Genomic DNA, 1,083,195 nt, shown 5'->3' on the forward strand with positions numbered 1-1,083,195 from the left:
AAAGAGCTCTTTTGCCCTGTGAGAATGACTTAATATGAATAAAATAGATTCCTCTGGGTGGATTGAAAATAGGTACATCTCTACTATGGAATTCTAATAATCTTTTTATTCACTTAAAAATTTACATACAATAAAATTATCAGTATTCTTTTGAACTTGCTACTTTCTCAAAATTCAGTTATCCCAATAACTTTCAAAGTCTTAAGTTTAATGAATTTACAAAGCCTCTTCTTTCAATACATTTCCTAACACTTTCTTTTTATATGTCTTATTTTGAAATAATAGTCTGTGGACTACTATATAAAACAGAGTTTTATTTCTATTGGTTGTCTCAAGTCACTTTGCATAATGGCGGTTGTATAATGAATGGGGGCAAGAGTGATAGGCAGTGGTATCATAAATCACTAGCTTGTTGAAGCTCAGGTCCTTTAAAGCATGCAAGAGAGAACCACCAATTATCCATCTCTCAAGCTGGATAAAAGCTACACAAACACACTGGATGGAAACAGACAACAACCAAATCAGTATGGCTTTGTTAACTGCTCTGGTGTTAAATTAGCTCTCTCTCTCTCTTTTTAAAGATTTTACTATACTTAGCCCTCTCTCCCTACTCAAGATAAGGTGAAGCACGTCCTTGTTAATAGTGCATGTGTGGATCTTAACTTGACTGTGTCTATATTACAGTCAGTGGCTCAAATCATCAAGCCCACTGCCAGCACACTGGCATGGTCTAGCTCTCTATCCTCTTCTTGCCCTGTTAACAGCTGAAGAACTCAGACTATCCACGACAACAGTATCCAAATTCATGAGTTATTATCCTCATATGTTACTTCTGAAGTCTTCTCTAAAGCCTAATGTTTTTCTGTCTGAAACCCAGAAGACATTGATTTAATAAAACATTAGCTGATAATTTCCAACAGTTATTTCAATAGATTTAAACCTCCTCCCAGCCCCACATAGTTAAATCAAAGTCGCTAACACTACACACAAGTTAAATATCTCTATCACCACTTGATCTGAGGATAGTAAGCCATTTCCACGGCTGGAGCAACCACCAACCCAAAGTCCTAGCACACGTAGAAGGGAAAATATCTGCTGTGGAGTTCTCTGAAGTCAGTATTCATCATGGAATGGGTATTCGGGATGGTCACACCACCTGCCAAAACAATTCCCCCAAAGGGAAAAAGTTCACTTCTAAAGTTGCACGTCTGTGTGTATTACTAGCATCTTTTGATAATTTTGCCAACCACTCCCTCTTTTCTCTTACTCATTACATTTATATTTTGTGCCCAGCTTCTGCCCATGGTTCCTCTCAAGCCAGTGCCTTTTACTGAAGCCCCAGATAGCACTCTGGTGTAGGTGTGTGTGTGGAGTAGGGGGTGGGTAGAGGAAGGCTGTGTGTGCATGTGTGCTCAGTCATGTCCAAATCGTTGCATCTCTTTGGACTGTAGCCCACCAGGCTCCTCTGTCCATGAGATTCTTCAGGCAAGAATAATGGTGAAACAGTCTATAAAAGGACTGCAGTGTGTGCGCCTGTCCTGAAACACCTAAGATTTAGTTCTCTGTAAGTATTATGTGCTTTAAATTGTCAATAAAATATTAAACAAAACCAAAAAGGCTCTCAAAGCTCACCCAGATGAAAAATAGAACAGTGGCCCAGCATTTCTAAATGATATATTTTTAAAATCAATCTTTGTTTCTCCTTGCTGATTTTTCTAGTTATTTCCTGGTGCAATGAGTTATTTTCGCAGTGTTGTTAGAACTAGGTATTAAAAATGTCAAATGTCAAACCAATTAATGTCACCAACCAACTGTAAAAATAGCAGCACATTGGTGGATTTGCTTCTCTTACTATCTCTTTTTAATTTAGATATTTATTACATAGAAATAGTTTATCTTTGAGATCTGTTAGTTAACCTATAAATGTTTGTTAGTTACATGTTTGTGTTTACTTTTTTGTTCTTGAGGCTAGGAGGTGCTTTTTGATGTCAATTAATTTCTTCCCCTGGAAAAGTCACATTAGAAAGCTGTTTTATTAATTCAGAAATTGATTTAGAAATTCAGTATCAGCATAGTCAGCAGTTTCTGACTTATGAAAAATAGTGAGACCAATAAGTAAGTGCCCAAACTATATGAACCATCTTAATTAGCATTTTAAAAATACTCACTTGAAGAGAAGATTGTAAAAAGATTAGTATCCATATGATTTTAAGAACTGGAAATACTAATGAATAATGATTAAGCAAAAAAGGTATGTGTGTATACAAATATATACATGTATATATGCATGAACTATATTCATTTTTAATTTTTAAGGCTCTGTAATATTCAGAGATTAAAGGGTTATTTCTGTTGATAGGTGAACTTGGCTACACTTTGAAGGAATTTTTCTGTTGGAAGTCAGGCAATTTCCCTGGTGGCTCAGACGGTAAAGCGTCTGCCCACAATGCAGGAGATCTGGGTTCCATCCCTGGGTTGGGAAGATCCCCTGGAGAAGGAAATGGCAACCCACTCCAGCACTCTTACCTGGAAAATTCCATAGATGGAGGAGCCTGGTGGGCTACAGTCCATGGGGTCGCAAAGTGTTGGGCATGACCGAGCAACTTCACTTTCACTTTCTTTAAAGTCAGGCAATAGGTAAACCAAATACTCCAACTCTTATAGGCAAACATTTGTCTAAAACTCAAGTTTCTTGTTTCCCAACTTGGTGCTGTTTCTCCTACACTCTCATGCCTCTTTCCCAAGAATTGTTCTTGCTGACAGCTTTGCTCTAATTTGTGCCCACTTTGATTTTTAAGGAAGAAATAAATATGTTGTTTGAATATGCCACCATTGTATTAACATATGAACACAGTGACTTATTTCTCCTCACTGTCTTTAGCCTGTTATGCCTTAACGTAACCAATGGAAATGTCCTAAATGCCAGAAGTCTTCTTTTAAATAAAAATGCAGGTTTGTACGAAGTTCCTAATCCAATACATGCTGCCCACCGACCTTTACCCTTGTTCCTTCTATGGACATGGGCCTGATTTCTAAGAGCCTGTTGGTTGACTCTTGACAACCCAGCACCACTGGGCAGAAACTGATTCATGATCCCCCAGAACTCACATGAGCATTTCCACAAAGCGGATGTTTTTATTTAAGGCTTCAATGTCCTTCATTTCTTCTTCAGTGAAAGAAAAGTCAAAGATCTGAAATAACAGAAACAAAAAAACAGACATTTGGAATAGTAGAAGATGAGTCAAGCTTGGGATCAGGGAGAGGGGCCAGCAGTGAGAGCCCTTCAAAGATTATGGACATCTCTGCAAATGTCCTAAAGGAACTAGGCAGATGCTGGGAGGCCATCCCACCTATGGGGAGCTGGAATTCTTCTTGCCCTTGGTCTTTAAGACAATCCTGCTGGGGACATCTTGCAATAAATTTCAGGTGTTCTGAAACAATATGCATTCAGAACATTTCCTGAAATTCTAGAAGTAAGGAATTCTTACTACTTTGGTATAAGATGCTGAGCTTTTGATTCTGGACAGTGATCTTCATACACTTTTTTTTACAAAAATATTCCCTGGTCTCTAAATTTGCTTATGTATTTTTTTTAACTTTTAATTTGCTTTATTTCATCCTGTTAATCCTTTCATCACTTTTAATGTCTCTTCATCTACCTTTTAATTCTAATTACATTTTCATTGTTTTATTTTCTTTTTAGCTTATAGACTTTATACCTTGGTTTTATGATGGTCCATTATGAACATTTTAATAGTTTGTTTTAGCTTATTTTTATTTTTAATGCTTGGTTTATCTGTTTACAATCTATCTTCTATTACTTTTGTATCTTTCTAAAAAGCTTTTATTTTAGTAATTTACATTAATAAATTTTAATTATGTAATACATAAATATATGTAAAGAAATGAAAGACTTCTTTGTAAATGAAAGACTATAGAAGTACATTGACATTTATGGAGTAAAAAAACCAAAAGTGCCTTGATATCCACCACATCAGTCCTAGTCTCCTTCCTACAGATTCCTTCCAAACATTGAGCACACCAAGAGCAAAATGCAATAATTGTATCATATTTTTATCATTCTGCAGCTTTATCTCATTCGCATAATATGTCTTGGTGATTTCTTCTGCCAAAATATACAGACTGACTATCTAGCCACTGCATCCATCATATAGATGTGTATGATTTACTTCGTCACTTCCCCAAGGATCATTTCCAAGTGGTCTTTTCAGAGCATTCTTTCCTTTGATTATTTATTATCCAAGTATTAGAGTTTATGATATTGTATAAGGAATTTTATTATAACATAAAACAGTCATGAAGAAATCACTTAAAAAATAAATCCTTACAAGCTTCCTTTCTTCTTAACACCTTCCCCCACTGAGAGTGGCTATCTGTCACATGACATCACCTCCTTTAGCACAGGAAAAGGGATGGCGCTCAGGGGACCAATCAAGGTATCTTGTTCATTGGACACTGATTATTATGAGGGTAGCAATGACCCATAAAGGGACAAGCAGGGATTGATAGAGATAGAAGCCTTTCTCTGTGATTGTCCTTACTAAACATGAGTAATAGATTAACCTGGACTGTGTGTGCTACCATATGGAGAAAGGGGGTGGGGAGAACTCAGTCCCTTTATAAATCATTTGAATAGATGTGTCCAGTCATGTCTGATCTATCCATGAATTTTCCAGTTATGAGAATCAGTAAATTGTATCTTTTTTTTCTTTGGTAAGTTTGAATTGCATTCCTTCATGTGGTAGCAAAAAAGCCCGGAAGATAATTATCTGATATGGATGTCTTCCCACATCGGTATTTATATTTTCACTTCAGTATTTAAAAATGGCTATAAAGACACACATACTATGTAAATTCATTTATATGACATTCTAAGAAATGCAAACTAGTCTTTAGGGATAGAAAGCAAATCAGTACTTGGCTTGGGCTTGGGGACCAGGAGGGATAGATTCTAAAGGGGCCTAAAGAGACTGTTGGAGATACTAGAGATCTTTATTCCGCTGATTGTGGTGGTTTCATGGTGTGTACATATGTCAAAACTTTTCCAATGTTACGCTTTATGTTCAGCTCATTGCATTTCAATTTAACCTCAATAGAGTTCTTTAAAAAAGAAAAGTACATAAAAATGGCTATATAATCTTTCATTGTACAAATAAATAATAATTTGTTTTTTAAGATCCTACTGAAAATTGTTTCCAGTCTTTTTTTTTTAGCTGATAAAATATGCTGTAATAAACATCTGTATACATGCACATAAACATGCAAATGCATCTATAGGAAAAGATTGTCAGGTCAGTGGAGATATAGATATATATATATAGATATATATATTTGAAATTTGATGGAGCTGGAAAAAGATCTTTCTCCAAATCTTACATCAATTAGTATTTCTGACAGCATTATATGAAACTGCCTGTTTTCCCACATATTTTCAGCATTCTGATTATTTCCCTATCTGAGGGGGTAAATACTGTCCCATTTTTATCTTTATGAGTAAGACAAAAAACAACTTACTTTTGAGATTTTAATTATCAACTGATGGGTAATGATTAACTTTACATGGTACTTTCCTATAGCTGCATTTATTAATACCTAGCAGTTATTCTTTGGAAGAAGCATGATAAACTAATTACTCCATTCTCTAGTGACATGTTTTCTAATCTATAATTTATAATGCTGGTTACAGATTACTTATAGAGGAAATAAAGGAGGTTGGCATTCATGGCAAGAGTGAACATCAACATTCTAGGAATCAGCGAACTAAGATGTACTGGAATGGGTGAATTTAACTTGGATGACCATTATATCAACTACTCTGGTCAGGAATCTCTTAGAAGAAATGGAATAGCCATCATAGTCAACAAAAGAGTCCAAAATGCAGTACTTGGATGCAGTCTCAAAAACGACAGAATGATCTCTGTTCATTTCCAAGGCAAACTATTCAATATCACGATAACCCAAATCTATGTCCCGACCAGTAACACTGAAGAAGCTGAAGGTGAACGGTTCTATGAAGACCTACAGACCTTCTAGAAAGTGAAAGTGAAAATGAAGTCGCTCAGTCCTGTCCAACTCTTTGCGACCCCTCGGACTGTAGCCTACCAGGCTCCTCTCTCTATGGGATTCTCCAGGCAAGAATACTGGACTGGGTTGCCATTTCCTTCTCCAGGGGAACTTCCCAACTCAGGGAATGAACCCAAGTCTCCTGCGTTGCAGGCAGACGCTTTAACCTCTGAGCCACCAGGGAAGCAAGATCTTCTAGAACTAACACCCAAAAAAGATGTCCTTTTCATTATAGGAGACTGGACCGCAAAAGTAGGAAATCAAGAAACACCTGGAGTAACAGGTAAATTTGTCCTTGGAGTACAGAATGAAGCAGGGCAAAGGCTAATAGAGTTCTGCCAAGAGAACGCACTGGTCATAGCAAACACCCTCTTCCAGCAACACAAGAGAAGAATCTACATGTGGACATTACCATATGGTCAACACCAAAATCAGATTGATTATATTCTTTGCAGCCAAGGATGAAGAAGCTCTATACAGTCAGCAAAAACAAGACTGGGAGCTGACTGTGGCTCAGATCATGAACTCCTTCTTGCCAAATTCAGACTTATATTGAAGAAAGTGCAGAAAACCACTAGATCATTCAGGTATGACCTAAATCAAATCCCTTATAACTATACAGTGGAAGTGAGAAATAGATTTAAGGGACTAGATCTGATAGAGTGCCTGGTGAACTATGGACAGAGGTTCGTGACATTGTACAGGAGACAGGGATCAAGACCATCCCCAAGAAAAAGAAATGCAAAAAAGCAAAATGGCTGTCTGAGGAGGCCTTACAAATAGCTGTGAAAAGAAGAGAAGTGAAAAGCAAAGGAGAAGAGGAAAGATATAAGCATCTGAATGCAGAGTTCCAAAGAATAGTAAGGAGAGATAAGAAAGCCTTCCTCAGCGATCAGTGCAAAGAAATAGAGGAAAACAATAGAATGGGAAAGACTAGAGATCTCTTCAAGAAAATAAGAAATATCAAGGGAACATTTCATGCAAAGATGGGCTCAATAAAGGAAAGAAATGGTATGGACCTAACAGAAGCAGAAGATATTAAGAAGAGGTGGCAAGAATACCCAGAAGAACTGTACAAAAAAGATCTTCATGACCCAGATAATCACGATGGTGTGATCACTCACCTAGAGCCAGACATCCTGGAATGTGAAGTCAAGTGGGCCTCGGGAAACATCACCATGAACAAAGCTAGTGGAGGTGATGGAATTCCAGTTGAGCTATTTCAAATCCTGAAAGATGATGCTGTGAAAGTGCTGAACTCAATATGCCAGCAAATTTGGAAAACTCAGCAGTGGCTACAGGACTGGAAAAGGTCAGTGTTCATTCCAATCCCAAAGAAAGGCAATGCCAAAGAATGCTCAAACTACCGCACAATTGCACTCATCACACATGCTAGTAAAGTAATGCTCAAAATTCTCCAAGCCAGGCTTCAGCAATATGTGAACCGTGAACTTCCAGATGTTCAAGCTGGTTTTAGAAAAGGCAGAGGTGAAGTAAGCCAGAAAGAAAAACACCAATACAGTATACTAACGCATGCATATGGAATTTAGAAAGATGGTAACAATAACCCTGTGTACGAGACTGCAAAAGAGACACCAATGTATAGATCAGTCTTATGGACTCTGTGGGAGAGGGAGAGGGTGGGGAGATTTGGGAGAATAGCATTGAAACATGTATAATATCATGTATGAAACGAGTTGCCAGTCCAGGTTTGATGCACGGTACTGGATGCTTGGGGCTGGTGCACTGGGACGACCCAGAGGGAGGGGAGGGGAGGGAGGAGGGTTCAGGATGGGGAACACGGGTATACCTGTGGCAGATTCATTTCGATATTTGGCAAAACTAATACAATATTATAAAGTTTAAAAATAAAATAAAATTTAAAAAATAATAATAAAAAATAAAATAGAGTGTATATATAACTGAATCACTTTCCTGTATAGCAGTAACTAACACGACACTGTAAATCAATTATACTTCAATAAAAAAATAACTATGACAAATATTTTAAAAAAAAAAAAGAAAAGGCAGAGGAACCAGAGATCAAATTGCCAACATCTGCTGGATCATCGAAAAAGCAAGAGAGTTCCAGAAAAACATCTATTTCTGCTTTATTGACTATGCCAAAGCCTCCGACTGTGTGGATCACAATAAACTGTGGAAAATTCTGAAAGAGATGGGAATGCCAGACTATCCTACCTGCCTCCTGAGATATCTGTACGCAGGTTAAGAAGCAACAGTTAGAACTGGACATGGAACAACAGACTGGTTCCAAATCGGAAAAGGAGTATGTCAAGGCTGTATATTGTCACCCTGCTTATTTAACTTATATGCAGAGTACATCATGAGAAATGCTGGGCTGGAGGAAGCACAAGCTGGAATCAAAATTGTTGGGACAGATATCAATAACCTCAGATATGCAGATGACACCACCCTTAAGATAGAAAGTGAAGACGAACTAAAAGCCCTCTTGATGAAAGTGAAAGAGGAGAGTGAAAAAGTTGGCTTAAAGCTCAACATTCAGAAAACTAAGATCATGGCATTGGTCCCATCACGTCATGGCAAATATATGGGGAAACAGTGGCTGACTTTATTTATCTGGGCTCCAGAATCACTGCAGATGGTGATTTCAGCCTTGAAATTAAAAGACACTTACTCCTTGGAAGGAAAGTTATGACCAACCTAGACAGCATATTAAAAAGCAGAGACATCACTTTGTCAACAAAGGTCTGTCTAGTCAATGCTATGGTTTTTCCAGTGGTCATGTATGGATGTGAGAGTTGGACTATAAAGAAAGCTGAGTGCTAAAGAATGAATGCTTTTGAACTGTGGTGTTGGAGAAGACTCTTGAGAGTCCCTTGGACTGCAAGGAGATCCAACCAGTCCATGTTAAAGGAGATCAGTCCTGGGTGTTCATTGGAAGGACTGATGTTGAAGCTAAAACTCCAATACTTTGGCCACCTTATGGGAAGAGCTGACTCCTTTGAAAAGACCCTGATGCTGGGAAAGATTGAGGACATGAGGAGAAGGGGACAACAGAGGATGAGATGGTTGGATGGCAACACCGACTCAATGGACATGGGTTTGGGTGGACTCCATGAGTTGGTGATGGACAGGGAGGCCTGGCGTGCTGTGGTTCATGGGGTTGCAAAGAGTCAGACACAACAGAGTCTGAACTGAACTGAACTGGCATTCATAATGTCTAAATGATCATCTTCAATAATTTTCAAATTTGTCCCCAATTTTTTCTAGAGCTATTAAGAAGGTGGAAAGTTGACTACTATGAATTTCAAATTTTATACCTTCTATTCCTGCTGTGCTGGCAGAGAAGGGAGAAGGTTGTGTCCAGAGTCAATAGGTAAGGAAACAAGAAATAAAGGAGCTAGACTGCATAGAAGCAGCAAAGCAATCCCTGAGTTACTAGGAACTATTACAATTTCAGCTAAAATTAAATCCAGACATGGGTGGAATGGGTTGAGGAGTTAGTATAAAATAACATATGAAGTCATTGCAGCTTTCTTATTGATCTGAACAGAAAATTCTCTTAAAAAAAAAAAAACAATACAAAACACTGGTTTTTACACTTCCAGAAGCAATTCTCTTACTTGAAAGTTTTCTTTGATCCTTTCAGGGTTAAAGCTTTTAGGAATGACAACCACTCCTCGCTGGATGTTGAAACGCAGAACAACTTGAGCTGCTGTTTTATTGTACTTTTTCCCCAGTGCATTTAGAAATGGATCCTTTAGCAAAGGTGGGGAAGAGACATTCACCCTTAAAAAAAAAAAAAAGAATTCAAGACATGTATCATATTTAGGCTGAGTAATGAAATTAAAAGATGCTTACTCCTTGGAAGGAAAGTTATGACCAACCTAGACAGCATATTAAAAAGCAGAGACATCACTTTGTCAACAAAGATCCATCTAGTTAAGACTATGGTTTTTCTAGTAGTCATGTATGGATGTGAGAGTTGGACTATAAAGAAAGCTGAGTGCAGAAGAATTGATGCTTTCAAAATGGGGTGTTGGAGAAGACTCTTGAGAGTCCCTTGGACTGCAAGGAGATCCAACCAGTCCATGCTAAAGGAGATCAGTCGTGGGTGTTCACTGGAAGGACTGATGTTGAAGCTGAAACTCCAATACTTTGGCCACCTGATGCGAAGAGTTGACTCATTTTAAAAGACCCTGATGTTGGGAATGACTGAAGGCAGGAGGAGAAGGAGACAACAGAGGATGAGATGGCATCACTGACTCAATGGACATGAGTTTGGGTGGACTCCGGGAGTTGGTGATGGACAGGGAGGCCTGGCATGCTGTGGTTCATGGGGTCGCAAAGAGTCAGACACAACTGAATGACTGAATTGAACTGAACTGAATGAGAACCCATGGTTAACCAATCACCCTCCTCCTCTGACAATCCCCCCACCTTCACCTGGTAACCTATCCAAAACACTCAGGTCATCTGTAACCAAGTTCTCTGAATGCAGAGTATTCAGAAGACTAGTGGTTAGTATGGGAAGATCAAGACAGGCAGATTCATAGACCTGCCTCTTCCAGAGTGCTCAGTCATGTTCAACTTTTTGAGGCCCCTTAGACTGTAGCCTACCAGGCTCCTCTGTCCATGGAATTTCCCAGGCAGGAATACTGGAGTAGGTTGCCATTTCCTCCTCTAGGGGATCTTCCTGACCCAAGGACTGAATCCACATCTCATGCATCTTCTGCATTGGCAGGCAGTTCTTTATTACTAGCACCACCTGGGTATCCCACTCTTCCAGAGGGTAACTAATACTAATATTTCTTTGGCGGATCTTATAGAGAGAATGGAGTTGGAAGTAGGCACACAGGGAAAGGCAAGAAAACTGAAGGAGAAGCAGAGGCACAACTCTTAAAATCAGAGTGGAAATTTTCCTACTTAAGTCTGTGGAAGAGATCACAGTAGAAGTATTGCCACTGAATACAGAGATTCAAAAAATTCAAAAATTTGAGAATATGGCTGAATATTACTCTGGCAGGTAATAATCAAGGTACTGGTAGGCAATTTCATAGGTAGAGTCTAAGTGATTATTACACTTCAATGAGGAAGGTTTTGTTAGCTGTAATTTGTATATGTGAAGAATGACTTGAAGAGATTGTTACTTCCTTAAGATCACACAGATGAATAGTCATTTCAGTCAAGCAATTTACATTAGCCTAATACTCCAAAGGAAATATACTTACTGAGGAGACAGACTGCATTACTTACTGTCAGGAAGCATTTAACAGGAGGCTTCCTGTGTACTGTTTTGGATCTGTCAGGAATCCTCTGTTCCTTATTAATTAAGAGGAGAGGCAAGCCTCTCCTGGGGCTGAGGAATCCAGGCATTTCCTTTGTTAGTTTTTCAATACGGTGATAAGTACCCTCTTCCTTCTTATGAACCATACAGTGAAAGTGATTGTTTACAACTCTCTCTCTCTTTAATGTGGATTGCCTATGTTTTGTAAGTCTGGAATTTTAATCTTTATCTTTGTTGAGAATAATTACCTTGTAAGACAGTGTATATGCCCACACCATGTTGATTAAAACACCTTTGTTCCATCAGAGCTTTGGTCCCCATGTCTTGCTTTCTCTCTCTGTCTCTCTCAGGCTAATCCTTTGGAGTCCAGAGATGCATCATGCTCATTCTCCTGCCCAGGCTTCTAAGACCCTCTTGAGAAGGCGCACTGTGCCTTCACCCTGCTCGAGAGGGTGTCAGGTGCCTTCGTGAGTGACGCAAGCCCTGTGTCAAAGGGCTGTATTGGTTTTCTGCATAAACCAAGGAATATCAGCCTCTTTCTCTCTCTCTTTTCCTTTCTTATCATCGACTCCGGACCATCAGGTTCCGGTCCATTAAAGGACCACAACAACTTACCAGGATGGATTTCTACAGGTTCCCAAAGGGCTGTATGCAACAATGACAATGTCATGTTGTTGGCAAAATTTCAAGAGTTTTGGCTGGGTGAAATATGGATGGCACTCAACCTATGTGGTTGGAGAGCAGAGCACAAAATTAAGGACTTGTGGATGAATGCAATTTTATATAGATTTTAATAATTCAACAAAATCGGTTGCAAAGTAGTATGGATAGTGAGGCAAATCTTAAATATTTTTCCCAAAAAAGAAGTTTACATTGTTTATATATGAGTGAGGTGAAGGAAGACAAGATTAGTGAGGTCACTATCTATGGGTTAATCCTAAAATAACTGGGAAACAAATTCAATTTTTACAGCTATCATTCTTTAAAGCTATAAGTGAATGGACTTGGTTCCTTATAGTAAATATTCTAGCAAATACAATTTTCCATAACAGACACATAGTCTCAAGTTCACATTACAGTCTTGGTAAATAGAAGTGACATGTTGCAAAAGCCCTCTATCCCTCACTATCATTTAAGAACATTTTCACAAGAGTAGAGTGTGTATAAAATAAATTTAGAGATGCATTTTGTCTTCTTGGTGGAGAGTTCTTTACAGCACTAAATGTAGACCTACTTTCATTTCCTGTATCTTATTGACAACATTCCTGCACTAAAAACACTTGTGTCAACAAAAGTTCTTCTCTAAGCTTCTTCTTAAACACTATGGTAGCTTTTGACCTATTAATTTCTTTTCTTTTTAATTAAAATCAACCAAGGCTTAATTAAAAATTTTAAGTATATAATTATGATTTTCACTACCTGGAATATTAAATACTTGACAAGTTACATTTCTAGAAGGCACAAGAAAATGCTATTGATAAAGTAGAAAGGTAAACCAGAGGTCTTAGAGGTGAGTCTTTTTTCCTTTATCTAATTTGACAACCTTTTTTTTAACTCCCTATCAGTTTCTCCTATTTCTTCTCTTTCCCCTTTGTTGTTGTTCAGTCACTAAGTTGTGTCCAACTCTTTGTGCAGACCCCATAGACTGCAGCATGCCAAGCTTCCCTGTCCTTCACTATCTCCCAGAGTTTGCTCAAATTCATGTCCATTGAATCGGTGATGCTGTCTAACCATCTCATCCTCTGTTGCACTCTTCTCCTCCTGCTCTTAATCTTTCCCAGAATCAGGGTCTTTTCCAATGAGTCGGCTCTTCCCATTGGGTAGCCAAAGTATTGGACTTTCATCTTCAGCATCAGTCCTTCCAATGACTATTCAGGGTTGATTTCCTCTAGGATTGGCTGGTTTGATCTCTTTGCTGTTGTCAGGACTCTCAAGAATCTTCTCCAGCACCACAATTCAAAATAATCAATTCTTTGGCACTTGCCATCTTTATGGTCCAACTCTCACATCCATACACAACTACTGGAAAAACCATAGCTTTGACTATACAGATCTTTATCAGTAGAGATGTCTCTGCTTTTAAATATGCTAAGTTTATCATAACTTTCTCTTCAAGAAGGAAGCTTCTTTTAATTTCATGGCTGTAGTCACTGTCCACAGTGACTTTGGAGCCCAAGAAAACTGCTTCAAATTTTTACCCTTCTATTTGTCAGGAAGTGATGGGATTGGATTGCATGACCTTGGTTTTTACTAATGTTGAGTTTGCCCCCTCATTATCTTGACCTCTCCTTTTCCCTAAGACACTCTTTGGGAACATTTTTTCATTCTAAAAAGTGACACATAGTGTCCATAGTACAGTAGACCCTAGGTATCTATGTAGGATTGGTTCCAGAACACCCCTCAGCAAACACCAAAATCCTCAGATGCTCAAGTCCATTCTGTGAAATGGTGTACTACAGTGGGTCCTCCATATTTGCACCCAGGGATATGAAGGGTGGTCTGTTTCCTTCCCTTATCCTCTTCCACTCCTAGCATCACTCTCCCCCTTTAATATCTTTCCCATTTTTCATCTTATTGTCACACTAATGTTTCCAAACACATTTTAAATCATGTCACTCCATTGCTCAAAGACTAAGTATGAATTCCTTAATTTCATCCCTGCCTGATTGTTCCAAACACATTTAGTTTTCCCCATAGAGACTCCTTTCTAATCAGGTTGGAGTCCTGTTACCTGTCTTTGGCCTAAATAAGTATATTCACATGTGTATATAGCATATGTATTTACAACAGTCTTTGGAAATTCTGTAGTTTTAGATAGATATCAGAATCTTGCAAGGTAAAGATAAGAAGCTGGACAGAATCCATGAAGGAAAATAGCAAAAGTCCTTTCATTAATTAACCCCAACCTCTTCTGTCTTTCCATGAAAAACTGCACTGAATTTTCTCTTCATTGTGGAAGACACTCAACAAATATTTATTAATTTCTGTGTCAGGACATTTGTGACTTAGGCACAGTGAATAAGATCAGGAAAAATGGAAGAATTTGGAAATTTTCCTTACTACTTCCTTTCTCCCTTCCTTCCCTCCATCCTTCCTTACCTCCCTTCTTTCCTTTGTTCCTAGAGTTATGTGTTGGAACTGTGTATGAAATGAAACCGCTTGAGAGAGATCCACAGTTCCCTTTGAATTGGACTGGGAGAGCACTGCTTGACCCTAGGAAGACTTTCAGACTGTCTAAGCCAGGGGCAGAGCCCAGAGGGATGTTACTCCAGATGAATGCCACAGTGAGTACTAAGGAAACTTGGATTGCTCAGGCTCTGAGAATGAGTACTGAGTGAGCTTATATTTTGTGTCAGTTTGTTCATGAAATCAATGAAAAGTACAAATATTTGCAAACTTTATGTTAGATTTGGACTGGTGGGAAAATTCTCTGGAGCAGGAAATAGCAACAGATTCCAGTATTCTTGCTGGGATAATCCCATGGATAGAGGAGCCTGGCAGGCTACAGTCCTTGGGATCTCAAAAGAGTTGGAGGCAACTCAGCCACTCAACAATAACAGTATCGGGAAAGTTAGTTATGAAATACGTTAATTTTGAATTATGCAAGACCTTCGGATATGTATCCCTTGTATATGAAATGTGTCCACTCTGTCCCCATGGACTATAGCCCGTCAGGCTCCTCTGTCTATGGAATTTTCCAGGCAAGAATACTGGAGTGCATTGCCATTTCTCTTAATCTTCTTAGAGAAGATTCCTTCTCCAAGGGGTCTTCCCAACCCAGGGATCAAACTCGTGTCTCCTATAGCTCTGCATTGATAGGAAGATTCTTTACCACTGAGCCATCTGGGAAGCCCAAGGCCTGCATTATGCACATTGTATTCCTGGGTTGAAAGCTGCTCATTTTGTATCTCTGGAGAAGAGACAGTTCTACCAGGGCACAGGTTGATGCTGGGGGCCAGGGGACCTGCATTCTGATTTGTGCCAGCTCTATTCATATGTTCTGTGCTAATATTTGACATATTCAAACAGCACAGAACACATGAATAGGTTCAGGCTATGATCTTCCTAACCCACTCCGGTGTTCTTGCCAGGAGAATCCCAGGGATGGGGGAGCCTGGTGGGCTGCCGTCTATGGGGTCGCACAGAGTCGGACACGACTGAAGCGACTTAGCAGCAGTAGCAGCAGCAGCATGATCTTCCTACACACCTTGCTTCTCTTTCAGGAAACATTTGTGAAGTTAATCAACAGTCTCATGCTGACAGATCAATGTATTTCCTGCTTGGCATGAGGAAACACACTGTCAAATTTTCATTCTTTTCCATTCTCAGGTCAAAAGTCACCACCTGTCTCTGTGCATTTATAAGAAGAAAGCTGCTTGTCATTTCAACATTTTTATAACAAAATATTGTTCTTAGGGATGCAGGAAGTATATGCTGCAGAGGGGATTGGTTAGAAATAAAGGATTGGATTGAGATCAGTGAGGGAGACAAAGTTTGTTGCTCTCTGTTCCTGACAGCTTCAGGTACAGCACTAGCTGAAGTGTCAGTTTGACAGTGCTACTTCTAAATATGGCAAGACTTCTATTTAGCTGTGGGTTACTGTCATGATGTAGGTGATAATTCATTTTTCTGTTATGAACTATTCTGAGTTTCTAAAAACAATGAATTCAACCAACAAGTCCACCATCATCCCAACATGTGAATATTTACCATATTCAAGAACATTTTTCAGTGCAGCTTCTCAAGGTTTTATGAAGTAGAGGGAAGAGGATATCATTTCCCCATTTAATAAAGTAGATTATAGTATTTTGTTGTGATTATAAGAGTAATATACACTCACTGCAGAAGACTTGAAAATACAGAAAAGTATAAAGAGGAGAACAGAATTTACTTGTAAAATTCACAGCCAGAGATAGCCACAGTTAGCATTTGAATATATTTCTTTCCAATATTTGTACTTTTTAAATAATATAATCACCTTCATACTGTGATACATTTTGCATCCTGGTCTTTCCACTTAGTATCATGGCCATGTCTCTTTTCCTCAAAAGTGATTCAACAACATCTTTTGTTGAGAGCTTACGTATTACGAATGTTCTAAAATTTATTTAAACATTCCCTGAATTTTTCATATTTATGTTGTTTCCTTTTTTTTTTTTTTGCCATGATAAACAGTGCTGTGATAAACAGACACATGGGTGTTCTGATTCCCCACCCCACCCCCACACACACACAGGGATAGATTCCTAGAACTTGAAAACTGAACATTTTTTAAGGCTCCTGCTACTTCTTGCAAAATTTCTTTTCAGTAAAGTTGAATCAGTTTACCAGTATTCCATCACTTGCTTACATGGAACATAATACTAAAAAATAAAACAAAAACTTTGTGAATTTGATACATAATACAAAATTTCACTTAAATTTAAATTTCTGTAATTACTAGTGCAGCTAAACATTTTTCATATGTTTACCAGTCTTGCAAATTGTCACCTGTGAATTTCTGTTCATTTCTTTTGAGCCATAGTATTTTTTCTCATTGATTTTTTTCATTGATATTTTTTAGGTTTTTAACTCATGGATATGACCTCCTCTTACTATTATATATATTTTCAGTTCTCAAGCAATTAATTTTCAGCAAGAATACTTAAAAAAATAATTTTTTAATTGAAGGACAATTGCTTTATAGAATTTTGTTGTTTTCTGTCAAACCTTAACATGAATCAGGCATAGGTATACATATATCCCCTCCCTGTTGAAACTCTCTCCCATCTTCTTCCCCATCCCACACCTCCAGATTGATACAGAGCCCCTGTTTGAGTTTCCTGAATGATACAGCAAATTCTCATTGGCTATCTATTTTACATATGGTAATGTAAGTTTCCATGTTACTCTCTCCATACATCTCACCCTCTCCTTCCCTCTTCCTGTGTCTGTAAGTCTGTTCTCTATGTCTGTTTCTCTATTGCTGCCCTGCAAATAAATTCTTTGGTACCATCTTTCTAGTTTCTGTATATATGCATTAGTATATGATATTTATCTTTCTCTTTTTTGACTCACTTCACTCTGTATAATAGGCTCTAGGTTCATCCACCTCTTTAGAACTGACTCAAATGCATTCTTTTTTATGGCTAATATTCCATTGTGTATATGTACCACAACTTCCTTATCCATTCATCTGTCGATGGACATCTAGGTTGCTTCCATGTTCTAGCTATTGTAAACAGTGCTGCAATGAACACTGGGGTACATGTATCTTTTTCAATTTTGGTTTCCTCAGGATATATGCCTTGGAGTGAGATTGTTGGGTCATATGGTGGTTTTATTCCTAATTTTTTAAGGATTCTCCATACCATCTTCCATAGTGGCTATATCAATTTACATTCCCACCAATAGTGTAAGAGCATTCCCTTTTCTCCACACCCTCTCCAGCATTTATTGTTTGTAGACTTCTTGATGATGGCCATTCTGACTGGTGGCAGTTGATAGCTCTTGTAGTTTTGATTTGCATTTCTCTAATAATGATCGATGTTGAGCATCTTTTCATGGGTTTGTTAGCCATCTGTATGTCTTCTTTGGAGAAATGTATGTTTAGGTCTTTCCCCCACTTTTTGATTAGGTTATTTGTTTTTCTAGTATTGAGTTGTGTATGAACTGCTTGTATATTTTGAAAATTCATCCTTTGTCAGTTGTTTCATTTGCTATTATTTTCTTCTATTCTGTGCATTGTCTTTTCACCTTGCTTATAGTTTCCTTTGCTGTGCAAAAGCTTTTAAGTTTAATCAGATTCCACTTGTTTACTTTTGTTTTTATTTCCATTACTCTAGGATATGGGTCATAGAGGATCTTGCTTTGATTTATGTCCTCCAATGTTCTACCTATGTTTTCCTCTAAGAGCTTTAGAGTTTCTGGTCTTATATTTAGGTCTTCAGTCCATGTTGAGTTTATCTTTGTGTATGGTGTTGAGAAGTGTTCCTAATTTCATTCTTTTACATGTAGCTGTCCAGTTTTCCTAGCACCACTTATTGAAGAGGCTGTTTTTGTACATTGTTTCCCCATTGTATATTTTTGCCTCCTTTGTAAAAAAATAAGGTACCCATAGGTGTGTTGGCTTATTTCTGGACTTTCTATCTTGTTCCATTGGTCTATATTTCTGTTTTTGTGTCTGTACCATACTGTCTTGATGACTGTAGCTTTGTAGTATAATCTGAAATCAGGAAGGTTGATTCCTCCAGCTCCATTATTCTTTCTCAAGACTACTTTGGCTATTCGGGGTCTTTTGTGTTTCCATATGAATTGTGAATTTTTTTATTCTAGTTCTCTGAAAAATGCTATTGGCAATTTGATAGGGATAGCATTGAATCTGTAGATTGCACTTGATAGTATACTCATTTTCACAATATTGATTCTTCCTACCCAAGAACATGGACTATATCTCCACCCGTTTATGTCATCTTTGATTTCTTTCATCAGTGTCTTATAGTTTTCTGTATACAGTTCTTTTGTCTCCTTAGGTTTATTCCTAGATTTTGTTCTTTTTGTTGCAATGGTGAATGGGATTGTTTACTCAATTTTTCTTTCTGGTTTTTCATTGTTAGTATATGGGAATGCAAGTGATTTCAGTGTATTGATTTTGTATCCTGCGAGTTTGCTAAATTCATTGATTAGCTTTAGTAATTTTCTGATAGTATCTTTAGGGTTTTCTATGTATAGTATCATGTCATCTGCAAACAGTGAAAGCTTTACTTCTTTTTTGATCTGTATTCCTTTTATTTCTTTTTCTTCTCTGATTGCTATAACTAGGACTTCCAAAACTATGTTGAATAATAGTGGTGAGAGTGGACACCTTTGCCTTGTTCCTAATCTTAATTTTTCACCATTGAGAATAATGTTTGCTGTGGGCTTATCATATATGGCCTTTACTATGTTGAAGTAGGTTCCTCTGTGCCCATTTTTTTGAAGAGTTTTAATCATAAATGGGTACTGAATTTTGTCAAAGGCTTTTTCTGCATCTATTGAGATTACCATATGGTTTTTATCTTTTTAGTTTGTTAATATAGTGTATCACATTGATTTACATATATTGAAGAATCCTTATTATATTTTTTTTTAAAATATAATCATCTAATTTTCTTTGCTCTTTGCTTTTAATATTTTTAGGATTTAACACTTTTATACTATTACATGTATTAGTATTCTTTATAATTTCCCCATGACTTCCCTTTCTATCCATAGCTCCAGATAACTAAAATTCTTTTGTAGTATTCACAAATAATTTCTTACTTTGTCTCTAGCTCCTGCTCAAAGAGACACTTTGAAGTATAACATGAAGCAAAGATCTATATTTGTTATTGTACAACTATCAATTTTCCCCACACTATTTACTGAAAAATAAATTCCTTTTCATTAGTTTACATTAGGCTTTTATTTTATTTGAGATTGTATCTAAGATATTTCTTATTTATTTTATTTTTGACTGTTCTAGGTCTCCATTGCTGCACAGACTTTCCCTATTTGGGGTGAATGGGAGCTACTCTTTGTTGCGATGCACAGGCTTCTCATTGCAGTGGCTTCTCTTGTTGCAGAGCAGGGGCCCTAGGTGCGAGGGATTCAGTAGTTGGGGGGCATAGGCTTAGTTGTTCCAAGGCATGTGGAATCTTCCCAGACCAGGGATTAAACCCATGAATTCTGCATTGGCAGGTGGATTGTTAACCACTGAACAACCAGGGAAGCCCAATATCTCTTATTTTCTATTTATTTGTAGGTTTTCCTTGGGTTAATCTTGCATGTGTGCATACTCAGTTGCTCAGTCATGTCCAACTCTTTGCAACTCAATGGACCATAGTCCACCAGGCTCCTTTGTCCATGAAAACTTTCCAGGTAAGAACAGTGGAGTGGGTTGCCAATCACTTCTCCCAGGGATCTTCCTCACCCAGGGATCAAACCCAAATCTCTTGCATTGGCAGTGGATTCTTTACCACTGTGCCATTTGCACTAATCTTACATTATTTTAAATACTGTGGATGTCAATATCTGGTAGGTTTTTTTCCCACTCAATAGTTTTCTTCAGAAAATTTTGGGTTACTTTTCCCTGGACTTGAAGTTTCTAATCTTGCTTATTAAGAGACATAAACTGACTTGCCCAGGACGTAATGATGAGATATGTATGTAAAGTGACCTCAAGGCTTTCTGACTCCTAATCCAGGATTCCTCTGTTAAGTAATGGATTCTTTCACATTCCCAACCCCTACACCCCCCTCACCTCCCTTCCCTTGTCAGTGCCATACCTGGTTGCTGACTGGCTTATACTTAAGCCCTGGTTTGTTCAGAATGAGTTCCAGCTGCCTACGGTTAAAATTGGATACTCCAAGGGACTTCACCAAGCCAGCATCTTTGCAGGCTTCCAAAGCCTGTAGGATAAAAGCCAGTGGGTCAAGAAAAAAAGCCTCAACACAAGCAAGAATAAACATTTATAAGGGTGACTGTGAATTCTTTAAAAAGGAAAGTCCCTGGGTATGTTAATAAGCATTATGTGAACTAAAGAAAAGTGGAGGAAATAGGAATTCTGTAAATGAATGATTTGAGGGAATTGTTTATCATACTCTCCCCTTGTATTTTCATAATGTATAAATGTGAAAGTGATAGTTTCTCAGTATCTGACTCTTTGTGACCCCATGGACTGTAGCTCACCAGGCTCCATTGTTCCTGGAATTCTCTAGGCAAGAATGCTGGAGTGGGTTGCCATTCCTTCTCCAGGGGATCTTCCCAACCCAGGGATCAAACCCAGGTCTCCTGCACTGCAGGCAGATTCTTTACCATCTGAGCCACCAGGGAAGCCCTTCATAACATATACCAGCACAATAATAATGATCTTATTTCTTAAAATCTGTTGAGGTTTTCTTTTTGGTATAGTACCTGAAAATTTTATGTATCTGGTATGTGTGGAAGATGTATTTTCTCCTATTTTTGGATACAGGTCTTGCTTGTCTCTTTCACATACATACATTATTTAGAAGATTAAAAGTCAAGCTTTTCCTGTCTTTTCAATAATTTAAAGGAATATATCAGAAATCTCCCATTGTAACAGTGCATTTACCAATGTCTTTCTGTATTCTATCAGTTTTTGCTGTTTATATTTTGAATATATTTTATTTGATATGTATGTGTTTAAAATTATATATCTTCTTAGAAAATTAAATCTTTATCATTATGGTTTTTGCACTTCCCTATACATTTTTTTTTTTTTTTTTTTTGGCTACACCAGGTCTTAATTGTGGCACATAGCCTCTTTGGTCTTCCCTGAAGCATGTGGGATTTTTTTCAGCTGGAGGCATGTTACCTCTTCAGTTGCTGCATGCTGGATTTGATAACAATCAAATCCAGGGGGTGCTGGGTCTTAGTCAGTGGACCACCAGGGAAGTACCTCCCTATATATTTTAGAGTCAGCTTTTCAATTTCTTTTGGGATTTTTATTGGGATTGCATTGAATCTATCCATGAATTTGGAGAGAATTAACAACTTATCTGTATTCAGTCTTTCTGTCAAAGAACATGATATAGCTCTCCTTTTATTTAGATTTTAAAAATCTTCTCAGTAAAATACTGTAATTTTAACTGTTTAAGTCTTGCATAGATTGTGTTAAATTTATCTCTAAATATTTAATATTGTTTTTTTACAAATTCCACTTTCCTGTGGTACATATATACAATGGAATATTACTCAGCCACAAAAAAGGAACACATTTGAGTCAGTGCTGATGAGATGGATGAACCTAGAGCCTATTATACAAAGTGAAATAAGTCAGAAAGAGAAAATAATCATCATATACTAACACATTTATGGAATCTAGAAAGATGATACTGATGAACCTATTTGGAGAGCAGCAATGGAGACACAGACATTGAGAACAGACTTATGGACATTGCTTGGGTGGAAGGAAGAAGGAGACGGTAGGAGGTATGGAGAGAGTAACATGGAAGATATATTACCATATGTAAAATAAACAGCCAATGGGAATTTGCTGTATGACTCAGGGAACTCAAACCAGGACTTGGTAACAACCTAGAGGGGTGGGATGGGGAGGGAGGTGGGAGACATGTTCAAGTGGGAAGGGACATGGGTAAACCTATGGCTGATTCATGTTGATGTTTGGTAGAAAACAATGTAATACTGTAAAGCAATTATCCTTCAATTAAAAATTAATAAAAAAAATTTAAAGGAGTAAATCTGCTTTCAATTGTGCATTGGTAGCATATGGATTGAGTAAATGGTTTTTCAGGTGGAGAGGCCCAGACAGCAGAAAACATAGTCAGTGCCTCCTCAACCCTAAAAACAATCCACAGTTCAGAGCTTTAAGCTGTTACCGACATGTGGGGAAGTCTAGTAGAAAGAGATAATCATTCGATTATAATTTCCAGCCTTTGGAGGAAATTATACATGAGGGGGAAGTCTATTGCATGCATGCTCAGCTGTGTTCAACTCTTTGAATGAGATAATTGTTAGATTATAATTTCCAGCCTTTGGAGTTTGAATTGGAAGAGGCAAGAAAACATCTGCCAGAGGTCAGGCAGAGACTTAGGTTTTCCCTAGCTTCCCACAAGTGCAAGATTTCAGTTCTGCTCTGGCTTGATTCCTGAAGATGTCTGAACATGAGTCCTAAGTGTCTATGTGTGTGGAGTGAACAAGGCTATGTTGTTTTACAGTTGCTAAGTCATGTCTGACTCTTTGGCGACCCATGGACTAGAGACCTTCAGGCTTCTCTGTCCGTGGGATTTTCCAGGCAAGAACACTGGAGTGGGTTGCCATTCCCTTCTCCAGGGGATCTTCCTGACCCAGGGATCAAACTTGGGTCTCCTGCATTGCAGGTGGATTCTTTACTGATGAGCCACCAGGGAAGCCCCTCCTGAGGCTAACATGGCCCCTTTTACCCAGAGTAAAACGCAGCCCAGCATCCAGTAAGAGAATATAAGAGAGGAACTATTGGCATTATTTTTGCTTTTATTTATCCCAAGGCTATAGCAAGAGAGACATAAGAGTAAAAATAACCCCAGTAGCTCCTCTCCTAAATTATCTTACTGGTTGCTGCACTGCCTCTTACTCTGGGTAGAAGCTGCCATGTTACCACATAACCAACCAGTTCATAATATCTGTACCTGCCTCCCCCCAACACATAAATCCATAAAGGTTTTCTCATTATTTCCCCCTACTTTTTTACTCTTATAATCTTAGGGAAGGAACCAGCAGATTGCTCAGAAATGCAACCAGAATTATTTTTCAGTTTTTCATTTATTATTTTACATTTGTTTCTTTTAAATATCATATTACTGATTTTTAAAAATTCAGTTTGATAAGCAAAAGAATTATGAGTTTATCTCATTTATATATTTTTATTTACTGTTATAGTAAAGCTTATTTCCTTTACTTTCTTTTGCTCCCACTTGTCTCTCCTCCTTATCTTTGGCATTCTTCTCTTTGATCAAAGCAAAACCAAACACTTTTCAGTGCCCAGAAATGGAGATTTTATGCATCTTTGCTCATGGTTAGAAATACCTGACTATTACTCTTCATTGGGAGTAAAGTTTGCAACTCTCCATAAAGCTAACAGGAATAACCAGATCACAATTTAAAAATGTAATCTTTTAAGGTTAAGAAGCTCATTTTAACTTACCTCCCAAGTGGCACATAGGTTTGACTTGTGATATAACCATTTGCCATTTTCATCCCTAGGATAAAAATCATCTCCAGGCTGTTAAAAAAAAAAAAAAAGGCAAGTATATCTGAGGATTAAAATGATGGAATTTGAGTTGTCTATATTTCAATATACCCTGACCCTGGGAAACCAATTTAAGATATACATATAAATTTGTCTTCTCCCCTTTGTGGAGCTATCCAGAAATTCACTTGTCCAATATATATAACACGTTCGTCTTATTCTCTCACCCTGGCATTTATTTTTCCTTTATTTATTGACAGATTATTGTTGTTAAGTCATGAAGTTCTCTCTTAATGATAACATTTTTCATTAGAAAAACGTAAAAGTTGAGAATTAGGACGTTTAGACTCAGTGTTTGGATAGTATATCCTTGCCAAAGTTGAGGGCAGCAAATTTCTTATTCTTATGAGAAACCAAATGTCATCACTAAGGCTGAGAAGGAATTCTTCAGCTAAGAAAAACATAGTTCATGAATGGAATGCTCCTTAAGTATAAAGGAAATGGACAGCTCATTAATTCTCAGGTCTGGCTAATCGTCTTGTGGTTCCTTTCTTTCCCTGTTTAGCTGCCTCTAGGAGTTCAGCATCATTTTTTCTACCTCACACACTAACTGTTGAACCTCCTTTTCTAGCTTTTTGGTGACACTTTTTCAATGAAGATTGACTGTTGTTGTTCAGTCGCTAAGTAGTGTCCAACTCTCTGCAACCCCATACTGCAGCATGCCGAGCTTCCCTGTCCATCACCATCTCCCAGAGTGTGATCAAACTCATGTCCATTGAGTCGGTGATGCCATCCAACCATCTCATCCTCTGTCGTCCCCTTCTCCTCCTGCCCTCAATCCTTCCCAGCATCAGGGTCTTCTCCAATGAGTCAGTTCTTCGCATCAGTTGGCCAAAGTATGGGAGCTTCAGCATCAGTCCTTCTAATGAATATTCAGGGTTGATTTTCTTTAGGATTGACTGGTTTTGTCTCTTTGCTGTCCAAGGGACCCTCAAGAGTGTTCTCTAACACCACAGTTCAAAAGCATCAACTGTTTAGCTCTCAGCCTTCTTCATGGTCCAACTCCCGCATCCATATATGACTACAGGAAAAACCATAGCTTTTACTCTATGGACCTGTGTTGGCAAAGTGATGTCTCTGCTTTTTAATACACTGTGTAGGTTTATCTATTGACTATGGTGTGGAAATTGTCTTTCATATTTCTCCCTTTTTTCCTATATGTAAACATGGGACCCATCTCATATGGGTTTGGAAATGGGATAGAGAGAAATAAAAGATGATTTATGGATTCCTTGAGTGGATGATGGTAACCATTTCCTGAGGCTGGACAATGAATTGAGAGTTTTGTTTTGGATATTTTGAGTTTGAAATGACTGTTAGACATTCAAGTGGATATTTGAAGAGAACAGAGAGGTCTCAGATGGTGGCTCAGACTGTGGGCACAGGTAAAATGTGGGAGTTCCTCAGCATATTAAATGATATTCAATCCTTGCAATTGGGTGAAATCACCTACAGAAAGAGTGTGGCTCAGTCAGGCAAAAATATTGAAGAAAGAGCACTGGGCAAAGCATTTGGAGTTTAGTGGGAAAGGAGCAGCCAAAGAATCATCAGAGGATGACATCATCAAAGCCACAAGGTGAAAATGTACAAAGAGGCAGTGATCAATTGCATTGAAAGAGGTTAAATAAAATATGAGGACAAACTGTCTATTGGATTTGGTTGGTGGCATAGAAGTCTTTGTAGATCTTGATAATAGGAATTTTTTTTGCTATTAAAAAGGAGCAAGGAATTGGATAAAATCCATTATATTAAAAAAAATTTCCTGAATTTTTCCCTCTGCCATCTTACCTGAATGAAACTTTTACCTGGCGATCACATTTTCTCCATGCCCTCTTTAACAAAAGGGGCATCTAAATTTCATCTAAAACCTTCATCTAAATTTTCTTCTGTTACACTGAAAGTGGGAAAAGGACTCCTTTCTCATCAAAGCCATGTAATTATTCATATTAACTACCCTGTATATCTCTGATTTCTAAGCCCTTTGACCTCCTTAACACTTATGATGCTTCAGTTCAGTTCAGTTCAGTTGCTCAGTCGTGTCTGAATCTTTGCAACCCCATGAATCACAGCACACCAGGCCTCCCTGTCCATCACCAACTCCTGGAGTTTACTCAAACTCATGTCCATCGAGTCAGTGATGCCATCCAGCCATCTCATCCTCTGTCATCCCCTTCTCCTCCTGCCTCCAATCCCTCCCAGTATCAGGGTCTTTTCCAACGAGTCAACTCTTCGCATGAGGTGGCCAAAGTCTTGGAGTTTCAGCTTCAGCATCAGTCCTTCCAATGAACACCCAGGACTGATCTCCTTTAGGATGGACTGGTTGGATCTCCTTGCAGTCCAAGGGACTCTCAAGAGTCTTCTCCAATACCACAGTTCAGAAGCATCAATTCTTCAGCGCTCAGCTTTCTTCACAGTCCAACTCTCCATCCATACATGACCACTGGAAAAACCATAGCCTTGACTAGACGGACCTTATGATGCTTATTTCCACTCTATTCTCCCTCCATGTTTCTTATCTTTAGCATTTCCTAATTTTACTTATGATCTGAAATGGCTTTATGCCTCCATCATGAACTCTGTTAATAGTTTTTACTCTCCCAAAATTTAATTCTTTATCGTGTCTGAACCCATCTTAGATATTTCTATGATGTCTCCTTAAGCTTCCACTGTGCTAACTTTACTAATCCCTTCATCTGGACAAGCCCATTGTCTTTTTCCTCCTTTCCTGCTCCTGACTATAAAGCATTATTAGAAGAATAATTCAACCTTCTAAAAATTCACCCTGTTCATTCTCATTCCTGCTTAGCAATAACTTTGTCCTTTTAAAATGTCTTATGCTTTTTTGTACTTTGTATTTTGTTCTGAAATTGTGTCTGCTTGTTAACTTGACATTAAAAAATAACAAAGTGCTAAAACATTTTAGCAAGAAAGGTATTTGTTTTTTAAAAATCATGAGATTCAAAAAGCATGTGATATTTTGACTTCAAAGATTGATTTCTCAATTACAAGAAGTACAGGTTCAGTTGGGAGGTAATGTCACTGTATTGTGAAATTTGTCACTGTTAAAAGTTTTACCTTCTCTGTGTCCTTGAGCTCTGATCCTATTTAAAAATAGAAATAGAATTTCTCTATTTACCTTCTCCAAAAGATTTTACAAGTCATTAGTCAGCTACAGAGAAGTAAATTTCATTTTCTCACTTTTAAATGTAGCTTCTTTCCAAATCTGTAAGAACTCTGCCATTCGAAAAAGAATCAAAGTTAGCTGAGTGAAGAGAAGGGTTGAGGTCAAAATCCAAAGAGCCTGAATTCAAAACATCACTGTAGTCCACAGGACATTGGGATGATTAAGCTCATGAGGATAAGAGATAGGGTAATATAAGGGAACAAGATTGGGATTGGCATTAAGGGACCAGGATCTGGTCCCAGTTCTGATGGACTTTAAGCCTGACCAAGTAGTTCATTACTTGTTGTCTAAGTTTTCTCTGGTGAAATGAGGTTATTGTGATATATAATTGCTGAGGTGGCTCAGTCACTAAAGAATCCACCTGCAATGCAGGAGACCCAGGTTCGATCCCTGGGTTAGGAAGATCCTCTGGAGAAGGAAATGGCAACCCACTCCAGTATTTTTGCCTGGAGAATCCCATAGACAGAGGAGCCTGGCGGACTATAGTCCATGGAGTCACAAGAGCTGAACACAACTTAGCAACTAAACCACCACCACTAGGTCACATCTTGGATGTGACCACAGAGGAAAGTCAATAAGGAAGGTGCTTCTAGAGAACAGAGCAGGGGCAGCCAGGTTGGCTGTGTAAAGAAATTCTGGTCACTGCAGTGGCAGAGAGCTCTTGTTTTTCCTGTCCAGCAGGACCTCACATACCTCATGGATAAGTGGTCAACTTTGTTTTTCAGTCTTTCCTTCCATCAGTGAAATTTTAAAGCTGTTGCTGATCTTCAGAAGTGTATAGTGGGTGTTTTGGTGATGGTTAAATTAACAGTGAGCCCATAGATTGAGAAAGTTCAAGGAAGGAGTGATTTGAACTAAAGGAATATATATCACACAAAAGTCCTGATATTGGAGCTGGCTTCAAAAACCTGACTTTTCTCTCCAAAGGAAGAAAGCCTGAAGGGTGGAGTGTAAGTTTTCAGTTGTACCTATTACTTTACATTATGTTGTGCAGAGATGTTTTTGTGACTGTGTGAATGGGAAGAAGGGTGTGCTGGATGCTGGGCAACTACAGTATGGACTACAGTTAGTAGATTACATGTTGGTTTAACAAAGAAAGTTCAAAGTATTACTGTAAAGACATGATAGAACATGCATTGGATTATTGATCAAGAAACCTGGGATCCAGGCCTGAGATGGATACACAGGATTGTTCTTGGCATTTGTTGGGCCTGGTCAGTACTATCTCATTTATGGTAACAAAACATCATTTTATTTTATGGTTCTAAGTAATGAATGAGCTTCCTGCACACAGTTTTTTGCTCATGGTTGCCAAAGAGTGAAGCATAACCTTTAGGTATCTGAACCTACCTTAAAAGCCATGGGTATTTCAATGATGTAAAGATCCACATAATCTAGCTGGAGGTCCTTGAGTGTCCTCTCCAGAGTTGGGCGGACCAACTCTGGGTCAAGATTTGTAGCCCACAGCTGAAAGAAAAAAAGGGGATAGTTAATATCCATGGTATTTTTAAAAATAATAATGCACCCTTTTAAAATATTTTTAACTTTTTTTTTTTTTTAACTGTATTGCACAGCACATAGGATCTCAATTCCCTGACCAGGAATGGAATCCATGCTCCCTGCAGTTGAAGCATGGAGTTCTAACTATAGGACAGCCAGGGAATTCTCCACCCCAGTTGCCTTTACACTCATATACATTGTATTCACTCATTTAATTTCACAGAGATATGTTTAAACTGCAGTGTCATCTGAGTATAGGTTGAACTGATATAAGTCTTGATGCCCAGAGTATAATGTGATCCAAATATAGTACCAGAGATTTAAAGATCCACCTGAACCACAGAGAACCTAATCAGCAATAAAGTCTTCCTCTGCCCGGTGCTAATTGCTGAATCCACCCTTAGCACTTTCATTTTTCCTCATTGTGTAATTAGGGAACACGTATCCAACTAGTGGTGCTGCCCTGGCCTGGTGCTTTATTTTTATTTCACTGATAGAAGGTGTGACTCATCTGAGTATGAAACATGGTTGTGTACGTGACTTCACCAATGTTTCACATTGTGATGGGTGGTGTAGATGCTGGTGAAATTTTAAATTATTGTAAAGGTTTAGATCCCTTTTGATAGCTCCTTTGTTCCCATTTGGTCCACTTCCTCATTTCCCCAGGAAAATTCTGCCAATCCCTAACAAGAAAGTACTCAATCTGAACTGGTGATGTCACCAAAATGATGGCATGGGAGACTCCTTTGTTGGAGATCTTTGTCCTCCAAAATGATCATCAGTTAAACAGCTATTCATGAATTAAAAACCAATAAAAATGTTGGTCAAAGGATGCCAACTCCGTTATGAGTGAGTTCTGGGGATCTAATGAATTGCATGGTGATTGTAGTTAGTAATACTGTTGCTAAGAGAATAAATCTTCAATGTTTTCATTACAAAAAATAATGGTAATTATGTAATGTGATGGAGGTGTTAGCTAATTTACAATGGTGGTAACCATTTTGCAGTATATAATTGTATCAAATCAATGTGTTATACACTTACACTTATATAGTGTCATACATCAGTTATATTTCAATAAAGCCAAAAAGGTAAATAAAAGGCAAGTAGACAGTTTAACATATATAAGAAAAAAGAAAAAGAAATTACTCAGTCACTAAAGTGCTAAGTAATGAAAAATTCGGCCTTGGGTTCTCAGAATGGAGCATGTGTACCCTTGAGGTCTGTGAAACTTAGGGTACTGAGGGGTAGTCAGAGCCTCAGGATAAATGAGGATATTTTCTTGGAGCATCAAATTTGCTCACATATTTTTTTGGATAAAAAAAAACCTTTGAATTTCCATACACATTTTGCCACAAGTAAGGGCAAGCAAAACTGGTAAATTTTTTTTCCTATGTTGAACAATAATTTTTTTCTTGCCTTCAAAGCACAGAAAAGAGAAAACAATGCAAGAGTAGTGAAAAATGTGTTTTTGCTTTTAATGTGGGTCTTTTTTGTATATTATTGACATCCCATCTAATTGAAAATTCTGTTTTATATATTTTAATCTATCTTTATTCAACAGTTTTAGGTTCTCTTTAAGTGCTTTTAAATGTTAACTTGGCAACCTTATGAAATGGGCAATTCAGTTCTTTTTCAGTGTGATAGGTATTGCAACAACTTTAACTGTTTACCAGGGAGATAAAAAGGAAAGTTTTTTTTGTTTTTCATTTGTAACTTCAAAAATATTTCCATCTTTGGCTCACGGCCTCAGGATATGAGTTCAAGTTTATTCTTCCCCAGAAACTCTTGGTGAGTTCTCCTGAAAGACTCTGTAAAAACAAAATCTTTAGGAATCAGACTGCAAAGCTGTAATGAAGTGACAAGCTTCAGGCTGGTGTTTTGGGACAGTGGTTCTACATGGCCCCTTGAAATCATAGCCCATAAGTGGCTGGTGACTTGGGGAACTGCAGGCCCCCAGAGAGCTTGGAAAGGAGTTGGGAGAAGGGGCAGTGAGTGAAGTCTGAAGCACCATTCTGTTCTCTTTAGAAAACTTAGGAGAATTGGATTACAAGTTCTCTAAAGTTATTAAGTTTCATTCCTTCAAGGCTGCCTGTAAATATGTATTCCATATTTCCACTGGCTCTCATCTTATCATAATACTTTATATTTCTGATTACTTTTCAATGGATAGTGATTTCTAACTGTCATCAGTTGGAGATTTCAATTTCTCAAAAGATGTAAACAAAATGTGGTATATCCGTTCAATGGAATATTATTTGGCTATAAAAAGAAATGAAATTCTGATAAGTGTTACAACATAAATGAAAGTAGAAAACATAATAAGAGAAAGAAGCTACACAGAAAAGAATACATATTGCATGAATCCTTTTGTAAGAAATGTCCAGAATAGGAGAACTAGAGAGAAATAAATTAGATCAGTGTTTATCAGTGGCTAGCGGAGAGGGATAAATGGGAAGTGATTACTAGTAGGTGAGGGGTTTCTTTTTGGAGTGATAAAAATATTCTGGAAAAGGTATTGGTCATGGTTGTACGACTCTGTGAATATACTAAAAAGCACTGATTTTACACGGTGAGCTTTAGGGTACATGAATTATATCTCAAAAAATTAGTGATCTATGGACAAACCGGCATATACAGAAGAAAAAAGACTACCTATTCTAAAGAAAAAAGTTGTGACAAATGCTTATTGTAATATGAACCACTTCCTCATGTCCCTTTACTCCTCAAATCTACTTTCGTTGTAGGTGTGGCTCTTCCATATTGTCTTAAATCAATGCCCAAGTGTGAAGAAAAAACTTTGCCCTAACTTCAAGGGGCTATTTAGTCCCTAAATTCTTGGCAAGATTGAGGAATTTGCCAGTTCAGAACTCACTCTTTGGGACACCCCTGATGGTCCAGTGGTTAGGACTCTGTACTTCCATTGCAGGGGGTGTGGGAAACCTAGATCCCACAAGCTGGTGGCTTGGTGAGTTTCTTCAGCAGGAAAAGTGACATCAGGCCCACCGTGTAGGTGAAGGGAAGACTCACCTTTCCACAGTAGAAGATATCCTCCCTCCGCACCTTTCCTTCTGCTATCTTCTCTCTGATGGCCTCCCCCACTTCATGCTCGTTCTGGTAGAGGTAGGCCCCATCAATGTGCCGGTACCCCGTGTCGATGGCAATCTTCACTGATGTTGCACAGGTCCCTTTAGGAGTCTAAAATGATAGGGGATTGGGAGGCGGAGAAGAGAAATACGTCTTTCGTTTAGTTTAATCGTTCTTAATCTTGCTCCTTGGAAGAAAGTTATGACCAACCTAGACAGCATATTAAAAAGCAGAAACATTACTTTGCCAACAAAGGTCTGTCTAGTCAAAGCTATGGTTATTCCAGTAGTCATGGATGGATGTGAGAGTTGGACTATAAAGAAAGCTGAGCGCCGAAGAATTGATGTTTTTGAACTGTGGTGTTGGAGAAAACTCTTTGAGAGTCGCTTGGACTGCAAGGAGATCCAACCAGTCAATCCTAAAGGAAATCAGTCCTGAATATTCACTGGAAGGACTGATGCTGAAGCTGAAACTCCAAAACTTTGGCCACCTGATGAGAAGAGCTGACTGATTGGAAAAGACCCTGATGCTGGGAAAGATTGAAGGCAGGAGAAGGGGACGACAGAGGATGAGATGGTTGGATGGCATCACCAACTCAGTGGACATGAATTTGAGTAAACTCTGGGAGTTGGTGATGGACAGGGAGGCCTGGCGTGCTGCAGTTCATGGAGTCACAGAGTCGGACATGACTGAGCTACTGAACTGAACTTAACTGAATCAGGACACTTGGCACATACATTGTTTTATAGCAAACATGACAAATTGCTAATTCTATGCTGTTGTGACTGGAAGATGGAGTCTGAAAACTGGAGAAATTGACCGATCAGATTGCTTCTAACCCTTAATGGAAGATTCATTCATCTCAGGGCTGTCCTTAGCTTTGCAGCTTCAGAAATGTAATTTGACCAATTGTTCCCAAAGACAAGAGATTTCACGATAGCCCTGTTGTGAGTGTGTATTAGTTGCTAAGTTGTGTCTGACTCTTTGAAACCCATGGACTGTAGCCCACCAGGCTCCTCTTGTCCATGGGATTCTCCAGGCAAGAATACTGGAGTAGTTTGCCATTTCCTTCTCCAAGAAATCTTCCTAACCCAGGGATCAAACCTGGGTCACCTGCATTAACCATTCGAGCCACCAGGGAAGCCCAGTCCTGTTATAGGAGGGCACAAGTTCATTGAAGAAGGCTCAATTATAAGGTAAAGTCATGGGTTAAAAAAAAAACTGAGATACATCCACAGACTGGAATACCACTCAGTAATAAGAAGGAATGAACTATTGTTACACACAACAACATGGATGAATATCAAAATAATTATACCAGAAGTCAGATAAAAAAAGAATAAATACTTTCTGATTCTATTTATTAAAATACTAGAAAATGAAAACTAACCTATAGTTACAGTCACAGATCAGCAATCGCCTGTGGTAGTAGGTAGGGTCTGTGGGCATGAATCATAGGGAGGGAAAACAAGGGAGTTCAAACAAGCTTGCAGTGATGATACGTTTACTGTCTTAATTATGATGATGGCTTCACAAATATATACATGTGTCAAACTCATCAAACTGTACACTTTAAATACATGTGGTTTATTTTATGTCAATTATACCTCAGTAGAGCTGGGATAAAAAGATTGTCAGGGGTGTGTTACATTTTTCAAGATGCATTTTTATCAAATTTGGCAGCCAGAGCTTTGTTCGTTTCATAAAACCGCATGAAGCATAAGACGGAGGGTATTCAGGACCCCCAAACCTGACAAATTCTTAGCACTTGAGGTGTAAGTTATTCATTTTTCAAATCACATATAAATTACTGATCTTTAGTTATGAAGACATTTAAATATGCAAAAGTGTGCTTCATTTACATTTTTTCTTAATGAGAAGTGAAGGACTTGATGGAGACTTTCCTTAAGACAAACAACTAATCTCATCAAATTAAAATTCCAAGTCCTATTTTAGGTTTTGTATAGGGGAGAGGCTTAATGCTATTTGTAGATTTGTAGACCTTATATTCAGATGATGATCATTCCCATCTCATTCACAAATGTTGAAAACTACTTGCGCTTGTGTCTGTATTTTCAGTATTCTAATCAAATGCTTGATAATGTCATATCAGACAAGTGGTGATTTGTTGCGGAATGAATGAGACCAGGAATCTCTTGTATATCTAGTGACTTTATAGTTCTGGGCTGGAAACAGAAAGTGTTGGGAGCATAAACTCTTTTCTTCCCCTATTTCAGTTAAAAGTCATTACTACTAATGTTAAGAGGATAGGAAAAATGAACCAGTTGGCTACACAGATGGTATTAGAAAAAAAGAATTCATAGTCACAAATGTAAAATAGTTGGGAAAGGGAGACACACTTTTCAGGAATGTTAGAAACACATCTTGGGTGACTTAACAACATGATCAATAAAGCTCGAACAGAAATTAAGCCCAAACCCCCCAAGCTGTAAAACGAGGTGTTATGGATGACAACTGTGACAATAAAAGCACAGTGGGAAGAGGAGGGTTCGGGTAGAATCAGAAATTTACTGGGGAAAAGGTGAAAATACTGCTTTCTTTCTTGGGTGTATACGTAGTACTAACAAAAAGCAATAAAGTTCAATATGAGATAGTAAATATATCTCAGACATATCACTGAGATTCTGTGGGTTGGAGCTGATAGTTTAAGTATGAAAAGGGAAAGTGAAAAGTGTTAGTCGCTCAGTTATGGCTGACCCTATGTGACCCCATGGACTGTAGCCCTCCAGGCTCCTCTGTCAATGGAATTCTCCAGGCAAGAATACTGGAGTAGGTTTCCATTCCCTTCTCCAGGGCATCTTCCCAGCCCAGGGATTGAACCCGAGTTTCCTGGATTGGCAGGCAGATTCTTTACCACTGAGCCACCAAGTATACAGCTAAAGTAAATTTAATACAAGGGGAAAAGCCCAAAACAATGCATATTGAAATATATGATTGTATTTTCTTAAAAATTTTTTTAAATTTATTTGGCTGTGCTAGGCCTTAGTCACAACATGTGTGGTCTTAGATCTTCATTGTGGCATGCGGGATGCTCAGTTGCGGGATGCTCGGTTGCGGGATGCTCAGTTGCAGCATGCAGACCCTTAGTTGCAGCATAGGGGACCTAGTTCCCTGACCAGGTACTGAACCCAGGCCCCCTGCATTGGGAGCACAGAATCTTAGCCACTGAACCACCAGGGAAGTCACTATATAATTGTATTTTCAAAGGTTAACCCAAGAAAAGAAACATTTAGTACAAAGAAAGGGTAAACAACAAGGACTAAGGTAGGAGTGTGGTACTGATTCAGCCTGAGTAATATATGGCTGGTGCTTTTTTAAGTAAAGATTATGGCACAGCAGCAGGTTATAGTAGTGAAAAGTTTGATTTCAGGTATCATTAAAGAGCCTTTTCTAAACAATCTTTACTTGCTAAAAGTATTTTGTTAGATGGCAGAAGCAGCAGTGAGGTGAATTACTATTTGGGACTTAATTCTAATCAACATGGAGGAACTATTTGGAAATGTGGATGTGAGAAAAGTATTAATACTTCTCTGTAGGTCTTAAATGTAGCATAAGAGAATTCTATGTAAATTAAGACAGATTCTCTGGGGGAAATTAATTTTAGGGAAAAATAAGAAAGCTCAAATAGAATACCATGTTTGTAGACTCAAATAAGTGATAAGATCAGAGAATCTAAAATACAAAAAAACTGACTCCATACATAAGAACACTTTTAGTAAAATAAGAAGTCTGTTTTCTGAAATGGACAGCAGCACCTTTTATCGACTTAAGAAAGTGGGGAATCCAGTAAGGATGAGGTGTGACATATCCTAGGTTAACTTCCACCATCCAGTGTTGTGTGACCCACAAGTAGAATACAGGAGTCTGAAAACCCAACAGACTTAGCATCACTCCCTTTGACGCCATTTAGAAAATGTGTGATTCCCATCCCTGAGTTTTGGGCTCCATGGATCCTAGTTTCCAGGGGCAAACCAGGCTCCTTATTTCTAGAGTTTAGCATTCAAGGTGAAAAGCTGCCATTCTGGCAGGGATGAGTGAGTTTTAAAATCGAAGGCAGTAGAGCTCCTCCATATTTACCCAGTGGGACAGGGAAGAAAGTGTTTAGCACCCAGGTCAATGATATACCCTTTCCCAATTTCGATAGTTAATGGACAATGACCTGAGTAAATGATCTGAGAAGGATAAGTTGGCAAGAGACTCACACAGTTCAGAGATGAGAATCTGGGTCATAATACCACATAAGCCACCCAGACCAGCAGAGGTGTAGGCTAAGGGTGCAGAAATCTAGAATTGGGAGTCTCAGAGGGAGACAATAAGTATCAATTGCAGCTTGAAGACAGCTTTAATATTTATTTATTTTTTAGCTGCGCTGGGTCTTTTGTGGTGTGCGGGCTTAGTTGCCCCATGGCACGTGGGATCTTCCTGACCCACGGATTGAACCCGTGTCCCTGCATTGGCAGGTGGATTCTTAACCACTGGGCCACCAGGGAAGTTCTTAAGACAGCCTTAGTGGCAGGAGTCGTATTCAACTGACAACCTACCTCTTTAAAACTTTTTCTAGGAAAGAAACCAAATAATTATTGAAGGGTTTTTCCCAGGGAAGAACTTAGCACACAAAGCCAGTAGGTCTAGTTGGCACCAGGGGTAGACTAGTAGTTGGCATGGGGTAGCCCCCAAAACAGAGGCACTCATTTCCTCAGCTGTCAGTAGTGCTGGCTGCTAATTATACATACTGATTCCCTCTATGGACGGTGCAAGTGTGTAAAAGCCTTGTCCCCTTGACTTAGTACAACAAGCTCTCTGTGGGGTTGATGAGCTGCTGTATCACAGTTCAACCCTCCCTTCTTCACAGACCTGCTTTTCTCACCCCCTTGCAGGTCTGGTTCCTGAGACTACGCCCCAGTAAGCCTCCTGCATGCAAATTTCCTTCTCCCAGAGGCTGTTTCCCAGAGTACCCAAACTAAGACACTTGGGTAAAGGAGGATTTCTTAAACAAGCTAAAGAAAGTGCTAATTATAAATTAGAAGAGTGGTAAATGTGACAGTATTAAAATTGAGAAACCCTGATCATCAAAGTCAGAAGTGAAGTTGCTCAGTCCTGTGCAACTCTTTGCAATCCCATGGATCATCTGTCCATGGAATTTTCCAGGCAAGAGTACTGGAGTGGGTTGTCATTTCCTTCTCCAGGGTATCTTCCTGACCCAGGGATCAAACCCAGGTGTCCCGCATTGCATCGACGTCTGATCATCAAAAGACACTATTGGAAAAGGCAATTCAAAAGAGGTAGTTTTACATGACATAATTGATAAAGAACTCATATCCAGATATTTTTAAAATTCACCATATAAATAAAAAGAGAAAAATCCAATAAAGAATAATGCATAGAAGGCAAAGCCATTTTGCAAAAAACATACAACTGGCTAATAAAATATGAAAAAATATGAAAATTGACCATTTTTATGTAGGGTAAAGAAGATGCAAGTTAAAACCACAATGAAAGATGATTTTACTCTTACTAAAGTTGCATAAATTAAAAAGACACCAAGTATTGGTGATAGTGTGGAGCAAGAAGTTCACCCATGAATTCTTAGAGGGAATGTAAACTACATAACTACTTTGGAAATTGTCTATATGGATATCATCTACTAAAACTGAAGATACTGATACTCATACAGTGCATGTCTTAGAGAAACTCATGTGCTTGTGCAACAAGATGTGTGTAAGACTCTTTGTAGCAATACTGTCTGTGAAAGCCCAAACTGGGAGCGATACAAATGCCCACCAATAGAATGCAGATACTGATATATTCTTTGAATTCAATGTTATACAGCAATAAAAGTGGCTGATCAGCAATAACACGGTGACTCTTACAGCATAATATTAGGAAACAGAGGCAAATCAAAAAATAGTGCATTCAGTATGTTTCCATTTATAAGACATCCAACAACTGTCAAAATTTGAAAAGATATATGCACCCCTATGTTCATCACAGCATTTGTTACAATAGCCAAGATATGGAAACAACTTAAGTGCCCATCAACAGAGGAATGGATAAAGATGTGGAAATATATATGTACAATGGACTATTACTCAGTCATAAACAAGGAATGAAATAATGCCATTTGCAGCAACATGGGTGGATCCAGAGATTACATACTAAGTGAAGTAAGTCAGACAGAGACAAATATTGAATAATATCATGTAGATGTAGAATCTAAAAAAAAATGAACTTATTTACAAAACAAAAATAGACTCACATACATAGAAAACAAAATTATGGTTACCAAAGGGGAAAGGGGAGGTGGGATAAACTAGGAGTTTGAGATTAACGTACAGTAGTAGCTGTATAAAACAGATAACCAAAAAGGACCTGGTGTATAGCACAGGAAGCCATACTCAATATCTTATATATAAGCTATATGAGAAAAGAATGGGAAAAAGAATGTATCTGTACATAAACTTTACACTTGAAACTAATGCAACATTCCAAATCAACTGTATTTCAATTAAAAAAAATTTTTTTTTCTCTTGTATGACCTTTAGAGAGAGTCAAGATGGCAGAGGAGTAGGAGGACGTAGAGTTCATCTCTCCCTACAAGTGCATCAAGAATACATCTACAAATTGAACAGTCCTCACAGAGCACCTGCTGAACACTAGCAGAGGACCTCAGACATCTAAAGTGACAAGAAAGATCCCTGCATAACCAGGTAGGATGAAAGAAAGAAGGGAAAAGGAAAAGGAGAGGAGATGGGATGGGAAGCTGCACCCCTGGAGGGAGCTGAAGGAGAGGAGAAGTTCCCACATCTAAAGAAGCCCCCTCACTGGTGGGGAGATCAGTTGGGATGGAAGGGGAGCTTTGGGGGCTATCAGAGGACAGCACAAATGATCTGTGGCAGACATTACTTTACCAACAAAGGTCTGTCTGGTCAAGGCTATGGTTTTTCCAGTGGTCATGTATGGATGTGAGAGTTGGACTGTGAAGAAGTCTGAGCACTGAAGAATTGATGCTTTTGAACTGTGGTGTTGAAGAAGACTCTTGAGAGTCCCTTGGACTGCAAGGAGATCCAACCAGTCCATCCCAAAGGAAACTAATCCTAAATATTCATTGGAAAGTCTGATGCTGAAGCTGAAACTCCAATACTTTGGCCACCTGATGCAAAGAACTGACTCATTTGAAAAGACCCTGATGCTGGGAAAGATTGAAGGCGGGAAGAGAAGGGGCCAACAGAGGATGATATGGTTGATGGCATCACCAACACGATGGACATGAGTTTGAGTAAACTCCAGGAGTTAGTGATGGACAGAGAAGCCTGGCATGCTGCTGTCCATGGGGTTGCAAAGAGTCGGACACGACTGAGCGACTGAACTGACTGAGGCAGGACAGACTGAGACCTGCAGATGGTCTGTGCCACAACCCTGCGTGCCCCAGCCTGAGAGGTGTGTTGCCAGTGCACATGAGGGCTGGGTGCTAAACAAGGGGTTTGGTGAGCAGACCTGGGGAGAGCACTGCTCTTGGCTATGAGGAGACAGCCTAAGGGAATGGGAGTGGGGAAAAATGCAGCTGAGAATGCTTGTGGAGGAAATGTAGACCACTATAGAAGTGAAGCACCATTGTTAAGTGACACACAAGAGGTGGGACCACCACTGAAGCCTCTCTCCCCACACGTGGCCCTTGCCTCCCTGGGCACTAGGAAAGGCTTCCTTCTTGTGACCCTGGCCACTACTGCATCCGCACTCCCCTCCTCACTAAGGCTGACTTATGTGCACCAGGACAGCCTTGGGAGCAGACCCTTTGGGTGGTCCACATGTGGGGATGGTGCTCAAACTATAGCTGAGCCCCAAGGGCCATGAAACTAAGGAAGAAAAGCTGAAATCTCTTCTCACAACTGCAAAAACTGCAAATTGACACCCCTGAGACCAGCTTTGGACATTCAGTGTCTGCAGAACTTCTAAACAGACAACGAGGGCTCCTATGTCCAAGAAGGGCCTAGCTTTAGCAGCTGTAGACTTTGTGGGCACTTAAACAGGGGGGTTGGGCCAGGCCAGAGTCTGAGCTGCCTCCATAGTGCCCACAGAGGGCCAAATCCATGATTACTGCAACCTGGGCACTGACTTCAGCGGATCTGTGCTGGTGGCCTGGTGAAATCAACATCTGAGAGACACAAGGCCAACTGCTGGCATGCCCATGGTTAAGGTGGGGCTGAAAGCAGTGCGAAGTGTGTAATCTGAGAGCTTGCACAACAGTTGAAAGGTGACACAACAGAGGACACCCATAGGTGACCAGCTCCAGAGGAGGAATACTCAGTGGCTTCCCTCCCAGTGGGAGTGCTCCACTTCTGCCTCCCTCACACCGCAGATCAGAAATACAACCAAGAAACAGATTTGGGGGGGGTGCGGCCTCGACTACAACAACTAGGGAGCAGACCCCACCTTGACAGAGCAGGGACAACCACAGAGCTAAGGGGAGGCCCTGATCAATATCCAGTATAGCTCTGGTCACCACCGCATCAGCCACACACAGATATCTATACTAAAAACAACCCTCGCACCAAAAAATATTAAACCCAGGCAGGCTGCACAGGGATGCTGCTGCATAAAAATGGCCCTCCGTGATAGTCAGACAGTTTAGTATTAGGAGGAAGAACCCCAAGAGCGTTTAGCTGTGAAGGCCAGTGATACTTGAATGCAAGAGCTCCACAGGGCTAGGGAAACAGAAACTCCACTCTTGGAGGGCAAGAAACAGTGACAGACTTTATTTTCTTGGGCTCCAAAATCACTGCAGATGGTGACTGCAGCCATGAAATTAAAAGACGCTTGCTCCTTGGAAGGAAAGTTATGACCAACCTAGACAGTATATCAAAAATCGGAGACATTACTTTATTGACTTAAGTCCAAATAGTAAAAGCTATAATTTTTCCAATAGTCATGTCTGGATGTGAAAGTTGGCCCATAAGGAAGGCTGAGAGCCAAAGAATTGATGCTTTTGAGCTGTGGTGTTGGAAAAGACTCTTGAGAGTCCCTTGGACAGCAAGGAGATCAAACCAATCAATCCTAAAGGAAATCAATCCTGAATATTCAATTGGAAGGTCCGGTGCTGAGGCTGAAACTCCAATACTTTGGCCACCTGATGCGAAGATTCAACTCATTTGAAAAGACCCTGATGCTGGGAAAGATTGAAGGCAGGAGGAAAAGGGGACGACAGAGGATGAGATGGTTGGACAGCATCACCGACTGGATGGACATGAGTTTGAGCAAGCTCTGGGGTGTGGTGAAGGACATGGAAGCCTGGCATGCTGCAGTCCATGGGGTCGCAAACAGTCAGTAACTGAACAATAGCAACTCTTGGAGGGTACACACAAGGTCTCATGTGCACTGGGACCCAGTACAAAGGAGCACCCCCATGAGAACCTGGGCTAGACATACACAGCGGTCTTGGAGGGTCTTTTGGGGAGATAAATGTAGACTATAACTCACTGTTGGGGCAAGGACACTGGTAACAGAAGCCTCAGGGAATACTGATTGGAGTGAGCTCTCCTGAAATGTCTACATTTCAGCACCAAGACAGCCCCGTCCATCAACCTGCATGCTCCAGGGCTGGAAAGCCTCAAGCCAAACAACCAACAAGGTAGAAACACAGCTCCACCCATTAGAAGACAGGCTGTTCTGTCTTTTGAGTACTGAGCTCAGAGCCACCTCAAAACACACCCATTGACATGGCTCTGCCCATCAGAAGGACAAGACCCAGCTCCACCACTAGAGGGCAGGCACCTGGCCCTTCTACCAGGAAGCCTGCACAAGCCCCTATACCAACCTGCTGTACCAGTGGGCAGTGGGACAGAAACAAGAGGAACTAAGATCCTGCAGCCTATGGAAAGGAGACCAGAAACACAGGATGTTAGACAAAACAAGATGACAAATAAATATGTTGCAAGTGAAGGAACAAGATGACAACCCACAAGAACAACTAAATGAAGAGGAACCAGGCAATCTACCTGAAAAAAGTTGAATGACCTTTAGAAAAAAGCAAAAAAATAGTTGCCATTAGAGTTATAAGACCAATTACCTCTTGAGGAAAGGAGGGCTCTGGACTGGAAAGGGCACACAGAGGGTTTCTGTGGGTGGGTATATCTAATTTTGGATCTGTGTGGTGGTTACTCAGATGTTGGCTTTAAAAGTATTCCCCTATTTTAAAAATACCCTATGATAAACCATAATGGAAAAAAAATATTTAAAAGAATGTATATACATGTATAACCAAATCACTTTGCTTACAACAGAAATTGACAACATTGTAAAACAACTATACTTCAATAAAAATAAATAAGAATGAAGATATACTCACCCCTCTGCATATTTCAGGTTTTTAAATGTTAAAAAAAATGAGGAAGTAGGTCAAAAATAAAAGGTAAGTCTCAGATAAACTCAAAACCTTAGATCCAAAGAATGTAGTAACCTGGGCATGGAACATCCATTTTTGTCCTTGGAGCTACTATCCATTCTCCTTTGTTTGGACCCAGTTGGTAGCTGGAGCTTTGTAGAATCTACTCCATGATTTGTATCCTTCAGCCAGGTTATTTCTTTTCTAGGCTCCAGCCAAATTATATTCCTCACAGCCACCAACCAAGTTCAAGTTCTTATTACTTTTTGCCTGATTTATTATGGAAGCCATCTCACTTCATCTCTGTATATTTCATCTCTGCTCATTTTAATCCATTTTAACGTTGGCAGGTTAATGGCTTTGAAATATGAATCTACGTTTTTCTCCCTGGTATTTTTTTTTATTACCATCTACCTCAACTATCAAGCTTTTTTTTTTTTTTTTGCAGTTTGATGCACAGTATTCATTGCCTCTGGAGAGGAATGACATAAAATGCACAAGTCAGTTCTTGGTATTTGATTTCTAAGAGCCAGGGTTTCTGTAACGGGAGTGAGTGTGAAGGTGTCACAAGTGCTGAATGGAACTCAGGATATTCACTCTACTAAAAGTAAAAACAAACCCCAGCTGAATTACTTTCTTTGACCCTTAAAATACTAGCCCACACAGTGTTTTACAGTAATATAAACGAGTTGCCATTACTTAAAAAATGTTAATTACTTTACAAAATTCTCTGAAAAATGTGAGAAGATCAGGCCACACTGAACTTTTGTTTATGAATGACAACTGGCTGTAGTGGAGAAATTGCCATGTTCGTTTAGAACAGTGCATGAAATCCCTGGGACTTTACTGTGTCTGTACCAGCAGTGGTCTCCTGAGTGTTACATGCATGTGTTTTTGTTAGTTTTTTGTGTGTTTTGGTTTTGTATTGTAGTGAAGAAGAAAGCATTTCTTGCACTCACACATATACGTGTGCATGCGCAATCGTGTCCGAATCTTTGCAACACCCTGGACTGTAGCCCACCAGGCTCCTTTGTCTATGGGATTCTCCAGGCAAGAATACGGAAGTGGGTTGCCATGCCCTTCTCCAGGGGAGCTTCCTAACTCCTGCATCTCCTGCGTTGGCAAACAGATTCTTTACCACTGTGAAGGCGATGGCACCCGACTCCAGTACTCTTGCCTGGAAAATCCCATGGACGGAGGAGCCTGGTAGGCTGCAGTCTATGGGGTCATGAAGAGTCGGACACGACTGAGTGACTTCACTTTCACTTTTCACTTTCAGGCATTGGAGAAGGAAATGGCAACCCACTCCAGTACTCTTGCCTGGAGAATCCCAGGGACGGAGGAGCCTGGTGGGCTGAGTCTATGGGGTCGCACAGAGTCGGACACGACTGAAGCGACTTAGCAGCAGCAGCAGCAGTGCTCATATCTATTATCAAAATGGGCAAGCACAACAAGGTTGAGAAGCAGACTTGGCTCTCCAGGACCATTGACTTATGGTTCCTGCCTTGTCCCTGGTCCCTTTAGGCAGAGATTGTGAAAACAGCCTTAACCCTGCAAAGGATTCTTTCATGGACCAACCTCTAATCAGGCTCCTTTGAACTCTTTTCCAACATGGACTTTCATACTTATTTCTGCTCTGTCCAAGTATAGCAAGAATTCTGCTACATCAGTTTAAGCACACCCTCTCACCCTCCATATCTGTTCACTTTTGATATGAAATCATGCTTCTCATACTCCACTGTGCCCCAAGAAACACCTGGAGTAACAGGCAAATTTGGCCTTGGAATACAGAATGAAGCAGGGCAAAGGCTAATAGAGTTTTGCCAAGAGAACACACTGGTCATAGCAAACACCCTCTTCCAACAACACATGGACATCACAAGATGGTCAACATAAAAATCAGATTGATTATATTCTTTGCAGCCAATGTAGAAGAAGCTCTATACAGTCTGCAAAAACAAGACCAGGAGCTGACTGTGGCTCAGATCATGAACTCCTTATTGCCAAATTCAGGCTTAAATTGAAGAAAGTGGAGAAAACCATTAGACCATTCAGGTATGACCTAAATCAAATCCCTTATGACTATACAGTGGAAGTGAGAAATAGATTTAAGGGACCAGATCTGATAGACAGAGTGCCGGATAAACTATGGACGGAGGTTCATGACATTGTACAGGAGACAGGAATCAACATCCCCAAGGAAAAGATGCAAAAAAGCAAAAAGGCTGTCTGAGGAGGCCTTACAAAAAACTGTGAAAAGAAGAGAAGCAAAAAGCAAGGAGAAAAGGAAAGATATACCCATTTGAATGCAGAGTTCCAAAGAATAGCAAGGAGAGATAAGAAAGCCTTCCTCGGCAATCAATGCAAAGAGATAGAGAAAAACAATAGAATGGGAAAGACTAGAGATCTCTTCAAGAAAATTAGAGATACCAAGGGAACATTTCATGCAAAGATGGGCTCAATAAAGGACAGAAATGATAGGGACCTAACAGAAGCAAGAATATGTTAAGAAGAGTTGGCAAGAATACGCAGAAGAACTGTACAAAAAAGATCTTCACAACCCAGATAATCACGATGGTGTGATCACTCACCTAGAGCCAGACATCCTGGAATGTGAAGTCAAGTGGGCCTTAGGAAGCATCACTACGAACAAAGCTAGTGGAGGTGATGGAATTCCAATTGAGCTATTTCAAATCCTGAAAGATGATGCTGTGAAAGTGCTGAACTCAATATGCCAGCAAATTTGGAACACTCAGCCATGGCCACAGGACTGGAAAAGGTCAGTTTTCATTCCAATCCCAAAGAAAGGTAATGCCAAAGAATGCTCAAACTACCACACAATTGCACTCATCTCACACGCTAGTAAAGTAATGCTTAAAATTCTCCAAGCCAGGCTTCAGCAATACGCGAACCATGAACTTCCAGATGTTCAAGCTGGTTTTAGAAAAGGCAGAGGAACCAGAGATCAAATTGCCAACATCTGCTGGATCATAGAAAAGCAAGAGTTCCAGAAAAACATCTATTTCTGCTTTATTGACTATGCCAAAGCCTTTGACTGTATGGATCACAATAAACTGTGGAAAATTCTGAAAGAGATGGGAATACCAGACCACCTGACCTGCCTCTTGAGAAACCTGTATGCAGGTCAGGAAGCAACAGTTAGAGCTGGACATGGAACAACAGACTGGTTCCAAATAGGAAAAGGAGTACGTCAAGGCTGTATATTGTCACCCTGCTTATTTAACTTATATGCAGAGTACATCATCAGAAACACTGGGCTGGAGGAAGCACAAGCTGGAATCAAGATTGCTGGGAGAAATATCAATAACCTCAGATATTCAGATAACACCACCCTTATGGCAGAAAGTGAAGAAAAACTAAAGAACCTCTTGATGAAAGTGAAAGAGGAGAGTGAAAAAGTTGACTTAAAGCTCAACATTCAGAAAACTAAGATCATGGCATCCGGTCCCATCACTTCATAGCAAATAGATGGGGAAACAGTGTCAGACTTTATTTTTCTGGGCTCCAAAATCACTGCAGATGGTGACTGCAGCCATGAAATTAAAAGATGCTTACTCCTTGGAAGGAAAGTTATGACCAATCCAGACAGCATGTTAAAAAGCAGAGACATTACTTTGCCAACAAAGGTCCATCTAGTCAAGGTTATGGTTTTTCCAGTGGTCATGTATGGATGTGAGAGTTGGACTATAAAGAAAGCTGAGTGCTAAAGAATGAATGCTTTTGAGCTGTGGTGTTAGAGAAGACTCTTGAGAGTCCCTTGGACAGCAAAGAGATTCAACCAGTCCATCCTAAAAGAAATCAGTCCTGGGGGTTCATTTACGGTAGGACTGATGTTGAAGCTGAAGCTCCAATACTTTGGCCACCTGATGCAAAGAGCTGACTCATTTGAAAAGACCCTGATGCTGGGAAAGATTGAGGGCAGGAGGAGAAGGGGATGACAGAGGATGAGATGGTTGGATGGCATCACCAATTCAATGGACATGGGTTTTGGTGGACTCTGGGAGTTGATGGACAGGGAGGCCTGACGTGCTGCAGTTCACGGGGTTCCAAAGAGTCGGACACAACTGAGTGACTGAACTGAACTCAACTGAACTGTGTCCCAGGAGATGTCTAGTCACTCCCTCTTTTCAGCAAGAATCCTGTTAAGTTGCTTTAGCAAGAATTGTTCCTTATCTCCTGGAGAAGGCAATGGCAACCCACTCCAGTACTCTTACCTGGAAAATCCCATGGACGGAGGAGCCTGGTAGGCTGCAGTCCAGGGAGTCTCGAAGAGTCAGACACGACTGAGAGACTTCACTTTCACTTTTTACTTTCATGCATTGGAGAAGGAAATGGCAACCCACTCCAGTGTTTTTGCCTGGAGAATCCCAGGGATGGGGGAGCCTGGTGGGCTGCCGTCTATGGAGTCGCACAGAGTCGGATACAACTGAAGCGACTTAGCAGCAGCAGCAGCAGCAGCAGTCCCTTATTCCCAAAGTTTCCTTTTAGTAATTTTGTACTCATAGACCCAGACCCTACTCCTTGGTTATAAATTCTCACTTGCCCATGTATTCAGCGTTGACACCAATCTCTCTTCCTCACTGCAGAATTCCATCACAGCGTCCCCTTGATGTTTTAGGCTCCTCCTTGGTTGGTACTTAAGGACTTGGACTTCCCGGTCTCTGCCCCATGTACAAAGCCTTTGACTCACTCTTCAGAGTGTGAAAATTATGGATAGCGACAGAAATCTTAACCAGGGCCACCCAGGAAGGGGTACTGCCTCAGTTATAACCCTGTAACTGTTGTTACTTTCATCTTCAAACAAGTGCTGTCTCTCTTAAAGCACTTCAGCTTTTCCTTATGTTTTATTTTTATGTGTATTTACTTTTTCTGCCTTAAATCACCCACAGATTTTAAATCCCTGTTTCTAACCCATAGTTTTCATCCCTGTGTTACTTAGAAAAATGCCTCGTACATTTGTTGCTTAGTCACTAAGTCAGTTCATAAAGAATCCACCTGCAATGCAGGAGACCCCAGTTCGATTCCTGGGTTGGGAAGATCCACTGAAGAAGGGGTAGGCTACCCACTCCAGTATTCTTGGGCTTCCCTTGTGGCTCAGCTGATAAAGACTCTCCCTTTAATGTGGGAGACCTGAGTTTGACCTCTGGGTTGGGAAGATCCCATGGAGAAGGGAAAGGCTACCCACTCCACTATTCTGGCCTGGAGAATTCAATGGGCTGTATAGTCCATGGGGTCACAAAGAGTCAGACACGACTGAGGGACTTTCACTAAGTTGTGTCCAACTGTTTGTGATCCTATGGACTGTAGCCCACTAGGCTCCTCTGTCCATGGGATTCCCCAGGCAAGAATACTGGAGTGGGTTGCCATTTCATTCTCCATGGGATCTTCCCAACCCAGGGATCAAACCTGTGTCTCCTGTTTGGCAGGAGGATTCTTCACCACTAAGCCACCTGGGGACCCACTCGTACATGGTTAGGCACACAAAAATATTTACTGAATTGCCCATTTTCCAAAATACTTGCAGTTGGTCCTAGATTTGTGTCATTTACACACTTGGTAACATTCTTGAGTTTTATTTGAAGTTTTGAAAAATATTGGTTATTAACTCATGGGCTGATATGCATCAGGAAATCAAATTAATTTCTATCAAAGCAGGAAAAAGAACAGGATTCAAAACTCTTGCCTATCAGACTTTCTCCAATGGAGATATAGAGAGAGAGAGAGAAAAAAGAGTGATCTTTTGGGAGGCTATTATGGTTGATCTCATCCCTGTGTGAAACCATTCTGGGGGGCTGTCTTAGGGAAACGGTACAGAGATGATATGTACATCCCAGTTTTCATTAGTGATCATCCACCGAGGACATGCACAGAGAGCTTGGTGCCACTAAATGTTCGTTCTGTCTCAAATTCCCTGACTCTACAGGTATGAACAATCTTTATAAGAAAGTTGGGCATAGTAAGAGAGAGAGAAAAAAAGTCTTTGTAAATCAGAAGGCTGGTTGGCCTCACACAGCTGCGTGGTAACGTTCCTCTGGACTGCCGCGCTACAGTTCCTGCTGCCTGTGCAACAGTGGAGTCCCAGCTGGGCGGATGCTGGAGAAGAGCTTGCTGTTAAATCTTCTTTATCTCTGCCTTTCACCTCTGTGCCCACCCAGCCTTCCCTCAAGATAAGCCTAGACCTTTCCCTGGCGCCTGCTGCTCTCTAACTTCTGTATCAAAATGGAACAGGATCCCAGGACAAATATTGACTGACTTGATTATATACACACAAACTGTAAAGGATTTCAGTTACTTCAGCCTGTCATTCTCCTTCCATCTCTTGAGAGATGAAAGGTTGTGTAAAGAACCTCAGGCCCACTGAGGGGAGAAGACTGAATCTGGGCCTCAGATTGCAGCCCTCAGACAAAGAGTCTGACATTAAATCTAATACGACACTTTGATTTCCCAGCGACTGACTTGGGCACAGGTACCCCTAGTGTCTGCCTCATCCGTCCTGGGTCAGTGGTGAGGGAATTGTCAGTTGTGTGGCTTTGAACAGAATGTAAGGAGTGCTCTGGCTAAGAGATACCCTGCTCCCTGTCTCCTCCTCCCCCAAATCTTCCGTGGTGGGTTGTGTTCTTCACCTATGAATTTTGTGAGGCATTGGATTAGCTCTGTATTTCTGATCACAAATGTGGCTGGCGCATCCACAGTGCAGGATGCCACTAATGCCATATTCTCTAACTGCACTATGTCTTATCTTCTGAAATGAATTACAACCTTTTTTGGGATGACACACAACTACTTTCAAATGTCTCTAACATTCATAACATACAGGTTAGAATGTCTCTAACCTGTAGCATTACTAGACACATAGTAGGCACTTAATAATTTTTATTGGTAAATGCAACACTTGGAGCCCTACTGAGTTTCAGGAGATAGGTAGAAAGATAGAATGATAGATGCACAAGTAAGAAGTCATATAATTGGTAGGGGGTCATTGAAATAATTAAACAGAGGAGTGAAATAATCAGATTCATATCCTAGATCTATCATTCTACCCAGCTACCTAACTATCTATCTATCCATGTATTCATCCTAAGTACTTTCTGGATATATAGACCTATATACTTTCATATATAGAAATACACATAGAAAGTCATAAAAATATGCAGCCTTATTGACATAACAGATAGTTATAACAGGCAATATAGTATAGAGATCCAGAAGGTACAATCTGGGACCAAACTACATAGGCTCACATTCCAGTTCTCTTCTTTAGGTTTGGGGGATTTTATTTTATATCTCAATGCCTCTGTTTTCTCACCTGTAAAACAGGATAAAATAGTATTTCATAATGTTGTGAGGATTAAGTCAGAAAATGCATGTACTATAAAGTACTAGTTCCTGGCACATGGTTAGGTATTAAGGAAATTTAAGCTATTATTATTGTAAGCCTTTACATCTCCATGGCCTCCGATGCACACACACACACAGAGGTGTGCATGCGTACTCAGCTGTGTCCAACTCTGTGTCCAACTCTGTAACCTCTTGGACTTGTAGCCTGCCAGGCTCCTCTGTCCATGGAATTTTCCAGGCAAGGATACTGGAGCGGGTTGCCATTTCCTTCTCCAAGGGATCTTCCTGACTCAGAGATCAAACTCGAGTCTCCTACATTGTAGGCGGATTCTTCACCACTGTGCCACCTGGGAAGCTATATATATGTATTATGCATCTCCTTTCACAAATTCATTCACTTAACAAGCATTAGCTGAACACCCAGCACATGCCAAACACTATACTGGGAGTATAGAGCTGAACAAGAAATGGTCTCTTTCCTGATGGATTTTACATCTTGTGGGGAAGATTGCAGAGAAACAATGGTTACAATGTCGTGTGATAACTGCTTCAGTAGAGTTGCGCACAAAGAGGTTCCTGAACACACAGGAGGGGCAAGCTGTGGTGGCTAGGAGGTGGGTTTCTAAGGAGAGGAATCCTTCAGCTGAGTCTTGCAGGTTTAGTAAAAATTGACCAGCTCAGGAGAAAGGATGTTCCAGGTGGAAAGCAGCACGTTCACGGTCATGGAGTTCGGTGCGTTATTCGAGGAGCTGTGTTTCACACGTGGAGAGAGGTGGAAGAGTGGTGGGAGGTGCTGCTGAACTGACAGGTCTTGACTGAACCATAAAGTCCAAGGTGTGAATAAGGAGTGTGTCCTCCACCCTATAATCGATAGGGAGCCATACTGAGTGACTGAGCATGCACGCACACACGCACGCACATTGAGAAATTAAGCAGAGGCATGACATAATTAGATGGTTAACTTTGTGCTTCTATGCTTCCCTCTCTGTCTACAATGTCCTGCCTCAACTCTGCTTAACTTAGCTTAACAGAGTTCATTCACTCAGGATCACTCAAATTTCAGTAGCATTCCCAGACATACTGCTCTTTATTCTGGTTCAGTTCCGTTCAGTTGCTCATCCTGTCCAACTCTTTGTGATCCCATGGGTTGTAGCCTGCCAGGCTCCTCTGTCCATGGGATTTTCCAGGCAAGAATACTGAAATAGGTAGTTATTTCCTTCTCCACGGGACCTTCCCAATCCAGGGATCAAACCTGCTTCTCTTATGTCTCCTGTATTGGCAGGTGGGTTCTTTACCACTGTGCCACCTGAGAAGCCCCTAGTGCTTCATATATGGTAGGTTTTCACTAAAAGTTTTGTCAGACAGAACTTAAAATTCTCAAATACGAACTTAAAGAAAATCATAAACCAGAAACTCAGAAATTTTATGTGCTTCAGTTCAATCTAATAATCAGTATTCAGGCTGAATTTTAGTAAAAGAAGCAGAAAGGTCCCATTCGTTAAGTCAAGATACTTTTAAATTGTAAACCGATTCAACCTTTGGCTCAGTACTCATTCAGCCAAATAGCTGTCCTTCAAGGTTCCATTCATTACTACAAAAATTAAATCAGTGAAGTCCATTCAAAATGAATGACAGATTATCCTTTAGGAAAGCATTCATTTAAAAAAAAAAAAAAAGAGGGAGAGACAAGCTTACCGATTTAGGTTCCGAGTAGGTACCAAGTCCGATGATAGGAATGCTGTTCCCATCGCTTAGAGGTATGCGGTGATACACAGCGCTGAGGTGCATCTGGGAGAGTCTGAGGTTTCAAATGTGCAGAGATGATAGTGAACACCACAGAGCAGTCTTCTTGAGAAGGTGTGCTAATGCCTATTTAATCAAAGAAAGGAGAGCCGGAGGGAGGAGCAGTGGGAGGGAAGAGATTTCTCAACTTGTTTAGTTTTTTTTTTTTTCAGGTTGTTCTGGAAATCCTAACTGAGGTTGTCCTTTGAACTTATGCAAGGCATGTAGATAATAACCCATTGAGATCTTATGCTTACGTCTCTACAAATAATTGATTTTAAAGATGAAAGGAAGCAATCTGACGTCTGACAGGATGCTTTTGTCGGCAATTAACAGATCTATCGCAAATTCTTTTTAAAAAATTTATGAGCCTTAAGGCTAGCTTCAGGTGAGACTGCTGCTGGTGCTAAGTTGCTTCAGTTGTGTCCAACTCTGTGCAACCCCATAGACGGCAGCTCACCGGGCTCCCCTGTCCCTGGGATTCTCCAGGCAAGAACACTGGAGTGGGTTGCCATTTCCTTCTCCAATGCAGGAAAGTGAAAAGTGAAAGTGAAGTCTCTCAGTCATGTCCGACTCTGTGTGACCCCATGGACTGCAACCTACCAGGCTCCTCCGTCCATGGGATTTTCCAGGCAAGAGTACTGGAGTGGGTTGCCATTGCCTTCTCCACCAGGTGAGACTAGAGTAAGTTTTCTAGGACTTCCCTAGAGATTCAAGCTGGCAGGACTGGGAAAGGGTTTGGAAACTTTATTACCTAGTTGAGGAGGGCTTCCCAGGTGACTCAGTGGTAAGGAAGACCCAAGAGATATGAGTTTTGTCCCTGGGTAGGGAAGATCCCCTGGAGCTCGAAGTGGCAACCCACTCCAGTACTCTTGCCTGGGAAATTCCATGGACAGAGGAGCCAGCCTGGAAGGCTACAGTCCATGGGGTCGCAGAGTCGGCCATGACTGAGCACATATACAAGGAAGGAAGTTAAGTGGGAAACTGGACTGGAGGAGAAAATGATTTGACCAGGAACCAAATTCTCATTCTCCAATTCATATCTCTGTCTCCTTATTCTCTCAGCAGACTTTTCCCTCATCACTGAAAGATGGTAGCCAGTCCTTAGAGTGATGTGATTCCAAGTTCAAACCTAACGAAAAAAAGGACTTTACATCATAGCTCATGTGGTAATCCAGAAATAGGGTCCAGTTGGCCTCAGTTGACTCTTAGTTCATGGAACCAACCACTAAGTCAATCATAGGGGTCAGAGAAAATAAAAGACTGATTGCTTTAAATAAATAGAAGTCATTTCTAAATTTGGAGTTGGGCTTAATCCCACTTGGGGAGATTCTGAAGACTGTTAAAAATGGAAAGAAGTAGCAGTTAGCAAAACAATTAACACAAGTTTATTACAGTCTTCCTCCAAAGGATTGTGCTGTGTGTGAGTCTGGACCTGGTGATCTTAAAGATAACTGTGTCCATATTAGTTAAGTAGCTTGAAGTTTGTCTCTAACTATCTTCTCTCTCTCTCTCTGCTGCTACTGCTGCTGCTGTTAAGTCGCTTCAGTCATGTCCGTCTGTGCGACCCCATAGATGGCAGCCCACCAGGCTCCCCCGTCCCTGGGATTCTCCAGGCAAGAACACGGGAGTGGGTTGCCATTTCCTTCTCCAATGCATGAAAGTGAAAGTGAAGTCGGCCAGTCGTGTCTGACTCTAGCGACTCCATGGACTGCAGCCCACCAGGCTCCTCCATCCATGGGATTCATGATCAGCCAGCAGACAGTAATTTCAACTAGGTTGGGGCAGGGTGGAATATGGGGAGTAGTGGTCTTCAATAATTGTTTGTAATTAAATCCAACAAACATTTATGGTGCACCTTTGTGTGCTGAGATGTTGACTATATATATGTTTCTTTTGTGAAAATAGTTTATTTTATTTTTGGTTGTGCTGGGTCTTCGTTGCTGCATGCAGGGTTTCTCTACTTGCAGTGAATGGGGGCTACTCTTTGTTGCAGAGCAAGATCTTCTCATTGTGGTGGCTTCTCTTGTTGCGGAGCACAGGCTCTAGGTACCAGGGCTCAGTAGTGGTGGCGTATGGGCTTAATTGCTTCGAAGCATGTGGAGTCTTCCTGGACCAGGGATCGAACTCGTGTCCCCTGCGTTGGCAGGCGATTCTTATCCACTGTACCACCCCTATGACTGACTTAGTGGTACAGACTTTTGTATGAACACTAGTTTTCATTTCTCTTGGCTAAATACTCAGGAGTGGAATTGCTGGGTCATGTGGTATGTTTAATTATGTAGGAAGCTGCCAAACTGATTTTCAGAACAACTATATCATCTTGCATCCCCATTAGCAATGCATAAGAATTGCTATTTTTCCATATCTTTAATAGCATTTAAGATTGTCAGTGTTTTAAAACTTTAACCATTCTGATAGCTTTGTCATGGTATCTCATTGTTAATGATGTTGAACACTTTTTTTGTATACTTATTTGCCATCTACATATCCTCGTAGTGAAGTGCCTGTTCAAACGCGGGTTCAGTGCCCATTTTTTAAATGAAGTTGTTTGTCCTTATAGTCTTGAGTTTTAAGATTTCTTGGTAAAGTCTTGAAACATGTTCTTTACTGAATACATGGCTTACAAATATATTTTTTCTCAGTATGTAGCTTGTCTTCATTCTCTTGACTGTGCCTTTCATGTAGCAAAAGATTTTAATTTGATAACGTTCAGTATTTTTACAGTGTATTTTGAATTTCATATAAAAGAACTCTTTGAATTCTAGATCACAAAAGTTTTATTCTATTTTATCCCTAAAAGTTTTAGTTTCATCTTCCCCATTTAGACCAATAATCCATTTTGAGTAAATTGTTGTATAATTCAGCATATTTAAGTGGAAGTATTTTGTTTTATATAAGGGAATCCTATTGCTCCAATCCCATTAGTTGAAAATATTATGCTCTCTCCACTGAATTTCTTTTGCACTACTGTTAAAAATCAAGGGTCATATTTGGGTAAATCTACTTTGGACTTTCTACTTTGTTTCATTGATTTATGTATCTTTTCCTTCACTGACACTACATTGTCTAGATACTTTTAACTTTATAAAAGGCCTTAAAATCATATGGCGTAATTTCTCCAACCTTATTCTTTTCCAAAAGTGCCTTAGCTATTCTTATTTATTTAATTCCTACCATAAATGTTAGAATAAATGTTACCATAAATGTTAGAATCAGCTTTTCTTTGTCTTTAAATGTCCTGCTAAAGTTTTTTTTTTTAATTGAGTTAAATCTGTAGATCAATTTCTTATTCTTTACTACACTGAGTCTTTGAATCCGTGAAGACAGTATTTCTTTCTATTTATTTCGGTCATCACCATTTTGAACACACATCCTATATTTGTTTGTTAGATTTATATCTAACTACAGGTATAAATACTTATTTTTTAGAGCTATTGTACATGGAATTTTAAAATCCTGTTTCCAACTGTACATTGGTAATACATAGAAATAGGATTAATTTTTATGAGTTCAATCATTTTGAGTTTATTGAGACTTGAATTTGTTTTTGTTGCCTGACATACTATCATGAAGAATATTCCATATGCACTTGAGAAAAATATGTAATCTGCTGTTTTGGTCTTCTGTAGCATTGGAGAAGGAATTGGCAACCCACTCCAGTGTTCTTGCCTGGAGAATCCCAGGGATGGGGGAGCCTGGTGGGCTGCTGTCTATGGGGTCACACAGAGTCCAACACGACTGAAGCGACTTAGCAGCAGCAGCAGCAGCAGCAGATGTCTTTTAGACATAGTTGGTTCACAGCATCATTTAAATCTTCTGTTTTTAAACTGATCTTCTGTCTAGTTGTTTTATCTCTTCTTTGGAATGGGGTATTGAAGTTTCCAACTGTTACTGTAAAACCATTTCTTCTTTCAATTACATCAGTTTTTGCTTCATATATTTTGTGGTTCTTTTGTTAGAGGCATATGTTTATAATTAGTATATCTTGACATGTTGATCTTTTTGTCAACATGTATTGATAATGCCTTTCTTTGTCCTGTAACAATTATTGTCTTCAAGTCTATGTTGCCTGATATTAGTATAGCCACCCCAGTTTTCTTTTGGCATTTTTTGCATTGCATAGAATTTACTTCTATTTTCAGTCTACTTGTGTCCTTGGATTTAAAGTGAGCTTCTTTTTAGCAACATATATTTAGATCATTTTAAAATATCTATTCTCGGGGCATTCAGGCCAGATCCTTACTCTAAGCGATGCAGCCCGCGCCGCGCCTCTCTGCCCAGCCCCCGCTTGCTAGTGGCGGGTGCAGGCATCTGCGCTGCTTCTCCGCTGGGGGAGTTACCGCTGGGCTCGTAATCTGTGGGGTTTAATTGTTTATTTATTTTTCCTCCCTGTTATGTTGCCCTCTGTGCTTCTAAGGCTCAGCACAGACTCGGCAGTGAGAGTGTTTCCTGGTGTTTGGAAACTTCTCTCTTTTTAAGACTCCCTTCCCGGGACGGAGCTCCGTGTCCCTCCCTCTTTTGTCTCTTTTTTTGTCTTTTGTATTTTTTCCTACCTCCTTTCGAAGACAATGGGCTGCTTTTCTGGGTGCCTGATGTCCTCTGCCGGCTTTCAGAAGTTGTTTTGTGGAATTTACTTGGCGTTTAAATGTTCTTTTGATGAATTTGTGGGGGAGAAAGTGGTCTCCCTGTCCTATTCCTCTGCCATCTTAGCTCCTCCCTATTCTTCCAATCTCTCTCTTTTTTTAAATGTATTGATTTATTTATCTTTATTTTTGGCTGTGCTATGTCTTTGCTGCTGTACTGGGGCTTTCTCCAGTGGTTGCAAGCTGAAGCTACTCCAACTACTCCAGCTGCTTAGTTGCAACACAGCAGTTTCTCTTGTTGAGCACAGGCCTGGATGCAGGCCCTTCAGTAGTTGGGGTTCTCAGGCTCAGTTGCCTGGAGGCACGTGGAATCTTCATGGATCAGGGATAGAACCCATATCCCCTGCATTGGCAGATGGATTCGTAACTACTGGACCATGAGGGAAGTCCACTAATCTCTTCTCTTTCCCTGGAAGGTTCAATCCATTTACAGTTCATGTAATTATTGATAAGAAAATATTTATTTCTGCAATTTTGCTGCTTGTTTTCTGTCTTATTGTCTTTTTATTCCTCAGTTACTCCACTACTGCCTTGCTCTGTGGGTGATTTTTTTCCTAGTTTACTGTTCTGATTCCCATCTTGTTTCTTTTTCTGTATACTTTAAAAGGTGTTTGTTTTTATTTATTTATTTTTGATACCTTTTAGTCTGATTGAGGTGCTGTAACAAAATCTCATAGACTATGTGGCTTAAACAACAGCCATTTATTTTTCACAGTTACAGAGACTGAAAAGCACAATGTCAAGGTGAAGATACTGGCAATGAGTTCCTGATGAGAGTTCTCTTCCTGGCTTGCAGATGGCCGGCTTCTAGTTCTTTCTTCACATGGTGGGAAAAAGAGAGAGACAGAGAGAGAGGAGGGGAGAAGGAGCACACTCTGGTCTCTTCTTATAAGGATATAAACCTCATCAAGAAGACCTCAGCCCCATGACCTAATCTAATTACCTTCCAAAGATCCCATCTCCAAATGCCAATCACATTGGGAGTTAAGGCTTCAACATATGAATTTTGGGGACACACAATTCAGTCCATAATAATAGTTATCCTGGGGTTACAGTTAGTATCTTAAATTGTAAGAATTAAGTTAAAAAAAAAAAAAACTTGTAAGAATCAAGTTTGAATTAGTACCAAGCTACTCTCAATAGTATATAAAAACTCCAATCCTTTACAACTCCATCTCCTCCCTTTATGATGTTATTTTTACATCTTTATACACCAGGGATCAATTAACATGGCATATATAATTATGTTTTAATTATCTTACAGTCAGGCAGAAAAAAAGAGAAGTTATAAACAAAACATGCAATTCTACTGGTTTTTATATTTATCTGTTTAATATGTAGATACATTTACTGTTGTGTTGTTTATTTCTTCATATGGTTTCAAGTATCCCTTTATCTTGTAGCCTGGAGGACTCCCTTCAGCATGACTTATAGTGCAGGTCTACTAGTAATAAGCTCCCTCTGTCTTTATCTGGCAATGTGCTAATTTCTTTTTTTAAAGGATGGTTTTGCTAGACATTGAATTATTGGTGAAATTCTTTTCTTTCAGCCCATTAAATATTTCACCCTGGCACTGCAGGCTACAGGTTCAATTCCTGGCCTGGGAATTCAGATCCCACATGCCACCTGGTATGGCAAAAAAAAAAAAAAAAGGTAAATATGTCATCCAACTGCCTTCTGGCTTCCAGTTTCCACAGAAAAATGGGCTATGAATTGCACACAATGTTTCCTGTATGTGATGAGTCACTTTATCTTGCTGCTTTCTAGATTCTCTCTTTGTCTTGGGGATTTGACAATTTGACTCTCCCTGGTGGCTCCGATGGTAAAGAATCTGCCTGCAGTGCAGGAGACCTGGGTTTGATCCCTCAGTTGGGAAGATCCACTAGAGAACAGAATGGCAACCCACTCCAGTATTATTGCCTGGAGAATCCCATGGACAGAGGAGCCTGGTGGGCTACAGTCCATGGGGATCACAAAGAATTGAACACGACTCGGTGACTAACACTTTGACTTCTTAAACTGGATGTCAATTGATCTACCTGTACTTTTAATCTTTAAAATTTCTATTTTTTTCATTTCTATAATTTCTACTAATATTCTGTATTTGGTGAGACACATTCTCCTGGTTCCTATAGTTCTTTCTCCATGATTTCCTTTGGTTTGAGCAGATTTAAGAGAGTTGATTTAATGTCTATGTCTAGTGAATCTAAATGCCTATGTGTCCTCATGGACAGTCTATTAATTTCTTTTTTCTCCCCTGTAGATGAGCCATGCTTCCATGTTTAGTCACATGTTTTGAATTCTTTTGGTTCGTTTAGATCTGGAGATTTTTAATATTAACATGTGGCAACTCTGGAAATGAGATTTTCCTCCTCCCAAGGGTTTGTTTTTGCTGCTACTTGTTGGCTGTTGCTGTTTGCTTGTTTTGTGACTTCCCAGACAATTTTGGTGAAGTTTGTATTATTTGTTATGTGAAGAAATCTGTGTTCCATTAACTTTGGGGTCACCTGTTGTTTTAACAGTGTTTCTTTCAATGTTTGGAAGAAAAAGAAAAGATAAAAAAATACTCTCTTAGTCTTTGCAGATTAGTTCTGTGTTGCAGCACTCCTTCAGTTCTTAGCCAGGTTGCTTACAATTTTGCCTCAACCTTCACTCAAAGCTTGCTCAGAGCCTGAAGGCCAATCAGAGATGAAAGCCTGGAGTCTTTTCAGGCCTTTTTTATCTTTAGCACATACGCAGTATTGACACTATGTATATCTGATTCCGTGGTATGCACAGGAGCCTTTAAAAATTCCCTTACCCCTAAATATCGTTTTTCCCAATCTGTTGTTTCCTTGGCTTCTTGGTTTGTTTGTTGCTTGTCCCTTTAGCTCTTTGAGCCTATTGAAGGGAGTTGGTTTAATGTCTATACCTCCTGCTGCTGCTGCTGCTGCTGCTAAGTCGCTTCAGTCGTGTCCGACTCTGCAACCCCGTTGACAGCAGCCCACCAGGCTCCCCTGTCCCTGGGATTCTCCAGGTAAGAATACTGGAGTGGGTTGCCATTTCCTTCTCCAAAGCATGAAAGTGAAAAGTGAAAGTGAAGTGGCCCAGTCGTGTCCGACTCTTCTCGACCCCATGGACTTCAGCCTACCAGGCTCCTCTGTCCATGGGATTTTCCAGGCAAGAGTACTGGAGTGGGTTGCCATTGCCTTCTCCATGTCTGTACCTAGTAAGTCTAAATGCCTAGGTGTCCTCATGGACAGGGTCTATTAATTTCTTTATTTTCCCCTGTGGATGAGACATTAATTGTTAATTGTTTGTTACTATTATCCCTAGCCCATGGCTGCTACAGCCAATATTTCTGCCTTGAAATGCACATAGCAAAAGCCTCCTGATTAGCCACCTTATCACTAGAAATGCTTTGAATCCAGCAAAATAAAGACAAGCCCTTCAGGGAGCCACTAGACAGGCTGAAACTCAACAGCCAAAATTCCTAGAAAATTCTTTGAGAAATTCTGCATTGCTCCCTCTGGCCACTAGCATCCTGTACTAGGAATGTGGGTACAATCCTCACAACTGGCACCACACATGGGGTACAGGGCATGGTAGGTAGCAATTTGACTCACCATAGCTGTATCTTACTGCAAAGCAACAGCTTCTTTCCTTATCAAGCTTTCCCCTGGTTGTAAATTTTTACTAGACAGCAGAGTTTTGCAAAAAAAAAAAAAAAAAGATCCTGACAGCTTTTACCAGCTCGTCAGCTTTTTTTTTTTTTTTTTTGTAAAGGGACAGCATTACTGTGGTATTTTTGTCTATTCATTTTTTAAAAATCTTTTTATTTATCTGTTTGAGATTGGATTACTTCTGTTTTTCAAGTTCACTTTATCTTTCCTCTGTCATCTACTCCATTCTGCCACTGAACTCATCCACTGAGTTCTTTTTTTCTTAAGTAGACTTTCTTTTTTAGAGAAGTCGTAGGTTCACAGCAGAATTGAGCAGAAAGTACAAGAGTTTTATGCTTCTCCTTCTATCAACACCCTTCCCCCACGCCAGAGTGGTGCATTTGTTACAATCAGTGAATCTGTTTTGACACATCATTATCCACTGAAGTCCATGGTTTACATCACGGTTGACTCTTGGTGTTGTACATTCTATGGGTTTTGAAAAATATATAATATTATGTGCTCATCATTACAATATCATACAGAATTGTTTCATTGCCCTAGGAATCCCCTGTGGTTTGCTTACTCACCCCGACCTCCTTCCTAGTCCCTGGCCACCACTGATCTTTTTACTGTTTCTAAAGTTTTTGCTTTTCCAAAATGTCTTATAGTTGGAATCATACAGATTTTCAGATTTGGCTTCTTTTATTTAGTAATGGCTTAAAGCTCAACATTTAGAAAACTAAGATCGTGGCATCTGGTCCCATCACTTCATGGCAAATAGATGGAAAACAGTGTCAGACTTTACTTTTGGGGGCTCCAAAATAAAATCACTGCAGATGGCGATTGCAGCCATGAAATTAAAAGATGCTTACTCCTTGGAAGGAAAGTTATGACCAACCTAGATAGCATATTAAAAAGCAGAGACATTACTTTGCCAACAAAGGTCTGTCTAGTCAAGGCTATGGTTTTTCCAGTGGTCCTGTATGGATGTGACAGTTGGACTGTGAAGAAAGCTGAGCACCGAAGAATTGATGCTTTTGAACTGTGGTGTTGGAGAAGACTCTTGAGAGTCCCTTGGACTGCAAGGAGATCCAACCAGTCCATTCTAAAGGAGATCAGTCCTAGGTGTTCATTGTAAGAACTGATGCTAAAGCTGAAACTCCAATACTTTGGCCACCTCATGCGAAGAGTTGACTCATTGGAAAAGACTCTGATGCTGGGAGGGATTGGGGGCAGGAAGAGAAGGGAACGACAGAGGATGAGATGGCTGGATGGCATCACCGACTTGATGGACGTGAGTCTGAGTGAACTCCAGGACTTGGTGATGGACAGGGAGGCCTGGTGTGCTGCGATTCATGGGGTCACAAAGAGTCAGACACAACTGAGCGACTGAACTGAACTGAACACATATAAGAGTGTTCTACATCTCCCCCACACCCCCGCCCCATGTCTTTTCATAGCTTGATAACTCATTTCTTCAGTTCAGTCGCTCAGTCGTGCCTTATACCTGCTACTATTTACTCTTCAGAGACCTGAAATAACTTCCTCACATTACTATTTCATGTTTGAAAGCTGTATTCAGTGGGAGAGTCAGATAGAATATGCTTACTTCATTTTACCTAGAGCGAGAACCCTCACCTATTCCTAAAATTAATTTTTAATTTATTGCACGTGTTGACTAAATTGATGTGATTTACATATTGGATTGCTTTTCTTGTGAGAAATGGCTGAAGTTACTCTTTATATATCAACACTTTCAAAATAAACTGACCTAATTTAAAATAACTCATTTTCATTCAGTAAAAGAACTATTTGTGAATTATTACTTTGCTGATATAAATTCACGAATAATTTTATTGATTACAATAATGGATTATTTTTGAGTATTTACTATGCCCTTTACATGGGTTTTCTCATTATTTAATTTTCACAGTTTTATGTGATGTATGTCCTGAGTTGTACAGAATCCCCCAAAAGCTCATGCTCACCCAAGCCCTCAGTGTGTGATCTTATTTGGAAATAGAACTTTTGCAGATATAATTAGTTTAGTCATAATTATATAAAATAACTAATTTACAAAACAGAATATAGAAATAGATTTTATTTACAATACAGAGTATAGACTTACAGATATACAAAACAAACTTCTGGTTACCAGAGGGGATAGTGGGATGGGAGGAGACAAATTAGGAGTTGAGGATTAATGTACACAACACTACTCTGTGTAAAAATAGATAAAAAACAAGTACTTGCTGTATAGCACAGTATAGCACAGAGGACTATATTCAATGTCTTATAATATTCTATGATCGAATATATATGTCCATATACATATATGAAACTGAATCACTTTGCTGTATACCTGAAGCTAACACAACATTGTAAGTTAACTATAATTTTTTAAAAAGTAAAACAAAAAAAAGAGAGCGAGATAAAGGCATAATGGATTAGACTGAACTATAATCCAATGACTGAAGTTATAAGAAAACAGATGCAGACACTTGAGGAAGAATGTCGCGTATTGATGGGGCAGGGATTGGAGTGTGTATCTACAAGTCAAAGATCACCACAGATTGTTGGCAAGCCTCCCTCATAGCTCAGTCAGTTAAGAATCTGCCTGCAATGCAGGAGACTCGGATTTGATTCTTGGGTAGATAAGATCCCCTGGAGAAGGAAATGGCAACTGACTCTAGTATTCTTGCCTGGAGAATCCCATGGACAGAGGAGCGTGGTGGGCTGCAGTCCATGGGGTCGCAAGACTTGGACACAACTAAGTGACTTTCATTAAGAAGAAAAGGGTTTCTATCTAGAGCCTGCCTTCAGAGGGAGTACAGGCCCGTGGAAATCTTAGTTTTGGACTTTCAGACTCCAGAATTGTCAACAAATAAATTTATTTTGTTTTAAGCTACTCAGTTTGTGGTAATCTATAATGGCCACCTACAGAAACCAATGCAGTTGGTGATATTTGTATAGGAAGGGTCTTGAGATCAACATGATTTACTTGTCAAAAACTACTGAATAACAGGAAGAATTGTCAGTCTGACTCCAGAGCTCACGCTTTTATCTAATGCCCTCCAGTAACCCTAATGGAACTGTACTGTTGACAGAATCAATCAGCCTCAGAAGATCTTTTAAAGACCGTGTGCTAATGACTAACTTACCTGACAGAAAGAGTGCCTGAAGAACTATGGACAAAGGTCTGTCACATTGTAGAGGAGGGAGTAATCAAGACCATCCCCAAGAAAAACAAATGCAAAAAGGCAAAATGATTGTCTGAGGAGGCCTTACAAAGAGCTGAGAAAAGAAGAGAAGTGAAAGGCGAAGGAGAAAAAGAAAGATATACTCTCCTACATGCAGAGTTCCAAAGAATAGCAAGGAGAGAGAAGAAAGCCTTCAGAACTGATCAATGCAAAGAAATAAAAGAAAACAATAGAATGAGAAAGACTAGAGATCTCTTCAAGAAAATTAGAGATACCAAAGGAATATTTCATGCAAAGATGGGCTCAATAAAGGACAGAAATGGCATGGACCTAACAGAAACAGAAGATGTTAAGAAGAGGTGGCAAGAATACACAGAAGAACTATACCAAAAAGTTCTTAATGACCCAGGTAACCACAATGGTGTAATCATTCACCTGAAGCCAGGAGTCCTGGAGTGTGAGGTTAGGTGTGCTTTGGGAAACATCACTATGAATAAAGCTAGTGGAGGTGATGGAATTTCAGTTGAGCTATTTCATCCTGAAAGATGATGTTGTGAAAGTGCTATGTTCATGTATGCCAGCTAATTTGGAAAACTCAGCAGTGGCCACAGGACTGGAAAACGTCAGTTTTCATCCCAATCCCAAAGAAAGGCAATACCACAGAATGTTTAAACTGCAACACAATTGCACTCATCTCACACACGCTAGCAAAGTAATGCTCAAAATTCTCTAAGCCAGGCTTCAACAGTACGTGAACTGAGAACTTCCAGATGTTGAAGCTGGATTTAGAAAAGACAGAGGAACCAGAGATCAAAACTGCCAACATCCATAGGATCATAGATAAAGCAAGAGAATTCCAAAAAAAAAAAAAAATCCACTTCTGCTTCATGAGCTATGCTAAAGCTTTTGACTATGTGGATCACAACAAACTGAGGAAAATTCCTCAAGAGATTGGGATACCAGAGGCACCTTAACTGCCTCCTGAGAAATCTGTATGTGGGTCAAGAAGCAACAGTTAGAACCAGACATGGAACAACAGACTGGTTCCAAATTGGGAAAGGAGTATGTCAAGGCTGTATATTGTCACCCTGCTTATCTAACTTATATGTAGAGTACATCATGTGAAATGCTGGGCTGGATGAAGCACAAGCTGGAATCAGGAGAAATATCAATAACCTCAGATATGCAGATGACACCACCCATATGGCAGAAAGTGAAGAGGAACTAAAGAGCCTCTTGATGAAAGACAAAGAGGAGAGTGAAAAAGTTGACCTAAAACTCAACATTCAAAAAAACTAAGATCATGGCATCTGGTCCCATCACTTCATGGCAAATAGATGGGGAAAGAATGGAAACAGTGACAGACTTCATTTTCTTGGACCCCAAAATCAATGCATGTGGTGACTGCAGCCATGAAATTAAAAGATTCTTGCTCCTCAGAAGAAAATCTATGACAAATTTAGACAGCATATTAAAAAGCAGAGACATTACTTTGCTGACAAAGGTCCATCTAGTCAAAGCTTTGGTTTTTTCCAGTAGTCGTGTATGGATGTGAGAGTTGGACTATAAAGAAAGCTGAATGCTGAAGAATTGATGCTTTTGAACTGTGGTGTTGGAGAAGACTCTTGAGTCCCTTGGACTGCAAGGAGATTAAACCAGTCAAAGAGCTGAGAAAAGAAGAGAAGTGAAAGGCAAAGGAGAAAAGGAAAGATATACCCTCCTACATGCAGAGTTCCAAAGAATAGCAAGGAGAGAGAAGAAAGCCTTCAGAACTGATCAATGCAAAGAAATAGAAGAAAACAATAGAATGAGAAAGACTAGAGATCTCTTCCAGAAAATTAGAGATACCAAGGGAACATTTCATGTAAAGACAGGCTCAATAAAGGACAGAAATGGCAAGGACCTAACAGAAGCAGAAGATGTTAAGAAGAGGTGGCAAGAATACACAGAAGAACTAACTACACCAAAAAGGTCTCAATGACCCAGGTAGCCACAATGGTGTGATCATTCACCTGAAGCCAGGAATTCTGGAATGTGAGGTCAGGTGAGCCTTGGGAAACATCACTATGAATAAAGCTAGTGGAGGTGATGGAATTTCAGTTGAGCTATTTCATCCTGAAAGATGATGTTGTGAAAGTGCTATGTTCATGTATGCCAGCTAATTTGGAAAACTCAGCAGTGGCCACAGGACTGGAAAACGTCAGTTTTCATCCCAATCCCAAAGAAAGGCAAAACCACAGAATGTTTAAACTGCCACACAATTGCACTCATCACACATGCTAACAAAGTAATGCTCAAAATTCTGTAAGTCAGGCTTCAAGAGTACATGAACTGAGAACTTCCAGATGTTGAAGCTGGATTTAGAAAAGGCAGAGGAACCAGAGATCAAACTGCCAACATCCATAGGATCATAGATAAAGTGAGAGAATTCCCCCAAAAAATCAACTTCTGCTTCATGAACTATGCTAAAGCTTTTGACTATGTGGATCACAACAAACTGTGGAAAATTCTTCAAGAGATGGGAATACCAGAGGCACCTTAACTGCCTCCTGAGAAATCTGTATGCGAGTCAAGAAGCAACAGTTAGAACCAGACATGGAACAACAGACTGGTTCCAAATTGGGAAAGGAGTATGTCAAGGCTGTATATTGTCACCCTGCTTATTTAACTTGTATATCGAGTACATCATGTGAAATGCTGGGCTGGATGAAGCACAAGCTGGAATCAAGATTGCCAGGAGAAATATCAATAACCTCAGATATGCAGATAACACCACCCTTATGGCAGAAAGTGAAGAGGAACTAAAGAGCCTCTTGATGAAAGGGAAAGAGGAGAGTGAAAAAGTTGGCTTAAAACTCAACATTCAAACACTCAAACATGGTATCTTGTCCCATCACTTCATGGCAAATATATGGGGAAACAATGGAAACAGTGACAGACTTTATTTTCTTGGGCTCCAAAATCAATGCATATGGTGACTACAGCCATGAAATTAAATGATGCTTGCTCCTTGGAAAAAAAGTTATGACCAATCTAGACAGCATATTAAAAAGCAGAGACATTACTTTGCCAACAAAGGTCCATCTAGTCAAAGCTATGGTTTTTCCAGTAGTCATATATGGATGTGAGAGTTGGACTATAAAGAAAGCCGAGTGCCGAAGAAGTGAGGCTTTTGAACTGTGGTGTTGGAAAGGATTCTTGAGAGTCCCTTGGACAGCAAGGATATCCAACCAGCCCATCCTAAATGAAATCAGTCATGAGTATTAATTGGAAGAACCAATGCTGAAGCTGAAACTCCAATCCTTTGGCCACCTGATGCAAAGAACTGACTCATTGGAAAAGACCCTGATGCTAGGAAATATTGAAGGCAGGAGGATAAGGGTATGAGAGGATTATATGTTTGGATGGCATCACCAACTTAATGGATATGAATTTGAACAAGCTCTGGGGGTTGGTGATGAACAGTGAAGCCTAGTGTGCTGCAGTCCATTGGGTCGCAGAGAGTCAGACAGGACAGAGGGACTAAACTGAACTGAATGACTAATTCAATCAAATTCATCAGTTAAAATCAATCAGCCACAAAGAAGTATTTTAAATATACCTGGGAAATGACTATCTCAAACAAGTCTTAATTAAATGAAAATAAATTCAGACCTTCATATATATATATATATATGATGCTTATAATGTGAACTAGAAACTATTATTATCATTGTAGTCTGTTATAGAAAAATCCTTGCATTTGATCAGATCAAAGATAAAAGTTTATCTGTTTCCTGGATAGCTAATATCAATAATCATTTTTACAACAAAAACGGTAATAAAAATATCTTGTGTATATGATATGTCAGGTGCTTTGAAAGTAGCTCAGTTGGGTCTGACTCTTTGCGACCCTGTGGACTATACCATCCATGGAATTCTCCAGGCCAGAATTCTGAAGTGGCTAGCCGTTCCCTTCTCTGAGGGATCTTCCCAACCCAGGGACTGAACCCAGGTCTCCTGCATTGCAGGCGGATTCTTTACCAGCTGAGCCACCAGGGAAGCCCAGCGAAAGTCAGTCAGTGCTTTACATGGTCCCATGTACTAATTATTTAGTGGTGCTATTGGTCAAGGGCCACTAGGAAAATATCTGTAGACAAATGAAGTCAGCATCATAAGCTTCCTGTGGCAAGACTTGCAATCTGCGGCGAAGCACAGGATATATTAGAAAGGGCTCATTGTAGGAACTGGGCATCTGCTAGGTAATTTGGGGGGGCAGGCTTGAGGATGCAGGTGTGTATGTGCATGCGAGCGTGCGTGCACCTTCATAAAGGCAGTATAGTGATTGGGTACTTTAACAATTTTTATCTAGGAAGCAGAAGGAACAGAATGTGGCTAAAGCTGCCACTGGGAAAAAAGTAGCAGTTGCTCACTAGCTGAAGGTGGGATATTTGGTAAATTTTGTGATTGCCTAATGACTCTTGTTATTGTTTGGTTGCTAAGTCATGTCCAACTTCGTGACCCCATGGACTACAGCATGACAGGCTTCCCTTCCTTCATTATCTCTAGGAGTTTGCTCAAACTCATGACCATTGAGTTGCTGATGCCATCCAACCATCTCATCCTCTTTTGCCCCCTTCCCTCAATCTTCCCCAGCCTCAGGTTCTTTTCCAATGAGTCAGTTCTTTGCATCAGGTGGCCAAAGGATTGGAACTTCAGCTTCAGTATCAGTTCTTCCAATGAATATTCAGGGTTGATTCCCTTGAGGATTGACTGGTTTGATGTCCTTGCAGTACAAAGGACTCAAGAGTCTTCTCTAACACCACAGTGGGAAAGAATCAATTCTTCAGCACTCAGCTCTAGCGTCTCTTCTCAGGTACAATCATGTGATGAACTTAGTTTCTTCTTATTTCTTGAAGAGTCCTTATTTGATTTTGATAATCTGAAATCATTTGGACTTAGTAGGAGAGCAGTATTGCCTAGCAGTAGAAATAAGGCCAGCTCGCAACTGATAGGTAGAGGGCTGGTTTTTGTTTTTTTCTTTTTTCATTCCCTACTTTTGGACAAAGACCAACAAAGTCAGGCTGCTGCTGCTGTTGTTCAGTTGCTCAGTCGTGTCTGAGTCTTTGTGACCCCATGAATGGCAGCACGCCAGGCTTTCATGGAATGTTAATCTTTGACATTCAGAACTTTCCACACTGTCAGAATTCTTCTGGTTAGATTGTTTGGGGAATGTTACCTTTAAGTTGGACAAGGGTTGGTCCCTCCTGATCTTCTGTTGTAGAATGAATTTTTGAATCGTCTGATATTAAAGTGCTATATAGTTTCATTTAAGACTAGACAGGATACACTGATCAACTGCAATTCAGGCAACTATCAGAAATTTTTTAAATCAGTTTGTTATAGACTATTCATCAAAGGGTCTATATGACTAAACCCAAGTCTCAAAAATGTGCTTAAAAATCTCGTTGGGTCTATTGTAGCATTTATGTATGTGCATCATGGTATATTTGTTCTGGCATAAACCTTCTCTTGGTTAGTCAAGAAGAAATCAAGGGATATGTGACTGTCTCTGAATTTAAACCATTTAAATTAAGGGACATGAATTTGAGCAAGTTCCAGGAGATAGTGGAGGACAGAGGAGTGAGGCACGCTACAATCTGCGGGGTCACAAAGAGTCAGACAAGACTTAGGGATTGAACGACAACAATGGGCCTCTAGTAGTACTAGTAACTTTGGGGGGAAGGAGGGCACAGATTCTATGGACAGTAAAATTTTGTTCATCTCAACAGGAGTGCTTATCTTAACTGGGCCTTAAGGGTAGACATATTTTGAGTGAAGTTAACCAGTTCCTACCAAGCAGGATACCGTGACTCTGAGGAGAGCACACTGACCATTGCAGTGAGGGTGGTTCCTGTTTCTCAGTAAACTAGGTTTGGTGGGCAGGGTTTAATGATCTCACAAGAAGCATTGGTTTATGTAGATGTGAAGTCCAGTTTTTACAAGGTTGATGGTTGGATTCATAGTATGAGATTCATATTATGAACATGGATTTATTATATGAGATTCATGTTATGAACATGGATTCTCATAATTTCTCTAGTATGAGAGAAATTTTAGATGAAGTCTGCATAAGGAAGTCTATCCTGATTAATTTTTTTTTCAAATGGCTATTGATCTACCAATTAGATTTACAGCAGTGGCTATGGTCTGAGAAAAATGCATGAGAATGTTTTGTCTCTCCTTAAATGGCACCAGAAGATCACAGGGGTTTAGAAGAAATAAAATGAAGTTGTAGGATGCTTTTGTCATTTTCCAGGGAACTACAATGTATGCTATGAGGCAAGATTAGTAAAAAAAAAAAATCAGACTCAAAGAAAAAAGGCATGAGTTCCCTGAAATTGAATCTTGTTTCAAAGATTTGAGCAGAAACTGTCTACTGTGTGTAACCATTAGTTTCAGCTGAGGGTTTTGAGTCAACTGTTATTTGGGGGGATTGTCTACTTCTGGGATTGGAATTGGAAAGAAAGGCAATGCCAAAGAATGCTCAAACTACTGCACAATTGCACTCATCTCACATGCTAGTAAAGTAATGCTCAAAATTCTCCAAGCCAGGCTTCAGCAATATGTGAACCGTGAACTTCCTGATGTTCAAGCTGCTTTTAGAAAAGGCAGAGGAACCAGAGATCAAATTGCCAACATCTGCTGGATCATGGAAAAAGCAAGAAAGTTCCAGAAAAACATCTATTTCTGCTTTATTGACTATGCCAAAGCCTTTGACTGTGTGGATCACAGTAAACTGGAAAATTCTGAAAGAGATGGGAATACCAGACCACCTGATCTGCCTCTTGAGAAATTTGTATGCAGGTCAGGAAGCAACAGTTAGAACTGGACATGGAACAACAGACTGGTTCCAAATAGGAAAAGGAGTTCGTCAAGGCTGTATATTGTCACCCTGTTTATTTAACTTATATGCAGAGTACATCATGAGAAACGCTGGGCTGGAAGAAACACAAGCTGGAATCAAGATTGCCGGGAGAAATATCAATCACCTCAGATATGCAGATGACACCACCGTTATGGCAGAAAGTGAAGACGAACTAAAAAGCCTCTTGATGCAAGTGAAAGTGGAGAGTGAAAAAGTTGGCTTAAAGCTCAACATGCAGAAAACGAAGATCATGGCATCCAGTCCCATCACTTCATGGGAAATAGATGGGGAAATAGTGGAAACAGTGTCAGACTTTATTTTTCTGGGCTCCAAAATCACTGCAGATGGTGACTGCAGCCATGAAATTAAAAGACGCTTGCTTACTCCTTGGAAGGAAAGTTATGACTAACCTAGATAGCATATTCAAAAGCAGAGACATTACTTTGCCAACAAAGGTTCGTCTAGTCAAGGCTGTGGTTTTTCCTGTGGTCATGTATGGATGTGAGAGTTGGACTGTGAAGAAGGCTGAGCGCTGAAGAATTGATGCTTTTGAACTGTGGTGTTGGAGAAGACTCTTGAGAGTCCCTTGGACTGCAAGGAGATCCAACCAGTCCATTCTGAAGGAGATCAGCCCTGGGATTTCTTTGGAAGGAATGATGCTAAAGCTGAAACTCCAGTACTTTGGCCACCTCATGCAAAGAGTTGACTCATTGGAAAAGACTCTGATGCTGGGAGGGATTGGGGGAAAGAGGAGAAGGGGATGACAGAGGATAAGATGGCTGGATGACATCACTGACTCGATGGATGTGAGTCTCAGTGAACTCCGGGAGTTAGTGATGGACAGGGAGGCCTAGCGTGCTGCGATTCACGGGGTCGCTAAGAGTCAGACACGACTGAGCGACTGATCTGATCTGATCTACTTCTGGGAGATTTCAAAGAACTCTCAGCTTGAGGTCTACCAATGAAATGGAAGTCTGATGATTTAGAGAAACTGGGGTAAGTTTTTTAAATGAAAAATATTAATCCAAGGATCACTTCCTTAGAGTTTTACTACCGTGTTAATTATTAACAGTACCTGATAAGGACCTATCTGTTGGAGCCAAGGCAAGTCTCCCTTTGTCATCTTTTCCAGAAGACTCAATCTTCACATTTCACGTCATTCAGAGATTCCTTCTGTGGTTAATTTGGGAAGGCCACTCGTTTCTGTTTAATGATAAGATTAGTAATATCAGCTTGCTGTAAGGCAAAGACAAGGATTAGAGTGAAATTCCAGTCTCTGAGAGTTCTGACAATTTTCAGTTTTAGAATTCCTTGGCTTTCTCCACATTTTTGTAAAGATAAAGGATAAAGATAATGAGTAAAAAGCAAAATTCTTCAAAGTTCTTTAATCATCTGAGAAGAAAAGTTTAGTCTATCTTAAAAATAAGCAAATAATGATTAAAGCATAGTGAGCAGATCAATATTTGCTCTTTTATTTCATGCTAACTGGCAGGATGGCCCAGGTAACTGTTATTTGAGGTGAATTTTCTTATTGAATCTGGGTGCATAAATTGCTTGACAACTGCTACTTTTTGTGTTTAAGTATGAGCTAGTAATAGAGAAAAATTAAATTAGGGTTACCAAAAGGTTCATTATTCTGTTTCTTTGATTACTGAAAGGATTCACAGGGCTCAATTTATACTCACAGGCAACAAATATAACAAAATAAGAGCTATATGTATTATATATTATAGCGACAACCACAGGAGAAGTATATGCACTGGGGGTTGAGTAGGCTGGGGATGTTGGTTTCAGGCTTCCTTACCTCTTCCACCACTGAGTTGCCCAGGATATACTTTGTCTTTAGGTTTTGAACTTTCACTGCCATGTGTGTGAAGCACCTTGGTGCCACCTCGGTGCCAAAGCCTGTTCCAGCTAAGCTGGTTGGTGGCCCAGGCATATTCAAGTGGCATGATCACTCTGAATGGGCAACTCCCAAATCAGGTGCAAGTTATAAATCCAATTATTATTGCTGAACCCTGATGATAGGCTGGTATCTCTGTCTCCAGATTACTCAAATCCATGGTTACAGAAACTTTACTGCTGCTCCTGCTGCTGCTGCTAAGTCACTTCAGTCGTGTCCGACTCTGTGCGACCCCATAGATGGAAGCCCACCAGGCTCCCCCGTCCCTGGGATTCTCCAGGCAAGAACACTGGAGTGGGTCGCCATTTCCTTCTCCAGTGCATGAAAGTGAAGTTGCTCAGTCGTATCTGACTCAGTGACCCCATGGACTGCAGCCTACCAGGCTTCTCCATCCATGGGATTTTCCAGGCAAGAGTACTGGAGTGGGGTGCCATTGCCTTCTCTGGAAACTTTACTAGGTTGGTGCAAAGGTAATTGTGGTTTGGGGCCGTGAATTTTAAATCATTATAACTAGGCTCAAACACATCTTTATTAATCAAAATGGGAACCATTACAATCAACACATTTTTGCCAATGAGAAATATCTTGTTTATTCCTGTAGCATAAAAAAATCTATGTTTGGGGATTTGATGAACTCTTGGAAAACGTTTTTTGCCTCCTGTTGGTTGTGGAAGTATTTTCGCTTCAAAAAATTGTTGAGATGCTTGAAGAAGTGGTAGTCAGTTGGTGAGAAGTCAGGTGAATATGGTGAATGAGGCAAAACTTTGTAGCCCAATTTATTCAACCTTTGACGCATTGGTTGTGCAGCATGCAGCCATCAGGCTTTGTGAAGAAACAGGCCCTTTTCTGTTGACCAGTGCTGGCTGCAGGTGTTGTAATTTTCGGTGCAGCTCATCAACTTGCTTAGCATACTTCTCAGACATAATGGTTTATCCAGGATTCAGAAAGCTGTAGTGGATCACACACGCAGCAGACCACCAAACAGTGACCATGACCTTTTTTGGGTGCACGTTTGGTTTTGGGAAATGGTTTGGAGCTTCTTCTCAGCCCAACCACTGCACTGGTCATTGCTGATTGTTGTATAAATTCACTTTTCATCACACATCACAATCTGATCAAGAAATGGTTCACTGTTGTTGCATAGAATAAGAGAAGATAACACTTCAAAATGATGATTTTTTTGATTTTCGGTCAGATCATGAGGCAGCCACTTATCGAGCTCTCTCACCTTTCCAGTTTGCTTCAAATGCTGAATGATCATAGAATGGTCAATGATGAGTTCTTTGGCAACCTCTTGTGTGGTTCTAAGAGGATAAGCTTCAGTAATTGCTCTCAGCTGGTCCTTGTGAACTTCTGATGGCCCATCCCTGCACTTCTCATCTTTAAGGCTCTCATCTCTTTTGCAAACTTTCTTGCAACAACACTGCACTGTACACTCATTATCAGTTCCTGGGCCAAATGCATTGTTGATGTTGCCAGTTGACTCTTTGCTGCTGCTTTATGACCTGTTTTGAACTCAAATAAGAAAATCACTTGAATCTGCTTTTTGTCTAACATCATTTCCCTAGTCTAAAATAAATATAAAATAAATAGCAAGTAATAAGTAATTTAAAAAAAAAGTGAGAGACCCACATTAAAATGATGTATAAAACAGCCATATTTATTTAAGAATGTATTCCAGTACCAAATGGCAAAGTTGAACACTGCAAAACCACAATTACTTTTGCACCAATCTAATACATCATACATCTCTTAGTGTTGCCAAGAGTTACTATCATGCTCCAAGCAGTTCTGGAAATAAGTATTTGGCTAATTCAGATCAGCTGGATTAGTCCAAAGGGACTATTCAAAGGTCCAGATGAGGTTCAGGTAATTTCCTTACACAGGTTAAACAATCAAGGGATTTTTCTTGGGAATTCCCTGGTGATCCAGAGTAGGACTCTGCCATTTTACTGCTGAGAGGCCAGGTTCAATCCTTGGTCTGGGAATTAAGATCCAACAAGCTGTGGTGCATGGCCAAAAACCAAACCAAAACAAAACATAACAATCAAGGGATTTTTCTTGCTCAAGTGTGGAAGGGGATTGTTGGGTTCCAGATGCTACAGCTATGGATAGTTTGATATGTGAAGAAGAATCAATGATGACAATAACTTGTCTCTGGGCCTTTAATTTAATCCCATAAATATATTATAATTATTTCCAACTGACAAGCCATTTAAGTCTAAAATCCAGGAAACCAATCTTTTAATACAGATTTACTAAAAAGCAAAGATATCACTTTGGCAACAAAGCTCCATATGGTGAAAGCTATGGTTTTTCCAGTAGTCATATATGGATGTGAGAGTTGGACCATAAAGGAGGCTGAGAGCTGAAGAATTGATGCTTTTGAACTGTTTTGAACTGTGCTGGAGAAGACTCTTGGGAGTTCCTTGGACAGCAAGGAAATCAAACCAGTCAATCCTGAAGGAAATCTATCCTGAATATTTATTGGAAGGACTGATACTGAAGTTGAAGCTCCAATGCTTTGGCCACCTGATGTGAAGATCTGACTCACTGGAAAAGACCCTGATGCTGGGAAAGACTGAAGACAAAAGGAGAAGGGGGCAGCAGAGGAGATAGCATTAGATACCATTACCAACTCAATGGACATGAATCTGAGCAAACTCCAAGAGACAGTGAAGGACAAGGAAGCCTGACGTGTTGTAGTTCATGGGGTCTCAAGGAGTTGGACATGACTTAGAGACTGAACAACAACTTTACCAGCCCTCTATTTAATAATATGTATGTTTCTTTTAACCTGAAAAGTATACAATTATTGATATGTACTTATATTAATACATTTTATTTATACATAATTAACCTGGGAATGCAAATTTTCATTTTGATTTATTAGGTTCCCTCCCACCCTCCACTTTTTATTTTTAGTTTTGTAAACAAAAGAGTTTGTATAGCTGTTGTAACTTAATGAAAATTTGGAGAATACCCCAGCAAACCTTATTATTTTTACCTATTTTTTAAATTAAATTTTGTGGTACTCAGTGGTCTTTTCAGGAAACTCAATGACAGGTTGGTCATCAAAAGACATTTTCATTGAAAAAACTGTCCCAGCTTGGTACATCTGAAAGGACTCATGAGACCCCACAGAGTCAAGTTAGGTAATGCTTTGATTTAGAGGTGAAGGACAGAGCACAACAAGCAGTGCAGGCAAGCAAGAATGACAAGTTGGAGAAGTGGCCTCCCAGACTCAAACTCCCCAGGGTACATGTTCACACACACAGCATGCCTGGTGTCCTGGCAGAACCACCAGCATCTGAGGGGTATCTTAGCCTTGGCTGGAGCTCAAGACCAAAGCTCCAGAATGGATGTTTATGACTCTGGCCAGCTAACTTAGCTGATTGGGCTAGTTGCACATCATCAGTAAAGAGACTGATCTTGGGGATAGAGCTGATTTCTAAGGGAGTTTCTTTCTTTAACTCACAGACCATAAAATTGACCCCCTTTTTGGCCAAGAGTCAAAAATGTCATCCAGGACTTCCCTGGGCGGTCCAGTGGTAGAGAATCCTCCTTGCAATGCAGGGGACATGGGTTGCATCCCTGGGTCGGGCGGGGCAACTAAGTCTGCCACAGCTACTGAAGCCTGTGGCCCTAGAGCTTCTGCTCTGAAACGAGAGAATTCAAGGCAAGGAGAAGCCTGTGCACTGCAACTAGAGAGCAGCCCCTGCTCTCTGCAACACAGAGAAGTCCTGCACGCAGCCAGGAAGACCCAGCATTGCCCAAAAAACAAAAAATGTCATCTAGGAGATTGAGATAAAAATAGTTTTTTCATTCCACCTGTAAATCGATTGTATTGTCCATATAGTTTTATTTTTCTGAATTTGGGACCCACATTGGAGAAAGGCAAATCAAGAATGTCTAGAGGATAAACGTTCTAACCATAAGACCTAAGTTTCTAGAAGCAAGCACAAGTTATAGGGAATGTTTTATATTGTCCAGGCATTATTTTTAAAGCAAATCACAACCAGAAGCAACCATTTTTAGAAACTGTAACCTGTTTTAAGCAATAAGAAATGTTTTAAAACAATGGTTTCAGGGTTTCCCTGGTAGCTCAGTGGTAAAGAATCCGCTTGCCAAAGCAGAAGACACGGGTTCATTCTCTGGTCCCGGAAGATCCCACACACCGGTGAGCAACTAAGCCCAAACACCAAAGCTATTGAGCTTGTGCTCTGCAACAAGAGTTGGCACTGCAATGAGAAGACCCTGCTCGCCGCAACTGGAAAAAAAGCCCACACAGGAACGAAGACCCAACACAGCCAAAAATAAGTACGTAAATAACATTTTAAAAGATGGTTTAAGAACATGCCAGAATTAATGAGGTCTAACAGAATACTGTGACAATAAAAAGACATTTTAATAGGAAAAAAAAAGTTCCTTTTTACTATGGCACAAAATAACTTGAGTCATTTTACAGAAAGACAACCCACATTGTAATTTTCTTCTTTGGATCAATAGTCATATAATAATTTGTAATAAAATAACAGATTTATTAACATGTAAGTATTTATATGTAAGTATTAAGACACATAAAGATATATAACTATTCCAATAGATGATAAATATAAAGGCTTTAATTTTAGTCTTAATATATAATTAATTTATAAGCATATTAAATGAAATTATGTTTATTATATTGGGTTTATAACCTTAATCTTGTGCAACAATTTCATTGATGAATAGACAAATTATATTTATTATCCTGTCTTACTATTTGTGCTTTTCTATATTTACTGCTAAGCCTGTAAAGATTACCTCTACATAAAAGGCTGTGCATGTGTGCATGCTCAGTCGTGTCTGTCTCTTTGCGACCCCAGGGACTGTAGCCTACCAGGCTCCTCTGTCCATGAGATAATCCAGGCAAGAATACTGAAGTGGCTTGCCATTTCCTACTCTAGGGGATCTTCCTGACCCAGGGATCAAACCCACATCTCCTGCATCGCCTGCATTGGCAGGCAGATTCTTTACCACTGAGCCCCATGGGAAGCCATAGCACACATCAAAGCCTAGGAAACCAGAATAAAAACTTGTCAATACTATGTGACTGATAAGTTTTGGTGAGCATCTATTATTTGCCTAGGGCACTTACCATCTTTGGGAGGCAATCTTCCCTCCATCTTTTTGAAGTTTGTTGCTTTGATTAGTCTAGTCATGTGGTTATGATAGAGGCTGCTAATCACAGTATTTTTCCCACTTGCCTGGCCAGTGCCAACTGGTCCAGAGTGTAGGCACATGAAAGTAGCTGCCATCAGGATCACTGCCACAAAGAGGAAGATGATCTGAGAGAATGCAACTGACAAGCAGAGAAAAGCAGTGACAAGTAATGGAGAATGTCCCGCTGGTGTTTGTACTCCCTGATTCAGGCACTCCCAAGGTCCACCCAGCCCTTCTTGCTGCCACATGAACTAGAAGAAAGTACATAAGAGGACTTACAAGGAGAGAGCTGTTAAATATAGGAAATGTACTTGGCAAAAAAATATATCAGGGTGGTTTTTTTTTAGTAGACAATATGAACATAAACAAGGTTTGAGAGGTTCAGAAAATATTTTTGCATTATATAGGATTTAACCCATTACATATGATGCTTGTTGTTGTTGATTAGTTGTTCATTCGTGTCCGACTCTTTGCAACCCCATAGAGTACAGCCCTCCAGGCTCTGCTGTCCATGGATTTCCCAGGAAAGAATACTGGAGTGGGTTGCCATTTCCTTCTCCAGGGGATCTTCACAACCCAGGGATCCAACTAGCATCTCCTGCATTGGCAGGGGGATTCTCTACTACTGAGTCACCAGGGAGGTCTATGTATAATGCTACCCCTATGCAAAATTCTCTTTCTGGTTTATTCCCAGGTATTTACAGCAAGGGCAGAAAGTAATTCTACATGATTATAGCAGTAATGTTTATGCGTCTGCATTCTGATAATGCAGTGTGACAATTTCCCTGGGCATTGTTAAGAAAACTTACATAAAACTTGGAAATCATATGGGAGTATTGTTTAAAAGGGGCTTCCTAGGTGGTGCTAGTGGCAAAGAACCCACCTGCCAATGCAGGAGATGCAGGAGACATGGGTTCATTCCGTGAGTCAGGAAGATCCCCTGGAGGACGGCATGGAAACCCACTCCAGTATTCTTGCCTGGAGGACAGAGGAGCCTGGTGGGCTACAGTCCATAGGGTTGCGCAGTCAGGCACGACTGAAGCAACTTAGCATGCGTGCATTGTTTAAAAATTTCCTCCAAGGGTTATTTAATTCTCTAGGACTCTTTACTACTTGATAACAAAGTCTAAGGATTGAATTTATATGTTAACTTGTAGATTTCTGTTAGAAAAAATAACTCCCCAAATTATAGTTGTATTGCTCTGTGGGACATTAACCAGTTTTGTGTCTAAACCTGCAATTTTTTCCTTAATTTTTTAAAATGTCTCTCCTGGTGGATTACTTAAGCCTTTGTTTTTAAAATCTTTGTGGAACCAACTGTACCATTTTATTTGTTCCCTTCTTAATAGGTGAAAGAAATCTTTGATATTATACTTCATATTATACTTACATATTATATATATTATACAATATATATTATTATAGTTCATATTATACTTGTATGAGTCGTATTTTCAACATTTTGAAAATTAGTTTGACAGGATATTTGTGGAGAATAGTCCTGTACTTAAATTTGGTGCCCAAATTTAGGAGTAAAGGTAAATTTGTTTTAAGTGATACACTCAAAAAGTGGTCACTCATTATGTAACACAGGGCTCTGAAAATTAGAAGGGCTTTTTTAGCCACTTTACTCAAGACTTTATGGGAGACTTCTAGAAAGAGCAAGACTATGATGGTAATGTAGCATTTGAGTCTCTCCAAATATAGAAGAAAAATTCCCCATGTTCAAAATCTAGAGACAATAATAATAAAACTCTGTGTGTGTGTCATCTATTTAGGACTTTAATTAGGACTGATATTCCTAACTAAGGAACAGTTTCTCAAAAAAAAAAAAAAAAGAACATAATAAACAACTTGAAACAATGAATATTCTTTTTTAGAAAATGATACAAATGAACTTATTTACAAAACAGAAACAGCCTCACAGACTTAGAGAATGAACTTATGCTTACAGGGTTGGCAGGGAGGTGGGGAAGAGGGATAGTTAGGGAGTTTGGGATGGACACGTATACACTGTGATATTTAAAACAGATAACCGACAAGGACCTACTGTATAGCACAGGGAACTCTGCTCAATATTGTGTAACAAGCTAAGCTGGAAAAGAATTTGAAAAAGAACAGATAACATATGTGTATAGCTGAATCACTTTGCTCTACATCTGAAACTAGCACAGCGTTGTTAATCAACTCTCTTCCAATATATTATAAAATAAAGTTTTAAAACTATTGAAAATTCAGATGAAAAGAAATTAAAATGGCCCTTAAACATGTTAAAAGTAGTTCAACTTCTCTCACAGTAATAGAAATGCAAATTAAAACTATATAGATATTATTGTTCACATGTCAGACTGGAAAATATCTGCCCCATTGAGAGGCTGATATTTCAGAGGAGAAGCAGGCACTGGCACACTTGGGTATACAAGAAGGGTATATGAGAGGTACACCCCTATGTACCTCTAGGGAGGGAAATTTGGCAATGTCCAGAAAAATCACATACACATGTCCTCATCAATCTAGCAACTACTGTCCTGGGAATATAGCCACAGATACAATGGCAAAGACATAAAATTATGTGTGTGCATAAATTATTCATATTCGCAAAACACTAGGAAAAAAATCAAAAGACCTATGTGACAAGGACTATTTTGCTGGCTCCATGGCTGAGTCTTCAGTTGTCTGTTCCAACTTTATTTAACTAGATGCTTCTGGTTGATGATTAGACATCAACCAGAAGACCATGACTTGTATGAACATAAATCTATTGACATACTTTCTTTCCAAATAAATATGATCTTTGGTCAGAGGCACTGCTGTTTGGTAAATAATTACAATATATGAAGATTCTGTAAATATTTCTATTCTGGAAGAAGTGCTGTGAGCAAGGAATGCATGTCTCAGCCAAAGTGTCAAATTTCAATGAGGACACTGTCCCCTCTTTGGTAGAAGGGGTCTGGTGTAGTCAATCCATTACCAATAAAAACAACACAGTCCTCTGGAGAAGAGAGCAATTTCTGCCTTTGTCCTGTTGGGTACTAAGAAATAACAGCTCATTCTCTAGGCATCTATACAACTAGCTGGACATCCCTCCTGAGACTATTCCTCCTTTCACACAAAGTGGGCAACTAGACACATTTGCAACACTCCACCCACTGGGAGGATTTTCTTTCACCTGTATCTTCAGGGCTGCTCTGGAGTAAGACCACTGTATAGCTGTCATCCTGTAAGCAGGCATCTTAACAAGGGTGCATTTTACTGTATTTAAATTATGCTTCAATAAAATTGATTAAAATATATCAGTTGTAACCTCTTCTAAGAGGTTTAATTTTAACTCCATTTACCACTCTCGTGATTTTTATATCATTGTTATCATGTATTTAGAAGACTCTTGAGAGGCCCTTGAACTGCAAGGAGATCAAACCAGTCAATCCTAGAGGAAATCAACCCTAAATATTCATTGGAAGTACCATTGCTGAAGCTCCAATACATTAGCCACCTGATGTGAAGAACCTGCCTCTTGAAAAGGGCATTTACCTTTGCTTTGGCTTTATATGGGGCTTCCCTTGTGGCTCAGCTGGTAAATAATTTGCCTGCAATGAGGGAGACCTGAGTTTGATCCCTTGGTTGGGAAGATCCACTGGAGAAGGGAAAGGCTACCCACTCCAGTATTCTGGCCTGGAGAATTCCATGGACTGTAGAGTCCATGGGGTCACAAAGAGTCGGACACTACTGAGTGACTTTCACTTGGTTTTATATGATGTTTATTAAGTAAATGTGACATTGATCTGGAGTAAATGTGAACCTATTCCAGGATTTTGGGGCCAAAGGTCAGGTAGCTGAATAAATATAATTGTGAACATTTTTTTTTATAAACTCTGCTGAATAATGTAATGTTGTAGAAGAAGGAAATGTATTGTGGAACATGACCTGCAATAATTCACTTATGTCTATGTCTTTCATAGAAATGAACTCGTAGGGGTGAGTTACATGGTCTGTAAAATTTTGTATTCTCATTGAGTGGCATAGTTTCTACCATATAAAAGAGGCTGAAAAAAAGATTTATTTGAATTCAGTTTACACAGATGGTCTAGCCTTTGAATAATGAAGCCTAGAACTTCAGAGTTGGAATAAACTTTGAAAATATGCTGCAATATTAACAGAATAACACAGAATTAATGTCCTAATTGTTATTCCTAAAATTTTTGGCCTCCTTAATGGTTACAATTGGTTGCCTATATGCAGTCAGTGCCTTTTGATTTTGAAAGAATTGTTGTTCAGTCACATCCAAATCTTTGCAACACCATACACTGCAGCACACCAGGCTCCCCTGTCCTTAACTATCTCCAGGAGTTTGCTCAAATTCATGTCCATTGAGTCTGGGATGCCATCCAAACATCTCATCCTCTGTCGTCCCCTTCTCCTCCCACCTTCAATCTTTCCCAGCATCAGGGTTTTTCCAAATGAGTCAGTTCTTCACATCAGGTGGCCAAAGTATTGGAGTTTCAGCTTCAGCATCAGTTCTTCCAATGAATACTCACAACTGATTTCCTTTAGGATGGACTGGTTTGATCTCCTTGCAGTCCAAGGGACTCAGGAGTCTTCTCCAACACCACAGTTCAAAAGCATCAATTCTTCAGCATTCAGCTTTCTTTATAGTCCAACTCTCACATCCATACATGACTACCAGAAAAAAACCAAAGCTTTGACTAGATGGACCTTTGTCAGCAAAGTAATGTCTCTGCTTTTTAATATGCTGTCTAAATTTGTCATAGATTTTCTTCTGAGGAGCAAGAATCTTTTAATTTCATGGCTGCAGTCACCACATGCATTGATTTTGGAGTCCAAGAAAATGAAGTCTGTCACTGTTTCCATTCTTTCCCATCTATTTGCCATGAAGTGATGGGACCGGATGCCATGATCTTAGTTTTTTTGAATGTTGAGTTTTAGGTCAACTTTTTCACTCTCCTCTTTCCCTTTCATCAAGAGGCTCTTTAGTTCCTCTTCACCTTCTGCCATAAGGGTGGTGTCATCTGCATATCTGAGGTGATTGATATTTCTCCTGGCAATCTTGATTCCAGCTTGTGCTTCATCCAGCCCAGCATTTCGCATGATGTACTCTACATATAAGTTAGATAAGTAGGGTGACAATATACAGCCTTGACATACTCCTTTCCCAATTTGGAACCAGTCTGTTGTTCCATGTCTGGTTCTAACTGTTGCTTCTTGACTCACATACAGATTTCTCAGGAGGCAGTTAAAGTGCCTCTGGTATCCCCATCTCTTGAGGAATTTTCCTCAGTTTGTTGTGATCCACATAGTCAAAAGCTTTAGCATAGCTCATGAAGCAGAAGTGGATTTTTTTTTTTTTTTTTGGAATTCTCTTGCTTTATCTATGATCCTATGGATGTTGGCAGTTTGATCTCTGGTTCCTCTGCCTTTTCTAAATCCAGCTTCAACATCTGGAAGTTCTCAGTTCACGTACTGTTGAAGCCTGGCTTAGAGAATTTTGAGCATTACTTTGCTAGCATGTGTGAGATGAGTGCAATCGTGAGGTAGTTTGAGAATTCTTTGACATTGCCTTTCTTTGGGATTGGAATGAAAACTGACATTTTCCAGTCCTGTGGCCACTGCTGAGTTTTCCAAATTAGCTGGCATACTGAACATAGCACTTTCACAACATCATCTTTTAGGATGAAATAGCTCAACTGAAATTCCATCACCTGCAGTAGCTTTATTCATAGTGATGTTTCCCAAGGCTTACCTGACCTCGCACTCCAGGACTCCTGGCTTCAGGTGAATGATCACACCATTGTGGTTACCTGGGTCATTAAAACCTCTTTGATATAGTTCTTCTGTGTATTCTTGCCACCTCTTCTTAACATCTTCTGCTTCTGTTAGGTCCATGCCATTTCTGTCCTTTATTGAGCCCATCTTTGCATGAAATATTCCCTTGGTATCTCTAATTTTCTTGAAGAGATCTCTAGTCTTTCCCATTCTATTGTTTTCCTCTATTTCTTTGCATTGATTGCTGAGGAAGACTTTCTTATGGCTCCTTGCTATTCTTTGGAACTCTGCATTCAGATTGATATATCTTTCCTGTTCTCCTGTGCCATTCACTCTCTTTTCTCAGCTATTTGTAAGGCCTCCTCAGACAACCATTTTGCCTTTTTGCATTTCTTTTTCTTGGGGATGGTTTTGATCAGCACCTCTTGTACAATGTTACGAACCTTTGTCCACAGTTCTTCGGATACTCTATCAGATCTAACCCCTTGCATCTATTTGTCACTTCCACTGTATAATTGTAAGGGATTTGATTTAGGTCACACCTGAATGGTCTTGTGGTTTTCCATACTTTCTTCAATTTAGGTCTAAAGTTGGCAATAAGGAGTTCATGATCTGGGCCACAGTCAGCTACTGGTCTTGTTTTTGCTGACTGTATAAATAATTTTTTTTTTTAAAGGACACACCTCGAAGGGCTCCACGGGGAGGTCAAGGCAGGATGCAGGCCAAGAGGGCAGGGCAGGACCTGGGGCACACGTTCTTATTAGGGTCTATGGGTAGAAAGCTTTGGGGTTCCCAGGCTGAGGCCAGATTGGTCAATTCAAACACAGATGAACAAGGTTTTGGTAAGCTTCACAACGATCTTATGTACCCAATGGGAAGATGCTGGGAGACAAGGAAAAGTGCTTAGCACGGGGTAGTTGGGGAAGTCATATCAAGAATTTAATCTGCTTGTGATTCTGCAGGCTGTTATCTAAGGAATGCACTCACAGGAAGGGCTGTTGCCAGTTCACAACCTGTGCAGCAGCTCAGCCGCACATAATGGATGCATCAACATCACGGACTCCGTTAGACTCACACCATCTCTCTGCTTTCATTACCCATCTGTTTTCCATCCTTCCCACTTTTCCCTTTACAGCATGTTAATATAGGTGTTTTAAGCTCCTGGTTTGATCATTACAACATCTCTGCCAAGTCGGAGCCTGGTTCTAATGCTTGCTCTGCCTCTTCGAAATGCGTTGTTTTGTCTTTAGCATGCTTTGGAATGGTCTGTTGAAAACTAGACACAGCATGCTGGGCTAAAGGTGTGGGAGTACACAGGCCTTTAATGTGAGGTTTTAGGTTTACCTGGCTGGGGGTTAGGATGTATGTGCTATTCATTGTCCCTGTAGTTGCCAGATGCTAAAATTTCCTCAGTGTCCTTGTTTTTGCTTAACCTGCTGTCTTTTGGGTTTCTAGATACGTCTTCTTAAATAAGGCCTGAGGCTTGAAGCTGTAATTTGTTATTACACAAGAGCCTTGCTGATGTGGAGGTAAGGTACTGGGAGAGAAAAGTTTCCTTTTTTTCCCCAAAGATTTATTTATTAACTTCTTTATTTTTGGTTGTGCTGGGTCTTCACTGCTGCGTGCAGGCTTTTGTAGTTGCAGTGAGCTCTGGCCACTCTCCTGTTGCGGAGCACAGGCTCTAGGAGCATGGGATTCAGTGGTTGCGCTGTGTGGGCTCAGTAATTGCTGCTCACCGGGTCTAGAGTGCTGGCTCAGAAGCTGCGATGCGCGAGCTTAGTTGTCCCATAGCAGGTGGGATCTTCCCAGACCAGGGATCGAACTCGTGTCCCCTACACTGGCAGGTGTTTTTTTTGTTTTGTTTTGTTTTTGACCACTGAGCCACCAGGGAAGCCCAAGAGAAGCTTTCTGTAGTGCTGTGACTAGGTCTCCATGTTTTAGAGAGCCTGTGCCCTTGGGATGTGACCTTCACAAGTACATCTCAGTCTCCCTTCCTCCTTGGGTAAGACAAGAAAGCTAGAGGGGGCTGGAGTCCCTTTCCCCAGGTCAGTTAGGCTCTGATAAAACAGTATTTTTTTTGAGGTCAGGGCTTGTTAAGAAAAACAGACTGCTTTCTCCCTCACCTTGCCAGAGGATGAGAGAATTTTTCTCTTATCTTCACTGTAAGAATTTGGTTGCGCCTCTGGCCGTAAAACTCATAAAAATGTGGGGATTCACCAAAGATTCCTCTCCTGCTCTGAGTTTTTAATTCTTAAACTTGTCCACATTGAGCCTCCAGAAATTCACAGTTACAGGGTTTCCTACTCCAGGACAGTTTCTTGTAAAATATTTTTACTTTAATAATTTGTGGTCGTTTGTATTTGCCTCTCTTTCCAATTTGAAGGACAGCAGTTTGCCCTGCTACCTCAGTTCTTTGCTAGCTCTAAGAAGCACTGTTGAATTTCAGTTTGTTAAACTTTTCTTTTTTTAAAATCCTTTTAAAAAAGGTTGTGCTTTTTTTTTAAATTTTATTTTATTTTTAAACTTTACATAATTATATTAGTTTTGCCAAATATCAAAATGAATCCATCACAGGTATACATGTGCTCCCCATCCTGAACCCTCCTCCCTCCTCCCTCCCCATACCATCCCTCTGGGTCGTCCCAGTGCACTAGCCCCAAGCATCCAGTATCGTGCATTGAACCTGGACTGGCATCTCGTTTCATACATGATATTTTACATGTTTCAATGCCATTCTCCCAAATCTTCCCACCCTCTCCCTCTCCCACAGAGTCCATAAGACTGTTCCAAGCTCAATGTTGTGTTAGCATCAGGTGAACAGCAAAGTAATTCAGACATGTACGAATATATATATATATATATATATATATATATATATATTTTTTCAGATTCTTTTCCATTATAGGTTATTACAAGACACTGAATATGTTCAATAGAGTTCCCTGTGCCATGGGTTAAGCTTCTTCTCGTGTGGCTAGGAATGATGACTTGTAAGCTCCTTACATGCTGGACTGGAAACCAGAAGTCTCTACAATTTTTACTACAGTGGGACATTGCATACTGTTCTCCTTAGCAATTCCATGTTGCTTAGATAGGTGGCAGTCTCACACATGTACTAAGCTAAGCTAAGCTAAGTCACTTCAGTCGTGTCCTACTCTGTGCGACCCCATAGAGGGCAGCCCACCAGGCTCCTCCGTCTCTGGGATTCTCCAGGCAAGAACACTGGAGTGGGTTGCCATTTCCTTCTCCAGTGCATGAAAGTGAAAAGTGAAAGTGAAATTGCTCAGTCGTGTCCGACTCAGCGACCCCATGGACTGCAGCCTTCCAGGCTCCTCCATCCATGGGATTTTCCAAGCAAGAGTACTGGAGTGGGGTGACACATGTACTAGGGAACATGAATAAGAATATTCACAAGAGTATACAAAATAGGAGACTTCCTTTGTGGTCCAATGGCTCAGATTCCACACTCCCAGTGCTGGGGGCTCGGGTTCAATCCTTGATCAAGGGACTACATCTCACATGTCTCACCTAGAGATCTCGCATGCCTCAACAAAGATTGAAGATCCCAAGTGCGGCAATTAAGACCCAGCGCAGCTAAATACAAAAATAAGTCTTTTTTTTCCTTAAAAGAGAGTATACATAATAGGAGAAACAGTGGAAGCAATCAAATGCTAGTGACAGAAGGATCAACGTCTTGCAGTATATCCACACTATGGAATAGAACACCTCAGTGAAACTGAGTGGACAGCAGCTACACAGAGCTGCATGCACGAGTCTCAGTAATATAACAGAGTAGGGGGAAAGAGCCTCAGAAAAGAACAAATAGTCATGATGTCCTTTTTCTGAAGTTGAAAAGCCAGCAGTACTAAAATGTATGTTACTTGGGGCAGATTACCTGTATTTCATTGATTGTAACATGCAAATGGAGGGAAATTTTTTGAAAGAGAAGCACTGGAACAACAAACTAGAAACGAACAAACAAAAAATGGTTCCCTCTAGTGGAGACAGGGATAGTTTGGTGTCATGGTGAAAGGCTTTGGAATAAAAGCAAATCTCCTGTGAGTACATATGTATTTTTTTCCACAATACTGCTACTGCTGCTAAGTCGCTTCAGTCATGTCTGACTCTGTGCGACCCCATAGACGGCAGCCCACCAGGCTCCCCCGTTCCTGGGATTCTCCAGGCAAGAACACTGGAGTGGGTTGCCATTTCCTTCTCCAACGCATGAAAGTGAAAAGTGAAAGTGAAGTTGCTCAGTCCTGTCCGACTCTTAGTGACCCCATGGACTGCAGCCCACCAGGCTCCTCCGTCCATGGGATTTTCCAGGCAAGAGTTTCCACAATACAAGCTTCTGCATAAGAAAGAGGCTCTCGTGGTACTAGGGCAATTGGATAACTATATTAAAAAATTAATCTTAAAAAAAATATTTTGCTTATTTATTTGTTTGTTTTTCCCCAAACTTTAAACTTTTTACTTTGTATTGATGCCAGTTAACAATGTTGTGGTAGTTTCAGGTGAACAGCTAAGGGACTCAGCCACACATACACATGTATCCATTCTCCCCCAACCCCTCCTCCCATGCAGGCTGGTGCATAATATCGAGAAGAGATCCATGTGCTATACAGGAGGTCTTTGTTGGTTATCCATTTTAATAGAGCAGTATGTACATGACCTTCCCAAAGTCTTCCCCCTGGCAACCATAAGTCATTTTCTAAGTCTGTGAGTCTCTGTTTTATATGTAAAGTTCATTTGTATCATTTCTTTTTAGATTCATATGAAGACCCTGATGCTGGGAAAGATTGAAGGCAGGAGGAGAAGGGGACAACAGAGGATGAGATGGTTGGATGACATCACCGACTCAATGGACATGAGTTTGAGTAAACTCCAGGAGTTGGTGATGGACAGGGAGGCCTGGCGTGCTGTGGTTCATGGGGTTGCAAAGAGTCGGACATGACTGAGCAACTGAACTAAACTGAACTGAACTGATGGAGAAGACTCTTGAGAGTCCCTTGAACTTCAAAGAGATCAAACCAGTCAATCCAAAAGGAAATTAACCCTGAATATTCATTGGAAGGACTGATGCTAAAGCTGAAGCAATACTTTGGCTGCCTAATGCAAAGAGCCGACTCCCTGGAAAAGACCCTAATGCTGAGAAAGATTGAGGGCAGGAGGGGAAAGAGACGACAGAGAATTAGATGGTGGGATGGCTCAATGGACATGAGTTTGAGCAAACTTCAGGAGGCAGTGAAGGACAGGGAAGCCTGGCATGCTGCAGTCAATGGGATCTCAAGTCAGACCAGACTTAGCAACTAAACAACTCTCCCAACCCATCAGTGTTTGCTAGCTGCAATGTTCTTCTATAACCACATGGTGGCAGTGTTGTAGAAGTGAACAAAATTCTGACTGAAACTTCAATTCTTGTCCTTTGGAAAGATTGAAGGCAGGAGAAGAAGGAGACAACAGAGTATGAGATGCTTGGATGGCATCACCAACTTGATGGACATGAGTTTGAGCAAGCTCCGGAAGTTGGTGACGGACAGGGAAGCCTGGTGTGCCGCAGTCAGTGGGGTCGCAAAGAGTCAGACACAATTAAACTGAGTTGAACTGCAGTTCAGATGTTTAGTTTCAGGTTGATTGTGTCTTCCATCCTCCTTCTGTCAATCTCTGGCCTCCACCACCTTCTCTTGTGACATATCAGAAAGAAAATCCCAAGGTAAAAGCCCCTACACTGGTTTGAGGCAATAATCAGTTCAGTTCAGTCGCTGAGTCGTGTCCGACTCTTTGCCACCCCATGGACTGCAGCACTCCAGGCTTCCCTGTCCATCACCAACTCCCAGAGCTTGCTCAACTCATGAGGCAATAATATAGCATAGCAAAGTCATCTTTTAGGCCTCTGTCTCTTCCCCACCCCTTCAAGCCCTTTTATTTCCCTGCTCTTTTCTGTCCTCCACACCTGGCACCCCATTCCCTTTCTCTGGGAACTGGGTGTTCTGTTGTCTGTTAAATGCAATAATCAGAGCCTAATTTTCCATTACTAGGAGAAGGTCACTTATCAGGAAATTCAAAAGAGAAAGGCGCGTTAACCCATTTAATATCTAGAAATGGAATAAATGCTCATCATTTGGGGAATAAAATGTGCTTTATCCTGTAAAATAAGACAACAGGCCCCAAATGAAGTCACTCATGCTAAGCTTCACCAAAGTGAGACAACACAGAGTTTCTGCTCACCCAGAAATGGAATCTCCTGATTAGCATTCATTAGGTAAACTGCCTTATAGATGATTCCTGCCATCCCTAAAGGAAAGTAACCTCATCATAACCAACCTGTTTTTTGGCCAAGTGTAACTTCCTTGTTCCTGCTCCCTTTTGTCTATAAGTCTTTTGTTCTGTACAGCTCCCCGGAACTCCTTCTTATCTGCCAGCTTCACTAATGCCAGGTTCAAATCGCTTTTTGCTCCAGCAAACTCTTAAAAATTTTAAATATATTTCAGTTATCTTTTAACAGTCCTGTTTTTGTCAGTCATTAACAAAAATACATTAGATCTGTATTGGAAGAGTAGGAGGATTTTCAAGATCTCTTGTTAAGTAAGAAAAGCAAAATGCAGGGAAGTGTGCATAATGCAGCAATGACCAAGTTCCTCCATAGGCGTGTGTATTTGTACAGAACTATATGAGCACAATGTAAGGAGGGGAAAGATACATACAGGACTGTTAACACTGTTTACATGTGATGGGATGGGAGCACAGGGAGACGCAATTTTAAAAGATCCTCACTAGATACGATTCAGGTTAACAACAGCATGTATAACATCTTAATGACATTTATTTAAGTTACATATTCTCTGTGTATATATATATGTGTATGTGTGTGTATGTATATATTAACTATATATATATGTGTATATATATATATATATACACACATATACATATTTTTGAGCTTCCCTGGTGGCTCAGATGGTAAAGAGTCTGCTTGCAATGCAGGAGACCCTGGTTCAATTCCTAGGTCAGGAAGAGGCCCTGGAGAAGGGAATAGCTGGAGGGCTACAGTCAATGGAGTCAGACACGATTTAGTGACCAACACTTTCACTTTTCATACATATATTCATGAGTGCTTGTGTGTGTGGCTCAGTCAGTCGTGTCCAACTCTGCAAACCCATGGACTGTAGCCTACCAGGCTCCTCTGTCCATGGGATTATCCTTGAAAGAATACTGGAGTGGGTTGCCATTTCCTTCCCCAGGGGATCTTCCCAACAAGGGATGGAACCCATGTCTCCTGTATTGGCAGATGGATTTTTTACCACTGAGCCAGCCACCTGGGAAGCACACATATATTCCAACATACACACATCTAGCTTTTCCTATATGTTTTCTACCTTTTATATTGTGTCTAGCTCTCACACTGAAATTATAAAAGTATTTTATCTCGGAACAGCTCTGTTTTCTTTTACACTCATGTCCTCAGTCCATCTGAAGTTTATTTCCACATAAGTTGTAAGGCAGGGCTTATAAAATTTTATTTTCACACAGTTATCCAGTTGGCTGAGAAAACGTTCTCTCACGTTTTAAAAGAAGCTGTAGTTTATTAGCCAGCTCAGTCTCGGTGGCAAATTGCCATGAGCAGGGATTCAGACAGTGACTGAGAGGGAGGGCGTAGCTCAGACCTGAGGGGAGCAAAGGTGTAGCAGGGCCGGTGACACGTGGCCGCAGCTGCCCGCATCTCTAGCAAGTCCTCCTCTTCACAGTGGCTCTGCCATCGCTGATCTTTCCAGGATGGGAAGAGGTTTACACGTTTATTAGATTTTCCAAGGGTAGCCTGCTCTCTAGGCTTTCCTGGCCCCCTCTCTCAGAGTTGAGAGAGACAGAGGAAGAGAGGAAGGTGGGGAGAGAAAGGGTGGGACTGGGGAGGGGAAGGAAAGAGACACTGTTTCCTGGCTTCAGGCAGAATGGCAGCACCAGGACCCTTCTCAGGGACTATTCTCTGTCAACAAGCAATTGTTACTAATGCCAAGGGTCTTGTACCCTCCAGCCCTTTCCAGCTCACTGTCTCCTCAGGGCTGACTCCTGTGAGGTTTACAGCCTCTCCCTTCATCTCCTCCTCCTGTGGGATTCTTTATCTCAGTGCTCAGGGTTCTCATACCATTATTTTTTTTCAGGATCCCTCGGGGCTAAAGGACTCCATAGCCAATCTTGTAATCCCTGGTTTTCTATGGAGAGATTCTCCCAGACAACATCTCTGTTCTGGGTGCTATGTGCAGGAAATAATAATGACTGTCAAATGGAAAGACACCATTTCTAGTTAAGTAATGATAACTGAAAGAAATCCTCAAAGCTGGACACTGTCTTTGTTAAACTGAATATGATTAGAATAGGGAGAAGTAAAAGAAGGGACATCAAGCAGCAGTAGAAGTTTGCTCCCATTCCAAACCAGAGTTAAGGGATAGAACAAATTAAAATAGGATGAAAACTCTTAAAGGATGGTAGAAAGTCAAGAGCGTTAGAGAGCAAAATAGATACTTGCTTCTTCAGAAACTTTAAAATCACTAAAATGGCCTATTCAGAGACCATTTATCTGTCAAGAATAGATGGGGACAAGATAATATGGGCTAAGAATGCATGCATGCTAAGTTGCCTCAGTTGTGTCCTACTCTTTGTAACTCTAGGGACTCTAGGCCCCCCTGTCCATGGGTTCTCCAGGCAAGAATACTGGAGTGGGTTGCCATGCCCTCCTCCAAGGGATCTTCCCCACCCAGGGATTGAACCCGTGTCTCTTACGTCTCCTGCATTGGCAGGTGGGTTCTTTACCACTAGCGCCACCTGGAAAGCTCCATGGACTAAGAATGCCCCTGCCTTTAAGAGCAAACAGAGGATATTGTGGCCATCAAGCCATCAGCCAGTACAGCCCTTTATGGTGAACACTGAGGGAACTCAGGATGGGAAAAAAACAAGTTACTGGCGTTAGATAAGGTGCATACCAAAGGAAGGATTTCAATAAGCGCAGACCCTGGCATCTTCCCTTACATAGAAACGTGCTAAAGTCATTAATTTGAGATATCTGGTTTTCTTTAATAGTAATTTTTTGATGTTCTGACAACCTGGTTTTTGTTGTAAAATGCTTGTGTATTTTGGCTCCTCCCTTGCCTATTCAGAGCAGTCCCACAGAGCTATTTGAGAGGTCGCCTCTCAGGTGTGAGTCCTCAGAAAGTTTGCCAGATAAAACAGGATTCTCAGCTTTTAGGTTGTTCATTTTTGTTGTTGTTGTTCAGTCACTACCATGTCCAACTCTTTGGGACCCTAGGGACTGCAGCACGTGAGGCTTCCCTGTCCTTCACAATCTTCTGGAATTTGCTCAAATTCATGTCCATTGAGTCGGTGATATTATCTAACCATCTCATTCTCTGTCGCCCCCTTCTCCTTTTGCCTTCAATCGTTCCCAGCATCAGGGTCTTTTCCAGTGAGATGGCTCTTCACGTCAGGTGGTCAAAGTATTGGAGCTTCAGCTTCAGCATGAGTCCTTCCAATGTATACTCAGGACTGATTTCCTTTAGGATTGATGGTTTGATCTCCTTGCTGTACAAAGGATTCTCAAGAGTCTTCTCCAACACCACAGTTCAAAAGCATCAATTCTTTGGTGCTCAGTTTTCTTTATGGTCCAACTCTCACATCCATACGTGACTACTGGAAAAACCTAGCTTTGACTACATGGACCTTTGTTAGCAAAATGATGCCTCTGTTTTTTAACATGCTGCCTAGGTTTGTCATAGCTTTCCCTCCAAGGAGCAAGTGTCTTTTAACTTCATGACTGCAGTCACTATCCATAGTGATTTTGGAGCCCAAGAAAATAAAATCTGTCATTGCTTCCACTTTTTATCTTTCTATTTGCAGTGAAGTGATGGGACTAGATGCCATGATCTTTGTTTTTTGAATGTTGAGTTTTAAGGCAATTTGTTCAGTCTTCTCTTTCACCCTCATCAAGAAGCTCTTTAGTTCCTCCTTACTTTCTGCCATGAGAGTGGTATCATCTGCATATTGGAGGTTGTTGATGTCTCTCCTGGCAGTCTTGATTCTAGCTTGTGCTTCACCCAGCCTGGCATTTTGCATGATGTATTCTGCATAGAAGTTAAATAAGCAGGGTGACAAGCATTTTTTTTTTCAGTCAACAGTAACAACATAGGAGGATCCTAAACTCACCTCCTCTTATATATGCACAAAATCTACAGCTACACATGGAACAATTTCTTTCTGAAAGAAACCCCCAAAGGAGCTGAGTGACTCCTGCATGTTGAGCAAACAAGAAAAAACCCACATCAAAATGGGCAGGAGAGGCTGAGACACAATCTTGTCATAAACTCACACCCAATGCAGTGACCCACAAGCAAAGCGGGTAGGGGTCTCACAACCTGAGCTTCCCCTTGAGGAGTGAAGGGGTTGAACCCCACATTTGGCACCCCAGCTTTTAAGACCAGCATCTGAGAGATGAGCCCTCAAAACATCTTGGCTTTGAAAGCCAGTGGGGTTTGTAGCCACAAGCCCCACAAAATTATAGTGAACTGAGAAGCAGTCATTAAAGGGCTCACATGAACTCCCCTGGCTCCCCTCCAGGACCTAACACTAAAGCAGCTCCTGAAAACAATCAAGCAGCTCATGAAGCAGTCCTATTTGCTTATCTTTGGAGTGAGGGGCAGGCATCTAATCTAACACTCATCTAGGGGGCTATGAAATACTTTCCAAGGACACTGGTCAGCAGGCACCATATTTGAGTTTTTCCTCTGCCTCACTCCAGTTGCCAGTATCTCCTGGAAAGGAGTTTGTGAACCTGTCTGATGGGTGCCCCAAATTTTGTGGTTGCACTGAGGAAATCCCTTCCCTTTGGGATATTGACAGGGCTTGGCACAGCTTCAACCACTGTGAACTACTAAGAATAAAGTATGCTGCTTAGACAATCCCAATGGTTTGAGAGACATCCAAGAGTTAAGGCAGAGTTGGACAATAACCTTCCTACAGGAGGCCACTCCTGATCACCAGGGTTTGGTTGTTAGTGAGTCTTCCACTCTTGGGTCCCACAGAACTGTGTCAAATAGAGAGCAAGTTCATAATCAGTTATAGCCCTCCCCCACTAGGGCACAGTCAGGAGACAGCAGACTGGAATGCATCTCCAGTCTTTCTAGGAGTTTACCTATTAGTTTGCCTTGATAGCTATGGCCTGAGGAGTAGGTTTCTAATTAAACACGTCTAGGGACTGATGACAGAGACCAGGGAGGCCACAAGTGCCACCTTCACACTCATCCTCTGCTCCACCCCAAGCTGTTGAGTCTCTAAGCAAAGAGCTGTGTACATGTCTGTCTCACTGACCTTCTGTGGTTGTTACCCAGAAAACATCCCTTGATAGCCAGCCCTAGCAGAAAGTGGGGCTTATGTTCTTGCATTCAATGAAATGGTACCAAACAAAGAAACAGTTCTTAAATGGCTATTCCCCAAGGATCAGTGTACAGTGAGCAGACAGAAATGCCCATCTCCCATCTTTCTGTGAAATTTGCATACTTTACAAGTGCTGCCTGAGAGTCTGACTTCCAATCAGCCTGAATCTTGGTGCAGACTGAGATCCTTCTCTTTGGGATATTGACAGGGCTTGGCACAGCTTCAACCAATGTAAATTACTAAGAATAAAGTATGCTGCTTAGACAATCCCAATGGTTTGAAAGACATCCAAGAGTTAAGGCAGAGTTGGACAATAACCTTCCTACACGAGGCCACTCCTTCAAGACAGAGAGATGGCTGCTCTAGCAAATGTATAGAAACTAGTACAGACTCAAAGAAAGAAAGAAGAGTATGTTCCAAACACAAGGATAAGATAAGACCTTAATGAAACAAAGATAAGTGACTTATCTGATAGAGTTCAAAATAATGGTCATTAAGTGTCTCACTGAGCTTAAGAGAAGAATGGGTAAACTAAAGTAAGAATTTCAACAAAAATAAAATATAAGAAAGCACAATATTGAAATCACAGAACTAAGAATACCTGAACTGAAAAAATACAATAAAGGGCTTCAACAGCAGACTAGATGAAGTGGAAGAAAGGATCACCGAACTCAAGACAGGTCAATGGAACTCATCCAATTAGAGCAGCAAAAAGAAAAGAAAAAAAAAAAAAAAGTGAAGATAGTCTAAGGAACTTATGGAACAACAGCAAATGGACCAATATTTGCATTATGGGGACCCAGAAGGAAAAGAGAGAGAGAGAAAGGGGCAGAAGAACATGTGAAGAAATAATTGCTGGAAAATTCCCTAACCTGGAAAAGTAACAGACATCCAGATCCAGAAGCCCAGAAAGTTCCAAATAATATGAATGCCAAGAGACCCACATGAAGAAACATTAAAATCAAAGTGTCAAAATTTAAAGACAAGGAAAGAATCTTAAAAGTAGCAAGAGAAAGTCAATTTGTTATGTACAAGGTAACCCCCATAAAAGTATTAGTACATTTTTCAACAGAAACTTTGCAGGCCAGAAGGAAGTGGCACAATATTCAAAATGTTGAAAGAAAAAACTTCCAATCAAGAATACTCTTCTTGGCAAAACTGTCCTTCAGAACTGAAGGAGAGATAAAGAGATTTCTAAAGAAGCAAAAGCAAAAGGGGTTCACCGACATTAGACTGGCCTTACAAGAATTGTGAAAGAAACTTCTCTAAGCTAAAATAAAAGGGTACTAACAGGAAAACAGGACAGTAAAAGCACACTGGTTAATCACCTACGAAGCTAGTATAAAGGTTAAAGAACAAAAATAGTAAATAACTGTAACTGTAATAATTTTTAATGGACACATAAGATGAAAAGATGTAAAATGTGACCAAAAACGAAATGTGGGCTGGGGGGGGAGTGGGGAGGAATATAGAGATTAAGAAAGAATTCAAACTTATATTGTTACCTACTTAGAGTTGTTTGCTGTAAGCCTGATGGCAATCACACAGCAAAATCACAAAAGATAAAGGAATCTAAGCATTGCTTTTGTTTAGTCACTAAGTCATGTCCAAATCTTTTGTGATCCCATGGACTGCAGCCTGCCAGGCTCCTCTGTCTATGGGATTCTCAGGCAAGAATACCGGCATGGGTTGCCATTTCCTTCTCTAGGGAATCTTTCCAAACCAGCGTTTGAACCTCTTTCTCTTAGATTGCAGGTGGATTCTTTACCACTGAGCCACCAGGGAAGCCTCATCTAAGCATGCCATTATAGAAAACCAAATAAAGACAGACAAATACTGTATGACCTCACTTATGTAGAATCTAAAGAAACAAGCAAATTCATGGAGACAGAGAATAGACTGGCAATTGCCAGAGGCAGGGCTTTCAAGTGGGGGTGGGTAGTGAAATGGGTGAAAGGGGCAAAAGGCAAACTTCAAGTTATAAAATAAGTAAGTCCTGCTGCTAAGTCACTTCAGTCATATCCGACTTTGTGTGACTCCATAGACGGCAGCCCACCAGGCTCCCCCATCCCTGGGATTCTCCAGGCAAGAACACTGGAGTGGGTTGCCATTTCCTTCTCCAATGTATGAAAGTGAAAAGTGAAAGTGAAGTTGCTCAGTCGTGTCCGACTCAGCGACCCCATGGACTGCAGCCTTCCAGGCTCCTCCGTCCATGGGATTTTCCAGGCAAGAGTACTGGAGTGGCGTGCCATTGCCTTCTCCGGTTGGTACAGCATGGTGACTGTAATTAAACATTGCGGTGATCCTTTCACAATAGATACAAATATTGAATCATTATGTTGTGCTCCTGAATTTGATATCATGTGACATGTCAATATTAACTCAAAAAAAATAACAAAACCCAACAACGACAACAGACAGGGGAGCAAGGGCTGCTATTTTCTAAGGGATGCCAGAGAAGCTGAAAAAGAGTCAACTAAATTTTTTAAGTCCTAAGAATGAGAGGGAAAGGGACAAACTCTAGACTCAAGATGTAGTAGAAAAAATGTGCCGATAAGAAGTCTTCTATACAGTGAACAGAAGAGTACATGAAATAAAGGAGGCTGAAAAAACTCATCACTGGGGGACTGTGATACTACTATGGCAATAGAGATAAATTTAATCAAGCATTTCAGTTCAGTTCAGTTCAGTCACTCAGTCGTATCTGACTCTTTGCAACCCCATGAATTGCAGCACGCCAGGTCTCCCTGTCCATCACCAACTCCCAGAGTTCACTCAAACTCATGTCCATCGAGTCGGTGATGCCATCCAGCCATCTCATCCTCTGTCGTCCCCTTATCCTCCTGCCCCGAATCCCTCCCAGCATCAGAGTCTTTTCCAATGAATCAACTCTTCGCATGAGGTGGCCAAAGTACTGGAGTTTCAGCTTTAGCATCATTCCTTCCAAAGAACACCCAGGACTGATCTCCTTTAGAATGGACTGGTTGGATCTCCTTGCAGTCCAAGGGACTCTCAAGAGTCTTCTCCAACACCACGGTTCAAAAGCATTTTAGGACACCAGCTATTATATTACTGATTTTATGAAGGAAAAACTCAGCGGCTTAAAACAATATAAACTTATTGCCTTTAGTTTGTGTGGGTCAAAAATCTGGGCATGGCATAGCTGAGTCCTCTAGATCTGGGTCTCTCAACAAGGCTGTAGTCATCTGATGGCTCAACTTGGGGAGAATTTGCTTCCATATTCACTCCAGTGGTTATATTAGCAGGATCCAGTTACTTGTGGTTATTGGATTGAGGGACTCAGTTCCTTGCTGACTATTAGATGGACATCTTCCTTAATTCCTTGCTCTGTAGGCTTCTCCATAGGGCAGCTCAGAGCAAGCAAACAAAAGAGGAAGAGAGAATGAGGAAGCCAGGAGCCAGAATGTTTTTTGACGTCTCATCACTTTTGCCATATTCTCTTTGTTGGAAGGAAGTTCCCAGGTCCGACCCATACTCAAGGGGAGGCAGTTATAAGCAGGTGTGAACACAGACAGGCTGGATCATTGGAGCCATCTTAGATGCTGCCAACCACATGGGCAAAACCAGGGACTGACTCTGCCTAAAACAGAAGTGTTTGACAGATGAATGTTTGTATTCCAGCATTAAGGAAGTTGTACTTGTTTCTTACCTTGCTTGCTCATGTTGAGTGTTGTGCTAAGAAAATTTGAAAAAGTCCTTAGAGGAACCAGAGATCAAATTGCCAACATCCACTGGATCATCGAAAAAGCAAGAGAGTTCCAGAAAAACATCTATTTCTGCTTTATCGACTATGCCAAAGCCTTTGACTGTGTGGATCACAATAAACTGTGGAAAATTCTGAAAGAGATGGGAATACCAGACCACCTGACCTGCCTCTTGAGAAATTTGTATGCAGGTCAGGAAGCAACAGTTAGAACTGGACATGGAACAACAGACTGGTTCCAAACAGGAAAAGGAGTACATCAAAGCTGTATATTGTCGCCCTGTTTATTTACCTTATATGCAGAGTACACCATGAGAAACGCTGGACTGGAAGAAACACAAGCTGGAATCAAGACTGCCGGGAGAAATATCAATAACCTCAGATATGCAGATGACACCACCCTTATGGCAGAAAGTGAAGACGAACTAAAAAGCCTCTTGATGAAAGTGAAAGTAGAGAGTGAAAAAGTTGGCTAAAAGCTCAACATTCAGAAAACGAAGATCATGGCATCCAGTCCCATCACTTCATGGGAAATAGATGGGGAAACAGTGGAAACAGTGTCAGACTTTATTTTTCTGGGCTCCAAAATCACTGCAGATGGTGACTGCAGCCATGAAATTAACAGACACTTACTCCTTGGAAGGAAAGTTATGACTAACCTAGATAGCATATTGAAAAGCAGAGACATTACTTTGCCAACAAAGGTTCGTCTAGTCAAGGCTATGGTTTTTCCTGTGGTCATGTATGGATGTGAGAGTTGGACTGTGAAGAAGGCTGAGCGCTGAAGAATTGATGCTTTTGAACTGTGGTATTGGAGAAGACTCTTGAGAGTCCCTTGGACTGCAAGGAGATCCAACCAGTCCATTCTGAAGGAGATCAGCCCTGGGATTTCTTTGGAAGGAATGATGCTAAAGCTGAAGCTCCAGTACTTTGGCCACTTCATGCGAAGAGTTGACTCATTGGAAAAGACTCTGATGCTGGGAGGGATTGGGGGCAAGAGGATAAGGGGACGACAGAGGATGAGATGGCTGGATGGCATCACTGACTTGATGGACGTGAGTTTGAGTGAACTCTGGGAGTTGGTGATAGACAGGGAGGCCTGGCGTGCTGGGATTCATGGGGTCGCAAAGAGTTGGACACGACTGAGCGACTGAACTGAACTGATCTATCAAAAAATACTTATGAAGGTGACAAACGTCCACACTGGAATGTGTCAGTGTAAGGAACTTTTAGGGACAATTTGCAAAGACTCCCTTATATTTAAAATGAGCAAACTATATATGCAAGCACTTTGTTTCTTTAAAAGGAGGAGTCTGAAAGGAGGAAGAAAAATCACAATGTTGGGGGAAAATATTTTAGAAGAGGATTTTTCTTTCCTAAACTAGGCCTGTTGGTCTGGGCCCCGCCCATCTCTGAGGCCCCCTCTCCCCTCACTCAGTGCTTGGCACCTCAAACTGCAACCACATGTGTTTCCTTGCCTGTCAGTAACAGCAGCTTCTCCCCTAACTTCACTTCATTCAGGTCTGTTCTCAAACCTCACCTACATAGAAAGAACTTTCCTGACTACTATCTAAAATATCATTCGCTTACTTTGGTTTTGTTTTTCTTTATAGCAGTTACCACTTTCTGACATGTGTTTGTTTGTTTGTTTACTGCCTGTCACTTCCATTAAGACTTCTATCTCCTGGAAAAGAAAGCCGTTGGCTCTCCTCAATAATGTATGTTGGGTAAATAAAAGAAAAAATAAAATAAAGGCCCATAAAAAACACGACAGAAGAGCCTAACATAAAGTGGGAGAAAAAAGTGGGAGAAGCATGAGCAATTACAATTTGCCAGATATATGCTAACATAAATTCATGCACTAGAGAATATTTATATTTGTGTGCAACGTGTGACTTATTTTTAAAATGTTCTGAAAGAGTTAAATAAGCTAATCTACTTGAAAATACTTAAGACAGAATTTAAATCCGCGCTCACAGCACAGCTACCTTCCAGACGCGTGCCCTAATTTCTCTGACTTTCTCAGGAGACTGAGCGCACCCTCCCTCTTATAAAATGTATTCTTGTCGCTATCTGATTGGCTGTTCCTCCCAGGCTCTCCTTTCTCATTGGTTGTTCCCCCAGTCCTTCACTCCTGGATCCAAGCTCTCCATTTGTCTGCTGCAGCAGACCGTGGCTGCAAGCGGCACTTCAGCCAGAGTAGTTCCCCGGTGACGTCAAAGGCGCTGCCTGCCCACATTCCAAGGCATGGGCGGGGACTTCCCGCAGTCCCCGCCTTTGGGCGGAGAGCAAGACTTTTGATTGGATAGGGCGGCGAGGTGAGCATCCGATTGGTCCCCGCCCTGGACGGAGGCGGAATCTTAGCTGCGTCCTGGAGCAGAGCTGAGGAGGCCTGGGGAGTCTCAAAAGTTTTGAGTCTGGAGCAGTAGCGGAGAGTGGGCTTATTGAGAGGGGCTTTTCTTGGGATGAGGATTGATCTCCTGCCTTTATTTTGGAGGCACACTCTGGTTTATTCTCCTCAGCCTACGATCTGATCTCTGGACAGTCTGTTTCCTTAGGAGATTCTCAGGTCTCCGAGGACACTGGACCCTTGGCAGTTCTCTCTGAGGCAGAGGAGCGAACGGTTTGCTTCCTAAGTGCATAAGCTACACGCATACGCACGCACACACGGGCACACACACAGGCACATACCCTCACGCGGAGGCGGATCTCGCCCACCGAGGCCGCCCAGTCCGCTGCCCTCCTGCGCTCAGCATCCTCGGCCCAGCGCGCCTCGGACCACCATGGAGGTGCTGGAGAGCGGGGAGCAGAGCGTCCTGCAGTGGGACCGCAAGCTGAGCGAGCTGTCAGAGCCCGGGGAGACCGAGGCTCTCATGTACCACACGGTGAGGACTCGGTGGGCAGGGGAAGGGGCGGCTGGAGAAGGGTAATTGTCATCAAAGGAACAGCTCGGGACCGGGAACTGGGAAGGGAGTATTTGGGGAAGAGCCTGCCCAGAATGGAGCAATCTGGGGAGAGGTGTGGTTTTTCTAGCTGAAAGCCTCTGGCCCTTTTAAATTTTTGATAACAGTAACGACCCTTTGTATTCCTTTAGCAACTTATACTCTTCTCCGAGGGCTTTTTACATCTGCTATTTCATTTCCTATTGCTCCATAAAGCTGGAGAGGAGGTAGATGGTTTGATAATCTGTTTCGTTTGCTACTGATTTTTGTGGGATGCTTTTAAAAAACTGGACAAAACAAAGTAGCAGTTTCTTTCCTTCGCCGTCATATTCTCTCCCTCTCTTCTTTACTTTTTAATTTCTATTTTAAGAAATATACCTCTGTGTATGTGTGTGTGTTTTGAAAAAAGGCCTTCCTTTTAGGAGAAAGACTACTTTATTTGACTCTTCTAACCATGCAGCCAAGAAGTCTGCTTCCTCCTTCTTCAGAGGAAAGATCAGCAAAGGGGTATGGAAAATCTGAGTGCACATTTCGGAAAGGGTTGGGGAAGGTGGGACAGCTCACCAGTTTCTTGCTCAGCCTTATGCCCCAGCGACCCTTTTGGGCATTAAACTCTCATAGAGCACACACATTTCTCTAAAAGTTTTCAATTTCAACTAAGTGTTTAGTATTAAATTTGCAACATGAAATTTTGTTTACAACAGCCAGCACTGAGACTGTGACTTTATTGTGAGATCTCTTTGTTTCTTTTTTCTTTTTACAAATGCAGAGTTTATGTTGAGAGAGAGAGAGGGAGAAACACTAATAAAATGAGAAGCTTGGCTGTTTTCCCTTTATGATTCTTTTAGTGGGGTCAGTGCCAGGATATTTGAAACTTGCAAAATGGCCTGCAGGCTCCACCTCTCTGGCCTTGGCCTCTGGCTGACGTTATTTTGGGAAAAGGGAGGAGGGCCTCCCTGTGATTCCCACCAAAGCGTTTGTGGTGGCTGAGAATGGCTTGTTGAAAACAGGCGGAGGGCGGAATGAGAGGGAGTGGAAGCCCATGCTGGGTCAAAAGCCAGATGTGTGGTATGATCTTTTGGGCTGTGCTCGACCAGCCTGTCCTGAGGAGACCATGTAGGCTGCGTTTGGACTGGGGGCCCAGATGTGCTTCCTGTTGCCAGGACAGAACTGAGAGCACATTGGCTCTCAAATATCTTCTGATAATATCTCCAGATGTTTCTCCTGACATGGGCCACACTTTAACCATGTGCGAGGGGCGGCTTTTTTCTTTTGTCCTGGTGAATATTGTGAAAATGTCTCATCCAGCAGCTGTAATGCTTTGGTTTGTCTTTTAGCTGGTGGGATAATTTATGCACAGGGTCCACATTCCCTTCTTAGGGCCTCAGGACTTGCATTTGTGAGATCTCAGGGTTTGAGATGCTACCTGTGACTGTGGCTTAACTCCAGGTAGACTGCTCAGGCTGGCTCTCACATCTTTATGAACAGTTTAAGGAGTAAAGACCTTACCTTTCTCTTGGTAGTAAGGGCTTAGTTTTTCTCATTGTGATGAAGCAGTGACGGGTGATTATTTTTCTTCTAATTTGATTTTTTTTTCCAATTATTTTTTATGTCTGCCACTTAGGGACTTGTCTCTCTTCTGGGCAGCTCTCATAAAATACCACTTGTCATTGTTGCAAGTCATGACCCAGAAACTGAGTATATGAATTAGTGTTGAAAGATGAGGTTTAGTAGCACAGACGACTGGATTATATTCCTTCTAAACTAAGGGGAGTTTGGCAGAGATTTGAAAATAGATAACTTTCCCATCTGTCTCTTGAACTCTGTTGAGTGTCCAGTTGCAGAGCTGGTTATTATTGCCATTTGTCCATAATGTGAAATGGCCTGACCTCCAAGTGGAAAAAGGGTGGCCTGATTATGCATCCACTCAAAGATTTATTTGTTCTTGCAGTGAATGGCTGTTGAGTAGCTTCTGTGTGCAAAACACTGCTCTAAGCAGTTGTTGCTGTTCACTTGATAGTCATCTTGGAGTCTTTGCGACCCCATGGACTGTGGCACACCTGGCTTCCCTGTCCTTCACTATCTCCAGAGTTTGCTCAAACTCGAGTCCATTGAATCGGTGATGCCATCCTACCATCTCATCCTCTGTCACCCCCTTCTCCTCTTGCCCTCAAGCAGCTGGGGTATATCAGTGAACAAAAAAACCTCAAAATGCTTGACCTAGAGAAACTTACACTCTGTGTGTGTGTTCAAGGAAAGATAAACAATGAAACAATAAGCATAAGAAGTAAGAGATATGGTATGCCGGACAATAAAGTACTATGGTAAAAGTAAAATGAGAGTGAGGTAAGGGGGATAGAGTGTAAGGGGAATAGAGAGTAAGGTAAGGGGGATAGAGTGAATTGAGTGATCAGAATAAGCCTCCCATACAAAGTGGATCTGAACAGAGGCTTGAAGGAGGAGAGAAGGATCTCAGCAGGTTGAAAAACCAGAGCAAAGGCGCTCAGGTGGGAGTGCATCTGGCATGAGCTTATGGTAACATCACTTTCTGTTTTAGATCCCCCCATTTGGGTCAGTTTTTTCCTTGTAAATGCAGGTTACTCCAGGCAAAGTGCCTGTTTTTGGAAAGGCCCACTGAAACTTTCCAAGTTGAGTAAATTAGGCATCACATAGGGAGTGGAGAGCCTGCAGGGAGGAAAATCGGTAAGGTAATGTAGTTACCATCTATTGAATATTTATCATCTGAAAGGGAGGGCTAGCTTCATAGGCCTGCCACCTGTGCAGTCCCACAGGGCCCCGCAATCTGATGCTATGCTGTTACCATCTTGAAATCCTTAATCATCTTTGAACAAGGGGCTCCACATTTGGATTTTGTATCAGGTCCCATAGATTGTGTAGCTAGTTCTGATGAAAGGCATTGTACTTAGTGCTTTACAAAAATGATATCTCAATGGAACTTCCCTGTCAGTCCAGTCGTTAAGAATTCCTGCTTCCACTGCAGGGGCATGGGTTTGATCCCTGGACTGGGAACTCAGATCCTGCACGCCCTGCGTTGTGGCAAAAAAAAAAAAAAAAAAAACTTTCAATGTTCTAATGAAGGAGTTGTTTTACGGATTAAAAAACTGTGGCTTAATGAGTTTAAGCAAATTGGTAAAGGTCATTTAAACTCAAGTCTGCCTGCCTCTAGTGCCCAAAGTCTTGCCCACTGTGTTATATGAATGAAGGATCTAGACTTAAAAGGAACTGAGTCAGGGAATGGGAAAGGATATTTGGGGAGTCAGAAATTGCTGAGTCTGAAAGCAGCTAATATTTAACCAAGGTGGCAGTGCAGCCACCAGCCCTTCTTAGCGTGATTACTCTTTTGCTCTAAATAGGGATTTATCTACTACATGCATGATTGCTGCTGTCTGTTTGGCAAAACTGTCACCTACCTGATTTTCAAAACATAGAAGTTGCCGGAGGCTGGGATTGTCACATCTCCCAGGCACCTTCTCTGACCCATCAGGCGCAATGAAAGGAGTGCATAGAAAGACTGAATTTGGAATTGCTCATTAGATCCTGAATTATTAGGGCCTTGCAGTTCCTCTTGAAGCTTACAGATTAGTTCCCGTACAGATGATGAGATATAATTTTAAATCAGTGAGTACTTTTTTGGATACAGGCTAAAAGTGATTTCATAAAAGATGGCAGCTATGAAAATGAGGAGTGTGTATTTTCAAATCATTGTAAGACACCCTGTCAAATTCCCCTCAGCCTGCCGGAGTATTGGACATTTCTAATGTTGATGTTGTGTTTCCTCTAAGATTCTGTGCAGATTACACTTCTGGGAATTTACTGTGGGATTTTGCAATTTAAAGAGCAAAACAGTCTATAAATCTTATCTGTGTATATTATTATATGCACCGACTAAATCTGGGATATAGTCCCTTGGACAGCACGGAGATCAAACCAGTCAATCCTAAAGGAGATCAGCCCTGACTATTCATTGGAAGGACTGATGCTGAAGCTTCAATATTTTGACCACCTGATGCAGAGCTGACTCATTGGAAAAGATGCTGATGTTGGGAAAGATTGAGGGCAGAAGGAGAAGTGGGTGACAGAGGATGAGATGATTGGATGGCATCACCGACTCAATGGACATGAGCTGGAGCAAACTCTGGGAGATAGTGAAGGACAGGAAAGCCTGGCATGCTGCAGTTCATGGGGTCGAAAAGAGTTGGACATGACTTAGCAACTGAATAGCAACAACAATATCTGGGAGGATGCTTAAGAAACATAATTAATGATTTTCTAGTAAGGTGACTTGAGAGACTAGAGGTCAAGAGAGGGAGGGAGAGAGAGGGAGTTGTTTTCACACCGTTCTTTTCGTACTGTTCAAGTTTTTACCTCCTGAACGTATTTAGGGATTGAATAATGACAACATAAAGGCACCACAGAAAACTGGACTAGAGGTGATTTTAGCCTCCATTTCCTTGTAGGGCTGGGGATCTGATGCTCGATTAACACCAGCAGAGTCGGGGGAGGCCTTGGGTACTGAATAGAGGAAGCAGGAGTGCTTGGGGGAAGAAGGGCTTTGAGGCTGGAAGATTAGCAGTGGATTTGTGAATGATACTTCATGCTCCTGGTATCTTCTTATGGCTCAGTTTAGCGATCTGAAAAACAGGGATTTTATCAATGTTTACAATGATTTTTTTTTTAAAGGTATACAGTTGGAACTACCAAGTGTTTGCAAAGATAATAACAGAGGTTCTGCTTGGTATTTTATTTTATCTTACTAAGATATTTCTGAGCTTCCCTGGTGGCTCAGTGGTAAAGAATCTGCTTGCCAATGCAAGACTCGCGAGATCAATCAGTGGATTGGGATGATCCCCCGGAGAAGGGCATGGCAACCCACTCCAGTATTCTTGCCTGGAGAATTCCATGGACAGAGCAGCCTGGAAGGCTCGGATCCATTGGGTCACAGAGTCAGATGCAGCTTACTGCCTAAACAACTACAACAAAATAGTCGATTTACAATGTTGTGTTAGTTTCAGGTATACAGCACAGAGATTTATTTATATACATATATAATTTTTTTCTTTTTTCAGATTCTTTTTTCTTATAGGTTATTACAAAATACTGAGTATAGTTTCCCATGCTATAAGTAGATACACACTACTGATTTATTTATAGTAGTGTGTATCTGTTAATTCCAACCTCCTACTTTAGTTCTGCTCATTTTAAATGCTAAATTTGTGTAAATCCAGTCCTTTGTAGAATTATTTAGTGGTTATACTGCTTAAATTTTATATCCAGTTGGTTCTTAAAGTTAAATGACTGAGCCCATCAGATATGTGTACCACATCTTCTTTATTCATTCATCTGTCGATGGCCATCTACCTTGCTTCTATGACCTGGCTATTGTGATACAGCTAATTCACTTTGTTGTACAACAGAAACTAATTCAACGTTGTAAACAATTATAATCCAATAAAAGAAAGACTGAGCCCAGAGGGTGGTAGGTGGGGAGTGAGTTAAGAGGAGGGTCCTTCTGCCTGGGGTGAGAATGTGAGGCCATCGGGCTTCCACAGCCACAGTGACTGCTGGAAGGCAGATGCTGATCTGAGAGGCTGGTGCTTTCCCCTTCCTTTTGGTGGCCCAGAGACTTGATAGGGCTCCAGTGGGATACGGGAGCTTTTGCTGTGATGTTCATCTCCAGCTGTTGGTCCCTGGCCAGATTCTGTGTGAGACTCTGGGTCCTCATGAGTGAGAAGTCATTACTTCTGGTTACATGACCTCCACCAGCTGAATAAAGGTAATGAATTCCAGTAGGAGACAGAATTGTGAAGTCAGTAGATTATGTCTTGGAGGCCCTAAGTCACCTTTCTTCACCTTCACTCCTTTTGTGTTTCCCTCACTTCTTGGACCCCAAGTGCTTGCTGTAATGGTGTTCCCTTTTCAGCCCCTTCTCTTTAATTTTGCTCTCAGGAAAGATTTGATAAGCTTAACACTAAAAATATTAATATTTATAATACTTAACACATGACCCTCTAAGTGGGCATTTATATTTAACAATAATTATTTCAGATTAAAAGGGTGAATCTCTAAATACAGAACCCAAGGCAATAACCAGGTAGTGGTGGTGGGGAGAAGTATTTGGGGAATTCCCTCCCAAGGCAGCCTTGCATTGTATTACTGATTTAGTGATGATTTAAAGAATTTTCATTGACATGGTGAAAAGTCTTTGACTCAATTATATTATTTCCTACAAAGTTGTTCTCATGGGGTTGACATGGGTTGGGGGAAGGTGGGTTTGGACACGGTTCTGGAAGATGAGAGGGCAATGATGAGTTTTGTACTTGTCTGTCTTGAGAGATCCCTGAGTGATAATCTTCTCTTGAACTCTGATGTGAAGTTGCTCTGGCAGGAGAAATTAGGCCTTGCATCTAGATTAATAATCAAATTAAAGGACAATGCTTGCAGCTGTGAGCAACTGAAAATTGATTCAGATTGCTTACATAATGAAAGTGAAAGTGAAAGTTGCTCGGTTGAATCTGACTCCATGGGCTATACAGTTCATGGAATTCTCCAGGCCAGAATACTGGAGTGGGTAGGCTTTCCCTTCTCCAGGGGATCTTCTCAACCCAGGGATCGAACCCAGGTCTCCTATATTGCAGGAGGATACTTTACCAGCTGAGCTGCCACCATTTCCTACATAATAAGTGAATTATTATGTTCTGTTACAAGACGCCTAAAACTATAGCTACATGTTTGGCTGATTCATGAGCTCCTCAGTGTCACTGTGAACCTAGATTCCATCTCCAGGTTCCAGCTTCAAGTTGTTGGGGACCAGAAAGCAACTCATACCCATATGGGTCTCAAGTATTCAAGATGACAATATCCAGAGGAAGAAGAGAGGTAGTGCCTTGCCTGTGTCCGTTTTTAGGATGGAAGAAACTTTTCAGAAGCCCACCAGCTGATTTCTCTTTAAGCTTTATTATCAAGGATTGGGTGACATCATCATTTCTAAATCCCAATGGCTAGAAAGGGATTTACCTGATTGGTTTAGACTCAACCAGCGTGACCATGTGTAACAATCATTGCTAAAATAGTCTGAGTTGCTAGACCTTTCCTTCATGAAAAGGTGTGTTCCTTTAGCCAATGGTTGTTTTTCTCATAAAGATGGGCTAGCAAATGTAAGAAGTTTTGAGACATTTAAAAATGAAATTGCTCTGCATGCATGGGTTTTCCAGGTGGCTCAGTGGTAAAGAATGTGCCTGCCAATGCAGGAGACTCACGTTTGATCCCTGGGTCAGAAAGATCCCTTGGAGAAGGAAATGACAACCCATTCTTGTATGCTTGCCTGGGAAATCTCATGGACAGAGGAACCTGGTAGGCTATAGTCCATTGAGTTGTGAAAGAGTCGGATACAACTTAGCAACTAAACTGCAATGCATGCAAAGGCTGTCATGGAGAGGGTATTGCTGTGTTCCAACTCACAAATGAAGACATGTAGAATTACCTATATTATCTGAACTCGTTGTATCATGGTTAAATATCAGGGCTGGAAGTAACTAGCTGAGCCTTGATCACGATCACCATGCAGGACAAGAATGACTTATTCTGTTTTAGGTCCACGTAACCTCATCTCTGCAGGCAGAAAGCTGGATGTGTTTTTCTAAAGAAGTTGTTTTTCCACTTGCATATGGCTGTTCAAACAGGGATAAGGTCAGAGTGTGCTTGTTTGCAGCTTAAACTGCCTGCCTCAGCCTGGCATAGCTCTGAGCTCTCTGTGGACTGTCTTGGGGCAAATGGCCTAAGGCCTTGGATGGGCATTTGATAGGATTGAGGGCCTATGGCTGCACTGTGTCCGAATTGCCCAAGTGAGTGAGTTTATGAATGAAGGAGCAGTGTTTACATTCCCTACCTCAGCAGAGGCAAGACTGAAAGGAAATGGTGAAATCCATTATTGGTGTCAGCCTTGAGTATATCCCCCCATGTGGCTCACCACGTGCCCTTCACGGCTCTTCCAAGTGAAGTACCACGTGACCTCATTTTTTCCCTGAATGGAAGTGTCTGGGTTACTCATAAAGCACTTAGGAGGTGATGGCCCATTTATCTGGGAAGAATCTGAGGCCTTGAACCAAAATGAGAGATGCTTAGCTGTAACACAAGTTCCTTGAAGGCAGGGGACATGACTGTTTTTTCTCTGCTCCCGAACTGATGCTGAAATTGACGCTCTAGTACTTTGGCCACCTAATGTGAAGAGCCGGCCCATTGGAAAAGGCCCTGATGTTGGGAAAGATTGAGGGCAAGAAGAGAAGGAGGCGGCAGAGGATGAGATGGTTGGATGGCATCACTGACACGAGGGACATGAGTTTGAGCAAACGCCTCAGTAGTGAGGAGTGAAGGACAGGGAAACCTGGCGTGCTGCAGTCCACAGGGTCACATCACAAAGATTGGGACATGACTTAGTGACTGAACAACCACCACCACCAAGTTCACGATGCTCAGAGATGTGTAATACTTGTTTAACACACTGTTTCATAGAGGGAGGCAGTCTTGGAGAAGCTCGGTGGCCTTGGTCTCTTCTGTTAATGTATTTTTTTAAAACTCTGGATGCTTGTTAAAGCCTCTGCAAGTCTGAAAACTTAATATGAAAGTGAGTTGGGTAGTTTGATGTCAATAACTTTTCTTGTTTAGTTTTGAGAACAAGATGGGAGGGGGCGTGATTGTGTAACAGCCCCAGTTTCCACTAGAGTTGAAGGCAGCATTGTGGAAAAGATAGGCCTTTGAGCCAGGCAGATTTGGAATCCAGGGCCACTGTGTCTGGTGACCATGGGCAAGTTCCCTCTCCTCTTTGGGGCTCAGGTTCTTCCCATGTATCTGCCAGGCCCATAGTGGGCACACTTTTTCACCCTCTCCCCAAAGTCAAATGTCTTTTTTTCTGGGGAGGAGGTGTTCCCATCTCAGGAGTCTGACATCATTCAGGATGCTCAGGGACCTGTAATTATTCCCTCTCACGCATTTTCATTTCCTCTCCTCCTCAGTTTCTGCCTTCTGCTGTAAACACAGGCCTCTGCCTTGAACACATGTTTGCCAGATGCTACTGCCCCTCCTTCCTCTGCTCAGTTTTTCTCTCTTGTTACTGCCAGGTTTTCTCAGACAATAGCTGCAGCCTCCACTTCCTCACTTTTTACTTCGGCCTCCTGTAGGTTCTGGTTCCGACTGCTGCCTCAGGGGTCTCCAACTTCTCTTTGCTCGATCCACTAATCTTTGCTCCATCCCTACCTGCAAGGCTTCATGGAGATGTTTGGCAGTATTGGCTGACCGCATGGTCATCTTGTAACTCATTTTTGCTTTGGCTTTGGTGACACCTGGAATGCTTCATGTTTCCTCCTTTGCCGGCTGCCTAACCATCTATTAAATGAGAGTGTTTGGTACTTGATCTTTTGTGCTCTCTTGGGCTCCTCTATCAGCTTCAGTACAGCTGGTCTCAGATCTTTACATCTGTTAGTTGTCAGTGGATGGAACCTGGGAGATCTTTGGAATATGACCCAAGATTCTTCTGGGCCATCATGAGCTGTTGAGTAGCTCTGGCTGGATGACTTTTGAATCTTCCTGATGTGGTACTTTGAGAAGAGCTGGGAACACTTTGATCCCCCTGATCACTGCACCCCTGTGATCTTAGGGGATGTTTACTGACCCAACTCTACTGCAGGGTAAACCCATGAGAGGCTCACAAGTCACTGCTGGGACCCAGCTGTTTCTCAAGTCAGTGTCACCCATTAGATGCAGGTTGGGGTGGGCTTGTGCTTATTCTTCAGCTTGGGAAGCCCTTTGTGGTGTTCCACAGTGGTATGTCTAATTTTTTTCCGGGACTAAGTGGAAGGTCCATGTGAAAGTCAGACATCACCTCTTGGACCATGTGCCATTGATCCCTTGGGTGTGTGTAGCTGCTGTCGAGCCCAGTTACAGTTGCCCTGTGTTGAATTGCCTGCCTTTGAGTTGCTCTGTTCTTGTGTCATTTATTTATCTAAATTTTATTGACATTATTGAAGAGCTTTTAGAGAGTTGAGATGGGTTACTCTGAGCTACTCAAACGTCTATGCCTGCTTCTTCTTAGAAGTATCTTGGAAGAGAGTTTTTCTTTGGTAAAACTCACTATAGTACAAGTTACTTCACATCCTCCTCCTTGGTTTATGCTGCTCTAAAATGCAGCGTTTGTATTATGGTCCCAGAGGTTCCTTTTAACTCCACCACTGTTCTGTACTGAGTATCATACTCCCACTCTTGATCTTTAAAAAAAATGGGTGATTTAAAACACCAACAACAAAGTTCAGTTGATTGCTTCTTTCATTTGGGTAACTCGGTGGATATAGTTTTGCATTTCATAGCTTATGTCTTCTGACCTAAAAACCTTGCCTCAGTAAAATTCAGACAAAATAAAGAATGGAAAAACAGAGAGGCACAGAGGTAGGAACATTTTTTTTTTAACATCAGAAACACACACACACACACAAAACCCTCTTCAGACTTCTTGGCAAGTAAGAGGAGTCTGGGGAAAAAAAGCCCTACAAACAGTTTTCTAGTCGTCTGAGTGGAAAATCTTGTTTTTTTTTTTTAAATAACATTTCATAGCTTGGAAATGTTTGAATAGTTTTTGTTTAAAGGGAAATTCCTTTTGGCTGAGAAAGAGCCTGCAGGATTCAAACTGATAGGGCTATGTTTTTAGAAAACTTGGAGGAAACAAGGATTCGTGATGAAAATGCTTTTTCACCGGCCAATTGTGATAAACAGAAATTTAAATCCAAGGTTACCAGTCATAGCATTTGAAAGGTTCAGCCATTAACTCCTTCCTTCCCTTTGCTTCCTGTCTGTACATCCTGGGGAAACATCTCTCATTGCTGGTCCTTCCTAAAGGAACTTAGTGAACTGCTTTTCTAAACCTGTGTGTTCTAGGCAAGGAGGGTATGCATTCTTGGCCTCATGGTTCTCCCAGCCAGTGAAAAGGAAGATATGTAAATAAGTTATTAAATCGTAAGTCATTGAATATCTGGTGTATGCTTTAAAGCTGTATTCAAAGTCTTTCTGGAGCACACAGGGTACAGTAACAGATCTGAAGGAGATGAAGAGTTGGAGAGCCTCTCATGAAAAAGATGATATTTGCATTGGGTCCTGAAGTATAAATAGGACTTCTCTGGGCCATAGGAATAGTAGGTACAGAGTAGGACTGTATAAAATGTCATAGCTGATTCTGTGAATTCCAAGTAGTTTTTTTGTCATTTCAGGTAGGGTGTTCTGTGGGGAGTGTTGGGAGATAAGGATAAGATCATACAAAGTTGGCCTGCTTTGTTAACCCATTTGGATATTCTTTTGTGGGCTGCAGGGTAGGAAGCTCTTAAGACTTTTAACAAAAAGAAGAGGGGAAGAAATGTGTCTTCGGAAGGAAACCCTAGTGGTTATAAAGGATGGATTGGAGGGGAGAATTGGTGGCAGCAAGATGATCTGCTGGCTGGTTATGTCATCCTTGAAAGTAGGACAGGGCACAGGGGGGCCTTGCGCCATAGGGAGCAGCAAACGGATGCAAGAGAAGGTCAGGAGCTGGATGTAGGGACCTGGTGGCAGTGGGGCATGACGGGATATGGGAGGCATCCTGTTAGCTTTTTGTTTGTTGTGCTGCACAGCGTTCTGGAGCTTAGTTCCCCTACCAGGGATTGAACTCATGTCCCCAGCAGTGGAAGCTCAGAGTCTCAACCACTGAACTGCCAGGGAAGTCCCAACGTCCTGTTTTCTGATGTAGCAGACAGAGTTGATGGTGCTGCTCTTGGTGGAGGAAGGACAAGTTTGGTGGGGAAGATGATGAGTTGAGTTTTAGACATGGCGATCCAATGTGTTGGAACATTCAGGAGAGATACCTAAACGGCGTTTGGAAACATGGGTCTGGAGTTCTAGAGAAAGGTCTGGTGATACACATTTGGGTGTTATGAGTCTCATGGGGGAGAAGTGAAGCCAGTAGTCCAGGGAGATCAGGGAGAGAGTGAAGAGTAGGAAAGCCGGGCTGAGAACGCAGCCCTGGGGACCTGGGGAGGGTTAGCAGAAGAAGAAGAGAAATCTGCAGATGGAACACAGAAGGAATCAGCAGAAAAAGTGGAGAAAATCCAGGAAAATCTCATCGCAGGATCCAAAAGAGGGGAGGGTGGCTACAGAGTGGTCAAGATAAAGAAGGACTGTGTGCTCTTCAGCTGCCTGCCAAGCCCTGGACCACTGTGTGGTGTCAGCTCAGGGTGGGACTGTGTCTGGAGTCGCTGAGGCCCCGGGGGTCTATACCTGTGGGCGGCTCCGTGGCTTTGTGCCGATGGAGTGGAGGCCGTGCTGCCAGCCAAGAGCAGACACTGCTGAAGGGCGGGCGCTGGGAGTAAATATATGTGGTGGATAATCTATACAACAGTGCCTCTTTCTTTCCCTTTGTTTTTGTAAATTTCATCCTCAAAATTAGCCTTGGAGACTGTCCTGGTGCCTGTGCAGTATTGTGAACGTCCTCTCTTCATTCTTCTCTTCTGACTGAATCCCTGTATTCCTGACATCTTTCTCTTGCTGGGGTCCCTTTGTGCATCTGTCATCTACGGATCTCAGGCTTTGGGGTGTGTAGAAGGAGGGTTTTCTGGACTTGTGATATCTGTGTAAGAGGGTTAACAACTGCAACATTAGTTGCTCAGTCATGTCCAACTCTTGGGCTTCCCTGGTGGTTCAGCTGGTAAAGAATCCATATGCATTGCAGGAGACCTGGGTTTGATTCCCGGGTTTGGAACATCCCCGGGATAATGGAAAGGCTACCCACTCCAGTATTCTGGCCTAGAGAACAACAGTCCATTGGATCACAAAGAGTTGGACACGACTGAGCAACTTTCATTTCACTTCATCCAACTCTTGGTAATCCCATGGACCGTAGCCCTAGTCTCCCCAGTCCATGGAATTTCTCAGGCAAGAGTGCTAGAGTGTGTTGCCATTCCCTTCTCCAGGGGATCCTCCCCACCCAGGGATCGAACCCAGGCCTCCTGCATTGCAGCCACGAGGGACTCAGAGAGTTGAAATTTATCAACTGCCTGTGAAGTTTGAGCATTTTCCTTTCTATATATCTGCTGATTCTTCCAAATGACGAAGTATCACATGGACCCAGTAGTTGCCAAAGACGAGTTTGATCACAGAGACATCAACATTATTCACATGGTAGAAAAATACAAAAAAACCAAATTGGCCCCACTTTTAATGACATAGTAACAGGGGGAAGGTGAGGACAAGTGGTTTTTGTAATAAATGTATGAACCCAAGGGCTTTCCAGTGAAAGGGACATTAAAATAAATGATGCTGCTTCAAAGAAAACATGCAGCTCCAAGCAGTGCCTGTTGGTTCAGGACCTACAAGGAGGACTCTGGGTGGGGGACATCCTTCAGTCCTCCCCATGCCCCCTGCGTGCTGTGGCTCAATGCTGCCTTTACTCTCTGCTGCCCTGTGTCCAGGATGTCATTTTCAAGGCCCTCAAACCTCCCCAGGAGGTGTAGAACAGGAAAGAGAGGAGGACTCTGTCTCCAGGACTGAAGTTGGCCCAAGAAAGAAGAGGGTAGAGAAAAAAAGAGAAGAATTCTGTATCCTGACTGCACAGGGAGGAAGCAGCGGGGTCAAAGTTAAAAAAAATAGACAACTTTTTTAGAACAGCTTTAGGTTCACAGACTTCCCTGCTGGTCCAGTGGTTGAGAATCGCCTTGCAGGGGACACAGGTTCGGTCCCTGGTTGAGGAACTAAGATCCCACATGCTATGGGGCCACTAAGCCCATGTACCTCAGTTAGAGAGTCTGGGTACTGCACCTGAGATCCCCTGCAGCCAGATAAATAGATAAGTAAATCATAAAAATAAAAAGTTTCATGGGTTTCCCCAGTGGCTCAGATGGTAAAGAGTCTGCCTGCAGTGCGGGAGCCCAGGTTCAATCCCTGGGCTGGGAAGATCCCCTGGAGGAGGGCATGGCAACCCACTCCAGTATTCTTCCCTGGAGAATCCCATGGACAGAGGAGCCTGGTGGGCTACAGTCCATGGGGTCGCAAAGAGTTGGACATGACTGAATGAGTAACACACTTTAGGTTCACAGCAAAATTCAGCAGAAAGTACTGTTTCCATATATTCCCTGACACCAAGCACAACCTACCCCAGCATCAACATCCCGCCATTACACACTTTTGGAATGTGGATTCCCATAAGCCAGGGTTACCTGTGACAGCTTTTGATTTTAACTTTGTTTTTTAAAATTAGTCACAGACAAGCTTCCTTTTGTAATCCAACAAGAAGCCAGGTTGGTCCAAAGAGCCTCAAACCTATATTTTTGAGAGTGTGTGTAGGCTGTTTTTTGTTTCTTTTGAATAAAATTTTATTTTAGACAATTTAGGAGCAGACATATAGATTTCAGTTGTTGTTGTTCAGTCACTCAGTCATGTCTTACTGTTTGTGACCCCATGAACTGCAGCACGCCAGGCTTCCCTGTCCTTCACTATCTCCCGGAGTTTCCTCAAACTCATCTCCATTGAGTCAGTGAGACTACAATTAAACTCTTAAAATATGGTGTGTCTCCCTCCCCAACCTCTGCCCCCTTCCATTTACAGGTGGCTTAGGAGCTGGACATTGGAAAGGAGGGTGGGATTGAGTGGGGGAAATACTATATTTTTTTGTAACCATAGAACCTGAAGGCAATCTTTGTAGCTAGGACTTTTAACTTCATACCACCATGAGGTGGTATTCATTTCTCAGGCAGTACCAGGAGTTGTTTTTCTGGTTCTGCTCTGGGTTTTTGAGTTTTCTTCCAGGGTTCCCCTGCAGCCCATGACCTACATTTGGGAGCAGCTGTTAGGCCTAAGACTGTGGGCTGAGGAGGCCGAGGAGGTCAAGCCCAAACCCAGATGGAGACCAGCTTGACCCCCTGGGGTTCCAGGGCATCATGTTCTAACTGAAGGAGCCAGTGATCCTGGTGGTCTTAATGTACACATGCATTTTGTCACATTTTCATGTTTGTTGAGAAAGAAAGGCAGAGAAGGAGAAGTAAAAAAAAAAAACTATTTGGTGTTTCAGCTGTGTTTACACCTTAGGAACATGAGGTGGGTTTTAAATAAAAAGGAACCCAGTGTTTCCTTTCGACTTATAGGAGGAAACTGAAATTAAGCTTGGCCCAGCTGAGAGGTGGATGGTTGAGCAGATTGAATATGATGAATTTTCAGCTTTCTTATTCCTGCTCTTCCTGTTTCTGTTGTGGATTCTGAATGTCCTGTTGTCTGCTGATTGCTCAACCACTGGGGCAGAGGGTTGGTAGGAAAAAACAAGGATTTTGTAGTCAGCACTGACTTCACAGTCCTCATCACCACCGACCAAATTGTTTATTCAGTGCTTCCTAGTGGTGTCAACTTGGCACCAAAAGAGAATGATGTTATGCACCCGGGTCCCTGAAGTAATGGATGAGGCCGATCACCTCAGGCCACCAGGGGCTCTGTGGGCTCCAGCCCCTACTCAGGGCATTCCATAGATGCACTCTTGAGAAGCTACCAGAACATTGGCAAACATATCATAGGGATCCAGTGAATTATTTGCTGAGTGGATGGATGAATGATTCTGGGCTTACGATCTGGCACTGCCTACCCCGGGTATCTTTCTGAGGCTGTTTCACAAGGCCATGACAGAGGATGAGTGATATGACGTAAACAAAGTGTCTGTCTCCAAGCCTGGTACATGGCCTCTGCTTAGGAGGTAATAGGTTCCTGTCCTCCGTTTTTCTTTGTTAAATTAAAAAAAATTATTAAAAAATTTTCTTTGGCTTCACCATGCAGCATGTGGGATCTTAGTTCCCTGATCAGGGTTTGAACCTATGCCCTATGAACTGGAAGCATGGAGTCTTCACTGCTGGGCCACCAGGGAAATCCCATTTTTCTCTTCTGGTAATTTCAGGGAGGCATAGGAAGGAAACACTTGCTAAATTCTAATCAAAAGGGAACAAAATTAGTAAACAGAATAAAGCCTCTCTAATGTGACCTAGTTATTTTGTTTATTTTCTCTAGTTTTATTGGGATATAATTGACATATAATTTAGGAATTTCAGATATACAACATTATATATATATATATATATATTGCAAAATGATTACCAAAATAAAGTTGGTTAAATCATCTCACAAAGTTACAATTTTTTTTTTCCTGGTGATGAGAACTTGTATGATCTACCCTCTTGGAAACTTTCAAATACCCAAGACAGTATTGTTAAATAGAGTCACCATGCTGTAAATTATATCCCCAGGACTTATTTACCTTTTAACTAGAAGTTGGTACCTTTTGACCATCTTCACCATAATGTGGCCTAATTGTGATGACTTTTAGGTGTGGGGGACCGGGGAGAACCCTAAAAGTTTAAAACCTTAAAAAATCCTAAAAGTTTTTTCAGTTCCTATGTGAATCTTTTTAGGCTCAAGGCCTGGTTTTGATTTGCATGACTGGGTTCACAGTTTGATTTTTCAGGCACCTGCTTCTGCAGAACTGAAATTCTGTGTAGGTTTTGAGGAGGTGGGTTGGTAGCAGGTGTTAACATTCTTCAAGTCACCAGAGGGAGGGCATGCAGGGGCTGGTCCATTCGCTATTCCTGCCTTCGCCTGAAACAGCCATCTGTGACTGAAATTACTTACACTGCTTTTTTAAAAAAATATAAAGAGCATTTCTGGGGCTGATTGTGATAAAGTTGGGAAGTCATTTAATAGGAAGAGAGAGGGAAAGAACGGTAAGTATGGTGTGGGATAGCGGTAAGGCTGTCCGCTGCAGCACTGCCTGGCCTCTGGGCCTCCCAGCAGAGCCACTGCGAGTTCTGTTGGTAAGCTGCAGCAAAAGGTGTTTAAGCCACGGGCTCTCCTTCTGACCCACGACCTGAACTGACCTTCCAGAGGAGTTAGTGTAAGTAGTTTAGCGAAGGAACTTCCTCTGACTCTGCTTTTTTGGGAAGCAGAATTCAAAGTTGGTTTTCTCTGACTGCCTCTTTTTAAAAAGTTTTTATTGGAGTATAGTTGATTTACAATGTTGTGCTAGTTTCAGGCATGCAGTAAAGTGAATCAGTTATACATATGAATGAAATCATTCCTTTTTAGATTCTTCTCCCATAGAAGTCATTACAGGGTATTGTAAAGAGTTCCCTAGGCTACACAGGTCCTTATTAGTTGTCTGACTGCCTTTTATGTGGGCCAACTAGCATTCTGTCTATCAGAAGGTCCATAGAGATTCTGGCATGTGAGCGGACTCACATCCATAATGCCTTGTTATTTTGGAGTGGGGCAGTTTCAGCAAAACTTTGAGAGGGAGCTGTTAGAAAACCTGTGTCCAAATCTTCATCCCCTCTGGAAGGTATAATTTTTATTTAACAAACACACACAAAACCCATGGCTGGTAATGGAGTGAACGCTGCAGAGAGAAAAACCCTTAGCTGTAGAGGCTAACAAGTGTGAATAAGTTACCTGATGGTTTTTCTCTATAAAGCTGCTTTATTGCAAAACAGCTGGCAGTTTGGGAGACTGGTTAGTCCTTCACTGGTTTTTCATGAAATGTAGATGATTCTCATGGAGAAGTTTGTTCTTTGGTATTTGCCAACCAAAAGAAAAATATCCTGGTAGGTAGATTTTTTTTCCTGTTGCCCTTTTGAGAAACTATTGCCTAAGCCAAATTTAGAAAAAATAAAACCAGGAACAAAGGTTTCAAGATTGCAAGTATATATGTCACTTGGCTTCAAAATATAGTCATTGAAATGTGTCAGGGGGACCTACTTATGAACCAAGAAGTCTTTTATTATTTGTTTGTTTATGGCTGTACTGGGTGTTTGGTGCTGCATGTGGGCTTTCTCTAGTTGTGATGTGCAGGCTTCTCACTGCGATGACTTCTCTTGTTGCAAAGTGTGGGCTCTAGAGCTTTCAGGCTTCAGTAATTGTGGTGCACGGGCTTAGTTGCTCTGAGGCCTGTGGAATCTTCCTGGACCAGGGATGAAATCCATGTCCCCTGCACTGGGGATTCTTATGCACGGGACCAGCAGGAAGTCCCCAAGAAGTCTTGATCGAGGCCTTTTAGGATTGGTGTAGTGGTTGAACAGTATCAGTGGGGCCTAGGATTGTCCCGTCTTTTCATTATACATTGCCTCATGACTGCAAAATGATTACTTTATCTCTGGCATAATATCAGCCTCCCTGGCAGGGAGAAAGTGAGAGGGCAAAGTAGAAGAGGGTAATACTTGTATTAGAAAAGCCAAGGATGGCTGGACTTCCCTGGTGGTCTAGTGGTTAAGGCTTTGAGCTGCCAGTGCAGTGGGTGAGGGTTCGATCCCTGGTCAGGGAACTACGACCACACATGCCAAGTGGCTCCACTGAAGGATAAAAATAAGAAAAGCCAAGGCTTGCTCTGAGGTCCCTAGCAGAATTCCTGTTAGGTTTCACCGGCCACTTCTCATTGAAGACAAGCCAGGAAGGTGTGTTAGCTGGACACCTTGTTACCCTGAACAAGAGTAGCATCTGACTGTGAGGAAGGAGGGCAGGATGGATACTGAGTGGTTAAGCAGTAGTGTCTGCTGTACCACAAAAGAACATTTTCCCAGACTTATAGGATCCTAGGTCTGGTGGCGCCTTTGAGATGGCCGAGGACAACCCTTCTTGCCAAGATAAGGGAGCTGCTTCATTTTCTTCTGTAATACTTTGGCTCCATGTGTGCCAGCCCCTCAGTTGGATTTTGGGCATCCCTGGGCTGAGCTTCTCATCCCCAGATGTGTAAACTGTGCCCAGAATGTGAGTGTCTGCGAAGTCCCTTTCATGGGAGAGGAGAGGGGCAGGGGCAGGGTAGTGTGTGCATGGGAATCCAAAATTCTGATTATACCTTCTCAGGAAAAGCAGCCAGCCAACAATAATTACTGGGCCGCCTCTGAGCACGGAACCTGAGATCCGGCCTCCTGGAACGCTCGCTAAAGCCATGGAAGACTCAGCTCTGCCCTAGGGGAGCAAAGCCTAAACAGGGCTCCCAGTTCAACGGCACATGTGTGATGAGTGCTGATGGTGGGCGACGGCCTCGGCAGACCAAGGAGCCGGGCCAGGAAGACAGCCTGGAGGAGCTGGCTTTGAGCAGGGCTTTGTAAAGGTCTGTTATTTGGTGGAGAGCAATGGTGTGTAAAAACACTGATTTGAGGGTAAACAGCTTTGCCAGGTTGGAGCCATTTAATAACACTGGCCTGTGTAGCCTGGTGTGTTTCCTTTAGAAGAGCAGCCTTGAGTCAACAGAGTTTATGGTGTGTGCAGAGGGGGTGTTGTGTTAGGCAGATTTACTAGAACATGTCAGAAAGACCACTAGCTCCATACTAACTTTCCCTGTGAATTTTCAATTTCAGTCCTCCCATTTCCCAAGGACTGCCTGGCAGCCCTGACATTTCACTTCTGTCCTTGCTTCTCACTGTTTGATTATTCCTCCTTTCAGGGGTGCAGCCAGTCTCCATGGTGCTGTATCTGTGGGCCCAGTAGTGCTCTGGAGAGCATCCCGATTGGAGTCTCATCACCTCATCTCACCCTAATTACCTCTCAAAGGCCCTGTTTCCAAAAACCATCACACTGGGGTTTGGGGCATCACCGTATGAGTTTTGGGATGGCACAGTTCAGTCCACAGCACTGGGGGTCCACTGGAGTTTCACGAGGCTCCTGACTGACAAGTAGGGGGGACCAGGGCAGTGTGTTTCCTGCTGGAAGAAACCTGTAAGAGTTGAAAACCTGTAGAGTGGCAATTCTTTACAGCTGAGATCATGGACTCAAGTGGGTCTGAGAACCTCCTGGAATGCTCTCCAGGGTATTGTAGGTATAGTACATGATGTACATTTTTCCTCACATTTTCAAAAGAAATTCATGACCCCGAAATATTAAGACCTACCGTCCTAGAGATTGTATTTCTAAAGTGAAGGCTGAGAGGAATCAGGTCTGTGCACAGCCCGTGTCCACGGTCAGCATCCCGCGTGCACGGGAGAGGACCGCCGCCCCACCACACCCCTGCCCCATGCTGCCCGCTCCTCCCCCAGCATTCCGGAGAAGCCCTGCCTGCTCCTGCTGCTGTGCGCCAGTTAGATGCTGACTGCTGACAGGGGAGCTCTTCTCCCAGAAGCTGCATTGTTTGTACCCTAAACCCTTTGTCTGTTTTTTTTGTAGCATGCGTAAAAAACGAGTGGCTTGCATCATAAGCCAAAAAAAAAAAAAATCTTGCTTATTATAAAGATATTTCATAGTATTCTCAAGATTCTGACTCAAAGTAGTCAAAAGTTGAAGCAGTCTTTTCTGATTATAAGTGAAAGCCCATGCATTCATTCATTGTAGCCAGTGCTAAACCTAATTGCTCTTAATTTTTTTTTTTTTCTTCTCTTCTTCCTGATCCTCCCAGGAAGGATTTCTTCTCTACATGTAGGAATTCTCCTGTACATCCATTTTGAGTTTTATTTGACTTCGTATGATATATTTCTTTCAAGCCATTTGAATCATTTTGGAAACATGGTAAATATAAATACATTTTAAAAGCACAGACCTGCCTAGAATCTGACTGGCTCACTCCTGACCTGGGCACAGTCCCTGAAGGATGCTGGTGGCATTGGCCTGGGTCCTGTTCCCTATCCCAGCTTCCTTCTCATCTCCTTCTTGTCCTTCTTTTTCTCCTTCTGTGTCCTTTGCTCTCCTGGGTCTTTCCTTTCTTCTCTGATTGTGCCCTAACTCTGCCACTGTTTCCAGAGTTTTGTTTAGCCCTGATGGTATGAGGACCCCCAACTCAGGGTTTGGAATCTGTTATTTGATTCTCCTGCTTCAATGCCAGAACCTGTGGTCCCAGCTGATGGTGGCATTCAGGAGGTTGTCACATTAATGGTGTGCATTGTTAAAGGCAGACTGGAAATTGCAGTATTGACTGTCCAAAATATTCAGGAGCTGAAGACCCAGAAGGAGCATTGTGGAGTAACTGGACCAACATACAAATAAAGAGCAGAAGTAGCCAAGAGGGGAGCTAGTTGCTCTTAGAGATCACTGAGGAGTTTTACTGGTTGACAGTGGAAAACTTCTTGCCTATTTTGCCTTTCTTGTTATTTTTCCCCTTTCAGTTGGGACACTGGGGATCTCTAGGTCTAACAGTTCTGTCACCTACATTGAGCAAGCCTGGTCCCCTGGTTTTGGAAATCTGGATCTAGGTTTGCTAGTTACTGGTGTCCATAATGCTTGGCCCTGGGCATCAGCAGCCCTTCCCTTTCCTTTCTCCAGTTGTGTTCCTCCAGACCTAGAGGGGTGGCTCACCAGTCTACGTTCTTCTTATAGGCCCTCTGGCCACCTCCTTGGTTGGCCTCACTCCCCAAGGTGTTTTAGACCTGATGAACCTCTTGGAATCATGAGGTTCCTGCTGTGATCACCTCTGTTGCCTCTAGCAATGGTTCTTGGTCTTTGCTACACATCATGATTACCTGGGAGCTTAGAAAATATCAACCCCTGGGTCCCAGCCTATGTGATTCTCATCTCCTTGGTTTGGGGATGAGGCCTGGGCAGCAAGATTTTTTTTAACAGCTTCCCTGTTGATTCCAAAATGAAACCAAGGTTGGGAACTGTTGGCTGGGGGCCTTGCTACTTGAAACTTGGTCCATGGACTGGCAGTATCAGCATCTCCTGGGAGGTTATCCCTGATACAGAATCTACTCCAGACTTTCCAAGTGATAATCTGAAGATCCACAGCTCCCGGCTGATTCCTGTGCACGTTTGAGTCTAAGAACTACGGGCTAGAACGTCCTCCTGCCCTACCTTGGAGGGGTAAGCTCCCCAGCCAGAGCACCACAGCAAGTACTGATGCCAGGTCTGGTTAGAAGGACCCCAAGACACTGGCTTTCCCTCCATGAACCTTTCTTGGAGGTTGGTTCTATATCTGGGTTAGATTCCCTCCCACTCCTGACCAATCGCTTTTCTACCTGTCCCCTTGAAAGTCCCAGCATATTTCAACAACAGGGATGCAAGGGTCTGGTCTGAAGTTGGAGGCCAGTGGAATTGGTTGCAGTCTGTGCTTTGGGAAGCCTTGGACTGATGGCCTGACCTTGTGGTGCTTTGCTTGGTCAGCCCAGCAGCTTGCCCTGTCCTTACCCTGGGGGATGGAAGTAGGGAAATCAGACTAAAAACAGAAGGCTCATGAAAGACAATGAAAAAAAAAAAAAAACCATGCTAGAGCTGGGATGGTTAGAACAGAAATGACAGGTGCACAGTGGAGATGTGACTCCCCGCCTCCACCCCCCTTGCCTGCATTAGACGGCGCCAGCTCCTTTACCTTCTGAGCTCACATGGGACTGACCCTAATTTCCCTGCCTAAAGGCACTCCAGGTAGGCAGTGCCAATTCCTTAGGTTTTGCACGTAAGATACAACTACTGTGAATTTTCTTTTTCCCGGAGCAGCAGCATTTACTACTCCGAAGGTGATTCTTGGGTTTCTGAGCACAATTTTCGAGTTCTCACATATCATCCGAGATGCTGTCAGCATCTTTTGCTTCAATTTGCGGCTCTTGTTATCTCTCAGCCCTCGCAGGCAATTGGTAGAATGAATGTCCGAATCTCTGAGATTGTTGTTCTTGTCTCTATCCCACAGATCTTTCTGGGGCAGCCCTTGGCGCAGGGCTGCAAGGGGCTGGGACTTAAGGAGGGACACACACTTAATGGGGACCCAGCCTCCTGCCTCATTGCCTCACCCCTGCCCGGTTCCTTTCTTTCCTCATCACTCCGTGGGACTAGCAGTGGGTTGGGTCATTCTGCTTCCTGACCCCCAGGATCACTGCCTGACCAGGGTCCTCATTATTTGTGTTTTTTTTTAATACTTATTTTTTATTTGACTGTGCCAGGTCTTAGTTGTGGCACTCAGGCTCTTTGGTCTTTGTTGCTGCATGTGAACTCTTAGTTGAAGCCTGAGGGATCTAGTTCTCTGGCCAGGCATTGAACCTGACCTCCCCTGCATTGGGAGGTAAAGACTCTTAGGCATTAGACCACCAGGGTCTTCATTGTTTAAACACAGTGTGATTTGACTTACTAACCTTCATGTAGCATCAGAGCTGTCTATTACCACCTTTCTGGACCACCTGCTTTTATGTTGACTCGAGCTTAGGAATCTGGCAAATAAAAGACTGAAGCTGATCAGGGAGATTGTAGGGGCTAGCTGGGACTGGAGAGACTGGGGGGCAGGGGGGCAGGTGGGTTCGGGACCTGTTCAGTGGAATTGGCAGCCCCTCAGCTCTGACAGAAGGTACCAGACGGGAATGTGAACCCAGTATTAACAGATGATCTGGTTTTTAAAGAAGCCAGAAATACAGATTTTTCTGTAAATCTCTTGCTTTTTAAAAGTTGCCCTGCTACACTCCACCACCAAATTAAACCAAGCAACAAACAAAAACACAAAGTAGAGGTGGCCCATCCTTATGGGCCATTCAGAGAGAAATCTTAGACTCTCCTCAGATGCACAGAAATTGAGCAAAGGCTTTTAACCTGTGTACACTGAGCTGCCTTGGTCGAGACTGACTGAGACATGACTGTCCAGGTTGTGGTTTATCTGTGTTGCGTTTAATAAGTACTGTTTCTGCACCCATGGGAGATGCTTCTGAAATCAGAACCAGAAATGACATCAGGACATTTTATTTACTTTCTCCTGCCGGCCTTTCAAGCTCATCTTTTCCATTATTAAAAGTCTGTTTTAAGAGAGATTATTTATCTGACCTTGCTTTTGATTTTTCTGTAAAGTGCTTTCAGATTACAAAATGTGGCCAGAAACCAGGTCATTTATATTTTGGATTCATTAAGCTCAATAGTCTCTAATTTATCTTGGCCTCATTTGCTCCATTTATAAAGTGGAATGATAATACCCACTGATTTCACAGAGTTGGCTTGAGGATTAAATGAGATTTTTAGGTGGGGTCATTTGAAAAAAGGTTGAGTCCTCTCTAATTGTAAAGTACTAAATTCTAATTAAAAGGCACTGCTGAACACGGCTTTTGCATTTCTTAAACAAAACAAAGTTTGTCGGTGTTGTTATTAATACGTATAATCAACGTATCTATCTATCCATCCATCTATCTATTGTCTGTTCTATATCATGAAAGTAATATCCAGGCTTTTCTGATAACTGCTACTGATTATATGACTAGATGTCCAGTGGGTTATACCAAGATTCTTGCCATAGTCACCGTCTGCCATTCCTTTTCCTGAATTCCTATAGGCGTGATCTGCGCCCACTGTTTTACTTGGAGACAGTCATGTTGCAAAACCATTTCCTGTGTATGCTCTGGGTCTCTGTGAGAACAAAACTGGAGATGCTGCTGCTTCAAGGACTGCTGCCACTGGAGCCTTCTGCTCCTGGATCATCCAGACCAAAAAACCTAGGCAGGGTGTTTTGCTAATCCTCCATTCTCCCCTGTTGCTAGATTTTGAGAATACCTACAACCCCATCTCCATGCAGACTTCCAGTGAACACTGGAGGCAGAGTGAGGGGGAGAAGGACGCTATCAAGGATGAAGGGAGGCAGGGGCCACGGACCAGTGTGTCGGCTCAGGTCTTTAGACCTGAATTTCCCCTACTGCAGCCTCAGTTCTAAAGAAGTTACAGCAAGTCATTCCAGCCCACCCCCGTGTCCTCTGCCCTGTGTGTTTGTCTGTGGTTGGTTGTGTGTGTAGTGTGCATCCTCCTGTAGGCAGTGCAGAGGGTAGCAAAGCTCGTTGCATTCTTCCGCCCCTGCCCGCTGGCCTCTGCCACCCCCACCTGTCAGGGCTCATGGGAAGCAGATATATGCTCTCAGCAATCCTTTTCCTACATGTTTGAATTACCTGGGGAGACTGGAGAAAAGAATCCTGGTATCTGATCCCCATCCAAGATTAACTAAATCAAAATTTCTTGACATGGGGCATATGAATTTTTTTTGAAAGCAGAAACTTTTCATTGTTTTTAAAAAATGAATTTCAACTTGTAGAGAAGTAGAAAAAATAGTGCAGAAGTGAATGTCAGCTCATATGGCCATAGTATACTTATGGGAACTAGGAAATCCTGGACTGCAAGGAGATCCAACCAGTCCATTCTGAAGGAGATCAGCCCTGGGATTTCTTTGGAAGGAATGATGCTAAAGCTGAAACTCCAGTACTTTGGCCACCTCATGCGAAGAGTTGACTCATTGGAAAAGACTCTGATGCTGGGAGGGATTGAGGGCAGGAGGAGAAGGGGACGCCAGAGGATGAGATGGCTGGATGGCATCACTGACTCGATGGACGTGAATCTGAGTGAACTCCGGGAGTTGGTGATAGACAGGGAGGCCTGGCATGCTGTGATTCATGGGGTCCCAAAGAGTCGGACACGACTGAGCAACTGATCTGATCTGATTGTTGACTCATGTGCAGATATTTATTCAGATTTCACCAGTGTTTCTACTGATGTATTTTTTTCTGGTCTAGGATCTGATTTAAACTTCCACATTGCATTTAGTAGTGATGTCTCTTTAGTTTCCTCTGATATGTGACCGTGTTACATTCTTTCATTTTACATTTCCTGACACTTTTGTAGATAACTGATAATTATTTTGTAGCACATTCTTCAATTTGGGCTTGATATTTTTTAGGACTAGTTTGAGGTTAGGGGCATAAGGATTTTTTTAAAATAGTTGCCAGATCAGGTCTGTATTTATCCTAGAGGTCTGTAATTTACTATATAACACATTAAAAAAAAATAGAGTGATCGATGAATAGATTGGTGGGTAGGATTGTGGTCAAGCAGGAACGATGAAATGTTAATGATAGCATCAAAGTGGTAAGCATACAGTATTCATTATAGAATTCTTTCAACTTAGCTCAGATTTACATTTTTCAAATTAGAATATTGGGGGGAAAGTTCCCTGCTTCTCCAGATGATGAATTTGGGGCTGATGCCCCCTAAGACTTGACAGTGAAGATGAGTAGAAAGAAACTGTGTCTGTCTGGTGGGAAAAGAATGTAGGGTCAGTAGGTCTTAGCCCATGCCTGGTGGCTGGGTGGCCACTGTATATTTAGATAAGTGACCCCAGCAAGGCTCCAGAGAGACAGTAAGTGAGAGCAGACTCCTGTCTGAAAAAATACCCATCTGAACCCCAAACTTGGTTAATTGGAATTCTGAATGGCATTGATTCACATATGAGCACAGAGAAAATAGATGTTTTTGAAAGATGCTGACTCTTTATAAGAACATCTGGTTCTTAGGCTCAGGAGCAGAGTCTTGGAGCTGGAGAAACCATTGAGGGTCATCTGGTCAGCCTCCCACTCAATGTCTTTCCCAGCGGCCCTGCGCTGAATTGCATTTGATTTATGCAGCTGGATAGAATGAGTCTAAGGTCACTGTTTTGAGGATGAAATCACTTTTAATTCCAGCAAATGAATATAGTTTAAAACAGCTTTCCTAGGAGAAAAATAAAAGCTGTCTTGTGCAAAGCTTGCTCGCCTCTCTCTCTCCTGCTATTTTAAAATTGGGCGTCAAGGCAACAAGAAATGAAGAGTGCCTTCAGGAAAAGCGTGTTGTGTGATGTTTGTGTTTTACTTCTCACTGAGTCATGGGTCCCGGTCCTCCCTGAAATGGGCAGAATTAAGTCTCTCTCTAACTTCCCTGCTCCCCAAACTTCATTCCGCTTCTAAGGGCTACAGAAGCAAAGGTCCTTCTGTTCTGCCTGTGGGGCTGAGGAATAAGCGACAAAGGCCCTTTAAGAGAGAGAGAGAGGGAGAGCCCTGCAGATGTGAGGCTACAGTGTGTCAGCCAGGCCCCTGGGAGCCTCAGCCAGCTTAGTGCAGAGGCCTGAGTACGGGGCTCATTTGTGGGTTCTGGAAAAGAAATACCCTGCTGATTATGGGTAGGGCTGAGCCGCCTTCCCCAGCCTCTTGGGCTCACAGAGAACTCAGACAGGCTGTTCTCCTGGACTTTTTGAAGCTTTGTTATGGATTTTACTCCAGTCTGGTGCTGTCTGTACAACTCCTGGCCTCACTGAGCTTGATCTGTAACCTTTCTTTCAGTTTCTACACCTATAAAATGCAGAGAAATTTAGTTGGAGAAATGTTAGCCTTGAAGAGTCTCCAGCCTCCTCCAGAATTTTGTTATTGTTGTTCAGTCGACAAGTCATGTCTGACTCTTTGAGACCCCATGGACTGCAGCACACCAGGCTTCCCTGTCCTTCACTATCTCCCAGTACTCAAACTCATCGATGATCTCACTCAACCATCTCATCTCATTCATCTCATCCTCTGTCACTCTCTTCTCCTCCTGTCCTCAGTCTTTGCCAGCATCAGGGGTTTTTCCAATGAGTTGGCTCTTCGCATCAGGTGGCCAAAGTATTGGAACTTCAGCTTCAGCGTCAGTCCTTCCAATGAGTATTCAGATTTCCTTTAAGATTAACTGGTTTGATCTCCTTGCTGTCCAGGGGACTCTCAAGAGTCTTCTCCAGCACCACGGTTCAAAAGCATCAATTCTTCAGTTCTCTGCCTTCTTTATGGTCCAGCTCTCATATCCATACGTGACTACTGGAAACTTACAGAGTTTACAGTAACTAATTTTTACAGTGTTTTAAGTTTTAAAATCCATTCATAGATGTTCTCGCCTTTTAGTCACCCAACCTTCTCAAAGGGTTTGAGGGACTTCCCTGCTAGTCCAGTAGCAAAGACTGCACGCTCCCAGCACCGGGGGCCTGGGTTCCATCTCTGGTCAGGGAACTAGATCCCACAGGCTGCAACTAAGAGTTCAAATTACACAACTCAAGAGCCCTCAACTAAAAATCCCACTTGCTGCAACAAAGATCAAAGATCCTTCATCCTGCAACTAAGACCCGGTGCAGCCAAATAAATAAATAAATATAAGAGTTTGAGTACCTCATGGCTCAATGCTGAAACATCATCTCTTCTCACTCTGTAACCGTTCCTTGGGCAGCTTCTGTCTTGTCAGTTACCATCTATATTATGATAGGTCTATCATTTATATCTTTAGCCTGGATCTCTCTCTGAGACCTGATTATCCAGCTGCCAGCTTGTCTCTCCACCGAGCTATCTGAGTTTCCTCCATGAAATGCATCAAAGACTGAACTGATACTTCTGTCTCCCAAGCTCCACCCCAAACCTGTTCCCTGTCACAGCATGTGGTACAGCCATCCATCCACTGGGACAGGCCAGGAACCCAGGAGTCATCCTTGATGTCATCCTCCCCCTAAACCCTCAGATCCAATCTGTCACTCAGTCCTATGCACCTTCCTCCTAAACGTTTCGATTCCATCCACTTCTTTCCATCTCCTCAGCTGCCTTTTAAGACAATGCAGCCCCCATCTTTTACCAGGACTACTGCAGCAACCTATTTACAACTCTCCTAACATTTTTTTTGCTCTCTTGCCTTCTCATCATCCCTGAATTTGGAAGAAATCTTTACAAATTGCAAATCCAAATAGGTCACTGTCACTCCTTAAAACCCTCAATGGCTTTATATTGCTGTTGTGAAATAAACACAATCTCTAACAAGGCCTACAACTCCTTCTGTGGTTTGACTCCTGAAGAGCCCTGCCCTGGCAATTTGCGCTCCCCTTTTTAAGTTCTTTAAATATGTTCCTTCCTGCCACAGGGGCTTTGCGCTTGCTATTTCCTGTTTGAAACACTCTTCCTCCCCTCCCGCCTCTGTCCAATTAATTGCTGCTTAACCTTTGTCATTGTTTAGTCACTAAGTCATATCTGACTCTTTCGGTTGACCTCAAGCCTGAAACAAACTCTCCTTGCAATTAGAGATCTGGTTCCTTTCTTTCAGAGAAGTTATAACCCTCTATGTTTCATATCCATTATTTTGATGGATTGACATCTGGTCTCTGAGTAGTGTAAGTTCCAGGTGAGTATGAGTCTGTTTGCTTTTCACCACCATTCTACCCCAGTCTCTGTCAAACAGAAATATTTGTTCAGTGAATGATCCCAATAGGGTAGGTAGGACAAGCCTATTTATTCATATGTTTTTAACACAAGGAGATTTTTTTTTTAAGGCAGACGCTTGGCTTTATTTCTTTTCTAATTAGTTCCTTCTACCATCATTTCTTTTTCCCAGCTGATACCAGCTTCATCCCAGTCATCAGTGATGAGCAATCATTGGTTTGAAAATGCTCCCCAGAACATCAATGCCAACTCATAACATGTTTTTAGATTGCTGGAAATCTTGTGAAAACTTGTTTCATTCACTATTGGAGAATTTATCTGTGAATATGGATGGGAGAGTCATTAATTAGAAGCTCAGTATGGATAATTGTTTAAGTTATGAACAGTGGGTTTTTAAGAGAAGGGCTTTTTTTTAAATTCATACATTTCTTTCATTTCTTTCCTTCCTTCCTCCATCCATCTCTTTCTTTCTTTTCAAATATTTGTTTATTTGGCTGTGCCAGGTCTTAGTTGCACCATGTGGGGTCTAGTTCCTGACCAGGGATGGACTCTGGATCCCTTGCACTGGGAACATGAAGTCTTAGCTGCTGGACCACTAGAGATGTCCCTTAAAAGGAGAGTTTTGAAACTGAATTGTGAAGCTCTGGCTGACTGAGACCTGTCTTGCCATTCTCACATTTTGCCTGCATCCAGGGTCTCAAATCCTTCCTATTAGCTCTCTGAGCACAGCAAGGCATCTGGTGCCAGTTGGGCCCTCAGTTGCTGCTTTCCTGACTGTGGAACGTCTCCCATATCTTTTGCTGCTGGGTGCCTCTATAGGCCATGGAGAATAATTTACTCCGGCTATGCTTTCTTCTAACTCTCAAGGGCCACGCGAATCTCCATTGTGTTCAAAGAGAAGAGGGACCTGTGGACCACTGTCTAAGAAACTCTGTGTTTCTTGCTGTTGTACTACACTGACTTAGTAAAAGCTCATCAACTTTTAGCACATGCCCACTGTGAGCTTATAGATTCAGAGAACAGCTGGGACCTCTACCCCTTAGGACCCAGGTCTTCTACCTAAGAAGAACATATAGGGGTAGGGCTCTTTATGACTGAGTTTGTCATTAGTTGAGGGATTTCAAACCATTTCAGTCCTCCATACTAGCCTATTTCTTCCCATTTTTAGTGTGTGTGTTCTCATGTATAAATATTTTTGCCCCTTGCATTGCAGTGTTTTAGGGAACATTCCCCAAATCAAACAGATGGACTCTGTTGCCAGAGTGTCCATATGGGAACTGGCTGGTGTGAAAATTCTCGCTGTGTTGATTGATCCACAATGTATTTATTAATGACTCTTATGGGTACCTGGTGTTTAGTTCCCTTAGGTGATTGCGGAATTCAAAATAAGAAATCTGCCCTTATTCTAGATTCACTGTTTTGTTTTTTCTTTTCAAGAAAAACTGTTCCTGTTGTTCATTACAGAAAGAATATTACCCCATTATAGAAACTGAAAAATAAAAATGACATCTCTTAAAAACTCACTCTCCCCCAACTACTATTAACTTCTGTTGCATTAGCATTCAGAGATATTTTTCTATGAATATTTCTTTTATATACTACAAGTTTTTCATAAAACTTTTGTATCATATTCTTTTATATTCAATGATAGATATTTAAAAATTTTAATACTTCTTATCTATTACTTTTTAATGCCTGTTTTTTTCATTGTATTTGTATTTTATAGTTTCTTAACAAATATCCAAGTGTTGGAATTTTTTTCCCTTTAAAAGACATTGGGGGACTTCCCTGGTGATCCAGTGGGTAAGACTCCATGCTTTCACTGTGGGAACATGGGTTTGATCCCTGTTCAGGAAACTATTAATAGAATCCCTGCATACCATATGATGTGGCCATATATATATATATATATATGAGTGAAGTCGCTCAGTCGTGTCCGAGTCTTTTTATGACCCTGTGGACGGTAGCCCACCAGGCTCCTCCATCCATGGGATTCTCCAGGCAAGAGTACTGGAGTGGGTTGCCATTCCTTTCTCCAGGGGATCTTCCCAACCCAGGGATCGAACCCAGGTCTCCTGCATTGCAGGCAGATACTTTAACCTCTGAGCCACTAGGGAAGCCCATATATAAATATAGGATTAATATTTTAAATAATTTTAGAAAGGTTAAAAGAAACAGAATATGCATTATAAACATCCTATGGCTTTTTGTGACTCTCCAGAGAAATGCATGATTAGGCTCAGAAGGGAGTATGGTAAGGTGGGTTTGCAGCCGGAAAGGAGACCCAGGGTGAACGTTCTGGCTATAGGAAGTAAGGGCTGGAGTCCTGCACATACCCAGACCTTAGAGCCTTGCCTCGGAGAGAGTGAATTCTGCCATGACTGCCACTTTGCTTCATGTCCTGTATGATAACCTGTGTGTCATCCAAAACTTTAAAAATATATATATATATTACTCAAATTCTAGGAATAAGTGGTCACCTTTAGGCTCTGTGTAGACTTGATTGTTTTGTTTTAAATTTGCGTGTCTTAGTATTTCTGCCAACTGAATTCAGGGACTCGGTTGGTTCTGATGTTGCAAACATTCCACTCCGGAGGCTTTTAAAAAGATACGGATATTCAGAAGAGTCTCACACTGCAGCCCTCAGTGTTCAGGTTAAGTGCAGTATAGGTGGATGTGCGCTGCCTAACAGCTCCTCTGTCTGCTGGAGAGATGGCTGGAGGAGAAGTCTGTTCTGAGAACAAGGCATGGGCTGTTGCTTCCAGACATTCTTTCTTCCTGGAGGACACAAACGTGGTGTTTAACGGCCACTGGCCACACGCCCACACTCCAGCCCGAAGGAATGTGCTCTGTCTGGGCCGCACTCCAGTCATCAAGGCAGTTGCTGTAGGGAGGGAGAAGCCAGCCCTCCAGGTCCTCGGCTTGAGCGTCTCCTGCGAAAGAAGGAATGTGTTTTGACTTCAGACTTCCCACCCCGCCCTTTCTCTGGTTCCATGAACTGTCCTGCTTGCACAGGAAGCTTCAGTTTTCTTTCTTACAGCTGCTCTTTCTTCACTGCAAGGGCTTCACCTGAATATAATATTAAAATACAGAATTCAGAAGAAACGCAGTTTGGTAGAGAGGCATCACCCTACCCAACTGTTAAGAGCTGTGATAAGTAGATCAATTCCAGTATCTGGCACATGCTATCTTTCTGGGCTTGCTTTCTCTGTTTTACTTAAGAGGAAGAGAGAGAAAGAAAATTTTAAAACAAAATAGTTTATCCATTTGGATTCTATTTGGGCAATTTGAGTAAGGATAGTAAGAGTAATAATGGTCTGGGATTCCCAGGTAGCCAGTGGTAAAGAACCCACCTGCCAATGCAGGAGACATAAGAGACATGGGTTTGATCCCTGGGTGAGGAAGATCCCCTGGAGGAGGCCATGGCAACCCACTCCAGTATTCTTGCCTGGAGAATGTCAGGGATAGAGGAGCCTGGCGGGCTACAGTCCATGGAGTTACAGAGTCAGACACAACTGAAGTGACTTAGCACACAGCAACATGCAGTAATAATAAAATTAATAGTAGTGGTAGTGTTAGTTGCTCAGTCGCGTCCTACTCTTTGTGACCCCATGGATCATGTAGCCCACCAGGCTCCTCTCAGGCAAGAATACTGGAGTGGCTTGCCATTCCTTTCTCCAAATAATAGTAATAGTTTTGTGAACAGCCAAATTTCACTTAGCTCTCACAATCAACCCCTGGGGTTAGGTCCTAATTTTGGCCCCATTTTACAGGTGAGGAAACTGAGGCTTGTGGGGGTTAGGTAACTTGTTCTGCTCATTAGTGATAGATGGTGTCCTGGCCCAGGCAGCATGAATCCAGGGTTGGATGAGCCTTTAATCCCCACAAAATAGTGCCTTCAAGGCCAGTAGGTTCGGCTTATGGAAGTTTTGCCCCTTCAGTCAGTTCAGTTCAGTCGCTCAGTCATGTCCGACTCTTTGCAACCCCATGAATTGCAGCACGCCTTAGGGGCTAATTCATAATTTTTCCCCTACACTTTCTGTTTTGAAAAATTTCAGCCCTGAGAAAAGTTGTAAAAGTAGTATGATGAAGTTACCAAGCATGAATATTTTACCCTTTTAGCTTATTTGTCTTTCTGCATGTGTGTGTGTGTGTTTTGTTTATGCTGACCTTTAAAAAGTTAACCGAGACATTGACATTGTCGCTCTAAATGCATTAGTAGGTATCTTTGAAGAACAAAGACATGCTTCTAAACAACCTCAATGAAAATCCTATCACTCCAAAACATTTAGCGTTGATTCACTGCTGTTTTCTAATGTGTCCATGTTTAAATTGCCCCAGTTGTCCCCCAAATGACCTTTATAGCTGGGTTTTTTTGTTTTTTTAATCCAATATCCAGTGAAAAATCAGACTTTGCTTTTATGGTTTGTAATCTTGATATCAGGCACATTCTCTTCTCAGACTAAGAACAGTTTACTTTGGCTTAACTAAAAGACCAGGGACTCTGCAGCACTTCCAGATTTTCCTGCCTGTCCTGACTAAGCAGTCTCACAAATGACCTTATTTGACACATGTTGTTTTACTGGGTACCCTGTCTCCTTCTTCCTTCTGTCTCCTCAGCTCTGCTTTTGTCTTATTTCTTCTCCTTCTCTTTTTCCCTTCCCCATTTTCTTTTCTCCCTTCTTCTCCTCTTCCCTGACGCTTCCCCCACCATAATGTACACAAGACGTGGTGTTATGCACTATAATTACTTCGTGCCTCAGTCTAGAAGCTGATCGTGTGGCAGGTGGGAGCTGCCAGATTGGATCTTATATAGGGGTTGGGATAGAGACCAGATCATGGGTCGAGGAGGGTGTGCTGGGGGACTGAGCTTGGGTAGACCCTGTTGCAGAGGCTCAGACAGCCTCTTGGCACCACATGAGGCTAAGAGGAGGTGAGAAGCGTCAACTCCGGTCCAGGGAAGTGTCAGCAGTGGGAGATAGGAAGAAGATGGGGTGTGCCAAAATGGGAAGAAATAGCATAGTGGTGTATTGGGAGGACTGTAGACTTTAAAGTCAGACAGAGAGCTTAAAATAGCAAGACTTTACCAATGAGCTATGTGATCATAGGAACATTATTTAACTTTCTAAGTCTCATGTTCTTTCTACAAATGGGAAGAGTAATATCTATCTTACAGCTCCATGTTGAAGGTTAGAGATAATGCATGTGAAAGCCAAGATCTAGCATAGAGTTGTTACTCAATAAACTGCATTTTAAAAACCCACCTGGCAGTGCAGGAGATGTAAGAGATGTGGGTGTGATCCCGGGTTGGTAAGGTCCCCTAGAAGAGGAAATGGCAACCTAGTCCAGTATTTTTGCTTGGAGAATCCCATGGATAGAGAAGCCTGGTGGGCTACAGTCCTTAGGATCATGAAGAGCTGGACATGACTGAAGCAGCTCAGCACACAGCACAGGTATTTACAAGGTGTTCCTATAAATGGAGTGCTACAGTGACATGCGGATGTTGTTAAGTTCATGCAGATGACCAATTTGAGGCTGATCTGTCAGTGGGTAGAAGAAGGTCCTTTGAAATGGAGTTCATGGCAGGCTGCCTGTGATATAAGGCAGGTTCCAGTGATGAGAAGCACGATTCTATGGGGCCTGGGATCCAGAAGAGAATCCAGTTGCCAGAGCCAAACTGTCCCATTAGGTTCAAATGAAGGGCGAGGGTGATTTGTTGTTGATCCATCTGGAGCATCCTTTTTTGGGGTTAGCATTAGGGAGGAACTGGGGGTTTGGGTGGAGCCACTGTGAAGGGGCTGGGACTCACACTAAGCCTGGGATGTATTCTCTTTTAGAACTGCTGTTGATGGGATGCTACTATTACATTAAAGAGGCTCTTCTTCCTGGGTACTTGGCCCAAATTGTCACTAGGTTGATGATGATACCTTGATAATGAGTCCAGAGACCAAATTGTTGGGTTGATCTAGGTTTATTCCCCTTCCGTCTTAGTGAGAGTTGCCATAACAAAATACCATAGTCTGGGTTGGTTAAACAACAGACATAATTTTTCCTGGTTAAGAGAGAGAGACAGGGAGGAGGAGAAAGAGAACAAGCAAGCAGACTGGTCTCTTCTTATAAGGGCACTAATCCCATCATTAGAACCCCACCCTCATGACCTCACCTTAACCTAATTGCCTCCCAGAGGCCCCATGTCCAAAAAACATCACGTTGAGTGTTAGGGCTTCAACATATGAATTTTAGGGGGATGCAGATATTCAGACTATATGCCCTGTCTTCCACTCTCCCTTTCCCAGACACTTGAGAGTCTATATAATGAGAGATGTTACCTTGTGAAGAGTGCTACTCATAGTGTTACACGGAAGCAGAAAAAATTTTCAGAACCACAGTTCTTGCAGCTTGTCAGTAAAAAGCCTTTAGAAGGAAGCTCCAGTTAACTCTGGTATAGGTTCTTTCCTCAGATCTTTCTTCTTATACTTTCCTTATTTTTATTAGTATTCATTCCAGAGTCATGAAATTGTGGCAAAACGTGTTATTGCTTGTTCTTTGTAAAATCTCCAGATTAAACTTTCTATGGCCCAAAGTGAGGCATTGTGCCACTTCTCTCCAAAAGATTAGCTTATTCCAAGCTTTCCCTCTTCTATTTGAGGCTGGCAAGAATCAACAAGAACTTATGTTTTTAATTTAAATGCATTTATTTTTAATTGGAGGATAATTGAATTGCTTTACAAAATTTTGTTGGTTCCTGCCATGTATCAACAAGAATGAGTCATGGTTCATACATATGTCCCCTCTCTCTTGAATCTCCCTCCCACATCCTACCCCTCAAGGTTGTCACAGAGCACCTGATTTGAGCACCCTGCATTATACAGCAAGTTTGCTCTGGCTAATTTTGCATGTGGTAATGTATATGTTTCAATGCTACTCTCAATTCCTCCCATCCTTTCCTTCCCCTCCTGGGTCCACAAGTCTGTTCTCAATGTCCGTGTCTCCATTGCTCCATTGGCAAGTGTTTTGGGAGCCAGGATATATATACTTGCTGGTCCATTAAGTACAAGTTTGTTTAACGGTAATTTAAAAGAAGATAAGGGGACTATTTACACTTTATAGGATCTGTTTCTGCTGGAAGTTGTGATACATTTTTATTTTGATATTGTCATCGTTTGCTCACTTTTATTTTTTCTTTCTTTCTTCAACAAATATGCCAAACACTGAGCAAATAGTCTAAAACAAACACCCCACCAAAAATAAGAGGGGAATGATCATTTCTATTTTAAGACTATAAAAACACATCAAGTAATACTTGAACATAATTTTGCCCGTATCAGAAATTGCATAGCATTTCTAATGATCCAGGGGAAGAAATTAGGTAAGCTCCATGGCCAAAGACTAATATAAATAAAATTTGTGAATAATGGGATTAGAAAACAATTTAAATTTAATCTGTAAAAAACATGAACAGTAAAACACAGATAGGGAGTCATGTGACTCCAGAGAGTATTTAGAGAATTTCAAATAATGTATCCAAAAGACAGAAGGATTGCCATTTATCTTAGGACAAATATAGGGAGGACTGTTAAATTGTAATGAGGAATACCAAAGTGAAGTATGAGTTTCGAGGTAAGTCCAGTACAGATGTTTGAAAAGTGAAAAGCTTAACATTCATCACTGGGAAACATCTAGAGCTTATGATTAAGCAGGTTGTTAAGGAATGAAAGAAAGCAGTGCTGGCTGAGTAGTTGTGTGGATTTGCTAAGAGATAGTCAAGAGAATGTGTATGTGCCACATCTCCTTTACCTTTTCCTCTGTTGATGGACATTCGGTTGCTTCCATGTCCTGGCTATTGTAAACAGTGCTGCTATGAACACTGGGGTACATGTTTCTTTTGGGATTATGAGTATATGCCCAGGAGTGGGATTGCTGGGTCATACAGAAGCTCTGCTTTTAATTTTTTAAGGAACCTTCACACTGTTCTCCGTAGTGGCTGCACCAATCCACATTGCCACCAACAGTGTAAAAGGGTGGAATCTAGAAAAATGGTACAAGTGAACCTATTTGCAAAGCAGAAATAGAGACATAGATATAGAGAACAAATGTATAGGTAAGGAGAGGGGCGAGGGGGGATGGGATGAATGGGGAGATTGAGATGATGTATATACATTATTGATACTATGCATAAAACATAACTAAGGAGAACTTATGATGTAGCACTGGAAACTCCACTCAATGCTTTGTGGTGACCTAAATGGGAGGGAAATCCAAAAAAGAGGGGATACATGTATAACATATGGCTGATTCACTTTGCAATATATCAGAAAGTAGCATATTATAATGTAACTATACTCCAATAAAAAATAAAATAAAAATTTACATCTAATAACAATTTTTTTTTTTTAAGTAGAAGAAAAAGAGAATGTGGATTCTGGCTTAAAACTAAAGACGAGGAGGTTCTTTAGGAGGGCTAAATCTATGCATCTTTTGTATCAGTAAATTAGAAAATAACATAGACCATATGCTTTTTATGACTTTCTCTGGGGTAGAAGGTTCTGGATCAGGAAGAGGCATAAAGGAGGGGGCCGACGTGAGGGAGGAAAAAAGGAAGGAGAATAGAGGACAGAAGACCCCAGGGACTCACAGCTGGAAGGGACTGCTCACGTGCCAGAATCAATGTTCACAGTCCCCGGCTGGCTTGGCAGGTGGGATACACAGGCCCGTAGGAGAGAAAGCAGATGTGTGTGTGAGGGACGGGGCATGGTGAGCAGGGGAGGGGTGGGAATTCACCTATTGAATAAATATTTATGGAGTACTCACTTTGTGCCCTGCGCTGCATTCTGGATGCTGGAGGTGCAGCAGACGGAGGTCCAGCCCTCCTGGAGCTGACACGCCACTGAGGAAGAGAGAAAAGAGAATTAGATAAGTACTTAATTTCTTGGGCTTTCCAAGTGGCTCAATGGGTAAAGAATCTGCCTGCAATGCAGGAGACTCAGGCAGACATGACGAGTTCAGTTCCCGGGTAGGGAAGATCCCCTGGAGGAGGGCATGGCAGCTCACTCCAGTATTCTTGCCTGGAGAATCCCATGGACGTGAAGCAACTTAGCATGCACGCATGCACCTAATTTCTCAGGAGGTGCTAGTGTTATGGAGAACTCCATAACAGCAAGGTGGGGGGTGGCTCATTGCCCAGGGTGGTCTGGGAAGGCCTCTCTGATAATGTGGCCCCTGAGTTGGAAGCTGTGAGGATGAAGGAACACTCCGCGTGATGTCTGTTTCCCCAGAGGAGCCACAAGATCAGAGAATAAATACTGAATCCTTCTGTAGGGCAGTCTTCAAAGACGTTCTCAAGTCAGAACCACAACCAGAGTTAGAGGGAGATGGCTTTCAGTTTATCATGTGACAGTGAAATGATTCATGCTGCTCTGCTCAGCCATGGTCCACTTCAGCTCCGTGAGGGCTTCGTCTTCAGGCTCGGCATTGAGCCTGGGTTTACATTGGAAAACTGCAAGATGCCCTTTGACCTGAGCACTCTCTGGTTCTTTCCCACTTGAAGGACAAGAGTTCCTGGACTTTGGGATTGACTTTTGATGTGGTGGCACATGGGAAAGTGGAGTGGGGCCTGGAAGTGAGTGGGGGTGATGGGAAGGAGAAATGAAGATCTGGAGACAGGTTTGTGGAGCAGATTGAGTTTCTGAGAAAGGGGCTCTGTGGGTCAGATAAATTAGAGCTTCAGGCATAGAGGGGCAGAGCGAGCTGGGCAATCTGGGCATGAGGAGGGCGTCACTGTCATCATAAGATCAGATGAGAGAGGCCTGGAGAGTGTGCTGCGTGGGAGGGGAATAGGGGAGGGGGTCTTTCAGCAAAGGATGAGGCTCCCCGAGGTTTTGGGCCCTTGATGTGGGCAGAAACTGTTGACTCAACCAGAGAGGCTCAGACTCATCTTTACTTTGTCCATAGAGGGGGACATCCCCTGCCCTCCTCACTCTGCCGGGGTGGTGTTCTCTCCCTGGTTTTAATTCAGAGGATTTGTACACTTTCCCCCACATATGTTGGCCTGATCCCCAGAAGACTGGGCTAATCAGTTACAATTGGGAAAATTGGGGACAGTCAAACATTTAAAACGTTTACATATTTCCCCTCCGGTTTATAAATAATTTGGAAGAAGGAAATGAATTTAATACAGAACATAAGATTCAATTATGTTATTGTTTAGTGGTAGATTTACTTTTTTAAAGCTGCCCTTCTTTTGGAGTAAAAGAGATAATTTACTTTTAAGTTTAAAATAGTTGATAGAGAAGATTATTTGTTAATTTAAATAAAATGTATGCTTGAGTTTAGTAGTGGTTGTATTATGCAAAACCTTTCATAAATATGCATAGTCAGCAGGCTGCATTTTTGTGAATCTTAGATGATTCCCCTTCTGATGTCTTCACACAAGTATACTTCACGTTCAGAGATGATTGGGCCAATGATGTCTTTTACTGATGGTTTGGGACAAACACACCATAAATCCTAACCATCGCATATTCCTGCTTCTTTCTTTCTAAGTGATAAAAAGGTTTTGGCCAAAATCAGTACAATCTCAGTTCTTTTGGTAGATGCAGTTTGCACAGCCACTTCTTTCTCTTTTATTCTTTTTCACACACTCTCTCCCTGTACGTATATGCATACATCTAAATACTTATTTTGAATTGATTTATTGTCACTGAATTTTATTTATTTATTTACTTTTGGCCACACCACAGGGCATGTGGGGCTTAGTTCCCCAACCAAGGATCGAACTCACGTTCCCTGTATTCAAAGTGTGGAGTCTTAATCACTGGACCACCACTATAGTCCCTGGATTCAAGCTTCCTTGCTCATGAGAGGCCTGTAGCAGGTTTTATTGTCCCATGGAGGCAGTGTTACATAATGGAAAATTTATGAGCTGTGTAATCACACAGTTAGTGGTTTAAATTCTGGCTCCAGCACCTTCAAACCAAATGACCTTAGCAAGGTAATTAACTTCTTTGAGCCTTGGTTTACAGCTCTATAAAATGGGTCTAATTATACTCACCAAAAGGAGTGGTTGTGTGAATGCACAATATCATGTTTTTAAAGCATCTATTGAGGTGCCTCCATAAGTGGAAGTTACTGCTATTCCTTTTGTTCTCGTTAGAAAACTACAATGGGGAATTCCAAGTAATGGGAATTAGAAAAACTAGGGAAAGGGAACACAGAAGAGCACACTTTTGAGAAATAAAGGGAATGGAGTGAAAGCAAAACGTTATTGAGATAAGTAGTTTACTATTTGATTTTCTGCTGCACTGGTAAATTAGTAGTAAAATTACTTAAAATTTTAAAATATTGTAGCTTCTTCCCTCACTGCATAGTGAAGGAAGCACTTTCCCTAGGATAAGTTAATTTGGTCTTTATGACTTTGATTTTCATCATGATTTCATTCACCCAAGTTTGTAGACTGTCTGAGAAGTCACTGGTCTGGTTCCCTGTTTTCAAAGAGTTGAATGCCATTCAGACATACGTTCATCTCTCCTAAAAAGTTTTTGAGACTGATGTATGAGTTTTTGCTGCTAATAACTGATCAATAAATTAAATGATTTAATAACATACAGCCATTTTATTTAGTCCAAAGTTCTGTGGACCAGCTCAGATGGATAGTTCTGCTGATCTCAGTGGGGCTCGCAAGTGAGTGCATGGCCAGTTTTTGGTCAGCTGGGAAGCTCTCCTTCTGGATGACGAGCTGGAGGAGAGAGGAAAGGAGTGGTGGGGACCATGAGTCTCCCATCATCCGAAAGACTGGCCCTGGCTTGTTCATACAGTACATCGAGTTTCCAAGAAGGAGAATGGTGGTATCAGAGATTCTTGAGTCCAGTTCTGCCCCCAGTTTCAGAAGTTGGACAGTATCACTTCTTTTTTTTTTAAATTTTATTTTATTTTTAAACTTTACAATACTGTATTAGTTTTGCCAAATATCAAAATGAATCCACCACAGGTATACATGTGTTCCCCATCCTGAACCCTCCTCCCTCCTCCCTCCCCATACCATCCCTCTGGGTCGTCCCAGTGCACCAGCCCCAAGCATCCAGTATCGTGCATCGGACCTGGACTGGCAACTCGTTTCATACATGGTATTATACATGTTTCAATGCCATTCTCCCAAATCTCCCCACCCTCTCCCTCTCCAACAGAGTCCATAAGACTGTTCTATACATCAATGTCTCTTTTGCTGTCTCGTACACAGGGTTATTGTTACCATCTTTCTAAATTCCATATATATGCATTAGTATACTGTATTGGTGTTTTTCTTTCTGGCTTACTTCACTCTCTATAATAGGCTCCAGTTTCATCCACCTCATTAGAACTGATTCAAATGTATTCTTTTTAATGGCTGAGTAATACTCCATTGTGTATATGTACCATAGCTTTCTTATCCATTCATCTGCTGCTGGACATCTAGGTTGCTTCCATGTCCTGGCTATTATAAACAGTACTGCGATGAACACTGGGGTACACGTGTCTCTTTCCCTTCTGGTTTCCTCAGTGTGTATGCCCAGCAGTGGGATTGCTGGATCATAAGGCAGTTCTATTTCCAGTTTTTTAAGGAATCTCCACACTGTTCTCCATAGTGGCTGTACTAGTTTGCATTCCCACCAACAGTGTAAGAGGGTTCCCTTTTCTCCACACCCTCTCCAGCATTTATTGCTTGTAGGACAGTATCACTTGTATCACATGCTCTTGGCTAGAACAACCTAAGAGGCCATTCCAGAATCAATGAACAGAGAGTGCTTGCTTAATCACTTCAGTTGTGTCCGACTCCACGACCACATGGACTGTAGCCTGCCGGGCTGCTCTGTCCATGGAATTTCCCAGGCAAGAATACTGGAGTGGGTTGCCATTTCCTTCTCCAACGAATGGAGAAACAGAGGCCATTTCTTCATGGGAGGATTTGCCCAGTATCAACATTTTTGCACCCCTCTCCAGATGAGGATGCTGCAGTCCTCATTGCTGCTAAGTCATTTCAGTCGTGTCTGACTCTGTGCGACCCCACAGACGGCAGCCCACCAGCCTCCCCGTCCCTGGGATTCTCCAGGCAAGAACACTGGAGTGGGTTGCATTAATAGCTCAATTACAGTTCCTTGGAGTCAGTAGGTTTTCTCAAGTCTACCGCAGTATCTTCTGCTTTGCTTTTTGTCCTTTCTTTTTTCTTTTTAACTATTTATTTCTTTATTTTTGGCTGTGCTGGATCTTCGTTGCTCGAGCTTTTCTCTGGTTTCGGAGAGCGGGGGCTTCTTTCTAGTTGTGTTGCAAGTGCTGCTCATTGCAGTCGTTTGTTGTTTCTCGTCGCAGAGCACACGCTCTAGGACACGTGGGCTGAGTAGTTGCAGTTTCTGGGCTCTAGAGCACAGGCTCAATACTTGTGGTGCATTGGCTTAGTTGCTCCGCAGCCTGTGGGATCTTCCCGGATCAGGGATCAAATCCTGGTCAATATCTCCTGCACGGGCAGGCAGATTCTTTACCACTGAGATACCAGGGATGCCCACTTTTTGTTCATTTTGTTTTTTGCATGAGTTGGTAATCTGAAGACTGAAAAAAGATGCTGAAGTGATTACTTCCTCTGATTGTGGCCAGAGCTCAAGTTTGTAAAATTCTGGCACCGGGAGATTTTGACCCTGACCCTGCTTGGATTTCATCCCTGAGCAGATCCACTCACCCATATCTAAGCGGAGGCGGGGCAGAGGCGGGCAGGGTCAGCTGGACGGCCTCGCTGGAGGCCGCTCAGGTGGCTCAGGTTCAAGAGCAGCTGTTTCATTGTCCTCTGATGCAGGAGGTGTGTGGGCAAAAGAGCCTCCCTGCATATTTTACTGGCTTTCTTGGAACATCTAGACATTGCTTTGCAGCAAATGCTAAGCAGATAAGTTAGTTCCTTAGATAAAGTTATTTTGAGTTCTTTTAAATCCATCAGATGATCTCAAGCTGCTGCGTGTGTTTTGAGCAGCTAAAGAGTAACTTTCTGATCATTTTGAGGGAGTAGAAACTCCATTCATTTTCCCCAAATACTACACTTGAGCCTAGAGCCAAGCAAGAGCCAACCTGATGTGAAGAGCCGACTTCACATCGGAAAAGACCCTGAGGCTGGGAAAGATTAAAGCAAAAGGAGAAGAGGACGGCAGAGGATGAGATGGTTGGGTGGCGTCACTGATTCAATGGAGTTTGAGCAAACTCCAAGAGATGTGGAAGGACAGTGAAGCCTGGCGTGCTGCAGTCTATGGGGTCGCAAAGAGTTGAACATGACTTAATGACTAAACATCTCAGTAGTTTGTCTCTAAGTCCCAAACTTAATGGAGTTCTCTTTTTTTTTGAAGCAGGAATACACTTTTCTACTTTGTGTTAGACCATCAAGTATGTTAGCTGTGGCCTTGGCCTTGTATGCCTTGGGTAACTCAAACTCCCTGATTGTCTACTCGCCTATAAACTCTAAACTCCACAGTATTTCTGCCAACCCCAGGGAAATTCATGAGCGAGGAAGGAAGAGGAAGGATCAAAGAGTTGCTTGATTCTCTCAGTGACCATGTGGGTCAGGTACAGTGATGACCTGGATTTGGAGAAAACCAGGAAGTGACTGATTCAGTTTAACAGCTCGTCAAGAGGGTCAGGCCAAATAAAAACATGCCAAACTGTGCTTTGAACATTGGGAGGAGATGCTATATTGTGATCTTTATTCCTCCTCATATGACAGCAAAAGTTAGTAAGCACTCGTCGGAGGTGTTTTTGCTTAATGATCATTAATTCCTTTGCAGAAAAAGGAGATACAGGTCATTGCATTTACCACTTTCCCTTTACACGTAATTGTCCTTTTACAGGTGTGTTCTTTGAAGAAAACTTATGAGGGAGGTAAATTGAATGGATTAAGAATTATTTGAATTAGCAAAGTATTCTTCACTTTCCCAAAATGAAGAAAAACTATCTGTCACCACTTGAATTTAAGGACTAATTCTTCATTAGTTGAAGGAATGGCCTGGTTGTTTAGGTTGCAGTTGCTGTACTTTTTTCTGGTGGGAGGTCGTCAGGGCTAAGTCGAGATTTTCATGGTGAAGGTAACACCCACTTGTGGAGCCAGGCAGTTCCATGAATGGTGAGGAGGCAGTACAGAAGGGTAGGGAAGACAACAGGGCACGACTTTTATCGGCTTTATCAAGCATTGATTCTGCCCATGTCTAGGCAGTGTGTTAGGTCCTGTGGTCACATCCTTGAGGTGGGGCGGGGCGGGGGGATAGTAAAAATGCACAAATGATAAAGGTAGTTAGAGAAGTATATGAGGGGCTCTGTGTGCACTTTGAGTGTGGATGGTGACGGGGTGAGTAGGAAAAGACTGGGTTATGAAGTCAGAGTTTCCCAGGAGAAGAGGGAGTTCTGGGCTACAGAAATCTTATGTCTAAAGTCAGACAGATGGGGGACTTCCCTGTCTTAGTCCAGTGGCTGCCTCCAATGCAGAGGGCCCAGGTTCAATCCCTGGTCAGGGAACTAGATCTCACGTGCTGCAATGAAGATCAAAGATCCTAAGTGCCATAGGTAAGACCCAGTGCAGCTGAACAAATACATTTAAAACATAATAATGAAGTCAGACAGATTTGATGAGCACTGTGCTTGGGAAAATCCACATCACTCTGGCCAGCTAGACCAGAGCAGGGCCTATGCCAGTGAAGGGGCAGGAAGAAAGAAAGACAAAACATTCTGAGAATTTTATGCGTATAGGGGTGGGGGAGGCAGGGGGAATTGGATTAAATTCACATACACAGTTTATAGAAAGGTCTCTATTTTACAAATTGAAATGCTGCTCATATTTAAAAGCAGCTCTTCAACAACTAGGCTAATTGAATTTGACTGCTTCCCTGTAAGCAGAGAATTCCTTTTCCTAGAAAAAGGGGAACAGATTATTCTAGCCCTGGGGAATGTTATTTCACCCATTAGATGGCCTGACTTTTCAGGTGAAGCATTGTACTCTATGTACGGATTGTAACATTCACAACCTGGATATTGTGAAATGTGAATTAAAATGGAATACCTGCCATTGTTAGTTTTTGCTGTTTTGATGTGGCATTTCTGGGTTTGGGGCTTCTCAGAAAATATTTAACGACACTCCATTTGATAGCTTGTCAGGGCCCCCAAATGAAAAATGTAGAGTGACATGGCAGCATGCAATGGACCTGGTGGGCCTGAGACCTTTGGTGAATAAGAGAATGCTCAGTTTTATAGAGAGGAAATTTGAAAAATAGTTTTATAGTTAAACCATTTGAAAAGTGATATATAATTGAACCAAAACGTTTAATTATATTGAAATTGTACACACCTAGCGATATCTTACTCTCTTTACACAATGACTGCTTTTTCATTTTCCGCTTATAAGCAGGAAACAACTGTGTGTAAGGAATCATAAGGCCTTCTGGGGCTTTTCTGACTCAAAATTTTACATTCCTGAGGTGAATTGACTGTTCCGTCTCGCCACCAAATACCTGGCATCTTTTGGTATTTCGTGGCAGCAGAGTCTGAGTCCTGGAATCACATGCTTTGGTTTGTGTTGGAAGCGTCCAATTAGGAATGCTTTCAGGTAAGGAATCCGCCTGCCAATGCAGGAGACCCGGGTTCAATCCCTGGGTCAGTAAGATCCCCTGGAGAAGGAAATGGCAACCCACTCCAGTATTCTTGCCTGGAGAATCCTTTGGACAGAGAAGCCTGGTGGGCTATAGTCTGGATTGCAAAGAGTGGGACATGACTGAGCACGCACATTCCAAGTGCAATGCAAGGTACACTGAGAGATGAGAAATCGTACTTGCAGCTGGGATGCGAGTGTTCCCAGAGACCCTTCCTCTAGCTTTGGGGAGTTGCTTAACCTTTCTGAGCTCCTGTTTCCACTTCCTATGGCCTCTGCCTCTTTGAGTGGGGATCTGGTGTTACCTGCCACATTTCTGTGCTTTTTAGAAAATCTGAAGCCAACACAGCAGATTGGAAATTCTGGTGGTACAACATTGTTCATTAACTATACCCCAGTAACAAAGTGTTTTGGTGTTACGAAAAGAAAAGAAAAGAAAAATCTGGTGGTGGGTTTCAGGGGTGTCCGTGACATTATTTTCTGAATTACTCTTTTTCAAATTATTTCCTAATTAAAATAAACTTTCATCAGAAATTATAAGTGAAAGTGCCAGATGCCTTCATTTATGTTTCTAGACTCAGTAAGGATTTTTGGATCCAATGTTTATGTTGAGCTTGTGGACCTTTAGGAGATGAGAGAGGTGGCAATGCTGAAGAATGAAGTCTGTAATTGTCATTGTCACACTTTTCCTGTGGCTCCTAAGAAACTACTGTGAAGCTTTGCTTCTATCCATCAGGCCTTTGCTGCTTGCTTCTTAAAAGAAATGTCTGTGAACGTGTGCTTTCTCTGTGCCTGTTTGATGGCTTCTTACTCTACAAAGATGGAAAATGGGCAAAGATTTCTAAGAGAATTTCTAGTGATGGCTCGGTAGTGTATATGCTTAACCATTTACAAGAGACTTGCCGAGTGAAAATTAGGGGTCAGGTAGGTAATTGGTTTCTCTTGGCCGTTGATTTTTTACCCCCAAGTATAGAGAAGGAAATGGCAACCCACTCCAGTATTCTTGCCTGGAGAATCCCATGGACGGAGGAGCCTGGGGGGCTACAGTCCACGGGGTCGCAAAGAGTCAGACACGACTGAGCAACTTCACTCACTCACTCATCGAGTAAAATGGGCTTCCCTGGTGGCTCTGTAGTAAAGAATCTGCCTGCCATTGCAGGAAACGCAGGTTCCATCCCTGAGTTGAGAAGATCCTCTGGAGAAGGAATGGCAACCCACTCCAGTATTCTTGCCTGGGAAACCCCATGGACAGAAAAGCCTGGTGGGCCATAGTCTATGGTGGGCTATAGTCTGACAGGGTCTGACACGACTTAGCGACTGAAAAATGATAGGGTAAAATGGTGAAAGAATGATGTCTTTACCAGTGGCTCAGTCAGAGAAATGCTCTGCTTTATTTGATATCCAGAAAGAACCCAGATGCCAAGTGGGGGGAGCAGGGTGGGGCGGCTACATCGTTGCAGATGCCAGCTCCCTGTAGTATTAGAGCAGGGACACCGAGGAGCAGGCTTCCTGAGTCTGGATTCTCTGTGACTAAGAGTGTGGAATGACTAAGTACGTCCGCACTTAGGCAATGTCTGCAGTGTTCTTTCTGCTTGTTTGTAGGCTGAGCCATTGTCCCAGTCTGCCTAGGATTGAGGAATCTTCTAAGAGGCAGGATTTTTAGCACTAAAACCAGGAAAGCCCTGGGCAAGTTTGGGCAGTTGGTTCCCCTTCCTTCCGGCCCCACTGCCAGCCCCATTTCTCTGGCCTCCTGTCACTGCCACACCATGCAATGAGCCTCCCAACAACTCTGTTCACTGTTCCCAGGGGCTTTGCACATGGGGGCCTGGTGGTTGTTGATCAGTCACTCAGCTGTATCCGACTCTCTGTGACCCCATGGACTGCAGCACGCCAGGCTTCCCTGTCCTTCACCATCTCTCAGAGTTTGTCCAAACTCATGTCTATTGAGTCGGTGACGCCATCCAAACATTTCATACCCTTTTCCTCCTGCCTTCAATCTTTCCCAGGCCTGGGGAGCTTGATGAAACAACCAGTTTTTAAAGATGGGGTGCTCCTTAATAGTTCAGGCTGAAGTCTGTCTGTCTTCATAGGGGGTGGCACCACACTGTGGTGCTCCGGTTATTTCTTTGCAGTGCTTTTCCTACTGCTGGACATTTGCGACAATAGAAAACTACAGTTAGAGCAAGGAGCAAACAGGCCCCTGTTCCCCTCCTTTTTCTCCCACCTGCAGATGCAGGTAGAGTTGTAAACTGTGAATTCTGTCCCTGGCATTGATGACTAGTCTTTTCCTCTCAGGAAAAGTAATACGGGGTTGTAAATCTGAAAGTCCTATACTGCTGTCCCCGGTGAATGTTAAATGCTACCAGTCATTTCACAATTTTAGTTGCCATTTTCGTTATCCCTCAAGCTTAAGTAGAACAAATACAACATGCATCTTGAGATCAAAGGGCAGAATCTAGTTATGCTTGTGGAACTTTAAAATCCCAGTCCACAAGGGGCCTCTCAAGGGTTTGATCTTCTCTCTTTTGAGAGGGACTAGATTTTTTCTTTTTCCCTGGATGATTCATCAAGAAAGTTCTGTTTGTTCTTCCATGTTTGCTACTCACAAACCCCTGCTTCTTTTTTCCTCCTGGCAAAGTGACATGGCTGTGTGATCTTATTGGGCCCTCTGAAAACCCATGATCTTATCCAAGCATTAAGCAGTTGCCTAGAAACCATCATGCAAACAGGATTAAATGAAGCATTTTTTCTATATTACAGCTGCTTTCTGATTAAGACATGATGTCAGAAATAGCTCAGTGTACACCTCTTCATGGTCTTAAAACACAGATAAGTGAAAAAAAATTTTCAACAGAGGTAAAATGATTGCTTCATACTCACATCTCGAGATGGTCACCACCAACCCATATCTGCCCTGCTCCACCTCCCTCTCCCCCCACAGACCTCCCTTTCTGGAGGGTCATGTATTGGAGATTGTGGGCCATTTTTAAAGAACATGAGTGTAAACCTACACAAAGCTCAGACTCTTACTGGCCTATCGGTCCCTTGGACCTCAGCCAGACTGGAGTGTGTGTAGAAGAGTTTTCAAAAGCCTGTTGCAGGAATTTGGTCATGAGGAAGGAATGTGTTCTGTGAAGCAACTCAGTGATAAGCAGGTTTTCAGCAAAACATCACCATCAGCTAATCCTACTTTAAATCAACTGCAGTGAATTAGAGAGAACTAAATCTCTAACTCTGGACCCTGTTGTCTCCCAGGAAACAAACTGGGATGGAATCAAGCAACATGGAGAAATATGAATTGAAAGGACTTGTTACAGGATTGGGGTATTCCTAAACTCCCTTTGGATTGAGATAGACAAGCAAATGATGACGGCTGGCTTGGGGTTAAAGGAGAAAAAGGAATCAGGAAAGCCTGAGTCAGTAAGTCAGCAAATATTTATTGAGCTCCTCCTATCTACCCCTAGTCCCTTCTAGGTGTGGTGGGGGGTGGGGTGGGTAATGTGACTGTCAACAATGAGTAAGATGGACAGTCCTGTATGTTCCACTAAGGGGGCAGGGGTCAGGCAATTAAAGCTGCAACAGATAAATAAGTTCAATGATTTCAGATAATGGTAAATGCTATGAAGAAGATAAAACAAGGTCTGTGACTACAATTGGAGGTTATGAGCCCTGCTTTTCCAGGGTGATATTTGAGTTGAGGGGCTGAGAATATGAAGGTCTAGGAGCGATGCCATATTGGCAGTGGAGAAGCAGAGAAGGACGTTGAGTATATAGTAGTGAATGGTTTGTAGAAATCAAAACACCAGAAGAACCTTCAGCGTTGTTGGATGATAAATCAGGTCCATACTAGGAATATCTTTTTCCAGCTTCTCAGAAAAGTGAATCAAACCTCACCAGCCCTCTAGATGGTTTTAATTACCTCTGGGGGCTTGCCCAACATAGATTAGTTTTAGAATTGACAATGTGGACTTTTGTGTTTTTCTCATAGATATTAATGGTGGGAGCTTTTTTTATTTAAAATTTTATTGTTAAACCATGAAAATAATATATTACCAAAGTTGGAGAAATGAGAAAGCTCTTTTATAATTATGCAAACCCAGAAATACTTCTATGTTTATATATACCCTCCCAGTCTTTTTTCATGTATCTGGTTTTAGATAGTTAACAGGTAGCTGTTTACTTGTAATGTATGACATGGTAAATATAAGTAACAATGAGATATGTTATATATGAAACATGTTAAGAGAGTAAATCCTGAGTTCTCATCACAAGAAAAAAAATTTCTTCTGTTCCTTTAATTTTGTTTCTGTGTGAGATGATGGATGGTCACTAAACTTACTGTGATAATCCCTTCACGATGTATGTAAATCGAATCATTATGCTGTATATCTTATGCCTGTGTCAATTATACCTCAATGAAACTGGAATAAAAAATACATAGTCCTGAAATACACAGCAGACATTTTACCATGCTTCCTCAAATTTATGTTAATATTCTGTATTTACATATTTTAATAACTAAATATAATCCATTCTCAATGGACATGGGTTTGGGTGGACACCGGGAGTTGGTGATGGACAGGGAGGCCTGGCATGCTGCGGTTCATGAGGTCGCAAAGAGTCGGACACGACTGAGCAACTGAACTGACTGATAATCCATTCTTGTGTGGGAGGTAGTTGTGTTCTATAAAGTACCTGTGAATAGTGAATTAGTGAATACTGAATCGCTGCTCCTAGGGGAAATACTAGGTTAGATTCCTGTGAGCCTCTGGTCTCACATTTTCATGAACTGATCAATACATTGCCTTGTTTCCTGTGTATGTTTAAAAAAAACCACCTTACTCAAAATACATACATATATAGTTTTAAACTTTTTTTTTCATATCATTTATTTGGCTGTGCTGGGTTTTAGTTGTGGCATGTGGGATCTAGTTCTGACCAGGAATCAAACCCATGCCCTCTGCATTGGGAGTGCAGAGCCTTAGCCACTGGACCACGAGGGAAGCCCCCAAATACATATATTTTCAATTCATTAACACTGAAGTCATGCCAAGAGAACAATAACTCATACCTGAACGAAGCATATCTAACACAGGCAGTTTTTCCACAGGGAACATCACAGCTTTCTTCAGTTTAGAAACCCTAGCCAGCACTTCTGCACTCTACATGGGGGCCGTTTTAAACAGTGACATCACCCACAAAAAGAACAAAAGTGTGAAAATGTGGCACTGGATAGACCATACTTGTTTATAGTGTGAGCTGAAAGAAGGCAGAGTGTGGCCTTGTTCAGCCTCAGCTGAAAATGTGCAGTTCAAAAACTCAGATTTCTGTTTCTCTGTGCATATTAGTGAATGACCATGAAAGCACCCCAAGTATTGATCAGGGGTTACAAATAAATGTTAGCAGGTAGGCAAATTTGCAAACATGGAGTTTGTGAGTAGTGAGGGTCAGCTGTACGCTGTTCTGTTGACTGACCGTGCCATGATTAACTGGAGCATAAATGACTCACCGTGGACGTATATACAGACGTGCTTCTGCTCTGGCATTTATGGAGCCTCCCTAATTTCTCCTTACTCTCCACCCCCAAAGAAGCCAAATCCTGGAAAAGTCCTGCTAAAGAATAGCTCAGAAGCCCAGGATAGGTGAGAAACAGTCCCCTGTCTGAGAGGGGATAATGGTAATCATATCACCTTTCAGTTACAAGGGCTTTACAGTTTGTGAAGTTCTTTGATGTGATCTGTGTAATTGGATCTTTACAAGGACCCAGTAAGGGAAATGGAACTGTTATCTACATTTTCCCAGAAAAAGACACAAATGTGAATTGATGGTACACATACTTGGCCTTACTTGGCTTTCTGAAATGACTCAGGCATTTTGCCCTCAGCAGATGCCCAGAGAATAGATATCGCATTGGAAAACAGTCTCTCTCCTATATCCTACAAGTGCTTGACAACATCCACCTACATGTCCACCATGGAGGGTTGAGAGGTGGATAGTGTAGTGGAAAGAGTGTAGCTTTCACAGTCAGAGAAGTGGTTTGATTCCCTGATTCTGCTCCTTCTTTACCTGTGCAACATCAGCTAAGTTGTCAAACCTCTTTGAGCTTACATTTTTGCCTTGGTAAAATGGAGGTAATAACATTACTATTACCTAATTCACACGTTTGTTGTGACGAAATTTAATGAAATAATATATTTAGCCACTTTCCTCATTATACTTCTGATGGTAAGAACTGTTGACAAGACATTTATTGATAGATCCTTAGATAAAATCAATAAGTATCTTGACAGTAACCTCTGTTTCCTAACAATTCTGCCTGGAGATTACCCAACCACTAACAGACCCATTAGCAAATAAACAGTCTGCATTGATTTCTGCATCAGTGAATGTCTAAACTAATGTCATTTCCATAACACAGCATTTTCCCCTTGTGGAAGAAATATAAATGTTTCAAAATAAACATTAATGAAGTCTCCCTTGATTTTTTTCTAATCTTGATTGGAATGTTGATAAGATTTTTGTACATGTTGAACAAAGAGATGGGAGAAGCTTGCTGCTTATAGCATAAAGCAGACTAAGGTCAAATACATGACATGGGAAGAGGTTTATGCAACAGTGGTAGCTGTTTTATTGATGGGAAAGTGACATATAGGGAAGTGACTTGTGCAGCAAGACCCGCAAAGTAGATTAAGCTTTCCCAAGCAGCCAGTCTTTGGAGTATTAGAGTTGGGGGGAAGGGGAGTAGGAAAAGATTCTTTTCCTGATAGCTTTGCAATGAAGTGAATATGTGGGTCCTTTGTAAAACGTTTTGAGATCCATTTTACACTTGCAGCACAGTTTCCGGCACATTCTTTTTTAAACATCTGTGCGGCATCAATAGAAAATGAAACCATCTGTTAGAGTGCTCTTCTAAGGTCCCTGTTGACCCCACCATGGCAGGGGTGATGGGGTCAGCAGTCTGAATGCTAAACTCCACATCCAGGTGGCTGTTTCTTTCTGAACTTTGATAGCTGGCATCTGCCTGAGAGAAAATGACGTCTGCTTTTGCTAGTTTGGCCTTTGAGATTCCTCTGGGACCAGTGATCTCTGGACCCTGATGTGAGCTCTTGATTAGATAGAGGAATGCCTTCACATATAACTTGTTTGAGACTTTCCCCATTTTGCATGGCATATGCTATCTTCCTGGACTGGGGATCAAACTGCATTGTCCACTGCATTGGCAGGTAAGGTGGATTCTTAACCACTGGACCACCAGCTAAGTTCCTAGGGAATTCTCGTATTGAGGTTAGCACACATTTGAATAACCGAGAAGACCCTCTTAGAGGTTAATGTTTACAAAACTCTACGGATTGACGTTGGCCAAAGCAAGTCAGTATCCTGTTTTCTCCTGTTACATGTAACATGCATGTAACATTGCATGTAACATGCAATGGGATTCTGCAAATAAACAGTAATAGTGAGAAGTCTAGTAGGAGATGGAACTTAGACACTGAAGTTCTATTACATTTATTTTCTTACAACTTTATAGGGTATAATTATATAGGAGACAAAGGGGCTGCAGGTAAGTTTTGGTCCCTACCATGGTGCTCCTTTGGCTACTAGCTAGATGCCACTTAGGCAGTAGCCAAGAAAAATAGGCTGGGCGTGAATCTATTAGTACCAGCTATGGAAATCATATAGAACCTTAATGGACTAGTGAACGTGTTTTAGGCAGTTTTCATAGGCTCTGGGCTGCGTGATAGCATCTCTGTTATGCAGAGCTCTGGAATTCAGCACAGCTGCTTGACACACAGTGAAATCTTAACCTATCTTAGGTGAATTGAAGTCAGGGGACAGAAAGTAAGAGTAAGACACAGGAGCACAGAGGTCTGGAAGACGGTGAGCGAAGCACAAATGTCTTACAAGGTCCCCAGCATGAGGCCTCAGGGAGGAATCATTGAGGTCAGATGGGGAAGTTCCTTGTTCATCCCTGGAGCCAGAAACCAGAGAGGGAGGACCTGGGAGGGAGGCTCCAGGGCTAGTAAGGTGCCAACTCAAATGCAGTTCAGGCCAGAGGGAACCTGGCACAATTGCAAACCTCCTGCAAAGACCAGACTGGGGAGGGAAGCGGATGTGGACGTGAACGTTCCAGGAGTGACACCAGCCAAGCCAGGCTGTGCCCAGCCGTTAGTTAAGTTAGAGCAAGAAATGTGTCCTATATGTGTCTACTTTCATTGCAAAAATTCCTTCTTCTTCCTTCCCTTTGTTTTCTTCTAAAAGTTTCTTAAAAAAAAAAAAAAAACCTTCTAAAAAAAATAAAATCGATTTGACCTTGGCCCATCTGTCAGGAAAAAGAGATTTATCCAGACCTAGATCCATGATTTGGGAGGTCAGGTATGAATTCACAGCCACTGAAATCTAAGCCTGACTTCCCAAAAGGAGTGAACAGAGGGCGGGGAAGCAGAGCATTGGGTTCAAGAAACAAGGGTGGAGTGCCTCCGAAAAGTCATCACCGGGTGGGCCTCACTCCCTGGTTTGAGGCTGCCTCCAAGGATCACAGAGGATTCTTTTTTCCTCCACATAAATAGCCTCACAGCGGGTGGACAGGAAGAAGAGAGAGCATGGGTGAAAACGTGGACAGCCACGTGCGCATGGCCAATCGGCAGGGGTATTCATTTTCTATTGCCATGTAACAAATTATTACAAATTTAGTGGGTTAAAACAGCAACATGTATTATCTCACACTTTCCTTGGGTCAGGAATCTGGGCACCACTTAGCTGGTTCCTATCTCTGAGACTCACTCACCACACTGCAGTCAGGTGTCAGCTGGGAGCTGGGCTACAGTCCCTCTGAGTTTGTGGTTGTTGGTAGAATTCAGTTTCTTGTTCTGTAGACCTCTCGGTGGCCAGTTTCTTCCAGGCCTGCTGGAGAATCTCTGATTTCTAGACCTTCTTTGAAAAGGCTTGCCTGATTAGGGCAGACCCACCCCAAATAATCTCCCTTTTGAATAACTTAGAGTCAACTGATTTGGGACCTTAATTACATCCGCAAAATTGCCTTCCCCACAGTGTAACCTGGCACTCACAGGAGCCTATCCATTGTATCCCTGGGCCACATCAAGAGGACCTTATGAGGTGTGTCCAGCAGGGAGCAGGAATCTTGGAGTCATCTTAGAATTCAGCCTCCTACAGAGGGCAAGAGAGAAAGTGACCAGTGCTTGTCTGTTCTCTCCATTTAGTGACTGTAATTTGGGAAGGGGTTGGAGAGCAGGATCAAAGATACTATTTTAGGTGTTTGTGGCCCCAAGTCATGAGAGAACAGAAACTACAGCTAAGTACAATCTAAGGCTAAAAACTTAATTGTGGTAGCTCACAGTGGAAATTTTTTGATTTATGAAAGAAAGTGTTATTGATTGGGCAGATTGTTAGGAGCTGTTTCAGGGCCCAGCCTAATGATGAGAGGAGCTCTCTGCAAGTGTGAGGAGGTTTTATTGCATACAGAGTTCCTGATGAGAGCTGTTTTTAAAGACAAACCCTGCACATGACTTGTGGGTAACCATGCTCGTTGGACAAAGGCCCAGCTGTTGTGGGTCCTAGTTATTCTCAACAAGGAGGATAAAATTAGAGAGGTGGTTTCTGTCCATTTAACATGTAAAGTGTCAAGAAAAATGGGGTATGACTGTCCTGGATATGGGTTTGTCTTTTAAGCCTGTGCCTGCCAGTGGGTTATTTTTTTTTTTAATCAGGAATGAAGTATAGACTATCTATCTTCTGTGTAGAAAATGTTGTCTCTAGTCAGCTGTCCTTACTATTCTTAGTTCCCTGAGAACTATTTAAACCAGTTCTCACTTAATTTGATTAAATAGAGTCTGTTTTTTTTTTTAAACAAAAAAACAAATGCTTTGCCCCTCATTAGAAACTCATAGGTTTTTATTATGCAAAATATATCTAAGAACAAAAAACCACGTTACACTCTGCAGAAGTACTGTCAACATTTTGCAGATATCCATCCATACATATCTGCATTCTAGCATTTACAGACAATTCTACTATATAATAAGGAATTTTTTGTAATATATTTTCACTTTGATATATATTATGAACACTTATTAATAGCCTTCCACAGTAATGTTTTTAACTACTACTTTAACAACTGCAACTAACTAGAAATACTGTAATTTGTTGAAACAATCTTACATGGGGCTATTTAAAGCTTTAGGTAGATAGATGAGAGCTCTTAAGTGAGGGTTATTCACCTTTGATCAGTAGGTGTTTCTTAGAGGTTGTAATGCTGTTGTCTTCATCCAGCGCTAACTTCATTTACCTTCATTCGTTCGGTGCTCTAATGTCATTGATGCTGCGCTTGCCGCTTGTAAAGGCAAAACTTGAGCTTTATGTTTACTTTTCCCCGGGTCTGTTCCCAAGGCTACGTGCAGAGTTTTTAAATACCTCTTTTGTGAGCTAGAAGTCCTAATAAACAAACCGCTTTGTTGAGACTGGAGCATTAGCGCTGGCACAGTTTATTAATTTCACTGCACGTTACAGACATCACGAGTCGGCGAGGTGGTCCACCTGCACCTTCATCCTCCGCACAGGCTGTGCGCAGCTCTGTGACTTGCTGTTTTTCTTTCCCCTTCCCTTCCAAATGGGCTGCTCGTGGCAAAAATCTGTTTAAACAAAGGTGAGGAAAGGATCGGTTTATTACAAACCCAGACTTTAAAAGTTAGTTACAGGTTTAACCTATTAGAAACCTGAGTTTTGCAAATGTTAAGAGTATTAGGAAGAATAGGGAAAGGGGCACTCAGGTCTTGGTGGGGCCTTAGGCAGGGGAGGGAAGACAATTCAATGACCCAGATGGTTATCAAGAGAATTTTTTATAGTAATGTAAACAGAGCCATGGAAAGCTCTTGAATCAACATAGAGATTCCTTATAATCCAGCTGTTATCTATTGAAAGTCAGCTTGTTTTGCTTTTAGAAACACATGGTAGCCTTTTTGGTTGGCATCATGATGGGGAGAGGAACCCATCTAGCACTTAGTGCCCAGGGGACCTGTGATGTTCAGGACAAGGCCAAGCAGGGAAGAATCTTTATACCTAAAATCCCAGCATGGTCTGGTTGAGAGCCTCAAGCCCTTTGGAACTTTGAGTTCTTGAAAGGAATGGAAAAGAAAACAAGAATTTATGGCCATACATTTTTTTTTTTTTTTCTGGAGCTTTCTAGAAATTGTCTGGTCCTCTCTCTCTGTCCCCTATTTCTCATAGAGAGCCTGCAGAGCTAACGTTAGAAGGATATTGGTCCATGTAAGGAGATGTGGGTCAGGAGAAAGCTGCACAGAGCTTTTTAAGTCTATTTTTCTCCATCTATACTTGGCCTGTAGAAGTTGAGTCACACTTTCTGACAAAAGTCTGTCTGGTTGTTTGTCTCATAGACCAGCTGTTCAAAGGCAGAAATCAGCCAATACTGCCCAGCTGTTAACTCAGCCATCCTCAGGGGAACTCATTCTTTGCCAAATGAGTCTTGGAAAAGGCCAGAGAGCGGGGAGTTGCAGGGAACACTGACTCAGGCTCAAAATTTGTTTTCAGCCTATTTTATTCCCTTCGGTATATGAAAGCAGAGGCCACCTACATCATAACAGAATTTCTGTCAGAGCTATGGGGGCTTGGGATACTAGCTGGTCCTCCTCTTTTATTTTATATTTTAAGAGACCCAGAGAGGTTAAATGACTTGCCTGAGGTCACAGAGCCATTTAATGTTACAGAGCTGGATCTAAACCCCGGCTTTTTGATTCCAGAGTGTTCTTTCTACTACACCAGCAGCTACCCTTTTGACTTCTTATATTGTTTATTCATGAAGTTTTGCTGACTTCCTTTCTAAAATATTCCTCCACCCCCACCAAGGCATTGCATCATTGTTTCATTCAAATCTTATGTCATTTCTGAGAACATTGGATTCATGGGCAATAGAAAAGAATCTTTTAAGAGCAAAAGGCAAAGGCTCCCTGTTGACGATGCAGTAAGCAGTTATCCACCACTGTCCAATCATGAAAAAAAAAAATGTAGAAGCATTGTTCTGTATTCTCTGTGGGAGAAAAGGATTCAGTTAAGCTATTTGTTTTAATATGTGGTGTTTGCACAGTTTCCCAAAGGGACTGCAGAAAATCTTCACTTTGCTTATTCTCATAACAACTGTTGACTGGGAAAAAAAGCACAACCTAAAAGTTGAGGGTTATGTTTTATTCGGTGGACAAAAGTGAGGACTTAAGCCCAGGACACAGCAAGAAGAGGCAAGAAGGGGCGTCAGGGTATTCAGGAGTTTTTTTGCAGCAAAAGACCAGGTAGTCGAACATCGAAAGATTACTGTTAATTAAAGAAAACCAGAAATCTCAAGTTAAGGAATTCAGCACTTTTCTTTGTGTGGGAAGATGGAAGAGGCTGGGCCCAGTGAAATGACTCCTTTGATACACACCTCAACTAGCTGGGGCCAGCATCCTGCGTTTTCTCCTCCGGGGTTTCCTCCGGTGTTCTGTTGGGGATGGCTGCAGCAGCTGGCTGTGGCTTGGCCGTGAGCAGCCCATCTGTTTCCATCCAGGTTTGATCCCTGGGTTGGGAAGATCCCCCGGAGAAGGGAATGGCTACCCTCTCCATGGAGAATCCCATGGACAGACAAGCCTGGAGGGCCACAGTTCGTAGGGTTGCAAAGAATCGGGCAAAACTGAGCGACTAACCCTGTCACTTTCACTTTTTTTTTAGTTCCCTCCAGGCTCAGTGTCGGGGCAGCTGTAACAGGCTGTCTTGATGGCTGCAGCATCCTTACTTTACTGATAGGGCAGGTGATGTTCTGGTTCACACAACTCTGAGATCACCTGATTCCATTTATGGTCTTTCTTAGAAAGAGAATATAATGGCCTCTTTTTTTTCACCGTCTGTAGATGATCTTCAACTCTTACAAGGTCAGTTGAAGAAGAGGGGTAGGGCTCTAGCTGGGTGACAGGGTCTATCTTGGTGGCAAAGGTACTTAGAGGGATTCCTTTTGGAGCACCTGGACTCCAATTCCAGAGCAAGATGAGAACCTGAACCTAGGAATCTGTTGAAAAGGATTTGGCCGGCTGCTGCTTAGACCAGGGTCAGGAGTCTTTGAGCATGTCCAGGATGTTTTCTCACCACCTAGATGCTCTATTTTTCTCCCTCTCTGTTGATGCTTCAAAATCATGGACTCTGAGCTGCCCACTGGGTGATGATCTCATTCTTCTTACTGGCCTACTTGGGACTTTCTGGGCCTTTTATTTTTTCTTTGTCAATAGTACAACCAAAGGGGGAACTTGATAATTCATTTTGACTGTGACCAGTTTTCTTATAAACATTTCAGAGAAGGTTTAAAAAAAAAAGAAATTGGAATTGCTGGTTAAAAATGAAGAAACGGCACTGAAGAAATATATAAATGTGATCAAAATGTTGATGATGGTCTACGGTGGACTCACAAGGAATGTGAGAGGTGTTTGAGACTGGAGATATGGGCCTGGTCTTCAAAAAGGGGAAAAGGAAGAAATATCAATTATGATGATGGGGACCTTCCGGTGGTCCAGCGACTCAGACTCTGCACTCCCAGTGGAGGGGGCCCAGGTTTGATCCCTGGTCAGGGAACCAGATCCCATGTACCCCAACTAAAATAATCCGTATGCCACAACTAAGACCTGGTGCAGCCAAAGAAATAAATTTTTTAAAAGTAAATATTAAAAACAAACCATCAGAATTGTGAATGATGAACTGAACTTTAAACCTCTTGGTAAGCAAATGGGAAAATTAGAATCTAGGATGAGATCACTAAGAATAAATGATATTTAATGATCCTCATACTCTTTTATAGTGTTAATAGGCTGATCAGAGACGTGCTTAATAATTTGTCCCAGTTTTAGCAGGGCATGTACTAACAACCATAATAAAACAGCTATCATTTACTGAACTCTTATTAGTGAAGGCAACTTTTCTAAGTGAGTAATGTTAAATTTCACTTCTTTTTTGGAAGAGGAATGGGTGATTTAGAACCTCTTAACTATATCTTCTTTTTAAAAAATAATGGAGCTTGCCTTTCTGAATGCTCTGGTTTCTAGTGATGGGACTGGAGTTAATGGCCCAGCTTGAAGCAAACGGTGTGGGTAACAGAGAGCTATCCGGTGATTTTTCATTCCTTACTTTCCCTAGATGTCCTGTCCTGACCAGGCTGTTGAGTTCCTGTATTCTAGCAGCATTTGAAGAGGAAAAAAAAAGACTTGATTACCTAGTTGGTTGAGTTTTATAAGAGGAAGGAACATGCAGGAGCAGACGGCCAATGGGTACCATGCTTCACTAGTGGCCATTGCTAACTACTAGTCAAGATGGACGTGACTCTGGATGACCGTGAAGTAACTTTGATGTTCACAGCCCACTAATGGTTCTCTGCCAGTTTTCACTTACTATGGTACCATGTTGTGTCTGAATCAGACTATATCTCCATTTTATCTTCACAACAATTTTGGAAGGCAGAATGTATTCTCCCTAATATTGGGTGGAACAGGAAGCATGGGTGATGTGTCCAAAGTTATTGCTGATAACTGTAGAGCCAGTCCAGCATATGTGTCTTCTGACTCATGACTTCACTGCATAAAATACTCCTTCAGATGGTTAAGATTCTCTGGTGTGTTTCAGCAGGCCAGCGGGAGCATGAGTGTGAGATCTGACAGAGCGAGAATCTAAGTGGCTTTAAGCCAGAACCTACCAGGGTCTCCCAGTTTGGATTTTTTCCTTGCTCTTATCTCAGGGGGAAGGAGTACTTTCTGGCAGTGAATCATCCCTGTGCATTTATGAAACAAGGCAGACAATTCCTCCTACGTCTGAAGTGCTTTCTCTTTTCTCCTTCATGCATTCTAAGGATGAAATTACCTCAGTATTTCTTACGACATATCTGGCTCACAAATAAACAATAGCTTTCGAGGGAGTATGCCATTTCTTTTCATAAAAACTTTATGGGCTCTTCTAATTTTTCGTTTCTGATATCTTTGGCATTGGATCTTGATTTGGAGACAGAATTCTCTAATTGCAAAACATATGTCCTATTCAGAGAATTCTATGGAAGACATTTATGGGACCCTCTTCAGTTATCTATTTGGTAATTCTTAATGATTAGGCACCATCTTTCTTATTACGTTATAGGGAGCCCCTTATAGTATCAAGGGGCTTCCCAGATGGCACAGTGGTAAAGAATCTACCTGCCAATCCTTGGGTCAGGAAGATCTCCTGGAGCAGGAAATGGCAACCCACTTCAGTACTCATGCCTGGAAAATTCCATGGACAGAGGAGCCTGGTGGGCTACAGTCCATGGCGTTGCAGAGTCGTACATGACTGAGCGACTGAGTGCATGTCACACACACACACACACACACACACACACACACACACACAGTGTTAAGAGTTCAACCTTCCACTCTTTGATTTCATGTACCATCCTGCACCTCAAGGTCATTTCTCAAATTAGAATGACCAAGAAGCCTCAGATGACTTCGCGTTTCTTCCCGCTTCATCAGTCCATGATTTAGAGTTTGTTATAATAATAGGAATTGTTTGTGGAATAGAAAAATGCCAAGTTTTAGTTATTTTAGGGTAGGACCTCAGTTCAGTTCAGTTGCTCAGTCAAGTCCGACTCTTTGCAACCCCATGGACTGCAGCACGCCAGGCCTCCCTGTCCATCACCAACTCCCGGGGCTTACTCAAACTCATGTCCATTGAATCGGTGATGCCATCCAACCGTCTCATCCTCTGTCGTCCCCTTCTCCTCCTCCTGCCTTCAGTCTTTCCCAGCATCAGGGTCTTTTCCAATGAGTTAGTTCTTCACATCAGGTGGCCAAAGGATTGGAGTTTCAGCTTCAGCATCAGTCCTTCCAGTGAATATTCAGGACTGATTTCCTTTAGGATGGACAGGTTGGGTCTCCTTGCTGTCCAAGGGACTCTCAAGAGTCTTCTCCAACACCACAGTTTGAAAGCATCAGTTCTTTGAGGCTCAGCTTTCTTTATAGTCCAACTCTCACATCCATGTATGACTACTGGAAAAACCATAGCTTTGACTAGATGGACCTTTGTTGGCAAAGTAATGTTTCTGCTTTTTAATATGCTATCTAGGTTGCTCATAACTTTTCTTCCAAAGAGCAAGTGTCTTTTAATTTCATGCCTGCAGTCACCATCTGCAGTGATTTTGGAGCCCCCAAAAATAAAGTCTGTCACTGTTTCCCCATCTGTTTACCATGAAGTGATGGGACCAGATGCCATGATCTTCGTTTTCTGAATGTTGAGCTTTAAGCCAACTTTTTCATTCTCCTCTTTTACTTTCATCAAGAGGCTCTTTAGTTCTTCTTCACTTTCTGCCATAAGGGTGGTGTCATCTGCATATCTGAGGTCATTGATATTTCTCCCAGCAATCTTGATTCCAGCTTGTGCTTCATCCAGCCCAGCATTTCTCATGATATACTCTGCATATAAGTTAAATAAGCAGGGTGACAATATATAGAGGTGATGTATTCTTTTCCTGATTTGGAAACAGTCTGTTGTTCCATGTCCAGTTCCAACTGTTGCTTCTTGACCTGCATATAGATTTCTCAGGAGGCAGGTCAGGTGGTCTGGTATTCCCATCTCTAGGGTAGGGCCTAAGAGGGTACAAACAATGAATATCTTAGCCTCCACTGAGGACTATGAGGGAGTTCCCTGGGTGTTTCCTGGTGGAGTAAGTGAAGTGTTGATTATGGAAGGTGTGTGATGAAGGAGGCAAAATGGAGTTGTTTTCTGCTAGGAGAGTGGAGGGAGCCTGGGAGGAGAAGGTTATGTTTGTAGTGGGGGCAGGAGACCCAATTAGAAGAGCCTGACTAAAAGCAGCCTCTGAATTTGCTCATATAATGAGAACATAAAAGGGTTGAAATCTGCACATTGAAGGTACAGGACAGGAGGAGTATCAAAGAAAGGGTAAGACGTCAATTAGGAAGAAATTCTTCAGGGACTTTGGGAGAGAGTGAGTAAGAAATTAAAAAAATTTTTTCAATCTATTTTAACTGTGGAGAGTTTGGACTTTTGAGTTATGTTGGAGAGTTTTAAGTGTGGGAAGTTTAAATCAAACATTTTGCTGGCTTTGGCATGTAGGATAGACCAGGCAGAAAGCCTTGCTGGGTCACCAGCACTCTCATGGAGAGTGTGCAGGTGGACTCTGGATTAGAGGTCAAAGTGGAGAAGGCAGAAGGGAAGACTCATTCGTCAAGATGGCCGCCTCTCAACATCCCAGGCCTCTGTGCCCTCCCACTGTAGCTGGCAAGAACAGAAGGGCAGACTCCGTACTACCTCAGCCTTGAATGGTTCTCCTGATCATGGTTTTGAAGGGCTTGTGTTTGTCAGGGGAATTCAGCTGTTTAGCATAAGGAAGAGGCAATGGAAGGACTCTGGAGGACAGTTTGAGTTTCTGAAAACAAATCCAAGATGACTACTCCATCTGATATGAAGCATTATTTATTTCTGTAATGGTTCTGTCTGCTCTGAAAGGACCCTAAGGATTTCCTCCCTTAATATGAGGGGATTGTGTTGATCTCAGCCCTACATTGCCATTCAAGAAGCATTTGACCATCAGGAATCTAGTCCCTGAGTTCTCTGTGTTAGTGATGGGGGAGTCAGCAGCCTATGCTGAAAGTATATGGGCATCGGAGCCAGAAAGCAGGAATCTTGCCCTATCGCACTCTGCTCCACAATCTCCAGCTGTCCACTCTGGATAATCCTTGATCTTGCCAAGATCAGATGCAACAATGATGTGGAAGTGTTTTGTCATATGTAAACCATTATGTGTTGAATGTGGGAGATGATATTATTATTATATTTTCTTGTTGTTTTTGTTCCTATGAGGGCTGGTTAGACTGTTAAGCCACAGAAGGGGAAATCTTTACCAAGCTAAGTCTAGTTTGGGTTCAGAAAGAGCAAAGAATTCATTTGGGGGCATTTGCAGCATTATATATAAGTAAGCCAGGAAATAGGTAGATTGAGTTTCTTTGTGCCAGCTAACTCTGAATCTCCTAGTTTTCCTTTGCCAGCAGGACCCACCCATGGGTGTTTTTCTCTTAATCTCATTAACTGATTTGTTTGTATAAAGTGAGATGATGAATTTTTTTCACGTTAAATGTTAAGCTGAGAGCTGCTGTAGACCATTCAGGATTGACTGCATTTGGAGAAAGGGCATCATTACCTTTGCAATGATGAAGAATGATGTAATTCAAGAGGAATTATTTAGTAGTATTGGTGCATCTCCCTTGACACACATGGTGTATGTAAAACTTCATACTTCCATAATTATTAAATTAGGGGTAACTCTTTTTGCAAAAAAAAAAAAAAATAGAATATATTCTACCAATGGATTTATAGCAGGTTTTCTTTTAGTAAGCCTCCCCAGTGCCTTTATAATTTGATTGACCTTTTCCACATATTTCTTTTACAAAGAAAGCCACATCTGGATATGACAAACCAAAATAAGCATGTAATGGATTTGGGCTCTTTAAAAATCAGTTTTTCTACTGCTTGTAATATTTCAGTAAAGTCAACATCACTTCATCAAAGAAACAAAAACCTCCCAAACTCCCAAACCTCTAGTGTAATAGAGTTCCAAGGCTCAGCTCCCCTCCACCCCCACCTCTTTTTTTAACATTTAGAGAAATATGTAATGTACTTAAATTTTGGTATCAGAAAAAAATTGAGTCCCCTTGAAATTTTACTGTAATAAGGTTTGACTTGTGAGCCTTTTTAATTTTTTTCCTTGTGACTTTGACCAAATGGCCTTTTCTTTTTCAGATGATCATCTGGCCCTTTCCTATGTATGTGTGCAGGGCAGGAATCCCCTCATGTCTAAGGTGGCTTTCCTTGAAGGTGGACCCCTGGGAGAGGAGTAGACTTTGGACTCCTTTCTCCTCCCGGCTTCTTCCTCCTCGGCCCTTCCACTCCCTCCTTCTCCCTTCCCTTTTCCCTCCTCCACAATACAGGCGAACAGTGTTCTGCTGGAGAGAAACCTTCCTTTCTAAAGTGAATTTGAGGTGTGCTGTCAAAACTACTTCCCTGCATTTCTTTGAGGCTTTGAGGGTTGTCAGCTTGCCCCCACTGTGCTCACTATATCCGTGACTGATGTTTTTGTAGCTTGCTGTGCTCTGGGCAAGGCTTCTGGCAACGATTTTTCAGTAAAAACTCTCTTCCCCTGCCTGAGATGGAGCTTGCAGCCAGAGGCCGGCAGCGGAGGCAGCCGGTTTCCAGGCAGGCCTGGAGAATGGCATCTTTGTGGGGCGCGGGCGGTGAAGCCCGAGCCTTGGACCAGGGCCCCTCGCAAGGAGCGGTCAACTTCTGCTTGCGGAACCTGCGCCCCGCCCAATTCACTGCCCACGGGCAGGGGAATGGGGCAAAGATGAACAAATGCAGGGAGCAGCAACAGGGGCGTTTCCCCTTGTCTGTCCTTTTCCTAAGTTGCAGAGCTTTTCCATTTTAAAATCGCCTGCCACATTTTAGAAAATTAGTGTAGCAGAGCCGAATAGATTGTGAGCAACAACCGATAAGGCTCCTTGTGTTATTACACTCCCTCTGCTGGGAGTGTCTGCCAGGAATTCATGGAACCCTCCTCTCCATGGACAGGCTCAGGGGCTGAGTGAGTCCCCCCGCCCCCCTCAATCCTGCACTTGGCATGTAGCGCCCGTGGACATTTTTCCACCAGGAAACTTTCATTAGATTCTCAAAAGGGTCCACACATCAAAAAAGGTGAGAAACTACTGACCAAGTCCAAAGCCTACTCCATCACTTCCCCTCACTTTCCAGCACACACAACGCACAGACACACACACACACACAGACACACACACTGGCACATACACACACACACACACACAGTTTTACAGACAAGGAAACAGAATCCAGAAGAGATGGGGGTGGTAACCAGTCAGGTGTGGCTGGGACCAGATCTCCTGTCCCTGCTCTGATCTGGCACAAAAAAATGACTTTGGACCCACCTCAGGGGAACAAAATTGCTTTAGAACCTGTTCTATGAGCACAGCAGTCACAGGATAAAGCTAGATAACTCATGTCACACCTCAGAGCAGTCCTCTCTTTATAAATGCCCTTTAAGCATCTTCTGTTCATCCCTTGCCCAGCCTGGGTCTCATTCACAGTAGCTGCTCGTTCTGTTGACGGAGTGAACCTCCGTGGTGAGCAGCATAAGGAAGATAGATTCTTAGTTTTATACAGCAAATTCTTTGAGCTCAAGAATTTTGAATCCTTCATATTCCTCCTACTCTACTTTCCTTCCTCACCCCATGATCCTGGTTCCTGGGGCAGTTGCCAGCAGGAGACAGCCCACACTTAAAACCACTCACTCTTACCTTGTAAGCTCCTTCTGACAACTGCTGCTGCTGCTGCTGCTGCTGCTGCTGCTGCTGCTAAGTTGCTTCAGTTGTGTCCGACTCTGTGCGACCCCATAGACGGCAGCCCACTAGGCTTCCCGTCCCTGGGGTTCTCCAGGCAAGAACACTGGAGTGGGTTGCCATTTCCTTCTCCAATTCATGAAAGTGAAAAGGAAAGTAAAGTCGCCAGTCAAGAACCGATTCTAGGACCCCATGGACTGCAGCCCACCGGGCTCCTCTGTCCATGGGATTTTCCAGGCAAGAGTACTGGAGTGGGGTGCCATTGCCTTCTCCACCTTCTGACAACTACTGACCTGCAAACACAAGGTGATCAAAACCATCCCCAAGAAAAATAAATGCAAAAAGGGAAAATGGTTGTCTGAGGAGGCCTTACAAAGAGCTGAGAAAAGAAGAGAAGCTAAAGGCAAAGGAGAAAAGTAAAGCTATACCCATCTGAATGCAGAGTTTCAAAGAATAGCAAGGAGTGATAAGAAAGCCTTCATAACTGATCAATGCAAAGAAATAGAGGAAAACAAGAGAATGGGAAAGCCTAGAGATCTCTTCAAGAAAATTAGAGATACCAAGGGAATATTTCATGCAGAGATGGGCTCAATAAAGGACAGAAATGGTAGGGACCTAACAGAAGCAGAAGATATTAAGAAGAAGTGGCAAGAATACACAGAAGAACTGTACAAAAAAGATCTTTACGACCCAGATAATGACAATGGTGTGATCACTGACCTAGAGCCAGACATCCTGGAATGTGAAGTCAAGTGGGCCTTAGGAAGCATCACTATGAACAAAGCTAGTGGAGGTGATGTAACTCCAGTTGAGCTATTTCAAATCCTGAAAGGTGATGCTGTGAAAGTGCTGCACTCAATATGCCAGCAAATATGGAAAACTCAGCAGTGGCCACAACAGGAAAATGTCAGTTTTCATTCCAATCCCAAAGAAAGGCAATGCCAAAGAATGCTCTGCTGCTGCTAAGTCACTTCAGTTGTGTCCGACTCTGTGTGACCCCATAGACAGCAGCCCACCAGGCTCCCCCATCCCTGGGATTCTCCAGGCAAGAACACTAACTACTGCAAAATTGCACTCATCTCTTTCACTTGCATGCATTGGAGAAGGAAATGGCAACCCACTCCCGTGTTCTTGCCTGGAGAGTCCCAGGAGGGTGGAGCCTGGTGTGCTGCCGTCTATGGGGTCCAACAGAGTCGGACACGACTGAATCGACTTGGCAGCAGCACTTGCTAGTAAAGTAATGCTCAAAATTCTCCAAACCAGGCTTCAGCAATACGTGAACCATGAACTTCCAGATGTTCAAGTTGGTTTTAGAAAAGGCAGAGGAACCAGAGATCAAATTACCAACATCCGCTGGATCATCGAAAAAGCAAAAGAGTTCCAGAAAAACATCTATTTCTGCTTTATTGACTACGACAAAGCCTTTGACTGTATGGATCACAATAAACTGTGGAAAATTCTGAAAGAAATGGGAATACCAGACCACCTGACCTGCCTCTTGAGAAACCTGTATGCAGGTCAGGAAGCAACAGTTAGAACTCGACATGGAACAACAGACTGGTTCCAAATAGAAAAAAGAGTCCATCAAGGCTGTATATTGTCACCCTGCGTATTTAACTTATATGCAGAGTACATCATGAGAAATACTGGGCTGGAGGAAGCACAAACTGGAATCAAGATTGCTGGGAGAAATATCAATGACCTCAGATATGCAGATGACACCACCCTTATGGCAGAAAGTGAAGAACTAAAGAGCCTCTTGATGAAAGTGAAAGAGTAGAGTGAAAAAGTTGGCTTAAAGCTCAACATTCAGAAAACGAAGATCATGGCATCTGGTCCCATCACTTCTTGGCAGATAGATGGGGAAACAGTGGAAACAGTGGCTGACTTTATTTTTCTGGGCTCCAAAATCACTGCAGATGGCAATTGCAACAATGAAATTAAAAGATGCTTACTCCTTGCAAGGAAAGTTATGACCAACCTAGACAGCATATTAAAAAGCAGAGACATTACTTTGCCAACAAAGGTTCGTCTAGTCCAGGCTATGGTTTTTCCAGTGGTCATGTATGGATGTGAGAATTGGACTATAAAGAAAGCTGAGCACTGAAGAATTGATGCTTTTGAACTGTGGTGTTGGAGAAGACTCTTGAGTCCTTTGGACTGCAAGGAAATCCAACCAGTCCATCCTAAAGGAGATCAGTCCTGGGTGTTCATTTCAAGGACTGATGTTGAGGCTGAAACTGCAATACTTTGGCCACCTGATGTAAAGCGCTGACTCATTGGAAAAGACCTTGATGCTGGAAAAGATTGAGGGCAGGAGGAGAAGGGGACAACAGAAGATGAAATGGTTGGATGGCATCATCGACTCGATGGACATGAGTTTGGGTGGACTCCGGGAGTTGGTGATGGACAGGGAGGCCTGGCGTGCTGCGGTTCATGGGGTCGCAAAGAGTTGGACATGACTGAACGACTGAACTGATAGAGCTTATCCATCTTTGGCTGCAAAGAATATAATCAATCTGATTTCAGTATTGACCATCTGGTGATGGCCATGTGTAGACATTAAACCCTATTTAATTTTGATGGTTTTTGTAAAAAAAAAAAAGCTTTTCAAAATATTGATTGCTATGCCAGTGAAGCATTAGGTGCTTTACAAGCATTATTTAATTAAATCATCATAACAGGAAGCTGGTACTATTGTTATCCTTACTAAGGAGCAAACTGAAGTTTAGAGAACTGAAGGATCTCCATCAGGTTTGCACTACTAGGAGCCAGGATTCAAATCCAGTTGTCTGGCTTCAAAGCTGTGTTGATCCAGTGTCATATGGACACTGTTAGGGCTGGAATGAAGGTCTCAGGTATTAGAATAAAGGGAAATGAGACTTCACAGGATGATTGGGGCCAGGCTGGAGCATTAAATGTCAGGTCTTCAGTAATGGGGAGACAGACTTTGAAATGAATTCATGAAAGACCTTGCATGCATCTTCACTGAGAAGAGGAGGAACACTCCTGTCATGAGACAGAGGTTTGACCCAAGCAGGAAGTATCTTCCAACTTGGAGAGTCTGTGACTTTGAACCCTTTGGCAGAACCATGCTCTGAAGCAAGTAAATACGTCCATCTTTATTGCTGACACCCCATGGAAGTGATACCAGGAGACTCTCAATTTAACAATCCCCTGACACAGTTCTAGACTTTGAATGTTGAAGACTGTGTGTTCATAATGGGTGAAGGAATGGGCTATCAGTGAGTCTGTTTTTCTTTTTTTAAACTTCGGTCTCTGCTATGTGTCACCTTTAGAAGCTGACCTAAATGGTGGGGCATTTAGAAAGGGCATAGAAAGGGGGTAGACTTTGGGACTGGCTCGACTAGGGATGGAATAGTAATTCAGCAATGCAGCGCTAACCTTGGCAATGTACCTAACCACACTGAGCCCTAGTTTTCTCATCTATAAATGGGGACATGCCTATCTTATCAGAAAGCACCTACCTTATGTTCCAAAAGTCAAGAACTTAGTCTGTCGGATGAGCCTACCACCTGATCCTGTCAGCATCTTCATTAATGATCAGCATCAGCATCATGTTTTCACCCTGGTTAGAACTTCTCCATGGGGTTATATTGTGAAGCTTAGATAACTCTTTCCTAGGAGAAGCAATGTGGGGAAAGTTTGTTCAGTTTGCAGTAAGAAGATCTATGTCAAGTCCAAGCTCAAATAGTACACAACTCTGACCCTGGACAATAGGTTTAAAACCAGCTTCCCAGGATTGTTGTAAATGTTGGTTGAGGGAAAAGCTATGAAAATATTATAAACCCATAACCTCTTAGACAGAATGGTAAAACTCCATTATGCCATAGCTTTGAAAGAATTCAACTGACATTTCATAATCCTTGATCTACTACATGAGTAGTCCTTTGCTCGAGTGTTTCTCAGCAGAAAGCCTCCATCTTTGAGGCTCACTTTGCTCCTTTCTCTAGTGTTTGGCTTCCAGGACTGTATGCCCTTCTCTCATTGGCATTAAAGGTGGTATGATTCTGGCCTGATCCCTGCGTGGACTATGGTGTCTTGACCTATCTACTGAGTCCTAGGGCCCACTGCTGCCAGGGAGACCCAGCTGGAGCTAATTTGCTGAGTTGAGTCACTGTGTCTGGCTGAGACAAGTTGGGCGTATTTTTCAATCTCAAGTGTCTCTCTGGGACCTTCTCCTGCTTACCACTTTGCTGAGTGCCTCAGCGTAGGTGGTGGATAAGCACAGTTGCTCCCTTCTTTTGAGGAGCTTCGATTTCCAGAGTGGAGGTTGTCATAATGTGCTTGGTAACAGCCATGAGTTCTTCAGGACTCCCTATGATTTAGGGCTAAATTGTTTGGTGACATGATAATGCAGAATCCAATGTGAAGGGAGGTCAGGGATGGTTAGCCGAGTGAAAGAAGGTTTATTACTGCTTATCCAGGGGATGTTCATGAAAACATTCATTAGTGCTGCTCAGGAGAAAGAAAATAGTGTCAGCAGAGTAGACCAACCTGGCAACTTCCATGGGAAAGCACGGACAACCAAAGAGAGCCTTGCCTCAGGATAAAGTGGGATTCCAGAGGCTTAGTGGGGCTCGCACAGCCGGCCAGGGCTGACACTGCAGCACAAGGATGGAATTGTGGCTTTAGAATGCAGGGGTTGTGAGTTCAGGGCTTGCTTTTGCATTCTACATTGTGCCATTTATTTCTCTTCTAGTTTCCTTAATTTCCATCTTGAATTCTGTCAGATGCTTGCAGAGTAATTGCCATCAGGCAGCAAGTAAATGTGACTTTGGGGAGCTGCTTCGGGAATCAGACTCTGGCTTCTGGTCATCAGTGAATCTGAGTTCTAGTCTTTTTCTCTTCCTTTTTAATGGCTGTGTGGTGACTTCTCTTGCTGCAGGACATGGGCTCTAGAGTAGGAGGGCTTCAGTAGTTGGGGTGTGCAAACCCATTTCCCCTGCATTAGCAGCAGATTCATAACCACTGGGCCACCAGGGACGTCTCTGGGTTCTAGTTTTAATCTTAAAGCTGTTCTACTCCTTTCCATGCAAGGTCTGGTCCATGGGTGAGCCACATTACTTGGGAGCTGATTAGTAATGCAGAATCTTGGGCCCACCTGCATTTGTGAATCATCTTCTATGTCTTAACATCCCCAGCTGACTCATCTGCACATAAAAGTTTGGTTGACGTGATATGGCTAGAGAAGGCAGGGCTCTTTTTTTATCTTCTTCTTTTTTAAATATTTAGCCTCAGGTCTTAGTTACGGCCCTTGGGATATTGCATTGTGGTGCGTGGGTTCTCTAGTTGTAGTGCGCAGGTGTGTATGGGTGGCTTAGTAGTCCCGAGGATTGTGGGTTAATAGTTCCCTGACCAGGGAACCAAGAACTTCCAGATGTTCAAGGTGGATTTAGAAAAGGCAGAGGAACCACAGATCAAATTGCCAGTATCCACTGGATTGTAGAAAAAGCAAGAGAGTTCCAGAAAAACATCTACTTCTGCTTCATCGACTACACCAAAGCCTTTGACTGTGTGGATCACAACAAACTGGAAAATTCTTAAAAGAGATGGGAATACCAGACCACCTGACCTGCCTCCTGAGAAATACGTGTACAGGTCAAGAAGCAATGGTTAGAGCCAGATATGGAACAATGGACTGGTTCCAAGTAGGGAATGAAGTACACCAAGGCTGTGTATTGTCATCCTGCTTATTTAGCTTATATGCAGAGTGCATCATGAGAAATCCTGGGCTGGATGAAGCACAAACTGGAATCAAGGTTGCTGGGAGAAATATCAATAACCTCGGATATGCAGATGACACCACCCTTAGGGCAGAAAGCGAAGAGGAACCGAAGAGCCTCTTGATGAAAGTGAAAGAGGAGAGTGAAAATGCTGGCTTAAAACTCAACATTCAGAAAATTAAGATTATGACATCTGGTCCCATCACTTCATGGCAAATAGATGGGGAAACAATGACAGACTTTATTTTCTTGGGCTCCAAAATCACTGCAGATGGTGACTGCAGACATGAAATTAAAAGACGCTTGCTGCTTGGAAGAAAAGCTATGACCAACCTAGACAGCATATTAAAAAGGCAAACACATTACTTTGCCAACAAAGGTCCTTCTAGTCAAAGCTATGGTTTTTCCAGTAGTCATGTATGGATGGGAGAGTTGGACTATAAAGAAAACTGAGTGCTGAAGAATTGATGCTTTTGAACTGTGGTGTTGGAGAAGACTCTTGAGAGTCCCTTGGACAGCAAAGAGATCCAACCAGTCCATCCTAAAGAAAATCAGTCCTGAATATTCGCTGAAAGGACTGATGTTGAAGCTGAAACTCCAATACTTTGGCCACCTGATGCGAAGAACTGACTCATTGGAAGACCCTGATACTGGGAAAGATTGAAGGTAGGAGAAGAAGGGGATGACAGAGGATGAGATGGTTGGATGGCATCACTGACTCAATAGACATGAGTTTGAGCAAGCTCCGGGAGTTGGTGATAGACAGGGAAGCCTGGCATGCTGCAGCCCATGGGGTTGCAAAGAGCCGGACACAACTGAGCGACAGAACTGAACTGACCTGGGATTGAACCCTCATTCCCTGCACTGGAAGGAAGATTCTTAACCACTGGGCTACCAGGGAAGTTCCTCTATCTTCTTGTTTATTTTTTTGTATCCACAGGACCTATCTAAAGTTTAGCACACAGTGGCTGCAAAATCCATGAATCTTTCTCTGACTTTGAGCATGTCCAAACTGCTAGGGACTTTGTAAACTTCCAGGGACTTAATTGTAAAGTGGTGTAAAGAGAAGGGTGGTGAATGGAGCTAGTGTCAACCTTCAGTGTTTGAAAAACAGACATGAACATTTGAATGACTGATAATGGCAGTGGTGGTTTTATTTTTTTTTTTAATTTTAATTTATAATTACAGAATAATTACTTTACAATATTTTGATGGTTTCTGCTATACATCAACATGAATTGGTTTTAATATGGCTATCTTTGACCTAATAAGTCAAAAGCTCTGAAGATGGGTCATAGGATTTCTATGTTTTAAAATTTCCTGTTATGTTCAGTAATGTTTATTACAGTATCGTACATTAAATCAATCTTTAAATGTCCCTTAAGAGGAAGTGAATAAATATAATTAATACAATTCAAAAATCTAAATGAATGAATAGAGCTACACATGTAAACATTAATAAGTCTAAAGAATTTTTTTGAGAGAAGAAAGTTGCAGAGGAGGTGTAAAGTATGGTACTATTTAAAGTTTAAAAAAACCCGTGTGTATGTAATGGAAACATACTTATGTAGTAGAAGTGTCAAGTTCTAGATGGGAAAAATAAACGCCAAGTTCAGGGCATTAGTTAACTTTGAGAGGGAAGAAGGGGATTAAATGGGAGCTTCATGTTTTATTTTTTTAAATAAAGAAAGAGTAAAGAAAAAAAAAGTTGCAGTAGCAAACATGGAAAAAAAGATTTTTTTGAAAAGGTATTATCATCATTATTACTCATTATCATCATTATTCATGTTACTATTCTCTATAATTTTTCTGAATGCTTAAAATATTTCATTATAAAACAACTAAAAATCCTCCTGATAATTGTGATGCAGACAGTTGGCATTCTTTCTAAGGGGATTTTAAATATATATATTTTTTTCACTTGGCTGCATCAGGTCTTGGTTGTCGCACACAGGATCTTCGCTGCTGAGTGTGGGATCTTTGTTTCCGCATCAGAATCTTTTTAGTTGCAGCCTGTGAACTATTAGTTGCTGTACTGGTGGTGGTGTTTAGTCGCTAAGCCATGTCTGCCTCTTTTGCGACCTCATGAACTGTAACCCACCAGGCTCCTCTGTCCGTGGGATTTCCCAGGCAGGAATACTGGAGTGGGTTGCCATTTCCTTCTCCAGGGGATCTTCCCGACCCAGGGATCAAAACTGCATCTCCTGCGTTGGCAGACGGATTCTTCACCACTGAGCCACCTCCTCTGCAACTTTGCTGTTGTTCGGTCGCTCAGCCGTGTCTTGGACTGCAGCACGGCAGGGAAGCCCTCATGCTTACTCTCGTTGTAGCGCATGGGGTCTAGTTCCCTAATCAGGGAATGAACCGGGCCTTCTGCTTTGGGAGCGTGGAGTCTTATCCACTGGACCACCAGGGAAGCCCCTCTCAGGGAATTCTTGCCTTAGATATGTCTAAGGACCTTTCAGTTTTAAATATGTTTGTGCACAGAGAACTCTTACCCAACCACCCTCTCTTGCTCTCTTACATGACATGTGCCTATCAGGATGTACCCGATGCTTCTGTGCATTCTGTCCTGATGAGATGCAGCTTTTCTCATGTTTGTGCTGTTGGTGAAACCCACCCATCTAACGCTGCTTTAAGGACCTAGCCTACAAGGCCTCTTCTCTGTTGTCTCCTTCTGTTCTTTCTGGAAGGGGGCGGTTCTGACCCACAACTATCCTCATCTTAGAGCTCTAACCTTAGGGTCACCTCCTGCTCCTGCCTTCCCTAAGCTGCATTCATTTTCATAACACCCTCACTGACCCTTCAGTTCCATGGTAGGACTTAGTTGCCCTGTGAATCTTAGAAATTTTCATCGCCTCCCCCCAGGTATCACCATTTGCAACCAGCTCTCTTATTACTGTGCCTGCTTTCCGAACTTCCTTAAGTGTCCCTGAAGTTTAATCAGTAACGATGACACTTGTTGGTCTGTGACTCAGGGAACGTTAAGGTAGAAGTGGCTCTAACAGCTGGTGTCAACCAAACTTTTAAATTAAATTATTTTAGAATTATTTTTAATATACTCTACAGCATGAGTTCTAAACCAAGGGTAGGGACTTCCCTGGTGATCCAGTGGTTAAGCCTGTGCGCTTCCACGAGGGGCTCGGTTTCAGTTCCAGGTGTGGAGCTAACATCCCACATAATCTGTGGCCAAAATATTTTTTTAAAAATTATAATAAACCAAGGGTGAGGAACTTCCCTGGTGGTCCAGTGGTTGAGACTTTGCCTTCCAATGCAGGGGGTGAGGGTTCAGTGCCTGGTTGGGGAGCTAGGATCCCACATGTCTCGTGGTCAAGAAACCAAAATATAGGACAGAGACAATATTGTACATTTGGTAAAGACTAAAAAAATGGTCCACATTAAAAAAATAATCTAAAAAAATAAAAATAAGCCAAAGGTGATCTTCCCCTTACTCCCCCCCGGGGCCATTTGACAGTGTCTAGAGACATGTTTGGTTTTCGCAACTAGGGGAGTGCTACTGGCCTCGTGAGGTTAGAGGCCAGGGATGCTGCTAAACACCCCAATGCACAGAACAACTCCACCCCCTATAACAAGGAATTTGCCATCTAAAATGGCAGTAGTGCTGAGGTTGAGAAACTTGGCTCTATAGACCCTCATATCATGAATATCCCTCTATCAATGAGGCTGGGGCTACAGTCCTTTGGTGTGGGGCTGTGGAACAGGGAGTGCAGGACTCCCTGTGGGGCTATGCATAGACCATTCCTGTATCATCATCCTGGCAGGGTGGGGGCTAGGGAGGTGATGCTGTTGGAGATGGAAGATGGGAAGAGATAAAGTAGATTAAGGAAAAACTAGAGAGGAACAAAGTCCAGGTACTTGGGAGAATAGAGGAAAGCTTATTCGGGTGCCTTTGAACTTGGCACTTGGCTATGAATTACATTTTCATGCTACAGAAATGCAGGATAGCTTGCTTATTTTCAGATATTCCCAACGTAAAAGGTGGTAGATAGTTGCAATCATGGCCCTGAGTGAGTCATGCCATCCTGTTTACATCTGCCTGCAGTGTGATTTTTGCCATCCCTCTGTTCAAGAGGTGGTGTCTCTTCACCCCATGAATCTGGGCTGGCCTTGTCACTTGCCTTGACCTGAAGAATTTGGAGGGAATGATGTGTGACATCTGGGGCCACTCAGCTTTGCCTTTCTCCCTCCAGGAACATTTCTGCTGTGATGCGAGAACTCCCCTCCTGATAAAGCCTCTTTGAGGAAAAGGCCTAGACACCCAGTGTCGCAGCCCAGCCTAGCCCCTGCCAAAATTCCAGCTCATTCCGTCTCTGTTAGTGAACGCAGATGAATCAGTGTATTCACCCAGCCAACCCAAAGCATAGTGAGAAACAGTAAATCATGGCTATTTTAAGCCACTTCTCTTTGGGATGGCTTGCTACATAGCAATAGATAATTCGACATTGTGTATGAGTGACTTTGTTTAGATGTTGTTAGAAGTTGTGGCTAATGTTTTGGTGTTAGAACCCGTGCGAATGTGCTAAGTCGCTTCAGTTGTGTCCAATTCTGTGCGACCCTATGGACTGTGGCCTGCTAGGCTCCTCTGTCCATGGGATTCTCCCAGCAAGAATACTAGACTGGGTTGCATTGCCCTCCTCCAAGGGATCTTCCTGACCCAGGGATTGAACTGCGTCTCTCATGTCTTCTACATTGGCAGGCAGACTCTTTACCACTGGCACCGCCCGGGAAGCCCTTGTGTTAGACTTTGTGTGTAAATATCAGATCATGGTTAAAAGAGTTCTTCCTCCTTTGCACTTACAGCACTTCTCGGAGCTTCTGGATGAGTTTTCCCAGAATGTCTTGGGCCAGCTCCTCAACGACCCTTTCCTCTCAGAGAAGAGCGTGTCGATGGAGGTGGAGCCATCCCCGACGTCCCCGGCACCCCTCATCCAGGCCGAGCACAGCTACTCCCTATGTGAGGAGCCTCGGGCCCAGTCGCCATTCACCCACATCACGGCCAGCGACAGCTTCAATGACGGTAAACCCAGAGTGGGGGAAGCAGCTGGGACCTTGGCACCTTTGACCCTGACCTCCTTGAGGGTGCGGAGCGTGCGTTACAGTATCATCAGCACCCCATTCAGCCACATACCTGCTGTGTGTGGCCTGTGCTTGGGCCCTGGGGAAATGCAAAGAGGCACAGAATGTAGCTCTACCTGTGACTGTGTGCTCTGGAAATTTGCTAGAACTGAATGGTACTAATTGCTCTCTTTGACCCTGTGAACTGGGTGCAAAGCTTCCTTTTGCACATCAGCCTGGCCTCTCTGGTTGCTAATTCCAGTACATCCACCATTTTAAGAGGTCATGCCATTTTTTTTTTTTTTTCCTGAGAAAGAATTTTTGTGACCACTCTTCTCCATAAACACTTCTTGAGTATCTTCTTGACCCATTTCCCACATGTTTCCTTAACCCCGTGTATAGGAGATCTTGGCGAGCATTCCTAGACTTTCTCCTTGGTTACCCTTTCATGCCCATTATCAAAGGCATTCGCTTGGTATGTGTTGAGAGTTTAGTGTTCCTGGTCTTAGAGATGTTCACATGTTTTGACCATTACTGCATAGGCCTTTAATTAGTATAGGCTCTATGAAACTTTTAAGATTGAATTTTCTACATTTGTTTTCCTAGAAGTACAACCACCTGTTTTAGTACCTTGAGTAAGTTTTGAAAACTGTATCCCCTAATGCTAGTTTGGCATATGCTCTCTTCTCCCAAGAGGATGGTCCCATCTTGATGTCCTCTGGCTTGACCTCGATGCCCCTCTCCTCCCATACGACTGTACACATTGGCAGCATCTTGTGAAGTGACTACCTACAGGACAGGATGCCTCCTGCTTCCTTGGGTTAAAGGCACATGGCACAGATAGGCCATTAGCTTTGTGGGGGAATCCCTTCTCCAGTTGGGGTTCTTAGATCTATCACATGCATGCATGTGCATGCTCAGTTGTGTCTGACTCTTTGACCCCCAGGCTGTAGCCTGCCAGCCTCCTCTGTCCATGAATTTCTCCCAGCGAGACTGCTGGACTAGGTCACCATTTCCTCCTCCAGGGGATCTTCCCGAGCCAGGAACTGAACCCATGACTACTGTGTCTACTGCATTAACAGGTGGATTCTTTATCATTGATCCCCCTGGGAATCCCTCTTAGATCTACTGTGCTGTGTGTGGGAAACCCAGGTTTCCCATATTGCAGATGGATTCTTTTACCGACTGAGCCACCAGGGAAGCCCAAGAATACTGGAGTGGGTAGCTTATCCCTTCTCCAGAGGATCTTCCCAACCCAGGAATCAAACCAGGGTCTCCTGAATTGCAGGCAAATTCTTTACCAGTTGAGCTGCCAGGGGAGCTCCTTAGATCTACTACTGACCTCTAAAAGAACCAACTCTGGGATCAGTAAAACATCATATCTTGGGACAGAGAATGCTGCAGGTTTTTTCTTTCTCAGGCTCATTCTTCTTTTGATTAGAGGTCTACCCACAAACAGCCCAGGAACTTTGGCCTTCTGTCCTCAATGAAGGGAGGGTCCCAAATCTGTGGGTGAGTTCTTTCCTGACTGGACCCTTTGGAGCCCTAACTGTATTCTCAGATTTCTCCTGACAAGAGGTTAGATGCATGATGATCTAATCCTTCTTCTCTGTGGTTTGTCTACTTTCCCTGCCTCGACAAGGGAACAGGGTGAGGGGAAGTCCCCTGGGAGGGAAGGGAGGAAATACAGCTGAAATAATTCGAGGATGTGGAGTTGTTCTGAGGGTAACAGGAGATGGTGAGTTTAAAGAACCTGGGACAGTGCCCACCACATAGCATTTCAGTGACTCAGTGTTTCTTCCTTCTCTCCTCACCTCCTCTTTCTTCCTCTGTTGTTGCAGAGTTGTTATTGTTCATTTTCTGATCCCCTTCTTTTCCTCCTGCTTCTCCTCCTTTCAGTCTTTCTTCTCCCCTCCTCTGCTCTCCGTCTTTTTTCCCCTTTCAGTTTCTTCTTAAATCATTTCCAGGAATGACCTCTGTTCAAATTCAGGGATATGGTCTCTGTTATGACTGTATACCCTTCATTTTATTATAACGTGGAGGACAACTATAGGGAGTCAGCCCTTTTCTGCGTTTTAGCTTAGATAAACTCATGCAGTCCCTGCCTTAGTTGCTTTTTTTTTTTTTTTTTAAGTGGACTCTAGCACTAGATGGCAGCCCATTCCAGTGTTCTTGCCTGGAGAATCCCAGGGACAGGGGAGCCTCGTGGGCTGCAGTTTATGGGGTGACACAGAGTCGGACATGACTGAAGTGACTTAGCAGCAGCAGCACTAAATGGGAGATTGACTAAATGACCTTTAAGTTTTCTCCCAGTGCTGAGGTTCTGCGTGGGTGTGGTTTCTGTTTAACATTTGTAACTGCCTTTGCATATGGTTTTCCCATACTCTCTCTCTCTTTTTAATATTCTTTTTGATATGGACTATTTTAAAAGTCTTCATTGAAATTGTTACAATAACGTTTCTGTTTTATGCTTTGGTGTTTTTGGCTGTGAGGCATGTGGGATCCTAGTTCCTCAATCAGGGATCGAACCCGAATTCCCTACATTGGAAGGTGAAATCTTAAACAGTGGACTACCAGGGGAGACACCACCCATATTCTCTTCACTGGTTTGCCTGTTATCCCTAGAGTTCCTTTGATGGCTCTGTTTCAAGTCCGACTTCCCTTTGTGGCAGTCGTTTCTAATACCTCTTGTAGTTATCTACTGCTGTGTAACAGCTCTCCCTAGATTTGTGGCTTAAACTAGTAATAATCATTTATTACCTCTCATGATTTCCGTGGATCAAGAATTCAGGACTTGCTCACATGGTGAGCAAGGTGGTACTAGCTGTTGACTGAAAAAAATGCACAACTTAAAAGTTGAGAATTATGTTTTATTTGGTGGACTTTCTGAAGACTGAAGCCTGGGATGCCGCTTCTCAGATAGCTCTGAGGTTCTGTTCCAAAGCGGTAAGGGAGAAGCCAGGTTATATAGGAGTTTTTGCAATGAAAACCAGGGAGTCAGAACATCCAAAGATTACTGTTAATTAACTTGAGACATCTCAAGTTAGTGAATTTAGCATTTTTCTCTGTTTCGGGACGATGTAAGAGACTGGGATCATTGAAATCATTCCTCTGATGTGCACCTTAATTATCTAGGGCCAGTAACTTGTTCTTTGCCATCCTGAGTTCCTTCATGGCCCACTGTGTCCTCAGATGGTAGAAAGGACTGGAGCCCAGTGGGGACTCTTTTACAATGGCATTCATTTCATTACAGAGGGCTTCACCCTCATGACCTAATTATCTCCCCCAGGCCCCACCCCCTATGACCATTACTTTTGGCATTAAAATTTCAGCATGTGAATTCTGGGAGGACACAAACATTCAAACCGTAGCAGAAGGCGAGTTGACATTTTAACTAGGATAGACAGGGAAGGCCTTTCTCTGAAGGTAGCGTTTGAGCAAAGATCAGCAGATGAGGAAAAGAACTAGGTGTATGTGTAAGAGGCTTCTAGGCAGAGGAGTGGCTCTGTGTCAGGGGTACGATAACAACAGAGCAATACCTCTTTGTATTCAGTTATCATCTGTGGAGCTAGTCATCCATGCAGCAGCCTTGGTTCTAGAATATACAGACTAGAGCTGGCCTGAACAATCTGGGCAACTTTCCCCTTCCAATCCATGTTTGCTGAGCACTTACCATGTGTTCTAGATACTTGTGAGACAATGATAGTAAAATGGTGTGTACTGAGTCACTTCAGTCATGTCCGTCTCTTTGCAACCCTATGGAGCCCACCAGGCTCCTCTGTCCATGGGATTCTGCAGGCAAGAATTCTGGAGTGGGCTGCTATTTCCTACTCCAGGGGATCTTCCCAACCCATGGATCGAACTCACGTCTCTTTGTTTCTCCTGCATTGGCAGGTGAATTCTTTACCACTAGCACCAACTGGGAAGCCCAGTAAAACTTAGATTCTTACCTCAAAGTAGCTCATAGGGAAGATACCATGTACCCCAATACTTGATCAGACTGAATGTGAGCAGTGTAGTAGCTCAGAGGAGAAAGAGCATGTCCAGTGATGATCACAGGAAGAGTTGCAGGAACGAGGCCGAATTTCATGTGAGCCCTTAAGTGTTGAGTAGAATTGAAACGGTGGTGATGGTTGGAGGGGAGCAGATAGTGGACACAGGGCTGGGATACTGATTCTTCTAAAACAAGACCCTGAGGGAAATGATTGCAAATAAAGCAGGTTTCCAAAAGTTCAGGATCCCTTCCTCTTCCTGATAACTTTTTTTTTTTTTTTTTTTTAATGCTAATCGGTATACATGTAGCATAAAGAAGCCACCTATACTTATAGCTTAGTGTGGAGAGAAATGATCAATCTTTTTCTGGAAGCTTTCTTATTAGACCAAAGTGCACAACATTCAGCTTCCCCATCTGGCCCCTGCTATTTAGAGGTGTTATACTGCCATACACAAGGAATGTTCCCTGCCATATCAGTCAACAAAAGGTGTTGTGGTCGTCAGCTAGACTATGCCCCCTAAGGAGGTTCAGGATGGAAAAAAGCAGGATGTTGGCCCTAAATAGTTAAGGCGCATATAAGAGGAATGATTTCAATGAGCCCAAACTCTTGCATCTTCCCATATAAAGAAAAGTGCTGAATTCATTTACTTCAGGTGTCTGGGTTTCTTTAATTCACAGTAATCTTTTGATGTTCTGACTACCTGGTTTTTGTTGCAAAAAATTCCTGTACATCCTGACTTATCCCTCACCTCTTTGGAGCAGTCCCGCAGAGCTGTCTGAGAGGCTGTCTCCTGGACCTACGTCCTCAGAAATCTGCCGAATAAAACAAATTTCTCAACTTTTAGGCTGTGCTTTTTTTTTGGACCACACTGCAATAGACTGAGCTGGTAATTTGCTGAGAGTAGGTACAGTGGGTCAGATATATTTTGCAAAGAGTTTCTGATCCACAGTTCATCTTAAGTATCAGTTTTTCTCTGAGTAAAGGCTTCCTATGCTAGCAAAAACCCTTTTGTATGCAGGGAATAATGAGCGTGAATAGTAACCATTTGGAGTCTGTGAAATCGGAGGTAGGCAGTGTGCACGAAGGAGCTGGGGAACTTGCTGAGGAAAGCATTGTGCAAGTCTTGGCTTCAATTGTTTTTCTGAGTTTTGTGTGGATAGGCAAATGTTTGGGAACAGAACAATTTGATTCATTTGAATCCCAGTTGGCATCTGCCTTAGGGAGGATTAATTCACAAAGATCCCTCTGGAGTCTGTGTTCTGTTAAGCAGATTGCTTTCCTGATCCAGGAGGATGATATTTCTTTAGGAGATGCATAAATAGGCAGCAATTTAAACATTACTGTTTGCATTAAATTTAATATTCTTCATCATTTGCACTGTCTAAACAGCCTAAAGCCCAGAACTAGGAATCCTTGTTTCTAGTGATGGTTAGTATTTCACTGTACCTCGCAATGTCTACAATTCCAATCTTCTTGTCCAGTTTTAAAGATTAAAGGGAATTCTTCTGTAATTGCTTCTGAGCCTGAAACAAAGTGATAAGCTAAACAATTCAAATGAGACTCTCAGTTTATTAGGATTTTTCTTTCTTCCTCGCTTTTCCCTTCTCTCTCTCTCCTGCCATCATCCTTCTTTCTTTCTCCCTTCTTTGTGTTCTCCCTACTAACTCTTTCTGTTCCCTCTTCCTCCCTCCTTGAACCCTGAGCAACTACTGGGCAAATGTAGGTGCTCTTATCCTACATTTTGGTGTTTGTCTATCATGTTCTTCAGATGGACAGTGGACCCACCCCTAAAATTGTATGCAGAATTTGGGGCTGACAATATTTGTCAGATTTTCTGCTGGGGACATTTATAACTTTTTTTTTTAGATCCTCAACAGAGCCTGTGACCAAAAAAAGATTGAGAAACACTAGTCTAAGATTACATAGGAGTCTTCCGTCTTCGGGGCTGAATTTTACTCTAGACTTCTCTGAAACACTTGAACTAAAGAACTTCACATGGTTTGGCAACCACAGGAGCCAGTCCTAGGAATGTGGGCTCCGCCTTTGAAACCGCCGGAGAGACATCCTGCTTTCAGCTTGTTCATTTCTGCCCATGATTAAGGCTGGTAAGCAGGGTTTTCGGTTCTTTTTTTTTTAAAGTGAAGATTTTATAAAGAGATAAGCAGAAGTGCCCAAGTAGATTGAGGAATGAAAAACTTATATTTAAATGACCAAGTCTTGCTCCTTACCAGCTGGAGGGTATCTTCATGAGCTACTCTATTTTTGTTCATGTTCCTTTGTAATTGGGGTGCTACCTATTGATTTACTTTTGTTCGTTAATTTCAGTCTTCTTCCTAAAGAGGAAACCTAGTGCTGGATGAAGGCTGTTCAGAGAGAACTAGACATGGCCCCTGTCCTCCAAGATGGTATAAGAAACAAGTTAGAAAATATACAAATGTAAACAGACTCAGAGTAGAATATACTAATCCAGAAGTGATCTATTGGCACCATGCACAAGTCAAGGTAACTTTATTTTGGGTGGAATCAAGAACTGTAACTGTGAATCTCCCAGTTCTACAGACAGTGGGACCGGAACATGAAAAATAATCATCTTCCTTCTGGCTGGTCTGGTTAGACTTCTAAAGTCAGCAGAGCAAGGAGTGACCAGGTGCACTGGCTTAGAATGGATATCCTAAATTTATGGTGTTGTTTCACAGGTGTCTGTGAAAACAATAGTCTGTGAGCTAAAGATGAACAGATGCCTGATGGAAGGCGGAGACTCAGCAGTTGATGAGAAACAGGGCCTTAGTAAAGTGGAGTGGTGTTTTTTCAGAGACTTGAAGAAGAAAAATGATGGCTGATGATGCCAGAGCAGGGAAGGTATGCTTGATATAGCAGTCCAGGGAGAAATGGAAAGGTGTGTGCCATGTAGGACAAAGAAAAAATGGATTTTGAAAGGATTCGATGAAACCCAGAGCAGGACTAGCACAACATCGGGTATGCTGAGTAAAGGGTACAGATGAGTCATGGGTGACTTAGGTTTTCTGTTTGCAGTGGTGAAGACATCTTGATATTTAAATGTTCCAAGGCCTTGGGACCTGGGAAAAAAAGTCCCAGAGAGATGACAAAGAGCTTTGTTTTCGTCACATTTGATTAGAGCTGCTGACAAGAGCATGGGTCTAAGCCATCTTAGAGGGCATAGATTCTAGGGTTAAAAAATGCAGACATATCTGTCATTTACCTATGGGAAGTAGCTGGGTCCCCTGGCAAGGATGACCTACAGAAAGAACCTGATGCTTTTGGGGTGGACAAGTAGAGGAACAGTCTTCTTTTCAGAATCTGAAACCTGGACTAGTGGTGTACGTTCTTTTGCTCTTTATCATCCGTTTGAGATTACCTTCTATTTTCTTTTTCTAACTAGTATGGAAAATACCTCCTCAACTTTTTAAAGGAGAAATAATGACTTCTTTGTTTGCTTGGTCATTGAAATGTTAGAATAGTATAAGAAAGTAATATTTATAGCTCAGTTCAATCACTCAGTGGTGTCTGACTCTTTGCAACCTCATGGATGGCAGCATGCCAGGCTTCCCTGTCCATCACCAACTCCTGGAGCTTGCTTAGACTCACATCCATTGAGTTGGTGATGCCATCCAACCATCTCATCCTCTGTCATCCCCTTCTGCTCCTGCCCTCAGTTTTTACCAGCATCAGGGTCTTTTCCAATGAGTCAGTTCTTCCTATCAGGTGGCCAAAGTATTGGAGCTTCAGCTTCAGCATCAGTCCTTGCAATGAATATTTAGGACTAATTGCCTTTAGGGTTGACTGGTTTGTTCTCCTTGCTGTCCAAGGGGCTCTCAAGAGTCTTCTCCAACACCACAGTTCCAAAGTATCAGTTCTTCAGCACTCAGTTTTCTTTATAGTCCAACTCTCACATCCATACATGACCACTGGAAAAATCATAGCCTTGACTAGATGGACCTTTGTCAGCAAAGTAATGTTTCTGCTTTTTAATATGCTGTCTAAGTTGGTCATAGCTTTTTTTCCAAGCAGCAAGTGTCTTAATTTCACGGCTGGAGTCACTATCTGCAGTGATTTTGGAGCCCAAGAAATAAAATCTGTCACTGTTTCCACTGTTGTCCCATCTATTTGCCATGAAGTGATGGGACCAGATACCATCATCTTAGTTTTCTGAATGTTGAGTTTTAAGCCAGCGTTTTCACTCTCCTCTTTCACTTTTATCAAGAGGCTCTTTAGTTCCTCTTTGCTTTCTGCCATTAGGGTAGTATCATCTGCATATCTGAAGTTATTGATATTTTTCCTGGCAAGCTTGATTACAGCTTGTGCTTCATCTGGCCTGGCATTTCACATGATGTACTCTGCACATAAGTTAAATAAGCAGGGTGACAATATATAGCCTGGATGTACTCCTTTCCCAATTTGGAACCAGTCTGTTGTTCCATGTCTAGTTCTAACTGTTGCTTCTTGACCTGCATACAGATTTCTCAGGAGACAGGTAATGTGGTCTCCTGAGAAATGTGAGAGTTGGTCTGGTATTTCTATCTCTTTAAGAATTTTCCACAGTTTGTTGTGATCCACAGAGTCAAAGGCTTTGGTGTAGTCAATAAAGCAGAAATAGATGTTTTTCTGGAACTCTCTTGCTTTTTCTATGGTCCAGCGGATGTTGGCAATTTGATCTCCGGTTCCTCTGCCTTTTCTAAATCCAGCTTGAACATCTACAAGATCTCGGTTCACATACTGTTGAAGCCTCGCTTGGAGAATTTTGAGCATTACTTTGCTAGCGTTGTGAAATGAGTGCAATTGTGTGGTAGTTTGAACATTCTTTGGCATTGCCTTGCTATCTAGCATTAAACCTGGGAAAGACTCTGATGCTGGGAAAGATTGAGGGCAAGAGGAAAATGGGTAGACAGAAGATGAGATGGTTGGATGGCATCACTGACTCAATGGACATGAGTTTGAGCAAAATCCAGGAGATGATAAAGGACAGGAAAGCCTGGCATGCTGTAGTCCATGGGATCGCAAAGAGTCAGACATGACTGAGCGACTGAAGAACAACAACAAAGCATTAAACTTACTCTGTTCACAAGTAAGAGTCATAATTTTGGTGAAGAAAAGTATACACAAGAGGGGTTTTTTTTGCATGTGTACACTAAGTAAATCTTTTGAAATCAGTCATTTGCTCCACAGATATTTGTTTAATGCATACTCTAAACACAGTTTCCTATGGGAGGACCTGAGATACCAAATGCAGACCACAGATAGAACTTAGCAGTTCATCTCTGGGATCAATTTGCTTGAATTGGAATCTGGGTTCTGCCACTTACTAATGGTGTGATTTTGAGCAAGTGGCTCAACTCTTGTGTTTCTTTCCTGATTTTTAAAATGGAAATAATATTCATAATACTCAACCTTGTACTATTGTTGTAGGGATTAAGTTAATACATATTATACATTTATAACAATGCCTGGCAATTAGTAAGGACTAAATAAATATTAGCTCTTGTCATTATTGCTTTGCTCTTGTTATTATTGCTTTATGCCGATTACCACATAATTCAGTACATAATTTACCAACTGACCACCATATTAACAACCAGAGTAAGTGAAAGAGGTTGTAAACACAGGCACAGAAAGAACAGGAAATCAGGAAGGTAAACATGAAGAGCGGGGCCTGGCGCACAGGCCCCGTCTCAAAACATTTGAGCTATTACTGGCTGGTCTTAAACTGGCATACTTCACCTTAGCAACAGTGGATTAGGAGTCCATATAAATGAAGGTGAGAAGTATAGGAAGAAGCGATATTGCACTTTTTTTAGTGGCTAATTATGGGCTCAAAATAACATTAATTGAAGAATACTCACTTTTGGCAGAGATGTTTCATCATTGATCTCTTGCAAAGCAATATCCCACGGGCTGTGGGACTGGTTGGCCTGGGTGTGCGACCTTGCTTGGCTGTATACCAGCTAGGGGCCGTATACCAGCTGGAGGCTGTGTATCAGCTGGGTAACGTAGGTTGAGGGGTTTAATCTCTTAGTGTCCTTGTCTATAAAATGAGGACGCTCATAGTGCTTGCCTTCCAGGGTCACTCTCAGGGTTAAATTAGTTGTTATATATCTAAAGCACTTAGAACAATGTTTAGTACGTAGTAAACACTCATAATTAAGTGTTCGCTGTTTCCACTGTTTTCAACACCTCCCCATACAACTCACAGTAGAGGTGATTTCATTGTCCAGACACTCAGGGAGGGACCCTGGGCAGGCAGGCATCTACCTTCTGTCTGAACAGTGGGCTGCAGCTTAGCATGACTCTTTGATACATTCACCTACTTTCCTCCCCTCTCCTGGCCTCCAGAACCCAGCCTTGGCATTTTCCTTTAAGAGATGTTTATGCCAAAAATCAGTCAAGATTTGCCAATTCCGTTGAAGAAATTCGCAGGGCAAATGGTGAAGTATGAAATACTGAAGGATTTAGATGAGGCATACTTATTTAATTCACAAAAATTTCCTTTTTACTTTAGACATATAAATAGCTAATGGGTGCATATGTATGTATATCATATAAGTGGTATTGCCCTATGTAATTTCTCTTTTTAAGAGTACAGACATATGTTATAGATATATGTATATCTGTGTATGTGTATATATAGGTACAAATGTATTATTTATACATATATATATAACTCATATATATCACATAAAGATACTTTCTACTCCCAATTTAGAGTTTAATCTTTTCTTTCCCCCTCCCAGGAGTCAGTTTCTAGTCAGTGCAATTATTTATGGAAGTGATTGAGGAGCTGCATTTTGGTGTTGCCTCTATGTTGGCTTTAGTTTGTGGGCTTTTTAGCTGCTGTCTTGGTAATCTCAGCATCTAGCCCCAGTGCTCACAGCTGCTCCATTTCGTCCTTGGATGTGAAGGACTGGTCATCATGAGACAGCGGCTTGTTTTTGTTTTCTTGCTGACAGCTAAGTGGTGATGCCCAGGAAATCTGCCAGTCGAGTTTGACCTTTGATAGCAAGCTGTTTAAATAAAATCAGAAGATATGTCGGTTGTGCTTCTTACTCTCCACAGTGCACTACTGGCCTTATTGGGTCATGTTTTCCTTATTTTTTCTTTTTTTTCTGGCTGTGCTGCATGGCATGTGGGATCTTAGTTCCCTAACCAGGGATCGAACCAGTGCCCCCTGCATGGAAGCTGAGGGTCTTAGCCATCGGATGGCCAGGAAAGACCCAGGTGATGTTTTCCTCCTGAAAGGAAACTTAAAAGGCATATAGATATAGTTTAGGGGGAAAATTTTTTTTAATCAAGATCTGAGCTTCAGAAGTTTTACAGATTGGAGCATGTATAGAGTGCGTACTGACTCTTATTTTTGTAGTTTTATCAATAACTCAGCCATCTAAGTTCTAAGCTATGGTGCTCTGCTGATGTTTTGCCAGTGAAAAAAGACTGTGAAAGTAAGGTCATATGGAAAAAGTGTAATACATATTCTACTGATTCCCTTTCACTTTATCTTCTGTCATACCTCAGAGGTTATATTTGTCATTTTGTTTCCTCAGATTTATTTCCATTGGCAGACAGAGCACAAGCTAACACCTCGTAGTTCAGAATGAAAGCTCCTTTTTTGTAATTTCAAAACTGCTGCTGGATTGTTGTTCTCAGCAAACTTCTTACTGGCTGACCTTCTTCAGCTGAAGTCATTTATTTTATGATTTAACTGGTAGATCGAATCAAGCTACAAATATTTATTGATATGGTTTACAGTTGGTGGTTTAGAGGAATTATTATGGGAATGTGGTTCAGCTATTGTGTTGCCTAGGTTCTGATGTGATGGATTTAATTTCTTTTATATATTGATACTTTCAGCTGTGTTATATCAGCCAGCTATATTCCTGAAAAACCACTCCTAAACTCATTAGCTTTTTAAAAAAAATTTTTTTTATTGGAGTATGGTTGTTTTACAACGTTATGCTAGTTTCTACTGTACAACAATTGAATCAGCTATAGGTATACATATATCTCCGCTTTTTGGATTTCCTTCCCATTTAGGTCACCACAGAACACTGTATACAATCCCCTGTGCTACACAGTTGGTTCTCATTAGTGATTTATTTTATATATTGGTGACTCAGATGGTAAAGAATCCACCTGCAAAGCAGGAGACCTGGGTTCGATCTCTGGGTCAGGAAGATTCCCTGAAGGGCATGACAAGCCACTCCAGTATTCTTGCCTGGAGAATCCCCATGGACAGGAGCCTGGCGGGCTGCAAGTCCATGGGGTCACAAAGAGCTGGACAGGACTGAGTGACTAAATACACAGCACACACATCAATAGTGTATATATGTCAATCTCCCAATTCATGGCCCTCCTCTTTCTCTTTGGTATCCATACATTTGTTCTCTCCATCTATATCTCTATCTGAACTCACTAGCTTTGACAACAATCATTTATTATAGTTCACACATTTGTCCCTTGACTGGAGGTTGGCTCATTTCGGTGGGGTTAGGGGCAGTGACTTGTTTTACTGGTTTCAGCTAGATTCACTCACATGTCTAAGGCTGAGAGTTGGCTGATCTTGGCCAAACTTATCTGGGGACAATTCTGTTTTATGTGTCTGTCCTCCTGGGATCAGTAGATTGTCCTAGTACATCCTTCTCACTGTGATGGCAAAGGCGCAAATGTGTGAGTTCAGCTGTGCATTTCAAGACTGTACTTGCATTAGGAAGCGCATATCCTTTTAGCCAGAGCAAGTCAGGTGGTCAGTCCCAGGATGGAAATTAGTCCCCAGTGGGAGGGCACTGCCAGATTACATGGCAGAGGACGTGGATAAAGGGACAAATGAAGAACTGTGGAGCCAATTACGTGATTTATAACATATGTTAAGGTGCTCATTGACTCTTTGTCGAGGGACTCTGAATGGGCCCCTTGACCCACTAAGCCTTCTAGTAATTACTGTTTTGGGGTATAAAGTAGAGCAGGCAAAAGCAGGCCATTTCCATGTGCGGTCATCCAGAGATGATAATATTCCCTGTATAGGAAATTTAGAAATAGTATGAAATTGGGGGAAAAAATTACTCATGTTCTGAGTTATTCTCCAGAGATCATTCTGTCACTTTCCTTATTAATAGTGCACACATTTATATCTTTTTTTCTTAATACTCTATCATAAATCTTTGCCTTGTTATTAAAAAGGCTTTAGCATGTAACATTACTGGCTGCATAATATTTCCATTGTATGAGTACACCCTAATTCATTAACCTTGCCCTTCCTTTTACTGTTTTGGTTACTTTCAGTGTCTTGTGATTATAAATAATGCTGAATGAGCATATCTGTGCAAAAATGTTTGTCTATGTTTACTTGTTTCTTTCATGGATCCAGAAACCTGAGTTTTGCCACTCATTTGCTGTGTGGTCTAGACCTGCCTGTTAGTTTCCTCATCGTAAGATCACATATAGAGCTTGATGGCCTTAAACTTCTTTCTAATTCAGAAAATATCCTTCAAGGGAGAGTAATAAATTGCTGGTTTGAACTGGAAGCAGGCAGGCAACTCCAGTTGTGTGTCACCAAAAAGCTCAGGAGAGGAGTGGAAGCTTCTTTGGGCTTCTGTCTTGGAAGAGTTCAGGGGAAGTTTTGTTTCATAGTTCACATGTCGTTTGTCCTCCAGGCTCCATCTCTGACATAACAGAGATTATATTTACATAAATCTTTTTAAAAACAAGAGTGTAGGGCATTGAGCATTGAGATTATAAACTCTTGACCTACTTAATAGATGTGTGCTTTGAGAATGGCTTAGCTTATTGGAAGAACTATTGCCTGTCTTCATTTTGCTTGTAATTTTGTTTATTTTTAAATAATTGTATTTATTTACTCATAGTTGGCTGTAGTGGGTCTTCCTTTCTGCACGAGCTTTTCTCTAGTTCTGGGTGACTAGCTGGGGTAACTCTCTAGTTGAGGTGTGGAGGCTTCTCTTATTGGGAGCATGAGGCTTAGTAGCAGTGGCTCCCGGCTCTAGAGCACAGGCTCGATAGTTGGGGCACACGGGCTTAGTTGCTCTGCAGCGTGTGCGATCTTCCCCAATCAGGGATCGAACCCATGTTTCCTGCCCTGGCAGGTGGATTATTTACCACTGAGCCGCCAGGGAAGGTGCGCTTGTAATTTCGTATTTGCTTTTTGTATTTATGTTTGCCTTTTCTTCTGTGCCTTGTGATTTACCTGTTATCACAGTGATCATAACGGCACAACCATGGGGTCTGGCCTTATCTCACCATTTCCTGATAATTGCATGTGCTCTTTTTCTCAGTGATGCCTCCTTACTGTTCGTTTTCATATGTACTGAGGCTGGATTTCATCTTGCTGTCTCTCTTCCAGCCTCTGCTGGGGATAAATATTCTCACTGTGCACAGGCTGTAAGTGCTGACAGGTGGAGGTATGAACACATCACTCCTGAGTGGAGAAAAGTGTGATCTATGCTCTGTCTGTCTCTCTAGCCACTCCCCACATAGGTCCTGAGCGTGTCCTCCTTGCAGCTGACAGAGACTTCTCATTCCTAACTCCTCCTGGGAGTGGTGTGAGAAACTTTATTTGGGACTTCCTTGGTGGTACAGTGGATAGGAATCTGCCTGCCAGTGCAGGGGACACAGGTTCAATCCCTGGTCTGGGAAGATGCTATACGCTGTGGAGCACCTAAGTCCATGCACTGCAGCTACTGAGCTTGCGGGCCTGTGCTCCTCAGCAAGAGAAGCCACCGCAATGAGAAGCCTCTGCACCACGACTGGAGCATAGCTCCTGCACACTGCAACTTGAGAAAGCCCACACGCAGCAATGAAGACCCAGTGCAGCCAAAAGTAAAAAAAAAAAAACTTGGTTTGGCTCCTCATCCAGTTGCCCCCGCTGCCCCCAAGCTGAGCTGGGGCGCCCATCTGGCCAGCAGGACTCTGCATCCAGTACAGTGCGGTCTCCATCCTCTGACCGCCTTCAAGAGGCCTTTTGTTTCCTGCCCCTCCCGCTCGGCCAGGATGTGGTCCCCAATCCCCTGGGAATGATGGGACTCCTCCACCACTCCAGAGCGTTCAGCAGCTCCAGAGAACCAGCTCTAAAAGTGAAACATCTTCAACCGACTGAAAACGTGCCTGTCTTTATTTTACGCCAGGAAATATTAATACATTGAGGCTGGAATATTTAATCGAGTCAGTTATAAATTGGATTTGGGGGAAAATCATTTTCCTCAATGCAGGTGAATCTAACCTTCCCCTGAAGGAAGTTGCTTATGAAATACAACCTTTATCACTGCAAGCTGTAGTTTTTGGCTTCCGTGCCCACTCTTCCACTGCCCCTTGATGGTTGAGTGATGTGATGTTCATGTACCTTTTCATAAGAAAACTTGAACCCGATTCTAGAGTGTGAAATAATTCATAATGTGAATGACTTTGCTGCTCTCTACAATAACAGTTCACTAAGGTGTGAATGTCTATGTACATTTTAATAAAGCAAGGGAGCATATCTTGGCTTTATTTCAGTCTCGTTTTAGTAAACTGGCATCGGGTGAGGAATGCTGACTCTGGGAGCCTGACTTGTTTTCTCTTGTTCCGCACCTGCCTGCAGCCTCCTTGCTATCCTCTGCCCTGCCCTTCCACCTTCTTTTCCAGGGCTGCGCCGAGGTACCTGCTCTCAAGTAACTTTGTGAGAAGTGCAGGGTACTGTGCGGGCTCCTGGGAGAATGCTGCTGAGCGATGGAGGTGCTTCTGTCCAATCAGTGCTGTTCCTTTGTTGCGATCCCCAGGCCTGTGACCATCACGAAAGCCAGAGGCCAAGACCAGACTCGGCAAGAAGCTGCCCTTCCCTCTGGATTTCATGCATTTCAGCAACATGTTTTACAAACTCTGAAGTTTCTGAGAGGGCTAAGTAAAGTTCTGGAAGTCTAGGTCAAGTGTAAGACTTAAGTGCAGTTGTAGGGAAGCAGACTGGGACCAGCATGGGGCGTGAGAAGAAAAAAAGAAACAGATAAGCATCCACTGGGGAGAAGGGCAGAGACCTTCTAACCATTGTCTCTGGTCCTGTCTCCTGAGACCCTGGTTGCCGTCATTCACTCTTTCCTTCTTGTTTTTATTTTTTAATTGTAGAATTGGCCAAAAAGTTTGTTGGGGTTTTTCTGCAAGATGTTATGGAAAAACCCAAACAAACATTATGGCCAACCTAATATATATATATATATATATTATATATATATATATATTTTATTGGAATATAGTTGCTTTACAGTGTTGTGTTAGTTTCTGCTGTGCAGCAAAGTGAATCAGTCTCACGTGTACATGTACCTCCTCTTCCTTGGATTTCCTTTCTATTTAGGTCAGCAGAGAGCACTGACTGGAGTTCCCTGTGCTATACAGTAGATTCTCATTAGTTATCTGTTTTATACATAGTAGTGTATATGTGCCAATCCCAATCTCCCGATCCATCCTCCCTCTTCCTTCATATTTTTAGATGTACTTATTCATTTATGAATAGATAGTAGATTCATTTGGTTTGAAAACCAAAAAGTATAAAACACTGCACACCGAAATTGTCCATCCTACCCTATTCGCCATCCACCCAGTCTCCTCCCACTGTGGCCAGGGAGCTGGGTTTCTTTCTTTCATATGCATGCTTCCAGAGCGGCCTTAGGCATCCTTACACTCAAGTGAATGAAAGCACAGATTCTTGTTCTGCATTCGTTTGTTCATCCATTGATCTCCTCTCTCATGTTCTCATTTCATTTCTTTTAATTCTACTCTCAATAAGTATTTTTTATTAGTTATTAATTGATCATAGTTTTGGTTGTGCTGGGTCTTTGCTGCCGTGGGTGGGCTTTCTCGAGTCGGGGAGCACAGAGGCGACTCTCTAGTTGCAGTGTGAGGGCTTCTCATTGTGGTGTCTTCTCTTGTGGAGCACAGGCTCTGGGCACACGGGCTTCAGCGATTGCAGCACATGGGCTCAGCACTACAGGTTCTTGGGCTCTAGAGCACAGGCTCAGTAGTTGTGGCTCAGGGGCCTAGTTGCCCCGAGACGCGTGGGATCTTCCCAGACCAGGGATCAAACCCGTGTCCCCTGCATCGGCAGGTGGATTCTTATCCCCTGTAGCACCAGAGACTCCCTCAATAATTCTTTGCTGGAGGTCTTTTTGAGGAGAAAGGTCAGTGGTCACTTGTTTTACTTATACCTGATGCCCTGAGCAGACTTCACACAGTGTGCTTTTTTTTTTCCATAGATGAAGTGGAGAGTGAGAAATGGTACCTGTCTCCAGACTTTCCACCAACAACCATCAAGACAGAGCCCATCACGGACGAGCCACCCTCAGGACTCGTCCCCTCTGTCACGCTGACCATCACTGCAATCTCCACCCCGTTTGAAAAGGAGGAAACCCCTCTGGAAATGAACGCTGGGGTAAAGTCACTTTTCTTCCATAAAAACAGATTGGATCCAGAGATAACACATCCTCATTCTCCAAAAAGGCATTTAATCTTTTTGGAGCCAGTGGTTGTATATGTTTAAGGATATGTAACTGTATGTAAAAGTGTATTTATGTCTATCCAGAGCATGTTGACTTGGTGTCAACACTGGTTATATCACTTCCTTTAAAGGCATTGTCCAGAAAAACTGGAAGTCTCATTTCGGTTTTTCTGTGAATGCTATTACAAAATTGAAAAAGTTCAGGGATATCCATGTTGGAAAAAAATTCTCCTTGGAATTGATTTTTAAGCCAGTTGAAAGGGAGTGGTTACAGCAATGGTGCTATTCATAGCTTCTGGGCTGTGGCAACAAGGAATGCTTGTTCCTGTGTCATGCTTTATTTTCCTAGTGCTGTGCGAGTTGCCCTGACTTAATTCAGGGATTTCCCAGCTACCACTTCTTATTGTATTACCCATGGAAAACATAAGAAATTGGGAGTTGCTCAGTTCCATGCCTATAGCAAGTAGGATTTAGTTTTGCTCCACCTTCTCTTGAGGTATTTCGATGTCTGGTGGTGGACCAGGGTGATACTTGTACATCTTCTTCTGGATATTTGGAATCCAGTCCTAACTTTCCATATGCTCAAAGCCACAGGTTATGTTACAATGACTCCACTGACCTTCTCTAAGTCATTTCTCCTCTGAGCAAGGTAGAGGAATCAGGACAAGGTAACACAGCGTGGTGGCACCACCAAGGCTTGGCTGCATCCTCACTCCTTGTGCTGTTTACCTTCCATCCATCGGGAAGATGAGGGCCAACGAAGATGAGCTGAACAGAGCACCTGTATGCTGCCCTCTAGAATTCCTTTCTCAATAGCTACCTGAGTCTGTTTATAGGCTGCGGCTTCTGGAGTCTGTATTAGTCTCCTTGCTCTGTGATGCTTTAGTTTGAATTTTAAGCAAGTCACTAAGAAAGATCAGAGTCGTGGCCTTTCCCCCATGCCTGGGCCAGATACCTGTCCTCCTTTCCCTACCCAGTGTTTCGTGATTATGTGTTGTCAGTTGTCAGGAAACTGGAGAGAATGCATGCAGTTGGGTTCACACAGTTCCTCCTGCCGGAGGCCCGTGACCCTTTAGGAATGTGCCAGACTAGTTTTGTGGTAAAATGCCTGTCAGTCAGTTCAGTTCAGTCGCTCAGTCGTGTCCGACTCTTTGCGACCCCATGAATCGCAGCATGCCAGGCCTCCCTGTCCATCACCAACTCCCAGAGTTCACTCAGACTCACGTCCATCGAGTCAGTGATGCCATCCAGCCATCTCATCCTCTGTCGTCCCCTTCTCCTCCTGCCCCCAGTCCCTCCCAGCATCAGAGTCTTTTCCAATGAGTCAACTCTTCGCATGAGGTGGCCAAAGTACTGGAGTTTCAGCTTTAGCATCATTCCTTCCAAAGAAATCCCAGGGCTGATCTGCTTCAGAATGGACTGGTTGGATTTCCTTACAGTAAAATGCCTGTACAGTACCATAAACACAATAGAATGAAGCACTGACAAGTGAGCCCTGGCTGCTTCATCTAGATGAGAATTCTGAGGGCTCCCTCACTTGTACTGCCAGATTTGGCAATGGGGGAGGGTTAAGGACTAAAATACCTCCCAGTCCAAGAAGCAGCCTGCGCTCAGCCGGGCCTCACCAGCCCTAGCACAGCCCTGGGAGGAAGACAGGATGACAAATAGCTCCCTGGGGTGTTGCTTCAGGTTTGTTATTGGCTTTTAAAAACTGTGTTTGAATTTCTTTCTTTAGGTTGATTCCTCATGCCAGACCATTATTCCTAAGATTAAGCTGGAGCCTCATGAAGTGGATCAGTTCCTAAACTTCTCTCCCAAGGAAGGTCTGTCTCCTCTCCCCTTTGGGCTAACAGGTGTGGGTGCACCACCCCAGGGAAAGTGGGGACTGTTGATTGTACTGGAGGCAGAGCTCGTTTTATGAAATAGCTGTTCTTGACTCAAAATACAAACTTTAAAGCTAAATTTTATTTTCCCATATATGTGTATGCTTAATTTTCAAGTAAATCTTCAACTTTTACTCCAAGCCAGGGTGACCTTTCAACATGTTCATAGACTCTCGTGACTTGGGTGCTGACAAGGGAACACGGGAACCCCTGCCCTCAAGCCATCCTATGAGTGAAAGCCAGCTCCCTGCCCTGGCGTGATGATCAGTACAGACCTAATGGGCATTTACAAAGCCAACTTGCTGGCTTAAAACAAACTCTAGTTTTAAATCCTTTGTGAAGTGGATTCACAGTTTATCTGTCTGGCAATTCAGTATTTTTAAATGTTGATTTTCGGGTGGCTCAGCTGGTAGAGAATCTGCCTGCAATATAGGAAATGAAGGTTCAATCTCTGAGTCAGGAAGATCCTCTGGAAAAGGGAATGACAACCCACTCCAGTATTCTTGCCTGGGAAATCCCATGAACAGAGGAACCTGGTGGGCTACAGTCCATGGAGTCGCGAGAGTTGGACACGACTTAGTGACTAAATCCCCACCAACCACTACCACTCCTCTATTCCTGCGTCTATTTAGAAATAAGTGGTGTCAGTACTTGAAATGGTTACACTCTCACTTTCTTCTTTCCCTGTGTCAGTCTTTTTCTTGTCTCCTGTGAAGCCCATGGGTAGGAATTCTGAATGCAGACCCCTAAGTCTCATACAGTCTAGGAAGCTCTCTCTGCCTTTTTAATTGATATACTTTGCCGAGCTCCTTAATTCAGTGCCTTAAGACATGCCATTCCCTCCCTTTTTATTTATACTTTCAGCACATGGTTAGAAGGACAGCTCATCAATGTGATCAACAAATAAGAAACTAGTATACGGGCTTGTCATGGGAAAGGTATCTGTGCTATGATGTGGACATAAGGTGCAGATGTTACAATATATAGGAGTAATGCTCACGGAAACAAAGTCTACTTCATCCCACCAGAAACATACTCAAGATTTATCCATGATACTTTAATCAAGGTTGGCATTTACCTTTGTCATCAGTAAAGAAAGGATTCAATTATTTTTTTATACTTTTTTGGCCACACAGCACAGCATATGGGATCTTAGTTCTCTTTGAATCCACGCCCCTTTGGAAGTGTGGAGTCTTAACCACTGGACTGCCAGGGAAGTCCCAGGATTTAGTTTTTATAATGAGTGATACTAACTAAAATCCATATTGAGACAATATTTATTTTAACTGAGTGATACACATTTTAGTGCCTTTCAGCTTTAAAGAAAGTAATTCCTTTCATGTTTGTGATACTGGTAACAACTATCAAATACATTTTGCTCTTTCCATCTGTGTTGCCATATGCTTCTGAAAATGTCATCACAGTACCAGTAAACCCCGTAGTGGCTTCAGAATCTCGGCTCTGTAGAGGAGAAGAGTTTCAGGGTCCTTCCTTGAAGTGGCCATCTTTCCTCATTATCCTAGATAAACAGGGAGGAGAAAATTCAACATCCTTGAATGTAGCGGGGCTTCTAGGCAAAGTGGCTTGTTGTCCCCAGCCCTGTCAGGAAGTAACCCATGAGCCATATTTCAAGTGAATTTAGAAATCTGATACTGAGGCACTTGTGACCAGGGCAGTAGCTCTTAATAAGTGGGTAAGAGGAGATTCGAGTTTGCTTCACTTTTCCTGCCATGCCATTTCCATTTTGTTGTGTGTGTGGAGCACCTTCTTCTTGGGAAGGAGAAAAGTACTAGAATAATTTGGACTGTGCCCAGCCAAAGGGAAAAGTAAGCTCTAGTACTCTTGACTAATTCTCCAGACTAATAGCTCTGCATGGCAGACACCAGGAGCCCCTGTGAGGTTTGTCTACTCCCGGGTTTTGTTTTACTTTTGTTTTTATTTGCTTGTTTGTTTACCATGGCTAAAAGATAAACATTGTTAAAATTCAGTTCAGTAGCTCAGTCATGTCTGACTGTCTGTGACCCCATGGCCTGCAGCACTCCAGGCCTCCCTGTCCATCACCAGCTCCCGGAGCTTGTTCAAACTCATGTCCATCGAGTCTGATGCCATCCAACCATCTCATCCTCTGTTGTCCCCTTCTCCTCGTGCCTTCAATCTTTCCCAGCATTAGGGTCTTTCCAGTGAGTCAGTTCTTCCCATCAGGTGGCCAAAGTATTGGAGCTTCAGCTTCACCATCAGTCCTTACAATGAATATTCAGGACTGATTTCCATTAGGATTGACTGGTTTGATCTCCTTGAAGTCCAAAGGAAACATTGTTAAGAGATAAGCTCTAAAAACTTAAAAATTTCAATTGCTTATTTGAGCAAAAATTAATTAGACTTTGCAGCGCCAAACTGGTTAGAAGTTTCCTCTGACAAGAGCTGGGGGGAGACTTTTATAAAGAGAAGGTGGAAGCAAAGTAAGGAGATTATTGATGGGCTATAACTTAAAACTTAGTTGGCTGTTTGTGACCAGTTGTCCTTAGATTCCAGCCTGATAACCTTGAAGCATTTACAGGATTGGATTTTGGTTTGCCTGTGTAAGTGGCCAGAGCACTGGAGACACCCCAGGGTAACAGCTTCCACGCTTATTAATTGACCTGACACTAGAGTCCCGTAGGTCATCATGGGGTTGGGAAAACCTTACTTAACACTCTTAGAACTCCTTTCTAGGTGAACACGTATTTAAGACGCCTACCTACCCTCCTTAGCTTCCTGGAAGCAGTGGCCAAAGAGTTGACAATAGAGATGTATGGGATTGTTTTAGAATATTCTTTAGCTTTAGGAGTGCCCGTGGACTCTAAAAAACCAGGGAGCTCTACGGCAGGGTAGGTTAGAAAGAGAAAAGAGAGGGGTTAGCGTAAGAAAGAAAGAGGAAAAAGTATGTGCTGTTAGTGGGGGTGGGGCAAGGTGGGGAGGTGACTGAGAGAGATGGATCACCTGTGGTTCCCTGGGACAGTCAGTGTTTCAGTAAGCAGAAGAGCCCCATGCTTCCAGCTTCTCACCTCCAAAGGCAGCTCTGAGGGCCCTTTTTCTGAGGTGAGTAGCTGTGTCTCAGAAAGGCTCCTTCCATCTTCAGTATCTCAGGCAGGAGGCCTTCCCATGCCCCGGGCTCTTCTCTGGTTGACCAAGTCCAGGCGTGTATGCGGCCCCCGGGCTCCTCGCCCAGTTCAGAGCCGCTGCACTCGGGGCTCTGTTGTCCTGGGGGTCCCAGGAGGCGTGCGGAGTGCAAGGCTTACCCAAGGTCACGTCCCTTGGCTCAGTAATGGTGACTGGCCATCAAGGTATTCCAGCACGATGTGAAGATTCACAGTCAGAAAAAGAGTGAGACCCCCAAAGCTCATGTGTCAGGTTGAACTCAGAGACAGCACTTCCTTTGGAACCTGTCTCCGCTGCCCTGGAGGTGCTTGAGCGGCACTGACCAAGGCCCCAAGGCCTGGCAGAGTATGGGTGTCTCCCTGGGGAGAGGTGAGGGATGCTTGATGCTGGGGGACATTGCGGGGGACACCCTGCTCCCCCTCATTTATCTCCCAGTGCCTGCTTTTCTATCCACAGATGGATTGGGTGTTATCTGAATCAAGAATGCCTGGCATCTGGCCTGTGGGCCCTGCCATGCACATTCCTGCAGAAACAAATGAGCTTTTCTCAAACCCTCATGGGCTCCTGCTTCTGCTATTTTTTTTTTTTTTTTAAAGATCTTGATACGTTAACATGGTGGTTTACAATCAAACTGTGGAAACTATATGAAATGAAGAGAGGGAACGTTATGCCAGCACCATCCCTACCTGCTGTAATTTCCCATGTCCCCATTTTGTCATAATTTTATTACTTTCTTACATATTTTCCCGAGTTTCTTTATGTAGTTAGAAGCAAATAGGGTCTGTATTCTCTTTCTCTCCTTTTTCATACAAAAGGAAGTCTACTTTATACACTGTCTTGCACCTTGATTTATTTCTCTCATCTGTAGGTTGAGACCAGCACACAGTTATGTCACATCTACTGAAACTCCTGTTGACCAAAGTAAAACTCAAAAATCCAGTCCAAAAATGTATCCACAATGTGCTGTGCTAAGTTGCTCAGTCGTGTCCGACTCTTTGTGACCCCATGGACTGCAGCCTGCCAGGCTCCTCTGTCCATGGGATTCTCCAGGCAAGAATACTGGAGTGGGTTGCCATGCCCTCCTCCAGGGGATCTTCCCAACCCAGGGATCGAACCCAGGTCTCCTGCATTGCAGGTGGATTCTTTACCAACTGAGCTACCAGGGAAGCCCATTATCCACAATAAAGCCAGAAAATCAAGCCAAGAAAGCACCTGCTTGAGGCTGTATCAAGTTGGAACCCAATAATTCAGTCTACTGTTTTTCGAAAGAAACACTTAAATTTTGCCTTCACAGTACATCTTGGAGGCTGTTCCATGTCCACTCGGAGAGATTCCTCATCCATTTGTTCGACTGTCCTAGGTTGGATGTTGGATGTTTAAGTGCCCCCACGTCCTGCTTTGTTGCTCCCTGATGGATGCAATCCGTTCTTTTCCCCTCAGCCTCCGTGGACCACCTGCACTTACCGCCCACTCCTCCCAGCAGCAACAGCAGCGACTCCGAGGGCAGCCTGAGCCCCAGCCCGCGCCTGCACCCCTTTGGCCTTCCGCAGACCCACAGCCCCGCCAGGGCCCCAGCGCGGGCCCCCTCGGCGCTGGCCAGCTCCCCGCTCCTCACTGCTCCTCATGTGAGTGTCCCTGCATCCCTGCAACCCGATCCTCCCATCCTGTCGTTTGGAGCTTCACCCAGCGTGGCTGCCATTCCGAGCCACTTGGCTTTTCTTCCTTTGGGAAGTTTTCAGTCTGATTGCTAAAGCTGGGGGATGACAGACTTAGAGAACATTTTCTAAAAACTGCCTGTGATCTCATCGTGCTAACACGTTCTTTTCCTTTTCTGTGCATGCTTCCGGTTTTTATTCATGTGCGTATTTTTTATAGCTACAACCATGAGGAATAAAAATGTTGTCATTCTTCTCAAAATTATATCACAAATATTTATCATCAACTTAGGCAGTCTTTGTGACCTAGGATAGGAAATAGCTTATTATTTAAATAAACAATCTTCAGTGAACTGAAAAATTGCTCTGAGATGAAACGCTTTGATGTCTAAAGCACACGCATATAATTTAACCCTTTTTATCTGTGGTTCAGCTCTTAACCCAGTGACTCAGGATGGAACTCATGAGTCATTATTCATTCCTCACATATATAATTTCTCCAAATAAAAAATAGGCATATATAATTAATTTTGCATTGTTTTGAATAGTCAGTTGATTTCTCTGAGGATTTAAAAATCATAGTCAACCTTACTGAATTTATAATATCACATAGAGCAAATTGGAATGCAGTTCAGTTCAGTCGCTCAGTCGTGTCTGACTCTTTGCGACCCCATGAACCACAGCATGCCAGGCCTCCCTGTCCATCACCAGCTTCCAGAATCCACCCAAACCCATGTCCATCAAGTCGGTGATGCCATCCAACCATCTCATCCTCTGTTGTCCCCTTCTCCTCCTGCCCTCAATCTTTCCCAGCATCAGGGTCTTTTCAAATGAGTCAGCTCTTCGCATCAGGTGGCCAAAGTATTTAATGAAGTGAGATATGTAAAAATTCTAGAAAAGCCATCTATCAATTAGTATAACTTTGAAAAGTTGAATGCAGTCTGTCTCAGAAACTCAGCAAGTTCTTAGATCTGTGGCTATGATCTTATTTATCACTATTACTGAGGGCCAGTGGGTTACCTCTTTCCACTCCATCATTATCCTCTCACCATTAACCCTTCACTCTTTTGATTACTGCAATGGTGTTCATTCTATGGGTCTGTGGGTCCTGCCACAATCAGTTCATTCTCCATGGTCATGGATTAAATCCTCCCCACGTCAGACTTTGGTTCAGCATCCGTGCTGTGTTTCCCTACTATCTGTTGGCATCAAGCCCTCATACCTCTGCTGGGTACTAACACCCTCTGTATGTGCCCAACCTGCAGCAGCTTCAAGAGCTCACCCCGTCCAGGCAGAGCGGCTTCTTCTGTTACTCTTTACAAGGCTGCCTTTTGTTGGAAAGTCCTTCTCTGTGTAAATCACCCCCTTTCTTTCAGGAGGCCCAGTTCAAGTCTTATCTGCTACCCTAAGCCTTCCCTTATCGCAGAGACTCACACAAGTGTTCTCTTTCTTCATGTTATTAATGCACCTGGAGTGAATATCACCGTCTAGCATTTAATTGCTCTCGTTCTTTCCTGTGTGTCAATTCAGCCTTGGTCTCGATCATTAGCTACTTAAGAGACAGAGCTCGTTTTGATTCCTCCATGCATTTAACACAGAGCTAATATGCAATAGGTCCTCCATTTATTGCCTAATTATAAACACATTGTCCTAGTATGGATGACATGGGATGAGCTACAGTTGTCGTCTCCACTGACGATGGATAGTCTAGGACAGTGCTGACCAGAGACTCGTGGAGCAAGCCTGCCGGTGCGTCCCTGGGAGTTCTAACCCTTTAGCTGGAAGTGGAGGTTGAGAAGCGGCTCCTAGTGTATAGAGAGCATCTTGTAAAATGGCCTTTTCAGGAGAACAACAAAACTTTCCACAGAACTCCAAGTGAATTCCTTATCACTCTGAAGACAGGAAACCTCCAGGGATGTAGGAAATGAGTTCTGTCTTTTAATTTGCATGTTTTAGCCAGTGGGGTACTTTGTGGGAAATAACGGGTGGAGGTTTCTTTACCTGTTCCCTTAAATTATAATCCTTGGGTTGTAACACTCACACGGGTATCTTCTCCATTTTTTTGCTTCCACTTCAGAGTGCCCATTTCTTACCCGAACAGATGGGCGTCCTTTTTCCTTAGTTGTTTGCAAGACATCATATCAGACCCTCCTCGCCCCTCAGGAGGCGCCCCTCAGGAGCTCCCGGCTGCTCCTCTCTGACCCTTTTCTGCTCCTTGGTCTACACAGAAGCTGCAGGGATCAGGCCCCCTGGTCCTGACGGAGGAGGAGAAGAGGACCCTGATCGCTGAGGGCTATCCCATCCCCACCAAGTTGCCCCTGACGAAATCAGAGGAGAAGGCCCTAAAGAAAATCCGGAGGAAAATCAAGAATAAGGTGGGTCCATCAGATGCAGGCACTTCAGTGAGCAGAACCGAGCCATGTGCCTGTCCCACCTTCCCGGTGGCCAACACTGGCCTGGCCCTTGGTTCGGGACCAAGGCTTGGCCCTGTCATCCTCCAGCCCTGCCATCCATCTTCTGGTCAGTGGGTCCCCAAATTGGGTGTGCATACTCCATGATGCTCAAGATAACCTATTCAAGCATGGGAGGAAAATATTAGAACTCCCATTTACATTTAAAAACATCTCAGACTTTAAAATTTCTATTTCATGATATATACAATATTTCCCCTAGTAGGCATTTATGCAATTTATAAATATTTATAAATTATAATATTATAAATACATAAATATCAATATATTATGGGTGCTTCTTAATTTTTTTTCTCGATAGGGGTTTTTGTTAAAAAATTCTGCTGGCTCTTCTATACCTGGGTCTAGCAGTTTCGAAGTCCTGGGCCCCTATAGTACCTGGGTTCGATCCCTTGGTCAGGAAGATCTCCTGGAGAAGGCAGTGGCTACCCACTCCAGTATACTTGCCTGGAGAATCTCATGGACAGAGAAGCCTGATGGGCTATAGTCCATGGAGTCGCAAAGAGCTGGACTTGACTGAGTGACTAACACATTTCCACTTTTGATCTTAGTAGGCATTTGTACAGAACTGTTTTCAACCAAGGGTCCATAAGTTCTTGAAGGGTTACTTTCAAATAAGCACAAATACAAAAAAAAGTTGGCATGGCTAGGGTGTGCATAGAGCAGGAGGGAGGAGACTAAGGGAGGAAGGAGGAGAGAGATTAGAGTCATAATTCTTCACCCACATGCAGAACCACCAGGGAATTTCTGTGTAACTAACCCCAACTGGCTTATATTATGTATTACAGTGACCCAACTAGGTCCACAGAATTGAAGTCATTTTTCTGAGACCATAGAGATGGTTCATGATGTACATGTTCTGGTCTGACTCCTGGACCACCATCCTTCTCACTTGTGGCCTAATTTGTTAAAGTAGATGAGAGCATAGACTGATTGAAACCACGGGGAACAGGAGAGGCGATTAGTAGATGAGCCAGCAGGTTAAAGAAATGGGAAGTGGCCGCAGAAGTGAGCAGGGCTTCTGTGATTTCTGTGCTCACGGCCTCCAGTCATCTGGGTTTACTGCTCTGTTGTCGTTCAGTTACTGAGTCGTGTCCAGCTCTTTGCAACCCCACGGACTGCAGCACGCCAGGCCTCCCTGTCTGTCACTGTCTCTGGAGTTTGCTCAAACTCGTGTCTATTGAGTCAATGACGCCATCCCACCATCTCATCCTCTGTTGTCCCTTACTGGTAACAGCTGGAGTGTAATCCTCTTGTCTCCCCTTCCATTGCAGATTTCAGCCCAGGAAAGTAGGAGGAAGAAGAAAGAATACATGGACAGCTTGGAGAAAAAGTAAGCCTCCTGCCAAACTGGTTGTGTGTATTGAGCAATTCACGTAGAGAAATGTGAGTGCCAGGGGGCCCCTGATTTCCATGACAAGGGGGTTCAGTTTCTCACCTGGCTCCCAGCAAAGGCTGTTGGTTTATCAGCCTGTGTTTTGCCTGCCACCTAGTGGTTTTTAGAGGAGAACCTTATAAATCTAGCAAGAAATTAAAGAAGTACAACTTTCTTGGTGGCTCAGATGGTAAAGAATCCACCTGCAATGCAGGAGACCTGGGTTCGATCCCTTGGTCAGGAAGGTCTCCTGGAGAAGGCAGTGGCTACCCACTCCAGTATACTTGCCTGGAGAATCTCATGGACAGAGAAGCCTGATGGGCTATAATCCATGGAGTCGCAAAGAGCTGGACTTGCGAGTGACTAACACATTTCCACTTTTGATCTTAGTAGGCATTTGTACAGAACTGTTTTCAACCAAGGGTCCATAAATCCTTGAAGGCTTACTTTCAAATAAGCACAAATACAAACCTTCATGCACATTCCTGGACTTCTCAGAGGAGAGGTGCTATTTTGGCAGAAAAGAGCGGGGCTAATTAATCAATTACCCTTGGCCACACTGCCTTGCACCCTTGAGAAAGCAGCAGGGGATATAAGACAAGTTGGCATTCTTTATTTTCTGTCTGCTATGATTCATGTTATAGGTGAGTGACTTTGCACAAAAACACTTGAAGATACCTTGTGTTATTCTGAATAGCCTGGAATATCAGGAGGGCTCTTAGAAAAACATAAATTAAAACACAATTTTGTATTACCCTAGAAAATAGTTCCCATCTGACAAACTAATATCATTTTAAAATGGGAGTGAGTCCCTAGATCTAGAAATGAATCTTTATGTATATGTGGTGAGAGGAGCAGTTGGTGGATCCTGGCTGGTTTTTGAAGTTCCTACTGAAAGTCAGTGTTTCTTCCTCCTGATTTAGGTTTTGGTAATAAGAATTATTACCAATCATTGTTGAGGTATCTGGGGTCAAGATGTTTCGATGAAAATCTCTTTATGGCCCCTTGGGGCATGCCTCCTCCAGCACCTTGGTTCCTTGTCCTGAGGTCCTAGGGTCTTGTCCTTTCCTCTCCCCCTGCCTCAAGCCCTGTCAGTCTTCCTGGCCAAGAGCACAGCTAGCAGCATTCAGACCCTGTAATATGGAGGGAGAAGTGTGATGAGCATTGAGAGCCATAGGGAAAAGTCAAGAGAAATCAAGTTGGAAAAACCCTTTAAGAAGTTTGGGCTTCCCTGGTGGCTCAGATGGTAAAGAATCCACCTGCAGTGCAAGAGACCTGGGTTTGATCCCTGGGTTGGGAAGATCCGCTGGAGGAGGGCATGGCAATCCACTCCAGTGTTCTTGCCTGGAGAATCCCGTGGACAGAGGAGCCTGGCGGGCTACAGTCCATCAGGTCGCAAAGAGTCAGACACGACTGAGTGACTGTCCTCAGCACATAAGAAGTTTACATTGTGTACCGTTCCAATTCATTTCCCATTATTGAGCCATTTGTTACTAATCTCTTTTTTTTTTTTTTTTGTGTCACCCTTTGCCCCAACTCAGGTTGGCCTAGCTCTCTTCCTAATCTCCCCAGAGTAGCTGCTTCTCTGTTTATTTTTTCTCTGAACCCCACCTGCCTTCATCCTGGCTTAGTGCTTGCTCCCCTGATAAAACTTGGGTTTTTCTTTTTCTCTCTCTTCTGTAGGGTAGAGTCTTGTTCAACGGAGAACTTGGAGCTTCGGAAGAAGGTGGAGGTTCTGGAGAACACCAACAGGTGAGGGTCCCTGGAGTGAGGATGCCTGATGGAAGGTGGGGAGAGAGGGGCAGATCAGAAAGGGAGCTGGGAAGAAAGGGGAAGAGATGCCATTGAAAGAGTAGTTGTGCCAGGATGCTCAGGGCGGCCATGCTCCATGCACCTGTTCCTGCCGCCGGTGTGCATGTGCGCACACACACACACACACACACGCCTGTGCGCATACATACACAGACACATGCCTGTGCACACACATACACACGCCTGTGCATGTCCTTTACTTTCCCTAAAATATGTGAGATTGATGAAGAGGCTGACGCTGACAAGGGCTTTCATGAAGAGGGAGTTAAGGAAGAGGCTTGGGAGAGAATATGGTCAATGAGTCTGATTCTCCTGAAAATGACATCAGACTTTATAGAGGTGGCTAAGGAGGGAGTCGCCACTTTTTTGTCACCCAATTTGAGTAAAATAAATTAGTGCTTATTAGTGAAAAAAAAGAGAAAACCAAGTTTGTTTTTTAAAAAGTTTTTAATTACTGTGTTTAAAAGTTAATTAATTGATTACATTTTAAATCCATTTTGAAAAATAATTGTAAGACAGATGGATTAATGAGTTCATCTAGCATCTCCTGTGTCAGGTACTGTTTTCAGGACTTTATAGATAATAACTCATTTAACCTTCTGATGACCCTATGACCTAGTCCTATTACTATCCCTATTATATAGAGGAGGTAATGGAGACTCAACAGGGAGGCCTGGTGTGCTGCAGTCCATGGGGTCACAAAGAGTCGGACACAACTGAGCAACTGAACTGAACTCAATGGAGACTCAGAAAAGTTAGGTGACTTGTCCAAGGTCACACAGTAAATGCCAGAGCTGCATCTGAAGACAGGCAGTCTGGCCCTAGAGCCTTGATGAGCTTTATCCTGGGTCATGTTAAGGTATAGGGCTGAGAAACGGTGGTTGAGGAGTTTCATCGTGTGTGTGTGTGTGTGTTCAGAGTCTGCTCATGCTTTGAAAATTAAAGTATTCATTAGTCAAGGGATCAAGTTGCCCTTAGCTGTTATAGATCCAACAATCCAAGCAGAGAAAAATTGACTTTTAGGTAAGCAAAATATTAATTCATCATTTTAAGGCTTAGCATTAATGCCTAATAACAATTTTGCAAATGTTAAGGGATCAGGGTAAATCTATTTACATGTCATCTGATAATAGTGTAAAATTTGGCTCCCGTTTCCTAAATCTTCATGGTCTGTTGCTCAAACAGCAGGCTAATTGAGTCATCAGTTAAAAATACCATCAGTAGGAAAAGTGGACATTGTGACCCCACTGGGTTTCTCTCTGCATTTCTGGGAACGTGTGCTCATATGGCAGGTCAAGGACAGTCACCTCCAGCACTCTGTAGACAAACAACGGAAGTAAGAAAATGTCACCAGCTCCATGTGATATCACCTTGATCCCCATGCAGAGGAACTGGTTTCCAGTGGCACTTCAGGGTTCCGGTTTTGCTGTTGTCTTTGGTGATTAGTCTCCTGAGGCTTCATCCCTTCTTATCTCCACTTTTGTTCTTGCCAGAGTGGTTCTCTGGGTCCTAAACCCCCACCAGAGTCTGTATCCATTTTGTAAGCATCTTGAGCAGATTCTAGTCCATCCCACCTCCTATCTTAGCCATCGCTATTGCAAAACCCCCATGTTCATGAGTGGGACAAATCCAGGCCATGAAATGGTGAAAAGGGAAAGAGGAATCCGTCCAACATAATGGAGTTTGGTCCAGGTTGGGTCTTGTCTAGGGGTTCCAGATGTCAGGTCTTCCTGCAGCCACACGGGGGCAGCAGAGGCGCAAAGAGCATTGGGTGTTTGTGATGAGAAGGGCTCGCTGCCTGCCCCCTTTACTGGAAAAGGGTGTCTCCTCCCCTCTCCAGACTGACCCTGCTGTATCATATATTTTAAACCTAAAAAATAAAACCCACACACATGTAATATATGCCCATTGTAAAAAAAATTTTAGAAAATACAGTTAAAAAAGAAAAGAAACCCCCCCAAATCTTTTCACCCAAAGAAATGTTTACATTTTGAACTGGAATATTTTATATGTATGTGCTTATGTTGTACATCCTCTTCTGTTAAGAACCTTCCCCATTTAACAGAAATCACTGGCCATACTGGCCATATATTTTCGTATCAGTAAATGTATTTCTACATAATTTTATTTCTGTCAGATTTTGATGAAGAGCTGTTATCTGCATAACATGGACATAAAGCACATCTGATTATGTGTGTGTCAGGAACAATCTGTGCTTTGCCAATTGTTTGTGTCTTTTAAAATAATGAGTGTTAATTGCTTGGTCGTGCACAGCTCTTTGTGACCTCCTGGACTGTAACCCGCTAGGCTCCTCTGTCCATAGGATTCTCCAAGCAAGAATACTGGAATGGGCTGCCATTTCCTTCTCCAGGGGATCTACTCGACCCAGGGATTGAAACCAGGTCTACAGCATTGCAGGTGGATTCTTTACTGTCTGAGCCAACAGGGAAGCCCTTTAAAATAATGGCCACGACTATATTAATATGATGTCGATTATTATACAATATGAGTTAGAGAGCCCCTGTGTATTTGAGCTGGGGTCAGCATATCTTGAGTTCTTCCCTGAGAGCCAATGGTAGTTTTCCTTCTATCTTCTTCACTGTGGGAGCTTTTGCCAGCAATTCAGCCAGCAGGAGATTCCACTGAAAACACAATCTACCTCGTGCTTATGGTGCTCTGCTTGCCCCTTGACTGGCAGGCGCTTCCACTGTGGTTCCCCAACAGGCTCTGTGTTCAGTCTCCTCCCTTTTCCAAACTCCTGGTAGACAACCAACCCTTTATGGTGAAAATGGTTAATACTTGATTAACCTGCCATCCTCTCACAAGCAATCCGATGAGGGGCCTCCTAGATCATAATCTGTCAGTCCAGTAGCTTTTCGTGTGTTTTGGCTTGAGAAGCCAGGGAATAAAGCAAAGCTGCTCTTGTGCAAACAGGGAAGGGCCCGCCTTCCCCCCGACTTCCTCCCCCTTCTCCTTCTGTTCCTGCCAAGGGCCTCTCCTTGCCCAGAGGACACTGTGACCGGAGTGACCAATTTGAACCTTGGCAGTCTCTGCCCTAATCTGGTCAGGAGGAGATGATGGTGTGGGCCTGTGGGAGGGGGAGACGTTCGGGCCCTTTATTCATGGCACCGAGTGACTGGCCCAGTGTTTGAACTAAGTACAGAGCAGGGCCCAGTGGACACACACCCGTGTTTGTGTCCTGTTCGCGCTTCTTACATTACCATCCTTCAGAGGTAGGCGGGCGGAGGCAGAAATGCTTACCAGACGTGGACAGGATCCTGGCTACCCAGAAGTGGGTGGGATACCTGGGGTGCCACTGTTCCATTTGGCATGACCTGGCAGGAGAGGCAAGTGGGTGCTTCACTGTTGGCCAAACTAAAGAAAAACTGCCCCTCTTTACATTTTACCGCTTCTGAAGCCTACAAGGACTTTCATCTATCCAGATGAGAACGAGGACTCAAAGCTGGAGTCAGTCCTGAATCTTAGGGTAGTACTGGTCCCAGCAGCAGTCAGGTAGCATGTTACTGGCTTCGAGGTGAAAAGGCCCTTTTGCCTGAGCTCAGCAAGCTGGAAGGGGGTGGGGACAGAAGAGGAGACTTCTGCAGCCTTTACCACTGGAACCTTGGGCAGCTGGAGCAGTGGGAAGTCACCTTCACACTTGTCTGTAAGGCGATCTGCTAATCGCCTACCACCAGGAAATGTGTGAGCCAGAGAGAGATGGTTTCCCAGGGGGCCCTCCTTCCTGTGCTCAGTCGGGAAATACTTTTGCTTTTACAAAGACCAGGCGAGACTGCGTGTGATGTCTCCTGGCCTTCCTTGCTTCTCATTCATCTCCAAGCTGCATGACTCATTCTTGAGAGACCCTGTCTTTCCCCCACTTTATAGCCTTTTCTTCTACACAAGTGATTCGACTAGCCCATTCCTTATAGGCGTCTGTGGCTCAGTTTGCTCCTTTCTTGTCTAATTTTGCCCTTGAGCGTCTACAGGGCTGATTTGTAGACTCATAGGAGCTTAGACGTGAGAGCTTGTTTGGAGGTTCTAGCAGGGGAGTGCAGCCACTCATATATTCTTGATCGAAGACTGGTCCTCCTCCATCAGAGATGGTTGTCCTCTTCGACTGATCTCGCATCTTTGAGAGGGTCACATGTGGAGCGATGAGAGAGGATGGGGACACCTGCCTAGCCAGCCAGATCGGCCGAATCAACCCTGGCAATCAATGGAGAGACCAGAGTGGCAACCAGCTCCGGATATGGGAGCCCTCATATCTGGAGCTCAGACTTGAAAAATACTTTAGAGATCATCTCATTTAATTGCTAATCACTTCATTTCACAGAGCGGGCAACTGAGGGCTGGTGAGGTTAAGGTCATCCAGACATTTAGAGTTAAGACGGGAACTGGGACTCAAGCAGCTCATTTTTCCAATGGTCCCTTCCTCAGTCACTCCTACCCCTGTTGTGCGCTCTCTCCAAGGACCAATGCCTTCCTCATCACAGGGCCGACCTTGGATCCGAATGAGAGGGCCCTGCTCGGGACCCACATTTTAGGGGGCCTGCTCTGGTTTCCCCTAGCCGGCCCCTCCCAGTACGATGAGGAGTCAGCAGGACCAAGGCGATATGTCTGTCTGGAGCTCTTAACCTGGCCCGGAGGGAGCTCGAGGGAGCAGGCCTTAGGGGTACCTGTAGGCAGTGTTTGCAGGCCAGGGCTAGGATATACGACATGGGATGTGGGCCTCACTGGTTCCCTTTCCCTGGCCCTCACAGAAGTGAAGGATGTGCTTGTCCTGACCTGTATTTGTGTTCTTATCAGAAACAAGGATTCCTTAGTTTTCCTCCTTGACCTTCCTCATAACTCCAGTCCTCCTCTCTGTCTCTGCTCTTCTTGTTCTTTACAATCTGCATGCGATTTCTGAGAGAGGTCTTTCCAGCCAAGCCCACTGGGCTTTGGTCATGTTCTGCCTCTCCTGATTTGTTTGTTTAGCCACACAGTCATGTCCCTTTGCACCAGTTTTGTCTGCTGGCTCCCTCCGAGCTATTATGGTTTTCCCTGTGTGATGTCTTCTCTTCTCTTCCACTGTCCGTAACCAGCTGGTCCCCCTCTCCTGCTGTGCATAGAGAGGCTGTTAGAGTGCTGACGAATGACCCGAGTCCAGGAATGACCCTCTGTAGACCTATATCTTGGTTTAAATCACTTTTCATTTCTCCGTTATCTCTAACTTCTGGCTGTGTGAAGAGTATAAACTTTTTTTTTTCAGGTGAAAACATTACAAACTTCAAAGGATTGTTGATACAAGGCTGAGTTTCCCAGAGAGTTTAGAAAGGCATTTTAGTATGATTTCATGGTGAAGTTACACATCCCTCAGCCCCAGAAAATGTTCTAGAACTCTCTTTTTTGTGATCTTGGGCAAGTAGGTGGTAGAATATTTCAAAAGTGCCTCCTGGTCCCTGAAAAATAAAGCTCCTTGGAATGTGGCAATTGCACAGTGAGAAAAGGGAGACCATTTGTATTTTTAAAATTTTAGACCAGAACCCCATAAACAGCCTTCAAAACTTAAGTAAAAGGTCATAAATAAATGAATATTTATTCAAAGTTCAGGATTTTAGCAGAATGTGATTATCTTTTGTGTAAGAGTTTGCACCTTAGTATTTAAAAGTCTTTGTGGTAGTTCACGAGCCTCCTTGGAGGAGGAAATAACAACCCACTCCAGTATTCTTGCCTGGAGAATCCCATGGACAGAGGAGCCTGGCGGGCTACAGTCTGTGGGGTAGCAAAGAGTTGGACACGACTGAACAGCTAGCACACACACGAGTCTCCTTAAATATTGTTATGCAGTATTTGGCATTGTTATTAACAATATATCCTACCAGCTCGTCTCTCTCCACCTAAGGACTTTGAGGTACACGTTTCAGGTTTGTAACACCTCCCTCCTATCCCTCAGGTCTTTGACACTAATTCTGGAAGACTGGGGTGGATGTGGAGGGCTTTAGGTGGGATTTTGCTTCAGAAGAACATGGATGCCTACCTCTTCCATCATGAAGCCATATAATAGTCACTCATAATAATTTTTTTTTTTTGCATAAGCACTGTAGTTAAATAACACTTAGACTTTTTGATCATATCATTTTACATGTTGTGTAACGACCCAGATACACCACACATACATCACATACATAACTAATACGAATGTTTCACAGATAATTACTTATTTACTATGTGTGATGCCCTCAGATAGTGTGTGTTTTATTTGATTCTGTTTCATGGAGAAGGCAATGGCACCCCACTCCAGTACTCTTGCCTGGAAAATCCCAGGGATGGAGGAGCCTGGTAGGCTGCAGTCCATGGGGTTGCTAAGAGTCGGACACGACTGAGCGACTTCCCTTTCACTTTTCACTTTCATGTATTGGAGAAGGAAATGGCAACCCACTCCAGTGTTCTTGCCTGGAGAATCCCAGGGACGGGGGAGCCTGGTGGGCTGCCATTTCTGAGGTCGCACAGAGTCGGACACGACTGAAGCGACTTAGCAGAAGCAGCAGCAGCCTTAGAAAATACATCAGTCACACCCCAGTTGTTTCCACGGCCCACGAATGGTTCATGATTTGGAATTTAGAACTTACTGCTCTAAGTCATTCCATAAGGGTGTTAAAAAAGTTTCTTCATCCCCGTGGGAGGCTGATGCACCCGGAGTGGTTCATTCACACACACAAATGTGCACACACACATCGTAGCACAGCTGGTTTCACTTCTGAGAAAGGCGTGTCACAGGATTTGATGGAAAGTGTGTTTATAGAGAGGACCTGCTTGGCAGCTCCTAGCACAGCAAGTAATTGGGAACCACCAGTTTATCCTTTTCCCTGGGTCCCAGTTTCTGACTCCAGTGGGAAATTAGACACTAGAATGTTCAAAGCACAGGATGCAGCCGCTGCATCCCTCTTGTTCTCTCTTGCTCCCTCCTCTCCTCACCCCCACTGTTTCTCTTAAATAACAGAAACAGAAGAAAACAAAATGAAACCAACTACAAGAAAACACACGAGGCTGTTGATGCATTTCCCAGTTTTTATGAGACTGTGTCTCACACTGTCGGCTACTTTCGAATGTTTTGCCCAATTTCCTTTGATCCATCTCCCAAGATACAGGGTGATGCTTTATTTTGGGCGAGGCTGGCAGCTGCCTTCAACTGCTCTTTTCCTTGGAGCTATGCGAGCACAGCCGTAAAGTTTATTTTTACATCTCACCACAGGACAAAAATCCACATTCTCAATCGAGCTCTGGACACTCCGATTTAACAACTTGTGAAAAATTTCTTGGCCCAGATAAACGTCTCTCTAAATTAAGACCTTGCTCCCGGAAGCCCAAGAATTCATTAAGCCATAATTAGCCATGATCACTGATGATTTAAAGTGCAGTAATAAAGGAGAAGTTTTTACCGAGTTCTGAATGCACGGTTGGAGAGTGTGTCCTATGATTGACTTTATATAGCTTTAGTTTTAAAATAATTCTTCCATTTCATCTGGTGCCTGCCTTTTCTCCAGCCAGCCCTTTATGCAAGCAGAATAACAGCTGTCATCAGAGCTCCCAGGGCTGCAGGGCATGGCATCTGTCCCAGTGCCACCAGGGAAAGTACCACGTCATCTCAGACCAGCGTATCAGCCCTGAGGTCCCAGGCTTTCCCATACAGAGTCATCAGTGGAAAGAAACAGCAAGCACTCTGCAAAGGTGTATTTGTTCCAGCAAAGCCAGAGTACCCCAGACAGGGATTCTCTCGTTATTCTGTTAGCTGGTCAAAGGAATTAACTTTGACCATATTATTCAAGTCCCGAGTTTGGGCAGCAGCTCAGAGGACATTGCTGAACATTGAACTGCTGCCTAAACTCAGGGCTTAAGTAATATGATTAAAAGCACACAGCTGTGGTACTGAGATCTAAATTCAGATTTCTTATCCTGCGAGTTCATCGCCCTATTCTGATGAATATTACTGACTTAGTAATTTGGAAGCCATCTCATCAGCTCTCTTGGTATCCAGTGGAGGGACAGGGCTTATAATTTCCATTTTCCTAAACAAAGCTCAGCTTTGACTTCCTGACGCTTGACTTAGGCTAAGGAACACCCATTATTCTTTTATCCATCTCTTACATTTTATCTTGTCATTTCCAGAGATCTGCCAAGAAATGTATATTTTACCTTATTGCTTTTATTTGTATCAATATCACGGAAACTTCGTTAGTACATATTGCATTGCCATCGGAGTCATTGTGGCCTTTCTGTCTGTAGTTTCAGATCAGATCAGTCGCTCAGTCGTGTCCGGCTCTGCGACCCCATGAATCGCAGCACGCCAGGCCTCCCTGTCCATCACCAACTCCCAGAGTTTACTGAGACTCACGTCCATCAAGTCAGTGATGCCATCCAGCCATCTCATCCTCTGTCGTCCCCTTCTCCTCTTGCCCCCAATCCCTCCCTTAGTCACTGAAAGTAATCCTTTCTTGTTTAACAGTGGACATATCTCTTGACTGTGCTGTTGTCAATATAATATTTTTTCAGGGGCCGTGCCATACAGCTTGCAGGATCTTAGTTCTTTGACCAGGGATCCAACTCAGGCCTCAACAGTGAAAGCAATGGGTCCTAACCATGCGACCACCAGAGAATTTCCTCAATATGATATTAATGTCACTGGATTTAAGAAAAATCTACTTAACTGAGAAGTCTTTTGATCATTAATTTTATTAGGTTATAGGTTGGGGTACCATGCTGTACTAAATTGGAAAGTATGTGAGCTATGGAGTCAGATAGATATGGGTTTACATCTTTGGTCTTCTAGTTACCAGTTACATGTCTTTGAGACATTTATGTAGTATCTCGTATGAAGTTCTAGAACTCAGTCGGTGGACACTCAATCACTGATAATTTTCTTTGGTTATGACAAAAAATGAGTGTTTCTATTGTGTGAATGTCCATGAATTTCCCAAACTTTATTGCATCATGGAAATCTGTTTGATTTTGGGGATGGATGAGCTAACCTGCTTTCCTTGGGTAGAATCCCTCTGTTGCTGATGGATGGGGCCTTCAGAGCGTCAGCCTTCCCACCAGCTTACCTTCACTAATCTGAGCAGGAGAAGCAGCAGCAAACAGCACATTGTAAATTACTGTTGCTTTCCACAGAAATTTCAAACTGAAAAATCTATTTTAAACTACATGTTTGCTTATCTTAAAGAGTTGCATTATAAACTGTTAGAAATCAGGGGCCATTAAACAACGATTTTCATTTACGGTGGATTCAGCACATAATTATCTTTGAGTTTGGAAAGGATGTGCTGATGAATGCCAAGTAAAGCATCGTACACCTCTAAAGATACAGGCCTCCCTGCTCACCCAGTCAGACCTAGATGGTCCTTCTTCCAAACTGGCAGCATTTACACCTGTGGCTGGGGGCCCAATTTGAGCTTCAGGTACTATACCATCAGGGCTTAGGTGTGTTGGCCTGTTAGAGGTCTGCCTTCAGGATGAACTCTTGAGCCTCCTGGGAGACTCTTCTTCCTAGGGATAGGGTCCCAGACCTTGTGATCCCAATCAGAAATTGGAAGGGAGGAGTGATTCCAAGTATTGCATGGAACTGGTTTCCTCAGTAATTCATGCTCTCAAGACTGGACAAGAGGCAGGGAACGGGTGGGAAGGTTGTAGGGACTGTTGGTAAAAATGGAAATGGTGGTTTCACTTTTAAAAACACCTTAAGAGGGACTTTCCTGGCTGTCCAGTAGTTAAAACTCCATGCTTCTAACACAGGGGGCACAGAATTGATCCCTGGTGGGTGAATTAAGATCCCCCATGTCCGCCTCCTGGTGCAGCCACCCGCTAAATAAAATAGAATACCAGGACATTACATTTTTTAAAAATTCACACCTGAAACTTCAGAGCAAAAGTGAATGGCTTTGGTAACATCTGTAAATCTGCTGTCTAATGGAAGTCTGGATGAAGGGATGACCCCCCACCCCACCCTAAACACAGCACAGCTGAGCTTCAGCACCTTGGTGCTGCAGTGCAGGCAGCAGGGTGCCCCGTGGAAGCTGGGGGTGCCCATCAAGAGTGGCAGCTGGCGGTACAGACATGGCCTTCAGCAGGCCACCAAGGAAACAGCGAGGCCCCTTTCTGTAGTGTAGCTGCTGACAAAGAGCCTGTTAACTGGTACATGAGAGGAGGCCAGAATACGGGAGAAAAGGTTTGTGCCGTGCAGTCAAACGTGGCTCTTATCTGTGGGCTCGCCTTTGCATCTGCCCCCAGGATTTCCAGAAATATAGCAGGGAGACCCCAGAGAGGCCTTTGGGGCTGGCACGACAGACAGTCGTCAATAAAATGCATGCCACTGCCTGCCAGATGTCAGCTCTGCCGGAAGAAACGTTCATCCAGGAGGAGCATGTGTCAGAGGTCACTCAGCTCTCAGCTTTGAAATGGCAGCCGTGCAAGAAGGCGGTGCTCTTGGGAGTTCTTGGGAGAAGAGAGAAAGCGTGAGGAAAGGAACTTGCTGCATCATAAGATCCTTTAGCTGCAAACTTCTGATTTTTCTTCTATCTTACTGACGTATAATTGACAAGTAAATTTGTGAGATATTTAAAGTGTACAGCATAATGATATGCATATACATTGTGAAAGGATTCCTCACGTTGAGTTAATGACCACGTCTATCACCTCACCTACTTACCTTGTTTTATTTTTATTTTTTGGTGAGCACATTTAAGTTCTACTCTCAGCAATTTTCAATTATATGATACAGTGTTATCCTGTGTGTGTGTATGTGTGTGTGTGTGCACACGCACGCGTGCACACCCCGTCATGTCTGTCTTTGCAACCCCATAGATGGTAGCCTGCCAGGCTTCTCTGTCCATGGCATTATCTTGGCAAGAATACTGACGTGTGTTGCTATGTACTCCTCCAGGGCTTATCACCCGTAGTCACCATATTTTGCACTAGATCCTCAGACCTTATTTATTTTAGAGCTGAAAATTTGTACCCTTTTACCAAACTTCCTGTCTCCCATTCCCCCAGCTCCTGGCAACCACTTTCTACTATGAGTTCAACTCTTTTTTTTTTTTTAAAGATTCCACGTGTAAGTGATTCCATATGGTGTTTATCTTTCTTTATCCGGCTTATTTCACTTAGCATAGTGACCTCCAGGTTCACCCATGTTGTCACAAATGACACAATTCCCTAAAGGAGAATTTAAAGTCATCACACCATTAGTATTACTCAGCCTTGAGTAACACACAGAATTCTTCTAAAGAACATATTGCTTGAGTATATATAAATGTAAACCAGTCTATACTACTTTTGGTTATGCTTCTAGATTACTATAAAGCAAGAAAACTTACGACTAAAAAGACCTCCATATTAATAGAATTTAATGATGTTAAATAATGGGATGAATTTTGTTCTGCTTACATTAAGACAACTGTTGGGGCTTCCCTGGTGGCTCACACAGTAAAAAATCTGCCTGCAATGTAGGAGAGCTGGGTTCGATCCCTGAGTGGGGAAGATCCCCTAGAGAAGGGAGTGGCAGCCCACTCCAGTATTCTTGACTGGAGAATCCCATGGACAGAGGAGCCTGGTGACCTACAGTCCATGAGGTCGCAAAGAGTTGGACACTACTGAGCAACTAAACACACAAACACACACAAGACCACTGTACAAGGTAAAAATGTAGATGGAACCCCACAGGGGTTGTTCAGTTCAGAAGGCCTGTGCTGCCTGTGCTGTGGGCTCCAGTTCTGGCCCTGCTCTTATCCATTTAAGCTAGAGCAATATCATTCTTACAGCCAACCTGTCCCTACCTGGCTTAAACCTGGGAGAACTCATTTCATTGGTACTGGTCATGGGTGGGGAGGTTGAGGGAAGCTGCAGACTTGGGAATATTTTGCTTGTCTGCAAAATGGGCTGCAGTATCTGCAAACACCCGGAATTCTTCTGCCAATGAGTGATTTGCTGATGTTTTCCAGTGAATTTGTCTGGCTTTCTCGTGTCACCCTCACAGCATGAATTTTCTGAAACTCTTTGAGACTCAACAAATCATCTGCTTGAAAAATCTCTCCACTTTGCCAAGGGCCCTGGGCTTGGAGAAGAGGGATGGGGGCAGGGAGCAGCCTCAGCTCTTTACGCTGCTCACACAGAATCCATCCCCAAGGCTGTAATTTGGGAGCCCGGGCTGGGAGATCCTTTTCTGTGGCTGCACTGTTCAGAATTTGCAAGGAATGTCACTGTCTGCTCCTTTTGTGACCTGATGTCACCCAGAACAGAACATACTATTCTTATCCCCAACCCTTCCCCTTTTAAGGCTCTGTGCAGTTGTCCCATTTGGGGCAGAACTCTTTTTTTTTTAACTCCTCCTCTCTGTGTTTCCCTGGAGAAACATCAGAGCATGGCTTCTGGGGTCCTGGCTCTGAACCTGTGTCCAGCTGAGCCGGCTTCTTTGCTCCTTCGTATTTGGGCTTCATTTCTGCCTGTCGAGGTGCTGTGAGCCTTCAAGGACCACAGTCTTGAGGGGCCTGTGGCTGTTGGCCTCCCTGCCCTTCCTGTTTTCCTCTCTGTCTCTCGCCTTCTCTTTAGATCTGCTCTCTGAGCACTTGCTGCTCAGTGATGCCGCTGGCCACCCCTTCACTTGTTCTCCGCTGGGCATCTCCTTCTCCACGCTTTTCTCCTTTCTTGCATCTTCTTCGGTATTTCTCTTCTCTCGGGGAAACGAGTTCTTCTGTGTCACCATCCCCAAGCAATTCTTGCTTCTTTTTTTTCTCAGTGGCTGACAAACAGATCTCAGGATGATCAGGGGTGATTTGGGAGCATCGAGGTGACTCTTAGAACAGCATAGAATGGACAAGCTTCTCATGGGGGCAGATTCTGAGCCCCATAAGCTCTGCAAGTCCGGTGCTGGAAGACAGTGGTGTCTGTGTCTTCATCAGAGGAACCTTTTTCTTGGTACTGTGTTCTGATTCAGACACAAAGCCACAGGAGCCTCCCTGGAGCCTGGGGAGAAGATCACTGACAAGCGTTCTCTCTCTGAGATGCCCTTCATGGTTTTCATTTGTTGTGTTTGCAGAACTCTCCTGCAGCAGCTGCAGAAGCTTCAGACTTTGGTGATGGGCAAGGTTTCTCGCACCTGCAAGCTGGCCGGCACGCAGACTGGCACATGCCTTATGGTGAGTTTCCCAAATGAAGAGCACCGTCACCAACCCGGCCTACTCGCCAGGCTCCAGCCTCTCCCCAGCTTGCCATGTCCAAGTGCTGGGGGTTGGAGGAACCACAGCTCGCTCCGAGGCTGTTTCTCTCCTATGATGTGACAGCGAATGACCTGGGTGCGGTCTGCTGGCCTGACAGAGGAGAGTCGTCTTTCCAGACCTCCCAGGAGCTGCAGGTCTGCAGGTTTGCTCTGTGCATCTTGGAATTGACAGCTCCCACGTTCTCTCCTCACCCTGCAGGTCGTGGTGCTGTGCTTTGCCGTAGCATTTGGCAGCTTCTTTCAGGGCTATGGGCCCTATCCTTCTGCCACCAAGATGGCCCTGCCCAGCCAGCATTCCCTGCAGGAACCCTACACATCCTCCGTGGGTAAGACAGCGCTTAGCAGCTGGGGAGGTGTCTTGTTTCTTTTCTCTTTCATTTCTCAAAGCTTAACTTTCTGAAAGAAGTCTTATGTGAAAGTCTAATTTTTTTTTTTTTTCTGATGGGAGAACTATATTAAATCATTTGGTTTGAAATAGCTCTACGTAAGCCTCCTTGGGTACAGAGCAGTGGTCTCAAAATCATTTCTCTATAAAAACGCATATATATATATATATATATATATATATCCATATATATATCCATTCCTTGGGAGGAGACAATTCAAAGTCACTGTTCCCTCTCTCCCATAAAAAACATTGATTGAATAGCATCAACACAAGCATCTGCCCCCAAATTACTGAGTGTGTAGTAGCTGTTATCACTCTGACCTCCAGGATTTTGCAGGAAGTGTCCTCAGCTTCTGCTTACATGTGAAAGCCTAATGTTTAAAAGGTGGTAAAAGTGTAACTTCCCCACTGAAGGGAGGAAGAGGGCCATGGGAAGTCTGGTGCCCAGGCCACTTGTTGGGTCTCCCCTTCTGCCCCTCACACACTGGGCTGAGACACCACTGGGAATTCTCTAGAGCTCCACAGTGCATGGCTTTCAGACTTCTGCTCTAGACTGTGTTCCTGGCAGATTCTGACACCTTCTTTTTGAGTTCTGATGTGGGGAGGGATGTGCATTTGCAGGGAAGGGGTGGGGGAGCCGTAAATTTTCCATCACAGTTTAAAGGAATTCCACTCAGTGGAAATGATGTTACCACAGTAAGCATCTGTAAAGTGACATGAGACAATCAGCCCGTGTTACAAAATATAATGCCCAAGATTTAGAGAATTTGGAGACACGGGTGTTAGATGTGATAGTCTCATCTATAGATCAATGATCTCTTTTAAGTATGTGGTAAATAAAGGGATGGTATGTAGGGATCATGAAATAGATACATACACTAGTAAGAACAAGTGTGGAATTAGGGGTACTGGATTTTGAGGGTAGGCATAATTTTGTGGTTCTGAAACATCTGAGGTACGTGTGTCTCTGCCAGGTATATGACAGAAGGTCCAGCATTTCAACAAATAATTTCAGTGGTCTCCTGGGGAATTCTTTTTTTTTTTTTTCCTCCAAGGGAATATATCTCTAAATTTAAATGAAAGTTGATGAGAGCAAAGTTTCTATGTTGTAGAAAATTGCTCCCAAGCCATCTAGCTATGCAACTATTCTATAAAACAAGAGTGTGTCTCCATTGTTTGATTTATGGCTTTGGCCTTGTGTCTCCTCTCTAGTTTCTAAATGAAAACACAGTTTTCTGCCCTTGTACCTTCTCCTTGTGCAAGACGTACTCATTGAGGATGCTTACTTTAGCTGAGTCTGGACACCTCCAAATATTTGACTCCTCCAGATGGTTGTGAGGGGGTGGTGGTGGTGGCCTGGAGGGGAGTTTTATTTTCAAAGCAGTGGGGGTGGCAGTTTGCTTCCTGTGTATTTGTTCTTCTATTGTTCTTCCAGCACTTTATAATTGGTATCATTTTTCAACACACCAAACTCTGAAATCCTGAAGCCTTTATAGAAAGCCAACTCCAGTTGGCACCCTAAGTCCTGGGCAACAAGAACCCGTGAATTATCATCTTCTCCCCGCCCTGAGCATCTAGGGGGAGGTGTGATGTAACACCTGTTACTTTACTTTGTTCTCAGTGAGATCCAGGAACCTGCTGATCTATGAGGAACATTCTCCCCTGGAGGAGCCACCCAGTTCCGCCTCAGCTGGGGAGCTGGGACGCTGGGACCGAGGCTCTGCTCTGCTCAGGGCAAAAGGGCTGGAGTCCAGGCCGGACGTGGATCTTCCCCATTTCATTATCTCAAATGAGACCAGCCTGGAGAAATCAGTGCTGTTGGAGCTGCAGCAGCACATGTAAGTCAAACAGACACGGGTTTGCCTCCTCTTAAGGCCCCAATGGTGGGTTATGAATCAGCAAACTGCCACGTGCAGAGTAGACTTTCCCACTGGCCTGGTCCAACCCTTGGCTTTTTCAGGACCTATTTCCAGCACCTGGGCTCTGGAGAGTCCATTGTCTGTCAACAGCTGGCCCTCGCAGAGACTGGGGAAGAGACATGGTGAGAGCTGGCCCCGTATCTGCTATGCCACTGGGGAGCTGGCAGTGGAGACCCCAATAATTGGGGAAAGGGCTTGACTCCCTTCCTCCCTGTCTTCTTCCTCTCCTCAGAGTCTCACAAGTAAACACACAGTCCAGTAACAGCAGTGTACTTGCTATATAAATGCTGCCTCAAGGCACATTTCCAAGCTTCCTTTCAACTAGAGATACATATATGTCACGTTAAATGTCAATAAGTAGTTTTATGATTTACATGTAAATAAACATGCATTAGGGCTTCCCAGGTGGCGCTAGTGGTAAAGAACTTGCCTGACAGGGCAGGAGACATAAGAGACCCAGGTTCGATCCCTAGGTCAGGAAGGTCCCCTGGAGGAGGGCATGGCAACCCATGCCAGTATTCTTGCCTGGAGAATCCCATGGATAGAGGAGCCTGGCGGGCTACAGTCCGTGGGGTCGCAAAGAGTTGGACACGACTGAAGTGTCTTAGCACACATGCAAACATGCGTTAATTATACTTAGATTGTTATATATTAATACTGCAGGACACTTTGAGAGGCACTGTTCTTGTGTTTCTATTATTGAAAATAACATATATTTGTCTCCAATTCTCCATGAGTTGTTTCCTTTAGATAGTTATGAGGAAGAGTCCTTGTATAAACATAAAGACTTGTATACTGCTGGGGATTGTTATCCTGCAGGGGAGGTACCTGAGCACACTATATGACATGGGAAGGAGTGTCTGCATACAATCCTGGTTGTACGTGGTGTGGTTGGTGGTCTAGCAGAACTCGTGCCTCCTAGAGATAATGCTATTCCAATACAAGTAGGAAAGTTTTTGTTTCAAATTTTTTTAGCTTTCCTCCCCTAATGCTGCATTGGAAAGTTTGTAATTATATATACTTTTATATATTTATATTCTACATGCATATTTAACATTTATAGCACTTATTATTTTAAGAACTAGGTAAGTGTAACATACAAATCCTTTGAAATACTTTACAAGGTTAGATATTACTATTATTTCCTAGAGAGAATTGTAGAAGCCAGAGAAGACTACTCTTGGGAGCCAGAAAAGACTTAACCTTTCAGTAACTTGGCTCATGACAAAAGTCTTCTCTCCGCTATTCAAGGCCCCATTGAAATCCCTCTTGTTCTGGGATGTCTCCCTGATACCAGAGTCCTCATCACCTTCCTCTGACGGCCTACAAGGTGTTCTAGGCTGTTACACAATGTAATAATGTATTTATTTTCTGTGTTATATTTATTGTTATTTCATGATAGTTTGGGGTTTGTTTTTTTAACCTTCATCTAGAATCTTTTAATCTGTATAAAGGTTTCATCTTTATCTAAATTTTTTTTTAAAAAAATGTTTATTCTAGACTAAGGATCAGCCTTTATCCTTTTATTTTCTCCTTCCCAGGGTTTAGCATGGGTATTTATCCTCAATAAATACAGTAATTTTAAGCAAAATACAAGGAATCAGTATCAAACCACCAGGTTTATCCTTTGGGTTGGGATGTCTCCTTTGGCATGAGGATAAAGGAGGAATGTGGACGGTGGACAGGCAGGTAGCAGGAGACCTTGGAACGGAGAAGTGCTGCTGGGAGGGAAGAAGACAAGAGGCGTGCGTGGGCCAGCCCACTGAGTCCAGTCATGGGATGATTGTGCCACCCTGCCAAGCATGATGGTGAGACTTCTTTCTCCTTCTGATGCTTTCGCAGGGTCAGCACCAACCTGGAGGGGAATGAGACACTAAAAGTCGTAGAACTCGACAGAAGAGTGAACGCCACCTTTTAAAGAGGCTATCACCACCTCCCTCTGTCTCTTCACTTAGCCTTTACCTCTCCAAACCACCTTTTGTCATAAGCTTTTCCTTTTTGCCCACCCAATCTGGACGAAAACCTGGACCGGCGGTCCTGGCTCTGGATGGGAGGACGGACGGCCTGGAATTTCCGCCTGCGGTGAGAGAGCACCTCCCCCGGTCCCATGTCCCTCCCCGCAGAGGAGCCCGCCCCGTCCCTCGCTTACTGCCATAGGCAATTATCTTCGGTCGGGGTGGGACAAGCAGGCTTGTTTCTACCGACAGTGCCAAAAAGATACGGCCCGATTCTCACCGGGGTGGGTGTGACCGCCTCCTTGAAGAAGAGCTGACTGTTGTTCACTCGAGACCCCACAAAAATACCAGGATGCTCTGGCGAAGCACTGACTGACGTCCTGCCTTCCTCAGCCTGGCTCTGCGGTGCCCCGCGGGCGCCCCCTGCCGCTCTGCCCGGGGCCCCGGCCCAGGGCCCCTTCCGCTGGAGCAAGGCGCCCCTTTCGTACTCTCAGGCCGCAAGTGCAATGCCTGAAGGAATCAGGCTTCTCTACTCCAGGCAAACCTGCCCCACCATGTTGCTTGTAGGATTTCACAGTCTGTGTCCCCACACGCCCCTAGTTCTGCCTCCCTGGCTTCTCCTCCCCATTTGTAAATAGTATTTATTAGCTTGCAGAGGCTTCCCTGGGCGACCACTGAAGACATCCGGACGCCTCCCCTCCAGGCTCACAAGGTCCTCTGTTGGCCTGTGGAGCGAAGAGGGCGGCCTGGACTCTGGGATTCCCCATTCTTCCAGGCCATGTTTTGTTTTGTGTTTTCTTCTTTTTTTTTTTTTTTTTGCTGGAGGCTTCTAATTATAGTTGGGGAACCTCCCTAAGCATGTGTCCTCCTGCAGCATGGACTCAGAGGAGAAGGAGGAGCAGGGCTCAGGTCTGAGGCTCTGTGGACAGGTGCTTTTTCTGCCCTGGGCCCATGCCAGGGAAGCCCTGACCCCAGGCGTTTCAGACAGCCCTGCTACCCCAGTTTTCCCCACCTCCCCTGACACGTCTGCTTTCCCTTCCTCTTCTGCCTCCATACAGAGGGCTGGGCCTGAGGCCTGCTCCTGGGGTCAGAGCAGGTGACATTTGTGTATCTGTCTTACCTTTTCTAGTCAGGTTTGGCCACTTTGCAGCTCACCCAAAGAGACACGACCTAATCCCCCAACCTACTTCTTTTTTTTAATGATTAAGAGTAACTTTTGTAGTTTAAAAAAAAACCAAAACTTTCCTCTTTCATACAAATAAGAAATAGAAATAGACGTTTTATTGTATAATGTAGAAGGCTCCCCTTAAATGTTTTTCCCTAGCTTGTAAAAGATTTTGTGTAAGAAATTTGCTCACATTTTGTTTTTTATTTTTAGAAGTAGCTGAAGCACATTTAGTTTGAACTCTGTTGTCTCTGATTTTCTCATCTCTTTTGTCATTGGAACCTGTACGTAGGAGAAATTAAGCCACTCCTGGGCCCTCTGTTCCATACCAGCCACAGAATTTGGCGTCATTAACATTTGCCATGAGACCTCATAAGCAGTGGACTCATTGGACATGAGTCTGAGCAAACTCCGGGAGATACTGAAGGACAGGGAAGCTTGGTGTGCTGCAGTCCCATGGAGTTGCAAAGCATCAGATACGACTTAGAGACTGAACAACAATGAACTCATAAGCAGATCTGGTACCTTCAGGGCTCACCGTCAGTGATTTCCTTTCTCTCCCTACTGTGATGGAGAAAGTTCCGACAGGGAGATGGCCAAGTTCCTCTTCTTGGCGCTGTGTAAATCTGGATCAGGATCACAGTGGTCGCCTCTCGCTGTCCCATCCGTTGGCCAGCAAAGGGTGAGACCAGACAGGCTGCGCCGTGTGGAAGGAGGGTTGCTAGTACATGCCCTGTTCCCTTCTGTTTCTGTCTGCTTTACTCTCTCCTTCTCTTCTGCTCTAGACCTTCCTGGGTCCGGCTGGTGTCTGCCAACCAAGGGCCAGTACTGACCCACCCCTCTCTTTAATGTGTCATGTAATTATCAGGCATAGGCAGCCCATGGGGTGGGGTCAAGGGTGGCTAAGAAGGTGAGAAGGTACTATTAACTCTAGTATTTGGATGATTAGAAAGTGATGCTTTTCCTGTGTCGGTGAGAATGGGTCAGCTTACCCACTGACACACTGGAAGCAGATCGGGTTTTTAAGGCTCCTGGATCAGCCCGAGTGGAAAACCTCTTCTTCTGAGTAAAGAGGAAGAAGGCAAAGGACAACCAACTCCTAGGGCCCATCCTTAGTGCCTTGAGGATTTTATTTCCTCACTTGACCTCACTCTCTCCAGCCCTCCAAACAGCAGGGCTTGATCTCTGGGCAGCCATTCTTCCAGAACTGAATCTATGTCTAGAGACTGAGGACATCAGCCTGAGGGCTCAAATGGCCATTGTAAGGGGACCCAAGGACCAGTTGCTGCTATTTTGAGAAAGACCTCCACTCCCCACTCCTTGCTCAGGCGAAGAAGAGGAGCTAAACAGTTACCCCTTAAGGAGAATGTAATGGAGTCCAGAGGATGCAGAAGAGTTGGATAACACCAGATTGGTTCTAAATAGTTAATGTGCACATTTTCTCTTCCAGGGTTAAGCTCACAACGTCAGTGGATTTGTTTTCCCCCCAGAACCATCCCATAGCATAGATGAGTCAGCAATACCTGGTTAGCCCTGAAGATGTTAAATAGTGGCAGGCTTTCGGCTTTGGAACCTCAGGTTTGGAAAATTTGAGACTGTTAGCACAACCATCAATCATAAAGAATCAATGTTCATGATAAATATACTAATATATTTTCCATCATGTCAGCAGGTTTTCCTCTTCCCTTTCTTTGATTAGCCTAGTGGAGGAGATGTCTTGTAAAAAGTTCAGAGAACACATACTTTTTTCACTGGGTGAGACCTGAGTAACCCAGACTCCCCAGCGTGGTTCTATTCACAGCTCTGGACTTTGCACTTAGAAATGGCTACTGTAAATGAAAGGCCTCAGTTCCAAGTTTAAGAAAGGATTTCTGTGAAGTGTTAGGACTCTGGAGCCTAGCTCACATAAAGAGAGTGTTATATAAAAACCTGACAGCTGAACTAGGTTGGTCCTTTTGGGCAGGAGGTGGGGATGAGTTTTGACACCAGTATAGGCAAAATTAGATAACCTTTTTATTAGTATAAATGATTTTGATCTAGAGACCTCATTTGCAGATTGTGAAAGCAACTTTTAGTGCAACTTATTTACAAACCAACCATAAATACCGTGGGGTTTTTTCCTTCCTCATGCCTGAATGCCAAGAGAGGGCTGTGATTCTCATGTGTCCTTGGAGCAAGAGTGTTGAACTGGTTCACCTTTGTTCTGGCAGTGAGTCAGTGTCCAGAATTTTTGACACAAGTGTTTTATTAAAAATTTGTGTTTTTTTTGCACTTTGTGTCTCCTTCCTCTGTGTTCTCACACTGAGCAAAAGACAAGGATCAGAGGCCCCTCAGGGCCAGCTCCTCTGAACACACATGTCGTCTGTGCACAGGGTGCACGCTCAGAGACCTCCCGCTTCCCATCGGGGAGATGGAGCATCTGTGCGGCCTTGCTAACGTGGGGAAATGGGAGATGGAGGAGAAGGCTGTAGCCTCCCCCTTCTCTGCCAAGTGCTCTTGTCAGTAATTCAGTTCTGTGGAGTCCAGTCTTTATTCCAGACACTAGCTCTCCTGCTTGCAGTGCAGACAAACCATTAGCAGGTAGTGCTCTGGTCAAGGTCGTTTTCTTTGAATGCTTTTTAGCTGAGACAGTTAGGAGACATGTGATCGGATAAGACCCTCTGGGAGGACAGCTCTGGGAAAGAGTAGAGGCCTGTGAAGCAGCCAGAGACAGAATTCAGATTCTTCTTTTATTCACTCACCCATTCATTCATTGAGTTGTCATTCATTCCCAAGAAAGAGTGTTGCAAGAGGCCCTAGTGGATATTGGGGAGTAAGGGGCCTGAGGAAGCTTCATTAATCAGTAACTATTCAAAAGGCCCCAGTGCCAGCTCTCTCTTTCCCTCCCTTCCCCCACCCCTTGTGTGGGCACACACATAGATGCACATAGACACACACAAGAATACATTCCTCCCTTGTCTTGGATACTCATTTGTGTGTTACATGTGCCTTATATTTGATCCAGGATGACTGAGGGCCACCTTGTCATTGGGAGTTTTTGTATACACCCTGGTAGTACTAAATTGAAGTGGGTTTGGATGACGAAACTTCCAAAGGCTCAAAAACTGGTTTCCTAAAAGTGAGCCTTGATCACATCTATACATCAGGAGAAAAGAAACAGAGTAACGTCCATTAGGAAATCCCATTTTTCCAAGGTGCAGTTACATCAGAAAATGGCCAGCCAGGATTCAAGGTATTATAAATCCTCAGAGCAGAACATTTTCTTGGCACAGAAGAATCCAGTACCTTTGAGGATTCAGGCTCCATGTCTCCATGGCCAAAGGGTCAGTACCACCTACCACAGGACATATTTCATGTTGTCATTTTGGGTAACAGAAAATTCAGGAATGCTATGTCTGAGTTTCTGGAAGGAAGGAAAATGATAATTCTTGAACACTTACTAAATGCTGGGTGCTCAGTAAGGGATTCCTTGGTGACTCAGCAGTAAAAAAATCCACCAACAATGCAGGAGCTGCCAGAGACATAGGTTCATTTCCTGGGTCAGGAAGATCCCCTGGAGGGTTGGCTGGGGGGATGGCAATCCACTCTAGTATTTTTGCCTGGAGAATCTGTTGGGTAGAAGAGCCTGGTGGGCTACAGTCCATAGGATCACAGAGTCGGACATGACTGTAGTGACTTAGCATGCACACATATACTAAATAAGTCTTTTAATGTTATAGAAAGAGAAAACAAGGGCAACTAATTATTATGAGATGATAAACAGCTAAGTGATATGGGAGGTGCAGCAATTTGTGGATTAGGTTGAACAGATCTCTTTCTGTGTGAGCACACTGTAAGCTTTGAAGTTCCTCTGGGCGGAGAATGCAATGCCTCCTACTCCCTGGGCTGGCCCCGCTGTGCAAAGTTGAGGGGTTTTTGCCTCATAGTGCAGATGTTCATCTGTTCAGTTCATCCCATCCTCTATAGTTACAGCTAGCAGCCTCTGCATCCTGGGAAAGCAACACCAGCAATTTTAGCTGTTTCTCTGTTCCTCTCGCTTGCTCACCAGCTGACTGAGAACATGAACTTTTTGCACCATGGACCCATGGCCTACACTGTTCAGCAAATCTCCCTTTCAGGCGGAATATTTTCTGAGTCTACGAAAAATACCAGCACTCTTTGACAAAATTGTGGGTGACCGTTTTTAAACAATACTGAACAGATTCTGGACTATAATCAACCATGAGCTTTAATGTTTGTGCTGACAGGCTGAGCTTTCTCTCTTTGGTAACAGGTTATATAGACCAGTAATGTTTAAGTCTAAATATATTGTGAGTCTATTATCTGTCATTATCACGCTGTTTTTTTTTTAATGGCTTTTTATTCTTTATCATAGTTAAGTAAATACAAAAAAAAAAAAGCAAATGCTTTGTAGGATACTTGTATTTAGTTCGGAAAAAAATGAATTTAAATTGTTATGCTTTTGTATTTCCATTTCTTGCAAATAAAAATATTTTTTCTTAAATAGTAAAAAGTTGTCCAGTCTTGAAAATCCTTGATATTCTGCTTTTAAAAGTTTTTTTGTATAAGCTTGGATCTGCCTATGTGTGCCTAGCCATTCTTTCCTAACTATCTAGTGCAATTGAAAAAAAGAGCCTCAAACCAGCAATTTGTATGTTATCAAGTGCTGAATCCAAGTCTCAGTTGGAGGAATATTGAGAAATATAATTGTTTTTTCAGCCAGTCACAGGAAGAAAACTCGTATTCTCTGGAGATTTATGCTGCCTGACTGCTATTTTCGTTGTCTCCTACAACTATTCTTTAACTAGATTTCAGAACTCCGTGAATTTTATTTTTCTTTCCCTGTCTCGGGATGCTTGAGAATGATGGCCTGGTCCTGAGCCAGAAGAGAAGGATCCTTCTTTATAGGAACAGTCGCAGAGTATGCCTAACATTGGATTCATGCTCCAGAAATTATGGTTAAATGGTTGATAAAGGTTAATGCACTCAAGCAGAATTCTCTGTATTCAAATTTAATTTTCTCCACTCAGAGAAAGCGGGGCTTCATTTAACCTTAGAAAAAGTAGCCAAGATGTTAAGAGACTAAGGCCATGGACCACGCTTACCTGGAGCTCCACCCACCCTCAAGACTTTCTTTTTCTTAGCAGCGTGTGGAAACTTTCTTTGAGCTCCTGGGTGCGTGTCTTGCTGCCTTTCTTCTCTGGGTGCCTTGACCGTCTCTTCTTCTATTCCTACACAAGGGTCCTTTCCCAGTGGAGGATTTTAGTCACCCTCCCTCTTTCTTATTCTGCGAGCCTGTTATGGAAACTTCCTCTTTGACATTCTGATATCTTTCCAGGGATGTGTGGAGGGGGCAGTACTTACTAGTTTGAAGATACTCTGTATTAATCATGCCTTTGTATTTTCTGTATTCCTAATACTTTGATATCTGGGACCTTGGTGACCCAGAAAGGGACTGCTCCTCACAGGGGTAGCCAAGACATAGTAAAGGACTTGCCTGTAAGCACAACTTTCATATGCCAACCAGAGCCAGTTCCTCAAACACCTCCTTTATGAGCTCTCAGGACCTCACTGTCCCCCTGCCCTAGTCACCATGACCAGGTACCAGACCACTAGAAACAACCTCTACACCTCAGAGCCCACTGAAATTCTTTAAACTAGCCACCCCTAAAGCTACTTTCCTTGCCTTGCCTGTTCCTTTCTGCAGAAACTACAGTAAAGCTTCTGGCCTAATTTTCCTCCTCTGCTTCTCAACCAACCTTGGTGCTTGGGAACTGAAACTTACAAACTACCTTTTCTTTTCTAAAAATTTTCAACAGCTTTAATTAATATTAATAATCATTATTGCATATTTATTAAGTACTCATTGTCTATTGAAACCTGTTAAATGTTATAGAAAAATTATAATAATAACATAGAACAAACTATAACAATAGTATAAAACTTGGAGAAGCTAGGAAACTATAAGACATAGAAACATTAGAAAATACTCACTATTTATTAGTGAATATGTTGATAATGTTCCATATTCTTTCAACTTGATTCACCTCCCTGCTAATTAATATGTAATCTGAATCTTCTTGTAGATTATTTTCTGGATAAAGATGAACATTTTTTAAGCTTCTATTTTTTAAAATTTCTTTACAAACTACCTTTTCAATAGCAATCATCTCTTTATCTGTTGGCCTCACTGTATTTGAATAATAATAAAATCTATATTTTAAAACATATTCCTTAGGCATCAGGCTGTCAAATCAGAGGCTGATCTCGGGCTCACAGGCCTTTTCATGGACAGGTTTCACGGAGGGGCCTACTATGATTTAGAGCAATGTTAACACAGATTTATTGTCTCATTTTACATTGGTTGTCACTTTTGTTCCAGAAAAAATAAATGAGACCTACACAGGTTGGTGGGGCTTGTGCTTAAGAAAAGAAAGAATCAGAAAGCAGATGTCTATAAAGTGCTGCTGCTGTGCTCAGTTCCTAGGCAAATCGTGCCTCACATCTCTGAAAACGAGAGCTGTCCAGGTAAAGGAATGCTGGGATACAGTGGGGAAAAGAGCCAGTGGATTCAGGAGATAAAAGTTACAGGCTCTTGCTTCATAATCGTTAACTTATTGGCCTTGGAAAAGGAGACACAGTGCCTGGGCTTCCCTGGTGGCTCCGTGGCTAAAGAATCTGCTTGCAATGCAGGAAACACGGGTTCCATCCCTGGGTTGGGAAGATCCCCTGGAGGAGGGCATGGCAACCAACTCCAGTATTCTTGCCTGGAGAATCCCTGCAGACAGAAGAGCCTGGTGGGCGACAGTCCATAAGTTCGCAAAGAGTTAGACACACGAGCATACACAGACGGAGTGCCTATTATCTACCAGGTGATTTTCATGCATTATCTGTGATCTTGTTCATTTTCTCTAGAACGTTTATGGAGGATGCATAATTACCCCCTCTCACAGTTGAGGAAACTGGGGTTCCAAAATTAAGACCCCTACCCAAATGATCATGTGGTAACTTAACTGCTAATGAGAGATTTGATCCCTGGTCTTCACTGGTTCCAAGTACATAGTCTGTGAGCTATACTATGCTGTTCTCTAGGACTTGAGGATTTATACTTGTAAAAATACAGGAGTTAGCCTAGATCAAAGGCTGCAAACCTTCAGCTCATGCACAAATGCTTCTGATTTGGCCCTAGGATGATTCAAACATTTAAAAATTGTTGGTTAACCTTTCAACATTCAAAGATTTCTCATACAACTCCAGGTCTGTATTTTCTTGAAAGACTTGAAGACCAGGCAATTTTAGGAGCTGCATAATGGTGGCTCCTTAGGTGGTGTAGGCCATCTCTGTGTGGCCACATTTCCCACACCCAGGCTAGTTCATGCATTTATATCACTTACCTGGTCCTTCTGTCATCTGAATTGACAGCCTCTGGACTAGATGGTGGCTGACTTTCTGGGAGTCATGAGAGAGGGCATAAAGGAAAAAATACTGTGTTGGTGGGAGTGGGGAGTGTGGTTAGTTTCACCCTGAGGGACAGGGAGAGGGCTGAATAGGGAGGCACCTGGACTATATGCAGAGGAGGCATATATACAGCAATTGCCTTTATTTGCACACTATATGAAAAAAATGCAATCTGGGCTCTGTTCTTAATCCTAGAGAAAAATCTTCATTATCTCAAAATTTGTATGAAAAATCTTTTAAATGATCCCTCTTGTATAGGACCCTGTGCTTTCCATGAAGCGCTTCCATATGCCATCTAATGTGACTTGCTGATTATCCATGGGGAAGGTGGAGCAATTGTTATTGTTCCTGTCGCTCAGCTGAGGAGGTGGGGCTGTAGAGACGCGGATGGCTCCACATTAGGTTACACAGTGAGTGTGTGCACAGCAGAAGCACAAACCAGCTGTCCTAATTTCCAGCCTAGTCCTAGTTCCATGAGCTGTCCCTGATCTGGGGCAGGTGACAATAGCTGTCATCCATGACCCCTCTAATGGAACTTTACAAGATGGCACTGCCATACTCTTTCGCCTAGAATTCTCAGCACTGAGTTTGAATCCAGGATTTGGGACACTCCCAAAGGCTCCTGTCTCTACAGGGAACGGAAAGGAAAGAAGATGACTCATCTTAGTCCTTTCCTGCAAAATAATCCAAGCCACCGTTTGCAAGGAGGCTGGTTACAACTTGATCCCTCATATTCTGATAAGTCTGGGCAGGTCACACAAGTTAATGTTGTCTTCCAGTGGGCACAGCTGTTGCTAGATTTTTTTTTTTTTGTGGCAATTTTAAAGAAGAGTTCTGGCCCCAGGAGGAGCCCATGTGTTCTCCTCCTCCTTCTATGCTGTTGTTTTTAGATGGAGGAACAAAAATAACCACTGAGGATACCATGAAAGCTGCCGGAGAGGCTGTTGTGCTGTTTTCCAAGAAATCTGTTTCAAAATGTTTAATGTCTCTTAAGAGAAAAGTATTCGGGAATCGGGGCTGCCAGCGTGTTCATAACTAATGTCCTCCCCAATATTTCTGGAAAAAAAAACAGATGGCACTTTGATGAGTATATGAGAGATGCCATGTGCTGAGGCTGGTTCAAAGAAAAAATCTCCCACCCCAAGAAGAAATGTAAATATACAACCACCTGCATGTTTAGAGACCACCAGGACAGAAAAGGTGCCTCTGATTCCCCTAATATTTCCTTTGTTGTCTTAACCATCATTTAAATGCTTTCAGTGGTTAATACAGCTTTTGAAATCCTGGTTTGAGATTGTTTAAGTTGTAAATGAATGCAGAAAATAGTTGAAATAGTATGTGCAGTATCACATACATAATTCCATGCAGTCCTACCTCAGGGGCACTATTTGACAGAGGATATAGGTTGAACCAGGAAAGATGCTTTGGAAAAAGCCAGTTAGAGTAAGAGTCTGCATGTGTGACATAACAGGGAAAAGAGTGGGGGAAAGAGTGCTGTTGAAGCCCATGACAAAATTTTCCTGCAATATAATTAAATTTTGAAATACTGTTGCAGTGATATTGTCCACAGCTAAAAAAATTAGGGTACTAAAAAGCTTTTATTGAAAAATGGCAGTTCATTTTTTCTGTATCTTTTCCATCCACCAGTCCTACTTCTTGGAAGTAACCAAATTAAATTTCTTTTTGCATCTATTTCTCTATATATAATGCATTTATGCTTTCAGTTCAGTTCAGTCGCTCAGTCATGTCTGATTCTTTGCGACCCCATGAACCGCAGCACACCAGGCCTCCCTGTCCATCACCAACTCCTGGAGTTCACCCAAACCCATGTCCATTGATTTATGCTTTAATACTTTACATATCAATTTTTGACTCTTAACGTTCTTTCATGTATATAAGTTTTCCACCACCACCACTGTCACACACACACACACACACACACACACACACACACACACACACTTCTTTCCCTATTTGATCTCCCTTTCGTATTACCAACCTTTCTCAAAGACCTGAATGGCTTTTGTTTTCCATTCCCATACATAAAAGAACACTGATGATCTACAGTGATTAGTTGTAAATTTGAAAGTTAGGGCAAGCAAATGTTTCTTTTCTTTTAGCCTAGTGTTCTTTGAACTGGGGGCCACGGGGCTGAAAAATCAATTTTGTGTATTTTTAATCACCAACTTACAAAAGAGAAACAATGGAGTGGAGTAGCATGGGGTTGGGATGGAATGCAATTTCATCGAATAAAATAGAAAATAGCAGACTGCATTTAATAGAATTTAATGCTGTTTAACACTGTTTAACCAGAGAAGGCAATGGCACCTCACTCCAGTACTCTTGCCTGGAAAATCCTGTGGGCAGAGGAGCCTGGTAGGCTGCAGTCCATGGGGTCTCAAAGAGTCGGACACGACTGAGTGACTTCACTTTCACTTTTCACTTTCATGCATTGGAGAAGGAAATGGCAACCCACTCAGTGTTCTTGCCTGGAGAATCCCAGGGACAGGGGAGCCTGGTGGGCTGCCATCTCTGGGGTCGCACAGAGTCGGACACGACTGAAGTGACTTAGCAGCAGCAGCAGCAGCAGCAGCAGCAACACTGTTTAACAGCATTTGACACATATGACTTTAATTTCAGCTCTATTTGTGTGTATAAAAGTGCTGTTCTGGGTCACAATTTAAAAGGTATGTCTTTCTGAGGGTCACCATAAAAATGTTTTAAATTCTCAAAAAAGAGCATTTATGTATAGCAATGGAGTATAACAAATATATTTAACTTTATATGGAGTATAAGCTATAAAAATACTGAATCACTATGTTTTAAACCTGAAACATAATATTGTAAGTCAGGGACTTCCCTGGTGGTCCAGTCGTTAAGAATCTGCCTTCCAATGCAGGGGATATCAATTTGATCCCTGGTCAGGGAATTAAGATCCCACCTGCTGTGTGGCACCTAGGCCTGCACACATCAACTAGCCAAACAAATAAATATTTAAATATATATATATAGTAAGACAACTATGCTTCAGTTTAAAAAACTGACTGAATTCTCTCTATATAATGAGATAGGATGATAAGTTAGTGTTTCTTGTTAGGATTCTCAAAGGGTAGTATATGGATATCTGGGACCATTCAGGCTTCTTAAGAGGAGAGTGTTTCTGTGTCCTGACTGTGCAGGTATTCTGGGATCATGGCGGGAAATGGGACCTAGAGATCTGATCATTCGGTACGTGGTTTACTTCATCGTGTTTTCACCCCACGCCTCCCCTCTGCTTTCCTCTGTCTCTGGTGGCTTAACCAATGTTCTATTTGGATTATCTCCATTAAAGAAGCTCCAAGAACCTTCTCGATGACCCAGCAGTTGCTCTCACCCACCATTGCCTGACTGATGTATGAAAGGCTGGCACCAAGGACTGGCCGGGAGTGAGTCTTTTTCTGCTCAAATTCCACCTCCCTCTGACATCGCCAAGCCTGCAGTGGTCTCTGATGCTGTTTTCATTGCTCTAGACGTTCCTGAGTTTTTGCACAAACCAAGGTCAAGTAGCACTGCATGTCTGAAAGGGTAGATGTTGTCAACAAGAGCCAGAACTTGGAACCCAATTTTTCAAACAGTTTCCAAGCTGGGATTAAACATATATTTAGAAGCTGAACATGTCCTGGGTGAAAAGTGGGAGAGGATGCTGTGGCAGAGAGGAGCCCTTCCATCAGGACTGCATGGCATCTCGCATATGTAAGGTTTGCTCCCTGTGCCTTTCCTGGGTACCTGATCGCAGCACGGTGGAGGCAGAATTTAGAGGGAGGCTCGAGAGGGAGGGAATATATGTATATATAATTATGACTGATTCACGTTGTTGTACGGCAGAAACCAACACAACATTGTAAAGCAATTATCTTCCAATTAAAAAAGAAAAAAGGATAAAGTAGGTGGTAGCAGATAGAGGCAGAACACTTGGTATAATGGAATGTCTATTTTTAGGTCTAAAACCTTGCCTTTCCAATAATAGACTGAGGAAGCTCTGGCTTAGCCTTGTTTCTTAGAGTTTCTGTTGATGCTTTAGAATGTGGCTGTTGTGAAGTGAGTGCAAAGTCAGAATCTGCCTCAAGCCATAGGAAGCAAGAGTCCACTCTGCCCTGACATAATGGATTCCTGTGTGGAATAGTCCATCCTGGGGTACCATTCTGTTCTGGGCACCACACTTTAAAATATATATCATAAGCCTTCTTAGGTTATAGACAAGCTTTGTCAAAATGGTTCCATCAATTTACACTTTCACTTGCAATATATGTATTTCTGTTTGTGAATACTCTCACCAAATGCTTAATGTGAACTGATGTTAATTTTTACTACTATGATGGGTATAAAATGACATCTTGTGGTTGTGACTGTTGGAAGTAAAACACACTTTTTATTCTTCACATACTGCTTTTATTCTTTTTCATGAACATTTAACTTAAACATTTAAAATTTATCAGTATGGTTACTCTCCTGAGCAATCTAAGAACCTCAGCATGCCTTAATTCTGAGCAGCTCTCCAATTCTCATGAAATTTCTGTGCAATAATTCAGTTGTACAGTTGATCCTTCTGTTTTACAGAGTTTATTTATGAATTTGTCTACTCATTAAAATTTACTTGTATCCCTGAAATCAATCCTCACAGCACTTTGATGATAATTCATGAACTTGTGCAGGACTCTAAAAATGGGAGTTGCCTGATGCATTGAACAAGGTGACACTCTGCCTTCTTACCTCAGCTCTCATATTCTAAACTTGTCCTTTTTGCGATCTATTTAGTGTCATACTTTCCCCATTTTTGTTCTTTTTGGGGGTGATTTTGCTGTTTAAAATGGCCCCCGGGGCATAGGGCTGAAGTTCTGTGTTCCTAAGTGCAAAAAAAAAAAAAAAAAAATAAAGTTGTGATGTGTCTTATGGAGAAAGTGTGTGTTAGAGAAGCTTCATTCAGGCATGAGTTATGGTGCTGTTGGTTGTGAAGTCAGTGCTAATAAATCAACAACACAGTACATTCAGAAAAAGGAAGAGCAAATCCTGATCTGGACATGAATCTACTCTGAAAAGCGCTAAAGTAACACCTATAATGAGTGATGAAGCTATGGAGTAGGTGGAAGAGCAGCTAAGTTTCTGGATTCATGAGATGAGGATTGAATAATAATAATAAAAAAGTGGACATTGTTGTTATGAAGCTGGAAGCCAAAGAAATTTATGGTCTCATTATCCAGGGTTATCCTCTCAGCTGATCCAGTCTGGCTCACACATTTCAAAAAGCTATAAGGTGTAGAAAAATGTTTAAGTTGCAGGAGAAGCAGATACTGGAGATGAGGCAGCTATGAAAGAATTTTAAAATACCTGCTCAGGGTTATCCACCCTGAATATTCATCGGAAGTACTGATGCTGAAGCTCCAATACTTTGGCCACCTGATGCAGAGTCCACTCTTTGGAAAAGACCTTGATGTTGGGAAAGACTGAGGGCAGGAAAAGAAGGGGACGACAGAGGATGAAATGGCTGGATGGCATCACCGACTCAATGGGCGTGAGTTTGAGCAAACTCCGGGAGACAGTGAAGGACAGGGAAGCCTGGCGTGCTGCAGTTCATGGGGTCACAAAGAGTCAATCATGACCAAATGACTCAGCAAAACAAAACAATCCATCAGGGAGTGAATATTTCCCACCAGAGCTGTCTTGCATTGGGGTGGAACCATCAGGGTTTTTGTATCCTTCATCGGTTGCTGGATACAGGCTGCTCCAATGACATTGGCAAAGGCAGCTTTTGGCACCTGAGGCAAAGGAGATGACAGCTGGAGGCTGTCTGATGACCACACCCCTTGCAGCTGAGTTAAGTCCTTCCTTAAAGAGGAATCTTGATGGCTCATCTTTGAATCTACCACATGTTGCTTAATCTGTTTATGACATTTCTAATTTCAATTATTATTTTTTCCTGAAGTGCTTACTTAGTTTTTTGAAAATGTCTGTTTTGTCATTTGTTTTTACGTCACAGTTTCAGTATCTTCTTTTATTTTTAAACATATTAAGCATAATTATTTTATATTCTGCATTAAAGTTTCCAGATCTGAATTTTTGGCAGTATGATTCTGCAGTTTGCTCTTCTGTGGACTCTGGCTTATGGTGCCTTTCCTCTTGATGGGTTTTGTGATATTTGATTGTAAACTCATCTTTTTTTGAAATTATCTGTGGAAATTCAGTGAGATCTAGATTTGAACTCTGTTCCTCCAAAGAAAATCTGCTTTTATTTCACCAGGTACCAAGACGCTGCTGCTGCTAACTCACTTCAGTCGTGTCCAACTCTGTGTGACCCCCTAGACGGCAGCCACCAGGCTCCCCCATCCCTGGGATTCTCCAGGCAAGAACACTGGAGTGGGTTGCCATATCCTTCTCCAATGCATGAAAGTGAAAAGTGAAAGTGAAGTCGCTCGGTCGTGTCCGACTCTTCGAGACCCCGTGGACTGCAGCCTACCAGGCTCCTCCATCCATGGAATTTTCCAGGCAAGAGTACTGGAGTGGGGTGCCATTGCCTTCTCTGACCAAGACGCTACCTACCTCCAACTACTTGAAACGAAATCTCCAGTTTGTGTTCAGATAATTATTAATAGCTGTGCTCATTTAATTAGTATTAATTCTGACCCCCAGTCTTCATCAATGTGATGAGACATTTCCTGAGGAGACTTTCTTCTTCTTCCTCCTCTGCCACATTTCTCTTCCTTTTTCTATTTCTCCTCCTCCTTCTTTATTGCATTTAGCTCCTCACCAAGCATCTTTACAGTGCAGTCAACCCTACCAACTTCCTCTGTGGTGTGGATTTTTTCTGTCTCTCTCACTGTAGATGCAATGTTTCAGGGATTTTGGCTGTGTGTGAGTCTTTAATCCAATTTATCAACCTGTTAGGGCTTAATTTTCTGTTCCCCAACTACACAGACCATTAAACATCCATTCTATTTAACAGGGATCAGTTTAATGAAGGATTTTAATGAATAAATCAGACATTCATTAAAAAATGTTATCTGTATTTTATCCAGAAATTTAGGCTATCTGTACCAAGGGAATGTCTTTGGAGAGTTAGTCCACCATATTGCCAGGAGTCAAGTTGATTAGCTGTGTAGTCTTGAATATATCTCAAACGTTCTAGCCCTCAGCTTTGACATCTATAAAATGCAGAGGCAACACTGATTGTGTTGATTTATGAGGCCTTTCCAGCCCTAATCCTAGATTATATGTAATCCTATAATCCTAGATATATAAATCCTTTATTACAGGCATACCTCAGAGATATTGCAGCTTCAGTTCCAGACCACAGCAATAAAGCAAGTTACACAAATTTTTTGGTGTGACCAGTAGATATAAAAGTTGTGTTTACACTGCTCTATAGTCTATTAAGAGTACAATAACATTACATCTTTAAGAAAGTCCTTACCTTAATTAAAAAAAGACTTTATTGCTAGAAATTGCTAACCATCATCTGAGCCTTTGGTGAGTCATAGTAGTAATATAACATCAAAGATCGTCGATGACGGATCACCATAACAAATATAATAATACTGAAAAAGTTTGAAATACCATGAAAATTTCCAAAATGTGACACAGAGATGCTAAGTGAGCAAATGCTGTGGGAAGAATAGCACTGAGAAAGTTGCTCCACACACAGGGTGGCCACGAGCCTTCCATTTGTGAAAAATGCACCTGTGACGCACAATGAAATGGAGTATGTCCGTATGTGAAGCAGATTGGTCTTCAAACGGCAATATTAGAACCCATTAATAGAGTTGGAAAACAGAAAATGTTTAGCTCAGCCTAAAGAATGACAGATAATCAAGTGGTTCTATAATGGAATTTGGCCCCAGATCTGGTCTCCTGTCTTAGAGTTATTTAGGGCAGAGATCCTGGAGACAGACAATTAGGGTTCAAAATCCTGACTCTGCAGTGCACGACCTTTATTGTCCCAGGCAAGTCTCTTAGTCTCTCTGCTTCAATTCCTTCATGTGAAAAATGGGGATAAAAATACTACCCACCTTACAGGTTATTATGAGTATAGAGTGAGTTAACAGAATATGTTAATAATTGTTACATAGTATTCCATGTTACTTGTAATTATTGTTATTGTGTATGCAAGGTTTCTAGATAGAAATTCCTCATAGAATAGAAGTAGAACTATAATTTTAAGCTTTCTATGAGAGCCACTGCTGCAACAAAACTTTCCTTAATGACCCTACGCACCACACAGCAGGGGCTGCCTCCCCCTCCCCCGGAAATGACTACAACACCCTTTGTTTATGCTGCAAGAGCCTGGGAGGATGATGTTACTTTATCAGTTACCAACAATCACTTCATGGCAACTGCCAAGATGGTTGTGCCCAGGAGAAACCAACAATCTTCCAGATCAGTGTTTCTCATACCGGACTATATGTTAGAACTGCCAAGGAAGTTTATCTCAAAATATTGATACCTGGACTTCATTTCAAGAGAGTCTGAGTAATTTGGTCTGGGGTGAAGTTCAACCATCAGTATTTTTTACATGCTCCACTGAGATATTCACATTTTGAAAATTATCAACATTCCTATCCAGCATAATGGTGATCTATGTGCAAAAACAGAAGCAGGTAGGAAGAAGGAAAGAATTTGTGGGACTTTCTTTCTCTCTCTCTCTTTTTTTTTTTTTTTTTTTTGGAAAAATGATTAGTTGAATGGATAGGTAGGTGGCACAAGACAAGCATGAGAAAATGAAAATAGGTACGTGAAACTGTAGGTGGAACAGAAAATGAAAAAACCAGTAAATTACTTAGGGTTGCAAAAAATTCCTCAAAACCCATGTAAAATTTCCATATCATTTTCTCAAGCTCTGGGTTAGGTGAATGTGCTGAGGGGTTTAGGGATATGATGACTTGACTGCAGAGTTCAGACTGCCTAATCTTTCTGATTTTTGCATGGGCAACTTAGTAGCTAAAGTAATTGTGGCCAAACATTGGAAGTTGGTGGACAGACCTGTTAGAACCATCCCCTAAGTTAGGAGCTGGTAGACAGCTCAAATAGCTATACCAGAGAGGATGGCCCCTAAAGCAGGAAGTTGCAGGGCAGGCCTGCCATCTGCTTAGCTGCCTTGGGCAACCAACTGGCTGAGCCAATGGACCTTTTTGGAGCAGAAGTTTGCTGGCTGGAAGAGAGGCTGTCTGTTCTTGTTTACTCTGGCAGGATCTCTCAGCACTACTCCGTTCTTGACCAGCCTTTTTGCTGCAGGCCTCCTGGAGGAAGAATTGATACATTCCTTACCTTTCACTTCTTGACTGCTTATACCTAAGAGGCCTGACAGCCTGACCACACTGGTGTTAAGGACACCACAGACTGGCTGGCACAAGTAGGTGAAGAAGAAACACCATCAGATGTTTATCACTAGCCATTGAAGGAGACAGAAATGTTTGAAAAAGGGACTTCAGGCTGAATAATCAGATTAGGTTCTCTCTGTGGAAGAACTGAAGACAATGTTAATGAAAATATAATGAGAGCTATTAAGGTTGTTTGAGTAAGGAACAAATTAGAGTTTGTGGAATCAAAGGAAATTCTGAATTTAATAATTTATTAGAGGAATACAGAAAGTTTGCTTTCTCTTGCTCTGTCCCCTGATAACTCTACAGACATTCCCACAAGACAGTAATTGAGGTAGCCATTAGCTTTACCCTTTTCAAATTCACAAAACATGTTCAATTCATTTCATTTTCTCCACTTTTTAAGTAGTTGTTGTTACATGCCTCTGAACTCTCTTAAACCTCTCCATATCTTCTCTCAAAGGTTACACACAGTGGAACTAGTATGTTCAATGTTATTACATATCCCTGTAGAAGGGCAGAAGTTTCTATCTCATCACCTGCCAGAGTAACACTCAAAGCAAATCACCAAGTCCCTTTTGGGCTATGGGGAACAAACGCATCTCCTTTTGTATGAGTTACAGCTTTCTGTATGATATGTTCTCTTCTCTCCCTTCCTCCTTCCTCCCATCTCAAAGAATTCTTCCAGAGTGGCCTTAATAGTACCATTTCTGTTATTGTTATTTAATGCTTATTGAGTAATGGAGCAGGAAACACATCCGTGGACTCTTGACTACCAGACACAGTTACCCATTAGCTTTGATGAAGTGATCTTTTGGAAATCGTTCAACATTCAGATTGGCAAACATACTCATAAAATTACTTTCAGAGACAGAAAAACATCAAAAGAATCCATATCTATTTCTGAGAGAAGGGAACACATGCGTATGTTTAAGAAGGTCTGTGGTTATACCCTTTGACTGCATTCTTGATGCCATTCCTCATTCTTTCCTGAGGTTGATCACCATCTGGAGGGGGGAAGCGAGGAAGAGGAGAGGGAAGCGAGGAAGAGGAGAAGGAAGCGGGAGAGAAAGAGAAAGAGAGACTGGAGAGAAAAGTGAAACAAATGAGCAGTACAAGTGTCATTCAGGTTGCTCTAGACAGCAAAATGGGCTTCCCAGGTGGCTCAGTGGGAAAGAATCAGCCTGCCAATACAGGAGACACAGAGACCTGCATTTGACGCGTGGGTTGGGAAGATCCCCTGGTGTCGGAAATAGCAACTCACTCCAGTATTCTTGTCTGGAGAATTCCATGGATAGAGGAGCCTGGCGGGCTACAGTCCATGGGGTCGAAAAGAGTCAGACACAACTGAGCACACACACAGACAGCAAAACATGTGATGAGACGGCAGCCTACCTCAACTCTTACATTTCCACCTCACACTTACTAGATTCTTGGAATGAGAAAGAACCTTATGGAATTTCTATTTCAACTCTTTCACTTTGTAAATAAGATAACCAAATATTAGAGGAGTTAGGTGACTTGCCTAAGGTCACATAACTTCTTGAGATAAATACAGGGCAAGAAGGGCTCTGGCTTTCTCACCCAGCATCCTGATTTTTACTACAAGGGCCTTCTGCAAAGGGCTTTGACAATGGAAGATTTGGTATAGGTTTCCCCATACTTGTCATTCTTGTCCAGCTCCCATTTTCTATGTGAAAGAAGTCCAGAAGTTTGAGTGATCAGGTGGTATGGTCTGGATGCGGGTGGCCAATGGACACTATTTTTGGTGAGCCAAAAGAACTTCTTTTCATGTCTCAAAATGGCCCACACATGGACTGAATGTATTTCCTGGTCCCAATAATAGTATATCCTTTAATTCAGTAAATTGGTACCTATTTTAAACCTTAAACATTGACAGTGTTATATGTCACTTGTATCTCAATAAGCTGGAAAAAAAATAAATTGGGCGGTATAGGCTCCAAAGGAGTAAACACTCAGGAAACCTTAATCAGTTCAGCAACCTCTGAAACTGGGCGGTGGTAATTTGTAGCAACGGGCACAGCTTTATTGGCTTCAGCCACAGAACCATGGGACTTACTGCCTTCAAGTTGCTGTCACTTTAACTTGGTAGTGATACATAGGAAACAACGAAACACTTTATTTACTAATTAAGTAGATGCTAAGGGAAGTGTGGGAGAAGGCAATGGCACCCCACTCCGGTACTGTTGCCTGGAAAATCCCATGGAAGGAGGAGCCTGGTAGGCTGCAGTCCATGGGGTCACTAAGAGTTAGACACGATTGAGTGACTTCACTTTCACTTTTCACTTTCATGCATTGGAGAAGGAAATGGCAACCCACTCCAGTGTTCTTGCCTGGAGAATCCCAGGGACGGGGGAGCCTGGTGGGCTGCAGTCCATGGGGTCACTAGGAGTCGGACACGACTGAAGCGACTTGGCAGCAGCAAGGGAAGTGCGCTGTAATGTTCCTCAACAGATTCTAAGAATCTAAATCGTCTGTCATTTATCTCCAAAGTTAATTTTTTCATCTTTATTTAGAGGGTTGTCTAAAAATCAGTGTATATCAATTCTGCATGACCTGGATTACCTCTTATTACTAAATGACCTAATTTCAGGAGCCCCATTCACGATGATCACCAAGTAGCACTGTTTTGTAACTATGGGCAATTGAATAAAGGATGGAATTATCACACATATGAAATGGCAACAGAACAGGCTGTACAAAGGCTTCATCAGTGTTCTTGCCTGAGAATCACCCATCTCAAGAGCCTGGGGAACAAGACCATAATCCTGTTGAAGGTGGTGACTCATCTTGAGGACAACATGTCCATCATACAAATAAAGATTGTGATTTTGAATATTTGGATTGTGTCCCTTGAATTGTATTTCAAAATTATTTGGGGTATTTTGGGTCTTTATAACCCACTCCAGTACTCTTGCTTGGAAAAATCCTATGGATGGAGGGGCCTGGTGGGCTGCAGTCCATGGGGTCACTAGGAGTCGGACACGACTGAGCGACTTCACTATATTTTTTCACTTTCATGCATTGAAGAGGGAAATGGCAACCCACTCCAGTGTTCTTGCCTGGAGAATCCCAGGGACGGGGGAGGCTGGTGGGCTGCCGTCTATAGGGTCGCACAGAGTCGGATACAACTGAAGCGACTTAGCAGCAGCAACCAATATGAGGACTGACTTTTGGCTTATTTTGCAAAAACATAATTAAAATGATAATCGAAAGAATCTAAATGAATCTGTGAGACTCTATAAGAATCTCTTTTTTTTTCTTTAAGATAGTTCAGTATATGAGTGAAGATTGAGAAACAGTAGTGTAAACTATGAGTCAAATAAGAGCTCAGAGAAATGTAACAGGAGCTGCTTTCTCACTGCTTGGATAGCAATGTTGGACAAGGAAGGTTACATTGAGTGTGTGTGTGTGTGTGTGTGTGTGTGTGTGTTGCCTGCTCAGTTGTGTCTGATTCTTTGAGACCACATGGATGTAGCCCGCCAGGCTCCTCTGTCCGTTGAATTTCCCAGGAAAGAATACTGGAGTGCGTTGCCATGTCCTACTCCAGGGGCTCTTCCTGACCCAGGGATCAAACCTGCATCTTTGGCATCCCCTGCATTGGCAAGCAGATTCTTGACCTCTAGCACCACCTGACTGGCTAGAAACCAAAGGGGAAATGCCCATGTGCAGTTCCATAATGGTGGATGGGCCTGGGGGAGTATTGCTGACTGTATTCAGTTCAACAGAGGTACTCTGAGTAATAAAAAAGCAGACCTCTGAGCACTCTGTTTTCGCTGCAAGCAAATTCTGGTCCTAAGAACAGAAACATTTGTCCTTAGGGAACTTTTCTCATTCCAATCACCATCATCTGAGAGAGGCAGAAAATGGAAAACTCTTTGGCAAGTAATTCCATCCTGTAATTCTGCATTACCTTTGATTAATGAAGAGGAAAGGGCAAACTCTAACATCCCGAAATCTGGTACAGGGATTGGCATCTTAGCACAGATGCTCCATCAAGAAATTATTTCTTCCCTTGCCTCACAATTGCCCCTACCTGCATTTAGACTGATCTTCACAGCAGAATTTAATTTTCCTTGCTCATGGTCTGAGGCATAAAGTCAAAGACAAATTTAATAATTTGTGATCTCAGCATAAATTTATTTAAAAATTCAACCCCAACACAGTTTTTTAAACCCCTTGCTTCAGAGAATATCTACAAGTAGTTTTTTTTTAATTTATTATGGTAAAAAATGGTAACATAAAATGTACCACCTTAATCATTTATAAATACATGGTTCAGTTTGTCAGTCGTGTTCGACTCTTTGCAACCCCATGAATTGCAGCATGCCAGGCCTCCCTGTCCATCACCAACTCTCGGAGTTTACTCAAACTCACGTCCATCGAGTCAGTGATGCCATCCAGCCATCTCATCCTCTGTCGTCCCCTTTTCCTCCTGCCTCCAATCCCTCCCAGCATCAGAGTCTTTTCCAAAGAGTCAACTCTTCGCATGAGGTGGCCAAAGTACTGGAGTTTCAGCTTCAGCATCATTCCTTCCAAAGAATACCCAGGACTGATCTCCTTTAGAATGGACTGATTGGATCTCCTTGCAGTCCAAGGGACTCTCAAGAGTCTTCTCCAACACCACAGTTCAAAAGCATCAATTCTTCAGTGCTCAGCTTTCTTCACAGTCCAACTCTCACATCCATACATGACCACTGGAAAAACCATAGCCTTGACTAGATGGACCTTTGTTGACAAAGTAATGTCTCTGCTTTTGAATATGCTATCTAGGTTAGTCATAACTTTCCTTCCAAGGAGTAAGCATCTTTTAATTTCATGGCTGCAATCACCATCTGCAGTGATTTTGGAGCCCCCCAAAATAAAGTCTGACACTGTTTCCACTGTTTCCCCATCTATTCCCCATGAAGTGATGGGACCAGATGCCATGATCTTAGTTTTCTGAATGTTGAGCTTTAAATCAACTTTTTCACTCTCCTCTTTCACTTTCATCAAGAGGCTTTTTAGTTCCTCTTCACTTTCTGCCATAAGGATGGTGTCATCTGCATATCTGAGGTTATTGATATTTCTCCTGGCAATCTTGATTCCAGCTTGTGCTTCTTCCAGCCCAGTGTTTCTCATGATGTATTCTGCATATAAGTTAAATAAGCAGGGTGACAATATACAGCCTTGACGTACTCCTTTTCCTATTTGGAACCAGTCTGTTGTTCCATGTCCAGTTCTAACTGTTGCTTCCTGACCTGCGTACAGATTTCTCAACAGGCAGGTCAGGTGGTTTGGTATTCCCATCTCTTTCAGAATTTTCCACAGTTTACTGTGATCCACATAGTCAAAGGCTTTGGCATAGTCAATAAAGCAAAAATAGATGTTTTTCTGGAACTCTCTTGCTTTTTTGATGATCCAGCAGATGTTGGCAATTTGATCTCTGGTTCCTCTGCCTTTTCTAAAACCAGCTTGAACATCTGGAAGTTCACGGTTCACATATTGCTGAAGCCTGGCTTGGAGAATTCTGAGCATTACTTTACTAGCGTGTGAGATGAGTGCAATCGTGAGGTAGTTTGAGCATTCTTTGGCATTGCCTTTCTTTGGGATTGGAATGAAAACTGACCTTTTCCAGTCCTGTGGCCACCGCTGAATTTTCCAAATTTGCTGGCATATTGAGTGCAGCACTTTCACAGCATCATCTTTCAGTATTTGAAATAGCTCAACTGGAATTCCATCACCTGCACTAGCTTTGTTTGTAGTGATGCTTCGTAAGGCCCAGTTGACTTCACATTCCAGGATGTCTGGCTCTAGGTGAGTGATCACACCATCGTGATTATCTGGGTCATGAAGCTCTCTTTTGTATAGTTCTTCTGTGTATTCTTGATACCTCTTCTTAATATTTTCTGCTTCTGTTAGGTCTCTACCATTTCTGTCTTTTATCGAGCCCATCTTTGCATGAAATGTTCCCTTGGTATCTCTAATTTTCTTGAAGAGATTTCTAGTCTTTCCCATTCTGTTGTTTTCCTCTATTTCTTTGCATTGATCACTGAGGAAGGCTTTCTTATCTAGTATATTCACATGTTGGGCAATCATTCTCCAGAACTTTCTCATCGTGCAAAACTAAGACTCTGCATTTATTAGGCAATAACTCCTCATTCCCTCATCCTACTAGACCCTGGCAACCATGATTCTACTTTCTGTTTCTCTGAATTTGACCATTCCAGGTACCTTGTATAAGTGCAATCATACAGAATTTGTTTTTTTGTGACTGGCATATTTATTTAGCATAATGGCGTTAAGGGTCACCCATGTTGTAGCATGTGCCAGAGTTTCCTTCCTTTTTAAGACTGAATACTATTCCATTGTGTGTGTAGATCATATTTTGTTTTTCCATTTATCCGCTGATAGATATTTGGGTTGCTTCCACCATTTGTCTGTTGTGAATAGTTCTGTTATGAACATATATGTGTAAATATCCCTTTGAAATTCTACTTTCAATTCTTTTGGATATATACTAAACTCAGAGTTCCAAAAAGTAGCTAGAAGAGACAAGAAGGCCTTCTTCAATGAAAAATGCTTAATAATAGAAGAAAACAACAAAAGGGGAGAGACCAGAGATCTCTTCAGAAAAATTGGAAACATCAAGGGAGGATTCCACCCAAAGAGGGACACAACAAGGATAAAAATGGTGGAGACCTAGTAGACACTGAAGAGATCAAGAAGAGATGGAAAGAATCCATGGGAGAACTGTATAAAAAATATCTTAATGAACTGGATTACTATGGTGGTGTGGTTAGGCACCCATAGCCAGACATTCTGGAGTGCAAAGTCAAGTGGGCCTTAAGAAGCACTGCTCTTAGTAATGTTAGTAGATGCAATGAAATTCCAGAAGAATTATTCCAATCCTAAAGGAGGATGCCATCAAGGTGTTGCATTCATTATGCCAGCAAGTCTGGAAGACCCAGCAGTGGCCACAGGACTGGAAAAGGTCAATCCTCATCCTAATCCCCAAGAAGAGTAATACCAAAGAATGTGCTAACCACCAGATAATTGCACTCATCTCCCATGCTAGTAAGGTCATGCTTAAAATCTTCCATGCTAGGCTTCAGCAGTATGTGAACCAGGAACTTTCAGATGTCCAAGCTGGGTTTAGAAAAGGAAGAGGAACTAGAGATCAAATTGCCAACATTCGCTGGATTACAGAGAAAGCAAGGGAATTTCAGAAAAACGTCTATCTCTGTTTCATTGACTACACTAATGCCTTTGACTGTGTGGATCATGGCAAACTGTGGAAAGCTCTTAGATGGGAATACCAGGCCATCTTACCTGTCTCCTAAGAAACCTGTATGTGGGTCAAGAAGCCAGAGTTAGAACCCAATATGGAAAACTGATTGGTTTAAGATGAAGAAAGGAGTACGACAGGGCTGTCTGCTATTACCCTGTTTGTTTAACCTGTTTGATATGCTGAGCACATCATGAGAAATGCCGGGCTGGATGAGTTACAAGCTGGAACCAAGACAGGCGGGAAAAACATCAATAACCTCAGATATGTGGATGATGCCACTCTAATGGCAGAAAGAAAAGAGGAACTAAAGAAACTCTTGATGAGAGTGAAGGAGGAGAGGAAAAGAGCCAGCTTAAGACTAAAATTAAAAAAAAAAAAACTTCAAGATTATGGTATCTGGCCCCATTACTGCATGGCAAAAAGAAGGGGAAGAGGTGGAAGTAGTGACAGATTTCCTCTCCTTGGGCTCCAAAATCACTGCAGACAGTGACTGCGGCCATGAAGTCAGAAGACGATTGCTTCTTGGCAGGAAAGCAAAAACAAACCTAGGCAGTGTTTGTTTTTAAAGCAGAGACGTTATTCTGCTGACAAAGGTCCATATGGTCAAGGCTATGGTCTTCCCAGTGGTCACATGTGGTTGTGAGAGCTGGACCATAAAGAAGGCAGAACACCAAAGAATTGATACCTTTGAACTGTGGTGCTGGAGAAGACTCCTGAAAGTCCCTTGGACAGCAAGGAAATCAAACCAGTCAAGCTTAAGGGAGATCAACCATGAATATTCACTGGAAGGACTGATGCTGAAGTTGAAGCTCCAGTATTTTGGTCATCTGATGTGAACAGACAACTCATAGGAAAAGTCCCTGATGCTGGGAAAGATTGAGGACAGAAGGAGAAGAGGGTGTCAGAGGATGAGATGGCTGGACGGCAACCCTGATCCTATGAGCATGAACTTGGGCAAACTCCAGGAGATAGTGAAGGATAGGGAGGCCTGACGTGCTGCAGTTCATGGGGCTGCAAAGAGTCTGGATGACTGAACAGCAACATGATAATTTTATTTTTAATTTTTTGAGGAACTGCCACAGTGTTTCCCATAGTGCTTATACCGTTTTACTTTCCTACCAACAGTGGACAGGGGTTCCAGTTTTTCATATTCTCACCAACAACTTGTTATTTTCTGGGCATAAAATTTTTTTTATAGTAGCCATTCTAATGAGTATGAGACAATATCTCATTATGGTTTGAAGCATTCTGTAGGTTGCATTTTCACTTTGCTGATTATGTCCTTTGATATACAGAAGTTTTAAATTTTGACATAGTCCAATTTATCTATTTTTACTTTGTTGCTTCAACTTTTGGCATTATATCTAGGGAATATTTGCCAAACCCGATGGTGTAAAGCTTTTCTCCTGTGTTTTCACAGCATCAGGGTCTTCCCCAATGAGTCGGCTCTTGGCATCAGGTGGCCAAAGTATTGGCGCTTCAGCTTCAGTATCAATCCTTCCAATGAATATTCAGCGTTGATTTCATTTAGGATTGACTGGTTTGATCTCCCTGCAGTCCAAGGGACTCTCAAGAGTCTTCTCTAGCACTGCAATTCAAAAGTATCAATTCTTTGGCACTCAGCCTTCTTTATGGTCCAACTCTCATATCTGTACACAGCTCCTGGAAAAACCATAGCTTTGATTATATGGACCTTTGTCAGCAAAGTTTGGAATGTAGTAGAACATAAAGCACTTATGTCAATATAGCTTATAATTATTATCCTGTTGTTCACCCCACAGGACTCTGATCCTTGCAGAGTAGTGTATCATCCTCAGCTTATCTTTGAATACAGTGCCTAGCGCAGTGTGCAGTATAGCAATACAGAGTAACTACTTAATAAATTCTTATTTAATGAATAAGTGTTTATTCTTGGGAATGAGTAACGTCAAAGAAGACCTGAACACCATTCTTGCTCTCGACTGACTACCTATGTGAACTTTGGTGAGTCACTTAATTTTTCTAGGCCTCAGTTTCTTCATTTGTGAAATAAAAGGTTGGGGCAGATAATCTCCTAAATTCCTCCCAACTCTGACGTTATTTTGCTGCCATTTTTATTTGTGCAAAATACAATTTTAATCATTAAAATAATTTTGTTCTCCATGACTTGCAAGGTAAATGAAAACAAAACCGAATTTCTTTAAATCATTTGACTCCTTGTTTATTCTTGAGAGCAACCATTCTAATCTTAATGAAATTTCCCAATATTATAAAACTTCACTTTCTTTCTGAGCTAAAATGTTTTATGCCATTTATTTAAGTTAAATATCTGTTTATATTTCCAGTGAGTCTAAGCCAAAAGTTTATGATACCTCTGTCCCTGGTAGGAGTACAAAAAGATATTTTTGAAAGAATATGGTATTTAATAAAATAATATTTGTAATCTAAAATGTCTTACAATTATAAGTATAAAATCATGAGTATAAATAATTTTGAAAAAATTGAGTCATCTCAAAACCAGTTATTTTTTAATTTGTGGCATTCCTTTTCTGTCTTATAGATCCACATTTTATGTAGTTTCAATAATGGTGTTATCCAACTTTATATCTCAGTGTTTTTCATTTAGCCCATCATCAGCAATTTGTATAACAAATTTGCATGGATCCCTAAATATTGTTTTGGTGGTCTGCATAAACATTCCTTCAATGGACATTGGAAATTTTACTTACTTATTTTCTTATTGTTTATTTGTTAGGTCACTTCCTCGTCATTATAAATCACTCTACAACAAATATTTTCCTTTCTTTACTTCTTCTTACTTGGGATTTTTAATTAAGATGCATTTTAGATGTGGAATGATTTGATTAAAGAGTAATATTGTTAATTTTATAGTTAACTTCAGAGATTATTCACAAAATACAACTGGGGGGAGTCTCTAACCAAAACTACGCCATTTGATTTAGGTTATGAATATTTCAACCAGTGTATTTTTTTTTTTTCTGAATTCATTTGTTCCCGTTAAAAGTTAGGGATGCATTTAGCCGCAAGCAAAAAACAAAAAACCAAAACCAATCAACAGTGGCTTAAACAGACTGGAGTTTAATTTTCTCTTGTAATAAAAAGTCTAGTGGTAGATGAGCTGTCCTGAGCTAGCAACTATTCGAGGAAGTCATCACAGACCAAGGTCATTACAGCTGACTTTTTCATTCTTAGTAAATGATTTTTGTCTTCATGGTTGCAAAATGGCTATTACATGTCTAGGCACTGAATTGAAAAAGAAAGGTGGGCAAAGACTGAAGAGGCATATAATTTTCCTACAGTTAATAAGACACTCTCCCAGTAGTCTCATCTGGTTATTTTGGCTTCAATCTCATTGTTTAGAACCAGGTCACATAGTCACACTTCACTGCAGGGCAGTTTGGGAAAGAGTATTTTATCTTTTATATCTTTGTAGTCTAGGAAGAAGAGGGAGAAAGGGGACATGAATGACTTTTGAGTAAAAAGACTTTGGAGTTGCCACGTGACTTTCATCACTGTCAGTAAAAATGAAAGGAAATAGTTTGTATTTATTACAATTAAATACCAACCTCTTTCAGGGAATTTACTGAATTATATCCATCTTCACCATTAGCTTACTGTTTAGCTAATAGGAAAGGGTCAAGAAATGTTGGTAACATGTTGAAAAAGCAAAGATACGATCTCTGAAAATTAGGATGGGTTAATTAAAAAGTCACATGAAACTACCCTCATTTTCTTGGATAGATTTTCTTATCTGATACTTTGGGGGAATGTGATAGAGTATTGGACATAGTCCTGCAACTGAAATTTGTCCACAAATAGAGAAATGTAGATTCAGTAAAAGTTCAGTTCAGTGTTTTAATTTGGATTTTAATAACTATTCAAAAAAGTTGTTGATGAATAGACCACTAGAATGTTTAGCACCAAGACAGCAGAGAGAGAGAAAAGTCTTTAGTTTTTCCCTGATGTATCGCTAGTGCCTAGAACAGAGAATATCACATGTAGATATTTAGTAGCTGCCTGTAAAACACTGTCAGCCTGAATTGAAGTTTCTAGACGTACACCATGCATTCTGACCATATCCTTTTTAGGAAGTTTGTTGGCAACTTCACAGCATTTTGCAGATTGGATCTGCTCTTGATAATCAAGACAGATTGTGAATACAATGAATGATATCCTTCAGATCCCCAAGATTCCTGGATGGATGAATGATTGTCAGAGCACAGTAAGGGAAAATTGAATGAAAATAAATATGAATTTCTTCCATTTGGCCCCAAACCAGCTGCTCAAGTACAGAAATATTGTAAATTATATTATTTCTTTGAGGTGCAGCAACCACTGGCAAACTTTGAGCAAACTCCAGGAGATAGTGAAGGACAGGAAAGCCTGGTGTGCTGCAGTGCATGGGGTGGCAAAGAGTTGGACATGATTTGTGGGCTGAACAACAATGAACAACAACAACAATTTGAGTAAGGAATTACAGTGAAAAATGAGAAGAAATTTAATGAAATAGCCTGTTGAAAATGATTGAGTTGTATTAAGAAGTAATGACTTCTTATAACTTCAGTTGTTCAAGTCTGAAAAGGGTCATGTCAAGGGATGCTATGGGAGTACCACTCATGGATGGAAGCTGAAGTGGATAGAAGGCTGGATAGATGATTTTAAGATCCCTTTCATCCTGGATAAAGAATAGCTCAATTTTAATTTAAATCTAGTTCGAGACTGCCTGAGCTAATAAATTCCTCTAATTCCTATCAGTAGAACGTAAAATATTGTTCTCCATTCTCCACTTGATCTCAGCCAAAAGGCCAAGAAGAGATTGTTCTCCATTCTGATTCAACAGGCTCCCACTTCAGCCTCATAGTTTGTATGACAACAGTGTAAGCGTGAGAAGCTTGGGCTTAACACACGGTCCTCATACAGATCTCTCTTTTCCTTATTAGCTAGTAAATTTACAATCCTAGCACCCTCCTGACTGGCCCTCTGATTTTCTTTCTAGGCAAATGAACGTTATGTAACATGTATTCATCCATCCAACGAGCATAACGTGTCTACTGTGTGCTTAGTATAGTTTCGTTGAAGACATTAGCTAAGAGAATGCTCAGATTCTAATAAGAGGAGAAAGACAAAGAAGTAAATAGACAATACAGTTTAGACAGTGGCAAGTTCTATGGAAACACACACACACACACACACATACACACACACACAGTTTTATGTCAGCTTTGTCTGAGAAGGACATTTTAGGAAATCTCAGAAAGGCTTCTGTGAAATGGTAACATGAGAAGTAAGGCCTGAATGATGAGAAGCAGCAGAGCGTATAGGACCCAGAATGGCTTGGCCCCTGCTGTTCCCTCACCCCTTGTTTATTTATTGCTTAATGGTTGACATTGACGATGCCTCATATCCTACCTCTGCCATCTCTCTCTACCTCCCCAAGGAGGCCTGGACTCTGGGATTGGCAGGAAGCTCAACAGCTTGATGCTCAGCCCTCCCATTGCTTCGAGAAAGGGCTGAGGAGTCGGGCTGTGCGGTAGGAGGCTGGGTTCCCCAGTGATTTAACCTGGAAGTGAGGGTGAGTCAATTCCCTAAGGGACAGACTTGAACCAGTGACAGACAGAAGTCAGGAGACAGGAAGAAACCAGCAGAGAAATTCCCCTTCTTTCTGCAGACAGTATGTTCCCAAATCCAGTGATGATGTAAGTTCTGTCTGGATGAAGTTCTGGTGACCAAGCAACCAGGTATGTTTATTTGTGAGGATGTAGCCACCTCATACTCACCACCTTGAATTTATTTTCCCTTTTTTTTCTGCCTTACTTCTCTTTTCCCTTCCTAAACTCCTGGAACTACAATTCTCCATCAAACCTTGGTTTGTAAGGTTTGCCTAAGAATCTGTTTTCTAGGGAATCCGTGCAAAAACAAACATCATGTAAAAATATTAAGGTGGAGACATGGTTTCTCAACTCCCTGGAGGTGCTCAGGTCTCTGCCATGAATTCATAGGGACACTGCAGGATATTTGAAAATTTCAGGGCAAACAGTGATCAACCTCTGTTAGATACCATGCAAACTACCAGTTCCAGTAGTTGACGGTTTCAACAGTATATCATGCTACATTTTTTCAATGACGTTATTGTGGCAGAGCTGGTTTTTCAGTGGTTGGTCTGATATGAAGCTAAGTAGGCCACCCACTCCAGTATCCTTGCCTGGAAAATCCCATGGGTGGAGGAGCCTGGTAGGCCGCAGTCCATGGAGTCGCAAAGAGTCAGACACGACTGAGTGACTTCACTTTTACTTTTCACTTTCATGCCTTGGAGAAGGAAATGGCAACCCACTCCAGTGTTCTTGCCTGGAGAATCCCAGGGACGGGGGACCCTGGTGGGCTGCGGTCTATGGGGTCGCACAGAGTCAGACACAATTGAAGTGACTTAGCAGCAGCAGCAGTGTCTAACATGATTCCAAGGTTTGCAAAGTTGTGCTGTGCCCATTACTATCTCATTAGTAAGTCATTGGGGCTACTTGAGAATGAAATACAACCCTTTTTTTTTTCAATTTTTATGTATCACTTTTTAAAAACAGCAACTGGAGTTGTTAAGACATAAATACTTATTAAATTGTTAGCACTTAACTACCTAATAAACCTTAATGTTAGGTTCTTCTTCTGGTCTAGAGGTACCAGGAAACATAATTTCTGAGATGCTACAGGGTTCTGTGAACTGAGTAAGTTTGGGAATCTCTGGTGCATTCCAGGCAGCAAAAGTAGCAGGTGAGAAGGTGGGAGGCGGGAATAGGCTTACGCATATCAGCTCGACCCTGTCAACTTCCATTTCTTTTTCCCTTTAGTGACAGTATTTTCCAATTAGATTGGTGTTTAAATAACCTAGACCCTAAATGGTGTGTGTATCGTTTACTTGTGTATGTGTATGGTTTATGAGTGTTACTTGCTGTCTAAAAGACAAAAAAACGATTCTGTGTTATTTCCTGAAAATTTTTAATCACTACATACATTAAAATTTTTTTAGACATAATGTTCTCTTTATTACTGGCCTTGCAGTCTAAACTCTAAAATTTTTTTTCTTTCTTTAAAATTTCATGCTTGAGGATTTTTTGGTCAGACCTAGTATTGGGAAGACTTAAGTTTGGTATCTGAGACTGTGATGATCCCTATTTTAGAATGAACTGAATTAATAACAGAAAGATGAGGTAAAGAGTCCACCTAGAAGGGGCATGGCTCTCGGTCCGGTGATGGAAAAATTTTCTAGGGGAGGTCTGAGATGAGAAGCAGCATATTTCAATATATCCAGAGAAGCTCATTTTCTTGTTTATGTACTCAGCCTTGGTCAAAATCATACACTTTTTTTTTTTTTTTTTTGATACTTTTTGGAACGCCAACCTCAATTTCCTTTCTTGTGATTGGAGGCTTTTGACCTATGCCCATAGATTCCACTTTTTAGAGTCGAGGTAACTGAGAAGTTGAATGAATAATTACAAAGTTGCTTAGTGACCACTGGAAAACAAAAAGGAAAATAAATTGTTTAAAAAGACAACTGCTATTTTAAGTAATTTCTCAGAAGGCCACCCCACAACAAGATTTCATTTGCCTTATGCTGGAATGATTCCTTATTTGGAATTATGCTCCTAGGTGTAGGTTTCTCTCTCTCAGTCTTAAATTCAAGTGAATGTTCAATGATCTTTTTTATTTACCCTATTTTCCTTTATATAGTAGCCCATCTTTGTTGATAGACTCTTTAAACATGCAAATACACACCTGATTGGTACAGATGGCTTTCCTGTTAGCCTGGGAGACAGGCTGCCTCCTGTTGGAATGTATTTATTTAATCAGGCAAAACTCATAATTCTAGCTAAGGTCATTCAACTCTGAGAGATTATTACTGTTTTTTTAAAAAATTTATCTTCCCTTAAATCTTATATCTGTAGCTATTTTCTCTTTTTCTGTAAATGGTAGCATGCTAAGTACTCTGAACCCTGGTTATTCTTTTTAGTTATACTTTTGAGATTGTTTTATATCAATACCTCATCAGTTTGCCTTATTCCTCTTAATGGCCGCAGAGAATGCCATTATTTGGATGGATGATAATTTAGGTGATTAGTCCTATACTAGCAAACATTTCAGTTATTTTTAGTCTTAAATTTTTAGTATATACTTTCAAGGATATCAGAGAGCAAATTCCTAGAAGCATAATTGCTAGGTTAATTAGGCTGGTGTTTCAAATATTGATGGGTATTTCTAAGTCCCCTCAGAAAGATTATACCAACACTTCGAGAAAATGTTGGCTTTCCTACCCCCTCAACCAATATATCATCTCTTTTCAAATTGTTTATTCTAAAAATGGCATCTTATAGTTTAAAATTGAGTTATTTTTACTTTTAATTTAAAAGTTTTAAAATTAAAGCATAGCTGATTTACAATGTTGCACCAGTCTCTTTGCCATGAAGAAAAGTTATTCAGCTATACACATATAGACAGTCTTTTTTTCTTTCCATTATGGTTTATCACTGGATATTGAATATAGTTCCCTGGGCTATACAGTAGTAACTTGTGTTTATCCATCTTATATATAACAGTTTACATCTGCTAATCCCACACTCCCAGTCCTTCCCTTCATCACCTCCTTCCCTTTGGCAACCACAAGTCTCTTCGCTCTGTCTGTGAATTTGTTTTCGTTTTGTAGATATGTTCATTTGTGCCCTATTTTAGATTCTGCATGTAAGTGATATCATAGTATTTATCTTCTCTTTCTGACTTACTTCACTTAGCATGATGATCACCAGTTGCATCCATGTTGCTGTAAATGGCATTATTTTGTTCTTTTTTATTGTGTGTATGTACCATATCTTCTTGAACCATTCATCTGTCAATGGACACGGGTTATTTACATGTAGTTAGCTAGGCTAATATTGGGGATGGGAGGAGTTTGGAAAAGGAGGCAGTGGACCCATGCATGCAAAGATGGGAGCAGAAGGAGCATCAGGGCTGGCTACGTAGTGGAGTTCAGATTGGCATTATCAGGACACAGTGGATGGGAAGTGGGCAGGGCTGGCACGCCACCCACTGATGTGGCCTTGAAAATCAGTGAAGGGGTTGTTTAAATTTGGTCCTAATGACAATATGATGTAATCGGAAGACTTTTAGGTAGAGGATAACATATCAAAAGTATCTGGGGGGTTGAGCTAGAGAATTGTTTGGAGGAGGTATGGAGAGCAGTTAGGAAGCTGTCTAGTAATTCAGATAAGATGATGTTTTCTCAGTGTTAGCCATACACTAGATAGTCACGGATCTTATTTAACATGTCTGTTGAAGCACCTACTATGACTCAGTCTCCTCTGAAGATGGGGCATGCTGCACAGGGTGAGGCGGGCGGGGGGCGGGGGGGCGAAGACCTACAAACAGGCAGCCTGGTTGTAATAACTCCTGGTTCTGCCAATGTCTAGTTGAATAAGCCTGAGCAATGGGGTAGGTACTCACATTCGAGGGTTACTGTGAAAAGTACAGAGATAGGCAAGTGAAGTGCTTAGCACAATATTTGTCATGAAAATGAGAGCTTAATAACCACTAGCTGTTTTTTAAATTATTTTTATTATTATTACCTTTCCTTATACCACTATGGAAAAGCCCTGACCTTTTTATTATAATGTACATATGAAGAGATACAGAATGTGGCACTTGAGAGAGATTTGAGATATCTTATTCGACCTCCTAATTCTAGTCATGAGAAATAAAGGAAAAAAAGAATCAAGCAACTTGCTTGGGGTCGTGCAATATTGACCTGAAATTCTTCGTTGGTCTGGTTCTCTCATTGCCCGTCTGTATTTTGGTTACTCCACTTAGCCTTAGGTATACATCTTCCCCGTGTTTGTTGACAGCGGTGATTCTTGTGTGTAAATCCCTAATTTGGAAAACTGTCTCACACACTTCGTAGCACATCATTCAAACCTCATAGAGTTTCTGAGAATTTTTAAAAACAAAAACAAGAGACCGCTGGGCAGTTAAATCTGCAGAGCCTGCAAGCTTGGCTTTGTTCGGCAGTGGGGTCCGGAGAGGTTGGAAGCCCCGTTTCGAGCTGCCCATCCTCTCTTCCCGGCTCTGCCGCCCGCAGCAGCAACCAGCGCTCGGTCCTCATTCTGTCTCCTGGTTCTCTCGGTGTTTCTACTTCGCTGAGTGCCCTGTGATGTGATTCAGTCTATGAACAGCTCTTTAGGAAGATCTTTCTATGTGTAAGGAAGGCTCTAGGCTGGGGGGTTTAGGGATGAGGGGATGAGGGGATCCCAGCCCTTGTCCTGCGAGAGGAGGCAGATTTTCGCCTGCATGTTAAACTTAACTCCTCCTCATCCCTCATTTACCCTGCGCACGAATTCTCTCTCAGGTTCGCACAGACCACGCGCGCGTTGCATTGCCCACGTTTCCCGCGTAGGACGGCTTCTGCCGGGCTCCGCCGTGCAGGGTCGGGCAGCGGCGGTGGGGAGAATGCCGTCCCGGACATCGGACGTCAGGCATGGGGACGGGGACCAAGGTGGGCGCTAGCGCTCCCGGGCCGGCAGCCCAGGCAGGGCACCTCTCCCTTCCTGGTCTCCGTTTCCTCGTGTAATAACCAGGGCGCGGCACGCCGTCCTCCGAGTTTCCCTTTGGAGCTCTCCTCTCCTGCTGGCCCTGTCTGCGCGCCCAGCCGGGCAACTCCTCACCCTCCTCCCCTCACCGCTCCCCCCTCTGTCCACCTCTCCGGCCACCCGACGCCTCAGGGCGGAGTTCAGGTGCGGCGGTGGCAGGTGCTCCGGATTTCGGAAAAGGCCAGAGGGGCGGGAGGGCGCGGGTGTGAGCGGGGAGGGTGAGGGGAGGTGGAGGGAGGTGGCCTCTGATTGGTCGGGGAGGGGGAGTGGAGGCACGGAGTTTCCCACAATGCCCCGGTGCGGGGCCGCCGCGGATGGATGCTGCGGGAAGGGGCTGCCATTTGCCGCCCCTGTCAGCGGCGCGCGGACCTGCTCGCTCTCCTGCAGTGGCAGCAGCCGTCAGCGCCGTCCGCCAGCCCGGCCTCTGCAGCGGCGGCGCCTAGGCTCCCTCCGCGGCTGCCGGAGCGGTCGCCATGAACCCCAGCTCCTCGGCGGGAGAGGAGAAGGGGGCGACGGGCGGCAGCAGCAGCAGCGGAAGCGGCGCCGGGAGCTGCTGCCTGGGCGCCGAGGGCGGCGCGGACCCGAGGGGCGCGGGGGCAGCGGCGGCCGCTGCCCTGGAAGAGCCCGGGGCCGCCGGCCCGAAAGAGAAGGACGAGGCACTGGAGGAAAAGCTGCGGAACTTAACTTTCCGGAAGCAGGTCTCTTACAGGTAGGCGCGCGAGCCTGGGCAACCGGGAGGCAGGTGCCGCTGCGGGGCGCGAGACCGGTTCTACGCCCTCGGAGAGGCGCTTCTTCGGACTGGGGGCATCTCTCTCTCGCTCGCTCTTTCTGTCTGTCTCTCTGCTTCTTCCTCCCCCTTCTGGGCTGTGTGTTCACTTCCCATCCGATCTTTCTGGGCTGGAGGGAAGCTACGTCTGCCAGGTTTCCCTCCGGAACTGGAGAGAAGACTGGTTCCCTGAGGTCAGAACAATAAAAATGCGCGTGTATGTCTTTGTGTGTGTGTGTGTGTGTGTGTGTGTAGGGGGTGCACACACAGGTGCCGGCTTTCTTGAGAGAAGTCCTCGAAGTTGTCCCTAAGCCTGGGTCATCTTCACCCACTCCCCCTCCGTTCCTTATTTCACTGAGTGAACCTCTGGCACTAAGTTGATACTTGAGATCACAGACGGGCAGAAAAGAACAGCGCTCTACACTGTAGAGAAATCCTTACGGAAGTTGGTCCTGCTGCGTTGTGAATCTCTGTTTGTACGTACGCAACTAGTTCCCGGGGTACCTGTACATGTGACACCCCCCCCCCCGCCCTGGGAACTAGTCATTGGCACATATGTATCTGTTGCAGCACCATAATTTGCAAAGAAAAAGGAAGTAGTAATTTTAACAGAATAGTACCAGTTCTCTTGGGTGTGCCCAGAAGGACGACCTGGGGAGCCTGTTGGCACAGAAGGTGTGAGGGCAAGAATGGGGCCATGCTTGTGCCCAGCATGGGTGTATTTGCAAGACTAGGACAGTGTGGGATAAATGCCCCCCAAATGATGCTTTAAAAGACTACCCCACATTGTGTCAGGAGTCACAAATAAGAAAGGAGGATTTGCTAAGTTTTCTCCTCTGCGCTGCCCAGTCTCCCACCCCAGGCAAGAATAAAGATATTGATAGGTTTGGAGAGTTTGGGAGACTACCCTTCCTGCTTGTTAATCTTAAAAGTTGAGGTGATAAACAAGCATAGAATTGCAAAGATGTTCACTTGCTCAGGCTCGGAGTATTCCTTGAAAAGAAAGCAAGGGACCCTCCTCATTTTGAGTTAGCAGTCCTCTCCAGAAACCCATATAAAGTACTAAGGCTCTTACAGCATGTGCTGTTATGTAAGCAAAAGCAGATGACAGAGGTGTGTGGGTTTGTGAGGATGTGTGTTGTATTTCTGGGGGCATGTGTGTGAATCATCGGGATCCCTACGGACATCACCTGGACTGGAGGACCCGGTCACTAGGGCATGTACTCTGTGTCTAAGTATTTAGTCCTTGCAACTCCAAGACCATCTTCCTGGGGAAAGTGTTGCTCCCTTGTCCCTCAAGGGCATTTTGTTCTTTGTGCATTGAAGGAGTTTCCCACCTGACTTGCTCTTTTAGTTACTCACTTAGATCAGGATAAAATGGATCTTTCTCTTGATATTTTTGGTTTCTAAAAATAGACAAGTGGTGAAAAGTGAGGCAGCTCTGAGGAGGTAGGCTAGGACACAGGCAGTTCTACTTCCTAGCTAGGATGGCTTGTCTGGCCCTGAGGGGACCAGGGACTACATTCAGCCTAATTTAGGAATTGTGAGTTGGAGGCTGTGGGGCGGTTGATTACATGAAACATATTGTGTGTCTGGGCTCCTGGGCCCAGAATCGTTCCTGTGTCATTGGTATTCATCATCAGGCTCCTCCTGGGTTGCAAAGCCAGAGTTTGCAAGGGAAATCATTTCAGCTCGCCTCTTGGCAGGAGTCATTCCCTGAGCTTCTCTCTCTTGGAAAAGAGTACTGTGTGGGACTGTGGCTTTCTGGGTTGCATGCTCACACATACATGTGTATGGGTGTTCACAGGCAAACACAGACGTAGGCCCAGACAGTGTGTTTTTTTTTTTTTTTTTTTTTCTGTAGAGAAAGAATAAGACTGCATCTGCCTTACAGTCTACAGAAGTGGCTTCTGCCTTGTGAACATCATTTCCTTTTAAATAAAGCTTTACAGTCTCCAATTCAGGAAGCCTCCTGTATCAGCATCGCCTCAGGAGGCTGGCTAAAGATGCCCACCACCCCACACTTTCAAAATCAAACTCTCCGTGTGTGGGCATTTTTTAACAGGCTCCTCAGGTGATGCGTAAGCACACTAATATCTGAGGTCTGCTGGTCTGTGTTCCCCCCCAAACCCCCAGAGGTAAGCAGTTGATCTTTAAACTCATAATCCATGCTCAGCCAAACATGGCTAGCAGTCCCAAAGTCAGAGGAAAGACAGAAAAATAGGTATTTCATCAGCATGTGTTTGTGCTGGTAGCCTGGAGAGTGCCTCTATTTTGATGAGGAGGAGGATTATTTTTTTAGAGACCTGGTGAATGGGTGGTGAATGGCATACCTATTCATCATGGAAGCCGTTTATGCTGGACTCAGATGTAGCTAGGCCTGGCCATTTCACTGGTGGGTTGATGAATGGTCTGTAAGAAAAGAGACTTTGACTGAAGTTGAGCATTGGCTCCTCAGTGAGGACCAACCACATCACCTCACTTCTGAGGGGGAGGTGCACCTCACTGCACCCAAGGACAGTGACTGGAGAAAGATAATGGATGGGGGTCAAGAACACCTCACAGAATGGAATCTAAGTGAAAGGGTTGAGTTAGGGTGTGGAATATGGCCACGATGTCAGGGGGATCAGTTGAAGTGGGGAGGAAGAGATTTGCAGGTGGTCAAAAATAAATATCTTTTGAAGAACATGGGTGTTTACAGAATGACATGACAGGAGAGAAGAAGGGGGCTAGGGGAGAGGGTGTGTGTGTGTGCCTGTGTGTAGGGGGTCTCATCTGCTCCTTCTGTTGCTAAGGAACATATAAGCTAGGGTTTAAAAATAAATGAGGAGTGGGTGGGCATATGCAATGACTTCTGTCTTTTTAGGAACCAGAGCCCTTTGCAAAAAACCTTTAAATAACCATTTCTGGAGGCAGATTATTCATTTTGCTTGACTTTTACTTTGTTAAGTAAAATAAATTCCTTTCTATACCCCTCGATTTCCCCTCATTATCTTCTCTTTCTTTTTTTGGGAACCTTTTTTCCCACGAGAATTTTTCCTTTATTTCACATTCTGCTCCCCTAGAGCAAATAATCTCTGTAGACCATAAAGCTGAAGGGTTTAGAAAGCAGTGCAAGTGAGCTAGTACTTTTCTGTTAAAATTACTACTTCCTTTTTCTTTGCAAATTATGGTGCTGCAACAGATACATATGTGCCAATGACTATATAATGTGTAGGAACTGTTTTTTTAACCACTGTAAGAGTTCCCATTTAAGTCAGTATAACAACAAAAAAAATCTTTTAGAAACACACAGGGGAAGGGAAGGAGAAGGTAGCTGATGTTCATTGTCTCCTGTGTACCAGGAATGGCACTAAATTTGTCCTGTTGTTCAGTTGCTCAGTTGTGTCCGACTCTTTTTGACCCCATGGACTGCAGCATGCCAGTCTTCCCTGTCTTTCACTGTCTGCTGGAGTTCGCTCAGACTCTTGTCCATTGAGTCAATGATGCCATCCAACCATCTCATGTTCTGTCTTATTTACTCTTCATGACGGTCATGATGTGATTCTTCAGCTCAGTTCAGTTGCTCAGTCATGTCCGACTCTTTGCAACCTCAGAGACTGCAGCACACCAGGCTTCTCTGTCCATCACCAACTTCCGGATCCTGCTCAAATTCATGTCCATTGAGTCGGTGATGCCAGCCAACCATCTCGTCCTCTGTCATCCCCTTCTCCTGCCTTCAATCTTTCCCAGCATCAGGGCCTTTTCAAATGAGTCAGCTCTTTGCATCAGGTGGCCAAAGGATTGGAGTTTCAGCTTCAGCATCAGTCCTTCCAATGACTATTCAGGACTAATGTCCTTTAGGATGGACTGGTTGGATCTCCTTGCAGTCCAAGGGACTCTCAAGAGTCTTCTCCAGCACCACAGTTCAAAAGCGTCAATTCTTTGGTATTCAGCTTTCTTTATAGTCCAACTCTCACATCCATACATGACTACTAGAAAAACCATAGGTTTGACTAGATGGACCTTTTTGGGAAAGTAATGTTTCTGCTTTTTAATAAGCTGTCTAGGTTGATCATAGCTTTTCTTCCAAGGAGCAAGTGTCTTTTAATTTCATGGCTGCAGTCACCATCTGTGGTGATTTTGGAGCCCCCCAAAATAAAGTCTCTCACTATTTCCATTGTTTCCCCATCTATTTGCCATGAAGTGATGGGACAGGATGCCATGATCTTAGTTTTCTGAATGTTGAGCTTTAAGCCAACTTTTTCACTTTCCTCGTTTGCTTTCATCAAGAGACTCTTTAGTTCCTCTTTGCTTTCTGCCATAAGGGTGGTGTCATCTGTGTATTTGGCGTTATTGATATTTCTTCTGACAGTGTTGATTCCAGCTTGTGCTTCATCCAGCCCAGCATTTCGCATGATGTACTCTGCATATAAGTTAAATAATCAGGGTGACAATATACAGCCTTGATGTTCTCATTTTCCTGTTTGGAGCCCTTCTGTTGTTGATATGATTGTGGTTATTTCTATTTTATAAACAAACCTAAGGATTAGAACTTGGGTAGGAGACAGAATTTAAACCCAGATCTGACTCTAAATGACATTCTTTTTAGACCCCATCCTTCTCCCCTAAACATTCACTTCTGTTTTGAATGTGTCCCTTGGATGTCTGTGTTCACATGAATGTAAGCTGTTCTTTTACCTCTTCCATAGTATGCCACAGGTCATTATTTATTATCTCTTGTATAATTTATTCTTTGGACTGTGTCCCTTTGGATGTATAATTTTAAGGAACTCCTCTACTCTTTCAGAAATAGAAATGAATCTAAATTCACGATCACCAGAAAATACATTGGTTTTGCTTCTGAGAACAAAACCACCTACATGACACCTGCTATCTCTGAAGATCTCCATGTTTAGAGTTTTATATGACTTTTAATAAAAACTACACAGGTGTTGTGTAGGTGAACCTTGATCCAGGGAGGAGGTGGCCTGTCTGTACCTCTTTGAGCAGCACAGAATAAATGATCAAGTGTGATTTTGTTTGTAAGGAGGACTGGGCAGTTACTGTTACTTATGAGATATTAATGCCTGTGCTTCAGTTTCTCTATTTATAAACCTGGATGGTAATATCAGACCCTCCTGAAAGGGAATTTGGGATATGAGATAAAAGTCACAAGGAGCATTTAGCTTCTTACATTATGCTGCATGGTAAAAATGGTTCTGTTATTCTTTACACATTGATAAGAAGACAGTATTTCCATTTTGAGTATTTCCCTGCAACACAGCATTGTGACATTAGGAAAGACTGTTGTCATGTTGAAAGCTGAGTAGGAGAACATGGAACTTGTTTTTCCTTGCATGGGAATGTATAGTGTATGGGGGAAAGTTTTCTTTTCCTGAATATCAGTACACAGCATCCTCCTTTGTAAACCACTTTTATTTATATTATTTATTTTCATCTGTGCTTCACATACTTGTTTGATATTTAGAGGCTTCTAGATTAGGTAGAACCTTGGTTCCAAGTTACTGTTTCCCTCCTCAATAATGACTTAGGACTTGGCTAAGTGTAGACTTTCTCCATCAGCATATACACTAGGCAAGCTTGCACTTGAACCACCGTCCAGAGTACTTAATCTGCTCTAGCTGATCTTTTCAAGGCTTGGTTTTCACATGGCAGAGTGACAACACTGGGTCCTGTGGCATCAGGGGATGAAGAAGTGGATGGGAGCCTTGCTGGTGTTTACTTCTGCTCTGGCAACAGCAGTGTTGCCTCGTAGGGTCATATTTAGTAGGACTAGAGCTAATTCTTTGGAACTTGTTACTTTTTTAAAAAACTTTTCATTTTATATTGGAATATAGCGAAGAATTGATGCTTTTGAACTGTGGTACTGGAGAAGACTCTTGTGAGTCCCTTGGACTTCAAGGAGATCCAACCAGTCCATCCTAAAGGAGATCAGTCCTGGGTGTTCATTGGAAGGACTGATGCTGAAGCTGAAACTCCAATACTTTGGCCACTTCATGCAAAGAGTTGACTCATTGGAAAATACCCTGATGCTGGGAGGGATTGGGAACAGGAGGAGAAGGGGACGACAGAGGATAAGATGGCTGGATGGCATCACCAACTCGATGCACATGAATTTGAGTGAACTCCAGGAGGTGGTGATGGACAGGGAGGCCAGGCATGCTGCGATTCATGGGGTCACAAAGAGTCGGACACGACTGAGTGACTGAACTAACTAACTAACTATAGCCAATTAACAACGTTGTGATAATTTCAGGTGGACAAAAAAGGAGTCAGCCTTACATATGCATATATCCATTCTTCCCCAACTCCCCTGCTATCCAGGCTGCCACATAACATTGAACAGGGAACACTTTACTTTCTAATCTGAAACAATAAGGACTCCTTGTGAGGGTCCAGGCTAGCTGCATCTTCCAGACTCTTCTGGGCTAGAATACACATTCCTTATGCAACCTTGAGGTGTCCTTGAAGTGGGTTCAGAAGCACTCACCCTTAGACAAGAAGTATCCCAACAGTTTCCTACATGTTGGGCTATGTGACATTTGCTTTCTTACAAGGGTTTGCACTGGATAACATGGATCCTAATTATTTTTTTCTGAGACCCTATAATGGTAGTTTTAGCATAGTATTTACTGCATTAATGTGGAATGTGAATGGGTAGCTCAGGGAAGAAGGTAAAGAGCAGAGTAAAAATCTATGCTGTTAGGCTTTTTATGTTTCTTTGAAGTTGAATTTGGTCAAAATCACTATAAAAATGGACTAATTTCAAAGTGTTTTAACTGGTTGTAACTGTTTGAACTTTTGGAATTGTTTGAACTGGTTGGAATGTTATGCCTATTGCAAGGCATAACAGACCAGCATATTATACAAGGAGATTAACAGAAGAAAAACTCCTAAGTTAGTTCTGTTTGCACATAACGCTCCCCAGACTCATCTCTGGCTTGTTCCCCAGACACACCCCTTGTTAGGCTTGAGCTCAAGAAGGTCCACTTTCTGTGGTTCTCTCCTGTCCTCACATGATGCTTTCAAACATCTGTGTTAGGGCTGAGTTGTCGTTTTCTGTCCTGGGAATTAGACTAGGATTTGAACCTGGCACGTTCTAGCTGAGCTTGGGAATGTTATGTCACCTCTCTGAGGCTCATGTGGTAATAATAATACTTCTCTTAGAAGTTTGTTAGGAGAATTAAATGAGTTATTTTATGGTGAGAACTCAGCACAGTGCCTTGAGCAGAGTTAACTTTAAATGTCTATTTAGGCCCTCATTTCGGTTTATAATGTGTTTATTTATGTATAGAAAATATCCTGGAAACATGTACATCAAACCATCATCACCAGTTACTTTTGGAGAGTAGGATCTTGGTTGGAGAGCCAAGGGGATAATACACTTCTGTGTCATTAGAATTTTTTATATATTTCTTTTGTAATTAAAAATGAAAGAACTATTGAAAAAAAAAAGAGTCTTACTCTTCCCTGCTAGGTCGTGAGTTCCTTTGAGGACAGAAATTGCACCTTATCATTGGAATCTCTGAATCCTGTTCTTATTGCTCAGTAGGTGTTGGATAAATATTTATCGAATGAATGAATTTAATTGCCTTCTTTAAATAAGCTACTATGTTATGTGCTCCCTGTCCATCTCAGCTGTGGGTTTTTTCCTTTCTACTCAGAGAAGCGTCTGCCTTTTTCTCATTTACACTTTGTCCAGCTTCCCAGGACTGTTTCTGTTTACAGCTTCCTGTGCGAGTACCTGTGCCAGCCATTTAGCCAGCTGTTGGAGGCTGGAGAGGGTGGCCGAATATCTTGCTTAACCAGCTATTTGCAGCTTGTCACAGAAAAGGCCTTAATTTGCCTTCTGAGTAGCACTAATTAGCTCTCCGGCTCTCTGTCTGTCTCATCCTTTTCCAAGGGGCATCATTGATTTTCTCCTTAGGGAGTTTTCTGTTGGCTTTTCCTTCTCTGAGTAGAACTTAGAAAGATGGTTGCCCCACGTTTTTGGCATCTGCACCAACCGTGGTCCAGCCAGCCCGAAGTTACCCCCATGGCCTCTCTTCTGTATTACCTTACTCACTCTCTCCTCCCAGCTCCCTTGACTGACTTCGGATGGAAAAGTTATTTTAGGAAGAATTCCTCAATCAACTTTGTGACTAACTAAACCTCTGTTTTGTTTTTAACGCATTTAATCCCAAAGTCTTTGAGAAAGTACCAGCTACTTTTTATTTGCATAACATATAAAGCACCTGAAGAATGGCTGGTGAGTTTTCTGACACCAGTAGTGTTCAGAGAGGTGGAATGAGCACTGTTTGGCTAATTTTAGAAAAAAAAAAAAAAATTAACCCATGAGAGGTGTGTGTATTGGCCGGGGCAGGGGGCTATAGTTGGGTAGAGGTGGGAAGAAGGATCTTTGCAGATTAATTTTAGTTCTTTCCTTCCAGCACTTTGTGAGTTGTTGAAGTGGAGTGAATACTGTTTGTTTGTTTTTTAAGGCAACAGCTCTTAGATGGGGACTTCTGGAGTTCTTGTGCCTAACTTCCATGAAGTTAGCAAACTTCATTTGCTCCAGTGGAGAATGGTCTTTTAGGTTTTTCAGACTCATAAATAATGCTCTGATATGGAACAAATTCTGAGTTAAGCTATAATATTAATGGTCTGGCTTTTGTTAGATGGAGGGGGAGACATTCAAAGCTTAAAAACAGTGATAATGAAACTGCAGTCAGCTCTCATTATTCTTATTCTTCAGTTCCTTGAGTGTCAGAGTGAAGTAGTGGCTGAGAGCCCTGGCTCTGGAGCCCTACCTCTTTGGGTCATATCTCTGCCTCTGCCTGCTGTCGGGCCATGGCCAAGTTACTTAACCTCTCTGTGCCTTAGTTTCCCTGTCTAATGGTAATGATAATAGTCCCTACCCTGTGTGATTATTTGAAAGCTAACTGATAACGGTCTCTGTAACAATGGAAGCAGCATGAGTATGTTTATTATATGTTATTATTATAAGTGGCATCAGCCATACTTATGTCCAACCAAGGACCAGATTTTGTTTTTTAGTCTTCAAAATATTGAACATTAATCGAATGTTGATAGCAAGTGATAAGATTATTCAGATAATATGAAAATGAGATCGATTATACACTTTAATTTACAGGTTTTGACATTCAGTGGGGGTAGAGAATATGTCCTTTTCCCTTCACAACTTATTAAAAACTAGTTCACCCTTCCTAGAGGATCTGAAGGCTGCTTCTGAGTGCTCTGGAAATCGGATCAGGCAGAAGGCCAAGGTCGGAGAAGACAGGCGCAGTGAGCAGAGTGATCAGGGGGCAGTAGCCCACAGCCCAGCTGCCATCTGGGAGCAGGAAGCCAGTCGTGGAGGGAATGGGGGTCTCAGAGCTTTGTAGTGCCAGGAATAGATATGCAGATAAAGGCAAATAAAGGCTAGAAACAGAGCTGTCGCCAGGGCCCCCAGGACAGAGGTCATCCCTCTCCTGGCCTGACTAGATGCTGTCTTCTCTGCACGTGCAGACCGTAGCTGGCTGCCGTGTCCTGGCAGTGAGAGAAAAAAGCTTCCTAGGGGCGACCTGTCCCGGATTATTTCAGAAATGGAAGGCTCGGCCTTCTGGGACATGCTGTCAGTTATCTCAGCCAGACCAAAGCAGATTTTATTTTATTTTTTTAATTTTAGAAGATTATTAAATATTTGTTGAGCAAATAAAACTGGCTCAGGATGTTGAGGTATTGAGGAAGTAAATCCACTTTTTTTTTCTTTGAAAGGCAGTTTAATTGCTTTTGCATATCTTGAAGATCTTCAGGAAATAGCCAGAAGATAGACATCTTGCATGGTCCAAAGAACATTTTAAAATGTGTCCTTCTTTTGTATATAAGATGTCAAAATTCTGTGGAAAAATTAATTTTTGTTTCAAAAACACTTGAAAGCAATTTGTTTAAAGATTTTTTTTTAATTATTTATTTTTAACACCAAAAATATTTCATATTGGGGTATAGCTGGTTAACAATGTTGTGATTGTTTCAGGTGAGCAGTGAAGGGACATGTATATGATCCACTAAATACATACATGATCCACTCTAAACATATACATGATCCACTCTTTCCCCAAACTCCTCTCCATCCTGGCTGGCACATAACCTTGAGCAGAGTTCCGTATGCTTTATAATAGGTCCTTGTTGATTATCCATTTTAAATATAGCAGTGTGTACATGACCTTCCCAGAGTCCTTAACTGTCCCTTCCCCCCAGCAACGTTAAGTTCGTTTTCTAAGTCTGTGAGTCTCTTTCTATTTTGTAAGCTCATTTATATCATTTCTTTTTAGATTCCATATATGAGGGATGTCATATGATATTTCTCCTTCTGTATCTGACTCACTTCACTCAGTATGACACTCTCTAGCTCCATCCATGTTGCTGCAAATGACATTATTTCATTCTTTTTTAATGGCTGAGTAGTATTCCATTGTATACATGTACCACATCTTCTTTAAAGAGCTTCATGTAAACTTAACTGGAACCTTTTGGAAAGGGTTCCATGTATCACTTTGAGATAAACTTCTGAAACAGTCTGCAAACTGAAAGGACTGTGTTCTCATCATTGTCCTGTACATGACACGGTTTCAGGCTGTCTCTCTCAGAGCACTTCCTGTAGAGGTTTTTGAGAAGAGAGCCTACTTTAACACAGTTTCTTCCTTTTAAATTGGCCCCCTCTCAGTCAATAAGCTGTAGTGTATTTTTGTTTTTCTCCAGTGGGGGAACACTGTCCTCAGCTTCTGAAGTTAGAAAGAAAGCAGAGGAACCTTGAACCCCAGAAGCTGGAGAGAGTAGTCTTCCCTGGCAGAATGAACACCCAGAGAGCCACCTGCTTTCCCAATGCACCCTCCCTTTCCTCCCAATGACCAAAAAGCAACACGTCACTGTTCTTCTCCTTCCCAACAACCTCTGATAGTCTGCAGAGGCAGCCTATATACTTCCAAAGATCTGGTGACATGCAGCTAAGAGAAGGAAAAAACTTTTCTTCATTCGGATTTGGACATGTGTACATGCTCAGTCGTTCAGTCATGTCCAACTCTTTGTGACCCCAACCCTCCAGGCTTCTCTGTCCATGGTATTCTCTAGGCAAGAATCCTGGAGTGAGTTGCCATTTCCTCCTCCAGGAGATTTTCTCTACCCAGGGATCGAACCTGTGTCTCCTGCATTGGCAGGTTTTACCACTGAGCCCTTTGAGAAGCCCTCAAATTTGGACTGCAAGTATTAGTTTATTCACATACCTACTTGTGAGACTATTAATCAGTCCAGGTTACTGATTTTATGAAATGCTTAATCTGTGCCGAGAGCTGCTAAACATTTTATAATAGTATTTCATTTAACCTTCAGTTAAGTAACCCTGGAGAAGGGAATGGCAATTCACTCCAGTATTCTTGCCTGGGGAATTCCATGGACAGAGGACCCTGGTGGGCTACAGTCCATGGGGTTGCAAAGAGTCGGATACGACTGAGTGAGTAACACTAACACACTTAAGTAGGGCCTATTATTTTTTCCATTTTACAAATGAAGACATGGGGACTTAGATTGTAAGCTACTTGCCTGAGGTCACAAAGCCACTTAAATGGCAGAGTTTAGATCTATGCCTGTATTTGCTTATTGCTTCTCTAATACAATTTTTCAGCCTGGTTCTTTTTCACCTGTTTCCATTTCCTGTGTACAAATAGCCATATTTCCACCCTCTCGTAGCTTATTAGACCAAAATCCCCTGAGAGGAGAGAGCTGTGCACTTCATCTTAGTGTGCACACACAGTCTTGACATAGAAGAAGGTCTTAACAAAGGTGATGGGCTAAGAAAACAAGAATTCCTTTCCTGTTCAAGCATGGACTTGGCTCTGTGAATAGCTCTGTGCTACTGGCAATTTTAAGAAGACCAAGGTTGAGCTTTCCTTGGTGATTCTTTTTCAAACTATATGAATTTTCCATTGCATGAATTGAGGAACAAATCCAGTTTCCTGAGGCCAGTAAATGATTTGTAAGGGTTATAGCCTGGAACTCCCTGATTCCAATTGCACCTCCAGTATAAAATCTTATGAGTTGTAATCAGAGTAGAACTTGAAGGGAGTTGGGTAATATAATATTTGAGGTGAAGAAATTAGGAACAATTCATGTGTACTTTGTGTGGACAAAATGGCATACTAGGTACCATTTGATTTAAAAAAAAAAAATATCCTAAGAAGAGTCTTTTGCCTTTAACTAAAGGGCCTATTCAGGCTTCGAGTTCTTGTAACGCAGGTTTTTCCATAGCAGCATATTTTAGAATTCATATCTGTGTGCATAGTTACAGACCCCTAGAAAGTTCCAAAGGATCAGTTAAAAAACCAGAGTCATTCTTTCACATTTGAAGAAAACCTTCAGAATTTCTTAGCAAAATAAATCTCAAGTTCAAAAATAAACGTCCAAGCTATTTAAAGATTAAAACAGAAGCTTTCTATGAGCCGGTACAGAATTATAACAAGATCTAAGGGATTTTTTTTTTTTCTACAAAAGACAAATTTCTGGAGATTTCTTAAATTGTTAATACTGACTAAATTTAGATACATATAATAAAGATGTGTGTGATGCTTTTTTAGAGCTTTACCATTTAAAAAATGCTTTCACATAATTGATCTAATTTAATCTTCCAAACAGGTAGAGCAGGTATTGTCTTCAGAACCCTTGTGCTGTTCAGAAAGCAGGCATGGCTGCTAAGTACCTGCCCTAAAGCCACATGCCAGCAACAGGCACTGCCAGGCTCAGTCTAGTTTTTGGATCTGAAGCCCCATGTTCCCTTCCCTTCAGCACCCTGACTCCTCCCACTGCTCTTTGGAAAGATGGTTCTCAATATTTTCTCCTCATTAATTTTACTGACTTGATCTCAGTTGTTCATTGTGATGAACAGAGTTGGGCTCCACCACTGGCTAGGGTCCCAAATCCGTGTCTCACTGACGAGGACAATGACCTCGTCGTCATTGTCCTGACTCCCCCTGTTTTAAGTGCAAACCATACAGTGACACCACCAGGGTGATGGTAGGTGTTTCATATTCTTCCTATTGGGGCAGGGGTGGGCTGAGGGGAAGATAGAGAACTCTGCAGGCTCTTCCCTTGCATTAGTTGCTAAGCAGCAGCCATTTCATTGTAAAGGAGATTCGGCTCAAGTAATGACATAGGTATTCCCAGAATAGCATTTCATTTTTACAGCAACTGCATTTCACGTCTCCATATAGCATATGCTCAGTGATTTTCGGAGGAGAAATAGGCGCCTCAACACATTTGTTGAATATATGGAGGAAATTCAGTAGAGCTGATCACCTAATAGCCACACTCCTACATCCTGTGATTAAGAGTGAGCAGCGATTTTAAGGATGGGGAAGCTCGACCACCAAATAGGTATGTTTTGTGAGGCCATATCTGACGTGAACCGATAACATCTTGATGGAACACTCTGGACAGTTGGCAGTTCTGTTACTTGAAGTAATATGGCAGAGAGCAAAATGTGATTGCAGCCAAGGGGTTGGATCTAGGCCAAGATTTCATTGTATTGAGATTTTTGTTGGCAACCCAAGGCCCTTAAAATGAAGACAAAAGACAAGTGATGGATGGGTTTTCATTGCTTTAAACTTTGTGTAGTATTTTCTAAATTTTCCGCAACTGTCACGTATTCTATTTGAAATCAGCATAAATGTCTTTAACTGAAAACATAAAAATAAAATGAAGGCAAAAGAAAGTATTGTACAAAACTTGTGCATGTTGTGGAGAGTACCAGGAAGAAGAGTGGGGAGTAGAGGAAGATATTGAATGGCCTGATAAATGTGTGTGTGAAAGGGGAGATTTTGAGTACAAAGTTGGCAGGTGGTCTGTTGGTGGGAGATCATGGTCCTGCCTTTTCAGGCACTTCCGCCATCTCTGTTGCAGCTCAGATGGTGGAGAAACTTGTATGTCTCTAGATAAGGATTTTGTTTCCCAAGCACTGCTGCCAAGGAATTATTAAGGCAGCGAAGTTTTCTGTTTTCTAAGAGTGCGTTACACACCACCACCCCTTAGTCCCTCTCCCCAGGCCATTTGGGAGAAAGTCCCTTTTTCCAGGAGGAGATGGAATGCCTGAAGGCCAACCTTTAACTTCCAGTAAATTGTCCTCCCATTTATGGCAAAGTACCTCTTCCAGGAATTGAAAGTCATGTTCGGAAGAAATAACACATGGGTGAATCCACAAATGGTGAGCAGTTATTCCCACTGAGGTGCTGGATTCCATAGCGTGGGTGTTTTCAGCATTCTCTCCGACAATTAGTGCTTCTCATATATTTCATTGTGGGCTTCTGATGATTACTCGAAATGGCTTTGGTGAAGCAGCTGTGGTGTTATAGAAACTCCTTATTCACTTGGGAGAATCAAGTCAAGGAGGACTGGGGAGGAGAGGACTAAAATCTTTGACTTCCTGGCCTGGAACCTTAGAGAAGCTAGATGCTAAGTGTCTCTCAGATAAAGCATATCTGGAAGGTGCTCAGTGATGTGCTCTCAGCATTGTTAATAGTGTATTAATAATAATAATAACAGCATTTACTGAGGTTTTACTGTGTGTGCCAGGAACTGTGCTGAGTGCTTTACCTGTTTATTTCAGGTAATTCAGTCTTATGAGGTAGGTGTGATTACTGTTTAGTTTTACAGAAGCAGAAACTCAGGCACAGAGGAACAGCTCAGGGCCTCACAGCTGATGGACTCTGGAGCCAGAATGTAAATGCCAAAAGAACTCCCTGGCAAGTGCACTTAAGAACTACTCTGGGCCAGGGACTTCCCTGGTGGCCCAGTGGTTGAGAATCCACCTTTCAGTACAGGCGACATGCGTTTGATCCCTGGTTGGGGGCGGGGGGTGGGGGGTGGCTAAGATCCACATGCCTCAGGTCAACTAAGCCTGTGCTCCACAGCTAGAGAAACCCCTCTGCAGCAAATAGAGGAACCCTTGAGATGCAGTGAAGACCCAGTGCAGCCAGAAAAAGGAAAGATTACTCTGGGCTATAGCCCAGTGTAAGTGTGTGACTGCACCTGTTTGCCTTGGGAGTTCTCTCTGCCTTGTTGTGGGCAGGGGTGTGGGATTGTACACTGCAATGCCTGGCTCTGTGCCATGGAAACCAGGGAGGTCTTTGGGAGCTGTTGTAGCAGATTCCCCTCACCATCCTGATTCCTCCTTGGGACTCGGGGCATGAGCTTGGACACAGACTCTTCCACCTCACCTCTTAAAGGGCTGTCAAAGGAAGTGCCAGTTTGCTCATTTCCATCAGTGGCCCCGTAGGGCGGTTCCTCCTGCCCTGGTTCCTGTCCTTTTCAAGCAGGAATCACCAGCCCTTCTACTGAACTGTGATCTATTCAACATCTTCCCAATGAGGTTCCTTTTTGTTTCCATTAACCAGGGTTGGTTTCTATTGTTTGCAGCTAAAAAACAAACAAACAAACAAACAAACAAAAAAACAAAACCCAAAAAACCTAACTGACAAAATATCTTTGCAAATGGTCTGCCAGCCTCTATTGGCGAGTGTCTTCCATGTCAGAAGTTCTTGGCTACATTAGGGCTATCCCACTGGTCAGATTAATGGGTTTCCCTGGTGGCTCAGTGGTAAAGAATCTGCAGCCAATGCAGGAGACATGGATTTGATCCCTGGATTGGGAAGATCTCCACTCCAGTATTCTTGCCTGGGAACTCCCATGGACAGAGGAGCCTGGTGGGCTACAGTCCAGGGGGATCACAAAAGAGTTGGATACAACTTAGCAATTAAACAACAACAATTGGTTATATATAATTGTTAAAAGTTTTTTAATAGAAAAAACTAAAGTATTATCATTTCATGTATCTTTAGCATGAATTAGATACTTTGTACCTCTCTTTTAATTGTTCTCTTAAATATCCAAACTCTCTGAGTTAGTTATTTCTATTATACCGACGAGGACACTGGATCTTACAGAGAAGAACCAATTTGCTTCAAGTCAGAGAGGTGTTAACTGATGGAATCAGGATTTAGACTAAGTTTGAGGTCACCCAAAGCTCGCATTTTTTCCTATTATACCATGCTGCTCTCGTATTAAGCCCAAAACGGACTGCTTTATTTCTTACTTACTGGTATGACAGTTTCACTTCTGGGGAATAGTCAGGATAATTCTCCCTCTTTTTCTGTATGATAGGTCTTCAAATATTTGAAGTCGGGTATTACATTTTTCTTTAACCTTCTTTCCTTCAGACTAAACCATCTCCACTTTTATTGTTCCCTTATCTCATACCAAAGGTGATTTTCAGTCACCTTCATGTTTCTGGATATTCCTAATTTGATAGCATACTGGTTTATCCATGGCCTTCTTCATAAGAGTTGAGCAGTTGGGACTTCCCTGGCAGTCCAGTGGTTAAGACTGTGTGCTCCCAATGCAAGAGAACTAAGATCCTGCCTGCCACCTGGTGTGGCCAAAAAACAGAAAATAATTGAGCAGTAAACTGAAATTGTGGTCTAACCAGGGCCACCACTAGTGAAAAGGATGTCTCTGTTAGAATTAGAAACAGGTCCAAGTCTGAGTGAACAAGTGAGCAAGTGAACCTCTTTTACCCCTGAGCTCTATCAGCCCATGAACTAGGATTTAGCATGTGGTGGGTGGTACTTGGGCTGGATTTTAGTCTCTGCGTGGCCCTTCGTGCAGTACACTATCTGCACAAGTGTAGGTATGGCTTTGGGGGACTTAGTTCTCTTGTTGTGGCCATTGTTTGCCACGAGTATATGGATTAGCCTGGGTGCAGGCCAGTTGCTGTAAAACTCATTTCAAAAGCCAAATTTCCAGACTGCCAATTCAACAAATTACTGATGACATTTCCATAGTTTAGCTTAGGTTGCAGACATTTCACTTAAGATTCGTCATTTCAGTTTGGCTAAATGTTTGTTTGGCATGTTTTATATTTACTTCAGACACCAGACACTTCTAGAACATTCCCGATTCCTCCTCTTGCCCTCCCTTTATTTCTCTCTTTTTTCCTAAATAAGAAAGGGGAAGCTCTCTCTTAACTACTATTTACTGTTATCTCCATTTTTCAGACTTAGTGCCTGTACTGCTCTTCTCTGGGCCCTACTGCTGATGGACAAATGTCTGTGTCCAACTCTTCTAAAACTGGCTTAAGCTATTTGTCTGAGAGGTTTGGGTGAGCTTTGTTTTAGTGAGTTGACACAGAGCTGATAAAGAAATCCATCTGTATTTTGGCTAAACCTATATTTGGTGGTCAAGGAGGTTGCTTATTTTATCCAGAAGAAAACCTTTTGCTGTTTTAGATAGGGTTGTTCAATATGGTGGACATGAGCCACGTGTGTCTATCAAGAGAAAATAAATTAAGTTTGAAATCCAGTTCCTCGGTCACACTCCCTGCACATTAAGTACTTGATTGCCATAGGTTCTAGGACCCACCCTATTGGCAGTACAGATGCAGACCATTTTTATCACTGCAGAAGATTTTATTGAATGGCACTGCTTTGAGGGATTAGTGTCAAGGCACTAATTTATCAAGACTACAGAAAAACCTCTAGCTAATCATCCTTAAACAACAACCTTGAATGGCACAGTTCTTGAATTAAGTTGTCTAATTCTGTAATTAAGAAGTTACATCTTAGGGGTTTTCCTGGTGGCTTGGTGATGAAGAATCTGCCTGCCAATGCAGGAGACTCTGGTTCTATCTCTGATCTGGGAGGATCCCACATGCCTCGGAGCAACTAAGCCCGTGCACCTCAGCTACTGTGCCTGTGCTCTTGAGCCCGGGAGCTGCAACCACTGAGCCCATGTGCCATAACTACTCAAGTCTGTGCACCCTGAGCCCCTGCCCTGTGACAAGAGAAGCCACTACAATGAGAAGCACATGCACTGCTAGAGAGTAGCCTCTGCTTGCTGCAACTAGAGAAGAGCCCACACAGCCACGAACCCAACACAGCCAAAAGTAAATAAATGGAAGTGTGTGTGTGTGTGTGTGTGTGTGTGTGTGTGTGTGTTAGTGCTTCCCTGGTGTCTCAGATGGTAAGGAATCTGTGTGCAGTGCAGGAGACCCAGGTTCAGTCTCTGAGTTGGGAAGATCCCCTGGAGAAGGGAATGGCACCTCACTCCAGTATTCTTGCCTGGAGAATCCCATGGACAGAGAGGAGCCTGGAGGGTTACAATCTATGGGGTCACAAAGACTCACTCATGGCAGAATGACTAACACTTCCACTTCAGAAAAAAAAAAAATTACACTTAGAGGTATAGCTAAGTAGGAGAGAGAACTGTAGACAGGGGAAAAGAGAAAGGCGTTCTGGGTGTTCCCCATTGGCCAGCTTGTCCCCCATCAGCCTGCTTGTCCTGTGTTCCTCCCCTCCTCACTACAGTGGTGGCTGATTTCCATAACAGTAGAGATGGGAAGTGTGTCTTCTCTTTCCTTTGCAAACTGCATCTTCCTCTGCCTTGCCAGACATACATGGCTCTGTGCGGGAGTGAACATGTTCTGTGACTTGAGGGTGCATTGGCTTTTCGGTCATTGAAAGTATCAGTATTTAGGTCAGTACTAGTTGCATCTGGGGGTAGAGTGAAGGGTGTGGAGAGAGCAGTACTGTTTCTCTACAAATAGATTCCTGAAATTCGGGCAAGGGCATGGCCCGAGATACAGGTGTAAACCTGGAGTATGGACATGTAGCTTCAGGTTCTGTCTATGTCACGGAAAGCGCTCAGTATGCCCTGTTTTAGTCATTTTTTTTCCCCCCTGTTTTAGTCTTAACGTTAAGTTCCCATTATGTTCAATAAATATTTATTGTACATTCAGCAGGGAGACATGGAAGTAAAAGCCTGGATTTAAACCTTTAATGTGGCTCACCTGGTTCCTACAGGAAAGACCTTAGAAAGCTATGCAAAGAGCTTCAAGGACAAAGCAAAAGCCCCAGGAGAATCCTTATGTGTTTGTGTGGATTCTCTCTGGTGTTTTGAACTGCCAATACTGCACACAAGGGTGTTCTAAAAATAACCTGGGTAATGTGCATCTTCTGCCGAAGGGAGTGAGATAATTTGTGAGGATGATGAGAAATGGAAAAGGAGAGAAGCTTTAGAAGATGAGCAATGAAATACTCGAATCTCAATGGCCTCTGAGGCTCTCCCATGCACTGAGCGCTTTCTTTGAAGTCTTGATATTGAAAATCAAGAAAAAGTACAAAAAGAAAAAAGTGTCAGTAGGAGAAACATTGGGTTTTTCTTACCTATGTTGTATAATCCAAGCAGTTCCCTGGATAAAAAATGTACCTGTTTGATAAGAATAGTTATGGGATGCTCATACTGTTTATGGCAAACAGATGGGGGAAAAGTGGAAACAGTGACAGACTTTATTTTCTTGGGCTCCAAAATCACTGTGGACGGTGACTACAGCCACAAAATTAAAAGACACTTGCTCTTTGGAAGAAAAGCTGTGACAAACCTAGACAGCAAATTAAAAAAGCAGAGCCATCACTTTGCCAACAAAAGTCCATATAGTCAAAGCTATCGTTTTTCCAGTAGTCATGTACAGATATGAGAGTTGGACTATAAAGAAGACTGAGCGCTGAAGAGTTGATGCTTTTGAATTGTAGTGCTGGGGAAGACTCTTGACAGTCCCATGGACAGCAAGGAGATCAAACCAGTCAATCCTAAAGGAAATCAACCCTGAATTCTCAATTGGAAGGACTGATGCTGAAGCTCCAATACTTTGGACACCTGATGCGAGGAGCCGACTCACTGGAAAAGATGCTGATGCTGGGAAAGATGGAGGGCCTGAGGAGGAGGAGGGTGACAGAGGATGAGATGGTTGGATGGCATCACCAACTCAGTGAACATGAATTTAAGCAAGCTCCCTGAGATAGTGAAGGACAGGGAAGCCTGGTGGGCTGCAGACCATGGGGTCACAAAGAGTCGGACGTGTTTAACAACTGAACAACAGTAGGGTACTCACTTGTTACAAGTGTGAAGCACAGTTTCAAGCCCTCCGCCAGGAATCCAAAGTTAAACAATATATCATTTCTCCCTTAAAATTGGTTCAAGTTGCTTATAAGTTATTGGGGAAACAAAAACTGCTTTGAGTGCCTACTGTATGCTAAATACTATGCTAAATGCTAGAAATAAAAGAGAAATAAGAACCATTGTTATCAAGAATTTGTGGTCTAGGGAGAGAGAAAAAACAATTTGATCTGAAACAGTACAGATCGATAAACACAGAGTTAGAAGGATGTTTGGGGCAAGGTGAGAGAGGCCAGAGGAAGGGTTTGACAGAGATCTTTTAGAGCAGCTGATGGTTAAATGTGCCCTGAAGAAGGAAGAGGAGATAGCTGGATAGAGATAGCTAAGTAGCTTTGTTTACCAATTCAATGCAGAAAATATACCTTAAGTTCTTTTTTTAAAAATTAAGTTTTTTGAAGTATAGTTGGTAAGGAATCTGTTTGCAATGCTGGAGACCCAGGTTTGATCCCTGGGTCAGGAAGATCCCCCGGAGGAGGAAATGGCAACCTGCTCCAGTATTTTTGCTTGGAGAATCCCATGGGCAGAGGAGCCTGGCAGGCTGCAGCCCACGGGATCGCAAGAGTCCAACATGACTTACTTAGCAACTAAGCCACCACATAGTTGATTTACAGTGTCGTGTCAATTTCTGTTGTACTGCAAAGTGATTCAAATATATACATATACGTATATACACTTTCATTTTCATATTCTTTTCCATTATGGTTTATCACAGGATATTGAATAGAGTTACCTGTGCCATGCAGTTGGACTTGTTTAGCCATTGTGTATATAATAGTTTGCATCTGCTAATCCCAAGCTCCCAATCTGTCCCTCGCCCATGGCAACCACAAGTCTGTTTTCTCATTCTGTGAGTCTTTCTTTTTGTAGATAGGTTCATTTGTGTCATATGTTAGATTCCACATGTAAGTGGTATCATATGGTGCTTGTCTTTATCTTTCTGCTGCTGCTGCTAAGTCGCTTCAGTCGTGTCCGACTCTGTGCGACCCCATAGACAGCAGCCCACCAGGCTCCCTAATCCCTGGGGTTCTCCAGGCAAGAACACTGGAGTGGGTTGCCATTTCCTTCTCGAATGCATGAAAGTGGAAAGCGAAAGTGAAGTCGCTCAGTCGTGTCCTACCCCTGGCGACCCCATGGACTGCAGGCTCCTCCGTCCATGGGATTTTCCAGGCAAGAGTACTGGAGTGGGGTGCCATCGCCTTCTCCCCTTTATCTTTCTACTTACTTCATTTAGTAGGATTATCTCTAGGTCCATCCCTGTCGTTGCAAATGATACTATTACATTTTTTATGGCTGGGTAGTATTCCGTTACATAAATATACCACATCTGTAGTCATTCATCTGTCGATTGACATGTTGTTTGCACGGCTTGGCTGTTGTGAATAGTGCTGCTATGAACATAGGGGTTCATGCACACATCCCACGTTCTAAATGGCAAACTAGAAACAGTCTCAAAACAATCCATGTACTTTTAATCTCTTATGAACAGCACCCCCACATTGATCATTTGAATTTTTTGAATGAGGGAAGCTTTAAACAGGTTCTGCTACCTGTTTTAAATCCACACATAAAGGACCTTTAGTAAGAGTTCTGTCTACTCCATCCTTGTTAGACATCAGCTTCTTGGGCAAAGGTAAACAGCAGGCATGCAGTGATGGACATGATCATGTCTGGGTGGTAGGAACACAAAAGAGGGGAGAGTGGTTAGTCGCAAGTGGAAGATGTTTTCTTGGAGTTTGAAGGAAGAGATGGGACATAGGAGGGCAGGTCTGGAAGACAATCAGGCCACAGGAATTGAATGAGAAAGGACTCAGTGGGTAGAAATGCATGAGTATTTGGGAAGCAGTGTTGCTTTATGCGTGGAGCTATGTAGTAGAAGTTTAGACCAAGAAGATAAATTACATGCTCATTACAGAAGACCTGGAAGGCCATGAGAAGAATTCAGATTTTGTAGTTATTAAATAATGGAAACCCATTGGAAGTTTGGGGGCAGAGAGTTGACTCCGTACCCAAAGGTGAGGAAGTCCTCCCTGGATTCATTGCCAGGGACCTTTGTGGAACCACTCTCTATGCTGCCCTGCCTCTCAGCATCCAGACTGGGCGAGAGCTTCCCGCCCTCCCCCAGGACATGAAGAGTGAAGGGAGACCCAGTGCCCATGGTGTCTCAGAAGCCTCTGGGACAATTGGAAGCAGGAAGTAGAGTGACTCTAAAATTCATGAGAGTTTGAGAAAGGAGAAAGAAAAAAGGAGAATGTGGGATGTCCTCAGAGTCTGAACACAAACTCATTTTTACATAAAGTAGTGTAATACATGGTTAGATTTGATGTCATTCATTAATACTTTAGCTAAATAATCTTGTGTTAAGTTCAAAGCACTGACCACACAGAAGAACTGGGCTTGCTTCTAAGCTGGGGACTTCCTCTCTAATCTGTTTGGAATAACTCCCCATATTCACATCATCGATTTTTTTTTTTTTAATGAAGTGGAATGTTTTATCCCCCAGATTCCAAGACCTGGAAATCACTGAACAAATTAATGGATAAATATGTGTTCCGAATGTATTAGAAAATAGTTGTCAAGCAGCTTAAATGTTGTTCCCTGTCAGAGGGCTGTGTTCCTGCCTAATACTATTACGTGAACAGCGATTGGTTGGACCAGTTAATAGAAACACAGATAATTTTGCAGCTAGGAAAGATTGGTTTTCTCTGCAGACTGCACACTCCTTTCAGACCTAATCTTCAGTAAATAGAGTACAGCATTGTGGTTGAAAGTCAGTGTGACCAATTCAGTCCCCTGGCTCTCACACCTTTTCCTGGAGAATTAGGATGATGTCCAGCTTACACTCTGCATTATGTACATTGCATTGCAACGCCCGAGAGCTAGCTTGTGCCCTGCATTTTGGAAAATCATCATTTTTTCTCATATAAATTGAAAATAGAGGAAATAGAGTAGAAGAGGGAGCCACTTGGAGATCAAAGTAATATTAACATGCAAGGAAAGAATAGGATCTTGGCTCCAGGCCACCCAGAGTGATGAACACTCTTGGGCTCACAGACCCATGTGAGCTGTCTGATGGGGAGAATGCAGCCTGCAGACTAATTTCAGGATTAAGACTAGGACCCTCTCTTTACTTTCCAACCAAATCAAGTTATTCTTAATATAGCGACTACCACGCAGTGTCATCATTCTGTTCGATTTACTAAACTCTAAAATGCAGAACTTCCTACTCTGTTCTGTGTTACTCAGTGAAGCCAATTTTTTAGTACACAAATGTTCATCACAGCTTTATTTGTAACCACTGTAAGCTGGAAGCAACCCAATGTCCATCAACATGAGGACAGAAATAAATCCCAAAGTCAATTTTGTTTGACATGAAATATACTACTCGCAGTTCCCCCCCTCCCCCGATAGCTTTCATTCAAAAATATTTACCATCATGCCCTAGATTAAATAAGGCATAAACAAAATTAAAAACCAAATAGGTTAATGTGTCCCTGTCCATTCATGTTAGAAAATAGACCTACCTGCTTCAGAATGTGTGTGTGTGTGTGTGTGTGTGTGTGTGTGTGTGTGTATGAGTGTAGATGGGTTTTGCTTGTTTACTTGTCACTTACTAACCCTCATATAGGCCTCATTCTCTGCAGTCTCCAGTGTTGTCATCTGAACAGTGAGGCTGGTGATGCCTCGTACACAGCATAATTGTTGAATATATTCATTCCATTCCTGAATGGAATGATGAATGTACTCTGTACACTGAAAGTGAGGTGAAGTGAAAGTTGCTCAGTTGTGTCTGACTCTTTGCGACCCCATAGACTACAGAGTCCATGGAATTCTCTAGGCCAGAATACTGGAGTGGGTAGCCTTTCCCTTCTCCAGGGGATCTTCTCAACCCAGGGATTGAACCCAGGTCTCTCACATTGCAGGCAGATTCTTTCCCAGCTGAGCCACAAGAGAAGCTCAAGAACACTGGAGTAGGTAGCCTATCCCTTCTCCAGGGGATCTTCCCGACCCAGGAATCGAACCAGGGTCTCCTGCATTGCAGGTGGATTCTTTACCAACTGAGCTGTGAGGGAGGCCCTCTAAAGTCTTATATAAATGCCGGAGATGGCTACGCTGCCACGGTGCTGAATTGTGCATGTGCAGTCTGCCATGGGGTGATGTGAAGACCTTGTGAATGTCTCAGGGCAATTCGGTTTCTTCATGATGGCCCTGGAGCTTTTGTCTGCTAAGGGTGCATGTCATTGTGGAGATGTGCAGATGTGGGTTTGGGAGGGTCAGCCGGCTTTTTGTTTAGTTTTAAAATATAGCACAGGGCTTCCCTGGTGACTCAGTCTGTAAAGAATCCACCTTCAATGAAGGAGACACGGGTTTGATCCCTGGGTGGGAAAGATCCCCTTGGGAAGGAAATGGCAACCCAGTCTGATATTCTTGCCTGGGAAATCCCATGGACAGAGGAGCCTGGTGGGCTATAGTCCATGGGGTTGCAAAGAGTCAGATATAATTTAGCAACTAAACCACCACCAAATATAAGACATATTTAATCAAAGTAATCCCGCAGCCATGAAATTAAAAGACACTTGCTCCTTGGAAGAAAAGTTATGACCAACCTAGACAGCTTATTAAAAAGCAGAGACATTACTTTGCCAACAAAGTTCTGTCTAGTCAAAGCCTTGTTTTTTCCAGTAGTCATGTATGGATGTGAGAGTTGGACTGTGAAGAAAGCCGAGCACTGAAGAATTGATGCTTTTGAACTGTGGTGTTGGAGAAGACTCTTGAGAGTCCTTTGGACTGCAAGGAGATCCAACCAGTCCATCCTAAAGGAGATCAGTCCTGAATAGTCATTGGAAGGACTGATGCTGAAGCTGAAACTCCAGTCCTTTGGCCACCTGATGCAAAGAACTGACTCATTGGAAAAGGCCCTGATGTTGGGAAAGATTGAAGGCAGGAGAAGGGGATGACAGAGGATGAGATGGTTGGATGGCATCACTGACTCAATGGACATGAGTTTGAGTAAACTCTGGGAGTTGGTGATGGACAGGAAGGCCTGGCGTGCTGTGGCCCATGGGGTTGCAAAGAGTTGGACACGACTGAGTGACTGAACTGAACTGAACTGAATCCATAGCATGGATTAATACGTGGCTCATAGTTAACTAGAACTGCAGGCTATAACCCAGCCCAGCAGGTCCCTTCTCCCTCTCTCTCCTGTACTCTCATTTCCCCAAAGCTGCTATGATACGTTAGCTGTTTCCTCTGTAGTCTACATTTATGTTTTTAATAATATGCCACTGAGTGCTGTTTTATAATTTTTCTCAACTGTTTTCCCACGAGAAGGTGGGGATTTAGTTCTCTTTTATCCTGTCTGCACATACACGTTCTATAATCCTTCTGCTATCTTCCTATCACAGTCTTATTTAAAGCATTCATAAATGCTTGTATTATTGGCATTGTAAATCTCATGCACAGCTGAGCGACCCAGTGTGATAGTGAAGCATTTTCTTTCTTATGTTATTGGTGTCATTTAAAAAATTATTTTCACATGGGCTTATTTCTCAATCTTCCACACACTTCTTAACAGAACCATAAATTCTCTATTACATTTAAATGTGTAAAGTAATATATCTGTTTCATTATTTTTCCTTGTCAGCAGTCCTCCTGGACTGTTTGAGAGTGTAGTCCCCCTCTCTCTCTGTCTTTTTAAAATAATTTTCTTGATTTCTCATTGCTGTTTCTCATAGTTGCATCCTCTATTGTCTAGATTTCCTGGATTTCACATCTTTTTTTCTACCTTGTTTGGTGGAACACACAGCAATTTCAAGAACAATAACACCACATTCCTGGATAGGTTTTTTTCCAGGAACTTTCCTCATATTTTTAGATGACTAAGTTAAAAAGTTTCCCAGGAAGTGGGATACATCCTGGGAAAGGGTACATAGGAGGGAGGTATTTTGAGTCCCTTCATGTCTGGGAATATCTTTTTTCTACCTTCACACATGATTGAGCGTTTTTCGTGGTATGGAGTTCTGGACTGGAAAGAATATTATCCCAGAATGGTATAGACATTTCCTTTCTACTGCTCTGCTTCCAAAATTGCAGTGGAGAAGGCCAGTTCCATTCTGATTCTCAACAGCTTTGTGTTTTTATTTCTCCCTGGGTTAACACTTTTTTTTCCCTCTGCGGGATCCTGATGGGCAACAGTCTGTGGGGTCACAAGAGTCAGACATGACTTACTGACTAAACCACCACCACCATCTACTGTTTAGAAATATCAGAACTGTAGTGGTTTAGCATGGCACGTTTATTTATGGTACTGGGGACTTTTTAGATCTCTTCAGTCTGAAAATTTTGAGTTCTAAGAAATTTCCTGGTATTAGTTTCGAGAGTGGAAGAGAGTATCTTCTTCCCCTCCATTTCACTGATTGCTTTTTTCTGGAATTGGTATCATAAAACTATTGTATCTACTGAACTATTCCTGTTGTTTTCTTTTCTATTGAAGTTGTTTCTTTTTATCCCTTGCTGGGGGTTTTCCTCATTTATTTTCCATTTTTAAATTGGATTTTCACTGTTTGCAATCGCATTTTGATTTCTAAAAGCTCTTGGGTTCTAGCGCTTGTTTTTCTGGCATTCCATTCTTGTTTTGTGGCTTTAATGTGTTCTTATATCTCTGATGACAGGGGCTCTTCCTTACCCAGGTAATAAACCCTTTATCTTCTGCATTTCAGAAGGTTTCTTACATCGCGGGTGGGTTCTTTACCAGACTGAGCCACCAGGGAATCCCTTAATGACATTTGTGGATGTTTTATTAACCCTAAAACAATTCTGTGTTCTTCGGACTTTTTTTTTCTATGTAGTATCTTCTCTTGTTGTTGGAGACTCTGTTCGAATGTCTGATTATCCAGTCATATTGAAAAGAGCAAGCCCAAAGGCTGGAAGGAAGCACCATGTGGTTATGTATGTAACTCATTAGCTCATTCAACTCCACTGTGGAGTGACTGGTTGGGGATCCGGTTTGTTTTGCTGGGGAAACACTAAACATTCATATTTTCTGGTCAGTTTCCTCAGAGGAGAATGGTCCCCTTTACACTTCAGAGGTTGATGTCTAACTGTTATTTCTCTGGGGCTGGAATTTTTCTTACTCAAGGTAGAGGTTTTCAGTTGATCTCTTTGCTGGCAGTGGAGGGTCTCCCCCTCAAAACCAGCTGTGGTCAGTGTTTCTAGCTCACCTCTGGCTTAGCTTCTTTAGAAACTACATCTCCAGACTCTGGGCTGTGTGTGGCAAGAGGAGCCCCCAGGCTGCTTGAGATGGTACTCTCGTCTCTGGAAAGACATTTATCCTCTTCTCGCACCCTCTCTTCGGTGGTACTTGGTGCCTCCAATCCCTGCCCTTTTCTGGCTCTGCAGGGTGAATCCACCTCTTGATTGCTCCTCCGTCCTTCCTGCACTTATTTCCCAGCCTTCTCTGCCCTGCCTACTCAGGCTTACCTTTACCCAGTTCACTCCCCAGCCCCCCAAATCTTGTTGTCACCCCTTTTGCTATCATCGCGCCTTTTTCTTTTTTCTTGTTGACATTGTCTCTTTTATTTCTTTTACTTTCATTTCAGTGGGAAGTTTTAGACAGAGTTGGGATAAAGGTGTGTGTTCATCTTATCATGGAGACCTGAAAATTCTCACTGTTTTTCTTCAGTAAGAACAACATAAAATTGTTCTTACTGAAGAAATCAGTGTATTCCTTTAGAATTTTTGAACAGACCGTAATGTCCTTAGTGCCTCTTGCTTCTAAAAGACTTTTAGGAATTTCACAGGTGTTTCATCTCTCTTAACTTTCTCTGTGCTAGAGGAGGAAAGGGTAATTTTACATAATTTTTCAAGCCTCCAAGAGGAAGAGGTACTCTTGTGATCTCTGTCTGGCATTTTGCACAATACTGTTGCATTTATCAGCTCGCCATTTGCCTTGCAGCCGTCAACTAAAGTTTCAGTCTAGCTCTTTGATTGCTGGCCCGTCCCAACCTTGAAGGGAAGTCAGGAGACTCCATTTTGATCCCTGGGTTGGGAAGATCCCCTGGAGAAGGAAATGGCAACCCACTCCAGTATTCTTGACTGGTAAATCCCATGGACAGAGGAGCCTGGAGGGCTACAGTCCATGGGGTTTTAAAGAGTTGGACACGACTGAGTGACTAAACAACAACCCAACCTTGAAAAGCTGGTTTCCGCCAGACATGAGGTTCCTGGCTTTCTTCCTTCTGTAGCCTGTGCTCCACTGGCTTTCTGGGAAGCTCTCAGACTTGTCATTCTCCTAGCAGCTCAGATGCCATTCTCCTCAAACACCCAGAGTCCATTTAGCACCAATGAGGTGCTCAGTCTGGGATTTCTGAAGACCCATCACTGGGGAGAGACTGTTGCTAATGAGGTGCAAATTGGCAGTGACTGGGGAGGGGCTGCTCTCTCTGGGCCAGGCCCCAGGGGAGGGTGGATGTCTCTGACACTTGCCCGGGGAGGCTGGCTGTGGGCTGTGAAGCCTGATTCCGGGCCAGGGAGGCCCTTGCACAGTGCCTGGAGGCTGCTCTGAGCTCACACAGGCCCAGCCCCGTAGCTCCTGCCAGCTGGCTAATCTCTTGGCTGGGTTTCCTGGCTGGCTTTCCTTGCAAGTAGGAGAGGCCGTGCTCATTCTTGGGGCTTTCCCAGACATTGGAGAGGGAGCCAAGAAGACCTGTGGTCCGCAGAGGTGCTGTCCTTGGGGTTGGTATGCTGGTAGGTTAAGGGGTTGGGGGTTTGGTGGTGGAGCCCTTGTTCTGGTAGCAACTGCTGGAAGGAGGTGAGTGTCTGTTCCTCCCGAGTATCTCCCCGGCAGCCTTGCTTGAAGACTCCTGTTCACCAGAGAGCCCTCGTCAGCAGCTCTTCTTCTCTGCTTCCAGAAGGTTCAGGCTTCTCTTTGCTGTTGTCATTTGCAAGTGTCCCCACCTGAGTGTGACACAACAGTGGGTGGGAAACTGCTCAGAACCAGAAACTGTGTCCTGGTGGAGAGGACACGGGGAAGGTGGTGGATGTGGGCTGTTTTACATGGGTGCAGACTGACCTTGCGTCCCCTGGTCTGTGTGACCACGTGTCGCAGGGCCCCTGATGTGGAATCCAAGTGTCCATTTGGGTGATCTTGGGCAAATTTCTTAAATTCTCCAACTTTCCATCCCCTGCCTTTCTTTTTTCCCCTATTCCTCTTTATCTCATTTGTCTTATTTTTTAAAGAGGTCCCTGAGTGCCAGCCTAGACACAGAGATGACAAAAATGAATGAAATAGAGTTGCTGTCTTCAAGGAATTCATCCCCCGGTGAAAGAAGACAGACTGCAAACAGCATAGTTGGACCATAAAGAAAGCTGAGCGCTGAAGAATGAATGGCTTTGAACTGTGGTGTTGGAGAAGACTCTTCAGAGTACCTTGGACTGCAAGGAGATCAAAGCAGTCCATCCTAAAGGAAATCAGTCCTGAATATTCATTGGAAGGACTGATGCTGAAGCTGAAACTCCAGTCCTTTGGCCACCTGATGCAAAGAACTGACTCATTGGAAAAGACCTTGATGCTGGGAAAGATTGAAGGCAGGAGGAGAAGGGGATGACTTAGGATGAGATGGTTGGATGACATCACTGACTCAATGGACATGAGTTTGAGTAAACTCTGGGAGTTGGTGATGGACAGGGAGGCCTGGTGTGCTGCAGTCGATGGGGTCACAAAGAGTCAGACACGACTGAGCAATTGAACTGAACTGAAACAGCATAGAGTTCCATGATGAAAAATAAACTAGGTCAGAGGCATGTAAAAAGTATCATGGGTGGATGGAAGAAGGGCTTCTGAAATGGTCAGAGAATGCTTTATAGTGATGATGACATTCGAGCCAGTTGCCAAATCTTGATTATGGAGGTTTGAAAAAGTATGGTATGTTCTAGAAAAGGTTGGTTGTTTGTTGGTCCTCAGGTACAGGTGCAAAGCAGGCTGGCAAACTGGGCATCTGGAAATAAATGGGGCCAGAGGGTGGAGGGTGCTGTCCCCCTTAAGGTGAGCTTGGACTTCTCCTTAGTGGTGGTGGTGGTAGAGGTGGGCTGGAGAACTGTACTGATTCTCTGCTAGATGAGGAGGCTGGCCTAGATGGTTTTAGGATCCCTTGTCGTCTGAAATTCTCAGATTCTCTGTGTGGGCATGAAGATGTGGGTCTGGGAACACAGCTCTGTTGAGGAGTGTTATCTGGTGTAGCGTCTGTGAGTAGGTGTTTAAATGTGGGCTGGACTCAGTAGCTATATTAAGAGGTAATGTCAGGCGGGGCTTGGAGCACCAGGTCCTGAGTGAAGCTGGAGTTGAAATTTCCAAATCTTATTTCAGCTTTTGATTAGGATTTTTGAACCCAGCTCAAGCACTTGACCTGTCTATGTCTCAGAATTGGCACATGTAAAAGGGACATTTTCACTTCCGTGCAGCTGGGAGGGTTTTGTTTTTTGAAGTAGTTTTATATGATAATGACTTGGCTGTGGGTTAGGACATTGGAGGGGAAAATTTTTATTTTAAAGCTTAGCATTTTTTCTAATTGAGTTATTAGCCGTCAACAAGTATAGATACAAGTAACCTGTACATGAATTTTGTGTGATGCACTTGTGTTGAGTTTTTCCTGAGTTTTGGAGGAGGAATCGGATGAGAGTTGGGGATGACTTGAAAATGTACGCAAACAACAACATTGCAAGATCTATCTTAGGGATGCACTTGGACCGCAAAGCCTCAGCCAAATGTTCCAGCCGGGCCATCTTAGGACGGCACTTGTGTTGATGACAGACACATCCCCAGACTCCCAAGTGTTAGCTTATGCTTGCTGAACTTTGAAACCCCAGGGGATTCTTGTTTTCTGGAACCACATGGCACTTTGACCAGACTCTACAGCAGTTTCCAATCTCTGAGTTGCCTGTTTTGCGTTCGAGATAGATTTTTTTTTTTAATTTTTGTGTTGAGTTTTTAGCTCACTAGCCAAGCGATCCTCTCAAAATACTTTCCAGTTAGCTCATCTTTGTAATGGAAGGGGTAAAAGATTCCTAGGTGGTTCAGTTCATGGTTCAGTTTCTGATTCAGTTCTCATGCCTTGAGACAATGTCACTGATCATCTGATTGCTTAAGACAGGTGAAGCCAAGAAGGGTATTGGAATATAGAATGGCTGGTAAAGTGTGGATGTGGGCACTCATCGTCACTACTCTTGCTTTCATACATGTGCACGTGCCTGATGTTAGGGAGGCTTGGACATGCACACATACAGGGAAGAAACTTGGTAGACTTGACATCTTAAAGGGACTGGGCAAGAAAGAGATCAAAAGGTGCCTTCGAGTACTGGCCTCACTCAGACATGGAACTCAGATGCCTACATGCTTCACCCTCTTAGCATTGAAACAATCGGCTGGTACCTGCAGGTGTACTTTCCAGTAGGAGTGAGGGTCAGTATGAACCACAGACATCCTCACGCCTGGTCTGTGAGGCCTTTATTGGTCACTCATAAAATTACGATCATAGTCTGGGACTATGTTGAGGACCGTGTTGAGGACGAGGGTGGGGGGGAGTCACAATTTAACAACATATAGTATTTATTTTGTTCTATGCAAATGAATACACTACCTAGTGGAAAGTCAGTTTTCTTGACTGTGAACTCTAACAACAGTTATTTCTCTTTATGTCACATATCATTTTTGGTATTCCTGGAGAGTTTTGTCTGTGAGTATCTTGTTGGCTTCAAAATGATGGTAATATTCTTGAGGGCACAGCAATGAATTCATTCAACAGATGTTTCTTAAGCACCTGGGGTGTGTCAAGCAACTAGTGTGTGTTTTAGGCACCAAACACAGATGAATAAGGTCCGTACCCTTACTTCACAAAGAACCTCACAAAGAGACTGATAAGCAGACAGACAATTACAGTATATGTGTTGGTTATGAAAAGGTGAGGAGGAAATGATTCAATTATAGAGGGGTGGGAAGGGTCTTCCACAAAGGTAAAGAAGTCAATACAAGCAAAGATGGAGCTGTGGGAAATGATTGTATAGAAAACTAAAAGTAAATTGAGAATCCTGGACTATCAAACAATAGATTGGGTCAAGAAATGAGACCAGGATGGTAACCATGTTGTCATTGTATTTCAGTGTTTTTCAGTGAAGGCGGTCATGTCTTGACTTTGGAGATGCTGCTGGCATCAAATGGTTTGAGGTCAGGGATGCTGAGAAATGTCCCATGGTGCACAGGACAGCCCCTCACAGCAAATAATTCCCTGGCCTAGAATGTCAGGGGTGTCACGGTTGAGAAACCCTGCTCCTGATCTTTCCACCATGTCTGGGTTGAATCGTTCAAGTCTTAGCTCAAAAGGTCCTTCTGCAGTGGCTGTGCTGCCCACCCCAGCTGCCACAGAAACGTTTGCCTCTTCTTCTGTCACTCCATGTTGCAAAGCCCTATTTTTATTCCTTCATGCCCTTTGATGCCATCTGATATCACATTCTGTATTTTTTTCACTATCTGTCTCTCCTCCCTAAAAAAATGAATGCCATGAGGTCTTTGATTTGTTGGTTGTTATTTCTCTAAAGCCTAGCATAGTGCAGGGCACATAGGCAAATGCTTGGAAAAATTTGATATCTGAAAGTTCTGGGTGGAGGAGTGCCGTGTGTTGGATACACATTCTGTGGCGCTGGAATAATAAGACTAGGGAACATTTATTTTTACTGTACCTACCAGGCACTGTTCTAAGTATTTTACACACATCAGCTCATTTATCCCCTAACAACCTCAGGAGGTAGGCATCATGATTATTTTCATTCTACACATGAGGAAACTGAGAGAGCTTAACTGCTTTCCTGAGATTATGCATCTAGCAAGTGGCAATACTAAGGCGGTATAATACCTGTTGTTTGTTTGCACAGGTATGTGCATTATGGCTATTAGTCTGAGTTTTTGCTCTTGAGGGTAGATAGAGGACTTGTGATTGGATTTAAGAGGTTTCGAACAATGTGCCCCAAATCAGAGATGCCAGGTTAGATAGAAATCAGGGAGTGGGGTTGTTGGTGGACATAAAAGATTTAATAGTGAAAAAATTGGAGTCTTACCAGGGATGGAGTGTGCTGTCCTCATGAGGGTGTCTAGTGACCCAGAGAGGTCAAAGCTGAGGACCAGGATGCTCTGCCTTAAGGAAGCACTTAGGTTTGGAGGGGACACAAGCAGCCCTGGCCTCCAAGGCGTCCTTTGGGTGGTGTCCCCTGTGGCTGGGGGTGGAGGCACTTCTTCATTCTTATAAGACTGCTCACCCTCACACCTCCTGTCCTGGTGGCTCTGACACTCTCAACTCTTGTCTCACTTGACTTTCCACACACTGGAAGACCACAGTGCAGGGTCTTTTTCCAGTTCCTGTCAAAATAATCCAACCTATGCTTTGTGGGAGCCCTGACCTGCCCCCCTCATACCATGGCTGGCCTCGTGTAGCCAGGCTGGGGTACCAGGTGCTTCCCACTGTCAACCTGGATACAAGGGAGGGAGATGACTACCTACCTGTTTCATTCTCTCTCTTCTTTCTTTCCCGATGGTGGAACTCTACATTGGAGCTCAAGGAGTCTTGATGTACACACACCTTATGGACAAAATGGGGGAGGATCTCTAGGTTTTGAATACATCTCACCACTTGTGGGAAGGGCCATTGGCATTAATGGGGGCAGGGCATGTTGGGTTCTGAGCTTATGGCTTCTTCACATGCAGTTGGATTTCCTGACACTGGAGAGCACTATTTGGTTATGAGGTGGAGGGGGAGGGCTGGGGTTGCTTTACTTGTGTCAGTGGAGGCTGGTGGGATTGGACTTCCCTGGTGGCTCAGATGGTAAAAGCATCTGCCTACAATGCGGGAGACCCAGGTTCGATCCCTGGGTTAGGAAGATCCCCTGGAGAAGGAAATGGCAACCCACTCCAGTATTCTAGCCTGGAAAATCCCATGGATGGAGAAGCCTGGTAGGCTACAGTCTGTGGGTCACAAAGAGTCGGACAAGACTGAGTGACTTCACTTTCAGTTCAGTTGCTCAGTTGTGTCCGACTCTTTGTGACCCCATGGACTGCACCACACCAGGGTTCCCTGTCCACCACCAACTCCCAGAGCCTGCTCAAACTTAACGTCTATTGAGTCAATGATGCCATCCAACCATGTCATCCTCTGTCATCCCCTTCTCCTCCTACCTTCAATCTTTCCCAGCATCAGGGTCTTTTTCAATGAATCAGTTCTTCACATCAGGTGGCCAAAGTATTGGAGCTTCAGCTTCAGTATCAATCCTTCCAATGAATATTCAGGACTGATTTCCTTTAGGATGGACTGCTTTGATCTCCTTGCAGTCCAAGGGGCTCTCAAGAGTCTTCTCCAAAACCACAGTTCAGAAAGAGCTTCGGGACCTGTTGTTGAAGGCTTTGGTTTCCTCTACATCCAGCACAGGATGGTTCCAGCTGGATGCAGGTAATAGCAGAGTGCTAGGGCTACCATATTAGGCTGGAACCCAGAAAGAAATGATCTTGGGTTTTTTCCTTCCATAGTAGGGACTTGGCATGTTGAGTTTCCAGAAGCTGGAGCTGGCACGGGGTTGGCTGGAACTGATGTCTAGCAGAAGAAGATGCTAATGCAGGAGAGGCTTCTAGTTTGAATTGCAGGTGAAGCTGTGCCTGGACGTATTGGCTTGAGTCCAGCTGAGTTTGTGAAACAGAGGTTGGAAGAGTAGAACTGGGAAGGAAAGACTGGATAGGTCTCATGAGAAAATTATGCTGAGAGAGAGGACCTTCCTGGGGAAGCCACGGGTCCTGGAGGCTGATTCCTAGAGCAAGAGCCAGTACTCGAAGTGGAGGACTTGTTGCCATTTTATGATGAAGAACAGTGAAGCCTGGCGTTCTGCAGTCCATGGGGTTGCAAAGAGTCAGACATGACTGAGGGACTAAACAACATATGGATTGATACTGACAGGTTTTAGATAAGGGAGTGAATTTTTCAGGCTTGTCTTTTAATTAGACTATTCAAATGACTGCACAGAGATGGGTCAATAGAGACTGTTATGCTAGTCTAGGTGCAAGAAAATGGGCAAGGCAGAGCTAGGAGGTGGAACTCTTTAGGATTTAAAATTAAGAGGACTGAATGATTGAGTGTGACTTTTTGGGAATGAATAAAAAATCAAGGATGACTTCTGTGTTTCACATTCAGTTGGTTTGTGGAACTAGCGTGTCAGATAAAGAATAGAAGATGATGAGCTACACGGGATGGGGAAATGATGGCTTTTCAGTCTTATTGCATACGAGATAATGTGTTGCCATCAGGACACCAAAAGCCAATGTGAAAGGGACTCTGGTATTCAAGGCTGGATGTGTAGATTGTACAATGGGAACAGAAATCATGAGGGCGAACATGATAATCGACAGATAATCTGTAGGATAAGAAAAAAAGAGGACGCAAGGGACACTGAAGTCAGGCCCATAAGAAGGAGTAGAGTTATCTTTCCAGGTCTGTGTTCGGTGCGTGCTTCTGTCTGAAGTTGTTCTGCTGTAGAATTACTTCTTTCTCACTGGTCCTCTAGTTGTTGCTTTGTTTAGTTGCTAAGTCGTGTCTGACTCTGCGACCCCGTGGACTATAGCCCACCAGGCTCCTCTGTCCATGGGATTTACCAGGCAAGAATACTGGAGTGGGTTGCCATTGCCTTCTGGTCCTCTAGTATTTTTAATTTTCGATGTAGTAAGTGATGTTACAGAGGCAATAGTTGATAGCTAGTGCTATGACTGCCAGGTAAACTATAAACTTCTTTGGCCTAGATCCTCACTTTTTTTCACATCCGTGTCCTTAGTATGAACTTCAGTGGCTGATGTGTTGTAGGATTTCAATAAACAGGTGGTATTGAATACATGAATTAGAAAATGTTTATTGAAAGAAATAATGTACCATTTTGTTAGAGAATTTGTTTTTAACCCACGTCAGAGGATGAGGACATTTGTAGACCATTGGGTTTTTTCCTCTATTTCACAATAGACTGGAACCCCTCCCCCCAACTTCTTAAGCAAACAAGGTCACTTATTTCTGAAAAGTGAGCCCTTAACATTGGTGCCATAACCACCTGCAGAAGCTGGATCTGTAACTTGAGAAAATATTTGCAAATAATGCAGCTGACAAGGGATTAATCTCTAAAATATACAGACAACTCATGAACTTCAATATAAAAACAGAACAACCCAATTAAAAAGTGGGCAGAAGACCTAAGCAGATATTTCTCCTAAGAAGACATACAGATGGCCAACAAGCACATGAAAAGCTGCTCAACATCACTCATAATTAGAGAAATGCAAGTCAGAACTACAGTGAGGTATCAACTCACACCCGTCAGAATGGCCATAACAAAAAGTCTGTAAACAATAAATACTGGAGAGGCTCTGAAGGAAAGGGAACCCTCCTACACTGTTGATGGGAATGTAAATTGGTACGGCTGCTATGGAGACCAGTATGGAGGTTCATTAAAAACTAGACATGGAACTACCATGGGGTCCAGCAATCCCGCTCCTGGGCATGTACTCAGAGAAAAAACATAATCTGAAAAGGTACATATACTCCTATGTTCGTAGCAGCACTGTTCACAACAGCCAAGACATGGAAGCAACCTGAAGGCCCACTGACAGAGAATGATAAAGGAGATGCGATCCGTATATACAGTGGAAAGTGACTCAGCCATGAAAAGAATGAAGTAATGCCATTTGCAGCAACATGGATGGATCTAGAGACTACCATACGAAGTCAGACAGAGATATCGTATGATATCACTTATATGTATACTCGAAAAAAAAGAAAAAGATACAAATGGACTTATTAAAAGTAGACCCGCAGACCTAGAAAACAAACGTACAGTTTCCAAGGGGGCAGTTGGAGGGAGGCATACATTAGGAGGTTGATGGGAGTGGGGAAAGCTGGACCAGTAACTCAAATGGTATGATTTCCTAAGAGGGTTAGCTGTGTGGGCTTCACCTGGGTGTCTGTGGAGGGGATGGTTCTCGTGTTCTCCTTGCTCTCAAGTGCACACACACAGATCCTCTTGTCTGTGCTTCCAGGGAGAAAAAGGAGGATGACTCTTTGAAAGACTAAGGAAAAGAAATGCAGGTTCTATAGATAGACAACAAAAGTAATAAAACAATTCTACTTTTATGAATGGAAAGCCAGTGTTATTTACTACTGTTTTTTTCAGTGGGAGGCAAAAAGAGAGCAAATCTTTTGGATAATTATTGATATTTCCGTGTTTGCAGTGGAGTTCAAGATAGCAAAGGAGAAGCTCCATTGTCCGAACTCGGAGACATCTTGAATAACCCAGAGACAGGAAACTGCTGCCCAAGGATTTTCAGTTTATAGACCTGTTTGACCTAAAACCAGTGTGCCATTTGTTTTTAAGTGTAAGTGACATATCCACATAGTTCATCCTACCTCTGGACTATTTGTAGGCTCAGAATTTTCTCTATACTTGTTCTGTAGGGAGTTTTACACTATTTAATAATGCTTAGGCCAGGGCATTTCTTCTCTAATTCCAGGCTTTGGTTATGGGTCAGGTTGCTTGGAGCAGCTCAGATCCACGTAGCCAGAGAAGCTGAAAGCTGTCCAGTGTTCAAGAGTGTGAGAGACTCACCCCTTCTAAGAGGGATGAAGTTGGTGATGGAATTTGAATGCTCCTTCGTAATTTCCCTGCTTTGTAAGAACACTTGAAGGTGTTCCATTCCAGTGAGGAGAGTTTTTCTTAACCCTTGAACGGAGAGTCTGATTAGAAAAGGCCCCGTAATGGCTTTTGTGAGTGAGGTCATTGTGCTCCGCTGGTGGCTCCTTGGCCTCCTTTGTCTTCATCCCGTGCGGAGAGCTTTAAAAGAGGAGGATTGAAAGGACGAACCATTGATCAACCCAGGTAGCCAGAGCTGTCCTTTGGGGTTTAATAGTGTGTCTTGCACTGTTTTTGTGTTTAGCAGAAATCCATTTCTGCCTCATTATGAACGTATTTTTCCCTTGGGCTTTCACTTCAGAGATTATTTCAAGAAAAATTATATCCAGGTATTAGCCTCATTTGCCCGTATTGCACTCAATAACGATTAGAGTTATTAACTATCTTGAACCAAGAAGTTGCATTTTGCCAGCATTAAATGCACAGCTTGAAATGCCAAGATTCAGTTTGGAGAAAAATGACTACATTCGAGTGGGTTAGAATCTTGCCAAAAATGCATTTTTTCCGTCTGTCTCATGGTAAGAGCTATTGTACCAGTTGAAATTTATAGCTAAGGACTTTCCACCATCTTTGCACAGTGGTCTGGAACTGGGGAGTGCAATAAACAGGGTGAGTCCTTGGGAGCAGGCCTTCAGGTGGAAGGTGAAGCTGAGTGGAGGTTCATTTCTTTCTGCTTCAGTTCCTTGAATGGTAGATAAAGTCAGCACCAGCGCACTCAACACCGGAGGCTGTGGTTCCCACAGTGTTGACATTCACAGCCCTGCAAGCCCCGATCTGACATGACGAAACTGATGATCATGGTCCCTTTTTGTCCCTCCCCTGACCTGAATCTGTCCTGGGAATATGAGTGTGGGATTCATCCTTACTCACTCACTCTGATACATACAAAGAAGACTTTAAGTTTGCCAAAGCCAAATAAGAAATCAAAGACCAAGCTAGGAATTGGTTTTCAGTTTTTTCTCTCTGATTTGGGCCCCTAAGCAGCTGCTCTGTATTGTCTGGGTGCCCCCGAGAGAACTCTCTTCTGTCTGTCTTGGCTCTGATGATGAGATCTGTGAACTACCATAGTCACTCATTAGCTCTGTAGATGGTCTGCCCAAGTCTCTGTTCTTATGTGGATGGTGCCTATCAGCACCATCCTCGGCCTATTTAGTTTGCTTAAAAAGAGGGGCTCCCTTCCTTCTGATTGCTTGTTGAGTTGTGTCCCTTGCATAACTCCCCAGTCATTGTTTGAGGCCTTGCTATCTTAAATTCTTTACATTTCTCACAACTCACATTGTTGACTGATCTCACAATTGTGCTTGCCTGCTTCAATTCATCATGTCAGTGACTTGGGAGGCTGCAGCCTTTCTTGTTATACACATAATACATCCTGTATTATTAATGCCTCAAATATGACTGTGCACTTAATTAATATTACACAGGGGCAGTGTGACTTAGTGGGTGGCACACAGGCTTTAAGATGAGGCTTCTTGGGTTTAAGTCTTGACTCTGTCCCTTCCTAGGTCTATGGAGTTAGGCCAGTTATTTAAGCTCTCTTGACCTCAGTCTCCTTATCTGTAAAATGGGTATGTTAGTACAGTCTGCCACATAGGGTTATTATGAGTGAGGATTAAATGAATTAATAAACACAAAGGGCTTGGAATGGTGTCTTTCGTTATTTATTTGTTTTAATTTTAATTTTTAGTTGGAGGATAGTTGCCTTACAATGTTGTGTTGATTTTGAAATGGTGTCTTTTATACATTACGATTTCAAATTTTAGTTATGATGATCCTGCTAGGGGCTCAGTATCATGACCTTGAAATTGAAAGAGCAGGGTTTCTTCAGTAGTCGTTTTCCTTTGGCACTTTACTGTCTTTAAGACTCCAGGGAAATATATGTGAAATTGCTTGAGAGGTTGGGAATAACCTTTGCTACAGTTAAATGCCTCTTGGCTTTATAGGATATAGAACCTAGGTGATGATGACGATAGCCAGCATTTATTGAGTGCCTATGAGGTGCCAGACCTAATTTTACTTATTCTTCATAAAAACTAGATGATGGCAGGCTTATCTCCATTTTACAGTTAGGCTGAAATTGTGACATAAATGGCAACTCAAAGACTTGGAGCTGGATTGGTTTCCAGACCTATCTGCCCAGAGCCTGGACTATTTATCATTATTATAAGCTGTCTCTTTTACAACAACTGACTGATTCTCTTGCCAAAGAGAAGCCTTGGGGAATGGGAGGTAAAGAGGATTTTCCTGGGATCTACCACTTATGAGATATTGGACCTTGAACAGGCCACTCAGCTTGCTTGAAGTTTGGAGTTCTTATCTGTAAACTAAACCATGATAGCTACTGCACAGGATGTTGGGAGAGATTCAGAATGAAGTAAAATCTGTAACAAAGCAAGCTCAGAGAGATACTTTGAGAGTTGCTCCTTACCTGGCTTGGCCAGAGCAATCAGAAATGATGTAGATTCTGTTTTTTAAATATGTGTTTAACATGTAATGAAGGAGGGACCATTCATTCTGAGGTTAGGCTGCTTTTCTCTTCACGATGCAACCAGAGCTTAATCACTTTTAACCAGTGTGACTTGATCCAAACCAGTGTATGTGTCATTCTTGTCCTGCACAGTCTGATTGATCTGAAAGACTGCATCACAGTCTTTTTACTGAGTCTCAGTTTATCCCAATGTCAAAGGGATTTACATGGCAGATTTCAGTTCTTCCCAATAAGCTTTGCAAAATACTTGCACTTTGTGGTCTTTCTGACACAGTATTGTGTGCTTATTTTCTTCTGAGTTTGGTCAAGAGATTATTTTGGGGAGAAGTTGGCTTCTGCAGGCTATGATTATGGGTGGGAATGATGGGAAGAGGTATATAAAATCCTTTAAGTCAGTTCTTGGTCAGAATGGTGCTTAGAATGGATCTCATCATTTGAGAAACCCCATAACTCTTCCAGTGTAATGCCGTTAAGGAGCCTCCTGACAGCAGTAGGTAAGGAGTAGCTCAGGGGTGTTACTGTTTAATCACTTTAAGCTCAATTGCATGTGTTACTAGATCCCCCTTCTTTATCACTTCATCTTTGGGTAGCACACCATTGCTTCAGGAGCAGAATTCAGGAACAATTTTAGTTTATCTACTGAAAATAATCATGTTAGACTGCCTGATCAAGGCTGATGCATGAGCTCAATCTCTGGGCTCATGGTGAGTTAAAACAGGGCCCACTCTGCCATGTGTCTGTGGTGGTCACTGGTGCTATTCACCAAATATTCTGCTCTTCCCACTCAGGGAGTATGGTTGGTTGTAATTCCTGGATCCCTTATATTTGGGTGACTAGTTCTGGACATATGTTGCTATTCAAAGTGACGCATGCCACTTTCTGGCTGGAATGTTTGTCGTCTTTCAGAGATGTCTTTTTATTCTGCCACAGTTACTGGCAACATTCCCTATCATCAGCTTGGGTCCCAGAGACTCCTGGCTAACCCTGTATAGACAGACAGTGTGGGCTAGAGATAAATTGTTGTTATTTTAACAAATGAGACACTGCTTATGTATCTGCGGTATATCCTCCTCCCTCCCAGCTAATGCAATGATCCAGGTCCGGGACTTGCACTTTGGGTGACCAGTCAAGATGTAACCTTGAGGGCACTTGTTTTCTCTGTTTTAACTTTATTATAAAGTCTGTCTAACCATCTGAGAAAATGTAAGGCTTTAATAATAAATGTTTTAGAGGGGGCAATAAAACTTGTTTAGTAGCTTCAAAGTCTAGTTTATTTTTTTCCTTAAAATTTTTTCCCCTTCTATTTTCTTCTTGCTGAAGCCCTTAATGTTTTGCTTGGTGGATTGCGTCCACATAAAAAATGACTAATGAGTGAATTTTATATAAATCCAGTAATTTGAAGGGAACTTGCCATTAGCTTTATCGAAATATTTTGACTTTCTCTGAACTCACTGTTGCCAATTATTCTTTTATTTCAACTCTAAGTCCTACTGTTTTGCATCATCATCAGGGCTCCCCGATGAGAGAGAGTCCCTGCCCCCTTATCAGTGGCTGCAGTGTGGTCAGTGGGAGAGCACTAGAGGGCCCCCAGCAAACCTAGGAAATGCCTGGGACTCTTGCTGGTGAAAGCAGGAGATCTTCTTATCCTGAATCATTTTTGGCCAGGGCCATAGCATCTGAACTGCTGCTGGCTCTGAAAAATTTTTTCACTTTCTTTTTTTTTTTCAAACTTAGGTGGTTTCAAATAAATTATAATTTTTCTGACCCTGGAGACTCTCCCCAGTTCTAAACTTCAACCCTTCAGGACATGCCTAAGATATCTCTCATCATTATTAAGTGCTGAAAGGGCAAGGGGCAGGGCTAAGGACAGCCTGAAACTTCAATTTGATACCTGGTGAAAAAATAGCCATCTTTGTAACTCTAAGCCCATATCCTACCCAATTAGACATCTCTTTTGAAACAATTTCTTCTCTTCATTCCTCCAGACATTGCTTCCGATCAGGCTCTTAAATCTGTGATTACACCATTAAATTGGAACAGTGCCTGGGACATCGATAAGAATCTGCTATTATTATCTTTATTATTGCTATTTTGGCAGCTTCATGTTCTCCCTGCCTCTACATTTTCTCTGCTCCAATCCATACTCTGCATCTTTTAAAAAGAGATTCAATCCTGTCATTTCCCCATTTCCAAAGCCTTCTTCCTCCATAGCCCAGGGGATAAAGCCCTCCATCCTGAGCCCGTAGCCCCTCCTCTGCCATGATTTCTCCTCACGTTAGCAGTATCTGAACCACTCATGGCACTTACCAAACTCCCATTCCCAAACTCGCTTCCCCAGAAAATTCTGATAAGCTGATGAATGATGGGGAAGGGAGACAACACGCTCCTGGGCTGGGGATGTGCAGTTTTAAGAAAGGTCCCCCAGCGATTGAGAGACTACTTCTTCTCCACCTAGTCATCCCCTTCTCCCCAGAGAGATTCAGCACGGTCAGTTGCTCTCTCCCGCCATGCCACCATGTGCAGTGTGGGTTCCAGACACCCCAAACTTCCCAGGCGTCCTCAACCCTTCCTCACGCTCTGTTATATCCCCTTGCTTTTTGTACATGCATTCTCATCCTTTTTCCACCCTTCTTTCTTCCTCTGCTTGAGTCTGTGTTTTTTAAGACTTAGTTTAAAAGTCAGTTCTTAGGCCTTTTCCAACATCTCTCTCTTCCTGTGACACTTTGCATTGATCTGTATTATTACTGTTGTTATTATTTATTGAAGTATAGTTGATTTACAATGTTGTATTAGTTTCTAGTGTACAGCAAAGTGATTCAGTTGTATATATTCTTTTCCATTACAGGTTATCACAAGATATTGAATATAGTTCCCTGTGCTATACAAAGGACCTTGTTGTTTATCTGTTTTATATATAGTAGCGGAGAAGGCGATGGCACCCTACTCCAGTACTCTTGCCTGGAAAATCCCATGGACGGAGGAGCCTGGTAGGCTGCAGTCCATGGGGTCGCTGGGAGTCAGACACAACTGAGCGACTTCACTTTCACTTTTCACTTTCATGCATTGGAGAAGGAAATGGCAACCCACTTTAGTGTTCTTGCCTGGAGGATCCCAGGGACGGGGGAGCCTGGTGGGCTGCCATCTATGGGGTCGCACAGAGTCGGACACGACTGAAGCGACTTAGCAGCAGCAGCAGCAGCAGTATGACTCAATGAACATAAGTTTGAGTAAACTCCGGGAGTTGGTGATGGACAGGGAGGCTTGGCATGCTGCAGTCCGTGGGGTCACAAAGAGTCAGACACGACTGAGAGACTGAACTGAACTGAACTGAGTGTGTATCTACTAATCGCAAGCCCCTAATGTATCCCTACTCGCCCCTCACCCCTGCCACCTTTCCCACTTGGTAACCATAGGTTTGTTTTCTATGTCTGTGAGTCTGTTTCGCAACAATATTCATTTGTATCATTTTTTAAATTTCACCTGTAAGTGTTATCATATGATATTTGTCTTTCTCTGTCTGACTTCACTTAGTTTGATAATCTCTAGGTTCATCTCCGTTACTGCAAATGGGGCTATTCCATTCTTTTTTATGGCCCAGTAGTATCCCATTGTATATCTTTACTATGTCTGCTTGAAGCATTCATCTGTCCGTGGACATTTAGGTTGCTTCTGTGTCTTGGCTATTGTGAACAGTGCTGCTATGAACTTAGGGGTACATGTATCTTTTTGAATTAAAGTTTTCTCCAGATATATGCCCAGGAATGGGATTATTGGGTCATATGGTAACTCTGTTAGTTTTTAAAGGAACTTTCAGACTGTTTTCTCTAGTGGCTGCACCAATTTACATTCCCTTCAACAGTGTGGGAGAATTCCCTGTTCTCCACACCCTCTCCAGCATTTATTGTGTGTAGACTTTTTGATTTTGGTCATTCTGACCAACATCAGTCAGAGGGGTGAGGTGATACCTCGTTGTAGTTTTGATTTGCGTTTCTCTAATAATTAGCAATGTTGAACATCTTTTTGTGTGCCTTCTGGTCAACTGCATGTCTTCTCTGGAGAAATGTCTGTTAGGTTTTCTGCCCACTTTTTGATTGGGTTGTTTGGGGTTTTGTTGTTGTTGTTGTTATTGAGCTGTATGAGCTATTTTATATTTTGGAAATTAAGCCCTTGTCAGTCTTACCATTTGTGAATATTTTCTTTTAGTCTGTAGGTTGTCTTCAGTTTGCTTATGGTTTCCTTTGCCATACAAAAGCTTCGAAGTTTGATTAGGTCGCATTTATTTATTTTTGCTCTTATTTCTATGCCTTTTGACCCGTATTATTGTACTTGCCATACTGCAGCCTCATTACTTGTGGCTGCAACTGCCTGGAGAACAGGAGAGTGTTTTGTTCTCTGATCTTATACCAGGTTTTAACTGTGTTTTGGTACCTAGGAGACACTTAATGAGAGGCAGCACTCTGTTGACCTATGGGCTTTGGAGTGTTCCTCTTAGGGTCCTTGTGACATTAAATGAGATCACGTAAAGGGCACTTTGCTCAGTGGCCTGACTCTTAAGTGCTCAATAAATGGCACCTATTATTTTTTGAAATAAATATTCGTGATTAATTTGGGGATATGTTTCTTTCACCCACGTGCTGGATTGTTTCATATCCATGTCCATACCAGTATGCATTGATTTCTCACCCAGAGACTTTATGAACCAGCCAGCATTTATTGAGCAAATGTTAGTGACTGTGGACATATTTACTACTGTGTCATCCTTGCTCTCAAGGAGATTGCAGCTGAATACCACCAACATCCACGCACATGCATGTAAAACAGCAGTGAGACAGTCCTAGGCAGAAAGCTTAATTGGCTGTGTAATAGCAGTCTGGTCTGCAAGCAAAATGGGAGTGAATGGGATTTAGCAAGGCCTAGGAGATGAGATTCACTTTCTGGGGAGCCGCGTTCACATACACACACTCATAGTTACCATTTAGGAAAAATGGTGGCAAGAGGGTGTATGACTTGATGAGTAGAGGAAACGCAGTTGAGTGGGCAGGTAGGTAGGTGAGAGTCGGGGTCAGTGTGAGTGGCAGGGTTGTTCTACTCAAAGTGTGTCCACACGCAGCAGCAACAGCATCATCTGCTAGAAGTGCAGAGTCTCAGGCCAGGTCCCTGGCCTGTTGAATTAGAATCTGTGCCTTAAAAGGGTCTTCAGAGTCACGAGTGGGGGAAGGTTTGAGGGGCACTGGCCTAGAGGATGCTGGGGGATTTCACTTCACGATGACTCACTTAGGCCTCTCCTGTGATCATTCCAGGGGGCCCATCAATCCATCTGCACTTCCAATAGAGTCTGAAAACTGCATAAACAGTGTAGCTCATGCATAAATGTAGTATTTCTTTGTTCCAAATGTACCTAGATGCTATTATGACAAAATACAGCATTCATTTGGAAGGGTTACTGATTCCTAGTAGCTTTTTTCATCATTATGTATTTCTTCAGGCATCTAAACCTGAAAGCAAAGAGCTCTTCGGCGAAGGTTTGGAACATTTTATATTAAAAAGAAGTCCTAGTATTTGCAAACCAGCATTTGGCAATAATATACTTTAGTATTGCATGATGCACAATATTTTGGGTCTTCACAGATAGAATTGAAAAGTGAAATGCCCCTCTTTTAAACTGAACAAATCACCTGGCACAGAACAGGCTATTCCAGGGACCCGGGGTTTAGAGGTTTGGTGTAGTTCTTACATTGTGCCTTGTACTGTATGAGCATCGTCTTCCCTAGGACTTGTAGGTTAGGGGAAGCGAGTGCCTGTAGTCCTATTCATTCCCTTTTCCCACACCCCTCTGGCAAAAAGGCTGCTGGTGATGATTGATGTGTGGGGTGGAAATTGAGCCCTGTAGCGATTTTATACAGTTTTTATTCCAATGCTTGGCCTCTGCTGGGTTCCTGACTTGGATGAAGTCGTGCCTGGTGGGGAGGAAGGCAGACGAGAAGCCTGGCTGTTACTCATCCCAGTCTTGTGCACAGAAGCAAAGGCCCGGTGCCTGGTTCTCCCTGGTCTAGTGTAGCGTTGACTTGGGAAGCGGCTAGGTCTGGATTCCAGTTCTGTCTCTATCAGTTTGGGCTGGTTACCTAACCTCTCTAGGGCTTGGTTTCTTCATTTGCAAGTGGGGGGACAATAACCCCTGACTATTGCAATGCGGAGAATAAAATGCAAGTTGCAAGTCACTGGGCATACACTCCCCATCAGTGACAGCCCCCTTGGCTGCTGTCCCCAGTGTCTTGATTGTCCATCCCCTGTCTTTCAGGTGAGGAGCTTCATCTGGTAAATCAGAATGCTGAAGAAGGGGTGTTCAAGGCGGGTGGTAAAGGGAGGCAGCACCATTGTTCTTGCTCACATGTGGTGCATCATAGATGAGGTCAAGAAGAGGAAGCAAAATCCCCTGTCTTCTTGCTCTCACTCAGGTGCTGCCTGTGTTATCACTTAGCTTCACAGAAATTAGCTTATGCTTTGTTTAGCTCCCTCTAACTCAGGCCACAGTTCTGATGTTGACCCAACCTTGGCTGACCTGTGGGAACTCCAGTGAGTCCCTCCAACCTTTCTTAGCCTAAGTTTTCTTATCTTTAAAATGAGAGCATCAACCTTTGTGATCTGGAAGGTATTTCCAATTATAAAATTCCAAGAGATTTGGCCCATCTGAGAGCAAGTGGAATGCATTATGAAGGGCGGAGAGGGGGAGGGCTCAGAGGAGAAAGACTGAAGACAGGAGGAAGAATGGATGTAAATCATTTCCGTTTCTGAGCTCAGAAGAGCTTCTAGCAGGTGTTTCCATCTGTCTGCCTGGTTGCCTGCTTATGCATTCCCCTTGTTTAACCTTGAAGAACGTGGTTTTTTCCATTGTTTCTAGTAGGGACAATATTGTATGGCCACAAATCATTGTCTCACGTCTGCTGAGGAACCAACCACAGCTGCTTTTCTTTGGCACCTTAGCCAGGAAGCTCTCAAGGCGGTAGGTTGTCTCAACAAAAATTCATGATGACTCTGGGTGGCTGCCTTTTGGCCAGGGACCTGTTTTGTCCACCCTTCTGGACACCCCAGGGTTGATAGACACTTTCTCTCCATTCAGACCCTCGCCAGGAGTGGCACTGGAGATTGTCAGCCAGGTAAGGGAGAATGCTGTCACACTCAGTAGGAATGTCAGAATCTGACGCGAGTCAGCATTCGCTTCCCCCAAGCACAGCTGAAAGACAAAGAAGCAGATTTCCTAGAGATGTACACAAGCCAGCACCTATTATGTTAAAAAACATAAATGAAACAAGAGAGAAGGCATACAGAGTGAAATTATCTTTGTAAAGCATCTTGGCAAAATAGCACTCGACACACATTAGTGCAATAGTGGAGTCACCCATGTGTGTCAGCCTGTAGTTTTTAATGACAGGGATGTGTAAACAAGTAGGTAATACACAGCCCAGGTGCTTCTGGGGTTTTTCTTAACCTACTCTCTTTGAGAACGAGTTGGTGGAAACACAGCTGAAGATTTAGAGAACAAGTTATGTAAGTTGAACACAGAAAAGGAGACATGGATGAGGGTTTGAATAGTCATTCAATTCCACAAGCCTACAAAGTAAGATTAGACTAAACAGACAGGCATTTTGCTCTGCCCTCAAGGGATAAACATCATTTTCCATTTCTTTTGGTGGATAGGCAAAGCCTTGCTGTGAATAATTTTTTAATGCATGATTCTTTACTAAAAAATACACCTCATTTCCTCTCCCTCCTTACATCCACCCAAGCCCTTAATCCAGGAGATTTTGTTGTTATTGTTGCTTGGTTGCTAAGTTGTGCCCGACACTCTGCAGCCCCCATGGATTGCAGCACGCCAGGTTTCCCTGTCCTTCAGTATCTCCCAGAGTTTGCACAAACTCATGTCCATTGAGTCAGTGATGCCATCCAATCATCTTGTCCTCTATTGCCCCCTTCTCCTCCCAGTCTCAGTTTTTCCCAGCATCAGGTTCTTTTCCAATGAGTCAGCTCTTCATATCAGGTGACCAAAGTATTGGAGCATACCAAAGTATGCTTCAGCTTCAGCATCAGTCCTTCCAATGAATATTCAGGATATAACTTCCTTTAGGATTGACTGATTTGGTGTCCTTGCACTTTCAAATCCTAAAAGATGATGCTGTGAAAGTGCTGCACTCAATATGCCAGCAAATTTGGAAAACTCAGCAGTGGCCACAGGACTGGAAAAGGTCAGTTTTCATTCCAATCTCAAAGAAAGGCAATATCAAAGAATGCTCAAACTACCACACAATTGTACTCATCTCACACGCTAGTAAGTAATGCTCACAATTCTCCAAGCCAGGCTTCAGCAGTACGTGAACCATGAACCATGAACTTCCAGGTGTTCTAGATAGATTTAGAAAAGCCAGAGGAACCAGAGATCAAATTGCCAACATCCACTGGATCATTGAAAAAGCAAGAGAGTTGGAAAAACATCTACTTATGCTTTATTGACTATGCCAAAGCCTTTCACTGTGTGGATCACAACAAACTGTGGAAAATTCTGAAAGAGATGGGAATACCAGACCTGCCTCCTGAGAAATCTGTATGCAGGTCAGGAAGCAACAGTTAGAACTGGACAGGGAACAACAGACTGGTTCCAAATTAGGAAAGGAGTATGTCAGGGCTGTATATTGTCACCCTGCTTATTTAACTTATGTTTAGAGTACCTCATGAGAAATGCTGGGCTGGATAAAGCACAATAGGAATCAAGATTGCTGGGAGAAATATCAATAACCTCAGATACGCAGATGACACCACCCTTAGGACAGAAAGTGAAGAACTAAAGAGCCTCTTGATGAAAGAGGAGAATGAAGAAGTTGGCTTAAAACTTAACATTCAGAGAACTAAGGTCATGGCATCTGGTCCCATCACTTCATGGCAAATAGATGGGGAAGCAATGGAAACAGTGAGAGACTGTATTTTTTTGGGCTCCAAAATCACTGCAGATGGTGATTGCAGCCATGAAATTAAAAGATGCTTACTCCTTGGAAGAAAAGCTATGACCAACCTAGACAGCATATTAAAAAGTAGAGACATTACTTTGCCAACAAAGTTTCGTCTAGTCAAGGCTATGGTTTTTCCAGTAGCCATGTATGAAGGTGAGAGTTGGACCATAAAGAAAGCTGAGCACCAAAAAATTGATGCTTTTGAACTGTGGTGTTGGAGAAGGCTCTTGAAAGTCCCTTGGACTACAAGGAGATCCAATCAGTCCATCCTAAAAGAAATCAGTCCTGAATGTTCTTTGGAAGGACTGATGTAGAAGCTGAAACTCCAATACTTTGGCCACCTGATGCGAAGAACTGACTCATTTGAAAAGACCCTGCTGCTGGGAGAGATTGAAGGCGGGAGGAGAAGGGGAGGACAGAAGATGAGATGGTTGGATGGCATCACCGACTCAATGGATGTGAGTTTGAGTAAACTCCGGGAGTTGGTGATGGACAGAGAGGCCTGGCGTGCTGTGGTCCATGGGGTTGCAAAGAGTCGGACATGACTGAGGAACTGTACTTAACTGAACTGATTTCCTTGCAGTCCAAGGGACTCTTAAGAATCTTCTCCAGCACCACAATTTGAAAGCATCAATTCTTCAGCCCTCAACCTTCTTTGTGGTCGAATTTTCGCATCTGTACATGACTATTGGAAAAAGCATACCTTTGACTGTATGGATCTTTGTCGGCAAAGTGATGTCTCTGCTTTTATTTCATATCCTCTCCCAGCCAGTACTGATGTTAAACATGCAGCATACAAACACCAAAAAGCTAAAATTTTTAGTTTTTTCTTGAAGAATCCAAAATTTCCCTGCCTCTGTTCATATTTCTTTTTAAATTTTTATGGGAGTATATTTGCTTTACAATGTATTTCTATTGTACAGCAAAGTGAATCAGCTATACGTATACATCTCTCCCCTGGTTTCTGGATTTATTTTCCATTCAGGTCACCATTGAGTAAAGCTTCCTGTGCTGTACAGTAGATTCTCATTAGTTATCTGTTTTATTCATAGTAGTATATATATCTCAATTTGAATCTCCCAATACCCTGCCTTCGTTCTTATAGATAATTTATAATAGCAGATATAGTTTTATTGATGTTCAATGAATGAGCAGGGGGCCTATGAGATTTCTTAAAAGGAGAGAATGAGCATTTTCAGAAAGGAAACAGGGAAGAGAGCCGATAATTAAATCCTATTAAAGCACAAAAAATTTGCCTTTATGTATATGCCTAGAACATTCTAGATCCTTTAAAAAATAGAATCTCTTTACAATAACTGTAAAATGGTGGTTTTTGTCTTTTTTGAAAAAGGAGATTGATGCTCAGAGAGACAAATTGCTCAAGCTGACACATCCAGGGGGAGAGAGAAGTCCAAAGTCTGTGCTCCGTTGCTTCCTTCTTGTCCAACAATATCAAAATCAGACATTAAGTGCCCAGTGTGTGCCAGGCATTTTTGCTAGGCACTGCGGATGTGGGAGAACGTGAACCAAGTACTTCTTGCTGAGCGCTTCACAGAGCATTTGCCGAGTGTTCACTGTCAGGTATTGTATGAAGGAGGTATGGCAGTCAGGTCTCAGAGTAGACAATACTGCAAAGTGGACTTGCTCTTCAGCTTAGTTTTCAGATAATGAAAAGCACAGACTGTGCTTTTCTGTTTCCCTTATTCAGCTAACCTCAGTCAGTGATTGTTCAAACTGGAGTCTGGACCCAGGTATGTCTAGCTCTTAAGCCATTGCGTTTTTCTTCCAGGGTACATTTAATGCTTACTGAGTTCTCCAAAGTATTTGATGTGGACTTAGCATGTTACATCTGCAGAAGTGTTTGTATTTTAATAGGAGATCCTGCAGGTAAAATGGCATTTGTGGAAGAAATTCATTGGTAAACGGGGGAAATACTTTTGCTCAGGGAAAAATTTCCAGAGCCTTCAATATGTCATTCTATGTTAAGTCTCTGTCTACAAATGGGAGAGGTGAATTTCTTTAGTAGGTAGACAATAGAGAGAAAAATAACGTCAATAAAAAATGAAATATTGGTACTTCCCTGGTGGATCCAGTGGTTAAGATTTCGCCTTCCAATGTAGGGGATATGGATTCCATTCCTGGTTGGGCAGCTAATATCCCATATACCTCATAGTCAGAAGATGAAAACATTAAAAAAAAAAAAAAAAAACAGAAGCTGTTTTATAACAGATTCAATAAAGACTTTAAATATGGTCTGCCTTAAAAAAATCTTAAAAAAGTAAAATATTATACAAATAAACTTTTGGTTATATAAAGAGTATATTTAACTCTTGAAAAAAATGTGAAATCAGTGCTGAGGATTCCTCTGAGGATTGCTTTAGTACACTTATTGATATCAGAATCACAAAACAGAGCCCCAGTTTTTGTTATTTCCTCGTATGAAAACTTGATCTAACTCTGTTACAAAACTCTGTCTCATCACTGTGACCTGAATTTCATTTTGTCTCACTGGCATTCTCTGCTAGAATCCCTCCATCCCGTCTCTTCAAATGAGGCAGGATTTTAAATGCCCGCTATGTCTCCAGAATGTCTTGGCTGAAATTTCCGTAATGCAAGTGGCCTGACCCACATTTGGACTCTCTTGTGTGTTGTTGTTGTTGTTGTTTAGTCGCTAAGTCGTGACTTTTTACCACCCCGTGGACTAGAGCACGCCAGGCTCCTGTGTCTTCCACTCTCGTGTGTGTAGTGTTGCTCTTTGTCTTGTGATCCTTATTTTTCTTTGCCTTCCTTTCCCCTTTTTTTTTTCATTTATTTTTGTCTTCTCTCTTATATGTTCAAAACAACATCAAGAATGTCTTTGAAGGTTAAGAGAATTATAAAAGACATTCCATGTGAGTAGTAGAGTATGAATGCTGTTCAGTTGCCAAGTTGTGTCTGACTCTGCGATCCCATGGACTACTGCTTACCAGCCTTCCCTGTCCCTCACTATCTCCTGGAGTTTACTCACATTCATGTCCATTGAGTTAGTGATGCTATCTAACCATCTCATCCTCTGCCACCCCTTCTCCTTTTGTAGGAGAGTATGAATGTACAAATAGATAAAGAAGTCAAAATTTGACTCTAAAGTTGGGGAGCGTTGGACCTTCTAGCTTTTTAACCACCATCTGATACTTCTTTCTCTTCTCTTTCTGACCCATGAATCATGTCCTTTCAAAAGTTTCTCAGGATAAGATGGATAAGAGTGATGGAATAAGAAATACAAGGTTTCATTAGACCGAGTAGAGGGCTTCCCTGGTGGCTTAGCGGTGAAGAATCTGCTTGCAATGCAGGAGACCCAAGTTTGATCCCTGGATCTGGAAGATCCCTTGGTAAAGGAAATGGCAATCCACTCCAGTATTCTTGCCTGAAGAATCCCAAGAACAGAGGAGCCTGGCAGGCTACAGTCCACAGGGACTGCAAAGATTCGGATACGACTGAGTGACTATCACACGCATGATACACAGACAGAGTAGAATGAAACACTTTGCAAAATGAAAAATTGCAAAGAGTACCGACACATGTACTACAGAAAGGGCATTAACTAGATTGGGCATCATGGGCCCTGGGTGGGGGCAGAAACATTAAAGTAAGATGAGTACACAGTTCAGAAATAAGACTTGAATACCAGTAAGCATGAGCTGAATCTCTGCTCTGCCGGTCTTGTCTGCGTCTAGTTTTTTTACCTATTAAAAGTGGACACCAGTCTGTTTCACTCCTTTCATGAAACTGATGGGAAGTCACCTGGGTAGTGTATCATTCCAGCCTGTCTTAAGGATGAAGTAGCTGTCTTCGAATTCTCTTGAGCAATAAGCTCACTTCCAAGCCTGCCGCCTTCTCCAGTGGGGAAACCTTGGGGTACCTGAGAGTTCTCACTACCCTTATGAAGGCTCTGGGACAATTTGACTAAGACAACCATGCCCTTCACTCCTGCTGCCTTTGGTATTTTCTTCCTGCTCTATTCCCAACAGTCATCTGACGATAAACGCGCTGAAGAATAGAACCAGGTGTTTTCTGATGTCATTGAACACTTGCAACTAATCAGTACAGAGGGAAATATTTTTTAAAATCCTTTTTTAAAAAATAATCATAGTGAGTTTGAAAGCCAGTTAGAGATTCAAAATGGATGTATCTGATGCAGCAGTAGACAATATCAGTGTTATATGGGAGGTATTATAACTCATCTCTCATTTGGTTGTTCTTTAATTCAGGTGTTCCTTTGAGATGGATGAAGCTGATTGCCTCACTATTTTAGATTGGGTTCCTGAATGTTCTGGCTTTAATTCTTGGAGGTTAAGAAATTATTTTTTTTATCATTTTTCCTTAGGAAAGTAGGTGATTGATTTCTTAACGGTATAGCCAAAAGCTGATGAACCGTAATGTCAAAGTGATTACTTTTAAAGGAATACATTCTAGGCAGGATAGCTGAATTCAGTATGTTTTTAAGAGGAGTTGGACTGCTTTTGATTATATAACAGCTTTATTGAAATATAATTTACATACCAGAAAATTCACCTTTTTAAAGTGTACATTTTAGTAGATTTTATACTACTGACAGGGTCGAGCGATCATCCACACTGTGGAACATTTTAACCATCTCCCAAAGAAATCCTGTACCCGTTAGCAGTCACTCTCCATTTCCCTGTTCTGCGCAGCCCTTGGCAATCACTTCTCTACTTTCTTTCCATGTATTTGCCTGTTCTGGTCATTTTGAATAAATGGAATCACACAATATGTGATCTTTTCTGACTTGCTTTCTTTCTTCCATTTTCTCTTGCACCTAGCGAAATGATTCCAGGGTTCATCCATGGGGTAGCATGTATCAGGCCTGCCTTCCTTTGTCAGATAATAGTCCATTGAATGGATATTCTACATTTTGTTTGGCTATAAAGAATAATGCTGCTGCAAACATCTGTGTAAAAGTTTTTGTCTGAACTTATCTTTTCATTTCTCTTGGGTTTAAACCTAAGGGCAAAATTGCTGGATGTCTATGTTTAACAGTTTGGAGAACTAACAAGCCATTTTCTAGTGTTGCACCATTTTATAATCCCACTAACAATGAATGAGGGTTCAATTTCTTCCACATCCTTGGCAACTTGTTATCTAATTATCTGTTTGTCTGTCTACCTATCTATCTCCTATTGTTTCAATTTCTCTGGAGAACTCTAATATACAGGGTAATACTAGACATAAAGAGTATGTTGGAGAGTGTTCCTTACTCTTATAGTTTTTTAGAAAAGTTTCTGCAAGATTGGTATTAATTCTTCCTTTAAATGTCTGGTAGATTTCATCAGCAAAGTCATTTGGGTCTGAGGGTTTCCTATATGAGAAGTTTTTAACTTATTAATTCTGTCTCTTTACTTGTTATAAGTCTATGTAGGTTTTTTTACTTTTTCTTGAGATAGTTTCATTAGTTTGTTTCTAGGAATTTTCCTATTTCATCTAGGTTATCTATTCATTGGCATAGAGTTGTTTATAGTATTCTTTATATTTCTGTAAGATTAGTAGTGATATCCTTCTTTTATCCTTTTTTTTTCTTGGTCAGCCTAGTGGAGGGATGTTCAATTGTATTAGTCTTTACAAATAAGCCAACTTTTGATTTTGCAAGTTTCCTCTATTAAATATAGTTGACTATTCCCTATTTCATTTATTTCAGCTCTATACTTTATTATCTCCTTCCTTCCTTCTGCTCACTTTGGGTTTATTTATTTATTTTTTCTTTCCCTTTTTTTAGTGAAAATGGGAGGATAGGTTATTGACTTGAAATTTGTCTTTGTGGGTTTTTTTTTTTTTTTTGTTGTTGTTGTTGTTCTTATGTTTCTTCATTACTGCCTTCTTTTTTGTTAAATATACATATCTTTGCATGCCATTCTAATTACTAGCCCTTTTAATTATACATTTTTGGGTTATTTTCTAAATGGTTGCCCTGGGGGTTGCCTTTGACATATTTTCTTTTAAAGAATCTAGTTCTGATTCTTTAAAATTTTCGATTCTAACTAAATTTCAGTAGTATGAACAAACTTTGCTCACATGTAACTCTGTTTCCTCCATCTTCCTTTGTGCTATTATCATCATAAAAATCACAAAAATTATATCTACACCAGGACCATTTTATCATTACTAACTGATGCAGTTGTCATTTAAATCTGATAGGAAAAAAGAGTAAATAAAAAACATTAATATTGCCTTTTGTATTTGCCTATGTGGTAACCTTCAGCACTGGTCTTTAATTCTTCATGGGTATTCAAGTTACTGTATAACATGCTTTCATTTCAGCAGGGAGGACTCCCTGTGGTATTTCTTGTAGGGCACGTCTGCTTGTAAAGGGTTCTTTCAAAATTTGGTTATCTGGGAATGTCTTAATTTGTCCTTCAATTTGAAGGATAGTTTTTCTAGATTTTATATTGTTGACATTTTTTTTTTTCTTTCAGTTCTTTTAATAATTTGTCATCTATTGGCTTATGGATGCCATATTTTCTGATGAGGAGTCAGCTGTTAATGTTACTAAAGCTTGCTTGCATTTGATGAGTCATTTTTCTTTTGCTGCTCTTGAAATTCTGTGTTTTGCTTTGTCTCATTTTGTTTTCTTTGCTTTTGACAGTTTATTATCTATGTGGCTCTCTGAGTTTATCCTTCTTGGAGTTCATTGACTTTCCTGAATGCGTCATTAATATTTTCCATCATTTGAAAACCTTTCATCCATTACTGTTTTTTCCAGCTATCCTTTCACACTCTACTCCTCTTCTGAAACTCCCTTTTTGTATGTTTGAGATGCTGTCATGTCCCATGGGTTTCTGAGGCTTTATTTTTCTTCATTTTCCCCCATCTTCTGTTCCTCAAATTGAATAATTTCACTTGACTTATTTTCTGTCTGTTTAGTTGTGCTGTTGATCTCTTCCAGTGAATTTTTCATTCATATTATTGTATTTTTGAACTGTAGAGTTTCTATTTTACTATTTTTCATAACTCTGTGTCTTTGTTTATACTGCCTATTTGGTGAGTCATCAATAGTTGTGTTTTCCCTTGATTCTTTAGGCAAAGTTTCTTTTAGTTCTTCAAATATACTTATAACAGCTCACTTATAACTTTGTGTAGTAGGTTCAACATCTGGGCTTTTTCAGGGAGAGTTTCTACTGATTCATTGATTTCTCTTCCCTGTTTCATTATGTATCTCCTGTTCTGTCTGTTTTGATTGCTGAAAACTAGACTTTTAACATAGCATAATGAGGCATCTCTGGAAATCCGATTTGCTGCCCTTCTCCTTAGTTTGTTTTGTTCCTGCTTGTAGTGGTTAGTTATCAATGTTTAGTGACTTCATTAACTTTTTAAGGTCTATATTCTTTATGTATGCAGATTCTGAAGTCTCTGCTTGATTAGTTTAGTGGTCAGCTATGATCGGACAGTTATTTCCTTAAATTCCTTCAACTAATGGATCTTCCACCCTTTTGTATGTATGTCTGGGAGTTAGGGTGTGCCTTCAGGGCTCTGGCACTTTACAGGTCTGCCTGCCTTCACCACCATAGATGAGAGATTAGGGGGACTTCTCAGACCTTTCCTGTGAGCATATACAGTCTAGCACATGCGCATGGCTTTTTTGAGTCCCAGGAATGTGGAATGTGTCAGAGCTTTCCAAAGCCCTCGATGGATAACTCATTCCACAGAATTTTAGGTTTTTGGTCAGCTTTCTATTTTCCCCAACTGGTATCACCACTTCAGTTAGTTGTGATGTTAAACAGTTCCTGATTCCTTTGGGAAAACACCCCAGAGATAGGGATTTCCTCACTTAATGATATCTGCATTAAGTCAGATAAAGATATTAGTAAGTTCTGTGAATGGGCTTTTCCCAGGGAGCTGCCAGACAGTAGTGGTTTTTCTCTGAAAATGTGGCATTTTGGGCACCTCCAGACCCATTCTGCTGTCTCCAAGAGCTGGTAGTTTTCACAGCTACCCTGTCTCTAAAGCTGGTTGTTTTCAGAGATACTGCAGAGATGAGAAGAGGGAGAAGGGCACAGGGAAAGTTTAAATGCCACAGAGCTTAGTTCTAGAGAATCAACCATTTTCTTGCAACACTTTGGTTAATTTCTGTGTTTTGAAAAAGTTAATTTTGACCATGTTTGCCACTGTGCTTATTGCTTTCAGGGAGCACCATTCTAGAAGTGCTTTTTCTTTCTAGGTGGCTTTAATGTCAGAACTATTTTTGAGACACAAATTTCAGACCAGAAAGTTGTTCAGTGAGTACAGTATCAGAAAAATGGAAATGGATGTGCTCCAAGGCTACACGGTGATTAAGTCTGGTGCTTGTTTCCACTTTGGAGAGATGGATATTTATGTCTCCAGGGGAATGTTGTACCTCATCTTTCTGTGTACAAGATCCAACATGATGAGGCCTTTCCCTTAAGCCTTGAGCTCATGAAAGAAGGGAGGGCTGTTTGCTGTTGATAATAAAGTTAGAGTGCATGTCTCAGCCTAGAACCCTAATAAAGCCAGAAGAACCTAGTTGTGGCAGTCGGGTTTGGGGATTGACTGGTTGATAGTGAGCTGTTGGCTGGGGACCCTTAAGATGCGCTTGCTGTTGACTTGCTACTTGAAGTGCGTCTCAGGAACCATAGCATCAGCACTGCTTCAGAGAGAGCTTGTTAGAAATGTAGAACCTCAGATTGCTCTCCACCCTTACTGAATCGAAATCTGCATTTTAACAAGGTGATTTATGTTCACATTAAAGTCTGAGAAGTACATGCCTATAGAATTTTTACATCTTTATGTGGTTGTCCTGGGAAGATCCCTGCAATTGACTAGCCTCATCTAATTCATGTTGGTATTTCTCAACCCAAATCTCAGAAGTATATTATCAGCTTCCCTAACAGTTTGGAGGATTCTAGTCTTTGTACTATCTCGTCCTTCCTGTAGTTCTTTATAGTGGAGATAAAGAGTTGAATTTGAAGAATATCAGAGAAAGAGATAGTTCATCTGAGCTGGAGTAGTCCAAAAAGGCATCATTTGAGTTAGGCTTTGAGGAAATAACAGGAGGAGGTGCGTACATATCAAGTGGATGAAAGAATATGGGCCAACCTACAGAGGTGGGAGTTATTTATTATATGCAGATCTCCAAACTGTAAAATTTTGAAGGCCTAAATTATGTCTCGCTCTAGATCCTCAGTGACTGGCACAGAGTAGGCGCACTGTAAACTCTCTGTGAACTGAACAGTGGGAGGATTAGCTTGACTGGAGGTGAGGGATTATATAAAAATTATGGGAATTGATACACATTTGGGGGGATGACTAGATTATGGGGACCTTGAAAGCTTGGTAAGGGTTTGTATTTAAATTTGGTGAGTAATTTTCAATAAGGCATGAGTGGGTAGGAGGATGCTTATTTGGGGTTGTTTTTAGGAAAATGGTTAACAGGTTAAAAAGACACTTTCAAACTCCAGAATATAAAGCCCTTCAATATATTCTTGACTATTCCAGATATGCAGATATTTGAGATATACTGTAGAGATCGCACTTGAAGAGGAGAGGAAGCTGGAGAGATATCATAGACATTGGTAGCACCTATTAATTTTTTATAAGTTACAAGTTCCTAAGCAGGAGAACCATGTGAAAAAATGGTGTTTGAAAGTTATTTAAGCACAGTGAAGTGCTAGGTGAACTGGAAGAGGAAGAGACGGGAGTCAGGTAGACCAGGTAGGGGTCTGTTTTCATAATCTAGGAGATGCAGGCAGTAGATGTAGACCAAGGTAACAGCGGGACAGACGTTGTTTGCTACTGAAGTTTCTGTTATTATAAAGGAGAGAAATCTCATCAAGCAGTTGAGGCCTTATATTGAAGAGAAAGAAGAAAGGATAAAAGAGATAAACCACCTGAGGCAATAGGAGTAATACCAACTCTCATAATCTTCATGGTGAGGATTAAATGAGCTAATTCTTACAAGTTGCCTGGGAAAATGCCTGGCACACGGTAAGCACTCAATACATGTTAGCTATTAGCTGTTATTTCCTGGAAGAAAGGACCTCCTGGTGCTGTCAAGTGGCACTTCTGTTCCTCAAAATCAGCACCCAACTCAGTGCTTATTTGTAACAGATGCTTAATAAATGTTTGATGAATGGATGAATGAGAAATAAAATCTCTCTCAATGTAGGAATGAAATATATTGATTCTAAATAAAATCACATTTGACTGTTGATTTCCATTCTAAATATAATCCCCATGGAGAATTGGGGGAAAGTGGTTATTGATCTCTAGTCTTTTACTCTCCCAATTAGCTTTATCTCTCATTCTCTTTATTTTTTCCTTTGCCCACTGCCACCCTAATGGATACCTATCTGTAGATTCATGATTCTTGGAGACCAGCACTCCTTGTCTGTGTTTTATAGCAGATGCTCAGTAAATATTTGTGTTAATTGATAAACCAATGTGTTCTAGGCCTATGGCTCATACTTCAGAGCAATGCTGTTAGTGAGAAAGATACTCTCTTTTCTGCGCCATATTTAAATTAGCTTTTAAAAATAATTTGTCCTCTCTGAGTGATCACTAAGATATTTGGTGGTGGTTGCTCAGTTGCTAAGTCATATCTGACTCTTTGTGACCCCATGGACTGCAGCATGCCAGGCCTCCCTTTCCCTTACTACCTTCCAGAGTTTGCCCAAGATCATGTCCATTGAGTCAGTGAGGCTATCTGACCATCTCATCCTCTGCTGCCCTTTTCTCCTTTTGTCTTCAATTTTCTCAGCATCAGGGTATTTTCCAGTGAGTTGGCTGTTCACATCAGGTAGCCCAAGTATTGGAGCTTCAACTTCAGCATCAGTCCTTCCAATGAGTTTTCAGGGTTGGATTCCTTTAGAATTGACTAGTTTGATATCCTTGCCGTCCAAAGGACTCTCGGGAGTCTTCTGTACCAGTGTGTGCTCAATCGCTGCAGTCACGTCTGACTCTTTGCAACTCTATGGACTCTAGCCCACCAGGTTCCTCAGACCATGGGATTCTCCAGGCAAGAATACTGGAGTGGGTTGCCATGCCCTCCTCAAGGGCATCTTCCCTACCCAGGGTTCAAACCTGCATCTCCTGTGTCATCCTGCATTGCGGGCAGGTTCTTTACCACTGAGCCATTGGAGAAACTCCCAAGTATCTTCTCCAGCACCACAATTTGAAAGCATCAGTTCTTCAGTGTTTGATACAATCTATTTAATTGTGGCTAAACTACTTTATTTTATGCTGAAATACATTGAACATTTATGCATGAGCCAATATCCCTAGAAATCTCATCATTATTTAACAGAATAATTGAAGTGAGAGGAAAAGGATTGAGTGGTTCATATTTCACTTATATTTCTTCACCCACCACTAAATAAAATATTCCGGAGAACATTTTGCTCCAGAGAGCAAAAGTCGGGAACTTTATCCACCCCATCACCATGTGACAGCAAACCAGAGTGGAATTAAAACAGAAGCAAGTTGGAGAGTGGAATTTAAATATCTAGCAGCTCTTTTCAAGAATCCAAAAGTTCTTTTCAATTATCACTAGGGCTATGTGATAGAAAAGAGAAGTGTCCGTAAATCAGCTCAGTCACTCAGTTGTGCCCAGCTTTTTGCCATGCTATGGACTGCAGCATGCCAATATTCCCTGTCCATCACCAACACCTGGAGCTTGCTCAGACTCATGTCCATCAAGTCGGTGATGCCATCCAACTTGTCTCCTTCTCCTCCTGCCTTCAGTCTTTCCCAGCAGCAGGGTCTTTTCTAAGGAGTCAGTTCTTTGTGTTAGGTGGCCAAAGTATTGGAGCTTCAGTTTCAGCATCAGTCTTTCCTATGAATATTTAGGACTAATTTCCTTTAGGATTGACTGGTTTAATGTCTTTGCAGTCCAAGGGACTCTCAAGAATGTTCTCCAACACTGCAGTTCAAAAGCATCAATTCTTCGGCGCTCAGCTTTCTTTATAGTCCAACTCTCACATTCATCATACATGACTACTGGAAAAGCCATAGCTTTGACTATATGGACATTTGTCAGCAAAGTAATGTCTCTGCTTTTTAATATGCTGTCTAGGTTGGTCATAGCTTTTTTTCAAAGGAGCAAGCGTCTTTTAATTTCATGGCTGCAGTCACCATCTGCAGTGGTTTTGAAGACCAAGAAAAGAAAGTCTGTCACTGTTTCCATTGTTCCCCATCTATTTTCCATGAAGTGATGGGACCGGATGCCATGGTCTTCGTTTTTTGAATGTTGAGTTTTAAGCCAACTTTTTCAGTTTCCATGTATGGTGGTGACATTTTCAGCTTTAAAGAATCCTGTTTTTTTTTTTTTTTTTTTGTCTCTTTTTTTTTTTTGCCACACACCACATGGCATGCAGAACTTCTTTGATCAGGGATTGAACCCAGTTCTCCTCCAGTGGAAGCACAGTCTTAACCACTGAACCACAGGGCAGGTTTATGCTTAAGGGATCTTATTGTTGTTTAGTCACTAAGCCTGTCTGACTCTTTGCACCCCATGGACTGTAGCCCGCCAGACTCTTCTGTCCATGGAATTCTCTAGGCAAGAATACTGGAGTGGGTTGCTGTTTCCTCCTCCAGGGAATATTCCCCACCCAGGGATCGAACCTATGTCTCTTGCATTGACAGGCTGGTTCTTTACCACTAAGCCACCAGGGAAGCCCAAGGGATTTTACAGGGGCTTACAACTGGTAAAGGTCTTAGTTTAATTGGAAAAATCTGTAGAAATGCAAATACCAGTTCTTTTGACATCTTTGGGTCCTTCTGAGTTGGCTTGCATTTTGACATTAAACAAGCCTTTTCTTTGAAAGTGAAAGTCGCTCCGGTCTGTGCATTGCAGGTGGATCCTTTACCAGCTGAGCCACCAGAGAAGCCCAAGAATACTGGAGTGGGTAGCCTATCCCTTCTCCAAGGGATCTTCCCGACTCAGGAATTGAATCAGGATCCCCTGCATTACAGGTGGATTCTTTACCAACTGAGCTATTAAGGAAGCCCCTTAAGAAAGAGCACTTAAGAAAGAGCAATCTAATTTAGGTGATTTGAGAGGGAATGTGCAACCATTAAATAAATGTACTTCTAGCTCACATCATGGCCGATTGGTGAAGATGAGGGAGGGGACATAGGGGAAGAAATAGGATGGATTAGAAGAAGGAAAGGGGAGAAAAATATGCACACAGAGGTAGACAGATGCCCATGGAAATAGAGAAGGGTAAGAACCTCTTGGGCTTCCCTGGTAGCTCAGCTGGTAAAGAATCCGCCTGCAATGCAAGAGACACCAGTTCGATTCTTGGGCTGTAAAGATCTGCTAGAGAAAGGATAGGCTACCCACCCCAGTATTCTTGGGCTCCTCTGGTGCTCAGACCGTAAGGAATCCTCCTGCAAGGTGGGAGACCTGGGTTAGATTCCTAGGTTGGGAAGATCCCCTGGAGAAGGGAAAGGCTGCCCACTCCAGTATTCTGGCCTGAAGAATTCCATGGACAGAGGAGCCTGGTAGGTTACAGTCCATGGGGTCACAAAGAGTCGGACATGACTGAGCGACTTTCACACTTCACTCACAAGAACCTCTTGCAATTCTGTATTGATTAAACACTTGTGAGCTGTTCTTGTTAATGGCTAAAATAATTGTTTAATCTATCTGAAAACCTTTTATATGTCTTGTATGTGTCTTGTCTTGTCAAATGTGAAATAATGTAATGTGTCTTTAAAATTTTTACCAGGTCAAAAAAGAAATAGAAGGATAGAGAAGGGGGAGGTTTGTGAGTTTTGGGGTGCTTGTCATACGCTGTTGCTCACTTGCACTGGTTTCTGTACAAATGAGTTGTTTAAGCATTTGCCAGAAGAAAACTCCTCCTATAGCAGTTTGCCAGAAGAAAAACAAATTCTTCTTTGGACTATAGCAACATTAACTCAAGTGATGTCTTTCTGAGAGAACAGATACAATTAAGCCAAAGGCTGGAGGTTTGCCTGCTCCCTTGAAGAGAATGCAACTAACATTAACTGAATCCTTACACTGAAGCACATGTTCTTTATAGATTATCTAATTTAATCCTTCACAAATCCAGCCACAGGTCCTGTTATACCTATTCTACGGATCATGATATAGTCATTCAGGGGTTTGCTGGGTAACATAACCAGGTAGTGGAGAAGCGTGCACCATCCATCTCCTGAATCCTGCTCTTTCTGTTTCACCAGCTGCATCCACGTCTCTTTCCAGAACTTAAAGGAACTTCGGAAAATCATCCAAGGTTCCAAATTGGTTGAAATTGCTCCAGGCTTCAGACTGATAATAATTTGCTTTATTGAATAGCAGTGCGTCACTGGGCCCCATGCCAGTCAGCCAAGCTTCTTATCCATTTAAAGTAGAACAGCATCCAGTTGGTTGCAGGGAGCATTGTATGTACCCTCCCTTGACAGATGGTTTTCTCTTTGGCTTTTGAAATTCCTACAGGAAGGAAGTTCACAGTTTCTCCTGAGAACTTATTATGGTTATTGCCAGAGTCAGTCATAGGATCATCAATACCATGGACCCTTTCCCCTCCTTTTAAGTGTAGGGTATTCTCTAGGGCCTAGCTTCCCTGCTGGCCAGAGATGGTGCTACAGCTTTTCCTGTAATACATAGAAATTACATTTACAAGGAATACTATGAGTAAGGAGTCGGCAAGCTTCTTCCCCGGGGCCAGATTTGTGTGGCTGTTCTTAAAGTTTCACTGAAACACAGCCATGCTTATTTGTGTATGTATTGTCACAGGCAGACCAGTCAGTCCTAGAGGAAATCAACTCTAAATATTCATTAGAAGGACCGATACTGAAGCTGAAGCTCCAATATTTTGGCCACCTGATGTGAAGAACTGACTCCTTAGAAAAGACTCTGATGCTGGGGAAGATTGAAGGCAGGAGGAGAAGGGGTCAGCAGAGGATGAGATGGTTGGATGGCATCACCGACTCAATGGTCATGAATTTGAGCCAGCTCCAGGAGATAGTGGAGGCCAGAGAAGCCTGGTGTGCTGCAGTCCATGGGGTTGCAAAGAGTCGGACACAACTTATTGACTGAACAACACAACAGTTGTCATTGGCTGCTTTTGTGCTTTGATGGTAGAGTTTAGAAGTTGCAACAGAAACCGTATGACCTGCAAAGCCTAAAATATTCATTACTGGCCTTTTACAGGACAAATTTGTGACCTCTGTTATAGATAAGTCACCAAGAGAATTCTTGCAGTGATAAGGAAGCTGTAGCAAAGCTAGGATGTTCTCTAGGCAGTTATACTATGAGGGTCAGCTGCAGATGTTTTCCATGTGCCCCTCATTGTGTTTGGGGGGAATCTGAAAGGGACAGGGCTCTTAGTTATATGATGAAAAGACTCCTCAGAGTAGGAGTTGGGAGTCCCTGATAGGAAGATTGCTTGTGCATCAAAATACAGACCCATGTGTCTCTGTTCTGACTGTGTCCAGGCGAGTCTGGAAATTGTGACTCCTTGAAACCATTCAGCCAAGTATTCCAGCTGATGTTTTGTGATTTTTTTTTTGTTTTAAAATAAACTTTGTAGAATCTTTTTTTTTCCCCACAGCTCTCTAAATATTCTGTTTTGAAACATTTAATTACTCAGGTTATTTATATGGAAAGGTCTGATAATGTTTCTATGGGAGTCTGTTATTTATTCCTTTTGCTAAATTTTATCTTATATTAGGGGAAGGGCTGAGGTTGGTTACTATGGTAACATTCTCAAAACTGCAACAATCCTATTAGGGATGCAGAAACTATAGTCATTCTGGTGGGAAGGGAGCATGGGTAGTGGGTGGTAGTCTTTTTATTTTTATTTTATTTTTTTAAAAGAAAACCGCTCCCACTTCCATCCCTTTTGCATTCATTTATTTTAAGCTTTGCAGTGTAAAATACCAGAGTAAGAAACGAAAGGAGAAAGGGCTCTTGTCTCTCTTCATTAAATTTCTGTCATCTTTATCTGCTCCATTTTAGGTATACCCTACTTTCTATATGATCTTTTATTCATTTTTGTGTTCATTTATTCACCAAACTTACAAAGAGGCCTACTCTGTGTTAGAGATGAATTAGAGAATCCCTGTTCTCATTTTTCTTTCAAATTACAAATTCCTTGAAGTCACTAAGGACTTTAATTCAGTTAAACAAATATTTGTGAGCACTTGCTCTGTACCAGGCATTATGCTGGCAAACAAAACGGAGGCTTTTGTCAAAGAACATTGTTTTGCTTGGTTGAATAGCACAGGGAAGGGCAAATGATTAAGCACTGAGCTGTTTAAAATAAAATTTGATGAATGCTATTGCAGAGGTGTGTAATCCACTTAACTCTCCAGCCTGGAGAGCATAGGAAAGTTTTTTTCAAGGGAGGTGACATCTGGGCGGCTTTGAAGACAAAGAGTCATTTTCCAGGTAAAATGCTGGGGTTGATAAGGCATTCCAAGCAACTCTGGACCAGCAAGAATAGAGGTGTGGTGGTGAGGGAGCCCTTGGCTTTGTGCATGAGATCTCTAAGAACGTGCAGATGAGTGGTGGTTGAACACGTAGGCAGGATCCACCGAGAGAAGTTATGTCTGGTAGCCACTGAAAAATGCAGGCAGCGGAGCGACGTTGAGTGTTCTGTTTAAGATCTTTCTGTTGGCGGTGTGTGGGATGGGCAGATAATGAAGGGGAAGGAGCAGATTGGGTTGAGAAGGATATGGAGATCTGTAAAAAATGACAAGGTTCATCTTGGGACACAATGAGTTGAGGATGAGCCCCACCATATTGGACTGTCTAGTAGGCAGCTGGAAATATGGGCCCAGGAGTGAAGGAGATGTGGATGGGAGCCAGAAATCTGGGTACCATCTGAGAAGGCTTGTGGGGAGGCACAGCGGCCTCCTGGGAGATAATCATGAAACAGCCGTTCATTCTTTAAATCTGCGTGGTGGGGCGTGTCCTTTCCATGCTACTGCTGCTCACTCTTACGTAATTAAAATAAAAAGCCCAAAAAACAGCTTTCAGTTGTAAAACACCACACTAACTCTGTCACTAAGACTTCCAGAGATTGGGAAGAGTAAAAACTCTAGACTTGAATCAGAATGGAGGCTTCCTCCCTCCCCAGCTCTGGCCTGCCACGGGCCTCCTGCAGTCAGGGAGAAGACGAGTGGTCAGGCCCCTGTTAACTCCACACTGCTCTAACACCATCTCTTCCTATTTGCTGGCCTCAGTTGCAGACCTCTCTCTCCGTCTGTCTTTTTTTCTTTTTCTTGAAGTGTAGTTGCTTTACACTGTTATGTTAGTTTTTGGTGTACAGAAAAGTGATTCACATACACACACATACATACAAACATGTATGTAACTCTTTGTCATATTATTTTCCATTATGGTTTATTACAGCATGTTGAATTACTTCCCTGTGCATATAGTAGGAGCTTGTTGTTTATTTTGTGTATAGTGGTTTGTGTCTGCTAATCCCAAGCTCCTAACTTATCCCTTCCTGACCCCCTTTCCCCTTTGGTAAGTTTGTTTTCTATGTCTGTGAGTCTGTTTCATAAATAAGTTCATTTATATCATATTTTAGATTCCATATATAAGTGGTATCATAGGGCTTCCCTGGTGGCTCAGAAGGTAAATAATCCACCTGCAATGCAGGAGGCCCAAGTTCCATCCCTGAGTTGGAAAGATCCCCTGGAGAAAGGAATGGCTACCCACTCCAGTATTCTTGCCTGGAGAATTCCATGGACAGAGGAGCCTGGTGGGCTGCCTTCTGTGGGATCACAAAGAATTGGACACAGTATGTACCACGTTTCTTTATCCATTCCTCTGTCGATGGGCACATGAGTTGCCTTCACGTCTTAGCAATTGTAAACAGTGCTGCAGTGAGCATTGTCGTTGTGTAGTCACTCAGTTGTGTCCAACTCTTTGCCACCCCATGGACTGCAGCCTGCCAGGCTCCCTTGTCCATGGGATTTCCCAGGCAAGAATATTGGAGTGGTTTGCCATTTCCTTCTCCAAGGGATCTTCCTGACCTAGGGATTGAACCCATGTCTCCTACATTGGCAGGTGAATTCTTTAGCATAGAGCCACCAGGGAAGCCCAGTGAACACTGGGGTGCATGTATCTTTTCCAACTAGAGTTTTGTCTGGATATATGCCCAGGAGTAGGATTGCTGGATCATATGAAAGTACAAGTGTTTGTTGCTCAGTCATATCTGACTCTTTGTGACCCCATGGACTGTGGCTCGCCAGGCTGGATCATATGGCAACTCTATTTTAGGTTTTTAAGGAACCTCCATGCTGTTTTCCATAGTGGGCTCCATTGCAGACCTCTCTAAAGTTGAAATTGGGTTGGGAGAGAGGAGGAGGGAGGAAGCAGTTAAGTACCTATGTGACTCATGGTTGTGTTTCTCGTGTCAGTGCTCTCTGAATCTAGCAGGTATTTAAGGTGACTTCTTCTCTTTGAATATCTGCTATGGCATCTTTGCAGCCTCCACTCCCTCATTGCTAAGGATCCCTATTTGCAGTTCCTGGAGACAGGGCAATGCATTGCTCTCCTGGCTGCAGTTTTCTCAGCCCCTAGGCTCCTGGTAACGCATCCACGTAATCTCAGCCAAGGGCCGTGGCGGAGTGTGTAAGCCAGCCCGGACGTGGCTGTCCCTAGCACACAGTCCACACTGTGTTCCGTGGGGGACCCTCAAGCGTCCTTTGTTTCTGCAGACTCTGGGAGTGCAGCCGCCTCTCCTGAATTCACCATCAACGCAGCCAGCAAGCCCATCTCTATTTCTAGGTTTCAGCTGTGAATCAGACGCAAGTTTGTGTGTCTCCCAAATTGCTTGAACTGCTGAGGACAGATGTGTGTCTGCCTGTTCTGGCTCCTCTGTTTTGATATGAGATGGAGAGGCAAGCAAGCCTAATCAACACCCTCCTTGTTTGGAGGGATGTATACTCTCCACTCATCAGCAACTGCCTTGGAAAGTCCCCCCCACCCAAGATGTCCAAATCTTGATCCTTTGTACCCTTACTGGGGTAAAGGAATTATGAATTTCACAAATAATTTATAGCCACTTTCTTTGGTAAATTTTGCAAATGGTCTAGCTCCCCTTTTGAAATTTACTGTTGGTTGTTCCTTAAGACTTCAGAAAGAATATTCATTGGAACATCTTGTTACATAGGTAAAATTTTTTCCCCCTCCTTTCTGTCAAACTTTCCTATGCTGTTGCAGAGAGAATTCTGCTACACAGAGGCAGGATTTATGGCCTCTGGGATGTGTTTAGTGGATAACAAGGGTGGAACCAGGCCGTGTTGTGGTAGACAAGAAAGTGAAAGTCGCTCAGACCTGTCTGAGACCCCTTGGACTATACAGTCCCTGGAATTCTCCAGGCCAGAATACTGGAGTGGGCAGCCTTTTTCTTCTCCAGCGGATCTTCCCAACCCAGGAATCGAACTGGGGTCTCCTTCATTGCAGGTGGATTCTTTACCAACTGAGCTATCAGGGAAGCCTGGGTCTCTCTTGATGAGAAGTTGGGCATCAACAGGACCCCAGTTTACAGTCATTGATCTCCCCCATGCTGATGACTCCCCAGTGTCTCTGTAGCCCAGACCTCTTCCTGAAATGCTGGCTCTTAGATCCGGCAGCTTACTGGGCTTCCCTGATCAAAATATTACAAACTTACCTCACATCATTATCTGAACCCCACCCTCCACCCCAAATACCCAGCCATCTTCATGTCATTTCTCTTCAGTCTTAATAAATGGCACCTAGAAAATCTACCTAATTGCTCAAGTCAGAAACCTGGGAGTTTGAGCATCTCTAGGTTCTTAAGCTTGTATGTGCTGCCGGCATCCCTTCTGCAGTCTAGTGATGTCTAGTGACACCTTTCAAAATCATGTTTTTACCTCCAGGGGGCCATTATGGAAACCAATGATATGGAAATACAGTTCTATGTGGATCATTTGGAATCTGTGAATTTTCTCTCTCTCTCTTACATCTCACAGTGGTTCAGTATCAGTCATCAGTCACCTTCTGGATAGTCTACATGAATGCTAAGTCACATCCGACACCATGAACTATAGCCTGCCAGGTTCCTCTGCCGATGGGATTTCCCAGGCAAGAATACTAGAGTAGGTGGCCATTTCTTCTTCCAGGGGATGTTCTCCAGCCAGGGATCAAATGTGCCTCTCCAGCATTGGCAGGAGGATTTTTTTTACCACTGAGCCACCTGGGAAGCCCTTTGGATAGCATTCAGTTTCATCTTATCTAACTTAACTGCTACTTCTTTAATCCAGGCCTTCGTCATCTCTCACTTGAATTACTGCAAAAACTCAGGTAAATAAACTGGTACCCCCACCTATTCAGAACCTAGTTTTTGAAAGTTGTCAACAGCTCAACTAACTTTCCAGTCAGGCTTGCTAATGATGAGGATCAGGTTAGAGGTTTTTTTTTTAGAGTAAAATATATATTCATTGAAATGCATAAATCTTAGATATGCAGTATGGATACATGAATCCTCAACCCATCCTTCCTTGTGTCAGACTCACATGTTTTGAAGTTAAAGAGCTTTTTCATTTCCCCAGGAGTTCCCTCTTCCTTTCTTCCTCTCTTCTCTGTTAAGGCAAGCAGTGTTCTGTTTTTTTTTAACTCTTAGTTCAGTTTTACCTGTTCTAGAATTTCATAGAAATGGGATCATACAGCATATATTCTTTTTGTGCCTTTTACTCAGTGTAGTGTGCATGAGATTCATCTATAGAGTTGCCTGTATTATTAATGGCTTGTTCATTATTATTGCTGAATGTCAGTCCATGGTATAAATAAACCACAGTTTGCTTGTGAATCTCCTGTTGATGGACATTTTGGTTGTTTAGATCTCTGACGATTGTGAGTAAAGCTGCTTTGAACATTCTTGAAGTCTCTTTGTGGGCATATGCTGTCGTTTCTCTTGGGTAAACACCTGGCAATGGGGTTGACAGTGGGTTATGTTGACTTTTATAAGAAAACAAAACAAAAAACTGATAGATCTTTTCCAGAAGTCCCATTTTATTTCCCACTAGCAAAGTGTGAGCATTCTAGTTGGGCTGCATCCTCACTAACATTTGTATCCTCAGTGTTTAAAACCTACTGTTTTAGTGGGTTCATGATTATATCAGTATGGTTTTATTTTGCATTTCCCTGGCAACTGATGCTATAAAGCATTATTTCTCATTCGACATTCACATGTTTTCTTTGGTGAAGTGTATGTCTGGGCTCTTTTTTTTTTTTTGCTTATTTTGTTAAAAAAATTTTTTTAATCTCACACCCTAGTAAAGTAATGCTCAAAATTCTCCAAGCCAGGCTTCAACAATTCATGAACCGTGAACTTCCAGATGTTCAAGCTGGTTTTAGAAGAGGCAGAGGAACCAGAGATCAAATTGCCAACATCTGCTGGATCATTGAAAAAGCAAGAGTGTTCCAGAAACGCATCTATTTCTGCTTTATTGACTATGCCAAAGCCTTTGACTGTGTAGATCACAATAAACTGTGGAAAATTCTTCAAGAGATGGGAATACCAGACCACCTGACCTGCCTCTTGAGAAACCTGTATGCAGGTCAGGAAGCAATAGTTAGAAGTGGACATGGAACAACAGACTGGTTCCAAATGGGAAAAGGAGTATGTCAAGGCTGTATATTGTCACCCTGCTTATTTAACTTATATGCAGAGTACGTCATGAGAAACACTGGGCTGGAAGAAACACAAGCTGGAATCAAGATTGCTGGGAGAAATATCAATAACCTCAGATATGCAGATGACACCCCCCTTATGGCAGAAAGTAAAGAAGAACTAAAGAACCTCTTGATGAAAGTGAAAGTGGAGAGTGAAAAAGTTGGCTTAAAGCTCAACATTCAGAAAGCGAAGATCATGGCATCTAGTCCCATCACTTCATGGCAAATATATGGGGAAACAGTGGAAACAGTGTCAGACTTTTTTTTTTTTGGACTCCAAAATCACTACAGATGGATACTGAAGCCAAGAAATTAAAAGACGCTGACTCCTTGCAAGGAAAGTTATGACCAACCTAGATAGCATATTACAAAGCAGAGACATTACTTTGTCAACAAAGGTCCATCTAGTCAAGGCTATGGTTTTTCCAGTAGTCATGATTGGATGTGAGAGTTGGACTATAAAGAAAGCTGAGTGCAGAAGAATTGATGCCTTTGAATTGTGGTGTTGGAGAAGACTTTTGAAAGTCCCTTGGACTGCAAGGAGATGCAACAAATCCATCCTAAAGGAGATCAGTCCAGAATGTTCATTGGAAGGACTGATGCTGAAGCTGAAATTCCAGTACTTTGGCCACCTCATGCGAAGAGCTGACTCATTTGAAAAGACCCTGATGCTGGGAAAGATTGAAGGCAGGAGGAGAAGGGGATGACAGAGGATGAGATCATTGGCTGGCATCACCGACTCAAAGGACATGAGTTTGGGTAAACTCTGGGAGTTGGTGATGGACAGGGAGGCCTGGTGTGCTGCGGTTCATTGGGTCTCAAAGAGTCGGACACAATTTAGCAACTGAACTGAACTGTATAGGATTTAAAATACCTAGATGTAAGTCTCTTATCAGATATATGTTTGGTGACTATTTTCTCCCAATGTGATACATGCTCATTAATTTTCCTAGTGTTATTTTTCTTAAGCATAAAAATTTTCATTTTTATTTTATGGTATTGCTTTCTGATTCCCATCAGAGAAATCTTTACCCTGTCCTCTATGAAGATATTCTCCTATGTTTTCTTCTAAATGTTTTATATCTTAACTTTCATATTTATATGTAGGAGCAATTTTGAATTGATTTTTGTGCATAGTATAAGATGAAGATATCTTTTTCCATATGGGTATCTAGCTGTTTCAGCATAATTTGTTGAAAAGCCTCTTCTTACTTTAAAGAATTGTGTTGGTTACTTTGTCAAAAGCCAATTGCCTATATAATTGTGTATTCATTTCTGGACTCTGTTCTGTCTTCTTCATCTGTCTGTCTTTATGTCAGTTTCACCCTCTAGATTAAAGGTATCTTGAAGTCCTATAGTATAACTTTCCAATCTTTGTTCTTTTCTAGTAATGGCACCCCACTCCAGTACTCTCGCCTGGAAAATCCCATGGATGGAGAAGCCTGGTAGGCTGCAGTCCATGGGGTCGCTAAGAGTCGGACACAACTGAGCGACTTCACTTTCACTTTTCACTTTCATGCATTGGAGAAGGAAATGGCAACCCACTCCAGTGTTCTTGCCTGGAGAATACCAGGGACGGGGGAGCCTGGTGGGCTGCCGTCTATGGGGGTTGCACGGAGTCAGACACGATTGGAGCGACTTGGCAGCAGCAGCAGTGATTATTTTACTGGTCTAGATCCTTTACATTTTCAATTAGATTTTAGAATTATGTCAGTTTTTATTTATAAAGCCCTGCTGGGATTATGACTTGGTTGCATTGATTCATCTGGTTAATTTGCATGCATAGTTTCTTGATTAGCTAGGGACTGAGAGTTGGACTGTGAAGAAGGCTGAGTGCTGAAGAATTGATGCTTTTGAACTGTGGTATTGGAGAAGACTCTTGAGAGTCCCTTGGACTGCAAGGAGATCCAACCAGTCCATTCTGAAGGAGATCAGCCCTGGGATTTCTTTGGAAGGAATGATGCTAAAGCTGAAATTCCAGTACTTTGGCCACCTCATGGGAAAAGTTGACTCATTGGAAAAGACTCTGATGCTGGGAGGGATTGGGGGCAGGAGGAGAAGGGGATGACAGAGGATGAGATGGCTGGATGGCATCACTGACTCGATGGACGTGAGTCTGAGTGAACTCCGGGAGTTGGTGATGGACAGGGAGGCCTGGCGTGCTGCGATTCATGAGGTCGCAAAGAGTCGGACACGACTGAGCGACTGATCTGATCTGAGGGGGTTATTTGCAGATTTCAGTATTCACTCCCTTTGTGATTTCCTTACTTCCAACATACCCTGTAACTTTCTGAAAGTTCTGCCTTCCCTGAAATTATCTGACATCTTAGCCCAGTACGAAGCTTAGGCTTTCTGCAGGCCCAGCTATCTGTGGAGTGAGAGTGCTCTCAGGTAAAAATTTGCAAACTTGCAAACTTCATCCGTTACAGTTTGCCTTTTAATGGCAGTCTTCTCCAGTTTTTGCCATACCTTGATTACTTTTCAGTATTTTTTAGTAGCTAAAAAAAAAAAAAAATTGCACGGATTTTATCATTGTTATTTGTGGAACAGTTGTTTTGAGCTATTAGGAAAAGACTGAACATCTCCTTCAACTGCCATGCTGTGGTTTCCTTGCCTCTTACTTCAGCTTCATAATCCATCTGCCCATGGTCCCCAGAGCTATCTTACAAAAATGCAAACATGAGCAAACCATTCCTTAATCAGTGGCTCTTCATTGCTTTCATTGTTTCTCATTATTTTCTTTTCCTAGATTTTCCATTTTTATTTCATGTGCTCTTTGATTTTACTGACCATTTGGCGTTTCCCTAGACAGACCCTTCCCTGGAACAATCTCCCGTTCTTTGCATATGTAATGGTTCCTTTCTGAAATGCCTCTCCCTTCTTTATAGCCTGGCTAACTCTTACGGTTCTTTCAAAGTCAGCTGAAAGCATTAACGCTCATGGGAAACTACCTCAAATTGTGTTTCTCATGCCTTCTTATTTTCCCATTGTTCTTGCTGTATCTTAGTATCATAGGACTTCCCTGGTGGCTCAGACGGTAAAGCGTCTTGTCTACAATGCGGGAGACCTGGGTTCAATCCCTGGGTTGGGAAGATCCGCCGGAGAACGAAATGGTTAGTATCATAGAGCTTATCAACTTGCATTTACTTATTTAGTCACTTATTTGTTACCTCAAGTATGAGGCTTTGAGTATGAGGCTTCCTTTAGAGAAGGGTCAATGTCTTAGTCATTTTTGATTGTCCATCGCCTAGTATTCTTGTCAAAGGAAATAAAGGAAGATGGATGGGCATTATAGTCAAATTATGGTTGCTTTGTAAATGCAGACTGTAAATTGTAGGTGCCTGACCGGGCTTCCCAGGCGGCACTAGTGGTGAAGAAGCCGCCTGCCAATGCAGGATACGTGAGAGATGTGGGTTTGATCCCAGGGTCAGGAGGATCCCCTGGAGGAGGAAATGGCAACTCATTCCAATATTCTTACCTGGGAAATCCCATTGACAGAGGAGCCTACCAGGCATGAAGAGTAGGATATTACTGAAGCAACTTAGCACGCATCTGACCATCCTAAATTATTTTCCCTTGGTCCTTTGGTTCATGGCCCTGGATATTTTTATTTTTGCATGCATGCTCAGTTGTGTCCAACTCTTTGCAGTCCTACGGACTGTAGCCTGCCAGGCTCCTCTGTCCATGGGATCTCCCAGGCAAGAATACGGGAGTGGGTTGCCATTTCCTTCTCTAGGGGATCTTCCCCACCCAGGGATTGAACTTGTGTCTCCTGCATTTGGCAGGCAAATTCTTTATCATATTTTATTGCCAGTGTGAAATTAAGGTAGAGCCTCTAAATCAAAGTAGAGCCATAGAAATGCCCCATTCATCCTGAGCAAAGCCTTTCAGGAGCCTTAGAACATGTGTATTCCTTAGATACGTGTATATAATCCTTTAAAGAGACTAAAGGTCAGTTATGAGTAGAAAGCAGTGACAAAATAATGAGCCAATGATGCAACAGTTTCACTTATTGAGAAGTGATTTAAAGTTTTGTGAACACAAGGGAAAGGGCTGATTATGATTTCAAAACTCAAGCGTCTCTTGAAGCTACACGGTCAGCAGTGTGGCACAGGGGATGCTGACAGAAGCGTGACCATACTGCTCTGGCTGTTGCTTTGTTGGGAGCCAAATCCATGGTATTTATTTGGACATGTCAGCCAACTTCTCTCTCTGCCTTTCTCTCTTTCCCCTTTCTTCTCTCCCTCCTCGCTTCTTCCCTTCCCTGTTTCTCCTCTGTTTCCTCCTTCCTTTCTCTCTTCCCTCCTCCTTCCGTCTTTTCTCTCTGTTTCTTCCTTTCTTTCTCCCCACCCCCTCACATTTTCAAAGATTTTTTCCCTCCAATTAATGATTATTTCATTATACCCCCTTTCTTTTTCTGGTTTTTCCTCTCCCCTTGGATTAATCTGCAAAACATTGCCTTCCTGTATTCACTGCGCTTTTGCTCCAAGCCTCCCAGCAGTAAACCTGACCCCTCAGATACCTCTCCTTTCTCACAAGGCCATCTCCTTTTATCGTTCCTTAAGACACCGATAATCCACTTTTTCTGTTCAATTCCCTCAGACTCGTTATTTGCATGTTTACAAGTGTTTATATACATGTATACTCTTTTTTTAAACTTTTAATTACAAAAATAATAAATGTATTATTCACACTGGGTTTCCCAGGTGCCACAATAGTAAAGAATCCGCCTGCCAGTGCGGGAGATGCAAGCAATACAGGTTCTATCCTTGGGTCAGGAGGACCCCCTGGAGGAGGAAATGGCAACCTACTCCAGTGTTCTTGCCTGGAAAATTACATGGACAGAGGAGCCTGGTAGGCTACAGTCCATGTGGTCATTGCAAAGGGTCAGACATGACTGAGCAACTGAGCACACACACATTATTCCTATAGAATATAGTATAAAAATGGAAAATTTCTCCTTTAAATGCACCTGCTCCCAAAACACCTCTTTCCTCCAACCCAGAGGTAACTGCACTTAACCATTTGCTGTGTTGTGTGGCTTCCAAAGTTTTTCTAAGCATCTGTGAATGCACACACATGCTTACATATAGCAAGATGATGAAAATATTTGCCCACTAGTATGGTGATGATGAAAATATTTGCCCACTAGTATGGTAATGTAAATAAATTCAGAATTCATCACTTAAAAATAGGTTCTATTCTTTAAGTGAACTACACTATATTTAAATGATATCAAGTGATATGTTAGTGGGCATATCACTATATCACTGTCTACCAAGTGATATGTTAGAGGGAAAATCATTCATCATATCATTCTGATAATATTCAAAGCATTTGTGGATTCCTCGTTGGTATAATGCAGCTGTCTCTAGCTAAGTGATAGCCCTGTGTGATCCGTGGGTTGAAATAGGAAACGCATCAGTCTATTCCACAATTCGCTTGTGGCCTTGATAAGTATCAGGCTGTTGAGCCCAGGGTTTTGTTTCCAGCAGAAGGTACCTGGACACACACCTGAATGTGTGGACGTGGAGAGCTGGTGCTTTGGCTCCCAGGTGAGGCCCCCGGAAGCCACCAGCTGCACCTGCTGTCCATGTTGGGCTCCAGGTGCATCTGCACGAGCTCTGTTTCCTGGTCCAGTCACCCACCTCTGTGACCACCACTGGACAGTGTTGTTGAGTTATCTGTGGGCTTATTAAGTGCAGGATTTCTCTTTCCCCATCACTATGGAAGTCTTTAAATAGTTTAACAAAGGATGTGGCTGTGGAGCTTCAGTGACTCAGCAGTGAAGAATCTCCCTGCTGTGTAGGAGACATGGGTTCGATTCCTGGGTCAGGAAGATCCCCTGGAGGAGGAAATGGCAACCTACTTCAGTATTCTTGCCTGGAGAACCCCATGGACAGAGGACCCTGGTGGGCTACAGGCCATAGGGTCGCAGAAAATCAGACATGACTGACGTGACTGAAGACACACACAGCTGTGCCAGTGAATAAAATATGTGTATCAATCCTGTATATACCTCACACATATTAAATTCATTATATGTGCGTATGTGTATACACAAGTATTTATGTATCCATAGACCTCAAAGAGCAGGCACAGTTGCTGCTGCTGCTGCTAAGTCACTTCAGTCGTGTCCGACTCTGTGCGACCCCATAGATGGAAACCCTCCAGGCTCCCCTGTCCCTGGGATTCTCCAGGCAAGAACACTGGAGTAGGCTGCCATTTCCTTCTCTAGTGCATGAAAGTGAAAAGTGAAAGTGAAGTCGCTCAGTCGTGTTCAACTCTTCGTGACCCCATGGACTGCAGCCTACTAGGCTCCTCCACCCATGGGATTTTCCAGGCAAGAGTACTGGAGTGGGGTTCCATTGCCCTCTCCGCAGGCACAATTAAGTAGGCAAGAAATAAGAATGGCAGAGGTACCTGGGTAGAAAGTGAGGGAGAAGAGGAAAGACCGCAGGTCCAGAGAAGTGTCCACATTTACCCTCCTGGAATGAGTTATCTTTCTGCCAGACTTGAAGAAAATCCCTTGAGTTTTATTTCCTCATCAGTCTTTCCAAGGATATTTAGCATTTGCACTTTTCTGAGCACTGAAGCACAGTCCGCATGCAGGCCTCTATCAAATGCTTTGCCTACTTTAATATTTTGTTTTCATAAAAAGTGGAATTTGTCTTTTGAAGACCACAAACTGCCCTGCTGGATCTTGCACTTGGCTCCCCAGCTTAGATGAGAAGAACTAATCCCCATTTCCAAGAGCCAAGGAGTTAAAAAAAGGAAAGAAAGAAAAGCAGAGAAAGAAAGAAGGAAGAGAGAAGTGAGTCAGAGGACTTGTGCCTGTGCGTCTGAGTCAGCTTAGTGTGTTAAGAAAAAAAAAAGAAGCTATGTGTGGAGACCTGCCTGGAAAAACTGCTGAATGGAAAGCTTGAGGATGGCTGATAGACTTTGACAGCAGACTAAGAATTTTCGTGCCTCTTTGGAAATGGTGAGCAGCCACTAATAATGCTCCCGTGACATCACAGAAATCTTGACTCGTGCTCGTCTTGCTCATTCTCTCATGAAGCCCATCCCAGCTCCTTTTCATACAGGACCTTCGCTTAAGGGGGTTGAGGGAGAAGAGGAGACAGGAAGACAGGTGGAGGTGCTAGTCTGCCCGACAACCATTTACCCCAGCGGTCTTTTTGGAGACTCCAATGGCCTTTTTGGAGAAGAGGCTGTTTGATAAAGGTGACCTGTGAACAGTCAGCTACTATTGGCAACTCAGACAATGTGGGACCGCTGGAAAGCAAAACACCCCTGGATGGGGGGAAGGTTGAGTTCAATTTTATTTTTTATTGTGTGTGTGTTGGGGGAAGTAATGATAAATGTGTGTGTTGTGGGCACAGATGCAGTTTTATGATATTCATGCATATGAGGGTGAACGTTTTAGTTTTGTTTACAGTAGGGGGAAAAATACCCTCCACAGTTATAGATCTGATGTGGTAGAAGTTGCATCGCAGCTTCTAGTTTTACTCGGTTTTCACAAACTTGTGACTTTCTGAGGAAAATCTCTGTCTGACTGACCCATTTCAAAAGCAGTTTGGAAAATGGGAGGTTTTTTTAAACTGTTTGTAATGTGCTTTTCATGTTGCTCAAACTATGACTGTGAATTCTGTTTGATTCACTGTTGAATCTGTTGGGGAGTTTAAATACAGTCCACATGCAGGCCTCTATCAAATGCTCTGTGTACTTTAATATTTTGTTTTCATAAAAAGTGGAATTTGTCTTTTTTTGTTGTTTAAATAGTAGCTTCTTTCCCCTCTGGTGTTAGTAAACACATCTCTAAGGCATAGGTGAGCACAGTTACAATCACCCTGTCAGTGGCAGCTGGAGATACCAGTCTGGGGCACAGACCCACCGGGCAACATACTCACAGATGTGTTCTTATTACTGTATCGCTCTGTAAAGCAAAGTTCATTTTCTAGAACTAAAATTCCAGTTGAATGTCAAGGATCTTCTTGCCAGACCCTAGTAGTATTTTAAAACAGGGACCTAAATTAGTCGCCCAAGAGGTATTTTAAGGTACTCAGTTAAGAAAATGAGTTTAGTGCTTCCCTGGTGGTCCAGTGGTTAAGACTCTGAGCTTCCAATGCAGGGGGTGCGGGTCTGATCCCTGGTTGGGCAAGTTCTGCAAGCCGTGTGGCTCGGCCAGAAAAAAAAAGAAAGTCTAAGTGACTGAAAAAAGTTTGGTAATGTTTGCATCCCCAGACTTGCTTACTCATTTGTAAACCTAGAGGTCTCACCATGTATAATGTCTGTGCATTAAGATATAGGATTTTTCTCACCTTCTGGACACTCTCCCTGTCATGATAGAAAGAACATGGATTTAGAGTCAGTCTTGAATTTGAATCCCCTTTATGACTCCTGTGGCCTTCCGCAGGTTACAGAGGCTCTGAAGATAATGGCTACAGGTTAGTACTGGAGTGAGGATTAATGCAGATTAATTTCATAAAACATCAATCTCATTTAAGATTGACAGCTATGGTATTTTTTTAATGATAATACTTTTCTGTTTCTTTACTGTAAAATTAAGTTAAAAATAAAAGGTTAATGAGAAAAAAAAAAAAACCATCAATCCACATTAAGGATGTGGAAAACATCAGTTTCTCCATTTTTCTTGTTTCCTGATTGTCATTATGTATGTGTGTGTGTGTTTTCTTTCTGAGCCTTGGGTTTCTCCTCAGTTTAGATAGAAGGTGATCTTGAAGTATCTGAATCCGGATTCTGTCAACAGGGTTTTTTCTGAATTGGTCTCTTGTCTTGATAAACAGCCACCCATTCAGTCGAGCTTCTTGATCAGCATCTCATTTCTCAGTTCCTCTGTGCTCCCCTGGGTGCACAGAGGCCCTGTCACATAGGTGACCCGTCACTTGGGGACCCTTCAGGGTCACTATTTCAGGGCTCCAGCATCTCCTGGGGGTCAGGTCACCTTTGCAGGCAGACTCTTTAAAGCAGTAATCTGTTTTTTTGGCAAAGAGCCTAATAGCATCTTCTCTGCAAGTTAATCATGTTTATTCACTCTGATCAGAGTGGGGATTTTCCCGAATTGTCATGTCTTTGCAGAGTGTTTCCAACCATTATGTGCTATAAATGTAGCATCATTTTATGCTTCTACTTGTTTTTGCTAATATAAGAGAAATCCCGTTATAAATAATTCCAAGGGATTTTGCAGATTATTTCACTGGTTCAAAATAAGAGGATGGTTCCCTAGATCGTGGAGCTGCTGTCATAGATGGAGTCTATTGATGTAAAATGGGGCATAATGTGATTGCCCTGTGGGCGCCATCCTTGTACAGAATGAGGTCTGCTCAGAGAAAGCTAAAGCTACCAGAGGAGCAGGTCTCTGCATCTGGCAGTTCCTCCATCCTGCGACATTAACTCAGAGCATTTCACCCCACTGTGACACTGACTCACCCACCCCCTCTCCACCCCTATTGTCTAGTTCTGATGTGCTCTGGCCCCACTAATTCTAGGGCTATACTGGCTTATGCCTCTTTCATTCTAGGAGGAAAGAAAGCTGGTCTTTACTAATAAAAGTGTGAAAACTGAAATGTCACCACTTTCAACACAAACAATATATATTTGTTGAATGTATGACTACAACAACTTGGAATAACTGCCAGCCGTGTTTCCAAATATTTGAGGCCTATTTAAGTAAAGAGGCATGAATAATTTTAAACTGGATTTTTTTTTTTTTTTTTGCATTAGCAACAAATGTGATGAAACCTTAAAAACAAATTCTCATCCTTAGGAGTGGTTGCCTCTGGGGAGTAGTATCAGAAGCTGGTCTGGGGACTTAGGCTGTTCATTATAAACCATTCTGCATGCTTTCTTTTTTAAAATCAGATGTATGTATTACTTTGACTTTTTAAAAAATCCCTCCCTTAAGTAGGCTTAGTTCAATTTAAATAAAATTTGCTGAATGCCTTGTGCCAGACATTGTGCTGGTCATCTCAGCTCAGCAGCAAATAAGGACCAGCTCTTGCCTGGGAGTTCATAGTCTAGTTGGAGAGACAGAACAGACCATAGGCATATTAAAATAATATGATGCCAACTTAGAGGGAGGTAGCCATGGAGTTAAGTGTCTCCCTCCCCAGATATTCTATTCATACATTTATTTTTAATTTCTGTCTTTATGATGAGTGTATCTGAACAGCATTCTAATGATCACAGTTTTGGTTTTAGTGGAAAAAGAATAGACGAGACTTGATCTAATCTTACTCGACATGGAAGCCTCCAAAATGAGTCAGAGAGAGAGGCATAAAATCAGTCATGAGTTTTATTTTGCTCCTTTCTCTCTGGACATGAGCGCAAACAGTGTACACTGGGTCAAAATCATAAAGAGGAATAGGCTGTGCGTGTCTCAGGACATTTTTCATTCCCTTAAGCCCACAGCTGCCAATTTCCGTGTCCACATGCAGAGGATTTTTAGTGACTTCCAATGATTCTAGTGCACCCAAGAGCAATGCCATCTTATTATTAGAAGGTGTTTCCCAGCTTGAGTTGGAGGCAAGCTGAGCATCTGTCTCAAGCCCTAAGTCCTCCTGGTTTTACTGACAAAGCTTCCAGATTCATCTGGGGTCTGGTAGACAGATTTGAGTAAATCTCTCAGCTTGTTCAGTAGCTCATGAGGTTCCACTGTCCTCAAAGAGCAAAGCAGCATTACTTTGTATATCACCAGAGTGTACCGAGTCATTTTGATTTTTAAAATATTGTTGAACTATAGCACTAAAATAGCATTGAAATAAAGGTTCACGTTTTGTAATATCTAGCTATTCCTCTGTCTTGTTCAAGAGAAAATTTGCTTCAGTTCAGTTCAGTTGCTCAGTCATGTCCAACTCTTTGTGACCCCATGGACTATAGTACACCAGGCTTTCTGTCCATCACCAACTCCTGGAGCTTGCTTAAACTCATGTCCATGGAATTGTTGATGCCATCCAACCATCTCATCCTTTGTTGTCCCCTTCTCCTCCTGCCTTCAATCTTTCCCAGCATCAGGGTCTTTTCCATTGAGTCAGTTCTTTGCATCAGGTGGCCAGTGTATTGGAGTTTCAGCTTCAGCATCAGTCCTTCCAATGAATATTCAGGACTGATTTACTTTAGGATGGACTGGTTTGATCTCCTTGTAGTCCAAGGGACTCTTAAGAGTCTTCTCCAACACCACAGTTCAAAAGCATCAATTCTTTGGTGTTCAGCTTTCTTTATAGTCCAATTCATACATCCATACATGACTAGTGGAAAAACAATAGCTTTGTTAGACTAAAATTTGCTTAATTTTGTACAAAAAGTCTTTTTGGCTTAATTTTATGGGTTTGTGATGGCCAGCACCAAAAATATCTGCAACAGATATGATACATATCATACAATATGAATTGTTTTCCCCACAAACTAGCAGGGTAAATACTTTATTAGGGATTTAAGAAAATGATTTGTATAAAAATGAATGAACATGATTTCAAAGATAAAATATAAACTCAGATAAGGAATAAAAAGCAGAATTATTCAGGACTTCCCTGGCGGTCCAGTGGTTAAGATTCTGTGCTTCCACTGCAAAGGGCACAGGTTTGATCTCTCGTCAGGAAACTAACATCCCACATGCCATGTGATGCAGAAAAAATAGATCAGAATTATACCAAAATGGAAATTGATGATCATATAGATTCAACTTCTATGTATTTCATTCAACAGTTGCCTTAAATAAATGGAGTACGTAACTGTCTATGTTTTATTAATTCACTCCAAGACTATAAGATGATATTAAATTCTAAATACATAAACAAACCTTAAATACTCCTAAAATATGTTGTTAAAATCCACCTGGGTATAACTAATTACTTTTTAAAGTGACTGTTTAGTTTTTATTAACCAGTGAATGGTACTGCATTCATCTTCACTGATTAGAACTAATTCTTTAAATTTTTTTTCATTGAAATACAGTTGATTTACAATATTGTGCATGTAATTTCTACTGTATAGCAAAATGATTCAGTTATTATATACAAAACCAGAAGGGAAAGAGACATGTGTACCCCAATGTTCATCGCAGCACTGTTTATAATAGCCAAGACATGGAAGCAACCTAGATGTCCATCAGCAGATGAATGGATAAGAAAGCTGTGGTACATATACACAATAGAGTATTACTCAGCCATTAAAAAGAATACATTTGAATCAGTTCTAATGAGGTGGATGAAACTGGAGCCTATTATACAGAGTGAAGTAAGCCAGAAGGAAAAACATAAATACAGTATACTAACGCATATATATGGAATTTAGAAAAATGGTAACAATAACCCGGTGTACGAGACAGCAAAAGAGACACTGATGTATAGAACAGTCTTATGGACTTTGTGGGAGAGGGAGAGGGTGGGAAGATTTGGGAGAATGGCAATGAAACATGTAAAATATCATGTAGGAAACGAGTTGCCAGTCCAGGTTCGATGCGATGCTGGATGCTTGGGGCTGGTGCACTGGGATGGCCCAGAGGGATGGTATGGGGAGGGAGGAGGGAGGAGGGTTCGGGATGGGGAACACATGTATACCTGTGGCGGATTCATTTTGATATTTGGCAAAACTAATACAAGTATGTAAAGTTTAAAAATAAAATTAGAAAAAAAAATATATATATATGTGTGTGTGTGTGTGTGTATGGGCTTCCTAGGTGGCTCAGTGGGTAAAGAATCTGCTTGCAATGCAGGAGACAAAGGAGATGTGAGTTTGATCCCCAGGTGGGGAAGATCCCCTGGAGGAGGGCATGGCAGCCCACTCTAGTATTCTTACCTGGAGAATCCCATGGACAGAGGAGCCTGATTGGCTACAGTCCATGGGGTTGCAGAGAGGTGGACGCGACTGAAGTGACTGAGCACGTGCACACATGTGCATGTCACATATATAACACATTCTTTTTCATATTGTTTTCCATTATGGTTTATTGTAGGATATTGAATAAGGTTCCCTGTGCTATACAGTAGGACCTTGTTGTTTATCCATTCTAGGTATAATAGTTTGCATCTGCTAATCCAGAACTCCCAGTCCATCTCGCCCCCATGTCCCCTCCACCCTGGCAACCATAAGTCTGTAGGGTAATTCTTCATAGCTTGCTTCGGTTAAGATAGCTTTTACTTTAGCTTCAAATTTTCAGGAACATTTGGGGTCTATATCTTTTTACAGCACTTCATCCTCAACTGCCATAGTTGGATTCTACCTGAAGTGGAGTTGGTCTGCTGTATTTATCGTAACATGCTCTGGCTTCTCCTGCATCTGCTCTTATTTCTCCCTTGAAAGTGGCAGAGGCAGAAAGCGTGACTATTATCATGTAGTATGGCTCCATAATCAGCGTGATGAATCCCTATGTATAAATGCTTTCTTTTCTCAGCTTCTCCTGACCCACTTTCCATTTTTTTAAGAAGACAAAATTGTCTTTCTGTTCCTCCTGACTTCTTCAGAAATCTCTTACAGTAACTGGTATTTTCATCTTCTGGCACCTCTAACGATTACAGCGTGCCTCTCGGGTAGAATACAGAGTGCCCACGTGTCATCTTATAAAACAAGTACTTTTCTGCAAGAGTTAGTTTCTCTGATGAAACCACCATATAGATCATTTAATAGAAAACTCAGAAGATTTGAGAGCACAATTTAACAATTCAATCAAGCCACAGCAATTTCTTTTGTCCCTTCGTGTAAAGGAGGGCTGGAGGAAGGTTTGGCTTGGCAGTTGCCTGGGTCTTAGGAGGGAGGGGAGAAGACTCAAGGTACCTGGGTGCATCGGAGTGCAGCAGGATTTTACCTGGATAAGTATATAGGGGAGGTGGGCTGTGCACCAAGTCTGGTTGCCTCCCTTTCTCCTAGAACATGGCCTTTGCTTACTTTTTGTTTGAAGCAGCCAGAAGGATATTTTTTGTTGTTCTGAGTCAGTGCTTAGCTTTTGAAGAAGCAGCTTGGGGAGAGTCATCTATTGTCATCCATTCTGGGTTTCAGCTCAGTGTGATAAGGTTACTTAAACATGTGTGTGTTTTAAATGGCTATGAAAATAAACTACTCATGTTCATGTGTCTGGCCTCCTCCCCACTGTGGAGCCCTGTGAAGGGATGCAGGGAACAGCAACTTTCAGTTCTTCTAGCTGTTCCTTCTGGTGTTTTTGTCTTCCTCTTCATTTTTAAACACCTTGTTTGTGCTACTATTACTTGATTTGCCCTTTGAAGATGTTATTAGACATTATAGTACTGGCTTCTTTCTATGAATGATAAGGTTTGAGACTAACATCCCTGAGTCCCATCTGTCATGCTTTCTCTTCCTTTTTCTCTTCCTCTTATATTTACATCAAAGTTTTGGGTTAAATTTAATGATTATACTATTTGTTGTTTAGTCGCTAAATCGTGTCTTACTCTTTTGTGACCCCATGGATTGCAGCCTGCCAGACTCCTCTGTCCATAGGATTTCCCAGGCAAGAATACTGGAGTGGGTTGCCATTTCCTCCTTCAGGGGATCTTCCTAATCTTCCAGGGATCAAACCTACGTCTCCTGCATTAGCAGATAGATTCTTTACCAATAAGCCAGGAGGGAAGCCCATATTATTTATACTGTAGTGTTATGTAACACTGTAAATAATAGCTGACATTTGGGCACTTTCTAAATGCAAGACACCTTTTAAGAGCTTTAAACACATAATAACTTAATCTTTATAGCAACAGTATCAAGTAGGTACTGTTATTTTTTTTTCTATTATGCAGATGTGGACATTGAGAAAGAGATTAAGTAACTTTTTCAAAGTCATAAAGGTTGTAGTTGGTAGAGTTCAGATTAAAGGAAATCTGGCTCTAGAATCTGCTTTAAAAATCCTATTTTATTGGAGTACAGTTGGTTAATAATGTGTTTCAGATGCAGTGAAGTGATTCAGTGATACATATACATATATCTACTCTTGTTTTTCTTTTTTAGATTCTTTTCCTTTATAGGTCATTACAGAGTATTGAGTAGAGTTCCCTGTGCTATACAGTAGGTTCTTTTTAGTTTTCTATTTTACATAAAGTAGAACATAGATGGGGACTTCTCTGGTGACTCAGTGGTAAAGAATCTGCCTGCCAATACAGGAGACTTAGTTTCCATCCCTGTGTCGGAAAGATCCCCTGGAAAAGGAAATAGCAACCCACTCCAGTATTCTTGCCTGGAAAATCCAGGGACAGAGGAGACTGGTGGGCTACAGTTCACTGGGTTGTGAAGGAGTTGGACATAACTTAGCAACTAAACCGCAAGAAGTGTGTATATGTCAGTCCCAATCTCCCAATTTATCACTGCTCCCTTATCCCCTGGTAACCATAAGTTTATTTTCTGCATCTGTGATGGAGTCTGCTTTTAATTACGTACTCTTTAAGTCACTGTGATTTTGTACATACTGTTCATAAAGGAGTCGTATGTGCCTATCGCTCTTTTTCTTGCATTTTAATTGCTGTCATTTCCTTCTTTTCACTGTCACTTTTTTGTTTTTCTTTTTGGAGCCCTGGATACCTGGAAGTTAGGTGTCTTGAATTGATCTTCTTTTTTACGTTTATCTTCATTTTCTTTTGGCCTGAATTTTGCCTGAATTTTATCTTTTAACTGTTCTGTTGACTTTTTCTTCTGTGATGTTTTTAAATCCCAAGAACTATTTATTTGGGACACATCCCTTTGTTCAGCTCCTTCTTCCTGACTGTCTCCTGTGGTCCCGTCTTGTGTATTAGTGATCTCCTTTGTCAGGAGATCTGTGGCACGTCACAGCTCACACAGATGAGGGGCTCTGAGGAGCTGCTGAGGGGGGCACAGGCTCTTCAGTTAGCAGGTCTCACGGTCACATGGTCTGGGATCTGCTGATCTGTCCAGTTGAAGGATCCCCAGTTAGCATCACCTGGAAGCTTTTCCCATGTGCTGGTCAGATTATCCAGCATAGAATCTTCCAGACTTGTTCCTGGGGACATGTGCCTGCTGCAGGTGTTGTGGGAGCCCAGCTTGGGGCCACAGACAGAGAGATCTCCTGATGGGTGTTGACTTTCAATTCTCCCTTTTCAGACTCACGTTTACCACTGCACCATCCTCACATTCACACCAGCCCTCCCCACTTGTTCCCCTTGTTCCTGAAGACCCTCTTTTAATTTCTCTAGAAAGAGAATCTCACATCCCCTGCACTGTGGGTGAAGGCATGTTCTTATGTTGAGTGCAGGTCAGGCGGGCTGTCTGCACCCTGCAGGACTTCCGTGGTACCACTTCTCATCGCTGAGCCTTGCTGAGGGCTCCAGTACAGACTGTCGTCTTTCCTTGGCTTTGCCCTTTGAGAGTTTTTGCTTTGTTCTCACAGGTTGGTAATGACCTGCTTGTGCAATGTCAGTTTTCTGGAAGACTGGTGACATTTCCATCTTTCTGTTATCACTTCTCCCTTTCTCTTTGTCCTTGTGGAACTTCACTTTTTAAATTTAATTACTCTCCTTATGGTGCATTTTGGGATGGGAGCAGAGATAAACACCACATTAATATGGCATGCTTAATGGAAGCCTGATTATATCACTGTTGAAAACATTTATTTTCTGGAGTTTGCTTCATTTTCCTATTAGGCTAGAAAATCCTGCAGAGCAACAGAGTGGGTCCCTGTTCTTCCTGCTGGAGCCTCCCTGAGGTAGCCCTTTTTTCTTTTCTCTCAACCTTCTGTACTCCTGTCTTTATCTGTAAATGAAAAGGACTGACTGTCAGGACTGAGGAACTAGATCTGACATTCAGGGAAACCTGTTCAGCCAGGCTTCTTTTGGCCTTTTGCTTTCAGGCATCGTCTCTGAAAACCTTTCTGTAGCACAGTGAAATACAAATGCCTGATATCGGCTTAAGGTCTAAGTGTAGCTTCTCTTAGGAACAAGGATAAGACTTTGGGAATGAAACTCTAATAAAGACTTTTTTTTTCTTCTTAGCCAGTTGGAAGGCTGAACTGCTTTGGGGCTTAAAGGCCTTTCTGGTGGTGGTGGTTTAGTCACTAAGTCATGTCTGACTCTTGGGACCCCATGGACTGTAGCCCACCAGGCTCCTCTGTCCACGGGATTCTCCAGGCAAGAATACTGGAGTGGGTTGCCATTTCCTTCTCCATAAGGGCCTTTCTGGAAACCTCCATATCACATTCTGCCTGTCATTAGAGTTGGCCCAGGCCTGAGGACTACTTGGCTGAATCACTTAGTCATGGTGTGATTTAGGGCCTGATTTCCAGGAAGATTCTTGTGTTCACATCTCACTGCAGAGGGCTGGGGTGGGATGGTTGTAAACTCTGGCAAAGGGCATGCTTTCGGCAGGAATGCCCAGTTGAGGACTGTGATCACACAGACAAGACAAGGAGTGTCACTGGTAAAATCATTTTTAGATTCCCAGTTCCTGGACTTGCCCTGGGCAGTCACCTTGCCAGCAGGTTGGAAGAAGACACGGGAGGCATGTGAATATCAAACTTTAAACAGATGCAAAGCTGGAAAGAATGGTCAATGTAATCATTGACAAAAACCTGTCTCAAAATGATCTAAATACACTGGAATGTTGGGTTAAAAATAAGCAGATGACGTTACAAAGAGATAAATGTAAAATGTTATTTGGGAGTTTAAAAAAAATCAATGGTGATAATGGGAGGAAAAAAAAATTTACTGGCAGTAGTTCTGGTAGAGAAAAGACATTTAGGTTTTATTTGACTAAAAGTTCAATATAAGCTGCTAAATCTGGGGAGGCAACTAAAAAGCGGCATTAATGGAACCACAATGTATTGATCCTGGGAGGTAACACCCTATTCGATGGTTAGACTCACCTGAAGGCTCGTGTTTGTGTATCTTTTATTAGATGGAGCAAAATGAGAGTTTGCCAGAGAAGGGCAATCAGCAAAGGGCCTGAGGGTCTGGAAGCAGCATCTCGGGAGAAACCAATGATGGAACTGGTATTTAGATGGGAAACTGTCTTCTACTTGTTAGCTGGAAAACATTAGGCGAGTCACTACCTGTTCCTCAGTGGCAGCGTGTGTGCAGTGAAGAGAGGAGAGCATTTCTGGGTGAGGCGAGGAGGGGAGCATGGCAGGAAGTGTTGGATGATGAGATGGGAGAGAAAGGACGTGGGGTGGGGGGAGATTGGGACTGTCTCAGGGTGAGGAATCTTAAGTTTATCCTGTGCTGTAGGTAGGTTGTGTGGTCACTCTTACTATCTTCCAAACCGGGATATTGATAGCAAAAGGGGGTGCTTGTTAAATACACCAGGATGATGGATGTAAAATGGAACTGTGGCTGGTACCCCAGGCCAACCTGGAGGAGAGATCGTCCTTGTCATGGGTGCTATTGGAGAGGAAAATGGCCTTTTGGGTGGTAAATGACCTGCCCTTGGAGGCGCTTTGAACTTGGATGTACTTCTGTTTTGCACCAGCATGTCTGCCATGGGTGAAAGTGGACTAAATGCACTTTTAAGAATTTGTTAACCACTGCTGCAAGTGATGCTCTGTTGGGGGTATCTGAAACAAGTTAAACAGAAACCATCCTGGCTTTCCCCAAATTCTTTTAGATGTACATATTTGGCAAAAAGAGGGGGGGAAGTTCCTTCTGAATTATGAAACTAAAGTGTGAAAGTATGTTCACTGGGAACAATAATTCTAGTGTCCTTTAGGGAGCACCTTAAAAATACTGAATCCCGGGGTGCCACCCTGAACTTGTGTAGTCAGAACAGGGGTGGGGCATCTTAAGAAACGTGAGCTCTGCTAGGGTGACACCATCCACATCGGGGCTGAGCAGCAAAACACATTTATTAAATACTTGCTGGATCTGTGCTAGGACCCCATCAGAGTCAACCCAGAAGCCCTCACTTGGCACCTTTAGAGGCTTGAATTCAACGTTTTGATGATAATACAAACGCGGAGCAAATGCCAAACTGGGTAGATATCCGGTCACTTATTTAGAGCTCTGGTCCTCAGAGCTCTAGGACTTCTCTGTCCTTCTGGTCAGACATATTACAGCACACTTCTATCATTGTTACACGAGACTGACGATTGCTTCGTGGTGGGTGGGGGCCTTACTGGGGACCAGGGGCAGATGGCTTGGCGTGTTGTGCCTATGGTTCCCATGGAGAAGAGTAGCTCCTCTCGGATAGGCAGGTACCTCTGTTCTTGCCTGGAGGGGAAAGTAAACACCCCCGCAGATCAGGGAGGAACCCTTCTCTCCCCTCTGACTTCCCTCCCACTGACCGCTGAGTCACTGCTGTACTCAGGAAACGGTCAGTGGACCTCAAGACACATAAGGGTCCCCTAGTCCAGGGGCTCCCAAAAGGGAGATGCTAAGTGATCCTCTGTTGTATGACAGTGACTCTTCTTAGGAAGGAAGAAGTCTGCCCTGTGAGAATGGATGACCCCAGACCTAAGAATTCTGTGCTTTCTAATTGTCCAAATGGAAGGATTTTATCTTGGAGGCAAGAGAGAAGTGTGAGAGGGGATTAGAGAAAAAGGTTAAATTTACTGAAGAAAATACAATTCTCATGAAAGGCAGATCAAAATTCTTGGGCTAATTAGAATATAGTTTCTATTTCAGAGGACTGAAAAATAAGTGCTATTTTTTTCTTGAAACTTGAATCCACCTCAGCAACCATAGTAATGTAGAAAGGTTTAAGAACCAAGAGTGCCTACCCGGTGATGGCTGAGCAGCTGACTCCTGTGAGGACTTGTGTTCTTCCTCTCTTCCACTATTTAACCCACCCAAGTCCGATTTGAGCCCAGTAAGAAGGGAGGTCGTTGAAGGCCTGCACACCTTGAGTAAGAGTTAATATACGTTTCAGCTGTTCCCGTGTCTAAAACCAGAAACAGGAAGCAAAAAAATCATAACAGGAATCGAAAGCCAAGAAAGCTTTGAGTGTTTCCGTCACAGTTGTTCCTCAGAATGCCTCCAGATATGGGGGGACCAGTATATGGGGGCATGCACGTGGAAACCCAGTTGACAGTAGACCAATTGATAGAGGCCATCAATGGCAGGGAAGGGAGAGATGGGTTATGTATTTTCCGGTTGAAATAAGGATTAAGTGCAGCAGGATTTGCCTGCTACCTAGACACTATACCCAGTTCACCTGCTCTTTAAATTCTTGGCCTCTAGGCCGTATCTGAGAGCTCTTGGCAAGGTCTGACCCTAACTGGTCTGCTTCTGCCAATTCCTCACTCTGTTCTAGGTTGTCTCTCTTTTCCTACAGAGCATCTTTGCTTTCCCATGATTCAAGAGGGCGTCCTTTACTCTTTCAGCCACACAGTGTGGAACTCACATCAAATGTATAAGGAGGGTAAGATTTATAAGCAGTCTTCAACAGCTCTTATAGGGGAATCCTGCATCGCTGTGCTTGGTTGATTTAATTCATCCTACCACTGGATTCCTGGCATCATTCTGGACTCTCGCATCTGGGATCCCATGCTAAAAATTACTCATAATAGGTTGAAAAAAAAAGAGCCTAATGATAGTTTCAGTAACAGGTACTATTTACAGTTGCCTTTGTATTAACACATTGATATCCTTTTGGGGGTGCTGCATGGGGTCTTTGTTGAGGTACTGGGCCTCTCTCAAGTTGCAATGCAAGGGGCTCCTGAGTGCTTGGGCTCAGTCGATGCTGGGTGCAGGCTTAATTGCCCCGTAGCATGTGGGATCTTAGCTCCTTGACCAGGGATCGAACCCGCGTCCCCTGCATTGGAAGGCAGATCCTAACTATTGGATCCACCAGGGAAGTCCCCAATCCATTGGTATCTTTAAGCTCTTCTGAAAATGGCATTATTGTTCTTCTTGTTTTGAATTGAGGCTCATAGAGGGTAATAGTGTTGCCCAGGGGTGCAAAGCTACTAGATAATAAAGCTTGAATTCTTACTTTTGGTCTTTCTGACTCCAGAACCTACCTGTGTGTGTGTGTGTGTGTACCTCTCTGTTTGAAAAAAATCAATAAATGATTTATTTGTCCAAGTCTTTAAAGGACATGGCAAGATACACCCCCAGTAACCATAGGAAAAAGCTAGTCCTAGTTCTCTTTTTTCAAATTCTCTCCAGATGAGGAAGTCGTAGGCAGACACCGGCCTGAGCTACATGATTCAAGCTCTGTGGCCTGGATGAATTACATTCTAGGTTACAGAGAGAAGCTATTGAATTACAATGTAGAATCTTCAGAGAATCATGGATAACAAATGGGACAGGAGCTGGAAAGCTGAGATAGGCAAACATTTTCTAGGTTTTGAAAAATGGGAGGATGATAGATGAGAGAGCCTGAGATCATTTCCATAAAGCATTCTTGAACAGGTTATGAAACAGACAATTTGTGAGTCCTTGGATAGGAAAACTGAGTGGTCCCTAAGTGCAAATATTGGCTCACTGAGACTATCTTGCCTGAGTAGCATAATTTCTTTTGAAGAAAGTTTAAAGTTGTGAAGCCTTAAGAAAGTAAATATAGCGGATATGCTATATCTGCACTTCAGCAAGATGTTTGATAGTGTCTGTGTCAGTTCTCTTTCCACCCAGAGCTTCCTGGACAATATCAATAAATGCGAGCTGTATAAAAGGACCATCAGATAGCATCACCCCTGTTTGAATGACTTCTCCAGGGTCCTTACAGCCAACACCTGACCTGCAGGCAGATAGATTTCTCCCGTGGGCTCTGCATTGAAACTTTTGATCATAACTTAGATGAGGATAAAAAGAACATGAGAGCAAAATTTTAAGTGATCTGAAGTTAGGAGGGATAATGAGGACTTTGGTTGAAATGATAAGGTTTCAGAGAGATCTGAATGGTTGAGAGAATGGAGCTAAGTCCTACTGAGATCATTCTTTGCCACTCCCTTGACAATATAAAGTTCCCTGGTTGCCAGGAGTTGGACTGGTTGCTGGGTTTCAGAATCACAGCCTGTAGAAGGAGAAGAAGAAGCAGACAGTGTCTTTAGTGGAGGGTTGATGAGGGTAAGCCAGGATTCTGGAGGGGCCCAGAGGAGATGAACTTCATGAAGGCTTGGGATGGGTGAGGGCGGGGAGAACTATTGAACCAAGCACAGCCTCCTGGAGAAGGCACTCTTTGAACAGTTTTGAAGAATGAGAAGGAGTTGGCTGTGTGATCAATGCTGGGCTAAGGGGTTTCACATTTAGGGAGCAGCATTTAAAATGGTGCAATGACCAGGAGCAGTGGGACTGGTGTGAGGCAACATGGAAAACTAGTTGATAGTGGCCATCAGTGGCGGGAAACTGGGACAGAGAGGTGTGTTATGTACTTGCCTCACTCTTTTGTTCCCTGTTGCTGGATTATAGAATATGAGAGACCTTAGGAATTCTCTAAAGAGGAACAGCTATAACACAAAGGGCACACTCTGTGATCTTAGAGGCCAGCCTTTTCCTAACTTACTGATCATGACAGTCACTGGACACTTGTTAAAAATGCTATCTCTCTTGAAGAACCTGGTTTCTGTTAGAGTGGGACACATGTATTTTTTTTTTTTTTAAAAACAGTTAAGTTTGGGAAATACTGTTATAGGTCGTGATGAGCTATTTAAGATTTAATGCAAGGAAGAAATGCTGTTCTATTGGCATTAAAATGGGTTGTTCTGGCAACAGTGAAAGAAATGATTTGAGAGGGGCTGTTGTTGTTCAGTCACTAAGTTGTGTCCCGCTCTTTGTGACACCATGGACTGCAGCATACCAGGCTTCCCTGTCCTTCACTATCTCCCAGAGTTTGCTCAAACTCATGTCCATTGAGTCGGTGATGCCATCCAACCATCTCATCCTCTGTTGTCCCCTTCTCCTTCTGCCTTCAATGTTTCCCGGCATCAGTGTCTTTTCCAATGAGTCAGTTCTTCCCATCAGGTGGCCAAAGTAGTGGAGCTTCAGCTTCAGCATCAGTCCTTCCAATGTATATTCAGGGTTGATTTCCTTTGGGATTGACTTGTTTGATCTCCTTGCAGTCCAGGCAATTCTCAAGAGTCTTCACCAGCACCGTAATTCTAAAACATTACACTTGAGAGGGGTAAATACTTTTGATAATCTAAGCCTGAAATAATGAGTCCCTAGAAAAGGTCATTAAATGTAGACAGTTTAGATGGGCTTGAGAGAGACTGAAGTAAAGGTAATTGGATTTCTTCTTACCTGGATGGAGGGGATAAGGGAAACCACTTTTCTGGCTTGGGCTACTGCGTGGTATCATTCATTCAGCTAGAATACAGTAGACAGATGGAGAGTTCTACTTTGATTAAACTGATTTCAAGTTGCCTATGAAATACCCAGGTGGAGATATCCAGCACTTAGATATACAGGTCTGGCATCTAGCAGAGAAGTTTGGCTGAACACAGAGATTTGATGCTTGATTATGCACCATGGTGGTTAACACCTTGGATATAACTGCGTTTGCATAGGGATCATGTCTAAAGTCAGAAGAGCAGAGGTCCAGAGCAGAACTCTGTGAGTCATTCAGAAAGCTGTGAGATGTTCACAGAGGAATAGGGAGGGGAAGGAGGGGAAGAAGGAAAATGTGGGAGTGGGCTTCAAGAAGAGGATGAGCAGCAACTCTGAATGCTGCGAGGGCTTCAGGTAATAGGAATAGTCAACAGTCATTATTCAGGTGCGTTCTATGAGTGGATACTACCTGGTTGTTTTACATGTACTGCCTCGTTTAATCGTCATCATAACTCAGTGAGGTGGGTATTGTTTCTGTGTTGTTTGGTCACTAAGTCGGGTCCAGCTCTTTGCGACCCCATGAACTATATCCAGCTAGCTTTCTCTGTCTGTGAGATTCTCCAGGCAAGAGTAGTGGAGTGAGTTGCCATGCCCTTCTCCAGGGGATCTTCCTAACCCAGGGACTGAATCCACGTTTCCTGCATCTCCTGCACTGCAGGTGGATTCTTTACCCACTGAGCCACCTGGGAAATCCACTAACATAAGAAACTTATACAAAAGACTCTCTCACATACCACAGGATTCAGGATACATAATATTAACCTTGTGCAGTCAAGGCGATAGAGCAAGGCTTACCCACAACTAATTATTTTTATGAAATCCAATAAGGATTTCTGAATCCAGCGTCAGAAAATGGAAGAAAAATATAGGTGGAGTTGGGAGTTGCTTTGGTGCTTCTCCTGAAGATAACTGTCATATATTCCAGAAGTTTCCCTATCAATATCTCCTCCCACCTCACTTATGTCTCCTGCATTGCAGGCAGATTTTCTTTACCACTGAGCCATCAGGGAAGCCCCAGGGAATGGTTAATACCTCAGTGAAATCAGAAGAAACTGAGGCAACAGAGCTAAATAACTTGGTTAAAGCCACACAGCTGATAAATGCTAGAGCCAAAGCTGAAAATAAGTAAAAGGGCTCTGGAGTCCTGGGTATTAACTATCACAATGTTAGCCATCACTTCCTTGTTAGGAAGTGCAAAGGCTGAAAGACTAGAGTCTCCACTGAATTTGGCAGCAGAAAAGTCCTTCATAACCTGGGCTCTGCCTTGGTCCTGGAGGAAACACTTGTTTGTGGGTTGAATGCAAAGCAAGGAAATAGAGACAGGAAGGGGAGATGGCTTTCTAAAAGGAGAACGAGTGGGCAGGAATTAGAGGGTAATATGAGGTCAAAGTGAATTTTTTAAGATGAGAAATTGTGTTTACATGCTGAGGGGAAAGAGTAAGTACAAAGAAATTGGTTTAAGATTAAGGAGACTGAGGAAATGTTGGTTGAATTAAGAGTTCTCATCACAAAAATAGAATAGAAGAAAGAAAAATGCAACTATGTGAGCTGATGGCTGTGTTGATTAGCTTGATAGAGGTGATTATTTCAGAGTGTATATACCTATCAGAACATCAAGTTGTACACTTGAAATATATATAATTTTTGTTTGTTGGTTACAACTCCATGAAGTTGAAAAGAGAGACCCCTAAGGTGGCAGGAGGTTGCAGAATCCAGAGCAGCCTGAACAGCACTGGCCTGGACCAGAGGAGGAGTGTCATCCTTCTAACCTGGAGAGATGAGGGATGTGATGTGAGGATGAGGAAGGGAAGTGAGGGACAGTCTGTTTAAAGTAGGGCACAAGGTCTTTCTGGGCATTGCCTGCTGGGTGCACTGGCATCAGCCAATCTCAACCAGCTTTTCTAGACACCAGCCTCTTTTTGTCCCCCCACTGAACTCATCCCTCCTGGCTCTTTTCCTCCTTTCTTCCTCTACTTCTACAATTTGTGTAGAACTTTCATTTTCAGTCACTGGTTATTTCTGTCATGAGTGGTACTTTTCCGTTCAGGAGCATGAAAGAAAACCCTCCTGGTAAGATCTGGTGGGCTGGAGGGGTGGGAAGGGAGCAACTGGTCACTGCCCATTCCTTTCATCTATGAGGAGAAGGAGGACTGGAGGATGGTGAGGGAGGGAGGCAGGGAAGCCCTGAAGGACGTGGAGCTGGGGCCACCAGGAGACAGGCTGGAGGGAAGAAGTCAGCCTGTTTAACAAGCAAAGCAGACAAAGATTAGAGTAACCATGACGACAGGCTCCCGGCTGAGGCACTCAGGATTTGGGGAGGAGGCAGGGAGGTGGAAGGAGTTGGCTGGGTATGAGCCCAGAGTTTTAGAAAATGCCATGCCTCCCTTCAGGGCTTCTTGCTTGTTACAGAAATCACCATAGTCACCAACAGAACCTGGAAGGGAAAAGAGGTGGGGTGGGGCCAGCTGATTCAGGAAAGGGAGTCACCCCTGAGGGCAAGCAAGGATCTGGCTGGGGGTACAGAAGAGGACTGGGCGTGGTCAGCTGAGAGTGTGCGTGTGTGTGTGTGTGTGTGTGTGTGTGTGTTGGTGAGTTCACATTAATGCAGCCTTTTTGCCAGCCCAGGCCTGTAATTACCTAAAGATTCCTTGAAAGTCTTTTGCCCTTCTTTGTCCAGCCACTTTCTAGCTGCTTGAGATTCTCTGTCAAGTCGAATGCAGATTTTTTTTTCACTGTTCACAATTTCTTTTATTGGAGGATAATTGCTTTACATGCTGTGTTAACACATGCTGTGTTAGTTTCTGCAGTACTGTGAAGTGAATCAGTTATATGTATACTTATATCCCGTCCACCTAGAACCTCCATCCCACCTGCTCCCCACCCCAGCCCTCTAGATCATCACAGAGCACCGAGCTGAGCTCCTTGTCCTCCTGGCTTCCCTCTTAGCTACCTGTTTTACACGTGGTAGTGTATATGGGCTTTCCAGGTGGCTCAGATGGTAAAGAATCTGGCTGCATCGCAGGAGACCCAGGTTCAATCCTTCGGTTGGGAAGATCTGCTGGAGAAGGGAACGGCTACCCACTCCAGTATTCTTGCCTCGAGAATTCCATGGACAGAGGAGCCTGGTGGGCTACAATCCATAGGGTCACAAAGAGGCAGACATGACTGAGCGACTGACACGGTGTGTACTTGGCAATCCTAATCTCCCAGTTCATCCCACACTCTCCTTCCCCCTGTATCTGCATGTCCCTTGTCCACGTCTGCATCTCTATTTCTGCCCTGAAAATTGGTTCATCTGTACCATTTTTCTGGATTCCATGCATGTATTTTTTTTTTTAATATGTGAATGCAGCTGTCCCTTTCTGAATAAGATCAGAACACCTAAATAGGAAAGGTAAGAAATTGTCACGATTACAACTGAGGCCTATAGCTTAACTGTCTCCTCATCACACCCCGTGTGGTCTCAGAAAACATGGTTCCAGCACCTCTGCTGGGAAAGGGACCTCTCAGACCTCCTCTCCATCTAGCAAAGCACATTGCACATAGGGCTTTGAGAGTCCACTCCCGTCCTCCCTTTCTAACAGATTTTCCTTTCAAGCTCTCCGTATGGAAACGCATGCTGGACTCATCCCTGGGATGGGTGGTGGCCCCAAGTAAATAGTGAACCTCAGGGAGATCTGAGAGCCCCAAGCCTCACTCAGGGGCTCTTAGAGTCATGTTGATGCCACAGACTTGACTTTCACAGACTTAGTGTCACTAGCAAGATTTTGCAGTTTTTATTGGGTAGGTGGTGGTAAAGTGGGTTTGTATCTATTTCCAAATCTCTTTACGTCCAAACAACCAGCGTTCTAGCTATTGGGAAAAAAAGGTTCTTTTGCACAAAGGATAGTTGAAACAAGAGGTATGGGACTTGAACTCATTGTTCCAAGCTGTAATAAATAGCTGTGAAAAGAAAAAAGGTAATGAGGCCTGACGTCCCCAGGAGGCAAGGAGATCTATCTCCAGGCTGGAGAGAGGATGTGCACAATTCTCCAGTTTTGCAATAAACCTAAAACTCTTTATTTTTTTCTTTTAACTGACTTCTGCCAGATGAGAATATCTTGTTCTCAGCTGCGTTATCACTTGTAAACATGTAGCTCTGTCCAGCAGTGATGCAGAGTTCCCAGAGCCCTGGGGAAACAGGCTCTATGTTGAGATCTTGTTGGTTTAGAGAGATTTTCTGAACCAGTGACTTCATTCTGGCTTCATGTCGTCAGTACCAGCCAAAGGGGATAAAACCATGTGCAGCTGCACCCCAAATTTGTGGGAAAACAAGGAAGACCCAGATATAAAAATGAGGTCAGGCGATTTCTTTTAAGTGGAAACTGCATTAGGAACATTCAAGAGGATTTGGGGAGGAATTCCCAAATGGAGAAACGGAGATATGGTTCTACAGTTGAGTATGAAACAGCTGGATTTACTCACATGGTCACCTCTTGCAAGTAAGCCATCTCATCGCATAGGTGCCCTACACAGCATCCACACGTGTAAATGCCCGTCAACCCAGCTGCAAACAGGAAATTCAGCTTTATGCATGTCATGTACTAGTTCATTAATTCATCTCACAGGCATGTACTGAACATTTACTGTGTTCAGTAATTTACTGTGGCTGGATCCTGTTCTACACCAAGAGAAGGAACGCAGAAGTGGGTAAGACATTGTTTCTGCCCTCTGAGAGTTTATAGTTAGCTGGCAAGAAGGCTGTGTGAACATACATTGGGTTACTGGATGGCGGATGCTGTCGTAGATGGATAGTTGTGTGAGTGGTAGGAAGGATGACCAGCTCTCTCCAGAGTGAGAGGACAGGGGATTGAGGAAGATGGATTAGACTGCTTGGGCTGCCATCACAGAACACCACAGACTCAGTGGCTTCAGCAACAGAAATTTATTTTGTCCCAGTTCTGGAGGTTGGAAAACTCAAGATGACGGTTCCAGTAGGATCAAGAGCTCTCCTCCTGACTTGTAGACTGCTGCCTTCTTGCAGTGGTCTTCTCTCAGTGTGCACACGATGGGAGGGAGGGAGGAGGAGAGAGAAAGTTCCCTTGTACCTCTTTCTTCTAGTTTTATGGGACCATGGGCACCACTTTTACTATCTCCTGCATGCATGCTAAGTCACTTCAGTCGTGTCTGACTCTTTGAGACCCTATGGACTGGAGCCTGCCCAGCTCCTTTGTCCATGGGATTCTCCAGGCAAGAATACTGGAGCGGGTTGCAGTGCCCTCTTCCAGGGGATCTTCCTGACCTAGAATCGAGTCCGTGTCTCTTGCATCTGCTGCACTGGCAGGTGGGTTCTTTACCACTAGCACCACCTAGGAGGCCCTTTATGACCTCACCTAACCTTAATTCCCTGCCTTCCCTGGTGGCTCAGGCTGTAAAAAGCATCTGCCTACAATGCAGGAGACCCAGGTTAGATCCCTGGGTCAAGAAGATCCCCTGGAGAAGGAGATGGCAACCCACTGCAGTACTCTTACCTGGAGAATCCCATGGGTGGAAGAGCCTGGTAGGCTACAATCCATGGGGTCGCAAAGAGTCGGATACCACTGAGCGACTTCACTTTCACTTTCTTTCAACCTTAATTAGAGCTTCCCTGGTGGCTCAGAGGGTAAAGCATCTGCCTGCAAGGCGGGAGACCTGGGTTCGATCCCTGGGTGGGGAAGATCCCCTGGAGAAGGAAATGGCAACCCACTCCAGTATTCTTGCCTGGAAAACCCCATGGACAGAGAAGCCTGGTAGGCTACAGTCCATGGAGTTGCAAAGAGTCGGATATGACTGAGTGACTTCACTTTCTTTCACTTCAACCTTAATTACTTTCTTAAAGGCCCCATTTCCACATGTATGCACGCTGAGAGTCAGGCCTTCTGCATATGAATTTGGTCCATAACGGATGGCTTCATGGAGAAGATGACAATTGAAATATATCATAAACAGTTAGTCAAAGGAGAGGTGGATGCATTCCTTCCCCTCAAAAAGAATAGACAGGAAGGGATGGAGGAGCTTTCTGCCTGAAACTGAACTGTGCAGTTCAGTTCAGTCGCTCAGTCATGTCTAACTCTTTGTGACCCCATGGACTGCAGCATGCCAGGCCTCCCTATCCATCACCAACTCCCAGAGCTTACTCAAACTCATGTCCATCGAGCCGGTGATGCCATCCAACCATCTCATCCTCTGTCTTCCCCTTCTACTCCTGTCTTCAATCTTTCCTAGCATCAGGGTCTTTTCCAATGTCAGTTCGTCGCATCAGGTGGCCAAAGTACTGGAGTTTCTGCCTTTGGGAGACCACAGATAACTTAGGAAAGCTAGCAGGTGGGAGAGAAATGTGAGAAGGAACATATCCGAGGGCTTTGGTTTACTTTGTAGTTTGGTATGGAGCCATTGGTTAATCTTACAGCAGGAGTGGTGTGTTCAGCAGGAAGAGCCGGGTTGTCTGGCCATGTCCTAAACCAGCCTGGCAGCTGCAGAAGGGGAGAGGGAGTTGGCTGGATTTAGTGACTGGATGTAAGCAATAAAGAAGAGGGAAGTATCGGCCTGTTTTCCAGTTCTTGGATTGAATGATTTGTTCTCCTAGGAAGCCCAGGCTGGGGGACTGATAGTGGTAGTTTTAGACATGTTGAACTCAAGTTGTTCCCTTCTAGCTGTCTGGAGAGAGGTCTCAGACAGAAATGGAAAGTTAGGTCTCCTCATTGCAGGCGAGTTGCCCCAGCATGCAGTGGGTGACTTCTAGGGAAATTATGGAAGGAAGAGAGGAGGGCTGAGCACACATTCCCAAGAGTTCCATCTAGTCAGTTCAGTTCAGTTCAGTTTCAGTCGCTCAGTCGTGTCCGACTCTTTGCGACCCCATGAATCGCAGCACGCCAGGCCTCCCTGTCCATCACCAACTCCCGGAGTTCACCCAGACTCACGTCCATCGAGTCAGTGATGCCATCCAGCCATCTCATCCTCTGTCATCCCCTTTTCCTCCTGCCCCCAATCCCTCCCAACATCAGAGTCTTTTCCCAATGAGTCAGCTCTTCGCATGAAGTGGCCAAAGTACTGGAGTTTCAGTTTTAGCATCATTCCTTCCAAAGAAATCCCAGTTCTGATCTCCTTCAGAATGGACTGGTTGGATCTCCTTGCAGTCCAAGGGACTCTCAAGAGTCTTCTCCAACACCACAGTTCAAAAGCATCAATTCTTCAGCGTTCAGCCTTCTTCACAGTCCAACTCTCACATCCATACATGACCACAGGAAAAACCATAGCCTTGACTAGACGAACCTTTGTTGGCAAAGTAATGTCTTTGTTTTTAAATATGCTGTCTAGGTTGGTCATAACTTTCCTTCCAGGGAGTAAGCGTCTTTTAATTTCATGGCTGCAGTCACCATCTGCAGTGATTTTGGAGCCCACAAAAATAAAGTCTGACACTGTTTCCACTGTTTCCCCATCTATTTCCCATGAAGTGGTGGGACCGGATGCCATGATCTTTGTTTTCTGAATGTTGAGCTTTAAGCCAACTTTTTCACTCTCCTCTTTCACTTTCATCAAGAGGCTTTTGAGTTCCTCTTCACTTTCTGCCATAAGGGTGGTGTCATCTGCATATCTGAGGTTATTGATATTTCTCCTGGCAATCTTGATTCCAGCTTGTGCTTTTTCCAGTCCAGTGTTTCTCATGATGTACTCTGCATAGAAGTTAAATAAGCAGGGTGACAATATACAGCCTTGATGTCCTCCTTTTCCTATTTGGAACCAGTCTGTTGTTCCATGTCCAGTTCTAACTGTTGCTTCCTGACCTGCATACAAATTTCTCAAGAGGCAGGTCAAGTGGTCTGGTATTCCCATCTCTTTCAGAATTTTCCACAGTTTGTTGTGATCCACACAGTCAAAGGCTTTGGCATAGTCAATAAAGCAGAAATAGATGTTTTTCTGGAACTCTCTTGCTTTTTCCATGATCCAGCGGATGTTGGCAATTTGATCTCTGGTTCCTCTGCCTTTTCTAAAACCAGCTTGAACATCAGGAAGTTCACGGTTCACATATTGCTGAAGCCTGGCTTGGAGAATTTTGAGCATTACTTAACTAGCGTGTGAGATGAGTGCAATTGTGTGGTAGTTTGAGCATCCTTTGGCATTGCCTTTCTTTGGGATTGGAATGAAAACTGACCTTTTCCAGTCCTGTGGCCACTGCTGAGTTTTCCAAATTTGCTGGCATATTGAGTGCAGCACTTTCACAGCATCATCTTTCAGGATTTGAAATAGCTCAGCTGGAATTCCATCACCTCCACTAGCTTTGTTCATAGTGATGCTTTCTAAGGCCCACTTGACTTCACATTCCAGGATGTCTGGCTCTAGGTCAGTGATCACACCATTGTGATTATCTGGGTCGTGAAGATCTTTTTTGTACAGTTCTTCTGTGTATTCTTGCCATCTCTTCTTAATATCTTCTGCTTCTGTTAGGTCCATACCATTTCTGTCCTTTATCAAGCCCATCTTTGCATGAAATGTTCCCTTGGTATCTCTAATTTTCTTGAAGAGATCTCTAGTCTTTCCCATTCTGTTGTTTTCCTCTATTTCTTTGCATTGATCGCTGAAGAAGGCTTTCTTATCTCTTCTTGCTATTCTTTGGCACTCTGTATTCAGATGCTTATATCTTTCCTTTTCTCCTTTCTTTTCACTTCTCTTCTTTTCACAGCTATTTGTAAGGCCTCCCCAAACAGCCATTTTGCTTTTTTGCATTTCTTTTCCATAGGGATGGTCTTGATCCCTGTCTCCTGTACAATGTCATGAACCTCATTCCATAGTTCATCAGGCACTCTATCTATCAGATCTAGGCCCTTAAATCTATTTCTCACTTCCACTGTATAATCATAAGGGATTTGATTTAGGTCATACCTGAATGGTCTAGTGGTTTTCCCTACTTTCTTCAATTTAAGTCTGAATTTGGCAATACGGAGTTCATGGTCTGAGCCACAGTCAGCTCCTGGTCTTGTTTTTGCTGACTGTATAGAGCTTCTCCATCTTTGGCTGCAAAGAATATAATCAGTCTGATTTCGGTGTTGACCATCTGGTGATGTCCATGTATAGAGTCTTCTCTTGTGTTGTTGGAAGAGGGTGTTTGTTATGACCAGTGCATTTTCTTGGCAAAACTCTATTAGTCTTTGCCCTGCTTCATTCTGTATTCCAAGGCCAAATTTGCCTGTTACTCCAGGTGTTTCTTGACTTCCTACTTTTGCATTGCAGTCCCCTATAATGAAAAGGACATCTTTTTTTCCAGTGGTCATGTATGTATGTGAGAGTTGGACTGTGAAGAAAGCTGAGCACCGAAGAATTGATTCTTTTGAACTGTGGTGTTGGAGAAGACTCTTGAGAGTCCCTTGGACTGCAAGGAGATCCAACCAGTCCATTCTAAAGGAGATCAGTCCTGGGTGTTCATTGGAAGGACTAATGTTGAAGCTGAAACTCCAATACTTTGACCACCTGATGTGAAGAGCTGACTCATTGGAAAAGACCCTGATGCTGGGAAAGATTGAGGGCAGGAGGAGAAGGGGACGACAGAGAATGAGATGGTTGGATGGCATCACGGACTCAATGGATGTGGGTTTGGGTGAACTCCAGGAGTTGGTGATGGACAGGAGGCCTGGTATGCTGAGGTTCATGGGGTCGGAAAGAGTCGGACACTACTAGCGACTGAAATGAACTGAACTGAAAGGAATAAACAAGCAGGTTATATATATAGAAACACGTCTAAAATATAGGGAGCCCACATGGTTGAGAGAAAAAGAAGCTAGGTAGATGGATTTGACCGAGAGGAGGGGAAAACTGAAGGAGGGTAGGTTGTGAGAAGGGGAAGAGAGAGGGGAGGGGAGGAGAGAGATGTTGAGCAGATAGTCTTATGAACACTATCAATCAGCTCAAATCTACTCAATGTAGTTTCTGAGGGAAGTTCATTTTAGAATTGAAATTTAAATAATAATAATGAAAAAAAACCTCTGCAAGTCTGAATACCTAGTCTTTCAGATCGTAGAGATGGATGAAGTTAAATAGCTCTTTTAAGAGCAGCACTGCATGGAAAATAAGTAGGTTTACCCAGCTAAGTTTAGCATATAAAGCCCTCGACTGAATGGCTTCTTTGTCAACCTCAGGCTGGAGGAGTTCAATTCCTTTTTATTTGGTGAATTCCTTAATTGGATTTTGTTTGCCGATCTTACTTTCCCACATTGTAAGGTTTTAATAAATCATTATAATCATTCCCTTATGTCTTGCAAAAATAACCTTTCTGATGGCTCCCGAATGATTTTTTTCTTCCCCCCTGTGTTTGCATCATGGGATTATTAGTGTAGCTTTCAGATGAATCAGAAAAGGGCTGTGCAGCCAAGGGTGAATTTCCATTGTCTCCTAGGTGTGAACTCAGGGCACGTTAACCGGGGGCCCTGAGGTCGTGCTTGACGGGGAGGGCACAGCCTGTCTTGGCGTGTTGTCTCCTGTCTGGGTTACTGATGAGATGCTCTGCTTGGAAAAAGGCGAGAGATCTCCTATCTGTTTAGCTATTAAGGACTCTGCAGGAAACAGGTTTATTAGTGATGTATGTACGCTGGTGACTCTTTTGCTTCCTTGGCTCTGATGCTGTTTTGCCACTTACTGTTGGTAACTGACTGGATTGAGGAAGAACTGATTTTGTTTGACTGCAGTGCTTGGTGAATGTCTGGCTCAAAATATACCTCTCCTACGAACCTTCCCCGATGGACCTCCCTTCATAAGGTTGAGGGGCTCTCTCGGTCATGCGTTTAGGAACTGGACCAAGGACCCAAGCCTTTTCCTTCACATGTCCAGTGTTTTCCAGCTTGCTGCTCTGCTTGGAGTTTATACGGTTCGCTTCTGCGAGCCTGAAATATAGTGATTTCTTACAGTGATTGCAGTTGGTTGTGTCTCTTTCTAGTTTCTGTCTACTTTCTTTTTCACCTGCTGTTTTCCAGGACACTTCTGTGAAGCAGGCCAGGAGAAGGGTGACTTTCCCCAGGGCCTGACAGCTTTCACAGCCTGAGCTCTGGGGGAGCTGGGGTTCCTGTGGAGAATGGGCAGTTATCGAATTTTTCAGACTGGACTTGTTTGTTTGGCAGTTCAATGCCCTCAGAGAATTAAGAGCATTCAGGCTGATTTGTTTCCAGTTTGTGCCATGAGTGAGTAACCAAGACAAAGACCTCAATCTACACACAGAAGTAATACTAAAGCCTGGAAAGCTTCGTACTCTTGCTTTTGTCCTCTGTCCCTCCCTCTCCCCTTCTCTACACACAGAAGTAATACTAAAGCCTGGAAAGCTTTGTACTCTTGCTTTTGTCCTCTGTCCCTCCCTCTCCCCTTCTCTGTCAATGGCATCATGACATGCCACCATGAAGCCAAATGAAGAAACATAGGCTTGGATAGGAAGGCAACCCCCTTCATCAGATCCCTGCCACGGACTGGCTCCCTCATTTGGTGGTGAATCCTTAGGAGGAAGTGTTGTGAAAGGCCTTGCATCCTTACCATTTTCCCATTTATATTTCTACTTTGAATAGGTTTTTGCTGCTTGAGACAAAAGGATTCTTTTTTAAAAAACTTTTAGAATGTTTAATTGGAGGATCATTGCTTTACAGTGTTGTATTGGTTTCTGCCATACATCAGTTGAATCAGCCATAAGTGTACACATGTCCCCTCCTTTCTGAACGTCCCTCCCACCTCCCACCCCATCCCACCCCTCCCCACCCCTTTATGTTTTCACAGAGCACTGGGTGGAGCTCCCCACATCATGTAGCTAATTCCCACTGGCTACCTATTTTACATAAGGTAACGCGTGTATTTCCATGCCACTCTCTCAGTTCATCCCACACTCTCCTTCCACGCCTGGGTCCACAAGTCTCTTCCCTATGGCTGTGTCTCTACTGCTGCTCTACAAATAGGTTAATCAGTCCCGTTTTTCTAGATTCCATGTATATGCATTAATGTATGATATTTGTTCTTCTCCTTCTGACTTACTTCACTCAGTATAACAGGCTCTAGGTTCAGCTGCCTCACTAGAATTGACCCAAATTTGTTCCTTTTTTATGGTTGAGAAATATTCCATTGTATATATGTACCATAACTTCTTTATCCATTCATCTGTTGGTGGGCATCTAGGTTACTTCCATGCCCTGCTTATTATAAATAGTGCTGCAGTGAACACTGGGGTACATGTGTCTGAGACAAAAGGATTCTTGCTTAATGTCTCACGAGCCTGGAGACCTTAGTTTATTCCCCCTCTTTGTATCTGCAGTGTCTGACCTGCCCCTTACTTATATCTACCTAGGTGCCAATTGGGCTTCCCTGGTGGCTCAGTCAGTAAAGAATCTGCCTGCAAGGCAGGAGACCCGGGTTTGATCTCTGGGTTAAGCAGACCCCATGGAGAAGGAAATGGCAACTCACTCCAGTATTCTGGCCTGGAAAAGCCCATGGGCAGAGAAACCTGGTGGGCTACAGCCCATGGGGTCACAGAGTCAGACACGACTCAGCCACTAACACAGGCTAGGTGCCAATTACTCATCGGTTTACTCATGTGAGTGGGTGTATATAAAAACCTGGAACAAGAAATGCCCTCAAGAGCAAAATACAGAAATGAAGTGCCTAAAACATGAAGAGAAAAGGGATAATATGAGAGGAGAAGGCAAGTGTTTTAAAGAATGTGTCATTTGAGCATTCCTGCTGCCTCTGTCAAACAAGCCTCAAACTGCCGGCACGTGTGATATTTTTACTTTTGCTCCCAATGGGAGCGGCGTCATCGGCCCGCCCTCCGCTGTCAGTGGAAGCTATCGGCGTGAACGAAGCCAGCTCTCCCGGGGACCCGGGGGAAGCTGCCGCCTCCTGCTTCTGCTTCTTCTGCCTCCTTTGCTCAAAAGTTGGCAAATGCTGGTCATGTCGTGGGTCTATTTATAGTAGGCACACGTCTAACCACCTTGTTCTTTTCTTAGCATCCGCTTGACACGCTATCAATTATCCATGAGGTGAATGGCAACACTGGGGAAGTTATTTGAGGCAGGTGCCCTGAGGTGAGAGAGAGGGGGCGGAGGTCACCCGGGGACAGCTCCAGATGAAAAGGGTGAAATAGACATTTCTTGCTGCACAGAGGCCAGAGAAGGATTCCAGATGGCTGGAGGGGCGGATCCGGAGCTGGTTGGCAGGCAGACTCCTGGCCTTTTTATTTACCTGTGCCGGCTTACGTAGGAGAAGCCCTTTTGGAAAAATGCAAGTTGCAGCGTGTGAAGACGATGATCTCTGGGCCAAAGAGGTCATTTTTGTTATCCTCTCAAAGCCACAGGATGTGTGCAGATGAGGCCCAGTTGGGGAGCTCCTGGGAGAAGGAATGGAGGAGGTGGGAGGGGGATGGGGGGGTGGGGTGGACCCCCTCCCTCCACTGGGAGCATCTCTGGTGGATGTGAGGCAGAAACAGGGGTGTGCCAGGGTTGGGGGGGCAGGTATTCCCTCTGGACCTGCAAGGATGCTGGCCCTTTCTTCCCCCTTCTCTTCCTCCTTCTTCCCCCCATCCTCTCCTCCTCTTGCTCCCTCGTCTCCTCCCCTCCCCCTCCCCCTTCTCTCCCTCCTCTTTCTCCTTTAAAAAAAAATTACTGTAACAAAAACATCCATTATCCCATTTCAGGGTGACCAGCTGCCCTGGTGTCATTTTCTCCTTTATCTGCCACCCACTTGGCTGATGGAATCTGCTACCAGAGCTGCTGTATCATAACGATACCAATGTCTCTATTGTCTTAGCTGCAGAAATGGAATTGCTGGTGGCAGGACAGGGACTCCTACCTGTTCTGTAGCCTCCTGGGAACACCTTCCAGGCCCCACATCGTCTGTACACCTCAGACTGTGAAGTGAGGGAGAGGAAGACAGAGCTTGACTCAAAGAGAACCGAAAGCGCACACACTCAACATTCTCCCGGCTTTGCCTTTGGGGTGAACTGGCTCAGACCTCACACCCAGTCCTGTCTGAAGTTTTCTTCACTCAGTCTCTTCCCCCTGCTTCTCCTGCATTCCTTTCAGCAACGAGGAACTACACTGCCCCTGGATGTGTGTTTGTGTGTGTGTGTGCAGACGGCTGGGTCCTGGGAAGCCTTGGAATTCTTCCTGAGTGTGTGTGGTGGGTGCCCCAGCAGTCGCTGGCAGGATGTCCCAGGGATCCAGGCTCCGAGGCTTTTACCATGTGCCCAGCTAATCCACTTTCTGGGCCAGTGTCTAGCGCCTGAGAACGTCCGGGTCTGTGAGTGTCCTGGTGCCGTTTAAACCAGCTCCAGGCTCCTGGGGATCAGTTTGCAGCCTCTGTTATCTTTTGGCGCAGCCAGCCTGTCTTTTCCTTTCTCCTCTTCTCGCTCTTCAGACCACTCAAGTTTAACTTGGTTTATTATTTAGGGACTCACGGGGGAGGGGGAAATGATTACTCTGAAGTAGAGCACCAAGCTTCCAGGCCAGTGATGCGTGTGTGTGTGTCTGTGTGTGTGTATGTATGTGTGTGCCCGAGCACCTGAGAACACACGTATGAGTCCAGGAGTGCTCTGGCTTGTCTTGGAATGATGAATCCCACATGGATGGGTCTCTTTCATCGAAACTGCAGGAACCAAAACAAGTGTCCAGGGCGAGGGTCAGAGCCCTCAGGTGGCTGGTGAGTAAAGAGGAACTTCCCACCTTCTGTAGTAGAAAAATATAGTCGATAAATATTAGACCCTCCTGTTCCTTCTTCACGGAATGAAGTTCATGAATGAGGCCACCCCTATTTACACCTTTGTGGGGATCATGAGATCTGGTTTTTCTTTTCTCTTTGTGTGGATTATTATTGAGTGATGGGAGTTTGCCACCCACCATTTTTATAATTTGGCCACATCTTCCTCTTTGTTTTCCCCCAGCTTCTATTATTAAGGGAGAAATCTCTTTGGAACAGGTTAGGGGAAGTTTCTTATGGGGATACGTTTTGGAAGTAGCCGGGTTTTTAGTCCAAGTTATTGTGGCAGGACTTACAATTTTGAAACACAGGGATAGATTGTATGTGGTTATATATTTAAAGGCATATGTCATATGTACATAGTATTAAATACAGTTAAATGATTGACTAGTGCCCAGAGATGGTCAATAAGCTGAAAGATGTTGCTTTAGTTTATCTCTTCATTATCATCATGTTATTATTGTTCATTTTCTTAACTTGCTCCTTCAGGGTCCATATAGGATCAAATGTTTCTCAGTAAGACTGGCAAGATGACAATAAATTGTTCTTATGTTTATTTATTTATTTTTTTTGTTCCAAAATTTAATTCAGAGGTTGCAAAGCTACAGCCCACAGGTCATTCTGGCCTGGTTTGTAAATAAAGTTTTATTGAAACACGGACATGCTCATGTATACAAAAATGAATTGTCTGTGGTTGTTTTTGTAGAACAACTGCAGAGTTAAGTAATTGTGACAGAGACGCCATGGCCCACAAAGCCTAAAATGTTTAGTATTTGATCGTCAACATACATAGGTTGTCATGGTCTGGCTAATTTCCTCATTTCCTTTGTTGTTGTTTCCTTTATCTACTTTCAAAAGGTCTGCAGTGATACTAAATATTTAGGGGATCTTTAATGAAAGTATGAGCATTACCAGGGCTCAGGGAGATTCTAAAGCAATCAGACAAGGAAGAGAGAGACACCTAAAACAAGTATGGAACGCATATGGTAAAAATGTGGCAAAAATGTATAAAAGATGCCCAGCAGATACTTACAGTGCCATCCCCCTACGTGCAAATGCAGCCTGTCCGGTGCAGTGGGAGACCTTCAGTAGGTGGGAATATGGCCCTATTCTCAGAGAGTTAACTGTCAGTGGGAGAAATCTGATAAAATAACTGGGTCTGACAGGTTCTCATAAGGGGCTGTAGAAAAATACATCCTGTTTTGGTGTTCAGAGGAGACAAAACGACTTTTCTAGAGCAGTCTAGGAGGTAGGAACTTTGGGATGGAAATTAAGAAATGATTGTGAGGCCTGCTCCCTGTAATAGTGAAGGAGACCTTTATCTGCAGCCTCCAATTCTTCACCAAAGTAGACCTTTGCATCTGTTGTTGAGGGAGGCTTGTCTTCTCCAGAGGAAGCATAGGAAGAACCTTAACCACTTAATTGGTGTGAGATTCACAGTTCTAATAGATTCAGAGATGTCCCGTTTCGGACCTTAGATAGGAACAAAATTGTAAATTAAAATCCAAATGAGTCTGGAACTAGGAGTGGCCTTTAGAGATCACCTACTGATGTCCCACTCATTTTACAGCTGAAGAAGTTGGGGCCCAGACATCTAGTTAGTTGTATAAAATTATCTCTGGAAACTAGGACTTCTGACCACCTGGTCTTTATTAAATTTTATTAGCTTATCTTTTTTTTTTTTTTTCAAATTTTAAGCCAGATTCTCTGTGGATGTGGAGAACATCTCAGAAATATCAGCATAAAGTCTTTCATTGTCTTAAAGGCCTTCATTAACATGTCCGTCCTTTCCTTGATCCTCCAGAATCCCCAAGGGTCACAGATGATAGAGTGAAATATTGACAAGCTCCCGAGGACTGACCTTCTCTTGGCTGCCTGGTGTGATTGCCTGTGGCGGCAGACCTTCCAGGGCTGGGCTGGGCAGGGTGCTCCGCTCTTTTTGGAGTGCCCTCTGTATTTCTACAGTTGCTGAGTGGAGCCTGGAACACCAGTGTTAGGGGGTTTGTGGGAGCGGGGGAGGGATCGGATAGATGAGAAAATGACACACAGGTAACAGGATGGGGGATCTGAACTTCCCTTTAACTGCCAATGAGTAGTCATTTGTTCATTCATTCTACGTTTATTAAGTACCTGCAATGTTCCAGACTTTGTCCCTTGCACATAGGATGCAAGAGATTTAAAACAGACAAGGGGCCACCCCTTGGGGGTCTCACATCTCAGGTGTGTGTACTTCACCAGGGGAGAGGATGTTTTCTGAGGGAGCAACTTGGGGCCTGGACCTGGAGCAGGGAGGCCCGGGTCCGAGCTCCCATATCACCTGCCACTCCTTTTCTTGTAGCCAAAACCCTGACTGTAATACCTTCCCCTGAGTTCTTTTAGGGCTAGGGTCCCTTCCTTAGCCTCACCGAGGCTTGCCTTCTCTGCTGCCTCTTCTGATTCTGCTGACCTCAGGTTCTGCCGTCACGATCTCCTGTCCTGTTGCTTCTTGCTAGGACTCCTCTTTGCTAGTGCTGTGTCCTGGTGCTGGCCTCTGCTGTCCCACGACACTGTGCTCTCCTCCATGGCTTTCCGCCTCCTACCTGGCCCCACTGATCCAGATTCAGCTCCGCATCATGAGTTCCACCTGAAGACCCATTCACTGCTGTGAACAGCCCCACCCCGGCTCTGTCTGGATCAGGAACTTTTCACTTCTTTGATGATTTAACAGGGTTTCACAGGCACTGTTCTAGGCAGAGACAAAATGATAAAGACCATGTCCCTCTTCTCATAGCTCTTAGATTTGCAGGTATGGAATCAGATGGGATTTTGGCCAACCTCACAGACCCTGATTCTTCATATGCAGAATGATGAGTTGGGAGTTGATGAACTTTAACATCTCTTTTAGCTCAAACGTCCATTCTATAAAATTTCTCCTTTTCAGTCTCTTTTCCCCCTCCCTCTCACAGCTTTTGCCTGTCGCTGAATGATTATTATTATTTAGCTGAAGTTATAAAAACAACCAGGATTTTTTTAAGCAATCAAAAAGGAGTTGAGAGAGAAGGAGGGAGAAAATAAGAATTCTTTAGACTCTGGGTAAGAAGGGCCAAGTGAGTCCTTTGAAGTCTTTGCTGCCTGTGAGCTTGAAGTTCGGCAGTGGTTTGACAGGAGACCTTGCTTGGGGAAAGTTAACAGTGTCCACAGAAATGATAGCAGATGTAAGAGCTGAGGAAAGAGGAGAGGAAGGGCAGAGAGTGGTAGGGCCTGCCCCTTATTTTAGTGTTCTCTTGTGTGCTTTTCAAATTGAGGAACAAAGAATAGGTATTTTATGATCTCAACATGGAAGGACAGAAGACAAAGGAGCTGTTTTCATGTATCTTACATGAAGTTGGGAATCTTGTTTTACAAGTTTGTTGACAATAGAGTGCTAGAGTTGGAAAAGGTGATTCCATTCATAAATATTTGATGATCACATTGTGGATATGGCAACCATACATCCCTGTTGCAAATAGTGTATTCTCTTGACTCCATAAATAATTCTGTAGTCATAACCTGCATGTCAGTGTAATTATGGGTTGCTGTTATTGTCTACAAGGCATGACACTAAATTATCTTGTCATCCAACTCAGCTTTTATTGTTAGCTCTTTGCTAGTTTTATTGGAAGAAACCAGTAACTTGTAAATCATAAAAGGTTAATAATTCCAGTCATAATTTCCTTTTATTATCAGGTATCTTTAAGATACTCTCTCTTAATTTTGACAGATTTTTCTAAAGGTTTTTAAAAAAGTGGATCATGCTTTGTATGGTGGGTTTAGACTAGGAATGGTGGGTTTAAAATGAATTTCTAATAGTATATAAAGAGTATACATAGTATCAGACTTTGTGGAAAGAAAGCAGTCCAAAATCATTCCATATATTATGCTGTTTTTATTGTATTTTCTTCTGATCCCTCTAAAAACTTTTGAATATAAATGCATCTAATGGCTGGAATGAACAAAAGGAGTTACAAAACTGAAATATAGATATGATTTAAAGATGTAAATATAATCATTATTATAAACTCTTCATACATATGTGTATAGGAAAAAAGACTTAAAGGAAATACACAAAATTGTCATTTATTCTTTCCGCAAAGGAAGCACTATTCACTGTCTTGTTCAATCGCTGAGTCATGTCTGCCGCTGCTGCTAAGTCACTTCAGTCGTGTCTGACTCTGTGCGACCCCATAGACGGCAGCCCACCAGGCTCCCCCGTCCCTGGGATTCTCCAGGCAAGAACACTGGAGTGGGTTGCCATTTCCTTCTCCAATGCATGAAAGTGAAAAGTGAAAGGGAAGTCGCTCAGTCGTGTCCGACTCTTTGCCACCCCATGGACTGCAGCCTACCAGGCTCCTCTGTCCATGGGATTTTCCAGGCAAGAGTACTGAAGTGGGGTGCCATTGCCTTCTCTGAAGTCATGTCTAATCCTTTGCAATCCCATGAACTGCAGCATGCCAAGCTTCCCTGACCTTCACCATCTCCCGGAGTTTGCTCAAACTCACACTTATCGAGTCAGTGATGTCATCCAACCATCTCATCCTCTGTCGTTTATGCCAAATATTTTTGGGGACTGAAACAGAGCATGAAAATGACCTCTTACATTCTAGTATGATTTCTTGGGAGAAGAAACCATGAGGAATTTTTACTTTCTTTTGTGTATTTTGTCTGTGTTCCCAGTGTTTTTAAAGACCTTATCTCCCTGTCTGTCAAATGTGATGGCATTTGTTAGTAAAGATGCCTTAGAGTATGTTGCGGAACAGATAAACCCTGGAATCTAATTGGTTTAGCACAACAAAAGAGTTTTCTTTCCTCACACAAACTCTGAGTCAGGTCTGGACCAGCTCTTGGGGGAGGGAGGCAGGGGTGGTGAGAGCCCTGTTCTCTCTGAGGACGCAGGATCCAGCTTACCTTCTTCTAGTGATGCTGTGTTCCATCTCAGCATGCATGCATGCCCAGTCACGTCCTTCTCTCTGCAACCCCGTGAACTGTAGCCCACCAGGCTCCTCTGTCCATGGGATTCTCCAGGCAAGAACACTGGAGTGGGTTGCCATTTCCTCCTCCAGGGGATCTTCCTGACCGAGGAATTGAACCCTGGTCTTCTGTGGCTTCCGCATTGACAGGCAGATTCTTTACCACCGAGTCTCCATCTCAGCATGTGATCTTTAATGTCTGTGCAGCAAGGGAGAAGAAAGATGGGTGTTGGCATCCAGTTCTTAACTGCCTTGACATCCAAGTTACACATTAGATGTCACTTCTGCTCATGTGCCGTTGTGCAGATCTAGGCATATAGCTGCGCTCAAGTGCAGGGACTGGAAGTAAAGGTTTTAAATACCGAGGAAGAAAAGGAGACCCGGGAATGGGTGAGCACTCGTAGTTTTTATACCAGAGGCTAATAATAGTAACTCCAACAAATGTTGGGAGAATCCACACTCACCAGCCTGTGATGAAAAAAAAAAAAAAAAGCAGATTATGTTTAGTTTTTAATCTTAAATTATTATGACAAGGAACCTGACTAGCCAAATTACTAGAAATAAATTCCTCATCAAAATATCTCTCAGTGATTTTGAGGAATTTGCTGAGTCCTGGCTTCTGGGGATTCTTTAAGACAGGGTCCCCGGTCTTCGGGATCTAATGCCTGATGATGTGAGGTGGAGCTGATGTAATAATAATGATAGAAAGAAAGTACACAGTAAATGTGATGCACTTGAATCATCCCAAAACCACCACCTGCCCCCGACCCTGGTCTGTGGAAAAACTGTCTTTGGCAGAACCAGTCCCTAATGCCAGGAAGGTTGGAGATTGCTGCTCTAACAGATCTTTTATATTTCTGACCCCCACATCTTGCCCGTTGGCTGATGCTGGTGCTGTTGAGAGGAGCTGCTATGTCTGCCTGTCCTCTGCCGGTAACCACCACTGCATCCCTTTCTCATACACTCCCTAGTTCCCATTAGGACAGCCGTGAGGCTCAGTTCATAAGAACATTTTGAAAACTTGACTATAGCACGAGGAAGACCCAGAGAACAGCTCACAGCTGGTACCAGATGTGTTTGGACTCATAGAGCCTCAGACCTAGACTTCTCTTTAGGGTCTCTCACTCTGTTGGGTCTGGGCTCACTTCCATCTCCATCTCACCCCTTGTTCAAGCTCCTATGCACTTAAGAGTCTCTGGACTCGAGCAGGTTGCTCAGACAGCAAGGATGACTTCCTTGACCTATTTCAAGGCATTTATTTTTATGAACTCTGGAGTATTTCTCCCCAGGATGACTGCCAAGGAGAAACTCATTTTTTTTTTTTCCAGGGGAGATTCACGGTGTGGCTTGGCCCTGTGTCCCTGAAAATATAATTTGTTGTTCAGTCATTAAGTTGTGTCTGACTCTTTGCAGCCCCATGGGCTGCAGCACGCCAGGCTTCCCTGTCTTTCACTATCTCCCGGAGTTTGCTCAAACTCATGTCCATTGAGTCAGTGATGCCATCCAACTGTCTCATCTTCTGTCACCCCCTTCTTCTCCTGCCCTCAATCTTTCCCAGCATCAGGGTCTTTTCCAGTGAGTCAGATCTTTGCATCAGGTGGCCAAAGTATTGGAGCTTCAGTTTCAGCATCAGTCCTTCTAATGAATATTCAGGGTTGATTTCCTTTAGGATTGACTGGTTTGATCTCCTTGCCATCCAAGGGACTTACAAGAGTGTTCTCCAGCACCACAGTTCGAAAGCATCAGTTCTTTAGCACTCAGCCTTCTTTATGGTCTAGCTCTTAAACATCCATACATGACTACTGGAAAAACCATAGCTTTAATGACAGACATTTGTCAGCAAAGTCGTGCCTCTGCTTTTTAATATGCTGTGTAGGTTTGTCATAGCTTTTCTTCCAAGGAGCAAGCATCTTTTAATTTTATGGCTGCAGTCACCGTCTGGAGCCCAGGAAAATAAAATCTGTCACTGTTTCCATTTTTTTTCCCTTTCTACATGCCACGAAGTGATGGGATGGGATGCCATCCATGACTTAATTTTTGAATGTTGCGTTTTTAGCTAGCTTTTTCACTCTCCTCTTTTACCCTCATTAAGAGGCTTTTTAGTTCCTCTTCGATTTCTGCCATTAGAGTGTTATCATCTGCATATCTGAGGTTGTTGATATTTCTCCCAGCAATCTTGATTCTAGCTTGTGATTCATCCAGCCTGGCATTTCACATGATATGCTCTGCTTATAAGTTAAATAAGCAGGGTGACAGTATATAGGCTTGACATATAATTGACAGTGCTTTAATCCAAGTCTGGATTATTTGGGCTCAGATCATGCCCTGTGGGGACCAGCAGCCTATCCAGACTATGGTTTGCCAAGTCCATACTGCCTTCCTGTGGCCTGTCCCCCAAGGGCAGGGGAAGGAAAGTGAAGCCTTACCTCAGTTCTAACAGTCTAACTCCAGCTCCATTTTCTGGGAGCAGAAGCCTAGATGATACAACACAGTATCTCAAGAATAAACCAGAATTTCAAGGATTGATCAATTCTCAATCAAACTTTGGGAAAAAAACCAAAAATATGATTCTGCCTCTGCAGACATAGTTCTGTTGCTGCTACTAAGTCACTTCAGTCGTGTCCGACTCTGTGCGACCCCATAGTCGGCAGCCCACCAGGCCCCACCGTCCCTGGGATTCTCCAGGCAAGAACACTGGAGTGGGTTGCCATTTCCTCCTCCAATGCATGAAAGTGAAAAGTGAAAGTGAAGTCGCTCAGTCGTGTCCGACTCTTAGCGACCCCATGGACTTCAGCCCACCAGGCTCCTCCATCCATGGGATTTTCCAGGCAAGAGTGCTGGAGTGGGGTGCCATTGCCATAGTTCTGTTAGAGTAGCCAATTTTCATTATTAAATAGATACTTAGTATGTTGTGGTCATTCATGGCTCATATGGTAAGGAATCTGCCTGCAGTGCGGGAGACCTGAATTCGATCCCTGGGTTGGGAAGATTCCCTGGAGAAGGGAATGGCAATCCACTCGTTTTCTTGCCTGGAGAATTCCTTGGACAGAGGAGCCTGGCAGGCTATAGAGTCCATGGGGTTGCAAAGAGTTGGACGTGACTGAGCAACTAACACTTAATTTGTTAGTTTAGAACTTTTACAGTGGGTTTCTTTGAATTCGGTCTTTCCAAAGATGAGTGGGAAGGTGCTTGTTGCCTTCCATCAACCTGAATAAAAGACCTGCTAGCAATCCTTTCCATAACAAAGGCTAATTTTGCTGGTACTCTGCCCCGCGCCCCCCGCCCCCACCATGCCTTCATCACTTTTTAAAGCAGAGATTCACACAAGTGGATGTTTTTCAACAATTTTAAAGTCTGTTCCCACCAGAAGTCCCTTATATTAGGTATTGTGATTATAAGGAAACAGTCTTCCATTTCCTACTCTGTATCTTTCCGTGTATTATTTTATTTAGTAAGTGCCTTTATGTATTGCATTTTAGTCCTGTTCGTGGTTACTTCTGGAATCAAGCCCTTTTTACTCACTCACACACTTAATTCTTTCTTCCCAACTTCAAGGATTTTTTTTCTCAGTAACTTATTTTGTTTCTTGCGGTTCTATTTATCCAGTGAAATATAGGCTTACTGTATACCTGGGCTTTCATTCCATGAGCACGTGTTCGTGGTTTGCATATTAATCTCCTCATGCCCAGTCTGAGCCAGTCTCTGCCTCAGAAATGGTTCTTGCATGCTCAGAGCCCTGGTTAAGGTTTCACCTGTCTGTGGGGCTGAGTGGAGGTGTGCAGAGCATCCTTGGCTTTCCTTATGCACACCTGGCCATGCCAGTGAGTTCTAGGCTCACTTGCTGGCACTTTTTTTCCCCCAGTTTTTAAATTTCTGATTTTTTGCTGGCACCTTTAAAAATTGAAGCTGTATTTTCTACCCAGAGCAACGCTGAGATTCTCTGTCGCTGTTCTGCCTGCCAGGGGACCCTACCTAGGAAGGATTTTAAAGTCCTGTTTCTTGCTTTCTTCTTTTTCCTTGTGGAGACTATAGCTGACAGAATTGAAGAGGCAGTAGGTGGGTGAGGGGGTGGGGTGGCGGGTGGAATGGCAGTCGTCAGTTGGGAACAGTCTGTGAGCCAAAGACCCGCCTTTGGCATATGAGAGCGTGTGAGAGAGTTTGTCTCTTTGCCTCCTTGAAAGGAGGTGTGCTGTAAATCTGACTCAAGCAGGAACTATTTATGGGAGCTCATTATTATAAAGAACAGATATTTGATTTTCCAATTAGCACAGCCTTGGTGAGATTTGTGAGTTGGGCCACTAAAATCTTGTTGTACACAAATAACTTTTCTCCAGTTATCCATAAAGTGAAAGTGGCTCAGTCATGTCTGACTCTTTGCAACCCCATGGACTATACAGTCCATGAAATTCTCTAGGCCAGAATACTGGAGTGGGTATTCCAGAATGCTGGAAATATTGGAAAGTGTAGCCTTTCCTTTCTCCAGGAGATCTTCTCAACCCAGGGATTGAACCCAGGCCTCCCACATTGCAGGTGGATTCTTTACCAGCTGAGCCACAAGGGAAGCCCAAGAATACTGGAGTGGGTAGCCTATCCCTTCTCCAGGGGATCTTCTTGATCCAGGAATCAAATCAGAGTCTCCTGCATTGCAGGCAGATTCTTTACCTACAAAACTATGAGAGAAGCTATCCATAAGGCAAATAGGAATTCTCAACAGGAATCTTTTTAAGAGGATAAAGATGATGCTTGAATATTGTGTTTGTAAATGTAAAAACACTAGCAAAACATAGAACCTCGCTATTAGATCATGACTCCTGTGGTTTTCAGCATTGCTACCATCGAGAGTTTTTATCTGTGTTATCTATTGGCTGTGTTTTCCATATCTTCCAATGCTGCAAATTCACGACGTTGGAGAGAGCGTCCAGATTTGTCGAGATAGTTAACACAACTGGGTTCCACCCGGAGCCCAAGAGGGACTGTGCTTAGTGATTCAGATAATTCTTCGGGCACAGGTGGTCATGTTTGGCTCTCAGGCTCCATGCACATTCAGCATCTGTGGTTTGTTTGGTTTTACCATCCAAATACAGGTGCTTCTTGGAGCCCCGAGTAGTGCTTTCCAACAAAATCTTTCGGTGTAAACGATGACCTCTCCGTGATCTCTGCAGGAAGGAATCAAAGTCCAGAGGGACATGACATATGAAGAATCAGAAGCTGGGATAGGCCAGAAGGAACCTCATGGTATTAACTTTCTTCTTTAAGTTGGCTAAGTTTTTTTTTTTTTTTTTTTTACATGCCCTCTTTTCAAACCTCCATGTTTCACTTGTCCATCTGCATTTTCTCTGAGCATTCCAGATACCCGATGGGTGTGAAGAGTCATCTGTAAAACTGAGCTGGAATGAGTACTACCTCTGATATTTATGTACAGAATAGTGTGCCTGTGGCAGGCTGACTTTCAAATATGTGCTGTCTTTCACTAATTAAAATAAAGAAGGAACTTCCCTGGTGGTCCAGTGGGTAAGACTCCATGCTCCCAATGCAGGGCTCTGGGTTTGATCACTGGTCAGGGAACTAGATCCCACATACCACAACTTAAGATCTGGTGCAGTCAAATAAATTAATTAATTAATTTTAAAAATTGAAATAAAATCAAGAAGTATGACCTTCCATGTACACCGCTCCTACTGGATGGGTTGTCTCCTTTTTGGGATTTTTGATCTGATGGGAGGCGAGAAAGAAGAGCTGAAGACTTTCAGCAAGAGATGATGGTGATGTCTTACCACTCTGGGACAGACTCTTCACTGACTGTTTAAATGTATTTTTTAAATTCTCAAAATAACCCTTCCAGCAGAGATTTATTGGCCCTTTTTATAGATGAGAAAACAGGCTCAGAGAGGCTAACTCATCTGTCCAGTTACTCAGAGGATGACAGACTAGGATTGGGACCCAGAGCTACTTCTCAAGCCCACTCTCCTTCCAGTATCCTGGCTGCCTTAGAAGCAGGGCATGGCTGGAGAGTCCAGTCTTTCTTGCTTTTGCATGACAGCATCCTCATCCTGTGTGGATTTAGTATGAGCTCCATGTGCTCAGCTGCTCAGTCCTGTTCAGCTGTCTGAGGCCCCATGGATGATAACCTGTGGGCTCCTCTGCCCATGGAATTTTCCAGGCAAGAATACTGGAGTGAGTTGCCATTTCCTTCTCCAGGGAATCTTCCCAACCCAGGGATCTTCCTGCATCTCTTGCATCAGCAGGCAGATTCTTTACCCCGAGTGCCACCTGTTTATTTAAAACTAGAGTCACAGGTCGAGCATTACAACACCAGCAAGTCACAGAAACTTTCCAGAGATGTTTCTGTGATTCAATATTTGCACCACTTTTGAACACACTGAGCCGCCAAGGTTGGGGCTGATTGTTGTGGAGGGAGAGAGAGGGTTGGGCTGGTCTAGGTAAATTTCCCTGTTACTTACAGCGAGACAGTCTCTTGAGTCTCCAGTTGTGAGGGAGGTCGGAGCAACTGTGGGGAATCCCTGGAGAGAGCTTGATGGATGTTCCTCGTGTGCCGGCCGCTGCTGAGATGCTTTGGCGGAGGCTGAGGTGGAGACACAGGGCAGTACGGCTGGTGTCCTGGGGGAATTTCTTCTGCAGCCTGACCTCAGGCACCCTCCCTGTGGAGGTTCCTCATGTCACACACCTTGCGCTCGTGCCAAACAGTACTGATCCGGGCTCACTTTTCCCCAAGAAGATGGGAACAAAATCAGGATAGAGGAAGGGAGAGAGAAGCAGCTGGTCTTTCATCCAGGATTAATAAATTGAGGTATTTTACGTTTATTTCCCAAGAACATGAGTTTCTGCAGTTTGTCTCTCAGACTGCATGAATAGAATTTGTGCTTAAATTTGCTAGAGTCTGTGATTTCCAAATCCTGTTGTAGGGCTTTAAGTTGAGAAGATGTGGTGAAATATGGTAGTGGGCTTACTCTTTAACGTTATTCCAAGGCAGCTGATTGGCTGATGTTCTCTGTTGCAACAAGGAGCTTCTGCCTTCCTGCTCTAACCTTGATAGTCGCGGTGGACCAGCATCACTGGACAACACCAGGAGGAGTAATGAAGACTCCAGTGTCAACTTCGTCTGGCTGGCCAACTCAATCCTGGGAATGGCAAAAACAGACTGGAAAGCAGATGTTCACTCTCATGGGATCTATTGACAAATAGGAAAAATAGGAGAGAAGGGCGCTGGGAGGCATATAACCAAAAAGAACTTCCCCCAGACAATCTGGAGGATAAACACCTCTGGGAGGACCCAGCAGATACGTCTATGGAACACATTTTACATTTGCCAACTGCTTTCACAGCTACCCTTTCATTGGCCATTACTGTACACTGGGGGCTGGGCAAATGGTTAAAGAGACAGATGAGGTATCTAAGGCAGCCCTTAGGAAATTAGCAGGAGAGCCAGAGCTGGAGTCTACAGAGAAGTCCTGCCTGAGGTTCCATAGGAAGCCTCTAGGATCGCTTGCTCCTGCTTTTTTTCCCTCTTAGGCAGATCACACTGCATCTCTGAATAATCCAGGGAAGCCTAAACCTTTGTATTTAGAGTTTTAAACATGAGAGGAGCCTTGGAATTTATTTTGTCCATCTTTTTATTTTAGAGATGAAGGCAATGAGACCCAGTGAGATGCAACTTTCACAGGGTTGAGTAATTCTATAGCTCCAGCTAGACTATAGGATACTGAGTGTGGATTTATTAAGATGTGCAACAGGAGAACACAGCCCTCAGGCACCTGGCTGGGCGACCTGAGGTCTGAGGTGGACACACAGTCAGGTCAGTGTGTGGCTCAGAGGGTGGAGTCCAGGCTTGAGGTCAGCTTCCAACCCCCTGTTTGTGATGTACTAATTGTGCACTTTGTGAAATGGCTCTGCATGGTTTTCCCGATTCATTTAAAACAGATTTGGATGGAAAACGTGACTGCGTCAGGGAATAAACTTTCCATTAGGTAGATGAGGTTGTCCATATGTCTACTAATTGCCCTCATTTGGCAGAAATCAGGCAGACCTGGGGATGAGAGGTGAATCTTTCTTTTTTCTTGCAGTTATGGGCGTGGATAACTAGGATGAAACCAGACCTGCGTGGGCTGGCTTGATGAATGATGGGCATTGTCAGAGTTGTAGGAAAGGAAAAAGACTTAATGAAAGTCTGGCAAACTTCACCTTGAGTAGCTAGTGAATTGGATGTGAAAAGAAAAGAGAAAACCCCACCTTCTCTGTGATTTAAAAAAAAATATGTATTCAAACATGACAGGGCTGGGTGGCTTCAAGAACCATTTTCAAGCTTAAAAGAAGACATTTCCTCTGGCAGCCAGAATTTGAGTGAACGAAATCAGATTTGTTTCAGTGGTTAATGCTTAAAGCTTATAAACATAACTTCCCTCTCCCATTACTATAAATGTACTTTACTAATATGGCATTTTGTATTGGAAGGTAAATGTCACTGTAACATTGACAAGTAATGAAAAAGTCTGGCAGTGAACATAGGCCTATGACAATGACTAGATCCTTCTTGTAAAGAATCTAGTAACTTCAAGTTCCCCTTTGTGTAACTAACTACAATTGTAACATAAGTGATGATTTGCAGATATGTGTTTAATGTGCATCTCCTCCACTCTGTTGGAGTCAGTCCAGCATACTGGCTAAGGGTGGAAGCCTGGAAGCCTGGTTTCTAATTCCACTTTGTCACTTAGCAGCTGTGTGACATTGGTGAAGTTACTCAGTCTCTCTGTGCTCCCTTCTGGAGCTGTAAAACGCTAACCACCATAGGACATATTTCACCAGACTTATATTGGGTGTGTTAGATGAGGAAATCCACGTGATTGGTTAGCATGGAAGCCCTCGATAAGTATTTCCTGCCACTGCTGATGGATGGTAAAAGACTGCTTCTGACTTATTCTCTGTGTTACTCTCAGAGCTTGGAGCGCATAGTCAAACAACAGATATTGGGTGAATAAATTAATCATCCCATTTCTTCATGGCTCCCGTGCAGTGAAGCCTCAGATGGCCAAGGATGTTGTGTGTGAAATGAGCTCCCATGTGGCTGGGCCTTTTCAGTTTGGCGTATCTCTTCTGCCACACTTCATTTACCTCCAGATTGATCTGCCCTTTCCTAAAGACGGTAGAGACTTGAACTTTGGTTCTTAGCTTATTAAAAATTGACAGTTGATATTTAGAAGCATTTCAAAATACAGTGTCCAAATAATGTGTAAGGAAAAAGGCATGCAGTTTGGGGTGATGAGAGGTACCTATAGGATGAAGTCATGGCTTCTGTGTCCAGTCCCCAGATGATCGGTGATAGGCTATCAGTCCACCTGCTGATGTGGCTCAATTTTATAAAATGAGAGGATTAGCCTTTGTGATTTTCAAGATATTTTCCTGCTTTTCCATTTTATGATAGTAAGATTTTGGTTATTTTTGCTAATTCCTTAAATGCATTGATACAGATACAATTTTATAGAGTACAAGCAGATTCAGTTTCTGGACTTAGTGTTGCTATAGTCTAAGGAATTTTTCCAAGAATATTTCTAATGCAAATCATTATCTTCTGATGTCTCTGCTTTGAAAATTTGCATTTTTGCTGTTGTTCAGTTGCTAAGTTGTGTCCAACTCTTTGCAACCCATGGAATGCAGTCTTCCAGGCCTCCCTGTCCTTCATCTCCTGGAGTTTGCTCAAATTCATGTCCATTGAGTCAGTGATTCTATCTAACCATCTCATCCTCTGTCACCCTCTTCTTCTTTTACCTTCATTCTTTCCCAGCTTCAGGGAAAATAATTTGCATGTTTTTTGTTTTTTCTTAAAATAAGGCACATTGAAATATTTTCCAGTTAAAGCTAGTATGTTTAGGTGAGTGTCCGCAGGCCCAGTGTAGGAAACTAAATATTTTGGGGTCTATATTTTAAAAATACTGTCTTATTACCTGTCACCCAATCGTGTTCTGCTTAGTGGTGTTCAGTCCAGTTTAAACTAATTAGCCTTAATTTTTAGGGGTTAGTCCACAGATTGTTCACTTATGGTTCATCCTGACTTATAAGAGATAACAAACAAAGATCATTATTTAAAGCCCCTATTATTAATGATCTGAAGGCAGATACTAGGAAAAAAAAAAAAAACTGAATACAATGTTTGCCTTGTCCTGTGGTCCATATGACCTCTGATTAAGTTAGCCACAATTCTGTATTGAATGTGGAGACTGACACAAGGGCTTGATTGACAAAATCTATTTCCTTCTCATATGTATGCAGACCTTTTGGAAGCTGAGGGTTTCTGATTAAATTAAGCTATTTTTACAACCTGGAGAAGATCCCATATGGTCAGTCTCAAGTTCCCATCGCATCCAGTGTTTTCCCTAGATGTTTATTTTGCTGAGGACAAACAGGACGCTATTTGTGGGTTTGTCGTCTGACCTTCCGTTACCATTTGCCTGAGATGCTATAGAAAGGCTTTAAGTGTTTTCCCTTTCAGCTGACCACTTTAGAAGTTAAATTTATCGATTGCTAAGCCCTTCAATAAATTCTCTCATTTATCCTTCACAGCAACCTGACAAGGTAAGAACTACTATTCATCCATTTTGCCTTTTCAGATAAAAGCCACAGAGGAACTAAATGACTTTCTCACTGTCACACAGTTAGTAAGAGGTTGAGCACATCTGCAATTCAGCTTCATTTGTCTCCAAAACCCTTGCCTAACCCTCACTTAGGCTGCCCTTTGTCAACACGTGGCATGACAGAGATTGTCTGCTGCATATATTCTATTTTAATATTGGAAGTGGTTTATCGATGTTCCCACTCTCCACATTGCTCAGGCTGCAAAATCTATTTGGACATTTATTAAGAGAGTGAGGCCACGTTAATGATGTCTCCTCCAACTTTTCCTTCTGCTTAACTTTGCAGAAGTTGGGATAAGCTGAGATGCGAATGGAGAGAGCCGTGTGGAAAATTAAACAGATGCTGGGTTCCCTGGTCTCAGTCTCTGTGGGGTCCCTGGGTCTTGGTGCGCACAAGGTTTGTTTGAGCCCTCTGAGCGTCTCTGGTGGGAATGAGGTTTGATTCTAAACACGAATTTGCCCCTCCTACCATCTTGCTGGGGCTTCTCCTTTGCCCTTGGATGTGGGGTATCTCACAGCCGCTCCAGGGCCTGCCGTCTTACTGGGATTTCTCTGACCTTGGATGTTGGGTATCTCCTCATGGCTGCTGCTCCTGACCTTGGACGTGGGGTATCTCCTCACAGCTGCTGCTCCTGACCTTGGATGTGGCCAGGACAACCTGACCTGCCTCTTGAGAAATCTGTATGCAGATCAGGAAGCAACAATTAGAATTGGACATGGAACAACAGACTGGTTCCAAATAGGAAAAGGAGTACATCAAGGCTATATATTGTCACCATGCTTATTTAACTTATATGCAGAGTACATTGTGAGAAATGGTGGGCTGGATGAACCACAAGCTGGACTCAAGATTGCCGGGAGAAATATCAATAACCTCAGATATGCAGATGACACCACCCTTATGGCAGAAAGCGAAGAGGAACTAAAGAACCTCTTGATGAAGGTGAAAGAGGAGAGTGAAAAAGTTGGCTTAAAGCTCAACATTCAGAAAACGAAGATCATGGCATCTGGTCCCATCACTTCATGGGAAATAGATGGAGAAACAGTGGAAACAGTGTCAGACTTTATTTTCTTGGGCTCCAAAGTCACTGCAGATGGTGACTGCAGCCATAAAATAAAAAGACGCTTCCTCCTTGGAAGAAAAGTTATGACCAACCTAGATAGCATATTAAAAAGCAGAGACATTACTTTGCCAATAAAGGTCCATTTAGTCAAGGCTACGGTTTTTCCCGTAGTCATGTATGGATGTGAGAGTTGGACTATAAAGAAAGTTGAGCACCAAAGAATTGATGCTTTTGAACTGTGGTGTTGGAGAAGACTCTTGAGAGTCCCTTGGACTGCAAGGAGATCCAACCAGTTCATCCTAAAGGAAATCAGTCCTGAATGTTCATTGGAAGGACTGATGTTGAAGCTGAAACTCCAGTACTTTGGCCACCTGATGCGAAGAGCTGACTCATTTGAAAAGACCCTGATGCTGGAAAAGATTGAAGGCAGGAGGAGAAGGCGATGAGAGAGGATGAGATGGTTGGATGGCATCACTGACTCAATGGACATGAGTTCAAGTAAACTCTGGGAGTTGGTGACGGACAGGGAAGCCTGGTGTGCTGCAGTCCATGGGATTGCAAAGAGTTGGACATGACTGAGCAACTGAACTGAACTGAACTGGGTTCCCTGGTGTTGAGCTGCTCCATGTACAACATGTGTGATGTGTGGGTGGAGCCCCCCCGCAGAGGGCTCAGCCCTCAGCCATCTGCTCATTTCCAGCCATGGTTCCCGATGAGGAATTGCCATGCTAGGGCATAGGGTCCAAGAACATCCTGCCTCACTGACATGTGTACTGCAGCCATAACAGGGGCTCAGCGCCCACCCTTGAAGCCTTGGCTTCTGCTCCTAATCACTGCCTTCTTCAGGAATTGTTCCCTGCCCTGTGGCAGGGCCTTGAAAGGGCTCACTTGGTCTGTCCCAGCCAGTGTCCTTCACTTTAAATTTGGACGGTGGAGAGTTGGAGTTTTACTTCCTTCCTTCCTCAAATTCCCTTGGGCTCATTTTCTTCATAGCGACTAATTTTATGTTCTGGCACTTCTTAATCTTAAGAAAATGACTTGCCACTCAGTAGACATTTAAATCCCTAAGAGATACCTTTACGTCATCAAGGAAAATTAATTTATTTTAGGTAAAAAATTGAAGGGAAAATCTTTCTCCCTTACCATTTGCCTCAGAGATGCTGTAACAATACAGCTTCTGCTGCTAAGTTGCTTCAGTCGTGTCCGACTCTGTGCGACCCCATAGACGGCAGCCCAGCAGGCTCCCCCGTCCCTGGGATTCTCTAGGAAAGAACACTGGAGTGGGTAACACTACAGCAGTAAAACTAAAACACAGGTATATCACGAGGACCCCAGGAAGCACAGGAAAGAGCTAGTTGGCCCGATGTGGAGCATTCAGAGAACGTTTTCTGGAAGGATGATTCCTGATGTGACGTCTTAAAGAATGGGTAAAATCTATCCAGATAGAGAGAGGTGGAAAGGGTTTTTAGGTAAAATCACAATATGAACCAAGGAAAGGAGAAAAAAACTGATGGTTTGTAAAGAAAAATCAAAATAGATAAATATCCTAAAGCATGATATATAAGGTAGTGAATGGCAGAAGGTAGGTTTGAACACATAGTCTGAAGCCTTGATATGGAGCCCTAAAATGCAGTGCCAATGAGATTGAATTTTATTTTAGGCAACAGGGCACCTTGAAATATTGTAAATAGGACAGATGTTTTTCACACAGACAACTCTAATTGCAGCATAAAAGATCAATTTTAGGGGCAGTAGCTAGAGTGAGGGCTTTAGCTCAGTGGATAAAGAATCAGCCTGCAATGCAGGAGATGCAGGAGATGTGTGAGTTCAATACCTGGATCAGGAAGATCCCCTGGAATGGGGAATGGCAACCCACTCCAGTATTCTTGCCTGGGAAATCCCATGGACAGAGGAGCCTGGTGGGGTATAGTCCTAGGGGTCGCAAAGAGTTGGACAGACACCACTGAAGAGAATGTGCACAGATGCAGCCCGAGTGAAGGCAGGGAGACTTAGTTAAGAGATACTGACATGGTTTAAGTGTGAGATGAGAAGGGATCCACCTAAGATAATGGTAATAGGGGTACAGACAATTTCTCAACTTTTGTAGAAGGGCAAATTGACAGGCCTTGATGATTGATAGTGATGTGTAAAGGAGAGAGTAATTAACTGATGTTTATTGATCACCTGCTTTGTGCCAAGCACTTTCAAGATCTTGGGATGTAGAAGTCTGGAATTAAAAAAAAAAAATCTAGAGAATGGTTGCAAGATCTCTTCTTACAAATTAGTTATCTTCTGCTGCTTAAGAGGTTATACTAAAACAGGGAGCAGCATTTATTATCTCACACGTTAGTGGGTCAGGAAGCTCGGAGTGGCTTAGCTGGAGGTCTTTGTTTCAAGGTCCCTCGTGAGGTTGTAGTCATTCTGTTGGCTGAGGCTACAGTCATCTCAGAACTTGGCCCTACCTGGGGAATCTGATTCTAAGAGTGCTTACATGCCTGATGACTGGTCATGGTCCCTTGTCACAGGGGCCATTCCATAGGGCTTCTTCATAACATGTCAACTGGTTTCCCACATTGAAAACAATCTAAGAGATGTGAGAAAGACTGCCCAGGTCAGAAACTACAGTCTTTAAAAAACTCAGCCTTGGAAATGACCTTACATCACTTCTGCTATATTCTGCTTGTTAGAAGGAGGTCCCTGAGTCCAGCTTACACTTAGGGGAAGGCTATTATACAAAGGCAAGGATTCCAGAAGACAGGAATCCTTGGGGACCATCTGAGAGGTGCCTACCACATACCACATCTGCATGACTGAGTAGTGGCAACATATTGATGAAGATCAGTAATACGCTGAAAGAATAAATTTTAGGGGGTTAATGAAGACAAAAACTTATCTATTCAAGCAAATATATCTAGCAGCATTGGTACTGCAGATGTAGATGGTGGGTATTACTCATTTCATAAATGCTGTGTGAAACCATCAAAATAATGACCACCTCCAAATCATTGCTGAGAGGCCACCCTTTCAGTGAGGTCTATCTTGACCAATCTATTTAAAATTTCAGCCTTCATGTTAATGCTTTATTGTTATTCAGTCACCCAGTCATGTCCGACACTTTGCGACTCCATGGAATGCACAATGCCAGGCCTCTCTGTCCCTCACCATCTCCCAAAGTTTTCCCAAGTTCATGTCCATTGCATCAGTGATGCCATCCAGCCATCTCATCCTCTGATGCCCTCTTCTCCTTCTGCCCTCAAATTTTCCCAGCATCAGGGACTTTTCCAGTGAGTCAGTTGTTCGCATCAGATGACCAAAATACTGGAGTTTCAGCTTCAATGTCAGTCTTCTGAACAATTATTCAGGGTTGATTTCCCTTAAGATTGACTGGTTTTGTCTTCTTGCTGTCCAAGGGACTCTCAAGAGTCTTCTCCAGCACCACAGTTCGAAGGCATCAATTCTTTGTCACTCTGCCTTCTTTCTGGTCCAGCTCTCACAACTGTACATGACAACTGGGAAGACCATAGCCTTGACTACATGGACATTTGTTGGCAGAGTAATGTCTCTGCTTTTCAACACACTATCTAGGTTTGTCATAGGTTTCCTGCCAAAAGCAAACGTCTTCTGATTTCATGGCTGCAGTCACCATCCACAGTGATTTTAGAGCCCAAGAAGAGGAAATCTGTCACTACTTATAACTTTCTCCCCTCTTATTTGCCATGAAGTAATGGATTACAATAAACTGTGGAAAATTCTGAAAGAGATGGGAATACCAGACCACTTCACCTGCCTCTTGAGAAACCTATATACAGATCAGGAAGCAACAGTTAGAACTGGACATGGAACAGCAGACTGGTTCCAAATAGGAAAAGGAGGACGTCAAGGCTGTATATTGTCACCCTGCTTATTTAACTTATATGCAGAGTACATCATGAGAAATGCTGGGCTGGAAGAAGCACAAGCTGGAATCAATATTGCAGGGAGAAATATCAATAACCTCAGATATGCAGATGACACCACCCTTATGGCAGAAAGTGAAGACGACCTAAAGAACCTCTTGATGAAAATGAAAGAGGAGAGTGAAAAAGTTGGCTTAAAGCTCAACATTCAGAAAACTAAGATCATGGCATCTAGTCCCGTCACTTCATGGGAAATAGATGGGGAAACAGTGGAAACAGTAGCAGACTTTATTTTTCTGGGCTCCAAAATCACTGCAGATGGTGATTGCAGCCATAAAATTAGAAGATGCTTACTCCTTGGAAGGAAAGTTATGACCAACCTAGATAGCATGTTCAAAACCAGAGACATTACTTTGCCAACAAAGGTTCATCTAGTCAAGGCTATGGTTTTTCCCGTAGTCATGTATGGGTGTGAGATTTGGACTGTGAAGAAAGCTGAGCGCCCAAGAATTGATGCTTTTGAACTGTGGTGTTGTAGAAGACTCTTGAGAGTCCCTTGGACTGCAAGGAGATCCAACCAGTCCATTCTAAAGGAGATCAGTCCTGGGTGTTCTTTGGAAGGACTGATGCTAAAGCTGAAACCCTAGTACTTTGGCCACCTTGTGTGAAGAGTTGACTCATTGGAAAAGACTCTGATGCTGGGAGGGATTAGGGGCAGGAGGAAAAGGGGATGACAGAGGATGAGATGGCTGAATGGCATCACCAACTTGATGGACGTGAGTTTGAGTGAACTCCAGGAGTTGGTGATGGACAGGAAGGCCTGGTGTGCTGCAATTCATGGGGTCACAAGGAGTCGGACACGACTGAGTGACTGAACTGAATGGGCCCAGATGCCATGATCTTAGCTTTTTAATATTTAGTTTTGAGCTGGCTCTTTCACTTTCCTCCTTCACCCTCATCAAGAGGCTCTTTAGTTCCTCTTTTCTTTCTGCCATTCGAGTGGCATCTTCTGCATTTCTGAGGTTGTTGATGTTTTTTCTGCCTATCTTACTTATCCAGGTTGTGATATAACTCATCCACCCTGGCTTTTCTTATGATGTGCTCAGCGCATAGATTAAACAAACAGGGTGACAGCAGACAGCCCTGTTGTACTCCTTTTTCAATCTTGAATCAATCAGTTGGTCCAAGAAAGTGAAAAGTGGAAGTGAAAGTCACTCAGTCATGTCTGACTCTTTGTAGTCAGACTGTAGTCTGCCAGGCTTCTCTTTCCATAGAATTCTCCAGGCTAGAATACTGGAGTGGGTTGCTGTTCCCTTCTCCAGGGAATCTTCCCAATCCAGGAATTCAACCCAGGTCTCCCACACTGCAGGCAAATTCTTTACCATCTGAGCCACCAGGGAAACCCTACAGGGTTCTCACTTTTGCTTCTTGACCCACATACAGGCTTCTCAGGAGACAGGTAAGGTGGTCTGTATCCCCATCTCTTTAAAAGCTTTCCACAGTTTATTATGATCCATACAGTCAAAGACTTTAGCATAGTTGATGAAACAGAGGTAGATGTTTTTTTGGAATTCCCTTGCTTTCTCTATGATCCAGTGAATGTTGGCAATTTGATTTCCAGTTCCTCTTCCTTTTCTAAACCCAGCTTGGACATTTGGAAGTTCTTGGTTCACATAATGCTGAAACCTAGCATGCAAAATTTTAAGCATGACCTTACTAGCATGGGAGATGAGCTCAATTGTCCAATGGTTAGCACATTCTTTAACGCTCTACGTAATTATTATTTATTGTTTGTCTCTTCCCATCAAAACGTAAACTCCATGAAAACAGAATTCGTGATTTTGTACCTGATTTATCCTTAGTGCTTAGTTGAATACCTAATGTTTATTTGTCTCTCAGTAGTTATGGAGAAAAGGATAAAAGTGTTCAGGATAGTATATTCAGGCCAAAAGGTGGGAGCACCCCAGGTGTCCACAGATGGATCAGTAAGATATGGTACATACATCAAGTGGACTGTTATTCAGTATTAAATAGCAAGGAAATTCTGACACATACTGTACTGTGGATGACCCTTGAAGACATAATGCTAAGTGAAAATAAGCTACTCACAAAAGGACAGATACTGTATGATTTTATATGAGGGTCCTAGAGTAATCAAATTCACAGAGACAGAAAGTGGAATGAATAGTGGTTGCCCAGGGCTAAGAGGAAGGAGGCGGATGGTGGTGAGGGTTGTACACACTGTGAGTTTACTTAATGCCACAGAATGATACACTAAAAAATGGCTTAGATGGTACATTTTATGTTATGTATATTTAACCACATGCACAAAACATTTCCAGAGTTTGTAGAGATGAAACTACAGGAGCCTTCTTCATAAAGGATGAGTGAGATTTGAGAATGTCTTCAGGCTGGGAGGAGTAGTGGTCGTCGTGTGAGTATGAATCTGTGTATGTTGGTATGTGTTATGGAGAGAATCAGTGCAGTGGGGAGTCATCTGGAGACACAGCTATTAAATAATAAATAATGGTACAAATGGTGGGTTGGGAGAAGTGAGAAAGGACACTGAAGCAAGTCCATTCGTATATAAGAACAATGTGTGAAACTTTCCAGATAGATAAAAACGTGGTACATGGGCAGGTTTGGAATAGACATTGTGGTGGCTTTGGATGACACCCATTTGGCATCATTTAGTCTGGTGTCTGTCCAATCCCAGAAACTTCTTTTAAGACTAAGCTCTGCTGAACTATGGAGAGGGGTTGGTGATTTAGGGCAGTTAGGATTGCAGGCTCTAGGGAAGTTATCATAGTGAAAGGCATTGATGGAAGGAAATCAGCCGATGAACAGTCTTTCAGTGTATTATATTTGTGGGAGCCTCTGAATTAGAATATTTGACTATAACAAATATGTTGTATGCAAAGTACTCAGGCAGTGCAAATCAGGCAAGGTGTCAAATGACCCAGGATTATGTTTCAGAGCCCTGTCACACACATTCTACAACACCTGCAAACTCAATTTAATATATCTTCATTGAATATCTATACAGCCCCCTGGTATGAAAGGCCCACAAATGTATATTTACAAATATCTATTGAAAAGTGATTATACATAATATTGTGAGATAGATCACTATTTCATTTGCTAGTTAGTATTTGTGTACTCATATCAGCATAGCATTTGTCATCTAGGCAAATAAATCGATATTACACATGGCAGAATTGCAAGTTTTTCTCAAGAACTGTGAAAGTATTATGGGAAGATGGAAGCTTTTACTGAGACAGAAAAGTACTTATATGAATTATTGTTGCATAAAAATATATAATTTAAAGTTATTAGTCCAACTAGAGCATGAACAGTTAGTTGTAGAGAAGGCCTGATCAAACAGAGCTTAGGGTGACATATGGTGTGGATTTTTATTTTGGGAATCAGAAAGTAAGGGGTTAATTTCAGCAGATTCTTAAGGGTCAAATGGGCCATGGTCTGATGGAAAGTCTGTGGTTTATTTAGTGTGAGGCCAGATTTAGGAAGCTGAGAAAGAAAACATTACGGGAAACAGCTAGTTCCAGAAATCAAGGTTAGGCAAGGTCAAGGACTGTGGAGAAATGTGAGTTGACACAGTGGCATTGTCCTCAGAATGCAGATGGGGGCCTGGTTTGGGGAGGAAAGGGTTTGGCCTACAGTTTCATTTAGAGGCGGAGGTTGTTCACTAGGTACGGTGATGCCAGGACATGTGTGATGAGGACGGTGAGGACAATCACATTACTGATAACAGCTGCCATGTGTTGAGTCTGCACTATGTGCCAGAGGCCCTGTTAATTCAATAAATGTTTTTAGTATCTAGTAGGAACCTGGTGCTAGAGAAACAATGAACAAAATAGGCAAAGTCTTTGTTCTCATGGAGCTAATGTTTTCATTAGCTGGAGGGAGAGAGTGGAGGGAGACAATAAATACATGAGCAAATATATAGAAAGTTTGAGGGTGAAAAGAACTTTGGAAAGTGGAAGAAATGGAGTAAACAGAAAAGGGATGGGTAAAAACTTGTACAGGAAAGGGCATTTTGTAGAGAGATGTAATATTAGTATGAGAAAAAACTGGGCAAATTTGTTGTTCAGTTGCTTAGTCTGATTCTTTGCCATCCCATGAATTGCAGTGTGCCAGGCTTCCCTGTTAGAGAAGGCAATGGCGCCCCACTCCAGTACTCTTGCCTGGAAAATCCCATGGGCGGAGGAGCCTGGTAGGCTGCAGTCCGTGGGGTCGCTAAGAGTCAGACACGACTGAGCAACTTCACTTTCATGTTTCACTTTCATGCTTTGGAGAAGGAAATGGCAACCCACTCCAGTGTTCTTGCCTGGAGAATCCCAGGGACCAGGGAGCTTGGTGGGCTGCTGTCTATGGGGTCGCACAGAGTCGGACATGACTGAAGTGACTTAGCAGTAGCAGGCTTCCCTGTCCTTCAGTATCTCCCGGAGTTTGCTCAAACTCATGTCCACTGAGTCAGTGATACCATTCAATCATCTCATCCTCTGTCATCCCCTTCTCCTCCTGCCCTCAGTCTTTCCCAGCATCAGGGTATTTTCCAATGAGTCAGCTCTTCATGTCAGGTGGACAAAGGATTGGAGCGTCAGCTTCAGCATCAGTCCTTCCCATGAATATTCAGGGTTGGTTTCATGTAGGATGGACTTGTTTGCTCTCTTTGCTGTCCAAGGGACTCTCAGGAGTCTCCTCCAGCACTATAATTCAAAAGCATCAATTCTTTGACTCTCAGCCTTCTTTATGGTCCAACTGTCACATCCATATACGACTACTGGAATGGGCAAGTTTGGGGGAGAATATTTTGGACAGAGGGAAGAGTGGGCATAAAGTCTCTATGGTCAGCAATTGCTCAGCGAGTATTATTAATACAAGGAATGGTGATGTGGCAGAGCAGAGCTGTAGGAGTTGAGAGCTAGATCATGCAGTCTCTCTTGTGGTCATTTTAAAGGTTCTAACTCTTAGTCTAGTGAAATGGGAGCCACTGGAGGTTTCTCAACATTCTGAAGTTTAAGCTGTATTTTCCTCACCATACATACATGAAATTGGTAGTGTTATTATTCCCTTTTTACTTTAATTGGGAAGTTGAGACAGAGAGAGCTTAAGTGACTTGCCCAAACTCAGTCTTGAAGTTTTGGAATGAAGATTTTACCCAAATGGCCTGATTTTACCTCACATACAGGCTGCATAGGAGGGAATACAATGAGATGCAAGAACATTTGGAGGGCAGTGGATGTGTTCATTATCTTGACTGGGGTGATGGTTTCCCATGTGCATATGTATTAATACTTTGTCTTGTTCCTGCTGTTTCATTGTAAAAGAAAAGAAAGAAAGGGAAAGTTGCTCAGTTGTGTCTGACTCTTTGCGACCCCACGGACTATACAGTCCTTGAAATTCTCAAGGTCAGAATACTAGAGTGGGAAGCCTTTCCCTTCTCCAAAAGATCTTCCCAACCCAGGGATCAAACCCAGGTCTCCCACATTGCAGGTGAATTCTTTACCAGCTGAGCCACAAGGGAAGCCCAAGAATACTGGAGTGGGTAGCCTATCCCTTCTCCAGTGGATCTTCATAACCCAGGAATCGAAGCAGGTGGATTCTTTACCAACTGAGATAAGCTATGTCCAACTCTTTGCAACCCCATGGACTGCAGCCCCCCACACTCCTCTGCCCATGGGATTTCCCAGACAAGAGTATTGGAGTGGGTTGCCATTTTTTTTCTCCAAAGGATCTTCTTGTCCCAGGGATCAAAACCATGTCTCCCGCATTGTCAGGCATATTCTTTAACCCTGAGCCACCAGGGAAGCCCCACATACGTATTTTCCAGTTCCAGTTCAATCGCTCAGTCATGTCCGACTCTTTGCGACCCTGCCAGGCCTCCCTGTCCATCACCAACTCCCGGAGTCCACCCAAACCCATGTCCATTGAGTCAGTGATACCATCCAATCATCTCATCCTCTCTTGTCCCCTTCTCCTCCTGCCCTCAATCTTTCCAAGCATCAGGGTCTTTTCCAAGGAGTCAGCTCTTACCATCAGGTGGCCAAAGTATTGGAGTTTCAGCTTCAACATCAGTCCTTCCATTAAACACACAGGACTGATCTCCTTTAGGATGGACTGGTTGGATCTCCTTGCAGTCCAAGGGACTCTCAAGAGTCTTTTCCAACACCACAGTTCAAAAGCATCAATTCTTTGGCACTCAGCTTTCTTTATAGTCCAACTCTCACATCCATACACGACTACTGGAAAAACCATAGCCTTGACTAGACGGACCTTTGTTAGCAAAGTAATGTCTCTGCTTTTTAATATGCTGTCTAGATTGGTCATAACTTTCCTTCCAAGGAGCAAGTGTCTTTTTAATTTCATGGCTGCAATCATCATCTGCAGAGATTTTGGAGCCCCGAAAATAAAGTCAGCCACTGTTCCCACTGTTTCCCCATCTATTTGCCATGATGTAATGGGACTGGATGCCATGATCTTCGTTTTCTGAATGTTGAGCTTTAAGCCAACTTTTTCACTCTCCTCTTTCACCTTCATCAAGAGGCTCATTAGGTCTTCTTCATTTTCTGCCATAAGGGTGGTGTCATCTGCATATCTGAGGTTATTGATATTTCTCCCGGCAATCTTGATTCCAGCTTGTGCTTCCTTCAGCCCAGCATTCCTCACAATGTACTCTGCATATAAGTTAAATAAGCAGGGTGACAATATACAGCCTTGCCATACTCCTTTTCCTATTTGGAACCAGTCTGTTGTTCCATGTCCAGTTCTAACTGTTGCTTCCTGACCTGCATACAGGTTTCTTAAGAGGCAGGTCAGGTGGTCTGACCTGCATATTTTAGAACTCATCAAATAATCTGCTTTCAATATGTGCCATTTTATTGTGTATTAGTCATACCTCAGTAAAGTTATAAAGAAAAAATATTTTCAAAATATTAGGAAAGGGCTTGAATTTTAAAGCAAAGAAATGATGTTCGTATTTTGTGAAGGATGGATTGGAGATCAGTTAGAGAATGATCACGAAACTGCAGGGAAAAGCTATAAAGAACTGAGCTAAGGTGATGTAGAGAGAAAGGAGGAGAGGAACGTGACTGTAAAGGTGACAAGACCTGGGAACCATACAGAATAATGAGTGAGAGAGAAAAGAAGCCCAGGACGACTGCCAGTCTGACGGCTTGGTGAGAAGTGCTATTCACCAAAGTGTAGAATTCTGGAGGAGCAGGATGTTCTGGGGAAAGATAATGAAGTTACAGACATGCTGAGATTGGGGGGCCCATGGGATGTTCAGATTAATAGATAGTTTAATACAGGAGACGTCCAGTTTAGAAACAGGGATGTGGGAGATAGTGTGTGAGAAGTTATTGAAGCCGTGGGCACAGCTGACATGATACAGGGATGAGAAGAGAGTGAAAGATAAAGCTTTGGGCGGTGTCTGTACTTAACAGGAGATTAAAAGCTCTCTGGCACACGTTTTGTTCTGTGCCTCCTTTCAACCTCATGAGAAACACTGTTCATCAAGCCCTGCACTCTTGGGAATCTCTCAGAACAGTGTTCTCAGTCATTGTCCGTCAGTCGCTAAGTAGTGTTTGCCTCTTTACGATCCCATAGCCTGCAGCACGCCAGGCTTCCCTGTCCTTCACCATCTCCCAGAGTTTGCTCAAGCTCATGTCCATTGAGTCGGTGATGCCATCCCACCATCTCATCCTCTGCCACCCTCTTCTGCTTTTGCCTTTAATCTTTCCCAGCATCAGGGACTTTTACAATGAGTCAGCTCTTCGCTTCAGGTGACCAAATTATTGGAGCTTCAGCTTCAACATTAGTCGTTCCAATGAATATTCAAGGTTGATTTCTGCTAGTGGTCTCAGAACCCACTGCAATAGATCAGTGTCAACAGGAAGATGAATTCTCCTTTCCATCCCTTAAGTTAAGTTCAGTCGCTCAGTAGTGTCCGGCTCTTTGTGACCCCATGAATCGCAGCATGCCAGGCCTCCCTGTCCATCACCAACTCCCAGAGTTCACTGAGACTCACGTCCATCAAGTTAGTGATGCCATCCAGCCATCTCATCCTCTGTCGTCCCCTTCTCCTCCTGCCCCCAATCCCTCCCAGCATCAGAGTCTTTTCCAATGAGTCAACTCTTCGCATGAGATGGCCAAAGTACTAGAGTTTCAGCTTCAGCATCAGTCCTTCCAATGAACACCCAGGATTGATCTTCTTTAGAATGGACTGGTTGGATCTCCTTGCAGTCCAAGGGACTCTCAAGTGTCTTCTCCAACACCACAGTTCAAAAGCATCAATTCTTTGGCGCTCAGCTTTCTTCACAGTTCAACTCTCACAACCATACATGACCACAGGAAAAACCATAGCCTTGACTAGACGGACCTTTGTTGGCAAAGTAATGTCTCTACTTTTGAATATGCTATCTAGGTTGGTCATAACTTTCCTTCCAAGGAGTAAGTGTCTTTTAATTTCATGGCTGCAGTCACCATCTGAAGTGATTTTGGAGCCCCCAAAAATAACAGTGTTTCTGACACTGTTTCCACTGTTTCCCCTCCCCATGAAGTGATGGGACCGGATGCCACAATCTTCATTTTCTGAATGTTGAGCTTTAAGCCAGCTTTTTCACTGCACTTTCACTTTCATCAAGAGGCTTTTGAGTTCCTCTTCACTTTCTGCCATAAGGGTGGTGTCATCTGCATATCTGAGGTTATTGATATTTCTCCCAGCAATCTTGATTCCAGCTTGTGCTTCTTCCAGCCCAGCATTTCTCATGATGTACTCTGCATATAAGTTAAATAAGCAGGGTGACAATATACAGCCTTGATGTACTCATTTTCCTATTTGGAACCAGTCTGTTGTTCCGTCCCTTACTTATCTTTGTTTATTTAAGATATTTTTTTGGTTATGTGGGCTCTTCATCCCAGTGTGAGGGCTTTCTCCAGTTGCAGATCATGGGCTCTAGAGCACATGGGCTCAGTAATTGCAGCATGTGGGCTTAGTTGCCCTGAGGCATGTGGACATCCCTGATTTAAGGCAGTGAATGTGAAACTATTAAGGAGATGAAGGAATGTGTCTTGGAAGCCAAGAAAATTTTAAGAAAAAGGAAGTAGTCAGCATAGACCTTAATCTTATAAGGACTGAAATGCTTTCATTGGATTTTGCCATTAGAAGGTTAATAACGATCCCCTGAGGGCTATTTTGGTAGCATGCGAGGGCAGAGGCCAGACGAGAGTGGATCCAGGCATGCATGCAAGAACTGTTCTTCCCAGAAGCTCAGCTCTGAAGGAAGAAAGTAGGCATTTTATTGAAATAGTCTGCGTTGTTGTATTTTTGTAAAGTTCTTCCAGAATCGAAGAATTGAATTAGTTTTTATAGATTTTCACTTTTGTTTCTTAAATATAGAAAGAGCTTTGGAGTCTCTTTGTTAGGAGACTTTGGAACACGAGGCAGGTCCCCTTATTTCTGGGTCACATTCTGCCTGAGCTCTAGGAGTTGACTCTCTTGAGTGTGGGAGCTATGGAGAATGGTTTCCCAAATGCTATTCTGCCAGCCCATGCCCACCTAACAATGCTGGAAAAAAGTAAGGTGCTCATGGTGGGAAGAAAAGTGGGGAAACTAAGGGAACCATCGTAAAGGCACTGTTTTATCCTGAGACTGTCTTTTCCCTTATATTTGGGTTGAAACATCTTTACTTTCAAATTGTGGTGCTGGAGGAGACTCTTGTGAATCCCTTGGACTTCAAGGAGACCAAAGCAGTCAATCCTAAAGGAAATTAAACCTGAATATTCATTGGGAGGACTGATGCTGGAAGCTCCAGTACTTTGACCATCTGACACGAAGATGGTCTGACTCATTGGTAAAGATCCTGATGCTGAGAAAAATTGAAGGCAAAAGAAAAAGGGAGTGACAGAGAATGAGGTGGTTAGATAGCATTACTGACTACATGGACAAGAATTTGAGGGGGAGGAGCCAAGATGGCGGAGGAGTAGGACGGGGAGAACACTTTCTCCCCCACAAATTCATCAAAAGAGCATTTAAACGTCGAGTAAATTCCACAAAACAACTTCTGAATGCCGGCAGAGGACATCAGGCACCCAGAAAAGCAATCCAACTCTTCGAAAGGAGGTAGGAAAAAATATAAAAGACAAAAAAAGAGACAAAAGAGGGAGGGACGGAGTTCCATCCCGGGAAGGGAGTCTTAAAAAGAGAGAAGTTTCCAAACACCAGGAAACCTTCTCACTGCCGAATCTGTGCCGAGCTTTGGAAGCACAGAGGGCAACATAACAGGAAGAAAAAATAAATAAACAATTAAAACTCGAAGATTGTGAGTCCTACGGTAACACCCCCAGCGGAGAAGCAGCGCAGACGCCTGCACGTGCCATTAGCAAGCGGGGGCTGGGCAGGGAGGCGCAGCGCGGGCTGCATCGCTTAAAGTAAGAATCTGGCCTGAATACCCTGAGCACTATCTGAGCAAAATAATTTGGGCTAGCAAACCAGACTGTGGGATATCTACCACGCGAAAAGCCAGCCCTAACCTAAGACCGCCAGGCCCGCGCACGGAACAAAGAATTGAACAGAGATAGCCGGCTGCAGACCTTCCCCCTCTGGTGACAGGCAGCCAGAGCCGGAAGGGGGCAATCGCAGCCTCAGAGAGACATTATCTATAAAACTGTAAGCAGGCTTCTTTGCTAACTAAAACTTTTTGGGGGTCTGGATGGTTAACATCTGCCTGAGAAGGTGTGCCGGTTTTACACCCAGATAACCGAGTGGCGGGGAGGCGATAAGTCGCAGCATTGGCGCTCGCCGAACACCTCATCACTTGAGCTGCTTGGACCTGGGAAGAGCACAAAACTCGGGCCCAACTGAGTCTGCGCCTCTGAGGACTACCCGAGTGCCTGAACCTGAGCGGCTTGGACCTGGGAGGTACATGCAACCCAGGGCCAGCCTCGGATTGTTCCCGGCGGAACAACCTAGAGCCCGAGCAGTGTGGGCAGGGAGGCTACACGCGTCGTGAGCGGGGGCAGACCCAGTGTGGCTGAGGCACTGCGAGCACACGCCAGTGTTATTTGTTTGCAGCATCCCTCCCTCCCTCCCCACAGCGCGACTGAACAAAGAGAAGAAATACAGGTCCACCCATCAGAACACCGACACAAGCTTCCCTAACCAGGAAACCTTGACAAGCCACCTGTACAAACCCACACACAGCGAGGAAAAGCCACAATAAAGAGAACTCCACAAACTGCCAGAATACAGAAAGGACACCCCAAACTCAGCAATTTAAACAAGATGAAGAGACAGAGGAATAGCCAGCAGATAAAGGAACAGGATAAATGCCCACCAAACCAAACAAAAGAGAGAAAGAGATAGGGAATCTACCTGATAAAGAATTCCGAATAATGATAGTGAAATTGATCCAAAACCTTGAAATTAAAATGGAATCACAGATAAATAGCTTGGAGACAAGGATTGAGAAGATGCAAGAAAGGTTTAACAAGGACCTAGAAGAAATAAAAAGAGTCAATATATAATGAATAATGCAATAAATGAAATTAAAAACACTCTGGAGGCAACAAAATAGTAGAATAACAGAGGCAGAAGATAGGATTAGTGAATTAGAAGATAGAATGGTAGAAATAAATGAATCAGAGAGAATAAAAGAAAAACGAATTAAAAGAAATGAGGACAATCTCAGAGACCTCCAGGACAATATTAAACGCTACAACATTCGAATCATAGGGTTCCAGAAGAAGAAGACAAAAAGAAAGACCATGAGAAAATACTTGAGGAGATAATAGTTGAAAACTTCCTAAACTGGGGAAGGAAATAATCACCCAAGTCCAAGAAACCCAGAGAATCCCAAACAGGATAAACCCAAGGAGAAACACCCCAAGACACATATTAATCAAATTAACAAAGATCAAACACAAAGAACAAATATTAAAAGCAGCAAGGGAAAACAACAAATAACACACAAGGGAATTCCCATAAGGATAACAGCTGATCTTTCAATAGAAACTCTTCAAGCCAGGAGGGAATGGCAAGACATACTTAAAATGATGAAAGAAAATAACCTACAGCCCAGATTATTGTACCCAGCAAGGATTTCATTCAAGTATGAAGGAGAAATCAAAAGCTTCTCAGACAAGCAAAAGCTGAGAGAATTCTGCACCACCAAACCAGCTCTCCAACAAATACTAAAGGATATTCTCTAGACAGGAAACACAAAAATGATGTATAAATTGAACCCCAAACAATAAAGTAAATGGCAACGGATCATACTTATCAGTAATTACCTTAAACGTAAATGGGTTGAATGCCCCAACCAAAAGACAAAGACTGGCTGAATGGATACAAAAACAAGACCCCTACATATATTGTCTACAGGAGACCCACCTCAAAACAGGGGACACATACAGACTGAAAGTGAAGGGCTGGAAAAAGATTTTCCATGAAAATAGGGTCCAAAAGAAAGCAGGAGTAGCAATACTCATATCAGATAAAATAGACTTTAAAACAAAGGCTGTGAAAAGAGACAAAGAAGGTCACTACATAATGATCAAAGGATCAATCCAAGAAGAAGATATAACAATTATAAATATATATGCACCTAACACGGAGCACCGCAGTATGTAAGACAAATGCTAACAAGTATGAAAGGAGAAATTAACAATAACACAATAATAGTGGGAGACTTTAATACCCCACTCACACCTATGGATAGATCAACTAAACAGAAAATTAACAAGGAAACACAAACTTTAAACGATACAATAGACCAGTTAGACCTAATTGATATCTATAGGACATTTCATCCCAAAACAATGAATTTCACCTTTTTCTCAAGCACACATGGAACCTTCTCCAGGATAGATCACATCCTGGGCCATAAAGCTAGCCTTGGTAAATTCAAAAAATAGAAATCATTCCAAGCATCTTTTCTGACCACAATGCAGTAAGATTAGATCTCAATTACAGGAGAAAAACTATTAAAAATTCCAACATATGGAGGATGAACAACACCCTGCTGAATAACCAACAAATCACAGAAGAAATCAAAAAGAAATCAAAATTTGCATAGAAACGAATGAAAATGAAAACACAACAACCCAAAACCTGTGGGACACAGTAAAAGCAGTCCTAAGGGGAAAGTTCATAGCAATACAGGCACACCTCAAGAAACAAGAAAAAAAGTCAAATAAATAACCTAACTCTACACCTAAAGCAACTAGAAAAGGAAGAAATGAAGAACCCCAGGGTTAGTAGAAGGAAAGAAATCTTAAAAATTAGAGCAGAAATAAATGCAAAAGAAACAAAAGAGACCATAGCAAAAATCAACAAAGCTAAAAGCTGGTTCTTTGAAAGGATAAATAAAATTGATAAACCATTAGCCAGACTCATCAAGAAACAAAGGAGAAAAATCAAATCAATAAAATTAGAAACGAAAATGGAGAGATCACAACAGACAACACAGAAATACAAAGAATCATAAGAGACTATTATCAACAATTATATGCCAATAAAATGGACAACGAGGAAGAAATGGACAAATTCTTAGAAAAGTACAACTTTCCAAAACTCGACCAGGAAGAAATAGAAAACCTTAACAGACCCATCACAAGCACGGAAATTGAAACTGTAATCAAAAATCTTCCAGCAAACAAAAGCCCAGGTCCAGATGGCTTCACAGCTGAATTCTACCAAAATTTTAGAAGAGCTAACACCTATCCTGCTTAAACTCTTCCAGAAAATTGCAGAGGAAGGTAAACTTCCAAACTCATTCTATGAGGCCACCATCACCCTAATACCAAAACCTGACAAAGATCCCACAAAAAAAAAAAAAAAACTACAGGCCAATATCACTGATGAATATAGATGCAAAAATCCTAAACAAAATTCTAGCAATCAGAATCCAACAACACATTAAAAAGATCATACACCATGACCAAGTGGGCTTTATCCCAGGGATGCAAGGATTCTTCAATATCCATAAATCAATCAATGTAATACACCACATTAACAAATTGAAAAACAAAAACCATATGATTATCTCAATAGATGCAGAGAAAGCCTTTGACAAAATTCAACACCCATTTATGATAAAAACTCTCCAGAAAGCAGGAATAGAAGGAACATACCTCAACATAATAAAAGCTATATATGACAAACCCACAGCAAACATTATCCTCAATGGTGAAAAATTGAAAGCATTTCCTCTAAAGTCAGGAACGAGACAAGGGTGCCCACTTTCACCATTACTATTCAACATAGTTTTGGAAGTTTTGGCCACAGCAATCAGAGCAGAAAAAGAAATAAAAGGAATCCAAATTGGAAAAGAAGAAGTAAAACTCTCACTGTTTGCAGATGACATGATCCTCTACATAGAAAACCCTAAAGACTCCACCAGAAAATTACTAGAGCTAATCAATGAATATAGTAAAGTTGCAGGATATAAAATCAACACACAGAAATCCCTTGCATTCCTATACACTAATAATGAGAAAACAGAAAGAGAAATTAAGGAAACAATTCCATTCACCATTGCAATGAAAAGAATAAAATACTTAGGAATATATCTACCTAAAGAAACTAAAGACCTATATATAGAAAACTATAAAACACTGGTGAAAGAAATCAAAGAGGACACTAATAGATGGAGAAATATACCATGTTCATGGATTGGAAGAATCAATATAGTGAAAATGAGTATACTACCCAAAGCAATTTATAGATTCAATGCAATCCCTATCAAGCTACCAACAGTATTTTTCACAGAGCTAGAACAAATAATTTCACAATTTGTATGGAGATACAAAAAACCTCGAATAGCCAAAGCGATCTTGAGAAAGAAAAATGGAACTGGAGGAATCAACCTACCTGACTTCAGGCTCTACTACAAAGCCACAGTTATCAAGACAGTATGGTACTGGCACAAAGACAGAAATATAGATCAATGGAACAAAATAGAAAGCCCAGAGATAAATCCACACACATATGGACACCTTATCTTTGACAAAGGAGGCAAGAATACACAATGGATTAAAGACAATCTCTTTAACAAGTGGTGCTGGGAAATCTGGTCAACTACTTGTAAAAGAATGAAACTAGAACACTTTCTAACACCATATACAAAAATAAACTCAAAATGGATTAAAGATCTCAATGTAAGACCAGAAACTATAAAACTCCTAGAGGAGAACATAGGCAAAACACTCTCTGACATACATCACAGCAGGATCCTCGATGACCCACCTCCCAGAATATTGGAAATAAAAGCAAAAATAAACAAATGGGACCTAATTAAACTTAAAAGCTTCTGCACAACAAAGGAAACTATTAGCAAGGTGAAAAGACAGCCTTCAGAATGGGAGAAAATAATAGCAAATGAAGCAACCGACAAACAACTAATCTCAAAAATATACAAGCAACTCCTACAGCTCAACTCCAGAAAAATAAATGACCCAATCAGAAAATGGGCCAAAGATCTAAATAGACATTTCTCCAAAGAAGACATACAGATGGCTAACAAACACATGAAAAGATGCTCAACATCACTCATTATCAGAGAAATGCAAATCAAAACCACTATGAGATACCATTTCACACCAGTCAGAATGGCTGCGATCCAAAAGTCTACAAATAATAAATGCTGGAGAGGGTGTGGAGAAAAGGGAACCCTCTTACACTGTTGGTGGGAATGCAAACTAGTACAGCCACTATGGAGAACAGTGTGGAGATTCCTTAAAAAACTGGAAATAGAACTGCCTTATGATCCAGCGATCCCACTGCTGGGCATACACACTGAGGAAATCAGAAGGGAAAGAGACACGTGTACCCCAATGTTCATCGCAGCACTGTTTATAATAGCCAGGACATGGAAGCAACCTAGATGTCCATCGGCAGATGAATGGATAGGAAAGCTGTGGTACATATACACAATGGAGTATTACTCAGCCATTAAAAAGAATACATTTGAATCAGTTCTAATGAGGTGGATGAAACTGGAGCCTATTATACAGAGTGAAGTAAGCCAGAAGGAAAAACACCAATACAGTATACTAACGCATATATATGGAATTTAGAAAGATGGTAACGATAACCCTGTATACGAGACAGCAAAAGAGACACTGATGTATAGAACAGGCTTAAGAAAAAAAAAAAAAGACTCAATCCCAAGTCTCAAATAGTTTCAAAAATTCTTAGAAGGAACACTACCAGACTCATGTTGTGAGACGCTATTACCCTGACACCAAAGCAAGAAAAGGATGCTACCAGAAACGTACAGGCAAATATCCCTGATGAATATAGATGCAAAGATGCTGACTTAAATACTAGCAAACTGAATTTGGCAGCACATTAAAAGGATCATTCACCTTGATCCATTGTGATTTGTCCCCGGGATGCAAGGAAGGTTCAGCATACACAAAAATCAACATGATATATGTCGTTGATAGAATGGAAGGGGTGGAGGAACGTATGAACATCTAAAAAACTGATGAAATTCAACATCTGCTCAAGGTAAAGACTCTGAACAAATTAAATAGAGAAGGAAGAGACCTCAACATAAAGGTCATAACAAGTCCACATGTAACATGATACTCAGTGGTGAAAGACTGAAAGCTTTCCTTTAAAATCAGGAACAAGAAAAGGATGCTCCCTCAGCATTTGTATTTATCATAGTATTGGAAGCCCTACCAAATAATACAGGCTACTGGAAGAATAAAAGTCCTCAGAACTGGAAAAGAAGGACAACTGTCTCTATTTGCAGATGACATTATTTTATATATAGAAAATCCAAAAAAAAAATCTTGATCTAATCATCCACATGAGTAAAGTTGCAGGACAAAAAATTAACATACAGAACTCAGTAATGCACCCACGTATTAATGATGGCTATCTGAAAAAGAAGAAAATGATTCCATTTATAGCCGCACTACCATGTTCATATTCCCTCTGGTGGCTTAGAGGGTAAAGCGTCTGCCTGCAGTGCGGGAGACCCAGGTTCCATCCCTGGGTCAGGAAGATCCCCTGGAGAAGGACATGGCAACCCACTCCAGTACACTTGCCTGGAAGATCCCATGGATGGAGGAGCCTGGTAGGCTGCAGTGCATGGGGTCGCAAAGAGTCAGACACGACTGAGCGACTTCACTCACTCACCATGTAAAAAAATAAATAAATAAATAAAGGAGAATGTGCTTTCTGTAAAAAAAAAAAAAAAGAATTTGAGCAAACTCCTGGAGATAGTGAAGGACAGAGGAGCCTGGTGTGCTGCAGTCATGGGATTGCAAAGAGTTGAACATGACTTAGTGACTGAATAATAACAACAAATCTTTACTTAGTAGATGGTATATTTTTCTTTTAAATGCTCTTAGCAAAATAAGTTGACAACTTTCTTATCAGTTATTTCATTTTTCCTCAATGATTTTAATTTCTTATAAACAGCCATCTTAAAAAAAAAAAAGCTTTATATTTTCTGGGTCAGACTCAATATGGACAATGTGAAGTAGCTGGAATCATGAGATTACTTAGTCCTTGGTAGTTACAGACCTGTTGGTATAACCCCTGAGCACTTGAGAAAATCAAAGACATGAGATGATCTACTGAAATTAAACTTAAAAATCAGTTGTAATAGAGAAATGTACAAAGTCACCTGAAAGATACAGAATGGCTCCCCTCCCCACCAGACTTAATTTGAATGTGATTAAAAGTATTAATATATCTAATGGGAGAATGTGTTGCTGAGCACTGAGGTTGATTAGCCATGGGAAAACAGAGAAGAAGCTAGGGCAAAGCTAGAAATGCCTCTCTGAATCCTGATTTGCTGAGAGGGAACCTTGATAAATGGATGCCTTTGGGCACTTGGGTTGCATTGGCAGAGACCAAATGGATATATTGGGCTTTCCTGGTAGCTCAGCTGGTAAAGAATCTGCCTGCAATGCAGGAGGTTCCAGTTCGATTCCTGACTTGGGAAGATCCCCTGGAGAAGGGATAGACTACCCACTCTATCTTCTTGACCTTCCCTGGTGGCTCAGATGGTAAAGAATCTGCTTTCAATGAGGGAGACCTGGGTTCAATCCCTGGGTTGGGAAGATTAACCATGGATAAGGGCACGGCAACCCACTCCAGTATTCTTGCCTGGAGAATCCCCATGGACAGAGGAGCCTGGTGCACTACAGTCCATGGAGTTGCAAAGAGTCAGACATGACTTAGTGACTAAGCACAGTACAGATGGGTACATTGGATCAGGGAGGCTGGGCTGTGTGAGATGAATGTCAACCCTTACATTTACTGCATCATTTCTATCCACCCTACTTCTTTCTTTTTTTTTTTTTTTTTCTTTCCTCCTTCCTTTCCTTTCTTCTTTCTTTCTCTTTCCTTCCTTCCTTCCCAAGGAAGAAAAAACCACCATCGTACTGGGGGTAAAATGCTGTTTTTCACACAGACTGAAAATTGAAGTAAAAAATTGAAGTCACTATTTGGATCTTTTCTCAGTAGAAATTCCTAAACTAGCATCCTGGATTCATCTTCAGTCTCAGCTATGGGAGAAGGATTCTTTGATATGCTGAGTGTGTACTAAGTCATTTCAGTCATGTCAGACTCTTTGCAACCCCATGGACTGTAGCCCACCAGGCTCCTCTGTCCATGGGATTCTCCAGGCAAGAATATTGGAGTGGGTTGCCATGCCTTCCTCCAGGGCATTGTCCCAACCCAGGGATCAAACTCATGTCTCTTATGTCTCTTGCATTGGCAGGTGGGTTCTTTACCACTAGCACTACCTGTGCTGACAGTCTGAAATCTGAGCCTGCAGGGTTGAGGGTTGATTGCATCTCTGTGATACTAGCCAGCAAGACTGATCTATGACTTTGCCCAGGTGGGAACAGACTTTGATGTTGCCATTGTTTTTTTTTTTTTTTTTTTTTTTCCCTCTCCAGCTTTATTGAGGAAAAATTGACAAATATAATTATGTATATTTAAAGTGCACAATGGGATGATTTGATATACATTGTGGAATGATTACCAAGATCAAGATAATTAACACATTCATCACCTCACATAATTAACTCTTTTTAAAATATCTATTTGCTTAAAATCTATTCTCTGTAGCATTAAAGTGCACAGTGCTCTGTAATTAGCTAGAGTGACCATACTGTATATTAGATCCTCAAAATATAGTCTTTTTATAAGTGAAATTTGTACCCTTTGATCTATACTCCTTGCCATTACCATTTTCTCCTCCCTTTGGTCCTGGCAACCAACCACCATTCTAGTCTCAGTTTCTATGAAATTGATTTTTTTATAAAAGGATTCCACACGTGCTTGATGCCATACAATAATTGTCTTTCTCTTCCCCGCTTATTTTACTTGCAAAATGCCCTCCAGGCTCATCCATGTTGCTGAAAATGGCACATTTCTTCTTTTTATGACTGAATAATATTCCATGGTGTATATATACCACATTTTATTTTTTTGATTCATCCATCAAAGGACACAGGTGTTTTCCATATCTTGGCAGTTGTATATAATGCTGCAGTGAACACAGGAGTGCAGATAGCTCTTTAAGATACTGCTTAGACAAACACACAAAACTGTTGATGCAAATATAAATTGGTGCAGACACTAATGGAAAACAATATGGCATTTCTTCAAAAAAAAAAAAAAATAGAACTACCATATGATCCAACAGTCTTACTCCTGGCTATATATCTGAGGTTGTGTTGCTACTATTTTGAACCACATTGTGACATGCCATAATTTTTCCTTTAAAGATTTCCTCAAATTATCATTTTGAAGAGAATGCCAAATTAATAGCATGTTTATTGACCGGATATTCAGAAAACTGTGTGGAAGTGTAACATTTGCTGTTTTTACCATGCACTTTTTAGTTGGTTCAACACTTTTTGTGAATGTCTTACAAGAAGTAGTTCCAAACTTTTGTAAACTTTTTATTCACAAAATTGTTTTCACATGATTTTGGATCATCCTGTGATGATAGAAAAACTCCAAGCCAGTTCTTTGTCCTTAATTCTGGTCTGATGGATTATTTGTTTTGCATATCTTGAAAGAAGTGGATAGAAAAAGGTTTAATCATAGCAGGATAGTTTCATATTTCCCAATTCTGGCCACAAGCAATATGTTCTGTTTTAAGCTTTTGCTATGAAAAATTGTATGTAGTTTTTCTCATGGTTTGCAAATTATTTTACTCTTGAGACTTAAAGCTACTGACATGACAGTGAGCACCTGGGGAAAATTAAAAGAAAAAAAGTAGTTATTTGACTGTTGGATGTATAGTTGGAGACTTTTATAAATTTATAAACATTCTGATTTGAATTATTTGAGCTTTTCCTGTACTTCTTTCATATACTCCTTTGTCACTGTGTAAATAGAGCTCTACAGAGGTCTGTACAAAGAAATTACAAGAAATACATCTTTGCCCAAATCCTTTACTTCTGCATTTGATCAGATGCCCTCTGTGTTTGGCTGTGGGTGGCACACGATGGGTGTGGAGAGGCTTCATGGAGGAACGGTGGGATTAAGCTGCTCTTCGATTGTTGCTTGAGTGGTTTTCTGCAGAATCCTTTCTTTGGATGGCAACTTTTTTTGTTGTTGTTTTCATACGATGTGTTTAGAAACAAAAATAAGATGAAAGATTAACTTGTTGAACATCTATTCTTGTCTTGGATGAGGGTCATGATCGTCGTGTTCCCCATTGACATAGGAAAGATTGGCTGGTAATTTCTGTCCTCTTTTCTCCCTTTTGTATGACTTTAGACACCTGATTATTAATGTCATTGCAGTTAAGGGAAAATGTCCTGTTTCCATGGAAATGGCATTAGGAAGTAGCTCTGGTAGCTAAACATCTCCTCTTCATGAGATAGCATTTTGTTTTCTCTTGCACATCTTGAAAACAACAGCACCCTTAACTAACAGCATGCATAAGTAGATGCTTTGATAAATAAAATAGAAATATATAAGAAGTGTTTCATCAGAGTCTTTATCAGAGCTGTAATAACAAGAGTGAGATCGTTTAGGAGTGGGGAACAGACTCCCAGGAGAAGTCATAAAATCTTTACCTCTTTGCACAAAATAGGACTTTTTTTTTTGAGGAAATTAAAACAAGAAGTGATGCCGTCAACATCTTTCATAAAACTCTGTGGTTTGTAGAAGAGGTCAGTGGTGATATACCAAGAATTCTTGAACCCCAAAAGCTAGTTTTTATTTTTATTTTATTTTTTAAAATTTTATTTTATTTTTAAACTTTACATAATTGTATTAGTTTTGCCAAATATCAAAATGAATCCACCACAGGTATACATGTGTTCCCCATCCTGAACCCTCCTCCCTCCTCCCTCCCCATACCATCCCTCTGGGTCGTCCCAGTGCACTAGCCCCAAGCATCCAGTCAAAAGCTAGTTTTTAAAGGGACAGAGCTTTAGAAACTCTTTCCTCATTCTTAGCTGACTTCTTCAGGAAAAAAAGGTTGTTGATGATTTTGTCTCACATGTGAATCCTTGATCCCTCCATGGAAGAATACAGAATTAGAAGAAGAAAGTTCATGACCATATCATGTGTGGATTATTAAATTAAGAGCTGAATTTTGCTTAGATTTTTGGAACTCTCAGATCTTTTTGCAACTGGCATGATAATTCAGTTTCATTATGTTTTGATGAATAATTTTGGTCTAACAGGGTTGTTTTGATAACCAGGGAATTATTTTACCTGATTTTATTTTTCAGAATGATGTCTATGCAAAAAATATTTTGAGATTGGGCTTGGATTGGAAGGGGAAATTATAGAAGAGGAGAGACTAAATAGGAGGCTTTTGCAGTCTGTAATTATAAGTGAGGATGCCTTGGGTTGGTGTGGGAACAGAGGAGATGCAGTGAATGGAGAGCTTTATGACATACTGTAGGGACTTCTTTGGTGGTCCAGGGATTAAGACCTCACCTTCCAATGCAGGGGGTACAGATTTGATGCCTAATCTGGAAGCCAGGATCCCACCTGCCTTGTGGCCAAAAAACCAAAACATTAAAATATATATATTGTAACAAATTCATTAAAGGCTTTAAAAAAGTTAAATTTTGTTTCAACAATAAATTTTAAAAAGGCATATTGTAGAAGTGGACTTGACTGAATCTAGCGATAATTGGTTATGGAGGTTGAGGGTGATGGAGTCCACGGGGAAGACTCAGCAACTGAGGGGATGAAAGAACCATTGAATTCTTCCCAGGTGGCATGAGTGATAAAGTACTGCCTGCCAATACAGGAGACTCAAAAGATGAGGGTTTGATCCCTGGGTCAGGAAGATCCCTTGGAGTAGGAAATGCAACCCACTCTACCATTCTAGCCTGGAAAATTCCATGGACAGCAGATCCTGGAAGGCTACAGTCCTTGGAGTCTCAAAGAGTCAGACACAACTGAGTGACTGAGCACACAGCAATAAGAATGATTGGGATGAAGAAAGAACCAAACCTTCAGTTTAAAGCTTGGTAGGTATGAGGAATCTTCTAGGTGAGATATAAAGCAAGCAGTAGGAAACATGGCTTAAAGCTCAACATTCAAAAAAATGAAGATCATAGCATCCCATCCCATTGCCTCATGGCAAATAGATGGGGAAACAATGCCTCATGGCAAATAGACAGGGAAACAATGGAAACAGTGACAGAATTATTTTCTTGGGCTCCAAAATCACTGCAGATGGTGACTGCAGCCATGAAAGATGCTTGCTCCTTAGAAGAAAAGCTATGACAAACTTACACAGCATATTAAAAATCAGAGAGATTACTTTATCTACAAAGGTCCATATAGTTAAAGCTATGGTTTTTCCAGTAGTCATGTACAGATGTGAGAGCTGGACAGTAAAAAAGCTGTGTGCCAAAGAATTGATGCCTTTGAACTGTCGTGCTGGAGAAAACTCTTGAGAGTCCCTTGGACTGCAAGGGGATCAAACCACCAATCCTAAAGGAAATCAACCCCTGAATATTCATTGGAAGGACTGATGCTGAAGCTGAAGCTCCAGTACTTTGGCCACCTGGTTGCAGAGAGTCAGCTCACTGGAAAAGACCCCAATGCTGGGAAAGATTTAAGGCCAGAGGAGAAGGGGGCGGCAGAGGATAAATTGGCCAGATGGCATCACCAACTCAATGGACATGAGTTTGAGCAAACTCTGGGAGATGGTGAATGGTGAAGAACAGGGAAGCCTGGCATGCTGCTATCCATGGGGTCGCAAAAAGTCAGACATGACTGACTGAACAACAAGGAAACATGAGTTGAGGCTTAAAAAGAGTCTGTTGGACTACGGATATGGCACATTACAACAATTAACATTTGATGAGGATTTGGGTATTTTATTTAATAACTAATTTCAGGTACTGTGTTACCATTATGTAAAAAGAGATGATGTACTTGAAATACCCCCCGAACAAAGGAAAGACATTAGATTGGGGCCAATAAAAATCTGTCAATAAATTCAAAGAGTATTAATAAGAGAGTTAGGCTCAGAGAGAAATTTAAAACTTTTCCCTTTTTTTCTCTTGTGGTTTAATTTGCATGGAAATGTGTCCTTGAAAGGGAAACAGAGGCTGTTATCAGAAGTCAGGATATAAACGTATGGGAAAAACATAAACAGATTAGTTTACCACCAATTTTAATTTTCTAGGGCTAATTACATCTATTTATGTTTTATAATGAGAAAAATATCATAAAAGTGATTTCACAAAAATTATACAACATTTAAAAATTTATTTTAAATAGAAATCCCTCTGGTTAGAGTCTATTTTTTCAAGCTGAAGGGAAGCTTTCCAGCAAGGTCCAAGGATTTAATGTGGCTTTGATGTCTCCAGGTCACCTCAGGGACATAGTGACATAATAAAGAAAATGAAAAGGAGGATGTTACAGGCCTGAAATTTTAAATAATTGAGAGAAGCTTGATTCGACTAGGGGAAATTTGGCTATTTTGACCATTTGTCAAAATGGTTTGATTTGTATCTCTGCCCAGAAGAATATATTTCCGGGATCTCGAACTTTTTTTTTAAATTAAATTTTATTGCAGTATAGTTGATTCACAATGTTGTGTTAGTTTCTGCTGTGTAGCAAAGCGAATCAGTTATGTGCATGCGTGCTAAATCACTTCAGTCGTGTCCTCCTCTTTGAGACCCTATGGACTGTAGCCCGACAGGCTACTCTGTCCATGGGATTCTCCAGGCAAGAATACTGGAGTGGGTTGCCATGCCCTCTTCCATGGGATCTTCCCAACCCAGGGATTGAACCCACATCTCTTATGTATCCTGCGTTAACAGTAGGGTTCTTTACCACTAGCCCCACCTGGGAAGCCCAAATCAGTTATACATATGCATATATCTTTTTTAGATTCTGTTCCCATATAGGTTATTGAGTACAGATCCCTGTGCTATCCCATAGGTTCTTATTCGTTATCTATTTTATATGGTAGTATGTATATGTCAATCCCAAGACTTCTTAAGCAGCAAAACTAAGAAGACCCAACAATTTCACTGATGTATTTCTCCTCTTGGTTGAATATCTTTTGTCCAGTTCTTTTCTTGGCTGCCTAATGCAAGTGTTGCACATATGAACACACACATGCACACACACATTTGATTCAGCAGAAATGCAGACAGGAAGGAAGCCTAGGGAGTAGGCATGGAAGAGAAACCATCAGCTCTGGGAGGGTGTGGTATTAAGAATAAAAGGGGGAGATGCCAGCAGAATACTTGTGATGAGCTCATCAGGAATCCTTTGTGTACCTTTTTCCCTTCTACCCCTTTTTCCCTCTGTGACTTAGTAACTGTAATAGTTATTCTCTTTTCTAATTTGATTTTCCCCCTCCATCACTAGCTGCTTCTTTTTAGCCTCCTTTGCTAGAACAGTCTTGCCTTTTCAACTTGCCATTGTTTGGTGAGCCCCAGGGTGCAAGACTAGCTCTTCTCTTCTCTCTTCCCAGCTGCTCCCCACTGGGACCTCATCTGGCCCAATGACTTTAAGTACCATTTGTATGCTATTGCTGCTGCTGCTAAGTCGCTTCAGTCATGTCCGACTCTGTGCGACCCCATAAGGACTCTCAAATATCATCTCGGTCCTGATGTCTCTGCTGAGCTCCAGACTCCCTGCTTGACATGTTGGTTTAGATGCTTGATTCCATTTCTCCAACACTTGGTCCTCCCTCAGTATCCCCATCTCACCATTTTGTTCTAAAACCTTGAGTCATCCTTAGCTTCTCTTTTTTACTCGTAATCCTCCTTCAGTCCATTAGCAGATGGCTCTGCTTTCAAGATGTGTCTTGAATCTGACCACTTCTTGTTCTTTTTTTTAAATTTATTTATTTTAATTAAAGGCTAATTACTTTACAGTATTGTATTGGTTTTGCCATACATCAACACTTCTTGTTCTTCTTTGTTGTTTCTGGCCGTGCCCTACAGCATGCAGGATCTTAGTTACCTGACCAGGGATCGAACTGGATCGCCTGCATTGGAAAGCAGATTCTTTACTAGTGGGCCACCAGGGAAGTCCCAACCTTACCACGTCTGACCGCCAGCCCTGTTCCTATTCTCACCCAAGCCACTGTTCTCTGGACTACTTCAGTAGCCTCCTAAATAGTTTCTCTGGTTATACCTATCCCTTTCCACATACATTCAGATCTGTTCCTCACACACCAGCTAATGTGATCTTTTGCAATTTTTGTTCTGACCATCTCTTGGCTCAAAAACCTCTGATGGTTTTCTTTCAGACTTAGAAAATCCGAAGTCCTCATCTTGACCTAGAAAGCATTGCATGTTCTGGCCCCAGAGGCCTCTCCGGTCTCTTCTCCTTCACTCTCGCCCTTGCTTATTGAGGTCTAGCCTCACTGACATTCTTGCTTGTCCCTGAATAAGACAAAATTCTGAGGGACTCTTCACTTGGAGTTACCACTGTCTGGAACTCTCTTTCACCAAACAGACCTTGGTGCTCTCTCACTTCATCTAAGAGCCTGCCCACATGTTGCTTCCTCCAAGAGGAGTTTATAACACCTTATCTAGAACAGCATCCCTTACTCCTCTCTCGTGATCTCTGCTATCACAGTTTTATTGTTCAGTCACTCAGTTGCGTCCAACTCCTTGCGACCCCATGGGCTGAAACATGACAGGCTTCCCTGTCCTTCACCATCTCCTGGAATTTGCTCAAACTCATGTCCATTGAGTTGGTGATGCCATCCAACCATTTCATTCTCTGTCATCCCCTTCTCCTCCTGCCTTCAATCTTTCCCAGCATAAGGGTCTTTTCCAGTGAATCGGCTCTTTGCATCAGGTGGCCGAAGTATTGGAGCTTTGACTTCAGCATCAATCTTTCTAATGAATACTCAGGGTTGATTTCCTTTAGGATTGACTGGTTTGATCTCCTTGCAGTCCAACGGACTCTCAACAGTCCATCACAGTTTAACTCTATGTTAAAACTGCCTTTGTTTTATTGTCTGACTCTACTCCACAGTAAACGCTCTCAGTGAGGGACTTAGTTGGGCTTTCCTGTTCTATGTCTTTCATCCTGAAGATTGCCTGGCCACAAGGCATAGCTATTAGCTCCATAAATGTTAACTGACTGAATAGTAAAATCATTAATCAGGGAGATCAGTTCCTTACTTTGGCAGCCCTGGGAAGGGCTGTGAGTCTGATCAATGCTCACAGGTGTGCAGTATGGTTGCCTGGAGCAGAATTTTTGCATATAAATATGTATTGAGTGAGTGAATAAATGACTGAGTGAATGGATAAAGCCACATTAGTAAGTTAATCACTAGTATATCTTCCTCTACTTTTTAGATCCACTCACATGGCAGTTACTATGGCAAAGGGATCTAACTTTGTCTAAGGGGTCCATGAGGACCTCTCAAAGGATGGTGTGTACATGTGTATTAAGTTGCTTCAGTCATGTTCGACTCTTTATGACCCTATAGACTGTAGCTTGACAGGTTCCTCTGTCCATGGGATTTTCCAGGTAAGAATACTGAAGTGGATTGCCATGCTCTCCTCCAGGAGGATCCCTCCCCACCCAGGTACCAAACCCATGTCTTTAGTGTCTCCTGCATTAGCAGTCGGGCTCTTACCACTAGCGCCACCTGGGAAGCCTCCCTCAAAGGAGGGTACATAAAAGTAATCATACCTGTCACTTACAGGGCATTTATGATGAGCTATCTATTGTGCTTAGTACCTCATGCACACGAACCAGTTTAATCCTCACAACAAATCCATGAGGTCGATACTGTTGCTAGTCCCATTTTACAGATAGGGAAAATAAAGCATAGAGAAGTAGATTAACTTGAGTATACAGCTAATAAATGGTAGAAGCAGACCCAGGCAGCCTACTTTTAGAGCCTGTGCTGTTAACCACTATGCTGTGTGTTTAGGTGGAGGACTGAGAACAGCGGAGTGGCTGGCTAGATAAGGGGCTGAATTAGGTAAGAGCGAGTGTTCAGGGCAAGTGGAGCCAGATGTGCCAAGAGTCAGATCATGACCAGTTCCTCAGGACGTGACAGAGGTTCAGTGTGGCTGGAGCAGAGAGGGCAGGTAAGGGGGTAAGAGATGAGCCTGATGATTACCAAGGGCCAGAGAGGCCGTGAAAAGAATTTGGAGTTTCCTCAGGCGAAGGGAAACGTGAAACAGCTTGAAGCAGGAACTTGAAGTGCATAGATTTATACTTTCAAACAGTCTCAGTGGTGACCCTGTAGAGAATGAGCTGGAAGGCAGGTGGGCAGATGGCAGGGAGACCAATTCGGAAGGTCTTGCAATAGCCCAACAAAGGGGTGATGGTGACCTGGTCCAGGGTGGAGGTGATGGGAAGGTACTATAGATCTGAGGTGCAAAGGACTCAGTGATGTGCTCGAGGAAGCAGGAGCTATCAGTTCAGTTCAGTTCAGTTCAGTCGCTCAGTCATGTCCGACTCTTTGCGACCCCATGAACCGCAGCACGCCAGGCCTCCCTGTCCATCACCAACTCCCAGAGTTCATTCAGACTCATGTCCATCGAGTCAGTGATGCCATCCAGCCATCTCATCCTCTGTCGTCCCCTTCTCTTCTTGCCCCCAATCCCTCCCAGCATCAGAGTCTTTTCCAATGAGTCAACTCTTCGCATGAGGTGGCCAAAGTACTGGAGTTTCAGCTTTAGCATCATTCCTTCCAAAGAAATCCCAGGGCTGATCTCCTTCAGAATGGAGGTATAGACGGCTTCATTTAGAGGGGTCAGTTAATCAGTCACTTGACTTCTAAGGCTTCATTCTACAGATCGACTAGTTACTGGGGCATACACACAGGCCTCTTCATCGTAGGGCTGTATGTAGAAGGGTTAGAAACAATGTAGTGCAGGGCCTTGCAGAAGCCCAGGAGCTGCTGCTCATGGAGAAGACAGTGTAAGGAGCTCCTTGAATTTGTGCAGCTGGAACTGTGATGCAGCAGTGAAAAAGCAGGATGCAAGCCTTTAAGTACTGATAAGGACATAACGATTACCACGATATATTACAAAGTCAAAGGAAAAGGTTCACAACAGTGAATAGTCTGCTGTGATTTGTGTTATAAAAATATATTTGTACACATGTATATACACTTGTAAAGGCATAACACAGTTCTGGAAAGATACGTAAAATCTTTTAATGTAAGTATTGATATTTTACATAAAATTAGAAAAAGGATTGGAGGAATGGAGGCTAAAGTAGTAAGGAAACATCTTTTTTAAGCTAATTTTTAAAATCTTTATGTATTAGCTCTTAAGATAATAAAATTAAAAAAAATAATTCAGGGAAACTTGATAATGCAGACAGTTAAATTCATTAGCAAATGGGAATAAAGCAAGCATGATACTGGTTTATAAGCATTTAGAAACCTCTGAGACAATAAAGATTTATACCATACATATAAATTCCAAGGCAAAATTAAATATAATAAATGTGGAATTTGAAATAGTATGTGGGGGGAGGGAGAGTGTATGAATGTAATTAATTGACCTTAGAAATTAATGCACACATGTAGGATTAAGGTTTGAAAGCAGAGATTTGGATTTAGAAATACCATCACAGAAACTTTAAATATCTAATAATTTTACCAAAAATTTCACTTTGCAAATTACTCTAAGGACTTGACGGTAAATGTGAAAATTTGCAAGATTGATGAGTTTTAGATTCCACTTCGAGTTCTCAGATAATATTAGTTCCTTAAAAAGTGTGAGGAGCTTCATGTCCTGTGGCAGGTGCAGAAACACTGGGGTAGCTCTCAGGATTTTCTCTTCCCGCCAGGGCACATGAGAACACTCTGCATAAAGAACATGTGGTGTGATTGAAAAGATTCACGGGCAGGACCACAATATTAGATGGAGTTTGTCCTTCTGGATTTCTCTCCACTCTAACTCTGAAAGTTACTCAGGTCATTTGAGATGGGGCAGACTTCAACAGCCCTCACCCGTGCATCTCACTAAAATGCTTCAGGGCCACATGGTGGCTTTTCTTAGAATGTGCCAGGGCTTTAGGTGAGCTTGGGATTGGAACATTTTCTGGTTGCAGTTATCAAATTCACTATTGACATTATTTGGATGTCAGAAAACCTTAAAAATAAGTCTTGAGGAAAAGGAATGACACATTAAAGGCAAATTCCAGGTGGAGCATGCTTTTATTCCTTATTCCTTTTCTATCTGTGATAGTGAAAATCATTCAGTCATGTCTGACTCTGCGACTCCGTGAACTATACAGTCCATGGAATTGCCCAGGCCAGAATACTGGAGTGGGTAGCCTTTCCTTTCTCCAGGGGATCTTCCCTGCAGAATCTGCATTGTAGGTGGATTCTTTACCAGCTGAGTTACCGGGGGAGCCCAAGAATGCTGGAGTGGGTAGCCTATCCCTTCTCCATTGGATTTTCCCAACCCAGGTATAGAACGGGGGTCTCCTGCATTGCAGGCAGATTTATTACCAACTGAGCTACCAGGGAAGCCAGAAGATAGATATTTTCTTTCTGTAGGAAACCAGTAACTCAAACAATTGAGAGTATATTTCAGTTCAGTTCAGTCGTGTCCAACTCTTTGTGACCCCATGCACTGCAGCATGCCAGGCTTCCCTGTTCATCACCAACTCCTGGAGTTTTCTCACACTCATGTCCATTAAGTCAGTGATGCCATCCATCTGTAGTCCCTTTCTCCTCCTGCCTTCAATCTTTCGCAGCATCAGAGTCTTTTCCAATGAGTCAGTTTTTTGCATCAGGTTGCAATGGCACCCCACTCCAGTACTCTTGCCTGGAAAATCCCTTGGACAGAGGAGCCTGGTAGGCTGCAGTCCACGGGGTCGCTAAGAGTCGGACACGACTGAAGCGACTTAGCAGTAGCAGCAGCTAAAGTACTGGAGCTTCAGCTTCAACATCAGTCCTTCCAATGAATATTCAGGACTGATTTCCTTTAGGATTGTCTAGTTTGATCTCCTTGCAGTCCAAGGGACTCTCAAGAGTCTTCATTGTATTGTCTGATTATCATTCCTCTCTAATCATCCTCTCAGAGACAAGAGTCCTAGCATTGTGATGCCCTTGTTGGAAAGCCCAGCTTAATTGTCTCTGAAAAGGATGTTGATTTACACCATTGTAACTGCAGAGTAAAGCAGGAATGGACTGTAGGGTCTTTCCTCTTATGTTGACAATGAGTCCAAATAGAATGCTGTTCCATGCAGTTTATAGATGTCTAGCTTCAGAACTTTCTGGGGAGTTTATTGGAAATATACATTTATGCCTCCCCACCCCCGCACCCTTCCTCAAAACCACTGGACCAGAAATCCCGCCAGGAGCTGGGAAGTTTTGGTGAACAAGCTTCCCAGGTGATTCTGATTGAAGTGGTGTGGGGACCTTGGTGCTGAGGGGTGATGCCACCCCAGCCAGCCTCTGACAAACCCTTTAAGTGCCTCGTTTGCCCCCTCTTCCTCCAGTACCATTCAGCATGGGGGCCTCTGGAGGAGCGTGGCTCCATGGGAATCCCTGATGAATGCAGCTTAGAAAATGATAGACTCATGCTCAAGGGGAAAATGGAGATATACAGCTCGTAAACCCTGTGATTTATTGATCAAATGCAGCAGGGCTCACCCAGAAAATCTTCTGGCTTTATGAGATGTTCCTAAAATACTTGAGGGACTTGTAACTAATTCTTGGCCGAGGAGACAGCTGTGAGACCCTGGTGCCCCCACTTCACCCCATGAGGCTCTGAGTCCATCAAGGGCTCTGAGAGCACACACCTTTCGACATAGTATTTGAGCCCAGAATCCTAGTTGGGCTGCAGACAGTACTTAGGTGATTTTAGGGCACATTTCAAGTGGATTCAGGGTTATGCTCTGTTTAAGTTTCAGCAGCATCTTTTAAAAGTGGATACAGAATAGCAAATAGATGCAGAAAATCTAACTGTCCAAGAAGTTAAAATACTATGCTCCAAGGCCAAGAACTTTCTGCTGACCAATATAGCAACAAAGTGAAGGACACAGTGTCCCTTGTGTATTTCATACAGAACCCATCCCATTGAAAGTTTGGGACCGCTTTCATTGTGATCACATTTCCAAGTCTCTCTCAATGCATGTGGACAGCTTTTTCTTTTTTATTTCTGTGCAGACCATTTAAAAAGTCTTTATTTGAATAAGAATTTGTTACAATATTGCTTCTGATTATTCTTTTTTTTATGATTTTTTTCTTTTTTTTTTTTTTGGCTGTGGGATTTTAGTTCCCTAAGCAGGGATTGAACCTGTACCCCCTGCCCTGGAAGGTGAAGTCTTAACCACTGGACTGCCAGGAAAATCCCCCAGATGGACAGTTTTTATTCATGTCAGACTGCTGTTACCTTACATGGCAGAGTATGTGTCCCAGCTCTCTCAGAGTCATTGATGCCCCCAAAAGGAGCTTCTTGTCCCCGTCACTGCTCGAAGCTGGGAGATCTCCTGGCAGAGTCCCAGAGATCCCTGTACTCACTGGTAGGAATTACAAGCTGCCTGTGACTGTGATGTTCCCATGTTTTCTGCAGTCCTCCTTGGACTTCCAGGGTTTTCAGAGGGCGTCCCCTCTGTGTCTGTGTGGGTATTGCCGCTCTGAGCAAGTCTCGCGGCCTTTTGAGGCAGTCACACTGTGACTGGAGTTGTGTTGGCTGGAACCTTGTGTGATTTACAGAGAAAGCTCTCGAGTCCCACAGACTGGGCCTGCATCAGAAAGAAGTCTTCGGCCTACATTTTTAGTCACAGAGCCTCTTCCTCACTGTGGTTCATTCTTCAGCCTCCCCTGTCAACACTCACATCACATCTCCTGGCAGGCTGGGCATCTCTTCCCCAAGGGGCCACCCTTTGGATTGGAATCCCAAGTCTAACCTTGATTTACTTGTGATTTTAGTGTTAGCCACTCAGTTGTGTCCAACTCCTTGTGAACCCATGGATTGTAGCTCTCCAGACTCCTCTGTCCATGGGATTCTCCAGGCAAATATACTGGAATGGGTAGCCATTCCCTTCTCAGGGGACCTTCCTGACCCAGGGATCAAATCTGGGTCTCTTGGATTGGCAGGCAGATTGTCATCTGAGCCAGGCAAGTTATACAACCTCTCTGGGCCTCATCATAGTCATCCACAGAACTGCTCCAATAATACTAACCATGCAGCCTAGTGTTTGCTTTAAAAAAAACAAAAGCCTCCTGCTCACCACGTTCTCCTGCCAAGGCTGGGAGCCATCGGCCAGTCCTGTTGGTTCTGTTTCATTCACCGGAGATGCTGTGAGTGGGCAGGACCCCTTTTATCACTTCCCGTTCCGGGTGGGCCTGCACTCTGAGCACTTCTGAGAAGGCTGTCTTTGAGAAGCACTGTTCTTCTGGTGGAAGAGAACAGGGCTCATGATTTCTCCTTCCCTAGTGGATCGCAACAGCTGTAAGATGGAGTGGTAGTTTGCACTAAAGACGCTAAGGGGGAGTTTAATACCGTCGGGGTAGTGTATGTGGAGATGGTTTGATAAGTACATGCTGAGATGTTTTTCAGCCTGGAGTGGCCATTCTGGGCAGCAGGTTTTATATGAGAAGTCTTCAGGAGAAGATGAGGTGTGAATCCCCTTGTTCCCTTGTTAGAATTTCGTGTTTTCCTTTTTCATGCCTGCTTCCCACCTACATAATATCCCACTTTTCATTAATTCTTATGGAAATTTGTCTGAACACTTCCAAATATCCAGATAAAATGTTCAAAGTAAAATCAAAGTAAAAAAAACAATTCTGTGCAGGAGTGTGGCCACACACACACACACACACACACACACACACTCATATAGAGTGTTACTGAGCTGTGCCTGCATTTCCTGTAAATGAACAAACAAGACCCACCATTAAGCTTAGAGAGGTTCCACCGCATCTTAGAAAATGCTGATGTCACTTAAAATGTGCTTGTCTACTCTTAGATTTTATTTTGTTTACCATCTTCTTGAGAAATGCTCCCTACAGCCAAAATGCCAACTACTTATTTAAATAGAATGTTGGTTTCTTCTAAGTTACAGAAAGAGAAAAAAAAAAAAAAAAAAAACACAGTCTTTCATTTGTTTCCTTCTTGAAAGCCAAGAAAAGCATGTCAAAGCCATTTCTGACCAGGATTAAATAATAGGATCTTTCATATCCCACAGGTTCTAAACCAACAGATTGAAGAAAGCAATTTTTTGGAGTTTTTCTGTGTATGGGGTGAAATTTCTTCCTTCAGTTCCAATCATGTGAAAGAATACTGGCTACCTACTATTTGCTGGTATGTTATGGTCCCAAATAAAACACAGTCCCTGTCCCCTAGTGTTCTAGAATTTAATAAAGGTTAGCAAGATGAACTGACCTTATAGGACAAGTGGAATAGGACAAGTTTCATAAGATAAGAGCTGGTCTGGAAGGAGAGTGTGCAGTTATCAGTGAGCAAAAGGTTGTTGATACAGCATTGTGCAAGAAACAGGCAGAATAAAATCAACATTGGGGGTCAAATTTGCTTAGGCCTAGAGTTTTTTCAGAGGGAGAGGAAAAGGAGTAGGTCAGTAATAGAACTTGTTTAAAGTAGAAGATGTCATACAGAGTGAAGTAAGTCAGAAAGAGAAAAACAAATATCGTGTATTAATGCATATATGTGAAATCTAGAAAAATGGTATGAAGTGAAGTCGTTCAGTCATGTCCAACTCTTTGTGACCCTGTGGACTGTAGCCCACCAGGCTCCTCTGTTCATGGGATTCTCCAGGCAAGAATACTGGAGTGGGTTACCATTTCCTTCTCCAGGGGATCTTCCTGACCCAGGGATCGAACCTGAGTCTCCTGCGTTGGAGGCAGACGCTTTAACCTCTGAGCCACCAGGGAAGAAAAATGGTATGGATGAATCTATTTGCAGAGCAAGAATAGAGATGCAGATGCTGAGAATGGACATATGGACATGGCAGGTGGAAGGAGGGGAATGAATTGGGAGATTGGGGCTGACATATATACACTAACATGTGTAAAGCAGATAGCTAGTGGGAACCTGCTGAATAACACAGGAAGCTCAGCTCGGTGCTCTGTGATGACCTTAGAGGGGCAAGATGGGGAGTAGGTGAGAGAGAGGTTCAAGAGGGAGGGATGATGTGTGTGTGTGTGTGTGTGTGTGCGTGTGTGCGTGTGTGTGTGTGCATCGGCTTCCCAGGTGGCTCAGTGATAAAAATCCACCTGCCAGTACAGGAGATGAGAGTTCCATCTCTAGGTTGGGAACGTCCTCTGGAGAAGGAAATGGCATTCCACTCCAGTATTCTTGCCGGGGAAATTCCACGGACAGAGAAGCCTGGTGGGCTACAGTCCATGGGGTGACAAAGAGTTGGACATGACTAAGTAACAATATATATATATATATATATATATATATATATGTACACATATAGCTGATTCACTTTTTGTACAGCAGAAACCAACACAGCATTAGAAAGCAACTATACCCCAATTAAAAAAAAGTTGAGGAGTGAAAGGCTAAGGAAGTACCCACTTTGACCTTTGGGGATTTGCGTCGTCTTTTCCAGAGAGGGCAGGGATGGAAATGAAGTTGGGAAAAGGGGCCCTTTCTTGGTCAGTGGTAGGATGTTCACTCCTGGAGTCCCTTTCAGTCATTCAACACACACTGCTTGTGTTCAAGGGTCTACATTATCATTTGCTTTTAAAGATCATTAAGAGAATAGTGATTTCATTTTTAATTACCTCCCTGCTGAGTTTTTCTCCACTGGCATCTTTTGCTTTATGTTTGAGTTAACCTATTCTGGATCCAGCTGTCTTTGGGTTATTGGTATAAAGTCGAAATGAGTGGCAAGTTGTTATAGCAACTGAATGCAATAGCAGTTGGGGATACCTGTGGGGATTGCTTGTGAGCCTGAAGAGTCTGCAAGCTTTTCTTAGGAAATTTTGCAGTCATTTAAAGATCTTTCTTGTGGTTTTTATTCTGATAGTGAACCTTTTCATGAATGTTCAGATTGTCTGAAGATGTTAAACAAAATTATAATGAGACAGTTATAGGAAGGTTTCACGGTTTCCAGAGAACTATCATGTTGAACTTGCTATTGAGGTTCTATTAAAGCTGAAAATAAGGAATATTTGGCAGAGGCCAGAGAGGTAACGGACTCTCTGATATAAGAGCTTTGGTGATATGACCTCTTTAGTCGGCCATTCAAGGCTTCATGTTCTTGCCCTCAGTCATCCAGCTTCGTGCTGTCTCTTTCCTTTGTATTTCTTCCACGTAAGCACAGTGGTGATTCTTGGTACCAGCACAAGACTGTCACTGCCACTGTTGCAGCTCTGGGCTTTTGCTATGCTGCACCCTCTTCCTAGCACACTTTGAATCTAAATCTCCATCTGGTTAAATCCTTCTCATACCGAGCTTAAGTGCCACCTCCTTGTACCTGTACCCTCTTCTAGGCAAAATTCACTCCCTTTTCTGTGCTCCTTGCAGACTGGCTCTACCACTGAGATAATGAGTTGTGGGCTGTTTCTTCATTGTGTGATTGGTGTTCACGGCACACAGAGTATTTCTGAGTAACATGTTTTTCCTTGTTGCTTTGCATATTTGCATTTTCCTCCTTTTTTCTTCTGCACAAAAACAGGCCACTGTTGCAGGTGTCCACACTTGGTTTTTGTTGGGCCTATTATACTATAGACACACCCTAGGTGAACCTGGGGCTTTCATCATGATCCACCTCTAGAGCATCATGGAATACCCAAGTGATGTTTTGGGTGATGCTAAAAGGGGCATTGCTGCTACACTTTGAGGGACTTTCAAAATGGGAAGAAAGAGGGCAGTGGGCCTGAGCACAGAAGGTCCTGCTCCACCATCAGGCTAATGTACTGTTTGGGCCTGAGTTTCTCAGCCTAGGTTTGTCGAGAGCTGTTTAATAATACAAATGCCTCAGCCTCTGAGCATCTAATTCGGTAGGTCTGTTCACTGACTCCTAATTAAGATAATGTTTCCAGAGCTTGGCCTGAGACTCTGTGCACAGCTAGACCGAGAGGCGGCTTTCATTCCTGGATGCACGTTCAGTCCCCCAGGGAGGTTTTCCAAATATCAAGGCCCGGTCCTACCCGCACCATTTGACACAGAATCTGTAACACCAATCGCTGATCTAAGCTCTTGTGCTCCTGCCTTTCACCAGGAAGCAAGAAGTGAAAGGGAGCAGGGCAGCGTCAGCTGATTCTCCTATGGGAAATTGCAGAGAAGGCTCGTATTTATTAGTTTTTATGGTGCTTATTTTTATTTGTGTTTTCTGATGAGGAGGGAGGCATGAAGAAGAACAATATAAACAGCCAGAAAGGACGGGCAAGGCCATTCCAGGTGGAAGAATTCATATTTGTGAAGGCACGGAAATGAGCAGTTTACTTTAGCTAATGGAAAGACTGCCTGTGTGGATTAATGAGGTAGACTTGCATGACTGGACACAGGGAAGGTGGGGCGTCTCAAGTTTAGGGTGAGGATGTGGGTTTAATGTTGAGGAGAGCAAGCAGTTACTTCATTTCTAAGTAGGGAAGTCATTTTATTTATTTATTGTTTTTAATTGCAGTATAATTGCTTTACAATGTTGTGTTGGTTTCTGCTGTACAACAGCATCAATCAGCTCTATGTATACATAGGTCCCTCCCCTCCCTTTTGAGCCTCCCTCCCACCTCCCCCTATTTCATCCCCTGGGTCATCACAGAGCTCCAAGCTGAACTTGTTGTGTTATACACAGCTTCCTACTAGCCATCTGTTTTACACATTATTTAGTCACTCAGTCATGTCCAACTCTTTTTGACCCCATGGACTACAGCACACCAGGCTTCCCTGTCCTTCACCATCTCCCAGAGATTGCTCAAACTCATGTCTGTTGAGTCCATGATGCCATCCAACCATCTCATCCTCTGTTACCTGTTGGGGGCCAGAGTGAGGTACTCCGCCCATGGCAAAGGTCATGAAGAAGGAGGCTCGACATACGCAAAGGCGGGATCGAGCCTCAGGAGTCCCCCTGGAAATCCTCGAGCATCTACCCCCATAACCAGAGCCTGCCTACTTTACTACTTTGTGCTCTCACCTACACCTCTGACTTTATGGGGGCTGTCCCCCATCACCTCTTTTGGAGAAGGAGTTAACTTAGAGCTCCAGTTAACAATAATTCCTGGGCATGATAGGAGTGTTTCAACCTACAAACTCCTCTGAAGGTTCTCTAGCCTGCCTGACGGGCTTGTCCGGCCACATATGATTGCTCACAGCCTCCCAACCGTGAGAGGCACGAGATGCTTTAAACCTTCTAAAAACAGGTTCCTTAGAAAAGTTAGAAAACTATTAGTATAAGTATAATGGGCTGATTAGAAATTGTATTGGTGAAGGGTTTTTCATTTGTTGAGCCAATGTTTGTTGCTAAAGACTCCACATCCCCTGCCCTTACACACATTAATGAATATATAGAAGAAATAAGTATTAACCTTTGATATTAATCACGTTAGACCTTAGGCTAAGTAAATTCTTTCCTTAACTAAAACCCACTACACCCTCACCCTATAGGAATGTAACTTTATTTGGGTGGCATCTGTTTTAAGAATAATCCCCCTTGGAGAAAAAAAGTGTTCTGGTTGACTGACCACTGTCACAAGGAGAGGGTCATAAATTGTCAGCAGGCCCCCCTGGCCAGAAGATGATGTAACACCCCTAAGACCTCTATATACATTTGTATGAAGCACCTGACTTTAATAAAAGTCAGGACTGCTGTCCCCGTGTGACTTTTGTATAACATCTCAGTGTATAAAAACAGACTCTGGAAAATAAAGAATTGGGATCAGTTCCTCGAAAGACTGGTCTCCCCATGTCTCTCTCTCTCTCACTCTGGCTGAGTCTCCATCTGGAGCGCGGAACCCGCCATGCTTACTTATTATGCCTGGGCTTCTAAGATCCGACTGGGGAGGCCTCAGTGTCTCCTCTCCTTCGGGAGAACGGAAGGATGCCTACGGCCTACGTAAGTGGTGCAAGCTTCTTGTCTTGAAGTTTTATTGGTCTCCCGCGTAAACCAAGCTACTCAGCCTCTTTTCTCCACTGAATTTTCCTACTGAGCTATCCTCATCCTATTACTCTTTATATCTTTGATGAATATTTAAATAGTCACCTAAGCCGTCTCCCCTTCGAATACCCTGGATCAGCCGGGGCTGGACCCCGGCAGTTACCCACTTCTCCTGCCCTCAATCTTTCCCAGCATTAAGGTCTTTCCTAGTGAGTTGGCACTTCACACCAGGTGGCCAAAGCACTGGGGCTTCAGCTTTAGCATAGGTCCTTCCAGTGAATATTCTGGGTTGATTTCCTTTAGGATTGACTGGTTTGATCTCCTTGCAGTCAAAGGGACTCTCAAGAGTCTTCTCCAGCACCACAGTTCGAAAGCATCAGTTCTTTGGTGCTCAACGTTCTTTATGGTCCAACTCTCACTTCTGTACATGACTACAGGAAAAACCATAGCTTTGACTATACGGACCTTTACGTTAGCAAAGTAAATGTGTCTGCTTTCTAATACACTGCTTAGGTTTGTCATAGCTTTTCTTCCAAGGAGCAAGTGTCTTTTCATTTCATGACTGCAGTCACCATCTGCAGTGATTTTGGAGCCTGAGAAAGTAACACACAGTAGTATATATATATGTCAATGCTACTCTCCCAGTTCCCACCCACCCCTTTGCCCACATGTTCATGTCCATACTCTATCTGTGCATCTCTATTCCTTCAGCAAGGGAGTGATTTTATAGTTAACATTTAATTTCAGTAAGATGTCATCTTACTGCATTTATGGTGTGTCTTAGCTTGGGCTTTAGAAAGACAACAACAGCAACAAACAAACACAGACTGGGTGGCTTAAGCAACAGGGGTATACTTCTTACAGTTCCGGAGGCTGGGAAGTCCAAGGCCATGGTGCTCATTGATTTGGTTCCTGATACAGGTCCTCTTTCTGTTCTGCTGACAATCTTTGTATTGTGTCCCTGTGTCCTCGCCTTGTGTGTATGTGTGTGTGTGTGTGTGTGTGTGTGTGTGTGTATAGCTCTGATCTCTTCCTCTTCTTAAATAAAGACACTAAATCTCATCAGCCAATGACTTCATTGTCTTCCTGAGGCCCTGCCTCCAAATACCATCACATTGGGAGTTTGAATTTGGATGGGGGGAGACACAAACATTCAGTTTATAACAAGGTGGATTGACATAAGTAGTAATGTGGAAGGATTTTGTTCAGGGCCAGTTTGTGTGATAGTTGTGGTATACTGGCTGCCTCTTATTTTACAGGTTCAATGTCATGAACCAGGGTCGCATGTGGAATTTGGGCGCTCATGCTGCTCCCCTCTGCCCCACCTCTGCTTCTCTTGTCCTTTCCAAGTCTCTGTTTCCAGTTCTGTGCTGGATATGTCATTGTCCTTTTTCTGGGGTAAATGTCTACATATTGGTGCAACAAAATAGAAGAAAAATTTAAAAGTAACAGTTACGGACATCTAGTCAGTCTTAAAGGTGAAAATTGCTTTAAAACACTCTGCATTGTTTAAAATATATACTTAAAAGCAAGTATGTGTTTGATGCTTTTTAACATTTTTGTATACCCTTCAAAGAATCTTAGAAGAAAATGATGTTAGAATTTTAGATCTGTGAAAATTTAAAATTGGATTTTTGCCTAATGTTACTTCAGGTAATTCCATGAAGGAGAATTACCTTCAAATTGGAAGAAATGAATAAATATTGATGATAGAAAAGAATCTAAAATCAAAAAGAACAGATTTTAAAACAACCTAGTTTCTTTGAAGAGGAAAGATTTCCATATTCAACTAAATTGTATCACAGATAGTGAGAGACCTTGCAGATTTGATCACAGAGCCTTGGACCAATAACGTCTGAGAAATATTGCAGATGGCAGTGTTTCTGGAAGATTGGTTATAGGAAAAGGTTCCATGGTCAAAATTGTGCAGGTAAAATTGTAGCTTAATAAGTTTAATGACAACCTCTATTAAATTCCCTGGAGTTCTTAAATAGATATTTTATGTAGACTTACAAAAGAAAATCACAATGAACTAGCATGAAATAAAATGTATGTAAATATATATTACATACATTACATATATTACATCAGATCAGATCAGTCACTCAGTCGTGTCCGACTCTTTGCGACCCCATGAATCACAGCACACCAGGCCTCCCTGTCCATCACCAACTCCTGGAGTTCACTCAGACTCATGTCCATCGAGTCAGTGATGCCATCCAGCCATCTCATCCTCTGTCATCCCCTTTTCCTCTTGCCCCCAATCCCTCCCAGCATCAGAGTCTTTTCCAATAGGTCAACTCTTCGCATGAGGTGGCCAAAGTACTGGAGTTTCAGCTTTAGCATCATTCCTTCCAAAGAAATCCCAGGGCTGATCTCCTTTAGAATGGACTGGTTGGATCTCCTTGCAGTTCAAGGGACTCTCAAGAGTCTTTTCCAACACCACAGTTCAAAAGCATCAATTTATTGGTGATCAGCCTACTTCACAGTCCAACTCTCACATCCATACATGACCACAGGAAAAACCATAGCCTTGACTAGATGAACCTTTGTTGGCAAAGTAATGTCTCTGCTTTTGAATATGCTATCTAGGTTGGTCATAACTTTCTTTCCAAGGAGTAAGCATCTTTTAATTTCATGGCTGCAGTCACCATCTGCAGTGATTTTGGAGCCCAAAAAAATAAAGTCTGACACTGTTTCCACTATTTCCCCATCTATTTCCCATGAAGTGATGGGACCGGATGCCATGATCTTTGTTTTCTGAATGTTGAGCTTTAAGCCAACTTTTTCACTCTCCACTTTCACCTTCATCAAGAAGCTTTTTAGTTCCTCTTCACTTTCTGCCATAAGGATGGTGTCATCTGCATATCTGAGGTTATTGATATTTCTCCTGGCAATCTTGATTCCATCTTGTGTTTCTTCTAGTCCAGCATTTCTCATGATGTACTCTGCATATAAGTTAAATAAGCATGGTGACGATATACAGCCTTTATGTACTCCTTTTCCTATTTGGAACCAGTCTGTTGTTCCATGTCCAGTTCTAACTGTTGCTTCCTGACCTGCATACAAATTTCTCAAGAGGCAGGTCAGGTGGTCTGGTATTCCCATCTCTTTCAGAATTTTCCAGTTTATTGTGATCCACACAGTCAAAGGCTTTGGCATAGTCAATAAAGCAGAAATAAATGTTTTTCTGGAACTCTCTTGCTTTTTCCATGATCCAGCGGATGTTGGCAATTTGGTCTCTGGTTCCTCTGCCTTTTCTAAAACCAGCTTGAACATCAGGAAGTTCATACATTACATAAATAAATATAGATAAATAAAATATATATTATGCACATACATATAAATAAATACATGTAATTAGGCTCATTTCATTTATTGGGTAGGATTATTACAGTAATAGATTTAGGAAATTCCATAGATAATTTGTATCTAACTTTTAACAATGCATGTGATCCTTTTTCATGATTTCCCTATGGTCAAGATGGAAACCATTTCCACAGATATTACTAATTACTTCCAAACTGGAGGCCAGGTCCTGTTTGAGCAGGATTTCTGCACTTGGTCATAATCTGGTTGCTACTTGCATCAGTGTCTTAGGTGAATCATAAATAATATTTACCACCTTATTCTCCTCTGAAAAAGAGCTGATGCACCTAATATTAAGATGTCAGATTTTGATATCTGTCTGTGGAAACAGTGGTCCAATATTGACCAGTAAAATGTAACAGAAGGCTATATACTTAGGAAATATGGCAATTAGATTGATGAGTAGATATCAGTGCTTATCACCACCCATCTTCTAGGGTGTTCTGTCTGACTTTGTGTTATTTGTAAATTCTGAGTAAAAGCTGCCTAGCCATTTGTCAGGGTCCTGGCAGATCTAGTTCCCTAGTTGTGAGGGAGGTTGGATTTGATTACTCTGCTATGCCTGGAAGTCCATTATGTTTTGAAATTACTTTGAGAAACTGTTTTATGAAACACTGTTACCTCACTTATCTGTCAGAGAGCAAAATCACCCATCTCATCTATCAAAGTTGGTTTCAAATCGCTTGCTGCTATTTGGAGAAAAATTAAATCTCCCCTCAAAGGATGAGAGCTGTCAGCATTCAGAATGCTCAAAAGAAGGGCTGCAGGCTCTGGAGGCATTTCCAAAAAAGAAAAATCACTAATATTCTGAACAAGGTACTGGAATCTCAGGAAAATGCCATCTGTTACTGAGAGATTTTTCTGTGTGTTTTCTAGGGTGGTGGCTTTGAATGGACAGCAGTAACTTGACTGTTTGAACTCCCCTACCCCTTTTATTTCCAATTTTACAACATTTAAAAGTATTTTTCAGTGGAAGGAGGAAATAGAATGCAGAAAAACATTTATAAAATGTTAGTAAGTTATAAAGAATAATGACACAAAAAATACCTGAGAATTTGCTACCCATTTTAATAACAAAGAGCACTACCATAGCCTCTGATGTCCTTAATCCATCCTTGAACCTCCTTTAAGTGACCTGAATTGTTTACTTATCATTCCCTGTGTTTCATTATTCTGTTAACCTATTGATATCTTTCACTGTGGCAGCATAAAACTTTATAGTGATTTCTATATGGTAAACATTTGAGGTGCCCTATCTTCATTTAATCTTAAAACAGTCCTCAGAGGTACCCATTGTACAGTTGAGGAAATGAAGTATATAAAATCCTAGAGTTAGTATTCGGAGAAGGCAATGGCACCCCACTCCAGTACTCTTGCTTGGAAAATCCCATGGGCGCAGGAGCCTGGTAGGCTGCGGTCCATGGGGTCGCTAGGAGTCGGACACGACTGAGCGACTTCACTTTCACTTTTCACTTTCCTGCATTGGAGAAGGAAATGGCAACCCACTCCAGTGTTCTTGCCTGGAGAATCCCAGGGATGGGGGAGCCTGGTGAGCTGCCGTCTATGGGGTCACACAGAGTCAGACACGACTGAAGCGACTTAGCAGCAGCAGCAGCAGCAGCAGAGTTAGTATTAAGTGTGATGGCCTGTATTTCGACTCCAGGGGTCTGTTTGCAGATTGTGTGCTCTTACCTTCCACACCACACCACCTCTCAAGAATACATAGTGTAGTCCTATTTGTGTTTTTTTTTTAATGTCATATCAGTAGACACAACTGTACATCTTCTGCGATTGGTGTTTTTCAATCACTCTTCCCAAGTTGCATCTGTTTCATTCTGTGGAGCTCATTCATTTTCATTGCCACGGAGTGTTATTTCTCATTATGAGTGTATTTATCCATTCTGCATTCACTGGACATTTGGGCTGCCTCTATTTTTTTTTTATAATAAACAGTACTGCTATACTATTTTGATAGCATCTTGTGTGTATGTGCCAGAGATATCTAGGATCTGTACCTTGGAGTGTCATTGGTAAACATTGTGCTGTGTTTGTCTTCAGGGGCTTCTCAGGTGGCACTACTGGTAAAGAACCCACTTGCCAACACAGGTTACTTAAGAGACACAGGTTTGATCCCTGGGTCAGGAAGATCCCCTGGAGAAGGGCGTGGCAACCTACTCCAGTATTCTTGCCTGGAGAATCCCCATGGATAGAGTAACCTGGTGGGCTACAGTCCATAGGGTTGCAAAGAGTCAGACACTGCTGAAGCGACTTAGCACAGCACGCACACGTGCACATACTCCTTCCGTGTCCTAGGTAATGCCAGGTGTTTCTCACAGTGATTGTGCCTTACTGTATACCTTTTAACAGTTTATAAGTTCCCTCTCTCTCCAATGGTTAATATTTCCAAGAGTTAATATTAGAAATAAACTAAAAATTTTGCCAATGTGTACAAAGTGGTTTGAAATGATAGAGGAAAGAATGAGTGGGGGAGGATATGAATTTCCACTTCTTTTTTCTTCTCTTTTCCCCTTCCCTCCTTCCTCCCTTCCTTCCTTCCATCTTTCTCCACTTTTTTCCTATTTTATCGGTGGGGGGAGGGGTTCTTTTTGGTATGTATTTCTACTAATGCTTTGTCAATTACATTTGTGGAAGACATCTTTTTTATTTTGTGGTTTGTTATTTTACTTTCTGCATAGTGTTTTTGATAAACAGAATGACTTAATTAAACTTGTAAAGCATTTTAGGATATCTGCATTTTTGTATATGTATATTTAGTAAAGGCTTCCCTCCACTTTGATAAAAGGATGCTTTCCTGTATTATTTTATGAATGTTACCTGGTTTTTTGGTTTACTTTTCCATCTTTAATCTACTTGGGATCAATTTGTATGCATCCTTTGACGTAGGGTCTAATTTCTTTTTTTCTGTCTGGATAATAATTTTTTGTGGGATCATTTACTGAAAAATGTATCTTTTTCTCAATTTTCCGCAGTGCCAGTTCTGTCATAAATCAAGTTTCCGTATACTTTTTGTTTTGTTACTGAGTCACATTTTTTGTTTCGTTGGTCAGCTTGTCTATTCTTGTGTCAAAACCACACTGTATTATTTGTCAACATGTTATAGCAAGTCTTGATATCTGTTAATGCTAACCCTACTTCCAGTGTTTTTTCTGGAACCTTGGCTACTCTTGTTCTTTGCTCTCCTATGTAAATTTTAGAATGGGTCTGTCAAGTTCACCCAAAAGCCTGTGGGAATTTTGATTGGAATTTTATGAATCCTTAAATCATTCAGGGGTTGAGAAGTCAATGGCAACCCACTCATGTGTTCTTGCCTGGAGAACCCCAGGGACAGAGGAGCCTGGTGGGCTGCTATCTACGGGGTCGCACAGAGTCAGACACGACTGAAGTGACTTAGCAGCAGCAGCAGCAGCAGCAGATCATTCAGGGGAGAACTGACATCTTTAAAAAGTCTTCCACCATATAGACAAAGATCTTTTATTTGGGTGTTTGGATTGCTTTCTAATATGGCTTTAAGTTTGCCTCTGGACAGTTCTCTCTTTTCTCTTTCTGAAACTCTAATAGACATATGTTAGATCTATTTTCTCACTGATTTTTGCATCTAACCTTCCTTTCATTTCCAATTTTCTGTCTCTATTATGCATTCTGGATAATTTCTTTAAATCTTCACTATAGTTTGCTAACTTTTCTGTTGCTTCTATATACTATGTGCTCATTTATTATTTGCTTTTAATTAGTTTTCCTTATTAAAAGTTATCTATAGTCTTTTAAAAATTGTCTTTAACTGTAATAGTCTCTTACCAATTTTAATTTTACTCCCATTGTTTATTCCTTTAAAGACACCAAACATGGTTTTATATTCTAGTCATGACAATTTTAGTATTCTAGAGTCTTTTGCTTTTGCTGGCTTGTACTCGTTGATTCTTCTGTGTTTGTAATTTTTGATAAGAGATTTCATGTGTTTTGGTACTTTCTTGAAATTCTTTGAGACGTAGATTTAAAGAATTGGTTTTTCTAGGGAGGGCTTGTATTTACTCCTTAGACACTTCAGTTCAGCTCACTCAGTCGTGTCTGACTCTTTGTGACCCCATGAATTGCAGCACACCAGGCCTCCCTGTCCATCATCAACTCCCGGAGTTCACTCAGACTCACGTCCATTGAGTCAGTGATGCCATCCAGCCATCTCATCCTCTGTCATCCCCTTCTCCTCCTGCCCCCAATCCCTCCCAGCATCAGGGTCTTTTCCAATGAGTCAGTTCTTCGCATGAGGTGGCCAAAATATTGGAGTTTCAGCTTTAGCATCAGTCCTTTAAAAGAACACCCAGGACTGATCTCCTTTAGAATGGACTGGTTGGATCTCCTCGCAGTCCAAGGGACTCTCAAGAGTCTTCTCCAACACCACAGTTCAAAAGCATCAATTCTTTGGCGCTCAGCTTTCTTCACAGTTCAACTTTCACATCCATACATGACCACTGGAAAAACCATAGCCTTGACTAGATGGACCTTTGTTGGCAAAGTAATGTCTCTGCTTTTGAATATGCTATCTAGGTTGGTCATAACTTTCCTTCCAAGGAGTAAGCCTCTTTTAATTTCATGGCTGCAATCACCATCTGCAGTGATTTTAGAGCCCCCCAAAATAAAGTCTGACACTGTTTGCACTGTTTCCCCATCTATTTCCCATGAAGTGATGGGACCAAATGCCATGATCTTCATTTTCTGAATGTTGAGCTTTAAGCCAACTTTTTCACTCTCCTCTTTCACTTTCATCAAGAGGCTTTTGAGTTCCTCTTCACTTTCTGCCATAAGGGTGGTGTCATCTGCATATCTGAGGTTATTGATATTTCTCCCAGCAAATCTTGATTCCAGCTTGTGCTTCTTCCAGTCCAGCATTTCTCATGATGTACTCTGCATAGAAGTTAAATAAGCAGGGTGACAATATACAGCCTTGATGTACTCCTTTTCCTATTTGGAACCAGTCTGTTGTTCCATGTCCAGTTCTAACTGTTGCTTCCTGACCTGCATATAAGTTTCTCAAGAGGCAGGTCAGGTGGTCTGGGAACATTTATTAACCCATAACTACTTTATACTAAATATTTGGGTTGACTCTGGGACAACTTAGGGAGCAAACCTATGTAAGGGCTAGCTTACAGCCTACTATTCAAGGAAGAGTTTTTTTTCCCTTCTATCATTGAGTACCAGTATCCAAGACAGACATATTGTCTGTAGACCCATGAATGGACTCTTTGATATGTAGCCCCTATTTTTCCTGAGTTCTCTTTAGACAACACACCAGGAATGTTTACATGTAAATCCTTCCTCACTATATCGTGTCTCACACTCCCACATGCAAAGTTCTGTGACTCCTGATACTCACAGTGGCCCATACAAGTGAGAGGCCCCCAAAATTTACACTTCATTAGTTTCATGATAAATTGAACCAAGCTTAAGAGTGTATATTCATTACTTTATCATATCAAGGACATTAGAACTTTACAAAGAAATATTTTTATTTGAAATGTAGTTTATAGCCTCATACAGTCTGTAAGATATTGCCTTCTCTCTTTTATAGTTGAGGAAAAGAAGGCTTGGAGCTTGTACATGGCTTGTCTAGAGTTATAAAGTTAATCCTTAGATGCCTTTTTAAAAAACCTTTATTGTGTTCTAGGAAAGTAATAGGAAAAAGATGTGTTTAATATTCTTAATTAAATTTTAACAACAACCCCAATGTGGTATAAATTATTCTTCCTGTTTTACAGGCGAAGAAATTGAGTCTGAGACATTGAATCATGGTAGATTGTGTATTTGGCAAATAGGAGAGCAGGACTTCCACTCCAGGTTACTTTAAATTCTGCTTCTGTCATCTCCTCCTGGTCGGGTCCCTTATCACCATCATTCCCATTCTACACCACTTGTTCCTATCATCCCCTTTATAACAGTTGTATCTCTCAGCAATAATTCATGTATGTATTATTTATTATCTGTTGCTTAACAAGGGGAGGGGCCATAAGTGCTGTCCTTCTGTACAGCCAGCAATTCATTGCACTGCTCTGTAGTACATATAGGCATGTGCTACTAAGTATCGACTGTCTAAAAGTCTGATTCTGAAACTCATTTTATTTTTCCTAAATATAAACTGCCTCCCCCTTTCTGAAAAACCCTTAGTGGAGGGTTTTTTCCTGTTACCTTGGACTTATGGTCAAGTGTCAAAGCTGAAGACTACAAACATACTAAGGAGGACCCGTTCTAAAGTTGCAATGCTGCCAGAGCTGCCTATTGAGAAGGCTAGAAAATTCTTCTACTCGGCCCTTCTGTCCATTCCTGTAAATCAGTGAACACAGAGGATAGGCGGGAACATGTTCAGACTACAGTGTTAGTAAAGAAAGCTTCATGATTTCTTTCATTCTCTAGCTGCCACTAGGGGTTGAGGCAGAGGGCTCAGAGAGAATAGTCCTACAAGTGAAGGGTGTCTGCACAAAGGCCTGACAGACCTGGGGCATTTGCTTAGTCCATGGACGTGGCTGCTGGGCCATCCCAGCAGGAGAGACAAAATCACGAACAGATGACTTGGTGGGGATTGGCCAGGCAAAAGGGAGCAAATATTGGGGTCCTTTCAAGTTCTTGGTTCCCTGAAATTTCAGAAAATTGACCTCACTCAGGCTCTCAAGAACAGGTGGTTGAAATTTGGGGCTGGGGGTGAGAGACAAGTGCAGTCTTACCAGTATCATCACAGTCCTGGATGAGTTGGAGGCAAACAACAACAGCAAATCCTGGACGTTAGAAGACTGCAGGCTGATGCAGTTTCCGTCCTGCCATCGGGTGGACGAGAAGGCGAAATCTTGGTGGGGATGGTCAGTGCTGACGGAGTGGGCTTTGACTCCTGAGTGGGCTGCACCCCTGGTCAGTGGGGCAGATTGAAGCTACCATTGGCCTAAGACGAGGGGCTCAGCCTGCCCTAGTAGCTAACCAAGGGCAGCGCTGCTGCCAGCCTCATCTGATCAATTGGTAATTTCCAGAGTTCTCAAAAATAATGATTTTGACAATTTTGCAAGTGTTCTCATTGCTATTTATGAAGGAGCAGTTTTTCAGAAGTTTTGACACAACCTTTTTACTGTTGGCACAGAAATGGGAATAGCAGAGTAAGAAGTATCTTTTGATATCTTTTTGGATAAGTAGGAGTTTTTAATTTTGATGATTTCCTATTTGTCAGTTTCTTCTTGTGTGGTTAGAACTTTTTACATTATATCTAAAAAAAAAAAAAAAATCACTGTCTACTCCAAGGTCATGTTTTCTTCTAGAAACTTAATAGTTTTACCATTTAGGTTTGTATCTGTGATTCCTCTTGTAGCATCATTTGTATACAGTGTGTGATAGGGATCAAGGTTAAATTTTTTAACAGTACGAATAATCTTTTTTTTTTTCAAGATTATATGTTAAAAGGATATTCTTTCCCCCATTAATTTAAGTGCCTCTTTTGAAGTCATACATGTGTAAGTCTATTTTTGAAGTCTTTTGTTCTTTTCCATTGACCTAATTATCCATTCTTTGATATCGCATGCTCTTGATTTGTCATTATAGTAAGTCTTAAACTGAGTAGTGAAAGTCCTTCAACTTTTTATTGTTTTTCAAGGTTTTGACTATTTTATGTATTTTATATATATATATACATATATATATGTATATATATATATAAACATTTTAATACCAGTTGGGTTTCAGAAGATTTGACATCTTAACAGTATTGAGTCTTTCAATACACAAATATGATACCTTCGTTCATTAACAATTTCTTTAATTTCTCTCAGTAAAGTTTTGTAGTTTTCAGTATAGGTCATATACATATTTTCTTGGATATATACCTTCATAATTCATTTTTTGAATGTCATTTTTAATGATATTTTAAATTTTTTATTTTTCAATTTGTAGTTGCATATATGTAGTAATACAGGAGATTTTTGTATATGGCTTCTGAACACTATGACTGCAAACTCACATATTAATTCTGGTAGATTTTTGCAGATTACTTGGGATTTTACACAATTAAGTCATCTGCAAATTAAAATTTTACTTTTGCCTTCCCAATATTTTTTTTTCTTTACTTATTTTTCTCTTTTACTCCACTGGCTAGGACTTCTAAAACAATGTTGAATAGAAGTGGTGAAAGTAGACGTGCTTTGTTTCAATATTAGGGAGAAAATCTTATGTATAATATTACTTGTAGATTTTTCAGACAACTCTTTTATCATATTGAAGACTTTTTTTCTCTTTCTAGCTTATTGAAAATTTTAGTCATGATTTTTTTTGTTGTTATTGGGGCTTCCCTGTGTGGCTCAGATAGTAAAGAATCTACCTGCAATTTGGAAAACCCAGGTTCAATCCCCAGGTTGGGAAGATACCCCGGAGAAGGAAATGGCTACCCCTTCAGTATTCTTGCCCAGAGAATCCCATGGATAGAGGAGCCTAGTGGGCTATAGTCCATGGGGTCGCAAAGAGTTGGAAGTGAGTGACTAACACTTTCACTTTTTTTTCTTTTTTGTTAGTCCCAAAGGACACATATGAAGCATGAAGATCTGGGTGGTGATGAATTAGTTGCTGGGGGTGTCGGGCAGGAAAAATGGAGAGAACATGTACACATGTAAGCCAAACTGAGTGGGATGGATGATAGCCATACAGTGATAATGTAGATTGGCTGGGCTGAGGTGAGGCCTGATTTCTGTTCCTGGCTCCACCACTGACTAGTTATTTGACCTCAAATGAGGTATTTTGCTCTCTACGTTGGACCCAGAGATGCAGTAAAGAGCCAAGTTGATTTCAGACAAAGCCTGGTAGAGTTGCAAATGTGACTAACAGATTTGAAAATAAGAAATGTGAGAAGAGATTGATGATCATGGACTTCCTTTGTCTGCTAAAGAGAAGGCTGAGATATACACTGATTTGTTACTGATTGTGGTTTATTGCACCATTCAAACATTCACCTGGTGTCTAGTCTCTGGGTACCTTGACATCTCTTTTCTTCAATACCACATGCTCTGGGGTCTTGAGCTTTTTTGTAAGTCTTGAGTTCAGGGAGTGGTTTGCTCCCTAACCTTCCTTTTACAATATTTATTTGTTTGGCTGCACTGGGTCTTGGTTGTGGCACTTGGGATCTTTCACTGTGGCACACGAGCTCTCTAGTTGTGTTGCATGGGCTCCAGAGTGCACAGGCTTTAGTGGTTGTGGCACATGGGCTTCGTTGCTTTACAGCATGTGGGGTCTTAATTCTCTGATCAAGGATTGAACCCCAGTTCTCTGCATTAGAAGGCAGATTCTTAACCATGGATCACCAGAGAAGTCCTCATAATTTTACTTTAAAATAATTCCTTTATGAAAGTCTTTTTGTCTAAATTATCTGAAGTGAGCTTTCTTTATGACCAGGAATGTTCTCTCCCTGATACCAGTTGAGAAGACATAGCTACATTCTTAAGCCTCTCTGTAAACCTAGCATCATCCTAGGACTGGTTTCAAAGTAAGCAGTAGGTTGCTGCCTCTAAACCCACCCTCCACCCATCTATTTTGCAGTATTTTGGGTTGTAGCTTAGGGAAATTATTTTGACCACTTTGAATATCATTTGACTCCATTCTTTTGGATCATGAAGGTTTTTGCATTTTCACGAGTCTCTTCAGTTCAGTTCAGTTGCTCAGTCGTGTCCAACCTTTTGCCATGGACTTCAGCACACCAGGCTTCCCTGTCCTTCACAATCTCCTGGAATTTGCTCAAACTCATGTCCATTGAGTCCATGGTGCCGTCCAACTGTTTCATCCTCTATCACCCCCTTCTCCTGCCCTCAATCTTTCCCAGCATCAGGGTCTTTTCCAATGAGTCAGCTCTTCACATCAGGTGGCCAAAGTATTGGAGCTTCAGCTTTAGCATCAGTACTTCCAATGAATATTTGGGACTGATTTCCTTTAGGATTGACTGGTTTGATCTCCTTGCAGTTCAAGGGACTCTCAAGAGTCTTCTCCAACACCACAGTTCAAAAGCGTCAATTCTTCAGCACTCAGTTTTCTTAATGGTCCAACTCACACGTCTATACATGACTACTAGAAAAACCATAGCTTTGACAAGACGGGTCTCTTATCGACACCCTTCTTAGGGACATGTCCTAAACTGTTTTCAGTTGATGAAGCTGTGTTGTATTATCTCTTATGTGACATTACTGGCTGAACAAGATTGTGGTGGTAGCAGCAAAAGTGCCGGGAGTGACGAGAAACTGAAGGCACTCAGAAAGTGTCCTAGCCTGGAAGCAGGGAAGGGACAGCTCTAAAGATAAACAATTCCTGTTGCCAGTTTTACTGGGAACAACCCCACAGAAATCTAAATTCTTTCCCCTAAATTCTGTGGTTTCCCAAAGGGCTTACGATCGTAAGGTTATTTCTGTTCCGAGGCTCATGCTTTTTCTAAATTTGTTCAATTTCGGATTATCTTTCTATCCCAGTAGGCAGTCTATTCTATATTCATTGACCTAGATGTAAAATTCAGCCTTGTCTTCAGTTTTCACATTCATAAAACCCAACTGCCTTTAAGCTAGGAGTAGGCTTTCCTGAAGACATAAGAGCAGGTGGGAAATACAGAGGAGGGGCATTTCCATGACAGCAGCTCAACTTCCAGTTGGACATTAGACTGTGTCCTTAAAATGCCCTTCTGCCCTCCACACACCAGAGCATCTCATGGGTCGCTTCAAGCCACTGTCTGCCCAGCCCCTGTACCATCTTGTCCATCCTTCTCTCTCCTTCTATGCCTTTCCTTCCCTTCCCTCCTCCCTTTCAGAGGGAATGCAGATGGGTGGAGCCATTGGAGCCAGACATCTGGGCTTTAGTCTTGGCCTCATTACTTCTGAGCTGAATGGCTTTTATAATTTCCTTAAACTTTCTCATGTTAGTTGTTCCATCAGTAAAATGGGCATAATAAAATGATCCATTTCCTAGTTTGTTGTGAGTATTAGAGAGGTGTGTGGTGGATTTTGTGGGTTGCTGCCCCCGTGCCTCAGGACCAAGGTGCTTATTTTTTTCAGCTTCCAGGAGCACTGGCTGCCGAGAGTCTGCAGCTGAGCCCCTCCCCAGGCATTGCCTCAATGTAAGAGAGTCTCTTGACCATGTTATGCTTGGCCAGGGGGCTGCCTGGCCAGGGGGCTGCCTGCACCCAATGACTGATTGATGTGGAGGTTCAAAGTTGCGTCTCTGCCTGAAATTGGGACAGCTCTGAAGGGCATTCCAGCTCCAAATTGTTATGTGGGATTAACCAAAGTCTCTAATTGCATCACGGTTCAACTTCTTACTTTGCCAGTCCTCCTCCCCTCACTCCCCAACAAGCTCTCTAGTAAACTTGCAAGCAGCTGCTTCTAGCCTCACAGAAAACCATTAAAATAATGTCCAAGGCATACTGGGTATCTAGCAGATTGCTATTATTATTGTTGTTTGGAGAGTAAGATCATATATTTTATGAGATTTTCCAAAATATTCTAGACATATATAAAGCTACACGCAAATTCTAATTAATAGTTTAAACCATGAGTAGCCTGCCTCTCTCCAGAGGCTCCTCTCTCCAGAATTTCCCAGACAAGAATACTGGAGTGAGCTGCTGTTTCCTTCTCCAGGGGATCTTCCTGATCCAGGAATTGAACCCACGTCTCCTACACTGCAGCCAGATTCTTTACCACTGAGCCATGAGGGAAATACCAACAACAGCAACACAACAAATTCTAATTTGTAGTTTGAACCATGCGTAGGGAATATAAAGTTACCCTAAATTCTGACAATGGAAAAGGTTATTGTTTGATTTTTTTTAATGTTATTTTACTAGAGCATATATATTCTAATTAGCCTGCTCCAAAAGAAGTAGAACCTTGCTTCTTAGTTATGTGAATCTTACCTGATATTCTGGGATATTATATTTTTGTTGTCTCTGTATATTTGATTAATTATCCACAAAGATAGAGGTGCTGGCAGTTTATATCCCCATAAAAAGTTAGAGGTTGACCTGTGAAAGGCTGATGTGTCATGATTTTATAGACCAAAGAGAGGTTAATGTCACAGGGGCTGAGGTCTTATTAACTTGTAGAAAGTTATCTATTGTTATAGCAGAGTTAGAAGTCTTTTTAGGCACTTTCTTCCTGATTATTAAAAATAATCAGTTTGTCATACCCAGTTTCTTATACAGACTTTGGTTTTTGCATTTGTCTCCTCTGTTCATTACTTCATTGTTGAATCAAATAGAACTTTATCAGATGCTCACTGTCTGTGTGAGACTGTTGTTCTTAACACTGATTTTTCATAGGAGTGTGTTTCTGAAGTATTATTAGTTTCTGAAGGGTAGAATTATGATTGAAAAGTACCCAGCATTTCATGGGGACAGAAGTCAACATTTTGGAGTTGACGTCTCCAAAGCCTTTGACTGTGTGGATCGCAATAAACTGTGGGAAATTCTGAAAGAGATAGAAATACCAGACCACCTGAGAAATCGGTATGCAGGTCAGGAAGCAACTGTTAGAACTGGACATGGAATAACAGACTGGTTCCAAATCCAGAAAGGAGTATGTCAAGGTTCTATATTGTCACCGTGCTTATTTAACTTATATGCAGAGTACATCATGAGAAATGCTGGATTGGATGAAGCACAAGCTGGAATCAAGATTGCTGGAAGAAATATCAATAACTTCAGATATGCAGATGACACCACCCTTATGGCATAAAGCGAAGAAGAACTAAAGAGCCTCTTGATGAAAGTGAAAGAGGAAAGTGAAACAGTTGGCTTAAAGCTCAACATTCAGAAAATTAAGATCATGGCATCCAGTCCCATCACTTCATGGCAAATAGATGGGGAAACAGTGGAGACAGTGGCTGACTTTATTTTGGGGGGCTCCAAAATTATTGCAGATGGTGATTGCAGCCATGAAATTAAAAAACGCTTACTCCTTGAAAGGAAAGTTATGACCAACCTAGACAGCATATTAAAAAGCAGAGACATTACTTTGCCAACAAAGGTCCGTCTTGTCAAGGCTATGATTTTTCCAGTAGTCATGTATGGATGTGAAAGCTGGACTGTGAAGAAAGCTGACTGCCGAAGAATTGATGCTTTTGAACTGTGGTGTTGGAGAAGACTCTTGCGAGTCCCTTGGACTGCAAGGAGATACAACCAGTCCATTCTAAAGGAGATCAGTCCTGGGTGTTCATTGGAAGGAATGATGTTGAAGCTGAAACTCTAATACTTTGGCCACCTGATGTGAAGAACTGACTCATTTGAAAAGACCCTGATGCTGGGAAAGATTGAAAGCGGGGGGAGAAGGGAACGACAGAGGATGAGACAGTTGGATAGCATCACCAACTCAATGGACATGAGTTTGAGTAAACTCCTGGAGTTGGTGATGGACAGGGAGGCCTGGCATGCTATAGTCCATGGGGTTGCAAAGAGTTGGACACGACTGAGCAACTGAACTAAACTGGAAAACCCTGTCATACTAAATCAAGATTGTGGATCTAGCTTTGAAGTGTATTTGCTATTAAAGCATGTATATTTGCTAGAGTTGTCATTAACAAAGTACCAAACACTGTTTTAAACAATAGGAATTTATTGTTTCACAGTTCTGGAGGCTGAAAGTTTAAGATCAGCTGGTTGATTCCTTCTGACGCTGTGAGGGAGAATGTGGTCTAGGCCCCGCTCCTCTAGGTGCTGTGGTTTTCTGGCAGTTCTTGGCCTTCTTTGGCTCATACACACATCCCTGGATCTCTGCCTTTATTTTCACATGGTGTTCTCCTTATGTGTGTATCTATCCAAATCATCTCTTCCATAAGGACCTCAGTCATATTGGATTAGGGCCCATTCTAATTCCCTCTTTTAACTTGTTTATCGCTGTAAAGACCTTCTCTCCAATTAAAGTCCCATTCTGGTGTGTCCTGGGGATTAGGCCTTCATCAGATGAATTTGATGCAGGAACACAATTCAACCCCAAATAGTATGATTACTTTTTATCCATCCCCAGGGATTACCTCAACTGATATCTTAAGGAGAAGAATGTCATTAACTCCTGAGAGAATCCCAGTTAAGAAATGTTGCCTCATGTCCACATCATTGACGCATTGCACACCAACCTCATGCCAGCACTGCTCTAGGAATGTGCTGATGACGAACTAGGCTGGGGAAATAAATCCCAACAGTGGGTTCCCAAGTTCCCAGGGGCATGTAGCAGCCAGTCTGCTTTACAGATTAAACAAACAAACAGTTGCCTTTTGGTATTGCAGTCATTTACATGAATATCATTTAATACTTCCGATGTCATTTGGATTGTGTTTTTTTTTAATATGTTGGTAAATTTGTCTGAGGGGAGTGTGTGGTGCTTCTTAATTTTGCTCTAGGCAGTTAGGCAAGCCAGGGAAGAAAAGTGATTCATTCCTTTGGCAACCGTGGAATTATTTACGATGACTGGAAGAAGAATCTGTTTGAATAACCCCTTTGAACTGCCTGACACATAATAGAAGCTTGTTAAATGTTTATCGAAGGAACAGCAGTGTCCAGGGAACTTGGAATATTTGAGAGCAATCGAATAAAAAGCACATATTTATTCAGAGATTTACCATATACCTCGTCTTGGCTGGATGCTTGTGAGGATGGCTGATGCATATGCAAGACCGGTAATAGCCGTGACTATTTATCGTGCTTGTCATGGGCCAGGCATCCCGCACACGTTTAAGAAAATGGCCAGAGCTACTCTCTGAGTTGGATAACATTGTTCTGATTTGAAATACAAGGAAAGGCTAAGAGAGGTCACGCAACTTGGTGACGGGTGAGGTAGGGTGTGTTCTCAACCCGTGTGATCGAATGTCTCTCTAATCGGCCTCTCTCTGAAAGCTTGCGTTCTTATAGAGATCAGACACTTATCACTGCAACAATTACAAAAGTAGCATGGCAAGAGGCTGATTTGTCATATGTCTCTTTTGCTGTGTAAGTGTGTGCTGTCACCCTTTCATGTAAGCGTGGGTTTGGGTCATGGTTAAGTATGTACATGGTTAAGTAAGATGCCTGGATTCAAATCTCACTTGAACCTCTTCCCATCTGTGTGATCTTGGACACGTAGCTTAACCATTCTGTGCTATAATTTTTTTAATTATAAATTAGGGGATAATAAAAGTACCTGCCTCGTGAGGGATATATAAGGAATGTAAAATGAAGCAGTGCCTGGCAAAATATATTTCCTGCTAGAAGCTTCACAAAGGCAACAGTTTGTGTGTGCTTATTTCACTCATGTATCTTAAACATCTAGAACAGTGGTTGGTATGAAATAGACATTCAGTAGTAAATACATTGGTGAATGAATAAATGTATTTCAGTATATAAATGCTGGGGCTTAGTCACATTAGCAGACATAATGAAGTGGTCAGATGCACATACCTTTATATAGAACTGTAGTTCTCAGCTCACAATTCATGTTAGAAATACCTGGAAGGCCTTTAAGTAGACTGATTCTCCAAGTCCCATCATAGGCAAAGGTTGAGAATCACTGTGAAAGTAACAGATACCAGTGTAGAGTCATCCATGTATAACATATTGAAGATTCAACACCAGTGGTGATTTTCTAAATGCCTTTCAACCCTTAGGTACCTAAATCCAACCTTTGTTTCAGTAATAATTATATTCCTGAAAATGTTAATAGATGTTAAGATGGTCAGAAAATACTCTGTTTTCATATTAAAATGAATTAAGGTTTAGGCTCAAATAATTACACAGTTTTTTCCTCTATATAAATCTCTGGGAAGATATCTGAAATTTGTGTGGGTTTGAGACAATTTTTTTTATTGAGTAGACTCCCCTTAACATGACAGGCAGTTTGTCTGGATCAACCAAGAAGCACTGTGGGCTGCTGTGAGCACAGGCAAAGTTAGTGCAATTAATGGAGGGAAAACACCAACATGTACCATAATTAAGATTTTGCTTAAGGTACTTGGGAAATTAAACCGAGGTACAGAATAACTTTTGAGGCAGCTGGTTCCTTTTCTAGAACAAGGACATGAGTCCCTGTCTTAAGAGACTTCCTGGCTAAGAAGACCTCCTAACTCTTTGGCGCTTCTCCTCCCAGGAGTTGGGCTCCTCATTCTGTCCCCGCAGGTAGCATCACTCAGAGAGGGAATTTGCAAGAGGGGGATGGATCAATTCTGGGAGCCACATCAACCTGGAAGAACAGGAGAACCAACCTGAACCAAGAGAAATTTGCAGAATGGATAATTACAAAGGATTCTGGCCCAGTAAAAACCACTTATATGTTTTCCCATAAATTTAAAAAAAAAAGATCCTTTCTCTTTATGAAGAGTACATGCTGCATGTTTATTTCAATAATTTGCATTAAGAAAATATTGACTATCGTATGCCCTTTACAAATGCTGTAGCAAAAGATTCCATTTTAATGTTGACCACGAAGCCGTTTTGAGGTCTCTTAGGCTTCTTAACACTGGATTCTCCCTCTCGTTGCCTTTATCTTTAAAGAGCTTCTTTGAGGGATTTTTGGCTTTCTCAGGAAAGAATATCACTGAAATGGAAGGCCTGGGATATAATTCAAATCATCCTAATCAGATTTCTCAACCCTTGATCTAATCAGCAAGCTGTTTGGCTTAGCTTCTTGGTCAAGTTCATTCATTAACTCAGAAAGCATTTATTGAATATATGCTGTGTCTACCCCAGGCTAGAACATAATAAGATTAGTAGATGAATTGAGCCCTGTCCTTTAGGAGTTTATAGTCTTATTGAATGAAGTGAAGGAAATAATAGAATGCTATTTAAAATGTATGATGGTTTTTGTACTTTAAATATGTTCACGGTTTTTCATGGCAGGTAATTGACATCAACTGTGACTTTGTGTGCCTGAAACTGCATTTTAGAACACTTTGGTTTTGTATCTGTTTCACCATTAATATCACACTTCTCCTTTTCAAAGACTCTTTTGCCATTATAGTCATCACCTGACAAAATATTCTTGTAAAGTTAATAGAAAGAATTATTGACATTTCATGGTTTTACTTACTGTGGGTTTGGGAGGATTCTGAGCAGGAGGAAAGAATGAAAATTGAAACTCCATTGAGTTTTTTTTTTAATTGTAGTAAACTGCAGCATAAACCCCATCAACACACATCAAATTCTGTCAGATTCTTAAATGTCATCTTTTGCAACCAAGATGAATCCAAATAGAAAAATCACTTATACTAATGTTATCTGAGGTCTGAGAAATAATGAAATTGCTTTCTTATTTTGGAACAAAGTATGTATACATGTATGAACTATTGGGAAAAAAGGCTTTTTCTCCCATGGTTATTTGGAAGAATGGGAAGCTATAATCAGAAGTTACCTCCCACCCCCTTTATTACCTCTATATATTTTTCCTGTTCTCTCTCTTATGTAATATCCTTTTGTGAGGCCCATTTACAGTTACTAACTGGCAGCCACTTTGAAGTTTCTTATTTATTTCCCCCCTAATTAATGTTTTTATGTGTGGTAGATATACAATTTTCTTCTATTAATGTTACAAAAAAGCCAACCTTAAATTTGCATCCACAATGGGGAATAATCAACAAAAGCCCTTAATCATTTGTATTCACAGGCTGGGTGAAAGTGTGATTTGACTGAGGTTTCATTGCTGGGCTTATCCGGGGTTAGGGCTTCCAAGGTGGCGCGGTAGTAAAGAATCTGCCTGGCAGTGCAGGAGATGTGGGTTTGATTCCTGGGTCCAGAAAACCTCCTGGAGAAGGAGATGCCAACCCATGCCAGTATTCTTGCCTGGGAAATCCCATGGATAGAGGAGCCTGGTGGTCTACAGTCCATGGGGTTGCAAAGAGTCGGACACGAGTGAGAGACATGCAGCCACGCATCCAGGGTTAAATGTTAGTTTGTCTCTTACCTTATAACCACATTGATCTTCTAGAGACATATGTATCCCTTGCATCCTAATTTTACTCTCTGAGCAATTTGCTGGCAGTCCTCATTAGCAAAAATAATCAGGTTTTGGGGGGTCCAGCTTCTGATGAGTTAAACTCATTTGTCCTCATTTGTCCTATGGTTTCCTCTGTGATAATAGAATTTTATTTCCTCTCTTCTTTCTATTTTCTGATCAAAACTCTCTGTGGCCATTCATGAAAAAATGAAGGATCTGTGTTTTTCTCATTCACTTGAAATTCAGGAATTCTTCAGCTGTCCTAAGACTTTGTGTTTAGGCACCATTTTCTTTTTTTTTTTTTTTGCCAGAACACTTAAAGTTAGATTGTGATAACTGTTAGGGAATCAAAAGTGGAGCCTGTAGATGTTGACTCCACAGAGATCTGACTTTCTTGTGATAAAAACTGTGACTGAGAATCACCATACAGGGTAAATCAGAGAAAAGTCGTAATGAAAAATGCTAAAGACAGTCTTTGAACTCAGCTGGAGGAAAAAATGCCTGGGGGAGGAAGTGAAGTCTCACCATATAAGAGTCTTCTAGTATTCTTTTCTTCTGGCTCAAGAAAATGGAATATACTTTGGAGTCAGGGGCCAAAATTGATGTTATTCCTTATTTGCCTTGATGAAAGTGAGGGAAAAAATATTGTGTCATCGGACTGTCTTCGTTAAAGGCCTACATATGTGTGATGACTGCTTTGGGAGGCTTATGTAAAGCAAGTACATTCCTTGCTGCCCAGTGGGAGCTTCTGTAGGCTGCTGGCAAGCTTGATATGATCACTTTCAATTACTGAAGCCCTGTCCAGTGTTTCTGGGACTTCCTGCGTAGGAATATAAGAGAAAGAGAGGAAAAAAGGAAGGAGAAGAAGGAGGGGGAAGGAGAAGGAGGAGGAGAAGAAGAATCTTCCAGTATTTTTTCCTTATGGCTCAACAAAATGGAGTATATAGTGGAGTGAGGGGAAGGAGGAGATGAAGAAGGATGGGTGAAGAAGGCTGGACACTGGCTGAACTCTCAGGCATACTTGATCCTTGATGACTGACTGGCTTCTTTTCTGGAGTCTGCTCAGCCTTTCCTTGGGTTTGGGGGCTGCTGTTCACCTTGCTCACCTTTACAAATGATGTGACTGGGTGGAGCTTGCAGAGGTCAGTGGACAGTACAGGGAGATCATCTGTCATTAGCAAGATTCTGCTGGGCTGTAATGGGATCCCATCTTACTGTCGTGTGTCGCCTTGCTCCTCTGTATGAGGATCTGGGCCTCCCTGGGGACTTGGTGCATCTGCAGGTCCAGTGTCAGAGGTGGCAGGTTCCTTCAGTCTTGTTCATGTCTTGTGAGACAGGCTGCAGGGAGCTATGGGGGTGTCAAGTGGGCAATGAAGTGGTTGCTGATTTCCTCCTCCTGGATAGGCCTGGGGTACTCAGTGCCTCTCACCTGCTCAAGCTACTTGTTCTATCCACCTAAATAAGGAACTGAACTGAAACGAGCTTGAATGACCAGATACTGAGTTTATATAGGAATAGCAGAGGAAGTGGGGCTTCCCTGAGTGGCTCAGTGGTAAAGAATCTGCCTGCGATAGAACAGGAGATGCAGGAGGCACGGGTTCCATCCTCGGGTCAGAAGATCCCCTGAAGAGGGGGCACAGCAACCCAGTCCAGTATTCTTGCCTGGAGAATCCCACGGACAGAGGAGCCTGGGGTGGGGGGGGGAGGCTACAGTTCATAGGGTTGCAAAGAGTTGGACACAACTGAAGCGACTGAGTACACACGCACTCAGCAGAGGAAGTGCAGTGTGGGACACGCAGACTATAGCAAGCTGTGGGCAAGTCTCCTGATACTTTGGGATGCAGTGTCCTTATGGTCAAAGAGAGTAAAGCAGTGAGAGCCCAGACAGACTCTAAGCAGCAAGCTCATTGGCTTGAGGATGGGGAGAGATGCTTGGCAGATATTCTGTGTTGGAGGGATAAGCATCTGTCTCCTGGAAATCAGGCATTTACTGGAAATCAGTCTCTTAGCACTTACGTTTTGTTTGCCTGAGGGCACATGTGGGAGATTCTCCATTTCATAGTGTCTAGTTCCATTTTAGATTAAAATCCTTCCACGCTCCCGTAGAGCAGTGTGAAGCCGTTAGAGACAGAAAGAAGCACCTAGGAAGCATGTGGAAGCTCAGATTCCTGCCCTCCCCACCCCTGCCCAAAGCCCACCCCAGACTCAGAACTCAGAGCTGCAGCATCACAAGGCACCCCTTATTCTAGTTCAGGTTGTTCTCAGAGCACGCATGGACACTCCCAGAGAGGACTGCTCCTCTCCCTTCCAGGGAGCCACTTAGTTAAGCCACAGATCAGCACTCCTGTTTAAGCTCGAGACCATTGTCTGACATTTCTGATGGAGCTATTCAGAAATTGGCCTTCTATTATTCATGATGGAACCACAAGCTCTCCGTGGGTGATCCCTGCTTTCTTCCTTTATCTTGCTCTCCTCATTCTCTCCACTCTGCCCTTATCTCCTCCCTCCCCTTTGCTCAGCAGTAGGCATGTTTGCTTGCTAAAGCAACTCCTTTTATGTCTTATCTTTGCCTAGGTCAGTCTTGACTTTCTCAACCTCTCGTGATTCCATCCTTCCTTTCTGACCCGAATTCTGTGATGTTCCACTCAACAAACCTAAAATCCAACCAATGTGTTTTGGAATTATCTTACCCCAGACTTTGATAAAATATTGGTCTTGCATTGTGTGATTTCCAGGATACGAATCAGTCTTTTCCTGCTTAGAACCTCAAGTCAACTGTAGACATCCTCTGCAAGGGCAAGGGAGGATGTTCTTGAGATATGTAACAGTGAACTTGGGGATGGTGACCAGCTTGGAGAGCTCTTTGCGGGGAAATGAAGGAATTTTAATCAAAGACCTCACAAACCTGCTTTACTTGCTTTTAGTCTCTGGCAGCTTTAAAATTGTCCAAGGACTGTGACCACCTCAACCTCAGGTCTTTTTCTGCAAACAGAGACCTGCATTCTGCTGTCTTCCCTGAATGTCCCTAAGGAGGCCCCCTCAATCTTCCTGTCTTTTGAGACCTGCCACCCTTGGTTCCTACCATGCACTTTAGAGATTCCAGTACATTTTCAAAGGTTTTCATACATGCAAGATTAACTCAGGCATCGTTTCTACCCCACGGGAAGTTTTCAGCTCTGTATTACATTCTGATGTTGGTTTTTGTGTTTTTTTTTTTTTTCCTTCTTGCTGCAGGAAAGCAATCTCTCGGGCAGGCCTGCAGCACTTGGCTCCTGCGCATCCCCTCAGCCTACCTGTTGCAAACGGTCCAGCGAAGGAGCCCAGAGCGACTCTGGACTGGAGCGTAGGTGTCGGCGTTTTCATGTAAACGTCATTTCACTGCATGTGTGTCTTTCTCATTCTCAAGATTCCTGTAGCTCCCGACAAGACTTGATCATTTTCAGTATTGTTCACTGACCCATCTTCGAGTATCTAAGCCCCGGCTCCATTTTCAGATTTCCAGGAACATAGCTTCTTTTATGAAGTCAAACATATTGAAGACTAGGCTTAAAACTTCAGGAATCCTTTTAAGCACTATTTGCCTGGGATTGCAGCTGTGAAATAAAAAGTACTTCTGTGCACATGCTTCATTGGTCCCTGCCTGCCAAGTTGGCGATGAATAGAGTTTACTCTTAGAGACTAAGTCGTAAAGTCCAAGTTTGATTTCCTTAGCTCAAGCTGCCTTTTTCTTTTTTGGTGCTTTTCTTTCCTTTTTCATTTTTCCTGAGAGAGGATGACCTCACTTTACATTCCAGGCACTCCATGTCCTCCTGTTTGCTATGTTTCCTCTCCTAACCCAAAGGTAATGGGTCTTATATCAGTGGGGTAGGTATATTAGCTGATTTGTTAAAAATTTATTTTATTGAAGTCTAGTTTGTTTACAATGTTGTGTTCACTTCTACTGTGGTTGTTATTGTTTAGTCACTAAGTCTTGTCTGACTCTTTGCAACCCCAAGGACTGTAGCCCTCCAGGCTCCTCTGTCAATGGGATTTCCCAGGCAAGAATACTGGAGTGGGTTGCCATTTCCCTTTCCAGGGGATCTTCCTGACCCAAGGACTGAACCTGTGTCTCCTGCATTGGCAGGTGGGATCTTTACCACTGAGCCACCGGGGAAGCCCAGTTACTACTGTGTGGCAGAGTGACTCAGTTATACATATGTGTATATTCTCTTTCATGTTCTTTCCCGTTACAGTTTTTCACGGGATATTGAATATAGTTCCCTGTGCCCTACAGTAGAACCTTGTTGTTTATCTATTCTTTTATATAATAGTTTGCATCTGCTGTATATTAACTGATTTTAATGTTTTATCTAAGAGACATCTATAAAAACTGTTAAATTGAAGATTGCAGTGTGAGTTTCTTAAGTCAATTAGAATACATTTGTTGAGAGTCTTCGGTGAGTCAAGTTCTTGGTTGAAGCCATGTCTAACTATGGACTGAAAGGCCTGTCCCTTCCTAAAGGAATGTAAGAAGCGATATGAAGCTAGAGGAGGCTGCTCTGAGATTATTCCAGTCTGGTCCTGATGAATCTTGTCTAGCCTTTCTGGTTGAGTTGAACAGAGGGAATAATCCATGTTCTCTTCCTCCCATAAGAAAGACCATGGCAGGGTGCCAGAGAGGAGATGACTTTGTAAACTAAATTTTGTTTTTGGCACATATGCCATAACTTAATATCATTTAATACTGTAATATTTCTCCCTCTTCCCCAAGAACACACTTACTAACATCCTTATTTTATATTCTGGACACACACCAATGTATGTAATACATGAAGTACCTGGCAAAAGACTGAATCTAATTGAAATGAAACTTTCTTCCTTGATGAAGTCTGCTGTATATATTAGCTGATTTTAATGTTTTATCTAAAAGACATCTACGGAAGCCGTTAACTTGAAGATTGCAGTCTGAATTTAAGTCATAACTGACTGTTCAGGTCACACCTGTGTATGTTGAGTTAATATTTGGGAAGACTCTTGCCCTCCTGTAAGTTTCCCTTTATTCTAGGACAGTCATTTAATAAACTCCTAAAAGGTTAGAATGTAGAATATATTGACACCAGTGCTTACATGATTTAAAAGAATTAAATACATAAACAAACATAAGTTAGATTTAAAAAGGGATATATATGGACCAATGATGAGGATGTGCTAAGAATCAGGGACCCAAAAATGTTAGTTTATTATCCATGATGTTCTAGATCCTCTGATCCAAACTCATAGGATTCTATTTGAGGTGCAAGATTCTAATGAGAGAGAGTTTCCATCATTTAGATAGAAACACCCATTAAATCAGGCTTCCCAGGTGGCTCATTGGTAAAGAATCTGCCTTCAGTGCAGGAGACGTGGATTCGATCCTTGGATCAGGAAGATGCCCTGGAATCAGAAACGGCACCCCACTCCAGTATTCCTGCCTGGAGAATCCCACGGACAGAGGAGCCTGGTGGGCTACAGTCCTTGGGGTTGCAAAAGTGTCAGACACGACTGAGTGTGCACACACGCATCCATTAAATCATTTCTCTGCCCCTCGTGTGACATTAGTCAAGTCACTTGATTTCTTTCAGCTGCAGTGTCCTCATCTATAGATGGGAACAATGGTGACCTCTCCCTCTCCCCCCCTCTCCCAGGGGGACTTCAAGGCTGTTGTTAAGATCAAATGGGGCTGTGAGTGTAAAAGTCCTTGTAAACTGTAGAGCCGGTAGGTTTATTTATTCAGAAGTTAAGTCACTGATGAATTCATTGATCTATTACCATTTGTGGGGTAACTGCTTTGTTCTGGAACCTGCTTGGTTCCTTGGGATTCTGGGTGAGGAATATGGTTTCTGCTTTTAAGAAGCTTAGAATGCAGAAAAGACATTGACACTAAAATGTGGGCAGTGACACCAAGCATGCTGCTGCTGCTGCCAAGTCGCTTCAGTCGTGTCCGACTCTGTGCGACCCCACAGACGGCAGCCCACCAGGCTGCCCCATCCCTGGGATTCTCCAGGAAAGAACACTGGAGTGGGTTGCCATTTCCTTCTCCAATGCATGAAAGTGAAAAGTGAGAGTGAAGTCGCTCAGTTGAGTCCGACTCTTAGCGGCCCCATGGACTGCAGCCTACCAGGCTCCTCCGTCCATGGGATTTTCCAGGCAAGAGTACTGGAGTGGGGTGCCATTGCCTTCTCCGTGACACCAAGCATGGTGGGGTTCAAAGAGTGCCACAGGGGTGTGAGGAAGGACACTCCATCCCTGTTTGATGTTGGAAAGAGTTACCAGAAAAATGCTTTTAGAAAAAATGTCCTTCCTGAACCAAAGCTTGACTAGGAGGTGTTATTTTCCAGATTACTGTAAAGAGCTCTATGGTCTAATATTTCATCAAAATGGTATTTTTGGCTGGTGGTGGGAGGCTGCAGTGCACGGTTCAGAAAGAGTGAGTAGGAAGTAAGGCTGCTGATGTGTAGCTGATCCTTCATCTCTCAGCCCCTTCAGTTGCGGTCACTTCATCTTGGTGGCCTGATGAATTGTCACGGTGACAGGAAACACTCTGGGGATGTTTAACAGTAGAGGGAAAATTGAAAGCCTTCTCTGAAGACATTCTTATCTCAGGGCTTATTTAGAGATCTTATATGGAAGGAGTTACAAGATGTGACTCTGAAAAACCCCATAATTGTGGGCTAATATTGCTGAAGCCAGACAGCAACCAACCCTACACGTTCTTATTACAGTTATCAAAAAGGTTTTTCTCGGAAGAGAGGAAGAAGCAGATTGTTAAAAACATTTAAATGCCTTTTTTTTTTTTTTTTGCTGAGACTTGCCCTTGCTTCCCAATTTTTGCTTTTACTAACTGAATTGCTTCACACCAGCTTCATTTATGCCACTTTGCTTTGCCTGCTTGTGCAGAAAGCTAAACCAGGATTTTCTTTGTTCTAAACTTTAAAGTATGAAAGTAGCCCTCCTAGTCTTGACCTCCCACCATTGCCTGTATTCCACCTCCTCGTCTGCTTCCCTGCAAAAAAGCAGTGTAACCACCTCTCTCCTGTCAGCTCCCTCTTCTGAACTAAATGCATTAAAATGATCATTGTATTGTTACTGATTGTTAAGTGCTGATTTGGGTTGGAGCCTCTCATTAAGAGTTTCTCAAATGAGAAGAGTGGCAAAAATTTCAAAATAAAGGTAAAAAAGGAGGAACTTCAATTTCTTGTCTTGGATGAGATAAGAGTCCCCAGTAGAGCTGAGGATGCTTCCAGCTTAACAGGGGTGGAGCAGGGCTGTGGAAGTTCACTTTGCTTTGCATTCAACCCCCTTGATTCATACATTGAGATTCTCTTTGCCTCAGAGGGTCAGAGGTGGAAAGTCATCTCAAAAACCTGTAGTACGATGACCCCTAACTTACGTTACCTCCCCTCTCCTCCTTTCACCAGTGAGAAAACAGATGCAAAAGCTGCCCATGCTGCATCTGAAGTTGAAGACAAATCAAGGTGAACCTGGAATTTCAATCTTAGTCCCAAGTTTATGCTTACTGCAGAAATCTCAGCGGGCCCCGTTCTGACTGTGTGCGTGCGTGCTCAGTTGCCGCAGTCACGTATGAGTCTTTGTGACCCTGTGGACCCTAGCCTGCCAGGCTCCTCTGTCCGTAGGATTCTCCAGGCAAGAATACCGGAGTGGGTTGCCATTCCCTTCTCCAGGGGATCTTCCTGACCCAGGGACTGAACCTGAGACTCCTGCATTGCACCTGGAAAGTCCTGTTCTGACTCTAGTGTGTACCAAAGACTTCAGAAGAGGCACGGTTGTTTCCTAAACATCCTCTTGCAAAGAGCTTTGAGGAGTGGCCTGCTTGTGGAGTGCCTGAGACCCAGGTGAGATTAGACTATAGGCCGCCCTGCATTTGGCCAGAAAAATCTTGTTGCGGGAGTCAGTTTTTATGCTTTGGGTGCGTGAACTTAATAATTTCCTTGAAGTGTTCCATTTTCATATTCCCATTTCCCTACTTAGTGATGCATACTATCTCTTATTTTTAGTCTGTTCCTCGAAGTCCAGAAACTTCTCTTCCTCTGTGATTCACTCAGATATTTTATTTTGACTTATGAGATTCTCTGCCCCACACAGGGTCATTTCCTTGATGACTCTTTGCCAATCTTTGGGCCTGCCACCTGCACACAGGCCCTCCTCTCCATTCATGTCAGGGATGGAAGCCTTAATGATGGGGAACAGACAGATCCAGCCTCAGCACGGGGCTGGGGTCTTCTACTGACTACAGTGGACAGTCGGCTTCACCTGAGGTGAATGTGGCTCTTTTCTACAAAGACTTGACTCCTGCTCTCTGCCAGGCTGTGCTCATTTGTTTGGTTGAATTAGTTCTGTTTATTTTATTTACTTTCTGTTTTGATTCCACATAAAATCTCTACCAATAGGGCATTGTCTTAGAGCCAAATTTGTGTTTTGGGTTGACTTATTCTAGGTCATAGTTCGATTTGAGGCACTTTGAAGGGAGGAGCAGTGTTTTCTGCTAAAAGCAGAAATATGTATCTTCTTCACAGTGGACTGCACAGCATCATTGGCCTAGTGACTGTCTGGTGGATGTCAGGGATGAATTGATTACAGCTTTTCTGTTCAGTCAGCAAGAAAGGGACACATCTCTGGGAGCCGATGGGCACTCAGATGATCTCCAGTTCCAGAAGGGCACTGAAAGACACAAGTCAAAAGCCTGTTTGAAACGTCAATGAGTTTATGCTATTGAGTTCCAAGTAACTCTTTTAAAATTACCTTCTTAATCCAGTACATTGTGTTAAGACTTAAAGCTTGCACAGTTTTTGATCTTCCCATTCACCCCAGTGGCATCCTCTCTCCCCTTTCATGGTGAGAACCTACAGGGCTGCTCCCTTTGACACCATGCCATGAACATCAGCCAAGCCAGTTTTGGGGAAAACAGGCTAGATTGCTAGAAAGGAAGGGAGTAATGCTCTAAAAGGGAAAAATAGTCCCATCTCCTGGGCTGGAATCCAAGCTTCCAGTTTAGGGGGAGTCAATCCACTTTGAAGTAAGTCTATTGCATAGATAATGCATATCTTCTCTTAAATGTCACATGCCTCTTGTGGGATGGAGACTTATTTTGGACATGGAGATTTCTTCCTTGTTTTTATGCTTAAAGCTGAAAACATAGGATGTGGGTCTTCACTCTGTCTCCTCTATTCTGTAATTTGCTTTTGCCCATTACACTGCCTAAAACAGTTCTCCAACCAATGGTGAAAAACCCACCAAAATCTTTCTTTAAAAAAACTATATTGGTTTTCAATCTGGCATCCTTGATTTCTGTTCATTTTCTCTTTTCTCATTGGCAAATTTCCTCCAATGCTGAGGGCTGTGGAAAACAGAGCCTCAATGCAAACAAACCCAGACTTTATATCCCGACCACCTTTCCTGTCCTCTGGATGCTGATAGTTGAAAAAGAGTTCTTTTAGGCAGGTAGAACATGGAACAGTGGGTACACTCACCTCACAGTTTGGTTCAGAGATAAGATTAGGGAAACAGAGTCTTCACGTGGGATTGGTTAAACTGGGTTATGAAACTAGGTCATTTTATCTTTGGAAACCTTGAATGGAAAGGTAGGAAGAGGCAGGTGTATGTGTGTGTGTGTGTGTGTGTGTGTGTGTGTGTATACCCATATGTACATGCGCATGCTCTCATTTTAGCCTTGTTTACAGTGGGAGGTCCTCACAGACCTGTGCCTTCTTTACAAGCTCCAGGCCTTTGCTCTTTAACTTCAGGCTTGGGTGTCATCACCCATAGTGACACAACCTGATATCTTTCTTCACTTCCATCCCTCTTTTGAAAAACATTGTCAGATTAATCAAGATATCAGATTGCTGAGCCAAGCAGGAGGAGCTAACCATCTATGAATTAGTGAAGGTCCTGGCTGTGACCAGTCATCTTAATAGTGGACAGATCTAGCGTGATTCAGGCACCCTCACTAGTCTTTTATTTTCTAAAATTATGAGAATTTTAAATGATATCACATTGGCTGCTGGGAGAAATCATAGAATCGTACAGCTTCACATCTCACTGAGAAGTAACTAGGTCTAATCTTTTGCCTCTTAGTAAGTGATTATATGGAGAAGGCGATGGCACCCCACTCCAGTACTCTTGCCTGGAAAATCCCATGGACGGAGGAGCCTGGTAGGCTGCAGTCCGTGGGGCCACTAAAAGTCAGACACGACTGAGCGACTTCACTTTCACTTTTCACTTTCCTGCATTGGAGAAGGAAATGGCAACCCACTCCAGTGTTCTTGCCTGGAGAATCCCAGGGACGGGGGAGCCTGGTGGGCTGCTGTCTATGGGGTCACACAGAGTTGGACACGACTGAAGTGACGTAGCAGCAGCAGCAGCAGCAGCAAGTGATTATAAACTAATAAAGGTGAGCAGAAGAAATATATGTGAGCCGTAAAGTAAGCCTCATTTTATAGTGGCCACATTAAAAAGCAAAAAAACATAGGTAAAATTAATTCTGTTTTCTAAAAAAAATTTTAAGGACAGAGCTAGCTTTTAAAAAATTAATTAAATTTGGCTGCACCAGGTTTTAACTTTGGCATGTAGGGTCTTTGGTTGTGGCATGCAAACTTTAGTTGTGGTGTGTGGGATTTAGTTCCTTGACCGGGATCAAACCTGGACCCCCTGCATTGAGGGTACAGAGTCTTAGCCACCGGACCATCAGACAGAAAGACAGAACATTGTGCTCAGTCATAGCTGACTCTTTGTGACCCTGTGAACCATAGCCTGCCAGGCTCCTCTGTCCATGGGATCTTTTCAGGAAAAAATACTGGAATGGGTTGTGATTTCCTTCTCCAGGGGATCTTCCTGACCCAGCGATCAAACCTGGGTCTCCTGTATTGCAGGCAGTATCCTACATTGCAGATGGATTCTTTACCAACTGAGTCACCAGGGAAGCCCCTAAAAGTAATTTTAGTATTATATTTTATTTGCCCAAATATATGAAAAATATTACTATTTCAACATGTACTTGATATAAAAATGATCAATGAGAGAATTCACTTTTTACAGAAAGTCAGTCTTCAAAGTCTGCTATTTATTTCACTTTACACTGACAGCACATCTCAATTAGTGCCTGTCTCATTTCCAATGTTGAATCACCATTTGCTTATTGGACAGCACAGATCTAAACCATCCAAGACAGATTTTACCCATGATTACCTTAAAGAATTTTAGGGGGAGGCAGTCCAGATTTTTTCCATTTCTGAATTTGTAAGGATATTTATCGGAAAAGGCAATGGTGCCCCTCCAGTACTCTTGCCTGGAAAATCCCATGGACGGAGGAGCCTGGTGGGCTGCAGTCCATGGGGTCACGAAGAGTCGGACACGACTGAGCGACTTCACTTTCACTTTTCACTTTCATGCATTGGAGAAGGAAATGGCAACCCACTCCAGTGTTCTTGCCTGGAGAATCCCAGGGACGGGGGAGCCTGGTGGGCTGCTGTCTGTGGGGTCGCACAGAGTCGTACACGACTGAAGCGACTTAGCAGCAGCAGCAAGGATATTTATATTTGATACATATTTATAATTTTCTTATTGTTTTAGAACTTTTTTTTTTATAGCCAGTAAATGTCTTCATTTTGTGTGGATTGTTTGCTTCTGGTGTTAGTATATCCTATTTGGGTCATTCATTCACAACTTGCATCTTTTTACCTGTAGCTAATTACTACTAAGAGTTCAGGTAGAACTTCAGGGCAAGGAATCATATCTATATTTACATAGGTGGGTCTCTACTCTTAGGTAACTGGATCTATCCATAGACAGGTTGATCTATATAAATCTATGTATATCTCTAGAGATACTCTGTATTTCTATAGATACATTGTTTTAACACTACTACAGAAGATATGCTATCTTCATGTAGAAATAGAGCTATTGTTTCTGTCTGGCACAGATGGGTACTCTGAGTTGTATAGCGTTTGAGATGGAATTTCAAGATGCATGTGTAGAGAAGAGAAAGAGGTACCTGGGTGTGGAGAATGGGGTAAATAAAAAACATGACACAGAAAAGGAAAATATGACTATGTTGAGATACATAGCCTCATACATTCTATGAAACTGTGTATGAAGGTGAATAAGGAAGACAGACTGGTACCATTAATGGAAGGTCTAGTATGTGGGATTAAGTTTGGAGTTTGTTTTATAAATAATAGAGAATTTTTTTAGCATCCTGAGCAAGAGAGAGTCATAATCACAGCTGTGTTTTTAGGAAGTTAATTTTATAGCAGTGTAAAATATCAGAGAGGAGATGTGGATGGACCTAGAAACTGTCATACAAGTGAAGTAAATCAGAAAGTGAAAAACAAATACTGTATATTAATGCATATATGTGGAATCCAGAAAAATGGTACTGAGGAACCTATTTGCAGGGCAGAAATGGAGACAGACGTACAAATGTATGAATGCCAAGGGTGGGGGGAAGGAAGGTGTGGGGTGAATTGGGAGGTTGGAATTGACATATATACACTACTGTGTATAAAGTAGATAACTAAAGAATCCATCTGCCAATGCAGGAGACACGGGTTCCATCCCTGGGTTGGAAGATTCCCTGGAGAAGGAAATGACAACCCACTCCAGTATTATTGCCTGAGAAATCCCATGGGCAGAGGAGCCTGCTGGGTTACAATCCATGGGGTTGCAAAAGAGTCAGACATGGCTTAGCAACTAAACAACAGCAACAATGAGAAGCTACTCTATAGCACAGAGAACTCTGTTCAGTGCTCTGCGGTGACCTACGTGGGAAGGAAATCCACCCAAGAGCAAACCAGGACTGTGCCAGGTTGGGTTGGGGGTAGGCTCTGTTCCACACAGTTATTCAGTGACCCAGACTGACAGTTACTCTTACAACTTCATCAGAAGACTTTCAAATCATTGCAAAGACCAACTTCCCACGTACCCAGTACGGGAACAGAGTATTGAGGAATGCGCATGAGAAGCTTAGCGGACCAAGTCTGAAAACAGTATACATTACTCTTGTTCATGGTTGGAACTGGGTCATGTGGCCACACTTGTTACAGGTGAGACTGGGTAGCAAACTCTAACTGTGTGTTCAGGAAGAAGAGGAAAATGAATTTGGTGAATGGCTAGCAGTCTTGACTACAAAGGCCCAGGAGAGAATCTTGGATGATACCAATATCTATGGATTAGGAAGACAGAAAAGGAAAACCCAACCACAATGATAATAGTAAGAATTGCATTGAACTTGTATTAACTTTTCATTGTGGGTAAATCATTGACTGTTACTCATTTTCACATTTAAACATCATTGTGATTTTGTGAGAGAAGTAAAATCATTATTGCAACTTCAGTGGGGAGTGAACTGAGGTCTAGCAAAGTTAGAGAGACCCTACGTCACTTTCACTTCACTTTCATGCACTGGAGAAGGAAATGGCAACCCACTCCAGTGTTCTTGCCTGGAGAATCCCAGGGACGGGGGAGCCTGGCGGGCTGCCGTCTGTGGGGTTGCACAGAGTTGGACACGACTGAAGCAACACAGCAGCAGCAGCAGCAGCAGGTCATAGAGCTAGTTGGTAGCAAGTCTACCTGACTCCAAAGCTTATGTTTACTAATATTGAAGTGGATTAAGATTTACCAGAAATGTAAGAAGAAAACAATATTTTATTTATCTACTCTATTAATGGGTGAATGCCACCCAGCTAGATACCTTTATACAGAATTCAGGAGTTCCCAAGGTCACCCTCACCTGCAGCTTCTGGAATTCAAAAGACCACACTTATGTTCAGTCATTCATTAGAAGGACTCAGAATTTACTGAGGGCTGTTTTCCTCACATTTATGACCTTTTACAGTGAAAGGAAAGTGAAAGTGTTAGTCACTTAGTCATGTCCTACTCTTTGCAACCCCATGGACTGTAGTTTGCCAGGCTCCTCTGTCCATGGAATTCTCCAGACAGGAATGCTAGAGTGAGTAGCCATTCTCTTCTCCAGGGGATCATCACAACCCAGGTATCGAACCCAGATTTCCCACATTGCGGGCAGATTCTTTACCATCTGAGTCACCAAGAAATCCCAATTCAGTGAAAGGACCCAGGTTCAAATCAGCCTAGAGAAGAGGTGCATGGTGCAGAGTCCAGGAGATTCCTGTAAAGGAGCTTCCAACTGTTCTCTCCCGGTAAATTTGTGACAGAGCTAACTTCTCCCAGCAGCCATGGTGGAAATGTACGTATGGTGTATTGCCACCAAGGAAGTGCATCTGAACCTTGGTGACCAGAGTTTAATTGGGGCTTAGTCATATGGACATAACCTGCATGGTTAACCTTAGCCACTTAACCCTCTGGAGGTTGAGTTGGTATATGCCCCACCATAAGTCAGTACTATTTTAGGTCCATCTAGTCAAGGCTGTGGTTTTTCCAGTGGTCATGTATGGATGTGAGAGTCAGACTGTGAAGAAAGCTGAGCGCCTAAGAATTGATGCTTTTGAACTGTGCTGTTGGAGAAGACTCTTGAGAGTCCCTTGGACTGCAAGGAGATCCAACCAGTCCATTCTGAAGGAGATCAGCCCTGGGATTTCTTTGGAGGGAATGATGCTGAAGCTGAAACTCCAGTACTTTGGCCACCTCACGCGAAGAGTTGACTCATTGGAAAAGACTCTGATGCTGGGAGGGATTGGGGGTAGGAGGAAAAGGGGACGACAGAGGATGAGATGGCTGGATGGCATCACCGACTCAATGGACGTGAGTTTGAGTGAACTCTGGGAGTTGGTGATGGACAGGGAGGCCTGGCCTGCTGCAATTCATGGGGTTGCAAAGAGTTGGACATGACTGAGCAACTGAACTGAACTGAGTATGACCCAGGGTCCCCAGGTAAACAAAGATACCGTTATCAGGCAAGACATCCCAGGCACTTAAATTACCATCCTATAGTTGAGGGCAAAGCCCAAACCTCTCTTTGGGTAAGGTTACTTCTTTCTGATGCATTGGACAAGACAGATGTACAAGAAAAGGATGAGACAGGGAAAATATAGTCTAAGAAAGGTATGTTTCATGTTTTCCTTGCATGACTGGCCTTTTCTTGCATTCTTCTGTTTCTGTCATGATTTTGAAAGATTGTCAAGTCTCTCAGGCATCCATGTTTACTTCTCACAATGTATGACTCTGAGCTAATGGACAGGTAAAAAAGTAATTATCCTTTCTACTCCTTGGAACCTTATATAACAAGAATGTGATTCATTCATTGATTCTTAGTCTCATCTTCTCAGTTCCCTAAATTTATTTATCATCTACTGTTTGCAAGGTGCCAAGGAAATGGCAACCCACTCCAGTGTTCTTGCCTGGAGAATCCCAGGGACAGGGGAGCCTGGTGGGCTGCTGTGTATGGGGTCATGCAGAGTTGGACATGACTTAAGCGACTTAAAAAAAAGTGCTGGACATTTAATGACCATATGAAGGTTAGAATCTAGCATAAGAAGGAAACATGAATCAGATAGTCATGCCGATGAATGAATAATTGCCATCTGGGATAAATGATGGGAGATAAATATGGTTTTATGAGAGTAACTAACAAAATGACTTCGATATGAGGGTCAGTGTTGGCTTCTTTGAGAAAGTAACACTCAATTTGGTGACCAAAGGGTAAATAGAAATTAACCACATAAGTCAGAATGGAGAGGAATAAATAATTTGGATACAATAAACAATATACAGTGAAACAATTTTTAGTTAAGAAAGCATCAAATTCAGTGGACCTGGGATGAGAGGTTGCTTAGTCTGCTTGGGAAATACGAGCAGACCAGTGTGACTGCACGTCAGTGACCAAGAGGGAGAGAGATAGAAGATGAGGCAACTGGACAGGGAAAGGAAGAGACAAGTGGGGCAGGGACACCAGTCAGGGGGCTATCGCGAATATTCCAAGCTAGGGGGATGGAGGATCAGGTGGTAACAGTAGAGGCGGTGAGCATTAATCGGGTTTCATACACATTTTGAAACTAAAGTCAGTAACATTATTTCCCGAACCCAATTCCGTCAGGCTTTCTTCCTCCTCATTCCACTGTCCCTACTTTTGTCAAGATCATCAGTGACTTACCATGTTCACATGGAGAAATCCAATGGCCAGTTCTCAGTCTTCAGCTTTTGATGCAGACCTTCTAGGGGCACTTTCTTCCTGGAAACGTTACACTCTTTTTATGTTTTCCTCGTACTTCAATGGCCACTCCATCCAGGTCTCCTGTGCTGGATCTTTCCTATGTTCTCAAACTCTTAAATGTGGGAACGTTCCATGGTTCAGAAATCAGAGCTTTCCATCCACATTCAGTCCTTAGGGTTTTCCATTCAGTTCTCTTGGCTTTAGATCAGTTAACGGTTGTCTCCCAAATTATTCATACAGTACAAACCTCTTCTTTGAACTTCAGACTTATAAAAAACAGCCTTCTCAACATCTTCACTTGAAGGTCTAATAAGCATCTCAGAATTTCACATCCTCAAAACCGAACTCTTATTGCAGTGATCATTTCATAACGTATTAAAATATCAAGTGCTATATTACACACCTGAAACTAATATATTGAATGTTAATTATAACACAATTGAAAATAGAATAAAAGAAGAACCTGAACTCTTGACTTACTCCCTAAGTCTGCTTTTACTCTAGTCTTCTCCCTTAATGCTCAGTAAATGGTGTTCCCATTCTTACAACTGCAAGTATTTGCTAAAAACTTTAGATTAGTGAAAGCAGACTCTCTGGGGATGGGATGATGTCAGGTATTCATCAAAGCTCATCATGTCATTTTAATGAGCAATCAGATTTGAGAAGCAGCGTGTTTGATCCAGCACCTTTTTCTTTCCTTCTTCTCTTACAAATGTTGGGCTTTCTAATCAGGTTCCCCACTTAGGAGTGAAGCTAGTTCATCTTAGCAGTAGCAGTCCTTGCTGCGCATGGATAGTGATCAGCAAGCCCCTGAGTGCCTGTGGGGTTGGGGGGCAGTCTTTAGTGCAGGAACATACCAACTGGCCTAGCGTGAATGAAGCCTCCCAGCCCAGTGAGTTACTGATGTCTCTCACATCTCTGACTCCCAGGTCTTGCCTGCTCCTGCCCAGCTTCCTTGACCTACCAGGACTTAGTTGCTGGCCTGCCTAGATTGGTATTATCAAGGATTTTTGACCTTTCCCCCACTGTAACATGTTATACTTCACTTTTTAAAAGAGTTGGTGGGATTTCTGCTGTAATAAATATTCCTAGTATTTGCTGCTATAATTATTTGTTTAGTCTCCATGCTCATTGTTAGGCTTTACTTTACACTAACTCCGTGCCTGGGCTCCCCAGGTGGTGCGAGTGGTAGAGAAGCCGCCTGCCAATGCAGGAGACGTAAGAGATGCCGGTTCAGTCCTTGGGTTGGGAAGATGCCCTGGAGAAGGAAGCGGCAAACCCACTCCAGTATTCTTGCCTGGAGAATCCTAGAGGAGCCTGGTGGGCTACAGTCCATGGGATTGCAAAGAGTCAGATATGACTGATGAGACTTGGCACACAACCCAGTGCCTGGCACCAGGGGTGTGGAAAAATGCTTACTAAATAAATTGAAGAATAAGACAATGGAAAGAAATTCTACAGATGATTATAAGTTACAGCTGGATACTAAATTCCCAGCTGTAGAATATTTTAGTTTGTTGAGCTTGATTTATTTAGGATAACTGGCAGAGCATTGCCTTTTAATTAATTTTTTTTTTTTTTGCCTTGGAAGTCTCTATTTTTTTCATTTTAAATTTAAATTTATTTTAATTAGAGGCTAATTACTTTACAATATTGTATTGGTTTTGCCATACATCAACATGAATCCACCACGGGTGTACACGTGTTCCCATTATTTCATCCATCACTACCTGAGAACTTTTAGGGTTCCAAGTGAAGTGAAGTGAAAGTTGCCCAGTCATGTCTGACTCTTTGTGACACCGTGGACCATACAGTTCATGGAATTCTCCAGGCCAGAATATTGGATTGGGGAGCCTTTCCCTTCTCCAGGGGATCTTCCCAACCCAGGGACTGAAGCCAGGTCTCCCGCATGGCGGACAGATTCTTTACCAGCAGAGCCACGAGGGAAGCCCATAGGGTTCCAAACCTACAGCTATTCTCTGTTTGCTACTGGAAGTATGAAAATATTTTTAGAAGCAGGGAAATCATTCAACTTGGAGAACTTAGAATTGGGTGAAGGCCCTATTGAACTGGTAATAGGTTCAAACTGGTAGAAATTTGTTATGCTTTGTCTATACAGTGACTTAAAGCTAACTTTTAAGAAGCTTCTGGTTTAGAAGCATAATTTACCCATTAATAACATATGTGTTTTCAAGAAGTCTTTAAAATACTTTACTACTACTATCCTCCTTAGCTAACTTGTTAAAGAGAATCAACCTTTAATAGAATTCTGGTCTCAGTTGTTGTGGACTCTTCAGTGGGCCTGGATGAATAAGGCTTTAGGTTGAATACCTTGAGGGTTTTTCCCCCTTGTTTACTATATATTTCAAAGATGACCACCGACATGGTTAAAACATCTTTGGAGCTAACATCTTCATTATGGCTCAGAATTTTTTCAAACACCTTTTTCCATTTCTAGAATGTCAGTAGGACCAACTCCAGCAGTATTATAAGGAGTAAAATGAGAAGTCTTTAGACTGCTGGGATTCACTAGTTTTCTTCCAAAAATCTAAATTTGAGATCCATTCTCCCCACTCCCCGGCCCCCACTTATGCCTGAAAAGAAAATTGAAGTCAGGTGTGTCTTTTCCCTCCAGGAAAATGCCGTGAACGGAGAGCACCTGTGGCTGGAGACCAACGTCTCGGGAGACCTGTGCTACCTGGGAGAGGAGAGCTGCCAAGTCAGATTTGCAGTGAGTGTGCGCCCGGCTCCCCTGTGGTCTGGCCTTTGTGGGGGAGCCTTGTGGGTAATTGAATCTGAAGGCAGCTGGGGTCACCTCGCCTGAATTTCCAAGGAGAGGTTTGAAAGAGCCTGTCCCTGTGAGACAGCCGACAGGGTTTATCAAATTAGCATGGCATTTAAGGGCTCATTTGAATGGTTTTAGGTGTTTTTCTTGACTCTGCAGGTGGAACCGTGGAGCAAGGTGCTACTTTGTCATGATAACCAGGGTGGGTATTTGTTCATGTCTGGGGGTGGGGTGTCTTGTGGGGAGAGGCCTGTGTGTGGAGGAAGGGTCTCTGTGGGAGGGGGCTCTCCTATGTAGGGGAGCATGTGTGGTGGAGGGCACTACTCTTGGGCAAAGCTGGAGATGAGTGCAGACCTTGGTCTAGTGGTGAGTGCAGGCTTACAAATAATTAAGACCAGTCTGCAGATGATAAAATTCTAGGAACTATTAATATATACATGAACGACAGTCAATTACATTAAGAGTATATGTGGCTTTTAAATGTTTGAATGTTAAATCCTCTTTATGTTCTGTGAAAAGAGCGTGGTTGCCAGGCAGTAAGTTGGGAGGAACTAAAATTTTAGTATTGAGAAAGTGAACTTAAAATTTTTGTGTGGTTTCAAATGATGGTTCCAAAAAGAAAGTAATGGGAAACTTAGAGTAGTAAAAAAGAGAAAGAAAAGATGTATTATTTCTTATTTGGGGGAAATTGGCATCATAATTGACCTAATAATTTTTTTCTTTTTGATTATGCTTGTTTATTATGTGAAAGAAAGATTGGGGCAAAATGTAGAACCTAGAAACTGCGAATGACTATGTTTCTGTGAATAATGAAGAAGGAAGAAATTGAGTTTCTGCCAAAGTTTCTGGAAGAATATAGACCCCAGGGACTTTTATTAGGCTGCCTGGAATCACAAAGCTGGGGAACAAAGATCTTTAAAATTACATTAGCTGTTTTGATACCTAGTTTATAGATTTTGTTTGAAAAACTTTATGAGAGTTTGGAGGACCAAGGTTTGTTTGAGTGAGGGTGGAACAGTTAAATATCAGTTAGAGACCCAGCTGTACAGGCTCTCAATCCAAAGTCAGGAAACCTGGATTTGAGTCTCAGTGTTACCACTGGCTATGTGACGTTGAGAACGCCTGACCTTTGGGTGTTGGCCACCTTCAAGGTAGAAAAATGGAGTAGGATTAAATTAATTTTGTTTCCCACTTGGATCTGTACTTTGTTGTTTGAGTTTTTTTAATGTAGTTGTAAATTCAGTTGATTTAAACATCATTTCAACTTTATGCATATGCATTTCAATTAAAGTATAATTGCATGGAATTCGATTAAATTAACCAAAACCAAGAGAAGCTCAGCTGTTTGGACTAAAATGCTATAAATGATGAATTAGCATTTGGATCTTAGTTAATTGCGTAAATACTGGTCTTGATAATGGAAAATGGAAAAAATGAAAGCCAATTCTTCCTGCATGTGTACTTTTGAACTGTTATCTACTGATGTTGCTGCCAACAAATAGACTGTAATTTTATGGGGTTCTGCCTTATTTCTAGATTACTCTTTGATCTTTTTCTGATGGTCTTTTAGGGTCAGCCATATATTACCTCTCTTGACAAAAATATGAACAGGTACCTACATCCTCCTTAACCTTTGTTTCAGTAAATAGCACTAATTGATTATAACTGGTCACTGTTACCTCCAGGCCAGGAAAGTAATTTAAAAAAAAAAAAGGAAATTTTAGGGAGCTGTAAGTAAATAATGGAGTTATGAGAATTTCTAATGTTCTTTTGAACCTTCGTTATGCTTGCATCCCAAATACTTGGCTCTCTTAGCTCACTTTACAAAGTGTCTGGAAGATAAAGATCTCTCCTCCCAAGAACATTAATTAAATGAAGGCATAAGTTGGTGAGGAAGCTGAAGATCTAACTGTGTTTCCTCATTTCACGTTCTTGGAGGCCCAGTTTCTTTACCTGTAAAGTAAGGGAAATGTTGTTTTGAGGATTAGGTGAGATAATGCATTGAATCAGCTTAGTTGCCAGACAGACATAATGAATTAAAAGAGGAAAAAAAAAAAAACTACAAAGGAGAAGAGCAGACAATTTACAAAGGAACAACCAATCAGAAAGGCATGCAAATTAAAACAACGATGAAAAGTCAACATCGTGTGTCTGTTAACAAAGATTTACAGAATGATACTACCTCACTGGCTAGTTTGGAACAAAACTGGTTTTCTCATTATTGAAATTGTCCATATGTATTCATAAGAAAAGCATTAGAAAACCTAGCTCGCTCTCTCCACCTCATTTTGGCATCACATTTTAGGAAGGACATTGACAAAGAGAAGACCCAGGACAGTGTAGGAAACTTTGTAGTAGAAGGAAGGAGAGGAAACTCTCCTATAGAAGAGATGGGGAAGTTAGGATGGCTATTATAAAAAAAAGTCCACTGAGGGAATCTGAGAGTTTGAAGTATAGTGGTTTTTCATTGGCTGAGCTGTTGCCAGGTAAAGAAAAAAAAAAAATCTTTCTTCCTCTTTACGGTGATAGTAAAGCAGTGTCACTTCCTGCCAGAGATGCAAAGTATGTCTCTTTCTGTTGGGATCTGAGAGGGGGCTTTCCAGGTGTCTTTTCCAATAGATGAAATCTCCAGGTTGCAAGGTTTGATGCTTAAGGTCTTCATTTCCATGACTGTGTTTTCCCTTTGGTGACCATGAGTTTGTTTTTGAAGTCTATGACTCTGTTTTTGTTTTGTAAATAAGTTCATTTGTATCATTTTTTCTAGATTACAGATATAAGTGATATTGTATATTTGTCTTCCTCTGTCTGACTTCCTTCACTTAGTATGAAAATCTCTAAGTTCATCCATGTTGCTGCAAATGGCATTATTTCATTCTTTTTTATGGCTAAGTAATATTCCATTGTAGGGGCTTCCCAGGTGGTTCAGTGGTAAAGAATCCACCTGCTAAGCAGATCTGGGTTCAATCCCTGGGTTGGGAGATAGATCCCCTGGAGAAGGAAATGGCAACCCACTCCAGTATTTTTGCCTGGGAAATCCCATGGACAGAGGAGCCTAACGGGCTACAGTCCCTGAGGTTGCAAAGAGTCAGACACGACTTAACAACTAAACAGCAACAACAAATATTCCATTGTATATAAGCACCACATCTTTATTCTTCTGTCAACGGGCATTTGCATGGATTTCATGTCTTGGCTATTGTAAATAGCGCTGCACTGAACATTGAGAAGAAAAGGGAAGTGTCTTGCTCTCCACTGTTAGAAAGGTAGAGCTAAGTTGTAGATATAGAATCCACTGACTCTAAGAGTGGATCTTACACTTTGGTATCATAAACATCACCTGGGAAACCTGTTAACAATGTAGATTACTTTTTTAAATCCTTGCTCCAAATGCTGATTCAGTGTGTCTGGAGTTAGACTTGGGAACCTGCAATTTTCAATAAGCACCTCAAATAATTATGGTACAGATGGGCCACAAACTTAACTTTGACAAATACTGTATTATAAGGAAGAACTTTAACAATCAGAGCTAGGACAACCAGCAAGAGCACAGGTGCCTGGAGAGATGGGCTCAAAGAGGGTGTTTATAAGTAGGTTAGGGGCCATCTTTCAAGGATGCTACAAGGGGTGTACCTCTACTTTGGATAAGAGGTTAGGCGAGGAGATCTCCAAGAGGGGCTCCAGTTTAAATATTCTATTTGCAGCTCTCTTAGAATTGAGCAACAGTTTTGAAAGGGAAAAAAATAAAAGCATGTGTAAGAAAATTATGTATTCTTATTTCTTTTAAAGAACCACCTTTGAAGAAAGCTAACCTGTCGGGTTTAGTATCAAATTTCCATAACCAGGTGCTACCTGCAGGCTTCTAAACAAAGTCCAGGCAGAGCATGGTGGAGGAGTGAATCCATCACTGAAGAGGTGCTTTTCACTCCATACCCTAATTTAGCAAAGCAAATGTCACGGGTGGAAGTTAAGAGAAAGGAGGAATCAGTGTGGGCTGAGTAGACAGAGGAGGCTTCATGGAAATGGGGCTTGAAGGCAGTATTGAAAGATGGGTTAGACTTACATAAGTAGAGTGGGGAAGGAGAACTTTTCAGGCAGGGGGAGGAACATGGGCAGACTCAAAGGCAGAAAGATGCTTTGTACGAGGGAGGAGACAGTCACGAGACACCATGAACACAGCAAAGGGCACATGTTAGGTAAGAATGGAAATCAGGATGGATGGGGGTGTCTGTCTGTGTTTTCTCAACTGAAACTCAGAGTGCATGTTGTAAAAAATGGCTGTGTGCTGATGGAGCCTGGCCATATTGTCTAAAGCAGGATGGACTTGAGGGTGAAACTGACTGCTGTGAAACTGTCACCCCAGCTTATGGGGACAGTGCCAGAATTTATTTAAAACCAAAGCCGTCCTGCAAATTCGGACCTCCTTCTGCCATACATGGATGGACCTGGGGGGCTGATATTGGAGGACATTGCAGATGAGGCAGAGACGACATGAAGACTGTTGTCGGAGCATGTGCTCCAGAATCTCAGGGCTGAATCAAATTACCTTTAAACTTCTTCCTTTCTTATTTCCTCCAGTGACAACATTTAATACTGTAGAATGTCTGTGAGTAGATATTTAATGGGATTAAAGTTGTTCCCAAATCAGCGACAGTCCCCAGGTTAGTAGCGGCTTCTTTTTCTCATCTGGAGAGAAGAAAAGGATGCAGAAGTAATGAAATTGGGGCAGAAGGATCGTGGTTTCCCATCGTGATTATGAGGGAAAAACTAAAAAAAATTCCCGCAAGCACCACTTTTACTTCATGATGTTTCCTTAAATGGGTGTTTCTTTATTCATTTGTTCTACAAATACTTATGGGATGAGTACCCTGTACTAGAAACTTCAGACTGAGTTGAGAGTGACAGGTGACAGTTAATTGTAAGTGACAACATCATGACTTATGCGGACACTCTGTAGAAGTCATTCTGGTGTGTGGCTGATAGAATATACAAAGATGTTCAGCCAAATACATACTTGATCCCAAAGACACTCACTAAGAATCCACAGAGGACATAGGTGTGCACACTTATTTTTACACCTAAAAATACTGCCTGTGTCAGTATGTAGGGGTGTAGACAACCATGCTCACACCCGGGTAGTGGAAAGGATGGAGGTTCTGAGTGAAACTCACCTGGGTTGGAAAACCTTTTGTTTCATTCAAGTACTGAGTGAATTTTGGACATAGCGTTTCACTTCCTTTTTGCCCCCATTTCCTGATTTATTGTATTGTTGTTAAGATGGACCCCAGTGATTCTTATTCCTGGATAAGCATTGTCATTCCTTTTGAAACTGTGCTTCTTAATTTTACTTTGTAAAATGGTTGGTTCCCTGCCTGGATCTACCACATCAGGATCTCTGGAGAGTGGGACCAGACGTGAATATTTTAAAAACAAACTCTACAGCTGATGTTATGTTCTGTCACACACAGTGGGTGGGGAGCCACTGATCTACTTTGTAGAGTATCAGAACCAAATGAAGTAGCCTGGAACCCACGTCTGGCGTATAGTAGCTGTTATGGGGTCAATTGTGTACCCCCCAAACATGCTGAGGTCCTCACCCCCACGACCCCCAGATATGACTTATTCAGAAATAGGATTGCTGCAGATATAGTTAAGATGGGGTCACACTGCAGTAGGGTGGGGACCTCATCCATTTTGACAAGTGTCCTTACAAAAGAGGAGAGGGCACACAGGGGTAGACAGGGAAGAAAGCCACGTCCTGGTGCAGGCAGAGACTGGGGTGACAGAGCCGCAAGCCAAGGCCCACACCTACTACCAGAAGCTAGGAGAGAGGTCTGGACAGATTCAACTTCAGAAGGATGCCAACCCTGTTAACACCTCAGAGTCAGGCTGTGCGAGAATTCACATTTCTATTGCTTTCAGTTCCCCAGGGTATGGTACTTGGCTAGGGCAGCCCTAGGAAGTGAAGGCAGTATTCATTCTGTTAAAGTGAGTTACCTCACCTGGCCACACAGGTGCCTGCACACAGCTCTCAGATGCCCTCGCACAGGTACATTTAAGTCGGGCTTGCTGGAGGATTTCAGTTGACAGGTATGTGGCTTTCTGGAAACATGAGCAGACAGACAGGTAGGTGCCAGAAGCCAAGAACTATGGGAAAAGAGAAGGTAGAAAGGTGAGGGAGACTGCGTAGGTTGGGTAAGAGGGAAAAGGAGCTGACAGACTTCAGAGTGCTGTTACCAGATATATCTTCTCTATTTTTAAATGTGCTTATGTCACCTCCTTTCTGTGGGTGGGCTGATGGGTACTGTTTTGCTTTTGTTATTGTTTTGTTCGTGTGTTCGGTGGTTCGCCTTTGGCAAAAGTGGCCAACCCCGCCTGTGACACCTGACCTTAATACTGTTTGGCACTAAACAAATATAGTTTTAGGAAATGAACGAATTGCATTAAGGAGGCCAGGTGAGATGGGGAGGAGGGGGAGTGGAGAGAGAAGAGCCACTCGGATGCAAAGACAAGCAGATCTGGTTCTAAATCCTGGCTCTGTCCTGCTGCTCTGCGTCTCAGGTCTCCCTGTAAAACAGTGATGGTTATATCTGCTTCTCGGAATTGGTGGGAGGATTAAATTAGTTGATAAAGGTTAACCTCCTCCCTCTTTGTCTCCTGTCCCTGATTATACTTCAATATCATTGGTTGAATGAGCTACTCAGTAATTTGGTTGGACTTTGGTTTCAGCACGGCCTTCTGTTCAGGAGGATTCTGCCTAGCCCCAGCAGTGAGAGTCTCACACTTTCCCTGTCATTTTGCTGCTGTGGGTAGTACGCATAGACTCCCCAGGTCGTGGGTGGAACCAACTGACTGCTATAAACCAAAGTAACTCCTTCTGGACTATATTTCACAGGCCATATCTTCTTCTTGGTCAGAAGCCTCATCCTTGTCATTGGGCACCACGGCATCTGCTCACGAGGATGCTGGCTATGTCCCTGGGTTTTTGAAAGAAACTTGTAAGAAGAACAGGGACTTCCCTGGTGGCTCAGAGAGTGCTGAATCCACCTGCAATGCGGGAGACCTGGGTTTGATCCCTGAGTTGGGAAGATCCCAAGAATACAAGGGCAGTAGCTCTCTGTCCTATTTGAAGGAAACTTTCAGCTTTTTGTTTTAAAAAGGAAAAAAGATGGTGAACCTGGTGACAGTCCTGTCTGTTTCGTTTCCGGAAGATGCGGGTACCGGACAGCAGTATGTGCAGATGCTGGTTTGCATGCCTCTGTGTGCTGGGAGTGAGAAGAGAGAGCTGGTCCCCAGCACAGGTGGCTGATGACCTCTGACCGTCTGTGCATTCGGGTCTGGGGCGTGGACACCCCAGAGCACCCGCACTGAACGGGAGCCTCAGACTGCACTGGGACCTCCTGCTTGCCGCCTCTGGTCATCCAACATAGCAGACTGATGCTCTGTACCTCCAGATGGTGGCCTGGCTGGGCGGGTGCGCGCTCACAGAGAGAGAGCTGGGAGTGTGGTAGCGAGGCTCAGAAGCCCAAGCCAGCCTTGCAAGCTGTTTGGGTGCTGATGTGAAGATGCCATCTCTGTGGAGCCTCTGAGGCCGCCGCTCTCTGCCAGAGACGCCTCCCACCACGAGGATGCTGGGGAGCTCATGAATGCAGATGACTCAGAGAGAACAGAGCCATCAACCAGAATAATTCTGAAAAAGCATTTGCTCAGATGGACTCTCTACTTTTGACCCCTGAGTCAGGGGATGTGAGTGGAGGAAGAGGGCAGGGTGTTCCCGTGGGTGCAAGGGGTGTTGCCCATATGTGTCTGGCCAGATGGTCGGGAATTTCCACGAGGTCAGCCAGGTACACACCCAGAACTGAGACCAGCATGTGGCAGGTCCTTAGTAAAATTAGTCATTGTTATTACAACTATCGTTATCACTGTAATTATTTCGCATGGAGTGTTATCTGTATACCTGAGGAGCATATAATACAGACCCCGCCCACTTTATGCACTAGAGAGAATGATAGGATATGGAGCCCAGGAAGCTACAGGGTTCGGTCACTCTCCTAGGTGACCTGGCATCAGCAGCGCCATTGTCTATTTGTACAGTGTGCTTAAAAAAAATTAAAATGTTCTGGAGAGCACTGAACTCCTGTAAAAGCAATATGGGATATCATTCCTTAAAAGAGCCTTGTGATAAAAAAAAAAAAAAAAGAACCTTGTAATCAAATAAGCTTAAACACCCTTAACAATCAAATATTTACTCTGAAACTCTAAAAAGGGCACATGTTTAGTCGCTAAGTCATGTCCAACTCTTTTGTGACCCCATGGACTGTAGCTCGCCATGCTCCTCTGTCCATAGGATTTTCTAGGCAAGAATACTGGAGGGGGTTGCCATTTCCTTCTCCAAAGAAGGGCAGTGGTGTGGAGGATTTCCTATATGTTTGCTCGGGGATGGGATGATTGTTGAAAACTCATTATTTTCCCCACAGAACACCTGTCATCATCTTGTAGGATCTCAGTATTCAGTAGAAAACTATTTGAGAAATACCCATGCAGTGCAGATTTCCTCTTGTCAATATTTGTCGGTAACAGCAACCCTTTGGGGTGGTCACTGGGGCAGTTTACTCCCATATAAAGGAAAGAAAACTCAGAGATACTTAATCACCACCCTGGGGCTTCATTCATAACTTTTATGTATCTTTATGTAATTCTTTTGTGTTTGTTCTAAACTTCCATTAAGCCGTGTGTGTGTGTCTGTCTGTCTGTCTCTCTTATTTTTAGAGTTTGAGCCTCTGAGAATAGTAGTCATCTGTTCTGCAATAATACTTTATTTTTGTTTTTTGGCCACACAAAAAATCACTCCAGATGGTGACTGCAGCCATGAAATTAAAAGACGCTTACTCCTTGGAAGAAAAGCTATGACCAACCTAGACAGCATATTAAAAAGCAGAGACCTTACTTTGCCAACAAAGGTCCGTCTAGTCAAAGCTATGGTTTTTCCAGTAGTCATGTATGGATGTGAGAGTTGGACTGTAAAGAAAGCTGAGTGCCGAAGAATTGATGCTTTTGAACTGTGGTGTTGGAGAAGACTCTTGAGAGTCCCTTGGACTGCAAGGAGATACAACCAGTCCATCCTCAAGGAAATCAGTCCTGAATATTCTTTGGAAGGACTGATACTGAAGCTGAAGCTCTAATACTTTGGCCACCAGATGTGAAGAACTGACTCACTGGAAAAGCCCTTGATGCTGGGAAAGATTAAAGGCAGAAGGAGAAGGGGATGACAGAGGATGAGATGATTGGATGGCATCACCGACTCAATGGACATGAGTTTGAGTAAGCTCCGGGAGTTGGCGATGGACAGGGAGGCCTGGCGTGCTGCAGTCCGTGGGGTCGCAGAGTCGGACACGACTGAGCAACTGAACTGACTGTGCGTCATGTGGTATTCTAGTTCCCTGACCAGGGATCGAACCCATGCTGCCTGCAATGGAAGCACAGAGTCTTACCTGGACCCTTTTCTTTTTTTTTTGCAATGATACTTTTAGATTAAAGCTGCATTTGTGTGTGTGTGGTGGAGGGTGGTTTATGAGCCTGTGTGGCACAGTTCAGTTCTTACTTGACATTGGTATGGTTCTGTTACTTAATAGAAATAATTTACATGTGATTTGGCATAGGATTTACATGTCACCCAGGCAATGCCCAGGTGTACAGAAAATCTTTTTCTTCCTTCAGTGTCCCTCAGGGCTCTAACCAGCCCTCTTGTTTCTGAGAGGCCCCAGGCTTGGCTGAAGCGTTATTCGCATTAGCAGTTACCCAGAACTACTACTGGCCCCAAGGTGACATTGACTGTATTTTAGGAGATTGTTTTTGGTTTTGTTTTTCCTACCTCATATGCCAGACAGATACAGATTGCAGAAGGTGATGTTTTAAAGATGCAAGGAATTGGCAAAGTCTGCTCTGAGGTCTTTGTTTGAGAAGATATGCAGGCTTTGGAATCAAGTGACCCAGCTTCAAATCTAGTCTTTGGGATTTTCGAGTTGTGTGATGTCCTTCATTGTTTTGGCCTCTTTAGGCCTCAGTTTCATATCTGAGGCCTAGATATGCCACATTAAAGTGTGGATAATACCTACCGCTTATGGTTGCCATGAACTGTCAGTGAGATAAAGCGTATGCAGCAATGCATGACGTGGCCAGTTACAAGTGCTCAATAAAAATTGGCTACTTTGATCATTACTCCTCAAGTAAAAGTGGTTTCAGGGGGTTGTCAGAAACTGAAACCCAACAGGCAGTTCCAGGGTATTGGATACCCTGGGTGTCCAGGTATTAACTTCAGGGCCACGTCATCATCTCCTCTCTTGCACTGAATAAAAGAGGGTGAAACAACCAGCCCAGCTGAGCCCTTTCTCCAGTCTCTAGATCTTTCACAGCACTCATCACTTTCTAGTCTTTGGAACAGCATCACGTCTTACTCATGTCTGTGTCCTCCATTAAAGCATAAGCTTCATTTAACATGGGACTCTGCCTGGATCCTCAGCACTGAGAACAGTGTAGCACTGAGTGCTTACCCTACCCTTTTCCACGGAATGAATGAATGAGTTCAATGATGAGATTGTTGGAAGACACACACACAGACATCAATCCCCAGATCAGCCCTGCCATTTAAGTATCATTATACTTAGAATCCAAGATGTTTGAATTTCTGCCTTATTTTTAAGGCTCTTCACGGGGAGATGACACACTCACTTCTACAGGTATTGCAGGGTTTTAAGTCCAGTTTTGCCTGTGTTGTGCCCTTCTTATTTGATTCTCCTGGAAGATAGAGACTGCTATTGACCATTCTTGGCACAGGGTGTCATGATAGGTTGTCATTAATCATCTCCTTGGGATTCTCATGAGAACAGATCATCTAAGGCAATCATGTCAAATATAATGGATTCCTAGCTTCATTAGTCTTGTTCCCCTAATCCATCACTAGTAAAATGAAAGGTAAGTAGTAAGATGTAATAGAAGGATATGGTTTTGAGTCAGAAAGACCTAAGTTCCACTCCTGGCCAGTGTCTCTTGGGCAAGTTGCTCAGTCTCACTGGGTCTCAGCTGCTTCTCTGTAAGGCAGGTGAATGGTACCCACATTGTGCGGCTGAGCTGAGCTGTGTCTCTCAGACACATGGTGTGTATATCACACTGCCAGCCTTCTGGTAAGTACTCTTGTGATAATGGTATCCTTATTGAAAAATGGTATCGGTAGTTGTATGTATGTGAAGGAAAACCACATGGCCAATTGGAGATACAGTTTTGGGTGAATGGAAATTGAAATGGTGGTCTTCTGGCCTAGACTGACTGAAAGACTTTGTCTTCATTATGTCCTCAGCAGCTTGAGATGTTGGAAATGACAGTGAAGGGATAGGTAATTTACCACAGTTTGATATGGCTTTTTAAGTAGATGCAATCTTCTGGATTAAAGTAAATGTCTCTAGATTATTGTTTAGAGATCTTGTGCTGTGAACTTTAGAAGAAAAAAAAAAAAATTCCGTGTATTTCCAGGGAGTAAACTGATAATGCGAATGTATTAGGAATCATGCTGCAAGTAAGATGGCATATATGGTGCTATCAGGTTGGCAAATATTAAAAGGCAAACTGGTTGCTGTTTCCTAGTTTATGTTAAGCTTCAGATCTCTGCTTTGCCCTTGATACACTACCTTGAAAGTGAAAGTGAAGTCACTCAGTCATATCCGACTCTTTGCGACCCCGTGGACTGTAGCCCACCAGGCTCCTCTGTCCATGGGATTCTCCAGGCAAGAATACTGGAGTGGGTTGCCATTTCCTTCTCCAGGGGAATCTTCCCAACCCAGGGATCGAACCCAGGTCTCCCGCATTGCAGGCGGACGCTTTAACCTCTGAGCTACCAGGGAAGCGTGATACACTACCTTAGAACAAGACAATTAAGAGAACATTGAAATACCATTTCCTGTTGTCTCTACTATGACTTCTGTAACATGTCCAACTCACACCTAACTGATGGAAAATAGTGAGTACACATGTGTTTGTGTTTTCTAGTTGCGTGAGTATCTACTTATTAGTGCCTGTATACTTGTAATGGTATTTATATACATTTTTGTGTACATACAGAAGCACTTCAATCTACAGAAAGATACATGGCAGCTTTGATCTGAGATAACTTTGAAGAGAGTACAAATATTGAGCAGGGAACAGCCATAAAAGCAGCTGAGAAGAACCAAAGCAGAAAGATAACACGTGATAAACTTAAAGCTATTGACCAGCCACTGTTAGAACCTGCTAACATCAAAGCTGAGAGGCACAGAGAAAATAAATGGTAAAAAAGAAATGAGGCAAAGACAAGCAGGCAGAAGAAAATACACAGCAAAACAAGAGATGAGAGTAACAGTGCATAGACAGTCAATAATAGTAGTCATGGAAATATGGTGTCTCCTTGGGTAAAATGAGAATCAGGAATAGGAAATAGAATTATGGATTTTTGATGATTTCTTGGAGTTCATTAGTCAGAAGTCCCTTTTTCATGCATGATGGCCATGCAAAGCTGGTAGAAGGAACACCAGTCTTGGACCAGTCAATGAGGGGCACCCAGAGCATCATCAGCCTGGTTCTGGGGGCAACCATGTGTTGGTATGTTTCCATTAAACTTGCACCAGCCAATACAAACTTAGCAGGCCATTCTTCATCTGTTTCATAAGTAACAGCTGCAATCTATGTTTGGTTTATGTCTCAATAACTGGACCTGAATTTTATGTAGATGTACAAAAGGTAGTAGATGTGTATACCAGTTACCCAATCAAATTCCAGGACGTAGACTTCTCCTAAGAGTCACGTGGCAGTTTTTTATTAAAGCCCATTAGAGAAGCCTGTGCCTATCACTTTCTTCTCATTTAAAAACAAACAAAAAACAAACAATTCTCTAGCATAAGCCCCTTTTAAATCACTCTTAAAGAGACTGATTTGGTAGAAATTTCACTGTTGAGTTGAGTCCCTAAGTCATGTCCAACTCTTTTGCAACCCCATGGACTGGGCCCACCAGGCTTCTCTGTCCATGAAATTACCCAGGTAAGAATAGTGGAGTGGGTTGCCATTTCCTTCTCTAGGGGATCTTGCTGGACCAAGGTTCCACCCTGTGTCTCCTGCATTGCAGGCAGATTCTTTACTGCCTGAGCCACCAGGAGTTTCACTGTAAGGGTGAACTATTGAGATAGGGACATGTACCTTTTTCCCCTCTTAAAATGAACCTAGCGACTTCCTTAGTCCAGTGACTAAGATTCCACACTCTCACCGCAGGGGACCCAGGTTTGCTCCCTGGTCAGGGAACTAGATCCTACATGCCGCAACTAAAGATCCTGCCTGCCACAACTAAGATCGGAGATCCCACTTTCTGCAGCTAAGACCTGGCACAGCCAAATAACTATTTAAAGAAACAAAACCAAAATGTGCCTGTGCTGTTCTGACCACGACTTGTTCCAATCCTAATCCAATAGTCAAAACTCAGTGAGGCTTCAATTGATAACCAGCCATCAACTTTAGCTTTGAATTAACTCGCTAGCTAGTAATTTGGTTCTTCCCAAATTGTTCCTCCCGTGACCCCTGATTGGCTGCTTTTCTGGAAGAGGTAAGGTTTCCAGGTGGCAGTCTCATTTTTTCCATGTGGTTCTTCATACTCAGCTCCTTTCCCTTTGGCTTCCTGCTCTAAGAGTTTGGTTTTCTTTCTCTTCACATGAAAAATACAAAATGCACTAGCTGTTGGGGAAATAAAAAAATGTATGCGTGTCCAAACAACGGCACTTTTCTCCTACTCTCTGTGTCTCTAGGGCGCTGTGGAGCAGGCCCTTCTGTGTCTTAGCTCCGATGGGTCCTGCCTACCCGAGATTTACAGGCTTATCTGTGGTTCCTCAGGGGAGGTGTCTCTGGAAACATAAACACTTTCATATGCAAAGTGCTTCAGATAATGTGTGCCTTAGTACAGAACAAACTCTACTGTTTGAAGAGCGCATTCAGTGAGTTCTATTGCAGTACTTCAGAGGCAGTCCCTACCATAACAGGGCACAAGAGACAAGGGCATGTAGTCAGCTGCTGCGCGCACAGCAGCAAGCTGACCATGGACTTGGAGTGCAGCCATCCAGGGCTGGTCTGCTCCTGAAAGACATAAAGCCCAGGCTGAGGCCTCCTTTCGGGAGACCTGCGTGAGATGGAAAGAGGGCCCCACTCTCTCAGTGGTTCATCACTCTGGCTTTTCTGCTTTTACTTCTGCTCCATTCTTTATCATTCCAATTCAGGCCCTCATTGCCTAATATGTGGATTTTCACTATGAACTCTCATTACTTAAAAACCACCATTTAAAATTAGAGTATGGTTGCTTTGCCTGCAATGGAGACCTGAGTTTGATCCCTGGGTCTGGCAGATCCCCTGAAGAAGGGAATCCCCTGGAGAAGGCTACCCACTCAGGTACTCTGGCCTGGAGAATTCCCAGGACAGAGGATCCTGGCGGGCTACCGTCATGAGCTTCAGTCCATGGGGTTGCAAAGAGTTGGACATGACTAAGCGACTAATACTTTCACTTTCAGCCTTTGGCAAGATACCGTTCTTGTCTGATGTCTCTGAAACTCCCTCAAAGACACCATTTGTGGTCACAAAATTTGTTCAGCTGTCCTCCCCATGAAGCCTCTGCACCCCATTTTCCCTCTAAGATTTATAAAGGTCTTCTGTCCCTCAAACACCGCTAGGTCCCACTTTCTCTCTCCTTTCGGGGTTGCCTACCCTGAGAATGCCTGTGCCTTGGAGGGGGAGGAGGTTTCTCTCATCATTCCAAAGCCACCAGTTCTCCAGCCTGAGGTTAGTCTGGGGGCTTATGTTAGGAGTAAGGCCTGTTCTGCAAGCCCATTCTTCTCCCCTCCATTCCTCTCTCCCTCTCTTCCAGAACATCTCTTGAGCTCCTATTATGGATCAGGCAGTGTTTCCTGGTGTTGGATTAGAGCAGTATGGAAACACAGGGGACTCTCCCCATCTCCTTGTAACCTTATCCTTTTAACCCTGGGCCTCTCGGGAATGGTTTTGCTCTGCTATTTCTCTTTGAGCTCCTCGTGACCCACAGCCAGCGTTCCTGCTCTTTGCCTTTGTGGACCTCCACCTGATCACCTGCCCCAACACACAGAGAAGCCTCCACACTCCACCATGAAATGCAATGCCCAATGACTCATGCAAATGGACACCTGTGAGCCCCTGGCTCGGGGCCCCACTGGATACGCAGAAACCGGATCTGTTCCTCTTAGGAGGCATCAGTGCCTACTGTGTAAAGAGACTCTGGATCTTCTTCCTGCGACAGTGTCTTCAATTTTTCAAATATTTATATATCTTTTAAGGCCAGTTAAAGAATTGTGTATGTGGTTTTTTTTCTTTTTTCCTGTTAGGTGCTTTTTACTGCTTCAGCCTCTGCTCTAAATGACAGCCTTTATTGTCCGAGCTGTTCATTTAGCATTTAGCCACACAGGGCCTTCTCCTGTTAATAAGCTTCGTCTCGAGTCCTCCTTGTCTCAAGTGGCTTGCCAGCTTCTCCCAGGAAGGACAGAAGCTTCCTTTGCTTCACTTCCTGCTTAGCACTCCGTGTTTCAGCAACATGCAGAGTTCACTATGTCAGACACCTCCGACCGCCCGGATTCCAGTGAACCGCAGATTTAGGTGTACGGGTGTGTGTGTGAGCGTTGCATGAGTACTTCTGTTACGGTGTATCTGATCCCTGACCCAGCCTCCTGTTGGTCTTGCTCCTTTTGCTTCCATATATTCTGAGGCGCTTCTGGCATCTTTAGTATCTCAGACGGTGGTGATGGGCTGTGTCTAGAGGGCTCCAGCCCCCTCACTGAGCCCTCTCCAGAGGACACAGGTGCAAACAGGTGGCGCCCTGACACATGAAGGCCTGGACTCTCCAACATGCGCAGTGGTGCCCAGGGCGAGGGCTGGCACCCTGTCACACCGAGCGAGGTCTCCCTCCAGGAGACTCTTGGGAGAGAGAGGGGGCTCGGAGACTCTCCCTGGGCACAGACTTGTCCTGACATGTGGCCTCTCTGCTCCCAGGTCCAGGCTAGTGAAATCCTGCCATCAAAGTAGCAATCCTGCCAAGTAAGAGAGGCCACAATAGGGGTGTGCTGGTACTTCAGCTACCTACCCTCTTGATTTGTCCAAAATGTCCTGTCTTTCTATCTGAGAAAGACAGGCTCCCATAAGTGGCCATGAAGCCTTTGCTTTGGCCCTGAAGCCACAGTAATGGAGCCTCCAGATGTCAGTCTTCTTTTTTCCCTGATACCAATTTACAGATTGCATCCTAGACACCCCAGAGGAGTAGCACTTGCCAAGGATGCTTGTCATTTCTTCTAATTAGGTTTTTAAATAAATCAAAGAACTCTTGTTTTCCATTTACCTAGGATTAGACAGCAGCAGTGTTCTTGTTTGCCTTGCCCATAGAGGCAGTCCCCACTAAAGGTTTGCCGGATTCCTGACCCTCCGAAGGCTTAGGAGGTTTCCTTTACCTCCACCCTTGGAGATGAAGAAGGGATGAAGACAGGGCCCAATCGCCCCGTCTCCCTTTTCCATCAGAGTGCCTCCCTGTAAACAGAGCTTCGGGTGCAGAAGTGAGGATAAAATTCTTCTCGCCCTACTTGCTGTTTCTCCTTTACCTGACTCCCAGCGCTCAGCTTCTCTTTTTCACCATGATTCTTATGAGGTGGGAAGGGTGAGGAGGTTTAGAATTACTGGGGAGAAGACAGCTGGGGGAGCCTGAGTTTGGAAGCTCAGCCCACCACCTCATCCAGCCTTCTGTTTTTTGTTTTTTTATTTATTTATTTTAATTGGAGGCTAATTACTTCATAGTCATCCAGCCTTCTTCTCCCAGCTTTTCACCACTCAGCTCCTCATCTCATCCTCCCCCCAGGACTTTGTCTGCTTCCTTCCCCTCTCCTAGTGTGGTTGCATCCCTGCCCAGAGCCACTTTCCTGGCCATTCATCCTTTTGTCCCTGTGGCCTTGTGACAGGGGCAGGGCTGATGGAAACATTGGTTTCTTGCATTTTATCTGGGAGCCTGTGTTCTGGGGACTCTGTCTGCAGTGAGATGCTGCCAGGCCCATACTACTGTTTGGCCAGCAGTAGGCTCTGGCCCCTGAGGTCTCTTGAGACAGGAGGCTGAGAAAGAGTAGCCACATGAGCTCTGGAGACTAAATTTTTCCTCCTGCTTCTCTGCTTCTCATCTCTGTGATTAAACCTCTGTGTGTGTGTGTGTGTGTGTGTGTGTGTGTGTGTGTGTTTGGGGAGGGTATCTTTAAAAATACTGCAGGAGAGATGTGGTCAGAGGCACGATGACTCGCTCATCTTCAGGGAAACATGAGATTTGCTGGATGTTTATTGGGGAGAGGCTCAGTCAGCCTTGTCATACACGGTTCTTGGGTCAGATTTCACATTATTAGGGGTGACATTTGAATTAAGTTACCTCGTAGCATGGTGGCCTTGACCTGTCACAAATCATAAACCTGTGAAGCTAGGTTCCTTTTCTTTCTCCTCTTCTTTCCTTCCCTCCCTTGCTTCTCTCTCTTTCTATCAAATGCTGTTGCCTACCACCAGATCTTTATTATTTAGTAGAAATCACATCTCTTATTCAAAGGAAGCAAACATAGCTTGCTTGGTGGTACAGATGAATCAGGGACTTGTGACAAAAGGGAGTGGGCAGGTGGGATGGGATGAGATATTAACTCTTCTCCGGGACAGTTGCATACTTTCTACCACTATTGCCTCCGGTCCTTTCAGCCCCTCTCCAGCTTCCATCCCCAGTGCCAGTGGTCTAAGGCTGTTTTACTTCTGTGCCTGAGATGAGCCGAAGTTTGGAAAGGAATTGTTGCTGCTTAGAGTGCCAGCAATGCCTGCAGCATGGGAAACGTGCAGGGCCCAGTCAGAACTGGGAAGGTGTTCTCTTCCATCACTGTTAGGTCTGCTGGTCAGGTTGTGCCCACCATCCTAAAGCACAGCATATCATTCATGGTGGCACGATTATATGAGTCAATTCTGGTCACTGCATGTGTGCTCAGTCCCTTAGTCTTGTCCGACTCGTGACCCCATAGGCTATAGCCTGCCAGGCTCCTCTGTCCATGGGATTTTCCAGGCAAGAATACTGGAGTGGGTTGCCATTTCCTTCTCCAGGGGATCTTCCTGACCCAGGGATCCAACCCACATCTCTTGTGTCTGCTGCATTGGCAAGCCAATTCTTTACCACTAACGCCACCTGGGAAGCATTGTATAATGGGATATAATTTATGCTAAGTCGCTTCAGTCGTGTCCGGCTCTGTGCGACTCCATAGACGGCAGCCCACCAGGCTCCCCTGTCCCTGGGATTCTCCAGGCAAGAACACTGGAGTGGGTTGCCATTTCCTTCTCCAATGCATGAAAGTGAAAAGTGAAAGTGAAGTCGCTCAGTTGTGTCTGACTCTTGGCGACCCCATGGACTGCAGCCTACCAGGCTCCTCCACCCATGGAATTTTCCAGGCAAGAGTACTGGAGTGGGGTGCCATATGTAATTTATAGTATAGCCTATATTGTTTTAGTTTTCCCAGATGTGCCTTCCCACTAGTTTTTACAGATGTTGCACACATGGACACATACACAATTACAAATTCATGAACCTCCTTTTACAAAATGAGGAAACCCTTGGAAAGGTACTGAGGTCACTTGATATTTGAAGCAATAAGCCTAATTGGCCTTTAAATCAAGAGAGCGAATTATTAAACTTTTATAATTGTTAAGCATGTTTACTTCCCAGGTCATATTTATTTTTGAATTTGCATTTTGGTGCTAGGTTCTATCACAGCTGTCCCACTAAGAAGAATGACAGCTAATCTGCCAACTTAATTTGAATGACTTTTCTTGCTTTATCATTTTTTATAGTGAAGAAAGTATTGACTTAAATTAAGAGCTTTTAAAGAAAAGGTGAATACTTACAGTATTTAGAATACCTAGATTCCTACATTTTATCTTTATATTTAGTTTGAATCTTGCAAATAAAAATTGGAATATAACCAAGCATGAATTGAGCATTTTTGCCCAGGAGCTTATTATCCAGCTGCTTCAAAGAACTTGAACCAATTGAAGCACAGTGATAAACCAAGAAATCAGCAGTTTGGACTTCTGATTCACTGAAACAGTTTTCATCAGTTGAGAAGCAAAAATTGATATATTTTTCTACTATGGAAAAAGACCTGGGGCCTTCAATCAGAATTTATTCACTTAATTTTGCATATGATTATATATAGACCTTAATTATCTAATTTATCAGATTATACGCTGTTTAGAAACCGTCATTTAGGAAATTGAGGGCAACTAAAGTCAGACACAACAACTTCTAGCCTGATAGGAAGATAGGAAGCAGAAAAATGACTGTTCTCTATAGTAAAATGCATCATGTTGTGCTTATAAAGACAAATTCAGATTATGGTTTATATATTCTGCCTCAGAAGGCATAGAAGCACATATTATATTTTATGAGGGCCTTTAAAATTCAATATTGTCTAAATAAAATCAGTTTTATAGTGTAAGGCACTTTTCTTCATATATTATCATTTGTAGTACATTGCTCTTGCATTATTACACATGAATAATATCCGTGTGAGTGGATGTGTGCTAAAGTCGCTTCAGTCATGTTCAACTCTTTGCAACCCTATGAACTGTCGCCCACCAGGCTCCTGTGTCCACGGGGTTCTCCAGGCAGAAATACTGGGGTGGGTTGCCATGCCCTCCTCCAGGGGATCTTCCCGACCCAGGGACTGAACCTGATGTATCAGTGTAACTGCACGTTATCCTATGAAACTGAGAGAGAACGGTCTTAACCTACTGGCTCTCAAACTTTTCCCGGCAAGATCCCGTATTCAAAAAAGATCCTGACTGAAATCCAGACAGAAAGCAAGGCAAGGAAGAGGTGTTCTGGCTTCGACGAGTGCATGTTTGTCCCTTCCCACCATCCCCAGGGGCTTCTTAGGAGCCTCATGGAGCCCTTATGCAATCTTGTGCAGACCCCAGCACAGAGCACACGGTCAGGCGCAAAGCTCGACCAGGGCAGGACTTAACTGGAGGGAGGCTTTTCAGGTGGCCTTGAATAACCCTGTAAGTGGTTGCTACCATGAGAGTATCACTTTGCTTGCTTGCTGTGGAGTCTCCTAGGGGTTGGTGGATAAAAAGTAGAATGAGATCGACTCTCAAGCATCACTGTAACTCTTGAGCAACAGGACTCTAGAGCCCCATGCATTTGCTGCAGGTTACGCTAAAGCGGTGGTCCCCACCAGGAGTTCCAGCTAACAGGAGCGCATCAGGAGTTTGCTAATGGGCACTCAGCCCATGAAAAACTACACACCTGGAATTTTATTACTGTTGCCTTGAGTGATGTCGCCCTTGCTGGTGCCGCCGCTTCTGCTTGTCATTCTTGTTCTCTCTCCCCTTCTCCCACCCTTCCTTTTTCTTCCCACCCATCATCCCCTCTTTCTTTTTAGTAGTGAAGCCAAGACACTTTTCAGTGGTGTAGCTAGATGCTTGGGTTTCCCTTTTTCCTGTCTTTTTGCAAAATCAATTGATTGCCAAACTTGCTTAAAGTTCCAGACCGTGTCCTTTCCTCAGGCAGAGGGAAACCAAGAATGATGAAAGCATTTGCAAGCACAGTACCTAAACCTTAGTCAGTGGGTATTAGGGTGACACATGTCATTGCCGCAGTACTGACTGCAGTGTTCTTGGTGCTTGACTGGTGTCTGATGACACTGTGGAGACCTGTGTTTGAATGGGTAGAGCCGTCTAGGAAGCAGGAGGCTGTAGTTTCTTTGCCGATTCTGTCCCTCCCAAGGTGCTGGTTTGCATTTCTTCCAGGCTCCTTTTGTAGCAGTATCACCTCAATTTTTAGCTCAAAAATCAAATCCCAGGAGGAGAAGCCAGTCCTCAGAATGTACCCTGTGGCAGTGCCTTTCTTGAGGACAGGGACTCGGGGCCTTTCACACATCGATGCTTTGATGGGCTATTTCACAGATTGGCTTTGTTATAGTAAGTTTCTTTCAGTGCTCAAACCCCCAAATTATTCATGCAATTCTGCCTTTTAGCTTGTCCTTCACAGAGAGACCTGAGCATTGGTAGCTTACACTTTCCATGGCACTAGGAGCAATGAATCAACATTTCCACACCTTCCTCTCCCTCTCTCTACTGCTTGTTTTTTAGTTAGAGAAAAGATCAGCCTCAGGGAGTATTTTTATTGTGAATTTTTAACTCGCACTGAGTGTCAGCGAGGCCAAACTATGTAATGCTTCTAAGCAGGAGTCTTGTTTCAGACCACCTGGCCCTGCTGTGCTCTAAGTGTATAACTTCCTGTGCCTCAGCTTTCTTATCTGTATAATGAAAGTAAGAATAGTGTCTTATTTCTCAGGGTGGTGAGGATTAAATGTTACTGTTTGTGAAGTGCTTACTAGAATACCTAGCACATGGCAGGTAGTACATTCATGTGAGTTGCTGTTATGTTACTGTTGCTGCTGCTATGATGATGATAATGATTAGTAAAAGTTAGACTTGTCTTTTTACTTTCCAGACTATCTGGGCAGAAACCCAAGTAGGTTTGTTTAGGTTTGTGCTGGGAATAAAACCCCGAGGTGAAGGCCCCTTGAAATGTAGACTCTTTGACTGTAGGGAAAGAGTGCTTGTTTTGAACCTGGTATGTTGGCCCTACCCCTTAGAGTAAACATGAAAAAAAAAAATTAGAAGATAATAATGCCTACCATGTTAGGTCATGAAACTTAGAGAAGGAAAAAACAGCAGAATAAAGAACTTGGCTCATAGTATATCCTCAACATATAACATCTAGTATATAATTATGTTGTAAAGAGAACATCTCGGCCACCCTAAGTTGTGACTATGTAGCTGCTTAGTAGATCAAAGGACTATTGATGAAGCTTGTCATATTATTGAATGTCTATGATGAAGTTTTAAATTGGTTTATGTTTGCCTTATTTCTGAATGTTCTCTTTACTACCAGGGAATCCTTCAGAGCAGACTGCTAACGTTTCTCCTTGTCTTCTGAATTGTCTGTTGTAGAAATCAGCTCTCAGGAGGAAGTGTGCAGTCTGTAAGATTGTCGTCCATACCGCCTGCATTGAACAGCTAGAAAAGGTGAGACAGCGCCACCTGCTGCAATCTTTGCTACCCTGCAAGTGTTTGGACTTCAGAGACAAAGCGTCAGTTCTCATTTTCAACTTCTTGACAACTACGCTCTTTTAAAAACCTAGAAGTCCAACGTTATCACCAGATTAATAATGGGAGGACTATGCTTAAGGTTTACATCCACTCTATTGTTTACTGAGCTTTAATTTGATATCATTTCATGTTGACTCTTGGGTAAAGGAATAAAAAGGTTAGAGAGAAAAGCCTGGTATGGGCCTATTTCTTCACAATAACAGCAAGTGTTGTCATTCGCCCATGGGATTTGTTGGTTTTTTAGGGTAACTGTAGGTAATTTTTAGGGTAATTCTAGTTAGGTGGTCTCCCTAATATAATACACTTTTCTTTTTAAATGACAGATTAATTTCAGATGTAAACCAACATTTCGAGAAGGAGGTTCAAGATCACCAAGAGAAGTAAGTATTTCAGAGCTCTAGTGCAAATGCCACCTTTTATTTCCCATTGATTCACTGCATTCATTGTCATCAGGGATTAAAAAAAATCTGTCTCCCTCCATTTCACATTAGTGTCTTATCAGTATCTCAACAAATACAATCAGTAAACCCCCCAAGTCTCTTCAGGGTGTGTCTGCTCCCCTTTCTTCTTCTCATAGAATGCCCTGGAGAGCGAAGGTCTATTGAATGAGCCAGAGAGTAGGGAGAGGGAATGGTGGTAGAATTGAAAAGGTAAGAAAGAAATAGTATTTTATTGGCTTTTGGTCTATTTTAATTCCACCTGGAAGAGGTGGCAACTAAACTGAGTCCCAAAGGATTGATCTAAGTGAAGGTTTGGGGGATCGTCAGCTCGGGGGTGAGTGAGCACCTTCTAGACAGAACACATCCACACAGGCTCAAAAGTGAGGGACATACAAGGAAGGCACGAGACCCAAGAGATAAGCAGAAGTGAGACCACGAAGGCTCTTATAATCAAGGCATGTCTCATCATCATAGTAATTAGAGGGGCATTGAACAATTTTAAGCAAAATATATTAATCTATCTACAGTGTGGAGGGGATGCCATGTATTTCAAGAGCAGCAGTGTTAAAGGCATGGAGGAAATTGGCTATTCTCTTAGTTTCAGTTCAGCTCAGTCGCTCAGTCATGTCCAACTCTTTGCGACCCCATGAGTCGCAGAACGCCAGGCCTCCCTGTCCATCACCAACTCCCAGAGTTCACTCAAACTCATGTCCATCGAGTCAGTGATGCCATCCAGCCATCTCATCCTCTGTCGTCCCCTTCTCCTCCTGCCCCCAATCCCTCCCAGCATCAGAGTCTTTTGGAAGTGATAATGGTGATCTGAACTAACAGTAATACTGAGATGGAGAAAATTGGTAAATGTGAATTTGAAGGAAATAAGATGGTCAGGATATATTAGTTGATTGGATTTTGGACACAAGGACAGGGGTTGTTGTTTTCAGTCACTAAGTGGTGTCTGACTCTTTGTGATCCCCATGGACTGCAGCACACCAGGCTCCTGTATCCTTCATCAGCTTCCTGAGTTTGCTCAAACTCACGTCCATTGAATCTCTGATGCCATCCAACCATCTCATCCTCTGTCTCCCCCTTCTCCTCGTGCCCTCAATCTTTCCCAGCATCAGGGTCTTTTCAGTGAGTCAGTTGCTTGCATCAGGGGGCCAAAGTATTGGAGCTTTAGCTTCAGCACAAATCCTTCCAGTGAATATTCAAGATTGATTTCCATTAGGATGGACTGGTTTGATCTCCTTGCTGTCCAGAGAACTCTGAAGAGTTTTCTCCAGCACCACAATTTGAAAGTATCAGTTCTTCAGCGCTCAGCCTTCTTTATGTTCCAACTCTTACATCTCTGCATGACTACTGGAAAAACCATAGCTTTATGCCAAGCTCCTCTGTCCTTTGACTATAAGGACAAATATGTTGGCAAATGAATTGCCTTGAGGATATGGTAGAGAAGTAATGAGTTCAGTTGTCGGACTCTCAAGTTTGAGTTGTCCTGAGGCTCCCAACTGGTGATATCCAACAGAAAGCTGAGTGGTTATATAAGTTTAGAGCTTATGAGGAAGATTGGGCTAGAGGTTAGACACTGGTGAACTGTCAGCATTTCGAGGTAGCAATTAAAGCTATAAGCTTGATGACTGGGTAAGATAGGAATAGAAGATGTCTGAGTATAGATTGGTGTTAATGACAGTTAACAAATGAAGACACAGTGAAGAAGAATAATATTGTTACTGATTAATACAAGGAGATTGGGAGAAAACATGGAGTGAGAATAGGCTGGCAGTGGAGGTTGTAGAGAGAGATAAAAATAGCTGTCCCCGTTAGCTGTCCGTTCCCACTGTGCTTGTCTATTATGTCAGCAAGAGGTTGGTTATGGGTCATATGTAGGGTGAGAGAGTCTTAAGAAAAATGATAGGGTTGTGTTTACCCTTGATGTCGTTGGAATACACTATAGCATTGGCCAAGGGATAACTCAGTGATGGCTCAAATGAAGGAGACGTTTTACTTAGGACAGTAGAAGAAATCGTTTTGAGTTTTTTAAGATGGACTTTATAAATTTCTAACCAGGGTATCCATATTTGGCTCCCTGTCCTTTGATTTCTCTTTTTCCATTTGGATAGGTAATTGTGATTGTTTCTAATTTCTAACGTAAGGATTTGGGCGGATGTGTTTTCAGTAGCTGTATTATTTCTCTTCTGTGAAGCCAGGCCCTTCATGAGTGTTTTCAGTGTCTTCCTTTGTCTTCATATCAAGGACTTGCTATTTCTTCCATGCCTACATTTTCAAATCCTCACCTTCCTTGTGGATTATTTCTATCACCATTAACGTGCTCTGAGACCTCCCATCTTTAAAAAACAAAAACAAACAAGAATATTCCTCAATTACCAACTGTGTCTTAATTGCAGCTCTGACTCTCAGTGTTGTGTTCAGTGCTAAAGTTCCAGAAGGTGTTAGCCATATAAACTGTTTCTAGCATGTTTCCCTCCTGGGCATTTTAACCTGTTCTGATCTGGTCTTACTCTACCCATTCACTGAAATTACTTTTTTAAATCTTGCCAATATCTCCTTGATGCCAGATTCATTAGCTATTTTCTGTTCTTATTCAGTCTTTCAAATGTGTTCAAACTACTCAGTATTTCCTCCATCTTGAAATGCTCTCGTGTCGTGACAGCTTTCTTAATGTTTCTCTTAAATATTTCACTGGGTAGTCCTTCCATTGTTCATGCCCTGATTTCTACGTATTTGTTGGGCTTGTTAGTACTGGACTACACTGTGCCTGCTGGCGTTGGGAGAACTCCTCCAGTCCTTTGGTTTTCAGTATCGTGTCTGGGTTGAAACACTTGGAGTTCCATTTGATATGCCCATTGAATGTGTCAGAGTCATCTCAAATATAATACATTACCAACCAAACTCTATTGCCATCACTGTAAAAACTATATTTTTCAATTGTTTTGTATCTCAGAAAATGAGAGGACCATTGGTCCAACTCCACAAATGAGAAAACACGGGGTCATAATGATGCTTCTCTCAGGTACTCCCCACACTTAATCCATTTGCCAGCCCTATCAATTTTATTTATAAAATATATTTCAAATCATGCATTTATCTCCATTTCTGTTGCCAGTGCCCTAGCCTGAGACACCATGATCCCTTGCTTTTGACCACTGCAGTAACTTCTCCAGGATTCTTTAATTTACCCCATCGATCCACCATGATATAAGAGAGTGATCTTTTAAAGTGAACACTGGATTATATAATTTTCCAGCTTAAAACTTGGCAGTGGTTTCCACGTCATTTAGAGGAAAACTGTACTCCTTGGCTTGGCATGAAAAGTCAAAAGCCCCGCATAGGCTGGGCCAGCCAACCTCTTGCAACACATCTGTCTGCCACATGGATTTCAGTTCTTGAGGCACACATCAAGATATTCTTCATCTTCTGATATTTGTGTGTTTTGTCACGGCACAGGAGATCTCTATTCATGACCAGCTGTTTCTTAACAGTTAGAGCCTCTCAGAGGTCTTTGTTGATTTCCACCTCTAAATAGGTCGCACATTGTTCTTTATCAAAGCACCTTGTTCTGCCCTTCAGAGCACTTTGTATGTCATAATTATTTACAGGTATTACTCATTTGCTTGTTTGTTACCATCCTCCTTAGTGTAAGCTTTGGGAGATCACTCATGAAGTTTGTTCCAAACTCATTGTACCAAGCAGGATGCAGAAAATGTGATCAGTGAATATCTTTTAACCAAATGAGTTTATAGAGGAGTGAAAGTGTTAGTTGCTTAGTTGTGTCTGACTCTTTGTGACCCCATGGTGTCTCCATGGAATTCTCCAGGAAAGAATGCTGGAGTGGGTTGCCATTATCTTCTTCAGGGGATCTTCCCGACCTAGGGATCAAACCTGGGTCTCCTGCATCACAGGAAAATTCTTTACCAATGAGCCACCTGGGAAGCCCATGAAGGGGTTAATTTCCCCCCAAATCTCTAAGAACTCTTATTCTAAGAGTACAGTTTGGAAATGATTCTTATGTCACATGCTATGTGCTGTGCTTAGTTACCTAGTCGTGTCTGACTCTTTTCAACCCCATGAACTGTGGCCCACCAGGCTCCTCTGTCCATGGGATTCTCCATGCAAGAATACTTGAGTGAGTTGCCATGCCTGTCTCCAAGGCATCTTCTCAACCCAGGGATCGAACCCAGGCCTCCCACACTGCAGGCAGATTCTTTACTGACTGAGCCACCAGGGATGCATGACCCATGGGGATTCTTAATTAAGAGACCTTAGATAGTTTACTTTATGTAAATGAAAGAAACAGTCACTTTAGAATTAGTTTGACTTGTGTTCCAAGGCCATCTCTGCTTCTTTTTCCCTCAGTGGTGTCTCTAGGGCTGGGACCTGGAGCAGGGTTGTTAATCACTGTCTCCTAGGCTTTGTGGGGTGCTTGATACCTGGACTTTTTTTAATGAATGTTGGTTTGACTCCTCTAAGTTGAAACATTCCAAATGGACTCAGTTTCCTTAGACATAAGCTGCTTGGATTGGTCTATAATTTCTAAGATACTTTAAAAAACTCTATGAGTAATGCTTTGCCAACCAAGGTCTGTCTACTCAAAGCTATGGTTTTTCCCGTAGTCATGCATGGATGTGAGAGTTGGATTATAAAGAAAGCTGAGTGCTGAAGAATTGATGCTTTTGAACTGTGGTGTTGGAGAAGACTCTTGAGAGTCCCTTGGACTGCAAGGGGACCCAACCAGTCCATCCTAAATGTCCACTGGAAGGACTGATGCTGAAGCTGAAACTCCAATCCTTTGGCCACCTGATGCGAAGGGACTGACTCATTGGAAAAGACCCTGATGCTGGGAAAGATTGAAGGCAGGAGAAGAAGGGGACGACAGAGGATGAGATGGCTGGATAGCATCAGCAACTCATTGGACATGAGTTTGAGTAAACTCCAGGAGTTGGCTATGGACAGGGAGGCCTGGCATGCTGCAATCATTGGGTTGCAAAGAGTTGGACACAACTGAGCGACTGAACTGAATTGAATATTATGAATCGAACTGGCTGCTTTGGACAATAATTGAGCAATTGTGTTATACATTTTTGCTAACCATACTGAAAATAATCCCTGAAATAATGGATCGCCAAGATTTTAACACCCATAAGTAATAACCCTATTCTTACCCAGTATTTGATGGTGGTATATGAATAATTCAGATTATTGATGAACAATAAAAAGATGTTATAGTCTTAGAAGCCTTGCTCTGCTATCTTAACAGCATGTATCAACACTCACATTTGCAGTGTGAGGCTTCTGAGTCTAATTTCAGTTCAATAATTTAGGAGAAATGAATAATAGTCAAAAGGAAATAGTATGAAAAATTTAAGTGCTTGGGAAAGATGGATGATAAAACAGCAGTGATTCTCTAGAAGTGTTCTTTTTCCCCTAACTGATAAAAAACAATAGATGATCCTCCAAAATGGTAGCTATGTGATTTGTCAAGGAAATTAGGTTGAGAATTTCATTCAATTCAACACACATTTATTGGCTTTCACTTTGTTCAAGCTATGTTTAAGCAGCAATAGAAAAAAATTTATATCAGATCTAAGAAGACCTCTAAATAGATGGATACTTGACATCTCAAATCAGAGTCACAGAGACAATTACTCAGTTTCTACAGTGGTAATTTGTATGAGTTATTTTGTCTGTGCCTCAATTGCCTACCTGTTTCCTAGGAAGGGTGATATTAAAAATATTCAACAACTTGCAGAGTCATAAGTATTTAAATAAGCAATTTAAAAATGTTCTCTTTTATTCCCTAAATAAACTAAACTACATGGTATTATAAATCTGTTTACCAAACAATATATGTCGCCTCACAAATGATTCATCGTCAGTCTCATAGTTTCTGAGTAATTGTTGATTTGTGGAAATTGCTGGTTTAATCTTTTGATTAAGGTTGTCACTCACTAAATAATCCCATGAGTCAATCATGATTTCTCATAGGTAATTGCATCAAATTTTTCCAGTGTTTCCCTCCTTCAATTCTTAAATGGAGAGTCATTAGGTGATTTATAATCTCAATAAGCAGAGTTTCTCTTAACATCAGTGTTATTGTTCATTCTCCCCCAGCTTCTGCTTAAACTAACAGCAATTATAGTAAATTTTTCTATCTCTCATAATACCGCCTGACATTTTTATGTATTCAATATTTCCACTACTGACTGTCATTGAAATCATTTATTGAAAGAGCTTGAACTTGATGCTTCAGAGCAGAGAAGAGGCCCTGCAACAGAGTGCTTGAGAATACAGGCTCTTTTGCCAGCCTGCCTGGGTTTGAATCCTTGCTCAGCCCTTGACATTTGAAGTCACCACTCTATACCTTAGTTCCATCATCTGTAAAATGAGGATGATGATGATAATTCAAGTCAGACCTTTTGATAAGCTGCCCTACAATGATGTGGATTGGGATAGAGTACAATTAGCAGTTGGCCCCCGTCCTCCCAGGCAGAACTTCTCATGTGAGTGGGCTGAAAAGCTGGAGCAGTCTGCCTCATCTATGAGGTGAAGGGTCTGGTACCTTCATCCCAGTAGAGTTTCTGCACTGACCTGGAGGTATGGACAGTAAGCAGGTTCCTGGACTTGCAGCCATAAGCCCCTGAATTGTTTATATTGATACCTGGACAGACAGCTGCCATCAGTGGGGCATAGCCCAGTTTTCTGACTTTGTGGTGGAACCCAATGGCATTGTCCAGGCAACATGGTTTATTTTCAGAAGAGAGCTCCAGAATTTTAGAGACCTGTTATGCCCAGAATTAACATTCTAATTTCTTAGTAATAAGGAGGTAGAAATGGTGTGCAGTGTTGAGGGCATGGAGGGTGCTATGGAGGAGCCAGAGGGATGGTAGAAGCACCGAACTGCAATTTATCAATCAATATAGACATATTTCAATGTTTTTACCAACTCAGGGTTTTACTAGTACTTATCAACTCTATAGCACCTCTATTCACAAAAATTCTCATGAAAATTAAAATTATTATTATATGTAAGGCATTTTTTAAATTAATTAGTTTAATTGGAGGATAATTACAACATTGTGATGGTTTTTGCCATACATCAACATGAATCAGCCACGGGTACACATATGTCCTCCCATCCTGAATCCCCTTCCCACTTCCCTCCCCACCCCATCCCTCTGGGTGGTCCCAGAGCACTGGCTTTGAGTGCCCTGCTTCATGCATCAAACTTGCACTGGTCATCTATTTTACATATATTAATATACATGTTTCAGTGCTATTCACTCAAATCATCCCACCTTCTCCCACCATTTGCCTTCTCCCACAAGAGTCCAAAAGTCTGTTCTTTACATCTGTGTCTCTTTTACTGTCTTACATATAAGATCATCATTGCCGTCTTCCTAAATTCCATATATGTGTTAATATACTCTATTGGTGTTTCTCTTTCTGGCTTACTTCACTCTGTGTAATAGACTCCAGTTTTATCCATCTCATAAGAACTGACTCAAATGTGTTCCTTTTTATAGCTGAGTAATATTCCATTGTACATATGTACCACAACCTCCTTATCCTTTTGTCTGCCAGTGGACATCTAGGTTGCTTCCATGTCCTAGCTATTGTAAACAGTGCTGCAATTAACACTGGGGTATGTGTGTCTCTTTCAATTCTGGTTTCTTTGGTGTGTATGCCCAGCAGTGGCATTGCCGGGTGGTATGGCAATTCTGTTCCCAGTTTTTTAAGGAATCTCCACACTATTCTCCATGGTGGCAACAGTTTGCATTCCCACCAACAGTGTAAGAGGGTTCCCTTTTCTCCACACCCTCTCCAGCATTTATTGTTTGTAGACGTTTTGATGGCGGCTATTCTGACCGCCTTGAGATGGTACTCATTGTGGTTTTGATTTGCATTTCTCTGATAATGAGTGACGTTGAGCGTCTTTTCATGTGTGTATTAGCCATCCGTATGTCTTCTATGGAGAAACATCTGTTTAATTCTTTGGCCCGCTTTTTGATTGGGTTGTTCGTTTTTCTGGTGTTGAGCTGTGTGAGCTGCTTATGTATTTTGGAGATTCATTCTTTGTCAGTTGTTTCTTTTGCTATTATTTTCTCCCATTCTAAAGACTGCCTTTTCCCTTGTTTATTGTTTCCTTCATTGTGCAAAAGCTTTTAAGGTTAATTAGGCCCCATCTGTTTATTTTGTTTTTGTTTCCATTACGCTGAGAGGTGGGTCATGGAGGATCTTGCTGTGGTTTATGTCAGACAGTGTTCTGCCTATGTTTTCCTCTAAGAATTTTATAGTTTTCAGGTCTTACATTTAGATCTTTAATCCATTTTGAGCTTATTTTTGTGTATGGTATTAGATATGTATTTTAAGGCATTTTAAAAAGTGCCTGACACAGAGATAATACTCAAGAAATGTTAACTATTATTATTAGCTTCTTTCTGAGAACAGTGTAAGAATTGTGTCCTTATTTTATTAAACTGCCACAGTAGAAAAAGCAAGACAAAAACTAGACTAATTAGTAGGACCATTATACTTCTTTATATCTTATTATAGTTAAAAGACCATTGTTCCTCCAGGATCTTTGTTAAGTTTTAATTTAAATTGGTTTGACATAATGAAGAGAAATAGATGTGACAATTTGGAATTGATAATGCTAATGCTTGTTAGAGGTATCTTTGTCACTCTGAATTTCATGTCTTAACATTTTTTTTCCTGACATTGATGTTTTCTGTGTCCCTCCTTACTTTGAACAATGCCTGGATAGTAGGCATTAGGTAAGTATTTGCACGGAGAAGGCGATGGCACCCCACTCCAGTACTCGTGCCTGGAAAATCCCATGGGCGGAGGAGCCTGGTAGGCTGCAGTCCATGGGGTTGCGAAGAGTCGGACACGACTGAGCGACTTCACTTTCACTTTTCACTTTCATGCATTGGAGAAGGAAATGGCAACCCATTCCAGTACTCTTGCCTGGAGAATCCCAGGGACGGGGGAGCCTGGTGGGCTGCCATCTCTGGGGTCTCACAGAGTCGGACACGACTGAAGCGACTTAGCAGCAGCAGCAGCAGCAAGTATTTGCAATTGAATATACATTAGAGGGCCTACTTTAAAGGGAAAACATAGACTGTGGGCTGACAATACAAATGTTAATTTCAGGTAAAGTATGTGTTCTTAGAAAAGGACAGGATAAAAACATTAACAAGTATTTTAGGTGAATTGGCCTAAGAGAGATGAATTGTGTGTAGGTTACTAGGGTTTACCTGTAGCATTAGGCCTGAAGACCACTTTCTCTCTTATAAAGCATCCCAACAGCTGGGTGACATGTGCTTCTCGAGTGATTATCTATTTAGAAGGAAAAGGACCTTCCATGTTTCCTACAGCACAAGCCAAGAATGGGGGTTCCCAGGTGGTGCAGTGGTAAAGAACTCACCTGCCAGGGCAGGAGATGCAGGAGACATGGGTTGGATCCCTGTGTTGAGAAGCTGCCCTGGAGAAGGAAACAGCAACCCATTCTAGTATTCTTGCCTGGAGAATCCCATGGACAGAGGAGCCTGGGGGGCTATAGCCCCTGGGGTCACAAAAGAATTGGACACAACTAAGCTACTAAGCAGAGAAGGCAATGGCACCCCACTCCAGTACTCTTGCCTGGAAAACCCCATGGACGGAGGAGCCTGGTAGGCTGCAGTCCATGGGGTCACAAAAGAATTGGACACAACTAAGCGACTAAGCACACACACAAACAAGCCCAGGATAGACCTTGGAAACTGATCCCATTCAGAATACCTAAGGACAACCTCATTACAGAATTTCACGATATGCCCATGTCTCTTGTCTTTGTCATCAGTTTTCTTCAGCGTTTCTCTTCCTTTACTTTCACTGGTTAAAAAACAAACAAACTCTCAAATCATGAGATCTATTTCTTTCTGAGAATTTGATTTCTTTAAAATTCTTCCTAACACAAATGTTGAGTATGATGCTTGCCTGGCACTTATAAAGCATTAAATACACATTTGTTTTCTAAAATGGATGTCTTTGTCCTTCTCTCCTTCACCTCCTTTCTTTAAGAATATTTCTTACCCGCCTCAGTTACCTCCCAGCCCAAGGTCACAAACCTAACCATGTTTTTACTAAGAAGAAAGCAGAGTACCAGGAATTCATTACAGGCATTTGTCACCAGGAAGCTGCAGAGAGAAGGCATGACTGATGGTTTCTGCAAACATGAAAGATCACCAAAGATGGAGACTTAGCTTCATTTTCCCAAGTGGATTCGTGTTTATTGTTAAACAGATCACAGAGGCACATACTTGTTTTTGTGCTAAGATGGGCTTAAATGATGGTTCATGGAAATCTCTACTCTTAAAACACTTTAAAAAAAAGAGTTCTGGAGTTTGCAGATTGAAACGTATTCGTTTACTTTTGTTTTCCCACAGAACTTTGTGCGTCACCACTGGGTGCACAGGCGTCGGCAGGAAGGAAAGTGTAAGCAGTGCGGTAAGGTAAGGCGTTGCCCTGCGTGGCCGTGCGTCGCAGGAGGGTGCGCAGGCCTTGGCAAGCACCTGAGGTCCATGAGTCCCATCACCTGAATCCAGGGCTCAGTACGTCACTTCCCTTCCGAAGGCCTCCTTCCTTTAGGCCTCCTTCCCTTAAGGTGGGCTTCCCTCGTGGCTCAGATGGTAAAGTGTCTGCCTGCAATGCGTGAGAACCGGGTTCAGTCCCTGGGGTAGGAAGATCCCCTGGAGAAGGGAATGGCAACCCACTCCAGTGTTCTTTCCTGGAGAATCCCAGGGACAGGGGAGCCTGGTGGGCTGCCGTCTATGGGGTCGAGCAGAGTCGGACACGACAGAAGCAACGCAGCAGCAGCAGCAGTCATTACTTCTACTGCATTTTCATAGAGGATTTGATTTCAGTTGTGCCTGGTGGTTCCCCCCTTTTCTTTCATTTAAGCCTGAATTTTGCTATGAAAAGCTGGTGATCAGAGCCACAGTCAGCACCAGGTCTTGTTTTTGCCAACTGTATACAGCTTCTCCATCTTCAGCTACAAGGAATGTAATAAGTTTGATTTCGGTATTGACCATTTGATGATGTCCATGTGTAAAGTCGTCTCTTGAGTTGTTGAAAAAGGGTGTTAGCTATGACCAGTGCATTCTCGTGGCAGAATTCAGTTAGCCTTTGCCCTGCTTCATTTTGTTTTGAAGATTTCACCCAAAGATAGGCACAATAAAGGACAGAAATGGTAGAGCCCTAGTAGATGCTGAAGGGATCAAGAGGAGATGATGAGAATACACTGAAGAATTGTACAAAAAAGATCTTAATGAATTGGATTGCTACAGCTGAGTGGTCATTCACCCACAGAAAGACATTCTGGAGTGTGAAGTCAAGTGGGCCTTAGGAAGCATTGCTGTTAATAGTTAGTGCATACGATGAAATTCCAGTAGAACTGTTCAAAACCCTAAAGGAGAATGACATCAAGGTGTTGCATTCAATATGTCAGCAAATCTGGAAGACCCAACAGTGGTTGTAGACTGGAAAAGGTCATTCCTCATCCCAATTCCCAAGAACGGGAGTACTAAAGAATGTGCTAACCATTGGACAGTTGCACTCATTTCCCATGCTAATAGTTTAGTTCAGTTCATTCATTCAGTTGTGTCTGACTCTTTGCAACCCCATGGACTGCAGCACACCAGGCCTCCCTGTCCATCACCAACTCCCAGAGCTTGCTCAAACTCATGTCCATTGAGTCAGTGATGCCATCCAACCATCTCATCCTCTGTCATCCCCTTCTCCTTCTGCCCTCAATCTTTCCCATCATCAGAGTCTTTTCCAATGAGTCAGTCCTTCACATCAGGTGTCCAAAATATTGGAGTTTCAGCTTCAGCATCAGTCCTTCCAATGAATATTCAGGACTGATTTCTTTTAGGATGGACTGGTTGTATCTCCTTGCCATCCAAGGAACTCTCAAGAGTCTTCTCCAACACCACAGTTCAAAAGCATCAATTCTTCGGTGCTCGGCTTTCTTTATAATCTGGCTCTCACATCCTTACACGACTACTGGAAAAACCATAGCTTTGACTAGATGGACCTTTGTTGGCAAAGTAATGTCTGTGCTTAATGTGTTATCTACGTTGATCATAGCTTTTCTTCCAAGGAGCAAGTGTCTTTTAATTTCATGGCTGCTGTCACCATCTGCAGTGATTTTGGAGGCCCCCCCCAAAAAAAATAAAGTCTTGTCACTGTCTCCATTGTTTCCCATCTATTTGCCATGAAGTGATGGGACCAGATGCCATGACCTTAGTTTTCTGAATGTTGAGTTTTAAGCCAACTTTTTCACTCTCCTCTTTCACTTTCATCAAGAGGTTCTTTAGGTCTTCTTTGCTTTCTGCCATAAGAGTGGTGTCATCTGCATATCTGAGGTTATTGATATTTCTCCTGGCAATCTTGATTCCAGCTTGTGCTTCATCCAGCCCAGCTTTTTGCATGATGTACTCTGCATATAAGTTAAAATAGCCAGGGTGACAATATATAGCCTTGATGTACTCCTTTCCCTATTTGGAACCAGTCCTTTGTTCCATGTCCGGTTCTAACTGTTGCTTCTTGACCTGCATACAGATTTCTCAGGAGGCAGATCAGGTGGTCAGGTATTCCCATCTCTTTAAGCATTTTCCACAGTTTGTTGTGATCCACAGAGTCAAAGGCTTTGGTGTAGTCAATAAAGCCAAAGTAGATGTTTTTCTGGAACTCTCTTGGTTTTTTGATATTCCACTGCGTGTTGGCAGTTTGATCTCTGGTTCTTTTGCCTTTTCTAAATCCAACTAGAGCATCTGGAAGTTCATGGTTCACACACTGTTGAAGCCTGGCTTGGAGAATTTTGAGCATTACTTGCTAGTGTGTGAGATGAGTGCAATTGTGAGGTAGTTTGAGCATTCTTTGGCATTGCCTTTCTTTGGAATTGGAATGAAAACTGACCTTTTCCAGTCCTGTGGCCACTGTTGAGTTTTCCAAATTTGCATTCATATTGAGTGCAACACTTTCACAGTATCATCTTTTAGGATCTGAAATAGCTCAACTGGAATTCTATCACCTCCACTAGCTTTGTTCGTAGTGATGCTTCCTAAGGCCCACTTGACTTTGCATTCCAGGATATCTGGCTCTAGGTGAGTGATCACACCAGTGTGATTATCTGGGTCCTGAAGATCTTTTTTGTATAATTCTTCTGTGTATTCTTGCCACTTTTTCTTAATATCTTTTGCTTTAGTTAGGTCCCTACCATTTCTGTCCCTTATTGTGCCAGTCTTTGCATGGAATATTTCCTTGGTATCTCAGATTTTCTTTAAGAGATCTCTAGTCTTTCCAATTCTATTGTTTCCCTCTATTTCTTTGCTAGTAAGGTCATGCTTAAAATCTTGCATGCTAGGCTTCAGCATTATGTGAACCAAGAACTCCAGATGTCCAGGCTGGGTTTAGAAAAGGAAGAGGAACCAGAGATCAAATTGCCAACATTTTACTGGATTATATAGAAAGCAAGGGAGTTCCAGAAAAACATCTATCTCAGTTTCATCAACTACACTAAAGCTTTTGACTGTGTGGATCATGACAAACTGTGGAAAGCCCTTAGAGAGTTGGGAATACCAGACTACCTTACCTGTCTCCCAAAAAGCCTGTAGGTGGTTCAAGAAGCAACAATTAGATCCCTATATGGAACAACTGATTGCTTCAAGATTGAGAAAGGAGTATGACAGGGCTGTCTGCTGTCACCCTGTTTGTTTAATCTATATGCTGAGCACATCATGAGAAATGCGGGGCTGGATGAGTTGCAAGCTGGAATCAAGATAGGCGGGAGAAACATCAACAACCTCAGATATGCTGTTGATGCTACCCTAATGGCAGAAAGCAAAGAGGAACTAAAGAGCCTCTTGATGAGGGTGAAGGAGGAGTGTAAAAGAGCTGGCTTAAAACTAAATATTAAACAAAACTAAGATCATGGCATCCAACCCCATTACTTCGTGGAAATGGAAGGAGAAAAGGTGACATAGTGACAGATTTCCTCTTCTTGGGCTCTAAAATCACTGTGGATGATGGCTTCAACCATGAAATCAGATGATTGCTTCTTGGCAGGAAAGCTATGACAAACCTAGACAGTGTGTTAAAAGCAGAGACATTACTCTGCTGAAAAAGTCCCTATAATCAAGGCTATGGTCTTGCCACTACTCATGTGTCATTCTGAGAGCTGGACCTTAAAGAAGGCAGAGCACCAAAGAATTAATGCCTTTGAATTGTGGTGTTGGAAAAGACTCCTGAGAGTCCTTTGGTTGCCAGGAGATCAAACCAGTCTATCTTCAGTTCAGTTTAGTCGCTCAGTTGTGTCTGACTCTTTGCGATCCCATGAATTGCAGCATGCCAGGCCTCCCTGTCCATCACCAATTCCCGGAGTTCACTCAAACTCACGTCCATCAAGTCAGTGATGCCATCCAGCCATCTCATCCTCTGTTGTCCCCTTCTCCTCCTGCCTTCAATCCCTCTCAGCATCAGAGTCTTTTCCAATGATTCAACTCTTCACATCAGGTGGCCAAAGTATTGGAGTTTCAGCTTTAGTAACAGTCCTTCCAAAGAACACCCAGGACTGATCTCCTTTACGATGAACTGGTTGGATTTCCTTGCAGTCCAAGGGACTCTCAAGAGTCTTCTCCAACACCACAGTTCAAAAGCATCAATTCTTTGGCGCTCAGCTTTCTTCACAGTCCAACTCACATCCATACATGACCACTAGAAAAACCATAGCCTTGACTAGATGGACCTTTGTTGGCAAAGTAATGTCTCTGTTTTTGAATATGCTGTCTAGGTTGGCTATAACTTTCCTTCCAAGGAGTAAGTGTCTTTTAATTTCATGGCTGCAGTCACCATCTGCAGTGATTTTGGAGCCCCAAAAAATAAAGTCTGCCACTGTTTCTACTGTTTCTCCATCTTAAGGGAAATCAATCCTGCATACTTGTTGGGAGGACTGATGCTGAAGCTGAAGCTCCAGTATTTTGGTCATCTGATGTGAATAGTCAACTCTTTGGAAAAGTCCCTGATGCTGGGAAAGATTGAGAGCAGGAGGAGAAGAAAGGGTGTCAGTGGATGAGATGGTTTGATTGCATCACTGATGCAACGGACGTGAACTTGGGCAAACTTCAAGAGATGATGAAAGACAGGGAGGCCTGGCATGCTGCAGTCCATGGAGTCTCAAAGAGCTGGACACTACTGAGTGACTGGTCAACAACAAGAAGCTGGTCTCAATAAAGGATGTTTTGATTTGGTAGAGTGGAAGATAATTTGGGAAATTATAGTCCTCATCAACTCATTTCTAATAAGTGTATTTATTCATGTGACTCCTTTGGGTCAAGCACTGGGATGAGCTGACCAGTATGCATTTTTGACAATAGAGGGAGGCAGGGAAGTTTTGGCCACCTAGGTTGTGTGGAGGGTGAGACCGGGAAAAAAGTTTGATTAATTTTGTTGTTTGCCCAGTGCCTGGAAAGAAAATATGCTGCAGCCATTGGTCACCAAGCTCTGCTTTGGAAGGCTACATTCTTTAGCCTCAAGGGTATGCCCCTTCTTCCATTATAACTGGTAATATCTCCTGCAGTTCAACACAGTGACTTCCAGATGGTTCCTTTCTAGCCTGGAATCTTTCCAGGCTAGAAAATAGATTAAGAGCAGACAAAATAGAATAAAAGGGGGAGGAGGAAAAAAGGGGGGAGGGGAAGAGGTAAAAATAGGAGGAGGAGGGAGGGGGAGTTGAAAGATGCTTACCAGCCCTTTTCCACAGCTGGAAACAAAAAGAGGTCAGCCCTTTGCCCTCACATGACCCTCCTTCATTGGGTCCATCTCCTTCCCTTTCTAGTGTTGCCCTAGTGGTGGTGGATTAGTCACTAAGTCATATCCGACTCTTTGCAACCTCATAGACTGTAGGCCACCGGGCTCTTCTGTCCATGGGATTTCCCAGGCAAGAATACTGGAATGGGTTGCCATTTCCTACTCCAGGGATCTTCCCGACCCAGGGATTGAATCTTTGTCTCCTGCATTGCAGGCGAATTCTTTACTGACTGAGCCACCAGGAAAGCCCTGGTGTTGCACTCGGGATTACGAATTTTCTCTTACTTAGTGAAGTATAGACTGTCTATAACTTTCCCATAAGAATGTGCACATGTGTATGCATAAGAGAGAATGAACAGGTAGGCACAGCCAATTTTAAGGTCGGAGATGTGAACAGTAGGAAGGATTTGGAAAAACTGCTTTCACTGGACAGCCTAGTAGCTGGCACCCCCTCAGCAGTTTTCAAGCCATAATAGAGAAATTTTATTAAAAGAAAATCAATAAGCATTGTATATCTTGTGACAAATATTCCCTAGCGTCATATTACACGCCCCTTTCTGGCCTTGCCTTCTGTTGGCGTGGTCAACCACAGAGGAAGAACTGGACACCCTGCAGTCTGAGTTGCTGTGACCATGTCTCTCTTCCCGGCCAGTGTCCCCAGGCATAGGAGTGCTCACAGGGCGCTTCTCATCACAGCTGTCTGTGGGGAAGTCTTTGGTCCCAGCTCTTCACATAAAGTTCCTATAATACTGTACTGTTATATTCATCTCCTGTGTTTATAATACAGCTGCTTATGGATTCTCACAGGCTCAAGCAATTGTGGCATGGGGTGGTCTTAAATCCGTCTCCTTGCTGGATAATAAATAACCCTTCTTTGGAGCCTGGTTTATCCCCTGGATTAGAAGAAACCTAGTGACTCTCTTTCCATTTGCAGACTAGGTGGTTGAAGGTTCATTTCAGATTTTTTGTGCTATGCATAGTTTTCATCAGTATGGTTGGCTGTACATTCTTACATATCCAGAGATTTCTAAACCATTCCCCCCTGCCACCCCTCCCCCCTGCCACACACACGCTTCTATGCAGATTATTCCATAGTTTATCCATTCGGATGGGGTAATAAATATATTCACTTACCAAAACCAAATTTTTAAACTGATGGTTTAAAAACATTTGGGCTTATTAGTAAGTGTTTATAGCTAAGAGTGTTTGTAGTTTCACTTTCTGCTTTTTAAAAATTAACAGTAAATATTTGGACTAATTTTCTTGCGATCCTTGAATGTGTTTGAGTGTGTGTGGCATATAATGAATAGCAAATGAGACTGCTTGTGGTTCAGTTGCTTTACCACTCACTCACCACCAGGCTGCATGTTTATGATTACCGCTTGAGTTTACATTGTTTTCATTCGTAATCCTACATTGTGTAAGAGTCAGGGTCTAGGCTTCCCTGGTAGCTCAAACCATGGAGAATCTGCCTGAAATGCAGGAGACCTGGTTTCATTTCCGTGGTTTGGACGATCCCCTGGAAAGGGAATGTCTACCCACTCCAGTATTTTTGCCTGGAAAATCCCATGGATAGAGGAGCCTGGCGGGCTACTGTCCAAGGGGTTACAGAGTCAAACACAACTAAGCGACTAACATTTTCACTTTCTTTTAGGGTCCAGGAAGGAAAGAGATCTCACACTCAAATTATGTAATTTGATGTGTTTAATAGAGAGAATCTTTAAAATGCATGAGCAGAAGAGAAACCACAAGGAGCATATAGAACTCTATTCACCTGTCCCTGGAATGCCATGGCAACTCTAATTTGCCTATTTCTGTATGATTTTGATTCCTTCTTCCTCTGTCACAGCAATTCTGGCATTGCTCCTTCACTGAACACTCATTTTTCACTCAAGTTTTCAGACCCCATTCTAGTATTGATTTTAGCATCCTAGTGTTAGTGCTATAGTCTGGGGGTCCTGATAATGTGTTAAATTCTTTGTTGTAGAATGCTCCCACATTGAGAAACCCTCTTTTATTCAACATTAAGTCCTGCCCGCCCAGGACCCAGCCCAATGCACACTTTCCTTTTCCTGTTGGTATATATTGGTTAGGTCCTACAGCTAGATTTTTCGAGATATATTCCTTTTTCTCTCTGAGCAGCCACTGCACAATCCAGACTGGGTATATTGGTGTGAAAAGATTATTAGGTCATCTTAGATACTAGCAAGAAGAGTGGATTGAGTAGATCTAACTCTAGAATGGCATTTGAAACTTAAACAGCAGCAACAGCAACAAATCTATCCTCCAATTAAAAAATTTTTTTCAAGAATGACATGATGGTTACATATCCTGACTGCACAGAGAGAGGACAGTGGATATTTATGTTTCAAAACCTTCTAGATATTGACCTATATATCTCTCCTTTGACTGATTCTAATTTGTATTTTTTTGCTATAATAATACTATAAGTATTAGTAAAAAAAAAAAAAAAAAACCATGTTAAGTGAGGTAGAGATACCAGAATTGCTGTGATAGAGGAAGTAGAAATCAAAATCTCACAGAAGTAGGCCTGCTAGAGTTGCTATATCAGAGACAGCTGGAAAACCCATCAGTTTACTATTAAAATCCCAAAGTGAAGTCAAAGCTGTTTCTAGGTAGCAGGATCTTTTATTTCTCTAAAGCATGCATTATATGGTGGTATTCCTTTGTCATAAATTCATGAAACCAGAAGGAGCACAATCTAAATAATTTCAGCAGTTTTGTCAGTATCTTTCTCAGTTGTCTGGGAGCTGTTACAGAAAAAGTCTAATTTTGCACCAAAAGAAAGTGTAATTAGTTTTACCAGCAGAATAGCATTTTCCTCCATTAGTTAAGGGTAGAGACTATAGCCAGTTATGTCCTGGAATGTCATACTGTCAGCAAGATTATAGACTATAGAACTTCTCAGAATATATGTAGTGATTTGTAGTTGGTAACTGCGATAACATCAGTCCTGTCTTTTAAAAAACGTAGTTTTGGTTAAAAACAAATTTTCCGAAAAACGACCTGCTTGGTGAATATTATCAAGCTTCCCTTGTGGCTCAGCTGGTAAAGAATCTGTGTGCAGTGTGGGAGACCTGGGTTAGATCCCTGGGTTGGGATGATTCCCTGGAGAAGGGAAAGGCTACCCACTCCAGTATTCTGACCTGGAGAATTCCATGGACTGTAATAGTCCATGGGGTCGCAAAGAGTCTGACACGACTAAGCGACTTTCACTTTGGTGAATATTATCAACATTAAAGTTATAATTTTTATTGGGAAGGTTATCAGTTATGGGGCGGAGATGGACATTAATTTTCATGGAAGACCATTATTATTTTAATTGTAGCTAGTTGTACCATTAGATAAATATTTTCATACAAGGAACTTCCCTGGTATTCTAGGACAAAGACATAAAACTAACAGTTACCATTTTGTATGCAGTTTTGGCCATGTATCAAGCATTTTTATCCTAGAATCAGAGTGGTCATAAAAATATGAACACAGAATAGTTAACGTGTAAACTGAAATGTAGATCTGTGCCCATTGTTCTAGGCTTAATTTCAATTATACTTTAATTATAAGGTTAAACCTCCTGCTTCCATGAAATATCTGCATCTGATGAAAATATTCTGGACATCATGCCTTAGGCACTTCATACACTCTTACAAGTTTGTGGTAACAGGATTGTGTTGAGAATCCTGTGCTCTAAATTCTGCTCCTCCCACCCCACCTCCACTCCTGGTCCGGATACTCAATTTTTGACCTGTAGCTTGTATTAACAGCAAGGGCCTTTGGATAAATTAATAGAAAAAGCAGAAACTATCTGAGAATAAGAAGACTGGCTCTGATTAATGAATTGTAATTACAAAAAAAAAAAGGGGAGGGACATAAAGGCTCTATCAAGGAATAATAAATGTCAGTCTTTGTACATGAATCAATGATTACCCTTGAGTGAGAGTTTATTATGACCAATAAGGACATAAATTTTCAGAGCTCTTACTGCCACATAGTTAAACCCAGTGAACAAAAATTTCGATTTTTCAAAGATAATCTTAATAAAGTAACTGTAGATTCATATAATTTGCAGCACTGTCAGAAGTTAGAAAAATTGGTTACTGTAATTCAGTTTATAAAGCTGTTATTTATTTTAACTCAGTTTTACTTCAATTTATGTCTACATTTTGAAAATCTTGACTGTTTATGAAATGTGTGAATTAAAACCAGTAAAATCAGTATAGGAGGCTTTAGGATGCTCAAGTAAATTAGATTTTTATGATTAAATAAACCCTAATCTTGCATAAACTACAACATTAACGGTACCATTTTTACACTATGATAAAGCCAAGGAAAAGGCATATTATAAAACTAGTCTAATATCCAGTGATTCGCATTGCCAGGCAAGGGTGTACCTGTTCATGGAAAATTGGGCTGAATAGTTTGTTGACGGGAGGAAGTTAACAATTTGCACTTATGAGGAAAGAGACCGGTTCATGAAGACTTTGCTAATTAACTATTGAAGGTTAAGCTCTGTACAGGACAATTTGTAAGTCTGTAGATCATCAGTTAAATAGGTTCCATGTTTTATTAGTCAGAAAGAAGTTTTCAGTGAGGTTGGTGTGAGTTTGCCTGTGGGTCACTCAAAGGTCAAATGTCAGTTTTTCTTGGTTAGAAAAAAGTTTTCACTTAGGTTGGTTGGTGTGGGTCTATACCTGGGTCACTCAAAAGTCTCAGTTACTTAGCTTCAGCTGGTGAAACGCTGAACGTCATCACTGGCTGTCAGCTTCCGCTGGTTAAAAGCAGTTACATGGGAATGGCACAGCCAGTTTGAGATCTGCTCCAATTTCCAAGAAAAATTTCCTTCCATATTGTATCAAATCGCTATAGTACTTCTATCCCACTGGATAAGTTTACAAGAGTGCTATAATAGTTTCATTTTAAATTTTTAATTAAAACATGGTAAATTTTCAATTTTGTTTTTCTAGTAATAATGAACTTTGCATCTAATTAAACTTAGGATGATCATTTTATTAGATACTAAACATAATATGCGTAAAAGAGGATATACATTTTTCAAAAATGAAAGGGAATATTTGAGCAAAAATGAGGTACTCTGTGTTGCTGCTGCTGCTGCTGCTGCTGCTGCTAAGTCACTTCAGTCGTGTTCAACTCTGTGCGACCCCAAAGACGGCCTGCCACCAGGCTCCTCTGTCCCTGGGATTCTCCAGGCAAGAACACTGGAGTGGATTGCCATTTCCTTCTCCAATACATGAAAAGTGAAAGTGAAGTCGCTCAGTCGTGTCCGACTCTTAGCGACCTCATGGACTGCAGCCTACCAGGCTCCTCCATCCATGGGATTTTCCAGGCAAGAGTACTGGAGTGGAGTGCTAAGATGGATATTGATTCAGCCTTAAATAATTCCCTTGGGTTTGCTTTTGTAATACTTTGTGAGTCTTGAATACGCAAGTGGACATGGCGAGGTTTATTTTGCTGTCAGTGGTTAAAGTTTTGGAGGCAAGAGCAGTATCTCTTGGGTTGAATCAAATCATACAGGGACTGGAACTATAGTCAGGAAATTCCCTCACCCAAATCTCAGTTAGATACATAAACAATAAGAAAGTTTGTTTCAAGTAAAACTCTCTTTCCTGGTTTCAGCCAAGGCTATAGAACTGAGTGCTATTTGGTGTATGCCCTTGGGTGCGCAAGAAAAAGAGGCAACAAAGTTCTAGCTGCTCAGAATACATGATGTTTAAACTTTATTCTAAAAAACTCAACTCTATCCCTCAAGGTTCTTGGCATTTATAATTCTGAAGTTAGCTCCAGCACATCTGACCTCACACCCCTGTTTTCCTTGTAGATAGTGATGAATGAAGTAGCCCTTAACAATCAGAGTCAATTGAAATTCAGCTAGGGCATCTATCGGTATCATAATATCAGATTTGGGCCAGCATTTATAAATAGGTAAGTAGGAATCTGCCTTTTCTTGCTGTGCTGAGATCCCAGCCAAAACCTGCCTGTGGGGTCATGGAGGCTCCAGGGTGTTCTCAGTTTTCAGTCACTCAGTCGTGTCTGACTCTTTGCGACCCCATGGACTGCAGCACGCCAGGCCTCCCTGTCCATGACCAACTTCCAGAGTTTACTCAAACCCATGTCCACTGAGTCGGTGATGCTATCCAACCATCTCATCCTCTGTTGTCCCCTTCTCCTCCTGCCTTCAATCGTTCCCAGCACCAGGGTCTTTACAAATAAATAAGCTCTTTGCATCAGGTGGCCAAAGTATTGGAGTTTCACCTTCAGCATCAGTCCTTCCAATGAATATTCAGGACTGATTTCCTTTAGGATTGACTGGTTTGATCTCCTTGCAGTCTAAGGGACTCTCAAGAGTCTTTTCCAACACCTAGTTCAAAAGCACCAATTTTTGGCACTCAGCTTTCTTTATAGTCCAACTCTCACATCCATACATGACTACTGGAAAAGTCATAGCTTTGACTAGATGGACCTTTGTGGCAAAGTAACGTCTCTGCTTTTTAACATGCTGTCTAGGTTGGTCATAACCTTTCTCCCAAGGAGTAAGCGTCTTTTAATTTCATGGCTGCAGTCACCATCTGCAGTCATTTCGGAGCCCCCTAAAATAAAGTCTGCCGCTGTTTCCACTGTTTCTCCATCTAATTGCCATGAAGTGATGGGACCGGATGCCAATATCTTTGTTTTCTGAATGTTGAGTTTTAAGCCAACTTTTTCACTCTCTTCATTCACTTTCATCAAGAGACTCTTTAGTTCTTCACCTTCTGCCATAAGGGTGGTATCATCTGTGTGTCTGAGGTTATTGATATTTCTCCCGGCAATCTTGATTCCAGCTTGTGCTTCCTCCAGCCCAGAGTTTCTCATGATTTACTCTGTGTATAAGTTAAATAAACAGGGTGACAATATACAGCCTTGATGTACTCCTTTCCCTATTTGGAACCAGTCTGTTGTTCCATGTCCAGTTCTAACTGTTGCTTCCTGACCTGCATACAGATTTCTCAAGAGGCAGGTCAAATGGTCTGGTATTCCTATCTCTTTCAGAATTTTCCACAGTTTATTGTAATCCACATAGTCAAAGGCTTTGGCATAGTTGCTAAAGCAGAAGTAGATGTTTTTCTGGAACTCCCTTGCTTTTTTGATGATCCAGCAGATGTTGGCAATTTGATCTCTGGCTCCTCTGCCTTTTCTAAAACCAGCTTGAACATCTGGAAGTTCCAGGTTCAGGTATTATTGAAGCCTGGCTTGGAGAATATTGAGCATTACTTTACTAGTGTGTGAGATGAGTGCAATTGTGTGGTAGTTTGAGCATTCTTTGGCATTGCCAGGGTGTTCTACTTAGGTCTTTCTGTTAGATAGTAACCCTGAAGCCATGGCCACTGTGACTATGCCAGACTAGAGTCTGAAACAGAGAGCAAATTGCCACTAGGCTCATTTCCAAGGGACCCACCACAACTCTACATAAACACAGTACCCAGCGCCCCAGTTGTGGCTGGCCTGGTGGCTTTCTGCTATCAGCCAGGCTGTTAGGGCCACACTGGACTGGATCTGTTTCTCCCTGAAGTCAGAAGGCCAATAGTCAGTAGAGAGATGAGCTAATACAATTGAATATAGCATTGCTAGTCACACACATGATACTGGAGGACTTTGTTAGCAAGAACTTAGAAGAGGTTCCAACAGTAAATGTGCTCCTTCTGTATACTGTGTTATAAAGGACTTTTCAAATGCATTGCTTTATTGGATGCTTATAACTACTCAGTGGTGTTGGAGAGGTTTGTATTTTTATGACCACTTCCAGATGGATGAAGGAAGAAGACAGAGGGTTAAGTGATTTGCCATGTCTGATCGAACCCAGGTCTCCCACATTGCAGGTGGATTCTTTACCAGCTGAGCCACCAGGGAAGCCCAAGAATACTGGAATGGGTAGCCTATCCCTTCTCTAGCCGATCTTCCCAACCCAGGAATCGAAACAGGGTCTCCTGCATTGCAGGCAGATTCTTTACCAACTGAGCTATGTGGGAAATATTACTCACAGCTGTGATTTATTATAACAAACAGCTACAAAGCAGAGTCAACAGAGGAAAGGAACATGGGATAAGGTCCTGCGGAAACCAAGTGTAAAGCACCAGAAGTCTTCTGACAGTTGCAAAGGACGCACTTAATTTTTCCAACACAGGTTGCAGCAACTTGCGTGAAATACTGTCTCCTGGGTCTCATCTGAGACTTGGTGGTCAGGTTTTTCTTGGGGTCTGGTGACATAATCACCCCCTGCCCCACACAGATCCAGCCTCCAGACTCACAGAAGGAAAGCAGCTGTTCATACACCAGGGTGTTTGTACCAACAATTCAGGCACAGTGAGCCACCCTCAACTGGGGAACCCCTCCTGAAATTCAGGTTCCCTAATGCCAGCCAAGGACCCACACTACAAGCAAGCTTTTGTGAGGATAGCAGACTCACGCTTGTTTTGTGAATGCCTCTGCACTGAGCGATTCTATAATCGCTTAAGTTGTTGAGAAAGGGATATTGATGGAGAGACTTTTCAGAATCCAGGAAAGTCCAGTGTTAAGAAGAGGTCACGTTTCTTGAAGTGGGATTTGAGGTTGGACAAAAAAGAGAAGGATTAAAGGTGGAATTGCAGAGCACCAAGGTTTGACACTGGTCCCAGTCTCCTGTCCACGTGCAGAAGATGGAGAGGAAGGAGGAGAATTGAGATGTGTTTTAGAAAATCAGGAGAGGCCAGAGGACCACAAAGGAGGAAATGCTCATTAGTTTATGAAATGCTGCAGACAGGTAGGAATTATGGGGACTGCAAAAATGCCGCTAGGACTTCTTTTAATAATGTGTAAAGATGCTTGCTCCTTGGAAGGAAAGTTATGACCAACCTAGATAGCATATTCAAAAGCAGAGACATTACTTTGCCAACAAAGGTCCATCTAGTCAAGGCTATGGTTTTTCCAGTGGTCATGTATGGATGTGAGAGTTGGACTGTGAAGAAAGCTGAGCGCTGAAGAATTGATGCTTTTGAACTGTGGTGTTGGAGAAGACTCTTGAGAGTCCCTTGGACTGCAAGGAGATCCAACCAGTCCATTCTGAAGGAGATTAGCCCTGGGATTTCTTTGGAAGGAATGATGCTAAAGCTGAAACTCCAGTACTTTGGCCACCTCATGAGAAGAGTTGACTCATTGGAAAAGACTCTGATGCTGGGAGGGATTGGGGGCAGGAGGAGAAGGGGACGACAGAGGATGAGATGGCTGGATGGCATCACTGACTCAATGGACGTGAGTCTGAGTGAACTCCGGGAGTTGGTAATGGACAGGGAGGCCTGGCGTGCTGCGATTCATGGGGTCGCAAAGAATCGGATATGACTGAGCGACTGAACTGACTGACAGACTGAAATTGACTTTCTTTAAACTCAAAGTTATCTGTACACATTAAGCAAGACATGCAGCTCATTGCCTTTAAAGCTTTCCTGCCCATCACATCTTTCTGTTTGCTTTGGGTCACTTAAAAAGCTTTAAGAGTTTTGGGTCATTGATCTGCATTAGTTTGTTTGGCTTAGATTTCACAGCAGATAGAAATGGGTGAGCTTTGGGAAAGCTAAAAAAAATTTCCTTGAGAGTTACTGCGTACTTCTCTCTGGTAATTATTTAGGGACAACAGCGGCCAAAAAGCGTCTCTTCTTTCCTTGATGGAAAAGTAATTCTGTTTGTTCATTAAGAGGATTGTGTTTGCCATTCCATTAATCTCATTGCCATTTGCTGGCGAAAAATGGAAATTGAAAGCTGCTTGTTTTGAGTCCTGACATCCCAAGGGGATGATGAGAGGGTTTGAATTTCCTTCTCCACCCTTGGACGTCTCCCAGACTCTCACTTCTAGGTCACCTGACTGCCTCCTGCTTCATTTCTCTCTTTGTGGCTTCTTGATGGTAAGGTTGTGTAGGACCTCTGAGATGGAGAACCACTGTTTAAAAAAATCATGTGAACCAATAGAGGCTTCTTTTTAACTTAAAATAAAAATGCATCAGAACCTCATTTACTTGGTGGAGGGGCCGATGATTTGGGGACTTCCCTCACAGCCCAGTGGTTAAGACTCTGCCTTCCATTGCACAGGGCACAGGTTCAATCCCTGGTCAGGGAACTAAGATCCCACATGCCACACAGTGAGGTCAAAGCAAAAAAGTGTTTGTGGCTGACTTTGAGTGCCAGTGGTAAAGTGAATACTGGTGCCTCCTCTCTCACACTTTAGAGAATTTGGTGATAGGAAAGGTGGTAGAAGGTGGAGATATAAGTACCCACTGTGGCATTTGCGGTCTCAGTTCCCTTAAGCCTGGCCTTACTGACTTCCTTGGACTTCAGGAGGGCAGATGCATGCTTGGTTGGAAGGGGTTTTTAATTCTCTGTCTCTTGTTCTAATATTCTAGGGCTTCCAGCAAAAATTCTCCTTCCACAGTAAAGAGATTGTGGCTATCAGCTGTTCCTGGTGCAAGCAGGCGGTAAGTTTGGGGATAAGATAAAACAAAGTGGGCTCCTGTTTTCTCAAAATAGAATTATGTCATTGCTGGAGTTCCTGTCTGTAAGTGGAACGTTATCCTAATTTATGTATTATTTCTCTCATAGGATCTGTGGAGGGAGAAAGACACATTAGAACTATAGAACCACAGGATAAATTAACTGCGAGAAACTAGAAATTAACCCCTTTACTTATATACATTGAAACCTGGAACCCCAAGTTGGAAAATCCCCTCCTGATTCTATCTCTGAGTCTAGAATTGAGGGATTTTCGCTCCAAGGCCACTTGCCCTGTAGTACACTAGGTCATCGATGACAACTTGTGTAGAAGGAAGTTGCAACCTTAGATAATCCCTCTGACAAAGCAATTCAGACATCTTGGTTCTTCTGTTTTTGATGTGGGTGAATTTTTTTTTTTTAATGAGACTGTGTTAGGATTAGAGTGGGCTTATATTCTTCCTTAGGTTTGGATGTTGTTATGGTTGGCTGTAAGCTTATTGAAATGTTACTCTTTCTTACATTTGAACATGGATACTCATATGGATCCAATGATAATTTCCCTTTTTACTTTTCCTCTCTTCTCTTTTTTTCATTTTTAACAGCTCTGTCCCAACCAGATGGTTGTTTTTTTTTTTTTGATCTATGAACGTATTGTTTTTCTTTAACTAGACAATGTAGACTGACTCACAAGTTAGCGAACTATGGCTTGTAAACCAAATCTGACTGCTGCCTGTTTTTGTAACTAAACTTTTACTGGAACACAGCCATGCCCATCCTTTATGTGTTGTCTCTGGCTACTTTTTTGCTCTAGCAGCAGAGTTGAATAATGCAGCAGAAACAATATGGCCCCATAAGACTAATATATTTACTATCCAGTCCTTTTATAGAAACAATCTGGACCCCTGCTCTAATCTCTCAATTTACTGGTTCTTTTAAATGCCTTTGTAATTGCGATACATTTTCCCCTCACTGCACAGCCAACCTGGAAATAAAGGGCTGTGCTGTTTAAGCTTAAGGGTTAAGGCTGTGCAGATAAACTTCAGACTTCCAGGTGGCTTAGGGGTAAAGAATCCACCTGCCAACACAAGAGATGCAGGGTGCATCGGTCGGAAAGGTCCCCTGGAGGAGGGCATGGCAACCCACTCCAGTATTCTTGCCTGGAGAATCCCATGGGCAGCGGAGCCTGGTGGGTTACAGTCCATGGGTTCACAAAGACTCGGACATGATTGACTGAAGCAACTTAGCACATGTCCTGCACACATCAGCTTTATCTAGTGCCACAAGGCAGGAGTGGAAGATGCATTTACTTGAAACACGTGAACTTGGCTTTTTTTGTGGGTGAAAAACTTTTGCTTCTTTGCAGTTCCATCAGGTTCAATCTAATAATTTCTCTGGCATACTTTCACTAGCCCCCACATGTCAGGAGGATCTGCTGTTACTTGGTGGGGACACCTTGGTCGGGAAAGTTCAGTGTTTGCTGCATCACCCTCCTGGCACACTTTTTGTTCTTGGCATTTCTATCTCCTTTCAGATAATTGTTTTACAAGTAGTCTTTGTGCTTCTGTTCAAGAACATGTTCACAAATATAAGGGAACATGTTTCCTTTCACTCAAGGAACTGTGCAAATGCCAATTACAACTGGCCATCAAGACAGTGCCTTTGCTTGGAAAGGAAGAAGGAGATTTAGGCCCTCGGGGTCCCCAACACTGTCTATGCTTGCTGTTTCCCTGATCCGGTGAGACGACACTTGCCAGGTAGCATCGGCCCGGCCTTAGATAGTGTGCACATGCTGCTACCCTGTAGCTGCCAGGTTGTGGTTAGATGGTTGATCCGAGGTGATTTAATTTGGAAACTGTCCTGCTTGACAATGAACTCATGTGCTTTCTTTTCGTGAATCTGTAGTCCGATCGAATCACTAAAAAAACAACTCTCAGTTGACCCTTGTGGCAGAGTTTTGATCAGTTCTTGTATCTTTGGGGGCTTCCCTGATGGCTCCGTTGGTAAAGAATCCACCTGTAATGCAAGACCCCTGGGTTTGAACCCTGGGAAGACCTGGGAAGATCCTCTGGAAGGGGGCATGGCAACCTACTCCAGTATTCTTGCCTGGAAAATCCCCATGGACAAACAACCTGGCTGGCTACAGTCCATGGGGTTACAAAGTTGGACACAACTGAGCGACTAATCACAGCACATGTATCGTTCAGTTTACCAGGGTCCCACATTGTAGAAGTTGATTTTTCAAGGACTAAAAACACAAAACCTTTTAAGACAGATTATGGTGGTGGTGTATTTTAACACTATATCCTTCTAGGATATTTGATGTCAAAAAATTGAGTGCTTTCTGTGGGCACTTCCTGTAGCAGAAAATAAAACTGTATTTGGGAGCTGGGTTTCATTTATTCAGGTCCTGACTCTACCCCTTAAAAGTCATGCAGTTTTAGACACACGTCTTAGTCTCTCTAGAGTACTCAGGTGTAAATTGTAAGAGTTGGAGTCGGCAGTCTCTGAGATTCCTGCCATGTTAGAAATGCAATGGTTATTCATATGGAGATTTATTTGAATTATTAAAATAAAATTATTTTTTTAATTTATTTTAATTGGAGGATAATTACTTTGCAATATTGTGTTGCCAACAATCCTACATTCAGGGCAGCAAAGGAGACACAGACATAAAGAACAGACTTTTGGACTCAGTGGGAGGAGAAGATGGGATGATTTGAGAGAAAATTACTTTTTAAAGAAGGAATTCGAATGACATTTCTCTGGTATATCAAATTGTTTGCAAATCACAAACAATTTAGGAGGAATTATTTATTATCTTATTAAGTAGTATTTCATGCTTAACTGGTTTAGTAATTTGCCACTGGATCATGTCAGATCTTGAAGCTACTCAGCGGTAAAGATAAAATTGCCCTGATGTGATGTAATTGGGGTGGCTATATTTGACAGTTTTCCTGAGACAGTCCTAATTTATGTCTGCTGTTCCAACATAATTATTGTCTCTGCTTCCTTTCATTCTTAAAATTGTTTCAGTTAAGATGATAAATTATGTGGTCACATTAAGTATAATCTAAGTAGCAGCTACTGTTAATTTAAAAAAAAAAATCACTATGATTAAAATTTTAAAGCCCATGATTGTATAATGGGGATTTGATGTTTATTAGAAAACAAATGCTACTACACGTTATTATCACTTTACAGTCACAAAAAAGAAAAAAAAATTACTGGAAATGTAATTGGCCTAAGGTTACTCAGTCCATTGGGATATAGAGTTAAGCCCCTGGAACCTAGGTATTGTTATTATCATTAGTCTATATTGACTTCCTTCCTTTCAAAAATCAAAAGCACTTTAGATTTGCCAAGTGTGCTAGGACCATTATTTTTTCAGCAGCTTTAGACAAACCCAGCAGAAGCAGTCTCTTTGTTTCCCCTCTAACAACTCTCTAGAAGAAACATTTTTTTTTTTTTTTCTGGGTCCCTTACACTGGAGGGACTACTGGAAGGATTGATGTCTGTGGCTAGAAAAATGAGAGGCAGGTAGGAGGAATGCCACTCTGCTTGTCTTCATTTCCTTCTCAACATTATCCCAAATCAGCCAAGTCTGTGAGGAGCACAAACCAAGTGAAACAAAATTATGTGCAAAATTAGCCTTTCTAGAACCCTCCGAAAATCCTATAAAAGGCTATCAAGTTTCAGCTGGTCTATAAACTGAGTTCTTGTAATCAGTGGTTATCAGTCTATAAAGTAGAATGAATCTGTAGTCTGGTCTCTTAAGTTCCTGGGACTGGTTGTGCAGTCATGAGGAGCGTGGGACCCCTATGGGTGTGTGTGCATGCAAGCGTGTGCTTAGTATGCACACAAGCACTTGTTCCTTCTTGCGGTAGCATTTCCCTCCATGCAGAATTGTTTACTGGCCTGTTTTTCCCTTCAGTTTCACAATAAGGTGACCTGCTTCATGCTGCATCAGATTGAGGAACCCTGCTCCCTGGGGGCTCACGCTGCTGTTATTGTTCCGCCCACCTGGATCATTAAGGTGAAGAAACCTCAGGTAACTGCCGGGACCCTGGTGCTGCTGGGCCAGCTCAGAGAAAAAGGAACTGCTGCTTCTTGCTTTTCTCCCCCCTGACGAGGCTCTGGGTTCCTATGATCTCTGCTCACTCCTCCCCACAGGCCCATGCTTAGCTTCCCAGTTAATCCCCTTAGCCCATCCCTATACTGCTGTTGGGCTCTCTCATGGAACCAGCCTCTACTTCCTAAAGAAATCACAGTGTCACAGCAGGAGTGCTTGCTCCCCATTCAGATGCTAATATGTATTCTCTCGCCCGGGCGCTCTGCTGAGTTCCTTAAAGCCCTGTGGTGAGCGGTGCGTGCAGCTGATTCTTACACGACTCTCTTCTCTTGCAGCCTGGGCAACCCCAGGGAGTGACTGTGAGGGCCCACGGTGGTGCAGGCTTCAGTGTTGGGTGGCGATTCCCACCACTTCCAACCCCAACGCAGACTGTGGGTCATGACCTTCCCCAGTACACGAGGCCTGCTTAGAGAGCAACACTCTTTCCTTAAGGCAAAGTAGAATTTATCCTCTTAACAGCTAATCTCATTCTGTATTCAAGCCTCCTTGTACTTTCTGCATTGCAGGCTGATTCTTTAGGTCTGAGCCACCAAGAAGCTCTTTTGTACGTGTGTTTCCCCCTAAAATTCAGAACTCTCTCCAATTGTTTTATAGTAAACATTCAGTTAAATCAACACGTTTTCATCAAAAACCTTGATGGTATCAAGAAGGCTACTAAGCACTGTGAATGTAATACATGATCTTTGCTCTGAAGAACCATGTAATTACTTTGAGGAAAGATCAGGGAGAGCTTCATGAAGCAGGTGGGTTTTATTCTGCTTCCTTAAAGATGGATGGGATTTAGATCAGTGGAGAAGAGAATAACATGCAGGAGAATGGCAGGAGCAAGTATACTTTGTCCAAAATTATATCCATGGGGCTGTGAGACTAGGTTGACTGCAGAGGAAGGTTTATGTAGGGGGTGAGTAAAAGGGAAGAGCATAAGATTGTTCAGGCCTGACTCCAAGGAGATTTTTGCTCCATGTAAACTTTATCCTTTTAACAAAGGAATGATTGAATAAAATCATATATATATATATGTATATTTTTAAATATAATTGTTTAACTAGCATGAGTATGTGGGGTGACCTAGTGATACGGGATTTTGGACGACTGAAGATAAAACAGGAAAACCAGAAGACACTATCACTCTGCAGAGAAACTCTAAGTTTACTTGTGTAAACTTTAAAAGATCTTGGGTTGTGGAAATTTGCACACAAGTGAAGAGAAAGAGATGATCATAATGAATTCTATAACCATGAACGTTTCTGCTGCTGCTGTTGTTTCATCTGTCCCTTGCCACGCTGTATTGTTCTTTTCATAATTAAATTTGTTTTGAGATTCCCATGCAGTTCTAAGAAAGAGCACAGAAGGAACCCATGTATCCATTACAAACTTTCTCCTCGTGGTACCATCTTGTAGTATCAGGGTATAACATGGGAACCAGGATGCCGACACCATCAGTGAAGAGCAGAACACTTCCATCACCGTCCGCGTCCTTATGTTACCTTTTCACTGCCACACCCGTGTTTCCTCTGGCCCCACCCCATTTACTCTGTCTTCTTGAAAGTGCAAGTCTCCCTTTTTCCCTTTTGCTAGGGTATTTTAAAGCAAAGTTTAGCATACCGTTTAATCTATAAATGCTACCTTTTGTTTCCCAGAAAGATAATACTTCAGAAAGACAATTCCATAACATTACTTCACCCATCAAAATTAATTAATTTGAGGTGGCATCCTTAAATTATTTTCTGATTGTTTTAAATATATCTTTTTTTACAGTCATTTTTTCAAACTTAGATCCAAAGTCTACAACTTCCTTTTTGTGGACTGATCTCTTAAATCTCTTTTAATCTATAGCACTCTGCTCTCTTATTTTTCCTGCCATTTATTTATTGAATAAATTGGGTCACTTTACCTACAGCATAGCTCATATTTTAGTTTTGACTGATTGTATCCTTATTGTGCTTTAAAATCCTTTAAATCCTCATTTAAAATCATGACCCATATTTCTTATAAAAATATTTAGATGTAAGGACTGAGATTCAGGTTTAATTTCTTGGCAAAAGGACTATATGGGTATTGATGTCTTTTTCTGTAGTGTTGCTTTTAATGGAACATAATACCAGATTGTTCACTGTTAGTGGTGTTAGGATTCGGAAACTGTCATCCTAATCCATTTGTTATAAATTTGTCCCTCTGTCTTTCATCTATAATTTTATCCATTCCAGATTGTTGCCTAAATCTTTTATTTCATTAGATTTTGTTAAAGGGTGATTTTTCAATTTTTACTCTTCAATTTTTAGCTACAGGTTTTCTATGAAGAGACCTTGACCTTATTACCAGCAAATATAATACATAACAGATGCTTTTGTGTTTGCCTTCATTTGTAAATTTTCATAATAATAAGTTGGTATCTTAGCAAAGCTGATTGGTGGGAATGGTTTTTGGAAAGTAGTTCAGAGTCAGGATGCTAAAGTCCAAAATTTTTTAATAAGCCACCTTTTTATTCCCATCTATGATTCAGGACATTGTAATAATAAGAATGAAAGCTAACATTTATGAATGCTTTACATGTGTTGTGTATTTTAAGTACTATACATTTAGTATCTCATTGTTACAGTGCTCTTATTAGTCCCACTTTGCAGCTGAGGAAAGTGAGGAATAGAAAAGTCAAACAAATTAGCTGGGGCTATACAATTATTGGTATGAGATGTGTTTGAACCCACAAATTGTGATTCTGAAATCCAAGCTGTTAATGGTATATCATGCTACTTTACCATGTTGCTAAAACCAGCCTTGATGAATTAGATAACTTTAAAAATTTTGGTGGTCCCTTCTCCCCTGGGTCCCAAAGTCATCAAGTAATTTAACTAATTAAGTTCTGTATAAAAGGTGGTGTATAATGAGCCTGAGGGGACAGAGTGGCAATAGGGTAGCGGTGAAGCGCTCTGGTTTGCGAACCAGGCAGCCTGGACTCATAACTTTGCTCTGCCACTTAATAACTTGTTTCATCTCAACTTAATCTCTTCTACTTCAGTTTCTCCTCTGTAAAGGGTAAATAATACTCGTACCTATTTCATAGAGCCTTTTTGAGGACTGGTGAGCTAAAACACATAAACTAACACACAGAGAACAGTACCTGGCTCATTGTAACCACTCAGATTGTAGCTCTTGCTATTTTCCTTCTTGTTGACTTTTAGGAGCATAAGGTGTTAGGTGAAGCTGTGCAACAACAGAAAACAATGGGACAGTCATACAGGGGTCAGGATAGAAGTTACTGGCCCCTGAACCTTCTGTGTTACAGCGAAAGCATATGTAAAGAGGGTGAGAGAGAGACCCAGTGCAGGGGGTAGAAAGAGTCAAGAGTAGGGGCCATAGCATGGCATCTACAGTGTTTCCAAGTGTACCTAGAAGTATTACTGTAGCTGTTGTATTTCACACGGGAGTGGGATTGTATATTCACTAGCCCAATCCCTGTCCCAGGGGAGACAGTCAAGACCTGCTCATTTACTAAATAAAAGAATAGAAGGAGACAGGGAGAACATCCACACCTAGGAAATGGAAGGAGGAGGAGAATGTTTGCTAGACAGAGAACTATGGTAGGATGAAGTTTCAATATTAAAAAATGAAAAGAAAAATAGGGCAGTCATCAATGTTCAATTCTGTAGACATGAAAAAAATAACAAGGGTTGAGAGAAGTCCTTGTGTTTGGAACCAGATCATTGATAAGTCAAAGCTGTAGTTTACAGAGTATGGGGCATGAGTGGTAACCTGTTACAGATGGTGTGGAAGCAATAAGATTAGAGAATTTATTTGGAGACATTGGGTGGGAAATCTTTTTTTTTTAAAAAAAGGAAAATTTGGAAAGTAGATGGAAAACAGCAGATAAAATGCTTTCTGGGCATTTAGAGTTTATGTATCTTTCCACCTGTACCATATATTTCTATGTTTTTCCACTGGGGCTTCCCTGATGGCTCAGCGAGTAAAGAATCTGCCTGTAATGCAGGAGCTACAGGAGACACAGGTTCGATTCCTGGGTCAGGAACGATCCCCTGGAGAAGGAAATGGCAACCCACTCTAGTATTCTTGCCTGAAAAATCCCATGGACAGAGGAGCCTGATGGGCTACAGTCCAAAGGGTTGCAAAGAGGGAGACACAACTGAGTACAAGCACCTACCTACCTGTTTTTCTATGACACAGCTTAACAATGATAAAGGAGAAGAGCCTTAATTGAATTAAATAACTGTTTAATTAACCACATTTGAAGATGCTGTTACCTGCAGCAGGAGGTCCAAAGATGAATCAGATGTTCATTTGATGTCCACAAACAGTGTACTTCCCAGGGAGGAAAATAGACACAACCACCTAAATCATTGGTTGGAGTCTTTGTGAATTTGATTCTGGAGAGGAATTCAGCCACAAGTAAATCCTTAATATGGGGTTGGCCAAAAAATTTGTTCAAGTTTTTTCCCTAACATCTTATGGAAAAACACAAATAAACTTTTTGGCTAGCCCACTGAAAGAGTGGGAAGGGATATCTATTTGACTGGTGTGCATCTCATGGGAGAGACACACATATGGAGGTGAAAGGAAGGGGCCAGAGAATTGGGTTGCATCAGCCATGGTCATTGAGACACGTGCACATCTAAGGCGCAAAGGGGTAAATGCCACCTAAGATGTAGAAACACGGTGGGGACATGAAGCAGAATTGAGCTGCCTCCGTCGTGGAGAACAGCTTAGGCTCAATGGAAAATCTGCCCAGGGTGCTTGGTCTTGAAGGATGGTGGACCATGTCCCTGGCAAGAGGGATGGGAAGGGTGATGCGAGCCATAGGATCTAACTGAGAACAGTAGTGAAGATGGGTCATGAAATAAAGTTGGCTTTATTTGTGATGTTTGTGTCTAAATAAATGGCTCTAAAGAAGAAGAGTAAAGGAAATTTACTGAAGTGTATTATGGTCTGAAAAAGTGAGTTGTAAAGAGGTGGAATTAAACCATATATTTTCGTTCTCTGTGGAAAGATGGCAGGTTCTGAGTGGATAATGACTCTGTGACCAGCTGTGGAGTTGGACGCTGTGTGAAAACTTGCTGGATGATTTGCTAGGTTTCATCACCAAATTACTTGGTGAGACCTAGAAGTGAAAAGATGATGGAAGGCGGATAACTGAAAGGAGTTAAAATGAAAAAAAAAAAAACCAAATTTTAGTGACAAAGCCTCAATCAGTTAATATAAAGTCCAAGTTATATTTGAAGTTACAAATTTCAGTGTTTATCCTCTGGACTGAAAATGTTAGAGGATAATGCTTTGGATGAATGAATTAAAGATATTCAAATACTAGTACAGGCACTTGGAGCTGATGGAGCAAGACTCATGCGGCATGAACTTTTTGCGAGGTCAGATTTGTGGGGGGACCCTAGAGGTGTGTGTTTTTAATAAATAACATCATTCTCTACTTAATGCTTCAAAATTTGGCTTTTCTATTTGAAAAATCATAGGGAAAAGTCTATATTAATACATATATATTTGATTCCTTTTAAACTGCTATGGATATTTTATAGTTGATTTAAGCAAATTCCCTCCCAGTGGATATCTATATTATTTCTAGTGGTCTGTTTATAAAAACATCACAATCAATTCCTACCTACCCTTGTATGGGCTTTCTCCATGCTAGTCCTTATTCCTTATGATGGGATTATCTTAAAATGCTAGGGATCCCATGGTATGTAATAGCAATGACCAACAATCTCCCTCAGTGCCCAATGCCAAAGACTTCCTTTGGCCAATCTAAATGTCACACTTGCTGTGTGAAACAAGTTGCTGTGATTTGGCCAAATATGCCTGAGAAGCTGCTGAGACCCTGTCCTTAACTTTTGGAGTAAGTTTTCTTGATTCTTCTGCTTGCCTGTCCTTATAACAACCATTGCTGCAATGCTAAAGCTGGAGCAGGGCAGAGTGAGAATATCCTTTTATAGACAAAGTCCATGGAGCGCCCTCTTGTTATCCATCAGAGTTTTGTCCAGCATGTGAATGGAGGAAGACTTCCTCTGGGATGATGAAGTAAGATATCGTATCTTTAGATTTTGTTATTATAATTGATCCTTTGTGATCCTGTCACCTGAGGAAATCCCAAGAGTTAATAAGAGTAGTAAGTTGGGTTTCATTCACAGTGGAGTGATTCACCTGTAGGATTTCATAACAGGCCAGGAAGGCGTCATAACTGTGATAAAGATTGTGTTGATAGGATTATTTTTGTGGCAAGGTAATCCTGTGCCACAATACCTGGGACAAGAAAACAAAAATCCTTTATCTTTTCTTAAGAATTTCACAAAAGAGTGGGCACAGAATGTACAGGGGTGAATGCTATTGGAATCAGAAGTATGTAAAAATCCAGACAAGAGCACTACATTTCGCTGTTTGGACAGTTGAACTTGTAGAGAGAACCCTTTGCATCACTGAGTTAGCTGCTTTTGATAACAGCGATGCTTTGTTTTAGAACCCAGGAAAAGTATTAAAGGTTTCTTGGCTGTTTTGTCAACAATTCTAGATAATAACATCTCGGTATAATTTTTTCATTCTTGGGAACCATGTTTATTTAACTCTCACAAGACTGACCAGGCAGAGTAAGTGCTATTGTGGATTAGCAAGGCGTGAAGACTTGTCTTGGCCAAAACACAGCCTGAATCTGCCTTCGCATCCATCTGTTCCTCACTGAATTAAGCTGCCTTCTAAAAGAAGTGATGTACTGAGACAGAGATACATGTTTACACAAGGACAGAAAGAAGCCTGGGGAATTTGGAGGTGTGAAGCTCCGTAATGCTTATCGTTTGCTCTTTGGCCATCCGTAGGGAGGTAAGCTTACTCAGAGCTCACGTACGAGCATCCAGGTACTGTAAGTCAACCACTGTGCGTGAGCTTTCCCCTTTCTTGTTCTGTGAGATGAAGGCCTCAGGTGCGTGTGGCTTGGTGAGGTTTGGAAGCATTTGCATCTGTGTTTAAAACAAAGGCTATTTTTGTCTGTCTGTTCCCTATGAGAGCTGAGTCCCCTGCCTGCTCCTTTTTCAGACATATACAGCCTTATTTTGGTGTGTTTTTCTAACCCTCTTCTCAAACACACTTGATCAGCAGGATCACCTGAAGAACTGTGATTTCTGTGATCAAGCAAGTTGAGGAAACAGTCTCTCAACTTGGTTCATGTGCCCTACCTCTTGGAGTTTAATTATTGAGTCCTGTCCAGAGCCAAAAGTGTTTGGTGTCCCGCATTGCTCTTGGCACTAAATCAATGAAAACAAAATAAATTAGCAAACAGTCACCCACTTCCTAAGGACCCTTTTTGAAATCAGGGAAGACTCAGTCAGTGTCGTGAATTATAAAAATACTGACTTATTATTTCCACAATGATATGGGTGCCTACTGTGTGCCAAGCATTTGTGCTGGGGATATATAGCCATCAAGAGGCAACTGATAACATTGATCAAAGTGTTTCTCATGGGATGGATACCAGGTTAACTACATTACATACATTTTTTTTTTTTTTCATTTAAACACCAAAACTCTCCTTTGAGGTAGGTATTATCACCTTCATTTGAAAATTAAGAAACTTATTTCAAAAGTTTGACTTGGCCAAGATTATGGAGCTAGTAACAGGGAGGTTCAGAATTCAGTCTGTCAAATCCCACACCTCACGCTTCTTACCCCAGTGATTGGCTTTACTATACGTAGTACACACAGCTCCTCATTCTACCTTTTGTATTTCAGACAGAGGTTCTCAATTCTGGCTACACTAGAATTCCACAGGAGCTTTTATTATTTTATTTTATTCTATTCCATCCTGTCATAATCTATTCTATTCTGGGGAGCTTTTAAAAAGTATCTTTGCCTGGGCTTCACCCTAAACAAATTAAATAAGAATATTTGTTGGGGCCCAGGTACCAACACTCAAAGCATCATGAATTGCCATAAGTAATAGATACTACTTCTGCCAGTCTAATAGTTTTCAGCACTCTACTTGGAATATTCTACTGATTAAGCATTTAAAAGTTCTGAGTAATTGTTCTTCCCTTTTAATAAAATTGGAATTAGTCAAAATATAGCAAATACTCAAAGAATGCAGAAGTTTCCCAAGAGGAACATGATAATAGATCCATTTAAAGAGGAATTTGGAAACTTGGAGATCTATTTGCAGGAGAAGTATAGTCTAGAGTGAGTGATGAGAAATTACCTGGCATCACGAACACCCGTGAACTTCTGGATTTCTTTTCTGGTGAGATTCAGAAAACCTGAAGACTCTCTTAATATGATGGGGGAAGAAAACCTTGGGACAAATGGTGGTTCAAGAAAGTTTCCTTCATCCTTGGTGAGCACAGGCCACAAATCAACTTTTTTTTTCTTGGTCCAAATGCAAGTAAAATAAAAGCTAAATAGTTTCAGTCTTACTAATTTGGATGTGTTCATATATGATGTGCTCTAGACTAAAAGGTTTATTTTGAATGCTCTAAGAAAAAATACAATGTTGAAAAATAGATATCTAAGTTTCTTCAAGCTGTTTGAAAACATTTAATTGCTCAAACAATGCATGTGTCTATACTTATGTAAACTTTTAAGTTAAAAATTTTGTATCTCAAGCTTTCAACACTTTGTAAAACATCTATGTCATGATAGTAATAGCTTGTCTTTATGAAGATGGCCATCTATCTAATTAATTATGGACTCTCCACTAATTAAATCTGATTTTGCCTTGCCTTCAGCCAGGGAGCTGTGACTGTTCCCAGAAAGAGGTTCTTCTCAAAGCATCTGTATCAAATATTAAGAGTAAATAGCTGAAATAATCAGAGTTGTGGTCCATACGTTCCCTAAAAAGAGAAAGACAGGGAAAGTAAATTTGGGGTCCATGTGTTTCAAGTTGGATGCACTTCTGTGAGAGGAAAAAGATCCAAGGTTGCCAAGGGAGGGAGGGCTTTTTTAAACCAGTGGGTCCTTAGCCAGAAAAAGGAAGAGCAGCGACTGCCACTCTACTATCATAAGTAACTTGACTCTTTGCATTTTGAAAACTAAGCCATGAACGCTGATAGAAGACTTGGATCATAACATTTCAGTGGGGTTGAGTCATTTTATATGAACAGGTCATCTCCTATAAAAACTAAACAGAGGGGGAAAAAAGAAAAAAGAAAAACGTGAAAAAATGGCCTCCTTTTTTACATTTCCACATAGGTGATCTCCATACCAGGAGGTGAACTTCTTGAACTTGGTTGGGCGGGAGACGGACCTGGTTGGGCGGGAGACTGGAGCCCCTCAGAGAATTTGGGATTCTTCCATATTTACTGGGAGGGTTGGCAGGTATAACATGTGTTGTTATGTGAGTCCATGAGAGCCTCCAGGGTTCTAACTCCCTGCCTCTCCGTGGGGTGGGGAGTCAGTCGCTCACTCTGAAGCACGCGACTGGGTTCTGTGTGTGGCTTCCCCATGAGCAGTGGCTTGGAAGTGTCAAAGCATGAGAAGCATGCCCTGCCGAACAGCATGCGCCGCCGTCACCTTCTACATGGTCCTGCATGGGCGCGCTCATGGGCCGTCGGCCTCCCGGCTTAGGGGTCCTTTCTTTCCCTACAGAACTCCCTGAAGGCATCCAATCGGAAGAAGAAGAGAACAAGCTTTAAAAGGAAAGCCAGCAAAAGAGGAACCGAAGTAAGTGCTTGAGGGTGATGGTCCAGGGAAATCCACCTTCCTCTCCACCGTCTCCTCCGTCTGACTTGACCTGGCCCGAGCTCCTTTTTCTGATGTGTCTCCTGCCACTCTCCTTCACCATACCCTGACCACACTGGGATTCTGCCGGTTCCTTTAAAATATACACATAAAACCTCTTGCCACTTGAGAATCAAAGTATTTGCTCTTGTCTGTGGAAGTATTGTCACAAAGATGATAAAGATGAAGATGAGAGCTAGAATGTATCTAGAACACTTCAAGCCTATAGGAAAAGAAAAGATCATGGCTAAATTCTTGGGGGCAAGTTATAGTTTGAGACACTTTCTCATGTTGAGTAAGCCCTGTGAAACAAGATGTAGTGTATTTGGGGGGATATGTTGATTTGGGGGATGGGTGGGGAGTGGCAGTGGTTCTAGAAATACCTCACTTGCATTACTTTGGGGCTGCTTTTCAAGTCGTGGATGTATGTCTCAATAGTGCTGCTTTCTTTCTTTAGCAGGAAAACAAAGGTCGTCCTTTTGTGATAAAACCTATCTCTTCTCCACTCATGAAACCTTTGCTTGTGTTCGTGAACCCCAAGAGTGGAGGCAACCAGGTAAGTCAGTTTTCATGGGTTTCACTTGGAAGTTTCAACGCTTTCTTGAAAACACATTTCCTGGCACCAAGAAAAATAGCACTATGTGGGACTCCTAGCATTGGAAGAAAGCCGGTTTCTCCAGTAAGGCACAGCTTTGCACTTGACGGGGCCAGGTGAAACCTCGAGGTTCTAGGATTTACCCCTCTGCTTCCACGTCAAGCTTCACTAGAGGTGTCAAAAACCTAATTGCTAACATTTTTCTTACAGATTTTCAAGAAAGTTCCTGCTACAAAGTCTCAGTGTTTCAGCTTTCTCAACTCCTATAGTTAGAAGCCCTTCATGAGCTTGTGTGTGTGTGTTAGTCGCTCAGTTGTGTTCAACTCTTTGCAACCCCATGGACTGTAGCCCACCAGGCTCCTCTGTCCATGGAATTCTCCAGGCAAGAATACTGGAGTGGGTAGCCGTTCCCCTCTCCAGGGGATCTTCTCGACCCAGGAATCGAACCCAGGTCTTCTGCATTGCGGGCAGATTCTTTACCATCTGAACCACCACCTGTGTTTCTTTCTGCTGTAATTGAGACTCAACTACTTTTTCCCCTGTCTTCAGAGGGAAGAGAGAATCATGGTTTATTATCCATGATAATCATGAACAACAGACGCCACCAAGGCTACCAAAAATATATCACCTTTCACAGGTTTCGTTTGGTCTTTGCCCAAGTCCTACTGAATGGTTAATATCAACCTCATTTGAGGATAATGTATAGCCTTAGAAAAGTAAAATTTAATAACATGTTTAATGTACACAGCTCTTTAAAGGATAGAAATTGTTCTAGAATCCAGGTGTTTGTCTCCTCGTCTAATTCTTGTCCCACTCTCTGAGGCTTCTTATCAATACTCCTCTGTGGGTTCTGGTTTTGCTGTGACTTTCATGTGAGTTTGGATGATATTTTCTGTGTCTGTTAAGTGCACAGTTTACATTTTGAGACAAGATTCCCAGAAGGGTCACGCTAAGCAACTTAAAGATTTAAAACTGTTTTAGTCACCTCGTATAAGAAGGAAAATCAAGCATTAAGATTGACCCAAGATAATGCTTGTTCTTATTAGTAAAGTTAATGGGTGTTTTCCAGATCACGTTAATTATAGTAAAGCTTCTCATTTAAAGAAACATTATCCCCCTTTCCTTTCTTCAAAATTATGTTTCTTTATGTATTTGCTTAATTTTTGGCTGCGCTGGGTCTTCATTGCTGCACGCTGGCTTTCTCTAGTCGCAGCACGCGGGGCCACTCTCCGGTTGCTCTAAGCTTCTTGGTGCGGTGGCTTCTCTTGTAGAGCCTGGGCTCTAGGGTCAGGCTCAGTAGTTGTGGTAGGTGTTAGTTGCCCCGTGGCATGTGGGATCTTCCTGACCAGGGATCAAACAGGTGTCTCCAGCATTGCAAGGTGGATTCTTAACACTGGACCACCAGGGAAACCTCCAAATTCTTTTTATTTTTTTTTTAAGATTTTTTTTTAAAATGTGGGCCATTTTTAAAGTCTTTATTGAATTCGTTGGGGCTTCCCAGGTGATGCAGTGGTAAAGAATCCCACCTGCCAATGCAGGAAACGCAAGAGACTCAGGTTTGATCCCTGGGTTGGAAAGATCCCCTCGAGTTGGAAATGGCCACCTGCTCCAGGATTTTTGCCTGGAAAATTCCATGGACAGAGGAGCCTGGTGGGCTACAGTTCATGAGGTTGCAAGGAGCTGGACAAGACTGACTGACCGAGCATATTGAATTTGTTAGGATATCGCTTCTGTTGTTTATGTTCTGATTTTTTTTTTGGCCATGAGGCATGTGGTATCTTAGCTCCCTGACCAGGAATCCAACTCATGCCCCCTGCATTGGAAGGCAATGTCTTAACTACTGGACTGCCAGGGAAGTCCCCCCAAAATTCTTAATATTAATTCTTCTGTTAAAAGTCTATATTAACATTGTAGAGCATAGGGAAAAGAAATGTTGTAAGTAGAGAATTTATTTTTAACATCCTGCTCTTTTGACTTACTGAGTGATGATCTTCATGTTGTAATGATGGTGATCCTAAAACTACCTCTTGAGAAATTCTTGGGAGTGAAGTTCAATTTGCTCTGAATCTTACTCCTTCTCTAGGTCTAGTCTTGGAGAAGGCAATGGCACCCCACTCCAGTACTCTTGCCTGGAAAATCCCATGGACGGATTTTCCTGGTAGGCTGCAATCCATGGGGTCACTAAGAGTCGGACATGACTGAGCGACTTCACTTTCACTTTTCACTTTCATGCATTGGAGAAGGAAATGGCAACCCACTCCAGTGTTCTTGCCTGGAGAATCCCAGGGACGGGAGAGCCTGGTGGGCTGCTATCTATGGGGTCGCACAGAGTTGGACACGACTGACGTGACTTAGCAGCAGCAGCAGCAGCAGGTCTAGTCTTTCCATAGCCTGACTAGGGTTGAGGGTATGGTTGGGGACTATGGCCCACAGCACAGTTATTTAATGTAAATGACTCCATGATTTTGGCCACCTGAGCTCCACATGCTAATTAATGTCAGGTACATTTTCTCTTAAGAGTCTATGTAAAATGCATTAATTAAATTCTTGTAAGCTTTTTCCTTTAAGACATTTAGAAAATTGTAGATGATCTCTGCTTTTGAGGAGGAGGCAGTCCAGTTAAGGTACAGCCTTTTCCTGTTTCAGTCTCTGTATAAATTATTAAAGAGAGGGACTTCAGAGATGATCTAAGATTGTTTCTTCTTTCACTAAATAGAAAACAGCTCAAGGAAGCAGAAGTGAATTTTCTAAGGATATTGTGTTTGTTAATGACACAAAAGGGGCGAATGGGAAAAAGAATCTGAGCAACATTAAGGAGATGTGAATTCTCAATTGAGTGGATCAGACCACAAATGCTGTGAAATTTCAGAGGCAAGCAGTCACTTGGGAGTGATAAGGAAACGGTGTCAGGGAAGGGGCTGAAACAGAAGACGGACACCACTCAGTTGTGCAGAGGAAACTAGGGTCGTGCCCTCTTCCTCCTCTCCCTTGCATCACATTCACGTTCATCCTTTACTGCTCAGCAGCACCTTTCTGAACAGTTGCTGAAAACTAATTGGCTTGTCTGCTATGCTCCTGAAGTCCATGGCGCACATGTGTACTATGGAAATTGCAGCGTTAAGTCCTGTACTGTGTATACCATGTGCGTCTGTACTGAAGAGACACAGGCTTTGTTAATGCCCGGGGCTGCCCCTCTGAACCTATGATTTCTAGTACATAGTGCATGCTGCTGCTGCTGCTGCTAAGTCGCATCAGTCGTGTCTGACTCTGTGCGACCCCAGAGACGGCAGCCCACCAGGCTCCCCCGTCCCTGGGATTCTCCAGGCAAGAACAATGAAGTGGGTTGCCAGTTCCTTCTCCAATGCATGAAAGTGAAAAGTGAAAGTGAAGTCGCTCAGTCGTGTCCAACTCTGTGTGACCCCATGGACTGCAGCCTACCAGGCTCCTCCGTCCATGGGATTCTCCAGGCAAGAGTACTGGCGTGGGGTGCCACTGCCTTCTCCACATAGTGCATGGGAATGAACTATAATTGTTTAACCAGCAGTATGTGTAGAAGTTGGGGTGTTGTGATGAAAGTGATTCATTTTGAGCACAATATAATGGGTAGAGCATACATATTAAGTTATTAGAAATGTGGTTAAAGGTTAGAAAGAACTTGTGGAGCAGTGTCTTAAATCCTGGCTGAGGGTTTTGGATTTATATAAAAAAAATTGTGTATTTTTGCTATTTAAAGATTTTTTTTAGTTTTGAAAAATATTTTTTTAAATAAAGGAGTAATATGATGGCAGACTAATTAGGCACATTGAGAATACATATAAGTCAGGAGGCTATTTGTTAGCGTAAATTAGAGGAGTTTGTTGTTCATCCATTCTATATAAAATAGTTTGCATTTACTAATCCCAAACTCCCAGTCTTTCCCTCAACAACAAGCACAAGGAACTATATTCAACATCCAGTGATGAAGCATAATGGAAAAGAATAGGAAAAATAATATATATATATTATATATATATGTATATCTGAGTTACTGTGCTGTATAGCAGAAATGAACACAACATTGTAAATCAAATATGCTTTAATGAAATTTTTTAAAAATTGCATGGAGAGTGCAATGGATGGGCCAATGAATGGATGGGTAGACCTATGGGCTAAAGGATGGCTGTGTGGATGGATAGATGGGCATGGGGAGGAATGGGATACTTAAAGGGAAGTAAGGCATCAAGATTTTCCAGCTGATTATCTGGAAAGTGGCTTTGTTATCAATGGATTTGTCAGGAAAGGGAAGAATTATTTTGGGAAAGATGTTGAAATGTGTTTGAAGAATTTGAGATCACAGTGAGATATTCAGGTTTTAAAACTGGCCTGTTATTAGAAGCAAAAAGCTTCATGACTTTGCTGTCACTTGAGGCACTTTGGCTAATGAATGCATTGCCCTAATGAGGTCACTTCCAGAGTACCTAGGATTCTCAGAAATGTGACTAAGCAAATCAAAATGAATAATGCGTAACTTCAAACTTCTGTGTATTTCCTCTGTAAAGTAGAATTCTTTTTTAAAAAAAACATTTATTTATTTGGCTCTGCCGGGTCCCAGTTGTGGCACAGGGGCTTTCATTCTTCACTGCGGAGTGTGGGATCTTTTGTTGGAGAGTGCAGGATCCTTTCTTTTAGGATCCTTTTTTTAGATCCTGTTTTAGCAGCATGTAAGATCTAGTTCCCTGACCAGGGATGCAACCCAGGCCCTCCCCCCACCTCCCTGCACTGGGAGCTTGGAGTCCCAGCCACAGGACCACCAGGAAAGTCCCTCGAATTCTTTACTAAGCATAATAAGTACAAAGAACCTTCTTTCTAAGCACAACATGGAATGTTGAAAAAGCTGTAGAGAAATCCAAACACCTATCTATAATTAGAATCTTTCAAAATGACCTCCATATATTTATGGTTCATATATTTATGGTTCCTTCTTCAGTGTTAGGATGGTACACCTCTAACCACCCCCACCCCCTGCTCTGGTGAGCAGGGCAGAGTCATGGTCAGGGGTGACCTAACTCCTCTTTTAGGTCTAGCTGTGGCCATACTGTGCCCTTCACACTGCACATGAGTCAGCTGTAGGGTGGGGGCGGTCAGGGAATGAAGTAAACCACCCCACTTGGCAGAACGGAATCAGAGGAATGCAGTTTCTTATTCCTCAGCTCCCTTGACTCTCTGACCCAAATGAGCCACAGCTGAGACCAAGAGGCAGAGAAGAACAGAGGGTGGCAGTGAAAACAAGGCAGGTTATCCCCAGGGAGGAGGAAGGGGGAAGGATGTGCCTGCGCTTTCTTACCTGGAGTTTCTCCTTGGGGGGCATTCTGTGCTCAAACCTGAAATGATGTGGTGTTCTCCTTCGAGAAGGAGACCATTCACGTTTATTTACCTTAGAGACAAGTTGAGATTAGTAACATGACCTCTGCGTGTGTTTGACATCCTCAGACAGCCTTTGAAATGCTATTCATCAGAATCTTTATCTGAATTTTCAGTTTGGGGAAAATTCAGGAAATTTCATCCTGACGTTAGGGTTCAGTCCAAGGAATTTCTGTCTGAATATGTGCCTCTTACTCTCCCCTCTTATAGTCCAGTAGTTTTCAAATTTCTGTGTAAATGAAGCCCATGGAAACACTTGTTAGACATATTCTACCCTATAAAATCTGGTGCTGTGTGTCTGGGGTGAGGCCCAGGAATGCCACTGGTGAGCATCTCAGATAATTCTGACATCAGTCTTTTGTGGAACTCATTTAGGGGCACATCGTCAGAGTCATATCAGGGTTTCTGAGATTACCTGGGCCCTGTGTGAGGAGCACAGCAGGTGAGAATTTATTGGAGATGAAGGTTTATTTTTTTGTTTGAAAAATAGCATCTCAGTTTGTCCTTACAGTCTTCAAGGAGGGTCATTTCCTAGCCCTTGAGAAGTGGTTCTCAACTCCCACTGCCTTTAAAGATTCCAGCAGCCTTTAAAGACAGTGATGTCCACTCCACCCCATGCTAAGACCTGTGAGGAGAGGGCGCCTTAACTGGTCTAAGCTCCTAGATGATTTTCTTGTCTAGCAAGTGTTAAGAATCATGGCCTTTTTTCCTCTTAAGCTTCTGTGTGCATGAATCACCTAGGGATCATGTTTAAATGCAGATTCTGATTCAGTGAGTCGGGGTACCTCTGAAATCCTGCTTTTCTGACAAGCTTCCTGGTGCCACCATTGCTGCAGCTTGGAGACCACACTGATTCACAGGAATTTACAGCAATTAGTAGAGAAATGGGGCTTCCCATTTCCAAAGAATCCTCCTGCCAATGCAGGAGATGAAAGACACGTGAGTTCGATCCCTGGGTCAGGAAGATCTCCTGGACTCTGTTTTTTGATTGTTAAATCAGGGCTTTTGCCTTTTAAGAATTGATTTGTCTTGCTCATCTGTGTCTAGATATAAAGTATTCCCCCTACCCCTTTCTGTTCTTGAAGGTTAGGCTTCACACTTAGACACACAAAAAAACCCTTCTTGGATAGCTGTTCTTCAAATAATTAGACTACATCGCCATCTGCTGGCAAGTAAAATACCTACAGCTCTTTTTTTTTTTTCTTCAGTATTTTTTCAGAAAATTTCCAACACTTGGCAGGAAGATACTGAGCTGAACATGGGGGCGGTTTTTATATCTTATTTTTTAAACAATGACTTCTTTTAAACATGTATTTGTGTATTAGTTGCTTGGTCTTGTCCAACTCTTTGCAACCCCATGACTGCAGCCCACCAGGCTCCTCTGTCCATGGAATTCTCCAGGCAAGAATACTGGAGTTGATTGCCATTCCCTTTTCCAGGGGATCTTCCCGACTCAGGGGTCGAACTCGGGTCCCCCACATTGCAGGCAGATCCTTTACCGTCTGAGCCACCAGAGAAGCCTCCTTTAAACAGGTGCTTCACAGTAATTGTCTCTTTTTCTAACCCTTCAGGTAGACACATGCTGGGTGTTCTGCAAAGCTTTGGAAGTTGGTGGTATGGCTGTTATTGGTGGGATGTGAGCTATGTGAGGGAACATTCACTAGAGTTAGGGGTTGCGATACCAACTTTAGTGTTGTCTCCTGCAGAAAAGAAGAAAGATAAACTTTATTCCTGCGTGATCCCCTCCTCAGTGTGGAAACCTGAGGGCTCAAGAAAGGGCCCGACTGCTCACGCGTATCTCCGCTTTAACTTCGACTCTTAATGTTTTTTGGATGCCCCTGACTCATTAGCACGTTTGTGCCTGAGTCTTATGGGCCTTTCTGATGCCTCTCAATGCTTCCTGCTTTTCCACTGGGTCTCCTTCACAAATTTCATCTTCAGTGACATAGATTATACATGCATGGTTAGGCAGATGTCTTTCTTTTAATTGAGCTGTAGCTGATTTATAATATTATATTGGTTTCAGGTGTCCAACATAGTGATTCAATGTTCTTGTAGGTTAGGCTTCAAGTTTTCCTAGAATATAGGCTTTATTTCCTGTAAGCAGGGGATCTGATTGCTATTTATTCTAGCCAAGCAGTCCTTAGAGTCAAGTGTCCAGACCTTGGGTGCTTACACTGTTCAGTGTGAAATCCCAGGGTTCAGGCGTGGCATGAGTTGGACCCTTGGATGGGAGTTCCCAGGGAGCTTATCAGCAGGTTATAGGAGGAAAGGATGTTCAGTCTGTGGACAGGCTCATACTGACCGAGTTTGTACCCCTATCCGTGGACAGGCTTTTCCACATCGGGGGCACCCGTCCTGAGTCAGGCCAGGGAAAGTCAACCCAGGTAGGAGGAAAGAGGAGACAGAAGTAACTTCAAATCTGAATCCCCAAACTACTTCTAAATACTGAACAAACAACCTCAAAGAAGATGTTGTTTTCTACTGTGCTCAACCTAAGCATAAATCAAAAGCCACTATTCTTTTTTTTTTATTGAGATATAGTTGATCTACACTGTTGTGTTTCTGGTGTGCAGTGAAGTGACTCAGTATGTGTGTGTTTTTTCCCATTATGGCTTATTAAAGGATGTTAGTAATAGTTCCTTGTGCTTTACAGTAGGATCTTATTGTTTATCTGTTTTATACAATAGTTTGTATCTGCTAATCACAAACTCCTAATGTGTCCCCTGCCCCCTTTCCCCTTTAGTAACCATAAGTTTGTGTTCTATGTCTGTGAGTTTCTGTTTTGTAAATAACTTCATTTGTATTATAGTTTTAGATTCCACGTCTAAGTTATCACATGATATTTGTCTTTGACTTACTTCACTTAATATGATAATCTCTAGTTCCATCCCTGTTGCTTCAAATGACCTTATTTGTGGATGAGTAATATTCTATTGTGTGTGTATATATATATGCACACACACACACACACACACACACATATATATAAAATGAAAGTGAAGTCACTCAGTCGTGTCCGACTCTCTGTGATCCCATGGACTGTAGCCCACCAGGCTCCTCCATCCATGGGATTTTCCAGGCAAGAATACTGGAGTGGGCTGCCATTTCCTTCTCCATATATATATGCATTTATTCAGAAAACTAAGATCATGGCATCTGGTCCCATCACTTCATGGCAAATAGATGGAGAAGTGGAAACAGTGGCTGACTTTATTTTTGGGGGCTCCAAAATCACTGCAGATGGTGACAGCAGCCATGAAATTAAAAGACGCCTACTCCTTGGAATGAAAATTATGACCAACCAAGACAGCATATTAAAAAGCAGAGACATTACTTTGTCAACAAAGGTCTGTCTAGTCAAGGCTATGGTTTTTCCAGTACTCATGTATGGATGTGAGAGTTGGACTATAAAGAAAGCTGAGTGCTGAAGAATTGATGCTTTTGAACTGTGGTGTTGGAGAAGACTCTTGAGAGTCCCTTGGACTGCAAGGAGATCCAACCAGTCCATCCTAAAGGAGATCAGTCCTGGGTGTTCTTTGGAAGGACTGATGTTGAAGCTGAAACTCCAATATTTTGGCCACCTGATGTGAAGAGCTCACTCATTTGAAAAGACCCTGATGCTGGGAAGGATTGAAGGCAGGAGGAGAAGGGGACAGCAGAGGATGAGATGGTTGGATGGCCTCACCGACTCAATGGACATGGGTTTGGGTGGACTCTGGGAGTTGGTGATGGATAGGGAGGCCTGGCGTGCTGCACTTCATGGGGTTGCAGGGAGTTGGACACGACTGAGCAACTGAACTGATAAATATAAAACATCTTCCTTATTCATTTACCTGTGATGGAATTTAGGTTGCTTCTATGTCTTGGCTATTGTGAATAGTATTGCTATAAACATTGGTGTCCATATATATTTTCAAATTAAACCTTTCTCTGGATATGTGCCCAGGAGTACGACTGCTATATCATATGGTAGCTCTATTTTCAGTTTTCTGAGGAACCTTCATCCTGTTGTTCATAGTGGCTGCACTGATACACATTCTCACCAACAGTGTAGGAGGGGTCCCTTCTCTCTACACTCTCTCCAGCATTTATTGTTTGTAGGCTTTTTGATGATGACCTTTCTGACCATTGAGGTGATAACCTCATTGTGGTTTTGATTTGCACTTCTCTAATAATTAATGATGTTGCGTGTATTCTGTGTGCCATTTCCAAAGGCCTTACCTTCATGTTGAGGGTGAATTTTAGAGAACAGACATCAGTGTATAGGACAAACCAAGCTATCTAGCCCCTTTCATAGGTCTAGGGCCTGGATGTCTAGCTCCTTAGACTGTAGTTATACTGATGTATCGAAATGTAAGTCCTATTCTCCTGATTCAAGCACTTCCTGCAAAACAAAGCCCAAGCTCCATGGCCTATATGGAGCGGTCCCCAGCCTTGATGGCACCAGGGACTGGTTTCGTGGAAGACAATTTTTCCTTGGGCTGTGGGGCGGTGGGGTTGGAGATGGTTTCAGGATGATTCAAGTGCATTACATTTATTCTGCACTTTATTTCAATTATTATTACATGTGATATATAATGAAATATTTATATAACTCACCATAATACATAATCAATGGGAGCCCTGAGCTTATTTTCCTTCAACTAGATAGTTGAGCTCAGGCGGTAATATGAGTGATGGGAAGCAACTATAAATACAGATGAAGCTTCCCTCGCTCACCTGCTACTCGTCTCCTGCTTTGCTGCCTGGTTCCTGACAGGCTGTGCACAGGTGGTCCGTGGCCTGGGAGTTGGGGACCCCTGGTCTCTATGAATTAATCTGCAACTCACTTGTGCAGTTTCATCTCCCACCACCCCAGCCTTATGGTCCAAAGACTGCAAGGAATATAGTTTTTCCATGATGCGTCTTGCTGCTTCACATGGGTTGTGCCTAAAACATTTTTGTCTACTTCATCTAAAAACAAGTGGTTAACTCTACTCATCTTTCAAGGCAAAGTTCAAGTATCATATATAGGAAGCCTTCATCCAGTACCCACAATTGGGCTTTGAGTGTCTCCACTGGCCACTTATGCATTTCAGTTGGCATCTTCAACATAGCATTGACCATCTTTAGTGAGTGAGTATTTTGTGTTGAGCTCCTGGGTGCACGCATGGGTACAGGTTAGGAGCCTAACGCAGATTTATTGCATAAATCAGGTATTCCTTTGGGATTGTTTGGGTTAAGTGATTTCTTCACCTCTTCCTCCTGCTGTTAGATTTTCCTCAGATGTTTCTTATGGACAGTTCTTTTCATGATCTAGAAAATATTTCCATGATATAAACCAAAGTTTGCTTAGTAGCATAGACCATTTAGCCTTATATGAGAATTTCAGTGCTTGATGTGCTGCTGTTTGAACTGACCCATTCTTAGTTGATTCTTTTTACCCCCAAATTACTATATTCTATGAATAAATCAGAGAACTTCCTTTTGACAGCAAGAATCTTCTCTGTCTCGTCCATCTCCTGATTCCCTTACCTAAAACTGTACCTGGCCCTTAGTAGGTGAGTGGATGAATACTGCTTGTTTCTATCTAGAAAAGTGTATCTATTTTCATAGATAAAAGTGTATCTATTGTCTATGATGCCCCACTCTGTTTCCTGACACCTACAGCTGGAGAGAACAATGTTTTAACATTCCATAGGAATATCCAATCTCACAATATCTTAAAAAATATTGAGGTATTACAGCTACAACCTTGTGTATGAGAACACTCTTCAGAGTGTATTAGAATTGATGTATAATAGCCTTTTTTTTTTAATTTAGAGAAAACTAAAAAAAAAACCTCTTGCCCAGAAATTCAGCTTTTCAAGGCATATAGCATGTGATGACTATGAGAGTATTTGGAATCTGCTAGTGAATTGTGTAAATGATGGAGTAGACTTAATCTTGTCTGTGAGAAAGAAAGAAATCACCCTTTTCCTGGTGAGTTAGTACTTGTCCACCCATTCAATTCTATTGAATAAATTGTATCTATTAAAGCCCTAAAGAAGCTCATCCTAGAGGTAACAGCAGAATTAATAGACCTGACTTGAATGTGTGCTAGGCTTCTTTTCTTTACCCACCAAGATTGACTTAATACAGTGCAATGCGTTATTCAGACACTGACCATTTTCACAAACGATTATATTTTAGAAAGGTTACTGAAGAGTTGACTCATTGGAAAAGACTCTGATGCTGGGAGGGATTGGGGGCAGGAGGAGAAGGGGACGACAGAGGATGAGATGGCTGGATGGCATCACCGACTCGATGGACGTGGGTTTGAGTGAACACCGGGAGATGGTGATGGACAGGGAGGCCTGGTGTGCTGCAGTTCATGGGGTTGAAAAGAGTCGGACACGACTGAGCGACTGAACTGAACTGAAGGTAAACACTTAAGGGCAGCCTTGCGTGTTTGTGCCAGTCACCCCTGCTCAGTTCCAGAGCGCCTCGTTCCAGTAGACTGCAGTGTCAGTGGCACCTCCTAGAAGCATGGGGTGCAAAATTTACCAGCCTTAAAAAATAATCCTTCTTCAAAAGGACAACTGTAGACAGTTAGGTGTTCTACCTCACACAGGATGAGAAAAAACCAAAACAGTGTGAACACCCAAACCTTTTAGAGAAATTTGAAGATTGAAAAAAACCTTCTCAATGCTTCTTATTTGTATTTTTTGAAAGGTGTTAATTACCTAGTATTATATGTGTAAGAGAAGCTGAAATTGAAATGCACACTCTACCGGAGCCAAAGGTGACAAGAAGGGAGTAATTAACATTGACAATACACATTGCCCTAGGAATCTAAAAGTGAAAATTTAATTTTCCAGCAAGTCAGTTGGAAGTTTTTAATAAGCCAATCGGTCACTAAAATGACTCTGGTGTTACCTATGAAACATACAAGATTACCTGAAATAATCCCAACTGACTTGATACCAAGGTCTGGTATGGAAAGAAGAGAGCAGTCTAGTATTTAGTTACCATTATGTATCTAAACCTATGTTTGAATTTTATGGGAAGGGAAGCATGTCATTTGGTGAAACTGAAGGATTGGGTTCGTTGTAATAATTAAGGATAGAGTGTTATTCCTAAATTTATAGCAAGCACATGATAAAGCAGAACTTTTAAATTATAGGTTTGGATGAGATGTGGAACAAAAAGACCTACCATGGCCTCTGCAACAACTGGCATAACAATGTGATAATTATAAGCTACACTTTAGCCCTCACACCCTCAAGTGTAATTTAATGAATAGATTAACAAGGAGCAAAAAAGAAAGGGACTAACATTTACAAAGGCCTATTTTGTGCCACGTACTGTGCTGGATATGTAACTATTACTGATTCATTTAATTCTCATAATCGCCCTGGGAAGCAGACACTGCCGTATTTTACATGCTGAATTTCTACAAGATTATAAATGTTCACAGTCACCCAGTTAGAACATCCAAGTTAGCTCTGACTCAAATATTGTGCTATTTCTACTATAATAGGATGACTTTCAAATACAGAATATAGGAATACAAACAGGAATATTTTTAAGAAAGAGCAATTATGATAGCTAGTTAAGGGACTGTAATTAGAAGCAACAGATGCTGCCCAACCAATCAAATATTATTTGCTGTGGTTGATAGTGATCTAAAGTGAGGCACCCTACTCAACTTTAAACCTCTTTTGATACTGCCTAACCTCTTGGACTGCAAGGAGATCCAACCAGTCCATCCTAAAGGAGATCAGTCCTGGGTGTTCATTGGAAGGACTGATGCTAAAGCTGAAACTCCAATACTTCGGTAACTTCATGCGAAGAGTTGACACATTGGAAAAGACCCTGATGCTGGGAGGGATTGGGGGCAGGAGGAGAAGGGGACGACAGAGGATGAGATGGCTGGATGGCATCACTGACTCGATGGACGTGAGTCTGAGTGAACCCCGGGAGTTGGTGATGGACAGGGAGGCCTGGCATGCTGCGATTCAAGGGGTTGCAAAGAGTCGGACACGACTGAGCAACTGAACTGAATGAAAAATTATTCTTTTATTGTTTTTCTCAATTCACTTTAAGAAATGACCTCTAGAAGTGCCTTGTATTTGCCATGATGACAGCTCTATAAATGTTGCAATTACTTGAGACACTCCAGAAATGATTTTGAGAAATAGATACAGGTATAGACATGGAAATTGAAAAATATCAAAGTAAGATTTGGAAACACCATGTATTATAAATAATGGGGAGCCTGAGATACTTTTGCTGTGGTTAAAAACATTTATTTCAAGAAAATTATATTTAGTTAATGCTGTCCATATTTCATATTATGCAAAGACACTAGTAATCTGCACAATAAAATAAAAATTAATGTTAAATTGCATAAGTTGACTAACTTTCCTATGTGGATTTTCATGAATTAAATAATGATGACAAAAGCTAATAGGGCTCAGTCATTAAGCACTTACTGCATGCCATCCACAGTGTGTTTAATCTTTGTAACAGGTCTGTGAAGGGCTCCCCAGGTGGTGCTAGTGGTAAAGAACTCCCCTGCCAGTGCAGGAGATGTAAGGGACACAGGATGGATCCCTGGGTTGGAAAGATCTCCTGGAGGAGGAAATGGCAACCCACGCCAGTATTCTTGCCTGGGAAATCCCATGGACAGAGGAGCCTGGTGGGCTATGGTCTATAGGGTCACAAAGAGTTGGACACGACTGAAGTGATTTAGCACACAGCACACTGTGAAGTAGGCATTTTTATCTCTGCATTGAGAGCTGAGCTTAATGAAATTAGAGAAATTGCTCAGAGTTACACAAGTTAACAGCATGTATGTAGGCATTCAGCCTAGGTATAGAGATGGCCAAAGCCCATGACTTTTAACTACTACTCTATACTATTCGATATTATTTTTCAGAACAGGATTTATTTTTATTCTTTAAATGAGGAGCTAATATTTGGAAGTCTCTTCCTATTATTGTCTTTTGTTGTTGTTGTTACAGGGAACCAAAGTCCTACAGATGTTCATGTGGTACCTGAACCCACGGCAAGTCTTTGACCTTTCTCAGGAAGGACCGAAAGATGCGTAAGTCTGGAAATACCCTCTGTGGTTCATACTGTTTCAGGCGCGTGAGAAGATCTTTCTGTTTTGGGGTCCTGCTTTCTTTGATTGCATCGTGAGTATTTTCTGTCTTTCATCTACTTGCTCACCTGTACTACTCTCCCTCTAAAACTTCACCTGATGTTTCCCGTCTTCACTAACTTTCATTCAACGCATATCCTGTGTGTTACTAACTCCTCGTGTGTTTGTTGCCTAGACACATGTAACTGTAGATAAGGGGCAAGTCTGAATTGAGAAAGGATCCATCCTTTTTCTACTTCTGCATGTATGGCTTTGGAGAGGTACCTTAAGAGGAACAAGTGTGTCTTTGTGGAGAATGGCCATGATCTGTTTATGAATGTGTTTGTTTATTTGATTTAGAGATTGTGTGTAGCATCCGTGAGCACTTGTGAAATGAGTGAATTGATTACACCTGTAGATTCCATAGCAGAGTAGGGGAGACATTCTAGTTCCTGTTTAATCCCTTGTTTGGGCCTCTCAGAAATTTCATTCTCTATTTTTTGTTGAAAGGGGTGGAAAATAAAGTCTAGTTGTAGGTGACATATATCTTATATCTTCCTTTAGGTGGAAGGGTGTATGGTAGGAAAGAGCCAGGGATGTTTCTGCTGTTGTCTGGTTCCCTTTTGAAAACCCACCTGTAAGATAGTTCAGATTTCATCTGTTAAAATTTATAGAGCTAAAGAGATACTAATTACTTTTCAATAAGTAATATCAGAGGCAAAGAAGCACTCAGATCATTTCTGAGAATTTATCAGATAATTTCTAGACAAATAATATTCCTCTATGAAATGGATAAATTATGTATTTTAAGCATGCAGGAGAACATTAATTATGAAAATTAATTTCTGTTGTCATTCTTCTAATCTATGAACTTCTTTGCTACTAGAGTTTGCTATAAGACTTCTATTTTTTTAATAGAATACATCATTCTATTATACATTATTATACATTCTATTACACATCTATTAATACATCTGCATTCAGATCTATTAAAGCAAATCTACAATCCTGGGTTTTGCCATTTTATGTTTACTTTTCTTAAGATTTTATCATTTTCAGTTAGGCTTTAGGTAGATAACTTCATAGATCACCATAAAGAATATGGCAAGACAGGAACTGTTTTCAGGAAAAATGTCATTTGATGTAAATAAGGTGATGTTTCTGGAGTAGAGCCATTAGAATCTTCACTTCAGCAGACAGTTTAGTAGGGGAAGTGTCATTGCATTTTCTTCAGAGACAACAGGAAAGACAATTTTCAAGAAGACAAAATCAAAATAAAGAAAATTCGGTACATCTTCCCTCTTTGGGCTGAGAGATATAAATGGAGGTTTTAGTATTAGCAAGTGAGTGGAGTTGTGGGTGCAGTTGTAATAATGCTGGTGGGGTGTCCCATCTCTCTGAAGAAGGTTTTCTAGGGTTGAGAGTGGGAAGTATAAGTCTGAAAAATAAATAGATCTGAGGAAAGCTAATCAAATATAAGGAAGAGACTTATAAGGACTATTGATTAATGATGGTTTTCTTTGAGAAAGGAGGAGAATGACTGGAAAGAAGAAGAAGGAAGTTGACACTAATGAGGGAAATAATGTGAGTTGACACATTGATAGGAGTCATGGGAAGTAAGCTAGGAGTTCCAATACCGGCCACTTAAACATGGTGTTGGCTGCCGGCCTCTAATCTGATTGCCAGCCTCTAATCCGACTGTTGGAGTCAGTCCTCTTGTGATCACTCAGACCGAGTCGCTTTGTAACTAGTTTTGAAGCCATTACCATCCTCATGATTATACATTCTCTTCACCTGCCCCTCCCCCTCTTTTGTGCTGTGTGTTGGAATAATGCTCTCTGCCATGGCCAGGGATAGGCTCTTTTGTTAACTTTTTCCTGTTTCCTCCACAGGCTTGAGTTGTATAGGAAGGTACCAAACCTGCGGATTCTGGCCTGTGGCGGGGATGGAACGGTAGGTCCTTGAAAGAGAATCCGGCTCTCTTCCTTGTTTCTTCCGTCTGCCATTTGTTCTCCTGAAAACATGTGTGTTTCTTCTTCCCACCTCACAGTCTCTCCAGTCCCCTAAACAGGGGTCCCCGACCTTTGGGATCTAATACCCAATGATCTGAGGTGGAACTGGTATAATAAGAATAGAAGTAAAGTGCACAATAATTGTAATGCACTCGAACCATCCTCCCCTGACTCTGGTCCTTGGAAAAATTATCTTCCATACAATCAGTTCCTGGTGCCAGAAGGTTGGGGACCACTGCCCTAAAACATTTGTCTCTTATGTGAATCCAAGCCCCTAAGGGTTAGGAGGGATTCTTGTTATTGCCCTTAAGGATTCAGTCTTGGTCTTTCTAAATTCTGTTTCCCCCACTCCTGTCCTGTGTCTCCCTGATCCACAAAGTAAGGATCACTAGAATGAAGATCACTAGATCACTAGAATGATCTTATGATCACTAGAAGTGATCTTCTAGCCAGATCACTAGAATGAAGATCATAGACGACTAAATGATTTTTAAAACAGAAACTGACCTATTTCCAGATATTATTAATAGTTGGTGACAATTCTGGAAGAGAAATATGCATACACAATTGAATTATTGCTTTTTTTTTTTACTTGTGGAAATAAAAGTTAGAATATTGACCAACATTTTGTCTTAAAGATCACAGTTGATCCTCTTTGGAGTCATTTTAGGAGAAAAGATGGAATTGGGCTGACGTTTAATATCACGAGTGTATTTCCCCCAGTTTGTCTCATCTGTTTCTCAGTTTGCCCTCTACTTATGTTGCTATATTTAGCAAAGGCAAATAATTGAGAATGGTGACATTTAGATTTTGCTGTTCAGTATCTTTTCTTCTGTATTTAGAGTCTGATCTCATAGGATTTTATTATGAACTATCTTTGGCTTTTCTCTAATTTTCTTAATTAGAATGTTTTATTCTCAAAGGTAGCAACAGAATCTTCTAATTTTATCTCTCACAGCACGTGAGCACTTAATGCTGTGCTGAATACACATTATATACTAATAAGCACAACCAGAAAGAAATTAAACAGTGATTCCACTAGTCCTTTAGGATTTTCTGCAGAGAGGAAAACAATTTTCAGTTGAGAAAATAGTGTTTACTATTCTTTGAAACTCTGATACACATTATTAGCTTATAAAATTCATTATAAAGTCTTAAAGAAGCCAAACCTGTTTTGCTTTGTTTAACCTGGTGCTTTCCAGAATTATTTGACTGTTGGGATACCCCTGGTATCCTGAATTCAGGGTCCTTTCTCTCTCTTAAATGACAATTACCTCAAATCCGTGTTGGCTGCCTGTGCCATCTTCATATCTTGGGCTTCATCATGGACTGGCTGTTCCGCCTTCCAAACTTCCCCTTCTCCCCTGAGTCTCTCATCACCTCTCTCTGCCCACCCCCAACCCCCTCACGGCTTTTTTCCCTCTATTCGCAGGTATAGTGTAGAAAGCACTGTTCTAGGGTTTGTGGTATTGACGAGAAATGTTTGGAAACATGGAAATTCAAAGCATAAAGGAAAGAGAAATAAGAGCCTAGTCCAGACACATGTGAAACATTTGTAATTATGGAGTCAGAGCTGAATTTCAAAAGAAGAGAAAAAGATAGAAGGAGAAGGACCACCAGTAGTCTTATCAAGGAAAACAACCCCCAAAGAAGTTTCAAGACAGACAGTAATTATATTATTAAGAGACTCAAGGATTAGTATGGATTTGGAAACTAGGAGATAACTGGTGGTTTTCAGGAGAATAGTTTTAATAGAGTGCCTGGCACACTTTAATAGACAAAACCCAGAATGAGAGATTTATCGTTGTTGCTAAGTTGTGCCTGCCTCTTTGCAACCCCATGGACTGTAGCAGGCTTCCCTGTCCTTCACTATCTCCTGGAGCTTGCTCATACTCATGTCCATTGAGTCGGAGATGCCATCAATGGGACAAAACCCATAATGAGTGAGATTCAGTACCACCCTAATGATTTCTGAGCTTCCCTGGTGGCTCAGATGGTGAAGAATCCACCTGCAGTGAAAGAGTCATGGGTTTTACCCCTGGGTTGGGAAGATCCCCTGAAGATGGGAATAGCAACCCACTCCAGTATTCTTGCCTGAAGAATCCCATGGGCAGAGGAGCCTGGTGGGCTACAGTCCATGGGGTTGCAAAGAGTCCGGACACGATTGAGCAACTAATGAGCAACACACATAAGGAGTTCTAATGAGCAGATCCAATCACAGTGTTGAATTTCTAGAAATACTTTCTGGTGTCATTAATGTCACCTTCTTGACTCACAGACTACCTGGTTCTCCTGCTTTTGTTATCTTTTCTAGCATCTCTTCTTTAAACATACCATAATTAGGTATCTTTTTGGTATCTTCCAGACACCATAATTAGGTATCTGGAAGACCTAGACCATAATCTAGGTCTTCCAGAAGCCTGGATGTAACTTCTCATTTATGTTCTGGGTGCTTTTTCCTCCCTGGTACCTTATCTATGATCCTAGCTTCAGTTTTTACATCCTTCTACATAATTCACAACTGCAGTAGACATTTATATGTACAACAGCTATGAAAAGTGGTGTATTTCCCTTAGAATTGACACATTCTTTTGAGCTAATTATTTTTGTCAGTGGTAACCTCTATAGTCCAATCATGTAGAATCAAAACTTTGCATATCTTCTACCTTAGGTAAACCCAGATTTGATTTGATTTTACCTTGTTAAAACAAGTTGTTCTGTGAAAGGTATCTGGGGTTTATGAAGTGTTTATCAAGGTACATGATTAACATTTTTAATTTGATCAGTTTAGAATAAGAAACTTTTAATTTTGAGTGTTTGTTTGAAGGAGAGGCCTGCTGATGGAGTCATGAAGAGAAACTCTTGGCTCTTGGCAAATGAAGGATAATTCCTGAGTGCTGGGTATATGTTTGACATCAGGTGCTCAGCCTTCATTTAGTGACTGTGTCTATCACTGTAGAGGTTGTCAGAATTCTAAGTGACAAGGCTCTAGGAAGAATCAGAAATGGAATACTTTTAACTGGTTGGGATGATGATATGTTAATCCTTAATCACGTCAGTTTATATACAAAGTATTATTTAATATACAGACTGCTGCTGCTGCTGCTAAGTCGCTTCAGTCGTGTCCGACTCTGTGGGACCCCATAGACGGCAGCCCACCAGGCTCCCCCGTCCCTGGGATTCTCCAGGCCAGAACACTGGAGTGGGTTGCCATTTCCTTCTCCAATGCAGGAAAGTGAAAAGTGAAAGTGAAATCGCTCAGTCGTGTCTGACTCTTAGTGACCCCATGGACTGCAGCCTACCAGGGTCCTCCATCAATGGGATTTTCCAGGCAAGAATACTGGAGTGGGATGCCATTGCCTTCTCCGAATATACAGACATCTTGCATTAATTTGGAAAAAAGTTCTTAGGCTTCAGTATGAGTTACTTTAATTTGATGCTATTAAAAAGTACAAAGGCATATACTGCACTTGGAAGAGGAAGAGATGCTTGTGCCACCATTGCTGTGGTTTTGGCAAGTTCCTTAACCCCTTCTGAGATGTTCTAAGTCTGAAAACAGACACATTTGGATCCCTAAGGGTCTTCACAGCTGTAGCACTGTATTAGTAGAGACCATTGGTGTTCAGGAGAACTATTATGTAAGCTGCAGTCTTTAATTTTAAGTTTTCTAGAAGACACTTAAAAAACTAAGAAGCAGGTAAAATTGATTTTATAATATATTTTCTTTAACCCAGTATATCCAAGATACTATCATTTCAACACATAGTCAGTGTAAAGTTACTAATGGGATATTTTATGCTCAATTTGTATTGTCTCCAGAACCAGCCTATATTTTAAATTTACAATGCCTCCAGTTTGGATCAGCCACATTTGAGCAGTCTGTGACCACACCTGGCCAGTGGTGGCTGCAGGGGACAGCACCACAGTTTCAGGCTCTTTATAACTGGTTTACAGAATCCCAAGATGGTCACATAGTTGCAGGTATCCAGTGGGCTGGTCTCATCTTTGATCTCTAGGCGGAGAGAAAATAACTCAGAATGATCTCAAATCTTCATGTTTATATTCTGGCTTTGGTCATCGGGTAGATTTACATTCTGTGCTTTCTGTGACCAGATCTCCACCCATCCAGCTCCCCACGGCTGCTGCTTAACTATCAAGGAGTCTGTAAACTGAGACACTAAAGTCACTGGTCCCCTCCCCTCCTTAAGGATCTTTAGGGTGCAGTGTGATCTGTCATTACCCTGTCCTTGGCCTTGGTGAACTGAGCTGGACCCAAAGGTCCACCCTTAATCCTGTTGATGTCTTTCCCAAGGGCTGGAGTTAAACGGACTTGAACTACAGCATGCTTATTTCTGGTTCAGTTGGCATCCCCAGGTGAAGATACATGCTAAACAGAAGGCATGCCCATGCCCTGGCTCACTGCAGCCACAGAACAGGGGAAAAGGTCTATTTCCTTCTAATGGACAGGGCAAGAAAATTGTTCCACATGCGTCTTCTCTCTCAACCTCTCCACATCCCAGACTCTCTTGAGAAGCAGCACATGGTGTAACCTCAGTTGTCTTCATGCCAGTGAGAGAATGGACAGCCTAAAGTCTACATTGTATTAAAAAAAAAAACAACAACAACAACTCATATTTTGGCTTTTTTCTCAATCCTTTAGCGCTGATTTTAAACATTTATCTTACCATAGAGTGACTTTGTAAACTATTAAGTGCAAATATAAAAATATCAAAAGGACGAATGACAGTGTACATGCTAGGAAGGGAACCTAGTTGTCAAATGCTGCCTTTGGATGGTCTTTCGGGGTGTAGAAACGTTCCCCTCGCTCTTTTTATTTCTTCATATGAGAATCCTTTACTTTTCTGCCTGCAGATAATATGAGGAAAGGCAATTGTGCACCCGCTCTGTTCAAAGAAAACGTCAATTCACGATCCTGTTCGCCCGCCCCTCAGTCCGTTCTCAAGCTAGCATATTGCTGAAAGAAAACACTGCTCAGCCTGCACTTGGGAAATTATCTGGTGATAGTTATAGCTGAATGTGGCCAGGAGGTGGCAGCATCGGGCAACTGCTGCAGCCTCTGGGCTGGGCTGCTTTGCTCAGGGCTGAAGCCGGGGACCCTGGTGTGCCAGATCTATCAGCCCTGCTTTTCCTAACATGAAGGCAGGAAGGAGCTCGCTACCTGGAACATGATTCTGCCCCTTCTTCAGTTGGGATGGGAAATATGCTAAGTGTCCACTGCTGCAATTAATTAAGTTTAATGGAAGAGGTGCTTGTGGAGATGATTTGGGGTAATGCAAAATTCTCTACAAACACAGTCCTGCCCACAAATATGCATCTGGACTTCCAGCAGGAACAGGGTCCTGGGTCCTGGGAAGGGAGAGCCGCTGATAACAGATTTTAAGACCTTTTATATAGTTTTGTTCTCATAGGGGCAGAGACACGGACTAGTACTGAAGATCTTTATGCCTCCTTCTGTTTTAGGTGTATTTGTTCTGTAGTCTCACCCCCCCCCCCCCCCCCCTGCCCCCTCTACCCCCATCCCCTGTCTCTTTCACCTTTCTGCTATAGTACAGCTTGGCTTTTACTTTTTTTGATAGTCTGTGAAAGACTTTGTGACTTGTTGGCAGTCAGTATTGGGATCGATCTGTGAAATTCAAGGCTCAACTTCGAAGTGGAGAGACAGGAAAAAGGCATTTTGCTTCTAGGAAACTGGGCTTTTGTGGATGAAGTAAAGAAAAAGGAAGAAAAATATAGCTTAAGGCAGAGCAGTAAATGTTAATTTTAGGGTTTCCTATTTGTCAGGCACCTGCTAATCAATGTCTTTATGTCATTTAACTGATAAAATGCCCGTATGAGGCAAGTACTGTTACCCCTTTTTACATAGGAGGGAACTAGGTTAACTGACTTGCCTAAGCTCAGCTGGCAAGTATGTGATGGAGCCAGGCTTCTGACCCAGCAAGTCTCCCCCATCTCTGTGCCTTTCCTGGGTTATGTTGCCTTTTGGGGAAGGTGGTTGTTGGGTAGTGATGATGTAGCTCTTGGATGAGAAACAGTATTCAAGACTTGTGTGAAAGGAAGATCCAGACCCACGTTAGCCAAAGAACTGTGAGCCAACTATGGATTCAAGACAAAAAAATCTGTGCTGTGAAAGGCAGGAGACGTTTAATGACTCCAAGGGTTATGTAATTGATGATGCCTGCTTGTATTCAGGGGGAAATTAGATGGTTGATTAACTGGCCATTGGATGGCATCACCAAATCAATGGACATGTGTTTGAACAAACTCTGGGAGATAATGAAGGATAGGGAAGCCTGGTGTGCTGCAATCCATGGGGTCGCAAAGAGTAAGATACGACTTAGTACCTGAACAACAACAAACTGGCTATTGGGAAAAGGAGAGAGAATCTATTTCTGCAGTGTTTTTTGTTTTGTTTTGTTTAAAACAGATCAACTGGTAAGAAAGGGGAAGATCCTTTACATTCAAATCAACTGTATGTTTTCCTTTTATGCTTGAAAGCGAAGCAAAAGTAGCTCAGTCCATGTCCAGCTCTTTGCAACCCCATGGACTATAGCGCACCAAGCTCCTTTGTCCAAAGGATTCTTCAGACAAGAATACTGGAGTGGGTTGCCATTTTCATCTCCAGGGGATCTTCCCCACCCAGGAATCAAACCTGAGTCTCCTGTTTTGCAGGAAGATTCTTTACCATCTGAACCACTGGAGAAGCCTATACTTAGGCCAAGTGTAAAACAGAAAGGAGATGGTGATGAGTCAGAGGGTCCAGAGGACTCTTGCCATTTTGTGGAATCACACCACAGTTTCATGTGGAATCTTGGCAGCCTTCCAAGAAAAAGAAAGGAACAATTCTTGACGTTTGAATAAGGACAATTATACTGATCAAAGATCTATTCAGTTCAGTTCAGTCGCTCATTTGTGTCCAACTCTTTGCGACCCCATGAATCGCAGCACGCCGGGCCTCCCTGTCCATCACCAACTCCTGGAGTTCACTCAGCCTCATGTCCATCAAGTCAGTGATGCAATCCAGCCATCTCATCCTCTGTCGTCCCCTTCTCCTCCTGCCCCCAATCCCTCCCAGCATCAGAGTCTTTTCCAATGAGTTAACTCTTCGCATGAGGTGGCCAAAGTATTGGAGTTTCAGCTTCAACATCAATCCTTCCAATGAACACCCAGGACTGATCTCCTTTAGGATGGACTGGTTGGATCTCCTTGCAGTCCAAGGGACTCTCAAGAGTCTTTTCCGACACCATAGTTCAAAAGCATCAATTCTTCGGGGCTCAGCTTTCTTCACAGTCCAACTCTCACATCCATACATGACCACTGGAAAAACCATAGCCTTGACTAGACGGACCTTTGTTGGCAAAGTAATGTCTCTCCTTTAAAATATGCTGCTGAGGTTGGTCATAACTTTCCTTCCAAGGAGTAAGCATCTTTTCATTTCATGGCTGCAGTCACCATCTGCAGTGATTTTGGAGCCCCCAAAATTAAGTTTGACACAAAAAATAAAGATCTATTAGGAGACACTTTATCAATTCGTGGAAGTTATAGGACACTTATTTCAAAGTTACTTGACAATTATTTGTGTTTCATGGGTTGTAAATTATTCTCTGACCTTCTGGTCTGTCTTACTCTTAGTGTTCTTTCTGGTATTTAGAATTTCTCTCTGCAGGCTCGACTTCAGAGGAAGATGTTTGGCTGTGTTTGATTTTTTCCTTTTCTTTCTCTGCACCCTTGTACTAATCTTTTCTAGTAGTTTTAATGGTCTCCAGGATCCTGAGGCTCGAGTTGGGTTTTCTGTAAATGGTTAGGGCTCCATCCTGACCCTGGGTCAGGGGTGTTTCGCGTGTGTCAACAAGCTCATGGGCATCTCAGCTCACTAATAGAAGCTTTATCCCTCCAACCCTAAGGCATCACAGCTTTCTGTGGATGACGGCCTCAGGCAGTGGCTCCTCACCCTCTTTTCTTGGCCTCTTTTCTTCTGACCACATAGGGAGTCTGGTTCATACACAGCCTCCTGCCAGCAAGGGGTGAACTTTTATCCCCTGTAATCAGACAGAAGCCAAACTCCTGGCTTCCTCTGCTTGCCCCCTGTGCTTTCTTTGTTTCTGACCCACGGAGACTTTTTTTTTTCCTCTTATTTTTATGTCTGGAGGGAAATAGAATGTTCAAAGTGTGAACTCATAGCATTATTTTATCCAGAAAAGACAGACCTACTTCAAAGGACCACAAGAGAAATATTTCTCATTTCAATCTACCTAAAAGAACCTAGATTTGACTTGTGAGTATAAATCAGAATGGGGAGCTGCCAGAGCATCTCTCAGAGAAGTTAAAGAGTCTGTCTTCTTTTCCCTGCTGTATATGGGATATGGAATTAGATTTCCGGTAAGTTCCACCTCCTCTCTCAGAGTCTCTGGTTCTACTCAGGGCTGTTTACAGCTGTAGTCAGGGAGCCCAGATTGTTGGGATTTCTGAGTTTTCATGTCCTTTTTCATGACCTTTAAACCCCCTTCTCATCATTTATTAGAGGCCTCTGCTTTGACTCGATCTCATTTGTGTTTTCAGTGGCTGAGGAACAACCTCTAACAGTCATTAGCACTACTTTAGCGTCTGGCATTTTTTTTTTCCCTTTTATTTCAGTAGCAAGCTTAGTGAGTGTTGTGTCAAAGAAGAGCTAAAGAAGCCCTGGATGGGAATCTGAGGACTTGTCTAGGGGTGTTTTGCTCAGTTTGAGCAAATTAGGGGACTTGTGGACTCTCGTGTAGATCTGAATTTTTAGTTTCCCGCCTTGGGCCAGCATTGTGTTACCCCTTTCTAAAAGGTAAGCACAATTTTAGGCGTCTTGATGGATGGGCAAGTTTGACATCCTAAAAAATAGTCACCGTGGAGAAGAAAGGGTTTTAGATAAGGGGTCAGCAGACCTGGTTATGACTCTTGCTTCTTTCACTTCGGATTATTTGATCTTGAGCAAATAACATAGCCTCTGTGTAGCTCAGTTAATAAATCTGCAAATAAACTGAATTTGATTAAGCAGATTCCAAGGATTCTCCATCATTTCATGGCAAATAGATGGGGAAACTGTGGCTGACCTTATTTTTCTGGGTTCCAAAATCACTGCAGATGGTGATTACAGCCATGAAGTTAAAAAATGCTTACTCCTTGGAAGGAAAGTTATGACCAACCTAGACAGTATATTGAAAAGCAGAGACATTACTTTGTCAACAAAGGTCCATCTAGTCAAGGCTATGGTTTTTCCAATAATCATGTATGGATGTGAGAGTTGGACTATAAAGAAAGCTGAGCACTGAAGAATTGATGCTTTTAAACTGTGGTGTTGGACAAGACTCTTGAGAGTCCCTTGGACTGCAAGGAGATCCAACCAGTCCATCCTAAAGGAGATCAGTCCTGGGTGTTCATTGGAAAGACCGATGTAGAAGCTGAAACTCCAATACTGTGACCACCTGATGCGAAAAGCTGATTCATTTGAAAAGATCCAGATGCTGGGAAAGATTGAGGGTGGGAGAAGGGGACGACAGAGGATGAGATGGTTGAATGGCACCACCAACTCAATGGACGTGAGTTTGGGTGAACTCCGGAAGTTGGTGATGGACAGGGAGGCCTGGCGTGCTACAGTTCACGAGGTCCAAAGAGTCGGACATGACTGAGTGACGAACTGAACTGAACTGAAGGATTCCCCAGTGCTCCAAAGATCCCAAAGGTCCATGCCATTGACTCTGGGATGGTCAGGCCACTTGGGAGCTGAGTTTAGTTCTTTACTGAAACATTCCTTGCACCAGAGTTGCTCAGAGGTTGGCCTTTGATGTGTGGCAAGCCTAGCTTTGAATGTCAGCTCTACCATATAAATGATGTGATGTTAAGGCGGTCACTGAACCTTTCAAGCCTTGGTTTCTTTGTCTATGAATTGGGAATGAAAATTATATCTATTGTAGAGAGTTGTTTTGAAGTTTAATAATTCAGTAGAAAGCTTTGCTCAAGGACTAGCACACAGGAAAGATCAGTATGCCCCTCTTTTTGTTAATTGTAAAATCCTTGAGAGCAACCATTCTGCCTTACCTTAGAGTGTCTCACTCATCTTTTTATTTCAATTCCTTATTTCCATGCTTTATATATAGTAGTGTTCAATAAATGTACTGTTAAAATACAGTTTTAAAAAATTTGAAACATGATTCTCAAACAACTTTAGAATCAATAAATGTTAAAAACTTTATTTAGGTTTGTAATAAAGGAGTTAGCAAGATAATACCGCCAGTTTATTGGAGAAGAAGAGGAAAAGAATTATGTCGTTTATACCAGAATAATTTTTCTAAATTTGAGACAAAATTGGTTTATGTTCTGATGGGGGAATAGAACCAGAGCATTTAAAGTGCTCTTCTCTTATCAATGTTTGTGTCTCTACAGGACAAAAATTCTCAGTAACTTAACACTCATAAAGTTCTTAAATAAGCCTGTAACACTGCTCTAGAATGACACTGTGACAATATTCAAGTTTCTTTTTGCTGTTTCCAAGTTTGGGGTAATTTTTCTAAATAGTTATAATAAGACAAAATACCAAGTATTATTTATCTTAGAAAAAGATAGAACAGGAATATGATTCTAGTATATAAGTATCCATTTTCTGCCTAAACTTATAATAAGTACTAAGTTCATCCATAATTATGTTTTTTAATGTTTCATTAAGAGGAATGTAAGGATATTTAGGAAAGCACTACTAATTTCTAAGATGATAACATACAGAGTAACCATTTAATGAGTACTTCCATAAGCTATGCACCATATCAAGGTTTTTATATATGTTTTAGTTTTAATCTATAAACAGTCTTGTGAGGTAGGTATTATTATCCTCATTTTGAAAATCAAATAAATGAGTCTTACTGAGGTTAAATATTTAATCAAGATGACAATGCCAGTGTGAGCCAGAGTTGAGATTTAGTCTGATTTCCTGAAATGCCCTAGGGATGAACCAACCTCCCTAAATTGTAAACTCTCTTGAATTTTAAAGTAGATCTCTAGTTAAACACAAGAGATGTGGGTTCAGTCCCTTGGTCAAGAGGATTCCCTGGAGAAGGAAATGGGAACCCACTCCAGTATTCTTACCTGGAAAATGCCATGGGCGGAGGAGCCTGCATTTGACTCTTTGCAAGCCCATGGCTACAGTCCATGGGGCGAAGAGTCAAATATGACCGAGCACATACACGTACTGGTTAAACACGTGATGAACGGGTCTAGTTTTGTTTATATGAAATGGTGTATACAATATGGTTCTTTTTCCCTTTGAAGAGACTTGGCACACTGAAGCTGCTTGCGATAAGTGCCCTTTCTGTTTCCTGGTTGCTGGATTTTTAAAGAAAAATATGCCTATTCTGTTTTGCTCCTTTTAAAGCCTCCTATTCTCAGGTTGTCTTCTTTGTAACTTATTTATCTTTCTTCTATCTCTTCTGGCCCCCAAATGTCTGTAGGTGGGCTGGATCCTTTCCATTCTGGATGAACTGCAGCTGAGCCCTCAGCCTCCCGTCGGGGTCCTTCCTCTGGGGACTGGGAATGACCTGGCTCGGACTCTCAACTGGGGAGGGGTAAGCATGTTCTCAGGGGCTGCCCACGTCATGAAGCAGTGGAGTCCCCGAATCCACAGAGGCTCCAGTGGAGGCACATGTGCTCCTCTTGTTCAAGGAACAAGTTAGAGTTGAGAATCAAGGTCCCCGTGAACCATGGTTTTATCTTCAGTTTAAATCTATAGTCAGCTAGAGAAGAGGAAGTTTTATTTTTAAAAATGGGTTTTATTACACAGGTCTGGGTCTGAGGTATCCACGAAAAGACAGTAGTCACAGGTATCCAGGGGGTGGGTTGGTCCTCATATTAAGCAATTACAGAGACTCAAATTGCTCCTGACCCCTAGTCCTGCCCTGATGCATCTGGTTCAGATTTCTGATTCTTACTTTGGAAGAGTCATGGCTTTGAGCGTTTAGTTTTCTGGTCAATGTCATCAGGCTTTTGGCTATACAGGTAACCAATTTTCCTTTTCACCCTGGAGTCAACTTCAGGCAGGCTTGTTGAAAGTAGTTTATCTCCCACTAACCAGCCATTTAAAAGGGGCTTCCCGGGTGCCTCAGTGGTAAAGAATCCTCCTGCAATACAGGAGATGTGGGTTTGATCCCTGGGTCAGGAAGATCCCCTGGAGAAGGAAATAGCAAATCAACTCCAGGGTTCCTGCCTGGTAAATCCACGGACAGAGGAGGCTGGTGGGCTCCAGTCTGTGGGGTTGCAAAGGGTCGGACTTGACTTAGTGATTAAACAGCAACAACAGTCATTTAAAAACTATTATCATCATCATCATCATCATCATTAATATTTTTTACAGTATTAGGAAAATAAGAAAGCATAATATGCTAACATGTGCTGCCTGACTGGCTGTTTAACTGCTCATAGGAAATTATTGCCTGAGCTGGGCTTGAAAATTATCTTCAGATATTAGCAGGTATTAATCTGGCTTTTGGGTGTATTAACCTCCCATGTGTGATAATTATGTCAGGATATTAGCAGATATTTATTTGGCCTGGGGTGAATTAATTTCCCAGAGGTCTTTTTTCAATTTTAAGTAAGCATAGTATAAATAATATATTCTCATGAAGCAGCTAATGTATTTATCAGTATTAGTTCCTCTTATCTAAATCAGTGACTTGATCATCCTTAATAATCATGCCATCAGTCATGTATGTTCAAGGAGTAAATAGATAGCTCCCTAGCAGGGCTGTTCATCAGTCAGACTTGCCTTAGGTCCTGAAAGGGATGGTGTCTTAGGACAAGGTCAGGGAGAGGTGAGTGAAATGGAATATTAGAAATCATCTAGCAGATATCGCTTGATTATTTTCCTGCTTCTCCACATACACTTGTTCTGTGTATCCTCCAAATTTCTCTAGAGCAAGACGTGGGGAAATCTGTTTTCACCCTGATAGAAACAGCCATCCAGCATGGCTCTCAAATAACTGCCATTGACTTTACTTCTTGGTTGCTAACAGAAGTCACTCTTCTGCTCAAACCAACTAGAGAGAGTATTTCTGTGCACAGTACCCGTGACTATTGTCTTAAATTCTAAATATCTCAAGGAAAACAGTTTACTCTCAGCCTGGTTAATTGGAAAATAAAGAGAGAGCTGTAGCAGAAGGTCTCCACCTGGCATGAACTCTCAATACCTTTGGCTGTACTGTCCACTATTCCAGACAGCAGTGTGTTCGTTCTTTGATTCCTTAGGGCTACACTGATGAGCCTGTTTCTAAGATCCTTTGCCAAGTAGAAGATGGGACGATTGTACAGCTGGATCGCTGGAATCTCCACGTGGAAAGAAACCCAGACTTGCCTCCTGAAGAACTGGAAGATGGCGTGTGTAAGGTTAGAGAGTTTTCCCTTCTGCAGAAAGGGAACCCTGGAGTATTTTCTGCTTGAGCCACAGGAAATACATTCCTGGCCAGAGGATTATGTCTGATTACCTCCTATAGAGGTTATGGCTACTAGGGCTGTGAGAATAATGCTATCCAGTGATTCTGCACCACAGACTTCTAAAGATCAAGATTCCAAGTGCTTCTGTAGTGCAGGGAGCTATTCTCTATCCTCAAATTCCACACCAGAAAGAAATATATCAGTTTTCTAATCTTTCAGACTCATTGCAAAGTCTTAAAACTATGAGGAGATTAAAAAAAAAAAGTCATATGGCCTGAAAACATTAGGCACAGGGTCTTTCAATAGAAAGATACCATCTGAGATTTCTGGTCTGATAGCAAAAATTCCAATTTCATCACTTGTTTGGGATGCGAAGATACACCTAAATAAATGTTTGACTTAGCGTTTTTTCCTTTAGTGATTAAACTTGTATCTCACAAACCAAGGGATATAATTATAAAGATGCTACTATAGAGCTTCAGGGTAAAATTCAGTTTTAAGTTCTGGCTTCAATTTCATATAAATCTGATAGGTTTCTGAGTAGCCACTTGTTTTCTATTCCTTTGCCTTTTTATTCCATGATAGTGTTTTCACATTTTTGTTGTGTAAGAATCTCCAGGCAGTGTGCCTCTGAAATGCAGATCACAAGGCCCTGTTCCCAGAGATTCTGATTAAGTAGATATAGGGTGAAGGCCCAGCATCCGTGTAGCATCCCTGCTCTACTGGATCACACCATTGGTTGAAGCCAGGATTTCATGGTGCTTCGGCCTTTGAATCCGGTATCATTTTAGACCAAACCAGTGCACCTTTCCTTGGAGAAGGAAATGGCAACCCACTCCAGTGTTCTTGCCTGGGAAGTCCCATGAACAAAGGAGCATGGTGGGCTACAGTCCATGGGGTCACAAAAGAGTCAGATACAACTTAGTAAACAACAGCAAATGCACCTTTGTTGATGAGCATCAAGATCCCAACCAATTGTGGTAGAAGCTCAAGTTACTTATTTGACTAAAATTGGTTAAAACACGTTTTGTCTTACCTTCATAGTGTTTTCCACCTAAACTGTGATCCAGAAACTAAGGTTTTTCGTAGTTATCATGATTGCTCAGTTGACCTTGAGTTCGTCAGGTCACAGTGTTGTTTAAGCAAGTATTGTCTTGGGATATAATATTTCTTTGTAATATATTTGACTTATAGAAACTGGGCATAAAACAGCTAAAGTACAAAGAAATGTGCCATATGGAAATGTTAAGGTCCTATCCCCACTCAACTTGGAATGGTTAGGCCCTCAATAGCAATCTCTATTTAATTCTCTTCCCAACAGCTTAAGAAATGGAAAGACTTCTTGATGCAGCCTGGGGACATTAATCCAGATAATTAAAGGGTTTCAAAAGTGGATTTGTAAGGAGATGTGTAGGAAATTGGGGCAATTTTTCCTGGAAAATATGAATAAGAACTCTTAAAACAGATTAAATTGTGATGTTATTTAGAGGATGGTGACCAGATGTTCTCCTATGTTATCAGCGGATGCTGAGACATGGGTTAGAATCGTAGCCAAAAGAACATAAATGGTAGAAATGAACATATCTGTGCTTTTGGCAGGATCACCAACCCTTGCTGTCATTCCTAAGGACTTGTATTTTCGTTTAAGTGCAGGAACTGGACATTCTCAAATGTGAAGCCAGGAGAGTGAGACATGTTTTGGCATTGCTCTGTGCGTTTAGTTTCTCTCCCTTCTCCAGTCACTTGTAACCACTTCTAAGGGCTGAGCTGACCTCTGAATCAGTACATGCTCTGAGTCAGCCTTCCATGGATGGGTTCATCCTTTGTTTCAATTTCTGTGTTTCTGTATTGTTAATAATCTCTCTCTTGCTCTCTTTCTGACTCTTCCTCTCATTTCATTTTTCTCTTACTGCAACAAGATTATTGCTCTAGTCAAAGAGAAAAGTCTTACTAATCAAGGGGCATGGGAAACCCAGTAATTTTTGAAATCTTGAGGATAAACACTTATTTCTAATAGAAGAGGAGTGCATTTCTCTCTGGAGGATCAACCTGATCATTATCTGGAAACATCATGCAGGCTGAGATAATGTTTCCCCTCTGTTTACTTTAACATTTACCTTCCAGTCTGAGTTGCAGAAGAAAAAGTGGAAGAACCTTCTAGCATTTCCCACACGCTTTCCTAATTGTTCTAACGTTAAACCAAAGGCCTTCAGATCATGTCAGCTTTGTAATTTTAATGCAGGACTTCAGACTACATAGTTCTCCCCTTTACTCAACTTGCAGCAGTAACAGCCAGGGACCCAGAGGGCTCTGGCAAGGAAAGCTGAGGCTTATGTATATTTCTATGTGTTTGTGTTTGCATATTTCATGGTCCTGTTAAAGATCTAAGAGTTAATAGAGTAAATAAAAATCTGAATACTAATAAACACACACACATATATTTTATTTCTAATTGGAGGATAATTGCTTTACGATGTTGTGTTGGTTTCTGCTGTACAACAGTGTGAATCAGCCTTAAGTAGACATGTGTCCCCTCCCTCCCATCCCATCCCACCCCTAGGTCGTCACAGAGCACCGAGCTGAGCTCCCTGTGCTACAGCAACTTCCCACTGGCTATTTGTTTCGCACATGGTAGTGTGTTTATGTCAGTGCTACTGTCTTAACTAGCTTTTAGTTTTTCTCTAGGTTGAGAATAGTTAAATGGCTCCCACTGGCTTATTGCTTACATGACTTTTGTCAAAAATATATAGATTTTTAGAAAATAAGGGTAAATTGTATTTATTTTCAGTTGCAATATTAATTTGCTGAACATAATTTCTTCAAAAAATGTGCATCCACTGATTAAGAAGGTTAGATGTGATCCTTACAATTAAATTTATTTGCAGAGTTTGTTTAGTGAATCATCCCTTTTAACTGTTACAAATGTGCATCCCTCAGCCCTTAAGATTCTTGTGTTATACTATCCACAAGAATGATTCTCATTTAATAATTTGTGTTGTGTCTCTTGTTTCCTAAACTATTTAAAATTCTTGGGAGTATCCTATGAGTTGAGCTTTCCCTAAAGAATTAATTCAAAAATCCCTTGTTCCTTCTATGTAGACCCCCCTGCGTTGGGTTGTGACTGGTCTTTCTCCCCGGGACTTGCCCCACAGACAGGTGTCTGGCTTTCAACTTTACCTCTGCCTTTGTTCGTCATTGCAGCTTCCTCTGAATGTTTTCAATAACTACTTCAGCCTCGGATTCGATGCGCACGTCACATTGGAGTTCCACGAATCCAGAGGTGAGGACAGCATCCCTTTCCGTCTCCCAGGGAGGAAGTTTCCAGCGGGTGTTTTGCGGGTCCCCTTTTGTCTGCATATCACTTAAGTGCCCACAGTGTGCTTACTGCTCTTTCTCCATTTGAACTTTCATGGTGACCTTGGGAGCTCAATAAGATAGGAGCTTATTACAGATGTTACCCTGAAGCCTCATTGTTTAGGGTCTCAAAGACAGTAAAGATCAGGACCGGATATGTGCTCCAGGACTCAGGACTGCCAATCTTTAGGTTTGACTAGAAACTAAAGTCAGTGAATGACCAAGAAGTGATTAAAAAAAAAAAAAAAGAGGAAGAACAGTGACTAAAGAGCTAGTCAGGGAGGATTGATGCTGACTGAGAGTAATGAATACCATGTTCATGGAGAGGATCTAGAGATGGCGGTACACAATAAATATACACGAAATGTTGAAACAGATTGGCTGATGTGTCTATACCAGAGGTGTGGACTTTTTAGAATCTGTTAGTCCATCTTTTTTGCATTAAGCAAAAAAGAAATCATTATTAATGATGAAAGGTATAATTACTCAAGCTATTCTTTTAATATAATTTATTTGGGGCTATACTGGACCTCCATCACTCCACAGGCTTTTCTCTAGTTGTGGTGAGCCAGGGCTACTGTCTAGTTGCAATGTGAGGGGGTTCTCGTTGCCGTGGCTTCTCTTGTTGCCTAGCATGGGCTCTAGGGTATGTGGACTTCAATAGCTGTGGCACCTGGGCTCAGTAGTTACGGCTCCTAGGCTCTAGAGAACAAGGTCAGTAGTTGCGGTGCACGGGCTTAGTTGCTCTGTGACATGTGGGATCTTCCCAGATCAGGAATCAAACCAGTGTCTCCTGCATTGGCAGGTGGATTCTTTACCAGTGAATCACCAGGGAAGCCCATCAGGCTAATTTCTTTCTTTTTTTTTTTTTTTTTGCTGTTTTCTGTTTATTTGGGTTTTCCCCATGTTTTTACCTGGATAGTCAAGAAATCTCAAGCTTCACTGCAGGAGGAGGAGGAAGAACGTGAGGCTTCATTTTCATTAGGGTCATATGTACTTATTTTTGTTGATAGATAGTGGCTGGAAGCCATGCAAACCACAGTTGAGACTCCAAACTGTTCTCTAACGCAGCTGCTCAGGGACTGTGACTTCATGACAAAGCTTGTATCATTTGCATCCGATACTTGCAGAGTGATTCAAAGCCTCATGAGAGCCATTCCAAAAAAAAATAACCTTACATAGAATAACCTACTAGATATTAGTCAAAACATACAATAAATTGGGAATTATGCCAATCCATTTACATGGACTGGGTAATAAATACAAATCTCACTAAAGCAGAATCCTAAAAAATTCAATTGCAAAAAGTTTTTGGCATAGATACGAAATAGCCCATCAAATTGACATGGGACAGTTGCAGACTTTTATTACTATCTGTATTGTATTTCTTTTAGAAGGGACAATTAAAATGACATTCATTTTGAGACAGTTTATTATTGGCGTTTTCTGTGTAAATGCTTTTAGAATTACCAGTAGAAAATAAAATAAGCAGTAAAGAAAGGCTGAACATTTTGATTCACTTTGTATGTAAATAATGCAAACCTTTGAATAATTTGATCAAAAAGAAAGTATATTGGACTTCCCAGCTAGGCCAGTGGTTAAGACTCCATGCTTCCAATGCAGAGGATGTGGGTTTGATCCCTGGTCAAGGAAGTCAGATCCAACATGCTGTGTGGTGCAGCCAAAAAATAAATTTTAAAAAGTGATTTTTAAAAGAAGAAGGTATATTTTATTTGATAGGAAAATAAATGCTGTTTTATTCTTCTCAAAGTGGCTAAGCCATGTCTGGCTGAACTGTTGGTAACAGAACATTTGGAATAAAAGTCAGAGATTTAATAGGATTGGTCATTTAATTGTCGGTTGGAATCTTGCCAGTACTTTACACTATTGCATTATGACAGTACTTGAGGAAGTACACTGAAAATACTCTAGTCCACTATTATATAGTCATGATAACAATGATTAAGGTTATCAGGTAGCAAAGCTAGGTCTCACTTTGCCATCTATGTGAATTAGATAGTCGTCTTTGGGGGACATGAAGAATATTAAACACATCAAACTTTTAGTCTGAGATTGGACACTTGAGTCATACCCTCATTGAAGTTGCTTATTATTCAGAGGATTTGAACCTTACACTACAAGGTCAAGGAAATACAATTATGACTCCTGAAGAGGCAGTATTTAAAATTGATTTGGGATTTGCTATTTTCTCTGAATATAAAGAGGCATGCAGATCAGCATGTTTCAAAGGATTATGAATGTTTCATGATTCATATGGTGAACTGACAGATTTCCTTGAAAAGGTGTTATTTTTGGTGGACTGCTAAATTTCACCATCACCATCACTGCAAAGGACACACTGCCAGGCTCTTGCCCGGGTGGTGAGACTCAGGCACAGTTGGCCTTTGAGAAACCCTGTCCAAGCTTCTCTATCTGTAACCTTCTTTTCCATCGTGAACCTCAGTGTGACATCTACTCATCATTCTAGATTCAAGTGTACTTGCCTCTGGGACACTTTTGATTTTCTCTGTGTGTGGACCCCACTCCCCCCTGCCACCCCCATTTCATCTTATATGGAGAAGGAAATGGCAACCCACTCCAGTATTCTTGCCTGGAAAATTCCATGGATGGAGGAGCCTGGCGGGCTACAGTCCGTGGAGTCGTCTTATATAGACATCTTTTTATGGCATATACAGAGTGACATTTTTCATTTTCATTTTCAGATCTGTCTTCCCCTCTTTAAACAACATAAGGGCAAAAGACTCTCTTATTTTTATCCTCCTGTGCCAAGTCCAGTGGCTGTCTCAAATGTCTGCTATAGGAATGGAATGTTAAATTGGAGAATAGGCTCATATACAAAAGACAAATAAAAGTAGAGGGAGTATATAGTAAGGGGAGGATGTATAGGCAGTGAGTAGTATGGGAGTTTGGTGGGGATTGTTGACAGAAGAAAAGTATCAGGGGAAAGTTTCCAGAAAGGGTAGGGGGGAATATGGTGGGAAATAAAGAAGGAATGTGATGTAGACAAGAAGTGAAATGGGTAAGGGCATTTCAGACAGGAAAGAAAAATACAGAGGGACAAAGGAGCTTGTGATAAAGGTGGGTTAGATGACAAGTTACTACAGAGTGAAAGATTTTTGCCGTGGTGTTAGAAAAATGAAGATAATGCTGGTAAAAATATTTGTCCTTAAGGTGCAGTGACTTTGAAAGAAAAGATTTTTATAACACATAGGATTTTAACTGAAGGTGACGCTGTCACTGTAGGCACAGATTTTGAAGTCATTTATGTATACATAACTGATGTCTTAAGATTGGGTTAATATCCAATGCAGATAATTTGGAAGATGTATGAGTTATATGGGCTTCCTAGGTGGCATTAGTGGTAAAGAACCTGCCTGGCAATGCAGGAGAGGTAAGAGACATGGGATTGGGGAGATTCCCTGGAGGAGGGTATGGCAATCCACTCCAATATTCTTGCCTGGAGAATCCCATGGACAAAGGAGCCTGGTGGGCTCCAGTCCATGGGGTCACAAAGAGTTGGACACGACTGAAGCAACTTAGCACGCACACATGAGTTATATGGCGTTCAAATTGCTTATTGGCTTTTATAAACCTAGCGTTAAACTTATATTTGCTAATATCTCCCTAATCGGCAAGACCAATTACAGATAAAAGTAGAGTTTTGGATTCCATTCTAATGGCACATATGTTATTGTGCTGTACACAAAGATGGGATTAATATGTTAAAATAATGGAATGGATTATACCCAGGGTTTCGTCATCATTATAAACGGATTACATTCAGAGCCAAATCATTTAGATGATTTAGATGATGAGATTTGGCAAGTTTGAACTAATGAGATTTAGATGAGGTCTTTGGATTTTGAGTTGATGCTGTAATGGGAATGAGACCTTTTGGGACCTGGGAGGAAGTGAATGTGTTTTTCACATGTGAAGGATGCAAATTATAGGGGCCAGAAGGCAGGCTATTGTAGGTAAAATTTTGGTTTCTGTGAACTTTGCCATTTGGTGTCATGCTTGCCATTCAAATACAGGGTTGGGATTTGGACACTTGCAGCAAGTCAGCCAGCTGTCTGATGAGAAATGACTTGGAGAAAGAGCTATTCCTTAAAAAAGGATAACAAATGAACAAAATAGCAGAAGATGAGCGTTGACAGTGGGTTCCTTTGGAATGTCTTGGAATTTTATCAGAAAGAGTGTAAGGAAATAGTATTTCATTTGGGGATTTATCATCCCTTGAATTCATGTGAACATTCTCTGATGAAGATTCTTATTTAATCTATTTATGGTCTTCAACCTATATAACGTCCAGGAACAAACACAAAATTAAACCGTTCTTAGTCAGAGCCTTTGCTGTCTTTTGCCCTGAGTCCATTCTGCGGGTCATCTGTATGTATCTATATCTGTCTGTATGTGCGTGCTCACCTGTGTCTGACTCTTTGCAACCGCATGGACTATAGCCTCCCAGGCTCCTCTGGGAGGAAGGATTTCCCAGGCAAGAATGCTGCAGTGGACTGTCATTTCCTTCTCCAGGGGATCTTCCCAACCTCGGGATCAAACTGCATCTCCTGCATTGGCAAGAAGATTCTTTACCACCGAGCCACCTGGAAGCTGATAGATATACATATATATATATATATACACACACATACATGTATATACATACAATATTTACATATCTTCACTAAATCAAATGGTTTTTCGAGGCCTGTCACAAACAAGAGTGTAGATGGTAGTTAGGAGTTCTTGCAAACTGTGACAGCAAATTCTTCATTGATTTTTATCCAGATTCCCTATATTAAATTTGAGCTCATACATAGTTTATGGAAGCTGTGCTCCATGGAGGTCAAAGCAGACAATGGACCCTCTCCCTTCTCCCTTCTCTCTTTCTTCTGACGCTGCTCCTCTATTTTGAATAGAGTCCAGAGTGTCTCAGCTTTTAATGTGCATGGGAATCACCTGGAGAACTTGTTAAACCAGATTCCTAGACCAGACCCCAACCCCCAGACATTCTAATTCAGTAGGATTAGGGTGGAGCCTAATAATTTGCATGTCTCAGTTGATATTGCCACTGATGACAGTTTGGGGCTACATTTTGTATCCCTGGGCTATTGTGCCAACTGCCTATAACTGAGGGAAACACGATAATGAAGCTGTTGGTTCCTTGGGATGGGGAGGGACAGAGAGAACGTGGAGGAGCTAATCTAACTCACTACTTCTAATGAAGTCTGTAACAAAACCACCTTTTCCCTTTCACAGAAGCAAATCCAGAGAAATTCAACAGTCGTTTTCGAAATAAAATGTTCTATGCAGGGGTAAGTATACATTTCATTTTTTAATGATTACATGTGATTTATACTAATTTACTGATGGTAATAGAGATGCTAATATACTATGCTAATAATTACATACACATCACAGATGTTTACATGTGTGTCTATGTATGTGTGTGTGTGCTCAGTCATGTCCAACTCTTTGTGACCTCATGGACTGTAGCCCGCCAGACTCCTCTGTCCATGGGATTCTTCAGGCAAGAATACTGGAATAGGTTGCTATTTCCTTCTCCAGGGGAATATTCCCAACCCAGGGATCGAACCCAGGTCTCCTGCATGGCAGGCAGATTTTCTACCACTGTACCACCCGGCAAGCCCTATGTTTATATAGAGTTAATGCTTAATGTGTTGGTTGAAGAATAAAAGTAAGGGTATATTTCTTAAGTCGGTTGGCAGAGAGTTCATTATCTTTGAACTTTAAAGCCCGCATGCTGAGTGGGAATGATAGTCAAGAAGTGGTGTGAAAAGCAAACATCAAAGTCAAGCTAGAGAACTGGAAAATTAGGTAGACTGAAAGATGTATGGTAAGTCTTGGGTAAGAATGTAGTTTTCACAAGGGTATGTATCCTATGCATTGACATTTGGATGCAAAATTAAGAGACCATGGAGAGTTTTTTCATGGAAGCATAAATGAAATAAAGGGGCATTCTTCTTTTTACTTCTTCTCAGGGACATCCCTGGATGTGAATGGCTAGAAAGAAAAAAAAAAAAGAGGGCCTCCAAAATACTAATTTTTAAAGTGTGCTTAAGTTTATACCACTGGATAGAGGGGATTAAAGTAAAAAAGAGGCGAAACAAGACAGTCTCAGTGGAGAGTTAAAGATTTTATCAGCATCTACTGGATGAACAGGAAGGTCAGGAAAGGCTGTCAGATCTCCAAACTGACCCTTGAAATTACCTATATTTTCTCTCTCCTACTGCTATCTTAAATTTTATGATAAGTTACATTTTGAAAACAAAGAGAAAGATTTCAACTTGACAGCCTCTGCACTACTTTACTGTAGAGAATTCGTTTTATATTTTGTATTTTTGCATAACTCAGAATTCCTAGGACCTATCTATCACAGAAGCAGGGCTTTGGCATAACTGTGTAATGAAGCATTTTTTTTCTTTCTTTCCTTGTGGTATAGGCAGCTTTTTCTGATTTCCTACAGAGAAGCTCTAGAGATTTATCCAAACATGTTAAAGTTGTCGTAAGTATTGCACGTGTTGACTCATTTCGCTTTGAATGTAAATATCATGTCCCTAACGTAAACCCCAAATACCAGTATGTACTCAATCAGCGGGCTGCATAGAACTTGAACTGAATTGAGTGTGGTGTATTCAGCCAACATTTAGAAGCATTAAGTTATGTGTTGGGCACTGAACAGAGGATGAAGTTAAATAAGATGGATGGATTTTGCTCCTGAAAAAACTCATGGTTTGGTCATGCTGAAGGGCACCTAACTCATGGCAGAACATTAGAATAAATGTTGCTATTCGACTGTTTGTGTCATATGCTGGTGGCACAAAAGGAGAAATGCAAACTTCCCCTGGTGTAGTCAGGGAAGTCATCAAAGCAAGGATGTTGAGCTGGGTCTTGAAGTAGAAATAGATGTTCACCAAACAACTAGCTTTATTCCCAGGCTATCTGAAGAGTCTTCATTTTAGAAAAATACTTTGATTTTAGTATTTTGTGGTCACTTACTCTCTAGCCTGGTCAAGGTCCCTTACCACTTAGGAGTTTTTCTGGCTGCTGTTTACTTCTGAATCTCTATCTCAAGTTGGGGGATACTCATCTTGGAGGCAAGGGAGATGGGAAGTCATTTTTTTCTCTAAAAGATATATTTTAAAATAGCATATCATTAATTATTAAGAAAGATAAAGTGTTTCCTTGAAGTAAACAAGTTGAAAGAGGGAATGAGCATGACTGTTGCACATACCTGTATAAGTAAAGTGAAACATGAAACACAGAAAAATATACACATGAGGAAAAAGAAATGGGAATACAGCGATGCTTAGATTTATTGTGGAATGGATAAAGAATAGCATTTGTGACAGAAGGGGGTAGGATAAAATGTATACATGCAAATAGAGAAAAATATATGACCTTAAACTAATGGATTTATAGAGGAATACAGAGGAGCCTAAAATAAATATTCAATTTTCTTGACACCAATAAACCACATACAAGACACAAATCTCCTAAATCATTTGAAACAAAGACATTACTACTAACAGCCTTTGGCATCGCTTTCAGATGTTTCAGTTCTCATAAAATACTAATGAAAAGCTAGTATCCTTTAGTCGTAGCAACTCTTGAAAACTGGAATATTGCCTTTTTAAATCTAGATACGAGAAAGAGACATAGTCCATTCAACTGTGAAAATCTTAATTTTGATAAAACGATGGTTATTTAAGTAGCAGCAACCTTGCCTGAGACTTAACCTTTTTCTTCTGTGGGGGCCTGCAAATAGCCAAAAATAAACTTTCCTTCTTGTCCCAGTATTTTTTTGCATTATTGGGAACATTGTAGCACCTGCCTGGAGAGCCAGTGAGTGGAGGGCAGTGACTATATTGAATGGTGTTTACTGTCTAACTCAGCTGGGTGGAAATTAAACTCCGTGTGTCTCCACATCACTGGAGAGCTTTTCTCCCCCATCTGGCAGTCTTCCTGTTGAGAAATGTCTCAGGCATGGGTGGCCATAGAACAGGGATTAAAAAAAGCCTGCAGAGAGGCCAAAGTGGCAGCCGGAAACTTAAAAAAGGTTTGATATCAGCCAGTAGGTATAATATTCCAGGTGGATTGGTCTGTGTAATCATCTTTTATTTATGAAGAGAAAAAAAAAAAACAGTAGAAACTAAGTCTTAACAATTGGGATTCAGGTTTGTCTATATGACTAAAAGCACATGCATTTGAAACAACAATTACCATTGTGCTATGACAGAAATATACAAGGGTGTTTCTACAATTACATCACTGAGAGTGAGACTGAAAAGATGGGAAGTCAGAGCAAATAGATGTACACATAACAGCAGACTATCTTATCTTCGCCACGGGGTGAAGTCAGTGTTTCTGATGTAATAGTTAATAATCTAATCTCACAGAAATACAAAATATGTGCACAAGTACTATACACACACATACACACACACACACACACACACACACACACACACACACCCAGAGGATAGTAACAAAAACCTGCATACATCCTTCTTTTGTTCTACTGCACATGTGTTCTTGTTTCAATTCATCCACACGGGAGCTTGTACACAGGAAGATTTTTTTGTTTGGAAATATTTTCCTTTGTGTGTTTGAAGTAGGGAGAAAGTTGAAAACTGCAGTCCTAAAGAGTTGTGAAGTTTAAATGCAATAATATATAGGAAAATTTTGTAAAATATTGTAAGGCGTGCATCTTCATAGAATTTGCTGAGTTTCTAGAATCACTATGTTTTTTTAGGTGGAGAAAGTAGAAAATTAAAAAAAAAATAATTCTGTTCTAAATAAAGTAATATATAAGTATAGGATTTTTGCTGTAATGCAACAGTGCTGTTTTGCATACTATTAAGATATCACATGCTGTGTTTTTTTTTTTTTTGAAAGTTTTAGTTGCTTACAACACTCAGTTTTGATCATTTAAGATGTCTACATTTTTTTCTTCACTGGTAGAGCCATCTATCAACTCAAGTCCTTCAATTGGGAGACCTTATGTGTGTTTAAGATTTTGAAAGTGTGAAAACACCTTCGATCAATGTCTAGAACTTCATTCCAATCTAAATAACATTTGAGAATACTTTGCTTATTTAGGATTATAAGATTTCCCAGAAACAGTTTTTGAGAATGTTCATGAAAACTAGTCTGTGTTAAGATCAGCTGGGAGGAGGAGAATGAAACAACTTTGATGGCTAGCAGAGTCATCGTAACCTGGATTGCAAGTCCCTCTGAAGAAAACTTCAGAAATTTGCAAGGATCCTGGGAATGCTTTAACCCTGTCTCCCAAGGAGAAGACGGGGGGTGGGGGTGGGGTACATTCTGTGATGAGGGTGTGAGGAGAGCAGATAAAAAGCAGGCTTTATACCTTTGACATCAAGAGGCCTAGAATCCTGACCAGAGTGCTCCTCTTTTGATGTTTGTCACCAGTGGGAAATGAGAAAGGGAAACGAAAAGCCTCTTCCTTGAGCAGTCAGAGGATGCTCTGGAGGAAAGCACTAACCAGTCAGGCAAAGTGAAAGTGCTGGTTGCTCAGTCATGTCTGACTCTACGACCCATGGACTGTAGCCCACCAGGCAGCTCTGTCCATGGAGATTGCCAGGCAAGAATACTGGAGTGGGTAGCCATTCCCCTCTCCAGAGGATCTTTCTGACCCAGGGCTTGAACCCAGGTCTCCTGCATTGCAGGCAGATTCTTTACCATCTGAGCCACCAGGGAAGCCCCAAGTGGATCAGGGAAACCACACACAAAGGTATTGAGGCCAAGCCAATCTGAGGCCCTTGAAACCCAAAGTCACATCCAGAACCAATGAAATGGTTCATCTCAGAAGACCAGTCGCAGTCTATAAGAGATTACACTGATAAGAGTAAATCACTAATGGAGATAATGCTAATTTATAATAGATAGTTAGAAAAAAAAACATGCAGGATATATTCCTTTCAAACTTCTTTCAAAATATTACATTGAACATTTTCAAAAGACAAATTATCTCAAAAAGCAAGGAAAATAAATGGTCATATGCATGACTATTTTTGAATCAGATGATGGTGGTAGAGATTACTATGGCCTCACCTTGAGGCTTTGTCCTTTTGTTAAGTGTTCATAAATCTTTTAAGGATTTACTGCATAGCACAGGGAACTATATTCAATATCTTGCAATCCCTGGTGGCTCAGTTGGTAAAGAGTCTGCCTGCAGTGCAGGAGACCCAGGTTCGATCCCTGGGTTAGGAAAATATCTCCTGGAGAAGAAAATGGCAACCCACTTCAGTATTCTTGCCTGGGAAATCCCATGGACAGAGGAGCCTAGTGGGCTACAGTCCATAGGGTCGCAAAAGTCAGACACGACTTAGCGACTAAACCTACTTACCTACCTAAATCTTTTAATTTTGATACTACAAGCCTAAGTATCTAATCACAGTCCAACGTTAAGAATAATGAGAGTTCCTTGGATTGTGAGACCAGAGAAAAACATTTTGGTCAAATGGCAGCTTTGTTTTTACATGAAGTCAAAGCAAAACCAAGCCCTGAACTCTGGAGCCGGGAAAGTTAGAATAAATTTTCAGTCACAGTAATGGCCATCGATGCCAGCAACAGACAAAGACAAGGGTGAGACTTTGGTACCTGTTCTTGTCGGCTAAGTTGGCTCGTAGACTTGCACCTGCTTCAAAACCCTTGCTTTTTCTGCTTTGATTGTTGCAGTGTGATGGGACCGATCTTACCCCAAAGATCCAGGAACTGAAGTTCCAGTGTATAGTATTTTTAAATATACCCAGGTAAGCCCTGTTCTTATTGTCTTCCTTGGTTTGATGTGAACTCTGTTTGACCTAAGGTTCTCTGCTCTCATGATGGAAAATTTCCAGGTACAAGCGGTGAAAAATAGTTACTTTAATGACTTACTAAGAGTCTCCAGGCCTGATCGTTTTCTCTCCTACTTGCTTTGTTTAATGTTCTCTATGGTATTTTTTCATGTATGTGGTATAGCATGCATGGTGTATACTTACCCATGCTTAAGAAGCCCAGGCAGCCCTCTGGACTAAGACATTTTAATGTAATTCCCAATTACGGACCCCTCCACCCTGTCACCCTCCCCAGGAATGATGGGCTTGCATAAATACGTGTTCTTAGTTTCCCAAAAGCTATTAGGAAACCTTCCAGCCTGATTTCAGCATGGAATTCATTCAAAATCGTTGCCAGATGATTGCTTTGAAAAAATAGGATCAATTAGAGCAGCATTTTCTAGCCAGAATGTCAGCTTTCTTTGGTGCTATTATATACCTCAGGAGAAAGGGGTATTTAAGATTAACTAGTCTCAAAATAAGCACATTTCTCAGTGGGCTTAAATTTAGATTCTAGGCTCCCAAGCCAAGATTTGAAAGGGATGGATCCCTGACTCTTTGTTATTTGCAAACCAGACAACTCAGACACAAAAATCCACAAGTAAGTTCTATTTAGACTGAATTTGGTTGAAATGAGAAGTGTATGTAAATCTATGTCTGGGAAAGCATAGTCTCCTGGTGACTTTTGGCCATGCTCAGTTTAGCCCCTTACAACCTATTCCAGAAGCATTTTCATCTTAGTCGTTGAAGTAGGGGACCTAGATTCTCAGGAAACATTGTTCGTTAGCTTGCTTTAATTTTCTTTTCTTCTCCTTATTCCTCTTCTTGCTCCTTCCCATCTCCCCTCTGGACTTTGTTTATTCTACTTTTCAGTGTCCCTGACTTCCCCTTCCCTTTCTGATCTCACATCTTTGTCTCATCCTTTTTTTACTCCTCTGTCTTCAGTTACTGTTCCCCCATCCTGGGGTACTCATTGTCTTAATTATGTATTTACTGCTGATGCTTACCCAGCTCGATTCTCTTTTCCGCTCTTACTGGCATGTATATGTCTCCCTCCAAGACCAAATTCTGACACCACCTATTGATAACTCATGGGATGTCATAGAAAGTAGGCCTGTGTGAATTATAGAGTAAGAAACACACACACACACACACACTATTGATACTATGTATAAAATAGATAACTAATGAGAATCTACTGTACACCACAGGGGACTCTACTTAAAGCTCTGTGGTAACCTAAATGGGAAGAAAGTCTGAAAAAGAGGGGATTGCCGTTGTTGTTCATCACTCAGTCGTGTCTGACTCTTTGTGACCCCATGGACTGCAGCACACAGGCTTCCCTGTCCTTCACCATCTCCCAGAGCTTGCTCAAACTCATGTCCATTGACTCAGTGATGCCATCCAACCATCTCGTCCTCTGTGGTCCCCTTCTCCTCCTGCTTTCAATCTTTCCCAGCATCAGGGTCTTTTCTAATGAGTCGACTCTTCCCATCAGGTGGCCCAAGTATTGGAGCTTCAGCATCAGTCCTTTTAATGAGTATTCAGGATTGATTTTCCTTAGGATTGACTGGTTTGATCTCTTTGAAGTCCAAGGGGAAAAAAAGGGGATGGATATATACTATAGCTGATTCTCTTTGCTGTGCAGTAGAAACTAACACTACATTGTAAAACAACTATACTCCAATAAAAATTTAAAAATAAAAAGTTGATAATGAATTAGTAGAAAATTGGACACCATGGGATGCTTTTGTTGTCAAATTTTGACCCATTTTCATAAATTGATACTTGGAGTGGAAGGGGATAAACCCATTTTCTTTTCTATTGGGAGACATGAACCAAGAGTAGAAAGCCATTCTTTTGTGAAATCAACATCAGATCAAACTATAAATTATTACCTGATGATGATCACGAGAAGACTGGCACAAACTCTAATTCTAATTTTACTCTTCTCTTGCAGATATTGTGCTGGCACTATGCCCTGGGGGAACCCAGGAGATCACCATGACTTTGAACCTCAGCGTCATGATGATGGTTATATTGAAGTCATTGGGTTCACCATGGCATCTTTGGTGAGCAATACATCTGTTTTACTGAAGTAAACTGTGTTTTAGTCACAATGAGAGTTTATTCATTTTACAAGATTTTGGTATAATGTTATCTCCTGGCTTATCAACTTATAAGCTGTATGCAATGTAGAGTTGCTAGGGGAAGCCAAAAGCAAAAAGTCATTCTTTGTGTCACTAAAAAAAGTTGATGCGTATTTGTTTGAACTTCAAAGGTAAATGAATATTATGTTAGTTTTCCTGATATTTTCTATCAGAATGAAATGTAAAGTTTGTATGTTAATTACATACCATTATGCCACAAACATATCCCAACAATGATGTAGAAATCTTGCCATTTGATACTTTGTTGGTTCATGGAGGACTCAAGTTTAGATAAAAAAGAACATGGTTATTTGCATTCATCTCCATTTTACCCACTTAAGCATAAAATGGGCATCTACATTATCATAGAATATCTGAATATAGAAAGACTTCTCACGACATTAATGAATATTCACTTACCAGTTTTGAGATCACTTTGCATTTTAATTTTGGTTCCTGGCATTAGACATGTAAGTGTATAGAATAAGGTCAGTCGCAAGCAGGTTTTAGCCTCGTGTTTTAACTTATTATTGAATGATAAAGAAACTAATTGAAAATTTTGCATATCATTTTATCAGATATAGATCAGCCATACCATCAGTTTGTAAAGCAAATGAAAATAAAGCTTCTTAGCACTTAGTTCGTGCTGTTATAACCCAAGGCTAGAAAGTTGTATTTCTTGTTCTAAACAACCTAAAACAACTCTCTCTTTCATCCATCTCATGGATTTCAAGTGACTTTTCCTCCATCACCTTGAATTGGTGAGATTTAACAGAGTAAACTCTTGTGATTATGAAAAGAATGTCCATCTCCTGAGATGGTGATGTTGCTCATTACATTTGATGTGTCTAGAATGAAATGGTCATTAAGTGTAAAAGATTGGTCTGGGAATGATCTAATTTTCAAAATCATACATAGCTCATATGTAACTCTTGCTTTCCAAAGTCTTTATGTTAATTATAGATAAAGACTCAGCCAAGAGCAAATAAGAATAAGTCCAGTTAGGGTATGTACAAGGAAGAATGTTTGGAGGTGCCCGAGAAAGTCACAAACCTGGTCATGTGTTATTTTGCTCATTCATTTATTCATGAATCCAGTGAACATGTATTGAATTTTTTGCCATGAGAGTTTCCTAGTCCTGGCTGTGCTGTAGAAGGCTGTCAAGGAATGGCTAAAAGAAAATGATCCCTTACCTAGGCCTGCGAGGGCAGGGAGAATATGAGACACTTTCCCATTGCTCTCAAGATCACAAACTAAATCTTTACTGCAAAATTGAGTTCCTTTCCAAACCTCCATCCTTTACCACTGCCCTCTGTGCTTTCTAGCTTGTTGCCTCTCAAGTCAGCTATAGCACTGGACATCCTTTGCCTCTTTGTACCACAGGACCATTGCATATGCTGCCCATCTCCAATGTGCTTTACCTCTTCCTCTCGTGTAACTTTTCAGTCTATATCTGTGTTAGATTCTGTTTAGAAGTCTTTCTTTGGTTTGGGTTGTTTCTGCTTACAGTTATATAATGAAAGTCTGAACAAGAAGGGGAAGGCAGAGTGAAACTGGGTAATTAGAGGAGAATTCAATGGATGGACTCTTACGAGTAGTGCACTAGGTTTATGAGAAGCGACGATGGACGGTGGGGTATTCCTGAGCTGAAGATGCAAAGGCAAGGAAGCAGTCAGCTGTACCAGAAAAAGAAGGACATAGGAAGGACCACCTGGTAGGCATAGTGTTTGCTAAGTGAAAGCAGTCATCCTGTGCCAGCCTGTCAGGAGAGGAGCCGGAGACATCAGTACAGTTCTTGCTCTCCAGCCACTACACAGTCTAACTGGTTCAGTTTCACAGGGCAGGGAAGAGGGCAGGGAAGGGGTGGAGTGTCGGGTGGGAATGGCAGCTGACTGGTATCCATCAGTCTAGTGTATCGCCGGTCCACAGCAGAGAACCTGAGACTTGTAATTGGCAATAAGAAATGTGACAGATGAATGAATTTTGCCAGGTGAAGAAGGATGGGACTTGGCAGTCTTGAAAAAGGGAAATGTACAGACACTTGGTAGTCTGAGAGAGCATAGTCTTCTGTGCAGACTACAGTCAGTTTTATGTAGCTTAAAAAGAGGTGAAAAGCGAAAGTCATGCAGATGGTCCTGGAGAGGCAGGCAGGGGTGATATCATAAAGTGCACTAGAGAATTTACCTAGAAGTTTTGACTTTGGGCATCAGTAAAGTGTGTTTGCAAAATAAATATTTGTTACGGGGAAATTTCACTGGAGAAACTGACAGCATATTGAACTCTCATTCACTATCACCAAGTCTCATGCATGCGTGTGTGGAAAGTCGCTTCAGCTGGGTCCGCCTCTGCGACCATATGGACTGTAGCCCTCCAGGCTCCTCTGCCCATGGGATTCTCCAGGCAAGAATACTGGAGTGGGTTGCCGTGCCCTTCTCCAGGGTCTCTTCCCAACCCAGGGATTGAACCCATGTCTCTTATGTCTCCTGCATTGGCAGGTGTCGCTTAACCTATTATCAATTCATGCGCAATCTTATTTCTGTCTCCAACTATGGTCTCCTCTCTTACATTATTTTGAACTAAATCTAAGACATTATATAATTTTACCCATAAATATCTCTGAATATGTTTTTTAAAAAATAAGACTTCCTTTAATGAATACAATCATACCATCTCAAAAACAATAGCATCTTAATATTACTAAATATCTACTCAGTGCTCAGTTTCTAATTGTCTTGCAGATGTCATCTGTTTTCTCTTGCTCTGTTCATTTGCATCAGGATTCAAATAAAGTACATTCATGGTGATTAGTTGTTATGACTCTTAAGTCTTTGTAGCACCCATCTCTCTCTTTTCTTTTTTTTCATTTATCTATTAAAGAGACCAGGCTGTTTGTCCTGTGAAGTTTCCCTGAGTCTGAACTGTGCTGAAAATGTCCACAGAGTCTCAATAATGTGCTCTTCTCTTTTACTTGTTTTTGCTAAGTTGATAGTTGGATATAGATTCATCAGACACATATTTCTCCAAATCTCTTTTGTAAGCAGTGTTTTATTCTTCCAAAGGAGCATATGTAATGTCTCTCTCTCTCTCTCTCTCTCTCTCAATAATAGTCTTTGATGATCAATGTTAGGATCTAGGAATCATCAGGAATTGCACAGCAGTGATATTCTGACTCTCTTCTTCATTTGTTAACTGGGGTGTTTCTATAAGGAGAAGTTTTTCCTACACCTGCTGCTTGGTTGGGGCTTCCCTGGTGGCTCAGTGGTTAAGAATCTGCCTGTCAGTGCAGGAGACACAGATTTGATCCCTAATCTGGGATGATCTCACATGCCTCCCAACAGCTAAGCCATGTGCCCCAACTTTTGGGGTTTCCCAGGTGGCAGAGTGGTAAAGAATCCTCCCGCTAATAAAGGAGACACAAGAAATGTGAGTTCGATCCTTGGGTCGGGAAGATCCCCTGGAGTAGGAAAGGGCAACCTGCTCCAGTATTCTTGCCTGGAAAATTCCATGGACAGAAGAGTCTAGCAGTCTCCAGTTCATGGGGTCACAAGAGCTAGAGATGACTGAGCACACACTCTTTGATTACTTAGTTATACAGTTTGTTTCAGAGAAGCAGGACAAGCAAGTCTTTTATTCATATATTTTCAAAGTAATTTAGTTCATTAGTGTCCTTCAGTGACTGTGGGTTTAAACTGGCATCAGATTTGGGGGATTTCTCCCATCAAGGGTTGAAGTCTGTATAACCTCCCCTTGACTCTACGTGGGCTTACAAATACTTGGCGAATAGAGTACAGTGGAATCGATGCTATGTAACTTCTGAGGTTGGTCATTAAAGGCCATGCAGCACTGGGGAAATATGGTATGGATTGGTCTCTAATTAATAGGGATTTTGTAAATGCTAGGCAATATTTATTTAAAATATCCCGCTGCTTTCATTCGTTTAGTGTCACTCATAAATATTTATTGAATAGTTGTTGAAATCACAAATACTTATTGAACCCGTAAGTGACACTTGCTAGATAAAACAGGTACAAAATTAACCAATAGAAAAGCAGGATCCTCAGGGTGCCCACAGTCCAGTGTTGGGAGGGAGGTGAGGAAGGAAACGAGCAATCACAGACTGAGGTAATAAATTCTGGGGGAAAGGGATGTGGAATGAGGATAGAAAGAACCATGTTTACAGATTGGAGTCTTTTTGGGTGAGATTGCCAAGTGGCCACTCTCATAGAGGCATCAGTTTAAGAGAACATGGAAACCAGTGGTGATGCAGATGGTGAATGAAGGGCAGAAAGAGTTAGATATATTTTTTTAATTTGTTGTTTTAACTGTTATGGGGAGTTTGCAACTGATGGCATGAGACAGGATTGGATTAGTTGCTCAGAAAAGTTATCTGGATTTCAGTGTGAAAGTGATGAGAATCTACACTCCTGGGGACAGATGGAAAAATCAGGATGTTGGTACCAAAGTCCAGGTGAAGAGATGAGAGTATCTGAAAGCCTGAGTAAAGAAAGTGATGATGAAGACAGAAGGAGTTGATGAATGGATAGGAACTTATCTTGAGGGTGAGAAAGGGGTGGGTGGCCAGCATAGGTCATTAAAGGTGACAATATTATATGAGAAAGAAAATATAAAAGAAGGATAAAAGTGTCAAAAATGAACTCTGTTTCATGTAAGTCAAAATTGAAATCCCTGTGAGACATCTAAGAAGATATACAAATGTGCAGAGAACTCACTAGGTTGGGAGAGAGTGTTTAATATTCTATCTTTATCTTTATTTATCTTTCTATCTATCTCTCCCATCCTGTCATGAGTAGGTAAAGGAGAAAAAGAATAGATAGGAGTTGGTGTAGAGAACATGAAATTGTAAAATTATTAAATGTAGATTAAACTGCACAGTTTTGAACATCCCATGTAATTTAAATAACGTTACTTGAGCTCCAATACTTTGGCCACCTGATGTGAAGAGTCAACTCATTGGAAAAGACCCTGATGCTGAGAAAGATTGAGGATAGGAGGAGAAGGGGGTGGCAGAGGATGAGATGGTTAGGTGGCATCACCAACTCAGAGACACGAGTTTGAGCAAACTCCAGGAGATAGTGAAGGACAGGGAAGCCTGGCATGCAGTAGTCCATGGGGTTGCAAAGAGTCAGATACGACTTAGCCACTGAGCAACAAAAACAACAACTCAAAACTCATATACAACTTACTATTGATGCGTATGAGTATCAAATTGTTGTTGTTGTTACTATCCATATAACATGGGCTTCCCTGGTGGCTCAGATGGTAAAGAATCTGCCTGCAATTCTTTAGCAGGAGACCTGGGTTCAATCACTGGGTTGGGAAGATCCCTTGGGGAAGGGACTGGCAATTCACTCCAGTGTTCTTGCCCAGAGAATCTCATGGACAGAGGAGCCTGGAGGGCTACAGTCCATGGGGTCACAAAGAGTCAGACACAACTGAGGGACTAACACTTACGTACTTATCCATCGGGCAGACACCATGTATTTTTTTTTATTCAATAATTAAAGTGCTTTATTTTCAGTCCTTAAATTTTACATTCCTTGAAATTATATTGATCACACGTGTAATCAATATTATATGGATTACATTTCTGAGAATGTAAATTATTTGAAAACACACATCTGTGTAAGGTGATTATATAAAGAGAACAGTGTAGTTATTTGGGTAAAAGTATGTCTGTTTTTGTGTATATAAAATATTCAGAGTGATCCTTTAAGAGAAATCTGAAATAGAATTACTAGAATGGGAGAAAAGATTATTTCTTTTAGACTATTTATCTTATAATTGAACATTTCAAGACAGAAGTATTCAGTTCATTTTACTGGTTGAATTGCATTCCTATTAATTAAGATGATTCTTCATGGGTGCTTGGTAACCCAGTTACCTTTTTGGATTTCATTCAGACCATAATCAGACATTGTAAGGTGTATTTATTTCTAGATGGAGAAGCTCTATACAATCAGCAAAAATAAGGCTGGGAGCTGACTGTGGCTCAGATCATGAACTCCTTATTGCCAAATTCAGACTTAAACTGGAGAAAACCACTAGACAATTCAGACTTAAACTAGGGAAAACCACTAGACAATTCGGGTATGACCTAAATCAAATCCCTTACTATTATACAGTACTAATGCCAAATAGATTCAAGGGATTAGATCTGATAGACAGAGTGCCTGAAGAACTATGGACGGGGGTTTGTGACATTGTACAGGAGGCAGGGATCAAGACCATCCCCAATAAAAAGAAATGCAAAAAGGCAAAATGGTTGTCTGAGGAGGCCTTACAAATAGCTGTAAGAAGAAGAAAAGCGAAAGGCAAAGGAGAAAAGGAAAGATATACCCATTTGAATGCAGAGTTCCAAAGAATAGCAAGGAGAGATAAAGCTTTCCTCAGTGATCAGTGCAAAGAAATAGAGGAAAACAATAGAATGGGAAAGACTAGAGATCTCTTCAAGAAAATTAGAGATACCAAGGGAACATTTCATGCTAAGATGGGCACAATAAAGGACAGAAATGGTATGGACCTAACAGAAGCAGAAGAGATTAAGAAGAGGTGGCAAGAATACACAGAAGAACTATACAAAAAAGATCTTCATGACCCAGATAATCACGATGGTGTGATCACTCACTTAGAGCCATACATCCTGGAATGCGAAGTCAAGTGGGCCTTAGGAAGCATCACTACCAACAAAGCTAGTGGAGGTGATGGAATTCCAGTTGAGCTATTTCAAATCCTAAAAGCTCATGCTGTGAAAGTGCTACACTCAATATGCCAGCAAATTAGAAAAACTCAGCAGTGGCCACAGGACTGGAAAAGGTCAGTTTTCATTCCAATCCCAAAGAAAGGCAATGCCAAAGAATGCTCAAACTATTGCACAATTGCACTCATCTCACATACTAGCAAAGTAATGACCAAAATTCTCTGTTGAAGCCAGGCTTCAGCAATACATGCACTGTGAACTTCCAGACATTCAAGGTAGATTTAGAAAAGTCAGAGGAACCAGAGATCAAATTGCGAACATGCGCTGGATCATTGAAAAAGCAAGAGAGTTCCAGAAAAACATATACTTCTGGTTTATTGACTGTGCCAAAAAGTCTTTGACTGTATGGATCACAACAAACTGTGAAAAATTCTTCAAGAGATGGGAATGCCAGACCACCTGACCTTCCTCCTGAGAAATCTGTATGCAGGTGAGGAAGCAACAGTTAGAACTAGACATGGAACAACAGACTGGTTCCAAAGAGGAAGAGGAGTATGTCAAGGCTGTACATTGTCACCCTGCTTATTTAACTTATGTGCAGAGTACATCATGTGAAATATCAGGGTGGATGAAACACAAACTGGAATTAAGATTGCTGGGAGAAATATCAATAACCTCAGATATGCAGATGACACTGCTCTTAAGGCAGAAATGGAAGAAGAATGAAAGAGCTTCTTGATGAAAGGGAAAGAGGAGAGTGAAAAAGTTGGCTTAAAACTCAACATTCAGAAAACTAAGATCATGGCTTCCAGTCCCATCACTTCATGGCAAATAGATAGAGAAACAATGGAAACAGTGATAGACTATTTTGGGGGGCTCCAAGGGCTTCACTGGTGGCTCAGAGGATAAAGCGTCTGCCTGCAATGCAGGAGACCTGGGTTCAATCCCTGGGTTGGGAAGATCCCCTGGAGAAGGAAATGGCAACCCACTCCAGTATTCTTGCCTGGAGAATCCCATGGACAGAGGAGCCTGGTGGGCTACAGTCCACGGGATCGCAAAGAGTCGGACATGACTGAGCGATTTCACTTCATTTCAAAATCACTGCAGTTGGTGAGTGCAGCCATGAAATTAAAAGACGCTTGCTTCTTGGAAGAAAAGTTATAACCAACCTAGACAGCATATTAAAAAGCAAAGACATTACTTTGCCAACAAAAGTCTGCCTAGTCAAAGCTATGGTTTTTCCAGTAGTCATGTATGGATATGAGATTTGGACTATAAAGAAAGCTGAGTGCCAAAGAATTGACGCTTTTGAACTGCCATGTTGGAGAAGACTCTTGAGAGTGCCTTGGACTTCAAGGAGCTCCAACCAGTCCATCCTAAAGAAAATCAGTCCTGAATATTCATTGAAAGGACTGATGCTGAAGCTGAAACTCCAATACTTTGGCCACCTGATGCAAAGAAATAACTCATTTGAAAAGACCCTGATGCTGGGAAAGATTGAAGACGTGAGGAGAAGGGGACGACAGAGGATGAGATGGTTGGATGGCATCACCGAGTTGATGGACATGAGTTTGAGTAATCTCTGGGAGTTGGTGATAGATGGTGAAGCCTGGTGTGCTGCAGTCCATGGGGTCACAAAGAGTCAGACACAGCTGAGCAACTGAACTGAACAGACTGTATTCAGACATTGTAACATTTATTTATTTCTGTCACAATTTTCTGCCATTATAGCTGTGAAGGTTCTTTCATGTTGAGTCTGTTTGTAAGTAATCTAAAACTTTTCAAGACAGTTCAAAGCATTATTCAGATTGAGCAATTGGGAGCCTAATTTGCTACATGGTATGCAATCCAAAGATTTCAGTCTCCTGAACTTTAAAGAAAGCATAGACAGTTCTCTTTTTGTTAATCAAAATTAAAATATGTAGGCTCTTTTGTATTTATGAATTAGAAAAGCAAAAGGTAAGAAAGGTTACAAAGAGAAATTCCCAAGGTTGAAGTTATACACATACCAGATATTTTTTTTTAAAGAAAAAGGTAATATTAACATTTATTTTGGTAACATTTGTAAGTATAAGAGTTAAAAGTAAAAATATTTGTCATAATTACATGATGCATAATGAACTGTATTTATATTTTGAAGTATTTCCTTTCAGTTGCCTTATTTCCATGTTTTTAAGTATATATGGAATCATAAGTAAAATCCTACTCTTTCATTCTGTAAATATTTCTCAATTTATATAATAATTATTTCATCATGAAATGCTTCCTTTATGGAACTTTTAGGTTTCTGGATGTTTGGTGGTTTTAAAAACTCCTGTAATTAACATGATGTTCATAAATCTCATTTTACATTTTAAATCATCTTCTTATGCCATATCCCCAGGAGAGAAATTACTGATCCAATGGCATAAACATTTAAAGCCTCTTAATACAAATTATAAAGCTACTTTCTAGAAATTTTAAACTGTTTACTTGCCTAACAGCAATGTATAAGAATACCTGATGAGAAGTGATAGGAATTTAATACCCAACAGGTGCTGAAATGTGTTCATGGTTAGAGACAAAAAGCTATTATAATATTGCACTTGGTGAAGCAAATGAGAGGATAAAATTACATCCCAGAAAGAAAAAAATTATGTATGTTTTATATAGTCAATTATGTCCAACAAAAAATGAGAGTAAGACATGTTATCTTTATTGTTACCTTTTATGTCTTTTTGGTGTTTTAGAAAGTCTGTTTTTTGCATATTTTGATGGGCATGTTTATTTTTATTGTTGAATTACAGGGACTATTTATTTTATTATTATTATTTTATTTTTTTTTTTATTTTTAAACTTTACAAATTGTATTAGTTTTGCCAAATATCAAAATGAATCTGCCACAGGTATACATGTGTTCCCCATCCTGAACCCTCCTCCCTCCTCCCTCCCCATACCATCCCTCTGGGTCGTCCCAGTGCACTAGCCCCAAGCATCCAGTATCGTGCATTGAACCTGGACTGGCAACTCGTTTCATACATGATATTATACATGTTTCAATGCCATTCTCCCAAATCTTCCCACCCTCTCCCTCTGCAACAGAGTCCATAAGACTGATCTATACATCAGTGTCTCTTTTGCTGTCTCGTACACAGGGTTGTTGTTAGCATCTTTCTAAATTCCATATATATGCGTTAGTATACTGTATTGGTGTTTTTCTTTCTGGCTTACTTCACTCTGTATAATAGGCTCCAGTTTATTTTTTTAATTTACTTTTTATTGAAGGATAATTGCTTTACAGAATTTTGTTGTTTTCTGTCAAATCTCATCTTGAATCAACCCTAAGTATACATATATCCCCTCCCCTTTGAACCTCCATCCCATCTCCCTCCCCATCCCACCCCTCTAGGTTGATACGCAGCCCCTGTTTGAGTTTCCTGAGCCATATAGAAAATTCCAGTTGGCTATCTATTTTACATATGGTAATGTTTCTATGCTACTCTTTCCATTCATCTCACCCTCTCCTCCCCTTATAAGTCTGTTCTCTACGTATGTTTCTCCATTGCTTCCTTGTAAGTAATTCTTCAGTACCATTTTTCTAGATTCCGTGTATGTGTGTTAGAGTATGATATTTATCTTTCTCTTTCTGACTTACTTCACGCTGTATAATAGGTTCTAGGTTCATCCACCTCATTAGAACTGACTCAAAGTCATTCCTTTTTGTGGCCAAGTAATATTCCATTGTGTATATGTACCACAACTTCTTTATCCATTCATCTGTTGATGAACATCTAGGTTGCTTCCATGTTCTGGCTGTTGTAAATAGTGCTTCAATGAACAATGAGATACATGTGTCTTTTTCAATTTTGGTTTCCTCAGGATATATGCCTAGGAGTGGGATTGCTGGATCATATGGTGGTTTTATTCCTAAGGAATCCCCGTACTGTCTTCCATAGTGGCTGTATCAATTTACATTCCTACCGACAGTGCAAGAGCGTTCCGTTTTCTCCACACCTTCTGCAGCATTTATTGTTTGTAGACTTTTTGATGATGGGCATTCTGACCAGTGCGAGGTGATATCTCATTGTAGTTTTGATTTACATTAATAATGAGCGATGTTGAGCATCTTTCATGGGTTTGTTAGCCATCTGTATGTCTTCTTTGGAGAAATGTCTGTTTAGGTCTTTTCCCCACTTTTTGATTGGGTTGTTTTTCTGGTATTGAATTGTATGAGCTGCTCATATATTTTGGAAATTAATCCTTTGTCAGTTGTTTCATTTGCTCTTATTTTCTCCCATTCTGCGGGTTGTCTTTTCACCTTGTTCATAGTTTCCTTTGCTGTGCAAAAGCTTTTAAGTTTAATCAGGTCCCACTTGTTTACTTTTGTTTTTATTTCCACTACTCTAGGAGATGGGTCATAGAGGATCTTGCTTTGATTTATGTCATCAAGTGTTCTGCCTATGTTTTCCTCTAAGAAATTTTGAGGAAAATTTTGAGTTTATTTTGAGTTTATCTTTGTGTATGGTGTTACGAAGTGTTCTAATATCACTTTTTTTACATGCAGCTGTTCAGTTTTCCCAGCACCATTTGTTGAGGCTGTCTTTGCTCCACTGTATATTCTTGCCTCCTTTGTCAAAAATAAGGTACCCATAGGTGCATGGGTTTATTTCTGGGCTTTCTATCTTGTTCCATTGGTCTATATTTCTGTTTTTGTGCCAGTACCATACAGCTTGGTGACTATGGCTTTGTATAATCTGAAGTCTGGAAGGTTGATTCCTCCAGCTTCATTCTTGTTTCTTAAGACTGCTTTGGCCATTTGGGGTCTTTTGTGTTTCCATATGAATTGTGACATTTTTTGTTCTAGTTCTGTGAAAAATGCCATTGGTAATTTGATAGGGATCACACTGAATCTGTGAATTGCAGGTACCATTTATATACAAGTCTTTTGGCATATGTTTAGTGCAAATATAGTCTGCTTATTTTTAAATTTTTAATGTTTCTTTTGATGGGAAGAAGTTTAAACATTCTTACAAATTTCAGTTTTATGAGATAGGCATATTTCATGTTAGAGCTTTTTGTGTCCTTAAGAAATCTTTGCCTACTCCAGGAAAGGTTGGGAAAATATTCTCCTTTGTTTTCTTCTTGAAGATTTACAGTTTTAGCTTTTATGTATAAGTGTATGATTCAGCTCAAATTCTTGTATATTCTGTAAAGTAGCTTTAAAATTCATTTTAAAAAATACAATTATCTAAAACTTTGCAAGTTTCTTAATAACATGAGAGATGAAATAAAAGAATTTTATTCCCACTGAAAAATTGATGCTTTTGAACTGTGGTGTTGGAGAAGACTCTTGAGAGTCCCTTGGACTTCAAGGAGATCCAACCAGTCCATCCTAAAGGAGATCAGTCCTGGGTGTTCATTGGAGGGACTGATATTGAAGCTGAAACTCCAAAACTTTGGCTACCTGATGTGGAGAGCTGACTCATTTGAAAAGACCCTGATGCTGGGAAAGATTGAGGGCAGGAGGAGAAGGGGACAACAGAGGATGAGATGGTTGGATGGCATCACTGACTCAGTGGACATGGGTTTGAGTGGACTCCGAGAGTTGGTGATAGACAGGGAGGCCTGGCGTGCTGGAGTTTATGGGGTTGCAAAGAGTCGGACACGACTGAGTGACTGAACTGAACTGATTCCTGTCTTTAAGATATATATTTACCCAGTTTTTTCCCAGCACTATTTGTGAAATAGACTTTCCTTTCCTATAGAATTGCCTATAGATTCTTTTCTTTTGTGTAGAATTTCAGTTATTTTCTATAGAATTGCCTTGGAGCTTTTGCCTCTTGATTGTATGTGGGTCTTTTTCTAAACTCTATTTTGTTTCATTGATTTGTTGATCCTATGCCACTTCCATACTGTTTTGCTTGCTATAGATTTCTTTTAAGTCTTCAACCTGGTAATATAAATCTTTTCAGTTTGTTTTTCTAAGAGTGTTTTAGTGATTATACATCTTTTGATTGTATACAGATTTTAGAATCAGTTACTATCTACAAGAAAAAAGTTTTGATTTTAATTGGGATTGCTTTGAGTCTATAGATAAATTTAGGAAAAATTGGCATATTAACTTTATTGAGTGTTCCAATCTAGAAACATGATATATTTCTCTATTTTTCAGTTGTTCTTTAATTTCTCTTAGCAGTCTTTTGTAGTTTCAGTGCAGTTCAGGTCTTTGGATACCTTTTGTTAAATTCATTCCTGAGTATTTTATACTATTTAAGTAGTATTATTTTAAATTTCGCATGTAATCATTATTGCTGCTGCTGCTGCTGCTAAGTCGCTTCAGTCGTGTCCGACTCTGTGCGACCCCATAGACAGCAGCCCACCAGACTCTGCCGTCCCTGGGATTCTCCAGGCAAAAACACTGGAGTGGGTTGCCATTTCCTTCTCCAATGCATGAAAGTGAAAAGTGAAAGTGAAGTCGCTCAGTCGTGTCCAACTCGTAGCGACCCCATAGACTGCTGCCCACCAGGCTCCTCCGTCCATGGGATTTTCTAGGCAAGAGTACTGGAGTGGGGTGCCATTGCCTTCTCCGAATCATTATTGCTAATACATAGAAATAACTGATATGTATGTGTACACAGGTGTAGATATTTGTCTTGCAACTTTGCTAAATTCACTCATTACTTCTAGTAGTTTTTGATATATTCTTGGGTTTTTCTGACCTAATTGAGTGGTTTGTAAATAGGGACAAGTTTTATTATTTCCTTGGGGTGTTAGTTACTCAGTCGTGCCTTACTCATTGTGACACCATGGACAGGGGTCCACCAGGGTCCTCTGTCCATGGGATTTCCAGGCAAAAATGCTGGAGTAGGTTGCCATTTCCTTCTCCAGGGGGTCTTCCTGACCCAGGCATCAAACCTGGGTCTCCCACATTGTGGGCAGATTCTTGACCATCTGAAACCCCACATCTTTTATTTTTCTTGCCTTAGTGAATAAGCTGGCAATATATTGAGTAACAGTGGTAAAAATGAACATGCCTGCCTTTTTCCTGATTGTAGGAGGGAGCATTCAATGTTTCATTAGATATGAAAAACCCTTTATGTAATTAAGTAATTATGATTCTATGAACAGTTTTCTGAGAGTTTTTTTTTAAACCACAAATGAATGATGTATTTTATCAAATGCTCTTTTTTGGTATTTTGGAAGTGACCTAATTTTCTCCTTATCAAATGCTCTTTTTTGTTATTTTGGAAGTGACCTAATTTTCTCCTTTGTTTTCTTTATATCACAGATTCCACTGATTTTTTTTTAAAGAATTACTAATCTTGCATTTTCAAGATAAGCCTCACTTGATGTATTATCATTTTTTAGTATGCTGGATTCAGTTTACTAGTATTTTGTTAAGCATTTTTGTGACTATGTGTATGAAAGATACTAGTCTATAAATTTATTTTCTTGTTAATATCCTTTATGGATCTTGGTATCAAGGTTATACCCATAAATTGAGATAGGAAATGTCTGGTTTTTGAAAGATTTGTATAAGATCGGTATTATTTTTTCCCTTAAGCATTTTATAGAATTTAATCCTCAGAGCTTGAGACTTCTCTTGAGGCAAGAGTAGATATAGAATTACTCACATTTTCTATTTCTTATTCACTCAGTTGATAAACTGTATTTATCAAGGAATTTGTCCACTTCATAGAAATTAAGTCTGTTGGCATAAAGTTGTTCACAATGTTCTCTTATTTTAATGTCTGTAAAATCCCCTCCTTTATTCTTGATAAAAGTAATATGTTACAGACCTTTTACTCTTATAATTTCATTTTTATCTCCCTTATTTTGTACTAGGTTTTTTTTTTTAATGTACTACCCTTGGACATATATATAACCCCACATTTCAGTATTAATATTTTTGCTTTTATTATTATTTTGAAGAAATTTAGAAATGAAAGAACAGTCCATAGTCTGTTATGTATACCCACATATTCACCATTTCCAGCTTTTGTCACTTCTGTTGATCAGATTTCATCTAGTATCATTTTGCTTGAGTTTGAACGATTTCCTTTAGCATTTCTTATGGGACAGTTCTCTTGGCAGTAAATAATTTCATATTTAATTTTTCTGGAGTGTCTTTATTTTATCCTCATTTTTTGGGAAGTATATTTGTATGAATACGGAATACTGGATTGACTAGTTTCTTTTCTGGCTTGCTTCAGCACTTTATTTTTTCTTTTTAGTACTTGGTTTATTTTTGGCTGAGCTGGGTCTTCATTGCTGTGAGGACCTTCTCTAGTTGTGGTGTGCGGGCTTCTCATTGCAGTGGCTTCTCTTGTGGAGCACAGACTCTAGGAACATGGACTCAGGAGTTGTGGCACACGGGCTCAGTAAGTGGCACACGACTGGTGCTCCGCGGCATGTGGGATCTTCCCAGACCAGGGATTGAACCCGTGTGCCCTGCCTTGATGGTAGATTCCTATCCACTGTACCACCAAGGCAGTCGCTTTGAAACTCAATATGTGATTTCACTTTCTTCTGACCTCCGTGTGTTAGGGATGAACAGCCAGTTACCATCTGTATCACTGTTCCCTTGTGTGTAATGTATCTTTTTTCTCTGATTTTTAGATTTTTCTTCTGTGTTTAAGCCTCTCTGTGTTTGTTTAGCTTTTCTGTCACTGCTGTAAACAAATTACCACAGATAGTGGCTTAAGATCACACACATTTATTCATAGAGTTTGGGAGGTCAGAAGTCTAAAGTGGGCGGTTGGGCTGTGTTTCTTCCAGAGACTCTGGAAAGGACCCAGTTCCTTGTCTTTTTCCACTTGTTGAGGTGGTCTGCATCCCCTGGCTTATGGCCCTGCCTCACTCTGACCTCTGCTTCTATACTCACGTCTTGTCCTCTGATTCTCGTGCCTCCCTCCTTTGCTTGCAAGGACCCTTGTGAAGACACTGGGGGCCCCTTCCTCAGATAATCCAAAATAATCTCCTATCTCAACATCCTTAGTTTAATCGTAACAGAAAGGACCCTTTTGGCTTGTAAGTTTTCATAGTTTCTGGGCATTAGAATGCAGGCATCTTTTTCTTGGTGGTGCTTGTGGTGGGCATCATTCTAACTTCCACGTGATTTTCTTTGTATTTATCCTCTTTTAGGTTCATTGATCTTTTCGGAACTGGAGTTTGACTTTTTCCCATAGATTTGGAATATTTTCATCTATGTGTTTTCTGCTCCATCCTTTTCCACTCCCTTATGTATACTAAAGATGGCTTGTTGTTGTCTCACAGATCCTGGAAAACAATTTCATCTCTTGTTTTTCAGATTAACTAATTTCTGTTGTTCTGTTTTCACATTTACAGACCCTTTCTTTTTTATGCTGTCCAGTTTGCTCTTAAATCAATTTAGTGGTCATTTCAAAAGTGTTTTCTTCATCATGGATCACATTTTCTTGCTTCTTCGTCTAGTATGATTGATTATATGCTGGAGAGATGATGTGTTGTATGGAGTCTGGCTTTTATTTTATTGTGACTTAGCTGATACGGTTTTAGCATCATATTCTACTAAGTCTAATGTAAGGGATGGATGCTACTAGGCTAGTGTTAAAAAGAAAAAAATCAATAGGGTGTGTTAGTTATACAGATTTGTTTGATCCCAGGCTATTGTTGATTGTTTGATTGTACTGTATTCACTCTGTCATAATACTGCAGATTTCAGGGGATTGATATGAAAATAGCTTGAACCCATGGAGATGATGATTTTCCAACTTGCACCATTGAATCCCAGGCTAGATCTTGGCAGAGAAGTTGAAGAGCCCCCTTTGTGGCTTTTTTGCCTCTCATTTACTCACCTTAATAGTTTAGTTCAGTTCAGTCGCTCAGTCGTGTCTGACTCTTTGTGACCCCATGAACTGCAGCACACCAGGCCTCCCTGTCCATCACCAACTCCCGGAGTCGACCCAAACCCATGTCCATCGAGTCGGTGATGCCATCCAACCATCTCATCCCATCGTCCCCTTCTCCTCCCGCCCTCAATCTTTCCCAGCATCAGGGTCTTTTCAAATGAGTCAGCTCTTCACATCAGGTGGCCAAAGTATTAGAGTTTCAGCTTCAACATCAGTCCTTCCAATGAACATCCTGGACTGATCTCCTTTAGGATGGACTGGTTGGATTTCCTTGAAGTCCAAGGGACTCTCAAGAGTCTTCTCCAACACCACAGTTCAAAAGCATCAATTCTTCGATGCTCAGCTTTCTTTATAGTCCAACTCTCACATCCATACATGACCACTGGAAAAACCATAGCCTTGACTAGACAGACCTTTGTTGGCAAAGTAATGTCTCTGCTTTTTAATATGCTGTCTAGGTTAGTCATAACTTTCCTTCCAAGGAGTAAGCGTCTTTTAATTTCATGGCTGCAATTACCATCTGCAGTGATTTTGGAGCCCAGAAAAATAAAGTCAGCCACTGTTTTCCCATCTATTTGCCATGAAGTGATGGGACTGGATGCTATGATCTTAGTTTTCTGAATGTTGAGTTTTAAGCCAACTTTTTCACTCTCCTTAATAGTTAATCTGCCTCAATTGAACAAAAGTAGAGAAAGACATAAGTATACCAGGAGGCTTCCCTAGTGGCTCAGACAGTAAAGAATCTGCCTGCAATGCAGGAGATTGAGGTTCAATCCCTGAGTTAGGAAGATCCCCAGTCCATGGGGATGCAATGAGTTGGACATGACTGAGCAACTAAGAATAATAAATAATACAAGTAAACCACATTGAGAAGGAGTACTTAGGTTTATACATTATAAGACTCTTACCTGTTTCACAAAAACATTCTTGACCCATCAGTTCAGTTCAGTCATTCAGTTGTGTCCAACTCTGCGACCCCATGGACCGCAGCATGCCAGGCCTCCCTGTCCATCACCAACTCACGGAGTTTACTCAAACTTGCGTCCGTTGAGTCAGTGATGCCATCCAACCATCTCATCCTCTTTTGTCCCCTTCTCCTCCCACCTTCAATCTTTCCCAGCATCAGGGTCTTTTCAAATGAGTCAGTTCTCTGCATCAGGTGACCAAAGGATTGGAGTTTCAGCTTCAGCATCAGTCCTTCCAATAAATATTCAGGACTGATCTCCTTTAGCATGGACTGGTTGGATCTCCTTGCAGTCCAAGGGACTCTCAAGAGTCTTCTCCAATACCACAGTTAGTGAGTATTCAATAATGCCTAGATTAATTTTAATGAGCAGAAGGCAAGTTTTTTAAATAAAGCCCTTTCCTTTTCACTGTCTTCTGCTTCATACTGGTCATGCATTAGTCCTATGGCTAATACTGTCAAAGTAAGGCAAGGGACTCTAGATGGTATGTGGTAGAATTTGGGAACATGAAATTATTTCCTAGCATCATAAAATGCTAGTGTGAAAATAGGCCATAATAGGCTACCAAATACTCGTTATTTAACATACAGAGAAACTGAATCTATGGAGCTATTTTTGCTGTAAATAGTGACTCATATGGATAATAATGAAGTGAATTGCAATACAATTGCTGATTGTATATAGACTGGTTACAGAATGCATTGAAGTAGGATTTTAAAACATACCCATATCCTGAAATCTTAATATTTGATAAAATGGAAAACAATAAAACTTAATGGCATTGCTTCATGGCAATAAAACAGCATGTAAAAACTTGTATAAATAAATGTGGAGTAGATGATAATGGTGCCACTGCAAATTACTTAATAATTTCTCATTTTGGTGACTAAGGTTGTGTGTCAGACAGGGGAAATAACCCATGTGAGGTAGTTCAATTGAGGAAATTTAATCCAGTGGACTAATTATGGGATGTTAGAAAAAGAACTGGAAGGAAGTAACCTGTAGATAGCTATCCATGGATTGGCAACTGCAGAAATTCTCTGCAACCTCCAAGGCTGGAGGGATAAAGGGAAAAGACGATATTACCAGCACTCAGGAGCCAGGGCCACTAGGCAGGGGTGGAACCCTGGAGAAGTGACATTGATGGGTTCTGCAGCAAGGGTCATCAGGCAGGAGCTGGGACTCCAGAGGAAGGAATCAGGCCACGAGAGCTGGGGTCACTGCTATAGTTTGCTGCCTGTCTGGGCTGGACCATAGAGTCAGGGGTGGCTGGGCAAGAGTGCTAGCCTGTGGGAAATGGAAGCACAGAGAAGAATCAGCCACAGCCAGATACTGCTTGAGAAAAAGAGAGCTAAGGAGAAAGATTTGCTCTCTCCTGTCTTTCTCCCAGCTAATTTTTATATTTATATTTTTGTTTCTTATTCCTAGTCCTTTAATACATCTGAGTTGATAATGTGTATGATGTGAGCTAGAATACTAATTTTTCTCTATTATAGGAAGAAGTATTCCCAGCACCATTTGCTAAATTATCTATGATTTCTCCAGTAATTTATAATCCCATATTCAAATATTCTGCATCCTCATGCATATGGGTTTATTCAGTGCTTTCAATTCATTTCCTTTGACCTTTATGTCTTGTCTTGTGCAAACACCTCTATTTGAATTACACATCTCAATATTTAATAAGGATCATCTATTTTTCTTTGTTTTCAGAAGGTTCTCAGTCGTTTGTGGACCTTATTCTTTGGAATTAATTATAGAATTGGTTTGACAAGATTCTTCACAGTAGTATTTCTCGTATTCACTTGGAATTACATTGAATGTATTATTTTGGAGGAAATTAATATTATTAGAGTATTAAATTGTCCCATCCATGAGTATGGCATGACTTTCCATTTCTTTAAGTTTTCCTTTGTGTCTCCAATAGTTTAAAATTTTTCTGCCTAAGAGTCTCATGCATTGCTTTGTTGATTTTGTTGATATTATATGACATCCTATTTTTTTATGTTTTTTATTATGATTTTGCTTAGTTATGGCCAGGAAAGGGGAACACTATTGTATTTTTTATTTGATAGCGTACCTTTCTTATGAGGTTTAATTCTTGGCCTGTGAATTTTCTTGGAATTTCTATGTATGGGATGATACCTGTGGGAATATTACCAGGTTTGCTTTTTATTTTCTTCCAAACCTTTGTCTTCCAGTTTTATTTTCTTGACTTACTATGTTGTTTAAGATCCTCCACTACTACGCTGAAAACTTGCATTACTGGTGGAACGTTTTGTCCCTTGAAAGGAATGCTTTCATATTTTCTTAACTCCAAATAATGTTTTCTCTAGGAGTTTTGGTAGATGACTTTTATCAGTTAAATAAGTTATGTCCTATTCCTAGTTTTCCAACAATTGATTCTAAAAGGCACTGACTTTATTTTTTTCTGCATCTTTTGGATGATAATGGTTTTTTCACTTAAAATGTAATGTGGTGAAATTGTATTTCCTTTTTTGCTTTATTTTATTTTTATTAAAGTATAATTAATTTACAGTGTTGTGTTAGTTTCAGGTGTACAGCAAAGTGATTCGGATATGTGTGTGTGTGTATATATTCTTAGATTCTTTTCCACTTTACAAGATAGTGAGTATAGCTCCCTGTTAAGTCCTCATTGTTTACCTATTTTGTACATAGTAGTATATGTATGTTAATCTCAAATTCCTAATTTATCTCCCCCCAGCATCCCCCACATTTTGCTTTCCCCTTTGGTCACCATAAGTTTGGTTGGCATGTCTAGGAGTTTGTTTCTGTTTTGTAAATAAGTTCATCTGTATCATTTAAAACATTTCCACGAACTAGTGCTATCACATGAAATTTAAAATTATATTGGTATGTGATATTGGTATAAAATCCAGTTAAGATTTTGTTTTCTGTCACTGCCCTTATCTGGTTTTGTTATCTCAGCCATAGCATCATTTCCTAAAATAAGTTTTATTAGACACTGTCTTTCTTTAAAACTTGGATAAACTTGTAAAACATCTAAGTCCACTTAGCACATTTTGGTGTGGGGTTGGAATGAGAAACGTTTTTGATAACTTTCAATTTTTAAAACCAGTTTAAGCTATCCAATTTCTGTATTTAGTATACCAATTTTTGCAGTTATATTTTCCCAGAAATTTATCTAGAGTTTCCAGTTTAACATATAGATCTTCATAACATGACTTCTAAACTTAGTTCATGTACACTATGCAGATACACTCACAGCTTACAGTTTGCAGAACAGTAACTGCACGTTTAATTGATTAAAACTGCAGTGTTCATAACATATTCTGGGAGAAGAGTTACAAATTTCCCAATGTAATATATGTCGATTTGAGTAGCTGCCCACAATATTCTTATTTAGAAAGGTATTCATGATAGTTATATGTGGGCTTCCAATAAAAATGTGTTTATGTTGCTTTCAAACTATAGAATATTCAGTTGCTCTGTTGATAAAATCTAAAGAGGAAGGAAGACACTTATTTCTGTTTATCATGCACATTAATGTCCTGTCTTATTTGGTTAGTATTTGATATCATGTACAATCACATAATATATTTATCCTCTTTTGCTATATTTTTTAATAAAACAAATTTTCCCTTTTTTGTTATTTGATATTATAAGATTACAAGATATTACAAGATTTGTTCATCTTTAAAAAAAAAAAAAAAGAACAGATTTTCGTGTTGCCGATTGTCTCCCGTGTTTCTTATCCACATCACTGACTGTGGCCTTGGGCATTTCTGTTCAGGGACTGGGTCTGGGAGTCAGAGCCCCAGTCTCCCCTGTCAGTGGGGAGAAGGAAATGTCAGAGGACTTGCCTTCTTTCTCTTCTAGTCTCCCAACCCAGAGTTGTCCATCCTGTCATCTGGCAGCAGGTGGAATAAGGATGTGAGTAGTAAGAAGGAGGATGAGATTTGAAGAGAGATGAAGAATGGTATTCTGGGGAGGAGCATATTGTGGAAAGACAGAAGATCTCGTGCTATTCCTGTGGCCTTAAAGTTGTTAGTGACTGTAGGACAGTAAATGGCAACAGATGTACTTAGCTTTGTTTTCCTCCAAATTCATATACTACTGAAAAGGCAATATTTGACATTTTCACAACAATATAATACATGTTAAGTTGAACAGACAATTGAATATCTGTCATTAATATACCAATAGATTTTTTATTGGTGAATTCAAAAATCCTGGACATGATTATGGTTGTTAGAGCCTGTGCCTTATAGGATGTGAAGCCTACACCCATCTGAATGATGAAAAATACCTATTTCTAGCAAGTCTTTTAAAAATTACCTTTAGTCTAGCTTCTTCCAAAAATAAATTACTGTGGTTGTGCTAACGCTAATAGAGCTGTCTTTATTCTGAGAAGCTAATTACTATAATTCCTCTTGTGCCTGTGCAGCGATCCTGGATTGATTCTGAAATGCCAGTGGAACTGCCACTGACAGCTATTTACCTCTGTTTGTTGCACTTGCTATCGATCTACCATTGAGTCTGAGAATATGCTTTAAACATGCTCTATGGTACTGTGGGAGCCTTCTGATACCAAGGGGTTGGAAAGTATTTAAGTAGTTTCAAGTCCTGTCAGACCCAAGGAGTAACTTACTTACTTGGCTGCTTCTGCATTTTTATTTGTCATTGAAAAGTGAAAGTGAAAGTCGCTCAGTTGTGTCCGACTCTGTGCGACCCCATGGACTGTAGCCATCCAGGCTTCTCTGTCTATGGAATTCTCCAGGCAGGAATACTAGAGTGGGTAGCTGTTTTCTTCTCCAGGGGATCTGCCCGATCCAGGGATTGAATGGGGTCTCCTGCATTGCAGGCAGATTCTTTACCAGCTGAGCTACCAGAGAGCCCCTTTATTTGTCATTAGGCCTAGTCAAGACTGAGGAAAAAGGAAGAAACTGGTATTTCTCCCACTGAATGAAGGGATACAGCTTTGTCAGATACATATTGGACTGCGAATTACTTGAAGACAAGGGAAATATATTGGGAAAGTCCTGGAGATGCTAATAGTGCGTCAAATCCATAGATTAACTTAAATGGGTCATTTAAGTACAATCAGAGAAACTTTCAGCTGAGTAACAGGATTGGGTAATAGGCTAGAAAGAATTTTAGTAAATTCTTACTTCATTCTCCTCTGCCTCCTTGTTCTACTAATTGAGTAAAATTGTATGTAAGGGTTACAATTGAATGCTTTTTAACATCAAACGTGTTCAATAATGATAAGTTCTTTTCAGTTTTTGTTCTATTTTCTTTCCCTCCTTTCTGTTCCTTTGTGTTTCTTTTATCTTTGCATTTATACATAAACAGGTTTCTCTTGTTCAGATTAATATGAGTGCAAAAATAGCTCAAAGCACAAAATAAATCCAAATACCTGGGAACCAAATTAGTGGAAGTTGACTTCACAAGTCTCAGTTAACAAGTTTTTATTCCTCATTCATAAGATAGAGGTGAGAAGTATGGAAACAAGCTGATAATATGTAGATTTCCCTTTTTGAGTGAATCTTTTAGATTTTGAGCTACAGTTAGTATTAACTCCTTTTAAAGATTTGTTTCAGATCAGATCAGATCAGTCGCTCAGTCGTGTCCAACTCTTTGCGACCCCATGAATCGCAGCATGCCAGGCCTCCCTGTCCATCACCAACTCCCAGAGTTCACTGAGACTCACGTCCATTGAGTCAGTGATGCCATCATTATAAATTGATACTCAAATGCATTATAATAGAACCTTAAAGGACAAAAATGGTATGGACCTAACAGAAGCAGAAGATATTAAGAAGAGATGGCAAGAATACACAGAAGAACTGTACAAAAAAGATCTTCACGACCCAGATAATCATGATGGTGTGATCACTGACCTAGAGCCAGACATCCTGGAATGTGAAGTCAAGTGGGCCTTAGAAAGCATCACTACGAACAAAGCTAGTGGAGGTGATAGAATTCCAGTTGAACTATTCCAAATCCTGAAAGATGATGCTTTGAAAGTGCTGCATGCAATATGCCAGCAAATTTGGAAAACTCAGCAGTGGCCACAGGACTGGAAAAAGTCAGTTTTCATTCCAATTCCAAAGAAAGGCAATGCCAAAGAATGCTCAAACTACCACACAATTGTACTCATCTCACATGCTAGTAAAGTAATACTCAACATTCTCCAAGCCAGGCTTCAGCAATATGTGAACCGTGAACTTCCTGATATTCAAGCTGGTTTTAGAAAAGGCAGAGGAACCAGAGATCAAATTGCCAACATCCGCTGGATCATGGAAAAAGCAAGAGAGTTCCAGAAAAACATCTATTTCTGCTTTATTGACTATGCCAAAGCCTTTGACTGTGTGGATCACAATAAATAAACTGTGGGAAATTCTGAAAGAGATGGGAATACCAGACCACCTGATCTGCCTCTTGAGAAATTTGTATGCAGGTCAGGAAGCAACAGTTAGAACTGGACATGGAACAACAGACTGGTTCCAAATAGGAAAAGGAGTACATCAAGGCTGTATATTGTTACCCTGCTTATTTAACTTATATGCAGAGTACATCATGAGAAACCCTGGACTGGAAGAAACACAAGCTGGAATCAAGATTGCAGGGAGAAATATCAATAACCTCAGATATGCAGATAACACCACCCTTATGGCAGAAAGTGAAGAGGAACCAAAAAGCCTCTTGATGAAAGTGAAAGAGGAGAGTGAAAAAGTTGGCTTAAAGCTCGACATTCAGAAAATGAAGATCATGGCATCCGGTCCCATCACTTCATGGGGAACAGATGGGGAAACAGTGGAAACAGTGTCAGACTGTATTTATTTGGGCTCCAAAATCACTGCAGATGGTGACTGCAGCCATGAAATTAAAAGACGCTTACTCCTTGGAAGGAAAGTTATGACCAACCTAGATAGCATATTCAAAAGCAGAGACATTACTTTGCCAACAAAGGTTCATCTAGTCAAGGCTATGGTTTTTCCTGTGGTCATGTATGGATGTGAGAGTTGGACTGTGAAGAAGGCTGAGCACCGAAGAATTGATGCTTTTGAACTGTGGTGTTGGGGAAGACTCTTGAGAGTCCCTTGGGCTGCAAGGAGATCCAACCAGTCCATTCTGAAGGAGATCAGCCCTGGGATTTCTTTGGAAGGAATGATGCTAAAGCTGAAACTCCAGTACTTTGGCCACCTCATGCAGAGTTGACTCATTGGAAAAGACTCTGATGCTGGGAGGGATTGGGGGCAGGAGGAGAAGGGGACGACAGAGGATGAGATGGCTGGATGGCATCACTGACTCGATGGAGGTGAGTCTGGGTGAACTCCAGGAGTTGGTGATGGACAGGGAGGCCTGGCGTGCTGCGATTCATGGGGTCACAAAGAGTCGGACACGACTGAATGACTGATCTGATCTGATTGAACAACTGTTAGTAGTATCTACTATAGTTAAATATACATCTAAACTTACAGCATAGCAATTCTACTCATTGTATGTATGTGTCCACCAAGAAATACAAGAAAGTTTGCCTCAATAATAGCCCCAAACTTGAAACAGCCAAATGTTTACCAGAAGAAGAGTAGATAAATATACTTTTCTGCTGCTAAGTCGCTTCAGTCGTGTCCGACTCTGTGCGACCCCATAGACAGCAGCCCACCAGGCTCTGCCGTCCCTGGGATTCTCCAGGCAAGAACACTGGAGTGGGTTGCCATTTCCTTCTCCAATGCATAAAAGTGAAAGGTGAAAGTGAAGTCGCTCAGTTGTGTCCGACTCTTAGCGACTCCATGGACTGCAGCGTACCAGGCTCCTCCATCCATGGGACTCTCCAAGCAAGAGTACTGGAGTGGGGTGCCATTGCCTTCTCCGATACTTTTCTGTTACTCAGAAATAATGATAAGCAAAAGATGTCAGACATGAGACTATATGTTGGATGATTTATATGAACTTCAAGTTCAAACACATTGAATCTATGGTAATAGAAATCAGTTAGTGGGAGGTGAGAGGAGTATAAATAGATCGGAGATTGGACAGAAGCACTGGGAAACCTTCTGGTTGCTATAAATTGCCTAAAACTTAATCTGGATGGAGATTCACATATGTGTATAAAAATGTTCATCAAACTGTATAAGACAGTTTGGGCACTCTCTATGTATACTGTAACCAAACATATTATTTGATTTTAGTTCATCCTTGTAAGGGTGAGTGATACTAAAGTAATTTTTTTTTTTTTTTACTAAGGCAGAGAAGTTATGCTAATTCATTGCAGAATTTTAATGTTGGATTGACTTTTCATTTTGTGGCTACTGTAGTGAACCAAGCTCTTATTGTGCTTGATTTTGATCCTCAAAGCTGCTTTACTTTTCAGAATGTTTTCAACTGAGGATTATTATTTTGCATTTCATTGATCTTATACAGATTAGGAGTAGTTTGAGGAGGCTTTAGGTAAGAAGGAAAAGCTTGCCTGAAGTTTGAAAATTTTTCTAAGGATGGGTAGCATATTTTAATATAATGCATATTTAATATATAACTATAATAATTATATAATATATAAATATATTTATATATTAGCTATAGTATAGTGGCTGTCTTAAACTATGTATTTTGTCTTTTTAATATTCTTTCTGTTTTGCACACATTAGTTATTTAATGGAAGTAGATAACAAAAAGAGCTTTTGTATTAACCTAACATGATTAAGGCTGAAAATACATAAGGATTTGTGATCAAGCTTTCAAAAGTTTAAACATTTTAGCTTATTTGTATTCATGATTTACCCAAGGTTTCCCATTTTACTCACAACTAACAGCTTTCACTAAGTGTTTTTCAAAGACCTTTAGATTATATGCAGTGAACTTGGGGTTTCTGGGTTTCCTGAGTAGCAATTCTTTTTTTTTTAAGATTTTTTTAATGTGGATCATATTTAAAGTCTTTTTTGAATTTGTTACAATGTAGCTTCTGTTTTTTATGTTTGGGTTTTTTGACTGTGAGGCATGTGGAATCTTAACTCCCCGACCAGGGATTGAACCCGCACACCCTACATTGAAAGGCAAAGTCTTAACCACTGGACCACCAGGGTAGTCCCTCCTGAGTAACTCAGGCACTAAGCTCTTGTTTCCTTTTGCCTCTTGTCTTTACAGGCTGCCCTGCAAGTCGGAGGCCATGGAGAAAGGCTGCACCAGTGTCGGGAGGTCATGCTGCTAACTTACAAATCCATCCCCATGCAAGTGGATGGGGAGCCCTGCAGGTTGGCCCCGGCTATGATTCGGATCTCACTGAGGAATCAGGCCAACATGGTGCAGAAGAGCAAGAGGAGAACGTCCATGCCTTTACTCAATGAGTGAGTCTGCCCTCGCCCACCTTTGTGAACACGGAGACCGTGGCGAGCAGGGCACTGAGCATGTGCATGGCCGGAGGCCTCCCTGTGCTGAGAGAGGAGAATAGTCCAGGGACCTCAGCTGTCCCTTGGCCTCTTGCACATATTTCTTCTTCATGTTTACTATACGGTGACCACACGCTTCTTTCAGGAGTAATTGTTGTATGTTAGATTGATGATGCTTTTTCACCGACCACCCACTTGAGTATATATTGACTGGGACCAGCAGAAAATCATTGAGTAGTTCAGGGTCATAAAACCTGTCTGGTTAAACGTGTTTGCTTTCATTTTAAGAAGGCACTGTTGGCCTCCTCTTCTTGACCCTGGTCACTTGGAGATTGTTGGTTTCTCCAGGGCAGAAGGTTGGCAGAACTGGGTTTTGGCTCACCTCTCCCCATATTGCATCTCCTTCTGCTTGTTAGTGGACTGTCCCTTTCCCAATGCTCCCAGTTTGGAGTGCATATTCTCTGATGCTTCGACTCAGTTTTTCCATTGCTGGAGAGCATCCTGTTATCTAATAGATGAGACCTGACCCATGACTCAATGCCTGAACAAAATGTAGCCCTCCTGGACCCTTTCCTTTCTTGGGTGCTTTGATAAACTGATTTGGAAAAGGTGATAATGACTGGCTATGTTGAGTGCATATTCATTTTATAGAGTCCCTTTATCTAATTTTTTTTCAATTGTATTTCCATTTATTAGCAATAAAAACATAGAAACCAAAATTAAAAACAATACCATTTACAATCACTCAAAAACCAAAATACATACATATAAATTTAACAACACATGTACAGTATTTGTATACTGAAAACCACAAAGCTCTGGTAAAAGGAAACCAAAAAAAATCTTAAGTAAATGAAGATATATAATCATTTTAATAATTTGGAAAACTCAAGGCAGTTAGGATGTTGGTGATCACCAGATTAAGTTATTGATTTAATGCAAAGTTACCAAAATTCCCGTAATATATTTACAATGATTTATTTATAATTAAACAGATATTCCTAAACTTATAGATTCTTTGGGATTTGTAAGCTTTATTTTTATTTTTTTATAAATTTTATTTTTAAACTTTACAATATTGTATTAGTTTTGCCAAATATCGAAATGAATCTGCCACAGGTATATCTAATTTTTGATTGAAAAATGTCTATTTGGGGTTAGAGAAAGGGATGAAGAAACATGGGGATTTGGGGCATCGTTTTGTGCCTCTTCTATATATCGTGCCCCTGTGTCTGACCTGACTTAAGGTAAGGCCGTTTCTGGTTTGAATTTTGGCCATTCTTGTGTCACAGTGAGGTACCCTCGGAGGTGCTCCTCCTGTTTGTGGCCCTTGATGCATGGTTATGTATTTGTACTGAATGGCTGGCTTCCTCTAGTGCCTGCAAAGCAAGGGCATGCTTTGCCAAGGGATTTACTGAGTCAATGTGACAACTATAGAAGTGCGTAGAATGAACCCATGACACAGGGGTCATGATTCTCTGCCAAAGCTTCGCCCCTGTTCTGAAAAGGCAGATGTTGAAGAGTAGCATTCAACGGGGCTCATAAAGCGTTTTCCTCTGTAGCCTCTGCTTCTAAGCTTGAGGGGTCTTCTCTCCTCTGCACCCTCTTATTCGAGAATCACTCTGTGCTTGCCCAGCATTTTTCCTAGATCCTTATCCACAGGGCTGGTGTAGTTGCCTTTTTCATTTTGTTTACATTTTGCAGCTATAGAAACTCTAGGGTCATTTCGGCTGCTTTTTCTATCCTCCGCCTTTCCCTGCTATTAGGTTGGATATACACTTCATGAGTTTCAGGCAAGGTGTCAGCAGTAGTATACAGCTGGCCATACTCTCTCTTAAAAATGTTCAGAGTTAAGCTGTGAACTATCGGTTTGAGAGAATATCTGAACTACAAAGTGGTAAGTCCTCTCTGAGATAGTCCAGGTTGTTTTGGGTCACTTGTAGGTCACTTGTTAGCAGGGCTAAAATTTCTTAGTATCTACAGGCAAACAGCTCTCATTTTCATGCCTGGTGTTTCTACCGTTAATAGCCTTATCCAACATGTAATTATTTTGGGGTGTTTAGTTTCAAACAATTTTTGCCCTTGAGAAAAAAAAAAGTTGTTTTTGTTCAGAAACTGTATTAAGAATTTATTGGGGCTTTCTTCATGTATTAAAATCAAAAGTAAAGAGTTGGGTTTTTTGGTACATGTGGTACATATGATGTGACTTCACAGATTTAGCTGCAAGGGTGTTCAAGCAGCGATTTCATCTCAAAAATGCAGTTACTTGCCACCAGGGGGCAGTGGTGCCTCCATCTAGGCAGCCTCAGACTCAAAGAGACTTCTGTGAAATGGCAGTAATAATATTCTGTCCGTTTCTTAAAAGGACATATATATATAATCTTAAAGATTAGCAAAGATATTGATTCCTACTTATTAAAATTATCCTTCAACACTGCATTTTTAGAAAATCTGTCACCCACTACTCTTATTCACCCCCTGTGATTAGACCGCTTCTTTCTGTTTGGAAATCCAGCTTTTTCCACTAAATTTCCAAGTGGCGTTTCCAGTGTAAGGGAAGCCTGGCCACTGATACCTCCTTAGGCGTTTTCTTCCACGTTCTGAGTCCGTCAAGCTTTTCGTTCTTTAGGCCACCGCTGTGCAAAGTTCACCTTTGCAGTCCAGACAGAGAGCAGTAGGGCCTGTCTTGAATGTATTTCTGCTCTCCTGTTGCTCTTCTTGAGTTTGTCCCTTCCTTCCTTTTCATCTGTTCGCTTTGGCTCGAGTTCACACTCCCATCGACACATCACCTTCCCTGAGAATCCTTTTCCTTCTGCTTCTGGCCATTCAATACACCACTCGGCGTTCCTGCAGCGCACTTGTTACTTCTGTCACACCATTTATCAAAACTAGTGTCCTTACTGGTTGACTTGTCTCCTCTGCTCTGGGAGACCCTGGGGTTTTCCTCGCAGGGTCCCCAGTGCCTGTCTGTGTGCAGTCTTAATGTTACATGTTGAACAAGGGACTCCCACATGCAGCAGATCTATAATGTCCCATCTGTTGCATTTCTCAGAAACCGATTCCAAAATAACATAAATCTAAAACTTTGTGAGTATAAAAATAATATAGAAAATCTCTTGATCGTATTTTATGGTAGCAAGTGGAAGATATATGCTTAAGAATTTCAAGATCTGGTACACATGGATGGCTGGAGAAAATCCCATGAGAAACAGCTAAATGGTTTTCATGATGCCCCTCGATCGTTACTTCTGCAAAAAAAAAAAAATTTCTAAAAAAGTATTTCTTGGCTTGTGATCCCATTTGCTATTACCATGTACAAACTAAAAGACTAGCTTGGCCCATTAGGTTCACTATCCCCTCCTCTGCCCACCCCATTGATACGGAGCATATGCCTTTATATGTCATTTATGGCTTATGAATCTACTTCAGATTTGACGCTAATAAATACCATCCACCCCAAAAGTAATTGAGCAGGTTTGTCTAGGTTCATATTCATGTATTAGTGACATGATAGCCAGATAAATCTGATCTTGCTATTTGAAAGGCACTCTTGAAGGAGATCAGAAGTTCTACATGAACTCAGGTCCTTAGGAAGATCTTAGCCTGAGTTCTCTAGCAATTAAGACAGCATTGAGAAGGGTGACTGCATACTCCAAGGGAAAGGTTTTCAGTTGGCAGACTCTGAATTGGGCAACTGGGTTCCACCATTCTGGGCTGCTGAGTACTATTGGTGATAACTGATAGCCCTTTGAGGATAATAAGGAGTTAATTCGTGGGAGGCTTCATATGAGAATTTACATACCCAGCAGAAATGAGGGAGTAGGGTTATAGGGAAAAGATGGATTGGGGAAAAGTGTTATACTGAAACCATTCAAATGGTCTGAGAAAGTAAGAGTTGTTACTAATAACATAAAAGTAACAGGAAATGTGGGGTTTCATTTCTTCAGTTCCACATTTTATCTTTTGTGGTAGCCATAGAAGATCCTCTCTTTTATTTTATTTTTTTTAAAGGAGGGGTAGAGAACAGAGAGAAGTCTATGGTTTCACTCCACTGCCAAGAGTATCAGTGGAATTACAGCATCGTTGTGATGAAATTAGGCTTTCTTGGTATGACCGTAAAGTTTTTGTTGGGTGGCTCTGTTCAGGATGGTTTTTCTTTTGACATGAACATTTCAACAAAGCCCTGGACTCATGAGGACTATTTGTTAAACGATTCAGTTTACCTTGATTCTGCTGGAAGATGAGTCGACTGGGCCAGCCTACCACCTGTGTGTGTGTGTGTGTGTGTGTGTGTGTGTGTGTGTGTCTGTGCACACGCACAGATGGATGCCCTGTGAGACCTAGAGCCAGAGAGGACCGTGGTGCCCGCAGCCCCGCGCAGCACCGCGCTCCTGCAGCAGCTGCAGGCGCCCTGCCTCGCGCCCCAGTCTGCGGCTTGCCTGAGCCCCGGCCCTGCCATGTGTCCCGTTGGCTTCGTCGCTATCACTGGCTTTTTGGATTCTTTCTGTGGCTGGCTTGGTTTTCCTTTTCTTTTCATTCACTGTTTGGTGACGCGCTCATTTAAGTTCTGTTTAAATTTTGTGTGTCTCTCTTTCTCTCTCCCGGCTTGTTCCCTGTCTGTCCACGCTGTTTTGCTGACTGTCTTCGCTGCTCATTCCCTGCTGCCTCTAGTATCCATCAGGTGCAAGCTGCGGACCTGCGGAGAGTGTCTGCCCCCCCAGGCTCCTTCACCATGTGAGTACAAAACCGTTCTGTTTTTACATTGTGTCTCTCAGCCTCATCTCCTCCTCAGGGCCAGAGGACCTGCTTCCTCGTCCTTCACAGGTCTGCTTCTCAGACAAAGAACCGCCTTGCTGTGATTGTCCACGTTAGCCCTTCTTTGATTTGAGACGCAGCTGTGAAGTTCTCTGTGTTTTATTCATCTCAGTCTTCTATGAGTTCACAGTTTAAGTTTTTTGATTAGATACTTCAGGGTCCAGAGTTGCATGGGGTTGTATGAAATTCCATACCAAGCTTTGGTTTCTATGGAAAGTAAACCCATTAGGCCATTCCATCATCTATGGCTCTGACCTTGAAGCAGCACCCGCTACTCTTGATTCTGTGGGTGGACCCCTGAAATTATTGATATGTGTGGAGCTTTGAGTGTACGTACGTGCAAAGAAGCACCCGCTACCCTTGATTCTGTGGATGGTCCCCTGAAATTATTGATATGTGCGGAACTTTCAGTGTATGTACGTGCATCTGTGCATTTTTCCGGGTTGAGCATCCGTAGTGGGAATAAATGATCAGTGACCCAAAGTTGTTAGTGATTGGCAAAATGCATTGTATGCATAGTAGTTTGTACTTAGCACACTTTATGCTTTTTTTTTTTTTCTGGTGAAGAACAGAAAGAAATTATTTTTTTTAGCACTTCAGGACTTTTTTGTGCTGTTTCTTCTTTCTTGCCCTTGCTTCTTTTCTCCATCTTACATATACTGAATATAATATTATGTTTCAGGTGCTGTTAAAGGTGCTTTACATATGTCAACTAACTTACTCCCCAACACCCCTATGCTATAAGTGGTATTATTGCCTCCATGTTATATATGAGGGATCTGATGAACAGAGAAGTTAAGTAACTTCAGGAAGGTCACACAGCTAATAAGTGGTAGACTAGGATTCATACTTCTGCAGGCTGTTTTCAAAATTCATGTTCTTAACAATTTATAATCTGCTGTTTTTTATCTATCAGTATCCTTTGTATTTCTCAGAGCTCAGTTGAATAACTACCTTTGCTAAGAACTATGCCTTGAGTATTTCTGGTAGAACTAGTTATGTCCTTATTGGAATTCACTATTATAATGTTGTACTTATTATAGTTCTCAAGGTATAATTGATTAGTACTAATTATATTAGCTCTATATCTGTGTGTATCCCACACTACACTTAGGCCACTTGAAATCATTTGCAGTATCTTCCTATGACTTTTGTATTCCCAGGCCTGATCACAGACCTTAACACAAAGTATTCTGAAATTAGAAAGAATTGTTTGTTGGTTGGTGGAATGAATGAAAGAATGCATGCCTAAATAGAACCATGCCAATATCTAACATCCAGGGATGTGCCAATGCGATTCCTAAAGTTCAGTTATTATATAATTTTACTTTCAACTCTAATCTTGTGGAAACATGCTTATTTATTCATTTATTGCAAAATGTTTTTTTTTTAACTTTATAATATTGTATTGGTTTTGCCATATATCATCATGAATCTGCCACAGGTATACATGTGTTCTGCATCCTGAACCCTCCTCCCTCCTCCCTCCCCGTACCATCCATCTGGGTCGTCCCAGTGCACCAGCCCCGAGCATCCAGTATCGTGCATCGAACCTGGACTGGCGACTCGTTTCATATATGATATTATACATGTTTCAATGCCAGTCTCCCAAATCATCCCCCCCTCCCTCTCCCACAGAGTCCAAAAGACTGTTGTATACATCATTGTCTCTTTTGCTGTCTCGTATATATGGAATTTAGAAAGATGGTAACAATAACCCTGTATATAAGACAAAAAGTTTTTCTAAAAGTGTTATTTTGTACTCGCTCTGTGTCCGTTGCTGTTTTCTGCCTGGTATTTAGGGTTGAGCACAACAACCCTATACTTTCATGGAACTCAGTATTGACTGGTCAGACAACAAGAAAATAGCATTTACTTTCTAATTTGGCAGCTGTTACTGGGGTATATTTTTCTACATAAGTCCTGTTCAGTAAATTTGAGTCCAGAATGGCTCTCAGTGTTCATTATTTTCAGCACCTTTGTTGATAGAGTTCAAACAATTGAGAATATCAACAGCAGACACGCAGGTGATATTTGTCATATTTCTATTGCCATTTAAGCTTTGGTTGTGTTCGTTTTCATCATATAATTTAAATGAGGCTCTTTGTTCCTTTCTTTTCTTTTTCCAGGCATGTATGCTATAGGAAGGTGAACTGTCCTGTTAGTTTTCATAGATTATAACAGGACCCCAGATATGACCACTTAAAACTTGACTATTGATCTAAAGTATTTTATACTTATATATGCTATGTTAATTAGTGCATATTATAGATTTTATATCTGTATAACTGATGACTTATATAATAAGTATTTATTAGAGTATTATCCTAAAAATTCGATAACTAAACACTGTCCAATAGAGCAAGGAAAGTGGAGAAAAAATCCAAGCACAATAATAAGCATTGTCTTTATATATTGGGCTGGCCAAAAAGTTGGTTCGGGTTTTTCTCTAAGATTGTATGGAAAAACCCAAACTCACTTTTTGGCCAAGCCAATATTATGGCAGAGGTAAATTTAGCTTAGACCCACTCCCGTGCTGCCGTTGGCAGCAGTGTTTGAGAATCACATTAACCTTGCCTGGGTCCTCACGAAAGTCAGGATTCCAGTTTAGGGAGCTAAACTTTTTTTTTTTCTTTTTTTAGTCTTGTATCAGCTATTCTCTGCTCAGAACAACTCTTTTTTACAGAAGATCTTTCCTTTGGGAGAAACCTCTTTATGCTGTTTCTAAAGCAAATGTTACTTTCATAAAGCAACTTGAATTATCTTTTCTATTTAGCTTTCCTATGACTTTTTTTTTAATTAGGGAGGAAGTCATGGTTTTGACAACATAATGCATAAATTATTAGGAATTGCAGCATACTATTAATATGTGCTTACAGGGGAAATTTCAGCTTTACACAAAGGAGAACCTTGAAATTTTTGTTTTGACCATATATGAGGGTAAACTGAACTGAACTGGTGAGGGTAAAGCATCTTCCTGCCAATTCAGGAGACACAGGAGACTCAGGTTCAATCCTCGGGTCAGGAAGATCTCCTGGGTGGGGGGAAAGGGCAACCCACTCCAGTATTCTTGCCCAGAAAATCCCATGGACAGAGGAGCCCAGTGAGCTACATCCATGGAGTTGCAAAGAGTCAGACATGGCTGAGTGACAACAACAGCAACAAATCAAAGGTATTTAGTGCCTTCATCCAATAGAACAAAATAAAGTAAATGAATTATTTCACTACAAGTTTTATGTTCTGTACCTTTTTTTTTTTTTTACATCAGAGAAAAGCTATAATTCCCAGAGTTGGCTTCAGTTCAGTCGCTCAGTCATGTCCAACTCTTTACAACCCCATGGACTGCAGCACGCCAGGATTCCCTGTCCATCACCAACTCCTGGAGCTTGCTCAAACTCATGTCCATTGAGTCAGTGATGCCATCCAACCATCTCATCCTCTGTCATCCCCTTCTCCTCGTGCCTTCAATCTTTCCCAGCATCAGGGTCTTTTCTAATGAGTCAGTTCTTGGCATCAGGTGACCAAAGTATTGGAGCTTCAGCTTCAACATCAGTGTCTCCGATGAATAACAGGGACTGATTTCCTTTAGGGTTGACTGGTTTGATCTCTTTGCAGTCCAAGGGACTCTCAAAACAGTCCAAGGGACAGTTCAAAAGCATCAATTCTTTAGCACTCAACTTTCCTTACGATCCAACTCTCACATCCATACATGACTACTGGAAAAACCATAGCTTTACTGGACAGACCTTTGTTGGCAAAATAATGTCTCTGCTTTTTAATATACTGTCTCGGTTGGTCATAGCTTTTCTTCCAAGGAGCAAGCATCTTTTAATTTCATGGCTGCAGTCACTATCTGCAGTGATTTTAGAGCCGGAGAAAATAAAGTCTGTCACTGTTTCCATTGTTTTCCTGTTTTCCATAAAGTGATGGGGCCAGATGCCATGTTCTTCATTTTTTGAATGTTGAGTTTTAAGCCAGCTTTTTCACTCTTCTCTTTCACCTTCATCAAGAGGCTCTTTAGTTCCTCTTCACTTTCTGCCATGAGGATGGTGTCATCTGCATATCTGAGGTTATTGGTATTTCCCCTGGCAGTCTTTATTCTACCTTGTGCTTCATCCGGCCCAGCATTTCACATGATGTACCCTGCATATAAGTTAAATAAGCAGGGTGACAATATACAGCCTTGATGTACTCCTTTCCCATTTTGGAACCAGTCCATTGTTCTATGTCCGGTTCTAACTATTGCTTCTTGACCTGCATACAGATTTCTCAGGCCAGTCAAGTGGTTTGGTATTCCCATCTCTTGAAGAATTTTCCTCAGTTTGTTGTGATCCATACAGTCAAAGGCTTTGGCATGGTCAATAAAGCAGAAGTAGATCTTTTTTTTTTTTTTTTCCTGGAATTCTCTTGCTTTTTCTATGATCCAATGGATGTTGGCAATCTGATCTCTGGTTCCTCTGCCTTTTCTAAATCTAGCTTGAACATCTAGAAGTTCTTGGTTCATGTACTGTTGAAGCCTAGGTTGGAGAACTTTGAGCATTATTTTGCTAGTGTGTGAGATGAGTGCAATTCTGTGGTTGTTTGAACATTCTTTGGCTTTGGAATGAAATGGTATTGGAATGAAATACCTTTCTTTGGTATTGGCATGAAAACTGACCTTTGCCAGTCCTGTGGCCACTGCTGAGTTTTTCTAATTTGCTGGCATATTGAGTGCAGCATTTTCACAGCAGCATCTTTTAGGATTTGAAATAGCTCAACTGGAATTCCATCACCTCCACTAGCTTTGTTCATAGTGATGCTTCCTAAGGCCCTCTTGACTTCACATTCCAGGATGCCTGGCTCTAGGTGAGTGATCGCACCATTATGGTTATCTGTGTTATGAAGATCTTTTTTGTATAGTTCTTCTGTGTATTCTTGCTATCTCTTCTTAATATAGCATACCTTGTAACCTGGCCATTCTTACTTTTTTTCTTTTTTATAAAGATATAATTGACAGCTAGCATTATATTAGCTTCAAGTGTACCACATAATTATTCAGTGTTTGTTTATATTGTGAAATGATCATCACAGTAAGTCTAGTTAATATTGAGTTGGCCAAAAAGTTCATCCAACTTTTTCCATATGAAACCCAGTATCTATCATCATATATAGTTACAATAGTTTTTTCTTATGATGAGAGCTTTTAAGATCTCTTAGCAATTTTAAAATAGACAATGCAATGCTATTAATTCTAGTCACCATGTAGTCACCACATTACATCCCTAGGATTTATTTATTTTATAATGGATGCTTGTACCTTTTGACTCCCTATACTCCATTCACCCTTGCCTCCCCAGTGCTCTTCAAAGAATTATTAGAGCAGTCCCTCGATTAATAAATTCATTATAATTAATGCCTTTACAGTAGAATCCCTGTTGAAGACTACATACACGCACTATCTCATAAATCCTGAATATTAATATTATGTGGTCATGCCCCAAAAGCCCCCAAAAGTGTGTAACTGTAAAATGAGTCTTTCTGGAACTCTTTAACTTTTAGGAGTTCTTTTCATTAAGTTCTGTTTCTCTCCTGCTCTTCCTTTACCAAAATGAAATAATGTGAACTGGTTACATCTAAAGTATTCATTTTCTATCTTTTAAAAATATTATTCAGTGTCTACTTTAGATGCCAGATACTCTGTGGGAGTCTGGAGAAAAGAGATTAGAAAGCTAAGGTTACTGCCCTGGAGAAATGGATGCACTGTGGGAATAGACCTAGTGTTAACACAATTATGACACAATGTGAGAAGCGTCCAAATAGAGATTCTGGTTGTACTTCATGTGAATAACCTTTTATTGAGTATTTGTTATATTTGTTTTTATACTTTAAAATTAATATAGGGTCAAATTGACTTTTTTTGATATATAGTTCCCACTTTTAAGACATGTATCGATCCATTTAGCCAGCATCAAAATCAGGCTATAGAAGGGTTCTGTCATTCCAAAAAGCTGCCTTGTAATCTATTTCCTTTATGATGACACCCTCTAATCCCTGCGTCTCTCATCTCAGCCTCTGGCAACCGCTGATTGTTATAGTTTTGTGTTTTGAAAAAGTGAAAGTGTTAGTTGCATCAGTCATGCCTGACTCTTTGCAATCCCATGGACTGTAGCCCACACTAGGCTTCTCTGTCTATGGAATTCTCTATGCAAGAATACTGGAGTGGGTTGCCGTTTCCTTCTCCAGGGGATCTTCCTGACCCAGGGATTGAACCTGGGTCTCCTGCACTGCAGGCAGATTCTTTACCGTCTGAGCCACCAAAATTGGCAGCCCCAGTTTTGTGTTCTAGAGAATGCCGTACACATGGAATCACACAATATGCAACCTTTATAACTGGTTCCTTTGCGTAAACATAACATCTTTCATATTTATCAGAGTTGTTGCATATAATAATAATTTGTTCCTTTTTGTTGCTAAATTGTATTCCCTGCATGGATGTTTCCATTTATTTACCCAATAACCCAAAAGGACATCTGGGTTATTTCCAGTTTTGGGTTATTCTGAATAGAGCTGCATTAACATTGATTAACAAGTTTTGTAAAAACTAAGTTTTCATTTTTCCAGGTTAAACACCTGGGAGGGAGTCCAGGGTCATCTGGTAACTTTATGAGAAATCAACACACTGTTTTCCATTGTGGTTGTACCATTCTGCATTTCCACCAACTGTGTATGAGAGTTCCTATTGTCACCCATCTCTTTCAGCACTGAATAATGTCAATATTTTAAAATTTTAATCATTTAATACCAGTGTGTTTTCATATGACTACTTGCCAGCTTTTATATATTCTACAGTGAATCATCCTCTCAAGTCTTTTGCACATTTCTTAAACTGGGCTGTTTGTTTTCTTCCTGTTGAGTAAGATGGTCCAGTATTTTGGATCCAAGCCTTTGTTAGATATGTGTTTTGCTTAATCATTTCTTCGTTTTAGAAAGCAGTGGAATCAGCTTTCAGACCACAACTTCTGACTCATCTTTGAGCGTTAGTTGTGTTTTCAGAGCCTTTGCAGTGCTGTTCCTGTTTGTCTGGCGCATGCCCCACCGAGTTGCAGGGTGGAATCTGAGTGGAGGTCTGTTCTGTAGCTTTAGTTCCCAAAGTCTGTGGAACTGTGCTTAGGGCCAGAGTCACACATTTGCAGTTGAGGGATGAACCCAAGTTCATGAACGTCCCTGTGGAGTTGCTTCCCCGAGCTCCTGCCTCTCTCTCTCTCTCTCTCATTGCCCTCCACACTGTCCCATTTCTTGGGGCTCCCTTCTGCCGCCTCCAGGACCAGGGAAGGAAAGGACGGGAAGAGAAAGAGAAGCATGGTCGTTTATCCCACCCTCTTGGGACCACAGCTCCTCTTATCAGAGAGGAAGATTCCCTTTCCTCAAATTTTTTTTTTTTTTAAAGTATAGTCGAGTTACAATGTTTGTGTTAATTTTTACTGGAGAGCAAAGTGACGCGATTATCCATATGTACATTCTTTTTCATATTCATTTCCATTATGGTTTATCCCAGGATGTTGAATATAGTTCCCTGTGCTCTCCAGTAGTACCCTGTTGTTTACCTTCCTCTCTTGATAGTTTTAAGTACCTAAGACCTTTGTCATTGCTGCCGCCAGCACAGCAAGATTGCCTGAGTGCTGAATTGTGAGAAGATGGAGCAGGAATAAAAGAGGAAGATGTTCCCCAGTTTCTCTACTCATTCATAGTCCCTTTCCTATCCTCACATCAGCTCAAGGGCTCTCCTAGAGCTTTCTCTGCCTTTGCCTGTTGTCCATTTTAGGCTTTGTACTGCCTGGACTCCAGACTAGGATTGATTAGAGGTCAAAGGAGGAGAGAACTCACCATTAGTTGGATGGTATTTTAAATTCTGGTCTTCTCCCCGTCATTTATTTTTCGAGTTCTTAAATACCTGTTTTATGCATTCTGTCCAGGTTTTATGGCTGTATTCATTGGGGGAAAAGAATGGTGGGTGCTTACCTTCCTCACCCAGAATCAGAACTTCTCTGCTGGTTTTTTTTTTTTTTTTTTTTTTTTTGGCTGCTTTGAGTCTTAATCACTGCACAAGAGAGGGGATCATCTCTGTGTTTTGCAGGATCCTTTGTTTCTGGGTGCAGGCTCTCTAGTTGTGGCACTGGAGCTTCAGTAGTTGCAATACGTGGACTTAGTTACACCATGACATGTGGGATCTTAGTTCCCTGACCAGGGATTGAACCCGCATGCCCTGAATCCCAAGGCAGACTCCCAATCACTGGACCACTGGGAAAGTCCATCTGCTGTCTTTTAAAGCAGAGAGTTTTCACACTGTATCCTCTTTTTACCTGATACAGTAACTCAGAGGGTACCATAGCTAAGCTCTGCAGAGAAACCAATGTGTTTTGAACTGCAACCAACCAGTTAATTGTAATAGGCAATCTTGCACAACAGTCAAAATTTAAACATAAACAAGATGTTTCCCAATGCTAAACTGCATGGATTTACTTGTTATCTTGGGGAAGGCAGAGTTAGACACAGGTCCTTGAGAAAAGTGTGAATTGTTACCTTTGACCACAACCTGACTATGACTCTGCATTCTAAACTTGCTTCCAATTAAGTGATGGCTTCTTGGTAAAGGATGAAAGCAAATTGACTTTTGTTTTAGGAAGAAAGGGAGTTTTACTAAGAGAAAGAGAAATATTTTTGATGTGTCTATTTTTTTCTTTTGAGTTGAGTTTAATAATTTATTTCTTGAGAAATAACCAAGAGAGAACCAAGAATCTTTCATCTTCATGACTGGAAAAATATAAATTGGTCACAGGTGGTTTAATATTTGCATGCCTCTGGCCAAGAAAGTAAACTAGAACATTCTTTGAAATGCTTTCTAAAAATTTGGTCATTTTGTCTCCAACTAGTCACATCAAATCTTTTGTTTCAGCATTTTATTGAATTGTGTAATATGCTGTGAAAGGCCTATTTATTTTGTTTATTCAGTACTGGCCCTTTAATTAGAAAATAAGATTCAGTATGTTTTTGCCAAAACCCTTTCTCTTTTCCTTTCTTCTTTCAGTAAACTTCACTCTTCCACACCCTGGACTCTTTCAGGGAGTAGGAAGAGCCTCGTCAACATAGACATTTACATGCATGCCTTTGGAAACTATGGGGTTTACCTCTAAAGTAGCCAGGAAGACCCACCAGACATGGTTTGCCTCGGAATGAATTAAGCTTAGTGGTGAACACACCAACTTCATGGAACCTCAGGATGGATAGCACCCCTGGGCCTGTTAAACCTTCAGAAGAGGGCTTCATGCCTGGAGCAGGAATCTGCCCATATTTTAGTCCATGAATAATTATTTTTGGGGTCATAATTTCTGGACCCAAAAACCAACTGTGGTGGTACTAAAAGGGCCTAGGTAATCATCACTACGAACAAAGCTAGTGGAGGTGACAGAATTTCAGTTGAGCTATTTCAAATCCTGGAAGATGATGCTGTGAAAGTGCTGCATGCAATATGCCAGCAAATTTGGAAAACTCAGCAGTGGCCACAGGACTGGAAAAGGTCAGTTTTCATTCCAATCCCAAAGAAAGGCAATGCCAAAGAATGCTCAAACTACCGCACAATTGCACTCATCTCACATGCTAGTAAAGTAATGCTCAAAATTCTCCAAGCCAGGCTTCAGCAATATGTGAACCGTGAACTTCCTGATGTTCAAGCTGGTTTTAGAAAAGGAAGTGGAACCAGAGATCAAATTGCCCACATCCGCTGGATCATGGAAAAAGAAAGAGAGTTCCAGAATAACATCTATTTCTGCTTTATTGACTATGCCAAAGCCTTTGACTGTGTGGATCACAATAAACTATGGAAAATTCTGAAAGAGATGGGAATACCAGACCACCTGACCTGCCTCTTGAGAAATTTGTATGCAGGTCAGGAAGCAACAGTTAGAACTGGACATGGAACAACAGACTGGTTCCAAATAGGAAAAGGTGTACGTCAAGGCTGTATATTGTCACCCTGCTTATTTAACTTATATGCAGAGTACATCATGAGAAACCCTGGACTGGAAGAAACACAAGCTGGAATCAAGATTGTTGGGAGAAATATCAATCACCTCAGATATGCAGATGACACCACCCTTATGGCAGAAAGTGAAGAGGAACTAAAAAGCCTCTTGATGAAAGTGAAAGAGGAGAGTGAAAAAGTTGGCTTAAAGCTCGACATTCAGAAAACGAAGATCATGGCATCCAATCCCATCACTTCATGGGAAATAGATGGGGAAACAGTGGAAACAGTGTCAGACTGTATTTATTTGGGCTCCAAAATCACTGCAGATGGTGACTGCAGCCAAGAAATTAAAAGACGCTTACTCCTTGGAAGGAAAGTTATGACCAACCTAGATAGCATATTGAAAAGCAGAGACATTACTTTGCCAACAAAGGTTCATCTAGTCAAGGCTATGGTTTTTCCTGTGGTCATGTATGGATGTGAGAGTTGGACTGTGAAGAAGGCTGAGCGCCGAAGAATTGATGCTTTTGAACTGTGGTGTTGGAGAAGACTCTTGAGAGTCCCTTGGACTGCAAGGAGATCCAACCAGTCCATTCTGAAGGAGATCAGCCCTGGGATTTCTTTGGAAGGAATGATGCTAAAGCTGAAACTCCAGTACTTTGGCCACCTCATGCGAAGAGTTGACTCATTGGAAAAGACTCTGATGCTGGGAAGGATTGGGGGCAAGAGGAGAAAGGGACGACAGAGGATGAGATGGCTGGATGGCATCACTGACTCAATGGATGTGAGTCTCAGTGAACTCTGGGAGTTGGTGATGGACAGGGAGGCCTGGCATGCTGCGATTCATGGGGTCGCAAAGAGTCGGACACGACTGAGCGACTGAACTGAACTGAACTGATGCACAAAATTGTGAATGTATTGTTGTTAAAGCTTGCGTTATTATTGTATCCATGTGTGATTATCTCTGAGTAGGAGGTTTATATATCATTTCTTAAATTGACTTTTATTTTTGACTGATTTCAATGAGCACACGTCTGTAAAGGGGGAAAAAAATAGCTATTTAAAAAATGTCTCTGGTTTAAAAGGCAACAGAGGAAATTCCCTGTGGTTCAGTGGTTAAGACTCAGTGCTCTCACTGCCAGGGCCTCGGGTTCCACCCTTGATCAGGGGAACTAAGATCTATATGCCCTGTGGCATGGCCAAAAAAGAAAGGCAGTAGCGGATTCTGGTTCTGAGTAAGGTGGGTAAGCACACACTCCAACCCCCCTCCCCCAGTGAATGCAGCTGTAAAACGAAAAGGAAAAAAATGAAATTTAAATGAACAGGAGAGAATTGTTGAATCTGCTGATTGAGTAAGATTTCTTTCAGTTCTACTTCAGAATCAAATGGCAAAGCATAATAGGCTATTTGCAAAATAGAAATGGACTCACAGACATAGGGGCCAAACTTATGGTTATCAAGGGAGAAAAGAGGGATGGAATGAAATTGGGAGATTGGGACTGACATATATACACTGCTATGTATAAAGCAGCTAACTAATGAGGGCCTACTGAATTGCACGGGGAACTCTACTCAGTGCTCTGTGGCCACCTAAACGGGAAGGAAATCTAAGAAAGAGGGGATATATGTATACATACAGCTGATTCACTTTGCTCAACAACAGAAACTAACAAAGCCTTCTAAAGCAACGGTATTCCATAAAAGAAAGAGTTAGCTTCAGGCTTTCTGGAAGATGAAGCTGTTTGTGCTCTGATCCTCTGAGCAGAGGAAACTGCTGGGCTTCACTGGTCTTTTCTGCTCCCTCCTTTCTCTCGCTTCCACCCCCACATCTTCTGAATTCTAGTGATTTCACTCCCCACTGTCCACAGTTCCTAGACCTTCAGTTATGTCAAACTGTCATGCTTTCCTTTCTTCCTCTTGCACCGTTCTCTGCTGGTTCCATAAGACCCATACACCAGAGGAAAGGAGAACTCCATGGAATTCATCTTATTGCAGTTTCCACACTTGAATCCAGGCTGCACCTCAGCTCACTGGTTTCTTTCCCCTCTGTGCTTTGCGAGTTTCCACAACAGCTCTTCACCCCACCTGCACTTCTGTTCTCACCCAGGTAGCAGGGGCAGGGGCCTTTAGTGGCTTAAAGACCACAGGGTGGCGGGAGCTGACCCAGGTCTCTAACTGCAGGGTCTTCCTCATTCTGTAGACCCCAAGCCCCAGAAAGATAGCCTCTGTTTTGAGTGAATATGTGAGCCCTGCTTTTGTCCTTGTGACATTGACCCGATTGTACCCTATAGTAACCTTTTTGCATTTCAGTTTTTCAGATATTAAAAAGAAATGCAGTTGGTCTCTGAAATTCTTATCAGCTCTGAAGTTCTGTCATGTGAAAGTTCAGGGCATGACCCTAGACTCTATGAAGATCTGCCCCAAAGGGATCTAAGACATGAAGTAGGTGAGATGTGCCCTGGGATGGGGACAGGGTCATTCTTTATCCTTAGTACCGATCAGGGGGCCAGGCTGTGTACACTTTCAACTTGCTCTCAGCAAGAACCTGGGTGGATTTTTTCATTTAGCCAGAGAGATAATATGGGCCTGATATTTGTGATCAAATCTAACATCCTAATAACTCTATGTGATAATGATTGCTATCATTCCCACCCCATAGATGAGAAGACTGAGAATAAGAAATGTTGGGAAACTTGCCCAAGATTAGGTGCTATAAGTCATAAAAGGTAACATCCAGGGCTGCTTGAGGGTGATGTTTAAGGCACTGAATTGTGCTGTTGATATAACTTCTGGTCATTTTCTTGTGTGTGTGCATTTTTATATATGTAACTTCTGAGTTTTAATCAAATCATACTATATAAACTCCCCCTTTTAAGAAAACCTCAGAGATAACACGTTAGAATTCAATTTTGAGTGTTTCAAATGTGTGAATCTCTAGGATTGCAGATTTGAAGTTTGTGTTATTATACGAAAAATGTCAGAATGACAAACCCCAGTTAAAAATAAATTCTCGCACAGCTAAAGAAGGTGGAGAGTCTTTTCGGCTTGTTTGTAATGGTGTTGAGTCTGCAAAAGAGACTTGTAGGGGCGGGTCCTGCCTGTGGGGACGGATGGTGCCTATGTTCTCTCGGCAAAGGTGATCGTGGCTCCAGCATCTGCTGTAATTACATAAAGGGGTATTAGGACTCCCTCAACATTTAAAGTTATATCTCATTGCTTTTAAAATTTACAGATGAATTATTCATGGCTGCGTAGGTGTAGAAACAGTCTTGCAAGTCAGCACTTCTTGTGTAATAAAAGGTCACTTCAAAAGAAGAAAAACAGCAACAACAAAAAAAGTGAAGCTGATACTTAACTCACTTAACTCAGGTGTTTGTACAAGGGGCAGGGCATGGGGCCAGTGAGCTTCAAGATAAAGAGGAAGGTTTTCAGTCGTGTCTGACTCTTTGCGACCCCTTGGACTGTAGCCCGCCAGGCTCCTCTGTCCATGGAATTTTCCAGGCAAGGATATTGGAGCTGGTTCCATTCCCTACCCCAGGGGATCTTCCCAACCCAGGGATGGAACTGGTGTCTCCTGCCTTGTCAGATGAACTCTTTACCGCTGAGCCACCTGGGAAGCCCTCATGAAGGTTTGGGTATAGTCTGTTGGGGAGGAAAATTCATGAGTGTGTTTGTTTAATCAAAGTAAATTTTAGAAAATTAAAAATGAAAAAGCCTGAGATTAGAGGTAACATTAGTCCAATAAACACAACATGACTTTTTAAAGATTATTCCACATACTCTGACTTTGAGGAAAAGAAGCAGAAATTAAGGTCTGATCATCCCAACAGTGACATTAAGCCAGGAGAAATTTCCAAGTCACGCTGGAATTTCGGAAAGTGAATAATTAGACTTCTCTCATTCTTCTATTATGTATTGTTTTATCAGCCATAATTTTAGGATTAAAACAAAGTGTGTTATTTTTCCTAGTGCATCTTTTCGATAGGCATCTGTATTACTTTGCTAGGGCTGCCATAACAGAGTGCCCAGATACACAGGCTTAAACAGAAATTTATTTCCTTGTTGACCTGGAAGCTGGAAGTCTGACATCCAGATGCTGGAAAGACTACTTGCTTCTGAGGCCTCTCTTTGGCTTATAGATAGCCATCTTCTCCCTGGATCTTCACACTGTCTTTCCTCCCTGTCTGCCCGTCTCCTAAGCTCTTCTTCTTATAAGGACACGAGTCAGATTGAATTACGTTTCACTCATATGACCTCTGGAGAAGGCAATGGCACCCCATTCCAGTACTCTTGCCTGGAAAACCCCATGGACGGAGGAGCCTGGTAGGCTGCAGTCCATGGGGTCACTAGGTAGGACAGGACTGAGCAACTTCACTTTCACTTTTCACTTTCATGCATTGGAGAAGGAAATGGCAACCCACTCCAGTGTTCTTGCCTGGAGAATCCCAGGGGCGGGGGAGCCTGGTGGGCTGCCGTCTATGGGATCGCGCAGAGTCGGACACGACTGAAGCGACTTAGCAGCAGCAGCAGCAGCAGATGACCTCATTTTAACTCAGTTCATCTTTAAAGACTTTATCTTCAAATACAGTCACTTTTTTCAGTAGTAGGGTTAGGACTTCAATGTGTGATTTTGGGGGTACACAATCTAGCCCATAACACTGTACTAGAAAAATTTGAATAAATTTTAGGATTTTTCTTCTGTCACCAACTACATGAAGGCTGAACTTTGTGTATTTTACATATATTGATCATTTAATTCTTTAAATTTTTTTTAATTAAACTGTCTAAGAGGCTAAAGGACATTGCTCTTTTATTTGTAGCATATTCTAAGTATTAATTAACTGTGATTTTTCCAGGCAAGAGTATTAGAGTGGGTTGCCATTCCCTTCTCCAAGGGATCTTCCTGACCCAGGGATCAAACCTGGGTATGAGAACCTGGGTATGCGGCATTGCAGGCAGTTTCTTTACCATCTAAGCCACCAAGGAAGCTTCTCATTTGATAAGGTCAGTTACCTCTCTAGGCCAAAATTTATTTTTTGTAAATTAAAATGGCTTACAATATGAACTAAGATTCCTACAAGCCATGAAGCACCCTCCCCTCAAAAAAGGTTTTTAAAGAGCTTCTGGTATATTTTCTAAAAGAGGAGAAACACCCATTGAAATTTAGCACACCCATGATTTCTCCCCACATCCCCAGCATTTGGGGCTTTCTAGATGGCACAGTATCTGCCTGCAATGTGGGAGACCTGGCTTCGATCCCTGGGTTGGGAAGATCCCCTGGAGAAGGGAAAGGCTACCCACTCCAGTATTCTGGCCTGGAGAATTCCATGGACTGCATAGTCCATGGAGTTTTTCAAAGAGTCAGACACGACTGAGTGACTTTCACTTTCAGATGTCACAGTGGTAAAGAATTTTGCTGCCAATGCAGAAGATGCAGGTTCAGGAAAGATCCCCTGGAGAAGTTGAAATAGCAACCCACTCCAGCGTTCTTGCCTGGAAAATCCCATGGACAGAGGAGCTTGGTGGTCTACAGTCCATAGGGTTGCAAAGAATCCGACATGACTGAGCACAGCACAATATGAACTTTAAATTTTTGCTCAGATCTGAATTCCTAAGTCATTATTATAATAAAAATAAAGTTAAATACTGTTAGAAAATAGTTATATCTTTAGATATACCAACACAACTGTGAAGTTAGTCATAAAATTGCTGCATTCAGAGAAAAAAAAAAGAAACATCTCAGTTTTTACTCCAGTACTGCAGTGATAACTATATTATATTCTGCCATGGAGTATGAAGAACATATCAATTACAAAGAAATCTGGACATTTGTTTTGAGTGTTGCAGGAGGGTATTTATTTCAGGTTGCTTTGCTGAGGTGGTAATGAAATGCAATGTGCATTTCATTTGTGAGAGTTTCAATTGAATTATACAAATGCAATTGAGTTTTTCTCATCTGTCATAATACCCTGAAATGCTTATATGAAATGAAAAAAGAGTATAGTTTAAAAGACATGAAAAGAAAATACTTCTTGATGCTAGATTTAATTAATCCCTAGAACTTTTGTGTCACACATTTTGTGTCAGAAAATGGAATTCTAAAGAGAATTCAGCATGTTCCAAAATTTTCAGCTAAGATATTTGATTAAAACGAATGTGGAGTTAGAATTACAAATGGAACAAAAAGGCCAAAACTTTTCAGCTTTATATTACAGAAAGCTATAATTATTTTATTTTTCTTAATTAATCATTTAGGCTCTACTGCTTTCAAGTGACTTCTGTCCTCTTATTGGGGCATAAATAAGTCTTTTGGTCAGAGGATGTTTTGTTACCTAGGTGAAGTAAAACAATTACACATTTCCTTGAAGAAAGGTTCTTGGTTTATGAGTATGTTAGGATACCGCCTTTAGTAAAGGCTTGATCTATCGGGTTGGTCAAAAAGTTCATTTGGGTTTTTCCATGACATCTTACAGAAAAGTCCAAATTAACTTTTTGGCCAAAATGCTGGACCATCTGGTACTTTAATGTGATAAGTGAGAGGATAGAATAAACTGGACCAGCAAAAGTACCCCAATTATTTCTCAACAGTAACCTTTTCCCCTCTCTTTTCTTATTCTCTTTTAGTACTGGTAGCAGGTATTTTCATGTTCATCATCATCATACAAGTAATTTGTCTACACACTAAAAGTTTATCTCAAGGAACTTTGTTCTCTCCAAGTTTACTGTCAAACTTTACAAAAATTATCTGTACTGATGAGTAATTGTGGTAGTCACAGAATTGTTCTGTGACCTTTTCAAGTTCTGTTCTAGCAATACATCTTTAGTCTGTCTGTTCTTAATGCCATCAGGAAAAATGATTCCAAGAAAAAAATTTCTTTAGTCGTTGGATTAGAAATTAGAGAAAGGTGGTGAAAAGTTTCTTCCTAGTTGGCTGAATTTGCTGGGTTGGAGAGTTGGATTTTAAGGATTTTCCAATTCTTTCTTCTTGGATTTCTGACGAGGACACACGGGGGAGTGGGGACCCATCTGTGTCACAAGTTGGGGGCTTAGCTTTCCACCAGCTGTAGCTTGATGGATAGAAGGGTTATGAAGCCATGTCTCTCTCCTGAGCCCAGTGCAGCCCCGCTGAGTGAGTATTGCAGACTTTGGGAAGCCATAGTCGACCTGGGGGGAAAATGAGTCAAAACGTAGCACAGTGAAATACTACCTATTAAAAAAAAATGACTTTGCAAACATCCTTTCTCTGATATCCAGATCTTAAGAAAATGTATGTCATGGATGTTTTTATAGAAGGCTAAAACCATTAAAGGAAGTGTTTCTTAGGCAATGCCATTTGTTGTAAGGCTAATACTTTTTATTTTCTTGATATGAAACAAAACATGGAATCCTCTCCTTACTGAGCCTGTTTTCTAGGGATACAGAGCTCATTCCACACAGTTTGCATGATAACTTTTCAATAAGAACACATCTTGTAATTCATGTAGCCAACCCTTCCTCAAATTAATTAGAGTTACATTTCTCCACCACAGTAGATGGTTATGTTTATTTTCACTCCATTTTTGCTTTATGCATTTTTGGCCCTTGCTTTTTTCCCTTTATAAACAGTTTTAAATTCTTGTTCTTTTTCTATAGTTTTTAGGTGAATTAAATGTTAAATATTAAATATAAAATATTTAAATTATAAACACGCTAGGATTTTTTTCTTTTTGGTAAAAAGTTGTTTTGATGTTACACAGACACCCATTTAGATACCTCCACCTGAATCACCAGAGTGCTTAGTTACTAGAGGATGACCAAATATGTTAGGCTTTAAGCCTGCTTTCAGTGTCTTTCAGGATATTTGTGAAAGGCTAGAAATGTTTTCTTCTGTGAAATGATACTTTCTGAACTACTCAACTCCCATTCCTTACTCCACACTATTTTCTAGGAAAGAAAGTCTGCTTTCTCATCAGTTACAAATAAGAGCAGGACATGAACAACAGTTGGTGATTACAAACCCAAGGGAAGATTTTTGCCATTTAAATAGCAGATACGTGTAAGGTTTTCTTCGTTTGCTATATCAACGTTGAAACCTGAAGTAAAAAGAAAAATTCTTCCTGTTGGAGCACATGCGATCTGAAGCCATTTAAATGACCTGGGAGTAACATTGTTTTAGTGTGGCTCAGGCTCACTGGTTCAAGCCCAGTGATTCCTTACTTCATTGGAGATAGTGATTATTGGTCCTCTACAATCAGAAGAGCAAAATAATTCTGTATGCTTTTGAAGGCTAGGGTACTCAGAGTAGCTCAGATTAGCGTTTTATGATAGAACCTTTAGTCACTTTTAAATACAAGACCTTCATTACATGGAATTATTTCATAAAGTGTAAATGCTTTTGGCTGGGCATGATGAGATGGATTGAGTTCTTTACTTCCTGTTACAAGCTGTTCTTCATCCCAGCCATTTGAATTTATAGAGTTCTACGAAAATGTATGTTCCCTCTCTCTCTCTTGATTTCCATCCCTCTTTTTTTTTAATTAATTAATTTATTTTAATTGGAGGCTGATATTGTAGTGTTTTTTGCCATTGACATGAATAAGCCACGGGTGTATATGTGTTCCCCATCCTAAACCCCTCTTTATTTTCTGCGATATTTGTTTTCTTTGCCTTTCATGGTGATAGTTTTCTCCTCTTCATATACTTCCATATTTTTAAGCATAAAATAGTATAAAAAGAGTGTAAGTGGGAACTTAAGTTCTAAAACTCCTATAGACATTTTTCCCCCAAAGGTTGTCATCCCTGTTTGCCAGTTCAGCAAATACCAGGGAAGGAGATTCCACTTTCATAGTTCTTACCTCTGTAGATGGTGTCTTATCACAAGTAGAAATTCTCCACTGGTATTAACCAGAGGCAGCCAGAGAATCAACTCCATGCATGAGGAGAGCACAGCAATGATGAGAAACGTGAGCACTGCAATTATTTCCTGTTTGGATGTAGTAATGGGAACTGATTTTTCCTTTGAACCAAATTCTGTTGAGTGGTCCCCATTCTGGACAAAAATGCATCATATGCATCACACATGATTTGGTGGAATGAATAACATAGTCTGTTAACCGTGAAAAATCTTGTTTCTCATTGCAAAATTAGCGAGTCTAGATGAGAAGCAGTAACTTAGGTGTTGAAAGCCTCATATTTAATACATACTGTGAGAGATGTAAAGTTAGATATATATAGAGAGCTGGGCATTCTGTTCTTTTTTTATTGAGATTTACAGTATTATATTCACTTCAGGTGTACAGTGTAGTGATGCAGAATTTTTATAGATTTTTTCCATTTGTAGTTATTATAAATTGTTGGCTGTATTCCCTATGCTCTGCAGTATATCCTTTTAGCTTATTTATTTTGTACAGCGTACAAGGGAAGGTAACAAAACCATCATATCATGATCACATTGACATTTTATACTAACTGCTGCCTGTGCGGTGTGATAAGGGCGTGAATGGGTACAAGAGCATACGTAGTCTAGTCGCAGGATGATAGGAGTCTGGTCTTGGTCTGTGAGGGTTTCAGTGAAGGGGTAGAGCGCTCAGCTGGTGAAGAATCTGCCTGTACCGCAGGAGACCCTGGTTCAATTCCTGGGTGGGGAAGTTCCCCTGGAGAAGGAACAGGCTACCCAGTCCAGTATTCTTGAGTTTCCCTGGTGGCTCAGCTGGTAAAGAATCCACCTACAATGTGGGAGACCTGGGTTCGATCCCTGGATTGGGAATATCCCCTGGAGAAGGGAAAGGCTATCCACTCCAGTAGTCCATGGAGTCACAAAGAGTCATACACAACTGAGCAACTTTCATTTTCAGAGAGCTCAGCTGGTAAAGAATCTACCTGCAGTGAAGGAGACCTGGGTTCGATCCCTGTGTTGGGAAGATCCCCTGGAGGAGGTATGGCAACCCATTCCTGTATTCTTGCCTGGAGAATCCCCATGGACAGAGGAGCCTGGTGGGCTACAGTCTATGTGGTTGAAAAGAGTCTGACACGACTGGTGACTAAGCCCAGCACAGAGAAGCATAGGAGGCTTCCCAGACGGTGCTAGCAGTAAAGAATCTGCTTGCAAATGCAGGAGGCACAAGAGATGTGGGTTCCATCCCTGGGTCAGGAAAATCCCCTGGAGTAAGAAGTGGCAACCCACTCCAGTGTTCTTGCTTGAAAAAGTCCATGGACAGAGGAATCTGGAGGGCTACAGTCTGTGGTGCTGCAAAGAGTTGGACACAACTGAGCACGCACACACACACACACACCAGAAGCGTATGTATTTGGAAGGCATTTAGAGGAGGGAGAAGGAGCAGGCAGACATTTACTTGGGAAACCAGCAGAGTTTTTTCTATTGAAATCCAAGAGCAAAGAGCTTCAAGGAGCAGAAAGTTAACCACAGAGTGAAATGCTGCCGAAGGGAGAATTAGGGTGAGAGGTTAGAAGGGAATTTAAAATGCATGAACAAAGGGAAAGGAGAAAGTGAGGAGACTGTGTGATCTTATGGAGAGGAGAGTTTGAGCATTTATGACTTAAAAAAATAAATCTGTGTCTCTGGTACCCAGAAGTTGTAACATTAAGTTTATGTGCAGTGGTTCCACATGAAATCTCAGCATTAGGTGACTGAGTCCTAATTAGAGTCCTTAGCATCTGTGGCAATGACTGCCTCCAAAGCAAATGGGTGGTGAGGAGAATCTGATATACTGATCAAAGCTGTTGGCCTGTTTCTTTTTCCTTTCCGCAGAAATGATGAAACCGCTGTACTGGTCTAGATGCTTTGCAATGCCACGGACTAAAACCGCTAAGAGTTTGTTCTCTTCTCTTTAAAATGCCAGGAACCTAATAATGCTAATTTTACTCTATTGCATATCCACTGATTACAATTTCAGAAGCTTAGAAATGTATTACAGTTTCAGTGGAAGCATGAAAATGTGCATTTGAAGATATCAAGAAAATTTTAAAATGAAGTTTTGTTTCAACCAGTGGCATAAAAGCGCTTTGATCTTTGGTACTTGTCGCCTATTTGTAGTGTATTTGCCATGAAGGCAGCGCACATTTCCTTGATGTGTGTCTAGCTTTCATGCTTAAAGTTTACATATCTTTGCCATTAGTGCCAGTGGCTGATTACCTCAGTGACTTAATATCCAATTCTGACCCAAATAGTATAGGAAAGGTCAATAAACAGAAACCTGGAGAGAGGTTTATATTCTTTAGGAAGAATTGACAAAGGCTTACAGCAGTCTAAACCAAATATTGAATTAGATGACATCTAACATCTCTCCCAACCCCATAATGCTTTAATTTCATTATCTTGTTGGGATCTGGAAGGCTAGCTGTCTCAAATAATTTGTAAGCTATGACATGTTATATGAGCCACCTCACAAATGGATGTCTTAAGGAGCCAAGAACTTAGTCAACTCCTATCAAAAAAGAATTAACAGCCTATAAAGGGACTTTCTCCAGAAAAACATGTCAGACAGCAGGAAGTCATGATTGCTGCTAATGTGATTTTGGTTTATCCTTGGTTCCAAATTCAAAGAGCCTTTCACAATTTATTTCCCAGTCCTGACTTATTGTTCTGTGCTCTAGGCTGGAGACAACTGAATTATTAGAGCTCTCTCTGAACTCGGCAGGTGTCAAAAGTCCATTTTAAATCTCTCTTCAGAAGCTTTGACTTGATTTGGTTTTACTGCTCAATGTACAGAGGCCCACTTGGATAAGTTATTATCAGTCATGGTTTCGATATGTTCTCAGATAAACAGGCAAATTCTAGGAAGTGGCTAAAGGCAAGGTCATTGAGTATATTTAAATCAGGCCCAGCTTGATAGACAATAAGAGGATGTGGTAGTGAATGCTTCTGGTTCACCATTATTTAAAGAACAAGTAGTCTTGAAGTGGTTTATGTGCCTTTCTGGTGGGGACATTCTCTTTATTTGTGTGTTCTGCCCTCTTGGTTTGTGTAGATCCCACTAGAAGTAAGATATGAGGGAGTGGGAAAGCATAACCCAGCATGGATTTACCTCCAAATCTAGAAAGCCAATGACAGTCATGGACAGCCAAAGCAGGGTTTGCCTGGGGCTTCCGAAGACAAAATTCTGGAGTGAGCATCTCACAGATGGTCTGATTTCAAACTGTGCTTAAGCCTCAGGGCTGTTCAGAGTCCCAGAAGGATTTGAGTTTCTTGCGTTTCACTCATTTATTTGTTTAAAATCAGGTATTGTAAACAACAGAGACTGACTCTATTTTTGGTGCTGGAGCCGCCACGGGGAGGAAGAAATAGTTTTTCATGTCAAGAATTCACACTGGAAGTTAATATCTTAATCAAAGTCCATTCATCAAACAAGAGCTGAGCCGATTCAAATGGATTCTGTTAAAGTGAAAAGTGAAAGTGAAGTCGCTCAGTTGTGTCTGACTCTTTGCAACCCTATGGACTGTAACCAGGCTTCTCCATCCATGGGATTTTCCAGGCAAGAATACTGGAGTAGGTTGCCTTTTCCTTCTCCAGGATTCTGTCAAAGATTAGTTTAAAACATCCTTTGTCCTGTCTATGTTATGACTGAAAAGAATCTCACATTTACTTTTCTTGAAAGAAATTAAATCATCTGCTATGGCTTCCCAGGTGGCTGCTGCTACTGCTGCTGCTGCTGCTGCTGCTAAGTCGCTTTATTCATTTCTGACTGTGCGATCCCATAGACGGCAGCCCATTAGGCTCCTCTGTCCCTGGGATTCTCTGCCCTAGTGGTAAAGAACACGCCTGCCAATGCCGGAGATGCAAGAGACATGCGTTCAATCCCTCAATCAGGACGATCCCCTGGAAGAGGGCATGGCATCCCACTGCAGTATTCTTGCTTGGAGAATCTCATGGACAGAGAAGCCTGGTGGGCTACAGGCCACGGGGTTGCAAAGAGTTGGACACGACTGAGCGACTCCCACTACCACTACCGCAACTGAGCCACTTAGCGCGTGCACACTACTACTGTCACTACTGCTACTTCTCCCGCTCCTCCTTCCTCTTCTCTTTCCTCCCTTCTCCTCTTCCTCCCCTCCTCCTCCTCCTCATTATTAAATCAGGCTTCAGGACAGAAAGGCAGGCAGAGCTGTGATGCTTTTCTGCCTTGCAAACGAAAACTCTTTATACATGAGTAAAATAGGCCCAGTTAAATTATAGGTCATTATACTGCTACCCGAAACCACACACTATGTAGACTCATTGGTTTCTGTGATGAAATAAAATTTAACTGGGCCCTTGAGTGAGTCATGTGTATGTGTGTGCTAAGTTGCTTCAGTTGTGTCCAACCCTTTGTGACCCTATGGACTGTGGCCCACCAGGCTCCTCTGTCCACATGAACCGTTTAAGAAATGTTGAAACAGGACATTGCAAGGTACAAAATATAGAATCATTTTACAGCTTTAAGGTTGTCCTTTGTAATGTGAATTAGGATTTATATCCTTACTATCTTTTAGTAGAATATCTTGCAAACATTCACAGTCCCCACTTGCATTCTCATCCAGCAGATGAGCTTGTAACTCTGATGAACCCTGTCTCCCAACCTGCACCAACAGACTTGCACCCTGCAAAGGTTAGAGATCTGCTACTGCTGCTGCTAAGTTGCTTCAGTCATGTCCAACTATGTGCAACCTCATAGACGGCAGCCCAACAGGCTCCTCTGTCCCTGGGATTCTCCAGGCAAGAATGCTGGAGTGGGTTGCCATTTCCTTCTCCAGTGCATGAAAATGAAAAGTGAAAGTGAAGTTGCTCAGTCGTGTCCAACTCTTCCCAATCCCACGGACTGTAGCCTACCAGGCTCCTCCATCCATGGGATTTTCCAGGCAGGAGTACTGGAGGGGTTGCCATTGCCTTCTCCGGGTTCAGTGCAGTTCAGTTCAGTTCAGTCACTCAGTCATGTCCGACTCTTTGCGACCCCATGAACTGCAGCACACCAGGCCTCCCTGTCCATCACCAACTCCCGGAGTCCACCCAAACCCATGTCCATTGAGTTGGTGATGCCATCCAACCATCTCATCCTCTGTCGTTCCCTTCTCCTCCTGCCCTCAATCTTTCCCAGCATCAGGGTCTTTTCAAATGACTCAGCTCTTCACATCAGGTAGGCAAAGTATTGGAGTTTCAGCTTCAGCATCAGTCCTTCCAATGAATATTTAGGATTGATTTCCTTTAGGTTAGCGACCTACTAACTACTATTTAGAGTTATGATTCTGGTTTCTTCTGTGATATTATTATTCAGGACTAAATTAAAAAGAGAAAAAGGCCTGTGGAAATTGAAGGAGCATTCAGTTCAGTTCAGTTCAGTCGCTCATAACAAAACAACAGTGAAACATTATGTTGAATACTTATTTACCAGGAATGTGCTGTCTTACACACAGCTCCTCATTCAGTGCTCATTTTTAGATTAGAAAATGGTTTAGAGAAGATAACTTCAGAGCTCTCAATGTCAAATGTGTACTAATTGCCAGAGTTCATATTGGAGCTAAGATTTTTCTGACTCCATGTCCTCCTTTATGGACTACGCTTTATTGTCTTAATATTAAGTGGTACAACTCTCAGGTGATTCCTGTTCCAAATGAGAAAATGAGATTATATGATGTCAGTTGTCTGGAAGTGGGAACAGAAGCACCCAGCTCATCCCTTCTGTCCACGAGGGGTGTCTGTACATAGGAGGTTGGGATGAGAGGAGTCTGTTACCAGCCTGAGAGAGACAGAGGGTCATAAGGAAATTGATTGAGAGGATGAAGAAGCTTGGAGACACAAGGGAGGAATTTAACCCTTAAGGATTGTAAGTTTTTGAAGAGACCGTTTAAAAAATCTATTGACAGAAACTGCAGGAGAGCAGATAGCGATGAGAATGAGATGCAAGTTGTGTTCAGAGAGCGGTCTTCATGGCAGTCGACCTCTCCCCACCCCTCTCCCCAGCATCTCAGGGTACTGGATGTGTGCAGGTGGAGGGGGAAGGTGTGGTCTGGAGTTCTTGGAGGCCCCTATTGGTGACTTTAGCAAGAGGTGCTCTCATTATGGTTGTTGAGAAAGTCATAATGAGGATATTTGTGACTTAAGTTCAGAGCATCAACTTCCAGTCTACACAAGGAGCTCATTCTTGATGTTTCAGAGGAAATCAGCAAGAAGGCAATAGCCTGAGGCCATTGTCCCCATTTTAAAAGACGTTCAATGCTTGCTGAGTCCTTTGCAGGGACCTTGAGGGGTTCCTTGGAAGTCAGGTTTGGAACCCCTGATACAGAGCTTACATTAGTCCTGGAGGAACTTCAGGCAGATGTTGGCACATCCATTTTTACCAGGTTGTTAGTCTCGTCTATGCTCTACCAACTTTCTTGGCAAACTTTAATTTTAGAAAACTAATGGCAATGCTGTTCCCCAGAGTCCAAGGAACAGCTTTGTCATCTTCCACCTCCGGTCAGCCGTTAATGGGACACGATATATTTTGACGTCAAAGGACGTATTTGAATTACTTGACTTTCATTTCATCTCTGTGCACTTTTCTCCCTCTGTGTTCTAGTCGTTTGTTTTCACGTTATCACTTGGCCTGTAAAATATCAAGTGCGAGAAGATCCGGGACAGTCATGACACCAGCCAGGCTAGACAGTTTGCCCCCGAGGAAGCCCGGCAGCATGTTAGAAGTGTCTGGGGAGTTCCCGTGTGTGCCCTGGTCTCCGTTCTGTGCTTGTCAGCAGCAGGCGCTCGTGTTTATTAGGCAGAACCTCAGCTGAAAGAACAAGCTTCAGAATCACCATTAGACTGATAAGAGCTTATAGGATGCACTTATAATGTGCCAGACATTTTTCTAAGCACATCGCCTGTATTTATTGATCCACCAATTCTCTTAACACCCCTGTGAGGTGAATAGATTGTTATCCCTACCTTTCCCACGAGGAAGCTGAAGCACAGTTTCCCGATTGACTGGTAACTGGAACTTGACTTCTGAGCCAGTCAGCCTAAGTTGGGGTCTGAGCTCTTAACCACTTGGTTGAGCTGTCTCCCATCTCTACTCTGTTGAAAAAAATGTTATATTAGTTTTCACTGTATAACAAAGTAATCAGCTATACATGTATGTATGTGTAGAGTCGGACACGACTGAGCGACTGAACTGAACTGAACTGATATATATATGTATATTTATGTGTGTGTGTATATATCCCCTCTTTTTGAATTTCTTTCCCATTTAGGTCACCACAGAATATTAGGTAGAGTTCCCTGTGCTATACAATATATTCTCATAGGTGTCCTATTTTATACATAATATCAATACAGTATATATGTCAATTCCAATCTCTCAATTTTACCCACCCACCCTTTTTCCCACTTGGTATCCATGCATTTATTCTCTATATCTGTCTCTCTATTTCTGCTTTGTAAATAAGATCATTTATACCAATTTTTTTTCAGATTCTACATATATGTATTAATATAGAATATTTGTTTTTCTCTGATTTCACTCTGTGTGATAGTTTCTAGGTCTTTACAAATTATCCAATTTTGTTCCTTTTTATGGCTGAGTAATGTTGTATATATCTACCACACCTTCTTTATCCATTCCTCTGTTGATGAACATTTGACCTGATCTGGGGCACTATTTGATAGCAGCCCAGACTCCAGGAACCCTAGTCAGAGGCTGGAGTTAAGCCAGGTACCCCAGTTAAGAGGCTGCTGCTGTTGGAAAGGTGGGAGGTGTTGTGGGTGCTGAGAGAAGATGGGAGATGATAGTAGGAGAGCGAACGTGTAGGAAATGGGAAAAACAGCATGTCCAGTGGTTGGTGGAGGTCTCCATTCTGGAGATGAAGTGAGATAATATTTGAGAATTCGTTTGGGATCTGGAAAGTTCCATAAGATTGGTGGGACAGTAGTGTGTGATGGGAATCAGTGGGTTTGGATGAGAACTTGGGAGGCAGAAGTGTGTGGGCAGAGAGCAGATACTGATGGGTTTGAGAAAGGTGGCTCACACTGGTTAGTGCATGGGGAACCCCCCGGAGGAGGGCTGCGGGACTGCTTCACAGTTCCTCTCTGCATCCCATTTCCTGCTCTGCAGCTGTTGTGGTGGCCCAGCTCTTGACTCAACATCTCAGACCATTGGAGAGGACTGGAGCTTACTGCCACTAGAGCCCCCAAAAGCACTGTCTCAAAAAACTTTTTGATGGAACTCTTCAACCTCTGCCCTCTCTCTTCTCCTGTTACAGAGTATGTTGAGCCGCCATATACTATGCTTCCATCTTCCCTCTTATCTGCTGAATACTCACTAACTAAAATCTTTGCAGTTCATTAAGGTGAACTTGACATTAAAAAGATCAAGCCCCTCGTAGGACTTCCCTGATGGTCCAGTGGTTAGGATTCGACGTTTCCACTGCAGGGGCACGGGTTTGATCCCTGGTTGAGGAACTAAGATCTTATATGCTGTGTCGTGAAGCCAAAAAAAGAAAGATCAGGCTACTCTTAATTTCAGAATGAGCATTTGGTGCGAACATCGTGTGGTCACTCTGTTGATTCTTTCCTATCTGCTTAACACTAACACCTAACATTGATATAATCCTTCCTTTTACTCATGCCTTGAACTACCATCTATTTACATATTAATGCACTTTTAAAATAATTATATTAATATTATTTTTCTAAAAATGATAAAACTGAGTAAAAAATAATCCCCAAATCCCACCAGGTAGCGGTAACCATCTCAGACAGCCTATTGAACCTTTTCTTCAGATCCTTCTCTGTAAAACCCTGAATTCAATATTTCACATGGAAGAGATTATGCCATATGTAAGTTTCCATGACTTTTTTTTTTTTTCACTTAACAATATGTTGTAGTCAGACTTTCTTCTAAATGAAGATGCTCATTTGTATTATTTGTCCTGCATTCTCCTGTTTGTACCAACAGTTTAGTTAACCACCCCACTGCTGATTATTCATTAACAAGAGTCTGAGCACCACATAGGGATCATCTGACTCTGCTAATCCAGGCTCTAGGGCTTTGCTGTCAATCTTTGGGATCCTTGGCCTCATATAATAGAAGGAGTATAAAAGGGATGAGTAAAGAATCCAAGACTCTGCTCCCAGCTCTGTCACTCAGTAGCTCTGTGACCTTAACTCACTTCATGTTTCTGAACCTCAGGCGCCCTCTCTGCAAATAGTGGCATAAGGATGCGTGATACAAAAGGTCTGTTCTGCATATTCACAAGTGTACTTCAAACTACATCTCCCATCCCAACTTAAATATTCATGTCAGTTTTATTCATCAGTACTCGTTAAGTTGGAATCTGTATGGAGGAGTTATTATACTTTGCCCTAAAAGGAATTTTTAGACAAGAGAATGAAATTATTTCTCCTTCTTTCAGTGAAATTGTGTATGCGTGGGTGCATGTGTGTGTGTGGTGTGTGTGAGGCAGGGGTGGAGGTATCCGACAATATTTTAAAAGTATCACTCTGTCCTTCCATCCATCTTTTTCCTCCTTCTTCCCTCTCCCTCTCCTTCCTCCTCTCTTCTTTCCTTCCTTTTTTCTTTCTGTCTATATTTTCCTTCCTTTCTTTGTCTCCTTCCTGTCCCTCCCTTCCTGAAGTGAATTGAGGACTAATGCTCTTCTTTCTGCTTTAGTCAATGGGAACTTTCTTCCCATAATACAAGATAGCAGAAGCCATAAAGACAAATGGGATTGTGTCATACTAATTTATCAGAGAAATGTACTATTTCATAGTGGTGATGATGTAGATCAAATTATTTCACTAAACTGATGCCCATGATTAAACCATTTTGAAAATCTGAGTTAAAAACACCCAAGGAATCCAGGTAAAAACATTCTGAGGGTAAATAGGATGCTTTAGAAAGTTTGGTATGACTCCCTTTTAATTGTTCATTATCTATCCTGAGCCAGTTTGGGTTGAATTCTTTTAAAATGAATGAAATACTTCAGTCTCTTCCTAAAGAATGTATTTTGTACTTATTTTAACACTTTTTCTCCATTTGGGGGTGCTCAGTGGCATCATCACGGGCAACATTTATTTGTAGTTTGCTTTGACTGAGAAATGTTCTCAGGGAGTTTGAGGTGTACAGGGCCATTTCTTTTTCAGTCCTGTGCTTTCTGGCTTGTTGGTCTGCTTTTCATGTTTTTCTGTCTCTTCTCAGAGCCAAGCCATTCTGGGCATATCTGCTAAAGCAGTTCTTTCCAGCTCTACACCACTTGTCACCATTTCAGATTAGCTACATCTGATTTATTGTGGAACTGAACACATGATATTATTGGAGTTTTTAATAAGTTACTAGTAAAAAAAAAAAAAAAACGAGTAGGCTCCAGAAGCATTTTCTGCTCATTCCCATGTTATTACCTAAATTCCAGAAACCTGAGGTTTCCAGAGAGGTGTTCTCCAGATAATTGCTGTATTCTGGTCAAGAACCCATGATTCTGGTTTGAGTATTGACTCTTTTTCTTAGCAGAAAGAGTCAGTATTGCCTTTAGTCCAGCAAGGGGCTATGACTCTCAGTTCTGCGCTCTCCTTGATTTCTGACCTCTTGGTTCTTGTTTTGCAGTCCCCAGTCTGTTCCAGACCGTCTGAGGATCCGGGTGAACAAAATCAGTTTACAAGACTATGAAGGATTCCACTACGACAAAGAGAAACTCCGGGAAGCCTGTAAGTTGGAAGTGCCTAAGGGGTGTAATGGGATCAGCTCATTTTCAGTCTTTTGGTCCTCCTTGATTTGATGGATAGATTCATCTCTGTCCAGAAGTCATGGTTAAAGAAATGTAGGGAAGCGTAGTAACACATGAACCCAAAGTGATGCCATATAGAAGAACATGGAACTAGGAAAGGAAATTAGAAGGAAGTAGTTCTGCTCTTGATGCTATGTTAAGATCTCTTGGTTTATTAACCAGTTTAGTCTCAGGTTTACATAAAATGAGAAAAGCAGAAAGTTGGTGACACCATATGGTATAATAACATCTAGGAAATTCTTAAGACAGCATGCATCCCTTCTTGAAGACTGTGTTACCAATTACTGTCCTCATTCTTCATGCCAGTGTGACAGTTATCTGTGAAGACACTTCCTTCACTTCTAGCTGTTATGTGATTATATGACATCTAAGAAAGATCCACAGCATTGTAAATGTCATGGTAAAATGAGTCATTGATGAGGTGCCAGTGTTTCTGAAATCTTAAATTGAGTCAATGTATGAATTCCTTCTCAATGTTCATATTTTCCATATGTTTCTTTAAATATATAACCAAGTATTAGTTCACTTTGCTCATCATTTCATATTTATTGGGCATTTATTACATTCTAGTCACTATTTTAGATCCATGTCTGCATATGATATGTGAAGTAATTGGGGAGGGTTTACCAGAAGCAGTTAAGACTATAGGTGTGTTAGATATTAGGGTTCTGGGTTCCTTCTTAACTGTGGGAGCTGATAGTCAAGTGCAGTAAAGTTTGAGAAGATGAGGGCCAGTATCCAAGGGCACAGATAGGGATGCCAGCGGAGAGAAAGAAGTGTTGTGTAGAACCTGAGATTTATGAACTAAAACTCAAACTGTCTCCAAGTATGGACCTACCTGCAGGTGTAGAAGATGCAGATAGTTAAAACTGGCAGGAATGGAGTAGGGGGCACATTTTTGATCTTTGATTCTTGAACTTATAATCTGGAGTTGGGTGTACGGGAGGGAAGTCCCAAAATCCAGGACAGTCTCAGGGTGGGCAGGGACTTTGAGATCTGGGTGTGGCAAAGAGCATGGATTCACACCCCCACCCCAAGCCCCCATAGTCCAGACACTGAACCTACCAGGGCATCCTGTGTGGCATTTCTCTCTCACCCCCTCACTGCTTCTTCATCTTCTTCAACCCTCTTCATCCCTTTCTGTAAACGTCAGTACCCTTTGGCTTCTCCCCAGTCTTCTCACTCCATCCTTCTCTCTCGTTCCCTTTAGTAAGAATGCTTGGAGGTGAAGGAGTAGCAATTCCCTGAACTTCTGCATTTCCCCCTTCTGCCAATGGCACACTGTATTTTCTAATGTAAATGAGATTACAGACTAGTGCAAAATCTCGGTTCACCTGTAAGGTGGTGGACCTATTTGTTTGCAATGGGATGTGTGGCTACAATGTAAACCAAACTGACTTTTAGAGGCTACTAATGGTAAAGAATGGTGTTTTATGTTCTTTTTCTTACAAACTTCTAAACAAATAGCTTAAGTTTGAAAAATTACAAAGATCCTGGATCTCAAGCCAGAAATGTTTTGCAGCTTATGAAGAATCCTGAGGAGAGTCAGTTGGGAGTGGGGAAATATTTGAACTTTTTGACTGAAATGAGATTTGAGGCTTATCTGTGGATTCCAATGATCTGTCTTTTCTGGGGCATTATCTGTCCACTATTGCCAGAAGTAACTGTGACTTGAGTTTTTACAAGATGACATTTCCTGGCAAGTGCTCTACTCATCATCTCTTATGTGATAAAACATCTCTGTGAGGGAACTTCTGATCTGAAATTGGAGGAGGTGATGTGGTATAAATATAAGCCCAATAAATTCAGCCGTATCTTGGGACCCCAAAGAACAAAGAAACGCTCAGAGAGGGAATTAAAGCATTATCTCATTCTAAAGATTTGAGGAGAACAACATATTAGAAGTAAAAGTGACCAACTCAGTCATTCTATTTTTAATAAATGGTGATGATGCTTTTCAGTTGCAGTTGTTCAAGGAAGTTTGTCCTTGGGGATTTCTGAATTTATTCTTATTCACTCTCACCCTTTTTCCCTGGCCCCAACTTGCAAGAGACTACAGATGCATGGGAGACCAATAGTTCAAATTGAATACAAAGGGGAAAAACAAGTTCAAATCTAAATGTGCAGTACATACCAAAATAGGTTATTTCAGAAGCGTTAATAAAGTGAAATGCAGAGAACACATTGAGATAAAAGGGACTCTAGGAAGGTGCTCTGACCTGCATCCCAGAAGAACAAAATGGTGATTCCCACTTCAGTTGTTCATTTATCATCAACATCGAAGTCTAAACTAGAGCAATCCTACATTACTAATTTAAAAAATTAGTTCCCTTTTTTGATTATACACCAAGTGATTCATCCAGACAGCATGTGGCTGTTTGACTTTACTGTTTAATAGAATTTTGCTCATGTGTCTGGCTTATTATTTATATTAGATTATAAACTCAGATGTTTGTTGTCTTACAAAGCCTTGCGTCTCTCTGTAAGGCAGGACTCTATGATAATCACAGAATGGCAGTCCTTTTAATGACTATGCTTATTTTGGCATAGAGAAAATTGGCTATTTTTTGATTGGGTTGTTTATTTTTCTGGAATTGAGCTGCAGGAGTTGCTTGTATATTTTTGAGATTAGTTCTTTGTAAGTTGCTTCATTTGGTATTATTTTCTCCCATTCAGAAGGCTGTCTTTTCACCTTGCTTATAGTTTCCTTTGTTGTGCAAAAGCTTTTAATTTTAATTAGGTCCCATTTGTTTATTTTTGCTTTTATTTCCAATATTCTGGGAGGTGGGTCATAGAGGATCCTGCTGTGATGTATGTTGGAGAGTGTTTTGCCTATGTTCTCCTCTAGGAGTTTTATAGTTTCTGGTCTTACGTTTAGATCTTTAATCCATTTTGAGTTTATTTTTGTGTATGGTGTTAGAAAGTGTTCTAGTTTCATTCTTTTACAAGTGGTTGACCAGTTTTCCCAGCACCACTTGTTAAAGAGATTGTCGTTTCTCCATAGTATATTCTTGCCTCCTTTGTCAAAGGTACCTTTGTCAAAGATAAGGTACCCATAGGTGTGTGGATTTATCTCTGGGCTTTCTATTTTGTTCCATTGATCTGTATTTCTGTCTTTGTGTGAGTACCATATGTCTTGATGCCTGTGGCTTTGTAGTAGAGCCTGAAGTCAGACAGGTTGATCCCTCCAGTTCCATTCTTCTTTCTCAAGATTGCTTTGGCTATTCGAGGTTTTTTGTATTTCCATACAAATGGTGAAATTATTTGTTCTAGCTCTGTGAAAAATACTGTTGGTAGCTTGATAGGGATTGCATTGAATCTATAGACTGCTTTGGGTAGTATACTCATTTTCACTATATTGATTCTTCCGATCCATGAACATGGTATATTTCTCCATCTATTAGTGTCCTCTTTGATTTCTTTCATTAGTGTTTTATAGTTTTCTATGTATAGGTCTTTAGTTTCTTTAGGTAGATATATTCCTAAGTATTTTATTCTTTTCATTGTAATGGTGAATGGAATTGTTTCCTTAATTTATCTTTCTATATTCTCATTATTAGTGTATAGGATGCAAGGGATTTCTGTGTGTTGATTTCACATCCTGCAACTTTACTATATTCATTGATTAGCTCTAGTAATTTTCTGGTGGAGTCTTTAGGGTTTTCTATGTAGAGGATCATGTCATCTGCAAACAGTGAGAGTTTTACTTCTTCTTTTCCAATTTGGATTCCTTTTATTTCTTTTTCTGCTCTGATTGCTGTGGCCAAAACTTACAAAACTATGTCGAATAGTAGTGATGAAAGTGGACACCCTTGTCTTGTTCCTGACTTTAGGGGAAGCCATTTCACGCCAGTCAGAATGGCTGCTATCCAAAAGTCTACAAGCAATAAATGCTGGAGAGGGTGTGGAGAAAAGGGAACCCTCTTACACTGTTGGTGGGAATGCAAACTAGTACAGCCATTATGGATAAAAGTGTGGAGATTCCTTAAAAAACTGGAAATAGAACTGCCTTATGACCCAGCAATCCCACTGCTGGGTATACACACCGAGGGAACCAGATTTGAAAGAAACATGTGTACCCCAATGTTCATCGCAGCACTGTTTATAATACCCAGGACATGGAAGCAGCCTAGATCTCCATCAACAGATTAATGAATAAGAAAGCTGTGGTACATATACACAATGGAGTATTACTCAGCCATTAAAAATACATTTGAATCAGTTCTAATGAGGTGGATGAAACTGGATCCTATTATACAGAGTAAAGTAAGCCAGAATACTAATGTATTCTGTACAGTATACTAATGCATATATATGGAATTTAGAAAGATGGTAACGATAACATTCTGAAGGAGATCAGCCCTGGGATTTCTTTGGAAGGAATGATGCTAAAGCTGAAACTCCAGTACTTTGGCCACCTCATGCGAAGAGTTGACTCATTGGAAAAGACTCTGATGCTAGGAGGGATTGGGGGCAGGAGGAGAAGGGGATGACAGAGGATGAGGTGACTGGATGGCATCACTGACTCGATGGACGTGAGTCTGAGTGAACTCTGGGAGTTGGTGATGGACAGGGAGGCCTGGCGTGCTACGATTCATGGGGTCGCAAAGAGTCGGACACGACTGAGTGACTGAACTGAACTGAATGATAACCCTGTATGCAAGACAGCAAAAGAGACACAGATGTATAGAACAGTCTTTTGGACTCTGTGGGAGACAGAGAGGGTGGGATGATTTGGGAGAATGGCATTGAAACATGTATAATATCATATAAGAAACGAATTGCCAGTCCAGGTTCAATGCAGGATACAGGATGCTTGGGGCTGGTGCACTGGGATGACCCAGAGGGATGGTATGGGGAGGGAGGTAGGAGGGGGGTTCAGGATGGGGAACACATGTACACCCATGGTGGATTCATGTTGATGTATGGCAAAACCAATACAATATTGTAAAGTAATTAGCCTCCAATTAAAATAAATAAATTTAAATTAAAAAAAAAGAAAATTGGCTATAGTATTTTAAATACTTCCTATCCCTTTGCCATTAGCCCCAACTCACCTGGCAGCTTCTCCTTTAAAATATAACAATACAGAGAGGTAGAGTTTTTTGCCGGTCTCTCCCTCTGCCCTTGTTGATAAATTTCAGACTTACTTATAACAGTTAAAGTCTTTTACCCTGGATTTATGAATTATTAATCCTCAGGATAATGGTTATGATGTCCAAGAGAGGAAATTCTATTCAACATGAATTAGAACATAAAGAGAAAGTGGTCATCTTAAAAAAAAAAAAAAACTCTTAAGGTAAGGCTATAATAATTATAGCAGAAACTCACTCCATAATCTGAATGAAGTATATAAATGAGTCCTAATAAAGCATATAATTGTATAGTCTAAGCAAAGGATAAACAGTTTTTTTAAATTTCTTATATTTCTAAGTATAAAAAGTTTCATTGACACATGGCATATAGGTTGGTATTTAGAATAACTTGATACTGGCCAAGATCTAACTCTGTCTCTGGTAAGCTGACTAAACTCTACTTCTGGCTTCAGCTTACTCTGCCTGTTTGAACGGCCATGATGATTCATATGATTCTAGGGCCTAAACACAAAAGTAAAAACCAGTTTGAAACTAATTGAAAACAGACGTAGCCTATAAAGGTTGAAGGTGCTAACATTTTTTGTATATAAAATACAATGTTCAACCACCCTTTTACAAACAGCATCCAGTACAATGGGTATTATCTGACCATTTACAATTTAGTATATCTATATAGTTATAAAATATCAGTATATTATCTGACTGATTATGGCTAGTTAAATATTTAGGCAGTTGTCCTAAGGGACTTTCCTCATCTTCTGTTTAATGATTTAGTAAAAGACTTGAAATGTTTGGGTTTGCATCTTGCTTGCAACCTTGACAGAGTAATTTTACTGATGACCAAATGTCTCATCTCTCAAATGAGAATATAATTGCAGCCTCTTAGGGTGCTGAGGGTTAAATGTAATGTTGTATATGAAACCCATGCTGCACAGCCTGGCAACATTAGCAAGTTTTCCCAAAATGGTAACTATGATTGTTGGGGTTGCTGTTATGAAAGATGCTGCTGTGGCATTGCCCTTCAATCTACAGCTCTGGAAGTCAGTCTCAGAGCTGCTGCCCTGTTTTTATGTATCTTCTCACCAAATTGCACACATCATTGCCACCTTCCAACTCACTTCAAAAAGAGGATTGAAACACTAGCGTGTATTATAGGAAGAAAATATAAGTAACCGTTTGATTTACTTTTTTGTGGATGGCTGTGATGGCCAGATATTTCTACCTATGAAATCCTCATTTAGAGATCAGGTCAGATATCTACAAACTCTCTTAAGTCCCTATACATTTCCTTAAGTGCATCAACTGTTATCCATCACAAAATATTTAAAAACAAACTTTACTTTTGAATAATTTTAGATTTATGCAAAAGTTACAAGGATAGTACTAGGAATTCCTGTGTACCTCTTACCCAGTTTTTCTTGTTGTTAAACATTTTATATTTTTATAGTGTATTTGTCAAAGAAACTGATATTGCTTTATTACTGTTAACTAATCCCAGGGCTTCCTGTTCTGGAATCTAATCCAGGATACCATGTGCCTTGGGTTGGCTTGGCTCCCCAGTCACCCCTGGTCTCTGACAGTTTCTGCCTTTCCTCCCCACCCATCCCCATGACGTTGCTTGTCTTGAGGAATATAGGCCAGTGTCCTGCACAGTATCGCCTATTATGGTTTCCTCTGTTGTTTTACTTATAATTAGATTAGAGTCATAGGTTTTGGGAAAGAACCCTGCAGAGGTAAAGTACTCTTCCCCATCACATCAGGGGTTACCTGATGCCCACACGACATGCCTGGTGATGGTAACCTGATCTCCTGGTAGGTTGTATGGACCAGGTTTCTCCACTGTAAAGTTACTGTCTTTTTCCATTCCCCGTGCCAGTCTTTGTGAGTCACAGTATTTCACTCATCTTCAAAACAGGAGAATGTGGATCGTTGGATTTTTTTATTGTTTCCAGTTTTTATGTTTGACTCACTTGCCTTTGATAAACATGCCAAAATGCTGGAGCCATTCACAAATCGAGGCATCCATGCTTCCAAAAACTATCCATTTGTGTCAGTTATATGCTGGATCTCGCCCTAAGTGCCAGGTACTGCGAGATGAAATCAGGACATGTAATATTACAATGTCATTTATTCAGTACACATGTATTGAGTGGCTTCACTAAGCAAACAGTGGTGGAGAAAGAAAAGCAGAAATAATCCCTGACTTGCAGGAGCTTTTCCTCATAAGATGAGGATTATGATAGAGCCATGGAAACACTATGTGTCTGTTTCCTTAGTAAACAACATTTAAATAACTGCAGGAAGAGATGGACTACATAAGCAAGAATAACAAAAGCCAGGCTAACCACTAATTAGTTGAATAACCTTGGGCAGTGCATTCACCTTCTTTAGGCTTCAGTTGTCTTATCTTCTAAATGCAGTGGTTAAACTCCATATTTCCTCAGAACATACTGTATCATAATAAGTGTTTAGCCCTATAGAAATTACACAGGACTGAGAATTTTTCCTCCCAATGTGTTTACTTAGGAAAGTTTTTAAAGCTCCAACATCATTCATTGTAGTGATTGCAAGTGTCAAAATGCGTTGTGCATTTTGCTTTGAGTTTGCTAAGAACATGGATTTTTCCCCTATCGATTGCTTCATCTAAAATTGAATCTTTCCCCCTCATTTAACAAGTTGACATCAGGCTTGTTCAGTGGAGATTAGACCTCCATTTGGTGGATGTAGATGTTCCATTTTGCAATCTGTCTGACGAGTTAAATGATGTCAGTCGGTCCCTTGAAGGACACTGTCCATTCCTTTGCCAGTGTTTATGCTTATTTCTATTTTCTTGAGTTGAAATTTACTCAAGAGCTTTGTGTTTAGTTTCCTTTACTGTTCTACCCTATCTCCTGTCTGTATCTTCTATTTACCCTTAATAAAAAATGTGTGTGTTAGTCGCTCAGTTGTGTCCAACTCTTTGCAACCCCGTGGACTGTATAGCCCACCAGGCTCCTCCATCCATGGAGTTCTCCAGGCAATGATACTAGAGTTGGTAGCCATTCCCATCTCCAGGGGATCTTCCCTCTCGACCCAGGGATCAAACCCAGGTCCCTTGCATTGGCAGGCAGATGCTTTACCATCTGAGCCACCAGAGAAGCACATGTATACAGAAACTGAGGTCCAAAACACTTAAGGAAAATGTCTAAGGGTCTCACATTCTGATACTTATTTAGTCACTATGCTTCTTATTTTTTTTAGGAGTAGTTGTTTTCTTTTATAAAATATTTTTAATAGCGTATTTGTTTTTAAATCTTTAGCAGCACTGTCTCAAATGCTCTTTTATATTTAAACTGACATTCTCTGAAGTTACCAGACTCTGGTTTGTTGAACAAGTTTCTGTTTTTGAATCTTCCTCAACCCTCCAAATAAATCATCCGTTCATAAGTTCAGCTTGTATTAGATTGGCTGAAAAGGTCATTTAGGTTTTTCTGTAAGATCTTAAGGAAAAACCCCAAAAGAACAGTTTGGCCAACCCAATATTTATTGGCTACTTACCATATTTCAGATGACGGGGATACTGAAAAGTGTGTGCCCTCATATGGCTTATACTCCATTTGAGAGACAGATAAGTGAATAAATTGTATAATACATCAGTAAATTCTATCAGGGGAAATAGAGAAAGTGATATAGGATCCTGTTTTTGCTAAGGTGATCAGAGAGAGACTTTCTGAAAAGGTGGCATTTAAGCAGAGATATGAAAGTAAAGGTTGAATGCACACCAGGGTATCTGAGGGAAGAGTGTCTCTGGGCAGAGGGAGTCGCCAGTGCTAAGGTCCTGTGATGCGAACACCTTTGAACTACTTAAGGTACAAGGAAATCCATGTGGCTGGTATCTCGTTAGTTGGGTAGAGAAAGGTACAAAGTTGTAGAGAAAGGTTTTGAAGTTGTAGAGAAAGGTTTTGAAGTTGTAGAAAGGGCTGGCCCATGAAGGGGGCTTGTAGGCTATGGAGAGGCTTCAGGTTTTATTCAGAATGTAATGAGAAGGTCCAGAAATTATTTGAGAAGAAGTTTCACATGTCTGTACTAATACTAAATAGTTCTGGCTGCTGAGTGGAGAATTGACTGCTTGATTGTGGAAGTAGAATTCAGGGCACCAGATACAAGACCTACAGGATATTCCAAGATATGCATGCTGAATGTTGAGGGAAGTTAAAGCAGCAGGATTGGTGTCTATTTTGGAGATAATGCTGGTAAGATCATATGAGGGTTTAGCTGCACCATGTAGGAGGAAACTGTAATTCAAGGATGCCTCTGAGACTTTGACCTCAGCAATAGCTCAGTTGGTAAAGAATCTGCCTGCAATGCAGGAGGCCCTGGTTCGATTCCTGGGTCAGGAAGATCTGCTGGAGAAGGGATAGGCTACCCATCCCAGTATTCTTGGGCTTCCTTTGTGGCTCAGCTGGTAAAGAATCCACCTGCAATGCGAGAGATCTGGGTTCAATCCCTGAGTTGGAAAAATCCCCTGGAGAAGGGAAAGGCTACCTACTTCAGTATTCTGACCTGGAGAATCCCATGGACTGTAAAGTCCATGGGGTCACAAAGAGCAACTTGCACTTTCACTTTCAACTTGGTGCATAGAGGTGGGGCTGATCTAGAAGACCCAAGTGGAGCCAAGGAGCACAGAGTGAGCTAGCAAAATCCAAAAACTGGAGCGCTTGTCAGTTGAAGGCCAAGAGAGAAATAAATTCTTTTATTTTATAAAAGAAGAGTGACAGTGGTGTCAAATGCTCTGTGGAGGTGGAGGGTGATGCGCACTATGAACTGGCCATTGGATTTGAGTAAAGGCTGGTTATTAGTAACCTCACAAGAGGTTGTAGAGGAAAGAAGCTGAATGGAGTAGATCCAGGTGCAAGTGGGAGCAAAGGAATTGCTTCCATGTAGATCACCCTTCTGAACTGTTTAAATGGAAAGAAGAGAAATGGAAGGGGGGCTAGATATGGAATCAAGGGAGGATTTTTTTTGTTTTGTTTTCTGATTTCTAAGCTAGTTCAGCTCCATAGGCTGGTGTGTGTGCTCATGGGCCAGTCCAGGAGAGAGTGAGAACTTGAATCAGGATAGAGAGGGCCAGGTGCAGGAGTGATGCCTTGGAGTATCCAAAAATGGGGTCCAGTGCACAGCAGAGGGATGGGGCAAGTCCCTCAGAGGATACAAGGGAAGACAGAGGAGTAGGCGCAGAGGCATGTAGGTCGGGGATTTGGTACCAAGAAGAGGAAGGAGTTATATTCTGATTACTTTTATTTTCTCAGTGACATAAGAAGCAAGCAAGTTAACGGTAGGGAAGGGAAGTGTGTCAGTGGTCAAGGGAAAAAAGAATTTGAAATAGTCACTTGAAGAGCTGTAGAGTGAGTGGCCTGGGAGGAATGCCAAGCCATATGGTAAATTTGGAACCTTGAACTCCTTGGCTTTTTGAAAGCACCGAAACCCTGAATTGTCAGTTTCTGGGGATCTTCTTGGCTTATACATGAGTGCACTCCTTGTCTTCCAAGACTCAGATGCCAAGGGGATATTAGACTGAAGGATAATAATCTTATTTTGAATATAATCCCCTTCGTTATCTAACCTTGTTTATGATCCAAAGCCTTGCTTTGTTTACAAGAAAGTGAGAAGTTTCCAGAGCTTTGCTTTATTAGATGCTAATGATGTTAGGTCTCAGACAAGGAAGTAGCCTAAAGTGTTGATATTATTGTTTTTCAGTTCTTAAGTCATGTCTGACTCTTTGCGACCCCATGGACTGTAGCATGCCAGGCTTCACTGTCTGCTGGAATTTGCTCAAACTCTTGTTCATTGAGTCGATGATGCCATCCAACCATCTCATCCTCGGTCACCCCATTCTCCCGCCCTCAATCTTTCCCAGCATCACAGTGTTTTCCGATGAGTCGGCTCTTTCCATAAGGTAACCCGAGTATTAGACCTTCAGCATCATTCCTTCCAATGAATATTCAGAGTTGATTTCCTTAAAAATTGATTGGTTTGATCTCCTTGCTGTCCAAGGGACCCTCAAGAATCTTCTCCAACACCGCAGTTCAAAAGCATCAGTCCTTTGGTGCCCAGCCTTCTTTATGGTTCATCTGTCACATCTGTTCATCACTACTGGAAAAACCATAGCTTTGACTAGATGCACCTTTGTCAGCAAAGTGATGTCTCTGCTTTTTAATATACTGTCAAGGTTTGTCATAGCTTTCCTTCCAAGAAGCAAGCATCTTTTAATTTTGTGGCTACAGTCACCGTCCACAGTGATTTGGGAGCCCAAGAATATAAAATCTGTCATCGTTGCCATTTTCCTCCCTTCTATTTGCCATGAAGTAATGGGACCAGATGCCACGATCTTAGTTTTTTGAACATTAAGTTTTAAGCCAGCTCTTTCACTCTCCGCTTTCACCTTCATCAAGAGGCTCTTTAGTTCCTCTTCACTTTCTGCCATTAAAGTGTTACCATATATGAAGTTGTTGATATTTCTCCTGACAATCTTGATTCCAACTTGTGATTCATCCAGCCTGGCATTTTGCATGAGGTACTCTGCATATAAGTTAAATAAGCAGGGTGACAATATACAGCCTTGACATACTCCTTTCCTAATTTGGAACCTGTCTGTTGTTCCATGTCCAGTTCTAACTGTGGCTTCTTGACCTGCATATAGGTTTCTCAGGAGGCAGGTAAGGTGGTCAGATATTCACATCTCTTTAAGAACCTTCCCCATTTTGTTGTGATCCACACAGTCAAAGGCTTTAGCATAGTCAATGAAGCAGAAGTCGATATTTTTTTAGGAATTCCCTTGCTTTTTCTATGATCCAGTGATTGTTGGCAATTTGTTCTCAAGTTCCTCTGCCTTTTCTAAATCCAGCTTGTACATCTGAATGTTCTCAGTTCACATACTGTTGAAGCCTAGCATGAAGGATTTTGAACATTACTTTGCTAGCATGTGAAATGAGCACAGTTGTATGGTAGTTTGGACATTCTTTGGCATTGCCTTTCTTTGGGATTGCAATGAAAACTGACCTTTTCCAGTCCTGTGACCACTGCTGAGTTTTCCAAATTTGCTGTCATGTGGAGTACAGTACATTAGCATCATCTTTTAAGATTTAAATATGTATAATCCCATCACCTCCACTTGCTTTGTTCGTAATCATTCTTCCTAAGGCCCACTTAACTTCACACTCCAAGATGTCTGGCTATAATGAGTGACCACACCATCAAGGTTATCCCAGGCTCTAAGACCTTTTTTGAATAGTTCTTCTGTGTATTCTTGCCACCTCTTCTTAATCTCTTCTGTTAGGTTCTTGCCATTTTGAGAACCATCATTTGGAAGTATATTCTTAAGTCTTGCCCAAAGGAATATTTTTCCTTTTGGCTGGTTTATCCTGTGTACCCACCCCCACCCCCCACCCCCACACACAGAGGCAAATAATCACTAATTCTCACTGCTTATAGAAAAACTTAGTCTGTTTTATTGTTACCTTCCCAGGTCATCAACTCTGGTATATGAACTCAGACAGTTGTTACATTTCTTTTTGAAGACTTTCTTCTAAGAGCTTTGTATGGACTTATTACTTTTTCATTCATCATGTTAACGTGTGGGTGGTGTGGTGTTTGCCACAGCAGAGTCACCACTCTTATTATAATATTTAATAATAAATAACACTTAAGAGTCTTCATTATGCTTCATAGTTTACAGAGTGCTGTTGCATACACTGTCCAATGGTCACTGTTACAGGGACACTTCCAGCGGTGGCCTCACACAGGCTCATGTAGCTGCAACAGGATTTTAATAAGAATTTACATCTTCTCTCTCCTAACCCAGTACACCTTCTAATACACAGTTCCCCCTTCTTTGTAAAGACATAGCTGTGCACTAAAAGAAATGTGCTTTCAGGAAGAAATTTGGGATCATAGTTCTTGTTCTTGGTTGGGTTCCCTGGGAAACACACTTTGAGACTTTTGAGCTTAATGTGTAGGAGGTTTACTGGAGACGCTCCAAGAGGAGAATGAATGTGGAAAGCGAGCAGTAGAACTGGGCCAAGGAACAAACCGAGCCCTGATGCAACTGTAACAGAGCACTCCCGCATGGACATTTGAACCTGGGATGGCCGTTTAGAATGGTCCCAAGTGAGGCAGGGGTTATTGGCGGCGTTCAGGCTGTCTGCGGGGGAGGAAGCAAGCTGTGAGTGAGGTCATGTTCTTCTTAGAGAGGGACTGGCTGTGAACTGTCAGCAGAGCAAGCACTTTGAGCAGCTGAGAGAATGAGGGCTTCAGGTCCATCACGGATCTGAGGGGCCAGTGTGGGAAACATATCTGTTCTGAAATCACCATATTGTTTGCATAACCTGGCACCTGCTTTTGAACTAAGATCAGGATATAACCACCCCCACACCCAAATCCTTGAGTCCATTCATTCACTTCATGTGACAGCTATTTATTGAACACTTACTATGTACCAAACTGGTCTTGGTACTAGAAATTAGGCTCATGCATCACTAACCTCCAAGTTTCTCTCTTTGTAGTATCTTTTGGCCTGTGCTTGCATACTCAGTCGTATCCGACTCTTTGTGACCCCACAGACTATAGCCAGCCAGGCTCCTTTGTCCCTGGGATTATCCTAGCAAGGATACTGGAATAGTTGCCATTTCTTCTTCCAGGGAATCTTCCTGACTCAGGGAGTGAACCCAAGTCTCCTGAGATTCTTGCATTGGCAAGTGGATTCTTTACCACTTGAGCCACCTAGAAAGCCCAACCTCCCAGCTATTCCAAATTCAGGGTATTGGAATATAAGCTAATTGCTTTCTTTAGATGTTTCAGAATGAGCTAAGGAAAATAGAAGACTAAAATGTTAATGCTGACCTTTTCTTAAAGGTTCTGTTTGCCCAAACTACTGTCAGGCTAAATAATTCTCCATTTGGAATTTGACTAATTAAAACTGGAAACTTAAACACAGGGTAATATAAATTTCAGGCTATTTCTAGCCAAACATTGTAGTCAGAGATAGCATGATAGTTTGATCCTCAGCAAGTTGGATATTTCTTCTGTATGTTGATCCAGTTTATGGGTAAAGATACTGAACTGAACAGAACCAAGGACAGAAATGTATGCTGGTCTGAAAATCACCTCTTTGCAGATTGATTCAGAACCACACTTTTATTTGCTCATTACATAGATAAAAGCTTCAGACCTTCCAAGTTCCTACTGGTGGAAAGCGCTCTTTAATTCTTACTGGGCTTCCCAAATCCCTGGTGCACTGCTTTCCTTCCGGAGTCACTGATAAGCAGAATTGGAGTGTTCCCTGGTTGTCAGATGCTGGCAGTGTGTTTTCCTTTAGGCCACCATAGTTCACGTTGCTCCATGGCGGTTGACTGCATGTTTACTCTTTGCTTCCACAAAGAGACTTGGGCCTCTACAACAGAGTTTAGGGCATCTTCTGTGACTAATTCTTCACATGTTTCCAGTCAGCTCGGTTCAGAGCTGCATGACTGAATGTTCCTTCAGCATCTGTCAGTGACCTTGCCCATCACCATCATGTGTAATGGACAGTAGCATGTTAAACTTGTGAAAGAGATGTGAACCAGTGTCTCTAAACATCATTTTGAGTTCAGTATTTACATTTTGAGTATGGTTATGAATCCTTGCTTCTGAACACTTAATGTTCCATCTTGATTTTCACATGTATTAGGATAGCCAAACCATGTAGCCAGCATTTTTGTGTCACTGTTAAGTATTTGGTGGTGGTTTAGTCCCTAAGCTGTGTCCAGCTCTTGCAACCCCATGGACTGTAGTGCTCTGTCCATGGGATTCTCCCGGCAAGAATACTGGAGCGGGTTGCCATTTCCTTCTCCAGGGCATCTTCCTGACCCAGGAATTGAACCTGGATCTCCTCATTGCAGGTAGATTCTTTACCAACTTAGCTACAAGAGAAACCCTCCCTCCTAAATACTAGAGTGCTGGCAGTAAATTATCAGTGGCGATTCTTCCCTGTATCCAGGAATTTTGCAAATATTACCTTCGAATGAACGTACCTGGACAAAAATTACAGTATTTCCAGTGTCCTTGTCAGGCGCCTTCAGAACCTTACAGTTAAATGCATCTGTCATATTTAACACTGGCAGTGCATTCAAGGAATTTTATAGACCACCTTGTTAAGAGCAACTTGCACTTTCACTTTCAACTTGGTGCATAGAGGTGGGGCTGATCTAGAAGACCCAAGTGGAGCCAAGGAGCACAGAGTGAGCTAGCAAAATCCAAAAACTGGAGCGCTTGTCAGTTGAAGGCCAAGAGAAAATAAATTCTTTTATTTTATAAAAGAAGAGTGACAGTGGTGTCAAATGCTCTGTGGAGGTGGAGGTGATGCGCACTATGAACTGGCCATTGGATTTGAGTAAAGGCTGGTTATTAGTAACCTCACAAGAGGTTGTAGAGGAAAGAAGCTGAATGGAGTAGATCCAGGTGCAAGTGGGAGCAAAGGAATTGCTTCCATGTAGATCACCCTTCTGAACTGTTTAAATGGAAAGAAGAGAAATGGAAGGGGGCTAGATATGGAATCAAGGGAGGATTTTTTTTGTTTTGTTTTCTGATTTCTAAGCTAGTTCAGCTCCATAGGCTGGTGTGTGTGCTCATGGGCCAGTCCAGGAGAGAGTGAGAACTTGAATCAGGATAGAGAGGGCCAGGTGCAGGAGTGATGCCTTGGAGTATCCAAAAATGGGGTCCAGTGCACAGCAGAGGGATGGGGCAAGTCCCCAGAGGATACAAGGGAAGACAGAGGAGTAGGCGCAGAGGCATGTAGGTCGGGGATTTGGTACCAAGAAGAGGAAGGAGTTATATTCTGATTACTTTTATTTTCTCAGTGACATAAGAAGCAAGCAAGTTAACGGTAGGGAAGGGAAGTGTGTCAGTGGTCAAGGAAAAAAAGAATTTGAAATAGTCACTTGAAGAGCTGTAGAGTGAGTGGCCTGGGAGGAATGCCAAGCCATATGGTAAATTTGGAACCTTGAACTCCTTGGCTTTTTGAAAGCACCGAAACCCTGAATTGTCAGTTTCTGGGGATCTTCTTGGCTTATACATGAGTGCACTCCTTGTCTTCCAAGACTCAGATGCCAAGGGGATATTAGACTGAAGGATAATAATCTTATTTTGAATATAATCCCCTTCGTTATCTAACCTTGTTTATGATCCAAAGCCTTGCTTTGTTTACAAGAAAGTGAGAAGTTTCCAGAGCTTTGCTTTATTAGATGCTAATGATGTTAGGTCTCAGACAAGGAAGTAGCCTAAAGTGTTGATATTATTGTTTTTCAGTTCTTAAGTCATGTCTGACTCTTTGCGACCCCATGGACTGTAGCATGCCAGGCTTCACTGTCTGCTGGAATTTGCTCAAACTCTTGTTCATTGAGTCGATGATGCCATCCAACCATCTCATCCTCGGTCACCCCATTCTCCCGCCCTCAATCTTTCCCAGCATCACAGTGTTTTCCGATGAGTCGGCTCTTTCCATAAGGTAACCCAGTATTAGACCTTCAGCATCATTCCTTCCAATGAATATTCAGAGTTGATTTCCTTAAAATTGATTGGTTTGATCTCCTTGCTGTCCAAGGACCCTCAAGAATCTTCTCAACACCGCAGTTCAAAAGCATCAGTCCTTTGGTGCCCAGCCTTCTTTATGGTTCATCTGTCACATCTGTTCATCACTACTGGAAAAACCATAGCTTTGACTAGATGCACCTTTGTCAGCAAAGTGATGTCTCTGCTTTTTAATATACTGTCAAGGTTTGTCATAGCTTTCCTTCCAAGAAGCAAGCATCTTTTAATTTTGTGGCTACAGTCACCGTCCACAGTGATTTGGGAGCCCAAGAATATAAAATCTGTCATCGTTGCCATTTTCCTCCCTTCTATTTGCCATGAAGTAATGGGACCAGATGCCACGATCTTAGTTTTTTGAACATTAAGTTTTAAGCCAGCTCTTTCACTCTCCGCTTTCACCTTCATCAAGAGGCTCTTTAGTTCCTCTTCACTTTCTGCCATTAAAGTGTTACCATATATGAAGTTGTTGATATTTCTCCTGACAATCTTGATTCCAACTTGTGATTCATCCAGCCTGGCATTTTGCATGAGGTACTCTGCATATAAGTTAAATAAGCAGGGTGACAATATACAGCCTTGACATACTCCTTTCCTAATTTGGAACCTGTCTGTTGTTCCATGTCCAGTTCTAACTGTGGCTTCTTGACCTGCATATAGGTTTCTCAGGAGGCAGGTAAGGTGGTCAGATATTCACATCTCTTTAAGAACCTTCCCCATTTTGTTGTGATCCACACAGTCAAAGGCTTTAGCATAGTCAATGAAGCAGAAGTCGATATTTTTTTAGGAATTCCCTTGCTTTTTCTATGATTCAGTGATTGTTGGCAATTTGTTCTCAAGTTCCTCTGCCTTTTCTAAATCCAGCTTGTACATCTGAATGTTCTCAGTTCACATACTGTTGAAGCCTAGCATGAAGGATTTTGAACATTACTTTGCTAGCATGTGAAATGAGCACAGTTGTATGGTAGTTTGGACATTCTTTGGCATTGCCTTTCTTTGGGATTGCAATGAAAACTGACCTTTTCCAGTCCTGTGACCACTGCTGAGTTTTCCAAATTTGCTGTCATGTGGAGTACAGTACATTAGCATCATCTTTTAAGATTTAAATATGTATAATCCCATCACCTCCACTTGCTTTGTTTGTAATCATTCTTCCTAAGGCCCACTTAACTTCACACTCCAAGATGTCTGGCTATAATGAGTGACCACACCATCAAGGTTATCCCAGGCTCTAAGACCTTTTTTGAATAGTTCTTCTGTGTATTCTTGCCACCTCTTCTTAATCTCTTCTGTTAGGTTCTTGCCATTTTGAGAACCATCATTTGGAAGTATATTCTTAAGTCTTGCCCAAAGGAATATTTTTCCTTTTGGCTGGTTTATCCTGTGTACCCACCCCCACCCCCCCACCCCCACACACAGAGGCAAATAATCACTAATTCTCACTGCTTATAGAAAAACTTAGTCTGTTTTGTTGTTACCTTCCCAGGTCATCAACTCTGGTATATGAACTCAGACAGTTGTTACATTTCTTTTTGAAGACTTTCTTCTAAGAGCTTTGTATGGACTTATTACTTTTTCATTCATCATGTTAACGTGTGGGTGGTGTGGTGTTTGCCACAGCAGAGTCACCACTCTTATTATAATATTTAATAATAAATAACACTTAAGAGTCTTCATTATGCTTCATAGTTTACAGAGTGCTGTTGCATACACTGTACAATGGTCACTGTTACAGGGACACTTCCAGCGGTGGCCTCACACAGGCTCATGTAGCTGCAACAGGATTTTAATAAGAATTTACATCTTCTCTCTCCTAACCCAGTACACCTTCTAATACACAGTTCCCCTTCTTTGTAAAGACATAGCTGTGCACTAAAAGAAATGTGCTTTCAGGAAGAAATTTGGGATCATAGTTCTTGTTCTTGGTTGGGTTCCCTGGGAAACACACTTTGAGACTTTTGAGCTTAATGTGTAGGAGGTTTACTGGAGATGCTCCAAGAGGAGAATGAATGTGGAAAGCGAGCAGTAGAACTGGGCCAAGGAACAAACCGAGCCCTGATGCGACTGTAACAGAGCACTCCCGCATGGACATTTGAACCTGGGATGGCCGTTTAGAATGGTCCCAAGTGAGGCAAGGGTTATTGGCGAGCGTTCAGGCTGTCTGCGGGGAGGAAGCAAGCTGTGAGTGAGGTCATGTTCTTCTTAGAGAGGGACTCGGCTGTGAACTGTCAGCAGAGCAAGCACTTTGAGCAGCTGAGAGAATGAGGGCTTCAGGTCCATCACGGATCTGAGGGGCCAGTGTGGGAAACATATCTGTTCTGAAATCACCATATTGTTTGCATAACCTGGCACCTGCTTTTGAACTAAGATCAGGATATAACCACCCCCACACCCAAATCCTTGAGTCCATTCATTCACTTCATGTGACAGCTATTTATTGAACACTTACTATGTACCAAACTGGTCTTGGTACTAGAAATTAGGCTCATGCATCACTAACCTCCAAGTTTCTCTCTTTGTAGTATCTTTTGGCCTGTGCTTGCATACTCAGTCGTATCCGACTCTTTGTGACCCCACAGACTATAGCCAGCCAGGCTCCTTTGTCCCTGGGATTATCCTAGCAAGGATACTGGAATAGTTGCCATTTCTTCTTCCAGGGAATCTTCCTGACTCAGTGGAGTGAACCCAAGTCTCCTGAGATTCTTGCATTGGCAAGTGGATTCTTTACCACTTGAGCCACCTAGAAAGCCCAACCTCCCAGCTATTCCAAATTCAGGGTATTGGAATATAAGCTAATTGCTTTCTTTAGATGTTTCAGAATGAGCTAAGGAAAATAGAAGACTAAAATGTTAATGCTGACCTTTTCTTAAAGGTTCTGTTTGCCCAAACTACTGTCAGGCTAAATAATTCTCCATTTGGAATTTGACTAATTAAAACTGGAAACTTAAACACAGGGTAATATAAATTTCAGGCTATTTCTAGCCAAACATTGTAGTCAGAGATAGCATGATAGTTTGATCCTCAGCAAGTTGGATATTTCTTCTGTATGTTGATCCAGTTTATGGGTAAAGATACTGAACTGAACAGAACCAAGGACAGAAATGTATGCTGGTCTGAAAATCACCTCTTTGCAGATTGATTCAGAACCACACTTTTATTTGCTCATTACATAGATAAAAGCTTCAGACCTTCCAAGTTCCTACTGGTGGAAAGCGCTCTTTAATTCTTACTGGGCTTCCCAAATCCCTGGTGCACTGCTTTCCTTCCGGAGTCACTGATAAGCAGAATTGGAGTGTTCCCTGGTTGTCAGATGCTGGCAGTGTGTTTTCCTTTAGGCCACCATAGTTCACGTTGCTCCATGGCGGTTGACTGCATGTTTACTCTTTGCTTCCACAAAGAGACTTGGGCCTCTACAACAGAGTTTAGGGCATCTTCTGTGACTAATTCTTCACATGTTTCCAGTCAGCTCGGTTCAGAGCTGCATGACTGAATGTTCCTTCAGCATCTGTCAGTGACCTTGCCCATCACCATCATGTAATGGACAGTAGCATGTTAAACTTGTGAAAGAGATGTGAACCAGTGTCTCTAAACATCATTTTGAGTTCAGTATTTACATTTTGAGTATGGTTATGAATCCTTGCTTCTGAACACTTAATGTTCCATCTTGATTTTCACATGTATTAGGATAGCCAAACCATGTAGCCAGCATTTTTGTGTCACTGTTAAGTATTTGGTGGTGGTTTAGTCCCTAAGCTGTGTCCAGCTCTTGCAACCCCATGGACTGTAGTGCTCTGTCCATGGGATTCTCCCGGCAAGAATACTGGAGCGGGTTGCCATTTCCTTCTCCAGGGCATCTTCCTGACCCAGGAATTGAACCTGGATCTCCTCATTGCAGGTAGATTCTTTACCAACTTAGCTACAAGAGAAACCCTCCCTCCTAAATACTAGAGTGCTGGCAGTAAATTATCAGTGGCGATTCTTCCCTGTATCCAGGAATTTTGCAAATATTACCTTCCGAATGAACGTACCTGGACAAAAATTACAGTATTTTCCAGTGTCCTTGTCAGGCGCCTTCCAGAACCTTACAGTTAAATGCATCTGTCATATTTAACACTGGCAGTGCATTCCAAGGAATTTTATAGACCACCTTGTTGTACTAGAATTTCATTGTATCAGACATTAGAAATCTTCATTGAAATGAAATTCCTTTCATCAAAAATAGAACTTTACATCATTGTCAGTAAACTTTCAGATTGCGTTGGAAGATATGACATTTTCTAGAACTGTTTGACCTTGACCTTTGGTTTCTATTATTAATTAGAAGGCCGTTTGGGACTTTTGGGCTTCCCTGGTGGCTCAGATGATAAAGCATCTGCCTGCAATGCGAGAGACCTAGGTTTGATCCCTGGGTTAGGAAGACCCCCCTGGAGGAGGGCATGGCAACCCACTCCAGTATTCTTGCCTGGAAAATCCCCATGGACAGAGGAGCCTGGCGGGCTACTGTCCAGGGGGTCGCAAAGAGTTGAACATGACTGAGTGACTAAACACGTTGGGCCTTTTCCCTTTATTTGCTCCTGGATTATTACTAGTAATGTGTTCAGTCTCTCAGTTGTGTCCAACTCTCTGTGACCCCATGAACTGTAGCCTGCTGAGCTTTTTAGTCTGTGGAGATTTCCAGGCAAGAATATTGGAAATGGGCTGCCATTTCCTACTCCATTTAGCAGTAATACATGAACCACATTTATCCAAAGTAGGAAAAAAGAAAGCTCATGCAATGTTAAACATATTAGCCTTGATTGAGTTGCATTCTCCCTGACCCCTTTCATCTCTTCAGAAAACTGCTTCAATGTCTTTTTTTTTTTTCTGAACTTCTCTTTCTTACTTATTCTTCTCCATTCATCATGTGCTGTATGCTGATGACTGGAAAGATAAGAAGAAAAGAATCAGTGACTCTTAGTTCCTGAGATGACATGGTCTGAGCCTTGGGTGGATGTCTGGGGAATGACAATCTCCCCTTCCCTCCCCCCTTACTCTGAAAGTGAAAGCTGCTCAGTCGTGTCTGACTCTTTGCGACCTTATGGACTATACAGTCCTTGGAATTCTCCAGGCCAGAATACTGGAGTGGGTAGCTGTTGTCTCTCCAGGGGATCTTCCCAACCCAGATATCGGACCCACGTCTCCCACATTGCAGGTGGATTCTTTACCAGCTGAGCCACAAGGGAAGCCCAAGAATAAGGGAAGCCCAAGAATACTGGAATGGGTAGGCTATCCCTTCTCCAGCGGATCTTCCTGACCCAGGAATTGAACCAGGGTCTCCTGCATTGCAGGTGGATTCTTTGCCAACTGAGCTATGAGGGAAGCCCCCTACCTGCTTTTCATTCTCCAGACTTGAGAATATTCTTTTCCCCAATTCTGCCTGTAACTACATTCTAACTCTGAAGTCCGTTTCAGATATTTTAGGTGTTATCAGTTGCCTTTGAGGCATTTATAAGTGCTTCTTATCAACCATCTTTCCAAGGGCCACTTACTTTTATGTTATTTCTACTCTCTCTCCCTTCCCAGCCTCCCTCTCTCCTGCCTTCTTGGTTTTCCCACCCTCCCTCTAGCTCAGCAGGCCCCAGTCTTCCGTGTTGTCACCAAGTGTGTGATAAGGTTGTAAGTGCCATGTCCACTCTACATCACCTGGTTCCTTTCTCACCATCCAGTTGATTATGGAGCTAATTTGTAATATCTCCTTCATGTGTCTCTCTCTAACCTTTACTGTCCCTCCTCTGTTCCAGACTCTAGCATTTCTCACTTCATTTACTGCTTTAGCTTCCTAACTCACCTTCCTGCCACTCACCTGTCTTCCATTAATTTGCCTCCCATATTGCCAAAGGATTCTCTAATATGTTGTCAAAGAAAAATTGCACAGAAAAGCTAAACAGCCAAGGAAGACTTTACTCAAGACTATTGCAACAGGGGGCAAGACAATGGCAGTGGGGAAAGAAAGTGAACTCTGCTGGAACAAAAGACCGAGACTTTTCAAGAACTGGGGTGAACAAGTGGAAAAATACTGGAGGACTTAAGTCAATTTGATTAGGCTGTCTGTGTTTGCTAATTGTCGCTTATTAGCCACCTGTTGAGGCTGGAAACAGGAGTACTCTTTTTCATGGATGATTACATTTCTTTTTTATTGGTTTATTTTTCATGTATCTGTTTCCAGGGTTGTTGTTTTTTTTAAACTCATCTTGTTCTTTCATTTTTTGTTATTTTTTGGCCACGTCACATGACCTGTGGAATCGCAGTTCCCTAACCAGGGCTCGAACCTGGGCACCCTATAGCGGAAGCACAGAGTCCTAACCACTGGATTACCAAAGAAGTCTCCAACAATTACATTTCAAAGAGACGGGTCCCAGAGTCTTAGGGGATGACATCCAGGGTTGATTTTTGGAAATGACGTCCAGCGTTGTAGAACCAGCAGATAGCTGGGAAAAGATTTACCTCTCAAAAGGGCAGAGAAAGAATTTAATAACTGCAGGTTTTCTATGGAGAAGGCAATGGCACCCCACTCTAGTACTCTCGCCTGGAAAATCCCATGGCCGGAGGAGCCTGGTAGGCTGCAATCCATGGGGTCGCTAGGAGTCAGACACGACTGAGCGACTTCAATTTCACTTTTCACTTTTATGGCCTGAAGAAGGAAATGGCAGCCCACTCCAGTGTTCTTGCTTGGAGAATCCCAGGGACGGGGGAGCCTGGTGGGCTGCTGTCTCTGGGGTCACACAGAGTCGGACACAACTGAGGTAACTTAGCAGCAGCAGCAGCAGCAAGTTTTCTAAAGTAAGTACTGGGGACTTTGCTGAAGGTCCAGTAGCTAAGACTCTGCACTCCCAATGTAGGGAATCCAGGTTCGATCTCTGGTCAGGAAACTAGATTTGGCATGTCACAGCTAAGACCCAGCGCAGCCAAATAAATACATAATTTTTTTTTTTTAAATAATATACTCTGCAAATGGGAGATCAGGGCCATTCAGTCAGGAAGAAGCTTGTCCAAAGTTTAGTCAAGTTGAGGGCAACATTAAGCCCCACTTTAATCAGTGTCAATCTGAAACCATTTTGTGCTGCAAACCTTTGCTCATCTGCCAATCCTTTTGAGAATAAAGTGCCAGCTCCTTAACATAAACAAATCAACCTCTGACTGTGGCCTCAGCCCTTTTTACTCTGCACCTCCCTAACTTCCCCAGTCCTGAGCATTTGCTGCTTTTCATGCCGTGGTTTCTTAGAGTCTAAGGATGATCTAAGATTTAGAGAAGTCCTTTTGTCTAGAAAAACTCTTGTGTCTTCTGTCAAATGTCACTGTTTTCTTTACTTGGGAAATAACTCCTTAGGGGAGTAGATCCTGCACTGTGGTCCTAAATGCACTTGGTCCTTGGCTGTCAGCATTCTTGGTACAGTGTGTGTCATCAGGAGGCTGTCTTTATATCACCCCCCTTTTCCCACTCTCCTATAACGCCTTGAGGGCAGGAAGTGTGTCTTTCTTGGTATTGTATGCCCAACTCCTGGCATGGGAATCTGGCACAAGACTGTCTCTGGCACGAGAAAATCCTTAAAACTTGTTTGTTGACTAGTTAAGTGTATGATTTGTAGACCTGAAAAATATTTTGGCACAATCCTTTATATATACAATACAAGTTTGCCAAATTAAATGAAGATGAATACCATAAGTCGTTATTTAAGATTTTAAATACTGCCAGAGTATTTAAAAAGAAAAGTGACTTGCCTATTCCTTGGATGGCCTTCTTAGGTTGTAGACCATCAGAATAAAGAGCAGAATTTGACCTGTAGTTTGAAACCCAGATTGGTAGAGAACCTGCTGGTTTCTGAAAAGCACATCTTCAAAATATCATCATCGAATCAAATGCAATGGAAACTGCATAGTGACTTTTATCTTATGGATGACATTTTAAATTAACTGGGGAGAGAACTCGGTTCAGCTCAAGCCGTGAAGTTCAAACTCTAGGATCATTTTTCATCACGAGCACCGGGGGTTGTGAAACCTTTGACAGACCCAGGCACCACACGGTGGGATGGAAGTGTCTCAGGGTGTTATGTTTCCTTTTGAATGCTAATATGCCCATTAATTTCCCCTCTTGGTTCTAGGTGAACGGTGGGCAGGTAACAATGACAGGTTGTTGTACGATAAACCTGTGGTATGCAGGGAGAAAATTGGATTGAACTATTGCCAACTCATTCTGTCTAATTATCATCAGCCATCAAGTTAGAATTTTCGTGCCCTGATAACCCTGACACATTCAGAACTAATGAGGTAACATGGAAAGATTTAGGTGTGCCCTGCCGTCCTCCCTTAGGGCTTTCCTTTCTCCGGTGCACGACCTCCCCTCCTTGATGTTCCCCTCCAGCCCCTTATCTTCTTGTTGATTTTTTGAATAGTGGTTACACTCGGGCTAAGAAAGCAAATAATGTTTGTTTTTCTGTATGTCATTATTCTCTGGTAACAGCAAAGTATCTGTCTGAGGGAAACTCAGAACGGTTTCTTTTTTTCCTCTTTGCTCTTGATTTTTTTATTTTTTTAAATCAATAGACATTACTTATTTTTTCTTAATTTATTATTATTATTTTATTTTAATTGGAGGCTAATTACTTTACACTATTGTGGTGGTTTTGCCATACATTGACATGAATCAGCCATGGTTGTACATGTGTTCCCCATCCTGAACCCACCCTCCTACCATCCCATCCCTCAGGGTCATCCCAGGGCACCAGCCCTGAGCACCCGGAAACATGTATATTATCATATGTGAAATAGATCGCCAGTCCAGGTTTGATGCATGAAATAGACATTACCTTTTAGATAACTTTTAGTTTTACAGAAAAATGAAGTCAAAGTAGAGTTCCATATATCCTCTCAACCTCTCCCCCAGCCTCCAATATACAGTTTCTCCAACTGTTCACATCTTGTGTGAGAGTGGTACATTGTTAGAATTGATGCAAAAGCGGTAGTATATTCTTATTAACTAAAACCCATACTTCACAATAGGATTCATTCTTGTGTTCTACAGTTTTATGGGTTTTCACAGAGGTGTGACATGTGTCCACCATGACAGTGTCATACAGAACAGCTTCACTGTTCTAAATACCCACTGTGCTTCAGTCCCTCCCCACAAGTCCTGGGCAACTACTGATCTGTTTGCTATCTCCTTGGATTTGCCTCTTCCAGAATTCCATATAGTTGGAATTGTGCAGTATGTGGCCTTTTCAGACTGGCTTCTTTCCTAACAGTATACGTTTAAGTTTCCTCCATTGTCTTTTATGGCTCGGAAACTCTTCTCTTTGTTGCTGAATAACGTTCTGTTGTGTGATAACCACTGTGTTTATCCTTCCACCTATCAAAGAACATCTCAGTTGCTTCAAAGTTTCAGCAGTTAAAAATAAAGATGCTATGAACATTCATGGGCAAATTTTTGTGGGGGCCTAATTTTCAACTCATCTTGGTAAATGCCAAGTAGTTCAGTTGCTGGATCATACAGTTAGGGTTTGTATACATTTGTAAGAAACTGCTAAGCTGTCTTCCAAAGAGGCTCTACCATTTTGCATTCCCACCAACAATAAGAGTTCCTGTTGCTCCAGGTTTTCATTGGCATTTGGAATTGTTCATTTTTTTCTATTTTATCTGCCATGCTGCTGCTGCTGCTAAGTCGCTTCAGTTGTGTCTGACTCTGTGCGACCCCAGCGACAGCAGCCCACCAGGCTCCCCCGTCCCTGGGATTCTCCAGGCAAGAACACTGGAGTGGGTTGCCATTTTCTTCTCCGAGGCATGAAAGTGAAAAGTGAAAGTGAAGTCGCTCAGTCATGTCCAACTCTTCGCGACCCCATGGACTGCAGCCCACCAGGCTCCTCCGTCCATGGGATTTGCCAGTTAAGAGTACTGGAGTGGGGTGCCGTTGGCTTCTCCATTATCTGTCATAGTAGATGTGTAATAGGGTCACATTGTTGTTTTAATTTTCAGTTCTCTCATAACATATGAACGGAAAGCCCAGTGGTTTAGCAGTAAAAATCTGCCTGCAATGCGGAAGGTTTGGAGATGTTGGTTCATTCTTCAGGTCAGGAAGATACCCTGGAAATGACAACCCACTCCAATATTTTTGCCTGGGAAAACCCATGGACAAAGGAGCCTGGTGGGCTACAGTCCATGGGATTGCAAAAGAGTCAGACATAACTTAGCGACTAATCAACAACCATAACATACTACCTTAAACACATTTTTCATATGCTTATTTGTCATCTGTGCATCCTGTTAGGTGAGATGTCAGTTCAGATCTTTTGTCCACTTTTTAATTGACTCCCTTATTGTTGAGTTTTAAGAGTTTTTTGCATATTTTGAATGCTGGTCTTTTATCAGGTATGTGTTTTGCCAATATTTTTCCCCACTCTGTCTTGTCTTTTTGTTTTCTTAACAGTGCCTTTCACAGAGCAGAAGTTTTTGAGTCCAAGTCATCAACTTTTTCTATTATGGATCATGCTTTTGATGTTATTTCTATTATAAAATATAACTACCAAACCCAAGCTTACCTGGCTTCACTCCTATCTTATCTTCTAGGGAAAAATTTCTTTTTCAGACTATTTGCCTCTGAAGACTGCATTCTGTTGTTTTTGTGTTGCTCAGTTGTGTCTGACTCTTTGTGACCCCATGGACTGCTGCAGCATGCCAGCTCCTCTGCCCTTCACTATCTCCCAGAGTTTGCTCAAACTCATGTCCACTGCATCCGTGATGCTATCTAACCATCTCATCCTCTGCCACCCCCTTCTCCTCCTGCCCTCAATCTTTCCCAGCATCAGGGCCTTTTTAAACTGCTTATAAACTGATGGAAAGATAGCAAAGCTTTGACAAACTGTATTGATTATGTCAGTAAACCTAAAATTAATGCTTAAGGGAATGTCAGCCTTTTAAAAGTGTATCTCTGAAGAGTGTTAGCATAAACTATGTTCATTTTAAGATTATCTGTGTATTTGATGGTTTTGCCCATAAAATTCGGAATGCGTTTCTGTTTTACAAATTTTTAACCCCGTTGTTACATTTATTGTCCTTTTCAGAAAGCAGCAACCTTTTTATTTAGCCTTAACAGAGCCTTTGCAATTCTATTAATTTTCTGCATATATTTAGAGCTTAAAATCCCTTCTTTGTAAACCTTTGCAGTTTCTGAGATGCTTTTCCCTAAGGTCTCACACCTTCTTTTAATGATCCCATTGAAGATACCTTTGTGATTTGAATGGGTAAATAGCTCCTTTAGCTACAACTCTGTTTGAACAGGAATTGCACTATAATTGCTCATGTGTCAGATAATTAAATCCTTTCTTTCTTTTTAAATGCTGAGCTTTCAGCCCTTTCTTTCCATCGTGATACCTTGTTGAACACATCACAGTATCTTGCAGGGAATGAATTAGCTGCTGTGCAGTTTCTCCCTTTAATAAATCTCAGTAACAGTTTCATGTGGATTTTGTGGCAAAGGTGGCTCTTTCTTGCTTTGACTCCAAGGGTCTTTGCTTGTGTCATAAAGCAGCCAGCTGTGATTCCTTGCAGGTTTGGTTGATTCTTTTATTTATATGCTGTGGTTTAGTCTTGGCCTTTAGAAGCTTTGGTACAATATCATCTGCTGTAGAAGTCACTACCTTTGATCTGCTGAAAGTGACTTTATGAATGGCTGGTACATGTTGATATGGAATTAGAAGAAATCCATGAATTTAATAAGGCTTATAGGAATGAATATAGAATTGAATCACAGATACTGTGTTCTGCAGACACTGACATCTTTAATCCTCACCATGACCCAGGTACCATGATATCAAGGACAAGATAAGTTCATTGAGCACTCAGAATGATCAAAAACATCTGCCATTCTGATTTTTCTAATTAGTTATTTACCAAGAATAAAAAAACATTAAAATGAATGTTTTAATGTAGTTTAAACCTATCTCAACAAAAACTACCAGATTAATGATATCAAATGTTGACAACCCAAAACTAATGTTAAGTAAATGCTCTATCAAAAATCTGAGGGAAATATTTTTAATATCTTGTGCATCTGACATAATAAACTTTCTCCACTTCAGTTGAGAACATGGTTTCACATTTAGTTTATGCTGTCAATTAGCTCATCAGCTCCGTATGGGAAATTCTAATGCAGTCATTTTAATAGCAACACAAATCACATGATTGTCCATAATGATTCCGATTAAAGTCAGATATACTCTTGCTGCCTCTACTGCCCCCATAATCCTGCTCACAATATTTTAGTAGCGTGTAGTTCTTTATAAAGTAAGAAAGAGTTTAACTTGGTGACTCTTACATTGCAGATATGGTTAGAACTTTTCAACAGCTTGACTTACCACAGTCTCAGAAGCTGGCCTATTGGGAAGGGAAGGGAATGGCGTGTCTTTTAAAGTGATCCCACCCCTGCCAGGTGTGTTTATGAAGCATGTGTGTGTCTTGACTCATAGTTTCTGAGTCTCAGGGCCATACCCCTTTGTCCCAGGCTGAAATTGCTCACTTTGGCCTTGCTTCCGGAGTGTCACAGCCTTTCCCTGGTTCTTGTGTAGCTCTGGGTACAGGACTTGTCATTCTGCCCTCACTCCTCGGTCAGCCTGTCACCAGTTTCTGGCTTCACTGCTCTGAACTCAGTGTTGAAAGGAGAGACTCCATCACCTGTGAGGCCCAGGATTAATAAGAAGGAGGGATAATACAGGAGATGGGCTCTCTGGTCAGAGAAGCCTGGGATGAAACCCGGGTGCTCTATGTGGAAGCCATGACCTTTCAGGGCATGTTACCTCATCTTCCTGAGACTAGGTTTCCTCATTTTAGAAATTGGACTAGTGATATCCACCTCTTGGGATTGTGGTAAAGATTAAATAACACCATAAAACAAGTACATGGCTTGTGTTCAGTACCTTGTCTTCTCCTCCTCCGGCTCCTTCCCACCCTGCTCTTCCTTTTCTTCCTCTTCCCATTCTTGTTTCTCCTTCTTTGTATCACATAATCATTACTGTCTTTTTCCTCTTTTGTTGTTCAGTCGCTCAGTCATGTCTGACTCTTTTCGACCTCATGGACTGCAGCATGCCAGGCTACTCTGTCCTTCACTATCTCCTGGAGTTTGCTCAGACTCATGCCCATTGAGTCAGTGATGCCATCCAACCATCTCATCCTCTTGCCCCCTTCTCCTCCTGCCCTCAGTCCTTCCCAACATCAAGATCTTTTCCAGTGCATCAACTCTTCACATCAGGTGGCCAGAGTATTGAAGCTTCAGCTTCAGCATTAGTCCATCCAATAGTCAGTGTTGATTTCCTTTAGGATTGACTGGTTTGATCTCCTTGCAGTCCCAAGGGGCTCTCAAGAGTCTTCTCCAGCACCACAGTTCGAAAGCACCAATTCTTCAATGCTCAGCCTTCTTTATGGTCTAACTCTCACATTGGTACGTGGCGACTGGAAAGACCATAGCTTTGACTATACGGACCATTGTTGTAAAGTAATGTCTCTGCTTTTTAAATATGCTATCTAGGTATAGCTTTAAATATACTATGGTTTAGAGTATGCTCCCAGAATATACATATGCACAAAGCCTGTTCTGGCACAGCTGGTTAGTCCAAAGGTGGAGGTAGGATTCACTAAGAGAAGAAAACGAATGACTTCAGCCACCCTCCTCCCGCTATCATGGTTGCTTCTCTGAACCACCAGGCTGAGGTTCAGAACAACAGCTGGGTGAAGTGAGGATGACCACTCCTCACTCAGTCCAGCAGGAGAGTTTTGCATATGAGAACTCATGAAGTTTGCAGTTTTGTTCACCTCAGATTCCTGTACATTGTGAATTCACTGACCTTAATTCAGTTTGCTCACACTTCTGTGGTGGTACCAGAATAAAATGGCTACAGAGATCTTGGGGAGTGGGGAGGGGCGTTCATTTAAGACTTGATCCCCAAGGATCTTTTGTCTTCAATCAAATAACTTATTGTCTTGAGGAAACAGTTGGGTTGTCTTTTGCATTATATTTTTGACTCTTTAAAAATGTTTTTCAAGTTTTCTTAAGGTGGCTCATATGTTAAAGAATCCACCTACAGTGCAGGGTACCTGGCTTGGAAAGATCCCCTGGAGGAGGGCATGACAATCCACTCCAGTATTCTTGTCTGGAGAATCCCATGGACAGAGAGGCCTGGTAGGCTACAGTCCCTGTGGTTGCATAGAGTTGGACCGACTGAGTGACTAACATATGTTCACACACACTCTGACTCTGAAAAATATTTTATAAGTTTTCTGAAAACTATAGGAATTTTCTATGTAATTGCCTCTAAGAACTTTGGTTTTCAATGTTTTGGGCAGTTCAGTTCCATATATAGATATCTGAGCCTAAATCAGATTTATTTCCTGACTCTGTTCATCAATTGTGCTGAAATATATATTTTAGAAACAATATTTCATATATTTTCTTTTAGTGCATATATACTTTAGAAGTTTCTTATAGATAAAAGAGTATACTTGTGTACTGGTTGCTAGAAAATTTTGAATTTGTTAAAGATGAATGGTGTTAATTTATTCACTACTTGACATAAATTTGCATAATGACTTCAGGTAGTCCTAACTTCAACTGTAGAAGACAAAATTAATTATCATGAACTGTTGGCATTTTATTTCAGACATAAAATTGAGAGCATGTGATATGAAATATATAATGGATTTCTCAACCAATTAATTTAATCACCTTCTGGATTATGAGGCATTTAAACAAGCAGAGATAGGGAAAGGAGGTTAATGGGGGCCATGGTGAAGCCTGAGAAGGAAGCCAGGGTAGTGCTTGTGTTTTAGCTGTAGAGAGGTACTTGGTAGTATAATTTTCTCAGGGCTGAGAATCACCAGTCAACTCGACAATCTTCCCTATTTCTGTACCTGTATTTGTCATAGTTTTATCATTGTCTTAGTCTGCTTGGGTTGCTGTAACAAAATATTAGCCTGGTGACTTAAACAATGGAGATCTATTTTCTCTCAGTCCCGGAGGCTGGAAAGTCTGTGATCAAGGACTTGGTTGATTTGGCCGATTTGTTTTCTGGTAAGAGCACTCCTCCCGGCTTGTAGACTGCTGGGTTCATGCTGTGTTCCCAAAGTGGGAGAGAGCGAGCATGCGAGTGCTCTGTGGCATCTCTTCTTCCAAGGGCACTAATCCCATCATGAAGGCCCCACTTTCATGACCCCATCTAACTCTAATTACTTCCCAAAGAAGGCACATTTCCAGTTACCATCATATCAGGGTTAGGACCTCAACATGTGAATTTGGGGGCCACAATCATTCCGTTTATGACAATAGTGTTAGCTTAGGTTTCAAACATGTTACAACTCAGATGGTTCTTAAAGGATTAACCCTTTAGTTAATTGTTATTCATTTATACTAAAGTGCCAAGAAGGATCTGAAAGTATATTTTGGTAGAAGGAGAGTCAGAGAAGTTGTTTAAGAAAGGTAGGATATAGAGTAAGGGAAATAAATTTGTCCTCAGTCAACCAAGGAATACTACTGCTAGAAATTAGGAAGCACACTGGATCCAGCTAGGCAGGGGCAAAGACCAAAGAAGTTTTGTTTGCTGGATTTTTTTTTTCTCTTTCTTTTTTTATTTTATTTTATTTTAACTTTACAATATTGTATTGGTTGGAATGATTAACACATGGATGGTTTTGACATATATTACATCTGGTACTAAGGACATTCATCTTTTTGGTTCCACAGAGAACAAACCATAATGCTCATTAGCCACATATGTTTATTTAAACTTTAATTGCATAAGATAAAAATTCAGTTTCTCAGTCACGCAAGCCACATTTCAAGGACTTAGTTTGATATGTGGCTCGTGGCTCCTGTATTGCACATACAGACAGGTCTGTTGGACACGGCTTCTCTAAAGACTTCTGAGGCCCAGATAATGCAGCAAGGTAATCCTGCTGCTTATTATATAAACACACCCACAAACAAATACACATGCCATGATGAGCCATGAAGTCATGACTGCTCAATGTGCCTGGTGTCCATTACCAGAGATGGATTGCAACAGTAGGTTTCATTTGGGGGCTTTTGATGACTTCTCTACTTTTTCCTATTTGATACTAATATAGAATTTTTTTTAATTCACAGAAAACATTGCAGAGAATATACAGTGAACTCTGGCACCACTATCAGTAAAATCAATTGCCACAGATAGGTTGTATTTCTTATTTTCAATTCTGAGATACTGTATACAGAAATATATATAAACACACATACACATACTTGTTCTGTTCATAAATGTTCATATACATGTATATATACATGTATATACACCTATACCCGTATACATATATATATATATACACACACATATGTATGTGTATATAATGCATAGACTTAAAGATTAATAATAAATGGGCATTCATGTACCTCCCACTAAGATTAAGAAGCAGAACAAATACCTCACTGTATCCCTCTTCTACCAAGATAATCCCAGTATGCTGACTTCTCTACTTGCCATTTTCTTCATACGTATGTATTTACCATCAATATATGCATCCCTCATTCAGATACAGCAGTTTTGAAAAATCAAGTAGCAATCTTAAACCTCCCTGAGCAAGGAAGTGATGATGCTTTCACTTTTAGATGAAGGCTGTCAAGATCAGGAAAGAATCTCAGGAATAGTGTCTGGCTTCAGTTACCCTGGTGGCTCGGATGGTAATAGTGCAAGAGACCTGGGTTCGATATCTGGGAGGATCCCCTGGAGAAAGGAATGGCTACCCACTCCAGTATTCTTGCCTGGAGAAATTCATGGACAGAGGAGCCATAATCCATGGGATCACAAAGAGTTGGACACAATTGAGCAACTAACACTTTTCAGCTTCCCCAAGAGTACCTGTGCACCCATTCTGTGAGGTTTAGTGGGCAAGGTCATGATTGCATTCTGGAAAGCATTTGGTAAGGTGTTAGGGTGGGTTCTAGCTATCATGTGGAACTGTCGTTATAAGGGATGGACTTCTTTGAATTTTTCTCCTTCACCAAGACCTAACTGTTGCTCTCAAGAACAGGTTAAGGCAGAGTAAATCTTGGGGTGATTGTTAGAAAACTGGCTCAGACTCATTTAGACATTCTGTCCTTAGGTTGAAAAATAACTCTCCTGTGATGGTGAGACTCAGTGATGACCACTCTCTACATCTCGGCCTATTAAGTCACTGTGCTCCAATATATCTGTCACCCTAGAATCTTCTAGCCCCATCTCCTTGGAGGGTTTTTTTTTTTTCTTTGTTAGATTCCCCATTATATCCCATGCATTCCTCATTCTTGTTCCAAATTCAACTTTTGTTGGTGCAAGTTCTGCAGTAACTTTTTAGTGGAGGGTATGTCCTTTATTCAGTCCTTGAACTTGTTTAGTGTTTTGAATTATGTGTAAAAGTTGTAGAATTCTGAATCCATTGCTTCCTTGCTTCTGTGACTGTGCAGTTGCCTTTGAGAAGTTTAAAACTGTCTAATCCCCATTTTCTTTGCCATCTAATTTTTCCTCTTTGGAAATTTGTAGACCCCTCTCTTTGTTCCCAATATTCTTAAATTTCAAAGTAAAATGTCTTCCTGTTGTCCTTTAGTTATTGTGCTTGTTGGGCAGTTCAAGTTGGAAACTGCTGTTCTTCAGTTCTAAGAAATAGTCTTGATTTTTTGTTTGTTTCTGATAATTACTTCTATTTCTGATTTTTGGAACTCCTGTCGTTGGAAAGTTGGACCACTGGGTCAGTCTTATTTTCCTTACCTTTTCTTATGCCTCCTTTTATTTCTGCTCTTCTTTTGTAAAGATTTCTTTAACTTCATCTTCTAACCCTTCTATTAAACTCCATTCTATCAAGTTTCAAGGACCTATTTGTTCTCTGAATAATGACCCATTTTCTTCTTCATATAATCTTTTAATATAATCATATTTATATTTCATGGAGGGAATATTCTCTCTTAACTCTCTGAGGATTCCCCAGAGAAGACTCTTCAGATCTCTTTCTAAGAATGTGTGGTCTGGCTGCCAGCTTTCTGGAAAGTCTAGTGAGAGGAACAAGTTGGGTATCTCTGCATTCTGTAGATGATTAGTTAATCCCCATTTTCTATAAAGTAACTACACCTAACCAAGAGTAGGTGGTAGAATCTAGTGATTTAATATCCAGTGATTCTTATTTTAACTGCAAATGATGTTTCTGGGTAGCGCATCTTCTGACGGTTTTACAGTATAAATTGTGTTGGTTCTTATCCACCCCCACGTATAGTTTAGAATTAGACTGTCTAGGGCCTTTGAGTCAGTTATGAGTTTTCCATGTGCTTTATCCATTGCCATTTTCTCCTCACTCTCTCTCTTTGTTGGTTTATATCTTTTTTAAAATGCATGTGCTGTAATTTAGTAGTGTTTCTGGCACAAGAGAAGTAAGTATGTGTTAAATCTGCCTTCTTAACATAGAAACCAGCTTGTTCTTTATTGCTTAGTTAGAACTTGTAAATTCCATTTGAGCCCTGCAATAAAAGTTCCATTATGTAGGTTGAGTATTGGCTGATGCTTATTGCAGTCAAATAAAATCTCTAACACTAAAATAAGATGAATCATCAAGATCAGGAATAGTAATGCTAATGCTTGGGTGAGAAGTATTCTCACTGCTCCCAATTAAATGAAGGAAGCTTCACTGAGGTTTGGCCAATTGGTTGTCAGCAGTGTAAAAGGAAGGTGGTAATTTTACACAAGTTTCTGGTTTCTCTTCACCATTTAAAGCCTCAAACAGAAGTGTCAGATTACAGTATTTTTGTACTACAGTTATCTTTTCCATCAAAGAGTAAAAGTTAGTTTTAAATCAGCAGAATATAACTTACAGAACTACTACCAGCTAATCCTTGTGACACGATACATTGAAAAATAGATTTTTGGTTTATCCAATTTTCTAGCTCAAGAGGCTCAAAAGTTAGTAAAGGGAGTGAAGAAGAACTAATGTTGATGTTCTGGATATTATTTTTGAATATAGTATTGCATTTAATCTTCCCCCAATCCTAGAAGATACCTATTCTAAATCCTATAGCCTTCAATCCAAGGATCAAGTTCAGTTCAGTTCAGTCGCTCAGTCATGTCTGACTCTTTGTGACTCCATGGACACCAGGCTTCCCAAGATTACTCAAACTCATGTCCATCGAGTCAGTGATGCCATCCAACCATCTCATCTTCTGTCATCCCCTTCTCCTCCTTCAGTCTTTCCCAGCATCAGGGTCTTTCAAATGAGTCAGTTCTTCACATGTGGTGGCCAAAGTATTGGAGTTTCAGCTTCAGCATCAGTCCTTCCAATGAATATTCAGGACTGATTTTCTTTAGGATGGACTGGTTGGATCTCCTTGAAGTCTAAGGGACTCTCAAGAGTCTTCTCCAACACCACAGTTCAAAAGCATCAATTCTTCAGCACTCAGCTTTCTTTATAGTTCAACTCTCACATCCATACATGACCACTGGAAAAACCACAGCTTTGACTAGACAGAGCTTTGTTGGCAAAGTTATGTCTCTGCTTTTTAATATGCTGTCTAAGATCAAAGGATCAAAGGAATTAAGTTTCAAGACAAAACAGCTAACATGAGTCATTTGTAAGACCAGAGCACTGGGCTATGAATCCAAGAGAGAATGACCATAAATTCTTTCTAGTGCACAGTAGTACTTTCATAGGATAAATTTGACAACAAATGCCAGTAATCGTACTATGAAATTGTGATATAGGATGCCTTTTTCCTTTTTTTAATCCTAATTGAATAGCTAATATCAATCAAATTTCTCTTAATTAGCTTCTTGAGGAATCAGCAAAGTTGCTGATTTTATACTCAGTAGAAATGAATGACACATCTTTGCAAACTTTTTCCTAGACATTCATTATTTTGGGTCTAGAATGTCCAATCTTTAAGTGTACTTTAAAGTATCTTCTACCAAGTATATTGAATTAACGACCAGACTAACTCCAAGCATTGGTATTAAGAAGGAGATCCGAGGTGTTGACCAAATTCCTGCATTCCCATATAAGATGCCTCCTCATTTAAGTAAATAGGTAAATGTTAATGGAATTTTATGTCTCTGCATTTGCACGTTTGAAATTAAGAGAAAATTTCATTAAACAAGATTCAGATATGGACTCTCATGATAAGTATAGTTGTATTCTGTTCCCACAATCTGTGATTTACTTTCTAGGCCAAAATTCTAGGTTTTCCTCCTCATTCATCAAAGATTAGAAATCCTTATTCTTCTCTTACTTAACTAGATCACCTTATTTGAACCTATTGAGTAGTCTAGTTGAGGATAATTACGTCAGTCACTACTTTTAGGAATCTCTTTATTGAATTTCCCTTTCATTCCTTTCAAATATGCATGATTGCCATACTGAAGACTTTTTTTGGAAATTTCTAGCTATATACAAAAAAAAAAAAAAAAAAGAAAGAGAGAGAGAGAGGAAAAAGTATTTTCCCAGATTATTGTTCCCCCAAACATATGACAGTTGCATGCTTCCTCACGTACTTGCTTACCATTCTCCTGCTTAGCTTCTGGAAGAATAGACAAAGGCAAGCTCCAACCTAATGCACACTGCCTACTCTCACTTCTGAATCCCTTTTTTGTCTATCCTGTATAGACTTAGTTCTTAAAGACACACTTTCTCTTTCACACTTGCACAGGCTCTAAGCTTGTCTTCCTCCTCCCTCCACACCTTTGTATGAAAAAAACAAAGTTTTATTACATATCTACCAGATATTGGGGTTGTAAAGGAAATAAGTCTTATTCCTGTGGTGAGAGAGTCCGTACTGATTCATAGGCTTACATAGCTCTACAGGGTGATGGATGTCTTCTAGTTTAATTGTGTAGCACTTTGGGAACCTAGAGGTATGAGACAGTGGTATTGACCTTCCTAAGGAGCCAATCTAGGGGTAATGTTGAGAAACAAATTCTATTTCTTTTTCTCTAGACCACTCTTGCTTCTCTAAAAGACCAATGGGGCTCCATATCCTTCAGAGAGCCTAAAACCTACCCTCCAGGCAAGAATTAGTCCCTGTCGCCTAGTCTTCAAGTGACTTAAGTTCATGCATTTACCATAGCCTGTGTTCCATATCTTATTTTTCATATGTGTATCTTCTCTACAACTTTGTGAGTTCAAGATTTTCCCATGAGTTTAAATGTATTTTATTGTCTGTATGGTTCATTTTTAAAGTCTTAGCACTTTGCATTTTCAGACCTACTTATCAATGATGAGGCTTTAAAAATTCAATGAGTGAAAGGTTTTTAAAAATCTTTAGTGGACACCACTGTCCTGTCATCTCCTTGTTAATCTCTAGTTGGTTGATTCAAGATTTTGAAATGTTTTTTAAATCATGGGTTTAATAATATAACTATACTTATAAAACCAGAAATGTACACATACATTTTTTTTGAAGTTTTGGGAAGGAGACTACTTTCATTATTTCAGACAATCCTATGGCTATATCTAAAGTAGGAGTTTCTATCTACTAAAGTCATCCTGTGACATTTACTACCACCTAGAAAAGATATTTAAAGCCCCTAACAGCTTCTCCTCATTGATTTCTGAAGCTCTGCTGCTACCACATTTACACTGACCATCTTTAAAATCAATTGGATTTTATAGCTGTGAACCTTCTAGAAGCATTTTTTTTTTTTAAGTATTTCTTGCCTGTTTAGTTCTGGTATTGGCTACCAGGTAGCAACAGTACCTTGAGTAGCTTGAGTCTCTTATTAGGGAACTAGTAAGTGACAGAAAGATTAAATCCCATGCATTTAAGAGGGAAAGGGGTAAATGTCCAGAATCATGATTTTTTAATTCCTTCCTGGTACCTTGGCTTTTGCAAATGCAGGCATAAATTAGCAGCTGGCTGTGAACAGCCTCTGGCCCTGTCAGTCTGCAGTTTCCTTGACATAATATTTCACCTCAGGGCCACTGAGACAAAGTGCAATGAAGGCTGGCCAGGTGGCAAGGGGCAACATGGATCATGCAAGGAAAAAATATGAAAACTGCATAAGTAAAGAGACTGAGCTCATAGGAGAGGTGCCGGGAGAGAGTGAAATATCCAAAAAAGCAGTATTGTTTATGAGAGGTCTTTTTCAACCGTAAAAAATGCATTTATGCCAAAATAGAAAAATCAAATACGTTATTTTGGACTTTCTCTTTCCTTTGCCCTCAGCCATCCCACTGGGCATTCTAGTTGTGCGTGGAGACTGTGATTTGGAGACTTGCCGTATGTACATAGATCGCCTGCAGGAGGTGAGTTTCTTTAGCCAATTATTTATGCTGCTCAGTTTTCCGTTTTTGCCTACAATTACCAGCCATCTTTATTTACTTCTACAATGAGGCATTTGGGGAGAAATGGGAAAATGGTGGCCTTGTCTTTCTCATCTTTTAAGCATACACTGCATCCTCTCCCTCCCCACCCCACTGTTTCTCTGCCTCAGGTGGTTGGAATGGGAAAGGGTTGATGGGATTAGCAACAGCACGATGTTGCTCCAGTGTGATCCATAACTATTGCTTGGAAGTCCTTGTCTTGCCAGACAGCTCACCTGTGTTTTTTGAACTCTACAGAATTTCAAGGGGTATGATAAATAATAAAGGGAAACAGAGATTTGTGGTTACTTAATGCTTTGTGTCTAGTACAAACTTCAGTCAGAGACAACTAGGTTTATTTTTTTAATGTAACTTCTACAGGAAAGAAAAATCTCTATCTCCAAAGAATTTGTGTCAGAATACAAAGGAATAATCTATTATTTTTTTCTCAGCCCGGTCTTACCACTGAGAAAGAGAAAGGGGAGTCTCATATGTGACATTCCCTTGAACTGCACCTGCAAAGCCCAGGGACCCAGATTCACTACAGTGGTCATGGGTTGTTTCTGCAGAACTTCAAGGGCGAGTATTCAGTATCTTATCCGGAAAATGGCAAAACACACCACACACACACACACACACACACACACACACAAATAGCCACTTCTTCATCTTTGTTTCTTGGTGAAAGATGCACATTAGAATCACTTCTGGGGATGTGGTCAAGACATTTTTATTTTTAAAGCTATTGGGTGATTTTGATAAATACCCCAAGATGAGCAACTCTCTTCCAGACAACACATTATACATAAGTAAATATCACAAATAAAGAAGATGTATAGTGTTTAAAATCCCTTCAAATTTTGCAGCTTTGGGGCTGCAAAAGATTTAGCTTTGAACATTAGATTCTGTTTCTTTTGGTGGATATAAACTCAGGTAGAAGGCATAAAGTAATGTACTAATTACTGATTTTTCTCTTCAGCATTGTTTCGGATAGAGTTGGAATTGGGAATGCAGAATATTTTGAGATAGATGCCGATTTATGACTGTTAATAAGGGTGAGAGAAGAAAAGTCAACAGGGTTTAATATTTGTGGCTTAATTTGGCTACATTTACCAAAGATAACTGGAGCATGTTAAAGTTGGTAAACTTCTTAGCATGTGACTCAGGTCCAAATCAATCCCAGAACATATAGTAGATGGTTCTTTTTTTTTTCCAAAATAATATTCTTTTATTGTAGATCCTCCCTCAAAAAAACCTGTAATAAAAAAATCATAATTGATAACAAACCTTTTTTGATATAAAATACTCGAGTAACTTAAGATCCCACAATAGCAAAATATTTGACTGGTGAATTGACTTTATTGAAAATTAGCTTAACGGTTGGGCTCATTGCACAAATATTCAACTAAAAGTAGGATTTTTTTTTTAAGTAAAGAGCAAGCACAGATAAAGAGGTAGAGTTTTAAACTTGGGCTTAGACAGTAAGTTGATAAAGCCTGTGGGAAGCAGGTGTGAGGACAAAGGTACTCAGGATTGCTGACATCTGTAAATAGAATCACTATGCTCATTAACAAGGAAGCCTGCAGGACAGGACAGTGGCAATGACTTAGTTATAAAACTTTATACAGGGAGCCTGGCTCTCAGAATCTTCCAGTAAAACCTCATTAATTTCAGTCCTGTTAATTTGCATTTCGTGATCATGCAGAGATGGTCAGCGATTTTCTTTTGAGTCTATGGAATCTTGTTTGCCAAGCAACTTACTGGTATAAACACAATTATCATGACAGTATGTTTTTGGTCTTAGGTAAATAAATTCTTCCTAAGCGCCTAAAGGGACCTAAGCAGCTTATTTCACAAGCCAAAAGTCCAGGTGCAAGTTAAATATGACCCCCATTAATTACAACAAAATCACCTGTCTTTTACTTTTGGTCTTCTCTATCCTTGAAATTATACCACTCACCTCTAAACACTGTTTAGGATTTCTAAGTTTCAGTAGCTAAATGGCCTTTCTTCTCTCAGTCCAACTTAGTGTGCTTTTATTATTTTTGGCATTATCTTCATTGTTTAACCTTGAGGGATTGGGGAGAGTAAGATGTTTTCCAGATGGGTTTAATAATATAAAATTGGGCATTTAGTTGATGAAGTCGTGGAAGCAGCTTGTTCAAAATAATCTTAAGATATGTGGGTATGTTTTTTTTTTTTTCCATTTTCTCATTAGGATCTGCAGTCAGTTTCTTCTGGCTCCCAGAGAGTTCGTTACCAGGTAACATATAATTGACTCTCCTTGTTTCTTACCTTCCGGCCAAAAGAAGTCCATTTTTCAATTAATGTCTCATTTGAATTAGATTCCACATCTTCCTTGAGGGACAGAATTCACTCCAAGAGCCAAGTTGAAGCTGGCATTTTGATTCTTGTGCATTTTCCTGAAAAATGGACAATTCTAGTCTAGCACAAATTTGGGCTGTGGCTGTCTTCCCAGATCTTTTAGGGATTATAAAATGAAGTGCTTTTAGTGACAACTACTAGAAAGTGCAAGTCAAACTAGCTTGACAGGGAGTCTTTTGCTTTACCTCACCACAAAGTTCAGATCCAGGGTGAATTTTGTGTACCCTTTGACCACGGTTCAAACTCCATTTTTCTGTTGGTTTTTCTGTTCTGTTCTCTTTTCTGTGAAATTTCACCCCTGGACAAGATGTTTTCCTGATCCAAGATGGCTGGCAGGAGCAACCAGGAGTTGGGTTTCTCGTTTACAAACAAGAGAGTAAATTATGGGCTTCTGCAACCATCAAACCAGCTTTCCAAAATGCAATCTGATTGTCCCATCCTGGTTTCATAGACAGAATCTAATAAACCCAGCCTGCCTCTCTCTAGTAACCCACCTCCAGTCCATGGGAGAGCACTCAGCTGCCTTTGCCCCAACATTCCCTGGGAGGGCAGTCTCTCCCTCACTTTCCCATCTCTGCTGTGTAGCACAGGCCTCTGCAAGCCATCCTCTTCCCGTTAGGTTTCCCAGGCGTGATTCAGACACCAGTGCACAGCATCACACCAAATTGTAAGGGGTGTATGCAAAGTAGCTCGCAGTTGTCCCACAAAAGCCCTTATCCCTGAGAAGCCCGGTACCCTTGCCAGCTGGGAGGGGTGTGTGGAAGACACAGCATGCCAGTGACACCTTCCAAATAAATCTCCTAGACCCTATATACTTCCATGTGGGAGAAGCTCTTAAAATGTCTAAATCGCAATTCCTGGTAGCATCTCATTCTGGGTTTTGGTGTCTATTATACTACCCCTGAAACTGCTGGTAAAACGTCATTTTGCAAAAACAATTTAAAGACCCCTGTGCTTTGTAGCCTCCAGGTAACTTTCTTCCCCAGGAGGTCAGTAGCTGTGCCCTCAGTCAAAGCAGCCTAATTATCCTGAGGCTGGATGACAGAAGTGGCCCTGGTGTTCTTATTTCTTTGTCTGTTTATTTCTCAGAGAAAGTACCCCACTATCCCAGAATCCTGCCCTCCATCTGGCTCCAACAGAAAGGACAAAAATTCACTTAGATGTGTTTACTATGAGAAAATAAATTCTACTTCTGGGACTGTTTTTTTTTTTTTTTTTAATGCCAACCCTTAGAAGGCAAATTTCACTGTATTTTCTAGATAGGGCACAACCTTTTTTGTATCCATTATTTGCATATCTACCTAGAGTCACTACCTAGATATCATTTTATTTTTTAAGTGTTTTTAAAGACGAGTTGATTTCTACCCTTTAAGGATTGGCACTGCTAGCCATAGATTTCAAGTCTTTTTTTAGAATTTTTGATTGTTACACATGGTATTTTAAACCTTTGCAGCTTTATCAAAGCATCCCAAACATTTCCTCTAATTAGTTTTATGATGCATTTATTTATTATCCTGACTTATTCAATGTAGTCATTTTGGCATGAGAGTTTTGATATATGGATATTTTGTACTGTGTTTTCTTTATGCCGTGTTTCTATAAGTCTGCAGATAGCAGGGGATGGTTGAGACTCTAGAATGTGATAAGGACATTTATTTTGTTGATTATTTGTTCATAATAACCTACAGAAGGATTAATGGTACTTATCTGTGTCAAAATCTTCCTGTTTTTGTTGTTTGTTTGCAGTCAGGTCAAACCCTGGTGTCAAAACTTCTGCATTATAAATGTCACTTCCAAAAGTTTGTGCACTGGCCAGATAGGATGACCAATTCAACGATCAAAGATGAGTGTCAGGGTGTTACTTTGCACCACATACTTCCTTGAAGAGTTATAAAAATCAGGAGCCATTTGGATATTAAGAGAAGGCTGGAGTAAGGTTGTCTAGGGATGCCCAGAATCTGCTCATTAAATAGGTAGTTTAACTGAGGGGAAATGATGTTTGAACTAACATGGCTGGAGAGTAGGGAGAAGGTGGTGAAGAAATTGCCTAAGCAGAGCATCGGAAAGCTGATTAAGACAAGGAGTAGGGGGATATAAAAACATTCTCATTTGGCTGAAATTTACAAGCACAGACAGACAGGACTAGGAATGAGTTGGAGGGAGGGTGAATAAAGAGTTCTCTTTTAGCTGCAATGATTTTGATCTGCCTATTAGATGCAAGAGGTTTTGATGAGTAGAAAATTGGATGTATGGCTTTCAAAGCTCATTGAAAAATTCATTCCTCAACACAGAAATTTGAGAGTTGTTAGCAAAAGCAGCAGCAGCAAAGGAATGCTACTTCATTGAACCTATCAGGCTAGACATCACTTAGGGAGAGTTTTCATAAAGAAAAGAGCTCAATGTCATATGTGTCTAGTGAGTGGTCAAGAAGAACACAAGGTTAAGAGAACAGTCAGTCAGTAAGAGTCATGGAGACAGATGAGTGGCTGGATAGCTGGAAATCAAGGAGAAGATGGTATCAGGAAAGCCAGAACTGAAACGTATTTCAAAAAAGGCAGAAGTGATGAAATAAGTCAAATGCTAAGGGGAGGCTGAGATGACATAGATTGATTCCAATATATTCCTGTGCGTATAAAATACATGGGCTAGAGGTACCATTTGTTTTATCCAGAAAGTGACCAAACCAACTGGCAGGAAATTTAATACTAGATCTTTTGTTTCCTAAAGCAGAAACTGGTAATATCAGCATCTCTGGTCTGAGATTAGCGAGTGATTAGGAGAAAGACCTGTAAGGTGAACAACAAAAAGCCTGAAATGCTTTCTAATGACTTTTCTTATGTATGAGATGGAAGTCAATGTACTTAAGAAATAACTTGCATGGAATGAATAAACATCAGTAAGTTTGAAAACTTGCAAAATTCCTGTAGGCTCACTAACTTGCAGCTGGGATTTTAGCTGACTGTTTCCTAAGCCTAGAAAAAAACTCAAGAGAAAAACCAGGATTTGGAAAGGTGTGAAGTCCCCGAGACACCTTATTAATGAGCCGGATGGCAGTTCCTAGCCATTGAAGCAATGAAGTGCTTTGGTTTCTTCCCTTCCCAAATTCATACTGAAATGCCAACACAGCCCTAAGCCTCAAAATGACACCTTGTATTAACCTGACAAGCCTTACAAGTTATACAAGAATATATTGGATATTTGTAGCCTGCTGAAAATTCCTGCCTGTATCATCTCTGAGGTCTAAACACAAAGCCCACCCCCCACCAATCTTAATGCAGCTCACATAACCTGTAACTGGTAAAGTTATAACTTGATAAACAAAATGCATTGTGATAGCAGATTCAGGTATTCCTGAGCTTGGCAGATAAGCTAGAATTCATAGGCAAATTGAACTTTGTCTACCTATTTAATAAGATTCATCTTGAGGCCTCCTACTGTGAAGTGATTTCTTCTCTGCTCCCTCCCTGGACTTCATTATATCTCTTTTAAACTCCAAGTTGTAAGGTTACTAAGGAATAGAAGCAGATTCAAACATCCTAGTGATTGTCAGCTGAGGGAGATTTGTCCCTCATATGGGACATGAGATTAAAAGATGGTTGCTCCTTGGAAGAATAGTTATGACCAACCCAGACAGCATATTAAAAAGCAGAGACATTACTTTGCCAACAAAGGTCTGTCTAGTCGAAGCTATGGTTTTTCCAGGAGTCATGTATGGATATAAGAGTTGTACCATAAAGAAAGCTGAGCATGGAAGAACTGGTGCTTTTGAATTGTGGTGTTGGAGAAGACTCTTGAGAGTCCCTTGGACTGCAAGGAGATCAAACCAGTCAATCATAAAAGAAATCAGTTCTGAATATTCATTGGAAGGACTGATGTTGAAGCTGAAGCTCTAATACTTTGGCCTACTGATGGGGAGAACTGATTCATTTGAAAAGACCCTGATGCTGGGAAAGATTGAAGGCAGGAAAAGGGGATGACAGAGGATGAGATGGCATCACCAACACTATGGACATGAGTTTGAACAAGCTCTGGGAGTTGTTAATGGACAGGGAAGCCTGGCATGCTAAAGTCCATGGGGTCGCAAAGAATTGGACATGACTGAGCAACTGAACTGATAGGACAGTTGGGCAATTTGAATATTTTTGTGTGTCATGACTAGGGGACATGGAAGTACCAGAATCTACTGAGTAGAGGTCGAGGAAGCTGCTAAACATGTCACAATACACAGGGCAGTTCCCTGCCACAGAATTATCCATCCCCAAATGTCAGTTGTGAGGGTGTGAGAAGCCCTGAGTCATTCTGATGGCTCTCAGGACATGTGGGGACAAGGCCAATGACAGTGCTAGATGAAGAAAGTGGAAAGAGAGGGAAAGAGGAACAGCAAGAGACCAAGAGGTAAAGGAGAGTAGAAAGAGCTATCTATGGATACGCTGGCCCAATGGAACCAGGGACAGTTAGGGATTTTGTAGACACTCAGGGTTTCACCATATGTATGGGTGAAGTTGGCACACAGAAGTGTGTTTTCAAACTATTATGAGCTAATAATTTGAGGTTTTAATAAATACAACGTGTGTGTGTGTGTGTGCTCAGTCACTTTAGTCGTGTCTGACACTTTGTGACCCCACGGACTATGGCCTGCCAGGCTCCTCTGTCCATGGGAATCTCCAAGCAAGAATACTGGACTGGGTTGCCATGCCCTCCTCCAGTGAATCTTCCTGACTCAGGAATCAAACTCACATCTCTTATGTCTCCTGCATTGGCAGGCAGGTTCTTTAGCGCCACCTGAGAAGTCCTAATAAATACAATAGGACTCAATAATAGGTGAAAATGGATCTGGTGATTCCTTCTCTTTAAGAATCAATTTAGTTAGAATAACTCCAGAATAGTTGGAATATTTCACTATAGATGTAATAATTTCAAAAAGTTCTTTCATCCTTTAGAGCCTCTGAGCCACCAGGGAAGACCTCATAAGAAAACACTCTTGGTCAAATCTGACTCTATAGCCATTTGTTCATCCTCTGATCTCTTTTTTTTACATGCCTAATCTTCTCCTAGAGGATAGGTTTGTTCTGTAGTCCATCGGAGCTCTGTCTAGTCCTGGGCAAACAGCATGTGTCAACAAATATTTGACTCATTCCTTTTCTGCTACTGGCTACCCTTACTCATCTCCCTCCTGTCTCTGAAGTTTCTCCCTCCTTAATTTGTGGTTTGGAGTCTAGAAGTGTCTGAATGGAGGAGTTGAAACCAGTTCATGGGAGTCCTCCTGGGAATTAATTTATCTTAGACAAGGACAGGAGTTAGGTAAAGAATTTGAAGAATGTTGTTTTTTGGGTGCTAGATCAAAACTGTCAGAAATGGCTCAAATGGGGAATTAAAGTAAGACTTGCCTGGGGCCAGATTCTGTTTGCTATTACAAGTGAAAGCAAGACAGCTCTCTCTGTCTCACACACACACACACACACACACACATATACATACACACACAGAATTGTTGTTGTTGTTGTTGTTAATGGAAGACATTCTAGCCAGAAAAGGGCTCTTGAAAATTTTGGAATATCTCTCATTTCCGTCTTCTACCACACCATCACTATTTCATCATCTTTCAAAGCTGGCTTTGCAAATGGGTATCCCATTTCTGTACATTTCTTCTGCAAGAATCATGGGTAGTAAAGGAGTAGATTTGATAAGAGATATTGCTATATGGCCTGGTGATGGAAAGAGAGGGAAAAATGAATGTGTAGATGGGTTAGATGCAGGAAATGTCAAGACCAGCAAAGAAGAAATTTGGATGGATACGTAAGAGAAATTTAAAAGTAGCAATTATTGACTAGACATTATTAAATGAAGCAGAAATTCCCAATTCAAAGAGACTTCTATTTTGTTTCTGCTTATATCTTCCCTAAATTTTATGAAAGAAAAAGAATTTCATTCCCAATAAAGGTGTAGTTAAATGCTAGGTGAATATTGCTTAATTGGATAACCTAGTGGAGTATTTAATGGGGCTGCACAATCATGAAATTATGTGTGAATCAGCAGTGAGTAATTGAATGTAAATTAAGGGTAAGTTTGGTGTGTGTTTGCCCGATAGTGTTTAAGGTAATTTCCTTATCAATTACATATAATTCATGCCAATTGACTTTCAAAAATATATATCTGAGGAATGTCAGGTTTGCTTTTGTGCATGCTCTGTTTTTAGCATGAGAACAGATTTTCCATTAGAATATATCAAAAGAGAAAATTCACATATCAGGAGTTTGGGGAATTAGCAGTATTTGTTAATATTACTCATTTAAAGAGCATGCAGTTTTAAGAGATAGAAAGCATAATTACATCCAGGGTTATATCAGTCTGCCCACACTGTAGAGCAATGACGGTCGCATTCATCTAAGTCCTACTATTTCTATGAAGAAAAATAACAGATCACAAAATGAGCAAGTCAAGTATCTTATCTCTTTGATGAATCATTGATTTGATTATGCTATTTGAGAGGACAGAGAAGACAAGAAGCCCTAAACTAGTCTGAAGGCTGTTGACATGGTGGTTAGTGGCACCGCTCAGGGGATTATGTGACTGTCTTCAGAAATGTAGCTGCGTTCAGACGATCACATTTCTGAAGTGTCTACAATCAGTGTGGAAAGGGGCTTGCTTTTGAGCTTTTGTGGCTCCATCAGAAATTGTCTTTTTATACTGACTTTAACGTGTGGCGTTCACAAAGCAAACATGTCTTCCGGCTGTCACTGTTTGGTGGCAAGGATGCTGCCAGGTCTGTCAGAGTGGATCCTTGTGCGATGGCTCCATGACCTCGTGAAATCCTGGGGGCCAGTCCTTGACCTCCTGGTGGGGCAATTTGTTTCCTTACTTCCCTCGTTTCCTGCTCAAGTCTGACTCCTGGCCTGCACTGCATTGCTGTTCACGCTCCTGCTGACCCTGAATGCAGGATTCTTAATGCCAGGGTCACCCACTCTACCTGTGTGCCAAGTCCTGTGTGAGGACACAGTCTGCCTGATATAATACCCGCAATGTGTTAGCAATGAGAGTTGGTTAAGGCAAAGTCACACCAAGTTTTTTTGTTATCTCCATACTAACATCACTACCACTTCTAGTCCTCTTTTTTGGTTAGGAGAATTGAGGGTGCAGATAGACAAACTGAAAAAGTTATGTGAGTACGGAAGACCTGCATCCCCTCTGTGGTCCTCATTTGTTTGGATCCATCAAGAATGTGAAGAAATGGACAGATCTTGGCTTTGGGTTATTATGATTTCCTTTTTGACAATCTGTTCCTCTTAACTTCTGGTCCACTTTTAATCCATCCCAGTATACATTTGTCTTTGATGTTAAGGTTCTTAAGGTATTTCTCTCTTTTTTTTTTTCATGGAAAGGCATTTTATTTTAATATAGCAGTGTGTACATGTCAATCCCAAATTACCAGTCTATCCTCCCGCTACCCTTTACCCCTGGTAACCGTAAGTTTGTTCTCTTAATCTGCGAGTCTATTTTTGTTTTGTAAATAAGTTCATTTATATCAATTTTTAAAGATTACACATAGAAGTGACATCGTATTATATTTGTCTTCCTCTTAGTATGATCACTGGTAGCTTTAGTTGTTTTATAAAAATGCATTAAGAATCGTAAGTTTCTTTAAATAAGATATCACTTGTGTCAAAGTATAATTCCCAAAATGTTAAACACAATTCTCATATAAATAGGTACATGTCAAGATTTCATGTAGCCCAAAAGCCAGTTCAAGAAAGAAGTCTATATTTATCTCTATATCCATGCTATATCACTTCTACATCTCTACATGTAAATTTTGCTACCAGTCCTGAGTGAGATCAGATTTTCCTCTATTCATTATTTAATTTGCAGAATCAACTCATGTAAAAACTCCATCTACCCAAGATTCCTAATAATGGGCAATTTTAGTCCCTGTTACTTTAGGCTAGTGGTTCTAAAACTTTGGCATACATCAGACTCACCTCAGTGATTGATGTGTGTCACCCCAGGGTGTCTGTAGATCTGGGGTGGCACCCGGAAATTTGTGTTCCTAACAACCTCGCAAGCTGATGCTGCTGGCACAGGGCTCATGCTTTAAGATTCACTGATTGAAGTAGAAGCTTTGCCCCAGGACCATGTGGGACAAGTTCAACCTCCAAAGAAGTCAGCGCATAAACTCTGATTTGCTCTCCTTTGTTTCTCCCATATCCTTTCCCGTCCCCCTCTGTACACACAAGGTCATGCACAGCCAGCCTCACTCCAAGGATGCTCCTTCTAGTCGAACATCTCAGATTGCTAATAAAGGTCAAAGTCCCAGTGTCTTCCCACAGAGACCTGCCCTCCCTCCTAATCTATACCGTTTCTGTCAGTTATCTCAGTTTCACTGAGTCCAGTCTAGAACACCCCAAATCCTCTTATAAATTAACATTTTATGTTTTAAAAAATTGTGAGTGGCAGGGAGTCTTTTAGTAGGGGACATTTTTATACCTGTGTGGAGAACTGAAATGCAAATGACAGCCAGCTGCCACTAGGTCCTCAGCTTCATAAAGGGGAAGAAATAGAGTTCCCAAAGGAAGTACATGTCCCAAGTTATAGAATTTATGAATGCTTAATGGAAAAATAGAAAACCTCCTGAAAATTGTATGCGAGAGTTGTTATGCGAAATAAATCATTTCCAAGCAGAGCCCCTGTGGGTGTTTCCAGTGAAAACTTTGCTTCGATCTCTCACCAACGCTTTGAGTACGAAAGGATGCTCACTTTTAGAAACAGGTGATGGGGCAGAATGTGGAGTGAGGAACAGCTCTCAGCTCATTCAAATGGAGCCATGAGGATGTGTGTGTGTCTTTCCAGGACCACGAAACCTCCTTCCCTAGGGCGCTCTCAGCTCAGAGACTCTCCCCACGGTGGTGCTTTCTAGATGGTGAGTGTTTCTGTATTTTCGGAGGGGTGGGGGTTCGGGAAGCCTCAGGGCAAAGCATTGATGGCTTGAGTGGACTCCAGTTTTCCGAAAGATTGTTCAGGAACCCTCCACGTGATTGGTACTTGCATCTCAAACAATGTGGACTTTCTGATATTGCAACACACTTTTCTGAAGCTATCTCCCTCAAAGCAAGTCAGTTAACTCTGGCCAAACTTCTCAGCATTAAATTGCTCAAGCTAACACATCCCTTCCTGTGCCCCCTTTTCCAAAAACGAGTTGAGTGCCTGGTCTTCAATTCAGGCTGGTAGATGGATTTCATCAGCAGGGGGAATAGGTACTAATTTGCATGCTGTTTGCATATTTGGAACTTCCATATTATTTTCAGTAAGCCATCATCTCAGAATGAGTTACACATTTTTGTGAAAGGGTGGGCATTTTCAGTTGCATTCACATCTGCTCTGCTGAGCTTGACATGTTGCATACATAGTAGGTCGGTCATTTTCTGGTTGGTTAATGTGGTTAATGAGTCCATTTTCCATCCATCCCCCTAAAGGCTGTCTAATCCCACTTTTCTGTGCAGTTACCCATTTTACAGTACATTTCTGCTTAGATACTCCCAGTGGGTCTGCTACCCAGTATCTCTCATCTCTGCGGACGTTGGGCTTTCCCTGTATGCCTCTCTTTTGTTTAGCTCTGTGTACATCTGAAAGATTATAAATGTGGACAAGAGAATGATGGGCTGTGTGAGGGTGTGAACGTTTTATGAAGATGAGCACCCATATCTGTGTCGAATCTCATCCCCACACATTATGACATCGGTTTTCATTAATGGCTTGTTGGCTGCCTCTGAAGATATTTGGCACTGCTTTCCCTCCAGGTCCTTTATTCCCTCATGATGAAAAACATAGTCATTTGTTTTTCCTGAATCTGCAGAGGAACAACTTATATTTAAGAAAATTATGGGAATGTATATAAATTATTCTGTATGTAGTCTATTTTGTATATAGTCTTAGATAAAATTCTAAGTGTGGTTAATGGCGTTAACCTAGATACTACATTTACTCTAGAAATAGCTGTGTTTAAAATGCTTCAAGATTGCAGTCATAGTTAAAAGAACAAAGTAGGTTAAGTCCTTCTCAGGCAGGTATTCCCCGCTCTTGGTTTTAGAGGGTAAGAACCACAATTATCTTGCTTCTTAGCTTATTTCATTTGGAGAGAAGCTACTTGTTAAATATGTATGATTTTTGAACTATTATTTGCATTTTGAGTTTTTCCCTCTAGTACTATGTACTTTGTAGAAAATCTGTTTATAATATTTGGACTCTGTTAGATTTAAATGAGGAGGAACATAATTCTTTTCAATATTAGGAATAATCAGATTAATTTCTAGAAGCCCAGAGTTTATCATTAAGTATTTTTTCCCTTCAAACTACACACACAGCCCAATCCTTTATAGGAATGCTTAAATAATCTTATTTTTTTTGTTTTAGCTTTCTTCAGACATGGCTCAGGGACTCAGTTTTAAACTGAAATGATTCCTTTAATACCAGAAGTGGTCCCTAACTCTGCAAATTCAAGCTCTTTTTTTTCTAAAATGAGAATTGTTTCCTCAGAAATCAGGCAACCTACAGATTTTTTTTCTAGCTTTGTTTACTTGATAAATACATATCGAGTTTCAGCTCTGTTGAGGGTTCTGTGCCCATATCTTGAGACATAAAAGAAGAAATGAAACAAGTCTTTAAAGAGGCAGATATCTTGGTCTGAGAGTTCTCAGTGAGGAGAGTTTTATAAGAAGTGTAAACAGATTACAAATGTACATGGAAGTGGGAGCAACTGATTCTATCTGGGGCAGGGAGGAAGGGGCTGAGGAAGGGTTCACAGGAGAGGTGGCATTCAAGTTGGTTCTTAGGACATGATTCTTTTTTTAAGTTTTTATTGAAATATATTTGATTCACAATCTTGTGTTAGTTTCAGGTGGTTCAGATATATATACACACACATATATACACATATACACACATTTATATGTATATATCTCAGATATATGTATATCCTTTTTCAGATTCTTTTCCATCATAGGTTACTGCAAGATATTGAGTATAGTTCCCTGTGCTATACAGTAGGTTGTTATTGAATGTCTATATTTTACATTTAGTAGTGTGTATAATTTTAATCCCAAGCTTATGAGTTAAATGACTTAATTAGTCATGTGTAATGGGGAGGGCCCTTTTTTTATTTTATTGGTTGAGCCACGGGTCATGTGGGATCCTAGTTCTCCAACCAGAGATTGAACCTGTGTCCGCTGCATTGGAAACTCAGAGTCTTAACCACTGAACCTTCAGGCAAGGAAGCCCTGGGGAAGGGCTTTAGTGGAACAGCAGCCACAGAGACATGAAGTCCTGAATTTTTCTAAGTAGACTTAGAGACTGGCCAGTCATCCAGCAAGACTGGAGTGTCATGGTGGGAATGAAGCTTGTAAATTTGGTGCCATAACACAGGACTCTCTGAATGCCATATACTTTTTATTCCCCCCTAGCTACTTCTGCTGATCGCTTTTATCGAATAGACAGATCTCAGGTAAGATTTCTTGAACGTATTTGTGAAAGTGAAAAATTCCCAAGTAACTATACTAATATTACACATTTTTCCCCCAACAAAAACACTGAAATGTATACAGTTCTGGAATGATACTCATAGTCTCAGCCATGAGCTTGTTACTTGTCCTCACATGTTTGTGATTTGTGACCTCAAGGTGATATGGTTTGACCTTGAAAATGAGTCCAGAAGATAAGTAGGCTTGTCGACGTTGTCACCAGCCTGCACTCCAAGTTTTCATTCACACTGCTGTTTTACTGCTTCCTTGCCACATTTTATGCCTTTTTAACTTCATTTCTGATTGGCAAATTTGCAACCTCAAATGTATCTGTAGGCTACTTATTTTCAACTCACCACTTCCCAGAGTTTGGTGGTGAGAAAACAAAATGCTTATGCCCAATGAGGGCAAGTGGAATTTGGACACACACTGTCCAAATTCTCATGTAAAAGAAGGTATAGGATGGAATCCATTGATAAAATCAGTTATTAGCCATGCCACTTAGCTTTGACCAGATCCTGAGGGTGTAAGTCCAGGTCATTGTATGCACATGCTGGACCAAGTTGCATGCAGGGTGTCAATACTTGGATAGTATTTGGGAAAAAGAGGCAAGGCCATCTCTGCTTATACCTGACAGGATCCTGGTTAAAGAGGCCCAAACCAAGGATTTAACTCTCCCCTTCCTCAGCCTTTTGCTACCATGTTCCTTCAGGGAGGAATGCCACTGGTCAGCCCTCTGAAAATATCATATGCTGTGGTCATTTGCTATGTCATAAAATTTCAGTATTCCTCAGGACCAAATAGCTTTGTTGAGTTATTCTTTAAATGATGGATTTGAGCATCCTATAAGTCATCTGGCAGATTTCTTTTCCTTCCTTAGGAACATTTGCACTTTGTAATGGAGATTTCTCAAGATGAGATTTTTATTCTGGACCCAGATATGGTGTTGTCACAGCAGGCGGGAACACCGCCAGGAATGCCTGACCTGGTGGTGGAGCAAGCCTCGGGGTAAGTGGGCTTATTCCTTGTGGTGAGACTGGTTGCAGGGTGACATCTATGTCTGGTTTGGCCTCATGCTTGGTATAGTTAATGAAATCAAACTGTTTGGATGTGCAGGTTTTCTTGTGTTTCCTGAGGTCACATTGTAAGTCGGTCTGTGACTGTCTGGGTAGAATCACTCTCCCACTCAGATCTGTATCATGTCTGAGCTGTCTTTACCCACCACATCAACACTTCCTACCAAACTAGAAGGCACTAGTATTTGTGCATATACGTCTGGAGATGCCAGTGGTAAAGAACCCGTCTGCCCATGCAGGAGACTTAGGAGATCTGAGTTCCATCCCTGGGTTGGGAAGATCCCCTGGAGGAGGGCATGGCAACCCACTCCAGTATTCTTGCCTGAGGAATCCTGTGGTCAGAGGAACCTGGTGGGCTATAGTCCATGGGGTCTCGAAGAGTCAGACAAGACTGAAGTGACTTCCCACAGCACACAGCCCATGTACATCTGGAATGCCTAGATTATCACACTGAAAAATGACACAGATGGTTTGACTTTTTTCCCCTCCTCCTCCTTCCTCTTCTTCCTCTCCTCCTTCTCTTCCTAATCCTTCTCCTTTTTTTTTCCTGTATCCAGGCAGCCAGATATATATATATATATAACAATAACTATGAAATATCAAGAACTTATTAAGAGCCACATACTATGCTAAATGCCTATTTTATATCCCTACTATTATGTGCTCCATGCTTATTTCCTCATCAGTAAAATGGAAATGATAATACCTACTCAGAAAATTCTTTTAAAATTAAATGAATTGAGGGATTTCCCTGGTGGCCCAGTGGTTAAGAATCTGCTTTGCAATGCAGAGGATATAGGTTCGATCCCTGGTCAAGGAACAAAGATCCACATGCCACAGAGCAACTAAGCCTATGCACTGCAACTAAGATACAAAACAGTCAAAGAGATAAGTTAATTTTAAAATAAACAAATGAATTGATACATGTAAAATTAAGGCTGTCTGTGGCACTTGGTGGACATTCATTAAATATTGTGTTATTGGAATCATCATCATTTCACAATGACCCTGCAAATTTGGTACTATTACTGTCTTAAATCCATGTAAGCAAAATGAGGTTTAGAGAGTTTTTGTAACTTGGCCACTATTGTGTAGAAAGTAAAGGGAAAAAAATTGAGATTTATTCCCAGGTTTTCTGAAGCTAGAGCCCATGCATATTTTAACCACCATATTGAACCACCAACATATTAATATTTCTAGATTATTTTAAATTTCAGAAATATTTCTTTAGAGTTTTCTATGTGGCAGGTTAAGAAACAGCAGTGTGCAAGTGAAAACACAGAAACCTTTGCCCTCGTGAAGCTGAATGGTTTACTTTAGAGGTTTATTGGTACATAGGAGGTGAATAGTTAAAATAAGGATTTCCCCAGGAAGCAGACACACATGGACTCAAATGGCATGTGCAAATGTGTACACATACCTGTACAGTGTTAACAGGCATGTGCACTTGAGGTAAAACCCTCATGCCTGTTTACCCTGTTCACTAATTTGACCGTGGCTGCTATTTCTGGGTATCTTCCAGTCTACCAGGCCAGCTGATATCAGGGGTACATACTGAGTCTCTGGGGAGCCAGGAAAAGATAGAAGTGGTGGCTAGAACAGATGGATGGCTGTGTTTAGGAACCAGAGCTAGTAATCCCAGAGCTGTTGTGTCGTGAAGGGACAGCCACGGCCTGATGTAACCCAGAGAGTCCTGGAAGGGCGCGGGGAAGGCTGTGTGAGATGTCATGCCTGTCCGCTGTGGTTCTGCTGGAGTCTAGGTGTTCTCCCCTCGACGAGGTCTGGTTTGTAGCATTCAGTCTGATGAAGTCTGAGCCTATTCAGCCAAGCTCTCCCTGGGCTTTGTCCTCCCAGTCACTCGCTATTAGCTCTGGTTCCAAAGATAAAGTAGCCTGCAAATCCACAAGAACTTGAATCAGTTCCTTTCTTATTTCTTTTTTCTTGCCCCCTCTGGAAATAAACTAGCAACAGGGATATGATGAAAGAGAATGGCCTATGTTTCTATAAGACATCAGTCACCATTACTTTTTTTTCACGTGGGCCATATGTTATAAAGTCTTCATTGAATTTGTTACAATATGACTTCTGGTGGGTTTTTTTTTTAATGTTTTGTTTTCTTGGGCTACAAGGAATATGGGATCTTAGCTCTCCAACCAGGAACTGAACCTGCACCCCTGCATTGGAAAGTGAAGTTTTAACCACTGGACCGCCAGGAAAGTCCTCTGCCATTACTTCTTATCTGTGTCATATTTAAAATTACTTAATCTCAAAATTCAGTTTTCTCATCTATAAAGAGGGCAGCAGCGTCCAAAGAGAGCCTGACTGTTGAAAAAATTAAGTGAACTAAAAAATGTGCCAAGTGGCTTCAGTCATGTCCAATTTTTTGCTACCCCATGGACTGTAGCCCGCAAGGCCCCTCTGTCCTTGGGAATCTCCAGGCAAGAATACTGGAGTGGGTTTCCATTTCCTTCTCCAGGGGATTTTCCCAACCCAGGGATCGAATCTGTGTCACCTGCTTGCAGATGGATTCTTTACCACTAAATGCCACTTGGGAAGCCCAAGTAAACGTGAAATGCTTATAAATACCCCATAAAGATTAATTGCTCTCCTCTCGTTTGGAGACAAAACTCACCCTGAGAAAGGGCAGATGAAGTCCCATGCCTGACTTTGAGTGTCTGGTGTCCTTCTTTCTCCTAGAATGACGGACTGGTGGAATCCTGCTCTCCGGAAACGCATGCTGAGCGACAGTGGGCTGGGGATGATAAGCCCGCATTATGAAGACTCGGATCTGAAAGATTTCAGCCACTCCCGAGTGCTACAGTAAGAGCATTCTCTCTCTTGTCCTTGTGTCACTGGGCTTGCTGAGAGGGGATTCCGTGGGGCACTCACCGAAGGGAAGCATTCTCTTCTCAGTGGTGCCCTAGCTCTCTCCTGATTGTATCACCCTGTGGTTTGACATTTTCTTCACACGCACCCTTTTACCCACGTCAAGCTCTGATGGAGCCTCACTTTCCATTTCTCGTGCTGCTGAGCCTCAGTGAGACCTTGCACATGGACATGTCAGTACTTTGAACCTCAGCAGTGTTCGCTTCCCTAGAAGTGAACCCAGGGTTTACCAGATGCCATAGGGCAAGGACATGCCTGAGTGTGACATGGATAGTCTGGAAATGATGTAAAGTGTTTTATTTGTGTGAACGTTGGGATGGACTGTTAGCAGTCAGCGTCATGAATCTCCAGTTCCGAGCCTCTGGCTGTGCTGTGTGATGTGGCCAGGCGGTTTCGCTGGCTTACCTGCAGTGCCGCGTGTGCTGTGTTTTAGTCTCTCTGGGTAATTGATGAAGTGTTTGTTTATAGGTCAGAAGAGTGGGTGTGTTTTTGTCTGAGGGATGGGAATTGGGTTTTGCAACAGTGTTGGTACCCTCATGCCCTGTGAATCCCCCCTCCTGTCACCCCTCTATGCAGGACAGGTTCAGGGTGCACCTTGTGGTCACAAACAGAATCATTTGCACCCATTTCTTTATGCTAAGATCATGGCATCTGGTCCCATCACTTCATGGCAAATATATGGGGAAACAGTGGAAACAGTGACAGACTTTATTATTTTGGGCTCCAAAATCACTGCAGCCATGAAATTAAAAGATGCTTGCTCCTTGGAAGAAAAGTTATGACCAACCTAAACAGCATATTAAGAAGCAGAGACATTACTTTGCCAGCGAAGGTCCGTCTAGTCAAAGCTATGGTTTTTCCAGCATTCATGTATGGATGTGAGAGTTGGACTATAAAGAAAGCTGAGCACCAAAGAATTGATTCTTTTGAACTGTGGTGTTGGAGAAGACTTTGAATGACTGATGCTGAAGCTGAAACTCCAATACTTTGGCCACCTGACGTGAAGAACTGACATTCAAAAAGACCCTGATGCTGGGAAATATTGAAGGCAGGAGGAGAAGGGGACGACAGAGGATGAGATGGTTGGATGGCATCACCGACTCAATAGACATGAGTTTGAGTAAACTCCAGGAGTTGGTGATGGACAGGGAGACCTGACGTGCTGCAGTCCATGGGGTTGCAAAGAGTTGGACATGACTGAGCAACTGAACTGAACTGATTTGACTCCAGGCCAGACACCCTGTTGCAGGGAGGGGATCTCCTTTCAGTAACCAAGAGTTGACTCTTGTCTAACACTTGGAAACGATTTGTCCAAAGACTCATACATGTTGACAAAGCAAGAAACTCTATTGGGAAGGGGTGCCCAGGCAGAGAGCAACAGGGTAAGGGAACCCAGGAGGACTGCTCTGCCACGTGGCTCTCAGTCTCAGGTTTTATGTTGATGGGACTAGTTTGGGGGTTGCCTCTGGCCAATCATTCTGATTCAGAGTCCTTCCCGGTGGCTTGCGCGTTGTTTAGGTGGATTCCAGCGAGAAGGATTCTGGGAGGCTGGTAGGACATATGGTCTGGTGTCTTCTCTCTCCTTTGACCTTTCAGTTGGTGGTGGCTTGTTAATTCCATGTTCCTTACCAGGACCTCCTGTTGTAAGATTATTCAGGCAAATAGTGACTATGCTACCCTGGCGAGGGTGGGTGGTTTTGGTCAGTGGTTTCCCCTAACAACCCAATCTCAGATATTATATAAAAGTTCATTGTAATTCAGGAGATCAGGCTAATTTCCAGTCCTATTCAAGGTCCTAATCGAATGGGGACAGTGGCATTGTAACTATGCAGTCTTACCTTTTTTTTATAAAATAATAAGGTTATTGAGATGCTCAGAAGCCTAGGGTTAACTGAAGAGGCAGGACAATGCATTGTTTATAAGACCAGAAGCAATTTCAGTATGACAAAGGGGAGGAAAATGAGAAATCAGAAGCTAATTATTTTGGTGGTAAAGGTTCTACTCAAACATCCCAAGGGCAAAAGGTGACTTCATTTTAATTGCTTCTCTGTACTACCTCTTATTCTATTGTATGAAGAATGGAAAGGAAAAAGTGAATTTCTATGGATTTTCCTTTTTAATTAAACCGTGTTGTTAGTTTCTGATAGCATTTTGATTGCTTACAATTCAGGCTGTTTTTTCATTTCTTTTGTATATGGAATTAAGGTTTGTGAATCAGACTGAGTCAGCCACCCACTGACAGCTAAAAAAGTGGCCATCTAGCTTCAGGCAGATTTATTTGAAAATTAGTTTTAATTAGTCATAGAATAGAAATTAAGCCTAGACAAACCAGATGTGTGTTTTGGTTATTCTTATATACAAGCTGTTTGCAAAAAGTGGAGCATGATCTCAATCTAGTTTCCAATACCCTGTTTTTCTGTATATAGTATGTTAGTGTGTCAATACATATCATGATATGTGAGATTATTTCTAAGACAGTAAATGTTCTTTCCAAGAATCACAAGTAAATGTACACTTTATGTAAGAGCCAAGTTCTTCAAATCAACTCTTTTTTATTTGGATTTATTATCCTTTTAGGAATTTCTTTTTATTATTTTATTGATCTTCAGTTGGCAGCTACTAGTTTTCCTGAATATTTATACAACTTAATTCTCAAATGGGCTTCCCAGGTGGCGCTAGTGGTAAAGAACCGTCCTGCCAATGCAGGAGATATGAGACGTGGTTCGATCCCTGGGTTGGGAAGATCGGCTAGAGGTGGAAATGGCAGCCCACTCCAGTATTCTTGCCTCAAGAATCCCATGAACAAAGGAGCCTGGAGGGCTACAGTCCATAAGGTCGCAAAGTTGGACGCAAATGAAGCAACTTAGCACATACACCAAGGTCTTAAGTGCACTAAAGCAGCTGATTTTTTTACATTTTTTTTTCCTTCTCTCAAGTGAATTAGAAAACAAAACAGCTTTGGAACCTGTAGCTTCGAGTCTTTCCAGCTGAATCTCCAGATACCATGTAATAGAGACAAGTTGTCTTCACTGGACTCTGTTCGAATCTCTGACTCACAGAATGTATGAACAAAATAAAATGGTTGCTTTAAATCATTGAAGTACTTTTGAGAGAGAGAGTGAAGTAATTCAGTCACGTCCAACTCTTTGCGACCCCGTAGACTGTAGCCTACCAGGTTCTTCCATCCATGGAAGTTTCCAAGCAAGAGTATTGGAGTGGGTTGCCATTTCCTTCTCCATGGGATCTTCCCCACCCAGCGGTGGAACCCAGGTCTCCCACATTGCAGGCAGATGCTTTACCGTCTGAGCCACCATGGAAGTACCTTACCTTAACCAAATTGTCTATTAATTCAGAAAACGTGTGCATGTGTTCATTAATTTCTTAGGAAGAACATCTCTTTATTTACTTCAGAGATCATCTTTGATACAAAGGGGTATAATTGTAGATATTCCATAGCAATATATATATTTTATGTACATATGTATCATAAGGTCAGTAATAGCTAGTATTGATACTTCCTGTGTGCTTTGTTAAATTATCCTTAACTGTTTCAACACCTTTTAAATTTCACATTGCTTAACAGATGAGTAAACTGGAAGCTCAGAGAGTTTAAAATATTCATCTTAAGTCACTCAAGATAACAAATGTGGAGATTGCTGTTCGAATGAGGTCTTCTTGACTTCTGACTTCATGCTTTTCCTCCATACCACATTGTCTTCCTGAAGGGCCAGTGCAAAGGCAGGGTGCCCACAACCCCAAGGCCCCAAAAGGATTTACTTTGGTATCTATCTTTTTTAGCATTTGTAAAGTGAAAAATTCTACAATCTAGGAAGGCTATGTATGCTCATTAAATATGCACAGCTGCAAATTTACCCACAAGTAAATATAGTTGAGAATTAATTTTAAAGCATTTTTTCCTTTAAAAAACAGACTGAAACAAAAATTAGAGATAGGCTTTTATTTTATTAAATATATATTAAATATGCTCCAGTCTAAATAAATACAAATATTATATGAAAAATACTAATGTGCCAACAATGCTGAAATATGTTATTGTTTTATGTTATTACTTGCATTAAGTCTTTCTATCCATAACATAGTACCATATCATAAAAATATATATTGTTTTATGGGTTTTTTTTTGGTTTTGTGTTATCTTTTTATCATTACCTGTAATGAACAGTGCATACACTTTTAGAGCTTGCCACTTATACAACATTGAATTTTTAAAAGTTACTCATATTGATGTTACCGAATGCAAGTTTGTGTGCCCAATGCACAGTGAGGCCATAAAAACCCGAAACATCAGTTTGGAGCAGAGATAAGTTTATTGCAGGGCCAAGCAAGGAGAATGGGTAGCTCGTACCCACCAAACTCCAAACTCCCGGAGCAATTTTATCAGAGCATTTTTAAAGGCAAGGTGGGTGGTGGGTGGTCCACAAGGTATGTGATCAGCTCATACACAGTTCTCTGGTTGATGATAATTGATTCTTAGGCACCAGAAAGTCTAAGAGCTACATCCTCATGATCATCAAGTAGTTAATTTCATCCATTTGGTGGTGGTTTTAGCATCTGAAAATCTCTGGAAATATTTCAGAAACTGTTATCTAGTTACTTCAGAGGAGCTACAGCAGAGGATATGGGGAAAGGAGACCTGTCCTGGGAAGGCCTCATAGGGTTCTGCTCAGTATGTGATATATGTAGATTTTAAGTCATTTTATTTGGTATAGAATATCGTGTTATACAAATATGCCATAATTTATTCCTCCATTTAAATGTTGATTTCTAATATCTTATTATTTAAAAATACAGTGAACGTTCTGCAGTGTGTGTCTCTTACAGGGCAGACATGCAGATTCAGCTTTGCTCAATATTGCACAATTTACTTTCCCTTTGGAAACATTTAAAAAGCAGTATGTGAAGGAACCTGAACAATTAGCATAACATTGTAGGCACAATTGGCATCTGTTGCTTTTAGCTTTAAAGTCCCAAACCACTTGGAGATAGTAAAAGTTCAATTTTAACATCTTGTTCACTGTGTTAAATAACCCCCTCTGTAAAGAAATGAAAAGGAAAGTTTTAAGTTCTTGGAACTGAAAATACTGTTTGTCAGAATTTGCAGTAAATGGTAGAAGTGGTATTCACAGCATGATTTATGACTAGAAATCATTTATCAAGAGAAAAATGATGGCATACAAATAAAGCATTCAATTTGATAAACTGGAGAAAGAGTCCCAGAGTAGAGGACAAAGAAACAAGAGGGAAGAAAAATAATAGAGATAGAAATCAGTGACAAGGAGAACAAAACAGACAAAATAAATGATTAACCAATAATAAAAATTCTAAAAATTGGTTCTTTCAAAACAGACAAAATTCTAAGAAGATTAAAATATAAGAGGCAAACAAAAATGCAACTCCAGTGCTTCCCCAACTCATTCTTCCTCCTGCTCGGGTGACTCTTTCCCCTCTAAACTCTAATTGACCCAGCCAACCTCTTCTCCCCTCAGGGAGAGGAGCAAGGCTCAGAGTTTTAACTTTCATTTGTAAGATGCATCAACCTCTATCCCTCTTCAGGGAGTGCAAACAGAATGAACACATAGAATGAATTAGATTTCTGTTCTTACTGGAACTGATTACATTTATATTAAAATTCCATTGTAAATACATTGCAATTTTTAAAGAAAGATTTATAGAGTCATCTGTTGGCATCTGCAGGGAATTGATTTTAGGACCAAAATCAAATGGAGCCTCGAGTCCCATAGTCAGCTCTCTGTATTTGCAGATCAGCATCTCAGATTCAACCAACCATAGATTGTGAACATAGTATATGGTCTGTGATTGGTTGACTCAGGATTTGGAAATCATAGATAGACAGACATATGCATGCTTGTCTGTAATAACTTCATCCCTCTCCTGTTTTCAGTTATTTCCTTTACTCGTTTTTTTTTAATTTAGGTATTAATATATGTAGATACTCTGTGTGTGTTTGTGTGTGTGTGTTGTATCTGCTTACACAGGTCCTCTAGAGGAGACAACAATTCCAAAGAAAGCTATACAACACATATAGGATCTTGAAATCCTATGAACACAGTTAAAAAAAAACAATTTTTATGAACCAATGTTTATAATAAATTGATGAGAAATAGTTGACTCACACTGTTACTGCTACGACCTTAATGAATTTGTCTTTAAAGATGTTTGAAAATGTTTTTCTCTGTGAACAATGTTTTCAGTGTCTATGAAAGTGCTAGTAAAATAACATGTTTCTGGAAACACATTTACTGTCATCATTAATTGTACCACAACAATTCATAACAAGATTATATTTTGACACAAGATTCATAAGGAAGTAATTAAAATTTTAGCAGACAGAATCTGTTTGATTCCTAAGGAAGACTTTTCCTGACTTTAGGATCTATGAGATTAAAGAAAAAATAGGCACTCAGTGGAAACTCTTATATGATCTTTTCAAGTTATCTTTGAGAAAGGACAGACTTACCACTGAATTAAATAGGTTAAGGGAAAACAGGTAAAGGGACCAGAAGATATTATTTAGTTTATGAATAAAAGTAGTATTTTCTAGGTCTTTTATCTTTTGGTTTGTGTGAAACCCCCCAAAATTGACTGAAGGAGATGCACTTTTTCTTAGTGTCCTCAAGTCCTGAGCCTGCAAGAGCTAAGGTAAAGGTCACACGGGTAGAAATAAAAGACACTGAGAGACAGCGTAGGGAACCACCCAAAGGCAGACATTCAGTCTAGACATCCGTGTGCTCAGATGTCTGCGACGGAGGCAGGACTGGTGGATTTTTATGATCAGTAGAGCATTTCTGTCTCTATCAAGAGACAGTATTATCAAAAGTTGAATGATAAGGTATCTGATATGATTTATGATTTGGATTTTTGGCATTGGAATTTAAATGGATTCCATTGGATTGATTGGACTCTAAAAAATGGGTTGAGCCATTCAGTTAGTCATTTATTTTTTGGGAAAATACATATTCAGCACCTTCTAGGTAGGAGCTATATGTATATATATATATGTGTGTGTGTGTGTGTATACGTGTGGGTGTATATATGTGTGTGTGTACACACACACTTAGGCATTGATGATATAGAACTAAATGATAAATTATCATCTTTAAAGAACTTATATTCTATGGGGAAATATATTTATATATTTAGAGGAAATACTCAACAAACCAATTATCATAGTTCCCTATGGCAAGTGTTATAATGGATATATGCATAGAGTGTTCTGGAAACAAGAGGAAAAAGAATTTGCTTCTCCCTCTAGATTTCACTTTTCTATTTTTATGTCAAAAGGATGAATATTTAAAGATTTAATGAAAATGTAAGCCTCTAAGGAAAAAGGAGGCTTTTTAAAGGGCTCTCTGCTTATTTTCTTCATCTTTTGCCCGTGATCAGAGAAGTATCTGCTTTTCATCATTCCGTTCAATCTCTCAGTCGTGTCTGACTCTTGGCGACCCCATGAATCACAGCACACCAGGCCTCCCTGTCCATCACCAACTCCTGGAGTTTACCCAAAGTCATGTCCATCGAGTTGGTGATGCCATCCAGCCATCTCATCCTCTGTCGTCCCCTTCTCCTCCTGCCTCCATCCCTCCCAGCATCAGAGTCTTTTCCAATTAGTCAACTCTTTGCATGGGGTGGCCAAAGTACTGGAGTTTCAGCCTCAGCATCAGTCCTTCCAATGAACACCCAGGCCTGATCTCCTTTAGGATGGACTGGTTGGATCTCCTTGCAGTCCAAGGGACTCTCAAGAGTCTTGTCCAACACCACAGTTCAAAAGCATCAATTTTCCAGCACTCAGCCTTCTTCACAGTCCAACTCTCACATCCATACCTGACCACTGGAAAAACCATAGCCTTGACTAGACAGACCTTTGTTGGCAAAGTAATGTCTCTGCTTTTGAATATGCTATCTAGGTTGGTCATAACTTTTCTTCCAAGGAGTAAGCGTCTTTTAGTTTCAAGGCTGCAACCACCATCTGCAGTGATTTGGGAGCCCAAAAAATAAAGTCTGACACTGTTTCCACTGTTTCCCCATCTATTTCCCATGAAGTGATGGGACCAGATGCCATGATGTTAGTTTTCTGAATGTTGAGCTTTAAGCCAACTTTTTCACTCTCCTCTTTCACTTTCATTGAGGCTTTTGAGTTCCTCTTCACTTTCATCATTATATCACCAGAAAAGTGATAGTGTTAGTCCGTCGGTCCTGTCAGACTCTTTGTGACCCCATGTACTATAGCCCACCAGGCTCCTCTGTCCATGGGATTCTCCAGGCAAGAATACTGAAGTGGGTTGCCATTTCCTTCTCCAGGGGATCTTCCTGACCCAGGGATTGAACCCAGGTCTCCTGCATTACAGGCAAATTCTTTAGCATCTGAGCCACCAGAGAAGCCCTCATCACCAGAAATGCCTGTCAAATAATTGAATATTCCATGACAGTTTCACATCACTCTACCTAAAGTGTCCTTAAGGAAGTTTGTACAACTGGAACATTATTTAAGGATAGCCTAAACACTTAATAATACTTTAAAAAATTGGTCTTTTTAGTGTAGTCTAGAATTCTGAACCACCCTATCAAGAAGATAGACCCCAAACTTCACCTTTTCCCAAAACTCAGAAGTTCTGGTTTGAATATAGGAGTAATAGTTGCTTGCCTGACTTGTCTTCAGCTATTTACTTTGCCCAATTTCTTCTTGGAACATTAGGTGATGGCCTGATTCTAAAAAAAAAGGATAATTGTGCTTTCTGTCAAAGCTCCAGGTTCTCAACAGGAAGACAGCCTATTGGGCAGTGATTTTGGTTGTGGAAATATCCTTCAAGCATCAAAATCAGATAAGAGGGAGAAAATTAATCCTCTTAGTGGGAGGCAGGTTTTGCTGGAATCTATCTCAGAGATGAGATCAGTGCTGTCAGGATAGAGACAGTCTCTTGTGTCTGCTTCATGAAGATAGTTGGGTCCCATCCCTACTTACCTTTGATGACTCTAAATCTTGCTCTCCCTGGCTAATCACTCAAGCTGGAGAAAGTGCAGTTTAGCTGGCATGTATCTTCCTTTTTTCTTCTTTTTCTCCTAACTTACCTCCAGTCATTATCCTCTCTTGCCAAACACATAATAATACTCTCTCCTTTTATGTGTGCAAAATAATTAATAAGAAATGGTGCTCTGTTCTTTCTCTAATTGCTCCTCAATTGCATGCAGGAAATTAACATCCTATAGTAATAAAGATGCACTGAATCCCTGACTCAGAGAGCTGTTGCTATTTTATAAGCTAGACAGTAAAAGGTAACTGGTGGACACTGGCAGTGGTAGGTACTGCTGACGAGCACAGCATAGGGTGGAGCCGGGAGAAAGAATTGTTCCTAGAAGCCTTTGCACGTCTCCCATGCCATGCTCATATGTGCTGTCACTCAGTCATGTCCGACTCTTTGTGACACTATGGACTGCAGCCCACCAGGCTCCTCTGCCCAAGGAATTCCAGGCAAGAATACTGGAATGTGGTGCCATTTCCTCTTCCGGGGACCTTCCCTATCTGGGGATTGAACCCGCAGGTGGATTCTTTACCACTAGCGCCACCTGAGAAGCCTATGTCATACGTCTCAATTATGTCGGTAGTGAAGTTTAGTTCTTGAAGAGGTTGTGAATATTCTTTGGACAGAAGGGAGAAATGTGGCTTGTGGGGAGCCAAAAACTATCAACATGTTATGGGTGGAAGAGAATTCTCGGATTTCCAACTAAAAGAGACAAGGCAAAGCCAGAGCATTGGGAAGTACGAGAGCAATTTGTGCAGGAAAGCACTTTCCTTGAGTTTGCTGAGAGGCAGAGATCAATGGGAAGGGCATCTCAGGAAATTATTGAGTCTTCTTTAAAATCAAATCAGGGGATTTCTCTTTCCTTCCAACAACACAGAGTGCCATAGGGCATAAGGAAAGCAAGTCAGAAGGTGACAAGAGCCTTTGGGGACAAATTCACTTAAGCACCATTCTAAAACTGGGAAAACAACTCCCATCTCCTTCTGCACTGGAGGAGTTAGAGTGTTTTTATGGCAGTATAGGAATGGGCATTTGTTTGTTTTCAGGGGCTATGCCAGAAGTGGAAGAATGCACCATGATTTATCTATATCAATTTCTCATTTTCTCCTACAGCTCCTTTCCTGTTTTGCGTTGCTTATAATGTAAATGTTATATAGAAACTGCCCTGTTTTTGGACACAGAAGAGTGGGGAAGAGAGGTGTTTTTTTTTTTTTGGATTTTGTTTCTCATGCCAGTGTCTAGAACGTGAATTTCCTCTTCTGAGAACTGAGTGAGACGGGAGGAGATGTTGACAGGAAAACTTCCAGAGTATATGACAGTTATCTTCAGGAGGAGCAGCAAAACCACTCCCAACTCTACCTATTTTTTTCTTCCATTTTCTGATGCTGGATTCAGAAGTCCTTATGGCATTTCATAAAAATAATTAGCTGTGGGTAAGCCTTGCTCAACCACCTTGGCCCCACAAGATAAATATTATCTCTCCTGCATGTTGTGGTATGTGAGATAGTTTTTTGTATAAGTTTCTTATTTTAATGGGTTTCCCAGGTGGCTCAGTGGGTAAAGAATCCACCTGCACTGCAGGAGATGTGGGTTCGATCCCTGAGTCAGGAAGATTTCCTGGAATTGGGCATGGCAACCCACTCCAGTATTCTTGCCTGGGAAATCCCATGGACAGAGGAGCTTTGTGGACTACAGTCTCTGGGTCTCAAAGAGTCGGACATGACTGCAGCAATTGAGCACATTGGCTTGTGTTAATACTGAATGTAGCACTCAGGTGACTTGCCCTCACAATTGAGAGCATCATGTTTCAATTTATGCTTAAAAAAAAAAGTCCACATTCAGAAAACTCCAGATGGATTGCGTCTCAACAGGAGTTGTAGGCCAGGGTTCCCAGAGTCATTAGGCTAAAGCCGGCAACTCTTTCTAAAAGGTATTCCTTGCTAATGCTCTAGACAGCTCTCCGCAGGTATATTTCCCTTGATCAGATTTTAGAATAGCATGCCTTTTCTATTCCTTTAATCTCTTTTTAGAAACTAGGCAGGAAACTATATTGCAAAGACTGACTTGTGATATGAACCATCACATCTTTTTTTCTGAGTGATTGTACAATGTCTGATGCAGTTTTTTTGTTGTTGTTGTTATTTTTGCAGTATCTTCAAAATGTTAAATGTATTTCCCTGGAGTGTTCAGATTTTACATAATAAAAAGTGTGATAGTCCAGTTTTCATGTTGAAGGAACTTGGACAGTATTAGATTCTTCTACATCATTTTTTTTAATCTGATTTTTCTTGTATCCACTTCCCACTTTTGCCCCTTTGTCCTTGCATTTCCAACACCTTCCTTTCCCTTTGTTGCAGTTCTTAGTGATAAACAGTAGGTGGCAGTACAGTTTCAAGCTCAAAGAGCGTTTAAGGGCCTCCTCACTCTGCAGACTGATTAAGGGCCTCCTCACTCTGCAGACTGATTAAGGAGGGCCTCCTCACTCTGCACAGGAGAAACGGAATTATACAAGCAAGTGGTAAAACAGGGGTGTTTTCAAAACACCAAATATAACTAAACACAGGAACTTATTTAAAAACAGAGGATATTTCAAGTACAGCTCACGTGGGGACCATCGGGTATATATTTGAATAGGAGGAAACTATGAGCATGAATAGAATTAGAAGAAATTTACATCAAAGGAGAAGAACTCACCAAACAGCCTTATTATTTGAGTCCTGGAACTTATTTCCCCACCTCCACACAAATGCCCATCTCTCTCCTTCCTCTTTCCGCACCCTCCCCTCTGTTGGTGGTGAATGTTACCTTTGAGGCTGTTTGGCAGTCCCTGAATGGGTTTGTGACCACTTGAATAGAGAATGTGTTTGTCTTTCTCCCATTTCAATGCCACTCTGTGTGGCTGCTGTAACTTTCATCTCTCTCACTCTTATTCTCGCCTGCTCCCTTACTGTATGTGCTTTGTTCATTGTCTTAATAGCAATTTTCATAATTAGCAGGGAGGAAAAGAAAACAAAGAGAGGCTTGTATAATTGATGGAGATTCTCAGTGCTGAGGGATTCCTGGTTCTATTTTACCTTGTTGGAGATGCTTGGGGGCTGGAGTGATGGTGGTGAAGATGTCACCTATATCCATGATCTCACTGTCGCTCCCTCAAGCCCTCAAGATGATGTCATGGGCTGGGCATAGCAATCCTTAGGCAATGCATATCCTCAAGGAAAGCTCAAGGGAGAATGCAGTTGCCCAGAGATGATTACCTACAGTCATGCTTTGAGACCATATTAAATCATCCCTAGGCTGGCTTGATTTAAACTGAGTGTTCTTCGTTCATCCACAGTTGCAGGAAATAAATTCAATTTGTGAAGCCTCGTGACTTTAATATAAAACAAGAGAAAAATAAAGATGGTGTTTCTGCAGCAGTGGTGTGTGGACCCTTGAAATGAGCCTGGACGGGATGTCCAGCTGGGAAATCAGTTTCCACTCAGGCCATTTCTCAAGAGTTTGTTAACAGACAGCTAGCAATAATGGCCCAGGCAGGAGACAAGAGTCCAGCCTGGGGAACTTTGCCCAGGCCTGAATGTTGTCTTTTTTCAAAATTGGAATGCAGCTGCTTTACAATGTTGTGTTGGTTTCTGCTGTACAGCAAGGTGAATCAGTCACAAGTACACATATATCTCCTCTTCCTTGCATTTCCTTCCCATTTAAGTTACCACAGAGCACTGAGTAGGGTTCCCTGTGCTACACAGTCAGTTCTCGTTAGTAATCTATGTTATACATAGTGGTGTATGTATGGCAATCCCAATCTCCCAGTCTATCCCACCCCCTCCTTCCCTCCTTGATGCCCATATGTTTGCTCTCTATGTCATGTCTCTAGACGTGCTTTGCAAATAAGTTCATCTGTACCATTTTCCTAGATTCCACATATATAGGTTCAGTTCAGTTCAGTTGCTCAGTTGTGTCCGACTCGTTTCCAACCCCATGGACTGCAGCATGCCAGGCTTCCCTGTCCATCACCAATTCCTGGAGCTTGCTCACACTTAGGTCTATCGAGTCAGTGATGCCATCCAACCATCTCATCCTCTGTCGTCCCCTTCTCCTCCTGCCTTCAATCTTTACCAGCAAAAGGGTCTTTTCAAATGAGTCAGTTCTTCACATCACGTGGCCAGAGTATTGGAGTTTCAGCTTTAGCATCAGTCCTTCCAGTGAATATTAAGGACTGATTTCCTTTAGGATGGACTGGTTGGATCTCCTTGCAGTCCAGGAGACACTCAAGAGTCTTCTCCAACACCACAGTTCAAAAGCATCAATTCTTTGGCGCTCAGCTTTCTTTATAGTCCAACTCTCACATCCATACATGACTACTGGAAAAACCATAGCCTTGATGAGACAGACCTTTTTTGGCAAAGTAATGTCTCTGCTTTTTAATATGCTACCTAGATTGGTCATAACTTTCCTTCCAAGGAGTAAGCGTCTTTTAATTTCATGGCTGCAGTCACAATCTGCAGTGATTTTGGAGCCCCCCAAAATAAAGTCTGACACTGTTTCCACTGTTTCCCCATCTATTTGCCATGAAGTGATGAGACCGGATGCCATGATCTTAGTTTTCTGAATGTTGTGCTTTAAGCCAACTTTCTCACTCTCCTCTTTCACTTTCATCAAGAGGCTCTAGTTCTTCTTCACTTTCTGCCATAAGGGTGGTGTCATCTGCATATCTGAGGTTATTGATATTTCTCCTGGCAATCTTGACTCCAGCTTGTGTTTCCTCCAGCCTAGCGTTTCTCATGATGTACTCTGCATAGAAGTTAAATAAGCAGGGTGACAATATACAGCCTTGACATACTACTTTCCCAATTTGGAACCAGTCCATTGTTCCATGTTCAGTTCTAACTGTTGCTTCTTGACCTACCTATAGATTTCTCAGGAGGTGGGTAAGGTGAACTGGTATTCCCATCTCTTGAAGGATTTTTCCATAGTTTGTTGTGAGCTACACAGTCAAAAAGGCTTTGGTGTAATCAATAAAGCAGAAGTAGATGTTTTTCTGGAATTCTCTTACTTTTTCAATGATCCAACAGATGTTGGCAATTTATTTTCCTCTTTCCTACTTCTCTCTGTGTGACAGTCTCTAGTCCATCCACATCTCTGCAAATCAGGCCTGAATGTTCTTCATGTTCTTCAGTAGGAATAAGTGCATCAGCACACGATGGGAGCCTATATGCACAGATACTAGGTTTCACCAAAGTGTGAGAAAAGTGGGCAAGTCCAGGGAACTTTCAGGGCTGTGGTCAGGAGAGGGCAGAAGGAATGAATGTAGAATGACAAAGGAGAGAGGGAAAGAATAGAGTTGACATAAAACTAGAAGAAACCAGATGCTTCTCTTTCTCTTCCTAAGTAGGATGGATGATCGACCCTCTGCTTATAGAAAGTAGTGTTTTTGCTCGTCCCAAAAGCTGGAGTGTTAAGAGAAAAGGTAGGCATGAAAAGGAAAATCGGTGAAACATACATCGAGAGTTGCTTTCAAAGTACAGACACGGACTTGCTTGTTCATGAAGACTTCACGCCTGAGGGCGGTTTATTTGTAGTGTGCCAGGAGGATTCTAGAGGTAGCGTGGCTCCTGGACCACCATACTGTGTTTCTTCCTGTGTTTTCTATTCTAATTTCATAATGGCAACCAGAAAATGAAGGGGACCTCGGCTCATCCAGCCAGGCCTGTAAGTTGATAGGAAATATCTCAGAGCTCCCCTCCCCTATCCACATTCTTATAGAAATGTCTCATTCGTATTTTCAGAATACGAATCTTTGTTTTTGTGTCCGGTGGCTCAGATGGTAAAAAGCCCACCTTCAATGCAGGAGACCTGGGTCGGGAAGATCCCCGGGAGAAGGAAATGGTAACCCATTCCAGTATTCTTGCCTGGAGAATTCCATGGACAGAGGAGCCTGGCGGGCTACAGTCCATGTGGTAGCAAAGAGTTGGACATGATTGAGCGATCAATGCTTTCACTTTCTTTGAAGTGCCTTTTACACATGTGCTATATTTTCATTCCAAACTCACCTCTGTGTGGTGACCTGGTTCGTTGCCAACTCCAAGTCAGGTGATGGTTTAGAAACTCTTAAGTAGAAAGTCTTATGTGTTGGGTACACTGGGAAAGAAAGATTGATGTTCATTTGTGAGTGATCCTCTCTAAAAAGTAGTAGACCAGTATAGGTGGCACCCCAATATTCATCTGATCTATCTTTAGGAAAGATTGTGCAAAATGGATAGTCTATTGATCTACCCCTTTCCTAGTGGGGAAATGATACCGATGTTCCAAGGAAGGGCCAAGAAAGAAAGCCATGGATGCTATCAAGATAAAACCATGGGATAAAAAAAAAAAAGACAATATTTTTAGAGGCCTTTTAAAAAAGTAGAGTCAGAACAGTATTACTCAAATACAAAAGATATCACGTTTGAAGAGCTTGTAGATTTACAGCATCTCAGATTTCATAGAAGTTTCCAAGAAAATGCATGTTTCAAAAATGTACAGCAAAGAATATTAACACATCATAAAGGCTGAACTAGTCATGATGCCTTATCACCTCAGTTCTAGCTTTATTGATTAAAAACAGTAAAACATCACAAGCAGTGGCATATTTCTCAAAGACTTTCACCTTCATAACCAGGACATACTTGTGCTCTCTTATTACTACATCGCTGGTAGAAAACTGGGCACATTTTTCAGTGTCCTTAAGCCTTGTGATTGATCGACTGAAAGATCAGAGGCCTTGAGGGGAAGCTTGCTGATGGAAGGCAATTTACAGAAGCATCTTTGTGATTCTCAGAGGTTCCTTGTGTCTTGATGATGACACGGTCTAGAAGCAGTCCCGTCCAGGACAGCAGCTGCAGCCAGGGTGTGCTTCATGTCTCATCCCCTTGGATTGTTGATATCTGCATACACTAATCTTACGATTCATTCTGAGATGCCATAACTGTATTTAAGCAGATCATTTCATATTTCCTTTTTCTTGAAAACGTCCCTTTCCAGAGGAGAGCAAACCGATCCCCTAGCAGACCTTGGAGACGTTCCTGAAGCTGACAGTCTTAAACTCAGATTTTTTTTTTTTTTTTCATTGTATTGTTTTTTGTTAAGAATTCAAGTGACTTTTACTTTGAGATCAATAGCCATAACATGGCTATGGAATTTTCAGTATGAAAATATTTTACCAGTTAAACTATATAATTCCCATCTGAAAGCAATGTCTTATTTTCCTGAAAAGTGTTAGTCACTCAGTCATGTCTGACTCTTTGCAACCCCATGGTAGCAAAGTAGCCCACCAGTCTCCTTTGTCTATGGGATTATCCAGGCAAGAATACTGGAGGAGGTTAGCCATTCCCTTCTCCAGGGGATCTTTCCAACCCAGAGATGGAACCTGGGTCTCCCGCATTACAAGCAGATTCTTTACCATCTGAGCTGCCAGGAAAGCATTTATTTTCAGGTTCCCATGTATACTCTCATTTGAGAAGTCTTGCCTTCATTTGAAGGGAAAGAAAAGTATGAATATTCAAGTAAGTGGGGTTAACATTGGAAAGGGGACTTTCACTAGCCCATGTTCAAATTAAGATTCATAGAAAAGTGTATCAGAGTGGCTTAAAAAGCAAAACTCTTCCACAAAGCAGATATTTGAAGGGATGAATAAATGAATGGATTCCTTCTTAATGTAGTTTTAATTGTGAGTCACCTCCTTTTAATCCTTTTATTTCCCCAGTGCAGTGGGGACACAGTAGGGAAAGCCTGCAGGTTTTTTCTATAATTTAATAATTCAAAGATCTGGATAAACCTTTATACTTGTCCTCTGCTGTGGTCTTCTAGCTTTTTTTTGACTGTTGTGTTTCTTCTTTAAGTTTCTGTTCAGACTCTGTTTCCTTCCCTTGTTTCTTCCTTCCTCCCCTTATTCCATCTATTGATCTCATGGCAAAGCATTAAGTTTTTACTTGCTTCTTGCCGTTGTCTTTTTAGTGCGGACTCCGCCTGTGTTTTATCTGTCAGAAATCCCTGTTCTGCTCTCTTCTTAGGGTAGTTTTGTGTAGATATCCTGCTGATCCCCTTTTGTTCATAACTCACATTTGTTTGGGGCGAGTTCTTTTTAGAACTACTGCTTGGGATGAATAATTAGGGAAAGAAGGTTGGTGGGTTTCTGGAAACTTTGAGTCTCTAGTCTTCATACTCTTTCTTAGCAGCACTCTCCTCTAGGGTTTGCTTCTGCTCCTGAATGGCTCAGAGCTAAGGGCTTTGGTTAGCCTTGTCTCCTCATTTAAGATGGACACATTCTGTCTGCTTGAACGTGGTCCAACTTTACTAGACTTAGTAGCTCTTCATATCTAATAATTCCGGTTTAGGGACGTCTTCTAGTTTAGCCAGAGATGATGCTTTCTTTTCTGTTTCTCATTGTCCCTGTTATTTTCCATGGATTTCAAAAAGAATTGAAGAGCACACGGATGCGGAGGTTCTGCGATTTTAGTCTGTAGCTTGTCTTCTGACTTTATTCTCACTGTTTTGTGATCTGCTCTGTCCACAACTGCACGATCAAAAGCACAGATGAGAAGCTGTGACTTCTCTGCATCAGAACTTTGCTCCGTGTAGCTTAGAACCAAAATGACAAGCCCCTCAGCCTCTATATGAAACGCCCCTCCCTCTTGTGGCTCTAGACATAATGTTTATGACTCCTCTACATGCGAGCAACACTAAGTTGCTTGTATATCTGATCACATGTTGTGAAATTTTCTATCCTAATCCTTTCTCATATGCCTGTAGCCTCCACCTGAAATAATTCTTTGTTTCTTACTTACCTAATAGGCTTCTACTTATCCTTCAAACCCAAATCGTTTATAAATTTTTTGATGATGGCCGTTCTGACCAGTGTGAGGTAACTACCTCACTGTGATTTTGACTTGAATTTCTCTAATAACTGGTGATATTGAGCATCTTTTCATGTGTTTCCTGGCCATCTGGATATCTTCTTTGGAGAAATGTCTGTTTAGGTCTTTTGCTCATTTTTTGATTGTATTATTTATTTTTTTTGATATTGAGCTGCAAGAGATGTTTGTATATTTTGGAGATGTGGGTGAACCTGGAGTCTGCTGTACAGATTGAAGTAAGTCAAAAAGAAAAACAAATAATCATATATTAACGCATATATCTGGAAGTTAGAAAAATGGTACCGATGAACCTATTTGCAGAGCAACAATAGAAAGGCATGCATTTTCCCCCAAGAGAAAGGACTTGGGGACACATGGTGGGGACAGGGGAGGCTGGAAAGAGTTGAGAGAGGAGCACTGAAACATACACATCCAGTTCAGTCACTCAGTCGTGTCCGACTCTTTGCGACCCCAAGGACTACAGCACACCAGACCTCCCTGTCCATCACCAACTCCCAGAGTTCACTCAAACTCATGTCCACTGAGTTGGTGATGCCATCCAACCATCTCATCCTCTGTCGTCCCCTTCTCCTCCTGCCTTCAATCTTTCCCAGCATCAGGATCTTTTCCAGTGAGTCAGCTCTTCGCATGAGGTTGCCAAAGTATTGGAGTTTCAGCTTCAGCACCAGTCCTTCCAGTGAACACCCAGGACTGATTTCCTTTAGGATGGACTGGTTGGATCTCCTTGCAGTCCAAGGGACTCTCAAGAGTCTTCTCCAACACCACAGTTCAAAAGCATCAATTCTCTGGCGCTCAGCTTTCTTTATAGTCCAACCCTCTTATCCATACATGACCACTGGAAAAACCATAGCCTTGACTAGATGGACCTTTGTTGACAAAGTAATGTCTCTGCTTTTTAATATGCTGTCTAGGTTGGTCATAACTTTCCTCCCAAAGAATAAGCGTCTTTTAATTTCATGGCTGCAGTCCCCATCTGCAGTGATTTTGGAGCCCCAAAAAATAAAGTCTGACACTGTTTCCCCATCTGTTTGCCATGAAGTAATGGGACCAGATGCCATGATCTTCGTATTCTGAATGTTGAGCTTTAAGCCAACGTTTTCACTCTCCTCTTTCACTTTCATCAAGAGGCTCTTTAGTTCTTCTTCACTTTCTGCCATAAGGGTGGTGTCATCTGCATATCTGAGGTTATTGATATTTCTCCTGGCAATCTTGATTCCAGCTTGTGCTTCATCCAGCCCAGTGTTTCTCATGATGTACTCTGCATATAAGTTAAATAAGCAGGGTGACAATATACAGCCTTGATGTACTCCTTTTCCTATTTGGAACCAGTCTGTTGTTCTATGTCCAGTTCTAACTGTTGCTTCCTGATCTGCATATAGATTTCTCGGGAGGCAGGTAAGGTGGTCTGGAATTCCCATCTCTTTCAGAATTTTTCAGTTTGTGGTGATCCACACAGTCAAAATCTTCAGCATAGTCAATAAAGCAGAGATAGATATTTTTCTGGAACTCTTGCTTTTTCATTGATCCAACGGATGTTGGCAATTTGATCTCTGGTTCCTCTGCCTTTTCTAAATCCAGCTTGAACATCTGAAAGTTCACGGTTCGCATATTGTTGAAGCCTGGCTTAGAGAATTTTGAGTATTACTTTACTAGCGTGTGAGATGAATGCAATTGTGTGGTAGTTTGAGCATTCTTTGGCATTGCCTTTCTTTGGGATTGGAATGAATACTGACCTTTTCCAGTCCTGTGGCCACTGCTGAGTTTTCCAAATTTGCTGGCAATACATATACATTACCATATGTGAACTAGATAGCTGGCAGGAATCTGCTGTATTGCACAGGGAGCTCAGCTCAGTGCTCTGTGTTGAACTGTAGGGGTGGGATGAGGGGCAGAAGGGAGGCTCAAGAGGCAAGGGATATATGTATATTTAAGCTGATTATTTCATTGTACAGCAGAAACCAACACACAATTTTAAAAGCAATTATATGCCAACTAAAAACAAAAAAAAAGCCCAGCTCAGACAGTTCTTGAGTTTTGAAGCCTTCTTTTACTTTTTTTGAAAGAGCACTGGTCTTCCTCTCTTCTGTGCTCTTTACTCATACATGTTTTGATGATTGCAGTTTTTCATTATAATCATTTGGTTAGATATTTTCCTCCTACACTAGGTTATGTGTTCCTTGAAATTGATGTCTTGTTTCTTTGTCAATCTACATCACATTTAGGGCCTGGTGGTTAAGAGGGTCTCAAGTAACAGTTATTCAGGTTCAAGTCATTATAAATGGAAAGATTCAGATCTGAATAATCATTATTCAGGGTTAATAAAATAGGTGAAAGATTTTTAAATGCTGGACTTGAATTTCTGTTTTCACTGTCTCTGCTGGATTTGAATAGAATGTAAATAAACATGTGAAATAATACCAAAACAAACAAAACAGGACAAAATCAAGTATAAAGTTCCTGTTGTTGTTCAGCCACTAAGTCGTATCTGACTCTTTTGTGACCCTGTTGACCGTAGCCCACCAGGCTCCTCTGTCCATGGGATTTCTCAGGCAAGAATACTAGAGTGGGTTGCCATTTCCTTCTCCAGGGGATCTTCCCAACCCAGGAATCCAACCTGCATCTCCTGCATCGGCAGGTGGATTCTCTGCCCCTGAGCCACCAGGGAAGCCCATCATAAAAGAAACCTGTGGTGAGGAAAAAAGTGAGGAGGCAAACTCTAAATCCTGGAGCTATTTGAGCGCTAGAATCCCATGGACGGAGGAGCCTGGTGGGCTGCAGTCCATGGGGTCGAGAAGAGTCGGACACGACTGAGCGACTTCACTTTCACTTTTCACCTTCATGCATTGGAGAAGGAAATGGCAACCCACTCCAGTGTTCTTGCCTGGAGAATCCCAGGGACTGAGGAGCCTGGTGAGCTGCCGTCTATGGGGTCGCACAGAGTCGGACATGACTGAAGCGATTTAGCAGCAGCAGCAGCAGCAGCAGCAGCAGCAAAGCTATAGTCAGCATTAAGAGAGTAGATACTTTTTCCAGGATAAAATGTATGTGCAGGAGAAATGAGCAGGCTGGGACAACACTTCAAGTCGTTCAGGTGCAACTGGAGGAAAAGCAGCGAGCTTTCTTGCCTTCCTGCGTTGTCAGGTTAAGGAAGGTTATCTCTTCCCGGGACTCAACCTCTCTGTTTTAAAAATAACTGTGTATACTGCTGATTTCATGGTATTTCTTCTCTCCTGAGCTAAGTTCCATAAAACTTTTTATGCCCATTTCCAGCAATAATGGATGATGTGCCTGTCTCAGTGGAATAATTTAGTGACTCGCTCCGGTGAAAGGTGAAATGCTGAGTGAGGATTGAAATACTCCATATGTCTTAAAATTCCACAAACCTAGGCGTGTGGGAGACATTCCACACAGAAACTCAACATGACTAATCCTTAGAAAACAGTCTGAAATCGATCTTTCTTCCCCGCTGCCTGGACATACCGTAGAAGGCATCCCCCTGGGGCTCTCATGGAGCCATCTGGAATTTTTCAGGTTTAATATTAGTACTTTGCTTCTACAGAAAGGCAGCAAAAACCCTTCCTCCCGGGTCTTCCACCTGAGACATCTAGTGGTCCATCCATCGGCATGGATTTTCCTTTATTCCTATAACTCTGTGAGAAATTAATTGTGAACCATCCAAGACAGGCTTTTGCTTACTTCTCATCAGAAAACACCATGAATGAAGATGTTTCCTTGTTACTAGCTCTTTTTTATGTCCTGGGTAGCTTAAAAAATTCTCCAGTTTCTTTTTTCCTTTTTAATTTTTGTTTTGTGCAGGAGTGGTGTTGATTAATGATGTTGTGTTAGTTTCAGGAGTGCAGCAAAAGTGATTGATGTACATACACATATGTCAGTTCTTTTTCAAATTCCTTTCCCATTTAGGTTGGAACAGAGTATTGAGCAGAGTCCCCTGTGCTATACAGTAGGCCCTTGTTGGTTATGTTTTAAATATAGCAGTGTGTACATGTCAGTCCTGCTGCTCCTTTGTTCAGGCCCCTCTGGTCCTTTATTGGATGGTGGGCATGTCTGGGGTGGGGTGGAGCCTGGAGAGTGCCCACATCGTCACTAATGTGAAGCTTCAGATCACTCCCTGGATCCTTCCTTCCTAGCTGACCTAGGAGCTGGCAGACTAGAAGGTAGTTTGAAGGTGATGTGATTTTTGAGGAGTTCCAGAATGTGTCTGAGTCCAAACTCTAGTGTATGGTGCTGAAATTAATGCCATTTCATACCTTTTAATCAGGGATCCTCTGTGTTCTAAATAAGACATGGTCCTAGTTTCCAAGGAGCTCACAGCCTAGTGGGGCTTCCCTGGTGGCTCAATGGTAAAGAATCTGCCTGCCAAGCAGGAGAGGCAGATTCGATCCCTGGGTCAGGAAGAAGGGATCTCCTTCCTGGGAAAGGAAATTGCACCCCACTCCAGTATTCTTGCCTGGGAAATCTCATGGACAGAGGAGCCTGGTGGGCTGCAGTCATTGGGGTTGCAAATAGTTGGACACGACTTAGCAACTAAACCACCACCGCCACCACAGCTTAGTGAGAAGGCTGGTGTGTGAAAGTATGAAACAGTGGCCCTTAGGGAGAGGACAGGTCAGCTCCACCTGGGAGTCCCAGTGGCATTTCTCAAGCAGATGCCACAGAGATGATTTAGGGTGGTGTCAGGGGCCCTCCCTGTGTCTGCCTCCCAGATGCCTGCTTACTCTCCACCAGATCTTGGGACCCTCTGTAGTCTTCACATGCAAGTGTCTACTTAAAGAGACCGCTGAGGTTGAACTAATTTCACACTTCACCACCCAGTGAAAGTTAAGGCTGTCTCACCATTACTCCTATGTCTGTATTACTGTACTGCTTGTTCACATAATGGACAAAAATATTTCTGGTCAGTAGATAAAGTAAAATGGTATTGGGCATCCCAAAGTAGCTAAAATTGTCCTTCAACCACTATGTCCCAATTGAATCATCCTTGCCTCAATGTTTGCATCCTGTCTCATAAACATTATATTGTTGTTGTTGTTCAGTTGCTAAGTCGTGTCTGATGCTTTGCAACTCCATGGACTGCAGCACGCCAAGCTTCCCTGTCTTTCACTATCTCCCGGAGCTTGCTCAAACTCATGTCCACTGAGTCGGTGATGCCATCCAACCATCTCATCCCCCTTCACCCCTTTCTCCTCTTGCCCTCAATCTTTACCAGCATCAGAGTCTTTTCCAATGAGTTGGCTCTTCGCATCAAGTGGCCAAAGTATTGGAGCTTTATCATCAACCTTGCAATGAATATTTAGGGTTGATTTTCTTTATGATTGACTGGTTTGATCTCCTTGCTGTCTAAAGGACTCTCCAGAGTCTTCTGTGGCACCACGGTTCGAAAACACCACAGTTCTTCAATGCTCAGTTTTCTTTATGGTCCAACTCTCACATCTGTACATGACTACTGGAAAAACCATAGCTTTGACTGTATAGACCTCTGTTGGCAAAGTGATGTTTCTGCTTTTTAGTATGCTGTCTAGGTTTAGTTGTATTATGACTACATATAAATATTAGTTATTTAAGTTTGGTAGCTTTATTACCAAACTCACGCATTAGCCTTTGGTCATCTCCCTGCTATGGGCCCCAGCGGGCCCATCGTTTAGAGAGGACCCCTCCCTCCTGGTTTCTTGCCTCTCGCTTCAAACTTCCAACACCTCTGAAGATGGTATTATACATCTCTTTCTCCCAAGTAAAGCATGAGTTGGTAGTCAAGACAGTATCTTTCAAGCTTGAGGGGAGTTCATCCACAAGGTTGTGTCTGTATTGCCCCAATTAACTTAATATGTAGTCAGCTGAGAAAGAAAAGGTTTTAATTGTGAAAGGGGTTGATGCATTATCCACTGGTATCTTTTGGCATCTTTCTTCTCTTTAATGTCACTTTATTTTTGTTTTTTGGCCATATCCTGTGGCATGTGGGGTCTTAGTTCCCTGACCAGAGTTGGTACCCACACCCCCTGCATTGGAATCAAGGAGTCTTAATCACTGGATCACCAGGGAAGTCCCATCCATTGGTATCTTAATGTCGTAATTAAACCTGAGCCTCAAATGATAGGTAAAAGTCACCGATTTGTGAAAATTCTGTGGGACCCCAGTGGTTGCCCTATTGTCTAATCCTGATTCTGATAGGTTTAGAAACACAAAGCCAACTTATAAAGTGTCTACGTCATATCACTCAAACATTAAATTCCATGAACAGTGGAAGCAAAAACCAATAATGCTTAGGGAACATCATTGCTTTTTACTTTGGTTTCATTTTTTATTGTCCAAGTAGATTTCTTTTTACCGATAGACACTTAATCTAGGGCTTATTTACCTCCCTGGCATTTTCTCTGGAGAGCTGGCCTTGGGCACTAGTGGCATGGCAAGGATTTTGTCCATCATCACATTTCTGTGAGTTCTTTTTTTGTGTGTGATAAATCCAGACAGTTTAACTAAGTTTGTTTCAGTCTTACATCACCATGCCAACAGACTGTTTTTTGAATGTTATTTGTTTATACATGTTTGGCTGCTCTGGGTCTTCACTGATGCGAGGACTTTCTCTAGTTGCGGTTCATGGGCTTCTCGTCGGGGTGGCTTCCTTTGTTACAGAACACAGGCTCTAGGCAGGCAGGCTCAGTAGTTGCAGTGCGCAGGCTCAGTTGTTCTGTGGCATGTGGGATCTCCCCAGATCAGGAATCAAACTCATGTCTACTGCATTACCAGGCGGATTCTTAACCACCAAACCAGCAGGGAAGTCCCACTAATAGACTCTTTTAGTAAAAGATCTACCACTTAACTAATCCAGGTAAGCTTTGGGAGTTACTCACTGGAATATACCATACAACCAACACATTAATTATACCATCTACTGTATTGAATTTCTGTTTAACTGAATTTTCATGGTGTAATTTCGACAAGATTATTCTTGATCATTGTACTTAGAATTATCAGTATCACTTGCAAAAGATTTATCATGCTTATTGTCTCATTTTAGGTCACCAGTCTCTTCAGAAGATCACGGTAAGAATCTGTCTTACTTATACTAATTCAAAGGTGAAAGTTGAGCTGTGGTCCTTGCATTTCATTGTCAGCAGAATCATTTAAGAAAATGTCTTTAAGATGTTTGTCTTGTGTTTTTTAAGTGCCAATTATGAAATGCTTTTAAAAGCTTAATTCACCCTAGCTGAATTTGGTATCTTGTACTATCTTCAGATCTGTTACAACTTATTTGTTTGACAAATATTGTAAAGTTTAATGTATTCTGATTTCTGTCCCATCTCTGGATATAGTTAACCCTTGACCCATGTGGGGATTAGGAGCACCAGTCCTCCACACAGTCAGAAATCTGTGTGTGACTTAGAGCTGACCCTTCGTATCTGTGATCTCTCCATTTTCTTGAATTCAACCAGCTGTGATTCCTGTAGTGCCATAGTTTTTACTATTGAAAATAATTCCTCACACAAGTGGACCTGGGCAGGTCAAACTCATGTTGTTCAAGGGTTAACTGTACTTTTTGTGACTTTGGGCTAGTCGTGTGACTTCTCTGAGTCACAGATTTCACCTTTAAAATGGGGGTTGTAGTACATATTTCCCAAAGTCCCTTCCAAATGGGACACTGAGATGTGTGGAGGATGTTATGAGTCTGATATGAGGCTGAGTGGTAGTTGTCTGAGTTGTCACACAGTTAAGATGAGTTATTTACATTTTAAGAGACAACTGTCTTATTCAAAGGAGAATGTGTATAGTTTTGTCTCAGCTAAGCTTTGAAGTTGTGTGTGTATTCAATCAGTCGGTCAAAAATGTTTAAGTGTTTACAGTGGGTCAGTTATATGATCATGTTATACAGGTATGCTGTGCGGGGCTATGTGCAGGGACAGGATGATGCGTGACACACAGCTTTCTCCCTCAAGGATTTTTTGGGGGATGGAGTTAGTGGAATGCCACATACCTGCTGCTATACAAAACAAAATGCAATTCATCTTATAAAAGAGGGATAAGCTAGGACTGTAAGAGTACCATGGATGTTCTCCTTCATGCTCTTCCTATTCAGCTAAGGCACCATGATTTATTTAGGCAATCAAGTAAAAAAATAAAAGACATGTTTTAAGTTTTCCTCTTCACCCTCTATTTCCTACCTGGTCACTAAATTCTGCCAACCCTATTTTTTATACTACTTTTTTCTCTGTTTTCTTTTTCATTCCCATTCCTTTTGTTTAGGGCCTCTCTCTGTCTTACTTGGACCTTTAAAAGTGCCTTCTAACTGATAGCCATTCCTCTAGAATTCCTTCTTTTATTTCACTTTGTAACTGCCTATCACCAAAACTGATTATGGCAAAAATCTACTCCCATAGCCTGTGGGGTGAAACCTTTTCACTAGACCAACAGTTGTATTCTTCTTTCCAATGCTGAACTTAAACCTGAACTAGAAAGTCCTAAATGATGGACTCTGTCTTCCTCTCCTGATTGTTGTTTCTCTGGGCATCTTTTCCCTTCTCTCTGTGCTCTAGCCATGAGGTGCTATGTATAGTTTCTGAAACTCACCATATTTATAATGTTTCCCACTTTTATCCAGACTGTTCTGACCGAGGTCCCTCCTCCTTTTTGTCAAAGAGAGTTTATCCTTGTAAATCATCCATCCTCCATGAGAGCCTTCTACCCTGCTTAAAAATGCAATGCACATTTTTCTTCATTCTAGAATTTGACTTAAAAATTTGATGCTTGATTTACCTGTCTTCCCCGCTAGACTGTGAGTTCTTTGATAAAGATCCCAACAAACAGCAAACATTCAAAAGATGTTTATTAATTGAATATACTGACGAGAGAGGGGGCAGTTTTTAAGCAGACCTGTTCTGCTGCCATATCATAACGTCTTTCTCTACATTGGAATAAAGTTGTGTCGTGTTTTATGAAAAATCATAGGGCAGTTATGTTCAGGCCTATCAAGTCAAGTATCGACCATCTAATGATGACCTACTGTTGTATGCTATTTTGTCCATCAGTGTTGGTATGACTGGGTTTTTTAAATTGCATATTTAGGAGCCCTTGGATTTCAGGTTCATATGATAAACCAGAAACTTATGTTCAGTATTTATTTTGAACTGGGGTTTACTGTAATGAACTTTGTTTGCATTCGCCTTCTTCTCTGTATAAGAACTTATTCCCTATTCCAGAATAAAAGGGAGTGAGACTTTAGAATTCCATTTCTATAGTCCATAGTCCACTGGGAATTCTTAAGGATTATGAGCTATCAGTGAGCACTGCCCGTATCCTGGGGAGTCCTGAAAGGTGATGACTACCAGGAAGTCTTGTTCAGTATTAACAGCACTTCAGAATCGATTATTTTGAAAATGGGTGTATGTGATCAGTTAAAGGAACATTATCCAAACTTAGGGTTTTTCCATCCATGGAGAAGGCAGTGGCACCCCACTCCAGTACTCTTGCCTGGAGAATCCCATGGATGGAGGAGCCTGGTGGGCTACAGTCCATGGGGTCGCTGGGAGTCGGACACGACTGAGCGACTTCACTTTCACTTTTCACTTTCATGCATTGGAGAAGGAAATGGCAACCCACTCCAGTGTTCTTGCCTTGAGAATCCCGGGGATGGGGGAGCCTGGTGGGCTGCCATCTATGGGGTCGCACAAAGTCGGACACGACTGAAGTGACTTAGCAGCAGCATGGCTTCAAAACATTTATTACATGGCATGCCTCTTAATTTGATTCTGCAACTTCCAAAAGTGATTCAAATATGTAACATAAACTTACAATGATGATGTAACTAATCTCATCTGATTTTCATCTTCTGGCCCATGTATCCATGGAAGAATATTCTTTTCCTTTATCACCAAGATTTTCTACTAGTACTTAAAATGTGTTTTCTTATGTTTATACATTTTAAAGTGTTCATGTTTGCTGTGGTTTGCATAAAACCTTATGTATCATGTCATCAAGCTGTGTTTGTATATAATAATAACACTGCAATATACTTGGAAGAGAAGTAAGAACTAGTAATTTTGCTTTCTCAAAGTTATGGGTAGAAAAGTCAAGGCACATCGGCAATCATGAAATCAGAGTAGAAAGCTCAGTGCCTCTTGCTTTTTTATTTCATTTGCTTTCCGCAGTGATCCGGTCCCTCACTCTGACTGGTCCCTTTGGGCATCCCCAAAACGGACTTTGTTCTTGAGAAAATCTCATTTTCCAGAGTCCGGTAGCCCTGACCTTCTCAGTCCCCTCAGATTATCACCATTTTACAGAAAATGTGCTTTGGTTAGCGTGGCTTTGTCATTTTCCTTCTTGGTTTCAGTTTCCTCGGCCATAAAGCGAGGCTGTTCGTATCTACCTTGCCTGCCTTCCTCATGGGATTGTTGTGAGTTCAGTTGTGAAATTGTCTGTGAAATCACTTTCCCATTTGCGAAAAGCAGCCCTAACATAACGCTGTTGTTGTCCACGGTGGATGGGGAAATATGTGTTTACTATGATGTTCGCTCAGCATTATGCCCTGCCTTTGACAAGTTAAAAGATGTGCTGGAAATGAGAGGGCGTGTGAGAAATGTTTCTTTCAACATTATCATTAAATATTAAATTTCACTGGAAAATTTTTTTGTCTAGGTGAGGAGGAGTAAAAAAAAATACACAATTTAGCTTGCAGTGATAAAGTAAAGGGCCAGTGTTTGATTAGATGCAGGATCAGTATATATGAGGAATTGATGATTTAAGGCATAAATGAAGTGTAGAACCAATTGCACCAGAATATCAGAGTTGTTAAGAATAAAGGCTGAAATCTTTTGAGTGCTTCTTAGGCAGAAACACTCTGCTAAAGTGTTTCAGTTATGTCATTTCATTTCATCTGTAACAAATCACAGGACACAGTAAATGTGTTCTCAGTTTTTAGGGGAGGAAACTCAAGAGCTCTTACACAAGTTGGTGGTGGTGTTAATTTTCACACCTAGTCTAAACACTCAGCTCTTGTTCATTTGCTCACTATGTCCCCAGAGAACAAAAGAAATGAGTGTCACCATTCAGGTGAATTGATCGAATTGTAGAAAGAAAAACATTTCCCTCTAACAAGAGTTTATTTACTACTGTGTGAGTAATTTCTTTTTAATGACAAACCAAAACAGACCAAAAACAACAACTTCTCCCTCCTGCTGGGAATGATTTGTCCCTGTAGAAAAAGTAAATACCAATGTCACATTCTCTCATAATTAGTTAACTGAGTGAAACTGAAGCTTCAGGGAAGCCTGCCATGCTGAGTCCCAGGGGGAACATTACATTTAAATGTTACAGCTGGAAGCCGAGTCCTAGTCTTTGTCAGAAGATAAGCTTGGTGATGATGGATTGCCCTGTCCTCCGAGTTTCCACTGCATTTCGTGCCTATCACTTCATCATTTAAATTGCCCCTGGAGCCACCTCCAGTGCCCAGGCTGCCTCTGCTTCTCTGAGCTCTCAGATTTTGCCCTGTCGTCTTAACCTCTTGCTTTTCAGGCTACTCAGATCGCCTCTGTGCTGCTGCTATCTACACCCAGGCAGCAACCGAGGGTCAGCTTCCAACCAGTGTCTGTTTACTTACAAAGTTAAGGACATCCATGGACTCTCTGGAGCGGCAGTGCCAAGCAATCTTGATTCCCCCGGCATGTCTGAAACAGGTGTCCCTCTCCTATGCCACCCGCTAGACCTGTTGTTGGTAAAAATGGTCCTCACACTACATGGTACTTCTGCTGTTGCAACAGTAACACAGTGAACAAGAATGGGAGGAGGGGTTATCCTGAAATAAAAATGGTAACATCCACAGTCACTCGTGTGAGTGCCCAAGGATGAGCCACTGAAATGCTTGAGGCAGTTTTAGTTTGCAGTGGGTCGTGCAGGGAAACACAGAGTGGACTGACCCAGAGCTCAATACATCAGGGCCTGTCTCTGGCTCGAATACCATACGTTCATTTTTCTCTCTAGTATAAATATATCCATGTACATAGATTTTGCTGAAATAGAAATACTCATAAAAATATATAAAATTTATTGGCTTGGTTTAAGTTATAGCCAAGGGGCTCAGTACTCAGCCCCCAGCCTAAACAGTAAAATATTTGTAGCAATCTGGAAGCTTTGTGTTTGCCTTTATTATACATTATCTTCCCTCTCCTATGGGATGACTACTGTTCTGCTTTTTTGTTAAGAACTTCCTTGTATATCTATCATTTTATTACACATATGAATATTCCACATATGAATATATATGTATATGTGTATTATATATGTATTCCACATATATGTTTGTGTATATATATAGTTTTGCTTATTTTGCACTTTTATAAGTTGAATTCTTTTGCAAACTCTTCTATGATTTGTATCTTTTGTTTCACAATAGTGTTTCTCTGATTCATCCTGTGATGAGCAGCTATCATGTTGATATATAGTTCTACTGTATGAATATAGAACAGTTTACATGTCCAAATTTTGATTAATGTTTAGGTGGACTCTAGGGTGTTTTTGTTTGGTTTTGTTCTTTTTATAAACAATACTGTTATGAATATTCTTTTTTATAACTCCTCCTGGTGTCCATTTGCAAGAATGTCTCTGTGGATTAAACATAGGGATGGCATAGGTTTGTTGTTACTCAGTCACTATGTCATGTCTGATTCTTTGTGACCACGTGGACTGCAGCACACTAGGTTCCTCTGTCCTCCGTTATCTCTCACATTTCATTAAAATTCATGCACATTGAGTTGGCTATACTATCTAACCGTCTCATCCTCTGTAACCCCCATTCTCCTTTTGCCTTCAGTCTTTCCCAGCATCAGGATCTTCTCCAGTGAGTTGGCTTTTCACATCAGGTGGCCAAAGTGTTGGAGCTTCTGTTTCAGCATCAGTCCTTCCAATGAACATTCAGGGTTTATTTCCTTTAGGATTGACTGGTTTGATCTCCTTGCTATCCAAGGGACTCTCAAGAGTCTTCTCCAGCACCACAGTTCAAAAGCATCAGTCCTTCGATGCTTAGCCTTCTTTATTTTCCAGCTCTCACATCCATACATGACTACTGGAAAAACCATAACTTTGACTAGATGGACCTTTGTCAGCACAGTGATGTCTCAGCTTTCTAATACTCTGTCTAGTTTTGTCATAACTTTCCTTTCAAGGAACAAGCATCTTGTAATTTCATGGCTGCAGTCACCATCGCAGTGATTTTGGAGCCCAAGAAAATAAAATCTGTCACTGCTTCTGCTTTTTCTCCTTCTGTTTGCCATGAAGTGATGAGACCGGATGCCATGATCTTAGTTTTTTGAATGTTGAGTTTCCAGCCAGTTTTTTCACATGTTTTAAAAGTTCTAAATTCGATGGAAATCTTGATTATCTAGGAGTTACCTTAAATTTGTTCTTCATCCAGGGTGTCTTGATACACATGGATTTTTGCTTCTTCATATAAATTTTATTTTTTATTTTTTTTCATATAAATTTTAGAATCAAGTTACCAAGTTTTTTGTTGCAATTCTCATGGCAATTGCATGAATCTATACCTCCGTATTAAGAGGATTGATATTTTTATGATAATGAGTCTTTGCATCTCAACCACATCTCTGTATTTAATTTTTTAAGACTAATTAACCTTTTAAAGTGCCTGTCAACAGAGCTTTATAATTTGTTTCATGAAAGTTTTGACCATATTTTGTTAAATATATTCCTAAGTACTTAACATTTTTAGCGATATTTTATATTTTTAAAATTGTATTTTCAAGTGATTATTGTTGGCATACTAAAAGGCAATTGCCTTAGAGTCTTGTTTCAAAATCTCAACTCAAGATTCCTGCTAATATTTATACTCATAGGGACCTTTTGTAAGGAAAAAATTCTATAGGCAATATTATCTACAAGTACTAAGAATTTTGGTTCATCCTTTCCAACCGTTACGCTCGGTATGTTTTTCTCATTCCTTCTGTGCTGATTAGAACCCTTGGTACAGTATCGAATAGACATAGAGGTAGTCAGTCAGCATCATTGCCTTTTCCTGATCTCCAAGTCAGTGCCATCCACAAGTCAGCACTGCTTGTGAAGGTCGTTGAGGCGGTCGTGGTGCTGCCGGTATGGTTGCTTTGTGGAGAGACTATTAAGGATTTCACCCTTCATTCAAATTTGTTAAATTCAACAAATACTAAATTTTATTGATTTTTTTCATCTTTTGAGATGATAATATGCTTTTTCTCATTTAGTCTTTTACTGTGGTACACTTCATCAATTGATTTTATAATAGAAAACCTATTATGTGCATGAGATGAACTCAAGTTGGTTATTACATATATCTCCTTTGTATATTGCTGGGTTCAGCTTACTAATATTCTATTTAGAATTTTTACATCCATGTTCATCAGTGTGATTGGTCTTTGATTTTTCTTTTTTGTTGTATGGTATTCCAAGCTTCATAAAATGATTTGGAAACTGTCCCCTCATTTCCTAATATCTGGAAGACTTTGTGTAACACTTGAGCTATCTATTTCTGTTATATCTTGAAACATCCTCTTAGCAAAATTGTCTGGGGCTGGCATTCCCTTTGTGGGAATAAATTACAATGACAGATTTCTATTTTTTAATGTTTACAGAAATAGATTTTCTGTTTCTTATTAAATCAATATTGATAACTATATTTAAGAAGTTCATCCATTTTATTACAGTTATTTTTCATGTTGGCATAAATTTTTAAATACTATCTTATTACCTGTGTCATTTCTATGAAACCTGAGGTTACAGCTGCCTTTTCACGTTTAATGTTGTTTGTGTCTGCTTCTTGTATGTGTATGAAGCACACCAGGGGCTTAGAGATCTGTTTATGTTCCTGGCTTTTTAAGAAACTACTTTTTATCTTTATTGGTCCTCTGTATTATATATTTGTCTTCTGTTTCATTAGTGTCTTATGTTTATAGCTTCCTTTCCTCTAATCAGTTGTCTTGTTTTTATTCTTTTTCTACTTTTTCACCCCCTGACTCAGACATTTACGTACAAGCATTACCTGAATGCCTTCTCTTACGTAGCGCCTTCTGGAATTCCATTTAGACGCATGTTAGACATTTTTATGCTAGCCTACATGTGTCTTACCCTCCTTCCCTATTTTGTCATCTCTTTGTTTCTCTGGAATGAATCCCAGATAAGTTAAGAGTTACCTTCGTGTTCATTTTTACTAATTCGTGTTCATGTTCACTTTAGATTGTTCTAGGTGAGACGCTCATTTCCTTGGCCCTTTGTGCATAAGAGTTCTTTAACTCCTTCTGCGAGCTTTTCCAGTTGCCAGAGAAAACTACCAGACTCGACTAATATAAATTAAATTCTCCATTCTTGCGTTTGTATGTAGGGATGCTTGTTTGGTTCTTGTTTAGAATGCATAGGAAACACAGAGATATTAATTCAAAGAGCATCTTATTCAGATGATGTCAGTAGATTCATATAAAGGTGTTCTTTGATTTTGTGTTTAGTCCCATACAATACCAAGTTTCTTGCTAAGTCCTTTGTCGTCTTTACTTTTTATTCATTTGCACAGCTTTTTTTCTTTGGGGGCACAGTTTTATTTGGGGGTCTACATGGGCAGGTTCCAGGTAGGGAAAGCTTCTGACTGTTTCTGCATCTGTGCTCAGCTTGGCCCACTATCCTATTCCATGATCACTTGGCTGTTGTGAGGCTTCCTGTTCTCAGGTCCATCAGCTGCCCCATTGCTTCCCTGCACAGATGTTGATAGAATGCAGGTCACTTGACTTGTCAGTGTCTTCTCTCCAGCCACTCATAATCTTGAGGTTTGTAAGGATATCTGGTTACTTTGTCTTAAATTTCACCGTGTGTTTTTGGTTCTTCTAGTTTCTCTGTCTCTGTATATGTGGAGATTTGGGAATATTCAAAAAGTCTGCTGCAAGTATTACAAGCATCTTTCCACATTTCCTGATTTTTTTTTTTTAATCTAGCATTTTGGCTTAAAATGTTAAGAAAGTATCTCATTCCTCTTGTTATCTGAAAAAGAAACCTGTATTCATTTTTATTCAAATAATAGTTCCAAACCTTAAGAGTTATATTTTAAAACATATGTTATCTTCTGAAATTAAAAAGAATAATTGAGTTTTGAGAAACTAAGTTTAGAGGGATTAATGGTTTTGGTCCTTATGTTTTAGCAAAAATAATTTCAACTACTTCTTTGAAATTACTTGCCATAATATGTGTGGTTAAAGCTAGAAAATAAAGGTTAGTACTTATTAAAAATTAATAAGTTCTAGGCAGTGGCTTAAGGCAGGTCTCCCCAACCTCTGGGATATAATGCCTGATGATCTGAGGTGGAACTGATGTAGTAATAATAGAATTAAAGTACACAGTAAATATAGTGCACTTTAATCATCCCCAAACTACCCCCTTCCCGTATATGGAAAAATTGTCTTCTGAAACCAGTCTCTGGTGCCAAACTAGTTGGGGACCACTGGTTTAAGAGACTTTCTGTTGAGGTTTAGAGATATTAAATAACTATAAGATCACACCAAACTATTATATACTGAACAAACTGCCCTAAATGTTTTATGTGTGTTTAATTTTCAGTACAATCATAGTACTACTATTATTCCCATTTTACTGATGAGGAAAGTAAGGCACGGACCTATTAGGTGACTTGTCCAAGGTCACATGTGTAGGTGGTAAGGCTTAAAACTAGGATTTAAACTCAGATACTTTACATCCAGATCCCACATTTAGCCCATCTATACAATCTCTCAATAGCATGGCTAAGTTTTGAGCTAGTGTAATAGGAAATCTTGATTCTTTTGGCTGAAAAGAGACCTCAAAATTATTGGGTTGGAGCTGATCATTAACAAAGAGGTTTTATTTTTTTATTCTCATATCAGTGAGCAGTTCCCTTAACAGAGAAGAACAATTTAAAGCTATATTCTTGTCTGCTTATTTCACCTTCACACTTCCACAATCAAAGAAACAGGTATCTAATTTCCTGTCAGTAGCACTCACTCTTTAAAGAGGTAGAATTCTTGAAAAGTAGCTATTTCCTTAAGGAAATATCACATATAAAGACCGTTATTGGGTCAGCCAAAAAGTTCATTCAGGTTTTTTTTTATAACATCTTGCCAAAAAACCCGAACAAACTTTTTAAACAACCCAGTATTTTATGACCAGTACAGAGAGTGGATTAAGAAAGTTAGATAGTCTTCCCTTTTATATTCTACAAGCTATTTATTAGTAAAATGTAATGAGTAAACATAGCCAATGGTACAGATGGAAACATCTACTGATCTTTAACTGCCTTACTGGGAAGAATTTTTATCTTTGGCCATTGCAGTATGCCGCTTTGCAGTGACCTTGGGCTAGCTAGTACAAAGTGGTTACAGTGTTTTGTTTTTGCTCTGCATGCGTGTGTGTGTGTGTGTGTGTGTGTGTGTCCATTTGCCCCAGTTCACTTTGTGATATGGAAGCCTCTATTGGCTTTTTATTTGGATTCAAACTTTTTAGCGCTGGCTCTCGAGGTTCTTCTCCATCCTGGTTTTGCTTCTGTTGCCTTAATGAATTACTTCTACCCCCTGCTTGTGGCCCATCTCCAGATCCCATCTCCCGATCCCATCTCCCTCGTACTCACACATCCGTGCGGCTGCTGTGCCCTCCTACTATCTCTCTGGCAGACCACCTTCCTTGTCCTTCATTCCAGTCCCTCCTCTGTGCTCATTAATTCGGTGTTTTGGAACCACCTCCGTCAATTCTAAGGACAAACAATGATGAATTTTTCTGACAGCTCAAATGCCCATGATTTCTCCTTCCCTATTCACTGGTTTTTTTGAGTGGATTCCAGTTTTTCTCCCCATGGGCGGTGCTGCCTTTCCTATTTAACTCTACACTCAATGAATAGAGACGTTGCCCCATTCTGTGCTGTGCCCTGGCACAGAGTTGATTCTCTCTGTACAAGTCTCACTGTTACATTTGCTGCAGTATGTGATGTTGGCAAACAAACCCTTCAGTACACATCTTTGAGTTCCATTGTAGCCTCATTAACATTGTTCCCTCTTGTAGAAGATAGGTTAGTGCTGGTCCTTTTCCAAAGAAATTCATTACTACTGTGCTGAAAAGATGGCCTTTAATGGTGGTCTCACTGGGTGCTCCCCAGGCTCTGTGAAAGGAAGGGATCAGAAATGGCAGCACGCTTTTCGTTGGCTTGTCTTCTTTCACATTTCCTAGGAAAACAGACAATCACTGCTGATTAAAAGCAAAAACAAATCAGAACCAACAAACAAAACAAAACAAACCCTTACCCTGGGCTTTCTGAAATCAGGTTATATTACTTTACTTCTTCCCTGACCCTACTGTTCTCTCTCACTCCCCCTTATTAAATCTGACTATTGACTGTAACTCTATAATCCTTTGAGCCTTCTGGGTCCTTTGGAAGACTTTGCTGGTGATCATTATCTAATTATCTCTTGAAGACTAATTATAGATGTCTGTGTGTGTTGAGTGGGGAGCATTCTTTACTAAGATTTATGTACAGCTTCAGTTTAGATTGCCTTTGGCCTCAGAGAATATTTAAGTTAAAGGATTTAAAAACATTGCAAAATGAGAAAGTAACAGAAAAAAAGGAGAGAGCTAGGAAGGGAGGAAAGCTAACCTCCTGGTTTGCTTTTAAGTGGATGGGTGGGAAGAGGTCATCAAACACGGCTGTGTCATGGATCTTCCGGCAACGAGGGAAGCAATCATAGGTTTCATTCCTACAGATACCTCCCCTGTTCTACAGGTAAGTGTTTAAGAAGAAAGTGAGAAATGAAGAAGTGAACTGTGCTTGCTTTTTGAACTAAAGTTCAAACTGTTTGTTTAAGCTTTTTACTCTATACAATGATTTTATCTGGTTTATAGTGGTACCTATTTAACCTAGGGGGTAGCAGGTACATTGGCAGCTATGATAGTATTAATAATAGTACAGTCCTTATATAAGGATCATGGTTATTGTCACACTGTTTGCCTGTGTTCTACTTGACTGCTGCTGCTGCTGCTGCTGCTGCTAAGTCGCTTCAGTCGTATCCGACTCTGTGCGACCCCATAGACAGCAGCCCACCAGGCTCTGCTGTCCCTGGGATTCTCCAGGCAAGAACACTGGAGTGAGTTGCCATTTCCTTCTCCATTGCGTGAAAGTGAAAAGTGAAAGTGAAGTCGCTCAGTGGCGACTGACTCGTAGTGACCCCGTGGAATGCAGCCCACCAGGCTCCTCCATCCATGGGATTTTCTAGGCAAGAGTACTGGAGTGGCTTGCCATTGCCTTCTCCCTCTACTTGACTAGAAACCCTAAAAGCCAGTGAAAACTTTTCACCCTGCTCTGTGCGTGTGTGCATGCTCAGTCACCTCAGTCGTGTCCACCTCTTTCCGACCCCATGGAGTCGGAAAGGCCCCTTTGTCCTTGGGATTCTCCAGGCAAGAACACCGGAGTGGGTTGCCATTTACTTCTCCAGGGGATCTTCTTGACCCAGGGATCAAACCTGGGTCTCCTGCATTGCAGGCAGATTCTTTACTGCTGAGCCACTGGAGAGCCCCCAATTTATTCTAGCTAAAACTTATTTTCTATTTTGATGGCTTTTTCTTGCAAAGAATTGAGTTAGTGCTATTGGTGACTGGTATCCTTAAATCATGATCTTAGACTAAGCCTCTCATCACAAGTACTAGTTGCAAAATATTAGAATGCATTGCCCTTTCTTTCAGTTGGCTCCTGGAAGTTAGTTCTGGATGTGTTACTTCAACCTGGGTCCATTTTGGATGCTCTGAATTTTAGGGGATGACTTTCTTAGCTTCATGCATCATCCCTTCTTCCAGTCATCACAACTCCACACAATACCTGTGAGAGGTTAATCACCTCTGCATTTCCTTTCACCAGCTCTGCAGCTCTGTTTTCTGCACCTTCACTCATCAGAGCCAGAAAAGTATGGGGCATGGAGACAACGAAACCTGCATCCCCCATGGCTGACCAGGGGAATGGTGGGAAGGGAGGACCTGGGTTCATCACCATAGCGCCATCTGACAGTCTGTACAGCCGAATAAGGGGGAGGAAAGGCTTCCTTGTCAGCCTGGCTCTATTACACGCTAGCTGTGTGCCCTTGTGCAGATTGCAGCCTCAGCCAGCCTCACTTTCTTCATCCTTCAGATGAGGTTGATAGCCATAATACTACATATTACTGTCAACTTCCCATGAGGATCAAATCAGATAATGTAGGGAAAGCATTTCACTCTATGCCTAGTGCATAGTGTGCTTGCAAGTATTAACAAAAGAAAGGGACACAGCAAGAAAGTAAAAATGCAACAGAGAACAAAAGAAACAATCAAGGTCAAATAACCAAAATGAGTAAACCTGCTGGATTCTATTTGCATGAGGTTATGACTTTATTTAAGCCTGTTTTATAAATTTACAGGAACTAAACAACTCCTTTAGGAAGCCCAACAGACAGAGAAAGACTGTATCTTTCTGGGCAGTGGTCAGGCGAGCATGGATGGTGGTATCAGGCAAAGACCAAGAGCCTTGGTCTTAGCATGAGAAGGTCCAGGCACCACCCTTCACAGGTTGGGGACCCTGGGCAGAGCAACGCTTTCACGCCTTGGTCTCTTCACTGAGCTGGCCAAGCTGGCTGACACCGGAGACCCCTTCTGTTCTATAGATTCAGACCTCTGAGCTAGAAAAGGATATTGGACAATGAAGCACATGAGGCAAAACTAATAATGTCATCTTCCATTTTGGAAAGGTATTTTGGAGACTCGTATGCCCTGTTAGCGTGTGGATTCCTGCAACTGAGTGCCAGTCTGTTACTTCTGCCTGGGTGACAAAGAGCTCTGCTATTTCCATACCTCACCATGCACCCATCTTCCAAAAAGACAGGAACTTTGAAAGTGCATAAAGGCTGCAGGCAGCTTTCACACTGTAGCTTTTTTTTTTTATCACAGTAGCAACATACATTACTATTTAATTATGCAGCTTCCAGCTTCTCTCCTGACAAAGCAAAGCCTCATTGCTTATTGAAAAGGGGGCTTGTAATCAGCCAGAATCCACTCAGTTGTGCTTAGCCTGGTGACATTCCCATCCCCTCTTTCCACTCCAGGAAGTGAAGGCAGTTTTTTCAGCCACTGCGGAAAAATCAGAGTGCTGTTTTATAAGGTAACAAAAACGGCATTTCAGCCATACTGTGTCAGCAGCAGTTTGCTCTGTTTGTCTGACCAGGTGTCTCTTTGGTCCTTGTATCCTCCTCAACTAACCCTGAGGGCTTCTCGTTCTCAGAAAACATGACCCATTCACAGACATTCTTCTTCTGGTATTGATTTCCCAGTGACCTTTCCTTTTTTCCCTCTTGTCTATATTTAAGCTCTTTTTATCTTCAAGGAAAAGAATGATGGTCATGGCCAAGGTTATATTTGGAAAATGGAATTGCTGAGTGATTTTCATTGACATTTTTTTTTAAAAAGTCTTTGACCTCACATTGCTCTCTGCATGTTGGAAGTGCCCTCTATTTATGATTCATTGCTCCCTGCCCCCATTTTAGCTCTCTCTCTTTTTTTTCCCCCTTGGCCTTGCTGCACAGCATGTGGGTTCTTAGTTCCCAACTAGGGATCGAACCCGCGCCCCTTGCACTGAAGGGGCAGCGTCTTAACCACTGGACCGCCAGGGAGGTCCCTCAGCTTTCCTTCTTTATCAGGTGAAACTGCTTTTCGCTTTGCCCTCCATGCCTCTATGCCAGTGTGTCTTCTCTAAATAAAACTTTCCTCCCATCATTTTTTGCCAGTGCAAATCTCCCCTTTTGAAACAATTTCTAACAAATTCCCTAGGAAATTGTTCCGTACATCATGCTACTTTAGCAAGCAGGGCTCCCTATGTCTGTGTCAGTGTACATGTCCCTTTATAGTTACTCTTAGCTCTCTGTCTTTAGAATATATGAATCCCTAGAAGGATGAAGGTTTAATTTTCATTTCCTTTCTTAGAAGCTGAACAGTAAAATCTGCTCTTTAATAAAGATCATTGAAGTTCAACTCATACACTAAAGCCTATTCTATTTTGTATCTTACCCGTAGAGCAAGCATTAGAACTAACCAAGAACTTTATTACTCTTGCCTCTAAGGTGTGATCTTGCTTCATCAACTTAGCATAATACTTAAGTGAAAGTTAAAGCTTATTTTTCATTCCTCTGAAACAAAATGTTTGATTTTTCTATGCTTCCAATTCACAGCTGTCCACATATGCATATCAGCATATGACAGATATGTGTGTGTGTGTGCGTGCTTAGTCATGTCTGACTCTTTACGACTCCATGAACTGTAGCCCACAGTCCCCATGGGATTTTCCAGGCAAGAATACTAGAGTGAGTTGCCACTTCCAGGGGACCTGGGAGATCTTCCCAACCCAGGGATCGAAGCCATGTCTTCTGCATTGGCAGGTGGATTCTTTACCACTGAGCCACCTGGGAAGCCCACATGCTGATATGGGAGGAGTCAAAATTCGTGTTTTTATTATAACCTAATTCCAGGTATAAATCTTCTTGTCTGTCTTCACTTTTACAAGTAAGGACAGACTCTAAAAGTTTTATCTTTTAGAAAAATAGTGTCTTTTCTGATTCTTTGTGACCCTATGGACTGTAGCCCACCAGGCTTCTCTGTCCTTGGGATTCTCCAGGCAAGAATACTGGAGTGGGTTGCCATTTCCTCCTTTAGGGGATTCTCCCGACCCAGGGATCAAACCCATGTCTCCTTTGGCTTCTGCATTGCAGGTGGATTCTATACTGTAATGGTACACTTCTGTTAGAAGTGCATTTCACTGATCTGTGTCCCTGAAAGTGACTTTTGCTGTGTCAACTCCTCCTTGGCTTTATTTTGTTCCAGAGAGGGGTGTTGGGGCTAAACGCAGTCTTCCTCTCAGTCACAAAGGTCTTCATCTGACAGAGTGGTCAGCATGCTGCTGGATGATGACAAGGAACTCAACGGACATCCCGGTGACTGGATGACCTGTAGACCTCTCATCAGTTTGAGCTCAAGAGCACAATCATTTGTTCTTGGATCCTGGCCTTAAATGCCACTTCCCACACAGTCTTGATGTTTGGTTAAAACCAATAACCATCCGTCACTTTCAAGCCCCGTCAGATCTGCTTGTGGCTATCAGTGAATGATATATGAGCACACTTTTCCAACCTAAGTTCCTTTTAGACGTCATGAAGGACACTGCTAAAATACATCGCATGAGTTTAAGGAGACCCGTCACAAGAGGAAGCCAGCCTGACAATAAGGGAAAGAATGAAGCCCCAGCCCCCATGCTGTCACCCAAGATCCTTAGGAAAAGTTGTCAGGACTGTGGCCAGCAGCCTGTCTTCTCCTGGGCACCTTCCTCTCATCTGTGAGGCTAACAGGGACCTTATTTCTTAGTTCTTCTATTTCTCCGGCCCTCTCAGGATGATGCTTCATCATCCAAATGCCAGGAAAGAAAAAAATCAACAAAGTTTGTCCATCTAAATTAAATTATCTCAGCATTCTAGGGATGAACAACTTTTGGAAAATACTAGAACTTCCTTTTTAATCTCTGACATTCCTAAAGCAGTTTGCCATGCACTAAGTATTTTAATATGTATGACTTTATCCACATGATAAGGAGAAAGAGTGTTATTGTATACTACGATTATTTAGGGTTCATGAATTCAGTCAGTTGTAATCAGATTAAAACCCGTGACTAATAGGAAAAATCCTCACTGTGGATGGAGGCTTAATATTTATTGAACAAAAATAAATAATTCTATAATCTTGATGCTAAAGATGAATTTATATTTTTCTAGTTTTATGGGAATAATTGGATATTACTTTCAAAGAGGGCACTACAAAGAAAAAAGTGTGTTGACCCACTTCATACGAAAATGACATTAATCTGTCATCACTAGAAAAAACATTAATTTTGAGCTCTACAGACTGTCAAGAAGGAATTTTCAAGAACTTCTCTGGCCCCCAGTAACTGTCACTGCATATTTTCACAGTTGGTGGAAAGTAACATATTGTGACTCTGAAAGAGTATGAACCCAGTTGGCCCTTTAACCTGTGAACTTTTCTCTAACCCAGTACCCAAAGCAAATTAATTAATGTGTGACATTTGTTTTAACAAGGAACTAAGCCCTGGAGAAGGGCATGGCAGCCCACTCCAGTATTCTTGCCTGGAGAATCCCATGGACAGAGGAGCTTGACAGGCTACAGTTCACGGGGTCACAAAGAGTCAGACACAATTGAGTAATGAACACAAGGCTTAAAGGCTCTGATTTGACCCATTTGTAAACATTTCTGGTTTATTGAGATACTTTTATAATGCTGTTTCACTGCATCTGGTAAGCACCATGATATAATTTTAAAAGCTATGGAAATATTTTCAGCTCCAAAATCAACTGCCATGTGTAGCAGGGGCAGTAAAATAGGTTTTATTCTATTCCTTAGAACATCTCCCTTGACCCACAGTTTGAAGAGTGTTGAAATGATTCACCTGGCTAGGTGAATCACCAGACCAAGTGGCTAGTACGCATTACATATATTTCCTGTACTAGAGAATTTTCATTAAGAGGTGGCATATGGATAAAGCAAAGAGGGAAAAAACTAAAAACACCATCTCTGTGCTTATGGCTTAATTGCAGAGATGGAGCTTAAAGACGAAAAATAACCGGAAAACAGTTTCACAACAAGAGATAAACAAATGAGATGTTTGGGAGAGACATCTGGTTCCTTCAGGTTTATGGCTAATTCCAGTGATCTGTAAGAGAAATGGAAGTGACTGTGAACAGAGCACATCCTGGTGCTCTGGCAGCAAGGTGCACATTCTCTGCCAGAAGGGAATGCTGGATGAGTTGGGGGGCGGGGCGGGGAGGCTGTTTGTTTTTTCTGCAAACAGGAGACGTCTTCCATGCTAATAGCAGCTTCAGAAAGATTGCTGCAGCAGATGGAAAGAACCCATATACATTCATGCATTCAGTTAGCAGGGGCTAATTGAATTTGAGGATTAACTCTGTCATTAGAGAGACACAAAACCTATTTATGTCTCCACCTATGGTTGCACAAGCTAAAAGGAATTTGGCACAGGTGGTATGTGAGTCTTAGACCACTGTAGCATTGAATGGCCTTTACATTAACCGCCGATGGGTTCATCCCAACGAAAAAGAGGTGATAATGGAATATGTGAGATGTGTGCTGTGTACCCCACACGCTCTATTTCAGCAGTGGAGGAGACACCAGTAGGCAGAATACGAGGAATTTAAGACTCAAGATCTATGAGTGTTTGCCTGACTGGAGAAGAGAAAGAGGAGGCGCAGTCTTCTCTCACATTCGATGATTAATGAGAGCACACCTTGTGTGGTTGTTATTGTACAGTCGCTCAGTCGTGTCCAACTCTTTGCAGCCCCATGGACTGCAGCACACCAGGCTTCCCTGCACATCACTGTCACCAGGAATTTGTCCAAATTCATGTCCATTCAGTCAGTGATGCCATCCAACCATCTCATCTTCTGTCTCCCTCATTTCCTCCTGCCCTTAATCTTTCCCAGCATCAGAGTCTTTTCCCGTGAGTTGGCTGTTTGCATCAGGTGCCCAGAGTATTGGAGTTTCAGCATTAGTCCTTCTAATGAATATTCAGGGTTGATTTCCTTTAGGATTGCTTGGTTTGATCTCCTTGCTCTCGCCTTAGGGACTTTCAAGAGTCTTCTCCAACATCACAGTTCAAAAGCATCAGTTCTTTGGCACTCTGCCTTCTTTATGGTCCAACTCTCACATCCATACGTGATGATGGCTACTGGAAAAGCCATCAGTTCAGTTCAGTCACTCAGTTGTGTCCAACTTTTTGCAACCTATTTCACTGCAGCACACCAGGCTTCCCTGTCCATCACCAACTTCCGGAGTTTACTCAAACTCAGGTCCATTGAGTCGGTGATGCCATTCAAGCATCTCATCCTCTGTCGTCCCCTTCTCCTCCCGCCTTCAATCTTCCCCAGCATCAGGGTCTTTTCAAATGAGGCAGCTCTTCGCATCAGGTGGCCAAAGTATGGGAGTTTCAGCTTCAGTATCGGTCCTTCCAATGAATATTCAGGGCCAATTTCCTTTAGGATGGACTGGTTGGATCTCCTTGCAGTCCAAGGGACTCTCAAGAGTCTTCTCCAAACCACAGTTCAAAAGCATCAATTCTTCCCTGCTCAGCTTTCTTTATAGTCCAGCTCTCACATCCATACATGACTACTGGAAAAACCATAGCCTTGACTAGGTAGACCTTTGTTGACAAAGTAATGTCTCTGCTTTTTAATATGCTGTCTAGGTTGGTCATAACTTTCCTTCCAAGGAGTGTCTTTTAATTTCTTGGCTGTAGTCAACATCTGTAGTGATTTTGGAGCCCCAAAAAATAAAGTCAGCCACTCTTTCTACTGTTTCCCCATCTATTTGCCATGAAATGATGGGACCAGATGCCATGATCTTAGTTTTCTGATGTTGGGTTTTGAACCAACTTTTTCACTCTCCTCTTTCAATCTCATCAAAAGACTCTTTAGTTCTTCACTTTCTGCCACAAGTGTGGTGTCATCTGTATATCTGAGGTAATTGATATTTCTCCCGGCAATCTTGATTTCAGCTTATGCTTCATCTAGTCCAGCATTTCTCATGATGTTCTCTGCATATAAGTTAAATAAGCAGGGTGACAGTATACAGACTTGACGTACTCCTTTTCCTATTTGGAACCAGTCTGTTGTTCCATGTCCAGTTCTAACTTGCTTCCTGACCTGCATACAGGTTTCTCAAGAGGCAGGTCAGGTGGTCTGGTATTCCCATCTCTTTCAGAATTTTCCACAGTTTATTGTGATCCACACAGTCAAAGGCTTTGGCATAGTCAATAAAGCAGAAATTGATGTTTTTCTGGAACTCTCTTGCTTTTTCCATGATCCAGCACATGTTGGCAATTTGATCTCTGGTTCCTCTGCCTTTTCGAAAACCAGCTTGAACATCTGGAAGTTCACGGTTCACGTGTTGCTGAAGCCTGGCTTGGAGAATTTTGAACATTACTTTACTAGCATGTGAGATGAGTGCAATTGTATAATAGTTTGAGCATTCTTTGGCATTGCCTTTCTTTGGGATTGGAAAGAAAACTGACCTTTTCCAGTCCTGTGGCCACTGCTGAGTTTTCCAAATTTGCTGGCATATTGAGTGCAGCACTTGCACAGCATCATCTTTCAGGATTTGAAATAGCTCAGCTGGAATTCCATCACCTCCACTAGCTTTGTTCATAGTGATGCTTCCTAAGGCCCACTTGACTTCACATTCTGGGATGTCTGGCTCTAGGTGAGTGATCACACCATCGTGATTATCTTGGTCGTGATGATCTTTTTTGTACAGTTCTTCTGTGTTCTCTTGCCACCTCTTCTTAATATGTTCTGCTTCTGTTAGGTCCATATCATTTCTGTCCTTTATTGAGCCCATCTTTGCATGAAATATTCCCTTGGTATCTCTAATTTTCTTGAAGAGATTTCTCGTCTTTCCCATTCTATTGTTTTCCTCTATTTCTTGCATTGATCACTGAGGAAGGCTTTCTTATCTCACCTCACTATTCTTTAGAACTCTGCATTCAAATGGGTATATCTTTCCTTTTCTCCTTTGCTTTTGGCTTCTCTTCCTTTCACAGCTATTTTTAAGGCCTTCTCTGACAGCCATTTTGCTTTTCTGCATTTCTTTTTCTTGGGGATGGTCTTGATCCCTGTCTCCTGTACGGTGTCACAAACCTTCCATAGTTCATTAGGCACTGTATCAGATCTAGTCGCTTACATCTATTTCTCACTTTCACTGTAAAATCATAAGGAATTTGATTTAGCTCATACCTGAATGGTCTACTGGTTTTCCCTACCTTCTTCATTTTAAGTCTGAATTGCAATAAGGAATTCATGATCTGAGCCACAGTCAGCTCCATTCAACTTTGGCTTCTTCAGCATTACTGGTCGGGGCATAGACTTGGATTACCCTGATATTGAATGGTTTGCCTTGGAAATGAACAGAGATCATTCTGTCATTTTTGAGATTGCATCCATGTACTGCATTTCGGACTCTTCTGTTGACTATGATGGCTACTCCATTTCTTCTAAGGGATTCTTGCCCACGGTAGTAGATATAATGATCATCTAAGTTATATTCACGCATTCCAGTCCCTTTTAGTTCGCTGATTCCTAGAATGTTGACATTCACTCTTGCCATCTCCTGTTTGACCAGTTCCAGTTTGCCTTGATTCATGGACCTAACATTCCAGGTTCCTATGCAATATTGCTCTTTACAGCATCAGACCTTTCTTTTGTCACCAGTCACATCCACAAATGGGTGTTGTTTTTGCTTTGGCTCCATCCCTTCATTCTTTCTGGAGTTATTTCTCCACTGATCTCCAGTAACATATTGGGCACCTACCGACCTGGGGAATTCATCTTTCAGTGTCCTATCTTTGTCTTTTCATACTGTTCATGGGGTTCTCAAGGCAAGAATACTGAAGTGGTTTGCCATTCCCTTCTCCAGTGGACCACATTTTGTCAGAACTCTCCACTATGACCCGTCCATCTTGGGTGGCCCTACATGGCATGGCTCACAGTTTCATTGAGTTAGACAAGACTGTGGTCCCTGTGATTAGATTGGTTAGTTTTCTGTGGTTTTCAGTCTGTCTGCCCTCTGATGGAGAAGGATAAGAGGCTTATGGGAGCTTCCTGATGGGAGAGACTGACTGAGGGGGAAACTATTCTTGTTCTGATGGATGGGGCCATGCTCAGAGAATCTTTAAGAGTTTGAATGTTGATGGGAGGGGCTCTGTTCCCTCCTTGCTATTTATCTGAGGCCAAACTCTGGTGGAGGTAATGAAGATAATGGGGACCTCCTCCAAAAGTTCCATGCATGCACTGCTACCCCTAGTGCCCCCAACCCTGCAGCAGGCCACCAGGACCCACGCCTCTGCAGAGACTCCTGGACACTCCCCGGCAAGTCTGGGTCTGTTTCTTGTGGGGTCCCTGCTCCTTTCTCCTGGGTCCTGGTGCACACAAGGTTCTGTCTGTACCCTCCAAGAGTCTATTTCCCAATCCTGTGTAAATTCTGGTAGCTCTGTGGCGGGGTTAATGACGACCTCGTCCAAGAGGGCTTATGCCATACCCAGGTCTGCTGCACCCAGAGCCCCTGGCCCTGTGGCAGTCCACTGCTGACCCGTACCTCCACAGGAGACACTCAAACACAGTTCTGTCCTCAGTATCTGTGGGGTCTCTGGCTCCTGGTGCACACAAGGTTTGTTTGAGCCCTCTGAGCATCCCTGGCAGGAATGGGATTTGATTCTAAGCATGAATCCACCCTCCTACCATCTTGCTGGGGCTTCTCCTTTGCCCTTGGATGTGGGGTATCTCCTCACAGCCAGTCCAGCAGCTACCATCTTACTGGGGTTTCTCTGACCTTGGATGTGGGGTATCTCCTCACAGCCACCACTCGTGACCTTGGAAAAGCCATAGCTTTGAGTATACAGGCCTTAGTCAGCAAAGTGATGTCTATACTTTTTAATACCTTATATAGAATTCTTAATTCAACTCAACCAGCATTTGCTGTCTGCAGAGTCTTCTGCTTGCCTTTCCTCTTCCTACTCCAAAAACCTGGTTCTTCAGATAAGTAGTTCTCAGCCTTTTTTATTTATCTGCTGAGATGCTTAATGTAAAACAGATGACATTGTATCTGTCACACAAGTGTTCTTGGGCATCTCCCAACACTGACTGAAGGTCAGCACCCACCCCTTGACTCCAACCACATCATGATGCAAGTGTAGGATGTGACAGATCGTATTTTTCCTAAAACAGCATTGTCTCCCATCCTACACATTCTCCTTGCAACATGTCTTTGACTATTTTTTCATTGAGCTATGGGGTGTGTATCTCCTTTCCTTGAATATGGACAAACTTAAGACTGAAGCGGGGCACACGTGACACTGTGGTGGGGTCCAAGGCAAGGTGACTTCCCCTGGGCTCCCTTGGAATGGTTGCTTTTGAAACACAGTCATCATTTCCAGAGGAAGCCCCGGCAGCCCATGGAGGTCCACACGAGAGGCGTCAGAGCTCCCAGGTGAAGCCAGCTCCTACTTAGCAGTCATGTGTGTGACCCAGGCAGTCCATGGACGTCCACACGAGAGGCGTCAGAGCTCCCAGCTGAAGCCAGCTCCTACTTAGCAGTCATGTGTGTGATCATCTTGAAAGCAGATCTTTGAGCTCTCAGTGAATCTGCCCCAGCTGATGCCAGATTGAGCAGAAACAACAATTTCTGCTTAACCCAGCCCAAGCTTCAGCTTTTGAGCAAAATAAACAATTGTTGTGTTTTAAGTCACTGTGTTTTGGAATATTTTGCTATGCAAGGATAGGGAACTGATACAGATTTGTGTGTCATTAGAAGAATAATCTTAAATTTGTTCTAATATATTTTTAAGAACCCTTAGTGCTTTGGCTATTACTATTAATAAATAACTTGGCAACATATGTTATTATCAATTGTCAAAACTTCCTTGAAGCCTCAGTTAACATGCAGAGGTCTTTAGCAATATCTAATTCCTCTTTTCTTTCACCTTGTCTTGGGATTGTTCAGTAAGAGTATGTAAAATAATATTAATTACAGTATTTTCATGAGCGGCTTCCTCCTTTATGTCTGATTAGCATAATTCAGCGTAGTTATCCATACCATGAAATGTGTGTTAGGTTACTTTTGCTATTTTTTTTAAATTTTATTTTATTTTTAAACTTTACATAATTGTATTAGTTTTGCCAAATATCAAAATGAATCCACCACAGGTATACACGTGTTCCCCATCCTGAACCCTCCTCCCTCCCCATACCATCCCTCTGGGTCGTCCCAGTGCACTAGCCCCAAGCATCCAGTATCGTGTATCGAACCTGGACTGGTGACTCGTTTCTTACATGATATTTTACATGTTTCAATGTCATTCTCCCAAATCTTCCCGCCCTCTCCCTCTCCCACAGAGTCCATAAGACTGTTCTATACATCATTGTCTCTTTTGCTGTCTCGTATACCGGGTTATTGTTACCATCTTTCTAAATTCCATATATATGCGTTAGTATACTGTATTGATGTTTTTCCTTCTGGCTTACTTCACTCTGTATAATAGGCTCCAGTTTCATCCACCTCATTAGAACTGATTCAAATGTATTCTTTTTAATGGCTGAGTAATACTCCATTGTGTATATGTACCATAGCTTTCTTATCCATTCATCTGCTGATGGACATCTAGGTTGTTTCCATGTCTTGGCTATTATAAACAGTGCTGCAATGAACATTGGGGTACATGTGTCTCTTTCCCTTCTGGTTTCCTCAGTGTGTTTGCTATTTTTGATGCTTATTTTAAATTCCATTTTGGGGAGCTGAGCCTTCACAGTTTGTTGCTGATGTACCAGGGTTTGCTGTTCACGAAGCAGAGAAATTGGACAGAATGCTGCTGATAAGGAAAATACAGGAAAAACTATGTAGAAATATGGATCTCAGAGGAGTAAGCTCTCGGGCACCTGGGAATGCAGCCTCGGTGGGGCTGAGCAATACTAAGAAAGGAAAAGTGTGAAGACACCTGTTGTGATCAGATCAAGGGAACTGTGAACCTGACATTGGCCATAGGGGGGCTGGTTCTTCAGCCTCTGTTTTGTTGTAAGAAGGGTTGGAGCTTGGAGCCATAAAATGACTTCACTTTCTGTCTGATGCCTCTGTGAAGCTTTTGTTTGAGGTTGTTTTAATTTCTGCCACCCTGCCCCCAGTTACAGAAGAAACAGAAGGTGGAAGGAACTGTGACCTCAGATTCAGAGAAAATATTTTTTAAAAAATAAAAATAAAAGAAACTAGCATCCTTTTGTCTCTCAGCTGGATTGCTAACTACCTGTGTGACCTTGGAAAGTTACTTCTCAAGCACCATTTTCCTCCTCTATTAAATGCAAGGGTTAGACTAAGGCTACATAGAGCTCTAGAATGTGGAATATGACTCCTGACACATTATTTTATGTTCTGATTCTTGCTTTGTAAATATTTAGGAGCAAAATGTATGCAGAACTTGGCAAAGTCAGATGTGTATTTATGAATCTCAGTGAATTGGCTGATTTTTACCCCATAGGCCTCCAGAAGCCATTTTTGTTCAACAGTTTTTGTTGTTACTTTTAATCTTTTTCTCCCACAATTAAAAGATTTAAATGGCCACTATCATTAACAAGTGACAATCAGGAACAGAACATTAATTTTAAAACTGAAAAATAACATGAAAGGTTAAAATTTTTAAATAGACACAAGTGCTCAGAGTTGTGACTCTGTTTATAGTTATTTTAGTTGATTTACCGAGATTTACAAGCATTGTGGCTTTGCCAAGTTCAGTACGCTTTTTTTTTTTTGTGCAAATATTTTTGTTGCAAAGCAGACTTTGCAACCTTAAACTATCCCTTTGGAATTAGTCATGTGACGTGTTCTAGAACTGTAATTGACTTGAGTCTCACCTCATTTCACAGCTAAGAAGTGATTCATTTCTGTGTAATGGTGTTAACATCAGTATTCCATGGTGTTCTACACAGAAAACCACAGTGGTCACAGTCACTGTTCCTTGAGCTTACTTGCAAGGCAGAGTCTCAAAAGAACTGATTTTATCTTCGTTTTTGTAATGAGAGACCTGAAGCTTGGTTAAAATAACTTGCCCACCAGTTAATGATGTGCGGGCGTACTAAGTCACTTCAGTCGTGTCTGACTTTGCAACGCTATGGACTGTAGCCCACCAGGCTCACAAGCCTTAAACTCAGGCAATATGATTCTAAACTCAGTTAAAATATATCCCTTCCTAATTTGGATTTCTTGCCAAAATATCAGTTTTCGGAGAGGATGGAGTTTATTTTGTACAGTCAGCTTGGAATAGGGCCTGGCCTGGCAGAAGCAGGTGGGCCAGCCTGTGGCCCATGGACTATTTTCTCCCATCATGATGGGAGGGAGTCACTTTTTGCCTTCTGTGCACAGATATCTAAGGATGTCTGGGCTTCTGGGAATCCAGGCCAAAGAGGGGCTGTAAGAGGAAGACATTTGACTCCTTCCCGGTAGTCCTGACTTTTCCATTCCAGCTTTCTGTCTCAGGATGCTTACTGTTCCGCAGTTGATCAGGAGGCACAGTGCTGAAGGAAAAATAAGTCATTTCTTATAAGCTAATGATCCAACTTCTAAACTCTCGAAAATGACAAACTTTTCAATCCTCTACCCCTTTACTTTCCTGTCTGACTATATAAGTTTATGTGATTTAATCGTCCAGGAAACCTAGTAGTCATATACTCAATAACCCTTGTATCCCACTGGCCATTTAACTTCCCTTGTTCTTTTGAATTTGGGAGCATTGTTTACCCTGTATGAAGGAGTTTTGGAAAAGGCCAGAAGGCAGGCTCTGAGTTGAAGAAATAATGAAAAAAAAATAATGCTGTAATCATAACAATTCATTATTTGTTTTTAAGCTTGATCTTTCAGAAGGTTATTATCTGGAGTTGAATACTAATGGAGGCAAGCTCTGTTTATGCAGAGGAAATCTTAAACGACAGTGTTCAGGAGGGAAGGACATTAATCAGCAGAGAAGAGGGCCTTGTGCCTAATAATGTTTGCATAATAGCTACCCTTGAGTGTATTGCTTGACTTAAAAATAAATATTCATGTTTTCCATCTCAGTACAATTGGAAATTATTTGTGGTTATGATTCTTTTATATGCTCTTCTGTCTGTTCAGGGGGACTTTAAATTGGGAAGCTAGGAAACCAAAAGACATAAATAAAGATGTTGGGAGTGGAGTGAGGTAGCAATGGAAAGCTGCCGTGATGGGGGCACATGAACTGAGAGCAGGTTGCAACTCTGTTCGCAGGAAGGGAGGGGCCAAATCAAACTGGCAGGCGTCAGGACATTTACGTGATTCTCTGATTTACTTTCAACTCCTCCTTAGCTTCTCATTGCTCACAGGATAAAAATGTAGGTCCCTTCTCTGGACGAAGAGGTGCTCACTGGAGTGGTCACACTGGAACTTCACAGTCATGATGTGTGACAACCCAGCCTCAGGGGTGATCACGCAGACCTCTTCCCAGGGCCCTTCGGACAGCCTCTTAACTTACAAGTCCTCATTTGTATCTTCCCTTCATCTTTTAAGGATTTCCCAAATCTTTTTTGCTAATGAAACCACTGATTGTGGAAGAGTTGGCTTAACTTCACCTCCTCCAACAATCCTTTGAACTCGGCAGGTAGCCAGTGAGTCCCCCCAGCCTCTCATTCATCCCTCATGCTCAGTACTCTTTCAATAGTATTTATCCTGGAGAAGTTTTCATCATCCTGACTTACTGCTCATATGCACCACATGTTATTCACTGGTGCTTTAAGTTAGCGAATTCTGCTTTTCTCTCTCCTTTGTTCTTCCTCTTTTCTATTTCTTTTAAATGTCTGGGAAGTGTTTCAGTGTGGTCTTGAAAATGCAGGCTCTATATTGTTAGGAACGTCTGTGTGTCATTTTCAAGGCTTTTCACGAACTGCCTTCTCAGGCAGTTACCCTAGCCTTCTTTCTCTCCTAAATGGATATAGAGTATCCTGTAGCGTAAAAGCCCAAACTGAGTCATTCGCCCACACCTGCAATTGCTCATGCTTGCCCCTGCCTCCCTCTCCCTGTCCTCTCACACAGAGTTGACATCTTGGGAAAGCTCCACCATCTCACTGGCTCCTGCAGCCCGGCCTCACCTCTGATGAGGGCCATATGAACAGCGATATGCCCGATTGACTTCACACACCAATTCACCCTCCTTGCTAGGCTCCTTCTGAAATGTGTGTATGTGTTTTTCATGTACTTAGGTGTAGTCACAGAAGTACTATAATCTATCCCTTCTGTCAGTATAACTTATCCTATTTATAAACTGCTTATTTGGCTTCATCTTTACTACAGAGAGGTGACCAGGACAGCTGTTAATCTTACTTTAGATAAGAAAGTTGATTTAAAAAGTTTGACTTCTTAAGGCTGAGTGCTGAAGAACTGATGCTTTCAAATTGTGGTGCTGGAGAACTCTTGAGAGTCCCTTGGACTGCAAGGAGATCAAAGCAGTCATTCCTAAAGGAAATCAACCCTGAATACCCATTGGAAGGACTGATGATAAGGCTGAAGCTCCAGTACTTTGGCCACCTGATGTGAAGAGTTGACTCATTAGAAAAAACCCTGAGGGTGGGAAAGATTGAGGACAGGAGTAGAAGGGGCTGGCAGAGGATGAGATGGTTGGATGGCATCACCGCCTCAATGGACATGAGTTTGAGCAAACTCTGGGAGATAGTGAAGGACAGGGAAGTCTGGTGTGCTACAGTCCATGCAGTTGCAGAGTCGGACATGACTTAATGACTAAACAACAAGTAAATTGCAGAGATCGGAATTAGACTCCAGTTAAAGACTATTTCCTTTCATTTTCCTTAGGCCCCACAAAGCCTTGGAGACTTACTACAGGGTGAACTCCCAGAGGGCACAGGACAGAGCCTGGGATGGTCACAGGGACCTGCATTGTGGGGTGATTGAGCTACCATGGTCTCTGTGCCCTGAGAGAGTCATTTCCATCTGAATGTCAGTGTCCCATCTGTAAAAGGAAGAATGAGACACGTTTTTTAGGTTCTTTTGACATACAACATTTTATTAATTCCCTTTCTGTTATTTTTTAGAAACATCTATTTGTTTGCTTGTCTGTGCCAGGTCGTAGCTGCAGCACACAGGATCTTTAGTTATGGCATGTGAATTGTTAGCTGTGACACTTGGGGTCTAGTTCTCTGACCAGGGATAGAACCCCACCTCCCCTGCATTCGGAGTGCAGAGTATTAGCCACTGGACCATTAGAAAGTCCCCTTTTCTGTTATTTTTATCTCCATTGCCTTTCACTCCTTTCCTCTTTGCTCTCTTTTCTGTCTGGAGAAGGAAATGGCAGCCCACTCCAGTATTCTTACCTGGAGAATCCCATGGACAGAGGAGCCTGATGGGCTATAGTCCATGGGGTCACAAAGAGCTGGACATGACTGAGCAACTAGCACTCTGTTCTGTCAGTTCAGCAACTGATTGGTGCACACTGACTGTGTACAAAGAGCATCATCGCGCCTGGAGTCATAGCCCCAGCTTAAACAGCTTGTTACGGAAAAGAAGCACTCTTCCCTCTCTTTCCTGTTCTTCCTTTCTTGCTCTTCTTCCTTTATTCTCCCTTCCGTGCTCAAGCAGCTGTCATCATTTCCTAAGTTTTCCGAGACTTCCGCTTTGGTCAGAGGGAAGGCAGTTGGCCCTGGGCCTCTGAACAAGTTGAACGTGTCTGTGGTTCTTTGGCTCTGATCACCCAGGGCCCATAAGTGCGCATGATGAAAGCTGCACGGGCTTTGTTCAGTGATAGTCAAGGCCACCATATGCTTTGATACTGCATTTTTGGCCAACTGTATACGAGAGACTCTGAAATAAGAGTAAAATGATACTTTGAAAAATAAACTTCAAACCTTCTAATTTGGGGGGAGGTGACTTTAAAACTTTAAAATGATCTTTTTCTTGAGCAATTTTAAAATATAGGTATTTTTCTAAAGGGACCATTTTTGACCTAATACAACTGTCCCCTTTAGGAGTCATAACCACCATTAGAGTCATATATTCTTTTCCTCTTTTATTAGTTATATTTTTTTTCATTTTTCTTCTGCACCCCACGTGACATGCACAGGTATTTAGATTATTTTCCCCTCAGCTAAGTAGAAGGAAATGGCAGTGCACTCCAATATTCTTGCCTGGAGAGTCCCATGGACAGAGGAGCCTGACAGACAACAGTCCATGGGGTCGCAAGAGTTGGACATGACTCAGCGACTAAATCGCCACCACCAAGTAGCCTTACAATTAGTTTAATTAAACTTTCAGAGTTCTTTCATAGGAATCACCAATAAATTGTATGCTAAATGTATGATTACTTTCTTTAGAACATAATTAAAATATGTGTTTCTTCTTTATTGCTTCTAATCCTTCTTTCCATAGCAGTAGGTATTTATTTATAATTATAGAACACAAAATTACTAATAATTTTTGAACCCCCAAAGGACAAAGTAGAAGGAATTAGAAAGAAGGGAGCAGAAACAATCCTAATAATCAGGCACTCTGCATCAGTGGATGAGATAAGAACACTTATGTGATTTAATAAACCCTTTCAAAGATCTGATATAATTGAGACTTGCTGGTTTACAGATGTGGAAACTGAGGCTCAGAGGGGTTAGATAACTCGCCTAGAATTCCACCGCCTGTAAGGGTCAGAGCTAAGATTTGAATCCAGTATGTGTGACTCTACATTTCATGTTCGCTTTTCTGTACTAGGGCTGGAGGGGGTTCCTGTCGGCTCTAGAATGATGTACAAGATGAATGCCCAGGGAGGGAAGGGGTGAAGAGAAGGCCTCAGTTTGTCCCACGTTTCAACCTTTGGCATGCTTCTCCTCCCCTGACCCCCACCCCAAATGTAGACTGTGTCTCCCAAATATGGATCCAGCCCTTTGTAATATTTTCATGAGAGGGTCTTCTACTAATGGGACATCTCTCTTTTGTCTTTCACAGCAATTTTGCAGGCAGTAATAGCTGGTGATCTTATGAAGGTAAGATATCTTCCTACCAGAACTTTTGGTGATTCTTTAAGAACTCTAAATCAGCATAATTTCTCACCAAATTTTCATGATCCCATTTATGATTTCCCATCCCCCTGGTGCTAGCTGGGTAGAAGGCAGAAGGATGTTCTTTTTGAGAATTGAGCAGAGAGGGTGAGAGGAGTCCTTGTAGCATCACCATGTCTCCAAACAGCAAAGGGTCTGTGCAAAGGCACAGTGCTGTCTGCCTTGACTAGTTACAACTGATATGTGTCCCCAGGAGACAGTACTTATAGTACCCCGGGTTCCTGCTATCTGGAACTAATATTTGAAGTTTAAAGATTTCTTTCAGCCCAAGTCTTTAAATGAATGCATCTGTAAGAATAACCTGGACAATACCCAGAAATACTTTGTTTAAGCAAGAGACAACATCATGCAACATTATTGCCATTTTGAACTCTGGGGATCACAGTTAATCAGAAGATACTCTGATCTGCCTTGAATATTGTGATTTGTGCTCATGTTTTCTGGAGAATTTAGTTGAGAGGAAACTGCTGCCTCCTGAGTGAATGCAAATTCTGAAGTCAGACTGTCTGGGTTCAGATCTTGGCTCTGCCTTTGACTATATATGAGACTTTGTATAATTACCTAATTGTCTCTGGGCTTCCGTTTCTTCATCTGTAAAATGGAATCACATTGGTCTTCTCTTTGCTTTACTGTGAGGATTGAATATAAAATTCATGTAAAGCTCTTAAGATTGTTCCTATAACTTCATAGAAGGGACTCTCCCAAGATAGCTATTTTGTTAATACAGTGTTAATCTGTGTTCCTTTAATAGTTAAACATAACAGAGAGACAAATGTTTGTTATAAAGTATAATATAGTCCATGAATACCCGGAAAGCTATATTTGGTCCCAAGTTATTTTCAGGTGTCAGGACTTAAGACTGCCTGGGTATCCCTGTATACATCATAATGGCATTGATCTGCTCTGTATTATCAGCAACTTTCCCAGGCAGAGGCTCCAACCAACTCAAGTTCAGTGCTATCCCAGATTGAGAACCCAGAAGCCTTAAAAGAAAGTTAAGAAGCACTAGCTCAGTTGATAAAGAATCTGCCTGCAATGCAGGAGACCCCAGTTCAATTCCTGAGTTGAAAAGATCTGCTGGATAAAGGATAGGCTACCTACTCCAGTATTCTTGGGCTTCCCTAATGACGCAGCTAGTAAAAAATCCACCTGCAATGCAGGAGACCTGAGTTCGATCCCTGGGTGGGAAGATCCCCTGGAGAAGGGAAAGGGTGCTCACTCCAGTATTCTGGCCTGGAAAATCCTATCTATGGACTGTATAGTCCATGGGGCCGCAAAGAGTCGGACACGACTGAGCGACTTTTACACACACACAGGCTCTTGTATACAAGTTTTTTGGAAGCACATCTGTTGAATAAACTGAGAAACCTCAGAGCTACATTGTTAACAGGTTACTAGAAGAAAACAAGGGCTGAGAAGGTTGTCAGCATCTTGTTAAACTGTCATCTTCAGACACACATCCCTGGGAATGGTGCCCGTGCCATGACCAGATCACAGTGTTACTAGGAATTGCTAGCCACAAGAGGAAAGTGCTCTCTAAGCAGTGTATATACCTGAATTCAGTGCCATTTCCAAGCAGTGGATTAAACCAAATATTATCCTATATTCCCTGCAAAGCCTTTTTGGATTCTGTGAGCAAAAGGCATGAGTTCAGACCTGATCCCTCCTCTTGGAGAGTTTCTAAGCCAGAAAATTTTGCAAAATGTTGTTGTACCTTTGAAACCACTTCATTTTGTTTTGTATATACTTTTAGTCTAGGCAACAGATTTTCCAGGGCCCTGGGCATGTTACTGCACTTCTTTGGTACTTAACAGAGAATTATGTGAGAGAAGGGTAATCACTATATTCGGCTGGTTGCCTTATTTCATTCTCTGTTATAATTCTTTCCTAGATGACTGAGAAATGACTCAGTAACATCTGATTTACTGAGAGGTGAAATATAAAGCCTGAGGGTTTTTCTTTTTCACTTTTTGCTTTCTGTTCCTTCCCAAGTACTTTCCCCTCCTTTTCTTTATCTTCTCCCATTTCTCTGTCCCATGTAGAAAGTACTATAAATATTAAATACTCAACTGGGTGTGTGTGTCACAAGTGTGAGGAAGGAGGGGGAGAATGGGAGAGTTGAAAGGGGAAGCAAGGTCCAAGCACACCAGTGAACTGAGAATAGACCCTGGATCAGCCCTGCGTGCAGGATGTCATGCGTAGCTCCTATCCACCGGGCTGCACAGCATACCCATGGACTAACCTAATGGCCACGGTGTCTATGAACACCACAGCAAGGCAAAATCGGGGCAGCTGATGGGTTGGGTCTCTGCGACTCTGTGAGCCCAAATCCTTTGTGGATCTTCCCACAAAGAATGGATGTGCCATTGTGAGACAGTACAGTTGAACAGAACAGGATTCTTAGATTGTCATGGAAGACAGCTACTTCTTCCTGTTCCTTTGCTTCTCAATTTAGGCATGAAAACTCTATGTTCCTTGTGCACGCTAAGTTGCTTCAGTCGTGTCCGACTCTTCGCATCCCTATGGACTGTAGCCTGCCAGGCTCCTCTGTCCGTGAAGATTCTTCAGGCAAGAATACTGGAGTGGGTTGCCGTTTCTTCCTCTAGGGAATCTTGCAAACCCTGGGCCTGAACCCACATCACTTACGTCTCCTGCACTGGCGGGCAGGTTCTTTACCACTAGTGCCTCCTGGGAAGCCCCGTGTTCCTTACTTCCAGTCAGTTGCTCCTTTGTGATCAGTTTTCTAGGAAGTCTTCCATGGTTTTTCCATCCGCTACTTCATGTTTTCCTAGTGCCCTGTGCTACCCTCCTCATTGTCCTCTTCATCTCTGTGTAATTCTTTTTTGTTTTTTATTTATTAACTTTATTCTTTTTTTTAAATTTTATTTTATTTTTAAACTTTACAATATTGTATTGGTTTTGCCAAATATCGAAATGAATCTGCCACAGGTATACACGTGTTCCCCATCCTGAACCCTCCTCCCTCCTCCCTCCCCATACCATCCCTCTGGGTCGTCCCAGTGCACCAGCCCCAAGCATCCAGTATCGTGCATCGAACCTGGACTGGCGACTCGTTTCATACATGATAGTATACATGTTTCAATGCCATTCTCCCAAATCTTCCCACCCTCTCCCTCTCCAACAGAGTCCATAAGACTGTTCTATACATTAGTGTCTCTTTTGCTGTCTCGTATACAGGGTTATTGTTACCATCTTTCTAAATTCCATATATATGCGTGAGTATACTATATTGGTGTCTTTCTTTCTGGCTTACTTCACTCTGTATAATAGGCTCCAGTTTCATCCACCTCATTAGAACTGATTCAAATGTTTTCTTTTTAATGGCTGAGTAATACTCCATTGTGTATATGTACCATAGCTTTCTTATCCATTCATCTGCTGATGGACATCTAGGTTGCTTCCATGTCCTGGCTATTATGTACAGCGCTGCGATGAACATTGGGGTACACATGTCTCTTTCCCTTCTGGTTTCCTCAGTGTGTATGCCCAGCAGTGGGATTCTGCAATTCTTTAAAAATCTCTCTCTCCCATGGACAGTGAGGTCTTGGAGGCTTAGAGGTCAGTGGTCAAATTGTATTCATGTTAGTTTCCCTGGCATCTGGCACATGGCTAATCTATAGTTGTATTTGAGTGAATGTATAAACTATGAGTTTAGTCTCTTTGACCTTATGAGTTTTGTTTTTAATAATGCTATGCTATCTAACTTCTTGGTGGTAGACATATTCCTTTTGCTTATTACATGATGAGTTAGTTGATTCTTATTTATTCTAAAGCTACATTTTAGAAGCTCTAGAAGGCCCTTGTTCTGATTATTACAGTTTAGAGAACAGAGATCCATTTTCACTTACATTACAGTTTGGTAATGTGCAGTATTTCACAAACTTAAGACTGTGTCCTTATTTAGCGCCTAATTCTCAGGCTGAAAAATCTGTTTTTCCCCCCAGTCTTTTGGAAGTCTTTTAGGTTTCTACTACTACATTCTCTGAACCCTTTTGGTTCTCATCCCATGGATCATCTCAAGCCTTGTTGGGTGGTATGTGTTGGATGATAAATAGAAGGCAGGCAGACTACAGATCTGGATGAAGGAGGGAGCCAAACATGGCTGTGCATGTGTCTGCTGTATGCCTGTGTGTGTGATCTTATGCTGGGAAGGGGTAAGCAGCTTCTGTACTCAGTAACTGGGTTCATTAGAGAGGGCAGAAAAAGTTAAAGGGCGGAGGGAACATCGCTACCAGACATCAAGCTCTTCCTGCCTATAGACTTAATTGTTCTTTAACTCAAGAACACTCAGCCTACATAGGGAAGCTTTCATTCTCCTCTCTTTCATTCTTTCAGTGCCCAGAAAAGGACAAAAAAACAGAAAGGGAGCAAGTAATTTAGCATGCTTCCATTCCCTTAAGCTGTTCAGTACCCACTTACCCTCTCCGGAATTTGCTGAGACACTGGCCATCTATTTGAATGATAACACAACCCAGGAATGTTACTTCATCTCTTTGACTTTTCCCTGTGTCCTCTGAGGCTGGAGACATTTGTGGTTTGCTACATTACTTTTATTTTATCACCAGCTAGCTGTTTTCCTTGTTCCGGACTCTGTCTGAGTTGCTTTTCCTATGTCTCTTTTGCAGCTAATAGAAAGCTATAAAAATGGAGGCAGCCTGCTAATTCAGGGACCAGACCACTGTTCACTCCTTCATTATGCAGCTAAAACCGGCAATGGGGAGATTGTGAAATATATCCTTGACCACGGTGAGTAGGCATAGCAAACCAAGAATCAATTATCCATGAAACAGACTGCATTTTCGAAGTTGACTTTCATCCAGGCTGTCCTCAGAATGGTGGAGAGACCCTTGAGCTTTCGCTGACTCTCCTTGCTTGTGTGACGGAGCCAGGATTCCAGACCCCTGACACAGGTCACCTTAACCAAGCCTTTACCTGTACCTTAACCACCTTAACCTTAACAGGAATCATTTCCATATCAAGGCCTTTGCAGGGTATTTGGGGGCTGATTACTTACAAAATGAAAGATAAAACCGAGTGTGGACTTGGCATCATGTACTGTTTGGGAAGGGTTTTGGGAAGTTAACGAGTTGGGACCAGGTACCTAATCCATATTTATAGCTGATCATTCTGAGGAGTAATGTGCATATTTATTTCCATCTTTCTAATTTCCCTTTTTTTTTCTATTTGAATCTCATTCACCTTTTCAACTCAAGTCACCTTTTATTCTCTTCAAAAAAATCTGGTACTGCTGTGTCCTCTGTGGCAGGCCATGTTCACCCCCTGGACAGCCTCCTAACTGGGTTTGTAATCTGGTGTTAGATGGTGACCTCAGCACCTACCTCTAATAGCCCTTTAGAGGCACAGACACGTCAGAGGAGTATCAAATCTTTCTTTGATACTTTCTTTGGAAGTAGACCGTACTTTCTGCTTCCCTTGTTTATAGTGTTTCTAGGACTGAAAAATAGGATAGAAGCGGGCAAAGTCTCCCTAGCTTGGCTGTTTTTGAGGAATCTCTGGCTCTGCTGAATTCAGGTATACAGAGATCCTAAAAGATTTTCTGTGAGCCCTAGCACTGAGCCAATGGCCTACCCTCATTGTATCCATATTTTGGCTGTAAATAGTAAGCATTTTAGCACAGAGTCACATTCCCTTTGGTACACAGTCACATTCCCTTTTTAAAAAAACTGAAGTATAGTCAATTTACAGTATGTCAGTTTCAGCTGTACAGCAAAGTGATTCAGTTAAAGACATGTATGTTCAGTTGCTCAGTCTTGTCCAACTCTTTGCAACCCTATGGACTGTAGCCCTCAGGGCTCCTCTCTCCATGGGATTTTCCTGGCAAGAATACTGGAGTGGGTTGCCATTTCCTCCTCCAGGGGATCCTCCCAACCCAGGAATTGAACCCATGTCTCCCATGTCTCCTGCATTACAGGCGAATTCTTCACTGCTGAGCCACTGATAAGTTATACATATATTTAATCTTTTCCAGATTCTTTTCCCATTACAGATTATTACAAGATAGTGAATATAGTTCCCTGTGCTATATAGTAGGTCCTTGCTGTTTATTTTCTATACAGTCGGGTGTATCTGTTAATTCCAAACTCCCAATTTATCCCTCCCCTTCCTTTTCCCCTTTGGTAACCATAAATTTGTTTTCTATGTATTGATTTACATTCCTTTTTATTCCTCTTTTTATTCAGTTCAGCAAACATGTCTTATTCTATGTACCCATTCATTCATTCATCGAATATTTGTGGGGTACTTCACAGGAACTATCTGGCATAAACCGACACACACACAAAAATAAAGTCTCTGTTGTCAAGCAATTGCAGGATAAAAAATATAATCATATGCATCATTAAATTGAAAGTGGTTGTATGTAGGACTCTTAAATCCTACTGTAAAGTCACAAAGAGATAACTAACAGAGCTGCCGTTTCTCGAGCACTGGTTATATGCCACATGCTTAGAATGAACATGTCCTATCATTTAAGCTTTACAAGGACCTTGGAAAGGATTAGACTCTCAGTCCCATTTGACTCGCCTTGCTTTTGTCTTCAATACCTTCTCACCATGGAGAGTTTGCCTGAACCCTTGGCCTGAATTATGGCAGAAAGAGTGGTTTAGGAAAAGGAAAGGGTATCCAAGTAGGATGGTCACCATTAGAGGCTTTCTCCCCACTCCCTTCTGCCACCCCCATAGGCTAGATTGGATTGTCCCGAGCCTGTCTGCCCCAGAAAGCCTAGATCTATTCCTGGTGCTGTGTCAGGGGTGTGTATATTCTGTCTCCCACTCCCCTGACCATTCGGCCTCCAGCAATTAAAGCATGCCTCTTTAAACAATGACTTGAATAGACAATGGTGGCATAAATTCTACTTGCCTTTTGCACACACACACAAACTGTAGGTGTTTTCCTGTAGTGACTCTTCCAAAAGCTGGTGACAGGCAGAACCAAATATGAGAACCCAGCCCCGTAGACAGTGCATACAGGTCACAAAGCTTCCATAGTTATTTTTCTCTTCATAGAAAAGATTTCAGAATTTCCCCTGGACAAAGTGAAGGTGAGCTTTGGATATATGCCCTCACCTTGTTTGCTTTTAACTCAGGTTCAAGTTCTCCTGGTGGCTGTCATCTTGATATTCCCTCCTGGTTTGGCTTTTACCCCATGAAGTTGAGTGCTTGCCCTCACACCTTAATCTGCTCAGTACCCAAGTACCTCTCTAGGGTTGGTGAGACACCGGCTATCTATTTGAGTGATGAGACCTCTTAGAAATTCTCTCTCCTCCCCTCTCTACCTCTCCTGAAGAATAGGAATTCCCGTCCCTGGTTCTGGGATCCTTTCTCATCAGTGATCTGCTGGTATCTCACTTGTTATTACCTGTCAGGCTGCAGGGAACTGCACTTTTGACTGAGTCTGTATTTAAGATGGATTCTTACGTGTTCGGGGCTGTCAGCTGGGGTGCTTGGGACACCTGGACTTTCATCTCAGGCTTCCTCACAGCATGACGATCCCCAGGTTTCAGGAGGGTGAGAATGGAAGCTTTCAGACATTCAGAGGCCAGGCTGGAGAAGTCTGCCTCACCTCTGTGGCAGTCTGTCAGCTGAAACGAGTCATGGAGGCAGCCCCAGCTCAAGGGTCGGAGAAATAGACCTCTCGGCTCCAAAATTAATGGATGTGTTCAATCTGTCCCCTCCCTTACTCTCTGTCTTCTTCAGCTGAAAATGGTGATCTTCTCAATATCCTGAACTACTGACTCACTTGGAATTCCCTGGAACTCAGATTTTATATTTTCCCTTGGTTTAGGGTCCTAAGCTAGGGCTTCAAGATTTAGCAAATCAAAATACAAGTCATGATAACATTTTTTTAGCAGAAGTATGTCCCATGCAATATTGGGGACATGCTTACACTAAAAACCAGAAATCTTCATTTCAGCTGAGTCTCCCCAGGGGCTTGAATGAGGAGGCTTGAGATGGTATTGCTCTAACACCATGGATTTTCACAACCCCCACCACCCACTTCTCTTTCCACTGCCTTAAATAAGATGACCTAGAAAGGCCCCTGTAACTCGAGCTCCCAGGGCTTGGAGTTTCTAACCAAGCTGTAGATCAGCGCACACGCTTTTCCTGCCATGAAATCCAACTGGCACATCTCTGAGTGCTTGCACCAAAGCCTGACATTCCAACACCGAACTCCTTTCTCTTGGATCCCAAGAGTGAATCATGCAGTTTAGAGTGAGAGATTTTGCAAAGAGTGAATCATGCAGTATAGCTCTTTGTGTCAACACTAAAGGACAGGAAGAATTTGTTAGTAACTTGGGGAAGGGAGAAGCTTATTTTTCTCATTTTTTTGGTTAACTTTTGTAAATTAGTCACTTTAATATTTACACTAAGGAGAAAACACAATATTCTTGTAATCACCTCCACTTCGCTCACAGGCAGGCAGTTCTCACGGTCACTGCATCTGCCTCGTGGGTCTGTAATTGGCCGGTAGATGTATGACTCTGAAGATCATGCAGCCAAATCCATCTCTTCTGTCTGAAAATAAAATCTGACTATGATCTACAGTCCAAAGATCACTGTTGGATATTGATGGGTGGTGATTTTTAACCTTTTAGTACTGCTAAGCTGCTAAGTCACTTCAGTCGTGTCAGACTCTGTGCAACTCCATAGACGGCAGCCCACCAGGCTCCCCCGTCCCTGGGATTCTCCAGGCAAGAACACTGGAGTGGGTTGCCATTTCCTTCTCCAATGCATGGAAGTGAAAAGTGAAAGTGAAGTCGCTCAGTCGTGTCCGACCCTCAGCCATCCCATGGATTCAGCCTTCTAGGCTCCTCCGTCCATGGGATTTTCCAGGCAAGAGTACTGGAGTGGGGTGCCATTGCCTTCTCCAATGGATGAAAGTGAAAAGTGAAAGTGAAGTTGCTCAGTCGTGTCCGACTCTTAGTGACCCCATGGACTGCAGCCTATGAGGCTCCTCCGCCCATGGGATTTTCCAGGCAAGAGTACTGGAGTGGGGTGCCTTTGCCTTCTCCTACAGTCAAATAATAAAAACTGATCTGTAGTTGATTTTTATTAAAATTAGTATTTATCAACCTGATAGTCAATTCAGGTTGACTGAATTGATGGTCCATTTCATTCTTAACATCAACTTCATTATTTCTACTTATTGAGGAGCATGGATGTGAAATCTATTGACATTGTCCGCCTAATTCTCCATGTTGTTTAAGAGCTGAGCACTTTGGCTCAACCATTTCTGTTGTCATTTGTCTTAATATCTTTAGTTGCTGATATGATTTTATAAACTTGTACGTTTAGAATTGAAAACTGTCTTTGCAGAACTAGTCATCTCTCTTAAATTGCAGCAAGCCCTTTGCGGTGCTCTTGAAGTCAGGGATACATACACAGAAAACATGACACTTTCTCTACTCTGTAATCATCTTCTTAGTGTGGTCTCTGCTCAGCAAATAGTCTTGCCTGATTGGTAATGATGCTGACTCTGAAATTCCCTTGATTTGATGGAAAATAGCCTTTGCTGAGATGCCTCTGTGAGGCTGGGGTTCAGAGATGTCTACGGCATCGTATTGATAAGTTAATGTTAGATTTACAGTGGATGGATCTGATCAGTTTGGATTCACATAAATAAAAGAATAAATCCATGCAGATTTCATACTGTGGCAAAGATCAAGAGACACCCCTTCTTGCCATCTCGGTTGCTGCAAACCTCTTGAAATTGTACTTTTTAAATTTTTTTGTTAAAAACTAGATTCAAGTCCTTCCTTGGGTTTATAGTATATAAATCCTAAAGACTGTTCAAAGACCCGCCTGTCAAGATGCCTTTAAAGACAAGGGTCCTAAGAAATCAGAGGGCCCTTTTCAAGGAGCATGACTGATGGGACTTGTTTGCCTCCTGCATCCTTACTCCAGGGAGCGCCTCTCTCCTCTCTGCTTCACCCTCTTCTTCATGTCTTATTGAAGGTGGGGGTCCGCAGTCAGGATGCCTCTTGAATGGGAGTCGTGAGAGCTTAGTCATTCTCCCAGGCACCACATTCAGCCACAAATTTCTCTTCTCAGGGCTCTTTTGAACACGGGCTGGGGGGCCATGGGACCTGTGGTTATTTCTCAAAAGCCACAGGAGGCTTGAATTTTTCTCGTCCCTCATCTTCTTTGGGACTTCTTCTCTTAAATACACAACACGCTGCTTCCCTTTATGAAAAACTGGAATTTGGGCAATGGGAGGGTTGAAAAGAGAATGGAGGTGGGAGAGAGAGCCTAAGAATACCACAAGGACTGGGTGGAGAGAGGAGGACGGGAGGGATTCCAGCGGAGAGCCCCCACCCCCCAGCGGTTCCTGCTTTTCAACTCCTTTCAACCATATTTTTGCCCACTCCCTCCTCCCTCGTTGTACCCTCCCAGAGACTTTTGTGGTGTCTTAGTCTTTAACCACCGGGCACATTTTGCTCTTTTGTTTTTATTCTCCCAGCGCCCACCCCCCCTGCCCCCTACTGTGTTTCCTGATAGAAATCTCACTCATGCATTTCCTTTCTGATTTCAATGGCTTACTTTGTCTTCCCTCTTTTTCTGCCTTCAGTCTTTCTTTTCTCTTTTTTTTTCACCCACCCCCCTCTCTGCCTCTGGTCCCCAAGAGAAACGACCCCCGTCCCGCTGGGACAGGATGGCCGTGCTGTTGAGAGTTCCCAGTGCCGGCTCTCCCCACATCTGTGCAGCTTTTGTCGGCGCTCAGGAGGATTTGGAATGGTCTGCTGGCAGCGTCAGGGAGACTAATGGGAAATGAGGTCCAGAGGGAGAGAGACCACGGGGAGGTGGGGGGACAGCAAAGGGGATTTGGATGGCTCGGTGTGGGAAGCAAATTAAAGGATGCATGTGACAAAAGACACATCATATGTAATACAAGCGAAATGGTGATGACACAATTGCATGGGTTCCTGGAAGAGCCTCTGGGATGAGCACTGACTGGGCAGTCGATTTGAAGTTTGGAAAGTTTGACTACTTACCACGCTGTGACTTTTTCAATGTTGGGACATTTGTGAAGTTTTGCTTCTTTTTGAATTCCCTGACCCGCATCCGAAAAATGATATGTTTCTACCCACAATGTATTTTTCTTTCCCCTTTATTTTTCAGACCATTTCTCAGATAGCATAGCTTTTTAAATTTTTTTAAATCCATGTTCCTTTTATGGGTCTTTCTCTCTTAGGAAAAAAAGTGTGATATTGGCCAAGATCCAAGTGGATTTTTAAATGTCATTCATTCATTCAAAAAGTCTGTCCCATACACTTTTAAACAGAAATATTATTGTAATAATCACTGCTCATCTTTATTGTTCTGAGTCCTTTATGTGTATTTATGGATTTGATTCTTACAACAAGCCCACAAGGTAAGTTCTTTTATCTCTACTTGACGGGTGGTAAAACTGAAGTGTAGCAAAGCTGGATGACTTGCAAAAGCTCACCCAAAATACAAGATATGGTCTCTGCCCTGTGTATTCCTAAAACTCAGTGAGAGAAATAAAGCATAGATAAACAACCACAATTCAGGGTAGTTTGAAATGAATATCATATACAGGATTCTACTGATAACTGGCATAGACTATGGAAGGGCGATCACCTTCTGAAACGTTCATGGAGAAATCTGTACCTATATCCCCTCAGTAGAGATTCAGTGGTTGCTTCCTGGGGCAGGTCAGCTGGGGGCTGAACTGTGGGTCTTTTAGTAAACTCTGGGGAGACAGAAAGCCAAGACTTTTTCTATTCAGGGAACAATCAGGAATTCTCTGCTGATAATTTAACGGCATTCCTTCCAATTCCTTAGGGGAGATGCATAGTGTCCACCATCAGAACATATGTACACATGACAAACTAAGCCCAAACCCAAATGTTCCCCCGTTGATCTACTTGAAGGAATTCCATCTTTATTTTTTCTCTTTCTCCTGTTCTTTCCCTTATGGCTGAGGCTGGAATTAACTTTTCCAAAAATCATAGTTGCTGCTTTTTCACATGTATTTTTTTCTTTCAAGGGAATATACTTGTGGTCTTTGTTGATGGTTTTTGTTTCTCTGGACATGCTCCCACCTCCAAATCTTATCTTATGCTACTAATCTACACAGGGCACTATTAGACAGCATGATGCACTATTTTTGTTCCAAGAAAACTTAATTTTTATTGTTTGCAAAATGTAATTCTACTCATGTACATTTTTGTAAAAAATTCCTTTTTATCTTTGAATCGGAGTACAGTTGATTCACAGTGTTGTGTTAATTACTGCTATACGGCAAAGTGACTCACTTTTATGTACTTATATACACACACACATATATTTTCATATTCGTTTCCATTTTGGCTTCTCACAGGATACTGAATGCAGTCCCCTGTGCTATACAGTAAGGCCTTGTTGTTTATCCATTATATATATATCAGTTTGCATCTGCTAATCCCAAACTCCCAATTCAGCCCTCTCCCAGCCTTCTCCTCCTTGGCAACCGCCAGTTTATTCTCTGTGTCCCTGATTCAGTCTGTTTCATGCATAGGTACATTTGTGTCCTGTTTTAGATTCCACATAGCAGTGATGGCTTGATACACTATTAAAAATAGCTCCCAGTAGGTCACTGGAGACACACATAGGGAGGGAAACCACAGTTCTGTCTCAGACTCCACCTGGCATGCACTCCTCTTGTCCTTTCTTCTCCTAAATCTCCTTGCTGTCAGTTAAGTCCATCTTTCCAGAGTCCATCTTTCTAAAACCTTTAATTGAAGTTGCTTTGGGTATTAATTAAGAGCAAAAAGTTACATCTTATTTTAGTATCTGCATCTCTGTCAAGGACAGAGGATTGGAGAGGAAGGAGGAGACAATAAACAGCTCAAGGCATGCCTGACTCCCAGATTAGATGATCAGCTCTGGAATCCTGCTGGGTTGGTTTCATTTATAGTGATTCTTGTCAGGAGTTTGAGAAACAAGCTTCTTTTCTTTGTCCCACTTTTTTTAGCACAGATTAAACTGCTTTATCATCCTCTCACTGCACGAAGGCATGGACCCCAGAGTCCGTGGACCCACTGTGGTTGCACTTCTGAGAGTACCAGGTGACAGAGCTGAGGAAATGAGATGAGACCCCCTACTGCCTAAATATTTGTGCAATTGTTACCAAATGCGAGGCTGTGTGCCTAACATACAATGAGGCCAAAACAAACGGAAACATCAGAGTTTGGAGCAGAGAAAGGTTTACTGCAGGGCCAAACAAGGAGAACAGGTGGCTTGTGTCCCCAGACCTCGAACTCAAAGGGTTTCAACAAAGTATTTTTAAAGGCCAGGTGAGGGAGAGGCATTGCAGAGTATATGATCAGCTCATCTGATGGTGAGGTCATGGCAGTGTCACAGAGGTTAACATTATCAATCCTTAGGGGCCAGTAGGTCTGGGGGCTCATGATCATCAGTTAACTTCCTCCATTTGTTGGTGGTTTCAGCATCTGTAAAACAACTCAGAAATGTGCATCAGATACTATTTTCTAGGTGCTCCAAAGAGGAGCTATGTGGGAGGTGTCTGTCCCCAGGAGAAGTCCCCATAGCGTCCTGCTTGGTTACACAATTATCAGTAATGGTGGGAACAGACACTGGTGAGGCCACTGCTCATGTTCATGGAATTCCTTGCAAAATGAATGACTTTGCTGAAGGTGACAGGAGCTCTCTAAAAGGATCATTGGGCTCTGTAAGCATTCTTGCTCCTGACCTTGTGGAGGCTGCTTCGTCCAAGACGGAATAGGCCTGGAGTACTTGGTTCTCAGAACACTGAATTGGAGTTAACACTTACTTCAAATATAAGTGGGAGCCAAGGCACCCTTTTATATCTCCTTCCCTCATTGATGTTCCAGCACCCGAGCTTAATGTAAGCTGCTGTGTTATGTCAGAGAATAGAACGCTTAATTATACCTAAACTTTACACATTGCATATAGTGTCCCAGCTACTGTTTTAAACACTTTTTTTGTATTAACTTACAAAACCTCATAACAAACCTATGCGATAAATAGTATTATTAATTATAATTTACTTGTGCAGTAATCAAGGGACTGAGAAATACAATGAACTTGCCTGAGATCTCGTGAGGGGCAGAGATAGCTGGAGTTTGGGCCCAAGGATGTTCAGCACCAAAGCCGTCGCTCTTAATCACTGCACTAGACTGCTTGACACATTAGGGGGATTTCGGTGGGGCAGGGGGTGATGGGGGTGGAGAGTTATCATTCCAGTTTCCTTAGAATCATAGGACTGAGGAACAAACATGAATGAATAAAATCCTCATTGAACCTGTGAAACAGGGAATGTGTTAGAAGGGTAAGAAAAAGTGTTCTTACACTTAAAAGATGTAGAATAATTAAAGAGATAAGGCATACATTCAGAAAGCAAATGCACAGTACAAGGGCCAACCCCAGTGTTACGGGAGTTCAGAAATGGGGTCAAAGGTGGCCTTTTCAGAGGACCTGGTCACACACTGGGCTTTTAAAGGATGTGTAAGATTTAGGTGAGTGCATGCTCAGTCGCGTCCAACTCTTTGTGACCCTGTGGACTGTAGTCCACCAGGTTCCTCTGTCCGTAGGGTTTTCCAGGCAAGAATACTGGACTGGATTGCCATTTGTTCCTCCAAAGATTTAGGACTGGATTGCCATTTGTTCCTCCAAAGATTTAGGTATGTGGGTAGAAAATGCTGCTCTACATAGCTGGAGGGAGCAAGCTCTCAGAGCTGGGAGAGTCTTAGAAATATTTGGGTGATCATGCAGCTACCGATTTAGCTTATACAAAAAATAAATAAAATGGAGCCTTGAGAACAAATTGAGGTGGGGTAGTTCCAAGTGAAAGACTGTGAACTTCACTGTTTTAAATACTTGGGGAGACAGAGGACATATGATGAATTTGAAGCCTAGAAATCTAAATGTTAGATCTTTATATGTGTTCTTAGTAACAGTCCTGCACGCTCATGTCCCTGACGGAGACCTATTAGGAAGTGTATTTGTCAAATAGGACAAATTGGAACAAGTAATAGGACAGACGTTTCAAGAGAAGATTGACCTGTCCTAAGGACCATAGATGGAAAGAAAGGAGAGGAAGTTGGTGATGTAGCTCCTGGATGACCAGGAGGATTGTGAACATCTCCCTTCCCCTTGACCAGTGACTTTTGTTTTTATTGAAAAGTGTAGTTGATTAACAGTGTTAAATTAGTTTCAGGTATATAGCACAGTGATTCAGTTTAATGTGTGTGTACATATATACACACACACACACACACACACTCACACACTCACGCACACACACGTATATTGAAAAGAAAATGTATCTATATGTTCTTTTTCAAAACTATGAAATGCTGAGTAAACTTCCTTGTGCTAGACAATAGGTCTTTGTTTATCGATTTTATATGTAGCAGTGTGTTTAGGTTACTCCCAAATTCCTAATTTATCCTGCCCACCTCCTTTCCCCTTCGGTAACCATAAGTTTGTTTTCTATGTCTGAGAGTCTTTTTCTGTTTTATAAATAAATTTATTTGTATCATTTTTTTTTTAAGATTCCACATGTAAGCAATATCATGTATTTGTTTTTCTCTTCTGGCTTAGTTCTTATACTCTCTAGGTCCATCCATGTGCTGCAAATAGCATTATTTCATTCCTTTTTATGGCTGAGTAGTGTCCCACTGTGTGTGTGTGTGTGTGTGTGTGTGTGTGTGTATGTGTGTGTATATATATGTGAAGTGAAGTGAAGTTGCTCAGTCATGTCTGACTCTTTGTGACCCCATGGACTGTAGCCCACCAGGCTTCTCCATCCATAGGATTTTCCAGGCAAGAGTACTGGAGTGGGTTGCCATTGCCTTCTCCAGGGGATCTTCCCGACCCAGGGGTCAAACCCAAGTCTCCCGCTTTGCAGGCAGACACTTTACAATCTGAGCCACCAGGGAAGCCAGCATATATATATGCACCACATCTTCTTTATCCATGTATCTGTTGATGGACATTTAGGTTGTTCCCATGTCTGCCTATTGTATATAGTGCTGCAGTTAATATGGAGGTGCATGTATCTTTTCGAATTATGTTTTTCTCTGATTTATGCCCCGGAATGAGATTGCAGGATCATATGGTAGTTCTATTTTGAGTTTTTAAAAAACCTCTATGCTGTTCTCCATAGTGGCTGTACCAATTTCCGTCACCACCAACACTGTAGGAAGGTTTCCTTTTCTCCACACCCTCTCTAGCATTTATTGTTTGTAGATATTTTTGATGGTGGCTATTCTGACTGGTGTGAGGTGATACCTCATTGTAGTTTTTATTTACACTTCTCTAATAATTAGTGATGTTGAGCATTTTTTCATGTGTCTGTTAGCTATTTGCATATCATCTTTGGAGAAATATTTATATCTTCTGCCCATTTTTTAATGGGTTTTTTGTTCTGTTTTGTTTTGACACTGAGCTATATGAGCTATTTGCATGTTTTGGTTGCATTGTTGCAGATATTTTCCCTCATTCTGGAAGTTGTCTTTTCATTTTGTTTATGCTCTCTTTTGCTGTGCAAAAGCTTTTAAGTTTACTTAGGTCTCGTTTATTTTTGTTTTTATTTCCATTAGCCTAGGAGACAGATCCAAAAAGATATTGCTGCAATTTATGTCAGAGTGTTCTGCCTATGTTTCCCTCTAGGAGTTTTATGGCTTCTGTTCTTGCATTTAGGTCTTTGATCCATTTTGAGTTTATTTTTGTGTATGGTGTTAGAGAATGTTCTAATTTCAAGTTTTTACATGTAGCTGTCAGTGTTCCCAGCACCACTTATTGAAGAGACTCTCTTTTCTCCATTGTATATTCTTGCCTCCCTTGTTGTAGATTAATTGACCATAGGTACCTGAGTTTATTTCAGGGCTTTCTATCCTGTGCCATTAATCTATATGCTTTTGGGCGAGTACCAAACAACTTTGATTACTGTAGCTTTGTATAGTCTGAAGTCAGTGAGCCTGACTCCTCAGCTCCATTCTTCGTCAAGATTGCTTTGGCTATTTGGAGTCTTTTGTGTTTCCATAAAATTTTTAAACTTCATTGTTCTAGTTCTGTGAAAAATGGCACTGGTAATTTGATAGAGATTGCATTTGTTGATTGCTTTGGGTAGCATAGTCAAAATCTTCCAGTCCAAGAACACTGTATACCTTTCCATCTGTTTGTGTGTCATTTGCTCAGTTGTGTTCAACTCTTTGGAACCCCATGGACTGTAGCTTGCCAGGCTCCTTATTCATTAATTCAGACAAACATTTAAGCCTCTGCTTGGCACCGTGCTCTATGCCAGTCACCAACGGAGGACACAGTGTTGGACAAGGCATCTGCCACAACTTCAAGGGGTTTTCCAGAATCTAGTTGTGGAGAGAGACAAGACAGCAGGTAATTTTAATATGGCTTGACAAGTGTCATGATAAGTAAGGTGATTGTATATCCCTACTTGTTAGGGATACTCTCAGTTTTGACGGTTAATTATATTACCCTCCTAATTGTAGGAAATAGGGTTAACATACAAAATGAGGGAACACATGGGCAGGGCATCTAATGCAATATTAAGAATGCAGTAATAGAGAGCTTTCTGGAGAAAATGTGGACCAGCTGATACCTGCAGGTAGGAAGTTGCAGGAAGGGTTTGGAGGAAAGCAGTAGTGCAGCAGGGGGAGAGGTGGGCATTCTAAGCAGCGTTTGCAGGTTGAATTGAGTAAATTAGTGAACAAATAAGAAGTTGTGAATGTGAAAGCTCAGAATGTTCAATTCCTGATGAAGCATCTAGAACCATTTGATGTTTGTATATTAACATTTCTTCCAGATTTGGGGAGGGAAATTTTATGAAAAATAGAATTTTACTCTATTTCTAAAATAAAGAAATTGGGGTAGATAATGTCTTGACTTAGTGTAAGCTGCTAAGTGTTATGTCAGATAAAGAGCACTTAATAATACAGTCTCTCGTAGTTTTAATGGTATGCTGTATAAGACCTTCCCGAACAACCTGTGCTAAAAGTAGACTTTAAAGCCCACTCGATTCTCCTTTTCCTCTTTAGGTAGCCACTTAATTATTCTTAATTTATTCTATCCCTATTAATTTTATTTCTTCAGCTTGTTTGAAAGTCTCTTGAAGGCAGGGGCTATGTTCTTTTTTATCTCCCATTCTCTACATATTGCCTGGTGATGATTGAGAGATTGATGAGGGGGAGTTGGAGGGAGCATTTCTCTTTTGGAGGGGGAGGTGGTCTTATTATCCCTGAAACTAAATACTCTGCTCTTATTCAGCCTCCCAAAGTATTTTAATTCTGTGACTACAGTTTTGGTTTTTTTATTAATGGTGATTTTTTTGAACTTTTTTCTGATGGGCATCTTGCTTTTCCTCTTCTTTAGGACCGTCCGAGTTATTGGATATGGCAGACAGTGAAACGTGAGTGTTGCCTTGCATTATGTAGTCTAGATTGTCTTCTTGAGATCATATAAAAATGTCCTACTTTCACTTGCCTTTATGACTGTAGAGCTAATCTTCTAAATCAAAGTTTACACAGTAAAAATAGATGGTACCTGTCATGATGATTGCATACATAACCATTGCTGGTCATCATTTAGAACTTCCTTCAAGGGAGGTACTTCTGCACTGGTGCACCTTGAATGGCAGAGAAGTCTAATGTACCTAGCTCTTAATTACCCATCCATTTACTCTTTCTCAACTGAGGTTTATAAGCAAATTAAGCCCTAATGCCCTAAGGCATCCTTTTTGTGCAGTGAGACAATTTCTCCGTGCTAAATCTAGAATGGGACAAGTTATATGCAACCACTGGAGAACCAGGAACATAGTGGCTCCAACCATTTCCATGTTTTGTGCCTCAGAAGAGGAATTCTGGTTCAGAAACTCAACAACTCTGCAGTTGGCCCCCAAACTGATAACATTTATTGTCAACGTTTTTATTCCCAGAATAGCACAACAGTTACTTTTCCCCAAGCAGGGACAAAGAAAGGCTAAAAACATCTAACCCTGGAAGCCAGGAGGAGCCTCTAGAGAACTGCAGTGAAATATAACAAGGATAAAGAATGGGTGGGGTGGAGTTGTGGTTGTTTAGTCTGTAAGTTGTGTCCGACTCTTTGTGACCCCATGGACTGTAGCACACCAGGCTTCCCTGTCCTTCACTATCTCCCCGAGTTTGCTCAAACTCATGTCCACTGAGTCAGTGGAGTGGAGAAGGGCTAAGGAGACCGGAAGGAAGAAAAGTAGGAGGGATTTAGTCATGAGTCACTGACAAGGAAGGAACCATCCATTGCTACGGGAGCTTGTTCGTGTACCACACATCCCATCAGCAAGGTTGTCATTCACCCGAGCTTGGCATTAAGTGTCTTTTCAATTTTAGACTCAGGATGGGAATATTCTCCTCCCTCTGCTGTCTTGGCTGACTCTGGTTGGCTCTGGGGGTTGGAGAAATAGTCGCTTTGCCATGGCTATTCCCCATCCCGAGTGGGCTGACCTCAGGCCTGCCGCTAACTAGAGGTGACTTGGGCTGCTGAATTCTCCTAGAGTTCTTACTGTCCCTCCCAGATATCCTCTGGGGCTGCCCCTCCCCTTCCACTCACAAGGAATCAGCGGGTCGGGCAGAGTGGCTGCCTCCTGGGCCTTTGAAGTCAAGTCCCAGGAGGTGGTCTTCCCAGGGCCAGGTGGTCTACTGAGCCCTGCGATGTGGTGCTCCGTGCTGCTCCTGTGTGCACTTCACCTCCCGTCATTCCGGCTATGTCCCAATGTCTACGGGACACAGCTGGAATGTCTACACAGAGTGGCTGCACACTGTTCAGACACGTCTACGCACATCAGTCTATTTCAGAGTGCCACTGAAGAGTACTTACATCAGACAGTAGTCATTTAAAACAAAATCACTCAGCCTACCTAACCAGCCAACACTGAAAAAGAGGCTGGAGTCAGATGTTATGGTGAGACGATGACCAACTCAGGGTACTTTTAGGACCCCGGTCAGCCACCGCCCCTGTCCATGCCCTGCAACTGTGGTCTCAACCATAGGTGGGAAAGTGGCCAGGGGGCACAGAAGGTCAGCAGCAGGGGTACGATGCGACCCTCGCTTCCCTCCCTGCCCCCTTTCCCCCACCCCAACTCCCGCCTCCAGCCCTTTACCCATTTCATCTTTGATTTAGGGGTGAGACCGCACTGCACAAGGCAGCCTGCCAGCGGAACCGGGCCGTGTGCCAGCTTCTGGTGGACGCAGGAGCATCTCTGAGAAAGACGGACTCCAAGGTAACTTGATGAGTGAGTGCAGGCATCCTCCCCAGGGCAGGATCTCTGGCTCCATTGCCTTGGAGCAAAGGCATCCTTTCTGTACTTATGGAAGTGCCTGGGGCTTTGGAAAAAGGAGGCCAAAATAAAGTGTTTCATTTAGAGAAACTGCAGTTTAAATGTATAAGCACAAAGGGAGGGTGTGTGCTTGTCCAAGGGGCTTCATAGACCTCTGAACGCTCTGACCTCAGGACTCAAGGGGAGAGAGAGGCAGAGAGAAGAGTTAATAGAGATCAACCCCATAGAGTAATTTGCTATGATGATCTGAGGTCATGGTCATGGTTGGCTCTGAGTTTTAAAGCACCCTCTAAGAAAGGACAAGCCACTTAACTGTAGCAGGTTACAGAGAAGAATTTTAATATATAAGTGAGGACTTCATTAAGTATGTGCTAAGTAACCTAAGTTTGGCATCAATGAATGTAGACAAGAAACAGGTAACTTACAAGCCTACTGATAACTTCAGAATTGCTCATCACTTAAATAAATCTAATGGGAGCTGTGTGTGGTTTTCACTCTGGAGTTTCCTCCAACCGCAGTACCTTGTGACATGGCTTTCTCTCTGATATGGACCTTTCTGTCCTTTCTGAACCAGTTTCAGTGCTTGATTCTTCATTTCCCTTGTGACCCACCAGATCCTTGCTCTCTGAGGTCCCTGGCTGTCTTAATTCTGATAAATGTAGACTATTGAATTCATTAAGCCGGGTCTTAATTTCTATCTGATCTATTACCTGTCTGGTTAGCTAACTGGGTGTAAGATTCCAAATGGCAGATAATTACTCACTGTGATATTCTTCCCAGATGATATTTGCATTCAGGTGCTTTGATGTGTAACCTTAGTGAGAGGCACAACCCAGGGAAGCAAGATCAGCAGAGGCCAAGATTTGAGGTGGGCTTGGCCTTTCTTGCTGGAGCCACTAGAACACAGCAGGGCCCTTGCCTGGGCACCAGAGACTGGTCTCAACTCAGGTGGTAGAAGGGAGGAGCAAGAGGAAATAGAGGGACCAAGAAGAGAGTGGCCAGGAGACCTGGACCCAGAGCAGATGGTTCTTTTTTAATCTAAGTTTCTGAATCAAATAAAGGTTCTCAATGTTCCTTGATATTTCTATTTTGTGTTATGTATGTATGTCCTCTTTTCAAAATGCAAAGTTTTATTATTTTTATTATAAATGTAGTACAGCCTCATAGAAACCTCTAGCAATGCAAAAATTTTTTAAAAAGTAAAAACTGCTAGAAATCCCACAATCTAGACCTATATACCATTAAAACGTTAATGATTTCTCCTCACATGTGGGTATGTCCATTTTTCTCTCTCATTTCCTGCAAGTAGGTAAAGTCAAGCTATACTACGTGCTACTGTATAACCTACGTTTGCACCCAACATTTTGTTTTAGAGAGCTTACCGTTTGGAGTAATAGAGCTATGCTTCATCCTTTTCAGGGATCCTCTAATTTTTTCCATTCCCTAATTTTATGCTTGGTGAAAGCTGAATATCATAATTATGACTGGGTCTTCTCCTGGAAATTTTTGGAGAGAAGCAATATTTTGAGAGAATTTCTCTCAATAGAGAATGGCTCCTTAAAAATCAACTCAAAGGCTCACTCACTCCACCTCTATTTAGAAACTGGGAATCTCAACCTCATTAATGTTGATGACAAGATAATCTCTTTAAAAAATGATACAAAGAAACTTATTTACAAAATAGAAACAGACTCACAAACCTTAAAAACAAATTTATGGTTACTAAAGGGGAAAGGTTGGGGGGCGGGGAATTAGGAGTTTTGGTGAAAGTTTTGGAAAAATTGGGAGATTATCTATTTTATATACATACTACTACATATAAATAAAATAGATAATCAACAAGGACCTACTGTATAGCACAGGGAACTCTACTCAATATTCTGTAATAACCTATATGCAAAAAGAATCTGAAAAAGAATTGGGATATGTGTGTGTGTGTGTAAATAAACTGAATCACTTTGCTGCATACCTGAAACTGACACAGTATTGTAAATCATCTATATTCCGAAAGAAAAAAGATAAGCTACAAGTACTGTAACCAAATTGAATAAAATTATAGGAACTTGGAGCTATGGCTAAATATTAAATCCCAACTAAATAGGTAAAAATTTTAGAGCGTTTAGAGCCATTGTTACATCCCTTTTGTCTTCTATTCCACATGCCCTTGTAGGCTACTAGGATCAGACTTAATTGAAGTTGATACCATCCATTGCAAAAGATAAGGCTGAGAAGTGTTTGATAGTTTCTGTAATACTTGTGTGCATTTTTATACATGGAACTATTTATCTGGTACAGTGATCATGCCTCTATCCTTTCCTTAGAACTTAATATCATTTTGTACATATACACAATGGAATATTACTCAGCTATATAAAAGAACAAAATAATACCATTTGCAGTGACACGGATGAACCTAGAGACTGTCATGCTGAGTGAAGTCGGTCACACACAGAAAGACAGGTATCATATGGTATCACTGATGTGGAATCTAAAAAGATGATACCAATAAATCTATTTACAAAACAGAAATAAAGTTACTAATGTAGAAAACAAACTTATGGCTACCAAGGGGGAAAGGGAGGAGGAAAAGGGTAAACTGGAAGATTGGAGAATAACATATACACACTATAATATATAAATAGATAACTAACTAATAAGGACCTACTCTATAGCACAGGAACTCTGCTCAGTACTCTGTGATGACCTATATGGGAACAGAATCTAAAGAGTATATAACTGATTCACTTTGCTATACAGCAGAAACACACAACACTGTAAATCAACTATACTCCAACAAAAATTTTTAAAACAATATCATTTTTAAGTAGATACCATTGAACAAAAATTAGAAGTGTCAAGGACAGTTAAGTATGTCTATAAACATTCAAAATAATGAAGACCATTCCTCCTTTAACGGTTGACTTACGTTTGTTGGCCTCATTTCAGAAATATTACGTGTATAAATATACATCAGTTCAGTTCAATTCAGTCACTCAGTCGTGTCCGACTCTTTGCGACCCCATAGACTGCATCACACCAGGCCTCCCTGTCCATCACCAACTCCTAGAGTTTACTCAGACTCATGTCCATTGGGTCAGTGATGCCATCCAACCATCTCATCCTCTGTCCTCCCCTTCTCTGCCCACCTTCAGTCTTTCCCAGCATCAGGGTCCTTTCCAAAGAGTCAGTTCTTCACATTAGGTGGCCAAAGTATTGGAGTTTCAGCTTCAGCATCAGTCCTTCCAATGAATATTCAGGACTGATTTCCTTTGGATGGACTGGTTGGATCTCTTTGCAGTCCAAGGCACTCTCAAGAGTCTTGTCCAACACCACAGTTCAAAAGCATCAGTTTTTCGGTGCTCAGCTTTCTTTATAGCCCACCTCTCACATCCATACATGACTACTGAAAGAACCCTAGCCTTGACTAGACGGACCTTTGTTGACAAAGTAATGTCTTTGCCATAACTTTGGTCATAACTTTTCTTCCAAGGAGCAAGGTGTCTTTTAATTTCATGGCTGCAGTCACCATCTGCAGTGATTTTAGAGGCTATGCTCTATACCGTCAGCAAAAACAAGACCGGGAGCTGACTGTGGCTCAGATCCTGAACTCCTTATTGCCAAATTCAGACTTAAATTGAAGAAAGTAGGGAAAATCACTAGACCATTCAGGTATGACCCAAATCAATAAATATACATATAGCATTATAATTTGTTGTTGTTCAGTCACTGAGTTGTATCTGACTCTTTTGTAATTCCGTGGACTGTAGCCCATCAGACTCCTCTGACCATGGGATTTCCCAGGCAAGAATAGTGGAGTATGTTGCCATTTCCTCCTCCAGGGGATCTTCTCAACCCAGGGATCAAACCCGCACCTCCTGCATTGGCAGCCAGCTTCTTTACTGCTGAGCTACCAGGGAAACCCAACATTATAATAGACTGCAAAAAATGATACAGTCATTTACAATGATGCAGAAGAACATTTCATGACATAGAGGTTTTATATGTTCTTAAGTGCAAAAGCACATTACCTAAGTATATAAACAAAGTATGGTTTAGTTTTCATAAAACTAATTGTGTGTAGAGCTACAGAAATAAGAAAATAGCTACTTTATGGGAAGGGTAACAGCAGTTATCTTAGTATAGTGGAATTACTGGTGATTTTTGCTTACTTATACTTTTCTACTTTCCCAAGATTTCTGTACTCAACACCCATCGCTTTTATTATCAGAAATTAACTTACTTTTTAGGGAGATAAAATAGTTCTAAATTAGGGAGAACCAAACTGAAGACTTTGAAACCAGTGAAGAAACACCTTTTAAATTGTTTCTGATCATCCCTCTTTTGTTTCTGCTTGTTATTTTCCCAGGATTTAGTATCACAGAAAGACTTCCAAACTAGAAATCAGAATGCCTGGTTCCCTACTTTCTGTTCAGTGATTTCTTTCCCCCTCTGAAGAGAATCTGGGTTCTCATACTTCCTGTGCTACACGATTTGCTGCTGTCTAACTAGTTACTCTAGAACCTCCCTTTCCTTTGATGGAAGCCCCACCTCTGAAAAGTGATCATCTCTTTTGAACTTGCATATCTCACACGTTTGATGCAATAATAGATTTAGAAAGTATCTCATCAACTCAAACAGAAAACATGGAAAGATCAGTTTTAGTTGAGTTATCTTTGAGCTGCTCTGTTTCTATGATTTTTTAAAAAATGTTTCCCAAGTGTTTGTGTCTCTTTCCTCTTCACTGTTACCTACAGGGTAAGACACCTCAAGACAGAGCCCAACAGGCCGGGGACCCAGACTTGGCTGCCTACCTGGAAAGCCGCCAGAATTATAAGATCATTGGCCATGAGGACCTGGAAACTGCTGTTTGACCCTGGTAGACAGGCTGAGAGAACCTCAACAAGCATCTCACCTGTGCCCTCCTGGCGATCGGGCGGCTCCCCTGGAAGAAGCTGATGGAATCCATAAATCTGTCTCTCCTGCAAGAATCTATCTGAGACCATGCCACCAGTTTTAAGGGCTACCAAGATGTACCACAGAACATGATAGCCCACTGAGGATGAGGCAGGATACCTGGAGATTTGTGGACTGCGAGTTCCACAAAATTCGATCCTTATTGCTTCCAGCAAGTAGCATGAACTTCTGTGTTCACCTGTATAATTTATTTTAAAGATCCAAGGATGTTCGTATAAATGGCACTGCTCCCTCGCCCCCCTATGCATTCACTTTTCCCCTGTACTGCACAATTCTACTGTAACGACCCATCAATTTAAAAACAAAAAATATGATCTGTTCTCTTTACATTCAGTCTTTGAAGACCATGAGACTCTGAAGGTCTTTTCAAACCCTCTGGATGTCCTGCAGAAATATAACTGTAAAACTGCTTCCACTTCCAAGACTAAATATACCGAGACTACTTAGTGACCTTTCTGCATGTCTCCTCTCCCTCCCTAACCCTTTTTCATTATATAGGAGCTGGGAGTGCCACATAAGATAGCGTCCGCTTGTGTGCAATATCTCTGAGGTGCGACAAGGTGGCATGGGAGTTGCCTGGGTTGAGTGGTACCTCGGAGCGGGGACCCAGGGGTCAGCCCAGATGGCGGCACTGTTGCCAAGAGCCATGGAGGACTGGTTCAGCTTGGGCTGTTGGCCCAGCTCCGTACTGCCTACGTGTAGCCATCTTTGCCTTTTGCTGCAGCAGAGATGGGCAGTGGATTCTCACCAAGGCCCGTAGCGGCTTTGCAGAACCACTGCACTTTAAGTGCTGTTGAAATTGCAGAGCAGAGAACCGTGAGTGGGAACTCTGGTGACAGGAAATGGAGCACTACAACAGCGTTTACTGTTAGGCGTTTTGACTGATAGTAGAAAGCAGGCTAATTGACTTGAAATAAAACAGCAAAAGCAAAAGTAGCAACATATGTCAAAATAACTCACTTAAGAAGAAAACAGTCACCGGAGTGCTGCACAGAGGCTAATAGGTTCGGGTACAGTGCTGAGAGGGGGCCCGCTTTAGGTTTTCCTTCTAAGGTCTTGGTTTTCATTACCCTGAGGGAGCCTTGTCCCAAGGACAAAGCCTTGTTTTACGAGCTCCACTGCCAGACTTTCAAGATGCCTGGATCATTCAGATGGATGCTTCACCTACTGTTGTCAGATTCCAGGGTCATGCCTGATAGCACTGTAGCCCCGCTGTTCATGTACAGGGCAGTCGAATATATCCTTTTCTCTATTTCCCCTGCCAGAATGTTCTTAGTGCCAACTACTGTTGGGAGTCTAACTGGAAGCATCTCGCAGGCAGTAGAATTACAGCTTTTCATCCTGCCACAGACCAGTTGGTACTTACAGGTACCTCTATTAGGCACTCTCTCATAACTAAAGAATCAGGAGAAAAAGTCTCCTCACTTTCAGAGAAAACATCTGCTTGACTTGGGCATAAGGCAGAAGTGAAAGTGGGTGACGCTTTTTGCTGTAAACTAAACCAATGTCTTCTGAGCTTTCTTCCATTTTGCTCTGAGACACAAGCCAAGTGTTTCCTTTGTGTTTCTGCATGTGAGCATAAATGATTGTCTCTCTGCATTTAAGTTAAAGTCCAGGGGTGCCGCCTCGCTTATCTGAACCCCTTTGGGTCACGTGTCATTTTGAAAGTACAGAGATGATGCACTGTATTAGGTGGGAACAGCCTCTCAGTGGATGGGGACCACATCTGCCCTTAGATGTTTCCAAGTCAAACAGATGGCGTTAGTTTCAGCTTGGAAAGTAGAATCTGTTTTCATACATCAGTCTTAGAAACGGAGCGATCTTTTGGGTTTTCTGGCAAGGGCCAAAGGGACTGTGGTAGATTGTTTCCAGAAGCTGGAAAGAAACATGCTCCAGGAGAATTTAATCACTGGGCTTCTGCTGGGAATTTTTCAGTTGGTGAGACTGTCAAGGAGATGTTGTGATGACAGAAATATAATCCTTACGACAGACTGGAATCTGGCTTTGAATGGTGCCTTCCATGCCCTATATTGAGCCAAGCATTTGGCCACATAGCAATCGCTGGGATGAAGGATTCTGCTCTCACCAACCACCATCTCATATTTCTCTGTGATGCTTCCAAACAGCCCAGAGAAAATTGAGGGTGCAGGTGGCTGTGGGCCAATTCAAATAGCTCCAGCTGAAGTCACACGTAAATCTTCAGTATGGAAATAGATGAAGTAATGACTACTGTAGGGGTCCTGATGCATTTGGAAATTGTTCCAAACCAAAAATTGATGGGGGAATGACATAGGACAAAGGCAAATATCTCTTTGAAAAAGCAAACACCCTAAGAACTTCGGTTTTGAGGGGGAAAAAAGCATCAGAAATGGTCAGAATAGTGACCTATTTAATGGTTTAAACATTAAATCTACCTCCTGTAGCTTTTTTTTAAAAAAATGGCCACTGCATGTGACAGTCCTGGGCTTAAGAAAAGAGAGAAGGGCATGTGCTCTAGGAGTGTCCAGCGTAGCTTAGGTAGGTAGTAGCCCCTCTCCTGGGCCATCAGGAAGCATGGGAGCAAATAGTCTGGCGCTGGTCTGATAACCACGTAACTTTAAAAGACATGAAACTGTACACCTATGGAAATACAATTTTCCACAAAACCTACTGAGAGCACTGCCAAGTGTAGCTGGCTCAGCTGCCATTCCTCTGTGTTTGGCTCAGGAGAGCTCTTCGCGTTGTGCTGCTGTCTGCTCTGGGATTCCATTTTTAGATTGGGCAGATAGAGGTGTGAGAAATGGAGAGTTATTAAAAGCCAACATTATATAACCTTAAAGCTAGTCATTTTCTGGTTAGCCTTATATTCTGGTATGATGCATTTAATGAAAAAGGACCCAGTTGTGCTGTGCTTATCACATTCAAGGACTATGATAAAGAACAGAAGCTAAGAAGAAAATAAACACCATGGCCGGGAATTTCACTTTCAGAGTTTCAGTTACCTCTGTAGAGGTTATAGTCCATGGGGTCGCAAAGAGTCAAACACAACTGAGCTCACACACAGAGGTTTTAACCTAAAACGAATGCAGTGTCTGAAATGGAGAATTTAACCGGCGAGTACACAGCCTTGAAACTAGCAGCAAGTGCTGGAAAGCCTCACACGTGCCCCGTTGTTCCCATCCTTCTGTTCTAGCTGGCCTGAGTGTGTAGGCATGTCCGTTTACATTGAGAGATCCTCAACAAGCAAGTAGTTTCCATTTAGACCTAATAACAGTTTCTTTGCCTAAAGGATTTCCAGGATTTATTGACTGGACACCTTATAATATTCATGTCTTAAAAAATGTGGGGCAGCAGTTTTTTTTTTTCCCATGTCAACTTTATTTTAAATGTTTAGGTTTTTTAAATTATAAAAGTTGAATGTGCTTTTTATAAGAAGTTCTAATACCACAGATGAGTATCACATGCAGTGTCAAGGTGTTGCTCTCTGCTGGTGTAGAGTCCTCTGTTCGGCCCTTAGAGATAAACAGCGGGAACACAGATAAACATTGTTGCTTGTACATATGTCAGACATACTCTGCATATACAAGCCTCCACGCACACATAGAGATGTATTTATTTGTAGACATATGTGTATATATCCTATACACATATATTGCATAAGTTTAAAAAAACATTTTATAAGCATGCTAGTCATCTGTGCCTGTGTGGTTAACTCCAACGGGCAAAGATAAGGTAATAGGAAATTTTTCTTTTATTCTTTGTTATTTTTCCTATTACTAAGCCCAGTTCTGTTACTGCAGCACTTCAAATGCACATGACATTTGTTCTTGCCTGTGTCATAAAATCTGTGACCAAGAGGTCTTATAATTGTTTTTCTTACCTTCCATGAAGCATGCAACCTACCTGAGCCTCGAGACTTGTCTATGCTATTTGTGGATCTCGAGTGGAGAGTTTCTCTGTGACACTTACACACCTTTACAAGGCTGAGTTTACAGGACTGACAGTCAGTAGGCTGCCTAATGATATTTAATTCTGGCAAGCTCCCGCCAAAAAGGTGTCATAACTTGGATATGGGTAGGGTCTGAGTAACTTGGCTTCCTTCCAGTAAGAGTAGCTAATGAAATCACTGAAAACAGTATCTTATATTAAGTTATGCTATTTAAAAATAAAGTAGATTGTTGTTAAACTGGCTCATCATAACCATCCAATAAAACTGATTACTTAAATGGATTATTTTTATTTTAGGGGGAAAAGTGTAACATCCTTTAGAGAGTTTTCTGATCTTTAACATTTATTTAGTATAAAATTGCTTCTGCCCAGGTCTTAGCAGAACCATCTCTGAATATCTCAAGTTTCTAATTCTCTAAATGCCATATTCAGCTGATTATTTTAAGTCCTATGTTTTTTTTCCCTCTGCTCGGCCCCTCACACTGACTTTGGCACCAACCCATTTTTATTTCCTGGTCATAATCCCATCTCTGGTCCCTCCAATTGTCTGACCATAGCAGTAGTCCCACTCCTGGACTTTCTGCCACTACCTTCAATAATTCCATTATACAGATGCCCGAGTCTCCCCCAGATATTATGTTCAAACTGAATCAAAATGAAATTACCCTCCAGGACAAGTATCCATTTTGCCTAAAGGACAAATAGACTCCCACTGACCTTGATCATCTTGCACAGTTACAAGAGGTCTTATTCTGAGAAGTAATTTCCCAGATAGATTGAGCAAATTTCTGTCCTAGTCACACGATGAGAGTACACAATTATAGAAGCTTCTTCCACACCCAGTGATGTAAACCGTGTGCCCCCAGGAAGTCACCTGGGTGGCTGGATTCTGTGCGTGTTTTATCCCTACTGGCCATTTATGGATTTAGGCCATCTCCCCACAGTTGAATGAGAAATCTCATGGGCTTCCCTGGTGGCTCAATGGTAAAAAATCCATCTGCCAATGCAGGAGATGCATGTTCGATCCCTGGGTAGGAAAGATCCCCTGGAGAAGGAAATGGCAACCCACTCCAGTATTCTTGCCTGGGAAATCCCATGGGCAGAGAAGCCTGGTGGGCTATAGTCCATGGGGTCGCAAAGAGTCAGACATGACTTAGCGACTAAACGACAAACAACAACCTCACAGAGAGAAACCTAAAACTAGAAACTAAGAGGGGAATCATGCTCACAACAACCTGTTTGTCCAGGACACTGGCAGTTACTGAACTTGTCCCCCCAACCCGCTCCCCACCAAAAAAAAAAAAGACATAAAAAATAATTCTTAGGCTGTTGAAGCAGTATGTTTTAAAGTAGAGATTTGAATATTGGATGGTATCTTCATGGTGGACATATTCCAGAATCTGTTTATACATATTCAGTCATTTTACACACAGTCATCTGTTCACAAATCAATTATACAATCGTATATTTAATCATGCATTTGAAGATATGTTTACTCTGGTGCAGGCACCACACAAAGGATATAAGAATGACTGCAAGAGAGAGAGAACTCTTGACCTCACGGAACTCAGTCTAGGAGAAAATGCAAATTCCAATCTGATAAGTTCTGTACAGAGAAGCCCATGGTACTGGGGAGCATACCCTGCAAGTTCAAGTCTAATCATGTTTTATTTCCGTGAAATATGAAATGAGAATAGGAAAGAAGCCACAGTTTGCATTCCCTTTCTCTTGGAGTCTTGTTACTGTTCTTAAAAAAAAAAAAAAGGATCTGAAACCAAGACTTCAAGATGAGACTTAGAAACACTACTAAAATGAGAGCCCAAATGTTTATCCTATTTTTGAGGACAGAACTAGGAACAAGAGGCAAAACTTGCAGTTGGATTTTGACTGAACAGAAAGGTGAAGCATAAGTATCATCAAATGGTGGAGTTGTCCCAGAATTAGAAACTTTTAGTAATGGGGAGTATTTAAGCAGAGGCTACGTGGACCTCCTGGAGGGATGCTGTGATTTTGGACATGTGTCTGAGGGGGCTGGATTCGATTCTGGGAGCTTTTTTACATGTTCCTTTAAAATGACTTTGTTGAAAGGGAGGAATCCCTTTGAAAATTTTATAAAAATCTTGACTTTTAATCTTTTAAAATATCACTTTGTGACAGTCTAAGTCTTAAAGAGAATGACGTTTAGTTATCATTTAAAAATCTTGAAACTAAGCATGAGTTTAAGAGCTAATGAAAAGAAAGCATACCAAGAGGTATAACTCTACTTCTGGAAGCATCATGGATTCTGATGAATATTCTTAGGCATCCTTAAAAATCCTATTTGAAATCTGTTTTACTGTCTATTCAAATTCAGGATAAAAACGTGCTGTGGTTTGATATTCTTAGAATTACTTGTGATCTGGTATAATCAGAGGAGAAAGCTCTGCCTAAAAGATGTTTGAGGTCCAAGCAAATGTCCATGAAAGGCAATCCTGGAAAGTTCCCTGGCTTCTGCTCCTGGCATGGTAATTACAAGGGAGAGCTTACCCATGAAAATAAGTAATGATTCTGGTTTTGCCCATTTTTCCATAGTGTCAGTATTTTGAGCCAAATAGCATTTGACATGGGAGGCTGTAGTGGTGGGAGCAACTGAAAATTGTTTCTCAATCCTCTAGTGCGTATAGCTTTCGATAAAAATAATTTTAAACACTCAAATCTGTACAATGAATTAGTAACAGTTTCAATGATTTTAGAATGTTACTTAGGCATTTTGATGCATTTTTTACACTTTTGAGCCTCAATGCAAACCCCTGAGATTTAATGCATATAATGTGTTTAAAATAAATAAATAGAATCTCAGAGCAATGAATTTGACTAACACTGATACATGTAGTAAGTGGTAGAACTGTAGCACAGCTAAGATCTTCAGATATTCCAGACTAATGTGTCTACAATAGATGTTTTCTAAGTAAATAATTTTCCACCATTGCTTTCAATGCTTCTTTACATCCATGATTCAGATTTCCATCATTTAGAAGGTGCCTCCTTGAAAAAATATTTACCTAAGATTCCATAGCATGAGTTGGTTAGGACTGAGGGAGAATATGAAATTAAAATTTTAGGGGTTTTGCTCTCAGAGGCTTATCAGGTTGGACACATTTCAAGGGGGAGAAAAGACCAAATGTTTTGGCACCAGGATGGATTTTACGAAATGACACTGAGGGGGGACTTCTTGGCTTCTCTGCTTTGTGATTCTCAGCATTTTTAAATGTTGGTATAATTTTCTCTCCTTGAAAGTCACTGCTGGAATAATAATATTTCAGAATACTGCACCAAAATGTGTCTTGCCATTCAAGACTCCAAAGCTTAAAGTTTTGGGTGAGTATACAAGGCTAAATCCATCATACACATTCACGTATGGGGTTGGCCAAAATATTCTTCTGGGCTTGTCTATGAGATGTTATGGACAAACCCAAACTTTTTTAGCCAACACAATACATAGAGGCCTAACACTGAAGACGCCACACTTGAGGTAGAAAGAACAAACGGGCTTGAGATATCCTTCCATTCCTAATCTCATATTTACAAGGCACCACTGTGGGCAGTTGATGAATATGTAAAAGAGGGGTGTTTAATCTGGAAGGGAGCCAGATGAATAGGAATGTTGGGAGAAGATGGCTTAAGTAGGACTATGAGGTCCAAATTCTGTAGGACAGACGAGATCAGGAACAGACATGGAGGGGAGGCAGCTTTATTTCTTATGTAAGGATTTTGTTTTCCCTAAACATTACATCCAGAAAAATGAATTGGGTTTCCTAAAAAACAGTGAACTTATCACAGCTGATGTTTCTTATAGCATATAAGTAAATATTGAACAACCAGATCAGGGATCATGTTAAAGCAATTGCTTGGACTAAGACTTCTGTGATGTTTTCCAGGTTTCAATTTCTATGATTTTAGACTGGAGCAGAACTCAATTACAGCCCCCTTCTTTCAAGTTCCTGCCATATAGATGCAATGAAAGTATTTCTGTAAAAATACCAGACACTGTAAATATGTCCCAGACCATTTAGAAGCCGGTATTTCATGACCTTAAAAAAAAATTTGCTTTGCTTACACACACACACTCACCACTGCCAGCCAATTCCCAAATCTCTAAATAAGATATATATTTCTCCTAAGTCATAAGTCACAAATTCAGGAATTAAAGTGAAAACAAAGGATCTAGTGTTCACTCTCCTACTTTCTCCCCATTTTTTTTGTTTGGGGTGTGCATTTGGAACTGGAGCTTGGAGAACGGGCAGAAGATCTCTGTATTTTCTGACTACAAAAAGGCATGGAGGCAATTTCTGTAACCTGTTGTCATGAAACAGGACTTAACCTCCCATCCCTAGACTAATTTTCCCGGGATGTTTCTGTTTGTGAACTAGTTTTAATTGCCTACCTTCCCTTACTTCCATGAATTCCTAGATTTCAGGTTGGCTGCATGGGGGTGGGAGTCGTTCTGAGATAGTTGTTAACCGTGGACCCGTATCTGGAGGCTTGCTCAGAGAATTGCTCCCACTCCATCTTGTCTCCCACCCTTCCCACTTGCCTCTGGCTCAGGAAGGTAAGAAAAAGCAGAGTAATAGGAAAAAAAAAAAAAAAAAGATTCTCAAGAGTAATACAGTAATAGGGCGCTAGTCTTAAATTGCCATGGCAACCCACAAATGAATAATATATACTCTCAGCAAACTTTGATCCTCATGAAAAGAAAATTCAGAAGATACAGAGAAAAATTGAAGTGGTTTAGAGTGGCTACAAAGAGTTTCTCAGTTGTGAAATAGTCAACATATATTGCTTAGAAGAATTAGATTATATCTAGAATTTAGGAGAAAACAGGGCTCTGGTAATAGAAGGAAGAACTTTCCAGCAGAGCTTTCCAAAGGACTGGGTTGATTTTGAAAGAGTTTCTCCAAATGTTCAGAGATTAGACCGTGGACTTGTGCAGGACTCCGATAAAATCTGAGAAAAATAAAGGACAATTTAGGGACTTTTTCATAATCCTTACAAATTCTGAGACTATGACTTTCCTTTTGGGGGGTTTACATGTAACCTTTCCTCTTAAGAATTATAGAAGTAGATTATTATGAATTTTCTTGTAAAAATAAATAGATGAAAGCCCTAAATTGGTTTACCTTATATATTTTTTTAAATTTGTGGGTAATTCTCTCAAATATGTTAGTGAGATCAATTTTTAAGGTAGAGTCTAGCTTTGATATTTATTGTACTTTGTGTGATGAATCCAAATGTTTCCTAACCTTTTAGGTTTTATTAACTGTAAACTTTTTCATTCCCTGTCCCCCTCCCCCATTAGTTGGACCGAGGCTTTGATAACATGTATAATTCCCAATGCAACTGGCACCTAGCTTGATGCTTGCTAACATCCTGATTGTGGGCTGGGACATGTGGGATTCTTGCCATCCTGGGTAGTGAGATTTGGAAATTTAATAGACAAAATATTCTAAGACAACAGAATATTTTGCAAAACACATCTTAGAAAAGTTAGGGTCCAAATTAGTCTCAGTTAAAAAGTTAGGCTGTGGGTTTTTTTTAAAATTACCAATGATGAAGTGGGCGACTATGAATCTGAATATTATATGGACTATAGCTGATTGAAAATGATGAAAACCATTCCTGTAAAGAATTAAGAAATAGAGGACAATCTCAGTTCCAGAAGAGTGAATACCTTTCATTTAATTTGATTTCTGAGTGGGATAATGTTCCTGGGCATCCAGAGTACCCTTGGCTGTGGGAGTCCACTCTCGAAGGCTATGTCTGTAGGAAGCATTGCAGTCACATTATAAAGGGCTCTTTCATGATTTCTGCTTCTGCCCTACCACATCCCACAGTCACGCCTTTGCAAAGCTGCCAGCTGGCAGGTGGAATCCAAACCAAAGTAGCATCTGCGGCAGGAGGATGAGGAAGTTTATTGCCAGGTAAAGGAGGATCCAGATAACATAAAATGGAGGGTGGGTGGGGAGGGTGGGCTGCGGGAGAATGGAGTTTTTGTAACAAAGTCATAAAGTATTTTTCCCTAATTTTCTGGCATTTCCTATTTATACAAAGTATCTTGATCACCAAGTTGCTCTACAGAGATTTTCACTGGAATTAATTTGGGAGATTGAACTAATCTCTGAAAAAAGACATTGACTAGTTACAGTTACTTTTTGGACACTTTTTCTGTATTGTGAATTGTGTGGACATGTACAGAATAAAAATTAAGAACTACAATTAGTTTCTTTTCTTTGGTTACTGGCTGTTACGTGTAGTTGGTGTGAATATTATCCTTTAGGGGGTTAAATTCGATTTTCAAAATTTGGAAGCAAATGAAGCATTGCCTGTTTTGGGGATGGTAGAAACTAAACTATTTTCCTGATAAGGCAGAAAAAAACTTTTAGACTTCTTGTCCAGTAAATCTGGACTAAGAGAGACCAGATTTACTCCAACTGAATTTTTAAAATCTATATATAAAACTATAATTGTTAAGACACTGGACTCAGGCAAAGAAAGACAGTAATCCCTGAGAAATGAGAATTAAATAAAATTAGCTCTATGATTTCTTCATTTTTACAGACTTCAGAGAGTTTCCTGGCAATGGCTCAAGGAGTAGAAATTGAGGCAGAGCCTGGAAGATTTCCTAAATTGGTAAGAAAGAGCTGAGACCTTGGGAGACCAAGGCAGCTAGAGCTTCTAGAACTGAGTATCAGAGAGAAGAGATCCACACAGAGAAATAACCCTAGAGTTCTGCAGAGACCCCCCACTCAAGTATTTAATAAAATACTTACCAGGATATGCAAACGAGGAAAGTACCCAACACTGGAAAAAGAACCAGATGGTAAGAAACAGCAGTCAGCTCCCACAAGACTGGGGAAGATGCCTGTTGCCACTAGCCAGGTTGCACCTTTCCTGTCTATCCAGCTTTTATTTCTTAACAAAACATTACCATCTCCTGTGTTTTCCCCCTTTAGTCCCATTTCCTGCCCTTCTCTGGTCACAGGGGGAACACAGTAATGGTTTTGTGTGAATCTCAGCACATCTCCATCTTTTGTCCCTTCTTCTCCTCCTCAACATCTGTTAACAATATTCCCTGTCACCGAAGTAAGCTTTGACCCCTATGTGGTATCAATATTAGAGATTCTGTGTGTTGTCAAATTTTATTCTAATAGTTGAAAGCAGGAGTGGGGAGTTGCGTTAGCCTGGCAGGTTTGTGTGCCCTGCAATGGGTCATAATGTGCGACAACCGCATTCCTTTCTGATAACATTCAAGGCCAGACCCCAATGCCAATGAAAGACAATGTTCCTTTATCTGGGTCAAATAGTTTCTTTTCTGACTTCTATTTGAATCATTCTGCTTCATATTTGTACTCTCTGATTTATGAATTTCTTTCCCTTGGTGTTGGTTATTTTTATTCTGTGGAAAGATAACACACACACGTACACACATAATTAAAAAAAAGAAAATGTCGCTAGTGTCATCTAACTCCCTAATGATTCTTGGAATCCATTCCAGTTCTTTCTCATGAAGGCATCCTTCTCAGAGTCCACTGGCTTCCTGTTCTAGTTTTGATTAATGGTTTCCTAGGGATGATGAAAAATTATTTCCTTAGGATGGTCTTCTTTTGGGCTTCAGCGTTTGTCTTATTACTTCTTGATATCCACGTCTTAATTCCTTGTATTGCTGATGGATAGCCACAAAATGCTTGTTAAAACTAGGAATAAGGGGAATTAATTGGGTTCTTGCATATCTAAAAATGCCTATTTTATCTTTTAGAGCTTGTCTATCTTGGGAATTCTAGTTCCAAAGCCATTTTTCTTAGAAATACAGAGAGTCTTAATGAGGAAAAAGAAGGCCCTGTACTTTGTGAAAAGTAGAAGTTCATTTCAAATAGATTAAATCACAGAGTTACATGTTACAGTAGTAAAATGACTCCAGACACCATGGCCATCAAACTGCATTGTGCAGAGGAGAAAACTGTGGTTCCAAGAGCTTAAAACACTGCTCAGGATCACATAGCTAAATAGTGACAGGGAGACTTCACCAAAGCTTAGGGACTTCTCATCTGCAGCTTGTGTCACAATTGCAACATTCGAATGCTTTAGATTCCAGCTGAAGGAATTATGAGGATGAAGCAGATACTTGTGGTAGAAGAAAAATACACTGGATCCCAGGCCCAGTTCTGCTCTGGAGGAGCCCAGTTTCCTGATCTGTAAAACAAGTCTGAACAACTGATGGTCTCTGGACCTCCTTCTGCTTTCAAGTGGTGGGATTCCCTGAAGGGAATCTTTTTATAGAAGACTCATTATAAAGATGGGAAAAGCTTCAAATTGATCACTGTTTAAAGCCTTCACTTTGGAAACCACTAAAGTCTCCTACAAAGTACACTGTTTGAGCAATATTTGTCATAGTAGTCATGCTGACTGGCATTTTAAAAATCTACAATGTCTTTTTTTATAAGACATCTATGGCTTCAATCCCATACCTCTTACAGGTTTCAAATCTTGGAATTTTGTGTGTCTTTATTTCTAGAGATCAATACGGTCAGCCACAGGTTGCTAGTTCCTTGACTCTACAGTCTATCACTTGAAAGGTGTAAAGATAATTAGTTCAGTTTTATACAGATGGAAAGGACCAGAACTTACCCACAGCATGGATGCTTAATAAGCATTATGTGTTAAAACCACACGGAGGATGTGGTCATGATAGCTAATGAGGAAGGGTGTTTCTTCTTCACTGCTGAATGTAAGAGGGTCACAGTGGATTTCTTTCCTGCTTGGCATTTTCTGAATCAGTGTGGACAGCCCTGGGTTTGGCATCTATGGTGCTGACAATAAACTGAGTCCACATAACTCTCTCTCTTTCTGAACCTCAGTTTCCTCATCAGAAATACAGAAAACACCACTGCCAACCAAATGGAGTTGTTATGGACATTAAATGAGATATTGTCTAGAAAAATATTTAGAATAATGCCTAGCACATTGTAAGTTGTTGTTTAGTCACTAAGTTGTGTCCAACTCTTTTGTGACCCCATGGACTACAGCCTGCCAGGCTCCTCTGTCCAGGAGATTTCTAGGCAAGAATACTAGAGTAGATTGCCATTTCCTTCTCCAGGGGGTTTTCCAGACCCAGGAATTGAACTCATTTCTCCTGCATTGCAAGTGGAGTTTTTACCACTGAACCTCCTGGGAAGCCCACATAGTAAGTTATACCTATGAAAATATGCTGGGGATGATACACTGGTGAAACGCATAATATCATATTTGTAACACTGTTCTAAGAGTCTGATGCTGGGAGGGATTGGGGGCAGGAGGAGAAGGGGACGACAGAGGATGAGATGGCTGGATGGCATCACCAACTCGATGGACATGAGTTTGAGTGAACTCCGGGAGTTGGTGATGGACAGGGAGGCCTGGCGTGCTGAGATTCATGGGGTCGCAAAGAGTCGGACACGGCTGAGTGACTGAACTGAACTGAATGCACTGTGGCATAGGGGACAGGCAAGATGCTCTCACTTTAGATATCTTAGTTCATTAAATCCAGTTGGTTTGACATTGAAGTCCTAACCTTTTAAGTTTGCCTCAATTGTTTTTATTCCCTGTAGCTTAAAAATGTGTCTTAAAAAGTTAAAGATATACAAACTTTGACAGTGATAAGTTACAACTCTGAAAACAGATTGACTGAAAATATGCAATAAATATAGCCAAAAGTTTGAAATGGAGAGGAGAGAGACAAGATGATGTAGAGCTCTCCTCCTCTAACAAGCAAACCAAAACCACAACAAAAGACTGAACAACCATCCACTAAAAAAGGACTGGAATCTACGAAAAAGATACTTCACATTCAAAGACACAAAGAGGAAACCACAACAGATTGGTGCACTTGCAATATAATCAAATCCCATACCACCCAGGTGGGTGACCCACAAACATGAGGATAATTATACTGTAGAAGTTTTTCCACAGGAATGAGAGCTCTGAGCCCCATGTGAGGCTCCCTAGCCCAGGAGTCCAGCTCTGGGAGGAGGAGACCCCAAAGCGTTCGGCTTTGAAGACCAACAGAGTTTGACTTCAGGAGCTCCTCAGGACTTGGGGAAACAGAGACTCCATTCTTAGAAAGTGCACACAAAGTCTTGCATGCACTGGGGCCAGGGTAAAAAGCAGTGATTCTGCAAGAGCCTGGACCAGACCTACATGCTGGTGTTGGAGGGTCTTGTAGGGAGGTGGCTTTGGCTCTCTCTGGCGTCATAAAAGCTGGTGGTGAACATAGCAGGGAGTGTTCACCTATATGAACTCTGGCTGAACGCAGCCATCGTGGGCCTTTGGCCTAGAGATCTGGCCCTATCCAACAGCCTGTGGGATTCAGTGCTGGGACACCCGAGTCCAGACAACCAACCAGGAGGGATGCAGCACTAGCAATCAGCGGACAGCCTACCCTAAAAAGTTCTTGAACCCACAGCCACCTCTTCACATGCCACTTGACACACCCCTGCACACCAGAGGGCCAAGACCCAGCTCTACTCACCAGTGGGCAGGCAGCAACTCCTTCCACCAAGAAGACTTCATGAGCCTCCAGACCAGCCTCATCCATCATGGGGCAGTCACCAGAGGCAAGAAAAGTATGGTACTGCAGCCTGCAAACTGAGTCTGAGTCTGAAAACATTGGTTAGAACCTGCAGTGGAACCAGCTGCTCCCTGGGCCTTAGTGATGAGAGGGGACTGTACTGCTGTGATACACAGGAAATCGCCTACAGAGGGTGACTTCTCCAAGGTCAAGAAATGTAATTCACCCACTATACACATAAAAATGTAAATAGAGTTTTAGACAAAATGAGAATGCAAAGGAATATGTTCCAAGTGAAGGAGCAAAATAAAACCTCAGAACTAAGTGAAGTGGAGAAAGACAATGTACCCAAAACAGAGTTCAGAGTAATGATCTTATCATCTTTTTAGATGAACCAGAAACTTGGGAAAAAAGATGGATGCACAGAGCAAGAGGATACAAGAAATTCTTAGCAAAGAGTTAGAATGTATAAAGAAGAACCAAACAAAGTTGAAGAATGCAATAACTCAGATGAAAAATATACAAGAAAGAATCAACAGCAGAATAAATAGGGCAGAAGAACATATCAGTGAACTGGAAGACAAAGTGGTAAAAATAATTGTCATGGAATAGAATAAAGAAAAAACAATGAAAAGAAATGAGAACAGTTTAAGAGACCTCTGAGACAATACCAAATGCACCAGCATTCATATATAGGGGTGCCAGAAGGAGAAGAGGGAGAGAAAAGAGCCTTAAAAATTATTTGAAGAGATAATAGGTGAAAACTCCCCTAGCACAGGAATGGAAATAGTCATCCAACTCCAGGAGTTGCAGAGAGTCTCATATAGGAAAAACCCAAGAGAAACACACAAAGACATATAATCACACTGACAAAAATTAAAGACAAACAGAAAATACTAAAAGAAACAAGGGAAAAGCAACAAATAACATACAATGGAACCCCCCATAAGACCATCAAGCTGAGTTTTCAGCAGAACCTCTGCAGACCAGAAGGAAGTGGCATAATATATTTAAGAGAAAAAAGGAAAAAACCTACAGCCAATACTACTCCACCCAGTAAGGCTCTTATTCAGATGTGACAGAGATGTCAAAAAAACTTTTACAGTCAAGGAAAAGCTAGAACTCAATACCATCAAACCAGCTTTATGACAGATGCTAAAGGAACATAACTGAATTGAACTGAACTGAACTGAAAAGAACATTTCTAGGTGGAAAAGAAAAAGCCACAACTAGATACAAGAAAATTATGAAAAAGGAAAGCTCACCAGTAAAAGCAAACATACAGTAAAGGTTAAGAAATTATACACACACCAATATGGTATCAAACCAGTAATTGTGAGGAGGAGAATACAAATGCAGGATAATTAAAATGAGTTTGAACTTAAAAGATCAGCAACTTCAATCATGTATATAAATACATACACACACACACACACACATATATGTAAAGAGAGAGAGACTGTTATATCAAAACCTCAGTTCAGTTTAGTCACTCAGTTGTGTCCAACTCTTTCAACCTCATGGACTGCAGCACACCAGGCCTCCCTGTCCATCACCAACTCCCAGAGTTTACTCAAACTCATGTCCATTGAGTTGGTGATGCCATCCAACCATCTCATCCTCTGTCATCCCCTTCTCCTCCCAACTTCAATCTTTCCCAGCATCAGGGTCTTTTCAAATGAGTCAGTTATTTGCATGAGGTGGCCAAAGTATTGGAGTTTAAGCTTCAGCATCAGTCCTTCCAATGAATATTCAGGACTGCTTTCCTTTAGGATGGACTGATTGGATCTCCTTGCAACTGGTTGGATCTCAAGAGTCTTCTCCAACACCACAATTCAAAAGCATCAGTTCTTTGGTGGTCAGCTTTCTTTATAGTCCAACTCTCACATCCATATATGACTACTGGAAAAACCATATTTTTGACAAGAGAGACCTTTGTTGGTAAAATAATGTCTCTGCTTTTTAATATGCTGTCTAGGTTGGTCACAACTTTTCTTCCAAGGAGTAAGCGTCTTTTAATTTCATGGCTGCAGTCACTGTCCGCAGTGATTATGGAGCCCAAGAAAATAAAGTCTCTCACTGTTTCCATTGTTCCCCATCTAGTGTTGGGACCATGAAGTGATGGGACTGGGTGCCATGATTTTCGTTTTCTGAATGTTGAGTTTTAAACCAACTTTTTCACTCTCCTCTTTCACTTTCATCAAGAGGCTCTTCAGTTCTTCTTCAATTTCTGGCATAAGGGTGGTGTCATAAGAGTATCTGAGGTTATTGATATTTATCCTGGCAATCTTGATTCCTGTTTGTGCTTCATCCAACCCGGCATTTCGCATGATGTACTCTGCATAAAAGTTAAATAAACAGGGTGACAATATACAGCCTTGATGTACTCCTTTCCTGATTTGGAACCAATCTGTTGTTCCATGTTCAGTTCTAACTGGAGCTTCTTGACCTGCATACAGATTTCTCAGGAGGTAGATCACGTGATCTGGTATTCCCATCTCTTGAAGAATTTTCCACAGTTTGTTGTGATTCACACAGTCAAAGGCTTTGGTGTAGTCAATAAAGCAAAAGTGGATGTTTTTCTGGAACTCTCATGCTTTTCAATGATCCAATGGATGTTGGTAACTTGATCTCTGGTTCCTCTGCCTTTTCTAAATCCAGCTTGAACGTTTGGAAGTTCACGGTTCACATACGGTTGAAGCCTGGCTTGGAGAATCTTGAGCATTACTTTGCAGGCATGTGAGATGAGTGCAATTGTGTGATAGTTTGAGCATTCTTTGGTATTGCCTTTTTTGGGGATTGGAATGAAAACTGACCTTTTCTAGTCCTGTTGCCGCTGCTGAGTTTTCCAAACTTGCTGGCATACTGATTGCAGCACTTTCACAGCATCATCTTTCAGGATTTGAAATAGCTCAACTGGAATTTCATCACCTCCACTAGCTTTGCTCATAGTGATGCTTCTGCCTAAGGCCCACTTGACTTCACATTCCAGGATGTCTGGCTCTAGGTGAGTGATCACACCATCATGGTTATCTGGGTCATGAAGATTTTTTTATATAGTTCTTCTGTTTATTCTTGCCACCTCGTCTTAATATATTCTGCTTATGTTAGGTCCATACCATTTGTCTTTTACTGTGCTCATCTTTGCATGAAATTTCCCATAGGGTCTCTAATTTTCTTGAAGAGATCAAACCATTCAATATCATAGTAATCCAAGTCTATTGATTTGACTTGGATTTTCATCCACTAATGCCAAAGAAGCTGAAGTTGAATGGTTCTATGAAGACCTACAAGACCTTCTAGAACTAACACCAAAAAAACAAAAAAGTCCTTTTCATCATAGGGGATTAGAATGCGAAAGTAGGAAGTCAAGAGATACCTGGAGTACAGATAAGTTTGGCCTTGGAGTACAAAATGAACCAGGGCAAAGGCTAACAGAGTTTTGCCAAGAGAACACACTGGTCATAGCAAACACCTCCTTCCAATCACCAGATGGTCAAAATCAGATCAATTATATTCTTTGCACCCGAAGATGGAGAAGCTCTGTACAGTCAACAAAAACAAGACCATGAGCTAACAGTGGCTCATATCGTAAATTCCTTATTGCCAAATTCAAACTTAAAGAAAGTAGGGAAAACCACAAGGCCATTCGGGCATGACCTAAATCAAATCCCTTACTATTATACAGTGGAAGTGAGAAATAGATTTAAAGGACTAGATCTGATAGATAAAGTGCCTCAAGAACTATGGATGGAGGTTCATGACATTGTACAGGAGACAGGGATCAAGACCATCCCCAAGAAAAAGAAATGCAAAAAAGCAAAATGGTTGTCTGAGGAGGCTTTACAAATAGCTGAGAAAAGAAGAGAAGCAAAAGGCTAAGGAGAAAAGGAAGGATATACTCATCTGAACGCAGAGTTCCAAAGAAAAGCAAGGAGAGATCAAAAAGTCTTCCTAAGTGAACAATGCAAAGAAATAGAGGAAAACAATAGAATGGGAAAGACTAGTGATCTCGTCAAGAAAATCAGAGATACCAAGGGAACACTTCATGCAAAGATGGGCACAATAAAGGACAGAAATGGTATGGATCTAACAGAAGCAGATATTGAGAAGAGGTGGCAAGAATACACAGGAAAATTATACAAATAAGATATTAATGACTCAGATAATCACGATGGTGTGATCACTCACCTAGAGCCAGATATCCTGGAATGTGAAGTCAAGTGGGCCTTAGGAAGCATCACTGCGAACAAAGCTAGTGGAGGTGATGGAATTCCAGCTGAGCTATTTCAAATCCTAAAAGATGATGCTATTGAAGTGCTGCACTCAATATGCCAGCAAATTTGGAAGCCTCAGCAGTGGCCACAGAACTGGAAAACGTCAGTTTTCATTCCAACCCCCAAAAAGGCAATGGCAAATAATGTTCAAACTAGCACACAATTGCACTCACTTCATATGCTCACGAAGTAATGTTCAAAATTCTCCAAGTTAGACTTTATTAGTATGTGAAATGAGAACTTCCAGATGTTCAAGTTGGATTTAGAAAAGGCAGAGGAACCAGAGATCAAATTGCCAATATGAGAAGTCCATAAAACCATCTCCTTCTTCTTCCTTAACTACACTAAAGCCTTTGACTGTGTGGATCACAACAAACTGTGGAAAATTCTTCAAGAAATGGGAATACCAGACACCTTACCTGTCTCCTAGGAAACCTGTGTGCAGGTCAAGAAGCAACAGTTAGAACCAGACATGGTACAATAGATGTTCAAAATTGGGAAAGGAGTATGTCAAGGCTGTATAGTGTTACCCTGAATATTTAACTTATATGCAGAGTGCATCATGAGAAATGCCAGGCTGGATGAATCACAAGCTGGCATCAAGATTGCCGGGAGAAATATGAATAACTTCATTTATGCAAAGGGCACCACCCTTTATGGCAGAAAGTGAAGAGGAACTAAGAGTCTCTTGATGAAGGTGAAAGAGGAGAGTGGAAAAGCTGACTTAAAATTTAACATTCAAAAAACTAACATCATGGCATCCGGTTCCATCACTTCATGGCAAATAGATGGGGAAATAATGGAAACAGTGATGGGCTTTATTTTCTTTGGTCTCCAAAATCACTGCATATTGTGACTGCAGCCATGAAATTAAAAGAGTCTTACTTCTTTTAATAGAAGAAAAGCTATGACAAACCTAGATAGCATATTAAAAAGCAAAGACATTACTTTGCCAACAAAGGTCCGTATAGACAAAGTTATGGTTTTTCCAGTAGTCATGTACTGATGTGAGAGGTGGACCATAAAGAAGGCTGAGCACTTTAGAATTGATGCTTTTGAACTGTGGTGCTGAAGAAGATTTTTGAGTCCCTTGGACAGCAAGGAGGTCAAACCAGTCAGTCCTAAAAGACATCAACCCTGAATATTCATTGAAAGGACTGATGCTGAAGCTCTAAAATATTGGCCATCTGATGTGAAGAGCTGAGTCATTGGAAAAGATTCTGATCCTGCAAAAGCCTGAGGGCAGGAGGAGAAGGGGCTGACAGAGGATGAGATGACCGGATGGCATCACCAAGTCAATGCATATAAGTCTGAGCAAACTCTGGGAGATAGTGAAGGACAGGGAAGCCTGGCACAGTCCATGGGGTCGGAAAAGATTGGACAAAAGTTAGCAACTGAATAACAACATCTGAATCAGGATGCTATACACCTGAAACTAACACAGTATTGTAAATCAAGTGTAGCGTTAGTTGCTCAGTTGTGTCCAGCTCTGTGACCGCATGATCTGTCCATGGAATTCTCCAGGCAAGAATACTGGAGTGGATTGCCATTGCCTTCTCCAGATGATCTTCCCGACCCAGAAAAGGAACCCAGGTCTCCTGCATTGCAGGCAGATTCTTTACCATCTGAGCTACCTGGGAATTTAAAAGAAAAGTTAAAAAAAAAAAAAAGTCTGAAATTAATAAGGCAAAAAAATCCATCAGCTTGACCTCTGGTCTTGTTTCATAGTATGTCAGTCAGTGTGTATTGCCTGTTTAAGAGGGAAACACCGTGCTCTTCCTTTGGAAGTGCATGAGTAGGCACTCAGTGCATATTAACAATTTAGTTTCAGTCTTTGAATTCATTTTTTTAAATTTACCTGTTTTTAAACTATCTTCATTTTTCTGAAAGCCACCAAAGTTTTAAACTTAGATGTTATATTAACCAAACTTTGGAAGATTCTTTCATAATTTTAAAACCTAAGACCATGTTTGGAACTTCCCAGGTGGTGCTGTCTGACTCTTGGCGATCCACGTTCAATCCCTGGGTCGGGAGGATTCCCTGGAGGAGGAAATGGCAACCCACTCCAGTATTCTTGCCTGGAGAACCCCCATGGACAGAGGAGCCTGGTAGGCTGCCGTCCACAGAATCGCAGAGTTGGACACGACTGAAGCAACTGAGCATGCGTGACAATGTTTGCATTGTAGTGATATTCAACATGTACTCCACATGCCTCATAAGTTCATTTTCAGCTTCTGTGTTTATTCCCATTGCTTGAAGCCTCTGTACACTTCCCCTATCCATAACTTTTCATCTCAGTTCTGAAATTGGCCTGGTTCCTCTGAATTTTGGTGTTTTGTTTTTTGTTTGTTTTGAAGCGGGGTGCTTGGGGTGGGGGTACTTCCACAGAAAGGAAAGTGCTTCTTCAGTTGCAATGAGCCGGCATATGAACCATTTTCAATTATCTGTATAGAAAAATTGATGGAAGCAGTTGGTGCCAGCTCAGTGAGCTGCTGGTTTATTGCAGGAAGAGGTTACAGCTTCCCTGTCTGCCTAAGACACTTATTTCTCTGACAGAGACAATCAGGAGCAGGAGTCTGAACTCCGTCAGCAGTAGCCTCTGGTAAAAACTACATTCTTAATCACCAGATGTGAAATAGCCATTTAAGCTGTCAGGAGAAGGGCGATACTGAAGGAATGGGATTTTCTAGGTCTGACCCAAATCAGCTCATATTTTCCATTCTATTTATCTTATTTAAAAAGAACTAGGGAGTAAAAGTTGGCTGAGCAACAAGTGTTAAATGTCATCCCTGCAGTTTATACTAGAAAAATGAACTAGTCATTTGATAGAATAGGCCCACACAATAAATATGAATTTCCCAGAGTTTAGTTCTGTTGTATGTTTTTTATTTTCAAGGAACAAAACAGATTGTAAGAGCCTGGGTCAGAAGCTGTTCTAGTGTACTCCCGGTATTAGTTGTTTGAACCAGAAATCTCATGTTGGCGTCTCTAGCTGACTGTTCCTTTTGGCCCCAGAGAACCCTGATCTCTGCTATGAGTGTCCTTTATAGTCCCTTCCAGCATTAACTTTGGATTTGTTCCTCTTGCTGATGGGACATTTGCAGGTGTGAACTAAGTGCTGGTTTGATAGGAGGCATTTGCACTTTGGGTTTGTCCCCTTGGTCTCCTCCTTCTGGAAACTCAGCACCATTTTGACAAATCCCAAGTTAGCCAAATGGGGAGGTGTACAGAAAGAAGAGATGTGAATAGCCTCCCGAGCTAAGGCATCTGTCAGATATGTATTTGAAGAAGACTTCTCAGATGTTCTAGTCCCAGCATAATGCAGAGTAGAACTGGCCTGACAAGCCTGGTCTAAACTGCATAAACATACGCGTGTAAATGCCACTGAGTTTTGGGTGGTTTCTATCACTGTTACCAAGTCCAAGATAATACTGCCCGCCATGTTATAGATGAATAAATTGAGAGACGAGCTCTTAGGGCAAGAAATAGTGACTTTACTTGGAAAGTAAAGAGAAGGTGGTGTACCGGTATCCCAAAGAACCATCCTGCCTGAGTTATGACCCAGCAATCCCACTGCTGGGCATACACACCGAGGAAACCAGAATTGAAAGAGACACATGTACCCCAATGTTCATCACAGCACTGTGTATAATAGCCAGGACATGGAAGCAACCTAGATGTCCATCAGCAGGTGAATGCATAAAAAAGCTGTGGTACATATACACAATGGAGTATTACTCAGCCATTAAAAAGAATACGTTTGAATCAGTTCTAACGAGGTGGATGAAACTGGAGCCTATTATACAGAGTGAAGTAAGCCAGAAAGAAAAACACCAATACAATATACTAATGCATATATATGGAATTTTGAAAGATGGTAACAATAACCCTGTATGTGAGACAGCAAAAGAGACACAGATGTATAGAACAGTCTTTTGGACTCTGTGGGAGAGGGAGAGGGTGGGATGATTTGGGAGAATGGCATTGAAACATGTATAATATCATATATGAAACGAATCGCCAGTCCAGTTTTGATGCAAGATACAGGATGCTTGGGGCTGGTGCACTGGGATGACTCAGAGGGATGGTACAGGGAGGGAGGTGGGAGGGGGCTTCAGGATGGGGAACACATGTATACCCGTGACGGATTTATGTTGATGTATGGCAAAAACCAATATTGTTAAGTAAAAAAATAAATAAATTAAAAAGAAGCCCCCAAAAAAAAAAAAAAGAAGTCAGGCTTCTTTTATACTAAAAGCAGAAGGAGTAAAATCAAACCTTTCCTGGCTCAGGTCGGCCTCCAGAGGGGATGTACTAATTTCTTTCTCCTGGCAGTCATTCACAGGTGGGCCTTGTCAGGATGTTTCCAGTGAGCTAAACCAAAGGTATTTTAGTTTAATGCTCATTACCTAGGAGGCAGGGTTCCCAGAGATAAGATGTGTAATTTAAGCTTATAGGCAACATTCCTTTCCTGACTTGTAGTAGAATACAAAGTTTCTTCCCTATTACAGTTCCCCACTGTCTATATCTACTTCACAATCTTATAAGGAAAAGGGATGAAGACTTTCCTGGCTCATTCCTACTGAGTTGAGGCAACAAATATTCCTTAGACTCTTTAGCCAGTCATTTTTTATCTACAACTATTTGACCCTGATAAAACCACTTAGCACTTTGTCTTATTTGTAATTGAACTTGGGGTTTTGGTTCCAGTTCCCAAAATGAATTTGGACAAAATTAAACAAAATTGGTTGACACTTCAACTACAATGAAATTACATCTACTTCAGCTGGATAGACAGACCTATTGGAGGCCAACTCATGAACAGAGGTTATTATAGCACCCAAAGTTTTAGCATAATTGATAATTGCTAGGTCCTTTAGAGCATTTATAGGTTCTCCCACCTGGACTAACACCTGGAACCGCCCACAATATTTTAAAGGAGGTTAATTTAGGCCTGCTTCTAGAAGCCACTGATCCGTAGCAGGGGAACTTGCAAGGCCTTAACCCAGGTAAAATTGGTCTCTTGACATATTTTAGAGATGTTCCTTTTTAATGTATGATTCTGTTATGAACGTGCGGCCACAGTGTCCAAGGTGTATCCTTACTCTTTGGCCCTCTCTTGGTCCTTTTCTGAATACTCTAGCTGGTATTTTGACAAGTCAATCTGTGGAAGAAGTAGTTCTCTTGCCTCAGAATATATTGCTTTAGATTAATGTCCCAGTGTCCCTCTCAATGGGATGCGCAGTGGCCCTGTGTTTTTGGCCTTCCCTGGGATACCATTAGTACACTTGTGATCTTCCCTTTCTGTAGACCTGGGGGCGGGCGGGGGGAAGCTCTGTCTCCTTTCCTGGCATTTTCATAAGCGCCATCTATAGGCTTAAAGCAAGTTCTGGTGGGACTCTGATGTCAAGCTGTTCTGCGGTAAAACTTCAAGGTGAGATCTACGGGAAAGTTAATCAGCTCATTCCCCACTGTCAGTTCTGCCCAGGGCTACCGTGGGAAATTAGATAGCTCAAGTCCGAGGCGTACCCTGGACCTCGTCATTCATCAGAGTGTTCCTCTCTGTTTTCCAATGTTCTCCCTCCTTCCAGTAAGCACATTGTTCCTTTCCCGTAGTGGTCTACTTCTCTTTGGGTTTCCTGCCCTCTGGGAAACCCAATGTTGCTGCCAAAAAAGGGGGCATTTTCTTTTTCTTTTTTTCTCCCCTTATTGAACACTTTAAAAGCAACATCTACCCATTAAGAAGGGTTCATTACAAAGGAAGCATCTAAATTTTGCAATTTCTTCTGACATCTAAGGCACTTTGCCCCTCGAAAGGTCAAATTTACCATTCTAATATTTTCAAGGGCTTCAGGATCTGTATTAGTATGACATCTGTAGGCCTGATGTATCCTTTTGAAAAATTCAGAAAGGTTTTGATTTTTTTTTTACTGCGTTTCTTGAATTATGTTCAAATGCTTTTGCTTTGGTCCCCCCCCCCACTTTCAAAGATCTGCAGAGATTCACAAATAGGGGTGCTCTGGTAAGGGCATTCTTCCCTCACTAGGGTCCCAGTTTGGTTCCGCTGTGGATGCTACCAAATGGACTTCAGGTTTAGAGGATCCTTCCTATAAAGGAAGACTTAAATTAAAGATTCAATTAAAGTCTGAGAAACCCAGCTGGCGATCATTTGTATTTCATCCCCTATATGAGATAACAGTGATGAAAACTGCCCTGCCCTGGGAGTGGCTCCTGGGTGCCCTCTTGGGTCATAGATGGTGATACCAGACTAAGTCCTGTGCTCCAGAAATTAACACAGAATTTTCTAATTTTTCCCAGTAAGGAGAGACAGTCCTGAGTGCCTGTGCCAGGAATTGGGGCTGGAAAGGAATGGAAGGTGGCAGAAGGGATGAATATGTGGGTGTAAGAGCCTGGGGCAGCTAGCTCAAGCAGAGGTGTTACAGTTTGAAGCAACATTTCAGCCATGAAATTAGAAGACAATTGCTTCTTGGCAGGAAAGCTATGACAAACCTAGACAGTGTGTTAAAAAGCAAAGACATCACTTTGCTGACAAAGGTCTATATAGTCAAGGTTATGGTCTTTCCAGTAGTCATGTACAGATGAGAGAGCTGGACAGTAAAGAAAGCAGAGTGCTGAAGAATTGATGCTTTTGAACTGTGGTGCTAGAGAAGACTCTTGGAGTGTCTTGGAAAGCAAGGAGAACAAATCAGTCAGTCCTAGAAGAAATAACCCTGAATATTCATTGGAAGGACTGATGCTGAAGCCCAATACTTTGGCCACCTGTTACGAAGAGCCAACTCATTGGAAAAGACCCTGATTCTGGGAAAGATTGAGGGCAAGAGGAGAAGGGGACGACACAGGATGAGACAGTTGCATGGTATTAGCAACTCAAAGGACATGAACTTGGGCAAACTCCAGGAGACCGTGACAGACAGGGAAGCCTGGTGTGCTGTAGTCCATGGGGTTGCAAAGAGTCGGATGTGACTTGGCGACTGAACAACAACATTCTCACTCTTATACCCTCTCCTTTCTTACTTTCCCTGATGTAATGGCACAAATGCTTGCACATAAAGGATTTCATCATCCTTCCCTGCTTCTTCACAAAATAGCTATAGAGTCCTTCAAAAGCTGCTTTTGTGTGTGTGTGTGTGATGCCACAAGGCACATGGTACCTTAGTTCCCCAGCCAGGGATCAAACATGCAGCTCCTACATTGGAAGTGTGAAGTCTTAATCACTGCCCAGGAAGTCCCCGCTATAGATTTTTTAAAAAGTGGCTGGAGTTCCTGGACAAGGTGGCAGAGTAGGACTTCAGCTCACTTCTTCTCACAAGCACACCCAAATCACAACTAACTGCTGAACAACCATCAATAAAAAGACTGAAAACTGTCCCAAAATATTCTACATCTAAAGACATAAAGAAGAAACCACAGTGAGACGGTAGGAGGGGTGAAGTCATGATATAATCAAATTCCATACCTCTTCAAGTGGGTGACCCACAAACTGGGGGAAATAATTACATCACAGAAGTTCTCAAAGAGGAATGAGAGTTTTAAGCCCCACAGCAGACTCCCCACCCTGGGGGTCTGGCATCAGAAGGAGGAACCCCCAGAGCTATTGACTTGGCAGGCCAGCGGGGCTTTATAGAAGGAACTCCACAGGACTGGGGGAAAGAGACATGTCACCTTTGGCAGTGTCCCATGCACCCTGGGACACAGGGCGGAGCAGTGACTCCGCAGGAGGCTGAGCCAGGCCTCCCTGCTGGTCTTGGAGCATCTCCTGGGGAAGGCAGGGGGAAGCTGGGGCTCACTGTGGGAATGAGGTGGTGGAGGTAACAGGGAGTATTCATCAGTGTAGTGTGAGCTGTCCTAGAGCTTTGGCACCAAGGCCTGGCTCTGTGTGTGTGTGCGTGTGTGTGTGTTTAAATATATTTTTAGCTGTGTCAGGTCTTAGTGGTGGTGCGTGAGTTTCTCTGTATTTGGGGCACGTGGGCTCAGTAGCTGTGGTGTGCTGGCTTGCCCTGAAGCATATGGGATCTTAGTTCCCTGACCAGGGATCGAACCTGAGTCCTCTGTATCGGAAGGCGGATTCTTAACCACTGGACTGCCAGGGAAGTCCCTGATTGTGCTTTTGTGTACTTTACTGTACAGTACTGTATAGAGTACACTAGTGTCTTTATTTCAAACCCAGGATGTCCAGAAGCAAGCGTAAGAGCAGCAGTGATATAGCTGGGACTACTAGAAAGTGTCAAATAATGATGGAAACAAAAGTGAAAATAATTGAGAGTGGATCGAGGCATAAGCATGGTCACTCATTCTTACAACACGAATCATTCAACCATCAGCATGATTCTAAAGAACAAGGAACGTGTGAAATCTGCTGTCCTGATGATGAAGACATCAAAGAAGCAGGGGAAAGTGAGGGAGGAGATGGAGAAATTGCTCAGTGTATAGACGCAGGATCCACATCAGCATTCAGTCCCACTCAGCTTAATGCTGACTCAAGAGAAAGCATTTATGAGAACTTAGGGAAGAAACATGATGAAGAATGAGAGGGCACCTTTTAATGTCAGCCTTGGCTGGTTTCATCGGCTCAAGGCTAGAGCCAACCTTCACAATGTGAAAGGAAGTGGTGAGGCAGCGAGGGCAGATACAGTAGCTTCCCAGGAATTTCCTGAAATGCTTTGATAAATTATTGATGAAGCTATATATTTATTTGAGCAGGTTTTTAACATGGATGAGACAGGACTATGCTGGAAGAAGAAGCCAGACAAAAGTTACATCGGTAAGGATGAAAAGTTGATGCCAGGCTATAAAGCAGCAAAGGACAGGCTAACTCTGTTGTTTGGTGGCAATGCTTCTGGAAATACGAAGCTTAAGCCTCTCATAATTTATTGTCCAGAAAACCCAAGAACCCTTAAAAACATAGCCAAGGGCTCTTTTCCTGTTGTGTGGAAGAGTAATCCCAAAGCCTGGGCTGTTGTTCAGTCACAAAGTCCTGTCTGACTCTTTGTGACCCCATAGACCGTAGCCCGCTAGGTTCCTCTGTCCATGGGATTTCCCAGGCAAGGATACTGGAGTGGGCTGCCATTTCCATCTCCAGGGACTCTTCCTGGACCAGGGATTGAACCCGCATCTCCTGCACTGGTGGGAGCATATCCCACTGAGCCACTGGGGAAGCCCAAGAATCTGGGTTTCACAGACATATTCCAGGACTAGTTTTTCCACCTCTTTATCCTAGAGGTAGAGAAATATTGCTTGGAGAATGATATCCCATTCAACAATCTTTTGCTACTTGGCAATACTCTGGGCCACCCCCCTTTGGGGACAACTTTCACCTCAACATCAAAGTAGTGCATCTGCCACAAAATACTATGTCACTCATCGAAACTATCGATGAGGGAGTTATAGTGACTTTCAAGAAATATTATTTATGTCACACTTTTTGTCAGGCAGTAAAGGTGAGTGACAAATCAGGAACCACCCAAGACAATTCTGGAAGGACTCTAACATCTACAAAGCCATAAAAAACATTTACTTTGTTTGGCATGAGGTTACAGCTGTCATCATGAATGGGGTTTGGAAGAACTTTTGCCCACAGTTTATTCACAATTTTTGTGGATGAGAGAAAGTGGATGAGGAGCCCAAAGAGGTCTTCAGCAATTCAGTGACCCTCAGCAAGAAGCTGGAGCTAGATCTGCAAGTGGACAACTTCACTGAATTCCTTGCTGCACAGCAAGAGGAGCTTACTAATGAAGACCTGTTGAAACTGGAGGCGCAGAGAAAGGACTAAGAGAGACAAGAGGAAGAAGAAGTAGCTGAAGAACCAAAGAGATTCAAGATGCAAGAAATGTCAAGGGTTTTTCTTTTATTTTTTTGAAGACGCATGGTTAGTTTTTGAGGCACCTGAACATACAATGGTACATGAAGGCTGCAGCAGCCGTTCGGAAGGCAGAGCAGTGCTGTATCATCTATGATGACAAATAAGATCTACTACCCAGATGTCACTGGATCGCTTTTTCAAAAGGGTAGACAGAGTTGAACCCAGCAAGGAACCAGAACCTGTGCCATCAATGTCAGGCATGAATGAAACTGCAGCTTGCCTCCATCTTCTATTGCTGATGACCCTTCAGCTCTACCATCTCATACCCGCTCTTCCTCCTCCAGTCAGTAACTCTTCTTGCCTGTTCGCTCAATGCCAGCTCCCGTGTGCCATCTATTGTATTGTACCGTTGTATTTTTCAACATCCTGTAAGATTAAAAATATTTATTTGTTTGTTTTTATGTATTATTTGTGTGAAAACTATTTCAAACCTATAATAGTATAGGACTATAAAGCTGATTGTGTTAGTTGGGGACCTAGGCTAACTTTGTCAGACTTATGAACAAACTGGACTTACGAATGCAGTCTCAGAATAGAACTCGTTTGTAGGGGACTCCCTGTACACATGCTTTTCTAGTCCACACAGCACATTCTCCAGGATAGATCATATGCTGGGCCACAGAAGCCTCAGTAAATTTAAGACAATTGATATCATATCAAGCACCTTTTCTGACGATAACACTATGAGATTAGACATCAACTATAAGGAAAGGCTGCCAAAAAAAAAAACCCACAAACACATGGAGGCTCAATAATGCTACTAAACAACCAATGGATCACTGAGGAAGTTAAAGAGAAAATAAAAAAAAATACCTAGAGACAAATGAAAACAAAAACTCGATGACCCAAAACCCACGAGAGGCAGTAAAAGTAGTTCCAAGATAGCTTATACCAAGACAAGTGTACCTCAGAAAACAAGAGACACCTCAAAGAAACAGCTTAACATTACACCTAAGCAACCAGAGAAAGGTGAACCAATGAAACCCCAAGTGGGGAGAAGAACAGAAATCATAAAGATCAGAACAGAAATAAAGGAATTGGAGACTAACAATAGAAACTAAAAGCTGGTTCTTTGTAATGATAAACAAAATTGATAAAGCTTTAGCCAGACTCATTGAGAAAAGAGGGGAGAGGGCCTAAATCAATAAAATCAGAAATGAAAAAGGTGAAGTTACAAGACACCACAGAAATATAAAGGACCGTAAAATACAACAACAACAAGCAATAAATTGGACAACCTAGAAGAAACGGACAGATTTTTAGAGAGGAACAATCTCCAAGGAGTAAACCAGGAAGAAATAGAAAATATAAACAGAAAAATCACATATAAACAGAAAAATCACATGTACTGAAATTAAATCTGATTTAAAAATTCCCAATGGCAGAAAGCAAAGAGGATCTAAACAAGCTCTTGATGAAAGTGAATGAGGAGAGAGAAAACACTGGCTTAAAACTCAGCATTCGAAATGCCAAGATCATGGCATCTCGTCCCATCACTTCATGGCAAATAGGTGGGGAAACAATAGAAACAGTGACAGATTTTATTTTCTTGGGCTGTGGATGGTAACTTCAGTTATACAATTAAAAGACAGGTGATCCTTGGAAAAAGGCTATGACAAACCCAGACAGTGTATTAAAAAGCAGAGGCATCACTTTGCTGACAAATGTCCATATAATCAGAGCTATGGTTTTTCCAGTAGTCATGTATGGATGTGAGAGTTGAACCATAAAGAAGGCTGAGCGCCAAAGAACTGATGGTTTCGAATTGTGATGCAAGAGCAGACTGCTTGGACAGCAAAAGGTCCCTTGGACAGCAAGGAGGTCAAACCAGTCAATCCTAAAAGAAATCAACCTTGAATATTCACTGAAAGAACTGATGCTGAAGCTCCAATACTTTGGCCTGATGCATAGAGCTGACTCATTGGAAAGGACCCTGATGCTGGGAAACATTGAGGGCAGGAAAAGAGGCAGGTGAGAGAGGATGAGATGTTTGGATGGCATCATCAACTCAATGGACATGAGTTTGAGCAATCTCTGGGAGATAGTGAAAGACAGGGAAGCCTGGTGTGCTGCGGTCCATGGGGTCTCAAAGAGTCGGACATGACTTCGGAACTGAACAAAAAACAAAAGTTCAGGACAGATGGCTTCACAAGCAAATGCTATAAACATCTAGAGAAGGGTTAATACCTATCCTTCTGAAACCATTCCAAAAAGTTGCAGAGGAAGAAACACTTCTAAACATATTCTGTAAGGCCATCATTACCCTGATAGCAGAACCAAAGATATCATAAAAGAGAAAGAAAATTACAAGCCAGTATCCCTCATAACCACAGACACAAAAATCAACAGAATACTAGCAAATCAAACCCAGTAGTATATTAAACGGATCGTACACCATGTTCAAGTGAGATTTAACTCAGTGATGCAAGGATTTTTCAATATCCACAAATCACTGTGATACACCACACTAAATGGAGAATAAAAAACAGAATCACGTCAATAGATGCAGAAAAAGCTTTTAACAAAATGTAACACCAATTTACAATAAAAAATTCTCCAGGAAGTGAACAGAGAGGGAACATGCCTCAACATAATAAAGGCCATATGTGACAAACTCACAGCACATCATAGTCAATGGAGAAGAGCTGAAAGCATTTTCTGTAAGATCAGGAAAAAGACAAGGATGTCCATTCTCACCACTTTTATTCAACATAGTTTTGGAAGTCCTAACCACAGCAATTAGACAAGAAAGAAAAAAGGAATCCAAATGGGAAAGGAAGTAAAATAGTCACTCTTTGAAGATGGCATGGCACTATACATAGAAAATCCTAGAAACACTACCAGAAAATGACTAGAGCTTATCAATGAATTCACTAAAGTTGCAGGATGCAAATATATATATATGTATATATATATATATACATACATACATATTTGTTTCATTTCTATTCACTAACAAAAGATCAGAAAGAGAAATTAAGAAAGCAATCCCATTTACCATCACATCAGAAAGAGTAATATATCTAGGAATAAACATACCTAAGAAAGGAAAATACCTGCACTCTGAAAACTATAAGACACTGATGAAAGAAAGGTGACACAAACAGATGGGAAGATACACTGTATTCTTGGATTGAAGAATCAATATTATCAAACTGACTAAACTGCCCAAAGCACTCTACAAATTCAGTGAAACCCCTATCAAATTTCCAATGGCATTTTCCATAGAAATAGAACAAAATTTTTTAAAAAATTTATGGAAGCACAAAAGGTCCTCAGTAGCTAAAGCAATCGTGAGCAGCAACAGAGCTTGAAGAATCAGGCTCCCTGACTTCACACTATACTACAAAGCCACAAGCATCAAAAGAGTATGGTACTAGCAGAGAATAGGCAAAGAGATCAATGAAACAGGATAGAGAGCCAAGAAATAAACCCATGTACCTAAAGTCAATTTATCTATGACAAAGGAGGCAAGAATATACAATGGAGAAAAGACAGTCTCTTCAGTAAGTAGTGCTGGGCTGTTTACAATAGCTAGGACATAGAAGCAACCTAGATGTCCACTGACAGATGAATGGATAAGGAAATTGTAGTAGATATACAAAATATAGTACATATACATATAAAAAGGAACTCATCTGAACCAGTTCTAATGAGGTAGACAAACCTAGAGTGATGAACCTATTATACCGAGTGAAGTAAGGCAGAAAGAGAAGGACAAATATCATATATTAACTCATACATATGGAATCTAGAATGATAGTACCGATGACCCTATGTGCAAGGAAACAAAGGAGACACACACATAGAGAACAGTGAGGGAAGGAGAGAGGGTGGGATGATTTGAGAAAACAGCATTGAAACATACACATTATCATAAAAAATAGAGAGCCAGGGGGACTTTGCTGTATGATGCAGGGAACCCAAAGTTGGCGGTCCATAGCAATCTGGAGGGGGAAGAAAGTGGGAGAGGAATATAAGAGGGAGGGGACATAGGCATACCTATGGCTGATTCATGCTGATATATGGAAAAAACCATTACAATATTGTAAAGTAATCATCCTACAATTAAAAATAAATATAAATAAAAAACAAGTAGTGTAGGGAAAATTGGATAACTACCTGTAAAAGAATTAAATTAGAACATTTTCTATCATCATACAGAAAAATAAATTCAAAATGGATTAAAAACATAAATGTAAGACTAGATTCTATACTACTAGATTCTAAACTACTAGAGGAAAACATAGGCAGAACACTCTTTAGCATAAATCACAGCAATATCTTTTTTGATTCATCTCCTAGAGTAATAGAAATACAAACAAAAATAAACAAATGGGACCTAAGTAAAACATAAATCTTCCATGCAGCAAAAGAAGCCATAAACAAAATGAAAAGATAACCTTCAGAAACAGAGAAAATATTTACAAATGATACGACTGACAAAGGATTAACTCCCAAAATATACAAACAGCTCATATAGTCAAGATCAAAAACACAAACAACCCAAACAAGAAATGGGCAGGAGAACTAGACATTTCTCTAAAGAAGCATGTGCTTGCATGCTAAGTCACTTCAGTCATGTCCAACTCTTTGCGACCCCCTGTACTGTAGCCTGCCAGGCTCCTCTTCTACAGGATTTTCCAGGCAAGAATATTGGAGTGGCTGTCATGCCCTCCTCCGGGGGATCTTCCTGACCCAGGAATCGAACCCGCACCTCTTATGTCTCCTGTATCGGAAGGCAAGTTCTTTATCACTAGTGCCACCTGGAAAGCTCAAAGATCAGATCAGATCAGATCAGTCGCTCAGTCGTGTCTGACTCTTTGCGACTGCATGAATCGTAGCACGCCAGGCCTCCCTGTCCATCACCAACTCCCGGAGTTCACTCAGACTCACGTCCATCGAGTCAGTGATGCCATCCAGCCATCTCATCCTCTGCCGTCCCCTTCTCCTCCTGCCCCCAATCCCTCCCAGCATCACAGTCTTTTCCAATGAGTCAACTCTTCGCATGAGGTGGCCAAAATACTGGAGTTTCAGCTTTAGCATCATTCCTTCCAAAGAAATCCCAGGGCTAATCTCCTTTAGAATGGACTGGTTGGATCTCCTTGCAGTCCAAGGGACTCTCAAGAGTCTTCTCCAACACCACAGTTCAAAAGCATCAATTCTTCGGCACTCAGCCTTCTTCACAGTCCAACTCTCACATCCATACATGACCGCAGGAAAAACCATAGCCTTGACTAGACGAACCTTTGTTGGCAGAGTAATTAATGTCTCTGCTTTTGAATATGCTATCTAGGTTGGTCATAACTTTCCTTCCAAGGAGTAAGTGTCTTTTAATTTCATGGCTGCAGTCACCATCTGCAGTGATTTTCGAGCCCAGAAAAATAAAGTCTGACACTGTTTCCCCATCTATTTCCCATGAAGTGATGGGACCAGATGCCATGATCTTCGTTTTCAGAATGTTGAGCTTTAAGCCAACTTTTTCACTCTCCACTTTCACTTTCATCAAGAGGCTTTTTGGTTCCTCTTCACTTTCTGCCATAAGGGTGGGGCAAATCAAAACTACAGTTAAGTATCACCTCAGACTGGTCAGAATGACCATCATCAAAAAGTCTAAAAGCAATAAGTGCTTGAGAAAGTGTGGAGAAAAGAGAACTCTCCTACATTGTTGGTGGGAATGTAAAATGGTATAGTCATTATGGAGAACAGTATGGAGGTTCCTTAAAAACTGAACATAGAGGTACCATGTGATCCTGCAGTCCAACTCCTGGGCATATATCCAGAGAAATTATAATTGGAAAAGATCCATCACCCCAATATTCATTGCAGCACTATTTACAATAGCCGAGACGTGAAAGCAACCTAAATGTCCATCAACAGATAAGTGGACAGTATACTAATGCATACATATGGAATTTAGAAAGATGGTAACAATAACCCTGTGTACGAGACAGCAAAAGAGACACTGATGTATAGATCAGTCTTATGGACTCTGTGGGAGAGGGAGAGGGTGGGGAGATTTGGGAGAATGGCATTGAAACATGTATAATATCATGTATGAAACAAGTTGCCAGTCCAGGTTCGATGCACGATACTGGATGCTTAGGGCTGGTGCACTGGGACGACCCAGAGGGAGGGTATGGGGAGGGAGGAGGGAGGAGGGTTCAGGATGGGGAACACAGGTATACCTGTGGCGGATTCATTTCGATATTTGGCAAAACTAATACAATATTGTAAAGTTTAAAAATAAAATAAAATTTAAAAAATATATGTGGTATATTATATATAAATGACAGAATATTACTCAGCCATATAAAATAATAAAATAATGCTATTTGCTGCAATATAGATGGACCTAGAGATTATCATACAAGGTGAGGTGAACAACACAGAGAAAAACAAATATCGTCGTGGGAATCTAAAAATATGATACAAATAAACTTATATACAAAGTAGAGATAGATGCGTAGACTTAAAAACAAATTTATGGTTACCAAATGGGAAGGTGGGGGAGGATAAATCAGGAGTTTGGAATTAACATACACACACTACTAGGGCTTCCCTGATGGCTGAGCAGGTAAAGAATCTGCCTGCAATGCAGGAGACATGGATTCGATCCCTGGGTCTGAAAGACCCCCTGGAGAAGGGAATGGCGGCCCACTCCAATATTCTTGCCTGGAAAATCCCATAGACAGAGGGGCCTGATGGGATACAGTCCATGGGGTTGCAAAGAGTCAGACGTGACTGAGTGACGAAGCATATATAAAGTGATAACCAACAAGGACCTATTGTATAGCACAGGGAACTATACTCAGTATTTTGCAATAAGCTATAAGGGAAAAGCATCTGATAAAGAACAATTTTATATGTATGTTGCCCTGATGACTCAGTGTTAAAGAATCCATCTGCCAATGCAGGAGAAGCAGGTTTGATCCCTGGGTTGGGAAGATCTCCTGGAGAAGAAAATAGCAATCCACCCCAGTATTCTTGCCTGGAGAAGGTCATGGACAGAGGAGCCTGGCAGGCGACAGTCCATGGGGTCGCGAAAGAGTCAGACATGACTTAGTGACTAAACAACCACAAGTAACTGAATCACTTTGCTGTTCAACTGAAACAATATCTTAAATCAACTATACTTCAGTTTTTTAAAAAGTCACTCTAAAACCTAAAGACTAATTGACCATCTTAAACACTAAAAGGATGTCTATTTGCTTTGGCATTAGCCAACCAGGATTACTATACAATTCAAAAGAAACTTGGTTACTGCATTGACATACAAAAATTATGATAACTACTAAAATTATGACTGATATCACTAACCAGGATATACTAGAATTTTAGGAGTTTCATATAATTTCTTAAATGTATATATTAATAATGTTCACCCATATGATACAGCCTAAGAAGTTTTATCACCACTTATTTGACAATCAGTTCAGTTCAGTTACCAGTCATGTCCAACTCTTTGCAACCCCACGGACTGCAACACGCCAGGCCTCCCTGTTCATCACCAACTCCTAGAGCTTGCTCAAACTCATATGCATCGAGTCGGTGATGCCATCCAACCATCTCATCCTCTGTCATCCCCTTCTCCTGCCTTCAATCTTTCCCAGCATCAGGGTCTTTTCCAATGAGTCAGCTTTTCGCATCAGGTGTCCAAAGTATTGGAGTTTCAGCTTCAGCATCAGTCCTTCCAATGAATATTTAGGACTGATTTCCTTGAGGATTCACTGGTTTGATCTCCTTGCAGTCCAAAGGACTCTCAGGAGTCTTCTCCAACACCATAGTTCAACAGCATCAATTCTTTGGCACTCAGCTTTCTTTATAGTCCAACTCTAACATCCATACATAACTGCTGGAAAAACCATAGCCTTAACTAGATGTACCTTTGTTGGCAAAGTAATGTCTCTGGTTTTTAAGATGCTGTCTATGTTGGTCATAGCTTTTCTTCCAAGGAGCAGGCACCTTTTAATTTCATGGCTGCAGTCACGATCTGCAGTGATTTTGGAACCCAAGAAAATAAAATCTGTCACTGTTTCCCCATCTATTTTCCATGAAATAATGGGACTGGATGCCATGATCTTAGTTTTCTGAATGTTGAGTTTTAAGCCAGATTTTTCACTTTCCTCTTTCATTTTCATCAAGAGGCTCTTCAGTTCCTCTTCACTTTCTGCCATAACGGTGGTGTCATCTGCGTATCTGCAGTTATTGATATTTGACAGTGCTTCCCATGTAATTTACCATACCAAATAAGCCTAATTAGTTTAATATTCTTCTGTGAGATGGAGAGAAAACAAATAACTTGAGGTGTTTCAGGGACCCTTTGATGGCTTCCCTGATGGCTCAAATGTTAAAGAATCTGCCTGCAATGCAGGAAACCTGGGTTTGATCCCTGGGTGGGGAAGATCCCCTGGAGTAGGAAATGGCAACCCACTCCAGTGTTCTTGCCTGGAGAATTCCGTCCACAGAGGAACCTGATGGGCTATAGTCCATGAGGTCACAAAGAATTGGACATGACTGAGTGACTAACATTAGGGACCCTTTGAGAAACCTCAAGTCAGTTAGGAGTCAAATGAACTTCATTTAAAATTTGATCTTTGGAAAGTTTTTCAAAAATATCAAAAATTTAACCAGTGATACAAAAGATCTCAGTGGCAAATACAGATCACTTAAATTCACAATCTATTACCAAAAGCAATACAATATTTTAAGAAAACTTTTTCCTCTTAGCCAAATTCAGGTTTTGAACCACTTTACCTTTAAAATTCATTTTCTTAAGTTCAATCTCGTCTTAGCCAAGCCAGACCATGCATAAAACTCAGTTTTCCTCCTCCACAAACTTTTGTCTTTCTGTATTCATATTAATCTGTCACTCACTTTCTCTTACATTCAGAAATGAGTGCTAGGACAAAACTACCTTTTCCCCTCTAACAAAATGCATTTCCATTTCTCAAATCCTCTTTGCTGAAAACACACATCCTGCATCTTTGCATACTGAAACGCTTCCCTTATAATTCTTAACCTTAAAACCTTAATCTCTAATGAAAACCTAGAGACAAGTCATTGTAAACTGTCATTCTAACATTTCCCAATCAACAAACGTATGCTTTAGTCTTCCTCTCCTAAGAAGGCAAAGGTAGATAAACTTAGACCAGCCCAGCAACTAATATTCTAATATTTTGTCCTATTAAAAATGACCCAGGTAGGGTTTCTTCGGTGGTCCAGTGGCTAAGATTCCAGGCTCTCAAACGCAGGGAGCCTGGGTTCGATCCCTGGTCGTGGAACTAAAGATCCCACGTACCACAACAGGATCCTGTGCAGCCGAATAAAAATTTAAAAAAAAAAAAATTAAAATAAATAAAAATGACCCAGGTATTCAATCAGATCAGATCAGTCACTCAGTTGTGTCCGACTCTTTGCAACCCCATGAATCGCAGCACACCAGGCCTCCCTGTCCATCATCAACTCCTGGAGTTCACTAAGACTCACGTCCATCAAGTAAGTGATGCCATCCAGCCATCTCATCCTCTGTCGTCCCCTTCTCCTCCTGCCCCCAATCCCTCCCAGCATCACAGTCTTTTCCAACGAGTCAACTCTTCGCATGAGGTGGCCAAAGTACTGGAGTTTCAGCTTTAGCATCATTCCTTCTGAAGAAATCCCAGGGCTGATCTCCTTCAGAATAGACTGGTTGGATCTCCTTGCAGTCCAAGGGACTCTCAAGAGTCTTCTCCAACACCACAGTTCAAAAGCATCAATTCTTCGGTGCTCAGCCTTCTTCACAGTCCAACTCTCACATCCATACATGACCACAGGAAAAACCATAGCCTTGACTAGACAGACCTTTGTTGGTAAAGTAATGTCTCTGCTTTTCAATATGCTATCTAGGTTGGTCATAACTTTCCTTCCAAGGAGTAAGCGTCTTTTAATTTCATGGCTGCAGTCACCATCTGCAGTGATTTTGGAGCCCCCAAAAATAAAGTCTGACACTGTTTCCACTGTTTCCCCATCGATTTCCCATGAAGTAATGGGACCGGATGCCATGATCTTCTTTTTCTGAATGTTGAGCTTTAAGCCAATTTTTTCACTCTCCACTTTCACTTTCATCAAGAGGCTTTTTAGTTCCTCTTCACTTTCTGCCATAAGGGTGGTGTCATCTGCATATCTGAGCTTATTAATATTTCTCCCGGCAATCTTATTTCTAGCTTGTGTTTCTTGCAGTCCAGCATTTCTCATGATGTACTCTGCATATAAGTTAAATAAACAGGGTGACAATATATAGCCTTGACGGACTCCTTTTCCTATTTGGAACCAGTCTGTTGTTCCATGTCCAATTCTAACTGTTGCTTCCTGACCTGCATACAGATTTCTCAAGAGGTCAGGTGGTCTGGTATTCCCATTTCTTTCAGAATTTTCCACAGTTGATTATGATCCACACAGTCAAAGGCTTTGGCATAGTCAATAAAGCAGAAATAGATGTTTTTTCTGGAACTCTCTTGCTTTTTCGATGCTCCAGTGGATGTTGGCATTTTGATTTCTGGTTCCTCTGCCTTTTCTAATACCAGCTTGAACACCAGGAAGTTCATGGTTCACATATTGCTGAAGCCTGGCTTGGAGAATTTTGACCATTACTTTACAAGCGTGTGAGATGAGTACAATTGTGTGGTAGTTTGAGCATTCTTTGGCATTGCCTTTCTTTGGGATTGGAATGAAAACTGACCTTTTCCAGTCCTGTGGCCACTGCTGAGTTTTCTACATTTGCTGGCATATTGAGTGTAGCACTTTCACAGCATCATCTTTCAGGATTTGGAATAGCTCAACTGGAATTCTATCACCTCCACTAGCTTTGTTCGTAGTGATGGTTTCTAAGGCCCACTTGACTTCACATTCCAGGATGTCTGGCTCTAGGTCAGTGATCACACCATCATGATTATCTGGGTCGTGAAGATCTTTTTTGTCCAGTTCTTCTGTATATTCTTGACATCTCTTCTTAATATCTTCTGCTTCTGTTAGGTCCATACCATTTCTGTCCTTTATCGAGCCCATCTTTGCATGAAATGTTCCTTTGGTATCTCGGATTTTCTTGAAGAGATCTCTAGTCTTTCCCATTCTGTTGTTTTCCTCTATTTCTTTGCATTGATCACTGAAGAAGACTTTCTTATCTCTTCTTGCTATTCTTTGGAACTCTGCATTCAGATACTTATATCTTTCCTTTTCTCCTTTGCTTTTCACTTCTCTTCTTTTCACAGCTATTTGTAAGGCCTCCCCAGACAGCCATTTTGCTTTTTTGCATTTCTTTTCCATGGGGATGGTCTTGATCCCTGTCTCTTGTACAATGTCACAAACCTCCATCCATAGTTCATCAGGCACTCTATCTATCAGATCTAGGCCCTTAAATCTATTTCTCACTTCCACTGTATAGTCATAAGGGATTTGATTTAGGTCATACCTGAATGGTCTAGTGGTTTTCCCTACTTTCTTCAATTTCAGTCTGAATTTGGCAATAAGGAGTTCATGGTCTGAGCCACAGTCAGCTCCTGGTCTTGTTTTTGCTGACTGTATAGAGCTTCTCCATCTTTGGCTGCAAAGAATATAATCAATCTGATTTTGGTGTTGACCATCTGGTGATGTCCATGTGTAGAGTCTTCTCTTGTGTTGTTGGAAGAGGGTGTTTGTTATGACCAGTGCATTTTCTTGGCAAAAGTCTATTAGCCTTTGCCCTGCTTCATTCTGTATTCCAAGGCCAAATTTGCGTGTTACTCCAGGTGTTTCTTGACTTCCTACTTTTGCATTCCAGTCACCTATAATGAAAAGGACATCTTCTTTGGGTGTTCGTTCTAAAAGGTCTTGTAGGTCTTCATAGAACCGTTCAACTTCAGCTTCTTCAGCGTTACTGGTGGGGGCATAGACTTGGATTACTGTGATATTGAATGGTTTGCCTTGGAAACGAATAGAGATCATTCTGTCGTTTTTGAGATTGCATCCAAGTACTGCATTTTGGACTCTTTTGTTGACCATGATGGCTACTCCATTTCTTCTGATGGATTCCTGCCCGCAGTAGTAGATATAATGGTCATCTGAATGAAATTCACCCATTCCAGTCCATTTCAGTTCGCTGATTCCTAGAATGTCGACATTCACTCTTGCCATCTCTTGTTTGACCACTTCCAATTTGCCTTGATTCATGGACCTGACATTCCAGGTTCCTATGCAATATTGCTCTTTATAGCATTGGACCTTGCTTCTATCACCAGTCACATCCACAGCTGGGTATTCTTTTTGCTTTGACTCCATCCCTTCATTCTTTCTGGAGTTATTTCTCCACTGATCTCCAGTAGCATATTGGGCACTTACTGACCTGGGAAGTTTCTCTTTCAGTATCCTATCATTTTGCCTTTTCATACTGTTCATGGGGTTCTCAAGGCAAAAATACTGAAGTGGTTTGCCATTCCCTTCTCCAGTGGACCACATTCTGGAAGTCAATGGAGTCTCTCTATTTAATTAGTTAAGTTGCAAGTTATGAAAATCAAGAGAGACTATTTTAGCTAGACATTCCCCAAACATAATTATACCTATAGCATTTACCTAAAACTCCTACAACATGTATCTCTATTTTATTTACTGAAAAGCTTTGTCATATTGTTATTTTTCTTGTTTAACAAACTTTGTAAATGGAATAATAAGGTCTTAATTGATTTCCAATAAACTTAGGTACAGTAGAAGCATTATTCTTAATGCTAAAGACACATCTGCATTAATCAAACAAATAATTTGCTGGCATATTGAGTGCAACACTTTCTTAGCATCATCTTTTAGGATTGGAAATAGCTCAACTGGAATTCCATCACCTCCACTATCTTTGTAGTGATGTTTCCTAAGGCCCACTTCACTTCGCATTCTAGGAAGTCTGGCTCTATGTGAGTGATCACACCATTGTGGTTATCTGGGTCATGAAGATCTTTTTGTTCAGTTCTTTTGTGTATTCTTGGAGAAGACAATGGCACCCCACTCCAGTACTCTTGCCTGGCAAATCCCATGGATGGAGGAGCCTGGTAGACTGCAGTCCATGGGGTCGCAAAGAGTCAGACATGACTGAGCGACTTCGCTTTCACTTTTCACTTTCATGCATTGGAGAAGGAAATGGCAACCCACTCCAGTGTTCTTAACTGGAGAATCCCAGGGACGGGGGAGCCTGGTGGGCTGCCGTCTATGGGGTCACACAGTCGGACACAATTGAAGTGACTTAGCAGCAGCAGCAGCAGCAGCCACCTCTTCTTAATATCTTCTGCTTCTGTTAGGTCTATACCATTTCTGTCCTTTATTGAGCCCATCTTTGCATGAAATGTTCCCTTGGTATCTCTAATTTTCTTGAAGCGATCTCTAGTCTTTGCCATTCTGTTGTTTTCCTCTATTTCTTTGCATTGATCGCTGAGGAAGCCTTTCTTACTCTCCTTGCTATTCTTTGGAACTCTGCATTCAAATGGGCATATCTTTCCTTATCTCCTTTGCCTTTGTCTTTTCTTTTCTCAGCTATTTGTAAGGCCTCCTGGGGCAACAATTTTGCCTTTTTGCATTTCTTTTTCTTGCGGATGGTCTTGATCACTGCCTCCTGTAGGATGCCATGACCTCTGTCCATAGTTCTTCAGGCACTCTATCTGTCAGATCTAATCCCTGAATCTATTTGTCACTTCCACTATATAATCCTAAGGGATTTGATTTAGGTCATACCTGAATGGTCTATTGGTTTTCCCTACTTTCTTCAATTTAAGTGTGGATTTGGCAATAAGGAGTTCATGATTTGCACCACAGTCATCTCCCAGTCTTGTTTTTGCTGACTGTATCTTTGGCTGCAAAGAATATCATCAATCTGATTTCGGTTTCTACCATCTATGATGTCCACATGTGCAGAGAAGAAGGACATGCGCTCATCCTCTTTTGCAAGAACTCCAAAATTACAACTCGTTGCTGAAAAACCATCAACAGGAGAATGTTGGATCCCACCAAAAAAAGATACCCCACATCGAAGGGCAAAGGAGAAGCCCCAGCAAGATGGTAGGAGGGATGAAATCAGCATATCATGGCCAGAGATATTTCAACAGTGAGTAACAGTGCAGTAGGTCTCTATGCTTCCATGTATATCCTGTCATTAGTGCTCTGACTGTAAAATCTACAGTTCTGCAGTCAAGCCTCAGAACTGCCAGTTATTCAGGTGTTTGATTTTGGACAAGTCATTTAACTTGTCTGAGCCTTGTGTCTTCGTCTACAAAATGAGGATGATTATATCTGTTCAGGTTGCCTTACTCGCTTGTGAGAGTATGAAGGCAATTGATAAACTTTACTATTTTTGACACTTGCATTTGGTTTTTGCATTGTTTTCTGTTTTTAAATTCTACCAGTTTATTGCTACCAACCCATCTCCCTCCACCCTCATGCATGCGTGCTCAGTCATGTAACCCCATGGACTGCAACCCACCAGGCTCCTCTGTCCATGGACTTTTCCAGGCAGGAATACTGGAGTGGGTTTCCATTTCCTTCTCCTGCTTTAGGTTTTTAAGAAAATGTCCAAAAGTCCCACTCTTAACAAAAGTAGTAAACTAAGAGAAGAGTAAATTATGCGAAGAGATATTGAGGAACTCTAATGTTTTCAGAATTTAGAAAGTTGAATTACATTTATCTAAATATCTTTAAAACTTTAAAACTCATGATATTTTCAGTGTCTTTTTATTGCGGGAAGAGTAGTGATAAAGCCAGTTTGAAGACGAATCGTAACATTTCTGTATGTGAGTGACTTATGTTCATCTTACCATTCTCTGTAAAGAAATTTTAAATATTTAACCAGTTTTGCATAATTATATGGAAATCCTCTTAGATTTAAGAATAGTTGAGCCAAAACTTGATGATTGGGAAACTTTTAAAATATGAAACATGGTATGATTAACACTGTGGAGAGTAACTGAAAAATATTTCAGGAAGCATCATGTGTAAAGATAAAGGATGGCTGAATATCTTTCTGAAGGCCTCATTGCTGATTATGAAGCAGAAGCCATGGTGATAGAGTGCTAAATTGTTGAATTGATAACCTATATCACATGCCTTCAGCATTCCTGCTGAGGTTCTCTTGCAATCTGTATCTATTTAAGTAGTGAGCAAGTGGTCCTGTAGAAAGAAAAGAATTCTCAATACAATGGGTCATTTGAATGAGAAAGACTGAAGAATCTCTTGGTAGCACTAAAACTAAAAAGGCTAAATTTAACTGTAAATGCTGTCTGCCAGAGAAAATTAAAAAGTATTTAAAAAAAAACAAAAACTGAATCAGGTAAAACAACATAAAACCCATCAGTAAAAAAAGAGGTTGGATTCAAATTGGGCTTCCGGCAGATAACACAGATCAACATCACCTGTCTAGCTGGCTAACCCCTTTTTACTAGTATTTATGGAAAACACACTTCTATTTCTATTTGTAGCTTTTTTAAATTTTAGGGACCAAGTGGAGCCTGTCCCTTCTTCCCTAGGAAAGTCCCACTCTTGGACAAGAAAAGTTTGGTTTTTTTCCCTGATCCTTTCTTCCCTTTGACATCAGTAAAGGTTTTAAATATCACAAAACTGATTTGGCTGTAAATGAAGCAACGTTACAAAACAAACTGAAATGAAAAACAAAGGGCAAACAGAAAATCCTAAATAAGCCCTTAAGTTTGCTCTTGAGGTTGGACATACACTGATGCAGGAGACCATAAATGACGTGTTTAACACAGCAAGGGGAGCAGTCAGTGGTACGTGGGGTCCTGAGATACCCCTGCCCAGACCCAAGCAGAGATCCTAACAGGTGCTGTGGTTACACAGCATTGTTACAATGAAGTATCATATACCCCTCACCCACTGGGCTTACGGCTGTAATCAGATAACTTCCCTAAAATGCAGCTCAGAGGACTTTCTTTACGAATAGTTGTAACACTACCCATTCTTAAAGACAGAAATTCAAGAAAAACAAGACACAACCTGCACACACAGATGCTAGCATCCAAAGAAACAAATGACCCGGTTCACAAATTGGGTCAAAGTCCAACAACAGTTTCCTCTCTCCAAAGGGTACCCTCAGCTCAGTTTAGTTCAGTTCAGTTGCTCAGTCATGTCCGACTCTCTGCGACCCCATGAACCGCAGCACGCCAGGTCTCCCTGTCCATCACCAACTCCCAGAGTCCACCCAAACCCATGTCCATGGTGTCAGTGATACCATCCAACCATCTCATCCTCTGTCGTCCCCTTCTCCTCCCTTCCATCTTTCCCAGCATCAGGGGCTTTTCAAATAGGTCAGCTATCTGCATCAGGTGGCCAAAGTATTGGAGTTTCAGCTTCAACATCAGTCCCTCCAATGAACACCTAGGACTGATTTCCTTTAGGATGGACTGGTTGGATCTCCTTGCAGTCCAAGGGACTCACAAGAGTCTTCTCCAACACCACAGTTCAAAAGCATCAATTCTTCGGCGCTCAGCTTTCTTTATAGTCCAACTCTCACATCCATACATGACTACTAGAAAAACCATAGTCTTGACTAGATGGACCTTTGTTGGCAAAGTAATGTCTCTGCTTTTGAATATGCTATCTAGGTTGGTCATAACTTTCCTTCCAAGGAGTAAGCGTCTTTTAATTTCATGGCTGCAATCACCATCTGCAGTGATTTTGGAGCCCCCCAAAAAATGTCTGACACTGTTTCCACTGTTTCCCCATCTATTTGCCATGAAGTGACAAGACCAGATGCCATGGTCTTCGTTTTCTGAATGTTGAGCTTTAAGCCAACTTTTTCACTCTCCTTTTTTACTTTCATCAAGAGGCTCTGTAGTTCCTCTTCACTTTCTGCCATAAGGGTGGTGTCATCTGCATATCTGAGCTTATTGATATTTCTCTCGGCAATCTTGACTTCAGCTTGTGCTTCTTCCAGCCCAGTGTTTCTCATGATGTACTCTGCATAGAAGTTAAATAAGCAGGGTGACAATATACAGCCTTGACGGACTCCTTTTCCTATTTGGAACCAGTCTGTTGTTCCATGTCCAGTTCTAACTGTTGCTTCCTGACCTGCATACAGGTTTCTCAAGAGGCAGGTCAGGTGGTCTGGTATTCCCATCTCTTTCAGAGTTTTCCACAGTTTATTGTCCACACAGTCAAAGGCCTTGGCATAGTCAATAAAGCAGAAATAGATGTTTTTCTGGAACTCTCTGGCTTCCTCGATGATCCAGCGGATGTTGGCAATTTGATCTCTGGTTCCTCTGCCTTTTCTAAAATCAGCTTGAACATCAGGAAGTTCACGGTTCACATATTGCTGAAGCCTGGCTTGGAGAATTTTGAGCATTACTTTACCAGCGTGTGAGATGAGTGTAATTGTGCAGGAGTTTGAGCATTCTTTGGCATTGCTCTTCTTTGGGATTGGAATAAAAACTGACCTTTTCCAGTCCTGTGGCCACTGCTGAGTTTTCCAAATTTTCTGACATAGTGAGTGCAACAGTTTCACCGCATAACTTTCAGGATTTGAAATAGCTCGACTGGAATTCCATCACCTCCACTAGCTTTGTTCACAGTGATGCTTCCTAAGGCCCACCTGATTTCACATTCCAGGATGTCTGGCTCTAGGTGAGTGTGAGTGATCACATCTTCATGATTATCTGGATTGTGAAGATGTTTTTTGTACAGTTCTTCTGTGTGTTCTTGCCACCTCTTCTTAATATCTTCTGCTTCTGTTAGGTCCATACCATTTCTGTCCTTTACTGAGCCCATCTTTGCATGAAATGTTCCCTTGGTCTCTCATTTTCTTGAAGAGATCTCTAGTCTTTCCCATTCTATTGTTTTCCTCTATTTCTTTGCATTGATCACTAAGGAAGGCTTTCTTATCCCTCCTTACTATTGTTTGGAACTCTGCATTCAAATAGGTATAGCATTCCTTTTCTCCTTTGCTTTTCTCTTCTCTTCTTTTCACAGCTCACTCAACTGCAAAACAAATCCACTTGTTTCAGAGAAAAAGCCCCAGAGAGGAAATGCAACTCCTTCCTTTCTCCAACAGGGTACCCAACCCAAACAGAAGACAAACTGGCTTATTCCAGAGAAAAAGCCCACAAAGGGGAGACAGTAACGTTCCTGGCTGTGTACACAGGAGTGACACCTTATTGCCATCCCACAGATGCTGGGACAACTGTTGTTTTGGGGAATTTGAAACAGCAGGTCCTTGGACAAGACGAGGTCCTCAGGACTAGCAGTCGGTCAGCTGCTATGACCATTGCCACAAGCCTACTGCCTGGTTGTGCGAAAATTTGTTTACTGAGTCCAAGGTCCTGCTGGTCACCCAATGACAGGCCAATAGATTGAGAGATAACTTGTTGGGGCAAGAAATAGCAACTTGGTTCGGAAAACTAGCAGACCTAGAAGATTGGCGGACTTGTCTCCTGAGGGATCATCTTGCCTGAGTCAGAATCCAGGCTTCTCTTTACTGAAAGGGGAGGGAGCCAAGCCAAACCTTTCCTATTTTCCGTCAGCCTCCTGGGGAGAGGTGTGCATTTCCTCCTCCCTGCAGTCGTTCACAGGTGGAGCTGTGAGGTACACTAAGGTATTTTAGCTTAATGTTCTTTACTTAGGAGGCAGGGTTCCCAGAGATGGGACATTATGTATAATTTAAGCTGAACAGGCAACAACCCTTTAGTGATAAACTTGTAAGAGGGAAGAATACAAGGTTCTTCCTTATAACAACACAGCAATAGATAGTTGAATCAGAACCTTGCTATAAAGAAAGCTGAGCGCCGAAGAATTGATGCTTTGGAACTGTGGTGTTGGAGAAGACTCTTAAGAGTCCCTTGGACTGCAAGGAGATCCAACCAGTCCATCCTAAAGGAGATTGGTCCTGGGTGTTCACTGGAAGGACTGATGCTGAAGCTGAATAGTTTGGACACCTGGTGGGAAGAACTGACTCATTGGAAAAGACTCTGATGCTGGGAAAGATCGAAGGTGGGAGGAGAAGGGGATGACAGAGAATGAGATGGTTGGATGGCATCACTGACTCAATGGACATGAATTTGAGTCAACTCCGGGAGTTAGTGATGGACAGGGAGGACTGGCATACTGCCGTCCATGGGGTTGCAGAGTTGGACACAACTGAGTGACTGAACTGAACTGAACTTGCTATCTGAAAAAGGAGACAACCCACTTGGCTTGACCATTTGTGATCCATTCCCTATGTGACTGGCGACACAGGAGGGACTGTTACATGTTTTTTTTTTTTTTGGTCCAAATCAGTAATTGAATTGGTGGTATTGAAGTGGCCTGAAATAGTATAGAATCATAAAATTAGGGAATTGGAGAGTCCTCGCAAAGCATATTTTGAAAGTTAAAAAACAAAACAAAACAAAAACAGAGTTCAGGAAAGTTAATCTGGGAATAGAATCCCAGTTTTCAGGTTCTTTCAGTATCTGTATCATTGACTCCAGTGATCTTCAACACTTCCATGGAAGTGGACCACTATTAACATGTGGAACACAGTAAATGCTATCTATGTTAATGTGGATTAATTTTTTTTCATTATTATACTTTTACTGCTAATGTTAATCTAAAGGCTCCAGAGCTTTATTATGTCCTTTGATAAAGTGTCATCTATATGATATATATACATATTAGAGGACAGCAGTGAAGGGGTTATATAGTCAGATAGCTATTGAGTGAAAGAAAAGGATTTATGTTTGTAAGTTGTTTATTGATGGGCCCAGTAAATAATACACCACTATTACAGCTCAAGTTCAAAGCCAACTCAGAAAAATAAATAAAAGCACAATGGGACAAAGCAAATGAGAGCCCTAAATATTGCCTTTATTACTGATAAATCTGATATTGGATGTGTGGCTCATATTGGAAGACAAGTGGGCTTCCTATTAACTGGCTTTTAGAGAGGCACAGCCACAGGATGGCATTACATGTGGTTCTCTCAAAGCTCCCCACTCTTTAAGTGGAAAAGAAATATGAACTGAAACCACTGGGGTTTAGAAAATTCAACAGGAAATAAATTAATGACTAATCAGGAAGAATTAACCTTCTTTAACAGATATCCCTCCTTTAATAACATTTGGCCACATTATGCATCTTTTGTGCCAGTTACAGATGAAATATTTGGTTGGATAAGGAATTAGTGTGACTTATTGAAAACATATCTTATACTCTTACTATTTTCTGATTCTAAACAATATGATAGAAAAATTGTTTGAAGCAGTAATTTCTCAGTTATTAACTTGTCCTTTTCCTCTTTGATCCAGAGAAACAAAATGTTAATATCAAAAATACATAGTTAATTTCAATATACACAAATTAGTTATTGATCGAACTTGCTAAGGAATCCTGAGTTTACAAGGTGAGAACAACCAAAATCTCTTCTAGAGGAAGAGTCCGAAACAGAAAATGAAAGTGACTTCCCTGGTGGTCCAGCGGCTAAGAATCTACCTTCCAATTCAGGAGACGTGTTTTGATGGATCCCTGGTCGAAGAACTAAGATCCCACATGCCACAGGGCAAGTAAGCCGTGGGAGGGCTGCAAACTACTGAGCCCATGGGCTCTGGGGCCTGCACACCACAGCTAGAGAAAAGCTCGTGGGCCCTAATGAAGAACCCACCCGCCACAGCTAAGACCCAAAGCAGTCAAAAATAAAATAAATAAATGAATAAAAAGAAAACGAAAGGTGTAAGGGAAAGGATAGAACTGTTTAAAGAATGTTGGCACAGGCAGAAGTGATTTGATGGAAATTATACGTAATAACTATTTTTCCACTGCAACGGCTTTTTATTAATAAAGTGAGGTAGTTAGAAGAAATTAAAGAATGTTGCCAAAACTCAGTACAATTGCTGAAATTCAGCATCAAAAATCCAAAAACCAAAACCCAGGTAGGTGCAAGTCACTATATTTGGTATTTGGAGAAGAGATTATGTAATTACAACATACTCATCAAATTAAAGGGGAACAATACACGCACGTCAAGTAATAGTTGTAGTAGATGTGTTTGCTGGCTACCCTATGGCATTCTGCCACCTGTATTTATTCCCTTTGCCTGCCTCCCATATAGAAGCTGAAAAAAACTGTATCTTCAGCTTACTAGATCTTCCTTGCATGTTGATCACTTATGACCCTGTCATGGCTAATAATGTGTAAGGGGTCTTCTGGGGGCCTTTGGAAGGATTTATCTTTTCCCTCCAAGAAAGAGGTGCCCAAGGAGAAACCCTCTGTCCTGCACACCTGAGATATAGCCATCTTGTAGACACAAGTGCAGGACAGCAGTATGGCAGAGACATCACACTGAATCCAAATCTTTGAGACACTGAATCAATGCCAGCAACCACCTATTTCTAGACATCTCATTATGCAACATAACATTAGTCACGTTTTCTGTTATTTGAAGCTGCAAGCATTCTGAATTATCCCTATAGGTGAAGGCCACACTTTAGATAGTAATCTATCTACACATTTGAATGCCATCATGATTTTTCTCTAGCAGTTTGCAGCTTCAAAACGTGAACAATCATTATAATTCATTTCCCACAGATCAAAATGTTACAGGACGTGGCAAAAATGTAATGAAAAATTTGGGAAGATGATTGAAAAAGACCAGAGTCTACTCTGGGTCAGGACTGCCTCAGACCTCAACTTGACCCCATCTAGTTGTGTGATCTCATCCAAAAAATAGGATAATGAGTCATTTACCTCATAGAGTTTTTGTGAGAATTACATGTGATATTTGTAAATTGCTTACCCCGGTGCCTGGAAGATGAAGAGGATTATAGCTTTTTTTTTTTTTTACTATATACTCCTGAAATAATTTGCAAAATAAATGTTCAATTTTATAGTCATTTTTAAGTATTCATTGCTCTTTTTCAGCTTTTAAGAAAATCTTTATTTACTTATCAAATATATTCGTTTTTCCTTTTTGACAAAATTCCTATTGGTGTGTAAGCTTTTCTTCAATAGTTATTCCAATTCTTTATCTATTACTGCAGGAACCAAATATTGTACTCCTCTCACCATCTCTCTCTCTCACCTAACTAGGATGAGACAAAAATTAGTGTACTGCAAGGGAAGACGGGGGAAGGTAAGAGCATAGGAATGTCAAATTAACTGGAGACAGGTACTCAGCTCAGTTCAGTTCAGTTCAGTCACTCAGTCGTGTCTGACTCTTAGCATTCCCATGAACTGCAGCACACCAGGCCTCCCTGTCCATCACCAACTCCTGGAGTTCACTCAAACTCACGTTCATCGAGTCGGTGATGCCATTCAGCCATCTCATCTTCTGTCGTCCCCTTCTCCTCCTGCCCCCAATCCCTCCCAGCATCAGAATCTTTTCCAGTGAGTCAACTCTTCGCATGAGGTGGCCAAAGTACTGGAGTTTCAGCTTTAGCATCAGTCCTTCCAAAGAACACCCAGGAATGATCTCCTTTAGAATGGACTGGTTGGATCTCCTTGCAGTCCAAGGGACTCGCAAGAGTCTTCTCCAACACCACAGTTCAAAAGCATCAATTCTTCGGCGCTCAGCTTTCTTCACAGTCCAACTCTCACATCCATACATGACCACTGGAAAAACCATAGCCTTGACTAGACGGACCTTTGTTAGCAAAGTAATGTCTCTGCTTTTGAATATGCTATCTAGGTTGGTCATAACTTTCCTTCCAAGGAGTAAGTGTCTTTTAATTTCATGGCTGCAGTCACCATCTGCAGTGATTTTGGAGCCCCAAAAATAAAGTCTGACACTGTTTCCCCATCTATTTCCCATGAAGTAATGGGACCAGATGCCATGATCTTCGTTTTCTGAATGTTGAGCTTTAAGCCAACTTTTTCACTCTCCTCTTTCACTTTCATCAAGAGGCTTTTAAGTTCCTCTTCACTCTGCCATAAGGGTGGTGTCATCTGCATATCTGAGGTTATTGATATTTCTCCCAGCAATCTTGATTCCAGCTTGTGCCTCTTCCAGCCCAGCGTTTCTCATGATGTACTCTGCATAGAAGTTAAATAAGCAGGGTGACAATATACAGCCTTGACGGACTCCTTTTCCTATTTGGAACCAGTCTGTTGTTCCATGTCCGGTTCTAACTGTTGCTTCCTGACCTGCATACAGGTTTCTCAAGAGGCAGGTCAGGTGGTCTGGTATTCCCATCTCTTTCAGAGTTTTCCACAGTTTATTGTCCACACAGTCAAAGGCCTTGGCATAGTCAATAAAGCAGAAATAGATGTTTTTCTGGAACTCTCTGGCTTCCTCGATGATCCAGCGGATGTTGGCAATTTGATCTCTGGTTCCTCTGCCTTTTCTAAAATCAGCTTGAACATCAGGAAGTTCACGGTTCACATATTGCTGAAGCCTGGCTTGGAGAATTTTAAGCATCACTTTACTAGCATGTGAGATGAGTGCAATTGTGCAGTAGTTTGAGCATTCTTTGGCATTGCTCTTCTTTGGGATTGTAATGAAAACTGACCTTTTCCAGTCCTGTGGCCACTGCTGAGTTTTCCAAATTTGCTGGCATATTGAGTGTAGCACTTTCACAGCATCATCTTTCAGGATTTGAAATAGCTCAACTGGAATTCCATCACCTCCACTAGCTTTGTTCGTAGTGATGCTTTCTAAGGCCCACTTGACTTCACATTCCAGGATGTCTGGCTCTAGGTGAGTGATCACACCATTATGATTATCTGGGTCATGAAGCTCTTTTTGTACAGTTCTCCTGTGTATTCTTGCCACCTCTTAATATCTTCTGCTTCTGTTAGGTCCATACCATTTCTGTCCTTTATTGAGCCCATCTTTGCATGAAATGTTCCCTTGGTATCTCTAATTTTCTTGAAGTGATCTCTAGTCTTTCCCATTCTGTTGTTTTCCTCTATTTCTTTGCATTGATCACTGAGGAAGGCTTTCTTATCTCTTCTTGCTATTCTTTGGAACTCTGCATTCAGATGCTTATGTCTTTCCTTTTCTCCTTTGCTTTTTGCTTCTCTTCTTTTCACAGCTATTTGTAAGGCCTCCCCAGACAGCCATTTTGCTTTTTTGCATTTCTTTTCCATGGGGATGGTCTTGATCTCTCTCTCCTGTACAATGTCACAAACCTCCATCCATAGTTCATCAGGCACTCTGTCTATCAGATCTAGTCCCTTAAATCTATTTCTTACTTCCACTGTATAATCATAAGGGATTTGATTTAGGTCATATCTGAATGGTCTAGTGGTTTTCACTACTTTCTTCAATTTAAGCCTGAATTTGGCAATAAGGAGTTCATGGTCTGAGCCACAGTCAGCTCCTGGTCTTGTTTTTGCTGACTGTATAGAGCTTCTCCATCTTTGGCTGCAAGTAATATAATCAATCTGATTTCGGTGTTGACCATCTGGTGATGTCCATGTGTAGAGTCTTCTCCTGTGTTGTTGGAAGAGGGTGTTTGCTATGACCAGTGCGTTCTCTTGGCAAAAGTCTATTAGCCTTTGCCCTGCTTCATTCCGTATTCCAAGGCCAAATTTGCCTGTTACCTCAGGTGTTTCTTGACTTCCTACTTTTGCATTCCAGTCTCTTATAATGAAAAGGACATCTTTTTTGGGTGTTAGTTTTAAAAGGTCTTGTAGGTCTTCATAGAACCGTTCAACATCAGCTTTTCAGCGTTACTGGTTGGGGCATAGGCTTGGATTACTGTGATATTGAATGGTTTGCCTTGGAAACAAACAGAGATCATTCTGTCATTTTTGAGATTGCATCCAAGCAGTGCATTTGGGACTCTTTTGTTGACCATGATGGCTACTCCATTTCTTCTAAGGGATTCCTGCCCACAGTAGTAGATATAATGGTCATTTGAGTTAAATTCACACATTCCAGTCCATTTTAGTTCGCTAATACCTAGAATGTTGACATTCACTCTTGCCATCTCCTATTTGACCACTTCCAATTTGCCTTGATTCATGGACCTAACATTCTAGGTTCCTATGCAATATTGCTCCTTACAGCATCAAACCTTGCTTCTATCACCAGTCACATCCACAACTGGGTATTGTTTTTGCTTTGGCTCCATCCCTTCATTCTTTCTGGAGTTATTTCTCCACTGATCTCCAGTACATATTGGGCACCTACCGACCTGGGGAGTTCCTCTTTCAGTATCCTATCATTTTGCCTTTTCATACTGTTCATGGGGTTCTCAAGGCTCAGCTTAACATGTGTCATATCAGTGTCAGAAAAATTTCCTCTAGCTGGGGCAAGGAAATAGCACAGACCTCAAGGTTGCACTGAGGCTCTCATGCATGCACACGAAAAGCCAAAATGAAACAAAATGAAAAGCAAAGACTCGAGCTTCCTTTGGTGACTCAGTGGTAAAGAATCTGCCTGCCAATGCAGGAGACATAGGTTCAACCCCTGGTCTGGGAAGATCCCACATGCTGCGGAACGACTAAACCTGTGAGCCACAACTATTGAGACTGTGCTCTAGAGTTTATGCTTCATGACAAGAGAAGCAACTGCAATGAGAAGGCTGTGCCAGTCAACTGGAAAGTAGACCCTGCTCTCCACAACTGGAGAAAAGCCCATGCAGCAATGAAGACCTAGCACAGCCAAAAATAGAATAAAGGTAAAATTATTTTATTAAAAAAGAAAGAAGACTCACAAACTTGCACTCAAGAAGACAAAAAGCAATCAGAGTTTAAGACACTGAGATTGTAAGCCTTGGATAACAGCAAAAATCTTCTTGCAAGTTATAATTCATTCTAATGTTTAAATGGATAAGAGAAGGGATGGGGTTTGGGATGGGGTGGGAAACAAAACTGAGTTAAGCTCCCGAGTTTGTCACTTAAGTAGTAGATAACCAGATTTTTCTTTAAAAGGCATGGGTTCCCTTTTCTCCAGCCACTTTGATGCAGGGAGCCACCAAAATATGGTTACCTTGACGTTGGAGAGAAATCAAAGAATTAGCCACTAGCTAAGTTTCTCCTTTTCTATTTTGGACATGGAAGCATCAGAAAGATAAATTAAACACCCCTTTTAAAAGGGCAAACTCCAGCTTGAAAAGATTTTTATAATAGGGTCGAGAGCTTCTTGCACAAATTGATTTAGGGAGGCATTATAAATGAACTAATTAAAGCAAGTGGCCCATAGTTTTGGATCATTCTTTGAAAACATATGAAAGAGGAATTTTAAATTGTCAGTTTGTACCATGGTATATACTTCTTCTGAATTTTGCTTAAATAATGCTCTGTACTGAATCTCACATAGATCACAGAACTCAACATTTCCAAAGGTGAGCTCATCTCTAGTTGTCCAGTCCTGTCTCATGTCTCAAAGACTGGCATCATCATCCACAGAGGTGGAATCCTGAGTTATTTTTGATCATTTTTCCTTTCACCACACAGAGCTGATCCACTGCCGCTGCTTTATTTTTTTTCTCTCTCTTTTTGTGGCTTGCATTGTCTTTGATCTTTGCTGTGGCCTGCAGGATCTTTAATTGTGGTATGTGAATTCTTAGTTGCAGCAAGTGGGATCCAGTTTTCTAACCAGGGTTCAAACCCAGGCCCCCTGCATTGGGAGTGGGGAGTCTTAGCCACTGGACCACCAGGGATGTCCCCATCCACTGCTCCTTGACAGTGATCTTTTTTTCTCGAATCTCCTGTTGCCCCATCAGCTCAGTTAATTCAGTCACTCAGTTGTGTCCGACTGTGACCCCATGGACTGCAGCACGCCAGGCTTCCCCGTCCATTACCAACTCCCAGAGCTTACTCAAATTCATGTTGCTGATTTACTTATTCAAGCACATGATTACCCAGCTAGGTCTTCTCAGCTGCCGTGCTTCATCTTCACTCGTTTTCTTCTACCAACTCAATGCAGAAAGACTTTTCAAGTGAAAATCTGATAGATGGCACTCTGTAGCTTAAAACAGACTAAGGAATGCCTGTAACAATAAAGTGGGCTTCCTTTGTGGCTCAGCTGGTAAACAAATCTGCCTGCAATGCGGGAGACTTGGATTCGATCCCTGGGTTGGGAAGATCCCCTGGAGAAGGGAAAGGCTACCCACTCCAGGATTCTGGCCTGGAGAATTGCATGGACTGTATAGTCCATGGTGTCGCAGTCGAACCCAACTGAGCAACTTGAACTTTCGCTTTCATAGCAATAAAATAAATTCTAACTTCTTTAAGACTATGGGCAACGTTATCCATAAATCTGACCCATGTTCATCTCTTCATGTCAATCCCCTGTACAATCCCTTTCTAAGTATGCTGTGTAATGAAAAAAATGACAAATCTAGAATGAGTGGTCAGTTGTATTGTTTTAGTTTTTATGACTTTTTCACAGGTACACAGAGATAGAAAGCGATATATATGTATCTGCATATTGGCTTCCTTCAACCCAAACTTTTATTTTCTTGTCTAGATTTCCACTGAAATCTCCATTAGTGTCAATCAAAAATGTCAATCCACTAAATATATACCAGTTAGTCAGCAGGATAATGAGTGCTAGGAATTTAACTTCTTACAGCAATTACCATCAATTTGCAGTTTGAAAGAATGAAAAATCTGAGAATTGTATAGCGGAATACATTATGATAAGACACTGAAATGACAACAGGTTGTGATTAAGTGAGGTCCTCACAATTCTGTTAATTTTCAGTATACTAGGGCTTACTTTGCATACTAGATATATTTTATACCCAATTTAATTATCAGAAAGTAAGTTTGTCTCCCACCGTTCTAAATAAAAATGAGTAAGTTTCAAATTGCGCATGCTCTGTGTTCAAGAGAAGAAGACCTCAAGGCACATAGACTTGTGCCTAGAGGCAACCACTCAGAAAGCAACTGATTAGGGCACTCAATTCCCACTAAATTATTCAGAATCTCTAATGGAAATCAGATCCAACGCTTCCTGGTGTGGAGCAGCCCGTCTTGGTTACCCAATATTCAGCTAGCTACTCAAGAGCTTTTGAGAACAATAAAGTAAAAGGTAAAATATATTTTAATGGTGTTCACAGTCTCTTGGGTGATTTCTTGGCATGAAGTTCCTCACTTCCTGACAGCTGCTGCCGTTGAGAAGAGACAGAGAAAGTGAAAGAAAGAAATCAATATTTAAATCTGAAACCGCCAGAAATTTCCATGAAGGGTGCCAGTACTAACTGGTTTGCGTATGTGTTTGGCCTTTCAAAAGCCCCCAGTCTTAAGAAGAGAGAAGACATTCTAAGTAAACAACTCATTAGGAATCACACCGCAAGTATGCATTATTAGCTCAGGACACCCATTTAATTTAAGGAAGAATATTCATGTGAGATTTTGTCTAGAAATCTCAATAACAGAATGAACTGTTGCATAAAGTAATGTGCCTGTTTCTCTCTCTCTCTTTTTCTCTCTCTCCCTCTCTCTCTCAACAGGAAGAGAATATTGATTTCCCAGTCTTGGCCACCAGCCCCACCTCTTCTCACTATAAGCATTGAGATGAATTGAGTTTGTGTCTCTAAAAGCACTAAGCAATCTTCAAGAAAGTACCGCTTTATAAATTAAAAAAAAAAAAAAAGCTTTTTTATTATTATTGGGTAGAAATGTTAGAGAGAAAGTTGGAGCTCTTATCAAAGGCTGTTGGTGCCCTGACATTCGCTGTCAGCTCTGAAAAGGTGGCTGTGAAACTCATTGTATCCAATCCTGGTTGGCTTAGGGCCCAGCCTACAGTGGGATTTCTGGCCAATGGCCCCGTACAGTGGGACGGCTGGCGCCTGGCCCAGGGATTAGAGAGCTTTCATTTCTTTGTCTCATTGATATTAGTCACAGAATCTCCCTTTTCATGCACAACCCAAACCCGTGCGGGGGTGGGGGGAGAGGGCAGAAGCAGAAATTGCTGCAAACTCTGAGCTCTGGTACCCCAGGAGGAAGAAGAACATTTCCAATTCCAGCTCTGTTATCCAACATCTGCATCTACTTCATTATGCACATATAGCAGGAAATGGACAGTTCAGCATATCTTTGAAAGAAAAATTGCTTTACAGATATAAGATACTGTCAGTTCAGTTCAGTTGCTCAGTCGTGTCCGACTCTTTGCAGCCCCATGGACTGCAACATGCCAGGCCTCCCTGTCCATCACCAACTCCCGGAGTTTACTCAAACTCATGTCTATTGAGTCGGTGATGACATCCAACCATCTCATCCTCTGTCGTCCCCTTCTCCTCCTCCCTTCAATCTTTCCCAGCAACAGGGTCTTTTCAAAAGAGTCAGTTCTTCACATCAGGTGGCCAAAGTATTGGAATTTCAGCTTCAGCATCAGTCCTTCCAATGAATATTCAGGACTGATTTCCTTTAGGATGGACTGGTTGGATCTCCTTGCAGTCCAAGGGACTCTCGAGAGTCTTCTCCAGCACCACAATTCAAAGGCATCAATTCTTCGGCGCTCAGCTTTCTTTATATAGTCCAACTCTCACATCCATACATGACTATGAACCGTACTGCCAGTTAGCCCTGGATAAACAAGGTTTTCAGATTCTCCAGGCTTCTTCTGCTTCCGCCTCTCCTTTCCCCTCTCCTTCTCTGTCTCTCTAATGAACTAATGACTATTCTGAAATTTCATCTCAAGGAGCAATTTTGGTAAACATAATTTGTGGCCACATTTTCTTTCATTCCTAGATGTGTGTGTGTGTGTCTGTACCCTTTGCCAAAAGACCATATGTAATATGTCATTTGTGGACAGGTTTCCTTTGATTCCTTCCTGGCTTGTGCGTGTGATTATGTATTTGTGTATAGGTGTGTGGTAGGTGCTCTGCAGAGCATCTGTACTAATATGTCCTAGAGTCACATTCTCCTTGAGTCTTGGAATATGTTCCACTGAGTTCCTCAGGCTAAACTTTGGTCTCAAATAATAATAATCGTGGTTTCAGTATTCATGCCCAATGGAAGCTGAAAGTCATTTCCAAAATAAGACTAGGACTGTACCTTGCTAAATAGTAACTGATCTTAAACCACAGAGCCCGACATATCAGAACAGGATGGCTCAGGCTCACATCCCTTTGCCTAACTCTCCTAAAAATATCTTCTGATAAAAGAAAAGAAATACTAATGTCTGAAGGACAGTCTATGCTGAGTCCGTGGACATAATCTTGCTCTTTTTCCATATACTGCAAAATTGCCGTGAGGGAGCAATTAGTTCATCTCACATACAAAATATGTATGTTTTCTGGAACCAGTTCAGTGGCAGAGGGAATTACTGAGTGAGAGAGTGAGAAAGAGAGGAAGGGAGGGAGGCAGAGAACCATAGATCAGATAGAAATGTCTCTGAAAATTTGCCGCCATCCTCATTAGAGGATTAAACTTCTGCTTCCTCAGCTCTGACAGAGTAATAATGACATCTTTCCTTATGTGTTCCTGATATACATCAAGTGAGAAAACATATGTGAAAGACTTTGTAAAACTTATAATACATAAAGAAAGAGGTATTGCTGTATGTAGTACTTGAAGGTGACAATTTTAAGAGGTAAAAGGAAAAGAAAGATGGATTTTGTTCAGATGAACACATATTAATTATGGACTTCCAAATCCCTGAAATTATATTAAAATGTCCAATCTCATACTCAGGATATCAGGAGTTTAGATCACTTGTTCTACTACTATATTTTAGAGAGACAAAGAAAAAGGTCAAACCTCACGGGTGATTTATTCAAAGTAAGAAAACGAACCAGCAGCAGGTCAAGGGGATCTGACGAGGCTCACTTTTAACCTGATATTCTTGGGTTTGCATTCCTTACAAATGACAATTCACTGTTTTGTTTTTGAAACAAAGAGTCATGAGAGAGGTGCTGGAGGTGATGGCCAGTTCATTGCCACTGTATCATCCGTCTTTATGGTGCAGGAGGAACTTGACTGAGGAACAAGTTTTGGCAAATGCATTAGAGCAGGGAAGACTTTATCGATCCAGAAAAATAGCAGGAACTCAGACATAAAGAAGCATGTTACACGCAAAGGCCACTGGGACAGCTGCCTGGCTACAATAAAAATGGATACTGGAGACAATGAGAAATGAAACACATTATGAAGGACCAAATTTTAGATAATGTCATTCAAAAACATCTTACCTGCACTGGAAAATTTTGGATTATTGAATCAAAGATTGACAAGATGACAAGTTCTTAAAAGATTTTCTTTGTTTCAGTCTTTCTCCATGCGTTATACATCTGTCAAATTAAGCTTCCTAAATACTGCATACACTGTGTCAATCTTTTTCAGAAACCCTCACGTCTCTGCAGGGTCTATCAATACAATAAAGGCAGACTCAAGAGCTGCCTCAAAGTGACTCTCGGGTCAACTCAGGTTTGCTCCCAGACCTGGTCTCTGCTTCGGCCAAAACCGCCCACAAATCACAGCCAGCATTCTTACTGGACTTTCTTAGCTGGAATAATCGCTGTGTCTGACTCTACTCCTCACATTAAAAAACAAACAAACAAACAAACAAAATTCTTCAAAATCCAATATAAATCTTTCTGTTTCTATTAAGTGTTCTCTCATTTTTCCTGACTTTGGCTGTGGGTGATTTTTCCTCTGGACTAAAGAAAAAGCCCTTCATTATAAACCCATGCACATCTGCCAGTCATGCCATATGTGTAACTTCTTGGAGGACAGGGCGCGTGTCTTTCATTGTGGCTCTGTCTTTGTGTGCCCCCAGCATAAGTACTGCCCTGGTCTTGAAGCAGAATCTGAAGCTTGACTACTCAGGCACCTATACACTGCACACATCCTTCCTGGTTGACTATCAACCAAATACCTATTAATAATAGGGGTGAGCAATCTAATTTGGGAAATGAGCAAAGAAAAAAAATGATTTCTTAAAATTAAGTGGTCTACTTTTGAAAGTCTTAAGATACAGCTTTTATTTAAGGGATGTTTATATTTAAAGGACTTGTTACTTCATGACATATTTCCTTTATACATGGATCTAGAGCCAATTTAATGCAGTGTCTGGCCCAGATTTTAACACAGTGATTTTAAAGATTCTTTACCAATTTAGCGAATGGTGATATAGTGTTTGTTAATAACCAAGCAGTGTTCTAGACATATTAAAAGCTTAATTTCCTTTGCAAACTTGCGTGGCAGGCACTGTTATTATCCTTACTTTTCAAATGGTAAACCAAGGCATGCGCGCATGCTCAGTGGCTAAGTCATGTCTGATTCTTTGTGACTGCAGGGACTGTAGCCTGCTAGGCTCCTCTGTCCATGGGATTTTCCAGGCAAGAATACTGGAGTGGGTTGCCATTTCCTTCTCTAGGGGATCTTCCTGACCCAGGATCGAACCAGTCTTCTGAACTGGCAGGTGGATTCTTTACCACTGAGCCACCTGGAAAGCCCAAACCAAGGCACAGAGGGCTTAAATAAGTTACTAAAGGTCACACAGTCAGTCAGTGAAAGTCCCAGGTTTGGAACCAGTTACTCTGATTAGAGTCAATGTTATTAACCACTACACCTAAAGACCTTATTATTTGATTTTGTAAAAAATTTTCTTGAGGTCCATTTCAGAATTTTAATTATATACAGAATTTTAATTATATAAAGTGTACCCATGCTAAGTGTATAGTTTGAAGATTTTTAATAAATGTGTATTTTCATGTAACCACATCGATAGATTATTTGGTGGTTCTTCTATCAACCTCTCCCACCCTGTATTGCAGTCACAGGCAATGCTGATCTGCTTTTTGTCAATGCAGATTAGATTTGATTTTCCTAGAATTTTATATAATATAATCATACCTTACATACTCACAAGTGTCTGGCTTGTTTTGCACTGTGTAATGATTTTGAAGTTTATCCACATTGTTGTATGTATCAGCAGTTTATTCTTGTATTGCTGAGTAACATCTCATTGAATGGACCTACTACATTTTATTAACACATTCAACAACTGATGGATTTCCAATTTGGGTCTGTTGAGAATAAAAGTGCATTTATGTAAAAACTCTTGTGTGGGGTACAGATTTTTATTTAACTTGAGTAAATACCTAAGAGTGAAAAGTCCAGATCATATGGTAGATGCATTTTTAATCTATTGAATTTATTAACAGGTGTCAAACTATTTTCCAAACTGGTTGTATCATTTTATATTGTCACCAATGCTTAGGATTGTCAGTCTTTTTAATTTTAGCTCTTTGGGTAGGTAGGTAATGGTATCTCACTGGGGTTTGAGTTTGCATTTCAAGCTTATTAGCATTTACATATTTTCTTTTGTGATGTGTCTGGTGAGACCTTTTGGCAATTTGTTATTAGGATGGCTGACTTCTGATTATTGAGTTATGTGGAATCTTTAATATCCTGGGTCACAATCTCTGTCAGACACATATTTTGAGAAACAGCTGGCCTCTCCTGTATCTGAGGCTGTGAAACCCATGGATATAGAAAGTCAACTGCACTATGCTGTTTTATATAAGGGACTTGAGCATGATTAGGTTTTAGTATCACAGAGGTCCTAGAACCAATCTCCCTGGCAAATACTGAGGGACAACTATACTTACTTTCATTGTCAGGATTGCCTCATTATTTTTAAGATGGCTTTCAAAGAGCAAGATTTCAACTTAGATAAAGTGCAATTTATCAATGTTTTAATAATAATTTGTGCTTTCATGTCTAACCTATGAAATCTTTACCAACTTCAGAGTAAGAAAGATTTTCTCCAACTCTTTATTTAGAAATTCTATATTATTTGCTTTTACATTTAGGTCTATGGGCTGTCAACTTTTCTCTATGGTGTCAAAATTTGCTCCTTTCCATCTGGTTATTAAGTTCTTTCAGGATCATTTGTTAGAAAGACCATCTTGTCTCCACTGAAATATGTTGGAGTCCATTTGTGAATTGATGATTTTGTTCTTTATTACCCATGAAAATGAAGTAAAAGTGAAGTCACTCAGTCATGTCTGACTCTTTGAGACCCCATGGACTGCAGCCTACCAGGCTCCTCCGTCCATGGGATTTTCCAGGCAAGAGTACTAGAGTGGGTTGTCATTTTCTTCTCCATATTATCCATGAGTCTCTACTTATTAAACATAATTAGTAAACAACAATTTTTATTATTTTTATTTTATAGCAGGACTTGATACCAAGCAATGTGTCTTCCAAATTTGTCCTTTTTTTCTAAAAATAGAGCCTATCTGATAGACATTTGTTCCAAAGAAGATACACAGATGGCTCTGAGGCACATGAAAAAAAAAATGCTCAATATTGCTAATCATCAGATAAATGCAAATCAAAACCACAATGAGATATTACCTCACACTTGTCAAAATGGCTATCATGAAAAAGTCTACAAATAACAAATGTTGGTGAGGATATGGAGAAAAGGGTTTGGGACCTTCTTTACTTTAAGCCACATATGTCTGAAGCTCCCTGACCCATACTGAAGAGACTTGGTTCACAAATTAAAGATGCAGAGTCAAAAGATGGAAAGACCTGGGTCCTTGAAGACTTTAAAATGCTGACTTGATCCAACTATGTTGTTCATGAGACAAATTCTCAAACTACTTAAGCCCTTCTTAGCTGAGTTTTCTGTTTTCTTATCCAGTAAAACTGCAGTCATTAAAAAAAAATTACCTTAAATTGAAGTAAGTTTTGTAATTTAGTCACAAAGATAAAAAAAAAAAAGTTTCTTTAAAAAATCACCTCTTAACTATTCCAGAGAGAGGAAGGGAAATGTACTAATGAAACTTGCATCACACTGAGGGTGTGATGAATTGTCCTTTTGCATTCTAGGCATATTGAAGAACTCAGGGTGGTAATCAAGAATTTAAACGTCCTGCCAAGTAGGCAATCCAGGAGACGCGCTGGCCAATTTTTCAGCAGGTTGCTTCACATTTTTTAACTTCATGCTGATCACACTTCTCCTTGTATTTGTCACTGCAGAATCAGCCGCCTCATTTTCAAAACACCCTTAGGATATGTTATAATTTCTATGATTTCAAATCATCCTGCATGTAGTTATATTTTAGCCTGGCAACACCCATGCAGAGGGCTCACTAATTACCCTGGAGAGGATGGGGAGCTGGGATGAGCAAGTCAAGGTGACTGCTGACAGGCATTTTCGGGGGCAGAGAATGTGTGAAAGAGTAAGTTTGGAGTTAGTTATTCTTCACAAGAAACAGGGCCAAGCAGAAGTCTGGTCAGTGAGAAGCCGCTGTAGCCTCCTAACTGGAATCTCTGCTTCTACCTTTGTCTTTGTGTGGTCTTTTCAACACAGCAGAGAGACCCTGCTAAACCAGAGACTTAATTGCCTTTCACCTCATTCAGAATAAAAGCGGAATTCCTGACGGAGGACACAGACCTTGCACAATCTGGCCTGCTACCTTCCTCCCCTCCATCCCCACCTCCACCCACTTGTCACCTCCCCAGAGGTCCTCTACCATCCTGTAGTCAGGCCTCAGGGCCTTCGCATTTGCTGAACTTTGCCTGGAGGTCCTTCTCCCAAATATTTTCTCAGCCAGTTCCCTCACCTCTTTTAAGTCTTCACTCAGGAAGTCTTTCCTCCTCCAAACTGATGCTTTCATCTTCCTTCATAGGCTTATATCTTTAACAAATTTTACTAATTTGTTAATTAATTTCATTTGCTAGTTTATATCAATAAAAGTGCAAGATATATGAGAGTGGGATTTTCATTTATTTTTGTTCATGGCTCTATTCACTCAAAAACTTAAGTGCTCAAAGTCAGCTAGATAAATGAAATGACTTGAAATCTTAAATCAACAGACAGACCCATGTCTGTGCCACAGGAAGAAGTTTCAATTTGAAATCGCACATTTCAGAGTGTGTTAAAAAGTATCTTCTTCTTCAACTTTGTTGTACCTGCTGGGTTGACTAATCTAAACATTATAGATTTCTATTTCTTAAAAAAAAAAAAGAAAAAAAACCTCTTTTTCATCTTCCTTTATATTTTAAAAATACAATGGCTAAAAATGGTTATTATCGTCCCATCCAGCCATTATAATCTCTCATTAAGAGCCTAGGAAGCCTGGTGGTACTGGTCACAGGACAATGTGTGTGTATAATGTCACTGAACTGTACACTTAAAAATTACTGTATATTTTACCACAATAAAAAAGTAAAAATAAATAGAAATTTTTTAAATGAAAGAATACAAACAAACATTAATAATGTTTGTCGGGGTTTCTTAATCTCAGCTCTATTAACATTTCAGGCCAAATAATTCTTCGTTGTGGGGAAGCTGTCCTGTGCACTGTACCATGTCTAGCAGCATCCCTGGCCTCTGCTCACTGGGCATAGTAACAGCTTCCTCCCCCAGGCTGTGACAACAGCAATGTCTCCAGTCATTGCCAAATGTTCACTTAATGGCAAAATAGCTCCTGGTTGAGAACCACGGATGAAAATAATTTTCATATGTCCCTATTTGAATAAAGGGTTATTTTTTGATATAACACATACAATAGAATGGAAATCATGGGGATCTCATGCTTACTTTATGGATCCCTTTAGAGAAGCATCATAATAACTGGTAGCAATATGTTACATTTGGAGATGTTAAGATAGTGTTTAAGAAGGTATCCCTGGCGTGTCAGCGGTAACGAATCCACCTACCATTGCAGGAGACAAGGGTTCAATCCCTGGGTTGGGAAGATCCCCTGGTGAGGGAAATGGCAACCCACTCCAGTATGCTTGCCTGGTGGGCAAGAGAAGCCTGATGGGCTACAGTCCATGGGGTCATAAAAGTCAGACATGACCCAGCGACTAATCTACCACCACCAAAAAATGGATAACTCCTTGTTTAATGGCCTGGAAATTTCACCCCTATGAAGTGACAGTGAATACAGAGAAATGTCTTTCAGTACAGGATCTGGGAAAAATAATCATAAGTGATAATATGCATTCCTCCACAATTTATACAGGTAAAATCAGATTAAAACAAATATTGCTTTACTTCATTGGATAAATGGGATCACAAAAGGGACGCAGGCAACCTGAAGTTTGTATATGGAAGGAAGACAGCTCCTTATTCATTTATTTCATTTGAAGAAGGTGTGTGTCAGGTATATGGAGAATTCAGCTATAGGGATAGACCAGAGGTGTGTAGGTGAATTTCTGATGCTTGTGCTTTTGAAAAAAAAAAATGGATTGATTGATTCAAAGCACTGCCTGTAGCGAAGGCTCTTTGTCCCCACCCAGCCCCTCCATGGAACATTTGTCCGTGTAGCCAGCAAAGTCTCTAAGATTCTAAGAGCTACTTTCCACAAAACAATGGTTTTGGGGGTTTAGGTTGATTCATGTAAATTTTAAGAGTTATATAAGTCACTTAGTAGCTATCTCTTAAATCGATTTGCAAGGAAGTTACTTCAGAACTATGGGAAACCGAAGGGAAGTATATTTTGCAACTACGTTTGGGGTCTGCAAACAGTAAGTGGAAAGGAAGTAAAAGAAGCAAGATAAAGAACAGAAAAGAACCGGTGAGCAGAGGACAATCTCCTTTTTGACCGTGCTTGGGTACATTTGCTTTATACTTAATAATTTCACGCAACACTTTCCTCTCATCTGTATCACAAATACTCATTTATGTGTTACTCAAATAATCCTAGGTATATTACCTTAACTTCTGTCCTCATTCGAAGACAATGGAAATTCCAGAAAGAAAACCTCGGAGTTGGAGCCACGTGGATTAAGCCCCTAAATTCTTGAGTGTCAAAGAATGTCATTAAGTAGGTCACTAAATGCATCAAGGAAGCCAGAAAAAGAAAGAGCCCCCTAAAGGAAAGTGGCATTTAATTGGGAACTTTCAGACATCTGTCACTCTTTGTGACAAGCGCCAAAAAGTCCTTTGCACATTTAGTGACGCGCAGGTGGGACGGGACTGACCGCGGGAGTGACTGAAGCTGTGCAGAGGTTTGGGAGAGAGGGGGAAGGGCGTTGGGGGTGGGGTGGGGACAAACAAGGGCTTGGTTCTGAAGACTGTGGTTTTTCACCCTCAATAGCAACCACAAAAATCGCCCGGGGCCCAAATTGTAACCTAAGATACCCTCAACTGTCCATTTCAGGTCTGCTACTTGGTAAACTGGGGTATGCACCCACTGCAGAAGAGGTCCTGCGCAAAGTTTGCCGAAGGGATATTGCATCGGTCCCTGCTAAAAACGGAACAAGTCTTTCATTCTCCCCGCCTCTGGGTTCAAATCCGCGTGCTGGCGCAGGGGGTGGGGGCCGAGACGGCCCCCGGGAGAACCTCGCATTTAAGAAGAAGCTTCCCAATCAGCTCGCGAGGGAACGGCGCGCTCCCTCCTCCCCAGCCGCGTCTTCTCCCTGCCCGCTCCTCGCATCCCTCCCATTCTCCATTTCCCTTCCGTCCCCTCCCCGGCAGGGCGTGCGCCAGTCCGAGGCAGGATCGGGTTCCCCGCCCTCCAGTCCAAAAATCCCGCCAAGGGAGCCACAGAGCAGAGGAAAAGACGGAGTGGAGAGAGTAGAAGAAAGAGAGCAGGGAGTCACCGGGCGTGCGGGGGCGGAGAGCAGCGGCCGCCGCGAGCACCAGCGACTTGGGTACCTGGACTCAGGGCAGAAAAACCTCTCCCGGATCAACAAAGGCAGCCTGAGCGCGCACCGCTCTTTTGCGACTCCAAGTAAGTCGAAGCGAATGCGCGATTCCTTCAGAGGTGTCTCGGATCGACACCTTTCTGGGCGCCAGCGCGTGATACTGGTAAGAGTGGGAGAGAGGCTGCTGGTGTCTCTGCTCGTGGGGCTGCTTTCAACACTGAAGCTCTCCAGAGGCTTACTTAGGGGGAGTCAGGTCAGATAGTCAGGGACCCCTGGGTTTTGTAATGTTATGGGATGTGCATGTGGACTGGGTTCCCGGCTTCCAGCTGGATGGCGAACTTGCGGGGGCTTTGCCCTTTGTAGAACCTGAGCTAGTAGGTGTGTCTGTGGCTGGGTAGAGAAGAGAGAGAAAGTAAGGCAGCCTGAGCAAGCAGGCTCATTTTCCCATCCTTCCTCAGCTTCCCGGATGGCCCCAGGGCTTGCCAGCTGATGCGTTTCGGTTGGCATTTCTAGGTACCAAGTGGGAGCTTGTTCCTCCCAGTGCCAGCTACATTGCGCATCCCTCACAGAGCATCTGGGCACTCCTTGTCCTGCCTGCCAGCCCAGGAATGGTTCTAGAAATGGTTCTGTCCAAAGTTGAAAAGACACACCTTGCATCCCACTTCTCATTTGAATAATTTTAAGAATTGCCCTGTACCGAGACACTTGAACTTTTTATTTCCCCCACATAAAGCTAGGGTATATTGATTGCTAATTGGCTAGATTCCTAGTTTTTGAGTTGATGTGTCTAATAAGTTAAAATATTTTAAAAGAGAGGAATGTATTCCACTGCTTCCCTTCTCTACTTAATACATAAAACAAAACTTCCTTTCTCTTCAACTCACACACACACACACATGCAAACACCCTTTTTTCTTTAACATAACACTACACTGAGTTTACTTATACTTTTGTTAACTTACCCCTCCCTCTGTTAACAGCTGCTTTGTAAGTTTGCGGGATACACTGAAAAACTAGGAGTGGCATATGGGGGGAGGGGTGGCAATGACTGGGGAGAAGGAACAATTTGAGAAAAATTAAATTCCAGTCTTTTTGGCATTTGACATCTTTCATCTTGAGGGTTATTTAGGCATTTTGCTTTAACAGCTTGAGAGAGGTGATATGTGTGTGTGTGTGTGTGTGTGTGTGTGTATGTGTTGGAGGAAAGGGCCTGGGAGGAGGTCCAGGAACTATCAAGAAAGCTTTTAAACTAAAAACATAATGAAGCAATTTCATGATTTCAGGCAAATGTGGAGTTGATGAAACAGTAAAGCCCATTTTAGCCTCTTGAGCATCTGGGGATAAACTGATATTTGAAATATTGGAAGGTAATGGGAGTGAGACAAAAGAGGTGTCTCTCAGCATAGAAAATAAAGCTTCTATTTTTCCATCTTCTTTGTGGTTTTATTTTTAAATAAATTAGGCATTCTAAAGACCAAATCATTAAGAAAATTTATAGTCCAGTTAAATTCAAAGGCAATTAAGTGGATATTTTCTTTTTTTCCTTCCTTTGGGACATGAGTTATTTCAGAGGAGCAACATTTGTACTTTCTCATTTAAATTAGAGGATGGCTTTTAAACAATTATTTCATTAAAAAAAAAACCCTATTATTTTGTGCTTTAAGAAACTTTGGTGCTTTGAATTCTCTAATTGTACTTTAAATCGATATAAGTTGTTCTTCCTCCTCTTCCCAGGCCTCTTTTAGGACATTTTTTTCTCATGTAGTGAAAAGCCTCTGTAAGGAACACCCACCTGAAGCCATACTTAACGCCTTAGCTGCTGTGTTCCTGCTGTGTGCATTTCGGTACAAGTGTATTGTATTTTCAAAGCTAGAGCTGTGAAAGAAAAGAAACTCAGTTAATATGTGACTTTTTATTATCTGACTTTTCAATGGGGTCTTATATAGAATGAGAATAGTAACATTTAAAAATATTTAGAGTATATTATATTTATAACACAATTCTGTGGATTTCTAGACTTCTTTTCATGATATTGGGAATAATACATTTACCAATTTATTGAAAATTTCCATGTATACCTTAATCTTCACATATAGCAATATGTCACAGAACCCACGTTTTTAAATGAACATTTTTGATGTTTTTACTCTAGAAAACCTTGTGGCCTGGTTTGGATTTTCACAGAACCTGATCACTGGAAATAACTTGAGAGAAATAAGATCCTTAAATATTTTAATTGCTTTTATCAATAAAGTCAATCTTAGAAATTAAATATTTTGAGTTTAAATATTTTTTTCCTTTTGAAGATACTCTTGCTTTCACATTTAAATGACATTCTCATGTGCATTCTGATCATATTCTTATTTGCCATGTGGTATTTTATTACTATTCAAAATTTTCTCAGGAGACTGAGTTTGGTTGGCTTGTTCAAAATGGTGTATGAGTTAATTGCGGATTCAGGGCCAGTAGTCCGAATTCTGATTATGAATCCCAGTTCTCCAAATACACTTTTTAATATGATGACATAGTAAAAGGGAACTGTCCTTGACTCCCTCCTAAGGTAATGCCCAAACCAAGACCACCCAGGGTGATCAAGGGGCAAGCTGAGTGCAGGCCAGTCCTGTTGAAGAGATGCTCACCTTTAAGCATCTGGTGAGTCACATGTCTGCAGTTGCCCTTGTTCCCTTAGTTGGATGCTGAGTGGAGCCTCTCTAAGGGTGAGTGATGTTGTCTCTTTTGGCTGCAGTTCTAATGAATAATCAGAGAGCTTTTGTTTCCTCTTGACTCAGTTCCATGTCACATATGGGGTAAAATAATATTCAGATATGGAGCTTCTCTCTATGAGCTGGACCTGCTTTTTCCCATCGAGTCAATTGGCTTGAGTGGAATTTGGGCCACAGCCTTGTGTTGGAAAGCTGTTCTCCATGCTTGATGTTTATGTCCATTTCAAGTTTCCATCCACTGGGCCATGTTTCCATGCACTTCTTGCCAATCTTTTATGTGGCATAGTTTTCCAGGTGTCATACGACCTTTCTAGATTGTCAAACATAGCAAGCCCTTTGTTCCTCCCTATTTTAGTATTTGTAAATGACAAGTTAAGACTTCTGTGGTTTAGAGGGCTAACTATAATGTAATGTTATCAGAGGGCATTATAATTATGGTAACATTGCAGATTTGATTATGTAGATCACACTCACCACAAATTCCTATCTCTTTTAAGTAGGCAGGGAATACAGTGAATGGCATGCTCAAGGTATTTTGAGAAATAATTAAATTTCTTCTACACCGCTTTATTTTGGAGTCAGTTCTTTGTAGTAGATTTAGATAAAGTGACATTTCGAATAAAAACATCATCATAATGAGTTTCCTAAAACCAGAATTCTTAAGATTCTTAAAGTTCATAGTTAGTTAAAAGATCTATTGTTATATATTAATCTTGAATGAAGTAAGTCAATAGTAACTGACACTTGGGCTCTTAAGTCTAAGAATTGTGCTGAATGAGAACCAAAAGCATCATTTTAAGGCACATATTTCACTGAAGGACAGTCATCTCATATCTTGGTATGAAAAGTGGAAGAAGTGGGAGGAAAAGCTGAGAGAGAGACAGCAAGTCCTCACACTTCAGTGTGGAATTTGGGTGAAACTGAATCAGTCTGAAATTAAAGCCTCCAAGAGTGGGTTTTCCCAGGCAAACCCTCCCTCTAGGTGGTGCTCTAATTCTCCCTCCTCTTGTCTTCTCAGCCTCTCTGTCACCCCTGCCCAAGACTTCAGTTCCTCCTTTCCCAGCAGTGTTATCATTGGAAAAGCACATCATTTACCTCTGAGGATTACTCACTTTTACCACCAGCTCCACTCCACCCAGCCCATTCACCCCTTGAAGGCAGGGACACTCATTCATCCCTAGAACCCTAGAATATCTAGAATGGAACCATTGAAATGCCTGATAAATGTCTGATGAATGAGTGAAAAAGTAAGCTAATGACTCTGAATACCATTCTCTCTGCTCTTCCTCATGCTCCAATGACCTTGACTGTCTTCCGTACTCGATCCCTATAAACGTCACCTGGTACCAATTTCCTGTTTAAAACCAAGTACCCCATTCTCATCCTTGAACCTCTAGAAGAAGCTCTCCTCTCTTCCTCTCACCTCCATCATTGCAAACGTATAGATCTGCCAATTCTGTGGAGTGTCTTCCTTCTCACACTGCACCTTGTTCATTTTAAGGCCTTTGACCTTGCATGGCTCTGACTCACTTCCATAATGAAGACAGAAACCTTACCTCCTCTTTAACAAACTGTATTATTTGAAGCCTTAAGACTGAACACTTGGAACATTATTTTCATCATAACTTCAGTGTGGCTATAAGCTTTTGCTTTTCAGAACTAGTAACATGTATTTTCTCATCATATTTTCATAACAATTCTACCTAGGTAGGCTGAGCAGGACTTTTTTTTTAGTTGATAAGGATACAAGTTTAAAGAGGTTAAGATGACCCCATACAAGAATCTTGGAGTTCTTATAAGATCTTAAAATTCCTAGTTTGGATATTTTTCCTCTTCTATAATATAATGCCGTCTCTTCCTTTGGCTAGTTAATTTTCTCTCTGTTGCCTCTCACATCAAACCTAATCTCTAGTGTCTATGCAGTGAATGGCCAGATCACCCAGGGTAGTGATTTCCGATCCTCAGTGTTTATCAGAATGACTAGAGTCACGTTTTAGCATCCAGATGCCTGGGGCCCATCTCCAGAGATTCTGATTTGAGAGGTGGAGTCAAAGAACCCGGTCGTGTGACAGGCCACCTGAATGCCGGTGATGTGTTAGAAACATCAACTGTAACGCTCCATTATTTGAGCTCTAAGATGAAAGAACTGAAGGTGGATCACAGCTACACTTCTTACTAGCTGTGTGACCATTAGCAAATATTGTGATCTTTCTTGCTTCAATTTCCTTATTCCTAAGATGAGGCAATGATACTTATCTCCTAGGACTGACATGAATATTAATCTAGAAAATGAGTGTGAAGGACTGAACCCAGAGTCTGACTGCGAGAGAGTATTTGATGAGATAATGGAAATGCTGATTATGGGGGTGCATCCCTCCCCATGAAAGCCCACCCTTGCTCTTTCTGCCTTCCCCTCTTCGACTGCTTTTATGTCTCATGTCCAGCTGGCACGAGACACAAACAGACAAACAGAAACCTATGTGTCTCACAAAGGTGAGACTTTCTGCTTCTTGCAATGCTCCTGCCTTCTGTACTCTCAAATTATTCTAAATGCGGATCCAAAACCCCTTCTGAAAAGAAACACATGGGGCATGTGATCATGCTCCAGGCCCCAGGGAATCCGACACGTGAGGTCCCCAAATCAGGCTGTTGACCTTGGCCTTTCCTTTAGTGTCTGTGTGCTCCTGCTCAGCTGGGTCCAAGTCTTTGCAACCCCATGGACTGTAACCCACCAGGCTCCTCTGTCCATGGAACTTTCCAGGCAAGGATACTGGAGTGGGTTGCTGTTTCCTACTCCAGGGGATCTTCCCAACCCAGGGATCAAACCCAAGTCTCTTGCATCTCCTGCATTTGTCTGCTGATTCTTTACCATTGCACCACTTGGAAGCCCGCCTTAGTGTGCAGGAGAGCATTGTGCACACTGGACACTTCTTATCCAAGGTGCGGGCACTTCATTGCTGGCATTGTGATGCCCACAGCCATGTCCTCCCTGGCCTTGCTGCCCTTGTGGAGCTGCCAGCTCGGAGGAAGGAGTCCAGGTTTGAATCGCGAGCCTGCATTTATCTCACTGCAGTTCTGCCTGGTGCTGAGTACGTCCTGTAGGTCCTGGAACCTTAGGTTTCCTAGCTGTAAGATGGCGATGACGATGATGGTGGTGATATATGCTTTGCCTTCCTCGTGGGCTGGTGGTAAAGGGCAGTTGTGTCCATGCAACGTTTATAAACTGTAAACTGTTATTTGAAATATGACTTCTATTAATAAAATCAATAGGGCCAGTTCTGTTTCTTTCCTCAATTCTGCTGCTCATCATGATCATTTTCTCAGGACCTAGAGGCTGCCTAAGACGTCAGAAGGTAAGTTTGATCAGATGAAGTGAGTAGGAGGCGAGATGTGTGACAGGCAGGTGTGAAGAAGAGGAAATTTGAGTCAGAGTGAAAGAAAGGAGAGAAAAGACAACTCTAAAAAAGGTTAAACTAAAATGGCTATGAATTTTTTTTTTGAATTGTTTTACTAAATATTATGTTAGAGTGCTTCCTCAGAGTTGTACAAGATGCATACCAAAAATTCCCATCAGTTATTCTCAGTAAATTTAGGTTTTTATGGTGGATTAGCAGCCCTTTGTTTATACTATTGATGTGCTCCTCACACTTTTATTTGCATATCAGTCACCTAGAGATCTTGTTAAAATGCAGGTTCTGGTCCAGTAGGCCTCTGGCTGACTCTCAGAGGCTGCCTTTCCAACAGACACCCTGGTGATAGCAGCTGCTGGCCTGGGGACCTCATGTTGAGTGACCAGCCAATAGTGTTTAGTTCCATAACCTTGGAAGACTAGGAGAGGAATCAGAACTCTCTAATCATGATGTCCATAGCTTAGTACACACACTGAGGGTCACTGGCAGTAACATGTCCTTCTAGTGCAAAAGCTGATCACGCCTGTATCTTCGTGTCCAAATAATATTTATAGTGTTGGATCATTTGCAAAGGAAATTGAGAGTCACCATCCGAATTGCCGTTGACTTGACTGAAGCCCCTTAGGAATACAAGGCCCTTTGTCAGGTGTGATTTCAGGCTTCTTACGGGTACTCTGCTGGAGCTTTTCCCTGAGAGGGTGTAAGTGAGCCAAATACTGCCATTTTCATTTACCTTAGAAGCTGGCGAAGAAGTGTTTAGGAAATTCCATTCTTAGTATGAGAAGGATGTAATGTAACAGGCTTTCTGCATCCTACAGTATTCTCTTCTTGAAGGTTTGAACATCGTTTCTCTCTTGGAGGTCCCCTTCCATATCATAAGGGAAGTAGAGCAGGGAGCATCCATCTGTGTGGCTTCCCAGGAGACACTGGGCTGCCCAGGGAAGGAGCCAAAGATTTTTGTCTCAGAGTCCAGATTTAATCAGTAAGGAACATGTCTCAGTCCCAATTTTAGCTAACAGAGAAACTCTTTTTCACTCAGGATAAAATGAATGGAGACCATATAAAACTTTAAAATAATGTTTTCGTAATGGCCTTCCTCATTTGAGAATAATACGGCGTCTTCTAACCTGGCTGAGGGATTATTGCTCTCGACAGCAGAGAATCACCTCTAAAGTTTTAGTGTATAGTGGCTTTCGTTTCTGAGCATTAGAACATCAGAAGGCTTCCACTGGGCATCTGCCAACTGGCCAGATGGACACTTAACAGTGTCCATGTTAAGCCAGGAGTTGGATCTTTGGCTTAAAAAAATTATCCTGCTGCTTTGGAGAATCTTATGCGAGGGCCAATTTAGTTCTTCAAAAAATTTTTCTATAAAAAAATGTTGCCTTCTGTGTACTATGTATTTCTTTAAATACGAGCTATGGTCCAAGATGATCAAACGAGGAAGTCTGAAGCTGCTATGTGAAAGAAAGCAGAAAGTTTATTAAGTTATTTTAACTGTTGGAGGTACTTACATTTTGAAACAATAATATAAAGCCTTTCTTCCCATCCTCTTTTAATTACAATATATGTTTAACTATTCAATTCAAGGCCTCTGGCAAAATTCAGAACCTTAAATTCAGCTCAGTGCAATTCAAACTTGTAAAAAGATTGATTAATTTTAATGATGTGAAACATAATGTGTTTTTTTATTACTATGTTTGCTATTAGGAAAACACAAATATACACCTGAAGAAACACACTATTTTTTCTCATTCTGGAATAATGTGTCCAAGCTACAGGATTTTCAGATCTTTAAAGTTATAAAGAAGGAAAAATATGACTTATAATTATGCTCAAAATAGGCACCACTATTAACACTCTGATACACTTTTATTAGAGTTTTCCTTATTTAAGTTTTGAAAATAGTTGTGCAAATAATAGTCCTGCTTTTTAGGTCAACATTGTAATCAAAATATGCTATATTTTTATAGTTTTATACACATTACCATGCACATTTGTTTCTACTAAGTGGTCCAGTTTAAGACGGAAATTCAATTTATTTAGCTTGACATCAGTAAATTTGAATCATAAAAAGCTTAGTAAATTAATATCATGGACTCTCATTAAAAAGTTGGAAATAGAAGAATGCTAACAAACAACCGTCATCCAATGAAGCAAACAAAAAATCTTTCTCCCAGCAAAGATGGATATTTAGATGGGAACAAATAATCCTGTGGACCTTAGTGTGTGCCAGTTAAAGGTCAAGCTGGGTAAACATTATCTTTCATTCTTAACCTTGAGGACCCTTCAGATACTATCCAGGGGTAAATGTCTCCCCAGGGAAGCCACAGCTGCCTGATCCCACCCAGGTTCAATCTCTACCCCTTAGCAGGTCCCAGGAGCCTGAGGAACTTCTGAGCTGCTCTGGGCTAAGATGAGTGGGCCTGATGCACTGCAGGCGGTAAGCTTACAGGGGCAGCTGACCTCTCTAAGGCACGTCCCCCCAGGGCTTGGCACTCTTCGGGGAGTATTTATTTGCTCTGTTATTATTTGGAATGACTAGTGTACAGATTGGCTCTAGTTTAAAGTGAGTCAGATCACACTTGGGTTTGTCAACCACACTCTTGTTTGTAGAGAAGGGGGCAAAAGTTAAATGCTTTTATTGTTTGTGCCAGTATTGGGATTCCCACCAACTTGAGTCTGAAATAATTTCTAGCCTTTGAAAACAGCAGTTTGGGTCTGACGGTTAGGGATCACAGAGTTTGCCCTCTGATATATGGTATCGGGGGATTGGAAGGTGTACTTCAAGGCTGTCATAAATGAACTCGGATTGGAGAAACAGATCAAAAACAATTTAGCAGGAATAAGCAGGTAGAGGTGGATTTCTACCAACTTCTCTCTAACTCAATCCATATTTCCTAAAGGCAAGATAACTATGGGTTTCTAATATCTCATCCAGTGATTTCTCTTGCAAGAGGTTAAAATGAGAGCATTTAACTTCAAAGGCAGCAGAACCAAGAATGCAAAAGAAATAGAAGTGGACTTGAACTGAGATCTTAGGGAAAACATCCAACAGTCTGATAGAAGCCTGATGCTTGGGAGCTTCAGATCTTACAGAGAACACTAGGAAGGGGTGAAAGTTAAATGCTTTTATTGCCTATGCCAGTATTGGGGTTCCCACCAACCCTTTCCTCCATTCTGCCTGAACTCTCTTTGGGTCCTTTGGGCTCAGTTGACCCTGGTGGGGTTCGTTAGGAGATTTCTCCCCAGTGGATTTGTCTTGTTTGCTTTCTAAATCTCCTAAGCTCTGCATGTCTCTTGGTATAATAATGCCACAAAGTCATTCTAGGACAGGAGCAAGCCTGTCCCCTCCTTATTTCTCTCAGAGGAAGTATTTGCAGACAAAACAGTATCAGTTGTTCAAGTGAAGAGCTCCTGCCTTAAATAGGACATGAGCAATCTTGGATGCTGGGCTGTGAGCTAGACAAGCTGGTTGCTGGAGTCAACTTGTCCATAAGGCTTCTACCCTCTACCCATTGCTTCCATTCATATCTTCCCCACTCTTGTAGGGGGATCATGAAAGGAGATCAAGGAACAGACCCAGAGGCTCCCTTTCATGGGCACAATAGCATCCCTTCCTGTCCAGTTAGTTTCCTGGATTAGTTTTCTACTCTTGACTTCTACTCACCAGCTCTAATATGTAATGTTAAGTATCTTTGTTGAAATCAGAAAAAAAAAAAAGTTTAGACTTGGGCCTCTGTATTTAAAAAACTACGTATTGTTTCCTGTCTTCTTCTCATCTCAATCTGACCACTTCCTTACCTAATTTCCAAGTCCATATCAAGGTATGGCCACATTTATCATCATCTTTTGGAACTTGAGCAACTATTGAAAATAAGTACAGAACACAGGAAGGTGTGACCACTCTCCTTAAGGTGATTTTAATGTTTCTTCGGTGAGGAAGATCAGCCTAAAGTATTTGTATCTACTGTATATTTGTATTTACTATGACTCATAATGCTGCAGTGAGATCTCAGTTCCTGATAGGAGGCTAGGAACCTCTGAATTTTAAGAGGTGAGAAATGTAAGGGTTGAGTGCAGGACAGTTAGGAAAGCCTTAAGGAGCAAGTAAAAAAAATTCCCCCAGAAGGTGAAAATGGAGAAACTACGGGTCTGTGGCTTATCGAACTAATTTGACTTTTACTGAAATAAGGATTTGGAAATACCCAATGAGGAGTGCCATGTGCAATTGAGGAGCACTTAAGATACATACTAGAAAAGATAAGACATGAAAATATTGAGTAGTGTTTCCTGAAGTAAATCTACAGATCTTATAGATTCCTCGAGATGGCATCTAGCTGATTTTATTTCCATTTGTCAGTCTCTATATGAAGGTGCTTCAATTATTAAATCATTTGGATTGTCTACCCTTGGTATTTAAAGGAAGTCACTGTGTTGGTTCTAAGTTTCAGTGGCCCTGCGTCTTCTTGCCGGACCTCTTTGTTCTATCCTGTACCTCTGGACAGTTGCTTCTAGTTCTTTCACTTTCAGTCAGTTCAGTTCAGTCGCTCAGTCGTGTCCGACTCTTTGCGACTCCATGAATTGCAGCACGCCAGGCCTCTCTGTCCATCACCAACTCCCAGAGTTCACTCAGACTCACATCCATCGAATCAGTGATGCCATCCAGCCATCTCATCCTCTGTCGTCCCCTTCTCCTCCTGCCCTCAATCCCTCCCAGCATCAGAGTCTTTTCCAACGAGTCAACTCTTCACATGAGGTGGCCAAAGTATTGGAGTTTCAGCTTTAGCATCAGTCCTTCCAGTGAACACCCAGGACTGATCTCCTTTAGAATGGACCGGTTGGATCTCCTTGCAGTCCAAGGGACTCTCAAGAATCTTCTCCAGCACTACAGTTCAAAAGCATCAATTCTTCCACTACCCAAATAGCAAATGGCAAATTGAGTAGTAGGTACTCAATTCATGTTTATCATTGCATAGAATTAAGACAACCTTTCACACAGGGAAGTTTGGAGCTTCCCTGGTGGCTCAGACAGTAAAGTGTCTGCCTGCAATGTGGGAGACCCAGTTTCGATCCCTGGGTCAGGAGGATTCCTTGGAGAAGGAAATGGCAACCCACTCCAGTATTCTTACCTGGAAAATCCCATGGACAGAGGAACCTGGTAGGCTACAGTCCATGGGGTCACAAAAGAGTCAGACAGGACTTCACTTTCTTTCACATAGTTTCTACTCACTTTCCTCGCTCTCCTGCACTCCCTTCACCGACCCCGGTGACATTTAATACTAACTGGCTGCCTTGACCAAAAATTGTGACATGAGCAATCACTTTCTTTGACCTCTCTAGCTTTTCTACTCCATCTTTCATACTTAGGGATGTTTTCATAATCATTGTGCAGGCACTCAGAGTCCCACGCCTGTTGTGGTATGAAGATAGCTGTATCCAGGCTTCATGCTGGCCTTGGGCATCCTGAGTTTCCCTGGGTGTGCTCTGGGGACAATGGCAGTAAGTCAAGTTCAGGACCTTCCACTGCATCTGAGGCTCTGATCCTGGAAGTGCCAGGTCCAGGGAGGAGTCTTCATCCCCTATCACCAGCTATTTCTAGAAGCTGGAGACCTTGCTTTCTTTTCTTAGCACTTTTCCTTTTTCTGATCTGAGCACAGTTCACCAACATTACTAACTGAGTCCCTGAATGGTTAAGTAACTTGTTCAAGGTCACAAGCTAGTGAGAGGTAGAACCGAGAACATGATTTGTTTGTTTTTTGACTCTTATCATGCGGCATGTGAAATCTTAGTTCCTTGACAAGGGATTGAACTCACACCTTCTGCTTCAGACACTCGGAATCTTAACCAGTGGACCATCGAGGAAGTTCAAGAAGTAGAATGGAGATTATAGATCAACTATATCTAACCGCAAAGCTCCTAAACATTACGCTTTTCCACCTACACCCGCTGTTCTGTGACAAGGGCTCAGTGAGTATCTGAAGATATTTTGACTCAGTCCCTTCCTTCTTCCCCTTTCTTGTATCCAGGAATATGTTTTCATGCTATGTATTTTATTTCTACCTCACCAGGGTCAAGAGAATCCACTCTTTTTGGACAAAGAATCCTGTTGTCAGACCGGATCGCCTGGATTGTATATTATTTTATTTGCCACTGCTTTCTCAAGCATTGGCTTGCCTGGCCTGGTGTTCAGTTGGCTTGTCCTGAGGACGGGCGTGGGAGGAGAGGAGATGAGGATGTCTGGGTGATGTGCTGTCTGTTCCTCTGGGCTGCTATCACCTGACCAAAGTGTTTGCTGGATTGCTGTGTTCCAGCCCCAGGGGAGGCCACAATGCCTTGTTTGTTTGTGTATGAGAGACTCTGGCTTTGATTAGCAGCTAGCTTCAGTGCAGCTGAACATACAATAGGGACCAAAGGATGGGAAAAAAAATCCCGCTACAGTTTCCCATTGGAAAGCATTCACTGTCAAGCTTGGAAATCCAGCAGTGGGGCCCAGATGGATAGAGGCTGGGAAAGGTTAGGTGATGGATTCTCCATGCCCTGCAGCTTGTTGTGTGTGATACGGTCAGTTCTTTTCGTAAAGTACTGAGCCTCTCTCCCTCGAGATGTCTTTTATGATTAAGGTTGGAGACTCGTATTGATGTGCTTTGACGAGGGGCAAAGCCTGGAAGCTGAAAAGCGTGAAGGAGCCCCACAGTGATAAGGGCAAGGGTAAAAACGCTGAAAAGGATGCACCTATCTTAAAGGGCTAGTTACATGTTAAAAAAAGTATTACTTTGGCTTCATGGAAGAGATAAAAAGTAACTATAACTGTACTTCTATCAATGAAGGAGGAAAGTAGCAAGTTTTTTTTCATTACATAGGCGAAGTTAGTGATTTCATAACATAGACACACTAATAACAGATTATTTACTTCATCTCATTAAATTTAATCTTGTACCTAGGAAAAGCACCCCTGTCTGCTGGTAGCTGAATAATAAGATGTCTGCCTAAAGACTTGTCATTCATTTTTAGAAGAGTGTTTCAGTTATCAAGATTTTTTCATCAACAGATTAGTCATCTGAAACACTGTGCATGTTACAAAAGCCACTGTCCATTATCCTAGCTTGTAGGTACCTTATTTGGTCTTCCAAAGAGGGACAAAGCAGGCTTAAAATCAGAAAACCACACAATGGTTAAATGGTAGAAGAGTGGTTATCAGGTTGTCTAGAAGAAGATACTCTGATCTGGCATGGAAAAGGGAGGCTGCATGAAGGAGGTGGGGTTTTGAAAGACAGAGTGGTGCTGTCCATGGAAGGAAGGCATGAGGAAGGCATTCGAGGCGAGGGCTGGAGAGAGAGGAGCAGCAAAGAGATGATAAAAAGTAAGATATTTGGGGACAGAGTGTAGAAGGGCTGGATACATGCAGACAATGGGTGACCAAGGAGTGAAAGTTAGGATTAGGAAAAAAGTTTTGGATAACAATAGCAAGACCCTTGAGATGCAAGCTGATCTACTTGAACTTTATCCCGTTAAATAATAAGGCATCTTTGGAGGTTCTGCACAAGCAAGGAGAAACTTTGCTAGAGTATAGGAAAGATTAGAGAAATAACAGATTAGAGGTGGGGAGAATCCATTAGGTTTTAAAAAGGAATTCTCTGTGTACCACCCCTCCTCCCAAGCCCTTGATCTTTTCAAATTCTGGAAATCCTGTTCACACTTCGGTGCTTTGCTTAAGTACCATATCTTCCATGAAAATTGTCTTCATTCCTCTAGCTAAACTTAATACTCATTCCTTTTTCTGTTTCACAACTTTCTAAGATTTTTCTTTTATAGTTTTTATCCATTCATTCAAAAGTATGCAATAAACACGATCTACTGGGCTCTATGTTAAGTACTTCCTAGTACAGAGATTGGAGAAGGCAGTGGCACCCCACTCTAGTACTCTTGCCTGGAAAATCCCATGGATGGAGGAGCCTGGTAGGCTGCAGTCCATGGGGTCGCAAAGAGTCGAACACGACTGAGTGACTTCACTTTCACTTTTCACTTTCATGCATTGGAGAAGGAAATGGCAACCCACTCCAGTGTTCTTGCCTGGAGAACCCCAGGGACGGGAGAGCCTGGTGGGCTGCCATCTATGGGGTCACACAGAGTCGGACACGACTGAAGCGACTTAGCAGCAGCAGCAGCAGCAGCAGTACAGAGATGAATACGACAGTGTCTTTAAAGCTCACAGTCTAGTTGGAGAGCAGGTCCATCAATGGCTAATGGGTGCAGGGTTAGTGCAGTGATCTAGATAAGCACTCTTGAAAGCCCATAAGAGAGATACCTGATTCATTTGGGAGTGGATTCATGGCAGGCTTCCAGGAGGAAGTGTCTCCGGACTTGTGTTTAAAGACTGAAAATGTGGGAGTTCCTGGTAGGGACAATAGTGTGAATCCTGACTTCATTTTTATATGGCAGTTATTTTAAATAGCTATTTCTCCCCTACTTAACTACAGAGGTCTTAGCCCAATGCTTTGCATGATGTCAAATGTCTGTAAGAATGAATAAATGAATGGATTTCTGATGCCTTCACATTAGTGGGTACTTAGGAGGAATTCTTTCTGGAGACACTATGAAGGAAAACAGAAGCTATCTGATATTAGGATAGAAGTCTAGATGTTACGATGGGTGTGAAGGGGGAGTAAAAATGAGATGCTGATCAATTTGAAAGAATTCCAGTCCCACTGATGGAAGAAACCTACAGAAAGAGCTGATATAGGAGAGGAGGTGGAGTGTCTTGGACTTGAAGGAATTGTGGAAAGATGGATTATCCTCAGAATGGGGCATGAGCTGGATCTAGGCTTCTCAGGGGTCTGACCTTCATGGCCATCTTCACCATCTCGGAGGCCATTTCATGAGAAGGAGCCTCAGGCTTGCAGCACTTGGGCAGTGGAGACCAGGCTCCCCGCTGAACTCAAATTCCCAGGCTCAGTACGGTACCTTCCTCCCCAGGAGACTTTGCAACATGCTTCTGCCAGAATGAGGCAAGGTCATGTTAACAGTTTTATTTGCTGGGGAATACATGTTATTCCTTTGCTGTATCTCATAAGGTTTCCTGGGATGCATTGGCTTTCAGGAGAACTCTGTAATCAGGTCTAAGTATTCCACATGCACGTGGAATGGTCTGAAGCCACATCTTCCAAAAGAGATCAGTTGGCCTGTGAGTTGGCTTCTATAATTTGAGTTTATGTTTTAGATGTGCACTGATCACCACACTGAGATGCCCACATTTCCCCTTGAAACTGCTGATTTTGCTTTGCTTGAAGGAATGATGATCTGCCAGCCATGTACAGAGTCATTTCTTCTCCACCCAGTGGAAAAAGTAGTTATTCATGAAACACAACACCAGAGTGACCATGGATGCCAGATTGTTATGGCTCAGTGAATATTGATTAAAATATGTGGAGAAACCCAAGTGCTGAGCCCTCAAAAGGAGAACGTGTCTTATGGTCAACGCTCTGCGGGGAAGGAAGGCTCCCCTCCCTCTCTGGTATTTTCTTTCTCCAGCTCCAAGATCCTCCTTCAGAGTGAGGGCAGAGTCGAGGTAAATGGATCATTTTCATTTTCTTGCCTTAAAAATTATTCTTCCATCGTTGCCAAGAGCAAAGAAAGCTCAGGAAGTCAAAATTGTCTGGTTTCCAATCCCTAATTCATGTGAGAGTCAGAAGAGGCAGGAAATGGCCTGGGGACAGAGATTAGCCAGTTTTCTAAGAAAACCATTGTGCCTAGGATACATTATATGTTTTTATTGTTACAAATTAGGACTTAGTCTCCAGCTTCTGTTCACAGTAACTGGGAACCTGTGAGAGTGAAATCTTACGACTTTTATGAAGGTTTTACCTCTTCTGTTTCCTTTGACAAATAGGTAAGCTTCTGCCAGGGGGAGCCTACTGTAATACAATTAAGAATCTTTTATCTGCAGATTCTCCAGTTGATATTAAAATTTGCTTCTCTATAATGAAGCTAGCAACTAACTTCCATGTAATATTTCTCCATTCACGAATTGCTTTCATATATTTTTTCTCTTTCTGTCCTCAGAGCAATCATAGGTGATCAGTTTTAATAACTTCACGCCTTATACAGATGAGGAAAAGAAAACTTAGAGAGTGGAGACTTGACCAAGGGTTCTCCAAGGAGGTGCCTCATCTACCTCATAGGATAGTTTGAAGAGTTTTCATAGTCTGTAAAAGTATTTTGTGGAAAAAAAATACAAAGAAAAGTCAGCATTCTATTCTTTCCTGTGTATAGATTGTGCTTTAAAACATTGGCTTGCAGTATTCTAGAGCAGTTTCTTAAAGAACAGTTCACCTGCATTTGGATCTCCTGGGGTTGCATCCTCCACCTCTGCAGTCAGAAATTTTAGGTGAGGGCTTGGGAAAATTAATTTTTAACCAGGCCATTTCATATGAAGCAAAGTTTGAGAAACTCTGTGTGTGTGTGTGTGTGTGTGTGTGTGTGTGTGTAAAAATTTCACCTTACAGTTGTTGAGAATAGGGTCTATTATGGTGCTAGCTGTCTTCCAGAAATTATTGGAAATAGATTCTAGGTTTTAGACCAGTCTTTAAGACTGGTTAACTTTGTTTCTGAGTTAAGTAATTTGAATCTTGCAGGCTTCCACTTTCTTAATTGTAAAACAAGAAGCCTAAAATAAAAAGATCTCTGAGATGCCTGAAGCACTTTGAGTCAGCGGCTGTCTTCTTGCCAAATGTTGGTCTCCCGAGTCTTTTCTCTCTCCTCATGAAACACCCTTCTGAATGTGCTTCAGTCAGTGGTTCTTAATATGTGGTTCCTGATCTGCAGCATCCATTTCACTTGGGAACTCGTGAGAGAGGCAAATTCTCAGGTACCACCCCAAACCTGTTAAATTAGAAACACTCAGACGGGGGTCAACAATCTGTGTTTTAATCATCCCTTTGGTGATTCTAACACATGATGAGCTTTGAAAACCGCGGACTTAACGCATTTCTGATCCTGGCTAATAAATGCGAATATGTAAAATGTTCAATTACATCTTGTTTTCTTTGACCTGTGCAGCAGCCAAAAGTCTACAGTTCTCAATGCTCAAAGAAGGGCAATAAGGAAAATATGATCTCTGTGTTTTTATTTTTTTTATTTTATTTATTTTTTTGATCTCTGTGTTTTTAATTGATGACTTCTGAGAGTAAAGAATCTGATTTTGCATGGTTCTAAAGTAGCTTCTCTTATACATAGAGGTTATATGAAAGTTTGGCAGAGAATTAATATTTTCAATTATGGGCGGTTTTTGTCTTGCATGGTTCCAATGTGCATGAAGTTTGGTTACTACAGTTTAATTAGCACCAGGTCCCTGACAACATAGGTCAAATTTTAGTATATAAGTAATTGCATAAAGTACAAATTAAACTGCTAACTTCTCAGTCCCCAAATAGAAAGAAAAAGAAAGTGAAGTCGGTCAGTCGTGTCTGACTCTTTGAGATCCCATGGACTGTAGCCTGCCAGGCTCCTGTGTCCATGGGATTTTCCAGGCAAGAATACTGGAGTGGGTTGCCATTCCCTTCTCCAGGGGATCTTCCTGACCCAGGGATCGAACCTGGGTCTCCCACACTGCAGGCAGACTCTTTACTGTCTGAGCCACCAGGAAATCCCTCAGTCTACAAATCACTCCATAAATAACAGATTTGCTTTATAATCAGTGAGCAGTCACCTCATTTCTTCCATCCCTTGCCCATCAGTGGTCCCTCTGCATCAGTAATTCATTTTATGCACAGACAGTGAAGTCTGGAGTATTGTTGCCTCCTTGTCTCCCAATGACATTTTTCAGAAACAGACAATTTAAAGAAGAAATTGGCCAACAGAGATGAATTGCAGGCGAGAAGTGAGAAGTGATTTAACACTGGAAGTGAAATTCAAATGAAACATAAATGGAGTTAGAGAAGAAATATCTATCCGTAGGTGGGTACGTTGACACTGCTGCCAGTTGAGAAGCTCTGCGTTCGCAGCCAAAGACACTTAGTGGAGACAAGCTTGTCGATATAAATGAGGAAGACAGACAAAACAAAGGATGAAGATGTCCCGAAGGAACTGATGCTGGCAAGAAACCCACTTTAATGGAATTCTCAAGTATATTTTAAGATATTGAAAGCATGAAGAATAAAACTCTGGAGGCCAATCCAAACCTAGAGAGCCATGACAATTGGCCAAGGCATCGAAAGATGCTCACAATGTATTGTAATTTACACAGTGAAAAGACAGCAAGCTGTTCAAAGTAGTCATGATAAATATTTTTCCAAAAAAAGAAACACTTTAAATCTCAATATTTCTAATGTTGTAAGTTACCATATACTAAGTATGAGCTTCCCTATATTTTTAAAATTTCCTATGCGTTTACAGGGGCTTCCCAGTAGGTGCAGTGGTGAAGAATCTGCCTGCCAAAGCAGGAAATGCAGGAGACAGGGGTTCAATCCCTAGGTTGGGAAGATTCTCTGCAGTAGGAGATGGCAACCCACTCCAATATTCTTGCCTGGAGAATCCCATGGACAGAGGAGCCTGATGGACTTCAGTCCATGGGCTCACAAAGAATTGGACACGACTGAGCAAGGATGCATGATGTACAGTACATTTACATCTGATACTAAGAGTTTGTAATGATTTTGCAAAAGCTTTTGAAGCTCAAGGAGCAATCATAACTGTTCCTAATTATTATTAAGGTTGCTTTCCATGATTTCAGTTTACATGACCATTTTTATCATTTCACATTTCTGTGTAAAGCAGTGGCTGTGTATATCTGTCTATATATAACTATATGATATTACATGTTTTGTATTTTTAAAAGAGTATAGATGAAAACATCCACCCATTTAATCACTCATCAGATATTTATAGGATGCCCATATACTGTACTGTACAGCGACACAAGGGTGAAAAGGTAAAAGGTACCTACTTATATTCTTGATAAATGACGAACCAAATAAATAGACACGATTTCAGTTAGTGGTAAGTTCTAAGGAAAATAATAAAGAGCAATTAGATGGAGAATGATTGTGTTTATTGAAGGAATGGGGGATAGTTTAGGGAGGAGGGTATCAGGAAAGACCTATTGGGTTTCTACTAAATTATTTTCTGAACAGTGATAAAAACACCTGCCAAATCTTATCAACTACCATTTCAGTTACTAAGTCTAAACTTCTTATTCTGTAACTTGTAATACAATATATTTTTGAAAATTAGGTATTAAATACTTTCCGTTGTTTTGTTTCTAAGTCGTGTCCAACTCTTGGCGACCCCATGGGCTGTAGCCTGCCAGGCTCCCCTATCCATAGAATTTTCCAGGCAAGAATACTGGAGTGAGTTGCCATTTCCTTCTCCAGGGGATTTTCTCAACCCAGGGATCAAAACCTGTGTCTCCTGCATGGGCAGGTGGATTTTTTTTTACCACTGAGAATGCTAGGATGCTATTTCCTCTCCTAATTCAAAGACAAGGATAGATAGGGATAAAATGGGGCTTCCCAGGTGGCTCAGTGGTAAAAAATCTGCCTGCCAATGCAGGAGCACGGTATGAAACATACTGTTTTACTTAGCCTAGTCATGTATGGTCTGTTTTAAATAAAGCAAAACCTTAATAATGAACCATAATAATGAATTTATGAATAGAACCTTAACTCAAGACTGAAGCATTAGACAATATCTTATTTTTATTGATTATATGTATTTAATCTGGAACCATATGTGTGAATCCCAAGGGCTGAGGGTGTATTTCAACTGAGAAATGAATATTAAATAGGGTTTGAACAAGGAGAGGAAAACATATGCTGACATTCATTAAAAATGTTGCTGAAACTTTAGTACATAGCTTGCAAAAATCATATTGTTATAGAGAAATTATAAATCCACATGTAAAATACTTTTATTATCTGTCATTTAAGAACTTGACATCAATGATAAGCACTATTAATGACAAGAGAAATATTGTCAATATCACATATGACTTTTGTCTTTAACACATGGATATAAACAAAGACATTAGCTTATTTTTTTAGGTGGTGAAATATGAAACTGTGCCTATATATACATATATATATAGTCATTTCATTCCTATTCATATATTCATAATGTGTACATATATACATACGTAGATGTATATAGAGAGAATTGTTTAAAAATTGTTAAAGCCAAGCAGAAATTCTAATCATATTTGGTTTAAAGGATTGTCTTCTTGCAAAGCAAGCATTTCTTTGATTCTTGGTCAACTGTGAGCAGGTCGAAGGCTGCCCCGAGGCTAACTTGATAAGTGGTGTTAACCTGAGGGGCCCAGGGTGGTGGAGGCGGGTTGCTTTGCTTATTTTGCCACGTATGGTGTTACTCAGCACCACTTGGAGCATGCACACAGGACTGGCAATAGCAGGGGAGGCCTAGTAGCTGTCGGGTCACTTCCTTAACTGTCCATTAGCTTGGATGCTCGGAATGGGACACAGTGCACACTTTTCAATACTCCTTACAGAGTCACAGCACATATAGCTCACCTCAGAGCTGACTGGACGTCTGGGGAAAATCAGGCCAGAAGGTCTAACACAGAGGGCTCCCCCAAGCCCAGCTTGCTCTGCGAGATGAATAACCGTCATGCCCAGACCTCTGAAGAGGAATAACAGGGTCTCCTGTGGGGCAGGTGGACAGTGAGCTGCAGGACCAGAGAGGCCCGAGCACTGGTTTATGGAAGCCTACTGCTGTTAGGAACGAAATTCAATTGCAAAGCTAACATCAGAAAATCAAGAGAAAACGGATGATGCAGACTTTTACAATGTTCCATTTCTCTGTTTCACATCCAGCATCATATCTTTTTCTACAGTATTTCTGATACATGTCATAATTCTCTTTCCCTACCTGAACACCTTCCAGAAGATTTTTTCCCTTTCTTTATCTCTCCCAGCCATAGCTTTAAGTTGTAGATGGAGTAAAAGTACTCATAATCTTATAAATAAGTATGTATTAATTAACGCCAGGGCCAGGTATTAAACGCTAAGAGGAAAACAACAGAATAGAATAGTTAGAAAATATAGTTCACATTTTAAACTTGACACTAAAATGGTCTGCTTTAAGAAAGATTCTAGACCCCACATATGGGTTTTATTTTTTCTATCAGGTGAGTGAGGAGCCAGGGTGAGCATGGGGGAGGGGCTGTGTGTGCATGTGTGGGTGAATTGTGATGAAAGAGGGATAGGAAAAGAAATAATAGACTATTTTATTCTTCCATGGCATAAAATAATAAGAATTAATAAAAATAAATTGGAGGATGCTCAATGGTTGTCATTTAGGTATGAATGTATGTTTGTGTTTTCCAAGCACATAGTGACCATACATATAGTATAATGGGAATTTCAGAGCTAGAAAGGAGGGATTTGTTTTCTGCCTCTTAGAATGTTGGAGGAACTCATCTACGTAGATTCTTAGTTAGTAGAGTATGTATCCAGGGGTGTATCAAGGAGGGCAGTGCTATTGAGTATGGACTGAAACAGACCCAGGCCCTCTTAACATTCCTTCTGACCCTTTGATGTCACTTAAACTCTACCTTCAACATAGAAAAATACAGTGTTAGTGAGTCCTGGCAAAGCTGCGTGATGCTGGAGGCTGGGCAGCAGACACTGCCCACAAGACAACCCAGAGCCTGCGCCCAGCCTCCAAGCCCTGAAGTCTTGGCAGTTTGTCCTTCTCCTCGTCTGGGCAGGTTTGAATACTCTTTGTGGATATCCAGAAACAGTCTGAGATCTTGGTCAGATTCTGATAAAATGGAAGACAAAACCCTACGGGGAGAAATCCTGAGTTTTCCATTTCAGTGACTACAGAGGAAGCTGAACAGCCAAAAAAAGAACTGTGAGCTGTGTGCGGAGAGCGGCTGTCTCAGTAAAATGACAGAGAGACAGTTTCAGTCCCTGGGAGTGCTTTGCTTCAATGTCAAGTTTTAAGGAAATACTGAAAAGCAGAAATCTCAGGTTATGGGTATTCAGGTCATGCCCGCTATGGAGACTTAAGCTTCTGGAGAGGAAATGGAAGGGGGAAAAAGCTAACCTTTGCAATTGTTTGTTTTAGTCAGTAAGTTGTGTGTGACTCTTTTGTGACACTGGACTGTAGACTGCCAGGTCCTCTGACCATGGGATTTTCCAGGCAAAAATACTGGAGTGGGTTGCCATTTCCTTCTCCAAGGGATCTTCCCAATCCAGGGTTTGAACCTGTGTGTCCTGCAGTGCAGGTAAATTCTTTACCACTGAGCCACCTGGGAAGCCCAAGCTTTGCAATAGATAATGATTTTTGTGCTGGGAACTCTGATAAATCCATTATTTAAATGACATTTAATCCTTAGGGTAATTCTCTACAGAATGGAAACTAATGAACCCCATTTTATGGATGAGAACATTGAGGCTGAGACTTAAGTAAATCGCACAAGGTCTTTGGGTTTGTAGGGCTTCCCATGTGGCTCAGTGGTAAAGAATCCGCCTGCCAATGCAGGAGACACAGTTTTGATCCCTGGATTGGGAAGTTCCCCTGGAGAAGGAAATGGCAACCACTCCAGTATTCTTGCCTGGGAAATCCCATGGACAAAGGAACCTGGCAGGCTACAGTCCATGGGGTTGCAAAGAGTCAGACATTACTGAGCAACCAAGCAGGCATGAGCACTTTGGGTTAGTAGGTGAGATCTGAAAGCAAGTGTGTGTGTTACTCCAGAACTCAAGTTGTCAGCAGTTATGCAATATCACATAATTTAACTATTACTGGGGTGGATGGACAGATAGGTAAGTAGATAGCTGTGTACATAGGTAGGCGGATTAGAAGCTTCCCCCTTTAGCAAGGTAAAAAAGGGAGAGACAATGACACTAGTCTCTAAAATGCCAGAGAACAAAGAATCTTGGGTGCTGATGGAAGGAAAGTTAATTCTATGTATTGAGTGCTACGCTTACTGCTTTCAAATACCTTATTTCACTTAAAGGGTTATTATCCTATTTTGCAAATAAGGAAACCATGGTCTTAGAAAGGATAAGTAGATATCTGAAAGTCCTCAGCTAGTGATTAGCAAGGCTAGATTTGAACTCTGGTTGTCTGACTCCAAAATCCACACTGTTTATGACCTCACAGAGAATGAACAAATGCCCTAAAAGATAAAAGAGGACCAACACTCTGCTCAGAGATGCCTGTGGCCGCTGTTCATTCATGTATTCATTCATTCGTAGCACACAGATTTGTGAGTCAGAGCTCTGAAATGGAACACAAAGTTAAATGAAACTTAAGAGACTACCACTCTGTGGTACATATACACAATGGAGTATTACTCAGCCATTAAAAAGAATACATTTGAATCAGTTCTAATGAGGTGGATGAAACTGGAGCCGATTTTACAGAGTGAAATAAGCCAGAAAGAAAAACACCAATACAGTATACTAACGCATATATATGGAATTTAGAAAGATGGTAACGATAACCCTGTATGCAAGACAGCAAAAGAGACACAGATGTATAGAACAGTCTTTTGGACTCTATGGGAGAGGGAGGGGGGGGGATGATTTGGGAGAATGGCATTGAAACATGTATAATATCATATAAGAAATGAATCGCCAGTCCAGGTTTGATGCAGGATACAGGATGCTTGGGGCTGGTGCACTGGGATGACCCAGACGGATGGTATGGGGAGGGAAGTGGGAGGGGGGTTCAGGATTGGGAACACGTGTACACCCGTGGCAGATTCATGTTGATGTATGGCAAAACCAATACAATATTGTAAAGTAATTAGCCTCTAATTAAAATAAATAAATTTAAATTAAAAAAAAGACTACCACTTGCTGTCTTAAAATTATGTATGATGAGCCCACAATATATAAAATAAAAAATATAGAGAATATATAAAAGGTAATATTTAATGTGGAGCCATGTGTGATAAAACACTTTATAAAAGGATTTGTTTGAAGTCTCTGGAATGGCTTGGATTACTATCAAGGTCAGCATGAGAATGACAAGATGCTGATGTTCTTGGACCATTGCAAACCTTCATCTCCAGTGGGCTCTCTGCCACTAGATTGCTTCTTGTGAAGAAAGGTTTCAAGTCTATTTAATCCAGGAATTCTTTTTTTTATTTTATTTTTAAACTTTACATAATTGTATTAGTTTTGCCAAATATCAAAATGAATCCGCCACAGGTATACATGTGTTCCCCATCCTGAACCCTCCTCCCTCCTCCCTCCCCATACCATCCCTCTGGGTCGTCCCAGTGATCCAAGCTCACCATCTACTTCTTGAGCTCCAACTGTAATTATGTCAGCCCTTATTCACAGATCTTATGTTACTCAGTGTCTGTTGATGCATTTCCTTCCTGCAAAGACGATAGGGGACTCTGCTTAGTTTTTTTTTTTTTTTTTAAATATAACACAATACCCTGCAAGGCATCACTGCTTATGTATCAATTGTTTTACATATAATTATTTTACTATATTTAATTAAGGTGTTCTCTTAGTAAGGCCCTATAAAATCCAATGACAGACAGAATAGAGGCCCATGGTTATCTGTTATTGCATTTGGTGATGTGAGACTGGAACATTTTGGAGTTTCTGGGATGGTGGAAAGGAAGTCAGTGAAGTTTCAAGGCCTAGAGGGTTTCCCAAAGTTGAGATTCCTTCATATGTGGTCAGGAGTTTTGGGTCCCAGGGGTTGCCCCACTGGGGACCTCTGCAATTCTTCTCATATTTTTACCTACATTCTCACGCCCACTGCTCAGTTAGAAAGTTTAAAGAAGAAATTATGATGCCAGAGGTGCTTGTATGTTTATCAAATTATTGATCTTCAAACTTACATGATATTCTCCATAACCACATGGGAAGAAATCTAAAAATCACATTCTGACCTCTGAGTTGAACACAGGCTGGGATGACAAAAGCATGTTAGATCCAGAGATCAGGACCAGGAGGAAGAGGCCTGGAGCCTGCGTCCGCTTTCCCAGCCCTCTGGTCTCTCCCCACTCACCCAGGGCCTCTTTTCATCAAGCCTGCCATCCTAAGTGATGGATTCACTAACACAGTCTCAGAAAGGCTCTTAGGTAACTGATGTGATTTCTGATTAAGATTGCTATGCATGCGTGGAAATAAGAAAGAGAGACGCGGAGACAGAGAGAGAGAGACCACCAACCTGAGAGGAAGCCCATGTCCAACAGAGAGGCGGGCTTGGTGACAGACAAAGCAGTTAATTGTGAGCAGTTCCACCAAGGGGCCTGGGAAACTCGTGCCCAGAGGGGCGGCTGTGACCCATTTGGCACAGGCAGTGCTGGCCTTGCATATTTCAACATCCTCCATGGTCGAACACCTGGGTTACCTCATGAGTGCAAGCCCTGTTCTTAGAGATTTATGACGTTTACCAAATCTGGCAGCTGGCTCATTTGTAGGAAAGGTGATGCTTTGGGAAGCCACTCTGAGACCCCACGCCCTCCCTGGGGGGCCTTTAGCACCTCTGCTTATTGTTCTTGCTGAAATGCCCGTCAGTTTCTACAGCATGGAAAGTGCTTTCCACTCTGTTTTGGGCCCTCTCGATCCTTTGGTATCTGCCATTGGTCATTTTTGAAATCAGCCCCCTCCTGTTTGAAAGACAGGAGGCCTTTCATATTAGTGTGAGGTGACCTTGGCCTGTTGTTTTAAAGTTTTCTGCCATTGGGTCACTTGGTGTGTAATTATGGAAAATGCTTCACTCTGAATTTCTCAGGAACGTGACTTGTTTGTCATCCCAAGGATTTTCTTATGTTATTTGAGTTCCCTTACTAGGAAGGAGGCCCTCGAGATGGAAATTCCAGGGGTGGGCTTGAGAGCAGAGGGTCAGCACTTTGCTCCCGGGGTGCACAGTGAGTGAGTGGGGAGCCTGAGACATGGGCCCAGGCAGCTTTGACGTGTTAATTTCTGCTGGGTCTCCAGTGATGTGATGCTGCTGGTCGGAGGACTATGCTTTCAGAACAAGGTACTTTAGACATGAAGAGAGAATCTCAGAATTGGTTTCCTTTAGAGCAAGAAGGATCTTGAGAGATGATCCTTTTGAGAGCTTTACTGACTGCATTCAGTAGAGCCTTAGAGCCTGAAGAGGTGGCTTAGGGTGGATGCTCAGGGTGGGCAAGGGGAGGTCCCCCATCTGGGTATAAGATACAATAAGAGCAACTTATTTTTCTATGTTTTATGTAATTGAGTTTTATACATGGCCTTATTTGATAAGAGGTTTTTGTTACTCAAAACGAAAGTGGAACTAAACTACCATTCTAGTCCACCATTTTCTTTTTAATATGCAAATACAGAAACAAAGCCAGAGACAGGATCACACAGCAGCGTAACTGAGTCCTGCTGGCGTAACATCATCTACCTCTCTCCTTTCACACTGTACAGTTTAGCTGCCCATTTGTGTGGGACTCTTGTCGCAGCTCCAAACCCACTCTTCCACACACTACCCAGTGGTGCTGGAGTCGGGACCCTGCAGACACATTTCTGTTTTTCTAGCTGGCTCTGGGTTAGGCTCTCAGGTTTCCCAGGTGGTGCTAGTGGTAAAGAACCTGCTGCCAATGCAGAGACATAAGAAACGCGGGTTCGATCCCTGGGTCGGGAAGATCCCCTGGAGGAGGACACAGCAACCCACTCCAGTATTCTTGTCTGGAAAATCCCATGGACAGAGGAGCCTGGTGGGCTACAGTTCATAGGGTCACACAGAGTCGGACACAACTGAAGTGACTTACCATGCACACATGCACGCAATGGTTAGTAAAGGGAAATTTAGGGTAACTCAGGGGTTTAAGTACCTGGGTTTTATCTGAGTCCAGCTAGATCTCTCCTTTTCAAATTTCAGGAACTCTACCTCCCAATGTCCTGACTTTCACACTAGAGACCTGGTGAAGTTGTGACTTCAACATAGTTTAACATTCTGTAACGCATACCACTAAATGTTGTGTTAGATTTTCAGTAATGTCAGCTCAGGAGTTACAAGACATAAGACATTCTCTTATCTCTTAAGGGTTGCCACTTCTCTTCTGTGATTTGTGATAAGAACTTAGACTTGAGCTTGTCCCTTCTTTCTCTAATCACTGCAGAGTAATCAGAAGAATCCAGCCCACGCCATAGTTATCCTAGCTGCTGCAGTGGTCAAGGACATCAGCCATCTGGGCTCTCAAGGCACGTTCTTCAGTAGGCACTTTATCACAGTCAACCACAGGTGTTCATTTGATTAACTGGGATGCCGTTGCATTGCATAATTACTAGCATCCTATTTTCCATTAGCATGGAGCCCATCACTGTGTTCAGACCTAAGGACACAACCAAACCAGTTCCTAAATGCCGTCTATGAGGTTCTGATTCCTGATCTCACGCCTGCTGTCGATTTCTGGCTCAATCAGGACTAGCCACAAGATAAACCAACACACCAATTATTTTAACAGAGAGAATGAGTATATATATTGGTTAACTATGTATAAAGTTATTAGCTAGATAACTGAATGAAACACTGAGGAATCATCAAGTATCCCAAAGCAGCATATGGGTTTGGGCCCAAGAGAACATAAAAATAGGCAGAATGTAGACAGACTTCAAGAATATATAATTTTCCTTGACTTCTAAGCCTATCAAATCTTCTGAGACAGAGTCTATATTCTTACAGCACTTTTTACTTCTACAATGCCAGCTTTGCATTCTGCTATTAATATCTCTACACGTGTCTTCTGTTCACAGTGAATTCCTCAATGGTGACTCTCATCTCTGCTGTATGCCCTAAAACATAGAACAAAGTAGGTCAGTAAATACAGAAAAGAATAATGAGTCATGATACTGCTGAACCTGCTGTAATTAACAGAGGACCCAGTGCAAACCCTATTCTAGAGTGCAGGCTTGTCTTGGGATACTATCTTTAGGGTATCATGCAGCCTTCTGAAAATTCTGGGTTTGTGGCATAGCTTAACATTCTCCTTAAATGACTCTAAAACAGATACTTTCTTCTGCCTTCCTAGTGTGATTTCTCAGCAGGTAAATTAAAGAGGCTGAATAATAAATGTACGTCTCTACCAGTCCAGTAAGACTGTGTGTGTTGAACATCCAGTGCTGAAAAGAGGTTATGTTCCAAGAGGATATGAGTTTTCATTGGGTTCCTAAGTGCATTAAATAAAGCTTCTCAATCCAACAAATAGGAGAGCTATAATACACTAGATTTCAATCTTTTAGAGATAGATGGATAGATAGAGGTAAGATTTATACTGGTCTTATGAATTTTCAGAATAGTTACTCATGTATGAATTGAAATACAAAATCTTAGTAAGAATTTATTTCATCCTTTGTCAGTTATGGAAGGATGGGCTGAGAGCAGAATTTGACAAGGGAAAGCGTGAGTTTAAGTCAACTGTTTTTTTAGTTGCAAACAACAAAATCTCCTCTGTGTAGTTTAAGCAGTGAGATATTGATTATGGGACAGAGATACTTCCCAGAGTTATTGAGAATGCTGAAGAAATGGATTCTAGGTTGAACTTCTGGGAGTGACTCTTCAAAACCCACCCCAGAGCTGGGTCACTATAGGAGTTGCTGCCTTTGCCACAAAACAGCTCTAAGATGGGTTGGGAAATATAATTCTCTTTAAAAAATTATTCAGTTTTCTTACTCTTTCTGCTTTTTGCTTTTCACTTGTTGCAGCTTTGGAAGGGGGTTGGGGTGGGTGTTGAACAAGACAATATGTGATAGAAACTGGGAGGTAGACAGGTCAAATAACCCTGAAGAAGTCTCTTTGGAGACCTGGGTGGGAGTGAGCGTAACCAAGAGGACTCTTGGCTTCCACAGGATGGGTGAGAGATGGACAACCAAAAGGGAGAAAGAGAGAGTTATTAAAATACCTAGTAGCACTTGGTAACAATATCCTAGTATAAATAACATAGACCATAGCACAAAATTATTTTAGCATTTTTATTATGTTCAATCTTTGATTTTTCATTAGATCCTCAGAACAACCTTGTGAGGTAGGTAAAAATAAAGTAAATCAGTTTTAGTATTAACTAATTCCTTTACTCCATAATTTATGTTTTACACATTTGTTTTATAGTAAGAGTATGACTCTATTTAAAATTCAATATTTTAACATTTTTATTAAAAAGACAAATAGAATTTTCTAGCTCTCCACCTTTTTTGTCTGCCCTGGACCAGAGGTTAACAATCTCCCCTGTGTTAACAGCCCCATATTTTTCATTAAATATGGAGGAGGGATAGGGGAGTAGTTTAAAACATAAATAACAACAATCTTTCAAAAGGTAGGTATGTAAACTGAATTTGAAAGTTGAGACACAGAATGTGGCTCAGAAACTGTAGGGATCACAGCTAAGCATCAGGCAAAGAAAGCGAACGAACCACCCCGACAAGATGTCAAGCCAGGCAAAGTTTATCTTCAAGCATCTTCCATTTCTCATTTCAGTACACCTCCCACCCTCTGGTTCCCTGTCTCATTTACCCTAATCTCTCTCATTGGTAGAAAAGCAAGTAAAACCGTCCTAAGTAACGTGTGCTGCAGAGACTCCTCAAAGAGAAACGAATGGATTCACGTGGCTGCTTCGTTGCTGTACACCCTACTTTATATTCATTTTCCACTGGAGAATGATTGCCACTGTATAATTTTAAAATTGGCTTTGAAAACTACTGGCACCAAAAATAGACAATAATTAATATCCTGTCCTTCACACTGGAAAACATCACACTTCCCCCATGTTGGCAGTGTCTGGTAGTTTTAATGGATTACTTAGAGCTTCAGAATTGCCACCTATACTTTACAATCAGGTCTTTCTACCTATGCATAAAGCGGCTAATGGATTATATAAAGCCATTTCCTCAGGCATCCCAACCACCCAGTTTCACAGAGAAACTCTATCCAGCTCTCCCTCTGTACTCTGCTTTAGGAGTCATTTCAATGTCTATTTTGGATCCCATCCTCCTCTTATTTTATCTTTCAGTCCCAACTTCATCGGGCCATCTGAACTGATAGGATAGATCATCCACTTAGGTCTAGAGATAACAATTTCCATTTGAGCCTCTTAGTTGGCAAAATATCAATCTCAGACAATTCAGGGTAACCCAGTAAATTTGGAGTTAGTTGATTCAAACCTTATTCTGCCCTAGTATTCACAATTCCTAGAATAGTGTCTTAAGTTCCATGGAACTTGGGGAGTGTCCTCGAGAGAGATGTCAAGATGGAGTTTGGGGCATCTTATCCATGGTCATTCTGTTTTCTGCAAAGATTTTAATCCTCTCCTGTGTTAGGATATGGGCTTCAATGGCACTAGTGGTAAAGAACCTGCCTGCCAATGCAGGAGATGTAAGAGGCATGGGTTTGATACCTGGGTGGGGAAGATCCCCTGGAGGAGGGTATGGCAACCCACTCCAGTATTCTTGCCTGGAGAATGTTATGGACACAGGAGTTTAGCAGGCTACAGACTATGGAGTTGCAAAGAGTCGGACATGACTGAATGACTTAGCATGCATGTTTTAGAATATAGACTGTGATGATTATTAGATCACCCCAGTGAAGTCCCTATTATGATATCTTCAACAAAAATTTGCCTTACCAAACTCTGAACTCCAAACTCACCAGCATTTTGGCATAACTGACCATGGAAAGGAAGGCAGGCAGATAGCTAAGCTTTCTAAGGGTTTTAATAGGTTTTAGTTAGTTGATTTGAGAATCTAATCACCACTGGTAGCATGTAGGACTGTGTAAAAGTGTGCATGTATTTTTATGAAATGATGATGTGAAATAGAAGAATTAGTTCTGTGCTGTTCTTTTCCCCGACTGGTAAATCAAGTTTCCCTATATCCCTTCTTCCTTTAAGTAGCTAGACAAAACCATAATGCAGCCCTCAAGAGAGAATGCCTAGAGCAGATCATAGGAAAAAGAGCACAAAATTTATGACTTTTGAGTGGTGATCAATTTGGAGGCCTCCAAAGCCAAGGGGGACTCAGGGCATAAAATTATAACAACAAATGATGAATTGGTTCAGTAAAAGATGGTTCTTCCTTCCCCCCAGACTAAAGATTTTCTAGTCGGTAAGAAAAGCAAGTTAGAGGGAGTAGGATTGCTAAGATCTATGTATGTCCCTCAGTAGGGATCTTGTAATGCTTTCCTTTGGGGAAAAGAGGGCAGAAAACATAATCCTAGACAGTTTAGAGGTTCCATGAGCAGCTGAAGCTGTTTCTCACTTATGAAGAACACAGCAGATCTTACATATATACATATATTAAGTATATATACATTGTATATTGTGTGTACATATTCAAATAAGAGAAACTTAATCAGGATGGGACATGATAGAAAGACCATTGGCTTAGGTTTCCTAAAATATGGGTTCTGGCTTCAGTTCCACTGTGGTCATGTTTTGATTGTATGACTTTGAACAAGACATTTCATTTAATTTATCTTAGCCTCGTACCTCTGAAAACTAAAAGGAGGAAGACCAGATGGCCTCAGTAATATGTTCCATCTCTGGATAACTATGATTTTGACAACTTATGCCTGTATGTTTAGTCTGAGTTCTTAAACAGGCAAGAATGAATTTTAATGTTGGTCTGGTCAGAAAGAAAAATTAGAAAAAATGGATTGTTCAGAAAGAAAAATCAGTATGAATAAGTCAGCTCTCCATCCAGTTAGAAGCATTCTTTAAAAATATTCAAGTAGCCTACCCATCCATACCATCTTCCCTGGTGGCTAAGATAGTAAAGAATTTGCCTGCAATGCAGGAGACTTGGGTTTGATCCCTGGGTCAGGAAAATCCCACGGAGAAGGGAATGGTTACCTACACCAGTATTCTTGCCTGTAGCCCACCAGGCTCCTCTATCCATGGGGTCACAGAGTCGGATACAACTGAGAGACTTTCACTTCACTTCAAACATTCATACACTTATGTAATGATTTATTCTAATAGACATGTACTGAATGATTTCCAGGTACCAGGTTTGAGAATTTCCAGGTACCTTTCCTGTCCTGCTCTTAAAAGGAGCTTACATTGTCAGGAATTAAATTGTTCTCAGATGCTATACTTCAGTGGATCCAGCAGGAGGCAGTATCAGTGACTTGGGACAAGAATAAGAAAGAACTTTCATGAGCTGGGCTTTCTTGATAGCTCAGTTGGAAAAGAATCCAACTGCAATGCAGGAGACCCTGGTTCAATCCACTGAAGAAGTATTCCACTCCAGTATTCTTGGACTTCCCTTGTGGATCAGCTGGTCAAAAAACCCACCCTCAGTGCAGGAGACCTGGGTTCGATCCCTGGGTTGGGAAGATCCCCTGGAGAAGGGAAAGGCTACCCACTCCAATATTCTGGCCTGGAGAATTCCATGGACTGTATAGTCCATGGGGTTGCAAAGAATCAAACACAACTGAGCGACTTTCACTTCATGAAAGCATCCACCAAATGCCCAGAGTTTAACACTCATATTCTAAGTAAGTGGCATGTCCACCACTGACAGCTGGTGAATTTTAGTTTTCCTCTGAGTATTGATTATTTGTGGCATGTGTGGAAAATTAGTGTCATAGACCAAATGGTGCAAGTGTACACCAATCCAGTTATTTTCATATGCCTCTGAAGCCTTGAAAACTGAAGTGATTGTGCAAGATTGCGTGTTCCCAAGTGGCAAAGCCAGAACAAAAGGTGTAGATCCCTGTTCCTTTAACGATGTGATTTTTCTTTCCTTATTTAGCTCTGCTGCTTGAGCAATGGCTTTTTATCATGGTATCCTAACACAAATCTGATCTTTCTAAAACAAAAGTCAGCTTTTATTTTGAAGATGAATTTAGACATCTGAACATCTTGGGAGTTGTCATATTTAGCGATGCAAAGTAAAGTCAAGTAGATCCTAGCAAGGAGGTAAATAAATTCAGAGAACATTTCCAAAGCTGCTAGAAGATGAAAACTCAGCTATTTTTGTTATCCTTGGTCCAGATTTTTCTGTTTCTATAAAAAAAATTGTGAGTTAAGCTGTATAACCATTGGTTTTGGCATTTTTTCAAAGGTTTTCTTTCATTTTGCAGAAGACCTCATTTATTCCAAGTTCTCCCAGCTCCCAGGAGGTTGGAAACCCAGCCAGGGCATCTGATTTATATAATTAGCCTTTCGTGAGTATGGATGGCCTCTCACTCCAGCATGAAGTGAGGTGAATTTGAGGAAAAACACTCTTCCTTTATCCTCCTGCTCACCCTCCCTCCCACTCTAGTTCTCATTTGTAACCCGATTTACCAGGGAAAGCAATGATTCTACAATCCAGTGTGATCTCAGCCTGTCAGAGCTTTCAGCCAGAAAGACTTAGAGGCCATCAATTTCATAATAATGGGTGTATAATGACGGTCCCTTTGGTATTGCTCTCACCCAAATCCCCATTTAGAGACGGCGACTGGAAGGACAAAGGCTAGTGTTTCAGGAAGGGCAGATTTAGGGTAGATCAGCCATGGAAATCAGCATTGGCTCACATGTCCAGGACCTAATGAGAATCTGGCAGAGGCCCAAAAAGGAGCTGAATCCTCTCTGCCTCTGCATTCTAGTCCCCATTTCAGGGCTTTTCATGAGAATCTGTAGGATTGTAAGGGAGGAGGTGAGGGAGCCACGCAGGCAGGCAGTCATGACAGGATCATTAGCTGCAGGTTATTCTGTGTCCTGCTTAGAACTCTGATAGTAGAGTCCCTGATGGCTTCTTCCATCAGGGATTCTTCCACACTCATCTCCAGTCCCACTTTGTGTGAGATGCTCAAGGGCTTTGCCCTTGATGGTGGTAATACACACTTGAAATTCACGAGATTTCCACTTGATGACTTGAGCTCATGTGAATTTGCCAATTTTCCTATCGGCCTCATCTGTATTTTTGTCCAGTCGTAACACATGACCTCCTTCAAGCATATTCTTATGCTCAAAACCTAAGTGCTAGGAAATGTTGATGGTCAGAAGAGTATCACTGACAGATGGAAAACTAGGAAACATGCAACAATTATTTAGAACTAATGCCAAATTTTCTGGCAAAATTGTTTTAGACTTTATTTGAAAGTAACTGAACTATGTCAGCAAGCAGGTGACTCCGTTGCTGTGAGTGCAGTTCTTACCAAGATATAGGGGTGCAAGTGAAGTCCCACTGGTGGAAAAGGAATGGAGCACAGAAACGTATTCTTGGTCTTTTTTTTTTTTTTAATCCAGATGCGTGTGTTTTTGCCTTGGATTCACATAAAATGAAAACTTTTTCTTTGAAGTGTTAATCTCAGAGATGGCATGCATATGGGAAAAAAAACCAAAGTTTTTACACGGATGATTAATAAATTATTAAATGTTTACATCTTGTGAGGGGGAGGAGGAAATATGGTGAATGCTGCAGAATTATTGAACTCTATCTAGCCTTGAGATTGATCTGAATTTAATGTTGATATTTCTTCACACCTAACATTCTTAGGTTGAGAGGAACTACTCTCTGTTTTCTGGCCTCTATGCTGTAATCAGGTTGATCGACTGAGAGGCCATTGGCCAGTCTGAGTGAGGCCACTTTCTCAGATTGCGGACGTCAGATTGCTGAACCAAGACCGCTGAAATAAAGATCAACTCTGTGTGTAATGGAGGATATGTCTGCTATCACTTGCTGGCACATAAAAGCATTTCCTCTGGATGAGTGTAGATTTTAAGTTCTTAGTTTTTAACTCTGAGAGCAAGTGTCTCACTTGCTGTATGTCCTGGATCCCAGAGGTTCCGTCAAGATGTTTAAAGAAATAAAAGTCCCAGAGGCTCGGGCCTTCTCCCTTTTGTTCTTTTTTAGCTGTGTTCTTGTTTAAGAAGGTGTGGCACAAGTGAGAGGCATTCATTTTTGAGACAGTTGGCCCCTTACAGATAACTCGACTTGGAAAACATGCAGTGTGGCTCTTTAGCGCCTAGGTTTTCATTTTCATGAACTCACCACTTGCCCCCGACACCAGCCCCTTACTCCTCTCCATTTCTTTCCTGGCACTTCTTCTCTTTCACCCTCTCTGCTTCTTGGCTTGCTTTTCAGCCAATAGGGCTTTCTTCTTCATCTCCTGCTTATTGATGAATGAGATTCATTCATCTTTCTCTCCTTTTTGGGGGGTGGGGCAGCAAAGGGGAGTGGGCTGGTCTATGAATAGCTATAGACTTTTCCTGGTCCCATTTTTCCACTTGACTATTCAGATCCATGGAGACAGAAAATGGAGGGGAGCAGCAGGGTGGGAGGCACCGGGGTCAGAGGTCAAGAGTGGCCACCTTTTGAATGAAAGCTCGTGATTTCCACTGGGGATAACATATTGTCACCCAAAGTAACTGTGCAAGTACTTGGCTGTCAGAACCCTCAAAGCAAAGGGCAAGAGGTGAAAGAAGGGGATAAAGATCAGAGAAAAGGGGAGGAATGCAAACCCTGGGGTCAGTTAACATGATTTGCAGTGTTTTTGAAGAACACGTTTGGTGACTCCATGTGGGAGTCATTATGCTTTGTATCTGTCTCTGTATCTTCTTAAGGGGTGGACCTGGAATATATTGCACAGCCTGTACACAGATTACAGCCTTCCTACCTTGTAGACAACTTTATTTAAAACCATTTAATTATGTGGCAAACTATTGTGCAACATCAAAGCTTTTGGTGGGTGAGGGGTGATACTACATGTTAAATTTATTGTCATTTCCTAGAAACTTTGTAAGACTAGCGTTCAAAAGGTCTTTTACGGCCCTACTGGGCATTTCATATGCACTTAAGTTTATCTCTTTTAGGAGCTTAGTGATTGTCACTTGGATAAACTATAAAAAATTCTATAGATGTAGTTCAGTGAGTGGTATTTGCTTGGTCTTTCACTCATACATGCTGTTTTAACACCCTCCCAATAAAAATGTGATGAGGAACAGATTAATAGCAGGATGAAATTGTAATTTTCCCACTAAATTTTTAAGAGCTGGAACTCCATTCTGTTCATCTTTAGGCCCATAGCACTAACCTCAACATTATTTAGTAATTGTACATGGAAATAATGAATGTTAAACAAAGGGAATCTAAGAACTTTTTGTCATTTTAAGTACTTTCTACATGATCAGATATTACTTAAGTATAAACTGCTGTGTAATATCAAAGCTTTTTTTGGGATGAGGGGTAATGCTACATGTTAAATTTATTGTCACTTAAGTAATATTGTAACACTTAAGTAATATATGATCATGTAAAAAGATGATGTAAAAATCATGTAAAGATGACAAAAATTCTTAAATTCTCTTTGGTAACATTCATTATTTCCATACACAATTACTTGGTTTATATCAAATGATCCTACTACAAATTGAGAGTCATCCTAAGAGAAGTTTTCATGTGATTGGGCTTTAGTTTTACCTGGGAAAATGTTTTCATTCTAATAATACAATAATAATCAGATGGAATTCTCAAAATATAACCATTCAACCTAAGTCTACAATAAAATAAAAAGATGTTCCATAAAACAGCCATTGAAAAATCTGGTAGCTCATCAGAATCACTTGGGAAACTTAAAAATTCTTCCTGGGCTTCATAATTGATGACTCTGATATACGACTTGTTTTGTAAACTATTGTCATAGCACAGGGAAAGTAAAGGAATAAGTCTTGCAATCAAACTCTTCAAGTCTGAAGCACTTAGTAGAATTCAGGGCCATATACAACAAAATTCCATTATAACAACAACCAAAAAATACAAAGAGAGTGTTATGAAACAAAGCTATTTCCATGTCTCATGCAGCTGGCCCATAGAAACAGTGCCTTATTGATATGATTACAATAAATACTATACAATGAATAAACACGAACATCAAGTGCTTTCTCTTTGAGGCCATATAAGTAATAGCTATTGTTTTATGAAGAAACTAAATTGTATACAGTTTACATTGAAAGCAGGGAGAGCAGAGCAGAACTGATACACTTTTTGAGTTATTTTGAGATATTTATGCAACTGTGTCCTACCATTAAATAGCACATGCTATATATTCCAACCACCTACCAAGAAAATAAAATGAATAATTCAATGGAAATGGAAATGGCTTAAAATTATAAAAGCACCAAGTTAAGTGTATGTTGGAGTCCTCTGTTGCATTCTTCCTAACAAAATTTCATATCAATGACAGTGCACAATATTGAATACCTTGTGAAATTCCTTATCTGGAGATCATACCCAGAGGTGATGTGAGGGGGAGGGTGCTAACGATCCAGGAAAACTTCCTGTGATATTCGGCATTGTTGGTGGTAAATAAAACTTGTTTGCATCCATTTTTGATTCCCACTCTTCTTTCTGGCTCAGATGGTAAAGAATCTGCCTGCAGTGCAGTAGACACAAGAAACATGAGTTCAGTCCCTAGGTCGGGAAGATCCCCTGGAGATTCTTGCCTGGAGAATCCCATGGACAGAGGAGCCTGGCGGGCAACAGTCCATGGGGTCGCAGAGTCAAACACGACTGGGTGACTAACAGTTCCATACTTTCATGTTGCTTTATGTAGTCTACTCTGAATTTTTTTCACTGAATTTCATCTGATGGCTAGAAAGTTTTGTTTTCATCTTAGAAGCAATAATATTCTTCCTATGTGTTAAATATCATGACTACACAACAACATTCCAGCTATTTGGTAACGAGACCTGTTACATCGCCTCTGCTTTGTTTCTTACTGTCTGTGTTAACTCCTTTTTTAAAACTTTATTTTTAATTGGATGATAATTGCTTTATAGCATTGCGTTGGCCTCTGCCATACATCAGCATGAATAAGCCATAGGGACACATATGTCCCCTCCCTCTTGAACCTCCCTTCTGCTTCCCACCTCCTCCCACCCCTCTAGGTTGTCCCAGAGCACCAGGTTTGAGCTCCCTGCGTCATGCAGGAAACTCCCGCTGGCTATCTGTTTCACATATGGTAAACGGGATATACGGTATGTTTCAGTGCTACCTCTCTCAACTCATCCCTGCCTCTCCTTCCCCCCGCTGTGTCCGTCAGTCCTCTATGTCTGTATCTTCATTGCTACCTTGCAAATAGATTCATCAGTACCATCTTTCTAGATTCCATATGGAAGTGAAAGTGAAAGTGAAGTCGCTCAGTCGTGTCCGACTGTTTGCGACCCCATGGACTGTAGCCTACCAGGCTCCTCTGTCCATGGGATTTTCCAGGCAATAGTACTGGAGTGGATTGCCATATAAATACATCAATATACAATATTTGTTTTTCTCTTTCTGACTTATTTCACTCTGTATAATAGGCTCTAGGTTCATCCACCTTAATAGAACTGGGTCATATGTGTTCCTTTCTTTAACAGCTGAGTAATATTCCATTGTATATATGTACCACAACGTATTTATCCATGTGTCAGCTTCTTCATGACATTTAGCTTCTCTGAGGACTAGGCTTCACTTCTGGAGGATGGGGATAATACAGATTGCCCCCCTTGCTTCACAAAATTGTTGGGACCAGATAAGAAATCTGCACAATATTCTTTGTAAATCATAAATTAATGAAAACATGTAGGGACGTTTAGGCTTTACTTCCTTTCTTTACTATGCTGACCTCTATTAAAATTTTTTTAAAAAAATTCTTTAATGCAGGATCTTAGTTTCCCAACCAGGGATTGAACTGCACTCCCTGCAGTGGAAGCATGGCATCTTAATTGCTGGACCAACAGGGGAGTCCCTATATTGACTTCTCTTAAAATCTCTGTATAATTTTTATTTTGCACAGAAATGACTTTTATAATTTTATTTCTAAAAAGAGTGCCTTTTAAGATGTGTTATGTGAAAACCCAGGAAATTAAAAAAAAATAATAAATTACCAGAACTTTTTTTTTTTCCAGAACTTTTAAAGAACCTATATTAACACTGTGATTCTTAGCCTGGATTTTTGACTATCAAGAGTCAAGTGTTTTGGGTTACCTCTGCTTTGTTAGGTCTTGATCTTCAAATGCTAAGGTATAACTTTAAATGATGATACTAACTAAAAAAACCATGCCGAGTTCAAAGAAAAAGAAAATAGCTTTCACGTTCGCCTGGTTTAATCTGAATTCCTGGAATTCTGCTTATTCTGCACCTGTCAAGTGAGATCACTGGTCCTTTTCGTGAGAATCCAGCATTTAAACGCCTGTTACACGTGGTGTTCTGCATGGAGTAGGCATGTTGTACATTTCTGTTGATTTTATATACATAATTCTCAGCCACTCTTGGCATCCTTCAGAGAAACTCAGGACCCTTCTATTCAGATAGAATTGATCAATATGTTCACACTTTCTCTCCCTTTTTAAACAGCCAGTCCAGTTGTTATGTGAGGATAACATGATGATTATCTTTCTGTTTTCTTTCCCATGACTGTCTTTAACTACAGCAGTGCTTTACTTTCACATGTCAACTCTTATTTCCCAAACTGCCTTGGTTCATTTCTCTCTCTGACACATTTTGTACATCTTTAGGATATTGTTTAGGAAACTCTAGTTGTATAAGGATGTTGATTGCAGAAACAACATTTTTAGTGTATCCATTACAACACCTTTTATATTTTCTCTCTCTAGAACCTCAGCCTGCTGCCTCCTTTGCAATTATCCAAAATATCCTTGAAGTGGCTGTTTACAAATGGGGAGCAAGTGAGAATTCACTTTAAGGTACAGGTGGAAGGATTAAATTATGAAAGAACCAACACCTAAGAACATGGCAGGAATTGGTTAGACAAATTTTGTACTATATTCAGAATAGAAGTTGGGAAGTGAAACCTTTAGCTGGGCAAGGTACTGCTCAGGAATCGAAGTTATGATGCCTTGGGGTTGAACTGATGAATTCAGGAAAAAATGAAAGCCCTGTGAAGATAATCTGAGACACAGAGAAGGCTTGCCTTCATGCTGTTAATACAATGCCCTTCTCCAAACCTGCATGTGCTGTGCTGGGCTTAGTCACTCAGTCGTGTCCGACTCTTTGTGACTGCCTTGGACTGTAGCCCACCAGGTTCCTCTATCCATGGGGATCCCCTGGGCAAGAATACTGGAGTGGGTTGCCTTGCCTCCTCCCAAATCCCCCTAGTCCTTCTTTATTGGTCAGGAGACGTGCTGTACTGAGCGGGCCTGCCAGCCCCTGGTGCCTGCTTGTGTGTGCCATCAGAGCATCTAATGCTCATGCCTGCTCATCCCTTCCAGAACCCACCAGGCTTTACTGTCTCTGAAACACCTTCAACTCACCCTGACTCCCAAGAAGAGTGAGATCCTTATTCATTTGTTTCCATGTTACTTCGATATCCTCTGTATCATTGCTGGCTGATTTTGTGAGTTTTCTCCACCAGGCTGTGGTCTCCTTGAGGGCAGGTACCATGCCGTGTTTTGCCTTCTGTCTCTGGTCTCTAGCACTGTAGCTGACACCTGTGAAATACTTAATAAATAGAAATGAAAATAAACACACAAGGAAATAAGGGAAAATTGTTGAGCACTTTAAAAATAGCTGGTGTGTTTTTATACTTCCCAAATTATCCTCCTGGGACCAACGAAACCTGTGCCTTAGACCCTATGGCCACCCTGATGGCCTGATGGGATAAAAGATATAAAGGTGCTTAAATTGTGAATTTCATTTTTAAAATGTATTTATTTTTAATATTTATATATTTATTTGACTGCCCCTGGTCTTCGTTGTGGCATGCAGGATCTTTTTCGTTTCAGCCTGTTCTTAGTTGCAGCGTATGGGAACTAGTTCCCAGGCCAGGGATCGAACCTGGGCCCCCTATATTGACAGCAGGGAGTCTTAGCCACTGGATCACCAGAGACGCCCCTAAATAGTGAATTTTAATGCAATACTAATGTCCTATCTATCTGTCATCTAGCAACAAAGAAAAAGGACTCATTTTAAACAGAGAAGAGGTGACATTGCTGCCTGGTGGGGGACAGTCACCTCACCTAAGGCCCTTGGTCCCCACATTGCTCCCACCAAAAGATTTAGGGTAAAAGGGAATGGGTGCCCCATGAAAGGATTAGCCCTGATGAAGGACAGTTTTGAGGGTTTGGCTGGTATGGTACAATTTGGGACTTCTGTGGCCTTTTAAGTAAAGCATACCTTTTACTTGGGGGCCCCTGTGATTCTAGAGTCAGAACAGTGTCTCTGGCAAGAGTCAGAAGTTGAGTTTTTTAGGGCTGATTCTCAGGCAGAAGTTAAACATAGGAGAGTAGTGTTTCTGTCCCTCTCACAAGGGCAGAAACAGCGATGAGAGATTGGGGCCGATTCCCTGTCCAAGGTCACAGGGTGTAATTGGGAGTGTGTCTCATATGCCCAAGCATGGTGTTTAGTTGTATTAACAATGTCTGCCTCCTCTTTGGAGGTGACCGCCCATCACGTTTGGTGGTCTCGCCAGGATGCTCCTCTGAGGCCTGCACGGTGCTGCCCTGGGTCCCTCAGAGGCCCCTCCGAGGTGCGGCCAGGTGCCCTCTGCACTGGATGGCACAGCACCTCCTAGCTGGGGCCCTAGCTCCCTTCCTTAGGACCTGATCTTTTGAAAACTCGGCATTCTCATCTGTACAGTGGGGTTAACAGTGATGGCTAGTGGGGTTATGCATGCATGCTCAATCGCTCAGTCGTGTCCAACTCTTTGCGACCCCATGGACTGTAGGTTTCCAGTTTCCTCTGTCCATGGGATTTTCCAGGCAAGAATACTGGAGTGGGTTGAGTAATTGAGATAAGAGCATACAGAGCATTTAGTATTGTGCCCAGAACCAAAAGCAAACAATAAATAACAGTGTTAACTATTATAAATAGTAGCTGTCCGCTCTGGGCACTGGGCACGGACACTGGGATGCCTGTGACCTTGGGGGCTATCAAAGGTTAGATGTGGGCCATATTGTCCATGAACAGTATTCTGGCTGGGCATGCCCCCAGTTAGTAGCATGGACCCAGAGAGGAGGCTCGATGCAGTTTTATATTAAATCCCAAAGGGCAGTGAACATTCTCTTTGCTCTTAATACTTCATACGGCACTCTTGAGAGTTCTCCAGTTGTTTCCCATTAGTCACAGGCTCACCAGTTCTCACCTGGAACTGATCCCATGATGAATCTGGAAAAGAGCGAGGGCTCAATCTTGCCAGTGGCTCGGGGCTATTAACCAGGCCTGAAGTGGTGCCATTTCTCTAAATCCCTGGATATATGACAGATCTTGCTTCATTTCTTTGCTCACGAGTGAAGTTCTGGATAAGAAACCAAAACAGAGTTAGCTCTTTGGAAATTCCTGGCAGTGAACCCTAACCCCTGCAGAGAGGTGGTGCCCATGAGCAAAGTGGGCTGAAAGAGTTGGATGCTTCCTGCTATTTTGGGCAGGAAGGCAGGAAATAGTCCTGATTTACAATAATTATGGGCAACAGGGCCAGGAATAAAGCAGGGCTTCTATGAAAACAAGCTGTTCTCAATACGGTATGCTGAGCCACTAGCAATGTGCACAGAATTTTGACTCGGTCTCTCTTTGTCTCCGTGGCCAGCCATCCAGTGGCCATGTATTTATTAATGTGAATTATAATAAGAGGTTGATAACTCTTTAATTACCAATATTTTGTGTTAAAACCTATTAACATAAAACAGAAGGAGCAGAAAATCTGAAAAAAAAAATCACATTAAAGAGTCTACCGTATTAAATGACTGGGACACTTTTCTCTGTCTGATGTCTACTCAAGAGACCCAGAAGCCTTTTGGACAGTTCAGATCAATATCTGGCTAAGTCAGAAAAAAGAAAATCTAAAGCATATTTACTCAGCTAATGAATACAGTGTTTGGGATTAGTTTAATCAAAATTTGAATTAACACGAATCTCAGGATTTTCAAAAACCCAAGATTAGAAACAATAATGTTTTTATATTGAAGAATTATTTTTCTGTACTCTTCAAGTGACCCAGGGACCTATTTTTTGTTCATTCTTGCTCCTTAATCCTTGACTTAGGGATTTCATGTTGAAACTGTACAGAATAGTTGCTTGTGACAGTTCTTTGCTGCCTGCCATGTGAGATACCTGTGTTGTGAGCCTAACAGGAAACAGACCCAGGCAAGCTTGGATGGACAGGAAACAAACTCTTCCCCATCCGAGCCCAGCAGAGGGAAGCTTCCCACCCCACAGCATCCTCCTGACCTAACGTATCCGTCCTCTGGGATCTGTTCTATCCAACCCTTCAGTTTCCCTCTCCAGTGTTTGCTATTCTGCTCCGAATACCAGGAGGCTGACCTTTATAGGAAATATCAACAGATTCTTTGCCATCTGGCTTTTGGTTGGCTTTGGTCAGTGGAGGCACAGTCAAGAGATCACAGAGGAGTGACCTGGGCTGTTTCCTGAGCGTGCAGAGGTTGGTCCTTTGGGGCCGTGGTCTCCTACACTTTGAGGTCTCCCGAGGTTCTAACAATGATTCCTTCCACTTTCCACCTCAGATAGAAAGGTGGTGGCACCATCTTGTTGCTCACTTCACGATGTTTCAACACCTTCTCTTGGTTTCACTTTGTGGCCCCATGACTATAATCCACCAGGCTCCTCTGCCCATGGAATTTTCCAGGCATGCTGGTGTGGGGTGCCGTTTCCTACTGCAGGGGATATTCCTGACCCAGGGATTGAACTCACATCTCTTGCATTTTCTGCCACCTGGGATGCCCCCTAACTACTCTTACATTATTGTAACTAATACATTCGTTAAACTCTCCTCAGTGAATCCACATGAATGTGCCGTCTGCTTCATATGAGACCCCTTTATGTACTGCTGTGTGAAACCTCCCTTCCAGAGGGACTGGTTTCAGTTCAGTTCAGTTCAGTTCAGTCGCTCAGTCGTGTCCGACTATTTGCGACCCCATGGATCGCAGCACGCCAGGCCTCCCTGTCCATCACCAACTCCCGGAGTTCACTCAGACTCACGCCCATCAAGTCACTGATGCCATCCAGCCATCTCATCTTCTGTCGTCCCCTTCTCCTCCTGCCCCCAATCCCTCCCAGCATCAGAGTCTTTTCCAATGAGTCAACTCTTTGCATGAGGTGGCCAAAGTACTGGAGTTTCAGCTTTAGCATCATTCCTTCCAAAGAAATCCCAGAGCTGACCTCCTTCAGAATGGACTGGTTGGATCTCTTTGCAGTCCAAGGGACTCTCAAGAATCTTCTCCAACACCACAGTTCAAAAGCATCAATTCTTCGGCGCTCAGCCTTCTTCACAGTCCAACTCTCACATCCATACATGACCACAGGAAAAACCATAGCCTTGACTAGACGAACATTTGTTGGCAAAGTAATGTCTCTGCTTTTGAATATGCTATCTAGGTTGGTCATAACTTTCCTTCCAAGGAGTAAGAGTCTTTTAATTTCGTGGCTGCAGTCACCATCTGCAGTGATTTTGGAGCCCATGTGTCTTAAATATCCTCTACAGCATTTCCACTTCCATGTAAATTTCCAAGTCCCTCCATAATGCAGAACCAAACCTAAGCCAAACTTAACCATGCTTGCCTGACCAGCCACTATAGAGGAAACTGGTGGCACAGATTCTTTGGGGAAAAAATGATCATATGTTATTTTATAACATGCTTTATTAGAAAGTATTATTTAACATTATTTACTTGGCCTTGACTTATGGAAGGTTCTTTGGGCCAAGTCCATTTCCTTCAGTTCTATACATTTCCCCATGATGTCAACCTCTTTGTTATGCACAATGGAAGAGATATCTGCTGATTAAAATCAGTAATTGGGATACTTTGTCAATTGTTGGTGCAGTCAAGTAAGCATGAAATACTTCCATAGCCACACTGTGACAAACTTCTGAGGCTGCAACAGACACAACCAAACTAGGACTTCTGAGACTATCAGTCTGCCCCAATCTTCAGGGTCTGATGGAGACCAGGAATGTTGGGAGCAGCTCACATACCTAGAAAAATAATCACGTCTCTGTGTCTCACTGGTGTGCAATTATGAGCTAAGTGGTGTGGTGCCTGGTGTTGTTAAGCCAGAACTTGTACAAAGTGCCCTCTGTTTCAGCAAGCTTCAACTTAGCCACTGTGAAATCAGAAACCCCCCGCCCACCTTTCTGCTGCTGCTGCTGCTAAGTCGCTTCAGTCATGTCTGACTCTGTGCGACCCCATAGACAGCAGCCTACCAGGCTCCCCCGTCCCTGGGATTCTCCAGGCAAGAGCACCAGAGTGGGTTGCCATTTCCTTCTCCAATGTATAAAAGTTAAAAGTGATAGTGAAGTTGCTCAGTCGTGTCCGACTCTTAGTGACCCCATGGACTGCAGCCTACCAGGCTCCTCCGTCCATGGGATTTTCCAGGCAAGAGTACTGGAGTGGGGTGCCATTGCCTTCTCCGACCTTACTGCTACTGCAGCAATATTCAAATGATTGGCTACAAATATATAGGGTGAGTTTGATGCTGCTGTTGTAAATCAGTAGCATGTGTAAGAATATGTTCACTGGAGAGACAAGTAATATCAAAGTGATCTCTTGGCATCAGGCAATAGATAGAGAGGTGAGCTCCAAAACCAAACTGTCCCCATTCTTCTACATCCCTCCACTAGGGGTCTCTGTTCCTTCAATGCATCTCTTCCTGTGCCAATTTTACTATTGAAACATTTGTGTTTTAATATTTGAATTTTTGCTTTTGTTCGAATTTCCCCAGAATTAGGGTATTTCAATATTTTACATCTCAAAAGTTTTCTTGATTGCTTATGAAAGCATTTTATTATTATCCTTATTCAAAGTGATGATAATGACAATATGGCTTTCAGTTTATCAGGTGGCTTCACATGCATATATTTATCTCATGTAGTACCATTCTATCTAAAATTGAGAGAACAGATTGTTTTTATATTTAATACGTGAAGAGATTTTTCTATTTATACCTCAAGATCTCATGATTTGCTCTTGATTTTTCAGTAAGTGACTGAGAACTCTGAGACCAGCAGAAACAAGGTCTTCTGATTAACAGCTATTGCCTTTCTGTTGCATCATACTGCCTACACATTTGAATCTCATGCACTAATCACTCACGGTACAAGTGATCTTCAAATGGAAAAGAAAAGAGGGAGACACTGAGCCAGCTTATTAGTACCCTAGTTTGGTGCAAGTTCCTCCACTAGCTGTTCCACAGGTTTCTGGAGGGCATCTGGTGTGGCTGTTTGCCCTGGAGGAGTGGAAAGCATCATTACAGAGAAGGCTGGCCAATACAAATAATATGGGAGCCAGTATGTAATCTTAATTTTTCTTGTGATCACATTAAAAAGTTAACAAGAAATGGGTATGATTAATTTTAATAATACATTTTATTTAATCCACTGTATACAAAATATCATTTCACCATATGCTCAATATAAAATGAATTAGATAATTTTTATTCGTTTTTTTCATACTATTTTTGAAGTTCAGTGTGTATTTTACACTTGTAGCCCATCATAATTTATACTAGTCACATTTCAAACATTCCCCTCGGATGCATGGCTGTTTTATTGAACAGTGGGGCTCTAAGGTAATGGGAAGTGGCCCCCTTATCTGGTGGCATGAAGATGTACATACAGAGTGGACATCCCTGTCCTTGGTGTTGCAGCAGCACTACAGTGATGTCTGTTTTGAAAATGTCAGAAGTATAGTTAGGAGTATTCGTGCTGAAGGCCAACCAATAAGGGAAGACAGTTTTGAATAACAACTACTAGACTGTAAGCTCTGTCTACAAGTCTGAGCTTGTCTTATTCATTGCTCCATTTTTTTTTTTTTTTGAATAAGTTTTAATATAATTTTTTTGAAAAGTATATATGCATGTATTTGAAAAGGATCAAATAGTTATACAACTTACTAATAGAGGTCCTGTCCCACCCTAGACACTGTCTTTTTAAAGGCGATGGCTTGCAACTTTTTTTTTTTAATTTTATTTTATTTTTAAACTTTACATAATTGTATTAGTTTTGCCAAATATCAAAATGAATCCACCACAGGTATACATGTGTTCCCCATCCTGAACCCTCCCCCCTCCTCCCTCCCCATACCATCCCTCTGGGTCGTCCCAGTGCACTAGCCCCAAGCATCCAGTATCGTGCATCGAACCTGGACTGGCATCTTGTTTCATACATGATATTTTACATGTTTCAATGCCATTCTCCCAAATCTTCCCACCCTTTCCCTCTCCCATAGAGTCCATAAGACTGTTCTATACATCAGTGTCTCTTTTGCTGTCTCGTACACAGGGTTATTGTTACCATCTTTCTAAATTCCATATATATGCATTATTATACTGTATTGGTGTTTTTCCTTCTGGCTTACTTCACTCTGTATAATAGGCTCCAGTTTCATCCACCTCATTAGAACTGATTCAAATGTTTTCTTTTTAATGGCTGAGTAATACTCCATTGTGTATATGTACCATAGCTTTCTTATCCATTCATCTGCTGATGGACATCTAGGTTGCTTCCATGTCCTGGCTATTATAAACAGTGCTGCGATGAACACTGGGGACACGTGTCTCTTTCCCTTCTGGTTTCCTCAGTGTGTATGCCCAGCAGTGGGATTGCTGGGTCATAAGGCAGTTCTATTTCCAGTTTTTTAAGGAATCTCCACACTGTTCTCCATAGTGGCTGTACTAGTTTGCATTCCCACCAACAGTGTAAGAGGGTTCCCTTTTCTCCACACCCTCTCCAGCATTTATTATTTGTAGACTTTTGGATCTCAGCCATTCTGACTGGTGTGAAATGGTACCTCATAGTGGTTTTGATTTGCATTTCTCTGATAATGAGTGATATTGAGCATCTTTTCATGTGTTTGTTAGCGCTCTGTATGTCTTCTTTGGAGAAATGTCTGTTTAGTTCTTTGGCCCATTTTTTGATTGGGTCATTTATTTTTCTGGAGTTGAGCTGTAGGAGTTGCTTGTATATTTTTGAGATTAGTTGTTTGTCAGTTGCTTCATTTGCTATTATTTTCTCCCATTCTGAAGGCTGTCTTTTCACCTTGCTAATAGTTTCCTTTGATGTGCAGAAGCTTTTAAGTTTAATTAGGTCCCATTTGTTTATTTTTGCTTTTATTTCCAATATTCTGGGAGGTGGGTCATAGAGGATCCTGCTGTGATGTATGTCAGAGAGTGTTTTGCCTATGTTCTCCTCTAGGAGTTTTATAGTTTCTGGTCTTACGTTTAGATCTTTAATCCATTTTGAGTTTATTTTTGTGTATGGTGTTAGAAAGTGTTCTAGTTTCATTCTTTTACAAGTGGTTGACCAGATTTCCCAGCACCACTTGTTAAAGAGATTGTCTTTAATCCATTGTATATTCTTGCCTCCTTTGTCAAAGATAAGGTGTCCATATGTGCGTGGATTTATCTCTGGGCTTTCTATTTTGTTCCATTGATCAATATTTCTGTCTTTGTGCCAGTACCATACTGTCTTGATAACTGTGGCTTTGTAGTAGAGCCTGAAGTCAGGTAGGTTGATTCCTCCAGTTCCATTCTTCTTTCTCAAGATAGCTTTGGCTATTCGAGGTTTTTTGTATTTCCATACAAATTGTGAAATTATTTGTTCTAGCTCTGTGAAGAATACTGTTGGTAGCTTGATAGGGATTGCATTGAATCTATAAATTGCTTTGGGTAGTATACTCATTTTCACTATATTGATTCTTCCAATCCATGAACATGGTATATTTCTCCATCTATTAGTGTCCTCTTTGATTTCTTTCACCAGTGTTTTATAGTTTTCTATATATAGGTCTTTAGTTTCTTTAGGTAGATATATTCCTAAGTATTTTATTCTTTCCATTGCAATGGTGAATGGAATTGCTTCCTTAATTTCTCTTTCTGTTTTCTCATTATTAGTGTATAGGAATGCAAGGGATTTCCGTGTGTTGATTTTATATCCTGCAACTTTACTATACCTATGGATAGATCAACTAAACAGAAAATTAACAAGGAAACACAAACTTTAAACGATACAATAGACCAGTTAGACCTAATTGATATCTATAGGACATTTCATCCCAAAACAATGAATTTCACCTTTTTCTCAAGCGCACATGGAACCTTCTCCAGGATAGATCACATCCTGGGCCATAAAGCTAGCCTTGGTAAATACAAAAAAATAGAAATCATTCCAAGCATATTTTCTGACCACAATGCAGTAAGATTAGATTGCAACTACAGGAGAAAAACTATTAAAAATTCCAACATATGGAGGCTGAACAACACACTGCTGAATAACCAACAAATCACAGAAGAAATCAAGAAAGAAATCAAAATTTGCATAGAAACGAATGAAAATGAAAACACAACAACCCAAAACCTGTGGGACACGGTAAAAGCAGTCCTAAGGGGAAAGTTCATAGCAATACAGGCACACCTCAAGAAACAAGAAAAAAAGTCAAATAAATAACCTAACTCTACACCTAAAGCAACTAGAAAAGGAAGAAATGAAGAACCCCAGGGTTAGTAGAAGGAAAGAAATCTTAAAAATTAGAGCAGAAATAAATGCAAAAGAAACAAAAGAGACCATAGCAAAAATCAACAAAGCCAAAAGCTGGTTCTTTGAAAGGATAAATAAAATTGACAAACCATTAGCCAGACTCATCAAGAAACAAAGGGAGAAAAATCAAATCCATAAAATTAGAAATGAAAATGGAGAGATCACAACAGACAACACAGAAATACAAAGGATCATAAGAGACTACTATCAACGATTATATGCCAATAAAATGGACAACGTGGAAGAAATGGACAAATTCTTAGAAAAGTACAACTTTCCAAAACTGGACCAGGAAGAAATAGAAAATCTTAACAGACCCATCACAAGCACGGAAATAGAAACTGTAATCAAAAATCTTCCAGCAAACAAAAGCCCAGGTCCAGATGGCTTCACAGCTGAATTCTACCAAAAATTTAGAGAAGAGCTAACACCTATCCTGCTCAAACTCTTCCAGAAAATTGCAGAGGAAGGTAAACTTCCAAACTCATTCTATGAGGCCACCATCACCCTAATACCAAAACCTGACAAAGATCCCACAAAAAAAGAAAACTACAGGCCAATATCACTGATGAACATAGATGCAAAAATCCTTAACAAAATTCTAGCAATCAGAATCCAACAACACATTAAAAAGATCATACACCATGACCAAGTGGGCTTTATCCCAGGGATGCAAGGATTCTTCAATATCCACAAATCAATCAATGTAATACACCACATTAACAAATTGAAAATAAAACCATATGATTATCTCAATAGATGCAGAGAAAGCCTTTGACAAAATTCAACACCCATTTATGATAAAAACTCTTCAGAAAGCAGGAATAGAAGGAACATACCTCAACATAATAAAAGCTATGTATGACAAACTCACAGCAAACATTATCCTCAATGGTGAAAAATTGAAAGCATTTCCTCTAAAGTCAGGAACAAGACAAGGGTGCCCACTTTCACCATTACTATTCAACATAGTCTTGGAAGTTTTGGCCACAGCAATCAGAGCAGAAAAAGAAATAAAAGGAATCCAAATTGGAAAAGAAGAAGTAAAACTCTCACTGTTTGCAGATGACATGATCCTCTACATAGAAAACCCTAAAGACTCCACTAGAAAATTACTAGAACTAATCATTGCTTCATTTTTAATGACTAGTCCACTGCCCAATTTGTCAGTAAATGAGTCCTCGATGGAATGAATCAGATAACTCTGAGATATTTTTTACGTTCCTTTTTGTTCATACTAAGTCTTCAAAGTCTGGCCCGTATTATACATTTACTGCATATCTCAGTTCAGACCACCCACAGTTCATCCACTCAGTGGCTATTGTATTAGACAGGAGAGGTATGGACTGTTGGGATATTTCACTGACTCAGTTACCTACTGATGACCCAGAGAAAGTTAATTTTTTTCTGTTTTTTGTTTGCCAGACTCTCTGTAAGCATACGTTCCTATTTAAAATTACAAATTGCCTTATAATAGAGGAAACAGTAACCAAGATACATGACATTCACATCCAGTCCTCCACCTACTTGATGAAAACAATTACTATCACCTTCATTAGGAATTGAAGCAGTTTGGCTAATGGAAATAGGATATGTTTTTATTTGTCTCCTCACCTTCCCCAAGATGTACAAATATGCAATACCACAGGGACACATAATTAAAAGCACTGAGGAGAGGTTAAAGACACAATAGATAATGGGCTTTTCAGTAACTGCTGCTTGGTCTGTTTTCTGGTGGCTGGGGCAGAAGGCAGAGAAACTTCCTAACTGGCCAAACTCTTTTGGTGGGGCAAGAGATGTTCTGATTGGGAGCAAGTGACCCTCATTTGCCTTCTGACCAGACACTTAGATTGCCAAGTAAAGCAGCCAGGGACGAATTTTTTTTTGAAAAGGAACATAAATGTTTAGGACCAAGACTGTTCCACTTTGTGCAACACAATGCAGACTGTGCCCTGCTGAGGACTTGAATTCAGCTGTAGGGAGAAAAGCAATGTGAAATTTTGTACCAGGACACTTTATGGGCCCTCAGCAGCCCACTTTAGGACTTAAGCAGCCATGTTCAGAACTCAAACTATGGCTGGAAGGAAGAACTCCACCTGGCTCAGCTATAAAAAAGTAACGACAGAAGGACAATTTAAAAAAATGTCAGGGATAGTGCTAGTCACTCAGTCATGTCTGACTCTTTGTGACCTCAGGGACTGTAGCCCACCAGGATGCTCTGTCCATGGGATTCTCCAGGAAAGAATACTGGAGTGGGCCATGGGTTGCCATTTCTCCAGGGGATCTTCCCAACCCAGGGATTGAACCCAGGTTTCCTGCATTGCAAGTGTATTCTTTACCATCTGAGCCACAAGGGAGCTAAATCCTAAAATGTGGACGTCCTTACATACCTGAAATTGGTCTAAATATGAATGTTATTTCTTTCTAGGAAATGAAACAAAAAAGCAACCAAATTGTGAGTACATATACAACAACAGACTTGAGATATACTTACTATGCTCTGTGAACATTTTTTTCTTGGGTGGTATGCCAAAACTTTTCTTTTTCTTAAGTATTTTAAAGCACATTCTAGACATTTTATTGTTTCATCTGAAAATGCCAAGATGAAAGCCCTTTAAAAATTACAGCCACAATATCATTATCACATCTGTTGAAAATAGCATTTAACATTTACTGTTCTACCCTTTCTTAACATGATATCTATTTCCATAATAAATTGTTCAGTTGAAAAAGTAAGATCAATTGCCACCTTCATGGTGCTGTGCATTGTAGAATCATGCAATGCTCCACTTCCCAAGATAGCATATTTCTATCTTCCCTCAGAAGAAAGTGAAGAAGAACTAAATAGCCTCTTGATGAAAGTGAAAGAGCAGAGTGAAGAAGTTGGCTTAAAACTGAACATTCAAAAAACTAAGATAATGGCATCCAGTTCCATCATTTCATGGCAAATAGATGGGGAAACAATGGAACCAGTGACAGACTTTATTTTCTTGGGCTCCAAAATCACTGCAGGTGGTGACTGCCCCCATGAAATTAAAAGACACTTGCTCCTTGGAAGAAAAGCTATGACCAACCTAGACAGCATATTAAAAAGCAGAGACATTACTTTGCTGACAAAGGTCCGTCTAGTCAAAGCTATGTTTTTTCCAGTGGTCATGTATGAATGTGAGAGTTGGGCTATAAAGAAAGCTGAGTGCCAAAGAATTGATGTTTTTGAACTGTGGTGTTAGAGAAGATTATTGAGAGTCCTTTGGACTGCAAGGAGATCAAACCAGTCAATCCTATAGGAAACCAGTCCTGAATATTCCTTGGAAGGACTGATGCTGAAGCTGAAACTCCAGTACTTTGGCCACCTGATGCGAAGAACCAGCTCATTGGAAAAGACCCTGATGCTGGGAAAGATTGAAGGCAGGAGGAGGAGGGGATGACAGAGGATAAGATAGTTGGATGGCATCATTGACTCAATGGACATGAGTTCGAGCAAACTCTGGGAGCTGGTGATGAACAGTGAAGCCTGGCGTGTTGCAGTCCATGGGGTCACAAAGAGTTGGACACAACTGAGAGACTGAACTGATCTTCCCTGAGCACCCCAGCAACCCGCTCAACTAATTCCACCCTTGATTATTAGCATTTCAAGTATGCTGGCCCAGAAACTTTATCAAGTGTATGATGCATGGCTTGTAAAGGTATTTAGGGGTGCTTGCATTTTGCTTTTTCCCCAGTAAGTAGTTTTACTGCCTGGGAGGTGAAAAATGCCTGCCTCATATCATCACAAATCAGTCTCAATGATTATTTCTAGTACCATGACTCAGAAAGTAGGAGCTGGTTCTTCATCATCTATTTATGGATTCTCCTTTTTCTCTCTTATCTCTTGACTAAGGTGTGAAGCAGTTTTAGGTCTAAACAAACTCTGTTGTTGAGCCTCTCATGAGCCTCTCATGAGACCCTGGTTATGTTAGCTCACTTATAGAACCAGGAATAGCTCCGGAAAAGGAACGCTTCCCTGAGAGTCAAGAGTAGGGTAGCCAGTCTGAGGCCTGTGGGCTGCAGGATGGGCTGTGCTGCTTGAATTTCCCAGATACAAAGGCACATGGCGGGTGAATGACATTAGGTCCCTAGAGGAGGATGCCAAGCAACATAATCCCGATAAGAATGGGCAATTGAAACCCTGGCCAAGTTACACCTACTTTTCAAGTGTGTCAAAAGAACTCATGGACATTTTTACCCACTGCCTTTGGCTGGAAATTTATAGATTCCAGCAAATCTGATTGGAAACGCCATTGAAAAAGAGCCAGATATTTTCACTGACCATAAAAGAGAAAATAAAGGAAGGAAATTCCTTTCAACTCACTTCAGCTGGAGTCTTGAGAAAGCGTCAGTCTCTTCCTTTGCTCAGAGTGCCTGACTAGGTTAAGGATGTTCTTGGGAGAGTTAATTGACATTTGTGACTCCAGGCAAAACTGGGCGTCTGGAATAGTCAGGGATTTGGAGGCAGTGGTAGATGCTGAGTTTGTGACATTGGTGCCCCCGGCTACATTAACGGGAACGAGGAGTGATCTGTTAGAGAGCCTCGGTCCATATTTAATTCTCAAGCTTCATTTGGCTCTTTGGATATTTAATAGTAACTGTGTTACTTTGACCTAAATAAAATCCCTTGTGATTATACAGTGGAAGTGAGAAGTAGATTTAAGGGACTAGATCTGATAGACAGAGTGCCTGATGAACTATGGATGGAGGTTCATGACATTGTACAGGAGACAGGGATCAAGACCATCCCCATGGAAAAGAAATGCAAAAAAGCAAAATGGCTGCCTGGGGAGGCCTTACAAATAGCTATGAAAAGAAGAGAAGTGAAAAGCAAAGGAGAAAAGGAAAGATATAAGCATCTGAATGCAGAGTTCCAAAGAATAGCAAGGAGAGATAAGAAAGCCTTCCTCAACGATCAATGCAAAGAAATAGAGGAAAACAGCAAAATGGGAAAGACTAGAGATCTCTTCAAGAAAATTAGAGATACCAAGGGAACATTTCATGCAAAGATGGGCTCGATAAAGGACAGAAATGGTATGGACCTTACAGAAGCAGAAGATATTAAGAAGAGGTGGCAAGAATACACAGAAGAACTGTACAAAAACGATCTTCACAATCACGATAATCACTATGGTGTGGTCACTGACCTAGAGCCAGACATCCTGGAATGTGAAGTCAAGTGGGCCTTAGAAAGCATCACTACGAACAAAGCTAGTGGAGGTGATGGAATTCCAGTTGAGCTATTTCAAATCCTGAAAGATAATGCTGTGAAAGTGCTGCACTCAATATGCCAGCAAATTTGGAAAACTCAGCAGTGGTCACAGGACTGGAAAAGGTCAGTTTTCATTCCAATCCCAAAGAAAGGCAATGCCAAAGAATGCTCAAACTACCACACAATTGCACTCATCTCATATGCTAGTAAAGTAATGCTCAAAATTCTCCAAGCCAGGCTTCAGCAATACGTGAACCATGAACTTCCAGATGTTCAAGCTGGTTTTAGAAAAGGCAGAGGAACCAGAGATCAAATTGCCAGCATCTGCTGGATCATGGAAAAAGCAAGAGAGTTCCAGAAAAACATCTATTTCTGCTTTATTGACTATGCCACAGCCTTTGACTTTGTGGATCACAGTAAACTGTGGAAAATTCTGAAAGAGACGGGAATACCAGACCACCTGACCTGCCTCTCGAGAAACCTATATGCAGGTCAGGAAGCAACAGTTAGAACTGGACATGGAACAACAGACTGGTTCCAAATAGGAAAAGGAGTATGTCAAGGCTGTATACTGTCACCCTGCTTATTTAACTTATATGCAGAGTACATAATGAGAAACACTGGGCTGGGAGAAGCACAAGCTGGAATCAAGATTGCCGGGAGAAATATAAATAACCTCAGATATGCAGATGATACCACCCTTATGGCAGAAAGTGAAGAGGAACTCAAAAGCCTCTTGATGAAAGTGAAAGAGGAGAGTGAAAAAGTTGGCTTAAAGCTCAACATTCAGAAAAAGAAGATCATGGCATCTGGTCCCATCACTTCATGGGAAATAGTTGGGGAAACAGTGTCAGACTATTTTTGTGGGCTTCAAAATCACTGCAGATGGTGATTGCAGCCATGAAATTAAAAGACGCTTACTCCTTGGAAGGAAAGTTATGACCAACCTAGATAGCATATTGAAAAGCAGAGATATTACCTTGCCAACAAAGGTCCATCTAGTCAAGGCTATGGTTTTTCCAGTGGTCATATATGGATGTGCGTGTTAGACTGTGAAGAAAGCTGAGCGCTGAAGAATTGATGCTTTTGAACTGTGGTGTTGGAGAAGACTCTTGAGAGTCCCTTGGACTGCAAGGAGATCCAACCAGTCCATCCTAAAGGAGATCAGTTCTGGGTGTTCATTGGAAGGACTGATGCTGAAGCTCAGACTCCAATACTTTGACCACCTCATGCGAAGAGTTGACTCATTGGAAGACTCTGATGCTGGGAGGGATTGGGGGCAGGAGGAGAAGGGGACAACAGAGGATAAGATGGCTGGATGGCATCACTGACTCAATGGACATGAGTTTGAGTAAACTCCAGGAGTTGGTGATGGACAGGGAGGCCTGGTGTGCTGCGATTCATGGGGTCCCAAAGAGTCAGATATGACTGAGCGACTGAACTGAACTGAACTGATGTTACTTGGATGTGACTAGGCTGAGTTTGGATCAAATTATTTTGTAAAATGGATTCACTTTAGTGTATTTTTTGAGTGGCAAAAATACACTAAATAATATACAATACTTATAAGGATTGCAGAAAATTTAGAAAGCATTAAAAGAAAATTAAAATGACTTATATCACTTCCCTAGTAGCTCAGATGGTAAAGCATCATTTGCAATGCGGGAGACCCAGGCTTGATCCCTGGGTCAGGAAAATCCCCTGGAGAAGGAAATGGCAACTGACTCCAGTATTCTTGCCTGGGAAATCCCATGGACAGATATGCCTGGTGGGCTGTAGTCCATGGGGTTGCAAGAGAGTTGGACACAACTTAGGGACTAAACAACAGTATATCCCACAGGACCCTAAAAATGTGGTATATTGTATGTGTGTGTGCATTTGTAGTTTTTTTATTAAATGGGGTTGTAGTGTATAAATTGAGTCAACAACTTCTCATGTAAATAGATGTCACAAATTTTCATGTGGATAGTGATAGATCACATGTAATGGGCACATAGAATTCCTTTTTATAGCTACATTTAATGGATCCATATTGGTGCTGGTGGTTTAGTCGCTAAGTCATGTCCAATTCTGCAACTCCGTGGACTATAGCCCACCAGACTCCTCTGTCCATGGGATTTCCCAGGCAAAAATACTGGAGTGGGTTGTCATTTCCTTCTCCAGAGTATCTTCCCGACTCAGGGATCAAACCCAGGTCTCCTGTATTGCAGGCAGATTCTTTACTGACTGAGTGACCAGGAAAGCCATTAGTAGATCTGAATTCTAGAAAGCTAGGAGATCCCATTACTGAGGTTCTAATTTCATAGTGACAGTCATGTTAACCTCCTCTTATCAGTCCTAAGAAGACAGCCATAGAAATCAGATATACAAAATTTGTGTTTCTGCCAAGAGCTATATGAATTGGGCAAGCTGCTTAGCCTCTTTGATTCTGTTTTTGCTACCTGTAAAATGGTAATGATGCTACCTGTTTTGCAAAGTTGTTGTGACTATCAAATAAGATATGTGTACAAAGCTTTGGTATAACACCTGCATTTAAGTGCAAAATAAATAATAATCTCAACTTGTTTCAGTGAGGAAAAAAGCAAAAGAAAGTGCAGATTTACATTATTTTCTTTCAAACTAAATCCACCATCCAGCAGAAGGGCTGATTGTGCTGTTTTTCTATTGTTAACTAAAAGTGATATCCTATAATAATATCAGTATTAATGAATATATTACATTAATTAGTTTTCTTGAGAGATGATAGGTCTAAATTTTTCAAATTGCAATGGAAATTTTGTTTTCCTCAAATACATGTGTTTTCCATCTCTATGCTAATATTTATTCTTGATTTTTAGGTCACTAAGTTGAATGTATTGATTTTCATTGGAGACCCATAGAATGAGGTGAAATATCCTCTAGTGTATAAACAATAATTACAAATCATACTTAACATATAAAATGAACTGGGAGGTGAGAAGCAACCCTGAGAGTGAAGCCAGGCAGAGCCTCTGAGTTACTCCCATTTTTCTAGGAAATATTTGGCCAGGAAGATAGTGCTATAAGGGGATTCCCTGGTGGCTCAGATGATAAAGAGTCTGCCTACAATGTGGGAGACCCTGGTTTGATCCCTGGGTCGGGATGATCTGCTGGAGAAGGAAATGGCAACCCACTCCAGTATTCTTGCCTGGAGAATCCCATGGATGAAGGAGCCTGGCAGGCTACAGTCCATTGAGTCACAAAGAGTCAGACACGACTGAGCAATTTCTCTTTCTTTTCTTTCTTTCTTCTCTAGTGCTATAAAACCAAGTCATAACTTTGTTGCTTCATAAAATTCCCGAATGTATTCAAAAACATAGCTTACTTTTCTTGGCAAATTGTTCCCCAGTTAGAGCAATAGATTGCTTACCTGGGTAAAGAGTTTGCTTATCAAACAGCAGTTCACTTATCAAGACACTTTACAACCTTTGTTTCACGAAACCTTTATATCATGAACTTCGCTCAATCCTAGTAAATTCCTTGGGCTTCTCAGGAATTGTTAGTGGTAAAGAATCCACATGCCAATGCAGGAGACATAAGAGACATGGGTTCAATCCCTGGGTCCTGTGGTCAAGGTTATATCTTCCTTACTGTAGTAGGTTTAGTACAATTAGCTTTTCTTAGTTAACAAATTTTTCTGGTTGGTCTTTTGTGAGTAGAGTCTATAGGTAATAATAATTATGATATGCACCACTTATAATTTGGAAAAAATGTATTAAAGAAAAGAAATCATCTAGTAAATAGGTCTCCCTGGCTTCACAGTGGACCATGTGGTAAGCATTTTGAGAAACACATACATTATATAACTTTTAATTCCATAGGACACTTTGTCATACTGAGCAAAGGAGCTGCATTTACATTTTCATGAAAACTTTCAAGTTTTAATTTAATTTTGTTATGGATAAGGGTCATATATATATATATATATATTTTTTTTTTTTTTACTATGTCCACGGAGTCTTATACATTACAACACTAAATAAATTCTAGTTGATGGATTAGGAGCTGAAGGATCAATTTAAAGTCACTCCTCTTTAAAATTCTCTGAGAAACAAAATATACATTTTGTTTGTACTTAGATCACATCCCAAGCAGAAAAGAACTCCATGTCAACCCCAAAATAGCTGATAAGCTTTACATTTGGTAATTCATAAATCCCTCTTTATAAGTCCTCTGGAAACAGTAGTTATTTAAAGGAAGCACTGTAAGTAGAAGTTAACAGTGAAATTGTTCACAAATTATGATTGTGGAATGTCAAGAGAGGATAGAGAAAAACTTACTGGCAGATCAGCAACTATTATACCATATAGGGAACAAGTCTTGTTTATTCAGCATGCTCCTTTGTCAACACACCACTAGAATAAGATTCAAGCTATGCAGTAGGATTGCTGATGATTTCCTGTCTTGAAACATGGTTGAGACATATTATATAATAATTAATTAAGATTAAGATCAAGCTAACTTCTTATCTGGCTTCACTACTAACTAGCTATGTGGTTTGGGGTAAGTTATGCAATCGATTAAATCTTCAATTTCATAGTCTATTAACTGCAGATTAACAGTGCCTGCCACAGTTTATCCCACAGTGATTTAGCAGAATTGAACAAGATAGAATCATACCATCTTGGGGTTGAAAAGTAGTTAATGTTTTTTTTAGTCTAATTAGTGCTTTAAAATGAAATGTGCTTCAAAGGAAAAAATTTAATACCATATATATAAAATTTTAAACATATCTTTGAATTTTTAACTCATTCTGAAAATACTCCACCAAAGTTTTTTATGAGTCTGTTTTATGAAGAGAATTGCCTTATCAACATTTACAGGGTCTTCCCAGGTAGCATGGTGGTAAAGAATCCACCTGCCAATGCAGGAGACACAAGAGACACAGGTTGGATCCCTAGGTCAGGACGATCCCCTGGAGTAGGAAATGGCAATGCACCCCAGTATTCTTGCCTGGAAAATTCCATGGACAGAGGAGCCTGGTGGTGCATGGAGGTCACAAAGAGTCTGACACAACTGAGCGCACACACACACACACACGCACGCACACAGTAATACACATACACACCACCAATTTGTTCAGTCTAAGTGAAGGGTTAAGTGGAAAATAATATCTTTACCTTTGAGGGGTAGACTGGTCCTGGTTTCTCCTGATTCTGTTTTGTTAAACTCTTTGCAACCCCATGAATTGCAACACCCCAGGCTCCTCTGACCTGCACTGTCTCCTGGACATTTGTTGTCAACGTGATGTCTCTGCTTTTTAATATGCTCTCTAGCTATTACAAATCTACACAGCATATTAAAAAGCAGAGACATCACGTTGACAACAAAGGTTCGTATAATCAAAGCTATAGTTTTTCCAGTAGTCATGTTCAGATGTGAGAGTTGGACCATAAAGAAGGCTGAGCCCCGAAGGACTGATGCTTTCCAATGGTGGTGCTGGAGAACACTCTTGAGAGTCCCTTGGACTGTAAGGAGATCAAACCAATCAATTCCAAAGGAAATCAGTCCTGCATATTCATTGGCAGAACTGAAGCTGAAGCTCCAATATTTTGGCCACCTGATGCGAAGAGCTGACTCACTGGAAAAGACCCTGATGCTGGGAAAGATTGAAGGCAGGAGGAGAAGGGGACGACAGAGGATGAGGTGGTTGGATGGCATCATGGACTTAAAGTTTGAGCAAATTTTGGGAGATAGTGGAGGACAGAGGAACCTGGGTGCCGCAGTCCATGGGGTCTCAAAGAGTAGGACACAACTTAGTGACTGAACAATAACAATAACTCGGTTAGTCATAGCTTTCCTTCCAAGAAGCAGGCTTCCCTCAAAGATCAGTTGGCAAAGTATCCGCCTGCAATGCAGAAGACCCCGGTTCCATCCCTCAGTGGGGAAGATCTGCTGGAGAAGGGATAAGCTACCCATTCCAGTATTCTTGGGCTTCCCTTTTGATTCATCTGGTAAAGAATCTGCCTGCAATGTGGGAGACCTGGGTTCAATCCCTGGGTTGGGAAGGTCCCCTGGAGAAGGGAAAGGCTACTCACTCCAGTATTCTGGCCTGGAGAATCCCACGGACTATATAGTCCAGTCGGTCACTGCTGAGTGACTTTCACTTCACTTCACTTCCAAGGAGCAAATGTCTTTTAATTTCATGACTGCAGTCACTGACTGCAGTGATTTTGGAGCCCTAGAAAATGAAATCTGTCACTGCTTCTACTTTTCCCCCTTTTATTTGCCATGAAGTGATGGAACCAGATGCCATGATCTTAGTTTTCTGAATGCTGAGTTTTAAGCCAGCTTTTTCACTCTCCTCTTTCACTTTCATCAAGAAACTCTTTAGTTCCTCTTCACTTTCTGCTATTAGAGTGGTATCATCTGCACATCTGAGGTTGTTGATATTTCTTCCAGTAGTCTTGATTCTAGCTTGGAATTCATCCAGTCTGGCATTTGGCATGATGTACTGTGCATATAAGTTAAATAAGCAGGGTGACAATATACAGCCTTGACGTACTCCTTTCCCAGTTTGGAACCAATCAATCGTTTCATATCCAGTTCTGAATGTTGCTTCTTGCCCCTCATTCAGATTTCTTAGAATATGAGTAAGGTGTTCTGGTATTCCCATCTCTTTAAGAATTTCCCACAGTTTGTTGTGATCCACACGGCCAAAGGCTTTACAGTAGTCAATAAAGCAGTTGTTTTTCTGGATCTCCCTTGCTTTCTCCATGATCCAACGAATGTTGTCAATTTGATCTCTGGTTCTGGAAGTTCTCAATTCATGTACTGTTGAAGCCTAGCTTGAAGGACTTTGAGCATAACTTTACTAACATGTGGAATGAGTACAATTGTATGGTAGTTTGAATATTCTTTGGCATTGCCCTTTTTTGGGGATTGGATGAAAACTGACCTTCTCCAGTCCTGTGGCCACTGAAGTTTTCCAAGTTTGCTGACATATTCAGTGCAGCACTTTAACAGCATCAACAGTATTTTAAATAGTTCAATTGGAATTCCATCACCTCCACTAGTTTTGTTGGTAGTAATGCTTCCTAAGGCCCACTTGACTTCACACTCCAATATATCTGGCTCTAGGTGAGTGACCACAGCATTGTGGTTATCCAGGTCATTAAGACCTTTTTTGTATAGTTCATCATTGTCTTGCCACCTCTTCCTAATATCTTCTGCTTCTGTTAGGTCCTTACTGTCTGTTTTTTGTCATGCCCATCCTTGCGTGTGTTCCCTTGGTATCTCCAGTTTTCTTGACGAGATCTCTAGTCTTTCCCATCTGTTGTTTCCCTGTTTCTTACTTTGTGGACTTAAGAAGGCCTTCTTATCTCTCCTTGCAATTCTCTGGAACTCTGCATTCAGTTGGTATATCTTGCCCTTTCTCTCTTGCCTTTCACTCCTCTGCTTTCCTCAACTATTGTAAAGCCTCCTCAGACAACCACTTCGACTTCTTGCATTTCTTTTTCTTTGAGGTGGTTTTGGTGACTGCCTCCTATACAGTGTACGAATCTCTGTCCATAGTTCCTCAGGCACTCTGTTTGCCAGATTGAATCCCTTGAATCTTCTATTCATCACCTCCACCACATAATCATAAAGTGAAAGTCACTCAGTCTCTGATGATCTCAGCTATCTAGCAGATGTCAATACTATGACATCTGGGGCCTCCAATCAGGGAAAACTGAGTTGTTGGGGGGACTGCTTGACTCAATCCAAATGACTCATATGTGCCTTTGAGTTTTTAAAAATAATTTCCCCATATTTTCCTGTATCTTTATGCTGATAATGATATACTTAGAGGCAGCATTTATTATCTTTCTTCTAATTTACTACAGACTTGAAAAACAGATAGCCAAACCTGCAGAATTATATATAAAATTCAAAAGATAATGATGGATCTCCTAAGGGTATCAACCCTGTGATACTGTTTCATTGGGTTTGGCTGGTCAGTTTTAAATTTTTTTCATTCATTCAGTAAATATGTGCCAAGTACCTACATAATTACTAAGTATAGAGATCAAAAGATATATAGAACACAGGTTTTAGATACATAAAATTGCTGGATTTATTTGCCAATAAAGCAAGGTGTTATTGTATGGCTTAAATAATATGATCTAGGTTAGTGCTCAGTTGCTTCAGACACATTCAACTCTTTGCAACCCTTATAGACTGTAGCCCACCAGGCTTCTCTGTGCATAGGATTTTCCAGGCAAGAATACTGGAGTGGAGGGTGGCCATGCCCTCCTCCAGGGGATCTTCCCAACCCAGGGATCAAACCTACATCTCCTGTGTCTCCAGCATTTTAGGGGGATTTTTTTACTGGGAAGCTCATGACCTGGGTTAGCAACTACTTTAAATTTAGTTAAAACTTGCAACTGCAAGGTTATAATCTATTTGTGTTGTTCCCTGCTGTCATTGTCATGTTAGACATACTGTAATCAGTGCTAACTTTGTCTCTTATTGTCTATGTAAGAGTTATCAAGAAATCACCTCATTTACCGCTAGAAAAATTAAATGAAATTTACAGTGGATAGACTCCAGCTCGTATAAGGAAGAACTTTCTATTTGAGCTTCTTAAAAATAGAAATGTACTTGTTACTTTCCTACCTGTATTTAATTTGGATTTGAACTTTTTTCTTGCTTTTTGAGACAGAGACTAAATTACTGATTTTAGATTTTTTTTCCCCCTTTCAATATAAGTATCGTGTGGTAGAACCTGTTATCTGACGTTGTATCCATCTCACAGTGTTATTGTCTGACTGGAACTTCACTGTCTTACTCAAGAGGTATGTTTTCCAAATACGTGTCAAAATTTCCTGAAACCAAGATTCTTTATGGCCATCAGATCACTATTACTTGCCACTTTCTCACACAACTAAATAAGGTTTATTTGGTGTGAAGGAACCATTTTGATCTCGTTACTCTTTTATAAATTCCAATGGTAGTTTTAGGCCTCAGGCTAATTATTTCTAGAAAGGAGGCAGTTCAGTAAGTGGGGCATTGATGCTTCCGAAAAAGGGGGGAAAGAAAAATCTTCAGCTTCCTTCTTGGACGTGGAAACCACGCAGAAGGACTTCACAGGATCTCTGAAGGGACAAGGAGCAATTGATTCTCATGCACCAGCATACGGTCTCGTACTCAGGTCCGAATTCCTTCACCAACAGCGCTTTCAGTGAATCATCAGATGAAGGAAGATTGAGTGGAAGGCACCATGTGTGTGAGAGGAGGATGTTGGAATGAGGTGAAAATAACCATGTAAGCAGGAACAGAAAGTGGGCTTTTAGAGGACAAGGCGAGTGAGCAGAATCACAATCCTTGATTTTAATGTTTCTAGTTTCCAGTGTTAACATCTCTTTCAGCATATTTTTTAGTAGTGAACTTTTCACCATTAGTGAAATATGATGGAGAATGCAAAGAATGAGGCAGACAGAGTGAATGGGGATGAGGTATCCCAACCAAGCTGCAAGGTCTCTTGCTGTTTTAAACTAACCTGATGTAATGTTCTCATTTTGGAAGATGTCACTAGGTCCCTAATGAAGTGAGTTTGCCAGGCTTCTAACAAGATTTTCCTCTTTCCCAAAGCAACACTCTGCATAATCAATTAAGCCTTTCCTTGATTTCTTTTTTTTTTTCTTCCCATTCTTCTTTATTTTTTTAGTCAATGAGCTCAGCTCTAAATGAAAGCTAGAGTTGTATGAACTGAATTGGCTGGAAATAGTAGCTGAAAGGCGTGCAAATCAAAGCTGGCAAGTTTCAGCTCTTCCGTTCTTGAGGGAGAGACTAACTTCAATCCAGATGGCTTCCTGGGCAATTGTTTGATTATTCCAGCGCTTTGTTCCTGGTATGGAACCAGGCATTAATAACCCAGCCTTTGCAAGCTAAACCAAGAAAACACACACCATATCTTTACCTTTAAGTGGCTTAGTACCCATTTAGACACTTCCACCAGTGTGGGAACTGTGTAGGAAGGGATTTTACATCACTCATGGATTGAGGGAGGGTATGTAGAGAAGATAACCATCAGGCTGTTTGATCCTAACCTAGCATAGGGCCTAAACTACAGAGAAAAGAGAAAACTATGAGCTCTGAAGTCAGTCAGCTCCATCTTCTTTGGTACCTACACCAAGGACAAAGGTTTCTAGTGTCTTTGTGAAAGATGTGAGTCTATATTCGTATCTCTCTGCAGAGATCTTTCTATCGATCTATCAATCGATCTATCTATCCATCTATCTCCATACACACATTTGGGGGATGAAATTATTAATATTTGTTATTTTGCTTTTGGAAATTATTTGCCTTCAAGTCAATCCCACGGATGGTCTGGTAGGCTGCAGTCCATGGGGTCGAGAAGAGTCAGACAAGCCTGAGCAACTTCACTTTCACTTTTCAATTTCATGCAGTGGAGAAGGCAATGACAACCCACTCCAGTGTTCTTGCCTGGAGAATCCCGGGGACGGCAGAGCCTGGTAGGCTGCCGTCTGTGGGGTTGCACAGAGTCGGACACGACTGAAGCGACTTAGCAGCAGCAGCAGCAGCAGCAGCAGCAGCATTCATTTTTAGAATGTTACTAAGTATATTCAAGAACTCCTGCAAAGTGAGAAAATGTAGAGGTTTTTTACAAGGATCTATAGCTCCTCTAGGGGCTTCCCAGGTGGGTCAGTGAGCAAAGAATCCACCTACAATGCAAGAGATGTGGGTTCAGTCCTGGGGTAGGGAAGATCCCTTGGAGGAGGGCATTGCAACCAACTCCAGTATTCCTGCTGGGAGAATCCCATGGACAGAAGAGCCTGGTGGGCTACAGTCCATAGGATTGCAAAGAGTCAGACATGACAAGTGTCTGAGCATGCACATAACTCCTTTAAAAAGTAGTGATAGCTCTCCTGTACTGTACAAATAGCATTCTGATGGGCAAAGACTTAAATATGGATGTGGTTCTTGTATTCTCTTTCTACATTAGTTTCTAGAAAGTGTAAAGCCATGTATCAATAAATTATTAGTGAAGATCATGACATCTGGTCCCATCACTTCATGGGAAATAGATGGGGAAACAGTGGAAACACTGTCAGACTATGTTTTTACGCTCTAAAATCACTGCAGATGGTGACTGCAGCCATGAAATTAAAAGACACTTACTCCTTGGAGGAAAAGTTATGACCAACCTAGATAGCATATTCAAAAGCAGAGACATACAACAAAGGTCCATCTAGTCAAGGCTATGGTTTTTCTAATGGTCATGTATGGATGTGAGAGTTGGACTGTGAAGAAAGCTGAACACCGAAGAATTGATGCTTTTGAACTGTGGTGTTGGAGAAGACTCTTGAGAGTCCCTTGGACTGCAAGGAGATCCAACCAGTCCATTCTGAAGGAGATCAGCCCTGGGATTTCTTTGGAAGGAATAATGCTAAAGCTGAAACTCCAGTACTTTGGCCACCTCATGCAAAGAGTTGACTCATTGGAAAAGACTCTGATACTGGGAGGGATTGGGGGCAGGAGGAGAAGGGGACGACAGAGGATGAGATGGCTGGATGGCATCACTGACTCGATGGACGTGAGTCTGAGTGAACTCCGGGAGTTGGTGATGGACAGGGAGGCCTGGCGTGCTGCGATTCATGGGGTCGCAAAGAGTCGGACATGACTGAGCCACTGAACTGAACTGAACTGATATAAGAGTTGGACCATAAAGAAGGCTGAGCACTGAAATTGATGCTTTTGAACTGTGGTGTTGGGGAAGACTTTTGAGAGTCCCTTGGAATGCAAGGAGATCAAACCAGTCAATCTTAAAAAAAAAATCAATCCTGAATATTCATTGGAAGAAATGATGCTGAAACTGAAGCTCCTATACTTTGGCCACCTGCTGCCAAGAGGTGACTCATTAGAAAAGACTGTGATGCTGGGAAAGATTGAAGGCAGGAGGAGAAGGGGACAACAGGTTGAGATGGTTGGATGGCATCACTGACTCAATGGACATGAGTTTGAACTAGCTTTGGGAGATGGTGAAGGACAAGAAAGCCTGGCATGCTGCAGTCCATGAGGTCACAAAGAGTTGGACATGACTAAGCGGCTGAACAACAACATATAAGAGTACATGGCAGGCATTTTTTATTCTACCTTCTCTATTCAACTTTGTGGTTAAGAACATAGATTTAATTTGGTTTTGGCTGATCTAGGTTCAAATGTTATTTTTTAAAAAATTGAAGTTGACTTAAACACTCTTCTAACACTTTATGATCTTGGGCAAGTTATCTAGATTCTCTAATTTCTGTATTTCTCACCTGCAAAACTGGACTAATATTGACTCATTTCTAATGTTGGGACGATAAAAGATAAAGCTTTTAGCACAGAGCAAAGCCTTTAATCCATGATGGCTACTGTATTTCCCTACTCTTTATTTTTCCTTTGCCTTTTTCTTTATTTTTCTTTTGTAATCCTTCGAGATTGTATATCTTTTAAAAGCTACCTTAAAATTATTGAAAGAAATTGGGCCATAAATCATTTAAATAAGTAATCAAATTATTAGCAAATATTTAAATTTTGATTCCTAAAGAAATTATGGTTTAGAAGTGTTTATGAAATTTTCAATATCACCTAGGGATCTTGACCTTGTTGGAATGAATAGTTTAGCAGGTCTGACGTGGGACCTAGTCTGAATTTTTAAGAAGCTCCTAGGTGCTGCTGGTCTCAGAGTAGTGCTTTGGGTAGTAAGAGGTTCAGAAGAGAGGCTTGGAACTTTATAAAAACACAAAGTATTGAGTGCCTAGCACACTTTGAATCACAACCAAAAGCAGTGAGCTGATGTCTTCTTCTTTAATGAGTTAAAAGATTCCTTTCTGTAATCCAAAGTACCTGAAGGAGTCCCATGGGATTCTCTTGCTGACAGGAGTCATTGTCTTTCCAACCCTTGTGAGTCATGGCATTCCCTGAGCAGGCGCCTTGGTCCTTTGACTCTTGGACAGTCTTTGCCATTACGCTGTGGCACTTCTCAGAGCCTTTCATTATGTCAGGTTGAATATTTATTAGGCTCTTGTAACATAATGCTGAGCTAAATAACATAGATATTCACTGGCCAAGAAACAGTTTCTAAAGCAATGTTAATTTAATGATTGGTTCAGAAACAGCTATTTGGGGATTTTTTTAGCTTCACAATTTCACTAAAACATACCATGTTAAGGTTACCAGTGATTCCTTATTGCTAATTCCTATAGACACCTTTCCCTGGAATTTGACCCTGTTCATCATTTCTTACTTCTTAGAACTTCCTGTTTGCTTGGTTTCCATGATTCAGCTTCCTTTGCTTGCCTCTTATTCCTCAGTTGCTACTCCCAATTCACTTAAAAAAAAAAAAAGAAAATTTGGCCACACCACCAGGCTTGTGGGATCTTAGTTCCCTGACCAGGGATCAAACCCCGTCCCCCTGCAGTGAAAGCACTGAGTCTTAACCACTTGACCACTAGGGAAGTCCCTCCTCCCACTTATGTAAGAATCAGAATTCTCACGTCTTATGCACATCCTCAATTCTTACTCTATGTCTTCTCACTCCATGGTCTCTTTGGGAAATCTCAAGTATGCCTACTTATTCAGATAGCATATGTTGACTTCACTTTAATTTCCATCTCTAGATCAGAACTCTTCTTCCAGATTGATAACTTCTATCTCGTTCAACCCAAATGTCCTACTGGTACCTCAGACTCAACATGTCCAAACAAATCTTTACTACCTTTCCTTAATCTTAGTCCTTAAGTGTCTTTAAGCAATTTTTTTTAATGATCTGAAAAGTAAGGATATTAGAAGAACCTAAACATTCAGATGTCTGAGTATTAATATATTAATAGATATTTCATAAACCATATTGTATATAAATATTTTTATATATATTCTGACATTTAATACATGTCAGTTGCTGAGAATACTGTCCTTAGCATAGATCATCATGTGTATTACTTGGGAAACGCTTGAAAACCATATTCTCTATGTTGGCACCTATTTCTGGATTAAAGATTAGAAACTGAGAAATGTCCTATATTTCTCCTTCCTTCTCCTTACATAAGTTGTATGTTCAATCAATGTGATAAGCCCAACACATTTTACCCCTTAAATAACTTTTTCTCTTTTTACTTTTTTCTAGTAAAGCAGAAAAATTGGCTGGTAGAAAAATTAAAAATAGAACTGTCATATGATATGTATCCAGAAGAATTAAACTTCAGATCTCAATGAACTATCATGGTCATCACAACATTATTCACAATAGCCAATTTAGTAGAATTTTTCTAGTAAAGTAGAAACTTTTCTAGTAAAGTAGAAAATAGCCACTTTACTTTTTTCTTCTCTCAATCCCTTTTCCAGTGCCACAGTTTAAGTCTTCTCTGTGTCTTACCTGGATGATGTGAACTGGCCTTCTCTAAGCCTTCCTGAGTCCAGGTCCACCATCTCCCGTTCACTCTGCTAACCTATTGCTGAGCACTCTCTCAGGTTCACAGCTGGCCATGGTCCTCCTTCTCTCAAAATTCTTCATAGCTCCATATTTTCTCAAGTAAAATATCATTGCATTTCTCATGTGACCCTTACATATGACAACCAAGAAACAACAAGATTAGTCTCTTCCATCTCTTAGTTCCTTTTCTATTTCTCAAATTTTCTCAGTGGTGCTTGAGCAGTTTTTAATTAATCATTGATTCCTAGACTATATCACACTTATTCAAACCTGGAGGCCTTTGCCTGGATGTTCTTCTTTCTCTAACCTAAAATATTATTTGAGACTAAACTCAAAACTAGTCTCCTCTGATAGCTTTCCTTAAAGTCTTTGAACATAACCAGGTAACTTTTTTATACCCATTAAAAATAAGAAGAACAAAGCTATTATAGAAATTTTTAATTATAGTGCATCATTATTTTATCAGGAAATAGTATTGGATTTGATTCAGGATTTTTATGGCATCTATTGAGCTAATCCCATGATTTTTCTCCATTATTGTCATAATTCTGCCAGTGTAGTGAATGTGTTGGCTGTTAAAACAGCCTTGCATCTTGGAATAAACACCACGTTATGATTAGCTTTTGTTTTATATTTACTGGATTTTATTTACTAATATTTTAGAAATGTTTTTATGTTTATGTTCATTAGGAGTGTATGGTCATTAGGAGGTTTCTTGTAATGTCCTTGTTAAGTTTTGTTATCAAGTTCATTCATACTGAATTTTTTTCTACGTATACCAATTATCCTTCACAGTCTCCTGGAGTTTGCTCAAATTCATGTCCATTGAGTCGGAGGGCAGCAGAAGATGAGATGGTTAGATAGCATCACTGACTCAATGGACATGAATTTGAGCAAACTCCAGGAGATATTGAAGGACGGGATGCCTGGCATGCTGCAGTCCATGGGGTTGCAAAGAGTCGGGCACAGATTAAGAGTTGGGCACAGAACAACAAAAACCTTAGACTATGATTCTGGATTGGTCTATTTCTTTTTTCCAGTTCTGAGTAATTCATGTCTTTTGAGATTTTATTATATGTAAACCCTCTTGGTATTATGTCTTCTAGATTAATAGATACTTTTCTAATTATGAAATGTCTCTGTTTTGTTAATTCTTCCTGTCTTGACATCTACATTGACTAACACTACTATAGCCACACTAGAATTTTTTTTATGATTGGTTTGCTTTCAACTTAAAAAAAAAATTATACTTAATTTATCTTTTATAGATAGCATGCAGTTCAATATTGCTTGTCTCTTTACTTGACATTGTGTTTTTAATACATTTTGTCTGCTTATATTTAATGCAGTTATTCATATGTGTTGATTTGCATACACTTTGTTGCTATTTCTTTTTATCCCATTTGTTCTTTGTTCCTTTGTCCCTTCTTTCCTGATTGTTTCAGGTTAATCAAACCTTATTTTACATTGCATTATAATTTTTCTACTCTTTTAAATTATTACTCTTTAAATTATTTCTTTTAGAGGTTGCATTAGGAATTGACATATGTATCTCTGACATATAACTTGCTATTTAAAATGAATTTTACACCATTTTATGTAAGTAAAAAATCCTTAAAACAATATAATTGCATTTCCCCCATCATGCCTATAAAGACGATTTTCAAAGTGGTTCCAGCTAACAGATTATGAGAGTTAAAGTTCCTGTACATTTTTGCTAACATTTGGTATGGTTATTCTTTAACTTTCAGTCGGTTGAGTGGCTGTGTAGTAGTATCACATAGAGGTTTCCTGATAATGTTGGACATCTTCTGATGTGCTCATTTGCCATTTGCGTATCTTCTTTGACAGTGTGCAGTTCTTTTGCTCATATTTTTATGGGTTTTCTTATTACTGATTTGTAAATGTTCTCTATGTATTCTAGTGGAAATCCTTTGAAAGATAAATATTTTACATATATATAGTTATGTAATTGGTATTAGTATATTGATCTGGTATCCTGTAACATTACAGAATTCATTTATGGTTCTGGTAGCTTTTGGGGGTAATTCCATTGAATTGTAAATAGAAACTTATTTCTGGAGGGTTCTTTGGTAATTCTAGGTATCAAATTAAGAGACCTGGTATAGTCTGTCAGATACATTCAAGACATACTGGTTGAGATTTTCTGTGATTTCTTTGTGGTCAAAAAGTAATACTCAGTTCCTTTTCTGGTCCAAGTTTAGTCTGCAACAGACCAGTCAATAAATTTAGATCCCTTTTCAAAACTCTCAAAAAAAAAAAAAAAGAATAAATTCTCACTTGCCGGGTGTGACGTTTTCATTACTTGTCTGACCTTTGTGGCAGATGCAGAACTTCTCTGAATTGATCCTGATTGCTCTTCTACCAAGTCTCTGCCTCACACAGCCATAAAATATTTATTTAGTGCCCACCCCCCAAACAAAATGATGTGAAATACTCTCCTAATGCTTAGCAGAATGTTCAGTTCAGTTCAGTCACTCAGTCATGTCCAACTCTTTGTGACCCCATGGACTACAGCACACAGGCCTCCTTGTCCATCACCAACTCCCGGAGCTTGCTTAAACTCATGTCCTTCGAGCAGTATGTTAATGAACATGAAAATTTGCATGCTGTTTTGTTAATTATATTTTTGATTGGGTCACTTCATTTCAACAAATAAAGCTACTAGTTATTAATGAGATGCCATTTGAACTCAGTAGTTGATAAAGTTGTATCCAGTTGTTTACAAGAGTATGAGAATGTGGTAATCTTGAAGGAAATATGTTTTCATTTGATGTTAAGATCCACATATTTTAAAAAAAGTGTTTTCTTACTGAGCTAGGCTGAAGGAGTATGGACTGTGACTTCAGTCAGCATGGGGCATTTATCCATGATTTGTTAACACTATTGACTCTTGCTTTGAGAAACTAATTAAGTTTGCCAGTACCCACAGCTTTCTTTTGATTTTTACTGCCTAAAATTGATAAATACTCTTTAAAATTTGCAGAAGAAATCTTAGCAAGAATATTAGATATTTCTTTCATCAAAAATACGTTTGTTTTACTTGCAACATTTTTACATTTTCCACCACAAAATATGGCATATACTCTTCATGTGTCTTTGGCTCCATAAAGCGTTTGTCATTTGGAGAGTTTGTGAGATCAAATATAATTCAAATCTGTGTCTCCCTTATAACCTAGCCTATTATTTTTCACATAGTATGCGGTCACTAAATATTCACTGATAATAATTATGATTTCAACCATCTGCCTGCTATGGCTCCAACTTTTCAATATCACACTTTCTTCTTTTACCAACAAACCAAACTATTTCCTTCAAATTAGTCTCTTGATTTCTCACCTTAAAATTTCTTCCATTTACCCATTGTTGTTTAGTTGCTGAGTTGTGTCCAACTCTTTGTGACTCCATGGACTGTAGCCCTCCAGTCTCCTCATCCATGGGATTTTCCAGGCAAGAATACTGGAGTGAGTGGCCATTTCCTTCTCCAGGGGATCTTCCCAACCCAGGGATCGAGCCCTCATCTCCTGAATTACAGGCGAATTCTTTACTGCTGAGTCATCAGGGATTATGTTTCTTCCATTGGAAATGCTTTTCGTTCCAGATTTACTTACTTAATCAAAATTCAAACTACTTTAAAAGGAGGTATTGCCACCCTCTTTATGAACCTACTTCTGGGGGCTTCCACCCCTCACTTTCTTCCTCTAAGAGCTACAGGGGTCACTACTGATGGAGCATCTAACGTGTGCCTGTCAAGATGCCAGATATTTTATATCTGTTATCTCATTGTAATCTTTAAAAAAACTAGGAGTCTGCATGATAAAACTTTAAATTTCTTTACCACAGAGGGTATTGAGAATAAAAGGGAGTGACTGCTTTGTTCACATCACAGATATAATAAGTGACAAAGTTTATATGGAAGAAATCTGGCTGACTCCAAACCCTCTTCTTTTTCCATATATTAAAAAATTAGTTTTTCATGCCTTATGATTCACTGTCTTATTTTCCTCATAATTGTAGTCATACTTATTATAGTGTGTGTTTGATCCTTGATAAGAAGACATAATCATGTCAAACATTAAAGTATGGGATAGTTAAAATATACACTTGTAAAGTTCCTGTTTTTGCTACCCAAAACAAAGCATTTTGCATACTCAAATATATTTCATATTAACTACTTGAAACATTTTCACATTTCTACTTTTGAAAAAAATATTGTTTTGTAACATCATATCCCCTACTGACTTTCAGAATGGCCAGACCAGTGACTCTTAAATGCATTTTTTCTGAATTTCCCTGGTGGTCCAGTGGTTGAGAAGCTGCCTGCCAATGCAGGGGACGTGGGTTTGATCACTGGTCCAGGAAGGGCAACAGGGCAAGTAAACCCATGCATGGCACTGACTGAAGCCCACGCACCCTAGAGCCCGTGCTCTGCAACGAGAGAAGCCCCCGCAATGAGAGAAGCCACCGCAATGAGAAGCCTGCATACTGCAACCAGAAAAGCCCGTGTGAAGTCAAAAATAAATAAAATTAATTGAAAAAAAAGAACAGATAGTAGTATCCGGTTTTAAAAAATAAATACATTTTTCTTTCTTGACAAATGAAACCTTACAAGGAAAGTCGTGCAAGAGAAGTTGCTGCAGGTGAAGCTGAGATAAGGGTGGGAGATATGGTGTGACTGTCAGTATCATCTCAGGTTTCTTTCATGCCTGGCAGCAGCCCTTGACCTCTCCCTGGAAACAGCAGTTCTCTAAAAATCATTGTTTAGCCTAACTTTATTTTTCTAATGAAAATCAGAAGAGATTCTTAAATGTGTGTGTGTGAAGTTTGAGTCTTGGAACATGTTCCTGACTCCCAAGTACTGTAAGCATTATAAGTACTTTGGTAATAAATACCTGGAAATGAACCAAAGTACACAGAACATCCACAACATGGGTAAACAAAAATAATAAGAAAGCGGAAAGAGAAACACACATACTACATGAAGGGTATCGAGATGACCGGTTGAGTATTGTGGCTGCCCCTTTCGTGGTAACTTAGGGTTTTTGTTATGTTTATACAGCATGCCGGCTTCCCAGATGGCGCTAGTGATAAAGAGCCAACCTGCCAATGCAGGAGACGTAAGAGACGAGGGTCTCATCCCTGAGTCGGGAATATCTCTTGGAGAAGGGCATGGCAACCCACTCCCGTATTCTTGCCTGGAGAATCCCATGGACAGAACAACTTGGGGGGCTACAGTCCATGGGGTCACAAAGAGTTGGACACGGCTGAAGTGACTTAGCACAGCATACAACATTCCTCTCTGCCTGACTTCCCTTTGCTTCTCTTTTCCTGAGCAGTTGATAATGCTGTCTGTCTTTCTCCCTCACAATTTTCATGATTAACTCATTTCCTCTTCCTCCTTTTGAGGTCCACCCACTGTTAGCTGGTACTGTACACTCTATTCTAATCACATTCTGTCACTGAATATATTGTATACATCATCTCTGCAAATTCATTTATTTGATCCCGTTTGCCTGAAGTTCCCTTCCTTCCCTCATTTCTTTATTTAGAAGACCAACTATTTTTTTAAATCTGATAAAATATACCACAACCCTCTACCTCACTCACCCTTGCTAAGCAAAATTATCACTTGAGCCTAGGTACTCAAATAGCACTGTGTGTATAAGTGCTTCAGGATATTTAACATAATGAATCATGTCACTCATTTCTCACATTTTTTTCCCAGTTACACAGAATTCTTTCGGGGGAGGGCTGAATCATATTCTTTTATCATGTTCTTATGCCCAGTAGACATCCAGCCCTCAGTAGGTACCCTAAAAATTGGTGAATAAATACCTAAAGAAAATGTCCTAAAATATCACATTTCTCCAACAGGGGCCATTATGCTGTGAAAATAATTCAGCCTGAAAGCTACCCATTTTTATTGTGTTATACAAAATTAAACAAATGTCATACTATCAATCTGATTGATATGTACTTAGTTAAAATCAAAGATGGAACATGGTTGAATTCATTGATGGGCTGTGAGTAGAGTGTATCTGAGGTCATGAACACACATGCTTGGGACACATTCTTTTCAAGGCTTAATGTTTAAGTAAGGCAGCTTAACAAGGTCAAAGTGAAAGGCTGGTTTAGCAAAAGATTCCATTGTAAACATAATGGTTATTTATATGAGACTTTAGGAATCTAAGGCAATGATCAACCATTTGAAAATAAATCAATTTGAGGATTATGACTTGAAGAAGGGTTAGTGAAAATAAAAGTGGCCTATAAAAAGGAAAAAAAATTACTATTTCACAGAGCTTTAGAAAGATAGATCACAAAATATCTAGAAAGTTTTGGTGATGTGTAATATTTGATGTATTACAAATCATTCATAGACTGCTCTTGTATGTATGAAACTGCTTTAGATCCTGGTTGTTTCTAGCTCAATTTTTTCAGTGAATCTTATATCCATGGCATAGACAAAGAGCTGAGGCATCACTTTAGCATGAATACTACTTCCTCTATTCGATGCCATGTTTTAGCTATATTTTTTTGCTAGCAAAAAATTTACTAAGTGGCAACTTTGTGCTGGGACCCTGTCTCAGGTATTTGAATAAAAGGAGGGCAGTAGAATAGTTTCACCACACAAGAGGTATAATATGCAGTTGCAAAGTTATATTTTTTTTTCATTTCATACATGTTAAATTGCATAACAGTTTCATTCATTCTCAACATGGAGCCTCTATACTTTAGTGAACTCCAAAGAAATACTGGGGATAAAGGTCCTTGAGTTTCTTTTAACCTTTTAAGAAGTCAAAGCCTGAACAAATTTGTGTCCTAATAAAGCTGAACAAGTCTTTAGTTGGCATTAATTAAATCATATCTCTCTGGTTTTTTAAAAAAATTTTATCCTTTGATTTTAGATAAGATTAGACAGCTAAAAGTGTCATGCTCGTTATTTCTTAATGAAAATAAGTACTTCCTTTTAATAAGTAATATGAGTGTAGGGGTGAACTAACTTTATTCAGCAACTAGTAATATATTTCTTGATAATCTGGGTTAGCTCTATGTCTACAACTTAGTTTCCACAACAAATATTTCTTGATATTCTATGTTAGCTCTGAGTTTGCATCCTGCATTTTCACAACAAACCTCTCAAGTTATTATAATCATACCCACTTTGTAGATGTCAAAACAGCAGTTTAAATGGTTGTGATTTGCCCAAGAACATTGCAAAAATTATATGGTAGAGCTGAAGTTTAAGCCAAAGCTTCTGCCTCTAAATCCTATATTAGTCATTCCAAACAAATCACTAAGAGACATATTCCAGCATCCTTGTCTTATGTTTACACCAGATGTTAATCATCTTTAAAATTTTAGATCCTATCAAAATACTAATACTTTTCCTTCTCATCAGTGATTTTTTCTATAGAAGTGACCGGGATTTAATCTATTAACACTTCCCCCACCTAGTTGGTTTCTTTAACTGATTTCGTTTCATCCTTGAGCTTCATTCATACTTATTAGTGATTGAGATAACGTGACAGTGATTTCCAGACACCAAGCATCTAGGGTAGTCTTCTAGTTAACTGTTAAGCCCCATGAAATTAAATCTGTCAGAGTAAGGACAGCAAAAGTTGGCAGTAGGAGGAGTGAAAATAAGTAAATTATTCAAAAGACCTGAGCTGGCTTAGCAAGGCTTATTCTGCCATTGTTCTAGTTCCCTCTGTTCGAAAAGTAAGTCCCGACCCTGACCACTTCCTTAAGTCAGTATTCTTGCCTCTGTGCTCATCTAGCACGTGTTGGAGAGCGGCAGAGATACACCATATGGAGATACTTCTGCCTTTGTTTGATGCTAAGGACAAATAAAGTGAAAGAAAGTGAAAGTGAAGTCGCTCAGTCCTGTCCGACTCTTTGTGACTTCATGGACTGTAGCCTACCAGGCTCCTACATCCATGGGATTTTCCAGGCAAGAGTACTGGAGTGGGTTAAACAACCAACAGATACCACAAGCAAGGGAAGCTCTTATCTACACACATTCAGTTACTCAAGTTCTTAACACTGCAACAAGGCACCAGCATGCTACTTGTTTTTTTTTTTTTAATAATTTGACTCATCTCTTTCCTAAACTCCTTTACTCTCTTTTAAAAAATAATTGTTTCCTTTGCTCTACCCAGAAGAATCTAAAGTTACCAAAACAGAGGCTTAAGCAGAATGGCAGCCAAAACAGGAGGAAGGGGAAAAGATAAGTTGAAAACTCAAACCTATTGCTGATCACAAATTTTACACATTTTCCCTGTATGTATGGAATTGTGTGCATTTTCTTTAGAACATCTAAAAGCTGAAATTAACCATTTGCCCACTAATTAAGATTCCAAATTTTTCTGAATTCATAGGGGCAAACAATATAAATAGAGTTTACTTTATTCTATTAACTCTAACTCTCATAACAGTTCCTCTCTCCTTTCTTCCTCTCTGCTACCACTACAGTTAAGATCCCTGTTTAATGGACGATTCTATGATTTTAGAACATTTTTTCAGAAAATTCTGGCCTCTGTGGGATTTTTCTCTTGAAATAAAGTGACTTTAACTTGATTGAAAGAAAGCTTTTTGAAAATAATTATAAAAGTAAGGTTAGCAATGTCAGACTAGAAATGCTGAGGTTAATATAGCCAGCAATAGTATCCTTCTATTAATAACTCTGTGTGTGTATGTTTATGGAAGAGTTCTATTTCTGCTAAGTGTCCATGTTTTCTCAGTGACCTCTCTTTCCACTGTGTATGATACATGGCTCTTCAAGCATCACTGTTTTGCTTGGTCAGAAAATTCTCTCAATAGCTGTGCTCTCATGATGGAAATTTCTGAATTCTCACTTTCCTGCCATTAGAGTGGTATCATCTGCATATCTGGGGTTGTTGATATTTCTCCCAGCAACCTTGATTCCACCTTAACTACAGAACCTCTTGACAGTGAAAGAGTAGAGTGAAAAATCTGGCTTAAAACTCAACATTCAAAAAACCAAGATCATGGCATCTGGCCCCATCACTTCATAGCAAATAGATGGGAAAAAGTGGAAGCAGTGACCAGTTTTATTTTTGGGGGCTCCAAAATTACTGCAGATAGTGACTGCACCCATGAAATTAAATTACACTTGCTCCTTGAAAGAAAAGCTATGACAAACCTAGGCAGCACATTAAAATGCAGAGACATTACTTTGCCAACAAAGGTCCATATAATCAAACCTATGGTTTTTCCAGTATCATGTATAGATGTGAAAGTTGGACTATAAAGAAGGCTGAGTGCCAAAGAATTGATGTTTTTGAATTGGGGTACTGGAGAAGACTCTTGAGAGTCCCTTGGACTGCAAAGAGATCAAACCAGTCAATTCTAAAGGAAATGGACCCTGAATATTCATTGGAAGGACTGATGCTGAAGCGGAAGTTCCAGTACTTTGGCCACCTGATGCAAAGAGCCAACTCATTGGAAAAGACCTTGATGCTGGGAAACCAATGAAGGCAGGAGGAGAAGGGGGCGGCAGAGGATGAGATAGTTGGATGGCATCACTGACTCAAAGGACATGAGTTTGAGCAAACTCCAGGAGATAATGAAGGACAGCAAAGCCTGGTACACTGCAGACCATGGGGTCACAAAGAGTAGGATACAACTTAGAGACTGAACAAAAACAACAACAACACAATAATCTAATTCACAATCTAATTTCAAGTATTCATAGGTAATTATGAAACAAAAAGGTGTATTACAACATAGAAATGCATTAAAATTTAAAAGTTAACTTACCCTCTGCTGCTGCTGCTGCTGCTGCTGCTAAGTCGCTCAGTCATGTCCGACTCTGTGCGACCCCATAGATGGCAGCCCACCAGGCTCCCCCATCCCTGGGATTCTCCAGGCAAGAGTACTGGAGTGGGTTGCCATTTCCTTCTCCAATGCATGAAAGTGAAAATGAAAGTGAAGTCGCTTAGTCGTGTCCGACTGTTAGCGACCGCATAGACTGCAGCCTACCAGGCTCTTCCATCCATGGGATTTTCCAGGCAAGAGTACTGGAGTGGAGTGCCATTGCCTTCTCCAGTAACTTACCCTCTAAGAAGACTCAAATGAGAAGTTTCCACCTCCAAAGTGGTTAGTCACTGAGAGTATGTTTTTGGACTGCCTTTGGAGAAAACACCAGAAGACCTTCACTTAGGTTCATGTTACATCTCATAATTATAGTTGCTATGTGGATATGTATTAAATGTATTGTGTAGATGCACCAGGGTACTTAGCTCTGAGAGGACTTGCCAACCAATATGACTCACTTCTCAGACAATTCATGTCCAATGAAAGTCACAGGACAAGTGTCATAATCAGTAACAATTTGTCTGTTTGATCATCCCTGAAGTATAATTATAAAAATTTACATTCAATTCAGTTCAGTTCAGTCGCTCAGTCATGTCTGACTCTTTGCGACCCCCTGGACTATAGCATGCCAGGCCTCCCAGTCCATAAAGTCCTGGAGTTTACTCAAACTCATGTCCATTGAGTCCGTGATGCCATCCAACCATTTCATCCTCTGTCATCCCCTTCTCCTCCTGCCTTCAATCTTTCCCAGCATTAGGGTCTTTTCCAATGAGTCAGCTCTTTGCATCAGGTGGCCAAAGTATTGGAGTTTCAGCTTCAACATCAGTCCTTCCAATGAATATTCAGGACTGACTTCCTTTAGGATTGACTGGTTGGATATCCTTGCAGTCCAGGGGATTCTTCTCTAACACCACAGTTCAAAAGAATCAATTCTTCGGCACTCAGCTTCACTTATAGTTCAACTCTCACATCTATACATAACTACTGGAAAAACCGTAGCCTTGACTAGATGGACATTTGTTGGCAAAGTAATGCCTCTGCTTTTTAATATGATAGCTAGGTTGGTCATAACTTTTCTTCCAAGGAGTAAGCGTCTTTTAATTTCATGGCTGCAGTCACCATCTGCAGTGATTTTGGAGCCCCCAAAATAAAGTCTGCCACTGTTTCCCCATCTATTTGCTATGAAGTGATGGGACCGGATGCCATGATCTTCATTTTCTGAATGTTGAGCTTTAAGTCAACTTTTTCACTCTCCTCTTTCACTTTCATCAAGAGGCTCTTCAGATCTTCTTCACTTTCTAAAAAAAAAAAAAAATTACATTTACAGAAAGTAAAAGCATGTAATTTTAGATTTTAGAAAGTGATGGAGATGCTGAGTTGCTAATTAGGACTTGTGATTCAGGGAAAGGACCAAATGACCAAAATATTAACTTTAACTGATGAATACGAAATATTCATCCATACAATGGAATCCAAAGTCATCAATTAAAAAACACTAAAATGGGCATTTCCAGTGTTACAGAAAGGGAGAAAAAATCACTGACAAGGATATCATTTTATAGATAGGCTTGAATGAGGAAAGGAAATTACAGAACAGAGTGATCTTAGTCCCTTATATATGTGAGGTTTTATTGTTTACATTCATGAGAATGTAAAATCATGTCAACAGTCTACACTTCTGGAAGAAAAATTCTGAGTTAATGAGCGTATGCCATTACTATCATTTTTATATGAAGTATAAAATATCAGGAACATACTAGATGGAGATCAATGACTACCAGGTGAGTTGCTGTAGCCAGTGACTTGGTACAGCTTCAAGAAGTGGGCTGTCCTGGCACTTGTCCTGGCGCCTTCCCCAGTATGCTTGGCAAGGCGATCATGTTGACAGGATGCTGTCACAAGTGACTTCAAGTTCTACAGGAGTCTTGCTAATGTTATCCTGGGATTTTTTTAATTGATATCAAATGAGGAGATTTCAAATTATGAGTAAATGTAAACCCTTGACTCCATTCTAGAATTTAGAGGCTTTTTAGTACATTTGAGTTTAGAAGTGTTTTTGCTGTATATTGAAGGTGTGCTAGCTCTACTTCTGTTTTGGGCTTCACTTTTCAGTGGACCAATGAATAATACAACTATGATGATAAGACAATTGTGATCATGGAGATGATAAAACAAAATGAGAGATATTGATCATTACGGATGCATCTGAAGATAACAGCAAACATATACTTGCACAGATAATCTATTCATTATGTCTACTCACGTTATACACATGGATGAAAACATCATGGTTGTTTTTAGGAATCTTCAGGACTTATAAGGGTAACTGTAGTCATTGCCATTACCAAGTGTCACTATCAGTAGGACTTACTGTAGGAGTCTGTTCCAATGCATGCCATCAAAATTCTTTTGCTTCCATTTCTCTTAAGTCATACTTAGCAAATGGTTATGTGTGAAGTCTTATGTGAAGGACTGTTGTATTTTATCAATGAATACATGACTGATTGCAGAAGAGCACTTACTTCAGTGGATGTTGGAGAAAAGATTGAACTCTGCTCCATATAATTGATATAAATTTTCCTAAAATCTGATATTTCAGAAATGGAAACTGGAGTCCTTCACCAAGGAGTTCAGTGAGCTTTCTTTGACTTAGGTTGACTCCACCTTCTCCATTTCTCTGTTTATTCTTAGAATGCAGACTCCACAGTACCTGCAGCAACGTCGAAAATTTGCAGCTGCCTTTTTGGCATTTATTTTCATCTTGGCAGCTGTGGACACCGCTGAAGCAGGAAAGAAAGAGAAACCAGGTGAGCAATATCGTTTTGAACAAAAGTCTTCTTTGATTAATGTCTATCTAATCCAGCTACTTGCTTTTTGTCTTTTCTCCTTCCTTCCCTCTCTTTTTTCCTTCTTTCCCTTTCTTCCCACTTTCCTTTCTTCCAAGTATTTAGAGGAACACCTAAGTGACATGCCCTCTTATCCCATCCCCCCACTCTAAGTCCTGAAATATAGATGGTTACCATTAACTATTAATTAAAATAATAATTAGTAACAGCTACATCATTCAGAAAATTAACTATTAATTAAAATAATAATTAGTAACAGCTACATCATTCAGAAAATTGATTGGCAATCAAATGTTTAACTTAGGTTGATACTCTTCTTCAAAAAGAGTCCTAGAAGCAAATTTTGTTTTATCTCATTAACAAAGGAGGAAACTGAATCTTAGCAGGAATAAAGCACATTTTCTATGTCACTTACATTGTCCTAAGTTGGCTGTGGAGCTGAGAGTCTGTTACGTCTGTGGTCCATCACAGTTAGTGCATGTTACTCCATCTATGGGCTTCGCTCGTAACTCAGTTGGTAAAGAATCTGCCTGCAAGACAGGAGACCTGGTTTTGATCCCTGGGTCTGGAAGATCCCCTGGAGAAGGAAATGGCAACCCACTCCAGTATTCTTGCCTGGAGAATCCCAGAGACAGGAGCCTGGCAGGCTACAGCCTGTGGGGGCGCAAGAGTCGGACACAACTTAGTGACTAAACCATGACCACCACTCCATCTTAAGACAGAGAAAGAAGCATTGACATACATTGGAATGACTACTCTGACAACTGTTAATTTTCATAGACTATTTTCCTATTTTTTAGATTTAACTTGACTTTGATCTTCTTCTCTTTTTCAGCAACATTCGCTTCGAAAGGAGGTGTCAGTACATCACTTAGCGCAGTCCCTGGCACATAGTAAGAATTAAATAAATATTAGTTCTAGCTCCCTAGTTTTCTCCTGGTCATTGGTTGATTCAGTCATTCATTCAGCTAACACCGAGTTTCTACTCTTTCCTAGACACTGAAGAGAGAGGTAAAATCACAGACCATGCAATTAAGGAGCTCAGGAATGAACTTGGTTTTATCCAGGAGCTAAAGAGTTTTCTGGGCGTTGATAATTTTTCCTTCTTCCCTTTCAGAAAAGAAGGTGAAGAAGTCTGACTGTGGAGAATGGCAGTGGAGTGTGTGTGTACCCACCAGTGGGGACTGTGGGCTGGGCACCCGCGAGGGCACCCGTACCGGAGCTGAGTGTAAACAAACCATGAAGACCCAGAGATGTAAGATCCCCTGCAACTGGAAAAAGCAATTTGGAGGTGAGTCCCACCCTTACTGTCCTATTGATTTAATCTTCCATCCTGAGATAATTCTTGCATCCTTCCACCGGGTATCTTTTTGAGGTTGACTCTATTTTAACAAGTTTATTTTATCAGATACAAGATAACCTGGCATCTTGCCTAACCGCGGGTCCCTCGTTTTCTGTACTGCTAGAATCTGGAACCAGATAGTTGTCTTGTCCTGGAGGGAGGGCTGCTCTTTGCATCGTAGGATATTTAGCTGCATTCCTGACTTTTATCCACTAGTTTCTGGTAGCACTCCCCACCTCAGCAACTATGACAGCTGCAAGTATCTGGATGTTGCTGCATGTTTCCTTTCGGGGCGGGGCAAAGGGTCAGAGTAGTCCCTGATGGAGACCACTGCCTTAGCAACAGGGGCAGAAAATAGGCCCTCGGTCCCTCTTAACAGTGTGCTCTTTGCTTCTATTTCTAGATCCTTTTTTCTTCCCTTCCTCCTTTCTTACTTAGTCTCCTCCTTCTCCAGATCTCTCTCTCTGTTACTTCCGGGCCTTCTCTCTCTCTCTTGCTCCCTCCCCACTTGCCACACTGGTTCATAGCTCTCTCCTCACCAACCCAGCTGGACTGCTCTGAGCCACTGTTCATAGATTTTAGCTCAGGGACTATTGCCAGTTTCCTGTTGACCTCATCTCCCAATCTGAGAAGGAATCTTTCAACACTTTTGACCCTAAACCCACCATGGAACACCAAAATTGCCTGTTTTGTTTTTTTTTTTCCCACGTTCTAGACTTCTCTTTCTTGCCATAGTGGGACACAATGCCCCAAATATTCTCACTGGTTTACAGAAATGTGTTTTGGCTACTGGACAGTGGAGAAGGGTAATGAATGCATACACTACATCTTTGTCATTCTCTATAACCTTTGGGGTTATACCTTTATATAAGTGGAGGTAAATTCTATAAAGGCATGGTGAAATTCAGATACCGTTTGATCTTAAATTGTGTACAACTACTCTAAAGATCTATACATAAAATGTCTTAAAATGTGTTTTAAAGGTCTTATATATATAAATGTCTAGAATACATAAAGAGCTCTCAAAACTAGCAATCCAATTAGAAATTGGGCAAAAGACATAAACAGTCATTTTACTAAAGAGGATACATAGGTGGCAAACAAACAAAAGATGTTCAGCATCTTTTCTCCATGATGAAAATGAAAATGAAAACCAATGAGGCATCACTATACACTACACACTGATAAGAATGGCTAAAGTCAGAAATAACATCAAATGCGAGCAAGGTACAGGATCATGCACACGTTGGTGATGGGAATACAGAACAGAGAGCCACACTGGAAAAGAGCATGGCAGTTTTTCACAAAATGAAACTTGTATTTACTATACAATGCAGTGATTTCACTCTTAGGCATTTATCCTAGAAAATGGAAACTTATGTTCCTATAAAAATTTATACATGAATTTGTATAGCAGATTTAGTTGTTATAGCCAAAAGCTGGAAACAACCCAGATATCCTTCAGCTGGTGAATGGTTAAACAAACTGGGGTACATGCATACCACGGAGTACTCCTCGGCAATGGAAGGAACAGACTATTGATTCATACAGTTGGATGGACCTCCAGGAAACTCTGCCGAGTGAAAAAGCCAATCTCAAAACATTACATACTGTATGATTCCATTTATATAGTGTTCTTAAAATGACACAGTTATAGAGGCAGAGAACAGATTAGGAATTACTAAGGGTTCAGGAGGTAGGAAGGGCTTCCCTGGTAGCTCAGCTGGTATAGCATCCACCTGCAATGCAGGAGACCCCGGTTTGATTCTCGGTCGGGAAGATCCCCTGGCCAAGGGATGGGCTACCTACCCCAGTATTCTTACCTGGAGAATCCCCATGGACAGAGGAGCCTAGCAGGCTACAGTCCATGGGGTCGCAAAAAGTCAGACATGACTGTGACTAAGAAAACACAGCACAGCACGGCAAGGAGGTAGGAAAGGAAGAAGGATGCTAAGCTATGACTATAAAAGGATCACCCAAGGGACCTTTGTGTTAGAAGTGGTTTGAATGTTATTGATGGGGGTGTTCACTCTTATCTATACATGTGATAAAGTCACACGGAAGTCAGTGTCCACATACCATATACACACATGAGAGCATGTGAAACTGTGTGTGTGTTAGTTGCTCAGTCGTGTCCGACTCTTGGCGACCCCATGGACTGTAGCCCACCAGGCTCCTTTGTCCGTGGGATTCTCCAGGCAAGAATACTGGAGTGGGTTGCCATTTCCTTCTCCAATGAATAAATAGATTCTCTGGACTGTGTCCATGACAAGTTCTTGGTGGCGCTGTAGCTATGCAGGATATCACCACAGAGGGAAACTGGGTGCAAGGTATATGGGATCTCACTGTATTATTTTTCACAACCGCATGTGAACCAACAATTACTTCACTACAGAAAATCGAAAATAAAAGCGTCTGTTTTCATGGTACTCCAAGAGGAACTCAGAGATTTCTGTTTGGTCCTACCCTGCCTCCAGCGGAGTGCAAATACCAGTTCCAGGCCTGGGGAGAATGTGATCTGAACACGGCTCTGAAGACCCGAACTGGGAGCCTGAAGCGAGCCCTCCACAACGCCGACTGCCAGAAGACAGTCACCATCTCCAAGCCCTGTGGCAAGCTGACCAAGTCCAAACCTCAAGGTAGGTTCCTGTCTCTGAACCATAATTTTAATCTGAATGGACTGAGGGGCTCAGGCAGGATCTTCAGATGTGCAAATTTTCCACAAGGTAGTCTTGAGTGAATCACCTTAAGAAAGGGATTGGAAAGAGTCCATATACTGAGCACCACCAAGTACTTTTCAGCAGCAGGCAGTTGATGCGTTCAGATTGAAGTCCTCTGCACTGATGAGGGTATAGGAATAGTCTCCTTGCAGAAACAAACAACTTAACAAGACAGGCAAATTAAGACAGTTTTATGGTGACTTACTTGGCTTCCCTGGTGGCTCAGTGATAAAGAATCTGCCTGCTAATGCAGAAGATGCAGGCTTGATCCCTGGGTCGGGAAGATCCCCTGGAGAGGGAAATGGCTACCCACTCCAGTATTCTTGCCTGGGAAATCCTTCAGACAGAGGAGCCTGGCGGGCTACAGTCCACAGCTTTGCAAAAGAGTCAGATAAGATTAGTGATTAAAACAGCAATGACAACAACAGTGGTGACTTATAGTCTCAGCCCTAAATCAGGACCACATCCTGACAAGTGTGAACACACTTAGGAAGATCAAAAGGCTGAAAATTCAAAATCAACTCTCCTAGATAATCAATGTATATAGTTCTCATGAAATCAGTTACATGATTTTATATTTTTCCTTTTTCTACTACCTAACTTGGTAAGTTCTGTAGTTCTAATATTTTTTTTAGTTAGATTAGCTTATCATGGAATTCCAAAATTATGTAGAGCTATTTTTGTATTCATTCCCAGAAAGTCAGCTTTCATGCTAGAGACAGTAAACCAAACTAAATATCATGGCCATGGTTTCATACGATAGAATCCCAGCTGAGGGGAGACAAGAAGGTATTAAAATCTTCTATTTCATGGTTCTATGGATGAGTTATATACCCCCAAATTCAAATATTGAAGTCTTAACCCTCAGTCTCTCCAAATGTGACTGGGTCTGGAGATGAGGTCTTTAAAGAAGTAATTAAAGTTAAATGAAGTCATAAGGATGGGTCCTAATCCAATATGACTAGTATATAAGGGGAAAAGGCAATGGCACCCCACTCCAGTACTCTTGCCTGGAAAATCCCATGGACGGAGGAGCCTGGTGGGCTGCAGTCCATGGGGTCGCTAGGAGTCAGACACGACTGAGCGACTTCACTTTCACTTTTCACTTTCATGCATTGGAGAAGGAAATGGCAACTCACTCCAGTGTTCTTGCCTGGAGAATCCCAGGGACGGGGAAGCCTGGTGGGCTGCCTCTCTGGGGTCACACAGAGTTGGACACGACTGAAGCGACTTAGCAGCAGCAGCAGTAGCAGTATATAAGGAGATTAGGACACAGACAGACACACAAGAAAGACAAGGTGAAGACATAGGGAGAAAACAGCCATCTACAAGCCGATAAGTGAGACCTCAGAAGAAATCATCTTTGCTGACACCATGATCTTGCATTTCTGGCCTCTAGAACTATGAGAAAATAAACTCCTATTGTTAAGCCATGCACTCTGTGATCTGGTGTATGGTAGCCCTAGCAAGTGAATATGATGGCCCTTGGTGAACTCTATCTTAAAATATCTCCTTGGCCTTTGCTCATTTAAATGGACTCTAAAATGGATATGAAAATTCATATTGGCTGGATTAATTATAAGGAAAACCTCAGGAAAATGAACATTAAACGTCCATAATAAGTTAAAATCAGAAAAAATATCCCCAGAAACTGAGGGGGATTGACTGGCTTGCTGCTGATGGGCAGGAAGGACCCCTTTCATAGGCCTTGCTCTTTAGTCTGATGGAGTGGTCCTTAGAAACGGTTACCTCCAATCTCAGGATGGTCAGATGCAGGCTGGACCTGCAGGTGCCTGTCTGGGATTCAGGCCGCTCTCCTCAGGTCATGGAAACCTCTGCTGGTTGTAGTGTGTATTTGAAAGGCATAACGTGGGGCTAGAGTCAGTGCACTGAGTTTGTCTGCCAACGGTACAAATATCACTCTTCTGGAAACAATGACACAGAAATCTAATGAAAATCCCACACCTCGTCTGTTCGGTGAGAGAGTCCACAGACTGGAAGAACTAAGAGATGCAGTTTTCAAATTAGTTGATTTTTAATCCAGTCAGAGAACCAAAATCTTCAGCATAAATATAGAGTGGAAAAGAAAAGGGATTGAAGATGTCTCCATGTTCCAGTCTACTGGTTCTCAACCTGGGCTGCACACACAATTTTCTGCGGGAACTTATAAAGATCCCAGTGCCCGGGTATAACCCAGACCAACTAAATCAGCATCAGTAGTTTTGAAAAATTAAAATGGTTTTTAGGTGATTTCAGTATCAGCCAAAATTGAGAGTAAAATTCACAGGGACCGTGGATAGGAAGGCACACACACACAAGCTTCCATGCCCTCCCTGTTCTCTCCTTTGGTGAGAGAAACTGCAGTTTGATGGGGTGAGGAGAAAAAAAAATGGGATTTTGATTAGACAGGTGGTGGATGGTGGTGGGGCTGGGTGCACATGTAAAATGTCGAAAAGTCTGGAATGAGTTGGACAAAGGAGGAACATGATTAAGAAAGACTTCTCAGGATATTTGATAAATACATTAAATGAGGTTCCATTTTAATTCGACTGGTGAATAGTTCCCTTTTTTACATTTCCCATTTAGGGATACATAAAGTAAAAGTGAAAGTGAAGTCGCTCAGTCGTGTCCGACTCTTTGCGACCCCATGGACTGTAGCCTACCAGGCTTCTCCATCCATAGGATTCTCCAGGCAAGAATACTAGAGTGGGTTGCCATTTCCTTCTCCAGGGGATCTTCCCAACCCAGGGATCGAACCTGGGTCTCCAGCATTGCAGGCAGACGCTTTAACCGCTGAGCTACCAGGGAAGCCCCAGGGATACATAATGAAGGTTAAAAGTTTGGTTCAGGCTTGAAAAATAGAGGTAACAATATTTCAAGTGTGTAGGCAGTCTGTTGTTTTATGTCAAAATTTTTTTACTTAATTTTTTATGTCAAAAATTTAAAGTATATAATTAATTGAAAATGGACTTACCTGAAGTGAGTTCTGTATTTCACAACACTACCAGTTATGCATCTCATAGGTCATTAAGATCCAATCTTTTGGTACATAGCATACCTTTGCTAAAACTAATCTTTTCCCTCTCAATAACAGAGGGTTCTATGAATGCAGTTTGCACACCAGGTTCTCAGCTTGGGCTGCACACACAATTTTCTATGGGAGCTTATAAAGATCCCAGTGCCCAGGTATAACCCAGACCAACTAAATCAGCATCAGTAGTTTTGAAAATCTTACCATATGAGTTGAGCTAGGAAGACTGTCAGATAGAAGATTTTCTTAATGGGATTCACACACATTTTCCATGACATATTTTTCATGGTTTACGTAAAAATGTAACAGGTGGCATGTGTGGGTTGTATATATTTTTATACCATTTTTTTCCCAAATAACCATGAATGGATGTTACAGCTTTCTCTGTGTCAATTTCTACCCTTAAGATAGCTCATTTATTTCTAATCAATGGAGAAACAAGTCATAACGAGATAGAATCTCTATTATAATTAGTATTGTTCTGTTTCTACTCTCTCACCTTGCTCTAGGTGTTTTACATATATTATCTCATAAAATTCCATATATCCTTGTAAGTAGATTTTGATATGAAGGATACTGAAGAACACTGGTTACTTTATTTGCCAAGGGCTACATCTCTAATAAATGACAAGAGTCCACACTTGGCTGACTCTAAATTCATATTCTCTTTCGTACCCTGTAGATTTCTTACTTAATCTCGTGTGGGTATTAGGTAATCTCCATGAGTTTATTTTCCTTTGAAATAAGAGAAGATGAGATTTCTAAAGGTGGCTCAGCAGTAAAGAATCTGCCTGCAGTGCAGGAACCACAGGAAACACAGGTTTGATCCCTGGGTCAGGAAGATCCCCTGGAGGAGGGCAGGGCAACCCACTCCAATATTCTTGCCTGGAGAATCCCCATAGGCAGAGGAGCCTGGCGAGCTGTAGTCTGTAGGGTCACGAAGAGTTGGACACGACTGAAGCGACTTAGCACTCACACACGAGCTTTGTTAAGTCCAACAGTGATGTGGGGGATGATGCCCAGATGGAAGAAGATAGTTTTTAGAACATTATTTCCAAAACTGTTCTGAAAGACATTTCCCAGAATATAAGTTCCAGGAGGATGGGGACTTAGTCTATTTTATTCTCCACTGTATCCCTTTTGCTTAGAACATGGAGCAGCACACCATAAGTGATGAATAAATATTTATAAAATAAATGCTATTAATAAAAGGAAAAAAATGTTTTGTAAACTGATCCACCAAAGAGTGGTGGAAGCTGTAGTAAAGAAATGATTTAAAGAAATTTTTCTCAAAATTATACAATTATAAATTAGTTTCTTCCTTTATTCAGGAAAGAGTAAGTCATCGATGCTCTCTTGTGTTTTAGCTTATAAAACACATAAAAAAGACAGGGAGGTAGGGGACCCACTAATTTTGACTCAAGCACTGTCATAGGTACTCCTCATCATTTAATTCAAGCATCAAACAACACTTTGTAGTGCATTTTGTTTATCCTGCTTTTATATGAGGAAACATAGGGTTCAGAGAGTTTAAGCAACTTGCCTGAGGTTTCACAGCTTGTAAGTGTTGAAACCAAGATTCAAATGTAAAGTTAGCTGACTAGGAAGACCCACTGCCTTTTCAATTGTTCTGTGTTGCCCCTAGGTCCTGGAGAAGGGCATGGCAACCCACTCCAGTATTCTTGCCTGGAAAATCCCTTGGATAGAGGAGCCTGGCGGGCTATGGTCTGTGGAGTCGCAGAGTCAGGCATGACTGAGCGCACACGCACACACACACACGTGCTGCTTAGGGATTATAAACTCATGAAACTCTAGCAGTATTAGATAAATCCCGATTCCTAGACTCATTACACGGTAGAGCTTCCAGGGACCTTGCCTGTGATTGATGGGGCCCTCATGTAACAAATGAGAACAAAGGAAATCGGTGATTCATCCAAGTCCCCCTATTGCTTAGTAGCAGAATCATTCCAGGCTTTGTTCTCTTTTGACATCATTTGTCTGTCTTTTTAACCCAGTCACTGACCTCATAGCCAGAATATACTTTCCTCCAACATTATCCTTCTCATGAAACACAACATTAAGTTCTGGGATTTTTTTTTTTTTCTGCTTGTTTTGTAAAACTCTTTTGCTTGGTTATTGGCCTCTTGTTTTGAGAAATGGTAGTGGATTAATATGCAAACTGCATGATTCTCAGTGTGAAAAACATGCTCTTTAAATTTTAGAATGGAATATTAAGATGTTTGTAAGGCTGTGATGACCCAGCATTAAATTGAGGAAAGATGGGAGAACATCCTCCTTGTGGGATAATCGTTGTGACTTGATTATTAATGAGGTTAAAAGACTGAAAGACTTGCCTGGGGAGAGGAGGTGCTTAATATCTAGAATTGCCATCTAAATGTTGGGAAATGACTAAATATCCCACTTGATTTGGTTAAAAATTGTCTTAAAATTCATAGTGCTTCATTCTCACAGCATTACCTTTGAGGTAAAGAAGTGGTTCTTACTGCTGTGGCAATCTTATACAAACGCTACACTCTAGCCTTGGTTCGAAGTTTCAGTGAAACATTTCGATCCTTATCTAAAGCTTCTCTTGTGTTGGAATCCCACTTACTCTGAAGAGAGCTTTTAGTCATTCACTTCTGAATTGTATACCCAGAAGAAGGGAGAATATTGATATCCTATACAGACTTAAGAATGGGAAGATGTAGAATTGAAATGTAGCTTTCCTGGGGTAAGGACAGATTGCGCTGGGGAGGGTCATTGACTGACTGACAGATTATAACTGGAATTTGCTTAATTGCTGCCAGAATCTGGCAGGGAGAAATTGGTGAGTCATTGTGTTGGGCACTTAAGATTTTAATTTCTTAGGAAAAGAAATTCAGAGTATTAATTAAAATTTTTAATTAAGAAAATCCTGTGTCTGTTGAAGAGATTTTAGCTGCAGCAAGATCTATTCTAGCTAGTGAAGCAGAAAGGGGTTGATTGAAGAGTTTTATATAGCTCACAGACTCTCCGGAAGGGCCAGAGGATTTGACTTGGATTCAGCAATATTGCCGAGAAGACATCAGATCCAGGAGAAATGTCTAATCACACCATACGTGACTGATAGAACAGAGACCCTCTTGCTCAAAGTACCGACTGCTTGACACATGTAATGCTAAGAGCTGGACACTGGAAGCTTCACCCTCCCTGTACCCCAAAGCCAAACGCTTCTACCTCCCTTCTTGCCAAAATGTCCAGTCTCCCCAAATTTGACCTTATTTTCTGCTTGCTCTGCTCTAAGACTCATTTAAGAGTGCCTGCATGGTGTAAACTAGGTCACATATAAAATTCTGCTGCAAGAGGGTCTGGAAAATGTCTAAAACTTTCTAAACTTTGCTTATAAATACAAAGGAGAAGCTGAAAAGGATTTGAATTGATATTCAGTGAGTGATCCTCCAGGGAGTATGTGTTGGAGTGTATCATTAGACCTACCCTTCTCTCCTGTTGGGCTGAAGAGGCACTGATGACATTTCTTGGAGAAAAATCATACTGGACCAGTTGAGTACTCAACTATAGAGAGAAAGAAAGAAAGTGGAAGTCCATCAGTCATGTCTGACTCTTTGCAACCCCATGGACTATACAGTCCATGGAATTCTCCAGGCCAGAATACTGGAGTGGGTAGCCTTTCCCTTCTCTAGGGGATCTTCCATTGAAGCCAGGTCTCCCACATTGCAGGTGGATTCTTTACCAGCTGAGCCACAAGGGAAGCCCAAGAATACTGGAATGGGTAGCCTATCCCTTCTCCAGCAGAACTTCCCCACCCAGGAATTGAACTGGGATCTCCTGCATTGCAGGCGGATTCTTTACCAACTGAGCTATCAGGGAAGCAACTATAGAGAGAGGTCTTTTCTTATTGGAACCACCAATCATTCTTTGTTGAGTCATTTTGGTCTTTTCTGTTTGAAAATAATGTACAGGAATATTTGAGCTGTTGAGCAAGGGCAGAAATTGGAAATGTGGCCAGCAAGGGTTGACAGTGCTATAACAAAGATCAGAGCAGAGAACCCTTCAGAGGGTAGTGAGTGTTTCTCCATGGTTTCCTTGGAGGACGGACTCACCGTAGACTTAGAAGGTGGTCCAGCTGAATGAGGCTGGCAGGATGGCCTATCTGTGGGGGGGCTGGGGTCCTCCAGGCTGGCCCGTCTGTGGGTGCAGATGCAGCCCAGGGGAGCAGGCTGCTGGTAGCTATCACCTGAGTGCAGAGTCAGAGATGAGGCCGAGGAGGGGACTTGTGTGGGAGGCACCTAGAGAAGCTGAGATCCTCCTAGGCGCCACAAATGATATAGCACGATGATCATGTTGGATCATTCTAGAACCTTGAGTGTTCCTTGACATGGAAATCATTCGTTGCTTTATGAACAAGATACATAAATACTAGAAAGTATGTGAAACTCCTTTTGATTCCGACAGGCCAGCTTGGCATGTGTCTGCTTCCGAGTTTGTGTGACAGAGGGCATTGACAAACGGTTTCCCGGAGAGGCAGGGTGAGGAGCACACGGATGGATGGCTGTCTCACAGCTGGTCCAGGCAACAACTCCTGCCATCCTGTCCACCAATGTACACTCCGCTAGTGCCAAGTTCTTGTCTAGTTTCCCTGCTCTCGATAACCCTGATTCCTTTCATTTCTTCCCGGCTATTTCTAAAAGCTTTGCTACGTTGCTGTTCTCTCTCTTTTGGATGATTTCCTAGGCTTCTCAGCTTTGACGATTCATCTTTAAAGATCAAAAGCACAGCAGCCATTTAAGTGCGAGACTCGGCAGTGTGCAGAGCACAGCATTTGGCAGTTGATCATTAAATGGGAAAGGGGGTCAGTAAAGTTATATTTCCCGCATTCTCAATTCTCTCCTGCTAAATAGATTCTTTGGTTAGTTCTTTAAAAGATAAAAGACACTCCCCAGTATTTCTTTCTATTTTTTGGGCTCTGACGTCTCTTGGGAATGAGCATGGCGATACTCTGTGGATGAACTTTGTTAGGCCGAGAGACTTTGAACGTGTTCAGAGAGGTCAGTGCACAGAATCCCAGTGCCAGCCAGTCTGGGAGGGGCTTCCTCCTTTCTGAGACCCCTGGGGGGTCGATGGCTGCTGCCCTTGCATGTGACCAGAAAGAGAACTCCTGGGAATTTGTTCTTTTTGATCAGGGAGAAACGGTCTTACTCAGTTTGGCCTCAAGGTTTTCATTTCTTTTTCATTCTGCTTGTGGCAATCTTTGAATATCTATTTTATTTCCCATCCATGATACTGTTCTTGAAGTGAGAAAATCTAAATCTGCCCACCTTTTATTGGAATATCTGTTTTGTCTTCTGGAAACTAAAATCTACAATGAATATCTCATAGCACGTTGCATAGATAAAAGTAATTTATGTAAAAATCTTTGATAAATGTGCAGTATTTTGTAGAATGTTTCCTTCCTTCCAAACGGATTTCTTGAGGTGGGTGTTTCCCTCAGCACTTTTTCAGGCAAAAGAATTATGGTGATTTACACCAATAGAGACTAGAGTTAATATTTTGTGAGAGCCTGGTGTGTGCGTGCTAAGTTGCTTCAGTCGTGTCTGACTCTGTGACCCTATGGACTATAGCCCGCCAGGCTTCTCTGTCCATGGGATTCTCCAGGTAAGAATACTGGAGTGGGTTGTTTATCCCTTCTCCAGGGGATCTTCCCAACCCAGAAACTGAACTGGGTCTCCTGCATTACAGGCAGGTTCTCTACCAGCTGAGCTAAGGGAAGCCTGAAAGCCTGATAGGTTTTTATTATAGTTGGGTAAATGCTCATATATTGTCATTGAATATTCACAAAATCTCTGTGAAATAGTTATGATCATCCCCAATTTTACATATATGGTAACTATGGCTTAGAAAACTTAAATGCCTAGTGTAAGGTGATACAGATAATAGGCAGAGGAGCCAGGACTTAAATATAAGGCAGCCTGACTCTAGATTTCCTGCATTACATACACCTCCTACCCCTGTATCTATTCCATATAGGCCTCTCAATTTCTTATCTAAGAAAAGTAATGAATTTCAGACCCACTTATTCTTCCTAAAATCCCTCTTTGAGTGTCACTTCTATGAGCACAGAATCAGATCCTGGCTCCTTAGCAGGACTTGCTGCTCATGCATCATCCACTTTGGCTCTTCTGGATCCTTGCTCCAGGCATTGCTCATAGACTCCGCCCCAACCACACCAAACTCCCACAGATGGATCCCTGGGCCATGATTTGTTATATGTCCATTTCTCTATACCTGTTATTCTAAAAACTTTCGACCTGTTTCCCTTCTCCTATGCTTTATACATTTCATTCTATAAAACCCAGCTTGTTTATTCAGCAAATGTTTATGGAGTGGGTGCTATAGGTTAGGTCAGCACCAGGGATACAATGATCTACATGGACCAGTAGTGCAGTAGGAGAAGGAGATAAATCCCAGTGTACTGCAGAGAGTTCCAAGTGCTCTGAGAGAAGCATGCTGTCCTTTGACATAGTTTCCAATATATTCATTTATTTATAAAATCTTAAGATTGCATCTTAGGTGCTACTGATGTTAAATGTTTCCTTCCCTCTTATTTCTGTGTTCTAGTGGTGATAGTGGGTAGATAATAGTGACCAAAATAAACAACTAATAATTAAGAGCTTGCAGATTGCATCTTAGGTGCTACTGATGTTAAATGTTTCCTTCCCTCTTATTTCTGTGTTCTAGTGGTGATAGTGGGTAGATAATAGTGACCAAAATAAACAACTAATAATTAAAATGAGAACTATGTATTGAAGAAAGTGGTCTTAATATCTAAAGAGCCAAGTGTTAGAGTGACCAAGAGAGAAGGGGGCTAAGACAGTGTAACTGGGGAGAGCACCTTTGAGAGGTCACTTTTGAACTTGGACTTGAAGACAAATAGCAGCTAGCTACAATGTTTTGTTGTTCAGTCGCTCAGTTGTGTCTGACTCTTGGTGACCTCATGGACTGCAGCACGCCACGCTTCCCTGTCCTTCTCCATCTCCCAGAGCTTGTGCAAACTCATGTCCATCGAGTCGATGATGCCATCCAACCATTTCATCCTCTGTCACCCCCTTCTCCTCCTGCCCTCAATCTTTCTCAGCATCAAAGTCTTTTCCACTGAGTTAGTTCTTCCCATCAGGTGGCCAAAGTATTAGAGTTTCAGCTTCAGCATTAGTCCTTCCAATGAATATTCAGGATTTATTTCCTATAGGATTGACTGGTTTGATCTCCTTGCAGTCCAAGGAACTCTCAAGAATCTTCTCCAACACAATTCAAAAGCATCAATTCTGCAGTGCTCAGCCTTCTTTATGGTCCAACTCTCACATTCATACATTATTGGAAAAACCATAGCTTTGACTATATGGACCTTTGTCTGAAAAGTAATATCTCTGCTTTTTGATACACTGTCTAGGTTTGTCATAGCTTTTCTTCCAAGGAGAAAGCATCTTTTAATTTCATGGCTGCAGGCACCATCTGCAGTGATTTTTGAGCCCAAGAAAACAAAGCCATACTACCATTTTAAATAAAACAAGGGAAGTTCAGAGTCCTGAGGCCAAAAAGAGCTTGTTTTTGTTGAGGATTAGAAAGGAGATCCCTATGAGAACTTGCAGACTTCCCTGCCCAAGCCTGCAGTGACTGCCTTATCTCTAAGGGCTGGCTCCTGTGATAAGACATTCATCACTGCCTCTGCAATGAGTGCATGTCTGCCTTGCCCCACACTGAAGCACTGGAGGTCAGGAGCCACTACCCATTCACCTATGCAAGTTACTACAACTCAGGTCCATAGTCCATGAGAGGAGCTTAACAAATAGTACTGACTTGATGAATGAATGGTGGTGGTGGTTTAGTCGCTAAGTCAAGTCCGACTCTTGTGACCCCATTGTCCAAGATGGGACATCTTGTCTGTGTCCAGGGATTTTCCAGGCAAGACTACTGGAGTGGGTTGACATTTCCGTCTCCAGGGGATCTTCCCGACCCAGGGATCAAACCTGGGTCTCCTGCACTGCAGGCAGATTCTTTACTATCTGAGCTACCAGGGAATTCCCTGAATGATGTATCCAAGTAAATAAACTATCCTGTTCTGGGTCACTAGAGCACACCATTCATTCATTGGCTGCAACAAAAATGTACAGAGAAATCACAGTTAAAGCACAGGGCACTCGCTTGGAAGAAGAGTCACCTGGGTATTTTACTCCCATCCTTATTAAAGAATTTTTGCTTCTAATTGCCAGGACAGCTGTGAGGACTAGCAGCTATAAATATTTGTAGGGTTTACTTCATGTTGTGTATCTGCTTTATCTCCCTTGGTAAATTCCATGTTCAGAGGCTCATTAGCTGTGTACACACAAAACAGCTATGTAATAATTAGTATCAAGGAAGGCTGCATAATAGAACAATGTTTGCACTAATTAGATACTGGGTTGAGGGACCTTCTTTTTATTTTCCCCTGAAGCTTCTGCATTTTTCCTTTCTAACTTCTGGATTGAGAACTTCTGCTTCAAGTTTTAGGTTACAGCTATTATCATCAGCATTTCTTGAGTGTAACAAGAGTAGTTGCTGTTTACTGAGTATGATGTGCGTCTGTGCTCAGTCGCTGCAGTCGTGTCCGACTCTTCGTGAACCTATGGGCTATAGCCCTCCAGCCTCCTCAGTCCAAGGGATTCTCCAGGCACAAATACTGGAGTGGGTTGCCATGTCCTCCTCCAGGTGATCTTCCCAACCCAGGGATCGAACCCGTGTCTCTTATGTCTCCTGCTTTGCAGGCAGATTTTTTACCCACTGAGCCACCTGGGAAACCCGGAAAGGCATTATACTGAGCCCTTAGCACGCACTGTCTCACTTGGTCCCCACAGCAGCCCCAAGGAGTTTGGTTTGCATTTTACAAATCAGGACACTAAGGTTGCAACATGCACAAGGTCACTAGCCAGTGAGGGGCCAGGCTTGAAGTCAAGAGAGTCTGTGTCCAGAGTTCTTCTCTATTATACCAATTCTTCCTAAATTGCTTCCTATGGTATCTCTTTAGGTATTCTAAAATAACTGAATAGTTTAGGTTTTTGTCCACCCTTATGGCAGAAAGCAAAAAAGAACTAAAGAGCCTCTTGATGAAAGTGAAAGAAAGTAAAAAAGTTGGCTTAAAACTCAGCATTCAGAAAACTAAGATCATGGCATCTGGTCCCATCACTTCATGGCAAATAAATGGGGAAACAGTGGAAACAGTGACATACTTTATTTTGGGGGGCTCCAAAATCACTGTAGATGGTGACTGAAGCCATGAAATTAAAAGGCACTTGCTCCTTGGAAGGAAAGTTATGACCAACCTAGACAGCATATTAAAAAGCAGAGATATTACTTTGCCAATGAAGGTCCCTACAGTCAAGGGTATGGTTTTTCCAGTGGTCATGTATAGATATGAGAGTTGGACTGTGAAGAAAGCTAAACGCCGAAGAATTGATGCTTTTGAACTGTGGTGTTGGAGTAGACTCTTGAGAGTCCCTTGGACTGCAAGGAGATCCAACCAGTCCATTCTAAAGGAGATCAGTCCTGGGTGTTCATTGGAAGGACTGATGCTAAAGCTGAAACTCCAATACTCTGGCCACCTCATGCGAAGAGTTGACTCCTTAGAAAAGACCTTGATCCCTGATGATGGGAGGGATTGGGGGCAGGAGGAGAAGGGGACGACAGAAGATGAGATGGCTGGATGGCATCACTGACTCGATGGACATGAGTTTGAGTGAACTCCAGGAGTTGGTGATGGACAGGGAGGCCTGGCCTGCTGCGATTCATGGGGTCGCAAAGATCGGACATGACTGAGGGACTGAACTGAACTGAGACAGCATATTAAAAAGCAGAGACATTACATTGCCAACAAAGGTCCATCTAGTCAAAGCTATTGTTTTTCCAGTAGTTATGTATGGATGTGAGAGTTGGACTATAAATTAAGCTGAGCACTGAAGAATTGATGCTTTTGAACTGTGATGTTGGAGAAGACTCTTGAGAGTCCCTCAGACTGCAAGGAGATCCAGCCAGTCCATCCTAAAGGAGATCAGTCCTGACTATTCATTGGAAGGATTGATGCTGAAGCTGAAACTCCAATACTTTGGCCACCTGATGTGAAGAACTGACTCATTGGAAAAGACCCTGATGCTAGGAAAAATTGAAGGCGGGAGAAGAAGGGCGCAACTGAGGATGAGATGGTTGGATGGCATCACTGACTCAATGGACATGAGTTTGAGTAAACTCTGGGAGTTGGTGATGGACAGGGAGGCCTGGCCTGCTGCAGTCCAGGTGGTCATTGCAAAGAGTTGGACACGACTCAGTGACTGTACTGAGCTGAACTCTAAAACATTAGTATAAGTATGTTTGGGGTCATTTACGATTGAGCTGCATCAGATACTTTTGACTCAGCTTTTCTTTGTATAATAACCACATGGGAGCACATAATAACTTTTAGTGCCACTTTTCTCCAATGGGGGTCCTTAAAGGGGCTGACTTCCTCCAGAGTAAGATACAGCAGTGCCAGGCACCCCGTTACACTTGGTGGCCTCCCAGGCTCCACCCAGGGCTGGCTTTGGGGCTACCTTCTCTCCACTCTGAAATACTCGTGCTTCCCCAGGATCCAGGGCACCGGTGGGTGCCCTGGTAACAAGTGGTGGAGAGACGCTCTGCATGTTCCCGGTGACTCCAGCCAGCTCTGCCGCATTGCACAGCCTTCAGCAACCTACAGGGAAATCAAAGCAGGCTGGCTGTTGCTCAGCTCAAAGAGGCAAGGGGAAAGAAAGACTTTTTCTAGAGGAAAATGCAGTATTTATAGAAGAGCTCATCAGAAATCCAAAGAGCAAGAAGCAGGTAAACATTTTCCCAGTGTCCTGCTGCTGGGGCACACAGAGGGCAGGGCCCAGAGCTGTTTACCACAGGCTCACACATTCTTGGCGCTCGCTCTTGCAAGGTGAAAATAATTCCAGGGATGATTTTCATTCTACAGAAAAGCTTTATTTTCAGACCTTTGCTGACATGCACCAGAGTAATAAATTAAGCTGCTATGAAGACTGCTGTTTAAAAACATGTAGAGAAGTTGCCTGGAAAATCCCATGGACGGAGGAGCCTGGTGGGCTGCAGTCCATGGGGTCGCTAACAGTCAGACACGACTGAGCAATTTCACTTTCACTTTTCACTTTCATGCATTGGAGAAGGAAATGGCAACCCACTCCAGTATCCTTGCCTGGAGAATCCCAGGGACGGGGGAGCCTGGTGACCTGCCATCTCTGGGGTCGCACAGAGTCAGACGCTACTGAAGCGACTTAGCAGCAGCAGCAGCAACAGCAGAGAAGTTGAGGAGAATCTCTTCAGACCTACTTGCTGCTGCTGTAGACAGAGCATTGGGTGCGTGGAGGCAGGGTGGAATTGAGTGTTGTTGAAACACAGCTCAGCTGCTCTAAATCTGGAGGTGTGGAGACCAGTGATGGATTAATGTCTGGAGCAGCTTGAAACCACACATATGCATACAGTCCTACCGTGTACAGTATCAAAGTCACATATTCAAATGATGTTAATTAAAATCTAGGGGATATTTTAAAAAATAACAATAAACTTAGGTATATTTTCTGCAACTAATGAGGGTTATCTGAAGGATATACAAAAAGGACAGCTAGTGTTATCTAGTTCACGGATGTATTCGTTCACTGTCTGCTATAACAAAGTACCACAGGCTGGGTGGCTGAAACAGCAGAAATTAATTTTTTCACAAGGTTTTAGCAGGATTGATTCCCTCTCAGTACTGTGAGGGAAGAGTCTGTTCCAGACTGCTTTCCTCAGCTCATAGATCGCTCTCCTCTTCCTGGGGTTGTCTGTGTCCAAATTCCCTCTTACTACAAGGACACCACTCATGCTGGGGTAGGGCCCACTCTAATGACCTCATTTTAGCCTATTTACCTCTGTAACAACTTTGTCTCCAAGTATGTTCACACTCTGAGGGGTTAGGAATTCAGTAGGAATTTTTGAGGGGGACATAATTCAGCCCATCACAACTGATTCTGATATATACATACATTATATATATATATATATTTATAATGTGTATACATATATAATGTATACATATATATATAGGAACCAAAAAATATAAGAGCGAATTAAAAATGATTCATGGAGCTGTACTTACTGAGTTTTTAAATATTCTAGAGTTCAAGCTTTTCCCCTTTTCCATAAATCATAATTTGAGTTTCCAATAGCACCAGTCATTAAATATTAAACATTAGATATGATAATAGAAAAATAATGATGTACTTAGTGGGCACTACTTATTGTTTGTAATAATATATTTCATTTCTGACTTAGGCTACCATATAATTTATAACATTTTATAATAAGGTAAATTTTCTACCTATGCCCTCATTATTGCAGAAATAAAGTTTTAAACATTTAAATATCATATTAGAAAGAAGTATTCTTTCTGCTTTTGATGTAGAAGAGGTCAGTTACTCTGTGTGGGGGGGTCACTGTCAAGAAGTGTAAGGTGTTGAGAGGGGCCTGTGGACCGAGGAAGGAGCAGATGCTTTGCTGAACAGAAGCAGCCTAGACATTCATTCCACCATCTGTGGTTGTGTGTGTCTTTCTGCGTATGTGTGTGTGTGTTAGAGAGACAAGACACGTGGATTTAAGTATATCCTCTATTCTAGCTGACTTATAGAGTTCTTCAAGGTAGGTAGGGAATGGAGATAGGGCCGGCAGGATTGCCAAGAATGACAGCATCCAGTGACTGCCAAACCACACACACACACACACACACACACACAGGCACACACAAGTCTCTAACACAGGTATCAGAATTGCGTGCTATTGAGCCCACAAATATATATGGCCATAATTATGCCAACATTCTTAAAGCTACCTACATAAAATTACATATTCTTTGCCAAGTTTTATTTGCTTTAGCTGTATTTGCCTCTCTTGAATTTTCTTCAGTACTTAAACACTTTTTTTGGCCAAAGGTGAAAAAAACAACGTAGCAGCTGAATATGAATACAAACATACACACCCACAACACACACAGTTTTTTGTTTTCCTTCTGTAACTGTATACAAGTGAGAAAACCCTGGATTAAAGGACATACAGATGAAGTATCTCTTGATTCCTATCTTCATCGTTCTTCTCTCTCATGACTCTCAGAGGAAAAGTCCACAAACATTTTCAGTGTTTTTTTTACATTTCCAGATACATGAATAGGCGTGACTGATACATAAGGACAGTATGAATGAGCTGAGTTAAAAGAGGGGTTTGACTTGGCGACTCTTGTCCTGGTAAACCCATGTGCATAGGTCAGACCTAGGAGTGACCCCAGCACACTCGCTTCTACCCTACAAAGAAAGCACATCCTAGAGAGGATTCCTTTCTTGATGGGTTGGAGAAGCCAGTAGTGGTCTCAGCTTTTTCCTTCAAGGAGGAGGAAACAGAGAGATAAGAGGGAAAAGGGGCTGAAAAGAGGAGTCTCTGGGTGAAGGGAGAAGAGCTTCGTTTACTGATCCACAGGGAGTTGCTTTGGAAAATAGCTGACCTGCTTAGGGACATTTACTAAACTTGCTCTGGGTAGTTGATGAAATAATTTCCTCATCTCCACTAAACCCTCTGTTAAGTCCACATTACTCACCACGCTTTCATAGCTGAACTTGCTATTTTGAGGCAACACAGTTAAGTGTTGAGTCACCCCTAAGTGAATGCGGGCAGACAGAGGTTGCTCAAAGGTTCCTGACATGCTTAGTCTGCATTTTGACACAGAAGTATACTATTTTTAATGTACTGTACTTGATGTCAAAAGTAAACTTGTGTAGAAGGGCAGGTAGTAGAGAGGAGAGTGGTTGGTGTTGTTATGAAATAGACTTGAGCAAAAGGAAGGTGGGCAGTGAGGGAAAGGGCAGATATTAGCACATCACTGAGGAGCAGCCCTATGAAGGTGGATATATATAGTGGGATGTATATATTCCATACGGGCTTCCGAGGTGGTGCTAGTGGTAAAGAATCTGCCTGTCTGCCAGTGCAGGAGTGGTCAAGAGATGTGGGTTCAATTCCTTGTTTGGGAAGATCCCCTGGAGGAGGGCATGACAATCTACTCCAGTATTCTTCCCTGGAGAATCTCATGAATAGAGTAGACATTAGGGTCTCAAAGAGTTGGACACAACTGAAGCTAGTTAGCATGCATGCACGCATATATTCCATATATAATTCTAGAAGTATTACAAATGTATTGAGTCCATAAAAGAAGAAATGGCATGACATTACAAAATAAGAAATTGAAGAGGAAACAAATTATTACACAGATGTTGGACTGAACCATATCTGAGAATAATCAGAATTAAAAACTAAGAGATGATACTTTTGATTGTTAAATATACAGAAATTTCTTCTTGTATTGTGCCACTTGATAGACACGACCCCCATTTAACCTGAAATATTGGGGAATTCAATGAACGGTGCCATGGTGGGAAGCCGAGCCAGCTAGTACCTAGATCCCTGGTGGATCACCGAGCTGTATGTTTACAATTCAGCAAGTTATAAAGTTCAGAAACAGCTGGGAAGGAATTAGAGATTTCCAGGTGACTAGGCAGCTGATTCTTAAGCACAGGTGAGTTCCTTCAAATAGGTTCATGAAGTATTACAAACGTGTTGGTTGTATCCAGACTTTGGGGCTTATTTACATGGTTGACAGTAACTTGATCCTTTTCCTTCACTCAGTTTTCATGATTTATTGAATGAATCTCACAGGTTATATTTAGGACTCTCTGCGACACACTGCCCACTGTCCTTGTCCATGGGCACTCTTGACCTCTAAAGCTTTGGTGTCCATTTCTGAGAGTTCATAGCTTCCTCTTATAGGAATTCTATCTCTTTAGAAGGTAAACATATTTTCCTATTTTAATTAACAGTTCCTCTCATCAGTGTAATGACCCAAAGCCATTTTATTTGAAATAGTAGCAAAGAGATGTTGACCCAGTTAAAATCTAAGCCCCTCTCATATCATTTCATCTCTTAATTTTCTTTCATTTTCTATATATGCCATAGGTCATCTGAAAAAAAGAAATCAAACCAAGACATTTTGCTAAGAAAATGAGATTACTTTATTCCAGAATTTTCAACTCTTCTGCTTCTTAGAATGCCATCTCCTCTCAAAGTCTTCAGAAAAAAATCTGTGATGTCTTTCTTTCAATTCCCACTTACAGTCTTATTTCTTCTAGGTGTCCCTAATAATGGAAATGGGAGTGGGTGTTTACTTGTACTAACCACATGACGACCCTATTCCTAAAAGGACCTGTGGATGGGTGGAAAAGAGATGATGCATCCTGTTTGATGATTTGCCTTTTGAGAAGGAGTTTGCTGTGATCGATTCTTTTTTTAAAATTTGTATTTATTTATTTATTTGTTGCTGGGCCTGGTCTTCATTGCTCTGAGCAGACTTTCTCTAGTTGTAGCGAGTGGGGGCTACTCTTCGTTGCAGTGTATGGCTTCTCATTGCCGTGGCTTGTTGCAGAGCATGGGCTCTAGGCACGCAGGTTCAGTAGTTGTGGAGCAGGAGCTTAGCTGCCCAATGGCATGTGGCATCTTCACTAACCAGGGATCGAACCTGTGTTCCCTGTATCGGCAGATGGATTCATAATAACTGGAGCACTAGAGCATCCCTGTGATAGCCTTATATAAGTTGTTGATAAAAATTTAAATTTGTACTTCCTTTCAAGAAAGAAATACACCAGTACATACCTAGAGCTTTAAAAATACTGTGTTCTTTGATCCAGTAGATCCTCTGTTAGTAATGTACACTAGGGCAAAGTTTAAACAAACAGTGATTTGTCTGCAAAACACACATTACCTCATTCTTTATAATAACAAAAAATGGGGACATGTGGGAACACGCCAACTGACCAACAAAAGAAGAAAAGTAGGCAGAGATGTCATAAAAGAATGCTACTTGGTCATGTCTCAAAGTATATGCAATGGCAGGGAAACTAATATAACAGAATTTTTCATATAATATATTCTATCAACTGTCATTATGTTCTTAAAGTATATTACATTTATTGGCAGAAAGGAAACATAAATAGAACTGTTTGCTGGAAGTGCTATCTCTATATTGTGAAACCATGGGTAATTTTTTTTTACCATATGTTTCTTTATTTTTATATAAATAGGTATTACTCTTTAAGCTGGAAAACTAATACTTTTTAAAAAGAATGAAATAACTCCGAGAGGAGAAATTCTCTCCCCCCTCAGGCTAAATCTACCACAGACATACTTTTTCTCTATACCGATTTATTGTCTTTTATGTAACATGCATCTGTGATGGTAGCAAGAGAAATAGGGACTGAAGCCATAAAAATAGCTGCCACATATCCATGATCTTTGGGGCTTACCAGGTGGACCTAGTGGTAGAGAACCTGCCTGCCAACACAGGACACTTAAAGAGACATGGGTTGGATCCCTGGGTTGGGAAGATGTCCTGGAGGAGGGAATGGTGACCCACTCTAGTATTCTTGCCTGAGAATCCCACGGACAGAGAAGCCTGGTGGGCTACAGTCCCTAGGTTCGCCAAGAGTCGGACAAGACTAAGATGACTTAGCACAGCCCAGCACAACACAGACAGGGTAAAGCTAGAGAGGATGTTCATCAGTTTTTGAGGCCATAGAGATAAGCAGTGACAAAGCTCACTAAATATATATAAAGGTCACAGTGTGAGAAATCAAATTGACTATGCTGCTAAGTCGCTTCAGTCGTGTCCGACTCTGTGCGACCCCATAGACGGCAGCCCACCAGGCTCCCTCGTCCCTGGGATTCTCCAGGCAAGAACACTGGAGTGGGTTGCCATATCCTTCTCCAGTGCATGAAAGTGAAAAGTGAAAGTGAAGTCGCTCAGTCGTGTCCGACCCTCAGCGACCCCATGGACTGCAGCCTTCCAGGCTCCTCCTTCCATGGGATTTTCCAGGCAAGAGTACTGGAGTGGGGTGCCATTGCCTTCTCCAAAATTGACTATAGACAAATACAAATTCTTTCCACTACCTTTTACTGAAGACTCCTCATTTTATCTATTTAGATTGAACCCAGAGTGGACTTAAGGTGTGTAGTGTGTCAAAAGAATGCCATGGTGACTTATTTGTCAGTTGCATTAAAAATATTGATTGATATTGTGCAGATTATATGGGCAATTGCTTAGTTTCTTGGTATTTAATTGTTGTTAAATACCAATTTAATGGTATTAAAATTTAATGGCATTAACAACCAATAATGGTTGTTCATTGATGAATATAAAGTAAATGTCAGGCTCAGGTAACAGAGAGAGGTGCTCTTGTTTTTACCAAGGACAACTGGGGAGAAATTCCAGTTCCCAAAGTGTTGCCTACATTACTTAGATCAAATAGTTACCAATATTCAGAATAACTTTAAGCTTTATGAAATAAAATTTTACCAACACCTGATGAGTGTGGGATTCATTTACTTACATATTGAAATAGGGACATGATAGCCAAAACATGTGAACTATTGTCCTAAACATCCTCTCCTGGAGGCTAGAGGATTATAAGTTACTGAGGCTTCCCCAGTAAGGGATTTGGAGAAAATGAGATGAGGGAAATAAGAGTTCTATTTCAGCTGTCATCCTAGATTATTCCCTGAGGATACCATCTTAATATACAGCTGTTACTTCAAATGTCAACCAAAGACTGGGGATTATTAAATGTTCAGATATTAATTGTTCAGAAACTGAACAGAAAACCTTATTTGACCTTTGAGGTATCTTTAAACTTGGAAGTTCTGGTCATCTCACCTATAATAGGTCAAAAAAGAGACATTATAATGACAAGTAGAAACAGAGAGAGTGAAAAAGTGTTACTTCAGTATGGAGAGGGAAAAAAAATCTGAGGATATTTGTGAACAAAATGAATACTTTTGAGCAGCAACATTTTTGCAACTCCTGACCTAATTGTGTATATTGCACCCTTGAAGCTTGAATAAAGGAAGTTGAGGACAATGGAGAAGGCAATGGCACCCCACTCTAGTACTCTTGCCTGGAAAATCCCATGGAAGGAGGAGCCTGGTAGGCTGCAGTCCATGGGGTCGCGAGGAGTCGGACACAACTGAACAACTTCACTTTCACTTTTCACTTTCATGCATTGGAGAAGGAAATGGCAACCCACTCCAGTGTTCTTGCCTGGAGAATCCCAGGGACGGGGGAGCCTGGTGAGCTGCCGTCTCTGGGGTCGCACAGAGTCGGACATGACTGAAGCGACTTAGCAGCAGCAGGACAATTACTTTGTACAGAAATACTACTACGCCTAATATATAATGGACTTCAGAACAATCTGAAGAGATGGTAAGGATAAGAATGGAAAAAGTTCAAGCTCTGCTTAAGTATAAGCTGAGTTTTGTATACCACTTGTGGTTGGGGTCATGTCCCCTCTCATCATAAACCTCTGACCCTCTTGGGCACGTGCCCTGTGATCCCATGAACAAGTCCCTACTGGCCACTGTTTCTGTCCTGATATTCCTCATTCAATGACCTGCTCAGTGCAAACATCTTGGTGATGACAAAGAATATTAATCCTATAGAGCAATCACCCCCTTGTTCTTATAATAAGTGCTAACCTTTATTGCCATTTTATTGTCCCATGTTCTGTTCTCAGTGGATCTGATACAACTCATCGAATTTGGATACGAACCCAATGAAGTGGTACTATTCGTATGCTCATTCACAAGTGAAGAATCTGATTCACAGATATACAACTTTCTCAGAGTCTCACATTAACTTAGTGATAGAGTCAGAATTTAAACTCCAGCAGTCTGGCTCCAGTCCCTAACCCATACATGTCTGCCACTATGTGGACTGAATGGGGAAAGTATTTAATATCTGAAAAACACTTAGCAATATCCTTGCACTCGCTAGCCTGGTGATGCTGACCATTCTCATCTTTGGAACCAAAGCTGACATGTCCTATTCCATACTGTTTTCTCCTAGGCTTAGGAAAAGGGAAATGACAGATGACTGAATGGAAAAGGATGAAGTCTTTTGGTTTAAATCCTAATAGTTTTACTTACCTGGTTTAGCCCAGGTTGGTCCATCTTACTTCCTTCACCAAGGCTAGGAGTCTCTGTAGAGTCAAAGCTCCATGTTTGGTAGATTCAGAGGTGGTCCTTCATCTGTGACTGGGTGGCCAAATGTATAAACAGAAGACACATCAGGAGAGGATACCTCAGGAGCAGAAGCACTTTGAAAATGATAACAGGAAAAAAAAGCTTATCACCTGTCCCATGGAAAGGCAATGTGGGAAGTGAGGGTCTGGGAGAGCGTTGGTAGCTCTCCATTGAGCAGTGTATTCTCTCAGAGAGGCCGGCTGTGTTTCAATTTTCTAAGTGAGACCCCCAGACAGTATGTTGTTTATCGAATGGGGGCAACCACTATGAAACCAGGCATTTATAGGTGTTCACACAGGAAGCTGTATTACTCCTGCCTATTATCATAGGCGCACTCTGGCAAAAGCACGTGCACACACACACACACACACACACACACACACGTACTTTGTCTATGCATTTAATCATTTCATTCCTGGCCATTTATAAAAGTGGCTCCCTCTCTCATAGCTTACTAATGTGATACTTTTTCCTCTCTTTCTTTTATTTTAATCACAGCAGAATCTAAGAAGAAGAAAAAGGAAGGCAAGAAACAGGAGAAGATGCTGGACTAAAAGCCGCCACCTTCCGTGGACCATGAAAAGGACATCAGCAAACAGGATCAGTTAACTATTGCATTTATATCTACCGTAGGCTTTTTATTCAAAAATTATCTATAGCTTAAGTACACAATAGGCAGAAACAAAATGAAAAGAAAAATTTTGTAGTAGCATTTTTTTAAATGTATCAATATACCATAGTACCACTAGGGACTTATAATAGAGGACTGTAATCCTATTTAGAAAGTTGACTTATAGTACATGTTAAGTGATAGAAAACTGAGGTAAGTTTTTTGAAGTTATGTGATATTTTACATTACATTTTTTTTTTACATTTTTTTCTTTTGGCAGCAATTTAAATGTTATGACTATGTAAACTACTTCTCTTGTTAGGTAATTTTTTTCACCTAGACTTTATTTCCCAATTGAGAAAAATATCTACTAAACAAAGCAGCAATAAAATACGATCATCCTATTTGAGGAAAATATCTCTTTTTCTGCCAGTGGATTTTTAAAAAATTGTAGTCAACAAAATGAGGGGAGGGTGGTCAGAGCATGTCCTAGTTCAATGTTGACTTTTTTAAAAAAAAGAAAGCATTAGAACATGAAATTATTTCACTTTGGCAGAAATATTTGTTTTTTGATGAAATTATTTTTCCATTGGAGGAAAAAAAAAAGACGAGGAAAATAAATCAAGGTGATGCTGAAAAAAAAGATGCTTTTGTGTGCAATAATTTGATATTGTAAGCCTTCTCTCTTTGTCATCTATGTTCCCCCAGCTCATCTGTTAGCAGAGAGAAATGATCATACAAACTAATTAAATCATTCTTGCGCACAGATGTTGTAGAGGGTTGACACAGCTGTAGATGTAGGTCTGTAACTCTATTTTAAACTTTCTATCCGTATATAATAGGTTGGACTGGTGCTACCGAATTAAAGTTCCAAACTAGTCTAGGGTTTGGTGGAACAGAAAAATGCTCTTCTTCTATTGAGTTTGGACTTTGTCGTTGTTCAGTCGCTAAGTCATGTCTAATTCTTTGTGACCTTGTGGACGGTAGCACACCAGGCTCCTCTGTTCTCCACTATCTCCCAAAGTTTGCTCAAATTTATGTCTGTCAAGTCAGTGATGCCATCTAACCATCTCATCCTCTACCACCCCCTTCTCCTTCTTTCCCAGCATCTTTCCCAGCATCAGGGTCTTTTCCAATGAGTGGTTTCTTCACATCAGGTGGCCAAAGTATTGGAGCTTCAGTTTCAGCAGCCCTCCTTCCAGTGAATATTCAAGGCTGGGTTTGCATATTAACACCAGGCATAATGGTTGCTTGTTACTGGTTTCTATAAACCAATGGTTCCTACTCTATCATCTACTATATGAGTACCACAGACTAGATATGCAAATAAATCCCTTATCTTCTGGGCTCTAAACACAGTTTTTAAGTACATACAACTATGCTTCTATTATTCAGAGAAATAACACCTCAGAAGTCAGCTGGGATTAACCTCAAAGTATTTCTCTTGAAAAATCCACCTTTACTTTTAAAGGGATAAGACTCAATAAATAACACTTACCTATCAAGATAACTCTAAGTCCACTTTCAGAAATGACGGTTTCAATACCTTTCAATAAACTAATTACAAACTGGTCTAATGATGCAGCCAAAGTGCCTTCAAAGTTGAAATATTTTTGTCACCTGGTCAAAGACTCCACTTGAGCTAGGAATGTTGACGGGGTCCATATCTCCCCACTAAATCAAAGCCAACTGCCAGTGGGCAGTAGAAAAAGGAACTAATCTCTAGGCACATATGTGGAACGATTTATAGACTGGTGCTTAATAAGAGCAGAGTACCTTGGAAAGTGCAAATGCAGAAACATGAATAGTGAATGCAGTTCTTTTACAGGTGAACCTTAATAGGCTAAAGGTACTCATGGGGATGGATGGAGGGGATGAAAGGGAGGCATTATCCTGACTGGGTTTTGTTGACAGCAAAGACTCTGCAAGGAGAGGCATGGTGGAAAAGCCTGAAGAATGTTTTGTTAGCCTCTCACCTAATATTGCTCCTCCATCATCATTTAGCCAAAATAGCAGCCCATGAATCAGTAATGAGCTGAGGTGAACTAGAACACAATCTCCCACAGGAAAAGCAGTCCTGTAAATAATCATGGCATTCCCTCTTTCTTTAACCTTACGACATGGCAGGAAGCCAAAGGCGCTCTGCTGTGTGAAGGGTGATTCTTAACACATCATACACTAACTCCCTGATTTTCTGTGAAGGCAAGGGTGCGAATGCTAATCTCCACTGCATAGAGTGTGAAATACTTAAATTCTCAAGAAGTATTCCATCCCAGCCCCAACTTTAAACACCTTGCTAAATCTTACTGAAGTATTGAAAACATAAATACAAAAGGACAGGCTCTGAAAATCACTGACTTGACAAATAGAAAAAGAAAGACCATTTTCAGTATTTCATAGAGTGCCCCAGCAAGCTCTCTCTTCCAATCATTCTGAGTTTTATGAACTTATTTATCCTTGTGTTCTTTAAGCCTGGAGGAAGGAAAGAGAAATGGAAAGAAATCAGCTATGTTTCCTTAAAGGACCTTCCACTGAAGAAAGTTTTCTCCCAATTACCAAAAACAGTCTTCCAGTTACCAAACGTGTCCTTATTCAATATGGTGACCATATCCTTCACACTTGGATTTTGACAGGCTTTCTTATTTGTCCTGATTGTATGAATCCTATCACACTATATTCCTAGAATGACATCATAATGTCTTGTTAATTCTGTAAGAATAGAACTCCAAACAGAATTTAATGCTCTAAATAGTTATCAAGTTCTACTAAATTGTGGAGGTATTAAAAAAAAAAAAGAACTATATAATTTCATTTATGGGTCCTTGACCATACGAAGCCTTATTTAAGAAAAGAAACATTACAGTCCTTTACCCACTGAGAAGACAGATTTCTTTAGGAATAAGAGATAACACATATTTTCCCATAATATGTAACTCTTGGTTCCATATATCTGAAAGTCTGAAATTGTTTCATAACTTCTTTGGTTTAAATGAAAAACAAAGGTAAATATGCTTTAGGAAGCACTGAATGAGGCAATATAAAATACTATCTTTCACCAATTGAATTATTTTAAAATAATTTCCAAACATAAAAATTCAAATTTTATCAACCTTTAGTTGTGGGATTCTCTAATGGAGTGAAACAAAGGGCTTTATTCCCATTAACTTTCTCCAGAAAATAATGCAACAGATCAGCATCCTTAGATGTGCAATATCGAAGCATTTGATCTCAATCTCTTTTTTCTCTGGCTTGCTTTTAATTTAATTAGTTTTAAGCCTTAAGCTTTTAAAAGTGAAATCAATCAGAAGGCGAGAGTGTAGAGAATCATGTTCCAACGCTTCTCATGTAAATTCAAATTTTAGATTCTTCTTTGGAGTAAAACAGGCTCCTCACTGTCTACAAGCTTATTTCTGAGTTACAAAAATTCTCTCCATGTTTTTCCCTATCTTATCATGTTTTCCTCCTGCATTCTCGTACTCAGTCTGGGCTGCCAGAGGACACCTTTTTCTTGCATCTGGAAATTTAAGCAGCAGACAACCTATTTAAGCAGACAGTAATGTCTCCAGGTCTGTCAAATAGATGCATTTTCAATCTTCCAGTACTTTCAAAGAAGACATAGAATCTTGGAATACATTTCCATAAAGGGTAAGGAGCATAATGTTATTCAGAGCATTTAGCAAGTAATACCTGCCTCATACTTATTGGACTTTAATTCTCCTAGAAATAAAATATAGGGAACATTTTAATCAGAGAAAAACTTGTCATGATCTTAGCAATCCATCCCCCTCAATGTTTCTCTTCTTCCCAGTCTTTCAATTTTCCAAAAAAGGCACCAGAAGTAAAGTAAATGTTCAGTCCTATTAGGGTCACAAGTAAAATCATGTCATTCAAGAATATTTCAACACAAATGAATGCAAACTGACATGTGTTCCATTTTTTTAATTTAAAAAGAAAAATAAAGAACAATTAGCTCTCAATATCTAATTTCTATAATATAATTTTTAAAGGACAAAACCTTGACCAGCAGAACATTGATGTATTTAGATATATATATATCTCATTACAACTACAATATTAAATTGTTAGTAGGATTGGCCAAGGTTATATGCTCATGCTCAGTCACCCAGTTGTGTCTGACTCTTTGCGACCCCATGGACTGCAGCCCATCAGGCTCCTCTGTCCATGGGATTTTTCAGGCAAGAATGCTACAGTGGGTTGCCATTTCCTCCTCCAGGAAATCTTCCTGACCCAGGGATCAAACCCACGTCCTGTACTGCAGGTGGATTCTTTACTACTGAGCCACTGGGGAAGCCTAAGAGGGTTATATATCTAGGTTATTGCAATGTATTTTCTTTTGTTCTTTGGAAATGTTCATGGAAGCCATACAATCTATGTTAGAGAATGACAACATGGAAAATCCTGACATCATGTAGTTAAACTGGGAATGGAGGAATACCTTACAGAGTATAAACATGTAGTGACTGAATCCATATATGCAACTTGCTCTTGGTGGAGATATAAAATATTACATAAAATACATTAATTGCAACGAATCATTTGTCTCCCGTCTTTTGGTTGTCAGATCCATCAAATACAGGAGAAAGAAATCTTCAAGTATCTTAGTTTACGAGATTCTTAGAGAATTACATGAATATCTCAGTTGCTATAAATGACCAACAGATTGAGATGCTTGCAATAAATGATATAAATTTTAGACTTCTAAGTCCAGAGTTGTATGCTTTTAAGGTGGTCATAGCTAATAATTCAGCTTCTCATCAGTTTCATTAGAGATATGCCAATCTGCTATCTTGCAGCAAGGAGGAAGAGAGAGTTATTAGGGGTCTATTCTGGGATGTGGTCAGGAAGAAAATGGGCAAGTTGTGTGTAACTGTTCCGATTAAGAATTCCTGAAGTCTCTGAATTCCTTCCCTCTATATTAAGCTAAAAAATATCTGGCCATTTAAAGTAGATTTCTATTGGCACCATTTGGTTTATGAGTTAAATTTGGCAACTTAACCAACACTGGAAATTGAACCCAGACTCTGGTGAAGGCATCCTTATCAAGAACCTTGATCATATCGAAAATGGGATTCCACACTCCTAGGAAGTGCATTTCTAAAGCCCATTTGAACAAATTTTATTCTATGATAATTATATTGATTGAGATTAATTCCTAAAAATCTTGTTGAATATATTTCCCCTTCCAAATTCTGATTATACATTTCATCCCATAGTCTCTGTTTAGTTTAAATTCATTAATTTATGCTTTCCTGCGTACAAATTGTTTATTAAGTGCTCAGCACAGTTACTGGTGCCAGGGGTGCAGCAAAGAACAAAATGAGCCCCCCCCCCCCCCGCCACCAAACTCCTGTTTTCATGGAATTTACACTCTTGCTGGAAACACAGACAATGAACACAATGAAAAATGTTTTGGTTACATCCCACTGCATACAAAACCACCTAGTTCATCTCCTGCCTCTCCTGGTGGGCTGACTGGACTCATCTGGACTCAAGTGCTTTTGTTCCGTGTGATGTTAGCTTGAAGGGCTGGGATGTCCATTGTCCAACGCAGCTTCCTCATGTGCCTCACCTCTTAGTGGAAACAGCTGGAGAACTGGATTCAAGTGGGCCACTGGAGGGCTGGGCCTCTCAGTTTCTCCATGTAGTCCACGGGCTCACTCTTTCCGCAGGGTGTTGTCTGTCTCTACAGAGTCTACCCAGGGGAGTTACCAGCCTTTTCATGGGGTAGCACAGAGCCCTCCCAAGCACAAAGTCGGAAGTCAGCATGCCCTCTGAAGGCTTAAGCCTGGAACTGGCTCAGCATCCTTTCTGACAGATTCTCAAGGTTCAAATGAGTTGCAGAGCTGCCCAGATTCTCCAGGAGGGGGACTACCCGAGGGAGTGAGTCCCAGGAGGCGGGGTTCACTGGGGACTATGTCTGGGAACAAAGGACACAAAAAAGTAAAATATATAGTGGATGGTAGTTAAGTGCAACAGAGAAAATAAAACACCAAAGGGCAACACAATATTGGGCAAGTGTTGCAATTTCAAATATAACATCCAGAGGAAATCTCCAGGAGGAGGTGACATTCAAGCCCCCAAAAGTTGGAAGGAGGTGAGGGAACAAGTCAGGCAGGTGTGGGAACTTCCCTGGTCGTCCAGCCGTTAGGAATCCGCCCTGCAGTGCGGGGGACGCAGGTTTGATCCCTGGTCGGGGAACTGGGTTCCCACACACTGTGGAGCAACTGGGCTCACGCGCTGCAGCAACTGGGTCCACGTGCCATCCTCGCTGGCAGGAGAGTGTGGCAGCAGAGACGGCAGCAAGGGCGGAGAGTGCAGAGGCCTGCAATGGGAGCTCCCAGCACCTGAGCAAGAACAGGGAGCCTGGGGTGAAGCAAGCAAAGGGGAGAGGGGTAAGAGATCAGGAGGGTCAGGGGACATGAGGTCAGCACCAAGGCGCTTTGGCGCCACAGGATCCATTTAATTTCTCCTGTGGGGGACTCTGCTTCCTCAGTCAAGGAGGGGAAGGGCCAGGAATGTTGGCAAGAGCGCCGGTGGCTCAGGTTTCTTCACGCTTAAATGTTTACTAATATATCTGCTGCACAGCTCATATCCCATTATTTCCCTCGAGATCCATGCAAGATACGTGGCAGTATTCTCAATTGCCTTGATGTAACAAGCTGCACGGTCCATCTCCAGTTTGGTTTTCATCTGTCTCAGCCCCGTGACAACTAGTAAAAAGAGATGCATGGGGCATGGGGACAGGAAGACTCTGGATTTTAGTCCGTGCCTCCCAGTGAAAATGGTAATATTTGAGGTCACAGTTCCCTCAGTTTCATTTATCCAGAAACCAGATAAACAATCACAAAAGCCAACAGTTTCTAGAAGTTTCACCCACAGTGTTCCAGGCAGCCCCATCCATGACCTTATTTCCCAGCTCTCCTTTATATGACTTTAAATTTCCTGTATCAGAATTTTAATGTCGGTGCCATTGTTTTTATGATATTTTAGCTTGAGAATTGATTCCACATACACCAGTCATCTCGGGGTGGGGGAAGGTCTGTGCCCTATTCTGTACCTAACAGCCTCCCCTATGCTTTTGTGCTCATTTCTGCATCCTTCAGTGTTCTTTGGTTACAAGCAACAGAAACTGCTATTCTTAAACTGAACTGTGTGTGTGTGTACACACACAAAGGAATTCCTTGAAAGGATATTGAGTAGCTCAAAGAATTGAGTGGAAGAGCCTAAGGAAGGATAGAGGATCAGAGGAACATTGAGATAAAGACACAGACACCTAAGAATTCCTCACATGCCTCCGTTCCAAACTCTTTCGGTCCCTCCCTGCCCCTGCACTCTTGGGATGTGCCTCCTGGCGAGGAGCTGGGGTGACCTCTCTAGCCACGTGGCACTTCTCTTGTCAGAAGTCCATAGCCTTCTGATTGGCAGCCCACCAAAATCACACGGAGACCAAGTAGAGAAAGTCTTCAAAGAAGGACACACTTGTCAGAAATAAAAAGAAAACATTAAAACCGAAGATTCAAAGAATAAGTATTCTAGTTTTATTTGAATGACTTTCGAGTTAAAAATAAAGCATACTAGGAAATAAGCACTGACATCAGTTGGAACCATATTGTGCAGAAATTTGAATGAAAAGGAGCTTGTTAGGTGACAAAGAGTTGTTGGTATTTTTTAGTAGAAGATTGAAGTGAGAAACAGTGTTTACACTTGAAGAATTTTAGTCTGTCGCCTGGAAGTGGTTTATAAGGTGAATTTGAGTAGTGCAGCACTGAAAATGTGAAGACGATTTAGGAGGTTGTTGGACTTTTCCAACTGAGAAATAATGAAGGCCATCTGGATCTGTCATCCACTTTTGCCTCTGGCGACCCGCTCATTTTTTTCTGTTTCTTTTTCTCTTCTACTATCACTGTTACCTGATTATTTTTGTTGTGATCCAAGGAGATTTGACTTAATAACACACTCTGCTTCATGCTTTGGGAGCCCGATGCCACATGGAATAGATACCTCAGAGAGTAAAGCCGATTTGGAGAGCTGACCAGTTGTCATAGACATCCTGCTTCTCTGCCTTCAAAGCCCTCTGTTTCCATTTGAATGATCAGGTTCACCTTGACTGACAGACTTAGTCCCAATACGGACTTTGTGCGAACCATCTTTGTCGTTATTTAAGATGATCTCATACAATAAGAAGAAATTCGTCATTACTCTCATGCTCAACTTGCATCCAAGTGTAAGAAACCTCCATTTTATTACCCTTTTCTACTACGTCCTTAATTAACTTCTTTGTAGTTAGCCTGGTATCCTTACCTTATAAATCTGGGCTCTGTTTTCTGCTCTCAAACCCTTGCCCCAGTCGACACCACCACTGTCCTCTGTATAGTCCTGCTCTGAATCTCTTCCACATCTAGACCGACTCATCGGATGCAAATCAAATTTCCAGGCTAGGAAATTATCCCTATTTTGATTGAGCTTAGTGTACTTGCTGCCGTGTTTCCTGGGCTATATTTCAGTAAATATTTTACTTTTTTCCGGACTTCCCTGATACTAGCCTCTGGCCAACCTGTGGCCTGTGTCTGTACTTTCCAGATGCTGAGCGCTGGCTTTTATCTGCTGGGCTGGACTTTCCCCCTCCCATTGGCAACTCTGTCTCCTCTACCATCATCAACTTTTCCTTTCCTTTCTTTCAGCAGCTCCTATCCATGTGTGGAGAACTCTGTTTTTATATGTAAGCCCTCCTGAATCTCCCTGCCTGCTTGAAGTTTTCCCCTTCATCTCCAGATAAATGCCAAAGTGTGCATGCACACTCAGTCGCACAGTTGTGTTCAACTCTTTTGTGATCCTGTGGACTGTAGCTGGCCAGACTTCTCCGTCCATAGGATTTCCCAGGCCAGAATACTGGGAAATGGGTTGCCATTTCCTTCTCCAGGGTATCTTCGTGACCCAGGGATCAAACCTGTATCTCCTGCTTGGCAGGTGGATTCTTTACCATTGTGCCACCTGAGAAGCCTGTGCTAAGATAGGGAATTCATTTAAAGGGAAGAGAAAGGGACAAAGGAGAGAGTAAAGAAAATACAAAAGGGTGATGTAAAAGTTCATCTTATCTACATACTAATAGGGACTCTCCTAGATATCAATTTCATAAAAATTCTAGAGAGAGCTACTAGACGGAGTTGTTTACCTGGAAACTGTTGGAGAACTAATTTGATAGAGAAAAGGGTAAGGAATGCTAAAACCAAAATACTAATTCTAACGCAGTGATTCTTTATGTTATTTTTTGTTGTTGTTGTTCCATGAGCTCCTTTAGCAGTCTGGAGAAGGCTGTGGATCCCTTCAAAGAATGCTGTAAAAGCTTAATATAAGCTATATTGGAATATAAATAATTCCAATTATATTGAAATGCAGTTTCTATACTTAGAAACATTTTTGATGCAGAAATATTTTTGCTTCACTATTAACTCACTAAATTAGATCTAGAGTTAAGTCTAATAACTATTGAAGATAGTGGTAATATGCATGATATTTGTAGCTATCTGTGATAACTGTAGTACAACGAGACTGTTATTTTCTTCATGACAAAGTCAAAAATCCTGCTTATACTCTTTTGGTTTGTTGCCTACATTTGCAAGGGAAGAGAATGTTTAATTTTAGTTCAGTTAGAGATGAGTGAAAATAAACATAATTTGTTTTCCTATTTAAGTCCTGGATTCCCACGTTTACTTCAGGCACTGGTTGGTTCAGAACCATATTCCAATCGAAGTCACAGTCATAAGCAAGACAGTAGTGTTGTACTGCAATCTTTAGTGGCCTCTTCCCTGGTGGCTCAGACAGTAAAGCATCTGCCCACAATGCGGGAAACCTGGGTTCAATCCCTGGGTCGGGAAGATCCTCTGGAGAAGGAAATGGCAACCCACTCTAGTACTCTTGCCTGGGAAATCCCATGGATGGAAGAGCCTGGTAGGCTACAGTCTGTGGGGTCGCAAAGAGTCAGATACGACTGAGTGACTTCACCTTACCTTACCTTCAGTATTTTATCAGACTGGGAACTGCCTTTCCTCCCTAACACTTCCTGAAATGTGAAAGTGTTAGTCACTCAGTTGTGTCCAACTCTTTGTGACCCTGTGGACTGTAGCCCACCAGGCTCCTCTCTCCAGAATCGGCCTGCAATGTGAGAGACCTGGGTTTGATCCCTGGGTTTGATCCCTGGGTCCAGAATATCCCCTGGAGAAGGGCATGGCAACCCACTCCAATATTCTTGCCTGGAGAATTCCATGAACAGAGGAGCCTGGTGAGCTACAGTCCATGGGATTGCAGAGTTGGGCAGGACGGAGCTACTAACACTTTCACTTTCTTTACTGTCTGAGACACCAGGGAAGCCCCAGGCTCCCCTTCCTGCTAAGCTCCAAACACACCTTTCTTTTCCTCCTTGTTCCCATTATTTCCTCCTTTGGGATACTAGCTTTCCTTGTACCAGTGCCACCACGTGCTCCTCCAATTCTTACCGAGCTTCCTTTTAATTCATTGTTCTTGAACTCACACACTGGCTTATTCTTTAATTCAATGAACAGTTTTTAACTGTGACAGAAAAGGAATATTACATCTCTGCCCAGATCAGACTTTTATGTAATGAATGAGTTTCTGAAAACTTACTCTATTCTTTCATTCTGAAAAAATACATATTAATCTTTACATAAGAGAGAAAATTCATTTCATGTCAAAGTGATTATTAAAGCCTGATATGTCATTATTTTTCTCATTATAAATTAACACTAGGATGGGAAAATTGTTTATAATATGGGTCTTTCATTCTTTATACTATCTCTTGTTTAGTGTTTGTACTAAATGTATGGTTCTCAAAAGGAAATCATGTTATTTCTGAGAGTCATAAAGATGTTTTTTCTGACATCTGCCTAAGCTCAGCTTCTTCAGTAGCTAACTACCATCAACTCTGCTTCGTAATTCCTAATTATGTTTCTCTTTTCAGAATGGTTTTTAATTTACCATACTTCAATTTCTAAAATTATGTAAATTTTTTTTTTTTTTTTTGCTGATTTTCAGTAGTTGGGAATCTACATAGAGGAAGTCTCCCAGAACTTGAAAATATAGTTGAAAAAGAAATGGATTAATCAAAAAAAATCAATGATTACTAGGTCACATGCAAGGAAAACTTAAAACCAAAGGCTGTTTGATCTGGAAATTGAGTGGTGCAAGATTGATGTCACAGAATTATCAAAAAACGATGTGTCAATAAGAACTAGGAGTCTGGAGGTGGTGGGGAGAGGTGAGAAATGATGAGCAGTATAGGTACAGAGGCATTGCAGTAGTCCATGTGGGAGTGCCATTATGAACATACTCAGCAGAGGGAGAAACCTAAGCCAAACACCTTATCACAACCACTGCCTCAACAGAACTGATCTCATGGAACAAACATCTGAGCCCCATTTATGTCCACACGTGGGAAGAAAATCAGCGTCATGTCAGAATGAGTATTGCAGCCCAGGAGAGTTGTTTTCATCACTATAAATCAATACGTGGGGATTATGATTTTTCTACTTCAGTTCTACATAGCTGAGTTGGTAAAGAATTCACCTGCAATTCAGGAGACCCTGGTTCGATTCCTGGGTCAGGAAGATCCACTGGAGAAGGCATAGGCTACCCACTCCAGTATTCTTGGGCTCCCCTTGTGGCTCAGCTGGTAAGGAATCCACCTGCAATGTGGGAGACCTGGGTTCGATCCCTGGGTTGGGAAGGTCCCCTGGAGAAGCGATAGGCCACCCACTCCAGTATTCTGGCCTGGAGAATTCCATGAACTGTATAGTCCATGGAGTCACAAAGAGTCAGACATGACTGAGCAACTTTCACTTTCTGTAACATGGTTAATGGGAGTCCCCTCTGCTTCTCATGTCCAGAGTTAGTATGCTGTTAATTCACTTGGAGTGAGTTGGGGTTAGTCCTTGAACCATGAAATGCTATTCAGTGTAATGCAGTCCTGTGGTGTAATTTCCAGTGTGCAGTTTGCCTTTTCCAAGTGATACTTCTGTTTCATGTAACTGTTTTTGGAATTTTTACTGTTGATATAAGTCATTAAAATTGCCAGAGTCGAAAGTGCTCTGTATTAAAATATTTAAAATGATTCAACTTCATAGTAATACAATACATATTCACAGTAATATGTACTTCTTTACTCCAATATCTATTGGGATGAATAGAATTAAACCCAAGTTAAGAAACCCATCAAAATTAAATTACCAGGAAATTGTGTTCCCAACCAGTGGACTGCAAAACAAACTTTAATACCATCTTCTCACATTTTATGAGAGTGGAGAAAAGAGAGACTTCAGGATGATGCACATAGAGAGGAGAGTTCTTATATATCAAGAAAAATCTTCAAGATTGGAATGACACTTCTTACAGTATTTACATGAGCTGTATAAAGACTCATAGAAAATGTGTGTGTAGACTGTCATTATTATAGTATCTGGTCATGTTCTGGCTAGCTAAAAAGCCAGTTTGAAAGGAAAATTTTAATAGGGCAGAGATAAATAACATACAGCAACAGGAGATTTATTTTCTTTTGGTCATCCTGTCACACGATGAGCTCATTTTTAATGATACTCCAATGTATACTAAGCACAGCAAGTATTATTAAAGAATAAAATATTCTGCCAATGTGGAAAATATATGAGATGTGTGGTCTTTCTATCATTATCTTGATTAATTGGATAGAATCCACGAAAATATGTATTTGCTCTCTGGGTTTTCCAGCAAAATCCCTCACATAGTTTTCCTATCCAGGAACTCTGATTGAACTGTCCTGAGTGTATTTATTTAAGTTATTACTTTTTAAACAAATACTCTAATGGATTGCCAAATGATGTGCGTGTGCATACCGCTCTCCCTTCCCAAACACACCCTGCATTTGGCTGCCTCAAAGAAGAAAGCAGGACTGATGTAGCTGTTAGTCAGCTTGGGCTACTCTGACAAAGACTGGGTGACTTAGACAACAAACACTTACAGTTCTGTAGGCTGGGATGAGAAAGATCAAGGTGCCAGCAGATTTAGTGCCTGGTGAGGGCCCCTTTTGTGGTTTGCAGATAGCCGTCTTCTTGCTATATCCTCGTATGGCACGGAAATAGATAGTCTCTTCTTACTAAGGGCACTAATCCTATCAACATGGGGGTTCCACCCTCATGAACTTATCTGAACCTAATTATCTCCCAAAGGACTAGTTACCCTCTTATTCCATTGGGAGTTAGGGTTCCAACATACATTTTGGGGGACACCAACAGCCAGTCTGTAACAGCTGCTCCAGGTTAATCTCTGCCTAATGGTAAGTACATACTTGGTAGCTTTTGTGTTACATCAAAGCATCACATAGCAGTCCTGGTCACAAATCAGATTCTTTGTACATTCTCAATACTGACAAAAATCCCAAGGACATCTCTGATGAGTTTGAAATCAATACTCATGGAGTTTTATTAAAGAAGTTATGGAAATAATGGAATTATTCTACTAAGAGCTTTAATTAGATATGAGAGGAAACCCCATTGATTTATCAAGACATGAGGAAATCTTGGTAGATTTGGATCTGACCAAGACAAACCTGCAAAATGTTCCTTTACTAGCAGTTTTGAAAACCTCAAAAGCAGCAGGTCATGGAACTCTGCTGCTTCACGATGAACATGAAGTCAGATGTAGTCTGATTGTCTCTTCCATTTAACCTAATATCTCCCCTGTTACTCACTATTCTATTTATATTGTTCACAATCACATCAGCGGAACCTCCAAAAAGGTCTATGTTAACAAGGGATTACTGAGCTCACAGGCTCAGCATGCAGTGCCAAATCATAACCTGGAGACACGAGTTGTCCACCGATTAAAGAGCTTTTCCAAGAGGGTGAAGTTTTGCTATATCACTGGTATCTCTCTGCAGCAATTGGTTTTCAGTTTCAATGGCACATTGTTTTGAACTCCATGATATCATTACTAGGAGAAGTGGAAAATATATGAGATGAAGAATATATGAAAAATATATGAAGATGTAGGAGAAGTACATCTAACCTGAGGTAGCCAGCAAGGGTGCCCACACAGTCCTGGCTCTCTGTTAAACCCTCTGTTATTTTTGGTCAGTCAGTTCAGTTGCTCAGTTTTGTCCAACTCTTTGTGACCCCATGGACTGCAGCACGCCAGGCCTCCCTGTCCATCACCAACTCTCGGAGCCTACTCAAACTCATGTCCATCGCGTCAGTGATGCCATCCAACCATCTCATCCTCTGTCATCCCCTTCTTTTCTCACCTTCAATTACAGTGATTTCAGTCAGTCCTCTGTTGAACAAACCTAGAGCTTTCTAATTACCTAAACTAAGTAAAAATTTTGCAGGCCTCTAATTTTTATCTAGAGAAACCATGACCCACTACTTAATACCAACGATTTCTGCCAGTGAGAAAATTCCTATTACAGACTTGGGCTCTGCCTCTCTTTTCAGTATTCATACATATCTTGTCTTTGGTAATTTAGTGCCATCATGTGACCCATGACACTCAGGAGTCCCATCATCATCATTAAGATCAGGCAACCCACTCTGATAGTAGTGTCAGGGCTCCTCTGACCAATCTATTTTGCATACCCCTTGTGAAGGAAGTATCCTCTGGACTTATGGGGGGAGGTATTCAGGGAGTGGGTGGGCAAGTCTTCCACCACATTCCAGTCTTCCTAATCCTTTGGATACCTATGTTGGAAGGTCTAGCAAACATCTTATCTTTACTCTATGCAGATCACTTTTGGGTCCAGGTTCTAGTCAACCAAGCAAATGAAATGTTGAGCTCCTCCAGCCACCTTTGCCAATGTTTTGAGTACAGAATCGTATCTCAATTCATCACTAGCAATGTTTAGCTGCAATCCAACAGTATATTCCTTATACCTCTCATGAGTAGCTTAGAATCCATTCCTCTGCAGGTTTCCAAGATTTCTATTGACACAAATTAGCACATTTTTGAGGTCCTCCTCAAAAGTTACACTTTTTACTTTACAGTCTAAGATTGCCTTTACTCGAGTCCTTTTATAGCTCTGGAAACAATGAGAAATGGTGGGGGCAGTTCATAAGGAGGATCAGTAGTTCTCTAAATTTAGTAAAATTAAGAAATTATTCTGAAATGTTATCAGAGAAGCCCATTACATAGTCTTCGGGAAAGAGGAGATGAATCTCCCTGATAGGACATAAAGAGCTTTCTTTATGAGTCAAAGATACTTGGCAGAATTCAGGGAAAGTTTCCCAGCTTTAACAGAATCTGCCCAGATGTCCCCATTCCAATTTTCTTTTAACAAGCAAATGATAAAATTATTCTGGTAGAATCTTGGACTGGGCATATTCTTTCCCCAAATTCTCCAGTTAACATACAACCAACCAACCAACCACCTCGTTATGGTTATTTTTTCTAACACTTTTATGGCTGCAATGCTTGACCTACGAAAGTTGTGTGTTTTTTATAGACACTTTATTAGAGACATCTACAGGTGATAATTTAAGGAACTATCATGCTATCATCGACTATCAATGTTTCCCTGAGCAGCACATCAACAACAGCACAGTAACAAGTACAAATAACACAGAATTCATTCAGAGAAACCCTCTTTGAGGTTATGCTTCTCTAGAACCACTTCCAGCACCAATATCTGAAATCAAGGGTATATGAAAGAAGCTGTTCTTAAACATGATATAGAACAAGAAATTTATCATAATATTAGGCTCTTCCCAATTGTGGGAACTGTAGGCAAATCTATGCAAACTGTTGCCTTTGGAGCTAGGTTGGGCTTGAAGTCTTTATGAAGTCAGAGAGCAGAGAAAACTATAACTTGTAGAAATAAATCAGAATCCAAAAGTACAAACTGGAGCCAGAGTCTGTTCCTGGCTTACCTGGATGATGCTGGAGGCCCGCAGGAAAGCTGGCATCTTTTATAATGAAGCTGTAAATGCACATAGGCCAGGACCTGAGAGACCAAATGAGAAGATGTGATGGGAATTGGGAGGCTGGGTTAGATGCTGCCCCATGTCAACAATTGAATTAGCAGACAAGGGACTACACACATGGATGCCACATCACCTTAAGTTCTATACCCACCATCAGAGCATTAGAATGGGTGCTTCTTCTAGTTCACCTTCTAAATCTTGTACTTATTTTTCCTGTGAGCATGTCCAATCTAGAAATTCAAGAACTTTTTATTAAACAAGTTTTGAATAACAAGTAAGGATGTCAGCAATTCAATTTTTTGCAAAAGTAATGGTAAGAAAAATCAAATAATGAACATTCAGAATATACAAGATACTTTTAAATCAATAGGGCTTCCTTGGTGTCTCAAATGATGGAAAAAAAAAAAATCTCCTGCAATGCAGGAGACTTGGGTTCGATTCCTAGGTCAGGAAGAACCCTGGAGAAAGGAATGGTTACCCACACCAGTATTCTGGCCTGGAGTATTCCACGGACAGAGAAGCCTGGAGGGCTATAGTCCATGGAGTTGCAGAGTCAAACAGGAATGAGTGACTAACACTTTAAAACAATACTCAAGTGCATAGCATTGAAAGTGACAGGAATAAAAGTAAAAACCTAAAAATAAATTATTTAAAGTCATTTTCAAACTTGTCCAGACTTTACAAATGTTACTTACTTAAACGGATTGGTTCCATAAATGAACAGTGTATCAGTCAGTGTTTGCTTATTTGTTTCTAATAAAGTTTATCAGCTCAGTCACTCAGTCCTGTCCGACTCTTTGGGACCTCATGGACTGCAGTATGCTAGGCTTCCCTGTCCATCACCAACTCCTGAAGCTTACTCAAACTCACGTCCATTGAGTTGGTGATGCCATCCAACCATCTCATCCTCCGTCGTCCCCTTCTCCTCTCACCTTCGATCATTCCCAGTCTCAGGGTCTTTTCAAATGAGTCAGTTCTTTGCATCAGGTGGCCAAGGTATTGGGGTTTCAGCTTCAGCATCAGTCCTTCCAATGAATATTCAGGACTGACTTCCTCTAGGATGGACTGGTTGGATCTCCTTGCAGTCCAAGGGACTCTCAAGAGTCTTCTCCAACACCATGGTTCAAAAGCATCAATTTTCTGCACTCAGTTTTCTTTATAGTCCAACTCTTACATCTGTACATGACTACTAGAAAAACCAAAGCTTTGATTAGACGGACCTTTGTTGACAAAGTAATGTCTCTGCTTTTTAATATGCTGTCTAGGTTGTTCCTTCCAAGGAGCAAGTATATTTTAATTTTCTGGCTGAAGTCACCATCTGCAGTGATTTTGGAAACCAGAAAAATACATTTCGTCATTGTTTCCATTGTTTCCCCATCTATTTGCCATTTTCTGAATGTTGAGTTTTAAGCCAACTTTTCCACTCTCCTCTTTCACTTTCATCAGGAGGCTCTTTAGTTCCTCTTCACTTTCTGCCATAGCTGTGGTGTTATCTGCATATCTGAGGTTATTTATATTTCTCCCCACAATTTTGATTCCAGCTTTGCTTCATCCAGTCCAGCATTTCTCATGATGTACTCTGCATATAAGTTAAATAAGCAGGGTGACAATATACAGCCTAGACTCACTTTCCTGATGTGGAACTGGTCTGTTTTTCCATGTCTAGTTCTAATTGTTGCTTTTTGACCTGCGTACAGATTTCTCAGGAAGCAGGTCAGGTGGTCTGGTATTCCCATCTGTTTAAGAATTTTCCACAGTTTGTTGTGATCCACACAGTCAAAGGCTTTGGAATAGTCAATAAAGCAGGAGTAGATGTTTTTCTGGAACTCTCTCACTTTTTCAGTGATCCAATGGATGTTGGCAATTTGATCAATAAAATTTATAGGTTAATAAAAAAATCAAGGACATATACATAGGAAGAGAAGAGGGAGCAAAAATGCTCATTTGTTTTGAAAGTGTACTGATTTAGATTTCATAGTTAGACATTAATGCTATTGTTTGTATAATTATGATAAATAAATACATAAATATAAAGCATGAAAAAATACAATTTAAATTATTGATATAAGAAAGTAAAAATAACAATAAAATAAGCCAAAAGAAACCAAAAAGAAGAAAAAATTATGGATAAAAAATGAATAGAGAAGAGAAAAACTTTAAATCAAATTAATGAATCAAAATCCTGGGAGGTGAAAAAGAAGAAACATAAACAAATCAAACAAATTATACAATCAAATACAAATGATAGCTAGTAATCAAACATAAAAATGAAGAAAGCACAAATCTACAAAATAAAAAATAACAAAGGGGAGAAAATCCACTTCCATCCATCATGGCTGAATAAGCTTGCATGGAACCAGCCCTCCATCAGGCAACAACTGTAAGGATTGTCAAGGCATAAAATATAATTATTTGAAAGTACTTGAGAAAGAATGTGAGCACAGAGATTTGGGAGGGGAGCCAGCACTTGAAAGAAGCAAAAGACAGAGGGCAAGTTTCCCTTTTATTATGGTTTTCAGCCTTAAGGCAGGTCATAATCTTAACCACACAGAATGGCAAAATCTCTGATAGGAAATCAGCATCCATTTTCATCTAGCAAGTTCAAAGAAAATGGAACAGCTGATAGATAATGAGAAAGGAATTTTAGAGAGGAGAGAACTAGAGAGATGGAGTCCCAAGCTTTGTGGAAATCCCTGCTCAAATCTCTGGCTGACACTTTGGTCATATAGACACATAAGGTAGACACAAAGCAAGCCATTAAAAAAAGAAAAAAATCAAAGACTAAATTGCAATGTCAGATGTCATCTTAGGGCTGGTAGTTTAACTTCAGGAGAGTTAGTTGACTGCTAAAATGAAAAACAAAACAAGTAAAAAACAAAACACCTCATTGGGAGATTGTAACAGAATCCAGTCGAAATGTTGCTGTGAAACTAGTAAAGGGTCAAAAGTGCACCGGTTACCCAACTCAATTCTGCAGGCTTTTCCAAATGAATGCATTTTACTTTTTTAGAGAATTTTGTTCCCTTCTGAGAAAGTACGTGAAGCTCAAGCAAAGCTCCAATGGCTGCAAAATGTAGGAAAGTTGTATGTAAGTAGTGGAGGGAAGAGCTGATGGATCTCCTATCTAAAGTACGTCCAAAGTATGCAATTTTATAATCACTTTCAGGATAACAGAAGTGAGCAGAAATTCGATATAATTTTAGTAGCTGTAAATCAACCTCAGACTTTAGGGTCAACTGGCTGGTTTTCCAGTTACGCCCATGTTCTGATAGTACAACTGAATATGCCCTACTTTGAAACTCCAGAACTACTCTGGAGTGCCGCTGAAGGTGACAACCCTCAGTCCACTCTTGTTCAGCTCACAGTCTCTCTGCAGCTCTCCACTCATCACACCTCTGTCACATCTGTTTCTTCAGGCAGCACAGTATTCTCCTTCCTGGAGGTCACTCCTTCCTCCAGGAACTGGAGGAATTGGAGAGGAGGGAAAAAGAAAGAAAACGAATGGAGGAAAGGAAAACATCAATATATCCATGTGTATTGAATCAATGTATCTGTAGAGGGGATCAACAATCAATTAGAACGTTGTTCCCACATAATTCTGATAATCAACTATGACCCAGAAGCTCTTGTTTGGGACCACTCTAAAATGTCTCCATGCCATAGCCATATGGAGGCCTCCAACACTTGCTGAGAATTCAGATTCTTCGCTCAATCTGACAACTGTGCTGAAGTCAGAGATTTCCTTAGGAAATAACTGCAGAGGAATATACAAACATCACCCACCTCCTTCTAGACAATATAAACTCAGTTCAATATAATTACCATGCAATCACAAATGCAAGTCATGTGTAAAATTAAAATTTCTAGTTCTCAGTTCAGTTGTTCAGTCGTGTCCAACTCTTTGCGACCCCATGGACTGCAGCCTGCTAGGCCTCCCTGTCCATCGCCAACTCATGTCCATTGAGTTGGTGATGCCATCCAGCCATCTCATCCTCTGTCGTCCCCTTCTCCTCCTGCCTTCAATCTTTCCCAGCATCAGGGTCTTTTCCAAGGAGTCAGTTCTTCGCATCAGGTGGCCAAAGTATTAGAGTTTCAGCTTCAGCATCAGTCCTTCCAATAAATATTCAGGTCCAATCTCCTTTAGGGTGGACTGGTTGGATCTCCTTGCTGTCCAAGGGACCCTCAAGAGTCTTCTCCAACACCACAGTTCAAAAGCATCAGTTCTAGTAGCCACATTTTAAAAAGTAACAAGTGAAATAAATTTTATTAATATATTCTATTTAACCCAATACACCTCCAGTTGTAATCATTTTTATGTGAAATATGTATAAATAATTTTCATTATCTTTTTTCCATATTAAACCTTTGAAATCCTGTGTGTGTTTTAACATTTTCTGCAGATCTCAATTCTGACTGTAGCATTATTTATGTTTTCATTCTGCATCTTTATCCTCCATCCTCAAAATGTGAGTTTTGTGCTAGGAAAACATATTCCAGAGAAAAATGAAAATCAAAAGCCAAGCACAGTTGCGTGCAGTCCTGCAAGCCTCATGCAGCTCACAGTCTCTGTGTCTCAGCCACAGTTGGAGAGCCCAAGCTGAAAACCTCAGCCATGTGACGGGGTTCAGCAAAGTGACAGCAACCTCATAAGGGAGCCTGAAACTGAGGCCAGTAAACTTCTAGCACGTGGAGGGACCTGAAGTCCGGTTTGCGGAGACAAGGCCACCATCATGTGGAGCCTGTCGGAACTGCAGTGCGATTCACGTCCCCACTGCAGGGAGGAGACTCCAATGACCAAGATGTCAGTCAGTGCACACCACCTGCTCAGCATACCTAAGACATGTCCGCGAAACCCGGAGGGGATCCAGAAAACCTTACGAGAAGACCAGTTAGTGTTTCAAAAGAAATAAGAGTCAGCCTGAAGTAATTAGATCTGTGACCAGAATCAATGAAATCATAAAACGTGAAACAGAGCCTTAGACAAACCCACGCCTCCTGAAAGCAGGGTTCATGTGGTAAAGTCTGAAGTATAGGATAGGGCAAAATTCACACTTTTGAACAGAAAACTTTTGGGTAATATAAATTATAATAGGAAATACAGATTTTAAGTAAAATAAGGGCTATGGGATGATGAGCATTTTTCTTTTTTTAAAGTATTCAAGCCAGTATAGTCAGTCATCAGGAAGATTTGCAATGACAACATGTTTTCTTCCAATTGGCAAATTGCTTTGACAATATTAAGGGACTTGTCCTACTTCTAATACAATTCTATACATAGTCTGTCTTCTAGTTTAAAAACACTGCATACAATAATATCCATATTGGCTCTTGATAATCACATAATCTTTTCTACAAGCTCAGAAAGTATGAGGTTGGTAGTATATCCTGGAATTATAAGAGAGTTTCAAAATATTCAAATACATAAGATGTAGTCTCATGTAATTGTGAAGTTAATGAAATGACCAGGAAAAAAAATGTGTTGAAGAAAATGGGTGATAATTATGTTTTATGCAAAAACGTGGTACTACGAATAATATCATTTTGTGTTTTCACCATTATCTTCCATTGAAAGATCTATGTTTTCTTTTCTCAGAAAGAACTCCCAAACACATGGATATCTGTTCCCTGGAAAATTCCAGGATATATTATTAACCTCACACTTTCTGGGCCTGTAGAAAAGATTCTATGATAATCAAGAGCCAATATGGATTCACTAATAAGTATATGTCAGAGCAAATTAGTCTGTTTTGATAGAGTTGACATGTTGAGTATAATGGCTTCTACATGGCATTTAAACAAAGTTACCCTTATTTCTAGTTATTATAATAATATAGTGAAATATATCTAGATTATTCTACTGCAAACCATTGAGCCATTGATCCAGAGATGCTTAGTTTTTTTTTTTTTCTGTATTTAGGAACATTTCTAATAGAATATTGGTAAATGTTTATCTTGTTCTTTTAATATTTTAGCAATGACATGACTAAATGCTTAGAAAATATGGTTATCAAATGTGCAGATGCCATCATATTTGGGGGATGGCTAATATGATAGACGTCAGAATGAAGTCTTAAAATGATTATGACAGGTCTAATTCAAAATGATGAAATGTAACAAAGATAAATGATCTTGTGTTTTAATAAAAACAGAAAATTCTACAACTGGATTGGAGAGACTTTTCTTTGGAATAATTTGCATAAAAGTGACCCAGAAGTTTTGCTTACTAAAAAATAAATATAGATTTGGTAAGATCCGTACACATTTATTTTACTGAAATGGAACTGTTGGGCCTGATAAATCAAATTTGGTAACAGTCCCCACCACACTCTGTCCTAGTCAGATAATATCTGACACATTGAGTTTATTTTAGTGCTGCATTTTTTGAGAGATACTGACAAAGTAAATGGTACACGGAGAAAGGGTTTTGAGATAGTAAGTACTGTGGAAGCCACTTAAAAAGGTTCATTTTAAAGAACTGCAGTTATTTCCAGTACAACAGAGTGGTTAAGCTCACAGATTATGGAGTCAAAGAGCTGAGTTTAAGTCCCATAATAGCCCATCAACTTTGGCTTTCTGACTTTGGATAAGTTATTTAGTTTGTTTGAGGCTCTGTGTATGTAGATTGTTTATAATAATAAAGAAAAAGAGTAGATGATGGCAGAAGTTAGATTTTGAAGAGATGATGGCAGTGGTGGTGTTGGGTTAGTCACTAAGTCATGTCCAACTCTTGTGACCCCATGGATTGTAGCCCTTCAGGCTCCTCTATCCATGGGATTTCCCAGGCAAGAATACTGGAGTGAGTTGCCATTTCCTTCTCCAGGGGATCTTCCTGATCCATGGATTGAACCCATGTTTCCTGCATTGGCAGGTGAATTTTTTTACCGCTGAGCCACCAGGGAAGACCAAAGAGGGGATACACAGAAGAAGAGATATTCTACCTAGCTCTGTAAGGTAAAATCAATAGAAGAAAGAGAATTTTAATATATTCTAATAACCTAAATGTGTTAATCACCAATTACACTACCCAATAATTTAAATCACCTAATTTGCATTTACAAGCAATGAGTTCTTTGTTCTTGCAGCTATTCCAGAAAGTTCAAAGTACCATCTCTCTGACAGGAGATGCCTGCTGTCAGTTGGAGGTTTGACTATAGGTATGACCAGGCAATGGCACCTCACTCCAGTACTGTTGCCTGGAAAATCCCATGGATGGAGGAGCCTGGTAGGCTGCAGTACATGGGGTCGCTAAGAGTCAGACACTACTGATCGACTTCACTTTCACTTTCCACTTTCATGCATTGGAGAAGGAAATGGCAACCTACTCCAGTGTTCTTGCCTGGAGAATCCCATGGACGGAGAAGCCTGGTAGGCTGCAGTCCATGGGGTCGCACAGAGTTGGACACGACTGAAGCGACTTAGCAGCAGCAGCGGCAGCAGCACCAGAAGCATGACCACTAATTCCCATCTATGTAGCTATTCCATTTAGTCTTTCAACAAGCAGTTATTATCGCCAGGCACTGCACAACCAACAGACAGGCAGGTAGCCTGCCTGAGTCTGTGAGTCTAATGGAAATACGCACACATGCTCAAACAATCACATCACGATGGGCTAAGGGGCAAGCATGGAGCAGTGAAGTACAACAAAGGAGGGGAACCTAAGACTGACACAGTCACCTGTCTAGAAAGATTTCTTAGCACATTGCCCACCTCTGTTCTTATTTGAAATGCAACCCTTTAGAATGAAGACACTAGAATAGCTTAAAAGGTTTTTTCCTTGTTTGTTTGTTTTTAATTAGGCCGCAACAAATTCTCTTCTTCAAAATCTTATTCTGGTTTTCTAAACATGTCTCTCAGCCCCAAACCCTTCTGGGGACTCCCCTGTGGAAGTTTTCTGATCTCACCTTTGAGGGAAGTAGAGGGGAAAACACAGAATGCTTCTTTCCATCTTGTCTTCCTCTTCTCAGAGACTTAATTATTTTTTAAGAAATAGACCAAATCTCCCCATTTCTGAGAAGTGAGGAACAATCATTACGGATCTGTGATTGAGGTCCCAAATAATTTCTATTGACAACTATTTCTTCCAGTTATTAAATTAGCCTCCCTTTTGCCTGGACTAGGGTGTTTTATAATTGCTTTGGTTCTTTGGGAAAATACAGACATCAGTTTTCTGACTTTATTCCCTAGCTATATGGACGTCCTTTCCCTTAGACTGCTGCTTCCCTTGGCTTTCAGTAGGATGGACAACAAATAGTCATCCCATTTTGAAAAGGATAGAGGAACACAATCCGTTTCTAGGGTTTGAGCATTCTGCATCAAATCTGAAGGAAAAGAAGATACCTATGTGGAGAGCCGAATGGGATCACTGTGGACTTAAACCACAGCTTTTACCTAGGTTCTGTGTGCCTGCTAAGTTGCTGCAGTTGTGTCACAGTCTTTGTGACCCTATAGCCTGTAACCGCCAGGCTACTCTGTCCACGGGATTCTCCAGGCAAGAGTACTGGAGTGGGTTGCCAGGCCTTCCTCCATACCGAAGTCATAGCACATTTCAAAATGTTGTAGCTTTGTTTTCCCACTTTCTCCTCTGACCGCTGAATCCATTCCACATTCAGTGCACAGACTGATTAGGTAATGAAGATGTATAATCAATCACAACCCTGGCATAAAGACAAGGAAGACATCCTAGCCGGAGACATCTGACCCCTGGAGAGAGAGGACGTGCTAAGGTTGGTGGGTTGGCCAGAGAGGACATTTTTCTCCTCATACAAGTCACATTTGAATCATTGAAGTACTTCAGGAGTTATTTAGCAGAAAATTTTCTGTTCTGTTGTTATTTTGTTCAAATCTTGCTTTAATTTCTCATTTTATTATTGACTTATCAAAGCTTATGGCATGATAATTTTTGCTTTTTAAAATTTATTGAAGCTTTTTTCTTTGAGGAGAAGTGTATGATCAGTCTTTGTCAATGTACCAAGAACTCTTAAACGAGAGTGTACTTCAATTTTCAAAACATAATATGACTAAAGGGAATGAGTAGAAAAAGTGGATACTGGATAATTTAAACCATGGCCAAGACAAAAACAACAGCCAGTTTTCAACAATTCTATAGGTATGTTAACCAGGATAAAAGTGAAAGTGAAAGTTGCTCAGTCGCGTCCAACTCTTTGAGACCCCATGGACTATACAGTCCATGGAATTCTCCAGGCCAGAATACTGGAGTGGATAGCCTTCCTCTTCTCCAGGGGATCTTCCCAACCCAGGGATTGAACCCAGGTCTCCCACATTGCAGGCAGATTCTTCAGCTGAGCCGCCAGGGAAGCCCAAGAATACTGGTGTGGGTAGCCTATCCCTTCTCCAGTGGATCTTCCCAACCCAGGAATTGAACTGGGGACTCCCACATTACAGGTGGATTCTTTACCAACTGAGCTATCAGGGAAGCCCACTTAACCAGGATGAAAATAGCATAAACCTGCAGTGGCCATCCTACAGCCCTTTCACTTCTTGAATTCTATCTTTTTTCCTAATAATTTTTCCATTAAATTACCTGGGTTATCTAGATACACAATCTTACTGTCTTCAAATAGTTACTGAGTTAGTTTTTTGGTTTCTGACCTCATTCTTACAGAAGGTAGTCTGAATATTGGCAGATTTTGTTCTTTTAAATATAACCAGAAAAATGTCCTATGTGTAACATTTTGATTTCAGATTTTTTTTTAATCCTGAATACCTATAGACATTTCTCTTTTGTCCTTATAATAAGAAGAAAAAAGTTATGTGGGTTTCAGTGTGGATTTATTTTCATTGAATTCTCTGGCACATGATGAACCCAATTCTATCTTCATGCTAATGTTTTTCTAATTGTTTGTTTGATTTTCAGCTAAGGACATTATGCTTTTTGTTACTGTTGTTTTAGATCTAATTATTCTGCTGCTCACTCAGGAACAACCATCACTCTGAGTTTGTATCTTCATTATTTCTTCTCATTATCTATTGTAGTCTAGGTTGTTTTCTTATCGTATTCTTTCCTTCTGCCTTATAGGAAACTTCTCAAGATTGTCTGGTATATCACCGAATCAATTTTCTGCAATGCTAATTCTGCTGATTAATGCTGTCAAAGGTGATTAATGTCCTTCTTCTCAGCTGTAGTTTCAGTTTCCATGGAATTATTTCTTACCCCACCCACCTCTAATACATTGTACCTTGTTCAAGTCTTAAACTGCCCAGTGCTCTTTTCCTGTTTTTTCTCTGTCCTCTCTAGGTTTAGAGTCCTTGCTCCAAGTTGATCAAACACAAAGCATGCTATCTCTGGAACATCCCAATGCCAGGGCTGTTCCTGACATTCTTGAAAGTCATCAAAATGTGTTGTCTACCTTCCCTTAATTATTTTCTGGAAATTGCATCCACTAACTGAAAGACAGATCTTGGTGGGGTAACGTGGGAACAGCATTCCAACAGCATAAAACCAAGTCCTCATATAACAAGGAAATGTCTGATTAACTTTCAAAGAAGTAAACAAGGTGGCAGAGTTTACTCAGGAAGTCTTATGTTCCTTCTACTAATTTAGTAGTGGTTTGTCCCAAATTATATTTTTCATTAACTACAAAAACAGTGGAAAAAATTTTGGGTTTCAGTTTTATTGTGCTGTGAACTTATATATTGTGATCTCATAGACAAATTAATGGAAATGAAGTCAACCACTGTGCACAGGGAAAGATCCAGATTTTGGGGGGCCTGGAACTTTGGTAATCTTAAGAATCAATTTTAAAATTTCCTTTTTCAATAATAAATTATTAATATTGTAATGGCTGGATGTTCGTGCTTCCCCAAATTTCATATGTTGAAATCCTAACCTCCATTGTGGTGGTACCTGGAGGTGGGGTTTTGGGAGGTGATTAGGTCAAGAGGGTGGAGGTCCCCTGAGTGGGACTGTGCTCTTATAATAGAGACCCCAGAGTGCTCTTTTGTCCCTTCTGTCATAGCAAAGAGGAACTCACCAAGCATAGGATCTATTGGTGCCTCAGTCTTGGACATTTCATCTTCAGAACATCATGAGAAATGCTGGACTAGAGGAAGCACAAGCTGGAATCAAGATTGCTGGGAGAAATATCAATAACCTCAGATATGCAGATGATGCCACCCTTATGGCAGAAAATGAAGAAGACCTAAAGAGCCTCTTGATGAAAGTGAAAAAGGAGAGTGAAAAAATTGGCTTAAAGCTCAACAAAACTAAGATCATGGCATCTGGTCCAATCACTTCACAGCAAATAGATGGGGGAACAGTGGAAACAGTGGCTGACTTTATTTTTATGGGTTCCAAAATCACTGCAGATGGTGATTGCAGCCATGAAATTAAAAGACGCTTACTCCTTGGAAGGAAAGTTATAACCAACCTAGACAGCATATTAAAAAGCAGAGACATTACTTTGTCAACAGAGCTCCGTCTAGTCAAGGCTATGGTTTTTCCAGTGGTCATGTATGGATGTGAGAGTTGGACTGTGAAGAAGGCTGAGTGTCGAAGAATTGATGCTTTTGAACTGTGGTGTTGGAGAAGACTCTTGAGAGTCCCTTGGACTGTAAGGAGATCCAACCAGTCCATCCTAAAGGAGATCAGTCCTGGGTATTCATTGGAAGGACTGATGTTGAAGCTGAAACTCCAGTACTTTGGCCACCTGATGCGAAGAGCTGACTCATTAGAAAAGACCCTGATGCTGGGAAAGATTGAGGGCAGGAGGAGAAGGGGACGACAGAGGATGAGATGGCTAGATGGCATCACCAACTCAATGGACATGAGTTGGTGGTGGACAGGGAGGCCTGGCGTGCTGCAGTTCATGGGGTTGCAAAGAGTCGGACACGACTGAATGACTGAACTGAACTCAACTCAACTGAACCGTGAGAAATGAATGTTATTTTTGTCATAACAGCCTGACTAAACTAAGATAATTACCTATTAGGCACAAAAATAAATATCAGTTAAGAAAGGGAAAGGAAATCAAAAGATTATAAAAATTAACAAGCTGACAAATATTGGTTAAAGGATTACGCTTTTTCATTGTGGAGGCTCATGACAGTCTTCTGCTTGTTAGCTTTGGATGTTTCTGGTTAAGTAAATATTGCCACAAACCTCATTCCATAGTTCATCAGGCACTCTATCTATCAGATCTAGGCCCTTAAATCTATTTCTCACTTCCACTGTATAATCATAATGGATTTGATTTAGGTCATACCTGAATGGTCCAGTGGTTTTCCCTACTTTCTTCAATATAAGTCTGAATTTGGCAATAAGGAGTTCATGATCTGAGCCACAGTCAGCTCCTGGTCTTGTTTTTGTTGACTGTATAGAGCTTCTCCATCTTTGGATGCAAAGAACATAATCAATCTGATTTCGGTGTTGACCATCTGGTGATGTCCATGTATAGAGTCTTCTCTTGTGTTGTTGGAAGAGGGTGTTTGTTAGACCAGTGCATTTTCTTGGCAAAACTCTATCAGTCTTTGCCCTGCTTCATTCCGTATTCCAAGGCCAAATTTGCCTGTTACTCCAGGTGTTTCTTGACTTCCTGCTTTTGCATTCCAGTCCCCTATAATGAAAAGGACATCTTTTTTGGGTGTTAGTTATAAAAAGTCTTGTAGGTCTTCATAGAACCGTTCAACTTCAGCTTCTTCAGCGTTACTGGTTGGGGCATAGACTTGGATTGCTGTGATATTGAATGGTTTGCCTTGGAAATGAACAGAGATCATTCTGTCATTTTTGACATTGTATCCAAGTACTGCACTTCAGACTCTCTTGTTGACCATGATGGCTACTCCATTTCTTCTAAGGGATTCTTGCTCATAGTAGTAGATATAATGGTCATCTGAGCTAAATTCACCCATCCCAGTCCATTTGAGCTCGCTGATTCCTAGAATGTTGACATTCACTCTTGCCATCTCTTGTTTGACCACTTCCAATTTGCCTTGATTCATGGACCTGACATTCCAGGTTCCTATGCAGTATTGCTCTTTACAGCATTGGACCTTGCTTCTATCACCAGTCACATCCACAGCTGGGTACTGTTTTTGCTTTGGCTCCATCTCTTCATTCTTTCTGGAGTTATTTCTCCACTGATCTCCAGTAGCATATTGGGCACCTACTGACCTGGGGAGTTCCTCTTTCAGTATCCTATCATTTTGCCCTTTCAGCCTTACAAATAGCTGTGAAAAGAAGAGAAGCGAAAAGCAAAGGAGAAAAGGAAAGATATAAGCATCTGAATGCAGAGTTCCAAAGAATAGCAAGAAGAGATAAGAAAACCTGTTTCAGCGATCAATGCAAAGAAATAGAGGAAAAAAACAGAATGGGAAAGACTAGAGATCCCTTCAAGAAAATTAGAGATACCAAGGGAATATTTTATGCAAAGATGGGCTTGATAAAGGACAGAAATAGTATGGACCTAACAGAAGCAGAAGATATTAAGAAGAGATGGCAAGAATACACAGAAGAACTGTACATAAAAGATCTTCACGACCCAGATAATCACGATGGCGTGATCACTCACCTAGGGCCAGACATCCTGGAATGTGAAGTCAAGTGGGCCTTAGAAAGCATCACTACGAACAAAGCTAGTGGAGGTGATGGAATTCCAGTTGAGCTATTTCAAATCCTGAAAGATGATGCTGTGAAAGTGCTGCACTCAATACGCCAGCAAATTTGGAAAACTCAGCAGTGGCCACAGACTGGAAAAGGTCCGTTGTCATTCCAATCCCAAAGAAAGGCAATGCCAAATAATGCTCAAACTACCCCACAATTGCACTCATCTCACACGCTAGTAAAGTAATTGTCAAAATTCTCCAAGCCAGGCTTCAGCAATATGTGAACCGTGAACTTCCTGATGTTCAAGCTGGTTTTAGAAAAGGCAGAGGAACCAGAGATCAAATTGCCAACATCCTCTGGATCATGGGAAAAGCAAGAGAGTTCCAGAAAAACATCTATTTCTGCTTTATTGACTATGCCAAAGCCTTTGACTGTGTGGATCACAATAACCTGTGGAAAATTCTGAAAGAGATGGGAATACCAGACCACCTGATCTGCCTCTTGAGAAATTTGTATGCAGGTCAGGAAGCAACAGTTAGAACTGGATATGAACAACAGACTGGTTCCAAGTAGGAAAAGGAGTACATCAAGGCTGTATATTGTCACCCTGCTTATTTAACTTATATGCAGAGTACATCATGAGAAACGCTGGACTGGAAGAAACACAGCTGGAATCAAGATTGCCGGGAGAAATATCAATAACCTCAGATATGCAGATGACACCACCCTTATGGCAGAAAGTGAAGAGGAACTAAAGAGCCTCTTGATGAAAGTGAAAGAGGAGAGTGAAAAAGTTGGCTTTAAGTTCAACATTCAGAAAACGAAGATCATGGCATCTGGTCCCATCACTTCATGGGAAATAGATGGGGAAAACAGTGGAAACAGTGTCAGACTTTATTTTTGTGGGCTCCAAAATCACTGCAGATGTTGACTGCAGCCATGAAATTAAAAGATGCTTACTCCTTGGAAAGAAAATTATGACCAACCTAGATAGCATTTTCAAAAGCAGAGACATTACTTTGCCAACAAAGATTCATCTAGTCAAGGCTATGGTTTTTCCAGTAGTCATGTATGGATGTGAGAGTTGGACTGTGAAGAAGGCTGAGTGCTGAAGAATTGATGCTTTTGAACTGTGGTGCTGGAGAAGACTCTTGAGAGTCCCTTGGACTGCAAGGAGATCCAACCAGTCCATTCTGAAGGAGATCAGCCCTGGGATTTCTTTGGAAGGAATGATGCTAAAGCTGAAACTCCAGTACTTTGGCCATCTCATGCGAAGAGTTGACTCATTGGAAAAGACTCTGATGCTAGGAGGGATTGGGGGCTGAAGGAGAAGGGGACGACAGAGGATGAGATGGCTGGATGGCATCACTGACTCGATGGACGTTGAGTCTGGGTGAACTCCGGGAGTTGGTGATGGACAGGGAGGCCTGGCGTGCTGCGATTCATGGGGTTGCAAAGAGTCGGACACGACTGAGCGACTGAACTGAACCGAACTGAAAATCATGCCATGCCCATGATACCTGCTCTTTTATCTTGCAACCAGAAACTTCATAGACAAGTATGTGTATGTCTATATTACAAGCTTTTCACTCACCAGGGTAGAGGGTAAAAACATACAAGCATTTTTTCCCCTTTGCACTGAGCAAAGGACCAGAAGTAGCAATAGAATTGTTTTGTAACAGAATTACAAAATTTCAGAGTGAGCATGGATGTAAAAATGGCATATGACCTTCTCACGAAAGTTTTATTAATTTCAGTTTACGTGAAAGATCAGAACATCACACACTGGCATCAAAAGCGGAAATAGATGGCATTTCCATTTAGTATCACAACTAGGCTGCTAGAAAGATATCAATACTCTAAATATATATTTATTTCTATTTGATGAATGCCTCTATGTATTTCTATTTAGTTTTGAATATTATTTTAATATATAATTATACATTAACATGAGAACTTTGGACTATTTCAAACTATGATGTTTCTTGATTTAAATTTAAAAGTCAATACAGACCTTACAGGAATAGCATACCCTATTTGTTGTTCAGTTGCTCACTTGTGTCTGACTCTTTGAGACCCCATGAACTGCAGCATGCCAGGCTTCCTTGCCCTTCACTACCTCCCTGAGTTTGCTCAAACTCACGTCCATTGAATCCATGATACCATCCAACCATCTCATCCTCTGTCATCCCCTTCTCCTCCTGCCTTCAATCTTTCCCAGCATCAAGGTCTTTTCCAATGAGTTGGTTCTTTGCGTTAGGTGGCCAAATATTTACCATCACGTTACTTGAGTGTAATTTCTTTTGATTTTAATTAATAGAATTGAATATCAAATTTTCAAACTGACATTTACAAATTAAAGATGGTTTTTATAACTGCATTAAAATGTTTTTGATTCTACAGCAGAATTAGTGACTTTTCAACTTTCCCTGAGGAATAATGCTTTTTTCCAAGTAAAACTTGGCAGGCAAGCAAATCAAAATAAAAACAATTGTAATAAAAGAGAGGCAATCCCAGAGTCTTGATTTTGGCTTTGTTTCTGCATATTGCTCCATATTTATATTGGCTCTCATCTATTTTCTATAAAGTAAATGGAAAAAAAATCTAGTATATGAAGAGAGGGAAAAACAAAAAGTTGCAATCAGACATCCCACACTAAAAGGAAATTCAGCCTCATCTTTGTTTCTATCTATTAAAGAGAGTCCTTCTTGTCACCGTTTTCAAAGCATTGATACTAAGTTCAGGATAAAGGAACATGGACATTCAGACAGATCTGAAAAAGATTGCTGTTTCACTATTCTTTTGCATGAAGGTTACTTCTATTCTCAACTATTTTATAGTAGAACGGCAGAAGCCAGTAATAGTTCAAAGCAACTTTAGTCGATCAAGTAGCAGTTGATATTTAGTAACTGGCCTAAGACTGGCCTATGGACTGACCAAAGGTTAAATAAAGCTCCAAGAAAAAGATCAACTTGTTCCTTGATGAAACTCTTGGTAACTTCGGTTTTTGAACCATTAGCCATCTATTTATCTATCATATTCTGAGTTTTAAGTCAGCTTTTTCACTTTCCTCTTTCACCTTCATCAAGAGGCTCTTTAGTTTTTCTTCTTTTTCTGCCATAAGGGTGGTGTTATCAGAATATCTGAGGTTATTGATATTTCTCCTGTAAATCTTGATTCCAGCTTGTGCTTCATTCAGCCAGGCATTTTGCTTGATGTACTCTGCATATAATTTAAATAAGCAGGGTGATAATATGCAGCCTTGTCATACTCCTTTCCCAATTTTGAACCAGTCCATTGTTCCAAGTCTGGTTTTGCTGCTTCTTGACCCACATACGAATTTCTCAGGAGACAGGTAATGTGGTCTGGTACTCACGGTTCTTGTAGAATTTTCCAAAATTTGTTGCGATCCACGCAGTCAAAGGCTTTAGCATAGACAATAAGCAGAAGCAGATGTTTATCTGGAACTTTCTTGCTTTCTCCATAGTCCAACAAATGGTGATGTGATCTCTGGTGCCTCTGCCTCTTCAAAACCCAGCTTGTACATCTGGAAGTTCTCAGTTCACATACTGCTGAAACTTAACTGGAAGGATTTTAAGATTAACCTTGCTAGCATTAGCATAATTATATGGTAGTTTGAACATTCTTTGGCTTTACCCTTATTTAGGATTGGAATGAAAACTGACCTTTCCCAGTCCTGTGGGCATTGCATTCAAAACAAAACAGCAAATTTGTTTTCCAAAATTCCCAAAGTACAAAAATTTCCAAAGTGCTGACATATTGAGTGCAGCACTTTTATGTCATCATCTTTTAGGATGACATCTTTTAAGTAGCTCAGCTGGAATTCAATTCACATTACCTATATTTTCTTCCAAAGCCTTTATGATTTGGTTTTTGCATTTTGAGCTACATAGAATTTCATCTGCTAAAAAAAAAAAAAAAGAATTTCATCTGCTATTAGAAGTGAGCTAGAAAATTCATTTGATTTTTTTTTTGCAAAATAACTAGCCTGTTGCCTAAGCCACTATTGAAGAATTAATTTTTCATATTTGAAAAATATTTTTGTCATATACTAAATTTGGAGAAGGGAATGGCAACCCTACTCCAGTATTCTTGCCTTGAGAATCCTATGGACAGAGGAACCTGGTGGGGTACAGTCCATGGGGTCACAAAGAGTTGGACATGACTGAGTGACTAACACGCACACATATACTAAATTATATTAAAGCTGATTTCTGGACTCTACTGGTCAGTTTATTTGTTTAACTGCCATATACTCTTCATTTCAGTCTATTGTTCTTACTCATCCAACCTCCCTTCACACTTTCATATACTTTCCACATGTACCAGACTCAGTTTCCAAAGTAGTCTTCCTATATTTCAGACTATGTCTAATAGTCATTACACTTGTGTTAAGAGTTTCTTACATCTTCCAACCTACACATACCATGTAGCACTTTCATGTTTTCAAAGCCTCGATTCAAGTCCTCCTTCTTCTAAGCAGTCTTGCTTTAGAGTCTTGTCACATTCTGAGAGCCTTCTCTTACGCTGCCAGGGAACTAAATCTATACTTTCCAGAGTAGTTTTCATATGGTTAATCACTGATTTACTTGCATGTCTCCTCCTCTAGAAAGCGCAGAGAGACTGTGGCGTGTCCAACTTATACACTCAGTGCCTGGAGCATAGTAGGTGTCCAATATATATCTTCAAGTGAATGAGTAAGTTATTATATTAAATGAAGTAAAATATTCAGAGAAAGGAAAACACATTGTTCCCTTGAATAATTCAGAACCATTTCAACTGAAAACCTGCGCCAAATGGTAAATTATAGAAACCAGAGAAGCAAGCAAAAGCTCTGTTTTTGTTAATGTCTGCTACACTTGGAGGAGGGGAGTGAGTGATTTCATGGCCAAAAGTAACCTCTCTCTAATAGGAAAAAAAAATTTTTTTAAAGAAGCATGCCTGGGGAAGGATATCAGAAACAAGGTGCTTTTAATCCTTTCAGTTTATTTTTTACCTTTGTTTTGGCCCCTGAAAACAGAATTCAGATCTTGGAGCAGAAAATGACAGTTTGATGTAAATTTTCTTGCATTAGGAGCACAGAGGGATATTGGACATGAGGGAAGAGGAAAGGATATTATGGAATAGCATAGTTCATATTTGGCCCAGATTGCTGGGATGGCAAACGCAAGGCTTGGAAGGTGTTTGTGACATAATCATTGATTAGAGTAATGAAGCTTTTGCATTGGAAAAAAAAAAATCACCAAGATGTAAAAACCAATGTCAGAGCAGTTTCTTCCCCAAATGATTTTATTCTGAGAACATGATTCTCTCATTCAACAAATATTGATACTTATTAAGTCAATACTCTATGCTCAAGATTGTATGAAACTATGAAAATTACAGCAGAATATGGCAAAGTCCACGCCCTCATTGAGATTCCCCTGTTGTGTGTTCAATCCACTGAAGAGAAATAGGGGCCAGTGGTAGTCCAAATTAATGGTAAGTTTAGGTTAGAGAGAATTAACATGTAGCTACTTGTTTATATTCTTTTCCTTGTATTTTTTTCCTTCACCAATGAAGAAGTTATTAAATAATTTGTATTTAATTATTAATTATTTTTCAAAAATATTTTCTTTCTTTTGTATGTACTCATCCAGTAGTTTCCATGTCCATTTGCCAGCAGTGACTTGGAGAAGGGAATGGCTACCCACTCCAGTATTCCTGCCTGGAGAAGCCCATGGACAGAGCCTGGTGGGTTCCCAGTCCAAGGGATCGCAAGAGTTGGACACGACTTAGTGACTAAACTACCACACACCCACCAGCAGTGACTACTGGTATGACAGGTATGATAGCTCAGAGGGAGCAAAAGTCTCTAAAGTGATTCTTGCAGCCTGGTATAGATGAGAATCAGCTGTGGGGTTTAAAAAATGGGCCTCTGCTTCGGGGACCCCAAGGTGAGACCCACTGTTCTATGGGACTGAATACACATACTAGGGACTGCTGATGACATCGGTACTTACAAAGTAAAGTGATGGCATTTGAACAAACAGATCTTTCTTCCCTTAGTGATTTCTTCACAGATACCAAGACGTTGATTGCTTCAGTGACGTAGCTGCTCCTATGAGAGAATGAGGAAAGAATTCCTGTTTTACTGTTGGTGGTAGCCCTATCCCACACATAGAGATGGTGGGAAACACTAATTGTAGATGAGAGAAAAATTTGCTTTTATACAACGTTTGCATTGAATAGATGGTATATGTAATTTTGATCATCACCAGTTAGTAACAGATATCACCCTCAAATAGACATTTAGATAATTGGTGTCTAGTTTAGTAGCTAAATTTCACTATCTGATCCATTAGGGACGGATACAAGTGGAATGCTGAGTTTTATATGTTCCATTCTCCACCCTATTTAAAAAGCCATTAAATCATTAACTCATTAATGGGCATATAAATCTTGCCAGTGATGTCATGCTTTTTCCTGTATATGTGTAAACCCTTATCCTTGCCTGACTGGAAAATCTCTCTCTGTTTTTCCCTCTCTCTCACACATGCACACACACACACACACAATATGCTCACACATATTCATTCAGGTACACAGATAACTTCTCTTTCAATTTTTGTTGGACTCCTCTCTCTCTGTAAAAACAATCAGGATGACAATTTAAAAAAAAAAGAATTTGAAAGAAATATTTTTCTTCCTCTTCTCCTCTCTGGCTGCCTCCCAGCAAACTAAGCTATGCAGTTCTGGATCCTGTCTGACACATCTTAACTACTGACATTTAGCAGATGCTTCTCCAAGAAAGGGGGGAGGGTGAAGGTGAAGCAGGGGTGCCATAGAAGTAATTAGACTAACGATGTCTCAATTACCAAGATGTTCCTGCAGTGGTCCCTTCTGTTAGCCAATCTGGATCAGGCTGTCTTTAGGGAAGGAAAGGTTGAGTGAAACGATGCATCGGCTTGTGTCTCCAATAGGGTAACTCCGAAAGTTTAAAGAAGTTGTAAGTCTAATTTCCATACCAAACAATATGCAGGTAAATCCAAGCCTTAATCTGTATAGGATCATTGAACTGGCAAAATGAGACTGAGGCAGAGAGTTTTGTTTTGCAACTCTCTCCTCAGGTGTGGCCGGTTGAGATGGCTGGTTTGATATGTGATGGTCTACATTAATGTTAATGATAAATAATTCACTTGTTTCTTTCTGGATGCATCTCACATACTGGTAATACTTCGATAAAGTCCAGAGAAGTCCAGGCTTTCTAGCTCAGCTCAGAAATTCAATTTATTCTTCCAGGAGTAACTTCTGTGAACATTTGTGTCAGCCCTCCTTACACTACTATAAGTGTGGTACTTTCAGTTCTACTTTGAACAAGCTATAACACCTACTGTTTTCCTTGTTGATCAATGAGTTAAACAAAATCTTTGATGTGTTGATTTTACATCTGTATAAGAGCCTTACATATATATACTGTTTAAAGAATTACCTTTTTCCATCCTCTTAATAACTGTCCCTCCCCATTTTTTTTTTTGCTATTTTAGTTAGTAATTTCTATAGCTTGCACCAGAGAGTTATCATTATTAGAAAAAAAAAATTTTTTTATTAGAACAATTGATTTGTCAAAACAAATCATAATGAGAAGGTTGTTTTGAGATTTTAAGGTTAGCATAAATAAAAGTAAATAAAAGCTTCCCAGGTGGCACTAGTGGTAAAGAATCTGTCTGCCAGAGCAGGAGACAAAAGAGATATGGGTTCAGTCCCTGGGCTGGGAGGTTCCCTGGACTGGGAAATAGCACCCTGCTCCAGTACTCTTGCTTGGAAAATTCCATGGGCAGAAGAGCCTAGTGGGCTATAGTCTATGGGGCCATAAAAAGTTGGACATGACTGAGCACAAATCAAAATATGTCCATGAAATAGTAAAATATTCTTTTTTAAAGTATCATAAAATGTTAGTGCCTATTGCTAATGAGTGGAATTGAATGGAGTTAAGAGAATATTTATTAAGACTCTGGTGATACTCCTTCCTGCTGGGGATGAAACTACTAAAGGTATTGATTTTTTTAAGGTAATAATTTGGAGCTTTACTGTCTTTAGGTAATACAATAGGTAGAAGGAAATTTCTAATTTTTCAATGACTTCTTCAGCATTTTTTATTAGTGTCCAAATGGAACTACTGTGATTTCCATGACTGCCTATTATTTTATGCTATTTTCTTTTTGTGTGTTTTTGGTTTTTGATGCCTTAGTTTCAGAAGTAAACTTTCAAAAAACCCACTGCAGGATGAGTTACAGATGCTGTCACGCTTGGTTGTATTGTGTGCTGATTTTATTAGTTTCAGAGCCTGACTTCTGACCCCGCCCCAAGACTGTGTTCTCTGCTCTATTTACAGTCCTGTAATCTCAGAACTGCCAGCTGTAATGAGCGTAATTCCAGCAATCTGGCAGTGCCACAGCAGAAAGCGTTGAGGAGTCTGGATTTGCCGCGTGAAGGCATTAGTGACCTCTGTTATTTTGGTATTTGAAGATCAAAATGCTTCTTGGGACAGATGATTCCTCCTGCTAAGAAATTGAGGGCACAAGCAGGCATGGAATTAGTATAATTCAACATGAATGGAAAGTTACACATTTTAATTAATACTATTTTTAGGTAACTATTCAAAGACTGTAGTTAAGACAAAGTTCATTAGCAATATATTTTCTCAGTGTTTTTTTTTTTAATCACGTGTTAACCATTGATTGGCAGAATGTTAAGATGCTGCCCCCTTCCCCAAATTTTCATCCCTGGCATGCATGCCCTGTGCAATTCTCTCCTCTTCAGTGTGGTTGGGAACAAGGACCATGACAGGATATCAATCCAGTGATTAGGTCACAAATTGACTTTGAGTTCATCAGAAAGGAGATTATTTGGGGTAGGCCTGCCTGAATCAGGTGAAGAGGTAAAGGAGGGTCACGTGTTGGAATCCGTCTCTAGGCTGGCATGGAAGAAGGCAAGTGAACACGTGACCTGTCTTGGAGGAGGACATGTGGCTGAGGCAGCCTCTAGGAGCTGAGAGTGAGCTCCGTTGACAGATAACAAGGGAAATTTCACCCTGTAAGAAGTTGGATTCTGCCAACAACCTGAATATGCCTGGAAGAGCACCTCAAACCCCAGGTGAGCCTGCAGCCCTGCCAGCACCTGGGTACCAGCCTTGTGAGGCCTGAGCAGAGAACCCTGTTCCATCACGCTCAGCCTTCTGACCTGCAGCATCTGGGAGATAATGAATGGGTGGTTTTCAGCCACTAAGTCTGTGGTGATCTGTTATGCAGCAAAACAGACACAGCCACTCTTCAGAAGCAGGCATTACGGACTCCAAAGGACATGCTTATTGTAACTGCAGACCTTGAGAAAACGAGAAGAGAGGGAGGCCCTTAGGGAGAGTCCATGCTAATTAGTTTCAGTAGAGTAGCACAGAGCCTGCCTAGGACGCCCTGTAGAACTTGAACGCAAGCACCCTGTCTGGTACGACAAAGCAGTGCTTTTTTATGCAAAACTGGGTGAGGGATGACTTTCCCCCCATTCTGCTGTGGCCTGATCCTTTTGTAAAATAAACATAAATTGATAGAAAAGCAAAACTTATTAAAAAGGACATTCAAAATATAGGTCTCAATTTTTTACTATTCAACAGCCATAAAATTACTCTGCCAAACTGCCCTGTGATGGTGGTTTAATTGCTAAGCCATGTCCAACTCTTTGGGACCCCAAGGACTGCAGCCTGCCAGGCTCCTCTGTCCATGGGATTTCCTAGGCAAGAATACTGGAGTGGGTTGCCATTTCCTCCTCCAGGGGATCTTCTCGACACAGGGATAGAACCTAGGTCTTCTGCATCACAGGTGGTCTCCTGCATTGCAGGTGGATTTTTTACTGACTGAGCCACCACGGAAGCCCTAAATTGCCATACCATGTTCCAGATGTCTGTTCTCAACTTCAGTGGTTGTCTTATTGCACATCAGTTACAAATGAAAGACCACCAGCAGTATGGGAACTATGATATGAGGGGTGCTGTGTTAAGAGACATCAAATACTCAGAATGGCCCTTACTGCTGTGCCTAGAATGGATCTCTAGTGCTCAGCAAAGATGATTTGCCCATGTTCAGATAGGGTTGTGCCTAATAATAGAAGGATGCTATCCAGTTTGGGAGTTAGTTGGTTACTTCTTAGTTTGGCATAAACGGGCCCCTTGAACTTACAATAAAAAAAAAAAAAAACACACATATTGAATAACTCCAGCTCCACTATTTAAAAGCCATGGGGTCTTGGAAAGTTTCTTAGGCTTGAGATATTTCATTTCTCTTATTTATAAAAATGGCAATAATATTAGTAATCTGTCTCATATGGTTGTGAAGATTAATGAGGTAACATGTATGTACATGTTTTGTAAGCTATTAAGAACTCTACATGTATATGAATTAACAGTATTACTATTCCCAAATTCTCCCTCAATAATTCATTTCAGCATGCCATGCCCAGAGGAGAGGAAATTACAAAAATCTGACCATGTGTTCCAAACAACTTGGTTTTACTTGTACTAATAGTTTCTGGGAATGCTTGGGGACTAATGTGTGTGTGAATTGCAGATACTGAAAAGATCTCTTTGTTACATTAATAACAGGCTCCTCTGCATGTCTTGTTTATGTGCAGAAGGCTCCTAATTAATAACATAAGCGGGGATAATGGTCACTGAATTCCACCCTCTAATCACGGCCTCCATTTTGCAGTTACTCTCAGGGGTATGCGAGGCAGGAGTGAGCCGCGAATAACTCCCACCCTACTGCCTGCCGCCATCTGTGAGCTCCACGGCGTCACGACAACACAACTTCTAGAAATGGAATAGGGGAAGGAAGACAGCAGCCTGGGGCTTTACAACAAGAATCCGGCTCCATAACAGAGCACTGCTCAGTGAGACTGTCCAGCGGCGTGTTTATTTTAGACGTAAATAGAATAACAATTTTAGATCACTGCAAGTATTTCCCTTCACTCTTCTAAGATTAAAATATCTCTCTCATGTGTCTCTCCTACCTTCTCTCGTTAAAATCACTTTAAAACAGATTTACTGTCTGATAGTCTTATTCCAGTTTGAAATTAAAAGGCAGAAACAGTACTGGGGCCTCCTAGCTGGGTTTTTTTTTTGCCTTTCTATAGGAAAAAAAATATATTCCTTTAAATATGTTTCCCAGTTCACTATCCATTGCATATATTTCTTATTTTTATGAGTAAAACTACAAAAAAAAGAAAAAAAATCCTTCAGAGAGGAGGCAGTCTCTAGTGACTGACTTGCCATACATTACTTTGTTTATTTATTATGGCTTCGGTTTCATTCCACATTCATGCCTTCTGTATTATCCCAATAATACAGTTTAATAAAAAGATTCTGTTGTCTTACAGAATCCTTATGAAAACCGAGTATGCTTTGGGTGTGGGGGAGACCAAGAAATAATATATTTTATCTAATGACAAAGCACAGTTTTTAGATACAGTGGCTGCAGTTGGTGGGCGATCTACAGTTTAATAAGCAGACCTAATAGGCACACTCCCAAGCAAAGACCGATGGAATGTTCCCTATTGGTCGGGGCCACTGAACTTCAGCTGTTGACAGTGACCTCAATTTTTAAACAATTTTTATTGGAGTATAGCTGCTTTACAATGTTGTGTTAGTTTCTGCTGTGCAGCAAAGTGAATCAGCTGTATGTATGCATATATCCCCTCTTTGTCACCGAAGCGCATTGAATAGAGCTCCCTGTGCTCCGTTCTCATTAGTTAGCTATTCTATACATAGTAATGCATGTATGTCAACCCTAACTTCCCAATTCACCCCACCTCCCCGTTCCCCACTTGGTGTCCACACCATTAGTTCTCTACACCGTGTCTCCATTTCTGCTTTGCAAATAGGTTCATCTGTACCATTTTCCTAGATTCCACATATATGCATTTATATACAATATTGTTTTTCTCTTTCCAACTTAATTCACTGTGTATGATGGTCTCTAGCCTACCTGTGGGGCATTCCCTGACAGTCCATTGGTTAGGACTCAGTGCTTTACTGCTGAGGGCCCAGATTCAATCTCTAGTCTGGGAATGAAGAGCTCACAAGCCGCGTGGTTCAGTCAAAAACAAAGAACATACCTATGTCCCTTCAAATTACAACTAACAGCCAGTGGAACATTTAATAGGATTAAGAGTGTAACAATAACCCTGTATGTGAGACAGCAAAAGAGACACAGATGTATAGAACAGTCTTTTGGACTCTGTGGGGGGAGGGGGATGATTTGGGAGAATGGCATTGAAACATGTATAATATCATATAAGAAATGAATCACCAGTCCAGGTTCAATGCATGATACAGGGTGCTCGGGGCTGGTGCACTGGGATGACCCAGAGGGATGGTATGGGGAGAGAGGTGGGAGGGGGGTTCGGGATGGGGAACACGTGTACACCCGTGGCAGATGCATGTTGATGTATGGCAAAACCAATACAATATTGTAAAGTAATTAGCCTCTAATTAAAATAAATAAATGTAAATTAAAAAAAAGTAAATTGGTTAAATGATTTTAAAAAGCAAGTAACTGTGCTCTTCATCATAATTAAAGATCTCTAAAATGTGAGAAAAAAAAGAGTGAATAGGTTCATAAAAATGATAAAATAGAAAACATTTTAATGATAAGAACTCTGAATGACAGCATTTTAAGGTAGGTTCTGGTTACATCATAAAGTAAGGGGTGGGGGAGAAGAAAGAATTCAGTGAGTTTTCTCAGTTTTTCTGAACTCTATGCTGCGTGCTATGCTTAGTCACTCAGTTGTGGTCAACACTTTGCAAGCCCATGGACTGTAGCCTGCCAGGCTCCTCTGTCCATGGGATTCTCCAGGCAAGAATACTGGAGTGGGTTGCCATTCCCTTCTGGGGATCTTCCCAACCCAGGGATCGACCCCAGGTCTCTTGCATTGCAGGCGGATTCTTTACGGTCTGAGCCACCAGGGAAGTCCTCCAAATTCTATACAACTTCCCAAATCAGAACTTCTCTTCCTGTGCCAATTCATATTCTATTTTACTCAAAGTTTCATCTTACTCAAGTGAATTATGGGGTACCCATAGTTTGAGGTATAATTTAACTATGGCCTTCTATGCCCAGTTCAATAAGAACTCTTAGGTCTGTGGCCTAAAATGTGTTCATTTAAGTTCTGGCACAATACTAATTCCTGTGTTTATAGTAATATTAACAACCAGGGCATACCTCTACCAAGCACTCTGTGTAACTCTTAAGTCTTCCAAACAATACATCTTGTCAATATACAATGTCTGCTGCTACTGTGAGGTTGACACTATTCTGAGTAAGAAGCCAAGGACATGCCAGGTTCTAGCCACATCTTTAAATCTGCTATGATTTAAGTCTACTAGACATGGAACTGACTCAGGGAATGAATAAGTAAGAACCAATAACACGGTTTTACAAGGTGGCACCAAGGAAAGTTACAACATAGTATAGAAGCAAAAATTGAAAGTAAGGAAGATAACTGGTTTGGACATGAGTGGCTTGAGAATCCAGCTAGAAGGATCCTTTTAATTAGCTTGTTTGTCTTGCCTCTCCTCCACTCATTCTATAAACCTGTGTCCTGTTTCCTGGTCCAAGGTTTTCCTGGGAGAAATTATCTGCAAATATGTCTATCCAGGCACACTTTCTCAAGCTTGTGAAATGTTAGTTGCTCAGTCGTGTCCAATTCTTTGCAACCCCATGGAAAGCAGCTGGCAAGGCTCCTCTGTCCATGGAATTCTCCAGGCCAGAACACTGGAGTGGGTTGCCATTCTCTTCTTCAGGGGATCTTTCTGACCGAGAGACTGAACATGGGTCCTCTGCATTGCAGGCAGATTCTTTACCATCAGAGCCACCACGGAAATCCATTCTCAAGCTTAATCCCTGTGAATGTACCTTCTCCATTTCAGTATGTTTCTGAAGATTCCAGAGATTCACTGATTTCTTAGTCCTCAATTCCTCTATTTTTGCACACACCACTTTCTTATTCTAAGTTTGGCCATATCCATCTTCCTCCATACTCAGGTTAGTTCCCTCCCTGGATTTTGTATGTCGTGCTCTAATTTCCTTGTTTTTATGACTCAATTATTTACTTTTGTACCTGATGACTACCCTTGATTCTTTTCATCTGTGTGGCATTAACGAGAGCAGCTGGTCCTTCTGTTAGCTCCTCGCATTGACATCTCTCTGTTGTCTCACCTACAACTGGATAAAAATAGCAATAGCTACTGCCAGCTTTAGTTCCAACAAGACTTCAGGTTCTGCCTAGGGACACTATCATGTAATGATGATAAGACAGTGTAAATAAAGTGTATAAAATTCTCCAGGAAATAGGCAGTTTGAAGTAACAACGGGCATTTGACCATCAGATGGAAGAAATACAATAATTAGTAGGAAAGGTTTGGAGTATATGTACAAACGGGTTATTAAGATACTGTTGATGCACAAAATCTATAATATTATGAAAGGTCTTAACGGATCCAACATCTGTTGGATTATCGAAAAAGCAAGAGAGTTCCAGAAAAACACTTACTTATGTTTTATTGACTATGCCAAAGCCTTTGACTGTGTGGATAAAAACAAACTGGAAAATTCTTAAAGAGATGGGAATACCAGACCACCTGGCCTGCCTTCTGAGAAATCTGTATGCAGGTCAAGAAGTTACAGTTAGAACTGGACATGGAACAACAGACTGGTTCCAAATCAGGAAAGGAGTATGTCAAGGCTGCATATTGTCACCCTGCTTATTTAAAAATGCAGAGTACATTTTGCGAAATGCTGGGCTGGAAGAAGCACGAGCTGGAGTCAAGATTGCCAGGAGAAATATCAGTAACCTCAAATATGCAGACGACACCACCCTTATGGCAGAAAACAAGGAAGAACTAAAGAGCCTCTTGATCAAAGTGAAAGAGGAGAGTGAAAAAATTGACTTAAAACTCAACATTCAGAAAACAAAGATGATGGCACCCAGTCCCATCATTTTATGGCAAATAGATGGGGAAACAATGGTCATAGTGACAGACTTTATTTTTTTGGGCTCCAAAATCACTGCAGATGGTGACTGCAGCCATGAAATTAAAAGACGCTTGCTCCTTGGAAGAAAAACTATGACCAACCTAGGCAGCATATTAAAAAGCAGAGACATTCCTTTGCAAACAAAGGTCCATCTAGTCAAAACTATGGTTTTTTTAGGAGTCATGTATGGATGTGAGAGTTGGACTATAAAGAAAGCTGAATGCCAAAGAATTGACGCTTTTGAACTGTGGTGTTGGAGAAGATTCTTGAGTGTCCCTTGGACTGCAAGGGGATTCAACCAGACCATCCTAGAGGAAATCAGTCCTGAATATTCATTGGAAGGACTGATGCTGAAGCTGAAACTCCAATACTTTGGCTACCTGATGCAAAGAACTGACTCATTGGAAAAGACCCTGATGCTGGGAAAGATTGAAGGCAGCAGGAAAAGGGGATGCCAGAGGATGAGATGGTTGGATGGCACCACTGACTGGATGGAAATGAGTTTGAGCAAGCTCTGGCAGTTGATAATGAATAGGGAAGCCTGGCGTGCTGCAGTCCATGGAGTCACATAGAGTTGGACACGACTGAGCGACTGAACTGAACTGAAAGAATCTGCCTGCAATGCAGGAGCCTCAGGAGATATGGGTTCGATCCCTGGGTCAGGAAGATTCCCCTGGAGAAGGCAATGGCAACCCACTCCAGTATTCTTCTCTGGAGAATCCCATGGAGAGAGGAGCCTGGTGGGCTGCAGTCCATGGGGTCGCAAAGAGTCGGACACAGCTGAAGCAAATTAGCATGCAGGCAAAATTGATTAGGTTTGTGTTTTGTTTTTTCTTTAGTGTGTTTATAAATTCCCTTTCAAAGGAAATATCTATGTTGACCAGATAGTAATTAAAAGCATGTAATGTAAAGGAATATTCTGCAGGAGAGATTTTATTACTCAACTTTTCCCAGCCTCATCGAGATACCAGTTATAAAAAAATAAAATCTATCCATTTTAAGTGAACAGTTGGATGAATTTTGCTAACAAACAGTTGGATGAATTTTGCTAACAGAATACTGACCAATTTTGGTCAGACCAAAATCATAATACATAGTTATTGGTTGTCGATTTTTCATAGAAGCCCTTTATAAGATTGCAGAATTTTCCTTCTAATCCTGGTTTGTTAAAAGTTTCTTTCTTTTTTTTTTACTAGAAATGGGACTTGAATTTGGTCAAGTACATTTCTACACTGGATTGAGATTGTCAGATATTTTCTTCTTTTTTGGTTAGTATATTGTGTTGCACTGATGAATCCTTTGAATGATAAACCAATCTTGCATTCTTGGATAAACTCCACTTGATCACTATGTATTATCTTTTTAAATACAATATCATATTCAATTTTTTTACTACATTTTTTAGCATATTTTTACTGTCAAATTTTGCATTTATGCTCATGAGAGGTATTTATCTACACCTAAAAATGTCTAGTTTTGGTATCAAGGTAATTTTGGTTTTGTAAAATGACTTGGGGGTTATTATGGACTGAATGTTTTTGTCCCTCCTAAAGTCATATATTGAAGCCCAAATCCTCAATATGATTGTATTTGAAGATGGGGTTTTTAGGAGGTAATTTGGATTAGATGGGGTCAGGAGAGTGGGGCCCTTGTGGTGAGATTAGAGCCATTATAAGAAGAGACTCCAGAGATCTTGAGCATGCCCTCTGTGTCTCTCCCTTTCTTCCTCTCTCTTCCCTTCCCCTCCCTCACGCATGCATAAAGAAAACGTTATATGAGCACACAGTGAGATGGTGGCCATCTACAAGCCAAGAGAAGAGGTCTCAGATTGAAATCTACCTTGATGGCAACCTTGATTTTGGACTTCCAGTTCCAGAACTGTGAGGAATGAATTTCAGTTGTTTAAGCCATTCAGTCCATATTATTTTATTATGGCAGCCCAGCAGACTAAGTCAGGGGACTGAGAGAAGCAATTCCCAGCATCATTGAGGAGGAGAAAAGGGTCTGGAGCCCTAGAGAAGGAGAAAGGGGTCTGGGGATCTCATGGAGAAAAAGACAAATTTTTTTTTACATTGCTTTGTTTTATTTATTATAACAATGTATCTTGCTCGAGGACATATTTCTCCTTAATAAGGTTTTCTGGTGATGGGAGTGAGTCTAGTAAGACCTTTTTATTGTTAGTTCTAATTTTGTTAATTTAAGATGTATCTTGTGGGAGTGGGTCTGGTAAAAGTACATAAGGCCTTGATAAGACTAGTGAGTGGGGGCACTCTCCATCCCCCTTCTGATGTCTATGTCAGAAGCTTTCTCTGTTTCTTCTCGCTTTAATAAGACTCTGCTACACAAAAGCTCTTGAATGATCAAGCTGGTCCCTGGTCCTGAAGCTAAATTTTCTTCTTCAGAGATCACAAGTCTATTCACTGTAAGCTATCAGGACATGCTGTCCATTTCAACTTTCTGGAAGAGTTTGTATAGAATGAGTAGTTTTTACTCCTGAAATGATTGGTTGAATCCCCAGAGAAGCCATCTAGGACTGGAGTTTCCTTGTAGGAGTGTTTTAAACTACAAATTTAAGTTCCTTAATAGATATTGGATATTCATATTTTTTTATTTATGAGTGAGCATTGATATATTGTGTCCTTCAAATAATTTGCACATTCATTTAAGTGGTTACATTTATTGTCTTTAAGTTTTAAAGAAATAGAATTTCCTTATCATCCTTTTAATAGCTATAGAATCTTTAGTGATGTCACCTCTCTCATTTATTATATATTTTTAATTGAGACGTAATCGACCTATAACATTTTATTAGCTTAAAGTGTTGAACATAGTAAGTTGATATTTGTATAAGTCTAGTTAACATCTTTCACCTAACATAGTTTCAAAATTTTCTGTATTATAGTTCATATTTTCTCTCATGGTTAGTAATTTATCAAATTTATTACTCACTTTAAGAAATACCTTTGGCTTCATTGATTTTCTTGTTTTTCTACTTCTTATTTTATTGATTGTCACTCTTGTCTTTATTATCTCCTTTATACTACCCTTTTGGGTTTAACTTGCTCTCTTTTTTTCTTGTTTCTTAAAAGAATCTTGAGTTAATTGAGTTGATAGCTTTTTGTCTTGCTGAAATACAGTTATTTAGTGCTGTAAATCCTCCCCTTACCAGGAGGCTTTAGCAGCATCTCAGAAATTTTGTTATGCTGTGCTTTAATTTTAGTTATTAAAAATATTTCCAATTTCTCTTTTGATTTATTCTTTTACCCATGACTTAGTTTTCAAAATCTGGGGATTTTACAGTTATCTTTCTGTAAGTGATTTCTAATTTAGTTTCCTCATTACAAAGGATATATACTATATGAATTGAATCTTTTAAAATTTATTCTGACATGTCTTAGGGAGTAAAATATAGTCTATTTTTATAAACACCCTGTGTGTGCTGGAGGAAAGTATATGTTCTGCCATTGCTGGGTAGTGTGTTTTAAACCTATCAGGCTAGGTTTGTTGATTGTGTTAAAATCTATTTTATAGCCTTAATATTCTACTTGCATTTCCTATCAATTATAGAGAGGGGGAGATATTTAAATCTATGACTATAATTGTGGGTTTCTCTATTTCACCTTGTAGTTCTATAGGTTTTCCTTCATATATTTTGAAGCTGTGTTATTAGGGTATTGTCTTCCCTAGTGGCTCCGATGGGAAAGAATCTGCTTGCAGTGCAGGAGAACTCTTTCATCTATTCTATATTTTTTATATTAGGCTATAAGCATTACATCAGGGTATAAATGTTTATGACTATTACATCCAGTTGATCAAACTATCCCTTTAACATTATGCAATAACTTTTGGGGGGCTTCCCTGGTGTTTCGGTGGTAAAGAATGCGTCTGCCAATGCAGGAGAGGCAGGTTCAATCCCTGGGTCTGGAGTATCCCCTGGAAAGGGAAATGGCAACACATTCCAGTATTCTTACCTGGAAAATCCCATGGACAGAAGAGCCTAGTGGACTGCAGTCCATGAGGTTGCAAAAGAGTCAGACATGACTTAGCAACTCAACAACAACAGTAACAGTTGGCTAATAATATTCTTTGATCTGAAATACACTTTATCTGATATTTATATGGCCACTCTAACTTCATTTGAAAGTAGCATGGTATAGCCTTCCCATTCATTTACTTATACCTTATTTTTTGTCTTTTTATTTGAAGTGTATTTCTTGTAGGCAGCAAATAATTTGATCTTGTTTTTTTTAACCCATTCTGAGAATCACTGCCTATTGACTGGCATAGTTAGACCATTTACATGTATTTTACGGACATTATTTGCAGGTATGTTAGATCTCCTAATGCTGTCCTATAGCTCAGTTCACTGAAACCCTGTTCATTTTTCCTCATTGTCTTTTATGTCTTTATTTTATTTGGATAGCTTCTATTGCTACGCCTTCTAATTCACTAATATTTTGTTTCCCAAAGCCTAATCTTCTTTTAATTTTATCCAGTGTGTTTTCACCAAACATACCATAGTTTTCATTACTAGCAGTTTGATTTGGGTCTTGTTGCCATCTTCCATGCCTCTACTTCAGTTTTTTGAACACACTGTACTTTCATTGCTATTCATTTGACAACTCTACTTGTAGTGATAATAACCACTATAATGTGCTTGTCTGCTAAGTCTAACATCTGTTTTAGTTCTGGGCAGGTTTCAATTAACTGATTTATGTCCTTGTTATAGATCTTATTTCCCTGCTTCTTTTCATGCCTAGTAATTTTTTATTGGATTAAAACACTGTGAGTTTTACCTTATTGGATGTTAGCTATTTTTCTGTTTCTATAAACAGTATTTAGCTTTGTTCTAGAATGCAGTTAGGTTACTTGAAGATAGTTTGATCTTATTGATTTCAGCTTTTAAGATTTGTTAGCTGAGACCAGAGCACTGCTCAGTCTAATTAAATTCTCATTAATGAGAAAAGAGCCTCTGTGTATTCTAAATGACTCATAAATCATCAGAATCCAGGGGAACAAGCACTGTTCCTTGCCCTGCATGAGCAGTGATAGTCTTACCTCTTATCCTTTTAAGCGGTGGTCAGTGATTTTCTCTGGCCTCAGTTTCCTCCCATGGTGTGCTGATCAGTATTCAGTCGAATACTCAGGGGAGGCCCTCTGTAAATCTACAGAGATGTCTGTGTATCTCTCTTTTCTCTGCTATTTTGTCCTGCACACTCTCCCTAGCCTCTGAGTTCTGCTTGCAAGGACAAAAGATGGAGAGAGAAATAGGGTTATACCTTGTCACAAATAAAACTCCAGTCGTGTTTTTCTGATGTGTAAATGTTTTAATTAAGCATTTGTTGACACTATTTCCCACAGAGAAGGAATCACAAATGTGGCTTATAATTTAAATATGGAAAAAAAAATTCTCATCCTGATAAGAAAAGACATCAGGATATTTTCAAGGAGATAAAAGGACAGAATAAAGAAGCAATATACTTGATTTCTAATATGTTCATCACTTGAAAAACCCTTTAATTTGAGACAAGGGAGAAGCTTAATTTCCTCAGTTCTAAATTTGGGGTAAGACAAATAGAAGGGATAAAAATGATGCTTAATTATCTAACAGCCTAAATATCTCAATTTGCTATAATTATAAGATAATATAAATTGAACTTAACTTGCAATGTGATTAATAATCATTTTTATTTCAATTAGTGATGCCAATAGACAGTGTCTAATTTAAATATGATTTATCTCCAATAATCTTTATTTTAAATTTTTTCTTTAGCACTTTCTATTCTTCATGTAACTGTGGCTTATTTCAGTTAAATTCTTAAGAATATGTATTCAAAGTATTATATAACATAAATAGAAAAACAAGTAAATATCTTTCATCTTTTCAGCATTGATTTGACTGTTGGATTCATAAATAATTACATAATTAGAACTCTTGAGAATATAAACTTTTTAGATTTTTAAATCACTGCAGATGGTGACTGCAGCCATGAAATTAAAAGATGCTTGCTCCTTGGAAGAAAAGCTATGACCAACTTAGACAGCATATTAAAAAGCAGAGACATTACTTTTCCGGCAAAGGTCCATCTAGTCAAAGTTGTGGTTTATCTAGTTTTTCCAGTCATGTATGGATGTGAGAGTTGGACCATAAAGAAAGCTGAGTGCCAAAGAATGGATGCTTCTGAACTTGGTGGTGTTGGAGAAGACTCTTGAGAGTCCTTTGGACTACAAGGAGATCCAACCAGTCTATCCTATAGGAAATCAGTCCTGAATATTCATTGGAAGGACTGATGCTGAAGCTGAAACTCCAATACTTTGGCCACCTGATGTGAAGAATTGACTCATTTGAAAAGACCCTGATGCTGGGAAAGATTGAAGGCAGGAGGAGAAAGGGACGACAGAGGATGAGATGGTTGGATGGTATCACCGACTCGATGGACATGAGTTTGGGTAAACTCCAGGAGTTGGTGATGGACAGGGAGGCTTGGCATGCTGCATTCCATGGGGTCACAAAGAGTTGGACATGACTGAGCAACTGAACTGAGACTTTTAAATTTATAATTATGTTTTAAGGATTTTTCTTAGTGTTTTATACTTTTGCACTGTTCATAGTATAATTTTAGTGAATAATGTATTAACCAGTTAATATACCATTATTTACATGGTTATCTGCCAATATTTATGTTGACTTGTCTGTCAAATTTTCATTGTTACAATATAACAGAAAAAATATCTTCATGCCACTTAATTTCCTTAAGATTAGTTTCCAGAACTTCTTGTCCTGTGTATAATTTAAAGGGTATAAAAGTCATATTGGCTTTTTGTTGTTTTTGGTGTTATACTAGGTTACTGTCCTAGAGAATTCATCTGTTTATTCATGATTTTTCAGTTCACCCAACATTTATAAAGGGCTATGTGTCTACCAAAAATATCAATATAATAGATACAATACAAAATTCAGTGGGGAGCCAAATAAATAGACTAGTAATAATAACACATGATAATAATACAATAATGCAATAATGCAAGTATCTACCAAAGACTGTAGTTATATGCTTAACTCAGCTTGGGATAATCAGAGAGATCTCAAAAGACAGAGCATCTATGTTAAGTCCTAAGGATGAGAAGAGGGTATTTATAAATGAAAAGTTGAAGGAAGTATATACTCGAAGAATGAATCACCTGTGTAATGTTTTCATTTTGATAAATAAAAAATAAAACTTGTCTCCTTGCATGACACATGTTGTCTTGTACCTATCACATTGCTGATTTTTTTTTCACATATCACCCTTTAAAAATATTTGGTGAATGAGGTAACCAGTGAATAAATGGATGAATTTCTAAGAACAGTAACTTAGTATTAAACCATTCTCATCAGCAGAACAATAAAATACCATTACCTAAAACATGTGACCTTTACCAATTGTCCTCAGATGACCTCATCCTCCTTATCTTTTAGATTTCTCTCTGTGGACCTTATGTTCTGGTCACATCAAGCTCTTTGCTGTTACCTGAACATAGCTCTGCACCTTGTGAAAGCACACTAATAGAACACCACACATTAATTAAAAAAAAGCAACAAAATCTCACTCCCATTCTCTATATAATACAAAAAAAGAGATAATGTTGACAAAGAAAAATAAATGAATTCACAGATTCATATTCTAGTACCATTTATGTAAATTAAGTACTATTTGGTGATTACTTTTATCACAAGGAAGGATTGCTAAGAAAGATTATCTTACGTGGATACAAGGCAGAAGGATGCCGCATGACCTTCACAGTCATGCTGTACGGATAAACCTGCCTAAGTATCTACTGACTTGAGAGACACATGCCCACTGATTAGCAGCAGACATTTTACAACTCTTTAAACTTGGAAGTTAATTTGTAGGAAACTAATTAGATGCAAATGATTTCTCCAGAAAAGATAAATCTGAACATTATACATTTTGCCCTGTAAGATAAGACAGCTTTGAATTTAGTTTGGTAATTTTATTTCAATATTATTCAATTTTTTCATATCCATATCTATATATCTTCTGAACTTCTTTTTGTGTTTCCTATACCCTTCACCAACTTTCTAAAATTCTAAAATATATTTTATTATACCCTTAATGATGGATTTTTTTTTCTTTCCTGAAGCTTGGAAAGCTACATTTTTATCTTTCTTTTCACCTCTGACTTGAGAGCTTGCATGTTTTACGTGACTTATCTTTTCCAGTGATAATTTCTTTAGTTCTTAATATTTTATTTTTTGCTTTAATTTCATATTTTAAGCACATTATTTTAATTCATGAAAACTGCTGGTCTACATTTTTCTGATGCCTAGTAACATATTTAATTTTGTTGTGGCTGCTGCTGCTGCTGCTACATTGCTTTAGTCGTGTCCGACTCTGTGTGACCCCATAGATGGCAGCCCACCAGGCTCTGCCCTCGCTGGGATTCTCCAGGCAAGAACACTGGAGTGGGTGGCCATTTCCTTCTCCAATACATAAAAGTGAAAAGTGAAAGGTGAAAGTGAAGTTTCTCAGTCATGTCCGACTCTTCGTGACCCCATGGACTGCAGCCTACCAGGCTCCTCCATCCATGGGATTTTCCAGGCAAGAGTACTGGAGAGGGTTGCCATTGCCTTCTCCATTTTGTTGTGGAGGGAGTTCATATTTCAGTCTTTCTTTTTAACCTGAGTCTGATGGGCACAAGATAATCCATCTTCAATCTCTAAATGGAGATTGTTCTTTATGAGGGATGGATATAGAAACATAGTGGTAGAAAATGGAGATGTGAGCATCTTAGAACCCACATTCATTCTCATTCTCATGTTGCGATATGTGCTCTGCTCTAGGCTAGTAGGAAGTCTTTCTGGCTTGTTGTGAAGCCATTGATATAATAGGTATTCTGTGCAATGATTTAGCATTAATTTATCATCTACTGATCAAGATCAGCAAAATCGGGACTTCATGACTCTCATTTATCGTCTTATGTTTTACCATAGTACCAGCCTACTAAGATTAGTCCTACTAAGGATTAGTCTGTGAAGATGTCATTGCTGCAGGTTTCTCTCTGTCCCCCATCTCCTTTGTCAATATGCTGTGTCAACAAAGATCTGACGACTGGCCTTCTCTTCTAAGAAAGGAGTACATGATTTAGCCATTCGTTGCTCTCATATTTACTCAATAAGCATTTGTCAGGCATTTATTTTCACTCTTATGGTGCAAAAAGGGCACAAGAAGTTGCCAGCACAGCCAGAACATGCTTTCGCCCACCTACCCTCTGTCACAGTTTTGTAGTCACGGTGAAAACTCATTTCAGGCAGAGGTAACAACCAAATAAAAATCCATTGAGCTCGTTGTGTTGCAAAAAGGCCTGTAGGACAGGGATGATGGAGCATGTTCTGAACCACATGGTGATCTGAGCCCATTCCGAGTCCTGTCTCGGCTCCTACCATCAGTCAGGGCTGATTTTCACTGCACTCAGCAACTCATCACCATGCTTTATACGCATGTCTGTTTTCTGCTTGACTTGTTTTAAGCTGTAGTCTCTGATCTAGTGCTCAGTTTTTCCCCAACAAGTGTCTCTGATTCTGCCTATGTGTGTGCACGTGTTAGCCACTCAGTCATGACCAACCAACTCTTTGCAACCCCATGGACTGTAGCTTGCCAGGCGCCTCTGGCCATGAAATTCTCCAGGCAAGAATACTGGAGTGGGTTGCTGCCGGGAACAGGAGATCCACCCGTGGCAAAGGTCATGAGGAAGGAGGCTCGGCATACGCAAAGGCAGGATTGAGCCTCAGGAGTCCCCCTGGAAATTCTCGAGCAACTACCCCCAAAAACCAGAGTGCCTACTTTCTGCTTTGTGCTCTCACCTACACCTCTGACTTTACGGGGGGCTGTCCCCCACTACCTCTCTCTGAAAAAAAGAGTTAACTTACAGCTCCAGTTAATAATTCCTGGATGTGACAGTGTTTCAACCTACAAACTCCTTTGGAAGTCCTCTAGCCTGCCTGAATAGGTTTTTCCGGCCACATGTGATTGTTCAGAGCCTCCCAACTGTGAGAGGCATGAGATGTTCTAAACTGTCTAAATACAGATTCCTTTGAGCAGTTAAAAGATTGATTAGAAATTGTATTGGTGAAGGCTTTTTCACTTGTTGGGCCAATGTTTGCTGCTAAGTCTCCATATCCCTTACCTACTGTGTCCCTGGCAGTGTATTGATTAATATAATTGGTGTATAAGAATGTAAGTAGTAGCTTTAATTTTTGTAACCTTGGACCCTTGAGTTAATACTTTTCTTGTTATAGCCCACCACACCTTTGCCCTGTAGGAATGCAATTTTAATGCTTTTTATTTTCGGAGGGTGGCGCCTGACTTTAGAATAATCACCTTTAGAGAAAAATAAGTTTTCTGAAGAAAGGGTCATAAAATGTTAACAGGCCTCCTGGCCAGAAGATGATGTAAATCACCTAAACTTTTGCATATGATAAGTTTGCAGGAAGAAAGCCTGGCTTACTGCATGACTCTACCCCTTCCCCCATTATCTTCTAAGCATAACTTAAGGTATAAAAACTACTTTGGAAAATAAAGTGCAGGCCTTGTTCACTGAAACTTGGTCTCCCCATGTCATTCTTTCTCTCACCTTCTGGCTGAATTATTCAGCCTCTTTTCTCCACTGAATTTCCTCACTGAGCTATCCTTATTTAACCACTCTTTAGATCCTTAATTAACGTTTAATTAAGCAATTGTTTCCTGATCCTCGCCGATGCTGTCCCCACTTCGAATTCCCTGGATCCACTGGGGCTGGACCCCGGCAGGTTGCTATTCGCTTCTCCAGTTGATCTTTCCAACCCAGGAACTGAACCTGGGTCTCCAGCTTTACAGGCAAATTCTTTACCTAGTCTGAGCCACCATGGCATACACAATTTGAGATCTCTTCCTACCACATCTCCTTGTCTTATATTTTTTACTTTATGTATTCTGAAGAAAAGAGGAAATGCAAAATTTTCGGATTGTCATCTGTTTTTGATTTTTTATAAATGCAGATTCATGTGGTCCTCAGGCAAAGGAAAAAAGGGTCAGGTTGATTCTCCCTGCCTCCAGATTTTTGAGCAGTAATTTTCCTTGGAATTTACCACTTTTCTGAGTTGGATCGTGTCACTGTAGTAGAGCTGATTAGATTTGGTGATGCCAACTCATGCTACAAATCTCGCACAAGATATAAAAGCATAATGCTGATTTACTAAACTTCACTGGGAATTATGACTGTAAAGGAACAGACACTGTTCACATCTCCCAAGTGCTTTTTTTTTTTTTGCTTGAGAGCAAGCTACATAGAAAGAAAGCTTATTAGAAGATAATGTGGTGAGCATGAGTTGGTATAAAATGAGTTAGTACAATGCTGAGGATGTTTAGTGGTATCAGGCTTAATGCCTTAATGATTCTGTCTTTACAATAGGATCCCATCTATCAGAAAGACCCAGTGTTCATATCAGCCTGAGGGCTCCCTCATGGTCAGGGCTGAAACAATCTCAGCCAACATTTGCATCCTGTTTTCTTTCTCCCATACTTCTTCAACTGAAATAATTAATTTGATATATATATATAGAACATGATGATTTCCTGTCTTCTTTCCTTCCTTCTTCCAGGCATGTGGTAATATGCACCTTCCCACTCTGGTGAATGTAGGCAGGCACATATGATTGGCTTTGGCCAATTAATTGAGCTTGGAAGCCATTAAGAGCCTGCAAATGGTTTGCAACATTCCCCTTACCCTGCCAGGGTGATGAGTGAGGACTTCCTTATCCTATGCCTCCAAGTGAGGATGACTTGGAGGAGTCTCAACCAACCCTGAATCATAAAAATGATGTAAAGCTTTGTTATTTTAAGCTCCTATAATTTGGGTATTGATTGCTACCATAGTATTTTGGGTTCCTGGATCCAGTTTCAGTGTGTGCCTGTGCGTGTGTGTGTGTGTGTGTGTGTGTGTGGTTTCCTCTCACACCAACAAGACATCCTTTGGACACAGCTAAATATCCTACATTTTAACAGAATTCTGACACTATCTACCTGAAAACAACATCAGAATTCACAGGTTAAGGGCTTAGTCCCACAAGACCCTCCCTCCCCTAATAAAGATGCCAGTCACAAGCCCAGGTTATCACCCATGCTTCTGACCAATGGGCTATAGATTGGAGGTTCCCAAGACCCCCTCCTTAGTTTTGATTAATTTGCTAGAGTGGCTCACAGAACTCAGAGAAACATTTTACTTACTAGATCACTGGTTTATTATAAAAGGATATAATTCAGGAAGAGCCAGGTGGAAGAAGTGCATGGAACAAAATATAGGGAAAGGGTATAGAGCTTCCAGGCATGCCACTCTCTCCAAATCTCCATGTGTTCACCAACAGGAAGCTCTCTGATCCCACTCCTTTTTTTTTTTTTGGAGTGGGGGAGGCCAATACATAGGCGTAATTGATTAAATCATTGGCCATTGGCAGCTAAACTTGGTCTTCAACCCTTCTTCCCTCCTTGGAGATCAGGGTGTGTATGTGGAAGAGAGTGTGGAGGTCAGAACTTTAAGTCTCCTTCTAATCACAAGGCTCTGATAACCAGCTGGTCTACAATCAGCTCAGCCATGTAACAAGAGACACCTTTACTTTCCTCACAGGAAATTCCAAGGGTTTTAGGAGCTCTGTGCCAAGAGCACTGGATAAAGGCCAGATATATTTATTATAAATCATAATATCACACATGGCACAGTCAGGTCTATGCTGAGAGCTACTGGTACCTTGATATACAGCGCTATCAAACAACCCGAACAGTGTGATATTGGCTTAATGGCTTATATGCTTGATAATGAAGAGTTTTTTTTTTTTTTTACCATAGACCAGAAGAATGAGTGTCTTTACTATATAGTGGCTAAATACTTGGTAAAATGAACAACTGTAATAATGAAGTCATTCATATAGGCTTTAGATACACATAGATAATTGGAGAAAGAGAGGCAAGAGGAACAGACAGTAATGAAATATTCAAAGTAAGAATTACGATTCCAAAGGCATTTAGGTGTGGTCATTGCTCATGAACTGACTTCAATAAAATGGAAAAGCTAAAATTATGTTTTAGAAAATTGTGCTGTCAAAAGAATCAACAGCTTGGACTAAAATAGACCCTGACTGCTTCATACCTTAAAAGATCCCGGGGCTGTCTACCATCTATAGGCAAGAAGATAACCGAGAGAGTTGCTCAGGTTCCAAGAAGAACATCTTGATGATGTCCAAATCAGATACAGACAAGGAGAATAATGTAACTTTAAAAAAGCAGGGAGAGGGAAGGCAAGAGAAGATAAAGAAAAATTACCCAGGGAGAAAACTGGACAAGTTACCTAAAGAAGAGAACCAGTGCCTATTTGATAACCACTCTTCCTACCAACTTTGGAGGGCAGTGGATATTATCATTATGTTTTTTTGGAAACTTTTCAGAGTTGAGACAGATAAATCTCTATTTTCTGGGATCAAAGTTTTCTTTGTGACTACAATATGTCCTCTGCCAGAATATTTACAGCAGTTATCTGTCCTGGTTCCACTACTACATATTGGATTTTGGAGATGTTTATAGCCCTTCATATCAAGAGTCACATCTAGACTTAATACCAAGATACTGCACAAACCACCATATTCCTTAGAATATGGCTTGTGGAACTGATGTCATGATTAGAAAAGACTTTTGTACTAAGTCTCATGAGTTGGGGGTTACGTTTTACATGTGTGGGAGAGAAAACTAAATGTTTTCTTACCAGAATTGTAAACTATGGTAGTCCCTAGAGCTATTCACCAATTTTTTAGTTATTTCCCTTCTGCAAACCTACAATTGCCTAATCCTTTGATGAGAATCAGGACAATTTGACCTGGTTTTGCCTAAGGAAATATGAGTCGCTATGATTTGTGTGACTTCCAAAAAGAAGTCTTTAAAAGTCAGTGCATGCTTTGTTATGTCCTTCTCTCCCTGGTGACTGGCAAGGTTCCAGATGGTGAAAGCTCTGTCATCCTGCATCTCTGTGTGACTGATGTGAGATGAGCATGTAGCATGACCAATAAATAAAACTATAATGTTTTGCTACTAAAATTTTGGAAGTTTTTTTTGCTGTGGTACAGTATTCTTATTGATACCACCCCAAACTAGATCAATTAAAATAAATATTATATCCTATTTTCCTCATGATTGTGAGAGTCCTAGATAAAATATTAGCAAATGAAACCCAGTACTCTCAAAAATACATCATAAACATGCAATAATGTTTTAATAAAAAATTCACTGCATTAATAGATTATAGGGAAAAAAACCATATGCTCCCTGGTGGCTCAGTCCATAAAGAATCCACCTGCAATGCAGGAGACCAGAATTTGATCCCTGGATTGGGAAGAACCCCTGGAGGGGGAAATGGCAGCCCACTACAGAATTTTTGCCTGGGAAATCCCATGGACGGAGGAGCCTGGCAGGCTACAGTCCATGGGGTCACAAAGAGTCGGGCATAACTTAGTGACTAAACCACCACCACTATATTCTAAGAACACAATGATACTTTTAATAGAAAATGTATACATTTAATTCACTGCATTAATAGATAATAGAAAAAATATGCTCATCTCAAGAGATACAGGAAAAATTTTTAATAGCATTCAAGACTGATTTAATAGGCTAAATTAGAAGGAAACTAACTTGCTACAAGACAACAAGACCCTCTACAATATGCACGATCATAAATGGGTAAGCACTGTAATTGTTCCCTATAGATTTAGGAACAAGACAGGGATTCCCATTTTTACTACTTCTATTTAACACTATAGTAGAAGGCCAAAACTGGAATAAAATAAGGAAAGTAAATTAAGATGTAATGATTGGAAAGGGATAAATAAATGTCTTATTACTGGACATGTTATTATTTTCACAGGCAATCTTAAAGCACCTAGAGGCAATCAACAGAATTAGAGCATGATAGCTGGAAGCGAGATTAAATGCTCAAATATAAATTCAGATCTAGCCAACAGCAACACACAATTTGAAGGACATTGAAAATACTTAAATGGAAGAAAAGATAGTATGTGTTAATAAATACAAAAACTTGGGATTATAATGATGGTGCTGGGCTGTGCTCAGTCACTTCAGTCCTATTCAACTGTATGCAACCTATGGAATCTTTGTGACCCTGTGAACAATAGTCCGCCAGGCTCTTCTGTCCATGGAATTCTCCAGGCAAGAATACTGGAGTGGGTTGCCGTGCCATCCTCCAGGGGATCTCCCCGACCCAGGAAATGAACCCATATCTCTGGTGTCTCCTGTTTCGCAGGCAGGTTCTTTACCCACCTGGGAAGCCCCGTAATGATGGTAGTTCTCCTCAGTATTATCTACAGAGGAGAACGTAGCTTTTCTATGAAGTTATATATCTAGTTACAAAGAATACAGCAAGAGGGTACATTTTGACATGCTCTAAGGTTAACGACCGTGTGAAAAGGGAGAAAATGAAATGAAGCTATCTTCAGATAGCTTCTCTAAATGAAGCTATCTGAAGATGGAAAGATGGATTCAGCTTCTATTTAAAAGCTATAGTTTCATCCTTATCCATGAAGTAAACTTATATATGACACTTATATATGACACATATATATATATGACACTATATATATAAGTAAACTTATATATAACAGACACTAGTATCCACAGTTCAGTTCAGTTCAGTTCAGTCGCTCAGTCGTGTCCGACTCTTTGTGACCCCATGAATCGCAGCACGCCAGGCCTCCCTGTCCATCACCAACACCCAGAGTTCACTCAGACTCATGTCCATCAAGTCAGTGATGCCATCCAGCCATCTCATCCTCTGTCGTCCCCTTCTCCTCCTGCCCCCAATCCCTCCCAGCATCAGAGTCTTTTCCAATGAGTCAACTTTTCGCATGAGGTGGCCAAAGTACTGGAGTTTCAGCTTCAGCATCATTCTCTCCAAAGAAATCCCAAGGCTGATCTCCTTTAGGATGGACTGGTTGGATCTCCTTGCAGTCCAAGGGACTTTCAAGAGTCTTCTCCAACACCACAGTTCAAAAGCATCAATTCTTCGGTGCTCAGCCTTCTTCACAGTCCAACTCTCACATCCATACATGACCACAGGAAAAACCATAGCCTCGACTAGACGGACCTTTGTTGGCAAAGTAATGTCTCTGCTTTTGAATATGCTATCTAGGTTGGTCATAACTTTCCCTCCAAGGAATAAGCGTCTTTTAATTTCATGGCTGCAATCACTATCTGCAGTGATTTTGGAGCCCGAAAAAATAAAGTCTGACACTGTTTCCACTGTTTCCCCATCTATTTCCCATGAAGTGATGGGACCAGCTGCCATGATCTTCGTTTTCTGAATGTTGAGCTTTAAGCCAACTTTTTCACTCTCCACTTTCACTTTCATCAAGAGGCTTTTGAGTTCCTCTTCACTTTCTGCCATAAGGGTGGTGTCATCTGCATATCTGAGGTTATTGATATTTCTCCCGGCAATCTTGATTCCAGCTGTGTTTCTTCCAGTCCAGCATTTCTCATGATGTACTCTGCATATAAGTTAAATAAGCAGGGTGACAATATACAGCCTTGACGGACTCCTTTTCCTATTTGGAACCAGTCTGTTGTTCTATGTCCAGTTCTAACTTTTGCTTCCTGACCTGCATACAGATTTCTCAAGAGGCAGATCAGGTGGTCTGGTATTCCCATCTCTTTCAGAATTTTCCACAGTTGATTGTGATCCACATAGTCAAAGGCTTTGGCATAGTCAACAAAGCAGCCACGGCACCTGTAAATACTATTTTGTGTTGTATTGAGTACAACTGCAATTAAAATCACAAGATATTTTGTATAAATTGACAATTTGTTTATGAAATATTCATGGGTGCACAAAGGGCCTAAATAGCTGAAACAATCTGAAAAAGCGTAAAGAAGGGAAAATTTCCCTAATGACTATAAAGACCTATAATAAAACAATAGGAAGTAAGGAAGTGGGGGTATTGTGACATGAATAGGAAAACTGGCTGATGTAAGAGTAAATGCAGTATCATGGCCCTTGCATGACTGGAAATGAGGTATATTTCCTCAGAGAGAAATGGGAGGGGCCATTTAATAAATGGATCTGGTGGCCCTCCACATGGGGAAAAGTTAGAATATAAAATAGCAGAATAAAACATCAATCCCAGAGTAAAGCACCATTTAATAATTTAGCATTTGAAAGAAAATATCTGAAATAAAATAGGAAATGTATTAAATAAGATAGAGCATTATCTGGAAACAAAATGATAAATTAGACTCAATTAAAATTAACCAGTTTTCTTCATCAGAGTCACCTTAAATAAAGTGAATATGAAAGCCACAAACTGAGGGCAATTATTTTCATATATAAAGTTGATGAAGGAGTAATATAAACAAATAACAATAATTAATCTTCTCCATACTAAAAAAGAAGATAAGTACCACTAGAAATATGACAAATAGATATGAGCAAATAAAAAACAAGGAAAAGAAACATAACCAATAACTTGTCCTATTTGGAAATTCTGTAATTAGAAAAATAAATCACAACATCAATAAAATACTGTTGTACAACCAGTTGTTGTCAAAAATTAAGATGTCTGAAAACATTGTAAAAGTCTTAAGAAATTGAGGCTTTCCAAGTGGCTCAGTGGTAAAGAATCCACCTGCCAATGCAGGAGACGCAAGATCTGTGTGTTTAGTCCCTGCAATGGGAAGATCCCCTGGAGAAAGGAATGGCAACCCATTCCAGAGTTCTTGCCTGAAAAATTCCATGGACAAGGTATGGGCCACAGTCCTTGGGGTTGCAAAAAGTTGGATATGACTGAGTGACTGAACATGCATTTACACTGGATATTTTATACGTTTCTGTATTTTATACATTTGCAGCAATATTGCTATATTACTTCTGTAATTTATTAGTTTCTAAAAGTAACACAAGGTGGGGGACCGGTTACACCTATCTCAGCATTATTCTTCCTGTCACTGACTTGCATGTTTGCATTTACATTTACCATACACTTGTCTTTAAAGTTTGCTCGAAGTTTATAGATTTTATTCTTGGTTGCAAACAACATTTCTATCCACTGATAAGACCTCCACCTTCATATTATCAATCCATAACCCACCACATCTTTAAAATCTGACTCAAAACTCACTCCTTTCAAAATATTTTTCCAATTAACATGCCCTTCCTGAATACTTTATTCTGCATGATGCAGGATTTAAGAAGTAATCTTTAATTTATGCTATAACTTTTGACAGTCTATTGTATGTGATGCCATTGCTTTTATGTTCCTTGAGGGTTTGTTGTGACTTTCATCACTATTATTTATATGATTAAGATTCAATAAACAATTCAATCATCAAATATACAGCAACTATCTACCTACCTACCTACTTACCTGCCTAATTTATCTATCTTGTTTGGAAGAAGCAAGTATAACATTTTTTCTTTTGTGTTCCTGAAATGTGTGAAATTAAATTGTATATTTTGCTAAACTCAGACTATACCCATATAGTTAGATTCTTTTTGCAACATTGTCTAATTTTCATTTTTTCTTTGTCACCTCTTGATCTGTGATGGATGGTTAAGTGTTGCTTTCTTAAATCCCAATTCACAACAGAAAGTATTGCTTCACTACACCGCCAAACACCTCAATGTCTCAATGCCATTATAAATATTTCATAACTTGCTATGTGGACACACACTCTTACTCCTTGTCTTATTTTAGTCACCTCCAAAATGTCTGCAGGGTTCTCTTTGAGGCAGTTTTTCTCACATATTCAATTTTCTTTCCTACTGTCTACCTATATATTATGAGACTTTTCCCCCCAGAAAACTGTTTCTGTGTAGGAGATCTTGCTATCTTGGGTAAAATGGTCAGAAAGTACAAACTGCAATCTCGTGCTTTCTAAGGGGAGATCTAATTACCCAGCTGGCACTGGAGAATACAAACATTTTCACTCTGGACAGTGTTTATCTGTTTTTTGCAAGTACATCACTTTGGAAAGCTACTTGCTCAGCTAATCTGTAACTGTCATGGAAATGTAATTTTGTCCCTCCTCCAAACCAATAGCAGGCACCTGGTAAGACTGCCTTATGCACCCATGCATTCAAGCCGAACTGTTTCCATGGAAACCTAGAAAACCCCTTGTGCAAGGTTCCTAGCGTCCTGCCACATTTCCCTTTTCTCATGCCTATCTCTCTCCATTCCCTCAGTGCACTTGGATGAGATTACAGTGCGTTGCAACAGCTCTGTGATAGAGTTCTTTTCCATTCTTCCCCTTTTCAATGACTCATTTTTGCCATGTTAGGGGGCAGAAACTGGGTCTTATTCATATGTGTAGCCTCCGTGGTACTTAGTCCAGTGCCTTAGGCTTAATGGGCATTCAAACCATACTTGTTGAATTGCATTGGATTAAGGGCTTATTGTTTTAGTTTTACCTTTGTGATATCTAAAACCTGCTCATTAAGTGCTTCCTCAACAGAATAACTGGTAAGATAAAAAGAGTCTGCTAACTGAATACAAGTTTAATCCAATAATTCATATATTTCCAAACTAAACATGAATTTTCAGCTCTCTCTCCTATTTTGAAATTTTTAAGTCTATAAAATCTAGCTTTGAAGGAGAGTGAATCAGTATTTATTGATCAAATACTAAATATTAATCATTTTTTAAATTTAATTTTAATTGGAGGATAATGTTTTACAATGTTGTGTTGGTTTCTGCCATACAACAACATGAATCAGCCATAAGTATACATAAATCCCATCCCTAGCATTTCAAGCACTTTAATTTTTATTTCCCTGTGAATTCAGTATTATCATTTACAGAAGCTGAGTATTAAAATCTTAGGAGATATAATATGTGCAATTTGAGTTATAATTTACATACTTAACCTGAAGATTTCTTTAAGCATCTATGTTGGCACAGAATTTATGATCAACCATTTGTAAATGGGTTTAAGAATCTTAGGGGAAAATAGTGAGTACAAAACTTAGTATTTAAACTTATTTATGAAAAGATAAAGCAGGCTAAAAGATATTCTTAAAAATTTTTTGGAAAAATTATTAATTGCAGAAGCTAAAAGTGCAACCTGAGGTATTCATGATGATTACCTTAAATTTGAGGTACACCCACATACATAAATAATAAATGCTACTATGAAGTGTTAAACAACACATAAGAATGCATATAATATTGACAAAGAATGATCAGGGTCAAAACAGTCTAAATCACCATGTTTAGAACAGAAGACACAAAATAATTATTCAGATATTAAAAAGGGGAACCTAATCTGAAATAATGTAACCCCATTGTGTCAGTGGAGACTGTGTCAGGGGTTACACCTGTACTTAATAGTAGTAAGCTACCTCCTCCCTGTCTTTGACAGTGTGGTGTCAGAGAAGCCCTAGTGTAGGGTAAGTGCTTACTCTCCACTCAGGGCACCAAGGTGTCCTTCCTTACGAAATGTCAACAGAGACCACACATAGAGGCTATACTTTCATCCCATCCTTGGTAAGGAGGTAGCCTACTCTTTCTCTGAAGGAAGGGTATCAGGTGAAGTTGCTCAGTTGTGTCTGACTCTTTGGGACCCCATGGACTGTAGCCCACCAGGCTCCTTTGTCCACGGGATTTTCCAGGCAAGATACTGGAGTGGGTTGCCATGTCCTTCTCCAGGGGATTTTCCCAACCCAGGGATTGAACTCGGGTCACCCTCATTGCAGGCAGACTCTTTACCTTCTGAGCCACCAAGGAATCCCAGGGTATCAGAGAAAGACCCACTGGAGAGTCAAGATCTTCACCACTGCTTGGCAGTAACAAGGACACTCCTACAGGGTCAGTGGAGGTCACGTGGGGAAGAGTGATGCATCGGACTGTCCTAGGCAGATTGGCATCAGTCAGTCTGAACTGAACTCCCATCACCACCCAGCAGCAACCAGAAGTCCCTCTACCTCAGGTGTAAACAGAAGCTGAAGGGAAACCTGGACTCGCACCCACAACTGAGAGTAATGACGGGTTCCTCTCTTCAACCACAGGAGCAGCGCTAGAGGGAACATGTTAAAATAGAAGATTGCAAAACAAATCCAGAGTCTTTTAACATAGCATACAAAATGTCCAGGTATCAACTGAAAATCACTTCTTATATCAAGAACCAAACATCTCAAACTAAATGAGAAAAGATACTGAGATAACAGAGATATCAGATTTACCTAATAAGGGTTTTAAAGCAGCCATCTTAAAAGTGTTTCAACATGCAATTATAAACATGTTGGAAACAAATTTTTTTTTTAAGTCTCAGCAAATAAATAGAAGGTATAAAGAAACACTAAGTGGAAATGTTATAAATAAAAATACCTAAGATTAAAACCCGATCATACCAAAAGTTGGCTAAAATGAAATGTGTCGGCCAAAAAAGGAAATACAGAACCCAGAACTCTCACATACTGCTTATGGAATATAAGAGGCACAACCACTTTGAACCAATGAAATAAAAATATACATCTATATGGAAAGACTAAACAAGAATGTTCCTAGCAGCTTTGTTTTGAACTAGCTCATACTGGAAACAATATACATATTCATCAACACATGAATGCGTAAACAAACTGAATGCTCATCCATTCAGGGGAATATATACTCAGCAATAAAAATGAACTACTGATATACATGACACGATGGAGAAATAGTAAGATATTTATAAAGAGTGATAGAAGCCTGGCAAAAATAAATACATACTGTTCTGACTTATATAAAATCTAGAAAATGCAATTAAATAGACAAGGACAGAAAGCAAATAAGTGGCTGCCCAGGTAGGGTGACAGGAGGCACGGGAGAAACAGATTAAAAAGTGACACAAGGATAGGTCGTGCCCTCACGTCAGTTATCCTCTGACCAGACCGTCTGTGCATACCTCTGGGAAAGGTGAGGAGGTGGTTTGTCTAGCTGACTGAGTGCGGGTTCTGGGCAGGCCCCTCTGGGAGTCCCCTCACCCTTTGTTGGGTCATGTGGCTGGTCTGTGCCCTCGATTGCCGAGGGCCTCTTCCTGAGTCGCTCCTGGAGCAGGAGCCACTCTGGGGTGGACACCGGGCTGCTGTGTGGCTGTCTTGGCACCTGCGTGACCTGCTGGCTGGTGGGTGGTGGAGTGTGGTGACTATTCAGGTCTCCCCTGGCCTATGAAGTCTGCAGGACTTGGAAAAATAGCTCTGGAATAAAAGGAGGCTTAGCGCTAACAAAGAACTACATCTGGTTCCATGAAGTATTTGCCATCCACATCATCCTACCCCCAACTCAGGATATCATTTCAGCAGTTTTGGTCTCTTAACTGAAACTTTCTCCAGTTAAATATAATTACTAGCCTCGCAGGAAATTTTGATTAGCAAGATTAGCTACAAGACAAAACTTCAGAACCTCATACTACTATCTGTTGTTGGGGGTGACTATATAGCCCCAAAGCCTTTCATTCAGTGGAAATATATGATCTGTGACCTTAGTGACTATAATTAGATTGAACCTAATCTTGTGTAGGAGATTGATGGGTATACTAAGTTACAGAAAATTTGAAAAGCTCTTCCTAATAAGAGAATCTTGCAAAGTTGGCATCCAGCTTTGACAAGTGTTGAATGTCTAGCTTATTGAGGGACTTTTTCACCACAGTTTCACCTGAAAAAAAAATGGCATTTAGAGCAACAGATCATGGATCTGAAAGTGACAAGCATTGTAAAAAAAAGGTCTGCTTGGTGAGCTCATTCTCTAGCAATAAAAAATTCAAGAACATGAAGCGTGTAGAATCTCTGGCCAATACAGAATGAATTATGCCCAACAGAAGCTCCAATACTTTGACCACCTGATGTGAAGAGCCAACCAGTTGAAAGAGACTCTGATGATGGGAAAGGTTGAGGGCAAGAGGAGAAGGGGATGACAGAGGATGAGATGGTTGGATGCCATCATCAACTCAATGGACATGAATTTGAGGAAGCTCCAGGAGATAGTGAATGACAGGGAAGCTGGCACGCTGCAGTTCATGGGGATGCAAAGAGTCGGACACGCCTGAGTGTCTGAACAACAACAACAATGCCCAGCAGAAGTGCACAGTGACAGATGAAGGGAAAATCAGTCAACCTCAGGAAGAACTTTAAGAAGTACAGCTAATCTTGGAATGATTAGAAAAGGATAACAAATAACTGAAAACATTAATATTTCAGGAAGATGATAATGGCATCTGTCATAGAAAGCTTCAGGAATCTTTGATTGACATTGTAATTTAATGTTCTCGATGTTCTGTCTGATTATTATGCCAGTTACAGAATATAAGATCATCTGCGGAGGACTGTCATAGTTGGATTTGGGTGGCTGGGGCAGAAGGATTCATTGAGCTCAGGATTCTGGCTTTTGTGAGTGATCTATGCCCACTGGGGGCCACACTAACTTTGACATCAATATGGTAACCTGTCTGAAATGAGGGTGACCAGGTTGCCTATGGAGGAGTAAACTGGTCCAGGTCAGAAATACATGTCAAAACTCACAGGGCTGTCAGTAGTAGGATTGCACCTTCTTCACTGCAGCCTGAATTAAAAAAAAAAAAAAAAAAAAGTGGCACAAAGAAACTTTTGGACATGATGGATATATTCACTTTCTTGATTGTGGTAATGGTTTCATGGGTGTTTATACATATATATCAAAACATTAAATTGTAAACTTGAAATATGTGCAGTTTCTTACATGTCAATTATACCGTCAGTTCAGTTCAGTTGCTCAGTCGTGTCCGACTCTTTGCGACCCCATGAATCGCAGCACGCCAGGCCTCCCTGTCCATCACCAACTCCTGGAGTTCACCCAGACTCACATCCATCGAGTCAGTGATGCCGCCCAGCCATCTCATCCTCTGTCATCCTCTTCTCCTCCTGCCTCCAAACCCTCCCAGCATCAGAGTCTTTTCCAATGAGTCAACTCTTCACATGAGGTGGCCAAAGTACTGGAGTTTCAGCTTTAGCATCATTCCTTCCAAAGAACACCCAGGACTGATCTCCTTCAGAATGGACTGGTTGGATCTCCTTGCAGTCCAAGGGACTTTCAAGAGTCTTCTCCAACACCACAGTTCAAAAGCATCAATTCTTTGGCACTCAGCCTTCTTCACAGTCCAACTCTCACATCCATACATGACCACAGGAAAAACCATAGCCATGACTAGACGGACCTTTGTTGGCAAAGTAATGTCTCTGCTTTTGAAATTTATATAACTATTTAGAGTTGCAATTTTTCAACTTAATTGACAAAGTTCTAGAAACATCAATTTCTATTTTCTCCTTGCTGCTGCTGCTGCTGCTGCGTCGCTTCAGTTGTGTCCAACTCTGTGCGACCCCATAGATGGCAGCCAACCAGGCTTCCCCTCCCTGGGATTCTCCAGGCAAGAACACTGGAGTGGGTTGCCATTTCCTTCTCTAATGCATGAAAGTGAAAAGTGAAAGTGAAGTCGCTCAGTTGTGTCCGACTCTAGTGACCCCATGAACTGCAGCCCACCAGGCTCCTCCGTCCATGGGATTTTCTAGGCAAAAGTACTGGAGTGGGGTGCTATTGCCAAAGCTGTCTGAAGGGATCTTAATTTGGAATTATTTCATTGTTTAAAGACTTCTAGCCAATCAAAAAAAGTTGATTTCTTTTTATTTCAGAGGTTATCTTTCATTTCCACTCTAAATATCCACTTATAACACTTTATCACAGTCAAAAGTTTCTAAAAGAATATCATCTTTGATGTCGAACTTCCATGTTTATGGATATTGACAACTACTATGGCCATAATGGAAAAATACTAAAAAAGGCTTAAGTTTGGGGAGGAAAATTTTTTTAATTAGAGGAAGCCACATCAGTGGAAACAACAAAAACAAATGTAGATTTTACTTACGAAAGAAGCAACAAAATACTAATGCCTTCTCACTCCTAAGCTTCCAAATGTCCACAGTATTAGAATCAGCGATCTGCCACCTGATAGAAATCTCCAGTTGCTCAGGCTGTAGTGTCAACGGCCACATTACTTTTGTCAACAATGGAAACAATCAGAATTATAATCAGAAATAAACTATACCAAGAAATGTGCTTAGCATGGTAGATCTGAAGTATTGAATCACTGCATATGAGATTCAACCAGAGAAGCCAAGAGAAACTGAGCCCCTTAAAGGGCACAATTTAGACCTTAAGGTACACAATTCTACTGGCTACCATTTTAGAATTCAAGTCAACAACGCTTCACTAGAAACTGGAGAAATTGTCAAAGGAAAACTCAGATGTTGAGTTAGTTTTATGCGTGCTAATAATTTACTTACATATATGAAGGAGAAATAGGCTGTTGTCAATCACAAGGGCAAAAACAGATATATTAGAAAAAGAAGAGGGGAAGGAAAATCTGGAAAGACCGAGTTTTATTTTCAGATGTCGGCAGCTAGCAAAGAGGCTGATTGTGTCAGGATGTGTTGAGCAGCCTGATGGGGGTGGTCAGAGGAAGCCATTTTAGTTATTTGTGGATTCTTTAGGAAGGCTTGAGAGTTGAGCTGGAGCACAGAGGAGATGAGTGGAGATCCAGTTGAGTTTCAAGATGAGAGCCATTTTGTTTTCCTATTAAGTTCTATTTAATCAATGACTATTGGACAGATTTGTCTTCTGAACGTTGTGTTATGAGGTGAATGCTGTGAGTGGAATGTAGGAAGAAATTTGATAGAAAAGAAAAGAAATCTTACAATGTTGTAAAGCAGGCTTACTATAGAAATATGGTAGGATTGAAGAAAATAATTTCTTTACCAGATAAAATTTTGTTTTTTTTTTAATCCAAGTAAAAGTTTGTTTCCTTTATCCTGAATTTTACCGTGAAATCTGCATTTTCCCCAAGCAGGGTGAATTCAGGTGTTATTTAAAGAAAAATCCCAAATATTTATTATGCAAATTTCATTATTTACAATGTTTTAATTCTTGTGTTAAGAATTTCCTCCCCTTCATCCCCTTCATCTCATGCAGCCTTCTTTTTTTTTTTTTTTTCTTCAATTTTTCTTTTTTTTTTTAAATTTTATTTTATTTTTAAACTTTACATAATTGTATTAGTTTTGCCAAATATCATGCAGCCTTCTTTATCTAATCATTACTCTGAAATTCTCCCTTTTTGTAGCAGCCTACAGTCATCCATAATCAACTTTCTTTCACAACCCTTTACACTCTTAAAACATTTTGATCTTTTAAAACATTTTGATGACTTGTCCTTTGGACTTTTCTTTTTTTTTTTTTTTAAACTAAAATTATATTTAGCAAGTATTATAGGTAATTGGTAAATAATTAAAATTTAAACAGGACTAAAATGTGTGCAAGAAATATAAGTCTCCTTCCCATCATTGTGCTTCAGTTCTACCTGCTGTTATTAGTTTCTTCTCCTTCTCCAAACAGCTGGGAGCATATATGTACCTGCCTGTGTATGTGTCTTCAAATATTCTATTTATAACACAAATTATTGCATACTATTATATATAACACTTGGGATCTTGCATTTTTCATTTAAAAATATATGAAAACCCTCAGCATGGTAAATAGAGTTCAAAATACAAGTCAGTAAAATTCAAGATTGCATGAACAGTGGGTTTAAGAAAATGACTGGGGTGAGACTATAGAAATTAGCCTTCAGTGAGTCTTCAGGGCTTAATCTTTCTCAGTTTAAATTCACCCTTGCCCTGCGGCCATTTTCTGTTTCCACTTAAATATCCAGTTTAAATTCTGACCCCTGTTGCTGGCTAAACTATTCAATAAAGTGCCAAGAATTCCAGCCATCTATTTGCCTCCTGTTTTTCCAAACTGATCAAGAGGGGTTTGGCCAAGCAAAGTTAGGAGCCATAGGTTCCTGCTCTCTGCTTCCCAAACAAACTGGAGTTTCCAGTCATTTTGATGCTAGGCCTTACTCTCTTCTCACATCTCTTTCTAAGATAAGGACTTTAGTTCACCCACCTTTGGACTGGCTGGAAGCCAACAGCTAATAGCCAATCAAGTTACATCCAAATTAGGCTTCCCAGGTCTGTTTATTATTGTTGTTATTCCTAGTTTATCAAGGTTATTATTCCATATCAGTGAATATAGATACACCTCATTCTTTTTAATGGCCACATAAAAACCCTTCACTGTGTAGATACAGCAGGGGCAGACAGCCAGATAAGTTTGTTTTGCTTTCCAAATGACATTTCTGAGGCTGATCAATAATGTAGGTGCTGTATAACAGTGCCAAACTTCTCCAGGGCAGGTCTGGGCTTTTAATATGCCATGTGTATTGTTGCTGGAAATTTATGGGTGAGTTTCTCTAGTGTTTAATTTAAAGCATCTAGAGTCTGCATATTGTCAATATTCACAATTATTTTTCTCTATTTTCCCTTTTCTGTCTAGACTGGTTTTTCTCTAGGCTCACTGTATTGCTGCCATCTTCAGCCTTCTCTCCACCACCCTCTTGAATTGGATTCATTCGTTCCTCTACCCCATTCCTCTGCCTCTTCTAGTTTGGTAATACATCCTCCAATATTTTCCTAAGGAAAGATTTATGGGAAGATAACTTTATAAATATGTAGGTGTTTAAAAATAACTTTATTCTGTCCTTATGCTTGATTAGTAGTTTAATTAGGTATAGGAATCTAGATTGAAAGTAGGTTTCTCTCAGAATGTTTGAGATATGTACTTACTATTTTCTGTCATCTGAGGTAATTTTGCATGTTTATTTTATATTTTTATATTATCCTTTGAAATGCATTTTTAAATTTTTACTAAAGTACTATCTGTGCATAACCAAATACATGCTTTTAGGAGTCTCATAAGAATTGAGACTCATCAATTCTCATAAGAGTCTCATCAATTCTTATGAGAATTGATGCTTTCAAACTGTGGTGCTGGAGAAGACTCTTGAGAGTCCCTTGGGCTGTAAGGAGATCAAACCAGTCTATCCTAAAGGATTTATAAATTATCAATTTATAATAAATATCAATTTATCAATTATCAAAATATCAAATTATCAATCAAAATATTGATTGGGCTGTAAGGAGATCAAACCAGTCGATCATAAGTCATCAATTCTTATGAGAATTGATGCTTTCAAACTGTAGTGCTGGAGAAGACTCTTGAGAGTCCCTTGGGCTGTAAGGAGATCAAACCAGTTAATCCTAAAGGAAATCAACCTGACTATTCATTGGAAAAAGTGATGCTCAAGCTGAAACTCTAGTACTCTGGCCACCTGATGCCAAGAGCTGACTTATTGAAAAGAAAGACCCTGATGCTGGGAAGGAAAGAAGGCAAAAGAAGAAGTGGGCAGCAGAGAATGAAATGTTTAGATAGCATTACTGACTCAATGGACATCAATTTGAGCAGATTCTAGGAGACAGTAGAGAACAGAGGAGCCTGGCATGCTACAGTCCATGGGGTTGCAAAGAGTGGGACATGACTTAACAGCCATAACAACAAAAAAGAGTATTCCCCTATTACATTCCTGTCCCATCTACACAGATCTTCTTCTCCACAGTCAGCTACTTTCAATTCTTTTATTGTTTCTTTGGGTACTTATAGCAGTATTCCCTGCTATAAATTCCCTGCTATAGGGTGAGGGTTTGGGGTCCCAGGCTACTGTTGTGTACATGAAGACTAGGGAAAGCAGTTAAGGCTGCTACATTCTGGAAGGAACCCTGTTAGGACTTGCCAAGATAGTGAACATCTATGACTCCTAATTAAAAAACAAAACAAAACAGCTTATACATAGATATTAGCTGATAGAGAAATAGAAGAGGCAAAGTAACACAAATATGCCTGCACTGATTTATTTAAACACACAAGGAACTGAGCTAGGGAAACAACAGACTGGAGAGCGCTAGAAATAATCGCATTTGCATGCTTGCAGTTCCCTCTTTACTGAAAACAACAGCAGCAATAACAAGAAGCTCTCCTTTTCCCCATTAGATCTTACACTGACTCCCCTTTAATTTTCACTACTACCTGAGTGACCTCATGGTCCTATCCACATTCATGACTAAATTGGGCTCGTTAATTCCTCTTCTTGTACTGATATATCAATTTCATTGGAATTTTTTTTTTTTTTTTTTGTGCTAACCGCTTTTCTTCCAAGCTTGTGTAAAGCAAATTATACTTCAACAATGCAAATTATACAGAGAATCATATATTTATCCTCTGTGATGTTTTATACATGCCAGTTGGTTTTAAACTGTCCTATTTTTCCACTGTTTTTGCTTTGTGTGTATGGGCAAATCTGTCCCTCCTCCTTCATCTCACGGTCAGTTTTACCACCTTACTGATTATAGCCAACATTTATATTAATATATCCCTATTTTCAGATTTAGATATTATCTCTTAATATCCTAATATGAAAAATGAGAATTTAGAAGCCTGTTTCCTATCTTCAGAATTTAGTTAACAGACCCCTTGCTTACATCAATATTTGCTGTTTATATTTGAATAATAAATAGTGTTCAGTTTCTCTGGTCAGTTCCCAGTCTTAGATCTTTTTCATTTTTCCTCTCTATCTTCCAAAAGGACACAGAGTTCATGCAGGGCAGCAGAACCACAACCAGCGAGGTAGAAAAGCCTTCTGTTGCAGACATTAGTCCTTACACTATTACGAAAGAAGGACATGTCTATGGAAAACTGTTGCCTCTGCATCTCTTGTGGAGCTAAATTCTGGTCAGAAGTGTTAGCAGTTGGGAATAAAAGTTGAATGAGGAGCAGAAGACAGCAAAGCAAACTAGAACCATGAGGGAAAAGTATAACCTGACTAATCGCCTCCAGCATCAATGGTCCACTTCCTGCAGAAAAGTTGGTACTATTTGCCATGAACTGCATTTGTGCTGAGACTGGGACTTCGAGAATTTGAAGAAAGAGATTTGGCAGAAATTAGAGGATTTATAGCCTGGCTACCCAGAGTAGCCAACAGATCAAGGATAACATTTGTGAGCTGCACTTGGTGAACTGGCAACTCTAACCAAGGACAATAAAGGAAAGGGAATTTTGGGAAAAACAGTTCCAAATTAGATTAACTGAATGACCACAGATGCTCAGAGATTTAAAAAAATGATTGGATCCATGAAATAAAAGATAATGTTGTAAAAATTATAGGATTTACTTTAAAAACTTTAGAAAGTAAGAATATGATGGCAGATTTGTATAATTCAGTATTATATTTATACATTTATAAATATTTATAAATAAATAAGATGCAAAATTCTCAAATGGAATGGACCAATAAAGCAAATAGTAGAAAAATTAGAAAGAAGAAAATAAGGTATTTACGGGGTCAAGTTAAAATAGCTGAACAATTGGATTCCAAGAGAGAGAACAGAGAAAACCAGGAGGAGAAAATTTTTGGTCAGGTCTGTAGAGAGAAGAAACAATTAATGGCATTGATAAATTCAAAGCCTCAATTCCTTTGCAAACACAAGGAGCTTTGAGTATAAGAAACCTGAGAAATTACATATATATATATGTGTGTGTGTGTGTGTGTGTATATTTCTAATTAATCTAACCTCATAAAAGTCATAAGAGTCATACCTTTTGTCAGCTTTGCATTAGGTCAGAAGACATGCTCTTCTACAAAGGATACTTCCCTTCAAGAAGAAAGATACCATTACAACTAAGCCAGTTTAAATGTCAGTCACAGAATGATTGGTTCCAAGCACATAGTACTGAGCTATAGCAATTAAACACAAAATCAGGGAAAACCCTAGACAAGTCTCCAGCTGAGAGACTTGCAAGGTCCCTTGTTTAAGCCAAGCAGGGCTGTTTCTGCTAAATCTTTGCTCTTGGTAAAATAGTATTACATTCTTATGAACCAACTGCTCTTCATGAGACTCAGCATGTCTTAGGATTCCTGCCATCTGCTGAATTCCATGTATTTTACAGCAAGTACCTCATTTTGATTCTGGTGTTCTTAAAGCACATTCTTATTAAGTGGTATTTTTCATGCTAATTTCCCAATTTGTCTCCACCTAAGGGCTACTTGGAGCTCCAACACCATGCCCAGTGAACCAGCTTTCTGCCAATTCTCAGAGAACGTGATGTCTACTTAAGGAACCGACACATTACTAGAATTTTACACGAACATTTTATACTGAGAGTTACACATCAAAATTTAGGATATATAACTCATAATTTCATTGCCTGAATCCTCATGGAATACCATGTATCTTAATACCTACTAAATGTGGCCCATTGGTCAATGGAGAGGATATACTGGGTTTGGAGGGAAACGAGAAAAATAAAGACATTTCATTAACTTGCCATAAAAGTAATCTAATTTTAAGATTCTGAAATGATACCTTTCCCAATTTTTGTTGTAAAATTTTCCTTCATTTTGTGAAACGACAGGTTGTTTTATTTGAAATGACCTTATTTGGCCAAATAAAAATCCAACCACCAAAATAGAAAAATAAACATCATATGTCATTTTTCAAATGTTGAATTCAAAACACCAGTGACAAGCGATCTACCTCACCATGACAGGAAGAGCCATCTCTCCCAGTACATTACATTTTAGCGCTAATTGTACTTCTTTCCAAAACTACACAAATTAATCCCAACTATAAATCAAAGTCTGAAATGTAATTGATTAGAAAGTTGTATATGAAATAACTGGAATTTAGACGAGACCTCATTTTTTAGCTTTACATTTTCTACTAAAGTTTTATCTTGATTAACAAGTTGCATTTTGTCTCACTGGTTACAGGTGTGGCAGGTAGGGGAATCTAGCTTTTGCGCTCTGGCTCTGCCTTTTCTCCAGCCTTATTTCATGTCCATCTTCATCATCTTCATGAGGCAACAGGGAATGGGGTTCCTTTCATGTTCTTGAATATACTAGGGTCTGTCCCAATGCAGGGGCTTCACAGTGTCCTTCAGTTTGCTTGAACCATATATTTTGTTCATAATTATATACTCACTTTTCTAGTAGTTTGCCTTTTTTATAATAGGCATATCACAAATATTTCTTAAATGAATTTGTGCTGTGTCGATATACAAATTAGACAACTGATTAGAAAAAAGTAAGGATGGAGTTTCAGCAGTGGGGAGTAGAAAGAGATAAAACCACAGGATTGCTTCCCTATGTAAATAAGGATGCAAGGTATTGTTGACTTTTGACTAAAATAGCTGTAGCTATATATAAGTAATTTGAAGATGATCAGCAGATGGACTATTTCCTCCATATGTACATATTCTGCTCAGATCCCTTTTTGCTTGTTGGAATTTCTTTGAAGAATTCCAGTTTTCCAGCAAAGATTTTCCAAGCCCACAGTTTCTGCTAACACAAATTATAAATACATTTAATGCCAAGCTCTAATCCTGAGCTAGATGACAATTTTACATCTCTAATTCTGAGTCAGATGGAGGCATTTCACACGCCTGTGTGGCAGCAGTGGGTGTCCAAGCTGTTGAGCTTACTGATCCTTCAGCATTTATCATCTTATGGAAATTTTGAAAAGCATAAAAATGCTGAAAAAGCTAACCTTTAGATCGAGCATGGTGATTTCTAACCCCAGATCTGACAGTCATTCATGGGAATGATTACAGGATGAATTGCTAGAGGCTTTAAAAAGATTTGAAATTTGATGAGTCCCTAAACCTTTTTCCTGGTTTCATAATGAGAAAGACAAGAGGGCCCTTTTCTAGGAGAAATTTCACAGCACCCCTAAAGTGCCAGCACTTTAATTAGAACAATATTTCAAGTGTCAGTGGATAAGACTACTAAATAAAGCAGAAGGATAAGCTGCTGGAGGTGAGAAAGTCCTTCAAGGCACTTTAAGCTCTATTGAGAATGAATAAATGTGTAATATACATCATAGAGGAGAAGAAGAATAAAATATAATTTATTTCTCTAAATCTCAATATAATGAAATGTCATCTTATTTTTCTCACTAATGGACTACTGTTTTGCTTTCAATGATTGCCTTGACAATGCACTACATTTCTTTATAGACACTGGGTTGTTTAGCTTATTTCTTTTTTTACATTACTGCTTTCTCCACTGTATCTTATCCTAAATTTAGATCTAGTGCTTAGCTATGGCAGAGATATGCCATTTGCTTTATCTGGAATACCCTCTCCTCTTTCCCCACTGCTCCTTCACTAGACTTAATCTTGCACGATCTTTGGGAATCAGCTTAAATCTTCTCCACAGAGTTTTTTTATGATACTGGAATTGTCCTCCCCCAAAATGCTATATTCCCCAAGTTTCTTCATATCCTACCACTTGTTCTTTCTATTTCTGAGTTTATATCAGGAAGTCATATGCCTCTTTATCATCATAGTTAAAAGCTTAAACTGCAGAGTCAAAATAAAACCATATAGTCATTTTTGTAGCTAACTAGCTCTGTGACTTTTGAAAAGTTAGTTACCCTCTCTGTGCATCATTTTTTCATCTGTTAAATGGAAATGATAACAGTGACTGTTCATAGGCTTTCCATGATGCTAAAATGAGATAATGCATATAGAGAACTTAGTACTCTATATGCTATAGAGAACGGTACTTGGCTGATTATTTTTGCTATTATTGTTATTTTACATGATGACAGTTTTAGACCTAGCGCCTGGTTCATAGTAAAGACCTAAAATATATTTAGTAAATACATAAGAAACATTTTTTTTTGTCCCTTTCTATTCAGTAACTGAGAAAAAGTCATTTAAAATTTTAAAAAAGCAAACAAACAAATGAAACTCTTCCTTTCTAGTCCAGGTAAATGTAAGAGTAAAAAGGGTGGTATCTTTAGAGAGAGAAGACATGTAATTTAAAAAGACGTATCTTGCATTAATGTCAATACTATATAGGCAATTCTCGTAAAAAATTGAAACAAGGAACCCTGGTGACAGATGTCATTACAGCACAATATCTATATTTGGTTTCCATTACTGGTGCTTTCTAAAATATCACATATAGCTACATTTAAATATGCAGATAGCATTCTAAAGTATTCAGTATTTTAAATTTTCTACTTTCTGCTTTTGTTGCACAAATAAATTATCTGTCCTTACTGTGAAAATCTGCCTGTCCCTGATAGGGAAGAAATCCAGAATTTCTGAGTCATTACCTTAGCGCTTGTATGTAAAATCAGTGATTGCTGTCCTCGTTTAGATACTTCTATGGAAGACTGATACCTATTCAGGAGGAAAATTGCTTCCCAGCAAAAGAGAAACAAAAGGAAAACAAGGTTTACTATAGCCTTCCTTGTTAACAATATTGTAGATTTCCTAGTGCTGATTGGATTGAGTCTCAAATTCACCACCTGGCTTGCAGAGTCATGATGACAGTGAAAATGATTGTATCCTGCATTTACATACTACTTTGCTTTCTACTTTACAAAGTGTTTTAACAACAATCAGTTCATTTTCTCCTGGCATCTCAGTATGGATGCCAGAGGCAAACCAGCACAGACCTGCAAACCTTGTGCATATCATTGGCCCTTCCAGAATAGCCTGGATGGATCACAACGTGGCACAGTCAGGCTATGAAAATGTTGGTAAGTTGTTAAGGAGGGTGTTTTGCTCACTGTAGCCAAGATTGCTCTATTTTGGAAGACCCAGGGAAGAAACTTCTTACTACCATAACCTGGGCAACAACTGTGCTTCTCTTAAGCAATTTAATTATATGGACATTGTGCACTGCCGTATCGATCAGATATTCTTCTATGTGTTAACAGATAAAATGATAAAATCTGATTTTGTCGAAAACCAATAGCAAGGACACAAAGCTTATATTAAGCTTCTTTCTTGGATACCTTACATGTTTTTGTGCACTTTTTTTTTCTCATCAATTTCAAATTTAGGATATCTTGCCATATTTTATGTGTCACTATAAACAATTTTCACTGGAGAAGGAAATGGCAACCCACTCCAGTGTTCTTGCCTGGAGAATCCCAGGGATGGGAAGCCTGGTGGGCTGCAGTCTATGGGGTTGCACAGAGTCGGACACGACTAAAGCGACGTAGCAGCAGCATAAACAATTTTAACTTCTTTTTAAGTAAGGTAGAACACACATTATTAAAGTGTTTTCACATTTAATATTCTATTTGCTTTTCATATTAGCCCTGTGAAATAGCCATATTCCTAACTCAGTTTTATCTATCCATCCGTGTTTCTCACTATTTTCTACTCAAAACAGACATTTTCTGCAAAGTTTAAGGCTGACAGAGAACTGTGCGTGGGATTCTGTGCTCTGCAGCCCTGGATTCTGCTTTGTGTAATAGATCCCAAAAGCAAGCTTATGCAAGCAGGAAGCCCAGAATCTAAGCCAGGAGCCTGTCTCTCCAGCACTGATTAATTCCTATGTCTAAAAGCCATGTGTTCATTGTGGATGATAAGCTTGTTTCACAAACACAAGCTAACCACAGTAAGTAAGTTTGGCATTAGTTCTGCACAAACCCCAGTGAGAAGGATATTTGCCAAAAGGAAGGAGAACATTCTTGCCAATTTAGGCATGAATGAAATGTTTTGAGGCATCTGTAGAATTTTACTTACTAAATAGAGGAAACATACGTTTATAAAGCTGATTGAAGTTTATTCAACCAAACTTATTGCACTGAGGAATTCTAGATTCTAGGCTTGGAAAGTGGTCAAGACCTGTCCTTAGGAGCAGATACATATATATACAACTAAATATAAAACTACTAAAAGGCAAAGCATGATATTCTACTAATTCTGCTCCAAATATTTGTGTATAAAGATAGATAATGATACTATTTTGCAGTATCATAAAATGTGGTATCTGTTAATATATAATAATTATAGAAGCCTAAAAATTTCCAGGTCAGTTTTCTTCTCCTTCATAAGAAAGGGAGGAGAAAAGTCTGTACAGGAGTGGGAACCACCATATTAACAATGACATCATAGATGGATCATAAAAATTATTGTGTGTTCCTGTTGTTGTTCGGTCTCTAAGATGTGTCCAACTCTTTGCGAGCCCATGGACTGCAGCACTCCAGTCCTTCACTATCTCCCAGAGTTTGCTCAAAGTCATGTCCATTGAGTTGGTGATGCCGTCCAACCGTCTTATCCTGTCACCTCCTTCTCCTCCTGCCCTCAATCTTTCCCAGCATCAGTCTTTCCCAATGAGTCGGCTCTTCACATCAGGTGGCCAAAGGATTGGAGCTTCAGCTTCTGCATCAGTCCTTCCAGTGAATATTCAGGGTTGATTTCCTTCAGGATTGACTAGTTTGATCTCCTTGTTGTCAAGGGACTTTCAAGTGTCTTCTCCAACACTACAATTCAAAAGCATGAATTCTCTAATGCTCAGCCTTCTTTATGGTCCAACTCTCACATCCTTACATGACTACTGGAAAAACCATAGCTTTGACTATATGGATCTTTGTTGGCAAAGTGATATCTCTGCTTTTTAATAGGCTGTCTAGATTTGTCATAGCTTGTCTTCTAAGGAACAAGCATCTTTCAATTTCGTGGCTGCAGTCAATGTCCACAGTGATCTTGGAGCACAGGAAAATAAAGTTTGTCACTGTTTCCACTTTCCCCCCATCTATTTGTCATGAAGTGATGGGACTGGATACCATGATCCTAGTTTTTTGACTGTTGAGTTTTAAGCCAGCTTTTTCACTCTCCTCTTTCATGCTCATCAAGAGGGTCTTCAGTTGCTGTTCACTTTATGTCATTAGAGTGGTATCTTCTACATATTTGAGGTTGTTGATATTTCTCCTGGCAATCTTGATTCCAGTTTGTGATTCAGCCCAGCATTTCACATGATGTACTCTGCATACAAATTAAATAAGCAGGGTGACAATAAACAGCCTTGACACATTCTGTGTTCTAGTTTCACTTTTTGTTTTAATTTAGGAAAAATCCTCTTTTCAAAAAGATTTATTTTCATATTTGTGGAAGAGAAAGATGACGTGAGGCCACATGTATATGACTGAATTAGAAACATAGAGTTCAGAGCTGAAAGGACATTTGGGGATTATTTACTGCCTCTTCTTACCCTGGGGCAGAAAGTCCCTGATGCAACTCTGACACATGGTCATTGCCTGTAAGATAAACATCTCTCCATCCTCATCAGTTAATTCTTCTTGCTAATCTCAGGGAAATAGAAACCAGCCAAATCTTCCTGGTTTCGTGATTCAATTCAGGGTGATCATAAGAATATCTTATTGCACTTTTTAAAGAAATGTAAAGCTTTAATGATTTCATGGTTTTGAATGGGTCCCAGAACTCAAAATATAAGGATTCTCTTTTATACTCTCAACCTCATACTGGTTTTGGGGAAATCAAAGGAGCTGTCCTAAGGTAAGTCATCTTACACTCTTTATATCTCATGCTTCTTGGTAGATGCAGGGCAGCTCTATCCCCTTCAGTCTCCTTTTCTGTATTCTCAGAAGCCAGGCTAATACTTTTTTTGATTTGGAATTCCCCTAGCCTTTCAAGGAATACTACTGGTGTTCCAACAAGTTATATGTGTACTCTTCTACAATTGTCTATTTTTTTCCTTCTTCATGTTGGTCTCCATTCTCATACATTCAATCTTGAATATTCTTGCCCTTTCTCTCTCTTTCCTCAACTCCTCCTCTCATCACCGTATTCAGACTTTCTGGACCTGGATAATGACAGTGATTTAGAAAGAAATGTGTCTGGGATTCAAGGAGCCTGAGAATCTGTTCTTCCTCCTCCTAGCACTTGTCTATCAGGCAATCAAAGGGATAAAGTCCAGAAGCATCTAGAATCATGTGCAGTTGAACACATTAGTTTTCCATGCTTATGGACTTAAGGCACATACTCAAAATCATAGACATAGTTAGTCTCTCTAGCCCAACATTACTTCACATTGATTTTATTTTACTTAATTTTCAAGAACATATATGAGCATAAAGTATTTTCTCTAATAAAAAAATGTTGATTCAATTGTATATTTGAATAGTCACAGCCTATCTTTTTACATAGTGAATTCCTCATTTTCCACAGAGCAGCATATAGGAGAAGGGTGTATCTCCTCCTGGGCATTGCCATATAAATAACAACTTGGTAGTGTAGAGAATTCTGAAAAGTCAGTAGAATCCACCTCATTGTTCTCTGACACGTGACTACTATGGAAGGAGTGTCTGATTCTCATCAGAGCTCTCTTGTGTAACTCCTCCTTTAAGAGCTCTTCTCTGTTTAGATGCTAACAAATCTAATGAACAATAAAGGGAGAAGACACAGAATATTGACTATTAGATAAGAAAGGAGACACAGCCACAGAGACAGAAGATATAAATTTAGATGTACATAAAAATATTATAGACAATTTTAGTGCAACATATATGGAAACTTAAAGAAAATATTTTCCTAGAAAATTGTTGTTTAGCAAAACTGACCCTGGTAGAAAGAAATAGGAAGCTTAAATAGATGAATTTCATAAAAGAGACTGGAAATGAGATTAAATTTAGAATATCCATGCCAAATAGACTCCCTGCCAGGACTATATCCTGCTCATAGAAAGTGGAAATTATTTACACAGAATCGTGCTACAATAAAGCTCAATGCTTATGTACAATGAGGCTCTTTGAAATGGAACACCTAGGACTTCAGAAACCTGATATCCCTCTGGGTGCATTAGCTATAGAGGTATTCAAATAAAGAAAGCAGTTGAGATAACCAAAATTAAAAGTCTTTTAATCCGTAGTTTAAGTAAAAAAAGCAAGAAAATAAGCTAAGCATTTCCCTTTCTGGAATTTTCAAGGAAAAAGAAAAGGCTAGGAGTGTTTACAGTTTGGAATTAGTAAGAAATTGTTACTTGGTGTTGGTTTTTCTAGGAGCTTTTTCTATATACTTTTGCTTTTTCAGCTAAGTAATACTAAATTCAATTTTAAAAATAAATATTAAGAAAGACATTTTAAGATGATTTTGCACGTTTCCCAAATTAGCAGTTTTATTTGGACATACTACACCACTTTGTTTCAAAGGGTTGCACAGAAGGATATCAAAATAAGACTTGGATTTGTAGAGCAATAATTTTCCATGTTAAGCTAAGTGAAGTCACATGATGCAAGAGCCCTGGACATCCTTCAATTGTCCTTTAATAGGAGAAAGGTCTTACCTCAGTTACTACTTTTGCAATTCAACCTCTAAACCAATCATGAAATGCTTGACATTATCACAACCAGGCTACTAAATCATCCATACTCCCATAGACTGGAACCATCTGGGACCTTAATACCAGTCCAGATGAGATCTGGGCTCTAGTTTGAAAGTGAAAGTATTAGTCGCTCAGTCATGTCTGACATCTTGAGAACCCAGGGACTATAGCCCACCAGGTCCTTCTGCCCCTGGAATTCTCCAGGAAAGAATACTGAAGTGGGTAGCCACTTCCTTCTCCAGGGGATCTTCCCAACCCAGGGATTGAACCTGGCTCTCCCTCACTGCAGGCTCATTCTTACTGTCTGCATCACTGGGGAAGTCTGGGCTCTTGTTTGGGATATGCAAATTTAATGCTAGTTTGCTCAGAAAGCATCCACCCACCACCCACCAGGGCTGCTTACAGTCTTCTGCCTGCTGGCCTCTGCTTTGCTTTTAAATATCTATCTAAGGTATCAATTATATACCTTATAATTGTAAGAGTATAGTGAGAGTTGGATTCAAAAAAAAAAAAAAAAGCTGAGTGCTGAAGAATTGATGCTTTTGAATTGTGGTATTGAAGAACACTCTTGAGAATCCCTTGGACTTCAGGGAGATCCAACCAGTCAATCCTAAAGGAAATCAATCCTAATATTCATTGGAATGACTGATGCTGAAGCTGAAACTCCAATCCTTTAGCTACCTGATGTGAAGAACTGACTCATTTGAAAAGACCCGGATGCTGGAAAAGATTGAAGGCAGGAGGAGAAGGGGCTGACAGAGGATGAGATGGTTGGATGGCACCACCAACTCGATGGACATGAGTTTGAGCAAGCTCCGGGAGTTGATGATGGATAGGGAAGACTGGCGTGCTGCAGTCCATAGGGTTGCAAAGAGTCAGACACTATTGAACGATTGAACTGAACTGAAGGTATATATACAGAAATTGTTATGGCAAACAAATACTATTTATGAAAAAAAAGGTTAAAACGTTTCTAGGAATTAAACTAGCAAAAAACTTAGAGTTTATTGACAAATCACTCAGGGAAAAATAGCAGAGAATAGAAAAGATGACTTGATTGTATGTAATGAATAACTTTGAATAGGAAACCTTACCATTGTAAAGATAAAATAAACTCAGATATCTATACACATTTATGCAACTTAATCAAAACATGATGAAATTGACATGAATAAAAATAATAAAAATTTTTGAACAAAAATATTGAAGAGGGACATACCCTTGCAAGCACTGACATATTTGTTACAATAAATAAAATCACATGTGTATGATAAGACAGGTTAATGGAGCAAATATAGAGAAAAAATAGCATCATGCGTAATGCTGGGTCCTTCCTTAGTGACATTTTCCATCTAGAAGCACATCTTTCAACTCCGGGGAATTTTTTGAATTTATCTTGTTAATAATTTTATCACCTTCACTTTTTTTTTACTCAGATTAGAAGTACTGTTAGCCATATTTGGAGCTCCTGGGTCTCCTAGACTCTTCTAACTTTCTTACATTATCTCTCTTATTTTCTTCTAAGTCTCTCTCCAGCTTTGCCCCACTTTCTAGGTGACTGTGTGCTCAGTTGTGTCTGACTCTTTGAAACCCCAAGGATTGCAGCCCGCCAGGCTCCGCCAAGTCCATGAGATTTCCCAGACAAGAATACTGGAGTGGGAGGCCATTTCCTTCTCCAGGGGATCTTCTCAACCCAGGGAGCGAACTCATGTGTCCTGCGTCTCCTGATTGCAAGTGGATTCCTTATTGCTGAACCACTGGGGAAGCCCCTTTCTAGGTGATTCCCTCAACTTTATTTTCCACACGTTCTACTGACTTTTGCATATTTACCATTGCGCATTTATTTCTAAAGAGTTTTTCGGTGTTCTTTGATACTTGTAAAAGCCTTATCTTCTTAGTTCATGATTGTGAAATCTTACTTTGTCTTTTTTAGGATGTCAATTATAGCTTCTTTCCTTCAGATTTCTCTTCTTAGATCTGGTTAACCACCTTCACTAAGTGGTCACATTTAGCCTCATTAATTATTCTTATTGGTGGACCAATCTAAATTTATGTGCTCTTTTAACATGATATAATAAGAATATAAAATAACATCATTTATAAAGTAGACCTGTTTTCAGGAAATACAAGAAGTAAAATGAGATCATGATGAAACAAATCAAATCTAGAACGTAGGATGTTCTGTCTGCAAGGCAACTGATTTGAACTCATCAAAATATTAAATGTTGTGAAGAACAAAAGACATAGGAACCGTTCTATAGTAAAGTGTTTAAGAGACACACACACAAAATGCAATTCATGAAATGGAATAAAAATGAAGCACCAATAAAAATCACTTGTGGGGTAATATGGAAGATTAATAATATAGAATTATTATCAATTTTTAGATGTGAAAGGACATTATATAGAGAAAGCTCTTACTTTTAGGAAATATATGCAGAATTATTTAGGAGTGAAATTCAGCACTTGAAAAGGGTGAGGAGAGAGAGGTCAAGCACAGATGTGGTAAAATATTCACTACACTATTTATTCTGCTTTTCTTTAGGTTTGACACTTTTCAAGATAAAAGTTGAAGCAAAGTGTTCTTTTCCTGCAGAGTCTGTTTATTCCACATTGTCTTTTTTTTTTCTTTCTGTTTGTTTTCCATCTTTCATGTTTGGAGGATTTCATTAGATGGCAGGTAATCCTTGGTTGACTGCTCACATTTAAGATTAGGAGATTAAAACACTGATCTTAAACTATGAATGTACTTGGGGTTTGTTTACTATGGTTTCACTGTTGTGTTATCTGTTGGAACTGGTTTTTTTTGTGTGTGTGTGTGGATAACTCTACTATAAATATTGTTATATATTTCCTCATGGCTTCTCAGATTCTCTAGAAAAGAATTTCTCAATTTCCCTTCCAGAGTGCTTAGCCTGGGCACCTGCGTGATAGTAGGAACACATACAAAAGCTAGGAATCTCATCATTCATTATTTAAACCTACAGTTATTTCTCCATTTCCACTTTGGGATGTACCCCAACTATACCTGTCTCTGTATTTCTCAAGTGCCAAGACCCTCAATTATCCTCTTCAGGAGCATAAATCTCAAGTAAGGAAGAGTCCAAAATCTGCTTAAGTATGGCAAGAAACAGCTGAGGGGGTATAGCCGACTTTGACACAGCTTCTCACTTTAATTTCACCTTCACTTCTATTTAGAGGTAGTTGGCATTGTCAGTTCTTATGCCTGTCTGGGATTCCCCGCTGCCAATGTAGGATTCTGCTTTCTTGTATTTGCTAAATCAGTTACCACCCACCCATCTGTTTCAACTTCCAAAAGTTGGCTGCATTTGCCTCTTTTTGAGCTATTTTTGTTCTTGTAGATTCCTGATGGCTTTTCAAAAAAAAAATCCCTTATTTCCATCTTAGTGAAATAAAATAGGAATAAGCAAAGGAATATATGTGTGTATAACCCATCACTTGTAATAAACTTTTCTAAGAATATACTGATAAATAAAAACATTGAATATATGTTATTTTGAAAAACAACATACATTTTTATTTTTAAAAGCTATATTCAATAATCCCAACTTGATAAAATTAACTTATTTATAAGTAAAAAGAGTATTGAAATGACATATATCAAAATTATACTGATAAAAATTACTGAAGTAGGATTTCAGGTTTTTATTTTCTCTTGTTTCTATTACTATTTTTATAGTGATTATTTTTTAAAATGAAAACATGTGTAAAAGTTACATCATAAAAAATAGCAAATAACCTACACTTTTAATTGATTTCCTATTAGATAACCAGAATGCCAGAGTTAAAAAAAAACAAACTTAAAATAAAATTCATATAATTTCAAATAATGTTCCAAACTTTAATTATTAGTACACTATTATTGAATGATAAGTCCCTTCCTTGCAGAGGAAGGTATGGAATGGATGCAAAAGAGAACTAAAAATTCTCCACAACTCTATTCTAAGAATGAATTGCCATCCCCACTGTAACAACAGTCGGAAGGTCTAGTCTTACTCGGATGGCAAGCTCACTGTCCCTTCTTTCGTGGGCAATGAGCTTTTTGTCTTATTCAAACTAGAGCTTCCCAACCATGGCTGCCAGGTAGATGAGATGAAAGCCGTGTCAGCTCAAGTCCATCAGGCATAGATAAATCTGACTTTGAATATATCTTCATTCACAATAAATTCAGGAACACACTTGGAAGGAGAGAAGAAATCTTGAGCCCTTCATTTAAAAGTTTTCAGAGGACTTGATGGCACATGGCACCTAGCTCTGCTGTCTGATTGTCTGCCAACAGGAGGCCAGTCCCAGGAGACTGCAAGGTCATTTTCATTTGCCTTCTCTCCTGAGAAAAGACAGGCAGATAGGAACTGCAGTTTAGAGAACTTACTACTGGATTTCATTATTTGAAGTCTACATCAAAATCTGGTAATGATATGACACTCAATGAACTGAACATTTCCAAAAGGAAAAGGTGCCAAGAAACAGCTTTCAATAGCCAGGAACCTAGAATGCATAGAACTGGGTCAAGACGTACTTTGGTTTTTACCATATGGGCCTTCAGAGTTAAGGTCAGATGTCCTTCTAGATGTCCACTTTCAGATGATCTAATATCAAATGAAGGAGACAGTTCCAACTCATAGACTTTTTAGCTTAGCATCAATTTCCATTTTTTATACCAATTCCCTGTACTTTCTGCTGAAGCCTCTTAACTGGAACCTGACTATTTCTTGCCCCAAATTTTCTGTGAGTTTCCTAATCTTTTAGTTTCCATTCTACTACTGTGATTCCCATTCCAGGCTACCATTTTTTTATACTCTGGAAGTCTCACGTTTATTCCATCTATCTACCTGTTACTCTCTTTTAGCTGTCTTCTCTGAATGTAATCCTAGAGCTGTGTTGATTACTGAATCACTGTTAAAAGTGACAACATTCTTTGCCAACAACTCATGTCTAGAGACTTAGTTCTTGTCATGCATTTCATGTAAATCTTAATAAATAAACTCAGGAAAGACAAAGTAAGCATCTCTTTCCTAAGTGGAAAAAATATGGAGCAATTCTTTCACTTGGACTTCTTTTGATCATAGGTTTTTAAATCATCCAGTTCCTAGAAGATATTCTTTATAGTCTATATCTAATATCTCTTAAATTTGGAGTAGGATTCAGGCCACAAGCTGAAGCTATTGCAGAAGCATTCTGTAGGTTTTTGAGTCCTCAACTTAATTAAGTTTCCTCACAACTCGTCCTTATGCAAGGCTATGTCAGAACAGGAGTACATGTTCCTAGTTCACCTAGACCAAACACCTATCTTCTCAACATCTTGTGAGTTAACCATACTCCCTTCTCCTATCTTGCCCATTTACCTTCAGTCTTCAAATGTGATAAATGGTTTGGATGATGAATGATATGATCACTCTTGTTACAGAACTTTATTTTTATTCCTCCACGTGAACATCCAAAAACTTTGTCTTTGACTGAAACTGAAACAGTCACAGGCTTTATCTTTGACTACTGAACTGTAACACTGATGAACCACTAGTCTTGCTCTGCTTCAAGAATAGAGACAGTTCATTATCAGAATAAATCAGAAGCTGGGATCTGCCTTTATTATCTAGTCTGGAGGATTTTGGTTAATTAACCATTACAATTAATAGTTGATGTATTATTCAAGGTTTAATGCTTCTTTCAACATTTATTTACAGTCCTTATATGTTCAAAGCATGTTGCTGGGTACTGAAATGTTTTATAAGACTGACATGGAAGCATTAGTAGGGCAGTATTACCAAGTACTTATCATGATAAACTAAATGCTCATTGCACTTATTATCTCTCCAGGTGTCAAGAACCTTACAGACATTATTCTAATTCTCAACAAACATGCTAAATAAGTGGTGAGTTTAAAAAGAGGTTAAGCAACTTAAATACATCTATAACATCTAAAACAAGATTCCTGGGAGAAATATCAATAACCTCAGATATGCAGATGACACCACCCTTATGGCAGAAAGCGAAGAAGAACTGAAGAGACTTTTGATGAAAGTGAAACAGGAGAGTGAATAAGTTGGCTTAAAGCTCAACATTCAGAAATGAAGATCATGGCATCCAGTCCCATAACTTCATGGCAAACAGATAGGGAAACAATGGAAACAGTGAGAGACTAATTTTTCGGGTTCCAAAATCACTGCAGATGGTAACTGCAGCCATGAAATTAAAAGATGCTTGCTCCTTGGAAGAAAAGCTGTGACCAACCTAGATAGCATATTAAAAAGCAGAGACATTACTTTGCCAACAAAGGTCTGTCTAGTCAAAGCTATTGTTCTTCCAGTGGGCGTGTATGGATGTGAGAGTTGGATTATAAAGAAAGCTGAGTGCCAAAGAATTGATGCGTTTGAATTGTGGTGTTGGAGAAGACTCTTGAGAGTCCCTTGGACTGCAAAGAGATCCAACCAGTCCATCCTAAATGAAATCAGTCCTTAAAATTCATTGGCAGGACTGATGTTGAAGCTGAAACTCCAATCCTTTGGCCACCTGATGCGAAGAGCTGACTCATTTGAAAAGTCCCTGATGCTGGGAAAGATTGAAGCTGGGAGAACAAGGGGACAACAGAGGATGAGATGATTGGATGGCATCACCAACTCAATGGACATGAGTTTGAGCAAGCTTTGGGAGTTGGTGATGGACAGCAAAGCCTGGCATGCTGCAGTCCATGGTGTCGCAAAGAGTAAGACACAACTGAGCGACTGAACTGAACTGAAATGAACTACAGCATGGTAGAGATTAGATGTAAATTTAAGCCTGTTTGTCTTCAAAGTGAGACATTTTGATGATTACTAAAATTGCTGATTTACAAAAATATACAATACAGAGATGCAATGATAAATAAAATTAATTGTTCAGAAGGCCTTTTCAAAAATCCACACTCGCCTTTTCTTACCTATGTCTATACCATGTTCTTTCCAATTCCTTAGAGTCCTTCTGTAGTTTTCTCTGTACTAATTTAACCCTGTACGAATATAAAGATAGATATATAGATTTCTGTTGTGTGATTGCTTGTTTCACCAAAATGCAAAGATTTTATAGGTTATTTTATGTATCTTGCCTTTCTCAACAAAGCATATAAAAGTCATTCCCAATTATGTAATATGTCTGTCACTTTCAATTGCTACAAAATATTTCATACATAAATGTGCCAACATATGTCAAACCAGTCCTCTATTGATGGGCATTTATTTTTTGTCAGTTCTTGACTACTATGAACAATGCTGTTATAATTGTCATCAACTATAGACATTTGGAAATTATTTTTTTATAAAGTAGATTCACAAGAGTAGAATTGTTAGATTAAAATATTTAGGTGTTACTGATGTTAATAGATGTTTCCAGGTAGCCTTCCAATAAGCAGCAGACTTCTTATTTCTTTTATTAACTAATCAAATCACATATACACATACTTCCTGGAAATACATCTTACAGATGTGTATTCAGCTGTTTTGCTAGTATGATGTGCAAAGTAAAATCTTATTGTTCCTCCTACTTCTTCTCATATTTTAAAGTTTTATTCTGTCATGTTTTATAATTTAAAACAATAAAACCACTCACTTAAGGACTCTGCTCAATATTACGTGGCAGCCTGGATGGGAAGGGAGTTTGAGGGGGGAATATCACGTGCATAAGTATGGCTGAGTCCTTTTGCTGTTCCCCTGAAACTAGCACTACAGTGTTAAACCACATCCCAGTAGAAAATAAAAGTGTTTCTTTTTTTTTTAAAGTACAGTTTGATGAGTTTGGTAAATGTATACACACCACAAAAAAAGTTTCATCTGGAACTGACTCTGTAACTTGTAGGTTCCAGTGTAGAACAAAAATGTGGTTATGTTTGTTCAAATGTTATTAAAAAAATTAAATAGTGACAACTGAGCATTAAATTGGAGGTGGAGTCCTTCTGAGCGTGCGGTCCCATGAGACTGCACATGTCGCACCATGACTGGCCCTGCTCCATCACTTCTAAAACATTCCCTTATTCCCTTTCAACTAATCCTTAACACCAGGCAACCACACTTCTACTTTTTGTGCTTGTAGTTTTTCCTTTTCTAGAATTTCATAAAAATGGAATCTTATAGTTTCTAGTCTTTTGTGTCTGGCTTTCAATTTTATTCATTTGTCCTACTGTTTGTCCATTTCCCATTGCATTGATTTATGATATTTAAGATTTCTTCTACCTTCTTCCACTAAACTACTTTAGCTTTAATTTTTCATAGCTCAATATAGACACTTAGGTCTTCGCTTTTTCTTTTTGCCTTCTGATATAATCATTTATTTTTTTAAATGTCCACATAAACACTTTCTTAGCCACATTTCACAAATCTGATATGCTGAGTTATAATTTTTATTTAGTTCAAGACATTTTTTAACTTCCTCTGTGAATTCTTATTTAACCTTTTGGGCTATTTAGAAAATGTGCTTAATATTTTAAAAATTCTACATATTTGTAGATTTTCCAGATTCCTTTTGTTATTGATTTCTAATTTAATTCTGTTGATTTCAAGAATATATTCCATATGATTTTAATCCCTCTTAATTTATTAAGATGTCTTTTCTAGTACAGCATGTGACCAATACTTTTAGTTACTATGGGGCTTCCCTAATAGCTCAGTTGGTAAAGAATCTACCTGCAATGCAGGAGACCCTGGTTCAATTCCTGGGTTGGGAAGATCCACTGAAGGGATAGGCTACCCACTCCAGGATTCTTGGGCTTCCCTTGTGGCTCAGCTGGTAAAGAATCCAATAACTAGCAATAAAAAAGTCTATTTTTTATATTACTATATCCAACTGGGTCTCTTATGTTTACTGTTCTTATTATATTTTTCACCCTTTTACTTGCAACCTGTTCTGTCCTCGATTTTATGTACATCACTTATAGACTGTACATAGTTGGTTCTTGAATTTTTATTTAGTTGAACAATCTTTTGATAGAATATTTAGGTCTTTCACATTTAATATTATTAGAAGTAGTATTATATCTATATTTTTTAGGTGTGCCATTTTTACTTATTTGATTTGCTCTTGTGGAAAATTTTAAATGTGTTTATAGGCTTCCCTGGTAGCTCAGATGGTAAAGAATCAGCCTGCAGTGCAGAAGACCTGGGTTCGATCCCTGGGTAGGGAAGATCCCCTGGAGAAGGGAACGGCAACCCACTCCAGTATTCTTGTCTGGAGAATTCTAGAGGCTCCACAGAGGAGTCTTGTGGGTTATAGTCCATGGGTTCCTGGAGTCAGACATGACTGAGCAACTAACACACACACAGGTCAAAGATACAAGGTCAATATAAAAATGAGATGATCAAATCTGTAATAGTAAGGGAAATAAAAAGATAAGAAATGGCCTTACTTCTGACACCTTGATAAAGTTGTGAAATACTTTTCTGCAGAGAAAAGCATACACCAAATAATATTACTGAAATTAACTGAAGGATGCTGGAAAACGGTCAATGACAGGCAAAAATGTGAGAGAAGTTTTCTCACTTAAAAAAGTCAACAGACTACTTTGTACTAGGTAAAAAAAAAAAGTGACTAATTACTTCTTTGACTTGGGTGTATTCTCTTCACCCTGAGCTTGAGCTGAAAGTAGCAGACTTAGTTCAGACAGACAGCAATGGAGCTGTTAATGTAAAAGAAATGCTGTAACCAAGATAACAGATACTCCATATTTCCTTCTGACTGATAAACCACATGCTCATGTAGGAGACCCCCATGGAGCCTGAACAAAGCTCTGGAAGTCTAGGGAACTGTACAAATTTTCTATATCTTGAAATCTATCCTTATCCAGGCAACAGAAATGGATATTTTAATAGCTTCAAATATTTGATCTACAAGATCACAGGAATCAAATTGAAAGTTATAAAAGAGAGATAGATAGATACCTGCACACTGCACATGAGTCAAATTTCACAGATTGAATTAAGTTAATTTCTTATTAGTATAGGACAAAAAAATAACCCTCAGAAAAACAAAACAGCATATTGGAAACTATTAACTCACTTTCAAACAAAAATTACTAGGACATGCAAAGAAACAGATTTGTAACCCATACATTAGATTTGAAGACATAGCATTCCTCATAACATAGGGAAGTAATACCTTGAATTTCTTGGAAGAAAGAAATTAAACAAGTGTTTTCTGGTTTTCCTTTGTTCCCTAAACTATTTTTGATTCCTCCAAGTACTTTTACCTTATTTACTTAGCTTAGTCTTTCTATTCCATGTTCCTGGCTCTACTTTAACATATGGCATTCCTTGATCATCCATTCATGTTCAAGAATGAGGCCATGAAACACTGATCATGGGCTCTCCAATGGAGATACTGCTCTTTCCATTCTACCCCACCATCTTCTAACCTATATTTATTGGCCCATAAGAGTCTTTCTTGATTTCAGACTCAAAATGAAAATAGGGCTATGGTCTGAATGTTCATGGTCCTCCTCTCAAATTCACATAGTGGAATCTTGCCCAAGGTGATGACACTAGTAAGTGGGGCCTTTGGGGGGTGATTAGATCGTGAAGGCAGAGTTCTCATAAAAAGGATTAATATCCTTAAAGAAGAGGCCCAAGAAAGCTCCCTTGCCTCTTCCACCATGTGGACACAATAAGTCTGCAGCCCACAACTTAGAAGAGAGCTTTCACCAGAACTATACCAGGTTGGCATCTGTGGTATTTTGCTAGAGCAGCCTGAATGGACCAAGACAATCAGATAATACTTGAATGATAGAAAGAGCTGGGGAATTTTTCTCTAGATTCTCAGATAACAGAAAATTTGCAGTTTTGAAGACTGTGGACTCTCAAACCTAAAAATGAATTATCAGAAATAAATTGTTTTTCCATCCTACAACGTTTGGGCAGATCCATACTTACACCATTTTAAGAAGATAAAAGTCTCTTCTCTTTTTGAAAGATACTCAATTTAAGAATAGGAATAAATGGATTTTGCCTGCAAAAGATTTTATTTTTAAATGGCCAAACTAAAACAATAGAAGGTTTTTAGGTAATGAATAATTTACCAGGCTTGAAAAGAACCACCTTTCCAGGAAATCGACCAATGAGCTTTCTGAATGTAGCCTATCAGCACTTTCTGCAGTGTATGCATGAGAGTTTAATACAGTGAAACTTTTAAAAAGGAGAAAATATCTAAGTGAGTGACTTTCTAAATGTGTTTTGCAGAGTAGCAATCCCAGGAGACAATTCTTGAAAGAAAGAGTTCCCTAAGCAATTTACTTTGTTTTCCTCCTGGGACTTGCAGTACATACAAACACGTTCTAAGAAGTCAGCAGTAAACAAACTTGGATCACCTTTAAACTCCTTTCCAAATGCTTTGCCATAATAATCACTTTCACATTAAAACCCATGCATATGTTTTAGAACCCTAACACTGAATAGAAAATATTTGGGGAAATTCGCATCTTAAGTTCAGGTTCTATGGTGGTAAACTAGAAATGTGTGAAAATGTGAACGAAAGTACAGGTATTAATTATAGTACATTTTCATCAAACAAGTTTTCAGAATTTATGCTGTTCAAGTCAATTCACATTGGAAAGGATTATCAAAACTTTGAGCCTAAGTTTTTGTACTCAGACCCTTAACAACTCAGGCTCTTACTCCCATCATTGAAAAAAATGAAACTATTTAAGTAGTATCTGAAAATCCTCAAAACAAAACAATGTCTTACCAAAATATATAAGCAAAATGACCTTTATTTCTTTAGGAGATAAATATTTTGCTATCAAAATATCTAAAATATTGCTGTTTCATAAATCATAAATATCTTTTGTTAAAATGTGTTGATAAACATGCCTAAAAAATTATAAAAATGAGAAAATGCTGGTGCTCTAGTGCTATATACGGCATTGGAAGAAATTCTTGTTAGTGCGGATTCTGGCAATTCTAGTCTTAGTATGAGAAGAGAGTCTGTAGAGTTGAAAATAGAACTAAAATCAGAATTTTCTTTGATGTTTACACTTATTTTTAAGTGGCAAAACAATTATTTTCAGAAATAATCTTACTTAAAATTCTAATATTTAAAAGTAATCAGAGTTGTGCTGGAATGATTAAAGTGCCTTCCAAGCTCCCATGGTCCTGAGATCTCCTGCTTCACCCTGGGTAATGAATGTGAATGCGAAAGTTGCTCAGTCATGTCCAATTCTTTGCAACTCCATGGACAGTAGCCCAACAGGCTCCTCTGTCCATGGGATTCTCCAGGGCAAGAATACTGGAGTGAGTAGCTGTTCCTTTCTCCAGGGGATCTTCCCATCCCAGGGATCAACGCAGTTCTCCCGCATTGCAAGCAGATTCTTTACTGTCTGAGCCACCAGGGAAGCCGACCCTAGGTAATGGGTCAATAGAATCATCTTGAGAAGTCTATAAAATGTAGATTTCTGTACCTCTTTGGGAGTGACCTTTAGGCGTTTGAAGGAAAACACTGATAATGTTTAGTGTAACTTGATCTAATTTCGGAAGTCCCCTTCTGTTCTAACATATCCAGTATTTGGAAACACACTTTCTAAAATAATATGATTCTAAGATATGTCTTTTAGTATTTTCTCCTAACTTGAATAATTGTGGGTTTCCTTGCCATTCTCCTTGTAATGTCTTCTGGGAGTGTGCTCAGTAGCTTCAGTCATGTCAGACTCTTTGCAACCTTATGGACTGTAGCCCGCCAGGCTCCTCTGTCCATGGAATTCTCCAGGCAGGAATACTAGAGTGGGTGGCCATTTCCTCCTCTAGGGGATCTTTCCAACCCAGGGAATGAACCCACGTCTCCTGTGTCTCCTGCATCGGCATGGGGATTCTTTACCACTGAACCAGCCACCTGGGAAGCCCTATAAAGTGCTTCAGTTCAGTTCAGTTCAGTCGCTCAGTCATGTCTGACTCTTTGCGCTTAGTATCCCCAATTATCTGGGTCATTCTTGAATACAGAATTAGACCTTCCACTTCTTTAATTCTTTCAGAGCACAAAGTAGAAACATAAGAGCAATATTGATTAGCTGTTAAAGTATTACAATTACTAGTATTATAAGTGGTTACGAGACAGCAAAAGAGACACTGATATATAGAACAGTCTTTTGGACTCTGTGGGAAAGGGAGAGGGTTGGATGATTTGGGAGAATGGCATTGAAACATGTATAATATCATATATGAAATGAGTCACCAGTCCAGGTTCGATGCACGATACTGGATGCTCGGGGCTGGTGCACTGGGACGACCCAGAGGGATGGTATGGGGAGGGAGGAGGGAGGAGGGTTCAGGATGGGGAACACATGTATACCTGTGGCAGATTCATTTTGATATATGGCAAAACCAATACAATATTGTAAAGTTAAAAAAGAAAAACAGATAGTGGGAATCATAGGACTAGAAAGGTTTAAGATTCAAGAAAATGATTTTTTAAATGAAAATATTTCTGTCAATTAATTTGGAACATCAAATTCTATTTCAAGGGCACTAAGAAATTCAACTGGGTAAGGACAGTTCCTGGAAAATTCTTATGAAAACCCTACTAATCAAACCCTCTGCTTTATTTTATTTTGTACTCTCATTTCTCCAAATTTTGTTAAAGCAAAGGTTATCTTCTCAGTGCAACAGAAAGGAAATAAACAGAAAGAAAAACTAAAGAGGGACTAGGAATGGATTGTTCTTTCTGGCAACAGCATAACGAGATTAGAGATTTTTTTGTTGTTGTTCTGGTTTTAGTGAGGGCATTTTGATTTTGGACTAAAGGATTTTCATGATATTGACTTCTCAGCATGAGAAGATGAATCACTTTCATAAGTGTGTGTGTGTTTTCCTGGTTGTTACACCACAGTAAATACTTTAAAACTATAGATAAAGTCCTGGAAGCAATTCCACTAAATAATTAGAAAGTGTTTGTGTTTGCCCTTCAGGGAACAAGGCTTTCTAGAACACCTAGAAATCACTGTAGACTAAGTTGAATGAAACCATCTGATATTTGAAAAAAAAAAAATTCTTCCTTCCTTTTGGAGTCTTATATGTCCGAGTTAGAATTGTCTTCCTGTGGGCAATGATTAAGCTTTCTTCTATCCTATTTATTTTGTTTACATGCTTTGCACATCCATTCACTCTTGAAGACTCAGTTTTGTTGCTTGCAGCCTTCTTTGACTTTTCTGGGTGGCCTTATGCACCTCCGTCTCCCAGTTATACAGATCCGTGTAAATGCTTTCAACAGAACATTTCTCATCATATTGTAGCCGCGTGGCTTTCTCTGAACAACTGAAACAAATGAACAAAGATCACTGAATAACAAAGTGTTGATCATAGTTGCCATCTGTCACACACCAAGAAAATGGCACTTTATCTCTGGACATCTTGTCTTCCCTAAGAGCTTGTATATCACACTCCTATTCAATCTATTTTCCATTGATGTTATTGGGAAGAGGGGATGTAGGTACAGTAGCTCTAGAGCAAGGAAAAATCACTCCTACTTTGTGTGATTCTCACCTTTGAACTGCTATGGATATTTACTGAGTTTTCCTGATCGCACAGTTGTACTGGACACGAATCCTTCATAAGGCTCACTCTTGTTTTATTTCCTTTTTCTCTGAAGTGATTCTATAATTACAATGCTATAATCAGGATTTAATATCAATTTCTGATATTGAATTCTACTAATCGTTGGAGTATAAGTTACAAATGTTGCTGTGACTAACCCTAACCCATACCCCAATCTGCCATGACTCAGTGAAAGCCTCACCTAGAAGCAGCTGTTTGTAGAGCACTTTAGGTTACAAACAAACAGAAAAAGGATAAAAAAGAGATTTAAAAAAACCCTAATCACTAACATGTGGTGTTCTTGACAGTTGATGTAAGAAGGCAGGTAAGTAACTCAGCTGCCAGCTGTTAGGTGCTCCAGAAATTTGATAATGTCCATCAACTTTGAGAGGGTTTCCCAGGTGGCAGAGTGGTAAAGCACCTGCCTGTCAATGCAGGAGATGCAAGAGACCTGGGTTCAATCCCTGGGTCAGGAAGGTCCTCTGGAGAAGGAAATGGCAACCCACTTCAGTATTCTTGCCTGGAAAATCCCATGGACAGAGGAGCCTGGTGGGCTACAGTTCATGGGGTTGCAAAGAGTTGGACATGACTGAGCAACTGTGTGCGCGTACACATCAACACTGAGAACACCGCAGGGGCCCAAGAAGGTCACGCATATACACGATGTTTTTCTGGGGGATATGATTGAGTATCATTTTCAAGTAAAGATAGTTGGCAGAACTATTATGAGTCTGGCAAAAAACACAGAATATAATATATACTAAATCAATAATAAAACTGTCTAGAAAAAGAAAGGCAAGATAATAAAAATGTCTAGCTACCCTAGCACCAGTTTAAGAGAGAGAATTTATGTCTCAAAATTATAGTGGATCATATTTTCACCTCCATGTGTAGATTCTAAGAATTTTATCGTTATTCAAAAGCCGAGATTTGAACATGAATGCTGAGTCAAAAAGAAACAGCTTTTAGAAACTCACCACAGTGACACTCCAGTAATAAAGAGCATATCTAGTATTCAGATCTAAGCTTCTAAAGACCAAATTCCAATAGAAGAAAGCAGAGCTCCTTGCAGAAATGGATGATGCTAAGACTAGGGCATGGAAAACATAAGATGAGTTTAGAGATTGTTGTTAATGCCAGAAACCAAAAACAAACAAACAGAAAGTCAAGCCAAACAAACAAAAATAGGGCTTATCAAACTGACACAGGAGCCAACTGCAAAATGTTTGCAAAATGTTCCAATGTTCCAAACTGAAACACTTTGAGCAATGAAATAAATAAATAGTAATAGTATTGCATTATACTCCAAAGAATAAAACTAAATACTCATGAGTCCATACTGATAAAAATAAACAATTGAATAAATAAGTAAATTGTGGAGAAGGAACAAATGATCCTTACAAAAGAATTTCAAATAATAATAGTTAATTCCCTCCTCTTCAGCAAGGACTAGACTTAGTGACTCACTTCTAAAAATAGAGCATTTAAAGGAAAAAAAAAAGTATTTTTCTAGTGGAGAACCTTGGCAGACACCACCTTAACAGAATAATCAAGTTAACATAGTAACCAGTCACAATATCATACACTTTCTAATTTGATGCAATAAAATGACATCTCAACTCTGTAGTTTTTTTTCCCCCCTAAATCCATAACCCTAGTCTAATTATGAGGGAGCACTAAACACGTCAAAATTGGGGATATTCCAGTGAACATTTTACAAATACTCTTTGAAATTATCAAAGTCATACAAAACAAGTAAAGACAGAAACTCACAGAGAGGCTAAGCAGATATGCTGACTAAATGCAAATGGGTATCCAGGACTCTGTTCTGGAATGGAAGAGGGAAATAAGTGGAAAAGTCCAAATTAAGTCTATAATTTAAGTGATAGCATTTGAGCAATGTGAAGATCTGAGTTTTGACAGCTATGTTATGGTTAAGTAAGATGCTAACATTAGGGAAAGCTGGGGGAAGGCTAAATGGGTATTCTCTGTACTATCTTTGGAACTTTCTGTTTATCTAAAATTATTCCAAAACAAAAGGTAAAAACAAAACAAACAACAACAACAAAAAAAACCAAGCAAACTCAGTACTTAAGATAGAATCCTTATACAGGTTACATTTTTGATGCCTATATTAGAATGCGCACTTTCCTTATAAAGTGGGGAAGTACTTGCTCCAACCAGTATCTTTTATTCCTGGTCTCCTCAGTTTCCGGAAGACAGATATTCCAAGAACAACCTTGACCTTTATGATCTTAAAAGGGCTCACGAATGTAACATTGGTTCTGCAGAGGTGAACCAAAAAACACAGCTAATCGTGCTCAACTCTTCCTGTTCGTCAAGGACCTAGCATGCTTTAAAGAATGCAGAGGTTGGGGTCCTATTCTCAGTGGTTCAGATTCCATTGTCCCGAGGTGACTCCAATGTGTTGGTGTTATTTTAAGATCTTTAGGGGACTTTAGTATACAGTCAGTTTTGAGACCCACTGTATGTAATCTATTGAGGCATGTAGGAATTGGTTTTTCCAGAAAGATGAAATGAATGTTATCTTAAACCCCTAAAAAAATCCACTGGTTAATTTCAAGGAAAAAAAAAAAAAGCCAAATGTGATTGTTCTACGAATAGACTTAAGTATTCATATATCACAATTGCACGGTAGATATGGGAACTAGCAGTAATACCAAGAATGGATGCCAAACTGTTTTTGTAAGTTGATGCTGGTATTTCTACTTTGAGTGGAATATAAAGATAAAGGGGAGAGGTGAGTCAATACAGGGTGGAGGAGATGTGTGAAAATGAGGAGCTGTCACTTCTTTCGCCCAAGGCTCCCTTATTAGCTTCATCCAACCACAGTAACGGTCTACTCTTTTTGGTGGCTGCCCATTCAGATTAGTATTCAGAGATCGCATTGTTATCAGTAAGTGACTTTCATGGCATATTAGCTACTGTGCATACTAATTTAGAATGATGGAAAAGTGGTGATGTGAGGAGTAATTTGCACTTGAGTTTTTACCATTTCCAGCTGACTTCATGATGCCTCTGAATATCAAGGACAAGGGAGGGAGGTAGAAGTTGAGAGAGAGAGAGAAAATATTTTGATTTTCCATGGGAGGAGGGCAATGTTGAGTGGAACAGAAATCTCATATGCAACATTCTCTATTCCAGAACTCATATAAGTCAGCTTTATTGAATTTTTAAATAGGAACGCAACTTTGCTTTCCTTGTATATTAACATTCAGAATTTATTTATTTGGTTAACAGGGATTGAGAATCCTTATGGCTCAAAACGTACATTTGATTCTACCATTGACTCGATGACTTGATCCTAGAGCTTGATGATCCTGAGGTGTTTTAAAAATGTATTTTGATTTATTGTGTTAAGTGCATGTTATAGCAATCCAGAAAATGTCTCTTGATCTGTAGCTAGATGTGAGACCCTATTCTAAGTCTGTGGGTTCAGCAATATGTTGAACAGACAAATTGTTAACAGCAGGTTCTGATAACCAGTAGATGTTTATGCTTATAATCAAGTCAAACTGAAACATTCAATTCATACACTGGTGATCAATAATGTTATAGGTACTGTCTAAATATTTTATTGAAAGATGACTTGTTTAAATGATTTCTTTCTGTATTAAGTTTTTATCAAAGAGGACTATTCATCAACTTACTCATTTATTCATTGCTTCCTTCCTGGATAACTTATGTTCATCAACTATTTCTGTAGCTTCTACCAGAGGAATGTACGTTTTAAGAGAGCCTGAAGTATGCCACAGTTTTCTTCTTATCCAGTACTTGTCACAATGCCCTATATATTATGAGATGCTGAATAAAGAGATTGAATGTTTGCTATATACTGGGTTAACAAATATTAAGATAGGCTTCTGATCTGTTTCAGCTGTTAAGGTTTCTTGCCTTGTTAATTGGTTTTCATTTACTTTTAATCCTTATTTGTTTGGGGTTTTTTGTTGTTGTTGTCATACCTCCCCCGTGGGCACTTGTATTTCCCTCCAATTATATAATTTTTTCTGCAGCAGTAACTCCAAATACCCCTCCAACAATTCTCCCAAATTCTGTGAATGATAGAAACCATTAAGGTTGTTTCAGTAGAAATTTAAAAGAAATTATTTATAGCTTTATATTATGAATATTATAGTATGTTTTGTTTACTGTTGGCATTGTTGTTTTTTTCCTGACATTTCATTGAAAAATCTTTAATCCGGGTTGAAATTAACATTTCTTACACATATGTTCAGAAAGGAAATATGAAAAGCTTGTGCTAAAAGAAGTTATCATTGAAATGACTGGCTTTTTCCAGAATTTAAAGATAAGGAACAGTGTCTTTGGCCTTTCATGGAGAAGTAGAGGGAAGCAGGCATTTAGCCTAATTTCAAATTACAGCATCGTTGTCTTGGTTTTGTTCCTTAAAAAGTGCAGCCACTTAAAATTAATTTTTAATTATAGTTGAAGAGTTTGCTATCAGATTCTAAATAAAATGCTTAAAATTCAGGGTTATTCCATTATAGTGGAGGGCATCTATTTGCAACACGAGTTGAATTTTCATTCAGAGAACACTGAAATCTGTAGAAAAAGCTTTCCTTTACAGATTATGCAGACTCAGATCCACTTTTAGATGATATATTTAGACTATGAATTGCTGGGAGCCGGTGAGGCATTCCACTCGTGACAAAGGTCATGAGGAAGGAGGCTCGGCATACGCAAAGGCGGGATCGAGCCTCAGGAGTCCGCCCGGATATTCTCGAGCATCTACCCCCCAAAAAACCAGAGTCTGCCTACTTTATTGCTTTGTGTTCTCACCTCTGACTTTACTGGGGGCTGTCCCCTACCACCATCTCGCTCTCTCTGTCAAAGAGTTAACTTACAGCTCCAATTAATAAAGTTCCTGGGCAATTAGGAGTGTTTAAATCCAAACCCCTCTGATGGCTCTCTAACTCACCTGACAAGTTTACCCGGGACTCCTGCAGCTTTGCATACGATTGTTTACAGTCTCCCAGCCTCGAGAGGCACGGGAAGCTTAAGATATTCAAATAGCTTAGAGCCTCTCAGAGAGTTAGAAACTGTCAGAATAAACTAGTAAAGGATTTCATTGATGAGTCAATGTTTGTTGCCAAGTTTTCACATCCCCTGAATTGTATCCTTGAATATGTATTAATTAATAGTGGGTATGTAGAAAAAATAAGTAGTGGCCTTGGTGTTAGTAACTTTAGACCCTTAAGGTAATAAATTCTTTCCTTTGTTGTAAACCCATTACACATCCGCCCTATAGGAATGCAATTTTATCTTCGGAAGGTGGCGCCAAACCTTAAAATAATTACTCTTAGAGAAAATAAGTCTTTGTTGATAAGTCCTTGTCAAGAGTCATAAAATGTTAGTAGGCCTTCTGGCCAGAAGATGATGTAAATCACCTAAACCATTTGTATACGATAAATTTGCAGGAAAGAAACCCTGGTTTTTGATAAGAATCAAAGACTGCTGACTTTGCATCCCCTATTATCCTCTATGTGTAACTTAGGGTATAAAAGCCCCTGTTAAAAATAAAGCTACGGGCCTTGCTCACCAATGCTTGGTCTCCCCATGTCATTCTTTCCTTTAACATCCGGCTGAAGTCTCCATCTGGAGCGTGGATATCCTCTGCGACCACTTATTTGCCTGGGCTTCTAAGACCCACTCGAGAAGGTGTCTAAGGTGGGGCACCTTCCGCTATTCGAGAGGGCGCCTGCGGCCTCCGTGGTCAGAGCTAACCTGGTGTCACGGGTTATATTGATTTTCCGCGTAAACCAAGCTACTCAGCCTCTTTTCTCCACTGAATTTTCCTACTGAGCTATCCTCATTCTATTACTCTTTATATCTCTAATTACCATTTGAATAGGTCGCCGACGCCGTCTCCCCTTCGAATACCCTGGATCAGCCGGGGCTGGTCCTCGGCAATGAATGAATTAGATATTTTGTATTATTTCCACATTTCATAGTAAAAATTTGAAGGAAGCATTCAACAGTACTTGCTACTTTTCTGTTTGAAGTAAACTTCTTTATATTAAAGACATAGGGGCTTTGAGGAGCAAATCTGCTCAAAAGTGTGGAGGCTTATTTATAATTAAATCCAAATATAATCGAAGTTTTTACATTTAATTACGGAATTATCTTTTCAGGAGATTTTGCTTCTGAATTACTACTGAAGACTGAGGGTTTGAGGTTATTTGGGTAAAATTACATGTTGTATGGGCTTCCCACAATGCAAGAGGCACAAGAGACTTGGCTGGGAAGATCCCCTGGAGCAGGAAATGGCAACCCACTCCAGTATTCTTGCCTGGGAAATCCCATGGACAGAGAAGTCTGGAGGGCTAGTGTCCACGGGGTCGCACTGAGTCAGACACGACGGAGCATGCATGCACTGCTATATGCTATATTCTTCACCAAAGTGGTAGAGAAGATTCTGACATGAATTGTGTATTTCTCCAGTTGTCAAACTCAGCAACATCACCAAAAATGGTGGGTTCTAACTAGCTGAAGTGATCAAATTAATTGATGGGACAACAGCCTTGAGAGTCATGAAGTAGTAAAACAGATGACAGTACTATCTTCTAATACTCAAAAATACTCAAAATGTAGTTGAGTATTTCTGGGCAATGAGACGCATCCAGATGACGTCACCTAAGTGTCCTCGGTATGGCACACTGAGCACCCACACTTCTGGCCAGTAAAGAAAGAAAGAAGGAAGACGGGAGCTAGGACAATACCTCGACTCAGAAGCTAAGTTCTAGCTGCCATTTCTGTGGAGCAGTTCATGTGGTAAACGCTTTGGAGGAAAACTCTACATCCCAGGGAATGGCAGCGTTGCTCTTGCACTTAGAGCTTCTTTGTAAACACTACGTTTCTCACCTCTGTCTGCATAAGCTTGTCTCTTCTTGCATGTTTCTGTGATACATGATTCTTTATAAAAAAATTTCTCCATAAGCTAGCTTGTGAGGGTTTCTGTTTCTTCAAAATAAATGGTAATCCTGATGGAGGAAATTTTCATATATTGAAGTTTAAGGAAGTCATACTGGCTTATACATAATGTAACTTAAACTTTACGCTAACTAGAACAGATTGGTTTAGGGCTTATCACACATACATGATCCATCTGCTTTAACCACTGAAGCAAATAGTACTGTCTGGGGTACAGAATGTCCATTTTGAAGGCAGAGGAACTGCTTCCCTTTCCTGGGATGTTCTTGCTCGCACTCCTTTGGTGATAAAGCGCCTACTCAGGAATCAAGGCCACACTGACTCACTGTGCGTGTGCTCATCTGTCTTTCTGCTGAAAATTTAAAAGCATGTACCCTTTCTTTGGTAGGACAAGATATAAAATTGTGCTGAAAACTATGCCTCTTTGGAACACTTCCTCAGAGCTATTTGAGAGACTGTCTCCTGGGCTATTGTCCTCAGGTTAGCTAGAATAAAACTCTCTTCTTATTATAGACTGATTATTTCTGACAACAATCTATAACTTTAAACATGATATTCTACTCTGCAAACTGTCCTTAGTTAACCAAACAGTGTGAACAACTTTTCATGACAAGAAAACCCATCTAGGTTTTAATGTGAAAGTATCTGCATTTATGCCTACATCATAATTGATTTTAATTAAAATGCTTTGGATGATTTAAAATTTTAAATAGAAAGATATGTCCCTAAGAAACGCAAGAGAAATACTAAATGGAGCAAAGAAAATGCAATCACAGTTCAATCACTTGTGTCCATTACTGCTAACATGTTGGTGTATTTCACTCCAATTGTTACTGTTTTCAAAATTTCAAATCCCTCAAGTAATATTTTTCTCTGTTTAAAAATTAAAACACTACCAGGAATGATAGTCTTCTGTGACAAACACTGTCAATTCTTATTTTTTAGTTATTGAAATAAGGTGATTTTTAGTTTGTTGTGTAATCTTCCAAAATGTTTCCCATATATTTACATACATATACATGTACTTGAAAATTGTAAAAATATTTTATCTCTGTGTCTGTGTTAACTTATACTTGCAAATAGAAGACTTATTTTCTGTGCCTATTATTTTACCATTTTCTTTTTTCTTTTTAAATTGGAGGAAAACTGCTTTACAATGCTTTTTTCACATATATTTATCTAGTCCATTTCTTTAAACTTGCAAAGCATTTCACACTTAGTTAATTTTGCCTTCCTTCTTATTACTTAGATTTTAACAATTTTCACCAAAAATTCTTTGTTAAGAGTTAAATATACAAACAAGCATACACACAAAAATAAAAACTCCTTATATTGACAGGAGACATGTTGATTCGTATTTTACATGAGGCCAAGCAAATAATAGACAAGGATACCCATCTTTGATGATGGAATCAGTAGCCTTGTAAAACAATGCACAGCAGAATTTTTCCCTTAGCACAGAATCTAGGCACTCCTCTCTCTCCCAGAATAAGGAGGCTTTATCATGTATGGATGTGAGAGTTGGACTGTGAAGAAAGCTGAGAGCCGAAGAATTGATGCTTTTGAACTGTGGTGTTGGAGAAGACTCTTGAGAGTCCCTTGGACTGCAAGGAGATCCAACCAGTCCATTCTGAAGGAGATCAGCCCTGGGTGTTCTTTGGAGGGAATGATGCTAAAGCTGAAACTCCAGTACTTTGGCCACCTCATGCGAAGAGTTGACTCATTGGAAAAGACTCTGATGCTGGGAGGGATAGGGGGCAGGAGGAGAAGGGGACAACAGAGGATAAGATGGCTGGATGGCATCACCGACTCGATGAACGTGAGTTTGAGTGAACTCTGGGGGTTGGTGATGGACAGGGAGGCCTGCTGTGCTGCGGTTCATGGGGTTGCAGAGTCGGACACGACTGAGTAACTGAACTGAACTAAACTTTGAAAACTCTTCATATTGTCTATATATTATTACTTTCTCCGATATGTGACTTGCAGATATTTCCTCCTACTCTGTAGCTTGTCTTTTTAGTTTCACAGAGTTCTCCAAGGAGCAAAACTTTTTAATCTTGATGAAGTCTAATTTATCAAATTTCCTTTTTGTGTCTCATGCTTTTGGTGTCAAATTTCAGAACATTTTGCCGAGCTCTGGAACCAAGGGTATTTCTTCTGAGTGTGTATATTTCTTTAAGTTTTGAAATTTTATGTTTGACATTTAAGTTCATAATGCAATTTAATTAAATTTTATATAAGATAAAAGATTTAGCTAGAGGCTTTGTTTACTTTGCTTGTAGATGTCCAGTTGTTTTAGCACTATTTTATAAAAAGGCTATTTTTCTTCTTTGAATTGTTTTTGCACTTTTATCAGAATCAGGTTTATTTGTGTGGGCATATTTCTGGGTTCTCAATTTAGTTCCATTGATGTATATGTCTATCCTTCTGCTGATGCCACACACTTGTTAACTGTGGCTATGTAAGCCCTGAAATCAAGCAGACTGATTCCTTTCAATTTATTTTTCTTTTTAAAAACTGTTTTAGCTATTCTAGTTTCTTTACCATTCCTAATACTGTTAGAATAATCTCATGTATATCTAAAATAAAATCTTGCTTAGATTTTGATAGGAATTATGTTAAATCTGTAGTAGCTTGGGGAGGATTGGTATCTTAACACAGTGTGCATCTGTATTAAATCAGATCTTTATAAAAATATTCTTTCATTAGCCTTGTTTAGCTTTCATCTTATATCTTGTACATATTTTCTTAGATTTATACCTAAGTATACAACTTTTTGAGTGGTTGTACAAGGCACTGTATATTTTAGCAAATTTGTGGTCTTCATGTTCATTGTTATTATGCAGAAATATTATTAATTTTGTATGCTTATTTTGTATCCTGTGACCTTACTGAAGTCATTTGTTATTATTAAGAGTTTTTTGGTATAGTCCCTGGGATTTTCTACATAGATAATCAAGTTATCTGCAAATAGGGATGTTTTTCTCCTTCTTTTAGGATCTGTATACTTTTTCTTTCATTTTCTTGCCTTACTGCACTGGATGGTACTTCCAGAATCATGTAATATGAATGGTAAGATGGGATATTCTTGTATTGTTCTTGAGCTTATATGGCCAGCATTCAGTCTTTTGTTATTAAGTATAATGCTAACAGATAAGTTTTCAAAGTTCTCACTTATCAAGTTGAGAAATTCCCCTCTAATTTTATTTTTCTGAAAGGACTTTAATATGAATGGGTGTTGAATTTTGTCAAATGCTTTTCTGCATCACATAGTCATGTGATTTTTACTCTTCAGCTTGTCAGTATGGTGGATTACATTAAGTGATTTTCAGATGTTGAATAAGTATCTTGCATTCCTGGAATAAAGCACAATTGATCATGATGCACCTATATTCCTGATGGGTGTTGGTCTGCAGTCTTCTTTTCTGTGCTATCTTTGTCTAGTTTTTGTAATACTAACTTCAAAGAATGAGTTGGGAAGTGTACCTACCCTTTTCTCTCATAGAGATTGTATATAAAATCTTCAATACAATCTGACCAACGTCTCCATAGACTAGTGGCTCCATAGACCATTTCCCAGAATTTCATCTACTCATCTTCATCCACACCGATTCCATGGAGAAACCTATTTGTCTCTTCCCTGTGTAGTGCTGCAGAGTCAGGCATAGAATTTCCATTCAATAAATATTTGCTGAATAACTGATTTTATGAACAGATGGAAAAATAAATAATAATTGACTCCTGATTTGTTTGGCCAGTCCATCAAATTAGGCCATAGTTCTAAAAAAAAATCAAATGCCAAATGATTCTCTTATTTCTAGTCCTTGTCCTGATATTCTGCCTTTTAAATCCATCTTTTTGAAATGGAGTCTTAAATTACTTTTTAAGGATTCAATGAAAATCATTCTACTTCTGTTTTAATGACTATCCTTGCTTATCACTGGGGTACACAGTAGGTAACAGATGGTCCACTGAAAATAGGTACTTTGAGGAAAGTTTAATAAGAATACTATGGAATATATATATATAATAATTCTGTACAAATGTGATGGCAGTGTTTAAGAAACCCAAGGAAGAGAAGTGTAATACCCTGGGGCTAGTAATGGTGAAGTATCACTACCCCACCTCTAGCCCTGAATTCCAAGGAAGGTATAAATTATTGAAGCCAGAGAGACTACCCAAACAGGTCTCTTGTAGAAGGATGCAGTCAAATTACGGTGAGCCAAAAGGAAGGGAGGAAACAAATACTATAGTCTCATTCTCCTCTTACCCTCTGACACCACGTAAGGTCCCTTGTGGTGGTGGTGGTTTAGTTGCTAAGTCCTGTCAGACTCTTGCGACCCCAGGGGCTATAGCCTGCCAGGATCCCCTGTCATGGGATTATCCAGGCAAGATTACTGGAAAGTGCTGCCATTTCCTTCTCCAAGGGATCTTTCTGACTCAGGAATTGAAATTGAGACTCCTGTATTTCATGCAGATTCTTTACTGACTGACCTATGAGGGATGCCTGCAAGGTTCCTTGGATAACTTCAACTAGAAACTAGAGGGCAAAGAGCATGCTAATGCAGTGCATATAGATCAGCTTCCCAGAATCCAAAGAGTGGAATGGAGAAGGTAGCAGATCTGGAGGGGGCGAAAGAAAAATATTGGGCATGCCCTGCTACATGTTGTTAGGTCAAATTTCCAGATGTTAGGATGCTCTTTAATGACCAATGTTAAGGTCCCTTCTTATTGTGCTTCCTCTACTGGTCAATCTCTTCTCTGATGGATGGCCACCTATTGCTCCCTCACCTGTCTGCTCTAGCTGCATGTCATTCATTTAATTGGCTCTTTCTGGATAGCTTGATACAGTCCACCTCTTCTGTCTGACTTTTCCTTGCAGCTATGACTACTTTGAGTTGAAAAATTGTTTCTGACTCTTGAGGCAACTGATGTAAGAAACATGATTAGAACTCTTGGGAATGAATAAGGGAAATAGAAAACAAATGTCTCAGTTTTCATACTCAATAATTTAACTTGAAAACCTCAAAGAGCTTCTTAAGATTTCATCCAGAATATTTCTAAATATGGCTTTGATTTTTCTATCCTCTTCTCACCCCCAAAAGAGAAAAATAAATAAAAAGGGAAGACTTTAATTTTAGCAAGTTGGTGTCTAGTTAGGAAACCACATAACAGATATTGGTTATTCTTTTTTGTTTTAGTTTTTTTTTTTTTTTTTTTTTTTGCTATGGACCATTTTCAAAGTCATTATTGAATTTGTTACAGTATTGCTTCTGTTTTAGGTTTTGATTTGTTTAGCTGCAGGGCATGTGGGATCTTAATTTGCTGACCAGGACTGAACCTGCATGCCCTGCACTGGAAGGCAGTCTCAACCACTAGACCACCAGAAGGTCCCAGTCTTGGTGATTCTTGAACTACCTTGAAAAGCAAATATAGTAATTTCAATGGGTGGGTACCTTATTTTGAATTTTTTTTTACATTTACTCACTAGAATCTATAGCTGGTCCCACCAACACCACTTGGGGACTGGTCTGCAATGACAGAAACCTCAAATAGCAGCAGCTTATCTTGTGAAAATATTCTGAAATTCCTGATTCATACCTGAGTGTGCCTGCATGCTAAGTCACTTCAGTCATGTCCAACTCTTTGAGACCCTATGGACTATAGCCTGCCAGGCTCCTCTGTCCGTGGGATTCTCCAGGGAAGAATGCTGGAGTGGGTTGCTATTTCTTCCTCCAGGGAATCCTCCTGACCCAGGGATCAAACCTGCGGTTCCTGCATTGCAGGCAGATTCTTTACCCCTGAGCTACCCTGGAAGCTCTCATACCTAAGAGTAGCCCCTAGAAGAATTCTCTTATAAATATGAATTTATTAGGGAACACAATAACTTCTACTGTTAACACATATGAAATCTATTATCTATTAATTTTCTACTGCCTGAGAGTGCTTTTTTAAACATTAAAGAGCAATCTGTTTCCTTATTTAAAGGTAATCACATTGGTGTAGATCAGATAATGAACTCCTTATTGCAAAATTCAGACTTAAATTTAAGTAAGTAGGGAAAACCACTAGACCATTCGGATATGACCTAAATCAAATCCTTTATGGCTATACAGTGGAAGTGACAAATAGATTCAAGGGATTAGAAAAAGCCAGAGAATTTTAGAAAAACATCTACTTCTGCTTTATTGACTACACTAAAGCCTTTGACTGTGTGGATCACAACAAACTGTGGAAAATTGTTTAAGAGATCAGAATATCAGACCACCTTACCTGCCTCCTCAGAAATCTGTATGCAGGTCAAGAAACAATAGTTAGAACCAGACAAGAAACAACATACTAGTTCCAAATTGGGAAAGGAGTACATCAAGGCTGTATATCGTCACTCTGCTTATTTAACTTATATGCAGAGACATCATGTGAAATGCCGGGCTAGATGAAGCACAAGCTAGAATCAAGATTGCCAGAAGAAATATTAATAACCTCAGATATGCAGATGACACTACCCTTATGACCAACCTAGATAGCATATTAAAAAGCACAGACATTACTTTGTCAACAAAGGTCCATCTAGTCAAAGCTATGGTTTTTCCAGTAGTCATGTATGGATGTGAGAGTTGGACTATAAAGAAAGCTGAGCACAGAAGAACTGATGCTTTTGAATTGTGGTGTTGGAGAAGACTCTTGAGAGTCCCTGGGACTGCAAGGAGATCCAACCAGTCCATCCTAAAGGAGATCAGACCTGGGTGTTTACTGGAAGGACTGATGTTGAAGCTGAAACTCCAATATTTTGGCCAACTGATGCGAAAAGCTGACTCATTTGAAAAGACTCTGATGCTGAGAAAGATTGAGGGCAGGAGGAGAAGGTTGGATGGCATCACCGACTCAGTGGACATGGGTTTGGGTAGACTCCGGCAGTGGTGATAGACAGGGAGGCCTGGCATGCTGCGGTTGTTGGGGTCGCAAAGAGTCGGACACGACTGAGTGGCTGAACTGAACTGAATTACCCTTTTGACAGAAAGCAAAGAGGAATTGAAGAGCCTCTTGATGAGAGTGAAAAAGTTGGCTTAAAACTCAACATTCAGAAAACTAAGATCATGGCATCTGTCCCATCACTTCATGGCAAATAGATGGGGAACCAATGGAAACAGTGACAGACTTTATTTTCTTGGGCTCCAAATCACTGCAGATGGTGACTGCAGCCATGAAATTAAAAGATGCTTCCTCCTTGGAAGAAAGTTATGACCAACATAGACAACATATTAAAAAGCAGAGACATTACTTTGCCACAAAGGTCCATGTAGACACAGCTATGCTTTTCCAGTAGTCATATACGGTTGTGAGAGTTGGACCATAAAGAAGGCTGAGTGCTGAAGAATTGATGCTTTTGAACTGTGGTGTTGGAGAAGACTCTTGAGAGTCCCTTGGACTGTAAGGAGATCCAACCAGTTAGTCCTAAAGGAAATCAGTCCTGAATATTCATTAGAAGGATTGATGCTGAAGGTGAAACTCCAATACTTTGGCCACCTGATGCGAGGAACTGACTCATTTGAAAAGACCCTGATGCTGGGAAAGATTGAAGGCAGGAGGAGAGGGGGCTGACAGAGTCTGAGATGGTTGGATAGCATCGCCGACTCGGTGGATATGAGTTTGAGTATGCTCCAATAGTTGGTGATGGACAGGAAGTCTGGTGTGCTGCAGTCCATGAGGTTGTGAAGAGACAGACACGACTGAGTAACTGAACTGAACCGAAATCATTTAACTTCATAAATCACATGTTCTTCATTTGAAAAGGGGGATTATTATGCCTCCTGCTAAGAGTTAGGTGTAACAAGTAGCTTGGGCAAAATACAGTTCACTGAAAATGTCACTAGGCTTTTTATGAAAGGGCGTTTTTCCACTAATTATGGTTTCACTGTTTTGTTTTGTTTGAGGTTGGCAGGAACTGTTCTGTTTGAAAACTAATGTCAGAGTATCTGACAATCTTAACAAAAGTCTAAAAATTTCATTTACTATAAAAATCTTGGAAGAGTTTAAGGGGAAAAAATGTTGTTCTGCCTTATCAAAAGCTTCAAACTCCTAAGAGCTGCACTGCTGTCACCTAATACCACAACGCTAGTGGCGTGTCAATACAGAAATGAATATATGTGTGCATATAATATACATATGAGTGTGTGTGTGCATATAATATATATATTTATATATATTCCTGGAATAGGAATTCCCTGGAAAGGAATAGGGGAGTCCAGTGTAGAAATATTATGATTTTTTTTTCTTTTTTCTTTCCTGTAGAATTTCTCTATATTTTTAATTTTAGTATTGAAACACAAGACTCTTGAAAACAGATTTCTCTGAAAAATATGCAGTTTGGTCATAAAGTGCTTATCTCCCACCGCTAAGTACAACTAGGATATGGAAGTCACTTCCTGGTTAAAATAGCACTGCTTTTTTTTCCTTAGTGTAAAAAGAGTTTATATTCATTCCTCATCCTCTTTAGTTCATTTAGTTGAAACACTCATACTTTTCTTGATACTTTTTGAGATTATTTAGTTTTTCGCTTGTATTGCATTTTTAGGCAGAAAAGATAGATGAATGAATTTACTCTGAGAGGCATTCCATTTAATCTCCTAAATGTATCTTTCGACTTAATACACAAAATAAAACTCTGCCCAGCATGAATTCTCTGTAACACCTACTGAGAGGTGTGCCCACTTTAATCTCAGGCACATACAGATCAGTCTCAAATCCTCAAATCACATGAGCTCTGGGCAGCTGCTTAAAGCATCATAAACTGTGGATATCAACTTTCAACCCATAACGTCAATTCTAATCTTCTGCAAAATATTTCTGATGGTAATTTGTTTAATCTTTAAAGTGCTGAGAATAATGAAATATTTTGACTGAACAAAACAAATGAGATCTCCTGAGGTAGTCAAGCAGGATGGTACCATCGGGACCTGAAGTCATTCTCCTACAGTTGCCCCAGTGCTCCCTTCACTCCACCAAAATAAAGAAGGACCATATAACCCACTCCAGTGTTCTTGCCTGGGGAGTCCCAGGAACGGGGGAGCCTGGTGGGCTGCCATCTCTGGGGTCGCACAGAGTCGGACACGACTGAAGCGACTTAGCAGCAGCAACAGCATATAACATAATATCCAAACCACCACTTTTGGGGGTGAAGGTACAAAAGAAATAATTAATTACACCATGCCAGCTGATGGAAACCAGATCTGGACACAGGAAACCAGGCCAAGTGGTTTCTATGTGCTTCCAGCTATGACAAACCATTTGTAGGATTCGAGTTCTGGTTGTACCACACACCAGCTGTGACTTTGGGCAATTACATGGTCTCACACAGCATCCAATTCCCCATCTATAAAAAGGGTATAATAACAACTTTTCATTTGATTATGGCCAGATTTAAGTACTAAAATGCCTGGCATATAAAATGAGTTATATCTGTATAAGATACCCATAATTTTATTACTGTGATATGTATGGTTATTCAAGCAAAATCCTATATGAAAGAATTTGACCATAACCAGAAGGAAAGAATAATTGCATTCTGAGTGTTTCAAAGTTAATTCTCTGTTCTGAAAAAGTGATCCTGAGGGTCCAGTGGTCTCACTTGTTTTAGAAAAAGGTCTGCTGGATTGATGAAATATTGACTGGTCTGCAAAGTACAGTCTGAAAAGTCCTCAAATCTTTAGTCCCTATTACAGATTTCCAGTTTAATAAGTGTTATACAGCTTTTATTGAGTGTCCATCCTTCTTGGGCACTCTGCTAGGAATTTTCAAACTCTACATAGTCACTTCTAATCCTCAAAATATTGCTTATACAAAATATGTAATTTATAGTATTACTGCATATATATGAATATGGATAATCTTTCTATATGAAGGAATTAAATGTCTCTCTCAAGGTCAAATAACTAGTTACTAGAGGAGGGGAGAGAGAGAGCAGTGACTATGTATCAAGTAGACAAATGCAAGCATTCTCTTTGTATTGTAAAGTCTACAGCCAGAAACAAGAATTCATTCACATATTCTGCAAGCATAAATAATATTGCAACTGTGAAAAATGTTATGGGAATTATAAGGAGGGATTTAATGGAGTTAGAAAATCAGGAAAGACATTCCTGAAAATGTCATACTTGACCTGAGATTTAAAGGATTACTGTGAGTTAACTAGGCAATGAAGGGTGAGGAGAGCTTTCCAGAAAATCCTACAAAGTGCCTCCACAAAGGTGCTTTGGCAGGAGAGGACATGATGAGGGTAATTGTGACGTATGGCAAGAGCAAGGAAATCACGTGGGAATGTGGTAAAAGGTGAGGATGGAGAGGAGGGAGCAGCTTAGCCTATGAAGGGCTTTGATAAAGGAATCTGGACATTGTCAAAAGAAGAACTCACTCTAGGGTTTTAGAGCTTCCCAGGTGGCACAATAAAGGACAGAAACTGTATGGACCTAAGAGAAGCAAAAGATATTAAATAGAGGTGGTGAGAATATGCAGAAGAACTATACAAAAAAGGTCTTCATGATTTGGATAACCATGATGGTGCAATCACTCACCTAGAACCAGACATCCAGGAGTTTGAAGCCAAGTGGGCCTTAGAAAGCATTACTACAAACAAAGCTAGTGGAGGTAATGGGATTTCAGTTGAGCTCTTTCAAATCCTTAAAGATGATGCTTAAAATGCTACATTCAACATGCCAGCAAATTTGGAAAACTCAGCAGTGGCCACAGGACTGGAAAAGGTCAGTTTTCATGCCAATTCCAAAGAAGGGCAATGACAAAGGATGTTTAAACTACCACACAGTTGCACTCATTTCACATGCTAGCAAGGTAACACTCAAAATCCTTCAAGTTAAACTTCAACAGTACACGAACCAAGAACTTTCAGATGTACAAGTTGGATTTAGAAAAGGCAGAGGAACCACAGAAAAAAATTGTCAACATGCATTCGATCATAGAAAAGGCAAGGAAATTCCAGAAAAAACATCTAATTTTTCTTCATTGACTAGGCTAAAGCCTTTGAATGTGTGGATCACAACAAACTGGAAAATTCTTAAAGAGATGGGAATACCAGACTTCCTGACCTGCCTCCTGAGAAACCTGTATGCAGGTCAAGAAGCAACAGTTAGAACTGGACATGGAACAATGAACTGGTTCCAAATTGGGAGAGGAGTATGTCAAGACTATATATTGTCACCCTGCTTATTTAACTTCTATGCAGAGTATATCATGTGAAATGCCGGGCTGGATGAAGTGCAAGTTGGAATCAAGATTGCCAGGAGAAATATCAATAACCTCTTTTATTCAGATGACACCCACCCTAATGGCATAAAGTGAAGAGGAACTGAAGAACCTCTTGATGAGGTGAAAGAGGAGAGTGAAAAAGCTAGCTTAAAACAACATTCAAAACAAAGATCATGGCATCTGGTCCCATCACTTCATTGCAAATAGATGGGGAAAAATGGAGATAGTGAACAGATTTATTTTCTTGGGCTCCAAAATCACTGTGGAGAGTGACTGAAGCCATGAAATTAAAAGACTCTTGCTCCTTGGAAGAAAAGCTGTGACAAACCTGGACAGCATATTAAAAAACAGAGACATCACTTTGCCAACAAATGTCCATATAGTCACACTTTGATTTTTCAATGATGATCCAGTAGTCACGTATGGATGAGAGTTGGACCATAAAGAGAGCTGAGCACTAAAGAATTGCTGCTTTTGAATTGTGGTTGTGGAAAAGGCTCTTGAGAGTCCCTTGGACAGCAAGGAGGTCAAACCAGTCAAGCCTAAAGGAAATCAGTCCTGAAAATTCATTGGAAGGACTAATGTTGAAGCTGAAGCTCCTTACTTTGGCCACCTGATGCGAAGAGCCAGCTCACTTTAAAAGACTCTGATGCTGGGAAAGACTGAGGACAAGAGAAGAAGGGGGCAACAGAGGATGAGATGGTTGGGTTGCATTCCTGACTTAATGGACATGAGTCTGAACAAACTCTGGGAGATAGTGAAGGACAGAGAAGCCTCGCATACTGCAGTCCATGTGATCACATAGTCAGATATGACTGAGTGGCTGAACAACAATAACAACAAATTTCAAGCAGAGGAGTTCAGATCTGCCTTCTGAACAGATCACTCTGGCTGCAGGCACAAGACAGATGAGATGGAATCAGAGTTGATATGGCAAAATCAGTTAGGCTGCTTTCATTGTATAATAGCATTGGTGGAAATGGGAGAAACAGATAATTTGATATATTTGATATTTATGAGATAAAAGTGGGAGAATTTGAAGCATGATTGTATGAAAGTCAAGGAAGATGGCTTAGTTTCCATTTTGTGCACTAAGTAGACAATCAGTTAAGAAACAGGGCTAATTTTGTGGGTGAACTTATGAATACCAGTTTGGATGTGGCAAGTTTTGAGGTATGTTTGACGTATTCAAGAGGGGTTCTGAAGTAGACAGAAAATAGGATATGCAGGTTTGGTGCTCCGTGGAGATGAATCAGATGGAGATAATATTTACGTCTTGTCACATCTGAGGTGGTAATTAAAGCTGGAGTTATGGATGAGATTATGTTTGGGGAGAATACTGAGATAAGAGAGGGCCAAGTGTGTATGAAGCCTTGAGGAATCTGAACTGCCCTTTGCTGGGAAAGCTGAAGCTAATTCTTAATGACCATCACAGAGGCTATTGAGAATTTCTGCTCTTAGATGGAGGTGAGCATAGGTGGCAAAAGACATTTTGGCCAACCTCGAAAATTAAAGCATCTAAGTTAACCCTAAACTTGAGTAGGCAAATGTCTAAATGGATCCTTTCCTAGGGCTGGATTGAACAGAACTCTTTGGCAAGGACACAGTCATCTCTGAGCCCATTCACTACGGTACTTTTTGTATATATCTGACAATAATCTGCATGAGTTTGTGTGGAATTTGACTTGCTTCTCCGTATTTGGAAAGAGGAAAGGAATTCCAGGTCAGGGTCTCAAAGTCAATCATTTGAGGAAAGTGCACAGAAAGAGGAAAGGTTTCCTACACACTTGGCCCACCAAGTATTTCTAGAAACCTGAGCACAAGTGGAGTCACTCTACGCAGGATTTTAGCTACTTGAGAAATGGAAAAGCAGGGGATAACAAAAGTGCTCTGGGGCAGTTTTCATGTGACTGAGAAAGTGAAATGAAAATTCTTGAAGGTAGAGCTAAGTGAAAGTGAAAGTGAAGGTCGCTCAGTCGTGTCCGATTCTTTGTGACCCCATGGACTATACAGTCCATGGAATTCTCCAGGCCAGAATACTGGAGTGGGTAGCCTTTCCCTTCTCCAGGGGATCTTCCCAACCCAGGAATCAAACCCAGGTCTCCCACATTGCAGGCGGATTCTTAACCAATAGCTATGAGGGAAACCTAGAGCTCACACTAATTTGTATCAAAATTAACACTTTATCAAGTGGGGGATTTGCCTGAGTTGGTATTCTTAAAGAATGCCAAGGAGTACCTAGAATCTGACTTACAAAATGTTCATATTCTAAACATGATGAATCATATGGCAAAATAGTATATTGTTGCATTTTCTGACTGGTATAATGCTCCATTTAGGAATAAAACTTGGTCAAAACACATCCAAGGACACGGCATGTAATTGTTATCATCTTCCAAGTATTTCTGGGATTTGGCACCACTGTTTGCTCAGTGCTGAATTTGGAAGTTGGAATGTCTTTGCACACATGCCTCGTGGACATCTAAGTCAACACTCCTTTAATATGTTGAATATTTTCCATTGGTTCATGTTTCATTCCTTTTAATAACCTTCCATTAAATTCCTACTACCATCTCTTTAAACGTGCTCTTTTCCTCTTATAAATAAAATGTGCAATATAGACCTAAATAAATATATATAATTTATAGCAATATTATATAGTATTATGTTAAAATCCTATCAAAACTGCAATTACTCAATTTATAGAATAAAATATGCTCTTATGTTTTCTTTAAGAATAAACAGTCCAGCTATTTTAGTGTGTGCATTGTCATTATTAAACATTCTCATTATGGGATTTGGAATTTTTATAAATCTAAATCTTTTTTTCTTCTTTTGAATTTTTTATTTTGTATTGGGGGATAGCCAATTAACAATATTGTGATAGTTTCAGGTGAACAGCAAAGGAACTCAGCTATACATATGCATGTATCCCTCCTCCCCCAGACCTCCTCCCATTCAGGCTGCCACATAACATTGAGCAGAGTTCCATGTGCTATGCAATAAGTCCTTGTTAGTTATCCATTTTAAATATAGCAGTGTCTACATGACTATCCCAGAGTCCCTAACTAGTCCTTTACCCTGGCAACCATAAGTTCATTCTATAAGTCTGTGAGTCTCTCTCTATTTTGTAAGTTCATTTGTATCATTTCTTTTTAAATCTTACGTATAAGGGATGTCATATGATATTTCTCTTTTTCTGTCTGACTTACTTCACTCAGCATGACATTTTCTAGGTTCATCCATGTTGCTGCAAATGGCATTATTCATCCTTGTTAATGGTGAGTAATATTCCATTGTATATATGGACCACATCTTCATCTATTCTTCTGTCAATGGACCGTTTAGGTGGCTTCCATGGTCTTGGCTATTGTAAATAGTGCTGAAATGAATACTGGGGTGCATGTATCCTTTTGGATCATGTTTTTCTCCAGATATATGTTTAGGAGTGGGACTGCAGGTCGTATGGTAGCTCTATTTTTAGCTTTTTAAGGAAGCGCAATACTATTCTCTATAGTGGCTGTACTAATTTACATTCCCATCAGCAGTGTGGGAGGGTTCCCACCTCTCCAAACTCTCTCCAGCACTTATTGTTTGTGGATGTTTTGACGATAGCCATTCTAGCTATCATCTCATTGTATCTCATCAATGAGATACCATCTGATGTGGTATCTCATTGTAGTTTTGATTTGTATTTCTCTAATAATTAGTGATGTTGAACATCTTTTCATGTGCCATTGGCCATCTGTACTGACCTAGAGCCAGACATCCTGGAATGTGAAGTCAAGTGGGCCTTAGAAAGCATCACTATGAACAAAGCTAGTGGAGGTGATGGAATTCCAGTTGAGCTATTCCAAATCCTGAAAGATGATGCTGTGAAAGTGCTGCTCTCAATATGCCAGCAAATTTGGAAAACTCAGCAGTGGCCACAGGACTGGAAAAGGTCAGTTTTCATTCCAATCCCAAAGAAAGGCAATGCCAAAGAATGCTCAAACTACTGCACAATTGCACTCATCTCACACGCTAGTTAAGTAATGCTCAAAATTCTCCAAGCCAGGCTTCAGCAATATGTGAACCGTGAACTTCCTGATGTTCAAGCTGGTTTTACAAAAGGCAGAGGAACCAGAGATCAAATTGCCAACATCCGCTGGATCATGGAAAAAGCAAGAGAGTTTCAGAAAAACATCTATTTCTGCTTTGTTGACTATGCCAAAGCCTTTGACTGTGTGGATCACAATGAACTGTGGAAAATTCTGAAAGAGATGGGAATACCAGACCACCTGATCTGCCTCTTGAGAAATCTGTATGCAGGTCAGGAAGCAACAGTTAGAACTGGAAATGAACAACAGACTGGTTCCAAGTAGGAAAAGGAGTACATCAAGGCTATATATTGTCACCCTGCTCATTTAACTTATATGCAGAGTACATCATGAGAAACGCTGGGCTGGAAGAAACATAAGCTGGAATCCAGATTGATGGGAGAAATATTAATAACCTCAGATATGCAGATGACACCACCCTTATGGCAGAAAGTGAAGAAGAACTCAAAAGCCTCTTGATGAAAGTGAAAGTGGAGAGTGAAAAAGTTGGCTTAAAGCTCAACATTCAGAAAACAAAGATCATGGCATCCGGTCCCACCACTTCATGGGAAATAGATGGGGAAACAGTGGAAACAGTGTCAGACTTTATTTTTCTGGGCTCCAAAATCACTGCAGATGGTGACTGCAGCCATGAAATTAAAAGACGCTTACTCCTTGGAAGGAAAGTTATGACCAACCTAGGTAGCATATTCAAAAGCAGAGACATTACTTTGCCAACAAAGGTTTGTCTAGTTAAGGCTATGGTTTTTCCTGTGGTCATGTATGGATGTGAGAGTTGGACTGTGAAAAAGGGTGAGCTCCAAAGAATTGATGTATTTGAACTGTGGTGTTGGAGAAGACTCTTGAAAATCCCTTGGACTGCAAGGAGATCCAACCAGTCCATTCTGAAGGAGATCAGCCCTGGGATTTCTTCAGAAAGAATGATGCTAAAGCTGAAACTCCAGTACTTTGGCCACCTCATGCGAAGAGTTAACTCATTGGAAAAGACTCTCAGACTGGGAGGGATTGGGGGCAGGAGGAGAAAGGGACGACAGAGGAGGAGATGGCTGGATGGCATCACTGACTCGATGGATGTGAGTCTGAGTGAACTCTGGGAGTTGGTGATGGACAGGGAGGCCTGGCGTGCTGGGATTCACAGGGTTGCAAAGAGTCGGACACGACTGAGCGACTGATCTCATCTGATCTGATCTGATTTCTTGGAGAAATGTCTTTTTAGATCTTCAATGAATTTGGCAAAATTGCATGTTACAAATTAATACACAGAAATCTGTTGCATTTCTATATACTAACAACAAAAGATCAGAAAGAGAAATTCAAGAAACAATTCCATTTACCATCACATCAAAAAGCATAAAATACTTAGGAATAAATCTATCTAAGGAGACAAAAGATTTGTTCTCCAAAAACTATAAGATGCTGATGAAGGAAATCAAAGAAGACATAAACAGGTGGAAAGATATATCATGTTCATGGATTGAAAGAAATGACTATATTGTCAAAATGACTATACAACCCAAGACAATCTACAGATTCAGTGCAATCTCTATCAAATGACCAATGGCATTTTTCACAGAACTAGAACAAAAAAAATCTCAAAATTTGTTTGGAGACCCAAAAGACCCTAAGTAGCCAAAGCAATACAGAACAACAACAACAACAAAAAAGGAGCTGGAAGAATAAGGCTCCCTAACTTCAGGCTATAGTATAAAGCTACAGTCATCAAAACAATATGATACTGGCACAAAGTAGACATATAGATCAATGGAACAGAATGCAAAACCCAGAAATAAGCCCATGCACCTGTAGTCAATTAATCTATGACAAAAGAGGCAAGCCTATACAGTGTTGGAAAGACAGTCCCTTCAACAAATGGTTCTGGGAAAATGGGACAGCCACATGTAAAAAATTAAATTAGATCTTTCCTTAACTACATACACAAAAATAAGCTCAAAATGGATTAAAGACCTAAGTGTGAGAGCAGACATTATAAAACTCCTGGAGGAAGACATAGCCAGAATGCTCTCTGATGTAAATTGTAGCAACATCTTTTTCGACCCATCTCTCAGAATCAAGGAAATAAAAACAAAAATAAATAAAATGGGACCTTGTGGCTCAGCTGGTAAAGAATCTGCTTGCAATGTGGGAGACCTGGGTTCAATCCCTGGGTTGGGAAGATCTCCTGGAGAAGGGAAAGGCTACCCACTCCAATATTTTGGCCTGGAGAATTCCATGAACTGTATAGTCCATGGGGTTGCAAACAGTCAGACCTGACTGAGTGACTTTCACTTTCACGTCATTTTCTTTTTTTTTTTTATTTTATTTTTAATTAATTTTATTTTTATTTTTAAACTTTACATAATTGTATTAGTTTTGCCAAATATCAAAATGAATCCACCACAGGTATACATGTGTTCCCCATCCTGAACCCTCCTCCTCCTCCTCCCCCATACCATCCCTCTGGGTCGTCCCAGTGCACCAGCCCCAAGCATCCAGTATCGTGCATTGAACCTGGATTGGCATCTCGTTTCATACATGATATTTTACATGTTTCAATGCCATTCTCCCAAATCTTCCCACCCTCTCCCTCTCCCACAGAGTCCATAAGACTGTTCTATACACGTCAGTGTCTCTTTTTGCTGTCTCAGTATACAGGGTTATCGTTACCATCTTTCTAAATTCCATATATATGCGTTAGTATACTGTATTGGTGTTTTTCCTTCTGGCTTACTTCACTCTGTATAATAGGCTCCAGTTTCATCCACCTCATTAGAACTGATTCAAATGTATTCTTTTTAATGGCTGAGTAATACTCCATTGTGTATATGTACCACAGCTTTCTTATCCATTCATCTGCTGATGGACATCTAGGTTGCTTCCATGTCCTGGCTATTATAAACAGTGCTGCGATGAACATTGGGGTACACGTGTCTCTTTCCCTTCTGGTTTCCTCAGTGTGTATGCCCAGCAGTGGGATTGCTGGATCACAAGGCAGTTCTATTTCCAGTTTTTTAAGGAATCTCCACACTGTTCTCCATAGTGGCTGTACTAGTTTGCATTCCCACCAGCAGTGTAAGAGGGTTCCCTTTTCTCCACACCCTCTCCAGCATTTATTATTTGTAGACTTTTGGATTGCAGCCATTCTGACTGGTGTGAAATGGTACCTCATAGTGGTTTTGATTTGCATTTCTCTGATAATGAGTGATGTTGAGCATCTTCTCATGTGTTTGTTAGCCATCTGTATGTCTTCTTTGGAGAATGGGTCATTTATTTTTCTGGAGTTGAGCTGTAGGAGTTGCTTGTATATTTTTGAGATTAGTTGTTTGTCGGTTGCTTCATTTGCTATTATTTTCTCCCATTCTGAAGGCTGTCTTTTCACCTTGCTAATAGTTTCCTTTGATGTGCAGAAGCTTTTAAGTTTAATTAGGTCCCATTTGTTTATTTTTGCTTTTATTTCCAATATTCTGGGAGGTGGGTCATAGAGGATCCTGCTGTGATGTATGTCAGAGAGTGTTTTGCCTATGTTCTCCTCTAGGAGTTTTATAGTTTCTGGTCTTACGTTGAGATCTTTAATCCATTTTGAGTTTATTTTTGTATATGGTGTTAGAAAGTGTTCTAGTTTCATTCTTTTACAAGTGGTTGACCAGATTTCCCAGCACCACTTGTTAAAGAGATTGTCTTTAATCCACTGTATATTCTTGCCTCCTTTGTCAAAGATAAGGTGTCCATATGTGCGTGGATTTATCTCTGGGCTTTCTATTTTGTTCCATTGATCTATATTTCTGTCTTTGTGCCAGTACCATACTGTCTTGATAACTGTGGCTTTGTAGTAGAGCCTGAAGTCAGGTAGGTTGATTCCTCCAGTTCCATTTTTCTTTCTCAAGATCGCTTTGGCTATTCGAGGTTTTTTGTATTTCCATACAAATTGTGAAATTATTTGTTCTAGCTCTGTAAAGAATACTGTCAGTAGCTTGATAGGGATTGCATTGAATCTATAAATTGCTTTGGGTAGTATACTCATTTTCACTATATTGATTCTTCCAATCCATGAACATGGTATATTTCTCCATCTATTAGTGTCCTCTTTGATTTCTTTCACCAGTGTTTTATAGTTTTCTATATATAGGTCTTTAGTTTCTTTAGGTAGATATATTCCTAAGTATTTTATTCTTTTCGTTGCAATGGTGAATGGAATTGTTTCCTTAATTTCTCTTTCTGTTTTCTCATTATTAGTGTATAGGAATGCAAGGGATTTCTGTGTGTTGATTTTATATCCTGCAACTTTACTATAATCATTGATTAGTTCTAGTAATTATACTCAAAAGCTTTCACACAGCAAAGGAAACAATAAACAAAATGAAAAGACGACCCTCACACTGGGAGAAAATATTTACAAATGATGTGACCAATAAGGGATTAGTCTCCAAAATTTACAAACAGCTTATGATACTTAAGAACATCAAAACAAATCATCCACTCAAAAAAATGGGAAGAACATCTAAATGTTTTTTAATATAAGATTTTTTTAAAAGACTAAGACTCTACACCATGTTTATATTTCTCTCTAATGAATTTTATATTTCTTACTCTTAAATAAAAAAGCAAAGCAGTGGATGCAAGAAAGATACCAGGTTCCCTTGTCATGACAGGTTTCCAGGAATCATTAAAGCTGATGTAACCATATCATCCTAGTTTGTGTGTTACATAAACTAACCTCTACCTGGTCAAGGAAAACTATTTGTTAAAATTGGCTTCTTCAAGATATGTGCACATTGAACATAAGCTTTTTTGCATCATGTCTTAGAATCAGACTTTTGTTCTTCCTCAGTCCTCCCAAGCTTGTGATCATACAGAGCTTCTCACACACTGTCTTCAACAAAAGTCTTGGCAGGCTTCCAGATTTATGTCCAATACTTAATCATGACAAGTTCCCAGCTGATGGCAGTGTCCGCTCATATCCCCACAGGGCCTGGTTTAAAACCAGGTACACTGTCCAGACCTCTTCACAGGTCCACCCCCTTGTGAATGGCTATGAGAGGGCCCACAAGACCACATGCTTTTCAGTAATAATTACAAATGGAAACCATCCTCTACAAAGCATTTTTTAAAATTTGCAGTTATGCTTTTGCCCATTGTCCATATTTTTGCTCTGTTGTTTTGTTTTGATATTTAAAGCATATGTATCATTAACAGCAGCTTTCAAAAATTATTTTTGCTTTCTGGTGTAGCAATGTCAACCCCAGCAAAAATCAAAACAAGAGCCAGGGAAACAATAATTTTGTGTTTGCTTCTGAAAATATTTATAAAAATTGCTTTTAAAGCAATGTTAGTGAAGACTTTACCAAAAATATCAAAAAGAGATGAAGAAAGTAAAAATTTTTAAGAAATTACAGAGAACTTGGAAAAAGAAAAGAATTTCTATTAAATAGGTATTGCTATTCTTTGAGAGAGCTTAGATGTTAAGATTTTTTTAAATCTCACTGGAATTTCTTATTTTATTGCTCTTGGTTCAGTCTTAATTTTATTCCTTTTGGTTATTTTTTCTGCTTAAGTAAAAACATTGTTTTAGATTATTACTTCTATGTAGGGTTAGAAAAAGTAAAATGGTTTTATTTAGCCATTTACTATCTGGCCTTTAAATGACCTCTTGTCCTTCTTTATTCATAAGCAGAATAATGATAATACTGAGAAAAGCAAAAATAATCTGGTTGATAGTTTTCCTTTTCCTGGAAGATGAGACTTGCATTCCAGTCTTGTTTGTTTTTCAGGATAACAGACATTTTGAATATTTGACCATCTGTTGCATATTCAAAGTAAATATCACTCCTAAGTTTTTATACCATTCAGAGGTATAAAGAGCTATAAACCTAAAAAAGAATGTCTGAGAGGGATTTTGGAAGGAATGTGCTGAGAAATTGTCACTTTTTTTCCCTTGTACTCAGCTTTCTAGATAGTCACATCGGTATTAAAAGCCTCATGTTGTACAGCTGTAGACTGTTCGGAGGCAACCATCACAAAGATATGTATTTGTAGATGTGCCTTCTAGGTGCTATAGTGTATTTTGGGCACCTTTTTTCACCACGACCTCATGTAATCACTGGCATGCACTGAAGAGATGGCTTTCGGGTTACTGGAATATATTGGTGGCAGACACAAAGCTAAGGCTCATAAGATCCTAAAGGCTATGAGAAAATTCTTCAGTTTACTGGCCATAGCACAGAGGAGATAGATTTTTTTCTTCAATATCATTTGGCTGACCTGAGGGTTCAGTATCTTCTCTAGCAGAGTTTCAAATGCTTTTGGAAGTAGCAGAAAGTTTATGCCTCTGGGCACCGTCAAGATATATAGTACAAGGTAAAATGTATGTTTGTATGCATCTGTATTTTTGAATATATATCTGTGTAGCATTGAGTGTGTGTGTGTGCATGCCTGAGTATGTGTGATTGTGTATGTGTATTAAGAAGAGGTTGAAGAAAAAAAAGTGAAAGCTGCTCAGTTGTGTCTGACTCTTTGCGACCCCATGGACTATACAGTCCATGGAGTTCTCCAGGCCAGAATACTGGAATGGTTAGCCTTTCCCTTCTCCAGTGGATCTTCCCAACCCAGGGATCGAACCCAGGTCTCCTGCATTGCAGGCAGATTCTTGACCAGCTGAGACACCAGGGAAACTCAGAGGTTGAAGAATTCCTTCTAAATTGCCAATTAATTACCATTAATTCTAAATGATGTAATAATGGAATGATTTATTCTGAATACGCTTAGGAGAATGTGTCTGCATACATATCTATGCAAAAATACATGATGTAGGACATCATATAAAGTGTATGTCTAAAGTATCTTTTATTGGCGATATCACAGAATTCAAGCATTCGCTGTTTTTATCTTTAAAGATTTGATATGTTAGTTTATCTTTATGTGAATATATCAATATTATTATTTTAAAACTCTGATGTTAAGATCATGGCAAAGTTTCTCAAGAGATAGAAAACATGAAGAATCTATTTATAAGTAGGCAATAGACTTTATGTCCAATAAAAACTTTCCTTCCATGTGGATAATGTTTTAAATGTAAATTTTTGCCATAAATAATAGATGCTTTGCTAGTTATCATAATGCTTTGGTAAAACTTTTAATTAGACTCAAAAGTCAGTTGTTCTAAAAGTGCAGTCCTCATCAGGATCAGCTGGGAATTTATTAGAAACCCAGATTTGCATATCACACCTCAGAGGGCTCAACGATCTGCAGGTGATTCTATTGCAGGCTAAAGTTTGAGAACTGCTGACATGAGGCATAATATAATACAGCCCTAGTAAAGATACT

General features: G+C 41.2%; 4 protein-coding genes and 2 non-coding genes across 13 annotated transcripts; 3 read left to right on the top strand and 3 right to left on the bottom strand.

The window, feature by feature from the left end:
* Window positions 1–1,113: 1,113 nt before the first annotated feature.
* AKR1D1 (aldo-keto reductase family 1 member D1) lies at window positions 1,114–51,439 on the bottom strand. 2 transcript variants are annotated; one of them, XM_005897685.3, is made up of 9 exons: window positions 51,347–51,439; window positions 31,837–32,004; window positions 28,657–28,773; window positions 24,018–24,095; window positions 20,638–20,760; window positions 11,969–12,078; window positions 9,690–9,855; window positions 3,109–3,191; window positions 1,114–1,156 (listed from the first exon to the last, which is right to left on the bottom strand). In XM_005897685.3, the coding sequence occupies exons 1-9, from the start codon at window positions 51,437–51,439 to the stop codon at window positions 1,114–1,116; spliced, it is 981 nt and encodes a 326-aa protein (XP_005897747.1). The 2 variants fall into 2 exon arrangements, with proteins under 2 accessions (XP_005897747.1, XP_005897748.1); XM_005897686.3 differs by lacking the exon at window positions 20,638–20,760.
* Window positions 51,440–100,224: 48,785 nt separating this feature from the next.
* On the top strand, window positions 100,225–230,653 carry CREB3L2 (cAMP responsive element binding protein 3 like 2). Of its 2 annotated transcripts, XM_070369212.1 has the most exons (13): window positions 100,225–100,746; window positions 177,392–177,608; window positions 194,880–195,055; window positions 196,857–196,944; window positions 201,583–201,767; window positions 204,026–204,172; window positions 205,543–205,601; window positions 207,327–207,395; window positions 220,525–220,624; window positions 220,904–221,030; window positions 222,714–222,930; window positions 223,053–223,133; window positions 224,854–230,653. In XM_070369212.1, the coding sequence occupies exons 1-13, from the start codon at window positions 100,645–100,647 to the stop codon at window positions 224,927–224,929; spliced, it is 1,644 nt and encodes a 547-aa protein (XP_070225313.1). In that variant the 5' UTR covers window positions 100,225–100,644; the 3' UTR covers window positions 224,930–230,653. The 2 variants fall into 2 exon arrangements, with proteins under 2 accessions (XP_070225313.1, XP_005897746.1); XM_005897684.3 differs by lacking the exon at window positions 223,053–223,133 and having other exon boundaries at window positions 100,226–100,746; window positions 224,854–230,652.
* Window positions 230,654–261,125: 30,472 nt separating this feature from the next.
* DGKI (diacylglycerol kinase iota) lies at window positions 261,126–789,383 on the top strand. 4 transcript variants are annotated; one of them, XM_070369216.1, is made up of 33 exons: window positions 261,190–261,558; window positions 454,203–454,311; window positions 469,763–469,858; window positions 492,005–492,079; window positions 492,487–492,543; window positions 503,046–503,111; window positions 518,910–518,981; window positions 522,929–523,045; window positions 532,709–532,783; window positions 533,298–533,396; window positions 547,826–547,908; window positions 549,837–549,897; window positions 561,446–561,559; window positions 563,235–563,372; window positions 566,622–566,700; window positions 572,055–572,110; window positions 573,259–573,321; window positions 577,521–577,594; window positions 579,618–579,729; window positions 606,492–606,691; window positions 641,093–641,193; window positions 680,190–680,269; window positions 682,545–682,589; window positions 691,556–691,625; window positions 694,162–694,202; window positions 695,099–695,226; window positions 697,992–698,114; window positions 723,182–723,207; window positions 753,775–753,812; window positions 758,534–758,654; window positions 772,307–772,343; window positions 774,089–774,188; window positions 779,000–789,383. In XM_070369216.1, the coding sequence occupies exons 1-33, from the start codon at window positions 261,323–261,325 to the stop codon at window positions 779,114–779,116; spliced, it is 3,009 nt and encodes a 1,002-aa protein (XP_070225317.1). In that variant the 5' UTR covers window positions 261,190–261,322; the 3' UTR covers window positions 779,117–789,383. The 4 variants fall into 4 exon arrangements, with proteins under 4 accessions (XP_070225314.1, XP_070225315.1, XP_070225316.1 ...); XM_070369213.1 differs by lacking the exon at window positions 454,203–454,311 and having other exon boundaries at window positions 261,126–261,558; XM_070369214.1 differs by lacking the exon at window positions 454,203–454,311 and having other exon boundaries at window positions 261,126–261,558; window positions 533,301–533,396.
* On the bottom strand, window positions 425,392–425,464 carry TRNAW-CCA (transfer RNA tryptophan (anticodon CCA)). The gene has a single exon. It is a non-coding gene; the product is annotated as a tRNA-Trp (tRNA).
* A 56,756-nt stretch (window positions 789,384–846,139) lies between the features above and the next one.
* PTN (pleiotrophin) lies at window positions 846,140–955,608 on the top strand. Of its 3 annotated transcripts, none has more exons than XM_005897683.3 (5): window positions 846,140–846,446; window positions 928,150–928,265; window positions 929,422–929,595; window positions 932,124–932,285; window positions 955,096–955,608. In XM_005897683.3, exons 2-5 carry the CDS (start codon window positions 928,151–928,153, stop codon window positions 955,146–955,148), a joined length of 504 nt encoding a protein of 167 aa, XP_005897745.1. In that variant the 5' UTR covers window positions 846,140–846,446; window position 928,150; the 3' UTR covers window positions 955,149–955,608. The 3 variants fall into 3 exon arrangements, with proteins under 3 accessions (XP_005897745.1, XP_005897744.1, XP_070225318.1); XM_005897682.3 differs by having other exon boundaries at window positions 846,155–846,446; window positions 955,093–955,608; XM_070369217.1 differs by lacking the exon at window positions 846,140–846,446 and adding an exon at window positions 846,505–846,523 and having other exon boundaries at window positions 955,093–955,608.
* TRNAC-GCA (transfer RNA cysteine (anticodon GCA)) lies at window positions 935,103–935,174 on the bottom strand. The gene has a single exon. It is a non-coding gene; the product is annotated as a tRNA-Cys (tRNA).
* Window positions 955,609–1,083,195: the final 127,587 nt, after the last annotated feature.

This window comes from Bos mutus, chromosome 4 (genome assembly GCF_027580195.1).
Source record: "Bos mutus isolate GX-2022 chromosome 4, NWIPB_WYAK_1.1, whole genome shotgun sequence".
Lineage (NCBI taxonomy): Eukaryota > Metazoa > Chordata > Mammalia > Artiodactyla > Bovidae > Bos > Bos mutus.

Bases quoted from the DNA above. Each gene is read 5' to 3' on its own strand.
- AKR1D1 (XM_005897685.3), bottom strand. From the start codon at position 51,439: ATGCACCTCAGCGCTGTGTATCACCGCATACCTCTAAGCGATGGGAAC. The intron at 32,005-51,346 runs GTAAGCTTGTCT...CTATCATTTTAG, and splicing joins CCTACTCGGAACCTAAATCG to ACTCCTAAAGGGACCTGTGC. The intron at 28,774-31,836 runs GTGAGTCTTCCC...TTTTTCTTTCAG, and splicing joins ATATCTTCTACTGTGGAAAG to CTGTGGGCTACAAATCTTGA.
- CREB3L2 (XM_070369212.1), top strand. From the start codon at position 100,645: ATGGAGGTGCTGGAGAGCGGGGAGCAGAGCGTCCTGCAGTGGGACCGC. The intron at 221,031-222,713 runs GTAAGACAGCGC...CTTTGTTCTCAG, and splicing joins ACCCTACACATCCTCCGTGG to TGAGATCCAGGAACCTGCTG. The intron at 223,134-224,853 runs GTGAGAGCTGGC...ATGCTTTCGCAG, and splicing joins GAGACTGGGGAAGAGACATG to GGTCAGCACCAACCTGGAGG.
- DGKI (XM_070369213.1), top strand. From the start codon at position 261,139: ATGCCCCGGTGCGGGGCCGCCGCGGATGGATGCTGCGGGAAGGGGCTG. The intron at 566,701-572,054 runs GTGAGGACAGCA...TCCCTTTCACAG, and splicing joins GGAGTTCCACGAATCCAGAG to AAGCAAATCCAGAGAAATTC. The intron at 682,590-691,555 runs GTAACATATAAT...GTGTCTTTCCAG, and splicing joins CCCAGAGAGTTCGTTACCAG to GACCACGAAACCTCCTTCCC.
- PTN (XM_005897682.3), top strand. From the start codon at position 928,151: ATGCAGACTCCACAGTACCTGCAGCAACGTCGAAAATTTGCAGCTGCC. The intron at 929,596-932,123 runs GTGAGTCCCACC...CCCTGCCTCCAG, and splicing joins CTGGAAAAAGCAATTTGGAG to CGGAGTGCAAATACCAGTTC. The intron at 932,286-955,092 runs GTAGGTTCCTGT...TTTTAATCACAG, and splicing joins GACCAAGTCCAAACCTCAAG to CAGAATCTAAGAAGAAGAAA.